Here is a 1,153,433-nt window from a genome sequence, read left to right as displayed (position 1 = left end):
TGTATCAAACTTCCTTTGCATTAGTGCCAGAGGCACCTTATGATGTTATACTGGGGAAAGATTGGAAAGGGTTCCCTGTAGCATTAAAGGAAAAACAGTGTTTAGTTAACACAAGATCACAGGGACCCTCTAATCCTGAACCTGAAGGGGGGTTAGGCAGGATATTTCCCTTTACGGGAGAAGCCTTTCAGGAATATAAACAAAGGCAGGAGCGTAGGACCCGGGCCCAGAACAAGAGACAACAGCAAGGGAGAAGTAGAGCCATGAATCGGGCAGTTGAAACTAGAGAAGTCCCATGGCTCCCCAAGGAAGTTATGGATGCCTTCCCTACATTTCGGGAGGAGCAAAAGAGGTGAAATGGGCTGTTCAAACTCTAGAACAGGGGTGTCAAAGTCCCTCCTCGAGGGCCGGAATCCAGTCGGGTTTTCAGGATTTCCCCAATGAATATGCATTGAAAGCAGTGCATGCAAATAGATCTCATGCAGATTCATTGGGGAAATCCTGAAAACCCGAGTGGATTCTGGCCCTCGAGGACCGACTTTGACACCTGTGCTCTAGAACATTATCTACAGGATAGGGAGTTTACGCTGGTGACTGACCACGCAGCCCTGAAATGGTTAAATACCATGCAAAACAATAACGCTAGACTTACCCGATGGTATTTAGCCCTTCAGGTGTTCAAATTTAAGGTGGTGTATCGGCCAGGTAAACTTAACACCAATGTAGATATTCTGTCACGTATTCCTGAGAATATAGGGACTCCTCAGGGTACAAGTGAGGGTCATCCTTTAAGGGTGGGGGAATGTGACAAACCCAGCACCAGCACTAGTTCGGTCCCTAATAGGATCGGGTGCAGAAGAGCTGATCAGATTGATTCTGGCGCTCAACTTGTGGCTGACCTCCCTTGCCCTTATGATCAGAGCAGTAGTGATCTGGAGCAGAGGCAGGCAGACTGGCAACAGCAGCCTCCGGGCTTTAGGGCAGTTAGAGAAGCCACAAGGAATATAGCTGCATTAGATAAACCCAGGCAGAGAAAAGCTGCTTTAGAGCCAAAGCCCATCCCCCGCTACAGGCTGAAGGGGATTGGCTCTGAGCTGTTTAAAAGCAGGCTGAGACAAGCAGCAGGGAGAGGAGGAGGAGCGAGTAACCAGGGTGAGTCACTCTCACAGCCCAAGGCAGGTGAGGAGCTGTGGAGCAGAGCAGGAGAGACAACCGTGCCAGATTGGCCCATGCAGGATTTGGAAGAAATCCTCCCCACTTCAAACTTCCAGATTCCAGATGGTGTGGAAAGCATGGAGGTACAAGTAGCTGGCCCTATGCTAGAGAGCCAGACAGAATGTATGGACACTGAATGAAGGGAGTGAGTAACTGGGAAAAATTTGTGGGTTTTTTTCCCTTTTGCCTATGTTTTTCCTGCTGTGCAAACCAAGCCTGAAGAATGTGTTATATGTTTGGGCTTTATGAGTATTTTTGAGTTTAAGAATAATACTTACATGAATCCTAAACTATTGGATTGGTTTAGAGTCCAGTTTGGGAACAAGAAGCTCAAGATAGAACCTTTAAGTTGGTGTTTTGAACTTTGGAAAATCCTGCCGTGGCTCCCGTTCCGGAGGAGCTAATTAGTTTATCTCTCTCAGCTGTGTGTTTTGCCTGCACGAGGGAGCTGAGGGAAAAGCTGAACTGTTGCAAGAGTGTGCTGTAGCTATATTGCCTAAAGAGTTTGATTTAATTTGGATTTACAGCAAAGGTTTATTTCAAACTTTATTTGGCTGCTGAAATCTGCTGTTACATGCCTTTGATATTAATGCTGAGAGAAAGTTTGAATTATGAGTGAGCACCAGTGTAAAGCAATCCTGAGTCAGAGCACATGATTCCAGGAATAACCAACTACAGGAGTTTGCTGTTTTGTGATATCTTTATTTTACAATTGACTTTATTTTTGAATGAAATGCAAAAGTGATTTTTGTTTTATGCTGCATCTTTTTGACCTCTGGGTCAGAATAAACATCTTATTCTTTCTTAAAGAACTTGGTTTGGACTGGTGATATTTTGAAGCCCTTTGCTTGCCTTGTCTCTCCCAAGCCTGGGCAGTTGCCTAGTGCTACCTTGAAAAGTCCTGAAGGTACCCCTGGTTAGAGGGGACACGCCAGAATCCTTGTGTTTGTCACACGACAGCCCGCCGCTGCAGAGGGTTTGTGACAATATACAGTGGCTTACCAAGGAGGGGACGGTCTGCCCTGGGTTCATGATGCTCGGGGGATAGGGGTGCTGGAGCAGTTGTGGGTCTGTGGTCCACTTGTGTATGGTCATTAGCTCCACTGGCCCCCTCTAACATCAAGTTCATGTTCCAGGGCAGAGGTCTGGCAGAGCCGATGTCTGAGCACAGGGGGGATGCTCTGGCCAGAGTATGGGGTACTCCACCCCTATGTTCACCACTGAGCATATGCATGCTACAGTTCCCTTCTTGTAAAGCCATTTGTTTAAAAAAAATATATTGAAACAATCATTTTCCTACTAGATTCTTCCAATTTGGAATACTCATGTGCTTCCCGTCTCTTGTTTTGTTATGTTTTAAGACTTTTTTTATTTCAAAAATCCATGGATGACATTTAGCTTTGATCTGTTTAAAATTTATTTTGTATTGTTTTCTTTGAGATATATCTTGTCTGGTTATATTGACCTCTCACTCTGCCTCTGAGGATTGTCAGCAGCTTAAATTAATTGAACTTGTAGTCTATAATATTACCAGATTGAACTTTGTACTCCTTAAGTAAACTTCTTTAATACAAACTTAAAACAAAGAAATAAACTCACAGTTCTGTTGATCTCAAGGAATTTCTTCTTCTACAGAATTATTGTTTATTGTTTATTGTTTAATTAGTTTCTTGATTAAACGCTTTATCGATTCTGCAAAGCGTTGTACAAAACACTAGATAAAATAACATTGCAACAAACAGAATTACCATTAAAACAAACTTTTAAAAAAATGAAAATACAAAACTGTTAGACGAACTACAACACGTACTAGGTTAGATAAGGACGCACTAACAAAAGATACATGAAGGAAAGAGGGAGGAAATACAATAATTATAGTAAATGAGAGAGACATTAAGGGAAAGAACAAAAAGGGCAGGACTTAATGGAGAAAAAAGAAGGAAAGAAAAGAGAAAAGAAAAGAAGAAGAGAAAAAAAATAAATAAATTAAGAAATAACAACTTCAATTAAAAGCATCTTTAAAAAGGAAACATTTTAAGCTACTTTTAAACGTTTTTAAATTATTTTCTGTTTTTAGATAAAGCGGAAGAGCATTCCAAATCGTAGGAGCAGTTACAGAGAAGATAGAGGTTCGGCGTGTACCAATTATTTTTAAGGAGGGGATATTTAAATTGGATTGGGTTATGGATCTTAAAGATCTTGGTGGATCATAGGGAATCAATATTCGATCAATAAAAGCTGGGGAATTAGTCTGCATAGTTTTAAATGTCTACACTCTACTAGAATATTCTATGGTTAGGGAAAGCCAGGAGTTTATATCACATACTCTTTGTTAGGGTTACCATATGGCTCCAGAAAAAGGAGGACTGATTTGTCCTCCTTACTTCCGTTGCTTTCAATAGAAGTAAATCCCGGATGTCTCAATCTGTACTCCTTTTTCTGGAGCCATATGGTAACCCTACTCTTTGTGAGGTGGTAATTCTGTGCTCTAACTTAGTCAATTAAGCTGTATTTAGACTAGCAGATTCAAAGGTGTAAACCAAACAGGGAACACTGCTTTCCTACGGCAATGTACAGCTATAAAATGGAGTCTGCCCTGCACACATAAGAGAATAAGGCAGGAGAAGAGGGCTCCAGCCCACTGAGAGCTTGAGTTTTAAAGAAATGAACTATGTTTACTTAGTTCCATACAAGCTCCCATGAATGTGGGGGTAGAACACTGGTTATGTAAACCACTTTGGGACCTCTTTTTTAGGAAAAAAGTGGCAGAGAACAGAATAGAATAGGTTTCATTTGGTTCAGTTTAGTTTGAGAATATGCTAAACTGCTTTCATAATGGCTATATAACAAAGCAGTTTATGTGCATAAATAGCTTTTTAAAAAACTGTCCAGACTATAAGAGCAGAGTGCCCACAATTATTTACTACTTCCATGTGTAAATGAACAGAATACCATCTATTTTGTGGGTAAGTGTACACAAATGGAATTGCCCCCTATATACTGATATAAGTATGCACATACCTCCCTCCCCCCCCCCCAGTATTTAGTGCTATTAAAACAGTCAGGAATGGTTTCTGGTCATTTGAATAGCATTTAGCTGGCTAACCGCGAATATTCAGTGGTTATCTCTGCTGCGTATTCACGGTTAGCGATTAGCTGCTAACTGACTATGCTGCATGATTTAGCTGGCTAATCTTGAATATTCAGTGCTGGCCAGCTAAATTTAGTGGGCAAATTGGATTGCATAGTGTGACTGGGCAAGACCTGGACTGGAGTAGCCTGAGCCCTGACCTGGGTCATTCAAGCCTCAGCCGAGCGGTTGAATGATGGACCTCTGGTCTGAACCAGCAGAGGCAATGCTTATGTTCTTATGATATCAGGGTTCAAGAAGGGATTAGATAATTTCCTGAAGGAAAAAGGGATAGAAGGGTATAGATAGAAGAATACTATACAGGTCCTGGACCTGATGGGCCGCCGCATGAGCGGACTGCTGGGCATGATGGACCTCTGGTCTGACCCAGCAGAGGCAATGCTTATGTGCTTATGTTCTTATGTTCTTAATGAGGCATGGAGGGGTATCTGCATCAAAATAAAAGGTCCAGTACAGGTATTTAGTGTGAATTTTATGATGACTTTATTTTCTGGTCTTTTATTGTAGTGCAATTCAAAAACAAACAAGACAAAAACTCTCATTGGTGGGCTAAACAGCCTGTTAGCCCACCATGCTTTATTCACTAATAAAGTTCAAGAAACACAAAAATAAACTTCAATTTCAAGTCCTGGAACCTGCAACCTGCTTGCACTACTTGGACAGGTTCCCCACAGTTCTCCTGGGATTATGTAAATTCAGGAAAAAACAGTGATTCTTAACTCTTCTGTTATTCTTAATTACATCAGAAGCAGTAATTCTTAGTTTTGTGCTTTCCCCAAAGTCTACTCTGTAATCATAAGAACATAAGAAGTTGCCTCCGGTGAGGCAGACCAGAGGTCCATCTCGCCCAGCGGTCTGCTCCCGTGGTGGCCCATCAGGCCCATTGCCTGAGCAATGGTCCCAGACTATCCCTATAACCTACCGCTACTCCTATCTGTACCCCTCAATTCCTTTATCCTCTAGGAACCTATCCAAACCTTCTTTGAAGCCTTGTAACGTGCTCCGGCCTATCACAGCCTCCGGAAGAGCGTTCCATGTATCCACTACCCTCTGGGTGAAAAAGAACTTTCTGGCATTTGTTCTAAACCTGTCCCCTTTTAATTTCTCCGAGTGCCCCCTTGTACTTGTGGTTCCCCATAATCTGAAAAATCTGTCCCTGTCTACCTTTTCTATATCCTTCAGGTTTCTATCATGCTCTCAAATAAGCATGACTCCTCAGGTTCCATTTCAACATCATTTGTAAGCATTTCTTCTGGCATTTCTGTATCAAATTCATTATTACCTTCAGAAGAATAATTAGAAGTTTCAGTCCTGAGGTTTACTCCTTGCTTTCTGTGGGGAATCCTGGCTGGCACATGTCTGCTTCTCTCCAAGGATTCATATATCCTGTAAGCTTGTGGCTCCCTCTGCCCCCTTTGGCCTAGAGAACACACTCTTTTCTCTAGCCTGGGCTGATTGCCCCTCAAAATATCTGTGGTTCTCTGGTACTTTGTTAACGAGCCTGAATAGGTTCCCTGCTCATTAACCCTGCCCCCAGCAGAGCTGATTGCAGAAGCTAATCCCTTTGTGGGTTTTTCTATCACCTGCCTGGTGCATGCTGGACCTTGTAGTTCTTTGCTTTTAGCATTCCCTGCATTAGAACTAGGCAAGTATAATCTGGCCCCTTTTAGGTTACCTTTCACTGGGGATAAATTCTGCAGGGCAGTTTCCCTAACCTGCCTGCTTCTAGGGGTAGGTTTAGGGATAGTTTTAGAGCACTGCAAGGTTTCTTCCAGCATGACAGCCAGCGCAAAATAATCGCTTAGCTGGTCAAGTTAAAGCTGGCCAAAAGAAACCCCAGATATTCAATATAGGTCGCTGGGAATGACCTCAAATAGAATATCCAAGCTGAGTGCCAGCATCGAGAGGACAGGCTTGAATAGAGCCTGTATGCGCAAAATTTAATACAAATTTAGTGGCAGTATTTCTGAGAGCTGAATTGGAGAAGGGTTAGCATTTACCTGTATTTGTCATAAAATGTATGTGAATGCATAAAATAAGCCAGGAGATCTGGGCAAGTCACTTAATCCCCTGATTGCCCTAGATACATTAGATAAATTGTGAGCCCATCAGGAGAGACATGGAAAAATGCTTGAATACCTGAATAAATTTATGTAAAACTGTTCTGAACTCCACTGGGAGAATGGTATAGAAAATTGAATAAATACATTTTTTGAGAATTAGGGTGGGTGTGGTTTTTCTGTACATTGTTTGCTTGAGGATTGTTTTGAATTGGGTGTTCTTGGTTATGACCAATTCTTAAATTGTGATCCACTTTAAACTGTCCAAAGGTTATATTGGACTATAAAAGAATCATTATGTTATGTTATATTACTGTATGTTATATGCTTCTTTGTGTCCTTTCTCCACCCTCTATTGAAAAGCTCGTCCAAGGTAGTTTCAAATGTCAGAACAGAAAACTGAGAAAGAGACTGAAAAGCCCCTGCAAAACACACTTTACAGCGTTTTATTTTCCATTTGATGGTGTACAGCTGTTGCAGGGTAAAGAAGGAACAGGACATGAGGCAAGGAGACCAGGGAGTGACGTCCAGCTAATTCGCACCAGAGGAGTGAATTTCAACCCTGAGAATACTTCCTGGAATGGAAAAAATCTTTAGAGCATTTTGTTGAAGCTGATTGATCTTTAGATTGTATATGGGACTGGCTCTGCAGCATGACTCTACTTCTGAGTTTCCCTGCACTTAGATGCAAAAGAGAATGTGAAGGACTATTGACCTGCTTTTACTGTGTAGCCAAGAATCTATTTCCAGTGATTAGTAGCAGTCAGAGGCTGATTAGAGAGAGTAACCACAGCTTTCCTTTGAAACTCTGGATATCACAGTCCTAAAAAGTACCCCACATAATGTTTTCTTCTGTCTAATGAATGTATTTATTCTGCAGCCTGAAAAAGTGCCTGCTGTGAAGTATTGCCATTTTTAGTAGGAAATGTGTTTCCAGAGGTTCTACAGATGCCTCACAGGTCTGACTTATAGTAATATAGTAACACAGTAAATGACAGCAGATAAAAGACCTGAACAGTCCATCCAGTCTGCCCATTAGGTAGTTATTCTCATTACAAACACATGATTAAATTAACTTGTCACTTCTTTGATATTTCTGGGCCATAGACTTAAAGTCCACCTGATAATTGTCCTAGATTCCAACTGCTGAAGTTGCCATCTAAGCTCACTCCAGACAGCCTATGCAACCATCCCGTTGCTTGCAGGATGTCTACTGTAAAGTCTGGCCAGTAATATTCTCATGTTCCAAGTTAGTGGAGTTCTCACTGATGTCCTCCCCAGCCCATCCAATACTGAATCAACATATTTGGGACACAAACCGTACAAGTCTGTCCAATACTGGCTTTAGCTCTTTAATTTATACCATTTGTTTTCTAATTAGAGATCCTCTGTGTTTATCCCATGTTTTTATGGTTAAGATGGGCTGAAGTGAGCTTTCATGGAAACTACAGTAGATGGAACCTAAGCACATTACTGGGCAGGGCTCTGGGTTTCTGGCCCAGAAATATCTAAGAAAAAGGACCATTTAAACTAAATCAATTTATGGAGCATGTATGGTTGGGCAGACTGGATGAACCACTCGGGTCTTTATCTGCCGTCATTTACTATGTTACTATGTTATGGTAATACTGGGTATGGATACGGAGCTCCAGAACACTAACATGTTAGGAAACACAGTATTGGATGATTTATCACCCACATATCTTGTAACCATATGTGCAACATTGTAGAGTGTAAACAGCAAACCAAAAATGTAACACAGGGATCCCCACAATAGAAGAAAATTAAATATTGCATTACATTACATTAGAGATTTCTATTCCGCCATTACCTTGCGGTTCAAGGTGGATTACAAAAGAGTTATAGAAGGAGGGTTACAAAGTAAGATCACAGGTCATTTCTTGTGAAGGTAAAGAGTACATCAGGTAGTATCAGTAAGTTAGGGAGAAGATGGGAAGAAGGAAGGTACTTGTGGTATTAAGCCTCTTTTAGGAAAATAAAGAATCAAAGGTCTAATGGCTACTAACACACAAAAAACAAATACAGTAAAAATATTAGAAATTTTTTACACAAAATATCTAATTTAAAAATCTTTAATAGAGCAATGATATAAAATATATAAATCAGTTATGCAAGTCACACTAAACTATCACCTTATCTACTGTTTAAAGCCTGGCATGGCAATGTTTTGGCATAACACCTGCATTAGGAGTATACATAAAGGGGCAAATTCTATAAAGGACGCCTAAAGTTAGGCATCCACAATGTAGACATCCAGCAGCTTAAGCGTCCGAATAGATTGAATAATAAGCACAATTAATGACTTTAACAAGCAATAATTAGAAGTTAGACATCCAAAGGCTGTGCGCATTAACAGAATAGGCATCTACAATTTCATAGATGCACATCAGAAAAAGCCATGCCTAACTGGATAGGCGTGGGCGTGGTTTTAATATGGACGTCCATTTACAAAATTGCATGGTGCTCAGTGTTCTTAGGCATTGTAAGAAATCTAAATTTTCACCTAAAATGTAGGCGTTGCTAAAAAAGGTCTACTTTTGGGTGTGCGTTGGGTGCGAGCTAGGCGTGAGTTAGGCATGCTGGAGGCATCACATATACCCCCTCTTCTATTAAACTGCACTAGCAGTTTGTAGCACAGAGAGCCATGCTGAATGGCCCGTGCTGCTCCCGATGCTCATAGGAACTCTATGAGCATTGGGAGCAGCGCGGGCCATTCAGTGCAGCTCACCGCGCTAAAAACTGCTAGCACAGTATAATAGAAGAGGGCCAGAGTGTATGGGTCTTTTGTTTTTTGGGGTAACGAGTACTCCTCTTTAATAATAATGGAAAAAGATGTTTAATAATGCATTACTCAATTATAGCACATAGAAAATATATTGCATACTAAACCTCATCCCCATAGTTTAAGAAAATAAGAAGAGAAACCCTACTCAAAGTGGCTGTGGCTCAGAGCAAGTGGACATGTTTGATGCATAATCTTGACATCATTGTGCCATCATCAATATACACCTAGATGGCAGATTGTCACAAAAAACAATAGGAATATGTGCTGGTGCACCTGCCCACCCTAAGGATTTGACCCTACTACCTTGGGAAGATAGAAGAAGTGCCTTTAACCACTTAGCCACATCAGCTCTGGTCCCTGGAAGTGACAGAGTGCAAATGTAAATGCCAAAGTCCTCTCTTATGAAGCCAAAAAGAGAATGTGAAAGTACCAGGAGGGTTTGTTGTAGATTTGAAACCTCCAAGGCTCTTTCTGAATATTTATGTTGTGGTTTGGGATGGCTTAAATATGTTGGGGTGATGTAGCATCAGGAGACTCACAGGGCAGAAAGCCAATGTGGCTTAATGGTTAAAGGCACTTTTTCCATCTTCCCAAGGTTATGAGTTCAAACCCCCAGGATGGTCAGGCACCCCAATACATACTCCTATTTTTTTTTTAGTGACAATCTGCCATCTAGGTGCATATTGATGATGTTACAATGATGTCAAGATTGTGCGTCAAACATGTCTACTTGCTCTGAGCCACAACCACTGTGTGTAGAGTTTCTCTTCTTATTTCTTAAACGTTGGGAATGAGGTTTAGTATGCAATATACAGTATATTTTTTCATGTGCTTTAATTGAGGAACACAGATGCCAAAAGGAAAGAAGAGGAGGCATTCAGGTCACAGATTGTGCTGGTGTGAGAGTTTTTTGGGAAAACAGCAGAGGAGCTAGTCAAATGTTGAAGGAACATGTGTGATATGTATCCTAGAAAAATGACTGATTGTGAATCAAGAGGATATAAGCTTGGCTTTTGAATTGACATGTGGCTTAATGCCTGAGGTTGGGGGTGGGGGGTGGGGGGGCAAATTCATCAGTTTGTACCTGAACAACTTTCTTCATAACCTTGCCTAAAAATGGTAACAGATATAGATAGGCCTGTATTTGAACAAATCTCAGGTGTCTGACTTACCTGCCTTCAAGGTGGGTTTCACAATTGCTACTTTGAGTAAATCTGGAAATACCCCTTCTCTTAATGACATATTCACTATTTCAATCAATGGTATTTTAGTAGATTTTACCACTCTTCTCATTATAGAACTAGAGCATGTATCAACCTCTGATTTGGTAGGCTTTAACCCTTTCACTACATTCACCACCTCCCTTGATGCTACTTCTCTAAAACAAGCAAAAATTTCAGTTGGTGTTGTAACTTTCTCACCATGAAACTCTTTTCTATGATCTAATTGGATACTCAAATGACAGAGCTTCTCCGCAAAAAATTGTGTGTATTCTTCCACATCTATAGACATTCTCTTTTCCCCTCCCTCTTATATCTCATAAATATTTAATTTTGGCTTCTGCTGTCACATTTTCTATCTGTTTGCCACCTTATGATAATCAGATATGATCACCTCCAAGTCTCACTTTTTCATACACAGAAGTATTTCACCTCTATACTGTATCACTCCCTCAGGTTTTTGAAAAACAAATGTATGATCTTGCATTTCTTAGCATTAAATCTCAGCTACCAACCTATGGGCCATTCTTTAAGCTTTACTAGATCTCTCTTCATGTTACTCACACCATCAAGGTTGTCTGCTTTACTAGATTTCGGTATCATCCACAAGAAACTTGTAATCTTACCAGACAGCAGTTCTGCAATATCACTTGCAAAAATGTTAAAAAGAACTGAACTAAGATCTGATCCTTGGAGCACACCATTGATAATGTCTTTTTTTTGCAGATTGAACTTCATTTGCCACTACCCTTTCTTGTCTTCCATTCAACCTATTTCTAACCAGGTCAGTTACTTCAGTGTCTATATTAAGGGCACTCAGTTTATTTATGTCGCCATGTGGACTAATGCCAAAATGTTTTCAATTCAATTTACTCATATGAATCAATTTTTGAATTTGATTTGATTCAGTTCTGAAAGGTTACTATGAAACTGAGTAAATTAGGTGTGCTATATTTACAGGAAGTCATGATCTGAATACTAGTTTAGCGCGGATCTGCTCAGTGCATAACTTTGAGTACTATTTACAAAATTCCTCCCAAAGTGGCAACCATCTAACTTGGAACAGGTAATCTTGATTTCTCCCCTATATAATGAACACACCCCTAAACACATTCCCCTCACCCCTGCAGATCTTCCCAACAAATAACATCCCCCTCCTTGGCCCCACTCCGATGAACATAGGCAAGAGCTACTGGAATGCCGAGAGTTATTTGAAAACCTTGCTATTCCCAGATCATTAAAAAAGACCCTCTTTATAGTTGCCATGTCCACCCTCCAGTCCATTGAACCTTTGTGTCCCAAATCAGGCAGAAGATATTTCTAATCCCTCCTGCCCTGCTGGCACTGCATTTTAAACTGGTGCCACTTTGACCTCCACGTCCACCAGTTTTTTTTCCAAAGGCACTATGTTTGGATAGAAAATACCATGCATGAAAGACAACTTTATAAATGCTTTCTACTTGCCAGAAAATGGGAAATATTTTACATGCACAGTAAATTGGCAACTGCAACAACTATGTTTACTTGAATATATATATATAAACATACAATTTCAACCTCAATTTCAGAACATTTTCAGGGGCTCAAAGGTAAATGTCATAGCAACCACTGTTTCCCCCCTGCCCAAGACTCACCTGTCAAGCCATACTGTGCAGTCAAACCTTGTTCTCTTCGCAGGTCCAACCAATAAACCACACACTGCCCAGCCACACCTACCTGTGCACCCATTGGATCATCAGTTCTCCACTCTTAGGGATGCTTTTTGCCATTCGCTGTTCTTCACCAGCAGTGAGCAGGGACTCCTATCCACTGCTCACATCAGTACCAAGCCTTCCCTCTGACACAACTTCCTGTTTGCGGGACAGGAATTTATATTAGAGAGAAAGTTCAGGGCCAGTGCAAGAAGTGAGTAGGAGTTGCTTCTTGCTGCTAGCAAAGAACAGAAGGATTTAAAAAGGTGCCAAATAGCCTCAATCTTTAAAAAAACGAACTGATTTGCCAAATATGAAATGGTGAATCAATTTCAGTTGTGAATCAGACAGCACTAATGCAGACCCTGTCGAAGACTTTGCTAAAAGACCACATCTGCTAAGTAGACCACATCTAGAACTCTCCTTTGATCCAAATGAATCTGAAAAATTAGTCTACATTGATATTTCTAGTTAGGTCTTTTGTGTCTTTTTATAAACAGTAATCATGGAGAAGCTTTTAATGTACTTTTTTTTTTTTTTAACTTTACTCAGAACAGTTCTGTGTAATTGGTCCATCAAAGCATGCATGCCATTGGGAAGATAAAAAATTTGATTTATAAAGCAATAGGGGGGAAAATATTATATTACAAACATGTATATATGTACAGCATAAATATTATATCTATGAGAACCATCATTGGCAAATTCACAGGGAACAAGAGATGAAAGATGAGATATTTGTGATGCATCAGTGGGGCTCTGAGTTTTCAGGTTGCATACAACACTAACTTAGCAGATTGCTTGGTCAGACAATATTATTGAAACTGCTGAAGGAATGCAGAGAATCAGAAAGAAATTATAACTCAATGAGACAGAACAGTTTAGTTTGTCTGAGAAAAGTCAGAGAGCTTGCAGTAACAAACTTTACATGCACACAGCATCTCCAAGCACTTTCAAATGACAGCACTAAAGAAGACAGGTGTTTTTAGAACTTGGGCCTCTGTACAAAGAACAGAATGAATGCTATTATGATATATTTTTTCCATGATATATAATTTACTAGAGGTACAGGAAGGAAGAGAGAATCTGTGGCATAATAAGAATCAGATATTCCAAATGTATGCTCTGTTTTGCTTATGGGTTTTCCCATGGGCACTAAGCAAAAAAAATGTTTGATAAGCCCCTAACTCCACGTTGGAAGAACTACATTTCCTTCTGTCTCCATGTACCTTGAGTATCCCCATTTAACATTTTGATCTTATGATATAATTATCATATGAAAAATCATGTTTTATCCCTAATGACAAGCCTTAGAACCTGTAGAGTTGGAATGCCTGAAAATGTTTAAGAAGTGCTGAAACTGGTTAGCTAAGTAGTGTGCAGGCTTCTAGTTATATATACAATAAAATTTTAATAATAAGGAAAAAATTCAAGAACATGCACAGCTGTTTCAGCAATATATGAAAATGGGCACTGTGCTCTTACAATTTCAGCATACTAAGGAAGCTATTTTAAATAGAGGCATTAACATGTGTAGATCACATATTTATGTAAATGGCGATTTTGGAAAGTTGGATGCAGAGATTTCATGGGAATTTCAATAATTGCACTCCGAGTCAATTTTTAACTCTTATAACTCAACACAACATTGTGTTGAGCTATAAGAATTAAAAATTGACTCGGAGTGCAATTATTGAAATTCTAATGTTGTATAGCCACGAGTATAAATAATAATTTAAAATTGACCATCTTTGGAAAGGAGATTTCATGAGAGGCATGTTGTTAGTATGGTTTGGGTGGACTGAACATGAGAATACAAGAATATACGAACAAATTGATTTTGCATCAGCTAAGTCCCATGCACAAATGTAGAGTCAAATGTTTGGTGTTGAAATCATTGCTAAGCATGATTCTATAATGGACCCACACCTTTATAGAATCACGCTTAGTCCCAATTTTTCTGGTGCTGATTTGTGTGCACTGAAGAGAAAGCTCAGAAATGCTTCAACGATGAGGGAAGCACAGCACAACGGAGAAGTCATGAGGATGAAATGTCAATAATTTAGCCAAAGGTGTAAAGTTCACTTTATTAGTGGTAGCACTGTGAAGACTCGAAGTTGTAACACTGAAAGTGTTTCGGCGACTATGCTTTGGACACCAACTTTTCCCTACTCGCTCCAAACGTTGACCTGCACTTAATGTGCTGAGAGTAGAGTCGGTGCAACGGATGGCCACCAGGATGGTCTCGGGGCTTAAGGATCTATCGTATGAGGAAAGGCTGAAAAATTTGCGGCTGTACTCACTCGAGGAACGTAGGGAGAGAGGAGACATGATCGAGACGTATAAGTATATTACCGGCCGTATCGAGGTGAAAGAAGAGATTCCCTATCTCAAAGGACCCTCAGCCACAAGAGGGCATCCGCTGAAACTCAGGGGCAGGAAATTTCATGGTGACACCAGGAAATATTTCTTCACCGAGAGAGTGGTTGATCCTTGGAACGAGCTCCCGGTGCAGGTGATCGAGGCAAACAGCGTGCAAGAATTTAAGAGCAAATGGGATGTCCATGTGGGATCCCTTAGAGGGTTAAGCCAAGGGAACTTGTCACCAGGAGTGGGATCCCTAGGATAGTAGACTTGGGGGTGGGTCAGTAGAGTGGGCAGACCTGATGGGCCATGGCCCTTAACTGCCGTCATCTTCTATGTTTCTATGTTTAATGCTCTATTCATGTGATAGAGAAATCAGCCTTTGAGACTCTTGATAAAGGCATAGTTGCCGAAACACAGTCAGTGTCGAATCTTCACAGTGCTACCACTAATATAGTGAACTTTACAACTGTGGCTGAATTATTGACATCTCAGTCTCATGACTTCCTTGTTGTGCTGATTTGTGTGCACCATTTATAGAATTCCCCCCTCAGACCACAAAACTGCAGGTTTTAGCAGTTATGCATGCAATGTTATTGGTAATTTAGGCTCTAACAACCAGTAATCATGGATGATTGAAGTTAATTGGTACTAATTTTTGTGTGTAACTGCACCTAATGGATATTCTATAAACTAAGGGATCAAAATCTGTAGTGTCTAACTGCAGTGAGGGCATGCACTTAGAAGGAGCATGGGTGGGTCAGGAGAGTGTCAAATATTTATACACTAAGGCCCTGATTCTGCAAAGCGCGTCTAAAGTTAGGCGCCATTTGGACGTCCAAGATAGGCGTCCTTTGTTGAATTGCGCTCATCACTATTTAGACGTCTACATTTTTAGGCATCCTTTAAAGAATTAGGTTTTAGGTGAGAGCTAGACGTCCAAACAATGTCCTTAATGTTATGATATTTTATTATTATGACGTTATTAGAATGGGAATTTTATGGTGTTTTTCATTATAATTATGATACTGAGAGTTAGATCTGTTTAATGCTTTTATTTATTTCTCTTCCATCAGAGAGAGTGACTGAGATTCAAACCAGCAACATTAGGGTAGAAGGCTGTAGGTTTAACTAGTGTGCTAGCAAGTTGCATAGCAATTGTAAAACAGGGCACATGGATGAAATGGATGCCCTAGGTCGCTCAGCATTATGTAAATAAATCAAAGGATGCCCATATTGAAACCACGCCCATTCCATGCCCACGCCTATTCCGTTAGATGCGAGTTTTCCCAATGGGCGTCCATGAAATTGTGGAGGCTCCTACAAAGTGACGTCCTCATCCTTTGGATGCCCATGTGCCAAGTATCGTTCATTATGACCCACTTAGTTTGGACACCTAAGTCCCGCTCAGCGTTAGACAGGGCTTAGGCACCCTTTAAGCGCCCTTTATAAAATCAGGGCCTAAACGTCTAGAATTATGTCAGTTATGTGCACAACTCTTAACATTTAGTTGCAGATATTTACGAGGTACACCAGTCATTAACATGGTGTAAGTGGCTGCACCTAGATATTGGTTTATAACTATGAACTTATGCTAACATTCTATGGCTCTGATGCTCAAAAGCTTGCCATGCAAGTAAGACTGGTTGTAGCCAGTCTTACTTGCAAGGCAGCTCAGCCTACAAAACTCAAAAGGATCCTTGGACAGTTTTACCAATCAGGGTAGCAGCCACCGAGAACCCTATGCAAATGCATTCCAAGGAGCTCATTAGTATTAAAATCAGCACCCCTTGTGATGCTCAGAAGGGAATGCCCACCTCTTACCAGGGAAAATTTTCCAGCAGATCTGGAGCTGCAGGTATTGCTTTTGTGCATCTATTATGTTAGTGTATGTCCCACGCCTATGATCAGAACACAGGTGAAGGACATAAACTTCACTTAGCATGCACAACTGTGTCCAAATCATTCAAAAACTTGCCTAGGATCAAACACACAACCTCAGGGTGCCAAGGCAACCTCTTTAATCACAAAGCCACTCCTCCACACTGTACAGGGGTGTACTCATGGAGTTCTAGTGAGCAGCAGCATAAAACTTTCCATGGTAGGTGAAGCCTCTTTTGCTACGGCAAGCTTGGAAGTCTTTTTTGCTTTGTTTGCTGCTGCTTACCAGAGCTCTGTGAGCACAGCTCTACACAGTGCAGAGGAGTGGCTCAGTGGTTAGATCTGCTGCCTCAGCACCCTGAGATTGTGGATTTGATCCTGGGCTAGTCACAAAATAAAAACCACTTCTGGGAGCTATACTTGGCCTGTGTGGGCCGGTTTCTTTGCAGGCACCAGGCACTGTTCCTTCCCCTTTTAATGGGCAACTCAGCACTAATAGTGTGCATTTAATTTGTATGCTATTTGTGCTGAGCTTAGCCAGGGAAAACAAAATTGTACCCAACCCAATATTTTTTTACCAGGTTGCTAGAGCTTTGTGCATTCTGCTCTATAACATCAATTATGTGCTTAATTGCTGATGGCAAATTTAGCTTATAGCATCATTTAAAATATCTTAGATGGAGTGGAATAGATAAACTTGAATCAATTATTTACTCTTAAAAAGTACAAAGACAAGGGGACATTCCATGAAGTTACATAGTAGAACATTTAAACAAAGAAGAGAAAATATTTATTCACCTAATTTATACTTGAGCTCTGGAACTCATTGCCAGAGGAAGTGGTAAAAGCAGTTAATGTAGTTGGGTTTAAAAAGGTTTGGCCAAATTACTGGAGGAAACGCCCATAAACTAGATAGATTTGGAAAATGCCACTGCTTATCCTTGGGATAAAGTAGCATGAAATCTTTCCACTTTCTGGGTCTCTGCTGAGTACTTATAACCTGGACTGTCCATCATTGGAAGCAGGATGGTGGGTTAGTTGGACACATGGTCTGATCCAGTAAAACAACTCTTATGTTTGAACTGTAGGTAACCTGTAGAGAATTGTCCCCCATATGTGCATTAAAATGCCAACTTCTCCACATTGCTTCTAACACTAGTCTGATGCCCCAAAGTAGATCTCTTTAATTTGTCTATTTGATGCTATTTTATATAGTTCTCCCAAATTAGTGTATAAGGGGAGGCCTTCATATTTTCTGTATCAGGTCGATAGCCACCTGGACAGTTCCCACCCACCAATTTTCATCTGGACAATTCCCATCTAGGTCAATTCCTACCTGAACGTTTTCCACAGACACCCCTCCCCAGATAGTTCCCCTCCCCAGGAACTGCTTTGGACATGTCCTGTACTATTCTGGGTATGACTTTGCTGTGTACAGCCCCCGAGTGTTAGAGTTAGGGGAAGACCCTGAGTATGTGCAGCCCCTGAGTGTTAATGTTGGGGGGAAACTCAGTCTCTGTGTGTTAGGGTTAGGGAGAGACCCCAAGTATGTGCTGCCTCTGAGTATTAGGGTTAAGTGAAGATCCTGAGTGTTAAGATAAGTTGTGTTTTTTTGTTTTTTTGTGGAATATGTGTCTTTTTATTATTGGAGGGGAATTGTCCATTATGAGTAGGGGGAATTGTCTGTTGGGAATTGACCTAGGTGGTAATTTTCCAGATGGGAATTGGTAGATTGGAACTGTCTGATAGAAATTGTCCGAGTGGTAACTGACCTTGAACTATATTTTCCTGGCATATTCTTATTTCTTGTGGCCTCCACAGTTCCTCCCCAAGATCCTACTCCATTTTTAGCATATAGTTATATTTTTTAAAATTCCATCCTTGCAAATAATATAAGAGAATTGAGGGTGTATAAATGGTGGGAATCAAAAGGGTTAATCGGATTTGGGCAAACAAAAATAGTAAGCAGGGTAGAATATGAATTTTTGCTATACGTCCCTACTATAATATTTATCCTATTCTCCATCTCTCCAAATCTCTTTGCACTTTTTGCAGCATTTCTCCATAATTCCACTCATAAAGATGACAGAACTCTCTACTTACCTGCCCGCCCTAGATATCTTATGGCCCCCATAGTCCATTTAAATAGAAATGCCTTTGCCAGGATTGTTTCCTCTATCTCTGTCAGAGTCACTGTTTTTTATCCATATGAAACTTGAAGCCCGGTACTCTTCTCACACTGAGACAGGCAATGTTAACTGAGGCCACGTGATATACAGTATAGTAATATATCACCTACAAACAAAACTGTTTTGCTGTGGAGCTCCCCCAGTGGCATACATGGACATCCTATTTTAATTCTATTTGTGCCCTTACTGGGATGGTGTTTTCATCTTTGGTCTTAGCAAATAGCATGTGCAATGAATCTTTTTGTTAATTTTCAACAGGCTCTGCATAAATTATAAAGTGCATACAGTGCTGTAAAAGTGCTCTATAGTGCTGTAAAGGAAAGGCACTTATCTTTGCGCCCAACGGCTGCCCAACCGTTTCACTTCTAGTTTCGTCAAGGGCTATGCCTCCTTAGTTACAAGCACCAACATTATATCAGCTTGTTTGGATTTACATCAGCCATGTTAAATGAAAGAACTCGTCAGCATTTTAGTCATGCTTATAAAAATATCAGCATGCACAAGAAGTATCAGGTTGACATCAGTTGGGGTGCACAAGGGGTTGGGCAGAGATAGTGTTGGGCAGCCGTTGGGCGCAAAGATAATTTATGCAGAGCCTGTTGAAATTTAACAAAAAGATTTATTGCACATGCTATTTGCTAAGACCAATGATGAAAACACCACCCCAGTAAGGGCACAGATAGAATTAAAAGTAGTGCCTTGGGTGTTTGAGGTCTAGCAAGAAATCCACTTGTAGATTTGTCCTCACTATCTGGTTTTTATATCAATTGGACATTTCATTAAGTTTCCTTATTTAGTTGATTTATACATGTACATCCCCCATATCTTCAAATCCTCTCTGCCAGACAATGTGAACAGGAAAGAGAATGGGCAACCCTCAGTTAATGCAGAAGGAATTAGAATAACCTTCATTTACTTTAACCATTGCCCTGGGGCCTTCATATAATTTCTCTACCAACGGTATAGAAATTCCTTCACAACTCTGCTTGATGTAGGACCCCCAGCAAAAACTCCCAATTTACTTGATCAAGCATTTTTTTCTGTATCTGCTACTAGGAGTATCACTTTATCCCCACTTTGTTCAGCAGCCCACATCATTTGCAGAATTCTTTTTATATTTTCTTCTACTTGGAGTCCTAAGGCAAACTGCCTGATCTATTGATACCTGTATCAATCTGTTAGCTAATATTTTGGCCAATATTTAAAAATCTAAACTGAGAAGAAACCCACACACAGCTAGATCCTTCCCTGACTTTGAAAGTTCCATAGTATCGGCTTCCATTATGGAGGGAAGCAGAAATTCCCCCTGCAAGAGCCCATTACCCTATCCTAAGGCTCCTTTTACGAAGATGCGCTAGTGTTTTTAGCGCACGCAGCAGATTAGCACGCCCTAGCCGAAAAACTACCGCCTGCTCAAGAGGAGGCGGTAGCGGCTAGCATGCACAGCATTTTAGCACGCGCTATTCTTCGCGTTAAGGCCCTAACGCGCCTTCATAAAAGGAGCCCATAAAAGCAACAACCCTCCTTCTCTCCACTGTGGTTTTTTTTTTTTTTTAAATAGAATACAGCTGTGAATCCATCAAATCCCAGCCTTTGTCGGATTTTAGGTCTTTCATTGCCAATGACAATTTGCAGTTTATTAAATGCTATTAATTTTGCATTCTGAATTGTTCACGTAGGTATGCCAACTTACACTAGCCATACATATATAGGCACATCAAACTTTCAAAGCACCAGTGAGTCTTTATGTCAGTTTCTGTAATGGCTTAGGTGCACCTAAATGTCATTTATAAAATTGCCAATAAACATTTCCCATAATGGTTCTTATATTGAGACGCCAAATTATAGAATTGCCCCCTGCTATGCAACTAATCAGGGCAAGGCTACTCCTCTATGAACATACAGTAGAGTGAGTAGGACTCCTGTGGGAAATTAAAGATTTTCTCCCTTCTGATCAGCATCTTTTAGGTATATATTTGTCCTTAACTGGAAATCTGGGCCTGAATTTATCCATGGATCTGTGTCAGCATTTTGCATGCAGAAGGTTATATTGTTCAAGGTGGCCTGTTTAAGTAGAACAAGCAATGAAGGAAATTATTTAAGCTTTTATTTAGGTTAAAATGTCTTCTGGATGGAAAACCAGTTCGATTCAAGATGGCCGCATGCTGAGTTGGCTGAGTTACACACCTGTGAAAACTGCCTCAAAAATCAGTGTTCCACTATTCTAAGTATCTAATTTTCTGCGCTGCCAAAGAAAATAGGACGAAGTGCTGCTGGAGCTTCACGTTTCTCCGGGATGACTTCTCTCAGCAACATTGAGGAGCTAATGAGGAGGATGCAGGGCATGCCATTGCCGTCGGTGATTTCCCTCTCTCTCCTTTCTCTCCCCCAACTACTACAGCTCTCCCTCTGGATTCGTGGTTTCCCTACTCGCGAATTCGATTATTCACAATATTTTTCTTCTTTTTTCTTTTTCTTTTTGCAGGCTGCACGAACTTCCCCAGACCTTACCTAGTGGTCTAGCAGCAACGCGGGGCAGGATCAATCGTCCTACACTCCTGCCCCGTGCAGCGGCTGTCATCAAGATGGCTGAATTGAATTCCTGTTGTAGTCTTGAGACTACAACGGGAACTCACAACAGCCATTTTGAAGATGGCTTTGCATGGGGAAGGAACATAGGAAGATCGCTTCTGCCCCGCATCACCGCTAGACCACCAGGTAAGGTCCGGGGACGCAGGAGGGAGGCGGGGGTGGGTCAGAGCCAGCCCAAAAACTTATTTGTGATTTTCCCCTATTCGCGGGCTGGCTCTGAGAGGGAGGGCTGTACTACTATTTATTATTTTTATAACACTACCAGATGAATGCAGCACTGTACATTAAACACACAAGAGATGGTCTCTGCTCGAAAGAGCTTACAATCTAATTATATGAAAGACACACTGGACAAAAATGGTAAATCAATATATTCAGGTAGGGAACTACAAGGAGAGAAGAGGTAGAGGGGGTAGGGGGCTACAGAGGGAATGATGAACAAATATGGTGCTTTACAAATTGGTAGGGTTAAGACAAACACAGTTTAGTAAAAGTGGGCCTTCAGCCTGGACTTGAATACCAGCAGAGATGGAGCCTGTCATTCCAAGTAAAGTAGGTTGTTCCAGGCATATGGCTCAGCAAGGCAGAAGGGATGGGGTCAGGAGTTGGCAATAGAGGAGAAGAGTACAGACAAGAGAGACTTACCCAACAGAGTTCCCGGGGTGGAGTATAGGGATAAGAGAGGAGAGAGATTGAGGAGCCGCAGAGTGTATACACTTATAAGTCAGTAAAAGGAGTTTGAACTGTATGCAGAAGCGACAGGGAACCAATAAAGTAGCTTGAGGACGGGGGTAAGATGAGTATAAAGACCTTGGCAGAAAACAAGGGGTGCAGCAGAATTCTGAACAGATTGAAGGAGAGAGAGGGCTTTGTGAAGACCCGTGAGAAGCATGTTGCAGTAATCTAGGCAAGAGGTGACAAGAGTGTGGATGAAGGTCTTGGAGGCATGTTCATAAAGGAAGTTCCTGATTTTAGCAATGTTGTATAAAAAGAAGCAGCAAGTTTTGATGGTTTGTTGGATATGTAAAGACAAGGAGAGAGATGAGTCAAAAATGACCCCAAGGTTGTGAGCTCATGAGACAGGGAGGATGAAAGTGTTATCTACTGAAATAGAGAACGGAGGAAGGGGAGAGACAGGTTTAGGAGGAAAAATGATTTCAGTCTTGGTCATATAATTTTAGATGGCAGCAAGACATCCAGGTAGCAATTTCAGAAAGGCAGAATGAGACTCGGGTCTGGATTCCTGTAGAAATTTTGGGTGTAGAGAGGTAGATTTGTGAGTCATCAACATAGAGATGGAACATGAAGCCTTGGGAGGAGATTAGAGTGCCAAGGGAGGAAGTGTAGATGGAGACAAGAAGAGGTCTCTGGACTGAGCCCTGAAGTATGCTGACCAATAGCAGATTACCAGCAGAGGAGGATCCTCTAGAGCATACGCTAAAGGTGCAACAGGAAAGACAGGAAGAGAACCATGCCGTCCAAGTGAGGACAGCATATCAATGAGTAGGCAGTGATCTATAGGGTCAAACAACGCAGATAGATCAAAGAGGATGAGTTCGGTGTAAAGGCCTTTGAATTTTACCAGGAGCAGGTCATTGGAGACTTTAGGAGGAACGATTTCCATAGAATGGAGAGGGTGAAAGCCCCCAACCCCACCCCCACGAGAACCTCCGGTCTCCTTCCCCAAGCTCAGGGCTGCATCTGGAAGGCCTCTGCACATGTGCGGATGTCGATGTGATGATGTCATGCTCATGCGTATATGTATATGATGTCATCGCTTTGATGTCTGCACATGCACAGCAGGCTTCCAGACATGGCCTTGACCATGGGAACTTCCAAAACCCAGATAAACTGGAAATTCCTTCAGGCACCCAGATACTCCTCTGAAAAGAGGACATGTCCAGGTTTTCCTAGACATCTGGTAACCCTAAGCAAGGATTCAGGTTGGCCCTGAAGGGCTTACCTGGATGACTAGGGAAGTGGGAAACCTTTTAGGGGGGGACAGTTTGTTGGGTGGGAGGGTATTCAACTGCCCTCCTGAAATTAGCCATGAAATTGGCCAGGTACTGAATATTGAGAGCTAATTCAGTCAGAGATGGTAAGCATTTTAAAAACACTGTTGCCAGCTGAATATCAGGGGGATTGTGTTTTGTTTTTTGTGGTATTTCAATGCTGCAGGTTGCTGGCTTGCATTGCAAAGGACTAATACTGCCTGTGAGCTACCTTGAAAACAGAGTTAATCCATTGGCCCAGGAGCATCGGGCCACAAAGTTGCAGCCCAATGCTTCTGGGCCATCATTTAAAAGGGCCAGCACTTTAAAAATTTGTAGTTTCTCATGCACCTTTCTGAACAAAAAGTCCATGTTGTGGCATCCTGCAATCAAGCTCTCCAATAGTGAACCCCAACCAGGGAACCCCCCTCCTCCCAGCATATGCCCTCTGACCTGGAAGCTTTATGGAGTAGTTTTAGCAGGGGAGCATGTTGGTACAGATATGGAAGTTGCAGGAAAAGGATAGTTTTGAGATGGTGTGAGTAGTTTTGGAGGGTTTGAGGAGAAGAGAATGGGGAAAGGCAGTTTGAACAAAGGAATTCCCTAACTGCTGTGTTTTACTGTATGTAAGTTTTTATGCTACAGAAGGCTGAAATTGCTTCTACCATAGAAAAGCACTAGGCCATTTAGGGGGAGATTTATATCTCTGGAATCCTCAGACTCAACATTTCTTTCATTGATTTTTTTCCACATACCTGATTTCATCCCCAAAGTTAACCATTTGGATGATCACTTCTGACATTAAAAGATAACCATATCATATCTATTTTCCCTCCTTTTGGTGCTTTTGAGTCTTCCTCTGCTTTCACACTTGTAGCAGTTACTTTTATAACTAGGCAATTGTAAAGCTATCAATAAACAGCTGTTTTATGCCTATTTTATAAAGGTAGATATTATCAACATTCAAAAATATAAATATGTAGGTGAGAGATAAATTCTGTCATCAAAAACACCTACTCAAAGCACAAGGATATCAATTTCAAACATGACATTCTTTAAAAGAAGAGAAATAGGATCTTCATAATAGAAGTTTATGTGCCCCTTATTAATAGAAATTATCAATAAGGATTACCATCTATATATATAATCACCAGATCCACATCTCAAAAGAATTTCAGACCAAAAAATCAAATTTATTTGAGCAATCCAAGCAAAAATAAACAAAGAATCTGTCTTAAAGATGAGCAGCAAACTGTACCAATATGATCACGTTTCGAATGCAGGCTCTTCTTCAGGGAGCGCAATAGCTATAAAAGAAAAAAAAAAAAGTACATAATTACTCCCAAAAGCAGAAGAATATATTACAAGGGGGTGCTGAAAAGTTCTCAGCCCAGCCAAGAAGAGAATGACATGGATATGGTTCAATCAATGATCTGAAATAATGTCAAAACATAGAATTTCATTTCTACAAATGAGCACTTAACAAAATAAGATAGCACTCTTATCAGCTACAGTGGCAAAATGAGGCTCAGAATTTAAGAAGTTGGTTGGTTGGGCTGAGAACTTTTCAGCACTCCCTCATATAATCTATTTACTTCACTTCTTTTAAAGCATGAGATATGTTTGAAACTGATATACTTGTGGTTTGAGTAGGTGTTTTTGATAGTAGCACTTCATAATGGCAACACTCATAGGCTCCTAAAATTATTTCCAGCAGTGAAACTACAGGCATGTATTCTATACATGTACTGTATGTGGGGGTTTTTTTTTGTTTTGTTTTTTTTAAAGCATTCATTCTGTCACACTGAAGCTGCTAGAAAGGTACATAGGGCTATGTTAGAATTCCACTGGCCAAGTTGTAACTTCCAACTCACACACAAGAGGACTAAAACAAAGTTAATCCTTGCTAGTTGTACTGCTCTCAGAAACCTGTGCCGTCCTCACATAACATTCACAGGTAAAAGGTATCTTTCATTGAGACAGTATTTTATGTGTAAACACCACAATGCGAGCTCATATAAAGTGCTGAGTGCAATAAATAAGTGACTTTAAAACAAATATCAAAAAAACTTTTTGCACTTATCTTATGAAGAGCTGGCTTGTAGTTCAGTTCTCAGTTATTCATAACATGGCTAAACTGAATAACTGAGAACTGAACTACAAGCCAGCTCTTCATAAGATAAGTGCAAAAAGTTTTTTTGATATTTGTTTTAAAGTCACTTATTTATTGCACTCAGCACTTTATATGAGCTCACATTGTGGTGTTTACACATAAAATACTGTCTCAATGAAAGATACCTTTTACCTGTGAATATGGTCCTGAACGTTATGTGAGGACGGCACAGGTTTCTGAGAGCAGTACAACTAGCAAGGATTAACTTTGTTTTAGTCCTCTTGTGTGTGAGTTGGATTTGTTTTCATATGAGGACGTTTTTGCCTAATACAGAGTTTCAAGTTGTAACTTCCCCAGCCTCCTACAGTAAAATGATCAGAAGAGACCTCACACAGTGTACCTGAGTGGAAATCCATCTCAATAAGTCACACCAGGATTTTGGGTTCCTTCTGACAGGTTCCGGTAATGCTCATTGTGAGCCAACATTGAGAAATCAGTCTATATCCTTCTAGAACCAGGGTTTCTTAATCAAATCAGTCTCACTAGGTTTCTTTTTCTATCCCAAATTCTTATAGTATTTTTCCTGAAATTTTAACTCAGAGGGGAAACTTTATTCACAGATTTGGTATATGCAAATTAGGCAACAGCCCCCACATTTGCAAAATTATCCCCCTCCTTTACTAATGCATAGTGTGGGTTTTAGCGCCGGCAGTGGTGGTAACTGCTCCGACGCTCACAGGAATTCTATGAGCATCCCTTTCCAGTTCCTCAAAATAAGTTATATGGCAACCCCTGTCATTATAAAGAGAAGTTTTTGATACATATATTTATATATGCCTGTCACCCTGTGCAATTTTATAATGGCCATTTCACCTATGGTTTATATGTAGAAATTGCTTAAATATGTCTTTCCAAATCAAGCACATTCACTGCGTCTTGGAATTTCTGTTGTTCTCTCTGTTGTATTTTATATTTTTCTTTGCTTCACATCCTATTAGTCTCTGAAACATATCTTCCTTTCCCTAGTTTGGCTCTTCTACTACCACACTGCCCCTTTCACCCTCTCTTACACATAAAATTTGATAGTCTCTATTCCTCCCATTTTTGCCGTCACACTTTTTGCCACCATTACTCGAACTATTACTCACATCATTACCCTCTCACTTGCCCGCTGTTTGTATTATCGTCTCTCAGAGGACAAGCTCAGTCTCTGTATTTCATGCTGTAGATTTACAGTCAGCTTCTACTTTTTCATTCTCCAAACCTTCATACAATTAAATAAAGGCTCCTTCTACAAAACTGCGGTAGTGATTCCCAGTATGGCTTATGTGATGAAACCCGTAGGAATTGAATGGGCTTTGTCACATTTGCCGCAGGGAATCGCTACTGCCCTAAATTTGCTGCATTCTCTTAAAATCCAGGATTAAGTAATTGCCTGATGCTTTATTCAAGAACACCATATCTTTTTCATGCTGGTAATTTGATAGCCTTTTCCATTGTCATGTCACAAATAATCATACAAAATACTACTCAGTCGACCATAAACTGATACTTATGAAACTTTGCCCCCAGAGGTGCGGACTGTTGATATTTACAGCCTACCCAGATTGCAACCCCAAAAGTGCAATTTGCAACCCCATTTGGGGGCCACAGTTCATAGACTGACAAATTATGTTATAAAATGACATAGAATAAGAAAAGCTTCCCAAGCTAGGGACCTGAGCAGATCTAATTAAGGAATGATTCATTTGGATTTGATTACTTCACTTATGCATCTGTAAGATATTCATATTTTTCTTTGTAGACTTAGGGCTCCTTTTACAAAGATGCACTAGCGTTTTTAGCGCACGCACTGGATTAGCGCGCTAGCCGAAAAACTACCGCCTGCTCAAGAGGAGGCGGTAGCGGCTAGCGTGTGCGGCATTTTAGCACGCGCTATTCCATGCGTTAAGGCCCTAACGCACCTTTATAAAAGGAGCCCTTAATTGCATTATTTTTTCTGCTTTTCTGTACAAGTTACTTCATAGTTAGATTGTAAGCTCTTCCAAGCAGGGACTGTCTATTTAATGACAAAATGTACAGTATTATGTGTATACTCTTCAGCGCTAGGAAGTGTTGAATAGTAGTAGTAGTGTTAAACAGTAAATTCAATAAATAAAAACTTTTGAAAAAAGAAAAAAAAGCATACAGTGCAGTTCTTTGAGTGTGGAAATTTGCACTGCTGCTGCCTGCACTGTACTTGGTTTGTGGTGACGTCTGAATTAAAGAGCTAAAAAAAAAAAAAAATGCAACTGTTGAATTATCATAGACACACTTGTTTTCAGGCAGCTAGCTTTCTTTTGCCAGTAACTAATGCCACACCCACAAAAGCCCACCCACCCCAGTCAGCTGCAGGACAAGTTTCATTCACATCCATACCCCCTATTTCAAATCAGGTATAGCACAGGCAACAGCAGAGCTACCTTCCCCTCACACAGCCCCTCCTTTTCCCTTATGTCAGACTGTGCACAGAAGGGAAAATGTACCTTGGAATCCCCTCGTCTAGCAGCTCAAACAGGATATTGCCCTATTAATGACAACAAAAGGAATCTCTACTGTTTTCAGACCAATGGAGCTTCACTGCATTCCACTACAATTCATTACAACCAGCCGACCACTGTGTAGCAGAAAGAGCAAACCCGTTTGTGTTACTCAGAATGTTTACGTTTTAGTTTGTCTACCTTTGCTTTGCTTGAAATAGTTTAATCTGAAAGCAGCTTGTGTGCTCATATGTTCAGGTCAATAGGGTCCCACCACCATTCTAAACATTTAAAATGCCAAGACACTGACCATGTTAGGTGACTTTCTAGTGTTACTGCAGTGTCCTTTTTAAGGTCTCTGGAAACAGGGATTACAGTTATCAACTAAAGTAATGACAACTAGAAACTCTATTGATTTTTCACATTTTTTCATTTATAGCCATGGGTGAATGCAGGATTGCTAGTAATACAAATTTCCTTTTGCATTGCCTCACACAACCAACTGTCAAAGGACAAGAATAAAAAGATTTATGTGAGTAGGGCTCACAAGTATGTATTAAAATTGTTTTCTTCCTGCTTTCTGTTTTGATAGGTCTTTTGGCCTTTTAAGAGACTGGACTTAGCATGCGATGCAGGAAAAGCACAGGGACATCTTTGGCATAATAGAAAGGCATAGATGCAGTCGTTTTAATAGTAGTCTTAGGACAAAAGCTTACTATTTTTAAGATTGTGCAAGGAGACTTGGATCCTGAAACTCACAGTGAAAATCACTGAAGACTCATTTTGAAGGTCTAAGGGACCTTATGAGGGTGTGAAGGGTACTGTCTCACTAATACTGCAATTATTTCACTGTATAGCAGGGGATGCTAGCTTACAGAGTTAAACAGTAAGTCACCTTAGGGGAGGTGGGGTGAAACTCAGGCAAGGAGGAATTCATATGCCCTACAGTGGAATCAGAGAGAGGACCCAGAGAAAGCAACCTCCTCGAGAGAGTTTCCAAGAGGATAGTGCTCCAGCAGGATAAACCTTTCCTAGCTGTGGGCTGGGGAAACGCCATGGCAAGGAGTAGAGTTGTGAGGAAGCCTGTCAAAGTGAGACAGTGGCTATCTGCTTGGCTAAGGTAAACCAACCTTTTGTGCTGAATAAACTACTACAGCCAGTGTTTGGAGAATATATTGAACTTGTTAAACCAGATAATAATTAAAGACATAGGTTGTTAGATTAGATTAATATTCTGAGCTGAGATTATTCTTCAATCCCTGAAATAACAAGTCTCAGGTCTGTGAACCCATAAATAGTTGTTTTGTACCTTTCAAGTGTGTCTGTGTGCATAGGCTTAAAATCTGCTTTGTATCTTACAGACCTATTTACTAAGCATTTTTTCCTTACACATGTAGATAGTAGTTTTATAAGGAGATTGTCTAGGTTAAGCAAGTTATAGATACCTAGTTTATGTTGGTTTTATAAAGAGACATAGGGGTTCTTTTATTAATTTGCGGTAAGCACTAATATGTGTTTACTACAGCTTAATATGTCTTACCATGGGGCAAACTCAGATGTTCTACGGCAATTTTAACATCAGGATTGCTTCCCATACCCTAAAATGTAGATTTTTATTTTTTAATGCTGTGAGGGGTTAGGGTGGCAAAGAGTATGTATGTTCTACGCTAATCGGTTAGTGTATCTACATTACTGTGCCTAATCGATTAGCATGTGAGTAGCACATGAATCCTTACCTTCTACAAAATAGGTGGTTGTAAGGGCTCACACACTAATGGCCAAGTGCTATTAGGAAAATTAGCATGTAGCCATTAATTCAAAAAATAAAAAAGAGGCCATTTTACGCATGCAGTAAAAATGGCCTTATACTGAATAAGTAATGGTTACAGCAGTCCTTTGTACTGTTATGCTATCACTCGTGTTCTCCACAAACAGTACTTCATAACATATTCATTTATAATTTTTACTTATTCATTGGTCTTCAGAAGTGCCAGTATTAGCCAATTGGTTTGAGTGGCCAAAAACTATGTGGCACTAGCCTCCTCATCAGACCGTTATGTTTTATATAAAATGCTTTAGTGCAGGGGTGTCAAAGTCCCTCCTCGAGGGCCGGAATCCAGTCGGGTTTTCTGGATTTCCCCAATGAATATGCATTGAAAGCAGTGCATGCAAATAGATCTCATGCAGATTCATTGGGGAAATCCTGAAAACCCGACTGGAGTCTGGCCCTCGAGGACCGACTTTGACACCTGTGCTTTAGTGCTTTAGTACATTAGTGCTTCTATACTTCAGTGCTTGAGTAAATAAATAATCTTTCAACTTATCTTTTTTTCTGCATTTTCTGAGTTTTCCCTTTGTCAATAGTTATCGGGAAGGGACCTGTCATTCCGACATGTTTCACCTGAAGGCTGTATCAAGAAAAAGTCCCTCCTTCTGCTTTAGCTCCACACTATCCCAATCATTGGAAATTTTGTGACAAAGGTCACTGAAGAGCATTGAAGTATAGAAGCACTAAAGCATTTTATATAAAACATAACGGTCTGATGAGGAGGCTAGTGCCACATAGTTTTTGGCCACTCAAACCAATTGGCTAATACTAGCACTTCTGAAGACCAATGAATAAGTAAAAATTATAAATGAATATGTTATGAAGTACTGTTTGTGGAGAACACGAGTAAAAATGGCCTTAGCACGACAGTAATGACCCACACGTTAAGTTTCCAAGTTTATCCAAGTTTATTAGGTATTTTTGATTTATCGCCAATTCAAAATTCAAGGCACTTGTTAAGGCCAATTTTTACTGCAGTTTGGTAAAAGGGTCCCTTAAGGTTCTATTAGTTGTTATAAAATACTAAGGTTCAGCAGCAGAACATTGAATCTACATTGCAGGTGTGGGAGTTTAAGTCTGCTTTTGAGCAAAGGTAAAGGTCTGCACCTAGATTGTTCAAGTACATGTGTAGGTTAATGTATGTTATAATCTATGGCCCTGATTCTATGAAACGTGCCTACAGTTAGGCGCTTAGATCAGTGTACCTAGCCAATTAAGTGCCTAACTTAATTTTTTAATTGGTTCAATCAGCGCTGTTAATTGAACATGCCATTAAAAACAATTTTAAACCAATTAAAAAATAATAATTTTCTGGTAGACATCTAACTTGGTATATGCCTGTCTACACCAAGGCACCTACCCAGAAAGTAGACGTGGTTAGGGACAGATTTGTTTCCATCCCCGCAGGAACTCAATTTCCCCATCCTGTCCCCATGAGTTTTGTTACTGTCCCTGTCCTTGTCCCTTTTTTGTAAGCTCTGCCTTAACCACACAAGCCTCGAACACATGATTTTAAAGTGTTTGAGGCTTGTGCAGATGAGGACAGAGCTTGCAGGAACGGGATAGGGACAGGAAAATAACTCTCTAGAACGGGATGGAAAAATGAGTTCCCATGGGGACGGGGAAAAATTTGTCCCCATGTCATTTTCTATTATAGACATCTATCTGTGCCTAACTTGGTTTAGGCACTGCTAGGTGAGATTCTACAAACGGTGCCTAACTTTGAATGACATGCGGTAGGTGCCATTTTCCTAGGTGCCTACCAAGTTAGGCGCCATTTATAGAATCAGGCCCTATTGCAAACTCTGCCTATGCTTCTCCCAAACTCCACCCCTGTGTACACACCTACCCACAAGCACACATCATCTCATTATGTGTATCGTACTTTTCTGCTGGATAAAATTTTATAAGACCAGTTAGGCATGAATGTGGTCACATATGCATGTCTGATTTGGGGGGGTGGGGTTGGGGAGAGTGGGGTGCTGGGCGGGGTTTTTGGGGGGGTATGGGGGGTTGGGATACTATGTAACCTGAGAGGACATCAGAGTCCAGTCCTCTTGGGGGTAGGGAGCTCTGTTTTCTATATTTGAAATGTTTTTGCCCTGCTGTTTCTTTGTGATCTGGTTGTTGCTTAATAAAAACAGATTTCACATAAAAATGATTTGAGAAAATTACACCCAAAATGGGAGAGAACCTTTACTAAACAATATTCAAAGCCACTTATGTAATTAGCGTAGGGTGCTAACCACATAATTTGTTTTGTTTGAATTTGCCAACTTGGACAATGTATTGGTTTTGTCTGTGTAAGTCATAATAGTGGCTAAAAGTTATGGAGTTCATATTCAATCAGTATCGGTCAGGTTTTTTCTAAATTTTGACAGCTAAATTAGATCTAGATATTCAGTGCTGGGTACTATCAGGGCACCGGTGCTGAATATTTGGACTTTTAGTGGGGCCCAAAAGCTATCCAGGTATGGTGGATATTCAGTGTTGTACCTTCATAGCTAATCGAGCAGATAGACTATTTAAATAGTAGTCCTAACTTGCCTGGTTAGCTATGCAGGCATCACCATTGAAGATCACCAGGGCAGTACCTGCATAGCTTAAAGGTCAACTTAACTCTACCCCAAAACCACCATGGCACAAATCAGCCAATGCCATAATAGTCAGTGTGGATAATCAGTGCCACAGACTGCTCAGCATAATTGAACCAAGCATTAACCGATCGAGAAGCGTCCATGTCCCATGTGTGGTAGAACAGTGTTTCTCAACCTTTTCAAGCCAATTACCCCCTAAGCTTACCAACCAAGTACCCCTGGCCAAACTCCACCCCATCCCTGCCCAAATTCCGCCCCAGACCCGCCCCAACTCTGCCCCTGACTCCACCCCCATAATAATAATACTAATTGTAATGCGATTTCTTCCATCTATTTTTCATATACACACAATATAATCTTATTAATACATAATGGTAACCACAAAATTTTAAAAAAAAACCAAAGCACACTGTATGCAGAGAAAATGTTAATCATCATTTATATTCAGGGGGTTTTCAAAGATGTCAAGGCAGATGACTAAAATATGTAATGTCACCTCAATAACAACTATAGAAAAATAGACAAATATAGTGCAAAATATAGACAGCAGATATAAATTCTCAAAACTGACACATTTTGATCACTAAATTGAAAATAAAATCATTTTTCCTACCTTTGTTGGCTGGTGACTTCATGAGTTTCTGGTCACACTTCCTTCTGATTGTGCATCCAATATTTCTTTCTTTCGCAATCCAGCCCCTTCCCTTGGGACCAGGTCTCTCTCTCTCTTTTCCCTCTGCTTACACCCTCCACAGATCCAGTGTCAGTTCCCCTTTGTACCTACCACCATCTTTGTTCCAGGTCTCCCTCTCTCTCCCTCCTCTGTTATGATCGTACATCTCTCTGTTCTTCCTCAGGGTCTCTCCCCCTCTGTCTGCACCTCCCATAGTCCAGCATCTGCCTCTGGTCCAGGCCTTTCTCTCTGTCTTTCTTCTGCTTACAACCCCCCCCCCCCCCCGGGTCTTTCTTTGCCTCTCTCTCTCCTTCCTTCCTCCCTCCCTCCTTCCTAAGTCCCCCTCACTGCCTTCCAGCCTTTGCCCCACCCCCTCCCCTGAAGCCTGGCCTACCTGCTGCCAATTCTTCCTCCCCTGGTCCACCACCGCCCACTGATGCAGCAAATCCAGGATGGGAAGGGCCAGATGCGTGCAGCGATTGCATGCCGCCGGCCCACAAGCCTTCCCCCGACGTCAATTCTGATGTCGGAAAGAAGGTCCGGGTCAGCCAAGCAGCAATTGGCTGGCCCATACCTTCTCTCTGATGCCAGAGGTTCAATGGGGGCAGGAGACAATAAGCCTCTGGCTCTTGTCCCTCCCCAACCTCCAAGAAAGCACAATGATGCCAGGAACGAGGCCAACCCTCCTCCTCCCCAGATAGGGGGCAGGCTGTCAGCTTTTTAGTCAGTCTGGGCTCAGATAGAAACAGACTATTGGGTCCTAGAAGTTGTTTCAGAAGGTTACATAATCGAGTTTTGTGCCTCCCTACCAGACTACTTTGTAGAATCTCTGGCAGATGGACAGAGAGAGCCCTCAGAATCCAGGCAATGGTACAAAGGCTACTAGATCTTCATGCTACAGAGCTGGTATTGGCCCACAAGAGGTATTTGCGGTTTCATGTGCTGGAGCAGCATTTCTAGTTTGCAGCACTCCCCTTTGGCCTTCCAACAACACCTCACACTTTTACCAAGGTGCTGGTGCTGTTAGCAACACACCTCTGCAAGGCAGGGATCCAGGGACATCCATATTTGGATGATTGGTTAGTCAGAGCCCTGTCCAAGGAAGGAAGGAAAACTGGCACTTTTGAGAGTGGTCCAACTCATCCAGAACTTGGGACAGATTGTCAACTTCAAGAGCCAGCTAGAGTTGACCCAGCACCTGGAGTACCTGGGAATTTTGTTTGACATGGTCTTGGGTCAGGTCTTTCTTCCAGAGTCATGCTGACTGAAGTTCCAGAAGCATATTTCAGACCTACTACAAAATCCATCTCCCATGGGGTCGATGGTGGCAGCCATAGAGGTGGTCCCTTGGGCAAGAACCACATGACTCTCTTCTCTCTCAATAGTCTTCTCAGACAGGCTCGCTTCAGCAACTGCTTCCCTGATTATCAGAAGTGAAAAGCAGTCCTTGGTGGCGGCTGCAGCTGACTGCCCTTTCAAAGGCATGCCTCCCTGAATTTTCATAAGGGAGATTCTAACAACTGATTCCAGCATTTACAGAGGGAGGGGTCATTGCAACAGATATCCAGTTCAGGGTCATTGGGCACTGGCTCAGCAAAAGTGATTCATAAATCGACTAGAATTTGACTAGCGCTGCAGGCACTGGAGAAGTCTCTGGAAGGCAAGGCAGTCAGAGTCTTCTCAATGCGACAGCGGTGGCCTATGTCAACAGGCAATGAGGCACCAGAAGTGCCCCATTATGCCTAGAAGCTCAACTCCTCTTTTGGTGGGCAGAAGCACATTTGCAGCAAACGTAACGGGAATGGAAAATGTGCAGACCAACTTTCTCAGTCGACAGACTCTCGACTCAAGGGAATTATCCTCCTACCTCCATAGTTCAATTGTTCACCTCCGTAGTTCAGCAGTGGGGACATTCACAGATGGATATGATGAGCTGAGTGGTAAACACAAAGGTAGATTGTTTTTACAGATGAAGATATGAACCTGGAAGTGCAGGGTTGGACGCTTTAGTGCAACCATGGCCGGAGAAAGGGCTCATGCTAGGTCGAATCCTTCACAGGATTGTGATTCATCTGAGATTTGTAGTCCTAGTTGAACTTGATTGGCCCCACAGACCATGGTAAGCAGACCTAGTTCGCCTCCAGAAGGAAGAAGGCCTCAGACTTCTGGTTCAGGTGGATCTTCTCACTCAGGGACCAGTCCCTATCAACAATTCAGAATACTTTGGGCTTATGGCATGGCTCTTGAGTGGGTGGCCCTAATGAGCAAGGGTTACTCAGACATAGTTATCTATACTCTGCTTAGAGCTAAGAAGCAACCTATACCAAAGCCTGGAAGTGCTTTCAGCTCTGGTATGCTTTGGATGATGTAGAACCCTTATGAGCTCTGATTTTGGTAGTCCTAAACCAGGGATGGGCAATGAGGGCCGCAATCCAGTTGGATTTTCAGGATTTCCCCAATGAATATGCATGAAATCTATTTGCATGACTGCCTCCCATTGTATGCAAATGGATCTCATGCATATTCATTGGGGAAACCCTAAAAACCCAATTGGATTGCAGCCCTCGTTGCCTACCCCTGTCCTAGACTTTTTGCAAGAGGGACTTCAGAAAGGTCTATCAGTCAGATCGCTAAAAGTGCAGATAGCAGGCCTTTCCTGTTTCCAAGCTTGGGTGGGGTGGAAAAGAGGCTCTCTGGCCTCTTACCCAAATGTTACCTGGTTCATTAAAGGGGCTGTTTGGTTGTGCCTTCCGGTACGTCTACTACTATTACTATTGATAATTATTTCTATAGTGCTACCAGATGTACGCAGTGTTGTCACAAAGAAGACAGTTCCTGCTCAAAAGAGCTTACAATCTATACAAACAAGACAGACAAACAGGATGTCATGGACGTAGTTAGGGGAACAGTTAATCTGCTGGCTAGGTTGGTAGGCAGTGGGGAGTAGGGTTATGGATTGAAGGCTATATCAAAAAAGGTGGGTTTTCAGTCTGCTATTAATCAAGGTAAGGAAAGGGGCTTGGCGGACAAACTCAGTTATTTATTCCAGGCTAGATGAAAGGAGCGAAGTCTGGAATTGGCAATGGAGGAGAGTCTCCCTTTCCCTTCCTGGAATCTTAGCACCATATTACAAGGTCTCAGTGGAGCTCCTTATGAGCCCTTATGGAAGGCTTCCCTTCTGAATCTTACAGTCAAGATAATGTTTCTGGTGGCGATTACATCAGCGAGACAAGTTTCTGAGTTATAAGCTCTGTCCAGCAGGGAACCATTCCTTAAGATTACAGAAGCAGGGCTCTCCATATGCATGGTCCCGTCCTTCTTACTAAAAGTAGTCTCAACCTTCCACATCAAGTAGGAAATCTGTTTGCCCACTTTTTACCCTATGGGGTCTGATAAAGCGTTGCATTTGCTTAATGTCAAGTGAGTGCTTCTCTGGTATCTCAAAGTTATCAATGAGTTTTGCACATCGGATCACTTTTATGCTCTGACCAGTCATGCTAAGAAAGGGAGACCAGCCTCTAAAACCTCGATTTCCAGATGGATTAAAATGGCTATTTCTTCCACGTATGTGGGTTGTGGTAAGCAGCCACTGATCTCATTGAAAGCGCACTTCATTGGAGGAATTGCTACCTCATGGGCAGTTTCGCCTGAGGAAATCAGTAGAATAGCTACTTGGTCTACCCTTCATACCTTTACCAGGTTCTATAGGGTAGACATAGCAGCCAGGAAAGATGCCACTTTTGGGTCCTCCATTGTGAAGGCAGGCTCAACAGACCCGCCATAGTCTCTGGGGACCAGGACCACTAGACACATTTCACTAGAAACAAAGATTAGGTTCTTACCTCAATCTTCTTTCTTGTAGATGTATCTAGTGGTCCTGAAGCCCGCTCTTGTGAAAGTGGACTTTGCCTGCCTTAAAATAGAAACATAGAAACATAGAAATAGACGACAGATAAGGGCCACGGCCCATCTAGTCTGCCCACCCTAATGTCCCTCCCCTACCTTTGCCCTGTGAATAGATCCCATGTGCCGATCCCATTTGGCCTTAAAATCAGGCACGCTGCTGGCCTCAATCACCTGTAGTGGAAGACTATTCCAGCGATCAACCACTCTTTCAGTGAAAAATAATTTCCTGGTGTCACCTCGTAGTTTCCCGCCCCTGAATTTCCACGGATGCCCTCTTGTTGTTGTGGGACCCTTGAAAAAGAAGATATCTTCCTCCGCCTCGATGTGGCCCGTAAGATACTTGAACGTCTCGATCATGTCTCCCCTCTCTCTGCGCTCCTCGAGCGAGTATAGCTGTAATTTGTCAAGCCGTTTTTCGTATGGTAGATCCTTGAGTCCCGAGACCATCCGGGTGGCCATTCTCTGCACCGACTCCAGTCTCAGCACATCCTTGCGATAATGCGGCCTCCAGAATTGCACACAGTATTTCAGGTGGGGCCTCACCATGGATCTATACAATGGCATAATGACTTCCGCCTTACGACTGACGAAACCCCTTCATATGCAGCCCATGATTTGTCTCACCTTGGACGAAGCCTGCTCCATTTGATTGGCAGACTTCATGTCCTCACTGACGATTACCCCCAAGTCTCGTTCTGCTACCATTTTTGCTAGGATCTCGCCATTAAGAGTATAAGACTTGCATGGATTTTGGCTGCCCAGGTGCATAATTTTGCATTTTTTGGCATTGAAATTGAGTTGCCATGTCCTAGACCATCGCTCCAGTAGGAGTAGGTCATGCATCATGTTGTCGGGCATTGAATCTTCGTCTGTTGTGCATTTGCCCACTACATTACTTAGTTTGGCGTCATCGACGAATAATGTTATTTTACCTCGAAGCCCTTCTGCCAAGTCTCTTATAAATATGTTGAATAGGATTGGGCCCAAGACTGAGCCCTGTGGTACTCCACTAATCACCTCCGTCATTTCGGAGGGGGTGCCGTTCACCACCACCCTTTGGAGCCTACCTCCAAGCCAGTTCCCAACCCATTGCGTCAACGTGTCACCTAATCCTATAGAACTCATTTTGCTCAGCAACCTGCGGTGTGGTACGCTATCGAATGCTTTGCTAAAGCCCAGATACACGATGTCCAGGGACTCCCCAATATCCAGCTTCCCCGTCACCCAGTCAAAGAAGCTGATCAGGTTGGATTGGCATGATCTCCCCTTAGTAAATCCATATTGTCGGGGATCCCATAGATTCTTCTCATCCAGGATCTTATCCAATTGGTGTTTGATTAGAGTTTCCATTAGTTTGCTCACTATCGATGTTAGACTCACTGGTCTGTAGTTTGCTGTCTCCATCTTTGAGTCTGAATTTGAAGAATTCTCTGTCTCTCAGATGAACTGAGAGGATAAAAAAAAAAAAAGGGAAAACGCTCAAGAACATAAAGTCTGGTTTGTCTCTGCTTGATACAGGATATTCAAGTAGCTACAAGCTTTATGTAAGATTAATTCTGGTTGCACACGATTTTGTATCTGGTTTGAGCAGTTACTTGAATGTTATAATGTTAACAGAACAGAACAGAATTGTAGTATCTGGGATTTTCCCCTCCTTTCAGTTATGTCTTTCATTGCTTTTGTACAAACTGAGGGGGCAGGAGCAGCTCCCTGGGAAGGAGGCGGAGTTCAAAAGATGATTGACAGCATTCTGCAAGCAACTTGCAGGTTCAGATGCATAACCCTAGCATTCAGGACCACTAGCCACATCTACAAGAAAGAAGATTATTGAGGTATCAACCTAATTTTTCTTTTCAAAAGAGAAAAAGTCTTAAAAGCAGCACAGAGAAGCAGATGAACATTTTCCTCATCAAAATGTCTAAGCTGTGATTTTCAAAACTCAGAAATGGGACGTTTTACTCTGCATTTAATCTAAATTGCAAGGGGGAAAGTTGGAGGACTTGGAGGAGCTTTATATCTGGATGTTTTTCTGCGATAATAGAACTGACTAAAAGGTCAAGAGCAGAAAAAAAGTACGTATTTATCTAGATATGTTTCAGTCATGACTAAGAAAAAGTTGCCCAAACTGATTAGCTAACCACTGGAGAGATGAAGGCATGACCCCCCCATTTTTTATCCCCCAGTGGTCATTGACTCCCTCTCACCTCCAAAAAATGTGACAGTGACAGTAGATACCTGATTCTATGACAGCTGCAGAAATCAAGGTCATTCCTAAGAAAGCAACAGGCAAGTGGGTGGAGTAACCTAGTGGTCAGTGCAATGGACAATGAACAAAGAACTAATTCCTGTTCATATTTACTGTATATGTGACCTGCAAGTCTGAGGGCTATTCTAGTGGTACACTTTTTGGTATAGTAGGTTTTCTCTGTTCTTGAAGGGCTAACTATACAATATGAAGGGGTTTAGTTGAGATTTGTACCTGGGTCTCTTTATGTGAAGAATAGAGATTGATGACAGTAAGGTGCTAGTCACCGATGGATTTTATTGTTTGGTATTTTGTTTTGTATTTTATATGTAACTTTATTTTTTTGTATGTACGCTTGTAACCCGCCCTGGATAAAGGCGGGATATAAATAAATAAACCAAAACCACAACCAAACCATTGCAACTAACTACTAGGCTGCCCCTCTGCACTGCTGGGATGTGTGTGTGGCCAGTTCATTAGGAATGCTGCCAGAGTCCTCTTTATGGCTTTTTTTTTTCTACGTTTTTCCCTAGGACATTTTTAGGCTCAACATGTCCAGCTCAAAGCCGTAATCGAATTAGAAATGTAGATATTTTTCTGGTTCGATTATGGCTGTGTGCTATACCTTGGTTAGAGATATTTTCAGTAAAACGTCTCAATTCGGATTTGGACATCATATCAAAAATGCCCCTCTATATGTGTTTTAACTGGGGTGGGAATAGGAGGCAGCCATAGGAGGGGGTTAAAGTTATACGGATAGTAGTAATATTCACTTACCATTCAACTTTGGCTGCAGAGCTAGCAGATACAAATATGGCTCAAAATATGCTTAAATTATGTGCACATTTTTACGCATTCTCCAGACTATTGAACATGTACCTCTTGGTAAATAAGAGCTCAAGAAAACCTAATTCAGGAGTAGCCCTCCTGAATGTGTGAATTGTTTTCACTTAAGTCGAGTATCCAATCAGAAACAGTTCCATTAGACTCTAAGGAGCTGATTTTAAATTGTTAATTCCAAAGACCTCTATTCTCTTGATAGTAAATGTGATTTTAGGCTTTAACACTCAAGTAATTGTTCACAGGTGGCTAATGATGACAAATTATGCAGTTACAGGTGTGATGAGCATTTGAATGTTATCCATATCAGTGGTGACCAAATTGTTCGGTGTTTCTTTAGCTAGATACTTATATAAAGGTATAAAGATGAGATATAAAGGTGAGAGTACCCCTAATGTGTTGAGAAATAAAACCTTCAATTTGGTAAAGTAGCAGCCTAAGGAATTCAGCAGTAAGGAGTGTTGCCTAAATCCTCAGTGCTTCCATTTTAGCTGCTAGCATTCCACAAGTAGAACATATATTCAAATTGTTATATCTCTGGATCTATTGCATCAATTTGGGGTTCCTTATATGAAGGTGCGTTAGGGCTTTAACACGCGGAATAGCGTGCGCTAAATTGCCATGTACACTAGCCGCTACCGCCTCCTTTTAAGCAGGCGGTAGATTTTCAGCTAGTGCGCGCTAAAACTGGTAGCGCACCTTCGTAAAAGGAGCCCTTGGTTTAAGCTTTGCAAATAAGAAGAGGCAGACATGCTGTCTCCAGGAATGGAAAAAACAACAACTAAAAAACAACTAATTTATGTACTTACAACTAGAGGACTGACTATAATTCACTATGAACCAACAAAACAAAACACGCCAAAATGTATTTTGTCATATCTTCCACAGAACTTGGCTGATTCTTATGAACTTTCGTGCGTCGTGTCCTGAATGAAGTCGATCAACCACCCCCTTCTCCCCCCTTTCTTTTGTCTCAATCTCTTTATGTTTACTTTTCTGAATTTATTGGAGTTCTACCTTGTCCCTCTTCTGTATCTGTGAGTCCCTCTTTGTCCATGTCACATGCTTTATATGTTTTTTTTAAATGATGATTGTTATGTTCCCTTTTTTGTACATCACCTAGAAACCATGATAGGTGATTAATCAAAAATTTTAATAAACTTGAAACTTTGGCCCTCTTTTACTAAGGTGCGCTAACCGATTAGCGCATGCTAAACGCTAACACGTGCATGTTAGTCTATGGATGCCTTAGCGTTTAGCGCGTGCTAATTCGATTAGCGCATGCATATCAGTTAGCGCACCTTAATAAAAGAGGGGGGTTAAACTTGATGTAAAATGTAAATATTTCCCACCACACCACAACACTACCTTGTGAAAATGAATTGTGAACTGAATAAAAACACATCAAAAAGTTTTATGGTGTATCTTGCAGAAAAATGCAAAGCCAAAAAGTAATGCTTCAATTAAGCAGATGTTTGAAGTATGCTCCCTTTGCATGAAGGCACACCCTCAGCAATGGCTGCCACTGATCTGTAAACTTATCAATATGACGCTCTGCTTCAGCTCAGCCCAAACAGAGATGAGGCACGTTTAAGGTCTTCAACATCAGATATCGCTGTCTGGTAGATGTGTTTCTGTATCAGCCCCCAGATTCGATAGTCAATTTGGTTTAAGTCTGGTAAATTTGCAGGCCAGACGTCTGGATCAATGAAGTCTGAGGTCTCTCAATGTAGCAGTTTTACGGTGTCCTTTTGCCAAATGTGCTGGGGCTTTGTCCTGTTGGAAGATAAAGTAGTCTCCTGACATGCAACGGATCACTGGTAACAGCTTCTGCATCAAGAGGATGTCCCGGTAGTATGCACCATTGATCTTAAACCCAGGATCAATGAAAAACAGATCTGTGAATCTGAGTTTTGAGAGTGCAACTGAGACCATAACTGACTGGTTGAAGATCGGGCACATCTGTAGTAGGCATTTGGCATTAACCTCACACCCTAGTGTTGTTGAAGGCACATACAGGCGATCAATCAGTGTGTTAATCAGTGGAGCTACTATAAATCATTTTTCATCTAGAAACCAGTTGACGCTGACGCTGTGCACTGGGTACTTGGTCAAAAGCTGCTAAATGATAATTTGATAATTTTGTCTTTGTTGTATAAAATTAACTCTTGGGTATAATACTTTTTAAGACAAGTTAATTTCAGATTGTCATGAATTATCCTAACCACAGTTGTCTGTTTTATTCTTGCTTCTCTTGCTATTTGGTGAGTTGTTCAGTATATTTACAGCGTGTCTTCCTGACTCAGTACAAGATCAAATATAAAGTCAATGTTCTCTTGTGTGTAAATAGAGCATGGTTGTTCGCTGCCTGGCTTACGATCCACAGTGCCCGTTGCTTGGATCTTGCATAGCAGCACACATCAAGGCCATTTTTGTTCCAACCCTTCTGTGGGAACTCTTTCAGCAATCGTTGACTGCTGTAACCTTTTAGTAGTGCCAAGTTCTTTAACAGAATACGGTCTTCTGCAGTGAAAACCAATTTGATACAGAGACTGTTTACAAACTATTTTCCGTTTCTCTGCGAATCCAATAGTGACATTTCATTTTCACAAGTGTTGTGGTGCAGTGGGAAAAATTTACAGCACTTTGCATCAACTTCATTCAGGACATGACACACTAAATTTCATAAGAATTCTGTTGAAGATACACTAAAAAACAAAAACTTGTGGAGAATTGATGTCCAAGATGAAGGCTTTATTGGAATAAATAAATAATCTACATGAAAAAGTCTAGGGCCTGAACCACTGGAAACATGTGGACCCAACACGGTTTATGTTTTGACACTGTGGTCTTCCTCAGGGGTCCCTATAGGTCCTATAAGCTGGTTTGTGGATTAAGTATAAATGAAAGCTCCTGCGCTGGTGAATTGCCAGTTTATAAGACCTATAGGGACCCCTGAGGAAGACCATAGTGTCAAAACACAGACCGTGTTGGATCCACATGTTTCCAGTGGTTCAGGCCCTAGACTTTTTCATGTGGATTATGTATTTATTCTAATAAAGCCTTCATCTTGGACATCAATTCTCCACAAGTTTTTGCTTTTTGGTTGCACTCTTTTTGTGGAGGGATTGGAGTCAACTTTCTTGTTGTATGTTTTTTAGGTTCACAATGTACAGTATATATGCTGATGGTTAGTTGTTTTTACACATGCTGTTCAGTGTTTTATTCGCATGTTCCACATGTGGAACGTTGGCATCTATAACTACATTTTTCTCTTTATACAGAAAAATATAGTATAATTGTTAGTTGTCTATGATGTCTGTTAGATGTTACTTTGGAGGAAGCTGTTGCCTTGGTTACTGAAAATGAAGATCTTGAAGAAGAACCTGAAATAGTTATTTTACCAGTTGATGATACTTTGGAAGCATATGATATGGAGAACTACAAATTTCTTTGATAAGTGACAGTAGAATAGCACAACTTTGGCAGCTTTTCCATCTTCTAGATTCAAATTGTCGGCTAAATGGAAAAATGTTTTCAATTCACGAAAGCACTTTCTGGACATTAATTGTGGCACAATGTTATTAGATAACGTTTACAGATTCTCCTTTTCAAGAGGTAGTCAACAATTTAAGTTATCTCTTCCTTCCAAGAAAAAGATTAAAGGAGTCAAGATTTTTTAGTCAATCTCTGATTTTTAAGTTCTCTCAACTTTGGAATGATCTTCCATTTCTTATACGGAGTTCTGGCTCATTTCAATTTTTTCGTAAATCTTTACAAACCACTTTATTTGCTAAACACTTTGAAAATTAATCTTCCAAAATTTAGCCTTATTCTTTATGGTTTTTATTTGTTAAGTTAACTATTGTAAACCGAGTCGAGCTTTCTTGGAATGATGTCTCGGTATATAAAGCCAAGCCTTAGATTAGATAAAATCTTCAGTTGAACCAGGAAGTGATGTCAGAGGGAGAGCTGAGGCCGGCAGGAGCAGCAAGACATAGGGACATCTGAGGGGCAGCCTCTTAATTTAGTGGCCACACAAACACCCGAGCAGAGCAGTGAGGCAGTCTAGGGGGCACTGCAGTGGACCACATTAAAGGTACCAGGTACATATCACTTCATAATCCACTTTTATTGTATGGTGAGCCCTCCGGGGATAGTAAAAGTGCTGTACACCACTATTTAGACCTGCAGGTATCACTTATATGTAGTTCAGTAGATATTTTTTGTTTTTAAGGGTGCTTGCATTTTTTCACCAGAAGTGTAACAGAGTGGGATTTCAGCCTGAATCTAACTTTCTACAGTTTACTGCAAAACCCTCTAGGTTACTCCAGGGACCTATGAGGGGCATTTGGCACCCAGGCCATTCAGGGCATTAGGCCCCTCCCAGTGCATCCCAGGATACATTGGGAAGAGGAAGGCCTGCTGGCAGGAGGGAATGGGTATCCCTCTTGCCGGTCTTCCAGTAAAGGTATGAGGGTGTTGGGGAGGTTATTTAGGCAGAAGGGAGTGGGCATCCCTCCTGCTGATTTCAAGTGTGTGTGTGGGGGGGATGTTGCTGAGGGGTTGTATTCAGGCAGGAGAGTGTGGGCATCTCTCCTGCTGATTTCGGTGTGGGAAGGTGTCGGGGATGTCTTCAGGCAGTAGGGAGTGGGCATCCCTCCTGCCGATTGGTGTGTGGAGTCTTCTGCTCACCGCAGGTGGCAAGCTGATCATGGCAGGGGAATTTCCCCCGATTAGCTGAGCCAGCAAGACTCCCCGAAGCTGCGGTTTTGTGGAGTCCAGCTCAGCTGATCGGGAGAAATTCCCCTGCCGCAATCAGCTGATGGAAAGCTGCGGTCTAATTTCAGAATCCCCCGGCAATCAAGCATGATTCTCTAACTGGCATTGTTGTGTGATTGACATGTGATGGGTGGCTACTTTTAAGGCAGCTGCCTACATGGGCACCGGTTAGAGAATCCGTGGATTAGTTGTTCTTGAAACAGTCTAGTCAAAAATGTTCTTTTTTTTTTTACCCTGGATGTTTATACAATGTTCCATTATCACAGAAAAACATCAAGATCATAAAGCATCCTAGTCCCATTCAAAACACATATTGTGCAGAGAAAAACTTCTTAAAAATCTGTTTTGAAAATAACAATTTGCACATTTTTGCAAAAAAAAAAATCATCTCTCTGCCGCTTTGTGCCATTTTGGGATGTTTTTCTCCTTTGAAAATGAGCCCTTCAATGATTTAAATATATTTACTATAAAGCAGGGGTTGATGAAACAATACCTCAGAGCTATAAATAAAGCCCAGAAAGCAAATATGTACAGGAAAGAATGTTGTAGAATAGGAGGCTACTACACTTCTCCCTCGTTATTCGCGGGGGATAGGGGCAGAGCCGGACCGCGAATGGCGAAAAACCGTGAATATCCGGCTCTGACCCACGCCCGCCTCCCTTCCGCCTTCCCCTGGCATCCTGGCCTTACCTGGTGGTCTAGCTGGTTTTTGGGGCAGGAGCGATGTTCCTACGCTCCTGCCCCTTGCAGATAGCCATTAAGAAATGGCTGTGGGGAGTTCCCGTAGTCTCTCGAGAGACTACGGGAACTCCCCACAGCCATTTCCTAATGGCTATCTGCACGGGGCAGGAGCGTAGGAAGATCGCTCCTGCCCCGAAAACCAACTAGACCACTAGGTAAGGCTGGGATGCCGGGGGGAAGACAAAAATATGGGTTTTTTTCCCTCCTCCCCCCTCATAAAAAAATTGCGATTATGTGAAATTGCGAGTAGCTAAACCGCGAATGGGGAGGGGGAAGTGTATATAAAACTCCAGAGGATGTAGACTCAGGAGCAACATTAGAAAATATTTCTTCACAGAAAGTGTGGCGAATGTATAGGGTTATCAGATGTCCAGGAAAACCTGGACTTGTCCTCTTTTCAGAGGACTGTCTGGGTGCTGGAAGCACTTTCCAAAACCTGACAGTTTGTCCAAGTTTTAGAAAGCTCTGACCTCCGGCCTAGTCTGGAAGGACTCTTTGCATGCGCAGATGAGGCCACATGCCCTCCAGAAACAGCCCCATTCCCTACTGTGCCCCATGCCTCCTACCCAAATGCAAAATATAAATATAGGCAGTCCCCGGGTTATGAATGAGTTACGTTTTTAAAACTGTTCTTAAGTCAGATTTGTATGTAACTCAGAACTTGTAGATTTTAAGATTCTTGCTGCCTACCTCTGATTCCAGATGACAAAAGGGCCAACTGTCCCTACCAGTGTTCCATCTAAGGTACAGCAAGCACAACCACACACTGTTCTTAATGTGGGCATGCATCATTCCTGAATCTGCTACAGCAGAGGTGTAGGAGTCTATGTAGGGTTACCAGACATCTGGATTTCCCCAGACATCTCCTTTTGAGGACATGTCCGGGTTTTGAAAAGCCTCCCTCATAATCAGCGTCGGGCAGGAATGCAGTGGGATGATGTCATGCGCACACACGTGCGTGTGACATCATTGTGTCGCATACGCGCATGCCCTTCTGCCCGACCAGAGCAAGCAGCAGGGGGCAGGGCTGGGACGGGATTGGGGGGGCAGGACTGGGGCATGATGGGGCAGGGATGGGTGGAACTGGGCGGACCTGGGGGCAGGTCTAAGGGGTCCAGATTTTCCAAGCCACTGGAAATTTTGCTCAGTGAAATCAAATGAAGCCGCAACCACGTTCTTAAGTACGAGTCACACTTAAGTCAGGCAGCTGTAACTCAGGGACTGCCTGTACCTAAGTTGGAGGGTTTCCCAAAGCCCTGCCAGCTGAAAATCATTTCTTCCAGTCCGGCAACCAGAACTCTGGTGGCAGCTCAGAGACACTGTCACTAACTGCAGACCTTGGAGATTTCTGGCTGCCAGACCAGAGGAGGTGGTCATTACCTGCCAGACATTTGGGATCTCCACCATCCAGAGCAAGGGAGGTGGCTAAATTTTGGTGGACCTGGGCCTTGTGAGTTCAGTACAGAAAGAAGTGCATATCTGTTTTTATTTCTCCAGTATTGTAATACTTGTTGAGTTTAATTTATTGGGGTTCCCAGTTCAATTTCTATTTGTGGCCTCTTGTTCTGTATTTGGTAAAGGTTGGTCTGTGTTTTGTGTGTGAAGAAGACATTTAAAGTTGTTTTATGTATAGTAGTAATGGGAGGTAGGGATATCAGGGGTAGGGTACAGAGAGGAGGGAGGCTCAGGAGTCCCCTCCTTAATTTCTGCCCTGGGCCCCAGAATGTCTAAAACCGGCTCTGCTGGTAACCCTGTGAATGCCTTAGGTAAACAAAACCATTAATAGAATTCAAGAAATTATGAAATTAGCACAAAGGATCTGAAGTGGTGAAGAAATGAAGAGAAAGCCAAGCTTATATGGCATATTATACTAGGAATAAAACAGGGCAGATTAAATGGAACTAATGATCTGGGCCTACCATCAATCCTGTGCTCTATGTACCAAATGTTAAAATTAGCACAAATTTTCTAAATTTTTCCACTAAACTGCAAAACATGTGGAGGAACATCTGAAAATCAATGTGCAAATCGTTTAGAACTCGGTTCACCCAAATTCATAATTCATCAAACACATCCAGCAGAAAGATATTTGAGATTGTGACAAATGAAAATGATCATTTGTTAAATTAAAAAAACAAACAAACCCAGCTCAATGACCCTTTAAATATCTTGGCAAAAGCAAATTGAACCTCTACATGTGGATTTTAGGCCAGCTCCCTTTCAGTGTCACAGAACATACTATCATCTTCATTACAATAAACAACAGTCTTTCTACAATATATGCAGGCATTTTCCTGGCATCACCAATGTCTATAATTTAGCAGCTGATACACACTGAGCATGATTGTGCTCTGATTTCAGCTCAAACTAAGAGCAAGAAAGTAAACACCTCATTTAAATATGCTCAAAAGCACTTACGTGGGAAAATTTCAAATAAATGAATGTTGAACCCTTAATCTTCTCGAGCAACCAACTATTTCATGTTTTTTGTGTTTCTCTGTAGATGTTTTGCAACACCAGATCTGTTCAGTAATTAAAGGAGGTTTGCTCTTCCCTTGACTATTAAGGAGCTGATTCACTATGGCAGAGGCTGATGCAGAAAGGCATAGTAGAGCCAGTTGATAGTGCTGACAAGAAAGATGACATTTTCTAATAAGCCACAGATTACAGCCGCATTATTATCACAACAGTAATTTGTATGCTTATTGCTTATAGCATGGCATCGTGGGGGGGGGGGGGGGAGCGGAGGGCGGGGATTACACCTTAATTTGATAGTAGAACCAGCACTATCAACTCTACTGTGTCTTTCTGCATCAGCCTCTGAGTGCCATAGTGAATCAACTTAGTGATTGGCTCAAGCACTGACAGGAAAGGTAACATTTACAACATAAATTGGGGGTCATCTACACTGGCCTTCTTTCCATGTCTAGACAAACCGACTCCCAACTTAAAAGTTAAAATGAATCCCCTGGGGTATTCACGACCTGACCTCGACCCCCAACTATAAAAATAAACCTTACCCTGGTGGTCTAGTAAAGTTCTCCCCACCTTCCCCATCCATCCCCCTAACCTCGACTATAAAAAAAAGAAACATAAAAACATACACTTTCCCTGATGTCTAAAACACCCCAACCTTTACCCAGCCACCACTTCCCCCAGTTCATACCTTAAAGGAGACAGAAGCAATGCCCACCCACTCTTGTCTCCAGTGCTGCCATATAGCAGTACCCAGCCCTGTGCAGTGCATCCTGGGCAAAGTCAGTCTATCATATAAGGGAATTTATCTATTGTGTGGTAGATTGGCAGAGACTACCAAATAAGGAAAAAAAATCCATGATATGGCAGACTAACCCTATCTGGTGCATTTGATTTTTCAAGATGGTGGTATCAGAGGCAAGAGAGAGTGGGCATTGTACCTGCTTCATTTGAGGTATGAATGGGGAAGATTGGGGAGCACAACACTAGGGAAAGGGTTTGTTTTTTTTCTCAGGGATGAGTGAGTGAGGGATTGGGGGGGAGGGTACATTAGACACCAGAGAAAGCTTTTTTTTAATAGTTGGGGTCAGGTAAAGAGAGGGAGAGGGAAGGGTTAGGAGGTATTTTAGACCTAGGAATTCTTTTTAAATCAGGGATCAGTTTGTCCAGATATATTCTAGAGCAGTGATTCCCAACCCTGTCCTGGAGGACTATCAGGCCAGGTGGGTTTTCAGGATAGCCCTAATGAATATGTATGAAAGAGATCTGCATATAATGCAGGTGCCAGGCATGCAAATCTGCTCCATGCATATTCATTAGAGCTATTCTGAAAACCCGACTGGCCTAGTGGTCCTCCAGGACAGGATTGGGAACCACTGTTCTAGAGGAAAGAAGGGACAGGGGAGATATGATTAAGACATTTAAACACTTGAAAGCTATTAATATAGAACCAAATATTTTCCAGAGAAGGGAAAATAATAAAACTAGAGGGCAAAAATTGAGGTAGTGGGGTGGTAGACATAGGAGCAATGGTAGGAAATTATTTTTCATGGAAAGAGTGGTTGATGCCTGGAATGCTATCCAAAGAGAGGAAAATAATGATGGAATTCAGAAAAGTGTTGGGTGAACACAGAGGATCTACAGTATAATTAGAAAATGAATGATATATATTGATGATCTAAGGTTGGTACTAGGCAGACTTGCACAGTCTGTATCTCGTATGTGGCATAGAAACATGAAGGCAGATAAGGTCAAATGGCCCATCCAGTCAGATTGATTATTGCAATATTGCATTACTCGTATTACAAGAAAAAAGATCCAGAAAATTCAGATCATTCAGAATGCAGCAGCAAAATTGTTATTGGGGGGAAGCTTTAGTGATCATGCTAGCCCCCTACTGGTAAAGCTTCATTGGCTACCAGTGAGAGCGAGAATTCATTTTAAGTTATTAATGTTTGTCTTTAAAATTGTTTATGGCCAGAATCCTGATTATTGACATGGAATGATTTCTTCTTACTTGGCTCCTAGAGAGCTAAGGTCTGCATGGGAAATTAGATTGGCCATCCTTTCAGGAACCATATGTCATTAAAAAAAAACATTTCCAGTCGCCAGTCATTAATGGCACAGGACCCAATTTCTGGAAAAAGTTACCTAGAGAGATCAGGAATATTAAGCGTTGTCTGATTCTTTATATTTAACTAATAAATAGATTTTATCTCTATGTAACTGAAGAAATGGTTATTATCATTTTTGTGTAGAGTGAATTATTGTCACAGATCATTTTAGTGTAATCCACCTTGAACCAGTCTTGGTTAAAGTGGAATAGAAATGTTCTGACTAGATTAGATTAACTTAAAGTTGGAGGCAGTTCCAAGGAAGTGCTCATTTCAGTTTGCAGGGGGATACAGAAAACTTAGCTCCATCCTTCTCAAATAGTAAACTTGTACTTGTATAAAAATATTTTATGGACATTTCCTCTGTAAACTTGTCAGACCTCCTTCTTAAAAATAGATCTGCTAGATATCTTGACCTTAACCCTTAGCAAGATATTCCGTGGCTTGATTGTTCATTGACTGAAAACATGCTTACTCCAATTTGTGTTACTACTATTTATCACTTATATAGTGCTGAAAGGCGTACACAGCACTGTACATTTTGACATTTAGTAGACGATCCCTGCTCAGAAGAGCTTACAATCTAACATGGACAGACAGACATCACATAGGGTTGGGGATGCAGAACTCAAGGTGAGAGGAGTTAGGAGTTGAAAGCATTCTCGAAAAGGTGGGCTTTTAACTGGGCCTTGAACACTGCCAGAGACGAAGCTCGCCATAGGGATTTGGGCAGCTTGTTCCAAGCATATGGTACAGCAAGGTAGAAGGGACAGAGTCTGGAGATTGCAGAGAAAAAGAAGGGCACAGATTGGAGGGATTTTCCGGCTGAGCAAAGTTTGTGAGGAGTGGTGGGAACATAGGGAGAGATTAGTAGAGATAGTAAGGGGAAGCTGAGTGAGTGCATTTGTAGGTCAGTAAGAGGAGTTTGAATTGTATTTGGAAATGGATGGGAAGTCAATGAAGTGACTTTAGGAGAGGGGTAACATGAGTATAGCAGCTCTCACGGAATATGAGTCGTGTAGCCGAATTCTGGGTGGATTGGGGGGAAGCGAGATAGCTAAGAAGAAGGCCTGAGTAGCGAGTTACAGTAGTCTAAGGTAATGAGGGCGTGGATAAGGGTTTTGGTAGTATGCTCAGAAAGGGTCGGATTTTGCTAATATTATAGAGGAAGAAGCGGAAGGTTTTAGCGATATGTTGTATCTGGGCGGTGAAGGAGAGAGAGGGGTCAAAGATGACCCCAAGGTTATGAGCACACAAAACAGGAAGGATGAGAGTGTAGTCCACAGAAACAGAGAACGAATGAAGCAGGGAGGTGGGTATAGGCAAGAAGATGAGCAACTCTGTTTAAGCCATATTCAGTTTTAGATGGTGGTGAGACATCCAGGCGGCAATGTGTTAAGTATGCTTCCTGTTATTTACTCCTTCACTTTGTGAAACTAGGGTTACCAGATGTCTGGGAAAACCTGGACATGTCCTCCTTTTAGAGGACTGTCTGGGTGCCTGGACGGACTTTCCAAAACCCGGTAGTTTGTCCAGGTTTTGGAAAGCCCTGACCTCCCAGCCGCATCTGGATGACCTCTTAGCATGCACGCATGACGTCACATGCATCCGTGCATGCTCGAAGACCCCCCCAGATGTGGCCCGGATGTCGGAAAACAAAGACAAGGGGATGGGGCTAGAGGCGGAACAGGGCAGGGTTGGAGGTAGAATGGGGCATGGCTGGGGCAGAACGGGATGGGGGCCATGTGTCCAGGTTTCTTCAGACAAAAATTTGGTAACCCTTAGTTTCAACTGTTCTTTTTTTAATCTATTGCACCCCTCTCAGGATTATATAAACCTCTCTCATATGCCATCTCTTCTCTAGGCTGAAGATTCCTAACCTCTTTGGCTTTTCATTATAGGGGAACCATACTATTATTTGAATATTTTTACTGTTGTAATTGTCTGTTGCATATATTCAACTTGAATACCACATTGTGTGAATTTTTTTTTTTTCAAAATGAGCTGAAAGATAAATATAGTTCAGGACCATGGTTATTTTTTCCAAGCTGCCCCCCCCCCCCAAAAAAAAAATGTGGTAGTAAAAATAATTGGACCTTAACTCACTGGCAGCTCAGTGGGCCTGATACTCCATTCTACGGCATTTATGTGGAGTTAAAAAGTTAAAATCCTCACTTTTACAACCTCCCCTTTAGCACTGGAACACTGAGGGGAGGGAAAGGGAGGGGAAGGTTGGTCTGATCTCTACCCCCGGCATCTTGACTCATCCCAAGGAGTCCAGGGACAATGGAGGCAGCAGTAATCCTCACTCAGTCCATCTTCACAGGCTGTCAGCTTCAAAACGGCACCTGCTGACCCTAAGTAGTAATCTTGTCGTATTAAAATCCAAATATAATATATCAAGCAGCTCACTTTTGCCCACATGCTTATTTACACCATCAAAGATTTCAAATAGATTAGGGAAGCGCAGCCTCCCTTTTCTAAATTCCTGATGCTTTGTTCTCATTAAAATATGTTTATCTCTGTGACCAGTTCTTAACAATAGCTTCTACCATTTTACCTGGCATGGATTTTTGGGCTTTCTGGTTACTCAGGGAAATTCTTTGAAAAATGGTCTTTGCAAACCATTTGCTATCATTGAATATCGTATACACTTCCTTTTCCATTGACGGCATGTGTAATTGAACAAAAGTAGGTGCAGTGGTTTCTTTAGATTTTACGTCAAAGAGCAGCTACTTCAATCTGCTACTTGGTTTGAGTACCAATTACATTCAGCTCTTGATTGTGTGCACTCTCCTCCGATTAAATCAGCATAATCAGATATGGATTTATGTTCGACATTATGCGTTACATGCTTTGAGACAGATAAAAGTCTGGTGCAGCTTGAGAAATGACCTTGTATAGATATCTTGCAGTGAAACTGTCACTTGAAAAAAAATGTCATTTCTGTAGTAGGCCCCAAAACAGTTGTGGAAAAGAAATCTACTTTTATAAAGTATCTTTTTAATAGACAGTATATTAACATGCTTTGCAAGTCAGAATATATTTCACCATTCTTTAGAGAGTGCTGAAGTTTCAGGAAAATCATACATCAAAAGATTAACTTATCTTTTCTGCTAAGGTCATCTTTTGCACATTCTGTGCCGACGTCAAGAAGGGAGTAAATTTATAATGGACTTTTCACACATAAAGGCCTTTTTACACACATAACAGGAGGCTTTGTAAAATTGCCACAGGGGTTTTATGCATAAAGGTTCACACAGTGACAAGAAGACACATATTTTTAGGTAACCCACATATGGGCAGAGCCACGATTTATTTGCGGTATTTATAAAATATGAACGTATACAAGCGCTTTGGATGTGAACATCTATGCTTGTTCCCCAACAGGTGTAAATGTCCATGGCATTGATCTATCTGAGATTTCTGCCGCTACTAAGTAGTAGATTTAATTAGGACCTGAGAAAATATTTCTTTATACAACATATAATTAAACTGTGGAATTCATTGCCAGAGAATGTGGTGAAATCAGTTAGCTTAGCAGGGTTTAAAAAAGATTTGGATAATTTTCTAAAAGGGAAGTCCATAGGCCATTATTGAGATGGCTTGGGGAAAATCCACTGCTTATTCCTAGATTAAGCAGAATAAAATCTGTTTTACTACTTGGGATTTAGCTAGGTACTTGAGACCTGGGTTGGCCACTGTTGAAAACAGGATGTTGGGCTTGATAGACCTTCAGCATGTCGCAGTATGACAATTCTTATGTTCATAACAAGTGCCTACTTGGCCTTCAAACATAGATGACCTATTATAAAATTATCCTCCACATATAATACGTTAGTCTAATAAAAAATAAGACCTCATTTTTTTTCTTTGTTAACCTTTTTTTCCAATAAAGCATGAAACGCACAAGCCTCAAACACTTGTAATTGTAAAGTGTTCGAGGCTTGTGCAGATGAGGACAGAGCTTGCAGGAATGGGACAGGGACAGAGATCATGGGGGACGGTGTGGGGTTAGAGAGATCCCGTGAGGAAAAGGAACAATCTGTCACCTTGTCATTCTCTAATTTCCCAACTGGGGGACATAAAGCAGAAGGAAATGAATAGAACTGCATAAGGCCACACCGCGCAAAGATTAAAATTTGAAACATGGTCTCCAGGTATCAGAGTGCTGTGTTCTAATCTATTGTCTGCATTTTCTGATATAATGCACCGCGTTACTTCTTAAGCTCCTATAACAGGTCAAAGATGCAGTCTACTGGGAAGGACTGAGATGTTGCCTGGAAAAGAGAAACTAATGGGTTTTTTTTTTTTGTCTTTGTGTTTTCAAGGAAATGATTAGTATTGAGCTGCGGTGCACAGGAATAGTGCTTCTAAGGCATTTATCATAAAAGGACAGCAACACTGGAAGCTTATTACAAGGAATGAGATCGTGGGCAAGATAGAGACTAACTGTGTGTATAGAAACCACATACAGTTAACTTTTATAATCCTGCAATTGTTGCCCAGTATAGACTACAGTATGATTAGAAAGAATGGGATATCAAAACAGTGAGAGGCCATGCTCCAAGAAAAAAAATAAGCTTAATTTTACTCTTTAACTACCTACTTATATGCAGTAGTTAGCAAACTCTGTCACACGTGGCTGACGATATACTGCTACTACTATTTATTATTTCTATAGTGCTACAAGATGCATGCAGCGCTGCACATTAAACATGCAAGAGACGGGGGCCGGCTCAAAAGAGCTTACGATCTAATTATGATAGACACACATGACACAGGGTAGATCAATATATGCTGTTCATGAAGATATAGCAATTAAGTCTTAAAGGTTTGTTTATTGGTATTGTGGCTGCCTGTTGGTTAAGAAGGTGAATGTGATAATCCTGTCTGCTCTAGAGGGGGAGTTCAGCTAAGTGTGTTTCCTAGATAATCTGCCCCACCCACCTGGGCCAATCAGAGCCTTAGGCCCCACCCAGTACATCCCAGAATGCTCCGGGAAGAGGAATGCCCACCATTATAAAGAGATGAGTCTGCTGGTGGGAAGGAGTGGGCATCCCTCCTGCCGGATTGTCATTGAAGGTTTGGGGTTATATGGTGGGTGTTGGGGTGTTGGGGTGTCTTGGATTCAGGGGGTGTCACAGTGGGGTGGTAGAGGTTCGGGGATGCCACAGTTTGGGGTGGGGTGTCGGGGTTTGATGGTGCCCGGCGGCAGGAGGGACTGGGCATCCCTCCTTCCGATTTTTGTACCAAAGGTACAAGGGTGTGTGTGGGGATGTCAGGAATGTGTGGGAATGTTGGGGGAGGAGGGGTGTACTGTGGGAGCTCTCTGTGGAGGGGATTGGGGGATCAGTGCCTTTGAGGGAGGGAGGGAGGGAGAGAGGAATCTTCCTGCCAGATCAGTTGATCCTAGCAGGGGGAATCCCCATGAGCTGAGCTGGCAGGAATCCCCAAAACAGACTTAGCTGATGGGGATTCCCAGGCTGTGATCAGCTGATGGCAAGCTGTTCTGACAGGGTAGGACAATTGGATACCACATCTGAACGGCTTGCTTTAGTGTGTTTTTCATGTGGACGTCTTTATATTTGGGAATGTCAAAAAAAGAGAAACATACTAAGAGTTAAAACATCCAGAAAGTTTATTAAAAAAAAAAAAAAAGTTAGACGTGTGGCGGTTTTGAGAATGGATATTTTTACTACTGAATTTCTGTACTTCTTTCTCAAAACATCTAAACTCTGACTTATATGTCCTATCAAAAATGCCCCTCTTACCCCCTCTTTTACTAAGGTGCGCTAACCAATTAGCGCACGCTAAATGCTAACGCGCCCATAGACTAACATGCACGCGTTAGTGGTTAGCACGCTCTAATCGGTTAGCGCACCTTAGTAAAAGAGGGCCTTAGTGTTTCCTACATGTATTTTTCCTGTGCGCTAAGGCCATTTCTACTGCAGCAGTAAAACAGCCAATTTTCTGAATTAATGGCCACATGCTAATGTTGCCATTAGAACACAGTTATAAAAAATATTACTGTGGGAACACTTACTGACACCTGTTTTAGAAGTGATAAGGACTTGTATAGTAATTCTGTGCTAATCAGTTAATGTGAGCATAATCTAACTGATTAGTACAGGAATACTCACTCTCTGCCCCTGACATGCCCCCTTCAACTAAGTTTGTGGTTCTTAGGTGCCATTGACTCGTATTCGAGTGCTAGCGATTTGATGATATCATCAAGTTGTCGTGGCAGAATATAGAAGTAGCTTGCCAGACCTTTCTTCTGCACACTATAAATTCGATGTTCTTGCATCAAATGCGATCCTCTGCCCCCACATCATTAGTCTGATATCTCCACTGAAACCTGTCTGCCTTAGGAGGCCCTGCTGGTCGTGAAAGCATAGCTTTCAGCTTCTCAGATACATGCAAGGCCAGAGATAAGACAAGCCCATGTGCCATGACTAAGTTCACTGAAGCTTAATAAAAGGACCCATGATTTCCTTAATATGTTTGGGACCCTGTCTAGAGTGTTGGATCCTAGCTGTCTTTTGGTTTACTTCCTGGTCTACCAGGCAGCTTCCATTTGAGTCCAGGGCTTCTAGTTAGTTGGTAGTTTGCACACCAGTGGAGAAGAAACGTTCAGGTCTTTGCCTTGCACCAAGCTCCCATTATTGGACAAAAAATATTTAAAATATTATTAGGGCCTTTCAAAGTATGTATTAACATTGCAGGTCAAGGAAGAGCCTTACCAAGATGCCATCCCTGAAGGACTTTGGCAGAATGCCATTGTGCCATTTTCCTAAATCAATGGTGAAAAGGAAATCTAAGACCTGGGTTTATCCCACTGAACCCGGGTCGGCTCTTCAACTACTTGGCCCAATGGATGCGTTCATCAAGCATGGTCCTGGGGTGAAACCAGATGAGAAGTCCTCGAATGGAAGAAAGAGTGAGATGGAGTACTCTCAAGATTCCCTTGAGGCAGTCAGCCTCTCTCTGGAGGAGCAGAATTCACCACGCCCCCCAACTTTCGTCGGAGAAGAGCAAAGCAGCAATGCTGGAGGGTAGCGAGGAGAGTGAAGACTTCGCAGTGCAGAGAGTTTCCACCGCCTCAGCATTGTTTTTACCAACAACCGATGACTTGGTTTTGACCAGTGACTTACAGGAATCTGCCACAGTGATGTTGCCTACAGGTACTGTGATTAAAGAAATTGAAACTGCCTTTTCTATTTCTCCTTTGAAGAAACCCCCAGTAGTTGATTTGGATTCAATATGGGAAGCAATTTCTATGTTACAGTCTTCCCTTGGGACTTCAATTCAAAAACTAGCAGTACAAACTTCTGGATTGTCATTGGAAACTTCTAAATTACAACAGAAATTGGGGAAATTAGAAGCTAAAGTCCTGGACCAACATAAAAAAAATAGAAATTATAGGAGCACAAAATCAGCTCCTAATGAGAGAAAATGGTTATATTAATAATAAGTTGGAGATATTGGAGAATGCAACACGGAGACAGAACCTCAGATTAATTAATTTTCCAAAATTGCCTACAGCTTCTGCTTTTGACTTGTTCAAGAGATATCTTTCTGAGGTTTTAAAGGTGCCTGAATCCTCATATCCTCCTATTTCGAAGATTTATTATCTTCCTTTGGGAAAGAAATAATTGAGTGAGGATCAATTTGGTCCAGGAACTGATGCTTTAAATTTAACAGAAATCTTGTAAAAATCTGAGCTTGAACCAGTTCTAACAGCTACTTTGTTTATTCAGTTGGCGTTAGACTCTGATAGAGAATGGTTATTAAAGATGTTCCTTAAAGTTAAAGATAAATTGTTTATGATCCATAGAATTAGAATGCATTCTGATGTGTCTAGAACAACACAATTGTTGAAATTTCTCTCTATATGGCTGTTTTTGTACTTTATTGCATTTTGTACTGCCACCTCAAGTCTTAAAACTGGGTGCATCTTTTGGTTTAAGATTTCCCTGTAAGTGCTTGGTTAACCTTTTTTTTTCTTTTTTACTTTAGTTTTTAATGTCAACAAAAAGTGCAATACAATTTATATGCAAATAATAATAATCAACCAAGCACTTATAATCAATCAGTATCTATACAAAAGATAAAAATTCCCTTCCCCATCCATCATTACTATCAGGAATAATACCAAAACAAAAGATATACCCCCTCCCCCTCCCACCCCCCATGGATGTGTGGGTGAAAAACAACAGAAAATAAAGATAAAGATAAAGGACAACTTTAGCAAATCTACAAAAGATGTTAACTTTCAAGGAGATAGACATATTTTGGGGGGAATCCTCACAGCTATCCAGATTTATTGCAAGTAAAGGGCAGATTTCAACTAGCACACCTGTTAATATCCAAGAATGAAGCTCAAAATAGATAAATCAGGTTAACCGTCAGGACTCCTCTCTTTCTTCTTAATTTATTAATTTAAATTGATAATTTTGTATATTTTAGGTTTTCCTTCCCCTTTAATAGAGGACTACTTTACGGTGTAGGCAAAACAAAAGATGTCTTTTTAATTTTAATTTGAAAATTTCCTTTAAATGTTTATGTTGCCTATACTGTTTATTTCTGTAGGTGATGTATTTTTGGATCATGCTAACTTGAAAAGTTAATAAAGATAAAATTATTTTTAAAAACAACAACATTGCAGGTCAAGTTCTCCCTGAAGGTAGGGACCTCATTTTGACAAACAGATTCCAAATACGTGATTTTCCTGCTGAAAAACGTGATATTCTGCCGGCTCGAAAAAATAGATATTTGAAACATGCAAGGAAGCTAGCTTATGTGCTTCATTATTGTTCCCATTTTGCTTCCAATCTAGTCCCTACAACTCATTCACCCACTTTGATATGCATAAGAACATAAGAATTGCCGCTGCTGGGTCAGGCCGGTGGTCCATCTTGCCCAGCAGTCCGCTCACGTGGCGGCCCTCTGGTCAAAGACCAGTGCCCTAACTGAGACTAGCCCTACCTGCATACATTCTGGTTCAGCAGGAACTTGTCTAACTTTGTCTTGAATCCCTGGAGGGTGTTTTCCCCTATGCCAGACTCTGGAAGAGCGTTCCAGTTTTCTACCACTCTCTGGGTGAAGAAGAACTTCCTTACGTTTATACGGAATGTATCCCCTTTCAACTTTAGAGAGTGCCCTCTCGTTCTCCCTACCTTGGAGAGGGTGAACAACCTGTCCTTATCTACTAAGTCTATTCCCTTCAGTACCTTGAATGTTTCGATCATGTCCCCTCTCAATCTCCTCTGTTCGAGGGAGAAGAGGCCCAGTTTCTCTAATCTTTCGCTGTACGGCAGCTCCTCCAACCCCTTAGCCTAAAACATCCATACCTGGGACTCTCTGCAGTAAACACTACTGCGGGCTTACCACAGCTGAAAAGGGTTTAGCGAGGGATGTGCTGTGGTACTTTAGCAATCTGAGGGTGTAAACCACCCACTAAAAAATAAATCTTATTTTACCCACAGAGAGGGCGAGCCTGGGATGGAGAGTGGGCATTTCGGAACTAATCAGTGCAGCTACACAGCCACAATCTGCTTAGCGCAGTATTAACACATGAACCCTTACTGACTACAAAATAGTCTCCTCTACTCACAACCTCGGAGTCGTCTTCGATTCTGACCTCTCATTTTCTACGCACTTCCAACAAACTGCTAAGGCCTGTCGCTTCTATCTTTGCAATGTCACCAAAATTTGCCCCTTCCTCTCTGAGCACACTACCCAGACCCTTGTACACACTCTTGTAACCTCATGCTTAGATTACTGCAATCTACTTCTAACTAGTCTCCTGCAGAGCCGCCCCTCTCCCCCTGAAATTTATGCAAAACCGCTGCACGACTCATCTTCTGCCAACCTCGCTATATTCATGTCATCCCTCTCCTTAAATCACTTCACTGGTTGTCTCTCTGCCTCTGCATATAGTTCAAGCTCCTATTGCTGACCTACAAGTGTGTTCATTCTGCTGCCCCTCAATCTCTCGCCTCTCTTCTCTCTCCTTATACACCTCCCGGAGAACTCCGTTCCTCAGATAAGCTGATCTTAGCTGCCCCCTTCTCCTCCACTTTCAATTCCAAACTTCATTTCTTTCATCTAGCTGCCCCCTATGCCTGGAATAAATTACCCGAGTTTGTCTGCCAAGCCCCTTCTCTTGTTTAAAAACAGACTGAAAACCTACCTTTTTGATATAGCCTTCAATCCATAACCCTACTCCCCACTGCCCACCAGCCCAGCCAGCAGATTAACTGTACCCCTTAACTGTATCCATGACATTCTGTTTGTCTGTCTTGTCTGTTTAGATTGTAAGCTCTTTCGAGCAGGGACTGTTTTCTTTGTCACTCTGTACAATGTTGTGTACTTCTAATAGCGCCATAGAAATAATTAATAGTAGTAGTAGAAGTAGTAGTAGTAAGGGTTCACATGTTAATTTTTAATAATAACTGCACAATGTTTAGAAAATTGACTGTTTCCTGGCTGCTGTAGAAATGGCCTTAGTGCATGGGAAAGACCCATGTAAGGCACAGTAAGGAAATTTTTACTATAGCTTTGTACACCTGTTTAGGTCAAGCTTAACTTCATTATTTAAGGGGAGAGTTTGGGGCAGTGGTTAAAGCTACAGTCTCAGCACCTTGAGGTTCTGGGTAGAGAATGACACAGTGGCTGTTACCCGTGGGTAGCCATGGGTAGCTGCGAGTAACCCGCCAAAATGGTAGGGGGGGGGAAGTACTCACTACGGGTTCGGTGAATGGCCTTGTCCCGCAGTTAAGAGAGGGAACGTGCGCAGTCACTGATTGCGTGTGCCCCCCCTCCTTCCTACCTACTCAAATATATCTATCTCCCTCCCTCCCCCTTACCTTCGCAGCGCGTTTTAAGTTTGAGTAACTTGATGAAAGCTGCCGGAGCCTATGTGCAATTGCATGCATTATGACAGGAATCTAGCTAGCCCTACTAGAAACAAGGAGAAAGTCCCTGTAAGCCTCATTAAAAATCCTGTTACCAGGTATAGGAAACATCCTGAACAGTGTAAATATCCTGTGCACAACTTTAGGAAGGAGACCGTCTCTTTAAGAGTGTCCAGAGTTCAGGCTGATATTGAAAAGGCAGGCCCCTTTAAGAGTTTGTCTAACCCTGCTAGGAGGGGGCATGGCTTGTTGCCAAGGCTCCCATTTACTGAGCTTGCCTCGTCAGATAGATAGAGAGACAGCTGGGACAAGGAGCTGAACAGAAGCTGGGAAGGAAGCCAATCCTTCCAGCTGAACCATGGCCAGCACAAGGAAGTTTCCCTGAGGACTGGGAGATGGAAGAACTGGAAGCCAGCCAGTCCAAACCAGTCGCAGAAGCCCAGCCTGTGAACTATGACATGGAGTACCAGGAGGACTGTGTTTTGCCTAACTGGGAAGAACATTCAATGGACTGTGAGTAGGCTGTTAAGCCAAGCAGTTTTTCTTTTCCCTCACGGGAGTTTTGAGTTTGTATCTTATTTTTTTTAGAGCAGTTTGTGCACTGCTCTGACTTGTGCTTGGGGGTTGAAGAAGGAAAACTTGAACCTGTCTATTGGGAGGGCGGCAACACCTGTGGTGTACCTGCTTATCTCCTTCCAGCCTGTTGGGGACTCGGCTCTACCCAACAGGGCCACAGCCAGAGCCAGAGAGAGCATTTTCAGAGAACAAGTGTTTGGTGCATGTTCTGTTTTGTTAGGCCCTGAGTAAGGTCAGAAGGAAAAGTTAAGAACTTTTTTGTTGAAGGACTGGACTGACTCTGAAAGCACGGCTTGTGCTAAAGTGAGACCTATTTGCTTCCTATGAGGAATGAATTGAATTTATGGAAGCCTGTCCTTTTTGATCGTGCCATTTCCGAAATTGTGTTTGGAGTTTTGTTTTCCATTAAAGTGTTTTGTTTTGATCAACCAAGAAATCTCAGTGTACAATTCTTGGGAGGCACTGAGAGCTGTGTTCCACCACCTTTATTTAAACTTTGGGACTGGGATTCAGTGAAGCAACTAGGCCTAGTCAGGATCCTGTCTCACAAAGTTGTGGCAGTGGTGGGATTGTGCTGCCTTCTAGTGGACACAGAATTTTTTATTTTTTTTTGTTCCCTGTTATTTTTTTTTTTGGACCTGGTAAAACCATTTCTTTTTGCTTTTGTTCCTGCTGCAAATGTGTGTTCAGTGATCCGGCTGGAGGATTACAACGTGGGAGTGAGAGCTGTGGAGTGTGCGTGGGAGCGTGGCCAAGTGGCATGGAGGACGCAGCATGAGCCAGCAAGAGTTCCGGTTCCGGAGGAGCCAGAGACAGCAGTACTGTGGTTGGGGATGCCCTAAGATCCCAAAGGCCCAGACTCTTCAGTCCCTAAGGTAAGAGATACCTGGAAGGGGGCTGAAGAGGATACTTGGAGTAAGGGGGTCTCCTAGCTAAACGGGGAAAAAGTCTTTGCCTTGAGGAGCCGCACTTGGTGTGCTTTTCTTGTTTGCTTTGTGTTCCAGGATGGACGCCAAGCAGTTGGCCGCTGTGATGGACGCCGGAAGACAACAGCTGACGGAGGACCTGCGTGCAGTGATCCGTTCCAATCAGGAGATATGGAGAGCCAGCCAGGTTACAGTGCAACACCGCCACAAGGAACTGGTTAAAGTGGTTTCCGTGCAACTAAGGACTGCTGGTTTTGGACCTACAGGCTTACAAGCACCCATTGGGGCAAATATACCAGGGACAAGCATCCAGAATCTGGTAGGACCTAATCCTCTACAATTTTTGACTCTTTGTAAGATGGGTCTGCAGGATGCGGCAGATGACTTCCACAACACCTTTGAGCATGTGGCTACTGCTGCAGGGTGGCCGGAGAGTCAGTGGGCCGTAAGATTGGCACCCTGTCTGGCGGGGAAAGCTCTGTCAGCATACTATACTCTAAGCCCAGATCATGTCACTGACTATGCCCGAGTTAAGACCCACATATTAGAAACTTTAGGTCTCACTAAAGAATATTACCGCCAACAATTTTGGGGTTCTCATATGCTAGAAGGGGAACGCCCCAAGGCATTACTGCAGCACCTGCAAAGCATGGCGGAACGGTGGTTGCAGTCCTATCTAACTGACCCAAGGGCATTGTTCACTGAGATCCTTAAAGAACAGTTTATAGATGCGTTGCCCGAAAATGTTCAAGGGTGGGTCAAGAAGCAGGGAGGAAGAGATCTTACCCAAGTGGTGGAAGTAACGGAGAATTTCATGGATGCCACTGCACCATACCCTGGGGTAAGGGGGGGGGGTACTAGAACCCCAAGTAAAACAATTTGGATAGTGATATCAGACGAGTAGCAGCTCCCAGTATATCGCACAGGACTTCCCCTATTAAGCGAGGAGGGTCTAGGAGAGAGGTGATATGCTATAAATGTGGGAAAACTGGTCATAGGCAAAAGGATTGTAGGCTGATTAGAGAGTAAGTTCTAGTAGGTGTCAGTGAAGCACAAAGTTCTTCTTACAAACACCTTGTCCAAGTGGAGGGCCAAATGGTGGAAGCCTTACTGGACACTGGGGCTAACCAGTCCATGGTGGCTAGGTCTTGGTGGCGGGAGGCCATGAGGGGACTGGCAGAACCCCCAGAGGTAGGACAGGTGGGGATTAAATGTGTTCATGGAGCCACGGTGCATTATCCCCTAAGGGAGGTTAGGGTGAACTACCAGGGACATCTTCATAGGTTGAAGATAGTGGTGGTTCCCCAAGCCCCATACCCCGTGATTTTGGGGAAGGATTGGGGGGACTAGAATCCATGTTATCTCATAAAGAGGGGCTCGTTTCGACACGGGCTCAAACGCGTCAAGCCGAAGAAAGGAGAGATACCTCCCCAGGGGAAGAAACTCCTCCTTTTCCTTTCCAGAAGGAGATTTTTTGGTAAGAGTACTCGTATCCAACCCAGGAGACCCCGGGTGGGTAGGAAACAATTGAAGCGCCAGCGGGGCCGAGGGTTGCAGGAGGCCCAGCAGGCTGGCTGTATGCCATAGTTGCCTGCAGATATTTTAGAGAACTTTCCTACCTTTAGGGAAGAACAACGATGCGACCCTTCCCTAAGGGATAGCTGGCAATGAATGAGCCAGGGTTCAGAGAAAGGGATGAGGTGGGTGGAGAAAAGGGGATTGCTTTATAGGGAAGCTCAGAAGGAGGGTGAGGTTGATATATTGGAGCAACAGGTGGTGCCGAAGGGGTTCCGTAATACGGTCCTCTAGATTGCTCATGATCACCCCATGTCCAGTCATAAAGCCCAAGAGGCCACGCGTATTCCAGTTGCTCGCCGGTTTTACTGGCCCAGGATCGGGCCGGATGTGGCAGCTTTCTGTGCTTCCTGTCCGTTGTGCCAAAAGCTGACACATCATGGCCCGAGCAAGGCTCCCTTAATACCCATCCCTGCTGTACAGTCTCCTTTGAGTAAGGTGGGAATGGATATTGTTGGGCCCCTGGAGAGTACGCCCAGAGGGTATCAGTATATTCTGGTAATAGTTAACTTTGGGACCAGGCAGAGGAGGAGGAAGATTTTGGACTACAACTGGAGGACTTCATGCAGAAGGTAGAGTTGGGGGTCAACCCGAATCTGACCCGGAGCCAATTTCAAAGTGTTGAATGATTGTTAGCAGAATTTCAGGATGTGCTATCTCCTATTCCGGGACACACCACGCTGGTTACCCATGACATCCAGACTGTGCCAGGAAAGGTGGTAAGGGTACGGCCGTATAGGATTTCGGAAGACCAAAAGAAGTTAGTACAGGAGCTGGTAGAAGAGATGCTATGCCTGGGGGTGATCGAAGAGTCTTGCAGTCCATGGAGCAGCCCGATTGTGATTGTCCCGAAAGCGGATGGGACCCCACGATTTTGCATAGACTTTCGTAAATTGAATGAGGTGTCAGCCTTTGATGCCTTCCCCATGCCGCGGGTGGATGACTTATTGGACAAACTTGGAACAGCCCAATACCTGTCCACTTTGGATCTTACAAAGGGATATTGGCAAATTCCCCTGACCCGGGAAGCTCGACCTAAGACAGCCTTCTAGACACCACAAGGCCTATACCAATTCAGGCGCATGCCCTTTGGCCTTCACGGGGTGGCTTCTTATTGTCAATGGGCAATGAATAAGGTTCTACACGGCCAACAGGCGCATGCAGCGGCCTACATGGATGATGTCATTTTCTCCAATTCCTGGGAAGAACATATGAGGCACTTACGGGAAGTCTTGGAAGCACTACAGAGGGCAGGCTTCATGGTGAATCTGAAGAAATGGTTAGGTTATGCGGTGGGGAATAACCAGGTACGCCCTCTAGTGGACAAAGTACAATGCATACGAGACTTTCCTATCCCCAAATCCAAAATGGCAGCTAAGGAGGTTCCTAGGTCTTGTAGGGTACTATCGGCGCTTTATCCCTAATTTTGCTGCTAGAGCCACCCCCTTGACCAACATGCTGCGTAAAAACCACCCTGATAGGTTACAATGGGACCCAGAAGGGAGGGGAGGCCTGAAAAACCTCAAAGATAATTTGTGTCAGGAACCTGTTCTGGCGGGTATTGACTTTCAGAAGTTGTTTGTGCTGCAGACAGATGCTTCAGGGTCAGGTTTAGGAGCCATACTTTCTCAAGAAAGAGGGGGCATTGAACATCCAGTGCTATACCTTAGCAGGAAATTACATGTTAATGAACATAACTATGCCACTGTTGAATGACAATGCTTGGCAGTGAAGTAGGCGGTGACCAGCCTGAACCATTATCTCAGTGGACGGGCTTTTACCTTGGTCACAGACCATGCAGCCCCACGGTGGTTAGATTCTATGAGAAATAACAACACGAGACTTACCCATTGGTATCTAGCTCTTCAGAGATATAAATTCCAGGTGATCCATAGGCCAGTAAGCTTCATACAAATGTCGATGCCCTGTCGCGCCTGTCAGAATTGTCTTCAAACAAGTCATTTCGTACCCGGGGTAAGATTTTGAGGGTGGGGGAATGTGACAGGAATCTGGCTAGCCCTATTAGAAACAAGGAGAAAGTCCCTGTAAGCCTCATTAAAAATCCTGTTACCAGGTATAGGAAACATCCTGAGCAGTGTAAAAATCCTGTACAAAACTTTAGGAAGGAGCCCGTCTCTTTAAGAGTGTCCAGAGCTCAGGCTGATATTGAGAAGGCAGGGCCCTTTAAGAGTTTGTCTAACCCTGCTAGGAGGGGGTGTGGCTTGTTGCCAAGGCTCCCATTTACTGAGCTTTCCTCGTCAGATAGAGAGAGAGACAGCTGGGACAAGGAGCTGAACAGAAGCTGGGAAGGAAGCCAGTCCTTCCAGCTGAACCATGGCCAGCACAAGGAAGTTTCCCTGAGGATTGGGAGATGGAGGAACTGCAAGCCAGCCTGTCTAAACCAGTGGCAGAACCCCAGCCTGTGGACTATGACATGGAGTACCAGGAGGACTGTGTTTTCCTAACTGGGAAGAACATTCAATGGCCTGTGAGTAGGCTGTTAAGCCAAGCAGTTTTTCTTTTCCCTCACGGGAGTTTTGAGTTTGTATCTTATTTTTTTTTAGAGCAGTTTGTGCACTGCTCTGACTTGTGCTTGGGGGTTGAAGAAGGAAAACTTGAACCTGTCTATTGGGAGGGCGGCAACACCTGTGGTGTACGGGCTTATCTCCTCCCAGCCTGTTGGGGACTCGGCTCTACCCAACAGGGCCACAGCCAGAGCCAGAGAGAGCGTTTTCAGAGAACAAGTGTTTGGTGCATGTTCTGTTTTGTTAGGCCCTGAGTAAGGCCAGAAGGAAAAGTTAAGCACTTTTTTGTTGAAGGACTGGACTGACTCTGAAAGCACGGCTTGTGCTAAAGTGAGACCTATTTGCTTCCTATGAGGAATGAATTGAATTCATGGAAGCCTGTCCTTTTTGATCGTGCCATTTCTGAAAATGTGTTTGGAGTTTTGTTTTCCATTAAAGTATTTTGTTTTGATCAACCAGGAAATCTCAGTGTGCAATTCTTGGGAGGCACTGAGTGCTGTGTTCCACCACCTTTATTTAAACTTTGGGACTGGGATTCAGCGAAGCAACTAGGCCTAGCCAGGATCCTGTCCCAGAGCATCTGTGGGCAGAAGCTTCTCCTCTCTAGTTCAGCAGCAGAACTTTGATTTATTAGGAAGGAATAAGCTAAATATTGCAGTACTGAGGCTTGTATGGATGCTGATGAGATAGTAGTCATGGGGCGAGGTAGGGACAGTGGTTGCTGAGACGGGGCGGGGACGAGACAGGGACAGTGGTCGTGGGGACGGGGTGGTGATGGGGACAAATTTTTTTCCCGGTGTCATTCTCTAATTCTGAATTCAAACCCACACTGCTCCTTGTGACCCTGGGCAAGTCACTTAATCCCCCCATTGCCCCAGGTACATTAGATAGATTGTGAGCCCACTGGAACAGACAGGGAAAAATGCTTGAGTACCTGAATAAATTCATGTAAACCTTTCTGAGCTCCCTTGGGAGAACACTATGGAAAATTGAAAAATTAAATTATTTTATATAGGAAAAATGTTATTTCTTTTTCTATTATTTCCATGAAAAACCATAGGACTTCCTCTAGGCCATTCTCTTTCATTTTACTATATCAAATTCTAGTGGAACAGAATCAGAATAGAGTTAGGACAAAGGATAAAGCCCAATTTGAGAGTCATTTATTTATTTAGGTGTCTTTTTAATAAGGTACGCTAACCGATTTAGCACGCGCTAAATGCTGAGAAGCCCTTAGGATATAATGGATGCCTTAGCATTTAGCACATGCTAATCTTTAGTGCACGCTAAATCGGTTAGCGCACCTTAATAAAAGGACCCCTTAATTAGTTTTATTGCCCGTCATCCCCAGGAGCCCAGAACATGTTACAAGATAACGTACACACATGCTTCAGAGAACTTAAGACAAGTATCAGAACTCATATGCTATCTAATAGATGCTAAAAAAACCTCCCAAACCCCAAGACTAGAAAATGGTTAGGGGAAAGAGACAAAGGCCAACTAAAACTTGGCAAAATAATGATAACCAAAGTTCATAAATATTAATGAAAGCAGGAGAGCCCTCAGTCACACAGCCACCGCTGGAAAATCCAGTGTGTAGCTGTCGCGGGGTTACACTCAGAAGAGTGTTAACTGCGGAACATCCCTGGGCTCTCTCCGCGTGAGAAGTGATTAACTAATGCAACAAAAAAGTGCAATGCGTGTGAAAAATAATAAAAAACACACACCTTCTGAAAGTTAAGTTGAAATTTGTCTCTATCCCCCAAACATGGGGCCAAAAGGAAAGAGAGAGTGTCCAAATCACACCAAGCAAAACACAAACTGGAAGAACTTAGCTTCTCCGTGTGTGAGCAGTCCGCAAAAGATGACTTCATCCTACGGGACTCCGTTTCGGGGGTGCACACCCCCTTCTTCAGGAACTTGACTGCGCTGGGTCTCTCAATTTGTACCGACACAGCTTGAAAATGGCCAAGCTGTGTCGGTACAAATTGAGAGACCCAGCGCAGTCAAGTTCCTGAAGAAGGGGGTGTGCACCCCCGAAACGGAGTCCCGTAGGACGAAGTCATCTTTTGCGGACTGCTCACACACGGAGAAGCTAAGTTCTTCCAGTTTGTGTTTTGCTTGGTGTGATTTGGACACTCTCTCTTTCCTTTTGGCCCCATGTTTGGAGGATAGAGACAAATTTCAACTTAACTTTCAGAAGGTGTGTGTTTTTTATTATTTTTCACACGCATTGCACTTTTTTGTTGCATTAGTTAATCACTTCTCACGCGGAGAGAGCCCAGGGATGTTCCGCAGTTAACACTCTTCTGGGTGTAACCCCGCGACAGCTACACACTGGATTTTCCAGCGGTGGCTGTGTGACTGAGGGCTCTCCTGCTTTCATTAATATTTATGAACTTTGGTTATCATTATTTTGCCAAGTTTTAGTTGGCCTTTGTCTCTTTCCCCTAACCATTTTCTAGTCTTGGGGTTTGGGAGGTTTTTTTCTATTTTGTGATTTTTCAACCTCCATTACTGTAGGGTTCATTTTTTGTTCTTTGTTATCTAATAGATGCTGGCACTGTCATCTTGAAGCTGGGACATTAGATCATTTTTTATTCTACTGTCCATTAATACTTGCTTTTTGGAAATCAATATAGGGTCAAATAAATAATTTGTTAGATAATCCGGTGGCATTATCCTATGACACCATATTGTTTGGCATGTCAATGAGGGCTAAAAGCCAAATATCCTCTAATAACAATAAGCTTCTACTCATTATGAAAGGGGCTGCCATACAACAGATGACGAATAATTGGAAAAATTGTGATAGGCTGAATTATAGCTTTTGGTGGAACTCTTTGTGTCACATATTCAAAATGGAAAGGATAATTGCTATGCAGCAGGGAAATTTTAAAAAAATTTCAGGTTATTTGGGAGCCATTAACAAGATACTGTAAAGATTGAAATTACTGCATAGAATAAATATTAATTTTTTTCCCTTTTGTTCATACATGTCCAGGGTGGGGTGGGGGTAGGTGGGAATATTTTATGATTTCTTTTGCTTATGAACAACTGTTGGGTATAAGGGAGGGGGTATATTTGATGCGAGTTAGAATTTGATGATATGTTAAGTGATGTTAAAGTATAAATGATTGTATTATATGTTACACTTATTGTGAGCTTTAAAAATGAGTAAATATTAATAAAAAAAAAGAACTCATATGCTTTAGAGAGACTACTTAAGCTACTGTACTGTATAGTAGGATCTAATTAACGCAACACACTTAAACCCTTGCCTTTGAAAAGCAGCACTGACCCTCCCTATACAATTTTCATTATTTTTTTGTGTGTGGCATTTCCTCTATTAAAGCTGGCAACAAAAACATTATCAAAATCTTGCAGAATATTTGCAAAATTAAAATGTGAACCTTTCACATATCCTTAATTAACAAGCAAAATGAACTCCAGAACATCTCACTCTCGTTCTTCCTGTCATCGTCCAAAGAGATGATATTTGACATGGTCTGAAACCACATCACCTTAGCTGCATGAAAGCAGGATTAAGCCTGGCTAGTTCTTTGATTGGAGTCTGTCGATGTGGCAGGAAATGGTCCTGGAGGCTCAATAGGGCATTGTTCTCAGTGATTCTGCACTGAACCCAAAGCCCCTGCCAGTTGTTAGAAGCCATTACTCTGCTGAAGGTTCTGTGTTTGGAATGATTTGTGAAACCAATGTTCTTTCTATTTTATAGACAGTACTCGTAAAGACCAGTTGGCATGTTTCCAAGAAGCAGGGATGTTAATCCTGGTGTCATGGCTAAATTGTAGCACAGGTTGTACAGGACAACCTGCCAAAATTCCCCTTTGGAATAACAAAACAGCTTAAACTTAGAAAATCGCTTTTCTTATTAAAAAAAATAAAAAAAGGAATACTGCTTTTGGCTAAGTGTGCAATATGAATGCAGAATTAAGGATTGTAATGGTATAGCCATTATAATACCAGTAATGGCATACATTCTGCTGGATTCTGCTGTATAGATTGCCCAAAGTTGGGTATGCACAAACTAACACGTGCTAATTGGCAGTCAGTAGCAGGGCCGTAGAATTTATGTGCAAGTGAGGCAGGGGCTCCAAACTTGAGTCCCATCCATTGCTTTCAGTGGGCAGGATAGGAGCTCAAGGGGGCATACTGCACAGGGCGCATTTCTGGCTTGGGACAGTCCTGGTTAGTACCGTGTTTCCCTGAAAATAAGTGTTTTATATTAATTTTGGGTCCAAAAAATACATTAGGGTTTATTTTGGAGGAATGTCTTTTTTTTTTTTTCATGTACAACAATCATCTCTCCCTTCCACTCCTCCATCCCAATTCTTCCTCTTCCTTTCTCCCCCTCCCCCATGTGCAGCATCTTTTCCATCCTCCCTCCCATCTCCCTGTGCAACAGAAACCCACCCACCCTCCCACCGTGAAACTGACATACCTCCACTCCGAGGCCTCCAAAAACAGCAGTGGCGGCAACACTCTGAACGGGCTGCTTTGAGGCCTTCCCCGCCATGGCCTTCCCTCTTCTGCATCACTTCGGGGGTTGATCTTAACGAGGGCTTATTTTTGGGATAGGACTTATTTTCAGGGAAACAGGGTATGTTTTATGTTTTATTAAAACTTGTTATACCGCTTGAGCATACGACAGGTCTAAGCGGTTTACAATACAAATTAGATATAAAAAGAACTCCAGCAATAACAGGAAAGACCTCAAAGAACACAAATAAAAGTGACATCACATTTGTCTTGAAAAAGACACCATCTACCCTAAAAAACCCAAACCTAAATCTAATCTTAAATCATATCTGAATGTCCTCTAACCACCACAATCCCTGGAGTCATACTGCAGAGTCAAACTCTCTCAATAACCCCCTCTTTTATAAAGGTGCATTAGCTGTTTTTGTGCACGCTAAACGTAATGCATGCTAACGCATCCATAGGATATAATGGATGCGTTAGCATTTAGCGTGCGCTAAAACGGCTAGCGCACCTTAGTAAAAGGATCTGTAAATATGAGTAATTTCTGATAAGGATATATCATTCCCTAACACCTCACAAAAATAGAAAGTTTTTAGCCTTGATTTAAATGCCTGTATGGTTACTTCTAATCTAATATGCTGTGGTAGATGGTTCCATAATTGGGGACCCTTGAAATAAAAGGCTTTGTTTCTTGTTGATTCCCACTTGGCTCTATTGGCCGAGGGGAGAACCAACCTATTATCCTGCATTGATGTTAATGTTCTCATTGGTGTATAAGGGATTACTAGAGAATGTAAATATTCAGGTCGATGATGGTAAAAAACTGATGGACCTAAATCAAAGTTTTAAATTGTATCCTATAACAAATAGGCAACCAATGATATTTCAAACACAAAGGAGTAACTCTATCAAATTTCATTATGAAGCCCAATAATTTAATTGTGGTATTTTGAATTGTTTGTAATCTCAAATAAAAAATATTACAATAATCTAACTTGGAAATTAGTAATGCATGAATAAGAGTATGCAAATTTTGCTCCTGAAATAATCCTCTAATAGATCATAACTTTCTCATAGTATGAAAACATGATTTAACTAAACTAGAGACTCGACATTCAAAACTTAGTTGGTAGTCAATAATGACTCCCAAATATTTAAAGGCTGATACAAGTGGGATACTCTGTCCCAAGTAGTTACATATGGATCTGCCCTATGGCCTTATCTGATAACCTACGTGCCTAATTTATCTCATTTGTCACTCCAAAGGGGGTTTGGCCAGGAGAGGGGCATGGGAGAGTTAGGGGCATTTACCAGGAAATAGGTACATAGGACAGAGTTGGTAATAGAGTTGCACGGGGCCAGAAATCCCACCCATCCCCGCCCGTCTCAGCAAGGGTCCTACGTCCCCACCCGTCCCCATAAAAAGCAGTAATTACTTCTGACAGGATCATCAATTTCACAGTTTCTTTTGTGTTTGCGCTGCTGTTTTCCTTGTGGAATCTCTTTGGTGGAACTCTTTCTTTGTTTTCTGTTCAGGTAATTAACTTATAAACCCCCTCTTTTACTAAGGTTGACGTGTCCATTATATTATATGGATGAACCCTGCTTCCAAAGCCTTCGATCCCCGTGGGAGTCCCGTTGGCTAGAGGGGGGTCCCCGTGGGAGTCCTGTGGGCCAGAGGAGGGGGTCCCCATAGGAGTCCCTTGGGTTAGGGGATTCCCACGATCCCCGTTCCCGTGCAGACCTCTAGTTGGTAAATATCAAATCTCCAAAACTATATAGCAACTTTTCTGCTGGAGAGGAAAGAGAGCCTGAGTTCTACACTACTTAAAGTGGAGAAAAAGACCTCAGAAACAAACAGGAGCATCACAAAACAGCACACAATAGTATAATAGCAAGCTCATTGTCATCATCGGTCAAATAAACTCCACATCGGGCCAGACAATCTTCATCACCAGCAGGAAAACACCACTCAACACTTTTTTTGTTCCATCGGAAAAATATGGAATGAAACAAGTTGAAAATCACTGGATTAACCCCCTTTTGTACTAAGGTGCGCTAACCAGTTAGCACGTGCTAAATGCTAACGTGTCCATAGACTAACATGCACGCGTTAGCGTTTAGCACGCACTAATCGGTTAGCGCACCTTAGTAAAAGAGGGCCTAAGTGTATAGCCCTCGAGGGAGATTGCCCCAACTTTGTTGTTTGGGCTGAGAACTTTTCAGCGGCCTCCTCCTGCTCTGTATTCTCTTTAAGGCAGGGGGTGTCAAAGTCCCTCCTCGAGGGCCGCAATCCAGTCGTTTTTTCAGGATTTCCCCAATGAATATGCATGAGATCTATTTGCACGCACTGCTTTCATTGTATGCGAATAGATCTCGTGCATATTCATTGGCGGAAATCCTGAAAACCCGACTGGATTGCGGCCCTCAAGGAGGGACTTTGACACCCCTGCTTTAAGGCTTCCCAAACCTAGAGCAGCCAATCCCACCCCAGTGCACATATGATGGTTCTCTTGGAAGAGTGCACCCTTAGCACACGAAAAGCCAAAAAAAATGTTCAGTTTCATTTGACAACATGAAAGGACATGGGAAATTCCCATATCGTTTCAAACAAGTACACATCTATTTTATAGTGCTTAGCTACAGATCCTAAAATGTGATCTTCAATTTGTTTCTTTTCTCTTGAATTCATCTTACAGAATGTTAAATACAGTTAAGGGGACTATAAGAACTTGTTTAATTTAAGATTAAGCAAAGCTCAGAGGTATAATCAGGTTTACCACAGTATTTAATTATCCCTAATTAAAGGCATCATACAAACTGCAAGATTTTCAAAGCCTGCTCCTCTGTTACTTTGTAAATGAATTAAGTGATTAATTGGCCCAGGATAATTATGATGAAAAAACATCAAACCTGTAGAAAAGTGAAGCCTCTTTTGACTACCTCCATTTCTACAATTTATTTTTCAAGGGACTGCTTCTATTGTTCTCTCCAGCTCCTTTCTTCTGAAGGTATGAGAAATGCTTCAGAATGCTAATAATATTCGGAAAATGTTCCTGCTCTCTGGTGATTTTTAAAGATTTATGGGCTGCACTTATATTTGAATGATGACAGTGTCCCGGCCATTCTGAACATATTTGTTGCTTCTAGTCATTGTAATTCTGAGTCTAGAATACTCTAAGATTTGGAGAAAAATTTTGCATATCTGACATCCAGATTCATACTGACCTGCCCTGCAGTCTGCACTGAGTCAGACCAGATAGGAAAGGGAACGGGACTTTTATACTGCCTTTTTGTAGTTTGACATTCACACTCAAGTACTTTAAGCATTTACCCTGTCTGTCCCAGCGGGCTCACAATCTATCTGGGGCAGTGGAGGATTAAGTGACTTGCCCAGGGTCACAGGGAGCAGCACGGGGTTTTAACCCACAATCTCAGACTGTAGCTCTAACCTAGGGTTACCAGACGTCCAAACCTGGACATGTCCTCTTTTTTAGAGGACATGTCTGGGCATCTGGATGGCTTTTCAAAACCTGGCACTTTGAGTTTTGAAAAGCTTCCACATTGGGACTGCATCGGAGGGTACCTGTGCGTGCATGGATGCAACGTGGTGACATCATATGCGATTGTGTTGCATCCATGCAGGTGCCCTCCTGATGCGGTCCCGAGGACGAGGACAGGCTGAGGGGGAGGGGCTGGGGGCAGAACGTGGCAGTGCTGAGTGGAACTGGGAAGGCCGGAGGCTGAGCTATGGGTCCGGATTTTATGAGAGTAAAATCTAGTAACCCTACTGTAACCTCTAGGTCACCCTTTCTTCCAGGCTCCTCAGCAATGGTTTAGATACAATCTGTAAATTACTAACCAATAAGAACATAAGAATAACCTTACTGGGTCAGACCAATGGTCCATCAAGCCCAGTAGCCTGTTCTCACGTTGGCCAATCCAGGCCACTAGTACCTGGCCAAAATCCAAAGAGTATCAGCATTCCATGCTACCGATCCAGGGCAAACAGAGACTTCCCCCATGTCTTTCTCAATAGACTATGGACTTTTCCTCCAGGAAATTGTTCAAACCTTTCTTAAAACCAACTACGCTATCTGCTCTTACCACATCCTCTGGCAATGCGTTTCAAAGCTAACTATTTCCCTGTAACTTCATCGAGTGTCCCCCTATGTAGGCTTATATCCTCATGGAAGGAAAAGAATAGAAAGAAAGTATTCCTCTTATTGGACACAATTGGCCATATTTGCTCTTATTTACCTGAATTAGGCCGTGTCCTGCAGAACAGTAAATCTATTCAAAATAGAAGATTTAAGGAGGTGAAAAGATGGGCAGGTCAGAGGCAGGACAGGGGGTGGTGTTAGAGAGGAGCCAGGGGTCATGTGAGTGCTGGTGATATTCAGTGCTGACACACGCATAGCTAAGCAACCTAATTTAGGACAGCTGAAATGCTGTCCTAAATATGGCTGATAAACTATGCAGGTACTAGCACCACATAATATTTTTTTAAATTGAGTCTTGGAACCCTTTCCCACCTTTCTGATAAAGCCCCTTCCCTCCCAGTCTGAGGGCATCAAGCAGTCCTCCCCCTCTCCTCTGGAATGCCCCCCAATCCCACAGCCATCTAGTAGGCTCCCCAGGCCTATCTGTATCCCAGCAGTCATCGTTGAGGGCAGGAGTGTGGCCCCCTCACTCCTACCCCTTGAAGTGCCCTTTCAAAATGGTTGCTGTGAAGTACCATGAGCTGTTACGAGAAGTCATGACAGCAATTTTGGAAGGGCATTGCAAGGAGCAGAACTGAAGGGGCTGTGCTTCTGTCCCCAGTGACCACTGCTGGACTACTAGGGATATAAGTAGATCGGGGAGGGGGGGTTGGTAAACTGTCGGACATGACCCAGCACTGAATATTTGATGCTAATTTAACCAGAGGCAGTAAACATTTAAAATAAATGCAGAGTGTTACCATATGTTACATATGGTACATATGTTCAGCTTCTTAAAGACTACGCTAATGAAATATCTATCATATAATAACCTTATCTATCAAAAATATCCAACTTTTGGTGTTTCTGGCTTTGGTTTTGTTGTTCTGCATCTCTCTCTCTCTCTCTCTCTTTCTCATCTGTTCCTTTTGTTTTACTCTGGTTTCTTTATTTTTCTGTTTCAGTTCTGTCTCTTTTTTCTTTGTCTCTTTCCTTCATCAGTGGACATTGGAATATTTTTCCTTCTCTACGTATGTTTCTACCACTTTCTCTTGATAATGTCTCCTTTTCTTTGGCTCTGTATCAGTAGCATGGAATGTTGCTACTATTTGGGTTTTTGCCAGGTACTAGTGACCTGGATTGGACACCATGAGAATGGGCTGACTCAGTATGGTTATTCTTATGTCCCATTCCTCCTCTCCCTTCCACTTCTCATCCTCTTCCTCCAACAGTTTATTTCTCTATTCCTTCTTTACACTCTCTCCCCAAATGAATATTTCTCTCTTTCCCCATTGGCCCTTTCTCCCAAAATTTCTACCTCTCTCTCCTTTCTCCTCCCCTTTCCAGTCCAGAATCTCCACCATTCTGTCCTTGCTACCACTGCTCTACACCTCCACCTCTCTCTCCTCTCTTCCCTTCTAGTTTAGCATCTACCCCTCTCTCTACCCTCTTCCCCATTTTTGTCTAGCATCTGTCCTGTATCTCCCTTTGCCCTTCAAGTGCAGCATATCCACCGCTTTCTCCTTCCTATTCTCCTTTCTGGCCCAATAATCTCCCCCTCCCACTTGCTTTTCTGGAGCAGAGTCTCCACCTCTCTTCATCCTCTTCACCCTTCTGGTTCAGCATCTCCATCTCTTTCTTCTTCCTCTTTTCCCTTCCAGTCCAGCATCTTCACATATCTCTCTTGCCTCCTTCTCATTTTGGTCCAACATCTCCACCTCTCTTCTTTCTTTTCTTCTCCAGTCCAGCATCTTTATCTTTTTTTTTTTCTTCTTTTCTTGCCCTTCTAGCCCAACATCTCTACATCTCATTCCTCTTTCCTTGTCCTTTTAATCCAACACCTCCATCTCTATCTCATTTCTCCTCAATCTTCTGGTCTCAGCAATTCCACTTCTCTATTCACCTCCCTCCAACTAGTCCAGTATCTCCAACTCTCTTTCATACTGACCACTGAACAGCATCTCTACCTCTCTCCTCTCTCTTTCTAGTTCAGCATTTAAACCTTTCCATCATTGCCCTTCTGGTCCAGCATTTGTAACTCTTTCTTCTCTCATCCTCTTTTCTAGTCTAGCATCTCTCTCTCTCTCCCCCCCCCCCCTTCCAGTACAGTAACTCTACCTCTCTCTCTTCTCCAACTCTTCTCTGAGTTCAGCATCTTTACCTCTATCTCTTCGTCCTCTTCTAGTCTCCTTTCCCCTTCTTCCTACTCCCGCCCTCCCCACACACACACACACACACACACACACACACCAGGGTTTACTCATATCTCTACCCTCAAATCTTATTTTGTGCTATGCTTCACTATTAGCATTAAACAAACAAACAAAAAAAAACCAACAAAAACCTGTCACATGGCAGAGCCTCTACTCAAGAGTACTGCAAGTCTCAATCAGGTTCTACCTCCATGCCATCAGTGGTACCCAGCCAAGACTTGTAACATGGATTTCTCCAAGTGTTGTTTTTCTGCTAGATGTTGGCCCTTCTGCAAAGTACAGAAGAGGGTTGGGGCTTCTGCAGAGTTCAGAAGAGGGTTGGGGGTGGGGATGGGGGAGGCACAATAGACCATGGAGGGTGGCAAGATAGAGAAATTGTGTATTACATAGGGTAAGAAAAGGCCCTCTGTGTTGCTACATTTCTGGGGGCAGTTAGCACCTCAATCCTCATTACTGGAATTGGGGATAGGAGGTTACAATAGAGGAGGGAGTCAAGGGTGGTCTGAAATTGGGGGGCAATCACCCCAAATTGTGGATATCTGGTAACCTTAGAAACAAAAAAGACAAGAAGCAGGTTGGGAAGGCCTCTACCCACAGTTCATTATATATCTTACGGGCTGTTTCATCTGCTTCTATTTTAGAAACAGAAAAGCCCCCCCAAAAAGCATATAGATATTTCAGTAACCATTTTCTTCATAATCTTTATGCATATTTTTCTCTGGCTTCCTGGGCCTTTCTTTTGGTGCTGGTTCTATTTCCATTGCTCCTATATCTTTCTCAGGCTACCTGAATGGGTAAACAGGAAGGCCCACAGGAAGTCCTAAACCCCTCTTACCTGGCTGCATCAAGTATTGCTTTTGAGCCAATGAGAACTTAACAACCATACCCTCCCCCTGGGTTGCCGTAGAAATTGCTGAGTCATTGTGTCATTCTCATTGGTGGAGGAACTGCACTCCCTTCAGCGATTGTTTCTTACTTCCTATGTCAACTTCTAATGAACTCCTGTTTATAGGGACTTGTTCCCAATTCCTTTTCCCTTGAGTCATAGGAATCCCTGTTCTCCATGATGAGCTCTTCCTATTTACCTGGTACCTGATAGTGGTTGTTGCTGTGTGGTATGAATTCATGTGCTTGTCACAGTATGTAAAGGGGTACATTATAGGCAGCAGAGGAGATGGAATTGAGCCCTTGAGCTGAAGTATCCAGGCCCCTTGGCATTCCACTCTCTTCCTCTCCTTCACCACACTTCACCATTGTTAATGAGAGGAGACAGTAGTTTGGAAGCAATTTTTCAACCCTCCATATGTGCGTCTTGTAAGGCTACACCTCTCACATAGTCCTTGGTATGGCACTGGACCTACTCTACCTCCTGTACCAGTAGACTATCTTGTTGAAAGTTTAAAAAATGACACTGAATAGCAGCCTAATACCCCTATATCCACATATTTATTAACACTAAAAAAAAAACAACAACAAACAGATAGGTGAAGCAATGGGGTACATTGAAATACCTGACATTCAGATGCCAGACAGAAGTTTTTCTTATAGGAAATGCATGATTCTAAAATTGGCATAATCATAGTTTCTGCTTTAATTGTAATCACTACAAAGTATAGTTTAAAATACGATGCACAGCTGTAGTCGGCAAACAAACTGGAGATTTTATGCTGCTTTGATTTCCTGCCAAAGCAGTGAAATCCATGGCTGGATTAAAAATGCCAATGTTTTGTTTTCATTTTGTGTACCAGTTTTTTTAAGACATGCTAAGTAATTAAAATAGCATATAAAAGGTAGGATTGGCAGCTGTATGTAAAATGTTGCAAGGTAGAGTTTCTACCATTTTCTTAATGGAACTTTATATAATAATTCCAAGTGATGCTATGATTCATTCAAGCAGTGTTTTAAGAGTCTCATCTCTTCTTTCTTTAATGAGGTGCCAGATCCACCATAAAACTACAGTGAGTCAGCATATTCAGTACAATGAGTCAGCACTTCATGTTCTTTGGACAAAAAGAGAGGCCATGAAGAATTTGTAAAGCATAGTATATCCAGCACTAATACCCAGTAAGCTAATTAAAATTGTGAAATAGTTTTTATGTATTTGCGCATGTATTCACATTGCCATATGGGGCCCGCAGCAATGTTAACATTCATACAAACAGTATGAGTTAACGCACTTGGTTGCATGAACGTTAGTAATAATAAAGAGAGATGGATACCAAATATTAGACCTCCTTCAACCCCCCTAATGCAAGATATAGATTTTGCAGACCAAAGTGGATAAAAGTGATCAAGTTTGAAGAGAAATATGAATTTAAATATTTCTGTCACCTAATGCAGCAAAAACAAAGGGCTTCTTTTACAAAGGTGTGCTAGGGCTTTAAAGCGTGGAATAGCGCGTGCTGAATTGCCGCGCACACTAGACCTTAATGCCAGCATTGAGCTAGCATTAGTTCTAGAAGCGTAGCGTGGATTTAGCACACGCTAAGATCCTGCATGCACTAAAAACGCTAACACACCTTAGTAAAAGGAGCCCAAAGTGGCTTATTCAGCGGTTGATGCAGAAAGCTGCGCTTAAGGCCACTAAGCACATATCTTTGAATGTGAACTAACCATAAAAATTTGCCACCTAGATGCAGTAATCAATAAACATTCAAAGTACAGTAAAGTTATAAAGCATTTGCTGTAATCCAATGCTTTATAACAATGGCACAATGGCAGTAATCCATAGCTTTTAACTAAAATGTCCCCTTGCCTGTCAGTGTATGAATGGTGATTGGCTTACGTACTGATAGGAAGAGAAACATTTTTAAAATCTGCAGATGCATAAGAGATCACCTCCATACCCTCTCAAAAAATTCCCCAGTCCTCTACCACCCCGAAGTTAACCCCTCCATTCATCTGATCTCCCCAACCCCTCATGATGACCTATAATCCTGTAACCACCTCGAGGCCCCAAATCAAGTGAACTCTACCATTCTTGATTCTCCTAAAATACAGCTGTAGTGCCTTGGCACCCTCAACCCTCCTGAGTCCCCCCTCCCCAGACCTTCCAGACCCCATGGTGTACCTTGAAGAAGCGGCAGAAGTGATGCCCACTCATTTCTGCTTCCACATTGCAGTCTTCAACCTGCATGGTGTATCCTGGAATATACTGCATGGTCAGTCTACCAATAAGTAGAAAATTAAGAGGTGTGTTCCAGGATGCACTATGTGGGGCCAAGTACTGCCAGTTGTGAAGATGGCACCACAGAGGCAGGAGCAAGTGGGTATCGCACGCCTGCTTTTTCTTCAATGTACACTGGGGGAGGGAGGTCAGGGGACCAGGGGTTCGCCAGATACTAGGTCTGTTTTCATTTTTGAGGGGTGTCAGCAGGGAATAAGGTCAGTGGTGATCGGATGCAGGATCAGGAGGTAATCTCTGGGTGCAGGTGGCAGCCTGGAGGCCCAGGTAGATATCAACACCACTCTGATTCACAAAATGCAACTCATCCAAAACACCGCTGTCAGACTAATCTTCAATCTGAGAAAATATGACTCGATTACAGCCTTCATCCGGCAACTGCACTGACTACCCATCCCGTCACGAATAACCTTCAGAACTTCATGCATCATTCACCGTATACTTTACGGAAACTTTGCAGCTCTTCTCATCCAGCTCTTTTCCAAGGCATGGTCTACTTCCCGCAGAACCCTCAACAGAATACTTCTAAATCTCCCTTCCACAAAAAATCTGCAATACAAACATGTTTTCCACTCCATGCTCACCTTTTTAGGCGTAAAAACTTGGAATGACCTTACTGAAATGACCAGGATGGAACCTAACCACACCAAATTCTGGAAGAAACTGAAAACTCATCTATTTGACACCTAATCACTTGTATCCTCTTCTCCTCCTGTATCTTCCTGCCCTCCATTGTCCTCCCTACCCTCTTCTAACCCCTTCCTCTGTAATGTCGCCAAGAGCTTGCATAGGTATGTGCGACGCACAAATAGAATAAATAAATATTAACTTTTCTGCTCTTATACAACCGCCACAGAAAGGTGAGGTAACCCTTTTACACCTCCTGGCATTTGGATTAGATTAGATTCTTGATACACCATCTTTCTGTGGTATGACCAAAACAGGTTACATATTACATATAGCTATTGTACTTTCTCTGTCCCTGGTGGGATAATAGAGGGTTTAATTGACTTGCCCAGTGTTACAAAAAGCTCAAGTTGAAAGAGCACTGCACTAACCAGTAGGCTACTCCTCCACCTCAATCCTTCAGGCTCCCATGTTATGGTTGCCTTAAAGTCTTATGAAGCAGTTCTCTGCATTTAGGCAGAATAGCTAATAGCCTTGTTGCCATTTATTTGAATGCGTTGTGCACTAATGTCTACTGTGCAAAATTAACTTTCTGCATCTTGCGCCCAGTAATATACGCAGTGGCATAGCAAGGGGAGGGATCTGCCCCGGGCGCCGTAGTGTTCAAGTTTCAAGTTTAATGGTTCTTTTGATTAATCGCTTAATCATAATTCAAAGCGATGTACAATTTAAAATACATTGAGTGGGAAACAATACAATACAAACTTTAAATAATGACATAATATTAAAAATGGTTCAACATAAAATACAATTCGAACTTTAAATAATAACATAATATTAAAAATGTTCAGGGCAATGGCACCCCTCCTTCTTCCCACATCCCTTTCCCACTCCTTCCCCTGCCGCACCCCTTCCCTTCCCCCAAACCTTTTTAACTTCATTGTGATTAGCCACCAACATGCTGCCTGCATTGGCTTTGGCGCTCTCTCTGACGTCACTTCTGGCACCCGTGCCTAGGAAGTGATGTCAGAGAGAGTGCTGAAGCAGATGCAGGCAGCAAGTTGGTGGCTGCTCGTGCCAAAGTTGAAAAGGTGCAGGTAATAGGCGTGCAGGTGCGACAAGGGGGTGGGGGTGGAGAAGAGAGCGAGGAGGGGCACCGCTCACCCTCGCTACATCACTGAATATACGCGTAGATCTCTTAGTAGCCATGTGCTTCTGCCTGAGGTAGCTAACTGCAACCCCTCAGGGTTTTTTTTCTGCTGTTCTAAGCATATCCCTCCCAAGAAAATGGTTGCTAGTAAAGAACAAATAACGCACTATGGCCCTCTTTTACTAAGGTGCGCTAAGCGTTTTAGCGCGTGTTTAGTATGCGCTAAATTAATGCGTGTGCTAACTGCTAACGTGTCCATAGGCTAACATGCACGCTAATGTTTATCACACGCTAAAAAGCATAGTGTACCTTAGTAAAAGAGGGGGTATGATTTGATTCTAGCAGAACTAAAATGAGATTGTGAGGACTGATCACATACTGAAGTAGTCTGGGACTGGTTTTCCTGAGTGTTGAACTAAGTTTTCTCCTTAATAAAATGCTGAATTATGTTTAATTGCAGACCTGACTTATCTCATGTTCTAGGCTGCTTACACTGGGTGGTGTAGCTTGGGCGTTTTAGCCTCTTATGGTTATCTCAGCATACACAATGTTGTATTCCGCCCTCCTGGATATATAACAGAAAGACTGCAGGGCTTAGATAAGTGACCTGCTAGTGACCTGCTAATGTGAGCTTAGGACCAAAGTAACACGTGAGAAGTTTTTTCAAGCATTCAGTTGTATAGCCAGAAAAATGTATAAATATCATTGTAACTTTCTGGTTTCGGGACTTCTGAAGCTGCCAGCTTGGGGGCTCAGGAGTCCGCATATGCTGAATAAAACATCTGTGCTTTCTTCAAGTCTCTAAGTTTTGTGGCTGACCAAAGTGACCTTTCAATACAATCTCACCCACTTCATAAATCCAAGATCAGTGGCTGCAAAAATATTGCATTATTTGCAAGCTTTACAAATTCTGACAACAGTGGAAGTTAAAACTTGGCTGCCCAAAAAGCAGTTACAATTTTGATTCAGAAATCAGCCGAGATACATTTTCTAACACAGGGCTCATATTTCAAGTTGGTGGCAAACAATCGCTGCTTTTTAATATTTACACCTCTGTGGATGATTCCCCTGAATGCTTCCATGAAAGTTCTACTAAGCTGATTAGGCAAGAAGGCAAATAAAATGTTAGGAATTATTAGGAAAGGAATGGAAAACAAACATGAGAATATTATAATGCCTTTGTATTACTCCATGGTGCGATCACACCTCAAATACTGTGTTCAGCTCTGGTCACTGCATCTCAAAAAAGATATTGTGGAATTAGAAAAGGTATAGAAAAGGGAGACAAAAAGGATAAAGGGGATGGGACAATTTCCCTATGAGGAAAGGCTAAAGTGGCTTCGACTCTTCAACTTGGAGAAGGGATAGTTCAGGGGAGATATGACAGAGGCCTGTAAAGTACTGAGTGGAGTGGAATGGTTAGATGTGAATTGCTTGTTTACTCATTCCATAAGTACTAGGACTAGGGGCCATGCAATGAAATTACTAAGTAGGAGATTTAAATCAAACCAGAGAAAATATTTCTTCACTTAATTTAAGCAGTCTATACATTTAAAAATAAATAATTAAACTCTGGAATTCTTTGCCAGAAAATGTGGCAAAAGTAGTTAGCTTAGTAGGGTTTAAAAAAGATTTGGATAATTTCCTATACAGACAAGTCTATAAGCTATTAAAATGGATTTGGGGAAATCCACTGCTTATTTCTAGAATAAGCAACATAAAAACTGTTTTACTCTTTGGGATCTTGACAGGTACTTGTGACATGAATTGACCATTGTTGAAAACAGGATGCTGGGTTTGATGGACCTTTTATCTGTCCCAGTATGGCAACTCTTATGTTCTTATGAGCAATATGCAGATTATAATAAGAGGGAACTTTAACCAGCCATTAGATGGTCTCTTGAATAAATAGTTCAACTGCAGTGAAGTCCAGATTAAGCAGTTACAAAGGTAGTAGAAAAGGAATGTGAAGGAATGTGGAATCATTGATGTATGGAGGGTTCTTCACACTACTGGGAAAGAGTCCACTTTTAATTCACATGCCCACCAAACATACTCATATTTTTAATGCTAAAATCCTTAATTCCATTTGTAGTAGAGCAAAAATTGTACCAATTTCTATTTCAGACCATGCAGCCATATTCAGCCTAATTCTACGTGCTAAATTTACTTGCACAATTTAATTGAATAATGATCCAATTAGCACCAATAATTGGAATATTAACAACTATTGGATCTAATTGGAATTAATCAAAATTTATGTGCATATTTTTAGGCATGGGATCTGTGTATAAATTTTATGCATGGTTTGAAAAAGGGGGCGTGGCCATGGGAGGGTCATGGACGAATCAGAGGTGTTCCTGCAATGTACATGCCTAATTTAGGCATGAGAATTTATACCATGTTTTAGTTGATGTAAATAGCCATGCCTAAAGTTAAGAGCAATTCCTAGTACCAAGTTCTATAAACAGCACCTATCTGTGAGTACTGTTTATAGAATATCGCTGAGTGCTGTTTTTATTTTAATATGTTTAATTATTTTTCAAAAAATAATACATCAGATGCATACGTTAGATACAATAGTACATATAATAGATACATACTATATTACATCATTGTAAAGAAAACAACATTACAAAGGAAACAACCTAACACAAATTAAGCATAAATAAAATAAAATACACAAAAGCTGGAAATTTCCATTTCAGAGAAAAAAGGAATTAAGCGAGATTACCAATTAAGGGCTCCTTTTATTAAGGTGCGCTAGCGTATTTAGCGCACGCAGGAAATTACCACATGCTACACCGCGCACTACATGGCTAGAACTAATGCGAGCTCAATGCTGGCATTAAGGTCTAGTGTGCTATTCCGCGCATTAAAGCCCTAACGCAGCTTAGTAAAAGGAGCCCCAAGTTTCTACAAAAATCATCTAGTGGGCCCATTTCTTAGTGAAACCAGCAATATTGTTTTGTTTGAAAGCTATTATTTCTTCATATTTTCTTTTTTTTAATTCTTTATTGATTTTCTAAACTTTAAAAGTGCAATACACAAACCCTGCTTTTTAAAAAATTCATCCAAAAACCTTAAACCACTTCACCTACCTCCAGCTAAGTTCACCTACCTCCAGAAAATTCACCTACCTCGACTGAACTCATCTACCACCAGACAATCCTCCCCCAAGTATCACACCTAATCACCCTTCATATAAACAGACCATAAAAAGATTGTAATCTTGCCTACTCTAACTGTGTTCCATTTGCTAATATCACACTGCTAGGCACTGTCAGTTTTCTATCCAACCCATAAGATCCCCAAGAAAAAAAAAAAAAAAAAAAAAATTTGTATCCTCACTGGAAAATGTCCAGTAAAATCCTCTGTAATGTGATCATCTCTGGAAATGTCCAGTCAAATCTTTTGTAATCCGCCTTGAACTGCAAGGTATAGGCGGAATAGAAATCCGTAATGTAATGTAATGTAATGTAACATTCAACTTACAAATATGCATAACCAACCTATTTCTTCATATTTTCTAATTATGCACAAGTGATTCCACCATTTGTGAAAATTAATTATACCCCCTCTTCTACGAAACTACGATAGCAGTTTTTAGCATGGTGAGCCGCTCTGAATGGCCCACCCATGAGCGTCAGGAGCAGCGTGGGCCATTCAGCATGGCTCTCTGCACTAGAAACTGCTAGCACAGTTTAATAGAAAAGGGGGTTAGAGTTATCTTTCTAATTACAGGCAATGTGATGGATAGCCAGAGCAATCATAGTGTCAAAATATTTTGATGAACTTTGATGGGATCGAGATATCTGGGTTTGAGGAGCATATTATAATGGATTTATAAGAGATAGGTAAATTGTTATCTAATTGAATGATAGAAAGTATTCTAGAACAGTGGTTCCCAACCCTGTCCTGGAGGACCACCAGACCAGTCGGGTTTTGGAGATAGCCCTAATGAATATGCATGGAGCAGATTTGCCTGCCTGTCACTTCCATTATATGCAAATTTCTCATGCATATTCATTAGGGCTATCCCAAAAACCCAACTGGCCTGATGGTCCTCCAGGACAGGGTTGTGAACCACTCTTCTAGACCATATACTTGACCAGAATAAATGTACATTAGGACATTTATAAAGAAGATGTATAAGAGTGCCAGGCTACATATGGCAAGACCAGCACATCCCTGAAGAGACTGACCCTCCTCTTTTACAAAGGTGCGCTAAGCTTTTTAGTGCGTGCTAAACGCTAATGTGTGCATGTTATGGACACGTTAGCGGTTAGCACACGTGTTGATTTAGCGTGCGCTAAATCCATGCTAAAATGCTTAGCGCGCCTTTGTAAAAGAGGCCTTGAAAGTTTAAACTTGGCAATTTTATTAGGGGTCTAATAGGCCCTATGCAGAATAAAAAAATGTAGATTGACAAATTGAAGCTGACATGGTGGGTCGAGCTGATAAAGACCAGAAGGGGTTCCAGTTTTTTTTTGTGTTGAATGTTTAGGCACCACTTATAGAATCTAGTCCTTTATTTCAGTGGTTCCCAACCCTGTTCTGGAGGACCGCCAGCCAGTCAGGTTTTCGGGATAGCCCTTATGAATATACATGAGAGAGATTTGCATATAATGGAGATGACAGACGTGCAAATCTGTCCCATGCATATTCATTAGGGCTATCCTGAAAATCTGACTGGCTGGTGGTCCTCCAGGACAGGGTTGGGAACCACTGCTTTATTTTACAAGATTTTAATATCCCAGAAATAGCACCTGTAAGGAGATTTAATAGTGATTTTATGGAAGACAAAACATTATGGGTTGTTTTTTTTTTAAACAGCTTTTATAAGAGATTCGCTCACGGTGGTATACAGCAAGTATAGCTTGATATAAAACTTACAATTTTGGCTAACAGCATTGCAATAGTAAAATGACCAAATGCAAATAGAATCCTAATAATAGGAATAACATGATGCGTTGTCAGAAACATAGACACTAAAGCAGCAAAGTTGAACAATCTTATAACAGAAATATAATAAATGTCAGCGGGGAACAAATAATATATATCATAGCAAGCAGCATGGAGGAACATTCATTTAACACAGATGCGATACTTATAATGTCAGCACAGTACAAATGAAACCCCTTAATAAGCAACTTATTAGAAATTCAAATAGCAAAGAAATGATAAACATCCATCAGCACTATACAAATGGCATACCTTAACAGACTCAAAGAACATTCAGATTATACAGATAGAATTGTCATAATGTCAGCACGAATCAATGAAACATCTTAATCGGAAGCAGAGAATCAAGTGCAGTTGAGACATACAAATAGAACAATGGGTAGAACAAAGTTGTGAGGGTACAGTGATGGATAGCTAAACTGAGAACAAATTAAGGGTTCCTTTTACTAAGGTGCGCTAGCATTTTCAGCGCATGCAGGAAATTACCACACGCTACACCGCATGCTACGCATCTAGAACTAACGCCAGCTCAATGCGGTCTAGCGCGCGTGGCAGTGTAGTGCGCGCTTTTCCGCGTGTTAAAGCCCTAACGTGGCTTAGTAAAAAGAGCCCTAAATGTACTATCAAATAGGGTATGTGGGTTTGGTTTTAGCTACAAGGTGTGTGGCTTGCAACTCCAGATGCTGAATGCATAGTGCATTGTATGCTAATAGATCGAAAGCATAGTCATTGAGGAAATCCTGAAAACCCAAATGGATTGTGGCCCTCGAGGAGGGACTTTGACACCCCCTGCTTTAATACATAGTGAGTCAGAGCTGCCCAATTCCGGTCCTCGAGATCTACTGGCAGGCCAGGTTTTCAGGATATCCACAAAGAACATGCATGAGAGAGATTTGCATCCCAAGAAGGCAGTGCAGGCAAATCTCTGTCATGCGTATTCATTGTGGATATCCTGAAAACCTGGCCTGCAAGTAGATCTCAAGGACCGGAATTGGGCGGCCCTTCCCTATGAATTAAAGCAGGGGGTGTCAAAGTCCCTCCTCGAGGGCCACAATCCATTTGGGTTTTCAGGATTTCCTCAATGACTATGCTTTCGATCTATTAGCATACAATGAAAGCAGTGCATGCAAATAGATCTCATGCATAGTCATTGGGGAAATCATGAAAACCCGACAGGATTGCGGCCCTCGCGGAGGGACTTTGACACCCCTGTATTAAAGGCTAGGGAGAAGAGCTAGACCAGACATGGGCAACTGCGGTCCTCGAGGGCCGGAATCCAGTTGGGTTTTCAGGATTTCCACAATGAATATGCATAAACAAAATACCCAAATAAGAGCTATATTTTATATTTCTTCTTATGCTTATAAGTAATTCATCATTTATTATAATAATATAGCACCATCAAAACCTTTAAAGCATATTATAACATTATTTCATACTAAACATACACACAATTGTTTTCCAAAACAGTGAAGCCCTCCCAATCTATCTGAAATAGAAAAAGTTAAAATTCATCCCTTCAATAAAACACTGTATTCAGTGATTAATCTTCTTATCTGTAACAGTTCTCAACTATTTATCTTCTACACGCCATTTTTTACTGGATTTGCCTCCACTTTCATTCAGTCAAACTTGATCTTTGAAAACATTTTAGCTCGACACAGTTCTGTGTTTCACCCTAAGACATCATCAGGAGCTTAAGACTGACTCCACTTCATCACAGTTTCTGACATTTCATCATATATTGTTTGCTGACCTCAAGCAGGACTGAGAACTCCAAATCAGGATCTTACTCCAGCACAAACGCTGGAGAAATTCAACTGCATGAGATCTATTTGCATGCACTGCTTTCAATGCATATTCATTGGGGAAATCCTGAAAACCCAATTGGATTCCGGCCCTCAAGGACCGGAGTTGCCCAAGTCTGAGATAGACTTTCAACTGCTTCCAGAAGTAAAGGTAGCCCCTCTAGAAGTGAGTTCCATTCTACGCCTGAGAAAGTTCACCTGATGGATATCACATTGTATAATTTCTTTTGATGAGGATACATGTGAAGGGATGTTTTCGATATGACATTTAACTCTGAGTTTATATGTTTTGCGGAACCCATGTTCACATCTATCTTGGGGTTTTGGGTTGTTTTTTATTTTTTTTTCCAAAAATGGCCATTATTCAGATGTGTGTCTATCTTTTTGATCAAAATAACACATTCACTAGGATATTGCAGTAAGGATAGTGTACAGTATATCTAACACAGCAAGAGCAAGGACAAACCCTTTACGGGAGGAAAAGCCTCAGACAAGGGCCCTCCCACCGCCACACATGTGACTTAAGGTGTTCAGGCAGGGAACCTCATAGGCATAAAAAAACCTCCCGTGGGCATCAAAAGCTCTTTGTAGTGTAGTGCATATAAACATGATCAATGGTTTGAATAGAATAAACTCAAACTTATCTTAAAAGCTCGATCGGAACACCAACAGTGGCCAGCGTTTCACCTAAAGCTGCCTCAGGGTGTAACCAATCCGAGAATTTTACTTTTGTTAAACAGCAAAGATCTGAAGGGTAGTGCAGTATACAAATGTTATGTTATGTTATGAGGGAAGAGAACACGAAAGACTCTGGCTGCAGCTGCTTTGAGAGATGAGACTACAGAGAACCTGCTCCCATAAAAGCCAGAAAGGCTCTAGAGCAGGGGTGTCCAACATTTTGGCTTCCCTGGGCCTCATTGGCCGAAGAAAATGTTTCTGGGGCCGCACAAATGCGCAAACGCTTTAGCAAGACAGAGGAGGGAGTCGGCAAGACAGTAAACACCCGAGGGCAGCAGAGGAAAACACTGCATCGCCCTCGACCGGGGCAGCACAAAATCCTTCATGGGGCCGCATGCAGCCCTCGGGCCACAGGTTGGACACCCCTGCTCTAGAGGTTAGTAACAAATCAGAACCAAAGAAGAAGAAAAAGAAACATCACATGGAAGAAGAGGTGGATGAAGAGGATGCAGTAGTAGAGGTTACAGAAATGAAGAAGCAGGTAAAGAAAACAAAGCATCAGGTGGAGGAGGAAGTGGCTGATGAAAAGTTGACAAGTGTGGAGCAACAGAAGTGGTTTCACCCAAAACAGTGTCCTGAAAGATACACCACAGCATAAGAAAAAGAAGGGAAAAAATTAAACAGAAAGATAGGGTTGATTCAGTGCCTAAAGTGGTGGTGTGCTGTTGAAAAGAACTACTTCTTGCTTGTCTGGTAAATAGAATTTGAACTTTGCAAATACTGTGACACCAGTATCTATTCCCATCAGCTTCCCAATGATATTGTGGTTCACAGTGTTGAAGACTGTTGAGGAATCCAGCAACATTAGAACAGAGAATTCCCTGTTTTGTTTCTGTGAAGATTGTCAAGCGGGGTTACAAAAACTGTTTCTGAACACAAATATTCTCCAATAGATTTGCTTCTCTGCAATGCCGTGATGGTTGCTTTTAGTGGCATGGATAATAACAGTATCAAATGCCAGTGATTATGTATAATTCCCGCAATAGTTGAAGATAGTCTAGAGCAAGGTAGGAGTCACATTAAAAGATAGGTGGTATATAAATTGTAACCCGCTTAGTATATAAGCGGGATAGAAATTTTTAAAATAAACCTTCCTGCTCATTCTGGGCATATTGTACTAATAAGTCCCATTGAGCAAACTGTGCCCTCAAAGGAGCTGTTTTTATCACTTTTATAGAATATTCACATTACTGTAAATTGTTTTTGAAGTTTGTGTCTGCACTTTGAAATCTATAAATGAGGAAAAATGTGGTACAGTTTTAAAAATTGACTAATGGGTAATCCTTTTTTTAATTTGCATGGGTGTAAATTGGACTTGCAGCTTTTAGATACAGTATGTAGATAAGCAGCATAAAATCTTTTATTACTTGGGATCTAGCTAGGTACTTGGGACCTGGGTTGGCCACTGTTGCAAACAGGATACTGGGCTTGATGGACATAGTAACATAACATAGTAGATGATGGCAGATAAAGACCCGAATGGTCTATCCAGTCTGCTCAACCTGATTCATTTTAAATGTTTTTTATTTTTTCTTCTTAGCTATTGCTGGGCAAGAATCCAAAGTTCTACCCGTTACTGTGCTTGGGTTCCTACTGCCGAAATCGCCATTAAAACTTACTCCAGCCCATCTACACCCTCCCAGCCATTGAAGCCCTCCCTAGCCCATCCTCCACCAAATGGCCATATACAGACACAGACCATGCAAGTCTGCCCAGTACTGACCTTAGTTCAATTTTTAATATTATTTTCTGATTCTAGATCCTCTGTGTTCATCCCACGCTTCTTTGAACTCAGTCACAGTTTTACTCTCCACCACCTCTCTCGGGAGCGCATTCCAGGCATCCACCACTCTCTCCGTAGAATTTCCTAACATTGCCTTTGAATCTACCACCCCTCAACCTCAAATTATGTCCTCTGGTTTTACCATTTTCCTTTCTCTGGAAAAGATTATGTTCAACGTTAATACCCTTCAAGTATTTGAACGTCTGAATCATATCTCCCGTCTCTCTTTTCCTCTAGGGCAGGGGTAGGGAACTCTGGTCCTCGAGAGCCGTATGCCAGACGGGTTTTCAGGATTTCCCCAATGAATATGCATGAGATCTATTTGCATGCACTGCTTTCAATGCATATTCATTGGGGAAATCCTGAAAACCCGACTGGAATACGACTCTCGAGGACCAGAGTTCCCTACCCCTGCTCTAGGGTATACATATTCAGGGCTTCCAGTCTCTCCTCATACGTCTTCTGGCGCAAGCCTCCTATCATTTTTGTCGCCCTCCTCTGGACCGCTTCAAGCCTTCTTACATCCTTCGCCAGATACGGTCTCCAAAACTGAACACAATACTCCAAGTGGGGCCTTACCAATGACCTGTACAGGGGCATCAACACTTTCTTCCTTCTACTGGCTACGCCTCTCTTTATACAGCCCAGCATCCTTCTGACAGCAGCCACTGCCTTGTCACACTGTTTTTTCACCTATACATCTACGGACACTATCACCCCAAGGTCCCTCTCCCCGTCTGTGCATATCAGCTTCTCACCTCCCAGCATATACGGTTCCTTCCGATTATTAATCCCCAAATGCATTACTCTGCATTTCTTTGCATTGAATTTTAGTTGCCAGGTATTAGACCATTCCTCTAACTTTTGCAGATCCTTTTTCATATTTTCCACTCCCTCTTTGGTGTCTACTCTGTTACAAATCTTGGTATCATCTGCAAAAAGACACACTTTTCCTTCTAACCCTTCAGCAATGTCACTCACAAACATATTGAACAGGATTGGCCCCAGCACTGAACCCTGAGGGACTCCAGTACTCACCTTTCCTTCCTCCAAGCAACTTCCATTAACAACCACCCTCTGGCGTCTGCCGACAGCCAGTTTCTAACCCAGTTCACCACTTTGGGTCCTAACTTCAGCCCTTCAAGTTTGTTCAACAGCCTCATATGAGGAACTGTATCAAAGACTTTGCTGAAATCTAAGTAAATTACATCTAGCATATGTCCTCGATCCAGCTCTCTGGTCACCCAATCAAAAAATTCAATCAGGTTCGTTTGGCACGATTTACCTTTTGTAAAGCCATGTTGCCTCGGATCCTGTAACCCATTAGATTCAAGGAAGTACACTATCCTTTCTTTCAGCAACACTTTCATTATTTTTCCAACAACTGAAGTGAGGCTCACTGGCCTGAAGTTTCCTGCTTCATCCCTGTGACCACTTTTATGAATAGGGACCACATCCGCTCTCCTCCAATCCCCAGGAATCACTCCCATCTCCAGAGATTTGTTGAACTAGTCTTTAATAGGACTCGCCAGAACCTTTCTGAGCTCCCTTAGTATCCTGGATGGATCCCGTCTGGTCCCATCACTTTGTCCACTTTCAGTTTTTCAAGTTGCTCATAAACACTCTCCTCCATGAACGACGCAAAATCTACTCCATTTTCTCGTGTAACCTTTGGTCGGTTCCAGTATAACAATTCTTATGTTCGTATATATGATTTTAAAAACTGTGGCATATGGAGTGGAAGTGGTCTGGGCTGGCCTATAATATCTGATGTAGATTCCCTATCTTACAAGGAAAATCTATGTCAAAGACAAAAAAATCTAGACAGTATGGGAGATCTAAGATGGTGGACAATCCCTTTGGGGGAGCCTTAAACAACTTGGGCCAATCAGAGCCTTAGGCCCCTCCCTGGTGCATCCCAGGATGCACTAGGGAGGGGAAGGCCCACCATTTTGAAAAGGCGGGCCTGCTATCAGTGATGCGAGGAAAGAGAGTTGGCTGACTTCCAATTGGAAAGAATGAGTTTAAGTGCTATGGAGAGAAGAGCATCTAGAAGTTTAACATGATTTTCACATAGAACTACTCCTGGAACGTAAGATTTAAGAAAGATGTAATGCTGAATATCAAATATTTTTGATATAATCTCCCAAACATCTTTCCAAAATTGTAATACATACGTACATTCGTATAGCATATAAATCAGGGAGCCAACAGTTTGTCCACAATTCCAACAATTGTTGGAAGAGAGGAGGCCTGCCAATAAGAGTTTGTGGGGGTCCACAGGGCTTTGTGATAAAGGAAAAACATGGATTGAGACATGTTGGCAGAAGCCAATAGTCTTGCAGTTTTTTCCAAAATAAAGACCAATCTTGTTTCCCTAAAGAGAAATCACAATCTTTTCCCCAGATATGTTGCATGCAAATGGAAATTGTACTTCTATACTGTATTGATATCTTTACTGCTGTACTGTTAAGCTCATTGATATTCTGTTACTGTTCTCTTTTATTGTGTACTTAATTGAAAACTTAATAAAATTTCATGGAAAAAAAAGAAAAGGCGGGCCTACTGGCCGGAGGGAGTAGGCATCCCTCTGGCCAGCCAAGGTAAGGAGGAGGGAGTGGGGGATCATCAGGGGCACAGAAGGGTGTTGTGGGGGTTACGTAGTGATGGGAAGAAGTGGGCATCTTTCCCACCACTGGTCATGGGAAGCATTGATTGATGACAGGAGGGAGTGGGCATCTCTCCTGCTGCCAGAGGGGGGTGTCAGGAGGAGGGAGTTGCTTGGCGGCAGGAAGGAGTGGTTATCTCTCCTGTTTCCATGGGTGTGTCAGGAGGCATTGCTTGGCGGGGGAGGGAATGGGTATCTCTCCCACCACTGGTCATGGGAAGCGTTGATTGATGGCAGGAGGGAGTGGGTATCTCTCCTGCTGCCAGAGAGGGTGTCAGGATGAGGGAGTTGCTTGGCGGCAGGAAGGAGTGGGTATCTTTCCTGTTTCCAGGTGTGTGTCAGGAGGCGTTGCTTGGCAGCGGGAGAGAATGGGCATCTCTCCCACTGGGGGGGGGGAAGGGTAAGCAGTTTTGTGTGATTGTGCGACACGGCAGGAGAGAGTGGGCATCTCTCCTGCTGATCTTTAATTTGTTTTTGTTTTATTTTAATTTGTGTGGGAGGTGGGGTCTGAGCTGACAAACCTTACTTTTTTGTTAGTGCCTGAGCCAGTCAGTGTTCAGGCACTGGTATGAAAGTAAGGCAATGACAGCTCAGACCTGTTGGCAAATTTTGGCCACAAATGTGGCACCACAAAGTTAGAGAATCACTCGGTGATTATAGAGAATTGATTTAATATTAATGACCTTGTTGTATTACTTTTGCATGGCAGTATCAGAGACTCTGAAATGACCTCTGAAAAGACCTCGGTAAGCCGTTTTGCTAATCCGCCGCTAAAATACATGCACGCTACACTGGCTGGAACTGGTTTAGTGAGCATGTTAAAGACAGATTTTATGTTCAAAATATTTTTATTGATTTCATAATTATAAAATAGAAAATATACAACAAAGGCTTCCTGCCCCCTAGTCTATTAGCATTGGAGGCAACCTCAGATTTAGGGCCCCATTTACAAAGCCACGATAGTGATTCTCATGCAGCAAATGTGATAAAGCCCATTCATTTCCCATGGGCTGCGAAACATTTGCCGCGCAGGGACTCTCCCGCAGCTCTGTAAAAGGGGCCCTAGTTATAGGGAATATTACTGAGGGCTCCTTTTACTAAGCTGCGTTAGGGCTTTAACGTGTGGAATAGCACACGCTACATTGCTGCGCACGTTAGACCTTAATGCCTGCATTGAGCTGGCATTAGTTCTAGCCACCTAGCGCGTGGTAACTTCCTGTGTACGCTAAAAACGCTAGCGCACCTTAGTAAAAGGAGCCCTGAGTTGCTTGAAAGATCAAAATCTAAAATGGTTGTAGTTGCAACACTTTTGGATTCTTTTGCTTCTGAAAAAATCTTTAAAATGGGCACAAGTTGTTTTATAATTTGCAAGTTTAAATTTTTCCAGATGTGTCTTGTGACACCGTAAGTAGAAAGAATTTCTTCTTTTTTGTACTAGAGTCACTCAGTTGGGTGGTCAATTCTTAAGTTTCCTTGAAAATGTGTGATAAAATAGAATTCTTTGAAATATATATTTTTGTTCCTTTTCAGCTGTCAGCATTTCAGCCATATGAGTAAAAGCTTGTCAGATGGGGTCTGTAATGGCATCCATTAATGTTTAAATGAGAATTCTCATTAACTTATACTGTAGCTGAAGGTTAGAATTTCAGCTGTTTGGGATTCTACTTAATTTTTTTTTTTTTTATACTCCTTGTGATCTCTCCATAATTGAGGACTGAATAATGGCTCTGTTATTTTTTCCTTTGAGGTTCTATATGCGTAATTGCTTGACTGAATTTCCATTTATGCAGTTTTGCTTGGTTTGTGATTATAAATTGCATAAATATAGTTGTTGGTTTTTTTTTAAAGAAGAAAACATTTAAATATCACCATTTACCCTGTGGCATGCATAAGTGCCTGCTGGAAAGGGGACAGTTGTAACGGTCAAAGTCAGCCCCTCCTTCACCCCCACCCCAGCATATAGAAATGCCTACTCTACCCCATCCCCAAATCCATACCCAAACCCAATATTAAACTCCCTAACCACTGGGCCTTCCATTAGACATAACACCCCACCCAGTGACAAGCTCTACATCCAACTTGTTTGTTTTAGAAGCTGAAGTTCAGCAGGGTCAGTAGCTGTGGAAAGGATGCATCATTAACTTCAAGACATAAAAAACACCACAGAAAGAACGCTGAAGCCTGACATACTCTAGAGCTGAATAAACAGCTAAACATGAAAAGGAATATTCCGGAAGAACTAAAACAGCCCACAGATCACTCTGCAGCAAACTGCAGTAATTAAATTTACCTAAGTCACTAATGGCAATCATGAAAATCAAATACAGATATGTATGTGTGTGTGAGAATGTATATATACATATATAAATATATACATGATACACAAATACTATTGTAAAAAAAATTACAGTGCATGCTTATTTATTTAGATTCAAGCATAAACCCGAATATACACAGACTTTCTTGAAAATACAATAAAGGAGAAATGCATGAGTGAGCGACTGCAGCATGTCTTCAGCTCCCGGCAGCATGAGCAGATTGTTACTGATATTAGTAATTACTGGACATGGACATAATTAGTGATATTAATCAGGATGCAGCAAGCTTGAAGGACACTCGCACCTGAAATGAGCTTGGAAAGGTTGTGCCGAACCTCAAACCATGCGAGCTCTAATTTATATTTGACTGGTTGCAGCCCGCATTGTGCATTCAGGCAAGACAATACGTGACCAAGCTGTATTGTAAGCAGGAATGATAGTAGTGTGAGCTCATCGATAATCAAATGGGATGCAGTCAGCTTTTAGCATGCCCTAAAAATGGGCCAGCTGTCATACTTTAAAAGATCAATCAGACAGTATTTTAAAGAAACAGTGTTTCTCACTTGCTGCCAGAAAATACATTTACAATGAGTAGGAGGATGGGCGCTAATTTATTGAAATAAACTGACCCAGTAAAATGCAAAAACAAACCTTTAAAAATGTGTAATTTTTATAGAGATTTAAGCAATAACAAGAAAAAAAACCCCACCCTTTGATATAGGGAACGTGAAGAAAAGCAGAAAAAAAGCCATTATCAAGAAAGTATAGCTTGCCATATAACCCATTAGCACAAAAAACACAGGAGAAGCCACTTTCCCACGATAAAAGCATAAACAAGAAGTAGTGAAGGTGACCAATAGTGCTGAATACTTTAATCCATCAATTAAAAGAATTGATATGTACATGTTTCCACCCTAAGGCTTGCATCAGCAATGGTCTCTGTTATTAGGGGAACTAAGAGACTCAGGGATTCTGAGGCTCCTAAACAGTGCTGTAGGTGATTTGATGATCCTGGTTAAATGTGTGATGGTCACCAGGAGATTTGTTGTTGTAAGGAGTCTATAATTCCTTCTTCAGCCTCTGATACTGTTCCAGGAATCTCCTTCTCTGCAGGGCAGACTTCAGATTTTGACCTAGGTTCCTTCCCCTGGAACTCCCACAGGAAGACTCCTAACCCATGCCCACCATAAAGGAGAGATCTAGCACACAAATAACATAGCAATATAGTAAATGACGGCAGATAAAGACCCAAATGGTCCATCCAGCCTGCCCAATCATACATGCTCCATAAATTAATCATTTAGGGCTCCTTTTACTAAGCTGCGCTAGCGTTTTTAGCGCACGCTAAGGATTAGCGTGCGCTAACTCTGTGCTATACAAAAATACTAACGCCAGCTCTATGGAGCCGTTAGCATGTAGCGCGTGCGCTAAAACCGCTAGCACAGCTAGTAAAAGGAGTCCTTAATTTAAACCAGGGGTGTCCAACCTTTTGGCTTTCCTGGGCCACATTGGCCAAAAAAAATGTTTCTGGGGCCGCACAAACGCTGCAGCAAGACAGAGGATGGAGCCGACAAGACGGTAAACACCCATGGGCAGCAGAGGAAAACACTGCATCGCCCTCGACCGGGGCTGCACAAAATACTTCACGGGGCCGCAGGTTGGACACCCCTGATTTAAACGGTCCTTTCTCTTAGGTATTTCTGGGCCAGAAGCCCAGAGCCCTGCCCAGTAGTGTGCTTAGGTTCTCTCTACTGGAGTCTCCATCTAAGCTCACTCCATCTTAACCATCGAAGCCCTCCCCAGCCCATCCTCAACTGAATGTCCATATACGGGACAAAGACCTTGCAAGTCTGCCCAGTACTGCCCTTAGTTCCTTCAGTGTATACCCATTGTTTTCTGATTCGAGATCCTTTGTGCTCATCCCACGCTTGTTTGAACTCTGTCACCATTTTCTTCTCTACCACCTCCCTCGGGAGTGCATTCCACGCATCAACCACCCTCTCCCTAAAGAAGAATTTCCTAACATTACTCTGGAATCTACCACCCCTCAACTTCAAATTATGCCCTCTGGTTTTTACCATTTTCCTTTCTCTGGAATAGATTGTCAAAAGTAACAATGTTAAGATAAACAAAAAAGGCAGGCAAAACATTTACTGAAATTATGCAACAGGATAGAAAATGAATTAAATACATAAATAAGTAACTATGGGCTCCTTTTACGAAGGCACGTTAGGGCTTTAACGTGTGGAATATCATGCGCGCTAGCCGTTACCACCTCCTCTTGAGCAGGTGGTAGTTTTGCAGCTTTCGCGCGCTAATCCGGTGCGTGCGCTAAAAGCGCTAGAGCAACCTTCGTAAAAGGAGCCCTATATCTCCTGTGTCAGTCCTAACTATCCATTAAGTAAAGATAGTACTAGCTCTAAAGTATTTAAGTGCTGGACAAATTTCCAATCTTTCATGCGAATGTTTATACTTAGATTTCTTAACTTTTTTATAAAACACTCCATAGAATGCCGTCGGGGACAAAATGCTCCCAACTGCTTAGGTCTTCATCGATCAGTTTTTAAAATATATATATTTATCATTTCTTATTCTTTCTTATCATTGTTTCTTTTCACTGTCCCTGTCTACCTTATCTATGCCTTTCAAGATCCTGAAAGGCATAGATAAGGTAGACAGGGACAGATTCTTCAGACTGTGAGGAACAAGTACAAGGGGGCACTCGGAGAAACTGAGAGGGGACAGGTTTAGAACCAATGCCAGGAAGTTCTTCTTCACCCAGAGAGTGGTGGACACATGGAACACACTCCTGGAGGTTGTGATAGGGCAGAAGACACTACAGGGATTCAAAGAAGGTTTGGATAAATTCCTGAAGGATAAGGGGATTGAGGGGTACGGACAGAAGTAGTGATAGGTTATAGGATGAGGCAGGGACCACTTGACAGGTCATGGACCTGATGGGCTGCCGCGGGTGCAGTCTGCTGGGCGCGATGAACCTCTGGTCTGACCCAGTGGAGGCAACTTCTTATGTTCTTATACACCCCTTATCTTGTGCGTATTACTCAGTGCATTGATAAATCTTCAGTTTACCACCTCTTCCGACATGCATGTTTCACAGGAAACTTTCTTCAGGGTCGAGGGATCTATAACTGCACGAGATACTTCTTTCACGCAAACATTCCGAGTCCAACATTCCAAATACAATCACAATGTAATTTAACAGCTATAATCGTATTGCAAATGCTTACCATCTGAGGGAGCATTAAACTGCCGTATATCATGGCCGCAGTTTGTGTTTCCTGCATTTTTAAACTCAGCTGATTTGGCACTACGTATTGATGTACCAGCGTCAAAACTTCAGCAGATAGAACACACTATGTCATATATATCCATCTCAGCCCCACATAAGGAATCCCCCTCATGGCGGCTAAACAACGCCTTACTGCTAGACGAGGAAATTATTGAAAAAATCAATTCTTTCACTGCGGAGTTTTTTGAAAATAATTCTAAAGATCCTGAAATTTGCCCTTCCATTGTCTGGGAAGCATACAAAGTAACCCTTAGAGGCGAATTGATTAAAATTGCCTCTTGGAAAAAGAAACAGTCCATGAGAAAGGAAAAAGATTTAGAAAACTCCATCAAAACCTTAGAATTACAACATATGTCTAATCACATACATGACCCAAATACTTTCCAACGTATTCAAAATCTTAAATATGAATATAATACTTTAGTTTCATATATAGCTAGGCGTGATATTTTTATCTCTAACTCTGGTCATTACATGGGAGATAATATAATGGGTCATCCTTTGGCCAGATACCTTAAAAATAAATCTAAAAGACTACATATAACGGCTATTCAGAATCCATCAGGTCAATTAGTCAAAACCAGATCTCTAATTTCATCTCAATTTGAAAAATTCTATACTTCTTTATACCAATCTGTATTACTATTTAAAAAGGCTTCACTTAAGACCTTCAGTCACTTTCCGCACTGGACAGAATGCCAGGAAATCAAAATAGTATACAAATTAAATTTTATTACATATATACAATATTTCTAGCCATAATCATTGATTAAGTACAGAGTTTGAATCAATACATTACCGGTTATTGCATCACTCCGATGGGGGGGACCACAATCAGGAGGCTTATTCAATATATCATCACACAGCTCGTCAGCAATGGAAAAGAAATGTCCCTGCTTACCTTTCTTGGCAAGCACTTTTTATATTGTACTTTTTCCCTACCCCCTTTAGCCAGATTGGAGGTACAAACGCGTGCTTATCTCATGTTGAGAATGTAATCTCCAATCAGTATGTCTTGAAAACATCTGGCTTAGCTCGTGGGGTAGCTCGTGGGTTGTATACCCAGCCCCTCTTTATGGATTGGATACTTTTTCCCCTACCCCCTTTGTACAAACGCGTGCTTATCTCATGTGGTGAGAGTGTGTTTCTGTTAAGCACCTATCATCAGGTGCTGAAAACTCCTGGCTCTGCTCGTGTGCTTACAGTGACAATAGGCAGTTTATCAGTAGGTGCTGAAAAATTTCTGGCCTGGCTGTGACAGCTTTCATGGATCCTAGGCAGTGTCATTCAATATTAATAATTCTTTCATAACATCCGTTTCACACTCGTATCACATTCGGTCCTTATTGAGTGATACTGCCATAGGATACCATCGTGGGCCGTGTTGATTTACAGCATAGTCCATAAACCACGTAACAATTCCACAAGGACAAAACAAGTACTACTATGGTTAGAATAAGTAAAGGGTGAATTAGCCAATTCAAAGTGGTAGTAGCTGATGGTGCATAGCCCAGAAACACATCCCACCAGTGATGCGAAGTTGCATCCGCAATTGTGGATCCAATATGAATAATTTGATCTGCTACAATGGTAGTACTAATCTGGTGCTCTAATATACTTTTGTTCAAATTCCTTATGGACTGATTTATCCTACGGGATCCTTGTATTATTGCCTTTAACTTTTCCAACTTCAAATCCCAATTTGGAACGGAAAAATTGTTTTCCCAGAGTACATTTGTTTTAAGTCCTAAATCAGGAGTTAAAACATAAGTTTGATTCTGCCAAAGAAGTGTTGACATATTGTGTAAGCATCCTACAAACGGTACTATCATTTTTGGTATTATTGGCTCATTAGTCACCACACATATTACACGTGGTGCTATTTCAATCATATATTGATAAGTTACCGGTAATATGGTCCATTCACACACATTTACAGTATTTTGTAATAAACATGGTTCATATACTATTGATTGTAATTTGCAAATACGCCCTTGCAATGTGGAGTCACAAAATGTTAAATCATGAGTTTGATTATTCATATCAATCATTTGTCCGTTGAATTTAGGTGCCCAGAAAAATTGTTTCTGAGGTTCCCCTAGTATGAGGGGTAACACTACATATTTACACATAATAATTTTTTTTGTAACATTATACATTTTAAACATTCCTATGCAGTGAGTATCATTACATTGTACTTCTGGTGCTTGAAATTGTATCCAAAAGGTTTTTGGTATAGTTTTATTAAACACGGTCCTCCATATCTGCTCATTTCCAGTCATTAATTTAGATTGAAAAATTCCTTTTTGTTGTTGTTGCTGCATGGTTTGTAACGTACATAGAGTCCAATTAATTATGTTGGAAACCTTCTGATCAATTATATATTCAATATCTGCTGTGGCATTTGCTAGGTTAAGTAATTGATTATCAATCCCTGTTTGTAATAATGCAGATTGCCATATGGTAGGCATCCATTTTGCAGCTATAGTCAAAGCATCATTAATATTACTTCCCGCCTTATGTAATCTATTGGCCAATGTTTCAATATCAAATGTGTTTAAAGTACCTGTGATGGTACCATATCCCCCCATTAATGTATCATACCATGCTCTCCTTCCTCGGTATGAACACTGAGAAGAGGGAGGAAATGATATTTCAAACATCACATTAATTTTTTGTGCGTGTAGACCTACCATTTCACATGTGGATGGTAATCTCTTTATTTGTCCCGGATCTATCTTGGCCGTATCATTTTTTATGAATACCACAAATTCTACCCACATTGATCGGTTATAAATTTCTGTGGCATTAGTACATACTACATAAGACCTATTCACAGTAATATTCATTTGGGTTCCAATATATGTAGTACAATTGTTTGTAACAAAATACCTCTGAGTCGAACTGTTCCATGTCATAAATTCTTCTGTTTGACAACACATGACTAGCACTTCTGCAGTTATATTCAAGGTAGTGTTTAGTCTCTCATATAATACGTATTGGGCGATTGGTCTAGTGTGTTCATTGCTTTTAATTTCTGTAATCCATGTATGGTCTTTTATTGTCACATTTGCAATGATACATCTGGAGTTAGCGCTGCAAGTGAAGTTATCTTGCTTCCGATCCATTGAAGAATGCTTCCATCTCCATGACGTAACGACCCCTTCTTTAATTGTAATACGTCGCCCGGGGGCAGCGCCTCTTACCCCATACCATATTCCAAGGATTCCAAGGCACACGCATATCTGCAAGTTTTAAAAAACATTATTACTCTCTCAAATAACATTTCTCCTGAGGGACATATTCCCATTTTTTTTTTTTTCCACTCCCGGTTTCATTACAAGGAGAGCCTTATCTTTCCCGATTGCAATCACCTCCGCTGGTTCCGGAGGTCCTTTAGGATTGCTAATCCAGATTTTGGCTCCTACGTTTACGGTATTTGTAGCTCCAAACCCCCCTTCCCCTCTTACAGTCAACTGAGAAGGAGGGGTTATTTCCCTAATCGGCACAATATAGATTGGTATCAATAATAATTGAGCTACTCGTTCCCCTTTCGCAATAATTACATCATTTTCTCCTAAATTTATCAATATGACTTTAACCTCCCCTTGATAATCAGCATCAATTACTCCCCCTAAAGTGATAATTCCTCTTATAGCAAAACTGGAACGGGTAGCTAATTGCCCATAATGCCCTGTGGGAATTTTTACTCCTACTCCGGTAGGAATAACTTTTACCGATTGGGGATTTATAACCAATGTATCCATGCTGTACATATCTAATCCCGCAGCCAATGGCGTGGCCCGGTAAGGAATATTGGCTTCAGGGTATATTTTCCAATATTCCATGGCAGCTATGGACAGTTTCCCAATCGTCAGATTGGGAGTTAACATTCTCATTAACGGGGTAGTTGATTCCGTTAAAGGCCGATTATTTAATTTTTGTAATGCTGTAGATACATTATCCCTCCACTGCCCATATTTGCCATCTGTAGTTAGTTTTTTAAGGGCCTCCTTCAAAAGTCCATTCATTCGTTCAATTAATCCCGCTGCCTGGGGATAATAGGGCATGTGATATACCCATTCAATATTATTTTCCTTAGCATATTCTTTTATCTGCCCTCCCGTAAAATGTGACCCATTATCAGTTTGTATTTGTAAGGGCATACCATAATACTGAATAATCATGTCTAAAGTCCTTAGAGTGCTCCATTGTGATGCAGAGGCACAAGGGAATGCTAGTAATAATCCTGAGTATGTATCTACAGCAGTACACATATATTTACATTTACGACTTTCAGGTAATGGTCCTATGAAACCCATTTGCCAAATTTGGGCTGGCAAATCGCCCCGTGCCCCATTACCTTATGTGGTACTTCCCGTTCTTGATATGTTGACACACCGGACATTTTCCGATCACATGTTAGATCACATCTATTGTCAAAGGAATCCCTCGTTCCTGAGCCCACCTGTAAGTAGCTTTTTCTCCAAGATGTCCACTTTTCTGATGTGCCCAAATGGCTGTACCTTCCAACCATTCTTCCACCTTAGGAATTTCATTAGTAGTTGTTACAGAAATGGTAGCTGCAGCATCTGCTTGGGAATTAAACAATCATTCCATTGAATCAACAGGCATATGTGCATCTACATGAAATATTGACACTATTGTCTCCTGTACAATTTTTTCTATGTCTTGCCACAATTCTTTATTCCACAGTTCCTTACCATGAATTAACCAATTATGGGACTTCCACCCCATTAACCATGTAGCAAGTCCATTAGCGACCGACCAGGAGTCAGTAAAAAGATATTCTACTCCCCATTTCACTGGGAATTCATGAGCATATACTGGCTTTATGATTTCCAGCTCTTCGTTAGGAATATTAGCTATTTTTTCGTGCAAAGTAGCTACCCCATGCTCACCTATTTTAGCTCTTTGAGAAATGTACCATTTCCATTTAATAATACTTTGTTCCTGAGCATATCCTACTATATTTGACTTGGGATCAGACATTACCCATTGCATAATTGGAATTTGTGGCCGCAATAGTAATCTGTTCGGTCTCAGCCAACGCCCAATAACATGCTAAAAATTGTTTTTTTTTTTTTTTTGAAGGGAATATATACATGTAATTCCACTTCCCCCTCTCTCATGGGCCACAAATCTACAGTGGTCTGTATGGCTTGTTTAGTATTTTCAAAAGCAACCTGCTGTTCTTCTTCCCACATAAACTCATATTTTTTACTAGTTACCTTGTATATTCTTTGGAGTGGGAAAATCTAATATTTTTCGTTTTACTTTCTCTGTGATTTCCCTAATATCCTCTATTCCACTGAATTCCTAAAAATTTTACCGACGTTGCCGGTCCTTGTATTTTTGTTGGATTTATTTCCCATCCCTTCTTTTTCATATGGTCAATTAATAAATCTAACTGCCCTTGCACCTCTTCCTTCGTTGTTCCCTGTATCAATATGTCGTCAACATAATGAGAAGTTTGTATAGAGGTGAATTTCTGAAATTTATCTAAATGTTCCGCTACTATTTGAGGACAAATGGTAGGACTATGTAACCATCTCTGTGGTAACCTAGTAAAAGTAGATTGGGCACGTTCAAACAAACCTGAAACCTACTTACAGGAATATACATTAACATTTTATAACATTTCCAATATTCTTTTATCGTTCTTAAAAACTTATTTCGGACTGCTGAAAAGTCCGCGGCCAGCTTTCAGACTGTGACTAGTCAGCCTGCTTGTTACTACAACCAAAGGCACATCCTTCCTTAACACGTCTCACAAAGCTTTCTTCCACATTCTTGTACGGTTCGTTCTACAGACTATCTCCCTGCTTTTAACCATCTCTTAAAGAAACAAGGAAAAGAAAAAAATTCAGGCTACATCAGACAAATAGCTTCTAAATTACCTCCATTGTTCTTAACAGCATAGATCTACCCTACAGAAACTCTTTCAAACTTAAATAAACTTTCTTTGTTTCCTGAACAGCAAAACAACTTTCAATTAACTTCAAGTAGCTTATATCGGCTAATCGGAACTCCAAATAGCATAAGGCTTGGTAAAGTTTTATCCATAAACCCTTTGGTTCCTTGCTTACATTATTAATTTCATTACAAATTGTTAATATTTAAGCATATTTTAAATATCGATCCCTGTTTTTGCAACATTCGTAGAATTGCAGACAGACCCCATGCTGTCTCTTTCCCCCTCCCCTCTGCCTAGTATTCACGTGTTAGCATTGAAGGAGGAAAAAGGTGGGGGTGAAAATCCCTCCCTTTGCAGTTTACTCTTTCAAACAAAGGAACTTTCACGTGTTAGCATTGAAGGAGGAAAAAGGTGGGGGTGAAAATCCCTCCCTTTGCAGTTTACTCTTTCAAACAAAGGAACTTTCACGTGTTAGCATTGAAGGAGGAAAAAGGTGGGGGTGAAAATCCCTCCCTTTGCAGTTTACTCTTTCAAACAAAGGAACTTTTACTCCAACATCCTATTTACTCGACCGCGCCTTTTCCGTGCCTTTTCTTATATTTTATGGCAGCAATATGAACTGCAGATTCCTCAGCTATCTTTTGATAGTGATCTAACTTATCTCTTCAAAGTTTACCACTACATTCCAGCATAAGACAACGCCTCTCTATTTCCACCTGCGCCCGTTCTGCTTTAATTTGTTCCTGAACTGCTGTTTGCATAACCGAATGTGCACTATTCGGTATGCAGAAGTTAATACCCGGCTCCTTTGAGCCAAAGCAACGACATCACCCGATTTATCGGGGCATTTTTTTTTTCTAAACGACATCACCCGATTTATCGGGGCATTTTTCTAAACTTGTACAAGATCAATTGGTTCTGCACTTCCCAGAACCTTTTCCCATGACTCTGCTAATCCATGATTATTGGCTAGTTCTTGTGCTATTAAATTATACGGTGCCTCGGTCCAGCCGGGCACCTCTGTAGGTTCTTTTGAGGATTTCTCTCTCTTCCTGAACATTCCTGTATCACAAGAGCGCTCAGGTTTTCTTTAGAGAAATCCTGCCGACTACGCCAATTAATGTATTACTATTTAAAAAGGCTTCACTTAAGACCTTCAGTCACTTTCCGCACTGGACAGAATGCCAGGAAATCAAAATAGTATACAAATTAAATTTTATTACATATATACAATATTTCTAGCCATAATCATTGATTAAGTACAGAGTTTGAATCAATACATTACCGGTTATTGCATCACTCCGATGGGGGGGACCACAATCAGGAGGCTTATTCAATATATCATCACACAGCTCGTCAGCAATGGAAAAGAAATGTCCCTGCTTACCTTTCTTGGCAAGCACTTTTTATATTGTACTTTTTCCCTACCCCCTTTAGCCAGATTGGAGGTACAAACGCGTGCTTATCTCATGTTGAGAATGTAATCTCCAATCAGTATGTCTTGAAAACATCTGGCTTAGCTCGTGGGGTAGCTCGTGGGTTGTATACCCAGCCCCTCTTTATGGATTGGATACTTTTTCCCCTACCCCCTTTGTACAAACGCGTGCTTATCTCATGTGGTGAGAGTGTGTTTCTGTTAAGCACCTATCATCAGGTGCTGAAAACTCCTGGCTCTGCTCGTGTGCTTACAGTGACAATAGGCAGTTTATCAGTAGGTGCTGAAAAATTTCTGGCCTGGCTGTGACAGCTTTCATGGATCCTAGGCAGTGTCATTCAATATTAATAATTCTTTCATAACATCCGTTTCACACTCGTATCACATAATCTGAATCTACCACTCCTGAAGCAGATATAGACTCATTTCTTACCTCCTTAACTCATCCGACCATTCCAGAATCTGTTAAATTGGAACTTGATTCTCCAATAACTATATTAGAAATTGAAACTGCCATATCTTCCTTACCTGCTGGGAAAGCCCCTGGCCCAGACGGCTTCACGAACGAATTCTTTAAGCAATTTCGCACCCTACTAGCTCCTCATCTCCTTAAATATTATGACTTCCTCCACTCCACTCCAGACAAGCAATTCAATTTCACTGAGGCCACCATTGTAGTAATCCCTAAACCTGACAGAGATGACACTTTAGTTAAAAACTTTCGCCCCATCTCTCTCCTCAATTTAGACTACAAGATAATGGCAAAATTACTTGCATTAAGACTTACCAAAATAATCCCACTGCTTATACATAAAGATCAAACAGGGTTCATTAAACAAAGATATATAGGAGACAACCTGCGCCTATTTCACTATATTAACGCTCATGCTAAAACAATGTCAGACCCTGTAATAGGCCTAGCTATTGATGCTGAAAAAGCCTTTGACCGAGTGGAGTGGCCTTTCCTTTTCCGTGTCCTGAAGTGGTATAATTTTGGCCCATTTTTTACAAACTGGATAAAAACGCTATATCATCAACCCACAGCTCGTATTAGGATTAACAACTCTTTATCCAATAAATTTCCCCTCCATAGAGGTACTCGACAAGGCTGTCCTCTCTCACCATTGCTATTTAATTTAGTGTTAGAGCCACTCCTTTCAGCTATACGACAAAGTCCCTCAATTAAAGGTATTCCCTCCTCTGATCGAGATTTCAAATTAGCAGCTTATGCTGATGATGTTTTACTTTTTCTGAGAGACCCTTTACTCTCCCTTCCCAATCTTATTCATATTATCACTCAATACTCCCTCCTTTCCGGATACTCTGTTAATTGGGAGAAATCAGAGATCTTCCCTCTAAATGATAATATACTTCCATCAGATTTGGCTCATTTTCCTTTCTCATGGTCACATGAAGCTGTGAAATACTTGGGGATTTTAATACATAAAGATTCGGTTCATGCTCAAGATCTTAATATATCTAAAGTCAAAAATCTAGTTCTAAACACTACATCTCGATGGACTCCACTCTTTCTATCCTGGTGGGGTAGAATTGCATCCATCAAAATGACTCTGGCCCCTCAAATTAATTATATCCTTTCTATGCTCCCTCTGTTATGCCGGAAATCATTATTTCATTGGCTAAATATGAAAATATCTGAATTCATTTGGAACAAGAAAAAACCTCGAATTGCTCTCGCCAAACTGAAAGCCTCTAAGATCAAAGGTGGTCTCAACTTTCCTGATTTCTATCACTATTATATTGCTTCATTAGCCAAATATGGAGCTTACTGGCTCACTAACTCCTCCACTCAAAATCTTCCCACTCAAGATCTTCCTGCCTGGTTTGAAATGGAATGTTTTTTATGTACGCCTTTACACATCTCATGCTTACTAACGGTGTCAATACCAAGGCACTTAAAGAGATACTCTTTATTGGGTGCAACGCAGCATGCTCTTTATCTTATAGATACATTGACTGAAATCTCAGTTAAGGTTAGTCCACTCATGTCCCTTTGGAACAATCCCAAAATTCAAAATCACGACAAATCTCTATCATGGAAAAGGTGGCAGCGGGCAGGTATATGGTTTGTCCATCAATTGTCTACCCTCAACTCGTTAATTCCATTCGATATACTGTGCTCTACATACTCGCTGCCTCCTTCTACTTATTCACAATGGCGTTCTCTCACTGGAGTGTTGCCGTCTTTACATATACGATTTGACTATATGACTTCCAAAAATACTATTTACAACTGGTCTTCTCTGTCTCTATTAAAAGGCAAGGCGATATCATCCTTCTACAATATTTTAAGAGATCACTCCTTCACTTTTTCACCTCACTCTATGAAGCACTGGGACGCTATACTTACCACTCCGCTTTCTGACATTGATTGGGAGCTTTTCTGGTCATCAACAAATCGCCCGCTTTTATCTTCTAGAGTATCACAATCAATGTACTTCCTTATGTGGCAGGCAATATGGACCCCACTTCGCATGTGGAAAGCTAACTTAAAGCAAGACTCTGTTTGCTGGAACTGTTTGAAAGAGGAAGGAACTCTTGATCATATGTTATTTCATTGTACTCTAGTCCGCTCTTTTTGGACCTACGTCTGGAACACCATACAATCTATTACTAACTGCTCAGAAGAAATCTCTATAGACATTGTAATCCTTCGCTCTCAACACCCATGTTTCACACAATCAAATTGTCCACCTAAACTCATTGATACCATGTTGGTGACTGCCCTCATGCACATTCTAAAAAATTGGAAATCACCCTCGCTATTAGATTATACCTTTTGGTGGAACTCTCTGAGTATGTATCATAGATTTGAATCCTACGCATATGAGAAGAGAGTTACATTCCGAACCTGCATGAACTTGAAATACAACAAATCTCCATGGTCATTCTTAGATTCCTATGTACGCTCATCTTCTTAGACACTCCTGTTATCCTTTTCTTCTCCTCTCTTCTCTCTTTCATTTTTCTTTCCTTTTTCTTTACTGCTCTCTCTCATCTTTATCTTATATATCCCTTACATACATTTTTAATAATTGGAGCCTTTGCTCCTATACAGTTAAACATAGATTTATATATTTTATATACAGAAAGCTTTATTTTGTTTCTATGTACTTTAAATGATTCTTATGTACTTTAAATGATTCTTGTATCCTTTAAAATACTTAATAAAAATTATTGAACTTGAGAACACACTATGTCACTCAAATCTTTTAGAAAAGAAGAATAAATAGCAGTTTATAGGATTGACAACCACTCAATTTCTTCATTCAGCCCTCCCGGTGTCAAAGAGTTTAGCTTAAATATCCATCTTTGTTCTTTTATCACTAAGACTTTTGGTATATTACCTCCCTCCCACCCTACTGTCACAGAATCCATAATTCTCCATCTGATATCGGACCATTTATGCCCCATTAACTGCCAATGTTTCACCAATGGAGCTATATCCCGTTCAGTGCGCACTCGTGATTTATGCTCATTTAATCGGATATTGATGGATCAGATTGTGCGTTCAAACATATATTTTGTTACAAGGGCACTGTATCAAATACACCACATATGTGGATGCATTCCTATGCATAATAGATAGTATCTGTATCCGGATGTTTCCAACTATTACCAATCATAGCAAACTCGCACCATTGACATTTCCACAGCTTCCTCTGTTTTTAGATCTGGGCAATTGTATATTGTTCTTCACCATTTCCCCAATATTCCTGGTGCACTTGAATGAAAAAAAATGGTTTCTCAGGAAATTCCGCATGAGCCAAACGGGCCATATGCCAGTGGTTCAGAATCAGTTGTTTGATTCTACATGAGAGAGGGGTATATTTTTGAACAAAAATCATACCAAGTGTGGCTTACTCTTCATAATAATTGAGAAGTAATTCCTGTTGAGCATATTTAGAACGTAAATATGCCTAATGTACAATGTTTTTAGGATAATCCCGCTGGTAGAATCTATCTTTCATTATTTTAGACTGTTGGCGAAATTCCTCAAAGGAGGAGCAGATGCATCTCAAACGACAGAATTGACTGATGGGAAGACTTTTTTGTAATCAATAGAGGTGAAAGCTGTGAAACCTCAACAGATTGTTTCTATCAGTGTTCTTCCGATGTAAAGTTGTGATAAATTCATTCCCATCTTTCTGTATACAGATATCCAAAAAAGGAGTTTTCATAGTGTTTTTAGTTGCAGAAAATTTGATGTTACAACCAAGCCGTTCAACTATACAATAAATTCATCTAACTCTTATTCAGTGGATGGCCTTATAAAAAATGTCATCCAAGAATCTTTTCCAGATAACAATATTTTTATATTAAACCGATCCATAAATACATTTCTCTTCTAAATCCACCACATGCAAAGTGGCAATAGATGGCGCTATACAAGCTTCCATTGCTATCCCGTGAATTTGCTGAATAAACTCATCATTAAACCAAAAATAACTACGTGTTAATACCAACTCAGCCAATTTCATCAAAAATCCTGATGGTATTCTTGGATGGATAATCTGTCGAGTAAATATTTCTTCAAGTAGCTTCAATGCCTTGTGAGCTGAAATCATGGTATACAGCAAAACTGCATCCAATGTAACCAAAATCCATCCATCACATACATCAGTTATTGTAGACAATAATTTAATTTAATTTAATTCTTATATACCGCTAATAACCGTGAGGTTTCTAAGCGGTTTACAAAAATGAATGCATTAAAAGATACAATAAATAAAAATAAATAAGATAGGTACTTGGAAATTCCCTAACTGTCCCAAAGGCTCACAATCTAACTAAAGTACCTGAAGAGACAATTTATGAAAAATAAAGATAAAATATAAAGACAGAGATAGAGATAGAAATGAATATTCCACCAAGTAATGAATAAATAAATTTAAAGATAGAATTAAAAATAAATAAGTAAAATAAATAAAAAAATAGAGATAAAAAATAAGTATCAAGAGAAATAAAAAATATATATTTAAAGTGTTCTCCCTTGCTGGATCGGGGGAGGCGTGTAACTGTGATCAGGTGCCCTGCTGGAGAGGGGCTCCCAATACTGCTGCTGACCTCGGTGAGCCATTAGCACCGCTTCTTTCAAAGTGTTCTCCCCTGCTGGATATAACATATATGCCGTGTCTTTTATATAAGAGCGTATCTTTGTTGCTTCCTCCCTCCAAAAAATGTCCAAAAACTTTGATAGTGGTCCTAAAATGGAATTTTTCATGGAAACAATTGGACATCCGGGGGGAGGGGGGATTGTAAATTTTTATGAATTTTGGGCAAAAAATAGATCTTTGGAGTACTGGATGGGTTTCCTTCAAATATTCATATTCCCTTTGTGTAATTATATTTCTCGTATATGTTTTTTTTAATCAAACTTTTCAAACCACCCTCATAAGTTCTGTTGCTTTGTATTTTAGTAGTTTGTTCATGCTGTAACTCCCTCTTTTACTAAGGTGCGCTAACCGATTAGCACGTGCTAATTGAATTAGCGCACGCTAAATGCTAATGCATCCATAGACTAACATGCACGTGTTAGCGTTTAGCGTACGCTAATTTGATTAGCCTTAGTAAAAGAGGGCCTAAGACCTCCTTTTATGAAACTGCAATAGAAGTTTCTAGCTCAGGGAGCCATGCTGCTCCCAATGCTCATTGAGTTCCTATGAGCATCGGGAGCAGCGCCGGCCATTCAGCGCAGCTCCCCAAGCTAGAAAGTGCTACAGCAGTTTCGTAAAAGAGGAGGTAAGTGTTTGTGAGTTCTGTACAGAAACAGTTTATTAAGTATGCTGTCATGATATTTAAGGAAAACAAATCTCCCTAGCCCCAAGAAGGAAAAACTGTGTTCAGGGGAAGAGACTGCCCGCACAAACGATTGGAGTAAAAGAATTACTCACTTGAGATAATCCTGAATAACTAAAGAATAATTTATAAAGAGAGCCCTCAGTCGCACAACCAACCTCCGTCCTCCGGAGGAAACGGCTGCCACTGGTTTGCACCTAGAAGGTGTCAACTGTGAAACATCCTAGGGCTCTCTGTGAATTTAGTGCTAAATAACTCAAAAGTGCTATAGTGCAAACAAATCAAAACGTGCACTGCAAGCAGTCTCTTCCCCTGAACCAGGGGGGCAAAAGAACCAAGTGTCCAAATTCAATCTATTGAAGCCAAAAGAAGATACTTAGCTTCTCTGGTAAGCAATCAGTAAGTCACCAACCGTCCAACGGGACTCCGTTTCGGGGGAGCACTCCCCCTTCTTCAGGAACGACTGACGCTGTGCAAGAGCCTAGAAATCAAAAGGCAAGAGCAGATTGGCAATAGTAGAAAATGGCGCCATTTTCTACTATTGCCAATCTGCTCTTGCCTTTTGATTTCTAGGCTCTTGCACAGCGTCAGTCGTTCCTGAAGAAGGGGGAGTGCTCCCCCGAAACGGAGGACGGAGGTTGGTTGTACGACTGAGGGCTCTCTTTATAAATTATTCTTTAGTTATTCAGGATTATCTCAAGTGAGTAATTCTTTTACTCCAATCGTTTGTGCAGGCAGTCTCTTCCCCTGAACACAGTTTTTCCTTCTTGGGGCTAGGGAGATTTGTTTTCCTATAGTTTTGTCAGCTCCCTATTTTTTCGGGTTGTTTTTGATTCAGTCATGATATTTAAAACATTTACAGTATGTGCTTACTGTGTAAGTAAATGTTAGTGCCTAGCTTATAGAATTTTCTCTTACATGGCCAGAATTATTTGTCCAGAAAAAGCAAGCGAGTTGCAGTAGGCTAAGAGTGGGAAAAAAAACCCAAAACCCTTATGTCTAGGAGGTTTGGGGTTGCATGTTATATACAAAAGACTAGGTAAATATAAAATCCTTTTTAAGCCCTCTTTTTGTAAGCCGCAGTAGAGGTTTCTACCATGGCCAGGGCTCTAAATGTTCTGACGCTGCTCTGATGCTCATAGGAATTCTGTGAGCATTGGAGCAACGTCGGAGCATTTAATGTAATGTAATGTAATTTATTTCTTATATACCGCTACATCCGTTAGGTTCTAAGCGGTTTACAGAAAATATACATTAAGATTAGAAATAAGAAAGGTACTTGAAAAATTCCCTTACTGTCCCGAAGGCTCACAATCTAGCGCTCGGGACTGTGGTAGAAACATCTACTGCGGCTTAGTAAAAGGGGGATTAGTGTCCTATTTATATTTATGGACTCTTCTCCCTCATGAGAGTAGGGAAAGTGTAGGATTTGCACTGGCATTTTTAAAGAATTGATTTTAGTGAAGTAACAATGTACAGGTTGATATTCAAAGAGATTTAACAAGCCAGAAATGGCTCCTGGCTGGTTAAATCACTTGTTCGGGGCTGCCCACTAGTTTTCATTGGCACTTAACTGGATACTATCACTGAAAATAACCGGTTAGCACCAAACTGAAAACTTGCTATTTTGGGGGTGTTCTGGGGACAGAGTCAGCATTTGGTCAGTTAAGTGCTAATATTCAGCAGTTAACTGGCAATGGTAACTGCATAAACAGGACTGTGTAAAAGTCAATCCTATGTTTATGCAGTTCCCCATTACTGGTTAAGTACTGAATATCACACTTAACAACTATGCAGTACGAGGGTCCACTGAAAAGTTCTCAGCCCAACCAAGAAGAGAATGATGTGGAGCCACGAAACTGACAAGTTATTCCACGCTTTTCTTGACACTTTTCGATTCAATGATATGAAAAGAAACAAAAAGTGTCAAGAAAAGTGTGGAATACCTTGTAAGTTTCATCATTCTGTTCTTAGTTGGGCTGAGAACTTTTCAGCGGTCCCTCGTATTGTGATGTCATAATGCCTCATTCCATCAATTCCTAAGAGCTAACCTCATTGGAGATGTCACAATGCCATGGTTTCCCTATACTTGTGCCCATTTACTAGATGTATTTGCCTCATTGAAACGAAAAGTGTCAAGAAAAGTTTGGAAAACCTTGTAAGTTTCATGGCTCCACATCATTCTCTTCTTGGTTGGGCTGAGAACTTTTCAGCAATCCCTTGTAGCTGGCTTCACAAACCCAGAAATTCAACGCCGGTACCTGGATAGGGCCCGGCATTAAATTTTGGGGTTTAACATCGGTGGCAATCAGTAAAATGCTGATTGCTTCCAGCTGAATAACAGGCTCATAATATAAAATTAAGTAACTATGTAGGCATATTCATATTATATTTTTTATGTTACTTTTAGTGATGGATATAGTATTCTTTATTGAACTGATATTATATTATGTATTTAATATATTTACATAATGTGGTAAAGGATAAAGAGTCATGGACTTGATATATCGCCTTTCTGTGGATACAATCACAGCATTTTACATATACTATACTCGTATGCAAGTACTTTTTTCTGTCCCTAATGGGCTCACAATATAAATTCTGTACCTGGGGCAATAGAGGGTTACGTTACCTAGGTCGCAAGGAGCTGTAGTAGGAATTGAACTGATATTATGCATTTAGGGCCTGATTCTATAAACGGCAATGAAATCGGTAGATGCCTAGGAAAACGGCACCTACCGCATGTCATTTAAAGTTAGGTTTAACTTACAAAAAAAAGATTGCTTATGTAAAACAGTAGTAAAAGTTGTATCAGAATCTTATTATAGACAAAATTCATTTATTTCAAATTTATAAGGGCTTCAGAGGTGACACTCATTGGACCATGCCGGTTAGAGTGACTGTACAGTGGTTGTAAAAGCAAGAAATTTCTTGTTCATACTTTAGCATTTCAAACAGCTTCCCACGATAAAGAATTTTGATCGTTACTACTTACAGCTTGTTCCTATAAACTCTTTAGAACTCAGTTGAAAACCTATCTTTTCTCAAAATACTTGGTCAAATAACTTTTCCTGTTCTTCATGATACTGTTTATAATCTTTTGTAAACTGCGTTGAACTTATGGCTATGCGGTTAAGAAGCACGATGCTATGTTGTTTCCACCATGTCTCTATTTAGATTCAAAGTTAGGTGCTATTTATAGAATCACATCTGGCAGTGGCCACCACGTTTTTGCTGCCTAACTTGAGTTAGGCACCGGTAGGCAGCAAAAATGTGGTGGGGCATAATCGAAAGAAACGTCTAAGTCCGTTTTCGTTCAAGTCGCAAGTTGTCCAAAGTAAAAAATAGCCTAGGACACATTTTTGAAAAATACGTCCAAATTTTTTTTAGTTTCGAAAATCGTCTAAACATACGTCCTGCTCATCTGATTGTCCAAGCTGCTAAATCGTCCATCTTTATACCACATTTTCGTCTAATTTTTCATCCAAGTCAAAAATGCCTAGAACAAGCCCTGTTGGACGTGGGAGGGGTATGCAAAGTGATGGACTGAACACCCAGACATGGCACCTAAATAGTAGGATACCTTACAGGGCATTCCTGTGAACTTCACAAAAAGGGTGCCATGTCTTCATCTCACTACAGCTCCCTTATAGGTCATGGTGAGCCCCCCAAACCACCTCCAAAATCCCCTAGACCCACTTATCTACCATCCCGATAGCCCTTATGGCTGCAGAAGCCACTTATATGCCAGTAAAAAAGGGTTTTGGGGGTGTATAGGACAGTACACATGTTTCACTATCAATGCAGTGATTACAGGGGCTTATGGGCATGGGTCCCTAACCCACCTCCAAGATGGCTTAAAATGCCTCTGTGCAGCACGACTAGGCTTTCCTAGACCGGGCCTGGTGATAATGTTCTGGAGGCACAATTTTCAAGGTGTGAATACAATTTTTATTGGGTTTGGGGGTGGAGTCGGTGATCACTGGGGTGTGTGGGGGTCTGTATTATGTGTTTGCTGTGCTTATCTGGTGTCTTTAGGTGGGTTTTTATGACTTAGACCATGTTTTAAATGGTCTAAGTCACAACGTCCAAATTCCGTCGAACCTGTGTTGTATAACTTTCGGTTATACATGCAGTACAACTAAGTCTAAGCTGGCCCATGTGCCACCCAACTCCCACCCTCGACACTCCTCCTGAAACGCCCCATTTAGCTATGGTCATTCAGCGGCACTATGAAGGCCTAGGTCGTTTAGAAATACGTCTAAAACCCATTTTTATTATCGGCACTTGAACGTATTTTGACAATGTTCGTCCAAGTGCCGACAGGCCGATTTTTGGACATTTTTCTCTTGATTATGAGCCGTTTAGACACTACTATATTTGCCCAGGGTTTTCTTGGCCTGGAATACCAACACCTAACTCAATCCATGCCCAAACTCCGCCCCTAACCATGCCTACTCTTTGGGTAAGCACCTCTAGGTGGCTCAATGTAGATGCCTACAATGCGTTTACCTAGTTAAGAACCTACCAGAAAAGTATTTTTAATTGAATTTTAATGGCACTTTAAATTATCAGAACCATTTTTAAAAAACATTAATGTTGCTTATTGCTATTATCCATTGGCAGCTGCTAATGCGCAACCTTTATCTGTGCTTTGTTTTAATTGTGTTTATTATTTTATTTTTTCCTGATGTATTATGTAACTGTTATTGTATAGGACGATTGTTGGTTCCTAAGTATAATGTAATCTGTTATGATTTGATTGTATCTAATATATTATATAATAAAAAAATTATTGAACTTAAAAAAAAACCCAAATCCATTAAGATAGGCGCCATTTATAGAATCAGGGCCTTTGTGTATATTTTATGTTTTTCACCATTTATTGTAGCACTGGGTTACCAGTAGAATTATATGACTCCCAAAGGCAAAATTGCATTCTGAAACGTTACATGTACAAATAGCTTTCCTAAAGTTAGCCAGATAGGTTATCTGTTTAATTTTAAACAGGTGTATTCAGTGAATGCTATTAACCAGTTAAGTTACAGTTACCTGACTGTCTTATCCACTTAACTTTACCCAATTATTCTGCTACTAAATATCGACCTCAAAATATGAAGCATGTGCAATTAGTGCTGAAAAATATTATAGTACGTTATTAAGGATACAATAGCTGGCCATTCTTTTATGCACCTTTGCATTAGAGAGAATTGTTCTACATTCAGGACCAACACTGGGAATAGATGTTAATATTCTGCTGAACATGAACTGACTGTTAAGGAGAAAAGGACAAACCTTTCTACACGAATAGTAAATGAACTGATGCGCTTTTTGGTTTGCTACCCCAGTTTTTAAATACTTGTATAGTTCTCCTAATTCAAGATATACATTCTGTTTACAGCGATTCATTTGATTTTAATTAGCGTATGCCCCCACTTTTCATGTGGTCCAATGAATATTTTTCTAGTATAAAATGATTTCCTGCCATACTGTGTTGCAATGAACTAAAATTAAAAATTCACAGCATTTGTACAAGGACATAAGGGCCCCTTTTATAAAGCCGTGGAAGCAATTCTCTTGTGGCAAATGCACAGAAGCCCATTCCTACGTGCTTTGGTGCATTTGCTGCTGGAGAATCACTACCGTGGCTTTGTACAAGGAGCTCTAAAAGCAGAATTTATTTATTAAAAAAAAAGATAGCTTCCCCATGTAATAACATATTACATTACATTAGTTACTTTTATTCCACCCAAGGAGCCTGGCCAAGGAGCTCTAAAAGCAGAATTTATTTTATTTTTTTTTTTTTAAATGATAGCCTGCCCTATGCAATGTATTGGGGACAGGAGCTTCAGTGTAATAACTTATTGCATTACATTATTGATTTTTATTCTGTCTTAACCTTGCAATTCTAGACAAGGTCTTTATTTCCCTTCGGAGGGTTTTGTAATCAGGCGTTGTTATCGGTATGTGGGCAAGATGGTGGGCTGCCTGAGTTGCTAGTAGTCTTGTCATACATCTTCTTACGTTGTGTGCCTTTTGATTGGGGGTTGAGTAAATGGAGTCTGAGTCCTCCTTGACCTGGTTGAGTTGTTCCTGATAAGGCGATCGTTCAGGTAGGTAGGGGTAGCGCCCTTCAGGGCTTTGAATAGTAGACAGTAGTATTTGAATAATAATTGTGCTTGCATTGGAAGCTAGTGTGTGTTTAGGTATGCTGTAGTGATGTGATCATATTTGCAACACATTTCGAACAACACAGAATTCACCAAGTCATGAAAAACATTTCGAACAACACAGAATTCACCAAGTCATGAAAAACATGTTCAGTTTAATGCCCCAAGGGTGGGATCCTCTTCAATAATTTTCCCTCAATGGATCAACTTGGAAAGATCCCCTCCCCAGATCCCAAACAAAATGGCTGCCTGTGACTTATATTTGAAGTTCAAAACAAGACTTTAACATTTCCAATAAACTTGAGCAGACTTTACTTTTCTCTCCAGCTCCCTTATTAGGGAGGGCTTTCAGCCTATGTCCATACCTTCAGAGCTGGGCAAATCAGAATATACTATTTCCATATCATAAGTAATGTCATTATCCGCCATTTCACTATCTTGCACAAACCCAGAATCAACCTTATCATTAGCATATGTTTCAAGCTGGTTTGAGGACTAGCTCCTACATACCTGCTATCTCACTTCATTCTATACAGCCCTACGAGACAAACCAGAAACAGCAACCTATTTGCATACCCAAGCATTACCGGCTGCAAATACAAAACCTTCCTGGATAGAACTTTTATGTACCAAGCAAACAAACAACAACACTGGTTAGACAGCTACATAAATGGAGCAAGACTGACATATAATGCCTTTAGAAAAGCCATAAAAACTGCCTTATTCAACAGAATTATCACCTAAAAAAGTATCTACACCTAACACTACATATGTCCATAAGTCTGAAATGTCTAACATTATATTTTGCTGCCTTTTTAAGATTCTGTTTGCTATATTTCACTGCCTTTTGTAAGATTCTATATGCTTTTTGTAAGTTTCTACATACTGTATTCCGGACTTCAACATATTGTAACTCGCTGACTGTCCAGCTCTCTTCAGTGTGAACCGCCTAGAAGTCTCACGACTATGGCGGTATAGAAGAATAAAGTTATTATTATTATTATTATTAGCCTCTTTCTCAGAGCCCTCTGCCCGAGTTTGTTGTCATGAGGTGGACTGTTGCTTTCTGGTTCTATGTGGCTGTAGTCTGCTTCTTTCTTTTTGCTGTGTGGCTCTAGCTTGCTGGATTTGGAGCAGGTGTGCACTCTGAGGCTGGCCCTGGAACTGTCCCTGTGTGAAAGCTAAAGCCTTTTCTTTCATTGCAGGGAGCTGATTAGTCCTCCCTGCAGGTGTGTTAGGGTAGCCTGCCCTCAGAGAACTTCTCACCTGGCCTAAACCAGTTTGAGCCTGTTTGGGTGTGGTCAGTATTCCATTCCTGCTCTTTCCTGTCTCTGGCCCTATGGCTGCTGGGAGATGTAGTCTTTCTGTCTGTTTTCCTACAACTGGCTTAGATAAAGCTAAACCAGATCTTTAGGAGGTTTCATTGCTGGAAGGCTTGGCCTGTAAGTATTCCTAGGGGCTGCTTTGGGACTCTCCTTAGCAGGCTTAAGAATACTTTCAAGAGTTTTAACCTCATTTCCTTCTCCAGCAAGGCTTCCTCGCTAGGAACAAGGTCCGCCCTGTGACAATGTCTACAGTATATAGGTGTTGTACTACATGCAAGTTGTGACTTCTTGGGATTTTGGTTTATTTTATGTTTATCATTTTTGGTCTGCTATTATGGATTTGGCATTCGTGCTCTGTGTGTGTCTGAGGCATTCTGCTAGCATGATTTTTCTATGCACCATTTTATAGTAATTTGGCTTGTTCAATTGTCTCGATAGTGGAGGGGATATTTGTTAGGGAAAGGGGAAGGGAGACAGGAATTTTGTTGATCCTTGTTCTGTATTTCTGATTTATAAAATGACAGTTGAAGAGAATATTGTTTTTTTTATACTTTAATAAAATGATTTCAATATAAAATCAATTATTTGAGGTTGTGCCGATGGGATCAGACACAGTTTGTGGGGACGTGGCAGAGTTCACGAGGATAGGGTGGGGATGGGGACTTGTCCTCATGTCATTCTCTAGGTGTCACTTTCACTAATATTAATATCTGAAATATATTACATTTTGTAATCATCAAAGAACTTGATATCAAAATATATTCTAAAAGTAAAACATATCCTGAAAAAAGGGTTAATCAAATTATCTGTGAAATAAGAAATTTAAGCATTATAATATTTGCAAGACATACAATTTAAGTCAGAGTTGCTCACCAATCCACCCATATATTGAGGCTTCAATCTTAAATGTTAGTTTCCAGAAAGTCTTTTTTCTGTTGTCTGCATGTCTGTCCTGATTAGACTGTAAGTTTCACAGACACTGTCTATATTATGTCTCTGTACGGCACTGCACACACCTTGAGGCACTACTTAAAAGTTTAATAATGAAAGCCATGTCATTGTATTTTATTTTTCAAACATTGATTGTTTTTATAGCATTTTCTCAATGTGTGTGTGGCAGCAGTGACATATTATGAACCAGTCTCCAAGTTAGGGATCTAACACATCAAATGCAGCTGTCTCACTATGCCAGTGGGTGATTTTCTGCAGGGATTCAGCAAACAATTTCCTGATAACACAATGCAGTCAGCAGTGATTCACATGCCAGACTGCTGACAAGAGATTATGACCGAATCTATTGAATTCTAGAAACTCAGTGTTCAGAAACCATCAAAAAGAGAATTGGCTTAACATAAAATAGCATTTGCACCTTGTGATTGATCCCCTTGGCTTTATCACTGATAAATAAAGATGGCAGTGATGGTAAGGTTATCAGAAGTCCAGGAAAACCTGGACATGTACTCTTTTTATAGTACTGTCCAAATTCCTGGAGAGATTTCCAGAACCTGGCAGTTTGTACGGGTTTTGGAAGTCCCAGAGCTTAGAGCCACATCTGGAGGCTCTATGTGCATGCATGCATGTCAATGTGATATGAGAGGCCCTCCAGACCATGGAGAAGAAGACAGGAAGTTCAGCTGGAGGTGGGGCTAGGGGCAGAATGGGACAGAGCTAGAAGCAGATCAGGGTGGGGCTAGGGGCAGAATAGGGTGGGGCCAGGTATCCTCTTTTTATAAAGATTTAATCTGGCAACCCTAGGTGATGGGATGTGCAACATACCATGATAGAAGAAGATGCATGAGAAGAATGGGTGAGAATTCATACCATAAAAACAAATCACTTTTTTTTTTTTAGAGCTTTTATTCGTAGTGTAAAATTATTCTGGTCTATGACATTCCTAGGGCCCTGGATAGAAATTTTTCCTTCTTCATTTTGTCTTTTTAATACATATCGCTGAGAGAATCTGTAAGTGAAATAGAAGTAAGAGCTCTGTGAGAATAATTTTAAAAGGAGACATCTAGTTTAAGAAAGCAAGTAGGCCCATGCTTAGGTCGTATTTTATAAAAACGCACAGATGCCTGCATGTCTTTATAAATTTACTAGTATTTAAGCCCGTTACATTAACGGGTGCTAGAATATATGTCTGTCTGTCTTTCTTTATTTCTGTCTCTCTTCCTCCCGCTGTCTTTCTTTCTGTCTGTCTCTCTCCCTGGCCCCCTTTGTCTGTCTGTCTTTCTGTGTCTCTCCCTGCCCCTGTGTCTTTCTTCTTTTCTTTCTGTCTCCCTCCCTCCTGCTGTCTGTCTTTCTTTCTATCTGTCTTTCTCCCTGCCTCCTATGCAGCAGCATTTCTCTCCCCCTCCATTTCTCTGTGCAGCATTTCCCCCACCCCACTGCCCTGTGTAGCAGCAGCATTTCGATCCCCCCACACTTCCCTGTGCAGCAGCTGCAGCAGCAGCTATCCCTCCCCCTCCATTTTTCTGTGCAGCAGCAACAGCATTTCCCTCCCCCCACTTCCCTGTACAGCAGCTGCTGCAGCATTCCCTCCCCCACCCCACTTCCCTGTGTAGCAGCAACAGCATTTCCCCCCCCCCCCACACTTCCCTGTACAGCAGCCGCAGCATCATTCCCTCCCCTTCCATTTCCCTCCACCCACACCACTTCCCTGTGCAGCAGCAGCGTTTTCCCCTACCCCCCCCTTTCCCTTCCTGAGGTCTGGCCGGCTCCCTTAGTCATCAGAGACACGGCAGAGCAAATCAGGGCAGTAGAAGGCCCCGAAGCAGCGTGTATAGAGTGCTGCGTACGCTGCTGGAGTCGGCAGGTTTGGAGTCAGTAGGTTTGTCGGGACCACGGGAGGGGGTGGGGCGGCAACGGACTAAGTGAGCCGGTCAGACGGCGGGAAGGGATGGGAGGGTCAGACCACGATGGGAGGATCAACAGGAGATCGGGTGCGTCGAGGAGGGATGCGACGCTTTCGGAACGGCTCCCTTAGTTGTTTTGCGAAGTTTATTTTATAGTTCAAAGTCATCGTCGCGGCTCCTCTCTCAATCCCCACCTGCATCGGAAGCCTTCTCCAACGCAGGTGCGGCTCGAGAGAGGAGCTGCTGCAGCGGCTTTGAACTTAAAAATAAACTTTGTCCGTCAAATGTAAGGCATCCGGAGCCGGCAAGCCCACACATTACCTTGGGGTCTTAGAGAGAGAGATCCGTTGTAAGCACCCATGCGCACTCCTGCCGACCACAGACCTACAGATCAGGGATCAGGGAACACGGCGGTAAGAGAGCGCATGCGCGCTTAGCATTTTGTTATTATAGATAATGTGTAAGTAGCAGAAATCATGCCTATAATGCAGGTATGGACATTAGCACCAGTGTCTAGGTTACTTAAGTATACATGTAAATAAATTAACCTAATACTTGAAGGTTCTTAAAAAGTTTCCACACTTTAAAATTTTCACTGGAAATGGTTGGGGTAGGAGAAGTGGTAAGAAGGCATGTCGTAGAAAGTCATGTGACTAGTCAGTTAGGCAAGCTAGCTCACCTTGCAGGTGGTGGGAGAGCTGTTACGCTGTGGTGAAGATGGTTGCTAAACTTACAATGAACTGTCGTACATTTTTTTGTAACAAGCTTGTCCTATTGAACTTGATAATAAAGACTTGTATCGTTTATGAGTAAGCCTCAGCCCCACCACTCCACCGCTGTGCTATCTTATAACTGTGGGAAGAATTACGTGGCACTTCATCATTGGCTGCCCATTTACATTCTATTCTTCAACAATAAATTACTAATATTTTGTCTGTTTTTTAATTTCTTTCTTTATATAAAAAGGTGATTTGTGTACTTAGCTTTATATCAGCCAACGCCTGGGAGTCTGACCCGACATGACATGTTTCACACCGACTAGTGCTGTATCAAGGGTCTCCCAAGGTCGCAAATGTCATCCGACTCTAGTTTGTACATGTTTCGCACCGACTAGTGCTGTATTAAGGGTCTCCCGAGGTCGCGAATGTCATCCGACTCTAGTTTGTACATGTTTCGCACCGACTAGTGCTGTATTAAGGGTCTCCCGAGGTCGCGACCTCGGAAGACCCTTGATACAGCACTAGTCGGTGCAAAACATGTCATGTCGGGTCAGACTCCCAGGCGTTGGCTGATATAAAGCTAAGTACACAAATCACCTTTTTATATAAAGAAAGAAATTAAAAAACAGACAAAATATTAGTAATTTATTGTTGAAGAATAGAACGTAAATGGGCAGCCAATGATGAAGTGCCACGTAATTCTTCCCGCAGTTATAAGATAACACAGCGGTGGAGTGGTGGGGCTGAGGCTTACTCATAAACGATACAAGTCTTTATTATCCAGTTCAATAAGACAAGTTTGTTACATGAATGTTAGGACTGGAAATAGATAGATATTAAATAGACTGCCATAGAATTCGGAGGGAGTACATTTTTTTGTAGGCAAGTGTACTGGGAGCAGAAATTCATTGCCGCATGTGTATTCAATATGGGGACAAAGTTCTCTCTCATAGAGTTGCCTATGAGTGGATAGAAATGTTTGAAAATGGCCATATGAATGTTACTGATGCTGAGCACTCTGGATGTCCATTGACAGACACTACCACACAGAAAGTACTTCCTCTGAGCTTAAACAATGTCACTCAACTATTTTGGCTCTTAGTGAGTTAGTAAAGATAGCTAATTTTCAAAGGAAGTGGTGGGCTAAAAATCCATCTAACCACTCTGTCACTAAATTTATAGTGGAGAAGCAGTGTTAGACGAAGCAAGGTGGCAACTTAAAACTCCATGTGGTGAAGATATTCAGCCACAGTAAAGAGAGTTTTTATCTTTCTAGTTTAGATCTGCTGAAAATCAGCTGCAGATGCATACTTTCACTGCCACTGGAACATAGGAAATGACATGACATGACATGAAAAAATCCGGGCTGCCCTTCCTGAGAGAAAATTGCTATGTAAGATTTCACATTAGTGAAGCTCCAATTTAGGTATCTAACTTTAGACTTCTTTTATAGAACTTAATTGTTTAACAAGTCTAATTGGCATCTGTGATTGCCAATTAAAACCTATTAATTGATGCTAATTGGCATTAATTAGAAGTTGCATGCATAACTTGGTAGGCACATTTTATAAAGTGGTGTGTGTCACTTTCAGTGCGCAACTCTGAAAAGGGGGAGTAACCAGGGAAGGAGCATGGACAGACTGTGGATAAAATTTATGCACACTGTTATATAGAATAAGACCAATCTGCACACAACTTAGGCGTAGGTATTTAGGCCTGGTTTTCCTTGGCCTAAATCAGGGGTAGATAATTCCAGTCCTTGAGAGCCGGAGCCAGGTCAGGTTTTCAGGATTTCCACAATAAATATGCATGAGATAGATTTGCATCTCAAGGAAGCAGTGCATGCAGATCCATCTCATACATATTCATTGTGGAGATCCTGAAAACCTGACCTGGCTCCAGCTCTCGAGGACCGGAATTGCCTACCCCTGGCCTAAATGAATGCACCTAAAAAATTATGCGATTCTGTAAGGTGCATGTACCTTTTATAGAATGGCACTAAGCACCATTCCAGTTGGCACTGAATTTCTGTATGCTATAAATAGAATCAGGCCCAATATGTCTAAATCTCAAGGGGGGGTGTTGGGGGCATGTTTTGAGTGGGAGTAAGGCGGGCTTATGATTTGGACATTTTTCTGCAAAAATGGAGCTTGTAAAATGTCTAGGGCCTAAAATAGGATATTTTAGGCTAGAACTATTTTAGTAATGACCAAGTGCCAAAAAGGAGACCCTCCCTTAATCCCCCACTGGTCATTGATCGCCCTCCCACCCCCTAAGAAATGAACATTAACAGTATATACTCTATGACAGATATAGATATGTTGTGTATTCCTCTTAGAGCAGCAAGCAGGTCCCTGGAGTGCCTTGGTCTGTGCAGTGGACTATAGAGAAGGTGATCCAAACACATATCCCACTCTAATTAGTACACTTGTGGTAGAAGGTATGAGTGCCTCAAAACCCACAAAATACCTACTGAACCCACATATAGGTTTAACGCTTTTGAAATGTCAGGTATGCTGCGCTGAATGACTTTGGTGTAAGAGAAAACTTCACAGAATCTCCAATCTGTATAAAGCAACAATGATTTTATGTAGCTGAACGTAGGGCCGCCAAAAGGGCTTACTTTTTAAAATGGATTCAAGATGCTTCCATTTCAAATAAAACTTTGTTCTCAGTCTTTTTAGCACTAACAAGATCCCAGTCCCCTGAACTGACTCAGCCAATGCCGTCTGCATATTCACTGGCTCAAGTTTTTGTGAGTAAAGTCTTTTTCCTACAGTCTTCCTTCCCAATGGTGACACAAGCAACTCAGCTAGACCCTTTTCAAACCCATTTTCTCGCAATGGTCATCATTTAATCGCCCCTCGATTGACACAATCAAGAAAATTATTGCTGGAATACATGTTAACACTTGTTGTTTAGATCTTATACCTTCCTCCTGGCTTACATTTCCCTCCCTTGAGCTGCCTCGGGTGGCTCATCAAGTAATTTTCAAATGTTTATTGGAAAGTTGCCTGCCAGACTTACTTAAGACTGCAGAAGTCAGACCCATTATAAAGAACCCAGGTTTAGATCCACTTGACCTAATAAGTTATCATCCTATCTCAAACTTACCATCCATAGCTAAGCTGACCGAGAACACAGTATTTTCTCAACTACAGTTGCACATAGAGCCAACAGTAACCAAAAAGATAAATGCTTTTGTGGTTCAAAAATAACCATTTTGACACTGGATTTTTGGATGTCATTTCGAAAATGCCACTCTAATCTTTTTAAGCCCATTTATTTCCTTCCTTAAAAAATTGTAGCCTCTCTTCTTACTTGGTGACACTTATAATAATCACCAGGGTCCACTATAAATGCGCCTGTTTAACTTTCAAAATCCTATATGGTATCCTCCCTCCCTTTATCCCTCTTTCTTGGAATTCCTCAAACCCTAATACCACCAGATCCTCCCACAAATTAAAACTATCCTTCCCCTCGCTAAAAGGCAGTTCCCACACAGGAAAGCTAGGGACCTCCCTCCACTTCAAAATCACTGAGCTCTGGAACAACCTTACCTCCCCTCTTTGGAACTTGAGCTCTCTTCAAGTTTTCCGCAAACATCTGAAAACCTGGCTTTTCTCAAAAAATGTAAGTCTCCCTCCAACTTAGGAATCAAGGAAACTCTTATATCTTGGCATCCCAAGTCCTCTAAATTTTCTTCACACTTCTACCTCTAAACCTCTGTTGTAGTTCCTTCCTATTTCTCCTACTGTAAACTGTGTCGAGCTCTACGAACGTGGAGATGATGCGGTATACAAACCTAAGGATTAGATTAGATTAGATATGTATAGATTTGCAAAATGGACTGACTGGGGGCTGGGTGGAGGGCAAGATTGCGGCAGTGTGGGAGCCATGCTGTGTCCAATTGTTAAAATTGTTTTCAGTTTTCCCAGTCCTCCATGAGGAACTGTAAGCCCCGGATTTATAATTACCCTGTGGCACAGGTCCTTTAGCATCATAGACTCTTGTGTCATTTGATGACAGGAGCTTATGGTTGGGTTTCTCCTTTACTAGTACCAGCAAGACAAAGAGAGTTATTTGCCTAGTAGGAGAGCAAAATGCTGCTGAGCGCAGAAACATGTTCACCACCTACATACATCAAAAGATTGACTGAGGAGTGAGCCGCAGAGTTGAAGCCAGAGATTGGCATGGTAGGTGCAGCAGTAGCAGGGGTCAACTCAGTTACTGTCATGGAAGGTGGAGAGACAGGTCATCTATGTAGAGTGCCAGGGAACAAGGTACAGGGATGAAAGTGACTGCTGACCTGGAGGTACAGATATGTCTGGAGATGTATTAGTGATTGCTAATTCTGTTTTTGTAGTGTGTGTTCAAAAACTTTATTGGTATATACAATATCAAAATACAAAAAGAAGAAAAACAGGAACAAAAACAGCATCAACCATAGGAATATACAAATAATCAGTGTCTGAGCAATGAGAAGGAAATCCTGACATTAATGATGTATAAAGGACAAGGCAATAAGACAGTGTATAGCAGAGAGAGGCATGAAATCAATCAATGGCAGCAGAAGTAAGCATAAAAGACATCAAATGAAATATGCTAATTCTAATTTTTTCCAGATACTGGGGGTAAGCAATTGCTAGGCTGGAGTTCTCTTTCACTGTAGAATTAAAATCTGTTTCTACTCAGTTCAAGAGGTGGTGGAAGTTATTCAGCATGTAGTCTTTTGCAAAAACTTTGTTGAAAATGAGGCCTGTTTGATCAAGGATAATACTGACTTAGGGCTAGATTCACTAAGCCCACCGATCGTGTTCTGATCAGTTTGCGACCACTTTGCAACCCCGACCCAATTCACTAACCTTCCTCCAATCCGGTCCGCACCCGATCCGATCCGCGCATGCAAATGAGGGAAAATGACATGCAAAAGTAGGAAGGCAGCGATTCACTAAACATAATCAGGAACACCGACTGGGCCGGCTGATCAAAAAAGAAGTGACAGCTGAGGACAAGTCGCTCATGTCTCTGCCTCTCTGCTGCCCTGCCTGCCTCTCTGGACTGACAGCACACATATTACACCCACCCACCCTCCATACCAGAAAAGCGGTAGAAAAAATATATTTATAGATAACAAAATGAAATACTGATCCTGATGAGTGCATACATAGGGGGAACTGGGCAATAGGTGCTCCGAAATAGAAGCAAATGAGAAGCGGCGGTGGGAGTTAATCCCGCCGTTCAGTAAATGAAGAAATGCAAATCTACCTTTACATATGCATCAGTATTAAAAAGCAGAGCCACCCTACCTGCCTCTCTGCTACCCTGCGAGCCTGTGTTTTTAACCCGTGGGTTAAAAGCGTGCTGCACTACCGCATTGTCTGAAGTTTGGTCTTGAAAGCGGACTTCATCAAAAGTGTCCCGTTGTCCAGTAGGCAAGCGTTCTGAAACTGGAGAGTGCTGGATCTAGTGAGTGCTGGAGATCTGCAGGAGAATGGATTATGGGACCCAAGTCCTGGATGATTCTTGACCTGCCTAGTTCTAAGAGTTGTAAATCATAAGATGAGAGAAGCAAATACTTGGATCATTGACAACAGCACTGAAGGAGAAGAGGGTGAAAGGGGAATAAAAAAACTGGAGACTAAGGACTATTACATGTGAGTGTGTATAAAGAGGAGTCTGGGCTGCTAAAAGTCCTAATCTAATCTAATCTTCTATTTCTGCATCGCTCATACCTAGGCAGGCTCAAAGCGACTTATAGAGAGGACCGAGGGGCGAGAAGGGTGGGAAGAGAGGAGGGAGAAGAGAAGAAGGTGCGTAGGAGGGATAGGGGAAGGGAGAGGGGATGGAGGGGGAAGGAGAAGATACAGGAGATTAAGTGTTGAATAGATGAGTTTTCAGTTTCTTCCAGAATATGGTGTGATTAGGTTCTGTTCTGGTTGTTTCTGTAAGGTCATTCCAAGTTTTTATTCCTAGAAAGGTAAGCATGGAGTGGAAAACACATTTGTATTGAAGATTTTTTGTGGATGGGAGATTTAGAAGTATCCTGTTGAGGGTTCTGTGGGAAGTAGACCATGCCATGGAGAAGACCGGATGAGAGGAGCTGCAGAGTATCCGTAAAGTATACGGTGAATGATGCATGATGTTTTTAAGCTTATTTGTGATGGGATGGGTAGCCAGTGCAGTTAGCTGATGAAGGCTGTGATCGAGCCATATTTTCTCAGGCTGAAGATTAGTCATACAGCGGTGTCTTGGATGAGTTGCATTTTGTGGATTAGAGCGGTGTTGATTCCCATGTAGATGGAGTTGCAGTAGTCCAGTTGTGGTAGTATCATCACTTGTACAATGAAGGCGAAGTGTTGTTGGTGAAAGTATGGTCTGATTAACCTTAGTTGTCTCATGGTGTAGAGGGATTTCTTTCCTAGACTGGAGATTTGTGGTTCCATGGTATGTGTGGAGTCCAGTATGCAACCTAGGATTTTGGAGGATTCTTCTACAGGGAGGGTACAACACCAATCCTTCAGTAAATGAATATAAGGGATTTATGAGAGTAGAGAGAAGACTTTAAATACTTTGAGCATTTTGATACCTTTTGTAGCTCTCTTACTTTGTATTTATGGACTCATCATTCTCATATCCTTGTTACTGTATACATTTTGGCACTTGGGAAGGTTCTAATAAATTGAAGTTTTATTTATCTTCTATATAAACTTCCCTCTTTCATTTTCTCAAAGTGGCATTTGAGTGCGAGCCAGAGGATTTGTTTTAAATATATAACCAGCCATCAGTGGACTCTTATTCTAGTCTCTCTGCTTGGAGAAAGGATTTGAAAGAGTCTTGTACATTTTTTGCTACTGCTCCAACCTTCCTGATAAGTCTGCTACGTGGAAATACTGATCCCTCCATATGAAAGTTGCAAAATTGTCCTTCTACATGTAAGGGCCAGCATTTATATGTGGAAAATGCCAAGCTGGTGCTATTCTTTCCATGTGTAAATTTTTAAATGACTGCTTTTTCAGCATGTGCATTCCTGGACATCTTTATATGTATTTTACATAAGGTTCCATGATCAGCAAAGTCTTTTGTAAAATACATGGTTAATAGAGCATGTCTCAACTGAAGTCTCTACAGCCTATCTAAAATAAAGTTCTACATTTAGGAGCTCAGCTTTTTCTGAATATCAGGCCCATGGCCTTCTGAGGACTAGGAAACAGGATGAAGGGAGTGAAAAATGGGACTAAGCAAGATTTTAGTTTTAATATTTCTTTATTTATAAGTTTCTTTATTTACAAGTTGCTAACTCCCAAATTCTGTAAATAATACCATAAGTTGTGCATGTAAATTGGTACCCACAGCAGATTTGCACACACATTTTAGGGCTAGATTCACTAAGCAAACTGATTGTGTACCGATCGGTTTGCGACCCTTTTACAACCCCGACCCTTCTGGCCGCAGTCGATCCAATCCACGTATGCAAATGAGGGAAATGGCATGCAAATCTAGCAAGGCAGCGATTCACGCACATTTTTCAGGCACATCGACTGGGCTGGCCGATCTGAAACCAAGCGACTGGTGAGGACCAGTCGCTCAATCCTTTCCTGCTCTATCCCACGCTGAAATACCAGCCCTGCAGCCCAGAAAAACTCTGCCTGCCTCGTGTTTTTAAGCAGCAATCCTGCTTCTCTGTGGGGAAAAGTGCCGCCCTGATTCTCCTTCTCTCTGCCGCCCTTCCCCGCAGTGCAGCCCCGCTATAAAACCACAGGCTCGCACTGCGGGGAAGGGCAGCAGAGAGCAAGAGAGTTGGGGCAGGTTTCCTGTTCAGTTCCATAGTCTGGCAGTTCCCCCCCCTCTGCTTCTAGGCTGCTGCATGTACCAATTGGCTCTCCCCACGGCTCGCAGCCCAGCACCCCTGGATCTTCGGGAGTTCAGCTGGCTAATTTTCTTTTTTTTTGCCCTGCCTGCTCTTCCTTCCTGCAGTTGTGACACGGAGTCATGGAGATGGAAGATTGCTGGCTGCTCTCCCTGCTCAGCTGCCTGTTTAAAAAAGGAAAAAAAACTCCACTCTGCCGGGCCCGGAGGTCTAGCGCATGTGCAGACCGTCTACAGATGATCTGCACATGCACTGGGATCGCTGTAGAGCAGGGGTATCCAACCTGTGGCCCAAGGGCCACATGCGGCCCTGTGAAGTATTTTGTGCGGCCCCGGTCAAGGGAGATGCACTGTTTTCCTCTGCTGCCCCCGGGTGTTTACCTTCTTGCCGGTTCCCTCCTCTGTCTTGCTGCAGCGTTTGCATGTTTGTGCGGCCCCAGAAACATTCTTTTCGGCAATGCGGCCCAGAGAAGCCAAAAGGTTGGACACCCCTGCTGTAGAGCGATCAGGGAAGGCAGATGGGGGCGTTCCTCCGATCGCCCTCATCTGCATATTCTACTTTGAAGAATTCATTGGGCCTGATCAGACAGGTTCGTGAATCTAGCCCTTAATTCTTTAACAAGACAGATTGGTGCTGATAATTAATAAGTAGCGCCTCATAATTGACACTAATTGGCACTGATTAAAAGTTACACGCACAACTTGGTTGGTGCATTCTATAAAGTGGTGCACGTCAGTACTAGTGCATGAATCTGAAAAGGGAGCATAGGTGGGTCATGGGCGTTCCTAAAAGTTAAGTGCACTGATGTAGAATACGCTCAGTCCACACACAACTTAGGTGCATGTGGCTTTCCTTAGCCTAAATGGATGAGCCTAAATGTTAGTGACGCGTATGACCTCTAAGTACCATTCTAGTTGGTGTTGATTTTTTTGACACTATATATAGAATCAGGCCCTAATTTTATAGACCACTTTTACCATTAAGCTATGAGACAAGTTAGCCTCCTATAGTTACTGATACTGTATATTTTTATTTCATTTTTAAAGTTAGAATCGTAATTCAATTTATGAAATGAAAGGTGACTTTATTAGTTTTTCCATACAGTACAAAGTGTGCAATTCATATACAATATTCTTGATACATGAACTGTACACAGTGTTGACTAACCATGTAAAAATCAAACCAAACCAAAACCCCTTCAAAAGCACATTTTTAATTCTTACCGCTGAATTGGGAACACTCCATATTCTTCTCTGCAGTACTCCATTTCAACAACTTTGTTTAGATAAACCTTGAGAGGATACCATATATGTTGTTTAGCTAAACTGTTCCCAGTTTTTTCTGCTGCTTCCATCTCATATCTTTGATATTGTAAAATTGAATTCACCCACCCCACCCCGGCCCCCTCAGCGATACCGGAAATTCAATGCCTGTGCCATATCCAGCACCCAGAATTAAATTTCTGGTCTATTTTTGGCCAACCAAAACATAGCTGGCTAGGCCAATATTCAGCGGCTTGCAACTACGTCTTAACAGCCAAAGATATACGAGTATCACCCTTTTAGACAGCTCTATCTGGATGGCAAACCTAGCTAGCAAGCTGCTGTCAAAAAATAACAAACACTTATTCACGGTGTCAGGTCAAAACCGTGGAAGACAAAGGCGCGCGCCGACAACTGAGTGCAGTGCGGAGGTGCGTGCCGAAGAAAATAACTGGTTTTAGGGTCTCCGACAGAGGGGTATGGGGGGGAACCCCCCCACTTTATTTTATACAGATCGCGCCGCGTTGTGGGGGGCTTGGGGGGTTGTAACCCCCCACATTTTACTGAAAACTTCACTTTCTCCCTAAAAACAGAGAAAAAGTTAAGTTTACAGTATAATGAGGGGGGTTACAACCCCCCAAACAACCCACAACGCCGCCGCAATCTGTATTAAGTAAAGTTGGGGGGCTCCCCAACAAAACCCCCTTTCGGAGCCCCTAAAAACTGTCATTTTCTTCGGCGCGCGCCTCTGTCTTGCGCTCAGTTGTCGGCGCACCTTTGTCTTCCGCGGTTTTGTCTATGAACCCTTATTCACTAAGGCCAGGATTCTGTAACTGCTGCTGCTGTTGACAGCCACCTTAAAAGCAGCCGCCGATCGCGTGTCAATCACGTGACAGTGACAGAGACAGAATTGCGCCTCCAGCAAAGGTAGGTGCAGGAAATGTAGGCCAGGGTTTTCCTGGCTTACATTTTTGGCGCCTACCTATGAAGTGAATCGCGCTTCCATAGGTGCTTTATGCCACATAACGCCACTTCCGGCATTAGCTACACCCATAGTGGCATTAGGTGGCCTAAAGCACCTATGGAGATGCAATTCCAGCGCCTTGAAACACGGTTAAAAACATTGTTTCAATGGTATTTTTTTACTGAGTTTGGGTACCTACTGGCACCTAAAATGTGGCGCTGTTTAGAGAATCCGGGCCTAACAGCACAAGGAAATATCTATCAGACTTTAACACAAATAATGCTTGTAAATAAGTACAGTACAGAAAATCTTTGGAAGCTAGCTATTGTTTGATGGTACATTTAGAATAAGTATATTATGGGGGAGGGGGGAGGGGGGATTGACAGGCTGCTAATAATGGTAAACTATTGTGTTTGAGAATTTTATTGTGACCATGTTTGACTATTCAGAGATTTTTATGACATGGATATTGTTTACTAAACCAATCATAAACACCACTTCCAGACAGGATGCATCCAATATATATCTAAATATAAATATTCATTCAGGAAAAGGCCTCAGAATAGGAGCATACATACAGTCCTATCACAGACTGAGACTTCAATGTAGCAGCTCCTTCCTCCAATCATTGGCCAAAAAACCTGAAAAACTCTTTAATTCACTTAAATTATTTTTAAATCAATATATATACTTTTTTAAAAATATTTTCAAACTTATGGATACACCTCTCTGATGGTTTGGGAGAGAATATTTGACAACTAGAGCTCAGGTACTTATCTCAGTGTTGTCATTGCTGGTTCACATATAACTTGTTCACTGCCAATATGTTGCCGACGTGGCCAACGTTTCGTGGACATAACATTCGGTCCACTGCTTCAGGGCCAGAGGCAGAAACATTAAGGCATCTAAAATATAATTCAAATCATACCATAAGAGTATTATCATTCATACTTTTCTTCTAATCAAAGGTATTCTAACTTACTTCTCAGTTAATCGTTGTCAAAGGCTCACAAACAGAGGAAATATGGCACCGGCAGTACTCTTTATACTTGTGCCTCAGCGTGCTGACTAGGCAACGTACCGGGACGTTCTGACATCATCAGACCCGACATTAACCCTTAACGGGGAAAATTAAGACCCAAAGGAAAAATTTTCTCTTAATATTTTAATAAAGGTTAAATTAGTAAAAATGTTGCCATTCAAGATTTTTGTTCAAACCGCCAGGTTCAAGGGATCCCAGACGGTTGATCCATCGCTGTTCGTGCTGGGCCAAGTATCGTTTAAAATCACCTCCACGTTTATTCTGACGAACAACTTCAATGATGATAGCTTTAAGGGAGAAAAAATCATGATCTTTTTCTATGCAATGTTTAGCCAATGGGGCCCCCATTATTTTATTTTTAATGTTACTTTTATGTTCCGTTAGTCGAGTGGTAAATTTTCTTGAGGTTTGTCCTACATATAATAACCTACATGGACATTGCAGAATATATACAATTCCTTGAGATTTACAGTCAGAGGAATGTTGTAGAGAATACTTCTTATTGTCCTTAGGGTTACAGAAAGAGTCAGATACGAACATTATTTTACACATCTGACAAGATCCGCATCTAGAATGGCCAGAATATGTCACTACAGCATCCATATCATAAACAGGGAGCGTGGAGGGACACAAAATTTCCCTGAGATTACGATTCCTTCTGTAAGCTATCCTCAAATGGAAATCCTGAAACACCCCAGCAATCTTTACAATTTCCCAGTGTTTCCTTAGGGACCTAACAGTTTTATGACAATCCCCTGAGTATGTAAGAACACAGGTCATGATCTGATTGTCTTCATTCTGTGTTTTCTCATTTCTAGGGGTTAACAGAGACTCCCTATGATTATAGTATGCCCTTTTATAGGCTGCTGACACTACTTTCAATGGATAACCTCGTTGAAGAAATTTTTCTTTTAAGGCAGTCGCCTGTTTTTTAAATTCAATCGTGGAGGAACATATTCTCCTTATTCTCAGAAATTGAGAATAGGGTAAACTTTTCTTAAGAGTAAATGGGTGAGCACTTGAAAAGAGAAGGGAGGAGTTACAATCAGTGGGTTTAAAATAAACTTGCGTTGTAAATTTTCCATCTCTAATACTTATTTGAACATCGAGAAAAGATATCAACCTATCATTATATGTATATGTAAACTTAACTTTTGGATGGCAGGTGTTAATATATGACAAAAATTGAAGCAGTTCATTTTCTCCTCCATTCCAGATTAGAAAGATGTCATCAATGTATCTAACCCACATTTTAATCCTGTTAAAATGTTCAGAGGGATATATCCAGTCTCTTTCAAATTTGTCCATAAAAAGATTGGCCACTGAGGGGGCCATAGTAATCCCCATGGCAACACCTGATTTCTGTTGAAAAAGAGTGTCTTCAAACATAAAGAAACTATCATACAGAACTATTTTAGCTAGTTCCACTATAAATTCCGTGGGCACTTTAGGGTTCTTTCTTTTCTTCAAAGTATTGCTGATGATGTCAAGTGCCTCATCCTGGGGAATGATAGTATAAAGGGAACATACATCAATTGTAACCAGTAGAGAATGGGAATCAGGAAATATACCATCAAGTTTTCTAAGAAATTCTGTGGTGTCTTGGATATATGCCATAGTTTGTTTCACATAATTTTGAAGAAACTTGAAGTAACATTAAAAATAAAATAATGGGGCCCCATTGGCTAAACATTGCATAGAAAAAGATCATGATTTTTTCTCCCTTAAAGCTATCATCATTGAAGTTGTTCGTCAGAATAAACGTGGGGGTGATTTTAAATGATACTTGGCCCAGCACGAACAGCGATGGATCAACCGTCTGGGATCCCTTGAACCTGGCGGTTTGAACAAAAATCTTGAATGGCAACATTTTTACTAATTTAACCTTTATTAAAATATTAAGAGAAAATTTTTCCTTCGGGTCTTAATTTTCCCCGTTAAGGGTTAATGTCGGGTCTGATGATGTCAGAACGTCCCGGTAGGTTGCCTAGTCAGCACGCTGAGGCACAAGTATAAAGAGTACTGCCGGTACCATATTTCCTCTGTTTGTGAGCCTTTGACAACGATTAACTGAGAAGTAAGTTAGAATACCTTTGATTAGAAGAAAAGTATGAATGATAATACTCTTATGGTATGATTTGAATTATATTTTAGATGCCTTAATGTTTCTGCCTCTGGCCCTGAAGCAGTGGACCGAATGTTATGTCCACGAAACGTTGGCCACGTCGGCAACATATTGGCAGTGAACAAGTTATATGTGAACCAGCAATGACAACACTGAGATAAGTACCTGAGCTCTAGTTGTCAAATATTCTCTCCCAAACCATCAGAGAGGTGTATCCATAAGTTTGAAAATATTTTAAAAAAAGTATATATATTGATTTAAAAATAATTTAAGTGAATTAAAGAGTTTTTCAGGTTTTTTGGCCAATGATTGGAGGAAGGAGCTGCTACATTGAAGTCTCAGTCTGTGATAGGACTGTATGTATGCTCCTATTCTGAGGCCTTTTCCTGAATGAATATTTATATTTAGATATATATTGGATACATCCTGTCTGGAAGTGGTGTTTATGATTGGTTTAGTATAGTGTGTTTTTGAACCACTTCGGGTAATTATAATTTTGGATGGATATTGTTTAACCAGGGCTCTTATATGAAAGACACAAGAGGGTGCTGAAAAGTTCACCGCCCAACCAAAAACAGAATGACATATTGAAATGGTGACAAATTTGTTTTTCGCCCTTTGAGCCATTGAGCTAACATAAGTGGTTATGCCTAAAGTTTGACATGTAAAGACGTAAACTAGTGTTCTATAATGGCAATTGCGTACACAATTGACAATATCGAATTTGTATTTAGTGTGTTTTATCCTGACACCTAACTTTAGATGACCATTTGAGAATTACCCCTGTGTAAGTTTTATAAAATCTGCATTCAAATAGCTCTGCCACTGCTCCACCCAAGTTCCACCCCTGGAAATGCTTACATACGGTGCACACAGATGTATGCACTGTCTTGTCACTTATATGAAGGTATACTAGAGAATGACATGGGGACAAAGTTTGTCCCCATCTCTGCAAGCTCTGTCCCCCTTCCTGCAGGCTCCAACTCCATCCCCACTCCATTCCCGCGAGTTCTATCCCCAGACTGTCCCCGTGGACTCTGTCTTCATTTGCAAAAGTCTGCGCATGTTGAAAAAAGTTAGATCACTATTCTATCAGGAACATTTCTCATTGTTGGTGCAGTCCACTGTGCTTTGTATTTCTGGGTATCTGGGTATCAAGCAAGGCAATTTGCAACGTCTTCAGTTGTTGCAAAACACGACGGCAAAACTTATTTTCGGGAAACGAACGTTTGATCATGTCTCTCCTTTGCTTATTTTGTACCTGGGGCAATGAAGGATTAAATGACTTGCCCAGGGTCACAAGGAACAGCCTTGGAATTTGATCTACCACTAGGCCTCATCTCCAAATATCCCAAAGGCCTTTGCTGCTACTCAGAATAGGCCCAGTCAAATAAACAAAAAGGAGCAAGAACCTCTCTAAAACATCGAGAGGAGAGTTGTAGCAATGATTGGGCGGTGAGGTGGTAATGTTGGGATTCGTCCCTGTTATCACCTCCATTTCTCTGAGCTCCAAAACTCTATGAACAAGTTATATGGTTACAAGTATCTATTCATATACTATTGAGTGATTACTCAGAATAGGCCAGCACATTGTAATGTAATGCTGATATACATGTGCTAACTTTCCATGTTATCACTCCTTCATATTTTGTACCTTGTTACTAGCCTTAGTTGGCTTTATCTATTCTAACACATTTTCTATGCATGTTTTGATGCTGTTTCTCCATTTTATTTTATAGAATTGGCTGCATAAGTGTTTGAAAACATACCTAAATGAGAAAGTCTTATGAATGAAATATAGGAAAACGTTTGTGGCTTCTTTAAAGTAAATGACTTTCACATCATCTCAAATATGCTCTCTCTCTGTTTCATCTGGCCAGATGTTAATATCAGAGGGACCTTGCATGTTTGAACAGGAATAGCAAGCCTCATGCATATTTTAATAAAATAAATAATGCATCCTAGTGAAAAGATGCTGATATAAAATCCTTCATTATATGGTCATTATTGGCCTTTTTACCTCTATAAGGGCTCCCCTGCAGCTGCTTTACAAAGTCAAAGTAATGAATAAATTATTCTTCCAAATATCCTTGATAGCTGTGCATCATGGCTTCTTTTCTGGCCTCTAAAAATGGGCGAATTCAAGTACGGTAAGACTAAAAGTCCTTAAGGAAACAAAAGCACTCAGGTTAGGTGTGCCATTTGGAAAGGCCACAGGTTAACAGGAGGATAGAGGTTTGGGCAACAACTCTACTGGTAGTGTTTGACTGAATTTGTGGTTAGAAACTGAGAGGTGGGGTTCTACTTTTGGGCATAATATTGGATCTTACATTCTTAGTAGAGAGTTACATGGGCACAGGATTGTCAGGAATCCCCTCCAGGTCTGTGGGGTCCCACTGGGATGAAAGTAGTTCCTCTGGGGCTCCCAGGGGACTGTACCTTTAAAGATCCCATAGCTGCACTTTTTCTCTTCAACAGACTGCTGGCAGCAGTTCTCACATGCTGCCGGTGGCTTACCCAGAAGCCTTTCCTCGTACGCGTTTGTGTTTTGCATCAGAAGGAAATCTTTTAGATCAGCTGCTCACAGCTTGTTGAAGAGAGAAACCTTTAAGTAAAAACAAATGCTGCATGGGTGGGCAGGCTGGCAGACAGGTGTGGGAGTGAGGGGAGAGGAGACCTGTTGAAACATAGGAGGGTAGGAAGGGAGGGAAAGAGAGATGCTGCTGGTGGAGGAGAAGGAGGAGGAGAGAGAAAGAGAGAGGAAGAATGATTATACATGGGTGTGTGGAGTGGGAAGGAAAGAGTTGTTTGTTGTTAGGTGCCATTGACTCGTGTTTGAGTCCTAGCAACTTGATAATGAAATCAAGTTTTCATGGCAGAATACAGAAGTAGATTGCCGGGCCTTTCTTCTGTGCAGTATAAATTCAATGTTGTTGCCATTATCACACCAAACTCGATCCTCTGCCTCCAACACTGCCCATCTGCTGCTGCCCAGATGGGTGGTACATCATTAGTCTGACATCTCTGCTGAAATCTATCCACCATGGGAGGTCCTGCTGGTAGTGCCATAGTTGACATAGCTTTCAACTTCTAAGATGCTCGCAGGTCCCAGTGGCGCGACAAGCCCATGTATCATGACTGGAAAGAGATATGTTTATTAAAATATTTGATATCCCGCAAATGCAAAAGATCAAAATGACTTACAATATACTATAAAATCAAAGTGCAGTAAGGAACACGATTATACAAAGGACAGAACTCATAACATTCACTCAGGCACTCATAATTAGTTAACTTGGGAGAAGGGAGAACCAACCTGTGAGAATCTAAGGGGTACATGAGGAAGTGTGACTCAGGATAGGTAAATGGGGTGCCTAAATGTAGAGCCTTAAAAGCCAGACACAGAATTTTAAACCGATCTCTATATTGTGTGAGTAGCCAATGTAGACTTATTACTGGTCAAAGGATTTTGCCTTGCATAACATCCTAGCTGCAGAATTTTTCAGAGTTTGTAAACAACAGATTAAAGAAGCATTGATACCACAGTAAACTGAATTACAGTTGTCTAATCTAAAAATTACAAATGCATGAAGGGGTTATGAATGGCAGCGGAATCAAGCATAGTTAGTAGAGCATATTCTTCTTTATTACCTGGGAAACCTGTGCCCCAGATGATAATACTGAATCAAACAATACCCCAGATATAAAAAAGAATTTGACTGGGGTCAAATCAGTGCCGAAAAATTTAATTTGAATTGTAGGGATAGAATGTAAACCAGTAATTCAACATGTAGCTGTTTTTGAGGGATTATGGACAAATCCCCAGGATATTAACCATACTTCAAGTAATCAACACCCAGGATTGAACAGGTCCGAAACTGAAAAAATCAGATGAAGGCTTTAATAGACGAAGGCTTTAATATTGCAGTTCTGGATTAAAGTTGCTAATGGGCTGAGAAAGATATTAAATAAAAGGAGAGCCCCGAGGCCCCCCCTCTAAACTAAACAAATTGATAAGGAAGTAGATGAAGGTGAAAGTGAAACTTGAAATGTTCCGATAGTCGAAAAAGAAGTAAATCATGGAAGTGCTAAACCTGAAATACCAATAGACTGTGAAAGAAGTAAACTGTGATCTACTAAGTTGAAAGCAGCAGAGAGGTCAAGTGAAATCAAAAGTTCTATATTACCAGCATCTAAGAAGGAGTGAAGTAGAGAATAACACGGGGACAAATTTGACCCTGTCCCCGCAGGAATTCACCTTTCTTGTAAGCTCTGCCTTAACTGCACAAGCCTCAAACACGTATGATTTTAAAGTGTTTGAGGCTTGTGCAGATGAGGATGGAGCTTGCAGGGATGGGGCAGGGACAGGAAAAGAACGTCTTGAAAACACGGTTGTTCTCTTTAACTTTCTTATAATATTAGATAATGTGTGTGTGTGTGTGGGGGGGGTTCTTTTTACAAGTGGATCTGTGCCTATTTTTTGTATGGTTGTTATTGTAAAGCTTGATTGTAAGCTATTCAGAAAATTTAATGTAAACCGCTCTTAAACTTGTTGTAACGGGCAGTATATAAAGTTAATATATCAAATCAAATCCAGATAAATCCCCTCTTTTACTAAGGTACGGTAGGTGTTTTAGCGCATGCTAAAAATTAGTGCGCGTTCAATGTTAAGACGCACTAAGGTGTGCAAACACTTCCACTATATCCTATGGGCACGTTAGCACGCCTTAACATTTAGCGTGCGCTAAAATGGCTACCGCACCTTAGTAAAAGGATCTGAAAGTTAGGACGGCAAAATGGTTGACCTATTTTTATCAATATCTGGGTACCAATCTGAATATTGCCAGTACCCAGCTAAGTACTGGGGGCCACTTTATACACAGATATTCAGAACCATTATTAAAGTATAGCCAGTATAAAAAAAAACTATGATGACTGGTGTTTAAAAATGACATGTTGTTCCTGTTGTTTCTTCTAGTATGGTCTCAACAAAGGCCAACTTTAGATCAAGAAGATCCTTACTTAATAATATCAGGGATAAAAACTACAGGTCTCAAGTGCCCACGGTCAGTTACCAGAACTAATTTTAGTTAATTGGCCATTCGTGTGGGCTATCATTGATCTGAGTCTTGCCCTTCTATTTATACATTTTTCACATTTATTTTGTTACTATTTAAACAACTTTTTTTATTGCTATTGTTCTTTATATTCAATGGTACTATATGGTACTTAGCTCGGGTGTTGTATGTTGCCCAGCTTACTCTGCTGTTAACGCTTCCGCTTTTAATGCTGATAAGCGACAGAAGATCTCCGTTTCGCTCTCATATAGTACTGAGAGCTTCTTCAGGACTGAGCGTTGCATTGTAAAAGTTATTTATTTGGTGCAACCACAATTGTTTCTCAGCATGCTGACACACACTTATGGCGATATGGAGAAATACTGCAGAGACTTGATGGATTTTTTTAAATCTGTGTATTAACCGTGAAGTAATTTACAGCTATCGCTAAGTGAGGAAGTCAGTGTTTTACTCCCTGCTCTATGTAATTCCTACAAAAAAGTATTTTTAAACATTCAGGGCCTGATTCTATATAGGGTGCCTAACAAATTGATGCTGAATAGAATGGCACTAAGCGCGATTCTACAAGGTATACATACCTTTTTTAAATCATGCTTAGCACCAGTGCATCGTGTAACTTTTAGTCACATCCATTTAGGCCAGCTAAAACCAGTCCTAAATGCCTGCACCTAAGTTGTGCGTGGATTGGGTGTGTTCTATAACCATGCACATAACTTTCAGGAATGCCTATGATCCCATCCGAGCCCCCTTTTCAGTTTCTCATACTGCATCTGGCACATATTTTTTTTTTTAGAATCATGTTGAGTTATGTACGTATCTGTTAATGCCAATTAGCATCAATTACGAAGTGAAATTTGGCAATTAGCGCCAATGCAGACCAATTAATCAATTAAGTTGTACGTGCACATCAGCTACGCACATCAATGTGTGCACACAACCTTAGGTGCCATATATAGAATCATACAGGGGATATATTCAGCCCAGGGCAGTAAGTAGCTTGCAAGCTGTTTCCAGCCGAAAGCTGACCTAACCCTCTGTGTTCTAGCCTGGGCATGCATGGCTCCCAGCACTGAATATCGGGGTATATCCATTGACCCAAAAGTTAAGCGGGCACTAGCCAATGTTCAGACCCAGTTAAAACTTGATGCATAAAGTTAGGATATTATGGATGTATAGGGCCATGAGAGCAAAAGTAAAAATTGCTGCTGTATGGATGATCATTGCTGGCCCAAGAAGGTGAAGAGAATTAGAGAAGGGATTTGGATTTAGCTCGCACCTTTTTCAGCAGTAGCTCAAGGAAAGTTGCAGTTATGTACAGGAATAACAGGAATAACATTGAAAGGTTGAATTTTGAAAATGAATTTCATTCTCTTTTTCAGTCTCTTATTTTAATCTCTTATTTTCTTCATTTTGTTGTAAAATATTCTTAGCAGTTTCAGTATTTGATTCTCTTTCACTTTGTTAACTTTTTCTTTCTTCTGTCCTCTTCCTCTATTGCTTTCCTTCTTTTCCTCGCCCACAGTCTCCCACCCCTCATCTTTTATCTGTGTCTCTTTCAGTGGGTTCAAGGAGCCTATGTAGAGTTAATGCCTGAGTCTTTCTAGAGAGATTTCCAAGTGGTTCAGAAAGGAGAGTGTCTATGTTAAGGAAGCTCTTTTAAACTGGAAAAACTATGATTGTTTAAATTTTTCATTCTGGTGGGCAAGTCTTTGCTCTAGTTATAGATTTGAAAGAATAAATGCTGAGAATTTGGGGCAAGGTAATATATCTAAATTGATATGGGGGCCCATTGGCATCATATGTTACCTCATTATAATTGATTGTTGATTGTATGTCAGGTTTTTTTTTTTGTTTACTTTGGTATATATCCAGGGTAGGGTGGGAGGGGGTTATTTATGTTATAAATTGATTTTTGAATATTCACACTTGGGATGGGTGGGAAGATATCAATATTCAGAATAGGGTAAGGTTTTTATGGTAATATATGTTTTTGTGTTTTATTGAATGATTATTGGATGGGTGGGGAAAAATGGTTGATTAGGAATATGTGAAAAATTGAATGCGCTTTTATTGCATCATTATACGGTGCATTTGTTGTATTGCACTGTTGAAGTTTTGAAAATTAATAAAGAATTTTAAAAAAAGGAAACTCTTTTAATAGGTCCATGGAGGTTCCAAGAGGTACTGGAGTGACTCGAGGAGTATGAAGAGAGAGAAGGAGATTTCATTTGTTCCTGGAGATCATTCTGTCTCAACATCCTGAAACTGAGCAAATCTATGTCATATACTGTATATTCATTGTGGGTATTCTGAACACCTGACCAAATGCGGATACGTCTTGACGACTGGGTTGAGAACCCCTGCTTTACCCTCACCGTGCTCCGTGGATCCTTTTAAAAAGAGATATCCAAGGGTTACATTATTTTTTCACATGACTTATAATCATAGACTTTGCTTCAAATTCCCATAACAAATTAGCTCTAAACTTGGCAGATAGCAATCAAGAAAATGAGGGAGGGGGGACATTGTTGAACAATTTCTGCTTTCATGCAAAGATCTCACTTTGCCTTGCAGGATTGATTAGTATCTACACAATTTATCAAGCCTAACCCCCTCTTTTACTAAGGTGCGCTAACCAATTAGACTAGCATGCATGCGTTAGCATTTAGCGCACGCTAATCGGTTAGCACACCTTAGTAATGTCATATGTTTGATATATACAATATAAAGAAAGATACTTTAAGTCCCAGTCTCTTGATGGTCTACAAATTCCTAATCTCTTATTTTCTTCATTTTGTTGTAAAATATTCTTTTTTTTTTTTAATCTTTATTGATTTTTAAACTTCGAAGTGCAATACAATTAGTTAATCATGAACATTGTATGAAATGCACTATTAACTATACAATTAATACATTAAGTAGACATTTTCACCCAGTCTCGACGTAATTATTAATACAGTAATACCAATGATGCGATTACAATATTGTGATTAAATTATTAAACTCCTCAAAGTACATTTCCCACCCTCCCTGGATGTGTAAGGATATCTCATATAAAAGAAAAAAGAAAGAAACTTGACTCATTGCACTGCAGCAAGAGTAGCCAATGGACTCCATATATCATTAAAGGACTTACTATTTCCCAAGCGTTCCGCCATCATTCTTTCATATTTACACGCAGTACGTACATTTACCCACCAAAAAGTGTAGTTGATTCTGTCATGGTTATTCAGATTAAGTTGAACACCTATCCCTGTTAAGATCAGGAAAAGGCGACTTTTATACCTATCTAAAGTAGGTTTCACATGAAGTATCGTACCACCAATTATCGCCTCATAGGACAGCGGAATAGATGAATCAAGAATGAAATTTATTTGTCCTCAAATTGACTTCCAAAAACCAAGTATCAGTGGACAGAAGTAGAACAGATGATCCAAAGTCCCTATATTAAAATGACAATGCCAAATGTTGTAAAATATTCTTAGCAGTTTCAGTATAATGTGATGGTTCTTGACTAGTAAACTATAATTTCAAATCATTATAAATCTTGTGACATGGATATCTCTCTTATATATACTGAGATTGTCATTATGAATCATAGCATAGATCTTTGTTCAATTTGGGATCCTTTTTACTAAGCTGCAGTAAGCCCTAGAACGTGCTTATAGCACCTTAAAAAAGATACCGTGGGTGGCACTCAGGCATCCTGCAGTAAATTCCAGGTTAGCATGTGTACACCATGCTGTAAAAATTATTTCTATTTTCACTGTGGAGGAGGCTTATCTCAAAAAAGATATAGTGGCGCTAGAAAAGGTTCAAAGAAGAGTGACCAAGATGGTAAAGGGGATGGAACTCCTCTCGTATGAGGAAAGACCAAAACAATTAGGGCTCTTCAGCTTGGAAAAGAGACAGCTGAGGGGAGATATGATTGAAGTCTACAAAATCCTGAGTGGAGTAGAATGGGTACAACTGGATCAATTTTTCACTCCGTCAACAATTACAAAGACTAGGGGACATTTGATGAAATTATAAGGAAATACTTTTAAAACCAATAGGAGAAAATTTTTTTCACTCAGAGAATAGTTAAGCTCTGGAACGCATTGCCAGAGGATGTGGTAAGAGCGGATAGTGTAGCTGGTTTTAAGAAAGGTTTGGACAAGTTCCTGGAGGAAAAGTCCATAGTCTGTTATTGAGAAAGACATGGGGGAAGCCACTGCTTGCCCTGTATCGGTAGCATGGAATATTGCTACTCCTTGGGTTTTGGCCAGGTACTAGTGACCTGGATTGGCCACTGTGAGAACAGGCTACTGGGCTTGATGGACCACTGGGCTGACCCAGTAAAGCTATTCTTATGTTTTTGTCTGGAGGGGGAGGGGGGTGTTTGATGCACAGGAATGGTGCTTTTTCTGTGTCCTGTATATTGCAAAGACAGTGCAGAATGGGCTGGAGTGTGTTTGTATAGGAACTCCAGTAACTGGGAAGTAGGCCATTGCAGAGCAGATGTTTTACGGTCTGAGCCTTGAAAATGGCAAAGATGAATTAGGAGCAAATATAGGTATTTTATACCATATTCATCTGATATAAGTGCACTGGTATAGGGGAACTAAGCAAGTAAAATGTTGTCATAATACTACTGGATTGTTGGTTCAATAATGATCTGAGAACGAATGTGACTGTAGGGCAGACTTGAGGGTCCATGCAGGCTTTTATCTGCCATCATTCTCTATGTTACTATGAGTGGGCTACTCCGCAGTAATAAGTTACTGCAGCTACATTGTCATGCACTGATTAGTGTGTGATTAGCATGTAAGCTTTTACCACTTACAAAATAGGTGGTGGTAAGGGTTCATGCACTTTTTTAAAGGCTATGCGCTAATGCAAATATTACTTAATCGCCAGGCAAATCACTCCATTAACAAACAAAATAAGCTAGGCACCACATTAATGCTTAAAGCGAAAGAAAAAGCCTCAGAACACTGGAGAGGTGAATCCACATTTTGCCATCCATACATCACATGCACAAAACAATATTCAAAAGAAATCTAATCATGTGAAAAAAATGAAAAAAGGAACTTACGTTCTCTTGTTGATTATTGTCTCTACTGTTGGGTTCAACTGAGCTCCATTTTGGAATGGAGACTTCTTTTCATCAGGAACCCAAAACATCACGGGAGCATGACTTCTGAGCTTAGCCTTGCAACATAGCTAACAGTCAGTTTGGTCTACACCAGGGGTGTCCAACCTTTTGGCTTCCCTGGGCCGCATTGGCCGAAAAAAATGTTTCTGGGGCTGCACAAACGCTGCAGCAAGACAGAGGAGGGAGCCGGCAAGATGGTAAACACCCGTGGGCAGCAGAGGAAAACACTGCATCGCCCTCGGCCGGGGCTACACAAAATACTTTACAGGGCTGCAGGTTGGACACCCCTGGTCTACACTGTGAAGTTATCATTGGTGGAATATATATATTTTTTGAGTGGAACTACATATTACGTGATTTGGATGGAGTTATAGACGCTTGATTTTGGCATTTCACAATGAGAAACTCATTGATGTATCAATGACTGCTAAACCCTTTTGGGAGGTTCATGGTAAAGAACCTTGCTTTGGAATGATTCCTAGGCTTGGTCTTTGGTAATTGTGGGTTTCCATTTAATTTATAAGAAATTTATATTAATGCACTGGATGATCTAGTGTCCTGCTTTATTTTTTTTTTCATACAAAGGATTTTTTTTTATATCTATTGTTGTTCCTTCAGATTTGTGTTGGGTTATTGCTAGTGCAAATATTGGAGGCCATTTTGATAAACTCCCCTTTACAAAACCGTGCAAGAGGTTTTTAGTGCCAGCTGGCACGCTGAATGCTCTGTGCTACTCCGATGGTCATAGAGTTCCTATGGAGCAGTGCACAGGAGCAGTGCAGAGCAGTGCAGTGCAGGAGCAGTGCAGAGCATTCAGCATGCCAGCCAGCGCTAAAAACCTCTTGTGCAGTTTTGTAAAACGATGGCATCCTTTTACTAAGGTGCATTAGTGCATCTTAGCGTGCGTGGTAAATGCTAACGCATCCATTATATCCTATGGACGCGTTAGCACGCACTAAGACGCACTAGCGTGCCTTAGTAAAAGAACCTCTGTGTGTGTGGGGTGGGGGGGGGGGAATCAGGGAGCTTGCAGTTCCACAAGTCCATATGAACATATGTACCTCCCCGGTTTTATGCCAACTTTGGCCCCTATCCTTTTTGGCTGCTGAGGAGATGGCAATTTTCAGTTTAGGGAAATTTAGCCAGGTAGCTGATTATTTTTTTGTTTTGTTTTTCTGTATCACTTTATTCAAGATCCATCACTTATTCATATTTCCAGCTATGCACATTATTAGATTTGAATACAAAATGTAACTTATACAGATAAAAGCAAATCTCTGTTAGGATTGTATTGAATTATACAAGGAGTGGGATATGTGGTGTATCATGTTTCGGGTAGCTGTCATTTGTAAACTGCCTTCTTTCCCCCCTCATTCTGCAATTGTAGCGATTAAATGGAAGTGCTAATATTATAGAATGCTAGCACTTAGTAGATGAATGCAAAATTCATATGTGTATGTGCTTTGTGTGCCTTAAGCTCTATTCTACAAAATTTAGCATGCATCGCGCATAGCACATGTAGAGGGGGGGCCATATATTGTAGCGTCTTGGCGGGCTGGAACTCTCAGAACAAACAAAAGCAATTCACAGAATCAGCAATGTCTTTTATTCAAACAAAATTAGAAGGGTTAAAGCTCAGTTTGCTTATATAGTCAGATGATTCTGGTTTCACTTGCTCAGAACTCAGTCACCACATCTGGGCTCAGTTTTATTCTATTTTATTTCTGAAGTCTACTTGGCCTGTGGCCGTACGTCAGGTTAGACCCTTGAGTCCATCCCTTTTTAAAAACACACAAGAAAAAACCCACAAATTTCTTCAGGACAGGCTTGCACACAGCCCTTAGTCACAAAACAAACAATTCAGCTCAGCATAAGCCAAAAAGAATATCTTCAGGGCAAGCTTTCACTCACCCCTAAATCCACTGGCAAACTCAAACAATTCGGTGCATTCAAAACAAAATCTTTGGGGTAGTCCGTAACTTCTCCTAATCCACAGGCTATTTATAAAGCAAACAAACGGTTCTCTCTATGGGTCTCTGCTTTTCCCTTCAATCAGAGATCTTTCAGTCTCAGGTATTCCTTTGCTCCAGTAACAAAGCTGTCTATTTCAATAAAGCACTCAGTTCAAAACATCCAAACATTTTTTTTTTTTTTTAATTAGGCTCTTCTCGCCCCAGGCAGAGCAGTTAGTCTCTTGCTTGCCTGACGTACAAGGCTATAACATTCTGTCTTGGAAGAGTCCTTAGGTCCCCCGTCCACCCTTGAAGAATCCGCTAAAATAAAACCCTTACCGCACATGCGTAGTTCAAACTTCGTGATCCCTGCATCCCTGATCCATAGCTCCGTGGCAGACATGCACAGTAGAGGTTTGTGATGTGTACGGCAGTGGAGCCTGTGGCGGTTTGCGGTACGTGCGGTGGTTCCTGAGAAAAGATGGAAAAAGGGCAGGACATTGATAGTGAGAGCAACAGTGGTGATGATGTGAAGAAGCAGAAATTCGAGTCAGCAAGGAAACCAAATCAGAAGGAAAACAAAGCCCTTGCTGAGGGGGGAAAAGATCAAAAGCAGACCTCCAAAGGTGGATAAAGCAAGGAAAGAAAAAAAGAAAGTCATCTGTAGAAGAGAAGCTGCAGAAACTCCATAGTGAGATCAAGTTTGCACTGAAGGTCAATAACCCTATTAGTCGCAACAAAGCCAACAAGGATGTGATGGAGAAGGCTGCTGAGGTTTACTCACGCTTGAAGTCCCGTGGGCTGGGACCAAAGATGGGGCCACTTCAGAAAACAAACAAAAACAGCATGACTGAGAAGGACAAAGCTGAGAAGAACGATGAGAAGCTGACAGGAGAGGAAGCTGAGAATGAGACAGAGAGATGTTTGTACCCCAGTGAATGGCGAATCTGCAACCCAGCAGAATGAGAGTGGTGAAGACAAGGACCAGGTAGAAGACCACAGTTTGGGTAGTGTAAATCGAGAGGTGCCGACTGAATATACACAGAATGACACACAAATTGATGCTGAGATAGAAAAGTCAGGCAGTGACAGAGAGAGAGACAGAAAGAAAGAAAGACAGACAAAGCAGCCAAGGAGAGAGAGAAAGAAAGAAAGCCAGACAGACAGACAGTGGCCAAGGATAGAGACAGAAAGAAAGACAAACAGAAAGCGGCCAAGGAGAGAGAGAAAGAAAGACAGACATACAGTGGCTAAGGAGAGAGAGAGACAGAAAGAAAGAAAAACAGACAGACAGACACATCTATTCTAGCACCCGTTAATGTAACTGGTTTAAAAACTAGTCCTGTAATAAAAGCTTATAGCACCATTACAGGGGTCTCCTTCCTAAACCTAAGGTCCAGATAAAGCTGCTACTACAACTTGCTCTTAATTTTATTTCTAATTTATTTCCATACCTTCAGGATAGTTGGAGGGGACTTCAATCAGTTCTTCTTCAGGCTCTGTGCTCACCGAATCTATAGCCTTCTCTTCCCATTTAATCTCTGTGTTTTCTTTTGAGCCCATTTCCTCGTGATCATCCAGTCTCTCAGGTGTTTCTGGTTCCTTGTAAAAACTTGGGAACTGAATTATGAGTACTGGGAGCAAAGGAGCCAGGAACCACTGCCTAGTCTACGTTTCTGTATTGTGTCCAGATGAAAAACCCATAGAGGCCATTTCCTGTAATTAGGGAAAGTACATAGGGTTGTTCCCTGTGAAGATGGGGGAGGGGATATCAGCTCCTGTCTCTGTGCACAGTCCTTCTTTTTCCCCTCCTGTTCAATCTTGGTGAACATTTTTTCCTTTCCTTTTCACAATATGTTGGTAGTGCATTGGTGAAATGTGGGCACAGCCCACATTTATGCATGTAACATAAAATACTAAAAGTTACATGCTAAAATGCAACATATAGGCACATACATTTACCCATTCCATAAACCAGGCATATGATGGTAAATGATGGTGCATAAATCCCAACACACTCTATTCTATAATGACATCTGTGCACCCAGATTTCTATATAGAATAGCCCTTAGTGCCCTGCATTGCATGGGTGTTTTGACACCTATCTTTTTGGTGCACTATACTGAATTGCCTCCTTTGAGGAGAATTGTATTATAGGCTGTTTAGGTTAGGAGACCAAATAGGTGCCTATTGTAAGCCTGTTTCGTAAAGACATGGAGGGCCGTAATCGAAAGAAATGGACATAGGGCGCTAGTCGCCCAAAGTCAGCCGCCGCAAAAGGTCCATTCTTGAAAAGTATGTCCAAAACATTTTTTTTCAAAAATTTGCTCTGTATATCCAGGCGTTTGATTGTCCAGACCAGTGGTTCCTAACCCTGTCCTGGAGGACCACCAGGCCAATCGGGTTTTCAGGACAGCCCTAATGAATATGCATGGAGCAGATTTGCATGCCTGTCACATCCATTATATGCAAAACTCTCTCATGCATATTCATTAGGGCTAGCCTGCATACCACATTCTCAACCAAATATTCATCCAAGTCTGAAACCTCCAGAACAAGACTTTATGGACGTGGGAGGGGCCAGCAAAGTGAGGACTGGCCACCCAGACACGGTAAGAGAGCAGTGAGGCACCTTTCAGCGCACTGCTGTGAAACTTCACAAAAAGGGTGCCACATAAACATCTCACCAGAACTCTCTTATGGGTCATGGCGAGCCCCCCAAAACCCACTATACCCGCCTTTTGTGCACTTTTACCTGTTTTTAGATCACCTAAGACACAACGTATAAGTTCCGTCTAAGCAGTCTCGTCAAACTTTTGATTGTCCCTGCATTCCGACTAACTAAGGTGCGCTATGCATTTTACCATGCGTTTAGTGCACGCTAAATATTAGCGCACCCTAACTGCTAACGTGTCCATAGACTAACATGCACACGTTAGCATTTAGAACACGCTAAAAATCATAGCACACCCTAGTAAAAGGAGCTCTAAGTCTAGGTTGGCCCATATTCTGCCCTAAGCACTCCTCAAAAATGTCCCTTTCTGCTCCTAAATAGTCTCTGGATAAGTCTAAAAACCCATTTTGATCGGCACTTGGATGACCTGTCTTTTTGATCGTCCAAGTGCCAATTTGGGTAGATTTTTAGGCGTATTTCTGTTTCGATTATGAGCCCCATAGTGACAAAGTTGAAAGGAGAGATTCATAGATTTTGAGTTTATTAAAATTTACTATCCCGATTAATCAGTGAGACCTAGATAGCTTACAATTTTAAGATGGGGGGGGGGGGGGGCGGGGAATTTGTGAAAAATTAGACGGCTTGACAGTGAAAGTTTTTTTGGGGGGAGGGGTTGAACTACAAAAATTGACAGTAAAGTGGGTAGGGTAATCACACAAGGGGAGCCATCAAACCTTCCAGTATGCTTCAGAACCTGAGATGGAGTCGAGAGTTAAGTTGGCGTGCATCTTTAAAAAGAGTGCTTTTAGATCAGATTTGAATTTCTCCAGCAACTATTGGTATTGTAAAGATATGAGGAATGAATTCCAGAGCACGGAGCTGTGAACATAAAAGATGGCTTGGCATATGTGTTTGTGTACAGTCTATAGGTTGGAATTTTGAATTGATTTTTGACTGCAGTTCTAAGATTTAAGAGCTTGCTCAGTACTAAACATTGGGTCTTAAGGCCAAAACTGTTCATACTACTCCCCTGGCAAGTATTCACAAGAAATAAGCCCAATGGAGTCCCAGTAGAATCAAATCATTTATATATTTATCCCTAAACTCACCCCCTCACCTGAAAAAATACTTACTACTAAAAAAAAAAATAAAAAATTCAAATAGGAGGCTCATGCCCTGTTTCAATTGGGCAACTCTTTATTTAGGAATCCCAGTCATATTAATGTGAAAGTTGGACGATCTACTGATGAAATGGTCATGCATTTTCAGGGCTGAATTAAATCAAAAATGTACCGTATTTGCCGGCGTATAAGACGACTTTTTAGTACCTTAAAATCCTCCCCAAAGTCGGGGGTCGTCTTATACGCCGGGTACAGTTTACATGCCCTTACTTGCGGGGCTGGATGTACTCAGTCGCGCGGCTCTTCTTCTCCCTACCTTCTCTGCTTGCAGCACAGAGCCGAACGGAAGTCTTCCCGACGTCAGCGCTGATGTCGGAGGGGAGGGAGGGCTTAAACAAAGCTTAAACAAAGCCCTCCCTCCCTCCGACATCAGCGCTGACGTCGGGAAGACTTCCGTTCGGCTCTGTGCTGCAGGCATGGCAGGTAAGGAGAAGGAGAATAGCCTCGCGGTACCAAGAGAGAGGGGCGGCCGCCCCGCCCCGGTTGCAGCACAGCCGGCCAGGTCCCCTTACTTTTGTGGCACTTCCCCGACCGACCGATAACAGCCCGGGTCCGACAATCCTCCCTGCCCTGTAGCCGCGAATCTAAATTACCTTCTTACAGCAGCTGTAAGAAGGTAATTTAGATTCGCGGTTAAGGGCAGGGAAGTTTGTCAGACCCGGGCTGTTGTCGGTCGGTCGGGGAAGTGCCACAAAAGTAAGGGGACCTGGCTGGCTGTGCTGCACCCGGGGCGGTAGAGAAGGAGGGGGGGGAGAAGGACGCTGAAATGCCATGGTGAAGACAGGAGGGGGGGGGGGAAGGACTCTGAAAGCACATGGGGGAATACAAAGGGGTGGAGAAGGAAGAAGGGGTCGTCTTATACGGCGAGTATAACACAAAACTCTATTTTTTAACTAAAAGTTGGGGGGTCGTCTTATACGCCCAGTCGTCCTATACGCCGGCAAATACGGTATGTCCTTTCTTATAATAGTCACATGGAAGTGGATGTTTTAGGTGATAGTGATTTTCAAAAGCATGTTCCTGTAGACCAATTTTGGGAAATTGTCATTTATTTATTCTTGGATGATCTGCTTAGTTTGGACCACAGGTTTAGCAAGGGAATTTGTTATTTGAACCCCTGCCCAGCAGCTTTATTTAAGCATTTCTCTAATGAAGGTGCCATTTGGCTCCTTCTTTTTATAAATTTGGCTCTGTCGAAAGGCATTTTTCCAAGTTCATCAAGACTGATTATTTTTACTCCGTTGATAAAGGATATAACGATAGATGCCCATTTGTGTTCTGATTATAAAGCTTGTTCTGTGTATTTCTTTTCTTGTTCAAATTTTGGCGGCGATGGCAGCTTTTCAAGTTCAAAACTTCTTAGGGTAGTTTAATACTTTCAGTCCATGACAGTCAGGCTTTAGGAGTGATCTTAGCATGGAAACTTGCTTATGGGCTACGTTTTAAAACTCAGATCAGTTCTGGATAGAGAACTGTGCTGACTATGCAGCTGCATCTGAACTCCATTTTTTACCTAGCAGACCTAGCATGATATTTTGTTAAATAATCTAGATTTGATTGGTATTTTGGGTTTTCTTTGGTATTGGTCTTTCTTTCTTTCTTTTTTTTTTTTAAATATAAGATCGTATTATGTGGTCAAAAATGGGAAGTATTCAAAAATCTGGCACCCAGGCTGCAGTATGTTCCCTGTTGTTCCCTATCCTGTTTAACATTTATTTGAGTTCTATGGGCAAAATAAGTTGAACTATTGATCTTTCTTGCTATATTTACACTGATGGCAATCAGATTGTTTTCCTTTCTTAACTACTTTATAAGATACTTATAGCTTAATTGTCTGTTTATCTAAAGTATCTAATTGGATAGCCATCAACTTAAACTGAATTTTAATAAAACCTTGATTTTATGACTAAGCGTTTCAATCTGATTCCAGAAAAGAGTGCTAATTCCACCCCTACCCCACCCCCCTTTTTTAATAAAGCTGCTCTAGAGGTTTTTAGCATGGGTCGGTGAGGTAAGTGCCCTGATGCTCATTGGAATTCTATGAGCGTTAGAGCATTTGCCATGCCGGCTCACATTAAAAACCTCTAGCGCAGCTTGATTAAAGGGGCCCTTCGTTGATAATTTTACAAATAATTTTATAAACTTCTATGCAGATTCTTGGCTCCTCTTTGTCTTTTGACAGCCATATGCAGATAGATAGTTGTGCTGTTTGCAAACTATGCATACTTTGACAAATTCAAGCGTATATTTCACTGCACAGTTCTCAGAAACTGACTCACTCCTTTTTTGTACTGCAAGCGGATTATTGTACTATTTTATTTATTTGGTTTTATATCCCGTCCTCCCAGGAGAGCTCAGAACGGTTTTATATTCAGTTCTCCCAAACAAAGCTTTAGTGCAGCTTCAGTTGCTTCAAAATTTAGTTGCTAAGATTGTTTTAGGCAAACATATATAAGAACAAAAGAATTGCCACACTGGATCAGCCCAAGGGACCATCTAGCCCAGTATATTTTTTCCAGCAATGACCAATCCAAGCATAAGTATCTGACAGAGTCCAAAAAGTAGGAGGATTCCATGCTACCTAATCTCAGGAATAAACAGTGGCTTCCCCCACTGTTTATCCCTGAGATTTGGTAGCATGGTCTACCTTAATAATGGTTTGCAGACTTTGTCCAACCCTTTTTTAAACCATCTGCATTAACTGCTCAAGCAATGAGTGTATTACTATTTAAAAGGGGTTTTCAAAAAAAAAAAAAACCCTTCAGTCACTTTTCCTCACTGAGAAGAATATCAGGAGTTCGAAATAGTATACAAATTAAGTTTTATTACATAAATATAGTATTTCTAGCCATAATCATTGATTAAGTACAGAGTTTGAATCAATACATTACCGGTTATTGCATCATCACTCTGTCGGGGGACCACGAACAAGAGGCTTAATCAATATGTCATCACACAGCTCGTCAGAGTTCCAGAACTATTCTTTGAGGCCCAAATTCTGTAACTGGCACCGTGGTCGATGGCCGTCTTAAAAGTGGCAGCCGATTACATGTCAACCATGCAATGGCACTGGGTACAGAACTGCATCTCCAGCAAAGGTTGGCACCAGAAATGTAGGCCAGGGTTTTTCTGACCAACATTTCCGGTGCCTACCTATGATGTGAATCATGTCTATGGAGGTGCTTTAGGATGCCTAATGCCACGTCCAGCATTAGCCATGCCCACAGTGGCGTTCGGCGGCCTAAAGCGCTTCCATAGGCATGATTCCGACACCAAGTTTTTAGACACTGGTATATGCCTTAAAACTCAGGGCCTGTTTTACATAGCCGCGCTAGCCTCAGCAGCGCGGTAACGGCCCCGAAGCCCACAGAGATTTAAAGGGATTTGGGGCCACATGGCAGCCCTAGCACGGCTGTGTAAAGCAGGCCCTCAATTAAAAATGCCAGAGTTGGAGCCTACCGGCTCCTAAAAAATTGGCACCGATTCGAGAATCCAGGCCTGAGTGAAAATACATTTTCTCTTATTTGTTTTAAATGTGATACTATAGTACTTATTATCAAAGCATACGGACATCTCAAAATACCCAAATAGACATCCATGTGATTGAGATGTCCAAATCCCCATTTTGTAAAGGTAGAAAAAAAGAGGTTTGACACTGCAGATAGCAAGGGGCGAAATTTGAACCTGGGTTCTTCTGTTTAAAGCCCACTACACTAATTACTAGGTTGCCCTGCAGAACTGTCTGTTTGACCATTCTAAAAATGCTGCTAGATAGGTATCCTTGCCCCTGCTTTTTGAAGTTCATATGTTAGATGTTCCAGTTTGTAAAATGACTCCTCGTGCTGGATATCTCCAGCACATGGCTGCCCATCTCATTTACTTTCAAACAAAAAATCTTGACATATTTTATGTTGGAAAATCCCTGTGAGACAGATGTCCATTTTGGACATTATGACCTGATGTCCCTATTCTCATTTGTACATCTCCTTGCAAAAAGCCCTTCCCCACATAACTTCATGGAGTGTCCTCTAGTCTTTCTATAAAAGAATAAACAATCGATTCACATATACCCGTTCCATTCCATTCAGTATTTTGTTGACATTTATCAACCCCCCTCTCCCCTCCCCCCTCCTCAGCGGTCTCTTCTTTAAGCTGTAGAGCCCTAACCTCAAAAGCTTTTCCTCATACATATGAGACTTATTTCATCCCCTTAATCATTTTGGTTGCTCTTTCTTATACCTTTTCTAATTCCATTACATCTTTTTAGAATATGGTGACCAGAATTGTACATAATATTCAAGTGAGTTGATTAAATTTGCAGATGACACTAAATTGTACAAAGTTGTTAAAACGCATGCATACCTTAGGAAATTGAAAGACTAGGCATCCAAGTGGTAGATGAAATTTAATATGGACAAATGCAAAGTGCTGCACATTGAGAAGAAAACCCCAAATCAGTTATCGGATGCTAGGGTCTGCCTTGGGGGGTTAGCATTTTAGCATTCAAGAAAAGGATCTGGGTGTTATTGTAGACACTAGACTGAAATCTTCTGTCCAGTGTGTGGCTGCGGCAAAAACAAACAAACAAGAAGCTAGGAATTATTAGGAAAGAGATGGTAAATAAGACCAAAATTTTTATAATGCCTATGTATCGCTGCATGGTGCGACCTCACCTGGAATATTATGTTCACTTCTGGTCACCGATACCAGCAGCAGGACACCAGCAGCGGGGCTCCAGAGCACAGATCCTCCCCTCCCCCGAGCCTGCAGAGGAGAAAATCTTAAAAAGGGGAACCGCTGAGGCCACACTGATACCAGCGGCAGGACACCAGCAGCGGGGCTCCAGAGCACAGATCCTCCCCTCTCCCGAGCCTGCAGAGGAGAAAATCTTAAAAAGGGGAACCGCTGAGGCCACACCGATACCAGCGGCAGGACACCAGCAGCGGGGCTCCAGAGCACAGATCCTCCCCTCTCCCGAGCCTGCAGAGGAGAAAGTCTTAAAAAGGGGAACCGCTGAGGCCACACCGATACCAGCGGCAGGACACCAGCAGCGGGGCTCCAGAGCACAGGTCCTCCCCTCCCCCGAGCCTGCAGAGGAGAAAGTCTTAAAAAGGGGAACCGCTGAGGCCACACCGATACCAGCGACAGAACACCAGCAGCGGGGCTCCAGAGCACAGATTCTCCCCTCCCCCGAGCCTGCAGAGGAGAAAGTCTTAAAAAGGGGAACCGCTGAGGCCACACCGATACCAGTGGCAGGACACCAGTAGCGGGGCTCCAGAGCACAGATCTTCCCCTCCCCCGAGCCTGCAGAGGAGATCATTTAAAAAGGAATCCACCATCTCCCCTAAATTACCGACTGTTCAAACAGATAAGTAATAAGTATATTTACTTGTTATAACTCTGTATATATAATTTTACTCAAAAAAAATCTAAAAACCTAAATACCCAAAAAGTTAAAAATAAATAAATAAATAAAAATAAAAAGTCTGTTGAATCTAAAAGTTTAAAGCTATTGTTAGTTGAGTTTACAAGTTAGACTAAAGCTATTAGATGATACATCTGTTGAATCTGAAACTCAATGCTAATACTAGTGCCGTTAGTTGATAAACTAGTTGAATTTTAAAGTTTAATTCCAATATTAGTCAAACTGTTTAATGTTAATAATAGTTGAATGTAAAAATCTGACTATTGCAAACTATTAACATTTGTTGAATGTAAAGGTTTACTACTAAGGTCAGCTGAACACAAATTCTGAATATTACGTACTATTACCATAAGACACAGCCCCTCCCCCCCCCCGAGCCAGCAGGGGATCCTGCTTAAAAGACTGCAGCTCCGACCAAAATAAGAGCACAGCGGAATCCCAACCAATAAGAACTCCAAGGCACTACCTTGCACACCAACCAACCCCTATAGCTCTAGCACTCCCCCCCATATACAATCAAAAATGACACCCAGCACAACAAAACTCCTGCTCGCCATCCTACTACTCTTCCCGCTCCTAACAAAATGGAGCACATCTGGATACCACATCTCCAATTCTGACAGAGTCCAACAGACACATCCAACCTTCAAGAAAACCCCATCCACCCAGAAATCTGATAGACTATTCAATGATCACCTACAAAAGCATCCCCCCCAGTTGGGGGAAAAAAGCCATCTCCCAAGCCAAAAACAACAACCCATAACACCCATCCACAACCAAGAAGCCTCCTCCAACCAAAATGCACCCACATTCCCAATACAACTTACACATCAATAGCCTGTGCATATATGAACATAAGATCGATAAACCAAAAGACAGACCTCATTAAGGACTGGAAAATCAAAGAACATCTAGGCTACCTATTCCTAGCTGAAACCTGGTTAACATCTGACTCAGACCCTTGCATAACAGAATTCTGCCCTAAGGGATACAAAGTAGAGAAAAAAAGCGAGGGGGAGGATTGGCAATTCTAGCCAAAAACAATCTCAACATAAAAGTCCTAGACAAACACACGACACCCGATCTAGATCTACTAGCCTGCCAACTATCTGGCGATACGCTCAAAGACACCATAACCTGTATTCTCTGCTATATAGCACCAGGAAAATGGAGCACTACAAAACACACGCTTGAAGACTTCATCTTCCAGAATTCACTAACATCAACTTACAACCTACTACTAGGAGATATTAATCTCCACCTCGATGACCATACCTCCAATCAAACAGAAAGCCTACTCGCCTACCTCAAAAGGCTATCCTACCAAATACTCAACCCCCAACCCACTCACAAAAAAGGCCATCAACTAGATATTGCTGCATTCATGACCCAACAACCTCAAACACCAGAAATCCACATCTCAAATGGATCCTGGATCCCCTCCCTCTGGTCAGATCATTATAAATACACCTTCAACATCAACTGGGCTCAATGCAATTATAAACACAAACCCCACAAATCCCCCATCAAAACCCGTCCAAAAATCGAACCAACCACTTTCTGGGACAAAGCAGATCCCGCAATCGACTCCATAGACCCAAAAGAATTCATACTACAATGGCAAACATTAAGAGAAACAATCCTAAATGAGCTAGCTCCAATAAAATCAAAACAAAATCTGCAGACAATCAGACAAATGGTTCGACGCTGAACTGCTCCAACTCAAAAGGCACTGCAGACAAATGGAAAGAAACTGATAAAAAAAGAACCAAGAACAATCCAAAATAGCATGGAGAAGTCTAATCAAACAATACAAGACCAAACTCAAAGAAAAAAGAAAAGATTACTACTCCAAGCTGGTAGGCATGGAGTCCATAGACTCAAAAAAACTTTTCAATCTAGTAAAAAACCTCACCAACACCAAACCTTACCTAGCAGCACAAGGAAATCACCCTCCAACAGCCACTCAACTCGCAGACCACTTCAAAAACAAGATTACACCAATCAGGACTATCTTCAATAACACACACACCCTCCTCGACAAGATAACAACAAATCACCCAATAGGAGAAGCCATTGCTGCAGACAGGACCTGGACCGAATTCCCTGGGGTAAACTGGACAGACATGAATCGACTCTACAAAAAATACAGTTATGCCTCATGCGACCTGAACTATTGTCTCGCGTATCTAATAACCAATGCCACCCCAAATTTAGGGCCAGCCTCATGCAATGGATCCAAATTACACTCACTGAAGGTCAATTCCCGCAGCACCTAGGAGAAATCATAATCACTCCAATTGTGAAGGACCACAAAGGCCTTATAGATAACCCCGCTAACTATAGACCCATCACCTCAATACCAATATATGTCAAACTTATAGAAGGACTAGTTCCACAATTCCTCACAAATTATCTGGAAGACCACAATCTTCTCCACCCCTCTCAATCGGGATTCAGATCCAACCACAGCACGGAGACTTTACTAGTAACCCTACTAGACACAGCCCGACAGCACCTCAGCAAAGGCAGAAGGATGCTGATAATTCAACTCGATCTATCTGCAGCATTTGATCTGGTCGACCACACCATCCTACTACAAACACTAGAAGCCATAGGGATCTCAGGCAGGGTATACAATTGGTTTGAAGGATTCCTTAAATACAGATCTTATAGAGTAAAGTCAAACAATCTTAAATCAGAACCATGGTCCAACCCCTGTGGAGTTCCTCAAGGATCACCACTCTCACCTACTCTCTTCAACCTCTTCTTATCCTCCCTTGGGTCTACCCTAGACAATCTGAATGTAATTTCATTCAGCTATGCTGACGACATCACCATACTCCTACCCTTTGATGCTCCTGACCCAACTTCTACAGAAAAATTGGAAAAAACCCTTCAAGCAGTGGAAAAACGGATGGCAGATCACAAATTGAAGCTGAACACTGACAAAACAAAATTTCTACTGCTTGAAAAGGATAAGAATCCCTCCATCACAGAACTAGAAATAAACGCATCCAAATACCCTATACAACCTACCCTAAAACTCCTAGGAGTAACAATAGACAGATGTTGCACAATGCAGGCCCAAATCAATAAGACCACCCAGAAAGCATTTCTAACCATGCGCAATTTAAGAAAAATCAGAAAATTCTTCGACAAAGAGCAATATAGGCTAGTAGTCCAATCCCTAGTACTAGGTATATTGGACTACTGCAACATACGCTATCTGCCTTGCCCTACAACAATGATAAAACAACTACAGACAATCCAAAACACTGCACTCAGATTAATCTACTCACTGAGAAAATTTGACCATGTCACCGCGGCCTACCTGGACTCACACTGGTTGCCAATGAAAACACGAATTCAATTCAAACTATACTGTCTATTATTCAAAGCAATAAATGGCACAGCCCCCAATTACCTAAACAACCGCCTGTACCAAAACGCCACCACTAGGCAAAGAAGAACTAAGACCCCTTTTACCTACCCCCCACTCAAAGGCACCCAGCGCAAGAAGATATTTGACAGTCTGCTGGCGACGCATGCAGCGAAACTGGACCACACTATCTCCAACCTGCTGATAACAATAAACGACTACAAATATTTTCGCAAAGAAATCAAAACCTATTCAAAAAATTTATACAGATGGCTTAACCCCAACCGGACCCCCCTCAACGCAACTCCCCCCTCCTCACCCCCTCACCAGTTCCCTTCTCTTTAGCCTCAAGCATGTCAACTGCTTCCCTAACGGTATATATACTGGATCTGCACTATTTCCTATTTGTATAGCATCTTGTAGTTCTTGAAATATACAGCTCCATTATTCTTGTAACTTCTCCTGGAAATGACCAGAATTCTCTCTGTAATTATCCTGGAAATGTCCAGTTGTCTCTTTTGTAATCCACCCAGAGCTGCAAGGTTGAGGCGGAATAGAAATCAGTAATGTAATGTAATGTAATGTAATGTCTCCTTATCTCAAGAAAGATATAGCGGCTCTAGAAAAAGTTCAAAGAAGAGTGACCAAGATAAAAAAGGGGATGGAGCTCCTCTCGTATGAGGAAAGACTAAAAAGGTTAGGGCTCTTCAGTTTGGAAAAGAGACAGCTGAGGGGAGATATGATTGACGTTACAAAATCCTGAGTGGAGTAGAATGGGTAAAAGTGGATCAATTTTTCACTCCACCAAAAATTACAAAGACTAGGGGACACTCAAAGTTACAGGGAAATACTTTTAAAACCAATAGGAGGAAATATTTTCTCACTCTGAGAATAGTTAAGCTCTGGAACGCATTGCCAGAGGTTGTGGTAAGAGTGGACAGCATAGCTAGTTTTAAGAAGGGTTTGGACAATTTCCTGGAGGAAAAGTCCATATTCTGTTATTGAGAAAGACATGGGGGAAGCCACTGCTTGCCCTGTATCGGTAGCATGGAATGTTGCTATTCTTTGGGTTTTGGCAAGGTACTAGTGACCTGGATTGGCCATTAGAGAACAGGCTACTGGACAACGAACCATTGGTCTGACCCAGAAAGGCTATATTAAACTGTAAGCCATTCTGAGCTCACTGGGGAGAACCTGATGAAAATAAATTAAATAAATATTATTACATTTAATGTTATTAACTACTGGTATAACCCAAACAGAAATTCAAAATGATTTTCAACAATAAAACTTTTTATTAGTAGGAAATTACAAAACATAAAAAAATAATTAAATTAGAAATTATCCCTATACTGTATTCATATATTATAAATTATCCTTGAGTCAAATACTTTTGAAAAAGAAAGGTTTTACGAACCTTCCAGAATGTAATATAAGAAGAAATACATCTTAATTGGTTAGGAATTTTGTTCTACAATCATGCTGCAAGATATGGAAATGTAGCTGAAGGCACTGCTTTATATTTTATCCCTTTAGGGCTTGAGAACATCAATTTCAAATAATTACCCACCATTCATTCTTTCTTAAGATGTGGCACATTAATCAAATTATTCATATATTCAGGGGTTTCTCCCTGAATGATTAAAAAAAAAACAACCCATGGTACACAACTTAAAATCCCTCTGGCTTCCACAGATAGCCAGTGTAATTTTACATAAAGGTGTCTCTCTCATATACTTTGACATTGAAAAGATTAATCAGGCAACAACATTTTGAAAAGTCTGTAATTGCTTTCTTATGCCCTCAGTGTAACATACGAGGGGGTGCTGAAAATTTCTCACCCCAACTAAGAAGAGAATGATCTGAAACAATGTCAAAACACAGAATTTTGTTTCTGCAAATTGGTACTTCACAAAATAAGATAACACTATTTTCAGCTAAAGTGGCAAAATAATACTCTGAATTTAGGATGCTGGTTGGTTGGGCTGAGAACTTTTCAGCACCCCCTCGTACATATTTTGTGTTGTAATAATCTGTGATAATATAACAGACACCACTAACAATTTAAAAAGATTTAGCCGAGGGAGATCTTGCCTCACCAATTTGCTTGACTTCTTTGAAGGTGTGAACAAACATCCAGATAAAAGGTGAGTGGGTTGATGTATGTCTATAGATTTTCAGAAAGCTTTTGAGAAAGTGTCTCAGGAGAGGCTCCTGAAAAAATTAAAGAGCAATGGGATAGGTGGCAAAGTTCTGTTGTAGATTAGAAATTGGTTATTGGTTAGAAAACAGAGGGTAGGGTTAAATGGTAATTTTTTTCAGTGGAGGAGTGTAAACAAGTGAGCTCCGCAGGGATCTGTACTTGGACCAGTGCTATTTTACTTATTTATAAATGATTTAGAAATTGGAACGAAGAGTGAGGTGATTCAATTTGCAGATCACACTAAACTGTTCAAAGTTATTAAAACTAATTTAGATTGTGAAAAATTGCAGGCAGACCTTAGGAAATTGAAAGACTGTGAGAGAAGAATCACCGGAGCTAACCCTAAGGCACAGGGTGTCGCAGAGACCTCGTGCAGCGCAATAGAAACCCTGTGCCAAGTACCCAGCAAGTCCCTATACCCTCCACAGAACCTAGGTTTAAACCAGAAACATTGCAATACAGAAAACTACAACTCCCAGAATTCCTTAGGTTTATTCCTCTCCCTTTAAGAGGCAGTATTTAGAACCCATGGTAAAAGATGGATGGTTCCTTTCTGATTCTGCCTGAATTAGCAGAGGGGGTAATGCCCTTTATCTCTGACAGCTTGCCAAGTAGAGAGGGGAATCCAGAGAAAGGGAGAAGTAGGAAGGAAGCAGCAGGGAGTCCTGGAAGGCTCTCCCACACCAGCTGGCTGATTGAGGAAATGGAAGACATCAGCCCAGTGCCCAGAGTGTCCTGCAGAGAAAACCTGCCCAGATGCCATCATGCAGTGGGAAAGTAACTCACCCTTAGACCTAGAGGGGGAGGATGACCTGGAGCTATAGCCACAGCACAGAAGTTTCCTACTTTAAAAATATTACAGTTTGTTTTGTGAGTGTGAGTGTGCTGTGCTAGCACCTGAGAACAGGAATAAAAGAAAGCCTGTTTTGCCTTTTTGTTTTGTTTGTATTTTTGCTTGGGATTGAGTGGCCCAGAGAAGTGGCTAAAAACCAGGAACTGGACTTTAAAACTAAAATGCCTGTAAGGCTGGAGCTCAGGTGGGTTCTATGGAAAAGTTTGTTTGAGGTTTTTTTTTCTCTGTGGGCAAAACTGCTTATTTCAGGACTGTTCTGGAAAAGACTAAAGTATTGAAGAATGGCAGAGTGGGAATAAATTAATCTATTTTGTTTCTGTTTTATTTTTGCTCTCCTGGAGAGTAGTGCAAACCAGTAAGCCCAGGGTGGGGCTGCTGCTGTGGAACTGTGAGAAGAAAAAAACAAACAAACCACAGATTGGTTTTTTTTCTTTATTTTGGAGAAAATATTGTAATGCTGCCAGAGCATGAAAAATGTGTTCTAATCTGAACTGTTGAGAACTTTACTGCACAAGAGTTATTTTTGTGAATTACTGGATATTTGGCCATCTGACATGAACTGAGTTTAATGAAAGCACCTGAATTAAAATGAGAAGTGTTTTTTTGAAAACTTTGTGTGGTGAACTTTATTTTTGCACACAGCTAAGAGAACAGAACCAGAGCACACCAATGGGCTTGGGAGCCACTGGTAGGTTACAGGTCACAAACATCTATTCCTTGTGGCAGGGGCCCCGGGCAGATCACTCCGGCTTAGCCCAAGAGTCACTGCCACAAAGGTTAAAGGAAATGTCCTGAAAAATAGGCCAAGCACAAAATGGATTCTGTAGGCCTGCTTTCTAACTCATAATAGCTTTCAGCATCTGAAAAACAGCTACTGGGGAAATTTCCATGACCACAAAAATTGACTGAAGCAGGTCAACATGATCTGCCATAAAAAGATATTCACAGGACGGTGGCTAAGAATAACTCATATGTGCTGAACACCTAATATAATCAAACTAATGATAGCAGCAAACACCCAAGATGCAGAAGGAGGGGGGACCACTGAAAGGGGTGTGGTGCATGTCCAGGGGGTTTAGAGGTCATCACTAAGGACAACTTGTCAGAGGAGATAAGGAAGTTGTTTTTCAGACAACACCCAAGCTTGTAATGACCTAATGTAACCTGTATAACACTCAATCACTGATTTTGAACATGTAATAACCAATCAGAATGCTAATGTAACCTCCAATCAAAATATCAGAATGATAATGCAGAATAAGGGATAAAATGGACCAGAACTTCCCAGACTACTAGTCTCTGGACATTTCCTCCACTTGGCACAATTGCTGTATAATCATTTTTCTGATGCCAATCATGTAAGCTGACTTGATTTATTACTTCTAAATATATATATTTTTGATGCAGCAAATGTGTTCTCGTTGGTGTGATCATTTCAAAACAGTGAAAGGCTAGCAGCCCCTTTCAACTGGGCGTCCAAATGGCAAATAAAATTTAATGTGGACAAATCACAGTTTTTGGATGCTAGGATCCACCTTGGGGGGTTAGTGCCCAAGAAAAGGATCTGGGTATCATTGTAGACAATACAATGAAACTTTCCGCCCAATGTGTGATGGCAGTGGCCAAAAATGCAAACAAGATTATTAAAAAGGGATGTTAACAAGACTAAAAATGGTGCAACCTCACCTGGAGTATTGTGTTCAATTCTGGTCTTCTTATCTCAAGAAAGATATGGCAGGAAAATCTATTGGTTTCTTTACCCATAGGGTAGAGAATTCTCTGAATTTAAGGATTTCTCCCTGTAAAGCTGGGTTATATGTTCTCTTAATCTTCCGCAGCTGACTTCATGATTATTGCACTTTTCCAGGTCTTGCTGCTTCTGAATAGATAGAACCTGGGTAGGTAGACATTTGTACCTTCCCAGCTTCTATCTACCCAAGCACAGCGAGATACAGAAAACTGCAGCAATTATGATGCCAGCCACGGAAGCCTAAGAGAACATTAGTACCACTTTAGTCAGCACCACTGAACATCCATGTATGTTGAAATGTCATATCAGATGTTTCAGGTTATATACTTGCTTTTTGCATGGCCCACCTTAATTTAGACAAGGTTGACATAACCATTAGACAGGCTAGCTGGATACCTGGTGCAGCAGCTTCTCTATTACAGCAACAAGCAGCTGCAATCCAAGCAAAGCAATAAGTCCTGATTGTCTAGGTATGTGTTTTTTCAGAATTGTTCCATTTAAGTTGAATTGTTGAATTACTGACGAGGGGCCTGAAAGGTATGGGAGAAGGGAGTGGCAAAGTTTGTCTAGGGTGAATAATCTGACGCCAACTCTGAATTTAGATGTTTAGTAGCTGAATGTTTCCACTTAGATGTACAAATTATACCATAAGTGGTGTTGGACAGTTCATTTTGTTGGACAATGATTCATATGTTCAAAAGTATCCTTTGAGCCCCTGGGAAGTTGGCAGCCTGCACCACCACTGACTTCATAAATGCTGTTGAATATTAGCCTCACAATGTTTTGCTTGCCTAAAATAGTTGCAGAATCAAGAGCACACGTAATAAGATGAAACAGATTTCATAGTCCAACTTAAATGGACTTGTGCCATTTTTTAATGCACACTGAATGGAATTAACCTGTGCTATCAAGATCTTGAATGGGATTAACATTATCAGCTAGTCTACTCTGAGACACATCATGAGTTGTTGTTTTTTTAATCAAAAATAACCCTTTCATTTTGGTTAATTGAAGAGTACTGTTATAAATCTTACATACTTAAACAGCAGAAGAATTCTCCAGAGCTTTCACTCGAAACTTTGTGTGGGAGTGAAGCAATATTGAATTCTCAACTAAAATGATTAAGGGCAGTGACAGAGAAAACAATTTTCTTTCAGTTTTGGACACTTTAACCTCAAGAGTAAGGATTATAATATAAATGAAAAAGTGTTTCAAACTTAGATGGAAAATTGAAAGCAGATTATAATGGTTCCCTGTGTGAGCATTTGGAAGTTTGGTCAATTTCTTATTCTCTGAGTACTCTACTTTCAAATATTTTAATCCATTAATGAGTGAGCATACTTTTTCTGGAGAGTTAGGGATAACATGGCACAATGCGGATGATATTGTGATGCCACTGATATTTTTAAGCCTATGATATTGATGAAAATATGACTGCAGTAAAGCTGAAGAACTTTTAAGTGAGGTTGGGACAAACTTTCAATGATATACAATTCTTCCTTTTGAAGTCTGAAGTTATGCACCTAGGGATCAATCCAAGAAAGGTTGCCTAAAGTTAGGTGCCTAAGTTTCGTGTGCTAAGGGCACATTCTATAATGACAATCTCAGAATTGCCATTATAGAACACTAGCATAAATTGGTAAGAACATAAGAAACGCCTTCACCGGATCAGACCGAGGTCCATCTAGTCCGGCGATCCGCACATGCGGCGGCCCATTTAGGTACTCCTTTATGGAGACCCGGATTTACCGTATCCCTCAATATGATATGCAAGAAGGTATGCATCCAACTTGCGCTTGAATCCCAGTACAGTAGTCTCCTCCACAACCTCCTCCGGGAGTGCATTCCAAGCATCCACCACGCGCTGTGTGAAAGAAAACTTCCTGACATTTGTCCTGAACCTGCTGCCACTCAGTAACCACATATGCCCCGCCCGATTTTCAGCAGTACTTAGCCAGATGGAAATGACCGGAAATTACTGGTGACTGGCTATGTCAGACAACATAGCTGGTCACTGCCAATATTCAGCAACTCACCGGCTAGGTCTATTAGCTAGATAGTCCCACCTAAAAAGTAGGTCTGTCTTTGGCCATAGGCCTTGTCTGGCCAGCTGAAGCAACTGTGATAAGCACTAGGGAGCCTTTGAGTCTATAGAGCAAATTCTATAAGAAACGCCCAAAAGTTAGGTGCCGACTTAGGCACTGTTCAGCGCGATTCAAGTAAAATTGGGTGCTGTTTAATGAATCACGCTGAGCGGCACCTATTTTGGAGGCGCCCAATAAATAGGCCAGCTCTAGGCACAACTAAAAGTTAGGCGCCTATCTGAGTAGCGATTCTGCAACCTGGCGCCTAACTCGTAGCCACGCCCACACCTAACGTGCATAGCGCCTATTTTTTTGAAGGCCGCCTAAATTTTTAGAGGTGCCTTATTGCAGGATTGCTCTCTTTCTTGGTAGGCGCCTAGGTTTCAATTATTGCTGATTAAAAAGCTTGATTGAGCTTGTTAATCAATTTAGATAGGCGCCTATCTAGTTGGGCGTCACTGAAATAGGAGCCTAACATTATGTGCCAGTTACAGAATTTGGGCCTATGTGCTCACAAAGATCCTAATGTTCCTGCCCTCCCCTGATGCATAAGAAATGAATAAAAGGCATTGATGTTTAAACACAGCAGTCAACTTAATAGCATATAAGACTTTCAGATGGCTATTTCAATATCAATTCAATAGAAATAGGAACTTCTTCCTTATTCCAATTTAGCAATCTGTTACTGTCACTTATTATTATTATTAGACCCTCAGCGTCACCACTCAGAACTCAAACATATCACCGTTCTGAGCTTTACGTGACCAATCCTCACTGGGTCCAAGTTTTACTTATTTTTACTTTTTCAAGAGTTTATATATTCAAATACTTATATCTTTCTCAAGTTTTATATATTCAAATACTTATTCATTTTAGTTAGCTTATTTTACTTAGCTTTAATGTAGTTGTCTCTGGTAGAGATATTTTTAGATGAAGCAGGGTGACATAGCCGACATGTTTCGCGGGAAACCGCTTTATCAAGGCTCCACCCCTAAAAGAGATTAAAAAAAGGGTGATAATATGACTCCTGTAGAAAAACTGGGTTATCTAAACAACGTGAACATATCAAATTAGCTTAGAATAACCTTCTCTCATACCTTTTAGCACTATCGACTTCCTCAACTGCTTTAAAGAGGAGCCGACAGCGTTCTCCCTTTTTAATAGAGCAAGCCGGTGTTGAAGCCACGCCCACCAAATGACGCGCGAGCATGACGACAGCCACCAGCTGTTTACAGTACAACAAACTTTATTTAGAGTCTTTTTAGGATCCCTCTCGCTTGTGCAGAACCTAGATCAAGGAAGCCCATTCCAACTCGAGATTTAACCCATATGGGATAACAGTATTCAATGTATAAATCCAACGTTGCTCCTTATAGTTCAAGCATTCCTCTGTTTTTATATTTATTTTTAAAAAGCAGTTGAGGAAGTCGATAGTGCTAAAAGGTATGAGAGAAGGTTATTCTAAGCTAATTTGATATGTTCACGTTGTTTAGATAACCCAGTTTTTCTACAGGAGTCATATTATCACCCTTTTTTTAATCTCTTTTAGGGGTGGAGCCTTGATAAAGCGGTTTCCCGCGAAACATGTCGGCTATGTCACCCTGCTTCATCTAAAAATATCTCTACCAGAGACAACTACATTAAAGCTAAGTAAAATAAGCTAACTAAAATGAATAAGTATTTGAATATATAAAACTTGAGAAAGATATAAGTATTTGAATATATAAACTCTTGAAAAAGTAAAAATAAGTAAAACTTGGACCCAGTGAGGATTGGTCACGTAAAGCTCAGAACGGTGATATGTTTGAGTTCTGAGTGGTGACGCTGAGGGTCTAATAATAATAATAAGTGACAGTAACAGATTGCTAAATTGGAATAAGGAAGAAGTTCCTATTTCTATTAAACACAGCAGTCAGCATTTTTTTGTTTTGAACTTCAATTATTGCATTTAAAGAATTCCCCCCCCCCCCCCTTATTATATTCAGCAATACTTAGCCAGTCAGGAGTGGCGCCTGGCCAGCTAAATGTCACATGGCTGCTATCCACTGATATTCAGCAGGAGCTAGCTGAATATCCACTTTGCTGGAATGTGACATAGCCAGTCACTGCCAATATTTATCGGTTGGCTGACTAAGGCGTTGAGCCTGCTAGACCCAGTGGCGAAGGGGTTGGATTGCCCATGGCACCATCTTGGTGGGGGCACCGGCACCTCTCCGCGTTGTAGCATGGCCGGCCCTCAAGGCTTGCGGTAACCGGCCCACGCTTAAAATATTCTCCCCAGCGTGCTTCCCCATGAGGGAGGAAGTCCCTGTTGTGTATAAACTTATCCCATGTGAATAAAACAGAATGGCCGCACACAGGTAAGCTATGAAATAAAGAAATTAAATTTATTGTTCAACTGAACAGGTCCAAGCAAAAATGCATCAAAAGAAAATGTACTCAAAAGGTCTTGGTCATAATCATGAAAATAAAATATATTGTAATTACCAGCCTGGTCTGGATAACTTTCCCAAAGTTCTTTCATCAATGTCCCAGGTATCACAGAGTCTCCGGCAGTCCTTGACTCTCTCAAAGTCTTACTTGCAAATTGACAAACAAGCTATGTCACACTGCAATGTGCAGCGATGCCCTTTCAAAAGCAGTGGCAGAAAGCTGGTGGATTTGCCAAATCGGCTCCTTGTTACCAAGAGCAAAATAACCCGCAAACTATTCACTAAGGTGTTGGGCAAATCCTGCCCCAGCTTTCAGGATATTCACTCCTTATGGAAAACAATTGCTGAAGTTTTAACACAACAGCCATCTTGGCAAAAAGAGAAAAAAAAAAACTTCTCATCAAAGTAAAACCCTTTGCTAGCATACATCCCTTTAGCTAGCTTGCTCAAGGAAAATACTTTTTGTACAGCAGAAATGGAAACATTCAAAAAAATATAAACTCAGAAAACAACTCAAACTAATTAATATCCATTTCTTCAATCAATCCGGTAAAGCACTGCAATCCATTGCTTCATAATCTGGGTTTACCAGGGTTGTTCCTTCTGGTTCAGAGTCCAGCATTTCAATGTCCTTTGGCTCTGGGGGACTTGGAGGCTCCTTCCACCTGAGAGCTTCTCCTCTGTCTCCTTTCCTCCTGGTCAGCCAGCTCTCCAAATGCTGCAAAGCTGCTGTACCAGGCCCAGCCCTACTCAGGGGCTGAACTTCCTTCAGCTGAGGCTGCCTTCTACCTTGTTTAGCCAGCCTCTTACAAAATGGAGGATTTAAAGGGGCTCTGCCAGTTTTCACCAGGCTGTGTTCTGCAGCAGGTCTGAACACAGCCTGTGCTTCCTGGTCTTGTTCCTGCCTATCAGGGACACAGTGATTAGCCCGGACTAGTTTCAGGGGATGTTTTTTATGACTCTTCCCTGGCACAAGGCCGGCATTGGGCTCGGGTTTGTGACAGCGTCCGCCCACCCCAATCCACACTCATGCCCTCACTCCACCTCCCTTTAAATCTTTACCAGTGCAGGAAACGTCTATGGTCTGCTGCTCGCACCGGCCTGCCTCCCCTTTGAAATCACTTCCAGGTTGCGGGGCCAAGAAGTGACATCAGAGGGAAAGCCAGAACCAGCATGAGCAGTAGGCCGGAGAAGCTGCACTCACTGGGGATGATTTAAAGAGGTATGAGGGGCAGGGAAGGTGCAAATGTGGCATGGGGGAAGGAGTAGAAGGGCATGAAAGGAGCGGAGGTACCACTGTCCTGGGCATATCCTACCCTCGCTACAACACTAGCTAGACCCACCTAAAAAGCAGGTTTTTCTTTGGCTGCCTATGGTGGCAAACATTGGCCCAGATATTCAATGCTGGTGGCTGGATACAGTACCGACATTGACCCCCTCTTTTACAAAGGTACGCTATGCTCTTTAGCGCGTGGTAAATATTAGCATGCGCTAATCACATGCTAAACGCTAATTCGTGCATGTTATCTTATGGACGCATTAGCGGTTAGCGCATGCATTTATTTAGTACATGTTAAACACGTGCTAAAATGCTTAGCACACCTTTGTAAAAGAGGGCCTGAATATCTAGGATTGCCGTGGACCAAGGGAGCACCATTCTCTGGATTGCAAACAGTGCTGAATATTGAGATAGTGAACTAAATCTTGTCACTCTATCTAGACAATGCTAGGACACTTTTGCAGTCCTAGTTACTTGGATAATGGGCTATTGTCACTCTTGAGATATCTTGACGCTTCGCTCATGCACTACCCCAGCAATATTCAAATGTTAAATCATTCCAGACCACTTTGGTACTATGGCATTATCCATGTAATGCTGCTGAAAATCCATGGATAGCACCAGCTAGCACACATATTTAGATAATTGTAGGCATATCTCCTACCCTACCTCCCCTCATTCTATAACAGGTCATGTAAGTTAGAGCAGTGTTCTTCAACCTTTTTATACCTATGGACCAGCGGAAATAAAATAATTATTTCATGGACCGGCAAACTACTAAGACTGAAATTTTTTTTAAAAACTATCGCCGCCCCATCCCCGTGAGCTCGGTCCCACAAACCATCTGATCCCATCCACACAAGCCTCAAATAGTTATGATTTTATATTGAACATATTTTATTAAAGTATAAAAAGAAACAATATTCTATACAATTGTCATTTTATAAATACAAATAATACAGGGCAAAGATCAACAAAACCCCTGTCTCCTCTCCCCTTCACATATATCCCCTCTACTATCAAGAAAACTGAATAAGCCAAATTATTACAGAATGCTACACAAATGTCATGTAACAGAATACCACAGTCTCACATGACAGGAATGGTGTTAGGGGAGTGGAATTAGGGCAACTGCCCCCTGGTCAGAGAGAGCCCTAAGCCAGCTGGAAGCTAAAGAAGCACTGCCTGGGCTTTGCGCTCCCCAGTTATGTCTAGCAAGATACATATTTCAAATCTGATATATTTGAATCACAAGATAGAAATAAAATTATTTTTTTCTACGTTTTGTCGTCTCTGGTTTCTGCTTTCATTGCCTTTTCACTCTCTTCCATCCAGCGTCTGCCCTAAGAACATAAGAATTGCCACTGCTGGGTCAGACCAGTGGTCCATCATGCCTAGCAGTCTGCTCACGCATGGCCCTCTGCTCTAAGACCAGCACCCTAACTGAGACTAGCCCTACCAGCGCACGTTCTTGTTCAGTAGGAACTTGTATAACTTTGTCTTGAATCCTTGGAGGGTGTTTTCCCCTATAACAGCCTCTGGAAGAGCGTTCCATCTTTCTACCACTCTCTGGGTGAAGAAGAACTTCCTTACGTTTGTACGGAATCTATCCCCTTTCAACTTTAGAGAGTGCCCTCTCGTTCTCCCTATCTTGGAGAGGGTGAATAGTGTCTTTCTCTACTAAGTCTATTCCCTTCAGTATCTTGAATGTTTCGATCATGTCCCCTCTTAATCTCCTCTGTTCGAGGGAGAAGAGGCCCAGTTTCTCTAATCTTTCGCTGTACTGCAGCTCCTCCAACCCCTTAACCATCTTAGTCGCTCTTCTCTGGACCCTTTCGAGTAGTACCGTGGCCTTCTTCATGAACGGTGACCAGTGCTGGACATAGTACTCCAGGTGAGGGCATACCATGGCCCGGTACAGCGGCATGATAACCTTCTCTGTCTCTTCAGTCCAGCATCTGCCCCTTCCATTCACTGTCTGTCTTTTCCTGCCATCTCTCCTCCTGCCCCCCCCCCTCCTCAATTTGGTCTGGCATCCATCATCTTCCTTCTGTTCCCCTCATGGTCTGGCATCTCTGTCCTTCCCCCCCCCCTGTGGTTTTTAGCATCTCTCTCTTCTCATTTCCTCCACTCAGATCTGATATCGTTCTCTGCTCTCTCTTCCCTTTTCTTCTCTGGTCTTCCTTCTCTATTTTCTGCCTCCATCTAAATTAAATTCTTTCTTACTATTTAGTCCTGTTTCCCTCTTTTCACTGTGTCTACCCACAACTTGTCACCCCTTTCCCTCACCCCTCCATTATCTTACTATTTTCTTCCCCATTTATTTATCTCCTCCTTCCATCCAGTATGTGTTCTTTCCCCACTTCCATTCAGCATCTGCTCTCCCCTCTCAACTGACATCCATCTGCCTTCTGCGCTCTCTCCCTTCTTCTCACTTCCATCATCTGTCCCCTTCTCTCTCTCATCTCCTCCATTCCATCATCTGCCCCTTCTCTGTCTCCCCCCCAACTTCCATCATCTGCCCCCCTTCCCCCCACCTTTGCGGGTCACTTTCTTTTCTCTGAGGGTGGCTCATGTCAGAGGGGAAGCTTTGGCCGAGCAGAACCACTTGCAAGGAACAGTGGAACTTATTTGATGTCGATGCTGGGGCCCGTTGCCGTTTGAAGAAAAAAAAAAAGGTGGAAAAAAGGGACCTGCAAAGATGAGAGGAAGGGAAACCTCCAGGACAGCTGCTCTTTGCCCTCCTTCAGCGGCCCAAGAGTTTTTAGGCTTCGATGATGCGATGTGGGCCGGCCTAGCAAAGGCCCCGAGGCTGCCTTATGAAACTGCGCTAAACTACTGCTTAGGGGCAGCTCTGTGCCGAAGTTAAAAGCACACAGAGCTGCCGCTGCTGGTCTGGAGGTGCGGAGACAAGGCAGGAAGCATACGCGGCAGGAGTCCTGGCGAAGGCAGGAGTTCCGGCACAGTGACGGCAACAGGAAATTGCAAGTCAGCTGACACTGGCACCTTTCGTTGCGGTGGGGACCCAAATCCTTCGCGGACCAGCAAGATTTTTTTGCAGACTGGCGGTTGAAGAACTGTGAGTTAGAGAATGCTTCCACACATAACTGTGCAAAAGTGCTAGGCATGCACTCAGCAGTATTCTGCAACTATAACCTTAGCATGTAAATGCAAGGAGGAGGAAGGAGGGGGTGTGGGAGGGAGGAGGGCAAGGAGGGGGAGGAGCATAGACGTGACTTCTCCTTCATGAGGGATTTAAGCTGAAAGTAGCTTGTACATGGAACTACTCTGTATGCCTGGGTAACATTTTCTGTATGCACAGAGACAGCAGTTGTAATCTGAGCAGCAGCTTTGGTGATACGATGTTTCTCGGCCATATTGTGGTGCAGAAGAACTTAAACCTGGAAGAAAAAAAAAAAAAGAAAGGGCAGAAAAATCCTACCAAAGTAATGCCCTTACTGTTCCCAGACAGTAATGCCCTTACTGTAATGCCCAGACAGTAGTTCACAGGTTGCTATAAGTAAAGAAATGAGCTAGGGGTGGGCCTGCTGATCGGGGTGCCCACAGTTTTTTGGCTTGCAAGCTACTTTTAAAATGACCAAGTCAAAATGATCTACCAACAATAAAATTATAAAAAACACAAAGCACACTGGAAGCAGAGAAAATGTTAATTATCATTTGTATTCGTGGGTTTTTTCAGAGGTCAAGGCAGATGACTTTAAAATATGCAATGTCACCTCAGTAACAACTATACAAAAATAGACAAATATACTCCCTCCCTTTTTACTAAACCGCGATAGCGGTTTTTAGCACAGTGAGCTGCGCTAAATGCCCCTCGCAGCTCCCGACGCTCATAGGCTCCCTGCGCTAAAATCCACTATAATGGTTTAATAAAGGAGGCCATAGTGAAAAATATAGACAGCAGATATAAATTCTCAAATGGACACATTTTGATCACTAAATTGAAAATAAAATCATTTCTCCTACCTTTTTGTCTGGTGATTTCATGAGTCTCTGGTTGCACTTTCTTCTTCTGTAATGCCAATATTTCTTTCTTTCTGCCTTTCTTTCTCTCTCCCCCTGCCTGCCCCCCTTTCTTTCTGCCTTTCTCTCTCTCCCTGCCACCTCTTTCTTTCTCTTTCCCCCTGCACCCTCTTTCTTTCTGCCTTTCTTTCTCGCTCCACCTGCCTGTCTTTCTTTCTCTCTCCCCCTGCCCCCCCAAGCCATCGTGCCAATTTCTCCACTTCCCCAATTCTTTCCCTATCCCCCCAACCACAAAGCCGATTTCTCCCTGCTGCTTCCCCGAGCCAGGCCTGGTGCGTACAAGCGCCGGGCCCACAAGACATCACCTCCAACGTCAATTAGCTGGCCCAGAACTTCCTCTCCGACGTCAGAATTGACGTCGGAGGTTAGGTCTTGTGAGTCCGGCGCTTGTACACGCCAGGCCTGGCTCGGGGAAGCAGCAGGAAGAAAATGATTGCAAAGGCAACGCGATCAACTTGCGTTGCCTTTGCGATCTACTGGTCTATCGCGATCGACCATTTGGGCACCCCTGCTCTATAAACTGTCTCTTAGAATCAGGCTTACTGAGGGTTAGGCATTCCTCCCCTCAAGGGTCACTTGTGGAGTCTGATCTCTTAAGAAAGTCCTCAGAGCTCAGACTCGCACTTAAAACACACCTAACTTACAGAATACTGTAAGTTACACATTTAAGTGCCTCATTTGGGCATGCACATTTACCTAACTATAGGTACATTAATGTCAAATTATGCTAGTATTCTGTAATGGAAATTACAGTCCTTGTAAATTGACGCTTACGTAATAGTGCCAAGTTATTGAATTGCCCCCATAAGTATGTCTGCAAATGCCATCCCCTCCCTATCCCTAGAAATGTTTCCACTCCATCTGAGTAAATTTATATAAGAGTTGCCATACTGGGACAGACTGAAGGTCCATCAATCCCAGTATCTTGTTTCCAACTGTGGCCAACTCAGGTCACAATTACCTGACAAGATCCCAAAAATGTAAAATAGATTTTAAGCCACTGATCCTAAAAATAAGCAGTAGATTTTTCCAAGCCCATCTTAATAGCTTATGAACTTTTAGGAAATTATCCAAGATTTTTTTAAACCTTGCTAAGCTAACTGCTTTCACCACATTCTCTGGTAACAAATTCCAGAGTTTAATTTACACCCATATAAGCTGTATAAGCAGTTTGCCATAGATCAGGTGGGAAGCTTTATAAAATGCTGTGTCTATAGGTAAAGCACTATATTACCCAAAGAAATGCTTTTACAAATTACCCTCCAGATGTCTAACATCCATGCAGCCTTTTTTTTAACTCTTTATTAATTTTTCATTCAAAAACAAACATTAAAATATACATTTACATATAATTAATTTCAAAATTGCATTTACATCCGTCATAGAAATACTTCAAACACTTTTCCCCCTCCCTCCCACCCCAATAAAGAACAAAACCCAAATGCATTATTTCAGACATATAGTGAAAATCATATTGAACTTATTGATCAATGAAAACATCAAAATATAATATCCATCCACCCACCCACCCACTCTCACTGGATGTGTAAATCAAATAAGAAATCAGGAGAATAAACCAGCTAATCATCATTAACAAAATTTGTCAATGGACTCCATGTTAATTTAAATAACTTATTATTACAAAACATTTCAGAATTCATTTTCTCATATTTGTAGCATAAACATAAAGAGTCCCACCAAAAGGAGAAATAAAGTCGATCCCAATTTTTCCAGTTTTTAGTAACCATTTGCATGGCTATCCCAGTCATGATGGAAAATAATCTACTTTTATACTTGTCTAAAGGAGGTTTAGGTGACAACAATGCACTACAAATAACTAGCCTTTTTGAAAATGTAACCCTATAAGCCATTGACAGAGAAGCAAAGATTTTTGGTCCAAGGCATGGAGCCAGATGTGCTATGGGTTTTCTCCAGTTTTATGTCTGTGGGGAAAAATACTTTGTACATCTGCTCTTTGTATACTAAAACTATAAATACCCAAGTGTGTTCATTTAATTAGATTGCTGGAATTGCTGAACATTTAATGCAGTCTTCCATATCTGACAGGTGTTGCATGAGGCAGCGTTTGTGGTACAAGAGAGCATTATCACTCACAAATATAGGCAAGAAGGCTGTGAGATGAATTAAGTAAGCAGAACAGTTATGCTCAGAAGTGGAATAATTTGTTCTCACAAACAGTTTTAGATTCAAATTAAAAAAAGGTATCCACAAATATGAAATTTGCAGATGCTTGATATAAATTAAATCAGGGATGCTACCAATTATGCAAGCATCAAAATATCAGCTTGTTTGTTTCTTGGCTCTTTGCTGACTTTCCCTGATTTTACTCATATGTTTATTTTCCCCTGAAAAGATTTTTCTTTTATTTTTATATGTTTTGAAATCTAAATGTGGATATAGGAAAGGAGAGATGCCTAGTCTCTCCTGTCAACACCGCTCTACAACCCCCCCCCCCCCCCAAAGTTCGCTGGCTGAAGTTATGCCCAGTCCCTTCTGCCGAGCACCCCCCCACCCCCAAAGGTAGCCCACCCGGAACCCCCAAGCCCAAACCCACTGGATCCCCCCAAGCCCACCTGGACCCCCTCTATCTTAAATAAAGACATATTTTCAGCCTCTTAAGTTGGTATTCATATAAAGAAAAGTAGGTGCCTGCAGATGCTTATGCCTATGAGAGTATTTCTATATGGGGATTCCTAAATTTAGACCTAAGGAAAGCATCTATTTGAATCTTGCCCACTTTTCTTTACAGAATACTAGTATATTTATTTATTTGTTTTAAAAATTTCTATACCGTTTAGACCTAAATGGTTTACATATCTTTACATACTTAATTCAATAAAACAGATAAGATCAAACAAACATGAACAAAGAGCTGTTGCAAATGCTTGCACCTAAATTACAATAGACTGCATGTACATTATAAAATTTTATAATCTATATGCATAATTATGTACTCACCCAAACTTCATGGGTGAAGCAAAAACAAAGTTCAAACTTACACACATAACTTACTATAACTTATGTGAGTATCTGTAGCACATAAGACCATAAGCAATCACCATGGATGCTTAAACAGACCGAAGGTATATCAAACCCACTATTCTTTTCCCAGAAATGTCCAATCCAGGTCACAAATACCCGGTAAGATCCCAAATGAGTAAAAAAGATTATTTGCTGATTATTTTGGGAATAAGCAATGGATTTTCCCAAGTCCATCTCAATAATGGTTTATGGACTTTTCTTTTAGGAATTTGTTAAAATCTTTTTAAACCCTTCTATGCTAACTGCTTTTACCACATCGCCAAGTAATAAATTCCAGAGTTTAGTTACAAGCTGAAAGAACAAATATTTTTTTCCAATATGTTTTAGCACTTAGGTGCTAATGCACAAACTCTGACCCTGATTCTAAAAAAGATGCCTACCGATAGGCACCTAAATCAAGGTGCCTATCGAACTAAGCGCCTACCTTAATTTTTTTAAATTGCCTTCATCAGCACTGTTAATTGAAAGTGCCATAAAAAAAAACAATAAAAGAATCAATTAGCCATTAGATGCCTACCACCTCATGATAGACGTCTACACCGAGGCACCTACCAGTTCCTACATGGAAAGAAGACATGGTTAGGAGCATTGTTTTGACATTAGTTGAGTTAGGCACTATAATATTAGGCCAAGAAAACCCTGGATTAATATACCAGTACCTAACATTATGATGCCTACCAATGCCTGTTGATTTAGGCGTGATTCTACAAATGATGCCTAACTTTGATTGGCACATGGCAGATGCCATTTTGCTATGCATCTACTGAGTTAAGCGCCATTTATAGAATCTGGTCCGCTGTGAGTGGCTTAAGTGCTTGTACCAATGTGCCTACGTGTGTTTATACTCAATTGCACTAGTATTTGATAAAGAAATGTAGGTGCTGACTTTCCTTATATCTTTCCTTATATCCCCATCATGCACCCTGTTATAGAACTGCCCTTCATACGGCTCAAATTTGAGCATTTAAAACGTGTTTAATTTGTAGCTAGATAGATGGGGTGATATTCAGCCTTTATAGAGGCTCTCTCTTTAAAGTATTTTGAACAACACAGTCAGAATGACTATCCTGGTGTCAGGCAACCATTGAAAGTTATCCAGGTACTAATAATATTTAGCACCAGTACCTAGATACTATGAGGGGCATAATCAATTGAAAATATCCAAAAACCTGCCTAAGTCAGCACTTGGATGTCCTAATAGCAGGGATGTTCAAATGCCGATAATCAAAATAAACTTTCAGGAGGTCCAGCAGCACTTCTAAGCTGCTGTGCGTCCAGAGCTCAAAGGGGCATGTTGGGAGGTGTGTTATGGGCGGGAATCGGACAGGCTTCCACCTGGATGTCCTGAAGTAATAATCAAAGCTTTTCCAGGAAATCCTAGGCAGAACTTATCCACTGAGACTTAGACCAAAGTAAAACAGGTCTAAGTGCCCCAAAGGTGACCAAACTGACAAGATGACCACTTGAGGGTTTAAGTCATGACACCATGCCCCCCTTATTCTCCCAGTGGTCATGACCCCCTCCCACCACCTAGAAATGGTGGGGGAAAAAACAGTACAATGAGGGCTTGCCATCAGCTGATCGGGGCAGAGAAATACCAATCAGCTGATCCGGTTTCAGGGATTCCTGCCAGCTCAGCTGATGGAGATTCCCCCTGCCAGCATCAGCTGAGCCGTGTAGCCCTACACCTCTCCCCCTGATATCTCCCAACATCCCCAGACCCTCCCCGACATCCCCCATATCCACATCTTGGGATGCAGTGGGAGGGGCCTAAGGCTCAAAATGGTGATGCATCTGGAGGGGGAAGGCCCGTCATTCGCAGCACGCTGCCCTGTAGGCTGAAGGGAGTGGCCTTCCTTCCTGCTGATCTGTCATCAGCAGATACCGGGAAGGGGGATTTGGGGATGCTGGAGGGGTCCAACAATGTTGTGGGATATGGGGGGGATGTTGTGGAGTCCAGCAATGTCAGGGGGATGTTGGGGAATGTCAGGGGAAGGGGGATCCATGGCTCAGGTGATCCTGGCAGGGGGAATCCCCATCAGCTGAGCCAGTACGAATCCCCAAAACTGGCTCATCTAATGGGGATTCATCTGCCGCCATCAGACAAGGTAGTTGGGTACTCTACAAAACTTGCTTTTGTGTGTTTTTCATGTGGACGTTTTTATATTTGAAAATGGCCAAAAAGATAGACGTCCTAAGGACCAAAAAAACTTATACATAGGTCATTTTCAAAAATAAAAGATAGATGTCTGGCAATTTTGAAAATGGACATTTTTTCTGCTGGATTTGTGGACGTCTTACCCAAAATGTCCAACCTCAAACTTAGAAGTCCTATCAAAAATGCCCCTCTATCTCCACACCTGCTCCCCCCCGATCACTATTATTTTAAATGTTATGGCAGCCGCGGCACTGTATCCATCGGAGGAGACTTCTAACCTCAGCCTGCCCCCGAACTCTTCCTGCAACAGCAACTTCCTATTCCCGCCTAGGCGGGCGGTGGCTGCAGGAACAGTTCTGGGACAAGCCGAGGTTAGAAGTCTCCTCCGATGGATACAGCGCCCCGGCTGCCATAACATTTAAAATAATAGCGATCGGGTGGGAGCAGGTGTGGAGAACACCGGAGCTACAGGGCCGGTGTTAGAGGCAGTGAGAACAGCTGGCTGTGCACTCCCCCCAAGGCATGCACCCGGGGAAGACCGCCCCCCCCCTCCCCTTGGTATGCTACTGGGGGGAACACTGTGAATTGTTTCTTTAGAGAATTTGACTGCAGTATAGTGAAAGAGGGCATTAAATATTAAAAGCTCATATGTTTCCATCCAGCTAGTGACTCTAACGTTCACTAATATTACGGTATATGGATTTAGTTATAGTTCAGTGGTCTCAAATTCAGGGCCACATTTTGGATTTGTAGGTGCTTGGAGGGCCTCAGAAAAAATAGTTAATGTCTTATTAAAGAAATGACAATTTTGCATGAGGTAAAACTCTTTATAGTTTATAAATCTTTCCTTTTGGCTAAGTCTTAATAATAATATTGTAATGTATAGATAAAGAGACATATGATCAAGAAACTGTTTTATTTTACTTTTGTGATTATGATAAACATACTGAGGGCCTCAAAATAGTACCCCCGGGCTGCGAGTTTGAGACCACTGTTATAGTTATATTATTCCCTTATTTTTGGTTCTGTTAACCTCTGTACAGTATATTGACCCTATATATTTTCTCATTGGAACTGGTCCGTATACCTTTGTATGTTGTAAAAACTTTAATAAAGATTATTGAACTTAAAAAATATATATCCTGATTTTTGTAATGGGTGAGCAGGGTGAAGAGTGGTATATGGCACATGTTCTCCATCACAAAACTTCGAACTCATAGGAGAAAACTGGTGCCATTTTTGGAATCAGCAGGTCAAATATACCCAGAAACAGGTCTAACATTTGAGGCACCAAAGTGACTGCTGGCGAGTGTTATTGCTTGCTCTGCCTCCCAGGTGACAAGACTCAGGGTGTCGAAGCGGAAAAGGAGCAGGCTGATGCTAGGTGCCTTCTATGCTGCACCGACAAAGAGACGTGACTAAGGAGTTCCCTTGGGTACTCCATAATGTGAACTGAGGGTAGCCTGAGGACGAAGAGTGTTCGACTGTCTGAATACTCTTACCGTGAATAAGGTTGTTTTTTTTTGGGGGGGGGGGGTTAAATTCTATATGGTCGAATAGGGGTGTTTTGTTTTTTAAAAAAATTTATATGGTCAGGTTTCCCATTCAAGAAGTGACTGGCCATGACAGATAGTGTCTCACGATATACATCTGGATAAATTCTAATTTTACTATTATTCTTATGGTCCATGAAGTGCATTTTAAAGAGCCAATCCCTGTCTAAGTCCAAAGCTAATTGCACAATCAATATGGAAAGTATCACCGCATCTTTTCCTGATTTCTCTTGGAAATTAGTTAACCTCAAATTGTCCACTGGAAATACTGAAGAGTGTTTTTCCATAACCTCCTGTCCTTTCTTTTTTCCTTTGTGACCAAATATTAATGTAGTACATTAAGGGCTCTTTTTACTAAGGTGCGCTAGCGTTTTTAGTGCACGCATCAGATTAGTGTGCGCTAACCCCACGCTACGTGGCTAGAACTAAGGCCAGCACAATGCTGGCGTTAGCATCTAGCGCGCGGCATTGTAGCGCACGCTATTCCACGTGTTAATGCCCTAACGCAGCTTAGTAAAAGGAGCCCTAAATTGCATAACAATACTTTTTAATATATTTTGCCTACTGTTACACCAAAGTTCTACTCCTCTTTTGTGCACAAAAGCTCTTCACCCCCTAAACTGTACCGTTCCCTTGGGTTTTTGCAGCCCAAAAGCATGACCTTGTGTAATTGTATTTGCATTCTGTGGAGGCATTCTAAGGAGAATTGGGATAAGGCAGATAATGCACATACTTTTGGAAAGCTAAAAGTATGTAATGAAAGCCTGGCTTGGACCTTTTTTCATGGAAAGAGAGGTCACACAAATAATAATAATAATAATTTATTTTTATACTAGTCGTTAAGCCCGTTACATTAACAGGTGCTAGAATTTATGTCTGTCTGTATTTTTCTTTCTGTCTCTTTCCTGCCTCCATTTCCCTGTGTAGTGCTGTCTCTGCTTTCTTCCTCAGTCTGCACTCTCAAGCTGTAACATTACTGCTTAGCTTTTTCTCCCTGCAAGCATCTCTGCTCTCTTTCTCATCCCCAGTCTCTTTGCTATTTTTCTCTTCTTGCAGGGGTCTCTGCTCTCCTTTCTCTATATGTTCCTGATTCCTGCAAACTTCTGTTTTCTCTGTATGCTCTTGATCCTGTGTTTCCCTATAGGTGTCTCTTCCTTTTTTTTTTTATTCATTCTTCGCGTATGGTTGATTTATTAAAAGTTTTTATATTTTTCCTATTTGTTGCATGCCTGTCTCCTTGGCCGCTGTATGTTTCTCTTTTTTTGCTTTCTGTGTTTGTTTGTGTTTTTTTTGCTGATTGTCTACTTGGTCGCTGTCAGTCTGTCTGTCTCATTGGCTGCTGTATGTCTGTATGTCTTTTTTGCAGTCTAACTCCTTGGCCACTGTGTCTGTATGTCTTTTTTTCCTGAATTTATCTTTGGGCATTGTATTTTTTATTTTTTTCTGTTTGTCTCCTTGGCTGTTTGTATTTTTTTTTTTTTTTTTTTTGCTGTCTCCTTGCCCACTGTCTCTCTGTCTGTCTACTTGGACGCTCTATGTAAGTATGTCTGTATTTTTTTTTGTTGTTGTCTGTCTCCTTGGCTGCTGTATGTCTGTTTGTCATTTTTTTTCCTGTGTCTCTCTCTCTCCTTGTCCTCTGTGTTTTGTTATTTTTTCAATCTGTATCTTTAGCCCCCTGTCCTTCTGTGAGTATCTGTGTGTCTCTCTCTCCTTGTCCTCTGTGTTTTGTTATTTTTTCAATCTGTCTCTTTAGCCCCCTGTCCTTCTGTGACTGTCTGTGTGTCTCTCTCTCCTTGTCCACTGTTGTTTGTTTTTTTCAATCTCTCTTTAGCTCCTGATCCCCTCTCACTGACCCTTGCGACTGCATGTTATTCCGGCTGGGTTTCCATGGCAACCCTGCTCGCGGGTCTGTGAGTGTAGGGCCGTTTTGTTATTTCTTCGTGGGAAGCTGTCTGGGTCTGGTGGCGCCGTGTAGGGCGGAAGCGGGGAGGTGGGGCCTCAGCACCGGCCGGGCGTCTCGCACCGCCGGCCCCCAGGAGCCCGAGGCCGGCGGCGGGGAAGGCAGGGACATGCCTGGCATGCCATGGTGCAGGAGGAACAGAGATCGGCGGCTGGCTGCGGTCCGGCTTGTGGAGGCGATTGGCTGGTGACGTATAAGCGCGCATGCGCACTCCTTCTGCCACAGACCTACAGCGCACGGAACACACAAATAGGAGTGCGCATGTGCGGCTAGCTTTTTATTAAATAGGATACCGCCAGACCAGGAATGGTTCTAGGCGGTTCACAACAAGTAAAAATGGAACATGCGGCGAAAAATACAATTCAAAAATGAAAATACATCTGGTAGTAAAACCAAAAGCATAAAATTTTTAAGACAGAGAATGCATTAGGATACAAATTTATCGAATAATTGTGTCTTCAATGATTTTCTAAAATAGAAATAGGAAGACGCTCCTAGCATAATTTTTCCAAACCAAACATTCAATTTAGCAGCCTGAAAAGAGAGGGTTCTCTCAAGATACCTCTTATAGCGACATAGGGCTCCTTTTACAAAGGTGCGCTAGTGTTTTTAGCGCACGCACCGGATTAGCGCATGCTAGCTGAAAAACTACCGCCTGCTCAACAGGAGGCAGTAGTGGCTAGCACGTGCAGCATTTTAGTGCATGCCATTCTGCGTGTTAAGGCCCTAATACGCATTTGTAAAAGGAGCCCATTGTTTAACAGAAGGGTATGTGAACAAATGAACTCTACGTGTAAACTTATTTGAATGATTCAAAGAAAATTTGAATGATTCAAAGAAAATTGGGAAACAAGGTAGCCTGGTGACATGCCAAAGATTTATTTATAACAAATATAAGCAAATTTAAACGAAACTCTGGCCTCAGTCGGCAACCAGTGTAGTTTCTGATAATATGGGGTAATATGCTCCCATTTTTTCAGACCAAAAATCAGTCGAACTGCAGTGTTTTGAATCTCTCTCAATTTTTTAAAACAGTGGATGCAGATTTGTGTATGTATTTTTTATGAATTAAGACAAAGGGAAGGTACCCACACAGCCATAGTAGCCACAAGAGGAAGATAGGAAAATGGTATTTATTAATTGGGGAACCTGATAGCAATACTACTACTATTAGTTATTTGTAAAGTACTACTAGACATATGCAGCACTGTACATCAAAACATAAAAGAGACAGTCCTTGCACAAAATCGCTTACAATCTAGTCAAGACAGACAAACTGGACAAGAAGGTGCATCAATACACAGTACCCATGTTTCAGCTAAATGCTTGCCTCCGGGGTCAAAAAGAATACATACATAAATACTGTATAAATGGGTAGGAAGTGCTCCAGTCCCTCCTTGCCCCAACGGAATCGCTGGCGAGAGAACTGCCTACTGACATCCAGGCCCAGCTCCCTCCCCATTAAAGGACCTGCAGCCAAGATCGGAGCTGCATTTTGTTCCCAGCTTCAAGTTCCGGCAGGGTAAGGAGGAAGTGCTCCAGTCCCTCCTTGCCCCACATGAATCACTGCTGAGGACACGCCCCTGAGAGACCCACCTACCAATATCCGGGCCCAGCTCCCTCCACATTAAAGGACCCACAGCCCAGATCGGAGCTGCCATTTGCTCATAAGAACATAAGAAATGCCTTCACCAAATCAGACCTTAGGTCCTTCTAGTCCGGCGACCCACACACACGGAGGCCAAGCCAGGTGCTCTCTGATGAAGACCCTGTTTTACCTGTATCCCTCAACGTGATTTGCAAGAAGGTGTGCATCCAACTTGCCCTTGAATCCCAGAATGGTGGTTTTCGTCACAACCTCCTCCAGGAGAGCATTCCAAGCGTCCACCACTCGTTGTATGAAACAGAACCTCCTGACATTTGTCCTGGGCCTGTTGCCCCTCAATTTCAGTCCATGACCTAGCTCCTAGCTCCAAGTTCCGGCAAGAAAAGGAGGAAGTGCTCCAGTCCCTCCTTGTCCCATTTTTGAAGTCTTTATATTTACTTTTCTTAATATTATATGAGAGCCCCCGATGTTCTAGCTACACCAATGCAGACTAGATGGGCTATATGTCTTCATTTTTCTCTGTTTCTATAAACAATTTTAGGACTAGCTTGGAGCAAAGATCAAAGTACAAGAAGTCAGTACTCAGACCAGGTGGTGAGTATCTTTTCCCAAATGGTTACATCAACCATTTTCTTTGTTTGCATTATGTAGGCCTGGCTTGGACCTTTTTTCTGTAATTTTTCTGTTGTCTGTTTGTTTTTCTTACTTCTGGTTCCATGTGACAGTAGAAGGGGGAAGGGGAAAGGAAATGAGACTTGTATACTGCCTTTTTGTGGTTACACATTCAAAGCATTTTAATTATATACAAGTACTTATTTTGTACATGGGGCAATGGAGGATTAAATTATTTGCCCAGGGTCACAAGAAGCAATGCTGGTATTCAATCTCATGACTTCAGGGACACCTAGCTTAGCCTCCGCGTGTGCGGGTCGCCGGACTAGATGGACCTAAGGTCTGATTCGGTGAAGGCATTTCTTATGTTCTTATGTTCAGGGTGCTGAGGTATCAGCTCTACCACTTGGCCATTGAACAAGAGAGGCTAAACCCTTCCAGGAAACAAAAAATGTCCAGAAATGCATTAGAGGAAGAAAAGCAAATACAACAATGTACAGCAATAAATAACATCAAACCAGAGAATAAATAATAAAAGTAGAATAAATCCAAACGTGTTCAATAATGAGCAGCCTCAAAAAGGGTACCAGTAGCACACACAGACAAGTTTAGGTTTTCTCAGCTCTGTCTTCGAGGCACACCTAGCCAGTCAGCTTTTCAGAATACCCACAATGAATATACGATATATGAGACATATGCTTAAAATGGAGTTAGTGGTGACCTCATGGTACTACCACTTGAGGTTAGCCGTTCGTGTATGGAAGGCTGACCTCACAGTAATACCACAAGGCTACTGCTAGAGTCATGGCCACTATATTAAAACAGCAGCTACTAAGGGCAGGAGCAAGTGAGGTTCACTTTTGCTCTGAAGACCCACTTGACCACCAGGGACCTAAAGGTAGGGGGGGCAGCTTACACATGGGGGTGTCAGAATCAGGAAAGTAGAATTTGTTATGCTGTCAGGGTCTCAGGGGAGTTGGAATCAGGAGGAAATTAGTATTGATGGCAGGGTTTGATCTGATCATTTTTTTTGGGGGGGGGGGAGCTCAGAAGGAAAATGAATATTTATGTGAGAAACAGAATAGCTATGTGTGTGCTAGTCAGTATTTGGTAACTGTACAGTGCTGCGTATACCTTTCAGTATGATAGAAATGATAAATAGTAGTAGTATCTGCCAAAGTTATAACTGCTTTTTATGTGGTAAAGACTATCACATTTTCCAATCCCCTTCATTCCCTATTGTGTTTTTCCTTTTATGTTAATTTCAACAGATAAAGAGATTGTAACTTTTCCCCCCTTTCCTACGTATTCATATTTGTCTCTATCCCTATTGTTTAAAAGTCAATTGTTTGTTTTATGATTAATTTGTATAATATATATGTGAGACCACCACCTGGTGGTTTTTAACTTGTACATCGCTTAGAAATATTGTATAAGCGATTCATCAAATACTAATAAACTTGAAACTTGAAACTTGTCCTCTTTGGTTGCTTAGCTATAAGGGTGCTGGCATAGAATTTTGCTGGCACCTGCATAGCTCTCAGCTCTTCCTGGACTCCACCTCCACTAATATTGAACAGTCGGAGTGATTTCACCAAGCAGGAGCTTCTCCTGTCTAGCTCAATTGTTCTGAATATTGTCTCCTATATATATGTAAAAGAGCCACCTGCTTAAATTTCTTAGCGCTGGCTAAATGCAGATATTCTGTGGCACTTCTCTGGGCAGTTCTACTGAACATTTGCACCAAGCAGCCATTTTGGAGTTGGGCTACATGGGGTCATTACAGGGCGGAATCGGTGAAGAACCAGGAGATACACAAGTGTTGGCAATATTTGATACACTGCCTTTCCTAATAATATAACAATGTGGATTACAATACTACAGATAAGAGAAGTGGAAAAGAATGCCAACTCTTAAAACCTAATATGGGAGTAGGGCAATAGCATATATCATTTTAGAAAGATAAGGGCATCTAAATAAGTATACATTCATACATCAATGAGAATCTATTTTATGGTAATTGTTAGACCTCAAGTCTTTTGCCAAACTCTTCCACAAATAGATAAGTCTTTAGGGCATTTTTAAATTTAGAAAAAAAAAAATAATAATAAGTTTTCAAGGAGAAGATGATAGTGCATTCCACAGAAGAGGGACAGTACAATAGAAGGCAAATGCTTTGTTGAGTCAAGTCTAGCCTGGTGAACTGATGAGATCTATAAATGATGGTCTGAAAGTGAGCGCAATAATCACAGTGGAATGTAGGGAACAGTCACTGGGGCAGTGCCAGTATTCTAAACATTTATAAAGAGGGGCATGGGAGAGATATATTGTTAATATTTTAGTCCTCTGATGTGGCAGCAGGCAAAGATTAGATTAGTTTTACTGCTAACTCCACAAGGTTGACATCAATTTGACATTTCAAATGCCCTGTAGTGAGGATGGCATTAATTTTAATAATCTATTAGATAACCTTTCAACTTTTATGTTGGAACAAGTCCAAATGCACCATCTTTTTATGCAGTTGCTCATTGCTAAATGCATTTGTTTTAATTCCGCTTATAGGTTATTTTTCCTATTTGATTATATCTATTGTCTTCCTTTCATCCTCTGCTGTTTTTCTGGGCCAGACGATAGCAGTCACATTTTTCAGTACTGGATAAGTGCATATGTTGTTTATGGGGGTTTTTCTAGTCCACAGATACCATCCAGTTCTGTATTGAGAGCCAAGGTGAATGAATCACAGCCTCGGTATGACCAGCTTCTCTCACATCTCCATGTTTATGTCACTGTTCATGACCTTTTACCATCAAACAACTTAGTGGTGTTAGGTATTTTTATTTTATTGGCAAGCAGAAGCATTAATATATTGTGCTGCTAATCTAAACTCTTACTCTTATTGGCTGTCAAAACTGTAACATTACTGTGGCAAAACCTGGGATTTGCTATGTAAAAATCATGGTCATTGACCTTAATGCATTTGCCCAGCAGGTGATAGTGAAAGGAATATTACTGAACATTTACTTCAAATTTCAAAGGTTTTCTGCAGCTTAGTAGAAAAAAAAAAAAAAAAAGTCACAGAGTCAATTACCAAATCCTCTAATTATGTTCAGAAATTGTAACCCTTAAAAGAGTCTATTAAGTAACACTAAATTGCACTGGAACAATGTGATATGCCCTTGAATACCAAATGGATCCATTTGAGGTCAGCACTATTATCTTGATGTTCAAATGAATTTATAATGGCATAACACATCAAAAAAGTGTCTCCATCCCAAGTATATGCTGCTCTTATTCAGCACAGAAGTTCTTGCAGCGAGGCGCTTTTTAACAAAAGTGCTTCCAGACTGCGGCTCGAGTGGCACTTGCAGTAAATTCTTTCCTTTCCCATTCAGCTTGATTACTTTTTAAACGTACGTGCTAGGGTTCTCAGCGCAGAGAGAAAAAGCAAGGAGAAAAAGCGAAGGTGATTTAGGCACTCTTAAGTTCCTGATTCTTGAAAGAAAGTGCATCCATGAGCAAGAGTGAAAATGCCACATGCTACTTATATCTTTTTTGTACTGTGTCTATTTTGTTATGCACTACAAAGTTCTTTCTCTATGTTTCTTCACTTCTGGGTAGAGATGTACACGGTGACAGAATTTGTCCCTGTCCCCATGGATAGCTGCGGGAAACCATCCCATGTCATTCTTTAGTGTTTATCTCAATCTCAGTCTTTCTATACTAGTATTTTTCAATGCAAGGCATGAGGGTCATTTGCTGTGCCCATTCATACTCTGATTCTTCCCGCTCTCCTTAAAAGCGATGGTGACAAATTCTGTCACCATGTCATTCTCTACTTCTGTGAGTGCTAAGTAGGTCTTGTCATCAAGACTATCACCTACCTGGCTGCTCTTGGGTTTCCATAAGACAAAAATAATAATAAAGAAAAAAAATGAGGGAACTTGCATTATACAGAAAACATTCTCTATATGATAGCTTTAAAAGGGACACATTTTCAGTAAGGTATCTGACAGCAAAGTGAAATGCATACTGGTAAGCCTGAAGAGAAGCAGAAAATTTTGAAACATAAAGTACCATACAATCAGTCAGGCTATTCCTAATGAACCCACATGAGATACATTTGCATCTGTAGAAGCAGAGTGAATCTATCCCATGCATATTCACTGCATGTTAAAAGATGTTAACGTCCAGGTGGCAAGGCAAGCCATGAAGTGGATGAACCGCCAATCATACTATAAAGATAAGTAAATTGAGTGTGTGTATAAATATAAATATATATATATATATATATATATATATATATATATATATATACTAGTCTTTAAGCCTGTTACATTAACAGGTGCTAGAATAGATATGTCTGTCTGTCTTTCTTTCTTTGGTCTCTGTCGGTCTGTCTTTCTTTCTTTCTGTGTCTCTCCTTGGCTGCTGTCTGTGTGTCTGTCTGTCTTTCTGTCTCTTTCGTTGGCCACTGTCTGTCGATCTTTCTGTCTCTCTCTCCTTGGCTGCTGTCTGTGTGTCTTTCTGTCTCTGTCTCTCGTTGGCTGCTGTTTATCTGTCTTTCTGTCTCTCTCTTTCTCTCTCCTTGGCCGCTGTCGGTGTGTCTGTCTGATTTTCTGTCTCTTTCTCTCTCTCTCGTTGGCCGCTGTCTGTGTGTCTTTCTGTCTCTGTTTTTCTTTGGCCACTGTCTGTTGGTCTTTCTGTTTCTCTCTTTCTCCTTGGCCGCTGTTTGTGTGTCTTTCTGTCTCTGTCTCTCTCTCGTTGGCCGCTGTCTGTGTGTCTTTCTGTCTCTGTTTTTCTTTGGCCGCTGTCTGTCTTTCTTTCTCTCTCGCTCTCTCTCTCTCCTTGGCTGTTGTCTATGTGTCTTTCTATCTCTGTTTCTCTCTCTCATTGGCCACTGTCTGTCGGTCTTTCTGTTTCTCTCTTTCTCCTTGGCCGCTGTTTGTGTGTCTTTCTGTCTCTGTCTCTCTCTCGTTGGCCGCTGTCTGTCTGCCTTTCTGTCTCTTTCTCTCTCTCTGTCCTTGGCCACTGTCTGTATGTCTTTCTGTCTCTGTCTTTGTCTCTTGTTGGCCGCTGTCTGTCTTTCTGTCTGTCTCTCTCTCCTTGGCCTCTGTCTGTGTGTCTTTCTGTCTCTCTCTCTCTCTCTCGTTGGCCGCTGTTTGTCTGTCTTTCTGTCTCTTTCTCTCTCTCTGTCCTTGGCCGCTGTCTGTGTGTCTGTCTCTTTCCCTCCCTCCCGTTCCCCGCCTGCACCCCGCTCACCTTCCTTTGGCTGCCTCCCACCCCACCTCCCTCTCTGTGGCAATTCATAGGTAAGGGGTGTTGGTTCGCTGCCGGGCGGCAAAAAGCGTGGCTCCTGAGAGCTGCATCGGTGCTCTGACCCAGAGGGGCAGTGGAGGCAGAGAAGAAGGCCGTGCGACCAGAGAGCAGCAGTGATTGTGGCCTTTCTTCCCCTAGCTCGATAGCTCAGTCGCTGCTGCCACCTTCTTCTCTCCCCGATGTCAGCTCCGAACGTACGCATGCGCTCCGAACGTCCTCATGCACGTGTCCCAAACGTCCACACGCACGTGCCACACTCTAACATTCTGCCGGCCATGGAGTTACGGATCATGGAACACGCAGGTAGGAGTACACATGCGCGGTTAGGGTTTTATTATTAGTGATATTAGTGGTTTTTCTCTCTCTGACGCTACAAAAGTGTAGTGACTGTTCTAAACGAGCAAAGTTTTGCAATACGAGTACATACAGTATACACGCGTCACATCATCACAACTGAGCTGATAGTTCTCTCTCTGACACTGCAGGAGTGGAGTGACTATTCTAAATGAGCGAGGTCTTGCAATATAAGTACGTATAGTATTTTGTATTAAAGTTTTGGGGTTGTGGAACGAATCGTCTGAGTTTCCATTATTTCCTATGGGAAAATTTGCTTTGATATACAAGTGCTTTGGATTACAAGCATACTTCTGGAACGAATTATGCTCATAAACCAAGATTTTACTCTCTCTATATATAAGAGATAGTGATAAAAAGATTGTCAAAGTGTGAACGTGTAAAGCCAACATGGATTTAGTCAATGGAAATCTCGCCTCACCAATCTACTACATTTCTATGACAGGGTGAATGAACATGTGGATAAAGATAAACTGGTTGATATTGTGTATTTGAATTTTCAAAAGGCATTTGACAAAATACCTCATGAAAGACGTCTGAGGAAATTAGAAAATCATGGGATAGCAGGTAATGTCCTATTATGGATTAGGAACTGGTTGAAAGACAAAAAACAGAGAGTAGATTAAATGGTCAGTATCTGAAAGGTGAAAGGTAAATAGTAGAGTTCCCCAGGGGTCTATGCTGGGATCGCTGCTTTTTAACATATTTATCAATGATCTAGAGATGGGAATAATTAATGAGATAACTAAATTTGCTGATGACACAAAGGTGTTCAAAGTTGTTAAATTGCAAGAGGATTGTGAAAAATTGCAAGAGGACCTTGTGAGACTGGAGACTGGGCATCAAAATGGCCGATGACATTTAATGTGAACAAGTGCAAAGTGATGCATTTGGGAAAGAGGAAGCCGAACTATAGCTACATGATGCAGGGTTCCCAGTTAAGAATCGCTGCCCAGGAAAAGGATCTAGGTGTCATTGTTGAGGATAAGTTGAAACCCTCAGCTCAATATGCGGCGGCGGCTAAGGAAGCAAATAGAATGTTAGGAATTATCAGCAAAGGAATGGAAAACAAAGATGAAAATGCTATAATGCCCTTATGTTGCTCTATAGTACGGCTGCAACTTGAATACTGTGTGCAGTTCTGGTCACCATATCTAAAAAAAGATATAGCGGAATTAGAAAAGGTACAGAGAAGGACCTGAAAGGTACCGAGAAGGGTGATGAAAATGATCATATTTCAAGTTTATTAAAAATTTGATTAATCGCCTATCAAGATATCTAAGCGATGCACAATAAATCAGGGGGGGAACATGTAATTAAAAAAGACAAAAAGTAACTTTCAAAAAGATGACAGGCATACTAAGGACAAGAGGGAAGAGGGAAGAATTACAATAAATAAAGGAAAGAGGACTTATAAGGACAAAAGGAGGGGAACGTTGTTAGAGGTGGATAGAACTCGAGGGGATCTTGGGCTGCAAGAGCGGCTGTTTACCATTACAATTCAAAGGCATTTTTGAATAGAAAACTTATTTTTTAAATTTATGCTTTTCAAAACATTTACAAGAATCCACTTGTTACAGCAAATCAGAGCATTAATATAAACAAAATCCAAAGAAAAACTTGTACATTTATACAAAAGGAAACAAATTTATAAAGAAATAAGAACCCCTTTATCATTTACACATATCTTTTTAAACTAGTCCATAGACCATCAATTACACCCCTTGAGAAACAAGTGAATTAATGAGACAAGGAGATCTCTGTTTTAACAAGGTATATAATATTGTGGAAAAGGCTTTACGTGTTTCCGGCCCAAAATTTTCCTTACAGCCCTTACCCTTTAATTAAAATTTTTTGTGGCCAAAAAGTGTCGAAACTGTTCTAGTGCAAAAAACACATACTTGATCTCAGCATATCTGAGGAGACATTTACAGGGGCAACTTAATACTGTTTCCCCGAAAATAAGACACTGTCTTATATTAATCTGGGGCCCAAAAAAGGCACTAGGTCTTATTTTCGGGATAGGTCTTATTTTTTATCATGTACTGTACAATGATCATCTCTCCCTTCCTCTCCTCCACCCCAATTCTTCCTATTTCCTTTCTCTCCCCCACATGTGCAGCATCTTTTCTCCCCTCTCACCCATCCCCTTGTGCAGCAGAACCCTTGAAGCTTTTATCCCTCCCTTCCTCCCATCCCCCCATGCAGCATCTTTCTATCCCTCCAATCCCTCCGCCCCTCCACTGCCACAGCTACAGCTATGCACCCCTCCCCCCACCAAAGTCTTATACAGGGACATCAATACCTCCTTTTTCCTACTAGCCATATTTCTCCCTATGCAACCTAGCATCTTTCTAGCTATCGCCATCACCTTTTCAACCTATTTGGCCACCTTAACATCATCACATACAATCACACCCAAGTCCCACTCTTCTATCATGCACATAAGCTCTTCACTCACTAATCTGTACCGTTCCCTCGGGTTTTTGCAGCCCAAATGCATGAGCTTGCATTTCTTAGCATTAAATTTTAGCTGCCAAATTTCAGACCATTCTTCAAGCTTCACCAGGTCTTTCTTCATGTAATGCACACCATCCAGCATGTCTACCCTATTGCAGATTTTCATATCATCCACAAAGAGGCAAATCTTACCCAACAACCCTTCAGCAATATCGTTTATAAAAATGTTAAAAAGAACAGGCCCAAGAACAGAACCTTGAGGCACACCACTGATAACATCCCTTTCCTCAGAGCGATCTCCATTAATCACCACCCTGTGTTGCCTTCCACTCAACCAGTTCTTGACCCAGCCCGTCACTTTGGGACCCATCCCAAGGGCACTCAGTTTATTTATTAGACATCTGTGTGGAAAATCTTTCAAAGGCTTTGCTAAAATCTAAATAGCGCACATCCTCTATCCAATTCTTTGGTCACCCAGTCAAAGAAATTGATCAGATTTGTCTGACAAGACTTACCTCTAACGAATCCATGTTGCTTCCAGTCCTGTAATCCATAGGATTCCAGAAACTTGGCCATTCTCTGTTTTAAAAGTGTTTCCATTAATTTGCTTACCACAGAAGTCAGACTTCCCGGTCTGTAATTCCCTATTTCTTCCTTACTTCCACTCTTGTGGAGAGGGACCACATTCACCCTTCGCCAGTCCTCCAGTACCACTCCTGACTCTAGAGACTCGTTGAAAAGGTCAGTCAGCGGAGCTATCAGTCAGCGGAGCTACCAGAACTTCCCTAAGTTCCTTCAGCACCCTCGGATGTACACCCTCTGGTCCCATTGCTTTGTCTACCTTTATTTTAGCTAGCTCTTCATGAACACAACCCTCTGAAAATCGATCAGGGTCTATTACTCCCCCATCCCTATTCACATTTGTCTTCTGCGGTCCCACTCCCAGCGCTTCAGCCGTGAACACAGAACAGAAATATCTGTTAAGCAATTCGGCCTTTTCTTTATCAACTTCTACATATTCCTCCCCTTCACCTTTGAGTCTCACAATGCCACTTTTGCACTTCTTCCTATCACTAATATATCTAAAAAATGTCTTGTCTCCCTGTTTTACCGTGTCAGCTATTTTTTCTTCCATTTGCATGTTTGCTTTCCTGACTACAAGACCAGCCACTCTTAAGTTTTCCAGATATTTTTGCCTGTCTTCCTCTTTCTGAAATCTTTTGTAGTTTATGAAAGCTAACCTCTTATTCCTTACCTTCTCAGCTACTACTTTTGAGAACCAAAGTGGCCTTCTTTTCCTCTTACTTTTTCTTGCCTCACAAAAAGGTTTGTCGCCCTTACAATCGCTCCTTTCAGTTTTGCTCATCGCATTTCCACTCCTTCCAGACGTTCCCATCCAGACAATAATTCTTTGACGTAAACCCCCATCCGAACAAAGTTAGTTTTTTTTAAAGTATAGAACCTTTGCTTTTGAATGAGCCCTCTCTATACCCATCTTAATATTAAACTGTACCAGACAGTGATCACTGGATGCCAGATGATCACCCACTGTAACATCAGAAACACTTTCCCCGTTTGTAAGCACTAAGTCCAGTATGACCTCCAACCCATGTGGGTTCCATTACCAACTGCTGGAACAATTCTCCCTGTATAGAATCCAGAATCTCCCTACTTCTAAGAACATAAGAACTGCCGCTGCTTGGTCAGACCAGTGGTCCATCTTGCCCAGCAGTCCGCTCATGCAGCGGCCCTCTAGTCAAAGACCAGCGCCCTAACTGAGACTAGCCCTACCTGAGTATGTTCCGGTTCAGCAGGAACTTGTCTAACTTTGTCTTGAATCCCTGGAAGGTGTTTTCCCCTATGACAGACTCCAGAAGAGCATTCCAGTTTTCTACCACTCTCTGGGTGAAGAAGAACTTCCTTACGTTTATACGGAATGTATCCCCTTTCAACTTTAGAGAGTGCCCTCTCGTTCTCCCTACCTTAGAGAAGGTGAACAACCTGTCCTTATCTACTAAGTCTATTCCCTTCAGTACCTTGAATGTTTTGATCATGTCCCCTCTCAATTTCCTCTGTTCAAGGGTGAAAAGGCCCAGTTTCTGCAATAGGGATACCCTAATCAACATCCTGCATGTTAAAATCACCTATTAGCAAGACTTCCCCTTTTTTAGTTATATTCTGAATGTCTACTATTAAATCTCTATCTACTTCTTCCATCTGTGAAGGAGGCCTGTATATCACACCAATGTAAATACATTCACCATTCCCTCTTTCCAAATTGATCCACAGTGCCTCTTCCTTGCCCTGCAGATCCTGCAATTGTGTGGCTTTACTATGTTCTTTAACATATAACGCTACTCCTCCTCCTTTTCTTCCTACCCTGTCTTTCCTGAACAGATTATAGCCCGGTATAACTACATCCCAGTCATGGTTCTCTGTGATCCATGTCTCTGTGAGCGCCACTATATCCAATTTCTCTTCATTTAAGTTGCATACCCAAATTTACACGCACAACTCAGAGCACCATATATAGAATTCGGGGAATATAATATTTCTACTCAAAGCAAAGCATAAATGATTCACACACAATTAATAATGATAATATAAACAATAATATTCTGAATAATAAATAAGAGAGCATAAAAGGGGTAACCTGCTCAGGGTGGAAGGTGAAACCCTAACAACAAAGGGGGAGGTACCCTGCACTGTACGTCAGGTACAGTCCTAGCCACCTTTCTGGGCAGAGTGGATACACAATGCCAGCCTTTATCTGCATTCATTTACTATGTCACTATGTAAATGCATCATTCAGCCAGATAAGTCATGAATTACAGCTCATGTACTGTAAACGTAACATGCCTTGCATTAATGTATTTATATTAATATAACCATTAACACAAAAGCGTACTAAGGTCTAATTAAGTTGTTGCTTTAAAATAAAGTGTTAATATTCAATTTTAATGCATACAGTAGCAGTGCTTTTAATGTGCAATTCACTAAAGACTTTATACCCTCTAATAAATCATGCATTAGGTTTGCTGATAATACACACATGATAATGATTTGTTACGGCATGTGTTTGATGCACTTTGATAAACGGGCCTCCTATACTATAAGACCTTTGAAGCAGGGATACGTTAACCTTATTTATCAGTGAGTATTGTACTGAATCAGCATAAGACAAATAACCAGTACAATAATAATATTAATTGGAGCTAAGTGGTGGATAAGTGGGCAATGTTTGCTAGATAAAAATAAGCAACAATGAACAAATCCTTTAAATCTCTTTTAGGCAAATAGGATGATGTGTATACTACACAAGTTAATGGATTGCAGTGAGAAGCTTTGGCAATATAGGTTCCTTTTACTTGGTTGGGGGTTATCTATGTATTGGATCTTCGCATCACTTGATTGTGGCCTGCCTATGGGGGTTCTATTTATTATTTATTTTGCTATACTTAATATGCCGCAAAGGGTCCAGAGGTAGTGACCATGCGGTTAACAACCACTATTAAAATGGCATATAAAAAGAAAGAGAAAAGAAAAGTAAAAATATATAGTTAACTACAAATGAGAAGGCCCCACGGTCATAGAGAAAAGGTGACGTGAAGAGGGTTGTGAAGAGGGTTCATTCCTGAAGTAAGGTGGGAACGTGTTCCATTGTTTGGGGCCAAGATAACTGAAGGTCATTTCAGGGAAGATATTGAGATGAAGGGGAGGGTTAGAAGATTATTATTGGAGTGAAGAGAGTGAGAGCGAGCATAGAGGATAAGCAGGTTGTTTATGTAAGTGTAGGAGTAATACAATGGTTGCATATAACCTCTTATGATAGCACTCTGGAATTATCTTTATTTGAAGCACACCTTCTGTAGCAATCTGAATCCTTGTTTCTCTGCATATGTACTGAAGAACCATACAAATATGTAACTATATAAGAATAATAACAGGGTTATTTACCTAACTACTTACGAGAATGAAACTATTTACAAGAATGACAAATGAAATGGGAAAATATTCAAGAATAAAGGTTTTAGATAATGAAGGTCATATTAATCAGCAATGGTTCAGAGTAAACACATTCCCCTAGGCCCATACGGGAAAGGGATTGGGACTTGTATACTGCCTTTTTTGTAGTTATACAGCCATAGTCAAAGCGGTTTACATACAGCTACTTTAAGCATTTTCCCTCTCTGTCCCGGTGGGCTCACAATCTATCTAATGTACCTAGGGCAGTGGAGGATTATGTGACTTGCCCAGGGTCACAAGTAGCAGCATGGGGTTTGAACCCACAATATCAGGGGGCTGGGGCTGGGAAACCCGACAGAGCCTAGAGCTTACATGGTTTTTCTACGCATCAAAAAGGTCTTCCCCTCATTGTATTGGTCTCATTGTAAAAGCTGTTTATATGGTGTTATGAGGGCGCCACCTGCTGGATGTCGATTATACCCTTGAAGTAGGCTTTCTAGCCGAAACATGGACTGTGTCGGGTGTATGACATGCAGTGAATACATCTCAGAGACTATTATTTTAATAAAGGTTTATTTGTTTGACATATCTTTGGTTGATGTGTACAGTTCCAGCCCCACTCATACAATCTCCACTGTTTCCCCATGGGTTTATTTTCCATGCGCTCTAACCACTGCACCACACTCTCCTTTGGACCACCTGCTTATTACCAATAGCACTATAGAGCTTGTGTTTATACAACCTGACCATGCAGTGAATCTCTTCTCCCACTGGATGAAAATACAGCTTAGGAGATGGTCAAGCTGGTAGGGAAATGTCTCTCCCCGGAGAGATGAGATGAGCAGAACAGTTCAGGTTAATCACCTGAATAAGAGATTTTTTTAAATGATATTATTTGCTCTCTCTTGTCTCTCCCAAACTCTTTCCATCTCTTTGCCCTGTCTTGTGGTGTGTCACTTTACAATTTCGTGAAGACATTATGTTTTCTTAAAATCAATCTTCTTTATTGAATTCTAACTGTCCCTATGTCAATTTGCAACCTGCCCCCATAGCTCCTTGACATGATCTCTCAATGCCAGCTGGCAAAAGGGTCCATTTCTTAAACGTTCATGTATGTACTTTATACTTACACTGTATTATTCTGAGTTATAAACACTGCATTCCCCCTTTACTTGTAGGCTTCTTTTCCTTCATGCCATCACATCTCACATTTTCAAGATTTTCTCAAAGTGAAGGCAACATAGCCACTGTTATTGCCATGTTTGTGTATCTGTCATGATTTACAGTCAGAGTGATTGGGCAGCAGAAACAGCAGGGACAGGCAGGAACAATAGAAGAAACAGCACTTGAATTCAAGGGTGGTTAGGGTCTCAGGGTATGAACAATTTGGTGCATAAGCAACTGTGAGTCAAGAGTAATATGTTGCTAGTATGCTGCTTATTGTATCGCTGCATCTTCCTTCCCTCTCTCCCTCCCTCCCTCTTTCCCTCCTCTGTCCCTTACTCCCCCCCCCCCCCCCCCCTCATCACCAATATACTCAGGGGAACTGGCAGGGGAGGAAGTGTTTCCCTTCAGATTTGTGCTCTGCAACCATCATGGACTTTCCAGTTTGTTCTTTCTATCTGCTTTCCTACTTTCTTATTCCATTTTTATTGCATTTTCATATGTCTTTCCTTTTTATTCTTCCATTCCTTTTCCTTCACCACACTTCCCCTTTTTGATGGATGGATGTATATATAGGCAGGGTCGACATAGAGCATGGCGGGGGGGGGGGGCTCATGGGGGGGGCTCAAACTTATACATATATCTTATCGAATACTGTAATTTATGTAGGTGCCAACATTTACATCAGTTGTATGGCCAATGTAAATGCTCATATGTGATCCTAAAGAAAAGTAAACACCTATTTTCATCTTCTAGGCATTTATATAGGTACATTATTATAGAATTGCCCTCCATGAGGGGAGTATATGGATCCAAAGACCAGTTAACTAAATAAAATAGAATTCTCAGTACTGCATGGTAAGTCTGTTTAGATTGTAAGCTCTTTCAAGCAGGGACTGTTTTCTTACTCTGTGACTCTATACAGAACTGCTTAGTAGGAGCAATATATGTGGGGGCAGGGACCGAGCTCATGATGACAGGGCGGGGACATAGAAACATAGAAACATAGAAACATAGAAAGATGACGGCAGAAAAGGGCCATAGCCCATCAAGTCTGCCCACTCTATTGACCCACCCCATTAAGTCTGAATGCTAATGACCTGGTTCCTTAACTCGACCCTCGTAGGGATCCCACGTGGATGTCCCATTTATTCTTAAAGTCGAGCACGCTGGTGGCCTTGATCACCTGCACCGGAAGTCTGTTCCAGTGATCTACCACCCTTTCTGTGAAGAAATACTTCCTGGTGTCGCCACTAAATTTCCCTCCTCTGAGTTTGAGCGGGTGCCCCCTTGTGACCGAGGGTCCTTTGGGAAAGAATATATCGTTTTCCACCTCGACACGACCCGTGACGTACTTAAATGTCTCAATCATGTCACCCCTTTCCCTGCGCTCCTCTAGGGTATAGAGCTGCAGTTTGCCCAGTCTTTCTTCGTATGAGAGACCCTTGAGTCCGGAGACCATTCTAGTGGCCATACGCTGGACCGACTCGGCTCGAAGCACATCTTTACGGTAATGCGGCCTCCAGAATTGCACACAGTATTCCAGATGAGGTCTCACCAATGATCTGTAAAGTGGCATGATGACTTCAGGTTTGCGGCTGACGAAGCTTCTCTTGATACATCCCATCATTTGCCTTGCCTTGGATGAGGCCTTCTCTACTTGTTTGGCAGCCTTCATGTCTGCACTGATGATAACTCCCAAGTCCCGTTCTTCTGAAGTCCTAGCTAGTGCTTCTCCATTCAAGGTGTATGTTCTGCATGGATTTCTACTGCCAAGATGCATGACCTTACACTTCTTAGCGTTGAAACCCAGCTGCCATGTCGAGGACCAGATTTCTAACGTGATCAGATCTTGCGTCATACTATCCACGAGATTGCTTTCACTTACTATATTACACAGTTTGGCATCATCGGCGAACAGTGCTACTTTACCCTGAAGCCCCCGGGTCAAGTCCCCTATGAATATGTTGAAAAGGGATGGTCCCAGGACTGAGCCCTGCGGCACTCCACTAGTCACCTCCGATGTCTCAGAGAGGGTGCCGTTGACCACCACCCTCTGAAGTCTTCCACTCAGCCAATCACTGACCCATGCAGTTAGTTTCTCACCCAAACCCATTGATTTCATCTTGTTTAGTAGTCTACGGTGTGGGACACTGTCGAAAGCTTTACTGAAATCCAAGTACACTATGTCCAGAGACTCTCCCAAGTCTAGCTTTCCTGTCACCCAATCGAAGAAGCTTATAAGATTGGATTGGCATGACCTGCCTCTGGTGAATCCATGTTGACAGGGATCCCTTAGATTCCCTTCGTCCATTATCGTGTCTAATTTACCTTTAAGTAGAGTTTCCATGAGTTTGCACACTATTGATGTGAGACTCACCGGTCTGTAATTCGTAGCCTCTGCTCTGCAACCCTTTTTGTGCAGAGGAACGACGTTAGCTGTTTTCCAGTCCAGGGGGACTCTCCCCGTACTTAGGGAGAGATTGAAGAGCATGGCTAACGGTTCCGCCAGAACATCGCACAGCTCTCTGAGCACTCTTGGGTGTAAATTGTCCGGTCCCATGGCTTTGTTCACCTTGAGTCTTGAAAGTTCTCTGTAAACATCAGCTGGTGTGAACTCAAAATTCAGAAATGGGTCTTCCTTGCTTTCCTTTGCTTCCAGCCGTGGCCCGTGCCCTGGCGCCTCGCAGGTAAAGACTGAACAGAAGTAATCGTTCAGTAGTTTGGCTTTTTCAGAATCTGTTTCCACATAATTCCCGTCTGGCGTTCTAAGGCATACTATCCCGTCTGCATTCTTTTTCCTGTCGCTAATGTACCTGAAGAAGGATTTGTCCCCTTTTTTAATGTTCTTCGCTAGAGTTTCTTCCATTCGAAGTTTGGCCTCCCTGACTGCTGTTTTGACCGCTGCAGACTTTGTCCTGTATTCAATGTTTGCTTCTTTTTCCCCGGTGCGTTTGTACAAGAGAAACGCTCTTTTCTTATCCTTGACGAGGTACGAGACCTCATCAGTGAACCATTGGGGTTTCTTTTTTCTTTGTTGTTTAGTTACTGATTTTATGTAGCGGATAGTTGCCTCATGAAGGGTCGATTTCAAGGTTGACCACATAACCTCTACATTCTCCGTTACTTCTTGAACCTGAAGCGTCTGATGGACGAAGTCTCCCATGCGTGTGAAGTCAGTGCCCCGGAAATTGAGTACCCTTGTTTTTGTTTGTGATCTAGGGAAGCCTTTCCTAAGGTTGAACCATACCATGTTATGGTCACTGGTGGCTAGCGGTTCTCCCACCGAGATTTCTGAGACGCTTTCCCCGTTCGTAAGTACCAGGTCCAGGATGGCCTGGGACCTAGTGGGCTCTAATACCAATTGTTTGAGTCGTACTCCCTTCATGGACGTTAATATCCTCCTGCTATCATAAGTAGTCGCTGAGAGTGTGTTCCAATCTACATCAGGCATGTTAAAGTCTCCCAACAGAACAACGTCTCCCCGTAAGGTGATATTCTCAATGTCTTCAATTAATTCAATGTCCTTGTGCTCCGATTGTCTTGGAGGTCTGTACACGACACCCAGATACAGGCATTTTTCTCCGCCTCTGGCCAGGTTTACCCAGATGGATTCCCCAGTATACTTGATATCTGTGATTCTGGTTGTCTTGATGTTTTCTTTGATATAAAGTGCTACCCCTCCTCCTAACTTACCCTCTCTGTCTTGGCGAAGCAGGTTGTATCCTGGTATAGTTATATCCCACCCATGAGAGTCTGTGAACCATGTTTCTGAAATTGCTACTACGTCTAGGTCTGCATTAACTATTTCTGTTTCCAGTTCTAGAAATTTATTCCCTAGGCTGTGTGCGTTAACATACATAGCTCTCCACTCTTTTTGTTTACTAAGCTCATGCAGAGAACCACCCATTTGAGTTAAAGTGTCTCCTAGCAATTCTTTTGCAGTAAGGGTACTTACCTTAGACTTAGAAGCGGAGTTTTGGTTCACCACATCAGGATTGTTACTTACTGCTCTGGTGTAAAAGTGGGTACCCACCCCCGACTTACCTAGTTTAAAGCCTTTCGAAGTAGGTGGGCTAGTCGGTGTCCGAAGACGTTCTTACCTCTGTTGGTCAAGTGGAGTCCGTCTGGTCCCTGTAGTCCCTGTAGTGTCTCTCCGTGATTCAGGAATCCGAAGTTCATCTCCCGGCACCATCGTTGTAGCCACTCATTCGTCTTCACGATACGTTCGTCCCTGTCCCTTCCTCTGCCCCTAACAGGAAGAATTGAAGAGAATACTACCTGTGCTCCTGTCTGCTTCAGCCTCTTTCCCAGAGCTCCGAAATCTCTGGCTATGTCCTCCAGGGTGTTCTTGGCAGTGTCATTCGTTCCGACGTGGATGAGCAGCATGGGGAAGTAGTCCTGGGGCTTGAGAAGTCTATCAAGACAGGTGGTCACATCTCGTATTCTGGCTCCAGGAAGACAGCAGACTTCCCTCGACTGCATATCTGGTCTGCATATTGGTCCCTCGGTGCCCCTCAACATGGAGTCCCCAATGGCTATGACTCTACGCTTCTTTTGGGTGTGTCGATCCATTGTCCCCGGAGAAGGAGCTATGTGTTGATCCTGGTCTTGCTCCACGTCGGTAGTCTCCTCCTGCAAGACCTGGAATCTGTTCTTCAGGTTCAGATGTGGAGTCGATGTGAAGCTGTCCTGGTGACAGAGCTCACAGTGACGGGACAGGAATGAGCTCATGGGGCGGAGACAGACAATTTTTTTCCCGTGTAGTTCTCTAATTCACATTTAATATTACAAGAACGAGAGGGCATTCGGAAAAGTTAAGAGGGGATAGATTCAGAACCAATGCTAGGAAGTTCTTCTTTACCCAGAGGGTGGTGAACACCTAGAATGCACTTCTAGAGGGTGTAATAGGACAGAGTACGGTATTGGGGTTCAAGAAGGGATTAGACAATTTCCTGAAGGAAAAGGGGATAGAAAGGTATAGATCAGGGGTGTCCAACCTGCGACCCAAGGGCCGCATGCGGCCCCGTGAAGTATTTTGTGTGGCCCCGGTCGAGGGCTATGCAGTGTTTTCCTCTGCTGCCCCTGGGTGTTTACCGTCTTGCCGGCTCCTTCCTCTGTCTTGCTGCAGCGTTCGTGCGGCCCCAGAAAATTTTTTTTTCGGCCAATGCTGCCCAGGGAAGCCAAAAGGTTGGACACCCCTGGTATAGATAGAGGATTACTATACAGGTCCTGGACCTGATGGGCCGCCACGTGAGCGGACTGCTGGGCATGATGGACCTCTGATCTGACCCAGCAGAGGCACTGCTTATGTTCTTATGTTAAGTCATTATTAGGAAGGACTTGGGAAAATCTACTGTTTATTTCTAGGATAAGCAGCATAAAATATGCTTTACTCTTTTGGAATCTTCCCAAGTACTTATGATCTGGTTTGACCACTGTTGGAAACTGGATGCTAGACTTGATGAAACTTTAGTCTTTTCCAGTATGGCAATGTTTATGTTATTAGGTTCATATAACTGTGTGAAAGCTCTCAATAGTATTCAATATTCCTGGATAACAAAGTGCCTTGAAATATTACATTACATTACATTACTTTAGTGATTTCTATTCCGCCGTTACCTTGCGGTTCAAGGTGGATTACAAAAAGGATCTATCTGGCCATTTCCAGAGGAATTATAGAATAGTTAGGGAGTAGTCAACTTGGTTAATAGAGATGAGGTGGTTCTTGTGGCGTTAGGTTGTTTTAGAGAGTGGGGAGGTGTTAGGTTGGTTTCGATTGTTGGGTATCAGGGATTTTTTTAATAGTACGGTTTTTATTTCTTTTCTAAATGTCAGTGGTCGTTATCAGCAAAGTAGAGAGTTGGCGGTCTAATCTCGCTGCTTGTGTGGCCAGGAAGCCATTATACCGTTTTTTCCGTTAGACTTCTCTGATTGGGGGGTATGTGAATGTAGCGTGGGTTCTCCTTTGTCTGGTTGAGGTGTTTCGGATTAGACGGTTGTTTAGGTATATTGGCCTGTTTCTGTTCATGGTTTTAAATAGAAGACAGTAGAACTTGAATTGTATTCTTGCTTGAATTGGTAGCCAGTGTGAGTGGAGGTACGCCTCGGTGATATGGTCATGTTTTCTCAGAGAGTAGATGAGTCTCAGGGCTGTGTTCTAGATTGTTTGCAGTTGTTTAATCATGGTCACGAGGCAGGGTAGATAGAGAATGTTACAATAGTCTAGTAGACCTAGCATTAGGGCTTGAACTAGAATCCGGAATTGAGTTTTGTCAAAGAATTTTCATACTTGTCTTAGGTTTCTCATGATTGCAAAGGATTTCTGTATTATTTTGTTGATTTGTGGTTGCATGGTACAGCACCTGTCGATCGTCACTCCCAGTAGTTTTAGAGTGGTTTGTATGGGGAATGTGGTTGAGTTGATTACTAGGTTTGTAATGGATGGTGTCCTATCATTTTCTAGGAGAATAAATTTTGTTTTTTCTGAGTTTAGTTTCAGTTTGTGGTCTTTCATCCAAGATGTTATTGTTTCTAATGTTTTATGCATAGTGTCTGTCATGGAGGGTTTTAGTTGATCAAAAGGGAGAAGAATGGTGATGTCATATGCGTAGCTGTAGGAGATTATGTTTGATTTATCTAGACAGGTGCCGAGGGACGCGATGTAGAGGTTGAAGAGTGTGGGGGATAAAGGGGATCCCTGAGGTACACCACAGGGGTTGGACCAGGGTTCTGACTTTTCGTTGCTTGATTTTACTCTGTAGGATCTGGTCTTTAAGAATCCTTGGAACCATGTGTGCACTTTATCTGTGATACCAATTGCATCCAGAATTTATAGAAGAATGTTATGATCAACCAGATCAAACGCCGTGGATAGATCTAGTTGTATGAGGAATATTTTTTTCTCTGTGCTGAGATGTTGTCTAGCTGTTTCCAGGAGGGATCCTAATAGTGTTTCAGAGCTATAATTGGTTCTGAAGCCAGATTGTGTATGGTGGAGTATGTTGTGGTCTTCTAGATAGTCAGTGAGGAATTTGGCTACTAGGCCTTCCATTATTTTGACGTAAAGTGGTATTGATGCTATGGGTCTGTAGTTGGAAAGTTGATCCGTTACTCCTTTAGGGTCTTTTAGGACAGGGGTGACAATGATTTCGCTGAGGTCTTGTGGGAAAAGGCCGTCTGTGAGCAGTGTTTGCATCCATTGTAGGAGGAGAGAGCGGAATTTGATACTGGTGTTTTTTAGTAGATATGGAGGGCAATGGTTTAGGTCACAGGCTGCATGACTGTATTTTTTGTAGAGTTTGTTGAAGTCTGACCATTGTATAGTGGGGAAGAGGGACCAGGGTATATCTGCTGTTGTAGATTCTTTGTCTGAGGGGATTATAGTGATGTCATCTAGGAGAGTTGGGTTTCCAGCGAGGTTGGTCCTGGCATTTGTGATTTTGTTTTTGAAGTGTTCTGCTATATCTAAAATAACCCTTGACTGACCAAGCACAGCAAGTTTGCCATGGAAATAAGGAAGCTACACTTCATCTGAAGTGTGAAGATGAGCAGTTTATGATTCCTAACTTTCAGTGTGGACTATTTCAGGGAGACTCCCTTTCATCACTCTTGTTTTGTGTGTTACTTAATCCATTAAAGGCTCCTTTTACTAAGGTGCGCTAGCGTTTTTAGCGCATGCATGAAATTACCATGTGCTAAACTGCATGGTACGCTTCTAGAATAATGCCAGTTCAATGCTGGCATTAAGGTCTAGCACACGCGGAAATTTAGCACGCACTATTCTGCGCATTAAGGGCCCTAACACACATTAGTAAAAGGAGCCCTAAGGTACTCTTATTAGGTCCTTGAGTTACAGATTGGTGGGGGGAGTTATGAAGGTGTAAGTATTTTTTATTTAGTTTTTCTTTATATATTTTGTACTTTGTTATTGTAATTTAAATCACATTGGATCCTAAAGTAGGATAAAGTGGTAAATAAGCACTATATTGGTACTTTGAATTACCACAAGAGTCACCAACCTGAGGTATCTCAGTACCATAGGTTGCTGACTACCATGGTAAATGACTAGCACTCCTTGCTTTATTCTTGCAGCTCAGGAACATTGGGCCTCAAAGCTCTTAAACTCAGCCTCTGTGAGCACTCCCAATCCTCAACCTGCCCCTCAATAATAGATAACACTACCATGCAAAATCCAAATCCTCAATCGTCTCCCAAGCCCTCGCACCACAGAAGACCCCCAAACCTCCAATGACACCTGACCCCTCAAAGCAAGCGTACACCCCTGGATCCTCACCAAGTTCCCCAATTATCAATCCCCTCCTTGAGCACCCCACCCTCGAAAAGAATCTCTGACTTTTTGGGCCTACCTAACAGGTCTCTGGTGGTCTAGTGGTTTCCCAGGCAGGAGTGAATCCAAGTTGCTCTTGCTGGAACCTTCATGCAATATGTTGCCCCTAATGATAGTCTCTCATATTGAACAAAGATGCCAGCAAAGGCAGGAGTGATTGTGGATTGCTCTTGCCCATGAAACCAAGAGACCAACAGGGACCTGTTTAGATAGGCCCAAGGGGTCCAGGATGGTTTCTTATGGAGAGTGGAAGGAGTTGATAATCTGGGGGAGTTCAAGTAATGATCAAAGGGTTGGGTCTTGTGCGTGATGGTTAAGGTAAGATTGGAGGTTTGGGATTTTATATAGGGTCTTGCTTGAGGGGGAGGGGAGTTCAAATGAGTATTGTGGGTTTGGGTGTTATCAGAGGGATTGAAGTGCTCACTGGGGTGGGGGTATTTCAGAGCTCCAACTGGCAATTTAATCTTTGTCTCAGGAATATGAGGCCAAGGCTCTGAGGCCTGATACTGCCAAGTGGTAAAATAACCCCAGCTTTTAGTTATGCACTCTGCAAGCCATAGTATAGCATTTACATAGTAATAAGCTGCTTTATATTCATTTGCATATTTTGCACCTCGTTACTATTTACTCCACATAATTAATGCAAGACTTCCTGCCTTAGTGCTCTTTAAATCATATTAAGGTGCAAATAATGTGGGTTGTTGCCCGAATATACTTCAATATCTCCCCCACCCCACCCTAGTCTTTATCCTAAAGATGGCAGCAATCCAGAGGTAATATTGCACTGTAGATGGCCTAAAGCTCTTTAGTTCAAATAGTCACAAATTAGCAGAACACTTTGGTATTGTGAAAAGCTTTTGGCCTAGATAAGTGTGCTAAAGCAACGTTCCCTAGAGAAAAACTGAAAACATCACTCTGACTGATGACTGTAACGTAAAGGAACTTATAGAAGAAGGTGTTTATAAATATCTAGAAGTAAATAAAGGAGCCATTATCCAGTACAAATCACTGAGAAAATATCATCAAAGATATTACAGGAAATTTAAAACAATATTGAAAAGTACATTAATATCACAGAATAAGATACAAGTCATTATTAGCTGGAAATTCCCATAGACTCTCAGCTTTCGAATTGTAGACCGGCCTCTTAAAAATATTGAAAAATTGAATGTGCAAACAAGAAAACTCCTTCATACCTTTATAAGAATCACTATAATACAGTGGTTCCCAAACCTGTCCTGGGGGACCCCCAGCCAGTCAAGTTTTTAAGATATCCCTAATGAATATGCATGAGAGAGATTTGCATACCTGTCACTTCCATTATATGCAAATCTTTCTCATGCATATTCATTAGGGAAAACCTGACTGGCTGGGGGTCCCCCAGGACAGGTTTGGGAACCACTGCTATAATATGTCAAAGCTGCACATTATTCAACAGGTATTAAAAATAGGTCTCAAAAATAGATTATACTGTATCTATTGTGATGAGAACCTCCCTTGGAAGGACACAAGTGATAGGACAGAAAAAAAAGATATCCCTCTAAAGCAGGGGTGTCAAAGTAGGTCCTCTAGGGTCCAGTCGGGTTTTCAGGATTTCCCCAATGAATATGCATGAGATCTATTTGCATGCACTGCTTTCATTGTATGCTAATAGATCTCATGCATATTCATTGGAGATATCCTGAAAACCCAATTGGATTGCGGCCCTCGAGGACCAACTTTGACACCTATGCTCTAAAGAATAAGCAGAGGACATCATCATTTAACAGCTCTTAATCTACAGAGGTCTTTATTTTATCTCCCTTTTAAACTCAAGGTGGACCACAAACCAAACTTTGTATTAGAAAGTCGGTGGGAGAGTATTATTTGTTAGTAGTCTGGAGCATCTAGTATCTCTGTTCTTTCCATGGACGGACAAAAAGAGGTACATTTAGAGAACTCCATATTCATAAGCAAAAGCTTTGCATGGCTTACTCCAAACTCAGTCACCTTCACAGTCCTTATTTCTTTCAGTTACTGCTGGCAGACCCTTCCATTGTAGTTCACAAGAAACTCTCAGTTCAGTTCTCTGATAGTCTCCTCTCTGTGCTATTAAATCAAACAGTTCTTAACTGTATAAAAAGGGCACATTGGTTGCAGCCCAGCGTGCAACAGCCCTACCCCTAGGATAGTAAAAAACAAAACAAAACCCCCCACTTCAGGCTAGAACTAATATTCTCTACCCCATTGCTGGATTACACTGCAGGAAGACATTAAAAAATTGGAAATCTGAGTGTCCAAATAGCAGCTGAAATTTAATGTGGACAAATGCAAAGTGATGCACATTGGGAAGAATAATCCATATCATAGTTACCGAATGCTAGGATCCACATTGGGGGTCAGTGATCAAGAAAAAGATCTGGGACAATATACTGAAACCTTCCGCCCAATGTGCGACAGTGACCAAAAAAACAAATAAGATGCTAGGAATTATAGAAAAGGGATGGTAAGACTAAGAATATTATAATACCTCTGTATCGCTTAATGGTGCAATATCACCTTGAGTATTGCATTCAATTCTGGTCTCCATATCTCAAAAAAGATATAGCAACACTAGAAAAGGGTCAAAGAAGAGTGATCAATATGATAAAGGGGATGGAACTCCTCTCATATGAGGAAAGACTAAAGAGGATGCGGCTCTTCAACTTGGAAAAGAGACGCTTTAGAGTAGATATGATTGAAGTCTACAATAGGGTTTCTCAATCTGCGATACGCATACCCTAGGGGGTACATGGACTGCCTGGTGGGGGTACATGGATTGCCCTCCTGCCCTCCACCGCTGTTCACAGCCTCCCCTAGCTGCATTTAATTACCCCAGCCCGCTGCTGCCGCAACTCCAAAAGGGCCAGGTGTGTGCAGCGATTGCACGCCACCGGCCCATAAGCCTTCCCCCCCCCCCCCAACATCAATTCTGACATCAGAGAGAAGGTCCAGGCCAGCCAAGCAGTGATTGACTGGCCCAGACCTTCTCTCTGATGTCAGAATTGACATCGGGGGGGAACACTTATCGGCCTGTGGCGTGCAATCGCTGCATGCGCCTGGCCCTTTTAGAGTTCCAGCAGCAGTGGGGGGTAATTAAATGCAGTGGGTGGGCGGTGAATGGCGGGCAGTGAGTGGCAGGCGGTGAGCAGCGGTGGCAGGCAGGGGAGGAGAAATCAGCGGCGGGTCAACTGGGGGGCAGGTAGGCAGACAGGCTTCGGCACGGCTTCTGGGGAGGGAGGGAGGGAGGGAGGAAGGAAGGGGACACTAACTTGGAACATAGATAGAAAGGAAGGAGGGGGGAAGGGAGCACTAACTTGGGATATAGGAAGGAGGGAGGGAATAGAAAGGGACAATTGTTGGGCCTGGGTGAAGAAAGAAATAAATATTGGATGCACAGCCAGAAGGAAGTGCAACCAGAGACTCATGAAATCACCAGACAACAAGGTAGGAAAAATGATTTTATTTTCAATTTAGTGATCAAAATGTGCCATTTTTGAGAATTTATTTCTGCTGTCTATATTTTGCACTATATTTGTCTATTTTTCTATAGTTGTTAACTAAGGTGATATTAAATATTTTAAAGTCATCTGCCTTGACATCGTTGAAAAACTCCAAAATATAAATGATAATTAACATTTTCTCTGCATAGTTTTCTCTGCGTACAGTGTGCTTTATATTTTTTTTTTAATTTTGTGGTTACCATTGTGTGTATATGAAAAATGGATGGAAGAAATAACATTACAATTAGTATTATTATTATGGGGGTGGAGTCAGGGGTGGAGATTGGGCGGGTCTTGGGTGGATTTTAGCCAGGGGTACTCGGTTGGTATTTGTTAGGCTTAGAGGGTAGTTGGCTTGAAAAGGTTGAGAAACACTGGTTAACAAAATCCTGAGTGGTGTAGAACTGGTACAACTGAATCTATTTTTTGCTGCATCAAGATTTACAAAGACTAGGGGACACTTGATGAAGTTATGGAGTAATACTTTTAAAACCAATAGGAGGAAATATTTTTTCACTCAGAGAATAGTTAAGCTCTGGAATGCAATGCCAGAGGATGTGATGAGAACAGTTAACGTAGCTGGTTTTAAAAAAGGTTTGGACAATTTCCTTGAGGAAAAGTCCATAGTCTGCTGTTGAGACAGACAGGGGGAAGCCACTGGATCGGTGGCATGGAATGCTGCTACTACAGTATCTGGGTTTTTGCTAGGTTTTTATGACTTGGATTGGCCTCCGTAAAGACGGGATACTGGGCTGGAATGACCATTGGTCTGACCCAGTAAGGCTATGCTTATGTTCTTAGAAAAACCTACATACACCTATTTGTACTTTTATAGGACATAGTCTATACTCATAATCAGTTCCTCATAATTTTAGTCTATCTAGCAACCTCCCTTTTAGAGCTTGAATGGAATTTGAGGCTGTCTAGGTCTATAGCTCCTGCTTCTCAGTCCCATCAGCAAGTTCCAACCCATCTGGTTTCAGTGGGAAGGATTCCCACTTCCCTCTTTTTCAACTGTCCTCAGGAAGGAAGTCAAAGGGGCTTTTAGGAAACATAGGCTCCTCCCCTTCTTTGGTTCTGTGTGGTATATTGTTCAATCTTGGAGTGAAATAATGAAACCTGTTTCCTAAAGTTTCTTAATCCTGCTGTTGTGCTCCCCTCCTCCATCTCTTAAAGGGCAAGACTCCTTTCCTGACTGAACACCTCCTTTTCCCTTGGGTTCAGTGGATATTCTCCCTGCTATCCTCAGATATCTTTTCCCTACTCTCCCTTCCACCACCAAAGTCTATAACATTTACTTTTGGGTAAAGATGAAACACTGCTTGCAATTGGGGGGGGGGGGGGGGGGTTGGGTTGGGGGAATTGTTTAATCTTGCTTCTTATAAGGCTTCTTGAGCTGTTTTTATGAACTGCTCTCATGCCCATGAACCATATTATCATCCTACGTAGCTACTATTGGCCTTCAGGCCTATTTAACAGCTTCAACAGATCCAAATATGCAAAAATTATTGAAAAATGAAAGTAAGCTTCCATAATCCATCTCTATCATTAAATGCCCAAACATTCCACTGAGTAGGAAGAATGAGTAAGAATCCAACAGTACAAACGGGGAAGGAAACAGCTGAATTTGTGAAGCAAGAAAAAAAAAACCTCTTTAAAGAATTGGATCAGGAATTAGACATAGAAAAACAAGTACCAAATGCACAAAAAAGTGAGAAATACAAAGTGTTTCTCTAGGAACCACATATCAATCAAACCCAGGTACATGAATGGTTTCGGGGAGGTGAATTGAAACCGAAAGGTGAGAGATTGATTGCAGCCCAGGACAATGCATTATGGATGAACTGGTTCAACGTGAGAATATTAAAACTGGGAAAACTGACATATGTAGATTCTTTAAGAAAGAACTAGAAATGGTTACAAATGAGGGGTGCTGAAAAGTTCTCAGCCCAACCAAGAAAGGAATGACGTGGAGCCATGAAACTTATAAGTTATTCCACATATTCACCCCTAAGTTCAACACACTTAGCACATCATGTCTGAAGTTTCTATAACCCTTTCAAAAAATACTTTGATGTTTGGTCACTGAAATACTGCTCTGCTGCCTCAATCATCTCTGAATCACTCGAAAATTGTCACCCTTTCAAACTGTTTTCAAAGTTTAGAAACAGAAAACAGTCAAATGGAACAAGATCTGGTGAGTAAGCTGGATGGTCTATGCACTGAAACCCCAACTGCATCAGAACATGCATCGTTTTGCCAGCCTTGTGAACAGATGCATTGTCTTGCAAAAAGAACTCCTTTCCACAACTTCCCACTCCTTTTTATGTTACTGCCTCCTTTAATCAGCAAAGGAAATTACAGTAGTATACTGCATTAACTGTTTGCCCCCCTTGGAAGATAGTCATTACAACATCTTTCTGTTCCCAAAACACTGGCCATGATCTTTCCTGCTGACTTTTGGGTCTTGAATTTCTTTGGCCTTGGAGAAAAAGCAACAAACAAAAAACAAAAGGAATTGACCCCGAAATATCCACAAAGAAGAAAATCCAGAGAAAACCAAAAAAACTCTGTGGAGTGACGATGTTCCTAAATGGACTTTATTTGAAAGTGTCAAAGTTCCAAAGGTTTTGCAGCATTTTCAGTGAGCTTGTGCCAACCTTTTGGAACAACTAGTTATTGTTGATGAAGCATGGTTATACCACTACTAGTGTTTAAGCCCGTTAGATTAACGGGTGCTAGATGTCTCCTGCTTTTGAACTTGGGCAGGGGCAGAGGCAGAGCCGGGGCGGGAGGAAGTGACGGTGGGAGAGCAATTTCAAAGCCTCAGCAGCGGCGGCTCCTTGACCAATCCGCGCTTACAACGTCCCCACACTTGCGGTCTGGCTGGCTCCTCCACCAAAGCCCTTCGCAGCGGCAGCCCCTCCCGCATCCGTCCCCACGTCCCAAGCCTCTCCGAAGACCGGCTCCCACGAAAATGGTACCCCTCTGTCCAAAGCCGTGGCAGCAGCCTCCCTCAAGACACATTTCAAATCTGACATATTGTAATCACAAAACAGAAAATAAAATTATTTTTCTTACCTTTTGTTGTCTGGTCATTATTCATATCATGTAGGGGTCCCAGGCTATGGTTGGCTTTTGATAACTCGCTTGCCAGGGCCCCTTCTTTCTTCTTCCCTCCCTCCATCCCGGCAGCTGAAGACAGGCACCTCCCCCCAGTGGTCTGAGACAGGAGGGAGCAGTTAGGAGAGGGTCTGAGGGCAAAGAGGGGCTCAACAGCGCACAACTACCTTTCCTTCCCTCCCTCCATCAAGTGCAGTGCAGCTCCACCAATGTTAAAAGGAGCCGCGTCGAAATCGGAGGCCTGCCACTGCCGTAGCACATTCCCCTCTGCCTTGGTCCCGCTCCTTCTCTGACATATGGGACCGCGGCAAAGGGAACGTGTTACAGTGGCGGCAGGGCTCCAATTTCAAAGCAGCTCCTTTTAACATAGGCGGAGTTGAACTGAAGGGAAGGAACGGTGGGGCCGGGTGAGGAAGGCCGCCTGCTAGGTAGGGGGACAACAATGGCGCTTATGCTCAAGCCCCAGCCGCAGCTCCTCTCTCGATCCTGGTGCGGTTCGAGAGAGGAGTCGTGGCGGCGGCTTGAACATAAGCGCGATTGTTGTCCCCCTACCTAGCCGCGAGGCTGCGGCGGGGTTTCCATGGCAACCCGATCGCGGATCTCAGTGTAGGGCCGGGTCTGGCGGCGCCGTGTAGGGCGGAGGCGGGACCTCAGCACTGCACCGCCGGGCGGCTCACGCCGCCGGCCCCCAGGAGCTCGAGGCCGATTGCGGACATGCCTGGCGTGGCATAGTGCAGGAGGAGTGATCGGTGGCGCGAGGTAGAGAGCAGGTGATGACAGTGATTGGTGGCGCAAGGTGGAGAGTAGGTGATGACGTGAAACGTGCGCATGCGCACTAAAAAAAACGGGACAGCTCAGGGAACACGTTTTTTTTTGTGCGCATGCGCGGCCTAGCATTTTATTATATTAGATGATTCTGAGAAAAATCAATACTCCATGCAATGGCACCAATCAGGTTCTCCAAGGCCAAAGAAAACAAAAAAACTCTGTGGAGTGACGATGTTCCTAAATGGACTTTATTTGAAAGTGTCAAAGTTCCAAAGGTACACTGAAATCATCCACATAAAATAATTCCATCCACATAAAAATAAATCATCTACATAAGAGCCTTAAAGGACCTAGTCTGCTAGGGATACAGGACCCAACACGGTCCACGTTTCGACAAAAAGTCTTCTTCAGGGGTCCCTGGGGGTCCTATAAAGGTGAGTACGTGGGAAACAATTGTGTGGTGAGCAGGAAGTGACACACTTTTTGTCGAAACGCGGACTGTGTTGGGTCCTGTATCCCTAGCGGACTAGGTCTTTAAGGCTCTTATGTGGATGATTTATTTTTATGTGAATGGAATTATTTTATGTGGATGATTTCAGTGTACCTTTGGAACTTTCACACTTTCAAATAAAGTCCATTTAGGAACTTCGTCACTCCACAGTTTTTTTGGTTTTCTTTGGCCTTGGAGAACCTGATTGGTGCCATTGCATGGAGTATTGATTTTTCTCAGGATCATAGTGGTATAACCATGCTTCATCAACAATAACTAGTTGTTCCAAAAGGTTGGCACAAGCTCACTGAAAATGCTGCAAAATCAACTTAGAAGTTTCTCATCAGCATTCAAACATTTGGACACCCACTTGGCTGACAACTTCTGCATACCCATCTGTACATGGATTATACACCCCCGACACATTCCCTGGATATCTGTAGTGTCTCAGCAATCATTTTAGCCGATATTCACCAATCTTCCAAAATCAGGTCAAAGACAAGGTCAAAAATTTCAGGAGTTGACATCATTTGAAGCCTCCCAGACCTTGCTGCACTTCGGTCTTGAAATCTCCACACTGAAAGTTTGCACACCACTTCTTCACTGTGGAGTATGATGGGCATTTGTCACTCGATGCATGCATCATAAATTCATGGATTTCCTTTGGAGTTTTCTTCTGCAGGAATAGGAACTTAATAACAGTTCAGAGTTCCACACTTGAAAATTCTACACTTTTCATTGACCTGGTTCAATCAATGATCTGAAACAACGTCAAAACATAGCATTACGATTCTACAAATTGGCACTTTGGAAAATAAAATAACACTCTTTTCAGCTAAAGTGACAAAATAATGTTCAGAATTTAGGAAATTGGTTGGGCTGAGAACTTTTCAGCACCCCCCAGGATCTGATATCTGGCTGCTAAGTTCTGATGAAAGATTTGTATACTGAAAAGCATAATAAGGCAGCAAGTCTGATTCAATGGAAACTTTGTAACTATTAGAGCATTGCTGTACCAGAAAACCATTTGGATTACAACCCTAAGAGAATTATGCAAAATGAAAAGGCTATGACAACCTGGGACATTTCCATTCCAAACTATAAAAAGCTTGATTAAAAAAAAAGTTGTGGTAAAGGAGAAAATACAGTATGAGAATATAATTGCTAAGTAATTATTCTGTGCACCAGGTGGAGAAAGAGAACCTCTACAAATACCAAACAATGAACCAAAGAAAGATACAAAAATATTTCACATTATATTGGGTGCCACCAGTTTGATTAAAAGGAATTTTCAAGCCCACCCTTGGTAGGTTGCCTGTATATGTTACAACTTACGAACTCCAGAAGGAAGCTCTCTTTGGCATGATGTAATTACTATGACAGGTGCTGGCAGTATATTTGAGAGACTGAGATCATTCTTGATCTACCTTGGCTTAGGAGTAAGGCTCATTACTCTTATGGTATGTGTAAAATGAACTCATTTTGAGACACTGTCCTGAAAGGAAACCACACAGGGTAAAGAATTTGACAGAGCACAGAGCATGGCCAAACTGAATTGAGAACTTAAATAAGTCTAAGGTTTTTTTTCTCTCTCACACACACACACGTACACTTACACAAGCGCACACACACCCCAATTCTGATGTAACTCAAACATGTAAATTTTGGGTGTGCCCATTCTAACTTATGCTTGGGTGCCCAGATGCTGGTACAGATTGTGTGCTACCCATGCGCCCACTTACAGAATTTCCACTTAAATGTATTTAAGTTCCCGCTATGTCACTGGGAAGCTTTCATTTCAGTTAACAGTACTGATCCCTAATCCTGCCTTTCTTCCATATATCATCATCTGGAATTGCATTCAACAAACAGGAGAAGCAGAAATAATACCCCAAAATGCCTACGGTTGGACAAAATTAATGTAATTTCAGAAAAGTCAGCCAAGTAGCAAGTCACCAGCCCATTCCCCCTGCCCATCCCCTAACTTTGATTTGAATCCCTAAATTACAATTTAATTCACATTTGATGTATAATATCAACTATGTGTGGGTAAGGTGAAAATGAAAGTAAACAGCTGGGCCAAATTGGTGTCGTCCTTTTCCAGGTACAAGAAAAATGTGATGCCCATCTGGCTTTGGAAGCTGCTTGTTTTTACTGTTACCTAAAAAGAACTTAAGCGACACATTACATGTGGGGAATGTAGTCAGTGCATTTTCTATAATGATTCCCATTTATTTACACTTAAATAGCTACCTGTACACAAGTGAAAGGAGCCACAGGCAGCAGTTTCACACAAAAGAGAAAGCAATATGTTATCTTGTGCAATTTAAATGTTCTCTTTATAGAAATCTGTTGCATTATGATATGTATTTTTTCATGGCCAGTTCTATATATTTTTACAAGATACATACCAAATGCAGAAGCAATAAAATGCATAGGTAAATGGGAATCCAACTCTAAAGTGTGTGGATCATTCTTTTTTTTTTTTGTAATCATTATTATTAGAAAGGGTACAACCAGGTAACAGGAATAACAAAAATACCAAAAGCGCAAATACAAAGAAGCAGTATATACACAAGAAAATACACTCTCTAATACCGTGTTTCCCCGAAAATAAGGGCTCCTTTTATCAAGCCGCGCTAGCGGGGTTAACACGCGTGACTTTTTATCACGCGCTAACCCCCGCGCTGGCCTAAAAACTACCACCTGGCTCAAGAGGAGGTGGTAGCGGCTAGCACGGCCAGCACTTTAACGCGCGTTATTATGTGCATTAAACCACTAGCGCGGCTTGATAAAAGGAGTCCTAAGACAATGTCTTATATTAATTTTGAGTCCAAAAAACGAATTAGGGCTTATTTTTGGGGGGATGCCTTATTTTTTTCATATACAACAATCATCTCTCCCTTCTTCTCCTCCACCCCAATTTTTCCTCTTTCCTTTACCCCCCCCCCCCCCCATGTGCAGCATCTTTCCTCCCCTCTCACCCATTCCCTTGTGTACCATCTTTCTATCCCGCTCTACCATCCCTCTTTGCAGCAAAACCCCACCGACCCTTCCACCATGAGACTGATATACCGTACCTCTGAGGCCTCCTAAAACGGCAGGGGTGGAGGTTGCTGAAACAACAAGTGATTTTTTCAGCAAATCAGGCAGCACTAGTGCCAGGTAGATCTTCACTAGGGCTTATTTTTGAGGTAGGGTTATATTAGGAGCATCTTTAAAAATTATGCTAGGGCTTATTTTTGGGATAAGGCTTATTTTGGGGGGAAACAGGGTAGCTATAAGGAGCCCTACACATGCCCCCAGCCTTGAATCCCCAATTAATTTGCCGGCCTCTATGCTCCCTCCTCTGTGATAAACCTAACAAACACAATCACCCCAAAACCACACCTCACAAGAACAGTGAGTTCAAATCCCATGCTCAATAATCTTCTTAATCTGTATTCTCCACACAGGTCTCTTCGTACCGCTTCACAAAATCTCCTTGTCATTCCATCACTGAGACATATAAACACTATCGCATCTTAGTTACCGCCCCTTCTCTATGGAATTCCACTCCGGGTTATTTAAGAGACAAATCAACCTTAAATCATTTCAAGGCAAAATTAAAAACTTTCTTATTTAATGGCGCATATGGAACTTAACTGTCCTTTTTAGGACAACAGGAAGATGTCTTTTTCCCCGGCAATTTGTTTTTTTTCCCTTTCTTGTTCTTTACTTTCAATGTTTGTAGTTCTTTCCCTTATTCCATTTGTTTTTGTACGTCATGCCATATATTAATCTCCTGAGTTATCTGTATTTGTTATTTTGAAGTATTTTATATTGTACACTGCCTTCAATTTTGATTAGGCAGTTTATCAAATTTTAAATAAAACTTGGAAACTTGTTCCTTGTGCCCCTAGGCAAGTCACTTAATCCCCCATTACCCTAGGTACATTAGGTAGAATGTGAGCCTACTGGGACAGAGAGGGGAAAAAATGCTTGAGCACCTGAATGTAAACCATTTAGAGGGGCAAAATCAAAAGAAACGTCTAAGTCCATTTTGGGCCTAAGTCGTAAGTCGCCCAAAGTCGGACACAGGAAAAGGTCCATTTTCGAAAAATACATCCAACATATTTTTTGAAAATGGTCTAACTGTACATCCTGCCATCTGATTGTCCAGACCACTAAGTCATCCATCTCTATACCCCATTTTCACCCAAAAATTCATCCAGGTCACAAATGTCTAGAAAAAGACCTTTTGGGCACAGGAGATGCCAGAAAAGTGATGGACTGGACACCCAGACATGGCAGCAGAGTAGTGGGGTATCTTACAGGGCACTGCTGTGAACTTCACAAAAAGGGTGCCACATAAACATCTCACTACAGTTCCCTTATAGGTCATGGTAAGCCCCCCAAAACACCCCCAGAACCTACTAGACCCACCCATCTACCACCCCAATAGCCCTTATGGCTGCAGAAGCCACACAAAAGGGTTTGGGAGGTGCACATTTTTCACCATGAATGCAGTGATTAGAGTGGCTTATGGGCCTGGCTCTTCCTCTCCATGGTTCACTAACCCACCCCCAAGACCACTTAAGCCACCTCTGTGCAGCTCTACTAGGCTTTCCTATGCCAGGCTGCCAGGTGCTGATGTTCTGGAGGAAGATATGTAAAGTTGTTATTATGATTTTTATAGGGGTGAGAAGGGGGGTCAGTGATCACTGGGGCAGTGTGTGGGGGTCTGTACTTTGTGTCTGCAGTGCTTATCTGGTCACTTTGGATACTTTCTGCGGATTTAGACCTGGTTTTAGATGGCCTAAGTCACAATATCCAAGTCATCTAGTCAGTGTTGTAAAACTTTCGGTCACACATGCAATACGACTAAGTCTAGGACGGCTCACGGCCCACCCAAATCCTGCCCTCGACACTCGTCCTGAAACACCCCTTTTAGCTCTGGTCATTCAGCAGCACTGTGAAGGCCTAAGTCTTTTTTAAATACGTCTAAAACCCGGTTCGATAATCGGCACTTGGTCGACTTGTGTTATCGATCGTCCAAGTGCCAGTTTAGGCCAGTTTTTAGACGTATTTCTGTTTTCGATTATGAGCCCCTTAGGCTATAAGTGGTATATAAATACATGAAATAAAATACAAATAAATAAATAAACCCCACTCTAATCAGTTATCCTATGGCAATGCCTCACATGCTAACTGTTTAGCGCTGTCATGCCCTCTCTCTGCTCCCAGGAAATAAAAAATTTTTTTTAGCGCACAGTGTGCATGCACAAATTGCCAAATATACCTCCAGGTGCCTCATTGCATCCTGTGGTAACCCTTTCTAAGCTGTGGTAAATATGCATTAGTTCTTACCACAGCTTAGTAAATGGATTCATAGGGCTCTGGCTAGCTAACTTTCTCTTCTGGGTCTGTGGAGTTGCTGCTCTAGCATATCAAGCAAGCACAGAAGCCCATGGAATATCATGGGAAAAAGCTTTTGATCTTTAAAGACACGTCTGCAAATGATAGGACCTGCTAGAAGAGGACTCACTCTGTTTCAGTAAAAGAAAAGAAGAATGAAATTTGCTATGCTGTTTCTTGCCAGAGCTCTTCATGAGAGAAAGAAAGAAAGCAGGTTGTTTGAATGCCATGCTGCAATCAAGTCTTTTGTGGGGAGCGTGCGAAATGAATAAAAACCAGGAAAAAAAGGCAGTAGCTATTTGTGGTGAAAAGGGAAAATGCTTAAACTGTGAATACAATGCTGTAGAAGCCAAAAGTTAAATAAAGCAGTTCAGAGAGTGCTATGTAGGACAGTGACGTTACATTCAAAAGATATGTGTTTGGAGAAGGAATTGTGAGATTTTTAAAATCAGCTTTTCACATTCAAATAAAAGCACATAATATACTTGAACATAGAATCTAAAGCAAAAAAGAAAATATCCCCCCTCTTTTTACTAAACCGTGATAGCAGTTATTTATTTATTTATTTTTATTTATTTATTTATCATATTTTCCACAAACATACCAAGTATCCACTTGTACAGAAAGATGGAGTTATTTAAAGAACACAAACAAAACACAAAATTTTGTTTAGTTTAACCACAATCAAAAATAAAAATATAACTTAACTCCAGCTCAAGTCCACAAATCATAGATCCAAGAAGTAAAAACAGCGAGCATTAAACGTGAATCATTAGAATATAAAGAAAGGAAAACAGGAAATACAATCAGCTGAAAAGTATCCAACTTAAATAAATGAGTACTCATGATGTCCCTGCATTCAGACTTGCAGCCGACAAAAAGGTTGTCAGTTGAGTAGGGTCAAAGAAAACATATTTTTGCTTTTGATATAGTATCACACATTTGCATGGGTGTCGAAAGAAGCTCTAGAGCAATAACACCTGGCTTTAAAATCAAAAATTCACGACGTCGCTTTTGGGTATCTCGTGCCAGGTCAGGAAACATTTGTATTTTGTGACCCAATAATTCTTTTAATTTATTTTTAAAGTAAAGTCTTAATAACCATTGTTTATCTGGTGCCAGGGCAACTGTAAGGAGTAAAGTTGCTGGTGTCGCCATTTCCCTGTCTGACTGATCCAAGATTGTCGAAATATCTAATGACTTTTGGTCCTTTGGTAATTCCTGTGATTTTGAATGTTGTCCTTCTTCCCTTCGTATAGGTAAATAGTAGACCTGGGTAAATGGCGGCAGCAGTTCCTCTGAAATTCCCAATATTTCTACCATATATCGTTTCAACATATCTCGCGGAGATATTGTAGCCACTCTGGGAAAATTGATTAGTCTGAGATTATTATTGCGAGAAATATTATCCAATGCTTCCAATTTCCTTCTCAAATTTATATTGTCTTTCATCAATATTTCTGTAAGCTGTTTGGTGACTGTATTTGAGTTTTTTAGTTCTTGCATATCAGTCTGTAAGCTTGTAATGTGTACTTCATGGGTATTTAATTTTTGTTCGACTTGGCATAATTGAGGCTTAATAGATTTAGCCAGATCTGCCACTAGATCCCAAATTGCTTCTAGTGTTATTTCTTGGGGCTTATCTATAGTGGTATATTTTTCAGGCACAATTTTACTCAATTCAACTGACCTCTCCTCTTGTAGGTGTCCTTCCTGCATGCTGTAATCCCTCTTGTTGGCAACAACCTCAGGCACCTTAGGGCTCTCCAAACAGGAGTCGTGCTCCAACTCCAAACTCCCCTCTCTGATATCCAAATCCTCACAGGAGGGGAGCTCACCGCCTTCCAATAGCTCCTCTTCCCGTGGGGAGCTGGCAGTCTGAGGTAGAGGGGGAGGTGCTCTGGCAACGGGGCTAAGGGAGATCTCAAGTCCCGGCGAGACCACCTGCAGCTCGCCACCAGGTGCCTCCATCAGGTGTACCGACGCCGCCACGGATACTGCCTGCATCCGGTGGAGTTCATCGATGCTGCCGACTCTGACAGGGTCGGAGCGCTGCGAGGCTGCAGCGGCGCTTCGGACAATTCTTTTTGGCATACTGGCAGAAAGAAAAGTTCGTCGAGGAAACAGGTAACTCCCATACTCTCCCGAAAATCTGAGCCAGGACGCTCAGCTAACCGTCCCTGTGGCCATCTTGGATCGGAACAGTTATTAACGCAGGGAGCCATGCTGAATGCTCTGTTCAGAGATTGCTTTTTTAAGATTGAAGTCTATAACTTTTTTTAGGTTCACAATTTTGAAAACAGTTTACAAGGATAGTAGTACAGTGGTACCTTGGATTACGAGCATAATCCGTTCCAGGAGCATGCTCGTAATCCAAAATGCTCGTTTATCAAAGCGAGTTCCCCCATAGGAAATAGAAACTCACTTTGATACGTTCCCCCCCCCCCCCCCCCGAGGCCAGCAGCGCTGCTCCCCCTCTGCGCGAACCGGCCCCCCCGCCCGAACAACTTAAACTTACACCCCCCCCCCCAGTCTTTCACCAGCACGCAGGCACAGATCGTGCCAGTGCCTAGAAGATCTTCCGGCTTCTGCCTGCATTGAAGCCTCTCCTGTTCACTGTTTTCCTCTTCAAAAGTGAACATAACATATGACAGAACATAACATGAGACAGCTTTGACATGCTAGTAGCCCTCAATAAGGCTAGTCAACATATTTTAGCATATAGCTACACCAAAGAAAAATGGTTCAGTAGTCAAGATAGAATAATGATCATCAATATTACAAATGTAGTGTACAGTACTCTGTTACAAGAGACCAGATTTTATCAAATGATCCAATATGATCATGTTTCTCCGCATAGGTGCGTTCATACTTGGCAATCATACATATAGTATTCCACCATGAAATGTAGGAAAGATTGTGACTATTTTTCCAATTTACTGAAATGGTTTTAAGTGTAATGAGTAGTAAACATCAAAGAAGCTTACCAGCCTCAGTACTGAGCTTTGATGATAGACCAAATTGACCAAAAAGTATTATGGCTAGGGATATGTCTTCATCAATGTCCACTATAGATTTAATTGTAACCCATACTTTCATCCAGTAATCCTTAATCAGTGGACGATGAAATATTATGTGGTCAAGCAATTTGCAGGACCAACAGCGATTTGATTCAGTTTTGGGTAATTTAGCTAATTTGTAAGGAGTCCAGAAAGCCCTATTCATCAAAAAATAGGCTGATTGGGAGATTGATGCTGAATGCAAAGAATGTGTTATTTCATGCCATATTTTCCCCCAGTCATCTATATCAATATTTTTTCCAGTACCTCTGATCCATATGTCTTTCAGAGCATTAGAACCAACAAATTTCACTTGAATAGTGTGTTTATACCAAGCAGCGGCCCTACCTTTTCTTTTTAATTTGACCTGACCATTCAGTACAACAATGGTAGGACTATTTGACTTTTAAGGATGGGACATCAATAAGGGTCTTAATGGAATGGCGCAACCGAAGCCAGTTGTAGTGTTGCATTACAGGTCAGCTGTAAAGCTCATGAAGTCATTGAAACAGTATCCATTCATTATTTGTGTATAGTTGATTTAGTGACCATATACCTGATTACTTTCACATGGGCCAATTTACTTGTTTCTCTTGTATGAGAATCTTTGGATTGTTCCACAAGCAAGTTTGTAAAGTGTCACTCCATTTAACTTCTGATAATCTATCAATCTATCTAAGTGCCAATTTGGTTCCCTCTCCTTGGAGGCAATAGAGTCACTTGTAAAGGCAGCAGAGCAAAGCTCTATATCACCCATAGTGGATTTCTCAAACAGTAGCCAGGAAGGCGAAGCCAAATCCAATTGATAAGATATCCATAATGATCCATGGCATACTATAAATGAAGTGTGGTAGTCTTAAAAGCTAGGGAAACGAACCCCTCCAACTAGTATCTCGCCTTTCAACTTATCCAAACTTATGCGTGAAAAGAATGCCTGAAAATATATAGGTATCATACTCATCTGGTAGCAAATTACAGGTGCAATCATCATTTTAATAGTTTGAGCTCTCCCCCACCAAGGGTTCAATCGCTCACACATTTCCTTGGCCTTTATCAATAAAGTTCTTTCATTTACCAGTAAAGTGTCTTCCAAATTTCTTTGAAAAAATATTCCTAAATACTTTATTCCATCTTCTTTCCAAAGGAAGGGGAATGGATCTAGTGATCCCTTTACACAATGGACATTAAGTAGAAGAACCTCAGATTTGCTCCAGTTGATTTTATACCCAGAAAATTTTCCAAAATCTTCAGTCAGCTGGAGCAAAGATGGAATAGTTTGTTCAGGATCAGTTAAATGCAATAAAATATCATCCGCATATGCCGAGATTTTATACATTGACCTGCATATGCAATGCCTTACATCTCCTTTGCCTGTTGAATTGCCAATAATAAAGGTTCTAATACTATATCAAAAAGCAAGGGAGATAAGGGATATCCTTGCCGAACACCCCTTTTTAAAGCAATCGTTCCAAAATTATATTATTAATATAAAGCCTGGCCGATGGAGAACTATAAAGAGCTTGAATCATCTGAATAAATCCAAACCCTATCCCAAACCATTCCATTGCTTGATACATGAAAGGAAAAACAAGAAAAAAAACACTGTGGAGACGACGAACCCTAGGTAAGCGTGCACTTTTCTTCAGCTATTGATATTTTTTCAATTGCGCAGAGTTTTCTTCTTGGACCAGTAAGTATCATACTTTTTTAAGGTTTCTGGCTTTGAGGACCTAACAGCTGTTACCATGCACTTTGCACTCTAAGTACTGCTTGTGGATACCGTTTTAGCCCTGTGACATATTTCTTTATTGTATTACCGCTATGAGTCCATTTACCACAGGATACTAACTCCCTTACAAGTTGTTTCAATCAATTTTATGGCTGAACTTCTATTATGTTTTTAGATGGAGCGGTTTTATTCTTCTTTTTATTTCTTTTTTCATTATATTCACTATATCATATGCCACTCTCACATTATTTTATGCAAGTTCACATTTTTAGAATGCGGTACTCACAGTTATGATTCGGTCACTTTGAGACACTCTTCCACATTTGCACATTCATACTTATTTTATAGCTCATTTGCTACTTCTTAAAAAAATCCCACATTTTTGGCACCAGTCATTTTTGTTTCGTTAAACCACATTCCACAGTACGCTTCATTGCAAATAAACCACCATTAGGACACACTCCATTAATCATTTTATTATCCATAGGACCCCTGAGGAAGACAGGGTCGTCAAAACACGGACCTTGTTGGGCCCTTAGTCCTAAGAGACATCAATGCTGCCTGGAGCTCAGATAAAGATATAGGTCCATCAAAAGACTTCTTGATCTGGAATCATAGGTCCAAGAATAGACTGTAAAAAATTTTCTCCCTTATTTACATTACCAAAATCTAGATCTGATGAATACAATTTTTTTATAATATGAAAGAAATTGGGACAAAACATCAGGTTGATTCATATAAACATTGCCCCTATTATCTTTGATCGCCATAATCTTTTCCCTTCGTTTTTTAGCTTTAAGATAATTTGCTAACACTCTCCCTGCCTTGTTTGAGTTTCCATAATACACTGCTTGCTGAAGAAATAGATCTTTGCTAGCTAATTGACCACAAATAACATTATATTTATACTTAGCTGATGCTAGATCATTCAGAGTTATTTGATTCCATTGAGAAACAAAATTTCTTTCAAGAGCAGAAATCTCCTTTTCCAATTTAGAAGACTCAAGCCATAATAATTTCCGCATATGAGAAGAATAAACTATGATCTATCCCCTCAAAGTCACTTTAAAAGCATCCCAAATAATCTCTAAAGGAATCTGATCTGCAGAATTACATTGAAAAAATTCAGAAATTTTTATTTGCATATCCTCAATGAAACTTAAGTCAGCAAGCAGTGAATTATTAAATCTCCAAACAGGAGGATGAGAATGTTCCTTAGTGAATAGATAACTAATCCAAATTCCTGCATGATCTGTAATAATAATAGGACCAATGTTAGCCTCCACAACCTGCTGAATTATATGATTCGATATTAAAAAATAGTCTATTCTTGAAAAAGATTGATGCACTTGAGAACAGAATGTATACTCACGTGCACTAGAATTAATAATAATAACTTTATTCTTGTATACCGCATTACCATGGAAGTTCTATGCGGTTAACAGATGAAGAGACTGTACATTTACAGCGAAGTTACATTTTCAGCGATGCTACATTTACAGTGAAGTTATTTTTACAGCAAAGTTACATTTGCAGTGAAGTTACATTTGCTGTAAGTTACATACAGCGGTGTTGCATACAGCAGTGTTACATACGGCGGTGATACATACAGTGGTGTTCGATATGGCAGAGCAGAGGCATTTAGTATGAGGAGTAACGAAGACGGGATAATTAGTTGGATTGAGTGATCCATTTTGTTAAGCCATTTAGTGGTTAACAAGATTGGAGGAGTCGAAGAGTCTGGAGGTATGTCGAGGTCAGAGGAGGAGGCAAGGAAGAGGGGGGGAGAAGTTAGAGGAATTTGTCAAAAAGGTAGGTTTTGATTGACTTCCTGAACATTTGATAAGGGGGGGAATTGGAAATGAGGGCTGTAAGGCATCTGTTCTATTTGCCCGCTTGGAATGCTAGGGATCTGTCGAGGAATTTCTTGTAGAGGCAGCCCTTCAGGGAAAGAAAGGAAAACAGGTAAGTGTTTCGTGTACGAGAGGGGCCTGCAATTTCAAGGTGCTCAGATAGGTAGATTGGTGAAGAGGCTGCTAAGGTTTTGAAGCAGAGGCAGGCGGATTTAAAGATGATCCTTGCCTCCACCGGCGGCCAATGGAGTTTAGTGTAATACGGGCTTACATGGTCATATTTTTTGAGGTTGAAGATGAGGCGGACGACAGCATTTTGAACTATTCTTAAACGTTTGATGGTGTTTTTTTAGGATCCCAGGTATATGATGTTACAATAGTCCAGTATGCTTAAGATTAGTGATTGGACCAGAAGACGAAAGGAGAGGTGGTCGAAGTGGCGTTTAATGGTGCGAAATTTCCAGAGGGAGCAGAAGCATTTTTTGACCTGGGCACTGGTATGATCTTCGAAGGTCAAGCATCTGTCTAGGAGGACTCCAAAAATTTTTATGGTGGGGTTGATTGGGTAGTCTAGGCCGTTCAATTTCAGGGAAGTGTTTGTTAATTTATGGGTGGGACTTGCCAGGAAGATTTTGGGTTTTTCGGTGTTCAATTTTAATTTGAATTGTGAGATCCATTGTTCTAATTTGGTGAGGACAGAAGAGGTGAGTTATTCCGTCTGTTGTGTGAATGAAGTTAAGGGAATGATAATGGTGATGTCATCTGCATATATGAATGATTTAAGGTTTAGGTCGGCTAGTGTCCGTGCCAGTGAGGCCAAGTAAATATTGAAAAGGGAGGTGGATAGGGGGAACCTTGTGGGACTCCACAGGGATTGTGCAAGTGATGGGAGAAGGTTCCGTTGATGTGGACCTCCGAATATCCTTTAAATCACAAGTATTCATTAAGTGATCCACACCCATAGATTTCATATTTCTACTTGGTTCTTTATCAATATATGGATCCACTACAGCATTGAAGTCCCCAGCTACAATTAAATTAGATAAATTATTAGTAAGAATAATTTGTTGCAATTTCTTAAATAATTCAAACTGATTGGAATTTGGTACATAAAGATTAAAAAGTGTCACGTGATCATCTCCTGAAGTCATGGTGACATAAAGCCATCTGCCCGTTGGATCTACATGAAAATTATCAAAGGAAGCTGTTACCTTTTTGTTAACCAATATGACCACACCAGCCTTCTTTCCTTCAGCTGGAGCAAAAAAAAGAATGTTTAATCCAACCCCATTTTAACTTGGCTGATTCTACCACAGATAAATGCATTTCTTATTAAAAAAAAAATAAATATCAGCCTGTTGTTTCTTCGAGAAGGTAAGTATCTTTTTCCTCTTTATAGGGTGGTTAATACCATTGATGTTTAATGAAAAAAAATTTAAAGCCATTTTAAATCAATTGAAGAAGCTGAAAATAAACTAATCTAACCCAAATAGCACCTACCAAATTAAAAAAAATTCTCCCATACACATCCAAGACCCCAACTCTTCCATTATCCCAAACCCGCCCCTACCCATCCCTATATAGCAATACATGGCTTACTGGGCTGCACACAGAAAAAAGTGCAATCTATCAACCCCCCCTAGTAAAAGAAAACTCCCCCCCATTACATAGATGACTAGTATTAAATACGTATTCCTTAATTACGTAAGAAAGGAATAGATTTCAACATATAACATATATCATACAACCTCACATACTCATAATACATTCAACAAGACACCAAAATATCAGGCCCAAAAACACACAACTATCATATACTCTTACATCCACAAATAAGCAATTAGATAATATTAGATGACTATTTAATGCTGACATTTAGAATTTAGCTAAAGACATCTAAATGCCAGAGTATCTATAAAGTACCAACATACCTACACATAACATATGATGCCCATTCATCCAACATACTAAAATATAACCAAAACAATAGGCATTGAATTTGCAGAAAAATTAGAATATGCCCAACACATTTATAACCCTCATAAGAAGTCACTTCCAGAATGGAACCCCATATCTATAAAATAAAAAGAGGAGGTGCATGAATTTGACCGGTGTATAAGTAGTACAGTTATAAGCAGCCAGCATGCTGCATACTGGAGAAGTTTATATATGTGTGTGTGAGCGCACAAGTTTCTCTCTTATGCCAGTGTACATCCAAGACTCAGGGGAGAAAAAGAACTGTCAGAGGAAACTGAGCATTGCACACAACAATATACCAAGTCTGAGGCTTATTTTTCCTGCCACGATGGATTCCTTTAGTGAGGGATTGTTGGCAGAGGGCTTTTCAGCATTTCTGCTAATAAACCAGACTCTCCAGCGCTGCTAGCCCAAAGTGTGGTTACTGCATAAGTTGGAGCTGATGGACTATTTCTGTGAGACTAAAGAAAAGACTGCCAGTCTTCATACTGCTTGAATGTTCTCTTCCTTTAGCAAGTCCAAGTTTAGTAGCTGAGGAAGCAGGAGATTGAAGGAGGAGAATGGACTGTATAAAGGACAGTCATATGATAGAATCTTGTTGTAAGGCTGCACACACTCAATCTTCACCCGGTCCAAATTCAGAATTCTATCAGACTCAGAATTTTCAGCAGCATTCCATACTCCTTAACTGACAACTGTTACAAAAACCATTGCCTCAAAGACATCTATAGTACAATTAAAAAAACATAAACATAAACCAGTCTCAAATCACATCTCCTTTACCCAGCATTTCATTTAAACTCATATTTCAAGTGTCATAGAAAAAAGTTAGTCACAGCAATGGGAGCATTAACTCATCTCAGATTGTTGCTGCTGGGTTATGAATGCCTGAAGTGTGTCTGGAGATTCATAATGTGTGGTTTTATTATTGAAAGTGACCCAAATCACTGCCATATATAATAGCCCATATCATGCCCCGATTCATTGGAGCTGAGGGCAGAGCAAAAGAAATTGCTTCCTCAGAGAAGAAGTCTGCTTAGCAAAATCCAAAAGTAAGTGAATTTTTGAATCTTGCCATTTTAAATGTTTAATCTGCTTAGCAGCTGATAAAATCTCAAAAGCTTGATTAAAATGAAGAAGCTTGAAGATTAGTGGTCTAGGACTCTTTTGACTGTTAGAGGCCCAAGATGGCATACGGTGAGCACGCTCTATTTCCAATGGGAAATTAAACTTTAAAGAGAGCAGCTGAGGCAAAAACTCCTCCAAAAATCCCATTGGATTCGAGCCTTCCACACCTTCTGGTAAACCCAGAAGGTAAATATTATTCCTCCTGCTCTTCAAGCTCTTTAGACAAACATATTATAACTTTGTGATCTGCCTGACATTGGATCAGAGTATCTTCCACAGCTAACATGTGCTGCTCTAACCTCTCTGTTCTTGCATTTGAAATTGTAAGTTGTTGAGAAAGATTCAAAACTTCAGATTGAACTGTAGAAAGCTTATCTGTGTTGTCTTGAATTAACAACTTAATCGTCTGAAGCTCTGCTATCAACTGTTCTAGGATTTCCGTTGGATCGTTTGGTAAAGGCACTTTTGAGGGAGTGGGTGGGTCTGGATTAGGCCATTTTGCCCCTCCTGCAGCAGTAAAAGCAGTTTCAAGCCTGATAGATGTCATTTTTAGATCTTAGATAAAAGATTTTGATGATTTTAAGAGGAAAATTATTGTACATAACAGTCTAAAAGTGCAGGGAGGAGGAGAGCCAGAGATCACATGTCTGCTCTGCTATGCATCCAGCCCATGCCCCCCTGCTCTTTCTAAACACTGCCCTTATCACAGGTTTCCGTAGCACACATGCTTTTACTAAATCGCAAAAATGTGTTTTGCAGATGATACAAAGTTATTCCTAGTGAGGATGCAGAAGGATTGCGAAGACCTGCAATGTGGCATAAACATGCTCATGAAATGGGCGACGACATGGCAAATGAGGTTTAACGTGGATAAGTGTAAGGTGATGCATGTCAGTAAGAAAAATCGAATACACGAATGAATACAGGATGTCCGGTGCAGTACTTGGAGAGACCTCCTAGGAAAGAGACTTAGGAGTACTGGTTGACATGTCAATGAAGCCATCTGCACAATGCATGGCAGCGGTGAAAAGGGCGAACAGAATGCTAGGAATGATAAAGAAGGGGAATCACAAAAAGCTTGGAGAAGGTTATCATGCCGCTGTACCAGGCCATGGTTCGCCTGGAATACTGCATCCAGCACTGGTCACCGTACATGAAGAAGGACACGGTACTACTCTAGAGGGTTCAGAGGAGAGTGACTAAAATGGTTAAGGGACTGGAGGAGCTGCCATACAGTGAGAGATTAGAGAAACTGGGCCTCCTCTCCCTTGAAAAGAGGAGACTGAGAGGGTATATAATCAAAACATTCAAGATAATGAAGGAAATAGACTTAGTAGATAAAGGCAAGTTATTCACCCTCTCCAAGGTAGAGAGAACGAGAGAGCACTCTCTAAAGTTAAAAGGGGATAGATTCTGTACAAACGTAAGGAAGTTCTTCTTCACCCAGAGAATGGTAGAAAACTGGAACGCTCTTCTGGAGGCTGTTATAGGGGAAAACACCATCCAGAGATTCAAGACAAAGTTAGACAAATTCCTGCTGAACCAGAACGTAGGCAGGTAAAGCTAGACTCAGGGCACTGGTGAACGGACTGCTAGGCATGATGGACCACTGGTCTGACCTAGCAGCAGCAATTCTTATGTTCTTATGTTTGTGTATGGGGAGGTGTCAGGCAGTGAGAGGAAAACTGCACTATATATAAAATTATCAAACGAGTATGTGCTATATTATTCTATTTGGCTGTCTCCACACACATACACATACACACACACAAAATGCAAAATATCTGAACAGGGAGGTTTTAGAAAGGGGAAAAGAGGAATGTTGCACCCCCCCCCCCCCTTGAAAAAGCTGATTGATGCTACTGATGTACTGGGAACTTTACATGGATTTACAATATTTTACAAAGAGAAGCTTCCAGGTATTTCTGTTTTGAAATTTAGCATAGAGTATGCATGCTGTAAGCACCCAAATATTTTTACTATCCAGTCTTGGCACTATCGGAGCTCAAACATTTAGGAAGGACTAATTCAGTGGTTTACACCAGATATGTTCATTTGTGCCAGAGAATAGTGGAGTCGGGCCAGAACTACCCAGAACTACTGGAGCTTTTTCATCCAGCTGTCAGGAGGGCTATTGCTGGCTTTCATCTTCAGCCAGAGCTATGTGAGACCACCATAGTTTTGCTAGACCTACCACCCTCATTCTGCTCCTAGTGTATATAAGGTGGCAGCAGCAGGTAAGACGGGCGACTCATTATCTGCAAGAGGGGATACAGACAGGATTGATGTGTGAAGGGGGGTTGATGTGGCTAAGCAAGATGGGGAGGTGATAGAGAATTAGATTGTACTTATATTACCATAGGAGGTCCAATGTGCTTGTTTGCCTAGGACCCTCGTGAGGTTAATTCTGCCCTGGAGAAGAGACACAGAAGGATATAACAGAGACATTCAAATAACTGAAAGGTGTAAATAATGCACAAGACCTTTTCAGCAGAAAAAAATTTCTAGAACAATAGGCCAACATATCAGTCTCTAAGATGATGAGGACAGATTTATGTGTAACCTTGGAAAGTATTTCTTGCCTTCCAGGGAAAACAGAAACAGTAACACCGTTCAATAAAGCTTGGGATAAATGTTGAGAATCTTGTGGAAAAAAAGAGAAGGGAGTGCCTGAGAACTAGGGTCTATGGCATACACCAGAAAATGGAATGAGCAGACAAGACAGAGCTTATAGTCCTTATCTACTATTATATTCTGTTTCTTTGTTTCTGTAGTTGTATAATCTTTCTGGTTGCTGCTATAGAAATCTTTGCAAGCAAGCACAGCATTGCATCAATGACCTGTCTCTGCAATTCTGCTCTTTGATACAGTTTATCTGAGCATTTAAACTACCTCAAATATTTACAGTATCCTTACTAGTGATTTGCTACTAAACATGCCAGGGAAAGTGAACACAAAGAATACAGAAAATTGCAGTGACAATAGCGTTATTAAATAATCACACAAAGAAAGACTAGGTCAAAACACCCTACGCAAAGCAAAGCAAAAAAAAAAAAAAAAAAGGAACCAAGTGGGACAGTACATATCAACCTTATGGGGCAACAAATTTTATTAATATGATCTCAAATGAAATACACAATATCAACACATAAATAAAGAGTCCTTTTTGGTGACCCAAAGAACATATATATCAACCTATAAATATACAGTCCTTTGTCTGGATGATCTGACACAGTCTGTGTTTCGGCCTCTAATCGGAGTCTGCCTCAGGGGCATAGAGGTGGATCCCAGTGGTGTACCTAGGGTATGTGACACCCGGGGCTAATCATTTTTTAACTCCCCACCCCCACCCCACTTTGTACTTAAAAAACCAGTTAATCCAGTTAGCACTTCTTAATACCCCCCCACCCCACTTACTACTTAAAAAAAAAACAAAAAAAAAAACAGTTAGTCCAGGCCCAGCATGTTCTCACTGTTCTCTCCTGGCTGGTCCGATATTGCCTTTAACTTCCGTCAAGATGAAAAATCTGCTGGCCTGGGCAGTGATTCAGTGACGTTGCCCGTGGTTCCTCTTCCTGCTTTCCATCTGCCGCAGTCCACCCAGGCGGAAACAGGAAGTTGCATCATTGAGAAAGACCAGGCAGACACAGAAAGCAGAAAAGGGATCCACTGGCAATGCTGCTGAGTCACTGCCGAGGCAGGTGGTTTTTTTCAGCTTGATGGAAGGTAAAGGTGACATCGGACTGGCCAGGAGAGAACAGTGAGAACATGCTGGGCCAAGGGAACCACCCAGAGCCTTGGGAAGGGGAAGTTCCCAGACCATGACTCCAAGGCCGGGAACATCCCCCTCATGCTTGCACTAGGGGCAGTTTGCCCCCCTCCCCCTGATATGCCACAAGATGGCGCTGTAGTATACAAAACAAGAACTCTAAAAAGGATGTGCTTGCAGCTGTACAAAATAAAAACATGAACTACACTGTACTGCTTGATGTGTACTGTCCCACTCCCCACTTGCTTCCTTTTTTGTGTTATTAAATCATGCCAGAGACTGAGTTCTTGAAGCATGATAATTTCACTCTTCTGGAAATAAGGTGCCTGCTTTGTCTTGTACATCACCAAACCCCAGATGGTCGGCTTATCCATTGGTATCCTAACACCTGCTGTGCCTTATTGCTTGCTCAGTTAATCTTTTTCTCAGCATAGCAAGCTTGATTCTGTGTTGTTGTTTTTTTGTATATTTCAGGTCCAAACTGCTTTGCAGGCACTACCATCATTCCAGCTGGCATCGAGGTGAAAGTAGATGAATGTAACATCTGCCACTGCCACAACGGAGACTGGTGGAAGCCCGCACAATGCTCCAAACGGGAATGCCAAGGCAAGCAGGCTTTGTAGTGCAGCATCCCGGGCCAGAAGAAGCGTGTCTGAAAAGAATCACGTACAAAGGCTTCTTCTGTAATGCACACATTTTAAACTCCTGCAACAGGAGTCACCAGCAAACCTATCAGGTTGAACATTACAAAAAAAGGAAAATTTTACAAATGGAGAATCTGCTCTCTTTCTCAGACCATACAAAAAGGACATTCTATATACTTAGGCACTCGCAGTATAACATACCCATAGACCTAATCTGCTTTTGTAAGTATTAATGCTTGACTATGGAAAAACCCTGAAAGAGAATATTGCTGCACAAGTTCCTTCACTGGTGATGTCCCTAATCTGCCAATGAAACTCTCACCTGTTTCACTATTATGTGCAACACATTTTTTTTATATTATTGTTGTGACTATTTAGCAGAAACACATTACTGCACATTTTTTCAGCAACATACAGTGAATTCCTCATTAAAATCTCAATTACAATGCTTATTGTAATCCAAGATCGAACCATTAGTGAATTGGATAGTTTCATTCCTCTGTGTGAGATGCACTCAGATACGTAGATCAGACCCATCTACATACTCAGAAAGAACCCCCCCTCCCCCGAGAAAATGGAAAATTCATATGTTTTCAGCACTTAAAAGCCAAAAAAGGTAATATTTAATTGCCTAATCTTTTCATCTGATTTAGAGCAAAGTATTGTGTCTTCCATGTTAGTTCACTTGAATCTATAGACGCAGGGCAGGGGTCAACTAACAAATTATAAGCAGAACTCCAGTTTGTAGACATAAATGAAATAAAATTGTGGAACAGGGAGGGGGGTGCCGGCAAGTCAGGGGAGGAACAACAAGAGAAGAGGAGCTGTATTAGTTTTCTCTGTTCTGCTGCAGGATCGTCTCCTTCCCTTTACCTGGGAGGGAAGGGTCTGGAGTGAAGCATCACTTTTGCCCTACAGCCTGCAAAGAATTGCTAGAATTGCATTCCAGGCTGTTCCCCCAGAAGTTAAGCCCCGACGGTAAGTGATACCTTTGTATTGGGCTGTCAGTATATCTGCGACTAACTTCTGATAGCTAGTCAGATCCGTCAGTTATACTCGCATCAATAGTGACTGCCATTGGCTAATTTAGACCTGCATATTCAGTGCTGAGCCATGCCTGGCATTGAGTATCCCGGTCAGTGACAGTACCTGGAAGGTTTGCAAATACAGCTAATATTCAGTGCTGCACCCACACAGCTAACTGAGCAAAGACAGAAGTGCTGTTTAAGTGGCATTGAATATTTCTAGTGCCCCCATAACTTCTGTCTCTGCCCAGACTCTGCCCCCAGACTATACTGGCGCTGCCCAGACTGTGTCTTGGTAGTCAGAGGAATATTGAGCAGCATTGCTCAGTTAAATGACGCTGAACTACTCAGAGCAATTTAACCAGGAGTCTTTTCTGCCTGACTAAATTGTTCTGAATATTGGGCCTACTGGATTAAAATCTTACAATATCAGGTGGGCTGTAGGTTGTCTGCATATTAGGGTGGTCCAAAAATATAGTTGCCCATGCCAAATCTGTAAATCTCTTTATATATAAAATGACCACACAGTATAATACATGCTTAATAGTTAACGCTCAGACCCACAACTATATTCCTAAGATAAGTAGTTTTTGTTCCTAGTTCAGGAGCTGTGGATGCAGTTAAGATCTAATGTTATATGTAATGGTGGGAGAGACTGGGAACAAGCAATGATGGTCTCTTTACACAGCTTCTCCGTGATATTTCACTGGGATATAGTTGTGGGGCTGAGCGTTCACTATTAAGCATGTATTATACTGTGTGATCATTTTATATATAAAGAGATTTACAGATTTGGCATGGGTGACTAATTAAAGCAGTGTTATTATTATCACCCTTTTTGTGATTATAATTCCCTCTCATAATAAGCCAAAAATATAGTTAACACATTTTGTTTGTCCACAAGGCTAATTTCATCCCTTTATATAAAAATGAAAAACACACAAAATTTTACGTAAATAAAGTTTAGGGGTTGCCTCACTTCGCTGTTTGTTTAAAACTGCCACTCAGCTTAACAGTACATTGTAATTCATGTGCCCTCGACAAATAATCAACAGTCTGTGACATAAGAGCTGCCTTTGATGCAGAAGGATCTTCTGTCAGTGGCTGGCCACTAGCCGAAGAACAAATTGCTCCTGTTCTTCATCTTTTATCAAAGTATTGTATTTTTTCCAATGAGGCTTATCCCTTGTTCTGCTGCATCATTAAGAACAGTTCGCTTGGAGGCCCAATTCCAAAGTTCCTTGAAAACGGGACCATCAGTCCACTCTGTGGGATGTTTCTTCAGGAAAAGTTTTGCTTTTGTTGATTCTCCTTCAAATCAAGAGATCCAAAAAATGACAGTGTTTTCTGTGTTACAAGACTTTCAAAGGTCACTGGTTCTGTTTCATCTGTACACATGAGATGTCGTAGAATGTCCGGCAATGGTGGACGCTGTAAGTTTTGCACCATTCATAGCTTTGTTTCTGGTGTGATTCCATCATCGAAAAAGGCAAGTGCTGCTAGGTGCTCAGACAGAAACCACAGATGTCTAGAAATGGCTGTGAGCACCGTGCTTGCAATAGTTTTATTCATGTAGTTTCTTCAATTTCCTAATGCAAGAGTCTATGTGTTATGTCAATATCCTGGCTCAATCCCATACCGCCGTCGCTGACTCACATGCCAATTTATAGCTTTCCGGTAAAGGTTTTCCTTTATCATATTGATGAAAATTGACCAGATGAAGAATATTCAGTCCACGTGGTAGTCTAGCAGTCGAGAGCTGACAGACTGCGATCTACACCTGAAAACTGGCTCTTTGGGAAATCAAACTAGACAACACCATACAAACAGTGCATGTTGGGGTGACCTCTAAATATTGTCTAATTAAGCTGAAATTTGACACATGAGCAAGACATACCAAATGGACAAAAATAAGCCTTGTGGAGACAAGATTTGGCAAAATTCATTTTTTTGCATACTACCGTGGACCAAAGGGAGACATTGACAGTAGAACTCTGGTATATGTTTGACAATGAATAATAAAGCCAATGACCTTACTGGGCATAATTTTATCACTGGACACCTTTGTGAGAAGTTCAGAAAGGCACCTAAGTAAAACCTAGTTTATAAAGGCAACATTTGGGCCTACATGCCTTTATAAAATAGGCTCCCAGCCCCAGCCCCGAAGAAGATGTGAATCTGAGCTTCTACTTGCAAGTACCTATGTAATTTTATAAACTATACATATACGTAGGGTCTCTGCTTCCACTCTGCCCAACCTACACCCCCAGGAACACATGCACATAGATTAAGAGTAGGAACACACTTTCCATGCTCATACTTTTTGTGCATATATGCAGTCATACAATTTTATTAAAGCTCTTTGCTGTGTGTAAAACAAGCTCTACAAGTTGAAAGGAATTTATAAAAATCCTCCATTAGATCCTTTTGCATTTGTCTCTGATTTTTTTTTTTTAGTTTCAAATGTTTTGGATTCTTCTATAGTTCCAACATTCCCTTTAAGTATCCTGAGTGAAGGTCATTAAGGCAATGAGAGTCTTTTGAGAGAAGTGTTCAGCAATTGAGCTGTCACTCTATTCTTCTCTGTAATGTGTTATTTTATTTCTGTGAAGATTTATTCTTGTCTTTAATTTTTGGCTTCTTTTCCCTCTGTATCGTTCTGCTGAACATTTATTTGTTTCTGCAGTGTATCATGCATACTAAATTCAAGGGATGCATGGATACGAACCCTTTACATTGGACATCACTCCCATATGGATGGTTGTAGGATCCTGTGTTATATGTTGGCATAACTTGAATCATAGCATCTTGCATGATTGTGTACCATTTTCTGCCCTTTGGGTTCTATTTGAAACATATTCCTTATTTGCTTGTGGTTTCCAAAAGATTTGAACTGGGTAAGCAGGAAATACTTCTATCAGTATTCCGTCCACCAGTAGCAATGGTTGTAGCTCTGGGTTGTATTTTGCTAACAGTCATATCTCTTCCATGGTTCTCCTTTTCTTTTATGTCCTAGGTTTCCCCTAGTTTTTCAGTGAGGTTCCAAATATGTTGGAGATAGATTTGCAGTGACAGTTCTTTTGTTTGAACAATTAAGTTAGAACATTGAGGTGTTTATCCCTGCTCTTTGGGTCATGCAGAGAAGGGAAACTACAGCTGTGAAAGTAGCTGTGGCTCTCAGTTACTTTTCTGCTTACAGATGTTCATAAGTGTCCATTGTTGAGAGTGTAGTGCCTATAAATCTATGTCCATAGAACAACCTCTTTTGTCTGATTGGGGATGGATTGGTAAGGTTCTCTTCTCATCATGAAAGGCTAGGGAGGCTGGGGCTTCTCAGTTCAAAGAACAGACAATTGAGGGAAGATGCGAGTATGACAGAGGTCGATAAAAGCTGGAGTGAAGCAGATAAATGCAAATTGTTTACTTTTTCTAAAAGTACCAAGATTTGGGCACACATATGAAATTACTAGGTAATATATTTAAAACAAATCAGAGAAAATATTTTTTCACTCAATATATGTAAAGCTGTGAAACATATTGCCAGAGAGTATGGTAAAAACAGGTAGCTTATCTGAGTTTTTAAAAAGTTTTCCTAGAAGGAAAGCCCATAAACCATTATTTGGGGAAAGCCACCTCTTATCCCTGCTATTCTGGGAGATTCTATCAGGTGCTTCTGTACTGTATTAGGCACTGTTGGACCCCAATATAGCAGTTCTTATGTTCTAATGTTCTTCAACTGCATACCATATCAAAGATATTATCAATGTACTGGCAATATCTAAAAAGGTATGTTGTGATATCACTGTTCCCTCTAAGCCAGGGGTGTCAAAGTCCCTCCTCGAGGGCCGCAATCCAGTCAGGTTTTCAGGATTTCCCCAATGAATATGCATGAGATCTATTTGCATGCACTGCTTTCATTGTATGCTAATAGATCTCTTGCATATTTATTGGGGAAATCCTGAAAACCCGACTGGATTACAGCCCTCGAGGAGGGACTTTGACATCCCTGCTCTAAGCTGTGCAGAAGTTCTCCAACTACAGTGGTGCCTCACACAACAAACTTAATTGGTTCCAGGAGCAAGTTTGTTATGCGAAAAGTTCGTTATGTGAAACGTGTTTTCCCATAATAATACATGTAAAAAAAAATAATTCGTTCTGTAGCATAAAATATGCTGTCATTTTTCCCCATTTCCCTGTGCAGCAGCATAAGGGGTTAGGGAGTTTCTCAGGCTGGCAAACTGTCTTCTCCTCTCCCTCTCTAATGCTCCTCCTATGCTTTCCTTTTCTGTTCTCTTCCTCCTTCACCATCCCCTCCTCTTTGTCCAATCTCTCTCTCTCTGCTTCTCTCCTCCTCTCTGATTTTCTTCTTCTACCTTGCCTCTCCTCCACCCTCTGATGCTCGTCTCTCCTGATTCCCCCCTCTGGTGCTGGCCGACTCGTGGCTGGCACCCATTGGCTGCTGCGCGCGAGACCTGCCAGCGGCCGGATGCAATGGGAAGCAGTCATCTGTTGGAGGCTGTAGTCGGGAGTCAGCGCCGTTAAAGCTGGTGGTTCTGCTTAGAAAGAACCACGCGCCTGTTTAAAACTGTCACGCCGCTGGAGCCGGGAGGTGACAGAGAGCAACCGTTGCCAATCCAGCGCGTCTCTCCCCGTCTCCTCCCTGTGCGCGCATGCTCGCTCTCAGGCCTCCCCTCCCCACCCCACCATCCTAACTCATACCTGAGGCCGTCCACCACCAACACCACTTCCGCAGCTCGCTCGCGCTTCGATACCCCGTCCCCTCTGACGCGGCCGCCTCGCTGGAAACAGGAAGTGTTTGGGGGGGAGGGCTAGATGCTGGATAATCAGGGGAAACAAGTGAGAGAGGGCAGTTAAGCGCAGTGCCTGCGCGGAAGGATGCAGCTCGGGCGACTTCGTTGTGTGAAACGAAGTCCGTTGTACGAATCAAGACAAGAAGTTCGTTGTGCGCAGCGTTCGCTGTGCGAGGCGTTCATTAGGCGAGGCACCACTGTATATTGCTGGCAGTGGAGGCTGGTGCTTCCATACTGTGTTTTCAATCACTAGGAACAGGAAGGTTCCCTAGAGCAGTGGTCCCCAACCCTGTTCTGGAGGACCACCAGCCAGTCGGGATTTTGGGATAGCCCTAATGAATATGCATGAGAGAAAGATGCATATAGTGGAGGTGACAGGCATGCAAATCTTCCCCATGCATATTAGGGCTATCCTAAAAACCTGAGTGGTTGGTGGTCCTCCAGGACAGGGTTGGGGACCACTGCCCTAGAGATCTGCAGATCTTGTGTGTCCGTCATTACTGAAAATATGATAATGAAACAGCACCCCTTAGTGGCAGGACTATAGGTAGAGGACTCCCACTCAGCTTAGAGGGAACGGTGTGTGGCATCCCCATTCAGCTGTTACAGTCTATAGGGACTACCCAAGCCTACCTGACCCTGTACTGCTGTTTCCTCACTAACCTAAAGAAGCCATGATTGCTCTCAAAAAGAAGTCCCAAAAGTATTGAATTAGTCCAATAAAAAGGATTCAGCTACAGCTTGTGTGTTGACCCTATTTGTACATACAGTATTTGATTTAGAAAATTATTGATAAATTGGTTGAGGGTAATACTCTCTATTTAAGAGTGGTTTCATTTGCTGTTTACATCCAGGGTCAGCTGAATTAATAGGCAAGACTAGGTGATCACCTAGTCTAGAGGCTTTGAGGACAGCACAGAGCACCTGCTGTCATAGCAAAACAATATCACGATAGCCACACAGACTTAAAGAACCATCAGAACAGTTTTACAGGATTGTTGTTGAATGATCATGACTGTTGCATTTAATTATCAAGTTCTTTATGGAGAAGTGTCAGGCTAGGAACCTAAAAGTTAGTTGAAGAGGAGATATAAGACTGAAGGTTCATCAAGAGTATCCTATATCCTTACACCAGCCCTGTTCACAGCAATTGCGGCATAGGGTTACCAGATGACTCCAGAAAAAAAGAGGACACATTTAGACATCCGGGTTTTACTTTCTGTGAAACCAATGGAAGTAAACCCCAGATACCTCAATTTGTATTCCTTACTTCCATTGCTTTTTCTGGAGCCACATGGAAACCCTAATTCTGCTTTCTCAAGCTAGAAATGACCACAGAATAATTTTGAACTGGGATATATTAATAGACAGCACAGCTCTGCTTTGATATCTCTTCCAAAGAGCTTGAAATGCACTGATCCATGTACAAAGATAAGAAAATCTTCTCAGTCCCTAAGTAGAATTTCTTCCCATGGAAACAATTCCTGTTACAAGTAGATCTGTGCCCATTCCTAAGGTGTCCCTATTAAAAACAAATCTCTGCATTTGACTAGGCAAGAGAAAAGTGTTAATATTTTTCTGGGAAAGTTGCCATGTCAATTTCAAGGATAAAGAAGCCAAAATATTACTTTTAAATTGCATATGTACTGATCTGAAGCAATTGTTATACTGTAACAATTTGCATTTTCTAACACTTTCTATCCAAGCAGCATCCTAATGCATTTTAAGTGACAGTCTTTCAGAAGCTTACATGCAATCACCTCGTGGGTAAAAGATAACACACTGCATAGAAGGTAGGATGTGCACAGAAAATATTTGTTATAGATTTATTTTCTCGTCATTTTTCACTTCCCTCCCCCTTATTTTTCAGACATGTTTTTTGTTTTACACATTAATTTTAATTTTTTAAAAAAGTTTCATTTTTTTAAAAAATAATTTTTATTAATATACATTATAACTTTCTACCATCAAGGCATGTTATTTTGCTACTCCCTCATATTGTTTTACCACGTGTCTCATTATCCCCCTCCTTTACAAAGCCTTGCTAGCGTTTTTAGCGCTGACCACCGTGGTAACAACTCAGACGCTCATAGGAATTCTCTGAGCATTGGAGCTGTTACTGCAGTGGCCGGTGCTAAAAACGCTAGCATGGATTTATAAAGGAGGGGGTTTATGCATTGAGATCTTTATAATAATAACTGGGGTTAATTGTAAAATAACAGTTGCATACATTGATAACTATGCCCCTTAATGGGCTCTAATTAATAGGTCAGTGTGTGCTAAATTGATGTGGAATGGCACTTTAGAAAGGACGTCCAACTTAACAAGGGGCCACTGAAAAGTTCTCAGCCCAACCAAGAAGAGAATGAGGTGGAGCCGTGAAACTTACGAGTTATTCCACACTTTTCTTGACACTTTTCATTTCATTTCAATGAAACAAAAAGTGTCAAGAAAAGTGTGGAATAACTCGTAAGTTTCACGGCTCCACCTCACTCTCTTCTTGGTTGGGCTGAGAATTTTCAGCGGCCCCTCGCAGTATGTCGCTGGTGGTGCCAGTATTTAGGTTTGCCAAAGTAAAGCCTGTTCTAAAATTCATGAGAAATGGATGTCCATGTGCTAGTTATATACACCGTGAACACTCATTTCACAAACTGAAACATCCAGATTATGAACAGGGCGAGACAAGAGGCATGAATGTCACTGTGGCAATGAAAGAATATCCATGTTGCAAAAATAACCAAACACTGACACCCAATCTTTAAATATAATAGGTGAGGATAATCACACAATTTGTACTTATCAATACTTAATCCTAAAATGGACTTCACTGGCTAAACTTAAGTAATACAAGAAACCATGAGGGGTTTAGATCACCAATGTCTTTGTAAGTCCAAAATATATAAATTCATCAATTTTCATAGTTTCCGTGCTTTACTCTTATTTCTCTTTGAGATCTGAAGTAATCAGATGGTAATGAATAATGAGAAATGAATGAAAGTTATGATACTAAGCATGGAAACTATGAAAATTGATGAATTTATATATTTTAGACTTATGAAGAAATTGGCTATCTAAACCCCTCATGTTTTCTTTTGGGTTGTTTTTTTTTTTTAGTACCTGAGGTAAGTCACTGAAGTCTGTTATAGGATTAAGTATTGATATCTAATGAGGAATTTTGAATAGTATTGCATGTTACAAAAAAGCCACAAAGATGTCTCTGCAGAATGGAGGCATATCTTAGAGCAGTGAACTGAAAAGCAGGAGACCCTGGTTCAAGTCCCACTTTGGTTCTTTGTGATTTTTACACTACTTCAATAACCTTTAGTCTTGCAGGTTTCTTATACCACCTGAAAGCCTGAAGACTATTGAAAGGGTGTACATTAAAACACCATAGGTATTTTTCTGTCCCAGGAAGGCTCACAATTAAAAAAAAAAATCAAATCAAATCACAGAGAGCTGAAGTGAGATTTGAATTAGGGCCCCTGGTTCTCAGCTTCCTATTCCAATCATTAGGCTACCTCTCCTCACCACATGAAAGTCTTTTAAGCAGCACATTTTTTTAAATAAATTAGTCCAAAGAATACCCATGGTCCCTGAAACTGTCGCAGAACCCAGTGTCGCTTGCCAGTTTCACATTTGTAAGAATGAGGAGAACACAAGCTACTGTGGATTACGGAACTGACTTGCCTTAATCCCTCCAGTGAAGAGCACCCTTCTGTAGCCTGGGTGTACCGAGAATCAGGTCTAAACAGCAACATCCATTTTTTTGAACCTAGACATCTCTTTCCCTTCTGAAATCAGAGTTGGATATTCATATTTTGGCACTTTCCGAGTCACTCCCTAAGCATGCTCCGATCACACTCTCAACATGAGCAGACATGTTCCTCGGGGAGGGGCTTGGGCAGATTTACGAGTCTGTAGATACTTTATACCAGGGGTGTCCAACCTGCGGTCCGAGGGCCGCATGCGGCCCAGTGAAGTATTTTGTGTGGCCCCGGTCGAGGGCGATACAGTGTTTTCCTCTGCTGCCCCCAGGTGTTTACCGTCTTGCCAGCTCCCTCCTCTGTCTTGCTGAAGCATTTGCGCATTTGTGCAGCCCCAGAAACATTTTTTTCTGCCAAGGGAAGCCAAAAGGTTGGACACCCCTGCTTTATACAATACGCACCAGTATACTGTTGCATATCTAAGAGCAGGTGTCACTTTGACCCCCCCCCCCCCCCCCCCCACACACACACACCCGATACATGGGAGTTGGGAAGGCACAGAGTGGGGATGTTAACCTTTTATTTCAGCTGCAGTGGTGAATGGTCAGTGAGAAAGGGTTCTGGGTCACCTGGCAGGAAATCATCACTATTTCCTGCCAAAACTTACTGTAATGGCAGATATGCATATAAGTTCTCTTTGATAAAATATGCATTACGTATGCACATCTGTATCGACCACACAAATTAGACAGCTTGCTATAAAAATTACCTTCCACTTGTGTAACCTCCAAACCAGAGGTACAATTAAATAATATAAAGCCCTATATGTCATTGTTCCAAAGAGGACAAGGGTAACAGGAAAGGTGTAGAAAAGGGTGTGGAAGAGACAAGCTAAAATATCCAGTTTTATACAAACTAGCACTGGCTTTTACGAAATCGCGGTAGAGGTTTCTTTTTTTTATATATATATAAATCTTTATTCATTTTAAAGCAAAAAATAAGTGCAATATATTATACAGTCATTTTATACTTTAACATCACTTAAATTTAATCAAAATTTTATTCTATGACAAATACATAGCACACACCCCTACATACCCAACAATTTGCACTCCAATTAAAAATATATCTTCCAACCTACCCACCCTGGACGTGTATTATCAAAAGGTAAAATCAACAATCACTCCTTACAGAACTTACAGTACATGCTCCGATGCTCATAGAATTCTTATGAACGTCAGAGTATTTACCTCACTTGCCCACGGTAGAAACCTCTACCGCGGCTTTGTTAAAGGAGCCCTAAATAACATTGTCATTATTAACTGCCAGAATGTTTCTTTCTATTGCATTGCTGAGCTAAGCGGAGCACAGAACTGAAGAAAGAAAATTTTCAGCCAGCCAGTTAATTTAAGTAAATCATTGTCTAGCAATGTATATTTCTTTGAATTTTGCCAAAAGATATGTTTCATACCATAGGATTGTAACTGAATTAACAAGTATTTTAGGGATCATTTTACTAATTTGCACTATGAAATGGGCTTAGCATGCCTATACATGGGTCCGTCCTGCTTGCTAAGCCCATTTCTTGTGTGGCTATCATAAAGGGCATTTTTAAATTTGTTTCCTTAATGGCCATACACACTAGCTGGCCTATCCAGAACAGTTCATTCAAACAAACTTTTTTCCTTTTTAAAGCACATACTCTGGCTCTAGTTGAAGCCCTGTTGGGTAGTGCCAAATTCCCCAACAGGCTGGGAGGAGATAGGCCCGTACAGCACTGGTGTTGTCATCCTCCCAAAAGACAGGCACAGGTTTTATTCCTCACCCCCAAAGCACAGAGCAGGGGTAGGCAATTCCAGTCCTCGAGAGCCGGAGTCAGGTCAGGTTTTCAGGATATCCATAATAAATATGCATGACATAGATTTGCATCTCAAGGAGGCAGTGCATGCACATCCATCTCATACATATTCATTGTGGATATCCTGAAAACCTAACTAGCTCCGGCTCTCGAGGACCGGAATTGCCTACCCCTGGGATAAGCCATAAGTTATCTATCTATTTAAATACTTTAAGCACTTTAAAAGAATATTTGAAAAAGTTTAAAAAGTTTAAAAGTTTCCAGTTAGCAACATATGAGCTGATGAGGAAGCCCAGTGACAAAAACTCCATAGAACTAGTTCTTTGGAGGGTCGCTTCTGATGGCTCTGGTGTTGAGTGTGTCACGCTGAAAAATGACTGTTTATGAGAAGAGGAGAAAGGAATGCTATTATCCCCTATGCCAGCACTTATACAATTGATGCTTTGAGTCTGTATTCTTGGGGGGGGGCATACACTAATGTTAGCATTAGCATGTGGTCATTTTTTTTTGTTTTTTTTAATTAATACAGAGGCACTTACTTCTAAAGTTAGGGGTCTGGACTGGTGTGCCTAGCCAATCCGGGTGCCTAATTTAATTATTTAATAGGCTTAATTAGCACCGATAAGCAATCAGCACCCCATAATTGGCTTCAATTAAAATGAACTGGGTGATAGACACATAGTCCAAGGCACCAACCAGAAAGTAGGTATGATTAGGGAAGGATCTTGTGCATGTTTTGCATGTAGGCACCTAAAGTGGACTTAGGTGTCAGTATTTCGGCCAAGAAATTCCTGGTACATATTGGGTATACCTAAGATTCAGGCGCCTACCAGCGCCTAAGTCCACTTTAGGCACCACTAGGCATGAGTTTATGTACGGCACCTAAATCACGGTCAGAAATAATTCCCATGGCACCCAAAGCATTAGGACTAATGGAACAGTAAATGACTGAATTCAGAAAAAACTAGGTTTTTTGTGGCCTCTCCACGCCCATATGATACTGACACACCTTTTATATTAAACAATCACAGTTGCCCTGTTCAAACAACTATAAAGATCCTGGGTATAATATTCGATCAGGGTTTAACTATGAAGACTCAGCTGGATCCCCTGGTAAGAAAAAAAAAATTTTCACCCTTTGACATATGATGTAGAATCATTTAGAATTTTGGTGCAGTCTCTTGTGCTTAGTCAGCTCGATTACTGCAATATTGTTCATCTGGGAATTTCCCAAAGAAATATGCAGCGACTGTGGATGGTCCAGAATGTGGCTGTTAGATCAGTTTTTGGACTGAAGAAGCATGATCATATCACGTCATTTTACCGGAAATTACACTGGTTGCCAGTGGAGGCGTGTGTAAAGTTTAAATATGATTGTTTTTGTTTCAAAGTTCTGTTTGGACTTTCTCCCAAATACCTGATTGACTTCTTAATTTTGTAACTAAGAAACCGGAGAAATTCCCACCTGAACTTTGTCTTCCCGCATGTTAAAGATTGCAAATTTAAAAAACATCATCGTTATCTTTTCTCATATGAGGCACCATTATGGGGCAAGGATTAGGAAAATCTAATCATGTCTTCGAGTTCTTATGTGAAATTTAGAAGAAATTTAAAGACATACTTATTTCTTAAATATTTGGGTAATTAATTTCCATGTTTATAGACATTATATTTTAGTAATCTATTCTGTGAGTCTTTAACTTATGTAATTTTCAATTTATTCAATTGTATACACTGTTGTAAACTTTTGTTAACTGCATAGAACTTCACGGTCCTGCGATATATAAGTTGATTGTTATGTTTTGCCTATAATTTAGATGCCAATTATACTGTAAAATCGAGCCCTTACAAGGCGGTGCTGAAAAGTTCTCAGCCCAACCAAGACAAGAATGACCTGGATATGGTTCAATGCATGATCAGAAACAATGTCAAAAGCATGGAATTTTGTTTCTGCAAATTAACACTTAACGAAATAAGCTAACACTTTTTTCAGCTACAGTGGCAAAATAACGCACAAAATTTCGGAAGTAGGTTGGTTGGACTGCGAATTTTCAGCACCCCCTTGTAATGGCTCTAATTTGTATACATGCATCCACACCTATTCTCTGTCCCTGACATGCTCCCGCCCAAAAATAAAAGATGACCACATTACATAAGAACATAACATACGCAGGTAAGGCTAGACTCAAATAGGGCACTGGTCTTTGACCTAAGGATTGCCGCGTGAGCGGACCTCTGGGCACGATGGACCACCGGTCTGACCCAGCAGCGGCAATTCTTAAGAATAGCCTTACTGGGTCAGACCAATGGTCCATCAAGCCCAGTATCCCGTTCTCATGGTGGCCAATCCAGGTCACTAATACCTGGCCAAAACCCAAGGAGTAGCAACATTCAGGTATACAAATATGGCAAAACTCACATAGAGGCCTTCAGAGCATCTAACATTAGGCCATTTTTCCTGTGGTAGGCATACGTTATATCTAACCCCTTAGTGACCGCAGACTGAGATATGCTATAAATCTGACATTTCCTCATGCATTATGGACTGGACCATTTGTACAACTGAAGTAACGAGTTATGAAATGTGATATACGGATTGATTCATTTAGAATTTACAGGGTATCACACAGGGAGCCTCTTTTATAATTGATGTTTAGGATACAGCTGGAAGCAAGGTGTTGTAGTTTCATGAAGGCTGTTAGGACTGTGTTTTTCCTATTTATGTTCTTCCTATCTAGGTTTCCAGTTCAATCAGGACTGTTGCCAGATTAAACAGCAGCCCTTGTACCTTGCATAGCCACGCTGGACCGTACTGCCACTGGGCCTAGGAATCCCTGTTCTCTGTTCACCATTCCTGTACAACTTCTTCATGCCCAGCTGCTCCTTTTGCCATGATGCCATTGCTCAATTCAGCTATTTGCACTGCATGATGTTCTGTAGCTACCAAATGCCACATGACCCACATAGCCACTATCGGGGAAATTCTATAAAAGGCACTAATAGATAGGTGTCAACTATGAACCTAACTTAATTAGCATATTGGTTTCAATGATGAATTTTAATAAACTCATAACTGAAAAAAATAAAAATTAATTAAGTGATAGGAGCCTATTTTATGGTGCTTAATGGCGCCTAACTCCAAAGTAGGCGTGCTTATGGGCGTAGAAGAACTTAGGTGCAATTAGGCATGATTCTCTAAATAATGTACACTTTTAAAACCCTGGCCTACATTGTAGGCACCTAATAGTTAGTCATGATTCTGTAACGGGCACCTAAGTGTGATTGGCATGAAATAGGTGCCTAAAGTTAGACATCCAATTACATAACCTGTCCCTATATAAACTGCACAGGTAGTAGGAGAGGAGAGGTGCCAGTGGTAGAGCCGGGTCAAACTTCTCTACCAGCACATCTCAGGATAGTGCCCATGGAAGTTGCCCAGCTTATTTATTCTATGTGATGGCCCTGATGCAATGGCGTAGTTAAGGGGGTGGAGGCGGACCGCCCCAGGTGCCATCTTGGTGGGAGCGCTGGCATCTTTCTGCCCCCCATGACATGCTCATGCCCTTCCTTCCCCACCCCCATACCTCTTTAAAGTCTTCAACATGAGCAACTACTTTAACCTGCTGCTCACACCAACCTGGCTCCCTCTGAAATCACTTCCATGTTGCGGGGACAGGAAGTGACATCAGAGGGAAAGCCAACTCCAGCACAAGCAGCAGGCTGGAGGAGCTGCTCATGCTGGCGAAGATTTAAAGAGGTATGGAGTGGGAAGGGAGGGTGTGAGTGGGGCGTGGGGGGGGCAGAAGGAGTGGGGTGGCAGAGAGGAGGGCACAGGGGGCATCACCACTCTGGGTGCCTCCCACCCTCGCTATGTCACTGCCCTGATGTCTTCATTCACAATCACCTGGAATCTCCCCCCATATTTTAATGCCTCCCTCTCCCTGAAAAATGGAAACTTACCCCCTCTTTAACAAAGGTGCGCTAAGCTTTTCAGCGCACGTTAAATATTAGCGCATGCTAAACATTAATGCATGCATGTTATCCTGTGGACATGTTAGTGGTTATCACATGCACTGATGTAGCACGTGCTAAATCCACGCTAAAACGCTTAGCGCGCCTTTGTAAAAGACCCTAGCTTTAGACTCAAACCCAATGAAATAAAAAAACCTACAAAATGTATTTATTCACAGCTAATAATAATAAATATAATTCCATGTAAGTATATAATAACAATATACTATACAAAAAATGAGCATGAAAGGAAAGAATTACAGAGCAAGTCATGAGGATATTTTTCTACAAATCATTTAGATTTGCTTGCTTGTAACTATTATGGTTTGGATGTCATTCATATTATGGATCTATCAGCAGTTATTTTCTTTACAGATCACCAAGAACACAACTTCATGGTATTCTTCAAAGAATAAAGCTTATTTATATGAATATGCTGTTGATATAAGAACCTATAGATAGGAATATTTCTTATCATAAATCTTCTTTAGAAGCAACAAGCAAGCAGGGGTTTGTATGCAATGATTTCATATTGTATCTCTCACTTCCACAATGTAAAGGACTTTTGCAACTAATATGAATGTAATTTTCATTTTCACTTTTTCAAATTTTTGTGTTTTGTTGTTTTATAATTTTTTTACTGCTTTTGATTGGTAAAATATGATTTTGAACTGGAGTACAGGACATTTTATTTTAAATTTAGGGGGCAGGTATTAATGTGTGTTAACAGAATAATGTATAATTTTTGTCTCATAGCATATGTTAAACTGGCAAAATCTTACATTATTTTACCCTAATGAATATAAGTGTAAGTCATCATGAAATGCAAAATAATGAGATGCAAAATATGCAAATGCATGCAAAGCACCTCATTGTTATATAAATCAAATATTATAGCTTGCATTAAACTCTGCAAACCTAGAATTATTTTTCCTGCCCAGAAGCATGGGGCTGCTAATGCACAGCCTGGTGTTCCTAAGAAGATTTTCTTAAAGGGGCTGGAGCTTTATAAATAGCAGCAACCCTTCCCCCCAATCAAAGACATCACCCAGATCAAACTCCCTAACCTCCTCTGCAAGTGCTTTTCTAAACCCTAGTCCAAGGCCCTATACCTCCAAATGTCCCCTCCAACCTATCTGAAACAATTTCTGTGGAATGGGGTAAGAGTAATCAGGATTCACAATGGCAGCTGCAACTCTTAGTGATAGTTAAGCTGCCTTATATGGCAGCTTAACCCCTATCAGGAGTACCGCATACAATTGCCCCTACCCTATTCTATTAAACCATCAGGAATTGTTTCAGACCTTTGGGGGTTTTCAGTTTATAATGGGGGTCAGTTTGGGGACAGAGGTCTTTACTTTGGGGGACAGGGAGGTGGAGCCATACATTAGCTACCCAATGTTTCCAGGGAGCAGAATAATGCCACATGCAAGACTGCATTATTCGCTTACTGCATGAGTCAATAAATGTACTGAGTTATTGCAAATTAGTGATTCCCAAGGTAAATTATGCTGCAGTATAATGCCAAACTTTACTGCAGCTTAGCAACTCCCTTCCCCCTTAATATTTATTCAATTATTACCAAATTATATCCAACTCACATCATTCAAAAGGAGAAAGGAAAAACAGCTATATATCCAATCCATACTAGTAAGAGGAAATATACCAAAGGACCCTTTTTATGCATTTGCATTATTGTATATAGCCTTGCTTTTGTTTAATGTCCATCTAGCTGTGCAATCTGCAGTATTAGCAGTGGCCATTTTTAGGCTTGTGCTGGCATTGCAGCTGAAAACATGATTCCCAGTTTTTCTCTGGATTCATTTTTTATTTAATAGATCTACCTAGCTTGAAAATGTGATTGATGTAGGCTTAATGGTTCAAAAGTTAATGAACGTGCAATGTGAAAATAGAATAAAATGTCAGAAATTCAAAATAGTGGGGAAAACTAAAAATGAAAGTAAACAATATCTATAGTATAAAATAATCAGTATCTAATTTTGTTTGGTCTTGCTAATTTATTTGGGTCTTGCACCTTTCATTTTTGTAGGCGATATACTATTTTTAATTTTTTATAAATATGCTCTATTTTCTATATAATTATGATATTAGCTGAAATGTAATCATTTTTGTAGTTTCTTTTTAACTACTAAGTACTTACCTTACCCCTTTTACAAAGCCAGTTAGCAACTGTTCCAAAGCCCATAGGGATTTAAAGAGTTTCAGGTCATTTGCTGAGTGGTTTTGTAAAAGAGGGAGTTAGATTTGCTTCCTTGTACTTATTATGGTTTTAAATGCTATTTATATATTTGCTACTAAACAATATTTTCCCATGTTTACATTTATGTGCTCATTTAAACTTTTTGATGTGGAGGGGCTGGGGGGGGGTCTCTTGGTGGATCTGGAGGGTGTGCTGAGCTAAATTGACAGATAAATCACCTGGACTGGATGGTATCATCACTGTTCCCAATTTTGTTTAATTTGTTTCTGAGTTCTTTAGAATCACTTGGAAGATAATGAGTTTTATTGCTCATATGCAGAAGATATTTTCATATTGGTACCTGTAACAAAGGATATGATCAGTCCAAGATATCAGGATGTATATAAAAATTGAAACAATGGGCCTTAACATTTAAGTTAAAGTTAAATGCATCCAAAATGAAGATTTTATGGTTTCCAATCATTTGGAATATATACCTAATGTACCTTTTAATCAGAAAGATGATCTAAAGGTAGAATGACCTTTGTCGGTCTGTCCAAGTTAGATTGTAAGCTCTTCTTAGCAGAGACCATCTATTAAATATCAAAATGTACAGCACTGAATATGCCTTTCAGAGCTATATAAGTGATAAATAGCAGTAGTTTAATGTATTACATACATGTGTAAAGCCCAGTTTTAGAACATCAGTATTTAACACATGTAAATCTGTAGTATGTATAGATTACAAGGGGGTCATTGTTTGGATGAGTCTTGGGCAGAACCAAAATCTACATAAGTATTCCCCATTTCAGAAACAGAAAGCACATGTTTCACAATATTTCAAAGTCAGAATGTACAATTGTTCTTTTGCATGTGGTAGTTATGAAAAAGTGTTTGATTCAGAAAGCCTTTTACAGGAGGGATTAAGCGAGGTATCTTTTTTAATTTTTCCATTGTTTATTTCCCAAATGAAGAATGGATAGTGATTTTGAGCTCTGTATTTAATTAGCAGAATTCTTGTACACAAAAATTAACAACATTCACACACATAGGTTTTTAAAATGGCTACCATACACATGTACTTAGACATTAGGTTGCTGAGTTTCCTTTGTTTTTTTCCCATGTTTACACTTGTAAAATGGATACTAGTATGGTACACACCATCACATACACTTGAACTTATGCATTTATTTTAAGAGAAGGCTCTATGTCGGCAGATCCCAGTCTAGATGTCACAATTCAGGTTTCTACATTCTACAACGGGCCTTCATGTGTTTTTTTTACTCAAAAAATAAGATTAGTGGCCAGTCTTCACTCACACTTATCTACTCCTTCAACAAATCTTACGCTTTGCAAATTACATTTTAACATATAGCTTGTGTAACAATATGCCCATTTCTCATAAGGGTGCACCAGTCATTATGCAATCTGGAAGTCAGAGTTATGGAACTGCACTTCAGTATTACTGTTTACATCAATATCATTTTACAGGCATAATGAATGACAAGAAAATATTCAGCTGAGAGGCTCTCTCATTCTGTTTCTCCCTCCTACCTCCTTCTTTTACAGGATTCTGAATCTATTGCTGCTAGTAGCTGCAGTTGAAAAGAAATTGAACCATTGTACTGTGTGCAGTTGGAAAACTTTATCGTGTGACCTAAGATTTTAAAGTATGGAAAGCCTATCGATGGCAATACTATAATGAGCTATTTAGCTTTAGGCAGGAAGGTACAGAAATGGCAGTATTCTAATAATTTAGACGACCACCTAGCAGAAAAGTATGCTAAGTGGTAGTCTATAAGATGGCACATGCTTTTCCTGTGGGCATTTGTATGAGTAAAGTACACAGGTACACACAGAGTGGAGGAGTGACCTAATGGTTAGAGCAGCTGCCCCGAGGTTATGAGTTCAATTCCCACTTCAGCTCCTTGTGACTCTGTCTACCTGTGTAAAATATGCAAACCACTTTGATTGTAACCACACATATAAAGCTGCACTGTATATCAAGTCCTACTATATCCCTTTTACCTTTACATAATTCTATCAGGTGCACATGTGGATGCTAACATTTGGGGACAGACATTTACACCAGCTATAGGGCATTGTAACATACATGCAATTTTTGGCCATTTGCCCTAGTATTCTATAAAGAATGTAATCCTAATTGTAGAATAGGCTTAAAATAGGCACTATAGCCAGCACATATATGGGGAAATTCTATTTGGGGCACCAAACAATAGGCACCACTCCTGCGACAAATCTTTGGCATGGAAAAGCTAATGGATGCAAGGCAGATCCATGCAAAAACGCACATACGTGCCCAGTGTTTCTGAGTGAAACTGCAAAGAGGGTACAACAAATGGGAGGGGCATGGGTGGTTCAGGGGTGTTCCCTTAAAATGTGCACTGGAATTTACACCTAGATTCAGTTGGTATAACTCATCGCGCCCAAAGCTGAGCACAGATTCTGGTACTATGAGCTATATAGAAATTTTAAAAATAAATAAATAAATATTCTATATAGAGCACCCATCCCAGAATGCATCTAATAAAATATTATTCAGCACTGATTTTTGCACCAAATTTTGAGTGCCATTTACCGAATCCAGTCTTTAGTGGACACTCTGTTGTAGAAGTTCCCATATAATCTAGATTTTACCCGTTCTCATAAGTTTGTCAGCACTGTGCAAAGGAGTGAGTTCACAGAACTGCTCGCAAATACTTGGGGACATAATTCCAACTGGACAGATGAATACATTTTTAGTTGACCAAAATATCTGTTCTGAAAAGGCCTATTTGATTGCTATAACAATGTAGAAAGGATTCCCAGGTATGGCACAACAATGGCAACTATGGCCACCAAACAGAGACTGTTGCTGCGGTAACGGGACCAACTAAACTGGTAGGAAATATAGAACAGGGGACAAATCCCTAGATATTTGCAAATGATGCTTCGCAGTGCTGGATCTCGTTCTAAATAAGATGGAAGCCCAAAAGAGAAAGTGGAAAATAGCTCGCCCTCCTCCCTTACATCCTATCTCTCCAAAACGCAGGTAGAGCAAAATAAATGACATAATGAGAGCTGAAATACATAACCAACTGACCTTTTCCATGAGAAAAACAGCCAGGCTTGATTTATTCGTTGGCCCAAACACAACAGTCTTGTATATATTTCTGGATCAGCACAAATGCATTCCCCTCTTATTTGCTCTGAAGTTGCCTATTGCCTGATTCCAAATTACCTAAAAATGAGAAATAAATTGCAAAGCTACAGGCAAGTTAAGGAAAACGTACAGGGCTGACGAGCTATAAAACCCCCATCTGTCATTAGATGTATGCCATAATTTTCTGAGAATTAGAAGACATTGAAATAATTACCAGTATATGCTCAGACCATGCCCCCTTGCCATAAGCAATGCTGCTTCTAAGGAGTGGGCTGGTGTGTGCAATTTTTTTTTGTCTGTGAGCAAGTTTTAAATCCAGTAATTTTTTGATCCCAGTGTTAACAATGCATTTCTGTATATAACACAAAAAAAAATCACACATAAGGTGATTGATTTAGTTTAGTTTAATTAATTTTTATAGTTTAATTTTATTTGAAAGTCAGGTCGGTCAGTCCTTTTCCTAACATTTTTGTCATCGGAATGGGACAATGAAACAGCCATGATGAATTGTCCAATTACGGGGATGCTGGGCTTCATGGTACCTGCAGAGGGCAGCCAACACAGCAGCTCCAGTAGCTGCTTATCTTCCCAGGGCCTGGACTGGAAGGACAAGATACAGCAACTCCGGTGGCAGAGGGTAGGCATGGCAACACAGCAGCTCTGAAAGCTGGTTCTCTCCCCCAGAAGTGCCAGAATGTGAACAGGGAGGAGAGGAGGAGGGTATAATTTTGGGGATGGGGGTTGGGAAGCATTATCTCCCAAATGAAATCATAGGGGATAGGGGTGGGGCATTGCCCCAAATGCTGAAATTGGATGATTCATCATACTGAAATGGCTGCAATGAACTAGCAATGAAGAAATGGCCACAATGAATCATCCTAGATGGGAGAGGGGAGATATGATAGAGATGTTTAAATACCTATGTGGTGTAAATGCGCATGAGTCGAGTCTCTTGTGTTTGAAAGGAAGATCTGGATTGAGAGGGCATAGGATGAAGTTGTGATAGGCGCAGGAGTAATCTAAGGAAATACTTTTTTACAGAAAGGGTGGTAAATGCGTGGAACAGTCAACTGGTAGAGGTGGTATAGACAGAGACTGTATCTGAATTCAAGAAAGCTTGGGATAGGCATGTGAGGTCTCTTAGAGAGAGGAAGAGATAAGGGTTACAGCGGATGGGCAGACTGGATGGGCCATTTGGCCTTTATCTGCCATCATGTTTCTTTGTTAGACCCTTTGTGAGCAACCATATAACAACTATGTAAAATGTATGAGTGATTGCTCACACGCTCCACTTGTCTTAGAAGGAACATAGGCCATAAGGATGTACTACAGTTTTTGATGTCCATACAATCAGGATTTGGATGTCCATACAATATGACCATCTAAATGCCGGTTTTCAGATGTCTAAATCAAGAACAGAATGTCAAAAATAGCCACCATTGAGTAGGGCTCATAAGTGAATCCAATATTTTATTATATCTGCCTAGAACATCCAGAAAAATTCTCAATTGAAAACCAGTAGAAAAGGTCCTGTTTTTTGTGGGGGGTTTTGTTGTTGTTGTTTTTACCAAAGTACAATCTGAGAACAGTTTGCTTCTCCAACTCTGTTTGCTTAATGTTGGGCCACTGTTCTCTACTCTGACAGGTAGCCCTTTCCACAATCAGGACTACTTCCACTAACAGAGCCCCAAGAATCCCCCTTTTTCAGTCCAGTAAGACAGGAGGAGAAGGGTAGAAGTCTGTCTTAATTTGTACTACCAGCTTGCCATCTTGTCTCTCTGTGATTCAGACAAAATTCTCAAGACAATTAACAGGTTGAGTCAATGTCTCTATTGATGCATCATAACAGCCTTGATGAATCCTAGGAAAACAGTTCTGTAATTTGTACTATATTCTTGAGAGAAATCGTGTGGCAGCCGTGCTAGCCCACTCTTAAAGATAATATGTAGAAATAAAACGAAAAGTATCCAAGTGATACCTTTTTTATTGGACTAACTAGAGCAGTGTTCTTCAACCACCGGTCCATGGACCAGTGCCGGTCCACAGAAATTTCCTGCCGGTCCACAGGGCCAGCATGTGCAACAGTGTTCTTCAACCGCCGGTCCACGGTGCGATCGATATGGCGTTATCTTCGAGCCAGCTCCCTCTTCCTAACTGATTCAGTGCACAAAGCCATGGGCAGTGGCTTCTATGGGTATCCTGCACCTGAACCGGAAGCCTTCTCTCTGCCATTGCAATGTCGGAGGGAAGGCTTCCAGATGAGGCAAGGGACATGCAAGGTGCAATTAGTACTATTATGGGGGCGGGTTCTGGGGTGGACATTGGGTAGAGATGAGAGGGTCTGGCCCACGACTTAGCCCAGTATTCTTCAACCGCCGGTCCACAGACCGATGCCGGTCCACAGAATAATTTTTTTATTTCTGCCGGTACATAGGTGTAAAAAGGTTGAAAAACACTGAACTAGAGCATGGTTAGATTAGCTTTTGAAGGTAATCCTTCTTCAGATCAGAGATAAGCAAATAAAAACAGCTATCAGTATATACGAGTAAAACATCAAAGTATTCAAATGACAGTCTTACAGGAAGAGCTAGGGTAGAGGAGGGTGGGAGACATAGAGATAAGGGAAGGTGATATGAAGGTGTCAGATCAGTAAAAAATATGTTTTGTAATGCAAGAAAAAGCCAATGTCTTTGTTAAATCCTATCTAGTAGGTTTCAAAATGTTTTATCATTTTGATCTCAAAGGTCTTGCATTCCTGGATTGTCTTAAAATGTCCTTTTAATACTCTCTGTATAACTGGATAAGACTTCTCAGTATACAAATAAGCAAAATATATGTCTGGCTTATAAAGTAGGTAAAGTGTTCACATACACTCAGAAATGTGAAATTTGACCAAAAGCGTTAGCTCCTATAGCCAAACCCATCGCCCAATCACTGTGTATGACTTATTTTGAAAAGAACTTGAAAAAAAACATACTGTTCAAATGCTCAACTAATTTACAATGGCAAAAGAGAGAAAAAAGTTCCCACTTAGCTTTCAACTGTGTCAGCAGGTCCCGACATGGACCATGTTTCGAAATTCTTTCTCAAGGGACCCAGAAGGTGATGTAAACTGCTCAAAATGCCAAGGAAATAAGAGTAGTGTGATATGGGCAAAACACCTTGAAATTTGTGAATCTAATATAATAAAAGCCTGAGCCGCGCATGCGCACTCCCATCGCGTGTTCCGTTTTCCATGTGGTGTAGGGCACCACAGATAGGAGTGCGCATGCACGCGAAACACTCTCTCCCCCCCCCCCCCCCCCTGAGGTGGATGTCGGCCACGGCGGCTGTTGGCGGCCCGAGGTGGATGTCAGCCGCGGCGGCTGTCGGCGGTTGCAGGCCGCGATGGCTGCTGACCGCGGCAGCTGTCAGTGGCTGCAGGCCGCCGCGGCCAAGCATGGACGGCATTTCAAAATAGGGTATAGAGTGGAAGAGGGCACACTGACTACCTGAGGGTAAGAAAGGGTAGATGCTGAATGGGGGGATGGAAAAGGAGATGCTGGCTTCCATGGGGGGATGGGAGAAAGGGGAGATGCTAGCTACCTTCTAGCACCCGTTAATGTAATGGGCTAAACAACTAGTTAAAGTATAAAATATCACTCACGTGTAATTGCACAACAACCATTAGTAAAGAGAAAATCTATAAAGCAACTCTTCAAAAAGCAACACAGGAAAAAGTTGGAAAGGGTACTTGCCATATATATAACGTTGAAAGCTAAGTGGGAACTTTTTTCTCTCTTTTCCATTGTAAATTAGTTGAGCATTTGAACAGCACGTTCTTTTTCAAGTTCTTTTTCAAAATAAGTCATACACAGTGATGGGGCGGTGGGTTTGGCTATAGGAGCTAACACTGAGTGTATGTGAATACTTTATCTACTTTATAAGCCAGACATACATTTTGCTTATTTGTATACTGAGAAGTCTTTATACAGCATTACTTTTGACTTCTTTGTCCTTTAAGCAACGATAACACACACCCTCTACTATATTCAGTGTGTCTTTTAATACTCTCACCATAAAATCATTGATGCAGTGTTCTGGTTTACTTAAATGCTGTCCCACAGAGGTGATACCCTGATTGGCACTGCACTTTTTTATATGATATTGTATCAGTGACACTTCTTTAAATTTTTAGAAACACATTGCTTACATACTAAGGAGTGTTTTTAAATTATCTAAACTGTCATTTGTGCCCTTTCTTGATGGCAGGCTCATTAGGCAAGTCTTATTGATGGTACAATTGGACTACTGCAACTCATTATATATTGGTCTTCCTAAGTTCCAGCAAGGACATTTTAGGATATCTCCAATGCAGCAAAACTCTGCAGCAAGAGTTATCCTGTCATCATATCTCAGGGATAGGGTAAATTAGTATGTATCCACCCAGGTTCTGCAATCTCCCCATGAAGCACTTATGCAATAAACTTCTCATTCAGAAATTAGCACATGAAGATTAGGAAGTGGGTTATCACATAGATGGGTCATATTTCTTCCATGCTTCTCCCAGAAAGCTGTGCCTGGAATTGAAGTATCTGTAAAGTAGATGCCAGCTGAAAGACTGAAGCTCCTTTTTCACTGAGAGCTGTTGCAACATAAAGATAAATGAATGCTATTCTTATATTTGTGCTAGATTTTCAGCTATCTATTCAGTTTTGAACAGTAGAAGAGTTATGGATTTCAAACATGACTTTTATGACTACTGTTTTCCTCATATTTTATGCTTAGTTTTGTTCTGTAGATTTCTTTGTTTTACTGTATATTTATTTGTTGTGCTGTATTATATATATTTATTGTATTTTATGTTTTATATATTATAATATAACAAAAAAAGCACAAAGGGTCTCGATGAACAGGGACTTGTTTTTATTGACCCAATATAAGCTGTGTTTCGACCTACAACACTTGCATCAGGGTCAACCAATGAGCAAAATATGATTACCAGCATAGGACTAAGAGATTGCTCTCTGTGCTCGGGCTTTAGGACTGGTTCTGATCCTCAAAGTTTAGTAATTATATTTTGTTAATTGTCCGACCCCTGATACAGGCATTGTATGTCGAAACACGGATCGTGTTGGGTCAATAAAGACACGCCCCTGTTCATCGAGGCCCTTTGCGCTTTTTTTGCTGTATTGTGTTTGGTGTGCTCAGTCCATCTCTGTGCTGGTTATATATTATAATGCCGCAATGAGCTACACTGGAACTGTAGTTGATAAGAAATAAATTAAACTAAATATTTAAATTGCAACAGAAATTTGGCCTTTTGAGCTATGATTACACAGCATGTATGGGCCAAGATGCAAAAAGCCAAAACCATCATTTGAATCTCAGATAATGAACCAACAGCCTAGGGTGAACAGCTCATTTTCTTTCTTCTTCCTACATTCCCACTGGACCGAGGAGAGTGGGTGAATTGAAGGGGCCACCTGTGAGGGTGGCCTTGAGGAGATGCTTTGGAGGGAGTGCCTTGTTTCTGGTGGAGTGGATTTGATGGAGAGTGTTTGCGAAATGATGACTTGACTAAAGGATCTGCCCAAGGGCAAAAAAATGGTCAAATCCATTCAATCCTACGGTTAGTTTATATTGTACTAAACCACCCCATTGGCTTCAGTTAACTACATCTCTAGAGGTGGCAGTAAATTTACCCAAGAAAGGTACCTTTCCTCTTTGGTAAATGCCAGAGTAATAGCTAATGAGTTCATATTTGGCACTGAGGCCCACTAAAATTAATGTATCAGTGTTACTTTTAGTACTGCCTTGTGAATGAGTTCACTTTTAAAGCCTAGCAATGCTTTTAGTATACACTTAAAATATCACAGCTTAGTATAGGAGCCCTTTAGAGTTCTGATACTGAGACCATTTAAGTGTGATTCCCGCAATTCTGTCTTACTCTATAACATGTGATTTTCCAGCTTGCATCACCATCAATAGTCACCATATCATGGCCTACTTACAATGTATACAGGACTTACTGCTCTGCTTTAAACTTCTGGTCACATATTCAGCTATTGTCTTATATGTCCCTTTATAATATAATTTTATAAACAGTTTTGAAAGATTTAACATTCTAGCAAGTTTTGTAGTGATGTACAGATGGGTTTGAAAAGTCATGATGGTGTATCATGGTCCCCAAGTTTCAAGTTTCAAGTTTATTCCAGTTTTTGATTAAACGCTTGTTCAAAATGCAAAGCGATTTACAAAATACAAAAAAATAACATATAAACAAATAAATATTTGACAAACTGAACATACTTGGCCATGATAACAAATCTGCTAGTGATTAGACAAGTAAAACGTACGTGACCAATAACAAGAACATACTGGGTAGGTGGAACTGTAAAGCCACTAGAAACAAATAGGGAGGGGGGAGAAATACAATCATTATGGAAAGAAAAGAAAACAAATAAGGTAAATGCAAAAGGGAGATGGGAAGAAAAGAATGAGAAACAAAAAGAAGTAAATTATGGACATTTTCCCTGGAGGTGAATGTAGCCATTCAACATTATTAAGAATCATGTGGTCAGCTAAAGGCATCTTTAAAAAGAAATCACTTTAGGCTGCTTTTAAATTTTTGTAAGTTTTTTTCGATTCTTAAATATAAAGGAAGAGAATTCCAAGTCATAGGAGCGGTCAGAGAAAAATTTAAGGTACGGCGTGAACCAATTGTTTTTAAAGATGGAACATTAAGAGAATACTGAAAAATAGATCTTAGAGCTCTGGGGGGGGGGGGGGGGTCGTATGGGATCAAGAGTCTGTCTATAAATTTTCTTTTTTTTTTTTATTTCCATCTTGGAGCATGATCCCATAGCAATGTCCTTCATTCAGCCTCCTTGAGAGCTGGGTTTACGAACTTGTTAAATTTGTAATGCATAGTTGTATGAAACTACACCATTTCAACACACAATACCTAATGTCAGAGGCCTCTGTGCTTGTGGTGTCTATTGAAGATAAATTTCAGTTCATTTCACTTTTAATGAGAATGTTCTGTTAAAATTTCTGTGATTTTTACCGAAAAGCTGGCTTTCATTTTATACAAAAAAAGTACCATACTTTTATGCTGACAAACTATTCCTGTTTGTTGATAGTTCTCAATGTTTTTTTAACCATTATTGATCAATGTTTTTTCCTGTCATGAAATGCCAGAGTCAGCTGATGAGTGTCCAATTCTTAAAGTCTCAACAAAAAGTGTGCCTGAAAACTAATGAGCCCCCCCACCACCACACACACACTATACTGTAAAAATGATGTACATTATGGGATTTGTGCGCAACACTATTTAATGTGCCAAAAATATATTATAAAAAAATTATTTTGTTAAATATAAAGTGTGTTAACCAGCAAGTCGTGTCTGTGGTTTATTTTGATTTTCCCAGTTTCTCTCTCTAAGGACAACACATTGAGGGGACAATTCTATACCTTGACACCTCAGTGTAGGCGACCCAATGCCATGTGCTTATAACAGCAATTAGGGTAGATGCATCAATTTTTCCTGTTTTCCAGCAAAATTAGCATCCTAAGTGGTCCTTTTACAAAGCTGTGGCAAAAGTTTGCCTTAGTGTGCCCTTACATGGGTTGTTCTGTCATGCTATTTTTACTGCAGCCCAAAAAAAATAGCCAATTTTTCATTTTCCAAATGAATGGCTATATGCTAATGTGAAATCCCTTACCCCTGCCTCCCCCCTTTAAAAAAATGCAGAAGAGGTCTTTAGCGCCGGCTGGCATGCTGAATGCTCTGCACTGCTCCGACGCTCATAGGAACTCTTTGTAAAACGGGGGAGGAGGGTGTTAGTGAGGGTGAAGTATTTTGTGTTTGGCAAAGACTCCTGATGGAGAATGAATGTCGCAGCCCTTGATAAAGGTGGAGGCGAAACATGGCTGCTGTTCGGCTTTTTAGTGAATGTAAGATAAAGAATACAGCTGAACTTTTCTTTTTTTCCAACCATTATGGTTGTAAGTTGGGAATGATATGGAATTGTGTCTATGAAAACTGTGCTTAAAGACTGCGCTAGGGCTCTGGGGTTGGGCGAGAGGTCTTTATTGGGAGGAACCTGTCTAGTTAGGAGGGTCTTGGTCATTAGAGGGGTTATACTCTCTCTAATTTTTAGGCTTTTCTAGTAAGATTATACAGTTTATTCCTCTATAACTTTTATGTGCTAATGATGCCATTAGGGCACGGCCAGTACCAAAAATTGTGCATCCTTACTGCCACTTATTTTGTAGGCAGTAGGCAGTGGCGTAGCAAGGGCGAGAGGTGCTCGGGGTGTTGGCACCTCTCCCCCACCCTCTTCTTCGCCCCCCACCTCCACACGCTCCTTCCCCACCTCCTCCTACTGCGCATATGCCGCTTCCCTTTCCCCGTACCTATGTAATGTTCCGGGCGTGAGCAGCAACCCCCCCCCCCCCCAAGCTGCTGTCACGCCAGCATCGGCTCGCCGTCTGACGTCACTTCCTAGGCATAGGACTAGGAAGTGACATCAGAGGAAGAGCCGACAATGGCGTGACAGCAGCTTGGGGGGGATGCTGCTCGTGCCAGGAATGTTACAGAGGTATGGGAGAAGGGAAGCGGCACAGCTGTGGGGGGTAGGGACGGAGCAGGGGGGAAGAGAGGAGGAAGGGTACCTGCACCCTCACCAACACAGCACCCAGGGTGGACTGCCCCCCTGCCCCCTCCTTACGATGCCACTGGTAGTAGGGGCTCACGTGTTAATCCTACTCTAATCAGCGTGCAGCACTAACTGATTAGCACAAAAACATCCATTCTTCACTCCTAGACACTCCCCTCGCAGAAATATTTAACAACTTTTGTAGCATGTGGTTCGTATGGGCACATTTGGAACTTATCGTGGGACATCTTCATCGTGTCCCATGGTGAGCCTTTATAAGCTGTGGAAGCATGTGATCGCGTTTACTGCGGCTTAGAAAATTTTCTGTTGAAAATGCGCCTAAATTTGGGAACTTATGCTCCTCAATATGACTCTTCAGTAGTGACATAGTAAGGATGGGGAACAAGGGGTGCCGGCAACCCTCCTCTTCCTCCCCTCCACAAACGCGCCTCCCTTCCCCCACAAATCTAGATAAATAAACAGCAGAGCAATGGCGTAGCGAGGGTGAGAGGCGCCCGGGGTGGTGGCGTCCCTCCTCAACCCTTGTCTCTGCCTCCCGCTCCTTCTATGCACCCTCTTGCTGCACGTGCCCCCCCTTCCCTTCTCTTCCCATGTACCTCTAGTTGAAGAAGTTGTTCGCGATGGTCAACAACATGCTTTTCGTGACCCCGTCAGCTCTCCTGTTGATGTCACTTCCAGGTGCCGCGCATAGGAAGTGACATCAGAAGGAGAGCTGACGGGGTTGCAAGGAGCACGTTGTTGACCGCCGCGAGCAATAACTTCAACTAGAGGTACACGGGAAGAGAAGGGAAAGGGGGAGGGCATGCGCAGCAGGAGGGTGCGGGGAAGGAGCAGGGGGAAGAAACATGGGTCGAGGAAGGGCGCCACCACCCCGGGCACCCCTCGCTATGCCATTGCTCTGCTGTTTATTTATCTCGATTTGGGAACCAAATTTGGGTGCCTAATTCTAAAAATCAGTTCTAAGCTTCTTACATTTTCCCCCATCATTTTCCCTCCCTGGTGCCAACTCACCTGTTAGGCTTCTAACCACCCCTTTTATCAAGCTGTGCGAGAGGTTTGTAGTGCGGGCCAGTGAGGGAAGTGCTCTGATGTTCGTAGGAATTCTATGAGCATTGGAATATTTACCGGTCTGGCCTGCACTAAAAACCTCTAGTGCTGCTTGATAAAAGTTGGCCGAAATGTAGGCGTTCAGTGAAATAGTAACATAGTAAATGATGGCAGATAAAGACTTGAATGGTCCATCCATTTTGCCCATTAATATACCCATTAAAATGACATGATTAAATTAACTTGTCTCTTCTCTGGTATTGTCCTAGCTTCCAAAAGCTGAAGTTACCGTCCAAGCTCACTCCAACCTATCCAACCATCCTGTTTGCAGGATATCTACCATAAAGTCTGGCCAGTAACAACCTCATGTTCCAACTTGGTGGAGTTCCCATTGATGCCCTCCCCTGCCCATCCTACAGCAAATTTATTCATTTAAAATTATTTGTAATCCGCCTATCTACAAATCTAGGCGAGGAACAATACAAACATACAAAATCAGCAAAATGACAAACAATAAAATACAATAATAGGAAAAACACAACAAAAATGCAGTACAAACATGATAAAAAATACCTAAGCGTCTATACACAATCACAAAATATATAATCAAAAAGACAGTTCAGTGCACATAAGGGATACAGACCATGCAAGTCTGTCCAGTACCGGCCTTAGCTCTTTAAATTACATCTTCTCCTTGTTTTTCTTCTGTGAATACCAAACAGAAGTATTTGTTTAGCATGTTTGCTTTGTCCTAATCACTCTCCACATAGTGGTTCATACCTTCTTTCAGTCTCATAATTCCATTTTTCATCTTTCTCCTTTCACTAATATACCTGAAAAAATGTTTGTCTCCATTTTTTATATTTATAGCCATTTGCTCTTCCACGTGCGCTTTTTCCAGACGTATCTCTCTCTTGACTTCTTTCAGTTTCATCCAATATTCCTTTCTGTATGCCTCTTTTTGAGTTTTTTTAATATTTCACGAATGCCAATTCTTTTGCCTTTATTTTTTTCTGCCACTAGTTTGGAGAACCATATCGGTTTCCTTTTGCTCTTATTTTTATTTATTTTCTTCACATAAAGGTCAATAGCCCTTTCATTGCACCTTTCAACCTGGACCACTGTTTTTCCACTTCTCTCATGTTTTTCCATCCAATCAGTACTTTCTTCAGGTACTCTCTCAAGCTAATAAAGTCTGCACGTTTGAAATGGAAATAAGGTGATCCTGTTTATTGGACTAATTTGAATGCAATGTTTTTACTAATTCAGAGACCATAACTTCTTTCCTCAGATCAGGACAAGGATACAGTAACAGCAGTATAGTTTACTGACCTGAAGAAAGAGGTTTTAACCTCTGAAAACTAATTGAGAAATATGTATTAGTCCAATAAAAAGACAGGTGCTAAATTTTCTTCCCGCCATGCCCCATGCCTCCTACCCAAATGTAAAATATAAATTGGTGGGCTTCCCAAAGCCCTGCCAGTTGAAGATCTCTTCCTCTAGGAAGGGGAGATTTGTTCAGAGATGTTTAGAGGCTGCATAGAAGAAAAACTGTACACCAGCACTGGTATGGTAATCTTTGTTGTTTGTTTTGAATTTTAAAATAAAAGAAATAAAGTGGAAATGAAGTAAATAAGAAAATGGGTAAATAAATGGAGGTGGGGCATGGTAGGGAGGGGCAGGGTAGGGGTGGGTGGAGCAGGGGGGGACAGTGGCCTTTTGTGCCTAGGGGCCCAGCATCTGCCCTTCATTTACCTCATAACGAAGGTACTCACAACAAAGATACTGCATTACATGCAGCGCCTGACAGTGCAAGAGCATCTGTGTTATCAGGAACTTCATGTAACGCAGTACCAGCAACTTGAACCCCCCCCCCCCTGCTGCAGCAGCACAGCTAGCCAATACACTCCCCCAAAGGTTATGGCTTCTGTTAAAATTCAGCAGCAGCCATTTTGAACTTGGAGCCAGGCTGGGCAGGAGCGGAAGGGGAATACTCCAGCCCGGCTCATTAACTCATTTTGGATGGCGCTTGGGTAAATTCTAGAGGTCTGGGGGGCTCTGGGGTTCGGGATGAGGTCTTTACTGGGAGGAACCTGCCTAGGTGGGAGGGTCTTGGTCTTTAGAGGGGTTCGGATAGGGGGAACCTTGATGGGGGGGGGATCAGATGTGCAGATTGAATGGAGGGGTTGCAGAAAGGAGGCACAACCTAACACAGTTGTGCTACTAGACTGCTGATAACGATGCTCCACCTACCACCTCCTCTTTTGATGGTTTTATTTGCAGCAACTCTATTAACAGTCATGATAACTAGCGCACAGTCATGACCTATGTGCTAGCTGTCACTGACACTCCTCCTCTGACTATGCGCTGCTCATATAGGTGATAAGCAGCTAGAGCAGGGATTTTTAAAGTGCTGGATGTTTTAACACACATTGAACATCAGCACAAATGCACATTAATGCTTAATACATTTTAACATTTGCACTGTTGAACGCTGCTTAGTAAATAAACATGCCCAATTATTAGCAATAAATTCCTGATTTATATAGTAGCTGACAGACTTCTCAACACTGATTTTACATTATTTTTTATTAAAGTAAATTTTGTGAACATGAAAAACAACGGATTATTAAGGCTACAGGAAATTAAAGTCATTCATGAATCCAAAAAGCAAGCATAACCTTGGCAGTAAGCGTGAGATTTAATTTATTCATCTAATTTAAGTTATTAATTTATATAACAACCTTTCAAGATACAGTACTTCTGCTCTAGAATATAAACAGCAAATGACATAATCAAAATATTTGAAACCAATAATAAATACATAGGGACCAATTTTCAAAAGCACATTTTCATATAGCAGGAGCCGTTAGATCAGTGGTTCCCAGCCTTGTTCTGGAAGACCATCAGCTAGTCATGCATGTATCTGTTACAAACAAGTCTGGGGCCTAGCACCTTCCTACCTACAAACACACTTCACTCTGCACAACCCCACACGTACAACCAGAAACAAAAACATCTTTGCATACTCAAAGATCACAGGCTGCAAATACAAATCCTTCCTAGACAGAATCTTTACGTTCCAAGCAAACAGACAGGAATCCTGGCTGGGAAACCACATAAACAATGCCAGACAGACCTACAACACATTCCGAAAATCAATTAAAACCGCTCTGTTTGACAAATTCCTTGCCTAATCAGACGACTTCTCTCAGATATTCTTTCCCCTTATTACCCCAATGTATTATGTAACTTCTTTCTCTCATGTATTCCTTCCCTATGCTTCCCTAATTATTATGCATTGTGTAATTCGCTGATTGTCCATACTTCTTTCTATGTGAACCGCCTAGAAGTCAGATTAACTATGGAGGTATAGAAAAATAAAGTTATTATTATTATTATGTTTTCAGGGTAGCCCTAATGAATATGCAGGGCGCAGATCATTTTGACAGCTTTAGTGACGATCGCATTTGCTGACCCGATGCACCAAAAAGCTCACTGTGTGGTTTTCCCCTTGAACGCCCATTTTTTGATCCAGCCATGCAAATTAGCTAAACATGCAAACTAGCCAAACGATTGATGCACTAACATCGTTTGGCTATGCACAAAAAAAAGCAAGGGTTTTAACGATCCCAAAAAACTGACAGGTCTGCCTGGTTTTTATTTTTTCATTTTTTAAAAAATGGCATGTATTACATACACAAAATATCTATCCAATAAAAAAATGAAAAAAGCCCCCTGATGACCCCTGATGAACACAGCATCGGGAATCCCCTTTTCCCCCCATGCTAGCAAAAATCAGCAGAAGGAATACCCATTCCCTCCTGCCATACTGACCACTTCCCCTGCGGCAGCAAAATGGCAAGCAGTATGCCCACTTCTGTGCTAGGTGCTCCCCAAAACATCTCCTCCCCACCCCCCTTCCCCTACCAAAACAGGCAGGAGGAATGCCCACTCCCTCCTGCCATTGGAAGTATCCCAACCTCCCAACCCCCCATACGTTTCAAGGAAGTTGAGAGCAGGAGGGATGCTCAGTCATTCCTCCTCTGAGGCCTGCCTGCCCAAAATGGTGGGCCTTCCTCTCCCCGGTGTACCATGTGATGCATGGGGAGGGGCCTAAGGCCCTGATTGGCTCAGACACCAATAAGAGCCTTAGACTCCTCCCTCTTGCATCCCGGGATACAGAGAGAGGAGTCTAAGGCCCTGATTAGCTCAGATGCCTAAGGGCCCTCCCAAGAGGCCCTCCCAAGATTGGCGTCTGAGTCAATCAGGGTCTTAGGCCCCTCCATATGCATCTCATGATGCACCGGGGAGGGGAAAGCCCATCATTTTGGACAGGCAGGCCTTGGAGGAGGAGTGACTGAGCATCCCTCTGGCTCTCAACTTCCTTAAAGGTACGGCGTGAGGTTTAGGTGGTAGGAGGGAGTGGGCATCCCTCCTGCCTTTTTTGTTGTGGAAGGGGGAGGGTAGGGGATTTGGGATGTATCCCTGTAGCAGGGGTGGGCCTTTGGGGAGGGGTTAGCATGGCAGGAGGAAGTGGGCATCCCTCCTGCCATTTTTTGCTAGCGCTGGGAGGGGAATTCACGGTGCCACGTTCATCGGGGGTTGTCAGGCAGGGCCATCATCAGTGGGGGAGGGGGTGTCTTTTTTTTAATGGGGCAGCTGTTGTGCGTGTGTAACATGCACAGCATCTGTGCCCATTAAAATAAAAATGAACAAAAAAAGATTTCCTGCTCCAAAGAGCTGAGTGGCAGGAGGCTGCTTTTGGGTCTTCCCCTGCCTTTCAGCTGTTCAGACTTCCTCTGTCGGCTCTGCGCATTTGTGAGAGTCACTCTCACACTGATCAATCAGATGGGAGAGAAGGGGATTATGATGAACCTCCTCGTGAATCTTTGCATGCAAACTTTTTAGTGCATCAATAGCTCTTTTTAAATCATTCAAAAATCGGATCGGAGCAGACCCACAACGGTCTTACTGATCCTCTTTAGTGCATCTAGCCCAGAGTTGGGAACCACTGCACTAGAATTCCCTCTCTGTCTGTGACCTTCTGTAGCATTATGGTATGGAAGATTTGTCACATTGGTTCTGAGTAGCTTATGTGCAAGGTTTTCTGTTAGCTCACAAAATATTTAGCAGTGGAGGAATTTTGTGTTGCTGTTACTGAGTGGCCAGAATGTGAATTTTTTTTTTTTTTTTTTTTTGTGAGCTGTAAGTGGAACTACTCTTTTTTTTTTTGCTCTGTATCAACATCAGAATAAGTTTAAAAATGTATTGCTACTGAGAATAAGGTTAAATTTCTCTGCCATTCAACAACATTTGGAAAACCTTTGTGTAGCAAATCATCCCCAGATTTCTTCATGGCTTAATTTGTGCCAGAATGAGGTAGAACTGCATTCTGGAACTTCTTTCATGGAGGATATTACGTCATTTTTTTGCCATCAGTGTTCTCTCCCACAGGCTAACTTTCCTATGGACTAGGTTGCACCCTTCTTGTCCCCTTCTCAGCCATAGATAGTCATCTCCCCCGTCTCTCAATACCCTTTACCTCTCCCCATGTACCTTTAACACTTTTATGTAGTTGAAGAAGTCATCTGCAGTGCACAGCGATTCATATACACTACTCATTGCTGATCTCGGAGTCTTCTCTCTGTCATTCTTCCTGTTTCAATATGAGGGATTCTGAAAAGTTCTCAGCCCAGCCAACAAAGTTGTTGCAGTCTCCATCGAGGGCTATACACTTAGTTCAGCCATTTTCCACTTTCTTCATTCTGTTGGAAAAATACGGCATCAAAAAGCAGGCTCTAGGTTCAGCAAAATGTATGAATCATTGTTCACTGCTCTCGATCTCTACAACAAGAGCCAAATTTTAAAGGTTCACAGAATGTGGGTGGGGTGTATTGAAAGACAGGGGGAGATGCCAATTGCTGGCTGGGAGGCGACAGGAGGGAACGATGCAGGACCATGGAGAGGGGGATGGAGGAGTGTGAGAAACCACAGCTCTAGTTTCCTAAGAAATCCATTTTCTCCTGCTCCATGATCCAGAGCATGGAACTCCTTACTTATAAATCATCCGCATACACATAAAAAAGGCAGCTCCACTTTAATCCACAGCTAAACACATGCCATAAAAGAAGCATAATAAAGGAGCTTCTTTGTGCACTTCTTCGCATGAACTTTGTTCAGATATGGTAAGGATTTCTGGTTATAGTATGACTTTTGAATGATGGTGATATGTTCAGTTCCTATTGTATTAGATATGGCCTTATTTCTGCTAGAGGCAAGCGGCATTTTTCATCATGTTGTTTAGTACCTGTTGAAGTTAGTAAAGTGTTGCCTTCTGGCTTTGTTTCATATGAGTTATTAATTTGATTAATGCTTAATCAATCAGGAACAAAACCTCTGTTGTCTTCAATTTATTACGCAAGAAGAGATCACATATATTGTGTATTACAGGACTGTGGTTATTAGAAACTGATGCTCTGATATTAATCAATTATGTCACTATAAAATGGGAAGATGATAATCTTGTAATTTATTGCAGTGTATTTAACTTTCTGACTTGTAAATGCTAGGGAAACAATGAGGACCTTAATAAGATTTTGGTTTTGGAGTTTTTTTTGTTAGATTTTTAACTTTATTTTTATTAAATATTTATTTTACAAATTCTTCAATTGATTAATTTATGTTGCTTTTATTGTCCTCCTCAGCTGTTAACTGCTTACTTATCTTCATTAATTGAAATGCTTGTTTCTGATCAAGTAAACGTATTAGCTCCAATAATTTTAGGCAATTTTAATTTTTGTAATGTATCTCTTCTACCTGTAAAAGCTTGCTTCAGTTAATGACCTCCCTGAGCAATTTCCAACTGATAACTGAGCCAACACATGTGGGTGATCGATCCCTCCATTTTATTATTATTATTATTTTTTTTTTTTAAATTAAAGAACTGATCAGTTGGATGGTTCCTCCTCATGTATGTGATCCACTACCTTGTAATGCCCATTATTTAATTTTCCTTTCCTTTAAAACCCTGACCCTAACCTCTGTAGAGCTACTCAACTGAAATGGAAGGCCTTTTGGGCCTATAAGCCACATTTGGTTACTCTGAGAGGGTCTTTTTAACTCCACCTTCCTTGCAGATACATAGTTACATTTGAGTATAAATCTTATATTTTCCATTACTGGATTGTTTTTAGATGCCATATGTACCTACTACGAACCTATTACAGCAGTATTGATTAAAAAGAAAGCATCCCCGATTCTTAAATTAAACAGAGGAACTAGACAGGATGTCCACTTTCCCCCTAAGGAGTTTGCAAAGAAATGAAATCATGCCTGAGGCCAGAACCCTGTGTATGCCACTCCTGGCTGTTTGTCTCCCTCCTCCCTCCCACGTGATGAAACTTCCTGTTTCAGGGAGGGAGATCAGCAGAGCTGGAAGTGCACAATTTCATTTCTTTGCAACCTCCAGAGTCAGGGAGACTGCACAGGGAAGGGAAGGACACCCTTCTTATTTGTTCTTCACACCACAGACTCAGGCAGGCAGCAGACCGACAGCGATATCAGTGAGAGGGAGGTGAGTGGAGAAGAGGCAGAAAAGGGGTGATTATGGGGTTAGGGATGAAAGAGAACTATTGGTGGGGAAGGGAGAGAGACAGGGGGTTATGGACCTCAAGGATTTTAACTTGGCTACTATACCCCATATGATTATGATTATTAAGAGCTTCAATACCGCTACTAACATGCACAAAATTACACAGACCAAGCTTATACAGACATCTTAAATTACAAATGAATATTTACAACTTAGGGAGCCATAATTTAATAGATCCTCACAATACAAATCTCCCTAAAACCAGCATTAAACAATACATCTTTCATTGAAAAGCTTCTAAAAATAGTGTAGTTTTAAGTATTTTTTTTAAACTTCTGAATATCAGATAGCAGTCCTGTTAATTTGTTCCACAGCATTACTCCCATGATGGAAATAGCAGAAGTTCTTGTGTTCTCATTGTGCATTTTTGAGAAGTCTGTCAGAGCCAATCGTATCACACCTTCAGATTGCAAAGTTCTGAGTGGTCGGTAGATTGCCATAGTTTGAGATAGATGCCAAGGAATCCCATAGTAAATGACTTTGAACACCAGAGTTAGGGTTTTGAAACTGATATGTAATCGCACAGGTAACCAGTGCAATTTCTTCAATCAAAGTGTTATATGGTCAAATTTTCTAACCCCACAATTAACCTTGCAGCCGCATTTTGGATCATTTGTAGAGCTCTGCACTGTATTGTTGGAACCCCTAAATAAAGGGCAGTCTAGAGATGAAAGAAAAGATAGAGGAACTTTTGTTGCTAGCTAATCCTAAAAGAGCTCAGATTTTTATGGGGTGCTGTAAAGTTCTCAGCCCAACCAAGAAGAGAATGACATGGATATGGTTCAATCAATGATCTGAAACAATATCAAAACATAGAATTTCATTTCTGCAAATTGTCACTTAACAAAATAAGATAACACTCTTTTCAGCTACAGTGGCAAAATAATGCTCAGGATTTAATAAGTTGGATGGCTGGGCTGAGAATTTTTCAGCGCCCCTTCATTCTATGGGGCTCATTTTCAAAACAGAAAAACATCCAAAAATTGGCATAAAATGGCAGATGGACATTTTTTTTTGCCAAAACATCCAAATCTCTATTTTCGAACCCAATTTTTAGATGGTTTTCTATGCTGTGTGTATGCAGTGTGTCTAAATTGCAAGGGGGCATGTTGTAGGCATGTTTTGGCCAGGAATAGGACAAGCTTATGATTTGAACGTTTTCTACAGTAATTGAACATTGTAGAAAACATCCAGGGCAAAAATTGGGCATTTGAGGCTAGACCTGTTTCAATAACCAATGAGTTCCAAAAAGATTCCTAAACTGATCCGATGACCACTGGAGGGATTATGCATGACTTCCCCTTACTCACCCAGTGGTTACTGACCCCCCCTCCCACCCCCCAAAGATGTGAAAGAAACAGTACATAGCAGACAGTATGACAGCTTCAGATGTAACGGCCAGTCCTCTTAGATCAGCAAGCAGGTCCCCGGAGTAACCAAGTGGTCAATGCAGTGGACTATAGAGAATAAGACCCAGGCCCATATCTCATTCTAATTAGTATACTTGTGGTTGAACATGTAAGTCCTCCAAACCTCACCCAAAACCTACTCTACATACATATAGATTTCACCTAGAAACAGAAATATAACAGCAGATAAAGACCAAATGGCCCATCTGCAGCATCCATTATCTCCTCCTCACCCTAAGAGATCCCATGTGTCTATCCCATACTTTCTTGAATTCAGTCACTGTCTTTGTCTTCACCACTTCTATCAGGAGACTGTTCCATGCATCTACCACCCTTTCTGAAAAAAAAAGTATTTCCTTAGATTACTTCTGAGCCTATTACCTCTTAGTATCATCCTATGCCTGCTCATTATGGAGTTTCCCTTTAACTGAAAGAGACTCACCTCATGCATATTTATGCCTGCAGGCATAATGGCTGTTGCTGTGGTGTACAGCTGGGTACAGTAGGTTTTGGATGGCTCACCATACAATGTAAGGAAATTATGGTGAGATGTGTACCTGAGACCTTATATGTGAAGGTCACTGCAGTGCTCCCTAGGGTGCTCCATTTTTCTGGTTAAAAAATGATCATGTTCACTACAGGATCTTTGGATGTTTTCCACAAAACATCCGAACTCAGATTTAGACATCATATTGAAAATGTCCCTCTACACCATTTTTATTAGAATACATGAGTGAAACAAACTAAAGAATATTAGATTATTGGGGGACAAGTCCAAATGAACTGAAAACAAATCAAAATTTTTGCTTTGTGTGCATATCCAATGGACAAGTATTTACAACTGAGACCATCACCTGTTTTTTATGTGGCACACTAAACAACTTCCCATAGTAATTAGGTTTTTTTCTTTCAATCAATAGCTGAAAGATTATAAATCTTTGCCGGGTCAGATTTTCAGCCACCACAGATAGCTTTTTCTTTAAACACCAACTGTGTTGGCTACATATTGAGCAATGAATCCAGATTGCAGCTGGCCCTGAATATCCATGCTGTGGGGACAGTGCCAATGCTATCTGGATAGCAACGATATTAACAAGAGGGTGCTGAAAGTTCTCAGCCCAACCATGAAGGGAATGACATGGAGCCATGAAACTTACAAGTTATTCCACATATTCACCCCTAAGTTCAAACACTTGGCACATCGTGTCTGAAGTTTCTTTAACCCTTCCTAAAAAATAATCTGATGTCTAGTCACTGAAATACTGCTCCACTGCCTCAATCACCTCCATATCACTCGAACATTGTCACCATTTCAAATGCTTTTTCAGGTTTGGAAACAGAAGATAGTCAGATGGAACAAGATCTGGTAAGTAGGGTGAATGGTCTATGCACTGAAACCCCAACTGTGTCAAAACATCCATGCAGCACTGTACATTAAACATACAAGAGGCAGTCCCTGCTCAATAGAAATTAAACCTGGATAAGGGCATCTGCTAAACTGTAGCCATGTTGAGTTTTTACATATGAAAAGGGTTACTATAGGGCTTCAGAAAAAGGATGCTTTCGATGGAGTAAAACTTGGATGTCTCAATCTGTCCACCTTTTTCTGGAGCCCTATGGTAACCCTACATGTGAACCACATCAGCAATAAAGTCCTTTTAGCAATATTGGTGCTTCCATTTTCTTCATTGTTCCTTTTTGACTCCTGACTTTGACCTCATTGGGTGGGACCAGCCTCTTGTGTTCTCCATGTTAATTCCCTAAACCATCCAGTCTCCCCATCACTGTTATGTAAGAGTAGTGAGATAAAAGTTTTTGTGCTGTTTGTATTTTAAAACTTCTAAGTAATAAACTATGTTAATCTCTAAAAGGTGAAAGATTGGTAAGTATGCAAGCACCTGTGTACCTCCTTAACTTTAGCTAGTTTTCAGAGACACAAGAAGAGCAATTCTATAAAGAGGTGCCTAGATTCAGGAACTAGGGAAACATAAATTAGAAGCCTGGTCTATAAAGAAAGGTAGGTGCCTACATTCCTTTATAGAATCCTAGCAAAACAGGCTAAATGCTTGCATATATTCTAGTCATGAGCTCTTACACCATCCATGAAGCTGGTGTAAATGTTTTCACCTAGACCAGGGGTGTCAAAGTCCCTCCCTGAGGGCTGCATTCCAGTCGGGTTTTTAGGATTTCCCCATTGAATATGCATGAGATCTATTTGCATGCACTGCTTTCATGGTATGCTAATAGATCTCATGCATATTAATTGGGGAATTCCTGAAAACCCGACTGGATTGCGGCCCTCAGGGAGGGACTTTGACACCCCTGACCTAGACTGTGAAAAAGACATTGGTAGATTATAGTATTCTAAAATTTATGTGCCTGCGCTCCAAACATTCTTGTGGAGCAAAGGGAGGGCCATCTTAGTTTTTAAATACAAAAAATAATTTACCAGTGTATGTGTTCACCTGTGTGCATGAATGGCTTGAATATCAGCATTTATGGGTGTCCCTGCAATTTAAATCTAAACTGCTCTTTATAGAATTGCCCCTATGTGGGAAATGAGGAAGAGAGGTGACCCTTGGGGGAATGAGTGATAGATTTGCCAGAAATTTAAAAAAATTCTATTTCTGCATTGTATTTCAATGCATTGCCTATCCAGTGACAGCAACTCCACTGTACCATTTCCACAAATAAAATATGCAGAAGCTTTGCATAGGGTTTTAACAGTTTCTGGTACAGAATTCCACCAGGAGTAAATAAGATAACCCCAGTAAACTATGGAAAACATAAAGATTTTTTTTTTTTAGTCTATCTGGTAATTTTCTGCATGCCAGTTTTTCTGTATGGGTTACATTCCAGTGAGATGAGTGTGCCTTTAAAGTGCATATTTCCAAGAGCATTCCCTATACACTCCATCTTTCCTCTCACTTCCCTTCCCCTCTGAAATTAATCACAGCACCGGGTCAGCCAGCCCCATTAACGGCACTTCTCATTTAGACCTCTGGGAGATGCAGTTGCAGATTCAATTTAATTTGTTGACCCATAATCGAAAGCAATTAATAGAATCTCTTTAATCTTGTTGAAAGGTTTGTCTTGGGCTTCTCAGAGCTGCCAGGTTATAAGTCCTCTCTGCTGTGGTTTCAAAGCGCAACACCTTGTTTAGCTCTCCTGAGTTCTTGAGGTTTTCAACATTTACCTCTTTCTAAAGGCTGCCATCTAAAGAGCAATTTCCAGCAACAGCATGTGTTCAGTCAACCTTCAAAATAGATCTATATTCTTCTTACTCTCCTACCGTCTTCTTTCAGTAAGTCGTGGATCTTAGGGCATTATCCAATAACACCCTAGACGTATGACAAGAAAAATTAGCTTTTATAGTGGGGGGCCACAGGAACATTATGGAGGAAAATTGCCCCAGGTACAACAACATCCCATATGACTTTTTAAACCTAAGACATATGAGAATTCATTTTAAAAGGCTTCATGTGTAAATAGTTGTGTCTAAATATATGGGTGTGCTGTTTGTTTAAGTTTTCATTTGCAATGGCACTATTTTCATGTGTGTTAGCCATGGGATGCACAAATTTGAAGGAGAGCAACAGCAGCAGACCACCCGATACACACAAAGCAATGGTAGAAGTGGATGCTTCAATGCATAATAAAAACAATGACCCCCCATTTCACCCCATATGGCTGTGTCAGGAAGTAGAGAATGACACAGGCAAAGAATTTGTCCCCGTCCCGCAGTTAACCACGGCAAACCATCCCTGTGTCATTCTTTAAGGAGCTCGGGAAGAATCAGAGTATGAATGGGCACAGCCACTGACCCTCAAGCCTTCCATTAAAGAAAGCTGGTGTAGAAGGACTGAGGTTGAGATAGACACTAAAGAATGACAGTCTCTGGTATCGAGAGCAGATATTGTTATGTCATAATGCCTCATTCCACCAATGCCTAAGAGCCAGCCTCATCAGTGATGTCACAATGGGTTCATTATCCTATACTTGGCTCACATAAGAATCAGAGTATGAATGGGCAACGCCACTGTCCCTCAAGCCTTGCATTGAAGAATGCTGGTGTAGAAGGACTGAGGTCGAGATAGACACTAAAGAATTACACAGGATGGTTTCCTGTTGTTATCTGTGGGGACAGGGACAAATTCTGACCCCGTGTCATTCTCTACTCAGGGGCAGTTAGAGGGGAAAGGAACAAAGCACGCTTCCCTCTAGCAAAATATGAAAAGGCAAATAGCCTGCAGTCATACACTAGGATTTGCCAAAGGAACAGCATGTAGTTGGATTAATGTTATTTACCCATGTATGTGCTCACATATGTTCTTAAATGACTAAAATACTGGCATTTATCTGAGTATGAGATGCCACTTAACTTGGGTAGATCCTTAAAGAATTGTCTCCATTTTAAGTCATTTACATATGTATTTTGAGAGATTGGCTCATAAAGGACCATTTCCAGCTGCTCACTAGTTTGTAAAGTGAATGCCAGTACTTGATGGCACATAATTTACAGGGGGGCATTCATATGGCTGGAGTTTTGGCAGAAGATGAGCAAGGCATAAATTTACACACATACATTATAAAATATTATAATGCAGTGTTTCTCAAGTTGGTCTTGGAGTACCCCCATGCCAGGCAGGTTTTCGGGATATCCACAATGAATATGCATGAAAGATTTGCATACAATGGAAGCAGTGCGCATGACATCAGTGCGTCGAGTCTGCGCATGGCGCGGATGCTGGATAGGGGCGGGGCTGGAGGCGGGACAGAGGCAGAACTAGGCAGTCCTGGGGGCGTGGCCATGGGTCTGGATTTTCCCGAAGGAAAATATGGTAACCCTAGCCAGAAAGGAATAATCAACAGATATAAGCAAGGGGAAGACAGAAACACCACTTGTTGTACCACTGATTCTCTGTCCCATCAGCTGCTGCTATAACATTTGCCTTTTCAGAAATGCAAAGTGAATGATATGAACTGGGCTTTGACATTGTAGAAATGCTCATTTCACAGCACTGTCAGAACAAAAAATCCTTCTGAGGAACACTGAAAATCCTGAACAGATTTGAAGTTCTTCTCAACAAAAACAAAGTGGTTGTGAAAAAAACACTCCCCTCTAAGTAGTTTTAAATCTTACATCAATAAATATTTAAATTATTTTTATATTTTTGAAACAGGAGGTCCTCAGTGTAATTGCATAGTCAGGTAAGCGCAGTAGCGTTCAATACTGAACTCTTGCACAGGCTGTATAGCCTATTGCAACACACCATCCTTGGACCCTCCCTTGTGGTGAAAACAAATTGTGCAAAAAGTGCAAGTGTCCATATAAATACCTATGGTTAAGAATAAAAACGGTCATGTAAATTTCATAACCGCAAAATATTTTTTTGTGTGCATCAGCAGTTTAAGAATAAATTTAAAATGCTTATCTTTGCTGGCCCATCAGGGCTTAAACTGCTGGATTTTACCAGCATTTGGTCTTTTTATTTCACAGTACCACACATTTTAACATCAAAATAGGAAATATAATCTAGGGGTCCTTTTACTAAGCTGTGCGCTTACTGCAAGTTAATAAGGCAATATTGCAAGATGTAGTCGGGCATCCCACAATAGTTTTGGGGTCAGTGTACACTTCTCATGAGCTCACAAATAAATTTTTATGGAATCATGGACTCTATGCTAAAAAGACATTTAAAACATAAATAGATTTTATTTTTTTTAGCACAGGGGCATTCCTGGGGATGGAGAGTAGGCATGTCCTGTGTTATTTGGACAATACTCGGACTGGAAGAGCATCACCAGTGGGGTGCCACAGGGCTCAGTGCTTGGACCCGTGCTCTTCAACATCTTTATAAACGATCTGGACATAGGTACGACAAGTGAGGTGATTAAAGTTGCGGACGATACGAAGTTATTCAGAGTAGTGAACATGTAGGAGAATTACGAAGATCCGCAACGTGACATAATCAGGCTCGAGAAATGGGCATCGACATGGCAGATAAGATTCAACGTGGATAAATGTAAAGTGATGCATGTTGGTAACAAAAATGTCATGCACGAATACAGGATGTCCGGGGCAGTACTTGGAGAGACCTCCCAGGAAAGAGACTTGGGAGTTCTAATTGACAAGTCAATGAAGCCGTCTGCGCAATGTGCGGCCTTGGCGAAAAGGGCGAACAGAATGCTAGGAATGATAAAGAAGGGGATCACGAACAGATCGGAAAAGGTTATCATGCCGCTGTACTGAGCCATGGTGCGCCCTCACCTGGAGTACTGCATCCAGCAGTGGTCGCCGTACATGAAGAAGGACACGGTACTACTCGAAAGGGTCCAGAGAAGAGCGACTAAAATGGTTAAAGGGCTGGAGGAGTTGCCGTACAGTGAGAGATTGGAGAAACTGGGTCTCTTCTCCCTTGAACAGAGGAGATTGAGAGGGGTCATGATCGAAACATTCAAGGTACTGAAGGGAATAGACTTAGTAGATAAGGACAGGTTGTTCACCCTCTCCAAGGTAGAGAGAACGAGAGGGCACTATCTAAAGTTAAAAGGGGATAGATTCCGTACAAACGTAAGGAAGTTCTTCTTCACCCAGAGAGTGGTAGAAAACTGGAATGCTCTTCTGGAGGCTGTTATAGGGGAAAACACCCTCCAGGGATTCAAGACGAAGTTAGACAAGTTCCTGCAGAACTGGAACGTACACAGGTAGGGCCAGTCTCAGTTAGGATGCTGGTCTTTGACCAGAGGGCCGCCGCGTGAGCGTACTGCTGGGTACGATGGAGCACTGGTCTGACCCAGCAGTGGTAATTCTTATGTTCTTATGTTAGCGTGTAGGTATTGGTGTGCATTGACCGATTATTGCAGGATTAGCACAGGAGCCCTTACTGCCTACAAAATGTGGCCCATGTGCTAATTTTGAAATTAACAGTGGTCAAAAATCGATTATTGCAATGTCCTACTCAAGGAAATAGCCCAAAATGAAATTAGACGTTTACAGATTATTCAAAATGCTTCAATTAAACTTATAATGAAAGCTAAGAAATTTGATCACGTCACTCCCCTTCTTAAGAAAGCGCACTGGCTCCCAGTTACGCATCGTATACAGTATAAATTAAGTCTGCTTACCTTCAAATCTCTGTTATATAAAACTCCGGCTTTCATTTACAAATCATTGATTCCCTATACCCCAACCAGATCACTGAGGTCTAATGATCAACATTTATTAGTTATTCCCTCACTTAAAATTATTAATACACGGCGGCACTTTATTTTTTCTGTTACAGCTCCTCAAACATGGAACTCCCTCCCCATTTACTTTAGAGAAGAAAACAATTTAGATAAATTTAAGAGCAAACTAAAAAGCTTTCTTTTCAAGGATGCTTTTGATACTTAAAAAGCTTGACTAGGAGTTTCATTTCATTTCCATAACCTCTTTAAGGTTCATTGTTTATCCCCTCCCTATTGTTTTTACCATAATTGTCTTCTTTTCTATCAGCAATTTGTATTTCTCTACCTATCTTTTCCTCTCATTTTTATATGTTTGTAATGTTAGTCTTTAACATGTTACATATGTTTCGTTTTTGTTGTTTTGTTGTCCCCTTAATTTTATGTAATTTTAATGATATAGTCATCGCTTAGAAATTTGAATAAGTGAATAATCAAATATACAATACACTTGAAACTTGAAAAGATAAATTGTGGCCATTTTAGAACCGCACTAAAAAATGGCCTCAGCACATACGAAACTCATATGCTAAAAATAGCGCAGGACACTTTTTAGCATGGCTTTGTAAAGCACCCCCTAGTTTATACTGTATTAGAAAGAACTGCCTTCTGGGTCTGAAGGATTGCTTGACTGTCAGAAATATACCAGAGAGGGGAGAAGAGAGGGGTGTGGCTGTTACGCCTTGCCAAGGGAAGTATTGCTTGGGAATGTTTAAAAAAACATTTTAAAACTCTCCAGATTCCGAAATACTAAATAAAGCCCTACAAGATAGACCAGGATTTTCAAAGACCTGCGTTAAAAACCAACGTTCTGCTAACTCAGCTGTTTTGATACCGAATCTAAAAACCCGAGACATTCTTTAAAAATTGCACATGCAAATAAGATCAGCAGACAACAGTGAAGATTTCCTACATTTGCATGTGCCCATCGCTGATGAGCACATGCACAGAAAAACGCAGTTAAAAAACAACAACCATACTCTCGTCCTGCACTATTGGACGAATGGAAGGGAGAGGAGGGGAGAAGTAACGTTGACTTATTTCAATCGTGCATAAAACATGCCTTTCCCAAAAACTACTATAATTCGGGTAAATCTTATAATTTGTTTTTAATGTAAAATTTAATCAAGACCCACAGCCAGAAACATACAAGACAAGGGTATCATACACACGCTCAAGAAGAAACGGCTTTTAACAAGCTCACATGAAACATGCCAGTCTCTCCCACAAACTCAAAAGAAGGGTGATTTTACTACTCTCCACTTATAAATATATATACACATTTTTTTTTTTCATTAGCCATAGTCAAAACGCAAGTGCTGGCACTGTAACGGCACCCCCGGACCTGTCACTGCTTTTTGTCGCCAAAAGCCGACACCACTCTTCAAAAATGCCTTGGCGATTTTTCAAGAATCCACCAGAGGGCTCATTTCAATGTTAAAGAGCATATTTGCATGCCGTTGTCGGAGACTGCTAGAAACCTCGTTAAAGACAGAGATAATCCGTTTTGATAATCCACCGCTACAATGCGTGCAGGCTAAACCACCAGAAAACAGTTTTGCGACCACATTAAAGTTTTGAGAATCTTGCCCTAAGGGCCCTATATACAAAGCCACGGTAGCAATGCTACTGCGATAAATGCACCAAAGCCCATTCAATTCCTATTATGCCGAGTTGGATTCCTCCTCTTATTTTATCAGACCTTTATAGCTAATAGATATGGTTACTAATTATCTGGGGTATCTTCAATATTTCAGAATGACCATTATGAAATAATGAAAATAATTCATTCTCTGTGACTTCCTGTAAAAGATCACAGCATTATAAAAGCATACCAGTATTCATTTGACATAACATAACATATATCATTAAATATATACCGCAAAAGCCTTTCAGTTCTAGGCAGTTACAAAAAATGGATATAACAAAGAAGAAATGTGTTAACATTAAAAATTAATTGAACCATTTGTGTATGTGTTGCTAAGGCACATAAAATTTCAATAGCTGTCCCAGATTGGGATCTTAATCTAAGCTAAGGTGTCTATGAAGTAAATGGTTTGAAGAAAACCAATATTAAGAGCATAATTTAAATAAAAAAAGAAGCAGAAAGAAAGCAAAATGTAAAGAAAATAAAATGAAGTCTTTGAGATCATCTCATCAGCAGGAGGGGCCTGAGGAAAGAAGGCAGACCACAGAAGATCCATGGAAACTTTTTTATCTCCCCTCCTCCCTCTTCAAAGTGTACACAAGATGTTTCCTAGCTGATTAAGGGCATTTAGCTCTCAGGCAAGTGGATCACAGAGCATCTAAGACATGCTAATACTCTCAAAGTACATCCACCATGTGGTGATTTACTGCTTGATTAATACTCTAGAATGGTTTGCAGGGCACGATCGGACAGTAAGTGCTCTGTACATCAATATTTATTGTTATTACTTAATTTACAAAAACTGTGGAACAAAACTCCCAAGAAAATAAGCATGAAATGAACTGCTGCTTTTATTCCCCTAGAAAATTGATGTAAATTTAAGGAGTGCATAACCCCCATTAAAGAGAGTACAGGATCCCACGCCATAATAACCTCATAAGAAAGAGAAAGAGCCTCAGAAAACAATTGAATAAAAAGCTCGGTGGAATACAAGTCTGTGATGGATCCATTAAAAGCCACTTCAATTACTTCAAGATATCTCTCCTGTTTGCAAAGAATTGCCACATTGGTTTCTTTGACTAACTCTGCTGAATCCTATAAAGTTAAATAGAATAAAGAACATCTTATGTTTCCACAGTTGGGTACTATAGGTTCATCAAAGTTATCCTTGTAATTTTAATATACAGCAATTTTCTTTTCTGTTTGGCGGCGGTTTCCTTATATTTAATAGACTGTACTCCCAAGTAAAATTGGGCATAATTCCTAATTTTTTTTTCTTGATATCCCAGGATAGCCCAGCAGTTATTGACCCTGAATGAAAATGAGCTATTAATAAACAATATAAGAATATTCATACTGGGACTGACCAATGGTCCATCTAACCCAGTATCCTGTTTCCACAGTGGCCAATCGAGGTCACAAGTGCCTGGCAAAAACTCTAACAATAAGACAATTATGGTATAGAAAACAAAAAACAGGGTAGAAAGAGTTATATGCAAACAATTTTCAAAACTAATAACTTACATATACCACATTCTTCAAAAAAAAATTTAAAGTAGAAATCCTCAAAAATAAATGCATAAAGCAATATACAAATACAAAAACATGAGGGAGAGAACCTTCAGACTTGTACTTTCTTATAAGATCATAGGACCTCCTAAAACACGTGGCTATTTAAGTGCCTTGTCCATCGATCGAAGCCTTTAATCATTTGGTTCTCATCCTTCCAAATGCTAATACCCACAAACTATATGCTGTTTAAATCACTTCACCAAATATGTTTAATATAATCAAAAAAGGGGTGAAGCAAAATCAATAATGGGGTGGCTGAGGGAAATGATATGAATGAGATTGTGGTGATGAGTATGTGATAATGTGGTTGTGTGATGTGATAATTTTGGGGTTGTGGTAGTAGCGTTGGATTGGTGAGTTTGGGAGAGGTATGCGTTTGATTATTCAGGTTTTGAATGTAGTAGGAATTTGGAAAATATAATTATAAGAACATAAGAATAGTTTTACTGGGTCAGACCAATGGTCCATCAAGCCCAGTAGCCCATTTTCACGGTGGCCAATCCAGGTCACTAGTACCTGGCCAAAACCCCCATGTCTTTATCAATAACGGACTATGGATTTTTCCTCCAGGAACTTGTCTAAACCTTTCTTAAAACCAGCTACGCTATCTGTTCTTACCACAACCTCTAGCAATGCATTCAACAGCTTAACTATTCTCTGAGTGAAAAAATATTTCCTCCTATTGGTTTTAAAAGTATTTCCCTGTAACTTCATCGAGTGTCCCCTAGTCTTTGTAATTTTTGACGGAGTGAAAAAGCGATCCACTTGTACCCGTTCTACTCCACTCAGGATTTTGTAGACTTCAATCATATCTCCCCTCAGCCGTCTCTTTTCCAAGCTGAAGAGCCCTAACCATTTTAGTCTTTCCTCATATGAGAGGCATTCCTTCCCCTTTATCATCTTGGTCACTCTTATTTGAACCTTTTCTAGTGCCACTATATCTTTCTTGAGATAAGGAGATCAGAATTAAATGCAATACTTCAGATGAGGTTGCACCATGGAGCGATACAGGGGCATTATAACATTCTTAGGGCTCATTTTACTAGGCTGCGCTAGCGGTTTTAGCGCATGCGTAGCGCACACTGCATTGTCACACACTCTAGATGCTATCACCAGCATTGAGCTGGCGTTAGTTCTTGGCGCATAGTACGGGGTTAGCGTGCGCGGCAATGCAGCGCTTGCTGAAAACACTAGCGCATCTTAGTAAAAGGAGCCCTTAGTCTTATTAACCATCCCTTTCTTAATAAATCCTATTTGCTTTCTTGGCCGCTGCCTCACATTGGGTGGAAGGTTTCATCGTATTGTCTACAATGATACCCAGATCCTTTTCTTGGGCGCTAATCCCCAAGGTGGACCCTACATCCGGTAACTGTGATTTAAGATATTCTTCACAATGTGCATCACTTTGCATTTGTCCACATTAAATTTCATCTGCCATTTGGACGCCCAGTCTTCCAATTTATGTGTCGGTTGTATCTGATATAATGTTAAGAGGAGGTTTTTAATATAAGGAGGGAGAAGTTTTCGATATCATTCACGTGAAATATTCGGTAGTCAGTTTGTGTAAAATTGATGTGGAGTTGCATTCCTTTTGAGTGTGACTTGATGCCGGTATGTGAATATGTGTGCTGCAATTGTTGAGTTGTTTTAGGCTGGACAGCATAGTAATATGTTATTTATAGTTAACATAATTTGAGTGGAGATATTTTAGACATTAAAATATAGAATAACAGATAAAAAGAGGGTTGGAGTTTTTAATGACGTCAATAGGAGGCATCAGGAAGTTAGTTTATATAGAGCAAATGTAAAGCTACATTCTTTTTTAGAACAGTTGGATGCCGGTACTTGAATATAAATGTAAATGTGGTTGATTTTGGTGTGTGGTTTTTTTGCTCGATTTTATACATCTGAATGGATTGTAAGAACTGTTATATATATTGTTTATGTTTTTAGCTCTGTGTGGTAGATAAATCCCCTGAGGCAGGTCTGGTAACCAAAATGCCAACTGGACTAATTGGAGTTTGGCCTTTTGGCGTCGGGAGTGAGAAGTTTCTTCAGGGCTGGAGTCCTTGTCAACAAACTAAGTGATTTTGCCTCACACCTTTTTTTTAATTATATTAAACATATTTTGTGAAGTGATTTAAACAGCACGTAGTTTGTAGGTATTAGCATTTGGAAGGAAGAGAACCAAATGATTAAAGGCTTGGATCAGTGGACAAGGCACTGAAATAGCATTGTACTATAGGAGGCCCTATGATCCTATAAGAAAGTACAAGTCTGATGATTCTCTCCTTGTTTTTGTATTTGTATATTGCTTTATGCATTTATTTTTTAGGATGTCTGCTGTAAAATATTTTTGAAGAATGTTGTATATATAAGTTATTATTATTTTGAAAATTGTTTGCATATAATTTTGCTACCCTGGTTTTTGTTTTCTATACCATTAATGTCTTTCAGTTATTGAATTTTGGGTAGTAATTATTGCTGATTATACTTCCTACTTTTTTTAAAAAAAAACTCTAAATAACAGTAGGAAAATTCCATGCTACCAATCTAAGGACAAGCAGTGGCTTCCCCTATGTCTGTCACAATAGCAGATTATGGACTCTTCCAGGAAAGTGTTCAAACCTTTTCTAAAACCAACTACTGTACATTAACCGCACATACTGGCAACACGTTCCAGAGCTGAACTGTTCTCTGAGTGAAAAAATGTCCTTCTATAGATTTTAAAAGTATTTCCCTGTAACTTCATTGAGTGTCCCTTAGAGCTCCTTTTACTAAGCTGCGGTAGCGTTTTTAGCGCGTGCTGCACATTAGCACGCGCTAACCCCCGTGCTACGCGGAGAAACTAACGCCAGCTCAATGGAGGTGTTAGCGTCTAGCGCGTGCTAAAACCGCTATGTTTACGTTTTGTTTATGTTTTATTAACATGTGATATACCGCTTAAGCATATTACAAATCTAAGTGGTATACAATAAAATACAGGTACTTAGAACTTCCCTACCTTAGAACTTCCCTAACTTAGAACTTCCCTACCTGTCCCGAAGGCTCACAATCTAGCTAAAGTTCCTGATTAAACAGCTTAGTAAAAGGAGCCCTTTTATCAAGGCGCGCTACGGGGGCTAGCGTGTCGGACATTTCATCACGTGCTAACCCCTGCGGCAAGCCTAAAAACTAATGCCTCGTCAATGGAGGCATTAGCGACTAGCGCGGCAGGCAGTTGAACACGCGGTATTCCGTGCGTTAACCGCCTACCGCACCTTGATAAAAGGAGCCCTTAGTCTTTGTAATTTTTGATGGAGTAAATAATCGATCCACTTGTACCTGTTCTACACCACTCAGGATTTTGTAGACTTCAATCATTTCTCCTCTCAGCTGTCTCTTTTCCAAGCTGAAGAGCCCTAGCCTTTTTAGCCTTTCCTCATATGAGAAAGATGCCATAACCTTTATCATCTTGGTTGCTCTTCTTTAAACCTTTTCTTTTTATTAAATTAGAATTTTTATATTTATAATCATTGTAAACCAAAACAAAATCTCCATAGATTGAGAGTAGAAAAATAACTTCAGAAAAGAATTGTTAAGTAAATCTAATTCAGACTCTCTATATAATAGGAGAATTAAGAAACAGAGGAAATTGGGAGGAGAGTGCAGGCAATCACATTTAAAATAACTTAAGGCAATCACAAGAAAAGAACCTCAGTTGGTCTTATCTAACTAAGAAAACCTGTATATAAATACCAATTACTTAGTATAATCACCAATGTTTATCATTCTTTCTTCTCCCCAGAAGATGCGATTTAGCTGATTTCTGGGTTTGAATTAAACTTTCAAAATATTTAGGGTCTTGAAATCTATATGCCTTTTCTTGAAACTTCACCAAACATTGTCTGAGGAATCTCAAGTAAAAGGTCATACCCAGGGATAAAGTCCTAGGTCTCAATTTATGAAACTGTACGGATCACCTGAGTTCTCCAAGAGAGATCAGGAAAAACAGGGGAACTATGAAAGAGAGCCAGCCTTTTCCTAAAAAAAAAATAATGAAAACTTTATGTCTTATCTTCACAACATGATAATGTAACCATGAAGGTACCCCTTAATGTAGTCTATATAACATAGTAGTCTTTATAGCATAGTAGGTTATATAACATAGTAGTTAGATCCATCTCTAGTCAGGGCAGGATTAATTCTTTGAGGGCCCCTAGTCACACAAGTACATTGGTCCCGCTGCCCCAGCCCCATTTGTTGACCTGTTTTCTTATTTACTTCTTTAGTCCAATTTGTATTTCTTTTATTTTAAAATTCAAAACAAACAACAAAGATTACCATACCAGTGCACATTTTTAATTCTATGCAAGCCCCAAACATCTCTGAACAAATCCCCCCTTCCTTCCCTTTCCACCTACTTGCCCAGGACTTTAACTTTAACTCTGAACCCTTTCTAAATCAACAAGCCAAGCGGTCCACCAAAGAATCCAATGTGGAACAAAAGAAGATCAGCAGACAATAAGGAGATTCAAATCAGGTTTATTCAAGGTGCTGACAGCCAGAAGGAAAACAACGAAGGTGACTGAATGGTGTTCAATCTCATTTATTGGAAAGAAAAACTCGATACGATCGTGTTTCGGCCCTCACGGGCCTGCCTTAGGAGTCTGTACTTATGTCAAGGTGGTATTAGTGAAAACGTACAGTCTTCAAGACTTATTTCTGTATTATGTTATATGTATGCCAAAAAATTAAAGAAAGAACGACATCAAGGGTAGTCCTTCTAACGCTGACAGTTGCTCCCAGGAACTATGCCTGATACATTTCGCCAAACAAGGCTGCTCAATGCTAACAGAAAACCATGTCTTTATTAGAACAGCACGGAGAGTGTGGTGGTCTGATCTAAATGGGGGCTTACCTTGAAACAGCTTATAGCGAAACATGAATTCACGTCGGAGTCTCTCCTTGCTGCTAATTAAGATAAGTGCTTACAGGCATAATACTAATCTTTATAAAATGCATGATTAAGTTTGACCGATGAGGAGGCTCGCTACAGAATACTCAAATTGTACATGAAATAGATAATTCGAGTGTAGCCCTGAGGTCAATTGAAGAATAGAAGACTATGAGAAATCTTCAAGATGAGAATGAATGATGAATGATGAAGTTATTTATTGAAGCATGTTAGAAATTGAAAAAAATTGAAAAAAACCCCTGAATACTACAGTTCTGATTTTTACTTTAAGAGTGTTACGTTTTTGGAGATCTTTCATATACACAGAACACAGAACCACCCTCATCCAGTATGGAATAAGTAATCACAAACCAATCCCCCCCCTTTTTTTTTTTTTAATAAAAGCACGGAAGAAATTTTTAGCACTGGTTGGCGGGTTGAGTGTTCTGCACTGCTCTGACGCTCAAAGGAATTCTATGACCGTTGGAGTAGAGCATTCAGCATGCTGGCCGGTGCTACAAACCGACCCCCCTTGCTACACCAGTGGCCACATAGACATCCCAATAGAGTAGTGGGGCACCTTAGTGGGCCCTCCTGTGAACTTCACATAAAAGGTGCCAGAACTACATCTTACTATAACCCCTTATAATGTATGGTGAGCCCTCCAAAACTCCCCCAAAACCTACTATATCCACCTGTCTACCTCCCCAATAGCCCTTATGGTTTCAGGTGGAACCTATATTGCAATATTGTAGGATTTTGATGGGGTTTGGTGGGCTCACACTTTCCACCATAAATAGAGTGGCTTACAGGCCTAGGTCCTCCTTTCTATGGATCAGTAGCCCACCCACCAGTCTTTTTAAGACACTTGTGTGATGCTCTACTATGATTTCCCATACTAGGTGCTGCTGCTCTAGAGACAGGTATGTACTGTTTCATTCAGAGTTGGGGGGGAGGTGAGAGGGGGTCAGTTCGATCTTTGAGATAGCAGTAGAACCAGTCACGAGCAGAAAGATGTGCATGCTGCAGCCAGCACCTAATAGCACAGCCGGCGCAAAAGGTGAGAAACATAGGCTACAGAAACTGAGAAGTCCAGACAATAAAACTGGAAAGAAATTTACTTTTCGTTTAGCAATTTCACTACTTCAGTTTCAGAGATCTGACTCTGCATTTTTTTTTAACTATATTTTTATTAATTTTTTCTTTTACTGCTACTATTACCACTATTTATCACTTCTAGTGCTGAAACAAAGTTACTTTTGGGAGTAATATTCAGTCATGGTGGTGGTTAGCATTTGTTCTCCTCTCCCCCCTACAAAATAACTATCCTCCTCTCCTTTCTTGGCCTCCAGCCACCAGCATCAGTAACAGCTGCTTATCACAGCCCCCGCATGAATTTCTAGTCACTGCATCTGCCCCCTAACATCTACACAAATTGTGGACATAGGGGCAGGAGTTTGCTCCTTTGCTTGAGAAACATTCATCAAAATGGCTGCCGTGCAGACATCGATGAAAGCTGATGACTAACACAGCAGTAGAAGTGAAGGCACCGGCTGGTAAGGGTAAACCAGTGAAGCAGGCTTTTGGCCCCTTTGGCTTCAGTGCCCGGAGCCAGTACCTGACTGACATGCCAATTACCCCTTAAGCCGGCTCTAGCCTCTAGTTATACATGTCTATGCTTTTAAAATGACCTTCTTAATCACTCTTTGTAAACTATATATACGCAAAATACAGTAGTGACATACATCAGAGCAGCTATAGAGCATGCATAGATTTTTATAACCACTCATGCTAGAGTATGTTTCCTGCAATAGTCTGATGAATTCAGGCACTCAGTTTCACCCTTTTGGGATAATGAGTGTTCTTCCAACATTGTCATTGACTTATTTAACAGATCATCTGCAAGGAGTCATTTTCCAAAGAGAAGACAGATATATAAAGACGGAAAGGAACCATTCCACAGTATAAAACAGTAAAAACAAAATGAAAAATAATAATAAGAAGAAAGCCCAAAGGAACAATAGAACCTTTTTGTTGTTGTTGTTTGTGTCACCTGTCTATGCAGACAAATAAGTGTAATGTTATAAAAGAGATTATCGAATAACTTTCGCCCTAGCAGATAACTCTTTGCTGTACATGCCAAAACACTCGTTTTTCAGTCCATTAAGTTCAATGTAATGCATATAGAGCAGGGGTGCCCAAAAAGTCAATTGCAATCGACCGGTAGATCGCGAAGGTAGCACGAGTCGATTGCATTGCCTTCGCGTTCTACTTGCTTCCCGACTCAGAAGCACCGAGCCGAACAATTTTCCCCACCCGACGTCAATTCTGACATCGGAGAGGAAGTTCCGGGCCAGCCAATCGCTGCCTGGTTGGCCCGGAACTTCCTCTCCGACGTCATAAATGACATCGGGGAGAGGAAACCTGGTTGGCCCGATGTTTTTGTGTGGGGAAGAAGGGAGAGCTTGGGGTGGCGGTGGTTTGGAGGCCTGTTCCCCGATGGTGGCGGTGGTTTGGAGGCCTGTTCTCTGATGGCGGTGGCAGTGGCTTGGGAACAGGCAGGGAGACAGAAAGAAGGGGGAACAGGGGGACAGAAAGAAAGAACAGAAAAAGAAAGAAAGAAAGGGGGGACAGGAAGACAGAAAGAAAGGGGGCATGGAGAGAGAAAGACAGACAGAAAGAAAGAGGGGCAGGGAGACAGAAAGAAAGAAAGGGTAGAGGGCAGGGAGAAAGGAAGAAAAAGTTGTCTGAGGGCATGAGGTCTGGAAGCATACAGCAGGCTAAAAGAAGGGAAGAAATATTGGATACACAGTCAGAAGAATAAAGTGCAACCAGAGACTCATGAAATCACCAGACAACAAAGGTAGGAAAAATGATTTTATTTTCAATTTAGTGATCAAAATGTGTCTGTTTTGAGAATTTATATCTGCTGTCTATATTTTGCACTCTGGCCCCCTTTTACTAAATCGCAATAACGGTTTTAAGTGCAGGGAGCCTATGAGCATTGAGAGCAGCGCAAGGCATTCAGCACAGCTCCCTGTGCTAAAAACCGCTATCCGGTTTAGTAAAAAGGGAGGGGGTATATTTGTCTATTTTTGTATGGTTGTTTCTGAGGTGACATTGCATAAAGTCATCTGCCTTGACCTATTTAAAAACCTGCAGAATATAAATGATAATTAACATTTTCTCTGCGTATAGTGTGCTTTGTGTTTTTAAAATTTTATTGTTGGTAGATCATTTTGACTTGGTCATTTTAAAAGTAGCTCGTAAGCCCATAAAGTGTGTGCACCCCTGATATAGAGAATCCAGAAATCAATTGGATTGTGAAGGCTTCATTTTTAATTTTGCTCAGACGAAAAATTCTCTGCCCTGCCTTGAGAGTTCTAGCACTTACTGCTCAGAAAACATCAGTCCCACAGGAAGCATGAGTGCAAGGTTAAAGCACTCCTAAGTAGACATCTGCACTCAAAGAACCAGTTTTCCATTTAGTTGCATGTCTTCTGGCATTTTATTGGCATGAGTTGAATCTCAGATTTAAAGGGATGCACTGGGACCAATTTCAAGAACAGAAGTATAACTCTGAGCTTTAGATTTTCCCACTAACTTTTACAGGAATCAAGGTTACTCACTATTCAATAGATAAAGATGTCAGTTAATTGCATACCTCAGTAAATAGAAGGAAAGATTGATTTTTTTCCTCAATCTCTCTCTCTTCCTGTACAATCAGTAAAATGTTCTAGTTCTGGTAATGATGAGCTGTCTTTGCAAAGGCAATGTACTTATCCACTGTATCGTAACTTGCTAACAACTCTGCTGATCTGTTTATTAAAAAGAGTAGCATTTTCACTGGCAAACATGTATTATTTGAAAAAGCAGTGGCTTGCAAAAAGAATTATTTTGTACGTGCATAGTCCAGCGATAAAAATAATGATTCATTATGTGCGAACATAATTGGGTTTTAAATAGAATCATTTAGTCAAATAGGTTGATCTGCTTATGAAATAAACATAGCATTTCTAGAGAACAGGAAACATGCAAAGAGCTATTTCTCTCCCATACTTGATGGCTGTCAAAGCTGGATGACAGCTTTCAAAACAGCTAGAGAGAGAAAAATGTTTTTGTCACAGTATTATTAGAACTAGTCACACTCTATTAGAACTAGTCAGTGGAAACTCATGCCAGAAGTTATACACTTCCTGATTTATTTATTTTTTTTAAATCTTCATTCAGGGTCAATTTTGTGTAATATTTCTTACTTATCATTCCTCATTTAAAAAAACTTCTAAAAACTTATCTTTTTAACGACGCTTTTAATCTTTCCTCTTTCGACCCATAATCAGTTGCTTTAGGTCCAGAAAATTTTTTACCCTTCCTTTCGTTTTTCCCCTTTTTGTTTTTTCCCCTTAACAAAGAATTGTAACTTTTCCCTCCTACCCGCCTGACTCATGTCTGTTTTAGATTCGTAAGTCTGAATTTACTTTGTTAGTCTCCGCATCACTGTTTTTTGAAGTTGTACATCGCTTAGCAAACTGAATAAGCGATTCATCATGTTTGAGAGATGGGGCCAGACCCCTGATGAAGGCTTCAGCAGTTTAGTCAGTCTAGTTTCAGTATGCCTGTGCACAGTGTGTGGGAAAGCAGCCATTCACATTAGACATTCTGTGGCAAAGTGGTGCATTACAAAGAATGTAAGCTTGCCGGAACAGATAGGGAAAAATGCTTGAGTACCTGAATGTAAACCAATTAGAGTATAAATGGTATATAAATTCTAAAATAAATAAATACGGCACTGCTATTGCTGTCAATCAAACAATGGCACCAATAGGCCAAGTAGGCACGTGCCTAGGGCCCGAAATGGTCAGGGGGGCCCGGTGAAGGAGGGCATCAACATTGTTTTTTCCAAACGGCGATGGGCCCCTCCAGCATCGATCGGCAATGCGGGCCCCACCCCGATCGGCAACGCGCCCCCCCCCTCCATCGACGGAAAGTAAGACAAGCAAGCAACGCGGGTAAGAAAGGCAACGGGAACTGTAATTATGCAAGCGGTGCTGCTTGCCCAAAGCTGCCCTCTGACGCAGCTTCCTGTTTCCGCCTGGGCGCATGGTGGAGTGGGACGGGGCAGGGGGCCCAGTGAACTTGTGTGCCTAAGGGCCCTCGATGAATTAATCCTGCCCTGAATGGCACTTTATATAGAATTGTGCCTCTGGGCAAGATAGGTGCCAGAAATGTAGGCCAGGGTTTTCTGGGCCTACATTTCCAGCGCTTATCTATGCCATGAATCGCACCTATATAGGCGCTTTCTGGCGCATACTGCCACTTCCGGTGTTAGTCACGCCCATAGTGGTTTTAGGTGCCAGAAAGCACCTATGTAGGCACGATTCTTGCGCCTTTTATTTAGGCACCGATAGACTCTTGAACAGCAGGGTTTCTTGCCATTTCTAATGGCATTTGTCAATTAGACACTTAAGTTTTGGCGCCAGTTATAGAACCTCCAACCCCTCCATTTCCCAGGTACATTAGATAGATTATGAGCCCACCGGGACAGACAGGGAAAAATGCTTGAGTACCTGAATAAATTCATGTAAACCGTTCTGAGTTCCCTGGGGAAAACGGTATAGAAAATTGAACAAATAAATTAAAAAAACATCTAATTGTCTAGCAATCTGATGCAAGAAGAGAGTTGGTTTCACAGCTTAGCCAGAAACTGGGAATAGGCTCATTTATGAGCACACTCAAAGTATTTACACAGAGGGGGAAATAGAAATGTTAGTTACTTTATCTGATAATACCACAATTATTAACAAGATTGTTAAACCAACAGTTTACAATAAAAAGGGTTAAAAATTATAAAATCAATAAGAACAAACGGGATAGATCAACCATGACAAAACAAACACAATTTGGCTATAAAGGAAAGGAAAGATTTACAATATATTATGGGGAAGAACAAAAAGGAAGACAACCAAAGGTAAAAGGGAATAGAAAAACCGTATTAGCAAGAAAGAATTTTAAGAAATTATAAAAGGAGTAGTGTCAAATGCCATTTTAAAGTAATGAAACTTTAATTGAGACTTAGAATTTTTCAACGATTTTTCAGTGCTAAGATAGTGGAAGGGAATGCCACAGAATAGGGACCATTACTGAAAGTGAATGCAAGGACTGCTTTGGATGATATACAGGTAACTTCTGCAGCATATAATTTGGAACTATATCATGAAAGAATTTAAAATAACACTAAAACCTTAAAAATACATCTTTTTTTTTTAAACCAAAAGCCAATGAACATCAAACAGAGGAGAAGAAATATGGTCAAAAGGACCTAGATTTGTCAAGAGTTTCAGTGCAACATTTTGCACCCTCTGCAAATAAAGCAAATCGTTTTCTCTGGTATCCCAACAAAGTTTTGCTTCATTTTATTGTTATCCCAACTAACAAGCCATTACAATAATCCATACCTGACAATACAAAAGCATACAGCAATTGAGCAAAATCAGTTTCAGAGAAATACATCCAAAGTTTTTGCAGTTGATGTAGGTAGTAAAAAGAAGTAGACACCAATCATATTATGTGATTAAAGTAAAACTAGCATCTAATACAATACATATTGGTCTTTGGGTACCATAGTTGTTGTTTCCTGCCTGAGGGATGGCCAAGCAGATTGACAAGTGTTTCTATGTACCCATAATAATTCTGTTTTAGAAGAATTTAATTGCATTTTCTTGAAAATCATCCAATCTTTAATTTCTGTTAGACACAACCTCAATTTTTCCAATTATATGTCCTGATTGAAACTTAATGGGACATACAGCTGAATATCATCCGCAGATGAATGAATGTGAACTCCATACTTCAAAGCAACCTTAATAACTAGTCTAATATATCGACAAAAACATAATGGTGGTGACAATGCTCCTTGAGGAACTCCATATTTCAATGTTTTAGGCTTTGACCTTATGGAATTCATTAAAACACTTTGCTGTTTCTGATCTAAAAAAGAATTAAACCACACCAATGCAGTATCACTACTCTCGATCCCAGCCAATCTAGATAACAGAATGTTATGATCTAGAGCAGAAGTTCCCAAGGGGCGCTGAGAATAAGATGGTGGGGGGGGGGGCATTTTGTGTCCAAGTCATATTGAGGGGACGTTGAGGATCAGCCGTCGCCCCCTTGAGCAATTGGCGAATCCAATGGCCACTGATGGAAGCACTGCCCCAAAGCTTCTCCTCTGACACAAGCCACCCAGGCGGAAACAGGAAGTGCATCAGAAGAGAAGCTTTAGGGCAGTCGCGCGGGACTTGGTGAGAACGTTGCCACGTATGGACACCTCAGAAAGAGAAAACTATGAAGAGCGCTCACGAAAGTGAGGGGAAGGGAAGAAGGTGGCCCAATGAGAGGAAGAGGTTGAGTGGCATTGAAGGGAAGTGGAGGGCGAGGGAGGAAGTGTAACAGAAGCTGAAGGGAAGTGAGGAGGGGAGAGGAGAGAGAGGGAAGCAGACGCTGAAGGGAAGTATATACAATATAGTTTACCCAAGGGGGGCGCTATCAAATCATTCGTTGAAAATTGGGCTCTGATTCAAAAAAGGTTGGGAACCTATGATCTAGAGCAAGGGTGCCCACACTTTTTGGGCTTGCGAGCTACTTTTAAAATGACCAAGTCAAAATGATCTACCAACAATAAAATTAAAAAAAAACACAACGCACACTGTACGCATAGAAAATGTTAATTATCATTCCTATTCCAGGGTTTTTCAAAGAGGTCAAAGCAGATGACTCTATGCACTATCACCTCAGTAACAACCATACAAAAATAGACAAATATACCCCCCTCCCTTTTTATTAAACCACAATAGAAGTTTTTAGAGCGCAGGGAGCTGCGCTGAATGCCCAGCGCTGCTCTCGACACTCATAGGCTCCCTGCGCTAAAAAAACTCTATTGCTGTTTAGTAAAAGGGGACCTTAGTGTAAAATATAGAAAGCAGATATAAATTCAGACACATTTTGATCACTAAATTTAAAATAAAATCATTTTTCCTACCTTGTCTGGTGATTTCATGAGTCTCTGGTTGCACTTTCTTCTTCTGACTGTGCATCCAATCTTTCTTCCCTTCTTTTAGCCTTTATGCTTCCTCTCCTCCAGACCTCGTTCCCTCCCCCAACTTTTCCTTCCTCTGTCCCTGCCCTTTCTTTCTCTCTGCCTCCCTTTCTTTTTTTTTCTGTTTCTCTTCTTTCCTTCTGTCTCCCTGCCTGCCCTTTTTCTTTCTTTCTCCCTGCCCTCCCCCAAGCCACTGCCATCGGGGACTGAAGGGACACGTATCATGAACCTTGATAATTTTCCTTAGGCATTTGTTGTTTAAAGTTGTAAGAAAACCAGGCCCTGTTTGTCTTTCCTTCTTTGACATGTATGTTTAAACAGAGATGTTGTGAAGTGAATTCAATTGTTTTGTTAAGCCGTATTTACAGACAGATTTAGATTAGGGGCTCTGCTGGTTAAGGCTTTTTCTGACCCTCTGTGGACTTCAATCTCCAGATAGAAAAAATGCTGATGTGTTTAAAGTTTCATGTGACCTGTGTCCATATATGGTTTGTGTTTACGTCACATGCTGACAAACCTGATTCATATAAAAGATGTGAAACTCATAATAAAATTTGGACATATTTTGGAAGATGATTTCTGGTCTTTAAGATGTGTCCCCAGGTACCTGACTTCCAAATGACAGAGACAGAGAAAGTATGGGGCAGGAATTGGGACCAAATCCTTTTCAGTTGGGGGCACGTCCGCGATGGGCAGATGATATCACCAATATTTTGTGGGTATTTCTGAATTTTTTAATACTCACTAGGTAGTGGTGACCTGTACCCACCCTTTATTTTAAGTTCAAGCTTTGGGTTCTATTATGGAGTTTTTTTGGGAAAAATATCGGGGTACTTTCGGTAAGCGCCCCTCGTGAATATAAGCAGCTGCCATTCTTTCGGGAAGAATGAAATTATTTATAGAACCCCCCTGCCCACTCTGTCATTTGTAAGGTTAAAACTTTTATAGAGTATAAGATTTTATTGTCTCTTATTACTGTACCTCGCTTATAAGGTAAGATAAGCGAATATTTTTGCATTGTTATATTGGTTTTGTAATGAGTCATAAAGGCACTTAGGATACTCCTAGACAAATGAGACTTATACGGCTGTGTGTATGTATGACATTTTTCCTTCAGCTCACATTAACAATATTTAATACTGAGGTAGGACGTGCTGTTATGTGGAATGAAGTGAAAGCGCTGTTTGAATCAGTCTAAGATCTTTCCTTCGCAGCTTGTATACAAGCAGCTTTCATTATCAGGGTCTGTGCATGAATGTTTTTGTCCCTTCCCCCAGTCTTCTCTATTTGGGCTTCCACTGACCCCCTATAGTGCTTCTTTGAAGTTACTCATTCTTGGTTTTATCAAGCAGTAAGGTGAGATTCCACTGCTTGTCTCTTGACTTTTCTCGGCATTATCAAAACCACCATCTCTTCTTATAATACGCCCATCGCTCTTGTTGTCAAAGCTGATGGCATTCCCCGTTTCGTCCTAGATTTTAGGGCTGTTAGTGTTTTGTTAATTCTCATTGCACTTATGTTTCTTCCACCATTCCACCGGCAGCCAATGATTTTTTTTTCTGTCATTGTCCTAAAGAATGTTTTATTTTAGTCCCTGTTGGTGAGGCTTTTCAGCTCTTTTTTTGCCTTCACCTTTAAGCAACAGTATACCTAGTGTGGAATGTCCTTCGGGCTATTCTACAAGTCATGCACTTCCCCTCATGGTCCTATTCTCATTTTGTACAACTTTTTGTGTTCCATAATTCAGGAGACCTGTCAGGCTGATAGTTTGCACCTTTTATAATGGTTGTCTGTGTGTGGTCACAAGGTGTCATGAAATAAACTGCACTGGTGTACATCTGAAGTGAAATACCTGGGTTTTGTCCTGTCTCATGGTCAGAGGAAAATCTGCACTTTCTGCATTGCTGCTGTTCTGGGTCTGCCCCGCCCAGCTACCAAGAAAGACATGCTTACTTTTCTTGCTATGATTGGTCACTGCCGCCAATGGATCTCTGCTTGTTCCTTCTATGACCAGATTTTGAGACAGACCCTGGTTTCTGAAATGACTGCTCTTATCAGATGGACTTATGAAATGTTGGACATTTAAGATGTACTTTGGTTTCTAGCTCAAGTTTGGGTTTTCCTGCTTATGCCCACATGTTTTATCTCTTTGTTTGGGACTATTGTAACACCATGAAGGGAGAACATGGCGGTAAGTTACGCTCTGTTGCCTTTTTTTTTTTTATAGTCACTCCTGTTCAAGTTCCCTGGCTGCTTGTGCTATGGTGGTAGAGATGGTTACTTCTTTGACCCTTGGTCACCTCATTACCCTTCACACTCTTCACGATGTTCAAGCCCTTCTTTTAAATGGGCTTTTGGGTCTCACGGGTGAACAGGATTCTCTTCCTCTCTTTTTTCACAGCTTCCTCTGAATTTGATGCCTGGCGTTTGGCAGGTGCCCAAAGCCGCCCTTTTGGATGACTTTGGTGCAAAGAGGGGAAACCCTGGATACCAGCTGCTAGCTCCTCCTTATTCATTGCCCAATATCATGGTATTGGTTATCGTAGTGCTCGCTCGACATTTTAACTTCTTGCTAGTGATATTTTCATTCTTGACCTTTTGCTCCTCGATACAGATATATATAGCTCAATAATTACAGCTGGCATGGTTGTGAATTGAAAATAAATTGGAAAATACAATTCCTTTCTATTGTTTTAGCTGAAATTAGGATGTTGCTAATTTAAAATGTTTTTTCCGGATTTATACATAGCCATCCCAGATCAGTTTTGGCACAGATATTTCTAATGTTTTCCACGGGTCCTCTTTATCACTGCAGAGATGGAGACGCTCCAAAGAGACATTAGCTTTATGCCTTTTTTCAAATATGAGATGGTTATGATATACATTATTTGTAGTTTTGGATTTTTTTTATATCAATGTGTTTATTTGCAGAGTTAAATTCAGCCCTGCACACTTGACAGATGGAGTAATAGCTCCACACTTAAAACTTTATGTTTTGTCTGTGTCATGTCTACTTGTTTTAGTTTAGTGGGTACCCCAGGATACATAATATTGGCCATTTCTAGAGCTCTTTTTCCACTTCTTACTAGCCTAACTGCGCGATGTTCTTTTACTTTTAGCTTTTATATTCTGAATATAGTTTAGTTAAGGGTTATATGTGTAAGAAAAAGTTTTACTTTATACAGCGTTTATTTCGTGGTGTTCCCTACATATGATCCATTCAATATACATTTCTGAATACATTCAGTACATCAGTATGGTCTCTCTGAGGTGCATAATAGTTATATGCAGCACGCAAAAACATATCTTTTTGGCTTGTTCAATTAAGAACCTTAAGTAACTGAGTATTGTCTCTCTTTTGCCATAGCTATGCTAAGTAAATGAATTGGTATTGTTACATGTTGCCATATTCAGTACAGGCAACATGGTTTCTCTTGTTTTCTATCTCTTATTTGGATCACATTGGAGTACAGCTGCTGAATGATATTTGGAATGCTTTCCAAGCATCTCTTTTCAAGTATCTCTTTCTGTATGCACAGACATATGGCTGCTCTCCCTTTGAGATTCTCACGGGATGACCTTTCCCCGCCCCATGGGTAGATTTTCCCTTGATACAGGAGGAATACGTCCAAAAGCTAATTGAAATATTAGGGCTTGTTCAAAGAAACGTGTCTTGCACTTCTCCTTTCTCTCCACAGATTCCTACCCATTTTTTCCAGCCTGGTGATTATCCAGCAGCTTTCCAAGGATCGGAAGCAGACGGATTTCCCCTTTGGCCTTCCCACTACTGTGATCGCTGTGACCAGGCCCGCTGCACTCACTGCGGAGTTTCCTGTTTGGATCCACGCAAGTCGCTTGAAGAGGGTTAACCTAAAACCCCAGAAGCAAGTCTTCCCTGCGCAGATTTCACCTCCTTCAGTGGAACAACATGATGATCTCATTGCAGCATTCTACCAACTTTATCATTCTCTTACTGGCAACGCTGCTGCTAGTTTTTCTCCCTGTATGGATCATTTCTAACTGGGTCTACAGGGATGATGTGTTCTGGGTCCACGACACTTTCTGCCCATACCCATCTGTAAATGACACTCCTGCTGTAAACAGCACCCCCGACACCTCTTTGCGAACACGACGTCAAGCTGGACTACTCCCTTGCAAAGGCTGTCCTTCAATTGGAATCCAGAAAAGACCGATAGTATGCTACCCTTTGGTATAATTCCAGCAGTGTGCAAGTTGCCACCTTCTCCTTTGACATTGTGGACTGTTCATCAATTGATATCCCAAGGCTGTGCCATTGGTCCTCAGAAATTCCTAAAACTAAGGACATATATATATATATGTTACTGACTCACGTTGGGGGATAAGTGTGCATTCTGGGGAGCGGTAGGGTGGAATATTGATACTGACTGGGTTTATAAACTAGAAAATACTCTGAAAAACAGTGGACCAAAATGGTAAATCACTGCTTACTTGTATGACCCTTCATAAGGTTGGACACTGTTATAGGAAAAGTGTTCCTGCACAAATTATTAAGCTTTCTCTTACTATTGACAACCCTAGACCTACTGATGAAGGTATGTACATTATGGACATGTGGTTTAAGGGTGGGTCTAGCTATCCGATCAATCAGTTTTCTTACGGGATCTATCTACCTCCACTCATCTTCTCCCGCCATTTTGTGGGGGCCCCAAAAAATACTAACCCACTGGCCTCTACATTCAATAAACTTACTGACATGATGGCTATTGCCAATCCCACTTTTGAAGATATTGTGGCTGTTGAGGTAGGGTTTTCAGAACGTAACCTTTGGTTAGAATGGATGAAATTCACTGCTGATCAACATAATAAGAGTAATTGTTACATATGTGCTCAAGCTAGACCCCATCTAGGAACCGTACCTCTGGACCTCCCTCCTGGTATCCAACCATGCTTTTTTGGGTTATTTACCAATATCTCCTCTAATTTTACCTATCCTCTTTGTGCACTGCAGTGTTCTAAATACCCTTTGTTGCCAGGACAGCAAAAGCTTGATATTGCCGTTACCATCTATAAGGGCAATTACACATGTCATGTTTCTAATCTGACACAGGGTAGTTTTGTAGGTAATTTACCCCCAGGTTATTGTTCTGTCTTGGCTCATAGGTATGCCCTATTGTTGCTGCATCAGATTTGATATTTACTGGCTTTATGGAGACTTTTGGCTCCCTGTTAAGCTACCCAGCCAGTGGATAGGCCAGTGCACTTTAGTTAAGGTTACTATGCTTCTGCATATTCTTTCTGAAAGGCATCCTTCCTATTCACATGGTTTTTCCTTTTATTTGTCTTGATATAAATCTGACCACATGTATACATAGATGCTATAGGGGTCCCAAGAGGGGTCCCAGATGAATTTAAGGCCCGAGCTCAGGTTAAGGCTGGGTTTGAATTCCTTATTCCCTTTATTACTATTAATAAGAATGTTGATCGGATTAGTTAAAATTATTATAATCAGCAACGCTTTGTGAACTATTCTAGGGACGCCTTGCAAGGTATTACTGATCAATTAGGCTCCACTTCTCAGATGGTTCTCAAAATCATATGGCCCTAGATATGATTCTAGCTGAGAATTCTGTTAAATTCTCCTCAGTATTTTATGCTGTTGTACTTTTCTTTTTGACAATATAGGTCTTCCTATGGACATTCAGAAATTAGCAGACCTCTTTGCTGAGCTCAAATGTAACTCTGATTTATCTAATTCTTAGGATCAGCACTTTAGTTGAATGCAGGGTTGGGTAAAAGACCTTTTTATTGTTATAATCTCTTATTATTTGCACTCTTGTCTTGACTGCTCATGTACTGTGTTATTCGTATTACAGCTCCTAAAAAAACCCTCCTTGAGAGACATATCTAGAGTATCACTCCCTTCCAGCTCATGCTGTGTATTTATGACGTCATTTTCATGACGTAAGAGGGGATTGAAGGGACACGTATCATGAACCTTGATAATTTTCCTTAGGCATTTGTTGTTTAAAGTTGTAAGAAAACCAGGCCCTGTTTGTCTTTCCTTCTTTGACATGTATGTTTAAACAGAGATGTTGTGAAGTGAATTCAATTGTTTTGTTAAACCGTATTTACAGACAGATTTAGATTAGGGGCTCTGCTGGTTAAGGCTTTTTCTGACCCTCTGTGGACTTCAATCTCCAGATAGAAAAAATGCTGATGTGTTTAAAGTTTCATGTGACCTGTGTCCATATATGGTTTGTGTTTACGTCACATGCTGACAAACCTGATTCATATAAAAGATGTGAAACTCATAATAAAATTTGGACATATTTTGGAAGATGATTTCTGGTCTTTAAGATGTGTCCCCAGGTACCTGACTTCCAAATGACAGAGACAGAGAAAGTATGGGGCAGGAATTGGGACCAAATCCTTTTCAGGGACCAGGACCCAAACCGCACTAATAACAGGCCCGAAAGCCGACGCCACCCCAAGCTCTCCCTGCTTCGGCCGACCAGCATTCCTCTCCCCGAAGTCAATTCTGCCGTCGGGGAGAGGACGGCTGATTGGCCCAAGATCGCGATCGACCTATTGGGGGAAGTGCTGTCGGGTCCTGCCTTCGCGGAAACAGAAAGTAGGCAGGACCCGGCAGCAAGAAGAGCAAATGCTTCACTAACCTGTCTCCCGCCTTAGCCCATAGCGAACGCTTGCTTCTGGGCTCTCAACATGTGCGTGCCGGCTTCCCTTTTCTCCCCCCCATGACATAACTTCCGGTTTCGGAGGGAAGAGAAAGGAAGCAGGCACGCACACGTTAGAGCCACGGAGCATAAGTTCGCTATGGGCTGAAATCTCCAAGCCGGTTTTTTTTTAATGTTCAGCAGGCCCTAGAGAGAACACTGGAGAGGAAGGCTGATCGGCCCGGTAGATCAGGATGGCAACGCTAGTCTATCACGGAGCCCGGGATGGGCTCCGCGATCGACTCGCGTTGCCTTCCTGAGCTACTGGTCGATCGCGATCGACGTGTTGGGCACCCCTGATCTAGAGTGTCAAAAGCAGCACTCAGATCTAACAGCACAAGTAATACATCACCCCTTTTATCCATTTCCAACAATCATCAATTATATCTAGCAAAACTGTTTTGGTGCTATGAAATCTCTTAAATCCTGACTAGTAAACAGACAATAAATTTGGTCTGTCTACAAATTCAAGTAGTTGGTTTAAAACTACTTTTTCAAGGATGAGAATCACTGGTCTAGAAGACATTGTAGATAGTGGGGGCACATCCAAGAAGTGCTGTATGTTAGAGCAGTGAACCTTACTGCTGCACACAGTCTTTTTTACTTTATTGCTAAAAAGGAGTTTCTACTACATAGAATGTTTGCTAGCTTTGTAGAAATATGCTATTCATGGAGGCCTGATTCATGCAGCCACCTCAGCACCCTAATTCTCTACGAGGGGGGTGCTGAAAAGTTCTCAGCTAAACCAAGAAGAGAATAAATTGGGTATGTTCAATCAATGTCCTGGAACAATGTCAAAACAACAGAAATATCAACTGATTCTACAGAACACGAAGGAGAAACTAAAATCAAAGATAGAACTGTTCTCGATGTAAAAAAAAAAGTGCTAATGTTAATTGAAAGCAATGCAGTCAAAGAAAAGTCAATACATGCAACACACAGCAAAAAATTGCAGTGCGGACCCGACACGGTCCATATTTCCGTTGTAATCACTTTCCTCTGGTGTCCAATTATTGAAAACCACAAAATTTGATCATGTTATGAAGCATCCAAAAGTGTGTGTGCAGGACAGCCAATGTTCTCAAGCCACTGGCACACACCCCTCCAACCCTCCTGCCTCAGGCATTTGGATGATGCAAATGATGGCGGCTCAAGGATATTGACTGTCCTGCACTCACACTTTTGGACACGGACCATGTCAGGTTTGCACACATGTCAGGTTTGCATGCATTGACTTTTCTTTGACTGCATTGCTTTCAATTTCTGAAACAATGTCAAACCCTAGAATTTCATTTCTGCAAATTGGCACTTAAGATAACACTATTTTCAGCTAAAGTGACAAAATAACACTCAGAATTTAAGAAGTTCGTTGGTTGGCCTAAGAACTTTTCAGCACCTCCTTGTATATGGTGCTCAAAATTACACACACAAATATGGGCACACACCCAGTTTGCATGTGCCAATAATTGTGCCAATAATTGTGCCAATAATTGTGTGCTAATATTCAATTATCAATGCTAATTGGCATTAATTTAAATTTACATGAACATCTTTAGATGCTGGGATTCACACATAAATTTTACACATGGGTGCAGCCATGGGAGTGGCATTCCTGAAATTTGTACACAGATCTGTACATTTAGGCATGAAAATTTACACCAGATTTTAGTTGGTGTAAATCCTCATGCCCAAAATTGGGCGAGGATCCCAGCATCAAATGCTAGTCTATAAATAAGCCTCCGTGCTTCCAATTACTTCATCTTGAGAGAGGGATATGTAATCTGTTAGACCGTGGATTCTATAAATAAGAACATAAGAATAGCCTTACTGGGTCAGACCAATGGTCTATCCAGCCCAGTATCCCATCTTCGCAGAGGCCAATCCAAGTCACAAGTACCTGGCAAAAACCCAAATAGTAGCAGCATTCCATGCTACTATCCCATGTCTGTCTCAACAGCAGGCCATGGACTTTTCCTCCAGGAATTTGTGCTATTTATAGAATAATGCTTAGTGCTCATTTTTATTAGCACCAATTTTTTTGAACCATATACAGAAATAAGTCCCAGATGTCTAGCAGTAATAGCAGGAGCTGAGATTCTGAAGACATATCAAACAAGTCATATGCTGAGCATATAAGATGAGTTCCACATTCATTTGAAAGAGTGCAAAACATTGACTTTCCAGATGATTTAAAGGAACAAGTATACTCATAGACTGATAGCAGGGTTTCAAGTAGCCAGATAATTTGTCTCTAATGGCTTAAAAATCAATAGCACCACTTTAAATGTAATTCTTCAGGTACCAGAGAGTCAATGTAGCTCTCTATGTACTAGAGAAATATAGTCTCATGAACCTCCAGGCAACAGCAGAAGTGATCTGAAATACTTGTATCAAGGAGTTAGGAAAGCCCAAATATACTAAACTACAGTATTAAGTCTTATGGCTAACATATATCTTAAAAATTTAGAAATGGCTTGTCTTTGTACCAACTTTATTTTACGGATAATTTTGCATCCAGCAATCCCTCTAAATCCTTCACTTCCTGAGAAAGTGACAAGGCAATCTATCCCCTTATCCAGGACATCAAGGACTGGTAAATAACTGACCTGAAGCACCTCTGTTTTCTTGCCACTCAGTGATAGTGTTATTGAGTAGCGAATTCCCTACTACCTGAGGGCATTCAGATAGTATGTGCATTGCTTTGGTTCAAATGGATCTCAGTGGGAGAAAAAGATGGACCTCTTCAGCTTGTGCTCAAACTACAGTGTTTATATGTCCATGACACCTTACTACAGTTATATGGTCTGGTTAAAGAGCAAGTTGAGAAATGAAATTAGGTTATGTCTAAAATAGTGAACCAAATTCCCCAAGAAAACAAGGGGCTCTTTTACTAATGCTTAATGCGTGCTAACAGAATTAGCATATGCTAAATACTAAGAAGCCCATAGGTATATAATGGGCTTCTCAGCAATTAGCACATGCTAATTCCGCTAGCACACACTAAGCTTTAGTAAAAGGCCCACAAGAGAATTCTTGAGTTATTGAGTCCCATGTTGGTAAAAGATGATTTGAAACCCTCAAAATGCCAAAATTAAAAATTAGAAAGATCAAGGAACAAACTCAGACATTTAAGGGATAAAGAAACTTTAAAAAACTAAGCTTGGAATCTATAATAAAAAGACTGGATCAAGTCAGAAATAAACCACATGAGCTTTTTCAGACTATCAATCTTCAAAATTAATCCTGTAAACATCAATTGATTTAAGGAACTTCTATTAGTAATCATCCAGTACCTCTGCTGCAAATAAATGTGTAGACCATGCTAAAAAGAAGGTCTGAAATCCTAGAAAAATCACTAGGTAACCTTCTGTTGGCTCTTGATCAAAAATTAGATGTAAAATAGACCATAGAAAAGCTCTTTCGTCATTATCATTTGGAGAGGGAATTAATAAAGCTGACACATTAGATTTAGATGGGGCAACTACTTGTTCTCTGTTTTATTTCTAGACCCAGAATAAATTATTGCAAAGGATAAACCTAGTTTTTGCCATTAAATCCATGCAATGGTAATTAAAGAGGCAACAGAGATCTTTTAACTCCTCTGCGTTCAATTAATAAAAGTATCATTCATGTAAAATTAAAATAAACTATTTTTGCCCTATTTTAGAGAACTGGACATTAAATTCCAACACACTAAGGGGGGGATTCTGTATAGGTCACCCAAAGATAAGTGTTGTGATGATCTGCGCTAAGCACCAATTCTATAAAGGCCATTCAGAATGGAACAGCTATTATAGAATATTTATTTATGGTATCTGATATGTCTCCTCTTGAAAAACATCCAACAAAATGGTTCACAGTTACAGGTCCAGCACGATAAAAATTCAACCTACTCAAAATAAAATAATTAATAACTACATAATAGGGAATATTAGCTTAGCATGCACTTTGGCCCAGATTCTATAAATGGCACCTGAAGTTAGATGCCTAGATCAGCATACCTAGCCGATATAGGCACCTAACTTAATGTTTTTTTTTTTAAATCAGCACTTTTAATGATCAATAATGAGCTCATAAGTGGAAAAAATTAAAATTGGGTGGTAGGCACCTAACGTTAGGTGCCTACCAAAAACGTGCATTGTTAGAAATCATTGTGGACAGATCTTGGGCGTGTTTTGCATTTAGATACCAGTAATGGACTTAGGTGCTAGTATTTAGGCCAAGAAAACCCTGGCATAAATAGGTGTTGCCTAAGTCCAATTTAGGCACTGCTAGGCATAATTCTATGAGGGATGTTCAATAATTTATCTATTTGAATATTAAAGAAAGTAGCAAGCATGTTGAAACAAGTCTGTGCATGTTGTGACATTTCTCAAGGTTACCCATGCACAATTGCAACTCAGTGTGGGTCTAACATTCCAAGAGACAGGATGTCAGGAGAGTCCTTGTGCAAATCAATTAAGAAACTGCTAGATTTGGAGCACCATTCAATGATAAAATTTCTCATAAAGAAGGGAAAAAGCCAAAGGAGATCCATGAATGTATGACTGCAGTTTATGGTGAGTCTACCCCATCATCCTACGAAGTAAAATTTTGGAACAAACAGTTTAAGTGGGGTAGAGAGTCCATTTAAGATGACCCTCACATTGGACGGCCTGTGGAAGCAACTTCCATAGAAATGTGCAAGAAAATCAAGGATTTAATTTTGTCAGACAGATGAATTAAGGTTTTCCGAAGAGCTGAAGAAATGGGCATCTCAGTAGGTACAGTTTGTAAAATAATTCATGAAAAGTTGGGCAGGTTAGTGCAAGATGGGTTCCAAGAATACCGATGCCATGTCAGAAGACCATGAGGCTCCAGTGCTGTCAGGAGAACTTGGAGATGCTCCATGAAGTCCAAGTGAATTTATTTCATCATTTGGTGACTTGGGACTATCACAGAGATCCTGAGACCAAAATGGAGTCAATGCAGTAGTAGCACAAGTCATCCTCTACCCCCAAAAAAGTTTGGGACAGAAAAACCTGCATGCAAAGTCATGGCAACTGTCTTCTGGAATCATGAAGGACTTTTGCTTCTGGAGTTCATGTCACACAAACAGCCATAACCGGGGAGAGTTTTCCAACACAATGATCATTTTGCGGGAGTCAAAGAGAAAAGATAAGGAACATTCACAGCAGGCTTGCAGCATCTTCACGACAATGTGCCAGTACACATGTCATGACAATCATATGCTGCCATCTGAAAATCAGGGTTTCAGCAGCTGAGTCATCCACCCTACAGTCTTGACCTGGCTCCCTCGGATTATTGCCTGTTCTGAGTTTTGAATAAATCTCTCCATGGACAGCAGTTTTCAAGTGATGAAGACATCAAGGAAATTGTGACATACTGGTTTGAAAGTCAGACAGAAGAATTATTTTCAAAGGGGTTAAAGTCATTGCAGAAAAAGTGGATGAAATGTATGGAGCTATCAGGGGACTAGATAGAAAAATAAAACAAAATTTTTTTGAAAACTCTTTTCTTTCCTACTGAGGTAGATACATTATTGAACGCCCCTCATATACATGACACCTAACTGAAGAATGACAAGCGATATGTGCCACATTCCTTGGCACCCATCTTTTAGGCATCACTTGCTCAATTTGGGGTATGAGCATTTATGTTTGCCAAAGCACTACTGTAGATGTTTGCACCCAACTAATGGCAGTGAGGTATAGAAATATAGATATTCTATAACACCACACCTAAATTCAGGGAATGCCCCTGACCTACCCATACACTGTACAAGGTACCTTCTATGACCATGCCCCCTTTGTAATGTAGTTGTAGTGAAAATTAGGCACACATTATATATTAGGGTGTAAGGTAGATCCATGTGTAACTCCTAATGACTGACAATTAAGTGAACATAAGAATTATGTCATAAAACTGTTATTCTACCAAGCAGCTCACTTAAGCCGGGAACTACTTCCTTCCATAGGATCATAAGAACATAAGAAGCGTCATCTCCGGTCAGACCTTCGGTCCATCAAGTCTGGCGATCCGTACATGCAGAGGCCCTGCCAGGTGTACACCTGGCATAATTTTTAGTCACCCATATCCTTCTATGCCTCTTGGAAGATGATGTGCATCTAGTTTGCTTTTGAATCCTTGGATGGTTGATTCCACAATAAACTCCTCTGGGAGAGCATTCCAGGTGTCAACCACTCTCTGCGTGAAGAACTTCCTGATATTTGTCCTGAACTTGTCCCCCCTTAGCTTCATGCAGTGTCCTCTTGTCCGTGCTCTATTATGTCGATTCCTTTCAGTATTTTGAAGGTCTCGATCATATCCCCTCGCAGTCCCCTTTTCTCAAGGGAGAACAATCCCAGTCTCTTAAGATGATCCTCGTATTCCAGTTTCTCCATCCCTTTTACTAGTTTCGTTGCTTGTGACATAATCAAGCTCGAGGAATGGGCATCGACATGGCAGATGAGGTTCAACGTGGATAAGTGTAAAGTGATGCATGTTGGTAACAAAAATCTCATGCACGAATACAGGATGTCCGGGGCGTACCTCCAGGAAAGGGACTTGGGAGTTCTGATCAACAAGTCAATGAAGCCATCCACACAATGTGCGGTGGCAGCAAAAAGGGCAAACAGAATGCTAGGAATGATAAAGAAGGGGATTACGAACAGATCAGAGAAGGTTATCATGCCGCTGTACAGGGCCATGGTACGCCCTCACCTGGAGTCCAGCACTGGTCTCTGTACATGAAGAAGGACACGGTATTAGTCAAAAGGGTCCAGAGAAGAACAACTAAGATGGTTAAGGGGCTGGAGGAGCTGCCATACAGCAAAAGATTAGAGAAACTGGGGCTCTTCTCTCTCAAACAGAGGAAATTGAGAGGGGACATGATCGAAACATTCAAGGTACTGAAGGGGATAGCCTTAGTAGATAAGGACAGGTTGTTCACCCTCTCCAAGGTAGGGAGAACAAGGCACTCTCTAAAGTTGAAAAGGAATAGATTCTGTACAAACGTAAGGAAGTTCTTCTTCACCCAGAGCTGCAACACTCTTCCAGAGGCTGTTATAGGGGAAAACACCCTCCAAGGATTCAAGACAAAGTTAGACAAGTTTCTGCTGAACAGGAACGTGCGCTGGTGGGGCTAGTCTCACTTAGGGTACTGGTCTTGGACCAGAGGGCCGCCACGTGAGTGGATTGCTGAGCATGATGGACCACTGGTCTGACTCAGCAGTGGCAATTCTTATGTTCTTATGTTCTCTGCACCCTCTCCAGCAGTTTTATATCCTTCTTTAGGTTGGGAGACCAATGTTGGACACAGTATTCCAAGTGGGGTCTGACCATTGCTCTATAAAGCAGCACTATGACCCTCTCCGACTTACTCGTGATTACGTTCTTTATCATGCCCAACATTCTATTTGCTTTCTTTGCCGCCGCCGCACATTGTACTGACGGTTTCAGGGTCCTATCTATCAGTACACCCAGGTCCTTTTCTTGTTCACTCTTACCCAGAGTTGCACCTGACATTCTATACTCGTGTTCCTTATTCTTACTGCCTAAATGCATTACTTTGAATTTCTCCACATTAAACTTCATCTGCCATTTCTCCACCCATTTCTCTAATCGACACAAGTCGCTCTGGAGTTCCTCGCTATCCTTTTGTGATCTGATTGCCCGGCATAGCTTTGTGTCATCTGCAAACTTGATGATCTCACTAGATGTTCCTTCTTCTAGGTCATTGATATATTTGTAGTTTCCTGAGAAGTTTTTCATGTGGAACTTTGTCGAAAGCTTTCTGAAAGTCTAAGTATATTATGTCCACCGGTTCTCCACTATCAATTTGTTTGTTCACAGTCTCAAAAAATTGAAGTAAATTTGTTAAACATCGTACATTTTGACAAAGCTTAAAAACCTACCTGTTCAATAAGTTTCTAGCAGAGCATTAAAACCTGAGCTTTCTCCATGTGTCCTGCATACCTAATCCTCAGACACCTGTAAATGCTCTATGCTCAGACTCATCTAGTACTCACTATGTCCCGCTCCTTGTATTTGGGTATCTCTATCTATAACTATAACTATAACTTAGGCTGTTTGCCTATGTGGATCTTCATATCAGTTACCATGAATGTAAATTTTGCAGATCTTTTCCTGCTTTTAGGCTATTTGTACTAGTATTTACACTGAGTATGTACATTCTCTAGAAGTGGTGTACCAAGGAGGGGGGTTCCGCCCCAAGTGCAGACCATAATGTGGTACTCCCAGGGTCAGCATCAGTGTCATGGTCCAGGAACTTCCCCTTCTGGCAGTGGCAGCCTCAGCCTTTACAACTCACTGGTCTGCCGGTGTCAGGCCTTCCTTTCTACCAGGTCCTACCTCCACGGAAGCAGGAAGTAAGCAGAACACGACAGAGGAGCAAGTTGTGAAAGCTGCTGACAATAACAGAAAGAGAGGTGCCCATCGAGGGAGGGGGGTAGAGAACTGCTGCATCATGCACCCGATTGGAGGGAGGGGTAAGGAAAAAAGCCATTCAATTGGGTAGAAGGGAGATATGAGGATAGAGTGATGCCGACCATGGGGAAGGGAAGGAGGGAAAAGAAAGAGAGGAAATACCATAGCATAAAGCATGGCAGGGGAGGGAGAGATGGAAGGGAGAGAGAGGAGATGCTACGGCATAGGGGGAGGGGAGGGAAGGAGACAGATTCCAGACCATTAGGATTGGAGGGAGGGAGTGAAAGGAAGGAGAGGAGATGCCAGAGCATGGAGGGAGAGGGAAAGGTGGAAGAAAAAGAAAGGAGAGAGATCCCCGGGCATGAGGGGAAGGGAATGAAATGCCAGACCATAGGGCGAGTTGGGTTGGGAAGGAAGGAAGGAAGGAAGGAAAGGAGGAGAGATGCCAGAGCATGGGGAAGGGAGTGGAGACAGAAAGAAAAATTGGAAGGGACAGAGAAAGAGGGCAGACATTGGATGGAATGGAGAGTGAAGAGAAGATGAAGAAAGCAGAAACCAGAGATGACGAAAGGTAGAAAAAAATATTTTTTTGTTGTTTCTTTAGAATACAGTAGTATTGTAGCTGTATTGATGACCTTATTTCCATTTTCTATTTAAAAATGTTTATTTTCTTATTGGACCAATTTTAATACGTTTTTTACTAACTTTTGGAGACCAAAATCCCTTTCTTCATGGAAGAGGGATAGCAAGGGTGGAGATGGGGGTGGGAGGTTACTAAAAATATTTTTTAATATGGGGTTGTTAAAAAATGATTGGCCCCGGATATCACATACCCTATATACGCCACTGGTCTCTAGTTAATTTTTATTAAGTGCATCAAATTCCACAGTGTATCGCAGTATACAAATACTGTAAAATTTTATGATATATTATGTTAATAAAGAATAGCCATACTGGGTCAGACCCAATGGTTTATCTAGTCCAGTATTCTGTTTCTACAGTAGCCAATCCAGGTTACAAGTACCTTACAGAAACCCAAATAGTAGCAACATTCCTTGTTACTGATCCCAGGGCAAGCAGTGGCTTCTTCCATGTCTGTCTCAATAGCAGACTATGGAGTTTTCCTCAAGGAACTTGTTCAAACCTTTTTTAAACCCAGCTATGCTAACCGCTGTGACCACATCCTCTGGCAATGAGTTCCAGAGCTTAACTATGCTTTGAGTGAATAAATATTTTCACCTATTTGTTTTAAAAGTATTTCAATGTAATTTCATTGAGTGTCCCCGGTCCTTTTTTTTTAAAGAGGAAAAAATCAATTCACTTTTACCCATTCTACATCATTCAGGATTTTGTAGATCTCAATCAAATCCCCTTTCAGCCATCTCTTTTCTAAGCTGAACAACCCTAAACTCTTTAGCCTTTCCTGATATGAGAGTAGTTACATCTCCTTTATAATTTTAGTTGCTCTTCTTTGAACCTTTTTTAAATTCCACTATATATATTTTTTGAGATACGGAAACCAGAACTGAATGCAATATTCAATGTGAGGTCACACCATGGAACGATACAGAGGCATTATGATGTTCTTGGTCTTATTTACCAATTCTTTCCTAATAATTCGTAGTATCTTGTTTGCTTTTTTTGACCACTGCTGCACAGTGGGCAGATTTTAGTGACACCCAGATCTTTTTCTTGGGCCCTAGCTTCTGGTAACTATGATTTATATTATTCTTCCCAAGTGCATCACTTTACATTTGTCCACTTTAATGTTCATCTGCCATTTGGATGCCCAGTTTTCCAAGTTCCTAAGGTCTTCCTGCAATTTTTCACAGCCTATGTGTTTTTGACAGCTTTGGATAGTTTTGAGTTATCTGCAAATTTAATTACTCCATTTGTCATTCCAATGTCCAGATCATTTATAAATATGTTAACTAGTACAGCACCTTGTGACACTCTACTCTTTACCCTCCCCATTGAGAAAAACAACTATTTAACTCTACCTTCTGTTTTCTGTCCAATGACCAATTCCTAATCCACAAAAGAAAATTTCCTCCTTTCCCATGACTTTTAAATGTTATCTCGAGTCTCTCAAAAGGAACTTTGTCAAAGGTTTTCTGAACATCTAGATATACTACATTAGCTGGCTCACCTTTATCCATAATTTGGAAAAAGACTGACAGTAAAAAACAGACTGAAACCAATTTGCTTTGAAAAATATAATGTTCAGACATAACATTCTTTATAATTTTAGAGGACTGAAATGTGCCAGCTTGAGTAAAATATGTCTAGCGGTGGAAGGAGAGTGTGTTACTGAATATTTGAATATTTCCTTTGATACAATAGAAACATAGAAACAGAAACATGATGGCAGATAAAGGCCAAATGTCCCATCTAGTCTGCCCATCCACAGTAACCATTATCTCTTACTCTCTCCGAGAGATCCCACTTGCCTATCCCAGGCCCTCTTGAATTCAGACATAGTCTCTCTCTCCACCACCTTTTCTGGGAGACTGTTCCAAGCATCTACCACCCTTTCTGTAAAAAAGTATTTCCTCAGATTACTCTGGAGCCTATCACTTCTTAACTTCATCCTATGCCTTTTCATTGCAGTTTCCTTTCAAATGAAAGAGACTCGACTCATGCACATTTATATTACATAGGTATTTAAACGTCTCTCAAATAATAGCTCCTCCGTTGGTGGAGCTGTAACTCTGAACACCGTTGAAAAGATGAGAAGTCTGCATGATACCGGCGGAGTTGGCTAAGCAACAGCAAGTGTTCTGGTGTCAGAACTAAGTTATATCCTTTTGTTTTTCTACCATTCATCTGTTTTTGCCTTTAGAAAAATGGGCTTTTTTGAAAATTTAATTAAAAGTTAAAAATTAAAAAATATTTACTAATTATACTATTTTTACTATGCACAGAGTAGTGGGTTTTGTATTTCTCTAGATCCCTAAATTCCTTTTCGTGTGAGATTTTTGCCAATGACAAAAACAATGCTAGCTTAAAAATCATCAATGATTGCTACGTGATAAAGTATTTCTTGAGGCTTTTTCTCCACCTTTTTGGATTGAATGGAGGATCTAAGAAATTGAGTCCACTGCTGGTGAGTAAAATTTTTATATCTATTTATTTAAACGTCTCTATCATATACAGAGGCATCAATACCTCCTTTTTCCTACTGGCCATACCTCTCTCTATGCAACCTAGCATCATTCTAGCTTTCGCTGTCACCTTTTCAACCTGTTTGGCCACCTTAAGATCATTACATGTAATCACACTCAAGTCCCATTCTTCCATCGTGCACATAAGTTCTTCACCCCTAAACTGTTTCCTTGGGTTTTTGCACCCCAAATGCATGACCTTGAACTTCTTAGCATTAAATTTTAGCTGCCAAATTTCAGACCATTCTTCATACCATCTGGCGTGTCTACAGTACAATGAGTTATGAGGTCATAGTACCATTTTTGAAAGAATATGGAGTCTGTGCAAGTTGTGGATTGAGATTCTATCTATACAGAATTCAGACTTCACTCCCACATGGTTGATGTGTTGAATGATTTCATTTTATTTGTGTCAAATATATATACTGCCTACTACTATACTCCTAAAGAGGTAACAATAATTACATGACATAAATGATCACATAAACCTACAAAATATACCTCTCTTTAGGTCAATATGACCTAAGATTCTATATGATGCTATCAGTTATCATGGTAATTTTACTAGGTGACAAACTACCAGATTGGGGGAGGGGGAAGGGTTCTTTATTCATAGAAGTTCCTGATGGACTATATGTAGAAATGCTACTTTGACATACAACCCCAGGATTTAGCTTGCCCCCTGTTTCTGCCCCAAATATTTCTATCGAGATGCTACTATTCAGGTGCTATATATTGCTAAGTTATTTATTTATTTAAAAAATTTCTAACCCACCTAGACCTAAGTGGCTTACAAAAATACAAATATAATCAACATTTTCAATCAGGATCCTAACTCAATCAGGAGAATGCCTCCATATACAAAGTTGTTTTCAGTAGTTTCTTAAATTTTTGAATATCAGAGAGCAACCTCAGCTGTCCTGTCCATAATAACTGATATCATTGATAAGAATATAAGAATAGCCTTACTGGGTCAGACCAATGGTCCATCAAGCCCACTAGCCCATTCTCACGGTGGCCAATGAAGGTCACTAGTACCTGGCCAAAACTGAAAGAGTAGCAATATTCTATGCTACCAATCCAGGGCAAGCAGAGGCTTCCCCCATGTCTTAATAACAGACTATGAACTTTTCCTCCAGAAATTTGTCCAAACCTTTCTTATAACCAGCTATGCTATCCACTTTTACCACAACCTCTGGCAACGTGTTCCAGAGCTTAACTGTTCTGAGTGAAAAAATATTTCCTTCTATTGGTTTAAAAAATATTTCCCTGTAACTTCATCGAGTGTCCCCCATGTCTTTGTAATTTTTGATGGAGTGAAAAACCAGTCCACTTGTACCTGTTCTACTCCACTCAGGATTTTGTAGACTTCAATCATATCTCCCCTCAGCTGTCTCTTTTCCAAGCTGAAGAGCCCTAACCTTTTTAGTCTTTCCTCATACGAGAGGAGTTCCATCCCCTTTATCATCTTGGTCACTGTTCTTTGAACCTTTTCTAGTGGCGCTATGTCTTTGTTGAGATAAGAATACCAATTGAATGCAATATTCCAGGTGAGGTCATACCATGGAGCGATACAGAGGCATTATAATATCGTTAGTCTTGTTAACCATCCCTTTTTTTAGTAATTCCTTTTATTGCATATGTGGATTATATTGATGTGATACATTCTACTGACTGAATAAAATCCTGCATCATGGACATTATTTCTGCAGTTCTCCTTTGCTGTTTTTGGTTGCAACCTTTTTCCTGTGGAATTGTTGGGTTCTCTTTTGGTATATCAGCCATTTTCTTTGCCATTTCTAAATGTTGAAATGTAGATCATTTCATAATGTTCTAATGTTGGTATGCTTTAGCAAACTATTAATAGAATTTTCCCAAACCATCCAACATGACAAAAAAAGCAATGGTTAAATCTAGGGGTCGTTTTATTAAGGTGCGCTAACCAATTTACTGCGTGCTAAAGATTAGCGCACGCTAAATGGTAAGGCTCCCTTAGAATGTAACGCCTTAATAAAAAGAACCTCTAGATATCCACGCAATAGAATAAGGATCACATTAATTGTTCTGGAAGTTGTGAGAATTAGTCTTGATTAGTTATTGGAATATAGTTTAATCATATTCCACATGAATCCACAGTGTAACACCTACTGAATTTCTTTACAGTACACAATGTTCTCATTGATTTGCCATATGTATTAATTAGAATAAATTTGCATTCATAGATGCCACACTACATAGAATAAACAAGTTATAGGAGATGGTGCCAAATATTATTCTTGGACTATTTACCATAAGACAAAATACATTTTGGGCAAGAAATTTAACTCTGTGGCCTCCTTTTACAAAGGTGCGCTAGCTATAGCATGCGCTACCCGAAAAACTACCGCCTGTTCAAGAGGAGGCGGTAGCGGCTAGCGTGGAGGGCATTTTAGTGCGTGCTAAGCATGCACTAAAACCGCTAGCGTGCCTTTGTAAAAGGACCCCTATGTTTATCATCTTTATGTATAGATAAAGGTAAGCTTTCTGTTATAATTATTATCTTGAAGAACCCTCAGGAGTTAATCACAATATCAGAATTTGAGTATGTAACAATAAAGATGCCAATTAAAAAATTAAATTCATGAGAATTAAAAAAAAATAATAATAATTAACCATGACAACATCATTGTAGCTCAGTGACAATTAATGGGCACTGTCATGTAAAAGACCTTGGTGCAGATCTCAGAGCCAGCTTCTGCTTCCTGGGCTGGCCAGGGCTAAGGATGCTATAGAGGAAGTATTCATAGGTTTTAGAGAGTGAGAATCCCGGATACATAACAGTCTGGTTACTGTACTGGTGCTTTGGAGAAAAGACGGGAGAGGGGAGATATGATAGAGAGGTTTAAATACCTACGTAATATAAATGTGCATGAGTCGCGTCTCTTTCATTTGAAAGGAAACTCTGCAATGAGAGGGCATAGGATGAAGTTAAGAGGTGATAGGCTCCGGAGTAATCTAAGGAAATACTTTTTTACAGAAAGAGTGGTAGATGCTTGGCACAGTCTCCTGGAAGAAGTGGTGGAGACAAAGACTGTGTCTGAACTCAAGAGGGCCTGGGATAGGCACGTGGGATCTCTCGGAGATAGAAAGAGATAATGGTTACTGCTGATGGGCAGACTAGATGGGCCATTTGGCCTTTATATGACATCATGTTTCTATGTTTCTATGGTTCAAGAGGGAACTACAGTTAAAGGCCCTGAATGAGGATTATTACACCAATAACTGGAATTTCCATGCAGTATTATAGAATTAGGTAGATCCACAGTCCACACCTAATTTAGACATGAGGATTTACACCAGGTCCATTACTTGGTGGATTCATCTGATGTGACTAAAATCAGTACAAGCCACACACTACTGAATAATAATCAAGTAAAAGCAAACTGATACAAAATCTTCTTATGAATATTATTTGTGACACCTGTAAAATAAAAAGAAATAACGGATAATTACTGTATACCTACTTTTGTCCTACCCTGCGTTAGTCAAGATTTTTGCACATATTTTATAGTCTACATATATAGCGAAATAAATCTATAATTTTGTATATAATTGGGGGTCTTTATATGATTTAGAAATAACTGTTATAATAGCATCATTAAAGGTGTTGTTATAGTTATCAGTATTTTCTAGAAAAGAAACAAGGGATTGTAAATGCAGTATATAGTCTGATTTAAATATTTTATAAAATTCTTTGAGTGCAACAGTGTGGTGGCCATGTTAGTTCACTCTTCAAGATAATATGTAGAAACTAGTGTTTAAGCCCGTTAGATTAACGGGTGCTAGATGACCGCTTCTCCTGCTTTTGAACCTGGGCATGGGCAGAGGCAGAGCCGGGGTGGGAGGGAGTGACGGTGGGAGAGCAATTTCAAAGCCTCGGCAGCGGCGGCTCCTTGACCAATCCGTGCTTACAACGGCCCCACACTCGCGGTCTGGCTGGCTCCCCCACCAAAGCCCTTTTGCAGCGGCAGCCCCTCCCGCATCCGTCCCCACGTCCCAAGCCTCTCCAAAGGCCGGCTCCCACGAAAATGGTACCCCTCTGTCCAAAGCCGCAGCGGCAGCCACCCTCAAGACACATTTCAAATCTGACATATTGTAATCACAAAACAGAAAATAACAGGCTATGGTTGGCTTTTGATAACTCGCTTGCCAGGGCCCCTTCTTTCTTCTTCCCTCCCTCCATCCCTGCAGCTGAAGACAGGCACCTCCCCCCAGTGGTCTGAGACAGGAGGGAGCAGTTAGGAGAGGGTCTGAGGGCAAAGAGGGGCTCAACAGCGCACCACCACCTTTCCTTCCCTCCCTCCATCAGGTGCAGTGCAGGTTCACCAATGTTAAAAAGAGCCACGTCGAAATCGGAGCCCTGCCACTGCCGTAGCACTTTCCCCTCTTCCTTGGTCCCGCCCCTTCTCTGACATATGGGACCGCAGCAGAGGGAACGTGTTACGGTGGCGGCAGGACTCCAATTTCAAAGCAGCTCCTTTTAACATAGGCGGAGCTGAACTGTACCTGATGGAGGAAGGGAAGGAACGGTGGGGCAAATTTCGGCAATGGCAGGAATTGTTTGGCGGGCCAAGCACCATGAAACTTTGTTTCTTTAGGCTCGCGACTAGGTAGGGGGACAACAATGGCGCTTATGCTCAAGCCCCCACCGCAGCTCCTCTCTCGATCCTGGTGCGGTTCGAGAGAGGAGTCGTGGCGGCGGCTTGAGCATAAGCGTGATTGTTGTCCCCCTACCTAGCCGCAAGGCTGCGGCGGCCTTCCTCACCCAGCTCTTATGGCTGGCGGCCGGCGAACCCTAATGCTGACATTGAATCCAAGTAAACAACCAGGGCTGCCTAAAGAAACATGGTAATCATATTCTGTCCTGAAAGCCTCCGCCGCAGCTCCTCTCTCGATCCTGCTGCAGTTCAAGAGAGGAGCCGTGGCGGCAGCTAGAGCATAGTGCACAGTGAGAGCCAGGGGCGTGCATGCGCACTCGTGTTTCCGCGACGGATCAGGGAACACGACTTTTGAGTGCGCATGCGCGGCCTAGCATTTTATTATATTAGATAACACAAAAACAAAGAAAAAATAATACCATTTTATTGGACTAACTTACACCCCCCCTCCCCTTTTATAAAACTGTAGTGTGACTTTTAGTGCCAGCCATGGCGGTAACAGCGCTGGAGCTGTTACCACTGTGGCTGGCGCTAAAAAACACGTTACAGTTTTATAAAAGGGGGGTTATTGTAGTTTATCATTAGCTTCAAAAGCTAATCTTAAACTACATTAACCCCCCCCCCCCACACACACACACACTTTTACAAAACCGAATTAGGATTTTTTAAAATCACCGGTCTTGGTGGTATTAGCTCTGATGCTCATAGGAATTCTATGAGGGTCAGAGCTAATACCGCTGCACCTGGTGATAAAAAAAAGTCTAATACAGCTTCATAAAAGGGGGGGAGGGGAAAGTTAGTCCAATAAAAAAACATTAATTTTTCCATTATGTTTTTGTTTTATTTCTACACTAGTGTTTAAGCCCGTTAGATTAACGGGTGCTAGATGTCTCCTGCTTTTGAACCTGGGCAGGGGCAGAGGCAGAGCCGGGGCGGGAGGGAGTGATGGTGGGAGAGCAATTTCAAAGCTTCAGCAGCGGCGGCTCCTTGACCAATCCGCGCTTACAACGTCCCCACACTTGTGGTCTGGCTGGCTCCCCCACCAAAGCCCTTCGCAGCGGCAGCCCCTCCCACATCCGTCCCCGTGTCCCAAGCCTCTCCGAAGGCCGGCTCCCACAAAAATGGTACCCCTCTGTCCAAAGTCGCGGCGGAAACCTCCCTCAAGACACATTTCAAATCTGACATATTGTAATCACAAAACAGAAAATAAAATTATTTTTCTTACCTTTTGTTGTCTGGTCATTATTCATATCATGTAGGGGTCCCAGGCTATGGTTGGCTTTTGATAACTCGCTTGCCAGGGCCCCTTCTTTCTTCTTCCCTCCCTCCATCCCTGCAGCTGAAGACAGGCACCTCCCCCCAGTGGTCTGAGACAGGAGGGAGCAGTTAGGAGAGGGTCTGAGGGCAAAGAGGGGCTCAACAGCACACAACCACCTTTCCTTCCCTCCCTCCATCAGGTGCTCCAGTGGTCTGAGACAGGAGGGAGCAGTTAGGAAAGGGTCTAAGGCTAAAGAGGGGGCTCAACAGCGCCCAACCACCTTTCCTTCCCTCCCTCCATCAGGTGCAGTGAATCCACCAATGTTAAAAGGAGCCGCATCGAAATCGGAGGCCTGCCACTGCTGTAGCACGTTCCCCTCTGCCTTGGTCCCGCCCCTTCTCTGACATATGGGACCGCGGCAGAGGGAATGTGTTACAGTGGCGGCAGGGCTCCAATTTCAAAGCAGCTCCTTTTAACATAGGCGGAGGTGAACTGTACCTGATGGAGAAAGGGAAGGAACGGTGGGCCAAATTTTGGCAACGGCAGGAATTGTTTTGCGGGCCAAGCACCGTGAAACTTTGTTTCTTTAGGCAGCCCCAGTTGTTTACTTGGATTCAATGTGAGCCGGGTGTGGAAGGCCGCCGCAGCCTCGCGGCTAGGTAGGGGGACAACAATGGCGCTTATGCTCAAGCCCCCGCCGCAGCTCCTCTCTCGATCCTGGTGCGGTTCGAGAGGGGAGTCGTGGTGGTGGCTTGAACATAAGCGCGATTGTTGTCCCCCTACCTAGCTGCGAGGCTGCGGCGGGGTTTCCATGGCAACCCGATCGCGGATCTCAGTGTAGGGCCGGGTCTGGCGGCGCCGTGTAGTGCGGAAGCGGGAGGCGGGACCTCAGCACATCGCCGCCAGCCCCCAGGAGCTCGAGGCCGGCTGCGGACATGCCTGGCGTGGCATGGTGCAGGAGGAACAGTGATCGGTGGAGAGCAGGTGATGACAGTGATAGGTGGCGCGAGGTGGAGAGTAGGTGATGACGTAAAACGTGCGCATGCGCACTCGTGTTTTCGCGACGGATCAGGGAACACGTTTTTTTTAGTGCGCATGCGCGGCCTAGCATTTTATTATATTAGATAGATAGATAGATTCTTCTAGTCTAAGTTTCTGTGTTTCTATAGCCGTTTAATGTTGGCTATAGATGGCACATGATTTAATGGCCTTTGCTCTAGCCCAGATGGCTGCTGACTGTCCCAATTGGATGGTTCTACCTGATTTAGAACTTTTATCAGTTTTGGCATTTGAAGCTGCCAGAGTATTGGGATTCATTATCCTTTGCTGGTTCTATGTTTTGCTTAGCTTGCGCGAGATCTATGGCCTTCTTTCTTTCTTGGCCAAACTATCTAGATACATTACATTAAAATACATTTCTAGACCACAGTACTTTCCAGATCGATGTGGTTTACATCATCAAGAGACTGTACATCACAGTGAAATACAAGAGAAATATCATCTTCCTTAGGTACTGAAAATACTCTTCAGATTTCTGTTGGTATTTTTTATAAGCAGCTTGTAACTGTTTGGTTTCGCCTTCCTTGGAAGCCTCAAATATTTCTTATTCTACTTTAATCCACAGCCTGTTTAAGAAAAGTAGGTTCATAATTTTCCTAGGCCATCTGTTAAATTTTGGGTTCTGGGCTTGTTAAAGTCTCTGTCCCTGCCAGGAGCAGTTCGTCATACTTGAGTTTATAAAATCCAATAGTTTCTGCCTTTGTGTACTGATAAACTTTTTTTTTCCTCTTGTTGCAGCTCATGGGTTGCTCCTGGCTTTGTGCCAAGAATAGCTATTTTGTTTGATGGGGGTTGGGTAAGGGGTGCCCACAATCTCTAAACATAGCCTTCGCCTTATTAATTACACTGGTCAACTAGCATTTTGCTACTGGTGTTCTGTCATCTGTACTTTAACAGGGGCCACATGCTGACTCTAAATCTGAAAACAGTTTTCGTCTATTACATCCTGCTTTTAAGTTGTGCATCAGTTTATATTTATATCATTTTTGTCATAACGCTACAATGAAGCGTCGGTATTTTACTGTTTCTGTAACACAATATTGCATTTTAGGACAGCTCATCGATCACATATACCAGTAATTTGAAAGTTTATGCTAAAAAGTGATTGCGCTGCTTTTTCTACCTGTGAATTTTTATATTTTGTTTGTTTTTATCTAAAATATTATAATTATTATGTACAGACGAGGTTGTGTTAACCATCATGATCATTTCTGTTATGTCTGCGGACAATTTCCTGCACAAGATGAGTGAAAGAATCTGTCCAGCAGACTTCAAAGTGCATACAAGCATTATTTTGGCTGTAAAGTTGGCGACCAAGATAAAGCATGGGCACCTCATGTCTGCTGCATTGTCTGCTATTCCGGATTAACACAGTGGCTGCATGGAAAACGGAAGATGCCTTTCGCTGTACTAATGGTGTGGTGTGAACCAACAAATCATCACTCAGACTGTTATTTTTGTATGACATAAATTGCTGGATTCACAATGAAAAATAAATCATAAATCAAAAATTGTGTATCCATGACTGCCCTTCAGCAATTAAACCCGTTCCTCATGACTCAGAGAATCCAGTTCCAATTCCTCCTTCCACATCTGCAGCACAATGTGCCAAAAGTTCAGATGAAGAATGTGCCTCTGCTGCTGTCGGGGAGTTGTATGAACCTGAAATGGATGAAAAACAACTCTCACCTGCTAACTCTAAGAAGATCTTAATGATTGACTTCTTCCCATCCAATTTTGATGATGCCAGCGATGAGCATGTGGAAAGATTTCATCAAGATATCAAGGTGATGGAAAGCAAATATCAGAGAAAGTTCAATCACAATATGATGGGAGACTATTGTTGGTTCTTGCAAAGAGAGACAAATGTACAGTACAAGCGTAAAAGCAAGTGTCTCCAACATTTCTGAACATGCTGACATCACTTTTTGTGAGTTAAGAGAGGTGTAAATATATGCTATATCCTTATTGTCTTCGTGTTTGTTTTCAGAGTAAACTCCTTAACACAAGTTTGGTGGGACACAGTTCATACTCGCAATATTGTGCCAATATGGCAAACTCTCTAAAAAAATCAGTAACATGCATTACAGAAACCTGACATGCTAGCTGAATTTCAATTACAGATATAAAATCAGTGTCTCTAAATTAAATAAGAACATTTCTTAAGTTCTCAGTAGCAAAGAAAAATTTTTGGGTTGTTGACCAGTGCTATTTATGCAGCTTTGGGCTGTTAAGCTTGTGTGAGGGACAAACTTCTAACTTGTAGAACTGAATACAAAACTTCACAGTCTTAAAAGTCCAGACTCAAACACCTTGAGCAATGGCTCAAAGAAATGCATTTCTAATATGAATTTCATTTGGCTATAAATGGTCAGATCAATTCATAATCTTCCTTGAAATATTACTTATTCTGATTTCTGGCTTGATCAGAGCTGAAGCTGTTCTCAGTTAATTACATATGCGGTGGCAAGAGTAATTGGAAGTATTCCTCGTAAGGAACATATAACTCCTTTGTTGGCCAAGTTACATTGGCTTCCAGTTTCTTGGAGAATTCAGTTCAAGATCCTGGTGTTAAGACCATACAGCGGGGCCCCAAAGTCCCTCCTTGAGGGCCGAATCCAGTCGAGTTTTCAGGATTTCCCCAATGAATATGCATGAGATCTATTTGCATGCACTGCTTTCAATGCATATTCATTGGGGAAATCCTGAAAATCCGACTGGATTCGGCCCTCAAGGAGGGACTTTGGGGACCCCTGCCATACAGCATGTATTGCTGAAAGCAATCGCTAACTCAGTAGTACCATATATGCCCACCACTACACTATGGTCTGAGTCACAGCATTTGTTGGAAGTCCCTTTGTTGTGGTCTATTGTTAAATCCTCAATTCACGCTAGGGTCTTTAGTGTAGTAGGTCCACATATGTGGAATGTACTACCTGATATTAGTCAGACTTCAGTGTTTCTATTTTTTCATAAGTCTTTGAAGGCTTATGTTTTTTCAGGAAGCTTTTGGAAATATATGAAGGGGGAGATTGTGGTTTATGTATTTAAAATTGTAGTTTTGTTTTGGATTTTTTTCCCTCTTTTACTAAGGTGTGCTAACCGATTAGCGCACGTTAATCGAATTAGTGTGCGCTAAACACTAACACGTCCATAGACTAACATATACGTGTTAGCATTTAATGTGCTAAATCGATTAGCAAACGCTAATCGGTTAGCACACCTTAGTAAAAGAGGACCATAGTCTTATTTTAATGATTGTGCTTTGTTTGGAGAATAAAGTTATTTTATGTTGTCTATTAATTCATTTGTGTGTATATTGTAACCCGCATTGATTTTTGTGATATGCGGGATATAAATATTTTAAATAAAAATAAATACATAAATATGTATTAGACTCACAGACACATTCTAATTTTCCAAACAGATCTGCAGTACTTTGAACTTGGGCACCTCTGCTATTCACACATGTGATTCTTTAAGAATGTCCACTGTAGTCTTCATAAATCTTATTGCATACCTGCAGTATCCAAAAATCTATTATGCTAGCCACACATTAAAGCTGTATTTTCTTTCCAACAAAAAATATATATTCTAGCTGGAATCTGCATGCATTAACTGAAGCGTATAGAATCCAAATCTTTGGATTTTACTGACCAGAATAAAATCTTTTCACTATTATGACTCTCCCTCAGGATATCATTATCTAAACCCTTTCTGCACTGAAGTCTCAGAGCATTATCAGATGGACTCTCAATTTTTTAAGCAAATCTTTACTACGAACTTAAAACAAAAGACAATAAACTCATAGTTTATTGCTTGCACAGAACCGTAGCTCTTGCCAAGGTCCACCCTCAACCAGTGCTGAAACGTAACATAGAGATCTAGTTACTGTTCAGAGAGAGAAAAAGAGCAGTAGAGAATAACACAGAGGCTACCAGATCAGTGCTAGAGTATCAGCAATCACTAGAAAGCATCCCACAATGCACAGGGGGAGCTGAAGGACTCAAAAAGACACAGTTGCAGTAACCTGCTACAGACAGTGCATATATGTTAAAGGCAATATTAAACACACACTTCATTCAACATAAACAACCTGTTCCCATGAATTTGGGGACAGAACATGCAGCCAGTTATACAGTGCTCTCAATCTCACTGTAGAAAGTCAAGTCTGTACCTTTAACTCTTTCTTAAAACCCACAAATTCTAATCTGTGCCCTTATCTTCAATTGCCAACTCTAGACTCCATCCCTTCTGCCTTGCTGAGCCGTATGCTTGGAAGAAGCTGCCAGAACCCCTACGGCAGGCTCCGCCTCTGATCCAATTAAAAGCCCACCTCTTTGAGAGTGCTTTCGACTCCTAACTCCTCTCACCTTGGGCTCTGCATCCCCCAACCCTATACGTCATGTCTGTCTGTCTAAGTTAGATTGTAAGCTCTTCCGAGAAGGGACCATCTATAAATGTCACAATGTACAGTGCTGTGTACGCCTTTCAGTGCTATGTAAAAGTGATTGCTAATAGTAATAGTAATAGTAGTTGCCTAGGATTATTAAGACATAAGACTTATTCTGAAAGGAAATAGAAGTACATGGAAAATAAAGTACAATTCTTATCATCAGGGCCTGTACTCGAGGGCTCAGAGCCCAAAACTCTTGGCAATGCCTCTAGACTGTATGCATTTTCTTGTTGTGAACCGCTTCGAACTTCTGGTATAGCGGTATATAAGAAATAAATTATTATTATTACTATTATTAGGTATTCCTTTGAAGGAGTCTGGGACTGGTTTTCCTAAGTGTTGAACTAAGTTTTCTCTTTAATAAAATGCTGAATTATGTTTAGCTGCAGACCTAACTTATCTCATGTTCTAGCCTGCCTGCACTGGGTGTTTTAGCTTGGGCATTCAAGCTTCTTATGGCTATCTCAGCATACGATATTGTATTCCGCCCTCCTGGACATGTAATAGAAAGACTGCAGGGCTTAGATAAATGACCTGCTAGTGTGAGCTTAGGACCAATGATTGCTAAGAAAAGTAACACGTGAAAAGTTTTTTCTAGAATTCAGTTGTATAGGCAGAAGAATGTATAAATATCTCTGAAACTTCCTGGTTTCGGGACTTCTGAAGCCAGTTTGGGGCTCAGGGGTCCGCATATGCCGAATAAACATCTGTGCTTTCTTCAAGTCTCTAAGTTTTGTGGCTGCCCAAAGTGACCTTTCACCTTGATAAATCAGGAAAAATCTTAAACCCACCCCCCACCCTTTTACAAAGCTGGCAACAACACTGAAATGCATTAATTCTCAATGGACTTTTGTGCGATTACCTTGGGCTGCCAAGGTAATCAGCTTGGAACCAGGAACTCTTGATCCATATAATGAAAATATAATTTTAGGATAGTATCCCTGTCTGGCTTTAAAGCAAACGTCACTATAAGTGTAGTCCTTTGAGTTACAAGGTCTAATGAGGATGATTCTAAAAAATCCATCATATTTACTTCTTGGAGATCAGTTCCATCTTTATTTCCTAGATTTGCTTATTACCTACCAGGCTACCTTTTTGATTGGTCATCCTGGTCAGGTCTTGCCTTACCTGGGCTGGGCAGAGCAGGAGTATAACTGCACTATGGGCTCCTTTTACGAAGGCACGTTAGGGCCTTAATGTGCGGAACAGCGCACGCTATATTACCACACGCGCTAGTCACTACCACCTCTTTTTGAGCAGGCGGTAGACTTTTGGCTAGCGCGCGCTAATCCGGTGCGTGTGTTAAAACCACTAGCGCACCTTCGTAAAAGGAGCCCTATGCTTTGGTAATTTTTTATTATTATTATTTAAGAGGGGAGCTTCTTTTCTTGCTTTCCTTTTCTTTGGCTTTTTACTCTCTGTGCACTGAGGAGATACAGCTGAGAGTCTCTGTAGGCCAGATCCTTCGTTGACCCCTCTCCATGCATGATAGGTTACAGACTGCCATGAATCCCGCTCATTTGTAACCAGAAGATGTGTGAGCTGATTATTCTGCTGGTATCGTATTACAGGTATCTATCGTATCCTATTTCCTGGGTAAATGTGTGCGTTTGTAGTCTATGCACATTTGTCATCTGAAAATACAAAAGAGCTCACAAGGTATAATCTAGATCAGTGTTCTTCAACCTTTTTACACCTATGGACCGATGGAAATAAAATAATTATTTCGTGGACCGGCAAACTAATAAGATTGAAATTTTTAAAAACCCCATTGCCACCCTGTCCCCGCGAGCTCGGTCCCGTTAACCATCTGATCCCATCCGCACAAACCTCAAATAGTTATGATTTTATATTGAACATATTTTATTAAAGTATAAAGAGAAACAATATTCTGTACAATTGTCATTTTATAAATATAAATAATACAGGGCAAAGATCAACAAAACCCCCGTCTCCCCTCCCCTTCACATATATCCCCTCTACTATCAAGAAAACTGAATAAGCCAAATTATTACAAAATGCTACACAAATATCATGCTAACAGAATACCATAGTCACACATGGCAGGAATGGTGTTAAGGGGAGTGCAACTAGGGCAACTGCCTCCTGGTCAGAGAGAGCCCTAAGGTAGCTGGAAGCTAAAGACGCACTGCCTGGGCTTTGCACTCCCCAGTTATGTCTAACATCAGCTCTAGCAGGATACATATTTTAAATCTGATATATTCTAATCACAAGATAGAAATAAAATTATTTTTTTCTACCTTTTGTCGTCTCTGGTTTCTGCTTTCATTGTCTTTTCACTCTCTTCCATCCAACGTCTGCCCTCTGTCTCTTCAATCCAGCATCTGCCTCTTCCATCCACTGTCTGCCCTCTACCCCTCCCCCTCCCATATGGTATCTGCGTTCTTTCTATGCCCCTCTCTCCTACACCAGATCTAGCATCTTTGTCCCTCTTTCCTTATTTTTCATCTGACCCCCCTTCCCAGCATCAATCTCTCTCTACCTTGTCATTCCTCTGTCTCTCCCCCTTTCACTCATCTGATCTCTCCATTCCATCCTGACTCCTTCCTCTCCTCTAATCTCCCTGTTTCCTTCCAATGTTCCTCCTCCCCTGTCCAGCAGTACCTTCTCCCTTTCTTCATCCCCTTATCCAACAGTAACTCTCTTCCCTTTCCCTTCTCCCCTGCCAGCAGTAGCCCCTTCCCCTCCCTTGTCCAGGAGCACCCCTACTCCCTTCCCTCCTTCCCTCTCCAGTAAATGTTTCCTCTTTGTAGGCTAGCGGCAGCTCTGTGTGCTTTTAACTTCGGCACACAGCTGCCCCTAGGCAGTATTTTAGCGCGGTTTCATGAGGCAGCCTCGGGGCCTTTGGTAGGCCGGCCCGTTTCAATGATGCAATGTGGGCCGGCCTACCAAAGGCCCCGAGGCTGCTTCATGAAACCGCGCTAAAATACTGCCTAGGAGCAGCTGTGTGCCAAAGTTAAAAGCACACAGACCTGCCGCTGCTTTTCTGGGGGTGCGGAGACATACGCGGCAGGAGTCGGTGGTGGCAGGCATAGCGACAGCAACAGGAAGTTGCACGTCAGCTGACGCCAGCACCTTTTGCTGCGGCGGGGTCTGAATCCTTCATGGACCGGCAAGATTTTTTTGTGGACCGGCAGTTGAAGAACTGTGATCTAGATTACCGATATACAGTATAAACATGTTTGTGCTGACATATACACATTTATGTTGTGGGTTTCCCAACATTGTCACAGAGTTCGATTTCCCTTGTCAATTTGGCATTGGATTTTTTTTTGGGGGGGGGCAAAGACTGCTGTGGGATCAAAGGGGCAACCTTCCCTAATCGTTATAGTGGACTGCTGCTCAACTTCAACTGTTTGTGGTTTAAAAAAGAAGCAGATCAGTTAGAAGAATCTTTTAAACTGATATTTATTATGGAACTATGCTTAAAATCAAAATGGACTTTTTTCGCCTACTCCAGGGGCTGCATCAGGGGCTATAAGAACTGTTAACAGATACTGTATATAAAAAACATGGTTAATGTAAAATCATAAGAGCTCGAAAGATACAAACCATTAATTGCATAAATGAATATATTACAAAAACCCAAACAGTTAAGAGCACCAACAGTCAAATATAAAACATAGGGAGTATGTAGTGCAGTGGTTAGAGCTATAGCTTTAGTACCCTGAGGTTGTGGGTTCAAATCCCACACTGTTCCTTGTGACCCTGGGCAAGTCACTTAATCCCCATTGCCCCAGGTACATTAGATAGCGTGGGAGCCTGCCAGGACCAGTTAGGGAAAAATGCTTGAGTACATGAATAATTTGTAATCCACAAAGGATATGTGGAATATAAATTATTTTTTTTTTAAATAGGGACAGCAATATTAAAAAAGAAATATCAATAAAAGGAGGTAGAATAATCAATACATACCTGATTGGAGTATGAATATGAGCTAAGTGATAGATTTTATAAAATAAATAATACTTTAGAAATGGCAGTAATAGCCTTGCTAATAAAAACAGGCAGTCCCCAAGTTACAGACACCCAACTTAAGTACGACTCGTACTTAAGGACACAGTCGCAGCTTCATTTGATGTCACTGAGGAGTATTTCCAGTGGCATAGACTCCTACATTTCTCCTGCAACAGATTCAGGAACAATGCATGGCCACAACACCCTCTTCTATTAAACTGCGCTAGCAGTTTCTAGCGCGGGGAGCCGCGCTGAATGGACCACGCTACTCCCGACGCTCATAGGAACTCTATGAGCGTCGGGAGCAGCGAAGGCCATTCAGTGCGGCTCCCCGCGCTAGAAACTGCTAGCTCAGTTTAATAGAAGAGGCCCCATGAACAGTGTGTAGTTGTGCATGCTGTACCTTAGAGGGAACACTGGTAGGGGCAGTTGGCCCTTTTGTCAGCTGGAACTGGGGTTAAGCAGCAAGAATCTTAAAATCTACAAGTTCTGAGTTACATACTAATCTGACATAAGAATACCTTAAAAAACGTAACTTGTTCTTAACCTGGGACTTCCTGTAGTGTATTCACTATGAAACAGCAACACTAGATAAAAAGAAGTGATGTATTCACCTGCCCTGTTGTTTTTTATGCAACTGTTTTCCAATCCTATATCCTTGGTAGTAGCTGTAACTACCAATATTGATCTCTTAGGTATAGGGATTTGGACTTGTATACCACCTTTTTGTAGTTTACAACGACACTCAAAGTGGTTTACAAATAGGTACTTCAAGCATTTTCCCTATCTGTCCCAGTGAGCTCACAATTTATCTAATGTACCTGGGACAATGAAGAATTAAGTGATATGGCCAACGTCACAAAGAGCATCATGGGGTTTGAACCGACAACCTCAGGGTGCTGAGGCTGTAGCTCTAACCACTATACACACTATCACTTTCAAAAAGGTATGCTGAATGCAGTGAGAAAAACTCCACAAGAGCCCAAAACGTATTCAGGGAAAGGAAAGTATGAGTTAATTGAAATGTGAGAAGGAGGAAAACGCCTCAGAAAATGCAGCGCAAGCCAGCCACACCAGCGGCTTAAGGCCTGCCTGGACAAAACCTCATGGGCATTAAAAAAACCTCCTTTTCAACACATTAAAAATGACTCTGTGCAATGCAGTGAAAAAAAAGATAAAAGTTCCAGATAATAGTAAAAAAAACTACTTATCTCAAATTGAAGGATTGGCACACCAGCCACACTCTGCTTCTAGGCCATACATGCTTAGTCCTCTGCTGAAATGAGGAGGAATAAACATCTATCAACTTGCCATACCCATGCACACAAAAGCATGGCCAGATCATGCCCCCTTGACGTTACATCACTTGGGTTTGATGCATGCATATCCTGGTTTTGTAAAACAGCACCTAAACTTAGGCATTGAAAGGCGCACTGCTGGTGCCTAAGTAATTGAAAAATGCCATTAAAAAATAGCAAGGTTTAAGTGCCTACCGATGCCTAAATAAAAGGTACCGGAATAGTGACTAGGTAGTCGCTTTAGGCCGTGGAATGCCAAAGTAAGCTTGGCCAATGTCGGAAGTGACATTAGGCAGGCTAAAGTGGATACCTAGTCGTGATGATACCAAGATAGGCAGTTGAAATGTAGGCCTAGAAACCCCTGGCCTACATTTCAACTGCCTATCTATGCCACAGTTGCCATAAGCCGATCGTGGCAGGGGAATTTATCCACGATTAGCTGAGCTAGCAGGAGTCCATGAAGCCATGGCTTTGAGGAGTCCTGCTTGCTCAGATGACCAGAGAAAGGGGGGGGGGGGGGGGGAAATTCCCTGCCATGATCAGCTAAGCCCTCTGAGGTGACAGAGGCCCACCCCTCTTGCCTGACACCCCCCCACACTCCTCTCCCCAAATCAGTAGGAGAGATGCCCACTCCCTCTTGCCTCAGAACACCCCTCGAACACCCCACCCTGACATCCCTGACACCCTACCCTGACATCCCCAAACCCCCTGATACCCCAGCCCAACACCTCCAAACCCACAACACTCCACCGAGACACCCTGAACCCCATACCTTAAATGAAAATCTGGCAGGAGGAATGCCCACTCCCTCCTGCTGGCAAGCCTGCCTCTTCAAAATGGTGGGCCTTCCCCTTCCCGGTGCATCCTGGGATGTCGGGGAGGGGTGTCAGAGAGTTTGGAGAGTGTCCGGGTGAAATGTCAGGGGTTTTGGGGTGGAATGTTGGGAGCTGTGGCTTCGGGGAGTCCTACTGGCTCAGCTGATCAGGGATAAATTCCCCTGCTGTGATCAGCTTATAGCAGCTGTAAACTGGCTTTTGGATCCCACAGCATAGATAGGCAGCTGAAATGTAGGCCCAGGTTTTCCGGGTCTACATTTCAGCTGCCTATCTTAGCTGTTAAGGTGCGATTCTGTAACCGGTGTTGTCACATGATTGACACGCAATCAGCAGCCGCTTTGAAGATGGCCACCAACATGCGCTCCAGTTACAGAATCTGGGGGCTAGGGTTTTGCATCAAATGTGAATAGGACTTGTAAAATGAGAGCCTTAACATAAGCTTATCTTTTTATGCTTTGTGTTAATTTTTTAAAATATTTTTTGATTAAAAAAAAATATATTTTTTTTTGGAGTGCCCAGGCAGATTTAGTAGGACATCAGGCTGCCCAGTGGTATAAATTAATTTCTAAATTTTTGAATAAAAAGCCAAAAAATAGTCATAGAGACATTTGGAGCATCGAGATAAAACAGTATATTTCTGTATCTTGTTGGCCACGAATTTGGTCTTGGAGGTTGAAGTGTACAAGGTCAGCATCTATGAGACAAACTTGGTGATTTTTATTGCATAGGATTTTTTTAGACCTCAGTTCGTTTACAAAAGTTAGATAATTCCAGGTCTAATAGATGTTGGCATTATGATATAGGGACTTTGGATCATCTGTTATATTATTGTCCTTTGATACTTAATTTCTGGAAATCAATTTGGAGACAAATTAATCTTATTCCTGATTCAGCAATTCCCCTAACATATGAAGCCATAATCTGTGGTACACTTTTACATGTTAAGCCTTCTTTGGATAAATATAAAAGTCAACTTTTTATGATAATGAAGGGAATAGCTATCCAGTTGATTACACATAATTGGAAGAGGTATGACAGACTAAATTACACGTTTTGATGGACAAATGTTTGTACCATGTATAAATATGAAAAAATGAATGCAGAGTGTTTGGGGTTTAGCAGTACATTTAATAGAATGTGGAGTCCATTGACTATATTTGTTACATCATAATAATTGCAATGTATTTATTTATTTTTTAGGTTGGTAGAATTCCTTACACATCCAGGGGGGGGGGGGGGGGGAGGGAAATATATTTTGTTTATTAAAATACTTAATTATAATATTATAATTACATAATTTGTCTTATTGTAGTAATTTGGTAAGGGGGGAGAAAATGATTGTTCTAAGTATAAATTGTATGTTTAATAATGCGTTTTATGAAATATTTATGTTCAGATATTTGTATTTCACTGTCAAAGTTTAAAAATCAATAAAGATTTATAAAAAAAATATGTATATATATTTTTTTATTATTTTAAATAATTACATTACATTACAGATTTCTATTCCGCCATTACCTTGCGGTTCAAGGCGGATTACAAAAGAGTTATAGAAGGTGAGTTACAAAAGAAGAACACTGGTCATTTCTAGTGAAGGTAAAGAGTAGATCAGGTAGTATCAGTGAGTCAGGAAGAAGGTGGGAAGAGGAAGATATTCGTGGTGTTAAGACTTTTTTCTGAATGAATTTTAGATTTTATGAACCTCTATTATTTGGTTAATTATGTAATATATAAAATACATTTGAAACTTTGAATATGTATATTACCAGGAAATCTTTCTTTAAACTAGATTTGAAGCATTTCCAAAACATACAACCAATGAGAAAAAGAATTATTTTAATCAGACCTATTTTCTCACTAACTGGAATAGGAAGTATATTCCATCCCTGCAAAGTATGTTTTACGTTAACAATATGAGGCACAATATTGCTTTTATAGAGTAGTGCAGTGACCACAATGAGATTTAATTTCCAAGTATTTAGAAGAATCTATCACCCACTGCAGTGGAAAAGACCTTCCCAATTGTCCTTGACTGCAGGCTTATTCAAATTCCAATGCAGTCCTGTAAGATTCAACTAAGTGAATTCCTCCATTAGGCAGGACAGTAAAGTCCTTGAGTCCACAGTATGAACTAAAATGTGAATCTGCAAAGACTGCTATTGTAAATATCTGGTCCAGTTACATAAGTAAGATTCAAAGTAGAAAAGTTAACATCGGCCCTGCCAACCGCGAGACTGAAATACCTTGTAACAAACGGCAACACGGGCAGCAATCTAGGCAGGCTACTTCACTTCTCCCGCCCAGGCGTTCCTTGGCCGCATCATTTATGATGTCATCAGCAACGCAGCATATGGAACGCCTCGGCAAGAGAAGGCAGCATGCCTGTCTAGATTTCTGCCAACATTGCCATTTGTTAAAAGGTATTTCAATCTTGCTGTTGGTGGGGGAGAGATGGAAGGGTCAGCAGGGGGGTTGCAGGATGGGAGGGGCAGGGGAAGCGCTGCTGTGGCTTATATTAAGACCTACCCCGAAAATCATGCTAGGGCTTATTTTTGGGATAGGTCTAATTTGGGGGGAAACAAGGTAGGTGGGTTGCTCTCTTTCTTAAAACGGGACATTTTGGCATCCCGAAACTGTGCTTGGGAACAACGGGACAGGCTACCTAAAAACAGGATGGTCCCGTTCAAAACAGAACGTATGGTCATGTTAGTTATACACAAAATAGCTAATAGAGGAACAATAATACTACTTCAAATACCTTTTAACCTTGAGTGGTGCTCAGAATCCAAGATGGAATGAAAAAACTCGATGTGGGGACAAACCCCTAAAGAGCTTCTTACAGAATCTATCATTGCACCATTATAAAGTAAAAGGTGATTCAAAGTGCTTATCAACGATATTCATAACTGTCATTAGTCCATATAGTGAAAAATATTGTCCAACTTCTAAATGGTTTCAAAATTGTGAATTCAAAAAAGACTTAGCTTGAAAGTTCAAACAGCGTTAGTCCAGCTAGGTTCTGATGCGTTTCGCCGCCCTGGCTTCCTCAGAGAACCCGCTAAGCTGCTAAAGAACTCCAATTCAATACGTGTCCTAAACAAACAAAAGAACATGATGCATATGTTTGTAATGGTAAGGATTACATTTAAACTGTCTAATAGAACACAAAACTCTCGACACTAGCGGCGGGGTACCTGATCCGAAGAAATGAGTTTTCTATTTCCTATGACGTAAGCGCTCAGCTGAGCACCCGGTATTTATGTAAAGGAAGAAATGTCAATCACCTAATGGAGAAACGCCCACCACTCCACTTCTTTGTTTAACCCAGTAGGAGTCACAGTCTGCCAGTGGAATATCCATCTCTGTTCGTGTTTCCACAACCAGGCTTGGACGTTGCCTCCTCTGTTTAAATGGGCCACTTCTAGAACAACGAACTGTAAATCCTGTAACTGGTGGGGAATGGCATGCCAGTGTTGAACTAGAGGGGCACCCGTATCCCCCCTTCTAATTTTGCTCAAATGCTCGATGACACATGTCTTGATACTTCTAGTGGTGTGTCCAATATAAAACAATTTACATGGGCACATAATCATGTAAACGACCCCCTGAGTGTCGCAATCAGTATGATGTTGTAAGGTGTACGTTTTCAGTAAACTTGGATGTTGGATACTAGTAGTTTCAAAAGCATGAGCACAGATGGTGCAATGTCCACATTTGAAATGACCTTTAGATAGCGTCGTAATACAAGCTGGCATGCTGACAAAGTGAGAGGGGGACATGCGGTCCCGTATATTTCTGCCTCTAGAATATGCAGAAAGAGGAGGTTGTGCAAGACTTTGGTGCACCTGAAGAATGTGCCAATGTGTGTTGATGATCTTCTTGATGTCAAATGCTTTATATGAGTAGGGAAGCGTGCATACCATCTGGGCGTCAGATTGATCAGGGGTGTGCTGCAGCAAATAACAACGATGTGCATATAAGGCCCGTTTGTAGGCCTTTTTAATGATGCCATGAGGGTACCCACGTTCCTTGAATCGCTGCCACATGTCACCAGAACGGATTTTATATTCTTCTTTATTGCTGCACAAACGCCTGAGTCTCAAAAATTGACCCACAGGTAAGTTATCCCTCAGGTGGCGGGGATGATAACTGTCATAATGAAGTAAGTTGTTCCTGTCAGTCTGCTTCCGATATATAGAAGTTTCAAAAACACCCTGATTCAAGGAGATATGAATATCCAAAAAAGCAATTTGAGTGTCAGAGATGGATGAAGTGAATTGTAAGTGCGGGTTGCATGTGTTAAGCCACTGTAAAAACTGGTGAAAGGCTTCTAAGGTGTTGGTCCATATCAAGAAAACATCATCTATGTAACGTTTCCACACATAGATCTCAGAGACATATGTAGACGTGTAAATGTATGTTTCTTCGAAATCAGATACATAGACGCATGCTAAAGACATGGTGGCCCCCATCGCAGTACCCTGAATTTGCAAAAAGAATTCTGTGTCAAACATAAAATAATTTTGCTGCAACGCTATGCTAGCGATGGCTACTAAAAAATCCACTCTGGCTGTAGATAACTGAAGTGTACCTAGATGTTTTCGTACTACCTCAATTGCACAGGACTGAGGAATGTTAGTATATAAAGCCTGGATATCAAGAGTGACCAATAGAGCCCCCTGAGGAATAGAGTGGGGCTCTTGGAGCCAGGCAAGCATAGACGTGGTGTCCTTTATGTATGACTTCGCTGAGGACACAAGAGGTTTGAGATAAAAATCAACAAAGTCAGACAAAGGCTCTAACACAGAACCGATCCCTGTTAGTTATACTCCATATTGACAATCAACATCTTGGACCCCTGAGGAAAAAGAGTTATTCGAAACACAGACCATGTCGAGTCCCGGTTTTTAATCAAGGTAAACCATTCTTTGGAAAACAACCTTTTTTAAAAAAAATTTCAATAAAGTTCCTGAATCCCATACATCATCTCTGCAATCCTTTTTCTTGTTTTCATTGGAGTGGATATCCCACATATGTTATAGCAGACCCAATATTTTTCTTACAGTTCTCTAGTGCTGCACAGAAACTGGTGGTTTACTTATTTTTTTTGTTGTTGTTAACCCCCTTTTACAAAACTGTGATATCAGTTTTTAGTGCAGGCTGGTGCCCTTAATGCTCTGCACTGCTCCTGACGCTCATAGAGTTCCTATGAGCATCGGGAGCAGTGCAGAGCATTCAGCTTGCCAGCCTGTGCTACAAAAATGCTATTGTAGTTTCATAAATGGGGGGGGGTATATTATTACTTGCCAGAAGTATAAGCCCTCAAGGTAAAGTACAGCAAAAACAAACAATGCCCCCCCAAAAAAAAAAATTAAATTAATATTATAAAAATGAAGACAATAAATAAAAAAAGATATAAGCAAAGATCAAAATCATATTCATGAAAAAGCCTGAAAACCCCCCAAATGCCTTGACTTACTTTCTAAAAGTCAGGCACTCCTTATAATGTTGAATTTCCAACAGGAGAGAATACACACAGACAGGAAACCAAACATCAGAAAGCATTTCCTAATGCATTAAAGTCTCACTGATTTAGAAAGAGCCACATGCAACCAAGTTTACTTGGAGGAAAGTAAAAAGAAAGAAAGCTTATGCCAGGTCAAACAACCCTGCAAATAACCTTCATTAATTCTACATAATGACTTCAAGACAAAAGATCCCGAATTTCAAATGAAATTCAATGAGGTACAAATAGAAAGAAGACAAAAGTGAAGAAATCCTGTTTGTTATGTACACATACCTACAGCTACAACTCACATTGCCACATTTTGAACAAGATGCAAGCATTTAAAATGTTTTTCAAGGATGCCATGCAATATTTGTAATGGTGGCCTGACTTCTGTTAATTAAATTGCTTGAGTGCAGGAAAGGCCTAAGTTGGTTTAGTAGCCATTGATATACAAAACCACAAACATGCAGAGCAGGCAAATCTAGGCATCTAAGAAGTCTTTCAATTACAAATCATAGTTCAAAGGAGAAGAAAAAAAGGACCTCCAAAGAAAAAGAAAATTACTAGGGACAGATCCCGCATCAAAAGACCCAGGCTTTGTGAGCTTCAAAATCTTTGCCTTAATGAAGTTGTTGGGCATTTGTCAAAGCAACATCATTTGGATTCAGGGAACAAAACAAGAGGAAGGGAAATGGATAAATAGATGAATCTGGTTTTGTAAAATGCCAGGCTAAATTGTTTAAAATATAGGTGTTGGCAGTAATGTGTTTTGATATATATATTTATTCGCCTGCTTATTGTATACCTTCTTCAATCATATCATACAGTAAGTAGTACTTAGCTGAATAGCTCTGGTTAGTTGACAGTCCCTGTTTCCTCATACAGGATGTCAAGCACATTATTCTCTTAACAGCCCTAATGAATAGAGACTTCAGAGAAATTGGTTCTTGCCTTCTGTTCACATACAGAGTAACAAACAGCAATCAAGCTTTATTAACCTTCTACTATCTGAGGTGGTAACTGAGCTACTGTTTCTTTTTCAGCAAAAAGGTCTCTAGCTTGAATGTGACTAATTTGTGACAAAAAGCTTTCATAAGCTACAGATTGAGGTCCAGAAAAGAACAGGGCACAACACAGACTTTGGGCATTTTGTTTCATAACTGGTAGATCAGGAGTAGGGAACTCCGGTCCTCAAGAGCCGTATTCCAGTCGGGTTTTCAGGATTTCCCCAATGAATATGCATTGAAAGCAGTGCATGAGAATAGATCTCATGCATATTCATTGAGGAAATCCTGAAAACCCGACTGGAATACGGCTCTCAAGGACCGGAGTTCCCTACCCCTGTAGATGTTTCTACCTGGTATACACGAGGGATCTTCAAAATGTTTCTGCACTTTTATTTTTTTAAACACAATTTTTAAATATCTCAAAAGCAAATTACATCACTACCTACAAGGTGAGCAGGCTTGTCTGACTGACTAGTCACATCAGCTCATATATAACTTCCACAAGTGATAGAGCCTCATTAATCCCAACCTAGCATTAATGACGTTTTAATGAATTTTTTCTTTTTACTTATTTCATCTAATGTACTTTATGTATGTATATAAAGCCAACTTAGCTTTTATATAAATGATTTCTGTCCCCTTAGCCGACGCGTTTCGCTATCACTTCATCAGGACGAGGAAATCTTGATTCATAATGTTTGCATGCTTCAACAAAGTCTCTGGCAGCTTAAAACGTCATAAATGCTAGGTTGGGATTAATAAGGATCTTACCACCATGAGTTATGCTACTCGGGTGGCTGTTTGAAAATCCCTGGATACCTAAGCATTGACGTATGGATAGTTAAGCTCACTATAACACTGGTTCTTTATCACTTGTGGAAGTTATATATGAGCTGATTTGGTGAACTGATAAAGAGGAAAGAAGTTTGGAAAATGACTAGTCACATGACATTCTACTATAACTCTCTTACTACCTCTCTTGCCCCAACCATTTTCCACAAAAATAATGTGTGGAAGCTTTTTGAAGAACCCTCATGTACGAGTATGCAGAATTTCAAATGAGAAAAAAAGAAAATGTGAGATAATTATTTCTTTCTATATCTTCAATAACAGCATTTCCCAAAATATAACTGGAAATGGGGGCTATTTTAGAATACCTGTTCACAGTTCATTGCCAGTGTGATAGCTTCAGATGTTATAGTCAATCCTAGTAGAACAGCAAGAAGGTTTCTGGAGTAGCCTGGTGAGCAGTGCAGTGACCTATAGAGATGGGGATCTAGGCCCAGATCCTACTCTAATACTCTTATGGTGGCATAGGCAGCAGAACGATTTTTTGTTTTGGGGGAGACCACAAGCTCCGCCCCAGACCCTGCCCAAGCTCTGCCCCAGAACCCGCTCCCATAATAGTACTAATTGTAATACCATTTTTTCCATTCATTTTTCATATATACACACAATATAATCTTATTAACAATACATAAGGGTTAACCACAAAATTAAACTACGCAAAGCACACTGTGTTTCTCAACATTCATTTCTACCAGAACACCTGGCCTTGGTCACACATGCAGAACAGAGATAACCCCTATGCAAATACAGGACCACAAACTAAAGTACTAATATATACAAACAAAACCTAAGATGCAAGACTGCATGGAGTACAACCCCCAGATAAATAGAAACAAATGCATTTCTTCCTGAATAGTGCAAACTATAGATAGGAGATGTAATTTCTCAAAACTGACACAATTCAATCACTAAATTAAAAATAAAATCATTTCCCCTACCTTTATTGCCTGGTGATTTTGGTTTTCAAACCATCTTTCCCAGTCTCTGGCTGCATTTCCTGCTGTCTGTGTTCTTAACTGTGTATCAAGGGCCACCTTATCCATTTGCTGTTTTTCTCTCCTTCACTTTCTGCCATATATCCATCTTTAGCATTAACTTTTAACATTCAACTTTCTTCCATTTTTCTGCTTTCTTCTCAAAATCTACTTTTCCATGCCTTCCCTTCCCATCTATCCATGTGTACCATCTCCTCTCTCTTTCTTCTCCTCTATTCCCATCTATCCATAAGGAACATTTCTTCTTATCGCTTCCCTGTCACAACCATTGCTGTGCACCATCTCCTCCCTCTGTCTCCCCTATCCCTCCATCCCTATGCACCATCTCATCTCTCTCCCATGGTCAGACATCTCTGTCTTCCCCCTTCAGATGGCCTGGAATCTCTTTTCTCTTCCATGGTCTGGCATCTCTCTCTCCTTCCCTCCCTCTTTCCAAAATTTAACATCTCTCTCCTCTCCTTTCTGTGGTCTGGCATCTCTCTCTCCCCTCCTTCCCTTCCATTCTGTGGTATGGCATCTCTCTCTCTCCCTCTCCTTCCTATTCCAGTGGTCTGACATCTCTCCCTTCTTTGGGTCATCTCTCCTCCCTCCCAGTGTAACATTTCTCCAACCCTCCTCTCCACCACTATCATTGACCAACAATTCTTCCTCTTTCTTCCTTTCCACATATAAATCATCTCTCTTTCCCTCTCACGCTCTTGCCTTTGTCCTTCCCAACCCTCTCCCAGTACGTGCAGTATCTGTCTTTCCCAAACCCCTGCACCTAGCTCTCCCTACCAGGCTCTGCACTAGAGAGTTGTGCGGGAACAGAAATCCTGCCCATCTCCACCCGTCCCCACCAGTATCCTGCCCATCCCCGCCCGTCCCCGCAAGAATCCCCTCCAACCCCGCCCATCCCCATAAGGAATTCCCTTCGGCCCAATCCGACCCCGCCTGTCCCCCCCTAAAAAGCAGCAATTACTTCTGATAGTTTTAAAAGTCTTAGTTTATTTAAACCAACAATAAAATACAATATAAACAAATAACAGTGAATAGAAATAAGAGATGCATACATCACCGGAAAGAATTAGAATAGACATTAGGTCATGTGACTGTAGGGTCGACCATTTCTTGTTAAGAGTTAGATTTTTTTGGCAATATAAAGCTCATATCTGTAGAGCAAACAAATCTGGTTCCACCATCTGGCATATGTAACTTGTGAGAGGTCCCCTCAAGATCCACAAATGGTTTTTAATGCAGCAATGAGTTAAGAATCAAACAATACAGCATCAAAATCATTTAAAGCAGACTTGAGAGAGGCACTTTTCAGGACAATAGTTGCATAAGAAAAATGTGCCAAAACTGAACTGGAAACCCCAAAACAAACTCAGCAAGTACTTCATTTTGTACTAAACACAATTGGAGGACATGAGGGGGGCTAGGCCTCCCACTTTGAGCTTAGTCCCCCTCAAAATGAGCATCTCCTTTGCTGTAGCTGGTGGAACATTTTGTTCTTCCATCATCTTAATCCCAGTTTCTGTTTTTGTCTATCTTCTACTAATTCTCTTTCCAGGCCTCGGGAACCCCGGTTCCACCTCCACAGGAGTCCCGGGAGCCTGGGGGGATCCCTGCAGGAGTCCCATAGACCTGGGGGGATCTCTGCAGGATTACCGCAATCCCCATTCCTGTGCAGACCTCTACTCTGCACCCAGCCCCCTTCCCTCCCTCCCTCCCTCCCCCTGTCAGATACTGCACCTAGCCCCCTTCCTTGCCTGCCCCTCTCCTGTCAGACTCTGCACACAGCCCTCCGTCAGACTCTGCTCCCTCCCTCCTCCCCCAACTCTGCACCCAGCCCCTTTCCCTCGCTTGCTCTGCACTCTGCCCCATCCTCCTACCTCCTCTGGCCTGGTGGTCCATAGGTGCAGCGGGCAGGAGTGAGCTTTCCGGCTCATGTCCCACTGCTAACCCAGCTGGTTTGGCTGTTTTCTTCTGCCGCTGAGTGGCAATGAGTGGGAGCACGTTTTGAAGCTCTTGCTCGGTGCTCAGCCTATTTTGACTGGCTCTCATGAATTCTGCCTGCTGCATCTTTGGAACACTAGGGATGATGAAAGTGGCAATTTTTGTGAGGGCCATGGCCCCTGTGGTCCCCCACCCCCCGTTCCGATGCCTATTTATGGTGGGTTATGTGAGCCTTCCATGGCCCACCCAAATTCCATTGTACCTACATATAGGTGACACCTTCAGGCATAAGGGCTATTGGTGTGGTAGGTTTTGAGTTGGTATCTATATACCGTATTTGCCGGCGTATAAGACGACTTTTCAGTACCTTAAAATCCTCCCCAAAGTCGGGGGTCGTCTTATACGCCGGGTACTGTTTACATTCCCTTACTTTACATGCCCTAACATCTCCTTCCTTACCTCCTGTCTGACTTCTCTGGCTTCTAATACTGTTAAAGGAAACCTTAATAACTAAAGGTTTAAGCACTGTTACTAGCGATCCAAGCTGGTCTGACATAAACGATGCTAATTCCCCAAATAATGGAAATCATTATTCACCTATAAATATTAGCAAACAGGAGGATCTGGAGCCAGAATCACGTTCTATACGATACGCCCCTGGGTTGGCTCTGCTTACAAAACCCAACTGGTGTGGGAGGGGTACAATTTGCTGCTTCTTCAGACCAGAGCCCGGGGGCCCCGCCTTCTGCACTTTTCCCCCGCCCACCAGCCCGCCTCACCTTTTGCCTCCGCCTACCACGCAGCGGGCCGTCAAAGCGCAACCAATGAGAGGAGACTTAGCTCGCTCGCCCACCAGTGAGCCCAAGCGATGGATTGAAGTCGTGTTGCCGGCCGGGTTAAGCTCGCCCTGGGGTTCGGAGAGCGAGGCGTGCTACGGGGGAGGGGAGCCGGTTCCGGGATGTGGTGGTTAGACGGAGCACTGTTCCGGCTCGTCCGGTGAGTAGTGGGTCCGCCGGCGGGCTTTATCCTTTCTGCTCCGCTTCCTAACTGTGGGGGGTCTGGTGATAATAAGGTCTTTTCTTAGCCAGTTTATTTAAAAAGATAAATAAACCAGGTTTTGCTAAAGGAATGCATGCACATGTCGGGTCTGTGCAGCTCTGGGGGGAGGGGGTAAGTAAACATTTGAATTAAAATTGTTGAAATAAATTCTGATGTTCTTTTAAGTTTTATTTGTTGTGCAGAAGGTGTGCGGAAGAAGGGGTAGTCTTATACGGCGAGTATATAACAAACTCTATATTTTAACTGTAAAAGTTGGGGGGTCGTCTTATACGCCCAGTCGTCTTATACGCCGGCAAATACGGTATATAAAATCGGAGGTATGTGTGTATGTATTTGTGTGTGTATGTGCCGCGATCACGCAAAAACGGCTTGACCGATTTGAACGAAACTTGGTATGCAGATCCCTCACTACCTGGGGTGATATGTTCTGGGGGTCTCGCGGCCCACCTGCACACGTGGGCGGAGCTACATATAGAAAATCAGATTTCACCCATTCAAGTCAATGGAAAAAATGTAAAAAGCTGTGGGATCGATTTGAACGAAACTTGGTATGCAGATCCCTCACTACCTGGGGTGATATGTTCTGGGGGTCTCGCGGCCCACCTGCACACATGGGCGGAGCTACAAACAGAAAATCAGATTTCACCCATTCAAGTCAATGGAAAAAATGTAAAAAGCTGTGGGACCGATTTGAACGAAACTTGGTATGCAGATCCCTCACTACCTGGGGTGATATGTTCTGGGGGTCTCGCGGCCCACCTGCACACGTGGGCGGAGATACAAACAGAAAATCAGATTTCACCCATTCAAGTCAATGGAAAAGCTGTGGGACCGATTTGAACGAAACTTGATCCCTCACTACCTGGGGTGATATGTTCTGGGGGTCTCGCGGCCCACCTGCATACGTGGCCGGAGTTACAAACAGAAAATCATATTTCACCCATTCATGTCAATGGAAAAAATGTAAAAAGCTGTGGGATCTCCAGTTATTTTACTTAGCAACCTTGACCCACCAAAACTTTGCAATGGCACAAGGCTTTGTGTAAAGAAGTTACTGTCCAATGTAATTGAAGCGACTATCTTAACCGGAAAGGGACAAGGTGAAACCGTATTTATCCCGCGGATACCACTTATTCCAACAGATCTTCCTTTTCAGTTTAAGAGATTGCAAATTCCAGTGAGACTTGCATTCTCTATCACAATCAACAAATCATAAGGACAGACTATTACATACTGTGGAGTGGATTTAAGATCCCCCTGTTTTTCCCATGGACAACTCTATGTTGCTTGCTCAAGGGTGGGTTCACCCAAGAATGTATATGTTCTTGCTCCTGGAGGTGAAACTAAAAATGTTGTTTATAATCAAGTTTTGTGTTAGTTGTATTGTATTCATTTTGTCAAATATTTCACATTATAATTTGAATATTGTACTTTTTATAAAGCTGTAAAAAAATAATTTCATTCTCCACTATAAAGTATCTTTATTTGAATCCATTTACAGTGTTATTGCTATAATTAAATACCCGTGCAACGCCGGGGCATCAGCTAGTACACTATAAGGGGGTTATGGTGAAATGTGTACCTGTCAAAACAAAGCAAAAGAACAATCCAACAAGTCTGCAGTGAAAAATCAAGTATTAAATTCTCTCAAGTTCAGTTATTTGTTCAGGACAAGATATTTTCGTGTCCATGGTATAAACATATTGAACACATTTGACTGAAATAGGTACTTGACTTGTAAAGTTTGTTATCATTGACAGATCCATGAATTCTGCTTTGTATCATAAAATTCTAGCTGAAGTGAAATGAAATGAAACATGCAGCAACAAAAAGACTCAAACATTCAAGAACATCTACTACAGAATAGCTGAAGAAGATGAGATTGTTATGGCTAAGTCAAGGTCTCAAACTCGAATCATACAAAGAATGCTGGTATCTATCCAGCCTTCACACATTGGGACCTGGTATAAAATTACCTTTGAAATGTTTAATTAAAGTTATTTCTACTCAGGAAAGAGCTATTGGTTCGGAATGAAAGGTATACATACTTTTTCACAGAAGGATAATTATTGTTGAATCTTTTTGTTGAATAAATAATCAAAATATATCCTTTTTGTCTAAGTTATGTATTGTTCAGAATACAGCAGTTAGACTAATTTTTAATTTGAACATGTATCCCCAAGGCTTTTAATAGAGGGTAGGGTCTTATTTAAGCTTGGGTATTGCATAGTTTATTACCAACATAGTTGATGAATCATTTTTTTAATTTACTTCTCGAGGACATTCCTTGCATAATTTATCTTTATTTTTAGATTTCCTGCAGTTAAAGGATGTACTCAAACAAGATTTATAAATCGACAATTATCTTATCAAGCTGTACATTGGGGCCCTAAGTTTGGACCATTGGTTAGAATGTCTGACTTTATGCATTTTAGAAAACATTTAAAACTTATCTATTTTCTACATATGTGTAGATTATTGAATGTTATTGAAAATGTTATTTAAATGTAATTCACTGATAATGTTCAGTTCTATTTTTGTGTACACCGCATTGAACCACAAGGTATTTGCGATTATAGTAATACATTTATGTTATTTATTCAGTGGAGCTCTCTTTTCATATCAGGGGGTCTAATAAAAATCCTTATACAATGCAGACCATTATTGGGAGTTTGTGGATTTTTTTTTTCCTTTTACAAAGCCACGCTAGCGGTTTTAGCGCACACTATAGTGCACGCTATCTGGAAATCTACCGCCTGCTCAAAAGGAGGCAGTAGCGGCTAGCATGTGCATCAATTTAGCGCATGCTATTCTGCGCATTAAGGCCCTATCGCGGCTTTGTAAAAGAAGCCCATAGTTAACTCAAATGTAGCCACTTACCACATATCTATAATTAGCCCGAGATATTTAATACCAGTGCATTGTATATCCAGGATTAATTCTGCCTAAAGCAATCAGTGTTTAATCCTTTAATTGGCAGATGGTGAAATGGCTGTTTTATGTAACTTCATGATGAACGAGAGCAACAGTGGCAAGTAATAGGCATTTGGAGATGCAGATCTCCCATAAGATTGATAGAAGACACATCTTGCTTCTGAGCAACAATGCCAAATAAAGGGTTAAACAAATGCTCCCCGCTACAGACTGAATATTGACTGGATAGTCTTCGCCAGCACCATATGCCTAGAACAGGCTGCCTGAATCAATATGTCATGCTCCATCCTTGGCAGTATTCAAATCCAAGCTAAAGGCCCACTTTTTTTGAAACTGTTTTCAAATCTTAACTCCCACTCACTGCTGTCAGATACCTAAACCCACTGTATCATTTCCTCTACCATAATCTCACCAACCCTGAGATGTCCTGACTGTCTAATTAGATTATTAGCTCTTCTGAGCAGGGACTGTCTATGTTAAACGTACAGCACTGCGTATGCCTTTTAGCGCTATAGAAATGATAAATAGTAGTAGTAAGGTTAAAAAGATGGCAAGGTTTTACTAAGCTGTTATTCTAAATAACAGAATTAAACGTGTGCCAAGATTTAGGCAGAATCTTATGTATATTGGAATTACGATCCAGAAGCATATCCAAAGGAAGATTGAAATCTCCTTCAATTATAATTCTTTCCCTGGCACATTGCACAATAGTATCAAAGAAAGAACTGAAAAATTGGGAAGCATAGGATACAGGGACACCCACTAAGTTAAATTTGAAAAATAACACAGTGGCCATTCATTCCATTGTTGATGGAGCACCACCACAGAAACCAAATGTTTATGAACTAGAATGGCCATCTCTCTCATTTTTCTAACAGCAGCAGAATAACCAAACTCCTTATAAGCAGTGGCGTACCAAGGGGGGGGGCGGGAGGGGCGGTCCGCCCCGGGTGCCAGCCCTGAAGGGGTGCTCCCGGCCTTGCCGTTCAGTCCCCCCACGCCCCCGAAGGACCGCTCGCCCCACTGACCTTCCTGCACCACCTGTGAAGCAGCAAGCAGCAGGATCGCGAGGTCAGCTATCCCTGAGCTGCTTGGGCGCTGCTTCCTGCGCCGCGGTCCCGCCCCTCCTCTGACATCAGAGGAGGGGCGGGAACGCGGCGCAGGAAGCAGTGCCTAAGCAGCGCAGGGATAGCTGACGTCGCGATCCTGCTGCGGCTGCTTCATAGGTGGTGCAGGAAGGTCAGTGGGGCGAGCGGTCCTTCGGGGGTGGTGGGGACTGAACGGCAAGGCCGGGAGCATAGGTAGTGCTGCTTCATAGGTGGTGCGGGGAGGCCAGGGGGGCAAGCGGTCCTTCAGGGTGGGGCGGGTGGGCAGGCAGGCAGGCATTCAAGGGGGAGGGGGGTGACAGGCAGGCAGGCCTTCAAGGGGGGGGGACAGGCCTTCGGGGGGGTGTGCAGACCTTCAAGGGGGAGGGACAGGCCTTCAAGGGGGGGGCAGGCAGACCTTCAAGGGGGGACAGGTCTACAAGGGGGTGGGCAGACCTACAAGGGGGTGGGACAGGCCTTCAGGGGGGGTGCAGGCCTTCAGGGGGGGGTGCAGGACTTCAAGGGGGGGTGCAGGCCTTCAAGGGGGGGACAGGCCTTCAAGGGGGGGACAGGCAGGCAGGACTACAAGGGGGTGGGACAGGCCTACAAGGGGGTGGGACAGGCCTTCAAGGGGGGGACAGGCCTTCAGGGGGGTGCAGGCCTTTGGTGGGGGGGGTGCAGACCTTCAAGGGGGGGGGACAGCCTTCAAGGGGGGGACAGGCAGGCAGGTCTTCAAGGTGGGGGGACAGGCCTACAAGGGGGAGGGACAGGCCTTCAAGGGGGGGACAGGCCTACAAGGGGGTGGGACAGGCCTTCAAGGGGGGTGCAGGCCTTCAAGGGGGGACAGGCAGACCTTTAAGGGGCGACAGGCCTTTGGGGGGGACCCTGGTTTAGAAGTACACGGAGGGAAGGGGGTGTTCAAAGAGACGTGCATATGCCAAACTTTGGGGGGGGGATGAAGAAATAATGGGTCTGAAAATAGAGGAGAGGGAGAGAAATGATGGACCATGAGATTTAGGGAGGGAAGGAACTGAAAGGGAGAGAAATTGGACACAAGGGATGGTGTAGAGGAGGGATAGAGATACTGGATAGGAGGGTAATTGGGAAAAGAAAGGAAGAGATGGTGGACTCTGGGGTGGTGGGGAAGGAGGGAGAGATGCCGGATGAAAGGGTAGTTAAGAAAAGGTGGATCTGTGGAGGGAGATGAAAAAAAGGAAAGATACCAGACTTCCTGGGGAGGGAAGGGAAATGGAAAGGGAGGACAGAGTTGGCAGATGGATGGTTAGCACGCAGAAAGAAGAAAGAAGGAGACCCTGGCAAGCAAGTTATCAGAAGAAAACCAGAGCCTTGGACCAACAAGATTTGAAATATAACCAGACAACAAAAGGTAGAAAAATTAATTTTATTTTCTGTTTTGTGATTATAATATGTCAGATTTGAAATGTGTATCCTGACAGAGCTGGTGTTGGACTGCAAACGTGAGCTAGGATTTAACAGAGAGAGGAAAAGTCCTTTTTGTTTCTTTATTTTATTTACACCACAGCGCCAGTGTGGTTAGGAGAAGCCAGAGGGGGTGAAAAAGCTATAAAACCCACCAGGAGTTTTGAAAAAAATCACCCAACTGGGCAGGAAAATCGAATTGAAAAACCAATTCAATAGGCTGAATCGAATCAAAATTTTTTTTCCTGAATCTGGCAGCATTAGTTTGCGCTACTGTCTTAGACTTTAGGACCTGGGATTGGGGAGAGATGGCATCCTCAGTACTTTATAATGCAAGTGAAACGAGGATTTGGTCAGACTTTTGAAGGGTCTGCAGAAAAAAAAAATATTGTATAGGCCGGAGACATGAAACAGCAGGAAATGGGAACTTTTCTTCCTTCTATTTTTATGAATGGAAAGGCTGAGGATGTCAGAGAGTTCAGTTAAAATATGTGCTTTATAAGAAAATATAATAATGTGTTTTATAAAGTTTATAGCATAGCTGGCCTACCCAGTGAGGTGTTTCTAGTGGTGGTGGTGGCAGCGTGTCAATGTGTTGAGAGGAAGAGGTGGTCTGGGAAATTCTGCTGAGCAAACTCTGGGCCCATTTCCACCCCCCAGTTAGTCCACTCCACTCAATTGGTTCACACACTGAGTGGGTCTTTGGGTGTTGTGTTGGGATCTCTTCCAGTGGTTTATCAGTATCTCCTTCTGGTCCAAGGAAGGAAACTTTGTTATCCTTAGCATTGACCTACAGAATATGTTTGTAACAGCGCTGCTTGTGTGGCATTAGGCTATGTAGTGATCGAAAGAAAAAAACAGACTTTTGCACATTTTTGCACTATATGGTGGGTGTATGAGGAGATTCACATTTCCTGCACAGCTAAGTCCATGTGAAGTTACCTTGTGCTGTATTTGACATCTAGCAAGGTCTCTGTTTGAAAGGAAAGATCTAAACTTAAAAATGAAGTGGCCAGAAGTTATGGTAAAAGCAGATAGTGTAGCTGGTTTTAAGAAAGATTTGGACAAATTCCTGGAGGAAAAGTCCATAATCTGTTATTAAGACATGGGGGAAGTGTCTGCTTGCCCTGGATCGGTAGCATGGAATGTTGCTACTCTTTGGGTTTTGACCAGGTATTAGTATCCTGGATTGGCTACCATGAGAATGGGCTACTGGGCATGATGGACCATTGGTTTGACCCAGTTAGGCTATTCTTATGTTATGTTCTCATCTGTAGGGGTCTTTGTTTTCACTTCTTATTTTAATGTATTTTTTTTCTGGGAACTTATCAGTGTTTTTTATAATGGGAACAAAAATGGAAGAGAATTAATGTGTGTGGGATGAGGGGGTAACTAATTTCTTCAGCTAAATAATTCAATCCACTTCAAACAGACATAGGAGAACTTGTGCACCATTCACACACCCCCCAACCAAAAACGTCAAAAGAAAAAAACTGTTCGACAACCTCCTAGCCATTCGAGCTGCAACACTCGACCCCCAACCCTACAACCAATTGACATCGACCACACACTGCAAAACCTTCAAAAAGAAATAAAAACCTTTCTATTCAAAAAACACATAAAACCGAACTAACACAATCAGAACTGTCCCAAGCATCACCTGCAACTACTCCATATGTACTTCTGATGTCATGAGAATTCAGACATAATTTATGTTATGTTATGTTTGGAATATAAGAAAATTTTCACTGCCTGTTTCTATTCTGACCATTTATTCCATTTCATGGTCATTACAAAAAATATTTTTTTATATGGGGGGGTGTCAAAAAATGATGGGCCCCGGGTGCCACATACCCTAGGTACGCCACTGCTTATAAGATTTATCAAACAAAGAATATTTCTAGTTTAAATAGGTCTCCTGCAAAACAACATTATATCAGGTCTATAATTACCCCAAGGTCCTATGTTGGGCAGCAGCGACACAGTGGAGCAGCTCACTGTGCGGGAGAAGGCAATGGCAAACCACTCCTGCACTCTGCCGTGAAACATCACAGGGTGGATTCCTCACTGTGCATGTTGCCATGAGTCGGTGGCCAACTCGGTGGCATAATCCATCCATCCATTCCATCATTACCCCAAAAAAGGGAAAACACCCTCCAGGGATTCAAAACAAGGTTGGACAAGTTCCTGCTGGTTTCGGTTAGGGCACTGATCTTTGACCTGGGGGCCGCCACGTGAGCAGACTGCTGGGCGCAATGGCCCACTGGTCTGATCAAGCAGCAGCAATTCTTAAGTTCTTAAGACTATTAACATTGAGAGAAATAAAAGATAAATAATATTCTATTGCAGTACTATAGAAATAATATTCCATTGCAGTACTAGTATCAATATAAGGAGACCAAAAATAGCTAGAATAAAGAAAAAAAAAATCCAAAACAGTAAGATCCAAATGTGTTCATCCAATCCAATTCATAACATGAGCTCCACTTTAAATAAATCAAGAATATGTCAAACAAAAATATATTCACATCCACACATCCCAACAAACATGCTGTAAACTGGTAGCCTTTCGATAGTGAAGCACATATCTGTGGACTAAAGAGTCAAAGAAAGAAGACCATTTCAGGAAGAATGGCCAGGAAATTAAAATCAAAATCATGATAAATTCAGCTGAGTCTGCAAAGAGTGCTGAAATAATGATTATCTTGAGCACGATGTAACTACAAATCTGTTGATTAAAGATGTTTCACAAGCTAAATATCATTTCTTTAAGTAACCAGCTAGTTAAATAATGCCAGCACAACATCTTCCAAATATTAATTAGAAGTAATTGCTGAAAAACACCAGTAACAAATTTACAGAGTTCAAGTAACTGGCAAAGGATCTGTGATAGCCATGACCTCTCACCAGTCATCTCTGGAACCTCAAAACTGCGAGTCTTATGAAGGGTCACAGGCATCTGGGCCAAGTAAAACAAGCTGAAAGGAACCCTCACTTTTTTTATAAAATTGCGGAGAGCTAGCAGTTGATTTCTACATGCTATCTTATGCAAATCTGGCAAAATAAACAATGGGCAATTCTGATAGTGAAGGGGAGCTTTCTGTCTCACCACTTGCAACATCTGATAGGCTTGTTGGTATTGGAGGATCTGGAGAACAATGGGCCTCAAATGGCTGCTCAAAAGACTCAAAAATTGAGGGAGAAATTTCTGAATATAGCCAACAGGGTCTGTACCTCTCCCTTGGGGATGTTCAAGAAATAGACATTTTGCTGACAAGTGATTGATAAGGTACTCCATACTCCTTTCCAGTGCTTTGGTTCTCTTACCCCCTCTTCTACGAAACTGCACTAGTAGTTTCTAGCGCGGGGAGCCGCGCTGAATGGCCTGCGCTGCTCCCGATGCTCAAAGGAACTCTATAATCGTTGGGAGCTGCATGGGCCATCCTGCGTGACTCCCTGCAGTTTCGTAGAAGAGGAGGTTAGTATATTCTCAGAGCTCCAAGATGGCGCCAGAATTTGCTGTGATGTGATAGAAACTAGTGTGGAGCAAGCTGGTCTTTTTGTGGTATTTCCTCCCTCACTTCTTTAAGCAATGTATTTGTGGTTTTCATTAAGTAAGTCAACTGCAGTAACTCTTCCTCTTTGCTATCATGGGCTTTGTCAGAGAAGGGAGATCTGATTTCAGTCTTTTTAAAGTCTGAGTTGTTGTCTGGACACCAGCCATCTTATTTCATGAATGCAGGAAATTATACTTTTCAGCTAATTCTCTCCTGAGTTCTCTCTCTAGTCTCAGAGGTGGCTCTCTAGCCCTTCCCCCTTCTCACTACCTTGGTTCTTACTTGGATTGGCCTCCTTCATTGCAGTCTAAGGCTTTGTTAGTCTCCAATCTCATCACAATGAATTCTCTCCAGATTCTCTGTCTCACAGTCGTGATATTGCTCTCTTTGCAGAATTGTTTCCCGAGGACTTCATCTTCTCTTAGGGTGCCCAGTTCTACTAGTGAAGACAGTGGAGCTCTTTCTTGTATTTATCAATTTTAAGAATATAAGAATAGCCTTACTGGGTCAGACCAATGGTCCTTCAAGCTCAGTAGTTCGTTCTCATGATGGCCAATCCAGGTCACTAATACCTGGCCAAAACCCAAGGAGTAGCAATATTCCATGCTACCGATCCAGGGCAAGCAGTGGCCTCCCCCATGTATTTCTCAATAACAGACTATGGACTTTTCCTCCAGGAAATTGTCCAAACCTTTCTTAAAACCAGCTACACTATCCGCTCTTACAACCTCTGGCAATGCGTTCCAGAGTTTAACTATTCTCTGAGTGAAAAAAAAATTTCCTCCTATTGGTTTTAAAAGTATTTCCTTGTACTGTAACTTCGAGTGTCTCCTAGTCTTTGTAATTTTTGATGGAGTGGAAAAATGATCCACTTGTACCCATTCTACTCCACTCAGAATTTTGTAGAATTCAATCATATCTCCCCTCAACTGTCCCTTTTCCAAGCTGAAGAGCCTTATACCATTTTAGTCTTTTCTCATACGAGAGGAGTTCCATCCCCTTTATCATTTTGGTCGCTCTTCTTTCAACATTTTCTAGCGTCACTATATCTTTCTTGAGATAAGATCAGAATTGAACACAATACTCCAGATGAGGTCGCACCATGGAGCGATACAGGGGCATTATAACATTTTTACTCTTGTTAACCATCCCTTTTTTAATAATTCCTAGCATCCTGTTTACTTTTTAGGCACATTGGGTGGAAGGTTTCATCGTATTGTCTACAATGACACCCAGATCCTTTTCATGGGTGCTAACCACCAAAGTGGACCCTAGTATCCGATAACTGTGATTCGGGTTATTCTTCCCAATGTGCATCACTTTGCCACATTAAATTTCATCTGCCATGTGGACACCTAGTCTTCTAATTTCGTAAGGTCTGCCTGCAAGTTTTCACAATGCGTATGCATTTTAACAACTTTGAACAGTTTAGTTGTCTCTTCTCAATCAGCACATCCACTTTGAGGCCTAATGCTCCTCAATTTACTGTCCCAGTATCCTCCTAGGTGATGCTGCTCTGCTATCTTCGTCATCTGTTTCTTCTCTCAGCCAACCTAGAAGACTTCAGTCTTTTTGCATCTACCCTCTGCTCAGAGTTCCTTACTTTAGCATCTAACTTTGGTTTCTCTCAGTTATCACATTCCCTAAACATTTTCATAGCCACACCTTGGATTTGGTCTTGTGCCCAGAACATTCACTTTTATTCCTTATCTAGAACATACCATTACTTGAGATCACTTTCTTCTTACATTGTATCTTCCCTAAGACTCCACCTCAGGCAACTTCTTGCTCATCTTGACTTTAATATTGTTAACGATCATTGAGCTATCCCCTCACCCAGCAGATTGTCATTTGCACCATATTTATGGATCATCTAGCTATGTTACTCTATTCTTCCCTTATATTCTGGACAGTTTGCTTCAAAGCAAGTGGCTCACTCTAGTTCTTCCAGACATGCTCCTTAGTTTCACGCAGGTGTATATCTTCCTACAACAATTCATTGCCATCAAGAAGCAGATTACCAGTACATGAGTCATATTAGACTCTCAGTTTAATTTTAATGCACACATTTATAGACTTGTTCAGGGATGTGGAGGATTAGCCTAATGGTTAGCAACTGTGATTCTAGGTAACTGGATTCATATCCCTCTGCAGCTCCTTGGGACCTTGGACAACTCACAGGCAAGTCATTCAACCCTCCATTGCCCCAGGTACAAAAACTTACATCGTGAGCACACTCGGGACAAAGAAAGTACCTGCATATAATGTGTACAGGGGCCACTGAAAAGTTCTCAGCCCAACCAAGAAGAGAATGTTGTGGAGCCATGAACCTTACAAATTATTCCACACTTTTTGTTTCATTTCATATCATTGCAGGTATGTTAGATTAGTTGATGCATCCAGAAATATTCTCCTTCTTTATAAAGCCGCAATAGCATTTTTAATGCTGGCTGCCACAGTAACAGCTCCGATGCTCATTGAATTTCTATGAGGTCCGAGCTGTTACCGCCACGGCCAGCGCTAAAAATGCTAGCACAGTTTTGTAAAGGAGGCGGTTAATAATTGAGAATAGAGACCATCTCTGCCTCTTATATTCTCTGAATATCTTTTCTATGTAATTTCAAAATAAGTTTCTGAGTGTTTGAAAACAGCATGAATAGTGGCCAAATATTCTTTCGAATTGAAACAGGTATTTGGGATAGTCAGCTTTTCTTTGTTTCTGGAGGCCAAAATCCCCAGGGATGAATTGAGTCTAATATGTTTAAATTATACCAAACTGGAATAAGACTCTGCTACACTTTTCTATTTTAGAATATTGCTTATCAAAGCATTATTCAACTTTAAAATTCAATCTTTGGTTTATAATTACAACAAAGCCTTTTAATGGCAGGACTATTAATCAGCCATATAAGAATGAGGAGGGCAAGTGCTGTTGCTGAACCCTCTTGGGTCTTTCTCTGTTTGATAATAACTGTATATCTGTTTGATTTTTGTGTGGTTTTTTTTTTTTTAAATTAGCATGTGCATTAATGACAGTTTCTCCAAACAGTGTTCTGTGTCTATGAAAAAAAAAAAATTTACACATTTCAGAATTGAATTTGGGAACATTTGCTAGTTCCTGCAACTTTCACACAGTCCAAGATAATGAGTGTGTCAGCTATTTGACCGATACGTTTTGCTGCTGTTCTGTGACATATGCCGATAAGTTTTTCATTAGTAACAAATTTGCTTATTTTCTAATAAAACTTTTTTTTATTATTAGTTATACATAAAGATAAAGCAGGGAATAGAGCAGCACTTCTTTTCTGTTCATCTAGGAGGAGGCTGGATGGGAGCCGAAGATCAGCTTGATTTATTAGAACAGAATCACATCAGTGGGTGCATAAAAACCAGAATGTCAGATATTTGATCAGCTCACAAGCAAGCCTCCTTTTCCCCCTTTCATTTAAAATGATTTTGAATGATGGCTTCAAATGCATATTTTCTCACAAAAATGTTTGAGTAATTGTATAGTAATGATGACTAAATGTATTTAGACCATTTCTCATAAACTCATCACGATTCTCAGAGGGTTAAGAAATCCCTTTAGTTCATTTGAATGTATTCAATGAACCCAATCGTCATAGGATCAAAAGTTTATGTATTTTTATATGTTGATTTTTTATATATATTGGAATCTGAGGATCGGGGTGAGTTTATGACAAATGGTCATTAATGAAAAATAATAGACTGATGTTATACTCATTGTAATCTTAGTTGAAATCCAGTCTAAGAATAGCCTTCAATATTGATATTGATTAAATGTATTTAGAGGCATCAAAGCTAAAAAAAAAAGTGTTTTCTAAAGTCACAAAATGGAAACATCTGGTGTTTCAATATTAAACCAGTACTTCAGTTATTTTTTTTCATGATGAAACAAATTTCATGAGCTTCCTTTGTTGTATAGCAATAACACAATTGGTCTACAGTACTTTTAGCTACTCCAAAAATAGAACACATTTAGCTTTATGTCTTGTACCAATATCTTGAATATATATATACAATGCTCCCCAGCAAATTCACAGTCGGTGGTTCGCGGTCCCGGTCATTCGAGGTATTTTCCGACCGTGAATGATCAGGCAGGAGAGGGCAGCTGGAGCACCAGCGAGTTAAGGAAATCACTCACTGTATGCTCTAACCGCCTCTTCCTGTACTAAAGTCGAGCCTTACCAATCAGGAGCTGCGTGTCATTCTTCACATTGCTGGATTTCTTAAACAGAGCGTTGTTTATGCTTTCTGGGTACAGGTTTACAGACAGCTCTCTGATTGGGCATAATTTCAATCTCTTTATCCTCCATGGCATCCTGACAGGGTTCATACTCAGAAGGGGCTCTCAGGATAGGCTTTTGGTGTGCTTTTCTAACCCCAGCACTGATATTCTTTTGGTTCTTAAAAAGGACCAAAGCAGGCACAGAGCCTGGTTGGTCACAGTGTGCTTCCAATGCATTTTTGCAGCTTATAGAATACTATAAGTTATGGGTGTTGCATGACTTAATTAGGTGCACCAATGCAGGTTTACACGCTCACATTACTCCTCTCCTCAAGTCACTTCACTGGCTCCTCATCTACTTCCGAATAGTTCAAACCGATCTCCCCCCTATGCTCCCTCCTGTGAGCTTCATTCATCAGTACCCTTCTCCTCCACTGCCAACTCAGACTCTGTCCTTTCTTTCTTGCCACGCTGTATGACTAGAACAAGCTTCCAGAGTCAATGTCACGCCCCATATCTATGTATTCAAATCCAAGCTAAAAGTCCACTTTTTTTTAAGCTGCTTTCAACTCTTAACTCCCAATCACTGTCATATACCTGTACCCACTGTATTATTCCTTCTGCCAGAAACTCTCCAACTTGAAATGTCCTGTTTATCCAAATTAGATTGTAAGCTCTTTTGAGCAGGGACTGCCTATTAAATGTTAAATGTACAATACTGTGTATGCTTTTCAGCACTGCAGAAATTATAAATAGTAGTAATAGTATTCTGTAATGAAATTGGGGTGTGCAGATACAGTAATAAAATAGATGTTTCCAGTGCTGCATTGAGGCATTTAATTGGCAGTACCCTGTTATATAGAATTACCCCCATAGGATTTACATGGCTACTGCATCTCTTAGCCAACAACTATGTGTCCTCCAGGATTACACTGAAGAAGTGAATGATCCCCAACCTATATAATCAGTTCCATACATGGCTGTAGACAAATATGGCCTAGCAACAGGTAGTAATGTATTTTAGCTTGGATGATTTTATTGTGGTAATTTTTCTGTACCAAAAATAGAAGTTCGATTGAAAGCTAACTGGTAGCCCAGGTACAGCTTTCGTCTGACTTTTCATGGTGTGGACAATTGTTTTGGTTAAGATATATCTACCTGGTATTGCTAATAAATGTAGGCTCAGTGGGACAGGATTTAAAGATGAAGCTAATTTTATCCTCAAAATAATTAGTCAGATTGGTGACCAAGAGTGGTGAGGGGGCTGAGGTAAGTGGTCAAAAGGTATATTGGATAAGCTAGAAACTATGATATATAGTTTTTAAACTGACTTTATAATTTTTTATTTTATTTACATATATTCCAGCTGCAAGCCTGAAAGCTATTAAAACTATAAATTCAGGCACAGTAGGTTTTGGGGTTTTTTATGTCTCTGAAGGGCTCAAAACCTGAGTTTCTATACGAGGTAATGGAGGGTTAAGAACATAAGCAGTGCCTCTGCTGGGTCAGACCAGGGGTCCATCCTGCCCAGCAGTCCACTCACACAGCGGCCCATCAGGTCCAGGACCTGTATAGTGATCTCTATTTATACCCTTCTATCCCTTTTTTCTTCAGGAATTCATCCAATCCCTTCTTGAACCGATACCGTACCCTGTCCTATCACACCCTCTGGAAGCGCTTCCAGCCATCCACCACCCTTTGGGTGAAGAACTTCCTAGCACTGGTTCTAAATCTGTCCCCTTAAGCGACTTGTCCAAGATCACAAGAAGCTCCAGAAGGATTTGAATGAGGCTCTCCTGTTTTTCAGTCACCTTTTGAAACCAATTACAAATCTATTTCACACATACTCATTATAGACATTCTGAAAATCAGACTGGTTTGGCGTGCTTGGAAGACTGAGTTGAGAATCACTGGTCCAGTGTGGCAGCTGAGATTTCATGCAAACAAGCAAAAAGGCATGCATTTGGACTACAAAACCCTCATTTGGAATCTGTGTGCAATTGCGGAGACGGCATCATGAAAAAGACTATAAACTGGATGGAATTGGTCCAGAGAGTGACTATTAAAATGGCAACAGTCTTCATCATAAAGCATTTGGAGACAAGGACAGCTTCTGAATTCAAGAAAGCATGTGACATGCACAGAGAATCCCCGAGGAAAAGAAAGAGACTATAAAACTAAGCAGTTGGTGTACATGGGCAGACTGGATAAAACAGAAAATAATGGCTCATGATTTTTGTCTACCAGTATTTCCCCTGTTTCTGTCCACAGCTTCTTCCTTCTTTCCATCTCTTCTCCTTGCAGGCTTATCCTTCTTTTCCAGTCCTAAAGCCCCATGACTTCAACCCCCTTCTGTGTGTACCTCTTTATGTTATCACCTCCTCTGGCCCATTGTTGTCTTTCCTCAACTGATCTAACCTACTATTTATTATTTCTATAGTGCTACTAGGCTACTTTCTTCTTACTAAGCCATGGTCTCAGCTCTTTTCTGTGCTCATCGCTTTCTCTGCTGTCCATACCATTTTATACTCACCCAATTTTCCACAAGATCCCTGCTTGTCCTTGTCACCCTGCACATGTTGATTGTAGAGAATGACACGGGGACAAATGCTTCCCTGCCCGCGCGGGAACTCATTTTCCTATCCCGTCAAGTTCTTTTCCTGTCCCTGCCAGCTCTGTCCCCATCTGCACAAGCCTCAAACACTTTAAAATCATAAGTGTTCGAGGCTTGTGCTGTTAAGACAGAGCTTACAGGAGAGGGACAGTGACAAAACTCACGGGGACAGGACAGGGAAATTGAGGTCCTGTGAGGACGAGGACAAATGTCATTCTCTAGTCTATTGGCTTTGCTAGAGATCTTTTAACTTGAGGGAAAAAGGGAAGCATACTTGTGTTGACTAATCTGATCATGAACCTATTCATGTCTTTATAGTATATTCCCTAGGTGGTTAGCCACTAATAAAAGATGATAGTTTAATAATTTGCTTTATTGAGATAAACGAATAGCTTTACTGGATCAGACAAATGGTCCATCTAGCCCAGTAGCCCAACCTCACAGTGGCCAATCCAGGTCACACTAGTACCGGGCAAAACCCTCAAAAGTAACAACATTCCATGCTAGCGATCCAGGGCAAGGAGATACCTTGCTTGACCTGTTAAATCAGAATTGTTTTGTGATCATGTGATTACTGTCTTATTCATGATTAAGCTATCTGTTTTATTTGTGACATATTTAAAGTAATATTTCAAGTGAAATGTATTCCTTCTACAACTGTAAGAAAAAGTGTTGGCACCGCCAAAAGTTATCACATCAAACTAGTGAAGTTTAAGGGCAATTATAAAGTTACAGAGGATTCATGGTTGCATGATAAATTAATAATCCTCAGGGGTTCATAGAATGCTTTACTTATTGAAGATACAAAAAAAATCTCATTAAACAAAATAACTAGATGTACTATGAAAAGGGTAATAAGGCAGATAATTTGCAAGCATTCGTGCTTAGACAAAAAAAAATGAACAAACTTTAATTCCATGTATTAATAACAGGGGTGAGCATGCTGTCTCTCTGGATATCTCAACCACATTCACTTCATAATGGAGACTGTTTATTTCAGAATCTGCATACTATCAAGACAAAATAGTAACGTTTTGACAATTATAGATCATTTCACATTTTCTTAAGAAGCATGGACTAAACCTGATTACGCATTAATGCATGTTATTAGAAACTAGGGCCCGTTGCATAAATGGCCAAGGGAGGTGCATGGATAGGTCAGGGGCTTTCCCAAAATTTGCTCATAATGGATGTTCGCCCAAATTGGACATCAGGAATTACACCTGGTTTCAGCAAGCCTAAATCCTGATACTCAAATTGGCACCAAACGATATTCCATAATGGGCAACTTTAGTGGTTAGTGTGTGCTAACGCGCTTAGGGCCAGACTCTATAAATGGCACCGTCATTTGCCTAAAAAAAACTGCTGCTGATTACGTGTCAACCACACAACAGCACCATTTATTGAATCACGGTTTCGTAAAAGGAGGCACCGGAAATGTAGGTTGGGTTTTAAAGGTCTACACTTCTGGCACCTACCTTTCATTTGAATCATGGCTACAGAGGTGCTTTACAATGCCACTTTCAGCATTCGCCATTCCTATAGTGGCATTAAGCATTGTAGAGCGCCTCTGTAGCCATGATGAAGGTAATTACACAAAAATATCCAAAAGGTGAATTTTTGTCACCAAAAAAGATTTACTGTATAGTATTATCACACCTATGACAAAATTTTGAAAAACACTGTGCTGTCATGTGCTACTGGCCAATCCAAATATTTATCAAAACGAGCCTCAGAACAACAGGCGGGATAACTTAGTCCATGCCAGACAGTCAAGCCAACTGGCTAGAGTCCAATAATCACAGGCTCCTCTTGTGTCCGGGTACAATTGTAGCAAAAAAAAACTTCAGTTGGCTTGATTGTCTGGCATGGACTAAGTTATCCCACCTGTTATTCTGAGGCTCGTTTTGATAAATATTTGGATTGGCCAGTAGCACATGACAGCACAATGTTTTTCAAAATGTTGTCATAGGTATGATAATGCCATGATGAAGGTGCCATTTTTCTAGGCACTTACATTTTTAAAAAATGATTTTAATCATGTTTAAGTGGCTTTTTCCACATAGGTGCCCTACCAACACCTAACCTACTAGTGCCCTTTGTTGAATCCCCCCCATAATATAAACCATGTGGAAAATCTAATAACAAAATCATATACCAATAAATATAACAAACTGGCCTATATCAAAATAATTTTAAAAAATAAAACACAGTAAATGTGTTTCATACTCCAAAAAAATAAGTGGTCGATGTTCAAAGTAAATTAAATGGCCAGGAGGCTAACCACTTTTTAGTGTGGCTGAATATCCACAGTTAGCACCCAAGTCAAAACCAGGGTCAGTCAGTATTTATGCAATTAAGTGCAGATATTCATTAAGTAGGGTGGAATTCAACAAGAGGTGCTAACCAATTTAGCGTATGCTAAGATGCCCATCTTTTGAGTGCCCATTATAAAATAGCATTGATTGCCCATTATTTCAGCTCTGATGTTTGAGTGCCATCTACTGAATCTAGCCCTATGTGTGTTAATGTCATTAGTACATGTTAAAAACTCTAGCTCTAAAGCAGAATGATAATGTACACAAGAAATAAGATGTAAAACAATATAAAATTAGGGATCTCAAAGTCCCTCCTTGAGGGCTGCAATCCAGTCGGGTTTTCAGGATTTCCCCAATGAATATGCATTGAAAGCAGTGCATGCACATAGATCTCATGCATATTCATTGGGGAAATCCTGAAAACCCAACTGGATTTGATAGGGTGTTGAGTTTGTCCTATATATAGTTCCTGGCAAGAACAAAATATGCCATAGCATGTATTAATACTTCTAGTGAATCCTCCAAAGATTTTATAACTATCCTAGTGATGGATAAAAATGTGACCACTTGTGCTTCTATACTTTCGGTCTCTTTTTTGCATCTTCCAACAGGAGATACAAGACCCGTGACAGAGTCTGCAATACCAATCAAGCACAAAAACTGCAAAGTCAAGAAGAACTGGTAGTCCAGGGGTGTCCAATGTCGGTCCTCGAGGGCCGCAGTCCAGTCGGATTTTCAGGATTTCCTCAATGAATATACATGAGGTCTATTTGCATGCACTGCTTTCATTGTATGCTAATAGATCTCATACATATTCATTGGGGAAATCCTGAAAACCCGACTGGATTGCGGCCCTCGAGGACCGACATTGGACACCCCTGTGGTAGTCACTGCATTTAACCTTTCATCTCGAGCTTTATCAACAGAATTGCTTTTTCAATTAGGATTATTCTTTGTACCAATATCTCCTTATGATTAATATGATACATGTGTATATCTACATAAGTTTTTCAGAATATTAAAGTTGAAATTAAATTTTGGTTTGGAAGAATCTCAGTCTCAGGGTGCTGCTAGTGATGAGTCTAAATCAGTGGTTCCCAAACCTGTCCTGGGGGACCCCCAGCCAGTCAGGTTGTCAAGATATCCCTAATGAATATGCATGAGAGAGATTTGCATATAATGAAAGTGACAGGTATGCAAATCTCTCTCATGCATTAGGGATATCTTGAAAACCTGACTGGCTGGGGATCCCCCAGGACAGGTTTGGGAACCACTGGTCTAAATCATTTTTGGAAATTCACCACATTCCATCCTATTGGATACTCCCCCAGCCCAATGGATAATATGATCGCTGCTTTTGAAAAATTAGTTACTAAGGATTTACAACAACTTGAACAACAGAAAGTAATATATCATAGAAATTTGTTTAAGTTTCAAAAGCAAGCTTTGAGATCTTTGATGACAGAAGATTCAATTGTCACCAGAGCAGATAAGGGGGAGGGTATGTTATTAGATAGTAATGCATATCAAAATGAAGGCTATCAACAGCTACAGAATGAGAATGTGTATCTAGCAATGCATGCTGGGCATTTATATAGCAAATTTCCTGGTATTCCAATTATTTATTTTCTTCCCAAGATTCACAAATCATGCATTAACCCTCCTGGGTGTCCTATAGTCTCATGCTGTAATTCTTTATTTGAACCTCTATCTCAATATACTGTAGATATGATTTTTTTTGCTACCTTTAGTTTATACTATCATTTTATATGTGCATGATTCCATGAACCTTATTCAGAAATTAACAACTGTAGAGATTCCATATGAAATACAAGATAGAATATTATTGGTGACACTGGATATTACATTTCTTTACACCAGTATACCTCAGGCTGAAGCCATAGATTTGGTTGAAAAATCTTTTCTTATGTCTACAATGATTGGCAATAAATTGGAACTACTGTTAGTTATGGCCCATTTTGATATTGAAAAAAATTATTTTGTCTTTGAAGATAAATATTTCAAGCAAATAAAGTATAGCATGTCTTTATATGTCTGATTTTGAAGATCAATTTATATATATACTTCTGTCTCTTTTTCCAATATATTTATGTGAAAACGTTTTATAGATGATATATTTTTTATATGGAAGGGCACACATGACTATCAGAATTTATTCAATAACCTAGTGGCTAAGCATTTGATGTTATAGAAACAATTCAGCTATTATAAATTTTTTAGCTATCAGTATTATGTATGCCCAGGGGAAGTTTGAGACTACTATTTTTAGGAACGCAACGGACAGGAACACACTTTTACATTATCATAGCTATCATCCTAAGCAATTGAGAGAAAGCATTCTGGTTGGGCAAATGTTTAGGTTAAAGCATTTATGTTCCTCCAAGCAAGAATTTAAAATTCAAGCTGCTAACATGAAAAATATATACTGTACCTGCTGTCCTCAGAGAACACCTGTTACAGGTGAGTAACTTTGCTTTTTCCAAAGACACATAGATATATATTTTCACTTATGGGACTTTCAAGCTGCCAGGATCATACCTCCAGGCAAAAGGCTAAAGTTAAACCCAGATGGAGGGAAAGTTGGCATTTAGGAAGAGAAAACATTTTGCTGTAGTGCATGCCCAAATTGAATAACATACTAGCCTTATTGCATCAGCCCAATGGTCCATCTAGCCCAGTTCCCATCTTCATGGAGGCCAATCCCAATCCAAGTCATAAATACCTGGCAAAAACCCAAATAGTAGCAGCAGTCCATGCCACTGATCCAGGGTAAGCAGTGGCTTCTCCCATGTCTGTCTCAACAGCAGACTATGGACTTTTCCTCTAGGAACTTGTCCAAACCTTTTTTGAAACCAGCTACATTAACCACTCTTACCACATCCTCTGGCAACGCATTCAGCGCTGAAGTGAGCACAGAAGAGCAGTGTCAGATGCTGGTGAATTTGACTATGAAGAGGGGGTGCTTGATACCGAAAAGCACTGCAGAATAGAGTGGAGTTTAAACGCCACGGTGCCGGAGTTTTGAAATTGGCATAGGAGATATTTCATGCAGCCACAGGCCTGTGTTTCCATGAGACAGATGTATCTTTGGCTATGCTTTTCCTAAATTTAATGTCATAAATAAGCCAGGCCCTTAACGTTTCCCCCAATGAAAAATATAAGACTCCTTTCAATATTAAACAAATAGCCTAAAGTATCCTTATCTCCCCGACTCTCCCCAGGGCTCCCAAAGGGCCTTATATGCCCCTTAGGGCACGCTTCTTTGGCCATGCCCTATGGCTGCATGCCACAAGAGCGTTGGTGTTTGCAGCAAGATGGTATAGACCCCAAATGATGTCACAGGGGGGCCTCCAGAGTGTCTGCCCAATTCGCAGCACTAGCCACTGAAAAATGCTAATAAAGAGCTGGAGGCAGGTAGAAATCAGGAATACAAATCTCTTTCTGTCACCAGATGCCACAAGTTAGCACTCCCTCCATCCTTAGCCACAAGAGCATTGGCGTTTTCAGCAAGATGGTTAGGACCCCAAATGAAGTCACGGGGGCCTCCAGCATGCCTGCCCAATTCACGGCACTGGTAACTGAAAAATGCCACAAGTTAGCATTCCTAAATATCTGATCAAATATGGGCTCATCACGGGTTCTCTTTCCACAACATTCATGAAAATGTGGAATGCCAATATCCAATTGTAAAATGACTTAAATATCTTTGGCTTTCTCTTTATCAAATGGATTTAACCATCTATTTTTGTCAGCCCCCATTTCTTCCTCTTACTCTCTCAGGAGTAAAGAAAATACATCAATAAATTACTTTTCTGTATCTTTTCTTTCGTACTCCTCTTGAGAGTAAAGTGACTCCACATAGGATGTCATAATTCGGGTCATCAGTTGTTTCCTTCAGGTTCAGCATGGGAGTGGTTACTCTACCCTGCTGTATGGCTGGCATTAGTAATTCCAATTCTATAGCTGAATCTGCATAGTCCTGCACATTGCCACCTGCAACACCAGCTGAGGGTGGGGCCACCAAGCTGCTGCTCTGTTCAAAATTCTGCAATGCGTTTCTAATCATCATTGTCCACAATTGTAGTTCCCAACCTGTTCACATTAGGGAACTTACTCTGTGCAGGATTTACCCTTTTATCCGGTGCCTCACTTGCGACAAGCAGTGATAACAGTAGTAAGCTTTGCTTGTTGTGTTGAAACAATTACCCACCTCAATGTTAAACCTCGACCTTGCCAAAAGTATTGAAACATGAATTCATGTTGGGAGAGGTGTGACTGAAGGAAGATGATAACTTCTCCGAGATAGGCATTAGCTCCATAGTTCTTGATTGGTTCTCCAAATTCTTGCGCTCCCGCTCTTACATGGTTAACATGAGCGGCACCTCATCCTCCCCCTGGACCCCGACTTGTGGTGTCCCACAAGGCTCACCCCTCTCCCCAATCCTCTTTAACATTTACATGTCCTCCCTGAAACTACTCCAACTATCTCCCCTTGAAACTCTTTACACTTACGCTGATGACATCCTCGTCCTCCTTGAGACCGACTCGAACCTCACTAACCTCTCCACGAACATATCCTCATGCATAAAGAACCTCCAATCCTGGGCATTCACAATGCATATGAAACTAAACGAGTCCAAAACAAAACTCCTTTGGCTCGGCCCAAAATTAGACCATCTACCTTCCTCCATCCCATTGTCCTCCGGCCCCCCATTACAGCTCGAGTTCTCAAGCAAAGTTCTGGGTGTCACCTTAGACTCTTCTCTATCCTTCAACGAACATCTCCAATCCCTGGTGAAGAAATGCTTCTTCAGCCTTCACATGCTAAGGAAAGTCAGACCCTATTTTCACCAAAAACACTTCGCAGTCCTAGTACAATCCATCATCCTCTCCAGATTGGATTATTGCAATTCTATCTACCTCAGCCTAACCAAGAAAAGCCTCCACAGACTTCAGCGGATTCAGAACGCCGCAGCTAAGCTTGTTTTCGCGAAAAGCAAATTTGATCACGTCTCACCACTCCTGTCTAAGCTCCATTGGCTCCCAGTAATCCCCAGGATCCACTTCAAATGTGCGTGTCTGGCCTACAAGATCCTACATGGCATCCTTCCTGCCGTTATCCCTCTATCCTGGAACTCCCCAACCCCTACTTCCTCCAGATCCTCCCAAATTTTTAAACTATCCTTCCCTTCCATAAAAAGTATTTCCCATGCAGGCAAACTTGGGTCATCCCTCCCCTTTAGAATCACTGAGATCTGGAATAACCTCACCTCCCCACTCCGAACCTCAAGCTCCCTCCAACTCTTCCGCAAACACCTAAAAACCTGGCTATTCTCAAAACTTCCCCCCTCTTAGGCCTCTCACCTTCCCCCTTTACACCTAACTCTTTAATCTCTCCACTGTAGTTCCTCTCTCATCCTTCTTCCTGTAAACCGTGCCGAGCTCCGCATTCGTGGAGATGGTGCGGTATATAAACCCAAGGTTTAGTTTAGTTTATGATCTCAGATTAGTCTTTTTAATTAACTGTACATTTGCAGAAATGAATTGAGACTATTGAAAATGAAATTTATGAGAACAGAGAAAATTATTGAATAATAAGATTTTTTAAAAATCTTTATTCATTTTTAAACCTTCAACAAGTAATTTAAATATACATTCATATATACTTTAATAACATTTATTAATCATACATATATTGTATCATAATAAAATTTAATACAAGAAATGTACGTATACCAATAAGGTCACGTTGGCATCAATGAAGAGCTGAGCTGAGATCTAATGATTTGGTTCTAACAGCAATCTGATTATCCTGTAAACTGCAATGAAATGTTGTTTTGAATTTTGATGAGAGATATTATTGTTAAGTGGATTGATATTAAATTGAGCTTAGTTTATTATAACAATAAATTGAAGGTATTCAACTAGCACAAGGCCAGCTATCTCGTGTATTTTCAACCAGGAAATACATGCAAGACAATGTTCCCTTTAAGCTGTGCAGTTTGCTTCACATCCCAGCACACCAGTTGCCAATTGCTGCACAGCTTGAGCCTCCCCGTCCCTTAAGAATCCCGTCGACTGTCCCTGTCACGATAGCCGCTGCTAAGCCCAGGTTAAAAAAAAACCAACCCACAACCCCAAAACCCACACGCTGCCAGAGCCAACTTTCTTCCTGTCTTCCTCTCCTCCTCCCTCACCCCCTGTGGCTTGATGCCCCTTGATTTGCCTTAAGCCAGGCCTATGCGGTATTTTTACTGTAATAAGTTAAGGTTAACCATGTCCTCCCTCCATAGCTTACCATTAAGCTAATCTTCGGCCCTGCGGCAGCCCTGCTGAAAAGCTGGCTGTGGCCTGCACTGGGCCTTTCCCTCAGAAAGGGGCATGCTGGGTTAGGGAGAAAGGTCCGGTGCAGGATGCAGGCAGCGTTTCAGCAGGGTTGTTGATGGCTGCAGGGCCGGACTGGCTTAATGCTAAGGCGCAGGGGGAGAGCATGGTTAACTTTAATTTATTAAAGCAAAAATACTGCAGTGCAAAGGTTTCCTTGTTGACATTCAATTGTGTTTTTCTATCCAAGCCCATAAAAGCAAATTGCACCTTCCCATACAAAGGGTTACATAAAGCTCCAGTAGACATTGTCCTGATGTGTTACTCCCTTCTGAATCCTATGTAATGCTTATTTTTCAGTTGGACTTTATCTGTATATACCTGTTCCCCATATCTGGATATATTTTGTTCCCCACCGCAGAGATCACAGCCAATTAGATTACATGAAGACTATTTTTCCTTTGGTTGAGGTGGTGGGGAAAAGCAGAGTAACCTAATGGTTAGAGTAGCAGGCTTGGAACTAGGAAGGCCAAATCCATGGTAGCTCCTTAGGCCTTGAGCAAGCCATCTGGGGGGAAACTCTGTTAAGTGGAACCTGGAGGTAGGTGCCACTTACATGAATCAAAGGTCTCATTAAATTGGACCTGGGCTAGGGACAGAGAACTGGATCTAGGGCTGGGGAATAGAGGGAGAACTGGATCTGGAGCCAGGGGCTAGAAGAAGGAGAATTGAACCTGCGGCCAGGGGGAGAGAATCTTTCACAAGTCATCTCACCTGTACTAGTTGATGTTGGACTGCATTCAGCTGCTGGGTTTATATCTCTTTTTGTTATAGCTTGAACCTGTATCATTTTTTCCAATAAATTTGGACATGTCAGGGTTTATTTGGCAGGAATATTACATTTTTACCACATGGACCAGGTTAAATATCTAAACTAAAATCAAAGTGCTTGGCTGTGCTCTCATCTAGACATCTAGTCTATTTGGGGACATTTCATGCAGCCACAGGTCTGTGTTTCTATGAGATAGATGTACCTTTGGCCATGCTTTGTCTACATTTTATGTCATAATTAAGCCAGGCCCATCCCCTGTAGCGTCTGTGTGCTTTCATTATAGTGTCTAAATATCTGATCAAATACAGAATCGTGTCTGTCCTAATAGGCAGACGTCTAACCACACCAATTCTCTAACTGGTGTCCGTATTACAGGCACCATTTAGAGAATTGCCTTGCTGCTGAGTTGATCATGGCAAGGGAATCTCCTTGCCGTGATCAGCTGAGTGGCAGTGGCAAACCCCACCCCAAGTTGGCCGGCAAGAAGGATGCCCACTCCCTCCCTTGCCACCCCCGAATTCCCCCACACTGTCCGCGGCAGGAGGAATGCCCACTCCCTCCTGCCTTAGACAAAAAACTAACCCACTAATAAGGAAAAAGCTATATACGCTACTGAAATTCCTCCTATAACCAACAAGTATATTGGGAGAGCACAACTTAATTAAAGATGATTCAAATATTGTGATGGGTCCTCAGTTGACACAACTCAAGATCAGGATAAACCTGTAATTTTGAACTGAAGAAAGTATAACCCAGCAGGGTTACTCAACAGTGTAACATCCCTGGACCCATGGTGATTGTGCAAATAAACTGTGCAAAACAATACAAAATTTAATTTAATATCAATTGTAATCTCTCTTATATACTATGTACAATAAAATTGCTACAATGAAGTTCAACTTTCAAAAAATTATATATGTCCTCCTTCAATGGCTGAAAAAGCATATAATGAATCAAGCTTTTGAAAGCAAAATGGAGAAAAAATGTACTTATCTCCCAATAGTCACTAATGGTCCATTGTTCTAGCTGGTATAATGTCCATACTGATGATGTTTGAAGCTCTATGGGGCTCCGTTTCAGAAGATTCCACCTCCTTCGTCTGGAGCTAAAGCATAGACCTCATAAAATCAGAGAACTGTGTTGAAGCTAGTTGAATCTCAAGGAAAATGGCGCTGCAGTGTGGGAGCGCCCAAACAGTCCGCAGTAGATCAAGAGCGAGCGGCATGACGTCAAAGTTAATGATGTCTAGCCCCGCCCACTTAAAGCAAAAGCAGGAGGTATCTGGTAACGAAAAAAGAAAGAAAAATCAGTGAAAAATTGATGAACCTCTTTTTTTTTTTTAAAAAAGGGTTTTTTTTAGATGACAGACTGCCACTCTATAGTATCATTAAGCCCTAATGGCATGACCGATCATAATTGAAAAATCCAGAACTGTTCTCGTGAAGCCAAGTGTTGTAATCTATTTCCTCTAAAATCTGCTGGAATTTGTTCAATGATCAACCATTTAAGATCCATAAAGACATGTGAAAACTCTTGGCAATGTTGATCCATGGGTGTAGTGAGAGACCCCGTGTATATGCGGCTCTTGTGTTCTATCAAACGAGTCCGAATCAGATGCATCGTGCGTTCCACATACACCAAATCACACAGGCACACTATCACCTATTCTACCCAACTCAATCTACAGTTGGTAATGGATCGCAAAGTTTTTTGGGTGTTAGGATTGCTCCAACAAAATCCCTCAATATCACGCCCACTATGATAACCAATATATCCGCTGTTTGTCACTTGAGTAGAAAAAGTACAGCGATGCATGGAAGGTCTTGAAATATATAAGTCAATTTCATCACATGCCAGTGTTTTCTGATGCTGTTTTCTATTAGAGGTCACAACACACTGTCCTTTCTTGCTTTGTGTCACTGGTGGTGGGTTGCAGTAAAAGGTCTCGATTAGCATATAGGGCTCACAAATAGGCTCTCTGTAATACCAAATGGGAATAGCCCCATTGAATGTACCTATCATACAATATCTGAGCTTGAGTCTTGAAATCTTGATTAGTAGTACACAGCCTTCTGATCCTCAGGATTATTTTAGATGCGTGGGGTGGCAACTGTTGTACTGCAGGTAATTATTGGTGTCAACTGCCTTCCTATATACTGTAGTGACCGCCGTGGCATTGTCCGACAGCAATCTGACTGACTTGCCTGACAAGAAGGAGTGGAAGGCTAACAGACGGACGGCTCTGTTCTCCAACACACTGATCGACCAGGACGCTTCCTCTGTGGACCAGGTGCCCTGAGCTGAGTGACCTAGACACTAAGCTCCCCAACCGAGGAGACTGACATCTATGAGAAGCACCGTCCACTGTGGTTGATCCAGACTCGTCCCCTGAACAAGATGAAAGGTCTGGAGCCACCAACAAGCCTCGCAGAGGAACAGGGAGAACCAAACTGTGCCTCTGAGGCGACCACCTCCGGAGCAGAGCAAATTAAAGAGGATGCCTGTGGGCTCACGCCCATATCACTAAGTCTAGGGAAGCTGCCATCGACCCCAAGAGTTGGAGGAAATCCTGTGCCCGAGGACACCATAAGGAGGCGAAACTAAGATTGCAATTCACTTACCTGGGCCTCTGAAAGGAAGACCTTCCCCAAGGAGCTGTCGAACAGAACCCCAAGGTACTCCAGACACTGAGATGGGACCAACTGATTCTGGGAAAGTTGACCACCCAGCCCAGCAACTGGAGAATCTCCACTACCCGAGCCGTAACCCAGGTACTCTCCTGCAACGACTACGCCTGAATCAACCAGTTGTACAAGTAGGGATGCACCAGAATGCCTTCTGACCGCAAGGCTGCCGCGATGACCACCATAACCATAGTGAATGTCCAGGGAGCCGTGGCCAGACCAAAGGGAAGCGCACAGAACAGATATTGCTGAAACAAGATTGTAGAGCGAAGGAAACGCTGATGGGAGGCCCGAATGGGAATTTGCAGGTAGGCCTCCGTCAGAGAAGTCAGAACTCGCTGAACCGCCAGAATGACAGACCGCAGTGTTTCCATGCAAAAAGAGGGAATTCTGAGAGCCCCATTGACCCTTTTTAAATCTAGGATGGGACCCTCCTTCTTGGGCACCACAAAGTAAATGGAGTACCTGCCGGTGTCGCACTCCTGAGGGAACACTGGAACAACTGCTTTGAGATCTAACAAGCGCTGAAGGGTCTGGCAAAAGGCCAGCTTCTTCCATGCCGCTTAAAACGGAGAGGCTAGATATGATTGGGCAGAGAGCGGGCAAACTCCAGAGCATAATTGTCCCACACCACCTCCAGGACCCACTGATCGGACGGGGTGTCGGCCCACTTGGGAAAAAAAGGTTGCGCAGCCGGGCACCCACCAGAACCAAAGGGGGCACTGGCAACGAGTCATTGTGCAGGAAGGGTAGCAAGGGAACCGGAGGGATTTCCAGCCCCCTGACGGGCCCCCCCGAAAGGACTGCATATGCTAATATAACAGACCCCAGGAAAATCCGGAAGCCTGGAAAGTAGCAGCCCCACACTCAGGCCATACTAGTGGAATTCCCACAGACGCCCGTGGGCAGTGCCACCCCAAGATGCCGGGTTGGCACGCTCCTCAGGCAGACGGGGTACCTTAGAGTCCTTCAGAGTTTGAACCAACTTATCTAAGTCCTCTCCAAACAAAAAAGATTCCCAAAAGGGAAATATGGTAAGCTGAGTATTAGACGTGGCATCTGCTGACCTAGTGCAAAGCCACAAGGTACGTCGCACGGCCACTCCAAAAGCCAGAGATGTAGCCGACGTCCGCACCAAGTCATAGAGAGCATCTGAGAGGAATGAGGCAGCCATCTCAATCTTTGCCACCTCCTGATCCACCAAGGACCAGTCATCAGACTCATGATCCGGGACACGTTCAGCCCACCAAAACACGGCACAAGCCACCAGCCCCCACAAATAGCTGCCTGGACCCCCAAGGCAGAGACATCAAAATTTTGCTTAAGAATGGTCTCCAGCTTACGCTCCTCAAGTCCTGTGAGGCAGAACTACCATCAACAGGCATGGTATGCCGCTTAAAAATTGCTGAGACCACAGCATCCATCACTGGTGACTTTAAAGTAGCCCTATCCCCCTCCGGGATGGGATATTAAAGAGCCATGGTGCGCGCTAACCGAAACTGTGCCTCTGGCGTATTCCACTGTGCCAGTGCAATATCCAGAAAATCCTGATACAGAGGAAAAGAGCAGAAAACCGTATGGATTCCCCTTAGAAGAGGGTCCCCCACACGCCGTCTCCGGTTGCGCTTCCTCAAAACGCAGCACCGAGGAGACTTTCTTAAACAGGTCTGGGAGCTCATCCCTCTGAAAAAGGCGCAGCACAGACGCCTCATTGCCAGAAGGCAGGAAACCAAACGCCCTGCCGCCAGCGGCCATCCCCTCGGGAGGATCCTGGAATTCCTAAAAAAGGGTCCAGGTTCTCAGCCAGGCCAACACGCTCCTCTGACCACCAATCCGCAACCCAAGGCACCCACGGGTGCTAGAATGAGGGAGGAGGAAGAGGGGACGCCAAAGGAGAAGAGGGAGCCAAACCACAGGGGGTGAGGATAGAAACCCCCCCCCACGGCTCAATTGCTCCTTACGTGACCTAGGTAGAAGAAAAGTGCCGGTTAGTACAAAAATACAGTAAAGTTAAAGGGAAGCAACCCTTAAGACCGACACTATCTCATGATTTTTTTTTTTTGCAGAACAGACTCCACAGGCTCTCAAAGCAATATGCCATGCTTGATTTAGGGGGGTAAGGCTTACTGCTGAGGCTCCTCTAAAAAAATGTGAGGAGGTGGAGGAAATGGAAGGAGGGACCCCGCTCGAGACCTGCCGGGTTTGACACCCCCCGAGGTCGGACGGATCCCCAAACAGGGCACACCCAAGCTCAATCCAGCCAAAAAAAGGGACTAGAAACCCCTAAACAAATTCCAACAGCCCTACAAGGGAGATGGGTACAGCTCAGTCAACACTTGCTGGAGACTGAAAGAAGACTGATAGGAATAGGGGAAGGTATATTTTATGTACTATTCCACAGTTTTGTTTTCATTCCCCACCTGCTGGTCATGATTGGGATATATACCCACTCATAAAGATTAACCTCTACCGGTCTGGAGAGTGCTAAAGAATTTGGATAATGGTTCTAGAACCGTTCCTTGAAGGGACACAATGGGTCTATCCGGAGGTGGCACAGTGCCTTTATGAATCTTGGGCACTATGTAAAAAAATCGGCGTCCGTGGAAAGGGGATCTTAAGAAATTTACATTTAGCCTTTGTTATTGCACCAGGGAGGGTCTTTAGACACTTGGGCCAACCGAAGTCTTAGGCCTCCTTCCAAGTGCATCCTGGTATGCACTGGTCGTGGCCTAAGACTACGATTGGCCAGATCCCTAAGGCCACTCCCATTGGGCATCTCTCCTGCCTGGAATTGTTTTGGGGTTTGCGGCAGCCAGCTTGCGGTGGGATTTCCTGCTGTGGCTGCTCAACTGATTGTAGCAGAAAGATTTCCTTGCCGTGTTTGGTTTAGCGGCCGTATCTATTTGAAATCTAGGCCAGCATTTCAATGGCCTACATTTCAGGCACCTAGGGAGATGCCTAGGGCCACTTAAGCTTGACTAAGGTCACTTCCGACCAAAACCATGCCAACACCCAGCCTTGGGCGAGCTTAAGCATCCCTAGGCGCCTCCCTGCACCCATGACAGCTGCCTACAGTGTAGGTGGCCTGCCTCGGGTTATATTTTTAATTAAGAAAACATGCGTCCTGATTGGCTGGTTAGACAGCGGTAGGACATCTACTGCCACCTACAGCTGAGATGTCATTTTAGATTTTGGCCCATAATGTGTATAGCACTGTGTTTGCTGCTAAAAAGTGGTGTAACCAGTTATTAAGTTTAATGAGGCAGTAACTTGTTCATGGGGGTGATAAAAGTGGTTGGATAATTTTGCTCCTTAAAGAAATGTATTATGAGCCAGATTCTACAAAAGCTGCTGAAAGTTAGGTGGTGGTAGCCACCCTATCACCACCTAACTTAATTGGTTTATTTGGCACCATAATTGGTCACACCATTTAAACCCTCATTAGAAAAATAGCCTCTAGCTTTGCAGCCCTGGTGGCTAGTGGCACATAGTGATGCCGAAGCCTGGAAGTGGTTGAGGTTAGAAGTGACACCGGACTTCAGTGGGCCTAGTGAGGCTAAAAATCTTTTTCACTTCTGTTAGCCTTGGAATTGTCCGATGGCCAAGCAGGGCTTCTCTTAGTATGTAAGATAAGAAGGCTCCAGCATGGACCAGCGGTAGTAAGTGCCTGGCAACCTTATCTCTAGGACGATTTATGATGACATTGGACATTGGACAAATAAACATAGAAACAGAGTATGACGGCAGAAAAGGGCTGTCAGCCCAACACGTCTGCCCACTTAAAAGAACCCTCCCCTTAAAAGAGCACTCCCTCTAAGCAAATCCCCTGAGTGAACCCACATGTTTATCCCATCATTTCTTGAAGTCGGGCATGTTGCTGGCCTGAACTACCTGACGTACCGCAAGACACTTTGGTATGTGTCCAGCAAAGACTGCCTGGCAACAAGAACACTATTGGTTAAAAATATTTTTGGTGGAAAGAAGATAAGAACAAAGGATTTGGGCATACTCAGGACTGTTGGTCACGAGGAGTGGAAAAGGTGCAGGAGAGAAGATTGACGTTGGTGTGAAGAGACTAAGACAGCCGGAATATGAGTCTATGTGAGGTTCTTCTGCATACCCAGGCTGCCCTGAATAGGTTACCAGGATCAGTCCCCTCATATCTCCCTTCACTAGAGAAAGACCTAATCTGAGATTGGACCCTGTCAGAGAGTGACTGCACCTCTAGTCATTAAAGGACTGACAGCTGTATGTGAGCTGCCATGTATCCTGCCGGGATCTGCTGTATTCAGTCTGAGAACCCCCAACGGAGGCCTTCTCCCTGCCAGCAGGAGGAAGCATATGTGGTGAAAGCCTCTACTTATAAATGGTGAGCCTGCCTATCCTATAGTGCTGGGTCAGACGGATTCACAGCCATTCTTCTGTGCTTTGGAGTTCACGTGACTTAGTGCGTAGTTCAGTGGTTAATTACTAGCTGTGTTCTTTGCTTTTAGTAACCTAGTTTCTTTGAATAATTGATCACAGTATTAATAATTTGTGTATATTTTTCAGTGTTATTATGTTCATTTATGAATATTTATTTATGCATGAAGGTAACTAAGCTGTGCCTTCCCTGTATCTGGGCAAGTTTGTTTTCTGTTGGGATAACCACATAAGAAAGACAATTGTTTTCAGGACAGTGTGGTCATTGCCTATAAGCGAACAGTAAAGCAAAAAGTTGTTCTCTAGTATTTACCATTTGTTGCCGTGCACCCCTAGACACCCGAGTGTTTTATTGTAATTAATTATTATATAGCACTGACGCACCCACTCTTACACTATGTGCCACTGACCATGATTAAGGAAGGACCCTTCATATCCAGAAATGCAGGCCTGGAAAACCCTAGCCTACATTTCCAGTGCCTAGGGTCTTTGGGAGCCATAATTCTGGAAGCAGCAGGCACTGCTTATAGAATCAGGACCTAATAACTGGGTGCTAATTAGCACTAATCGGTATCAATTTGAAATAGGGTGCATATTTTGCTACACAGTGTGGCTCCAAATCCTAAACCACGCAACACAAAGGCCTTAGGAGGTTCATGAGTAGGTTGTAGGCATTCCTAAAATTTGTGCGCAGTGTTATAGAATACTGAGATGTGCACCCAAATTGGGCACCAGGAATTACACAGTTTCAGCAGGTATAAGTCTTGATGCCAAAAAATGGCACTCAACACTATTCTATAATGGGTTCTCATCTTTGAGTTTGTAGAGATCTGGAATGAACTTCTTGACTCCATTAGGCTTTTAGGCCAGCTGCAATTATTTTGTAAATTCCTGAAAACTTTGTTGTTCTCGCAATTTTTAAATGGTTTAACTACAGCCTCAACGAAATGATAATATTATAGTTATTTTTCTTATGCTTTTCTTATGTTCTTTAGTTTTTAATTAGTTCTTCCTTCTCCTATGTTTTCTGCTATGTACTCTAATCTTAATTATATGTGAACCACGTCGAGCTCCACTGGGAGATGACCCGGTATATAAACCAAAGATTAGATGAGATTATAGAATAGCATCTGAGCACTAGTTAATCTAGTCTTTAATGTGCAATAAGAAAAAAAATAAAAACATTAGGACTTCTGGAATCTAGGATTAAACATTGGATATTCACCGATACTATTTCACTAACAACATATCTATAAAATTCCACTATCTTTGATTCACAGGTGAAATAGAATCAAAGTTATTATATACAGATGCACTTGACTTACAATTATTCAGAAGTGGCAGAAATACAGCTTTTTTTTCCATGATACCAAACCATCCATGTTTTGTTTTTCAGGATTTTTTTTTCCATTAAATAATTTAATTTTGCTTCTTCACATATGCTTTTTATTCTGTGTAGTAATTAAGAAAATATTCCATAAGGTGGTGCCTAGTTTTAGGCATTAACAATAGACATACATGTCAGTAATTTTAGTTATCTATGTAAAATGGCACTCACTTGTATAAATGACCTCTTGATCAGCATAAAAGTTTATGTATTTGCTCACATGGTGCATACTTGCTAACCTATATGCATAGGCATCAATACCAACCTTACACCAGGTTTTACAAAGCCGTGGTAGAGATTTTTACCTTGGACCTGAGAGATAAATGTTCCTACACTCATAGAATTCTTATGAGCACTGGAGCATTTACCTTGCCGGCCTGTGGTAGAAACTTCTACCATGGCTTTGTAAAAGGAGCCCTTAAAAATAGGCACATTTTGGGTCAATTCTGCTAGTACTTTATAAAGAAAATAGCCACTTCCAGGCACATTGAGTAGGCATCCTGTTATTAATTATCCTCTACTTGACTATACAAGTTCAACAACATACGAGAGTTGCAGGCTCAGACAATGATCACTTCATGATTAAAGTAGTTGGAGCCCAGCATAGACATCTTGACATGTGTGAGAGACATTAAATAATACTTAAACTGCCTAGGTAAAATTCTTGGATAGCATGTTTCGTCTCAAGATACAAATCTCATCTGGTATTGCTCAAATTTAAAGACTTATCTTTTTCTAAAGACTGAAAAATCAAGTTTCATTTGAATATTATAATAAGAAGAAATTGTTAAAATCATTAAGCACATCTTAACACAGAACAGATTGGCATATTTGGGGAGATTTTGCAGTAGTATTTGGTACCCACCTGATGACACAAGAAAGAAAGTTGTAAGACATGAAGAATACTTCATTCTTTAGGGTAAAAATGCAAACTAAAATGACATTCACATCTTTTTCTTTGTAATCATATATTTCAAATTATTGCTTCTTGGCAGCTAAAAGTAGAAATATTGCACCGACTGTCAAGTCCAGACTGTAAGAATGCAAACAAACCGACATCCACTGTAGGTTCCTATAAGCCAGGGGTAGGGAACTCCGGTCCTAGAAAGCCGTATTCCAGTCGGGTTTTCAGGATATCCGCAATGAATATGCATGAGATCTATTTGTATGTACTGCATATTCATTGGGGAAATCCTGAAAATCCGACTGGAATACGGCTCTCGAGGAACGGAGTTCCCTACCCCTGCTATAAGCCATCATAGCATCTTGATAATGATGAATTGATGTTTATTCCTCGACAGGCAGCAGCTGAAAAGAGGTAATACTGTTTATAAGCCAGCTGGTGGGGGCAACCCAAACTTTTCCCTGACGAATCCGGTCTGGATGGTATTTTGAAGTCTTTTCATAGATAATGTACTGTGTGCAGAAGCTTTGGTCAGACCCAGGCTTTGCATGGTATGCCACCGTGTTGATAGTTTGTGTTACGTCACTGTCTGGCTTTGGCTGTCTGATAAGGATTTGCCCTCCTGCTGCTTTCGCCAATTCTGCCAGGTCATCCTTTTTGTGGTTTACAAAATTTCCCATGAAGTAAAAGTAGCAGCCATCAAGCAACCTTGGCAGCTATTAAAGAAACAAAACATACTAAAATTTGTCTCAGATCAGAAATAGCAGTAAGTGCTGAAAATTACAGTTCAGTTTCTCTTTCAAAATGTTGAACAGATACATGAAATGGAGATTCTAGAGAATACCTATAACAGCATCAATGAAGAAACTCAAGGGATCTTCCAGGAAGTGCTTCTCACTTTACTGGTTGATGGAATAGTAATCAATAAGATTCTGATCATGTACAGCACTCAGTCTTATAGAAACACTAACACTAGGATGGACACTTTATGAAACTGTGGCACAAAGCTTGATTTTAATTATTAAAGAACTATTGAAATTATAGCTCTGTACTGTATACGCCTTAGTTTTCTAACGTGCAAAAACAAACACGTGTTTACTCATTCATTTTATAACAGGTCACCTAAACAAAATCACCTTCTGTGTACTTAAATTTATAGAATACTGCCATCCATGTGGGAAAGTGTACACTTATTACTCCTAGCAGAATTCTGCACTAGAGAATGACACGGGGACAAATTTTTCCCCATCCCTGCAGGAACTCAATTTCCCCATCCCGTCCCCGCAAGATTTGTCGCTGTCCCTGCTCCATTCCTGTAAGCTCAGCCTTAATCACACAAGCCTCAAACACTTATGATTTTAAAGTGGTTGAGGCTTGTGCAGATGAGGATGGAGTTTACAGGAATGGGACAGGGACAGGAATGAACTCGCAGGGATGGGAAAATGAGTTCCCGTGGGGACGGGGAAAAATTTGCTCCCCATGTCATTTTCTATTCTGCACAAAGAATTTGAAAATTATGCACACATGCACTAGGGCATGACGCTCTGTCCAGTGAAAAAGAAGACTGGCATACTGAGCCAGAGGAGTACTCTTGGTTCCTTCCTGATGAGTGCCAAAAGCTACTGTTGTCGTACTATTGGAGAAGACCCAAATCTCTTGGTTCACCAGTGTTTCCTGTAATCTGGACAGAGCTAATTGAATGGCTCTAAGCCACACATGGGCAAACTACAGCCTGCGGGCCATATCCAGCCTGTTTAGGGTTTTAATCTGTCCTGCCAACCATCCGAACCCTGCTGACCGCGAGCCCTACATACCTCCCGCCAGAGCAGCGTCAAACTGGCAGCACTCTAAACAAGCTGCTTCGCGGCCTTCTCTCGTCAGGGAATTCCCTCTGCTGCATCACTGATGTCATCAGTAACACTACTACTATTATTTCTATAGTGCTACCAGGCGCACGCAGCGCTGTACACAACACAGAGAAGGCCCCGATGAGAGAAGACAGTGAAGCAGCCTGTTTAGAGTGCTGCCAGCCCGACGTTGCTCTGGAGGGAGGTATGTAGGACTCGCGGTCGGAGGGGTTCGGATGGGAGGGAAGGATGGAGGGTCAGTGGGAGCTCGGCTGTGAGGCGGGTGCGGGTGCTCAAGGATTCTGCTGCACAAGGGATGGGAGGGAGGGCGGGAAGGATGGAAGTTGGGCAAGGGTTCTGCTGCTTAGGGGGATGGGAGGGATAGAAAGATGCTCTTGGTACAGCCCTGCTGTCAAATTTAAGAACCCATTGTGGCCCACGAGTCCAAAAGTTTGCCCACCTCTGCTTTAAGCCCTCACCAGTTGAGTGACCAGTGTCGCTGAGATGGTGTCCCAACACCCCTGAACAGGATAACAATAAAAATGAGCTCCCCAGTCCTGAAGGCTGGCATCTTGTCATCACCATGATCTAGGAAGTAAAGCATAGTGGAATGCCCCAGCGGAGCGATTGCGGGAGAAGCCATCAGGCCATGCTTGCTCGGCTTCCAGAGGCCAAGGTAGATAGGTCTGCAAGGCATTCCTATGCAGAACCCGGGGCGGGAGAAAAGCATGTTGTAGAGCACGCATGCGCTCCCTCGCCCAAGGAATCAACATCCAACGTGGCAACCATTGAGCCCAGAACCTGAAGATAATCCCATGCTGAAGGAGCCAACCACTCAGAAGGGAAGAAAGTTGAGCACAGTTTCTGCCAGCGAGCCACTGGCAGATAGACGAGACCCGCTGCCGGGTCGAAAGGAACTCCCAGGTATCCAAGCAAGTGCTTGGGCATCAGATGTTGCATTTATGTCTTTTTTTTTTTCATGTTTTGAAACTGACAATCCAACCCAGGTCTTCCAGCACCTGGAGCACCGGCTCCAACGTGCCACATCCTTAGGCCAACAAGGAAGCTGATCAGCCAGCCCTCTAAATAAGGGTGCACCTGGAGACCCATCTGCTGCAGGTAAACCGCCACCACCTACCATCACCTGAGTGAAGGTCTGGGGCACTGAAGCCAGTCCAAAGGGCAGGGCCAAGAACTGATAATGCCGTTCCAACCTGAACCTGCAAAACTTACAAGTGAATTAGAAAACAGGGGATGTGCAAGCACATCTTTGTAAAATCCAGAGAGGCAAGAAACTGTCCTAGAAGTACTGCTGCAATGACTGAATGCATGGTCTCCATTCATAATCGTGGAATCTTGAGAGCTGCAGTTCTGTGCTGAAGATCCAGAAGAGACCTCCATTCGTCAGGGCCTTTATTTGACACGAGAAAGTATATGGAGTATCTGCCTAAGCCTCAGAGATTGGGTGATACTGTGTCCATAGTTTGAAATTCCAGCAAGCGCTGAACGGTGGTTGGAATCTTGAACACTTTGTCCGGGCGATTTGAGCAGAGCCCATTAACCAATCTGTCAGATCGAGCAAATTCCAGTCTGCAATCTGAACAAATAAACTCCCAAACCCATTGGTTGGGCGTAATGTCCATCCAGACAGCCAGAAATGTTTTGGGATAGTCCCCAATCTGCAGCGGGGCATCCGCTGACCTGGCGCCTCTGCATCAGGAGGCACAGCACAGAAGTCAGGAGGCTAGGAACGTCTGTATCCATTATACCAACATAGGTAGCCCTCAGATAACACCTACAATGTGTCACTTGCACACGTCTGGAAGCGCCAAACAATCACAGCTCCTGAAAAGGCAGCCCAGCTAAAGGAGACTTGAAAGTGGAAACAGCAGCCTCACAATCTAACTGTGGTACCTGAGGCAATGGAGGGATTAAACGACTTGCAGACTGGGATTAAACTCATAACCTCAGGGTGCTGAGGTAGCAGCCCTAACCACTAGGCCACTCACTCCCACAGTAACCTTTTGAGACTGACATGAATTTGGTTTATATTAGAGTCAACTTTTTCCCCTTTTTTGGGGGGGGAGGGGGGAGGTTACTTAGTTTATATTTGGATAGGTTTATATTCAAGTATATACAGTAATTGTACTTTCTGAGTAAAATACAAAGATAAGAAATATTTGGCTCAAAAGAAATAAAAATCTGCCTCAATATATATCTACCAGTTGTTCATGGTTGAGCCTCCCTCTTTGTGGACCATCATGTATTTCATATCCCTCCTCTTGTTCTCGATCTTTAGTTGCCAAACATGTTTTCACCCCTGGGAAAAAAAACAGAGGAAGTGGTTTACGCACATACATACACTAAGAAGGAAAACTGTTCAAAAACTGTTATATGGGTTTATGCCATGGCCAGTATGCATGATGCTGTCTGAGTCAAACTATAAGAGCCACTGCTTGCAAGATAGGTCAGATGGTTTGAAAACAGGGTCCTTACTAGAGTTTAAAAGATGAGGAGCAGCAAGCTGCTCTCGCCACTTGCCCCAGAACAACCTGTCAGTGGTGGCATGATTGAGAAACTTAATTTCTTCTGGTAAGACAGTTAGGCTCGGATCCTATCGCTGATGATTTAACAGATACAGCTAGAATTCTGAAGTGTGAGAGAAAGGTACTAGCAAGGGATTCCTTGTTCTTTAACAGAAGCATTTGATGCACTCAAATGAAGGAATGCATGTCAGCTGATGCATTTATATATTTATTCAATTTTCTATACCGTTCTCCCAGGACAGCTCAGAACTGTTTACATGAGTTTATTCAGGTACTCAAGCATTTTCCCTGTCTGTCCCAGGGGAATCACAATCTATCTAATGTACCTGTGGCAGTGGGGGGATTAAGTGACTTGCCCAGGGTCACAAGGAGCAGCATGGGTTTGAACCCACAACCCCAGGGTGCTGAGGCTGTCGCTTTAACCACTGGAGCACCAGTTAGCTGAATCTAATCGGCAGCTGCCAATTCAGTACTCTGAGCCATAAGTCTGTAAGACTAGAGTGATTTGTGAACATATTAGTTGCAGGCAGGATCTTGGTGTGGGTGGTAATTGCAGTTGCTGAGGCCCTCCTGGCTGGGTTGCTCATGTGTAATCCCTTCCTTCCTTACAGAAATGCACACAAATATCTGAAACAATTCATAGCTGGTATGGGACAGTTGAGTATCTGCTAAAATGAAGAAAAAACTCTACTGGAATATCCCACCTACTGGCATTCAGACTTAGAAAAAGGTAAACTTGGGCTTCAGTAGGTTATATCATCTTTCTATTTAACTTTTTTAGGTCAATAGTCTGCCTTTTTAGTAAAGTCAGTTTAGATAATAGTGTAGACTTCAGAAGCTCTCATATGATTTTTTTTTTTTTTTTGTTTGAAGTATTTTTTATTAAACAGAAAATAGGATGAACATACACAGCAAGCCAACATGGCTCCCATAGTTGATGGATATGCAAAGGCAGAGAAAGAAAGATACAAAAAAACAACATAGAGATCCAATACAGGGGTTGAGGACAAATCCCCCAAAGAAAACCGTTCCCCATGACCAATCCCTATCCATCAACCAGCAAACGAAAGGCAACATTCAGGTAGAAAATATCCCCCAGTTCATCATTTTCCACAATTTTTTGTAAACAGAAAGAGAGACCCAACACAAAAACGCACCAGAACACACTCGAACACCAATCTACAGGCACACCCACACATACACACACACACTCACATACCCACACACAACCCCCCATCCCCCCGCCCTACCCAGGTGATTGGAAAGAGAAAGAAAGAGAATGAAAAGGAAAATAGGAGAAAGAAAGGGAAAAAAGGCAAAAGCCATCACACTGAAGGAGCCCCCTCTAATGCTGCCTGCCAAAGAGAACGATACAGCCGCTGGGAAGTTGTCATCCCCCCTCCCTACACCCCGGAGTTCCCAACGGGCCACCTCCACAAGAGACCTATGCCAACCCAGCACATCAGGTGTACCCTCATCCATCCATTGTCGGAACACCCCCCCTCTTAGCCACCAACAGCGCAGTATAAAGAAAGCGCCAGTGTTCTGTCCCCAGGCCCTGGTCATGCACCGCTCCCTCGCATCCCAAGACAAGGAGCAAATAGGACCACTGAATGGGCTGCCCCACTATCCCAGCCAGGAAATCCAACACCCCATTCCAGTAAGTATGCAGCTGGGGACATTCCAGTAGCATGTGCAAAAGGGTCCCCCGTAGTCGCTTACATTTAACACACAAGTCAGAAACCCATAAGCCCGCCCTGGCTCCCCGTGTCCTAGTGAAATATGTACGATGTAGTAACTTAAACTGTGTTTCCTGCAACTGGGCAGTCCTGACCCCCTCGCAACATCCGCAAAACAAACCTTCAAAAGGTCAACACTAACGGGCTCACCCAACTCCATCGTCCTTCGAGAGGCCAATGGAATAAGCAAAGAGTCTCCCCGTTCCTCCCGGGCCATCCCATACCAAAGAGACAGGGAGTTTAGAGGTGCAGGTATGGACAAAAAAAGATGGTCCACCTTCAAGAAACTAGATCCGGAGGGGTTCCGCCGTCGATAATCTTCAAAGTAGTGTCGCAGCTGTAGATACGCATAAAAGGGCATGGCAGGCAAAGACCAGGTGCGACGAAGTTCGTCATGCGAAGGAAATTGCAATACAGCCGGAGGGCAAACATGTCCTAGACAAAGCCCAGAGCCAAAGCAGACTGTCACCCCTCTGGCCCCTCCCACTCCCGGGGGGAATTCAGGATTACCGCGAATAAATTGGAAAGCCCAATTGCCCTGCCCTCGCCCAATGGTCCTCCTCCACCAAAGCAGTGCCCGTCGCAAGGGATCCAGCCAGACCAAATTACCGCCCACCTGAGGTCGTCGCCACCGAGGGAGAGACAGGCACGCCAAGGCACTGTACAGAACTACCCAGGAGTCAAAGAGGCCCTCCGGGGCAAACCGAACCGTACAAGTAAAAAGCTCATGGACCCAGCGCAGGAGAGCAGCCATGTTATACAAACGAAGATCAGGCAACGCCAGGCCCCCCCGGTCCCGGCTCTGAGTGAGCTTCCGAAGGCATATGCGGGCCCGACGGCGATGCCATATGAAGGAGCCAATAAAAGATTGAAAAGTCTGGATCTCCCTACCCCATATCCAGAGTGGTATCATTTGTAAAGGATAGAGAAGTTTCGGCAACAAGACCATCTTAACTAAAGCAACCCTACCCAGGAGAGACAGGGGGAGGTCCCCCCAACGGAGACACAGATCACGAAGATGGGCAAGCTTAAGCACAATATTACGTCTGTATACAGTAGCCCAGTCTGCACTGAGGAAAATCCCCAGATATTTAAGTTCTCCCGTAGCCCAGCGAAAAGGAAACGTGGACAGTGAACGCGAGGCACAAGGAGAGGAAACTGGCAGGGCCTCAGACTTGCCAAAATTAATACAGAGACCCGAAAAGGACCCAAACCGGGCAATAAGACTAGTAAGAAGTGGGATAGAAGTTCGGCCCTTACCGACGAAGAGGAGCATGTCATCTGCAAAGAGTGTGATCTTACAATCTTCCCGCCCCACACGGATACCCACAATATCCGGGTCAGTTCGGATCTTAGATGCCAGGGGTTCAAGCGAGAGAATAAACAGCAAGGGCGACAGTGGGCAACCCTGCCTGGTGCCCCTCCGCAGGGGAAAAGAGGCCACGTGGCGTTTATTGACGAGAAGTTGGGCGGTCGGAGCGGTATAGAGACGAACAATCCAGTCATGAAACGGACCATTAATACCAAACCGCTGTAGGATCCAGAAAAGATAAGGCCACAGAACCTTATTGAAAGCCTTCTCGGCATCCAAACTGGCCAATAAATCATCCCCTGCCCGTCCCCGACCCTCACGGAGTGCCACCAGTGCTTTAAGAATGTTTGCAGAAGAAAAGCGCCCCGGAACGAACCCAACTTGATTAGGTTGGACAAGAAAGGGGATCACCCGAGCCAAGCGGCCTGCTAAGATGGCAGTAAGGATCTTCATATCCTGGTTAAGCAGAAAGATTGGTCGATAAGACCCCACCAACTCAGGATCCTTTCCCGGTTTAGGGAGTATGACTACATGGGCATGAGTCTGTTCAGGAAGAAACCGATCAGCGGCCTGGACATCTGCATACATAGCACTCAGAGCTGGTCCAATATGGGGTTTCAAAATTTTGTAAAATTCCGGCCCCATACCGTCAGGCCCCGCAGCCTTAGCAGGCTTCAACTTGCCAATAGCAACGTGAATCTCAGAGCACGTAATGGGGCCATTGAGTAAGTCCCGTTGAGCGTCGGTAAGGTGTGGAAGGGCTAAATCCTGAAAAAACAAATCCCGCGACGCTTCATCACACTGTCCCGCGCTGTATAGATCGCTATAAAAACGCACAAACTGCTCCTGAATGGCATCATCAGCCGTGTGCCTCACCGCGGGGCCCTCCCGGATACTGGATATACACGTAGCTCTCCTGACAGGTCTAACAAGGTTGGCCAAGAGTTTCCCCGCACGGTTGCCCCATTTATACAGTTTATACTTGTAAACATCGATATGAGTCAGCGCTCGGGCAGTGAGAAAAGCATCGATATGCTTACGCAAACCAAGGTACGACTGACGGGCCTCGTCGGAGCGATGCTGTAAGTGGTAAGCCCTACTTTCCCTCAGTTGTTTCACAAGCGATGTAAGTTCAGCATCCCGCTTTTTACGCTGACGGATAGTGTAGGCAATAATGCAACCCCTAAGGTATGCCTTGGCGGCCTCCCAAAACACAGTGTCAGAGACATCACTTCCCTCATTAGCTTGTTTATAGTTAGTCCATTCCTCAATAAGGTAAGTGTGGAATGCATAGTCCAAATATAGAGTGGGGTTGAGTCTCCAGACACGGTCAGGGGAGGGGCCTCCCCACCTAAGAGTCAACTGAACTGCCGCATGGTCACTAAAGGGGACATCCAAGATGTGGGTACGCACCACCCTCCCAATAGACCGAGAAGGGAGTAAAATGTAGTCCAAGCGTGAATGACTGTGATGCACCCCCGAGAAAAATGTAAAATCAGCCTCTCCAGGGTGATACACACGCCACACATCCTGGAGATCCAACTCCCCCATCAAGAAATTCACCCCCAAGCGTTCATTGTCTCTACGCACTGCCCGAGGTGGTTTACAATCAATGGAGGGGTCACTGGTAATGTTGAAGTCCCCACTAATAATAAGTTCGTAGGCAGGAAGTGCTGTAAAGTGAGCCAGGACACCCGAAAAGAAAGCATGCGAATAGACATTGGGGGCATATAAATTACAGAGCACTACAGGTTTGTCAGACAAGGTCCCAGCCCAGATGACAAAACGGCCCTGAGGGTCCTGAATAACCGTGTGCGTTACCACGGTGAGCCCTTTATGAATGAGAATAGCAACACCCCGTTGTTTAGAAGAGAAGGAGGAGGAGACAACCTCACCCACCCAATCTCTCGACAGCTTACGGTGTTCAGCAGCCGTAAGGTGTGTCTCCTGCAAGAAAGCCACCGAAGCTCGCTCCTTCTGTAAAAAGGAGAGCAATTTCGTTCTTTTCACCGGGGAGTTAATACCCGCTACATTCAGTGTGATGCATGTGAAGTCAGCCGTAGCCATGAGAAAAACTAATAGCCAAGGCACACAAGTGGTCAAGCATAGTATAGTCCTCGAAGGCCTCCCAGCCTGACCCTCCAGGATGAGCATAAAAGATCCAATCACCCAGCCATCCAACACCCCCCCACAGACAGCCACCCCCACCTCATACCGACTCCACAGGCACACAAGCAGACAGCAGAAAAACACAACACACACACCCCCCAAACTCCCCAATCCGCACCCCCATATGCACTCCAAAACCAGAGCAAAACTGCAGAAGGAGCCCCGGAGCAGATCCCCCACAAATCCCCAGCAACACCCACCCAGTCACCCACCAAATCCCACCCCAACTCCCCCATCCCAGACAGAATAAAAATTATGAGGAAAGAGCTCACGTCCAACCCCCACAATCCAGTCAATAAATCAAACAGCAAAATGTCCAAAACCAGTAAAACAGTACACAGGTCAGCAATTCACAATAAAGGGCAATAACAAGAGAGAAAGAAAGAAAGAAAAAAAACAGAACAAAAACGGGACCCAGTCGCCCATTGTAAAGTCTAGGCACCGCACTAGTCCCACGCCACAAAAGGTGCAACATCAGGCACAGTGTCCAGATCCAGACCCCCGCATGGAACACCGTCCAGAACTCAGGGTCGTGGCCACAAGAACCAGAAAGTAGAGGCCAAGGGGGTACCCCACCACATTAATCAGCAGCGGGCAGCAAAGTAGGCCTCCCCCCAGGACAAGGCAAAACAGAGAGGGCAGCCAATGAACCACGACTGCTCCGCCAACCTAGCCAGCACCCGGCTGCTCCCCTAGAAGGTCAAGGAGCCAGGGGAGGCAGGCTCTGTAGGTAGGCTTTAAGGTCCTCCACAGATTCACAGATCTTCGGGCCTCCTGCACCCACAATGCGAACCCTCGCCGGAAACTGGACGATGAAACTCAGCCCTCGGTTCCGAAGCTCGGCGCAATAGGGGCCTAGGGCACGTCGCCGGGCAGCAACTTCTGCAGAGTAGTCATGGAAAAGTAGCAACCTGTTCCCCATATAATCCAGCGCTCATTTTTTTCGATACAGGGACATCAGCTGGGCTTTATTCGCATAGTTAAGGTACCGAGCAATGACAGGTCTCGGTCGGTCGGCACCCTCCTGCCGCACTCCCAAACGGTGGACCCGTTCCACAGCCATTTTTGGGCCCTCAGGAGGGAGACCCAGGGCTTCAGGGAGCCAGCGTTCCACAAGTCACCAAAGCTCCTCATCCTTAACAGATTCCGGGAGTCCCACTAGACGCACATTATTACGGCGACCCCGGTTCTCCTGGTCTTCAAGCCTGGCATGGAAAGTGGCACAACGTGTCTCCAGCGCGCGAACCTGCGCCTCCATGCTGCACGCGCGATCCTCATGGTCCGCAATGCGAGACTCCGCCGTGTGCAGCCGTTGTTCATGGCGCTCCATGCGGTCTCTGATGTCCTCCACGGTGGCCTGCAGCTTAGATAGACGATCGTCGATCACCGTTGAAATGGTCCACGTCATTTCTTTCACAGCGGCTTCCTGCAGGACCACCGTCGGGGAAGGGGGAGGCTCGGACGCCATCTTGCCGGTACAGGAGGGCTTAGGTGTCTTGGCCTGGCGCACCGCTTTTATAGGCATAACTCGAGCCCAAGCCCACCGACAGGAACCGGAGTCACCCCCAAGATGCCGCGAAGAAAGCTCTGCACGCCGATACCGGCCACGAGCGCGGCAGTGAGAAAAGAAAAGAAAAAAAAACAAAAATAGGCGGGTGAGGGTCGGAGCTCGAGCACACGGTCACCGCTCAGCACAGCGTCATCACGTGACCCCTCTCATATGATTTTATATAAAAAGTATTTTAATCTAGGACAGATGTAGACAATTCCAATCCTCGAGAGCAGGAGCCAGGTCAGGTTTTCAGGATATCCACAATAAATATGCATGAGATAGATTTGCATCTCAAGGAGGCAGTGCATGCAAAGTCCCCAGGTAAGTAAATCATTAAATACCTTTATACAAATAAGAGCAAGGGGCAATGACTGGAAAGCAGTATATATTAATGCTCAAAGTATGGGAAACAAAGTTCTTGATCTAGTGGCTGTTATGGAAGAGGCTGAGTTGGATGTACTGGTGTGGTGATCATGGAGACATGGTTCACATGGGGAGAGGTATGGCCAGTAGGAAAAAGGAGGTATTGATGCCCCTGTATAAGACTTTGGTGAGACCTCATTTAGAATATTGTGTACAATTCTGGAGGCCGCACCTTCAAAAAGATATAAAAAGGAAGGAGTCAGTTCAGAGGAAGGCTACTAAAATGATGTGTGGTCTTCATCATAAGGCGTATGGGGAACAGACTTAAATATCTCAATCTGTATACTTTGGAGGAAAGGCGGGAGAGGCGAGATATGATAGACATGTTTAAATACATACGTGGTATAAATGCGCATGAGTTGAGTCTCTTCCATTTGAAAGGAAGCTCTGGAATGAGAGGGCATAGGATGAAGTTAAGAGGTGATAGGCTCTGGAGTAATCTAAGGAAATACTTTTTTACAGAAAGGGTGGTAGATGCATGGAATAGTCTCCCAGAAGAGGTGGTGGAGGCAGGAGACTGTGTCTGAATTAAAGAAAACCTGGGATAGGCACGTGGGATTTCTTAGAGAGAGGAAAAGATCATGGTTACTGCAGATGGGCAGACTGGATGGGCAATTTGGCTTTTAACTGCCATCATGTTTCTATGTTACAAACTTTACCTCTTTCCCTAAAACAATAAAGAAAGAATATTAATGAATAGAGGATTTTAAGGGATTGAATACATCTGTGTTAAGAAAGAGGAGTCAAAATAAAGTGAGTAGCAGATTATATTCCTGTGGTTCTGAGGACTAAATATTGATTCTAAATAAACCCTCAACTGATTTTTTAAGTCTACTAAAGGAATTATAGAAAAGAAAACTAATTTGGCACATGCCATAAAAAGATCATATTTCAAAATATTTTAATGACATTCTTCACCAATAGATAAGAAAAAAAAAAGAACACCATGCAAACACTGAAATAAAGATACAAGGCCCAGAATTCCAAATGAAACAGAATTATGAAAACTGTTCCATCTCTGAAGATGCTAAAAGAAGCATATCTGACCATGCAGAATCTTAAGAATTGAACATAACAATTGCCATACTGGGTCAGATCAAAAGTCTATCAAACCCAGTATCCTGTTTCCAACAGTGGCCAACCCAGGTCCCATGAACTTAGCTAGATCCCAAGTAGTAAAACAGATTATATGCTGCTTATCCTAGGAATCAGCAGTGGATTTCCTCAAGCCATCTCAATAATGGCCCATGGACTTATCTTTTAAGAAATTATCCAAGCCTTTTTAAAACCCCACTAAGTTAACTGGTTTCCCCACATTCTCCAGCAACAAATTCCAGAGTTTAATCACACATTGTGTGAAGAAATATATTCTCCTGTTTGTTTTAAATCTACTACTTAGTGGCTTCATCGCATAACCCTTAGTCCTAGTATTTTTGGAAAGCGTGAGCAAGCGATTCATATCTACCCTTTCCACTTCACTCAGTATTTTATAGACCTCCATCATATCACTCCTGAGCTGTCTCTTCTCCAAGCTGGAGAGTCCTAGCCGCTTTAGCCTTTCATTCTAGGGAAGGTGTCCCAAACCTTTTATAATTTCTGTCGCCCTTCTCGGTACCTTTTCTAATTCCGCTATATCTTTTTTGAGATATGACAACCAGAACTACACACAGTATTCAAGTTGCAGTCATACCATAGAGCGATATAAGGGGCATTATAACTTTTTCATCTTTGTTTTCCATTCCTTTCTTGATAATTCCTAACATTCTATTTGCTTTCTTAGCCAACACTGCACATTGAGATGAGGGTTTCAACATATCCTTAACAATGACATCTAGATCCTTTGCCTGGGCAGTGACTTCTAACATAGAACCCAGCATCAAATAGCTATAGTTTGAGTTCCTCTTTCCCACATGCCTCACTTAGTATTTGCTCATATTAAACATCATCTGCCATTTTGACGCCCAGTCTTCCAGTTTAACAAGGTCCTCTTGCAATTTTTCACAATCCTCTTACGATTTAACAACTTTGAGTTAATAAACAGTATGACAAAGGACTACTAGTCTTTCCTGGCTATAGTTTTTGCTTGACGTTCTCACTTACTTATTGAACTCTCTATTTTGAACAAAAATACTATTACTATTACTAATTTTCCTAAATACTAATTTTCCATGTTTATGTGTAACATGCAGTTATAATAGAACAGGTAGACACTATTTTTAGTGTTTTACTTTTAGCAGGTCATGGCTAATGATGGCCTTTATTTTATTTATTTTTTGGCGTAGGAGCTTTCTCCTGCTCCTTTGAGTTTACAGTTCAATCAGAAAGTAGACTCTGTTGGAAAATAGTGTTAGCAGCATTCATTCATAACCACACAATGAATTCTATCCATTCCATATTCCTTCTCAACCCACTTAGCTAAACGATTGCACTGATAGTCCTTGGCTGGAAGCTATGCACCAGGGTCTCAAACTCTGCAAATATGAATTTCTCATCTATCAAGTGCCAGTGAATGAGATTCCCTCCCTGCTCCAAGGGCTGTGAATGCTGCCTCCATGCTATTACCAGCTGATGCGGGGAATGAAATATTTGACCAGAGAATCTAACTAGGAATATCTCCTTTGCCTAGCATAGACATGGGGTCAGCCCACAAATTTATTTTAATATGAGGTTTCAGGTTTTTTTTTAATTACTAAACGATGAAAACAATGAAAGCAAGACAAATGACAGCCTTTCCAACAGATAAATGTTCTACCAGCAGGAGTCCAATTATTTGTTATAACAATCTTTAGCTTGTAATGACTAGGAAGACGACTAATAATAAAGATTGGTGAGAACAGATGGAGTGGAGTTGTTAATTATAGTCACTTAGCTGTATCAGACCCCATGAGATCTTACTACCATTTTCCACTAGAGATGAAAAACAGTCACTTTAAAAAAAAGGATGGCACATAGAAAGCTGAGGCTATTAACAACCAGGGATAAACCAATCTGCATTGTAATAACAGATTTTAAAAAGTACATCTTGACAAATATTCATCAAGTGGTTTATGGTGCAGTGCCCTGGTATCTGACTCAGATTCTGAAGAAATATTTGCCAAATCGATCCTTGTGATCAGTCAGCAATGCGATTATCCATTTACTCCTGGTGGAATTCTGTGCAAAAATTTTGAAAATTCTCCGCACAGTATTTCAAAATTCAGCAAAATGTATTTGTAGTGTTTTACATAGAATTCTTCTATCCTGAGGCCTGAAATTCCTTCCTGCTTTTTCCTCAGGTTCCAGCCTCTTCAGTTCCCTCTCTCAATCTAACTGGAGTTCTGTCTCCCACTAAATTCCACCCCTCTCTCACTTGCACCCTGAGTCCCCTCCTTGGCCTTTTGAGTTTTTACAGGTACTTGTGACATGGACTGGCCTCCGTGAAGATGGGATACTCGACTAGATGGACCATTGGTCTGATCCAGTAAGGCTATTCTTATAATCTAGCATCTCTCTCTCCATTCACTCTCCACTGGCTAAGAATCTCTTCCTCCATTCCCATCCCCTTTCTGATCTTGATCATACTCTTTTCTTCTCTCTACCATCCCCCCACCCCCCACTTGTGGGTAAAACATCCATGTGCCCTTCACCCCTTCCACCAACTCTCTGCATTGCACCCTGAATCGCTTCCCTACTCCTAATGGTCTAGCATCTCTCTCTCCCTCTCTCTATAGTCAAGCATCTCTTCCTTCTCCCCTCCCCCTCTTTCTGGCTTAGGTTTCCTTCTCACCCACTTTCCCCTCTACCTATAGGTCCAACATCCATTCCCTTCCCCTCTCCAAACATGCAGGAGGGCAGTGGACTAGTTATTTTGGATTACTGCTTACTTATAAACAGGGTCTCTCTTTACACAGCAAGGGAATGCAACTTCATTAAATGGTGATGACCTATGGATTAGAGAATGATGCGGGAAAAAAATTTGTCCCCGTCCCCCACCAACCATCTGATCCCACCCGCACAAGCCTCAAATAGTTATGATTTTATATTGAACTTATTTTATTTAAGTATAAAAAAGAATATTCTGTACAATTGTCATTTTATAAATCATATGTTACATATAATACAAAACAAGGATCAACAAAACCCTCCCTCTTACAAATATCCCTTCCACTATCGAGAAAACTGAACAAGCCATATTAATACAGAATGCTACATAGAAAAATCATTCTAACAAAATACCACAATCACACATAGCAGGAATAGTGTTAGGATAATGCAACTAGGGCAAATGCCCCCTGGAAGCTGAAGAAGGTATAGTCTGTTAGTGGGCTTTGGGGTCCCCAGCTATATCTAATACTAGCTCTAGCAGGATACACATTTAAAATCTGATATATTCTAATCACAAAATAGAAAATATTTTTTTTTCAACATTTTGTTGTCTGGTCATTTTATTTTTCAAATCATGTTGATCTCAGGTTCTGGTTTCTGTTTCCTTCTTTCTTTGATTAACATGCTCACCAGGGTCTCCTGCCATTTGACATTTCATCTTTCTCCAAGCTCACTATTCATCTTCCATCTCTGTGTATGTATTTTTCCCCATGTTCAATATATCCCTTTTCTGTGTCTCCTATTCTTCCCTTTCTAGTATTTCCCGTGTCCATCATAATCATCATTGTATGTCTCTGTCCTCTTGTGTCCAGCATCACTCCTCTGTATCCCTATGCCCCCCTTAAGTCTAACATCTCCCTTATTTATTTAATTTTCTATACCGTTCTCCCAGGGGAGATCAGAACGGTTTACATGAATTAATTCAGGTACTCAAGCATTTTTCCCTATCTGTCCTGGCAGCTCACACTCTCTAATGTACCTGGGGCAAGGGGGGGATTAAGCAACTTGCCCAGGGTCACAAAGAGTGGGTTTGAACCCACAACCTCAGGGTACTGAGGCTGTAGCTTTAACCACTGCGCCACTCTCCCTTCTGCGTTCTTATTCTCCCTCATGTCTAGCCATCATCCCTCTGTGTCCATTTACCATCCCCATGCAGTGTTCCCCTATGTGTCCCTGTCCTTATGCTCTCATCCATGCCCACCATCGCCCCCCTTTTTTTGTAAATCTCCTTGTGTCCAGCTTCTCCCTTCTCTTACACCAATATGTCTTTTATTCTCCTTCCTCCCTCCCTTTGCTGTGTTCAGTATTTCACTTCTTTCATCACCTTGGTTCAACATCTTCTCTTTCCCTCCCCTTTTCTCTCCTCCCTGCAGGTTCAACATATCTCTCACTTTCCTCCAGTTCCAGTCACCCCCCAACTTGGGTCCAGCACCTCTTTCCTCCAGCTCCCTCCCAACATGGGTCTAGCAGCCTATAGGTCTAGCCCATCTGTCTCTTCCAGCCCCACTCCCACCCACATATGGTCCAGCACCTCTTTTCATTCCTTCTAGCTCCATCCCCCATCCCCTCAGCCCCCCAAACCAGGTCCAGCTCCCATCTGCCTTCCACTCAGCTCCTAGACCAGGTCTAGCTCCAGCCCCTATCTGCCTGCCACTCAGCCACTAGAACCGATCCAGATTCGGCCCCTATCCCCCTTCTACTCAGCCTCTTCCAGACCAGGTCTAGCCCCAGCCCTCATCGACCTTCCACTCAGCCCCCAGACTAGTCCATAGCAGCCAAATCCCCACCCCCCAAGTCCTTCAGCCCCCCCCAAACAGCATAATCCCCATCCAGCAGCCCCCCACCAGCAGTTGAATCATCCTCTGTGAAACCAGCAGCCCCCCCCCCCACGTGAGCCAGCATGTAAACTATCCTCCTTAATTCCGCTCTTGGCCTGTGCCTATTTTACCTTTAGCCTCAGCCACCATGAAGAACAATCTTCAAAGGCCTGCACTGAAGTTTTCTCTCTGGCGAGTCCCTTGTTGATGTAACTTCCGTTTTTTTGTTAGCACTTTTTGCACGGCGCATACCGCTGTCCACTTCACTGGAGAGACACACTGTGGAATTACTGCATTATCGCTGCTCTACTTGTACAGTTATTTGTGATGACAGGAGATTGCCATCTGATGGATATTGGATATACCCCTGGGGCAGGCTTCTAAGCTGAAACACAGACCGTGTCGGGTCTATGACACATAATGTATATATGACAAAGACTTTTATTGTTATTTTAATAAATATTGTCCTGTTTTACTTATCCCTGGTTGATATGTACATTTCCTAACTCCACTTGATTGTCTTTCCGTGGGGTCTCACCTCCTTGCTGTTCTGTATTTTCCATTGAAACATGGTATGCTGAAATCGCATTACATGAGCATTTTTAAGATCTTAGAAATGTAGAGGTGCGTTAGTACCTGTGGAATGGGGCATATGAAGAGTTTATAATGCTGCACTCCTGTGTACAAATATAGTTCATTTGTGTTTAAAAGATTTTCTGGCAGAAGGTGTTCTTGAAATGCTTCCTGGGGAAAGGATAAGGTCTGTATTTTCCTCTCAACATCTAAGTTGTGGGGGCCAAGCGCTGTCCCTGTTGTTTTACTAGCAACATAGATGAACAGCTTTCACAGGGCAGTTCACCAAAGGCTAGGGAGAGAAGATGAGGATGACAAATCTAGCTCAGCTAGCATGGAGCTACAAAAGTATGGTCAGAGCTTTGTCCTGATATATTTTCTGTAGAACTTCAGCATCAGACTACAATTGATTTTGGCAAATCCAGTGTTTAGATCCAAAAGTAAAACAATGGCTACCTCTCCATTGTCTCGTAGCTGAATCTTGCTAAGCAGAGCGTCAAGGAGATTTTGGTACTGTGACTTACCTGAAAACCTGATGGCTTTGGATGAGGTAGAAGAATTTTATTTAAAAAAAACAAAACAATTTGATAATGATCAAGATCAGTTTCTCCAAGATCTTTGAAATAAATGGTAAATTTGAAACATGTCAAAAATGAATATATGAAAGATTTATTGTTAGTTTCTTAATAAGGAAATGCACAATCTACTTTCAGCAACTAGAGAAAACTGCCAGATGTGCGACTGGTTTCTCATCAGAGCAAATATAACAGGTGCAACCTCAGCATCTAATTCCTAATAAATGAGGCTCAATGAAGACAGGCATTTACAAAACCTGCAGTAAGAAAATTCAAAGCAAAGTTTATGCCATTTCTTCTTTGCTTGCAGGGCCTGCTTCTTTAAGAACCATATAGCCTAGTGAAACCAAGGGTAATTGTGTCTATAGAATGTACAGTATACACGAATACATAACACTATTTTTATTCCACAAAACCTTCCTGTTCTATGCGGATAACAAAATAAGAAAAACTGCACAAACACAGTGAGCTATAAAATCGTAAACATATCAACCAGCCATCATTACTTCCCAAGAAATTTTTGAAACAAATAAGTCTTCAGTAACTTTCTAAAATGAAAATACAAAACAGAAATAAGTATTAATGGGCGAAACTCAGATTCCCAGCTAGCAGCCTGATAAGAAAGTAATCACCCATGATGTGTCTTGTAAACATAGCCTTTGGGCAAGAGAAATGTAAAAACGAACAAATTACGCTGTGAAAGTATAGCAGTTAAAAAAAAAAAATCCATTTGAAAATTCGGTAGCGAACCATACAACACTTTGCAGCAAAAATAACCAAATTAAAAAATAATCTGTACTGTCACCGGGAGCCAGTGCAATTCACGAAACTAAGGCTTTACATGTTCAATTTTACCCAAATTAAAAATTAGGGCCTTAAAAGTGGCCGCCGATCGTGTCTCAATCATGGAACAGCACCGGATACAAAATTGCACCTCCGGCAAAGGAGGCGCTGGAAATGTAGGCCTATATTTCCGGTGCCTACCTATGATGTGAATAGCACCTCTGTAGGCGCTTTAGGCTGCCTAATGTCATTGCAATGGCGTTAGGCAGCCTAAAGCGCCTATGGAGGCGCGATTCCAGTGCCTGACTCAGCAGAGGCACTGCTTATGTTCTTAACTCAGTTAAAAACAGCATTTCAATGACTTTTTTTTCTACTAAGTCTGGACGCCTACTGGCGCTTGAAAAAACGGTGCCATTTAGAAAATCTAAGCCTAAGTGAACCGTTGTGTTCTGAATCAAAGTGAGTCTTTTAAAATGCTTCTCACAACCCGCTAGACAGACTATGTTACAACAGTCAAGTGCAGACATTACTAAAGACTGCACCAAAAGTTGAAAAGCTGATCTTTCAAAACAAATCTGAATAGAACATAAGTTCCATAGAGTATAAAAGCATTTACAAACCACAGTGTTACTTGATTTTACATTGTTAGATTTCGATCTAAAAATACAGTGGTACCTTGGATTACGAGCATAATCCGTTCCAGGAGCATGCTAGTAATCCAAAATGCTCTTTTATCAAAGCGAGTTTCCCCATAGGAAATAATGGAAACTCGCTTTGATGCGTTCCCCCCCCTCCCCCGAAAACCGGCATTGCTGCCCTCGAAGGCCCCCCCCCCCTGTGATCAGGCACCCCCCTCCTGCGATCCGGCACCCCCTGCCTCGAACCGGCACTCCCCCGCCACGATCCGCTCCCCCCCCCCCGCCACGATCCGACATCCCCCCGACACAATTGGGCACCCCCCCGCCGCTTCTTACCCTCATCTGGGCACTCTTGAAAATCGGCTTCCTCCTCTGCTGGGCCTTGAGCATCTAAGCATGCTCAAGGCCTGCGAGTTCATCTGGCATCTCCCCCTCCCCCTCCATGGTCTGATATCTCCTTTCCTTCCCTCCCTCCCATGAACTTGGCTTCTTCTCTTGTTCCTCTCCTCTCCCTTCTCCTTCCTTCCCTCTCTTTCCCCAATTGGGTGCAGCAGCAACAGAAGCAGCATTTCCCCCCCCCACCCCACTTTCCTGTACAGCAGCAGCATTCCCTCCCCCTCCATTTCCCTGTGCAGCAGCATTTCCCTCCCCCCACCCCACTTTCCTGTGCAGCAGCATCACCATTTCCCCCCAATCCTCTCTTCCCTTCACACGGTCTGGCACAGAAAAATAAAAAAAACAACAACCAACAACCGTCAAGGGAGTTAAAAAAAAAAATACCCCATACCTTTTAAAATCTCTCCTGTCCCCGCTAGACAGCTCTCATACTCAGATTAGCTCTTTTCCGGCGGCCATAGCGGACTGAGCGCCTGGCCATCATGAAGTTCAGTCCATTTGTTACCTCTGACCGCAGCAAGAACCGTAAAAGGCACTTCAATGCTCCATCTCATGTTCGTAGGAAGATTATGTCCTCCCCTTTATCTAAGGAGTTAAGACAGAAATACAATGTCCGCTCTATGCCCATTCGAAAGGATGATGAAGTCCAGGTCGTTCGAGGACATTATAAAGGTCAGCAGATCGGCAAAGTAGTCCAAGTATACAGAAAAAAGTATGTCATCTACATTGAACGTGTACAGCGTGAGAAAGCCAATGGTACCACAGTCCATGTTGGTATTCACCCCAGTAAGCTGGTGATCACCAGTTTAAAACTGGACAAGGATCGTAAGATCCTAGAACGCAAAGCCAAATCTCGCCAAGTTGGCAAGGAGAAGGGCAAATATAAGGAGGAAAGCATTGAAAAGATCCGCGCCTGTTGTGACATCAGAGAGGCTTCCGATGCAGGAGTGGATAGCGCGAGGAGCCGCCAACCCACGACTTTGAACAGAACGAGCCGGCCAGAAACGCTGCTGCTCCAAAAGGAAGAGAATAATCGCGTCCAGACCGTGGGCCGCAAATAAAACTTGGGGAGCCACATGCGGCCCTCGGGCCGCGTGTTTGAGACTGCTGTTCTATAGTATATACTGTACCATTCAAATGGAGACAGTCTTGGATAAGATTAGATGCAGATGAAAAGAAAAATTTAGTTTTTTGAAAGCTCAATTTTAACTTAAAAGATAGCATCCAGTTCTCGATTGTCAATTATCATTGAAGCAATCTGACTGATATTGTTTGATGGTACTGAATCCAATGACAAGATAACGGTAGTGTCATCTGCATATCATTGAAAGCAAATCTAAGTACCTAAGGTATACACCTGAGTTTCCAGAAATAAATTTGGAAAATCAATCAGAAAATTGCTATTTACATGCTAAAGCCTCAAAAATCAACCTGGTGTAACCAAAGAGAGGTCTGAACAAAACTGTCAATAATATGTATCAGAGCATAACTAACAGTAAAGGGAGTTAAAAACCGGTCATACCTTGAAAATGGAATAGTTCTAATTTATCTTCTATAGTATTGGAGTCAATGCTAGAACTTCATCTAAAATATGACTAACCTTATGAGTAGGAGCGTACATGTTGTGAAAATACAGTCACAATGACAAATGACAAGAATTTGCAAGTGAGTATTTGAGTATCAATAAATATTGGTGGCCAGAGAGACCTCCACAATAAGAAAACACAGGTCCCCCATTAGAACTGGAGTAAAAGTATAAGGGGGGAGGGGTGGAAGAATTGATAGAAGGAGAGATAAAGTAGAAGAAATGCACAGATAGGTAGTTGTCCTTCCAGAAGAATAAATAATACTTTTGGGTTGGGGGGAGCAAGTGTATTAGTGAAAACAACAGTAGATCAACTTGTAATCAACTTATTTTCACAATAATATGAACAATTTGGGAAACAATACTGGCATGGATACACGGTATCATTCTCTTTTAAATTATCCTCAGTTAAAAGCACCATCAACTGAACTCCTGAATCAGGCCATTTATCAAATGACACTTTCTGCATGAATAAGTGTTTAAGAGGCCAAACCTTAAATTGGAACATGCACTAGATATAGCAAGTGGTGGTACATGAGTGTCTCAAATTGTTGGACAATGACTATTAGCAGCATTACTCACATGAGAAGACCAGCAACATCCCCAAACAGCAAAGATGGCTGAGGGCAACAATTCCAGAACCATAATGAGAACCATTATAACAGTGGCAAAAGATCAGAATACAAATATTTTTAAATAAATACATTTTGAGACTGTTAAAATGACTATGAACAGTCAATGTAGAGCAGGGGTGTCAAAGTTCCTCCTCGAGGGCCGCAATCCAGTCAGGTTTTCAGGATTTCCCCAATGAATATGCATGAGATCTATTTGCATGCACTGCTTTCATTGTATGCTAATAGATCTCATGCATATTCCTTGGGGAAATCCTGAAAACCTGACTGGATTGTGGCCCTCGAGGAGGGACTTTGACACCCCTGATGTAGAGGAATCAGAATGCAAAAATCTGTATTTTATTGTAAACATTTTTTATTATTAGAATATAGTCTTTCAAGAAATGGATACACTATCTGGCTAAAAAGAGAGAAGATGTACGATCCAGTACTTACAATTAAATTTTAGAATCCAACAGCCAGTAAGAATGCCCAACATGCATTTCATGGTATTAAGAACGGGTTCATCTGAAACAATGAGGTGAGTCACTGGTATAAACGGTCAAAGAAAAGAAGAAATATTATTAAAATACAGAACGGAAAAGTCTTGGGAAAAATAAAAATCATTATCACATTTAAACTACTTTATATTCACAATTAACTGCTTTGTCTCAATATGTTCTCTAGTTCTAACCTGCTGCCTCACCTGAGGCCTTACACATCACATCTTCATGATAAAAATTTACTTTTGGTTTCACAAGATTTATACTTAATGCTCATTCAATGAATAATTTCTTAAGTCTTGATTATCTGATACAAGCAGATTGACCCGTTGGCGAATAAGTAAAAAGTTAAGATAAATATGTAAAACTGCAGCCCCTTAATCAATGCATAAGCAAAGGCAGAGAGTTCCTGATTTTCAAAAATTGTTTATTAACGCTATAGCCCATTCTATGGCATGATTGGAGTGCTAAAACATAATTAATGTACATGAGCTTGTTCTAAAAAAGATTTTTAATAGAAAAACTACTGTACTGTACAATAAAACCAACACTATAAACTACAGTCATAAAGCACTGTACACTTCTTCCTTCGTATTTGTGGTTAGAGCAACTGCTGTTTTTAGCATGCTGGCTCCTCCCCCCAAAATTACAACATCCATGAGTACAATAGCACAATACAAAGAAAATCGCTGCTCCCAGCGTTCACACAGAAAATCGCTGCTCCCAACTTTCACAGAGAAAATCGCTATTCCCAGTGTTGCACACTGATTCGGAGTGTCATGGCTGCCTGGCACGTAAACAAGGAGTGGGATAAGTTGCATTAACTGTAGCGGTGAAAGAAAAGGAGAGTGCAAGAGGGAGATTCCGGCGCTCAACATGCATCACCAGAGGGTAACTTTGCAGGGAGTGATAGCTTGGGCTGCTCCAGGTTAGGCGCTAACCGGGAGCACTGAGGCTGAGATTCAAAAGTTTATGTTCTTCTCTCACCCGGTGACCAGTGATACTGTACAGAGAAAATAACTGCACTTTCTTCTCAGGAATAGGTCAGGCTATTTGCGGTTTTATTGTATTCTCTAGGTATTTTTTTTTTTACAGAAAACCGCAAATAACTTATGAGAAAGTTATTCGCAGATCTGTTCAGCCCCAATCACTGCGAATACGGAGGGGGAAGTGTACTATATAGCAGCAATGCAACTAAATTGCAAGTAAACAAATTTAAAGAGTGTTTTGTAAAATTTTGCAACTAATGTTTGTTTTTCCAGTTTACTTCTCTTCCTTGCTGCAAGGTCACACCAGCGTCTCAATAACACTCAGTAGAAGTCACTTTCTTTTGTTGTTCCACATATGCCAATGCAACCTCAATTGTCTCGACGGCCTTCACTATGACCAACTTTTAACAATTTTATCTACTGTATGTTCAGCCTCACTCAAGGTGTCTTCATCGGCACCATCTCCATTCCCATTCACCATAGCAATTACCGTACATCATTGTCAGTTAGTTCTTATTTGCTTGCATCCATTCTTGTATGCCATCTTCACAAAGCATACTCACAGCCTGGTATTTCCTGCTCTGTGTTCCTTGTTACATACTTGCTCATTTTCATTCTCAGAAATTAAGCTTTTTCCATGATTTTGCTAGGGTTGGTGGTTCAATTTTGTCCCATGACTGAGCAATCCAGTAGATAACATCTTTTGATGTTCACTTTATTTAAAACATAATTCTTTTCCCTTCATGCATTGCACAAAGTGTTGTAAGAATCTTCCAGTGGTCTTTTCTAAGGTTTCCAGAACACCCTGGTCCATTGCTGACATTATGCAGCAATACTGGAAAGCAGAAAAAGCACTCTAATGTCAACACTTATTTATTTATTTATTCAATTTTCTATACCGTTTTCCCAGGAGAGCTCAGAACGGTTTACATAAGTTTATTCAGGTAATCAAGTATTTTTCCCTGTCTGTACCGGTGGGCTCACAATCTATCTAATGTACCTGTGGCAATGGGGGGGATTAAGTGAATTGCCCAGGGTCACAAGGAGCAGCATGGGTTTGAACCCACAACCTCAGGGTGCTGAGGCTGTAGCTTTAACCACTGCACCACACTCTCAGTTTGTCTTCACTAGGATGAGATGATGCATTATGCAAGAAAAGGACTGCTTTCCTAGGCAGGTTTATTATTTTAAGATGTTTTCTAATGATGGGACAAAATCCTTGAAAAAGAGAGTTATGGAAAATGTTCTTGTCTGTCTAGGCATTCCTTTGGCTCCTACACGACAAAGGAAGTGCAGCAGGAGCCATGTTTTTAAAGGCCCTAGGATTTAATTTTGACTTTCCAATGAAAGTCAATGGTATGAGTAATTTATGCTTACCAGTTGCAGTGCTACAGACTAGAATAGTCACTCTTTCCTTAATCTGTTTATAACCTGGTACCAAGGCTTCGAGCCATGATGCAAGAGTTCTTGAAGGCAACATTTAAAATTTAATCCGGTTGTTGTATGTCTTGTCATTTGATATACCTTCTTTTTTTTTTTTTCTTTTTTCAAAATCTTTATTCATTTTAACATATACATCAAGTGAACATTAAAATATGAACACAACATATTACATTATCACTTGATAATTCCATAACAATATACAGTGGTACCTCGGTTTACGAGAGCACCGGTTTGCGAGTGTTTTGCAAGACGAGCAAAACATTCACAAAATCAGCGCCCCGGAAACCGAGCGTGCTTCGATTAGCGAGCGCCCCCCCTGCGAACCGTCACCCTCCCCCCTGCGATCCCCATCTCATATCTATACATGAATAATATAATCCCTATGTATATTAATCAATTCAAATTACAGGCCTATTTCTTTAATAAATGTAGATGGTAAATTATTAGCTAAAATTTTAGCTTTAAGATTGGCTAAAGCTCTTCCGCATATAATAGGTATGCATCAAACTGGATTTGTTGCTCAAAGACACTCTTCCAATAATACTAGATTGGCATTTCAGATGTATTATTTAACAAAACAAATTAATGATCCGGCTTTTTCAGTATCAGCTTTTGATCGTGTAGAGTGGAAATTCATATATACCTTCTTTTTTTAATAAATTACAATTTGAATCTGAAAAATTCCTCAGAATCCGCTTACAGCTTTTCCCCCAACCAATGTAGAGCTGCCTTATGTCTTTTCGTCCAATGATCAAGCCACTCAAAACTAGCAGTGAAATCAGGGTCAACTTGATTGAATTCTTTTTGAAAAATTAGGGCTTTCTCTTGCAATATAGGCCCTAATATAGGTATGCTCTCATCTCTCTGCTGTGTGAAACATGGGAATAAGGCCTGCTCAGCTTTTCATAGGCACATTTTTTCATAGCTTTTCTAGCGTTCAATGAAGAAGTAAAAGGCACCATTTCTCCAGCTCACTGAGTTGTCTTTTCCAGTCAATAATTCTCTCTCTACTCCTCATTCTGTTGCAATTTTTTTGGATGGAGTCACCCTTGTTAATTCTTTTTAAAGGATTGAGTTTCTGTTCTATACACAAAACAACTTTCTTCCCCTTTTGACTGGCCATTTCTGAAGTGATCTTCTACAGACTTGAAGGGAAAGAAAAAAAATACTGCTGTAGGGCTGTAGTGTATTATTGCTGTAGTGTATTACTGCTGTAGTGTATTACTTATTAAAAATGATGCAGAAATGTTGCAGAAAGAGTAAAACTCACTGTGCTCTAGAATCTCACCAGTACAAGCAGGGTTCAGATCACAATGGTGCTGTTTTGCAGTAAAAGAAGGGACCCAGGTCTGAAACAAATTGTCTCTAAAATTGAAAGGGAATAGATCCCGTACAAACGTAAGGCAGTTCTTCTTCACCCAGAGAGTGGTAGAAAACTGGAATGCTCTTCCGGAGTCTGTCATAGGGGAAAACACCCTCCAGGGATTCAAGACAAAGTTAGACAAGTTCATAATGAACAAGGACGTACTCTGGTAGGACTAGTCTCAGTTAGGGTGCTGGTCTTTGACCAGAGGGCCGCCGCGTGAGCAGACTGCTGGGCATAATGGACCACTGGTCTGACCCAGCAGCGGCAATTCTTATGTTTTTATGTCTCATGTGTGAATTGTCCCTCTGTGTTATGTCAGAAAATGGAAAGAGAAGTCGTGTGATTTTTAATGGCAACGCAATGACATCACTGTATGAGGGGGGTCTGTTGGATGGTCAGATTAGTGAAGGACCGATAATCAAGACTGTGCTATATAATATAGAAGGTGTTGACCCATATTCACAAAATAAAAGTCCATACACAAATTTTTCAGGGCCAAGTACCTGAATAAAATGACTAAAATGGAAATAAAAATACAATTACAATGGAGCCAAACAAATGCTTAAAATAATTATAGTGAAACAGAAAGGTCCTGTGCCTGATACTAAGATGTAACTTCTGCAAAATAAACCACAGGTACTTCTTCTCTACTCATTCCTCTATTCTCTTCTCTCTCTACTCTTCAGCTAGCTGCGTGTCAGGCACAACCCATTCACACCATGGGACATAGGAGCAAGAAAGGAGTAATGGAGGCTGCAGGAACCCAGCTGTGCTATCCAGTTTACTGCACTGAGTGTCATATGTATGACTACCTCCCCTCCGGGAGGCAGGCGTACATATGCTGTCGATGCCAGGAACTGGATAGCTTGAAGAAGGAGGTCGGGAGACTACAGGTTAGAGTCCAGGAGCTGGAGGGACTTTGCACCATAGAGGAGCAGTGCTGGGCAACTGAAGACACAACCAGAGAGAGCCACATCACGGAACAAGTTAGAGAGCTCGAGAAATTCATCGAGGAGGCCTGCAGGATGGTGGAGGCACAGGACCACCAGCACACCAGGAGAGAACCAACAGTTGTACGACAGAATCCACCAGACGCCATGGGAGTAGGACCTTGCGGAGGATCTGGACAGGCAGATGGGGTGGAGACCCAACAGAGCCCGGCGGAAGGACCAGCGGACTGCACCACTGACACAGACCTGAGACCAGAGAGACAGCTGAGGAAGGGGAGATCTGCTATCGTAGTGGGAGACTCAATCCTGAGAGAAGTGGACAGTCACATAGCCAGTAGGAGAGAGGACCGACTAGTGACATGTCTCCCGGGGGCAAGAATGAAGGACGTCATCGATAGAATTGAGAGGATCCTGGAGGGAGCCGAGACGGAGGAGACAGCAGTAGTAGTCCACATTGGAACCAACGACGTCAGCAGGAGGAACTACAACAGGACTACACTAACTGACCAGTTCAGGATCCTGGGGAGGAAACTGAAACTGAGGACAAGGAAGATAGCCTTCTCGGAGATCCTGCCAGTATCGAGAGCGGACGCAAGGAGGCAGAGCGAACTACAAGCAATAAAAGGTTGGCTGAGGAGATGGTGCGAAGAGGAGGGTTTCCACTTTGTTCGGAACTGGACAACTTTCTTGGGGAAGAACAAGCTCTACAGGAGAGACGGACTGCACCTGAGCACGGTTGGGATGAGGATGCTGGCACGCAACGTCCAGAACGTCATAGACTTGGCTTTAAACTGAGGACAAGGGGAAATCCGATAATCGATCTGACCTCGACACATCGGACAAAAGTATCAAATAAGGATACTGAGCAAAGACTTTGTAAAAGAGGGATCGGGACTGAGTGGGAACTTTTGGAAAAAGGACCTAAGGACGCAATGCAGGGGCCCAGGGCACAAATGAAACTGGCAAGCAGGATTAACAGAGAACAGCAGGAGTCAGAAGGGCAACCAAAAATGGGGGAACAGGCTGAGGATAAAACAGACACACCGCAGGAACAGGATGACCAAGACGAGGCTCGGGGACTAACAACCCATGAGGGGGGTCACCAGGAGCGCCAAACCACGAGAAAAATCAGCAGGGAAGGCAAAAAACCGGGACTTACATTGCCTGTACACTAATGCTAGGAGCCTAAGGGCCAAAATGGGAGAGTTGGAAGTCATAGCCAGCAAGAAGGACCTAGACATAACTGGAGTCACAGAAACGTGGTGGACTAACGACAATAAATGGGATGTGGCCATACCAGGGTACAAACTCTACAGGAGGGACAGGACACACAAAAAGGGTGGAGGAATAGCGCTATATATTAAAGACTCCATACCCTCAACCAGGATGGAAACAACAGTAAGAGCGGATGGCTTGGAATCACTATGGGTTAAGCTACCGGGAGGAACTGGAGCAGACATAAAATTGGGACTGTACTATCGCCCACCCAGACAATCGGAAGAAATCGACCAGGACCTGGAGGCTGAACTGAGGCAGGTATGCAACAGCGGAAGTGTGGTGGTGATGGGGGACTTCAACTACCCTGGGATAGACTGGAGTATCGGGCGCTCAAACTGCACGAGGGAGGCCAAATTCCTGGAGGCCACGAGGGACTGTTTCATGGAACAGCTGGTCACGGAACCAACACGGGGAGATGTCACGCTTGATCTAATCTTCAACGGACTAGGGGGAACCCGCAAAAGAGGTGGCGGTACTAGCCCCACTAGGAAACAGTGATCACAACACGATCCAGTGCAGTCTAGAAATTGGATCATCAAAGGTGAAAAGAACCACTACGACAGCACTCAACTTCAAAAAAGGGAATTACGATGCCATGAGGAAAATGGTGGGAAAGAAACTCAACGGCAACGCAAGAAAGATGGAGTCTGTAGAAAAAGCCTGGACCCTACTCAAGGGCACAGAACCTGTGCATCCCCAAGTTCAGGAAAGGGTGCAAAAAAAACAAAACAGAGCAAAAAACCCAGTGTGGATAACAAAGGCATGATAAAGGCGATAAGTGACAAGAAAGCATCGTTCAAAAAATGGAAAAAGGACCAAACAAAGGACAACCATAAGGAGCACAAAGAACACCAGTTGGAATGTCACCGAGTGGTAAGGAAAGCAAAAAGAGAATATGAAGAGAGACTGGCGGGGGAGGCAACAAACTTCAAATCATTCTTCAGGTACGTTAAGGGGAAGCAACCAGCAAGGGAGGAAGTGGGACCCTTGGATGATGGAGAAAGAAAGGGAGTAGTAAAAGAGGAAAAAGAGATAGCTGACAGGTTAAATGAGTTCTTCACATCAGTCTTCACGAGGGAGGACACAACCAACATTCCGGAACCCGAAGGAATCGTAAATGGAGATCAGGATGATAAACTGGTCCAACTAGAAGTGAGCCAAGTGGATGTCCTCAGGCAGATAGACAGGCTAAAGAGTGACAAATCGCCGGGTCCGGACGGCATTCACCCTAGGGTACTCAAGGAACTAAGGAACGAAATAGCAGAGCCATTTCGACAAATATGCAACCTATCCTTAAAAACTGGAGAGGTTCCGGAGGACTGGAAAATAGCAAATGTCACGCCCATCTTCAAGAAGGGTTCAAGGGGTGACCCAGGAAACTACAGGCCGGTGAGCTTGACCTCGGTCCCGGGAAAGATGATGGAAGCGCTGATTAAGGACAGCATCTGTGAGCATATCGAAAACAATGGACTACTAAAGTCGAGTCAGCATGGCTTCTGCAAGGGAAGGTCATGCCTCACAAACTTATTGTACTTCTTTGAGGAGGTAAACAGCCAGGTGGATAAAGGGGAATCCATAAACATCATTTACCTTGACTTTCAAAAAGCCTTCGACAAGGTACCACAAGAAAGACTGCTTAAGAAGCTATGGAAACATGGGGTGCAAGGGGAGGTCCACCGATGGATCAAAAACTGGCTGGCAGACAGGAAACAGAGGGTTGGAGTAAAGGCCCATTACTCAGACTGGCAATGGGTCACGAGCGGAGTTCCGCAGGGGTCGGTGCTGGGACAGACAGGAAACAGAGGGTTGGAGTAAAGGCCCATTACTCAGACTGGCAATGGGTCACGAGCGGAGTTCCGCAGGGGTCGGTGCTGGGACCGCTCCTGTTCAATATATTTATCAACGACCTGGAGGCGGGAACAAAATGTGAGGTCATTAAATTTGCAGATGACACCAAACTATACAGCAGGGTTAAAACCACGGAAGACTGCGAAGATCTCCAAAAGGATCTGATGACAATGGAAGAGTGAGCCAAGAAGTGGCAAATGAGCTTCAACATAGGGAAATGCAAGGTCATGCATGTAGGGAAAAAGAACCCGATGTTCACTTACAAAATGGGGGGATCACCGCTAGGGGTAAGCGATTGGCTCCTTTCTAACAAACTTTCACTCAATGCTGACAAATCTTGCGGTCTTCTTCTCCCCATTAAAAAATCTGAAACAATACCTGGTACAATTTACATTAAATCCACACCTTTACGTATGGAAACTAAAATAAAACTATTAGGCGTCTTTTTAGATAGAGAACTAACTTTTCACGATCACATCAGTTCTGTTGTACAAACTTGTTTCTTCAAATTACGTATTATTCGTTCCCTCAGATCTCTTTTAACTAACGACTCGATTAACATACTAATTCATTCTCTAATCATCTCACACTTAGACTATAGTAATTCTCTTCTCAATGGACTCCCCCAAAAAGAACTACGACGGCTGCAACTTGTTCAAAATACCGCTATTAAACTCATTTACAATGTCGGCAAGTTCGAACATGTTACTCCTCTTTTCAAAGAGGCTCATTGGCTCCCCATCTCTCATCGGATATGTTATAAAATTATACTACTTACATTCAAAATTAAACATTCACGCCTACCTCTATTTCTTGATAAACTTTTAATCCCCCAAAGTTCTCCTCGTTCATTAAGATCATCTGATCAAAAACTCCTTTTCATTCCCTCTCTAAAAGAATCCTTTTACACTAGGAATACTAACTTCGCCATAACTGCACCCACATTATGGAACTCTCTCCCCCAATTTCTTAGGGACGAAACTCAATTACCAAAATTTAAGATTAATCTTAAAACTTATCTATTTAAAGATGCCTACGCCAATTCTTAATCTTTTTCTTGTCCATTCGTTGATTTCTTTTTCAACTTAATTATCATTCTCAAAGCATATCACTCACACCAGGCACCACCGCCCCCCATGTTATATCCCTTCCCTCTATCTCATTTCTCCTACAACTATGTAACTTTTTCCTAACCCTCCCACTTACCCTCACTGTCTTGTCTGTCTATACGTATTATTTGTTTCTATTTTTCTCACTACTCTCTTTAAACACAATTAAATATATCTTGCTTTCCTTTTTACATATTATTGTTAACCGGTCAGATATTTGTTTTTATGATCGGGGTATAAAAAACCAATAAACTTGAAACTTGAAACTTAAACTTGAAAGAGACCTGGGGGTAATGGTAGACACAACATTGAAGGCGTCGGCGCAGTGCGCCACAGCCTCAAGGAAAGCCAACAAAATGTTGGGTATCATTAAGACGGGTATCACAACCAGGACGAAGGAAGTCATCCTGCCACTGTATCGTGCGATGGTGCGCCCGCATCTGGAGTACTGTGTCCAGTACTGGTCGCCGTACCTCAAGAAAGACATGGCAGTACTTGAGGGAGTACAGAGAAGAGCAACTAAGCTAATAAAGGGTATGGAAGACCTGCCATATACTGACAGATTGAAAAAGCTGGGGCTGTTCTCCCTGGAGAAGCGAAGACTTAGAGGAGACATGATAGAAACCTTCAAGATCCTGAAGGGCATAGAAAAAGTAGACGGGGACAGATTTTTCAAATTATGGGGAACCACAAGTGCAAGGGGTCACTCGGAGAAATTGAAAGGGGACAGGTTTAGAACAAACGCTAGGAAGTTCTTCTTCACCCAGAGGGTGGTGGATACATGGAACGCGCTTCCAGAGGCTGTGATAGGCAGGAGCACGTTACAGGGCTTCAAAGAAGGTTTGGATAGGTTCCTAGAGGACAAAGGGATTGAAGGGTACAGATAGGAGTAGAGGTAGGTTATAGGGATAGGAGCAAGAGGTAAATAGGGACCACTGCTCAGGCAATGGGCCTGATGGGCCACCGTGGGAGCGGACCGCTGGGCAGGATGGACCTCTGGTCTGTCTCAGCGGAGGCAACTTCTTATGTTCTTATATTTTTATGTAATACAGTTGAGCAACAGAAAACTGATGCTTGGGCAGAATAAAAACATTTTAGGTGAAAACCTCATAGAAATATTACTAAATCTCTCCAAAAGTCAGTCTAACAGTCAACATTTCGAAACAAACAAAACTGATCTGCTTTTGACAGACAAATTTGCCTGTTTTTTTTTTTTTCTTTTTTCTTAAGGCAATGGCTCCTCTGTAAGCGCTAAACCAGGCATGTCAAGTAAATTTCATTTATGGTGTTCAGTTACTGAAGATTATGAAAATGAACAGAGAAAATAAAATCAAGTCTATTTATCAACTGTGGCAGGAAGAAAACAAAAGTGCATGCTACGTCAACCCAATATTGCATTACAAAGTAAGCTTTGTTTTCAAATGAGAAAGTCTAAAAAAAAAACCAAAAACTGTTCCACTTGTTAACTATTACATCTTATTTATAGTGTTTATTTACTATAGATAGATAAAAAGACAGAGGGGGAGCATAAGGAAATATTAGGTACTTAACTTATTAATCCTCTTTCTAGTAAATAGGCACATCATTCTGGCCACGAGATCCTGTGTAGAGAGCCTTTTTACATTTTTCTCCTCCACTTCCCATCCCTCTGGGCTGTCCTATATAACTCAGTTCGTATCAAAGCAAACGGTCTGCCCTAGAGGAGTAAACATAACAGGGAAGGGTACAGGATTCTCCCCAAGAAACAAATCTGTTCTGCTATTATAACTTTTAACATGAAATAATCATGAAACATCTAAACATTTAACCCTATAACATGGTGGAATGAACAGGCCGCCTACCTGAGCGAAACCTGTACTAACAGACTTGGAGTTCTGAAAGATACTCCATGGTCTCTTCACAGTAGTACTGGTTAGAGAATGACATGGTGGCGGGTACCCGCGGCTAGCCGCGTTTAGCCGCGGGTAACCCGCCAAAACAGGGAATGAAAAATAACAGTCGCAGCGGGGACGGGAAAGGCCATTCACCGCCCATGGAGCGGTGAATGGTCTTGTCTCCGCAGTGAGGCATTAAAGATCGCGCGGTCCCCGCAGCCACCGCCCGCCCGTAGCGTTTAGCAAGCTCCCTCCCTCCACCTCACCTTAAATTCTGAGTTTGCGGGCTTCCTTTTTCCTGAACCGCACGCGTTCAAAAAGCTGTGCATGCGCGGCTGCGCGAGTCCATCAAGCTTCTCTTCTGACGCAACCGGAAACAGGAAGTTGCAGGAGAGGAGAAGCTTGATGGACTCGCGCAGCCGCGCGTGAGCGTCTTTTTAAACACGTGCGACTCAGGGAAAAAGGAAGCCGGCAAACTCAGAATGTAAGGTGAGTTGGAGGGAGGGAGCTGGCTAAACGCTGCGATCGGGTAGGTGGGGGCTGCTAGACTCTGCGATCGCGTTTGTTCCCGGCTCATACTAGGAAGGAGGGAGTGAAAGGAAAAAAAAATTCTGGGCCAAGGGAATGAAGAGGGAAAGAAAGAAACCCACAGCAGGAAAGAAAGGGGAAGACAGGCAGGTGAGCCAGATGCTGGAAGCAGGGGGGGGAGAAAGAAGGAAAGAAGCTAGATGGGGTTGAAAAGAAGACACGCTGGTATGGAAGAGGAAGGTAGGGGAAATCTGGACAGAGGAAGGTAACAGAAAGAGGGGAAATTATGTGCATGGGGCATAGGGACAGAGACATAAAGGGGACATGCCATGGGGATGGTATATGGACACGGGGGGGGGCAATGGCAGATACATAGGAGAGATATTAGAAATGGGGAAAATAGGAACAAGGAAGCGAGATGGTTTGTGGGAATGGGACAGGGACAGAGCTCGCAGGCTCCAGCGGCTTGCACAAATTACATTGTAACATGCCACGAAAATAAGAGAGAGGGAGGTAGATAGATAGGCCACGCAAGAGGAGCTGAAGGGTGGTAGGAAGGAACAGATGGTAAAGGAGGGAGGGAAGGGTGGTGGTAGAAAGGAATAGAACAGACATTGAAAGAGGGTAGAGAGGAACAGACTCTGAAGGGAAATGTGGAAGACAGAGTGGGAAGAAGACAGATGCCAGACTATGGGGGAGCAGAGGGAAAAAGATGGGTGCTAGACCAATTGGGGGAGGGTGAAAGGACGGCACAGTAACAGCAAATGGAAGACGCAGAGAGAAGACACACAGTGGATGGAAGGAATTGAATGAGAAGATGTGGAAAGCAGAAACCAGACAACAAAGGTTGAAAAAAAAATTCTATTTATTTATTTATTTTTTGCTTTAGGATAAAGTAGTATTTTAGTTGTGTTGATAAAAATTTATAAACAAAGCCCTGCCAGCTGAACATCTCTTTATCTAGTTCAGCAGCAGGAACTTTGATTTATAAGAAAGGAATAAGCTAAATATTACAGTACTAAGGCTTATATGGATGCTGCGGGGACGGTGACGGGGCGGTGAATGGGATGGCAGTGGCGGTGATGGGGGCGGTGAAGGGAATGGCGGTGATGGGGCGGTGCAGAGGATGGTGGGCTGGGGACAGGGCGGTGACGGGGACAGATTTTTTCCCCGTGTCATTCTCTAGTAGTGGTTCCCTCCATTCTTGACTGTACTGGACAGAGGAAAGAAACAGCTTTCCGCTAAAACGGACATGTCTGAGACTGAAAGCAGGTGACAGGGCGAACTTCCAGAATGATGTGACTATTTACTAAAAAGATTATCAAGGTAAGTACCTAATCTTTCCTTCTAGTGCAATAGGCAGCTGGAACACTTGGGATATATCAAAGCAGTCCCCTAGGATCTTGGGTGGGACAGATGAGCTTGCTAAAAGCATAGAAGATCCAAACGTGGTATCCAATTTGGCCACTACATCTACAAATTTCTTCAGGGGAAACTACTCTGGACTCCGCTCAGGAGGAAGATATGCTCCTAGTGGAATGGGCCTTTATGGCTACTGGCAATTGCTTTCCACTGTCAATATAAGTTGGAGAAAAGGCCATATGAATCCATCTAGAAATGGTTGCTTTTGAAGCTGGTATTCACTAGCACAAAGAGATGATCTGGCAGACAAAACTCATTCGTCACTTACAGATAGCAAAGCAACAATCTGTGAACATCCAGCAATTTCAGAGCTTTGTCACTTTCTTGGACCCCGAGGGCGTGAAGGCTGGCAACCATACTTCCTGGTTGATGTGGAAACTGAAGACTACTTTCGGCAATATAGAAGGGGCTGTTCTCAGTGAAACTGTCTCCAAAATCCTGAGAAAAGGTTCTCTGCAGGATGAAACCTGTAGTTCAAACACCCGACGTGCTGATGTGACCGCCACTAAAAAACATTATTTTGACTGCTTATCCATTAATGATGACTTCTCCAAAAGCTCATATGGAGGCCTAGTGAGAGCCCGCAGAATGAGATTAAGATTCCACATTGGAAAAGGTTCATGTACTGGAGGAGGCAGACAATGTTCCCTTCAAACATCTGGACACATCTGGGTGAGAGAATAATGTCCTTTTTTTAGATTTGGATTTGAAGAACGAGAGATCTGTCTGTATTGAGGGAGCCAACCACTAGTCCTTTCTCAAGCCCTTCTTGAAGGAAAGCTAGAGCCAGCAACACTGGTGCTGCGACTGAGTATTCACTCTTCTGGGCACACCAGCTCTGGAAGCGCGTCCAGGCCTTTGTATTGGTGGCCAAGGTTGACTGCTTCTTGGAATTTAGGGGAGAGAATAGCTTTTGCGCACTAAGGCGGTGCACTCACGAGCCATGCCATTAAGACCAATTGGGCCCTGTACAAATAACTATGGATGGCAAGGCAGACCGAGACCCTGGTCCCTCTTTAGACAGACCAGATCTGCATGTCACAGATACCTCGGCCAGTCCGGTGTGAAGAGAAATTACCAGTCCTAGATGTGACATTATTCTTCGTAGGATGCTGACCATCAAGACCATGGTGGGAACACATACAGAAGCCCTTTCTGTGGCCACGGCTGCACCAGGGTGTCAAGACTGGCGTTTCCTGGCTTGTATCTTCGACTGAAAAAAAATCAGCCATTTTCTTGTTGGTTGCCGACGCCGTGAGGTCAAATGTTGGGTGCTCCCGACTTGCAATGCTGTCAAACACTTCCTAAGACAGAGCCCAATCTCTGGGATCGAGGATCTGCTGGCTGAGAAAATCTGCTTGCACATTATCTACTCCCACTACGTGTGCCACCGAGAGGGCAAGCGGGGGGTGGGGGTGGGGGAGGAGAGGGGGGTGGAGACCACCCACTGGAACAGCATTTGGGCCTCCATCTGTAGCGGGGCACTCTAGGTGCCTCCCTGGTGATTCATATAAGCTACTGCGGTTGCATTATCTGAGAAAACGCTAACCACTTTGTCCTGCAGCAAACCTTCTGAGCTCCCACAGCACCAGGTGGATGGCTCTCAGCTCCAACCGGTTGATCAGTCATTTTCTCTGGGCAGGAGACCAGCGTCCATGCACTAGATGACCCTTGCCAGTTTCCAGGACTCCAGCAAGGAAGAGCAGCAGCCTAGCTCGAGGAAGGAGAAAGAGGAAGCAGTCCATCTTGTTCCTCCTTCTCCCATCTGATCATCACTGTGCTGCCGCTGAAGCTCCACCTACCCACAGCAGAGGCTCCTCTTTAGTCCTTGTAAAAGGGGCAGCGTCCAGGTGGGCCTCTCCCACTGGCAGACCCTGCCAAAGGGCCCTTTATTCGGACCAGGAGGAGACACTACCCATCTGACCCAGGTCACTGTGACTCCAAGCACAAGTGATTTACTCATCGCCCCACAGCTCTGCCAGCCCTGCCAAGTGAGTTCCAGACACCGCACCCCTCACCAGCACAAGCATTACCCGACCAGGCTCTACTGACAGACCTCCCACACTCATCACCCTGAACCCCGTCTGTCTTCCGAAGACTAGGAGAAAGGGCACAACTCCTCCACCCAATAAAGTTCTCCCCTTAAACAAGACCCGCAAGAGCTGTCCCTTCTCCTACCTGGAATCCTAATATGCAGGCCCCAAAGGCCCTTCCTCTGTTTAAGGGAACATAGAGCTCACTATTTTCTCCTACCCAGTGTTCTACCAGGCACCCAGTTCCCTGCCTCAGAGGGCAGCCCTCTCTAGAATCTCCCTCCCCTGCCTCCAAGGTCATTACTCCCTCCAGAGTCCTCCAATCCACCTCCAACAGAACCCCAGTTCCGGTTAACAGACAAGTAGCTCACAATGTGCCTTGCAAGCCCAATATCGTTAATTCCAGTGATCACTGGCCAAGAGAGATATGGTGATCTAAGAGCACTCCACATATGAAAAACCTTCACCAGGCGCTAACATCTTACCCTGTCCCACACCATTATGAAAATACCCCAGAAACTATGCTATCTGCTGGCCTGGATCCATGACAGGTCAGTAAACAACAAAATTCCTCACATTCTGGACCTCGTGTCTAACAACAACTATGATATACTCCTCATCACTGAAACCTAGCTGTCTGATAATGATGGTGTACTACTGGGACAACTCTGCCTCAATGGCTACCAAGCCTTTACATCATCACATATAGACAAAAAGGGAGGAGGAGTTGCTGCCATCTTAAAAGCGAAGCAAAATCCTCGATTCATAAGCTAATCCACCTTTGAAGGCCTGAAATGCTTGACTTTCACCATCAGCCAAAATGAGAACAGCGTCTTTGTCCTCAACTACAGAGCCCCTCACTCCCCACTGAGAACCCTGGAAAACATTCTAGCCTTCATAAGGAAACTGATCATCTCCTACCAGCACATAAGGATAATAAGAGACTTCAACTTTCCTGACTTTCTAAACCTAACTGGTCAGTCACTGGACTTCGTCAACACCCTGTTTGACCTTGGCATCACCCGAACAGTCAATCTGTCCACTCACTACTCTGGTAACACCCTAGATCTCATCTTCGTGATGAACAGCCCGCCCGCTGATGACCACCAAGATAAAACAACCACACCAGTGCCTTGGTCCGACCACCATCTCATCACCCTAGCCCTGAAGAAAGACATTTTCTGCTCAGTCACCACCTTCAAGCTTACCCTAGACCCTTCCACTCTGAATCTCACTGCCTTCGAAGCAGAACTACTCAGTCTCACTGAACAGCTGGAGAAGGCCCCAGCAACCCTTATCAACCCTGACAGACACCTGACAATCCAGAGTCCGCGGACTCTACGAAAGCCTATCATCAACAAAGTGACACAGATCACATCTTAGCACCTTCTCATCCCCTGTGGTTCAATCAAGAATACTGAAGAGAAACACTCACAAAGCTGAAAGAATCTGGTGCAAGACAAAACTACCTTCAGACAAAGAGACCTGGAAAGTATGGTCAGACACCTACAAGCAAGCAGTGTCAGGAGCTAAAGAAAAATACTACTCCCAACTCATCATGAAATTCCCCAACCAATCCAGAGGCATCTTCTCTAACTTTTTTTCAACAGTCAGTTACCCCAAATCTTACCTAGAGACCACTTAAACTTTGGAATTTATTGGAGCTCCCGACACTGCTTGTTTGTAGGCGTCTGACCGTACATGCTTTCCTCCCTCCGCAGAGGCACCCCACAATACTTCAGCTCTATCAGGAAGTCTCTTCTTGTCGCCACTTGATGGCACATCGCATGTTATGATGACTCGGTCACATGGTCTCTACAGTATATGTGGTCCCAATTGTCTGTCTTCACCTCAGGCATCGTCAGTGGGCATTATCCTTCCAGTGGTCTCAAGCAGCTGATCTTCTGTCCCAGTGCTTGTCAGTAACACCGCAACTCAAAGACTCACTTCTGTGGTGGATGTCTCCAGCCAATCTCTACAGTCTCCTGTTTTAAATACCACCTCATTGAAAGATTTTGACAACAGATGCTTCCATGTTAGGATGGGGAGCTCACTTAGATGGTCTCCACACCTAGGGCTCCTGGAGTTCTGCAGAGATATGTCTTTACATCAATCTACTGGAATTACGAGCATTTTGCAATGCCCTATTCATATTCCAGGATCGTTTCCTCAATCAAGTAGTACTAGTTCGAATAGAAAATCAAGTAGCCATGTATGAGACAAGCAGGGTGAAACAGGATCCCACAGCTTCTGCCAAGAGGCCATCCAAATCTGGTCCTAGGCTATTGCTCCCAACATTTTCCTGAAAGTCTACCAAGCAGGAAAACAGAATTGGCCCACAAATTGAGCAGAATTATACATCACAATTGGTCTCTCAGCACGTTCATCAGGTAGACCTATTTGGCTCCCCCCTACAATCACAAGCTCCCTCTTTTTTGCTCCAGGCTCCACACTTCCAATTGCCTGGAAACGGATGCTTTTCTGCTCAACTGGCAAGGCAGGTTTCTCTATGCATTTTCTCTAATCCCGCTAATCAGGAAAACACTGCTCAAGCTTAAGTCAGGAATCAGCCACCCTGATCCTCAAAGCACCTCGGTGGCCAAGTCAACCTTGGCTCTCTCTCCTCCTACAAATGAGCATACAGGAACCAATCACTCTGCAAATCTTTCCAACACTGCTAATATAGAATGAGGGCTCTCTACTGCATCACAATCTACGTTCTTTAGCTTTCATAGCATGATATCTTTCTGCCTGCAGCAGTGTCAGCTATTATTGAAGCATCTAGGAAGCTTTCCACATGGCGCTGTTACCACTTAAAGTGGACTCACTTCTCATTGTGGTGTAATAGCAAATATCTGGATCCAGTGACCTGTCCTATTCCATCCATACTGAATTATCTCCTACACCTCTCTAATTCTGGACTAAAAATAATTCAGTGAGAGCTCATCTCCATGCTATAAGTGTTATTCACACACCACTGAACAAGTAGCCCTTAGCAGTAGAGAATGACACAATGACAGAATTTGTCACCTTGGGAAACCATCCCATATCATTCTTAGGAGAGAGGGAAGAATCAGAGTATGAATGGGCACAGCCACTGACCCTCAAACCTTGCACTGAAGAATGCTGGTGTAGAAGGTTTGAAGCCGAGAGAGACTAAAGAATGACACAGGATGGTTTCCTGTGGTTATCTGCAGGAACAGGGACAAATTCTGTCACTGTGTCATTCTCTAGCAGTGCATTGTGTGATTTCTAATTCATGAGGGGCCTTTACAATACCAAGACACCTCTAAAACCTCCTCCAGTGGCTTGGGACTTTAATGTAGTACTTTCCACACTCACAAAGCTTCCATTTGAATCATTGTCCACTTCATCTCTCAAGCACCTCACTTGGAAAGTGTCTTCTTCACTGCTCTCACATAGGTATGCCAAGTCAGTGAACTTCAGGAACTAGTAGCAGATCCACCTTATACATTTTTCCTGACAAGGTGGTCCTTCAAACTCATCTGAAATTCGTCCAAAAGGTCATTTCAGAGTTTCATCTCAACCAGCCCATCAATTTTCTGTTATTTTTTCCAGAGCTGCATGCTCAGCCTAGTGAGGAAGCATTTCATAAGAACATAAGAATAGCCTTACTTGGTCAGACCAATGGTCCATCAAGCCCAGTAGCCCGTTCTCACGGTGGCCAATCCAGGTCACTAGTATCTGGCCAAAACCTAAGCAGTAGCAATATTCCATGCTACCAATCCAGGGCAAGCAGTGACTTCACAATAACATACTATGAACTTTTCCTCCAGGAACTTGTCCAAACCTTTCTTAAAACTAGCTATGCTATCTGCTCTTACCACAACCTCTGGCAATGCATTCCAGAGCTTAACTATTCTCTGAATGAAAAAAAAATTTCCTCCTATTGGTTTTAAAAGTATTTCCCTATAACTTCATCGAGTGTCCCCTAGTCTTTGTAATTTTTGACAGAGTAAAAAATCGATCCACTTGTACCCATTCTACTCCACTCAGGATTTTGTAGACTTCAATCATATCTCCTTTCAGCTGTCTCTTTTCCAAGCTAAAGAGCCCTAACCATTTTAATATTTCCTCATAAGAGGAGTTCCATCCCCTTTATGTTTTTGGTTGCGCTTCTTTGAACATTTTCTAGCGCCACTATATCTTTCTTAGATAAGGAGACCAGAATGTAATGTAATGCAAACATACTCTAGCTTTTTACTTGGATAGGAGCAAACCTCACAGAACTTCTACTCAGCTGTTCCTGTCATTTGACCCAAACAAGATGGAAGCTCCTGTAACCAAGAGAACTATTCTCCATATGGATTGCCGACTACCTCGTTATGCAATGCTCAGACTGGTCTGATGCTAGAGGGTTATGTAACCTCACTTAAGGTGTGAGCAATGGCGACTTCAGTAGCCTATCTTCTACTCCTATTGAGGACCTCTGTTAAGCAGCCACCAAGTCCCTCACTTCATACATTCATGACCCACTACTGTTTGGAAAACCTTACCAGACAGGATAGTTAGTTTGGCTACAAAGTTTTCCATAATTTAATCTCCGATTACAAGCCAATTTCCCTCCAACCCTATTTGTTAGATGGAAAGTTCTCACATGTGAGAATATGCTGACTGCTTGTGCTGGGATAAAGCACAGTTACTTACTTGCAACATGTGTTATCCAAGGGCTGCAGGCAGATATTCTCACAGCATGCCCACTTCTCTTTCTTGACTTTCTTAACTTTGTTACTGAACTGATGGTCCCACGAGCTGGCAATGGGCAGGAAGGCACCCTTGCATGCGAGGTAAGGACAATCTTTTAATTTCTTAAAGTAGCAGTTAACTTTAGATGGTCCATGCTGGGTTCTGTAGATGACATTACCAACATGTGAAAATATCTGCCTGTTGTCTTTGGATAACAGCTATTATAGGTAACTGTGCTTTTTCTTCCATTTGCTTCTTTGCTTTCCTTACTACTCAACCAACCTCTCTTAATTTTTCCAGATATTTTTGTCTGTCTAACCCTTTCTGCAATCTTTTGTAGTTTATAAAAGCTAACCACTTTTTCCTTACCTTTTCAGCTACTACTTTTGAGAACCAAAGCAGCCTTCTTTTCCTCTTACTTTTACTTACTTTCCTTACAAAATGGTTTGTTGCCCATACAATAGCTCCTTTCAGTTTTGCCCACTGCTTTCCTACTTCCAGATGTTCCCATCCAGACAATTCCTTGATGTAATCCCTCATCCGAACAAAGTTAGTTGTTTTGTTTTTTTAAGTTTAGAACTTTTACTCTACACCTGTCTTCATATTAAACCACACCATCACCATAAATCACTGGATGCCAGATGGTCACCTACTATAACATCACTGGCCTTATCTACAAAATTGAATAACTGAGAACAGACAATTATCACTGGTACTGTATATCCAGGTGTAAAGCAACAGCCAATACTTATCCAGTTATCCAGACCGGTACCTGGATGACTACTTGGATTATCTTAGGATAGCCATTTTCTATACTAATTTTACCTGGATAGTTACACATTAGCAAATGGAATATCATCACTAACTGGGGACTCCCAGCCCCACATGAGCTCTGTCTTTAGACTACCAAGATACTATGCAGATAGCACTGGGGAAATTTGTGGTATTTAAAAACTTACAATTTTCAGTTTACCTTACAGTTGATCATATCTTCAAAGTTGAAGCAAAACTGTTTACTTACCTGAGTTGTTAAACTCAGTACATAGTCCAGCCTTCAAAACTACTGCAAGCTTGCTCAGATTTCTATGTTGATCTGAAGTGAGGCCACTCCCCATTAATACAACAGGACCTTCCCTACGGACACCAGCATTTATCTGGTGCATGTGAAGACAAGAGAAATACATATTAACATGTAAAACATCCTTATTTTCAGGAAACAAATTTTACTTAGAACAATATTTTAAAAAATCTGTTTAAATCTACTGATCCAAAGAAGTAGTCAATATTGTAGATTCTAGAGCAGGAGTGTCCAACCTCGGTCCTTAAGGGCCACAATCCAGTCAAATTTTTGGGATTTCCCCAATGAATATGCACAAGATCTATTTGCATGCACTGCCTCTAATATATGCAAATAGACCACATACATATTCAAGTGAAAACGGGTCCTGGCAAAGGCCGAAGTAGGACACCTCTGCTCTAGAGCAGTGTATCACAAACTATGAAGTGTGCCGCGAAACACCGGTGAGGAGAATAGGCGCCTGAGCAAGCTGACTACCTACAGGACGTGGCTCTTATGGTACGTCGTGTAGGCAGGCAGCTGGCGCCAGTACCTCTCCTCCTCGCACTCCAACCGCGCCCCGAGTTTAGTGTGCTGCAGTTTCAAAATGTTTGCGACACACTGATGAAAGATCATGGTTTGGAATAATACTAAGTTAGCCCAATAAAAAGTATCAACTACTCATTTCAACCAGGTTAATGCGTATTAGATCCACGCTTGCTATTTCAATACTTTTTGGATATTCAGTGTTACTATCCAAAAAGCTAGTAGTGCTAAAAAATATGTACAAATAGTCACAGTATTACACTGCTTGGCTATATACATAGGGCTGGTTAGGACAGAAAAAAAAGGTTGCTCTAACTTAAAACCACTTTATAAGGATAGCAGCTAAATATCATTGGTTATTCCTAGAGTTAAGCAGAAAATACCCTAATTTTGCCCTGGTACTGTTAAGATAAAATTCTTACAGCATTATTCTTACACTATTTCTATAGATGAAAAATGACAAATGGGGGGGGCGGGGGGCGTATATACACTGAGCAGCAACCAATCAACTTATCAGCCCCTCTTAATATCGAGTTGTATGCATTTAGGTGAGCTAGTATGAAATCCACAACACTTTGGTTTTAAAACTTACAATATAAGATGAATGAACTACAGTGTGTCCTTCATTCTTCAATGAAGGTGGCTGCTGCAATAGTGACGTCATCTCTTCATTTTCTGCATAGTCTATAGGCCGTAGACCGAATATATTACTGGTAAAACAAGCACAGATGGGGATTTAAGTAAATAAAATATGTGACTTGATTTTTAACAAGACCCATTAGCTAAGAAAGTCTCTTCCTCCCCAACGTTAATATGTAGTTTTGACTAACACCACGTATACACAATCCGGAGCATGAGAATCCCAGGTAAGACAGATGGACTAAAAACCACAAGCTGCTGCATTTTGAATTAAAAATAAACACAGCCTTTAGCACAACAGCAAAGAGTTATAATAACTTTCCTAGGCACTGAAAATGCTTTGTACTTTACCAAGAATAGTTGTCGAAGTCTAACTTTAGAACTTTCATATCTACATTTTTTCATATGATGAAACAGAAATTTTTGAAGCTGTTTGGAGCTCAGTACTAGCTGCCTGGGAAAAACTGGTGGAATAATAAAGAGAAGGGATGAGTGAGTATGAGAGAGAGTGTGTGTAATTAGAGCATGTTGTAGGCTAGAAGGCAGAGGAAAGGTAGGGGTGCTGCAAGTCCACACTGGGGTTTTTATAGGAGATCCTGTATTAGAAATAGTTTATCATTAGCCTGCTGTCACCTATTGAATATTCACCAGGCAATATTAGCCCCACTCCCCACCCCAGGCTATTTGTCAGGCCCTCGATCTGGTTATGTCTCTCACCTTCCCATCCTAACACAAGCAGATTTCTTCTCTTTTCTCTTAAGCTCTGGCTTCAAATATTAGCATCTGATTCTGCAGTTTACCCAAATGGGAATGAATATCTATAACAAATCCTCTATGCTCACAGTTTCCAAGTGACTGGAATTCTTTATGTGTTGTAATATTGCTGGAGTAGGTTAGCATAAATCCTTTTGTTGCCTTCCCAGATGAAGGGCTCCATTTTTTGGACTCGGGATGTTATTTTGTCCTTTATCTAGTATTCATGGTCCTCATTCCAATATTTTAATTTTCACCCCCACCCCCTCCACACCAATATTTCCTATAGAGGTTTGTTGGTCCCTGGAACAGCTATTTTATTTTTTTCTACTATCATGTGACTCTTCAGCAAGTTTGAACTATATAGTTCCCTTATTCTTTCTCTGCTCTTTCAGATTTGTTGATAAAAGTTTGGGAAGCATACAATTCAAACTTACAGAAAGCTATGAATTTAGTGCTAGTAAGTCTAGGGATAGGGTGGAGGAAAGAATGTGTATGGGGGAAGAATTGGTGTCAAACTTAGGGTCACTGGGGGGGGTCACTTCTAGCCCCTCCCCCAAGACCTAAAATGTATATTTATCTTACTATTTTTTCAGTAGTAGCTCAGGTAGCGTTCTAGACAAATATTTGTGGGGGCAAGTCAAAGCAACATTTCCGCTTGCTCAGTACATCATATACTCTTCCCCAATCCCTTTTTTAATTAGCAATAAAAGATGCCATGAACTTTTACACATTAAAAGCCCTCCCCCTCCAGCTATATTCAGCTACCAGTTAAAACAGGGGTGCCCAAATGGTCGATCACGATTGACCAGTAGATCGCAAAGGCAACGTGAGTTGATCGCATTGCCTTTGCGATCTTGTTCTTCCTACCTCCCCGAGCCAGGCCAGGTGCGCACAAGCACTGGACCCACAAGCCTTCACCTCCGACGTCAATTCTGATGTTGGAGAGGAAGTTCTGAGCTAGCCAATCGCTGCCTGGCTGGCCTGGAACTTCCTCTCCTACGTCAGAATTGACATCAGAGGTGAAGGTTTGTGAGTCCGGCACTTATATGCGCAAGGCCTGGCTCGGGGGAAGCAGGGAGAAATCGGCGTGCTGGCTTTGGGGGAGAGGCAGGGAGAGAGAACAGGGAAGTGGAGAATTTGGCACAATGGCTTGGGGGAGGCAGGGGGAGAGAGAAAAAAAAAAGACAGGCAGCTAGAGAGAAAGAATGACAGAAAAAGAGAGGGGCAGAGGGAGAGATAAAGAAAGACAGAAAGAAAGAAATATTGGATTTACAGTCTGAAGAAGGAAGTGCAACCAGAGACTCATGAAATCAGCAGACAAAAGGTAGGAAAAATGATTTTATTTTCAATTTAGTGATCAAAATGTGTCCGTTTTGAGAATTTATATCTGCTGCCTATATTTTGCACTATGGCCCTCTTTTACTAAACCGCAGTGATTTTTAGCACAGGGAGCCTATGAGTGGTTTAGTAAAAGGGGAGGGGATATATTTGTCTATTTTTGTAATGTTGTTACTGAGGTGAAATTGCATATTTTAAAGTCAGCTGCCTTGACCTCTGAAAAAAAAAACCCAAAAAACCCAAATACAAATGATAATTAACATTTTCTCTGCGTACAATGTGCTTTGTATTTTTTTAAATTTTATTGTTGGTCGATCATTTTGACTTGGTCATTTTAAAAGTAGTTCGCAAGCCAAAAAAGCGTGGGCATATCTGAGTTAAAACCACAATTATGATTGATAGCATCACTCAATAAATTGCGTGATGTGAAGTCTGAACTCTCTACCAGACTGGATATAATCTCAACATAAACCCTGCACATCTCCAGTTCTTTATCACAAACTTCATGTTCCCCAATAACGGAGTATCTCATTTTCAGCCCATTTCCATGCTCTCTTTCTTCTCTAAGATTCTCAAAAAAACTGGTTCTCTCCCAATTAGACAATTTCCCCGAATATACCAACATCTCTCATCTGTATTAATCATAGTTCCATTGTTTTCATAGCACTGAGACCCTTCTCCTGGCTCTCAATAGCTCTATTCATTATTCTCTTGATCTATACTATTCTGTTATTGTTGCTTCTTTAGATCTTTCCTTGACTTTCGATCTATTTGATCATTCTTGTCTCTCTTGCTTTAGCTCTTTAGCTCTATGGTACTGTCCTCTCCTGATTTACTGACTTCCTTTCTGGTCATATTTTCCAACTTTTTCAGTCCCTATCTTCAAGTTAATAATCCTCTGGTATTCCTCAAGGTTCTACTTGTTCCCTTTCCATGTTCAATTTATTCCGCTCCCCTTTGCTTACCCTTATTCAAAAAGCTAGGAATTATTAGGAAAGGAATGGAAAACAAAAGATGAAAATGTTATAATGCCCTTGTATCGCTCTACGGTATGGCCACACCTCAAATACTGTATACAGTTCTGGTGACCATATCTCAAAAAAGATATAATGGAATTAGAAAAGGGACAGACAAGGGTGACAAAAATGATAAAAGAGATGGGACGACTTCCCTATGAGGATAGGCTAAAGCAGCTAGGGTTCTCCAGCTTGGAGAAGAGACAGCTCAGGGGTGATATGATAGAGGTCTATAAAATAATGAGTGGAGTAGAAAGGGTAAATGTGAATCACTTGTGCAATCTTTCCAAAAATACTAGGACTAGGGGACATGCGATGAAGCTACTAAGTAGATTTAAAACAAACTGGAGAAAATATTTCTTCACATGTGTAATTTTTTTCTTTGTGACTCTGTACAGCGCTGTGTACGTCTGGTAGCGCTATAGAAACAATAATTGGTAGTAGTAATTAAACTCTGGAATTCATTGTCAGAGAATCTGGTGAAATCAGTTAGCTTAGTGGGGTTTAAAAAAGGTTTGGATAATTTACTAAAAGCGAAGTCCATAGGCTATTATTGAGATGACTTGGGGATAATCCACTGCTTATTCCTAGGATAAGGAGCATAAAATCTGTTTTACTACTTGGGATCTGGCTAGGTACTTGGGACCTGGGTTGGCCACTGTTAGAAACAGGATACTGGGGCTTGATGGACCTTCGGTCTGTCCCAGTAAGGCAATTCTTAAGTTCACATCCTTGTATGTGCATTCCAAGTGTTTCAACAACCTGAGAGCTCTGCTGTCCTGCAATGTGGAGCACTATAAGCTCCCTTCTAGTTTGAAGAACAGTCAAAGAGGGGAGAGGAGCTTGCTGCTGATCCAGACTTAAGGTGATGTTAAAAGTCTCCCACAGCCAACTTCTGTCAGCTTAGCAGGAAGGAGCAGCGTCTGATGAGAAGGCTTCAGGAATAGAAACTTGCCTAAAAGGGGATGCCATTCCAGACTTGGAGGAAAAGTCTTGAATTTTCCCTTTATGCTTTCCCCTTATGCTCTCCCATGGCTCACATCAGTCTGTGGCCAGTAGTAAATGCAGATAAGACTCCCTCATTCTGTTGTATGTTTCAAGGAACAATTTGCTTTCAAAGCTTATATTAATAGTCAAAATATTCTTTATATACTGTTTTAAAATATAAATTAGCAAATTTGTCACAGTTCATGCAACGAAGTCACAACTGCACAGCAGTGATTAGGTGTGCTCATTCATCTTCTGTGTGCTCAGACAAAGTGAAGTTGAAGTGCTTTCCTCATTATGAAACATGATTAAAAACCAATGGTCAGTCATTTTGCTGATGAGAGATGGTTTTTAGAAATGAAATTAGGTAATAGTTATATGTGGGTGGGGAGGGAAAGGGTCCCAAACAGCACCATGAAAAAGGCTTCTCAAAAACAGGTGTGCAACTGAACTACTTATTAGATCCAAGTACTACATAAATGGTGCCAAATGCACACAACTAAGTTAAAGGAGCTAAAAAACTGCAGAAAAGACAGTTTTGCTCATTGCCAATGCTACAAGAACCTTCTCAATTTTATCTGCCTGTGGGCATGCAAGGCTTGTTAATTTATATATTATTTGATTTAGCAAACATTCATTGGCCTAGCATTCATGATTGGCTCTTGTTAAAGTGCTTTAATTAATTTCACACCTTTACTGATTTCCAGTTCTCTAGTATAACTAATGAGGTTGAAGCTGGCACAATAAAAATGTTTCAGATTACAAAATAATTGGCTAAATCTTAGCACAGCATCATGGGAGTTTCAGTCTATTAAATGGCATGCTGTTCCTGATAAAGCATGCAACATGAGGGCTAGCATTCAGTTTTTCCTTACATCGTAAACATATTTAAATAGACTTGAATCAGAAATTTTAGATTTGAAACATAAGGCTTCTATAATAACTACTCTTCTCTTAAATATATCTAAAGGAATACAGTATATTTTAAGAGACACTCAATTCAATTTAGAATAATCCACTAGTGATCTTTATTCTTTAGTCCTGCTTATCACACACCATTACAATTCAAATTATTATTTTTAGCAGCCAAATATTGTTTTGAAAATAATCTATTTTTAAACTTCTCAGCAGGTGTGATGGTAGTGTCTGTTCCAATTGATGCTATTGGTTCTGTTTCAGGCCTGGGTGATAGTGAAAAGATGAGAAAGTTGGGGGAACGCAAAGGAAGAAACTGTGAGAGCTAAAGAGGAGAAGAGAGGAGAGTGAGGGTGAAAGGCTTGAGGAAGCTCAAGAAGTATGCAGCTCTCTGAAGTCGATGTGAGGGACTGCACTTGCTAGGGAAAATATATACTCAAAACATCTATTCAAGAACCTTCTTCCTGATCCACAAAAAGAGATGGAGAGTGAGGATTATTGAGGGCCAGGGGGTAGAGGAGAGAAACATTTCATTTCCTGGAGAATTTTTGAACTGTATTTTATTTCTAGATGGTTTTCCTAGTTCTACTACAATACAGGAGTAAAGATGACCAATGATGTAGGAGTGCTTTATTCTTTAATGATGAGATTCTTTATTTATCAATAACAAGTCACGATATGAATGTGTTTTGGCCCTATGACCTGCATCAGGAGTCTCTACTTCTGTATACCATCTAATTCAGGAGCACTAAACTTGGACTGGCTTGTCTTTTTTTTTTTTTTTTGGTTCGATACCATTGCCTATGCGCTATGTGTTAAAGAGGGAACCGAATCAAACAAAAACATTCTGCATGACACAGATATGTTAAAAAACAACATCACAAAAACAGTGCAATTAATCATAGAAATAATTCCAAAACTGTACTTTGTACAATATACAGCTTTGACTAGCAACCCCTGAAGAAGCTGTTGTGAAACAGGATACTCCTGTTGGGACTACGGAGGTTCATGGACTTTTAACTAAAGTGGACATTGCTCCCATTTGAAAGCGCTGAGAATTGCTGCAAAACATTGGGTCGTCAGACTTCAGCTAAGTGACATTTTTTGGCTATGTGTGGTCTAAATTGTTTATGTGCAAAACCCTTTTGAGAATTTATGAATTAGTTAATTTTTGTTTTGGAATTATTTCCGATTGCACTCTTTTTGTGATGTTTTTGAATTTTGAACAAATTCATTTTTTGTAAAGGGGTTTTGACTTTTTCTTCATGCAGATTCCAGCTGACCATGGAAAGAATGAAGTCCCTTTTTTGCTGCATGATTGAATTAGTCCATTGATTGCAGGCTTTATTGTGCTCTACTTATCTATTGTTGGAAGGAAATATACATTTACTAGTCTTTAAGCCCGTTACATTAACGGGTGCTAGAATATGTCTGTCTTTTTTTTTTTTTCTTTCTGTCTCTCTCCTCCTCTATTTCCCTGTGTAGCGCTGTCTCTGCTTTCTTCCTCACTTTGCACTCTCCAGCTGTAACATTACTGCCTCGCTTTTTCTCCTGCAAGCATGCCTGCTCTCTTTCTCATCCCCAGTCTCTTTGCTCTTTTTCTCTTCTTGAAGGGATCTCTGCTCTACTTTCTCTATGTGTTCCTTATTCATGAAAACCTCTTTGCTGTATTTTTTTCTCTGTATGCTCCTGATCTTGTGTTTCCCTGTAGGTATTTATTCCTATTTTTTTTCCTTCTTCAGTCTCAGCTCTTCTTTCTCTGAACATTTCTTACCTCAATCTCTCCAATTTTCTTTCCTTCTTCAGTCTCAGCTCTTCTTTATCTAAACATTTCCTACCTCAGTCTCTCCAATTTTCTTTCCTTCTTCAGTCTCAGCTCTTCTTTATCTGAACATTTCCTTCCTCAGTCTGTCCAATTGCAGCTCTCTTGCCCTCTAAGCCCCTGCTGTGCATGTCTTCTCTCCTGCTCCCCTTTCCCGACAAACCTGCGACTCCAGCAGCGTGTGCAGCACTCTACACACGCTGCTTTGGGGCCTTCTACTGCCCTGATTTACTCTGGCACGTCCCTGATGACATCATCAGAGACGTGGCAGAGCAAATCAGGGCAGTAGAAGGCCCTGAAGCAGCGTGTGTAGAGTGCTGCACACACTGCTTGAATCGGCGTTTGGAGTCGGGACCGCGAAGAAATTAGCGGCTGGAGTCTTTTTTCGGCGCTTCCCTTCCCGCCCCTTGAGGTGTCGCCGCGGCTCCTCTCGATCCCCGCCAGCGTCGGAAGCCTTCTCCGACGCTGGTGTGGCTCGTGAGAGGAGCCGACAGGAGAGCAGGATTGGACATCCTGCTCTCTTGTCGGCTCCTCTCACGAGCCGCACCAGCCTGGGGTCCAGTCCTTCCGGCGAGTGTAGGTAGGTGCTGGGGATTCGCGCATGCACACTCCTGCAGCCACAGACCTACTGATCATGGAAGCACGCCGAAAGGAGTGCGCATGCGCGGCTAGCGTTTTATTATATAGGATAGGTTATGCATATTTAGTGGAGTGTTTTTTATGACTGGATAAGTGAAGTGAACTTATTGGCTTTCAGTCTTTACTGTTGTGTTAAGTTCCATGAGGCTTATGTGAAGTCTTTTTCTCCACTATTTATGCTTGTATATGTTTCTTCCTGAATAGAAGAGGATATAGCGGTGGAGTTTATATTGATATTATCTATCCTGTCTGGTGAAGAATATAATTTCAACTACCCCAACATTGACTGGATAAATGTTGCATCAGGTAGTGCTATGGAGGTAAAATTCCTAGATGTCATAAAAGACATCTTCCTTTACATCCTGCTACACCAGTCCAAACAAATGGGACATATTCAAGGTGAGACTATGACCAGGCAATAATACAAATTGTCTTTGGAAGGCAACATCAATATTACCCTAAGTATCCCCATTATGACGCTCAATTATGGGGGTTATGATGCCTAAGAAGGTATACTGTCCTAAATTCATACACTACTGCCCAAGGGAGAAGCATGAGGCTTCTGAGCCAATCAGGGCCTTAGGCCCTTCCCCAGTGCATCACATGATACACATGAGGCCCAGTGGCATAGCAGGCTGGGCGGAACAGGAGGTGTTTGCGGTTCCTTCCGCTACCAACACCAAAGGTGTGGACACAGGGGAGGGGACATTGCGGTGGCAGGAGGAAGTGGGCATCACTCCTGCCATTTCGGCGTGAGGGGGGTGTTCAGCGTGGTGGGCACCACCGCCGATGGGGGGAGGGAGAGCATCAGTGGGCATCCCTCCTGCCATTTGTGGGTCGCTGCATGCTGGGGGGTGGGGGTTCTTTTTTTTAATGGGGCGGATATTTTGCATGGGGTTTTACAAATTTGAATGGCCGGATTGGAAAATGGGCTATCAAGGGGAAAAATACTCAGTGGGCCATTTTGTGAATTGGGTTGGTTAGCAGCAATTGTCGCTAAACCTGTGAAAACAGGTTTAGTGACAATCGCTGACTTTAGTGAATCTGAGCCTAAGGCAAAGAAATCAGTCTTGGATACAAGGAGCCTTATGGGAAAAGATTCTAAATAGAAAGAACTGTGGGCTGAGAAACCAGCACCTAGAAAGGAGGAAGAGAAGGCTGCAAGCAAGGGGTGATCCCACCGAAATCAATGATATCCAGTTGTAAGCACCATATGAGAATTGAATGGAGTAAAGCTCTTACAAAGGAATTCAGAAATGTCTCAGAAAACTGCTACTGCTACATCTCTCCCCCAAACTACTCTGTGAGACCAAGTAAAAGGCTAATCATAAGTATTAACAGATTTCAAATCTGAATCTAAGACCCAGAATGCACAGAATTAACTGCCACTGAGTTAGAGGCCTTGCCCGTGCCATAAGTCCAAAGGACTCAAGTCCCCTAAGGGTATCGGACCTCATATAAATTGGGACTGGAAGAGAGTAGAAGAGCAGTTGGGAGACAGAAAATGCTACAATATAATTATTTTAATCACAATTAATGCATTAATCACAAAGTTAACTATGTTTAACCTGCAGTCCTACTTCAAAGGTGTTAATATACAAACAGATATTTTTCAGAGATGGAGAAATTGTAGACCTAGAGGACATGAATTGAAGTTGCAGAGAGATAGGTTGAGCAATAGGAAATACTTATTCAGAGAGGTTGGTACATGTCTGGAATGCCCTCCCAGTAGATGTGGTGGGGACAAAAACAGTGACCCAATTTAAAAAAAACTTGGCATAGAGGAACCCTATATAGAATAAACATGGAATCAAAGGAAAAATAAATAACCTTCATGATTTAAACAGGGCACAAAAGAGTGTAAGATGCATGGAACAGCAGGTGCAATTTTGGCTGCCTTGCTAGATAGACTGGATGGACCACATAGGTTTTCACTTACCATCTTTTACCACGTTACTATGATACATTTCTACTTTGTACTAAAGACAGCTTAGTGCCAGAAGTCTTCTAGGTTTTCCTAAGCACAGCTACACTAATATGAGAGCATCTTACTCTAACATCTGAAGGCAATAAAAAGAACCTCCAAAAGTGTAAGCCCCAAATACAGGACTTTTCCACATGGACCCTATCTCACTCCCTAGATTGCTATGCCTGATCCATTTCTCAGCATACCCTAAGCCACCCCTCAACATGCCTGTTTGCAGCACCTGCTAACTAGGCCACCCCCAAAGAACCATAACTTCAGCAGCTGTCAGCTAAGGCTCTCTTCTCAAGGAGCCAGCTCTGAGTTCCCCTGCACCAGCCCAGAAAACTGCAGAAATTCTGAGGCTTATGCAGAGCTGATTTGCAGCAAGCACTGATGTCAGTGGGCCTGAATGTATCAGGTGCTGATCACTTTTGCTCAGTCAACCTTCCCCATGGTGTGCTACATGGGAACCACACAGCTGGTAGCCAAATGGCTACCGATTCATCCATTAGTAGGACAGCACCAAACAGTCTCGCAGATCCAGAGAACAGGAGGGATCTCTCAAAGAGAGAAAGAGATAATGGTTACTGTGGATGGGCAGACTAGATGGGTCATTTGGCCTTTATCTGCCATCATGTTTCTATGTTTCTTATAATTCCTGATGGCTTCTACTTACCACCACCCTCCAGAGGCCATTTGGAGCTTCCTGCTCAGTTACTATGACCCCCTCAGGATTGGAACCCACAGGCTGAAGCCCTGGAATGAAGATTCTCCTGACTCCTTTTATTCCCTTAATAGAAGAGTAAGGGGTACCCTTTCCCGGTGACACAGACCCTCTGCAACCCCTGCCAGCCAGCCATATAGAATGAGAGCCTGTAGGATGAGGCTTGAGGCTCTAGATTGCTTGGAACTTCCAGGCTACACCAGGGAAGGGTCTGTGGACTGATCCCTGGCAGCAAACACTGGCTATCAAACATTTATAATTTGGAAGATATAGAAAACATACTGAATCCAAAAGCATCGCCATTATTTTTCAATTTGACTGAAAGCAAGACTTGATTACAAAATGGTCACTCATCTGGTACAAATTTTCTGTAGACCACTGTTAAGGACAAACTAGCAATTTTTTAAGAATCTTGTTTGATGACCCTTCCATCAATACCCCAGTGAAAAATATATAAAAAAATTGTCACATTCCATCTATCCTAAGCTTCAGCTGTGATTTAGTTAAGGAGATATCCTATGCTTAGCCATTACTATTCTACAAGCCACACAAAGTTCTACCAAACTAAATATACAGAATGATCAAATAAAATGGAAAATGAAGGAAAGCCTCTCATGAGCAGCTGGACAGCTTTTATCTGGGCATAATCATAAAGTCAAATGTTGAAATACTTGCATCCTCAGTGGTACCATATACAGTGGTGCCTCGCATAACGGACGCCTCGCACAGCGAACGCTGCGCACAACGAACTTTATGTCTTGATCCATACAACGAACTTCGTTTCACACAACGAAGTCGCCCGAGCTGCATCCTTCCGCGCAGGCACTGCGCTTAACTGCCCTCTCTCCGCCTGGTTCCCTCTTGCCCCCCCCCGACTCCCCGACACGATCGGGGCAAAAAGGAGCCCAAGCCCTCTTGCCCCGCCGATTCCCCAACTCCCCACACAATATCGGGCCAGGAGGGAGCCCAAGTCCTCCTGGCCACGGCGACCCCCTAACCCCACCCTGCACTACATTACGGGCAGGAGGGATCCCAGGCCCTCCTGCCCTCGACGCAAACCCCCCCTCCCCCCAACGACCGCCCCCCCCCAAGAACCTCCGACCGCCCCCCCAGCCGACCCGCGACCCCCCTGGCTGACCCCCACGACACCCCCAACCCCCTTCCCCGTACCTTTCTGTAGTTGGCCGGACAGACGGGAGCCAAACCCGCCTGTCCGGCAGGCAGCCAACGACGGAATGAGGCCGGATTGGCCCATCCGTCCCAAAGCTCCGCCTACTGGTGGGGCCTAAGGCGCCTGGGCCAATCAGAATAGGCCCGGGAGCCTTAGGTCCCTCCTGGGGGCGGGGCCTGAGGCACATGGGCCCAACCCGACCATGTGCCTCAGGCCCTGCCCCCAGGAGGGACCTAAGGCTCCCGGGCCTATTCTGATTGGCCCAGGCGCCTTAGGCCCCACCAGTAGGCGGAGCTTTGGGACGGATGGGCCAATCCGGCCTCATTCCGTCGATGGCTGCCTGCCGGACAGGCGGGTTTGGCTCCCGTCTGTCCGGCCAACTACAGAAAGGTACGGGGAAGGGGGTTGGGGGTGTCGTGGGGGTCGGCCAGGGGGGTCGCGGGTCGGCTGGGGGGGCGGTCGGAGGTTCTTGGGGGGGGGCGGTCGTTGGGGGGAGGGGGGGTTTGCGTCGAGGGCAGGAGGGCCTGGGATCCCTCCTGCCCGTAATGTAGTGCAGGGTGGGGTTAGGGGGTCGCCGTGGCCAGGAGGACTTGGGCTCCCTCCTGGCCCGATATTGTCGGGGAGTTGGGGAATCGGCGGGGCAAGAGGGCTTGGGCTCCCTTTTGCCCCGATCGTGTCGGGGAGTCGGGGGGGCAAGAGGGCTTGAGCTCCCTCTTGCCCCGATCGTGTCGGGGAGTCGGGGGGGGCAAGAGGGCTTGAGCTCCCTCTTGCCCCGATCGTGTCGGGGAGTCGGGGGGGGGGGCAAGAGGGCTTGAGCTCCCTCTTGCCCCGATCGTGTCGGGGAGTCGGGGGGGGGCAAGAGGGCTTGAGCTCCCTCTTGCCCCGATCGTGTCGGGGAGTCGGGGGGGCAAGAGGGCTTGAGCTCCCTCTTGCCCCGATCGTGTCGGGGGTGCCAGGGACCACACGGAGTCACCCACCGTACCACCCGATTCGGGTAAGCGCAGGTATCGGTGGGTGGCTTATTTGCGGGGGGGGGTGCCTTATTTTACATTTTTTTCTAAAAAGGGGGGGCTGTCTTATTTGATGGCCCTGCCTTATCATCGGGGAAACACGGTAGAAAAAAAAAAAAATGAACAGTTAAGTCCCAGTTTTTGCCGCTGAGACTCTGCCCTCTCACTGTAAAATTAGACTCTACTTAGTCTGTCTTTAAATTTAAAAAATGTGTGTTGTTTTAAAAAACAATTATGTTTTTAGATGTATCTAAATAAAAATAATAACCAAAAATTTATCTTTTTTTATGTCATCTTAGCATATTTTATGCTACAGAACGAATTATTTTTTTTAACATGTATTGTTATGGGAAAACGCGTTTCACACAACGAACGTTTCACATAACAAACTTGCTCCTGGAACGGATTAAGTTCGTTGTGTGAGGCACCACTGTACAAAGGTATCTGCTACTTTAAACTTATGCACCAGTTTGTCTTTTGAAACTTGAATTCAAATATATGTCACTGAAGATGACTATTTTATGTTTACTATGAAATGAAGCACACTTTTACTAATACCAGATCTGCTGTGTATGACAAGCTGGCAACAAACTATATTGAGTAGAAGCTTTCATGAACAACTGTGAAATTGCAAGAGTGAAGATCTAATTTGTCACGTTGCTTGCCTTGCTGTGAAGCAGGAATGGACCCAGGAATTAAAGAGACCAAATAAATGGAAAAAAAAAAGCTATAAAATATAAATCAGTTTTATGCAGCAGATTAATTTAAAATTTTTTAAACCAGACCAGCAAGACAATTAATAGGTCCAGTGGTCTAAATAATTTTCTATTTGCAGTTTGGTATCTTTCCTAGTCAGGGGTAACTTTGTGAATATAAGGAAAGCAAAATTTGCTTACCTATAACTGGTGTTCTCCATCGACAGCAGGATTAACAGTCCCATATGTAGATGTCATCATCATACAAATACCATATATTGATATTTTCAGCTCATTTCCATTGGCTACAATAGTGTAAAGACTATGCATGTGTAAAATAAGCACTTTGCCAAAGAGCCCTCAGCAAAGCTCCTTAAGTCTATGACAAAGTTAATAGCATACAGAGGAAAAATGCAATTAACCCATATGGAGAGGTGGGAGGTGATGTGGGACTTCCAATTCCATCTACAGAGAACACCAGTTAAAGGTAAGCAGCTTTGCTTTCAACATGGGATAAGCAGGATAAATAATGTCACATGTGGAGAATCCCGATATAAGATTTGTTTTGAAGTTTCCTTTCATTCTGCTCCAAAAGATAACCCACCATTTGGGCAACTGAAGTTAAATACCAACATTTTAAATAAATTTCTGAAAACTGTCTGTCCAAAACCACTATTGATTAGATCATTGATACATTGCCTTTTTGTAGTACAAAGAAAGTGGTTTAAATATTACACAACAGTAAATAGAAACATAGAAAGTGACGGCAGAAAAGGGCCAAGGCCCATCAAGTCTGCCCACTCTATTGACCCACCCCCCTAGCTACCCTTTGAGAGATCACACTCTGATGACCAATCCCCTCTGATGACCCATCCCCTCTTAGGGATCCGACATGAACATCCCATCTGTTCTTAAAATCTGGCACGCTGCTGGCCTCGATCACCTGTACTGAAAGCTCATTCCAATTGTCAACCACTCTTTCAGTGAAGAAGTATTTCCTGGTGTCGCCATGAAACTTACCACCCTTTATTTTCAGCGGGTGCCCCCTTGTGGCCGAGGGTCCTCTAAGAAAGAAAATATTATCTTCTACCTCGATATGACCAGTGATATACTTAAACGTCTCAATCATGTCTCCCCTCGCTTTACGTTCTTCAAGAGACAGCAGAAAAAAGACTTGCCTTACTGGGACAGACCCTCATGGTGAGGTTTCAGGTTTATTTAAAAATTTGATATACCGCCTTATCAAATTTCAAAGCGGTTTTACATAATATAAAAACAAAGTATAAAAAGAGCGTACGTTAAAAACAAATTACAAATAATGCTACAAACAATCTAACGCACTGACAAACATTGACTTACCGATATAGGATGGAAAAGGGCAGAAATACAATTTGTAAAAAGAGAAAGCGGGGGAGAAGGACCAGAACAAAAAGAAGGGGAACAATAAAATAAATAGTCTAGTATTTTGTAAAATAGGCTAAAATGATTAAAAAATAGCATGGAACAGGTTTCCATTACTGTCCTTAGAAGGACTATTATACACCGAAAGCATCTTTAAAAAGAAAGGCCTTCAAGTTACTTTTAAATTTATCAATGGATGTAATTTCTCTTATATAATTTGGTACTGAATTCCAGATAGTAGGGGCCATAACAGAAAAAAATGCTAGTACGCATAGTGTTAATGTATCTTAAAGAGGGGATGGATAGCAAGTTTTGATTAGATGAGAATAATGTACGATGGGGGGTATGGGAGATAAGTAGCCTGTTAATAAAATCAGGTTGGCCAAAAGTTATGGTCTTGTATGTCAGTAACATTATTTTATAGGAAATTCGATGATCTATAGGCAGCCAGTCAGTACCTTGCCTACCACACTGCAGACCCAAGTCACCCATGTTCAAGCACCAGTTGTGAAGTCACATAGGCAGCCAAACATGATGGCAATGATACTTGGAGTCTTGGTTATAAATCATGTATTATTGATAGTATTCAACTTAGTAGTCAATATGCCTTCGCCTTCCCCTCCCCCACTAAGCTGCACAGCACCCCGCTCGCAGTTTATGACAATAAAATGATCTAACACGGTGGAGTTGTCGAAGCTTCACCTGTCTCTTGCCATTTGTGGGACACAGACCATAGAAGTCTGTCAGGTATTGGCCTCAGTTGCCCCATGCTTAATTTGGCTAATCTTCTTTCAGACTCTTTTCAGGGGACAGACCATAGAAGTTTTATGAGAACTCTCTTTCCTTTAGGTTTCAAGTTTATTTCAGTTTGATATACCATAGTGTAAAAATGCATTTTTAAAAAAGTTAAAATTTAAGAAAGAACGGAAATCTATATTAAGATCGGATAGATAAGACGTAGAAGTTCAATTGTACAATTCTACGTTGTGTCCCCAGACAATCTCCACAAGACTTGAAGGCAGCTGAATCTATTCAAAAGCATCCTGGAAAAGAAAAGCTTTTGAGCCTAGTCACAGAATTTTCTATACGGAGGTGGGAGGAGAGAACATTCCAAAGGGAAGGGTCAACTACATTGAAAATACAGTTTCATGCAAAATCATAACAAAAATGAATAATAGTAACTGATGATGCTGGGAGAAGCACAGGGTATCAATAGGTGAATAAAGTTATTAAGAAGTGTGAAGGATATAGTGGGTATTGTGTTGGGGGATACTGTCTTTCTTTGGTTACACTCAAAGCAGTTTACATATTATACACAAGTACTTATTTTGTACCTGGGGAAACAGATGGTTAAGTGACTTGCCCAGAGTCACAAGGAACTGCAGTGGGAATTAAACTCAGTTTTCCAGGTTCTCAGATGCCATACTAACCTTTAGGCTATTCCTAAACTTCCATATTGTGGATCTTATAAATCAGAAAAAGAATTTTGTGTTGACTCAAAATCTAGGTTGTGTCCTATCTCGACAAGTCAGCCTCTAGTAAATATTGTGACCAAAAGAGGTCTTAGGTATGTTTTTATTTAGTTATCTGAGCATCTAATTAATGCCTTTTCCAAGGCAATTTAAAGCCAGATGAATGAGGTATTTTTCTTCTCTCTAGTGGGCTCACAATCTAAGTTTGAACCTGAGGCAATGGAGGATTGAGTGTGATTTCAACTGGGCTCTCAATTTACCATCTGCTAGAGGTAGAGGAAAATACTGGAAATTTCCCTGAGCACCAGCAGGTTATACTGGTGAGTTCACTGGAGAAAGACCAGTTTTTCTCTACCTCCATCTGCTGGTAGGAAGGAAAATACCTACTTGTTCAGAACGGTGCAGCCGATGAGAAAGAACAGAATTCTGCTTGCAGGATTAACATCAGTGACAAATATTTTACTGGTGTCTGGTCCTAACCACACAAAAAAAAATCCTTTAAAAGCCTCACTTTACCAGTGTCACCTGGTCAATTCAGCTCAACTTTTCCGTATGGGAGCAGTTATGTTTAGGGTTACCAGATATTTGGATTTCCCCGGATAAGTCCTCCTTTTGAGGACATGTCTGGGGGTCTGGACGGCTTTTCAAAACCCGGCACTTTGGGCTCCTTTTACTAAGCTGCAGTAGCGTTTTTAGCGTACGCTGCAGATTAGCACCCACTAACCCCCGCGCCACGCGGAAAAACTAACGCCAGCTCAATGGAGGCGTTAGCGTCTAGTGCGCGCTAAAACCGCTACCGCAGCGTAGTAAAAGGAGCCCCCCTTTGTCTGGGTTTTGAAAAGCCTCCTCAAATCTCTTTGAGAAGGAAGTCTGCGCAAATGCGCAACATCATCATATGGCCTGGGGGCAGGGGTCTGGATTTTCCAATTGGAAAAACTGGCAACCCCTAGTTATGCTCATTCATGAGCAGAGGCCTTTGCAGTTAAGACAGAATCATTCATGGATGCATTGAGAGGCTAGCAGTGGAGTTATTTATAGCTCAAGGTTGAGGCATGCAGAGTAAAGAGGGGGGAGGGGGGCAGAGGGAGAACAAACACAAAGGGGGGAGAATATTGGACCTTTGCTTTACAGCTCAGTTCAGGGACTTTGCCCTAAGGAAAAATAACAAAACAATCTAGTCAACCCTGCAACTTATTGTACGTTTTTCAAAATGTTTGTTCAGTATTACGGGGCAACCTCAGAGCAAATTTACAATGCTACTGAAAAACCGCAATTTCTGGTACTGTTTGCCCTGACTGGTTGCTGATGCAGGGTTAAGCTTAACAAGGGAAAGCGATTGGGACCTTTATACCTTTTTTGTAGTTTTACAACCACATTCAAAGTGGTTTACATACAGGTACTTCAAGCATTTTCCCTATCTGTCCTAGTGGACTCACAATCTATCTAATGTACCCGAGGCAGTGGAGGACTAAGTGACTTTTCCAGGGTCACAAGGAGAAGCACAGGGTTTGAACCCACATCCTCAGTGTGCTGAAGCTGAAGCTCTAACCACTACACCAAACTCTCCTCTGCCCCAACATGTTTACAGGTGCATATGCAGCAAGCACACCAATGAGTCAGGCAATTAGTGATGGGAAAATTCATTTGTCCAAGAGCATTCAATGGTATCATTCATTTACCTACTGAATATAAGGCATAATTCAATGCACAGATAAACAAGGAAATATTTTTGTACTGCTTTCATCAGGTCTTAGTACCTACAATGAAGCTCATCTGAAGAAGCCCAGAAAGCTGAAAAACACAAAAGTTATTTTGACTTTTGATTTTAGATAACTGTAGAGCTTACCCACCAGAATCAGAATTAGTATCTGAAAATGTTTTTATCATCTCCCTTCCTACAAATGCAACTTCACTCATATAGCCAATGGATCATGAGATTACTGAAAACATGAAATCAATCTGCAGAAGGGATTTATGAGGAATTTACTTAACTATAAAGGCACTCTTCAAGAATTTCAGTCACAGCACACTATTAAGGTTGCAATTTTCAGTGAAGGCTTGGAGAAAATTGTGAACACCAGAGATTTTTTGCACATGAGTGGACACCTAATGGTAAAGTAGCAGTGTGAGAAGTGAAGAAAAGACAGAATTTAAGTCCTGCTGATGCTCCAGATGTCCTTGGGCAAGTCACACCACTTTTCATTGCCTCAGGTGCAAACTTATGGCGTGGAAGAGTAACCTAACAATTAGCGCAGAAGCCTGAAGTCACTTAACCCTCCACTGCTCCATGTACAAAATAAGTGCCCGTATATAAGACATAAACTGCTTTATTTGTAACCACAGAAAGGCAGGTACGCGTCGACTTACGACCCATTCAAGTTACCACTGTTTGATTTTATGACGCATTTACTACAGTTTCCCCCGCCAGCTGTTAGCGGCCCCAGCACTACCAAGTCTCGCTACGCAGCAGTAATAATATAACGAGGAGGCGCCACAACGAATGTTCACCACAAAGGGATTGTGCTGTGCTTGACTTAGAAAGTAAGAAAATGTTGATAAAATATTACTTTAAGATGATTACAATATCATTACCCAGTCTAATACAGTATTCTTACCTTAGTCTAACATAGGCCGACTTACGTCCCGATCAACTTATGACCTGTCAGTCGGAACCAATTACAGTCGTAAGTCGACGAGTACCTATATATCAAGTCCCATCCCCTTCCTTTCTACTTAGATCATAAGCCCTCTGAAGACAGGAAATTGCCTAACATACCTGAATATAACTGAACCTTGAAGAAATGGCATGAACTATAGCTAAAGACACCAAGGTTAAAGGTTTTAATGTGCATTTAATGGGTTTCCAAACAGATCAAATCTTGGACTAAAGTATATTTCTTCTATGACGAGGCACACTTCTGGTAGGGATGTAGACAAAGTCTAGGTATATAATCTCATCTGGCGCTCTTACTCACTTCCCTCATCTGGTGATTTCTAAGATAATTTAAGAGCAATAAAATATAAACTGGGAAAAGAGTCACAAGGCTATCTGTGAAGACTGCATATAGAAACAATTAGAAAAGGCCAAACTCAAGTCACAGACCAAGATTTCAGGTGAATCAAAACCCACAAATTAACCTGCTTTTCAAAATCAAATGTATGGAAATATTTTATGAATTTCCATTGTGGATGCCTTGAGAACAAGACTTGTAGCTCCTGAAAACTATAATTTTTTTTTTTTTTTTTAAATCTAGATACAATATCAGAGTACAGTAGAATGCTAATGTCAAACATTTTAAGCTAGTTTAAACTCCCTTTATTGACTTACCAATCCCGTGTGCGCATTTGATTCACCAGAAATTATACACAGGACTAAATAAAAAAAAAATAATATTACTATTTTAATATATAATGTAATGTGCTCAGTTCCCATTCAACACCTCCATAATGAACCACAGGACACACAGGAACCATCACAGCAACATCATTGTTCCCTTATAGCCACCACCTTTAATAATTAAAAGGAAACTTCTGTCATTTTATAATCAGCATTCCAGCACCAGTGGGTCAAAAGTGCTCTCCAGTGAAATAAACTAAAATACATCAATACCGACTATAAACAACTTCTTTGCACTCTGCTACTCAGGCTGAGGGCTCCTTTTACGAAGCCGTGTTAGCGGTTTAATGCGCGTAATAGCGCGCGCTAATTTGCCGGCCGCGCTAGCCCCTTCCGCCTCCTCTTGAGCAGGCGGTAGTTTTTCGGCTAGCGCGGGGGTTAGCGCGCGCTAAAAAGTTGCGTGCGATAAAGCCGCTAACGCGGCTTCGTAAAAGGAGCCCCGAGTTTTGCCGACCCTTCTTTGGGAAGAGTGGCTTTACTATTAGTTACGCATGATGTAATCATTCTTTTCAATTAACAATATAACTTCTGCATTTAGTTCTGCAAACCTCAGTGCAATAAACAATTAGTAGCTGCCCCACCCTCCTGGAACTAATTGCTTATTGCACTGAGGTTTACAGAACTAAATGCAGAAGTTATATTGTTAATTGAAAAGAATGATTACATCATGCGTAACTAATAGTAAAGCCACTCTTCCCAAAGAAGGGTCGGCAAAACTCAGCCTTGAGTATAAGAGTGCAAAGAAGCTGTTTATAGTAGTTATTTATGTATTTTAGTTTATTTCACTAGAAAGTACATTTGAATTGCATGGAACACTGGAGCCACTGATGCTGGAATGCCCATAAAATATCTTTCATTTTATGGTTTTCTTTAATTTTTATGGGTAATTTCATTATTGAAGGTGGTGGCAATAAGGGAACGATGATGATACTATGATGGCTCCCGTGTGTCCTGCGGTTCATTATACAGGTGTTGAATGGGCAATGAGCATATCATATCATATATAAAAATAGTAATAATATTTTTTATTTTATTTTGTTCTGTGTACAATATTTCAAGATCAACTAAAAACAAATTAAATCAGGTGATACAATATTAATTCAAACTAACTGATCACCTTGACGTTTTTTAACTGAATATAACTCCTTGAATAAATGTGTGTGTATGTGAAAAGCTCAGACCCAACAATCAACCTCTAGTGATCAACACGGAGCAGGTTGTTAATGAGGGCGTCAGGTCAAAAGCGTGCCGGGACAAAGGCGTGAGCAGACAATTGAGCGCAGCGTGGAGGCGCGCGCCGAAGAAAATTACTGTTTTAAGGGCTCCGACGGGGGGGCGTGGGGGGGGAACCCCCCCCCACTTTACTTAATACAGATTGCGCTGCGTTGTGTGGGGTTGTAACCCCCCAAATTTTACTGAAAACTTCACTTTTTCCCTGTTTTTAGGGAAAAATTTAAGTTTACAGTAAAATGTGGGGGGTTACAACCCCCCAAACCCCCCACAACGCCGGCACGATTTGTATTATGTAAACTGGGGGTGCTCCCCAACAAAAACCCCCGTTGGAGCCCCTAAAAACAGTAATTTTCTTCGGCGCGCGCCTTTGTCTTCCACGTTGTTGTCTATGAACCGTTAATGAGGGAGGAGTCGAGGGAAATATGAGATAGCGTTAAAAATTTGGTCACACTGTTACAGGACCGGAGCAGTTGTGGGACGGGTCACAGCTCTGCCACCGTTTAAGATAAGTACGGGCTGATAATTCAGTGTTTAAGATCTATTTCTGTATGCGGTGGTATGAGATGGTGATCAGCTGTGATGGTCTCATTAACAACCTGCTCCGTGTTGATCACTAGAGGTTGATTGTTGGGTCTGAGCTTTTCATATACACACATATTTATTCAAGAAGTTATATTCAGTTAAAAAACGTCAAGATGGTCAGTTAGTTTGAATCTACATGTTAAGATGACATGGTAGATGTAGATGTGCCCATTTAATATGTTGCGTATTTCCTAAATCATCTTAGACTATTACGTTTGGAAAATAAAGTCAATGTAAACACTTTGGGTGAATCTCTTCATGAAAAGGCAGTTAATAAATTCCAATAGCTAGTTAGTTAAGCCTCACGGTATACTTACATAGCATCCTGTGAGGCTCCATGGCTCAGCAGCAGTTTAACAATTTTTACATGCCCATTCTTCACAGCATCGTGAAGTGGAGTCTCGTTCTGGTAACCAGCAGTGTTTACCAATGCCATGTGCTGCAGCAGCAGTTTCACTATCTTTTCATGCCCAAGATTGCAGGCCTCATGCTAGGTGGGGTAAGGAAAGCAAAGTTGCTTATTTGCGGTAAGTGTTCACTATTACTTATTGAGGTTATTTGACCATACTTGCCACAAGAGAGAACAGATGATTTCAGAAAGGGTAAAACTCATGTACAAAGATTAGGTTCTCACCTTGGTAATCTTCTTTCTTGTAGATGTGTCTAGTGGCCCTGAAACAATAGGGTTTTGTATTTCAGCTCGCAAGTTGGTTGCAGAAAACTGTCAAATCATGTTTTCAACTCCACCTCCTTCCCAGAGATCTTCTCCTGACTCCCCCCCCTCACAGTTCGTACAAAGCAATCAAGTAGCACTGTAATAAAAGTCATAACTGGAAGGAAGGAATCAAGGAAATCCCCGATACTACAATTCTTCTCTGCTCTGTAACAAACACAGTGATCAACATCCAAACTTGTACAACCAGCACTAACCATATATAGAGGTCATAGCTGAACCGCCAGAATGACAGATCTCAGGGTCTCCATGTGAAAAGATGGAACTCGCAGAGCCCTGTTGACCGCCTTCAGATCCAAAATAGGCCGAAAGTCCCCTCTTTCTTGAGCACCACGAAGTAAATCAAATACCGGACAATGTCACACTCCTGCGGTGGCACCAGCACTACCGCTTTGAGATCTAGCAATCTTGAAGCATCTATCAAAAGGCCCACTTCATCCATGTCGCCCAACAAGGAGAAGCAGTGATCTGGCAAGGAACGGGAAAACTCCAGAGCATAACTGTCCCGAATCACCTCCAGGACCCACAGATCAGTTGTGATCACGGCCCACCAGAACTAAGGGAGGTGCCAGCAATGAGTCATTGGGTGGGATGTACACAGTCTTCAGGAAGACAGGGCACCTTAGACAGGGCACGTTAAGGTCTGAACCAAATTGTCCAAATCCTTGATCACATTTAAATAGTATGGAAATCACTTGCACTGGATGGCCTCTCCTGTTTAGGCAGCACCTTTTGAGAGCTAGGCCATAATCCAGAAATGATCCAGGTCCTCTAGCACTTTAGGATCCACACAGTAGGCACTGCCAGATGGAGCCAGCATCACTACTGAGCTGCAAGTTCCTACAGGAGCCACATTTGCATTACATCGTGGTGTAAAGCTGGTCAAAAATTACACCTGCCATTCTTACTCGTTCGATCACCTGTCACTGACTCAACCCAAGAACGGTTCTGCATCTTCTCCCATTGGAGAGCTAAACTTTATTCTCACAAAAGATGAAAGAATGAAGGCCCAGATTCACCACCATAAATTGTATGCTGCTCGACTGAGAGGCTATCCTGTATTACACAGAAACATAACGACAGATAAAGGTCAAATGGCCCATCTAATCTGCCCATCCACAGCATCCACTATCCCCCTCTTCTCCCCAAGAGATCTCATGTATCTGTCCTATGCTTTCTTGAATTCCTTTCATTTTCTGTTTTGTATAATTTTAAATGTAAACCGCTTTTGATCTACTAGATAGTAAAGGCAGTATATAAAATTCAATAAAACAAACATAGGCACTGTACAATGGGTCCTGAAGTGGGGGCAATCCCACCCCCTCCTTCCCTCCTCTGGGAAGGTCCCCATGGAACCTGTCCAAGCTAGTCTCTGCCAGCTTTGGCCCATGAACTAAAGCTCAAGGCAGGAAGGAAGAAAACCTTCTGGCTCTGCTGTGGTAAAGACCCGAACCTAAGCAGCAACTAAACTCTGGTGCTCAAGAGCAGGGACTGCAGGTCATAAGTCTGTAGCCTGGGAAGCCCAGCCTATCCTGACTGATCTTATTACACCAGCCCAATCTGTATCGTCTGCTGGAGGTAGAGAAATACTGAGTTACGAGTCTATACCAGCCCTTATACCAGTGATATCACTGGAACAATTTCGCCTCCATCTGCTGGTAGGGGGGGATACAACCTGTTGATATGGAATGATCTAACTAAATGGAAAGGAAGGAAATATTTTTCACAAAGAGTGATACATGGAAAATTCTATTAAAAGAGACAGTGGCAGTAAAATAGTATTGAAATCTCAACAAGCATGGCACAAGTTCAGAAATCCTTACTAAATGAAAAGCCAAGAGAGAACCAGAGATCAAATGCAGTCTACTATATTGCAACAGATGTGAGATGACATGATGGACAATTATGATAAAACTATAAAGCACTGAGTAGTGCCCGCATCGGGTTCCGTCAAGATGTAAGGATACCCACTGTCCTGCTTATCTTTGGAGAAAGGGAAAATTCATAGAAGTTCCTTTTCAAAATTTTGTCAGCAAACCCACTGCAGTTGTAAAATATATGGATATTTTATACCTGCATGGAAATGATTGCAAGACGTGTATTGAAAAGTATATACTGAGATTTAAAAACTCAGCCTATGTGCTTGTTCTCTCATGTCTAACCTAACCCCAAATATACTATTTACCTCAACAGAGGAGACTTATGGGACCATATTTTTATAGGATAAAACTAAGTTAGCCCACTAAATAACTGATTATTGCCAACATTTGATTTAATGCTTACCAGTGGTGTCCATCCAGCATGGTCTTTAACATTGGGGTCTGAACCACTGAGAAGGAGTTGTTCCACAATTGGTAGATCACCCTACATGAAAAAAATACCCAGTAGTTCAGAAAAAAAGAAAGTCAAGTAAGCCAGGAAATTATATAATGAAAGAAAAAAATGTATTTTTTAAATATCTGATATCTTCAAAGCTCAAACATTTAAGAAGTACACAGCTGTTTAGATCTCAGGTCTCATGAAAGCAGTGGAAAACTCTAGAACATGAACTGAAGCTAGAAGACAATAGTTGGGCTTCAGAATTGACCAAGTATATTAACTGCATACATCAGAGGCACCAAACCATTGTCTATATTAGGCCTTGACAAATCACTATATAACATTATATTTTTTGTTCCTGGATAAGAATTGTTCTCTCTTAATTGCCTATGCCACAAAAGTATACAAAATGGATATCATTCCCCTCAAACTTTGCTTTTGTGACCAGGTATTTGATATTCTGAAATGCACCTTTTTGCAGAAAATTCCAGATTGAGTCCAAGCTGAGTAAACTTAAGGGCCCTTTTGATGTCTAGGCTTAAGCAGTGGAACTTGTAGGATGAAAGTGTGTGTAAGTCACTGATCAGAGGAAGCCAAAGCTTTTTCCACCATCTTCACTCATCAAGATGGGTTCTGCTTCTTCCACAATGTGACCAGTTTGTTTGAAGCAACTGGAATCGTCTATAACTCAAAAGTGTGGTATCTCTCTATTAACAGCTCATCCAGGAGCATCAAAGCTGTGCAGGAACAAGTATCCATCTCTCCTACTGGCTCACTCAGTGTACCTCAAAGAGGATTAGAACACCATCAAGACCTTACTAGGCGCCTTGAAGTATGATGGTTATGCCTGGGAGGTCATCGGAGACTTAAAAATGGTGGTGTTCCTAATGGATCTCCAAGGCAGTTTTACCAAGTTTCCCTTTCTATCTCTGCCTTTGGGACAGAAGAGACACAAAGGCGCACCAGACCAAGTTTTCTGTGGGGAGAAACAACATCAAATGGGAACCGCTGGTAGACCCCCGGAAGGTGCCGATGCCACCACTGCAAATCAAACTGGGTCTAATGAAATAATTTGTCAGAGCTTTAGATAAGAAGTCAGCAGCTTTCAAATACCTTCAAGACATCTTCCCTAATCTGTCCAAGGCAAAGCTGGTGTCTTCATCCAACCACAGATAAAGAAGATCCTGGAGTGCAAATAGAATGTTAGGAATTATCAGGAAAGGAATGGAAAACAAAGATGAAAATGTTATAATGCCCTTGTATTGCTCTATAGTACGGCCACAACTTAAATACTGCATGCAGTTCTGGTCGCCTTATTTCAAAAAAGATATAGCGGAATTAGAAAAAGTACAGAGAACAGCGACAAAAATGATAAAAGGTTTGGGATGCCTTCCCTATGAGGAAAGGCTTAAGCGGCTAGGGCTCTTCAGCTTGGAGAAGAGACAGTTCAGGGGTGATACAATAGAGGTCTGTAGGTCGCTGCCGGCTAGATGGAGTGAATGTATGCTCACCATCTGTCATCCATTTTTCCCACTCGATCCTCACAAGGTACTTAAATGCATGATTAACAGCAATATCAAGTGGCTACAGTTTACATGTAAGTCCATCAGGTATTACAGCCATGTGACCACCAACCTGGTTCACTGCCTTCTGAACACTATCCATCAAGGAGCAGAGTCGAAAATTAGCAAGGATTTCTTCTTGTTAAAAAATCCAGTTCCAGGCCGCATTCTGTAGCATTTGTCTACCCATTCCATCATAACGTCTTCATTCATGCAGCCCTTCTTGTTCACTGAGATCTCGATATCCTTGGGTAGTTATTTTTGTGGCATTGTTTCCCTCTTAAAAATCATGAATGGCTTCAGCTTTTTGCCACTTGCCGTGCAAGCTAGAACCGTAAAACTTGTCCGCTTATGACCTGTGGTAGCTACTGATATGGTCTTTTTACCAATTTTATCGACAGTACATGTTGACGGAATGTCCATCTACATTGGGACCTTGTCCATGCTGATGATGTCATCCGGTGTTAGTTTCAGTGTCTCAATTTCCTTGCCGACAAACTCTCTAAAACTATCAAGTTTCTTCTGGCAGTCTCTGTCCCACAGTACTTCTAGCTCGGATAGATAGACCAATTATGACCCCCCCCCCCCTTTGAAGTCATCAATTGTCATTTCAGTCGCACCTCCTCATGCCTTCATTTTGATTGCTATTGTTGAAAACTATCCGATTGCTCTTACGCTGCACGAGAATCCATTCTTTAAGTCGTTTCTCCAAGTTTGGCCATTTTGCTTCCCTTGTTGCCTACGTGGTGGAAGTACATGCAAAGCTTCTTCATCTTTTCACCAATTTCCCACTTGTTTCTCATCTACTTCAAAATGGTGTCTAGCTGCACAACTGCTGTTTTCTTTTGCTAAAACAACCTGGAACTTAAATTCTGCAGCATAGGACTTGCGTTGCAGCATGATATTGTTAAGTGCAAAATATTATCAATTTAATTGTTCACGCTCAACTATAATGTAAATTTAGAGTTGCAAAGGCCTACAGAGGTGTGCCAAATTACTTCAGTAACGCCGCAGGGTGGCTTATCATTGGGGAAATATGGTAATCACAAAATCTAAAAAAAAAACAACTATTCACTTCTAAATCTTCTGTGGTCATCTTTGCATAAACTCAATATAAATACGTTAGTTGTGATTCATATGTTGCTTTTTATGATTTCATAAGAATGAAAAGATGAAAAATTAGTGTTTTTATATTTTAAAAAGGTAAATTGCAGAATTTGACTATCTTGGTCACAAAAGCAATGTTTTATGGAAACAACAGATATTTTCTCAACTTTTTTTAGACATGAGCAATTACGAAATAACACTTACTTCCCATGAACAGAAATTGTGTTACATAAATCTAGGAGCCAGCCCCAAAACTTCAGAGCCAGTGTTGCAAACATTTTTCACTTCTCCTTCCACACACCTCCCAAACATTTTTCACTTCTCCTTCCACACACCTCCAACACTGACCCTCATTTATATGAAAATTTCTTGCAAATTCCTGACATGTTTGTGATATTAAGGACACAAACTGAGCAGTCTTTTCCACAATAGCAGACATTTTTCCACAAAAGCAAACAATTGCTATTGTAAACCGTTATGACATTTTGATAACTTGAAATATATCTAGATATTAAAACCAATCCAATTTTTTAGACCTGGACAAGGATCTCAAGTTAATTGCATAGCACATTGATATTCATTAAGTCAGTGTCTTGTAAAGTTTTTTTTAGCTCTGGCACACTAAACGGAGCAAATGTTTTTTGTGGCACATTATAATTGAAATTATACCTCTGTAATGTACATCGGCACGAGCATCTTCCACCTGCTGCTCGCACCACCCTTGGCTCCCTTCTGATATCATATCCTGTCCCGTGACAGGAAGAAATGTCAGAAGGGAGCCAAGGCTGGCACTAGTAGCAGGTGGAAGATGTTGCTCACACTGGTGAACATTTACATAGGTATGCCAGAGGGCGGAGAGGCACCAGCATTGGCAGTGACAAACTCTTGTGTACACAATGTACACATCATCTATTCTAGTGTAATAGTTATTTTATGAATTATTTCTTATGAAGGGAATTTTAAAAATCTGGAATCTCTCTAGACAAATCACTGTGCTACAGCACACAGTTTGCAAGACACTGCATTAAGTGTTGTTAAGTAATGTTTTTCATTACGCTAAATTTGCTTAATCCTATGCAATGAGCATTTCTAATATTTTAACTGCAATGTAAACCAGAGAATTGTGTTCTCATTTCTGATCATAACCTCTTTAGAGGGAGCAATCTGTTTTAGCTTGGACTATAATGATGAATTCCACAGGTCCACGGCGTCAGTAACTTTTCAAAATCATACAATTTTGATAGTCAAAATTTCTGGTCATTTCCAATGTGGTAGCTTCCTGTCTGCAATATCAAACTAAGGATTAACATTTTTGTCCACCCTCACAGGAGAAACACTTTTCTAACTGCAAAACAGATGGGGTTGTATGCCCTTGTGGGTTATTATATATTGGAAAAATGGAGATCACGAGCAGCTCAGATATGTGGTTGAGATGTTCTGGGGGCCCCCCTACGTTCATACTTTATTTCTGGTTTACAATTGCTGATCTGGCTTTGTAGAACATGCGCAGAACTTCTGCTTAGTGCATGGAAAAGTTTGTTAAGAAGTCCAGAGACAGAATGTTTATGTTTATTAAGTGCTTGATATATTGCTGTTTCTGTGCAACAAGTCATAGCGGTTAATACAACAAAGAATATTAACATAGTAAATGATGGCAGATAAAGGCCTGAATGGTCCATCCAGTCTGCCCATTGGTTATATCCATTAAAAATTAATGATTAAATTAAATTGTCTCTTTGATAATTCTGGAAAATAGGCTGTAAAAGTCCACCTGATATTGTTCCAAATGCTGAAGTTGCCATCCAAGCTCTCGCCAGCCTATCCAACCATCCTTGTTTGCAGGATATCTACCATAAGTCTGGCCAGTAACATCCTCATGTTCCAAGTTAGTGGAGTTCCCACTGATGCCCTCCCCAACCCATTCTACACCAAATCACCACATATGGGACACAGACCGTGCAAGTCTGTCCAGTACCGGCCTTAGTTCTTTAATTTACATCCTTTGCTTTTTAATTAGAGATCCTTTATGTTTTTCCTACGCTTTTTTTTAATTCCATCACCGTTTTCCTCTCCACCACTTCCTTCCGGAGGGCATTCCAGGCATCTACCATCCTCTCCATGAAAAAAAATTTCCTAACATTGCTCCTGAGACTTCCTTCCTGCAACCTCAATTTAAGCTCTCTAGTTTTATCATTTTCTCTTCTCTGGAAAAGATTTGGTTCTACATTAATACCTTTAGCTCTAAATTAAGCCCTCAAGAGATGCTGCTGCTGCCAGGCCCCTCTCTCCCCTCTCCCCTGTTAAAACTCTCTTACCACTTCCCCCCTCACTGAGAGCCCCCTATAGCTGCTGCCTGGACCCCTGCCCTCCCACCAAGAGCCACCATTGCTGCTGCCAGGCCCACTCTCCTACCCTCAGAGCTGCTGCCAGGCCCATGCTAATTTTATTTCAATTCTTTTATATTTAAATCATCTGATCAATTGTGCAATTACAAATTTTAATTGCGATTAATCATGGGATTAAAATTTTAACCGTGATTAATGATGTTCAGTTCAAATTCTTGGTTTTTTTTTTTGAATGCTTTGCATGTTTAAGATCACTCCATAGATTTTTTTTGGGACCATCATAAGTATAAAAGACAGCTGAAATCCTTTATAACTTCCTTGAGCCAGTTTTATAACTTTTTCATAAGAATGCAACCATCGTCTCGCCATAACCAAACCAATATATTAGTACTTCACTTTTCAGTAGCTTCTCAATAACTTATAACTCCAAAGTTCATTTGAAACAATCAAAGCTATTTAGAACATTTTTCCACTTTTCTCTTCAATCAATATCTATTCTGTTCCCCCATTTCTTTATAAAATCTTATTTGCTTAGTTCACCTGACATGATTTGTTTCAAATTCTCTATGTCATGGATGGAATGAACTGCTCCAACTCACATTCAATAAAGTCTTGGCTCTTCCTACATAAAACAAATATGGTGGCCTCATTTTATTGCACTTTGGAGTTTTAAGTTACACTGAGACATTACTGAATACTGAAGCACTGAAATATTGGTTTGGTTAAGTCATAAACTGATGCTCAAGGATGTCATAAATGATTTCTTGTATACCTTTTTTGAAATATATATAAAAAATAATCTTTAAAAGTCCAGGTTGGTCAGGGCGTGAGACTAGACTGAATTATCAACTAGTTATTCTGACCTCCCCCCACTTTTTTCGGTTATTTTTACAAAAGTATTTTATAGGATTGGAATATTTGTACACTTATAGAATTGTCTTCATCTGACTAACCGAAGGCCTAATAAGTTAATAAAATTTTTGAGACTTAACTACCTTAATGAAAAGTTTCAAATTTTATATTTATTAAGTTTTTATATACCACCTATCAAGGTTATCTAAGTGGTTTTACAATCAGGTACTCAAGTATTTTCCCTTTCTGTCCTGGTGGGCTCACAATCTATCTAATTTAACTGGGGCTATGGAGGACTGAGTGACTTGCCCAGGGTTACAAGGAGCAGTGCGGGGCCCAAACCCACAACCCCAGGGCGTCAAGGCCGCAGCTGCAACCACCGCACCACACTTTTGCACCTACCATTATTTTCAATCTGTTAAAAATCAGCAAATAAACAGTAATTATATTTTAAAATTTACAGAATTACAGTGTTCTCCCCAGCGCTTTTCAGCTGGGCGCTCCGCCCAGCAAATTTAGATTACCGCCCGGCTGTCATCTGCCGAATCCTGCTGCCACCACTGCTTAACGCGCAGCCTGAAGAGCCGCCGAAAGACTCCCGCCGGACTTTAAAATAAACAAAACCCAGCAAGCGACTCGAACCCGGCTTCCCTCCGAAACCGGAAGTTACATCGGGGGGGGGGGGGGGGTAGAGAAGAGAAGCCGGCACGGACCATTAGAGCACCGGAGCATGTGGGAGATAGGCCCGCCACGGAGGGAAGCTTACTTGCTCTTGCTTACTTCAGGTCTTTCTCGCTTCCGGGTCCTGCCTACTTTCTGTTTCCGCGAAGGCAGGACCCGGCAACGAGGAAGACCCGAAGTAAGCAAGAGCAGCAAGTTGTAAGCTTCCCTCTGTCGCTAACCTTTGAGAGATAGGTCAGCGACGAAGGGAAACTTGCAACTTGCCTTTGTCTGTAGCGAATCTGCCGGGTGTGTGAGACGGGGGGGGGGGGTTGAATGGGAGCAGAAATGCTGCTGTACCCAATTAGAGGGGGAGGGGGGAAGAGAAATGCTGGTGCTTCTGCTGTACCCAATTGTGGGGGGGGGGGGTTAAGAGAAATGCTGATGATGCTGCTGCTGTACCCAATAGGGGGAGGGGGAAGAGTCATGCTGCTGCACACAATTAGGGGGGAGGGTGAAGAGAAATGCTGCTTCTGCTGTACCAAATTGGGGGGAGGAAAGAGAAATGCTGATGATACTGCTGTACCTAATGGGGGGAGGGGAAGAGAAATGCTGCTGCACCCAATTGGGGAGAGAGAGGGAAGGAGGGAGAAGGAAGATCAGGAAAAGGAGGAAAGAGATGCAAAGACCATGGGAGGGAGGGAAAGGAGATACCATACCATGGAATGGAAGAGAGAGATGTCAGGGCATATGGGGGAGGGGAAGCAGGGCCGGATTAAAGGATAGGCCCAGTAGGCACAGGCCTAGGGCCTGAAATGGCCAGGAGGGTCCCGCCAGTGCTGTGCTTTGGGGCCTCACCCTTGCTGGATTCACTGGCAGCAGCAGCCTCATCATCATCCCGGGCACCCCCCCCAACCCGATCTGACCCTCCTATCTCTCCCTCCTTCCCTCATCAGAGGGAATCATGGCAGGAGAAAGCCCTGAAGCAGCCTGCTTAGAGTAGAGCAGTGCTGTTTAGAGTCTCGTGATGGGAGGGAGCAAGAGATAGGAAGGTCATGGGGGGGAGAGTAGCAGTCTGCCCCGGGTACTCGGCCTGGCATCATGAACTTCTTCGGCTAGCAACAGCATTTACAATTCACTGCTGTTGCCAGCTTCAGGCCTTCCTCTCTGCCGGGTCCTGCCTACTTCTGTTTCTATGAAGGCAGGACCCGACAGAGAAGAAGGCCCGAAGCTGGCAACAGCAGCGAATTGTGAATGCTGCTGCCTGAAGAAGTTCATGACGCCAGGCCTTGGGTGACAGAAGGAGGAAAGGGAGCAGAGGGGGAGAGACTTGCTGCACCCAACTGGAGAGAGAAAGAAGATGAGGGAGGGAATGAAACGAGATGCCAGGGATTGGAGGGAAGGAGGAAAGTATGCCAAACCAAGGGAAAAGGAAGAAGAAGATGTCAGAGTATGGAGGGAGAGGAAGAGATGGAAGAAAAGGAAAGAAGTGAGATGCCAGAGAATCAGGGAAGGGAAGATACCAGACTGTGGGGTGCGAAGGAAAGAAAGGAGAAGAGAGAGTTCCCAGAGCATAGGGGACGGGGTGTTGACAGAGAGAGAAAAATGAAGAGGTGGCAGAGCTAAAATCAATCATGTACAAAGGAGAAGAGAAGGGGCACAGGATAGACAGTTTATTGAAGGAGCATAAAAAGAGGGAAGATGCCATATGGAACGGGGAGAGGGCGGACAGTGGATGGAAGGGGCTGATGCTGCATGGAAGACAGAGCGGACAGATGCTGGCTAGAAAGAAGAGTGAAGACAAGATGATTAAAGCAGAAACGACAAAAGGTAGAAAAAAAATTTTTGTTGCTTTACGTAGAATCAAGTAGTATTGTATCTATTGATTAAAGTTTATAAATAGGAAATGGAAATAAGGCAGTTTTTTGGGGACTAAACCCCTTTCCTCAGGTCAGGACAGGATACCATACTATAACAGCAGGGGTGCCCAAATGGTCGAGCGCGATCGACCAGTAGATCACAAAGGTAATGTGAGTCGATCGCGTTGCCTTGGCAATCTTTTTCTTCTTGCCTCCCTGAGCCAGGCCAGGCGTGTACAAGCGCCGGACTCATAAGACTTCACCTCTGAAGTCAATTCTGACATCAGAGAGGAAGTTCTGGGCCAGCCAATCGCTGCCTGGCTCCTCCTCTACGACGTAAGAATTGACATCAGAGGTGAAGTCTTGTGAGTCCAGCGCTTGTACATTCCTGGTCTGGCTCGTGGAAGCAGGGAGAAATTGGCATGGTGGCTTAGGGGGTAGGGAAAGAATCGGGGAAATGGAGAAATTGGCGCGATGGCTTGGGGGGGGGCAGGGGGTGAGAGAAAGAAAGAGAGACAGAAAGAAAAGGGGAGGGGCAGAAAGAAAAAAATATTGGATTTATAGTCAGAAGAAGGAAGTGCAAACAGAGACTCATGAAATCACCAGACAAAAAGGTAGGAAAAATGATTTTATTTTCAGTTTAGTGATCAAAATATGTCTGTTTTAAGAATTTATATCTGCTGTCTATATTTTGCACTATGGCCCCCTTTTACTAAACCGCAATAGCGGTTTTTAGCGCAGGGAGCCTATGAGCATCGAGAGCAGCGCAGGGCATTCAGTGCATCTCCCTGCTCTAAAAACCAGTATTACAATTTAGTAAAAAGGGAGGGGGTATATTTGTCTATTTTTGTATAGTTGTTCCTGAGGTGACATTGCATAGAATCATCTGCCTTGACCTCTTTGAAAACCCGCGGAATATAAATGATAATTAACATTTTCTCTGCGTACAGTGTGCTTTGTGGTTTTTTTTTAATGTTATTGTTGGTAGATCATTTTGACTTGATCATTTTTAAAGTAGCTCGCAAGCCCAAAAAGTGTGGGCACCCCTGCTGTACAGTCATTTCTTGTATGACTGGATGAGCTATATTTATCTTTTTTTTTAGTTGTTTAAATTCATGCAGAAATAAATGGCTAGATTGAACCTAATGACTTCATTAATGCCTTTCCCTTTTTTAGACCTCTATACCATTTGAAAGAGGGCAAATACTTCTTAAATTTAGTAAAAATATTCTGGCACAAGTGTCAAACCTTAAAAAAGGAAGTCATATTGAGCATTGGAAAATAATAATAATAATTAACTAATAAAAATAGTATACATTTAGGGCTCCTTTTACTAAGTTCCGATAGTGGTTTTAGTGTGCGCTTAGCGCGCGGAGGAATTGCCATGCGCGCTAGATGCTAACGCCAGCATTGAGTTGGCACTAGTTTTCCCACGTAGCGCAGGGGTTTGCGCGTGCTAAAAATGCTAGCGCACCTTAGTAAAAGAGGGGGTTAATTTTCCACAACACCAAATTTCCCCATCCCGCCCCACCCGGCTACTTTTTCATGCCACCCGGCTGGAAAAAATTTCTGGGGAGAACACTGGAATTATATTATATTAACTTTGTATCATGCAGAGATAGTGTCAGCTTCTATTCCCTTTGGTGAAACACAGTTTGATCAGGGATGTCTAGCCATATACACAGAACTGTACATCCCTATTCCATATGCAAACTTCTTCCTACTGAAATATACAGTACTTTACATTAGTTACTCCTGGGTCATAGAAAAAATTAAAATATCATAAACCATCCTACCTTTATAGATGCAACATGCAACAGTGTTTCTCCTTTGTGGTTTCTCTTGTTTGAATGTCTGCTTGGGGATACCTGCATGCCTAAAGGGCTCCAATGCCCAACCTTTATTCCATCAGGAATATTAGGTAGCGAAGTGCTAGAAGACTTGGTAATAGTAGGACTGTCCATTGTTTTAACAGCCTTTATAGTATTTCTTTTGGGAAAAGGAGAAATGACTGGACCCGAAGATACTGATGACAAACTCTGTGTTATGGTTTCAGGCTCAGTGCTTTCAGATTTTTTTTCTTCATGAACACAAACGTGGCCACTGGCATTTAGCTTACCTCTTTTTTGGCGTTTAGAGACGGGGAAAGTAGCACTGAGACAGCGTAACTGCTGCCTTTTACATTTCACAGGAGTAATGCTTATTTCTGAGCCCAGTGGTTTCTCTGAAACAAAACTGTTATTACCAAATGTTTCCATAGCATATGTTGGTTCACTGTTTTGCAAAGTTTTGGTTCCTAAGGTCAAGTGGCATTGATTTTCATTCTGAATCAAGCTGGATTCAAAATCAGGCCCAGTATCTAACACTGTCTTCCCAATGCTATTTAATTCTGGGCTGCAGAGGACCAAAGACTGACTGCAAAATGAAACCACTTTTTCAACATGGGGCTCTTTTAGATGTTCTTCTTTGATCTGCACATTTCTTTCACTGTCCTGTTTTTGCTCTTCCTTCCCAAAACCCCATTCCAGGTTAATGTCTTCTAGGTTCTTCTTGTTCACTTTTTTGCATCTTGATTTCTTTACCTTCTTTGGTGGCTGATCACATGGTGGAGAAGGCAAGAAATCATACATATTAAATGATGCTTGAACTGATGTTCCATCAATGACCACTGGCTTCTGCTGCTGCTTTTGCTCTTTATCCAGAATGTATCGGACTCTCTTACTGCGAGGACTGAACCACATCTTTATCTGCTTCTTCTTGATTTCTGCTTCCTTAACAGGATTGTCTTTCAGGCATAGATTTTTTGCAAAATCAGTTCTTTCTGCATGAGTAGAAAAAGACAAAGTACATTATTAGATATATACCCAATAGTCCAATAGTATCCACAATCTGGTCTCCAACACCCCCGTATCCGCAATCTGGCCTCCAACACCCCCCCCCAAAAAAAAAAAAAAAGAAAGAAAAATGTAACTACTACTTCTAGATAGCTAGAAAGATCATTGAAGGAAGACATCATGTTTGGGAAGATCGAAGGAACTGGGTGAAGCAGGTGACTTGCAACCAGATGGCTGGACACATTGAAAACAACCATGGGGATGATGCTGGAGGATCTCTCCGGACTAGCATAAAACCGATTTTATTTTAAATCTGTAATTCATCAAGTTGTTAGGACTCGAACGCAAGTCAATAGCACCTAATAGCTATTTCTTTAAAAACTACCACTACAAAAGATCAAATAAACAGCTTCTAAAACTAAAAAATGTTCTCATACAGAAAATGATATAAGAAAGGGGAGGGTGGGGGTGGGGGGAGACACCTATGCAGTCTTGAAGGCACTGGTGAATCTTTCAATACTTCTCAAATTTGTCTAACAAAAAGTATCAAATATACAATTTATTTTGCACCAGAACCAATATTATTATTAAGAGTGCTGTCATGTTTCCTCGAAAATAAGACCTAAATAAGCCCTAGCATGATTTTTAAAGATGCTCCTAATATAAGCCCTACCTAAGACTGACCCCTGAGACTAGTGCTACCTGATTTGCCAATCATCTCTCCCTTCCTCTCTTCCATCCTAATTCTTCCTATTTCCTTTTTCTCCCCCCACCCCAACCCCGGTACACCTTAATTTAAAAAAATAGAAACATACAGACCTCAACAAATTTGAGTGAATCTAGTAACCAACAGAAGTCTCTTGTTTCTTCTCCACCATACCACCAAGATTGTCCCCAGTGTAGTTTAAGTAGTGGTGAAGGGTGTGGGGGTGGGAGGTGGGCATAGGGGAAATTACTACCAAGATTAGCAGCAGCTTTAGAAACTGATGTACCAGGTAGGGCTTTTTGTATTTGATTTGATTCGGCCATGAATTTATTATTCGTATTTATAATGATTTAAATTTGAATACGAATAATCTGGGGCTCTATTGTTGTAAATCCTACTGAAATTAACACTTGGATCTCTGATTTCATGTTGCTTCTGTTATTATTTGCTATGTTAAATTCACTGACCATTATTCATATTTGATATCTATATTTGGCTGAATATTTTTCATTATTCACATTTGTCCAAATAGTAAAATATGCTATCAGGTGCAGCTCTAGTACTAAGCTCTTTTCCCATTCTAAGTCTATAACAAGAGAAAGTTTAGTAGAACAGTCTCCTAAGTTACCACTGCACATCACTGGATGCCAGCAGTTTCCCTTCCTGAAGCATGGTGTCAGCTGTATTATATACCGTATTTCCCTGCATATAGGCCACCCCTCTGCATAGGTCGCATCCATGTATAGGCCGCAGAAAAGGATGGCCTATGTTTAAAAACCGGAAGATAAGCCGTCCCACGGAATTAGCTGCGGCTTCTTTTCCGATACCTTCCCTGCCTTTTAAAATCTTCCCCCTACCCCCGGTACCTTTTTTGGAGCCCCCTGGACGGTGAATCTCCAGCGATACAGTGCAGTCGCAATCTCTTCGGCATCCGACCTGCCCCCACACTGCCCGCTGAATGGCTGACGTCAGCCACTCAGTCAAGCGGATGCCAAAGAGATTGTGGCTGCCCTGCACCACTGGAGATTCGCCATCCGCAGTCCAGGGGAGCTCCAAAAAAGGTACCGGGGTGGGAGGGATAATTTACAATCGCTGCATAGGCCGCCCCATATAACTAGGCCGTGCCCCATAAACGGGTTTGTAAAACCCATGTAAAGGCTGCGGCCTTTATATGGGGAAATACGGTAACCTTCTTGATACTTAAAGCAAAGTAGTAATTGCATCTTTGTTTCATATATCACCATGGCCTGGGTCCTTACCAGTCTATATTCTCACATCCCCCAAGCTTCACCCAGTCTCTCTCTCGTATACCATCCTCCAGCCATCACCTAACCTTTCTCTTTCTAATAACAACCCAAACCCTCCAAAGCTACCAGTCTCTCTTTTTTCTTTCATAATCTCTTACCAAACCTCCATCCAGTTTCTCTCAGCATAGAAGCCAACTTTCAAAATGTTTGGGGGTGCTAAACCCAATGGAAAGTATCTCTTCCTGAACACAGTCAAGAGTTTGGTCAAAATTGGAGGTGCTTTAGCATCCACAAAGCTGACTCCTATGTCTCTCAGCCCCCACCCCCAGACTTCACCTAGTCTCTTTCTCTTTCATACAAATACCTCCCCCCCCCCAAGCCTTCACCTAGTTTTCTCTCTCTCATATCTCCCCTCAGCCTTCACCCAGTGTCGCATATATCCCACCACCCAACCTTCACCCAGTCTCTTTCATATACCCCCTCAGCCTTTACCCAGCATAAAATCCAAGATGCCAGGGTACAATTTCTAGAAACAATGGCAACCTGATTCCCAGGATTTGTTGAGACCTGGCTTACAGTAATTTATCATTTATTTCGTTTGGGACAACATTTCCTCATCAATATTGGTATGTCTAAATATATGCTTATATTTTTTATTAATGTTGTATCTCGCTTAGTAAAACTAAATAAGTGATTCATCAAACTAAAATAAAACTTGAAACTTGATTTAGGCCCCACAAAAATTGAGATAGGTCTAGGGTGGTAGGTGCCATTATGAGGCATTTCAGCAGATGTCTCTTAAATTTGTGGAACAGTTCCTAAATTTAAAATAAATTGTCAGAGCCTGGATTAAACACAAGAGCTTCAACTTGAACCATCATCTACTACAGTGCAGACATGATCTGAGGGGCTTTATGTTGTCATATCTCTTTCCATAGAAGAAATGGTGCAACTTTATTTTTAAGCAAATGCAAACAGTTAAGTATGAAATAAATAATGGAAGGATTGCAATAAAGCCAATGGAAAAGTAATGCCTTATCTGATCTTTCCATTAGATCAAACAGATCAATCCACAACTTGCGGGTTAAGCCTCCCACTAGCAGATGAAGATAAAATGAACTAACTTTGAGCTCAGTCATATAAAACGGTGCGCAGCTGCTCCAATTTACTATTTTTATAATAAAGTACTGAACATATAGTGCAGAATAACTTCTTCCTCTATGAAAAGTCTTGAGAAATAACAGAGAAACAAATTTTTCATAAACTGGAAACAGAAGAACTGGAAATATGACCCTACATAGAGAAGTCTCGATGAAGAGCTATAACAATTTTGTTTGAACAGAAAGAGGGTGGGTCTCTGGATTGATCTGTTGGGACTAAAGGAAAGAAAATGATCAGATCAGACATAATTTTTCCTTTCTTAGCATCCCTCAGATCAGTCTAGATGTGACAAAGATATTCAACTCTGAAATGCTTCTGGATCCAGTGGGAATTTCCAGCAAAAAGAAAAGAGATGCTGTACTAAAAGATGACAGATGGACACAACACCAGACCCTGCAAAGTTAAGACCTCAGTCATAACTTTATTAATGTTGTATCTCGCTTAGTAAAACTAAATAAGCGATTCATCAAACTAAAATAAAACTTGAAACTTGATTTAGGCCCCACAAAAATTGAGATAGGCCTAGGGTGGTAGGGTGCAATTATGAGGCATTTCAGCAGATGTCTCTTAAATCTGTGGAACAGTTCCTAAATCTACTATAATAAAACGCTAAACGCGCATGCGCACTCTTACCTGCGTATTCCCTGATCTGTATGTCAGTGGCAGGTAAGAGTACGCATGTGCGCTTAGGGTTCTATTCTAGGAAATACGACCGTCGGCAGGTAACACGCTGCGACTCCCCCTCCCTCCCCCCGGCGCTGACCCTACCCGGCACACCCGAAACCCCCGTTGACCCTCCCAGCCGAACCTCCCACCGCGAGACAAACACAAACCTCCCGGCTCCAGCAGCTTGCGAGGCACAGTAAACATGCTGCTTTTCCTCCTAGTGCTCTGATTTCCTCTGCCGTGTCCCTGATGACATCATCAGAGACACAGCAGAGGAAATTAGGGCAGTAGAAGGCTGCTGGAGCTGGGAGGTTTGTCGGCCGTCTAGCGGTGGGAGGGTCGGATGGGAGGGTCAGTGGGGTCGGCTGCATGGCTGCGGTAGTGGCGGGGGGCGGGGGTAAATGGAAACAAGTTAAGACCTCCTTCTGTACCTTCCCTCAAACTAAAGAGCCAATATGTGGCTCTGGGAGTGGAAGATGTCAAAAAAGCCCAAGAACAGGATACAAAGCACAAAAATGTCAAAGTTGCTGAACTAATAATCACTAGGAAGCGAAGGGTTGTGATAGTGATTTCTGTCTGAGAGATACAGAGGCACCCATCTGTCAACCAGACATGCTGTTAGCTTGGAGTCAAGATTTGAGACATTACAGAAAGCTTGTCTAGACATTTCAAGATTACTGATAATTATGCTACATTGCTCACCTATGTTGACACAAATGATACTGGAATACTGCTAGTCATTCCAAAGAACATATCAAAAATGACTTCATGGCTCTGGTAGAGAGACTGAAGCAGAGAAATGTGCAGATGGTGTTCTCAAAGATCCTTCCTGTCGAGGGAAAAGGCCAAATCAGAGATGATTGCTTCTTGAAGTATAAAAGCATGGTTGCATCGATAGTCTCATGAAAATCGTTTTAGCTTCCTATACCACAGGATGGTTTTTTTTTATGAGCTATTGAGCACAGATAATGTCTATCTATCAAAGAGGAGATGCAGTGACTTCTACTGCAGACCAGATACACCAATGAAGAACTTTAAACTAAATTCACCGGGGAAAGGTGAACAAAGTCTCTAGGTACCTAAAATTAATCGGGCAAGCAAAACACTACATACCTTTACAGAAATAGATTTTTTTAAAAAGCAATATCTGGAGAGCTTTCTATTTATTTACATAACTTTGTTGTTAGGTGCCATCGACTTGTGTTTGAGTCCTAGTGACTTGATGAATTACAAATCTAACAAGAAATTGGCTTTGTGCTAGTCTGATAAGATCCTCTAACTTCACCCCATGGTTGTTTTCAACATGTCCAGCCGTTTGATTGCTTAAGAACTTAATATAACTTAAGAACATAAAAGTTGCCATATTGGTACAAACCAAAAGGTCCATCCAGCCCAGTGTCTTGTTTCTAACAGTGGCTAACTCACATCCTAAATACCAGGCAAGATCCCAAAGTGTAAAAGATTTTATGCCGCTTATCCAGGAATAAGCAGTACATTTCTCTAAGTCAATCTAAATAATAGCTTATACACTTTTCTTTTATGAAGTCCCCAAAACTTTTTTAAACACTGCTGATCTGCTTTCACTACATTTTCTGGCAACAAATTCCAGAGTTTAAGCATACTAAGTGCTTGCTTAAAATCTAGTACTTAGTAACTTTATTGCATGTCACCGAGATCTAGTATTTTTGGAAAAGAGTAAACAATTCGCATCCACCCCTTCCCCTCCACTCAGTATGTTATAGACCTCTATCATCTCTCTCCTAAGCTTGCTCTTCTCCAGGCTGAAGAGCCCTAGCCACTTTAGTCTTTCCTTATCGTAGCACCAATTTGTGTCGTCCTTCTCTCTACCTTGGTCTAATTCCACTATGGGGCTCATTTTCAAAGTACTTACTGTAGACTTACAAAGTTATATAGTAACCTATGGAATTTTGTAAGTCTAAGTGCTTTGAAAATACATCTCTATTATCTTTAAGATGCGGGGACCAGAATTATATACAGTATTTTAGATGCAGCATAACCATAGAGCGATACAAGGGCATTGTAACGTTGTCATCTTTGTTTTCCATTCCTTTTCTGATAATTCCTCACATAGGATTACGGTGAAACTCATTTGCACAACATCGATTGCCGTTTTCAAAATGGACAATTTAGTTGCACCACAACAACCCACAGGATTTTAATGGCAGTTTTAGAGCATCCAGCCCACAGAGAGAAAAAATAGTTTTTATTGTAAACTAAACTAAACCTTAAGTTTGTATACCGCATCATCTCCATAAAGATAGAGCTTGGCACGATACACAGGTAATTCAATAAATGAGGGAAGGACATAATAAGAAATTCGAGGTTAGAAGAGGATAGCTAGCTTTACATTTTATATAGAGAGCTTTACGTTTTGGAGAAAAGCCAGGTTTTCAAATGCTATCAGAATAATTGGAATGAGCCTAGGTTCCGCAGCGGGGCAGGGAAGTTATTCCAAAGCTCAGTGAATTTGAAGAAAAGGGATTTCCCTAATTTACCTGCATGCATGACGCCTTTTAATGAGGGGAAAGATAGTTTGAGTATGTGGGCGGATCTGATCGTGTCGGGTCTCGAAGAATTCCAGGATAGTGGGATTAGGGGACAAAGAATGCCATGTAGGATCTTGAAAATTAGGCAGGTACATTTAAAGTGAATCCTAGAAATCACCGGAAGCCAGTGAAGTTTTGACAGAAGCAGGGAAACATGATCGAATTTGCCCTTTGCGAAGATCAACCTAGCCGCAGTGTTCTGGATCCACTTAAGTCTTTGAAGATTTTACGTGTTAGGAAATTGTGCGTTGACAATTGATTCACACTTCTAACCCATGCTTATTTACATTAGCCCCAATTGAAAACAGGTGAACAGCATGGATATGTTTGAGAATGCCACATACAAGCTGTATCATGAAGTGGTCTTGTTTGGGTTATTTGGGGACGATTCAGCTGCACAAATTGTTTTATTGATTTTTACATTGCACTTTGCTTTGAGTTTCATTTTTTTTGAAAGGTGGAGCATCAAATGAAAAATGTTTATCTTCCAAACCTTCACATGCTCATGGGATCACCTATGTTTAATGCAGTTATAAGTATCTGGGCTATATAAAAGCTACAAATACTTTAGATGAATTTGAAGGTGTCAATTTTCAGTCAGACCTTTTTACTTAAGTACCTACACTATATCTGAAGAAATCTATGAGATTGTCTAAAGCAATAGAAATTGATATAGTCTATTTACCACCTCACCCAACTTGTGGATCCAAGTGGTTTACAAAATTTACAAAAACAAAGAAGAGGAACTACAATATTTTGATAGGACAAGAATAGCATTCAAGAAAAGCATGCAAAGCCATCTGAGCTGACTGATAAGAGGGAGAGAATTCCAGAAGTGAGGAGCAGCAATGTAAAAGGCAGAATGCCTGGTGGACAAGCTGGGTAAGTTTTGGACCTGGGAGAACTAAGCAATAGTCATTAATTGAGCAGACAGGCTGAAGAGTGAGGAATGGTAAGAATAGCTAAATACGGTGGCAGAACCAACCTGAGAACTTTGAAAGTAAGGGTAAACAATTTTAAAAATTATTCACTGTTCTATGGGGAGTCAGAGGTATTTTTGGAGTGAAGGTGAAACACGATTGAATCTTTGTGCATGGCATAGAAGCCGAATGACAGTATTCTGAAGAGACTGAAGGCGCCAGTATCAATTTCATAAATGAGAAAAAGATGCTTAATTTATGTTACAATCCTTGCACAGCACGCCTAATTCTGCAGGATTCATTTGTACACAAAAACATACTTTAAAGTATTCTAAGTGGCAATTCAATTAAGCTTCCTTCAAAGAAAATTGCAGGGGAATGAGATTCAAAGCAACAAAATTGTTTTCACTAAAGTAACAGTATTTACAATATAATTTAAAGGAAATCAAAAGAATTGAGTTTTATAAGTGGTTTAAAAACTATCTTTATACTGAAAAGTTGCTTTGAAAACAAAATACTAAAGATTTTCCATGTGTATGCATTTATAACTTCAGGATCTCATATGCTCAATTTTGTATTTATAGCCTAACCTCCGCTACCAGGTACCTCTTCTCCAACACAGCCACAGGGAACAATTCCTTTTATTTGCCAGTTCTGGCACTGCCAGATGACATCAGCAGGGCCACAATGGGCTTTTGCTGAGAAAACTATGCTTGTATAATATTGTGGCCCTGCAGATGTCATCTAGAAGTGCCAGAACCAGTCAATAAAAGGAACTGCACTCTACAGCATATGACTGTAGACGCATGCCACTCCAGAGCACAAAAGTACAAGGGCTGCAGAGTTTTGTAGAAGATATTATATTATTCACCTGGTACTTTTCTGTTATTCTTCTTGTGAATGGGGAAACATAAAATTATTTCATATTTATATACCACTTATAGTGGTTTACATTCAGGTACTCAGGCATTTGGCCCTATCTGTCCTGGGGGGCTCACACTCTATCTAATGTACCTGGGGCAATGGGGGATTAAGTGACTTGCCCAGCATCACAAGGAGCAGCATGGGATTTGAACCAACCTCAGGGTGCTGAAGCTGTAGCTCTAACCACTGCACCACACACTCCTCTTTTCACACTCTAACTAGAACAAAGGACAAATATGTTATAGTTATCCAAGGCTTGGAGCAGGACTTTCAGCTGAAACAGGAGCACCTACTAGCTCCTCCCACAGAACTGCTCCTCATCCACCTATGGCTTCTCCGAATAGACCAAAGATTATCTGGAGATCCAATTGTCCCTGAGATGAGTGCCACTACTGGTAATATTCCTAGCCCTCCTGATGCTTCCTGAGTTTTGATTCCCATAGTTCCGGGGTAGGAAATTCCAGTCCTCAAGAGCCACAGGCAGGTCAGATTTTCCGGAAATCCACAATAAATATGCATGAGATAGATTTTCATCTCAAGGAGGCAGTGCATGCAAATCCATCTCGTACATATTCATTGTGGATATCCTGAAAACCTGACCTGCTTAAGGCTCTCGAGACCGGAATTGCCTACCCCTGCCATAGCTGTTTCTTTTCCAGTTTTAGATACTGTCATGGTAAGGAAAATGCCAATACAGTATATTTTTGACAGACGTCTAGAAAATAGTGTCTAATATAGAGATGGTAATTAAGAGTTCATCAGGTGTACATCTTTTCCCAAGGCTTTGTAGTGAAATTTGGTAATACAAAGAGAGGTCTACCCTATTAGTATCATTTCTAAAAGAACAAAGTTTTAAGAATCAAGAACTTAAGTTTAAAAAATGTATTAGTGGGCAAAAAAAAAAAAAAAATCCAGATGCTTCTTTTTATTTCTGATTTCCATGAAATGTATTATTCATTAGCAAGGAAATCAGGTTGTTGTCATAGATCCTGTTCAGCTTGACAAGTTCTTACAAGATAAGGTATCATGATTCTGTACTCTCTTTCCTTTTTAGGAAACAACACACATTGGAAACAAGATCTCTAAGGCTTCACATCATTTCCTCAAATAGCAAAAAAGGAGGTGGATTCCCTACATGGAAAATTGTCACAGTAAAACAAAAAGTAAGGAAGGTCCAAAGTCAAGCAATATTCAAATAGAATCCTAGCAGTAAAATATCTGATTTATTGATGTGTGCAAAAAGGAAACTGAAGTTAAACACAAGGTAGACAACATAGAACTGTTCCAGGAGTAATATCTGGTTGCTATTTTGTAATCAAATCTTTGCTGCCTCTATCTTTCAAAAGATCACATAGTGAATGTTTTGCACCAAACTGAAAAACAGCTATTTTGAGGGTGCTCTGGGGAGGATTCATACTAACATAGTAAATGACGGCAGATAAAGACCTGAACGGTCCATCCAGTTATACTCATTAAAAAAATACATGATTAGAGATGCCCACCCCAGCCCATCCTAACCAAATCACCATATATGGAACAGAGAGACCGGCCTTAGTTCTTTAATTTACATCTTTCATTTTCTAATTATAGATCCTCTATTTTTATCCCACGGTTTTTTGAATTCCATCACTGTTTTCCTCTCCACCACTTCCCTCAGGAGGGCATTCTAGGCATCTACCACCCTCTCCCTGAAGAATTTCTTAACATTGCTCCTAAGTCTTATTCCCTGTAACCTCAAATTATGCCGTCTAGTTTTACCATTTTGCTTTTCTGGAAAAGATTTGATTCTATATTAATGTCTTAAGTATTTAAACGTCTGGATACATATTTAGGTCTTCCAGTCTCTTCTCATACTTCTTTTGGTTCAAACCTCTTACCATTTTCATCGCCTTCCTCTGGACAGCTTCAAGTCTTTTTATATCCTTGACCAAATACAGCCTCCAAAACTGACAACAATACTCCAAGTGCGGCCTCACCAATGACCTATACAGGGGCAGTCCTGATGTAAGAGGGGAGGGACTGAAAACATTATGTAAAGAGACTTCATACAAGCTGTCTGGCAACCACAGATGCATAACTTACTTGTCCAGGAATAGAGTGGGATTGTACAAGAAACTCACATCATGTACTTATGTTATGGACTTTTGGGGAATGTTTTTGGCCAATGACTGTAATTCTCCATTTCTAAAGGCCTTGTGCCCTTATTGTCAGGGTTCTTGCAGTAATAAATTTTGCTGCACAATACCATATCCAATTTATTTCTGTGATATCGGCAGTCTTTCCTTCTTACTGACCCCAGCATATGTAATCTGGAGATCAACCAATTGATCTGGCTACCGATTCAGCATCTCTTTGCTGATATTCTTAAGGCTGTTCTGCTACCTTCTTTTCTGGTACTCTTTGGCTGCTGAGGTCTTTCTCTTCTTACACTCCTGGCCAGACCTCCTTTCCTATTTCTTTTTCTGCTTCATCTGTTTTAAGATGCAACTATTCAAGTTCTTTTCTTTGATCTGTCCAATTAGAGATTTTAAACGTTAATCAGTTGCCTTTTACTGCTTCTTTTAATATCTTTGCTTTTGCTTCTATTTTTAGTGTATTCTTTGAATACAGTATATCCTTTACATTCACATAAAAGTGGTAAACACATTATCACTTTTGTTACGGGTGGGTAGCAGCTTGTGGATAGGATGGAGCTATTTATGGGGAGAGGGCGTAGGTTTTGAATATAGAACAGTTTGCAAGATGGCACTCTAACGTTTTCATAAATTTCTGTGGATTATCTTCTGCTGCCTTGGGTCCATGAGCTGGATCAGCCTATTCCTGAACTAGTGATTTACCACCTCAGGTGTCTGAATGTCATTACAATTATGTTTAGCTCCAGCAAGTAAACTAATGGTGGGCAACTGTTTTTGTCCAGGGACATGTACAGCCAATACATATTTTTATTTTGCTCTCCTACCGCACTTGGTATAAATTTTATGCAATAAGACCACCATTTGCAGATACCCAGCAAAACTTGGGAGAGATAAGCTTATCTCCCCCCTCTGAAATAAGCAGCAGTTCACCTCTGCAGGCATCTTTGCTTCTATTATACAGTAAGAGAATGTTTTTGACTCCTATATTGCATGTGTTTAAATGTATTATATAAAACGTGCTGCTTTCCTGGCACTATTTGTAGTGGTAATTGAAATGCTCCAATCTCCAGGAAAACTCTCTCTTGTTCTGGCACACTTCACATGTATATTTGCAGCTGACAGATGGAGTTATTTATGTAAACCCCACACCACAGATGAATAAATATTAGTCACTGTCAAAAAGTAACATAGTTCTTTACCCTAGTCACCCTGATATAGGAAGTGAGAGGGACTGCCAGTGCTTTCTCTTTTGTATGGTTAATAGTATTTAGTCCACACTCACCAGCTGTTTTCTAATGCACTGCCATATGAGCAATGCCTACTCTATCTAATCCCACTCACCTTGAGCTGCTATTGAAAAGTTAAATCCAAGATGATAATTTCAAAAGGGGTTGAGAAATGCTTATGCATCCATCCATTCATCTGTCTATGAGATGGACCCCCTCCTCCCACCATTCTTGCTGTGAAAAATTTACACTTACCCCATTATAGAGAAACAGCTTTTAGAAAGGATACCCAACTCAGTAAATCAACATATGGCCATCCATTCCTAAAGGATCTGCCGACACACAGCCTGCTGTAAAGTAATAAGAAGTGGATGAACAAGGCTGGCTATGACCAGCATGATCTTTAAGTGTTCAGACTGTCAACAAGGCAAATCAAGGGACATGGACATCATTGTGGCAGCATAGGAACATCCATGTTATGAAATGGCCACATATTAGTGCAGTGGTTAGAACAGCCAGCTGAGATCCAGGGCAGATAACCAGAGGACTCTGGTTCAAATCCCACTGTATCATTCTATATATTTCTCAGCTCTTTTTTATTTTAAAATCATGAGTTCTTTATTTGTAGACAAGGCCTTATTGCCTTATTAAAGGTCAAGAGGGTGACAGGCTTAAAAGGAAGGAAGGAGTGGCATAGTGGTTAGAGCTACAGCCTCAGCACCCTGAGGTTGTAGGTTCAAATCCCATGCTGCTCCCTGTGACCCTGGGTAAGTACTTGTGATCATGCTGTTCCTTGTAACCCTAGGTAAGTCCAGGTACATTAGATTGTGAGCCCACAAAGACAAATAGGGAAAATGCTTGAGTATCTGATTGCAAACCGATTACTGTGTTTCCCCCAAAATAAGACACTGTCATATTAATTTTGGGCCCAAAAAAGGCACTAGGTCTTATTTTCTGGGATATCTTATTTTTATCATGTGCAATGATCATCTCTCAATTCCTCTCCTCCACCCCAATTCTTCCTATTTCCTTTCTCTCCCCCACATGTGCATCATCCCTCCTCTCTCACCCATTCCCTTGTACAGTATCTTTCTAACCCTCCCTCCCATCTCTTGTGCAGCAGAAGCCTTGCAGTTTCTATTCCTCCCTCCCATCCCTTGCAGCTTCTATCCCTCCCTCCCATCCCTTGTGCAGCAGAACCCTTGCAGCTTCTATCCCTCCCTCCTAACTCTTGTGCAGCAGAACCATTGCAGCTTCTAAACCTTCCTTCCTCCCTCACATCCCCCAGTGTAGCATCTTTCTATCCCCCCCCCCCATCCTGGCTGACCCATCTTTCCCTCCCAACCGAACTGTGAGACTGAAATAAATACCTTATAACAAACCGGCAGCATTGGCCTTCTATCTTCCGGGCGTTCCTCTGCCTCGTTGCTGATGATGTCATCAGCAACACGGCAGAGAAACGCTCGGCCGACAGAAAGCTGCGATGCAGCCTGTCTAGATTGCTGCTGACGCTGACGGTTTGTTATAAGAACATAAGCAGTGCCTCTGCTGGGTCATGCCCAGCAGTCCACTCATGCGGCAGCCCATCAGGACCTGTATAGTAATCCTCTATCTATCCCCTTTTCCATCAGGAAATTGTCTAATCCCTTCTTGAACCCCAATACAGTATTCTGTCCTATCACACCCTCCGGAAGCACAATCCAGGTGTCCACCACCCTCTGAACTTCCTAGCACTAGTTCTGAATCTGTCCCCTCTTAACTTTTCCGAATGCCCTCTCATTCTTGTAGTTTTTGAAAATTTGAAGAATCTGTCCCTCTCCACTTTCTCTATGCCCTTCATGATCTTGTAAGTTTCTATCATGTCCCCTCTAAGTCTCCTCTTTTCCAGGGAAAAGAGCCCCAGTTTCTCTAATCTTTCAGCATATGAAAGGTTTTCCATACCTTTTATCAATCGTGTCGCTCTTTTCTGGACCCTCTCGAGTATCGCCATATCCTTCTTAAGGTACGGTGACCAATATTGGGTGCAGTACTCCAGATGTGGGCGCACCATCGCCCGATACAACGGCAGGATAACTTCTTTCGTTCTGGCTGTAATACCTTTCTTGATAATACCTAGCATTCTATTCGCTTTCTTAGAGGCCACTGCGCCGACGGCTTCATTGTCTTGTCCACTGGTTCGGATGGGAGGGAGAGATGGGTCGGGGGGGAAGCGCTGCTGCTGGCAACTAGGGCTTATTTTCGGGGGTAGGGCTTATATTGAAACCTACCCCGAAAATCATTCTAGGGCTAATTTTCGGGTAAGGTCTTATTTTCGGGGAAACACGGTATATAACTTTAGGCAGTACAAAAATATCTTAAATAAAATTTGAAAAAAGACTAAATATGAGCAGAAGCAGTTTTATTAAGCCCCTCGTATTGAAAAGCCCCATAATGCGCTATCTTCAGAGGGAAAAGCATGAGACAAGCTGTTTAAAGTAGCAGATGTGAAAATAACAATACTGGGAAAGAAGAGGAATAGAATAAGAAAGGGGTATGGGAAAAAAAAAAATGTTTTGCCTAGTTCATTTCAAAAGTGTCTCAATGTCCAGACCACTGAGCTTATAAGTCACTCTCTCTACCTTAAAGCATAATCTCAGAAAAGTGGGTTCTATAAATTTAAAGGTCTAACATCGCTTCACTGTCAGACAACCACAACAAAGAATATATAAGAGAGTAAGGAAACCCTTAAATCAGCATATTTATGGTTAAATATTGACTTTAAGGTATATTTTCTAAAAGCTGTTCAAGGAATCTGTAATGAAATCTATGTATTACCTTTCTTTCATCTGCACTCACATTGTCAAGGTAATGGCTTTTAACAAATGCTGCTGACAAGTCCTGAAGATGTGCTGAGTGAGGATCTGCTAAGGGGAAGCAAATCTCCATTGAAATCTCTTACCTGCTAGCATTCAAACTTGGGAAAAGGTAAAACTTGGGCTTCAGTAGGTCATTTCATTGTCCTTCTCTTTTAATTTTTTACTTCAGTACACTGCTTTTACAGCAAAGTCAGTTTAGGCACTAGTGTAGCCTTTAGAATCTTGTTAGGGTTTTTATATAAAAAGTGTTTTAGTCCTTACTTTGATAATATCTTTTCCAGTAGATAGGAGAATCATTCTAGACAAGAATGTCATGCAGCACAAATCTGGCATGAATCCACATTAAAACATCCTGAGGAGTCCATCTGGAGCAATTTTGAGGTGTTTTGCAGTAAAAAGAGGCTTTTAAAATCAAATCTAAAAATCCAAGATGGCTGCCATGGCAGCGTTTTAGTGCCAAACAAAATGGCCTAAGTGTGCTAAATAAAAGCACAGAAAATTATACAAAGGGGTTTTGGAGGTGGGGGACCCAAACACTAGCCCAAAAAAACCTCTAAAACTTCAATTTGTAGACCACCCCAATGTCTTCCATAGGCTACAATAGCCTGTACTTACTATTATGCTGGTGCTGTGCCTGCCTCAGCTCAAAATGCAGAGGGTCAATGGAGAGGAAAGCAGCCTCAGACAAGCATGATATTCTACTCCAAATGCTTAGTTTTGGGGGGCTTCCAGTCAGCCCCTGAATGAGCCCAAGACCCCAGACACTCACAGTTCCTCACACGTCTTCAAGGGATGGGGGAGAGATACAGCCAGCACACACTAAAGCCCTTAGGACAGTGGTCTCAAACTCGCGGCCCACCAGGTAGTATTTTGAGGCCCTCGGTATGTTTATCATAATCACAAAAGTAAAATAAAAAGTTTCTTGATCATGTGTCTCTTTAGCTATAAATTACAATATTATTATTAAGACTTAGCCAAAAGGAAAGATTTATAAACTATAAAGAATTTTACCTCATGCAAAATTGTAATTTCTTTAATAAGACATTAACTATTTTTTCTGAGGCCCTCCAAGTAACTACAAATCCAAAATGTGGCCCTGCAAAGGGTCTGAGTTTGAGACCACTGCCTTAGGACTAATACGAGGCCACACAGCCTGTGCTCAAACTCCAGTAAAAACCAGGAGTGAGCCATTCTCCCAGTAGAACAGTACCCAAGCCATCAAAGTGTTAGGGCATGTAGGCCAGGCAGGTTCCCTGTAAAAGGGTTGTCCTCCCAACTACAGACTTCTGACCAAAGAGTCTGTCTTCTCCCAGGCAGAGCTGCCTCACTCAAACTGGCAACCTCTGGAGCACCACCAGCCTCAGTTCAGATGACCTCAGTTCAGAAGACCTGAAAATAAAAAATCTAAATCAGAGCAGATCAGAAAGACACCTTCCAACTCGCTTATAGAAGGAAAAATTGAAAGAGCTAGGGCACAGCCCAGAGATGCAGGAGGCATAGCTAAGAAAAATAAATAAATAAATAATAAAAAAAGGGTAGATGATGGCTTCTATAAACTTGTGAATAAAGGAAAATAACCCACTGGTTCAAGACACATACAGTATGCCTTTTGCACTAGAATTGTTTATTAATATATAGCAGAAGCTCAGCGAGACACTGCATAAGAGTCTGTGTGAATCTGGCAGTAAGATAATGGTTTTATATGAACATAAGATTTGCCGCTGCTGGGTCAGACCAGTGGTCCATCCTGCCCAGGAGTCCGCTCACGCGGCGGCCCTTAGGTCAAAGACCAGTGCCCTAACTGAGTCTAGCCTTACTTGCCTACATTCTGGTTCAGCAGGAACTTGTCTAACTTTGTCTTGAATCCCTGGAGGGTGTTTTCCCCTATAACAGCCTCCGGAAGAGCGTTCCAGATTTCTACCACTGTCTGGGTGAAGAAGAACTTCCTTACGTTTGTACGGAATCTATCCCCTTTCAAATTTAGAGAGTACCCTCTCGTTCTCTCTACCTTGGAAAGGGTGAACAACCTGTCTTTATCTACTAAGTCTATTCCCTTCATTATCTTGAACGTTTCAAACATGTCCCCTCTCAGTCTCCTCTTTTCAAGGGAGAAGAGGCCAAGTTTCTCTAATCTCTCACTGTACAGCAATTCCTCCAGCCCCTTAACCATTTTAGTCATTCTTCTCTGGACCCTTTTGAGTAGTATTATGTCCTTCATGTACGGCGGCCAGTGTTGGACATAACATTAGAGATTGTGAGGGTCTATCACTTATAAAATCTGATGTTCTGTTTTATAGTTAAGAAAATACAGGCAGTCCCTGGGTTAAGAACGTCCAACTAACATCGAATTGGTACTTACAAACTGGGGTCCTGCTTCTCCCCCTTCCTGTCCTAACATAACCCGCTTCCTCCCTTCTATGTCCCAACGCACCCCTCGCCAGCCTTCCCTCCCTCTGTACTGTGTCCCAAATTTGTGCATTCCTCCCGCGGGCATTTACCTCGTCTGGCCGGCTCCATCCTCCCAGCCGCACTTCTCTTCATAAAGCCGCAAACAGTGGCTCCTGCCTGCTGATGACCCGGAAGCCTTCCCTCTGGTCTGACCCAGTAAGGCTATTATTATGTTTCTGGGTCAGCTGCTGGCCGTGTGTAGGAACCGCAGTCACAGATTTGTGAATAGAAGTGCATCTGGGAGGAAGGAGCCGATTAGAATAGCAGAATAGGGATGGGGGCAGGCAGGGGTAGCAGTCTGCCCCGGGTGCAGAAAGCATTGTGAATTTCTTTGGCAGTGGCAGCGTTCACAATTCACTACTCTGCTTGATCCTGTCAGGAGAAAAGGGAGGGCAGGGGAGAGGGAGAAAAATGCCACACCGGATTTGGGAGAGAAAGAGAGGGAGGGATAATAAAGACCAGGGATGGGAGAGGAGTGGAAAGGAAAGGAAAGAGATGCCAGACCAGGGGGAAGGAAGGAAGGAAAGATGAGATACCAGACCAGGGGGAGGGGGAGATGCCAGACCAGGGGGAAGGGAAGGAGACAGAGATGCTAAACTAGGGGGAAGGAGGGAGAGAGGGAAAGGTAGGCAAGAAAATGCCAGATCACGGAGGAGGGATAAATAGAAGGGAAGGAAAGGAGATAGATGCCAGGGTATGAGGGGATGGAAAGGAAGGTAAACATAAAAGGTATTAATGATTTAGACATTCAAATACTTAAAAGGTATTAACGTAGAACAAAATCTTCTTCAGAGAAAGGAAAATGGTAAAACCAAAGGACATAATTTGAGGTTAAAGGGTGGTAGACTCAAGAGCAATGTAAGGAAATTCTTCTTTACGGAGAGGGTGGTGGATGCCTGGAATGTGCTCCCGAAGGAGGTGGTGGAGAGGAAAACAGTGACGGAGTTCAAAAAAAGTCTGGGATGAACACAGAGGATCTAGAATTGTCATCTTAAAGTAGGGGCACTGGATCATTTGTTGTTTTATTGTCCTTCGATACTCAATTTTTGGAAATCGAAATGGGGACAAATTAATATGATACTGGAAACATTGATTCCATTGTCCTATGATGTGGTCATATGTGGGACATTGCTGAAAGTTAAAAATCCATTAGACAGGTATAAAAGCAGACTTCTTATAATTATGACAGGGATTGCCATGCAAATGATCACCAGGAATTGGAAAAACTGGGACAGGCTAAACTTTTCCTTTTGGTGGGAAACTTTGTGTCAATGTTACAGATATGAAAAAATGAATACGGAAATATTGGGACATAATAAAATATTTAAAGCAACATGGGGTCCATTAATGGAATTTGTTAAATCTGATTAATTGTATAAGCCTTCAGTTCCTACTTGATTTTCACACACATCCAGGGAGGGTGGGAAATATATTTAATGTACTTTAATATACTTTCTAGGATTTTCTGGGTACCTGTAACCTAAACTGACCACCATCTGAAACAGGATGCTAGGTTTGAAAACTTTGGTCTGACAACATGTCTAATCTTATACAGTGGTACCTTGGATTACGAGCATAATCCGTTCCAGGAGCATGCTCGTAATCCAAAATGTTCGTTTATCAAAGCGAGTTTCCCCATAGAAAATAATGGAAACTCCGCCCGAACAACTTAAACTTACCCCCCCCCCCCCCACCCGTCTAGCACCGGCACTGGCACGCAGGCACAAATCGTGTGCCTAAAAGATCTTCCGGCTTCCGCCTGCCTGCCTTGAGCATGCATCTGCGCATGCTCAAGGACTTCTAATTCTCCCTCTCGCCGAGAATTAGAAGTCCTTGAGCATGCGCAGATGCATGCTCAAGGCAGGCAGGCAGAAGCCGGAAGATCTTCTAGGCACACGATCTGTGCCTGCGTGCCGGTGCTAGACGGAGGGGGGGGAGGGTGCCGGTTGGAGCGAGGGTGCCTTTGCCAGTGGGGGGGAGGGAGCGATGCCGGTTATCGGGAGGGGGTGCTCGCAAATCAAGTCAACACTCGGTTTGCGAGTCAAAAGTTTGCTGAGTGTTTTGCTCGTCTTGCAAAACACTCGCAAACCAAGGTTTGACTGTATTCAAATCCACTGAGACTCCTTTTGACCTTGGCAGTCATTTACTGTGGCCTTCCACTGCCTCAGGTATGAACTTAGGCTGTGAGTCCTCTAGGGACAGGGATTTAAATGTATCTAAAGGCATGACTAACTCCAAAAACAGCATCCTTAAAGGTAATCTTAAAATATAAATACATTTAAAAAAAAATAATCAGAATGGTACAGCCAGTTGCTTTCATTCCATTGTTAATAAGGAACTAGTTATAGATTTTTGTCCAATTTTGACTGGATGGCTGGCATTTTATTTGGTGAATAAATGACCCTGAAAGCATTGGGTTTTTCCTAGTTAATTAATTTCTTCATCTTATTCTTAATATTTATACAGGTAGCTTCAATTGTAGACTGCACAAAAATATGTAGAATCAGGCTCACATTCATAAAACGTATTCTATTCATTTCAAATAAAAGCAGGTTTCCTAATGACATTGAAAAACCCTTGACAGCAACAGCTCAGATTTAAAGATTCGGAATACAAATCATACCTTCTCGCTCTCTCTCTCTCCCACTTTCAAATCACAAGATCTACAGAGGCTCATAGCTAAGTAGCTTTTTTACTAGCTTCTTTCTTACTGTAAAGTAATATCAAGCTAAAGAAAAAAATGCAATTGGAAAATATAGTTTTAGCTATCATTAATCCGCATCAAAGGAATATAATGCTGCATATTGTGTGCTTTTCAAATTAGTCTCTATTATGCGTTCCACAACAGAAGTTGAAAAATCTCTTTGACAAACTAGTCCCTTATTAAAAATCAAAGGAAAGTGCTTTAGTACCATCTGTGCAACATTAGTGCCTTCACTGAAGAATGATTATTTTCCACATTAAAAAGTATTCAGCTCAGGCAGAGGAAAGAGGCAGCTATTCAAAACACTCATTGGCAGCTATTATACCAAAAAAAAAAAAAGTCATAACACACATGCAAAAACTATGCATACATTTAAGATTACGTTTAATATATTTCCACCCCATAACACAAATTATTGATCTCTTTCTATTCCCTTCTCTACATATTAGAGACACAATATGATGACCACTACATAAAATGCTAACAATCTGACCACTATGTGTACCAAAACTTTTATTACAGGACATGGTTATGGAATAATCTACAGAAAAATCAGTAACGAGGGACAGTATTTGTATTGCAAACTGTATGTATCTGCATGCCAAAAAATTTCAAGGATGACATCTATCTCTTACAATGTTAATCATTCAGTGCACTGGAGGAAAAGTCAGGGAACCACCACTGGCTCCCAGATGCATAGTGGAGAATATTTTTAAAAATCTATATTCAAAATGTCTTTCAATCAAATTCCTATTTCAAGTATATTCATTTGAATTAAAGTTCTAGAAATGGTATGGTTTAAAGCAGGGGTGCCCAAATGGTCGATCGCGATCGACCAGTAGATCGCAAAGGCAACGCGAGTCGATCACGTTGCCTTTGTGATCTTTTTCTCCCTGCTGCTTCCCCAAGCCAGGCCTGGCGTATACAAGCGCTGGACTTACAAAACTTCACCTCCGACATCAATTCTGATGTCGGAGAGGAAGTTCTGGGCCTGTCAATCGCTTCCTGGCTGGCCTGGAACTTCCTCCCCGACATTAGAATTGACGTCGGAAGTGAAGTCGTGTGGGCCCGGTGCTTGTACGCACCAGGCCTGGCTCAGGGAAGCTGCAGGGAGAAATTGCGTTGGTAGCTTGGGGGTAGGGAAAGAATCGGGGAAGTGGAGAAATCGGCACGATGGCTTGGGGGCAGGGGGAGAGAGAAAGAAAGGCAGAAATAAAGAAGGGGGCCAGGGGTAGAGAGAAAGAAAGGCAGAAAGAAAGAAATATTGGCTTTACAGAAGAAGGAAGTGCAACCAGAAACTCATGAAATCACCAGACATAAAGGTAGGAAAATTGATTTTTTTCAATTTAGTGATCAAAATGTGTCCATTTTGAGAATTTATATCTGCTGTCTATATTTTGCACTATGGCCTTTTACTAAACCGCATTAGCGCTTTTTAGCGCAAGGAGCCTATAAGCATCGAAAACAGTGTAAGGCATTCAGCGCAGCTTCCTGTGCTAAAAACGGCTATCGCGGTTTAGTAAAAGGGGAGGGGGTATATTTGTCTATTTTTGTATAGTTGTTCCTGAGGTGACATAGCATATTTTAAAGTCATCTGCCTTGACCTCTGATAAAACCCTCGAACACAAATGATAATTAACATTTTCTCTGTGTACAGTGTGCTTTGTGTTTTTTAAAATTTTATTGTTGGTAGATCATTTTGACAAAAAAGTGTGGGTACCCCTGATTTAAAGAGTTACACAGAGTGACTTGAGCAACCACAGGCTGGGTACCAAATAAAGTAGAATCTGTTAATGATAATGGTAATAGCTACATATAGTATTAAACTGAATTTTGCAGTGAATTTTTTGTTTTCTTAATGAACAGAGTTTAACTCCGGTCCTTAAGGGCCGGGATCCAGTCGGGTTTTCAGGATTTCCCCCAATATGAATGAGATCTATTTGCATGCGCTGCTTTCAATGCATATTCCTGAAAACCCAATGGATTCTGGCCCTCGAGGACCGGAGTTGCCCACCCCTGGTCTAACCTCTCACAGGCAAATCTTTTTAGGCTTGCCTTCAGTTGCAGATAACTGCATTTAATCTCAAGTATATAATTACTTTAATTACGGTGGGTAATTAGTAAGAGCTTGTGGAATCTTTGACAATGGGATGTAAAATACTGGCAATAAGAGTAATTGATAGTAATATCTTTCAAAATTAGCTGTCAAAATGCTTCAGCAGATTTTTCTCAGGGCTAGATGCACTAATAGGATCGGTAAGACAGTTTGGTTCTGCACCAATCCAATTTTTTGGCCGATTCAGAAAGCGCTATTGATGCACTAAAAGGTTTGCATGCAAATTATTCATGCAGGTGTTCCTTGTAATCCCCAAATCTGCTGTCCAACTGACTGCAGTGAGAGCGACTCTCACACATGCACAGAGCGGGCAGGGGAAGCCCAAACAGCTAAGAGACAGGGGAAGCCCTGAAAGCAGGTTCCTGCCACTCAGCCATTCAGGCAGGAAACCTTTTTTTCCTCTTTATTTTTCTAATGGGTGCAGATGCTGTGAGTGTGTAACATGCACAATATCTGCTCCATTAAAAAAAAAGAGAAAAAAAAAGTCCCCCCCACCCCACTGCTGATGGCCCTCCCTCCCCAATGAATGCAGCACCGGGAATATCCCCTCACCCCCAGTGAAAACAGCAGGAGGAATGCCCACTTCCTCCTGCCATGCCAAACCCCCTCGCCAATAAAAGAAAATTGGCAGGAGGAATGCCCACTTCCTACTGCCACTGAAGACTCACTCCCGTGCCATGCACCCTCCCATGCCACCCCAAACATCCCCTACCCTTCCCCTCATAAAAAAGTCAGAAGAGATGCCCACTCCTTCCTGCCACCAGAGGTCCCCTGCACCGGGGCCTTAGGCGTCTGAGTCAATCAGAGCTTTAGGCCCCTCCTCATGCATCACATGATGCATCGGGGAGGAAAAGGCCCACCATTTTAGAGTGTTGACCCTACGAGCAAGATGGACTGATCTTCTGTCCTGCTCCAACACTTCTAAGAAGGTACGGGGGGTGGCAAGAGGGAGTGGGTATCCCTCCTGCCTTTTTTTCAGGTGGAGGGAGGGGGAGAGAGCATTGGCACATGGGTGGGCCTTTGGTGGCAGGAAGGAGTGGGCATCCCTCCTGCCGTTTTTCACTAGGGTGAGGAGGGGTGTCTTCCCAGTGCCATATTCATTGGTTTGCCGGGGAAGGCCATCATCGGCGGTGGTGGGGGGACTTTTTCTTTTTTTTTCCTAATGGAGCAGACATTGTGCATGTATAACTAGTGTGACCATATGGCTCCAGAAAAAAGGGGACGGATTGAGACATCCGGGTTTTACTTCCATTGAAAGCAATGGAAGTAAGGAGAACAGATTGAGACATCTTGGTTGCTTTCAATGGAAGTAAAACCCGGATGTCTCAATCCGTCCCCTTTTTTCTGGAGCCATATGGTCACACTATGTATAACCAGTCGCATTTTTGGATCGCTAAAAGTGATCACTAAGTGCATCGGGAAGCCATAGGGATGGGGTGGGGCGGGGCTATAGGCGTCCAAGTCAATTAGGCCTTAGGCACCTCCCACCTGTCTGTTTAAAAGCCCGGCATTTAAACAGACAGGCCCAAAGTAGGAGCCTGAAAGCAGGCTTCCAGTTTTCAACATTTAAAAAAGGTTCAGGGTTGGGGGGGCATCCAGTGGCAGGAGGGAGTGGGCATCCCTCCTACCATTTTGGCAGGGTTCAGGGGGGCAGTGGCTCCAGGGGGGCCTGGCGCAGAGATGCTGTGCATGGCAGGAGGGATTGGGCATCCTTCCTACCATTTCTTTGGGTCTGGAGTGGAATGGTGGCTGTGAAGGGGGGTATTCTTTTTTTTAAATGGGACAGATTGTGCATGTGTAATACACACACACACACATCTGTGCTCTAACAGCTGTGATAGGAAGCTGATTCCCCTGTCACTGCTGTCAAGGCTCTGCGCATGTGTCAATCGCTCACTGAGTGACTGATCAATTGCGTTTGATGGAAATGATTTGCTTCTCTGTGCAAATCATTTGCATGCAAATTTGATAGCACATTGATCGCTGCTGGAGAATAGGCCAAAATGATTATTCCTTATCATTCTTCTCGCTCCCTTCGTTCTATATCTCAAGATCTATTATCAGTCCCTTCTTTAAAAATAGTAGGCACAAGAAGAAACAAAATGTTCTCCGTTTTAGCACCTCAAACTTGGAATTCCTTGCCCCTCTACATAAGAAAAGAAAAAGACCTTAATTCCTTTAAAAAATCTTTGAAAACTTTTTTATTTAAAGACGCTTTTACTATTTAATAATTTAAAATTCTGTTTAAAAATTTTTTGTTTTTCAAGCTCAAATTTTTAATTCTCTAAATTTATTTTTGCCCCTTCCCTATGTGTTTACCTTTACTGTTTCTTCCATCTTAGATCGAGAATATTGTAACTGTTCCCTTTTTTCCCTAATGTACCTAGTTAGTGATGTAACCCCTTAAGTTCTAACATTGTATGTCATAAATTTTTGCCTTTCAAAAATTTGTTAAGAAGTTTTGTTTTTAATACTGTTTGTTATCATAAATGATATTTTAAATTGTACATCGCTTAGAAAGTGTTATAGGCGATTCATCAAATAAAATTGAACTTGAACTTGAAAAAAATTGAACTTGCCAGAAAATCGGTATCGAGTCAGTATCTTTAGGGCATCTAGCCCTAAGAGTCAAAACAATGGTGCTAACTTTTTTTGAAATCAGAGGGATTATTCATTATGAATTTGTACCAATTGGACAAAGAGTTAACCAAGTTTACTATTTGGAAGTGCTGAAAAGGCTGCGTGAAAAAAAGTTAAGACAAAAACAACCTGAACTTTTTGCCAACAATTCATGGCTCTTGCATCACGACAATGCACCAGCTCACACGGCACTGTCTATGAGGGAGTTTTTAGCGAGTAAACAAATAGCTGTATTGAAACACCCTCCCTACTCACCTATCTGGCCCCCAGTGACTTTTTTCTTTATACGAAGATAAAGGAAATATTGAAAGGAAGACATTTTGATGACATTCAGGACATCAAGTGTAATATGACGACAGCTCTAACGGCCATGCCATAAAGAGCTCCACAATTGCTTTGAAGGGTAGACTAAGCGCTAACGTTGGTGCATAGCTTCTCAAGGGGAATACTTCAAAGGTGACTCTAGTGATATTCAGCAATGAGATATATAGCATTTTGTCAGACCTCGTATGTACCAAAAAGGTTAACAGCAGCTTGCAAAATAAATCCCTCTCGTTTTTATCTTGTTTCTAAAGCCCTTAAGAGCTCAATTAAACATCCTGCCTAACAAAGCACATCTCTTCTTTTCCAGAAGCTGCCAAATTTTCATGCAGCAAGAAATTCTCTACAATGGAAGTACTCCATGGCCTACCTGTGATGCTTTTGCTCTTTTCAAGCAGGTTCTGTAGCTTGCTACAAAGCTGAATCATATTGTCCAGTTGTTTATTAATCTGTACATCTTTAACCCAAGCAGGTGTGTGACACACTGGACATTCGCTGCCAATATTTCTGCCCACACATGTTCTGGAAAAATAAAAATTTACAACTGTTTGAAATGACAAACTCACATTTTACCCATATAAAAACACTAAATTTCACAGAAGAAAGCTAATATAAATTGATCCACTAAAATAGACAAATGTGAATGTTTGCTATTTTTTCTGAATCTCATATTTCAAAGTTCAAAGTCCTACAACCAAATATCTCTGTGATGTTTTAGATGTTGAACTGTGTATGAAGGCAAATGTTATTTTACACATAATATTGAGACTGGGATTCAAACATCCACTCCGGACATACCAAATTCTGGTGGTAATTTACAAAAATTTCTGCCAAAAGCAGTCTTGTGTAAAATACAGTAGGACTCTCGGTTAACCGGAACTCAAGCAACCAGAACTCTCAAGCAACCAGCAAAAACAAAACAAAAACAAAGAAATACTGTAATACTTTAAATAAAAATAAAATCAATTTCTGGCAGAAATTTAATTGTAAACTTGGCACACCACAACTGAGTACGCCTACGCTTTATCTACCACATGTCCGATAGTTTGGGTGGAATAGTTTATGATATCGCATAGTATACTCTCGAGCAACCAGAAACTACATTTATCCGGCATCTATCAATCCCCATGGGTGTTGGTTAACAGTCTACTGTACTTACAAGAACGTGCATATTTCCCGGCACACAAAAGGAGCAGCCACTTTAATGTGGAAAAAAATAAGTAGCACATACCCAGCAGTTTCCATATAAGTATCCAAACTACTACATGGAATCAACTGTTTTACAATTTCCTTGTGTAAGCGACACTGCTTCCACATGTAGGTATCCAATTGTACTAGGTAGCTAATGAAGTAGTGAGGTTATGATAATTGCTTTTCTTCATTTTAGAGGTGCAAATAAACAACAGGAAATTAAGAACATAACATTTTGCTTGTATACCGCAGGACCGTGAAGCTCTATACAGTTTACAAAAGAAAAGGATATGATAATTGAATAGGATAGCTTAGTTTCCTTTACACTTGGTAAACAAGATATGTTTTCAAATGCTTCCTGAAATCTCAAGTAAAGCCCCAGCCAAAACAAGCCCTTTTTAAAATTCTACAAGTGGCTTTGATCTGCTGTAAAACCAGACAGGGAAATTTTTCTCCTTCTATGTGTACCATATTTCCCCGCATATAGGCCGCCCCAGTGTATAGGCCGCAAAAAATGCCTATACATGTTTTAAAACTGGTAGATAAGCCACCTCATTGTATTAGCCGTGGCTTATCTACCAGTAACTGGGGCAGTCTAAAACTGGGACAGCCTAAAAATCATCCCCCCCCCCCCTTACCTCCCTCGCTGGAATTGCTGCTCTTCAAATCGCGGCGGTGCAGGGCAGGAGAGATCTTTTCAATCTCCAGTCCCGCTTCCGTGGTGCCTTTGCCATCAGTTCTCACGGGACTCGCAAATCTTGCGAGAACTGACGGCAAAGGCATGCAGGAAGCAGCGCGGGGACGGGCTGGAGATTGAAAATATCTCTCCTGTCCTGCACCGCTGCAATTTGAGGAGCAGCAAGTCCAGCGAGGGAGGTAAGGGGGGGAATGATTTTTAAACATTGTATTGGCTGCCCCAGCTTTCAAAACCCCTATATAGGCCACAGGTATTCCCTTTCTAAAATGAAGAAAGCACAAGTAGATTTCATCCTACATAATGAGGTGTAGCATTCTCAAATCATTACTTGCACCTGTATTCAATTTATATTCTAGGATGCAGATCTCAGAAGTGGGACCTCTACAAAGGCAACAGCTCCTCCTTCTTCTTCAACTGTGAGTGTGTCCAGGGAGGCCAATGATCTGGCTCCAAGTCTTCCTCAGCGTTGAAGCTTAGTATTATGACAACTTTGTTTGAGAGAAGACTAGTATTTGGAGGGCCCTGGGGATCCCATTTAAACTCTGGGACAATATCTTTGGCTGAAGTTGTTAGATCCATACCAAAATGGAGAGTTCCTTGTCAAGGAGATTGGATTGACAGTTTGTTTGTTTTTGCAACAGGCCCAAAATAAGGGGCATGAAGAAAAAGCACAGTTATTTACCGTAACAGGTGTTATCCAGGGACAGCAGGCAGATATTCTTGACTGATGGGTGACGGCACCGACGGAGCCCCGGTACGGACAATTTTAGAGTGATTGCACTCTAAGAACTTGGAAAGTTCTGGTAGTGCCGCACCGCACACGCGTGATTTGCCTTCCCGCCCGACAGAGGCGCGCGGTCCCCAGTTATGATAAGCCAGCTAAGAAGCCAACCCGGGGAGGTGGGAGGGACGCAAGAATATCTGCCTGCTGTCCCTGGATAACACCTGTTACGGTAAGTAACTGTGCTTTATCCCAGGACAAGCAGGCAGCATATTCTTGACTGATGGGTGACCTCCAAGCTAACAAAAAGAGGGATGGAGGGAAGGTTGGCCATTAGGAAAACAAATTTTGCAAAACAGATTGGCTGAAGTGTCCATCCCGTCTGGAGAATGCATCCAGACAATAATGAGATGTAAAAGTATGAACTGAGGACCAAGTAGCAGCCTTGCAGATTTCCTCAATAGGAGTGGAACGGAGGAAAGCTACAGATGCTGCCATTGCTCGGACTCTATGGGCTGTGACAGAACCTTCCAGTGTCAGTCCGGTCTGAGCATAACAGAATGAAATGCACGCTGCCAGCCAACTAGACAACGTACGTTTAGAAACAGGACGTCCCAATTTTATTCAGATCAAAGGACAGAAAGAGTTGGGGAACTGATCTGTGGGGTTTCGTACGCTCTAGATAGTAAGCTAGAGCCCTCTTATAATCCAAAGTATGTAGAGCCTGTTCCCCAGAATGAGAATGAGGTTTCGGAAAGAAGACAGGCAGAACAATGGATTGGTTGAGATGGAATTCAGAGACAACCTTAGGGAGAAACTTTGGATGTGTACGCAGAACCACCTTGTCATGATGAAAAACCGTAAAAGGTGGATCTGCAACTAGTGCATGTAGCTCACTGACCCTCCTGGCAGAGGTAAGAGCAATAAGGAAAAGAACCTTCCAAGTGAGAAACTTGAAAGGAGTGGTAGCCAAAGGTTCAAATGGAGGCTTCATTAAGGCGGAAAGAACCACATTGAGATCCCAGACAACAGGAGGGGCTTTAAGAGGTGGTTTCACATTGAAAAGACCCCGCATGAACCTGGACACCAGGGGATGAGCTGAGAGAAGTTTTCCATGGACCGGCTCATGAAAAGCAGCAATGGCACTGAGGTGGACTCTGATGGAAGTAGACTTAAGGCCAGAGTCAGACAAAGAAAGTAGATAATCCAACAAAGTCTCCACAGCAAGGGAAGTGGGATCATGTTGATGAAGAAGACACCAGGAAGAAAATCGTGTCCACTTCTGATGGTAACATTGCAGAGTGGCTGGTTTCCTGGAAGCATCTAGAATGGAACGAACAGGCTGAGACAAAAGAGTATCATGAGAGGTCAGCCCGAGAGATACCAAGCTGTCAGGTGCAGAGACTGGAGGTTGGGATGTAGAAAGGTCTGCTGATGCTGTGTAAGCAGAGAAGGAGTGTGGCGCAGTGGTTGGATCTACAGCTTCAGCACCCTGGGGTTGTGGGTTCAAACCCCGCGCTGCTCCTTGTGACCCTGGGCAAGTCACTTAATCCTCCATACCCCAGGTACGTTAGATAGATTGTGAGCCCACCGGGACAGAGAGGGAAAATGCTTGAGTACCTGATTGTAAAAAACCGCTTAGATAACCTTGATAGGCGGTATATAAAATCCTAATAAACTTGAAACTTGAAACTTGAAGGAAACAGTGGAAGAAGAAAAGGTTCCCTGGAACTGAGTTGAAATAGAAGGGAGAACCAATGTTGCCTGGGCCACCTCGGAGCAATCAGAATCATGGTGGCTCGTTCCCTCTTGAGCTTGAACAAGGTTCTTAACATGAGAGGCAGAGGAGGGAAAGCATACAGGAACAGATTGGACCAGTCGAGGAGAAACGCATCCGCTGCCAGACGGTGAGGAGAGTAGAGTCTGGAGCAGAATAGGGGCAGCTGGTGATTGTGAGGAGCTGCAAAGAGGTCTATCTGAGGAGTGCCCCATTGAGCGAAGATGGATTGTAGAGTGAAAGGATCGATTGTCCACTCGTGAGGCTGGAGAATTCTGCTGAGCTTGTCCGCTAAGGAATTCTTTTCTCCCTGAATGTAAATAGCTTTCAGGAATAGATGGTGATTTATGGCCCAAGTCCAGATCTTCTGGGCTTCCTGACACAAGAGGCGCGAGCCCGTTCCACCCTGCTTGTTGATGTAGTACATCGCAACTTGATTGTCTGTGCACAGCAGGAGAACTTGAGGAAAGAGAAGATGTTGGAAGGCTTTGAGGGCATAAAACATTGCTCTGAGTTCCAGGAAATTGATGTGATGCTTCTTTTCCTGGACTGTCCAAAGGCCTTGAGTTCGGAACTCGTTCAAATGAGCTCCCCAGGCATAAGGGGAGGCATCGGTGGTGATGACTAGTTGATTAGGAGGCAGATGGAACAGAAGACCTCTGGATAGATTTGAGGATACCAACCACCATTGTAGAGACTGACGAAGAGATGATGTCACAGATATGTGTCGTGAGCAAGGATCCGTCGCTTGGGACCACTGAGTAGCAAGGGTCCATTGAGGAGTGCGCAGGTGAAGACGTGCGAGGGGTGTGACATGGACTGTGGATGCCATGTGACCCAAGAGTATCATCATTTGCTTGGCAGAAATGGAACGTTGTGGAAGCACCTGCTGACATAGAGACTGAAGAGTCTGAAGACGGTTGGATGGCAGGAATGCTCTCATGAGGAGTGTGTCCAGTATCGCTCCAATGAATTGAAGTCTCTGAGTGGGGATGAGATGAGACTTGGGTAGATTGATCTCGAACCCCAGTATTTGCAGAAAAAGGATGGTTTGGTTGGTGGCCAGGAGTACTGCTTGAGCGGAAGTGGCCTTGATTAACCAGTCGTCCAGGTAAGGAAATACCTGAAGGTGGTGAGAGCGAAGAAATGCAGCCACCACAATGAGACATTTGGTGAACACCCTTGGAGAAGAAGCAAGACCGAAGGGCAGCACCTTGTATTGGTAATGACAATGATTGATCATGAAGCGGAGATACCGTCTGGAGGTTATATTGATCGGTATGTGAGTGTATGCCTCTTTGAGATCGAGGGAGCACAGCCAGTCGTCTTGATTGAGAAGAGGATAAAGAATGGCTAGAGAAAGCATCTTGAATTTTTCCTTTACCAAACATTTGTTGAGCTCGCGAAGATCCAGGATTGGTCTGAGATCTCCCGTTTTTTTGGGGACTAGAAAATAACGGGAGTAGAATCCCTGCCCCTGTTGATCTAGAGGAACTTCCTCTATAGCGTTCAGAAGGAGGAGGGATTGAACTTCTTGAATAAGGAGGGCAGATTGAGTACTGTTCAAAGCAGACTCTTTTGGCAGGTTTTGGGGTGGAAGAGTCTGAAAGTTGAGAGAGTAGCCGTGGCGGATGATGTTGAGGACCCATTGGTCCAAAGTAATAACTTCCCACTGGCTGAGGAACAGAGAAAGACGACCTGTTGCGGCAGGAGAGCAGATATGGGAGTACTGGTTATACTTTGGAGAATTAAGTCAAAAGGGCTGTGTCTTCTGCTGTGGAGGTGGCTTTTCAAGTTTTAATAATAATAAGTTTTAATAAAATTTTGATTAATCGCCTTATCTGGATTCAAAGCGATGTACATCATGATAAAATTACATTATTAAAATTATTACTACAATAGATAAAACAAACTCAACTTTAGACAGATGCAACGAACTGGAAACATTAGGAATTAAGGGGAGAATTTACATTGTATTAAAAGTCTGGAGAGACATATAGGGAATGGACATGAGGAAGGGTAAGATGATTGAAAAAAGAGAAAAAAAATGATTTCTGATTTTTTTTTTTTTTTTTTTAAATTAATTTATAAATGCATCATTGAAAAGAAAAGTTTTCAATTTACTTTTGAATTTTTCTATATTAGTTTCTTCTCTTAGATAAATAGGGAAGGAATTCCAATTTTGGGGGGCAGTAACGGAGAACATAAACTGGCGGCGCGTATTTATTATTTTTAAAGATGGGATAGATAATAAATGTTGTTCTGCAGATCTTAAAGTTCTGTTGGTAGTGTAAGGTATTAATAATTTGTGAATGAAAGCTGGTGTTTTAAAGAAAAGGGATTTGAAAGTAAGCAGACCAAGTTTGTATATTATTCTATGGGCAACTGGTAGCCAATGAGCTTCTTTAAGAAGGGGCGTTACATGGTCGAATTTTTTAGCTTTACAAATAAGTTTTATGGATGTGTTTTGTATCATTTGTAATCGTTTAATTTCTTTTTGTGCTGTTCCTATCAGCAACGCATTACAATAGTCTATTTTTGAAATGACAAGAGAATGAATAAGAATGTTAAGAGATTTAATACTAAGAAATTGTGACACAGAACGTATTTGGCGGAGCCTGAAAAATGAAGACTTGATTACACTACTTATGTGTTCATGATAAGTAAGTTTTTGATCAAATATAACGCCTAGTATTTTTATGTTGTAGACCTCTTGTAATGGTTGGCCCTTAATGGAAATTGGGAACTTTAGATTAAAGTTCTCCTTTAAAGGGAAGAGTAATACGTTGGATTTCTTAATATTTAATGCAAGTCTATTTTCATTTAACCAGTTATGAATTTTCTCTAATTTAATATTAATTGATGCTGAATCGGATGGATTATTAGTATCTATGGGATGTAAGAGTTGAATGTCATCGGCATATGCAAATACATTGAAGCCTATGGATTGGCATAAGGTCAGCAAAGGAGAAAGAAATATATTAAACAGAAGTGGAGACAATATAGAGCCTTGAGGGACACCGTAAGCTGTATTAAAAGTATCAGAGGTTGTATTATTAAAGGAAACAGAAGAGGAACGATTAGAAAAGTAGGATTGAAACCAAGATAGGACTTGGTCTGTTATACCAATTGATTGAAGTCTGTTTAATAGTAAATTGTGATCGATTGTGTCGAAGGCTGCCGAAAGATCTAATGAGATTAGGAGAACTGATTGGTGGTGATCTAAGTAATAATGGATAGTGGTAGTCATACCAATTAACGAGTGTTCTGTGGAGTGATGTTGCCTAAAACCTGTTTGGTTGGGGTGGAGAATGTTAGTTTTTTCAATGAAATCTGAAATCTGATTGAACACGACTTTCTCAGGTTGCTGCTGTTGTTGTTGTCTGGGAGGCTGATGTTGCTGTTGCCGTTGACGCCTGGGTTGCTGAGAAGCTGCTGGTAATGGGCGAGCTGTGAAGCGGCGTTGATAGGCCGATTGCTGCCTGAAAGGTCTTGTTGGAGGAGGCTTTTTTCTATTTTTAAGCAGGGTATCCCAGCGTGTCTCATGGGCAGAGAGCTTTTGAGTGGTCGAGTCCATGGATTCCCCAAAAAGCTCATCCCCTAGGCACGGGGCATTGGCTAACCGATCTTGATGGTTAACATCAAGTTCGGATACCCGAAGCCAGGCCAGGCGACGCATTGCCACAGACATTGCTGTCGTTCTGGAGGTAAGTTCGAAGGTGTCGTAAATGGACCTAACCATGAACTTACGAAGTTGAAACAGAGACGACAAGCAATGGTGAAAAGATTGTTGTTTACGTTGAGGAAGGTACTTCTCAAAGGAAGCCATGGTGGTAAGGAGATGTTTAAGATAGAAAGAAAAATGAAAAGCATAATTACCAGCTCTGTTAGCCAACATTGCATTTTGGTAGAGCCTCTTACCAAATTTGTCCATGGCTTTACCCTCTCTGCCAGGAGGTACAGAAGCATATACACTAGCTCCTGAGGATTTTTTAAGGGTAGATTCCACAAGTAGAGACTCGTGTGGAAGCTGAGGCTTGTCGAATCCAGGAATGGGAATTACTTTGTATAAAGAATCTAATTTACGTGGCGCACCTGGGATTGTTAAAGGAGTCTCTAGATTCTTGTAGAAAGTCTCCCTCAAGATGTCGTGAAGAGGGAGCTTCAAAAATTCCTTTGGGGGTTGGTCAAAGTCAAGGGCATCTAAAAAGGCTTTAGACTTTTTGGACTCAGCCTCCAAAGGAATAGACAGAGAGTCACACATGTCTTTCAAAAAAGACGAGAAAGATGTAGTGTCATGCCTAGAGGATGGGTCAGGTACAGCAGAATCATCCTCATCTGAGGAACATTCACCTTCAGAGAGAAAGGGTTCCTCTGAATCTCCCCACAGATCAGGATCCCTAACATGGGAAGTACGGTCCCGAGACTCTGGGGTAGATGGTTCCAAGTGTCGGGTTTTGCGTACCGATTTACCCGACCTCATCGATATGGAACCAGGAGATGTAATCTGTGGTACCGGTGCCGAAGTCTGTACCGACTGATGTTGAGCTCTCGGCTCCGGTGCGAGGACTGGCATCGATACCGATGAGGTCGAGTGAAGCGGTACCGAAACAGTGGATGCCGACAGCACAGGCTGTTCCACTATCGGTACCGGCGGCTCAGTGCGGACCGGCACCGGAAGGTTCGATGCCAAGATAGCTGGAAGGAGATGTTTGTAATTGCTCCTTGAGCTGCACTTGGAGGATGGCCGCAATGCGATCATCCAGGGGATGGCACCGTACCGCCTTTTTCTTTTTGCGGTACCTGCGGTGCCGCTCGATGTCCCGGAGATGAGGAGCCCGATGTCGAGGGACTCACCTCAATAGGGGCGGAGCGCTTCCGCTGGCGCCTCACAGTCGGCAGGATTGGGCTCGCTGCACTCGAGACCGGAGGACGCTCTAGCGGGGAAGGCTTCTTAGCCGGCTTACCTGAGTGCTGGGACGCCGGTGCGGTGTCGCGCGGTGTCGAAGAGGAAGGTGCCGACTGAGCAGGTGCCGAAGCCGGTGTCGATGGAACGGGGTCGGACATCTCGGCACCGAACAGTAATCGCTGTTGTATCTGGCGATTTTTTAGGGTACGTTTTTTTAAGGTAGCACAGCGGGTGCAGGTGGAAGCCTGATGCTCAGGACCCAAACACTGTAGGCACCAGTTGTGTGGGTCCGTGAGAGATATAGGCCTAGCACACCGCTGGCACTTTTTAAACCCTGGCTGAGGGGGCATGAAAGTAAAAACGGCTTCAGCCAAATCGAAGGCCGAGGCCTCGATGGTGGCAGAAGGCTCCGCCGGGGAAAAACTAAAAATGAATCAAAAGAAAAAAGGCAATAGAGCCAAAAAGGTTTACGCGAGCGGGAAGGCAAGTAGAAAAAATTTTCAACAACCGTTGAAAAACGCGTCTTCTTAGCTCCGCGGAAACTAGAAAACTGGGGACCGCGCGCCTCTGTCGGGCGGGAAGGCACTCGCGCGTGCGCGGTGCGGCCTACCAGAACTTTCCAAGTTCTTAGAGTGCAATCACTCTAAAATTGTCCGTACCGGGGCTCCGTCGGTGCCATCACCCATCAGTCAAGAATATGCTGCCTGCTTGTCCTGGGATAAACTAGGATACCATATAGAGAACATTAAGTTGAGGAACTAAGGGCTTGTAATACTATCCTTATTAAGAAAAAAGATATAGAGAGTACCGTATTTTCACTCATATACCCCGCACCCGTGTAAAACGCACACACGGGTATAGCGCGCGGGAAACTGTAATGTATGTAAGGAAATTTTTATATACCGCGCATACCCGTATACCATGCATGCCGCCCCGACTCTCCCGTCGCTGCCGACTCTCCTTTCGCCCGCCCCGACTCTCCTCTGGCCAGCCCAACTCTCCTTTAGCCCACCCCGACTCTCCTCTGGCCGCCCCTTGACTCTCATTTCGCCCACCCCGACTCTCCTCTCCCCCTTGAAGTCCTGTCCCCACCCTGAAAGCCTGATGCCCCCCCCCCGCAGGACCGCTCGCACCCCCACCCCGAAGGACCGCTCGCGCTCGCACACGCACCCGCACCCCCACCCCAAAGGACCGCTCGCACCCCCACAGCCTCCCCACCCCACCCCCATCATGTAGAAGCTGCCTACCATCGTCCTGCTGCTTCCTCTGCCGGTGGTCCTGCCCCTTCTCTTAGCCCTGCGTCTACGCTGCTTCCTCTTCCGGCGGTCCCGCCCTTTCTCTGACGTGCGAGCGGTCCTTCAGGGTGGGGGTGCGGGTGCGAGCGGTCCTACGGGGTGAATCGGACGTCGGGGGGGGAACTATGTAAAAAAAAAAGGTGATAACGCGCTCACGCGTATAACGAGCAAGGTTATGCAAGGTTTGTAAAAATCGTGTATAACGCGCACGTTATATGCGTGAAAATGCGGTATTAATGGATACCTGGAAAACATTAAGATGTGTGGAGAAATTAACTCCTGAGTCTATTGGAAAGTCTACTCATCAATCTATTTGGGTAAACTCCAAGATACAAATAGGCGGTTTTAAGATTGTCTGGAAAGATTGGATTAAAGCAGGTATAAGATCCTTAAATGAAGTTATTCAAAATGGTAAACTGCTTGATTTTTCACAATTGCAACATAAATATGGTCTAAATAAAAAACAAAGTTATAAATGGTTGCAGTTGAAGCAGGCTATTCAGGTAGGGTTCCCTGAATGGAAATCTTTACATGATCATTATAGCTTAAAATTCCTATGTTTTCAGGCAGATTTTCTGGGACACCAGGCCGCCAAGTGGTATAAAATTTTATCTAATTATTTGAATAAAAAACCTAAAAATGGATTAAGGGATATTTGGAGCATTGAGATTAAGCATCAGATTAATGCATCTCAATGGCCACGTATTTGGTCTTGGAGAATTAAAGGTACGATGTCGGCATCTATTAGACAAACATGGTTCTTTTTGTTGCATAGAGCATTCTGGACCACTACTAGATTACAACAATTAGATTAATAGGTGCTGGCATTGTAAAATTGAAGTTGGAACTCTGGATCATCTTTTATTTTATTGTCCATATATTCAGGCATTTTGGTTATTAATATGGGATCAAGTTAACCTCTTTATGGAAAATCATGTGATATTGTCATATGATACAGTTTTTTTGGACTGTGTATGAGAAATAAAAGCCAAATATCTGTAGTAAATAATAAGCTTTTGATGATCCTTACAGGAGTAGGGATACAACAAATAACATTGAATTGGAAAAATTTGTTCTAGACTAAATTACAGCTTCTGGTGGAACTCAGTGTGTCATCTGTACAAAATGGAACGTTTACTTGCAATACAAAATGGTCATTTTAATAGATTTAAAGATGTGTGGAGGCCAATAATAAATTATCATAATGATTAATGTTAATTTATTATTCTTTTTCCTTATATGATAATTGAAAGAATAGTAACATAGTAACATAGTAGATGACGGCAGATAAAGACCCGAATGGTCCATCCAGTCTGCCCAATCTGTTTCAATTTAAATTTTTTAATTTTTTCTTCTTAGCTATTTCTGGGCAAGAATCCAAAGCTTTACCCGGTGCTGTGCTTGGGTTCCAACTGCCGAAATCTCTGTTAAGACTTACTCCAGCCCATCTACACTCTCCCAGCCATTGAAGCCCTCCCCTGCCCATCCTCCACCAAATGGCCATACACAGACACAGACCGTGCAATTCTGCCCAGTAACTGGCCTAGTTCAATATTTAATATTATTTTCTGATTCTAAATCTTCTGTGTTCATCCCACGCTTCTTTGAACTCAGTCACAGTTTTACTCTCCACCACCTCTCTCGGGAGCGCATTCCAGGCATCCACTACCCTCTCCGTAAAGTAGAATTTCCTAACATTGCCCCTGAATCTACCATCCCTCAACCTCAAATTATGTCCTCTGGTTTTACCATTTTCCTTTCTCTGGAAAAGATTTTGTTCTACGTTAATACCCTTCAAGTATTTGAACGTCTGAATCATATCTCCCCTGTCTCTCCTTTCCTCTAGGGTATACATATTCAGGGCTTCCAGTCTCTCCTCATACGTCTTCTGGCGCAAGCCTCCTATCATTTTCGTCGCCCTCCTCTGGACCGCCTCAAGTCTTCTTACGTCTTTCGCCAGATAGGTCTCCAAAACTGAACACAATACTCCAAGTGGGGCCTCACCAATGATCTTTACAGGGGCATCAACATCTTCTTCCTTCTACTGACTATGCCTCTCTTTATACAGCCGAGCATCCTTCTGGCAGCAGCCACTGCCTTGTCACACTTTAGATCTTCGGACACTATAACCCCAAGGTCCCTCTCCCCGTCCGTGCATATCAGCTTCTCTCCTCCCAGCATATACGGTTCCTTCCTATTATTAATCCCCAAATGCATTACTCTGCATTTCTTTGCATTGAATTTTAGTTGCCAGGCATTAGACCATTCCTCTAACTTTTGCAGATCCTTTTTCATATTTTCCACTCCCTCTTCGGTGTCTACCCTGTTACAAATCTTGGTATCATCTGCAAAAAGGCACACTTTTCCTTCTAACCCTTCAGCAATGTCACTCACAAACATATTGAACAGGATTGGCCCCAGCACTGAACCCTGAGGGACTCCACTAGTCACCTTTCCTTCCTTCGAGCGAAAGGTGACTAGTGGAATGGGGAATGGGGGGGATGGGTGGGTTATGATAATTTAATATTTATGTGCATAATTTAATTGATTAATATACATAGGAATTATATTATTCATGTATAGTTATGAGATGGGGGTGGAATATAAATCTTTTAGTTATATATTGTTATGGAATTATCAAGTGATAATGTAATATGTTGTGTTCATATTTTAATGTACACTTGATGTATATGTTAAAATGAATAAATATTTGAAAAAAAAAGAAAAAAGATATACTTCATTTTAAAATTAAAGTCATAAAAAAAGCTGGGTGGCTGGTGAGCGTGAAAATCGCCTGATGCGAACGCAGCGGACCTCACGTGTCACACAGATAGGATTTTAGAAAATGCTAGGGTTGAGCCAGCTGTCTAGGTACATGTAGGTGCCAGCGACATAGGAAAATGTGGGAGGATCTGAAAGCCGAATTTAGGCTCTCAGGTTGAAAGCTGAAATTCAGATCTTTCAAGTTAGAATTTTCAGAAATGCTTCTTGTTCCACATGCAGGACCCAAAAGGCAGACAGCGCTCTGAAATCTCAAAGCATGGTTGAGATGAAAGTGCAGGGATGACGGATTCAGATTTGTTATGAACTGGCAATGTTCTGGAAAAGAGGGAGCCAATTTTGCAAATTAATACAACCTCTGGCACTAACTTCATGTGCAAAGTTTGGAAAGTAACGTTAGTTTGCCTCCCTTTTATGAGCAAAGTAGAAAAAAAAAAGTTATAAAAGAAATTTAGGGAAAAATTCTTTAAACAGCGTCCCGATTGTAGGCAGCAGTAGGCATCCTTCTACTGTCTTAACCAGCCGACGCGGGTGCAGGGAGACATATCAGGACACTTAAGCTTGACCAAGGCTGCATGTGGTTTCACCCGGAAGTGGCCTTTGGCGAGCTTAAGCGGCCCTAGGCATTTCCCTAGGGCCACGATAGACACCCGAAATGTAGGTCAGCAAAAATGCTGGCCTGCATGTCAAATAGATATGCCACTGAGCTGATCGTGGCAAAGAAATCTCCCTGCCTTGATCAAATGAGCGGCCGCCGATCCTCGAAACCTTTCAAGAAACATCCAGGCAGAAAGGATGCACACTCCCTCCTGCCCCCAACACTTCAGGAAGCAGCTGGGCAGGGGAGATGCCCAAGCCCTACTGCTGCCACACACCCGGAACCCCCAATACCCCGTGAACAAGAATCCCTGCTAACACCCCACCCTCCCAACTCCCCTGAACCTTGTATTTGAAAGTCCAGGCAGAGAATGCACCAGGGAGGGGCATTTGATTGGCTCAGAAGCCTAAGGCCCCTCCCATAGGCGGCTGCTGAGACCAGCATCCTAAACAGAATCTGCCCCTATATGCCTACTTTGACTTATTGCTCCTGACTTGTATTTCATGTCATAACTGTACCAGCAGTCATAACAAATGACATGCACATAGGATTTGCATTAAGAGGCTTTGCAGCCAATTGGATGCAAAGATATAATTACACAAAGAAATTATATTAGTGCTTTATACAAATTTTAGCCACCCCCTTCTATCCGTGTCGGTCCAACCTCTTCCTCTCCTGGTCTTGCAGACACATCCATTTTTGTTACAGGGGGCTGCTGTCCCTGGCATCAATTCTCAACCGCTACTTGCAGCCCCTCTCTGTGCTTTCCTTTTGCCACGGTTATCCAGGCGAAACAGGAAGTTGCATCATTGGGAACTGACTGTGACAGAAAAAAAACACAGAAAGGGGCCACATGCGGCAGTTGAGAATTGCTGCCAAGGCTGGCAGTCCCCTGCAATAAAAATGGATGTGTCTGCAAGACTAAAAGTGAGGATGATGTCGGACTGGCACGGATAGAAAGGGAAGGAAATGCCAGGTCAGGAAGCCCCCTGGACTAGCTTCTTAAGTAGAATGGGGGAGGCTGGCGTGGGAGAAAGGGAAAGGGGAAGAACTTATGGCGCCAGAAACAGAAGGGAGAGAGGGGGAGGGTGCAGAGCATGAACAGAAGGGGAGGAGGGGAGGGGAGAAAAAGATATCATAGACTGCGAGGAGAGAGATAGTGGACCACAGGAAGGGGGTAAGGGAAGAAGGTAAGAGAGATATGCCAAACTACGGGAAGAAGAGAGCGATACCAAATCAGGGGAAAGGGGATGGAAGGAGAGAGATGTCAGACCACAAGAAGGGAGAGGGAAGGAGAGAAAGATATCAGAAAAGATGATTAAAAAATAAAAAAAATAAAATCACCAGACAACAAAGGTAGGAAAATGATTTTAATTTTCAATTCAGTGATTGAAATATGTTAGTTTTGAAAATTTACATCTGCTATCTATTTTTGCACTGTTCAGGGAGAAATTCATTTGTTTCTATTTCTCTGGTGGTTGTACTGCATGTGCTAGATGTGGAGTATTTAGATTTAGATTTTAGCAAGCCTTTGACAATGTTCCACACAGACGTCTAATAAATAAACTGAGTTCCCTCGGGATGGGCACCAAAGTGACAGACTGAGTTAGGAACTGGTTGAGTGGAAGAAGACAGAGGGTAGTGGTCAATGGAGATTGCTCTGAGGAACATGAGAACATAAGAAGAGCATACTGGGTCAGACCAATAGTCCATCTAACCCAGAATCTTTCTACTAAGACTAAGTATCTTAATAAAACATTTGGCCCACGACTTAGCCTGTGTTTTAGATTTCAGCCCCCTATGTGATTGAGTTTGACACCTCTGGCTTATTCAGTTACTTACCTACAGAAGACGTGATCACATCCTCCCAAGCACACGGGCTCCTTCAAGATACAAACACTATTAATAAAAAAGAAAGGCAGTTATATGATATTTATCAATGCATTTTATTCTATTTTTGTCAGGTTTCATGTTAGTCTATAGCAGTGATCTCAAACTCAAACCCTTTATAGGGCCACATTTTGGATTTGTCGGTACTTGGAGGGCCTCAGAAAAAATAGTTAATGTCTTATTACAGAAACTAGTGTTTAAGCCCGTTACATTAACGTGTGCTAGAATATATGCCTGTCTGTCTTTATTTATGTCTCTCTCCCTGCTCCTGTCTCTTTCTTCCTTTCTTTCTGTCTCTCTCCCTCCTGCTATTTTTCTCTCTCTCTCCCTGGCACCCTTTGTCTGTCTGTCTGTCTCTCTGGAACCCTGTCTGTCTTTATTTCTGTCTGTCTCTCTCCCTGGCCTCCTTTGTCTGTATTTCTTTCTGTCTCTCCTCCCCCCCACCACTTTCCTTTGCAGAAGCAGCAGCGGTATTTCCCTTCCCCTCCAGGTCCCTGTGAAGCAATTCCCTTCTCTTACCGTGAACTGTCCTGCTCCGTTCGGCCCCTCCCTTCTCTTAATGCGATCTGGCCTGCTCCATTCGGCCCCTCCCTCTTCCCTTCCCGCAGGCTGGCCTGCTGCGGCCGAAGGTTTTTGTTTCAAGTTTTAAAAGTGCCGGCGGCGGCTCTTCTCACGCTGCTGATCCTCCTGTAAAGAGCAGTCTGCGATGGTGGCCGGCTTTAGCGAACCTCGCAGGCCGCTCTCCAGCCTTGGTAGCACGTTCCCTCTGACGCACGGGATCATGTCAGAGGGAACGTGCTACCGAGTTGGAGAGCGGCCTGCGAGGTTCGCTAAAGCCGGCCACCATCGCAGGCTGCTCTTTACAGGAGGATCAGCAGCAGCGGCGGCAGCGGCGAGTGAGGGCCAAGGTGTGTTCCCTGCCGAGGACGCGGGCAGGGAGAGAGCTTGCCTGGCTTCCAGGGTGTGTGAGGGCGGGAGGAGGGGAGTGGCCAGAATGTTTCCTGCCGCTGGGTTGGCTGCCACGGATCACACAACACAGCGGCAGGCAACACGAAATCCTAAGTGCGCATGTGCGCTTAGGGTTTTATTATATAGGATGACAATTTCGCATGAGGTAAAACTCTTTACAGTTTATAAATCTTTCCTTTTGGCTAAGTCTTAATAATAATATTGTAATTTATAGCTAAAGAAACATATGATCAAGAAACTTTTATTCTACTTTTATGATTATGATAAACATACTGAGGCCTCAAAATAGTACCTGGCGGGCCACATGTGGTCCTCAGGCCGCAAGTTTGAGACCACTGGTCTATAGGCTCTGGATTTGTTTTTTTTCTAGATTTCTTACAATGTGATTACATAACCTGCATCTGATTTTAATTACTCTCTTATAAATTTGACTTATCTGTTAGTGACTTTGTGAAGACTATAGTCATAACATATATTTTATCAAACAGGATAAACAAAATAATGACTGGTAAAACTCTGAAAAGGTTAAGGAATAATAAATTCAGTAGAAGCAAAAAAAAAAAAAAAAAAAGCACTACTGGATTTGTTGGCATGCCCACCCATTTCATTAAAATGTATAAATCATCTTATTCCAAGGCAGGATACATATAAAAAACATACATAGAGCGGCATAATAAATAAAAAAAAGGCTAAGGGCCTGTTTTACGAAGCCGCGCTAGCAGCTGCGCTGCGGTAACGACCCCGAAGCCCATAGAGATTTAAAGGACTTCGGGGCTATTGCTGCGTGGCTTTGTAAAATAGGGGGTAAGTCTATTTTGGGCCTAAAACAGTAGTCGTCCAAAGTCAGCAGCGTCCAAACTCCATTCTCAAAAAATACTTGCAAAAATTTTTTTTTGAGAATCATCTACTTCTACGTCTAGCCGTTTGATTGTCCAGACCGCTAAGTCATCTATCTTTATACCCATTCTCGTCCAAAGCCCAAAATGCATTAAAAAACACCTTTAGGGCATGGGAGGGGTCAGAAAAGTGATGGACTGACCACCCAGGCATAGCAACAGAGTAGTGAGGCACCTTACAGGGCACTGCTGTGAACTTCACAAAAAGGATGCCACATAAACATCTCACAACTCCCTTGCAGGTCATGGTGAGATCCCCCAAAACTACTATACCCACCTGTCTACCATCCCGATAACCCTTATGGCTGCAGGTACCATCTATACAGCGGTAAGTAGGGGTTATTTTTTTTTTTTGGGGGGGGGGGTTGGTGGGCTCATATTTTCCATCATGAATGCAGTGGTTAGAGTGGCTTATGGGCCTGGTTCCTCCTCTCTATGGTTCACTAGCCCACCTCCCAGACTAGTTAAGCCACCTCTGTGCAGCTCTACTAGGCTTTCCTATGCCAGGTGCTGATATTCTGGAGACAGGTATGTAGTTTTTTATTCCAAATTTTATGGCAGTGGGAGGAGGAGGGTCAGTGATTACTGGGAGAGTGTGTGGGGGGGTCTGTACTTTGTCCCTGTAATTCTCCTCTGGTCACTTTTAATACTTTCTGGGCACTTAGACCAGTTTTTAGTTCGCCTAATAGACCTGTGCACTTAGACCTGATTTTAGATCGCCCTAATACAGAATGACACGGGGACCGTTTATCGCGGTAAACCGCAGGTCACCGCAGTAAATCCGCAGGAATGGAGACATTTACAACTGGTTTACCGCAGGAATGGGGACAAGACCTTTTACCGCCCCGTGGGAGTGGTGAAATCATACTCATGTGGTAAAAAACATTGTGCCTGTGTCAAACTCGGCATCTTCTCCCCAGTTCCCCTTGCGCCTATTTTACCTTCAGGAGCTAGCCATGCCACGATGAAGACAGAAGAAACCTAAAACCAAAGCCTGAGACCAATGTGATTTGAAGAATAAAATTACCAGACAACAAAAAGAAAAAAAAAAAAATTATTTTATATTTTGTGATTAGAATATTTCAGATCTGAAATATGTATCCTGCTAGAGCTGGTATTAGACATAACTGGGGACCGCAAAGTCCAGGCTGTGCTTCTTTAGCTTCCAGCTGGCTTAGGGCTCTCTCTCTGACTAGGGGGCAGTTGCCCTAGTTTTACTCCCCTAACATTATTCTTGCCATGTGTGATTAAAGTATTCTGTTAGCTTGATTTTTCTATGGAGCATTCTGTAGTAATTTGGTTTGTTCAGTTTTCACAATAGTGAAGGGGATATTTGTGAAAGGGAGGGGAGATGGGTTTTGTTGAACCTTACTCTGTTTTATTTGGGTTTATAAAATGACAATTGTCAGAGGAGAAGCTTCCGCCCACACACATGCGACTGCAGGGCGGCACAGGCAGGCAAACCATACTGGTGGCCATCCGTTGAACCGACTCGACTCTTAGCACATCTTTATGGCATTGTGGCCTCCAGAATTGCACACAGTATTCCAGATGAGGTCTAACCATGGTTCTGTACAATCGCATTATGACTTCAGGCTTCCGGCTGACGAAACTTTATGCCTCTTTTTCACTTTTCAGCTGCCTATCAAATTGTGTGACTGTGCAATTCTGCGTAACTTCTGCGCAATCACACAGAATTCCTCCAAAAGTAATAATACTACAAAACATGTATACAGTATACATCAGTATTAGAAGAGTTCAGATCTCAATGGCCCATCAATGTCAGTCCTATACAAACAGATGTTGCTTTAAGAGACACGTAGAACTGAGCCAAGCTCTTTCGTCGGTGTAACCTTACATGTAATGTATTCCATGCAGTTGGGCCAGCTACCAAATAACTTCTTTTACAAGTGTATTCAAGGCAAGCATCTCATCTCTTAATTCACATATAGAGTTGTCACATATAGAGTTGTCATCCAACAGTTTTAAGGTTCTAAAACCTCATATTTCATATGTGAATTATGATTATGTTATTTATCACTGGACATTCTGCATTCATTTTTTTTAGGCTTGATGAGAACTTTTGAAGTTGTACAAAACATTGGCATTTAATTCTTAATCAGGTCATTTAGGCCCAGATGCACTAAAACCTGCAATAAACCTGGTTTTACAGCTTTAGCAACGTTCACATTTGCCAACCCGATGCAGAAAACGGCTCAAGACCTGGTTTTCTGCATGACTTCAGAAATAAGCCCCTTCCCCTCCCCCCCCCGGTCGATGACGGCTCTCCTCATGAACCGGCACCACAAACCGCCCTCCCTCCCCCCTATGCCAGTGAAAATGACAGGAGGAATGCTCACTTCCTCCTGCCATGCTGATCCCCGCTTCCCCCAAAAGAAAATTGGCAGGAGGGATGCCCACTCCCTCCTGCCATGCCAACCACCCTCCCCCCACAGCAGCGAAGTGGCAGGAAGGATGCCCACTCCCAGAATAAAGTGGGATTGTACAAGAATAGGAGTTATTTACCGCCTTTTTGAAGGAATTCACTGAAGGCAACGTATAGCAAGAATTTTTTTTGCTGTACAGGCAGTCCCTGGTTTAAGAACACCTAATAAAGGTCAGACTCAAACTTACGAACAGGGTCCTGCTTCTCCCTTCCGTATCCCACCTGTTGGTCCATGGAAGTTTTCCATATTTGCTGCCTGGCGTCTGATCTCAAGCTTTCCCACTTACTGCCTATAAAGTCACGTCAGAAGAGGCAGGATGGGCTAGAAGGAAAGTTCCAGACCAGGCTGAAGGCAGCAAATGTGCAATACTGCTGCTGTTGCCGCAAAGTAGCAGGTGGCAATTTTTAAAGTAAAATGGAAAAGAGGGTGGGGGGGAATGATGAAGCTGAATTGAGGGAAAGATGATGGATTGCACCCAAGGGGTTGGGCGTGGAAGAGCAGAAGACATGGAAAGATACAGATGCTGCAGTGTGATTAATTTTCAAAAATGCAATTAATTTTTTTTTAATTTGATTAATTTTTAGTCCTAATTCATTTAAAAGTGTGCAGTCAGGTTTCTGCATGAGTTAACGCACATACTGAAACCCTTTCTGCATCACCATCCTTCTGTAAAACAGCATTAAATCCACAGTAACCATGTGGGAAAATTTCTGCATCAGCCTCTTAGATTTGAACTTATATCCCCAAAACAGGATGGAATTTATTGCTCCCAATTCTAACCATTGAAGTCAGTATAGGTATCGAAGTTTTTATAACTGTGTAACTTGGCAACTGTCTTAAATTAAATCTGAACTCATAGGCAGTTTTTCAACAGTTTATCAGGCCATAATAATGAATTGATGTGATTAGGGGCTTTTACCATTTCATATTTCCTCCCCCAACCCCTATACCAACTTATTATTTTCCTTTATGTTAACCCAGTGCCTAATTTTGACATTTTTCTGTAGTCATGGTATGTTAAACACTTACCATGATTACAGAAAAATGTCAAAATTAGGCACTGGATTAAATGCAACTATTTGTGCTATCTTTCCAAAAACATTGGTTACCGATGGAGGCAAGCGTTTTGTTTAAATTTTCCTGTGTCTGTTTTAAATCAGTATTTGGTATGGCTCCTGAGTACCTGCTCTCTCATTTTTTTCTACATGCAACATTTTAACAGGCCTACATGCAGAATCCATGTTTGCTTACCCAACAGTAAATGCTTATTGCTTTAAAAGATTTCTGGATAGAACTTTTGCATTTCAGGCAGGCAAATTGAATGACTGGTTGGGTAATATTATTATGTGTGTGTCATCTTATTTTACTTTTAGAAAATTAGTAAAAATACAGTTATTTGATCAATTTGTAACCTGATTCACTGTTTTTAATCTTTTATCTTGTATGATTGTATCTTTTTCTGATGATTTGTATCGTATTTTTTTCATAGATTGTCCAGTACTTCTCATTGCAAACCACCTTGAACTATTATGGCTTTGGCGGTATAAAAGAATAGATAATAATTATTATTATTATTATTAACAACTAGAAAATGGTTTCCAGAAATCCCTGATTTTCAGGGATTGTCTCAGATTTCAAACTCCTGGCTGTGATTCCTCCTTGTTTGGCAACATCTGTCCCCAATTTTAGTAATGGGGCCAGAGGTACCATAGTGCCTCTTCCCAAATGATTCATTTCCCTCCCCTGGTATCAGCTTCTCTCATTAAACCTCTCTTTACATTCCTGGCGCCTTTCCTCTGATGTCAGTATTAGAAAATACAGTGCTGCAATATGAAAGCTCTCCCCAATCACAGTGTGCATTTCTACCAGGTCCCGCCCCCATGCCAACAGGAAGTATATGTAACAGGGGGCAGGACCCAACAGTGTGGTTGAGGAGTACAACACTACACTTTCAAATGCTGACACTGGAGGGAAGATGATGTTTGGTGGGCCTTGGTGAGGGATTAAGAGGAATTAGAGATAATTAGATGCAGGATCAGAAGAAGAAAAGCAGCTTCTAGACTGAGTCTAGAGGTGGGAATAGTGGACTGGAAGGGCAGAAGACAATACTGTATAGCTATCTAATATCATTCCCTATACTCCTCCCCGGAAGCTCCATTCATCGCTAAGTCTCTTATCTGTACCCTTCTCCTTTACTGCCAACTCCAGACTACATTCCTTCTCTCTTCTGCACCATATGCCATAAACAGACTACAGTATGTGAAGCTCCGTCCCTGGCAGCATTCAAAAGGCAAAAAGCCCTCCTTTTTGAGGTTGCTTTTAACACTTAACCCCCACTCGATTGTTAAGCACTCACGCCTGAGAAATTCCATGACCCCCTACTTGTCCTGTTTGATTAGATTGTAAACTCTACTGAGCAGGGATTGGCACTTGTATGTTTAATGTACAGTGCATACACCTTGCAGTGATATAGAAATAATTAGCACCAGTAGTAGTTGTTAGGTGCCATTGACTCATGCTCCAGTCCTCACGACTTGAATTGTGGATTAGTAATAATAGCATAGGCGAAGATAAGTAGAAGGGGGAAAAAGCTGGAACTGACAGAACTTAATGGCCAAGAGAGATGGGAAGGGAGTAAAACATGGACCTCACGGATCTAAAACCTCACGTCCTTAAAAATCTTCCATCATTTATTCAAGTTTATTAGGATTTTATATACCGCCTATCAAGGTTATCTAAGCGGTTTTTTTACAATCAGGTACTCAAGCATTTTCCCTCTCTGTCCCGGTGGGCTCACAATCTATCTAACGTATCTAACGTATTTATTGGCAGGTTCGCCTTTTAGCTTATTCCACCGCTTTCCCCACACGCTCAGCTCTGGCCCCCCAGCTCTGCTTTCCCTAATGGCTAAGGAGGGAGGAGGTGCACCATGGCTTTTGCTAATTAGCTTGATCGTCCCTTCCTCCAGACTTCTCCCTCTGCGCCGATTCTGAGAGCCCCCGCGATATGACACTGGATGGCAAATAGCTGGGGGGGGGGTTTTGGGGGGCAGGGGGTGTTAATTGTCTGCAAAGGTCTTAAGTGCATCTGACCTCGCAGACCTCAGGGATCTGAACTGCACATCCTTAAAAATCTGAGGTCTGTGCCACTTTTAGTCTCAGCATAGGTTATGGCTCTGACAGACCTCTATGACACTTTAGCGCTGACAGATCCTAATGCTTTTCCCTCCCTATGCTGAGACTAAAAGTGCCATAGACCTCAGCATAGGGAGGGAAAAGCCTTAGGATCCATCAGAGCTAAATAGTCATAGAGCAGTGTTTTTCAACCGCTGTTCCGCGGCACACTAGATGTTGCCTGGTGTGCCGTACGGTGCAGACACTGATTAGGCCTCAGGCCGGGTCCCGCACGCGCTCCCATGAGACTCCCCCGGTCCCCGCTGCTGTTCAGTTTCGATCTTCTGCTCTGACGCAACCGGAAACAGGAAGTTGCAGCAGAGCAGAAGATTGAACACTGAGCAGCCGCACGTGCGCGGCTCTTTGGGAAAGCGTGCATGTCGCCGAAAAACAAAACCTACAAACTAAGGTGAGGCGAAGGGAGAGAGCTGGCTAAACAGTAGGATCGATTGGGCAGGCGAGTGGTGGCTGCGGAGACCGTGCGATCGCTCGTGTTCCCGGCTCAAATTGGAAGGAGGGAGTGAAAGGGAAAAGGATTCTGGGCCAAGGGGATGAAGACGGAAAGAAAAACCCACAGCAGGAAAGAAAGGGAAGGGCAGGCAGGTGAGCCAGATGCTAGAAGGAGGGGGGGGGGAAGAAAGAGGGAAAAAAGCTAGATGGGGTTGAAAAGAAGAGACACACTGGTATGGAAGAGGAAGATAGGGGAAATCTGGACACAGGAAGGTAACAGAAAGAGGCGAAATTATGTGCATGGGGCATAGGGACAGAGACATAAAGGGGACATGCCATGGGGATGGTATATGGACACAGGGGGGGGGCAATGACAGATACATAGGGGAGATATTAGAAATTGAGAAAATAGGAGCACAGAAGCGAGATGGTTTGTGGGGATGGGACAGGGACCGAGCTCGCAGGCTCCAGTGGCTTGCACAAATTACATTGTAACGTGCCATGAAAATAAGAGGGAGGAAGATAGATAGATAAGCCACGTGAGAGGAGCTGAAGGGTAGTAGAAAGGAACAGATGGTAAAGGAGGGAGGGAAGGGTGGTGGTGGAAAGGAATAGGACAGACATTGAAGGAGGGTGGAGAGGAACAGACCCCGAAGGGAAATGTGGAAGACAGAGTGGGAAGAAGACAGATGCCAGACTATGGGGGAGCGGAGGGAAGAAGATGGGTGCTAGACCAATTGGGGGGGGGGGTGAAGGGAGAGGCACAGTAACAGCAAATGGAAGACGTAGAGAGAAGACACACAGTGGATGGAAGGAATTGAATGAGAAGATGTGGAAAGCAGAAACCAGACAACAAAGGTAGAAAAAAAAATTATATTTATTTATTTATTTTTTGCTTTAGGATAAAATAGTATATTAGTTGTGTTGATAAAAATTTATAAACAAAGCCCTGCCAGCTGAACATCTCTTTCTCTAGTTCAGCAGCAGGAACTTTGATTTATAAGAAAGGAATAAGCTAAATATTACAGTACTAAGGCTTATATGGATGCAGCGGGGACGGTGACGGGGCGGTGAATGGGATGGCAGTGGCGGTGACGGGGCGGTGAAAGGGATGGCGGTGACGGGGCGGTGAAGGGAACGGCTGTTGACGAAGAGCTACGTGTGTGTCTTTCTTCGATTCCAGCCAGAATATCAGCTTTGTGTTCAGCCAAACAGGCCCAGGTTTCGCACTGAATAAAGTATTTTATAATTTTTCACTATTCTGTTTACTTAATATTTCATAATAAAGTAATTATAAAATACTTTCTTTGTGTTTATTTGATTCCTATTCAAGAGAATTACTTTATATATAGTCAATATAGGCACAGAGTTAAATTTTTTAACATTTTCTAATGGTGGTGTGCCTCGTGATTTTTTTCATGAAAAAGTGTGCCTTTGCCCAAAAAAGGTTGAAAAACACTGTCATAGAGGACTGTCAGAGCCAAAACCTATGCTGAGACTAAAAGTGGCACAGACCTCATTTTTTTAAGAATGTGCGGTTTTAGATCCGCGTTTTACCCCTTCCCAAGAGAGATAAAGATTACTATTTTTAATGATAGAAAATTGCAATGGAAAAGCCCAGCTCTCTAACCCACCCATCTGACTCCACCCAGGCTCCCCGACTTTCAAAACAAATCTAGTAGGTTTATAGCAGAATGCGATGTGAGAAAATAAATCAAGGAAGCTTTCAAAACCTTTTCTGAAAACAGATTGCTACATGCTCTCATTAGCTCACAGCCACAAAGGTAGTTTTTTTCCGTTTAGAATGGATTATGGAAAGACACTTCCTTTCTGTTTCGGAACACATTCTGCTACGGTTTTTGGCCCAAGTAAAGATCTTAAGGGAAGCCCGATTCTCTTTACTTCCAGGGCCTGGTATCATCAGTTGGGGGGGGGGGTGGGGGGGGTTGAGCCCTAATGAATCGCTGCCGATAACAGAGCCTATGCCTGCTCAGTGGAAGATCAGCAGAAAGCAACGCATTTTACCAGAGGGAACAGCTTAGCCGCTTCACTAGCTGCTCCAAAGCGACCCTAGTGTTACGCCATTTCCAACCAAGCTGTTGATCCATGCTCCACCCGATCACTTTTTCCGTGACTACCGCTCCTCCTTCTCCAGGCCGGTTCCCCGATCGGGCTTTCAGCGCGCCGGAAGTGGCCATCACCCCCAATTCACGGCGGGAACGGGTCACGCGGAAAAAGGAGCAGCAGGGGGCGCGAACACTGGATGTTTCCCTGCCACTTCCGTGCTTTTCGGGCCCAAGCTTCTACGGACTCTTTGAAAAATGGCGCCAAAGCGGAAAGGGGGCGGAGAAAGTGAAGTTCAGCTGTTTTAGCGAAAGTGGCTATTTTCCCGCGAAAATGAGAAAAATCGATAGACCACCGGAGTTGCCCTTCACGGTGTTGGCTGATGCTTCTAAGCATAAACCAATATTGTTTTATGATGATTTTGTGATGCTTAGGGAAAAGAGAGAACAGTAGTACTGAAAAGTCAGTACAGTATATGGAACTGCGACGGCTTTTTTTAATAACAATGTTTCGAAAATACTTCGGGGTTTAAATATTAATATATTCCTTCTGCTTTATGGGATCTGGGTAAAACTTGGATCCCGTGGATTTGAGGCGCAAGGCCTTAAGAAATCTCACAGTTACTGTTTGGGTACGTGAGCCCTCGCGCCGACGTAGACTCTTCTCTAGGGTTGCCCAGAAAAAATTCTAACGTTGGAAAACCTGTGTGAATTGAAGTTTTTCCCATGAATTTAATTGTGCTTGATCAGAAAATAATTTTTAAAAATGTTTTAAAGCCCATCCTGGTAGTGGAGTAGTTTGAAGGGTAGAAGGCGTCTGGGCACTCCCTCACTCCTCAACCCTCCCAATGCCATACTCACACCTTCTGTCCATACCTAACCTGACCATTTATTTTTTTCATCAAAACGAGACATCTATTAATATTCAGTCCCGCCTCAATCCCACCCTAGCCCTGCCCCCCAATTATTCCATTCATTTTTCATGTACACACAATATCTTATTTCATAATGGTAACCATAAAATAAATTAAAAAAAACCCCACAAAGCACGCTATATGCAGAGAAAATGTTAATTATTTATATTGGGGTTTTCAAAGATGTCACTTCAGTAACTATAGAAAAATAGACAAATATAGTGCAAAATATAGAGAGCAGATATAAATTCTCAAAACTGACACATTTTGATCACTAAATTGAAAATAAAATCATTTTTCCTACCTTTGCTGTCTGGTGATTTCATGAGTCTCTGGTTGCGTTTCCTTCTGCCTGTGCATCCTTTCTTTCATTTCTTTCTTTCTGCACTCAGGCCCAACAATTGTCCCTTTCTATTCCCTCCCTCCTTCCTTTCTATGTGCTTAGTGTTCCCAGCGCCGCCTTCCTATGTCCTTAGTGCCTCCAGATCCAGTGTCAGTTCTCCTTTGTTCCAGGTCTCCCTCTCTCTCCCTCCTGTGTTATGATCTTGCCTCTATCTGCTCTTCCTCAGTGTCTCTCCCCCTCTGTCTGCACCTCCCATAGTCTGCCTCCTGTCTTTCCCCTTTGGTCTAGGCCTTTATCTCTCTAGTCTTCTACTTACATACCCCTCCCTTCTCTGCCTCTTTCTCTCCTTCCTATGTCCCCCTCACTGCCTTCTAGCCTGTGTCCCACCCCCTCCCCCAAAGCCAGCCTGCCTGCCTGCCTGCCTACCTCCCCCAAAGCCAGCCTGCCTGCCTCCCCCAAAGCCAGTCTGCCTCCCTCCCTACTGCGCCCGATTCCACCACCCCGATCTGCTGCCACTGCTTGCCGTCCAGAATTCTTCTTCCCGATGTCAATTCTAATGTGGGATAGGAAGTTCCGGGCCAGCCAATCACTTCCTGGCTGGCCCGGAACTTCCTCTCTGACGTCAGAATTGACGTCGGGAAGAAGTATTTTGGACGGCAAGTAGCGGACCAGGTGGGGGTGGTTTGAATCAGCGCTGGAGAGAGGCTAGGAAACAGCAGCGGCAGTGGACCGAGGGGGGGTTGAATCGGGCGCGGCAGGGAGGGGAAGCATTCGCCTGTTCTGTTGTCCCCGAGCACAGCTGTGGGACGCTGTCCCTGAAAACGGGACATTTTGGCATCCCGAAGCTGTGTGTAGAGACAATGGGACAGGGAATCGAAAAACGGGACGTATGGTCACCTTACCATACCTCTTTAAATCTTTGCCAGTGCGAGCAGCTTCTCCAGCCTGCTGCTCCACTGTCATTGGCTTTCCCTCTGGCATCACTTCCTATTCCTGAGACCCGGAAGTGATTATAGAGGGGAACCAGGCCCCAGGCCAGTGCGAGCAGCAGACCGAAGAAGTTGCTTGCACTGGTGAAGATTTAAAGAGGTACAGGGGGAGGGAAGGGAGGGCATGGCATGGCAGATGGTCTGCCCCATCCCCCACCCTTACTACACCACTATATCCTCAAAGCTTTTGCTGTTATTTTTGCTTAAGGGAGCAAATTTTGTGGTATTATAGCTATAACTCTTATGTTTTCGCATGCAGCACTGAAACATTGATAAAAATATTTTATGCAAAAAATCTAGTAGTATTTTATTAAATTAACTTTCAATATCTGCACTTTTATTGTGGAAAATAGCAGAAATTTAACATACTTCGCTAATAAAGCTAAATACATACACTTTGCTGTAGTCATCTTCCAATGGCATTCCAAACACTCAAGTATTCAATGTCCTCGAATCCTAACATCACCAGAGCCACCCAACAATTCAAACTAGCCTTCCCCCTCATTAAAAGGCATATCCTATCCTGGAAAACTAGGGTCATCCCTCTCCTTCAGAATCACTGAGCTCTGGAACAACCTTTCTACTCCACTTCGGAATCTGGGCACCCTCCAACTTTTCCGAAAACATCTGAAAACCTGGCTATTCTCAAAAATGTAATATGTCCTCCTCTTTGCTATACTAAGTCCCTCTAAACTTTCTCTTTACTGTCCTGTTACCCTCATTGGAGTTCCTTCTCTACACCTTTTCCTGTAAACCGTGCCGAGATCTACGATTATGGAGATGATGCGGTATACAAACTTAAGGTTTATTTTAGTTAGTTTAGTCTTCTTGAGATAGGCAGGGCTGCGATGCTTTTCAACTCCTTGCGACAAGGCCTTACTCTGAACTGGGTCTGTGGTGATGCCAGTGGTAAAATCAGTTATCAGTTTAACACTTCGCTCGGCTGTGTGGTCAACCACATTCACTGTGTGGATAACCCTACTCCTTTCTCATTCTGAATGGGGTCCCGCCCCCACACCAAAAGAAGGAAGCGACATAGGGAGAGATTGATCTACAACGCCTAGTTCCCGATGTTCTTCATTGCAGTCCTCAAACAGTTTTCAAATCCTCTAAATGCATTCATTTGAATCTTGCCAACTTGATATACAACTTGCAAACAATTTCTTAAGCTTCTACCCAGGTGTCTCACTTATGGAATTTGCTACTGTTGACAATCCCAAAATAAAGTGAGTTTTTAAAATATGTCCTTGAAGTGTTGTAGAATCAATATTAGTATTAATTTTTAATGTTTAATATCCTGTCTGAACAAGCAGGTCAAGATGGTTTGTAAAATTAGTAGTATGTATAAGATTGAAATCTTTGATGGCCCTCAGAGCCTTCTTGTATTCACACTGTGACCTTTTACATGAAAAAAGTTGGAGACCACTGGGCTACACACTGCAATTGGAATGAACTCCAAATTGCTCATCAAGGACATCAAAATTAAGCTTTCAGCATCAGTAATTGCTTTCAATGGAACTCTCTTGTACAAGCGAAGGAGGTCAAATCCATTCTGCCAGAGGAAAAGGGGAAGAGATTTTATTCCAAGTACTTCCTGGTTCCAAAAAAACAAGGGAATATTATCCCATTCTAAACCTCAGGACCTGAACAAATATTTGGCAAAAGTTCAGAATGGTTTCTCTGAGCACCCTACTTCCCATGATTTAGCATCAAGATTGGTTATGATCTCTGGACTTAAACTACACATATATCCACATACAGATACATCTAGCTACAGACTATATCTGAGATTTTGAGTGGAGAAACTCTTCTACCAGTTACCGCATACCAGCATTTGGCCACAAGTCAGTTCCCAGGGTGTTTACAAAATGCCTATCCATAGTCGCAGTGTTGCAACACAGAGTGGGCGTGCATGTTTCCTTACCTGGACAATTGACTGGTCAAGAGCATATTAAAGGAAGGAACACAAGAATCAATGTGCAGAAAGATTTGGGTACTAGAACTATTAAAGTTCATGGTCAATTACCAAAAGCCCCACCTCATCCCATCCCAACAGTTGGAATTTATAGGAACCCTGCTCAACACAATTCAGGCCAAAGGTTTCCTTCTGACCCAATGAATAGATGGGCTTCACACCAAGGTTTAGTTGACTGCTCAGGAGAAGATGCATCAAATCAATTTTCTAGAGCTAAGAACTACTAAGAATGCTCTAAAGCAGGGGTGTCAAAGTCCCTCCTCGAGGGCCGCAGTCCAGTTGGGTTTTCAGGATTTCCCCAATGAATGAGATCTATTAGCATACAATGAAAGCAGTGCATGCAAATAGATGTCATGCGTATTCATTAGGGAAATCCTGAAAATCCAACTGGATTGTGGCCCTCGAGGAGGGGCTTTGACACCCCTGCTCTAAAGGCTTTCAAAGATCAGCAAATTATCCTAATAGAGACAGACAATCAAGAGGCACTGTATTATGTCAACAAACTGTCAGAAAGAGGTCAGAATGTGGTGATGGGTCATTTCCCTGGGGATAGTTCTCAGAGCTATTTATCTGGTATAGAGGAACTACTATGTGGAAGACAGGCTGAGCCAGGTCATGTAGCCACACTCATGGTCTCTGAACATGGGTGTTACCCAGAAGATCTTCCAAGAGTGGGGTACTTCCTCAGTAGATCTCTTCATCACTCATTTCAGCACAAGGATCAATACTGGGATCCTACTGGGATCTTTCTCTTCATTGGGGGAAGGACCTTCTATATGCTTGTAGCAAAACCTCTCCTGAAATGCAAGCAGAACTGGGGAGCCATAAAGGTCATCATGCAGTACTGGCTGGGATAGATGCAATTCCCTTTTCTTTTGGAATTAGTTCCAAAGAGCCATGAAGACTGGAGAGCTTTCTGAACCTCATAGAAGGTTATCCTCTTAGATTCTGACCTCCAGGGTCTAGCCCTCACAGCTTAGATGTTGTAAAGTTAGAGAGAGACTCTTTTCAATGTAAGTAAAACCCATATGTCCCAATCCATCCACTTTTTTTCTGTAGCCATATGGTAACACTATGAAGAAACAGTACCACTAACTCAAGAATAAAAGTACAGCAGACCCTCAATATTCGCGAGAGTTAGGTGCAGAGCTGGCCCGCGAATAGTGAAAAATCACAAATAAGTTTTTGAGCCGGCTCTGACCCACCCCTGCCGCCCTCTTATGTCCCTGACCTTACCTGGTGGTCTAGCGGTGATGAGGGGCAGGAACGATCTTATTACGCTCCTGCCCCATGCAGAGCTATCATCAAAATGGCTGCCATGAGTTTCCTATCCACCTCCTTGTGCAGTTCTGTCCACACTAGTGCTGCCCAATTCACCGATTCACTTCAGTGAATTGATTCAAATGGATTAGTTTTCCCCACAAATTGGACTCACTGATTCAGTGACCAACCCTCCACCCGGTGAGGCCTGACATACCTCCAGGGCCTCCTAAAGGTGCAGCAGCAGTGATGACTGGCAGACAGAGGCAGTGCTCTCAACAGGCTAGTCATGGCTGGCCTGCCAGGTCCTCAGTGACATGGCAGAGGGAAGGCCCCAGCGGGGCATGCCACAAGTAGCCTGCTCAGAGCTCTGCATCTGCCCGCCAGTCATCGCTGCTGCTGCTGCTCCTTTAGGAGGCCCTGGAGGTATGTCAGGCCTCACCAGGTGGAGGGTTGGTCACTGAATCGGTGAGTCCGATTTGTGGGGAAAACTAATCGATTTGAATCAATTCACTGAAGTGAATTGGTGAATTCGGCAGCACTAATGTGGACACAGCTGCACATGGAGGTGGATAGGAAATACCTGGTGTAGGAAAGTGCCTGTGCTCTACAGCTGAATCAACAGATTTATTTGTGCAGCCATCTGACATGGCGCAACCCTACAGGACCTAGCAAATACAGCACTGCAGCCAACAATCATCTCAAAGCAATTTGGGCTGGAGGTGGTTTATCAGAGGGATGGGGAGATTACAGCAGCAGATTGAATGTTAAACACTGGTGCGTCATGGCACTTTTCCCAGAAACCTTAACACTAGAGAATTTAAATTTAAATAAACATAATCTAACATAAATGAAATAATATGTGCTCAGTGATGTGAACATTCAAAAATGCCACTGGAAGGCTATAAGATATTCAACTCCTTACATCATTGCACAAGCCCTCCCTGCCCCCATTGTAAATGTACTCATAACACCTAAAATCATAACTGAAAATGTGATAAATAATGTTACTTAGCTCAATGGATCTTTGTAGATTCTTATAAATTGCAAGCAAGGGGGATATTGGTCCATAAAGTGCAAAGGCATCCTTAACCAGCTGGCATCAAAACTGTTTGACCAAATCCCCAGAATCCTCAATAAGGTGCATAAAAAATGTAATCCAAAATCCAAAAACCCAAAAAACCACATGTCACTCAAAATCCTTCATCCACATAGTCCTGTAGGTAGATTTATGGATAACTAATCAGTTACATAAACAAGTTACGTGCCTGTCTTAGTCAGATGCTAGGGAAAAACATAATACCTCATCCAGGTTCAGCAAGCTTTGCCTACTTACATGACACAGAGACCCAGGCTATATGAAGTACTTTTATTATAGAAATATAAAAATATAAATCACAAGCCAGCTATAAATAATAACTAATTATTGTTCACAAAATATCCAAATACATATATGAAACTCAGTACATAATTATCAAACAACATTTGCTAGATAAATGAGCAAATACTAATTCTTACACACTAAATAATTCCTTATAATAATAATTCCTGATTAGCAGCAACTAAAAATATAGCTTATCACCCCGAGTAACTTTACATCTCCTTATCCTATACAACAATGGAATACTTTTATCTAGCCCCAGCTGATAAAATAGATAATTTCCTTATCTCACCATCCGATTAGGACTTAGCACAGAATCCGGGGGAAGGAATTCGCGTTCTACTCAGCACGGAAGATATGAATTCTCTTGGTACAGGAATAAGAGTCCGTCAGCCACTGGAACAGCTGTAAATTAGGTTGGCAGCAAAGGTTTCCATTATGTGATGGAATCCAGATCTGGATAAAAGTCCGGTTTCTCTCTCTCAGGCAGAGAGTCACAAGAGGTAACTTTTCAGGTCTTAATTATTATAGAACAGGGGTGCCCACACATTTTGGGCTTGCGAGCTACTTTTAAAATGACCAAGTCAAAATGATCTACCAACAATAAAATTTAAAAAAAACACAACACACACTGTACGCATAGAAAATGTTAATTATCATTCCTATTCCAGGGTTTTTCAAAGAGGTCAAAGCAGATGACTCTATGCACTATCACCTCAGTAACAACCATACAAAAATAGACAAATATACCCCCCTCCCTTTTTACTAAACCACGATAGCAGTTTTTAGAGCGCAGGGAGCTGCGCTGAATGCCCAGCGCTGCTCTCGACGCTCATAGGCTCCCTGCGCTAAAAAAACTCTATTGCGGTTTAGTAAAAGGGGACCTTAGTGTAAAATATAGACAGCAGATATAAATTGAGACACATTTCGATCACTAAATTTAAAATAAAATCATTTTTCCTACCTTGTCTGGTGATTTCATGAGTCTCTGGTTGCACTTTCTTCTTCTGACTGTGCATCCAGTCTTTCTTCCCTTCTTTCAGCCTGTATGCTTCCTCTCCTCCACACCTCATTCCCTCCCCCAACTTTTCCTTCCTCTCTCCCTGCCCTTTCTTTCTCTCTGCCTCCCTTTCCTTTTTTTCTGTTTCTCTTCTTTCCTTTGTCTCCCTGCCTGCCCTTTTTCTTTCTTTCTTTCTCCCTGCCCTCCCCCAAGACACTGCCACTGCCATCGGGGACCCAAACTGCCATCGGGTACCAGGACCCAAACCGCCACCAATAACAGGCCCGAAAGCCGATGCCAATAACATGCCCAAAAGCCGACGCCGCCCCAACCTCTCCCTGCTTCGGCCGACCAGCATCGCGAGGAACTGTTGGGGGAAATGCTGCCGGGTCCTGCCTTCGCGGAAACAGAAAGTAGGCAGGACCCGGCAGCAAGAAGAGGAAATGCTTCACTAACATGTCTCCCGCCTTAGCCCGTAGCGAACGCTTGCTTCAGGGCTCTCAACATGTGCGTGCAGGCTTCCCTTCTCCCCCTCCCCCCCCGGACATAACTTCCGGTTTCGGAGGGAAGAGAAGAGAAGCCTGCACGCACACGTTAGAGCCCGGAGCATAAGTTCGCTAGGGGCTGAAATCTCCAAGCCGGTTTTTTTGGGTTTTTTTGTTTTATGTTCAGCAGCGGCAGATGACAGCTGGGCGGACCGCCCAGCTAAAAGGCCCTAGGGAGAACACTGGAGAGGAAGGCTGATCGGCCCGTAGATCAGGACGGCAACACGAGTGCGATCGACTCGAGTTGCCTTCCTGAGCTACTGGTCGATCGCGATCGACGCGTTGGGCATCCCTGTTATAGAAGATGTGCAGAGAAACCTATGATAAGATGCAAGCTTCCTTACATCCTAACATAGACTAATCAATTAATTAGACACCTTCTACTTCGTTCTCAACAGATGACCTCTCAGGACCAATCCAGAAACAGAACTTAGATGAATAGCCTTTCTGTATAGAGTTTCACATAGGCTGTGTAACAGGCGCCTTCAGAGAGATAAGAACAGCACAGGAGCAATGCCTCCCCCAAGATTCACACAGGCTGAGCATGTAGGCATAGCTGGATGTCCTTGACTAGAATACAGTTCTGGTACATACCCAGAATGCATCAGGCATAAACAGCAAAGATATTTTCTTCTTTCTCTTCTTGCATAGTTCAGGTTGGAAAGATTTCTTGCAGACAATGGTTCAGGCTGTATGACGTCAGAGAGGCCTAACCTTCAGGTGTGAATAAGGAAATACCCCTACAATCCACATGTTGGCCATAAATCCTCACTCTGCTTCCTCGACATAGATTGTGTTTCAAAAGGCTCTTTTTCAAGAGGAAGAAAAGATGGCTGCGCCAACTAGATTAACAAGTGGGTCACCTCTAGGGACCACATTAGCCCTTCTCCAGACCCTGGGACCATTCCTGACTCTAAAGAAGCATTGAAAAGGTGAGACATCAGAGCAGACAGGACTTCCCTAAGTTCCTTCAGCATACTTGGATGTATCCCAGCCAGCCCCATCACTCTTTCTGCCTTTAGTTTAGCTAGGTGCTGACTGGTAATCCAGTCTTCTGAAAATTGCTACCATTCTTCCATTCCTATTTGTATTTGACTTCTGCGGTTCTACGTCCAGCCCTTCATTTGTGAACTAATATCTGTGAAGCAATTCCACTTTATCCTTATCAACTTCTACTTATTTTTTCCCTTAATCCTTGAGCCTCTCAATGCCACTTTTGCATTTCCTACTATCACTAAGGGGTCCTTTTATTAAGGTATGCGAACCGAATTAGCACGCGCTAAATGCTAAGACGCCCATAGAATATAATGGATGCCTTAACATTTAGCACACACTAAATCCGTTAGCGCACCTTAATAAAAGGGCCCCTAAATATCTAAAAAAATGTGTTGTCCCATGATTATACTATATTGGCTATTTTTTGTTCTATTTGCATCTTTCCTTACTACTTTACCAGCTTCTCTTAACTGTTCCAGAAATTGTTGCCATCTTCCGGTTTCTGCAATCTTTTGTAGTTTATGAAGGCTAATATGCTCTTCCTTACCTTTTCAGCTACTACTTTTGAGAATCAAGGTGACCTTTTTCCTCTCACTTTTATTTACGTTTCTAACAAAAAAAAAAAAAGATTTTATTGCTTTTAAAATAATTCATTTCAGTATTGCACATTGCTTTTCTATTTTCTCCAGCTGTTTCCATCCAGCTAACAACTCCCTGAGGCACTTCCACATCTTTGCAGTTAGGTTTTTTTTTTTTTAAAGTCTAGAATCTTCAGGCCTAATATTCAGCCCACAACGATCAGCAGTTCTTAAACTACTGGCAGCCATAGGCTGAGGTTGTGATCCAGCACTGAATACCTGAGTAAGTGCGGTCAATATTTACACTGATGCCTAGATAGCTCAGCCTTTCTGCACTTAAGTGGTTAACAGATCAAATATGGCTCTTCCCAAACTCTGCCCCAAATCTTCCCAACATTAACTAAACAGTGTCATGGTGGTCATGGACAATAATTAGCAGCAATACCCTTTAAGTGCTGCTGTATTTTCACAGATGGCTACTTCATCAAAGTTTAACCAGACAGGAGTCTCTTCTGTCCTTTTAAATCCTTTTGAATATCAGGCCCTTCCCTTTTAAATAGACCTTCTCCATCTGTAGCTTAATATTGAACCATACCATCTGATGATCGTTGACTCCCAATAATATCAGAAATACTCTTCCCATTCTTAAGTAGTAGGTCCAGTATGGCCCGATCTCACATGTGGTCCATTACCAATTGCTGGAACAGTTTTTAATGTAGAGAATCCAGGATCTCTTCTAGACTGCCTTACAATAGGAATGTCCCAATCAAATTACTTATTACTAGTACATCCCTTTTCATAGCCATATAGTAAATGTCTTTAAATATCTTTCTAGGAAAAAAGTCTGTAAATCATACCAATGTAAACAGATTTTCCAATTTTGTCTTTCCAGAGTAACCTACAGTGCCTCAGGGCATAGCCACAGATTGACCTAGATGGGCCTGGCCTGCCCCAAACATTTTGGACTCAGGCCTATCCACCCAGCAGCCACAGGCTGTCCTTGCCAAATTCCCCCTCCCCCCACAGACCATGCAGCCTCTCTCTTCCTCTTCAGGCCACCGACAGTGGGTCCTACATGCTGCCAGCAACTGACCCGGAAGTCTTCCCTCTGACATGTTTGTGTCAGAGGGAAGGCTTCCAGGTTAGTTACCGGCAGCATATAGAACCCATTGTCGGTGGCCTGAAGAGGAACAGAGAGGCTGCATGGGGTGGGGGGGGGGAGGAGAGAGGGAACAAGAGAAGCTGCACAGGCTGGGGGGTGACAAGGGAAAGAAAGAGGCTGAACTGGTTGGGAGGTGGCAAAGGAAGGAAAGAGAGGCTGCACAGGCAGGTGAGTTTGGTAAGGGAGGAAAAAAAGAGGCTGAATAGGTTGGGGGTGGGAAGGGGGAGAAAGAGAGACCCGCCCAAAATTGGCTGTCTGGCTACATCACTGTAGTGCATCTTCCTTACTCTCTAAGTCCTGCAATTGTGTCACTTTTGCACTATCTTTAATATATAATACCACTCCTGCTCCCTTTCTTCGTACCCTCTCCTTCCTGGCATGTCTGTCTTGCCATTTACACATCTAGGTTCTGAAATACCAACATATGTTTACCAGTAGGTGCCAGCATTTATGTTTATTTTGCCATGTTGCACCCACAGTTGTAAAATGGCTGTTCTCACTACATATAGCTGGCACATACAGTACACAATGGCGTATTAAAGGGGGCGGGGGGTGGACCACCCAAGGCACCGTCTCGCTGGGGGCGCTGGCACCTCTGTGCCCCCCCACCACCAATGCCATGCTCACGCCCTCCCTTCCCCACCCCTATACCTCTTTAAAATCTTCGCCAGCGTAAGCAACTACTTTAGGCTATTGCTCGCATTGGCCTTGCTCTCTCTGAAATCACTTCCGTGTTGCTGGGCCAGGAAGAGACATCAGAGGGAATGTCAATGTCAGCATTAGTAGCATGCAGGAGAAACAGCTCGCACTGGCGAAGATTTAAAGAGGTACAGGTGGGAAGGGAGGGCGTGAGGGTAGTGTGGGGGCATGGAAGAAGCGTGGTGGAGAGGAGGGCGCGGGGGGGTTGGTGTGGAAGGAAAGAGGGTGGAGAGGAGGGTATAGCCCCAGGTGCCTCCTCACTACTCTACTGACAGTACACCTGCATTCTTTTATATGTTTTAGAAAAAGCTCTAAGTTGTCAGATCCTTTTCTAAAATACTACCAGATCAGCTTATTTGTGTGAACCTTTTTTTTTTTTTATCATTCTGAAATCAGTAGAGAATATAGCACTCCTTTATGATTGAAATACAGGATGATGGTCTTTTAATGAGTGTCTGACTTATAATGTAAAGTCTGTTATTTTTATGTATGAATTAACTGTTACCTGCTTAGTTGATAAGCGGGATAGAAATTTTTAAAATTGAATAAATAATTAAATTTGAAACATCCCAACCTGAATGTCTCAATTCCATTTTCTGTGTTCTATTTAAAATCTGCCATTATATGTGTTTTAAGTTTTGCCACTGGCAATACCTAACAAACCCTTATGGTAAAGATTTAACCATTTTACCTGCTCCTTTACTAACGCGTAACACGGGTTTTAGCGCCGGCAGCGGCGGTAACTGCTCCAACGCTCGTAGGAATTCTATGAGTGTCAGAGCAGTTACCGCCACTGCTGGCGCTAAAACCCGCGCTATGCGTTAGTGAAGGAGGGGGTTAGTGACAAAAATGGCTTACCAGTGACAATGGGCTTTGGAAGCCACGTTGTGCTGGAATTTTAAAGTGCACATTGGAGTTCTGAAGCAAGAACACAGAAGTAATGTCATCAAATGAGTCACTGTGGAAACAACCTGGATAGCAGTTTGGAGAAGAGCTGGTGGAGAATAGCTCTGTTTAACTGTCTCTACAAATAGATTTTTAAAAACGTATTTGAGAAGGCAGATGAGTGAGAAAGAAAATATTTTCTTGAGTGGATGTTAGAGGTGAATTTTGAAATTTTCTGTGAGATTAAGAGATTGCTTATAAGAAAGCTGAAACTGCTGGTGATATGATGAAGATGTCTGAGAGGGATCTCTATAACTAAATGAGTGTGGAAATTTACTGTATTTGTAGGCTGAGGGCTCCTTTTACTAAAGTGCACTAGTGTTTTTAGCGCACGCACGAAATTACCGCACAGTACGCTTCTAGAATAACGCCAGCTCATTGCTGGTGTTAAGGTCTAGTTAGTAAAAGGAGCCCAGTGAGTTATTGTGATTTACATTGAACGCTGCATGCTGTGTAGAGTTCTTTAAAGGGATAAAGTAATAACACTGAAGCTGGCTGAGCAAGTATAAGCTCCAAAGTAGTTCTGGTTGTCAGAATTGTTAAGGCTGTGCTGGTGAGATGACTGCACTGACAGGAATAAACCCATGCTCTTCTTTAACTTAGGGAAAAGTTTAAATGCTTAGGTGAACTGTGGACAGGGAACTTAATTAAAATTTAATTTCACTTATCAAGACCATAACAGTTCCTTCAGAAAATTCCCAGACCTTATCTAAAAGAATAAGGAGTGAGGGTTTTTTCTTTATTTGATTATTACAGTTAGGGTAATAGAAGAGTTCATGGTTGGAGATGAGCACAAGTGCTCAACATAGGAATAGCCATAGTGGGTCAAATCAATGGTCCATTTAGCCCAGTATCCTGTTTTCACAATGGCCAATCCAGGTCATAGAAACCCAAATAATAGCAATATTCCATGCTACTGGTCCCAAGGCAAGCTGTGATCTCCCCATGTCTGTCTCAATAGCAGACTATGAACTTTTCCAAACCTTTTTTAAACCCTGCTACACTAACCATTGTTACCATATCCTCCAGCAACATGTTCCAGAGTTTAATTATTCTTTGAATAAAAACATATTTCCTCCTATTTGTTTTAAAGGTATTTCCATTGAGTGTCCCCTAGTCTTTGTAATTTTTGAAAGAGTAAAAGATCAATTTACTTTTACCCGTTCTACACTACTCAGGATTTGTAGATTTCAATCATATCTCTTCTCAGTTGTCTCTTTTCCATGCTGAAGAGCCCTAACATCTTTAATCTTTTCTCAAATGAGAGGAGTTCCATCCCTTGTATCATTTTGGTTGCTCTTCTTTGAACCCTATATTTTTCTTTTGGATATGGTAACCAGAATTTAATGCAATACTCAAGGTAAGGTCACACCATGAAGCGATACAGAGATATAATAACGTTTTTATTTACCATCCCTTTCTTAATAATTCCTAGCACCTTTTTGGGCGACCACCACACATTGGACAGAAGGTTTCAGCATATTATCTATGATGACACCTACATCTTTTTCTTGGGTGCTGACCCCTAAGGTGAACCCGAGCATCTGGTAACTGTGATTTGGATTACCTCATCTTCACTGCTCAGATAAGTGGTTTATTTATTATTGAATGCATGTAATGATCAATGCCTGATACTTCTAGCAGACTGTTGTAAGACATTTAAACATATTTTTGAAACACATGTAAAGAAGTATAGTATATTCAATGACACCTTTAATAGGATTTCAAAGAAGGGTGTTTTTTTTTTGCCAGTGATGGATGGTTCGGAGAGGCACTAATATAAGTTTAGCCTACTCCATTGGTACATGGAATCTCTCTGCACCATCTGAGGCTTTTTTCCTTCCTAAGTAATAGATGAATGCTATGCTACTGGAGTGTTTTCCATTAATCTAATAAGGTTAGCCCAATGAGGATGCCATGGAGACTGTGAGTTGATATATGGCCTGATGAATGGGAGAAGAAGGCATCAGGTGGTCACCATCTTTGAGTGCAAATTTTATAAGAGGTGCCTATAATTTCCTAATCTTTTAAAAGTTGGTGATTTTAACACTCATGTCTTCTGGGATTTGTATACATAGTAACATACATAGTAACATAGTAGATGACGGCAGATAAAGACCCGAATGGTCCATCCAGTCTGCCCAACCTGATTCAATTTAAATTTTTTAACTTTTTCTTCTTAGCTATTTCTGGGCAAGAATCCAAAGCTCCACCCGGTACCTACTTTTTGTAGTTATACAACCACACTCAAATCGGTTTACATACAGAGGCTTCAAGCATTTTTTCCTTATGACCTTTTTTATTTTATTTTCAGAAAGGCTTTAATCTCTCCAGCTTAAAAATGTTTCTTTTTCGTTTGTTTGTAGAAATCGGTGATTAACTCTGGATAAGGAATAGAAGCAGCACAGTTTCTTTTAATGAGCCTTAATGATCATATAGCCCCTCCCCCCTTTTACAAAACCATAGAGTGGTTTTTAGCATCGGTTGCAGCGGTAACAGCTTTGAAGTTCAGATGAGCGTCGGAGCTGTTACCGCCATGGCCGGCACTAAAAACCATGCTACGATTTTGTAAAAGGGGGGATAGTTTTTATATATTTTTTTTAATGATAATTTTTGTTTGTATGTATGCTAGACTCAAATGAATGTTTCTGTCCTTTCTAATTGTAGCATGATTGTTTTTGTAAGCCGCTTTGACCGTATAGATTCAGCGGGATAACAAATAAATTATTAACATAAACAAAAACATTATAGGCCCTTTTTAAAAGTCAAATCATGCTCTGATTTGGATAGAGGTAGAAATGTGGGGAGGCGATAAAAAATGAAACATTGGAAGTTTTCTTTACCTTTACACTCGTAGTCTAACATTCCACATATCGCAAAAATGGAGATCATTCAAAGTACATAACCAGACCCATGAGAGTGACACAGTTTTATACTGGGAAACTAATAAAGTAGTTTTTAAGGGTGATATTACCGCATACTCCAGCCATAAAAAGAAGTCTAGAGTTGAACAGCAGATCAGGTGGGACAGGCAACCATTCTGTTCAGTAGGCTGCTTCCCATATAAACTGCAATTGATAGCAACACAGTCAGCCTTAAATTAATTTTATAAATCAGCGCTCCCTAAAATCAGTGATGTGTTATCAGTTTCAACTTTTATAGATATGTGAATAAGAATAGGAGAATGCTAAGTTGGTTAGGAGTTGGGGGGGGGCCCATAGGGTGTTTATGATAAAGGATAAGGTTAATGTGATATACAATATGCAGATTTGATCTTCCTTATTTAACTTCAAGTAATCTGCTCATGCTATCTGGGTGAGAATAGGGTTACATATAGGGCTCCTTTTACTAAGCTGGTGTTAGTTCTTGGCGCGTATCACGGGGTTAGCGCACCTTAGTAAAAGGAGCCCATAATGTTTTGATACAGTGGATTGTGATGTTTTTTTGGATTGTGAGCAGAGTTGTACTTTATATTAATGTGATAGTGATGATTCCCTTGGAATAAAATAAAGTTAAGAAAGAAAAGGTTCCTGGGATTTTGTTGCCCCCCTCCAGCTTTTTGTACCCTGGACAACTTCCTGTTTTGCCTAATGGAAAGACGGGCCTGGATCTGGAAGATTGATCTGCAGACTGCTTGTTATGGGCAAGCTACTTCATTCGATCTGCAAAGCTGGAAATTGTTGTCATGTTGTGAAAGATTGCTTGCAGTGATACGAATAAATGGTTCTTTGTGCCATGAAACAATATCTCACTAGCTCTACTGCATCATCAAATTTACTGGCAGTACCCTGGGGCACAGCACAAACTTTACCAAAATTGAAGCTCAGAATTCATTGAGAAGTAACATAAAAGAGAAAAAAAATCAGAATAGTAAAAAGTTAAAGTCCATTTTAGAAGCTACTTAAATATGAAACAGAAAGGAAAAGAAATGGGGTTTCTCAGCAGAATTTAAAGACAGATTATCAGAGTTCCTATACTATCTCAACCTCGACCTCGCTTTTGTATAATGTCTGCATTGTGAATGTCCTGATGTGACCCGTTCTGAGCTTCGGGGAGGACGGGCTAGAAATCGAAATAAATAAATAATAAAATCTCTTCTATTGCATTTGTGAAGTTCAGGTGTTCATTGATAACTTTAGTGGTTATTGTTTTGTTGCAATAATGTTTCAGAGGTCATCCAGTTTGACTGCTTATTACTAGCTAGTTTCAAGAAAGTAGCTTTGCAAAAGCATCTCTCTCTCTCTCTCTCATCCCATCTCACATCCTTTTGTACAGTGTAATTACTGAAGCACATAAAGTGGTTATTGCAAGAATTTATCACTTTCAGGTACAGTGGAAATACTCCCAGCCAAGTAAAAGTGGCAATATCAAGAGCAATTTATAACAGGCTCACTGACATTTTATGTCTAGAAGTTCCACCAGCAAATAAGCATCTTAACATAAATCTCACAGAAATGTGATTAAAGAGAGTGCATTTATTTTTTGAAGCAACTTTGAGATAAAAGAATGTTTAGATGCAAACTAGATAAATATGGTGACAAAAATACAGGGAAACAGCCGTGAGTAAAATTTACAAACATCTTGCTTCAGATTTCTATTTTTCTCAACCATCTGCTTGAATGTACATAAGACTCATTTGGCAAGTCAACACATATCAACTTTTGTTTCCTTGTGGATATTAAAATTTAGTTTAAATCAGCTGTATCGGCTCTCATACAGCCATTTGCGTTTCTGCCAAGTTTTTAGAGACTTTAAAGCTGAATATGTACTTCTAGAAGACTCCATGCTGTTACTTAATTAGGAGAGAGAAGATTTAAAAAAAAAAAAAAAAAAAATCTCATAGTACCCACTGTATTTGAACTTTGATCACAGTAGAGTTACCTATTAGTATTTGCACACCACATTATAATAGTTTTTTAATGTGCCTTTTCAGAAAAGCATTATGATCAAAATGAAGCTTTCATCTACTGGCTTCCAAAATCCTATTATAATGAAGCAATATTTCATAATAAAATGAGAGCTTCTGTGCTAATTAATGACCAGACAGAGAGCTCAATGTTTCTTGGTAACAAAAGAAAATGCCTATTCCATGAGAAAATAGTACGTTTGTTGTTGTTTTTTTTAATGCCTCGGTGGCTTGTTACACGCTTCATTGACGGTTCATAGTTGTTGTTTTCTGGATAGTTTGAGATTGTTAATACAGTCAGTAAGCAGATATCAAATATTTTGTGGATTTTTCTGTTTTGTTTTTTAAGCACTCTAACATAACATCTGGTGAACAGGTATAGAGATTTAGAGATTTTGTGCCCCCTGCATGCAGTTGACTGAAACTTGCATATTTGACTGAAGACTGATGGCAAGCAAGAGAAAATATATTAATATAATGCAAGGGTGCCAAAGCTAATTTTCCAAATATAATATGATGTAACTGTCACTAGTGCATTTTTAACATTGAATAAGTATTACTGTTCCCTCCATACACATTTCCTTATATTTGGTCTTCTGCTTTTAAACACTGCAGTAGCGACAATATTTCCGAGTAGTTCACAGTATGGTGTGCTGCCCATTGACTTAAAAATGCTTTCTAAACATTTTATAATGTTTGACAGGAGCCTTCAATATTATAATTGTGCTGAGCAGGTTATCAGCAGCTATTCAGCAGCAATTTGCCAGATAGTATCAGCTCCGACTGCCCCTGCACAATCCAGACAATGCAGGGATGGTCCTGAGGCAGAGTTGGGGTGGAGTTGGAAGATAAAAAGCGAACTAGTAATATTCAATACTGGGGCCTGCATACCTAATCTGGCAGATAAGACCACATAGAATGCAGTTCTCTCTTTGCTCACTTAGCTGTATGGATACCACACTGACCTGCACCCACATACCTAACTTCTGGCTCCACTGATGACCTGTATATTCAGTTCCAATGCCTGGATATGGCCCAGTATTAATTATTAGGTCTAATTTAGCTGGCAGCTGAAAGTTGACCAAAAATATATATTTTTGGCTCAATAGTGCTCAAGACATAGAAAAAATTATGAGATATCAGCACACATATCCACAAGCCTAACTGGGCAAAGACAGGACTGTTTTTTATATACAATACGACTGCTGCCTGGGTATTTTCTGACTCCACCCTGACTCCCTCCTCCAGATTCCTCTAGCACAGCCCAGACTGTACTGGGGCAATCAGAGCCATTTATGTGCTGCTGAATATAGGCAAACGGCCCGCTCAGCATGACTTAAGCCTCTCCTGCCCAATTAAACATTGCTGAATAGCTGTTTTTTTAATAGCACAGGCCTGTCTCTCCTACATCCAGGTAAATCTTATATAGATATTTCTACTCATTCCTTAAATCTGGAGTTTCCTTTCTGAGCATTTTGCCAAGACCCACCCTCTCATCACTTCATGCCCAGATTACCGCAACATGCTTCTTCATGGTTCTCCCGCTAACCCAGGGGTAGGGAACTCCGGTCCTCGAGAGCCGTATTCCAGTCAGGTTTTCAGGATTTCCCCAATGAATGTGCATTGAAAGCAGTGCATGCAAAGAGATATCATGCATATTCATTGGGGAAATCCTGAAAACCCGACTGGAATACAGCTCTTGAGGACCGGAGTTCCCTACCCCTGTGCTAACCTATCTCTTCCCCATTCAATCAGTTCAGAATTCTGCTGCCCGCATCACATTCTGCCAGTGTCGTTATGCTCATGTTACCCTTCTCCTCAAGTTGCTTCATTGGCTTCCTGTCTGGTTCTGTATACAATTCAAACTCCTTACTGTCCTATGAGTGTACTCGCTCTGCAGCTCCTCAATATTTCTCCCTACACCCCACCCCGGGAACCCTGTTCTTTGGGTAAGTCTCTCTTGTCTGAAACCTTCTCCTGTACTGTCAACTTCCAACTCTGCCCCTGCACAGTATCTCTGGCACCTGTATACCAACCATACACCAGGCTCCCTCTCTGGCAGTATTGAAATCCAGGCTCAAAGCCCACTTTTTCTAACCTGCGTGTAGGTCCTAACCCTTCCAACTTGTAATGCACTATATATGTTTTTCATTCCCTCATAGCCCCCTACCCTTTCTACCTCTTTATCCCTTTATATTTCCTTTCATGACCAGTATATATTGATTCACCCTTTGTCTTGTGTTTCTGTCATAATTAGATTGTAAGCTCTTTTGAGTAGGAACCGTCTCTTAAGTGTTTAATGTACAGCACTGCATGCATCTGGTAGCACTATAGAAATAATAATAAGTAGTAGTACTCATGCCCCAGAGGGTATCACATTAGCCAATTTTTTCACTGCTTCCCTTCTTCTAGTAAGTTTTTACCACCAGATGGCATTGATATGTCATCCTGGTTTTCCTCTCCTTGTTTTTCTGTTCTCCTTAATCTGGCTAATTTAATATTTAATATTGTAAATTATTGTATTTTATCCTTCATGTTCCTGCTCATCTCATTTGTATATTTGTTTGTGCTTCCCTATTTTTTATTTGAACTTTGTAACCACTATAATTTGAATTTAAATATGCAGCATATCAAATAAAATTGAACTGTAAACCTCGACATGTACTTATAAGCACTAACAAGACACCTGGGGAGAGAGGGGGGGGGGAAATATTCAGCCTGCAGCGGGCATCGGGTTTTAAAATAATGACCACTATGGTTAAATTACCATATGTACTCGAATATAAACTGGGATTTGGGGGCCAAAAAATTGGCCCAATGGGGGTCCAGGTTTTTATTTGAGCCAATATACCCCCTTCCAAAATTATTGCAGGCCACCGCTAACCCTGCTGCCCTCCCTGTCCTAGCTTCATATCTCTACTGCCGATTTTCGGTGGAGGTGCAGCGGCCAGGAGCAAACTTTCCAAGTTCCTGCCCCGCTGTTAACTGGCTGCCGTGAGTGTCTTCGGCTGCTGAGAAGCAGTGCTATGAAAGATTCAAGAGGCCACATTTAGGGGCTTGCCGCCGGTTTGTGGTTCTTCTACCTTGAAAAAAGTTTTGAGCACTTGCAATTGTTGCGAAAGGAGTTGAGAAAAGTCAGAGTGGGAACCCTTGTTTTGTTAGGCTTGGTACATTCATCTATGCCATTAACTTTTAACATTCAATTTTCTTCCATTTCTTTCAGTTTTCTGTTTCCTTCTCAATCTGTCTAGTTTTCCATGTCTTCCCCTCTCTTCCCCATCCACGGGCACCATCTCCTCTCTCTCCCTTCCCCTTTCCTTTCCATCTTTTTTCCATACAGGCCTGGCATCTTCTTCACCTTTCCCTCCCCCCATTTTCCCCTGTTGGGATCCGGTACTTTTTTTAAGAACATAAGAAAGGCCTTACAGGGTCAGACCAATGGTCCATCAAGCCCAGTAACCCATTCACATGATGGCCAATCCAGGTCACTAGTACCAGGCCAAATATCAAGGAGTAGCAATAGTCCATGCTACCGATCCAGGGCAAGCAGTGGCTTCCCCCAGGTCTTTCTCAATAACAGACTATGGACTTTTCCTCCAGGAAAGTGTCCAAATCTTTCTTAAAAGCAGCTACACTATCCGCTCATACCAGAACCTCCGGCAATGCGTTCCAGAGCTTAACTATTCTCTGAGTGAAAAAAAAATGTCCTCCTATTGGTTTTAAAAATACTGTACTGTATTTCCCTGTAACTTCATCGCGTCCTAGTCTTTGTAATTTTGACGGAGTGAAAAATCGATCCACTTGTATCCGTTCTACTCCACTCAGGATTTTGTAGACTTCAATCATATCTCCCCCTCAGCTGTCTCTTTTCCAAGCTGAAGAGCCCTAACCAATTTAGTCTTTCCTCATACAAGAGGAGTTCCATCCCCTTTATCATCTTGGTTGTTCTACTTTTAACATTTTCTAGCGCCACTATATATTTTTTGAGATAAGGAGACCAGAATTGAACACAATACTCCAGATGAGGTCACACCAAGAAGCGATACAGGGGCATTATAACATTCTTAGTCTTGTTAACCATCCCTTTTAAAATAATTCCTAGCATCCTGTTTGCCTTCCTGGCCGCCGCTGCACATTAGGCTGAAGGCTTCAGTGTATTTTTTATACTGACCCACAAGTTGGTTCCTGGATGGATCTGGATTATTCTTCCCAATCTGGATGGGTCTGGATTATTCTTCCCAATGTGCATCACTTTGCATTTGTCCACATTAAATTTCATCTGCCACTTGGATGCCCAGTCTTCCAAGTTCCTAAAGTCTGAATGCAATTTTTCCACAATCCGCATGCATTTTAACAACTTTGAACAGTTTAGTGTCATCTGCAAATTTAATCATGTCACTCATCATTCCAATTTCTAGATCATTTATAATAAATTAAATAGCACTGGTCCTAGTACAGATCCCTGCGGCATTCCACTGTTTACTCTCCTCCATTGAAAAAAATAATTATTTAACCCTACCCTCTGTTTTCTATCCGATAACCAATTCCTTATTCACAACTGAACTTTGCCACTTATTCCATGACTGATTTTCTCAGGATCCTCTCATGAGGAACTTTATCAAAAGCTTTCTGAAAATCTAGATACATTATAATCAACCAGATCACCTTTATCTACATGTTTATTCACACCTTCAAAGAAGTCAAGCATATTGGTGTGGCAAGATCTCCTTCGGCTGAACCCATGCTGACTCCTTCTCATTAAATCATGTTTGTCTACGTGTTCCACAATTTTATTTTTTATAATTGTTTCCACCATTTTGCCCGGCCCAGCCTGTTATTTCCCGGATCTCCCTTGGAGCTCTTTTTAAAAATCGGTGTAACATTGGCCACTCTCCAATCTTCAGGTACTGCAGACGATTTTAGCGACAGGTTACAGATCACTAATCCTGAGCTCTTTGGGCCATGGGCAGCATGAATGAAGTAAACTTGCTGCCTTTTGCAGCCTTGGAAGCTTTTACTCTGTCCCCACTGTAGAAAGCTGTAACAGAGGGAAATCCTCTAGGGCCACTGAAGGCAGCATGTTTACTTCATTCCTGCTACCCACATCCCAAAGAGAGCAGGACTGCAGTGCTGGGGGAAAAAGTGCTAAATCCCAAGGGGGGTGGAGGGGGCCAGGGATGGCACTCTGCACAGACTTTGCTGACCCCCACTGGCTTGTGGGCCTGGCAGTGAAGACCACTGCTTTAGACAGTTTACCATCTCACATTCAGTTCAGCAATCCTCAGCTTTTGGTCAATTAACCAGCTCTCACCATATTCAAGGAATATAAGTGGCTTACCTCAGCCAGACACATGCTCTCTTCTTTCCCAGGGCTCTGATTCAACCCACTGCTAGGGAAGTCTCTCTCCTGGAAGACTCTCCCTCGGGATCTCCCTGAAACTACTCCAGTCTTGGGCAGAAATACTTCTCCCTGCCTGAGTCCTGCCCCTCTGACTCAGCAAGGTTGAATTAGTTTCCTCAAGGTGGCTGACTCTTAACGCTAGTGCCTTCTGCTGTCCAACAAAATAATAGCCACATTAGTGAGGGAAAAACCCCTTAATCCCTTACATACTCATACCCTTCCCCTCACCTGCTCCTACCAGGGGAATCTGCCCAAAGGGTCAACGGTACATTTCTTTTTAAACGTTAGCACCAACAGGCTGGTTCCATCCCAGTTAAGATGGAGTCCATCCTTTTGGAATATGCGCTCTCTTTCCCAGAATGTTGACCAGTTCCTAACAAACCTAAATCCCTCATCCCTGCACCATCATTTCAGCCACACACTGAGACTTTGGAGCTCTGCCTGCCTCTTGGGTCCTGAATGTGGAACAGGAAGCATTTCTGAAAATGCTACCCTGGAGGATCTGGGTTTCAGCTTTCTATCTAAGAGCCTAAATTTGGCTTCTAGAACCTCCCTACTACATTTTCCTAAGTCATTGGTACCTATATGTACCATGGCAGCCGGCAGAAGAGATTGGGTGATCATTTGAGCGGGGTCGCGGCGGATGCCGGGCAGGAGACATTGGGTATCTTTCCTGCCACAATTGTTACAGGGGTGGGGGGATGGGTTGCCTGGCTGCTGAGCTGATCACGGCAGCCATGATCAGCTCAGCAGCCCGATCTGGAACTTATACCTGTTTTGATTTTGTCTAAGTCAAAACGTATAAGTTCCATACAGGCAACCTCATCAAACTTTAGATTATGGCTGCCGGACAACTAAGTCTAGGTCGGCCCACATCCTGCTCACCTCCCGCCATACCCACTCCTCTAAAAATGCCCCTTTTCACTCTGGGCGCATAGAGGCAGTGAAAAGACCTAAGCTGTTTTTAGATACATCTAAAACCCTGTTTGATTCGGTACTTTTTCATCATTCAAGTTCTGATTTAGGCGGGTTTTCAGACATATTTCCATTTTGATTATGTACTTAGCTCTTGATCTTAAATTTCAATTAAGATTTTCTTGTTCTTGGGTGCTGATCCCTAAGGTGGACCCTAGTATCTGGTAACTATGATTTGGATTATTCTTCCCAATATCTGTCTCTGAAATAAACATTTAAAAAGAATTGTTACTTTATTTATAAATCGATTAAAAACATAAATTATCACATTACTAATTAATCCTAGCTCCAATAAAGGGAAGGAGAAAAGACTCACCATGCATGTTTATTTCAGAGACTTCATTACCCACAGTTTGAGGTGGTATAGCAGTTACCGCTCTGACACTGTATTGAGCAATGCGATGATTGGGTGCTGAGGCGGTTACATCCGCCTTCATGTCTTTGAGCATTAGTTTCAATAGCAGTTGAAGGATATTTGTTTTTAGTTCATTGTAAAGGAATACAGAGTGACTACTTTATAATATTTGCCATATTTACTTTGAGTCACTCAACATTTGCTTTGACGCCATTGTTTCTAGTGCTCATTTCTTGGTATCCTGTTTGACACCTCTTGCAGAATTGCATCTTATATATGCAATGCTGCTGAAAAGCTGCCTAACCTTCATATGTACTTCATGAAAATTAGAGGAGATCACTAGATGTCCTGTTTGAAAATTGACCCAATAGTATTCTAGGGAGCCATGTTATCTATAAAGATTGTGGCTGAACAGTTGTACATGGTTCTGTATATGCATGCCATCCTTCAAAGGGTATAAGACTTTTTATCTAGTTTGCACAGCTGGAGTTGACAGCCATTCTGTCTGAAGTAGATCAATGTAGAATTCACCTTGTCTGTTCAGAATGGGATGTCTTTGATACCTCAAGTATAATTTCAGCATAAAGCTTGTATGGCTATAGGGATCTGTGTTAAGGGAAGTTGGCAAATGTACCTTTCCCTGGGAGATACTTTTTGGTGACAAGGTTAAAGAAATTCTAAATATCATTAAGGATCATTAACATCTATCTGCCCTAATACCAAAGTCTACACTATTCTCTAAACATATTAGCACAATCCTGTATAGCCCAGTATAGGAAATGTTTCTACTATTGAAATATAACTTTCAATCTTTCTCCAGGCACCTATACCAGGCCCAATGTCAATTATATGCTAGGCCTCATCAAAGAGAGAATGCATTACCTTCATAAAGGCATTTAATAAATCACAGTAAATAATAAATCTGTGATTTTCATCCAGTTATCTTCTCATTTCCTCAAAGACAGGAGGATTATATCCTATTTTGATTCTCAGAGGCCTCAACCTCTTTGTAAAGAGACATTCAGAATAAACACTTTTTCTTTCATCCTCTTCTATTTGATTTCTATATACCAATCTGTCCTAAATGCAGGAAGTTTTCTTCCCTTCATTCTACAAACCAGCCATTAGCAATACATGGTACTGTACTTCCCTATGCCTCCTTTTGGCCCCCAGGGTTTTAACCAAATGTCTAGTATCTTGTTTTTCCATACTTTAACAACTGGTTGTTGACAGCTTCTTCATTAGATCTAGCTATCTCCCTCAGGAATATAACAAGTTTTCTCTTTCACATCTTCAGTTTTCTCATCAACTCTAAAAACTAGCCTTTCGGGAAGAATATCTCATTCATAGAAATTCTAGATATGGATCAAGTGAAAGCTTTCCTTCCTCAGTACAGAATGCACAAGCTAATGCATTGTCTATAAGAGTTAACATAAGAACATAAGAGTTGCCTCCGCCGGATAAGACCAGAGGTCCATCGCGCCCAGCAGCCCATCAGGTTAATATTTTCTGTGAGTCACAGCCAAAACCCGCATGAAGATATTGGGCTGAAGGGTACATCATGTCTTTTAGTCACCTAAATTAGGATCTCAAACTGATGAAATTTCTGTACTCAATCTCTATCTATAAGAATGTGGCGATCAGTTTAGAAGCATCTACACATGGAAATAGCAGCATTTACATATGTAGATTATATGCACATATTAATGGCTATTTTAGAAAGCTGCAATTTACATGGGCAGATGCCCTGGGAGGTAGAGATTTCAAGGGTATGAGTTTTGGGCCTGACTTGAGTGGGTTAAAAAATTACACAAGTAGCTTCCATTTTCCCATGTTGGCTTTTGCACTTGTTCTGATGTATGCACAAATATTTTCAGGCAGTCAGTCAAAAGCCCAGATCTGAATTCAACAGAAAATCTGTGTCCAGAACAGCACAAGCAGTACGCTCCTTAGTGTTGATCTTTGCAGGCTTTTCTTCATTTCCTGTTCAACAGAGGTGGGTCTGTGAAGAAAGGTGTCATTGAGCATGCTGATTTTGTTGTTCTGTGCAAGACTGGCAGTGCATGCTGTCAGTGGGTGGGAAGGAGCAAATTGAGTTGGAAAACTTGGAATGCAGTTTTGCAACATTTTGTTGTAAGTGCCTAGAGATGAATGCAGGCACCACTGCTTCTCAGGTATAGCTACTTAAATCCCAATGTTGGTGCGGTTCAAGACAGGTTTGGAAAGGATGTTATTGTGAAAGAGAAATTGATAAGGGAGGGATAGATGGGAGAGGTGGACAATAAAGGGATGACAGAAGAAGGGAGGTGAGAAAGGGAGGAGGGAAAGGGGAGGAGAAAGATAATGGATGGAGAGGACATGAATGCAAAATAAGGGAGCAGTAGAGAAGGAGAACTGAGAAAAGGAGTAGTAAAAGATAAAGATGAGGGAGAAATAGAAGAACAAGGAAGGAAGATGTATGAGTGAGGGGGAGGGGCAGTGTGTGAACTAGATGGGAGCAAGCTATATGTGTGAAGAAATTGGGAAGTAACGTGAGAGAGGGAGGGGAGGGAAGTGTGAGGTACATATCACAGAGGATAATTTGAAACAAAAGTAAAAAATAAAAAGACAAAAAAATTGAATGAGATTTGCAAGAGAAGAAAGGAGCAGTAAGAAAGAAACATCTTAAAACAACAATCTTAGATAACAGAATGGAGAGGCCAGAGGAAGGATGACATTTGAGGGGAAATCAAAGATGAGACTTAAGATCTGTCTCCCAAATTCTATATATGGCGCCTAAAAATCAGCACTGACTAGTGCAACGCTAAGCGTGATTCTATAAAAGTTAGACGTACTGTAAAGAATCATGTTTTGCTGCGTAAGCAGTGTTAGGCATTTCCTAACTTTTAGGCACCCACTATTTATGCCAGGGTTTTCTTGACCTAAATACATGCTTATGTTGTGTGCACACCTAAATCAAAAATAGGTGCCAGCCTGAAAACATGCCCACAATCTACCTCTAACCATTCCCACATTTAGGTAGGTGCTTTGGACTAGGCACCTACCAATTGTCTAATAGCGGGAAAATCAAACTCTACAGGGACTCTAATTGCCAGCTCTGCTCAGAGTGGCAAACTGTGTTCTAGCATGCGAGCTTGCTCTGCCTTGCTGCTGGGTGACATAAGCGCTGGGTTCTTTAAAACCCCAGCGGCTATTGGCGCATAGCCATTGGTTGCGCTATCTAAGGCGCATGTCACGCACTTTTGTATAGCGACAGGGTGAAGCGCATGAAGAGGGATAAGTATACTTTTAGATGATGGAAAATTCTTAATAGACGTAATGGTCTTTTACAGAGCTTTGATGGCTTTTATAAATATGATCACTTAAAATCTTCTAAACAAAACTCTTTTTTCTAAATTTAACTTAAATTTCTGTAAAGAAATTGGTGAATGTGAAAAGCTCAGACCCTACAACCCAACTCTAGTGAATAAACACGGAGCTAGTTGTTAAAGAGACCATCACAACTGATCACTGTCTCATTCCACCGCAAACAGAGATCTCATTCAAATTCTGAGCAAACAGTAAGTACTTATCTGTAGCGATGGAGTTGCTGGGAACGTCTCACAACTGCTCCGGTCTGACAATCAGAAAAGAATAAAATTTGCTGCTGTCTCAAAACTTCCCTCGACCCCCCCCAACTCGAGTTTCACGAATTGGAGCTTCATCAGGAGGGGACACTGTGTGTTCTGTTGAGGTATGCTGCTTCGAGTCCTGCTTCGAGTGGAGAGAGCCACTGAACCAACCTAAGCTGGAGAGGAAACAGGGTATTGAAGGAAGACCAGTTCCTAGGACTGGAAGCAGCATACCCCAAGACCAATCAAGTCAAAATTTTTTTAGATGAATGGAAAAATTTTAGTGTTCAGATTTTAGATATGATGGCTCCTTTAAAAACAAAGAGAGTAAGAACTTCAAATGTCTGGTATGATACTGATTTACTAGCATTTAAAAGGGAACTGCAAAAAATGGAAAAAATATGGCTGAAATCGGGAAAAAATGAGGATAAGGTAAACTGGAGACTCAAGCTTAAAGAATACAAAAACTGACATCAGCCAATCACTCCTGTGTTGCGCTGCTCTGCTACCAAAGCCAGCCATCCAGCAGGAGAGCGCGCTGGACCACCGCAACTTTTTAAAAGGTATCGGGGGGGGGGGGGGGAGGTGTATTCACTCCATAAGACGCACCCACTTTTCCACCCCCTTTTTATGAAGCGAAAAATACGGTATGTTTATTTTTTTTTTTTAATGTATCCTAAAATAAGTACACATCTTGAATATATTCAAAATTATACATATCTGACCAAAAAACATTCCAAATGATAGTGGCCTTTTGGATTTCATATTAATCATCTCTGAGGTCTTCTGGAATGATGGAGCACATAAAATGGAACACCTTTTAGTCACAGTTCTTCAATCCCTGAGTTATTTCTGATCAGCTCTCAAATTAATAATACTCTTACAGTTAGGGGATGATTGCCAGACCTCCGGGGGAGGGAAGGGAAACGGAATGGGAGGACAAACATAGAAGATGGATGGTTAGCATGGAGAAAGAAGAAAGAAGGAGACCCTGGCAAGCAAGCTATCAGAAGACAACCAGAGTCTGGGACCAACAAGATTTGAATAATGACCAGACAAAATAAGGTAGAAAAAATAATTTTATTTTCTGTTTTGTGATTACAATGTGTCAGATTTGAAACATGTATCCTGTAAGAGCTGGTGTTAGACTGCAAACGTGAGCTAGGATTTAACAGAGAGAGGAAAAGTCTTTTTTGTTTGTTTATTTTGTTTACACCACAGCGCCAGTGTGGTTAGGAGAAGGCAAAGGGGGTGAAGAGGCTATAAAAGGGGTGAAGAGGCTATAAAATAAACCCACCAGGATGTTTGAAAAAAAAAACACCCACTTGTGCAGGAAAATCAAATCGAATCGAAAAATCGATTCAATAGGCTGAATCAAATCGAAATTTTTTTCCTGAATTGGGCAGCACTAATGGACACAAGCTAAGAAGAGTTGTGAGTTTTTGTTTTTGATTCTTACCTTTTAGCAGGAAGTTTTTGGCTCTATTTTATTTTTATATCCTGGTTTGTTTGACCTACCAAAGCAGGACTCTGAAGAGTCAAATGTATGTACTGTGTGTACTGTGAAAAAGGACTGAAGCCTTGAACTCATCTGCATTTCAAAGTATGTGTACTCTGCTAAGCCCAGCATTTTCAGCTCAGTTGGAGGCTTCTCAGCCAGTGATAAGCAAATGCAGGCTGAACTAGGAAAGGTGTTGTAATGGCATGTGGATTCCGTTTGAATGTGCTTTCACCCATGATGCTACCACCCTCCACACATCCATGCGGCAGGAGGGATGCCCACTCCCTCCTGTCGCTGGCTCTGTTGATCCTCCAATACTCCCTGACACCCCCGAACACTCCTATACCTTTAGGAGATAGCCGGTTTGAGGGATTCCCACTCTCTCCTGCTGGCAGATCTGCCTTTTCCAAAATAGTGGGCCTTCCCCTTCCCGATGTATTCTGGGTTGCATCAGGGAGGGGCCTATGGACCTGATTGCTCCAGATACCTAGGCCCCCTCCCATGGGTATGGCCTTTTGTAGCTGGACCAATTGAAATCTTAGGCCACTCCCAGGGCATCCCAGGATGCACAGGGTAGGAGGTCTAAGGCCCTGATTGACTCAGGTGCCTAAGGTTCTTCCTATGGGAGGCTGCCAGCTCAGCTGATTGCGGCAGGGGTATTCCTCCCCCCCCCCCCGATCAGCTGATCCAGCAGGACTCCCCAAAGCCATGGCTTTGGGGAGTCCTGCTGGCTCAACTGATTGGGGATTCCCTTGCCGTGATCAGCTGATGGTAAGGGATCCCTCGGCAAATATAGACGGCTGAGCTGTTTATCTTTGCAATCAGGCAGGTGCAATTCTCTGGTGATTTCATAAATTAAAAGTATGTAAAAATAGATTTAAATTGCACCTCATCTCCTAACCATCTGAAGGAATTTCTAGATGTTAAGCAGATCATTAAGGATTAAAGATCATGGGATAATAATAGTAATGGGCGCTAGATACATTATGCCTTTCTTCTTTGCTTTATTCCTTTAATTTCTCTCTAATTTTAGTTTTGGTCATCCCCTGTTTATTGTGGTCTAAGAAGGGGTTTATCAGTATGATTTTTGTTGTAAAAGTATTATTGTGTTAAAAATTTTTCTTCCCTGTATTCAATGTAACAAGAACTAATTCTTGTAAAATAAGATTGTATAATTATATAAATAAAAAATGACAAAAAAAAATAAATTGCACCTCATTTTGAAATTCTGCTATAGCATACTAGAAACATGTAAACAGACACAAAATGAAATTGTAAAGCAGAACATTCCACAGTGCTTAGGTCATTAACATATTCATTATTAGTGTGGCAGGTAATCAATATATTGAAACTGATCATTTGCTTTAGCATTCATTGTCACATTTAATGCCAGTTATATCTAATGCTGAGAATGATCTGTATTTTCAGCACCAAAAGGGCTGACATATTCTAAATTATAGAAAATAAACAATAAATACAGTACTGTATATAAAATCCAATTATATATACAGAACTCAAGACACGATGATGGAAAAGCAAATACATTCCATTACAAGGCAACTTCTTATCCATTTTTCAGTTCAATTGATGTATTTACTTTAAAACAGTTTGTTAATAAGACTTCAAGTATAAGAACTCTTTAGGTACGGACAATTTCATTAGTATCTGGGCTCCTGGAAGTAGCATTGCCAAGGTCGGTTGAAGGGAAATCTTCTTGACCTGATTGGGACTGGGCAAAGTTAATGAAAACCTGAAGTGACAAAAGAGAAGCACAGAATGATTAAGAACAAGTGATTAAAATAAGATTTCAGGACAGAATAGTGTGATTGTCATATTAGTCCACTTTAAAATCAGATTTCAGTAAACTCATTAAAGCTTCAGTTCATATTGAAAATACCTATCAAAAACCCAGTGAATTGGCACTCCCAAATTAATGATGCTTTATAAATATGCTCTGAGATCATTGCCATTTAGGAACAGCACATTGGTGGAGTATGGGATCACTCCTGCTCTATTTTGACCAACAGATACAAGTGGAGAATCAGGAGGTAGGTAGTTTATACGTTTTGATGGCATAGATTTTTGGAGGGGAGGAGTGGTGTTCTAGGGTTGGGGCTGGCTGCTTTGTGTTGGAAACTAAGGAGTCAATGGCTGATTAGCACACATTATTGTGCACTGAATGCTCTAAAATGTTTTCCGCACAGACCACATTTAAGAACATAAGGATAGCCTTACTGGGTCAGACCAATGGTCCCTCAAGCCCAGTAGCCCATTCTCACGGTAGCCAATCCAGGTCACTAGTACCTGGCCAAAACCCAAGGTGTAGCACTATTCCATGCTACCAATACAGGGCAAGCAGTGGCTTCCCCCATGTCTTCCTCACGCAGTCATGTGATGAGAACCTCCCTAGGGAATCCTCAGGGGGGGGTAGGCAACAACCTCCACATATTTGAGCAGTTAGCTAAGCTCTTTCTAGAGAAGTCTTTACTTTCCACCTTTTACAATCAGGGTAGACTCAAACCAAACTTTCCATTAGCAACTTCAAAAGACATTAAAAACAAGAAAGTCACTGGGAAAGCATTACTTGCTAGTAGTATGGAATTCTAGTATCACTCTGCATTTCTTGGACAGACAAAAAGGTAAATTTAAACTCAACTCAAGCAGAGAATGACACGAGAATAGAATTTGTCCCCATGGATAACCGCAGGAAACCATCCAGTGTCATTCTTTATTGTCTATCTCAACCTCATTCCTTCTTCACCGGCATTCTTCAATGCAAGGCCCATTCATACTCTGATTCTTCCCTCCCTCCTTAAAGAATGACATGGAGATGGTTTCTCGTGGTTATTTTATTTATTTATTTATTTTTAGTATTTATATACCACTTAAGTGGTTTATATTCAGGTACTCAAGCATATTTTCCCCATCTGTCCCGGTGGGCTCACACTCTACCTAATGTACCTGGGGCAATAGGGGATTAAGGGACTTGCCCAGAGTCACAAGGAGCAGCATGGGATTTGAACCCACAACCTCAGGTTGCTGAGGCTGTAGCTGTAACCACTGCACCACACCCGTGGGGATGGGGACAAATTCTGACCTTGTGTCATTATCAGGACTCCAGTATCTTCTGCAATTTAGTAGCCACATGCACATGCGCAGCTTATTCCAAACACAGTCATCTTCATTTTTCCTATTTCTTTCAGTTATTATATTACATTAGTGATTTCTTTTCCGCCGTCACCTTAAGGTTCAAGGTGGATTACACAAGAATTGTTATGATGCTACGAAATACATTTGGTGGATTACATGAGAATTGTCATGATAATAGTAAATGCCTAATGAGTGGTTTGAATATTTTTTGATTTGCTATGTAGGTGGAGGGGCATAATCAAAAAAAAGGTCTAAGTCCCTTTTTGGCTTAAGGCCTTAAACGTTGAAAGTAGAAGCAGGGAAAATGCCCATTATCAAAAAAACGTCCAAAAGGAGGTTTTTAAAAAAAATAATGGCCTGCCTCTACGTTCGGCTGTTTAAACGAAGGAGGAACCAGTCCTTCGCCTAAAAGCTGGATTCTGTAACCAGTGTCTGTCAAAAACACCGGTTCCAGAATCCACCCCCCCTCCCCCGACTTCGGGGCAAGAGGGAGCCCAAGCCCTCTTGCCCCGCGATCCCCAACCCCCACCAACATCGGGGCAAGAGGGAGCCCAAGCCCTCTTGCCCCGCAGCACCCTGACCTTTCCCGACTCGATGGGGCAAGAGGGAGCCCAAACCCTCTTGCCCCATGATCCCCAATCCCACCCACGACATCGGGGCAAGAAGGAGCCCAAGCCCTCCTGCCCCGCGATCCCCAAACCCCCCCCGGGCCGAATCCATTGGGGCCAGGAGGGAGCCCAAGCCATCCTGGCCCGACAATCTCCCCCCCCTCCACCCCCACCACACGATCCGGCCAGGAGGGAACCCAAGCCCTCCTGGCCCGACAATCTCCCCCCCCTCCACCCCCACCACACGATCCGGCCAGGAGGGAGCCCAAGCCCTCCTGGCCCGTGACCCCCTCTAAACCCCCCCCCACACTAAAATACGGGCAGGAGGGATCCCAGGCCCTCCTGCCCTTTACACAACCCCCCAATGACTGCCTCCCGAACCCCCGACTGGCCCCCCGCCTACCCGTGACTCTCCCTGCCGACCCCATGACCCCCCACCCCCACCCCCCCTTTCCTGTACCTCAAAAAATGTTGGCCGGAGGGATGGGTGTCAACCCGCCCATCCAGCAGGCCAGCCAGTGCAGAAATGGGGCCAGATTGGCCCAGGCGACTCAAACCCCGGCCACAGGTAGGGCCTGAGGTGCCTGGGCCAACCAGAATAGGCCCAGGAGCCTTAGGCTCCTCCTGTGGGTGGGGCCTTAAGCACATGGGCTGGGGTTGGATCATGGTTCTGATTTTTCTTTGCTTTAACTCTGTATGTTCTGGATTGTAGAAGTCTTTGAACCATGATAGTACCTTGCCTGAGATTCTTATAGAGTCTAGTGTTTGTAGAAGGATGTTGATAGGTCTAGTTGTATGATCATCATTTTCTTTTCTGTACTGAGGTGTTGTCTAGCAGTGTCCATGAGTGTTCCTAGTAGGGTTTCCGTGCTGTAGTTGAATCTGAAACCAGACTGTGTGGGGTGGAGTAAGTTGTTGTTTTTTAGGTATAAGGTTAGGGTTTTAGCTACAAGGCCTTACATAAACTTGACGTAAAGTGGGATTTAGTTGGAAGGTTGGTCCGTTTTTCCTTTGGGGTCTTTTAGGATCCGAGTTATGATGATTTTGCTGAGGTCTTGTGGAAAAAGGCCATCTGTGAGTAAAGTTTGAATCCATTGTAGGAGTAGGGTGTGGAATAGTGTACTGGAGGTTTTCAGTAGGTATGGGAGGCAATAGTTAAAGTCATAGGCTGCGTGGCTGTATTTATTATACAGCTTGTTGAAGTCTGACCATTGTATAGGTGGGAAGTGAGACCAGGTTCTGTCAGCTGTGACTGCTTCTTTTTCTGTGTGTGTGTGGGGGGGTGTTGATATCTCTTCTAAGTACGTAGGTGTTCCATTGAGCATGGCTCCGATAGTTGCGATCTTGTTTTTGAAGAATGTGGCTAAGAGGGTGGCTGGGGGGGGGAGTTGTTATTTATCAGATAGGGTGTGGTGTCTGAGTTCTTTTAGTATTTGGAACAGCTTTTTTGTGTCTTGGGATCCTTCTCCTATTTGCTTAGTTGTAGTATGTCTTTATTTTTTCTTTCAGTTTTTGTTTGTATTTTTGGTTCAGTGTTCTCCAAGCTTCTTTAGTGGATTCTTGACTACTTTTTCTCCACTTTCTTTCTAGTTGTCTGTATTGCCTTTTGAGTAGGAATAGTTTGTTGTCGAACCATTTGTCTGATTTTCTATGGATTCTGGTTTTGGGTTGTTCTGGGGCTAGTTCATCCAGGGTTGTTGACTGGCAAATTCTTCTATTGTAGTATGCACATATAGTAATTATCGGTTCAGTTTTCAGGAAGTCTCCCCTCAGAGCCATTAAATCAAATAGTCTTTCAGTGTATAAAAAGAACTGGCTGGCATCCTGGATGTAGCTCAGCCTTTAACAGCTCCATCCCTGTGATAGTATAAAAAAACAACCCTAAAACACGAAAAGTAGCATTACTATCCTCCACCCCATGGCTATATCACAATGGGGAAAAAAAAGAATACATTCACCTGGTTTTAATTCTCATTAGCAGTTTCTCATAAATCCAGTCCACCAGATTACTCCCTCTTTAGCACTGGAATGGAATCTGAGGCTTTACAGGTCAATAGCTCCTATTTCTCAGTCTCTTGACAGCAGCATCCAAGACAGCTGGCTTCAATAGGGAGGGCTCTACCCACCTTCCTCCTCTCTCAGCTATCCCCAAGAATGAAACATAGGCTCTCCCTGCTTTTGGCTTTGATGGGTCTACTGTCAATCCCAGGGTGTAGTAAGGAAAACTGCTTCCTACTCTTTCTGGTATACTCCCATCCCCCAGCTCTTAAAGGACCAGGCTCCTTTAAGTTTCCTGAACTCTTCCTTGAGTTCAATGAAGATTTTCTCTCCTGTCCTCAGATGCCTTTTCTTAATCTCTCCTTCCCCTCCAAAGCCTACAAGATTTGCTTTCGAATAGGGAAGAAACCCTGCTTGCAATTTGGAGTTGAGGGCTTTTTCTAGTTCTGAAAATCTTCTTAAAGGGCTGTTCTCCTATCTGGCCCATAAACCGTGTTTAAAGTGGGAAACTTGCCAATAAGTCTGGGGCAGCATTAGAGGGGTTGGATGATAGAAGAGGTATCTAGCAGCACCCCTTCTCTCTCCATCTAAATCACTCTGCCCTAGATGGCTTTCCCTCCTCCAAAAAGTATTTATCTCTAACTCCCAAAACATAAAAAAAGACCTGGTGGCTCCTGCCCCCACCCCCTCCCACAAGTATCAAACTAGCTTGGTGGTCTAACAGGACACCCTCTAGCCAGACCTGGCTGGGCCAAGTCCTGTTCGCACTGTCTGGTGATCCCAGATGCTCACCAAGTCACAAAATACCTCTGGTGGCTTAGCAGAGGCATGCCCTCATAGCCCTGTACCTCTTGTATGTGTGAATCAGGGTCAATGTTCATTTGCTCCTGCTTCTCTGGGCTGCCATCTTGAAAATGGCAGCACCCCACCTAGAACAGTACATTTTGGGATGCCCTGGATGGAGCCTAACTGCTGTTTCTTGTGACTATGCTTTTTGGAAACCTGCAATTCAGTTGCAGCATACCACATTTTGCTAGGCTGGTATTTATATGACTAGGAAAGCTTAAAAAGGTAAAGACTGCATCCAAGCTAACTCCCTGGTCATCTTTCCCCCAGACTTACTATATATACTCGAATATAAACCAAGATTTGGGACCAAAAACCCCCCCAAATGGGAGTCTTGGTTTATATTTGGGTTAGTGCACACTTGCCCTCCTCCTGGAGCTGTTGCAGGCCTCCCCTGGGCCTGCCGGGACAGAAGGGATTCCTCCTGGCATATAATCATGATTGTCAGTGTCAATGATATCACCCATCAGTGTGATTGGTGATTATACAGTTACAGTTATTTTATTTGATATATCACCAATATTAACAAAAAAAAGTCAAATCAAAGCGGTTAAAAATAGATATATAATAGTTATCTTGTCTTTAGAGAACAAGTACTACAGGTAAACAAATTAGTTTAATTTGTCTAGGGTGTGGCCACTCTACATAAAACAGTTTATTCTTTGATATGAAAATTAACACCACAATATACAGTATATATATTTTTTCAGACAAGGTTTCTATTTTTCTGCATATCTAATTCTTGTTGAATATGATGAAAACTTTTATTGCTTCTTTGAGTTCTACAGTATTGCATGATGTATTGTGATGCATATCAAGATTTATTAATACAAGTCCCTATTCCATGTGTGTAACCCTAGAAAGTAAGATTTGACAGATGTTGCTTACCTCATCAAGAGTGGTTTGACTCACTGAAAAGTGTCTGATATTCAAATCCGATTTGTTGGTTTCTAACAAATCAAATATATTTGCTACTCCACCTGCAGAGATCGGTATATGATATTCCAGCATGCAGAAATGTTGGTCCTGTACAAGAAAAAGTGATGTTAGTTGTCTAATCTAAAGCAATAGTACTCTAATAAAAATAATTTTGTATATGTAACCTGTCTAATTAAGGACCCCTTTTATAAAGCCGTGGTAGCGATTCTCCCGCATCAAAGGCACTGAAGCCCATTCTTAACTGTACCCCTCTCCTCCACTGCCAATTCCAGACTTTGTTCCTTTCATCTACATGTCCCCTTTGCCTGGAAATAAACTACCTGAGTTTGTCCGCCATGCCCCTTCCCTTACCTTAGAAACATAAACACATGATGGCAGATAAAGGCCAAATGGCCCATCTAGTCTGCCCATCTGCAATACCCATTAGTCTTTCTCTTTCCAAGAGATCCCACATGCCTATCCCGGGCCCTTTTGGATTCAGCCAGTCTCTGTCTCCACAACATCTTCTGGGAGACTGTTCCATTCATCTACCACCCTTTCTGTAAAAAAAAGTATTTCCTTAGATTACTCCAGAGCTTATCACCTCTTAACTTCATCCTATGCCCTCTCATCGCAGAGTTTCCTTTCAAATGAAAGAGACTCGACTCATGTGCATTTACATTACGTAGGTATTTAAACATCTCTTATCATATCTCCCATCTTCCGCCTGTCCTCCAAAGTATACAGATTGAGATCTTTAAGTCTGTCACCATATGCCTTATGAAGAACACATACCATTTTAATAGCCTTCCTCTGGACCAACTCCATCCTTTTTATATCTTTTTGAAGGTACGGCCTCCAGAATTGTAAATGAAATCTCACCATAGTCTTATACAGGGGCATCAATACCTCTTTTTTCCTACTGGCCATACCTCTCCCTATGCAATCTTGTTTAAAAGCAGACTGAAAACCCACCTTTTTGATATAGTCTTCAGTCTAATACCCTAATCCCCACTGCCCACCAACCTAGGCAGTAGATTAATCATTCCCCTTAACTGTATCCATGGCATCCTGTTTGTCTGTCTTGTTGGTTTAGATCAATGTCTCTCAAACTATGTACCATGGCACAGTGGTGTGCCCTGAAAAGATTCCAGAATTTTACTTTATTTTAAAAATTCCCTTCATAAGTATATACATGAATATATGACATGTACATCACATAACACAAGAGTCTCTCAATATTATGTGCGTAAAGATACAACTGTCCAGACAAGCATCATGAAAACTAACAGCAAGTATTTTTATTTTTTATGCAGTAGTTATCCTAACTTGAGCAACAAAGCAATCAAAGCTTCGTTACTGTTTAGATCAGGGGTGTCCAACTTGCGGCCCCGTGAAGTATTTTGTGCGGCCTTGGTCGAGGGCGATGCAGTGTTTTCCTCTGCTGCCCCTGGGTGTTTACTGTCTTGCCGGCTCCCTCCTCTGTCTTGCTGCAGCGTTTGCAAGTTTGTGCGGCCTCCAGAAACATTTTTTTCGGCCAATGTAGCCAGGGAAGCCAAAAGGTTGGACACCCCTGGTTTAGATATTCTTATCTTTGTGAACTTGGATTTTCGACTCTGACAGAAATTAAATTTTTTTAAAAAGGAGAGAACTGCAGATGGTGAATGCGTGCTTGTCAACTATCGAGCCACAATTTGAGTTAATTTGCACTCAAAAACAAGCATATCTATTGCATTGATTAGCAATTCTATCTACTTTAGTTTCACTTTTCTTACAGCTTAAAGAATTTTAAATAAATAATTCTAAACTAAACTAAAACTTAGCTTTGTATACCGGGTCTTCAGCCAGAAAGGAGCTCGACTCGGTTAACAGTAACTAAAAAAATACTGAGAAAAATAACAATCAGAAAATATTAATATGACTGGTTTTTGAAGTGTTTGGCAAATAAAATAGTTTTTTAGATTTACGAAAAAGTTGAAAAGGACCAGTACTCCTTAAAATAAGAGGAAGTGAGTTCCATAGTTGAGAAAATTTGAAAACCAAGGATTGACTGAAATTCTTGACTCCTTTGATTCCTTTCACTGAAGGAAGGGAAAGTTTGAATTGTTGGGTGCCTCTTGCATAATATGCCACAAAAAACATTTACTATATTTAGTCTGCCGGGACTAAAAAAGTTTAAGAGACACTGGTTTAGTTTGTAAGCTCCTTTGAACAGGGACTGTCTTCTTTGTGATTCTGTACAGCACTGCGTACATCTGGTAGCGCTATAGAAATAATTAATAGTAGTAGTAGTAGAATGGGAGAATATGTAGCTTTACTGAAACAGACCCAGGGCTCATTTTACAAAGGTGCACTAGCGTTTTTAGTGCACGCACCAGATTAGTGCGTGCTATAGTGCGTGCTACCCGAAAAACTATAGACTGCTCAAGAGGAAGCAGTATCGGCTAGCACGCATGGCATTTTAGTATACACTATTCCGCACGTTAAGGCCCTAACGCACCTTTGTAAAAGGAGCCTCCAGTATTTCATAACAAAACTAGATTTATTAAAAGGCATTACCACATGTTAATATGCATTAAGATCAGAGTTCTGACAATATATTACTGGTAATATATTACTTTTACAAAAATACATTATTTTTCACAGGAACCTACCTAGACTACTAACTGTATCATATTCTTGTTTCCTAATGAAAGTAGTGAATGTTTTGTATTACTTTTGAAAACAACTTACTCAACGGTGGTTACTCGTATATTACTACTGAAATGTTGCCAGTAGTAATATATTACTGCTACTATTACTTTTATTACCCTTTCCTTCACTTTATTTCCTTTCATAATTAGCATTCTTTCCTCTCAAATTTAGAATAATTGTCTATTGTTCACTGCTTTATTAACTCTTCAGGACAGACTATATTAAATTATAATAAACAATAAACCATCATGAGCTGCGACTTCAGTAATATATTACTTGCACAACTCTGATTAAGATGTGTTATTTTAGCACAGGTCCCGTTTTATGTAATGTGACCTTTACTAATAAAACACATTAATGTCATTAGTGTATGGTTTTGTATTTGGGCTAGATATACCAAAGTATGCTATCATTGCCATTCATTTTATCTGTATCAATAAGATGAAAGATTAATTCAAACACATCAATATTTGAATTTGTGAGCTTTGGTTTATGTACAAGCAAAGAAACGTAATAACATTCGCCTACTTCAGGCAACAAATAAATCCTTTCTACCTATTCTTCCCAAATTTTATAACCATAGATCACCACTATTCAGGTTTTAAAGTCACTTTTAAGGAGAAAATAGAACAGGAAGCTGAAATGTTCATGCACAGAAGTGAATCTGATTATATGTCATAAGTAGATGCGAGTTGTCATGGCACAATTTAGTGTAACTTGACAAATCTATGGAATCTGACACTGACTTCCTCTGTAGAGGCAGATCTTTTAGCATAAATGGCATTTTTAATTGGAATATTTCTAAAGCACATTCCTCCAATGCCAAAGCTTTCAGAAGCAGAAATTGAAGCATTTGGCAGAGTATGCAAACAATATGAGATCTGGAGACCTCTTGAGTGAATGTGGCATTTATGTTTGAGAAAGGATACAGGAAATAAAACAGAGCAATATATCATCTTCCCTTCCACTAGTCTCAATATGTTTGGAATAACATGTAAGTTAATCAGTATGCTCAGGTTCAGCAATCACAGGAACAGAAATTTCATCTGCAGATTGTAGATTAAGAATATACGAGAGTGAATCAAAAATTAAAGGCAATTTTGTTAAATTGCACAATTAACGGGAACAGAGCTAGCACAACGCAAAATATGTACTTGTACATTGCCTGTTGGATAGTTTATACACACACAGTGCAGCATTCGGCCTTTAGTCGTATGGCAACCACGAGGTCAGAAACATGGACGCTCCATTGCAAGACTGTGCCATCAAAGAACAACGTTTAGTAGTACACTTTCTTTGGGCAGAGGGAGTAAAACCAGTGGAAATTCACCATCTGATATTGACTCAGTATGGACATAACACCATGAATCAACTAAAGGTTTATGAGTGGTGTGACAGGGAAGCTCCTGTCACAGTGAAAACTACTACTAAAACTCCCCAACATGCAGCACAGGGTCCTGTAAATCCCGGCATGGAGCCAGGACAGCTGGCTCAGCCAAGAGAATGCAAGAAAAGGCAGGTCCCAGCACAGCTCAAGAGCCAGATGGGGAGGGCTCTGAAAACCACTAATTTCCCCTATCACTCCTTTCCCCAAGTCAGAGAGAAACCTGACACCAATTTGCAAAGGGGTGGAGTCAGACCCCGGAGTTTGCAAGCACAGAAGCCTCAAAGGCAAAGTCAGTTAGAGTGGAAAGGGGAGGACACAGCTGGCTCTGATTACGGAAGCCAAACCACTCACAGAGATTCCAGCTTTCATATGTTGCCTAAGCCCCAGCAGGGACGTTTTGCAGGAAGCCAGTCCCCAAGGAGAGGCAGTACAACACCCGGGAGGTACAGTGACCTGCAGATTAAACCCCAGAGGGAAGGGCTGGAAGTTTACCCCCATGGAAATGCTGCAGGAGATTTGGCAGACCTGCAGGGAGGGGGATGGGATATAAAGCCTGGAATGAAGGTGGAAATGGAAAGCCAGGGTTCCCAAGAGTGTGAGTGGGAAATGTACAGTGACCCTGGGGGTAGTGTGTTTGGTGAGGACATGGATCTGGAAGAGTATAGTGTGTGAGGGTCCAGTATTATCCCTGTGGGAAAAGTTTCTGCTCCGTTTAAACCTGAACTGAAGCAGGACTGGGGCAGCCCTGCCTAATTGAGTGAAATTACTACAGTAAATAGCACAGTGTTCAGACTCCCCAGGAGCAGGAGATAAAGCAGATAAGGGTCACATCGGGTGGGCCTGGAGACCTCAAACTAAATGGGAGGCGTGGCCCGCACAGCCTGACAGGCAAGGCTGTGAAGGTTCCTTGGGGAGCAGGGTGGGTTAGAGCAAGAAACCAAGTTCACCTTGTTTGAATGTGGGACTATGAAAAGAGCTGATATGTGAAAATGCTGGTATGAGCCGTGCTCAGCTATAAAACAATAAGTTGCTATAGTCTTGAGAGACTGATAAATCCCAGAGGGGATACGAGGCCGTGAGGGCACTGGACTAATGCAAAGTTTTGAATTTGAATTATATTCCTTTTGATTAAGATGGGCTATCCAGTTCTTCAGTTAAAGCCCATATGACTCACCTGGACTGAGCTATAACAGAGTCTAAGAAACCCATGGTGAATATTTTTTCTTCCTATTTTTATTTGGGACACTAATAAACTTGATACTGGTTCCTAAGAAATCCGGTATCCAGGTTTTCCTTCCTACAACCATATAAAAGGCGTTTCAAAATTCTTGCTTGTGGTCCGAGCCAGGTTTTCCCACCTACTCGGGGACGGGCCCGGCCACAGTGGGTAAAAAGGTTTAAAGTAAGGTTTATGAGTGGGTAAAAAGGTTTAAACTAGGAAGAACAGATATAACCGACGAAGGTCGTTCAGGTCACCCTTCAGCATCATGCACACAAGAGCACATTGACAGGGCGGATGCCTTGATATAAGAAGACCGATTGAAATGTCCAGCCATCTTCAATTGTAATCCGCTTATAACTGCAAGGTACAGGCGGAATAGAAGTCTCTAATGTAATGTAATGTAATAATGTTGCCTCAATTGGCTGCAAATTTGGATATCAGCTATGGATCTGCATCTGCCATAATGCATGATGACATGGGATACAGTAAAGTCTGCACACGGTGGATTCCCAAACAGCTTACTAATCTGCACAAGCAACAGCATGTGGAGGTTGTGATCCAATTTCTGAGGTGGTATGAAGAAGATCCAAGTGTTCTTGTCACCAGCGAAAAGACATGGGCGCATCACTATGACCCGGAGAGCAAAAGACAAAGCATGATGAAGTAAAGGAAGCGATGCTCACCTGGCTTTGGGAGCAGCCAAAAATTTCTTCTCTGCAGGAATGCAGAAGCTTATTGAATGATACAACAAATGTGTTGTCTTGCATGAGAACTATGTGGAAAAGTGATATGTTCAATTGCTCACAGTTACTTCTATTAACTTCTATTAATGTATTTTGCTTTTACTTTTTATTTACCCTCGTACATTTATAAATCCCCCTTTTCTAATATAGTTGAAAATGTTAACACATCAAAATTTAGAAAATTTTTCTTGCTGTATTTCATAGAGAACATAGAATGCATAGGATTGCTAACAGGATGTTTTATAAAACTGTGATTTGCATATGTGGCTATGAGCCAGGTACACGGACAACTTTAGTTCCAAACTGAGGGTGACAATCAACTAATAAAGCCGTATAATTATTACATGGCCTAAATTAAAATACGAGTCCTATGTTTCATTGGTGGTCATGGTATCTGTAACAATCCTGCTGATATCATCTGTCATGTGGCCAAAAAGCACAACAGTTCTGAAGCAACACTTTGAACTGGTTTTTCCATTTATATCACATCTCAGAAGAAAAAAAAAATTGAAAGAGTGAATAATAGAGACACAAACAATTATATTGTTTTAAAATGCACTTTTCCGTGTCATCAGGGAAAGATGTACATCTTAAATAAAATAATAGAATTTTTAGGGGGCAATTTTCAAATTGTAATTTTTATCTTTGCTCTTTGTACCAAGTTTGGAACATAAATGCATACAACAGGCTATACTAGGTCAGACCAAGTTCCATTGAGCCCAGCATACTGTCTCTAACCTCTTCTTAATAAAACCCCAGCGTTTATTTACAAATTATTGATACCATATTCTCCAATCAGAACCCTCAGATCTAATGAACAGAATTTATTAACTATTCCATCCCTTAAGGTCATCAATACAAGATGACAATTTATTTTTTCTGATACGGCACCTCAGTTATGGAACGCCCTTCCAATTTATTTAAGGGAAGAGAAGAATCTTGAGAAATTCAAAAGTAACTTAAAAACATTTCTTTTTAAAGACGCTTTTGATAATTGATGAAACTTACTGCAGCTCAGAATATTTTATTGTACTATATTACACTGTTTTTTTGTTATTCATTTTGTATTTTCCCTTTTTTGTTCTACTTTCCTATAAAGCACAGTTACTTACCGTAACAGTTGTTATCCAGGGACAGCAGGCAGATATTCCCACATATGGGTGACGTCACCGACGGAGCCCCGCAGCGGACAGCCTCGAAAGCAAACTTGCTTGAAGATCTCGAACTTTCGAGTGCTGCACCGCGCCTGCGCGCGTGCCTTCCCGCCCGAACTAGGGGGTGCATCTCCTGAGAGGATCCTCAGTTCAGATACCTAGCCAAGAAGCCAACCAGGGGAGGTGGGAGGGTTGTGGGAATATCTGCCTGCTGTCCCTGGATAACAACTGTTACGGTAAGTAACTGTGCTTTATCCCAGGACAAGCAGGCAGCATATTCCCACATATGGGTGACCTCCAAGCTAAGTAAAAAGGGATGGAGGGAAGTTGGCAATTTACGAAAAAAGATTATGCAAAACAGATTGGCCAAAATGGCCATCCCTCCTGGATAAAGTATCCAGACAATAATGAGAGGTGAAAGTATGAACCGAGGACCAAGTGGCAGCCTTGCAGATTTCCTCAATAGGAGTTGATCGGAGGAAAGCTACAGATGCCGCCATAGCTCTAACTTTATGGCCCGTCACTCGACCTTGCAGAGGAAGACCAGCCTGAGCATAACAAAAAGAAATGCAAGCAGCCATCCAGTTGGAGATGGTACGCTTCGATATAGGACGACCCAACCTGTTTGGATCAAAGGATATGAAAAGTTGAGGAGACGTTCTGTGAATCTGAGTGCGTTGCAGGTAGAAAGCCAAAGCACGTTTACAGTCCAAGGTATGAAGAGCCGCCTCTCCTGGGTGAGAGTGAGGCTTTGGAAAAAATACAGGTAGAACAATAGACTGATTGATGTGAAATTCTGAAACGACTTTAGGCAAGAATTTAGGATGAGTACGGAGAACAACCTTGTCATGGTGAAAAACTGTGAAAGGTGGATCAGCCACTAGCGCTTGTAACTCACTGACACGACGAGCAGAAGTGAGAGCAATCAGGAACACAGCTTTCCAAGTGAGATACTTGAGATGAGCTTTGTCAAGTGGTTCAAAAGGAGATTTCATAAGTTGAGCTAAAACAACATTGAGATCCCAAACCACAGGAGGTGGTTTAAGAGGAGGATGTAGATTGAGAAGTCCTTTCATAAAACGAGAAATCATAGGATGTGCAGAAAGGGATTTGCCCTCCAAAGGCTGATGAAAAGCAGCTATAGCACTAAGATGGACTCGGATAGATGTAGTCTGAAGTCCAGATTGTGACAAATGAAGTAAATAGTCCAGAACTGATGTCAATGAAGCAGATCTGGGTGGTAAATTATGTGTAGAACACCAAGCAGAAAATCTTGTCCACTTTTGACCATAACATTGCCTAGTGGATGGTTTTCTGGAAGCAAGTAAAATATCTTGTACAGACGGAGAGAATTGAGAAAAGTCTGTTACAGAGAAAGGTACCAAGCTGTCAAATGTAGAGACTGTAGATTGGGATGAAGCAAAGATCCTTGATTCTGCGTGAGTAGAGAAGGAAATATTGGTAGAAGTAGGGGCTCCCTGGTGCTGAGTTGAAGTAGAAGGGAGAACCAAGGTTGCCTGGGCCACCGAGGAGCTATCAGAATCATGGTGGCCCGGTCTGATTTCAACTTGACTAGAGTCTTGAGAATCAGAGGAAACGGAGGAAAAGCATAAAGGAACTGATTCCTCCAGTCCAGTAGAAATGCATCCGCTTCGAGACGTTGAGGAGTATAGATGCGGGAGCAAAATTGAGGCAGTTTGAAGTTGAGAGGTGACGCAAACAGATCTATCTGCGGAGTCCCCCAACGAGCAAAAATTTGGCGAAGAGTAGGAGAATTGAGTGTCCATTCGTGAGGTTGTAGAAGACGACTCAATTTGTCCGCCAAATAGTTGTGTTGACCCTGAATGTAAACTGCTCTGAGGAAGATGTTGTGGAGAATCGCCCACTGCCACAATTTCAGAGCCTCTTGACAGAGGGAGTGAGATCCCGTCCCTCCCTGTTTGTTTACATAATACATGGCTACTTGGTTGTCGGTACGTACTAGAATCACCATGTCGTGAAGAAGATGCTGAAAAGCTTTGAGAGCATAGAATATCGCTCTGAGTTCCAACAGATTTATAGGACACCTCCGGTCTGCTTGGGTCCAGAGCCCTTGAGTGCAAAGACCGTCCACATGGGCTCCCCAGGCATACATTGACGAGTCGGTTGTGAGGACCTTCTGATGAGGAAGAGGGTAAAACATTAAACCTCTTGAAAGATTCAAAGAGAGCATCCACCAACGGAGAGACTTCTTTAATGAAGGAGTGATGGAAATTAGTCGAGTTGGTGGATCCACTGATTGTTGCCATTGAGATGCCAGTGTCCATTGAGGAATGCGAAGATGAAGCCTGGCAAAAGGAACCACATGAACTGTAGAGGCCATGTGACCGAGCAGAACCATCATTTTCCTTGCTGGAACAGTGGAAAGTTGGAAGAATTGTTGAGAAATTTGAAGGAGTGCATCCTGACGTGGTTGTGGAAGGTATGCTCTCAGTTTGATAGTGTCCAGAGTTGCTCCTATGAACTGGAGAGACTGAGAAGGAATCAGTTGAGATTTGGGAAAATTGATGTGAAATCCCAGACTTTGAAGAAAGAGAATAGTCTGTTGGGTCGCTACAATAACCCCTGAAAGAGAGGGAGCCTTGATGAGCCAGTCGTCTAGGTATGGAAATACTTGGAGACCCTGGTTGCGAAGAGCTGCAGCTACAACCACAAGGCATTTTGTGAAAACTCTGGGGGAAGAAGCCAGTCCGAAGGGGAGAACTTTGTACTGAAGATGAAGATTTCCTACTTGGAATCTGAGGTACTTGCGAAAAGCTGGATGAATGGGGATATGAGTATAGGCCTCTTTGAGATCGAGGGAGCACATCCAATCCCCTTGATCCATCAAAGAATATAGAGTTGGCAGAGTGAGCATTCAAAATTTCTCTTTGACTAGAAATTTGTTGAGAGCTCTGAGATCCAAAATCGGTCGCAAATCCCCCGTCTTTTTGGGAACTAGAAAATAACGGGAGTAGAATCCCGAGTTCCTTTGGGAGAGAGGAACTTCCTCCACAGCTCGCAGGAGAAGAAGAGCCTGAGCTTCTTGAAGAAGAAGAGGAAGATGCGACTGATTTGAAAGAGACTCTCTTGGATGGCGATCTGGAGGCACCTGAAGGAGTCGAAGAGAGTATCCCTCTCTGATAATGGTAAGTACCCAGAGATCTGATGTTATGAGCTCCCATTGATGATAAAAATTGGACAGGCGACCCCCTATGGGGAGGGGAGAATTTGGAAACAGAGAAATTGGAATGCTCAAGTGGAGATTGTCAAAAAGACTGAGCAGGCTTAGTGTTAGCAGGGGTCTGTGACTTTTGTTGTCGTTGTTGTGGAGGAGGCCGACGAGCAGGAGGTCTAGAAAAAGCAGAAGTTGTTTTCTGTGGATAGCGACGTGGAGTTTGTTTGAAACCTCTAGTTGGTGCAGGTTTAGGTTTTGGACGGATGAGGGAAGCAAAAGAGCGCTCATGTTCTGAAAGACGCTTTGTAGCTGCCTCAATAGAGTCATCGAATAATTCATTTCCTTGACAAGGAAGATTAGCCAATCTATCCTGAAGGTTTGGATCCATGTCCACTATCCGTAACCATGCTAATCTACGCATGGCTACTGCAAAAGCCGAGACTCTAGACGAGAGTTCAAAGGCATCATAGGAAGCTTGTAGCATGAATAGTCTCAATTGAGAAAGAGTCTTAAGGATATTTTTAAATTCCGATAGACGATTGGTGGAGACATCCGGGTAAAAGGAAGACAAAATCTTTAAAAAATGATTGAAATAGGACGTAAAAATGTAATTATAATTTAGAACTCTATTTGCCATCATAGAATTCTGGTATAAACGTCGACCAAATTTATCCATGGTACGGCCTTCCCTACCAGGAGGAACTGAAGCATAAATTTTGGAGGGATGTGCTTTCTTCAATGAAGACTCTACCACTAGAGATTGATGAGAAAGTTGAGACTTTTCATATCCTTTAGATGGAACCGTTCTGTAACGAGATTCCAATTTAGATGGGATGGCAGTGATAGAATAAGGAGTCTCCATGTTGCGAGTGAAGGTCTGCTGTAGAACAGGAGTCATAGGCAATCTGAGTGACTCTTTAGGAGGATGGGGAAGCTCCATATCCGCCAAGTACTCAGGAGTATATTTAGAGTCTGAATGAAGGTCTAGCTTGAGAGCTTGGCCCATGTCAAAAATAAATTTGGCAAAAGAAACTGATTTTGGGTCAGATGATTCTTCAGGAGAGCCACTGCGAGATTTATGTTGTACTGAGTAGGATGGAGAATTTTCTCTAGAGTATGTGGAAATGTCTGATTCCATACGCACAGTAGGAGAAGAAGTTGTACTGTGAAGTGGAGTAAGAGAATGTTTCCTCTTTAGACTCCTGGATGGAGAAGTACCTGGTGTACGTGGTAGAGAATGAGTCGAGGCGTGTGGAGAACTGTCTCGACGGACTGGCTTCGATGGGGTTCTGGATCGAGAAGGGCTCCGAGTGGAGGCTCGATGTCGAGAACCCTGCTTCGCCTTCGAAGAACGAGACAAAGAAGCCTCGGTATCCATCGTCGAAGACTCTCTCCGAAGCTTGGAGGCTACATGTCTGGAATGCTTCGACCGATGCTTCGGAGGAGGTGAGCCCGGAGACGACTCCGATGAAGAAATGTTTTTCGGTGTCCGGGATCGGCTTCGAGAGACTGGAAGCTCCGGCTGAGTAACAGGCTGGTCAGCCCGAGGCAAGGTCGAGGACGGGACCAGTTGAGCTACCAAAGAAGTAATTTGAGTAGTGAGGATAGATTTTAACATGTCCTCCAGCATCGGCACCGAGACAGAAGGTTCTGACCTCGTAGGTGCAGCAGTACGCTCCGAAGAGGGCGACCTCGAAGGTGAGTATTCCCTTATCTTGGAGGTACGCTTTGAAAGTGGTCGCGCCGAGGACTCTGGTGGCTTCTTGGATACGGCACCTGAAAGGGAACTCGGAGACTTACCCCCCGTAGAAGGCTTCGTGGAAGACGTCGTCTTCGAGGCAACCGAAGTAGAAGAGGTCGAGGCCTTCGAGACCGAAACTCCAGCCGGAGTCTGGGTCGAGGCCTTCGAGACCACAGGTGTCGAGTTCGTCGGAGTCGAGGCCTTCGAGACCGGTGCAGCCGCCACGGTCGAGGCCGGCTCCGAAGATTGCTCCATACCGAAAAGTTGAAAAAATTGAGCACAACGCCGCCGAAAAGCTCGTGGAGTAAGAGTAAAGCAGCGATGACAATCTTCTGGGGAATGAGAGGAACCCAGGCACTGTAAACAACGGCAGTGGGGATCGGTGACCGAAATCACCCGATTACACTGTCGGCAACGTTTAAACCCGGTAAGAGGCCGGGACATGGAAAAATAAAGTCCGTGTCGAACGAAGGAGCCTAGGCCTAGGCCCAAAGCTCGACGGCCGAACTGAAAGGAAAAAAAAAAAAAAAGAAGAAACTTTTTTTTTTTTTTTTACACTAAAAAGAAAAGATAAAATTAAAATGAACACAGCGACCGACTTTAAATGAAAAGAAACAGCCGCGGTGATGAGAAGGCAATGCTGCAGAGAAAGAAAACGTGTCTTCTTGTCTCCGCGGAAATAAACGAACTGAGGATCCTCTCAGGAGATGCGCCCCCTAGTTCGGGCGGGAAGGCACGCGCGCAGGCGCGGTGCAGCACTCGAAAGTTCGAGATCTTCAAGCAAGTTTGCTTTCGAGGCTGTCCGCTGCGGGGCTCCGTCGGTGACGTCACCCATATGTGGGAATATGCTGCCTGCTTGTCCTGGGATAATGATTTGTATTTCATTTCCCTCCTTTCCTTGTGTTTTTAAGTTTGTAATCGTAATTTTTTTTTTTTAATATTGTAAGTTAATATGTATTGTTTTGTTTTGTATTATTTCCCAGAAATTGTAATTTTAATTTGTTCATCGCTTTGAAATACGATTAAGCGATTAATCAAAACAACTATTAAACTTGAAACTTGAGGCCAAAACTAGTCATAAAAACCCAGGAAATCCAAAAAGTAGATGTCTCTTATAGCTGTTTTCTAGGAAGAAGCAATAGCTTTCCCGTATCTACCGGATTAATACCCCCCCAATATTCAGCCAGTAGTGGGCAGCGCAATTAATCAGAGGGGAAAATTCTATAAAAGATGCCCTACTGACACCTAAGTTAATTAAGAATCACCATTTAAAATGGTGAAAACTGTTAAAAGCACTTACTGATGCCTAAAAAAATCGGTGCCAGAATTGCGCCTCCATAAGTGCTTTAGGCCATTTAATGCCATTGTGGGTATGGCTAACACCAGAAGTGGCATTAAGTGGCCTAAAGTGCCTACATAGACGAGATTCACAACAAAGATAGGCACCAGAAATGTAAGCCTGGAAAAACCTGCAGGCTTTGAGTCTTTCCTTTGATGCAGCTTCCTGTTTCTGCATAGGCAGGATCAGGTCAAAGGGACGATTTAGAGCAGGGATCCCTCCTTGAGGACCGCAATCCAGTTGGGTTTTCAGGATTTCCCCAATGAATATGCATTGAAAACAGTGCATGCACATAGATCTTATGCATATTCATTGCGGAAATCCTGAAAACCCGACTGGATTGTGGCCCTTAAGGAGGGACTTTGAGACCCCTGATTTAGAGCCAGTGCCAGCAATGAGTTGCTTCTTGCTGCCAGTAGTGAAGAACTGAAAGATTTAAAAGGTAGAGAGGTGTTGGAGTGGAATCCAGAGACGTTGGAATGCTTGCGAGAAAGGGGAGGGAGAGATGCCAAGAGTCTTCAGCTGGCAGTTTGGAGAGCCCTGCCAGCCACCTCAGAGATAGAGATACACCATTGTTCAGTGGGCCTGTGCCCACCCAGGTCCAATGTTACACCATTTGTTTACTCTTCTTTTGAATCCTGCTATGTTAATTATCTTGACCTCATCTTTTGTCAAAATTCCACAATTTAAATGTGTGCTTTGTAAAACTGCTTTCTATGATTTATAATCACGGGTTCTAAATTCACTCACTAGATGTCACTTTTGAGTGACGATGACAAATCCTGACCCACCAGATCCTATGAAACTGTACCAAATTACTAGCCCCAGTTGATAGATGAAATGTAAGACTACATCAACCTTTTTTTTGTACCAGTCCTTTCATATTTGTGTGCACAGTCATATGAAAAAATTAGGATACCCCATGAAATATTCAGTTCTTTCTTAAGAATGTTCACATATCAATGTTAAATCTTTTTTTATTTATCTCTGGAAAAGAAAATTATCTAATTGCAGGTAAACAACAAAAGATTTCCTTGATTTACTCATGAAACAAAAGATATCCACAAAAATGTGTATTCTAACTGAGGAATAAATTAGGACACCCTACACCCCTTTGGCTGAAATAACTGCAGTGAAACACTTCTTGTAGCCATCTACCAGTCTCTGACATCGGTCTGAGGAAAGTTTGGCCCACTTCTCAATGCAGAATTCTTTCAGCTGTGAGATGTTTGAAGGGTTTCTTGCATGTACAGTCTGTTTCAAATCACCCCACAGCATTTCAATGGGATTAAGATCAGGGCTTTGACTCAGCCACTCCAAGACTCTCCATTTCTTATTTTTCAGCCATTCCATGGTAGATTTACTGGTATGTTTTGGGTCATTATCATGTTGCAGGGTACAGTTTCGCTTCAGCTTTAATTATCATACAGATGGTCTCACATGTTCCTCAAGCATCCTCTGATACATGGTAGAATTCATGGTGGATTCTATGATGGTGAACTGGCCAGGTCCTGCTGTAGCAAAGCATCCCCAAACCATGACACTTCCACCTCCATGCTTCACAATTAGTATGAGGTTCTTTTCCTGAAATGCTGTACGCTAAACATGTCCTCTTTTCTGGTGTCCAAATAATTCAATTTTAGATTCATCTGGCCATAGAACACTATTCCAGAAGTCCTGGTGATTGTCTATGTTCTCTCTGGCAAGCTTCAGTCTGACTTTGATGTTTCTCTTAGAGAGCAAAGGTTTCCTCCTTGCACACCTCCCATGTAAGTTAAATTTGTGCAGTCTCTTTCTGATTGTAGAGGCATGAACTTTCACATCAACAGTAGCAAGAGCCTGCTATAGGTCCCGTGATGACAGTTCAGGGTTTTTGGAGACTTCTTTTAGCATCTTGCGGTCTGCTTTGGGGATCAACTTGGTTGGATGGCCAAACCTGGGCATATAGGCAGTTGTTTGGAAAGTCCTTCACTTATTTATTTATTTAAAAATTTATATACCGCATAAAAACTATGCGGTTTACAAGATTACATGCATACATATTAAAAATACTAAACATATTTCGACAAGACAAATACAATAAAACATTAACTAACAATATCAATATTAAAACCTTCTTTTAAGTTCATCCTACAAGATGGAAAGACAAAATCCCATAAACACATTTACAGGACAGGAAAGCATTAACAGAAAATAGCATTAGCACATGAAGGCATTGACAAATAGTTGCGTTTTCAACATTTCTTAAAGTTCAGTCTCCCATCACAAAATCGCAGAATATCAGGCAGCGCATTCCAGAACTTGGCGCCAGCTACAGACAGCATTGTTGCCCCAATCTTAACATGAGAGACTAACATCTTACCCTCCAAACTCAACTTTATAGTATTTTCAGATCTCAAACATTTTCTGGGTTGACAGATTTCAAAAAACTCCTTTAGTGCCATTAGGGAAATGTGATATAAGATTTGCTGTATGATTGAAAGAATCTTAAATTCTACTCTCTGCTGCATAGGTAACCAATGCAATTGTTTCAATACTGGGGTTATACGAGTCATTTTTGAATCCCCAGTAATCAGTCTTGCAGCAGAGTTAATTAACATCTTCAGTGCTCTCATCTTCACTTTAGTAACACTTGTACACTATTTTCCGGACCGTGGAATGGCTAATGTCAAATTCTTTCAAGATTTTTAAAAATCCTTTACCAGACTTATAAGCTCCACTCCTCCACTCTCCACTCCTGTCCAAGCTTCACTGGCTTCCAGTACACTCCAGAGTCCTCTTTAAATGTGCCTTCAAGATTCTACACGGCATCCTTCTTCCCGTTATTCCACTCCTTTGGAACTCCTCTAACCCTAACTCCACCAGATCTTCCCCAAAACTGAAACTATCATTCCCTTCTACAAACGGTATATCCCGCGCAGGAAAACTAGGAGCATCTCTCCCCTTTAGAACCACAGAACTCTGGAACAGCCTCACATCCCCGCTCAGAAATTCAAACTCCCTCCAATTCTTCCGCAAACACCTGAAAACTTGGCTCTTTTCAAAAATCTAACACCTCCCGCTCTCTGGGATCCTTATCCCTCTCTTTCTTCTTGTTCCTTTCCTATAACCCTTCATTGGAGTTCCCTTCTATCTTAACTTTGTAAACCGTGCCGAGCTCTACGCTTGCGGAGATGGCGCGGTATACAAATCTAAGGTTTAGTTTAGTTTAGTAAGCTACTACAATCTTCTTTCTGAAGGCATCAGACAGCTCTTTTGATCTCATCATGGTGTTCACTCTCACCGCAGCAGTCATGAGCACACCAAACTAAATGTCTGAGGTTTAAGTAGGGCAAGCCTCCTTCAAAATGCTGAGTAATGATGTTCTAACCACCTGTGTGTAATCTGAACTACTTTAAGTGGGAGGATATGTAGGGGTGTCCTAATTTATTCCTCAGTTAGAATACACATTTTTGTGGATATCTTTTGTTTAATGAGTAAATCAAGGAAATCTTTTGTTGTTTACCTGCAATTAGATCATTTTCTTTTCCAGAGATAAATTAAAATAAAAGAAAGAACTGAATATTTCATGGGGTGTCCTAATTTTTCACATGTCTCTCTCTCTCTCTCACTAGGTCTAACAATTCAGTTTGCAAACTTGCCTCCGTGTGCTTATGTTGGCAGCACTGTACAAGCAATTCGGTAAGTTTCAGAACCTTAGTGAATCACTGGACCACTGGTCTGATCCAGCAGCGGCAATACTTATGCTGCATTCATGTCGATGTGTGGTGGTGTGTGGTAGTGTTCATTATTGTTATTGCATGTTTTTGTATGCCATCACGAGAATGTCAGAGCTGGAATTAGAGCAACAAAGAAACATTAAATTTCTTGTTAAACTTGGCAAGAGTGGAAGTGAAATCAGAGACATATTAGTCCAAGTTTATGGGGATAATACCATGAAGAAGATGGCAGAGTACACATGGATTAAACGCTTTTCTGAGGGGAGAGAAAGCGTCGCTGATGAAGAAAGGTCAGGGCAGCCAGTATTGAACAGAACTGAAGAAAACATTGCAAATATTTGTCAAAATTATGTGTCAAATTATGTGTCAAAATTGTCAGCTGACTATGTGAAGCATAGAAAAACAGTAAAATCTTAACTGAAAATTTTGCCATGAGAAAGGTATGTGCAAAAATAGACCCAAAGGAGCTCACAAATGGACAAAAGCAAAGGAAAGTCAAAGTTTATCAAAACCTTTTGGAGAGGCAAGATGATGTTTTGGGCCATGCTATCACTGGTAATGAAACATGGGTGTACCAATATGATTCTGAAACAAAGCATCAAAGTGAACATTGGAAATCAGCTAATTCTCCATGACCGAAAAAGTTTTGCCACTCCAAATCAAGAATCAAAACGATGTTGCTAATCTTTTTTGATATCAGAGGGCTTGTTCATTATGAATTTGTACCAACTGGACAAATAGTTAACTAAGTTTATTATTTGGAAGTGCTGAAAAGGCTGCATGAAAAAGTTAGACATAAACGACCTGAACTTTTCGCCAACTCATTGCTCTTGCATCAAGACAATGCACCAGCTCACACGGCACTGTCTGTGAGGGAGTTTGTAGCTAGAAAACAAATAATTGTGTTGGAACACCCTCCCTACTCACGTGATCTGGCCCCTAATGACTTTTTTCTTTACCCAAAGATAAAGGAAATATTGAAAGGAAGACATTTTGATGATATTCAGGACATCAAGAGTAATAAGATGACATCTCTGATGGGCATTCCAGAAAAAGAGTTCCAAAATTGCTTTGAAGGGTAGATTAGGTGCTGATGTACTCCAAGGGGAGTACTTTGAAGGTGACTATAGTGATATTCAGCAATGAGGTATATAGCAGTTTTTCTAGGTTGAGTTCACATATTTAAATGTGAGACCTTGTGTGTGTGTGTATGTATATGTATATGTGTGTGTGTATATATATATACATACATACATACACACACACACACACAAGTGTTTAAGCCCGTTACATTAACGGGTGCTAGAGTAGATGTCTGTCTTTCTTTCTTTCTCTCTCTTTTTCCGCTGTCTGTCTTTATTTCTGTCTCTCTTTCTCCTTAGCCGCTTTCTATACTCAGGCCCAACAATTGTCCCTTTTTATTCCCTCCCTCCTTCCTTCCTATGTCCTTAGTGCCCCCAGTGCCTCCTTCCCATGCCCTTAGAGCCCCCAGTGCCTCCTTCCCATGTTCTTAGTGCATTCAGTGCTCCTTCCTTTGTCCCCCCTCACTGACTTCCAGCTTTTGTCCCACCCCCTCCCCCGAAGCTAGCCAGCCTATCTCCCTCCCTATCTGCCATGCTAAAGCCAGCCAGCCTGCCTACCTCCAGTGCCGAAGCCGAAGCCTGTCCCCTCCCCCTCGATACTGGCCCCTGCTGCTGTTACCTACCGTCTGTCCTACCGGCGATTCAAACACCCTCCCCCCCGGTCCGCCGCCGCTGCCGCACGTAGAAACTAAATCAAAAGGAAAAGGGTCCGCTGCACACAAACCGCTGAACACATCTAACACTGCCACGGAGCTACGGATCATGGAGGCAGAAGTGCGCATGTGCGCTTAGGGTTTTATTATTATTGATATATATACTTTGTAAATATGTGTACATTTTATATATATGCTTATGTCTATGTGTGTAAAGATAGAGATATAGATATATATAAAATAAACAAAACAAAGATTTTTATTTCAGTCAATATATAAAATCTGAAGTGCTTCATTATTCCTAATTATTGTATGAGCCAACTTCAGGGACAATAAATGGATAACTGATCTACCCTTAAATTTCCATAGGCATGTAGACAACCTAAAAGAAGCACACAACAAGAATATGAAGAATAAATAGGCTACTAAATTTGCTTTATGCAGTATTTAAGCACAAACAAGACAATTTGAACTTTTAAAAGAAGGCAAGTATTTTAAAATCAATGTGTTTCATGGCAGGCATTCCCATTGTGATTTACAGTCATAGTTAAGTTCTATAATGCGTATGACTCAAGAATTACACATTTTATGGAGACACCAATGATCAAAAGGCTGCTATTAACTTGGTATTGTGGATTCTTAAAGTGGTGAATGTATTTCTTAAACTAAAAGTATGGGTGAAAAATGCAGAAGAAACACAGTTGTACTAAAATAAAAACATATGGAGACAAGGTGCTTCAAGTTAGTGCACACTGACTCCTAATACTAAAAAAAAAAAGTGCTAAAAATTGCATGGACAATTTTGATTGTATACTAAAATTGTGCACACAATTTAACTGAATAACAAGTTAATTAGTGCTGATAATTGACATTTTAACAGGCTACTTATAATCAAGTACAAGTTACACATGTAAATTTAGGAGTGCGATCTGCACCTTTATTTTGTGCACAAGTAGGCAGCTAGGCTTCAATGCTAAGAAATGTAAGGTCATGCACTTCGGAAGCGGAAATCCATGCAGGACGTACTTCTTGAACGGAGAAACTTTAACTAGGACTTCAGCAGAATGAGATTTAGGAGTAATCATCAGTGCAGACATGAAAACTGCCAATCAAGTGGAGAAGGCTTCATCTAAGGCAAGGCAGATATTGGGTTGTATCAGTAGAAGTTTCGTCAGCCAAAATTCTGAAGTCATAATGCCGTTGTACAGGGCCATGGTGAGACCTCATCTGGAGTATTGTGTGCAATTCTGGAAGCCACATTACAGTAAAGATGTGCGCAGAATTGAATCGGTTCAGCGGAAGGCCACCAGGATGATCTCGGGGCTCAAGGGTCTCTCGTACGAAGAGAGACTGAACAAATTGCAGCTCTCTTTCTCCTTTACACTCTCGAGGAACGTAGGGAGAGGGGAGACATGATCGAAACATTTAAATACCTCACGGGACATGTCGAAGTGGAAGATGATATTTTCTTTCTCAAGGGACCCTCGGCCACAAGAGGGTACCCGCTCAAACTCAGGGGCGGAAAATTTCATGGCGATACCAGAAAGTATTTCTTCACAGAGAGAGTGGTTGATCATTGGAACAAGCTTCCAGTGCAGGTGATCGAGGCAGACAGCGTGCCAGACTTTAAGAATAAATGGGATACCCATGTGGGATCTCTACGAGGGTCAAGATAAGGAAATTGGGTCATTAGGGCATAGACAGGGGGTGGGTAAGCAGAGTGGGCAGACTTGATGGGCTATAGCCCTTTTCTGCCATCATCTTCTATGGTTCTATGTTTCTAAGTAAAACAGGGGATGAGGAAATGGATGTGTCATGGGCAGATTGGGGGCATTATTTTAAGTAATGCACAATTATAGAATAAGAGCATCTGCGCCTAAATATAAATGCAGACATTTGCATTTCGTTTTCATTCAAGTCTAACTTTAAGTGTGGTTTATAGAATAGGGCTTTTTTTAGTGCCAACCTTTTAGACGCAATACGAGGGGCCACTGGAAAGTTCTCAGTCCAACCAACAAATTTGAGGCACTCTCCTTTGAGGGCGATACACATAGTCCAGGTATGCAGTGAGATCTGCAGTTTGTCTTTGTAAATAGTGGGTCCAATGACCTAATTGGGAACAGGGCAAACCGTTGGTCACCAATTTGAATTTTGGTGGGAAAATCAGTTGGTCTCTTCTTTTTTTTCATAGAATGGAAATATCTCAGAGTTTATTCACCCTGTGAAGATGGGTTATATGTTCTCTCAGGGTTTCCATAGCTGGAATCGTGCTTGTTGCAGATTTCCGGGTCTTGCTGCGTCTTATAGGGTAGAAACTGATGTTTCAGCCATCATGCTGTGGCTTTCTTCAGGGTATGCTGTGAGGCTGCAGTTTGTCTTTGTAAATAGTGAGTCCACCGACCTGATTGGGAATAGGGCAGTCCGTTGATCACCAATTTGAATTTTGGTGAAAAAGTCAGTTAGTCAGAAATTTGAATTTTGGTGAAAAAATTAGTTGCTCTCTTTTTTTTTTACCCAGAAACCTGCAACAAGCACAATGCCAGCTGCGGAAACCCTGAGAGAACATATAACCCAGCTTCATGGGGAGAACATCTTTAAACTCACTAGAGATAGAAATATGATTGCAAATAAAGACCAGATGGCCCATAAAGTCTGCCCATCCACAATAACCATTATCTCTTCCTAAGAGATCCCACTTGCCTATCACATGCTTTCTTGAATTCAGACACAGTCTCTATCTCTACCACCTCTTCCGGTAGACTGTTCCACACATCTACTACCTTTTCTGTAAAAAAGTATTTCCTTAGATTACTCCTAAGCCTATCACCTCTTAACTTCATCCTATGCCTTCTCATTCCAGAGCTTCTTTTCAAATGAAAGAGACTCGACTCATGCGCATTTAAATGTCTATCATATCTCCTCTCTCCCGCCTTTCCTCCAAAGTATACAGATTGATATCTTTAAGTTTGTCCCTATATGCCTTATGACGAAGGCCACACACCATTTTAGTAGCCTTCCTCTGGACTGACTCCATCCTTTTTATATCTTTTTGAAGGTGCGGTCTCTAGAATTGTATACAATATTCTAAATGAGGTCTCACCAGAGTCTTATACAGGGGCACCAATACCTCCTTTTTTCCTACTGGCCATACTCTCCCTATGCACCCTAGCATCCTTCTAGCTTTTGCCATCACCTTTTCAACCTGTTTGACCACCGTAAGATCATCACATACAATCACACCCAAGTCTTGCTCTTCTCTCATGCACATAAGCTCTTCACCCCTAAACTGTACCGTTCCCTCAGGTTTTTGCAGCCCAAATGCATGACCTAGCATTTCTTAGCATTAAATTTTAGCTGCCAAATTTCAGACCATTCTTCAAGCTTCGTTAGGTCTTTCTTCATGTTATTTACACCATCCTGGGTGTCTACTCTATTGCAAATTTTGGTATCATCCGCAAAGTGGCAGATCTTATCAAACAGCCCTTCAGCAATATCGCTTATAAAAATATTAAAAAGAACAGGCCCAAGAATAAAACCTTGAGGCACACCACTGATAACATCCCTTTTCTCAGAGTGATCTCCATTGATTACTACCGTCTTTCCCCTTCTACTCAACTAGTTATTGACCCAGTCCATCACTTTAGGACCCATCCCGAGGGCACTCAGTTTATTTATTAGACGTCTGTGTGGAACCCTGTCAAAGGTTTTGCTATAGTCTCAATACACCACATCTAGCGCAATCCCTCTATCCAGTTTTCTGGTCTCCCAGGTAAAAAATTGATCAGATTTGTTTGACAAGACCTACCTCTAGTGAATCCATGTTGCCTCCAGCTCTGTAATCCACAGGATTCCAGAAACTTCACCATTCTCTGTTTTAAAAGTGTTTCAATGAAGTTGCTTACCACAGAAGATAGACTTACCAACCTGTAATTCCCTACTTCTTCCTTACTTCCACTTTTGTGTAGAGGGACTACATCTGCCCTTCTCCAGTCCTCCGGTACTACTCCCGACTCTAGAGAAGTATTGAAAAGGTCAGTCACCAGAGCTACCAGAACTTCCTTAAGTTCCTTCAACACCCTCGGATGTACACCATCCTGCCCCATTGCTTTGTCTATCTTTAATTTAGCTAGCTCCTCACGAACACAACCCTCTGAAAATCGATCTTGGTCTGCCACTGCTCCATCCCTATTCACGTCAGCCTTGAACACAGAACATAAATATCTGTTAAGCAATTCAGCCTTTTCTTTATAACTTCTACATATTTCTCCCCTTCACTTTTGAATCTCACAATGCTACTTTTGCACTTCTTCCTATTACTGATATATCTAAAAAATGTCTTGTCTCCCCGTTTTACCATGTCACCTATTTTTTTTTCATTTGTATCTTTGCTTTCCTGACTACTCGACCAGCCTCTCTTAACTTTTCCAGATATTTTTGCCTGTCTTCCTCTTTCTGCAATCTTTTGTAGTTTATGAAAGATAACCTCTTATTTCTTACCTTCTCAGCTACTACTTTTAAGAACCAAAGTGGCCTTCTTTTCTTCTTACTTTTACTTACTTGACTCACGAAAAGGTTTATTGCTCTTACAATTACTCCTTTCAGTTTTGCCCACTATATTTCCACTCCTTCCAGACATTCCCATCCAGACAACAATTCCTTGATGTAATCCCTCATCTGAACAAAGTTAGCTTTTTTTAAAGTCTAGAACCTTTGCTTTTGAATGAGCCCTCTCTATACCCATCTTAATATTAAAGCGTACCATGCAATGATCACTGGATGCCAGACGATCACCCACTGTAACATCAGAAACACTTTCCCCATTTGTAAGCACTAAGTCCAGTATGACCCCATCCCGTGTGGGTTCCATTACCAACTGCTGGAACAGTTCTTCTAGGATCTCCCTACTTCTAGAAAATCCAACAATAGGGATACCACAATCAATATCCAGCATGTTAATATCACCTATTAGTTACACTTTCACCTTTTTAGATATATTCCGAATGTCTACGATTAAATCTCTGTCCATTTCTTCCTTCTGTGAAGGAGGTCTGTATATCACACCATTCCCTCTTTCCAAATTGATCCACAGTGCCTCTTCCTTGCTCTGCAGATCCTGCAATTGTGTGGCTTTAATATGTTCTTTAACATATAATGCTACTCCCCCTCCTTTTCTTCCTACCCTGTCTTTTCTGAACATATTATAGCCCAGTATAACTATATCCCAGTCATGTTTCTCCATGAACCACATCTCCGTAATCACCACTATATCCATTTTATGCAAAAAAAGAAGGGACCAACTGATTTTTCCACTTGGAAATCTGTAACAAGCACGATGCCAACTGCAAAAACCCTCAGAGAACATATAACTCAGTTTCACGAGGAGAACATCTTTAAACTCACCAGAGACATTTCTATTCTATGGACATTAAAGAAGAGACCAACTTATTTTCCCACCAAATTTTAAATTGGTAATCAACGGTTTGCACTGTTCCCAATCAGGTCAGTGGGCCCATTAATTAAAATGATAAACCGCAGACCTCACAGCATACCTTGAAGAAAACCACAGCATGATGGTTAAAACATCGGTTTCTACCTGACAAGATGCGAGACCCAGAAACCTGCAACAAGCATGCCAGCTGCGGAAACCCTGATAGAACAAGAAGGGTGTTTTTTTTTCTTCTGTACCCTTTCTGATATAATGATTGTGCATGTTTTAAGCTGTTTTTCAAGGAAGGTAGTCAATCATTTAGGAAAAGGAAATCAAAGCACTTGTGAAATTCAGATTTCTAATGGAACTTTTCATTAGGTCAGAGATGATTTGATTTTAAAGAGAACAAATTATTGCCTTCTAGTCACACAGAGGTAATTGCTTTTATGTTTTCCTCAGAGTAGATTCATAATTCAGTTATGGTACCAGAACATTTGCTTGATAATGTGAAAAGCACTGTTTCTGACTTACTGAAACAGCAACTATCAAAGGCAATTATTCTATTAATTTTTGGCAAAGTTTGGTGGTTGCCATACTTGAACACAAAGAAATAAGGATTGACCAACAGGCTATACAGTAGCCTGGTTCCAATGGTTCCAATCTATCAGTCTTTTTTTCTCAATTTAATGCATTAAGAGGAAGTGTTTTCCCTATACTATCCTTTTTTTGTTGTTTTACTTCCCTCCTTTCAAGGTGCCTTGGAGACTCCTATCAAGATAAATAAAATAATTAATGTTTGTTTTCGCCCTGAAAAGTTGATTTTAATTTGGTTAAAAGATATGAGCAGCACTTTCATTATAGATGCAAATACCACTTTCTGCAGATTCCGATGATGTCTCCAATTGTCCCCACCATGCCTGATACTTCATATATATAAGATGGGAGCCTTTATTCATTTTTCTCAGACAACCTTTGGAGCAGAGACTTTTTGCATTCTTCTATATTTTATAAATGCCACTTCTTTGACCTTTATTCCCTCAGACACTTGTTTGGTGAAACTATTAGTTTCTTTTTCTTCCATAAAGATCTGTTGCCTTTTCTATAGATCCTTTTAACTTGGTAGGTGGCACTTAAAAAAAAATCAACACTGACTGCAATAGGCTGAATAGCAATCTGCTAGTTTTCTCTTAAAACCTTCCATCCTGCCAGCATTTTAGTCAGGTACTTTCTCATTTTAGTAAAGTCAACATGTTTGAAATCCAGGACTTTGCATTTTGTATGTCTACGAGTACTCCACTTTAGCTTCTGTACTGAATCATTACATGTAAATGATCACAACTGCCCACCAGTGCACCCACCCAGGTATTAGATACAGTTTCTCCATTTGTGAGCATGAGATCCTGCATCACCCCTTCTCTTGCGAGTTCCATCACCATTTGTCTGAACCATCTGCGATCTCTCTACTTCTTTCTGATTCTGCAGTTAGAACATTCCAATCCGTATCTGGCAAGTTGAAATCTCCCAGCAAGAGCACCCCTGTCCACCAATTTTCATTCCTAGCTTTTGGATATCTACAAGCAGATCAATGTCCAGATTCTTTGTTTGTGTCAGAGGTCTTTAGATGACAGCCAAGTGAACTAGTTCCATCTTCTTTCTCCAAGAAAATCCATACTGCTTCCTCTTTTCCACAGCTGCCGTGAATTAAAGCTGCTTTATATTATTTTTCACATTCAGTATTACTTGCACACCTTTTGGGTCATCTTTGTCTTTCCTAAAAAGATTTTAGCCCGACATAGTTATGGCCCATTTATGGAAGGCATTGAACCATGTGTCTGTGATAGCAACAAAATCTAAATCTGCCTCTAATACCAAGGCTTGAAAATCCTACAGTTTGTTGCTTAGACCGCAAGCATTCATGCTCATTGCTTTCAGCTATATTTTATTGATTCTTTAACCTTTTTTCATAGCTTTTTGCCTAGTCTCCACTTCTACATTGTTGCTGATAAATGATTTGCAAAGATGGTTTATGTTAGGGTTACCATTTTTCAGGCCGCAAAAATCCAGACATTAGCTCCGCCCCATTTCACCCAGCTCCACCCGGTTCTACCTTTGGCTCTGCCCTAGCCCCTCCCAGTTCAGCCTCTAACCCCGCCCCTCTAAAACTCCTCTCTTCTTCCCTGACAAGCTCCAGTCACGTCAAGAGGGCCTGAAACATGTGCGGATGTGTGTGACATCACCCGCACATGCTCAAATGTCCTTCAGATGCGTCTGGAGCTCATCGTGGCTTTCCAAAACCCGGACAAACTGCTGAGAAAGTCCATCCAGGACACTCCTCTTAAAAGAGGACATGTCCGGGTTTTCCTGGACATCTGGTAACCCTAGTTTGTTATTATTTCTTTCACTGTTGTCCAACTTTTGCTTTTGCAGGGGTGACTTCTTGAACTCACCTGCTTCTGTTTGTCACCCATACCCTCTAGTTTAAATACTTGTAATATATTGTCTGAATTCTCCACCAATTGCTCAGGTGCAAAATACTGTAAATTGGTGGTTTCTGTGAAATTTGCCCTTCTACCATCTGCAAGTTATGATGGGCCTAATAGTCCATTCAGCTATATCAATTAATCAGAGACTCTTGATACCTTTTAATGTGGCTGCTGCCAGAAGCCCACAGTTTGCATTGATTTTGCAAAAAAAAGGATATCTGGGGTTTGCTCAAGGAGTATTTGCTCTAGGAATTTGCTCCAGTATATAATATAGTATACCTATGAATTTTGTAGAATATAAAACAAAATAAATATCCTTTCTGCAAATGTCTTACATCACCTCGTAAATAAACTGAATTGAGATTGGCTAAAATAAGACATATGAATGATTCAAGTTAAACTCAAACAGGCATATTATGGCCTGGTTTCAAGTTTGATTGAGTTTCGAGATTTTCTCGAAAAGTTTGGTCAAAGCATTTTCCCAGTAAATCTAGAAAGAGTTCAAACTCTTTTGGGAGGACAGAAAAGACAAACAAATCAATAAATATAAATTTTTTAAAAAAAATTGGGTGTGTGTTTGATAGTTTGTGAAATCCGTGCGAGGTCCGTAAAATAACTGACTGTAAAATAACAAAGATTGGAAAACTAACATGAAATTGGATACAGATTTGAAATTTATGAAAATTCTTATTGGAATTTTGAAAGACTGTTTGACAAACTAAGGACTAGATTTACTAAAGTATGGTACCATATGGTACTAAAGTATGCTGAAGTGCATTATTTACCACAGATCTCATTTTATACAATGGAATCTATTTACCAATAAGATGCATTGGCATATACTAATGTGGTAACACCCCATGGGGGGAATTGAACACATTCTTTTTTTAAATTTATATACCACTTATATCCTAAGTGGTTTTACATTCAGGTACTTTATCATATTTCCCCATCTGTCCCAGCGGGCTCAAACTCTATCTAGTGTACCTGGGGCAATGGGGAGATTAAGTGACTTGCCCAGGGTCACAAGGAGCAGCTTGGGATTTGAACCCACAACCTCAGGGTGCTGAGGCTGTAGCTCTAACCACTGCATCATAATCCGTACCCTTTACAGAATACTAGCTTAGCATGTATGTCATACATAACTTTTAGATGCAAGCACGTATGCCTTCCAAAGGCTGGTGCAAATGCTGTGCCCAATTAATGGCAGTTAGGCATGTAAATGCAGGTATTATATAACACTGCCTACATTCTGAGAATGCTCCAACCCTCCTATTCCCCTCCTGTAGCCAAACCTCCTTTGGAGCGTAGGGGAGATAAGAACCTAAGAATAGCCATACTGGGTCAGACCAAAGGTCCATCAAGCCCACTAGCCCATTCTCATGGTGGCCAATCCAGGTCACTAGTACCTGGCCAAAACCCAAAGAGTAGCAACATTCTATGCTACCGATCTAGGGCAAGAAGTGGCTTTCCCCCATGTCTTTCTCAATAATAGACTATGGACTTTTCCCTTCTTAAAACCAGCTATATTATCCGTTCTTACCACAACCGCTGGCAACACGTTCCAGAGCTTAACTATTCTCTGAAAAAATATTTCCTCCTATTGGTTTAAAAAATATTTCCTGTAACTTCATCGAGTATACTCTATTCTTTGTAATTTTTCGCAGCATGAAAAATCGATCCACTTGTACCCGTTCTACTCCACTCAGGATTTTGTAGACTTCAATCATATCTCGCCTCAGCTGTCTCTTTTCCAAGGTGAAGAGCCCTAACCTTTGTAGTCTTTCCTTATACGAGAGGAGTTCCATCCCCTGCACATAACTCCCATTTACTGTCAATTAAGTGCTTGTGATCACCAATTATTGATTCTTAGTGCTTAATAAACTAGTTTATGTGCCAGTTTGCAATTGGTGCCTAAATTTACAAACCCAACTTTGGGTGACTTATTCAGAATCCAAGGGCATGGCCCTAATTTTGTAAATTTGCAAACATTTTTGCATATTCATCAAATTAGCTTGCAAACCTTAGGGCTTCTTTTACTAAGGTGCGCTAGCGTTTTTAGCGCACGCACAAGATTAGTGCGCTCTATAGCGCAAGCTAGTTGAAAAATTACCGCCTGCTTAAAAGGAGGTGGTAGCGGCTAGCATGCACTAAAACTGCTAGCATGCCTTTGTAAAAGGAGCCCTTAGTTTTTAATTTAGTAAATCATTAACTTTTTTTTTTTTTGAGAAACCAGGACAAATAGTTTAGATTTATTTCTAATGATGTTAAGAGAGGTTTGGATATGACTCTGATAGAATCAGAACTGATTTGCCGTATGGATGTCTACCATTATAGCTTTTAAGTGCTACCTCACAGTGAATCTTCTCTTAATTATCAACCCTCTTATCTCTTACCCACCTTTAAATATGTGTTTGGGAAATGCATGCACATGAACTGAGTAATTGTATCAGCGTGGCCTTCTCCATCTTTCATGTGCATCGTCACAGTAAATCCACTTCCAAACCTACAGTAACAATATACGGTAATAAGGAAAAAAAAATCAGTATGAAACACAGTGAAAGATCTTGATAAATGATTTTACGAGTATATACATGTCATTTGCTATGTTACTATATTATGTTATATCACAGAAGAAATGCCATTAGCTAAGAATACAATTATGTGTGGAGCATAAAAAGGTCAAAGGATTTGGATTTATCCAGACATATCTAAGATTACTCAAGATCATAGAAAGGAATTTTTGTCTAATCGTATCTGAGAAGTAAAGGGATATCCATGTAAATGTTTGTTCAGATATTTTGGGGATAAAGTACACCTTTTTTGTGCCAAAGCAATTATGAACCTTTCTTGACCTTAAAAAGATTTCTAGTGATTTACATTCTTAATTGGATAAGGATTTTGTGGGTTTGTTAACTGTAATCTGTTTTCTTCTTAAATATTTTTTAAATATCTTCTCCATAGGATTTTGGTCACCTCCCCCTAGTGGTGATCTAAGAAAGAAAGATGTTATTAATATTTCTATTAATATTTTCCTTATGTATTTAATTAATTTCTGTTTTTCTGTTACAAGTGTTTACTTGTGATTTATTACAAACTTAATAAAAATAAAAATTAACTAAGCAGGAAAAATAAACATTTTAGCCTAATTAACCCCCTCCTTTACTAATGCATAGTGTGGGTTTTAGCGCCGGCAGAGGCAGTAAATTCCTATGAGCATCGTAGCAGTTACCGCCACTGCCGGCGTTAAAACTTGCACTACATGTTAGTAAAGGATGGGGTAAGTATAAACTATTAGCTTCAGACTTATAATTTATAATTAAGAAAATAATCTTATGGCATAGGAATTCTTATATATATATTTTTTAAAGGGTTTCTTCAGAAATCATTGCATGGCTAGAAATTTCCATCCAATACATGCAGAGAAATCATTAACAAAGAGTAATATCCATAGACATTTTTCATTTCATGGATTGCCAATATACTGGTGTGTTAAATTTAAATTATCATGTTTGATTTTAAAAAATATTCTCCAGGGAAGCACCCTCTTATATGACTACAACTATGAAGCCCTATTTGCCTCAATGACCTGTATGTTTTGAAAGTGTTAGGCTTCTGCAATTACCAGTGCTAGTTAACATTGATTGACAGAGACATGTAAAACTGTTTTACTCTAGCTGGGCCTTTTGAATGGATAAAAATTGCCAGATGAAATCAGAATGTTAGAAGACTGCGATACCTTTAGAAAATAGTCCAAGAGACTGGTTTTTTTTCATCAGGCATTCGGTGATTGAGAACTGAGCCTTGATGAAAAATAATTTGATTACTACTACTACTACTACCACCGTATTTTTCACTCCAAAAGATGCGCTTTTTTTCCACCCAAAAATGGGTCGAAATATTGGTGTGTCTTATGTAGAGAAGATACAAAATTTGTACACACCCCTGTAGTGTTGTAAACCCCCCCCGCCCTTTTTAAAACATACACCCGCGCCGCCGCTCCTTTTTAAAACAAACACCGCCACCGCAGGTTCCTTTTTTAAACAGCCTGGTGGTCCAGCGTGTATCCCTCCCTCGCTAGATGGCTCTCGTACTCAGCGGCGCACAGGTCAGGAGTGTGGAGGTCAGAAGCGAGCTTTATGCGATCCCGCTTGGGCCCGCTGCCGCTTTCTGAAAGGCTGGCATCAGTTCTCATGGGACTCATGAGAATTGACGCCAGAAAACAGCGCAGGGCCAGGCGGGTGCACGGAAAGCTCGCACCTGACCTCTGTGCTGCTGACCTATTTGCCGTTGAGTATGAGAGCCATCTTGCAAGGGAGGCAGGGATTTAAAAAGATATAGGATTGGGGTTTTGCTTTGGCTAAGTCTTGGAATTTGTTGGGTACCTTTATCTGCTTTTTGGTTTAGCCTAAGGGAGTCAGTATTTTTGACTGTTGAGGGGGGTATCCTTTGATCTCCAGGAGTCCTAAGAATACTGGCCCCTGGAATGTTGTGTTCTACCTTTTGCTGTTTCACAGGATGGATGGTGAGGGGAGGAGAATTAGGGTATTTTTCTTTATATAAGAAAGGAAAAATTTGATGATTTCATCTCTGTGATACCTTCTTTGAATTGTTCTATTGATGTTTGTTGTATGGTTTTGGAAAGGTGGTATGATGTCTACTACTGCTGTTGGATTGTTTGTTCATCAATAAAAATTGTTTTAAAATAAAAGGTATGGAGGTATGATTTAGATCTTACAATCTAAATTGACAAGACAGACAAAAAGGATGTCATGGATATAGTTAAGAGGAACAGTTAATCTGCTGGCTGGGTTGGTGGGCAGTGGAGAGTAGGGTTATGGATTTAAGTCTATACTATACTGCTACAATGTTATGTGATACTATTTTAAGGAGTCCTTTTACAAGGATGCAGGAAAAAAGTGACTTTAGCATGCTCTTATACAGGTGTTTCCCACGTGATAGGGTCATTTCTTCCCTTAGCTGGAAAATGGCTGATTTCTAATTTCTGGCATTAGTGGCCATGTGCCATTAGTGTATGACCATTAAAAAAGATTAAAACGTGAGTCCTTAACTCTACCTATTTTGAAGATGATAAGGGTTCACTTGCTAATCAGTTAGCTTGTCAGCATTGCTGATATACTGATTAGTGTAGAAATGCCCACTTTCCACCTCCCAGACATGCCCCCTCTGCAAAAAAAAAAAAAAAATTATATATATATATATATATATATATATATGTATATGTGTGTGTATATTAGCATGTGCTGTGCTACACCGAGTGCAAAATTTCTATAGGATACTTCATCGAGTCCTGTGATAAGGTCTTTCAAGTTGTGGTAAGTATGCACTAGTGCTTACCCCAGCTTAGAAGGGAGCATGTGGCGCAGTGGTCAAAGCTACAGCCTCAGCACCCTGAGGTTGTGGGTTCAAACCTACACTGCTCCTTGTGACCCTTGGAAAGTCATTTAGTCTCCCCATTGCCCCAGGTAGATTGTGAGCCTACCAGGACAGACAGGGAAAAATGCTTCAATACCTGAATAAATTCATGTAAACCATACTGAGCTCCCTGGGAGAACAGTATAAAGTATCTTATTGTGTTGATTTTATTATGTATATTTTCACTGTACACTATTTAGAAGTGTGGGTAGTTGTAGTCTGTAGATATTTTAAATAAATAAATAAATAAAGTCAGGAGGTGATATGGTAATATTTAGTTCTGGCATCTTTTGTGAATTTCTGCTAGCCTCCTATGTAAACAAAGGCATTATAAATGCCAAAAAACCTGGCCACTCTATCAGCCTACAGGTTAACCATTAACCTGAAATGTGTTTGTTTCTGACCTGTGTTTTATATGTTGCAGTGTACCGATACACTGGAACTTGCCATTCACCATAATAGCTAGCCTGGTACAAAGAGCTTCACATTCTTCCATGCTGTTAAAAAATGAGAGTGAATGAAGATGTGAGAGCAGAAATACAAAGTAAACAGTTAGCAAATGACTCAATGTGTAGCGCATTATTTTGATATATGGTTTTTATTTTGCATATATAATCAGAGATAGAGGCTGGACAGCCATGTGATAAATCTGAGGTGACCAAAAAAAAAGCTCCACCAGTTACACTGTGTATAACTGCTTATAACATCTGCTTTGAACGTTAAAGGTTTCAAAATTTCCAGAATGCATGATCTAATCATGGGTGAACCAATTAGGATCAATTCAAATCCAATCTAAAATTGCCTGATTCCCCATCCACAACTGATTTCCATATTTACCTTGACTTGGTGGAGTATATGGATTTAAATTTTCTGGCTAATTTCTGTTAAATGCTTATAAGAACATAAGAATTGCCGCTGCGGGTCAGACCAGTGGTCCATCCTGCCCAGCAGTCTGCTCACGCGGCAGCCCTTAGGTCAAAGACCAGTGCCCTAACTGATATTAGCCTTACCTGCATACATTCTGATTCAGCAGGAACTTGTCTAACTTTGTCTTGAATCCCTGGAGGGTGTTTTCCCCTATAACAGCCTCCGGAAGAGCATTCCAGTTTTCTACCACTCTCTGGGTGAAGAACTTCCTTACCTTTGTACGTAATCTATCCCCTTTTAACTTTAGAGAGTGCCCTCTCATTCTCTCTACCTTGGAGAGGGTGAACAACCTGTCCTCCCAAGAGCAATCTCTCTACTGTCTCCTTCCCCACTCAAATTAGGCTGGAGATCACCCTATCTTCTGTTATCTAGAGCACAGTTCTTCAACCACCGGTCCGCGGACTGGTGCCGGTCCACAGAAAATTCCTGCCGGTCCGCGCAGGACCGGCGAGATCAACATCTTCAATTTCCTGCCGGTCCGCGCAGGACCAGCAAGATCAAGGAGCTGTCCTTCGCGCAGGACTGGAGAGTTAATAGGGAGCCTCACACTGTGCTTTCTCCCCTCCCAGCGGCTCTCCTTACAAACGCAGCGATTGAAGAAGGAAGCCTTGGAGCTTTTGCTGAGTCGGGCCACCTCTGATGATGCAACTTCCACTTTCCTCAGAGGCGGTGCGACCCAACAAAGGACCCGAGGTTGCCTTACTGAATCGCAGCGCTGGCAAGTAAGGAGAGCTGCTGGGAGGGGAGAAAGCTGCTGGGCATGGTGAAAAAAAAAAGGGACAGCTGTTACTGGACCCGGAGAGGGAGAAGAGATGCTGCTGGGAGGGGAGGAGGGAAAGGAGTCTGGGATGCTGCTGGGCATGGTGAAAAAAAAAGGGACAGCTGTTACTGGACCTGGAGAGGGAGGAGAGATGCTGCTGGGAGGGGAGGAGGGAAAGGAGTCTGGGAAGATGCTGGGCATGGTGAAAAAAAAGGGACAGCTGTTACTGGACCTGGACAGGGAGGAGAGGAGGGAAAGGAGTCTGGGAAGCTGCTGGGCATGGTGAAAAAAAAAGGGACAGCTGCTACTGGACCTGGAGAGGGAGAAGGAGAGATGCTGCTGGGAGGGGAGGAGGGAAAGGAGTCTGGGAAGCTGCTGGGCAAGGGGGAAAAATGGACAGCTGCTACTGGACTTGGAGGGAGGGAGAAGGAGAGATGCTGCTGGGAGGGGAGGAGGGAAAGGAAAGGGAAGAGAGTTACTGCTGGACAGGGGGAGGAGGGAAGGGAGAAAAAAAAGGAAGGAAACAGCTTACAGGGAGATTAGAGGAGGGGAAGGGGAGAGACAGGAATGAGATGGGAGGGGGGTCAGCAGAGAAATTGAGAGGGACAAAGATGCTAGATCTGGTGTAGGAGAGATAAAAATGAAGAGAGCAGTGAAGCTGGAGTGAATCATGTAAAAAGGAGAGAGGGGCATAGGCTGGATGGAAAAGGGAGAGGGGCATAGAAAGAAGACAAATACCATATTGAAGGGGGAGAGGTCAGACAGTAGATGGAAGGGGCAGATGCTGGATTGAAGAGACAGAGAGGGCAGACGCTGGAAGGAAGAGAGTGAAAAGAAGATGAAAGCAGAAACCAGAGACAACAAAAGGTAGAAACAAATAATTTTATTTCTATTTTGTGATTAGATTATATCAGATTTGAAATATATATCCTGCTAGAGCTGGTGTTAGACATAACTGGGAACTGCAAAGTCCAGGCAGTGGCTTAGGGCTCTCTCTGACCAGAGGGGCAGTTGCCCTAGTTGCACTCCCCTCACCCTATTCCTGCTATGTGTGACTGAGGTATTCTGTTAGCATGATATTTCTGTGTAGCATTATGTAATTATTTGGCTTATTCAGTTTTCTTGATAGTAGAGGGGATATATATGAAGGGGAGGGGAGACAGGGGTTTTGTTGATCCTTGCTCTGTATTATTTGTATTTATAAAATGACACTTGTACAGAATATTGTTTCTTTTTATACTTTAATAAAATACATTCAGTATAAAATCATAACTGAGGCTTGGGCGGATGGGATCAGATGGTTTGCGAGGACCGAGCTCGCGGAAACGGGGTTTTTAAATTTCAGTCCTAGTAGTTTGCCGGTCCATAAAATAATTTTTTTTTTCCCGCTGGTCCATAGGTGTAAAAAGGTTGAAGAACAGTGATCTAGAGTCTTCATTATAGAACACTCTGGCCCAGATTCTCAAAACTTTAATGTGGTTGCTAAACTGGTTTCTGACAGTTTAGCCTGCACACATTTTAGCGGCAGATTGTCAAAATGGGTTATCTCTGTGTATTTAGTGAGCTTTCTAGAAGTCTCTGACACAGCCATGCAAATGGGCTCGTCAACATTAAAATGAGCACTCCAGTGGATTCTTTAAAATTGCCAAGCCATTTTCTAAGAGCGGCGTTGGCTTTTGGCGACAAAAATCAGCGACTTGTCCAGGAGTGCTGATACAGTGACAGCACTGTTTAAAACCTCAGCAGCGGGAAAGATGCCCATTCTCTCCCGCCACAAACACCCCCCCCCTGCAATGGGAGAGATGCCCACTGTCTCCCACCGCTAAGCGAACCCCACCAGAAGCAGGAGAGATGCTCATTCTCTCCGCCGCAAACAAACCCCCCAGCAGTGGGAGACATGCCATTCTCTCTCTGCCACATAACACCCCCATCCCATTCCTCTGACTCCTCTCCTCTTTACCTTGAATTAGTTGGCTGACCAGAGGGATACCTACTGCCTACGGCCAGCTGGCCCGCCTCTTCAAAATGGGCCTTCCGCTCCCCGGTGCATCTTGGGGAGTTGTTTAAGGCCCTTAGATTACTCCTGAGCCTGTCACCTCTTAACCTCATCCTATGCCCTCTCATTCAGGAGCTTCCTTTCAAATGAAAGAGACTCGACTCATACATATTTATGCCACATATGATAAAGATTTTAAATACCTATCTTCCCTCTCCCACCATTCTTTCAAAGTATACAATTGAGATCTTTGTCTCTCCCCATGCACCTTATGATGAAGACCATCGACTATTTTAGTAGCGTTCCTCTGGACCTTTTTGAAGGTGCAGTCTCCAGAATTGTATACAATATTCTAAATGGGGGTCTCACCAGAGTCTTACACAGGGGCATCAATACCTCCTTTATCCTACTGGCCATAACTCTCCCTAAGCACCTTTACATCCTTCTAGCTCTCGCTGTCACCTTTTCAACATGTTTGGTCACCTTAAGATCATCACATACTATCACACCCAAACCTAAGTCCATAAGAACATATGAACATAAGAAGTGCCGCTGCTGGGTCAGACCAGTGGTCCATCATGCCCAGCAGTCCGCTCACGCAGCGGCCCTATTGGTTAAAGATCAGTGCCCTAACTGACACTAGCCCTACCAGCATACATCCTTGTTCAGTAGGAACTTGTCTAACTTTGTCTTGAATCCCTGGAGGGTGTTTTCCCCTATGACAGCCTCGGGGAGACCGTTCCAGTTTTCCACCACTCTCTGGGTGAAGAAGAACTTCCTTACGTTTGTACGGAATCTATCCCCTTCCAACTTTAAAGAGTGCCCTCTCGTTCTCCCTACCTTGGAGAGGTGAGCAACCTGTCCTTATCTACTAAGTCTATCCCCTTCAGTATCTTGAATGTTTCGATCATGTCCCCTCTCAATCTCCTCTGTTCGAGGGAGAAGAGGCCCAGTTTCTCTAATCTGTCACTTTACGGCAGCTCCTCGAACCCCTTAACCATCTTAGTCGCTCTTCTCTGGACCCTTTCGAGTAGTACCGTGTCCTTCTTCATGTACAGCAACCAGTGCTGGACGCAGTACTCCAGGTGAGAGCACACCATGGCCTGGTACAGTGGCATGATAACCTTTTCTGATCTGTTTGTTATCCCCTTCTTTATCATTCCTAGCATTCTGTTCGCCCTTTTCGCCGACACCGCACATTGCGTAGACGGCTTCATCGACTTGTCGATCAGAACTCCCAAGTCCCTTTCTTGGGAGGTCTCTCCAAGTACCGCCCCGGACATCTTGTACTCTTGCCTGAGATTTTTGTTACCAACATGCATCACTTTACATTTATCCATGTTGAATCTCATCTGCCATGTCGATGCCCATTCCTCGAGCCTGGTTATGTCACGTTGTAGATCTTCGCAATCCCCCTGCGTCTTCACTACTCTGAATAACTTTGTGTTGTCCGCAAATTTAATCACCTTGCTCATCGTACCTATGTTCAGATCGTTTATAAAGCACCGAGCCCTGCGGCACCCCACTGGTGACACTCTTCCAGTCTGAGTATTGCCCATTTACCCCTACTCTCTGTTTCCTATGCTCCAGCCAGTTTTTAATCCATGTGAGTATTTCTCCCTCGAATCCATGGGTCGCAATTTTACGAAGTAGTCATTTATGCGGAACCTTGTCGAACGCCTTGTGAAAGTCCAGATATACAATGTCGACCGGGTCGCCCTTATCTATCTGCCTGTCCAGTTCCTCTTTCATGCAAAAAAATTCTTCACCCCCTAAATTTTATCATTCCCTCAAGTTTTTGCAGCCCAAATGTATTACCTTATATTTCTTAGAATTAAATCTAAAGAGTTTAGATTTATCCCCCCTCTTTTTACAAAACTACACTGCTCCCGACGCTCATAGGAACTCTTTGAGTGTGAGGAGCAGCGCAGAGCATTCAGTATGCTGGCCTGCGCTAAAAACCGCTTCCACGGTTTTGAAAAAAGGGGTGTTAATTCTAAGGTACAGCAATCTCACTTTAACTTAGGTGAAATTGCTCCAGAGCAGTGATTCTTAACCTTTTTTAAGTCATGGACCCCTTTAAGAATCTGATGAAAGCTATGGCCCCCTTTCATCAGAAATATTCACATAAACACAACTTTGCATGCAATGAATATAATGTAGTTTATTAATCGAAATTTGATTGTCTAATACATATATGACATGCACAAAGTATTATTAAACTTTAAAGTAAACAATCTAAAAATACACACCTTTTTTATGCAAAAAGTAATGGCCACTCATCCTCTTGTGCAAATTAAAACAGATCTACTACTACTACATTTTCTACTACCATTACTACTACTACTACTACTACTACATCTACTCTCTCGTTATCTGTGAGAAAAATCAACAGTACTGGGCTGTATAGTGAATATAAATGTTAATTTTTAACTGATCCTCAAGGACCCCCTGAAACCCATCCATGGACCCCCCAGGTTAAGAAACCCTACTCTAGAGGCAGAGGATATTACATTACCACCAGATCAAGACTACATTTTCTTCTGACTTAACACTGCATGCATTCATTCTTATTCTTGACTCCTGAGGTACAACCGGTAAAGTTCTGCATATTATATCCTTCATGCACTCTTGAGTTCTATTATACTTTCTTTGTATTTTGCTGTTGGGCTTTTCATTCCCTCCTAGTTGTATCATCTCAAATCTGTATCTGGTTTCCCCCTGTTTTTAATGTGTTACAGATATTCTCTGGCTATTGTAAACCACTCATGTCTAATTTTATGGAGGGTGGTTCATCAAATACTATAACAATCAATCAATCCATCCTTTGGAGCAACATCTACTAAATGGCTGTAATATGTTGTACTTCTACTTATGCAGACCTATGGACAAGGAATAGAAATTGATTTATAGGAAAAGAAAAAGGTTAGAAAAATATCTTTTCCCAGGAGATATAGGATATAGACAGCTCCCCAGGTGTATCTCATTCTACTCTACCTGCTTACTAGTATTCTATTGTGTTTCTGTTTGTGCCTTACAGACCTGGGGCTCCTTTTAGCGCATGCACCGGATTAGCACGTGCTATAGCGCGTGCTACCTGAAAAACTACCGCCTGCTTAAGAGGAGGCCGTAGCGGCTAGCGCGCGCTAAAACCGCTAGCGCGTCATTGTAAAAGGAGCCCCTGGTGTTACATTTCTGGCTTCCCTCTCATGCTACTGTGAATGTGGTGAACCTGGATCCACCTACTCACTCCTGAAAGTGACATCATAGCCAGCCTTCCATTAATCTAACTAACACCTAAGGAGTTCACACAATTTGCAGGACGCACTCTTTTCTGCACGCATGAATATGCCCAAAGTTCTGTTCTTCTTTTCTTTCCTACAATGACTACAGTCCAAATTTTTCACGTTGTTCTCACGCTTGCATTAGTACTCTGGGTGACACTAGCCTGCCAGGTCACACATCATAGCAGTACCTCAGATAAGACATCTTTCTTACATTGCACCTCCTACTCCTTCCAATCAACAATCCTCTGAATTAATTATCTCATTACAATTTGCCCTCTTAAATGTACATTCCATTAAATACAAACAATATCTAATTAAGGATTTGATAACAGATCACTAGACCTACTATTTCTTACAGAGACACGGCTTTTTGCCAAGGAAATTTCATACTTAAAGAAGCATCCTCCCTTGGCATCTTTCAAATTTATCTTACTCTCCCTATTTTCTTCCAATAAGAACATAAGAATTGCCATCTCCGGATCAGACCCTGGGTCCATCAAGTTCGGTGATCCGCACACGCGGAGACCCTGCCAGGTATACCCTGGCATAGTTTTAGTCCCCATATCACTGTATGCTTCTCAAGGGAGATGTGCATCTAATTTATCCTTACCCGTATCACTCTATGCCACTCTTAAGGAGATGTGCATCTAGTTTACCCTTAAATCCTAGAACGGTGGATTCTGCAATTACTTCCTCTTGGAGAGCATTCCAGGTGTCCACTACTCACTGCATGAAACAGAACTTCCTGATATTCGTCCTGGACCTGTCCCCCCTCAGCTTCAGTCTATGTCCTCTTGTCCGTGTCACACTGGACATTGTAAATAACTGCTTTCCCTGCTCCATTTTGTCGAATCCTTTCAGTATTTTGAAAGTCTCGATCAGATCCCCTCGCAGTCTCATCTTCTCAAGGGAGAACAACCCCAGTCTCCTAAGTAGTTCCTCATAGTCCAGGTTCTCCATACCTTTCACTAGCTTCGTTGCTTGTCTCTGCGCCCTCTCTAGCAGTTTTATATCCTTCTTTAGGTATAGAGACCAATGCTGGACGCAGTATTCCAGGTGCGGTCTTACCATGGCTCTGTAGAGCGGTATTATACCTTTCTCTGATCTACTCGTAATTCCCTTCTTTATCATGCCTAGCATTCTATTTACTTTCTTCACTGCTGCCGCACATTGTGCTGACGGTTTCAGGGTCCTATCTATCGGTACACCCATAGAAACATAGAAAGATGACGGCAGAAAAGGACTATAGCCCATCAAGTCTGCCCATTCTACTGACCCACCCCATTAAGTCTGAGTACTAATGACCTAGTTCCTTAACTCGACCCTCGTAAGGATCCCACTAGGGCATCCCATTTATTCTTAAAATCAAGCACGCTGGTGGCCTTGATCACCTGCTCTGGAAGCTTGTTCCAGTGATCTACAACCCTTTCTGTGAAGTAATACTTCCTTACGTCAAATTCTTATGCGCAAAATCTCTCAATATTCTAATACATTCTTTAGTCATTTCCAAACTTGATTACTGCAATGCCTTATTCAAAGGCTTGTCACAAAAAGAAATCTGACGTCTTCAAATAATTCAGAACGCCGCTATTAAAATTATTCACAAAGCAAAAAAATTTGACCATGTCACACCTTTACTTAATGAATATAAAATTTGCTTACTAACTTTTAAAACTCTAATATTTCAAACTCCCGCTTTTATTTTTAGAGTTTTAATTCCATACACTACTTCAAGAACACTGAGATCTCAGGACCAACATTTATTGGCCATTCCCTCATTAAGAGTCATCAATACGAGACGCCTCACTATTTTCTCAGTGACTGCTCCCCAGTCTTGGAATGATCTCCCACTTTACTTAAGAGAAGAAAAGAACCTAGACAAATTCAAGACTCAACTTAAAAGTTTCCTTTTTATCGATGCTTTTAGCGAATAAATGATCCCTTTTTACTTTTTATTGCCTTATTTTTAAGTTCCTTTTCCCACCTAATGTTTTTACCTTTGTATTTTGAATTTGATATAGATTGTACCCTTTAAAGAACTCTCCTATTGTTCCCATATCGTACTTAGAAATTAATATTTTATTTTGGTTGTGGTTTGTTTTCGAAATATTGTTTGTATATGTAATTTTCTATGTTTTTAAACATTTGTACTATTTTGTACATCGCCTAGAATGTAGATTAGACGTTTAATCAAACTATTTAATAAACTTGGATAAACTTGGATCGAATTTCCCTCCTCTGAGTTTGAGCGGATGCCCCCTTGTGACCATGGCTTGAGAAAGAAGATATCTTCTTCCACCTCGACACGTCCCGTGATGCATTTAAATGTCTCAATCATGTCCCCCCTCTCCCTGCGTTCCTCTAGAGTGTAGAGCTGCAATTTGTTTAGTCTTTCTTCGTATGAGAGACCCTTGAGCCCCGAGATCATCCTAGTGGCCATCCGCTGAACTGACTCAACTCTAAGCACGTCTTTACGGTAATGTGGCCTCCAGAATTGCACACAGTACTCCAGATGAGATCTCACCATGGTTCTGTACAGTGGCATTATGACTTCAGATTTGCGGCTAACGAAGCTTCTATTGATACATCCCATAAGTTGCCTTGCTTTGGATGAGGCCTTCTCTACTTGTTTGGCGGCCTTCATGTCTGCACTGATGATTACTCCCAAGTCTCTTTCTTCTGAAGTCCTAGCTAGTGTTTCTCCATTTAAGGTGTAAGGTTTGCATGGATTTCTGCTACCGAGATGCATAACCTTACATTTCTTAGCGTTGAAGCCCAGCTGCCATGTCGAGGACCAGTTTTCCAACGTAAGCAGATCCTGCGTCATACTATCCTGCAGATTGCTTTCACTTACTATATTACATAGTTTGGCGTCATCAGCGAATAGAGTTACTTTACCCTGCAGCCCTCGGGTCAAGTCTCTTATGAATATGTTAAAAAGGAGTGGACCCAGGACCGAGCCCTGTGGCACTCCGCTGGTCACCTCCGATGTCTCAGAGAGGGTGCCGTTGACCACCACCCTCTGACGTCTTCCACTCAGCCAATCATTGACCCATGCAATTAGTGTCTCACCTAACCCCATCGATTTCATCTTGTTTAATAGTCTGCGGTGTGGGACGCTGTCGAAAGCCTTACTGAAATCCAAGTACACTATGTCCAGAGACTCTCCCGAGTCTAGCTTTCCTGTTACCCAATCAAAGAAGCTGATAAGATTGGATTGGCATGACCTACCCCTAGTGAATCCATGTTGACTAGGATCCCTTAGATTCCCCTCATCCAAAATCGTGTCTAATTTACATTTAAGTAGTGTTTCCATGAGTTTACACACTATTGATGTGAGACTCACTGGTCTGTAATTCGCAGCCTCCGCTCTGCAGCCCTTTTTGTGCAGAGGAACGACGTTAGCTGTTTTCCAGTCCAGGGAGACTCTCCCCGTACTTAGGGAGAGATTGAAGAGCATGGCTAACGGTTCCGCGAGGACATCGCACAGCTCTCTGAGAACTCTTGGGTGCAATTTGTCTGGTCCCATGGCTTTGCTCACCTTGAGTCTTGACAGTTCACTGTAAACATCAGCTGGTGAGAACCCAAAATTCTGAAATGGGTCTTCCTTGCTTGGCTTTGCTTCCAGCTGTGGCCCGTGTCCAGGTGCCTCGCAGGTAAAGATTGAGCAGAAGTAATCGTTCAGTAGTTTGGCTTTTTCGGAATCTGTTTCCACATAATTCCCGTCTGCTGTTCTAAGGTGTACTATCCCGTTTGTGTTCGTCTGCCTGTCACTAATATACCTGAAGAAGGATTTGTCCCCTTTCTTAATGTTCTTTGCTAGAGTTTCTTCCACTCGAAGTTTGGCCTCCCTGACTGCTGTTTTGACCGCTGCAGACCTTGTCTTGTATTCAATGTTAGCTTCTTTCTCCCCGGTGCGTTTGTATGAAAGAAATGCTCTTTTCTTGTCTTTGACTAGGTGTGAGACCTCATCAGTGAACCAAAGGGGTTTCTTCTTTCGTTGTTGTTTATTTACCGATTTTATGTGCGGATAGTTGCTTCGTGTAGTGTCCTTTTCAGTGTTGACCACATAGCTTCCATATCATCCGTTGTTTCTTGAGCCTGTAGCGTCTGATGGCGTCTAAATTAGGTGCCTAACTTAGGTGCCTAATTGGCAAAATCCCCTTAATAGCTTTAATAATTGAAAAAAAAAAAATGAATTGGGTGCTAGGTGCCTACCAGGTCCTTTTCCTATTCAGTCTTTCCCAGAGGTACACCTGACATACTATACTTGTGATCTTTATTTTTTCTGCCTAAATGCATCACTTTGCATTTTTCCACATTAAAATTCATCTGCCATTTATCTGCCCACTTCTCCAATTGATTCAAGTCGCTCTGGAGTTCCTCGCTGTCCTTCTGCGATCTGATTGCCCGGCATAGCTTTGTGTCGTCTGCAAACTTGATGATTTCACTGGATGTTCCTTCTTCCAGGTCATTTATGAAAATAATAAATAAGATGGGTCCAAGTACTGAGCCCTGGGGTACACCGCTAGTCACTTTTTCCCATTCTGAGAACTTCCCATTTATGCCCACTCTCTGTTTTCTGTTCACTAGCCATTTGCCTATCCATCTTAGTATATCTCCCTCTATTCCATGGCCTTGTAATTTCCTGAGAAGTCTTACATGTGGAACCTTGTCGAACGCTTTCTGAAAGTCCAAGTATACAATATCCACCGGTTCTCCCCTATCAATTTGTCTGTTCACTGTCTCAAAAAATTAAAGTAGGTTCGTCAAACATGATTTCCCTTTCCTGAAGCCATGTTGACTGGCTCTCATCAGGTCGTGTGTGTCTAAGTGCCGGACTATGCTATCTTTGATCAGCGCCTCAACCATCTTTCCAGGGACAAACGTGAGACTTACAGGTCTGTAGTTGCCTGGCACTCCTCTCGATCCTTTTTTAAATATCGGTGTGATGTTCTCTATCTTCCAGTCGTCCGGTATCTGTCCTGTTTTGATTGACAGGTTGGCAAGTTTTTGCAATAGTTCTCTGATTTCAAATTTCAGTTCTTTTAGGACTCTCGGATGAATTCCGTTCGGTCCAGGAGATTTATCACTTTTAAGTTTGTCGATCTGGTGGTAATCTTCTACTGCATGCTCTTACCATTACTCCCTTTTCTCCTCTAGAACTTCTGTTACTTTGTCTTAACTTGACTACCCCAATACATTTTCTTCTTATTTATCACCCTTGTCCACCTATGGCTGTATCTTACAATCCACTCCAATCAGTCATCAGTCACATCACTTCAATTTAATCAGTGATATTTGCATCCTTTATACTGTGCTGACTTATGCCATCTTCTCAGAGATCTGGACCTAGCCCAACATATTACATCTACTCATACGATGGGTCATATCCTTGATGCAGTAATTAACTCCTTTTCTCAGACCCTTTAATTGCATTTTCTCCAATCCTCCCCACTTGCTTGGACTGATACTTAGGGTCAGATTCTCGAAAGGGCGTCTAAATTAGGTGCCTAATTGGCAAAATCCCCTTAATAGCTTTAATAATTGAAAAAAAAAAATGAATTGGGTGCTAGGTGCCTACCATATGTCACTTAGCAGTGACTAATTCCTATGTGGGCATTTTTATGGCTTGAGTGTGACTTAGGCACCACTAAGCACGATTTTCCAAAAACTTAGGCACGTGAAATGTAGGCCTTTAAAACCCTGGCCTACATTTCTAGCACCTAAGTTTTTACATAGGCGCTGCTAGATGCGATTCTGTAAATGGTGCCCAAGCGTTATTGACATGTAGCTAGCGCCATTTTTCTAGGCGCTAGCTAATTTAGGTGCCGTTTACAGAATCTGGGCCATATTTTCTATGGCTATGTTTGCGCATTCCTATCTTACCAGCTAAACATGTTCCTGAAATTAGACCCAGACACGACCTTTGTAAATTTACTACTGATTCTGTCTCTGCCTATTACTCACTTACTACAGCACTTTTCTGTGAGTTGTCTCTTACACCGCACAATATTTTCTGGTATAGCATAACATAAAAGCCTTCTTCTATACCGCATAACAGTAAAGATCCATGCAGTTCACAAAAGTAAGTTGACATTTAAGATGGTTAAGATCAGTTACCTAAGAATTTAGTGAATAAATAGGTTTTTAAGTTTTTCCTGAAATGTTGATACGACCCAGCATTAGAGATCAAGGAGTTTACATCTTTATCCCAAGAGGCTGCCTGAAACGCTAAAAGACGTTGATGGTACTTCTTATATTTACATCCTTTGACAGAAGGGAATGAGAAGAGTGTAACTGATCATCTTGGATGCTTTATATTAACAAAAGTAAAAGAATCTACCAAATAGCCATGGAGGAGTGTGTGGTGCAGTGGTTAGAGCTACAGCCTCAGCACTCTGGGGTTGTGGGTTCAAACCCCACGCTGCTCCTTGTGACCATGAGCAAGTCACTCAGTCCTCCATAGCCCCAGGTACATTAGATAGATTGTAAGCCCTCCGGGACAGATAGGGAAAATGCTTGAATACCTGATTGTAAAACTGCTTAGATAACCTTGATATGCGGTATATAAAAACCTAATAAATTTGAAATAAGACCGAATAGTAATTTGTAGCACATGCAACCAAACTTAAACATCACTCGAGCCTCCACCACAAGCCAAAGCAGTTTGCGAACAAATGGAGTAACGTGATTATACTTCTTTAGTCCAAAGATCAAGAGCACAGCTGCATTCTGAATTATACATCTCATTAGCTATCTATTCTTTACAATACCTTGGCTCCTCCATTTCCCCCAAATGATTCTCTTGTGAGATCTAAGGACCCGTCGTTTACTCTCAATCTCCTTATACTTAAAGACAATTACATCAATAAGTTCATTTCTGGATAAACAAAACACACTCCCTCTAATCTTAGGAGGTATAAGGAGACAGCGCGCTCCTATAAAATTGCCAGATTGAATCAGCCAATCGCTTTGTTAAAATACATCATGTCCTATATTTCTTAACTTCAGTTACTAAAGCACCATCCCCTTCTAACCCTCTTGCTACAGCAAATGATCTAGCCTCTCACTTTGAAAACAAAATTTCTACAATTATCTTTATCTATTTTTAATGTTACTCCAAATTCATCATCCTCATTTCGACCTCCATCTATGTCCACTCTATGTAGCACTCTCTCATCCTTTAATCTCCAGGAACAGTCACTCAAGCCTTGAAAGCTCTGAGAACTATTACATCACCAGCTAATGCTCTTCCTTCATTTTATGTTATGAAATTCAGTTCTTTCCTCATTCCTTTTCTACATGCCTTGGTCACTCTGACCTTAGAGACAGGCGTTGTCCCCTCTCCCTAGAAATCTGCTTCCATCTCTCTAGACTGAAGGATACTAATACTAGTCACTTTGATGTCTCTATCACTCTATTGTTCATTTACCATTTGTATGAATGCTCACAGAATTTTTTTAAAAAATTCTTTATTCATTTTTATAACATACATCAAGTGTAATACAAAGTAGCATCACTTTAACTTAAAAACATCACTTGAAATTCTATAATTATTCATAATCAATATAATTTATCCCATTCCCTCCCTACCCTTCAATATATCATAATATATAAAACATATAATAAAGATTATCCTTTCCTTTCTTAACAAACAATGAAACTTCAAAAATTACCCCTCCCCCATTACTTCATTTATACAAATCAGGGAAATAATTGCAATAATTTGTTAATGACCCCCACACATCCTGAAAGTTATTCTCACTGAATTTTTTGAACTTGAACATCTTTCAGAATTTATCAAAAAATCAGATGCCTTTCATCAACATCGGACTGGCTTTAGGAAACATCTTAACACAGAAACATCATTGTGGGCTTCACCACTACTATCCTACAATTCAAGATTTATTAGTTACTCTGCTTTCTTTTGACCTCTCAGCTGCTTTTGACTTAATGAAGCATAATTTTCTTCTAACATGACTGAAGGCAATTGGTATCACAGGCACAGCTCTAGCTTGATTTAATTCTTATCTCACAAATTGATCTAATATAATACACTGATGCAATGACACTTCACCTTCCTTTTAATTTACCTGTAGTGTACCATAAGCTTCTCTGCTCCCTCCAACTTGTTTTTAATATCTCTATGGCTCTTCTCCTGATATTGTTTCAGTCTCTTGGTTTTAACACTTATATGTATGCAGATGATATTCAGATTATAGCGATTCTACACTTAATATAAAACCAACCGAGGTTACAGATTGGTTCCAATTATACAAACTAAAGTTAAATCCAGAAAAATCTAAAAGCCTACTAATTTTTTCATCCAATACAATACAATTAAGATACCTTCTCTCCTTCTAGGTATTTCAGTATCCTTCCAACCAACGGTAAAGATCTTAAGCATTTAGGCTTGAGCGCTCACACCACCTAAGGTGAATTCTCGCTCCTAATTATAGGTGCATATCTAAGCTGTTATGCTAATATTATATAAAGGAATATAGGTGGCTACTTTCCTTTGAAGAATAGGTACCACAAAGGTGCTCTCTGGATGCCAAAATTCAGGTGTACTGTAATAGAACTGCCCTATTAGTATTAACAAAAGCATTTTAGTCTTTGCTACTGGAAAATATTAACATGCAAAGCAAAATGAAAACAAGCATGAAAAACATTCAGAGGCATAGCTTCAGACATGCTTTTCAACACAGATTTCTAGAAAGGGTAGTATGGATATGGAGCATGAGTGTGTGGAAGACTATGACTGAGAAATATGAAGGGAGTGTAGGCAGGAGTTCCCTGGCATGGACTGGGCAGGGGTCAATACATTCCTCCCCTTCTCCCCCCATGCATGCGCTAAATGTATCTTGGCTGGTGGGGATGCTAAAGCCCTGCCAGCCAGTTCCCGAACCTCTCACCTCCTCTTGGCACTTATTTATTGAATGTTGATATCGGATAGGAATGGGGTGGACATATTGGCCCCAGTGTAGGGGATGTGGGAGGAAGGGAAGAGAGAGAGGAGGAACAGGGACACAGAGAAGAGATGTTGGGCATAGAAGGAACACAGGAACACAAAAGAGCAGTGCTGGACAGAGAAGGAATAATAATAATAATAATAACTTTATTCTTATATACCGCCAACAATCTTGCGACTTCTAGGCGGTTTACAATAAAGAGAAGTGGTTTACAATAGAGAGAAACTGTAAATACAATAAAGAGAAACTGTACATACAGCGAATTAACGGGTATAGCATTGTACATCTGGTAATTCCAACATTAATAATATTAACAACAGTTTGTGTGCTGCAAGACCAGGAAGTGCCATGCTGCTAACACAAAATTTAGAAATATTCCATGAATTGAATGGTGTGTTCATGGTTAGTGATTAGAGTTGGGGTTTATACTTTACAGGGTCGGGTATGTGGTGGTATTATGAGGGGGGCTGATGTTCTGGTTCGCTACCTAGGTATTTCAAGAACAGGTAGGTTTTTAGGTGTTTCCTGAATTCGCCATAGTTTTTTGTTTGTGCAATTAGTTTTTCTAAGTCTTTGCCCCATGTGGCTGCCTGGTACGATAGCAGTTGTTGATGGTATCTCTTATATTTACACCCTCTAGCTGGAGGGGAGACAAATTTCAGGTGTGTTTTTCTTTTATGTCTGTTGGTTGGGAATGAGAAGAGGTCTGTAATATATTTAGGGGCTAGACCGTTTAATACCTTGAAGCAGAGACATCCTAGCTTGAACTTCGTGCGTGCCTTCATCGGCAGCCAGTGTAGGAGTCTGTAGGAAGGGGTTATATGGTCGGACTTCTTCAACCCGAGAATCATCCTGACTGCTGCGTTTTGTATCAGTTGTAGTCTTTGCATTTGCTTCTGGGGGATTGTCAGATGGGTGATGTTGCAATAATCTAGGTGGCTTAGTATTAGGGATTGTACTAGGATTCTGAAGGCTGAAGTGTGGAAGTACACCTTAATGGACCTAAGTTTCCAGAGAGTGAAAAACCCTCTTTTGATTAGGGAGTCTATATGGTCTTTCATGGTTAGTTCTTGGTCTAGTGTTACTCCTAGAATCTTCATCGTTGGTTGAATAGGGTAGTTAAGATTGTTAATGTGTAGTGATTTTGTCGTGTTATGTACGTGTGGCGAGGCTATAAAGAATTTAGTTTTCTCTGCATTGAGCTTTAGTTTGAAATCTGTGGTCCATTGTTCCATCATGTTTAGCGCTTCAGTTGCTGTGGGGGTGACTTCGGAGGGCGAGGTAGTAAACGGGATAATGATTGTGAAGTCGTCAGCATAACTAAATAGGGGCACAAAAGGACAATGTTGAACACGGGTAGGGGGATGCTGATCAAAGGGGAAAGGATATGAACTCAGGGTGGAAATGCAGGACAGGTCAACAAAGGGACATAGAACAGAAATGCTGAATACAGGGGAGGATAAGATCACTGAGAGGGCAGATACAGAATGTGGAGGGAGGTAGAGATAGGTGTGACAAGGACTGAGACATAGAGGGGAAATACTTGACAGAACAGATAGGAACACAGAGGGAAGATGGATGGTGGACAGGGGGAGAGAAGAAATGTCAAATGGGTAGGAGAAGCCCCAAGGCAGCAACTGTAGTGGATGAAGTGTTGCTAAGCGTGGCTGAAAAAAAGGTTAGATGGACCACGAGAAGGGAGAGAGAACTGGGAGGGACGGTGGAACCAGGAAGGAGGCGAAAATAAAAGGACCGGATTCGGGGACAGATTTGGACACCTGGAACAAGTGGGTGAGAGTCAGGGATTGTGGCTAGGGAGGCTTAGCTAGGGGGATGGAGAATATGATTAATATGTTAAAATTATTAGCACACATTGATATTTTAGCACGTTAATTGTATTAAAAATGTCCTAAATGGGCAGCCCTAGTTTTAATTCCCCCAGTTCAATTTTTGTCTTCATATTTCTATTTCTAATTTGTGACCCCTTGTTCTTTATTTCGTGAGAGTTATTTTTAAAAATTATTTCAGATTTAGCTTTTTGTATGTGACGTCATTTAAAGTTGTTTTATATGTAGTAATAATGGTGAGTAGGGAAATTGGAAGGGACTGTAGTGAAGAAAGAGGATTGGAGGCACCCCTGCCCCAGCATGTCTAACACCAGCCCTGGAAGAGTGGAGAAGATGTCTGTGTGTTTGAGTGGATGGAATGTATGTGGTGGATGTGTGGGTTTTGGAGAGCGTGGATTATGGGTTTCTGTGGTGAACATGTAGGGATCCGTAGAATGTGTGAGTGTGTGGAAGAAATAAGTGTACAGATGACAGAAAGTGTCGAAAAAAGTGCGTGTTTGAGCTGTGCATTTGATGTGTTTTAGGTACATGGGGATATATGGAGAGATAGTGCCATCTATTTTATAGGGATTTCATTTAGTTTTGGACGTGCTCTGTGCCAAAGTGCTGCAAACTTGTGGGAGTTAGGGAACTTTTGGAATGGAGCGATGGTCAACAAGTCAGCAATTCTAGCAGTTGACAGTTGCCCATGGAAAGGTTAATATTCAGCCTCCATAGTCGGTGTTTTTTAAGTTGCTGGCTGGGGCACTCAGAAAATATTGAATATTCAGTCCCACTATCCAGATGGTAACTGATACTAAATATCCAGATAAGGTGATTCTGCTAACAAGATAACTTAGCCAGATAATATGGTCCTATCTGTCCTAAGTTATCTACATAACTTATCTGAATTGTATTACTATCCGGATAATTTTTGAGATCATCTTAGCTATGGGATGGAGAGGCAGTCTGTAAGAATATTCAGAGGCAGTATGTGGATAATGCCTCTGAATATCCCTGCCAGCAGCACTTGTCTGGCAGGAGATGCTTTTAGGCAGATAATTGTGCTTTTGGAACCCCACAGATTTTTGGGAGACTCTATTCTTTGAAAATGTATTTATTTATTTATTTTAAAAACGTATATACCGCTTTAAACCAAAGCAGTGTGCAATCGACATACAAAATATAAAACATACATCAAGCAATCAACTCTTCCAGAACCTAATGCATTGAATATCCCAACTTCACATAAAAGCTGACACATACAAATGTGTCTTCAAACTTAAAAAAAATCAAGCATCCCTGGGCTTACGCAAGCACATTTGCCCTCCCAAACCGTTCAACAGTTTGACACCCATGATGGAGAACATTAACAACTTTATACGCACAAGTGTTTATTCTGACAGTGGTCAGTCTCATTGCATTTTCTGACCTTAACTCTCCAGTTGAATAGTACTGTTTCAACATGTCCTGAAACCACTCTGGGGCCCTATGATATAGAGTCTGATGCACAATAGACAGAATCTTAAATTGCATCCTTTGCTGCACTGGAAGCCAATGCAGCTGCTTCAAAATTGGTGTAATGTGGGCCCTCCGAGACACCTACACTTACTGTCAATTTTTTTTAACTCATTCATGCTATTTACATTTAATCTTGTGGGCCAAATATGAATTTGTGCTCTTTTTTTGAGAGATATTGGCTATTATTTTAGAAACAAATCCATATGGAAATATCATTTACATCAGTGGTCTCAAACTCGCGGCCCGCCAGGTATTATTTTGAGGCCCTCAGTATGTTTATCATAATCACAAGTAAAATAAAACAGTTTCTTGATCATATGTCTCTTTAGCTAAAAATTACAATATTATTATTAAGACTTAGCCAAAAGGAAAGATTTATAAATTATAAAGAGTTTTACCTCATGCAGAATTGTCATTTCTTTAATAAGACATTAACTATTTTTTTCTGAGGCCCTCCAAGTACCTACAAATCCAAAATGTGGCCCTGCAAAGGGTTTGAGTTTGAGACCACTGATTTTCATGAATACATACAGATTTCATAAAGCCACTATACATAGATATCCACATCATGTGGAAATTTCAAGAATTTGTAGTTTGATCTTAGTTTGGGTGCGAATAAAATCTACACTTGTGTGACCCCTCTGGAAAACGCCTGACATTGAGTAGCAGTGGGGTAGGATTTTTCAGGGCGTCACTGAGATTTCAGACTGTAGCTAGCACAGTCTGAAGAAGAGAAGCAGGAGGTCCTTTCCTCCATGGAGTGAGGGAGAAGTATAAAAGAGTGCAGTAAGCAGCTTCTAGCTCCTAGATGTTCATTGCCCCACCAGAGCCTGGTGAACGAGGGGACTCCTAAGGTACTTGGGAGGGAATAGAGAGAAAAAGAAGGAAAGGCTTGTGGTTATCCTTACCTCCTGCACAACTTTAGTCACCAAAGGAGGCTCTCTGTGATACCCAGAGAGTGGACAGAGGACAAGATACAGCTGTTTAGAATTTTGGGGATAAATAAATGACTCTGAAGTGTAAACTGAATTTGTCTATGAAGATCCTAAACCAGATGTAAATAGTTCTAATCCCTGTAATCAAGCTAAATAAACTGTTCATTCATTCCAGTTACTGCTTGGTCACTGCCTTCTCCCTGCTATGTAGGTGGAGGGGAGAGCTGAGTGAATGGCTGGAGCCTGGGAATAGCAGTCCTCCGGCCTACTGGAGTTATCCGGCCCCAGCCTATGCCCAAGCTCGAGTGTGAACTGAGTAACTGTGACAATAGAAATCTTCATTTTTGTGGACCCAGGCCTGGAGCAGGAGAACCCCCAACCTGAAGAGCTGGCCAGAGAGTCCCGCGCCATGTGGCAAGGACCAAGCTAGGGTTACACTTGTTTTTCCCGTAGTACAAAAGAAATACATGTATTGGAGAAAAACTCCACCTTCGGGAATTATACCTCCTCAAAAAGAAGTATAGGTTTTAGATAAGTGATTGTTTTGCAAAGGGCTTTACATGAAGTATTAAGACAGTGGCAAGCCCAGGAATTGACAGTGTGAGCCCAGGAATTGACTGGGTGGGCACATGCATTCCCTCTCCCCACTGTCCACTTCCCACTTCCCCTCACATGTTAAAAGTTCATACCTTGGCTGATGGAAATTAGGTTAGGCCATGAGGCCATGGCTAGAAGTGGCTTATAAGCTGCCTAATACTGCAGGCTGAATATTACCCTCTTCATGTTTATTTAGTCTTCTGAAAACCATAACAGACCAGGCAATCTCAATTTTCACACTAGATAGGAATTTTATTTTTCACATTCAACATCATGATCTGGTGTTATTTTTTTGATGGAAGCACATTACTTCCTAATCTCAAAAGGTATTAAAACAAACCTCTTGGTTTATGCTGAGCTCTTCAGAAAGCATCTGAACTATTGACATACTATGAACACAGAACACACATACCTATCTGGTAAAATTGAAATGTATATATCTTGAATTCTTCTCCAAATGCTATCTGTTTCTATGTTCCAGAGAAAGCAACATGCCTTAAACTACAGTACAACCACATTTCTCCAGGGAATAATTTACACAGCTTCCTCTCTAATATATTTCCTTCACAATGGTTAATAATTACAAGAACAACAGGAACAAATAGCCTTGATTTCACATTGTGCTGTAAATATTATATTTCTATACATCAAACTTTAAGATCATGGTTCATAGTCTGATAGAAGAGCAGTTTCCTGCCCTTAAACAGCTGACACCCTCACAAAAAGTCTTAACAAAATATTTAGACAAAATTAGCTCTATATTGTTTGATGTGCTCTGTTTTTCCTATTTGGTTCAAACAGTTTGGCTGTTGGTTTCCAGAGCAACATTCATTTAGCTCCCTTGAAGTTAATGGAGCCACAATGGGTTGCTGGCAATATGACCACAAGCCACTGGCACTGTATTCTCAATCTTTTTATTGCTTACATAGCCAAGAATATTTGTAAGACAGCTTTTGACTTTTGCTTTTTTGAATTATTCCTCTGTTCCTGCTCTCTTTAATTATATCCATCTGTTTTTCATGCCATTGTTGCTACAAATGTGATAGCATCTAATACACAAGAGCTACAAATAGCGACAAAGCTTTGAAGTGAAAATTAAAAACTTTTTAATCAGAAGAGTCTGTGACAGTCAGTGGTATAGTAAGAGGGGAGGCGAGGGGGCGGTCCGCCCCAGGCGCCATCTTCCTCGGGGCGCCGGCACCCCTCCTCTTCTCTTCCCCCTTCCCACTCCTTCCCCTGCTGCGCATGCACCTCTTCCCTTCCCCGTACCTTTTTAACTTCAGCGCTATCTCCGACGCCATTTCTGGGACTCGCGCCTCAGAAGTGATGTCACAGAGAGCACTGAAGCCAATGCGGGCAGTAAGTTGATGACTGATGCCACCAAAGTGGGCATGGTTAGGGGAGGATCATAGGTGTGTTTTTGATTTAGGCGCCTCTTTGCGAATCAGGTGCCATTATGCTCTGATATCGGTGCATAACTTTAGGCATAGAAAACCCTGGCATAAATTGGGGACACCTAAATATTAGGATGTTGAGTGCTGCCTAAGCATGCTTAGATGATGCTAAGCATGATTCTATAATGGCTGCCTAAGTTTTATAGAATCAGTGCCTACATCACTTTACTTTAGGCTGACTTTATAGAATCAAGGCCTTAGCAAGCTGCCTTTTGGTGCCTAACTTTTGGCAACATTTATAAAATTAATCCCACAATATTCCTTACTCTCTTTAGTTGAACACTGTATAGCGCTTATAAATAGAGCTTAAAGGCACAAGTTTTTCAATTCACTTGCAGATAAGCAAAAAAAAAAAAAAATTATAAACATAGAAACAGAGTATGACGGCAGAAAAGGGCCGGTGGCCCAACAAGTCTGCCCACTCAAGATCCCTCCCTCCTTTGAGAATCCATATTTTAAGTATATCTCTATAGCAACCCCGCCTGTTTGTCCCATCGCCTCTTAAAGTCGAGCAAGTTACTGACCTCGACTACCTGGCTTGGAAGACCATTCCATCGATCAATCACCCTTTCGGTGAAGAAGTATTTCCTGGTGTCACCATGAAATCTTCTTCCCTTAAGTTTTAGCGGATGCCCATAAATCAGTATAGCTTACTTATACAGATAAAGTAACAATTTTCATCAGATATCTAATATTTTTTGAGTATCTTGGAACTTCAGAGGTGACACTCATAGGACCAAAAGGGTTTTGAGTGATCTTCCACCGTGTCTCTTCATTAGTTCCGGTTTTGGGGTTTTTTTTTTGTAATTTTAAAGTGCTTTCAAAAATGTTACAAATTTACACAAAAAAAACGGAACTAATGAAGAGACACAGTGGAAGATCACTCAAAACCCTTTTGGTCCTATGAGTGTCACCTCTGAAGTTCCAAGATATTCAAAAAATATTAAGTATCTGATGAAAATTATAACTTTATCTGTTTAAGCAAGATTTACTGATTAGCGCTTTTAATAGACATCATTCCTGCCAAAGCCCTTAGAAACAAAAAAGAGTTACAAGCCTGATTCACTAACTTTTTTCCCCAAAATACAGGAGAAAGAAACGAGTAAATCAGACAGACCTATGTTCAAAAAGTGAGACCATCATCTTCATAGCAGAGCCCTCACCTGTGAGAAGTTAGCACTACTGCACATTGATCTCGCAGTTCTTCCGAGATAACTTTCCAAAGGTGTCGTTTGGTTTTAGGGTCCATTCCAGAGCTTGGCTCATCCTTCCAAAATAAACAGTTTGTTGTTCAGCTGAAATTGCTACTAATTCAGAGGGCTATAGTTGTTAGGAGTACATCGTGAGTACAGTTAAGTGAGTAAACATAGCATTCACCATAATGTTGAAGTCACTTTGGAAGCGTAAACTTGGGAGATATATATATGATTGAGATGCAATAAAAATAGGGGAGTTACTGATTTTACAGGATAAACATTGTGGATTAGTAGTATTCAACAACTGACTGCAGTTAACACTGGGGAAATTTACTCACTCACACTGACTGAGGTCAAAAATCTCAAGAGCTAGTTTTTATGTCAAGTTGGCAAAGAAAGCCCACATCAGAGAGGTGATCCAGAAGACATTCTATAATGGAGGGTGGTGTGCTACTTGACACATCTTTTGCAGACTGCTGATGCAAGCTTTGGTCCTTTCGAGAAAACGATAGCAACCTGATGGTTTTAGGCTTTCTGAGCTCGCTAATAGAGAATGACACAGGACAAATTTGTTCCCATCCCCTTGGGTTTTATCTCCATCTCCATGAGTTCTGTCCTTGTCCCTGCTCCCTCCCTGCAAGCTATGTCCTCATTTGCACAAGCCTCGAACACTTCTGATTTTAAAGTGTTCAAGGCTTGTCCCCGTGTCATATTCTCTACTCGCTAGTACAGGCATTGGAACTGAAACCGAATGTACAACATGTATAATGTCATTGATTCCTCTTATACTATAGGATAACACCAGTTCATAAAGGCCTCTTTTGGCTTTCTATAGCATGTGGAATATAGTTCAAAACTCTTACACTTGGATTTAAACCCAGAATAGGAACTAAACCTAATTAGTTCCAGTCTGCAGTAGTCAAATATGAAAGCAACTAACCCAGCAGATCATCAGGACCCATAATAGGTCTTTCTCAACTGTGTTTCTTGTCTTTTGGAGCTTATTTTCTGGTAAGAATTCATCAGAGTCGAGTTATGACCTTTTTCCAAAGCGTTCAATAACTATTTTTTTTTTTTTAAATCAAGGCACAGACGTTTGATATGCTGAAATGTACTGAGGTTCCCATGGTTCTGGATTTGTTCTGTATTACTTGTTTTATAGAACTACCATGCTGTTCTATTAATCTTGCTTTGTTAACTAACTAGGTATGTGTGCATATTATTTGTTTTTGGTATAAATCTGATGTATATTTTAATTATTTTGTAAACTACCAAAAACGAAAGTTAGAATGGGTGGATTATAAAATCAATACATAAATAGGCATATATACTATATATACATCTATATCTATCTATCTATCTAGCTATATATTTACCAGCAGGAGAATGGATGGTCTCCCAACAAGTGCAAGAGCTGTTGACAACTTCCTCCTTGTGCCACAACTATAGCTGGAAGTTAATATGTCTTTGTATGGAATCAATTGCAATTTATGGAGAAGTTGTGTTACCACCTGTAGGGAGAAACAAGGTTAGGTTCATATTTATAATGAAGACATCCATTTAGCTTCTGCTTAAGTTTTCTTTTATTTCTGCTTGATACCAGATGTTACTGCTAAACTGGAAGACTGGTGCTAGTTTGTATTTATTTATTTAAAAATGTGTTATCTCGCACATCCAACAATTTTGCGCGGGTAACAACAAGGACAGATTGTATTGTTTATGACTGTTTTTGTAACACCGCTTCTGTTTCTTGTTGTGATTTTGGCTGCTATATCAGTAAAACGTATTTAAATAAAAAAACACCAAAAAACAATAAATTAACAAACAGAAAATTACTAGTACTATTTATGTATAACAACACAATTCAATGCAAGTCACAACAGTGCAAAAAAAAAGTGTAGGAGCCACTTTTGTATTCAAAAAGAAGGAAAGAGAGGCATCTGTCAGGCCTCAGGAATTATTGGGTCAATTGTTAAACACTGCTATTGCTGATTTATTTTTTTTAAACCTGACTGCACTGTTTGAATAAATGATGCCCGAAGCTATAATATATGAGAATCATAGTAGAGCTGAACCACACTGACTAAACCATGAAGTTTGATATTGAGTACTTGGGTCTTAGGATGGAGGGAAGTGATTGCAAGGGGGTGGGGGGCTGTAAATTGTGAGTGTGCTGATAGAAATGCTGATTGGTGGGAGTAGGAGGGGGAATGCAGAGTGGAGTGCAGAGAGGAGCATGGTGATTTTAGTGGGCTAGGCATTTAGAACATATGAAAAGCCTTACTGGGTCAGATCAATGGTCCATCTAGCCCTGTATCCCATCTTTGCGAAGACCAATCCAAGCCAAGTATCTGGCAAAAACCTAAATCATAGCAGCATTCTATGCTACCATCCCATGCCTGTCTCAACAGCAGACGAAGGATTTTTCCTCCAGGAATTTGTCCAAACCTATAAGAACACAATAATAACATAAGAACATCTGAGTGGGGCTTGAGAGACATGTAGAAGGTTGGGAGGTGTAAAATTTTTGAGTTGCGAGGATGGTTTTGTTGATGGTCTTAAATATATCTATTTATCTATATCTATATCTGATTTGGTGTCATGCTGCCATTCTTTTGGCAGCCCTGAGTGTGAGTGGCGCAATTCAGGGGTTCCCAGTATGCTATTGGGTTAGAGCAGGGGTGGGCAACCTCAGTCCTCGAGGGCTGCAACCTGGTGCATTCCGACAGATCACATGCATATTCATTGGGGAAATCTTGAAAACCTGACTGAATTGCGACCCTCGAGGTTGCCCACCCCTGGGTTACAGGAATCATGTTGCAGGGGAGGCTGAATGGACATTTGCATGTGGTGAGTTCAGTTTTATTTATCGCTCCCAAAAATGGTAAGGACTTGAGTAAAAGGAGAGGGGGTTGTTTGGGCATGGAAGATGGGGGTAAAGTTAGAATGGTAGGAGAAAAGCCAGGCTTTCACCTACTTCATGAAGTAGAGGTAATCCCCTTCATGAGTAAGTTCCAGGGTGTGGAGGGGCTACTTCTGAGGAGGTTTGCTGTTGGGTATCACATTGTGAAATTTCTTTTGATGAGGGCACAGACAAATTATTAGAGTTAACAGGCACTTAATTCGCAGTAATTAGGAGTTGAGTGCAGAGCTGCTCTATGCACCATTCTATAGCATGAATGCCTAGATTTCATAGTGTGCAATTCTAACCTTATATGGATAGACAGGAAAGGGGGAATTCTATCTATAGAGCGAAAAGATCAGCGTTGAGCCCATATTCCATTAAGGGTGCCCAATCTTTATAGAATACAGGCATAGAACACATATCATGCCTAACTTAGAGTGCTGGATGTATGCCTGATAGGAATTGGTGTAATTCTGGCACCCAAAGTTAATTATGATTTAGCATTATTTTGTAACTTGGTGCCTAACTTTAGGGAATGCCCATGACCTGCAAATGCCTCTTCCATGGCCAACATCCCTTTTTGGGTTGTTGACAGAATATAGCACACAGGCAAGACCCCTGTGTAACTTCAATCAGTTGGTACCCATTAGCTCATTAGGTTGTGTGTGGATCTCAGATTCTCGCTCAAATTCCAGTGCCTGACTTTAGGCGATCTTCATAAGATCAGGGTGGTGAAAGAGTGTGGCGGGTCATTTTTATAAAGTTGCACTAGTTAATGTGTGTTCTCATGTGCTTATTTTATAAAGTCAAGTATGCACTTACTTGATTTAATGAACTACTTGCATTGCTGAGAAAGAAATAGTTTTGTGAGGTTCTTTCCTCTCACTCACCATCTTACCAGTCTCTCTCTGAGAAACTCCCCAACCCCTGTATGTCCTGTTTTAACTGTATAAATTAGATTATAAGCTCATCTGAGCAGGGACCATTTATTTACATGTTAAATGTACATGTACAGCTCTGTGTACACCTTACAGTGCTTTAGAAATAATAAATAATAGTAGTAATAGTGAATGTAGGTGCTAGCAGGTTCTTTATACATGTTTGCCCATACATTAAGTAATGTTGGCGCCCTTATACTAAGCTACGCTAGCAAATGGGCTCAATGAACCCTAATGTGAGGCTTTCCCATGTGCTAAGCCCATTTCTAACATGTTCATAAAAAAGTTGGCTGGTTTCAGACTATTTAGAAGTACCATATTAAGAGGAATAGTCAGTGGCATAGTAAGGGGGAAGGGGCGTCTGCCCCAGGCACTGTCTTAGTGGTGGCGCCGGCACCTGTCGTCTGCTCCACCCCTCCATCACGACCTCCCTCCTGCTACGTGTGTGCACCCCTTCCCTTCCCTCGTACCTGTTTAATTTTCCCGGCGCAAGCAGTGTCATTGAACTTGCTGCCTGCATCGGTATCAGCTCTCTCTGACATCATGTCCAGGTCCCGCACCTAGGAGGCGACGTCGGAGGGAGAGACGATACGATGCGGGCAGCAAGTTCGTGATGCTACTCACGCCGGGAAAATGAAAGAGGTATGGGGGAAAGGAAGGAGGACTGCGTGTGGCAGGGGGGGAGCGGGAAGGAGCAGGGAGGGCGGAGAAAAGGGAGGGGGAGGAGCAACACCACCCCAGGCGCCACTCACCCTCACTACGCCACTGGGAGTAGCCTAGTGGTTAGACCACTGGGCTTGAAATCCAGAAGAGCCTGGTTCAAATTTCACTGCTGCTCCTTGTCCTCTTGAGCCAGACCCACAACTCTCCATTGCCCCAGGTACAAAATTAGATTGTAAGCTCTTCAGGGACAGAGAAATGCCCGAGTGTAATTCATATTGAGCTACTGCTGGAAAATTGTGAGTTAAATCCCCAAGTGAGGACATTGGAGGAGTGTGTGGCACAGTGGTTGGATCTACAGCCTCTGCACCTTGGGGTTGTGGGTTCAAACCCCGCGCTGCTCCTTGTGACCCTGGGCAAGTCACTCAGTCCTCCATAGCCCCAGGTACGTTAGATAGATTGTGAGCCCACCGGGACAGATAGGGAAAATGCTTGAGTACCTGATTGTAAAAAACGCTTAGATAACCTTGATAGGCGGTATATAAAATCCTAATAAACTTGAAACATTGAACGGTTCATTTTATGGCATTACTCACTTTTTTAATCTGTGCCTCTGGAATGCCATGCACCCTAGCATAGTAATATAGGTGCTCTTTCCCTGTCAGCAGTTTATCCAAAGCATCTTCCTGGGGGCAGTAGCCAAAGGCTGACAAATCTGTGTCACAATCAAGAACATCTAGTACATTTCTGAAATAATAAAGAACAGCCCAAACCCCCAGAGAATATTATTAATTAATTTGTACACCACAATAGATTAATACAACACCGTATATTGTACCTCAACATTTCCAAAAGAGGGAAGCAGAGACATTTATTATACTAAATGCAGCAATATTCAACTGATGGGCCGCAGAATCTACAGGGATCCTATAGGGATAGGCATTGCTATACCCCAGATTCCCTCAGCAGCCCAGCATCACCTCTCTGTCTCTTGTTCCCACCTTCAGTCTGGCATTGCCTCCTATCTCTCATTGTTCTCCTCCCCACGGACCTCCATACTTGCAGCATTATCTGGCACCATTGACAGTGATTACACAGGCTCTTTCTCTGGCCAGCACCGTGGCTCTTCCCTCTGTTGCAACTTTCTGTTGCCATGTAGGAAAGACTCAGCAGAGGGCAAGCTTCAGGCCTGCTGGAGGGAGCTAGATGTAACTGCTGCCAGCACTGCTGGCCAATGCTGCAGTGCCGACAATGTAGGTCCATGGGGTGGTGGACAGTGGAAGGTAGGAAGGCATACCAGACCCATAGAAGAGAATGGGGGAGGGCAAGAAGCTGCACATGAATAGAAGAGAGGGGGGCATGCACATGAAAGGGAAGAGAAGTGGAGGATCCACATGGATGGAAGAGAAAGGAGAGGAAAAATTCTGCTCATGGATAGAAGGGAAGTGTATGAGTGAGTGTGTATGTATGTGGGGAATGAACTTGTGTAGAAGGGAAAGCAGAAGGGGACATGTACATGGATGGGAGAGAGAAAATGCTGCCCATGGATAGAAGGGAAGTGAGGGGGTAATGCACATGTATAGAAGGAAGGGGAGAGGAGAAAATGCTGTGATTGGAAAGTAGGACAGTGTATAGGGGGTGAAATGCACAATGCACATGTATAAAAGTGACAGAGGAGAGAGAGAAATGCACGTGGATGGAAGAGGAGAGAGGAAAATGTTGCCCATGGTTAGAAGGGAAAAGAGTTACCATACTGAGACAGACCAAAGATTCATCAAGCCCAGAATCCTGTTTCCAACAGTTGTCAACCCAGGTCATAAGCACATGACAAGATTTGAAAGAGTAAAACAAATTTTATGCTGCTTATCCTAGGGAAGTAAGTGGGGGAATAAACATACAGTACATAGAAGGGAATGAAAGAAATGCACATGGATGAAAGAGAAAGGAAGAAATGGAAAATTTAATTTGAGAAGGAGGTAGAAATTGGAAGAAAGCTGAATGTGATCAATGTAGGGAAGAAAGGAAGAGCAAATGGGCAAGGGGTCCTAAAAACAGAGCTAAGCTCACAGGCACAGGAAGCAGAACCAGAGACGGGGAACAAAATGATAAGAAAAAAAAACATCAAAGGTTTGAAAAATGATTTTATTTTGTTTAGTGATTATGTCAATTTTGAGAAATTGCATCTGCCAGTGTTATTTTGCACTGTGCAGGAGGACAAGCATTTCTTTCTATTTCTCTGGTGTTGCATGACATGCAGAGTCTGGTTTAGTCTATTTCCGGTTTTATCAGCATGTTTTTCTTTTTTTACAGTTCTCTATTTTGTATCAGGTGAGAGTCATGTTCTGCATCTGCAGCTAAGGTGAAGGATTCTGCTGGCAACGTGGTGTCTTGTGCAAGAATCTGAAACAGTTTATTTTGTTCCAGTTTCCCAGTAACAGGTATACAGTGTTCCCCCGGTCATTCGCAGTCGGCGGTTCACGGTCCCAGTCATTCACAGTATTTTCCGACTGCGACCATCGACCAGAAGAGAGCAGCTAGAGCACCGGCGAGTGAAAGAAATCACTCGCTGTATGCTCCGACCTCCTCTTCCTGCACTAAAGTCGGGCCTTACTAATCAGGAGCTGCATGTCAAAGCAGCTCCTGATTGGTAAGGCCCGACTTTAGTGCAGGAAGAGGTGGTCGGAGCATACAGCGAGTGATTTCCTTCACTCGCCGGTGCTCCGGCTGCTCTCTCCTGCCTCTCCTGCTGCCCTCTCCAGTCTCCCCCACAAAAAACCATATTCACAGTTTTTCAAGATTCGCAGGGGTTCCTGGAACAGAACCCCCACAAATTTTGGGGGAGTACTGTATTGGTGCCCTAATGTACTGTTTTTCAGTATCATAATTAAATGAAATACCTACTTCTGAAGGTTACAGATATGGGTGGGGATGGAGAAGACTACTTTCAGAGATTGGGGATGGAATGGATCTTAGTGGGGATGGGCAGGTATGGATTAGATTCCAGTAGTGTGCCTTTACAATTTTTTGCGCCTTGTAAGTATGCCACGAGATGAAAAAAGTTGAAAATCACTGTATTAATGGAATAAAAATCCACAAAAGAAGGTCACACATGCACTTAGATCTCAATTTTTCTTGCACCTGAATTGCAGAGTGCTTCATGACCCATTCAGAAGGCAGGATAATAAAGTGACTAGATAAAGACAATTCTAGAACTCAATTATACTGAATGTCTGAAATCTGAATTATTATTTTTTTTAACTTTTTGGTCCAGATGTTTTCTCTTGTTCCTTTAGTCTTTCAACCTAATCAGAATGGGCCTGATTCTATAAACGGTGCTGTTTTTAGAATCAGGTCCAATGTGCCTCTAGTGCTCTATGGTACCACAGACTTTCATTTGTAATGAACCAAAGCCTATTCCAGGGCTACAGATCCTTACATAGCCTGGGATGCATGCACCCTAAGTAAAGTCAACTGGTGAGTGATGGCTGACCCCCCTTCCCCCCTTAAAAAATGTGAAGGCTGCCTCTGAATCATCCCAAAGTTCTGCTGACCTAGGGAATATAAGGCTTGATCTGGAATAGAATCCAGATTCTTCACCTGATTCACTGGACCAGTCCAAAAAATTGTATTATAAAATTAGCAGGAGCTTTGCTTTTATTTTCAATAAATGAATTTTGCATGCTCCTTGCTGCCTTTTGTTGTATCGGGCAGGCTGTCTATGCCTAAATTCAGGCCCATCTGTATTTTCTACTTGGGTGATTTCCCTTTAAAAAATTAGCTACAAGACAACATGAGTTCAAATTGCAAAGTACACTTGCAAGACAGTGGGAAATTCAAAATTGCCCCATACTGTATACACAGCCAATTAGCACTATACAGCAGAACCTCAATATTTGCGGGGGTTAGGGGCAGAGCCGGCCTGGGAATACTAAAAAATCATGGATAATTTTTAGGGCCGACTGACCTACTCCCTCCTCCTTCCTGTGTCCCGGACCTTCCCCAGACCTTACCTGGTGGTCTAGTGGCGACGCAGGGCAGGATCGATCGTCCTACGCTCCTGCCTTGTACAAAGCCGTCATCAAAATGGATGAAACGGGAACTCATGGCAGCCATTTTCATGATGGCTCTGTATGGGGCAGGAGCGGAGGATGATTGATCCTGCCCTGCATCGCTGCTAGACCACCAGGTAAAATCTGGGGAAGGTCCGATGCAGAGTTTTGTTTTGTTTTTAAATCATGAATAACTGAATCCAGGGGTACTGAAACCGTGGATTTGGAGGGAGAACTGTAAATAGGAAAAAAAAAGGAGAAAAGATATTTGTGTACCTAGTTTGGTCCCTAATTCGTATGCTTCCACTTGAAGGTGCAATGGCTCCAGTGAGCATCTTAAATGTGGTTGTCTTTCCAGCTCCATTCACACCCAGCAGACCAAAGCACTGTTTTAAAAAGAAAATAAGAGATGACCTTTATTTTATTGATGTTATGAAATTCAATTGAATGTAATGGTTTATTGGAAACAGAATGCCTTTCCATTATGAGGCAAAACACATTCTAAAAACCTATCTAAACAAACTATGATTACATTGCAAACAAGTGACCAATTGTGAAACTGGAGATCCAGGTTTGAAGCTTATTTATACTCAATGTATAATCTTGAGAAAGCTGCTTAATATTTTAGTTCTCCAATTAAGGGACCCTTTTACTAAGCTCTATTAGGCACTAAAATGCACCTAAGGTAGCTAAAAATAAAGTACCATGATGTGATCAGGTGTCCTGCGATGTTTCTGAAATGTACATTTGCTAACTGCATGCTAAAAAATATTTCAAATTTTTTGGAGGGTCCATGTCATAGGTCATAGAATGGCTATTCCTGTTTCAGTAGCATAGTAAGGGGGTGGGGGGGACTAGGCACCATGTTGATGGGGGTACTAGCACCCCGCCTCCTCTCCGCCCCCTCCGCCTCTTCCCACTCTTACTCTCGCTATGTGTGCGCCCCCTTCCAGTCCCCGTATCTCTAGTTGTTCACTGCTGTGAGCAACAACTTCAACGTGCTCCTCGCAACCCTGGCATTCTCTCCCGCTGATGTTACTTCCTCTGAAGTCACTTCCAGGTTCCACGCATAGGAAGTGATGTCAGAGGAAGTGATGTCAGCGGAGGAGCTGCCAGAGTCACGAGGAGCACGTTGAAGTTGTTACTCGTGGTGGTGAACAATTAGAGGTATGGGGGAAGGGAATTGGGGTACGCAGGTGGCAGGGTGGCGTGGGGGAGCAGAGACGAGGGTGAAGGAGGGGTGCCTCCACCTCGGGCACTTCTAACCCTTGTTATGCCACTATCCTGTGTTAACCAGTTAGCACACCTACATTACCATGCGCTTATTCATTTGTGCAGGGATACCACACTAACAAAATGGGTGGTGATAAGCGCTCAGGTAGTCATTTTTAAAAAATATGGCTGTTAATACAAAAAAATAAAAATCAGTCATTTTACAGCTGAGCTAGAGCCACTTTTTTCTGTAGCTTAGTGAAAGCATTTCTAAAATTGCAAAATTCATTACAGCAAGACTGTAATTTATTTTGTATAGTGTTATGTCCATTGAGGGGGAATTCATCAATGCGTGCTACTGTTAAGACAGATTATGTTACCACAAGTTGTACTATTTTAGCACAGGGTCCCATTTTACACAATGAGACCGATCTAGGTGCCTAATGGCAGGCACATTTTATAGAATCAGGGCCTTTATGCCCCAGTTATGCACACGTATATTTACAAAACCACATGTGTGTGTACATGTCAAAAATTCACCTAAGGAAAAGAAAGTGAACAAGTGGGAATTGGGATAGAACACATCAACGACTTGTTCCCTTTTTGTTGGATTTTATGTGGGGTTTCTGTTCCTTTTACACTTTTCCCTCCATATTCACTGTGATAGGGGATTAACACAACCGCAAATACAGAAAAAAATGCAAATAACTTTTTCATATGTTATTCACTGTTTTCTATTAAAAACTAGAGAATGACACAGTGACAAAATTCATCACCGTTCCTGTCCCTGTGGATAACCGCGGGAAATAATCTCATATCATTTTCTAGTGTCTATTTCAACCTCAGTCCTTCTACACCAGCATTCTTCAAAGCAAAGCTTGCGGGTCAGTGGTTGTGGCCATTCATACTCTGATTCTTCCCTCTCTCCTTAAAGAATGACATGAAGATGGTTCCCGTGGTTATCCGCGGGGACGGGAACAGTGATGAATTTTGTCACCGTGTCATTCTCTATTAAAAACCATTGTGAATATGGTGAAACCACGAATAACATGGTGGGAGACTTGGCCTATTCCTGAAGGAGAGGCAAAACATGATTAAGAAAGTGCGAGGAATCAGCGATTTTCTCTGTAATTGCTTGGAATCAGCGATTTCTTTATGAAAGCTGACATAATTTGGGGGAAGAGCCAGCAAGCTTTAAAATCGTGAATTGAAACCGCGATTGCTGAAACCACGAATACGGAGGGAGACGTGTACTCTGCTCTGTAAAAATTCACCTAAGTGCATATCTTACATGGCACATAATTTACAGGCAGAGTGCAGGTGAGACTCACACTTCTTTGATTTCAGTAGTTTTTATTATTCTAAAATCAGCAAATACAAATAAATGATGCTAGCAAACAATAACAGAAACATAATAGTAATGAGAATAGCCAAAGGACTCACATGTCTACACATGGAGGTGGATTTTAGAAAGGGCATGCAAATCAGAATTGAGATGTCTAGGTTGAGATGAGTCACGTTACACTAGTATTTCAGAACAGGATCTACTGATATAGATAGAGCTTGACTGAATAATGTTCAAAAATGGATGCTTATGTGCTGGCTACATGTGATGGCAGCATCCATTTAAGAATAACCCCCGGATTCTATATATAGTGCTAAGATTTGTGTGTCTAAATTTTCACGTGCTCCTGAAATGGGTGTGCGAGCTTAGAACTACCATGTTTCTCTGAAAATAAGACAGTGTCATATATTCATTTTGGGCCCAAAAAAGGCACTAGGTCTTATTTTCAGGTAGGGCTTATTTTTTTTCCTGTACATGATCATCTCTTCCTTCCTCTCCTTTAACCCAATTCTTCCTTTTTGCTTTCCCCCACATGTGTAACATCTTTCCTCCCCTCTCAACCATCTCCTTGTGCCTTTCCTCTGCAGCATCTTTTTATCCCTCCATCCCTCCCATTCCCTGTATAGTATAACCCTTGCCCAGCTTCCATCCTTCCCTCCCTCCCATCCCCCTATGCAGTAGAACCCTTTGCCCAGCTTCCATCCTTCCCTCCCTCCAATCACCCTGTGCAGCAGAACCCTTGCCCAGCTTTCATCCTTCCTTCCCTCCCATCCCTCATGCAGAACCCTTTGTCCAGCTTCCATCCTCCCCTCCCTCCCATCCTCCTGTGCAGAACCCTTTGACCAGCTTCCATTCTTCCTTCCCTCCCATCCCCCTGTGCAACAGAATCCTTGCCCAGCTTCCTTCCTTCCCTCCCTCCCTCCCATCCCTCGTGCAGCAGAACCATTGAGCACCCGCCACCGCCCCCTCCGCAGCGCAGCCGAACCACCGATGACCCTCCATTCTTCCCTCCCAACCGTTCCCTGCCATAAATACCTCGCTGAAGAGGAACGTCGAGCCAGCAGCACTCAAAGGCTGATTCACGGCCTTCTCACTGAGGGCCGTCTGTGTACTGATGACATTATCAGTACACAGAAGGCCCCAGTGAGAAGGCCGCAAAGCAGCCTGTGAGTGCTGCTGGCTTATCTGCAGCAAGGTATTTATGGTTGTGGTCGGTGGGGATCGGTTGGGAGAGAAGGATGGAGGGTCAGCGGGGGTTCGGCTGTGCAGCAGAGGTGGGGGAAGCATGGCTGCCAACAACTAGGGCTTATTTTCGGAGGTAGGGCTTATTTTTGGGAAAACACGGTATCAATAATTGGGTGCTATCAATTGATTATTGAAGTTAACTGTCACCCATCAGAATGTGCATGCACATCTAGCCTAACTTCCATAGTGTGGCCATGAGAGGGGCATGGGCATGTCAGGGGTTTTTCAAAAATTTGCATGAGTACAGTGTTTCCCCGAAAATAAGACCTACCCTGAAAATAAGCCCCTAGCATTTTCAGAGTAGGTCTTGATATAAGCCCTACTCCAAAAATAAGCCCTAGTTGAAAGCACTGGATTCATCAGTAGCAGCGCTTCCCCCAGCCCCGCACACACCCACTTACGCCGACCCTTCCATCTCTCCTTCCCATCTGAATCACGCCGACTGCAAGACCGAAATACCTTGGTCCAAATGGCAGCATTGCAAGCAATCTAAACAGGCTGCTTCGCAACCTTCTCCCGCTGGGGCGTTCCATGTGTCGCATTGCTGATGACATAATTGTATATTATTATTATATGCTATATTTCAGACTCCTGAGGCAGGCCCTTGTGGGCCGAAACATGATCGTTGCAAGTCCATCACAATAAAAGAAACTGATCACCTTTGTTGTTTTTTTGTTTGTTGATCATCAGTGATGAGTAGTGCTGCCTGATTTCCGATTCGAATTGATTTACCGATTCACTTCAGGTGAATAGATTTGAATCGATTTGTTGTTGTTGTTTTTTTTAAATCGGCCTTGCCGATTCGGTGACTGACTTTCCCCCTCACCCCCTAAAGCAGGAGCGGCAGCACTGCCTCTTGCTGGCCGGCCACTGCCGCTCCTGCTTTAGGGGGAGAGGGTGGAGGGTCAGTCAGGAAGTGCTGCAGCAGCATCCTCCGGCTTCTCCCCTGGCCCCCCCTTTACTTAATTAAAGCAGCCAAGTGAGCAGGCGCACTTAAGAGTTCCAGAAAGAAGAGTTCCCTGGCCACGAGCCTCCCCTTCCTATGCGTGCTAGTGACAGCACAGAACTGGCTTCTTCCTACTTTCACCGTGCCCACAACGAGCCCGAGCCTGTACCTGTCAGAGGCGCTAGCATTTTTTGGCTTAGAGAGGGGGGTTGTGGGATGGGAGCGCAGCCCCGACCAGCCACCGGCGTGCGTTTAAGTATATACGCTGCCTTCTTCCCTCATCTATCTTCAGCTTCGCGGATATCTTCGACTTTTCGGAGTCCCTGTATTGAAGAGGAGCAGTTAGCCCTACCTCCCTTCTCCCTTCAACCATTGGCCATGCTGCAGGGATGATCCACTGCTGTTAGTCTGCCCCAATTAGCGTTTAGCAGAAAGCCCAGGTGCAGACGCACGAATCATGCTCCATTTTTGTTCCATATTTGAATCATAATTGGAGCGAAAAGAGAACCTGTGGTGTAGTGAGATATTCCTGTATATGGGCGATCAATCTTGGTGAGTCTTCAGATCTGGAGGAATATACTCGTCTGGTCTCCTTTTATGTCTTGATACAAGAAGTGGTATATCTAGGGTATGTGACAACCCCCCCCCCCCCCCCATATGTAATTAAGTAAAGGGAGGCCAGGGGGGAACATGCAGGCCTTCGGAAGGGGAGGGGGAAGATTACACGGAGGGAGGGCGGGTTCAAAGAGATGTGCATATGCCAGAATGGAGAGGGGGGGGAAGAAATAATGGGTCTAAAAACAGAGGAGAGGGAGAGAGCCCGATGAGGAAAACTAGAAGCTTATACTTATTTGCTTATTCAAAAAATTAATAGTTGAAGATACAAGACTTTTTGGGATAAGACCCTTGCATTCAAGCAGGTAAACAGCAGTCTTGGTTGGGCAAATGTATCTGTCAAGCCATATTATCCTACTGTACTTTTTGGAAAGTAATTAAGACAACGTTGTTTGATAGATTCATTTCCTTGACTGCCGGACTGGAAGAGGTGGTCTTCAGTTAGCAAGACTTGGGGATCCTTGCCAGCTTAAGTATTTAAACAGTATTTTGCATTCGGGTGGGGAGAAAATTTAGTGGTCATCTATTTTGGTCTTAAGCCCTCTTTCCCCCCAAAAAAAAAAAAAAAAATCATACATCTGGCTACACCACTAAATACAATACAAAAATCATCTGTGATTCCATATTCCAAACCTAAAATATTTTAGTTAATAAATTCAAAATATATAAAACACCTTTTTCTACCTTTGTGTTCTGGACATTTGGCTTTTCCATCATCTTGATTCCAGTTTCTCTTTTCTGTTTTCTTGTCTATCTTCTGCTAATTCTCTTTCCAGCATCTGCTGTCCATTTTTCTTTTCTCCTCTATCTTGTACCACAATCTCCGCGGTCAGAGGGACAACTCGGGAGGCCTATGGCAACCTGCAAGGATCGCTGAAGTACCTGCGATCCTTTCTGCAGGTTGCTTTGAAGAGGAATCGGGTAAAGAGAGGCCAGAGGGGAACACACAGGCCTTCCCAGGGGGAGGGGGGACAGTCCTTCGGGTGTAGGGGGGAGGTACAGGCCTTCAGGGGGGACAGGCCTTCGGGGGGACAAGCATACAGGTGGAGGTGCAGGCCTTCAGAGGTTCAAGGGGGGGACAGGCCTTCGGGAGGGGGGTTTGCAGGCCTTCAGGGGTTCAGGGGTGGACAGGCCTTCAGGGGGGACCAGACCTTCGGGGGGAAGATGCAGTCCTTTTGGGGGGTGCAGGCCCTTCAGGGGTGGGGTGTAGGCCTTCAGGGTGGGTGCAGGCCTTCAGGGGGGACAGACCTTTGGGGGGGAGGTGCAGTCCTTTGGGGGGGTCAGGCCTTCAGGGGGCGACAGGCCTTCGGGGGGGGGACAGACCTCCAGGGGAGGGGGTCCTGGTGTAGAAGTACATGGAGGGAGGGAGGGAGGGAAGGGGGTTCAAATATACGTGCATATGCTGGACTTTGGGGGAAGAAATAATGGGTCTAAAAACAGAGGAGTAGGTAATGGGATTTAGGGAGGGAAGGAACAGAAAGGGAGAGAAGTTGGACACAAGGGATGGTGTGGAGGGGGAATAGAGATACTGGATTAGGAGGATAGTTGGGAAGAGAAAGGGAGAGATAGTGGACCCTGGGATGGTGGGAAAGGAGGGAGAGATCGTGGATGAAAGGGTAGTTGAGAAAAGTTGAATCTGTGGATGGAGATGAAAAAAAAGGAAAGATGCCAGACCTCCGGGGGAGGAAAGGTAAACAGAAGTGGAGGTCAGAGAAGGCAGATTGATGGTTAGCACAGAGAAAGAAGAAAGAAGGAGACCATGGCAAGCAAGACAACCAAAGCCTGGGACCAACAAGATTTGAATATTGACCAGACAACAAAAGGTAGAAAAAATAATTTTATTTTCTGTTTTGTGATTACAATATGTCAGATTTGAAAAGTGTATCCTGCTAGAGCTGGTGTAAGACCGCAAACGTGAGCTAGGATTTAACAGAGAGAGGAAAAGTCCTTTTTGTTTCTTTATTTTGTTTACACCACAGCACCAGTGTGGTTAGGAAAAGCCAAAGGGGGTGAAAAAGCTATAAAATAAACCCACCAGGATGTTTGAAAAAAGCACCCAATTAGGCAGGAAAATCGAATCTAAAAACCAATTCAATAGGCTGAATTGAATCGAATCAAAATTTATTTTCCTGAATCGGGCAGCACTAGTTTGCGCTACTGTCTTAGACTTTAGGATCTGGGAATGGGGAGAGATGGCATCCTCAGTACTTTATAATGCATGTGAAACGAGGATTTGGTCAGACTTTTGAAGGGTCTGCAGAAGAAAAATATTGTATAGGCCGGGGACATGAGACAGCAGGAAATGGGAACTTTCTTCCTTCTGTTTTTGTGAATGGCAAGGCTGAGGATGTCAGAAAGTTCAGTTAAAATATGTGCTTTATAAGAAAATATAATAATGTGTTTTATAAAGTTTGTAAGCATTGCTGGCCTACTTGGTGAGGTGTTCCTAGTGGTGGTGGCAGCGTGTCAATGTGTTGAGAGGAAGAGATGGTCTGGGAAATTCTGCTGAGCAAACTCCGGGCCCATTTCCACCCCCAAGTTAGTCCACTCCACTCAACTGGTTCACACATTGAGTGGGTCTTTGGGTGTTGTGCCTGGGTAGTTGTTTTGGGATCTCTTCCGGTGGTTTGTTAGTATCTCCTTGTGGTTGAAGGAAGGAAACTTTGTTAACCTTAGCATTGACCTTCAGAATATGTTTGTAACAGCGCTGCTTGTGTGGCATTAGGCTATGTAGTGATCGAAAGAAAAAAACAGACCTTTGCACATTTTTGCACTATATGGTGGGTATATGAGGAGATTCACATTTCCTGCACAGCTAAGTCCGTGTGAAGTTACCTTGTGCTGTATTTGACAACTAGCAAGGTCTCTGTTTGGAAGGAAAGATCTCAGCTTAAAAATGAAGTGGCCAGAAGTTATGGTAAAAGCAGATGGCGTAGCTGGTTTTAAGAAAGGTTTGGACAAATTCCTGGAGAAAAAGTCCATAGTCTGTTATTAAGACATGGGGGAAGCATCTGCTTGCCATGGATCGGTAGCATGGAATGTTGCTACTCTTTGGGTTTTGACCAGGTACTAGTGACCTGGATTGGCTACCATGAGAATGGGTTACTGGGCATGATGGACCATTGGTCTGACCCAGTTAGGCTATTCTTATGTTATGTTCTCATCTGTAGGGGCCTTTGTTTTCACTTCTTATTTTAATGTTTTTTTTTCTGGGAACTTATAAGTGTTTTTTTATAATGGGAACAAAAATGGAACAGAATTAATGTGTGTGGAATGGGGGGGGGGAGTAACTAATTTCTTCAGGTAAATAATTCAATCCATCTCAACCAGACATAGGAGAACTCACGCACCATTCACACACCCTCCAACCAAAAACGTCAAAAGAAACAGTTTGACAACCTCCTAGCCATTCGAGCTGCAACACTCGACCCCCAACTCTACAACCTATTGACCTCGACCACAGACTACAAAACCTTCAAAAAAGAAATAAAAACCCTTCTATTCAAAAAACACATAAAACCGAACTAACACAATCAGAACTGTCTCAAGCATCACCTGCAACTACTCTATATGTACTTCTGATGTCTGATGTCAATTCAGACATAATTTATGTTATGTTATGGTATGTTTGGAATAATGGTTACATATGAGGTTCAATACAAGAAAATTTTCACTGCCTGTTTCTATTATGACCATTTATTCTATTTCATGGTTATTACAAAAAATATTTTTTTACATGGAGGGGGGAGGGTGTCAAAAAATGATGGGCTCCGGGTGCCACATACCCTAGGTACGCCACTGCTGAGCAGAACAATCCCAGACCATGCCTCCTTGCCATAGGCATATTTTAGACTTGTATATTCTGGCTTTGTAAAAATTAAGATTTAGCTGCCCAATATTCAGCTGGCAGTGGGCAGCTTTGACTGCCTGCTACCGGCATTCAAACCGGACAGTTAATGCTAGCCAGTTTCAGGCAACCAGCAATGCATATCCTGGTTTTTTTTATGCCAGCTAGTGCATGGCTGATTAAAGTGATATTCAGACTTAACCGACCATGACTTAGCGGGCAAAGATAGGCCTGCTTCTATATAGCCTTATTTGCCTGCTATGCCTGGACACTGAAATTCTGAATATCGGGACTTAAGTGGTCACGCCTCCCAGAACTCCCCCCAACATCGCTAGCTTTTTGGGGGGATGATAGCCACTTAAACAACACAGAACATGACTGGTTGGCAGCTGGACCTGTCTGGTTAGCTTGCTGGTTTATGGACATTTAAAACATGACTAGTGCTTCTAAAATAAGCAATATAACTTACAGGATACTATAATATAATTACAGTGGTACCTCGGTTTACGAGTGCACTGTTTTGCGAGTGTTTTGCAAGACAAGCAAAACATTCACAAAATCGGCGCCTCGGAAACCGAGCATGGCTCGATTTACGAGCGCCCCCCCCCCCCCCGCGATCCGGCACCCTCCCCCCACGATCCGGCACCCCCCCTGCCGTGACCTGAAGTCCCCCAGACCCACCCGAATCCGCTTCTTACTTTCAGCTCGGCCTCCACACTGGCACCGGCATGTCCTGTGTGTTGGTGCCGGTGCCCGAAGATCGGAGAGAACGTGAACTCGCAGGCCTTGAGCATGCGCAGATGTTCAAGGCCCAGCACAGAAGAGGAGGCCGATCTTCGGGCACCGGCACCAACGCACAGGACATGCTGGTGCCGGTGCCAGTGCCGAGCTGAAAGTAAGAAGCGGGTTCGGTTGGGTCTGGGGGACTTCAGGTCACGGCGGGGGGGTGCCTGATTGCGGGGGGGGGGGTGGAGGGTGCCGGATCGTGGGGGGGGCTTTAGGGGGGAGCAATGCCGGTTCTCGTGGGGGGGGAGGATAGAGCAGCGCCGCTGGCCTCAGGGGGTGGGAACGTATCAAAGTGAGTTTCCATTATTTCCTATGGGGAAACTTGCTTTGATATACGAGTATTTTGGTTTACGAGCATGCTTCTGGAACGAATTATGCTCGTAAATCAAGGTACCACTGTATATGTATATCTCTAGCAGTTAAGCATAAGCATTTTCACCAGCTTTATGGCTGGCTTAAAGTGCACACACCTACATTATAGGCATGTATGTTACATTAGTATGCTATAAAGAAAAGCATTTGCCAGCTTTCCTTTATAGAATAGGCATCACATAGGTGCTGTCTATATACAGGCATGCTCTTATAAATTGTGCAGGCTGGTATGTTTTAATATTTCAATTTAAACTAGCTTACATTCACTGGTTGGATAATCTTACTTGTTTTGATAAATATCTTATTTTGGAAGGGTCAGTTCATTCAAGTTTGCTAGTTCCAAGCTCCATAGTACCCTTACCTCACCAGCTGGGACTCCTAGACTCATATTGTTGACTGCGACAATCTTTTTGTGAACCTGATGGTAGATCTTAGAGAGCCCACAAAGCTGTAGCTGGTCCGTTTCTGCCCTACCAGACTCAACTCGTATCCTCTCTGCTTGGACATCCTCATCCTCATCAACTGTCTTCACCACATGGTGAGACTGTCTTTGGCATTTTGTTTTTACAAAGTGCCTGAGGAACAAAGAAAAACAGATGAAAGATATATTCAAAATTTTTTTAGTCAGTTGGAAACCTGAAAGTGGATAACAATCATTTAATTAAAGTCACATTAGAAGCTCTTTGGGATTTGGTAGTTAATTTGGGGAACACTTTAAATCCTCAAATAAAAAACCTGGATACAGAAATAAAAGTTCAGAAAGAAGAAATTAACTCTTTAAAACAAGATGTATCTTTATTAAAGCAGGAAACCAATAAAGAATTAATAACTGTCAAACAAAATCAAGATCAACTGGTTAAAGATAATACAATTATGAGGAGGAAATTGGAAGCTTTGGAGAACAATACTCGGGCTAATAACCTGCGGATGGTAAATTTTCCTAAGATTTTATCAGTTTCCCCTCGAGATATGATAAAACGATATTTTATGGAGATTCTTAAGATACCTGAAAATTCTCTACCTCCCCTTACAAGGGCTTATTACCTTCCTGTTAAAGCTCAAACTCTTCAAAAAGAAAAAGTCGAAGAACCTCAGGAACATCCATTGGATATTTCCGCTATATTAGAACAATCGGACAGAGAAGTGGCTACGCCAGCCACTTTCCTGTTGACTGTGGCTTTGGCTCCAGACAAGGACTGGATCCTAAATCTTTACTTCAAGAATAGATCCAAGGGTTTCCACATTCAAATTTTTCCAGATGTCTCAAGAGAGACTCAAAAAAGAAGAGAATTCCTGAATTTGAAGCCTGGAGTGACCCAAATTGGGGGTTTTTCTTTTTAAGATACCCATGTAAATGTGTCGTTAGATATGGTTCATTGAAATATGTATTTGTAGATCCATCTCATTTATTAAGATTTATCTCAATGAAACGCCTTGAGAATGAAGTAACAACAGCTCCTATTGGAAATTAGTTCTCTGTTTTAGTAGTAGTTAAAGTGCTTCTTTATATTTGTTTGCATTTAATTAAGATACTCTTTAAATCTTGGATCTAATTTAATTTAGAGGACTTGTGTGTGATCAAGGGAAGCTGAATTTTTTTTTTTTCTTTTCCTATTATAATTTGAGTGAATTACTTTTCAGAATTGAAAATTAATTTAAACAGAGGTGTCTTGATCGTACTTTTCTGTACAAGATGGTTATGCTTGAAAATTTTTTTATAAAGTTGTATAAATAAATAAATAAATAAAAACAATCATTTAATTAATATCCTAAAGTGCTGGAAAAAAAACAACCCATGCGTTTTCTACTTTGAAAATTTACTACTATCTGGATACCTCAGTTGGAATACCAAAGAAATAGCACATTTAGGGGTCCTTTTACTAAGGCATGCTAAACGATTTAGCTTGCGCTAAATGCTAAGGTATCCATAGAATATAATAGGCTCCTTAGCATTTACCTCACCTTTGTAAAAGGACCCCTAAGTGATGTCTAGCTTTATTAAAGCTATTCTGCTATTGGTTGCTGCCTCATAATATATCTAAGGTGTGCCAAAGGATTTTGATATATGGGTATTTTATATTCCCTAAGAAGTCACAACAGGGTTCTTTTATTAAGCTGTGGTAAAAAGTGGCCTTAGTTCACACTTATGCAAGTTTTTCCTGCTTGCTAAGGATATTTTTACTGCAGCCGTAAAATAGCCAATTTTCCACTTTTTGCATTAATGACCATGTACTAATGTTGCCATTAAAAAAATTACCATGTTAGTACATACCAACTCCTATTTTGTAAGTGGTAAGGGCTCACGCATTAACCCTACACTAATTGGATAGTGCTCAGTAATGTAGCTATGCTAACCAATTAACACAGAAACACCCACCCCCTCTGGGCAAAAATAAAAAATATATTTTAGCGCGCAAGCATGTGCTGATTTGATATTTACCACAGGATGCCTGAGGGCATCCTGCGGTATGCTATTTTAAGTTATGGTAAGCATACGCTATTGCTTACCATAGCTTAGTAAAAGGACTTAAATGTTTGATTTTTCACTACCATTTTCTAAATCTATATGATACTTACCTAATGACTTGAAATAGGGTTTCATTGATAAGCAAACGTAGTGCAAAAAAGACGGTTCCTTGAATAGCCATAGCAACAAGCAGCCAACCCACGATGTCCATGTTTAAAGTCACGATTTTGTAGTCTATTCCATATAACGTATAGAGATCCCCTATCCCCTGTTGCTGGGAGAGCTCGATCAAACCATATCCAAAGCAAAACTGGGGGAAAATCCTGAAAACATTCTTCATAATTCTGATGAGAATTTCCAAGTTCTGTTCAGAGGAAATATTGAAGAATATAGCACTTCTTTTAAACATCACTATTTATTTATTTCTAGCCTGAACTTTTCATAGTTCAAGGAGGGATACAATATACATGCAAAACATTTTAGACAATACCAACATACAGTATAACACAATACAAAATAATATAACAGTTCCCTGATCAAAGACACACCATAAGCTCAATTATCATAACTATTTTCTTCATCATAATTGATTTTTCAGTCACAATATAAGCAATCATGCAATAAAAAGCCTGGGAAAATAAAACGTTTCCTAAAAACATTAAGCATTACAATTCTCAGCTAGCTTTAGATCAACGGATAAATTACTTTTTGCATCTCAGTCAAATGATATTCTTGAGGAAAAGTAATCACAGTTTCCTTGGATTATTACATCTCAGGGATTTCCTTGGATTATTAGATCTTAGAGACACTGATGACAAAAAATATGATGGTGCATCTCTTAAATGAATCTTATTCAAGCATAATATCTTATTTCTTATTCTTCAGAATACTGGAAGCTAATGCAAAGAACAAACTACTGGAATAATACTCTCAAAATGTGATGTCCTGGTCAATAATCTAACAGCAGAGTTCTGAATTTCCCAACAGGTCTTAATCATAGTTTAAAAAACATCCCAAAAGTAAGTAATTACGATAGTCTAGCCTAACTACCCCCTCCCACCTTTTACTAAGGTGCAGTAGAGGCTTCTACTGCAGCCCAGAGCACTATGGGGGAAATTCTATAACCAGCGCCTAAATTTAGGCATTGGTAGGCGCCCTGCCAATGGTCAGAAATGGCAGGGTTGAAGCACCTACCGGACGCCTAAATAAAAGGCGGCTTAAATGGTCACTGGAATTATGGCTAGGAAGTTTGGAATTGTGGCTAGGCCAAATAACACCAAAGTAGGCATGGCCAACCCCCAAAGTGGTGTTAGGCATTCTAAAGCAACTACCTAGCAGCGAATCATGCCAAGATAGGCAGCTGAAATGTAGGCCTGGGAAACCCTGGCTTACATTTCAGCTGTCTGTCTTTGCCTAGACTGCAGCAGCCGATTGTGGGAGGGAAATTCCCCCCTCTCCCAACAAATGAGCATCAGGGATTCCCCAAAGCCGCAATTCTGTAACCGGCACCCAAGTTCTGGGTGCCGGTTACAGAATCACAGCTTTGGGATGAACCTGCTGCTCAGCTGATGGAGTAGGGGGAAATTCCCCTGCCACAATTGTCTGACAGCAGCCACAATAGGAAACCCCCAAACCCCAACACAAATCTGCTGACAGGAGAGATGCCCACTCCCTCCTGCTGGCACACCCCTCCCCGCTAACATCCCCGGCAGGAGGGATGCCTACTCTCTCCTGCCACCACACCCACAACACATCCGGCAGGAGGGATGCCCCAGTACCTTACCTGAGCATCCTGGGATGCACCAGGCAGGGGCCTAAGGCCTTGATTGTCTCAGGCGCCTATGGCACCTCCCATAAGAGGGGCTTTAGGCCATTGTATTCTGGGGTACAATGGGAGTGGCCTAAAACGCCAATTGGTCAGATTCCTAAGGCCCCTCCCACTGTATGCTGTGTCAGGGTAAAGAACCCCTCTGTTCTAAAGAAGGAAAAGAATGTAAAAATTATTAAAAATCTCCCTCAAGACCTTACACACAAGCGTTCCCTTCATCTCACTAAAGGTAGTGGCCACGGCTTAAGGCACCCAGAAGTGCGCAGATGTCGCCGTGATGACATCATGCATATGTGTGACATCATCACATTGACCGCCGCGCATGTGCAGAAGCCCTCCAGATGGGCGCCAATAGGGGGTGCCAGCAGTGAAGAGGGCCCGAGAGAAGGAGAGGCACTGGCACCAGCTGATTGTCTATAGCAGTATTTCTCAACTACTTTAAGCTAAGTACCCCCCAAGTCTAATAAATATCAACTAAGTACCTCAACCACAGACCTCCCTAGGCCCACCCAAGCTCTGCCCCAGATCCCATCCCTTTACTAATTGTAATGTAATTTTTTCCATTTATTTTTCATATACACAAAATTTACACAGCAGATATAAATTCTCAAAACTGACACATTTCAATCACTATATAGAAAATAAAATTATTTTACCTACCGGCGATCCTCTGCAGGCTGCTGTAATTAGCTTTAAAGGTAAGACTGGGAGGCCAGTGGGAAAGCTGGAGGAAGGGGGAAACATGCAGGTCTTCGGCAAATCAGGCAGCACTGGTGCTGGTGCGTAGGGAAGTCAGCTGGTAAGCACCTCGCATCCTCCTCAGAGTGCCGCGGCACACTTGGACTCTCAGGAGGAACACAGTTTGAGATACACTGGTTTACTCTTTGAGGCTGATAGCGCTATTTAGCCATCTGGGAATGGCTCCTGGCTGTCTAAATAGCACATAGCTAGCTATCCCACAATATTCAACAGGAGATAGATGGCTATCTCCCGCTGAATATCTGGGCTAGCAGATTGACCAGTGACTGGCTATGTCATGTGACATAGCCTTTCACCGCCAATATTGTTGTTTATTGAAAACTTCAATTCTGCTACTAATGACAAATGATCTTCCATTGTAACCACCATTTATAATTCTTTTGTAATCCGCCTTGAACCGCAAGGTAATGGCGGAACAGAAATCTCTAATGTAATGTAATGTAATGACTGGGTAGTCAACTCAGGGCAGTTTCCATGAGCTTCTGTAATGGTGTTACAACACAGAGTCAGGGTGTTTCTGTGATGGGTTTCCTTACAAGAGCTTCTATAATGGTGTCACAATACAGGACTAGACTGTTTCCATGGTGGTTTGCTACACAGCCTCAGGTGTTCACTAATGGTTTAATATACAGTGTATATACACTATCTTTCCTTATATATACACTAAGGAATACTATATTCACCCTATATATATATACATTCATCTTACTTATTTATATCATATATTCAACCTAAGTATGTATACACATAATACTAGTATTGTGTACTATGCTCATTTTAAAGCCTACTTAGTTACTCACATAGTGCCCGTATTGTGTACTATATTCAGAGGCTTGCTGGCTAAGTTCACAGACCAGAAAGAACCGCCTAAATGGGCGGTCTGTCTTTGAATGTTGAGACTTAGCTGGCTAGACACTGAATATTGGCTTAGCCAATTATGTCTTGACTGTCCAAAAATCCCTGGAAATTCAGTGCTACGGCACCAGCATTGAATTTCCAGGTTTGCAGACCATGGGAGATTGCCGGTGATCTGAATTTTTTTTTTCTTTGGGGGGTTATGTCTATTCTATAATTGTGAATCATGATTTCCATGCACATAGATTTGACACTTGTCATATTGCTTCTTAAAAATGCACACTGGCGCCCAGTTAATTACCAGATCAAGTTTAAAAATTTCACTTTGGCCAATAGAGCTTTTTATAGGGGTTATTCATGGTTTTTTTATGGTGTTCTGATCTCAACTTTCCTTTTTCTTTCTCCAATTCTTTGGATTGCACTTCCATTATTTCTCCATCACGAAACTAACTTTAGCAAGTAGAAAAAGACCTTAAAGACATATTCCTAAAGACATATTCCTAAAACTTCTGGGAATAATGTTAGACAAGGGCTACACCATGCAACTTCAAATCAGCAAAACGGTCTAGAAGACATTCACAACCATGTACAACCTAAGATAAAATCTGAAAATACTTCAGCAATGAACAATTCAGACTCATGGTCCAAGCGCTAATCCTGGGATTCCTGGACTACTGTAACATCCTATTCCTCGCTTACACTTTAAAACAGTTACAATCAGTGTAAAACACAACTCTCAGACTAATATACTTGCTGAAAAAATACGATCACATCACCACTGTTTTCCAAGACTCACACTGGCTCCCAATACAAGCACGCATACAATACAAATTCTACCGCACCCTCTTCAGAACCCTAAATGGAACTTATCCTAGCTACCTAAACAACCACCTAATCAGAAATAACACATCAAGAACAAGGAGAATACACGCCATCTTCCCTATCCCCCAGTTAAAAGGCATACAAAGCCAAAAACTATATGAACTACTAGCCACCAGAGCAGCAAAAATAGACCGCCACCTCTCCAAGCTACTGACCAAAATGACCAACTACAAGACATTCAAGAAAGAACTGAAAACTATGCTTTTCAAAAAATTTGTCAAATGATCTAACTGAAAACCTTATAAACCCTTCCCCAGATCCCATCGCTCATGCTATCTATTAATGCTTGTAAGCTCATTCTATCAGCTTTGTAAGCTCCCTTGGAATGCCACCTAGAACTGAAAGGTATTGTTGGGATAGAAAACAATAATGTAATGTAATATTTCCTAACCTTCCAGGAGGACTGGTGCTGGTTGGGACAAGTCTCAGCTAGTAACATAGTAAATGAAAGCAGATAAAGACCTGAATGGTCCATCCTGTCTGCCCAATAGGTACATGCATTGCAAATCCATGGTTTAGGTCAATTGACTTTGTTCATTGATATTTCTGGGTTATAGACCGTAGAAGTCTGCCCATTAGTATGCTTAGGTTCCAAATACTGGAGTTGCCATTGAAGCTCACTCCAGCCTATCTAGACCATCCCAAATTACTGGAGTTCCCAGCAAAGCCCTCCCCAGCCCATCCTAAGCCAAATGGCCATATACAGGACACAAACCGTTCAAGTCTGCCCAGTACTAGCCTTGGTTCTTGTCAGGAGCTGTTTGCTACTGAGATCTCTTACTTTCAAGTCTGCTCTCTGCCTCGTATGCATAAAATATTATTCATTTTTTATACAGACTAATTCCATATTTCAAGGTCTGCCAAAACTTTGCCTAGTTCAGAATTAAAAATATTAAATAAATATATGACTATCCTTGCCATTTGAACATGATTAATAAGAGCCTTCAGACTTACAGTATTTCATTTTTATTATTCTATCAACTGCAATTTATTTATATAGCAAATTTTGACCTATTACTCTTTTGGGATCCTGCCAGATACCTGTGATCTTGATTTTACCCTGTTGGAAACAGGATATTGGGCTGGACAGACCTTCAGCCTGGCCCAGTATGGTAATGCTTACGTACCTAGCATTTTAATTGTCATTATAGATTTGTAGGATTTTGTGTACAAGCAGTAATTTCATAAAGCAGAACATTAGTGTTATGTTATCTTGATCTTAAAAGTTGTTTCTAAATGAAATATTGATCCTAGTTTATGGTGGCAGTAGTCCAGATGTGTGTAAGTCTGCCCAAAGCTGATTCAAAGAAACAGTGTTATTTATGGAATCTTAGTTTCCACTGCTGATAGTCACATTACAAAAATTTGGTCCTTAGGCTGCTTTCCAAAATCTGCCACCCATTTTACAGAGTTCATCAACACAGAACACAAAATATTGCTTGCTGACCTGAAAAATGAATTATAGTTTATTATAGTAACAAGTCCCATTCCCTTCCGTCCTTCCCTTCCTAACATTGAAAAAAATAGGAACTTCAGAGATCAATCCAAGCCCCTCATTATTATTCCAACAAATGTTCCTTGAAGACATTCACAATACTAAAATATAGAGATACACTATACACATATCTAATGGAAAGACCTACCGTATTTTTCGCTCCATAATATGCACCTGACTATAAGACACACCCTAGATTTAGAGGAGGAAAACAAGAATAAAACATTCTGAACCAAATTCTCCCTGCCAGGCTCTGCACTCAACCCCACACTCCTTGCCAGGCTCTGCACCCTGGTGGTCTAATAGTGGGCAGGGACAGGGCATAGGGCAGGCAGGGACAGGGCTCAGATGTCAAGGCAGATGACTTTAAAAAATACGCAATGTCACCTCAGTAACAACTATAGAAAAATAGACAAATTTAGTGCAAAATATAGACAGCAGATATAAATTCTCAAAACTCACACATTTTGATCACTAAATTGAAAATAAAATAATTTTTCCTACCTTTATTGTCTGGTTCTTTCTTTCTTTCCTTCCTCAGGCCCAACAATTGTCCCTTCCTCCCTCCCTCCTATGTTCCCCTCACTGTCTTCCAGCCTTTGTCCTCTTCCCCTTTCCCCTCAACTCAGGCCCAACAATTGTCCCTTCCTCCTGTTGCCCTCACTGCCTTCCAGCCTCTGTCCTCTTCTGCCGCCCCCCCAAGCATGCCTACCCGCTGGATTTAATTACCTCCAGCTGCTGCTGCTGTGAGGAAACGTTGACAAAGCAGCAGCAGCAGCAGGGGGGGGATGACTCCTGGTACCCGGAACAGAAGGAGTTGCTAGGAAGGGCTTGGTGGGTGCAGCAATTGCACGCCGTAGCCCAAAAGCCTTACTTCTGACGTCAGAATTGACGTCGGGGGTAAGGTTTCTGGGCCGACGGCATGTAATCACTGCGCCTGCCTGACCTTTCCCTTCCTCTACTTTCGGCTGCAGTGAGCAACCAGCGGTGAGGGGTGAGCAGTAGCGGTGGTCTAAATAAGGTAACGGGAAAAAGTGTGTCTTATGGAGCGAAAAATACAGCATTTCACCAAGAAGAAAAAGGGAACAGTAAGCTAAAAAGTAGAAGAAAAAAAGCTGACCAGGTAACAATTTCATCAAATTATAGAACAAAACAAGAATGTATGCAGAACACTTATGAAACTCTTTCTGACCCCACTGCATATATGTATCTTGTGTGTGTAACTGTTGTCTCCATGTGTGCCTTTGAATTCAAAGAAATGGAGGGAGCAGTTTGAATGTAGTGAGACAGAATAATAAATTGAAACCAAGTGTGATATATCAAACCACTGGATGCCACTTTCAGCAAATTAAAGGAAAATGGATTTTTCAGTTAAACACAGATTTCTACTGCCCCATGACAACAGGTATTAATTGGCAGCACTCATCGCAACCATCAAGAAAACTGTATGGTGCAGTTAGGTTTCACAGTAAAATTTACAACAAAGAAAATGAAATACATATCTGGGTAAGAGCTAGTCCACCAGGGATAGGAGTGTGAAAGCAATGGAGGATTGAGTGGTTGGAAAATCATGTAGAGGTTCCTCATGGAATTATTTCTAAGCCCTCTGGGGCTCATAATCAAAAAAGAAAGATGTCCAAAAATCAGCCTGTCAGCACTTGGACGATCTAAAAGACAAGTCGTCCAAGTGCTGATAATCGAAACAGGTTTTAGATGTACCTAAAAACAACTTAGACCTTTTCAGTGCTCCTGTATGACCAGAGCTAAAAGAGGCATTTTAGGAGGAGTGGTGAGGGTGGGATTTGGGCGGTAACAAAAATCTCATGCAAGAATACAGGATGGCCGGGGCAGTACTTGGAGAGACCTCCCAGGAAAGAGACATGGGAGTTTTGATCAAGTCAATGAAGCCATTTGCTCAATGTGCGGTGGCGGCAAAAAGGGAGAATAGAATGCTAGGAATGATTAAAAAGGAGATCATGAACAGATCGGAGAAGGTTATCATGCCGCTGTACCAGACCATGGTGCGCCATCACATGGAGTACTGCGTCCAGCACTGGTCGCCATACATGACGAAGGACACGATACTACTCGAAAGGGTACATAGAAGAGCAACTATAATGGTTAAGGGGCTGGAGGAGTTGCTTTACAGTGAGAGATTGGAGAAACTGGGCCTCTTCTCCCTTGAAAGAGGAGACTGAGAGGGGACATGATCGAAACATTCAAGATAATGAAGGGAATAGACTTAGTAGATAAAGACAGGTTCTTCACCCTCTCTAAGGTAGAGAGAACGAGAGGGCACTCTCTAAAGTTAAAAGGGGATAGATTCTGTACAAATGTAAGGAAGTTCTTCTTTACCCAGTGAGTTATAGAAAACTGGAACGCTCTTCCGGAGTCTGTTATAGGGGAAAACACTCTCCAGGGGTTCAAGACAAAGTTGGACAAGTTCCTGCTAAACTGGAACGTACGCAGGTGAGGCTGGACTCATTTAGAGCACTGGTCTTTGACCTGGGGGCCGCCGCGTGAGCGGCCGGCTGGGCACGATGGACCACTGGGCTGATCCAGCAGCAGCAATTCTTATGTTAGTATAACCGAAAGTTTAACGAGGCCAGCTGGACAGAAGTTGAACGTTGTGACTTAGGCCATGTAAAACCAGATCTAAGTGGCAAAAAGGTATCCAAAGTGACCAGATAAGCACTGCAGACACAAAGTACAGACTCCCACACACTGCCCCAGTGATCACTGAGGCCCCACAATACCATAAAAATCGGAATAAAACATACACACCTGCCTCCAGAACATGAGCACCTGGCATAGCAAAGCCTAGTAAAGCAGCACAAAGATGGTTTAAGTAGTGTGTGGGGTGGGCTAGTGAAACATAGAGAGGAGGACCCAGGCCCATAAGCCACTCTAACCACTGCATTTATGGTGAAACATGTGCGCCCCCCAAAACCTCCCCTAACCCTATTGTACTGCCATACAGGTGCCACCTGCAGCCATGAGGACTATTGGGATTGTAGACAGGTGGGTCTAGTAGGTTTTGGGGGCGTTTTGGGGGGATAACCATGACCTATGATGGGGTTGTGGTGAGATGTGTATATGGCACCCTTTTTGTGAAATTCGCAGCAGTACCCTGTAAGGTGCCCACTACTGTGTTGCCATGTCTGGTTGTCCAGTCCATCACTTTGCTGGCCCCTCCCACATCCCAAAAGTCTTGTTCTAGCCATTTCTGACTTGGACAAATTTTGGGTTGAGAATGGGCGATTAAAAGGCTGGATGTACAGTTACACGATTTTCGAAAAAAAAATATTTTGGACATATTTTTCGAGAATGAACTTTAGGCACTGCCGACTTTGGGCGACTAGCGACTTAGGCCCAAAATGAACTTAGATGTTTCTTTCGATTATGCTCATCCACATGTGTATGTCTGTGTAACAGCATGATATTAAAGGTAAAACAAAAACACTTTATTAATATTCAAAAGAAAGTTAAAGCCTGTTCATTTCACAGGTGTGAGGAACTGAGAACAAAAAAGTCTCTTGGATTCAAATACAGTAAAACCTTGGTTTGCAAGTAACTTGGTTTGCAAGCGTTTTGCAAAACAAGCAAAACATTTTATTAAATGTCAACTTGATATACAAGCAATGTCTTGCAATATGAGTACATACAGTATACAAGCGTCACATCATCACAAATGAGCCAATGGTTCTTCTCTCTCTGACGCTGCAGGAGTGTAGTGACTGTTCTAAATAAGGGAGGTCTTGCAATACAAGTACATATAGTATTTTGTATTAAAGTTTTGGGGTTGTGGAATGAATCATCTTAGTTTCAATTATTTCTTATGGGGAAATTCGCTTTGATATACAAGTGCTTTGGATTACAAGCATGCTTCTGGAACGAATTGTGCTCGCAAACCAAGGTTTTACTGTACAATCTTCTCATCCATGGCTTATCCCTGACAAAGTCTCAGTGTGCACTAGTCTTTGTTTTCAAAGTTATTCAAAACCAGGCCTGGATTTGGCTTGCTCGCCAGGATTACAGTTTTCACAAGGTTCCAAAACATACACATTCTATCTCATTGGCCCTTCAAACTGTTGATAGAGCATTTGGTTCTCTTAGTGATTTGAGCTGGATTGTTACTCCTCCCCCTATTCCTAGGTCAGTGAGGGACAGCTTTTAGGTAATCACATACCACTGACACACTGTACAATAAATCTCTTCTCCCCAGAATCTGGGGAACAGCTGCAAATGATGTGACCCACAGGATACCAGTCCCTCCATGCTGAATCCAAGAATCTGATATCCTAACATTGCAAAAAAGTGCCCATTCCTCCAAGTGGAGGCCTTGGATCCTCTTTCTAATGAAAATTTCTGATGTTTTCATCAGATCCTTAGAAACTCAGTAGCAGCAGTAGTGGCTAAAGCTGCATGTTGGAAGCATGTGTAAGCGCTGTATATCTTACAGCTCCTGTGTTATGGTTATATAAGTTAGAACTGTTAATATATTTTCCTATGCAGATGTGTGGTCGTTCAATCTCAAATGTCATTTAGGGTATTTTTGGTTTTCTTTTTAGTGTACTCTCACAATTCTACCAAATTATCCAGTTCCTGGAGAGAGATTTAAGTCTTAGATTTCTATCAAACCTATCTAATGCTTTATGGGACTTGCTGCACTGATTTCAATGGACAGAATCTGTGACTGTCAATACGAATCTGCTTTAGGACGTAAGTTCAAAAGCAGGATTGGCCCAAAATACCCCCTCTTAGAAATAGGAAATTTGGCTGCGCTGCTTTCAGGGATATATAATTTTGGAATGGTTTCTTTGCAAGCACACACCAGTGCACTTCTGTGGGCCCAAAGCAGTCTGCTGTCTACTACCATAGAAACACGTGGCAACAGTTGGCCATGAACTGCGTTTCTTACTGCCTGCACTCATTTTGTTTTCCTTGCTGTATAGCTATTTTCTTAAAAACAATTTTAGCTCATGCCTTTCCAGTGGTAGATCTTACAAGCAGTGGCATACACAGGTTTGATCATTTTTAACATATCTCCCACCTCAAAAAATAAATAAATAAATAAATAAAATTTTTTAGTAATTGTGTTTATTTATGCATTTATTTTTATAGCCTATCCTCCCCAGAGAGCTCAGAATGGATTAGTTTAACATTCACAATATTCACGGGTTACATTATAACTTTACATAGGGTTATAACCTTTCCAACCCCCATGCCGGTGCTGTGGTGTAAATAAAATAAACAAAAAAGACTTCCTCTCTCTGTTAGGCCCTAGTTCATGCTTGCTGTCTAACACCAGCTCTGGCAGGATATACATTTTAAATCTAACATATTGTCAGTGGCGTATCAAGGGGAGGGCGGGGGGGGGGGGGCGGTCTGCCCCGGGTGCAGCCTTAGGGGGGGTGCACAGTCGGCCAGGTCCAGAAAATTCCTGGGCTGCAACAGCGACGGCACTCAGTGGCATCGGCACACTTCCCCCCGGCGACGGCACTCAGTGGCATCAGCACCCTCCCCTCCGCGACGGCACTCAGCGGCATCTGCGCCCCCCCTCCGCGACAGCACTCAAGTTCGGCCTCCTTCTCCCGGCACCAACAGAACTTTAGATCGACAACAGGTGCTCAGTCAAAGCTTCCCCTGACTCAGCTTCCTGTTTCTACCCAGGCAGTTCAGTCAGAGGGAAGCTTTTGACTGAGTACCTGTTGCCAATCTGAAGTTCTGTTAATGCCTGGAGAAGGAGAGCGAACTTGAGTGCTGTCACAGGGGGGGGGGGGCACCGATGCTGCTGTGTGCCGTCGCGGGGGGGGGGGGGGCCTTGCCGATCTTGTTACCAAAATCGGAAAGGTGAGGAAGGGAGAAAGATGGACCTGTGGTGGATGGAGAGATTGAGATGGAAGTGGGGAGAGAGAAGAGGGCAGATGATGGAAGTGGGGGGAAAGAGAGAGAAGGGGCAGATGATGGAAGTGGAGAGAAGGGGAGAGAGAAGAGGGCAGATGATGGAAGTGGGGGAAAGAGAGAGAAGGGGCAGATGATGGAAGTGGGGAGAGAGAAGAGGGCAGATGATGGAAGTGGAGAGAAGGGAGAGCAAATGCTGATTGGAAGTGGAGAAAGAGAACACATACTGGATGGAAGGAGGGATAAAGAAAAAGGACATGCTGGATGGGGGAAGAAGATAGAGTTAGTGAGATAGTGGAGGGTGAAGGAAAGGGGTGGCATGCTGTGGGTAGACATAGTGAAAAGAGGGAATTTGAGGACTGCATAGTAACAACAAATTTAATTTAGACAGACGCAGAAAAAAAAAGGAAGACCAGAGAAGGAAAGGGAAGAGAGAGATGCCAGAGAACGGGGAAGGAGACAGAGATATCAGATCTGAGCGGAGGAAATAAGAAGAGAGAGATGCTAAAAACCACAGGGGGGAGGGAAAGAGAGATGAAAGGAGAAAGATGCCAGACCATGAGGGAACAGAGGGAAGATGATAGATGCCAGACCAAAAAGGGGGGGGGTCTAGAAGAGAGATGGCAGGGGGAGACAGACAGTTTCTGGAAGGGGCTGACAGTGGATGGAAGGGGCAGATGCTGGATTGAAGAGACAGGGCAGACGCTGGAAGGAAAAGAGTGAAAATAAAATAAAAGTAGAAACCAGAGACAACAAAAGGTAGAAAAAAATCATTTTATTTCTATTTTGTCATTAGAATATATAAGATTTGAAATATGTATCTTGCTAGAGACATAACTGGGGACTGCAAAGTCCAGGCAGTGCTTCTTTAGCTTCCAGCTGGCTTAGGGCTCTTTCGGACCAGGGGGCATTCCCCTAATACTATTCCTGTCATGTGTGACTGCAGTATTCTGTTAGCATGATATTTCTGTGTAGCATTCTATAATACTTTGACTTGTTCAGTTTTCTTGATAGTAGAGGTGATATATGTGAAGAGGAGGGGAGACAGGGGTTTGTTGGTTCTTGCTTTGTATATTTATATTTATATAATGACAATTGTACAGAATATTGTTTCTTTTTATACTTTAATAAAATATGTTCAATGTAAAATCATAACTGAGACTTATGCGGATGGGATCAGATCATTTGCGGGGACTGAGCTTGCAGAAATGGGGCAGAAATGTGTTTTTTAAATTTCAGTCTTAGTAGTTTGCCGGTCCACAAAATAATTCTTTTATTTCTGCCGGTCCATGGGTGTAAAAAGGTTGAAAAACACTGCTCTAGAGCGGAGTCGGCAGCTGCGCTGAGGTGCAGGAAGGTCCCCCGATGACTCGTCTGCCGGCTTTGCTCCAGAAGAAGTAAGTTATGTTGGAGGAGGTGGACCCGGCAGACGCAGTCATCACGGGTCCTTGCCGCAACTCCCTGCATCTGCCGGGTCAACCCCCTCCGACGTAACTTACTTCTTCTGGAGCAAAGCCTGGAGTCATCGCGGGACCTTCAAGCACGCGGCTGCCGACTCTGCTCCAGAGCTAGTACGTCAGAGTGAGGTGGACCGGCAGCTACAGTCATCGCGAGAAAGGAGCAGGACTGCTGGAATGAAAGAGTGGGGCAGGGAGAGAAAGGGGCAGGGTGGAATGGAAGGGTGGTGCTGATGGAACTGATGTAAAGGGAAAGGAGAGACATAAGGGGGAAGGATACTGGATGGAATTGGATTGGAGGGAAAGAAAGGGGGCAGATGCTGATTGAAGAAGGGTGGATGGAGAAAGAAAGGGCAGACATTGGATGGTAATGTGGCGGGTAGAGGGGGAGCCTATGCTGGATGGAAGTGCAGATGGGAGAGATAAGGGAGCAAATGCAGGAAGGAAATGGGAGGAGAGAAAGAGGGGAGCAGACGATGGAGGTGGACAGAGAGAGGAGAAGGTACTAGAAGGAAGGGGTAGAGAAAGAGGGCACATGATGGAAGGAGGGGATTAATAAAGGAGGGCACATGATGGGGGAAAAGGATTGAGTTAGGGAAATACTGGAGGGGGTGAGGGAAAGAGGTGGCGAGCTGTAGGTAGACAGTAAAAAAGGAAATTGTTGAGAGGGTAGTAAGAACGTAATCTAGATGGATGCAGAAAATAAATTGAAAAGGAAAATGAGGGAAGAAAGGGATTGCAGAATAGAGGTGTGGGAGAGAGAAGGAGAGGAGAGAAATGCCAGACCAATGGGAGTGAAAGGAGAGATGGAAGGGGAAGGCATACAGTTTCTGGAAGGGGCATAGAAGGAGAGAAGATGCCATATATAGGGGCAAAGAGATGGCAGACAGTGGATGGAAGGAAGAGAGTAACAAGAAGATGAGGAAAGCAGAAACCAGAGAAGACAAAGGTAGAAAAAAATTTTCTATTTATTTATTGCTTTAGGAGACATGTGTCACTGTTTCTTTGGTGTTGCATTGTATGCAGAGTCCAGCTTCTTGCTGGTTCAATTTAACCTTTGTCTATACATTTCTATTTTATCCCCCCTTTTACAAAGCTGTGGAGCGTTTTTTAGTGCCAGCCGTGGTGGTATCAGCTCTGATGCTCAGAATTCTATGAGCGTCAGAGCTGTTACCACCATGGCTAAAATCCACACTACAGTTTTGTAAAAGGGGGAGGGGTTAGTTTAACATGACACATTCCATACTAGGCGAAGGTGTTTTCTGTGTTCTGTGTGTTCGAAAGACATGGTTTTCTGTTAGGATTGACGGTGTAAGATTAATCTGTACTAGTCTGGCTTGTTTAGTTTTACAATGGGTGTATTGATGTTGTACTGCTCACAGCATATGTAAGATGCTGCCTTTTCCTAGGTACTCATGTGTGACATGTGGCTTGTTACTAAAAATCATGTTTTTCGTACAGATTGGTGGGGTGGGGCAAAAAATGATGGGCCCCGGGTGTCACATGTGCTAGGTACGCCACTGCATATTGTAATCATATTGTAAACATATTGTAAAAAATAAAATTATTTTTCTACCTTTTGTTGTCTGATTACTTTATTATTCAAATCATGTTGGTTCCAGGCTCTGGTTTCTGTTTGTCTTATGTTAACTCACTTGCCAGGGTCTCCTACCCATCTGATGTTTTCTTCTTTCTCCATGCTCACCATTCATCTTCCATCATTGTAGCTTCCCTTCCATTGCCAAATCCAACATTTCTTTTTCTTTTCTACTGTCTACCATCTCTCACGCTCTCTTTTTTCCTGCCTTGTGCCCTGGGTCAAACCTCTCTATTCCCCTCCATGCAGCATCTGTCCCTTCCTCCCCTCCATTATCATATGCAACATTTCTTTCATCCCATGCACCATCTCTCCCTACCCTCCACTCTATAAAGGATTTCTCTCTCTCACCCATTTTTACTTCTCTTTTGCATCTCCCTCTTCTCTAGCCCATGTCCAACAATTCTTCCTCTCCCCCATGTGCAGCAGCTATCCATCCCTACCTCCGATCCCCCTGTGTAGCAGTTTTCCCTCCCTCCCATCCATCTGTGCAGCACCTCTGGATCTGACCAACATCCCCAATGTGAAATATGACATTCCTTCGGGCCTCCAATGGTGGCAGCAGCAGCGGTGACAGTGGACAACCGCTAGAAGCAGTGTCAAATGGGCTGTTTGTGACATGCTCCGCTAGGCTTCTGTCTGCTGTGTTATCAGTGGGAAGGTCCCAGTGACCAGGCCACAAGAAGCCTGTTCAGAGTTCTGGCTCCAATGGCAAGCCACCACCACCATTGCTGCTGCTTTAGAAGGCAGGCCCAGATGTATGTGAATTCTCTCTTTACCAGCAGCCTTAACTTGCTGCTCTGCCGGTGTCAGGGCTACCTCTCTGCCAGTCCCGCCTACTTCCTGCTTTTGCAAAGGCAGGACCTGGCAGAGAGGATAGCTGACATTAGCAGAGCAGCGAAGTTGCCAGATCATGATGCCAACTCCGGGAGCACCCCTTCATGGTCTGCTTCTGGAGCAGATCGCCCCTCCCTTGGAATGCCACTGCTCACCAGAACCCCATTACAGTCCTCTCCTGGTTCCATAAAGATGGTGAACTTTCTGATAGTTGGTACCCTCCCAGCAGGTCCCCCAAGGATCCCCACTATCGCTATTAGTGTTCGACCTCCTAATGTAATCCTTAGGATCCACCCTAGATCACACACAATAAAAACATTTCATGTATGCGGATGACAAAACGATCATGCTACCTGTAAAACTACACCCTCACCACTGTCAAAAAATGTTTCTGCATCATAGAAAACTGAGCCTCAACCCACCACCTCAAACTAAATAAGAAGAAAGCCAAATTCCTTTGGCCAGGACCCTCAACTAATCCATGCTACATTACAAGGATCACAGTAGATGACTTCCCATTAGAGCTACAATCCCAAATCTTATGAGTAGAAATTGACAACTGCCTATCCGTGAAAAACCATCACAATCTTTCCTTGTGATGAAAAAACTAAGTTCCATCATAAAATACTTCGAAACGGAGGCTTTCCAAAAATTTTAGTGCAATCCCTAGTTCTTTTTTGACTAGACTACTGAACATAACTCTAGTTCTTTGCTCTAAATTGTTACTAGCATGTCTAAAACTAGTTCAAAATGCAGCTATAAGACTCATATATGGACTATAGAAATTGGAACACCTACAGCCCTGCACTCTAGCTATGCTAAGGAAGTTCAGAAGTTTGACTTTGTGACTCTTAAGACAGGCAAATTTATATAGCATTGTTCAGAACTTCATATACATCCAAGGGATTTAAAGATAAGGTTCTAAGAGGAGCAAGAAAGTTGGGTTTTTACAGAGAGAATCTGTTCTTTATAGATAGAACATACAATGCTAATTGGAAGGTCATACAGAAGTTAGGATGTGTCTGCAGGATGCAGACCTTTTACTGACATGATTGATTTCTGAAAAGGTCAAAAGTGATTTAGAAAGAAAAAGTGAACACTGCCACCTGCTGGGTTTAAAACCTTAACATTAGAATGGACTTAACATTAAAATTAAAGATTTAAATGTAACATTGATGTAAAGCATTCTTGGAAAGGAAGTCATGTGATCGACTATGCCATTGTATTCTAAAACATGATAATTATTACAAATGATGTCACATAAGGTATAAATCTGTTTGTCCTTGCTTTCTCCCTTTGGAGAACACTGAAATTTTGATGGCATGGTATCGGCTCTCCCTAGGCATGTGAAGCATTAACAAACTTATTTGATTATTACATGTCTTTTTCTCATGTATATTATTTGAATTCACAGAACGGAGTCTCTAGTCCAGCTATGTTGGGAGAGAGATTCCATTCTGGCAATTCTTTTGGCCTCGCTGTTCAAGTCTTCCAGCCTGGCTTGAACAGTACTAATAAGTACAATTTTCCCTAAATGCAAGGGTGCGTAAGCATAGGCAGAATACATGTATTGCATGCCACACTTGGGTGCACTCATTTACACTGTTCATAAATGGGCATGCCAATGTGGGTCTATGCTCATATTCTATATTGATATTCGAGTGCCCACAGGCCACTATAGAATAGGTGTTCCATGCACAGCATTGAGGTGCCCAGTTATATAACTAATTAGATTGTAAGCCCTCTGAGGACACAAAAATACTTATAGTATCTGAATGTAACTCATATTGAGTTACTACTGCAAAAGGTGTGAGCTAAATCCTTCCTTTCAGCTGGAGCACTTATCCTGGTCTCTCCTCTCTTCATGCTGGGGAAACCACCCCACCAGCAGGTGGATGTCTTCCTCACTGATTGCAGGCTTTGAAAGCCTTCATATCAATGTCCCTGAACTTGCAACATCAGCACATATTGCATTTGTATACTTTTCACCAATAGATGTGTGCTTCTGGAGGATTGAAAGGATACATTTTATAAAACGTATAACCCTTTCCACACGCTTTATCAAATTTACTCCCCTTTTACAAAGCCACGCTGGTGACTATCACTTGGCAAAAGCCCCAAAGCCCTTTAAATCCCTATGGGCTTCGGGGTAGTTACCACAGTGGCCCGCTGCATCAGGCTTTGTATAAGTGGGGATTAGGTACACACATCTACCTTCTAATCTACAGGTATATAAAATTACCTCCTTTGTGTCTATAGGAAAAATGCTTCATATATCTGCTCCTATATCTAAGAATTTTATTTAATTTTTCACATTTCTATATTGCTGTTCTCCAGAAAAGAGCTCAGAGTGGTTTCCAGAGTAAACGATATAATACAACCAGAATATAAAATATAATCAAATACAATAGGATATAGGTTTCACTAAGTAGTTCACTATTCAGATCCCACCATGTCCTGTTTTCTGACCCTCCCCACAAAATACTGTTTGTGGGAACAGATTTTTATAGACATTACCTCACTGTTTCTTTGCCTGTAAAGTATATAAAGCACAACTGTGGGAATTATAGTAATAATGCCTATGAACAGGTTGATGGAGACATAGACTATGAAGGCCCTTCCTGAGTTCTTGAATGTTCCTGCTAGCAAATACATCCATGCAAAGGTTGAAAACCTATAAAACAAAAGAAACAAATAAAGGAAACTCATTTAATATAAAATATACTGTTAAGCCTTTCTTGGGCACTATGAAGTATATGGAGTATCTGCTCAAGCCTGATTCTTTGGGTGGCACTGGCTCTATGGCCTGAATTTCTACAAGTCTCTGTACTATGATACTTTGTGTGTCTAAGTGCTTTAAAAATGAGCCTTTTGGTGTTCTAGATACCCAAAATAAACATGCTTGAGATAAATTTGGATACACTACCTCCATTGTATGTGAACCTCTCTCATGCATATTTATTGTTGAAATCCTGAGAACCTGCTTGGCTAGGTGTGTTCTGAGGACTGAACTGAGAACAATTACTTCAAAGGAAGGCTTACCAAATATTGGTTGGCCACTGTCACCGCTGCTGCTGCCACCATTGGAGGCCCGAAAGAATGTCATATTTCACAGTGGGGATGTTGGTCAGATCCAGAGGTGCTGCACAGGTGGATGGGAGCAGTATCTTTCCCTCTTGTACCCTTCCCCTTGGGGTCTTGCATTTCTCTCTCCCTCTCTCCATTAGTCCAGCACCTCTCCTCTGTTTTCCTCCCCCTCTTTTTGGTTTGGTCTCTCTCTTCACTTCACCCCAGGTCTGGCATCTCCCTTTCCCTCTCTTACTCCTTCATCCTTCTCCCTCTGCACAAGCCTGCCTCCTGCCATGAAGGCACTCTTCCTCCTCCTCCCCGCTGCAAAGGCCTGCTCCCCCCGCGAAGGTCTGCTCCCCCGCGAAGGCCTGCATGTTCCCCCAGCTTCCCCGCACTTACTTTAAGCAGCCTGCAGGAATGCTGGTGCTATACAAATCCCAGAAGCTGCCCGTCATCCTCAGTGGCATGTTCTTTCTGCCGAAATCCTGCCCCTGATGTCAGATTTTTTTGATTCGATTCGATTTTGCTGCCTAATTGGGTGTTTTTTTTAAAACATCCTTGTGGGTTTATTTTATAGCCTCTTCACCCCCTTTGCTTTCTCCTAACCACACTGGCGCCATGGTATAAACAAACAAAAAAGACGTTTCCTCTCTCTGTTAAATCTTAGCTCACATTTGCGGTCTAACACCAGCTCTGGCAGTATACACATTTCAAATCTGACATATTGTAATCACAAAACAGAAAATAAAATTATTTTTTCTACCTTTTGTTGTCTGGTCATTATTCAAATCTTGTTGGTCCCAGGCTCTGGTTGTCTTCTGATAACTTGCTTGCCAGGGTCTCCTTTTTTCTTCTTTCTCCATGCTAACCATCCATCTTCCATCTCTGTCCTCCTCTTCCGTTTCCCTTCCCTCTCCCAGAGGTCTGGCATCTTTCCTTGTTTTTGTCTCCATCCAAAGATCTACCTTTTCTCAACTACCCTTTCATCAAGCATCTTTCCCTCCTTCCCCACCACCCCAGGTCCACCATCTCTCCCTTTCTGTTCCTTTCATCCCTAAATCCCATTGTCCACCATCTCTCTCTCTCTCCTCTGTTTTTAGACCCATTATTTCTTACCCCCCAAAGTCTGGCATATGCACGTCTCTTTGAACCTCCTTCCCTCCCTCTGTGTACTTCTACACCAGGGCCCCTCCCCTGAACGTCTGCACCCCCCTGAAGGCCTACACCCCACCCCTGAAGGTCTGCATGTCCCCCCTGAAAGCCTACACCCCACCCCTGAAGGCCAGCCTGTCTCCCCTGAAGGCCTACACCCCACCCCTAAAGGCCAGCCTGTCCCCCCCCTGAAGGCCTACACCCCACCCCTGAAGGCCTGCATGTTCCCCCTGAAGACCTACACCCCACCCCTGAAAGCCAACCTGTCCCCCCTGAATGCCTACACCCCACCCCTGAAGGGCTGCATGTTCCCCCCTGAAGGTCTGTACCCCCCCCGAAGGCATGTACCCCCCTCCCCGGAAGGCCTGCACCCCTCCACGAAGGACTACACCCCCCTCCCCCCGGAAGGCATTCCCCCCATCAATTTACCTAAATTCAGCAGCGTGCATAAGATCGCTGGCTCTAACGATCTTTGCAAGCTGCCGTACGTCGTCCAAGTTGTCTTCTCTCTGCCGCGGTCCCACCCCTTCTCTGACGTCAGAGCACTAGTAGGCAGTGAGGATCCCACCAGAGCAGGGGTAGGCAATTCCAGTCCTCAAGAGCCACAGGCAAGTCAGGTTTTCAGAATATGAGATGGATTTGCATGCACTGCCTCCCTGAGATACAAATCTATCTCGTGTATATTTATTGTGGATATCCTGAAAACCTGACCTGTCACTGGCTCTCGAGAACCGGAAATGCCTCCCCCTGCGCCAGAGCAAAAGGTGGCCAGGTCTTCACAATGATGTTCAGCACTTAACTTTCTATAGGACATTACATAAAGATAAGACTGCCCTTTATGTGGTCCTATTTATGAAGCGACTTTGTCTCCAGAATGCCTCCAAAATACCTTCATGACTAGCTGCGAATATTCAGCTTAGCTGGTTAAGTTGTAGCCGGCCCAAAAAATCCCTGGATATTAAATGTCGGTTGCCGGAAATAGCCCAGCATTGAATATCTAGGTTAAGCGCCAGTGTCAGGTGGATAACATACTGCCCAGCACCCGCTGAAAATCGCCTGATCGAACATATTCAGCAACACTCACAATTGAGTGCCACCGAAAATGTCCAGTTAACCCTGGACAAATAAGTTAACCAGCCAGGAGAACAGAGATACACATCCATAATGTCATCTTAATTATGCTTTAACTAGAACAGGGGTTCTAAAACCAGTCCTTGGGTCACATCCTGCAAGTCAGGTTTTCAGGATGCCCACAATGAATATGCATGCTTACAATAGAGGCTGTACGTGCAAATATATCTCATGCATATTGATGTGGATATCTTGAAAACCAGACTGGCTTGATGTGTCCTGAGGACTGGGTTATGAACACCTTAACTAGAATGATTTTCTAGGTTGGGATTCTTTACATTTAAAGGATTACAAAGCCAGGGCCATGATTACTAAATATTAGCATGTGCTAACATGCATTAGTTAATACGAGGTACTGCCATTGAGCCTATAAGAATGACAGGTGTGGCATCAGACAACACACGCTAATATTTTGTAAACATGTTGCACAGGGCTGTGGTTCTCAAATCGATCCCAGTCAGTCGGGTTTTCAGGAGATCCTTAATGTCATGAGAGAAATATGCATGTATTGGAGGCAGGGCATGCAGATCTCTGTAAGGAATATTCATTGTGGATATCTTGAAAACCTGGCTGGCTGGGGCCCCCCATGACAGGTTTGAGAACAACTGGCGCAAGGTATTTTTTTTCAACAATATTCTTAAAGGACAATCAAAATACTCATAATGACCTAGCAATTATGCTGCAGAATTCCTCTTAGTTGCTAAGCAAAACTACATACAGTGGAACCTTGGTTTACGAGCATAATTCGTTCCAGAAGCATGCTCGTAAACCAATTTACTCGTATATTAAAGTGAGTTTCCCCATAGGATGTAATTGAAACTCGCTTGATTCGTACCACCTCCTCCCCCTTCCCGTGGCCACCGGCGCTGTCCCCCCCATTCTGTGCGATCTGGCATACCCCCGCAATCCGGCATTCCCCCCCCGCTCGTGTCGCCCCCCCCATCATGATCTGGCATCCCCCACTCACCCACCCACCCAAACACATTCGCAGAGAGTGAGGACTATATGGCCTTGAACATGCGCAGATGCTCAAGGCCCAGCACAAGGAAGAGGGAAGATCTTTGGGCACCAGCATGTCCTGTGCGTTGGTGCTGGTGCCGGTGCCAGATGGGGGTAAGTGAATGTGTTTGGGTGGGTGAGTGGGGGATGCCAGATCGCAGCGGGGAGGGGGGCGACGCGAGCAGGGGGGGATGCCAGATTACGGGAGGGGGAGGGGGCGCTCATAAATCGAGTCAAGCTCGGTTTCCGAGCTGCCGATTTTGCAAATGTTTTGATCGTCTTGCAAAATACTCGCAAACCGGTGCACTTGTAAACCGAGGTTTGACTGTAATTCTATAGGCAATTTTGACTAGTCTTGGTTTCCATATAACTCCATATTAAACACATGAAGACATGTCATGCCTATTGGAAAACAGCACTACAGTACAATATAGTGCTCAGAGAGGAGTTAAACAACTAGAGAAAAACATCAAAGTATAATACAGAGTACACCATTCTCAAGACATTCAGGACGCAAGCTGACCAGAAGTACTAGCAAATATTTCAGACTGTTGCTGTGGATGGTTCACATATAGGAACTACTTACCCAAACAAGACAAGGAGAAGAAATACAGCTACTAAGTTCTGATGATCAAAGAAAGAAGGCATACGGAAAATTGCAATTATTCCTATTGAAAGTGCCACTGGTATCAAGTATAAGATCTATAAAACAGAGAAAAATAAAGGCAGATAAAGACCACATGACCTATCTACGCTATGTTTCCATGCCAAACAGTTTATAAAGTGAAATATTAGTAAGTTATCTTTGCCAATATCATCATATATCATAAAGATTTTTTTTGTTCAAATTACTTGGTTTAAGAAAGGGTAGATTATTTAAATAAACTTGATTGAGTTGTATTAATGAAGTAAAAAATAGTGGATCAGAGAAGTGTCAGAAATGTTGGCTATCTGGAATTCATTAAAACTTTTGACAGTTACACATAAAAGACTGGTACATAGTTTGGACTGTAGGAGAATGGATCATAAAGTTATAAATTATGTGAGGAACTGATTGGGCAGCAAGAACAATGGCAAATTAAGTCTGTATCCAGAGGTGTTAAAATGTGATATTTTTGGTTGTAATAATTGTTGCTATCTAATAGTATCTGTAAGCCACCTTGATTGAATTCAGAAGAGTACCGTAAAAATCCTATTAAATGCATATCCTTTGGATGGACGCTATAAATTGTGCAGGCGTTGTGAAATTATTTTATGAAATAGCCTCAAAATAGGTACCTTCTTGGCAGTGGCGTAGTAAGGAGGATGCGAGGGGTGCGGACTGCCCCAGGCACCGAGTCGGAGGGGGCGCTGGCTCCTCTCCGCCGTGCCTTGCCATGCTCGTGCCATCCCTCCCCCCCACTCCATATTATCTTCACTAGCGTGAGTAACTTCTGCCTGTTGCTCATGCCAGCCTGGTACCCCTCTGAATCAATTCCGGATCACAGGGCCAGGAAGTGATGTCAGAGGGAAATCCAATGCTGGTGCGAGAATCATGCTGCAGAAGCCACTCACGCTGCTGAAGATTTGGTGTTTTGGGGTATACCTGTGTCAGCATTATGCACCCTGCAGGTTGCACAAAATTCGATTGTACGGGCCTTATTCAGATTGGGAAAGTGTGAACATGTGACAGAATGCTATATAACATTGTACTGGTTGAGATTGGAATATCAGATCTGTTATAAATTGCTGTTGATGGTGGACCGGTGAGTCTGACCTCGGTACCGGGAAAGATGGTAGAGTCAATGATAAAGGACAGCATCATTGATCACCTTGATGGACACGGGCTGATGAGGACCAGTCAGCACGGTTTTAGCAAAGGCAGATCGTGTTTGACTAACTTGCTGCACTTCTTTGAGGGAGTAAACAGACAGATAGACAAGGGCGATCCGGTCGACATTATATATCTGGATTTTCAGAAGGTGTTCGACAAGGTTCCGCATGAACGACTACTTTGGAAAATTGCAAGCCATGGAATTGAGGGTGAAATACTCACGTGGATTAAAAACTGGCTGGAGCCTAGGAAACAGAGAGTGGGGGGTAAATGGACAATACTCGGACTGGAAGAGCGTCACCAGTGGGGCGTCGCAGGGCTCGGTGCTTGGACCCGTGCTCTTTAACATCTTTATAAATGATCTGGACATAAGTACGACGAGCGAGGTGATTAAATTTGCAGATGATACGAAGTTATTCAGAGTAGTAAAGATGCAGGAGGATTGCGAAGATCTGCAACGTGACATAATCAAGCTCGAGGAATGGGCATCGACATGGCAGATGAGGTTCAAAGTGGATAAGTGTAAGTGATGCATGTCGGAACACAAAAATCTCATGTACGAATACAGGATGTCCGGGGCAGTACTTGGAGAGACCTCCCAGGAAAAGGACAAGTCGATGAAGCCGTCCACACAATGTGCGGCGGCAGCAAAAAGGGCAAACAGAATGCTAGGAATGATAAAGAAGGGGATCACGAACAGATCAGAGAAGGTTATCATGCCACTGTACAGGGCCATGGTATGCCCTCACCTGGAGTACTGCGTCCAGCACTGGTCGCTGTACATGAAGAAGGACACAGTACTACTCGAAAGGGTCCAGAGAAGAGCGACTAAGATAGTTAAGGGGCTAGAGGAGCTGCCATACAGCAAAAGATTAGAAAAACTAGGCCTCTTCTCCCTCGAACAGAGGAGATTGAGAGGGGACATGATCGAAACATTCAATGTACTGAAGGGGATAGACTTAGTAGATAAGGACAGGTTATTCACCCTCTCCAAGGTAGGGAGAACAAGAGGGCACTCTCTAAAGTTGAAAGGAGATAGATTCCATACAAACGTAAGGAAGTTCTTCTTCACCCAGAGAATGGTAGAAAGCTGGAACGCTCTTCCAGAGGCTGTTATAGGGGAAAACACCCTCCAAGGATTCAAGACAAAGTTAGACAAGTTTCTGCTGAACAAGAACATGCGCTGGTAGGGCTAGTCTCAGTTAGGGTGCTGGTCTTAGACCAGAGTGCCGCCGCGTGAGTGGACTGCTGGGCATGATGGACCACTGGTCTGACTCAGCAGTGGCAATTCTTATGTTCTTATGACCTTTGTATACACAATCAGGCTCCAAAGTATTTAGTTAATAATATTCTGCCATACGTTCCGCAGTGTGAATTGCGTTCAGTAGTTTGGGCTGATCTTTTCATCCCTACAGTGAAGCAGCTGAGATTGAAAGTGTCTAGAGTCAGAATGTTTTCTTGTGTAGGTCCCCAAGCATGGAATAATCTTCCTCTCTATATATGTCAGCAGACAAATTTATGCAGTTTTAAAAAAATTGTTAAAAAGACATCTTTCCTGTAGGAATTGAGTATATATAATGCTATTTTTTTGGGTACTAATTGCTACATGATATTTTTATATTGTTTGAAAATATTGCTTTGTACGTAATTCTGTTTGTGTATGTATATTGATTGTTGTGACCCGCTTTGGGTAAGGCGAAAATCAAATAAATAAAACCATAAACTATTTAGAGGTACGTGGAGGTAGGGAGGGAGAACACTAGTGTGGAATGGGGGATGAGAAAGAGTAGGGGATGTAGAAGGAGTGGGGAGTGCAGGGGGGCACCACCGCCCAGGGCATTTCCTACCCTTACTACACCACTGCTCCTTGGATTTCCAACCTGCTCTAAAATGATCTTCTAAATCAGGGGTCTCCAAAGTCCCTCCTCGAGGGCTGAATCCAGCAAGGTGTTTGGGATTTCCCCAATGAATATGCATGAGATCTATGTGCATGTACTGCTTTCAATGCATATTCATTGGGGAAATCCCGAAAATCTGACTGGATTCAGTCTTCGAGGAGGGACTTTGGAGACTCCTGTTCTAATTGGTCAGTTGCTACAAATGAGGCATTCTTTGTGTAGGTCACTAGTGAGACCAAACATTTCACTGTGCTCAATCCCAGAAGCTGTATCTTCATAAGAACAGCCTTACTGGGTCAGACCAATGGTCCATCTAGCCCAATTTAGGCCAATCCAGATCACAAGTATCTGGCAAAAACCCAGTGGCTTCCCCTATGCTATAAGACCTACAGGATCTGAATGTTTGACTTGAGCTCCCAAGGAAAAGTCAAGAGTTAGATCAAACCATTTTATAGTAGAATGGGGGTGGGAGGGTATTGGAGAGTTATATGGAAAATTAATATCAGGGTGGAAGGGAAGGGGGAGGAGGGATTATTATTTTATGTAAAGACATTACTGATAAGATTTTCAAGTGATTTGTTAATTGTTGCTATAATTATTGTACACTTGTTGAAAGATGAAAAAATGAATAAAGAATTAAAAAAAAAAAAAAAAGAGTTAAATCAAACAAAAATAAATGAGAAGATAGAAGTGGTTGAGAAAAGGTCTAGTAGAATGCTCCGAGACCTGCAATATAAGGATTAGAAAGAGAAGCTTAGGACACTGAAAATTTATGTTGGAAGAAGGAAGAGTTGGGGGGGATATAACAAAAGCATTTATTTTAGTATAGGAAAGCAAACTTTTCCACTAAAAAAGAAGTTCAAGGGTAAAGGGCGTATAAAATATAATTGCAATGAGAAGACTCAGCAGATAAAACCAGAAATTTACAGAACAGGGCTTTCCAAACCTGTCTGAGGGTCCTCCACAGCCTGTCAGGTTTTCAGGATATCCACAAAAAATATGCATGAGACCCATTTGCATGTATTACTTATGCTATAAGCACATGGGTCTCGTGCATATTCTTGAAAACCTGGGCTCTGGAGTCCAGTTATGGGAAGTTTTGCATTGAATCTGGTCAGCCAAAAGACATTGTCATTCATGTTCTCACTGAGGTGGGTTCAGGCTGTTTACCATATCGTAGACGAAGTTTGTTATCCAGTAGCAGGTTGTGCTAACACCTGAGATGTGCTGCAGTCGTTTTGCTCCGGTGTGATGTTCCTTTATCACATAAATTACAAAACTGGCAGTCATAATGGAATAGCCAACAAGGATAGACAAGGCCACTACCAAATTCACCAGGACATTGATCCTAGGAAAAGGAAAGAGACAGGTAAGAAATAAGAGCAGATGTACATGAAAATAATTCTCAGCACCTTTGTGACCAGCTATTAGTCAAAACTAAAATTCCACAAAGCGTGTGATACACTCAGTTAGAAGATAAATAAGACTGGCTGAAAATGTAGACAAGTAAATACATCTAGAGTATTTCTGAGCACAGCCGTTGAATTGCCTCAGAGACCACAATATCTAAATATATATGAAAGATTGTTTAGTAAAAAATAGGTGTCAGAGAAATATCATTGCCTTCTGAAACATGGTCGATGTGATCACTCTACGCTGTTTTTTGTGTAAGCAGAAATAAAAGTTCCAAAAAGGATAAGCAATATTCAATTGCTTTTTATTTTCTTTCCTTGTTTTGTTATTTGATTTCTAGTAACTATTTTTGGAATTGCTATTGGTGCAGCATGTGGTGATTGTGGGGGTTATGTCCTGACATACTCATCATGGGCCCTCATTTTGCATAAGTATAAATATTTGCATTTCGGATTTACCGTACTTGTTCGTTGCCTTCACTAGATTAATGATAGGGGAGGAAGACAAAGTGACCCCCCACACACACCCATCCTGGAAGCTGTGAATTCAAAATCATGGCCCCTAGGCTAGATTAGACCATGCAGCAGCTGACCAAGCCCAGACATCAGCAACAGTGACACTATCAAATCACAAAAGAAAATCCAACATGATTAAACTGAGATGTGTCCTTGAAAAGTAAGATGTCCTTGGATCTGAACAATCTTTTATATTTCAAGCTGGCAATGTCAAAAACACAAAACTGCAACCCTCAAAGACAATCCATAGTCTATAACCCACCCCAAACCCCAGTACTCCACCAACCCAGAGTCCAAACAAACACAAGATCCAGAAAGCTAACCTTTCATGTGCTTGATTCCATCTACTATAATAAAACCCTAAGCGTGCATGCACACTCTTACCTGCATGTTCCGTGATCCCTGATCTGTAGGTCCGTGGCCGGCAAGATTGCGCATGTGTGCAAGAAGACACCAGGACTCCTCCTCCCGAGCCCCAGCCGCGCTGACCGGCTTCGGCCACGTGAGCCTCTCATGGAGGCCACCTTCCCGCCCAGCATAGATTGCGGCGGTGGCAGCAATGTCGGGAGCAAGCCAGTACCAGGGCGATTTGAGGCAGCTGTCGGATTGAGGCGCGAGCGGTGGCTGTCGGCATGTGCAGACTGCAGCGGCTTGAGGCAGCTGCACGTGCAAAGCATGGATGGCAGCGGTGGCAGCGATGCCAGGACCGGGCCAGTACCAGAGCAACTTGAGGCGGCTGTCGGATTGAGGCACGCGTGGCGGCTATCGGCACGTGCAAGCTGTGGCAGCTTGAGGTGGCTGTCGGTGCATGCAAGCATGGATGGCGGCGGTGGCAGCGATGCCGGGAGCAAGCAAGTACCAGGATGACTTGAGGCAGCTGTTGGATTGAAGCGCGCGTGGCGGCTGTCAACACGTGCAGGCCACGGCAGCTTGAGGCGGCTGTCGGCGCGTGCAGGCAGTTGAACTGTGGTGAAAGGCGTCATGCGGGTGCTGACAGGACAGGAGGACAGACGCAAACGGAACGGAAGTCGGATGCTGGACAGGGAGAGCAAGCAAGGGGTGCTGCTGGACAGGGAGAGCAAGAAAAAAGGTACTGCTGGACAGGGGGGGAGGAAAGAGATGCTGCTGGACGGGGAGGGGGGGATGTAACAGGAAGGGAGGCCTACTGCTAGACAGTACTGATTGTCCATCATGAATGATGGCTCCCAGCAGAGAAGCCAAAGGCCCCAGCACACATGCACGTACGTTCAGATGACATCACTCTTTCCTCCTTACTCCTAGGCCAGTTTCCATCATGTACTCTTCGCGCATGTCTTCCTATATTGGACATCCCTAAGGGCCTGTTATACTAAGCCGCGCTGGTGGCTGCTGCACGGCAACAGCCCCGAAGCCCTTTAAAACTCTATGGGCTTCAGGGCCATTACTGTGCGGCTTTGTAAAACAAGCCCTAAATGGGTTAGCAAAACTGTGGTAAAATATAACATTTTACTGCAGCTTAAATTATCACTGGAATCATTAATCTGTGGTAACTTAGTACTGGTACAAGTTTCTTTAGCAAAAATCCTTGGGACCAGGCATATTTCGGATTTTGGAATTTTTAGGATTCTGGAATTGTAATCTTAAGTCAGAAAAAAAACAGATCATAAGACATAAAATCGCCACCCATAAAATGTATTTATTTATTTGATTTTTCTTGCCCATTCAGCCTGAGTGGAATCTGTTGCCATTTTTCCAGCCCTCTGAATTGAATAGCACAGAGAACAGGAGATACACATACACCTGTGTTGGTTTCAGCGTGTGTCACATCAGGGAAATTGACTACTTCTGGTTTATGCCAAATTTTGATTGTCAGAGCTTTTGGGGTTTCAGAATTTTGATTAAAGAATTTTTTACTGTAACTCCTACAGTAAATGAATATTGCAACTTGCGATTAACTGCATAAACTGCATTATTTTTCCTATTGGCAACAGGGCCAGTGGTAGAAGTGTTGAACACACTCTCCTCCTTCCTGAATTGATCTCCCAGTCCCCTCCCCATCCTTCCCCAAAACATCCCTACCTCCCAGAATCCAGATTGATCTCATATTTGATTTCAACTGTAATGAAACCTTCCAGGTCATGATTTAATTTTGAATGCAGATAAATCATTGGCTATGTGACTATCAGATAAACGTAGATCTCTTATTGGCAAGCCAACTCTATGGCGTAAATTGCTTCCACTGGTTGATGACATCATTACTCTGGGGTTTCGCTTATAAAGCTGTATCAGGGAATCGGGACATGCTGCACTCAAATATATGGCCCCAGAATTTGTGCCCCTACCCAAAGCTGACCCAGGCATTCTCTCTCTCTCTCTTTCCTTCCTCCTTTCAAGGATCTCTCTCCCTCTATTCTCTCCACCCAAGGCAGTTTCTCCCTCCCATTCTTTCTATGCAAGGCACTCTCATTTTCCTCCTCAGAAACATCACGGCAGATAAAGGCCAAATGGCCCATCTAGTCTGCCCTTCTTCATTGACGCTTCATCCCTCCTCTCTGCCTTCCCCATAGTTCACCTGCTCTATGTGGACCAGCAGCCCCTGTAACTCTCCTGTTGCCACAGACCAAGTGGCTTCAGTGGTGTAGTAAGGGGGGGGAGGTCCACCTCGGGTGCCATCTTGGTGAGGGCGCAGGCACCCGTCCTCCTCTCCACCCACCCTACCCCGCTCCTCCCCACCCCCCTACTGCTGTGCGTGCATACTGCTTTCCTTCCTCCGTACCTCTGTATCATTCCTGGTACAAGCAGCAACCCCCAACCTGCTGTTGTGCTAGCTTTGGCTCTTCCTCTGATGTCACTTCCTGGACCTGCGCCTAGGAAGTGACATCAGAGAAAGAGCCAACACTGGCACGACAGCAACTTGAGGGTTGCTGCTTGCGCCAGGAACATTACAGAGGTACGAAGGGAAGTGGCATGCGTGTGGCAGAAGGGGGGGTTGAGGACCCGGGCACTGTTCCCTCTAAGCTGAGCAGGAGTCCTCCACCCACAGTCTCACCAATAGAGGGTGCTGTTTTACTGTCACATTTTTCAATTGTGAGGGACAGGCAAGTTCTGCAGGACTCCAGGGAACATACCTGTCCTTAGCGACTGAAAATATTCCACCCCCTAGTGGTAGCAATGCAGCTGGAGGACACCTGCTCAGCTTAGAGGGAACGGGGCCGTGTGAAGGTGGGGGGGGGGGGTAAGGAGAAGAGGGCGGGGGAGGAGTGCCACTGCCCCAGGCACCTCTCACCCTCGCTAAGCCACTGAGTGGCTCACCTGCTCTTGCAGCTCTCCTGTGCTTATGGCAGTATTCTTGGTCTCTACTACTACCATACATTTGCCACTCCTCAGAGGGGTGCACACAAAGAGCTGAATTAACATAAGCTTGAAATTAGTGAGCAGTAACACAAGCCATCAAGGTTTAGGCCATACTACTTATTCACACATCTGTTAAAATTTTGAATGGTTAAAAAAGTACAAATGGAAAGAGTCCCAGATTGAAATATTGATGTTTGATGTTTTGAGGGGCCGCTGAAAAGTTCTCTACACAACCAACAAAGCTGGGGCAGTCTCCATTGAGGGCTATACACTTAGTCCAGTGATTTTCCACGTTTCATTCTATCGGAAAAATATGGAATGAAAAAAAGTGGAAAATAGGCCTTGATGGAGACTGCCCCAACTTTGTTGGTTGGGCTTTGAACTTTTCAGCGGCCCCTCGTACTTAGAGTTAAGTTTAAACCCCTCTTTGTATATGTTATCATGTGTTCGTTCTATGCACATATACCTTTTCCTGTTTTTCATTAAGTTTATAGTTTGTATGTCCATGTATATTCGGTAGAGTATACCAATAATTAAACATAACAAAACAATGTTTCAAGTCTCATAAAGATCAGTGAAATGCCAAGAAGGAAAATTCTGATAAATATGCCCAGAGCTCAAGATTTGATTTATTCTACAGGAACTTATGAAGAAACATTGAACTCATGTCCTACTACTCTCCTCAGAATAAAGCAACTTCTTTCTGCTATTTTCCCCTCTGATAACTTGTATACTGCCATCCTATTACAGTATGTTTCTTTTGCTAAAACAAATGTCCTCAATCCTTAACATTGTATAACACTGGACTGGCAAGTGCAGATTGGATGTAATGCAAATTCTTACATGGTTTGTTCCCTTTTCATCGATCCTGGGTAAGGATGACTCCATGTAGATATGCCTATAAATAACAACAAGAAAAAAAGAGAGAGCCAGTTTAAAAACTGTCTTTTGTTAATGTGAAATGTTTACTGCTACCAAATAAAAGCATTTGGCAATACTGCAGATGCTAGTTGGAAGATTTATTCCCTGCTGCCCACTTCCAGAAGTAAAAGATAGGAATCCCCACCAGTGGAGTAATGAGGTTGGGAGTCGCCCAAGGAAGTGGCGGCTCCAGCCCTCTTTTCCACCCCTCCCCCCTTGCCACATGCACACCCCTTCCCTTTCCCCATGACTCTAACTTCCCTGGCGTGAGCAACATCTCCAACTTGCAGCCCGTACTGGCCTCAGCTCTCCCTCTGATGTCACTTCCTGATCCCAAGACCAGGAAGTGACATCAGAGGGAGTGCTGAAGCCGGTGTGAGCATCAGGTTGGAGCTGCTGCTGTATTTTTAATTAATATAATGATGAATATTTAAAGGAAGCACATACCATATTGAGATGATTTATTTTGGGGTAGGTTAGCTCTCAGGATGAAGTTGTTCAGACTGTTGAGAAAGGCCGGAAGGCTATGATATCCTTCAGGATTATACCACACCTGGGATAGATGATGATAAATTTTTTAAAGACTAGAAAAATAAAAGTGTTAATCTAGAAAACTGGATTTATAGAGGGTAATTCTCTACAGGATGCTTAAAGTTAGGCACCTAAAGTGTGTGTGGTAAGTATGAATTAAGATTGACCTGGGTTGGCCACTGTCGGAAACAAGATACTGGGCTTGATGGACCTTTCAGTCTGTCCCAGTATGGCAACTCATATATAATAGCAATTAAATGTGTAACTGCCGTTATAGAATACTTCCACATTTGTGTGCGTAACTTTAAGCTTTATAGCAGATGTAAAGGCATAGATGCTGGATTAGTTTAAAAGAGAAGTTTTATTTTTTTATTATATTGTTGTTATTGATTCATGGTTAGGTTTCTTGGAATCCATTTAGAATGGTAAATAGTGCGGAATAGAAAAATTTAAATAAATGTCTACATGCAGCAGTTACAAGCTTAAAAGCTTAGCATGTAAGTGGTTGCCATACTCCCAAATCCACGTCCCTCTTGCAGTTACACTCTAAATAATTTTTAGGGGCTAACATTTTAGAATAGTGCCTAAATGCAGCTATGTACATAATTGCAATGAGTGCCAATTAGCACCAATTAACTCTAATTAATACTGAGCAATGGTTGTTAGTTCCAATCTGCATCTAATTAAGCAACTAACTTGTGCACATAATCGCTACAACTTTATAACATATGCATACAAATGTGCGCCCAAGTGGTCAGAGTCTGTATATTGTGACAGGGAAGCTCATGTCACAGGTAAAAAGACTGCTTGTCCAGTCAGAAATACAGCCCTTAAGGCTGTAGGCTCTAAAATAAAGCCTACAGCCAAACGGTAGGGTAGTACAGCCAAATAGCATAGAGGAAAAGCAGAGGTGGAACCAGCCCGGAATTCAGGAAGGGAGGGCACAGAAATCACAATCCAGTCCCTATTACTCCTTTCCCAAGAGTAGGGAGAAACAGGAGATCAGTACAGAAGGGGTGGAGTTGGTCACCGAGCCCGGCAGCCATGCAAACCTCAAATAGGCAGAAGGCAGAGTAATCAGGGAGGAGGAGGAGGCTCAGCTGTTCCTGATTGTAGGAGCCCAGCACCACACCAAGATAGCAGCTATCTCCCTTCTCCCACGAGCCAGCCAAGAAAGTTTGCAGGACGCCAGCCCACTCGGGGAGAGAGATTAACTCCAGGGAAATACAATAACTTTCCTATACATTTTGGGGTGAGGGGCTGGAGGTTGTTCCTGAAGGGGAAAATGATTTGAGAAGGCTGGGAGGCATTCAGAGAGGGGATGTGAGGAACAGACAGAAGTGGAGGACTTCGTGGAGAGCCCTAGTTCCCTGGAGCCAGCATGGGAAATGCTCAGTGAGGGAGACACTGAAGAATGGATGTGGGGAGAAGACATGGACATTGAGACCTGAGCAGGAGGAAAGCTCCCTGCAAAAGGCATGGCAGCAGTACCCAATTAAGGAAGGAAAAAGTATTTCCTAGAACCTCATTTCTCCCAGTAGCCCTTTGAAATAAAGTTCAGGATGTTAAGGGAATAATCGGGTGGGGCTGAAGACCTTAGCAAAAGGGAGGCTTGCCCCGCACAGCCTGTGTCCAGGTTGTGAACATCCTTCAAAGGGGAGGGACAGAGTGAGAGAGAGGAAAAATAATAAAAGTCAAAAACGTGTTTTTTTTTTCTGAAAGTATAGTGGAAAGCTTGCTGACACCTGTTGTGTTCAGCTGTGAAGTAACAAGCCAACTCTGGCTAGGAGAAGCCCTTAGTCCTGAAAGGGGACAATACAGAGGCAGTGAAGAAACTGCAGAAACATTTTTGTTTTTTTGTTTTTTTTATGATTCCAATGTGTTGACAAAGCTTATCAGGTCCTAAGCGGAGGCACATCAAGCGTGCCCTGGACTTGTGTAAAATGTACTGCACAATTAATGACTATGTCTAGTGTTCAGTTCGGGGAAGTTTTTTTTTGCACTTTAATAAACCCGGTGAAGTTTTGTGAAAAGTCCAGGGTCCGGGTTTTCCTTTGACCAACCATACAAAAAGTGTTCCTAAAATCTTATCTATGGTCCGAGCCGGAGTTTTCCCACCTACTCGGGATCTGGCCCGGCCACAATATAGTGCCGGAAAAATTGGCACAGGAAAAAAAAAGGGCTTAGCACTATTCTATAAACTGTGCCTAAAGTTAGCTGTGGTTTATAGAAATACATATACATAGCAGCTGGCCCCATGACTAAAATTTAGGCGTGGCCATTTATGCCAACTAAAACTTGGTGTAACATAGAAACATAGAAAGATGACGGCAGATAAAGGCCAAATGGCCCATCTAGTCTGCCCATCCGCAGTAACCATTATCTCTTTCCCTCTCTGAGAGATCCTACGTGCCTATCCCAGGCCCTCTTGAATTCAGACACAGTCTCTGTTTCCACCACCTCTTCCGGGAGACTGTTCCACGCATCTGCCATCCTTTCCATTAAAAAAGTATTTCCTCAGATTACTCCAGAGCATATCACCATTTAACTTAATTCTGTGCTTTCTCATTGCAGAGTTTCCTTTCAAACGAAAGAGACTCATAAGAACATAAGAACATAAGAATTGCCTCTGCCGGGTCAGACCATGGGTCTATCATGCCCAGCAGTCCGCTCCCATGGCAGCCCCCCCAGGTCCATGACCTGTAAGTGATCTTTTACTTAAAACATTTTATTCCCTTACCGTTAAATATCCTGTATAGTAACCCTCTAACTATACCCTTCAATCCCCTTTTCCTTCAGGAAATCATCTAATCCCATTTTGAAACCCATCGTACCCTGCCCTACCATCTCCTCTGGAAGCGCATTCCAGGTGTCCACCACCCTCTGAGTGAAGAAGAGCTTCCTAACATTTGTTCTGAATCTGTCTCCTTTCAATTTTTCTGAATGCCCTACTAAACTCTGCGTGGACCCAGGTGTATTGGAACATTCATGGCCCACCCACGCCCCTTTTCAGATCCGTGCATTAGAATACACTTAGGAAACTATGCGCATAAATTCTAATTAATGCCAATGAGTGCTGATAATTGCTTGTAAGTGGCCAATTATCAGCATCAATTGGCTCATTAAACAATTTAAGTTGCACATGCAATTTGATCATGCAGACAAATTTATGCATACGAGTTTAGTTGCCATATTTAGAATCCATAGGACGTGTATACTTGCATGCAAGATTGAGTGCTGCTCCTTGGACAAGTCGCCCAATCCTTCATTGCCCCGGGTACAAAATAAGTACTTGTATGTATGTATACTGCTTTGAATGTGTAACCACAAAAAGGCAGTATACAAGTCCCGTTCCCTTTCCCTAAAAGGAAATTCTGTAACTGGGCCCCTGCATTAAAGGATGTACATGAGGGCAGAGAGGAGAAGAGGTGCTGGTACCGATGCCACCTCTCCCCACAAAAACGGTGCCCATGGCAATAACCCCCCCCCCCTTTACTACGCCGCTGGCTCTCACATGGCATTGGGATACTTAAATGGAGGCGCCCATTTATAGAACTGTCTCCAAAGGGAACACACATCATTCTGTCTGCACAAGGCAAAGTCCAGAGTATTATTTACCTGTGGACTTTGCACCAATTTTCAGGCTCTAATCTTATGTATGTCTGCATAATACAAGCTATGTAAGATAATGGATATGCATATTTATAGAATAACAGATATTTATTTATTAGGTATTTATATTCCACCTATCAAGGTTATCTAAGCGGTTTTACAATCAGGTACTCAAGCATTTTCCCTATCTGCCCCGGTAGGCTCACAATCTATCTAATGTACCGGGGGCTATTGAGGACTGAGTGACTTGCCCAGGATCACAAGGAGCAGTGTGGGGTTTGAACCCACAACCCCAGGGTGCTGAGGCTGTAGCTCTAACCACCGCGCCACATGCTCCTCCACATTTCCACATCTATATGCAGACATACATGCATATATACCAGTATTATAATAATCTGCCCCAATAGTGTCGGGGAGTTCGGGGGTGCCGCGGGGCAGGAGGGCTTGGGCTCCCTTCTGCCCTGATCGTGTTGGAGGTTCGGGGGTACCATGGGGCAGGAGGGCTTGGGCTTCCTCCTGCCCTGATAGTGTCGGGGGGTTCAGGGGTGCAGCGGTGCAGGAGGGTTTGGGCTCCCTCCTGCCTGGATCGTTGTCGGCGGGGGGGGAGGGGTAATTCATCACAGCAGGAGAGATTGGCCATCTCCCCTGCCGCGATGCGATCACTCCTCTACCCGAACTGCCATAACCCATGGCAGGAGAGATTGGGCATCTCTCCTGCCGTGATGGTTGCGGTGGGGGGGGAGGTAGTAGGTTGCTGGGCTGCTGAGCTGATCGCACCAGCCGCCATCAGCTTAGCTGCCCCTTTTTCGGCACTTATACCTGTTTGACTTGGTCTAAGTCAAAACGTATAAGTGCCGACTAGTCAACATATCAAATGTTTTGGTTATACCTGCTATACGCCTAAGTGTAGGTCGGCCCACCTCCCGCCCACCGCCCGCCCTTTCCTCTCCTCTAAAAATGCCTCTTTTCACTCTATGCTTTTAGAGGCAGGGGAAAGGCCTAAGCTGGTTTTAGATACGTCTAAAACCAGCTTTGATTATGGGTACTTGGACAATCAGGCTTTTTGATTGTCCAGGTACTCATTTAGGCCACTTTTTAGACGTGGGTTTTTTTTAAATTATGAATCCCTAGCTTATAGAATGCTACAATATAAGTTATGCACATATCTCCCATAACTAAGCATGTGCATTTATACCAGTTGTGTAGATGGCGTAAGTATTTATGCCTAAGCACATAAGTGCATATATACTGTATCAATTACCGTATTTTCACGCATATAACGCACATACGTATATAATAACATACGCATATAGCGCGCGGGTCCAAACCATTTGTGTAAAAAAATTTTTTATATAGCACGCACACGCATATACCGCGCATGCTGCTATAACCTCCTCCCGCCACTCCCGCTTACTCCCTCTTCTGGCCTGCGAACCGGCATCCTCCCTCCCCCCGCTCACGTAACCCCCCCTCCCCCACGATCCTACATCCCCCCCAGCACCGCAAAGACATTGGTTGCTTACCCGATTGGGCACCGGCACCAGCACCAATGCACAGGACGTGCCAGTGCCAGTGCTCGAAGATCCTCCCTCGTTGGGCTGGGCTGGGCTGGGCTAGGCTGGGCGGTGCGAGGGAGATCCTCCCTCTTCCTTTTGCCGGGCTGGACTGGGCTTTGAGCATTTGCGCATGCTCAAAGCCTTCTGGTCTCGTTCTCTCCGAGATTCTCAGATTCAGAATCTCGGAGAGAGCGAGATCAGAAGGCTTTGAGCAGGTGTCCACCGGGTGCTTAATTATATGTACAGAGTTATAGAATTATCTTCATTTTGTCCAATGACGAATATCTTAAAAAGCTGAGTTGAACCTAGGTCAGGCAATTTCTGAGAAGAGTAACTTTACTGAATTCAGGGGACTCAAGGCTGATTGGCATAGAACAGGGGTGTCAAAGTCCCTACCTGAGGGCCGCAATCCAGTCGGTTTTTCAGGATTTCCCCAATGAACATACATGAGATCTATTAGCATACAATGAAAGCAGTGCATGCAATTAGATATCATGAATATTCATTGGGGAAATCCTGAAAACCCGACTGGATTGCGGCCCTCGAGGAGGGACTTTGACACCTCTATCATAGAAGCAGTTTTCCAGTTTTAGGTACAGTAGGAAAATCAGGATATATGTTCTTAATTACCTTATTAAGTGTTCTGTTGTCAGGCACTGGCTTTATATCCAACTTCAGATGGCTAGGTAAAGGCAATCCAAAGCTCCATCCTCCATATCTACATTAAAACAGTGTTTAGTAGAACATTTGTTGCCTTTCTCATTTGAATGTATCCTTGCTTGACTGCCAAATACTTTAATCCATTATAGAAGGTGCCTAGCGCTGATCTTGTGGCATCAGCTTCCTCCATTTTTGTACCATGAACCACCTTTTAAAAAGTTTAAATCGTTATCGAAATCCTGCATTTTCTTCAGAATTTTTTGCCCTTAGCTGGACCTTCTTTGCCTCTCTTCTCATATTTCAGCTCTCTTTCCTCTTGTGTAGGGTTACAAGATTTCCTTTTTAAAAAAAAAGAGGACATGTGGCCTCACCCCATTCCACCCCAGCCCAGCCCCATTCCATACCAGGCCCGCCCTATACCCCCAGGCCCGCCCCCACATGAACTTCATGTCTCCTTCCCGAGCTCTGGCCCGCATCTAAAGAGCCTCTGTGCATGCGTGGACATCAACGTGATGACTCATGTGCACATGCGTGTGATATCATCACGTTGACATCCGCACATGTATAGAGGCTCTTCAGACGTGGCCCGAGCTTGGAGTCTTCCTAAGCCCAGACAAATTGCCAATAAATATGTTCCTACTTGGGGCCATGATACCAATAACACTTCATGACATTTATTCCTACCAAAATACCTGGCCTTGGTCACATGTACGTAACACAGATAAACCCTATGCAAATACAGGACCACAACCCAAGTTCTAATATAGACAAACAAAACCCTAAGATGCCAGACTCTGCATGCAATACAACAACAGAGAAACAGAAATACATTTCTTCTTGAACAGTGCAAAATATAGACAGTAGATGTAAATTCTGAAAACTAACACATTTCAATCACTAAATTGAAAATACTACTACTACTTATCACTTATATAGCGCTGAAAGGCATACGCAGCGCGGTACATTTTGACATTTATAGATGGTCCCTGCTCGAAAGAGTTTACAATCTAACTTGGACAGACAGACATGGCATATAGGGTTTTGAATGCAGAACCTAAGGTGAGAGGAGTTAGGAGTCAAAAGCACTCTCGAATAGGTGGGCTTTTAAATAGGCCTTGAATGAGACGGAGCCCGCCATAGGGATTCAGGCAGCATGTTCCAATCATATGGTGCAGCATGGTAGAAGGGATGGGTTTGACAGTTGAAGAGAAGGGCACAGATAGGAGAGACTTACCAGGGGAGTTAAGCGAAGAGAGATAAATATGCTAGAAAGCATCCAAAAAAACTGGTTGTGCAGTGAAAACTTTGTTTTCGTATGTGTATATTTCTGTTCCAGGCTTTCGATACAGGCAGTCCCTGACTTACAGACACCCGACTTAAGTACAACTCGTACTTAAGAATGCGGTTGCGGCTTCATTTGATTTCACTGAGGAGTATTTCCAGTGGCATAGACTCCTACACTTCTCCTACAGCAGATTCAGGAATGATGCATGCCACATTAAGAACAGTGTGTGGTTGCGCATGCTGTACCTTAGAGGGAACACTGGTTGGACAGTTGGCCCTTTTGTCAGCTGGGAGCAGAGGTAAGCAGCAAGGAACTTAAAATCTACAAGTTCTGAGTTACATACAGATCTGACTTAAGAACAGCTTTAAAAATGTAACTCGTTCTTAACCTGGGGACTGCCTGTAGTTATTGCCCTTGTAGCCAACAACATGACCATGCTATTGTATCTGGGCTGTTAAATGAAAGTACTTCTTGTATACTTTCCCAACTGATTGCTAACTTTCCTAAAAATTTCAGTTCTGTACTGGAACACTGCAGTAAGGTATTCATGGAGGCAATGAGGAAGAATTTGGTTTTGATTGTCTCCTGGTGTAGAGGAAAGGCTGTGCAATGGATAGTAGGGAAAACAACTGCAATGCAAAACAGCTCCAAAAGGGGCTCACCTACTTTATTCATAAATCAATGACACGTCCTTCAAATATTAATTAATAATAGCTATTCATTTAGAGCAAAACCAGAGGGTAGGAAAATGTTTCTCAGTTCTATGGAAACTCCAAACCATTAAGAAATACTTTGATGCAGCATCGTTTCGCTTGCAAGTCCAGTCATATATACTAAGAGCTCCTTTCACAAAGGTGCGCTAGCGTTTTTAGCGCACGCACCGGATTAGCGCGCGCTACCTGAAAAGCTGCCGCCTGCTCAAGAGGAGGCGGTAGCGGCTAGCGCGCGTGGCATTTTAGCGCACGCTATTCCGCGCGTTATGGCCCTAACACAACTTTGTAAAAGGAGCCTTAAGTATCCTTGATTATTGTAGCACTAGTCTTTAAGCCCGTTACATTAACGGGTGCTAGAATAGATTGTCTGTCTGTGTTTCTTTATCTCTCTCTCCTTGGCCGCTGTCTGTATCCTTCTGTCTCCCCCCCCTCACCTTGAGCCAAGCTGTCTGCCCCAGCACACACCTCCCCCCCCAAGCAGCCCCCTTTCCCTCTCCCTAACTGTCTCTCCATGGCCCTCTTGTCTTCCCCCCAGAGCAAAGCTGTCTGATCCCAACACACCTCCCCCCAAAGCAGCCCCCTTTTCCTCTCCCTATCTCTCCATGGCCCCTTCTGTCTCCCCCCAGCACACCCCTCCCCCCAAAGCAGCCCCCTTTTCCTCTCCCTGTCTCTCCATGGCCCCTTCTGTCTTCCCCCCCAGAGCAAAGCTGTTTGCCCCAAGAACACCTCTCCCTCCAAAACAGCCCCCTTTCCCTTTCCCTATCTCTCCATGGCCCCTTCTATCTCCTCCCAGAACAAAGCTGTCTGTCCCAAGCACACCTCCCCCCAAAGCAGCCCCTTTTCCCTCTCCCTATCTCTCCATGGCCTCTTCTGTCTCCTCCTAGAGCAAAGCTGTCTGTCCCCAGCACACCTCCCCTCTAAAGCAGCCCCCTTTCCCTTTCCCTGTCTCTCCATGGCCCCTTCTGTCTTCCCCCCAGAGCAAAGTTGTCTGTCCCCAGCACACCTCCCCCCCAAAGCAGCCCCCTTTCCCTGTCCCTATCCATGACCCCTTCTGTCTCCCCCCAGCACACACCTCCCCCCAAAGCAGCCCCCTTTCCCTTTCCCTCTCCCCCTGGCTCCCGGTATTGATCCCCTTCTTACCCTGCCTCCATCCCGGCGTCTTCTGGCCTGCTCCTCTTCAAAGCAGCCTGCGATCGTGGTGGCCAGCTTTAGCGAACCTAGCAGGCCGCTCTCCAACTTGGTAGCATGTTCCCTCTGACGCGATCCCGTGCGTCAGAGGGAGCGTGCTACTGAGGTTGGAGAGCGGCCTGCGAGGTTCTTTAAAGCCGGCCACGATCGCAGGCTGCTCTGAAGAGAAGGATCAGCGGTGGCAGTGGCAGCGGCAGCGGCGAGTGAGGGCGGGAGGTGTGTTCTCCGCCGAGGACGCGGGCAGGGAGAGAGCACAGTCGCGCGCCTTCAGCCACCGCACATGCCTCCAGCCCCTGAAAGCGCCGTGAGGTGTCAAATAGAATACTGCCACAGAAGCACACCTCACGGTGCCAGGAATCACGAATTTTCAAGAGCGCATGTGCACTCTAGGGTTTTATTATTATAGATAATTTACTTGGGAACCTATAAGAAAAGTTTTTAAAGATTATGGGCTCCTTTTACAAAAGGTGCATTAGGGCCTTAATGTGCAGAATAGCGCACGCTAAATTGCTGCGTGCGCTAGCTGCTACTGCCTCCTCTTGAGCTAGCGCACCTTTGTAAAAGGAGCTCTATGAGTGATATAAAATTCAGCAGTAAGGTTGATTTTTGGTTTGAAAAAATGGGCACATTCCCTATTACCATAAATTACACTGGTTGCCGATGGAGGCAAGAGTCCTGTTCAAATTTGCCTGTATTTGTTTTAAATCAATATTTGGTATGTCTCCAGTCTACCTGGTTTCCCATTTTCTCCGGGATTGTTCCAACAAGTCCAAACGTAGAGTTCATTTATTTGCATATCCAACAGTAAAAGCCTGTCGATTTAAGAGATTTCTTGACAGAACTCTTGCTTTTCAGGCAGGCAAAATGAACGATTGGCTTGGTAAAATTATTCCATGTGTTTCATCTTACCACTCCTTCAGAAAATTAGTACAGACACGGTTATTTGATAGATTTGTAACCTATGTATTTTACTATTCTAGCGTATTTGCTTTGCTTATTATGTATTTCTTATGATTTGTACATGTTGCTGACTGTTCAGTTTCTCTTGCTGTAAACCGCCTCGAACTATTGTGGTCTGGCGGTATATAAGAATAAAGTTATTATTATTATTATATGGAAGTCATATAAAGAAATTCTCCACACTCAGAGAAATTCTCCAAGTTCTGAGAACGAGAGTTTGGAGGATTTCTAAATATAACTCTCATATAAAATCTGAGGCTTTTCCTGCCCTCTGGTTTTGCTCTAAATGAATGGCTATTATTAATTAATTAATCTTTGAAGGAAGTGTCATTGGCTTTTATAGCACAGCCATTGGTTCATGACAACATAAGAACATAAGAATTGCCGCTGCTGGGTCAGACCAGTGGTCCGCTCCCCTGGTGGCCCTTAGGGCAAAGACCAGTGCCCTAAATGAGTCTAGCCTTACCTGTGTACGTTCTGGTTCAGCAGGAACTTGTCTAACTTTGTCTTGAATCCCTAGAGGGTGTTTTCCCCTATAACAGCCTCCGGAAGAGCCAGTAAGTCAGTAAGTTTGATATGAGTGAACACACCATACTCTATTCCCATGCAGACCTATTTCTGCTCCTCAATAAGTGCAGTCCTCTCCCTTACTCCCTCACTTTCTTCAATTATTTCTATAGCATTCTTTCTGTCCTCCCAGCTCAACTGGGGGCCAGACCTCAATGTGGCCTTTTCTACCATGCTCTAATTAACTCTGGCTCGTCCTGTCTCTCAGGCTCTTTTTTTTTTTTTTGGGGGGGGGGAGCTGGAGTGGGGAGAGATTGGGACTTGTATACCGCCTTTTTATAGTTTTACAAACACACTCGAAGCGGTTTGCGTGCAGGTACTTCAAGAATTTTCCCTGTTACAATCTATCTAATATACCTGGGGCAGTGGAAGATTAAGTGACTTGCCCAGGGTCACAAGGAGCAGTGCACGGTTTGAATCCACAACCTCAGGGTGCTGAGCCTGTTGCTCTAACCATTACGTCACACTCTCCTATCCACATGCAATCCGAGTTATTCACGTCCTGCTTTGACTAATTTTTCCTTATGCGAGTTACCCTTATTTCTATCTAACTCCTGCAACTCTGTCTAATCTTTCTACATATTCTACCTCCATTTATAACCTATACCTGTGGTCTCAAACTCGCGGCCCGGGGGCCACATGCGGCCCGCCAGGTACTATTTTGAGGCCCTCGGTATGTTTATCATAATCACAAAAGTAAAATAAAACAATTTATTGATCATATGTCTCTAACTATAAATTACAATATTATTATCAAGACTTAGCTAAAAGGAAAGATTTCTAAACTATAAACTATAAAGAGTTTTACCTCATGCAAAATCAGTTAGCTTGCACTAAATCAGTTAGCGCGCCTTAGTAAAAGAACCCCTAAATAAAGAACCTGTGTAAATTAACCAATATCATGAGAAAATTAAAGATAAAGGATCTTCAGCTAAAAGATTCAGGTTTCTAATGTAACCTGGTTACTACAGGATATATGAACACATATATGGATCAATTAGAGAATTCACTCTTCATAATTTGGTGGTAATTCAGGTGAACATGATTAACTTGTTGACATGGAATTACATATTAGAGAGTTAACAGGGAGGCAAAAGGGAACATAGTTCTTACCTCTGTTGCACAAATTCTCTGCTGGTTGCCAGGAAGTAGTTCTCCATGTTTTGACCAGAGATATCATACAGTGTTTGGAAGGAGAAAATTTCTGTATGGGACGGTACAGAATTCGGCTCTTTACATATCTAAAAACAGTAATGGAAAACGTGATTGGTTTAATTAGATGTTCACTTATTCACTTTTGTAATATGAATAATATAAATATTTACTCTCTCTTTTACAAAGCCTTGCTAGCAGCTGCTGTGTGGCAACAGCCTCGAAGCCCTTTAAATCCCTATGGGCTTCGGGGCGGTTACCACAGTGGTCCGTGCTAAATGGCTTTGTAAAAGGAGCTCCTAGTCATTAATAATATTTCTGCTATAAGAACATAAGAATTGTCATACTTGGACAGACCGAAGGTCTATCAAGCCCAGTATCCTATTTACAACAGTGGTCAACCCAGGTCTCAAGTACCTAGCAAGATCCAAAGTAGTAAAACAGATTGTCCAGGACAACACAGAGGACACTGCACATAGTTTGTAAAGGCAGCGTTATTCTTTGAAACCAGAGTAACCTTGTTTGACTAACAAGATAAGTTTTTGCTGCCTTTATTGTCTATTTCATCATAAGCTTTGATTGAAAAGTTCATGTTTGGAACTGTATTGAGCTGTGTCTGAAATCCAGTCTGAGAACTCTATCCTTATTAAAATTCCTAAGCATTTCTAAGATTGATTACTAGTTTTCCCCGTTGAATATACACATCCAGAAATGGGTGGGTGTGGGGGGGAGGGGGGAATATGTACTTAATTTATTTTTCAATTGTAATTTGCTTATCTTGGTCATTTTTATTACTCTTGATTGTCTTTATACTGTATGAAAGGGTGTGGGGGGATGGGATATGTACTTATTATATCAATTGATAGAATTAACTGCTGCTTTATTTTGTAAATTGTTTGATAATATGTTGCACTTGATGTTGGTTTTTAAAATGAATAAAGAATTGGAAAAAAAAAAGATTCCTAAGCATTTCTAAATGATTATATGCTGAGCAAGAAGGTTTTTTGTTTTTAAAGCCAGTGAGGTTCTTACCCTTTCTAGTCCTTCAGCAAGATTTGTTCTGGCTGAGGATGGGGATCTGAGGCTTTTTTCATAAGAACATAAGAATAGCTTTACTGGGTCAGACCAATGGTCCATCAAGCCCAGTAGTCCATTTTCACGGTGGCCAATTCAGGTCACTAGTACCTGGCCAAAACCCAAGGTGTAGCAATATTCCATGCTACCAATACAGGGCAAGCAGTAGCTTCCCCCATGTCTTTCTCAATAACAGACTATGGACTTTTTCTCCAGGAACTTGTCCAAATTTTTCTTATAACTAGCTATGCTATCCACTCCTTGTTGAAATGCATACATGGTATAAGAACAATAATTTACATTTAATGTGATCAAAAGAAGTGAGTAGGTATATATTATTATTTTGATCTTAAAGAGCCCACTCCACATGCATTATTATGATAGAACCCCACTATTTACTCTTCTCCATTGAGAATATTGACCATTTAGATCAACTGCTTATGCTTACTGAAATTCATGGGGAATTTAGAAAATATTTAAAAACACATCTGTTTTGAGGTTCCGAGGAGAACAACTAAGATGGCGACAGAGCAGGATGCGCGTTTGTGAGCTCCTGTTTGGCGAATGTTAAAATTCTTACCGGCAGTATTGGTGCTAATTTTTTTTGATGCCAGAAAGAAGGGGAAGGCAGAGGATCACTCCTCTACCTCTGTCTAGTACATCTACACCGCATCAGACTGTAATGACTTGGTTTACAGTCCCCTCGGCGACGGGCTTCTCTGCTGCAGAGCCACAGGAAAGGCTTAGCCTAGACAGCAAATTTTCACTGAGCCCTGCTGGACCTGACCCTCCCTCCCTGCCTAGAAATGCAGCTGCGACGAATCTCCGTTTAGAGGGATCCCTGCGAGTGTTAGGGAGGGAGAACCCGTTGCAGCTAGTAGCTTCAGAGGTGGAGGCTTCAGCGCCTTCAATCTTGAAGCCGATTGAGGGAGGAGCACCGAACGAGAACGGTGGTGAGTCGGGAGGAGACATGAGCTGTGAAGGAGTTCAGCGGCCGGAATAAGATCAGTCTCATTTGACCCAACTCAAGCCGCTTCTCAAGCCATAGGTGGTAACCCTGGACTCTCTTTGGTCAGCAATAGAAAATCTGCATTTGGTATGTACCAACGTTATATCACTAACACTTGGCCTTCCAATAAAATTATGAATCAAATTGAAACTCAGATACAACAGCAAAATCAGAAAATTGGGGAGATTGAACAAACTATACTAGAGGTCAAAACTTTTAACAAACAACAGGTTTCAGATAAAACTTTCTATTTATGGAAAATTGAAAATCTTGAAAATCCATTCAGAGTGGGTTCCCTGAATGGAAACGTTTTAAAACATATTTTAGCCTGCAAATCCTTTGCTACCAAACTGATTTAGTAGGTCATCAGGCTGCTCAGTGGTTCATTTTTCTTCAAGATAAGGACATGATTTTGAAGCTATACTTTAACTTAAAACAGATTTTCTATTTGGGTGAAAACATTTATATTTTTCCTGATGTTTCAAGATGGACTCAAAGTCGAAGGAAAGAATTTTTGCAATATAGGTCTAAAGTTATTTTTTGGGAGCCTCCTTCCAGTTGAGGTTTCCCTGTAAATGTTTAATTAATTATCATGGAAATAAGTATATTTTCTTTGACCCAGAACAGCTGTGTTTTTTCTTAGAAGGAAAAGGGATTTCTGATGCTACCTAGGAAAGTACAGGATAACTCATGTCTGTTAATACTTAGCCGAGGTTAACTGCTCTATTCTTTATAACCATACTAGAATTACCCTTTTTCCTGGAAGGGATGTTTATCTTCTTATTTGTTCTCCCAGTTGTGGACTATACAATAACTTGAACTTTATTTGTTCTAATTTAGTGGAATTGACTGATTGTAATTTTTCTAATTTTCTTTTCAAAGTTAATTCTTTGTTTGTAACTAATTGATAATAAAATTTTTAAAAAAAACATTTAGGTAGTTAATTTGTAAAATTTTTATTATGCAATAATCAGATTTTTTAGGGCTTTTTATTCATTGGTTTTAACTTTCTAATTCTCTTCAATTCTATGGTATTTTAAACGATGTATTTGTAAATGATTTAAACTGCATAGAACTTCACGGCTTTGCGGTATATAAATAAATTGTTATTATTATTACCCTGTCTTTTGTCTTTCAACCTGTTCTTCAGTCCATAATAGGACATTACCTCCTATCCCATGACATACTATAGTTATGGATTGTTGAAAAATCAAACAATTTGGTGAACTGCAGCAAAAAATCAGTGGTGATGAAAAATCAGTGGTTTATATGAAATGAATTACTGACTATAGGTCCCAGGTATACAAATATTTAAATCCATTATCATAACTGGCATCTTAAGTAACAAATTAGCAGATATGCGAAGGACTTCAGCACTTAGACTTGATTATCTCTTCTCACCAAAATGGTTCCATTACCATCAAATACAACAAAAAAGCACTATTTATTATTTTTGAGTTTGATAAAGCTTACAATTGCTTCCCTGAACACTATGGGACTCATAATTGAAAGAGAAAAATGTCCAAAAACCGGCCTAAGTCGGCACTTGGACAAGCATTGTCAAAATACGTCCAAGTGCCGATAATAAAAACGGGTTTTGGATGTATTTCTAAACGACCTAGGCCTTCATAGTGCCGCTGAACGACCATCGCTAAATGGGGCATTTAAGGAGGAGTGTCGAGGGCAGGAGTTGGGCAGGAAATGGGCCGGCTTAGACTTAGTCGTACTGCACAGGATCGACAGAACTTGGACGTTGTGATTTAGACCATTTAAAACATGGTCTAAGTCACAAAAACCCACCTAAAGTGACCATATAAGCACTGCAAACACATAATATAGACCCCCACACACTACCCCAGTGATCACTGACCCCCCCAACACCATAAAAATCATAATCACACCTTTAAAATTCAGCCTCCAGACCATCATCACCTGGCAGCCTGGCATAGGAAAGCCTAGTCGTCCAGCACAGAGGCAGCTTAAGCCGTCTTAGGGGTGGGTTAGAGACCTATGGAGAGGAGGCCCCATTCCCATAAGCCACTATAATCACTGCATTGATACTGAAACATGTGCACTCCCCTATACAACCCCATAACCCTTTTGTACTGGCATATAAGTGGCTCCTGCAGCCATAAGGGCTATTAGGGTGGTAGATAAGTGGGTCTAGGGGATTCTGGAGGTGGTTTGGGGGGCTCACCGTGACCTATAAGGGAGCTGTAGTGAGATGATGACATGACACCCTTTTTGTGAAGTTCACAGCAGTGCCCTATAAGATACCCCACTATTTAGGCGCCATGTCTGGGTTTCAGTCCATCATTTTGCAGACCCCTCCCACATCCAACAGGGCTTATTCTAGGTGTTTTTGACTTGGACGAAAAGTTGGCCGAAAATGCGGTATAAAGATGGACGATTTAGTGACTTGGACGATCAGATCGGCAGGACATATACTTAGACGATTTTCGAAACAAAAAAAGATTTGGATGTATTTTTTGAAAATGTGTCCTAGGCTGTTTTTTACTTTGGACGACTTGCGACTTAGATGAAAACGGACTTAGATGTTCCTTTCGATTATGCCTCTCCACCTGCCTGAACCAATACACAATATCAAAATTAAAGCACAAAGAAAACAACAAATGCTTAAACAGAAATGACCTTATTGGTCTTGCTCCCCTCTACAATTACAGATATGCCTGTTATATTCTGCTAATTCTTTTCAATGGCTCTATGCAGATTACAAACAAGAAGACTAAATTGTATATCTAGGAACTTACAGATTAATACAAGGTAACACATACTAATAGAAAACCTAATGCTGTCATAGTAGAAGATATTTTTGATCAGGCTAGTTTTGATAACTTTTTTAAAAAATACGTAGCATAGCTAAAAAAACTAATCTTGTTTCATAAAGTAAAGTAGACCAAACACTAGCAGCTTGATATGAAAATAAAGAGAAAAACACTTTTACTTCTAGATCTTGGAAAGGATAAATCCATAGAATTGCATTTTAAGTGATATTGGTTAACTGCTGGCCTACAGGTAAGTTGAAGCATATCATCTGACACTGTGCCACACACACACACTTTATGAAGCCACATTAGGATTTTGTATTGCCTGCTGTGGTGGTAAAAGCTCCGATGCTCATAGGGAGTGTGTGGCACAGTGGTTAGAGCTACAGCCTCAGCACCCTGAGGTTGTGGGTTCAAATCCCATGCTGCTCCTTGTGATCCTGGGCAAGTCACTGAATCTCCCATTGCCCCAGGTACATTAGATAGAATATGAACTCAGTGGGACAGATAGGGAAAAATGCTTGAGTACCTGAATGAAAACCACTTAGGTTATAAGTGGTATATAAATACTAAAATGAATAAATATAAATATGAGCGTTAGAGCTAATACCATCACATCTAGCAACAAAAAAGCCTAATGGAGCTTCATAAAAGGAGGCCTATATTTGATATTATCCTCATTAATAAAAATTTGGTCTTATCCTTATTTAGTTTTAGGTGGTTAGCACATATCCATTCACCAATCAGAGAGATACAAACTGATATCTCATGTTGCATCTCACTTATTTTGGATACTATCGGTACTAAAATGGTAACATCATCTGTGTAGACAAAAAATCTGGTAGCCTACCCTTTTTAGTTTTATTTCCAGGAAAGACATCAATAGGTTGAATACAATTGGCAATAGATGGGAACCTCACATTTTGCAGGCCAATTCCCAGAAAAATTCCCATTCATTTTAACTCTACATGACCTGGTTGTGAGGAGTCCTCTAAACCAATTTAACATATTCCCTGTTATCCCAATATGCAATAACAAACCAATTGGCCAGGTCGAATACACTTGATAAATTGAATTGCATAATAACAGCTTGTTTCCCTTTACTTAGCAAATGTCTGATCTGTGTCACCAAGGTTCCTAACATTGTCTCCATGCTGTAATCAGCATAGAAACTAGATTGAGAGGTATAGGGAATATTCTTGTTAGGTGCCATCAGCTCATGTTTGAGTCCTAGTGACTTGATGAATTGAAGATCTAAAAAGAAATTGGTTTTGTGCTAGTCTGGAAAGATCCTCCATTGTCATCCCCATGGTTGTTTTCAGCATGTCCAGCCATCTGATTGCAGGTCGCCCTCTTCGCCTGGTTCCTTTGATCTTCCCAAACATGATGTCTTTCTCCAGTGATCTCTGTCTTCTGATAGTGTGATCAGAATAAGACAATTGTAACTTCATCATTTGGGCTTCGAGTGACATAGTCGGTTTTATCTCTTCCTGAATTGATTTGTCAGTTCTTCTGGCAGTCCACAACACACCTAAAATCCTTCTAAATAATCTTCCAATTGTTTTGTAATCAGACCTTCCATGGTTTTAATGAAATAAGAGATAGTTGGTAGAATCCTTTGAAGGAGTTTTTACATTTTTCAGTATAGGGGTAAGGATTATTTTGCTCCAATTTTGGGAAAATTCCTTTAATAAGGAGGCTCTTAGCCAGCTCAACAGTGCAGCTCTAAAGTTCATTGATGCTTTCGTCAGTAAATAAGTAGGATAATTATCCAGCATATAATGGGACCCAGCATTTTTAAATTTTTTTTTTTTGCTAATTTATCTAATTCCGCTAAAGACACAAACTGAAAGATATCCTACCATCATCTGAAACTGAACATGATCAAGACTGAACTTCTAATTTTTCCCTATAAAACACCTCTCATCTTCTTCTATTCTCTGTTTCTGTAGATACCAGTTTCATCCGTCTTGTCTCGTCTGCTCACAGTCTTGAGGTCATCAACTCCTCTCTTTCTCTGAACATATCCAACTGATTGCTAAAAGTATATAACATCACCAAAATTCACCCCTCCTTTCAGAACACATTACCAAAACCCTAATCTATATTCTTATCACCTCCCACTTTGATTACTTTAATTTGATATTCACAGATCTCCTACTAAACCATCTCTCTCCCCTTCAATTTGCTCAAAATGGAGTGGCAAAAACAAGAAAAAAAATCATTTCTAAATTAAAATGTTCTGAAATTGAAATTAATCATGTTTTTCTGTGATTCAGTACAGGCAAATGCTATGAAAAACTTTGTGCTCTTGCTCTATGGTATTTGAATGGAGTGGAGACCTTTTTAAATTGATCTTATTGAAACTTTCTCTAATGGTAGAATAAGCCCTCAATAATTACAGTTTTCAAGCATACAGAATAAAAGGGGGGGGGGCAGCTTTACAATACCATGCTTAGAGTCTTTTTTTCTGAGCTCAGTGACTTGACATTTCTACTATAACTGGCATTTAGGGTTTTTTTTCTGATATATACAATGACAAAATTACAGTTCTACAAATGGTATAGTTCTGGTGCTATATATTAATATTTGATTAATGATACCGTACTTGCAACAAAAAAAACCCAAGAATATAAAAGTTTGAAGACAACATTCATACTGACAGCTATAATTTTTACCTGAGTAATGGCTTACTAATAGCTAGTTATCTGCACTAAATGTACATTAGAAATGGGATAAAGGCTTAATCTCTCTGAATACTGCTAAGTGCTTTATCTAAGCTATGAAAACAAGATAAAGGCTGGAGAGGGCAAGGGCCAAATTCAGATATCTTAATTAGATGTAGCTTTGGCAAAATGTTACGGTTAAAAAGATGGGATTCTATAAAATGTATTTTTTTAGAAAAGTCTCAAACGCTTCTTATCTTTATTAAAATTTGATCTACCACAGAACAGCCAAAGTGACATCACAGTGGTTTACATCAAAATTAAAAATTCTTCCCAACTACTTGAAACCTCCAAATTAAAATCTATCATAAGCAGTAGCACACATCAAAACAGACATCAATTCACTAAGTAGTAGCACACATCAAAACAAGCAACAAAAATAGGAATAAGCAATGATGTTCCAAAATAGACCAATGGTTTTCAAATGGAATTGTTTGCTTGTGGTAAGAGCAGTTAATGTAGCTGGTTTTTTAAAAAAGGTTTGGACAAGTTCTTGGAACAAAAGTCCATAGTCTGCTGTTGAGACAGACATAGGGGAAGCCATTTCTTGCCATGGATCGGTGGCTTGGAATGCTGTTACTATCTGGGTTTTTGCTAGGTATTTGTGACTTGGATTGGCCTCCGTGAAGATGGGATACTGGGCTAGATGAACCATTGGTTTGACCCAGTAACGCTATTCTTATGTTCTTATGTCATAAAAAGGAACTGTAAAGGTGCAGCCCTCAGGGAACGTGTCAGATGCAAGGCTATATGCCAGGACTAATTGTAGTGCCTCATTGGTATAAGTCAGTAGGTGCTGAAAAGCAGAGCAGGAAAGTGTTACCATGAGTGAAAAACAGTCGCATGCGAAAATGGAGTCATCTGTTCATTCACAGAACAGGTGCAGTTCAACATTTTCTATGCTTCCTTCCTGTTACCTATGTGCCTCAATCCTGCAGGTCATATTACAGAGCAAACATTTTTGGTTCATTTGGACTTTCCCTGATTTTCAGACTTTTTTCAATTCACTTCATACATTTTATTTTAATGGCAATTTTAAAAATGTGCTTTAGGACTTATTAGCATGTGCTAACTGCTCTAACATGTATTAATTCATAAGTTAATGTGCGTTATATTGATTTAGGGAGTCTTTTACTAAAGCAAGTTAAGTTTTTGCACTTAAAGTGCCCCAAGAGCAAAAATCGGTTTCTGTCAGATGCAAGGGCTGCATAAAAATTGCTGGGGGTATGCCTAGCATGTTCTCTGAAATTAACGCATGGATGTGCATTAGTGCACAAAGAATCTAGTCACAATTAGCACACCTGCACTTAGGGCCAGATTCTGTAAATAGCGCCATTATTGGCGGCTGCCTAAAAAAAAGGGCTGCCAATCACGTGTCAATCATGCAATACTGCCGTTTACAGAATCATGGCTTTCGTCAAAGCTAGGTGATGGAAATGTAGGCCAGGGTTTTAAAAGGTCTACATTTCCGGCACCTACCTCTGACGAGAATCACATCTATGGAAGCGCCTTAGAATGTCTAAGGTCATTCCCGGCATTAACCACGCCTACTTTGACCTTAGGGAGTCTAAGGCGCCTCCATAGACATGATGAAGGCACCATTTTTATAAGCACCAGTAGGTACCTACATTTTTAAAAATTATTTTTAAATGACTTTTATCAATTAAGTTAGTCACTGGTAGGACACCATTTATAGAATATGGCCCAGATTCTCTAACCAGTGCCGATTTTTTTTAGGCGCCAATAGGTGCCCAAACTCAGTTAAAAACACCATTCAAATGATGTTTTAAACTCAGTTTAAAAGTAACTACTGATGCCTAAAAATCAGCGCTGGAATCACGCCTACATAGGCATTTTAGGTCACCTAATACCACTATGGGCATGGCTAACACCAGAAGTGGTATTAGGCGGCCTAAATCACCTACATACACATGATTCACTGCACAGATAGATACCGGAAATGTAGGCCTGGAAAACCCTGGCCTACATTTCTGGTGCTTATCTTTCACTAAGGTGCGATTCTCTTTATGGTGCTGTCACATGTGGTCAGCAGCCGCTATGTAGGTGGCCACCAATATTGGCACCCTATAGAGAATCCGGGTTTATGGGCCTTAGTGCAAACTGTACAAATGGAATTTAGGATACAATAGAGTGGGATAAGGACTTGTGACATGGATTGCCCACTGTTGGAAACAGGATACTGGGCTGGATTGGTCCGACCCAGTATGACTATTCTTATGTTCTTCCCTTGAGACATACTATACCATGTCTTTTCAAACCCAGTCCCTCAACAGATAAGCAAGAGTTTGCAATTAGAAGGGGGAATGCTCCATTTTATCATAATAGAAGTGTGTCCCTGTCAATTTGTTTCTAGAAATGTGAACACTTATACATTAGAAATTATTAAACAGATCACTGACTTCACCAAAAAGCAGCTGATAGTAATAGTAATGTAGGATCATTTTTTCATCTGAATTCTTAGGGCCAAATTCTCCAAACAGCGTCCTGAAGTTAAGCGGTGATATGCGTCCTACCATCATCTAATGAACCAATCGGGACGCACATTTTCATTTTTAAATACAGGTGCCGTTCTTAGGCATGTGCCTCGCACCTACAGAGGCATATAGATTCTCCTACGGGTGCCTAAGGTCAGCATGGATGTAATTTGTGCCGGAAGAAGCCTATGCATCCCTATGTGCCTCCACAAGTATGAGACCGGCGCCTTATATATAGGCCTTTAAAATGCTGGCCTACATTTAAGGCGCTTATCTATAAAAAAAAAAAAAAGAGAGAGTTGTGGTTCTCGATGCAGCCTTTGCTGGTGATTGGCACGCGGCATGCGCCCAATTTGCAGGCACCTGCTGCTGCAGGCACCACTTCAAGAATCAGGCCCTTAGTTCCTCCCCTGCCAAACTGCTCAAAAACTACCCAACATATTCTTCTTCTCAGGTTTCTTTTTTTAAAAAAGTTATCCAAGTTATCCAAGTTTATTATATAATTTGATTAATCGCCTATTCCAAGTTCTAGGCGATGTACATTTGCTAAAATAGCCAAATATGGGTAGCAAATCACACAGACATTAATCAAAACAAATTAAAATGACAAATACAAACATTCCTATACAAAGTTTCAATCAATTAAATTAAGTGACTGATACATACAATATCAAAATAAGTGGGAAAATAATTAAGGGATTACAATCAGTGTTTAATTCAATATATTTAGGGTAAAAACATTAGCAGGGGAAACAAATATAGTTTGTAATAAAATATTAGATAAAAAGAAACAAAAGCATTATGTTTATTCACTAAAAGAATCATTAAAAAAAATCTCCAATCACACTTTATGAAAATATTTCACATTTCTATTTTATTAAGCTTTTATCTACTGCTCAGTGTCTACTGGAAGAAACAGCTGAGGGCTTTATCCTCATTCTAATGTTCTTGTCATCACTGTTTAGTATCATATTCTGCAGTTCCATAAATATTGAAAAGTATTTGAATAAAGGTTTAGTAAATATAAAAATCAGAGGGAGTGATATTAAGCCAGTGGCAGTCAGCATTTTTTTTTTTAAATGGTGGCCGCTGCTGGAATCTATCCGAGTACCAACACTGAATATTCAGGCAGTATTCAATGGTTGTACTCAGAAAGCTACTCAGTTAACATAAGGCAGCCTTTAATTGGATAGTTGCCTGGGTACTGCTGCTGAGTATCTGTGATACTCAGAATCCCAGCTCTGCCATGACTCTGCCCCGAGACCCCCCTCGGCACTAACAGCAGTCTCCCAGATTTTGAGTGGTATTATTCAATTATGTGCCACTAAAAATCCAGGGATAACCCATTTAGCAGTAAACAATCAGGTTGGAGCATTTCTTACCTGCTTATTTCCTGTTGAATATTGGTCATAGAGAAAACAGATATCCTAGAGCAGGGGTAGCCAATTCCGGTCCTCGAGAGCTGGAGACAGGTCAGGTTTTCAGGATAGCCACAATAAATATGCATGAGATAGATTTGCATCTCAGGGAGGAAGTGCATGCAAATCCATCTCATACATATTCATTGTGGATATCCTGAAAACCTGACTTGGCTCTGGCGCTCAAGGACTGGAATTGCCTACCCCTGTCCTAGAGAATGCTGAGGGGCATGACATATTCTTAACTCTGAAAAGTCAGTTGCAGTTAGGGTGGAAATGACATTAAGACACCAGTATACAAGGTAAAGCTCTCTGCTATTGCTGTTTCCTGCTGTCTTATAATTAAACTGGATACGCTTTCTTCATCCAATATTATAACTATACAAATAGCATTCTGCTTCAAATGCAATGTTTTTGTGAAGTTTACTAAACATTTAGGAATAGGTATCACTTATTAGAATTTTATTTACTTTACCTGAAATCCAGTTGAACAGTTGCAGGTATCATAATTAGCTGTCTGGTTTCCATCAAATTTCCATTTGTCAAGATTTTTATAACATGATCTGGGTCTTAGAAAAAGATATAAACATATATGAATATGTTTAAATCAGTATAACCTACTGAATAATTAATAGAAAATACCTCTGGGGAGCTAATCACAAACCCAAGACAGCATTTAAAATCCTAAGTGCAAGCCTATAAACAAGGGGTAGTTACTAATGTAGCAGGAAGAAAAAACAAAATAAATTTAAAGCACTTATAGAGGAGAGGCAAGAGTGGGTTGCTGGGAACTGCTCAGAACCTGGGAGATGCAGGGTGATCAAAAAGACAAAGAAGCAAAAAGCATGGTGGGAAGCTGCACTTACGGTAATAGAAGCTATCTCATTAAGAGTCCCAGGACAATTACTGTGAGCTACAGGAAAGCAGAGAGTTTAAAGCAACACAAAAAACTAGTGAGGAAATGGTGTGTGCCTGCTGAGTGAAAATTTCTCTGTCAGCTCTGGTTTGTGTGTATGTGTAAGAAGTGAATATTTTTAAAATAATATTTCCTATAAATGTTTGATTTCATGAGAAATGCTGCAAATTAAACCTGTTTATGGGCTCTTGAGCAGAGGTGTGTAATGAGAAGGCTGTGAAAGAGGATATTTGTGTGCAGAGGCCTCTAGAAGAAGATTAAATGTCACATTAAGTAGGAGGAGTGCAGAGGATGTTAATGGAATACTGTATCTATTATCATTCCGCAGTTCTGTTATATTGAGTTCATCTTCTTCCTTCTATCTTTTCCTACCTTTCCTCTTCCTTAGTTTGTTTTAACTTTATATTGTCTTTCTTGATTTTATTATGTAAATCACTCTGAAGGCTCTGCTTGAGGGCAGTATATCAAATTTTTAATAAACATGTGATATCTATTATGACTTTGCTTTCTTCATGATCTGAGTATATAGTTTTACCCAACAAATAACTATTTGTTTGCCTTGAATAGACCTGAAATATCTTCTTCTACTACAGTTGACAGTCAGTAACCTTCAATATTTGAAAACAGCCACACAGACTGGAGGTAAGCTGCACTTCAAATATTTGTCAATGGTTCTGTTTTATTTAGTACATTTGCATGCTGGAATTTAGAAAAAAATACATTCATGCAAATGAGCAACCCAACCACATAAGCACTGTTTATAACACAAACTGCTTGTGTGATTCATTTTTTTAATTTAATTTTAGATTATAAAAATAAAATTACTTACAAACTGTTGTCCATGCACATGGTCTCTATTCCAGGAAAGGAAAGCATGGCAGAGACTAAATTGTTTGTGCTATTACTTTCGTTCCTGAAGTTTAATGTGAAAGAGAAAACAATGTGGAATGATTATTCATGCTTCAATAATTGTCTATAAAAATATATGTAGTATGTGCAATAGTAGAAAAACAGCAAGTTTGTACTAATGACACCATCAATAGCCTTCAGGTTTCTTGAGGCTTATATGTTTATGTTATAGGCAGCAGAACACTTTTTTGTTTTGGGGGGACCCGCAAGCTCCACCCCAGACTCCACCTAATCTCTGCCCCAGAACCTGCCCCCATAATAGTACTAATTATAATACAATTTTTTCCTTTCATTTTTCATATATACACAATATAATCTTATTAACAATACATAAGGGTTAACCACAAAATTAAACTACACAAAGCACAATGTATGTTTCTCAACATTCATTCCTACCAGAACACCTGGCCTTGGTCACACATGCAGAACACAGATAACCTCTACACAAATACAGGACCACAAACTAAAAGTACTAATATATATAAATAAAATCCTAACATGCAAGACTCTGCATACAGTACAACCCCCAGAAAAATAGAAACAAATGCATTTCTTCCTGAATAGTGCTAAATATAGACAGCAGATGTAATTTCTCAAATCTTACACAATTCAATCACTAAAATGAAAATAAATTCATTTTCCCTACCTTTGTTGCTAGAATTCGTGGGAGCCAGTTAAGAAGCCACTCAGCACCGAGCAGGCGCACCAAAGCACGCACCTGCTCGTTGCAGCTTAGCGGCAGAAGAAACGCTTTTCTGTGAGTAAAGACAGAGCCTGACGGGTTGGGAGATAAGGGGGCTGGGGCAGTGCACGTTGCCACTTTGCAGCAGAAAAAAAAACCAATTCCGCGAGCCAGACAGAGGTTGGGAGGGAAGGGGACTGGGGCAGTGCCAATTTTTGGGAAGGCCATGGCCCCTGTGTCCTCCCATGTTCCTATGCCTATGATTTATGTACAGTATACTACATTAGGCAATTCCTCAGACTTGCTTTTTGCTTTGCTAAGATAGCCCTTAATACCTAAAGCTGTGTTAGAGCCAGGTATCCCCTTTAAGTTTCACTTTCAGAGAACATAAGAATAGCCTTACTGAGTCAGACCAAAGGTCCAAACACAGTAGCCCATTCTCACGATGGCCAATCCAGGTCACTAGTACCTGACCAAAACCCAAAGAGTGGCAACATTCCATGCTACCAATCCAGGGCAAGCAGTGGCTTCCCTCATGTCTTTCTCAATTACAGACTATGAACTTTTCCTTCAAGAAATTGTCCAGACCCTTCTTAAAACTAGCTACGCTAACCACTCTTACCAGAACCTCTGGCAAATGCGTTCCAGACATTAACTATTCTCTGAGTGAAAAAATATTTCCTCCTATTGATTTTAAAAGTATTTCCCTGTAACTTCATCGAGTGTCCCCTAGTCTTTGTAATTTTTGATGGAGTGAAAAATCGATCCACTTGTACCCATTCTACTCCACTCAGGATTTTGTAGACTTCAATCATATCTCCCCTCAGCTGCCTCTTTTCCAAGCTGAACAGCCTTAACCTTTGTAGTCTTTCCTCCTACAAGAGGAGTTCCATCCCCTTTATCATCTTGGTTGCTATTCTTTAAACCTTTTCTAGTGCCGCTATATCTTTCTTGAGATAAGGAGACTAGAATTGAACACAATACTTCAGGTGAGGTTGCACCATGGAGCGATACAGAAGCATTATAACATTCTTGGTCTTGTTATCCATCCCTTTTTTAAATAATTCCTGGCAACTTGTTTGCTTTTTTAGTCACCACTGCACATTGGGTGGAAGATTTCATTGTATTGTCTACAATGACACCCAGAAGAAGAAGGGGGATAGCAACAAATGTATGTGACTGTAACCAGGTGTAACTGAGGATGTACTACATTTTAAACCTGGATGTTTCTTCCCATTTGGTAATCGCTGCTGGATGTCCTGATTTTAGGCCCTTCCTAGTGATGCCCAAAACATGCCTACAACATGCCCCCTTATTATTTAGATGTACTGTAGTGTTGCATGTCCCTTTTCTGTCTTTATAAAATCGGGATTTGGACATTTCAAGCCAATGGATGTGGATTTGGACATTTTTAGATGCCCTTATGCTTTGAAAATAAACTCCATAGAAGTCCATCTTCTAGGTAACAAAGTAATAACACTACCCCCCCACCCCCTTTTACAAAGCCGCATTATACTTTTATATTTTCAGCTGCGGTAGAGAATGACACGGTGACAAAATTCATCACCGTTCCCGTCCCTGTGGATAACCGCGGTAAATAATCCCATGTCATTTTCCAGTGTCTATTTCAATCTCGGTCCTTCTACACCAGCATTCTTCAAAGCAAAGCTTGTGGGTCAGTGGTTGTGCCCAATTATACTCTGATTCTTCCCTCTCTCCTTAAAGAATGACATGAAGATGGTTTCCCGCGGTGACGGGAACGGTGATGAATTTTGTCACCGTGTCATTCTCTAAGCTGCGGCGGTATTAGCTCTGACGCTCATAGGAATTCCCCAAACCAACTATACCCAACTACTGTATATACCACTCCAATAGCCCTTATGCGGCAGGTATCGCCTATATGTAGATACAGTAGGTTTTGGGTATGTTTTGGAAGGCCTTTTCCTGTTGAAATTGGAAATTAAAACTAAAAAGTGAGTGCACTTCTCTGAATAAGTGATAGTGGAATTTTTTCTGGTATATTATTGGACTATATACTCCACTAGGGTAGGTTTATTTAGGTTATGCTTTGGAAGGCTCATACTTTCCACCACAAGGATATAGGCCTCAGTCCCCTTCTCTGTAGTCCACTGGACCATCCACTAGGCTACTCCAGAGACTTACTTGCTGCTCTAATAGAACCGGCCATAACATCTGAAGCTGTCAAACAGGCCGGTATATACTGTTTCATTCATATCTTTGGGGAGTTGGAGGGGGTTAGTGACTACTAGGGGAGCCAGACAGGCCATGCCTTCATGCTTCTAGCAGTCATTTGCTGAATATCTGTTGCAGATCTGCTCAGTGCTTTTTAAATAGTAAAAAAAAAAAAAAAAAGCTGTAGGTGATATTATTTCATTGAATGAAATCAACTCATTATTCTGTTTATAGTATGAAGCTCCTGAATTTCCAGAATGCTCATAAGAAGACCTTTGTCCAAGAGCTTCACTCTCATGCATTTTACTTCTCAGTTCATATTACTTACTCAAAGACAACTGCTTGGCCTGAAGTTCCATAAATAGAGGGAGAAAGTCTGAGTGCTGGATAATTTGTAGACCCAATACTAATGGACCCAACTCCCATAGATGCTAGTACAAAGAGTACTGGCATAAGGATCTGACCAATCAAGCCCTTCCAGTTCCGGCGAGAATTGTGAAATCTCTTAATAAATATAGCTATGATTTTCTTCAGTGTCAATGTCAATCCAGTCACTTTTTTTAGTTTAGTGAGTTCAAGATCTGTTCAAAAAATAAAATAAAATATTGAAATATATTGATAATAAAAGTAACGACATGTGCTTTTGTATCATTTCCCACTTTCTAATTTTCCCATTTCCTTTCATGCCTCTAACAGCCCAGAACAGAAAGTCGGGATATGGGATGCTTTAAAAAAATTGTAGTTCTCCCCTTTTTCTCCTGGTGTCTTTTATAAGTCAGTATTAACATTAGTATTGTTTATATTTCTTCTTTGTAAATATCATTTTTAATGTAAATCACTTAGAAATTATATAAGCATTTTATCAATTTTTTAATAAAACTTGGAAACTCAAAGATACTGTATATGAAAATATATTAAAAAGTGGCCATACAGAGGGTTAAAAGATTTCCATAACTAAAAATAATAAAGTAACAATCAAAACCATTTCCATTTGCTTTTTCTTTCTAAGCCTTTATTTGATATTTTAACAAAATTGCTATTCTGAGTTTCTATTTTATTGACACACATTCAAATAGACTAGAGGCTCCTTTTACGAAGGTGTGCTAGCGGTTTTAGCACACGCACCTGATTAGCGCGTGCTATAGTGCGCGCTAGCCGAAAAACTACCGCCTGCTCAAGAGGAGGCGGCAGCAGCTAGTGCGCACTATTCTGCGCGTTAAGGCCCTAACGCGCCTTCATAAAAGGAGCCCTGAATGCAACTCTACACTATTTTTTTATGATAGTTATTTATCAGTGTTTTGCTTGTTTTATTCTAGTATTTGATAACTCATAAAAGGTTAAATTAGTCCTTACTTGCTAATTTTCTTTCCAAGAGTCCCTCCAAACCAGTCCAGATGCTTGGGTTATGCTCTCCTGCCAGCAGATGGAGACTGAGAAATGTGATGTCACAGCATAAGAACCCTATGCAGCCCCCTGAGAGTATGTTTTCTAACAGAACAGGAAGACAACTTTTTTCTCCCCAAGAAATACAGTAAACTATTCAAATAAAACAATGAACAATCAAGAAATTGTTTTATTTTTTTTCTCTCTTTTATTTTAAATGTGAATCAGATAACCAATCATTAAATAACCACATGGGTGGGCCTTGAACTGATTTGGAGGGATTCAAGGAAAGAAAATTAGCAGGTAAGAACTTATTTAACCTTTCTTATCATACCACCAACCAGTACAAATACTTGGAACATTCTCAGCGGTGGGACATTTGCTTTCAGAGCCCAGTAGAGGAGAGGCAGCGTGGGAGCCCTGCTCCGCCCCTCTCCCCGACCAGCGAGGGACCCGATTTCACTCCCTGCAGCGCGGACTTTTGTTTTCAGAGCCCAGCAGAGGAGAGGCAGCGTGGGAGCCCTGCTCCGCCCCTCTCCCTGACCAGCAAGGGACCCGATTTCACTCCCTGCAGCGCGGACTTTCGTTTCAGAGCCCAGCAGAGGAGAGGCAGCGTGGGAGCCCTGCTCTGCCCCTCTCCCCGACCAGCGAGGGACCCGATTTCACTCCCTGCAGCGCGGACATTTGTTTTCAGAGCCCAGCAGAGGAGAGGCAGCGTGGGAGCCCTGCTCCGCCCCTCTCCCCGACCAGCGAGGGACCCGATTTCACTCCCTGCAGCGCGGACATTTGTTTTCAGAGCCCAGCAGAGGAGAGGCAGCGTGGGAGCCCGCGCCGCCCCTCTCCCCAACCTGCGAGGGACCAGACTCCTCATACGCCACCACAAGCCAGAGTCTAAACACATAGGCGATTACCTCCACCAGAGAGGAGAGCAATCAGAAACTCTCTCCATCTTCTTCCGTGTCTGATTACTATTTAATAAAAAAAAAAATACTCTCGAAAACACCAACACCATTGCCACAACTCTAACCAAAGAGATACTAGATCTAAAGAATCTTCCACCCCACAATCAAAATGGAAAATCACGCATACAAAATCATACTTGCCCTCCTAATACTATCACTACTCATTTCAAACTGGCAAACCACAGGGTATCATCTATCACCCATCCCAATTCTGACATCAACCTTCAGACAACCACATCCACCCAGAAAAATCCACACCACCAGAACCCTAACATCCTGCCCACTGACCAGCCAAGACCACATTCCCACCGTCTGGGGAAAACGACCTCCACCAAAGCACAAGACCACCACGCAAAAACAACAAACACCAGCAAATAATATCCTCTACCTCAATTGCAACCTTAACTCCAACACAAAACACACCTCGCTAGCCTGTGCCTACATGAATATAAGATCAATAAGCCCAAAAGCAAATCTAATCAAAGACTGGATAATCAAAGAACAACTAAACTGTCTCTTCCTAACTGAAACCTGGCTAACATCCAACTCGGACCCATGCATAACCAAATTCTGCCCCAAAGGTTACAAATTAGAAATGGTATGTCGAGAAAACAAACGAGGGGGAGGACTAGCGATCCTAGTAAAAAATAATCTCAACCTAAAAGTGCTACACAAACAATCAACCCCTCACTTAGACCTTCTTGCTTGCCAACTCTCCGACGACACACTCACAGGCACCTTGAACTGTCTACTATGCTACATCACTCCAGGAAAATGGAACACCTCAAAACATGACCTCAAAGAATTCTTATTCCAGAACTCTCTAACCTCCACATACAACTTGCTCCTAGGAGACATCAATCTCTACCTCGAAGACCACACATCCAAACAAGCAAACGAAATACTCTCATACCTCGACGCCCTATCCTTCCAGATCCTCAATCCGGAACCCACGCACGAAAAAGGCCACCAACTTGATATAGCAGCATTCACGCCTCATAACCTTCACTCCCCAAACATTCACATCACCAATGGTACTTGGCATCCCTCTCTTTGGTCAGACCACCACAAATACACCTTCACAATCAACTGGCCTCAAAATAACATAAAATCTATGCCCCAAAAAACAACCTTCAAATCTAGACAGAAAATTGAACCAGCCACATTCTGGGACAAAGTGGACCCTGCAATCGATCCCACTGACCCTACAGACTTCGTAAACCACTGGCGCACCCTAAGTGAAACAACCTTGAATGAGCTAGCCCCAGAAAAAACCAAACACAGAACCTGTAGACCCTCAGACAAGTGGTTCGACTCAGAACTCCACCTACTAAAAAGGCATTGCAGACAACTTGAAAGATCTTGGAGAAAAAAGAGAAATGACCAAACCAAATCCGCTTGGAAAACCCAAATCAAACTATATAACAACAAACTTAAGGAAAAGCGCAAAACATACTACACTAAACTAATTGGCACAAACAACCCCGACACAAAAACACTCTTTAACTTAGTAAAAAAACTTACAGACACAAACCCATTCCTTGCCACCCAAGCCAACAAAACACCAACAGCTTCCCAACTAGCTGACCATTTCAAACTCAAGATCATCAAAATCAGAACTACCTTCAACAACTCAACTACCATACTCGACGAGTTAATAACTACCCCCACAACAGAAGAAGCCATAACAGCAGACAGAACATGGGTCACCTTCCCAACTCTACAATGGCCTGATTTGAACCGACTATATAAAAAATACAGCCACACCTCATGCGACTTGAACTACTGCCCATCGTATCTACTCACAAATGCCTCCCCTAAATTCAAAACCAGCCTCATGCAGTGGATACAAAGCACTCTCATAGAAGGCCAATTCCCACAAGATCTTGGAGAGATCATAATCACACCCATACTGAAAGACCAAAAAGTTCCTGTAGACACACCTACCAACTATAGACCTATCGCGTCGATCCCATTATATGTCAAGCTGATTGAAGGACTTGTGGCTCAATACCTCACCAACTACCTAGCTGACCACAATATACTTCACTCATCTCAATCAGGATTTAGATCTTACCACAGCACGGAAACTCTACTAGCAACACTACTGGACATAGCCCGACAACACCTCAGTAAAGGACACAGGATCCTAATTATCCAACTAGATCTCTCCGCAGCCTTTGATCTAGTTGATCATACCATACTACTCCAGATACTTGATGCAATAGGGATCTCAGGGGTGGTTTACAACTGGTTCCAAGGATACCTTAAAACAAGAATGTACAGAGTTAAGATAAACGATATGAAATCTAACACATGGTCAAATCCATGCGGAGTCCCGCAGGGATCTCCACTTTCACCCATTCTATTCAATCTCTACATCTCCTCCCTTGGTACCACTCTAGACAACCTAAATGTAACATCCTTCAGCTACACAGACGACATAACTATTCTCCTCCCCTTCGAAACCCAAGACCACACCTCAACAGGACACCTGGAAACAATACTGGACGAAGTAGAAAAATGGATGACAAACCACAAATTAAAACTAAACTCGGACAAAACCAAATTCTTAATGCTTGAAACGGACAAAAACCCATCCATAACAGACCTGGAAATTAAAGCAATCAAACACCCAATCCAAACCTCCCTCAAAATTCTGGGAGTGCTGATAGATAGATGCTGCACAATGCAGGCTCAAATCAACAAAACTACCCAAAAAGCATTCTTCACAATGCGCAACTTAAGAAAAATAAGGAAATTCTTCGACAAACAACACTACAGGATCATTGTCCAATCCCTGGTACTAGGACTTGTAGACTACTGCAACATCCTATATCTACCATGTCCTACAAACATGATCAAAAAACTACAGACCATTCAGAACACTGCTCTCAGACTAATCTACTCCCTCAGATAATATGACCACATCACCAACGCCTACCTAGACTCACATTGGCTACCAATTAGAGCCAGAATTCAATTCAAACTATACTGTCTAATCTTCAAAGTATTCAACGGTACTGCACCTGCCTATCTAAACGATCGCCTAAACCGTAACCTTCCATCCAGAATAAGAAGAACACTGACACCATTCTCATACCCACCACTCAATGGCACTCATCGTAAAAAGCTTTATGATAACCTCATAGCAACGCATGCAGCAAAACTCGAACCCTCCATCACCAGATTGTTAACCTCAACATCTGACTTCAAAGCTTTCCATAAAGAAATCAAAATGCTGCTATTCAAAAAGTATATACAATCTACCTAATCTCCCTCTCCTCTTCCACTTACACCGACCAGGTTTTGCTCACTCCCTGGCACCTTACCCTCAATCGAACAAAAAAACAAAAAAAACAAAACATGGAACCTAATTCATCCTACCGAAACCGATTACCTACCAACGCATGGAAACAGACTATTGATATGTAATGAAATGTAACTTGATCTATCTTCCAATATTACTAAGTCTACACTCATTCTGTTATTAAGTCTTACCCTCAATCTGTTTTCTCCAATGTCATGTACCCTCCTGGAAATGTCCAGCTTTCTTCTTATGTAATCCACTTTGAACCGCAAGGTACAAGCGGAATAAAAATCACTAATGTAATGTAATGTAATGAAGCGAGGAAGCAAGGCACACGAGGCGGTGGCACCTGGTATCACCACACCACGCACCCCTTGCATATCTCTTCAAATCTTTTCTGGCAATGAGCAGCATCTCCTACCTGCTGCCTGTGCTGGCCTCATCTCTTGCTCTGAGATCACTTCCTGGTCTCGCCATCAGGAAGTGACATCAGAAAGAGAGCTGAGGCTGGCATGAGCAGCAGGTAGGAGATGCTGTTTGCTGCTGGTGAAGATTTGAAGAGGTAAGTGGGCAAAGAGGAGAAGGCCCCCACCAAGATAGTACCTGGGGAGGTCCCCCCCTCCCTCTTGCTATGACACTAGACGTACTAAAGTAGTTATCAGTCACTGTAGGACCATAACAGCCCTGCTGCAGAATAAGAGTATGCTCTGTCCAAGAGTCTTCCTGCTCTTAGGTTGAATTGGCTGACAAAATCTCCAGAAGAGGATGCCCCTGGAGAATGTATGCAGATGCAATGGCTTCTCCATCTAGCCTACTTTGCTGCTTCATCTTTCCATGAACAGCCTATCAGATTTTCTGAAGGCTTTGGTTCTCTGGAGATAAACCCACAAACTAGACCCAGGTGCCATAAGATTGCAGTTAGAAGCAGTTGCTCCTATCTCCTGGAACACTGGCAAGGAAATAGGTTGGTTGAGATGAGAAAGTGAAGGAACTAATATAAGCACTCTTTTTTTCTAGAAAACAAAACAGGAAAGGCTTCCAATAAGAAAGTGCTTGTAACTCAGAATCTTCTCAGCTGAACAACCACCAAAAACACAACTTTGAGGATAAGATCCTTCAAGAAAGCTGTTCTTAATGGCTCAAAGGGTGGCAGAAAAAGAGATGAAAGTACTAAATTCAAATCCCAAGGAGGCACTATATGTTGACAAAGAGGATGTTTTAGCTTATCACCACTGTCACCTCTAAGCAGTGTGGGAGTCCTCCACCTACAGTTTTGCAGTGAGAACTGCTGTTTCACCATCTCATTTTCAATGGTGAAAGACAGGAAAGCTCTGCAGGACTCTGGGGACCTGTCTAATCCTAGTGATTGAAAACATAATATTGAGCACCACCCCCCACTGGCATCAATGAAATTATAGGACTCCAGTTTAGATAAAACAGTGTTTAACACCCTTCAAAAATCACCTGATGGGTATCCAAGGACTTTCTCCTGACCATTCTGCAGAAACAACTAAAGGCCACAAAACCTGATCCCTCAGGGAAGCTAAAGCTAAATCTTTATTTTCTAGAATTTCAGGAATCAAAGCATGAAATGAGAAAATTTATTTTTTCTTGACACCATACTTCAAAACTTCTTCAAATGCTCACATGTATTAACAAAGTAGAGAATTTTTGAGAGTATAACAAAGTATTTATGGCCCAAGGAGAGTATCTCCTCTTTTGCAACTTAGCTCTCTCAATAGCCATGCCATAAGATAAAACCATGATAAATCTGACATGCAGATCAGCCCCTGAACCAGAGGTCTGTTGGAAAATTAGAATACTAGAGGATACTTCACTTTTATGGCCTTGTTAGACAATCCAGAGCTACCAAAATCACTCTTTGATGTTGCTTGACCCGTTGAATGGTCCTGCCTATCAGTGGCTATGAAAGAAACATACCAAAGACTTCTAGATGGCCAGGGTTGTATCAGTGCATCTAATTTTCTTGGTGCCCTTTTGTCAATTAAAGAAGCCTAGGCCTTGGGAGCTCAGACCTGAAACCATTAGACCAGTGACTAGGAAACACCAGAGCTTCATTATCAACTGGAATGTTATCTAATCTGGGCTCCATTTCCCCAGATCTATGATGATTCTACTGAGGAAATCTGCATGAACTTTTCCTAAATGAATGGCTGATGGGTCTTTCAAGTTTGCTTCCACCCAACTGTTCAGCATCTAAACTTTCTCTGTTGTTTGAAGAATCCTTGTTTCCCCTGTTTCTTCATATAGGCTACTGTCATCACGTTGTTGGAAAGAACGTCTAGTGTCATAGCAAGAGGGAGGGGGGGACCTCCCCAGGTACTATCTTGGTGGGGGCCTTCTCCTCTTTGCCCACTTACCTCTTCAAATCTTCACCAGCAGCAAACACCACTTTGTAATGAAACAATGGCGGAACTTCTATGAGCACTAGATGTACTATATGTTTCCAGATGGTTGATTGATTACTGAGCATATTTGATGACCAACAGCTCTGAATCCATTTGTCCAGGCAGCAGGATCCCCAAATGGAAAAACCAGCATCTGTCATTAGCGATGTCCAATCTATAGCATATAGACTTTTGCCTTTTGTTAAGTTAGCAGATCAGAGTCACCACTTCATACAACTGAATGCCCCAAGAAAATGGCACCATCATAGTAACATAGTAGATGACGGCAGATAAATCTGCAATTGCTGGACCTGGGGGATTAATATGAGAAACAGCATCCTCTGCAAGGGCTGCTCACTGTGTGTTCTCCCTACGTGACCTTGTTAAAGGGAACAGCACTGGGTCTCATCTAAATCCACATGTACCTCAACTGCACTTGGTATGGCATTCACACTGAAACTATCTTTGAAGACAGCACCTCGCTCTCCAGCTCAGGCCAGCCTGAGGTTTCTGTGCACTGCTCTGCCAGCTGAGTGTCGGCTGAAATTAGATTATCGTGTGGATCATTTTTTATTCATTAAGTCACAATGCCCAAGACGTAATTGTAATTTGTTTGCTTTTCCATCGACAAAGGGTAATTTATACAAGCACTATTTTCAACGACTCCGATTTTTCCAGGCAGCTTCTTGTGATAAAGAGCTTGTAAATCTTAGTTACAGTAGATCTGTCTCTTGCCAGAAGTTCAGGAAATTATTGAAAACCTACTGATGTAAGAATTTTTTCTAATTTCCAGGTCATTTGTTTTATTGGCACCGTTTCAATTTTCTGTTGTAAATTGCATAGAACTCCTACAGGTAATTGAGGCCAGCAGCGTGCCTGATTATAAGACAAAATGGGATCGTCACGTGGGATCTCTTCACAGAGAAAGGTAGGGGAGGGTTATTGGGGTAGGCAGACTTGATAGGCCGTGGCCCTTATCTGCCATCTGTTTCTATGTATATAAATAAATTTTTATTTGATGTTATGTTATGTCTTTTCCTCCTCAGCTGCCTTACAGGCTTGGAACCACCCCTCCAATGATAAGACCACCCAAAACATACCACCCACTAAACAGCATTTTCTGCATTTAGGCTGAGCCACCATTGTGACTGGACACAGTTAGGCTCTTAGGTACCTGGCTTTATAGCGGTGTGGCAACAATGAAATTCTCCCAATGATTATCAGCCTTCTCCACGCCAGGCAACATGGAGCAAGACTAGAGCATCACAGTTTTCTGTTGTGGAAAGTTTAATTCTGAGCACTCTAGGCTCCCTGCTAAGGCAAGACAAGCCAAGGCACCTAAACCAGCCCCTGCAACTAAATTAATCTTGTTCCACTTTGCTCAGAGAACAAATGTGGGTCAGTAAGAGAGGGAAGGAAAGGGACTTGGGATAATTTTTTCAAGGCCAGAGTCGGTTCAAAATTGTAGTTAGAATGTCTCCTTTTTTTCTAAAATAAAAATTGTCCTTCAAGACCTTCTGGGCTGCAGAGGAATCAGACCTACCACCTGCTGGAGACTGAAAAATACTGAAGAGTCAGTGGGCTTAGTTCTCAGTTTTCACCTGCTGACTGAAGAGCATAACGAAGGCATCTGCACTTGTTTGTGTGATGATAAGAAAAATACTACTTGCTAATAAATACCATCTCTGTCAGGAAAGCTGTAGCTGCTCCTAGAAGTCTCATCGATGACTGTAGAGTCAGTGTCATTGGGTACAGGAATCACTGTCTTTGTTGTGGGCCATTTTGTACCATATTCACTATCTAAGCCTTCAGTCAGTTTAAGAAACACCTTCAAAATGAAATAAAATAATTTAAAAGGGTTAGTTTCAGTCACCGAAAGACACAACAATCTCCTGCAATGTATATCAGGGGTTTAATTCTAAGTTGCACTCAACGTTTAACATGGCAATGTGTGTATCTGCACTAATTCTGATATTAAGCTGCTTGCATGGAAAATTACATTTTGTAGTGGGGAATGGGTAGGGACTACATCTTACAATTAAATTTCCATTTCAGGAGGAAATTTTTAGACTGTCCACTTTGGAATGAAGTTTGCAGGGTACAAACTTTGTACGAGAGATCTTCAAAAAGTTTCCACTTATTTTTTTTAACATTATTTATTAAATATCTCAAAAGCAAATTACACCACTTTTCCACATGATCACCCTGCTTTAACTGACTGATTCTACGACACACCCTCTTACCATATCTCCCGCCCCAAACATTGCCTGCAAAAATATGAAAGTGTGGAAACATTTTGAAGAACCCTTGTACTAATTTGCAAGGAGAATGTATAACTTGTCCTTTCCTTTGAATCTTGCCATAGACGTGGAGGGGCCTAAGGCCTTAAACGTTGAAAGTAGAAGCAGGGTAAATGTCCATTATCAAAAAAAACATCCAAAAGGAGGTTTTTTAAATAATGACCTGCCTCTATGTTTAGCTGTTTAAACGCCCAGACCACCACTATGTCTACACTAACAACATATAATCAACCAAAAACAGCCTAAGACCCAAACGCCCAACACTAGAGCTTTTAGGCAAAGGAGGAGCCAGTCCTTCACTTAAACACTGGATTCTGCCAAAAACAACACCGGTTACAGAATCCACCCCCCACAACATCAGGCCAGGAGAGAGCCCAAGCCCTCCTGGCCCTGCCAAACAGCGAACCCCCCCTCCCCTCCTCACTGATTATGATCGGGCCAGGAGGGAGCCCAAGCCCTCCTGGCCACGAGACCACCCTATCCCCCACTCCCACTAAGATCCAGGCAGGAGGGATCCCAGGCCTCCTGCCCCAATGCAAACCCCCCCCACGACTGCCCCCCCGAGCCCCCGATCGGCCCGCCAAAAACCTCCCCTCACTCGCCGACCCGTGACACCCCCAAGCTGACCCTGCAACCCCACCCTGACACCCCTCCACACCTGAAAAACGTTGGCCGGATGGACAGGTCCCAAGCCCATCCGTCTGGCAGGCCAGCCATCCCTCAAAGGGCTGGCTTTAGGGCCTGATTGGTCCAGGCGGCTCAAACCCCGCCCACAGGTGGGGTCTGAGGCGCCTGGGCCAATCGGAATTGGCCTAGTAGCCTTAGGCCCCTCCTGTGGCTGGGACCCATCTATCCGGCCAACGTTTTTCGGCGGGGGGGGGTCTCGCGGGTCGGCAGGTAGAGGAAGTTTTCGGCAGGAGAATCGGGGGTTCGGTGGGGCGGTCATGGGGGGTTTGCATTGGGGCATGAGGGCCTGTGCTCCCTCCTTCCCGATCTTGTAGGGGGGGTCGTGTGGCCAGTAAGGCTTGGGCTCCCTCCTGGCCTGATTGTAATTGGCAGGGGGGTTCGTGTATCGCTGGGGCAAGAGGGCTTGGTCTCCCTCTTGCCCCGATTGTAATCGGTGGTGAGGGGGGGGTTGCAGATCGGCAGGACCAGGAGGGCTTGGGCTCTCTCCTGGCCTGATGTTGTGGGGGGTGGATTCTGTAACCGGTGTTGTTTCTGACAGACACCGGTTACAGAATCCAGCTTTTAAGCGAAAGACTGGCTCCTCCTTTGCCTAAAAGCTCTAGTGTTGGGCGTTTGGGACTTAGGATGTTTTTGGTTGATTATATGTTGTTAGTGTAGATGCAGTGGTGGTCTGGGCATTTAAACAGCTGAATGCAGAGGCAGGTCATTATAAAAAAAAACTCCTTTTCACTATATGCGTTTAGAGGCAGGATAAAGGCCTAAGCTGCTTTTAGATCTGTCTAAAACCAGCTTTGATTATGGGTACTTGGACGATCAGGCTTTTTGATCGTCCAAGTACCCATTTAGGCCACTTTTTAGACGTTTGGGGTTTTTTTTCTGATTATGAGCCCCATAATGTATTATCAAGACGTTAAGAATAAATATAGACTTAAGGTTTTTCGGCCAATGACTGGAGCATGGAGCAGTAAAAACTACGCTGATCTTTCAGTCTATGTTAAGACTGTGCATAGGCTCCAATTCTGAGGCCTTTTACTGAATAGAGAATAGTTAGTATATGGAATATATCACTGCAGATGCACCTCCTGAATTGAATTGAGTGGAGTATTGTACATTGTGTTATATTGATTATTTATGCCACTCAGGGTGATAATACTTTAAGTTGTGCCCCATAATGTATTGTCAGACTTTGGCATCTTTTTATATTGTGGATAGATTTTCTACAGACAATTATGTGTGGGTTTGGCAATAAAATGTGATTGATATTTAGCCCATGGCAGTCAATGTATCTTAAAACAAAGATGAAAATGTTATAATGCCCTTGTATTGCTCTATGGTATGGCCGCACTTGTATGTAGTTGTTGCCTCTGTATCTCAAAAAAGATATAGTGGAATTTAAAAAGGTACAGAGTAGGGCGATGAAAATGATGAAAGGTTTGTGGTGACTTCCCTATGAGGAGAGGCTAAAGCTTGAAGAAGAGATTGCTCAGAGGTGATATGATAAAAGTCTATAGAATGGAGTGGAGTGGAGTGGAAAGGGTAGATGTGAATTGCTTGTTTACTCTTTCCTAAAATACTAGGACTAGGGGTTATGCGATGAAGCTACTAAGTAGTAGATTTAAAACAAACCAGAGAAAATATTTCTTCACACAATGTGTAATTAAACTCTGGAATTCGTTGCCAGAGAATGTTGTGAAGGCTTGAATAATTTCCTAAAAGAGAAGTCCATAGGCCATTATTGAGATGGCTTGGGGAAATCCACTGCTTATTCATAAGATAAGCAGCATAAAATCTGTTTTACTACTTGGGATCTAGCTAGGTACTTGAAACCTGTGGTGGTCACTGTTGGAAATAGGATACTGGGCTTGATGGACCTTTGGTCTGTCCCAGTATGGCAATTCTTATGTTCTTAATGCTGGCCAACGCTGGAAGGATTTGCTCTAGATATTCAGTACCAAGGCCATTTTGTAGAGACAGCCACTAGGGGCATAAGTGAGTGAGGTTCACACCTGCCCCAATATCCTGCTAGGCCATAAAGGATTTTAGGTCTGGCCTGATTGGGATGTTGGGAGAGGGTCTGGACTTGTAGAGGAGACTGGGAGGAAAGTCTTGCCTTGTCAATAGGGATGAAAGGGCGATCTAACCAAATAACCAAATCCACGGATACTGAAACTGCGGATTCGGAGGGCTCACTGTGTTGAGATGATATTTGAATGCTAACTTTTGCTGCCGCTGTTGTTTCAAAATCAACAGCATTCTGCTAATCAGTCCTTAACAGAGGCGCACATTTGAAAGTTTATTTATCGGTGTTTAAATTACAAAAAAATATAAATTAAATAGTAATATTAATGAAAGTTTGAAATAATTAAAATATAAAGAGATTGGCTAAAATTATAGTCACAGTTAATGTAATAAGTGAAGGTTTTTTTGATCTATGAAAGATACCTACTACTACCTAACAACTACAGGAGAACAATATACGTTCCTGGTGTGGCGCTGAGATCTTTTTCCTTCACGAAGCTCTTTAATATAGACTGTCAACCTATTGAGGTGCCGGTAAATTAGGCTATATAAAACCTGGCACTTACCTCTAGAAGGCCTAGTGATGCCTAAGTGTGATTCTATACATGGCGTCTAGAGGTTGATCAACAACTGCATGGAGAAGTGCTTATAATGTAGGCATGCTTAGGCGCCTATATTCAGTGGCACTAACTACCCAGATAAGTGGTACTGAATATTTATAGTTAGCCTCACCTACCCATTTAAATTGCTTTGAAGATTGACTGGTATTTATGTTTGTTGCTGTTGTCTGGGTCTCGCCACATCTGGGTAAGTAGAAACAATGTTTCAGCCGTCATGCTGTGGTTTTCTTCATGGTATGCTGAAACGTCGGTTCTACCTACCCAGATGAAGTGAGATCCGGACAACAGCAACAATCACGACACCAGCTGCAGAAGCTTAAGAGAACAGGTATTTATGTTATTTTCTGATCCCACTTCGAACAAACCCCTGGACGAACATCTTGACGAAACATGCATGTTTTCAGCCCACACTGATGGTAGGCAATCTTCAAGCACTCATTTCTATGAGAGGAAATTGCTATTTAACCACATAAATGGCTTTGAAACTTTTTCCCTAGCATATGCATGAACAGGTTCCAGAATTCAACGGAATACATTAAACTGCTGATGTGAAACCAAGAACTGAAATCAAGCAAATAACCTGGAATACTATCAGAAATGAATCACTAAAGCACTTTTTCATTTTCTGTTTCTCTGTCTAAGGGATCACCAATAATACAACAATGGCTTTATACCTCTTCTATAGTAGTATCTGAAATTCCATAGCACCCAATATGGATATCATTCATGCTAGTGTCAAGGGCCCTGAGTAGAGACAGGTAGGATCCAGACACTTCAGCACTGAAGGGGGGAAGCAAATAGATTAGCTCTCCTCCAATATCCTCCTTGAGGCGAGCTTCAGGAATGTGAGACTGGATCAGAGATGTCACTGCTTCAGTGTCACAGTGTTCAGTTGACTCTAGGTTTGGGTACTATAAAGAGAGAAAACGAGAGTCATTCCACAATAGTGTTTAAATAAGAAACCCTGAAACTCTCAGGGCATCACTGCTCTCAAAAGCTGCAAAAATTGTTCATTCTTTTTTTTTTGTATATTGTGGCTTCTCAATATTAGTGCTTTTTTATGTACAAATCATCCTTATTGAAGTTTTTTTAACAGGATCACAATAAAAGAAAAATAAGAAAACGGAATATAAAACCATTAATGTGGTTAAAATTGATTACATACTTTGATTAAATACAGACTAGATCCCAAATCTTATTAAGTTTAGTAACAGAATTTGTTTTTTCAGCAATTTTAACCTCATATTTAAACAAAAAATAAAAGATACCTTGGTATTATCCTTCCAGTCAATCCTCCCCCCCCCCCATTTTACAAAATTATAGCACGGTTTTTAGCGCCGGCCGTGATGGTAACAGTTGCGATGGCGTCAGAGCTGGCATGGCTGGTGCTAAAACCCTGCTATGGTTTAGTAAAGCAGGGATTAATATAGATTTAATCACAGTTATCAGAACATCAAACAATTTACACTGACCAGGAAATAAGTATTGAGATATACATATATGACCAGTTTTTATAATCGGTACCTAGTAGCTAGGTGCTGATAGACGTGGTTGTCAATCAACTGTTAGGCGCTGTTTGTAGAATTGTACCTTCTGGCACCTAAGTTGACTTCGGCACCAGTAGGCATCATAAAGTTAGGCACTGGTATATTAGGCCAAGCTTTTCTTGGCCTAATTTAATGGCACTTAACATCAATGCCTTCTGGTGCCTATGGCAATCCATGCCCAAATTCTGCCCCTAGCTATGACTACTTTTCAGATAGGTTTGGATACGTGCCAGTAGGTGTCTCAGTGTAGACACCTATATGGTATCTACTGATTTAGGTGCCTGAAAATTAATTTTTTAAAATTGTTTTTTAATGGCACTGTTCATTTAATAGTATTGATTGAACCAAGTAAAAAAATAATTCAGGTCCCTAGATTGGCTAGGCATGCCGATCTAGGCACCTAGGTCCATATTCTATAAACGGCGCTTTTAACGTAGGCACCAGTAGACATCCTACTGGTGCTTAGGTTAAGAAGAAAATGCTATTTAAAAGTGCTTTACAAAACATTTCAAGGCGCCTAAAAAACATTGCCGGAATTGCGGCTACTGAGGTGCTTCATGATGCCTAATGCCACTGTAATTTCGGAAATGGTGTTAGGCACCATCAAGTACCTTGATAGGCATGATTCAAATCAAAGGTAGGTGCTGGCCTGCATTTCCGGTGCCTACCTTTCCTGAAGGCGTGATTATCTAAACGGCGCCTCATGAACAGCCGTTTAGAGAAGCCAGGTCCTAGTATTAGGTACTTTTTATAGAATCAGGGCCATAAAGCAGAAGATATTTAACTTAAATGAAATGGAAATATTCAAATGAAAGAGAGGTAATTCTAGAGCAATGTTTCTCAACATGGGGTACGTGAGCTGCTTGTTGGGGGTACATGGCACTGTCTGCCACCTCTGCCGAGGATATTGCCTGCCTGCCCTCTGCCCTCCGCAGAAGCCACTGCTGGGGATCCCTCCTTTCTGCCTGCCCCCCTCCACTGAAGCCGACCCAGAAGGCTTCCCTTCTATGTCAGAGTTGACATTGGAGGAAAGCCTTCAGCAGCACTTGTTGGAAGGTCGCATCAGCAGCTCTTTCACACTGCACGTAGCTGACCCGGAAACCTCTCTGACGTCAGCTGATGTCAGAGGCAAGGCATGTGGGTCAGCCATGTGCAGCATGTGAACAACTACCTGTGTGTCACTGCAACTAGTGCCACTGAAAGCAGAAGGAGCAGCCCAGCTGGACGGCCCTGAAGGGAGTGTGACTTGAGCAAGTAAGGGAGAGAGGGGACATGATCTGGGACAAAGGTAGAAAGGAGGGGGAGGGGAAGGAGTGGGTTGGGACATGGGAGGGGCATGAACTCGGGGCACAGAAGGAAGGGAGGAGGCATGAACATGGGACACAGAAGGGAGGGAGGAAGGGAACACTAACGTGGGATATAGGAGGGATGGAATAGAAAGGGAGAATTGTTGGCATGAGTGTGTGAGTGAGAAAGAAAGAGATGGTGCACATGGGGAAGAAAGATGAAAATTGGGCAGAGAATCAGATATAGCCCTGTGTTGTTTCACTGAGCTCCAGAGAGATCTATGCATTAAAATACAGCATTTATTGTAAAATGGATGAAACATCTGTATCACATCTCCTGTGTCCTTTATTTCCTCTAGGTTATACATATTCAGGACTTTCAATCTCCCATGTCTTTTGGTGCAAGCCCCATATCATTTTTGTCACCTTCCTATGGACCACTTTTTACAGCTTCTAAAATTGAACATAATACTCCAGGTGGGGCTTCATCAACTTTTTGTACAGAGGCATAAACACCTCCTTTCTTCTGCTGTTTATGCCTCTCTCTACAGGAAATTACAGTACGGGGAATTACAGTAATCTAGTTTCGAGATTATGAGAGAGTGAATTGGGATATTTAGAGCCGCTGGATCTAGGACCTCTCTCTCCTTCCTTCCCCCTTCTTGTAGTCCAGCATCTTTCTCCTTCCCTTCCCCTTCTTCCTGAAGTCTGGCATCTCTCTCCTCTCCTTCCTCCAGTCTGGCATCCCTCTCCTCTCCTTCATGTAGTCTGGTATATCTCTCTCCCTTCCTTTCCTTCCATTCTCTGACCTGGCATCTCTCTCACCTTCCCCTTCCAGTAGTCTGACATCTTTCTCTCCCTCCTTCCATCATCCTTCTCTGGAATCTGACATCTCTGCCCTCCTTAAATCATCTCTCCTCCCTCCCAGTATAATATTTCTCCCTTCCTTCCTCCTTTCTGCCTGCTGCAGTCTAACATCTTCCCTCCCTCCTGTATTCTGGCCTCCCTCCCAATCTAACATTCTCCCTCCTTTCCCTCCATAAGTCCAACATTTCTTTCTCTCTGCATTCTAAATTCTTCCTCCCTCCAGTCTTCATTCCCTCCCCAACCCTCTCCCTCCATGAGTCTAACTTTTCACTCTCTGCCCTCTCCATCTTCTCCTGAGTGTGACTTTTCTTTTTCCCTCCTTTCCACACTCCCCATCCAACATCTATCCCTCTCTCTCCATTAGTCCAACGCTTTCTACCTCCTGCCCCTTCCCTCAAGTGTAATATTTATCCCTCATTCTCACCTCGCCTCCAATCCATCTCTCCCTTTCTGTCTCCTTGCATGCTCTGTTTTTTTCTTTTTGTGTTTATTCTGTGCATGTGCCCATCATTATCACCAGCGATGGACACATGCAAATTTAGCGAGTCTTCGCTACTCTCCGCCAACCTCATTTACGTTAGCTTTTTTTTTAGAATGACTCACTTTTTTAAAATCGCTACCAGAACAGCTGCAATAGCAGCCCGTCATTTTTTTACGTGCTTTTTTGAGAATCTAGGCCACAATCCCTTCTCAGTAGAGCTTACAATCTAATCAAGCAGACAAACAGGACAAGTAGGGGGTTAGGGAGTTTCTTAGAGAGGGTATAATAAAACAGGCATGGGTGCTTTACAAGCGAGTGGGAGTTAGGAGTTAAAAGCAACCTCAAAATGTTGTAACTTAGATTTGAATACTACCAGAGACAAAGCTTGATGTACAGACTCAGACAGTCTGTTCCAGGCTGATCACCTTCCCACTATTCAAATAAAAGAATCAGGCCCCATTGAGCTACTCATTTTCTGCTTCTCCTTGAGCCCCTTCCTTTGGCAGAAGCTGATTCTCCTGGGATGTTCATCTTTTACACCTTAAAAGAAACAGTTCTCCTCAGTTGCTAGTCTCTCCAACCCAATGGAAGTAGGTCTCTCTGGCATGCTTTTCTTTCCCTCTCTATTAGTTTTCTTGGATTTCATACACTCCTCCTCCCAGGCCATTCATCCTTCATGCTAGCAGAGGCAGATCCCAAGGTCAGCCAGTTCTCCCTTACCCTCCTTGCACTTTAGAACTCTCCAGTTCACACAATCATTCACCGTACAGTTTAAAGGAGGCTCTTGAGAAAATACTTCTGTTCAGTCTTCACCCGTGAAGCGCCGGGAGCTGGTCCACAGCTACAGACGGGAGATAACCAGAAAGACCCGTTTCAAGATTTTGAATTTACGCCCAGTAGCGTCTACAACGAACTATCAAGACTCAAAGTAAACAAAGCCATGGGTCCGGACAACCTACACCCCAGGGTGCTCAGGGAGTTAAATGAAGTCCTGGAAGAACCATTATCTGTTCTTTTCAATCTTTCCCTACGCACAGGAAGGGTCCCCTTGGACTGGAAAACCGCTGACGTAATCCCACTCCACAAAAAGGGCTGCAAGACAGAAACAGCAAACTACAGACCAGTGAGTCTCACGTCTATAGTGTGTAAACTCATGGAAACACTGATCAAACGGAATCTTGACACAATCCTAGATGAAGAAAACATACGTGAGCCACACCAACACGGGTTCACCCAGGGTAGATCCTGCCAATCTAATCTGATTAGCTTTTTTGACTGGGTTACTAGACAACTGGATGCCGGAGTGTCACTGGACGTGGTATATTTGGACTTCAGTAAAGCATTCGATAGCGTCCCTCACCGAAGGTTATTGAACAAGCTGAAATCGATAGGATTAGGAGACACTCTAACTACATGGGTTGGGGATTGGCTGAGCGGAAGACTTCAGAGGCTGGTGGTGAACGGTACCCCATTCGAAGCATCGGACGTGATCAGTGGAGTGCCGCAAGGCTCAGTCCTGGGCCCGATTCTATTTAACTTATTCATAAGAGATATGACGCAAGGACTTAAAGGAAGGGTATCACTGTTCGCCGACGACGCCAAACTTTGCAACATAGTAGGCAAAAGCTTATTACCTGATAATATGACACACGACCTACTGCTGCTGGAACGATGGTCAATTACTTGGCAGCTAGGCTTCAATGCTAAAAAATGCAAGATAATGCACCTGGGTAAGAGAAACCCGCGTAGAACTTATGTACTAAATGGTGAGACCTTGGTTAGGACCACGGCGGAATGCGATCTAGGGGTGATCATTAATGAGGACATGAAGGCTGCCAATCAAGTGGAGAAGGCTTCCTCCAGGGCAAGACAAATGATGGGATGTATCCACAGAGGTTTCGTCAGCAGGAGACCTGAAGTCATGATGCCGTTATACAGATCCATGGTGAGGCCTCACTTGGAGTACTGTGTTCAGTTTTGGAGACCACACTACCGAAAGGATGTGCTGAGGATCAAGTCGGTTCAGCGAACGGCCACCAGGATGGTCTTGGGGCTCATGGATCTCACATATGAAGAAAGACTAAAAAAATTGCGGCTGTACTCACTTGAGGAAAGAAGAGAACGGGGAGACATGGTTGAAACGTATAAGTACATCACGGGACGTATCGAGTCGGAAGATGATATCTTCTGGCTCCTGGGACCCTCGACCACCAGAGGGCATCCGCTGAAAATCAGGGGAGGGAAGTTTCATGGCGACTCCAGGAAGTACTTCTTCACCGAAAGAGTGGTGGATCATTGGAAGAGACTCCCACTGCAGGTGATTGAGGCCAGCAGCGTGACGGATTTTAAGAGAAAATGGGATACTCACGTGGGATCTTTAAGGGAGTGAATTCAGGGGGGGGGGGATACTTGGAATGGGCAGACTTTTCTGCTGCTTTTTTCTATGTTTCTATGTTGAACACCTTGGGGGGGGAAGGGAAGGGGAGACATGCTGAATACCACACAGGAAATCAGAGATAGAGAAAGAGGCAGGTGCTGGACACCATGGGGGACAGGGGAGTGGTGAGATAGGAAAGACAGAAATCCTGGACACCACAAGGGGGAGAGGGAGAGATATTCTGGATATTAGGGGAAGGTAAAGTAGAAAGCATCGCTACTAGATTATGGAAGAGTAGGAAACAGAAAGGAAGGGACATGAAAGAAAGGGGAGATGGTTGGAGGGGAGGGCCAAGAGCTGCTTTATGATGGGGAGAGCATATACAGCTGAAGGTTCACCTAGGGTATCAAATGCCCTTAGACTAGTGCTATATAACAAACTGGCTCACTTGGACTACAGCTGTAATTTAATGATGTCCTTTAATAGAATTAGGTAGCAATAGTGTAGAATACAAGTCATCCATGATTATGGCCTAGAATAGATAGTGGGATGTTACCATACTCAAAAGAAGCTTAAAATCTGTGGGAAACATTCTTGTTAGGCTATTCCTAGTATCTCATTTGGGATTCCAATACTGTAGAGGTCAATATTCAGCTCAACAGAAAATTATACAGATAATTTATCCAAATAATTTTATTCAGATTCTCGAGTAGGCAATGCTTTAACTATGAGCACTAAAAATGCCAGCACAGCTTATCCATATAAAGTTATTCCTATCATTTTAGAGTTTGCAGATGAATGCATAATTTATATGCTTTGTGGCTGAATGGCAACACTCTGTAACTTTTAGCACTATACATGTTCCCCTTCCTTGAGTTTGGCTGTATTGCAACAGCTATGACCAACATTAATCAAATAAGTGCCAGAAATTTTTTTAAACAAAGCACTTAAGGGGTTCCATCCTCTACCGTCTGCATATACTTTTAAATATTGCTTCCCTAGATAGTAAAAATGACATAACCTCTGGATTTTCTCTCTTTCTTTTTTGCTTGTCCAAGGGCAATATCTTCTGCTGTACAGATGCAACAGAATATAAATTTATTCCATCTGTAGCAGGAATTTATTATCAAATTATAAATAATTATAGTGAAATGTGTACATAAGAACATAAAAATAGCCTTACTGGATCAGACCAATGGTCCAATTAGCCCAGTATCCCGTTTTAACAGAGGCCAATCCAAGGCAAAAACACAAATATAAGCATTCCATACCACTGATCAGAGCAAGCAGTGGCTTCTCCCATGTGTTTCAACAGCAGTTTATGGACTTTTCCTCCCGGAACTTGTCCAAACCTTTTTTTAAAACCAGCTACATTAACTGCTTGTACCACATCAAGCAAATTAGGGATATTTTTACCTCTGGAAATACTACTGAAATTATCCTATATTCAATCAAAATTCAAAAGTTAGTTTGCCCTAATAGAAGGAGCATTACTTTTGGTTTATTTTTCATGACATCCAATGAATATCATACCACAGCTACTTGGGTACCTGGGCAAAGGTTCATAGACATAATCGCGGAAGACAAAGGCGTGCGCCGACAACTGAGCGCAAGATGGATGCGCGCACCAAAGAAAATTACTGTTTTTAGGGGCTCCAATGGGGGGTTTTGTTGGGGAGCCCCCCCCCACTTTACTTAATACAGATCGCGGCAGCATTGTGGGGGGCTTGGGGGTTGTAAACCCCCACATTTTACTGGAAACTTAACTTTTTCCCTAAAAACAGGGAAAATGTGAAGTTTTCAGTAAAATGTGGGGGGTTACAACCCCCCAAACCCCCTACAACGCCCCCACAACACAGCGCGATCTGTATTAAGTAAAGTGGGGGGGTTCCCCCCCACACACACCCCCGTCGGAGCCCCTAAAAACAGTAATTTTCTTCAGCGCGCGCCTCTGCACTGCGCTCAATTGCCTGGGCGCGCCTTTGTCCCGGCGCGCTTTTGACCTGACACCCTGAGCAAAAGAAGATGTGGTTAATTATGTGTCTGTGTCAGATGCAGCTAGAATTTTTTTGGTCATAATGTAACCTAAACCAAGCATCAATTCATAATCAATACCGTTTATTTGTTTCTCACAATACATACTTCACTATCCAGCATCGATATCAGCAGAACTTATAACTTTTTAACTCATATCTGGAGATCTTCTGTGGTGAACTATGAGTGCCTCCCAATGATCCACTCATAGCCATCAATATCTTCAGCGGTCCCCAGTTTCTAAATATATTTTTTTCATACTCTTGCTGACTTATAAAATCAATCATATACAGGTATGTGGAATTTGTCAAACAACACTTAGCTTTTTTTAATATTTATTTATTTATTAAATTTTCATATTATCATCAAGCATATCATTTTGTACAGAAAGTGTAATCAAGAAAACATAATATTTAAATTTACTTTCAATACTGAAAATAAATCAAACTATAAAAGGAAAAAAAAATCTTAACTTAATCACACACTAGTCCTCAATTTTAGGATCCAAGATTAACAAAAAGAGTAATTTAGTTTAAAGGATATCTTTACAAAGAAAATCACTTAATCTGCTGCTGAAAGAGCTAATTATCACATGGATGCAGGTGGTTCTTCACATTCAAGACGCTTCAGAGAAAGGAAAGCATTCAAATGAGCTGGTTCTACAAACACATATTTTAAGGAACGGTATCTAATGACACATTTACAAGGATATCTAAGGAAGAAAAGAGCTCTTAGCTGAGTCACGCCTGGTTTCAACATTAGAAATTCCCTTCTTCTCTTCTGAGTCTCTCTCGAGACATCAGGAAATATCTGAATGTGGAAGTCCTTAGATCTATTTTTAAAGAAAAGTTTAAGGATCCAGTCAAACAACACTAGCTTTATCAAGTTCTCCACTAGATCCACTGCCAGTATTTGAATATGCATGAGATCTATGTGCATGCACTGTTTTCAATGCATATTCGTTGGTGAAATCCTGAAAACCCAAATGGATTGTGGCCCTCAAGGAGGGACTTTGAGATCCCTGTTATACATGCTCCCTTGAACCTCTCACATAGTTTGAAAAATGTTTTTATGTGGCTGTGTATTCCTATTGTTTCTGCCATTTCTGCTACTCCTTATTCAAGATATTGACTCTGAGTCCTTGTGTTGGAATCAGAGTGGTCCCCCCAATGGGGTTTTTTTTCTTCTTCTTTTCTTTAATTATGAACCTCAACAACTGCTTCTTTGGGCTCCTACAAGCCTCTAGCCAAAAATCTACATTACATAACAGCTTGTTCTGTAATGACCACTGACTCCTCCACCTATGATCCAGCTGACTTTTTATAAGATGCAAATTGTCATGGAAATAAGAGACATGCTTCAATGCTTTGATAGTTATAATTTCTCCTAGGATATAGCACTGAATTAAATATGAAAAAGTATTTGTGACAAACAAATCATGCATGTTAAGTAAAAAACAAAACAAAAAACCAGCAACCACGTTCAGTTTGTAAATACTGACTTTTTTGGTGAGAGTGAGGTGGTATCCATCTCCAAATGTTTCTTTGAGGAAGAGAGGCGATCCACAGCACTTGAGTCCTCCGTGTTCCAAAAACGCAATTCTATCACTCAAAACTTCTGCTTCATCCAGGTGATGAGTTGACAGAATAATAGTTTTGCCTGCAAAATGTATGTCAATGTGGCATGTTCAAAGTGCATACATAAATAACAATGCTGAAAGTTTTTTATTTAGTTACATGTCATTATTCAAATGCACTTATCCAGATAGCAGCACTTTAGTGTTATTGACCAGGATATTCAATGACCCTATCCTGATATTGGCTCTAAATGTGCTTGCAGACTTCCTTGGCAGTATCCAGACAGTGCCAGAGTAGAATCAGGGCAGTCCTGAAACGTACCTGGATAGAGGGGATATTCCATCCATTATCTGGATAACTTATCTGTCTAACTTAGGAAAGTATGATGAGCCTCCCAAGAGAGTGTGGCATAGTGGTTAGAGCTACAGCCTAAGCACGCTTGTGGTTGTAGGTAGAGAATGACATGGGGACAAATTTTTCCTTGTCCCCACAGGAACTCAATTTCCCTGCCCTGTCCCCACAGGTTTTGTCGCTTTCCTTGGCCCCATTCCTGTAAGATCAGCCTTAAACGCACAAACCTCGAACACTTATGATTTTAAAGTGTTTGAGGTTTGTGCAGATGAGGACAGAGCATGCAGGAACGGGGCAGGAACAGGAAAAGAACTCATCGGGATAGGATGGGTTCCCGCGGGGACGGGGAAAAATTTGTTGCCATTGTCATTCTCTAGTTGTGGGTTCAAGCTCCACACTGTTACTTGCCACTTAGGGCTCCTTTTCCAAAGGCGCGCTAGCGGTTTTAGCGCACGCTTACCGCGTGCTAAAATGCCGCACACACTAGCTGCTACCGCCTCCTTTTAAGCAAGTGGTAATTTTTTGGCTAGCATGCACTAATCTTGTGCGTGCGCTAAAAACGCTAGTGCACCTTAGTAAAAGGAGCCCTTAATCTTCCACTGCCCTAAGTATATTGGATAGATTGTGAGCCCACCAGGACAGATAGGTAAAATGCCTGAAGTACCTGTATGCAAACAGCTTTTAATGTGGTTGTAGAACTACAAAAAGGCAGTATACAAGTCCCAATCCCTATCCCCTATCTTTTTTTAAGGGACCCAACATTTTTGTATTTTTGAATGATTGCTTCATTTAGGGCATGAAGACTCTAATTCAAGACATATAACTTGCTATATCCATTCTAACTTTAATATCTCCTGTATGAAAAAACAAGAAACGTCTCCCACTATCACACTTAGGCCTTCTTTTACTGAGCTGCATTAGATGTTTCTACCACAGACCAGGGTATTAAAAGCTCCAACGCTGCTGCGATGCTTATAGAATTCCGAGTGTCAGAGCATTTAGCGCTCCGGGCCATGGTAGAAACATCTACCGCAGTTTAGTAAAAGGGGGAGAGGGTTAATAAATTATATTTTTGGATGATTTTTTTTTTATATCTAAACCACAGAAAGAGAAAAACCTTAATGAATCAGTCCCAAATATTGCTTTGGATACATTTATCATGAACTTTTTAAAGTGAAAAAAAAAAATTCCAGCCAGTCAATATTCAGTTGGCAGTGTAAAAGCCAAGTTAGACTCAAATATTCAATGTCAGGCCATGTGTGGGCACTAACATTGAATATCCAGACCTAACTGAATAGGAATCAATTGCCAGTGCTTGGTCTTGGTCAATATCTAGCTAGTGTCTGCTGTAAGGGGTAGATGTAAATATTGATGGTTGGCACCTCTGAATACTCCCAAAAGTTCTGCCTCTACCCCCAGAATTTGAACTTCCTCTCATCCCCTTCCCCCCCCCCCCCCCAAGACATTCATTCCTCCCAATGCTTCAAAATCCTGATGCATAAACCTACCCATAAGGTAACAATTCCCCCCCCCCCCCCCGCCCTTCCCCCCCACACACATATACTGATCTTCTTAGTGGTCTTATCAGGAGTCCATGGTTTCTAGTGGAGCACAAGCAATGCCTACTCACTCATTTCCACATATGTAAACCTGCAAGGGTTGGTGAGATCAGATGCCTACAAGGGCTACAGTATACCTGAACCAGGGCCCTCTACTGCAGGGCAGCAATTTTAGAAAGCTGGTCTCACATAGATGTGAGGGGATTTCTATGTTTGTTGTCCCCATGTGCAGTTTTCTAAAATTGTTGCTCCTTCTGTACTTGGAGAGATTTACACTTGCAGTCCCCAAACCATTTTACAAGAGGCTCTAGATATGGCAATTCTCATATCTTGACCTGGATATGTGAATTCTCCTTTCCATATACAGCACCGTGCACTCACCTCCGAGTAATACATTGTTCCGTCTTTCTTGCTGGATCACAGCAATATTTCTGACGCCTACTGCTGCATATTATATACTGACGTGTTCAGAATTTTATGCTCTATCACCCTGCACATTTTAAATTGATTTAGGACTTCAGATTTAAGACTTGTAACGCATAAACTGCGGAATGTCGAAAATGTTGATATTTCATAAATGGATTACATTAGCTATTTTAATACGTACTAAGTTTATTTGTATTTTAACTGTTACCCTCTTCAAGAGGAGGTAGCCCTGAAAAAAGATGGTTGTTTTCTGCTATTCTAATAACGTATGGGCCAGCCCTTGCTCTTGATAACAAGCTAGTAACAACAAAGAGGCACAACCAGTCACAACAGGGTTTGGATGGGGGACGCCCAGAATAAGCTACAGTCCTGACCTGAAACAACTCCACTTGAGAAGTAAAGGGCGCTCTCAGTGTGAACCATCAGCAATGGGAGCAGAGGCTCCGATACTTCACTTCTGGGTTGAGGCAAGAAGCCTCCACCACCACACCATCATTGAGCCCCCTATGTGTGTATAATAAGAAACACCTGCAATAAAGCCCTGAATAAATAATACAATCTAAGCAACCCCGTGAGCAAATCAAAAACTCGAACGGTGGAATTACAAACTGAGCGACCCCCACGCAAACCCTGCCAGCCGAAACCCGCCACGCTAGATATAAAGCAATATCAAAAAATACTCAAATTTAATCAAAATGATACTTATCTGAACAAAACTACCACAATTGAAAACGCCAGGAGCCAAAGTTCAACCACGCTGGTTTCGGGGAGGAGCCCTTCTTCAGGAACCTAGCCCCCGACCACAAACCAAAAAGAAAAGAAAAAATGCCAAAATGCGGAGCCGTCCCGCTCCGCATTTTGGCATTTTTTCTTTTCTTTTTGGTTTGTGGTCGGGGGCTAGGTTCCTGAAGAAGGGCTCCTCCCCGAAACCAGCGTGGTTGAACTTTGGCTCCTGGCGTTTTCAATTGTGGTAGTTTTGTTCAGATAAGTATCATTTTGATTAAATTTGAGTATTTTTTGATATTGCTTTATATCTAGCGTGGCGGGTTTCGGCTGGCAGGGTTTGTGTGGGGGTCGCTCAGTTTGTAATTCCACCGTTCGAGTTTTTGATTTGCTCACGGGGTTGCTTAGATTGTATTATTTATTCAGGGCTTTATTGCAGGTGTTTCTTATTATACACACATAGGGGGTTCAATGATGGTGTGGTGGTGGAGGCTTCTTGCCTCAACCCAGAAGTGAAGTATCGGAGCCTCTGCTCCCATTGCTGATGGTTCACACTGAGAGCGCCCTTTACTTCTCAAGTGGAGTTGTTTCAGGTCAGGACTGTAGCTTATTCTGGGCGTCCCCCATCCAAACCCTGTTGTGACTGGTTGTGCCTCTTTGTTGTTACTATTTTAGGATTTTTGGCATATATATTGAGTGTAGTGTTGTGCGTGCTTGATAACAAGCTTGCAGCGTTAAGGCATGGAGTGAACCAATTTTCGAAGTTCATCTGGCTGTACAACATGGTGCCAAGCATTAATCAACTCAACCTTTGTTTTGGGGTGTTTTGTGAACACCTTGACAGTAAAATTATTTCACAAATTCTCAATTGGATTAAGATCTGGTGACTACCCTGGCCATTCCAGTCACTGAATATGGCTTGGTGTCATCCACTTTGTCACCATTTTTGCCCGATGACAGGGTGCATTATCATCCTGGAAGTGGAAGTCACACTGGAAGAGACTCCTTGCAGACGGAACCATTACGTTTTGCAAAGTGGAGAGATACTTTGCACCGTTCATCATGCCATCAATCACCTGAAAGCGTCCAATGCCATTGGCTTACATACAGCCCCAGACCATGATTTTGTCAGATGCTATACAGTCAAATCCAGGCACTGTGGTTTGAAAGCCTCATTAACATGTTGCACTGGCCTCCTAACACACAGAAAGTACTCTCATCACTGAAGAGAACGTTTTCCCACACCTCTGGAGTCCACATGCTGTACTTTTTGGCCCTCTCAACCCGTCACTTTCTTTGCATCGTCATTACCAACAGCTTCTTTCTTGCTCTACAGCCACGTAGGCCAAACTCCAGGCACCGCCGACATACTGTTGAGGCATATACGTTCCCTGAACACATTTCCTGCCACTTGGCTGACAATTCTGGTGTTGTGAGTTTGCAGTTTGTCACTGAGATCTGGTGAACAACCCTGTCCTCTCGCACAGTGGATTTGCTTGGTTTTCCACTTCGAGCACTGTCAGTCACATTTCCTGTCTCTTTTTTCTTACTGATCAAGCATATGACTGTACTTTGATTGCGCTTCACCCTGGCTGCAATTTGCCGGCTTGAATAGCCTTCTTCATTAAGTGCAACCACCGTCATATGTTCTTCTTTTGAAAGATTTCTAACTTTCCCATGTTGTGATTATGCTGTCACTGGAGTAGCAGACAGTTATGAAAACTGATTTTTACCATATATGCGTGTGAATGCTGCACTGTGATTGGTTCCTCAAAACAAAGGCCATTGGTTGAAAACGGAGTGATCTGATTGGACTGTTTTGATCCGGTTTTGATGGGAAATAACAATTTCAACATTCCACAGTTTATGCATTACAAGTCTTAAATCTGAAGGCCTAAATCAATTTAAAATGTGCAGGGTAATATAGCATAAAATTCTGAACACATCAGTATATAATATGCAGCAGTAGGCATCAGAAATATTGCTGTGATCCAGCAAGAAAGATGGAACAATGTATTACTCGGAGGTGATGCAAAACTTTTGCACGGCTCTGTATCATCAAAATTCTAAAATTTGACTTGGTTCATACCAGTTTTGTGTTTGCATATGATATCCCATATACTTCGTCGAGAGCAAGGGTCCACTCCTGTAGTTGGTTCATCCAAGATAACGACTTTTGATCCACCAATGAGAGCAATGCATATTGATAGTTTCCTTCTCATTCCACCTGATAAACTACCGACTGGCTTATTACGATGTCTGTATAGTCCGATGTCCTTCAAAGCCCTTAAAAGGAGCATTATGTATCATATCAAGTTACATGCAATATAATAGCCATATATCGTTACTCATGATTTTGATGTGCATTTTATGCACTATACTTGAGACATACATGCAAACCACCTCAAAAGTAAATGACCCTTTTTATCGAGGTTCATACTTATCACCAGACATTGGCTGAATATAGATATAGGACCAAATTCTGTAATTGGTGCCTAAAAAAAGATATGCACCTAATGACAGGTGCCTATATCATGCCAATTACACATAGGCATCCATTACAGAATCATGCTTAGTGGCACCTAAAACTTTGGTGCCTGTAATATAGGCAAGGATTTTAAAGGCCTACATTATAGGCACCTAAGTCCTTTCTCCACCCCTATGCACACCTACTTTGGTGTTAGATGCTGACAATCACCATGTGATAGACACCTATCTTTTGTAGAATCGCACCTAAGAGGATAGGCACCTATCTCCCAATAAATATTTTTTCTCAATTATAAGCTTGATAAAGCTCATAATTGAAGCCAATTTACTAATTAAGTTTTGTGCCTAACTTTAGGTACCAATTTATTTAGGCACCTCTTATAGAATGTCCCTCATAGAACCTTATGTATTAAATTTTGTGTCTATGGGAAAATACATCTCAAATTATTCTTATATGTAATAGCGCTATGCATATACAGGGAAATTTTATAAACAGTACCTAAGGTTAGGTGCAAATTAAACATCAAGGCTGTAGCACATGAATGGGACTTAATGGATTTAATTAAGCAGCAAAACATGGCTGACAGAGCCAGTGGTATAGTAAAGTGGGCCGGGGAGGGGAGGGTCGGCTACACACGTGTTCTCCCCCCCTCTCCCCCGCCTCACCTTACTATGTGGTGGGGGAAAGGGGTGGTGGAGGGGCACTACCACCCAGGGCACTGCTCACCCTTACTACGTCACTGGAAACAGCAGTTAGTTACGTAATATCGTGCGTTAAACCACCTGCTGCACTAGCTGCTAACTCCTGCATTGAGCAGGCATTAGTTTTTTAGCTGGCCATGGGGGTTAGCGCGTGATGAAATGTCCAATGCGCTAACCCCGCTAGTGCGGCTTGATAAAAGGACCCCCTAGTCTCAACATTTTGATCCACTCTCTCGTTATTTCTAAAATTGATTATTGTAATTTGCTATACAAAGGGTTAAGTCAAAAGGATATTAGAGTCTCCAATTGATCCAGAATACAGCTGTTAAAATTATCATGAATTCAAAAAAATACAATCACGTCTCTCCCTTACTTAAGAAGATGCACTGGCTTCCCATTGCTTATCGAATTACGTACAAAATTGCTCTTCTTACTTTCAAATCTTTAAAGTCCAATGAGCCGGCATTTATTAATAGACTGCTGATTCCATATGACCCTTCTAGAACTCTAAGATCTGCTTCACAACATACTCTTTATGTCCCCGCACTTCCATTTTTTCAGTTACAGCTCCTACTATTTGGAATTCCCTTCCATTACACATTAGAGCAGAAAAAAACCTAGATAAATTTAAGGGCAATTTAAAATGTTTTTTTTCTTTAAAGATGATTATGAGTGAGTCACCATTTGGATATTTTATGACTTATTAACTTACAAACCTCCCCTCTTTGATGTTATTTCCTTCTTTGTTCTCTTTTCTTTAATTAATGGAGTTATCCCCCCTTTCCTCAGGTTTTATATCCCATCCCAGTATGTAAATGGTTTTAGACTAAGTCATGTTTGTTTTAATATTAATTCCTCCATTTATTTTAATGTACAATGCTTTGAATTCTATGTTTAGCATTCAATCAAATTGTAATAAACTATGAACTATGAACGGCACTAAAGCCTCCTTTTATGAAGCTATATTAGGCTTTTTTATCCCTGGCCGCAGCAGTATTAGCTCCAATGTTCATAGGAATTCTATGAACACTGGAGCTTTTACCGCCATGGCTGGTGATAAAAAAGCCTAATACAGCTTCAAAAAAGGGGTGAGTGAGGATGTAAAACAGGCAAAATAACACAATACTTTGTTTTGTTATTATCTGTTTTCACCTGCTAACTGCACGTTTTTATTTAATGTAATTTAACTTTAGCATTTATAATCCACTTTACCATCAAGTTCAAAGCAGAGAACAATCATTCCAAAAAAAAGAGTATAAAAGCAAATACAAAAATCTTAGGAGTTCTACATTCCTTGACCCATCTTCCCTAAATGTTTTCATACACTCGTTGGTCATATCCAAACTAGACTATTGTAATTCTCTGTACAAAGGAATAACCCTGAAACAACTTTGACGCCTACACATAATACAAAATACCACTATCAAATTATTACTAACAGCAAAAAATTTGATCATGTTACCCCACTCCTCAAGAAAGCACACTGGTTGCCCATTGTTCACAGGATTTTATAAAATAGCTTTACTAACTTCAAAATAGTTAAAGCTCCAGCATTCTTGAAAAGACACCTTACTCCGTACATACCAACTAGAACCCTAAGATCGGAAGAAAGAAACTTGCTCGTGGTCCCTGTCCCTAAGAATTTTAACTACTAGATGAGACAGTATCTTTTCTGTTAAAACTCCAAAAATATAGAACGCATTGCCAGCCTATATCAAAAAGGAAAAACCACTCATCAAGTTCAAAGGAATGCTAAAATGCTGACCATACAAGGATGCTTTCGAGAGCTGACACACGTGAGACAATTTGTTTTGTTTTTTAAAGGAAACAACTAAACTTTTTATCCTTCTAATGTTCAGACTTATACGAGTCAACCTCTTGCACCTCTCTAAAACATAGATTCTCTTACCTCCCTTATGTTTTGACCTTTTTTTGTTCTTTTTTCCTGTATTTATTGTAGTTTCTTCCACTCTCCTCATGTGTAAGTTTGTAATGTCGTGTCTTCAATGTATTTTAAACAGTATGGACTCCTACTTTTATTTGTAAATCACTTAGAAATTACAATAATGCGATTGAATCAAAATTTTAGTAAAACTTGAAACTTGTTCACGGATGAAAATCCTGGAGAAGGACTGAGATTGTCTGGTAAAGTTACACAGGAAAATGGAGTAGATTCTGTGCCGTTCACAGAGGAAAGTGTTTATGAACAACTTGAAAAACTGAAGGTGGACAAAGCACTGGGACTGGGCGGGATCCATCCCAAGATACTGAGGGAGCTGAGAGAGATTCTTGAGGGACCTATTAAAGACTTATTCAACAAATCTCTAGAGACAGGAGTGGTTCCTGGGGATTGGAGAAGAGCGGATGTGGTCCCTATTCACAAAAGTGGTCACAGGGATGAAGTGGGAAACTACAGGCCGGTAAGCCTCACTTCAGTTGTTGGAAAAATAATGGAAGTGTTCCTTAAAGAAAAGATAGTGAACTTCCTAAAATCTAATAGGTTACAGGAGCCGAGGCAACATGGCTTTACTAAAGGTAAATCTTGTCAAACAAACCTGATTGAATTTTTTTATTGGGTGACCAGAGAGCTGAATCAAGGACATATGCTAGATGCAGGGCCGGATTTTCCTATAGGCTAACTAGGCTTCAGCCTAGGGCCTCAAGATCCGTGTCACATCTTTTATAAAGGTTAGTACCAATAACAACATGTTTCATTTAACATATTGATATATATCACAGTAATGATGTATTTTATTATCTCTCATGTAATTTACAAACTTAAAAATGGGAGGTGAAAGGGCCTCATAAGTGGAATAGCCTAGGGCCTCTTTTCATCTAAATCCGGCCCTGGCTAGATGTAATTTACTTAGATTTCAGCAAAGCCTTTGACACGGTTCCTCATAGGAGGCTCTTGAACAAACTTGAAGGGCTGAAGTTAGGACCTAAAGTGGAGAACTGGATTAGAAACTGGTTGATGGACAGACGCCAGAGGGTGGTGGTTAATGGAAGTCGCTCGGAGGAAGGAAAGGTGAGTAGTGGAGTCCCTCAGTGTTTGGTGCTGGGGCTGATCCTGTTCAATATGTTTGTGAGTGACATTGCTGAAGGGTTAGAAGGAAAGGTTTGCCCTTTTGCTAATACCAAGATTTGTGACAGAGTAGACACCGAGGAGGGAGTGGAAAACATGAAAAAGGATCTACAAAAGTTAGAGGAATGGTCTAATATCTTGCAATTAAAATTAAATGAAAAGAAATGCAGAGTAATGCATTTGGGGGTTAATAATTGGAAGGAACCGTATATGCTGGGAGGTGAGAGGCTGATATGCATGGATGGGGAGAGGGACCTTGGGAGTGATAGTGTCTAAAGATCTAAAGGCGAGAAAACAGTACAAGGCGGTGGCTCCTGCCAGAAGGATGCTGGGCTGTATATAGAGAGGCGTAACCAGTAGAATAATGAAGATGTTGATGCCCCTGTACAGGTCGTTGGTGAGGCTCCAGTTGGAGTATTGTATTCAATTTTGGAGACTGTATCTGGCGAAGGACACAAAAAGGTTTGAAGTGGTCCAGGGGAGGGCAACAAAAATGAAGGAGGTTTGCGCCAAGACGAATGAGGAAAGACTGGAAGCCCTGAATATGTATACCTTAGATGACAGGAGGGACAGGGAAGATATGATTCAGACGTTCAAATACTTGAAAGGTATTCCAGAGAAAGGAAAATGGTAAAACCAGAGGACATAATTTGAGGTTGAGGGGTGGTAGACTCAAGAGCAATGTAAGGAAATTCTTCTTTACGGAGATGATGGTGGATGCCTGGAATGCGCTCCCAAGAGAGGTGGTAGAGATGAAAACAATGACAGAGTTAAAAAAAGTGTGGGATGAACACAGAGGATCTAGAATCAAAAAATAATAGTAAATATTGAAGAACTAAGGCCAGTACTGGGCAGACTTGCATGGTCTGTGTCTGTATATGGCCGTTTGGTGGAAGATGGGCTGGGGAGGGCTTTAATGGCTGGGAGGGTGTAGATGGACTGGAGTGAAACTTGACAGAGACTTCAGTAGTTGGAACCTATGAACAGTACCGGGCAGAGCTTTGGATTATTGCCCAGAAATAGCTAAAAGGAAGAAGAAGAAGAAAAAAAAACAACAAATTTTTAGATTGAATCAGGTTGGGCAGACTAGATGGACCATTAGTGTCTTTATTTGCCATCATCTACTATGTTACTATGACTCCAAACACAATCAATATAATTTATAACAGTATAATAAACAAAAATTCAGTTCCCGAGAGCTTAGCCTTTAGTAAAAGGGTTCCTTCAGCAATTAACAAGCAGTAAGTGAAAAATACTACTGCATTTTAATAAATAGGGCCCTTGGTGTATGTAATTTTCATTCCTTTTTCTATAGGAGATATGCATCAGCTGAGCAACACTAATTAACTGAAAAGGAATATCAACTCATAAGCAGGAAAATGAAGCAGCTAATGTATTTCACAGTTTAGAGCAGTACAGGTCCCATAAGATCCTATTTGATCTCTATTTTCCAATTTTGAATTCCAACACAGTTTATTTGTCAGACTGCCCAAATAACTATTTATCCCAGTCTCCTTTCTGGCATCAAAATGGGTGAATCAACAGCTAAATGCCTAATAGCATTAAATTATTCAGCTAGCATTATGCATAATGCATGGGAATTTTATTAATTATTTTGTAGTCATTTCTATTGATGCAAGACCACAAAGCTTACACTTCACAATCAACTTGATTATAGACACCTGTGGAAAGTAATGAGCCATCAATTTCTTGTTTATTTTTGATTCCTACATAATACCAGATGTGAGGGAAAGGGCAATGTTTAAAGCACTACCAGTAAGACATTTTTAGCTCATTTTCAAAGTTCCATGGTTTAAAATGGCATAGAAACATTATGGCAGATAAAGGCCAAATGGCCCATCCAGTCTGCCCATACATAGTAACCATTATCTCTTCCTCTAAGAAATTCCACATGCCTATCCCAGGCTTTCTTGAATTCTGACACAGTCTCTGTCTCCCCCACATCTTAGGGGAGACTGGTCCACACATCATAGAAACACAGAAACATGATAGTCATATATTGGTTTGAACATTTTCTTTTCATTAAACACCCATATGCCCAAAGCCTTTTTCCCATTCAGGGGTATAAATTGTGACTTTGCAATTCTGCCCATGCTCTGCTCAAACTACACACTCTTAAGCAAGCTGGCATGCCTGCTACAGAAATGCATGCCAGCTTGCAATGCACATGCTTTTAGGCATAACCTAATTATATAAAAGCCCATTTATGTATGTTGTTACCAAATAGTTTTTAGCCCTTGATTGGATCTCCTTTCCAGATGATCTTGCAAATACTTGGCTTGATCTTTTTTCTAGAAATTACCTCTGGAATTGCAACCTTCATCAACACAGTCCAGAGATGGGTTTACTGGAGGTTAGGCATAATGTCAACATTCATCCCCCTGAGGGATATCCATCTCAATCCTCACTGAAACAAGAGGGGGGGGGGTCATAGTTTCCTCATACTATGTCCATTAGGATGAGAAAAAAAAAATCAAATTGAAGACATCCAGTTTTTCATCTACTCATTCAGTAGATCATGGACCAAACGTGGAAATGATCTCACAGATTCCAAACTTCCTATTAAGATTCCAATACCAGACATACTTGACTGATAAATAAGCAAATCAGTCCCCATGCAAATTTAGTCTAGTGTATAACTCACCCTGAATCATACAAGTGTTTAATAAGTCACCTCTATGGCTGCCGCCATCAACCCCCAGGACCTGTACATAATGTCATGCCATTGGAGTTGGCCTCTGTAGCAGATCCAAAATCTGCTTCTGGAGCTTCAGTCTGTGTGGCTATGGAAGAAAGACCTGGAACAAGGCCATGTTGAACAAAGATTTCAAGGTCATACTCAAGGTTGCCAGAATTTACCTTTTTACCTGGGTACAGAGTGTAGTTTCCTGGAATGCCTATACCTTAAGGGAGGTATCTGGGATGAGAGCTCAGAGACTCGCATGGTCTCTGAAAGGTCTTTAGTCAAGAGACTGGACTTGATTCTGCTCCTTCTAATTAGGCCCCTAACCCCTTTATCATAGCATGATTCAGCAAATCTGGTTTTTAGTTCTTAAACTCTTATGGCAAGAATGCTGCAGTAATATAACACCACATTGCATAGCAAAAGTGTGCTGTATACTAATGGGCTGGAATACCATTTTTTCTTACTAGAGCAAGAGTTCTAGATCAGAGGCTGTCAACCCAGTTCTCAGGACACACCTAACCAGTCGGGTTTTCAGGATACCCACATTAAATATGCATGATATTGTTTTACATACAATAGAGATAGTGAATGCAAATCTATCTCATGCAAGTACTATGTTAACAACTTCTGGTCTAGAGGAAAAAGAAAGATTAGGTTCTTACCTCAATAATCTTCTTTCTTGTAAATGTGTGTAGTAGTCCTGAATGCTAGCGTTTTGCATCTGAACCTGCAAGTTGCTTGCAGAATGCTGTCAATCATCTTTTGAATTCTGTTTCCCTCCCAGGGAGTTGCTCCTGCCCCCTCAGTTTGTACAAAAGCAATCAAGTAGCACTGAAATGACAGACATAACCCAAAGTAGTGAAACAGGGCACTTCTGGTACCTCCTTGCCAGTTGACATAGGCCATCACTGTTGCATTGTCTAAGAAGACTCTGACTGCCTTGCCTTCCAGAGACTGAAGAGCTAGTTGAATGGCTCTGAGTTCTAGTTGATTTATGTACAACTTTTGCTGAGTCAGTGACAATGAGGCTGTTATAGGGGAAAGCACCCTCCATGGATTCAAGAAAAGGTTAGATAAGTTCCTGCTGAACCAGAATGTATGCAGGTAAGGCTAGACTCAAATAGGGCACTGGTCATTGACCTAAGGGCCGCCGCACGAGCGGAGTACAGGGCATGATGGATCACTGGTCTGACTCAGCAGCGGCAATTCTTATGTTCTTATAATAATAATAATAATAACAGCTTATATACCGCAGGACCGTGAAGTTCTATGCGGTTTACAAAGATTAAAAGATGGTACAAAGATTAAAAGATGGTACAGGTTGAATGAACTTAACAGAGGAGAGAGATCGAGTTAACGGTTCAAGGTAACCGATATTGAAGAGAAAGAATTGTACGGGTCAGTTGTTTAGATACGTTAGGAACAGATGTCCTAAATTCCCCATAAGTGGAAGGCGTGAGCAATTGATCTAGATCTTTGCCCCATAGTGCTGCTTGGTTGGAGAGAAGGTATTGGTGGTGTCTTTTGAGCTTACATCCTCTGACTGGGGGGGAAACAAAGATCAGGTGTGTGCTTCTATTGTGTCTGTTGGCTGAGAAGGAAAAAAGGTCAGTCATATAATTGGGGGCTAGGCCATATAGTGCTTTAAAGCAGAAACAGGCGAACTTAAACTTTACGCGTGCCTCGATCAGTAGCCAATGTAATTGTCGGTAGTAAGGTGTCACGTGGTCGAACTTCCTCAGTCTGAAAATCAGTTTGACTGCTGCATTCTGTATTAGTTGTAATCATCGCATATTCTTTTGGGAGATTGCTAAATAGGCAATGTTACAGTAATCAAGTTGACTCAGTACAAGGGATTGTACCAGGATTCTGAATGCTGACATGTCAAAATATGCTCTAATGGATCGAAGTTTCCATAAGATGAAGAAACCCTTACTGATCAAGGAGTCCACTTGGTTTTTCATGGTTAGGCACTGGTCTAGTGTTACACCCAATATCTTCATAGTTGTTTGAATAGGATAACTAATTTTGTTGATGCATAGTGGTGTTTTGTTGTCAAACGGGTGTGGCGAGGCTACAAAAAATTTTGTTTTTTCTGAATTAAGTTTCAGTTTGAATTCAGACATCCATTGTTCCATCAAGTTTAGTGCTTCTGATGCTTTGGGAGTAACTTCTGAGAGAGAGTTAGCAAATGAGGTGTCTGTTGCAATTAACCCCCCCACCACCATAAAGGCTGGCATCGATCGTCAGAATCTCCCAGGAGGAAATTCATAGAGGTATGCCCCTTAAGAGGGCAGCCAGCTGCAGTTACCACTACAGACTGCTCGTCAATTCTGGTAACCAAGGAAGCAGTTGCTGAAGCAAGTCCATCTGAGGAGACCATAGAGAGAGAAAAGAGTCTTGGAAAGGCCTCATATGCACTCTTGCCCAAGGGATCACTTCTATAGCTTCCGCCATCAATCCCAGGTCATGTACATAAAGCCATGCCTTTGGAGTTGGCCTCTGTAGCATGTCCAAAATCTGCTTCTGGAGCTTCAGTCTGTGTGGCTATGGAAGAAAGACCTGAAACAAGGCCATGTTGAACAAAGCTTCCAGGTATTCCAGGCACTAGGTCAGCTCCAGTTGACTCTTCTTGAAGTTGAAGATCCCAACCCAAGTCCTGGAAGAGTTGGATCACTCTCAAAACTGCCAGTTCACCTTCCTTCTGGGATAGAGTTCTGATTAGCCAATCATCCAAATATGGGTGCACTTAGATTCTTACTTTGCAGAGGTATCCTGCCACCACCACCACCACCACCTTGGTAAAAGTGTGAGGTGCCATTGCAAGGCCGAAGGGGAGCACCTAGAACTGGAAATGCTGTACCAGCACATGTAAAATGGAGGCAATAAACTCCCCTGGCATTACTGAGCCTTTCTTTGGCACAATAAAGTATATGAAGTATCTGCCTGAGCCCAATTCTATGTCAGGTACCAGCTCTATGGCATGAAGATCCAGTAGCCCTTGTACCATTGTCCAGACTCTAATGGCTTTCACTGGCCATCTGGAGAATCTACAAAGAGATCTGGAAGAATGGCACAAAACTCGATTTTGTAACCTTCTCGAACAACTTCTAGGACCCAACGGTTTGTGCGTATCTGAGCCCAGACTGACTGAAAAGCCAATAGCCTACTTCAATTCGACCTTTCTGCAGCTTTCGACATTGTCCATCATGACATACTAATCCTCCAACTTTCTGAAATTGGCATAAACTCCACAGTCTTAGATTGGTTCTCAAAATTCTTACGTTCCCGCTCCTACTTCATTAACATGAATGGCACCTCATCCTCCCCTTGGAAACCGATTTGCGGAGTTCCTCAGGGTTCACCTCTATCCCTGATTCTTTTCAATGTTTATATGTCCTCCCTGAAACTCCTCCAACTATCCCCCTTGGAGACACTTTACACCTACGCCGACAACATCCTTGTCCTCCTCGAGACCGACTCTAACCTCACCAACCTCTCTGATAACATCTCTTCTTGTATAATGAATCTCCAATCCTGGGCTCACACCGTTCAAATGAAACTAAAAGAGACCAAAACAAAACTACTTTGGCTCGGCCCAAAATTAGATCAGCTACCCACCCTCATCCCACTATCTTCTGGCACCAAACTGCAGCTTGAGCACTCAAGCAAAGTTCTGGGAATCATCATTGACTCTACACTGTCTTTCAACGATCACCTCAACTCCTTGGTAAAAAAATGCTTTTTCAATCTTCACATGTTAAGGAAAGTAAGATCCTGCTTCCACCAACAACACTTCGCTGTCCTCGTTCAATCCATTATTCTATCCAGACTGGATTACTGCAACTCCATCTACTTAAGCCTAACAAAGAAAAGTCTTCTCAGACTTCAGCAGATTCAGAACACCGCGGCTAAACTAATCTTCGCAAAAAACAAATTCGACCGCGTCTCCCCGCTTCTGTCTAAGCTTCACTGGCTCCCAGTTATCCTCAGGGTTCACTACAAATGCTCCTGTCTAGCCTTCAAATCTCTACACGGCATCCTTCCTCCCCTTTTTCCACTATCTTGGCTCTCCCCAAATCCTAACTCCACCAGATCCACTCAAAAATTCAAACTATCCTTCCCCTCTTTAAAAGGCATATCCCATACAGGAAAACTTGGGACATCTCTCCTCTTCAGGATCACCGAGCTGTGAAACAGCTTTACTGCCCCTCTTCGGAGTTCGACCTCCCTCCAACGCTTCCGAAAACATTTGAAAACTTGGCTTTTCTCTACAATGTAACTACTCCCTCCCTCTCCATTATACTAAGTCCCCTCTTTCTTTCTTTTTTTACTAAGCCCTTCTTCTTTCCATTGGAGTTCCTTTCTATATTAATTCCTGTAAACCGTGTCGAGCTCCACTTCTGTGGAGATGATGCGGTATACAAACTTAAGGTTTAGTTTAGTTTAGTTTAGCCTTCCCCCTATCTGGGGGAGGTGCGTGGAGCTTGGCCCATGTCCTGGCATCATTATGCTTTCTTGGAGGTTGGGGAGGCTTGCTGTGTTCTACCCCTGCTGAACCTCTGCCGTGAAAGTACCTCTGCATCGCTTGGCTTCCTGCATAAGGATGGAATCTTTGAAAGCTTCAAATTCTCACATCTCAAACCCCAAGTTGTCTGGGATCTATTGTTCAGCAAAACCTTAGGGCGACAATCCATAACGCTGGCCATCAGGTCCTGTAGGTCATGCAGACACTTGCCAAATAGACTCTGCCCTTGAAAGGGAAGCCTGCTCAGAATAGCTTTAGAGGCTGAATCTCCTGCCCACTGTCTGATCTAGAGCATCCACTGAGCAGATAGCATAGGCTGACACTTTGCTCATAACACTGATGATATCATACAGAGCGTCTGCTATATAATCCACACCAGATAGAAGCATTTGGAGATCTTCATTGTCCTTCAAGTCTGGAACTCGAGACAGACATGTGGCAAGCATGTGCCACAAAAAAAGCCACACCTGCTGCCTTAATCCCTAGTGCCAAAGCTTTAAATTGCCGTTTGAGGACCACGTCTACTTTCCACTCCTGAGTATCCTTTAACATCACACCTCCTTCACTAGGCAAGGAGGTTCATTTGGTGACCTGCGCCACCAGAAAATCCACCTTTGGTTGAATAAACAGATGCTGGAAATTCGGAGCCATCAGATAAAGCTTGGCCATATAGTTTTAGCCACTCACAGGGTCACTTCTGGTGACTCCCAGTGGTCTATAACCAATTTTATAATGTCCGGATAAAAGGGAAAGAATGTGGTCGGAGCAACTGAGTGCATAATTGAGCACTATGACGAGGTGGCTTTTAACAGCTTACACACCATGGGGTCTTCCCCCAGGTCCAGGGCCACTACTGCTTCTTGATCGCTGCTCTCACCAGACTCTGCCAGAGAAACTGCATCCTGGGACAATAGTGGCATGGAATCGGACTTTCCATTCTCCCAATCTATGTCAGACTGAACCTCCTGGTCCAGCTCTGTGTCCTTGTCTGGTTGGGGCACATGTTAAGTGGAGGCTTTAGAAAAGAATATTGTTTAAAATCCAAGATGGCCACTGCCAGAAAATTGTGCCAAAAATGGCCCATGGGGACTTCCCTGAAGTATAAAAATTGTAGAAAAAGGGGTTTTAGAGGTGGGAGACCTTGGCTCTAGCTGCAGAAACATTTAAATTTCAGTTTGGAGACTCCCCTCCAATTTTTCCCATAGGCGATAATAGCCTTACTCAGTGTGCCATGTACCTGTATGTTTCAATCCAGGATTGCAGCTGGGATAAATGGATAAGAACTCTGCCTCATAGGTTCACCAGATGAACTTGTCTTCGGATTGCTAGTCAGACTGAGGTCAGACTGAGCCTCAAAACCTGGAAACCCTCGCACCATGAAGGGGGAGAGGACCATGTAGCCAGCCCACTATTAATCCCAGTCAAGCCAGGAAGGAGCCAAACAGCTTGCACTCAAGCTCCTGATAAATCAGGGATGCGAGCAACTATGCAGGGGATGGCCTCTGAGCTATAAAAATACAAAAGCAGGCTGGCAGCTAAGTGTCCCTGAGCATCAGACTTCCACAGTGCAAGTCTTCATCTTTTCCCAGGCAGAAGTCCCAATAAATAGGAATCTCTAGGCACTGAGCCTCTGATCGAACACTTAGAAAAGTACCTGCAAATAATAAAACCACAGAGCAGAGCAGAAATACTTCTGAGCAACTTGCCTGCAGGAAAAAAACCTGAGGGGTGCAGGAGCAGCTTCCTGGGAAGGAGGTGAAGTTCAAAAGGCAGAGTACGGTACAGGGATTCAAACAGGGATTGGACGGATTCCTGAGGGATAAAGGGATCGTGGGATACTGAGGGAGGAGCTGGGATGTAACACAAGTATAGAAAGCTAACCAGGTAATAAGTATAGAAACCCAACCAGGTCGTGCATGTGCAGGACCGGAGGGTTAGGACTTCGATGGGAAGATAGGACTTCAATGAGAAACCAAGGTGGCAAGGGAGCCCCTTCTGGTGATTCAGACAGGTCGTGACCTGTTTGGGCCGCCGCGGGAGCGGACTGCCGGGCAAGATGGACCTATGGTCTGACCCGGCGGAGGCACTGCTTATGTGCTTATGTGCTTAAAAGATGATCAATAGCATTCTGCAAGCAACTTGAGGGTTCAGATGCAAAACCCTAGCATTTATGATCACTAGACATATTGCACTAGCAACAAATAATTGGACCCCTGGACTATAGGAAAAATGTGGTAAGAAAACCCCACAATCCTAATTGGCATTAAGGACTAGCCACAGTGCTACAGGGCAAGTAATTTTAACAGTAATTCTAAGAAAACAACTCTCTTTTCACAGTTAAGAAATTGTTTCAGTGGCTGCTGATCTGTAATCCTCTTTCCATTACGGTCCTACAAAGTGCAATACCTCAGTACTTCATCATGCAACTCCTGCTTGGTCCACTGTGGTGCCTTTATAAAGGCATACATCAATAGATGTTCTTTAGTGGTGAGGTAGTCAAACAACACATCATACTGCATGCAGATACCCATACTCTTTCTGATTTGGTTCAAATGTGTCCTTATGTCCTTTCCATAGACGAGGATGGTGCCTGAAGAGGCACTGAACAGTCCAGTTAGCAAAGATCTATAGGAAGAAAGAGAAAATAATTTACTTTGATTCATGGTTTATGTTATGGACAAAATAAATTGCCATAATTAATTAGCTAATAATCTCTTCCCCACCTTTATTACAGAAGATAAATATTATATAGCAATTTTTACTCTTGTAGAGAACTTCTTATGGAAAATTAGTACTATTATACAATCTTTTAAAGAGGGTTCAAATGTATAAAGGGGTCTAAGGAAGTAAGGCCCCAATTCTACATATAACCAGTGTCTAAAAATTAGGCACTGAGGAACGCAATGCATAGCAGTTGTCAATCTTCAGTTAGGCACTGTTTAAAGAATCACTCTTAGCGGCGCCTAAAATGTCTACTACTGCTACCACTTATCATATCTATAGCACTGATAGATAATAATAATAATTTTATTTCTTATATACCGCCAAAGCCATGGTAGTTCGAGGCGGTTTACAGGAAGAGGAGCTGGACAGTCAGCGATATAATTACAATATAGAAACAATGAATACAAGTACACTGAATGCAAGTACAAATAAGAAGAGCTGGACAGTCAGCGACGTAGTTACAATGTAGAAGCAATGGATTCCGTATACAGAATATGAGAGATAATGAACAACAAATTTTTAGGTGACAAATCGGTTGAACAGTTTTGTTTTTACTAATTTTCTAAAACTGATATAGGATGAGGAGAGTATGATAATGGTACCCAGCCAGTTGTTCAGTTTACTTACCTGGAAGGCTAGAGTTCTGTCCAGGAATCTTTTGTAACGGCAGGCCTTTATTGTTGGGTGTGTAAATATGTGGATTTTACGTGTGGGCCTAATAGTGCAACCCAAATTGAAGTGGGAGACCAGGTACATAGGGGCCAAACCAAAGATTGATTTGAAACAGAGACAAGAAAATTTAAATAAAACTCTAGCCTCGAGGGGCAGCCAGTGAAGTTTTTGATAATAGGGACTTGTGTTCCCATTTTTTTAAACCGAAAATCAGACGTACTGCCAAATTTTTTGAAGGGTTCTCTTGAAGGATCCCAAGTAAATAATGTTGCAATAGTCCAGCATGCTTAGAAGAGAAGATTGTACTAGTAGACAGAATGATGCTGCTTCAAAGTATTTTTTGATGGTTCTTAGCTTCCATAATGTTGAGAAGCATTTTCTGGTTAGTAGATCCGTGTGAGCGTCTAAAGTAAGGTATCAGTCGAAAGTCACTCCCAGAATTTGTATGCAATAGACGATAGGGAAGTCCTGACTGTTCAAGGAAATTTTTGAGTCTTTGATTTTATCGTTTGGGCTCGCCAGAAAAAATTTGGTTTTATCTGAGTTAAGAACATAAGAAGTGCCATCTCCGGAACAGACGCTAGGTCCATCAAGTCCGGTGATCCGCTCACGCGGAGGCCCCACCAGGTGTGCCCTGGCATAGTTTTAATCCCCATATCACTCTAAGCTTCTCATAAGGAGATGTGAATCTAGCTTACCCTTACCTATGTCACCTTATGCCACTCATAAGGAGATGTACATCTAACTTACCCTTAAATCCTAGAATGGTGGATTCCGCAATTACCTCTTCTGGGAGAGCATTCCAGGTGTCCACACTCGTTGCATGAAGCAGAACTTCCTGATATTTGTCCTGAACTTGTCCCCCCTTAGCTTCAGTCCATGTCCTCTTATCCATGTCACATTGGACATTGTAAATAATTTTTTTCCTGCTCTATTTTGTCGATTCCTTTCAGTATTTTGAAAGTCTCAATCATATCCCCTCGCAGTCTCCTCTTCTCAAGGGAGAACAATCCCAGTCTCTTAAGTCGTTCCTCATATTCCAAGTTCTCCATGCCCTTTATTAGCTTCATTGCTCATCTCTGCACCCTCTCAAGCATTTTTATATCCTTCTTTAGGTATGGAGACCAATGTTGGACGCAGTATTCCAAGTGTGGTCTGACCATCGCTCTATAAAGCGGCATTATTACTTTCTCCGATCTATTTGTGATTCCCTTCTTTATTATGCCTAGCATTTTATTTGTGTTCTTCGCTGCCACCGTGCATTGCACCGACGGCTTCAGGATCCTATCGATTAATACGCCCAGGTCCCTTTCCTGTTTGTTTTTTCCCAGAGTTGCACCTGACATACTATACTTATTTTTTCTGCCTAAGTGCATCACTTTGCATTTTTCCACATTAAACTTCATCTGCCATTTATCTGCCCAATTCTCCAATCGGCTCAAGTCGCTCTGGAGTTCCTCACTGTCCTTCTGCGATTTGATTGCCCGGCATAGCTTTGTATCATCTGCAAACTTGATGATCTCACTGGATGTTCCATCCTCCAGGTCATTGATGAAGATATTAAATAAGATGGACACAAGCACTGAGCCCTGGGGCACACTACTAGTCACATTCTCCCAGTCTGAGAATTTCCCATTTATGCCAACTCTCTGCCTTCTGTTCTCCAGCCATTTGCCTATCCATCTTAATATATCTCCTTCTATTCCATGTCCTTGCAGTTTCCTGAGGAGTCTTACATGTGGAACTTTGTCGAACGCTTTCTGAAAATCCAAGTATATAATATCCACCGGTTCCCAATTATCAATTTGTCTGTTCACTGTCTCAAAAAATTGAAATAGGTTCGTCAAACATGACTTCCCTTTCCTGAATCCATGTTGGCTGGCTCTCATCAGGTCATGTGTGTCTAAGTGCCGGGTTATGCTATCCTTGATCAGCGCCTCAACCATCTTCCCAGGGACCGACGTGGACTCACAGGTCTATAGTTGCCCGGTACTCCTCTTGATCCTTTTTTAAATATCGGCGTGACGTTCGCTATCTTCCAGTCGTCTGGTATCTGTCCTGTTTTGATTGACAGGTTGGCAAGTTTTTGCAATAGTTCTCTAATTTCCACTTTTAGCTCTTTCAAGACTCTCGGATGAATTCCGTCTGGTCCAGGAGATTTGTCACTTTTGAGTTTGTCGATCTGGTGGTAAATCTGGTCCAAGTCCACTTCTACTGTGGTAAGGCTGTCCTCTGCTACTCCTTTGAATACTATCACTGTTTCTGGAATTGTTGCAGTGTCTTCCTTTGTAAAGACAGACGCAAAGAAGGAATTCAGTCTGTCTGCGATTTGTTTATCTTCCTTGATGTACCCTTTCCTTCCCTGGTCGTCCAGCGGTCCCACTGCCTCTTTTGCGGGTTTTCTCCCTTTCACGTACCTGAAGAAGGACTTGAAGTTTTTGGCCTCCTGCGCTATTTTCTCCTTATAGTCCTTTTTGGCATCCCTCACCACCCTGTGACACTTCTTCTGATCATTCTTGTGTTTGTTCCAAGTTTCGGCTGTTTTCGTGCATTTCCATGCTTTAAAGGAGTCCTTCTTTTCTTTTATGGCTTCCTTAACCTCTTTAGTAAGCCACGCCGGCTCTCTTTTGCCTTTGGTTTTCTTTGCTTTGGACATCCGTGGAATGTAGAGGCTTTGTGCTTCTGTGATAGTATTTTTCAGAAGGGACCATGCCTGTTCTACCATTTTGACTTTGCCCATTTTTTTCTTGATCCATTGTTTCACCATGGTTCTCATGCTATCATATCTTCCCCTTTTAAAGTTTAAAGTCGTGGTTGAGATTTTAGTACCTTTCGCCTTCCCGACATCGAGTTTGAAGTTGATCCTGTTGTGATCGCTCGTCCCCAGCGGGACCGTGACTTCTACTTCCTTAGCTGGCCCCGTAATGCTGTTTAGGACCAAGTCCAAGGTGACGTTTTCTCTTGTCGGCTCTCCCACCAATTGTTTCAGGAAGCAGTCCACTAGCACTTCCAGGAACATTGCCTCCTTGCCACAATTTGATGTTCCCAGGTCCCAGTCTATCCCCGGAAAATCGAAATCCCCTAAGATTACAACATTACCTGTCTTACATTCGTGTTTAATTTCCTCTATCATTTCCGAGTCTATTTCCTCCCCCTGTCCTGGCGGTCGGTAGTAAAGGCCAATCTTTGTATCAGCACCGTTGTGTCTGGGAATCTTTATCCAGAGGGATTCCAGTTTCTCTTTCTCTTCCATCATAGTCACTCTCACAGATTCTATTTCTTCATGAACATATAAGGCAATACCTCCACCTTTCTGCCCCACTCTATCTCAACTTAGAAAAAACCAAATTCTTCCTAGCTAGCCCGAATGACAATCTCAAAGACTCTTCAATTTCCCTGAATGGACAAGTCTATCCTATTGTCCACTCCATAAAAATTCTGGGAGTCACCCTGGACCGTCACCTTACTCTTGAGGCGCACACCGAGCTATTGATTAAAAAAGGCTTCTCGACACTATTGAAACTAAGAACTAAGAAAGTACTTCGATGCAACCTCATTCCGTCTATTGGTACAAGCCTCCATACTAAACTTACTCGACTACTGCAACATCACTTATCTGGGATCTTTCAAGAAAACTACTCAAAGACTCCGAATCATCCAAAACTCAGCCATCCGACTGATTTTTGGCATAAAAAAATGGGACCACATAACCCCCAATTACCAAAAACTTCACTGATTGCCCCTGGAGGCAAGAGTCTTGTTCAAATTTGCCTGTCTTTCTTTTAAATCTATACTTGGCTCGGCACCCACATACCTGGTTGCACATTTCAACTTGGACTGCCCCAGCAGATCTACACGCAGAGTACACATGTTCACCCATCCATCAATAAAGGCCTGCCGATACAAAAGATACCTAAACAGAACACTTGCTTTCCAAGCAGGCCAAATGAGCAACTGGCTGAGTTCCTTTATAACGCACTCTTCCTCCTATCTAAGTTTTAGAAAACTAGTAAAAAAAACTTGTTCAACCGATTTGTATCCTAATTGCTCCCTTTGTCCTATCACTTTACTCACTCTGATTTTTACCACGATATCTCATTCCCGCTCTTCTCTCGGCTACTTGTATTGATGTCTGTCCAGTGCCCTTCTCCCGCTGATTGTTTGCAGCAGGTTCCTGCTCTCTTATTCCTGTATCCGCTTCATGTACTTTAAACCTTCTTTGTACCTTCTTCGCTGATTGTCCAGCTCTTCTTATTGTAAACTGCCTCAAACTACTATGGCTTTGGCGGAATAAAATTATTATTATTATTCTGTACAGTTTTTATCCCTGTAGTACTGTATCCCATTTGTTTTCGTCATTCCACCAGGTTTCTGTTATGCCACTGATTTCCAGTTCGTTGTTTTTTGCTATTGCTTCTAATTCTCCCATTTTGTTTCTCAAACTTCTAGCATTCGTATACATACATTTGAATTCCTTCTTGGACTCTTTAAGCTTAGCAGTCTTCCTTGGTTCTTTCACGGTATCCTTTTCTGCTCCTGTGTTGTCTCTCTTATATGCTTTGTGGTCGTCGCCTCCTGTGTCTGAGTAGTTGTCCATAGTTCCTTCTTTGGGACATCCTGTCGACTGGTGGTCGACTGTCTGCTTTCCCCTGTCCTTTAGTTTAAAGCCTTCTCGAGGGCCTTCTTCATGTTGCCTGCCAATACTCTTGCTCCTTCCTCATTGAGGTGCAGTCTATCCTTCCTGTAGTACTTGCTTCTTCCCCAGAACGTTGTCCAGTTGCGCACGAAGTCAAAGCCTTCCTCTTTGCACCATCGTCTCATCCAGGCGTTGATCGCTTGCAGTTCCCCTTGTCTCCTTCCATCCGCTCTTGGTACCGGGAGGATCTCGGAGAAGGCCACCTTCACCTCCCTGATCTTCAGTATTCTTCCGAGTGAGCGGAGCTGGCCCTTCATTTCTTCCCTGTCATACTTCCGTCCACTCACATCGTTGGTTCCCACGTGGATAAGCACAGCAGTGTGCTCTTCCCCTGCGCTGTCTATGATCCTGGAGATCCTGTTGGCCACATCCTTCACTCTTGCTCCTGGCAGGCAGGTTATGATTCTATCCTCTCTCCCTCCTGCGGTGGGGGTGGGCGGAGCTAACTCTCACCACTGTCCTGAGCTTCCTTCCCTCTCTGCCTCCTGGTGATCTCTTTTTCTCCTCCTCTTAACCTGCCCTTAGACTCCTTCTCTCTCCCCTACTCTTTGCTGCTCCTCCGCTCTCACTTTCCAAGCTCGAGCCGTATGTGCTTCCTTAGCTCCTCCCCCTTTTAAGGGGGAGTTCGGCGCTGCCTTGCCGACGTGGTGGGGGTAGGCGGAGCTAACTCTTGCCGCTGCCCTGAGCTTCCTTCCCTCTCTGCCTCCTGGTGATCTCTTTTTCTCCTCCTCTTAGCCTGCCCTTAGACTCCTTCTCTATCCCCTACTCTTCGCTGCTCCTCCGCTCTCACTTTCCAAGCTTGAGCCATTTGAATTTTGTCGTCCATAATTCAATTTGTTTTAGGACGAAAGCCAGGTGATTCTTTGTCTCGGAGGTTAGGTTTGTGAGGGGAAGAACTATGGTGATGTATGCAGTGCTGTACATTAAACATGTATGAGACAATCCCCGCTCAATAGAGTTTACAGTCTTATTAAAACAGACAGACAGAACAAAAAGGGTTAGGGGGATTTCTCACAGAGGGAATGATAAAATAGACATGAGTACTTTATAGGTAAGTGGGAGTTAGGAATTAAAAGCAGCCTCAAAAAACAGCCAGAGACAGAGCTTGACATACTGATTCAGACAGTCTGTTCCAGGCTAGCAGCAAGACAGAAGGGATGGAGTCTAGAGTTGGCAGTAGAGGAGATGGGTACAGATAAGAGAGACTTACCCAATGAGCAGAGTACCTGGGGAGGAGTATAAGAAGACATAAGAGAGGAGAGATACTGAGGAACTGCAGAGTGAATGCACTTGTAGGTCAATGGATAGGGAACCAATAAAGTGACTTGAGGAGAGAGGTAATGTGAGCTTAGTTACACTGGCAGAATATAAATCATACAGCAGAATTTTGAACGGAGTGAAGGGGAGAGAGATGGCTTAGTGGAAGACCTGTGAGAAACAAGTTGCAGTAATCTAGGCAAGAGGTGATTAAGAGTGTGAATAAGGGTTTTGGTAGTATGCTCAGAAAGGAAAAGTTGGATTTTGGTGATATTATAAAGAAACAATGGGCTTTAGCTATCTATTGGATTTGTGCCAGGAGTAGCTCAAGGTAATCTGTTGCCTGAGGTGAATGATGAAAGGGTGCCTCCCTCCCCCCAGTATCCCTTTATTCGCTGAAGAAAGTAAAAACCATATCCTCTGGATCTCCTTACTGGATAATTCCATGTCAACAGGTTCAATTTCAAGGAAGGTCCCCACTCATCATCTTTCATAGATACAAAAAAGTAACCCAAATACAAGGGCCCCTAACTCTGGACCTAGTTGAGACCATGCCCCAAAATCCGCTAGTTGCTCTTGTTAGGCTACTGCAAGCCCTCTCTCCAATATGCTCTCCAATTTTCAGTCGGGACTCGGACCATTTATGTACCTTTAACCGGTCACCAGAGGTAGTGGCATTTCACATAAATGACCCTGTCACCAGCCTCAGAGTTTTCTCTGTACTGTGACTGGCCGCCTCTGACATAATTTCCGGTTTCTTCAGGGGTGGATTGAAGTACATAGAGGACTCCGAGGCTGACAGTAGGGTGGCCTAGATGTTGCTACCACTGGAGACCTTTAAAAGTTAAATGAGGGTAACTGGGGTGGGGAGGAGCACGATAGAAGGTGAAATACCATATTAGAGATAGGCAGGAAGATGGAAAGAGAGGCAGCAACCATGAGGGGAGGGAGGAAGAGCAGGGCATACTCTGATGCAGCCACAATGAGCACTGAGAGTCAAGCTGGTTGGCTGGGGGCAAGGAAAGAGCAGAGAGCAACAAAGTGCTGCCTATACATCACATGTTGACTTTAGCTTCTTTCTGTTCACCACTCATTTAGGGCTGTTCTTTTGCCACGATGCCGCTTCCTAAGGTCTCCACTTCAGTTGACCTACTTATAGTCCGCCCCTGATTAGAATGTTTCCCTTCAGAATTCAAAACAACTCCAAAAGAGGAAGATTAACCCCCCCCACACACACACACACAGACACAGTGGAAAACACTCAAAATATAATGGAATCTAGAGTTGCCAGAACTTAGTAAAATGAACACAAAAATGGAATGAAGGATAAAGACCTCAAAAGTCTGATAATGTGCAGGTTTTACTTTTCAAAAAACAGCTGTCACTCACATGGACTGATTATCGTTCATAGGTCTAAAACAAATCACAACCAATATTATCAAGTGAAAAACTAAATAATTTTGCTGAATTCAAGCTTGCATGTATCTCAAATGATCTTAACGGGGACCCATTTCACATGTTGCTTCATCGCTACTTTAGAATTCAACATATGAACTCACGTGTCAAATCAATGATAGCCTGGAAATGATTTATTGTACACTCGTACACATTAAAACCATAAAAATGCAAAGACAATATCCAACCAGACCCTACATGTTCCGAGTTTTGACGAACACACCTTCCTCAGGGGTCCAATGGTTTTGAAACGCACAAATAAAGAATTGGACTGAAAACAGTCTATTGTCTTTAAACATGTGGTCAAAGAACACCGCAGAGAAGCAAAAGTAGCATGAAAAATCATGATGGCTTCCAGGTCAGCCACATGCAGTGTGTAAGACCCACTGCTCACTGTCCCGGCAAACAAGTGCCGCTGGCGCTGAAGACAAGAAGGAGCAGCTAAGCTGGAAGGAGGACAGTTGAGGTAACTGGGATCCCCGGCTGACCAGAAAGGCTTCCCTCCAACGCCAGCTCTGAAATCAGAGGGAAGCCCTCGTGTTGGCTTTGGCAGAAGGGGACCTGTTTATAAATGGAATCCCCGATGGTGAACACATTGGGTGCGAGGGTAGGGGACTATTCCACCAGCGTTAGGAAGGGAGGGTGGCTACTGGGCTCATGAGGGGTAGGGCTGCTACTGCACTCACGATTGCGAAAGGGGCTGCTGGATGCACAATTGTGAAGGAAGCTGCTGATCCAGAGAGGAAGGAAGGGAGGCAACTTGGCAGATCCTTTACTGTGGGGACAAGGTCATTCACCACTCCACGGGGCAGTGAATGGCCTTGTCTCTTTACCCGCGGCAACCAGTTAATTGTTTCCTCTAGCTGCGGGTAACAATCACCGTGTCATTCTTTAGTTTGGACAGTAAAGGTGTTGGCTAAGTTAAGCCAATTACTATTTGGTTGAGGCTGTGTGCTAAAGAGCCTTACATTGCTGAGAAAGGCACAGACAATGTCTGGTGTGGCTGAGGTAAGCCATGCAGGTTTTGAAATTGCTGAACACTGAAGATTGCTGAATTAAATGGGAAATGATACTACCTATAGAACAAACGGTTACATTGGACTAAGAGACTGAACTTAAAGTACAGCGTTTTGGTTTCCCTGAGCTTGCGAGGGAACAAGCTCAACTTATGTGAAAGAATAAAAGTTCTGTTGCACCTTTTTGTGTTGGCGTAGGTGCTAGTCATGTGACAGGAGATGACCGCTTGGCCTGTTCACATCAGCCCAAAACACACCTCTAACATGCTCCCTTAAGTTTTGGACGCACTGAAGACAACATGATCAGAAAGACTTCAAGAAAGTCTGATTTGAGAATGCCCATTTGGACATTTTGACTAGTAAGACATCCAGGAGCTGGTTTATACTGTCTTTTGGACATCTATCTTTTTTGAAAATGAGCCCCATAACCTATATATTAATTGAAGGAAAGCACAGGTCATCACTTAGCAAAATTAAATGAGATTACAAACTAAAAATATAATGTAGATTTTAAAAATGAAAACAAAAGAAATCATACTTTAAGAAGTTAAATCCCAAAGAAACAGAGATGCATTTCCATCAATACAGAACAAAATACAAGACATGCACAATTTCAAAGCTGACATCATCTTTCTCCAAATATCCTTGCTTTCTGACCATTTTATTTTTCCAGTTGGGTTGGTTCTGGTCTCTTAACTACTTACTTTTTAAGCTTTTCTTCAAATCCTTTTCAAGGATCTCATTTCCATTTTCTATTTCTTCACTGTCCTGTCTTCTTCCTAATGCCTGACTGGCATTAATCTTACTGTTTCATTGTTGTTTCCATTTCTCTCATCTGCCTTTTTATGAACCTGTAACTAGAATCCATACTTCCTTCTCCCCACAATTCTCAGTCTCTTCTTTCACCTACTTACTGGTACATCTTTCCACTTCTTCCACTTTTTTCCCTTCTTCTTCCATCCCTACTCTTCTCTCATTCCTTCTCCAGCCTTCTATCCCTTCTATCACTCATATCTAGTCTCCCATTTCCAGCTTCTTTATTCATCAGTTATCAGGCCTCATCAATCTCAGCATTTCATCTCCTCCCTGTTATTTCCTTGCCACATCCAGTCTCTCATATCTTATCCCCTTATACCTCCTCTAGTTTCACCCTCTCTCATCTATGTTAGCTTCTTTTATTCCTCCAACACTCTTTGTTGACTTTTTCCCCCTTTTCCAAGCAACCACTGTTCCTACCTCTTTTCTTAGTTTCTTCTCTGCTTCCCTTGCATCCACTACTCTTTCTTCCATCTTAACCCCAGCATCCATCTGTGTGCCCTCTCCATCTTCCCCTTCTGCTCCATATGCACATATTTATTTTCCCAACATATGTCCTTTTTCTTCCTTCTCCTACCACCAATAACCTTCTCCCATCCCAGGTTCATCACCAAGCTCTAGTTCCTATCTCATAGAAACATGATGGCAGATAAGGCCAAATGACCCATCCAGTCTGCCCATCCACAGCATCCACTATCTCCTCCTCTCCCTAAGAGATCCCATGTGCCTGTCCCATGCTTTCTTGAATTCAGACACAGTCTTTGTCTTCACCACCTCTTCCAGGAAACTATTCCACACATCTACCACCCTTTCTGTAAAAAAGTATGAGTTATTTCTTTAAATTACTCCTAAGCCTATCACCTCTTCATCTTATGCCCTCTCATTCCAGAGCTTCCATTCAAATGAAAGAGACTCGCCTCATAGGTATTTAAATGTCTCTATCATATCTCCCCTCTCCTGCCTTTCCTACAAAGTACACATATTGAGATCTTTAAGTCTGTCCTTATATGCCTTATGACAAAGACCACTGAGCATTTTAGTAGCCTTCCACTGGACCTTCTTCATCCTTTTATACCTTTTTGAAGGTGCGGTCTCTAGAGTTGTATACAAAATTTTAAATGAAGTCTCACCAGAGTCTTATACAGAGGCATCAATACTTCCTTTTTCCAACTGGCCATACATTTCCCTATGCACCCTAGCATTCTTCTAGCTTTCACCATTGCCTTTTTAACCTGTTTGGCCACCTTAAGATCATCACATACTAACACATGCAAGTCCCACTCCTCTTTTGTGCACAAAAGTTCTTCATCCCCTAAACTGTACTGCTCCTTCAGATTTTTGCTCCATCCCCTTATACCCATTCCCAGCAGCAGACTGGTTTCATCAGCCCCCTTCTCCTATTTTCCCAGCATCACTAAATTTGCTATAGAGAAGGAAGCTCCTTTCTTCGCTCAATCCTTTTGAGCCGCCAGCACCGTATAGGCGTTAAAAGTAGAAAATGTACAAGTCCTGTATCACACATGAAACAGGAAGTAGAAGTTCTCTGATTTTAGCAGCTGTGTAATGTTGGCAGTCAGAGCAACTGAAGTGAAGGAGAAACTCCCATTCTACAGCTGATTTAGTGATAAAGACCTGGAAGGTAGTAGAAAGAAGCAGCTGGCACAGGTTTTAGTGGAACCAAGAGGCAGGTGTACCACAACAATAAGAAAAAGGGTAGCCTATCCCAAACATTACCATTCACCATGAGAAATTTTCTAGCAGTTCATCCAAGATATAAATTTGGAAATATATGCATGCTATACTTTCAAAATACTGCAGAGTCTCTATGACGATTCTCAACCTTTTTTTCAGTTAGGACACATCAGAGAGGCGATATGTGACACACTGCATATACAACCCTCAGGGATCTTTGGTCTAATACAGGGGTAGGCAATTCCGGTCCTTGAGAGCCAGAGCCAGGTCAGATTTTCAGGATATCCACAATAAATATGCATGAGATAGATTTGCATCTCAAGGAGGCAGTGCATGTAAATCCATCTCATACATATTCATTGTAGATATCCTGAAAACCTGACTTGGCTCTGGCTCTCGAGGACCGGAATTGCCTACCTCTGGTCTAACATAATATAACATTTCTTTTGAGTTAAAGGTAAATATGCTCTGCATTCACAAAAGTCCAACTTTCCCCCAAGTGCAGATCATAATTAGGACATTTTTCCAAAGAAATCACAATACAATTATTCTGATTCTTATGTTATCAGAGCAATAGCAACATAAATCTCTCTACAGTGTGTCTACCAGGCACATTATGAAATGCAAAGCCTAAAGAAAAATTCACTCAACATACCTTTAGCAAACATATTGTATAACAGTTACACTAATGCTATGGTCAAATAGCAAGAACCTTACCTACTGTATTACTCCTAGGGAAATTTGGACGCAAAATGAAAAATTTTGCACAAAAAAATGCTGGAAATCTTGAGCACAATATTTTAAAATTCTGCATCTTTATTTGTAATTTCTCCAATCATAAGCCCTAAACCACTCCTCCGACTTCTTTCTTCACCAGTAATATTGCTGTCCAGGTTCCACCCTGTCCAATTCTCTCTCACTCCAACTTAGCTTCAGGTTCTACCCTCCCCCACACACTAATTTAATTTGTTTGTGAATCGCTGCCACCACCCCCAACCTTTGCAACAATTAAAGGTAGATACAAGAGGGAGGTTTAGGAAGGAAAGAGGAGATGCCAGCCGGGGAGGGGGGGGATAAGGTGGGAGAGAGTGAATGGGGGAGGGGGGGTTGGAATGCTGCAGAGAGAAGTGATGAGCAGGTACGCTGATCGATGGCAAGATGCCACTCCAGAAAAGTGCCACCTCAGGCCTCCACGTTAGTTGGTCTCATTATAGGGGTGCCCCTGATTTGTGCAGAGAAAGAGAGACAGGAGTTAAAGGTGACTTGGAGGTTGCAAGCTGACAAGACAGGGAGGATAAGAGTGTTATCCACAGAAAAAGAGAATGGGGGAAGAGAAGAAGTGGGTGTAGGTGGAAAAATAAGAAGCTCAGTCTTGGCCATGTTCAGCTTTAAATGGCACCTAGACAGTATCAGACAGGCAGGCTGAAACTTGGGCCTGGATTCCTGTAGTTTTTCGTGTAGGTGCCTAAAATGGTAGGCACCTAAATGTTAGACACCCCCTATTATTACTGGGTTTTCCTGGCCTAAATACTGGCACCTAAGTCCATTTTAGGTGCCTAAATGGAAAACACACCCAAGATCCACCTGCATTCTGACCTTAATCTCACCCATGTCCTGGTAGGCACCTCGGGCTGGGCGTCTACCGATTTAGGTGCCTAGCTAGCAGTTAATTTTAATTTAAGCCAATAACTGAGCCAATTAAGCTTGTTATCAGTGCCAATTAAGATTATTACAAAAATTCAATTGGGTGCCTCAATTGGCTAGGTGCGCCAATTAGGCACCTAACTTTAGATGTCTTTTATAGAATCTGGACCTAAGTGCTTAGGCACAACAAACATGATCAGAAACCCAGAGCTGATTCATAAGTCAGGGAACTATTTTTTTTTTCTCTCAAATGCGCCAACATTGGAAATCTATATATATGTTTGAAAATGTATGACATGTACTTCTTAATGTTACCACCAGATGAGAGATGAGCGGTCTCTGGTAGAGGAGAAGCAAAACAACATGACATTCGAAATCCTTGTTTTATTAACAAACAAGTAATAAATGTTAGCTGTGTGCCTCCTGAGAATTCAGGTGTGCTGTGACATACTGGTGAGGAGGGGAGTCGTCCATGCCGGCTGATTGCTTACAGGACGTGCCTTATGTGGCGAGAGGCATGTTCCTGTCGGAAGTCAGTTGGCGCAGATGACTCTCTTCCTTGCCGGCGTCTCGCCTCCTCTCCCTGCACCTCCCAGATCCCTCCACCAAAGCAGGTCATGGCCAGATGGGTCTCCGTGCCTGCGCAGACATCGACACACGCGCGTGATGTCATCATGCTGACGACCGTGCACTACCAGGTGCCTTCTGGCCAGGGCACTGGATTTAGTGTGCCGCCAGCTGGAAAGTTTGTGAGACACTGCACTAAACCAAGCACACAATCAGCTTGAGAGTACGTTTAACTGTTAACATCTTTCCAAAGTAGTTTCCCATCCCCCAACGCTGTAAACCAGTGTTTCTCAACTCAGTCCTGGAGTACCCCCTTGCCAGTCAGGTTTTCAGGATATCCACATGAAAGAAATTAGCATATAATGGAGACAGTGTATGCAAATCAAGTTTATGCATATTCACTGTAGATATCCTTACAACTTGACTGGCAAGGGGGTACTCCAGGACTGAGTTGAGAAACACTGCTGTAAACAACTGTCTGTTGTGTGAGCTGCAGCATTGTCATGATGCAGGTGGTACTGTAGAAATGACTTGTAATGCTGTGCATTCACAGTGTGTCCCTCATGAACTGGATGACACACAAGACAACCTAGACTTTGAAGACTACATTGAAGGATGTTAACAGTTAAACAGGTTGTACTTGTACATTGTTGTTCATGTTGTACATTGTATGCCACAATAAAATGATTTCAAATATATATATATATGTATATATATATATATATATTTATTTATTTATTTTTGCTTCTCTCCTGCCAGAGGCTGCTGCACTAATCTCTCATCGTGTGGTAATATTAAAAAGTCACACATGTTCAAATGTATATATTAGATTTCTAGTGTGGGCTCATTTTTGAGAGAGAAAAAAATTGTTGCCTTGACTTAAGAATCAACTCTCATATACTGTATATGTGAAGGGCAGTTCTGTAACTGGACATCCACAAGTACACACTTCTTTGTGCATGTAAATGTACAGAATACTAGCACTTGTGCACCTATGTTCACACTTAGCCCATGAAAATGCCAGCAGGGTGTGCCTAAGCACTGTTCTGCGATTGCATGTGTAACTTGCATAGCATGTATATGCAAGGGTGTGTACACATGAGCGGACTATGGGTGGGGCATAGGCTTCTCTCTCTCTCACTTACAGAATACTGTAAATTGCTATGTCCTTGCTACACTTATATGAGCACTAATACTCAAGGCCAGTGTAACTGTGTACTGATATTAGGTATCCCTATTATACTGTAACAGACTCTAATGTGTATGTGTGGGAGGGGGGATTGGGACTTGTATACTGCCTTTTTCTAGTTTTACAACCACACTCAAAGCAGTTTGCATACAGATACTTCAAGCATTTTCCCTATCTGTCCTGGTGGACTCACAACCTATCTAATGTACCTGGGGCAGTGGAGGATTAAGTGAAACCCAGGGTCACAGAGAGCATCATGGGATTTGAATCCACAACTTCAGGGTGCTGAGGCTCTAGTTCTAACCACTATTCCACACTCTCCTCCTTTTGATGCCTAGATGCCATTATACTATAGGATTTCAACCCTGTAGCTTTGAGGCACCTAAATGGAGGAACCCACTTACAGAACTGTCTCCTTAACAAGCTTGTACTATGCAGTACATACATTGTAGTTGTTTTTCCAGCACCATTATGCCCCAGAAGTGCTGTTATCTGTCCTTCATAGAAGTTCAGGTTCAGATTCTGAACTGCTGCTTTGGATAGAAACTTCTTGGTCAGTTGACACAGAGAAACTCCAGCAATGAGTGCACTGGGTTCCGGTTCAAGGTTAGAAGAGTGGACATCTTTAGAATCTGAAAAGAATTATGTACGGAAAATTATTCAGAGTCACCAGCATACCATACTATATTTTAATCAAATTTATATCCTTTCATTTGCAAAGGATTTTCAGGCTTACATGAATCAGTGTTTCCTGCTGACACATGCAAACTAGGGAACAGACATCCTTTGTGATAAATTGGTATACTGTAATAATTCCAAGGAGAGTCAAAAATATATTTTATGGACTGAGCCCTCAAACCTGGACAAATGAACCACTTTGAAACCTAATGGATCAAATTTTGGCAGCTGTGGTGATCAGGATTTTTTAAACACTGAAAACAACTTTTAAAAATATTCGATCTATCTATCTATCTAAAATGAAGCCTCACATGTTTAAGTCCTTTGGTAATTGACCCATAAATGTTTTTGTCACTTAAAGGGTATATATCTTGCTATTGTTGTGTGCATTGCATGTACATCTACGTGTGCCTCTGTATTTATCTGGGCATTTCTACGGTACCCTTTACTAGATGCTACCCATGTATTCAACAGATGACAAAATTATTGCCAATTACTGTCAGGTGGGATGGCGTGACTCTATGAGTGATATGAACTACTACTACTTATTTCTATAATGCTGAAAGGAGTTCTCAGCACTGTATATTTTAACATTCGGTAGACGGTCCCTCTCAGAAGAGCTTACAATCTAATTTGGACAGACAGACAGGGCATCTCGGGGTTGGGGAGTTTCTGGCAGAAGGAATGATACCATGGGTATAGGTATTTGACAGTGAATTAAGAGTTGAAAGCAGCTTCAAAAAAGTGGACATGGCCTACTAGAAACTGAAAACGCTAGCTGATTTCAGATAGGCCATCAAAGAGTTTTGATAATGACATAAAACTACTTCCAACCCAACTAAAGAGGAAAAATTCCTTGTGCAAGGCATGGAAATTATCTAGTCATGAGGCCATCTTTCTGTGACATCAGGCGTGTTTTTCCACGATATTCCGAACTCAACTGAGCTATTAGTTTTAGTCTATGCTTACTGGGCTTGAATTTGAGACTTAGAAAGCCTTCAAGCACAAATATAATGCTAAATGAATACAAATATGGAAGCCCTATTTTTTTTTTTTAATTACATTACAGATTTCTATTCCGCCATTACCTTTCGGTTCAAAGCGGATTACAAAAAGAGTTATGGAAGGAGGGTTACAAAGTTCCGGTATAAATCGGAAGCATTTAATAAACAACCTGCTTGTAATGCCGATGTGAAATCCTGAAGGAATGTAATCTGCACGGAGCAGGGGTGTGTGGCTCTGGCTGCCTTGTTTGGCAGACCTGATGGACTGTGTGAGCAGGTCTTCTATGTCATTGTTTATTATGTTACTGTGGAGAGAAGTTTTGGAGTCTAAGTAATGAGGGAACGTACTGGTCCATAACTGAAGGTGCAGCCACTTCTCCCTATCCTCACGCTCAAAGGATAACACCCTCCTACTCCTCATCTTCCATTTCCATATGTTTAGTAGGTATCTAGTTATGGTCCATGGTAAAATTGGCAACTCCAGTCCTGTCTGTTGTTCACAGCACCACTTCTGCTATATCCTTATTCAGTAAGCCATGTCTAGACCCACGGCATTTGAAGGGGCATTTTCTTCTCCCCCTCCCCCCTACCATGATGCCCCCAAATCCACATTTATCTCATGTATATTCATTGTAGATATTCCGAAAACCCAACTGGCTTATAATATGTGAGGACTGTAGTTGCCTACTCCAGCTCTAACAAGTTTAGATTATATCTGACAAACACAAAGCATATTTATGAACAGATAAATGAATAGTAAAACATACTCTACCCTTTTTATGAAAGGATGCATATTCCTTTCCAGCCCTGATAAAGGTGAACAATGGACCACTTTCTATTTGTGAACTTGAAGTTACACAACCACAGTACTCTGCCCAGAAGGATGGAAGGACTGGGAAGTACCACTGGACACCTATGCCATATTTTCCTTGCAAAATAATAGACATATAGATAAATAAATAAATACATTTTAAAAAAGCAAGCAATCATTGCTTCATTTACGATTTCAACAGCAAGTCTTCACCAAATCTCAACATACTTATACTCGAATATAAACCAATCTGATTATAAACCAAGGTAACCTTTTTCCTTCCAAAATGAGGGGAAAAGGTTCACTCGAATATAAATCATGTGTGTGTGTGGGGGGGGGGGAGGGTATATTCAATTTCCCTGCCTTCCCTCCCTCCTTCCCCTGCCCAGCTCTGTATCCAGCCTCCAATGGCCACTTAGGCCTCTCTTATGCTCTGGTAGTCCAGTGGTGAGTCGGACAGGCCTGTATCCTGTCCTGACCAACTGTTAACAACTCTGCCTCCTGTACCCGTTGCAGGACTCCCGCGGGTGTGCCTTAAGCCCTGGTGGTCCAGCGGTGAGCCGGAACAGAAGCAATCCTTCTCACATCCTGTCCCAGCCAGCTGTTAACCCAACCGCCTCCCTCCCACCTTCCAGACCCATTGCGAGTACATACCCTATGTTTAAACCAGTAATCTTAAACAACTGATTGGACAAATGCAATAGAAAGGGAAGTTGGAGAACAGAGTTTTAGACCTCTAGACATCTCCTTTCTCACTTTCACTGTGTACTGACTGATCTTTTTGGTATGCATCAATTTTTGGATACTTGCTAGTTTTGCCATTGAATTTAATGCTGCATTTCGCATTACATATCTGCATTGAAGAGGCAGATTCCCAGCTGATTTACAAGGCTGGCAATGTAACTTTGTTTTTGGAAATAAAAGAAATAATTTCTGCTGTAAAGCAGTTATGGGGATCCAGCCCCTTTTCCTACCTCCACCTAATGCTTTGCATTAAATTAGCTGTACCATAATGTCAACTACATAACACTTCTTTGCTCCGGTTAATCATCACTATTGCTGGGAGTCAGGGAAAGAACTGAAAACAAGATTATCATGTCTATTTTCTTTATTTATTTCCTCAGTTTAACTTATTTCTTTTAAGTAGAAAGATTTGATATATCAAAACCTTTTTATGTGCACCATATGGTCTACAGATCAGTCACTTCTGTGGGTCATTTCTATATGGAAATTCAGCATGTGCTGGTCTTCTTACCTGGAAACACCATACTGATGTACCAGCCAATAATGAAATAAATGAACGAATCAATCACAAGAAGCCAGCAGAACCACCCAAATGAGGTTTCATCTTGAATAACAGGTGATAGATACATATTATGCCATTGAATTCCTGCAGGAAGATGACAATGTTAGGCTGCCTCTTATTATTAATAGAAACAAAACCTAGGGCTGAAAGATCTAAGTAATAGCTAAGCAACAAATCTCACCCATCTACCAGCAGTATAAAAAGTATGCTTAGGGATAAATAGGAAGAACTTTATCAACAAAACTGTTTATGGGTTAAGCGATCCTTGAATATGCCTGTGAATATGGAAAAGCTAATATTATAAAAATAAAACAATTACCACAATAATAGTCAAACAGCTGTGTTCCCTGTGAGGGGCAGAAGCTCTTTAAAGGCAATTTACAAAGCTCACAAAATCAGATCACCAAATGCCTTGTACAGAGCAGTAGATGATTAAAAACTGGTTATGTTCTTCTCTCTTGTCTTGCAATTTTTTTTTGTAAATAGACCCATCCACATAGAAGGTATAGAGAAGTGCTGATAAAGCTGATAAAATTATCCATTGTTTCCGTGCATGAGAGAAAAGTATTTGATTAAGTATCCCCTGATACCTCCTGACTTAGTGCACCTGCTCGAGCCTGTGTGATGCTGTCATCCAATTGCTCTGAGCAAACTGGATATTTTGAATGATAGCATAGTTCTGGAAAACTACTTCACGTAAAGCAGATACCAGCACATCTTCCATAAAACACAGACTTTTTTACAAGTGGGTTAGGCAAAGTGATTTATTTTATTGATGACAAGAGTCTTAAATGTGACTCATACCATACATATTTGTTTAGCCCCACAATGATAACATTAACCAATATTTCAATTCAATATTGCTTTCTTCAGGGGTACTTCAGAAAACACTGCTGAAATGTTGATTAATTCTGTCATCACTGCAGCATTTGCTAAGTTTGATCGGCATTTCAGTTATTTTGTTTTCACTTGCTAATTCAATCCTTATTGGGGTTTTTTGTGTTGTATGTGTGTGATTTTATTTCCTATTTACATAGAGTGCCAATTGCTACATGTTTGGATGAAACATTATGTCCTGAATCCTTTTTAGACTGTAATAAATATGAGTATAAGTATAATCTAAAGATTTTGTAGGCTGTGAGCTTTGGTGACCGTAGATGCCCCTTCTTAGATCGCAATTAAGAGTCCAGTTCACAAGCGCCTGATAATCAGTGGGAATTATGTGGGTAGGAGCTGCTCCTACCTGGATAAATCTCACTCACAGGGGCCATATTCAGATTTTCAATGGCATTATTTGGATAATGTCACTGAAAATGTGGACTGACCACTTTGGCACCATCACAGTGGTGCTGCAGAGATCTGTAGGAATTTTCAGTGACATTATCCTGGGCAGAGCCAAATTTTATCTAGGTAAGAGTGAAATTCAGCGCTGGAAAACTATTTGGTAGCTTAGAACAGCAAAAAGGCAAAGAAGTGACTGCAGGATTGGATAGCAGAAATCTTCAAGACCTAAAATATAGTTTGGTTATATTTGCAAAAAGGCTTTCCTAAGTTCTGCCCCGCAATGGCAAAAGGAAGCAAGAGGGAAATTCTGTAAATGGCATCTAGATAGGTATCTAGATCTTGACAATCACACTTAGGTGCCTATTACAGAATTGTGCCTAACTTAAAACTTAGTCTTCTGTAATGTAGGCCAGGGTTTTAAAGATTTACATTATAGGCGCTAAGTCCTTTAGAGAATTGGGCCTAGCAGCACCTAAGTCTTTCTCCACCCCTAAACACACCTACTTTGGAGATAGGCGCCTATCTCCTGTAGACGCACACCTATGCAAATAGGTGCCTATTACCGATTAATTTTTAGTTTTTTCAATTATGAGCATGTTAAATCTCATAATTGAAGTCAATTTACTAATTAACCCCCCTCCTTTTATGAAGCCACAGTGCTTCTGTGGTTTAAGAGATTTCTCTGCTCTCAGACTTATCAAGTCTGTTTTGAAGATGCTCTTTCAGAAGCTTGGACTAACTCTTGCGAAGTTCCCCAGGGCTCTCTATCTCCTTCACTCTTTAATCCTGCAGTGTCTCAACCTCTGTGGCACGTGCTGTGGAAGTATCCTCCAGGTCAGACACCCGTTGCTCTAATGCTGTGGTACGAGTCGCGGCCGCAGCCAGGAGAGTTTCGATGTTAGAAATCTGAGCAGTCAAGGTGTCCATTTGGTGTCCCAGGACCTGTGCCAACGCCGTTTTGATGTCGCTGAGTGCAGTCTCTGTTAGATGGGAGACCGCCGCCGCGGGGCTCGTCGCCATGATGGATTCGGTCGGCCGCACTCGTTCGCGCTCCTTCCTAGCTGTTTTCGCCTGCATGGAGTCTCGTGCTCTCGTGAGGTATCTGTCCATGTAATAGGGGTCTTCCGAAAGTGCTGCGATCGCGGCGGCCGGCAGGATTAGGCTCGTTCTGATCGGGTTTATTTCAGGGCAGCCCCGGAGCAAACGAGGAGACGTCCTCACTCGTGCATGATACCACGTGACCCCCTCCTTCACTCTTTAATATCAATTTAGCATCACTGGGGAAAAGACTAAGTAATCAAGGAATAAAATTATTTAGCTATGCAGATGATATATATATCGTAATTCCTTTCAATTTTCAGATTTAAAATGTTTTATATCAAATATCATTTATAATTGCTATGGTTGAGGAGTGGATGGATGATGGATTTCAAACTAAAACTAAGGGCTCTTTTTACTAAGGTGCGCTAGCGTTTTTAGCGCGCACTAAAGATTAGCGCACGCTAACCACGCGCTAAATGAAAAATACTAAAAAAAGCTCTATGGAAGTGTTAGCATTTAGCGCATGCGGTATTGTAGCGCACGCTAAGCGCGCGCTAAAACCGCTAGCGCACCTTAGTAAAAGGAGCCCTAAATTCTGACAAGACCAAATTATTTTTGGCAACCCCATAAAAATGCAACAAGGACAAATTGATTTTAAATGGAATTACCTTCCCTATTGTATATTAGGCGACCAATTGAATAGAAACTTATCCATTATCTCTAATGTTGCTGTTCAGGTTCAGAAATGTTATTTTACACTTTGGAAGCTTCATACAATCAAACACATTATTTTACGATCAAACAATTTTTTTTTTATTGATGCAAAAAACAAATATAATCACCAATGGCAAATTTAGGAATATAGCTAATGCAAAGAACATTTAAAGTCCTGCATCAATTTCAAATTGTAACATCAGAAGACAGAATAATACAGATATATTGACACTGCAAGAATGAAAATACAATAGTGAAAAGTATATAATATAACAACATTCCTCCCCCTGCCCCCCAACCTCAAGAGATATGAACAATAAAGAAATTAGGCCATGACTTTACAAAAAGAATATATAACTCTTTGACAAGCCCAACAGAGGAATAACCCAACGGAGGAAAATCACCAGGAGCACAGGAAATGCCAAAAGGAATGCCACTGAGAGATTAGAAAAGCAAAAGGGAAATACGAGGAGGGGCTGGCCAGGGAGGCGAAAAACTTCAAGGCATTCTTCAGTTACGTAAAGGGGAAGCAACCAGTGAGAGAGGAGGTGGGGCCATTGGACGATGGGGATAGGAAGGGAGTGATTAAGGAGAATAAAGAGGTAGCTGAGAGGTTGAACACGTTCTTCTCGTCGGTCTTCACGAGTGAGGACACGTCCAATATACCGGACTCAGAGGAGCTCATGAGTGGGGAGCAGGCCAAAAGATTGGGGCATATAGAGGTAAGTCGGGAGGATGTCCTCAAGCAGATTGACAGACTGAAAAGAGGCAAATCACCGGGACCGGACGGGATCCACCCAAGGGTTCTAAAGGAACTAAGTCAGGAAATAGCGGGCGCAATCCAGCATGTTTGCAACCTATCCTTGAAAACTGGAGAGGTACCAGAGGACTGGAAACTGGCGAATGTCACACCAATCTTTAAGAAGGGATCGAGAGGTGACCCCGGGAACTACAGGCCGGTGAGCCTGACTTCAGTTATAGGGAAGATGGTGGAAGCAATGATCAAGGACAGCATTTGCGAGCACATCGAGAAAAATGGCCTACTGCGGACAAGCCAGCACGGATTCTGTAAGGGAAGGTCGTGCCTGACAAACCTTCTGTACTTCTTTGAGGGAATAAGCAGTCAGGTGGACAAAGGGGAACCCATAGACATCATTTACCTCGATTTTCAAAAGGCCTTTGACAAGGTGCCACATGAAAGGCTGCTTAGGAAGCTGTGGAACCACGGGGTGGGCGGGGATGTACACAGATGGATCAAGCACTGGCTGTCAGGTAGACTACAGAGGGTCGGAGTAAAGGGCCAATATTCTGACTGGCGGGGAGTCACGAGCGGTGTGCCGCAGGGATCGGTGCTGGGGCCGCTACTCTTCAACATATTTATCAATGACCTGGAAACGGAGGCAAAGTGTGAGGTTATAAAATTTGCAGACGATACCAAGCTCTGCGCCAGAGTTAGGACCAGGGAGGAGTGTGAGGAACTGCAAAGGGACCTCGATAAGCTGGAGGACTGGGCAAACAAATGGCAAATGCGCTTTAACGTAGATAAATGCAAGGTCATGCACATAGGGAAAAAGAACCCGTTGTTCGAGTATAAAATGGGGGGGAGATTGCTGGAAGACACCGGACTTGAGAGAGACTTGGGTATGCTAGTGGATCCATCCATGAAACCATCCGCACAGTGTGCAGCAGCCTCGAAGAAAGCCAACAGGATGCTGGGCATCATCAAGAGGGGCATATCAACCAGGACGCGGGAAGTCATCATGCCGCTGTATCGAGCGATGGTGCGCCCACATCTGGAATACTGCGTTCAATATTGGTCGCCGCACCTCAAGAAGGACATGGCAGTTCTTGAGAGAGTCCAAAGGAGGGCAACGAAACTGGTAAGAGGGCTGGAAAACTGCCCATATGCTGAGAGGCTGGATAAACTGGGGCTCTTCTCTCTGGAAAAGAGGAGGCTCAGGGGGGATATGGTAGAGACCTTCAAAATACTTAGGGGCATAGAGAGGGTGGATAGGGACAGGTTCTTCAGACTAAAAGGGACGACAGGTACGAGGGGGCACTCAGAGAAACTGAAGGGAGATAGGTTCAAATCAAATGCAAGGAAGTTTTTCTTCACCCAAAGGGTCGTGGACAAATGGAATGCGCTCCCGGAGGAAGTGATCCGGCAGAGTACAGTACAGGGATTCAAACAGGGATTGGACAGATTCCTGAGGGAAAAGGGGATCGTGGGGTACTGAGGGAGGTGCTGGGGTGTTGCATAAGTATAGACAGCTCACCAGGTCGTGCAGGTGCAAGGCCGGAGGGTTAGGACATTGATGGGAAGATAGGACTTCGATGAGAAACCTAGGGGGCAAGGGGGCCCGTTCTGATGATTAAGGCAGGTCATGACCTGTTGGGCCGCCGCGGGGGCGGACTGCTGGGCGGGATGGACCTCTGGTCTGACCCGGCAGAGACACTGCTTATGTTCTTATGTTATGTTCTTAACCCAAAGGAACATTATAACACACCAGGACCCTGGATTATTATGAACCCCAGTGAAACCCCTTCTTAGGCCATTAATTCCTGGCCCTCCCAAATCTTCGTCTATGGGCTCTCAAATCTTGTATTATAGGGAAAAAGTGCATCTTACAACATTGGATGCAGGGGACATCATGTTACACCGCTGCTTCAAAACGCTCACTGGCTACCAATTTCATATAGAATTACTTATAAAATAGCACTATTAGTCTTTAAGACATTAAGAAATAATACTCCAGCATTTATAGATAGGCTTCTGATTCCTTACAGCCCGTCAAGAGTTCTCAGATCATCCTCACAAGCGTCCCTATATGTTCCCTCTTTAAAAATCATCGGTACTCGCCGTGACCTGATTTTTTCGGTTACAGCCCCTACTATTTGGAACTCACTCCCTCTTCATTTAAGACTTGAACAAGATTTGAATAAATTCAAAAATAGTTTAAAGTGTTTTCTTTTTAAAGAAGCCTTTAACTAATAGTTTATTTTTCGGTTGATTCCTAATCTTATCGTTTTGTATTAAACTCTGATTATATATCCCCTTTTTTTTTAGATTTTCAAGTTTGCAAATTCTTTTCTCACATCATCCTTATGTTCTAACCCAATCTGATTAACTCATTTTTTTTTTTTTTTTATTGTATTTTTTCTTATCCCTCCTTTCCTACTGTTCCATGTGTTTGTTACCCCAGTTCGTTTTTTAATTTTTAAGTAATTATTTTTATTTACGATGTATTTGTGATTTAAGAAATCCAATTTTATTTCTTTGTAAAACGCTTTGTATTCTGAAAAGCGTTTAATCAAATAATTTAATAAACTTGAAACTTGACATCTCCTTCTTTCTGGCATTGGCGCAATCGTCTTCATGAGTTATTGTTATGGGAATTCCGGGATCTTCGTTTGACTTTTAGGAAATCAGACCTTATTTTAACGATAATGCATTTCGATTATTAGTTCAGTCACTCATACTAGGAATACTGGACTACTGCTATATTGTATATTTGGGAGGCTTCCAAAAGAATTTTTATCGACTTAGACTGATGCAAAACACCACAGTTCATCTACGGTAATTTTTAGACTATGAAAGGCAGATCATATAACCCTCTATTATAGAGAGTTACATTGGTTACCTTTTGAGGTGAGGGTGCTGTTTAAATTTGGATGTCTATGTTATAAGGCAGTATATGGCATGGCTCCAGGGTATTTGGTTGAGCATTTTAATTTCTCTAATTCTCAACGTTCTTTACGAATATCAACAATATTTGATTTTCCATCGGCTAGGAGATGCCATTACAAAAGATTGCTTTCATATCAGGCAGCTATATGGGATTCTGTTTTTTGCCGAGTATTTTCCACTTCCACTTCTTATGTGAATTTTAGAAAACTGCTCAAGGCTTATCTATATGATAAATTTTTATAATTGGTCATTTTTGAGCTATTTAATTATAACTTGCTATTTGATGTCCAGTTTCTCTTGCTTATTGTAAACCACAAGGATCCACATGGTTTCCCTCCCTATCATTTTTCCCTTATTCGTCTTCCTTTACTGTCATATATTGTATTTCTTCCCCCATTTTCCTTTAGCGTCTGTTTTTGTCCATTGTTCGGTATATGTTAATGAGGTTGTGTCCCCCCCCCCCGTATTAAGAAATGTATTACATGTTTTTAGACTTGTACATCGCTTTGTATTAAGATTAAGCAATTCATCAAATTTTAATAAAACTTGAAACTTCTATCGCCGGCCGCAGCAGTATTAGCTCCGACGCTCATAGGAATTCTATGAGCATCAGAGCTAATAACATCATAGCTGACAATAAAAAAGCCTAACGCAGGGGGGAGGTAGGGTATGTTAGGCTCCTATCTTTAGGCGCCTTTTATACAATTTCCCCCCTAGTGCAGGTTAAATCCATTAGCACATCTTAGAAAAAGGAGCCCTGTGTCTGTAGTTTTACCTGCATAAACGGTGGACAAATTTTAGATAATTTATGATGGTAAATGCTTTTTTATGTACAACAAATCAAATTAGGAATTGTGCTCTCAATTACATTAAGCAGAAAACTTACCAACATCTTGTGATTCATAGCGAGAAATGTACTGACTGGCATAACTGAATGATGTGGGAGCAAACAAGCCCTGTGAAAAGCAAATAAAAGGGGCTTTGAAACATAAATAGTGTGAAAAAATGGTTTGCATATTTTTTTGTTAAAATTTTTTCAGCTAATTGATTAAAAATATGCTCGGTGTTAAAAATAGTTTCAGACTTATCTATGGACATATCCAAATGGCTTTACTAGGAAAACATTTCATAACAACACTGAACAACACAACAGATGGAGTCTTGAGGAATAGATGTCGATAATTCAGCCACGAGTGTAAAGTTCAAAGTTCGCTTTATTGGTAGTAGCACTGTGAAGACTCGAGGACTTGACACTGACATTGTTTTGACATCTGCATCTTTGTCAAGAGTTTCAGAGGCTGATTTCTCTATCACACGACTAGAGCATTAAATGCAGGTCAATCATTAAGAGTGAGCAGAAAGTAACTGGTGTCCAAAGCACAGCTAATGGTCATGAGTAACAACAATGAAGACATTTGGGGCTCCTTTTACAAAGGTGAGCTAGCGTTTTTAATGCATGCTACCGCCTGCTCTAGAGGAGGCAGTAGCGGCTAGCGTGTGCTAAAACCACTAGCGCGTCTTTGTAAAAGGATCCCTTGGTCTTGGGCAACATTAGGGTTCTGTATGGTGATCAATACTAAGGTAAAGATGACCAAGGTGATCAAGCTAGTAGATAAACTTTAATCAAAGTCTAATACATATATCTGATTGGAAAGGGAACCCGACATGGGCCAAGTTTTGGCCAGCTGCCTGTATCAGGGGTTCAACAAAATCTAAATATAGATATGCTTCTTGGGGCTGATGTATTAAATGCTGCAACAATAATCAATCAAATCTATCCGTCAGCACAGGAAAAAAATATGAAACCAAATTGCTGCTATGACATGTAAATAATGCTGCCAGCTTGATCACTTTGGTCAGCTCTGCTTTTTTTGGTTTTACTGATATTTGGTACAGAGTTTTTTTTTGTGTGTGTGCATGTTTTGATCAAGGCTAAGGCCTCATGTACTAAACCGCCAAATTACTCTGCAAAAGCGTGCTATCTGGAAAAATTCTACAAAGGGCAATTATGTGGTCTCTCCACATAATTGCAAAGAAAAAAAGTATGAATTTAAATCTGCCATCAAAATATTAGGCATTCATTTGAACAGGAATTTAGCTATTATTAATCAAGTTGATGCATTGGTAAAAAAAAGTTTTTTCATGCTTTGGAAACGCAGAGTGATTAGATCATACTTAGATTATAAGTCCTTTTATGCTTAACTTATAAGTATGAGAAAATGAATGCTGACTTGCTGGGGCATAATAAGATATTCAAATTGGTTTTGGGGTCCATTGACGTCTTTTGTAGATTTGTTATAGTTGCCCTTTATCTTTATTTTCCATTGTATTGTACCCACACATCCTGGGGAGGTGGGAGCAGGAGGGAGGGGTGGAGGGGGGGGTTATATCTTTTGTTTTGGTATTATTCCTGATGGTAATGATGGATGGGAGAGGGAATTTTTATCTTTGGTATAGATTCTGATTGTTTATAAGTGCTTATTTGATTATTATTATTTGTATGTAAATTGTATTGCACTTTTTGTTGGCATTAAAAACTACATAAAGTTAAAAAAAATAAAATGATAAGTCCTTTAGATCAGTGATTCCCAACCCTGTCCTGGAGGAACACCAGGCCAATCGGGTTTTCAGGCTAGCCCTAATGAATATGCATGAGAGAGATTTGCATATGGTGGAAGTGATAGGCATGCAAATTTGCTTCATGCATATTCATTAGGGCTAGCCTGAAAACCCAATTGGCCTGGTGTTCCTCCAGGACAGGGTTGGGAACCACTGCTTTAGATTATTAGTTCAAGCCTTTGTTTTAAGTACTCTGGGTATTGCAATATTGTTCATCTAGCTTGTAACCCAAAACATTTCGCTTAACTTTGACTAATATAGAACATAGCAATCTGTCTGGTTTTCAAATTGATAAAATTGGACCATATAACGCCATACTATCGGGAGCTCCACTGGCTCCCTATGGAAACAAGAGTGCAGTTTAAGTTTGGTTGTCTATGCTATAAAGTGATATTTGGTATGGCTCTAGCCTATTTAGTAGATCAATTCATTTTCTCTCATCACAGACGTTCCACTTGAATAGCGACACTTTTTGATTTTCAATCGCCCAAAGGCTGCTGCTGTAAAAGATATCACAACCGATTACTGTCATTTCAAGCAGCTATTTGGGATGCAGACTTTTGACAGTTATTTTTTACATCTACCTCATATCAAAACTTTAGGAAATTGTTAAAGACTTTTTTATTTAGGAAATTTTTGAAAGACTGAATTTGTACTTCATTCTGTGTTTGTAGCAGTTTTCCATGTTGTTAAACCACATAGATCTGAAGGGTAATGCCGTATACAAATGTTATGTACTAAGTACCAATTCTGTAACAGCAATTGCATGCAAAATTGCCTTTATAGAATAGGGCATGTCAGCATGAGCGCACCTAACTTTAGGCATGAGCATGTACACCTTCAATTCTTCAATTCTTCCTGTTAGGGGCAGAGGAAGGGACAGAGACGAACGTATCCTGAAGACGAATGAGTGGCTACAACGATGGTGCCGGGAGATGAACTTCGGATTCCTGAATCACGGAGAGACACTACAGGGACTACAGGGACCAGACGGACTCCACTTGACCAACAGAGGTAAGAACGTCTTCGGACACCGACTAGCCCACCTATTTCGATGGGCTTTAAACTAGGTAAGTCGGGGGTGGGTACCCACTTTTACACCAGAGCAGTAAGTAACAATCCTGATGTGGCGAACCAAAACTCCGCTTCTAAGTCTAAGGTAAGTACCCTTACTGCAAAAGAATTGCTAGGAGACACTTTAACTCAAATGAGTGGCTCTCTGCATGAGCTTAGTAAACAAAAAGAGTGGAGAGCTATGTATGTTAACGCACACAGCCTAGGGAATAAATTTCTAGAACTGGAAACAGAAATAGTTAATGCAGACCTAGACGTAGTAGCAATTTCAGAAACATGGTTCACAGACTCTCATGGGTGGGATATAACTATACCAGGATACAACCTGCTTCGCCAAGACAGAGAGGGTAAGTTAGGAGGAGGGGTAGCACTTTACATCAAAGAAAACATCAAAACAACCAGAATCACGGATATCAAGTATACTGGGGAATCCATCTGAGTAAACCTGGCCAGAGGCGGAGAAAAATGCCTGTATCTTGGTGTGGTGTACAGACCTCCAAGACAATCGGAGCACAAGGACATTGAATTAATTGAAGACATTGAGAATATCACCTTACGGGGAGACGTTGTTCTGTTGGGAGACTTTAACATGCCTGATGTAAATTGGAACACACTCTCAGCGACTACTTATGATAGCAGGAGGATATTAACGTCCATGAAGGGAGTACGGCTCAAACAATTGGTATTAGAGCCCACTAGGTCCCAGGCCATCCTGGACCTGGTACTTACGAATGGGGAAAGTGTCTCAGAGATCTCGGTGGGAGAACCGCTAGCCACCAGTGACCATAACATGGTATGGTTCAACCTTAGGAAAGGCTTCCCTAGATCACAAACAAAAACAAGGGTACTCAATTTCCGGGGCACTGACTTCACACGCATGGGAGACTTCGTCCATCAGACGCTTCAGGTTCAAGAAATGACGGATAATGTGGAGGCTATGTGGTCAACCTTGAAATCAACCCTTCATGAGGCAACTATCCGCTACATAAAATCAGTAACTAAACAACAAAGAAAAAAGAAACCCCAATGGTTCACTGATGAGGTCTCGTACCTCGTCAAGGATAAGAAAAGAGCGTTTCTCTTGTACAAACGCACGGGGGAAAAAGAAGCAAATATTGAATACAGGACAAAGTCTGCAGCGGTCAAAACAGCAGTCAGGGAGGCCAAACTTCGAATGGAAGAAACACTAGCGAAGAACATTAAAAAAGGGGACAAATCCTTCTTCAGGTACATTAGCGACAGGAAAAAGAACGCAGACGGGATAGTACGCCTTAGAACACCAGACGGGAATTATGTGGAAACAGATTCTGAAAAAGCCAAACTACTGAACGATTACTTCTGTTCAGTCTTTACCTGCGAGGCGCCAGGGCAAGGGCCACGGCTGGAAGCAAAGGAAAGCAAGGAAGACCCATTTCTGAATTTTGAGTTCACACCAGCTGATGTTTACAGAGAACTTTCAAGACTCAAGGTGAACAAAGCCATGGGACCGGACAATTTGCACCCAAGAGTGCTCAGAGAGCTGTGCGATGTTCTGGCGGAACCGTTAGCCATGCTCTTCAATCTCTCCCTAAGTACGGGGAGAGTCCCCCTGGACTGGAAAACAGCTAATGTCGTTCCTCTGCACAAAAAGGGTTGCAGAGCAGAGGCTGCGAATTACAGACCAGTGAGTCTCACATCAATAGTGTGTAAACTCATGGAAACTCTACTTAAAGGTAAATTAGACACGATAATGGATGAAGGGAATCTAAGGGATCCCTGTCAACATGGATTCACCAGAGGCAGGTCATGCCAATCCAATCTTATAAGCTTCTTCGATTGGGTGACAGGAAAGCTAGACCTGGGAGAGTCTCTGGACATAGTGTACTTGGATTTCAGTAAAGCTTTCGACAGTGTCCCACACCGTAGACTATTAAACAAGATGAAATCGATGGGTTTGGGTGAGAAACTAACTGCATGGGTCAGGGATTGGCTGAGTGGAAGACTTCAGAGGGTGGTGGTCAACGGCACCCTCTCTGAGACATCGGAGGTGACTAGTGGAGTGCCGCAGGGCTCAGTCCTGGGACCATCCCTTTTCAACATATTCATAGGGGACCTGACCCGGGGGCTTCAGGGTAAAGTAGCACTGTTCGCTGACGATGCCAAACTGTGTAACATAGTAAGTGAAAGTAACCTCCAGGATAGTATGACACAAGATCTGATCACGTTAGAAAACTGGTCCTCGACATGGCAGCTAGGCTTCAACGCTAAAAAATGTAAGGTCATGCATCTCGGCAGAGGAAATCCATGCAGAACATACTCCTTGAATGGAGAAATGCTAGCTAGGACTTCAGAGGAACGGGACTTGGGGGTAATCATCAGTGCAGACATGAAGGCTGCCAAACAAGTAGAGAAGGCCTCATCAAAGGCAAGGCAAATGATGGGATGTATCAACAGAAGCTTCGTCAGCCGTAAACCTGAAGTCATTATGCCACTCTATAGAACCATGGTGAGACCCCATCTGGAATACTGTGTGCAATTCTGGAGGCCACATTACCGGAAAGATGTGCTTCGAGCTGAGTCGGTCCAGAGGATGGCCACTAGGATGGTCTCGGGGCTCAAGGGTCTCTCATACGAAGAAAGACTGGGCAAACTGCAGCTCTATACCCTAGAGGAGCGCAGGGAAAGGGGTGACATGATTGAGACATTTAAGTACGTCACGGGTCGTGTCGAGGTGGAAAACGATATATTCTTTCCCAAGGGACCCTCGGTCACAAGGGGGCACCCGCTCAAACTCAGAGGAGGAAAATTTAGTGGTGACACCAGGAAGTATTTCTTCACAGAAAGGGTGGTAGATCACTGGAACAGACTTCCGGTGCAGGTGATCAAGGCCACCAGCGTGCTCGACTTCAAGAATAAATGGGATATCCACGTGGGATCCCTACGAGGGTCGAGTTAAGGAACTAGGTCATTAGCATTCAGACTTAATGGGGTGGGTCAATAGAGTGGGCAGACTTGATGGGCTGTGGCCCTTTTCTGCCGTCATCTTTCTATGTTTCTATGTTTCATGTCAAAGGCTACTGTAAACACTGGCATTTAAATTTGGCAGTTGCACGCATAAATGACAGTGTTCTACAACTTAAGTACGCAACTGCAAGAACCACTTCTTACTGCCTATGGGCACGCTGCCTTTGTAGTCACATGCACTAGAATTTAGGTGCTTTATGGTTGATATTCAAAACAATTTAAACAGCTAGAAGAAGCTTCTAAAGCCTGCTCAAAATGCCTGTGGCCACCTATGCCCCCAATATTTAGTAGCAATAAACTGGACAGTGCCACTGAAGTTCAACTGACCACTCATTAAAAAAATGGGCAGGTCAGAAGTGGTACGGGGTGGTGTTTGGGAAAGAACTAGTAGTTATGCAGGTGCTGGCAATATTCAATGCTGGCATCCGCATAGCTAAGCAGGCAAATTTAGGACAGCTCTGAAGCTGTCCTAATTCTGCCCACTTAGCTATGTGGATGCCAATACTGAATATTGGCTGACACCAAAATAACTATATTTTACTTTTACCGAAGCCCCAAATCTCCTCCTAGCCTCCAAAGACCCCCCCCCTTCCTATATCCTCCCTCTAGCCAGTGAAAATAAAGTCCTCCTTTTCTGGAACTATCCCACCCACCCCCAATCCATCTCAAGGTCTAGATAGCCCCCCACACACACACACCTAGGCCTACCTGTATCCCTGGTGATCCTAGTAGGTGAAGTTAACATGAGCTGCCACAAGAAGTTACGTTAGCCATTTTCAGAAGCCAGTCACAAAGGGTAGGAATGAAGGGGCTTCAATTCTGGCCCCAAAACTCCCACTAGGACCACCAGAATCTTAGCCCAGGGGGTTAGGGGTAGAGGGACTTGTTCTGAGGGGAGAGCTTGATCCTCGTAGGCTGTGGGTAGGGGGTAAGAAGGAAGAGGCTGGGAGGGGGGTTCAGTTATGTGTAATATTCAGCACTTAACTGCCTAAACAAAACCAGACAAAGATAGGACTGAGTTTTATGTGGTCCAATATACACTATTTGGTTATTTGTTTCTTTAGTAGTCTATCTTCTGGCAAGTTGGCCTTTGTATTTTGCTTTCACGCTATGGTTGACATCAATAAAAACATTTCAAACAACTTACACAGTTAAATGCTGAATATTGACAACCAACTGACTCCACCCACAAAAGAGCCAGTGTAGTTTTTAGTAGCTAGTGCCAGTGCTACTGCTAGTGCTAGTGCCCTACACAAGCGATTTAACTGGCCAGGAGTACTTCCTGCCTGGTTAAATCACATTGAATATCAACCCCTTAGTTTTACCTGTTTTTATGTTTTATTAAATTTGATATACTGCTCCAGCTTTCAATAGGTCTAAGTGGTTAACAAAATTATAAACAATTAAAACAAGAAAAGAACTCCATAAAATGAAAGGAAAGACCTAAGAACATAAGCAATGCCTCTGCTAGGTCAGACCTGAGGTCCATCTTGCCCAGCAGTCCGCTCACGAGGCGGCCCAACAGGTCCAGGACCTGTGCAGTAATCCTCTATCTATATCCCTCTATTCCCTTTTCCAACAGGAAATTGTTCAATCCTTTCTTGAATCCCAGTACCGTACTTTGCCCTATTACGCCCTCTGGAAGTGCATTCCAGGTGTCCACCACACATTGGGTAAAGAAAAACTTCCTAGCATTCGTTTTGAATCTGTCCCCTTTCAACTTTTCTGAATGCCCTCTTGTTCTTTTATTTTTTGAAAGTTTGAAGAATCTGTCCCTCTCCACTCTCTCTATGCCCTTCATGATCTTGTAAGTCTCTATCATATGCCCTCTAAGTCTCCTCTTCTCCAGGGAAAAGAGTCCCAGTTTCTCCAATCTCTCAGCGTATGAAAGGTTTTCCATACCTTTTATCAGACACGTCGCTCTCCTCTGAACCCTAATCCACTTATATATAGACCTAATCCACTTATATATAGTACCTATTTTTTTAAAAAAATAACTTGCCATTGTTTCTGGTGAAACTCGCTGTCTGTCAAGATATCACAAATTAAAAAATATGATAATTGATGGGTATCTCTTTGACAAAAGCTTGTGAAAAAAGGTAACCTTTAAGTAATCTTTTGAATGTCAAGAAATTAGATTCCAATCGCAAATAATTTGGTAATTGATTCCATACACTAGGACTTAAACAAAAAAAATGCTTTAGATCTAGTATTTTCCCACTTTACCTATTTTGCCGTTGGCATCACTAACCTGTTATCTTGTAATGGTCTACACACGTTTGAGAAGGAATATACAGTATAATCAATGAATTCAAGTAGGTTGTTTTTTGATGATATAATACTTTGTGCCTAAGTGTAAGTAATTTGTATTTTATCCTATATACAATAGAAAGCTAATGATATTGTAAAAATAATGGTGTAATATGATCACATTTTTGTTTATGACCTAACAATTTTAAAGCTGTGTTTTGCAATGTTTGAAGACATCTTAAATTAAAACCTGAGATTCCTGAACAAACTACATTACAGTAGTCAATTTTTGATACAAAGAAAGCATGAATTCAAGTATGTAAATCGACATTTGTAAAATAATGTCGTATTGATCTTAGGGATCTCAGTATACAAAAACCTTTCTTCACAAAGTCTGAAATTTGATCTTTAAACATAAGTCCTGAATCTATAATGATCCCCAAATGCTTAAATTTCTTTACAAATGGTATTTGTTTACCTAAAAATGAAAGCTGCAATTTAGGCGCTGTAATCCAACAGGAGAAAATTTCTCAACACTTAGAACTATTGTTATCTAACCAAGGACCTCCTTTACAAAGCCATGCTAGCGTTTTTAGCGCTAGCTGCGGTGGTAAGACCTCCGACGTTCAAAGGAATTCTATGAGTGTCGGAGTTATTACCGCTGCGGCCGGCACTAAAAAATGTTAGTACGGCTTTGTAAAGAAAGGGGCAAGTGTAGACTGATCTAAGACAGTTATACACATTGTCAAGCTGTAGCTTGACAGGATCAGTTTTCGCACGTAAAAGAATATCATTCGCATAACAATACATCTTGATTCCAAATTCTTGTATTATTGTTAAAAGTGGAGCTATAAAAATATTGAACAAAGTTGGGGATAATGCTGATCCCTGAACAAAGTTGTGCATTCCAATGGATGGAATTAGGGCCAGGACTCAACAAAGGACATATTTCTAAAAGTACATATGTTTGTTTCAGTTGAAATAAAAAGAATACATATGAATAGATGATGCCATTTTACATGGGTAAACTTTTCTTAAGCAATTGTCAATGTAAAAGTATGCAAGCATCAGATATACAACTGAGGTTATTACAGTGATTAAAGGGTCCAAAAGAGATGTCAAAAAATATGCAGCAAGATAGAACATGAAATGAAGACTGAATCCCAGGTGCAATAAAAATAATTCTTTATTTCAAATAATCTTAAAAGTACCCAACGTGGGCCACGTTGTGCCTAAAAGAGGGCTGCATCAGGGGCAAAATTGTAAAACACATATATCATAACATAATGGGGTCCTTTCACTAAGGCGCGCTAGCCATTTTAGCGCATCTAAACGCTAACGCATCCATTATAGTTTAGCGCGCGCTAAAATAATAATAATTTAATAATAATTTATTTTTTTTGTATACCGCCATACCCAGGGAGTTCTAGGCGGTTCACAACAAATAGATGGCTAACGCACCTTAGTAAAATGACCCCACTATGAATAAGATTTTAAAAAACATTAAAATAGCATGTAATAAATCTTATATACCAGTTTGCAGAATGTCTCAATCACACACTCTGACAAAGCACGCCAATGCTCATTTGTGCAATTATTCTTGATATTTTGGTATTGTGATATTTATGTTTTCTTTTCGGTGAAATGTAACCCACATTGGGTACTTTTAAGATTGTTTGAAATAAAGAATTACTTTATTTCAAACTACACCTGGGATCCACTCTTCATTCCGTACAGCAATTATACATGAATGGCTGGAGCATGGATTAGTGAACCGGAGGGGTGTGGGTGTGATCCTTTAGATTTTGAATTTTCCATTAAATCTCAGCCAATAAAATCTGTCTAGCTAAAAATTATATTCTTCATAAAGAAACTGAAGAGATGACACTTCCGAGGAAACAATAGAGCCTTTAATATCTGTAGGTGATTTCAGACATCTTTATTATTAACTGTGAATTTCTTTTCTACGCTCCAAGAGCCTTGCCAAATGAAAAGGAAGACATGAGCATCATTAACAACACAAGACTCACCAGCAACGTCTTTGCAGCAAAGCTCAAATGATTCTCATTGGCGATCAGCACAATGTAAGGAAAAAAGGAGATGATGTATATAAGGCTGCCACTCAAAGCTGCAATATTTGTATTACTGAAGAAGGAGCTGATGAGGTAACTCATGGCTAAAATAGAGAGACTGTAATCCAGTAAGAAAAGGAATAGGATGAAGCCATTGCTATGTGGAAGAACTTTCCCTGCTTTCAGTGTGATAATAAGAATGATGATGGTAATTAAGAGAAAGAGGATGCTCTCTATGAACCAGGCGAAGAAATGGCTACAGGAATTGACACCCATAATCTTCATGTACTGTGGAAGAATGAACAAGGAATGAGAAGCTTTAGATGACTTGCATATGATTCAAGCAAGGGAAAACAACAAATAGAAAGTAAAACAGTCACATCAATATCTCCATAAGGTATAAGTTATTTGTGCTGGCAAACTTTCATTTATGCACAAATCAAATACACCATGGGCAATATATATTCCTTTATCTACTTAATAGCTAGGCGTGATTTGGCATTACATGGGGTGATTCCAATTTCCTTTCAAACCAGAGAGGCTGGCTAAATTTCCAATAGAACTTCAAGACAAGTGTGTCAATGGGGAATGTTCAGGTAGAAGCAAAATAATCACAGACCTAGTTTGGGGAGTGGAGGAAGGGAGAAGCAGTGCTCCTTCAAATGCTGGAGACCAGCTCTTGAAAGATGATGGCCATACAATGGCATAGTAAGGGGGGGAGGGGATGGATCTATATTTTACCCCCCCCTCCTATCTGCCCTCTCCCCCCCCTACACCCCCACACACTCATCTCCTTGCCAAGGGGGCTCAGAAGACATTCAAAATGGGATTTGCATAAGTTCTAACAGGCACTGTGGTAAATTTAACCTTTGGATCCTCAGTGCCAGTGCCTACACATCTCCAGCACTGAATATCTGGGGTTAAATTAGCCGGTGATGATCAGCGTTTAAAAACCCACTGACTACTGCCAGCTGAATATCAGCCTGTTTAGTTCTGAGCAAAGCATCCAGTTCGAATTTCCCCATTAGGATATTACAAATGCAGCACATACAATATTTATGATATTATTCTGCAAACTAAGGCCCTCTTTTACAAAGCCATTGGGAATGAATGGGCTTCGGTGCTGTTGCCGCATGGCAGACACTAGCGCAGCTTTGTAAAAGAGGGTGTAAGGAGTTGGTAAATCCAAGAGATGGGGAGAAATACATTTTGAGAAATTTTACCAACTGCAAGACAGAATACATCGTATGCACTGGTCCAAAACTGTATGTGGGCCTAACTTCAAGATGGCTGAACATAAATTAAATTTGAAAAGATGCAGAATTAATGAACATTAGTTGCATGTTCAAGAGTTGCTCTCACAAACTTGAAAGTCTTAAGATACTTCGCCATTGATGTTGAACTGTACACAAGAGAGGTGGGAGCCATTTGAGAAGATTGCAACAGTGGGAGTTACGCTGCATCCACAAATTAAATTATTTAGAATCTCATGAATATAATAGTTTTGTAGACTGGATTTTTAAAAAAATCAGTTTCTTGTATATTTAATATTTGTTGGGATATAAGAGCAATTACTTTGTATTTTTTGGACTTATATAAGCATTCAGCATTAGTAACAGGAAGTCACTGATAGTGCTTGTGAGCATGTGCTGCATTTTCTAGAAGTATGAGTGCCGTTTATCAGGCAACACATTTAAGACTAACCTCCCCCTTTTACAAAACAATAGTGCGGTTTTTAGCATGGCCCCGGCACTATCAGCTCCGACACTCATAAGAATTCTATGAGCATTGGAGTTGTTACCACCAGGGCCAGCACTAAAAAAAACAGTGCTACTGTTTTATAAAAGGGGAATTGGAATGGGGGGCGGGAAATGAAGCTCTGTGATAGTCATTAGCACTTTGAATATGAATGTATGTATTATCCCCCAGATTCTACATATGGTGCCCAAAATTCTGTACCCTAATTTGGGGATGCTCCCAAGTTGCACACACCTCTTAATTGAATAACGAGCTGTTAACTAGCAATAATTAGGTGCTAATAACCATTTATTTCAGTTACTTGGCTAACTAGGATTTGCATGCACTTCTTGCTAGGTGCTTACGGGCTGCTATAATTAAAGTAACTGATTAGATTTCTCAGCTTCCTTTATATCATATTTATAGATATGGCAAATATTATTCCACCAAAAATTAATGATATTAATCTTTTACCAATTCATTTGTCATTTTAGGGAAATTAGGAAGTCAAATGGCCTCCTGTAGCTTTGGATAAGGTGTTCTCAAACCTCAGGGATCTAAACGCTAATGATAACAATCGATCTACGTCATATACAATTTTTTGAACACATCTCTATTTCATATCAAAATACGACATATGGTGATCATAAATCTTATGCATCAGTGTTTCATTGATGTTTTCACAATGCTATTAACATTTTATAAGTTTGTATCCCCTAATTTCCATGGGGTCCAAAAGTTACAGTGAGCCAATGTGCACAATGATTGAGTAACACTGACAGATAAGGAAAGACAATTTAATGTCAGACGAGAGGAAATTCCATTGGATAGGTCTTTTTTCACAATGGTATCTTTCCCCACAATCTTCTCCAAGGCAGCAATAGGCTTAATTTGTTTGTCGCTCAGCTTTTTACAAAACAGTGAAGAAATATGACCTGCAGAAATAGCTCGCACAACAAGATCCCTCATTCACGGGGCAAAATTTGTACTTATAGTTTAAACAATCTAAATAAAAATTAGCATACATATCTATAGTGACAGTCCCAGATTAGAGAGGACATTCACCCTGGGAACAAATAGAAAATGATGGAAAGGCGGAGCAGAGAATGAATTGTTAGGAATGACTGGATAATGACTGAAGGATTACTATATTCTACCCCTTGCTTGGGAGCAGTTTTAGAAAGAATAAACATTTGATTTATTTCAACTGGTTTGCAAAAAAATAATTTTATTAATGCATATAATGTTGGATTCTCCTCCACCAACAAACCTCATGGAGCTTTAAGTCTTTTTCATACACAAGTTTTCTCACAAACACAGCGATAAACAGGACCCAGGCGATCATCAACATCATGGGGAAGGTGAGACTCACAGCATACAGAAACCTGCAAAAAATATATTGAATAGAGATAAATCTCAAAAAAAGTATTTAAAAGAACCTGTACTCAAGAGAGACCTCAGATTCTGCAAAGGTATGTAAAGGTGTTCAAATCAGTAACAACTAGCATTAGAGCCCTGAAAAAGTAATTACATGAAACTTTATTATTACTGCTAAACACATTACTACTACTACTACTATTTATTATTTCTATAGCGCTGAAAAGGCGTACACAGCGCTGTACATTTTCAAATACAATAGACAGTCCCTGCTCAGAAGAGCTTACAATCAAATTTAACATAGAAACGTAGAAAGTGACGGCAGATAAGGGCCATGGCCCATCCAGTCTGCCCACACCAATGACTCTCCCTTACCTCTCTCTGTGAAGAGATCCCACGTGTTGATCCCATTTAGTCTTAAAATTAGGCACGCTGCTGGCCTCAATTACCTGTAGTGGAAGACTATTCCATCGATCTACCATCCTCTCAGTGAAGAAGTATTTCCTGGTGTCGCTATGCAATTTCCCGCCCCTGATTTTCCACAGATGCCCTCTTGTTGTCGTGGGACCTTTGAAAAAGAAGATATCCTCCTCCACCTCGATACGGCGCGTGAGATATTTGAACCTCTCGATCATGTCTCCCCTCTCCCTGCGTTCCTCTAGTGTGTAGAGCTGCAATTTATCCAGCCGTTCCTCATACAGGAGATCCCTGAGTCCTGAGACCATCCGGGTGGCCATTCGCTGGACCGACTCAAGTCTCAGCACATCTTTGCGGTAATGTGGCCTCCAGAATTGTACACAGTATTCCAGATGGGGTCTCATCAAGGACCTATATAATGGCATTATGACTTCGGGCTTACGGCTGACGAAACTCCTGCTTATACAACCTATGATTTGTCTGGCCTTTGATGAAGCTTTCTCCACTTGATTAGCAGTCTTCATGTCCTCACTGATGATCACCCCTAAGTCTTGTTCTGCTACAGTCCTCGCTAGGATCTCACCATTAAGGGTATAAGTCTTGCATGGATTTTTGCTGCCAAGGTGCATGATCTTGCATTTTTTGGCATTGAAACTTAGTTGCCAGATCCTGGACCAATGCTCCAGTAGGAGAAGGTCGTGCGTCATACTGTCGGGCATTGAGTTTTTGTCAGGTCCTGTTGTGCTCTTGCCTACTATATTGCATAGTTTGGCGTCATCGGCGAATAATGTTAATTTACCTTGAAGCCCCTCAGCCAAGTCCCTTATGAAGATGTTGAATAGGATCGGGCCTAAGACCAAGCCCTGCGGCACTCCACTGATCACCTCTGTTGTTTCAGAGGGAGTGCCATTCACTACCACCCTATGAAGTCTACCTCCAAGCCAGTCCCCAACCCATATAGTCAATGTGTCACCCAATCCTATAGAGCTCATCTTGCTCAACAACCTGCGGTGTGGTACGCTATCAAATGCTTTGCTGAAATCCAAGTACACGATGTCCAGGGACTCACCAATATCCAGCTTCCCCGTTACCCAGTCAAAGAAGCTGATCAGGTTGGATTGGCAGGATCTCCCCTTTGTAAACCCATGTTGACGGGGATCTCGTAGATTCTCCTTGTTCAGGATCGTATCCAATTGGCGTTTGATTAGAGTTTCCATTAGTTTGCTCACTATTGATGTGAGACTCACTGGTCCGTAGTTCGCAGCCTCCGTCCTGCATCCTTTTTTGTGGAGTGGAATGACATTAGCCGTTTTCCAGTCTAGCGGGACTCTTCCTGTACTAAGGGAGAGATTGAAGAGTGTAGATAATGGTTCCGCTAAGGTGTCACTTAACTCCCTGAGTATCCTGGGATGTAGGTTGTCTGGCCCAATCGCTTTGTCAACCTTGAGTTTGGATAGCTCACTGTAGACACTGCTGGGCGTAAACTCGAAATTACTAAACGGGTCTACCGAGCTATCCCCTGTCGGTAGCTGAGAGCTGGATTCTGGTGCCTCATGGGTGAAGACTGAGCAGAAGTATTCATTTAAAAGTTTAGCTTTTTCGGAGCACGATTCTGCATAGTTCCCGTCTGGTTTCCTAAGGCGTACTATCTCTGTTTCTGTCACTAATATACCTAAAGAATGATTTATCTCCCTTCTTGATGTTCTTCGCTAAATTCTCCTCCATCCGGAATTTGGCCTCTCTACTGCTGTTTTGATGGCTCTTGATTTGGCCAGATAGTCTTCCCTGGAGTCCTGCTTCCCTCAATGTTTCTAGACAGGACATTAAGGGTTGGGGAGATTATGGTAGAGGAAATTATACAGGGGGTATAGGTATCTGACAGCAGTGCACTGAGCACTAATTCTATAACCGCATCTTGGCACCAAAATTCCATTATAGAATGCTAGTATAAGTTGGCATCTATACACCTACATTTAGGCATGGCCGTTTATGCCATGTCAATAAGGTCCATGCATAACTTGTGTCAGGTGCCATTGACTTGGGTTCGAATCCTAGCAACTTGATGAGTTTAAGATCCAAAAATAGGTCGGTCAACTGTTAGTCCAATGAGTTCCTCCAGCGTCATCCCCACAGTAGTTGTCAATGTATCCAGACACCTAGTAGTAGGTCACCCTCTTTGTCTAGTCCCTTTGATCTTCCCAAACATGATGTCCTTCGGTGATCTCTCTCTTCTAACAGTGTGACCAAAATAAGATAGTTGTAACTTCGTCATGTGGACTTTGAGTAACATATCTGGTCTGATCTCTTCCAAAATCAATTTGTTAGTTCTCTTGATGGTCTACAACAGGGGTCTCAAAGTCCCTCCTTGAGGGCCGCAATCCAATCAGGTTTTCAGGATTTCCCCAATGAATATGCATGAGATCTATGTGCAAGCACTGCTTTCGATGCATATTCATTGGGGAATCCTGAAAACCCAACTGGATTGCGGCCCTCGAGGAGGGACTTTGAGATCCCTGGTCTACAACATGCGTTGAATCCTTCTCCTGCACCAGAGTTCAACTGAGTCAATCCTCTTTCTGTCTTGTTTCCGTAATGTTCAACTTTTGCATCTGTAATTGACCACTGATAAAATGAGTGCATGGTCCAGTCTGATCTTTGTTTTAAGTTATTTCCTTGCCTTTAAATACATTATCAAGAGCCTTCATTATAGAGCGACTAATTGCAATTCTGTGAAGTATTTTTTCACTGGTAGTTGTTTCCTTGTTTACCAAAGAGCCCAAAAGATTAAAACTTGTTACAACTTATATTCTATCGTCTTCAAGCTCAAAATCTTCATTTTCCATATTCATAATCTTTGTTTTGTTTATATCCAGTTCTAATAACCAGTGGCGTACCAAGGGGGGGAGGGGGGGCGGTCCTCCCCGGGTGCCAAGCCCTGAGGGGGTGCTCCTGGTCCGGTCCGGTTCCCCCCCTGTGCCGGGTGTCGTGTCTGGAAACAGCCTGCAGCAAGATCGCGATGCCAGCGATCTTTGCCTGCTTCGGCTGTTTCCTCCGCCACGGTCCCGCCCCTCCTCTGACATCAGAGGAGGTGCGGGACCGCGGCGGAGGAAACAGCCGAAGCAGGCAAAGATCGCTGGCATCGCGCGATCTTGCTGCAGGCTGTTTCCCCAGGGAAATGAAGCGGGGAGGCCGGGGGAATAAGCAGTGCTTCGTGGTGGTGGTTGGGCCGAGCGGTCCTTCGAGGTAGTGGGGGGGGGGCAGCAGGCCTTCAGGATGGGGCGGGAAGGCAGACCTTGTGGAGGGGGGGAGACAGGCCTTCAGGGGGACAGGCCTTCATGGAGAACAGGCAGGCAAGCCTTCAAAGGGGGGGGACAAGCCTTCGGGGGAGGGGGACAGGCCTTCAAGGGGGACAGGCAGGCCTTCGGGGGGCTGACAGGCCGTCGGAGGGGGGTGCAAGCCTTAGGAGGGGGACAGGCCTTCCAGGGAGGGCACAGGCCTTCAAGGGGGGACAGGCCTTCAAGGGGGGGGACACAGGCAGGCCTTCAAGGGGGGGACAGGCCTTCGGGGGGTTCAGGCCTTCGGGGGGGGCAAGCCTTCAAGGGGGACAGGCAGGCCTTCGGGGGGGAGTGACAGGCCTTCGGGGAGGAGTAGGCCTTCGGGGGGGGTGCAGGCCTTCAAGGGGGGGATAGGCCTTCTGGGGGGGGCAGGCCTTCAAGGGGAACAGGCAGGCAGGCCTTCAAGGGGGGTCAGGCCTTTGAGGGGGTGTAGGCCTTCGGGGGGTGCAGGCCTTCGGTGGGGGTGCAGGCCTTCAAGGGGGGGACAGGCCTTCAGGGGGGCAGGCCTTCAAGGGGAACAGGCAGGCAGGCCTTCAAGGGAGGGGACAGGCCTTCAGGGGGGTGCAGGCCTTCAGGGGGGTGCAGGCCTTCAAGGGGGGGCAGGCCTTCAAGGGGAGCAGGCAGGCAGGCCTTCAAGGGGGGACAGGCCTTCAGGGGAGGGGGGGCCCTGGTGTAGAAATACACAGAGGGAAGGGGGAGGGGTTCAAAGAGACGTGCATATGCCGGACTTTGGGTGGGAAGAAATAATGGGTCTGAAAATAGAGGAGAGAGAGAGAGATGATGGACATGGGTTTTAGGGAGGAAAGGAACAGAAAGGGAGAGAAGTTGGACACAAGGGAAGGTGTGGAGGGGGGATAGAGATACTGGTTAGGAGGGTAGTTGAGAAAAGAAAGGGAGAGATGGTGGACCCTGGGGTGGTGTGGAAGGAGGGAGAGCTGCTGGATGAAAGGGTAGTTAAGAAAAGGTGGATCTGTGGAGGGAGACAAAAAAAGGAAAGATGCCAGACATCTGGGGGAGAGAAGGGAAACGGAAGGGGAGGACAGAGATGGCAGATGGATGGTTAGCACGGAGAAAGAAGAAAGAAGGAGACCCTGGCAAGCAAGTTATCAGAAGACAACCAGAGCCTTGGACCAACAAGATTTGAAAAATAACCAGACAACAAAAAGGTAGAAAAACTAATTTTATTTTCTGTTTTGTGATTACAATATGTCAGATTTGAAATGTGTATCCTGCCAGAGCTGGTGTTAGACCGCAAACGTGAGCTAGGATTTAACAGAGAGCGGAAAAGTCCTTTTGTTTCTTTATTTTATTTACACCACAGCGCCAGTGTGGTTAGGAGAAGCCTAAGGGGGGTGAAAAAGCTATAAAATAAACCCACCAGGATGTTTTTAAAAAACACCCAATTGGGCAGGAAAATCGAATCGATAAACCAATTCAATAGGCTGAATCGAATCGAAATTTTTTTTCCTGAATCTGGCAGCACTAGTTTGCGCTACTGTCTTAGACTTTAGGACCTGGGATTGGGGAGAGATGGCATCCTCAGTACTTTATAATGCAAGTGAAATGAGGATTTGGTCAGATTTTTGAAGGGTCTGCACTTTGCAGAAGAAAAATATTGTATAGGCCGAGGACATGAGACAGCAGGAAATGGGAACTTTTCTTCCTTCTATTTTTGTGAATGGAAAGGCTGAGGATGTCAGAGAGTTCAGTTAAAATATGTGCTTTATAAGAAAATATAATAATGTGTTTTATAAAGTTTATAGTATTGCTGGCCTACCCGGTGAGGTGTTCCTAGTGGTGGTGGCAGCAGCGTGTCAATGTGTTGAGAGGAAGAGGTGATCTGGGAAATTCTGCTGAGCAAACTCCGGGCCCATTTCCACCCCCCAGTTAGTCCACTCCACTCAACTGGTTCACACACTGAGTGGATCTTTGGGTGTTGTTCCTGGGTAGTTGTTTTGGGATCTCTTCCAGTGGTTTGTCAGTATCTCCTTCTGGTCCAAGGAAGGAAACTTTGTTAACCTTATCACTGACCTACAGAATATGTTTGTAACAGCGCTGCTTGTGTGGCATTAGACTATGTAGTGATCGAAAGAAAAAAACAGATCTTTGCACATTTTTGTACTATATGGTGGGTGTATGAGGAGATTCACATTTCCTGCATAGATAAGTCCGTGTGATCGAAAGAAAAAACTAGATCTTTGCACATTTTTGCACTATATGATGGGTATATGAGGAGATTCACATTTCCTGCACAGCTAAGTCCGTGTGAAGTTACCTTGTGCTGTATTTGACATCTAGCAAAGTCTCTGTTTGGAAGGAAAGATCTCAGCTTAAAAATGAAGTGGCCAGAAGTTAAGAAAGTTTTAAGAAAGTTTTAAGAAAGGTTTGGACAAATTCCAGGAGAAAAAGTCCATAGTCTGTTATTAAGACATGGGGGAAACATCTGCTTGCCCTGGATCGGTACCATGGAATGTTGCTATTCTTTGGGTTTTGACCAGGTACTAGTGACCTGGATTGGCTTCCATGAGAATAGGTTACTGGGCATGATGAACCATTGGTCTGACCCAGTTAGGCTATTCTTATGTTATGTTCTCATCTGTAGGGGCCTTTGTTTTCACTTCTTATTTTAATGTATTTTTTTTCTGAGAACTTATCAGTGTTTTTTAGAATGGGAACAAAAATGGAAGAGAATTAATGTGTGTGGAATGGGGGGGCTAACTAATTTCTTCAGCTAAATAATTCAATCCACCTCAACCAGACAAAGGAGAACTCACGCACCATTCACACACCCTCCAACCAAAAATGTAAAAAGAAAAAAACAGTTCGACAACCTCCTAGCCATTCGAGCTGCAACACTCGACCCCCAACTCTACAACCTATTGACCTCGACCACAAACTACAAAACCTTCAAAAAAGAAATAAAAACCCTTCTATTCCAAAAACACATAAAACCGAACTAACACAATCAGAACTGTCCCAAGCATCACCTGCAACTACTCCTTATGTACTTCTGATGTCATGACAATTCAGACATAATTTATGTTATGTTATGGTATGTTTGGAATAATGGTTACATATATGAAGTTCAATAAAAGAAAATTTTCACTGCCTGTTTCTATTATGACCATTTATTCAGTTTCATGGTTATTACAAAAAATATTTTTTTACATGGGGGGGAGTGTCAAAAAATTATGGGCCCCGGGTGCTACATACCCTAGGTACGCCACTGCTAATACCATGTTATGACTTTCAGCTTTAACTTTTCTCAGCAGATACATGTCTTCTTTTTTTATTGGCAATGAGCGTTGTGTTATCACGATAAACTATGGAGAGCACTAGTGCAAATCGGAACACCTAAACATATAATTCAATTGGTAAAGAGACTATGAAAATCAAGAATATGCAGTGATAACTGAATATGGCAACACTGGTTTCCAATAAAACATGGTGTTAAGGCAAGGACGCATCTTGTCGCCCTATTTGTTGAATCTTTATGGCAAAGCTATTTTCAGAAAAGTAAATTTGGAAGAAGAGAGAACCTGAAGTTGTAGCTGCAGCTGTTTCTCCTCGAGCCTGCTTTCTTGAAGACATATTTAGTTCAATTCAGGATAAATTCCCTATTTTTCCCACCTGAATAAAACTTGATGAAATCAGTTTTGAGCTAGACAGGAATTATATAAGAAGCTGGGAGAGGGAGAGCAACTGAATCACACGTCCATTCTCTAGCGAGCCAAGCTCCATCCCCTGCTCATGTATAACTTACAACATTCTAAAAGTGGCACTCAAAAATTAGCACTGAAAAAAATGATGCTCATTGAAATTCTATAATGGGCACTAAATGATGAGCATCCATTATAGAATAGCACTGTGTGCCGATTTCAATGCCCAGATTTGGCTGCCAGGACTTATACCTGCTGAAACCAAGTATAATTCCTCATACCCAGTTTGGGTGCATATCCCTGGTATTCTATAACACTGATCACCAATTTTAGGAATATCCCTGATCTGCCCATGTACCTCCCATGACCATGCCCTTTTTGGAGGTTGTGCATACATTGAAAGATGTGCACACAAATTCAACATGGTGCCAATTAGCACCAATTAACATCCAATTATTAGCACTAATTAGCTCATTAGCCAATTTAGTTGGATATATATACCGGATGGGCACCAAACTTGGGCACCATATATAGAATCCATGGGTTTGTGCATAAATGTTTGACCCATGGCTTGCCTATGCACCTCCCATGTAAATGCCTGTTGCATTTACAGAACCCCCAACAATTTCCAAATAACACAAAAACATTATGCCTGAAATTTGAGACATTTCTGAGTACTGTACTTTATTTTTCAACGGGATGGAACTCCAGCACATCAAGCTCACAAAATAATTGAGCTTTTAATGAAACCCCAGAATTCAGTGAGCCAACAGTTCAATGGCATCGAAGACTTTGTGAGTATATAAAAATTGAAGGCAGACACCGTGAACCCAAATTATGAATTAGCTAAGAAAAAAAGCCATTATATTAATGTATTTTCCAAGATCATACTAACAGCCCCTTTTACTAAACCATGTTAGCGGTTTTTAGCGCCGGGAGCAGTGCTGAATGCTGCGCAATGCTCCCGACGCTCATAGAATTCCTATGAACGTCGGGAGACGCGCGGCTCTCGGTGCCAAAAACCGCTAGCGCGGTTTAGTAAAAGGGAGCCTAAATGTTTAAACAATTGTAATGTATGTACAGTGGTACCTTGGTTTACGAGCATAATTTGCTCCAGAAGCATGCTTGTAATCCAAAGCACTCGTATATCAAAGCAAATTTCCCCATAGAAAATAATGGAAACCCAGATGATTTGTTCCACAACCCATAAACTAATGTATAAAATAAAAAGGAGAAAGATGCCAAGCCGAACTTCCAGGAGGAAGAGGAGAAGAGCTGCAGCCTGGGTGGCACCTCGGTGATGCTGCTGCTCCTATCTCAGCAGCCGCCATTGCTTCCGGGGCTGGGCTCGATACTGCCGGCATGGCATTGCTACATGGAACAGAAGTGGCAAACCTGCAGGTAGTGTTCACCCTGCTTTCCCAGGCCGCAGCGCCTCAGTGCCCAGCGTTGAGCACGTCGCCAAGATCGTGGGGCGGCAGGGTTGGGAAAGTCAAAGCACACATGTTGTGCGTGGTCGAATTGCATGATGTGCTCAGCAGTACGACATGCATATATTGTGTGTTTTTGACTTCTCATTTTGCGAGTCAACACTCGTTTTGCAAGTTAAAATTTGCTGGAGTGTTATGCTCGTCTTGCAAAACACTCACAAACCGTGTTACTCGCAAACCGAGGTTTGACTGTATTTTGAAACTATGTAAGGGGGGTCCTGTTCTTTTTCCAGGCACCATGGGAATTGGTGTGTAAATTTGGTCACTATATTATAGAATGAGGGAGACAGTTCCAGGAAGGTTTATATGAATTTGTGAAATACCGGTATATGACTTTTTTTTAAGTCTATAACTCACATATCATTAATATAGCAGGGATAAGGCATGGGTTGAAACTGGACTGCTATATTTTGTAAATTCTTCTGGGTCTGCATTTCAATGATTGCTCTGTCAATATTTTCTTGCAAGAAGACAAATAATATGCCATAACTCTGATACTCAATAGCTGAGTTGTGAGGACCCGGAACCCAGTAAACATCACGGAGTCTATCTGATGGCTCAGAAAACTCATTCTTCATCCTGATGGTGTACTTGACATGCGAAGGTAATATGGGTTTGTCAGAACTTGCTCTTCTGCGTCTTCTGCTAGTGGAGGGAATTTGGAAAATGACACCTAATCCAAACAGAAATAAAAAAAGTTTAAGAATTGTTTTGCCCATATTAAGCCTTAGTAAAGAGAATATTTACCTTTAAAAAATAGAATCACAGCTGTCTTAAGTTTTTCATTTTCACATATGGAAGTGGCTTTCTCTGAGAAGAAGCAGAATAAGTCCTCACAGATAGGTGACTTCATCTGAACGAACCTATGCTGGAAAGAGGTCTCGCCAGTTTAGGAAATTTCTGGAAGTCTTTGTGAGGCTGATCCTACATGCATGCCTGTTCCTGCCTCCTGCTATTCCACAGAATCTAGTTGGTCTTTCTGTAGAGCTCTCTGAAAGTGCCATTATGTTATTTTTTGGTAACAAAAAATTGAATTGATATCTTTTTGTTGTTTTCTCATGCATAGACTTCCCCTGCCTGTCACTTTAGCTTCTAGAGCTAGGTTTTACAGTTATTTTATGCTTTCCTACTTTTTTTATGCACTCACCCTCTATCTCCCTCTACTGGAAGCTGGGACATCCAGGCAGAGCTTAGAATAAAATGTAAATAGTTTTTATCCCAGGACAAGTAGGCAGCCTATTCTCACATATGGGTGAAGTCATCGACGGAGCCCGGATGCAGACGCCTCACAAGCAGACTTGCTTGAAGAAACCAGAAGTTTCGAGTCGACCGCACCGCGCATGCGTGAGTGCCTTCCCGCCCAGCGTAGGGCACGTCTCCTCAGTTCTCAGTTTTCCACGGAGCCGAGAAGTCTGTCTTTGACTCTCTGCGTTTAACTTCGTTACTTTGTGCCTTCTCTGAACCGCAGTTTGTATTTTTTTCTTCACGAATCGCTGTTCTTACTTTATTTCTATTATTTCTAGTTTAAAAAAAAAAAATTTTCATTCTTCCGTCCGTCTGCCAGGGCAGGCTGCTTGGCCGCAGCCCAAGGACTTCAATCTTGCGGTGGCTATTTTTCTTCCTATGTCCCGGCCTGCCACGGGCTTCAAGAAGTGTAGCCAGTGCCAGCGTGCGATTTACCCTTACAGACCAACACTGTCGGTGCCTCAGGTGCCTTGGGCCGAAACATCAGCCGAAGTCATGCGAGCGCTGTGCTACTCTTCAACCTCGAGCCATTGAACATCATCATCTTTTGGTGGAGAAGCTGTTCAGCATGGATTCTTCCTCAATGTCGAAGGCGCCCTTGGCCTCACCTTCGACTGAGACTCCTCGTGCTTCTACTGCTTCCACCTCGAGCCTCATCAGACCTTCGTCGTTTGCAGCGGCTCTTTCTTCGACGACACCTGCTGTATCTTCCCCTGTTTCCTCAGGTCAGATAGCTCAGCAGAAAGTTCCAGCAGTAGTGTTTAAAGTGCCTAAGACTTCTAAGTCGAAGCACATTTACACTGCCTCGGTGGAACCTCCAGCCAAAGCAGGTGGTCCGGTTTCAGACGCGGATCCATCCTTGCCGGCTTCCTTCCAGACCATGTTGGAGAAGCAATTCATTCAGTTCCTTACTAATATGGGACCGAAGCTGCTTCCTCTCATCCAGCCTGGGCATTCAGCAGACTCTCGCGAGGTCGAGCCGCATCTTTTGCCTAAGTCTGAGCTTACACACTCTTTGCAGGGAGCAGAGTCTCTGCGAGTGTCTGGTCTGGCATCCAAGCACGTGAAGCAAGGAGCAGAATCTTTGCAAGTGTCTCAGCAGGAATCCTCACACTCTATACAAGGAGCAGAGTCTTTGGGAGTGCATCGAGGTTCCTCCACCAAGCCTCTGGAGCTTCGATCTACAGCCTCCAGTCCTATCCATTCTTTGGTAGCATCGGCTGCTTCTGTCTCCGAGGCAAAGTCTCCTCGATCTTTGAGATCTGCTTCCAGGCACAGTTCTCACCGACGATCGAAGCCTTCATCGAGGCATACTTCCAGGCATAGTTCTTCTTCTAAAGAATGACCCTCTTCAACTAAGCCTCGCTCTACCCTATTTCGACTAGACCGCCAACTCCTCGTTCGAGGTCTCCACTTCCAAACCTCGAGGATGCAGCGGTTTCGATTGCCTCGTCCAAATCTCCATATTTTTTTGATGCCTTTTTTCCTGCCGAAGCTTCATCTTCGACCCAGGCTACCTCGACGTCCTCGAGTCCTTCTCGAGGCAAAGCATGTGGATCAGCTATCTTTCTCATCTTTTCTTCTTCAGATGGCTGTGGACTTGGATCTTCAATTAGATGCTGGTTCCAAATACTCTAAGGAGTACCTCGAAGTCATGCATCTTCCTCAACCTCCGGCAGAGTCACTTAAGTTTCCTCTTCACAAGCTTTTGTCTCAGACTTTTGGTCAATGCCTGGAGACACCTTATACCATACCGGCTGTTCCAGGAAAATTGGACTCTAGGTATAAAACTGTACATCGCAAAGGGTTTGACAACTCACAGTTATCTCATCAGTCCTTGCTAGTCGAGTCCTCCTTGAAGAGGTCCCATCCTTCCAAGGTTTATGCCACCGTTCCTCCTGGAAGAGAAGGGAAAGCTTTGGACAAATTCGGACGTCGCATCTATCAAAATGCCATGATGTCCTCTAAAGTCCTCAATTATAATTTTCATTTTATTACTTATTTTGAGTTCCTCATTTCTCTATTACCAAAATTCTTGACCTATTTGGATACTCAAAAGCACTTTTAATTTCAAAAAGTTCTTGCTTCTTTATCTCAACTCCAATTACATCTCCTCCAGTCATCTTCTGATGCCTTTGAGTTATCTGCCCGGGTAGCTGCTTGCTCTGTAGCTATGTGTTGCCTTGCCTGGCTTCGTACCAATGACTTGGACCCTAATCTTCAGGATTGCTTAGCTAATATTCCTTGTGAGGGCAATGACCTCTTTGATGAATCTATCGAGGCAGCTACCAAGAAATTGTCTGAACATGAAAAATCCTTTGCTTCTATTGTCAGACCTAAGCCTAAGCCAGCTCCTGCCAAACCTACACGCCCTGCTCCTATCTATCAACGGCGTTTTGCTCCGAGGACGGCTCCTTATACTCGCCCTCCTCTTAAAAAACAGCAGCCTCAGAAGCAACAAAAACCTCAACCTTCTGCTACACCTCAGCCTTTTTGACTGTTTAAAACAGAGCATAACCTCCACCGTTCTGACTCTGTCTTCTTTTCCCCCTATAGGAGGTCGTCTCCATCATTTTTATCACCGATGGATGACTATTACATCCGACCTCTGGGTGCTCACCATCATCAGGGAAGGATACTCTTCATTTCACTCAGGTTTCACCAGAGCTTCCTCCAAGAGAATATCTTTCCAATCCTTCCCAGACCGCCCTTCTTCTTCAGGAAGCTCAAGCTCTGCTTCGTCTCCATGCCATCGAACCAGTTCCTTTGGAACAGCAGAATAGGGGGTTTTACTCCCGCTACTTCCTTGTTCTGAAGAAGACAGGCGATCTGCGGCCCATTCTGGATCTCAGGGCTCTCAATAAATTTCTGTTCAAAGAAAAGTTTCTAATGTTGTCCCTGGCATCCCTTTATCCCCTTCTCGAGCAGAACGATTGGTTATGCTCTCTGGATCTCAAGGAGGCCTACACTCATATCCCCATTCATCCGGCCTCCTGTCAATATCTCAGATTTCGGGTGGGGAATCTGCATTATCAATACAGAGTACTACCCTTCGGCCTGGCCTCATCTCCCAGAGTGTTCACCAAGTGCTTGGTAGTGGTAGCAGCAGCTCTCAGGAACCATGGTCTTCAGGTATTTCCCTACCTCGACGACTGGCTCATCAAAGATTCAACATCTCAAGGGGTTATTGTAGAGACCCAACAGACTACCTGGTTCCTACAAAGTTTGGGATTCAAAATCAACTTTCCCAAATCCCAACTTCAGCCCTCACAGACTCTACAATTCATTGAAGCGGTTCTGGACACTGTCCAACTCAGAGCATTCCTCCCACAACAACATCTAGAAGCTCTTCTTCAACTCTGTCATACAGTGTCTTCCCGCTCTTCCATCTCAGCGAGACACAAGATGGTACTCCTAGGTCACATGGCCTCCACAGTACACGTGACTCCTTTTGCCAGACTTCACCTCAGAATTCCTCAGTGGACCCTGGCATCTCAATGGACGAAGGTTTGCGATCCACTTTCTCAATACATAACAGTCACTCCTTCATTGAAGCAGTCTCTCCGTTGGTGGATGCTCTCTTCCAATCTGTCCAGAGGCTTGCTTTTTCAAACGCCCCCCCCATGAGAAGGTCCTCATGACAGATTCTTTGACCTACGCATGGGGCACTCATCTCGATGGTCTCCGTACTCAAGACCTCTGGACCAGTACAGATCGTCAGTGTCATATCAATCTGTTGGAACTCAGAGCGATCCTCAAAGTTCTCAATGCTTTTCAACATCTTCTTCACGACCAAGTAGTCCTCATTCGGATGGACAATCAAGTCGCCATGTATTATGTCAACAAACAGGGAGGGACGGGATCTGCCTCCCTTTGTCAAGAATCTCTGAAGCAATCCGCCACAACACCTTCCTCAAAGCTTTCTACATTCAAGGGGCAAAGAATTGCTTGGCGGACAACTTGAGTCGTCTTCTACAACCTCACGAATGGACACTCCATTCCTCGCCTCTTCACATTTTTTCACAGTGGGGAACGCATCAGATAGACCTCTTTGCAGCTCCCCACAACTACAAACTGCCTCAGTTCTGCTCCAGGATATACTCTCCTCTTCGCCTCGAGGCAGATGCTTTTCTTCTGGAATGGACGAATCTTTTCCTATATGCATTCCCTCCATTTCCTCTCATTCTCAAGACTCTGATCAAGTTGAAGAACGATCATGCCACCATGATTCTAATTGCTCCTTGGTGGTCGAGACAACCTTGATATTCCCTTCTATAACTCAGCAGCAGGGAGCCATACCTTCTGCCAGTTTTTCCTTCTCTGCTTACACAGAGTCAAGGATCTCTGCTTCATCCCAACCTGCAGTCTCTACACCTGACAGCTTGGTACCTCTCAACATAACCCCTCTTCAGTTTTCTCAATCTGTAAGAGACGTTTTAGAAGCTTCTAGGAAGCCTACCATTAGACAATGCTATCACCAAAAATGGACTAGATTTTCTACATGGTGTTTTTCTCATCATAAGGAGCCTCAGCATTCCTCCTTATCTTCTGTTTTGGATTACCTTTTGCACTTATCCAATTCTGGCCTCAAGTCTACATCGATCCGAGTCCATCTCAGTGCAATTGCGACTTTCCATCAGCCTATTGAAGGGAAACCCCTCTCTGCTCATCTAGTGGTTTCCAGATTCAAGAAAGGACTTTTCAATGTCAAACCTCCTCTCAAACCGCCTCCTGTGGTTTGGGACTTCAATGTTATCCTTGCTCAATTGATGAAGCCTCCATTTGAACCAATTGATAAGGCTCATCTGAAGTATCTCACTTGGAAAGTGGTGTTTCTCATAGCCCTCACTGCTGCTTGATGGGTCAGTGAGCTACAAGCTTTAGTTGCTGATCCACTTTTCACAGTGTTCCATCATGACAAAGTGGTTCTTCGTACTCATCCTAAATTCCTCCCTAAAGTGGTATCGGAATTTCATCTCAACCAATCCATTGTTCTTCAAGTGTTCTTTCCAAAGCCTCATTCTCATCCTGGAGAAGTTGCTCTTCATACTCTGGACTGTAAGCGTGCTTTGGCCTTCTATTTGGAATGCACCAAACCACACAGAACTGCTCCTCAACTTTTTGTCTCCTTCGATCCAAATAAGTTGGGACATCCTATTTCTAAGCGTACCATCTCCAACTGGATGGCTGCTTGTATCTCATTCTGCTATGCCCAGGCTGGACCCCTACACAGTAGAGTCACAGCCCATAAAGTTAGAGCAATGGCAGCTTCAGTAGCTTTCCTCAGATCTACTCCTATTGAGGAAATTTGAAAGGCTGCTACTTGGTCCTTGGTTCATACCTTTACTTCTCACTATTGTCTGGATACTTTCTCCAGACAGGATAGACAGTTTGGCCAAACAGTATTACAAAATTTATTCTCCTAAATTGCCAACACTCCCACCATCCCATTCTGGTTAGCTTGGAGGTCACCCATATGTGAGAATAGGTTACCTGCTTGTCCTGGGATAAAGCACAGTTACTTACCGTAACAGGTGTTATCCAGGGACAGCAGGCAGCTATTCTCACAACCCACCCACCTCCCCTGGTTGGCTTCTTTGCTAGCTATCTGAACTGAGGAGACGCGCCCTACGCTGGGTGGGAAGGCACTCGCGCATGCGCGGTGCGGTCGACTCAAAACTTCTGGTTTCTTCAAGCAAGTCTGCTTGTGAAGCGTCCACATCCGTGCTCCGTCGATGACATCACCCATATGTGAGAATAGCTGCTGTCCCTGGATAACACCTGTTACGGTAAGTAACTGTGCTTTCAGTGGCGTGCAGTCAGGGTCTTCAGGGGATTCGGCCCACTCCCTAAAGGCCCTGAGAGCGGTGCTCTGAATTTTATTGGTCGAGCAGGCAACAGGCAGATGCTGCTCAGCCGATCAAATTCAGATTAGTACTATCAGAGCCTTCATGGGAGTATCCCCAGCCCTTTTGGTTTACTTTTTGTTTGATGCAGTTTGATTGGTTGAGTAGGCTGCCTATTCAACAAATCTAACTGCATCAAGCAAAAAGTAAACAAAAAAAAAATTAAAAGCAAGGCTGTAGAGCTGGGGATTCATTGAATCCCTTGAAAGCTCTCATTGCATACCACTGGTAGTTTTAAATGCTCCAACATTTAGGCACAATGTCTTACACCATGTAAAAGACAGGCATGAAAATACCTCCCCTCCCCCCACCATCACCACCACAGCAGTTTCCCTCTTCAGGTTCCACCTTCTTCATTTCTCTCTTAGCTTGTATCCCTTCCCCTGCTAAGTTCAGCTTCCAGCTTTCTCTGCCCCTTCTCCAGAATAAGCACTCCCATTTTTTCTCTCCTTCCTCCTCTTTGTTTCCATTTACCTGTTCTCTGATCTCTATCAGCTCTCTGCCTTCTAGAGTTCTTGCCCCCCCCTTCCCCAAGCCTTCATTGCCTTCATTTTGTTCTCTCCCTAATTCCAAGCAAGATCCCTGTTCTGTTTACCTACAAGGAATCTTTCCCCTCATCCAGGCAAATCCTTACCTTAATTTTCTTTGCCCCAATCCCCATGGAACCAGTGGCAAAGCCACAGTCAGGCCTGGCCCACCCAGTATGGTTTCAAGCCAGGCCATCCAGTAGCTACAGGTTGCCAACAGCGGTTTGTACATGCTGCTGGTAGCTGACCCAGAAGCCATCCCTCTGATACGTTCGTGTTTTATCAGAGGGAAGGCTTCTGGTTCAGCCACTGACAATGTGCACGAACTGCTGCCAGTAACTTGTAGAAATGGTACACAGGCAAGGGGGGGGGGGGGGAGGAAGAGAAAGAAAGAAAGAATCTGATGCCTAGGCTGGGGAGTGGGAAGGGAGAAAGAGAGTTTATTTATTAATTTAAAAACTTATACCCTGCTTAAACCTAAGCGGTTCACAAGGTATATACCGTTTTTAAAAACAATACAACAATTATTTTAAAAATCTCTCCAAAAGTATTATTAAAGTGAGCAGCTTTCAAGAAATCTCTGAAGGCTAGATATTTTAAAAAAACGCCTAAAAACCCAACGGACTGCTGTCACAGCCTTTATAGTAGTGATTTTTAAAAAGCGCATCATTATCCAAAAAATGCTCATGCAAATGAGGTTGGCGGAGAGCAGCGAAGACTTGCTAAATTTACATGTGCCTATCGCTGGTTATAGTGATGGGCACATCAGCAGAATAAATGAAAAAACAAACACCGCAACAACAGCGGCAGAAATGCCTTTTAACCGACACACACCTCCAGCAGTACACAACGACACATACCCCCTCCCTCAGCAGCAGGAGAGTTGCCAATGCTTTCCTGCCGCCAACCAACATCCCCTCCCAACACCCCCTTTAAAGTGGGAGAGTTGCCCAAACTCTTCCGCCGCCACACAACTCACCCCCTACTATGCCGCTGACTACACCCACCCTCTCCCCCTTAGCTTATTTTCACATGACTGACCGAAGGGATGCTTTCTCCTTCCAGCCAGCAGGCCCCCCTCTACAAAATGGCGGGCCTTCCCCTCTTCGGTGCATCTGGGGAGGGGCCTGAGGCTCTCATTGGCCCAGGTTTGTTTAAGGCCCCTTCTATGGGTGTGTCGGTGGGCTGCGGGAGACACTGGGCATCTCTCCCACTGCCAAAGGGGGCTATAATATAGACACTCAAAAAGTGTGCTTTTACTACTCCAACCAAAAATAAAATAGGAGACAATTTATGATCTTTCATGTAATTTTTTTTTTAATTTCATCAGTCAAAACACACGCCACAAGATGCACTTTTAACAGTGCTGTCACTGTACTGGCACCCCCAGACTAGTCACTGATTTTTATCTCCATAAGCCACTTTTGGAGAATGGCTCAGCGATTATTAAGAATCCACAGGAGTGCTCATTTCAATATTGAAAAGTCCATTTGCATGGCAATGTTGGAGACTGCTAGAATGCTCGCTAAAGACTGAAATAAGACGTTTTGATAATACGCCATTAAAATGTATGTAGGCTTAACCGTCTGGAAACCATTTTAATGAGCACATTAAAGTTTTGAGAATCGGCCTGAATGTCAGAGATTATCCTAAGTGAAGCCTCTCAGATTATTCCATAGTAGCACCTCTGCCACTGAGATTACTAAAGCCCTCATTTTTGTGTAATGTATGCTGCGTGGGCTGGAGGGTGGGAAGGAATGAGAGAGAATCTGCTGCTCAGGCTGAGGGGGGAAGGGAGGGAAAGAGAGAGACTGCGGCACAGGCTGGGGGTGAGGGTGGAAAGGGCTGAAACAGAGAGAGAGATGTCTGCCCATTATGTGATCAGGCCCAGCCAAACTTGGCTGTCTAACTATCCCACTGCATGGCACATAAACTCCATCCACATTTCACCAGCCCTCCCACCTATTACCCCCTATCTTCCTTTCTTCAACTCCTCCATAGAATTCTCCAGCTCCCCCCACCCACTTTTATTTAGCCCTCTACCTACTACACATCACCCCATCTACCTTGTTTCAGCCCTCCCCGCAATAGCATACATAACCCCATCCACTTTTCTGCAGTTCTCTATGCCCCTCCCACACACATTGCTGATACAACATTCTCCAGCCCCCTCCCCAAGGCACACCCCATCCTGTTCACCTTTTTCCAGTCACCTCCATCAGCACACACCATTCCATCCATTTTTATCTGGTGACTGTCCCCAGCACATACACACTCATACCTCATTCACCTTGCTCCAGCTGCCTCACATAGCATACACCACTCTTCTGTATTTCTTAAACCATTGTGCTCCTCCCTGGTGGAGCATCTAGTGAAGGAATTGTATAACCATACATTAGGCTGCTTCCTCCTCTGCCACCCTGGGTAAGACTGTTCCTTTCAGACAAGTGGGCCTTCATACAGCTTCACAACTTTAAGCAACAGCTAAGGCCAAAGTAGCAAAGAAGAAGGCAGTATCTCAATGTTCAATTGAGTACCTCCTCCACCAGTTCAGCAGAGAAGGAGGCAGCAAGAGAAGGTGAGCTGACTAGTGCTGCGCTACACTGCACCACATCAGTAAACTGCAACTGCAACGAATTCTACACAGTCTAAGAAATTTAGGAATTCTGTACCAATTCTGCATCACATCTGCAGAATCCCCCCCAGGAGTAACTGATGCTTTCCTCTGGTCTAGAACAGAAGATGATTGTGGAAACTCCTGAGAGAGAGCTGATGGCTCTCTGAAGTTTCTCCTTCTCCTCATCCTGGAAATCTACATTTTGGTGCTGTTTAAGGTTACCATATGGCTCCAGAAAAAGGAGGACGGATTGAGACATCTGGATTTTACTTCCATTGAAAGAAATGGAAGTAAAACATGGATGTCTCAATCCGTTCTCCTTTTTCTGGAGCCATTTGGTAACCCTATATAGAGAGAATGTTAAAAGTGTGAGATAAGATGGAAAACAATATTTTAAGTGTATCTTGAAGTGTGTAATTGTCCTTAAATCTGATTGTGAAGACCCCCAAACAAGGCTGAGTTTTGGGATTATAAAAATACGTAAATTAGCCTTGCCTTTAGACCAGGAGTTCTCAAAACTGTCCTTAGGACATACTAAGCCAGTCTGGTTTTCAAGATATTCATAATGGCCCTGTTTCTATAAAGTCTGCCTAAAGTTAGGCATGATATCGGCACCTATCTCAATTGATCAATAGGTTTAATTAGTACCAATATTAGCTCACAATCAGCTTTAATTGGACAATTGAAAGTTAGGTGCCTAACTCAAAAACTTGATTCCTACATAAGAACATAAGAAGTGCCTCTGCTGGGTCAGACCAGCGGTCCATCCTGCCCAGCAGAATTGCTTTTTCGATTCAACTTTCCTGCCCAATTGGTTGTTTGTTTGTTTTTTTTTAAACATCCTGGTGGGTTTATTTTATAGCTTTTTCACCCCCCTTTGGCTTCTCCTAACCACACTGGCGCCGTGGTGTAAATAAAATAAAGAAACAAAAAGGACTTTTCCTCTCTGTTAAATCCTAGCTCACGTTTGCGGTCTAACACCAGCTCTGGCAGGATACACATTTCAAATCTGACATATTGTAATACAAAACAGAAAATAAAATTAGTTTTTCTATCTTTTGTAGTCTGGTTATTTTTCAAATCTTGTTGGTCCAAGGCTCTGGTTGTCTTCTGATAACTTGCTTGCCAGGATCTCCTTCTTCCTTCTTTCTGCATGCTAACCATCCATCTGCCATCTCTGTCCTCCCCGTTCCCCTTCCCTCCCCAGGAGGTCTGGCATCTATCCTTTTTTCGTCTTCCTCCACAGATCTATCTTTTCTTAACTACCCTTTCATCCAGCATCTCTCCCTCCTTCCCCACCACCCCAGAGTCCACCATCTCTCCCTTTCTTTTTCCAACTACCCTCATATCCAGTATCTCTATCCCCCCCTGAGATGTGTTCATCATAACAGGTGTGAGGCTCTGTTGCCATGCAAAAAGAGTCAAGTATTGCTGTTTTGTTTCCTCTTCATAAGTTTCGCCTAGGCCAGTAGGTTATTTCCCAATCAGTACGTGACAGCTGGCAAGTGGAGTCAGAAATGTCTTTTTAGTTTATTAATATATTTTGAGTTGTCAGAGCAGGAGAGGAGAAAGGGGATTTTTTCCTCATTTGAGATCTGGTTTCTTCACCTTTAGTGTTATCCAAAGGACTTACTGTTCACCTGTATCATACCAGGACTTTGTGAATGTATTTTCCCTTATTCCAGAGCTTACCGTATTTTCCCTCTTCCTCTCAGTTCTCATCTTCAACTTCCTTCCCAGAATCTTGAACTGTTCTATCAGTTCACTTCTTCTGTAGTCCTTCCTGCTGACATTATTTGTCCCGATGTGGATCATTACTGTAGTGTCTTCCGTCTCTGCTCCATCTAGGATCTATCCGATTTTGTCAACGATGTCCTTTGTTCTCGCTCCTGGGAGGCAGGTCACCAGTCAATCCTCTCTCCCACCTGCTATGTGACTGTCTACTTACCTTAGGATTGAGTCTCCCACTAGGATCGCAGACTTTCCCTTCTTCAGTTTTCACTCCGGTCGCAGGTCTGTGTCCTCGGAGTGCTTTGCTGCTTCTTCTTCTATGTCCTTGGTGTGCTCCGCTGCTTCTTATTCTGGGTATCGACTAGACCTTTCCTCTCCTTCCTGTGGGATTCCTCTGTGGGTTTCTTCCTTGGAGTCATCTTCCCCTTGTTCTCCATTCCATGTTGGTGTGTCTTCATCTTTCCTCTGATGTTCTTGCTCTTCCACCCTCCTCCTGTAGGACTCCTCAATGAATTCCTCGAGTTCTCTGATTTCTTCCTCAATGTGTCTCCCTCTCGTGAAGTCCTCCGCTGTCCTGAAAGGGTCTTCTGTGATGTAAAGTCCTTCCAATTCTTGTATCCTGTCCTTCAGTTGCCTGACTTCCCTCTTCAAGCTTTTCAGCTCCTGACACCGACCGTAAACATATGACTGCCTCCCCGAGGAGAGGTAGTCATACATGTGACAGACTGTGCAGAACACTGGAAGCTCATCTTCTGGAATCCTTCTGCTTCCATTGCTGTCTTTTTTGGAGTACTCTCTTTAATTTCACTGGTTCCTTTTTGCTTTTTTGGAGTACACCCTTTTATTTCACTGATTCCTTTTTGCTTGTGTGAGTGTGTGTTCTCTTCTGTGCCTGTTTCTTGCTACTTCCCTATTCCTTGGTTATATAATTTTCCCTGTATCCACTTCTAATGTGTCGCATTTGTCTAGTGTTGTGGTGTTCTGTGTTGGTTGGATTTCCTAACTTTAAGATAGCAGTTTGCGTGTGTCCTGCTGTTGTTACGTATGTATGTGCCCTCTGTGTCTGCTTTGTTTTTGCTTTTATGTGCTTATTTGGGTATTTTAGCTGTTATTTGTTGGCTTCCTTACCTTGTTGCCCTTTTTTGGTGTCCTTGGGTGTAGTGATTCTGCCCTTCTTGAGGCCCTTCACAAAGGCGCTCTCGCTAAGGCGAGCGTCTTTGCCGCTCGACTTCGCCGCGCACCAAATGGCTGCGCGCCGTTGGCTCTTCACCTTTTATGGAGGAGTTCGGCTCCAGCATGCTGCTGACGTTGGAGGGGTAGGCGGAGCTATCTCTTGCCTCTGCCCCTCACTGTGTTCTGCCTGCCTCTCTCTCCTCTCTCCCACGTGCTAAAAGTAGGTGTGGTTAATGGGCGGATCATGGGTGTGTTTTCGAGTTAGGCACCTCTTTGTGGATTAGGTATGGTTGGGCGTTGATTCAGTGTCTATCTTTAAGAACATATGAACATAAGAATTGCTGCTGCTGGTTCAGACCAGTGGTCCATCGTGCCCAGCAGTTTGCTCCCACGGCGGCCCTTAGGTCAAAGACCAGTGCACTAACTGAGTCTAGCCTTACCTGCGTACCTTCTGGTTTAGCAGGCGAAGAAAATCCTGACATAGCTATGGTGCACCTAAATGTTAGGATGCTGAGTACTACCTAAGAACACAAGCAATTCTACTCATGATTCTACAATGAGTGCCTAAGTTTTATAGAATTGGTGCTGACATTGGCACCTAACTTTAGGCGGACTTTATAGAATCAGGGCCAATGAGTATGCATGAGCTAAATTGGCTTGCACTGCTTCCATTATATACTAATTTATCTCATGCATATTCATTATGGGTACCCTGAATATCTGACCGAACTAGTGTGTTCCAAGGACAGGGTTGCAAACCACAGCTCTACACTGAATTGCATACCACTTTGTGAAAGAAACATTTACATTGGCTGCCTGTGGCATTTTGAGTGCAATATAAGATCTTGATGATTTGTCATCAATTCTTGTATGATACCATTCCAGAGTATTTCAAGGAAAGGATGACTGTTTACCACCCTAAAAGACCCTTGCGTTCTGAAAATTCAGCCATGCTGAGGGGCAATGTTAATCCAAAATATGTAGAAACTTGTGTAATAATAATAATAATTTTATTTTTTATATACCACTAAAGCCATGATAGTTTGAGGTGGTTTGCAACAAGAGATGCTGGACAATCAGTGAAGTGGTTACAATACAAAGTCATCAAATATAAGGTACAGGTTGGGAGTACACATCTCCCTTGTTTTTCGCGGGGGATAGGGGCAGAACCGGTCTGTGAATACCGTGAATATCCGGCTCTGACCCATCCCCGTTTCCGTCCTGCCTTCCCCTGGCATCCCAGCCTTACCTGGTGGTCTAGCGGGCTTTCGGGGCAGGAGCGATCTTCCTACGCTCCTGCCTCATGCAGATTGCCAATAGGAAATGACTGCCGTGAGTTCCCGTAGTCTCTCGAGACTACAGCGAGAGCTCATGGCAGCCATTTCCTATTGGCGATCTACACGTGGCAACAGCGTAGGAAGATCGCTCCTGCCCCAAAAGCCCGCTAGACCACTAGGTAAGGCCAGGATGCCAGGGGGAAGGCAAAAATATGGGGGGGGGGTTTCCCCCTCCCCAAAAACAAATCGCGATTATGTGAAATCGCGAGTGCGGAAACCGCGAATGGGGAGGGGGGAAGTGTAGTGATACACTATAAGATTCTTAGGTTACAATCGATTACACAGATTCATTTTTATTGATTTTCTAAAATTGAAGTAGGATGAGGAATGCATGATAATGTTACCCAGCCAGTCGTTCCATTTACCTGCCTGGAATGCAAGAGTTCTGTCCAGGAATCTTTTGTAGCGGCAGTCCTTTAAAGATGGATAGCTGAACATATGAATTCTGCGTGTGGGCCTAATAGAACTGTCCAGATTAAATTGAGAAACCAGGTACATAGGGGCTGGGGTTAAGTTATGGAATTTGCTGGTAGGACAGTTAAGGAAATGTGTTGACAGAGGAATTTTTAGAGAATTCTTAAAAACACAACTGTTTGTCACTGCTTTATTTATAGGGCTCGACTCACTTTGATCAAAGATTTATTTAAATCTTGATGTCGGATTGTCCTTTTGTATTGTTTTAAGTACTATGTATGTTTGATCTTATGTAAACCACCTAGGGCTAGACGGTATAGAAATTTTATAAATAAATTTGACACCACTTACTTGCTAAAAGATCATTAGTCCTGAGTAGGTTCATAGCATTATTTTGCAGTTTTTTGGTGCTGTTAAATGGCAAAAGTCGGTCATATGAAATGCAGTTTAACATTTTGCTTAATGTACTGAACAACGGGATCAGTCCATTGGATTTGTTTTCATAGCTCTCTATCTGTGAAATTAAATTTTCTGTGGAAATGAGAAAAATAATAACTACAATCAGGCTGCAGGAATAAAATAATAGACCTTAGGATCTTCAAGGGGGTTAGACAGATTATTCTGTATTATACTATTTTATTCATTTAAATCTCAATTTCTCTGTCTGTCTATCTATCTATCTATCGCTTCACAGGTTTAATACTGCACCAATGAAATCTCTTTCCAAATAATCAAGGACCCAACACAATATACAATTCCAAATCACTCACATACAAACCCAGGTCTGTTCTAAACTAAACTAAACTAAACCTTAAGTTTGTATACCGCAACATCTCCATAAAGATAGAGCTCGGCACAGTTTACAGGTAATTCAATAAATGAGGGAAGGACATATTAAGAAATTAGAGGTTATGAAGAGGATAGCTAGCTTTACATTTTAAATAGATAGCTGTACGTTTTGGAGAAAAGCCAGGTTTTCAGATGCTTTCGGAATAATTGGAATGAGCCTAGGTTCCGCAGCAGGGTAGGGGGATTATTCCAAAGTTCAGTGAATTTGAAGAAAATGGATTTCCCTAATTTACCTGCATACATGACACCTTTTAACGAGGGGAAAGATAGTTTGAATATGTGGGTGGATTTGGTAGTGTCAGGTCTCAAAGAATTCCAGGATAGTGGGATTAGGGGAGGAAGAATGCCATGTGGACACCCAGGACCAGGGTCTTCATAAACAAATTAAGGAATTCCCTATCTTAGCAGTCTTTTACTGTGGAGAGATAAGCTTGAGGCTGTTCCCCTGTTCCCAATACTCCCCTTCTTGGTACTGCAACCAACTTGAAGGATTCTTTCCATGGGGTCTCCCTCTTCTCTTCTCATTCACTCTGGGGTTTTAACTGCCTCCCTACCTGAACTCTACCCTTCTGGCTAGACAGGCTAAAAATGTGGACTGATGAAGGAGTATGCTTAAGGGAAACTAAGGTTTGCCTAGGTACTTCCTCACATTTTGGTATGAGTACTGAGTTATGTGCATTTTGTTTAAAGTATTCTAACCACATGTTGATGGTTTAGTTGGCACTGTTCCATCCCCTTCCTCCAAATACACTTAATACTATGATAAATTTATTTAGAAAAAAAATATAAAGGGATGTGTTAATCAATGTTTACAAAATAGCCTGCCAAGGACTAAAGAAGAAATTTGTGCAGAACCTTAAGATTCCTTAATCAGTCAATATTTGTTCTGGAAAGGTTTTATGAGCAACAATTTTAATTTAAGCAACTCGTGAGATAAAAAAAAATTAGAGTCACCCAATGTTCTGGCATTAATTCAGGGCAATCCACTTAAAGATAATTGGTTGTTTCTACCCTTTATGCCTCTTTTTACCCATTAACTCTGCTAGACAACTAGGGATCTAAGGTAGGCTCAAGGGGGCTTATTGTGATTGAGGGGGTAATGGAAGGAGGGCTGTTGGGGTATGAAGGGAGGGGGTCTTGATGTTGCAGGTTGAAAGGAAAGGGGATTGGAAGAAGGGGGTGGGATCGGAGGGGCTAAAGCAACATACTGAGGGTTATGTAAATGCTGGCTGATATTCATAGTTAACTGGCTAAATTTAGGACAGCTTTTGAGTTGTCTTAAATTTGTCCAGTTAGCGACAGGTATGCAGATGCTGGCACTATTACTGGCACTTGCCTAACTGCTGGCTCCTCCCCCAACTCTACCTCCATTACGCCCCTGATTTCCCTACTTTGGACATGTCTAGTGAGAGCTGAAATTCAATATCACTAGACAAGTGCTTAGTGGTTTGGCAGTCTCAAGTGATTTAATTGGGCAAGAGCCTGCCTGCTTAAATTGCTTTACATATTGGGCAGATTGTGTTTTTCTTATTTAGTTTTTACTTTTCTCTCATACGAATATAAGAATAGCCATATTGGGTCAGACCAATGGTCCATCTAGCCCAGTATCTCGGTGATTCTCAAACCTGTCCTGGGGGACCACCAGCCAGCTGGGTTTTCAGGATATCCCTAATGAACATGCATGAGAGAAATTTGCATATACTGGAGAGACAGGCATGGAAATCTGATTCATGCATATTCATTAAGGATATTCTGAAAACCCTTCTGGCTGGTGGTCCATCAAGACAGGTTTGAAAACCACTGTGATATGGTGTTTACACAGTGCCAATCCATGCTGCTCCCAGTGACCCTGGGCAAGTCACTTAATCCTCCACTGCCCCAGGAACACCCATGCTCTGGGGCTTTAACTCTATGCTTGCCAGCTTCCCGACTCTTCTCTGAAACCGGAAGTTACATCATGAGCAGGGAGGAAAGAGAAGCGAAGCTGGCAAGCATAGAGTTAGAGCCCTGGAGCATGGGTGAAGTTGCTTGCAGCTACAGCGGAAGATATGGCAGCAAGGGAGGGAAGCTTACAATTCGCTGCTCCTGCTTGCTTCGGGCCTTCCTTGCTGCCAGGGCCTGCCTTCGCGGAAACAGAAAGTAGGTTGGACCCTGCAGCAAGGAAGGCCCGAAGCAAGCAGAAGCAGCGAGTTGTGAATGCTGCACTGCCAACAGATGTGTGAGACAGGGAGGGAATGGGGGGGGGGAAGAAATGCTGCTGCACCCAATTGTGGAGAAAGAGGGAGAAGGAAGACCGAGTGGGGGGGATGGTGGTAGAGAAATGCTACTGCTGCTGCACCCAATTGTGGAGAAAGAGGGAGAAAGAAGACCAGGGGGGAGGGGGAAGAGAAATAATGCTGCTGCACCCAATTGGGGAGAAGGAGAAGGAAGACCAGGGAAGGGAGAGGAGAGGAATGAGAGATGCAAAGTTCATGGGAGGGAGGGAAAGGAAAAAAGGAGAGGAGATACCAGACCATGGAGGGGGGGGGGAGGATGAGAAAGATGCCAGACCAGGGGAAAGAAAGAAGGGAGGGAGAAAAAGGAAGGAAGGAGAGGAGACGCTAGATAATGGAGGGAGAGATGGAAGGAGAGAAGAGAGATGCCAGGGTATGAGGGAAGGAAGGGAAACTGCCAGATCAGAGGGAAAAGAAGGAGAGGAGGTGCCAGAGCATGGAGGGAGAGGAAGAGGGATAGATAGGAGAGGAGAGGAGAGAGATGCCAGGACATGGGGGGAGGGAAAGGAAGAGATAGAGATGCCAGACCATAGGATAGAGTGGGAAAGAAGGAAAGGAAAAGAGAGAGATGTCACAGCATAGGGGAGGGGTGGAGATAGAAAAATGGAGAGGGGGTGAAGCTGAAATGAATCATGTACAAAGGAGAGACAGGGCACAGGATATACAGTTTATTGAAGAGACATAGGAAGATGGAAGATGCCATATGGAAGAGAGAGAGGGTGGACAGTGGATGGAAGGGGCAGAGAGAGGGTGGACAGTAGATGGAAGGGGTAGAGAGAGAGGGCAGACTGGGTGGAAGGAGCAAAGAGAGAGGGCAGATGTTGCATGAAAGAGAGGACAAACGCTGTATAGAAAGAAGAGTAAAGAGAATATGATTAAAGCAGAAATGGCATAAGGTAGAAATAATTTTTTTTGTTGCTTTATATAGAATCAAGTAGTATTGTAACTGTATTGATAAAAGTTTATAAACAGGAAATGGAAATAAGGCAATTACCGGTATTTTGGGACTAAACCCTTTTCCTCAGGTCAGGATAGGATACCATAACAGCAGTATACTGTACTGTCCTGAAGAAAGATTTGGCCTTTGAAAGCTAATTGAAAAATGGATTAGTCCAATAAAATGGTATTTTCTTATTTCTCATATTTGTTTTATTTATATTTTTAATTTGTAAAGTGGTGATTGTTACGCATCAGTTTTTTCAAATTTACATTTATTGTCTTCCTATTTTGCACAGTATTAGGGGACATGTGTCACCGTTTCTGTGGTGTTGCATTGTATGCAGAGTCTTGCATCTTAGGGTTTCATTTTTATATATTAGTACTTTTAATTTGTGGTCCTGTGTTTGCATAAGGGTTATTATTTGTGTTCTGCATGTTGTAGGAATGAATGTTGAGAAGCATACAGTGTGCTTTGTGTAGTTTGATTTTGTGGTTAACCATTATGATGTTAATAAGATTATATTATATGTATATATGAAAAATGAATGGGAAAAATTGTATTACAATTAGTACTATTATGGGGGCAGGGTCTGGGGCGGAACTTTCAGCCTCCCCCCCAAACAAAAAAGCATTCCGCTGCCTATGTGATAAGCAGTATAGTAGCAAAACAAAAGAAAAGCAAAGCCGATCTCATAATACAACACAAGGGATTTTATTGAAAGTTCCTATGGGAAATCCCAACTAAGATTCTGGTTTCAGCAGAACACTGCCTTCCTCAGGGGACATAACAAACTGATAACAGGATATTACAGTGGTATCTCTATTTCAGGTAGTCTTGAGAAAGATCTTTAGGATCGTACTGAAAAAAGTACTGGCAGCCAAACTTCTAAAGAAACTTGTCAAGGAACGCACAGTGAGAACCGAAAGTATGTAGTAAAAAAAGCCCGCATATGTGCATTAGGTACATGTATATAAGGAAGTAAAGGACGTGATGAAGATGAACCTCTCAGAGCAGAGTAAGGGAGCGTCACAAAGTTTTGAAACATTCAGCCTGCCAGCCGGTGCTAAAAACCTCTTCCATGCTTTTGTAAAAATGGGGGGGGGGGGGGGTTAGTTTGTGATTACTTATTCCATACTGGGAGAGGGTGGTTCTGTGTCCTGTGTGTATGAAAGACATGGTTTTCTGTTAGTATTGAACAGCCTTGTTTGGCAAAATGCATCAGGCATGGTTCCTGGGAGCACCTTGAATAAACCCAGCCTACCTAAACAACCGCCTAATCCAAACTACCTCAACCAGACATAGGAGAACCCACAAACCGTTCACGCATCCCCCAATCAGAGACGTCAAATGAAAAAAAACTGTATGATGGTCTTCTAGCCACACAAGCAGCAAAACTAGACTACCAACTCTCCAATTTACTGATAATGACCTCAGACTATAAATCTTTCAGAAAAGAAATAAAAACCATGCTATTCAAAACATTTTTGAAAACAAACTAACACTGCAAGACTCATTCCAATTCTCTGAAGCATCTCGCTCTTTTCTTTAATTCCTCTGGAAATGGCCAGATAACTTCTTTTGTAATCCGCCTTGGACCGCAAGGTATTGGCAGAATAGAAATCACTAATGTAATGTAAACCTAATTTGAATCTCCTTATTGTCTGCCGATCTTCTTTTGTTCTACGTTGGATTCTTTGGTGGACCACTTGCCTTGTTGTTTTGTTACAAATTAGCATACATGGAGTGGAACGTACCAGAGGAGTTACAGATTTGGTTGTTTATACATACATATGGGTTAAAGTTGGATGACAGAGTGAGGCAGTTGAAAGGAGTTGCAAACTTGGTTATTAATATAGACTTATATTTTGGATAGTATTACTGCTTTACAATCCATTTGAACACTTTTATATACGTATGGAAAGGATTCAGAGTTAAAGTCCTGGGCAAGAAGGTGGGAAGGAAGGTGGGATTTGCTCAGAGATGTTTGGGGATTGAACTAAAACTGTACACTGGCACTGGTATGGTAATCTTTGTTGTTTGTTTTGAATTTTATGATAAAAGAAAAAAAGAAATACAAGTGGAAGTAAAGTAAATGAAACAGGTAAATAAATGGGGGCGGAGCAGGGCTAGTGTACTTGTGTGCCTAGGGGCCCTCGAAGAATTAATCCTGCCCTGGGGACTTCCCATAGGAACTTGTTTCAATAAAATCCCTTGTGTTGTATTGCGACATTGGCTTTGCCTTTCTTTTGTTTTGCTTTTCGCTGTGCTGGGCAAAGGAAGACTCATCTTTTTCTGTCAAGCAGTATAGTAGAAACGTATTAACATCATATCTATGTTACTTGAATGTTCTGATGTGTGCTTATGTATTTCATAAGTTTTTATGGTTATTAGGTGTTTCGTAAGTAGTGCACTAACATTGTATTATATCTTTCTTATTTGAATTTCAGTGCTGTTAATAAGCTTATGAGGGGCCAGTGAAAAGTTCTCAGCCCAACCAAGAGGAAAAAGATGTGGAGCCATGAATCTTACAAGTTATTCCACAGTGTGCAGCGGCCTCTAAGAAGGCGAATAGAATGCTAGGTATTATCAAGAAAGGTATTACAACCAGAACAAAAGAAGTTATCCTGTCGTATCGGGCGATGGTGCGCCTGCATCTGGAGTACTGCGTCCAATATTGGTCTCCGTACCTTAGGAAGGATATGGAGATACTCAAGAGGGTTCAGAGGAGAGCGATGCGACTGATAAAAGGTATGGAAAAACTTTCATATGCTGAAAGATTAGAGAAACTGGGGCTCTTTTCCCTGGAAAAGCGGAGATTTAGAGGGGACATGATAAAGACCTATAAGATCATGAAGGGCATAGAGAACATGTAGAGGGACAGATTCTTCACACTTTTGAAAACTACAAGAAGGAGAGGGCATTCGGAAAAATTAAAAGGGGACAGATTCAGAACCAATGCTAGGAAGTTCTTTTTCACCCAAAGGGTGGTAGACACCTGGAGTGCACTTCCAGAGGGTGTGATAGGACAGAGTACAGTATTGGGTTCAAGAAAGGATTAGATAATTTCCTGAAGGAAAAGGGGATAGAAGGATTACTATACAGGTCCTGGACCTGATGGGCTGCTGCGTGAGCAGCAGGGCAGGATCAATTCGTTGAGGGCCCCTAGGCACACAAGTCCACTGGGCCCCCTGCCACACCACGCCCCCATTTATTTACCCATTTTCTTATTTACTTCTTTATTTCCACTTTATTTCTTTTATTTTAAAATTCAAAACAAACAACAAAGATGACCATACCAGTGCCAGTGTACAGTTTTTCTTCTATGCAACCTCCAAACATCTCTGACCAAATCCACCTTCCTTCCTAGAGGAAGAGATCTTCAGCTAGCAGGGCTTTGGGAAGCCCACCAATTTATATTATGCATTTGGGTAGGTGGCATATGGCATGGCAGAAAGAAAATTCAGTGCCCGCCATTTTATTGGACTAATGCATTTCTCAATTAGCTTTCTGAGATTAAAACCTCTTTCTTCAGGTCAGTAAACTATACTGCTGTTACAGTATCTCTGTCCTGACCTGAGGAAAGGAGTTATGGTCTCTGAATTAGAAAAAAAAATGTATTAAAATTAGTCCAATAAACAGGTTCACCCTATTTCCATTTTCTATTTATTTATTTATTAAAAATATATATACCGCATACAACTATGCGGTTTCCATATCACATGCATAAAATATTGTTTCCTTACGATTATCACATATAACAGACATGTCTAAACAACATCATTAATCGTCCCTGTTATAAACAGGGATAGAGCACAAATTCAATCAATTCAGAAATACAATCAAACTTTAAATCATACATTGGTGTAAAAAAAAAAATTTCTAAAAGGCAATTATCAACTGAAATATACCTTAGCATAAGAAGGCATTGGCAAATAATTGAGTTTTCAGCATTTTCTTAAAATTCATCCTCCCCACACAAAACCGCAGGATACCAGGCAAGGCATTCCATAATTGTACGCCAGCCACAGATATCATTGATGCTCCGATCCTAGCATGTATAGTCAACATTCTATCCTCCAAACTCAATTTCATCCCATTTATATCTCTAAGCTCTCTATTAATAAATGATTATTAACACAGCTACAATGATACTTTATCCTAAAGCAAAAATAAATAAATAAAACATATAGAAATTTTTTCTACCTTTCTTGTCTGGTTTCTGCTTTCCTCATCATCTCATCATTCTCTTCCTTCCATCCATTGTCAGCCCTCTCCATCCAGTGTCCGTCCTCTCCTTCTTCCATATGGCATCTTCCCTCTTTCTATTTCCCTTTAATAAACTGTCTATCCTGTGCCCTTTCTCTCCTTTGTACATGATTCATCTCAGCTTCACCCCTCAGCTTCACCCCTCCATTTTTCTGGTCTGGCATCTCTATCTCCTTTCCTTCCCTCCCTCCATGCCCTAGCAGCTCTCTCCTCTCCTTCTCTTCTATCTCTGCCAGTCCCTCCATAGTCTGGTATCTCCTTTTCTTCATGTGCAATACATCTCCCCTCTTACTTGCTCCCTCTCTTTCCTCACCCTCTATATGCAGACTTTCTCCCTTCCATCCATGTGCATTTCCCCTCTCCCTGTCCTCCTATCCATATGCAGAATTTTCCCCTTCTATCCATTTCTCTCTCTTTTTTTTTACCCCACCTAGCATCTTCCCCATCTCTCTTACACCCTCTCCCCGACACCCAATTTTGGGTAGCCAGAACTCCAAGTGGGTGGGCATAAGAACCCCACTGGCAATCTAGTCTCTTCCTCTCCCACTTAGGTGATCTGGTCTCTCAATTCCTCTGTTGCCACGACAACCCTACTGGTGGTGCCATTAGTTTAAGGGCTATCCAAGATGGAAGAGGCTAAGTGTAAAACAAGCGAGATGACCGGGCGCTGCACCCGTGTTACTGCTAAGTCAGGGGGCAGCAGCAGCCACAGCTGCTACTGCCACGCGCGCACTGCCTCCAGCTGGATGGTCTGAACCGGCGATCTGTGCGCGTGCAGCCGGGAGAGTGCGAGGCAGCATTTCTGGGATTGCTGAACCGGCGGCAACCGTTCTGTTCTAAGTAGAGCTGCTCCTCAGCCAAAGCTGCCCTCTGACGCGCACCGCCCAGACGGAAACAGGAAGCTGCATCAGAGAGGAAGCGATTGGCTGAACACCGCTTGCAGGAATGGTTGTTGGAACTTGCCGCCGCTGCCAGGGGGGCGCTGCCAATTTTTTCCCAGGAGGGGGGCCCAGCGCTGCAGTTCTTTCCTGGGGGGCCAGCACTGCAGATCTTTCCGGGGGGGGGGCTTTCCGGGGGGAGGCCGGCACTGCAGATCTTTCCGGGGAGGCCCAGCACTGCCGAAAGGAAAAAAAAAAAAAAAAATCGAGTCTTGTTTAGTTCTTCATTGGGCCCCCTGGCAACTTCGGGCCCTAGGCACGTGCCTCTTGGGCCTATTCATTAATCCGGCCCTGGTGAGCAGACTGTTGGGCATGATGGACCTCTGGTCTGACCCAGCAGAGGTACTGCTTATGTTCTTTTCTTGACACTTTTTATTTCATTTCCTATCACTGAAACCAAAAGTGTTAAGAAAAGTGTGAAATAACTTGTAAGTTTTATGGCTCCACATAATTCTCTTCTTGGTTAGACTGAGAACTTTTCATTAGCCCCTCGTATTTAAAACTGTTTCATGGTAGTCCTATTATTAAATTTCAATTTGCTGATTTTCAATTTACCTCATTCATTGTATTTATGTTTATATATGGTCTTTTTACTACTGTTATGTTATTAACAAAACTGTAAGCTTTATGTTGTGTAATATTTGCCCTCTATCTCTCATTCTCAGTCCTAGCTCTATTTCTCCTACTGTAGCTTTCTTCCTCTCTTACATTTTTCCTCTTTTTTTCTGCTTTCCTCTACCCAAACTATCACAAATCTTCTAAATTAAGGGCCTTTCCCATGGTCCTTATCACCCTTGCCCCCCTTTCACGATGCTTTTCTTCACCTCCTTTTCCCATCTCTTTAACCTTAGGTGTTAGTGTTATCAGTGCTCAGCACTGGCCCCTACAGGTGATACAGACTACTACGGGAATGGGGATGACGGGAATCCTGTGGGACCCGCGGGGATCCCGTGGGGTTGCCCCCCCCTTGGGTCACAGGGATTCCGTGGTGTCACCCCCTCAGGTTGTGGGGATCCCACGGGGTTGGAGGGTGCTTGGTTGATACACACCTTTAACTGCCCTCCATGTTGTAGTCTTCTTTGTAGTGTGCAGTGCTCTCAGCATGCCTCCAGTAGCTGACCCGGAAGTCTTCCACGACGTCAAAGCTGACGTCGGAAGGAAGTCTTCGCCTCAGCTACGTGTAGGGTGCAGGGCCTGCTGCCCTGCAAAGAACTGCGGCTGGAAATAGTGATGCCCTTCAATTATGTTAATTAGAGCAGCCTGCAAAAAGATCGCTGGTGCAAAGAGAGCATTTGGGTCGGACAAGCTGAATATGGTGCTGAAAGAGGCACTACAGAAAAGAGAGGGCAGAGAAGAAGTTCCCTTCAGAGAAGATACCGTCCAGGAAAAGGATTTAGGCTGCCCTAATTAGCTGAAGGTGAGGCCGGGAGGCCAGGGGGGAAACCAGAGGACACTGCAAAGAGGAGGGGGGGGAGGATGCTATAAAGATGGGAAGGGAGGGAGTCTACGTGCATATGCTTGGGGAGGGGAAGAAATAATGGTTCTGAAAACAGGAGAGGGAGAGAGATGGTGGACAATGGGATTTAGGGAGGGAAGGAACAGAAAGGTGGAGAAGTTGGACACAAGGGATGGGGGGGATAGAGACACTGGATAGGAGGGTAGTTAGGAAGAGAAAGGAAGAGCTGGTGGACCCTGGGGTGGGGGGAAGAAAAAGAGGGAGGGAGCGAGAGCATGCATGCGTTACAACAAAGAGGAAGCACTTTGGGACATGGGAGGTGCTTTACACAGGAATGGAAGAAAGAAGAGAATTTTTGTCATAGGGAGGGAGTGAGGTACAGATGATAGGGAAGAGAAAGATAAGAGGGAGAAATGTGGTGGAAAGGGAACAATGGGACAGATTGAAAGGGATGCAGGAGGGAGAAATGTTGGACATAGTGGTGAAGGGAATGGAGGGAAGGATGTGGCATGGTGCTGGAGAGGGATGATAGAAGGAGAAATGTTGGGCATGGGGCTGGTGGGCAGAGTGAAAGATGCTGCACATGGTTCGGGGGGATGAGAGGGATAAATGCTGGACCATGGTAGGAGGAATCAATGGACAGCAACAGAAGAATTTGCAGAAGACGGAAAAGCGGAAAAATAAAACTGGGATGAACTTGATGGGAAAATAAGTCTCCAGACAACAAAGGTAAAAAACGGAATTTGTTCACTAAAATATGTTAGCTTTGGGAAATGTATATAGCAGATGCTTTTGTATTGTGTTCAAAAGAAAAGGAAAAGCATTTCTGGTTTTATTTCTACAGTGTTGAAGTACGTGCTGACCCTTGCTGTGACTGGTGGGGATCTCCAAGCACCACCAGCAGAAGACCTCCTCTAGAGATTGCCAGAACTCCCCTCCACTAAGCACAGTAGTCACTGGCAACATCCATGAGCCACTGAGGTACCAGCATCTGTGACTCAGGGACGCTACTGCTGCCTGCCAAGCTTGGCAAAAGGGACCCCCGGCCAACTGCAAAGGAAGTCCTCAGCTGACAGCTTGGGGGTTCTCATCAGCTGAGTATTTATATTTTATATTTACATTAGAGGTTCTGATAGAAACCATTTACAAAGTATGTATTCTAAATCAATATTTCCAAATTAATTAAAGTGTCTTTGCTTATTTGTAAATGGGTCTGTACCAGAGCCTTTAATTCAGTTGCATAATTAAATGAAATAACTACTTCTGAAGTTAATAGGGACGGGCAGGGACAGATTTGATTCCAGCGGGGACGAGCAGGGACAGGGTTGACTCCTAGTGGGGACGGACAGGGACTTGTTTGATTCTACCAGGGACGGGTTAGATTTTTGTCCCCGTGCAACTCTCTAATTTGAATCGAGTTCTTCAAGTTACATTTTTAAGTCAAATCTTGTGGTTGTTAAAGGGAAGAGGTGAAATATAGGAGGTTGGCTATATATAGAGAAGAGGTATGTCTTTAGTTTCTTCCTGAAGTCAAGATAAGTGGTGGATTGTCTTAGGTATGTTGACAGTTTATTCCAGATAAGGGGTCCTTGGTATTCAAAGGTAGTCTCAAACATCTTCTGCCATGTTACTATAAGATATTCAACATTCCTTCAAAGGTGGGCATGAGTCCTATCATTAGGAGAGGTGAAACAATATTGTGGTTTATATTGCCAGGAGCAGGTAAATTCTGCTGTACTCACATTGAACATAACAATAGCCATACTGGATCAGACTGATGGTCCATATGGCCCAGTAACCTGCTTCCAACAGTGGCCAATACAAGTCACAAGTACCTGGCAGTAGGGGTGATGGCAATAATAGTATTAAGCAGGATATAAGGAGGGCCTATAACCTAATATGTGTGAGACACCCCTTGCCAGGGAAACCTGAAGAAAGACACCAGTATATATAGATGAAGTTGAATGATATAGAAAAAAGCTTCCATTTCAGTATTTCTGGTAGGGTGATTGCTTAAAGGATTTGACCAAGCTGCATCCTGTTCCATTAACAGAATAGAAGTGCCTAAGTCCTAGAACAGGGAACAGATCAGTGTACCCTAAATGAACACATTGTTACAAGATGTTCAATGCACTGAAAACAGCCACAAAGAAAGGAATCCAACAAGTCTGCAGTGAATGTCGAACAACAAAATCCAAAGAAGAAACTGTAGAACTGGTATACTTGATGCAGGAACTTTTAGTCAATAAATGTTATTTTAAAAAAAAATTGGTCTACCTTTGTAACATCTTCCTCAGGGGTCCAAATTGTTCTTTTTGTGATAAAGCATGTGGAGCACAAACGGTTCAAAATCCGAAACTTGGTGAAAAGCAATAGAAACCTTGAAAAGGTTCATCTCAATGTGAAGCTGATGACCACCTTTTCAAGTTCCTGAATCAAGTACATCAGTTCTGCAGTTTCTTCTTTGGATTTTGATGCACTGTAATAGAACACCCCCTCTATTGTTGACAGGAGCAAAACTAATAGCATGTGATAACTAAGTCATTATATTGTTGCTAGGGAAAATTACTAATGAAAATAAGATTGACAAGAAATCATGTGATCAAACTAACCAAAAGAACATTGCTGGAGTATGCAATTTATCATTGGATCTTAATGAAGTAATTGTGTTTTAATTGGAAGATGTATGTTTAATAATGAATTAAGTGATGTCATAAACCTAATAAAATGGCCAGTCACTTGTAATTCTGGGAGATTCTTGGTTGCTATTCTACCAGTTAGTAGAACGCCAAGAGCTCATAAGGCCTTGACGTTTAAACTTCACATTATATAAGGTAGTTTTTTTCCTTGGTCTCCTTCAGAGATGGAAGAAAGAGCTGATGGGTATGAAACCTGTTCATGTAATTATTCAGAGCAAACAGGGGTGCCAAAATTTTAAAATGATTGGGGGATGTTAGACATAATAGAAATGACCCCCATCTTGGACACAATAAAGCAGCTTGCTCAATATAGGCAGACTGGATGGACCTTTTGGCCTTTATCTGCCATCATATTTCTGTTTCTACATTATGGGTGCTCTGCATACACTCTCACCCATAGAGCTGGCTCCTTCAAGGGGCCACTGAAAAGTTCTTAGCCCAGCCAACAAAGTTGGGGGAAGTCTCCATCAAGGGCTACTGTGTATACTTAGTCCAGTGATTTTCTACTTTTTTTGTTCTGAAAAAAAATCACTGGATTAAATATATAGCCCTTGATGGAGACTGCCCCAACTTTGTTGGTTGGGCTGAGAATTTCTCAACGGCCCCATTTATCCCTAGCAGAATCTCAAATAGCAGCAAGATTCCATGCTACTAATCCCCAGTGATACCTTAATAGCAGATTATGAACTTTTCTTGTAGGAACTTGTCCAGATCTGCTTTAAACCTAGATATGCTAACTATATTTGCTTTGCAATTTAAAAATGTATTCATACATAAGTAAAATGAATAACAGGAAGACATAAAAATGTACTATATAAAATAACTTACCAAATTTATCTAAATCATTTTCCAACTCAGTAATGTTATTTTCCTTAAGCAGCATAATAATATGTTGTTTTAAGGGATCCCTTAAAATAACCTGGAAAAATAAAACCCGGTAAATTGACAGAAAAATGCCATGCTTTATTATACTTTCTACTTTTTTTCTGTCTGCTGTTACTCAGTCTTTGTTTTATGTGGCTCATCAGGCCCTCTAGATGCCATATAAAGGGTCTAGATTATCGAGAGGAGGATCTTGGGCATGCTGGTCTTGTCAGTTGGAGGTGGGAACTCTACATTTGTTATATACTTTCTAAAATGTGAGACAGTTTCGATATTCTATATGGGGTGGGACTGAAAGTAGGGAAAGTATGATGTCAGTGGTTAAAGCTACAGGTTTAGCACCCTGAGGTTATGGGTTCAAGCCCATGCTGCTCCTTTTAACCCTGGGCAAGTCACTTAATCCCCCTTTGCCCCAGGTACATTAGACAGATTGCAAGCTTGCTAGGATAGACAGTGAAAAATGCTTGAGTACCTGAATAAATTCATGTAAACTGTTCTGAGCTCCCTTGGGAGAACAGTATAGAAAATTGAATAAGTATATTTTACAGTCTGTAGCTTTGCCTCATATTTTGCAAAAATACAAAAACAAAATTGTTTGATATATTAATGGCTGTAGCGACATAGAAAATCTTTACGAACTGGAAGAACAGTTCAATTTTGTCTGACTGTGCCTGGTGAAATGCTATCTGCTTAGTACAGAAGTATGAGAAGGTCGCTGCTATTAAAAAGGTTTGGGAGCCTCTACGGCAGGGCTGCCCAAGTCCGGTCCTCGAGATCTACTGGCAGGCCAGGTTTTCAGGATATCCACAATGAATATGCAGGAGAGAGATTTGCATATCAAGAAGGCAGTGCAGGCAAATCTCTCTCCTGCATCTTCATTGTGGATATCCTGAAAACCTGGCCTACTAGTAGATCTCGAGGACCAGACTTGGGCAGCCCTGCTGTATGTTATGTTTATTGTCAGACTTCGGTACCTTTGCCATTGTGGGGAATGTTATATCTGTTCAAACGTGCTTTTTCAATTATTCAGTTGTTCCAGAATTCTTTTTCAGAAGGTTTTCGTCTGGAGAGGGGAGTTAGACAAGGGCGCCCATTATCTCCTTTGCTTTTTGACATTGTACTGGAACCCTTACTATTGGCTATTCAACAGGCAAAGGAGATACAGGGTATTCCTTGTGCAGGTCAGGAATATAAAATCCTGAAACTTCCATCACACATTTACTGGATTTGATTGACCGATTTGGCAAATTTTCTGGCTATAAAATAAATTGGAGTAAATCGGAGGTTCTTCCACTAAATGTACATTGTCCAAAAGGATTATTTAATACATTCTCTTTTCTTTGGAAAGAAGAGGGTATAAAATATTTAGGTATTTGGATACAGAAAACATTGGAAGAGACGATGAAAGTAAATGAAAAATCTTTATTGCTGAAGGTTACAGAAATGTGTGAGCATTGGAACCCTTTACATCTGTCTTGGTGGAGGAGAGTTCAAACAGTTAAGATGATGATTTTGCCTGTGGTTTGCTACCAAATGGGCATTTTGCCAGTGTTTTTCAGGGGTCCTTTTACAAGAAATTAAATAGTATTCTTACTAAATTTATTTGGCTGGGTAAAACTGCAAGAATTGCTTTAGCATCGTTACAAAAACCAATTGCGGCGGGGATGGGAGGAGCTGTGAATTTTCCCAATTGTTATAGGTACCATCACGCCTATATAATGTGTCAGGGTAAGGATCCTCCCCGAGCTCATGGAAAATCTTCCAGACTGGTTATGGTTGGAATGGCAACTCCTGTCTTCATTGAAATTATGTCAGATTTTAAGTATCAAGTTACCTAGAATTTATAAGGACAATAGAATGTTATTAGATTCTTGGCAGACATTAAAATTTATAAATAATTTAACACCTTTTTCCGATTCATAAATCCACCTGTCAGTCCCTTTGGCTGAACTCCAAGATACAAATTGGCGGGTTTAAGGTCCTCTGGAAGCATTGGATGCAGGCGGGCATATGTACTCTGGATGATGTAGTATCAGAGGGAAAACTGCTTGACTTTTCACGACTGCAACAAATATTTGGTATTGCTAAGTCTCAAAATTATAAGTGGTTGCAGTTGAAGCAAGCTATTCAGAAGAGGTTCCCTGATTGGCGAAATCTTAAAAATCAGTATAGTTTCCCGGTTCTATGCTTCCAGACAGATTTCCTAGGGCATCAGGCCGCCCAGTAGTACAAATTAATATCTGAATTTTTGAATAAGAAACCAAAGATTGGTCTTTGTGACATTTGGAGCATTGAGATAAAGCATCAGATTTCTGCGTCTCAATGGCCACGAATTTGGACTTGGAGGATGAGATGTACGGCATCTGCATCTATGAGACAAACATGGTTTTTCTTGTTACATAGATCTTTTTGGACCCCTGTTAGTTTACAGAAATTGGATAGTTCTAAGTCTAATAGATACTGGCACTGTCATCTCGATGTAGGGACATTGAATCATCTACTGTACTATTGTCCCTCGATACTTAAGTTTTGGAGACCCTGTGAAAGCCTGGCAGCAGCACTAGAGAAAGAGAAATCCTGTTTAAAAGGGAATCATTTTGGGGGGTTTTCCCCCTCCTGAAAGAAGCAGGGACTTGCTATAAAAGAGAACTTTTGTTTATGATAAATCTTTTCCAAGCCTCATCAGCCAGTGTGGCTGCCTTAGAACCAGTGTTTTTGAACTGGGGAATAAAACCTGGAACTGGCAATTCTTTGTAGAGTTTTTCTTTTCTACTGTGATTTCCCAGCGTGGCCCTCCAGGGAGCACTCAGACTTGTGCCTGGGGCAAGAGCCGGGTTGCCAGCGCTAGGCTTACCCCTGGCCCCGTCACAATGGCAAAATGAAATATTTTGTAGTTGACCATCATTTGCTAGCAAATACTTTCAGACCTCTGGTAGAAAGAACCTCACTGAACTTTGATTTTATATGAAAGCAAAAACAATTCTCAAAAAATAGAATCATGCTTTGAAATGAATTCTCAGATTTATTCTGGTTGAATTTTCCTTGTAAATGTGCTATTACGAGGGGGGTGCTGTAAAGTTCTCAGCCAACCAAGAAGAGAATGATGTCGATATGGTTCAATCAATTATCTGAAACAATGTCAAAACATAGAATATTGTTTCTGAAAATTGACACTTAACAAAATAAGGTAACACTCTTTTCAGCTACAGTGGCAAAATAATGCTCAGAATTTAGGAAGTTGGTTGATTGGGCTGAGAATTTTTCAGCATCCCCTTGTAAGCTCATCTGCATGTTTTTGAATTCTAGATTTAGTGAGCCATTATCTCCCTCTACTTTTCCTTCTGTAATGTTTACTTCCTGATTAAGAATTATGTTCCACTACCACAACCGCTTTTGTCTTTTTCCTCTGTATTTGTAATTTCTTGGATTTTTATCTTCAGGTCTGCTAGTATTGTGGACTGGAAATAGGTGGGTAAATCTTAATGCTGTCTAAATAAATTATGGGGTCCTTTTACTAAGGCGCGCTAGTGCACGCTAAAAATTAACGTGCCCTAAATGCTAACGTATGCTAACGCATCCATTATATCTTATGAATGCGTTAACATGCATTAGCATTTAGCACATGCTAATTTTTAGCATGCGCTAAGATGCACTAGGGCGCCTTAGTAAAATGACCCCTATATGTATATACAGTATATTTTTTTATGTTTAAAATGGGCATTTGTCTTGTTTCTGTTACAAGATTTTTCTTGGATCATGTAATTTTGAAAACAACAACAAAGAAAAAAAAATGGTACACTGGGTAAATATTAGTGCACTGACGGAGATATCAGTACATCCAGACCAACAGTGCAAATATTTATTTGCTTTCTTTTGAACTGTGGTCCAATTATTTCTATAGGTATTAACAAACAGTTATGCTTTTCAGGCTGTCTTTTGAGTCAGGTCACTTGGAATTCTCTCCCATGCTTAGTTTCTAAGTCAGCACTGAAAGCTGAAAAATAATAGATGTCATGAGGGGAATCTCCTAGCAACCGCAGATGTATTAGTATTCAGACTGTTTTGGATTAGATTATATTCTGTGGAGATCATATAAAACACATACATTTAGGAAAATCTGCAGCTTAGCAGAACAGTTTGGTTTCTATAACCATAGATAAGAATATACTGTATGAAGGGCTGCTGAAAAATTCTCAGCCCAAGCAAGAAGAGAATGATGTGGAGCCATGAAACTTACAAGTTATTCCACACTTTTCTTGATGCTTTTCATTTCATATCATTGAAACAAAAAGTGTCAAGAAAAGTGTGGAAAACTTGTAAGTTTCATGGTTTCCACATCATTCTCTTCTTGCTTGGGCTGAGAACTTTTCAGCAGCCCCCCCCCTAATATTACAGTAGGGAAATCTTGCTACCATAGTTTAAGGAAAATTGAAGCATGTTGAAAAAAGTCCCATTCTATTGTATACTTGTACTATTACTTCTGTATACATATCTGCTCATTGTGTTATGCCTGTTTCTCTTGTTGACTGGTATTTAAAAAAAAACTAAACTTAAACTTAAGTTTATAGACCGGGTCATCATCAAGAGTATGGAGCTTGAGTTGGTTAACAGTCATATGTTTGATAATAATGATTGATTTAAAAAATGATAAAAAATAATTGATAAAAGAATAATGATGATTGATTAAAACTAATAATGATTGATTTAAAAAAAAAAAAGAAAGAAAAGGAATATACATCATAAAGGTGACATTAAAAAAGATTAAGAGGAGTGGTTCATTAAATATTTAGAAAATTATGTTTTCAGGGTTCTATGAAATAGTTGCAAAGAATTTAAATCTCTTATCGTAAGTGGAATTGCATTCCAAATCTCTGGAAGTTTAAACATATAGGTATTCACCAATTTTCCTGCAGATCTAATTCCCTTAAAAGAAGGAAACAAAAGCTTTAATCTTTGTGTACTCCTCGCCAAGCCAGATCTTAGGGCATTCCAGTTTAATGGAACCAAAGGTTTAAGAATACCGAATAAGATTTTAAAGACAATGCATGCACATTTAAATTGAATCTTAAAGTAATAAGGGAGCCAGTGAAGTTTTTTTCAGCAGAGGAGATATATGATCGAACTTCCTTTTCCTGAAGATCAATTTGGCTGTAATATTTTGTATCAATTGCAGTCTTTGCAACTGTCCTTTGGTTAATCCCAAATAGGTTGGATTACAATAGTCCAACCAAGCAAGTATGACAGATTGAACCAAAACTGAGAAATGTTGTTGATGAAAGAGATACCTTCTATAATCACAGCTCAACTTACAATAATATTGCATTTAATTAAATATTGTGAAAATCTCAGATCCAAAACCCGTGACTGGTGATAACACCAAACTGGGGTTCATTGGGGGACCATCATTGTTTTTCACTGTCCCCCTGACCATCCAACTAGATATTGCATAAAAATCCAGATTGAAAAGACTTATCTGTGGATAGGATGGTATGATCCCAATAATGATCCTCAGCGGTGAATAAATTATCTCGTGCTTATAGTGTGCTAAAAACAACCACTGTTACTCCTCCATAATATGTCCTTGTCCCCCCGACTCGAGTTTCGAGGACTGTCTTATTCAGGGAAGGACTCTGTTACTGGCTCCACAATTCGGCTTGGGGCCGAGAGCTGGGCTGTTACCGGCTCCACAATTCGGCTTGGGGCCGAGAGCTGGGTTGATGAAAGAGAGCCTTAACCCTCCTTAACATGTGAAGGCTACAAAAACACTTCTTAACCAAATAATTTATTTGATCTTTGGACGTAAGAGAAGAATCTATAAGGATACCTAAGATTTTAGAAGAGAATTCAATCTGTAAAGTGATTCATGAAGCCAATGTTATAGTAGGGGGGAAGGTAATCCAGATTTGGACCTATCCACAAAAGTTTGGTTTTAGCTTCATTTAATTTGAACAGATAACGCCCAAGTTTGAAGCTTAGAAATACAATGGTTTACGTTTTGTGCAAAGTTGGAGAGATTCAAATCCACGTCAAGTAAAATGAATATATTGTCAAGTGTATATGTAAATAAGGACTCCAAAACTGATAGATTAAAATTTTTCAAAGTACTCATATAGATATTAAAGAGTATAGGAGACAATGGAGATCCTCGTGGGACCCCACTAACTTAGAGAATTTGATTTATACTTTATGCTTCTTGTGACAGGAGGCTTTCTGAGCCAGAGAATTGTTCTATATGAGTAATATAAACTAATATCTAAATCTTATTGCTGTTTTAGAATTAAACACATCTTGAATATATTAATGAAACTCAAATATAAATTTATTGAACTATAACTACATGATTTTAAAGAAAAGTCTGTTTTAAGCTATCACTTATAACGAGCTCTATAGAAGGACATCTGGGTGATTTTGCCAGTTCTATAGCTCTCAGACATACCTATATTTATTGGTTCACAACCATTTTTGCAACATTTTGACTTGAAAAAATTCCACATTGGCATGCAGCATTTTTGGGGTATGTCGACTAAAGTGCTAAGCTCATTTCTAGCACCCCTAAGAAACAAGGCAATCTCCATTATTTTCCTTTCAGGTCATGCGCTAATGTTCACATTTGTGTGTGTAACCTGAAAATATTGACAAGGGAGCACTTATCATTTCCTATTTAGGAGGCACCATGAACTCCCATGTTATGGATGTGCTAACCAGTTTAGCATATGGCAACTAGAACAAGCTAGCTGGATAACGTGTGTCCATGTCCATCTTCTACCCCTGAGACACTCCTCCCCCCCCCCCCCCCAGAAAACACAAAAAAATAAATATTGTGCGTTTAGTGCATGCAAGCAATTTACTTACTGCTTTAACATTTTTTATGGTAAGAATTTTCATGCATGCCAAATACATAGTAGGCATAATATCCTTTAGTAAACATACCCCTTTGACTTTTCAGACCATGAATTTTGAGAAAAAGAATAAAACAAGAAAATCTGAAAATTTAGCCATACCTCAGTCCATATCTTACTGGAGCTAAGGGGAACTTTGGAGGACTAGAAGCTAGGCCTATGCCATGGGAGCAAGGAAAGCTACTGATAGAAAAGTTCAGAAAAATAGCAGGATGTATCTGCCAAAGTAGGGGGGTGGACATGAATTGCATGAGAAGTGGGAGGCAGCAGCTGTGCACTAGTTCATTAGCATGTTGGTATCAAGTAGAATTATGTCTTTCTGATGCTGGATAGGTTAGAGGAACAACGAGCAGCCCTCCATCAGATGCCATTGAATATCAAGATGAAAACTGAAAGATCCTGGAGCATAAGGATTTAGACCAATATGACTCAGATCATAGAAGTCAGGGATGTTACAGAGGAACTGAGTTCAAGAGGAACTACCCTGTGTGCTGTCATCCTGATAATTGAAGCCTTGAAGGCAAAGTTAGAGGGTTTTTGGCAGCAAGACAGACTCATCAGAGATGGGGTGCTGGTGGACTCCTTGCAATTGGAAATTCAAAGAAGGTTGAAACCCCTCGCCAAGAAGGATGCTTACATGTTAATCACTCTGTACAATGCCTGTTCAAAAGAAGTATCACTGTGCAGTGGAACACATTGATTTACTGAAGGATTAAACTGATGATTAAGGTGGAGTAAAAGGTGGGCATGTTAAGATGGCACCATGAAAGAATGTTATTGCTGATGCTACCTAATAAAGCTGATCTTTACATTTCTACTAAGATGGTTAAGAAGAACGCTAAATTCAAGTCTTACTCTACGATGATCTCTGCAAGGGAACATCATGTAGTTTCATTAGGGATCAAGGTGCATAACTGTAATCTGAGTATATTAAACTTTTCCTAGAATACACATCTTTTACCTTAGGAATTGTAGAAAATGTATCCAAGGTATGTTTTAAAGATTCTATCTGGAGAGAATATAGGGATCTCTAAAATGTTTTATATCATGAAAGGAAGGTGAAGTGAACATGAAGGGGAAAGAGGAAAGAACACTTTGGTGTTTGCAGACAATTTGGTCATCTCATGTTTCCTAGAATTATCTAGTGAATCTAGAGCTATCTTACTTGTCTTACTGTGCTCCAAGATGGACAAGAGCTTCATCCTTAAGGGGGAAATTCTATAACCAGTGACAGGTGATCGGCAGCTGCTTTTAAGGTGGCCGTCTACTTGGGTGCCGGTTACAGAATCTGGTCCTAAGTGCATCTTCAGAAATATGGAGGTTTCTTTTAATGAGTAGAAGGTGATTTTCTTTCCAGACATGACCAGCGTAATACAATTTAAGAGGAAATATTTCCTCTCATTTAAATAGCATGTGTTGGAAATAGGGGCAGCTCAAATAGTAGAACCCTTCGGACACTGTTGCTGCCAATAATGTCCGAGCTATAATCCAAATGAGAATTGGCTAACACTCTTGTTCTCCTGGGGGGAATGTTTGGTGTAAAAAACTTTTAAACAAGAGTGTTGGCCAATTCTCATTTGGAAATAGGGAAACATTTTTCTCTCAAGTTTCATTGCAAGGAAGTAATTATATAAGGAGCTACCTAAAGTTAGGTGGTAAGTACCTGCTAAATTCTGATAATCTAATCATTTATAAGTGTATGTACACACAAATATGCATAAATGCTGATACCCTTGTCATTTACACATGTATGTGAACACATATGCCTGTAAATGGCAATAATCTAGCTAGGCACTATTCTGCATGTATGCACATATCTGAGTCAGAATTAACTCTTTGGTAAGCTCTAGGTCATGGTGGCAACCATGTTCCTCAAGGGCCACAACCCAGTCAGGTATCCAAGACTTACACAATGAATATGGATGAGATGGATTTGTATGTACTCCCTCCAATGCATGCAAATAGATCATTTGCATATTTATGGTGGAAATCTTGAAAACCTGACTGAGTTGTGGCCCTCGAGGGCTGTGAAGGCCCACTCCTGCCCTAGGCAAACAAGTACATTGGGCCCCTATCATTATAATATAAATGCATTTCAAAATTCCCCAAAATGAGACCCCTTTGGATCTCACTTTAGAAGAAACCCAGCAGAAACACTGCTCAGTGACTCTTCCTGCTGCCTGAAGAACAATGTAAGGGGAAGGGAAGAATATACTGATCTCCATGGGCAGGGCAGGATTAATTTGTCGAGGGCTCCTAGGCACACAAGTGCACTGGGCCCCCTGCCCCGCCCCATCATGCACCCAGGCGGAAACAGGAAGCTGTGTCAGAGAGAAGCTTAGAGAGAAGCTTTGGGCAAGCAGCACCGCTTGCAAAATTCCCGTTGCCTTTCTTACCCACATTGCTTGCTTGTCTTACTTTCCGTCGATGGGGGTGGGGCCGCTTTGCAGATCGGGGACGGGGTCCGCATTGCCAATGGGGGGAAGCCCGTGTTGCCGATCGATGCTGGAGGGGCCCATCGCCGTTTGGAAAAAAACAATGATGCCCTCCTTCATCGTGCCCCCCTGACCATTTCGGGCCCTAGGCACGTGCCTACTGGGCCTATTGGTTAATCCTGCCCTGTCCAAGGGAAGCAGTGGCTCTGGTCTGATCTCACCTAACCATTCTTTCTACCATCAGCTTTCTTACCAAGGCAAAAATCCACCTTGGGAAAAACTGAGAGCGACCCTCCTAAACATGTGGGCCTAAATCACATACCTAGTTTACCTATACATAAACTCTGTCCTATCATAGAATGCTAACGCCAGTATACATTTAAATACCTAACTTTAGGCGTGAGCATTTACACCAACTCAATGGTGTATTCTAGAACCTATGTGCAAAACTGCCTGAAACACTGCTGACATGCCATAATCCTCCCAGTCCACACCCCTTTGAAACTACACGCTTATGAATTTGCAACTTATAGGGCACTCACTAAGGGCAGGTGCACATATAACTGCTGATTGGTACCAATTAGCACAAATTAATGCAAATTACAGCCCATTATTACTTATTAACACCAATTATTGGCTTCTTATTAAATGAAGTTATAACTTGCATGCAAATTTGCATGCTTGTTGCAAATTTGGAAGTGCAAGCTTTTACAATTGGGGGTAAATTAGGGTTTTAGAACTAGGGTTCCCCGATGTTGGCATTTAATTTGAAAGAGCGACTGCTGGCTGAAGTCAGGCCTCACAATGTTTAACTACAGAGGCATATCAACAAAATATTTGTACAGTTATGACCTAGAAATACAAAGAAAGATAGAATGCATTTGTATGCAATAGAGAAAATGAACAAATTATAAGGTGAACATTAACAACCTGTATATCTTTCAGGATGGGAACAAGTTTGTTAAACAGAAGAAAATTATCCTGAAGTATATTCAGCTTTCTCTTCACATCTTCATTCACTTTGTTTATCTCGGCCAACATTGAAACAGACTAAATGGGAAAAAAGTTTAGTTATTACCCATCTATATTTTTACATTTCAGTACTAAATTAAATCATGTCTATGCACAAGGTAAAATAACATTTTATTTTCTAACATTTAGAAACCATATTCCCAATTTTATTAACTGACCAAAGCAGCAAACATCTAGGCATGTAAGGGATAATTTCATGAGGAAAAAAAGCAGTAGGCAACCAATAAAGGAGATGATACAGACGTTCATGTCAAATTAATTTTATAGTCAACTCAATAAGAGGCAAATTATATAAGAGGTGCCAAAAGTTAGAAACCTAAATAAATAGGCATCTAATGTTAGGTGTCTAACTCAATTAGTAAATAGGCTTCAATTATGAGCTTTAACAAGCTCATAATTGAAAATAATAGTGTATAATTTTTATTGGTTTTATAAAAACAGCATATAAAAAGTGTAACACATTAACAGGTCAAACAATCAGCAAACAGCACTTACATACTTGCTTAAATCATGAATCAGTTACCCAACCCTCCCACCCACCTGGATGTGTATGAAAATTAATTTGGTGATAGGTGCAGAGGAGCAGAGAAGGTGGTGCTAGCAGGGGAAGAGGGGAGAGCTAACTCCGCCCACCCCTGACATCACCAGCCAAACTCCCCCCATAAAAGGGGACGAGCCAATGGCGCGCAGCCGTTTGGCGCGCGGCGAAGGCGAGCGCAAGAGAACGCCTTTGCGAAGAGCCTTAAGAAGAGCCAAACTACATAAGACAACTATACCTTAGGGCACAGGTGTCAAAGTCCCTCCTCGAGGGCCGGAATCCAGTCGGGTTTTCAGGATTTCCCAAATGAATATGCATTGAAAGCAGTGCATGTGCATAGATCTCATGCATATTCATTGGGGAAATCTTGAAAACCTGACTGGATTGCGGCCCTCGAGGACCGACTTCGACACCCCTGCCTTAGGGCAACAAGCGGACCTCTCAAACACACTATCCCTTCACCCTAATCGTACAGGCTCTCATACTAACTCACAGACAGCAACCCTCTCAGACATCTCAAACTCTCAGTCTCTCAGACACCCCTATTTTTCAAGCACTAGATACCCCAATCTTCCAACTCTCAGACACCCTAACTTTCAAAATCTCACACCTGCTCACAGACAGATTTTTCTAATTTTCCTAATTCTCTTCTTTACTGACAGGCAGACCTCAATTACAACTCAGCAATGGCAGGGAGGACAAGAAGCGTGAAGTCTACAATCAAGACCAGTATTCCAGTCGCTATGGGGATCCAGGAAGCGACCACGGACTGCGTGCAGAAGGAGGAGGACCCAGGACGGTGGACAGAGGTCTCTGTGCAGACCGAGACCATCCCCCAGCGCTACACTACAGTCTCTACACAGACAGAGGAGGCTGCGCAGCTGGATGGAGATCTCATACAGGAACTAAGGAGCCTCAGGGAGGAAGTGATACGCCTGAGAAGCATCCGAGAGGACAAGGCCTACATCGATGGAGTCGTCCAGGAGCTGTCCCAAATCACCGAGCAGGCCCACGACAAGTCCATCATCGAGACGCCCAAATCATCAGCTTTGAAACCAACAATTGGGATACAGGAAATGGCTAGCGGCACTGACTCCTGGCAGCTGGTGACCTCCTCCACGGGCAAACATAGGAGACCCCCCCCCCACACACCTTTTTCAAGCTCTTCATCTTCTCCTTCTTCTTACACACAGGGCAGCTATACATCAACCCCTCAACTCACCCTGCGGAACAGATTCCAGATTCTTCAGGAAGGAACTGCCGATGAGGAACAGGAGCAGGAACAGGAGCAGGCCCAACACACAGCTCCATCTCCAGGGACAACTGACCGGCTCCCCCCAAAGAAGCGCAGAGTAATAGTCATCGGGGATTCCATGCTGAGGGGCACCGAGGGACCAATTTGCAGACCGGATATGCAATCTAGGGAGGTCTGCTGTCTGCCTGGAGCCAGGATACGAGATGTCACCTCCAGTCTGGATAGACTACTCACGCCCCGAGACCACTTTCCTATGCTTCTTGTCCACATAGGAACCAACGACACTGCCAGGAACACACCGGAGACCATCACCAGAGACTTTGGAGCACTGGGTGAGAGGCTGAAGCAGACAGGAGCGCAGGTGGTTTTATCATCGATCCTCCCAGTTAGAGGCAAGGGAAGAGCCAGATATGAACGTATCCAGAGGACGAACGAGTGGCTACAGGGATGGTGCCGGGATATGAACTTCGGATTCCTAAACCATGGGGAAGCGCTACAAGGACTTCAGGGACCAGACGGACTCCATCTGACCAATAGGGGTAAGAACGTCTTCGGACACCGACTAGCCCACCTGCTTCACAGGGCTTTAAACTAGGTAAGTTGGGGGAGGGTACCCATTCACATATTAGTGCAGAAAGGAATTATCCTGATGAGGTGAGTCGAAACTCCGCTTCCATGTCCAAGGTAAGTACCCACATTGCAAACAGTTCTTTAGGAGTCACACCGATTCGGGTAGGATACGCCTCACAGGGACTTAGCAAACACAAGATATGGAGGGCCATGTATGTCAATGCACACAGTTTAGGTAACAAAATTCTAGAATTGGAGGCTGAAATAAGGAATGCCGACCTAGATGTGGTGGCAATATCTGAAATTTGGTTCACGGACTCACATGGGTGGGATATGGCTATACCGGGCTACAATCTACTTCATCAGGACAGAGAGGGCAGGTTAGGAGGGGGGTAGCTCTATACATTAAAGAGGACATCAAAACCACCAGGATCACAGATGTTAAGTACACCGGGGAGTCCCTCTGGGTAAACCTGGCAAGAGGCAGAGAAAAATGCCTCTATCTAGGTGTGGTATACAGACCCCCAAGACAACTGGAAGACATGGACGCAGAATTAATTGAAGACATAGAGAATATCACTCTACGAGGAGAAGCTGTCCTGCTAGGTGACTTCAATATGCCTGATGCAGACTGGAACTCATTTTCAGCGACAACCAGCGGTAGCAGGAGGCTCTTAACCTCCATAAAGGGAGCACATCTCAAACAAATGGTAACAGAGCCCACTAGAGCCCAGGCGATCCTCGACCTGGTACTCACCAACGGGGAAAGCGTCTCAGAGGTCTCAGTAGGAGATACGCTAGCCTCCAGCGACAACAACATAGTATGGTTCATCCTAGATCAAACACAAAAACAAAGGTACTCAATTTCCGGGGCACAGACTTCACACGTATGGGAGATTTCATCTATCGGACGCTGCAGGACCAAGCGGAGACCGATGATGTAGAAGCTAAGTGGTTAACACTGAAATCAACCATACATGAAGCAACTAGCGGCTTCATAAAATCAGTAAATAAACGACAAAGAAACAATAAACCCCAATGGTTCACCGCGGAGATCTCGCACCTCATTAAGGAGAAGAAAAAAACGTTTCTCTCCTACAAGCGCACGGAGAAAAGAGAGGCAAAAGTAGAATATAGGACCAGGTCTACAGTGGTCAAAATGGCAGTTACGGAGGCAAAACTTCGAGTGGAAGAAATTCTGGCAAAAAACATTAAAAAGGGGGACAAATCCTTCTTCAGGTATATTAGTGACAGAAAAAGGAACACAGGCGGGATAGTACACCTTAGAAGACCGGACGGAAGTTACGTGGAAGTAGATTCCAATAAAGCCGAACTACTGAATGAATACTTCTGCTCAGTCTTCACCTGTGAGGCACCGGGACACGGTCCGCAGTTGAAGGCAACACAAAGCACAGAAGACCCGTTTCAGAATTTTGAGTTCACACCAGGTGAAGTTTACAGTGAACTGGCAAGACTCAAGGTGAACAAAGCCATGGGACCAGACAATTTGCACCCAAGAGTGCTCAGAGAATTGAGCGATGTCCTGGCAAAATCGTTGGCTGAGCTATTCAATCTCTCTCTAAGTAAGGGGAAAGTTCCCCTGGACTGGAAATTAGCTAATGTCGTTCCTCTGCATAAAAAGGGTTGCAGGGCAGAGGCTGTGAATTATAGACCGGTGAGTCTCACATCAATAGTGTGCAAACTCATGGAAACACTAATTAAAAGCAAATTGGACACGATCTTGAATGAAGGGAATCTTCGGGATCCCAGTCAGCATGGATTCACCAAGGGTAGATCCTGCCAATCCAATCTCATCAGCTTCTTTGACTGGGTAACAAGAAAGTTGGACTTGGGAGAGTCTTTGGACGTCGTGTACTTGGACTTCAGTAAAGCTTTTGACAGTGTCCCACACCGCAGGCTGCTAAGCAAGATAGAATCGATGGGGTTAGGAGAGACACTAACTGCATGGGTCAATGATTGGCTGAGTGGCAGACTTCAGAGGGTGGTGGTTAATGGTACCCTCTCTAAAACATCGGAGGTGACCAGTGGAGTGCCGCAGGGCTCGGTCCTGGGTCCACTCCTTTTCAACATATTCATAGGGGATCTGACTCAAGGGCTTCAAGGTAAAATAACACTATTCGCCGATGACGCCAAACTATGTAATATAGTAAGTGAATGCAGTTTACAGAATTATATGGCGCAGGACCTGCTTACATTGGAAAGTTGGTCCTCAACCTGGCAGCTAGGCTTCAATGCTAAGAAATGTAAGGTCATGCACCTCGGAAGCGGAAATCCATGCAGGACGTACTTCTTGAACGGAGAAACTTTAACTAGGACTTCAGCAGAACGAGATTTAGGAGTAATCATCAGTGCAGACATGAAAACTGCCAATCAAGTGGAGAAGGCTTCATCTAAGGCAAGGCAGATTTTGGGTTGTATCAATAGAAGTTTCGTCAGCCGAAAGCCTGAAGTCATAATGCCGTTGTACAGGGCCATGGTGAGACCTCATCTGGAGTACTGTGTGCAATTCTGGAGGCCACATTACAGTAAAGATGTGCGCAGAATTGAATCGGTTCAGCGGACGGCCACCAGGATGATCTCGGGGCTCAAGGGTCTCTCGTACGAAGAGAGACTGAACAAATTGCAGCTCTACACTCTCGAGGAACGTAGGGAGAGGGGAGACATGATCGAAACATTTAAGTACCTCACGGGACGTGTCGAAGTGGAAGATGATATTTTCTTTCTCAAGGGACCTTCGGCCACAAGAGGGCACCCGCTCAAACTCAGGAGCGGAAAATTTCATGGCGACACCAGAAAGTATTTCTTCACAGAGAGAGTGGTTGATCATTGGAACAAGCTTCCAGTGCAGGTGATCGAGGCAGACAGCGTTCCAGACTTTAAGAATAAATGGGATACCCATGTGGGATCCCTACGAGGGTCAAGATAAGGAAATTGGGTCATTAGGGCATAGACAGGGGGTGGGTAAGCAGAGTGGGCAGACTTGATGGGCTGTAGCCCTTTTCTGCCGTCATCTTCTATGTTTCTATGTTTCTATATCTTCTTAGCTGCGATTCTACAAAAGGTCCCATGGTGCCTTGCTGCAAAACCATGCAAGAGTTTTCAGTGCCAGCTGGCGCACTGAATGCTCTGCGCTGTTCCAACGCTCGTAGGAACTCTATGACCGTCAGAGCAGCACAGAGAGGATTCGGCTCACTGACCGGCGCTAAAAATCTCTTGTGCGGTTTTGCAAAAGGGAGGGCAAAGTAGATATGTTTAGGGGTAAAGGACTTATGTGCTGCTAGGCGTGATTCTCTAAAGGACTTACCCCCTCTTTTACAAAGCCACGTGACAATGGCCCCAAAGTCCATTAAATCCCTATGGGCTTTGGGGCAGTTACCGTGGCAGCCCATGCTAAAGGGCTTCAAAAACGAGACCCTTAGTTGCCTATAATGTAGGCCTTTAAAACCCTGGTCTGTGTTACAGGTGCCCAAGTTTTAAGTTAGGTGCCTAAGTGTGATTTATATGCAATGGGCACCTACATTATAGGTGCCTATCTTTTTAGATGCCATTTACAAAATTTCCCCTTTAAATGTCCAGAATTTCTTCTTTTTTGCACATTACAACAGTATCCATGATATCCTGTTTGTCTGTTTAGATTGTAAGCTCTTTCGAGCTGGGACTGTCTTCTTTGTGACGCTGTACAGTGCTGCGTATGTCTGGTAGGGCTAAATAAATAATTAATAGTAGCAGTAGTAGTAGCAGTAGTAGATGCTAGGATAACACCTAAGTGCTATTCTTTTTTATCATTATTAAAAACAGGTTACAAACATATGCAATCATTGTACCAATGAAATGTTATATACTGTGAATAATTGCAAGGTGATGTACACAGGGACAGAGCATGAGTGAGACAGAGGTAGGACTTTTCCAAACAATACACGATCCTCACTAGACAGCAGGAGCCCTGGAAGTAAGAGGAAGCTGTAAATAAGTGCTCCCTGCTGGAACCCTTGAAAAAGCCAGCGTTGGCGAAACGGGTCCCGTCGGGCATTATAGCATTGGAGCAAGAATACTCGAATAAAGAAATGTGAAGAATAACACAAGTTGGTTTGTCATCTTTGTTCAACAATTATCATTGATTTAATTGGATGTTCAATCCTGTCTAGTGAGGATCGTGTATTGTTTGGAGTTGTTCTATTTACCTCACTACCTATCTTCAAGAACTTTTTGTTTTACAGAGGTAGGACTTTTCTGTAGAATTCTTGAAATTTTGTGTGTTCCTGTGGCGCTTAGGGACTTTCACTTAAATCAGCTCTGGCTGGCCCATGTGATTGTGCCTAAACTGTAGGCACATTGGGCTGGATTCTGTAACCGGTGCCTAAGTCTGCGGCTGACAATCGCCTGTCAATCATTTCAGGGCGCCGGTTAAAGACTCGCACGTTTTCAGCCAAGATAAATGGCCTACATTTCAGCCACTTATCTTTGCCCCTAGACCACAGTTGATCACGGAAGGGGAATTCTGCCCCCTCCCCATATCAGCTGAGCAGCAGGGACTCCCCAAAGCCACGATTCTGTAACTGGCGCCCAAGTCGGATTGTTTGTCAATTATTTGAGGGTGCCGGCTACAGAATCGCGGCTTTGAGGAGTCCCCTACCGCTCAGCTGATGAGGAGGGGGGAATTCCCTTGCTGCAATCTGACTGCATTTTTCAATTACTTAGGCATCGGCAGGGCACCTATCGATGCCTAAATTTAGGCGCTGGTTATAGAATTTCCCCCATAGGGCCTGATTCTAAAAATGGCATCCCGATTATAGGCGGTGGTAGGTGTCGTACCACTGTCTAATGGACCAAACGGGATGCAGGGTTTTTTGGGATTTTTTGGCGCACATACAGAGATATCTAGGCACGCCTAATTCCAGCAAAGGCATAGTTTACACTGGAAGTGGCCTTAGACATGCCTAGGCACTTCTCATAGTTGCAAGAAAGACACCTTAAATGTAGGCTTGTAAAATGCTGGCCTACATTTAACACATCTGTAGAAGAAAATAGACGTGATTCTGGATGTGGCGCCTACCGGTGATTGGCACGTGTAAGGCACCCATTTTGCAAGCATCTACCACATCAAGCTCTATTTCCAGAATCAGGCCCATAATACTAAGTTACTCTAGTATTCTATAAAGTATAGGCCTCCTTTTATAGATTTACCCTTAAATTAACCAAGTAGTTGTACATGGTAAAGAGCCAATATAAATGTCTGCACATAAATTTTCTGGGATAACTCTCAAAGCAGAAATATGTATATGCTTCTGGTTTGAAAATTCACCAAAGCCTGTCTCTAGAAATGCTTCTGCCTCAGCCTGGGTAAAGTTAGGAATGTACAAGTGTACATGTGAAAGTTTATCCCTATTTCAGATGGCCATTTTATAAAAGTCTTCATCCATGGATAAAGCACTACTATATCTGTATAACTGCTTTGGAAAATAACGCTCATTTCCTTTGTAAAAACAAGGAACAACATGATTGAAGCTTGTGAGAATAATGAGCATAATACATTTCGTTTGTAATCGTTAGCAGTACAGGGAATAATTACTCAGATGAGTGTTTCCCAGCCATCCACTGGAGGTTACACCAAACCAGTCTGGATTTTAGGATATCTATAATGCATATTTTTGAAATAGATTTGAATGCAGTGGATCATCAATGTATGCAAATTTATCTCATACATTTTCACTGTGGCAGTCTTGAAGACCCAAAAGGATATATGTCCCTCTTGGAGAAGGATGGGAAAAATGGACATTTGGATTAGAGAATGACACGGTGACGGTTTACCCGCGGCCACCGCATTTAAGCCGCGGGTCACCGCCGAAAACGGGGAAGAAAAATAGCAGTCGCTGCGGTGACGGGGACAAGGCCATTCACCGACCGCGGAAACGGTGAACAGGTTTGTCCCCGCGGGCCAATGTACCCCCTTCTAGGAACCGCTATTTCACCGTGCTCCTCATTTGTCATTTCAACCCTTCCTGCCAATCGCAGCAGAAGGGTACCCAACCCCTCCTGCCGGTCCTCCCAATGGCCTCCCCTAAGATCGCCGGCAGGAGGGTACCCAACCCCTCCTGCTGGACCCCCCCCCAACGAACCCTCCCACCCCGGAACCCCCTTAGTCTTACTTTTCAAGTTGGACCGGACAGCTCCTCGCTCGTCTGGCCAGCAGGCCTGCCTCCGTCCAAATGAGGCGGGCCCGCCCCTCCCCTCCCCTCCCCTGCCTCCCAATGGCCTCCCCTAAGATCGCCGGCAGGAGGGTACCCAACCCCTCCTGCTGGACCCCCCCCCCAACGAACCCTCCCACCCCGGAACCCCCTTAGTCTTACTTTTCAAGTTGGACCGGACAGCTCCTCGCTCGTCTGGCCAGCAGGCCTGCCTCCGTCCAAATGAGGCGGGCCCGCCCCTCCCCTCCCCTGCCTAACCCACAGGATCCTAGGGCCTGATTGGCCCAAGCACCTAAGGCCCCTCCTATAGCGGGAGTGGCTTTAGGTGCCTAGACCAATCAGGCCCTAGGATCCTGTGGGTTGGGCAGGGTAGGGGCGGGCCCGCCTCATTTGGACGGAGGCAGGCCTGCTGGCCAGACGAGCGAGGAGCTGTCCGGTCCAACTTGAAAAGTAAGACTAAGGGGGTTCCGGGGTGGGAGGGTTCGTTGGGGGGGGGGTCCAGCAGGAGGGGTTGGGTACCCTCCTGCCGGCGATCTTAGGGGAGGCCATTGGGAGGCAGGGGAGGGGAGGGGAGGGGCGGGCCCGCCTCATTTGGACGGAGGCAGGCCTGCTGGCCAGACGAGCGAGGAGCTGTCCGGTCCAACTTGAAAAGTAAGACTAAGGGGGTTCCGGGGTGGGAGGGTTCGTTGGGGGGGGGGTCCAGCAGGAGGGGTTGGGTACCCTCCTGCCGGCGATCTAAGGGGAGGCCATTGGGAGGACCGGCAGGAGGGGTTGGGTACCCTTCTGCTGCGATTGTCGGGAGGGCCGTTGGGGGGGTCTACAGGAGGGGTTGGGTGCCCTCCTGCCGTGATCGCTGGGGGGAGGGGAGACTTGCAGCCGTAGCCGCGGTCACTATGCTAATCACGGCAGCATTTAAAGTACATGTCGTGTTTGTTTTTGCATTGCTAGCCCCAGGGGTGGTGGAAGATTAGTGATTGAAAAACTGTATGAAAAATAACTATTTTAAATTTAGTGATCAAAATGTGTCAGTTTTGAGAATTTTTATTAATTAATTTTTTCTCTGCGTGTTTTGTTTTTGTATAGTTATTAACTAATATTTAACTAAGTTTTAAAGTTTTAAAGAATGTTTCCTTTATACGTAAATAAAGAAAAGTGAATGGGATTGCAGTGGCGGTGACGGGGCGGTGAATGGGGTGGCAGTGGCGGTGACGGGGCGGTGAAGAGGATGGTGAGACGGGGACGGGGCGGTGACGGGGTTGGTGAGACGGGGACGGGGCGGTGACGGGGATGGTGAGACGGGGACGGGGCGGTGACGGGGACCAATTTTTTCACCGTGTCATTCTCTAATTTGGATCATAGGTGGCATCTTCACATCATATTGTGGCTTACATACTTTCTTGGCAGCTCATTGAAATCAAAAGTTACTTTGGCATTTATAGCTCACATTGGCATTATCTAGATTAGCATGTATAGTCCAGGAATGTTCAATTGGTTTATTAACATTGTTGAAAGATTGAACGCATGCAATATTTACCATGTGTACCTAAGAATTAGCACAAGCAAGATTGATTAAGGCACTACATAAATACTAAGTATTATTAGCTCTTTAATACACCATGGTTTTTATATGGAATTTAGGCCCCCTTTTACTAAGCTGCAATAGAGGCTTCGACCGTGGCCCAAAGTGCTATATGCTCCAATTCTCCTAAGAATTATATGAGCATCAGGAGAGCGTAGGAGCATTTGGCGCTCTGGACCGCAGTAATATCTACCGTGGCTTACTAAAAGGAAGGGGGAGGTTAATTTCCTTTCAGGAGAAGGGCATTTACATGAGAGTGTTGCTGGGTGAAGACGCAATACCATTATTATTTGGATTTACACATTCAAACAGTATACCAGCTGGTTCTACCATTCATTTATAACATATCAAGATGATGGGCATTGCCATTTTTTTTTTTTAACTTCACCTTGTTCATGATTTTTTCAGTCTCGGGAGTATGTGGTGTATAAAGAATCTTTCCAAGTAGCATTGGCTTCAAACTATTCCATGCAATAGCTCCACTGGGTGTGCTAACCAGACTCCAGATAAGTTTTTGGCACTGAGATGCTATAAAAAAAAATGGAAGACATGATCATTTAGCAAGCATTCTGGAAGCAATATATAGCTGATGGCAGTCAGCATTTTTTTACATGCTAGCTGCAGCCAGTTGAATTAGATCTGCATATTCAATGCTGGCCCCTATCAGGATCTTGACACTCTAGGTCTGGAACAGAGCAGGGAATTACCTGGATACTGCTGATATTCAGCAGTGGTACTTGGATAACTACTCGATTAGGACATCCTTTATGCTGCCTTAAGTTAGCCAGGTAGCTATGGTGCCTGGGAGAGTGCCTCAGAGGTAAGAACAGATATTGAGCAACACTAAGGAGCAAATTCTATAAACGGTTCAACTGTAGGTGGTGATAGACATCTTACCGCTAACCAGTCAATTAGGACACATGCTTAAAAAAAACAAAAAACCCCGAGGCAGGTGCCTACACTGTAGCCAACTGTCGTGGTTAAGGGAGACGTATTGGGACACCTAAGTTCACTTAAGGCTGGATGTGGGCATGGATTTGCCCAGAAGTGACCTAGGGTGAGCTTAAGCAGAACTAGGTGTCTCCCTAGGGCCATGATAGACATCTGAAATAGACACAGCCGCTGAGCTGATCAAGGCAAGGGACTCTCCCTGCCGCGATCAGCTGAGTGTCTGTGGCAGGGAAACAACCCCCCCACTGCAAAGTCCCCCAGCAGGAGGGATGCCCACTCCCTCCTTCCTCTGAACCCCGTCCACCCCATTGAAGTCCGGCAGAAGAGATGCCCACTCCCTCCTGCCACCCCCCAAACCCCCAATACCCCGTGAAGTTGAACCCCCCTCTAAGGCTGCAGGTCCCTTACTCTGCACCCCTAACTCTATCCCCACTTCCACAAACCTCTGTACCTTTTAGTTGAAAGTCCAGCTGGAGGGATGCTCGCACCCTCCAGCTGGCAGGTCCACCACTCCCCTTCCTGGTGCATTCTTGGAGGCACCAGGGAGGGGCCTAATTGGCTTAGAAGCCTAAGGCCCCTCCCATGTCTTAGGCCACTCACACTGCATTCCAGGATGCACTGGGAATGAGGCCTAAGACTCCGGTTGGCCCAGGTGCCTAAGGCCTTTCCTATGGGAGGAGCCAAATGGAGTCTTAGGCCCCTCCCCAGTGCTCTTCAGAATGCATTGGGAAGGGGAGGCCTGCTATTTTGGAGTGGTGGGCCTGCCAACCGGAGGGTGTGCACATCCCTCCAGCTGGACTTTCAATTAAAATGTATGGGAGGTTGTAGAGTTAGGGGTATAGGGTGGGGGGCCTTCAGCCTAGGGGGTTGATGGGGGTTCAGCTTTGCATGGTATTGGTGTTTCGGGGGTGGCAGGAGGGAGTAGGCATCTCTCCTGCCAGTCTTCAAAAGGGGGGATCAGGGGCAGGAGGGAGTGGGCATCCCTCCTGCCTAGCATACTGCGGGAGGGGGGGGAGTTGGGGGTAGGAAGATAAGGGCTAAAACTCCCATCTTTTGGGATGCATTTGCCTCATTGAAATGAAAGGTGTCAAGAAAAGTGTGGAATAACTTGTAAGTTTCATGGTTTCACACCATTCCCTGAGAACTTTTCAGCAGCCCCTCGTAACCATTAGGCTACTCCTTCACAAGGAGGGATGTGTGGCTATTTTATAATATGGGTGTTCCTATGCTGCCACAAAGATGTCTACACCCTTTGTTTTGTCTAGTTCATTGTTTAGCCTAGGCGTTCCCAAACTTGTCTTGAAGAAACCCAACCAGTCAGGTTTTCAGAATATCTACAATGAATATACATGATATATTTGCATACCAATGAGACAGTCTAAGCAAATTAATCTTGTGAATATTTATTATGGATATTCTGACTGGCTGCGGTTAAGAACATAACAGCATAAGATTTGCCGCTGCTGGGTCAGATCAGTGGTCCATCGTGCCCAGCAGTCCACTCATATGGCGGCACTTAAGTCAAAGACTAGTATCCACTAGTGCATATGTTCTGTTCCAATAGGAACTTATCTAACCTTTTCTTGAATCCCTGAATCCCTCAGGATTGGTTTGGAAATCACAGATTTGGACATTTCAGTAGTGCTAGAAATATTAAGCATTTGGATGCACATTTCTCAATTATTTTAAGAAATGTCATCAGATTCTATTCTAAAACACATGAGAAATGGATGCCCACTCCCTCCTGCCCCTGAACCCCTGCCCCCCCCCCCCGAACGCCGGGCAAGAGGGATGCCCACTCCCTCCTGCCCCTGAACCCCCATTTGAAGGCTGGTAGGAGAGATGCCTACTCCCTCTTGACACCCTCCCCCTGAACCCTCAATACTATGCAAAGCTGAACCCCCAACAACCCCCAAGGCTAAAACTCCACTCTTAGAAACAAAACAACAACAAAAAAATGCTAAGCACTATTCTATAAACAGTGCTTAGAGTTGGCACTTAGACCCAGATTCTACAACCAGCATTGGTATCAGCTGGTGCCTACAAACCGGTGCTGGACATATGTCAATCATGTACCAGTGCTAGTTGTAGAATCAGGGTTTCACTGGCCTACATTTCCTGCACCTACTTTACATGAGAATCGCTTCCACAGGACCTTCCTATGGTCACTTTCGGTACAAGCCATGCCCTCTTTGACTGTAGGCACCGGTAGGCCTGTTCTATAGGTGACTGTACGCACCGATATATTTTTAAAATTAGTTCTAAACGATGCAGTCAATTACCACATCATTTATCGCCAATTAAACCAATTAAGTTAGACTATAGTACGGTGCCTAATGCTGCCTAACTTTCAGTTTCCCTATGAGAATCGGGGCCTTAAGTGCCAGGATTTGCGCCTAACTTTTAGGCGTGCATATGTAAACCAAACGAATCCTGAAGTAACTTAGGCATGGATCAGACGTATTCTGTAATAGTCCACGCAAATTCTTGAAATACCCATGACCTGCCCATGCCCCTCCCATAGCTAAGCCCATTTTTTTAGAGCCACAAATAACTTAAGAAGCATCATTTTTATAGAACAATGCTGAGAAAACTATGTGCCTAAATTCTAATTATTGCCAATTAGCATTAATCATTGATTATTAGCATCCAATTATTGCCACTAATTGGTTTGCTACTAAATTAAATTGTGCACGCACAATTTTGTGTGCCACATATAGAATTCAGGGGTTGATGTTCAATAATGCTTGCAAGAGCACTAATAAAGTTTGATGCTATCATTAAAAATAACAGTAGCACATTTTTTATTGTTCTAAACTCAACTTTTAAATCAGAAGCTCATTTAAATACTTACATATATTTAGGGGAATACCATAATTAGTCATTCCCTCTTCTGTCATATTGGAATGACCTGAATCTTGAGAAGAATTAGATAGATGGACAATGCTGATCAATGGAAGCAGTAGATTATTTGTGCATGAAGACTTTAGTATGCTTTGCAGTGATGTTGGTTCTATATTAGTCAATCTCGAATTCACCGCCGTCTAAAATAGCAGAAATATTTTAAAGGAGCCTTTGTTTTGGAAGGAACTGGATATTTAAGCAGATCAAGATAGAGACAGAACCTTTTGCTTCTTGGTTGCAGTTCCCAATCTAGCTTTGCTTAGTAATGAGCAAAAATTTAGAAGGGTGTTCAGTAAGATCCATAAATTAATTCAATGGTACGAGGGGCTGCTGAAAAGTTCTCAGCCCAGCCACAAAGTTGGGGCAGTCTCCATCGAGGGCTATACACTTTTGTCCAGTGATTTTCTACTTTTTTCATTCCGTATCTTTCTGGCGGAAGGAAAAAAGTGGAAATCACTGGACTAAGTGTTTAGCCCTCGACGGAGAGTGCCCCAACTTGGCTGGGCTGAGAACTTTTCAGCAGTGCCTTGTATGCATAACAGGAAGTGGTGGTAAAACAGCACATAGCAATCACGATTTCAGAGAGGTAAATTACTAGTTCAGGTGCACATGGCTTATCTCCCACTTCTGCGTACAATTTCTTTATTGTCAAACCTGTGATATTCCTGGCCACAACAGCATATGGTATTACTGCAGGATAATACTTAACTGTGGTATCAGGCACTGCAGATTAGTAAGATACTATATATGCTAAACATGCAGTCTTATACTCCCTTTTAGACAGTAACTAGACTTGCTTGTGTCCTTCTCTTTCTTGACAGCATATTTCACATTTCTGCAACTTTCCCCACACAATGCTCACAGCTCTGTGTTTCATCTGTTTACAATACACTTAGATTAGAATAAAAGAGCCATATGGTCAGTTTTCAGTGCAAGGCCAGCTTAAAACTTTAAACAGATAAGGCAGCCATTTAAAGCTATGCATAGTCTCAGTAAGTGCCACCACTGAGAATTTGTATAATTTTAAACACATTTCTTATCCATTAAAAGTCATACCTGCTATTTACCTTTTACTACATGAACATATAAGGAGTCCTTTTTGTAAGTCACACTAAAAAGGGGCCACTGCTGTTTTCAGCACTTGGGTTTCCCACAGGCTGAGGCCTCTTTTTAGCATGGCTCTAAGATGGCTAACAGCACCGTTTTCTTATTAATGGCCCTGCGCAAATTGCAAAATGTGCACATAATCATAGCCCTCAATGGCATCTACAGTATTTAGTAGAAGTTAAGGGCTCCTACGCTAATGCCCACGCACTAATTGATTAGCGTGGGACATGCCTACACTCTGCCCCATACATGCCCCTCCCACGACAAAAAGTACAATATATTCTTTAACAAGTGGACAGTGGCATAGCAAGTGTGAGAGGTACCTGGAGCGGTGGCATCCCACCACTGCCCTCTTCTCTGCCCCCCTCCCTCGCTGCGCACATGCACCGCTTCCCTACCCTGAATCTCTTTTAACTTCCCTGGTATGAGAGCATTACCAACTCGCTGCCCGTGTCAGCTCTCCCTCTGACGCAAAACAAAAGAAAAATCCAACACAATCTGCAGTCAAGTAAAAGCAACACAAGGAAAAACAAAGAAGAACTGTAGACAAACGTACAAGATGCAGGCTATGTTTACATCAATTAATGATTGCGGTTAATGTTATCACCTTTACACAACCTAGGGACCCTTGTGTAGCTCTCCCTCTGACATCACTTCTGCTCATGCCAGCAAAGAAATAGAGGTACTGCTGGGGGGGGGGGGGCGGTAAATAGATGAAAGCGCGCAGGTCAATCGCACAAGGATAAAGGAGCTCAGCTAAATGTGTGCAGGATATCAGCGCGCTGGATTAAAAGTTTAATTTAAAATGCATTGAGGGGCTGTGTGAAGGGGGTGGGAGTGGGAACTTCCCCACTTTACTTAAAAGTGTTGGCACTGCCTTTGGGGGATTCGGGGGGAACCCCCCCATTATACCCACTCCCCCTTGGAGCGCTTTAAACTTAACTTTTAATCTGGCGTGCAGACGTCCTACGCACATTTGGCTGAGCTCCTTTGTCCACGCACGATTGTCTGGCGTGCTTTAGTTCCATTACCATGGGGAGATGTGAAGGTGCATGCACGGTGGGAGGGTTAGAGTGGGAAGAAGCGGGGGGGGGGGGGAGCAGAGAGGAGAAGGGGTGCTGGTGCCCTCACCAAGACGGGGCTAGGGCAGCCCGTCCCCCTCCTTATTACGCCACTGTATATGGAAAGCATGCACCAAGCCTGCTCTTAGCATGTGGCTCCTGAGCATGTGTGATTAGCACTGTTTTTAGTGCTTACCGCTGTTTAGTAAAAGGGTCCCATAATATGATCAGAAGCTGATTTTTGTTGCCAAGACCTTTTTTCTTTTTTTTAATGTATAACTTTTGGCCTTTTTTCAAACAACCCTGCTCCCTTTTACAAAACCGCACAAGAGGTTTTTAGTGCCGGCTGGCGCACTGAATGCTTGCTGGTGTGATGCTCAAAGGAACTCTATGATTGTCTGAGCAGCGCAGAGCATTCAGGAAAGAGACTTGGGAGTACTTGTAGAGAAGTCAATGAAGCCGTCTGTGCAATGTGCGGCGGCGGCAAGAAGGGCAAACAGAATGCTAGGAATGATTAAGAAGGGGATCACAAACAGATCTGAAAAGGTTATCATGCCGCTGTACCGGGCGCCCCCACCTGAAATACTGCGTCCAACACATAGTACTACTCGAAAGGGTCCAGAGACGAGCGACAAAAATGGTTAAGGGACTGGAGGAGTTGCAGTACAATGAGAGGCTAGAGAAACTGGGACTCTTCTCCCTTGAAAAGAGGAGACTGAGGGACATGATCAAAACATTCAAGATATTGAAGGGAATTGTCTTAGCAGAGAAAGCACAGTTACTTACCGTAACAAGTGTTATCCAGGGACAGCAGGCAGATATTCTTAACGCATGGGTGACGTCACCGACGGAGCCCCGGTACGGACACTTTTAACTAGAAAGTTCTAGTTGGCCGCACCGTGCATTTGCGAGTGCCTTTCCGCCCGACGGAGGAGTGCATGGTCCCCAGTTAAGATAAGCCAGCTAAGAAGCCAACCCGGGGAGGTGGGTGGGACGTAAGAATATCTGCCTGCTGTCCCTGGATAACACCTGTTATGGTAAGTAACTGTGCTTTATCCCAGGACAAGCAGGCAGCATATTCTTAACACATGGGTGACCTCTAAGCGAACAGAGAGGGAAGGAGGGATGGTTGGCCATTAGGAAAATAAATTATGTAACACAGATTGGCCGAAGTGTCCATCCTGACTGGAGAAGGTATCCAGACAGTAGTGAGTAGTGAACGTGTGAATTGAGGACCAAGTGGCAGCCTTGCAGATTTCCTCGATGGGCGTGGAACGGAGGAAAGCCACAGAAGCAGCCATAGCTCTGACCCTGTGGGCCGTGACAGCACCTTCCAGTGAGAGACCGGCCCGAGCATAACAGAACGCAATGCAGGCAGCAAGCCAGTTGGAAAGCGTCCGTTTAGAGACAGGATGACCTAGACGGTTAGGGTCGAAGGTCAGAAAGAGCTGAGGGGACGAGCGGTGAGCCCTGGTACGGTCAAGGTAGTATGCAAGGGCACGCTTACAGTCCAGCGTGTGCAACGCCTGTTCCCCAGGATGAGAATGGGGCTTAGGGAAAAAGACAGGCAACACAATGGACTGGTTGAGGTGGAAGTCAGAGACCACCTTGGGAAGGAATTTAGGATGGGTACGCAGAACCACCTTGTCATGGTGAAAAACAGTGAAAGGTGGGTTGGCAACCAGTGCATGCAGCTCACTAACCCTTCTGGCAGAGGTGATGGCAATGAGGAAAAGCACCTTCCACGTAAGAAATTTGAGCGAATTTGTGGCAAGAGGCTCAAAAGGAGGTTTCATGAGGGCGGATAAAACCACATTCAGGTCCCAGACGACTGGAGGAGGCTTCAGAGGTGGTTTGACATTGAAGAGGCCTCTCATGAACCGGGAAACCAGGGGATGAGCCGTGAGAGGTTTTCCGAGGATAGGCTCATGAAACGCAGTGATGGCACTGAGGTGGACTCTGATTGAGGTAGACTTGAGGCCAGCGTCGGACAGAGAGAGCAAATAGTCTAGTACAGTTTCCACCGCCAATGAGGTGAGATCGTGGTGATGTAGTAGACACCAAGAGGAGAACCGGGTCCACTTCTGATGGTAACATTGGAGGGTGGCCGGTTTCCTGGAGGCATTCAAAATACGACGGACAGGCTGAGACAGATTGTCTGGAGAGGTCAGCCCGAGAGAAACCAAGCTGTCAGGTGGAGCGAGGACAGATTGGGATGCAGTATAGACTGATGCTGCTGTGTAAGTAGAGTAGGAAACACAGGGAGAGGAATGGGCTCTCTGGAGCTGAGCTGGAGCAGGAGGGAGAACCAGTGTTGGCGACGCCACCGAGGGGCGATGAGAATCATGGTGGCTCTGTCCCTGCGGAGTTTGAATAACATCCGCAACATCAGAGGCAGTGGAGGAAAGGCATAGAGGAACCGATCCGTCCAGTTGAGCAGGAATGCATCCGGGGCCAGACGATGAGGAGAGAAGAGTCTGGAACAGAAATGGGGCAGCTGATGGTTGTGAGGAGCTGCAAAGAGGTCCACCTGAGGAGTGCCCCACCGAGCAAAGATGGAGCGGAGTGTGGGAGGATCCAGAGTCCACTCGTGAGGTTGAAGGATGTGGCTGAGATTGTCGGCCAGGGAGTTCTGTTCGCCCTGGATATAGACAGCCTTGAGGAAGAGACCAGGTCCAGATGCGGCTGGCCTCCTGAGAGAGGAGGGGAGATCCGGTGCCACCTGCTTGTTTATGTAGTACATGGCGACTTGGTTGTCTGTGCACAGGAGAAGAACCTGAGGGTAGAGAAGGTGCTGGAAGGCCTTGAGAGCATAGAACATGGCCCTGAGTTCCAGGAAATTGATGTGATGTTGACGCTCCTGATGGGTCCAGAGTCCCTGGGTGCGAAGATCTCCCAGGTGAGCTCCCCATGCATAGGGGGAGGCATCTGTGGTTATGATCATGGAGTGAGGGGGTAGATGAAAGAGTAGACCCCTGGAAAGATTGGAGGAGTTCAACCACCATTGAAGAGATTGCTGAAGAGACGATGTCACAGAGATGGGATGAGAAAGAGGATCCGTGGTCTGTGACCATTGGTTGGCTAGAGTCCACTGAGGTGTCCTGAGGTGGAGTCGTGCCAGAGGAAGCACATGGACCGTCGAGGCCATGTGGCCCAGGAGGACCATCATCTGCCGAGCTGGAATGGAGTGATGAAGGAGCACCTGACAGCAGAGGTGGAGCAGGGTCCGTTGGCGGTCGGAGGGGAGAAACGCCCTCATCAGAGTGGTGTCGAGAACGGCTCCAATGAACTGAAGTCGCTGTGTGGGAAGCAGATGCGACTTGGGGTAGTTGATCTCGAACCCCAGGAGATGGAGGAAGGAGATGGTGTGCTGAGTGGCTTGTAGCACAAGTGGAGACGTAGGTGCTTTCACCAACCAATCATCCAAGTAGGGGAACACCTGGAGGTTGTGAGACCTGAGAAAGGCCGCCACCACAATAAGGCACTTGGTGAACACCCTGGGCGATGATGCGAGGCCAAAGGGTAGCACTTTGTACTAATAGTGGCGGTGCTGTATCTGAAATCGGAGGTAGCGACGTGAAGTCAGATGGATTGGAATGTGAGTGTAGGCCTCTTTGAGGTCTAGGGAACATAGCCAGTCGTGTTGAGAGAGAAGAGGGTAAAGCGTGGCAAGGGAGAGCATTCTGAACTTTTCCTTGACCAGACACTTGTTGAGGTCCCGGAGATTGAGGATGGGATGGAGGTCTCCTGTGTTCTTGGGAACCAGGAAGTAGCGGGAGTAGAATCCCTGACCCCTTTGGTCTGAGGGTACTTCTTCGATGGCATTGAGAAGAAGGAGGGAGTGGACCTCCCTCAGGAGGAGGGAGGATTGGGAGGAGTGGAAAGCAGACTCTTTGGGAGGACTGTCTGGTGGAAGAGTCTGAAAGTTGAGAGAGTAGCCGTGGCGAATGATGTTGAGGACCCACTGGTCTGATGTGATGACCTCCCAACGGCTGAGGAAAAGTTGGAGGCGTCCTCCGATAGGCTGAGGAAGAGGCAATGATGGTGGGAGACTGGCCATGCCCTGGAGAAAAGAGTCAAAAGGGTTGAGATGGTTTTGACGGAGGGAGAGGCTTGGCAGGTTGGTGAGACTGGGAGCGAGCCTGAGTTTGATGCTGATGACGAGGTCGGCGAGGTTGCTGTGGTGGCGGGTTGAGAGGTCTGGCCGAGAACCTGCGCTGGTAGGAAGACTGCTGTCTGTAGGGGCGAGCAGGCGGAGTCTTCTTTTTAGGTTTTACCAGAGTATCCCACCTGGTCTCGTGTGCCGAGAGTTTCTGGGTTGTTGAGTCCAGGGACTCCCCGAAGAGTTCATCACCAAGACAAGGTGCGTTAGCCAGGCGGTCTTGATGGTTGATGTCGAGGTCAGAAACCCTCAGCCAGGCCAGACGCCACATGGCAACAGCCATGGCAGATGCTCGAGAGGTCAGCTCAAACGAGTCATAAATGGAGCGTACCATGAATTTCCGGAGTTGGAGCAGACTGGAAATTTGCTGTTGGAAGAGGGGGACCTTATGTTCAGGGATGTATTTTTGTAAGGAGGAGAGTTGTTGCACCAGATGCTTCATGTAGAAGGAGAAGTGAAAGGTGTAATTATTTGCCCTGTTGGCCAGCATCGCATTCTGGAAAAGGCGCTTGCCAAACTTATCCATAGTTTTCCCCTGGAGCCCTGAGTTTTCTTTAAGGTGGACTCCACCAGGAGAGATTCATGGGGCAATTGAGGCTTGTCAAATCCTGGGATCGGAATGACCCGGTACAAGCTATCCAGTTTGCGAGGGGCCCCGGGGACAGTGAGGGGGTTCTCCCAGTTTTTGTAAAAAGTTTCCCGTAGGATGTCGTGGACGGGTAACTTAAGGAATTCCTTGGGAGGTTGCTCAAAGTCTAGGGCAGTGATGGCTAACCTTTTTGAGCCCGAGTGCCCAAACTGCCGCACAAAACCAAAGAATTTCCTCAAAGTGCCAACACGTCAATTAAACCTTAATAACAAGATTTTAGTATCTAAAAACTCTTTATAAAGTTGCCTGAACTATGTAACATCATTTTTAAAGGTTGGAATCTTTGTATTGTCAGAGAATCAATTTGATTCACAATCCTTTGGTTTTCATTTCAATTTATTGGCAATTTATAATGTTTTAATGATTTCATTCAATTTAATGAATTTAGGAAGAATTTGATTCAGTTACACAATATATTTTAAATGTATTATTCACATAATATGTCAAATGTATCCTGAGTAAAAAAAAAAAAGATAAACTTCTTAAAACTGTTAACTGTGTCAAGACTCGGTGTGTATTCCCAAAGAGTCTATACATGTTTTTTGTAAAATTTACAATCAAATTAGAAAATAGTTAAATCATTACATTTCTAATAATATGATGTAAAGAAAACAAAAGAGCTTTCAATTAAACCAACCGTTTTTATTGGAAATTCCAGATTGGAATACAACAGGGCCATGTAAAGTCCCTTTTTTAAATAACATCTTTAAATAATATTTAAATAACTTAGAAAGTGTCTTAACTGCAAACTGAAAACACTGCTTCATGTAAACATATGCATTGGGCATGCTCTGAAAAAAATTAATGTGATTTTTGTTGTTGCATGCATGCTGATAACTTGTCAATCCTTGGCTCATAATGCGTTAATTTCAGAGCAACACATGCAGCACTCATGTCATCCGTTAATCTGTTTCTAGCATCAGATTTTATATGATTCAAAGCTGAAAACAGCTGCTCACAAGCATAGGATGACCCAAACAAAGTAAGAAGAGCAATCCCAAGTGCTTTCATGGACTTAAAATTGTCTGGCAGAGAATTCCACGCTTTTAGGATTTCATTTTCAGAACTGCTAGCAGTGATTTCATTTGTCACCCTTTCACACTCAATACGTTCAAGAGCCGCACGCAGGTCATTGAATTTACTTTTCCAGATAGAGCTTTCTTGAAATTCCAGTAGCTCCATTTCCAAATTTTGAATATCCGACCACTGTAAGCAGGAAAGATCAAGATCTTCAAATGTGGACTTTTCTGGGGAAGTTATAAATGAAAGGGTTATCTCCATCTTACGGAACTGAGAAAATCTTTTACTAAAATTCTCCTTTGCTTCGGCTACAATGGTGGAATATGCTTTGTGGATTTCCTGGTGTTTTTTATGACTGTCCACAAATGTTGTAGAATTATCCAAATGTATTTTTAGGTTGGGAAAATATTTTAGCTGTCCACTCTCAAGGTCTTTTTCAAAAACATGCAATTTTCTCTCAAAAGCTTTGATGTCACTAAACATGCTTTCTGCTGTTTTTCCCATGCCTTGTAATTTTTTGTTTAGTACATTAAAGTGGTTAGTAAAATCTGTAAAGAACATGAGGTTGGTAAGCCAGGCCATGTTGGTGAGTTGAGGATAGTCTTCCCCCTTTTCGTTCATAAATAGCCTAACTTCTTCCAAGCAGGCCACAAATCTCTCTAACACTCGTCCTCTGCTCAGCCACCGGACATTATTGTACATCAGTAAAGTGTTATATTGTGCCTGAACCTCATCAAGAAGGGCTTGAAATTGTCGAAAATTAAGAGCACGCACCATGATGAAGTTCACCATTTTTGTTACATCTTTGAGGACATCGTCAAGTTTTTTGCTGCTTTCTTTGGCGCAGAGAGCCTCTTGATGTATTATGCAGTGAAATTGAATCAGTGGATGTTTTGCTTCCTTAGCAAAGAAATGAATGAATCCTGATGTTGTCCCCACCATGCTAGGTGCTCCATCGCTAGTAACTGAAACCACTTTTTCTGGACTTATGTCTAGTGATGAAAAAGCCTCCATCATAGCATTGTGGATATCTATCCCTTGTGTTCTTCCAGGCAAAGACAGCAGTTTTACCAGCTCTTCTCTCATGATGTCACCAGTAGCATAATGCAAAATGAGCGCTAGTCTTGCATGGTTAGTAATATCTGTACTTTCATCCAAGCACATGGAGTAGAAGGGTGCTTTTTGTAAGTCGCAAGTAAGCTGTTGACTAACATCAGCAGCCATTCGCAGAACCCTATCTTTTGCAGTATTTCTGCTTAGCGGCATCTCAGAGATGCGCTGCACAATTTTATCCTTGTTTTGGAAATCATGGAAGAGTGAATTACTCCCAGCCAAAATTGCCTTTTTGATAAAATCTCCATCAGAGAGGGGCTTACCATGTTTTGCCATGCACAGTGAAATTTGAAAGCTGGCAACTATAAGATGATTAGTTTTTGAAAGTTAGTTGCTAAAACTAAGAGACTGGGAGTGATATTTCTTTAATTTTCCTACAAGGAACTCTTTTCTTTGAGCTAAACCAAGTTCAGCAACACTGTTATGGTTGGTCTCAAAGTGACGTTTGACACTTGATGTGCGAGACACAACACTTTCATTACACATAATACACAATGCTTTCCCACTGCGTTCAATCACTCCATATGTCTCTGTCCAGGCCTCTTGGAATGGTCTTCCACTATCTGTTTTTGCTTTTTTTGCTGTACTCATTTTCTTTGTTCAAGAATTCAAGTCTACAAAAAGATAAAATTTGTATAATAAAAAAAATCTAATGAAGTGCTGCATACAAATCTGTCCCCATAAAAAAATATGTGATTGGGGAATTTTACTAATTGTAGACATCCGTTTTGGTCAAAAAATATACTGTCCGGGTGAAAACCGGACTTGTGCAACCTAAGTGTATGGGAAAAGGACTTTTATTTTTCATTATTGGAGCCTTTGTTATTTTATTATGATGTTTACAAAAGCACTGTGAAGGGCCACATATACACTTTACTGTTTTTTGCTATATTGAGTTTTCCATAAGGTACAGCGCAGAGGATTAGTGTGTTGGTTGTTCACAGAGAGCCCAGCCCTCCTCTCAGCTTACTGAACTTCTCTATGCAATCATCATAAGCAGCTTTTTTATTTCCTCGAATTTAGCATGTCCCCCATGGAAGATACAGACGTTTTTACAGAGGAGCACATTATTAGACACATTAACATCCCCCCATATCCTCACCTCTCTAGCATGGGAGCACTAGGAACTGTTCCTGATTACAGATGTCACATGTGGAGTCACACTACAGCCTCACTGAGTTTCTGTGACAGACTCAGTGTGAAGCTTCTCTTCCTTCCCCCTCACACACTGCCTGGCTCATAGGATACTAAGGGGAAGACAGGCAGGCTAAACATCCACTCACAGGACTGCAGCCAGCACAGGAGGATGGGCCGCGGCCCACCGGGACAATGCCCGGTCCTTCCAATGGCCAGTCCGGCCCTGTTGCCAGGTGAGCTGCAAAGCAGACACTGGCACACTCGCCTCCCGCCGCGCCGCATATCTTAATTGCGGACTAGAGAGTTGCGCGGGGACAGAAATCCCACCCATCCCCACCCGTCCCCGCCAAAGTCTCACCCGTCCCCACCCGTCCCCGTGAGGAATCCCACCCGTCCCCGTGAGGAATCCCTCCGTCCCCACCCGTCCCCGCGAGGAATGTCCTCCGTCCCCGCCCGTCCCCGTGAGGAATCCCCTCCGTCCCCGCCCGTCCCTATAAACTTCAGAAATAGTTATTTCATTTAATTATGCTACTGAATTAAAGGCTCTGGTAGAAACCCGTTTACAAAGTGTGTATTCTTCCCAATTAATATTTCCAAATTAATAAAGTCTTTTTGCTTATTTGTAAATGGGTTTCTACCAGAGCCTCTTTTGTTTATAAATTTTTATCAACACAACTAATATACTACTTTATCCTGAAGCAAAAAAAAAGAAATAAAGAAATAGAATTATTTTCCTACCTTTGTTGCCTGGTTTCTGCTTTCCTCATGTTCTCATTCAGTTCCTTCCATCCACTGTCTCCCTTCCTTCTGCGTCTTCCATTTGCTCTGTTACTGTGCCTCTCCCTTTCTCCCCCCTTCCAAATTGGTCTGGCACCCATCTTCTTCCCTCCGCTCCCCCCATAGTCTGGCATCTCTGTCTTCTTCCCTGCCAGCGTCTTCTCCCCACTCTCTCTTCCCCATTTCCTTTCAGCGTCCTTCTCCCCCCCATCTTCCCCATGTCCTGTCAGCGTCCTTCTCCCCCCTCTGTCTTCCCCATGGCCTTTCAGCGTCCTTCTCCACCCCCCCTCGTCTTCCCCATGGCCTTTCAGAATCCTTCTCCACCCCCCCCCATCTTCCCCATGTCCTTTCAGCGTCCTTCTCCACCCCTTTGTCTTCCCCAGTGCTTTCAGCGTCCTTCTCCCCCCTCCTTCTCTCCCGCCCCAGGTGCAGCACAGCCAGCCAGGTCCCCTTACTTTTGTGGCACTTCCCCGACCGACAGACCAACAACAGCCCTGGTCTGACAAACCTCCCTGCCCTTAACCGCGAATCTAAATTTCCTTCTTACAGCTGCTGTAAGAAGGTAATTTAGATTCGCGGTTAAGGGCAGGGAGGTTTGCCGGACCAGGGCTGTTGTCGGTCGGTCGGGTTAGCGCCACAAAAGTAAGGGGACCTGGCCGGCTGTGCTGCACACGGGGCGGGGCGGGGCAGACCGCCTCCCTCCCTTGGTAGCCACTCGAGCCGCGAGGCTACTCCTCCTTACCTACCCTGCCTGCAGTACAGAGCCGAACGGAAGTCTTCCTGACGTCAGCCCTCCCTCCCTCCGACGTCAGCGCTGATGTTGGGAAGACTTCCATTCGGCTCTGTGCTGCAAGCAGAGCAGGTAGAGAGAAAAGCCGCGCGACTTAGTACATCCAGCCCCGCAGGAACCCCGCGACCCTCGGAGGCATCCCCATGGGATTCCCGCGACCCTAGGGGGCGTCCCGTGCAGCTCTCTATTGCGGACCTTTCCGCGTGCCAGCTGCAAGGCCTTCGCGTGCCACAGCTGGCACGCGTGCCATAGGTTCGCCATCGCTGGTCTAGGGCATCAAGAAAAGCCTGGGACTTTTTAGAGTCGGACTCTAAGGGAATGGAAAGAGCCGTCGACATCTCCCTGAGGAATTTGATGTAAGAGGACTGTTCGGGTTTTGAACCGGTATCAGCCACCGAGGGTTCCTCGTCTGTCGACGAAGCGTCTTCCTCGGTACCGGGCGGGGATTCTTCCCATAAGTCCGGGTCCCTGATGTCAGGGTGCGCACGGCGGGACGTCGGTGTGGAGGGCTCGGCATGGCGGGTCTTGGAGAGAGACTTGCCGGAGCGTACCGGGGCGGTACCGGGAGAGGAAGACCGGTGCCGTTCCGGGTACCGGGAAGGGTCGGTATCAGAGCGGGCCTGCAAGGTAGGTTGGGAACGGTGTGGTTCAGCCGAGAGCACTGGCATGGAAGTGTTAAGCGGTACCGAGGGGGTCGACACCGATGGGATCGGGCGAGGCTTGGACCGGTCCGGTACCGGAAGGTGTGGGGCCAACATCGCCAGCAACAGGTGCTGGAGTTGCTGCTGCAGCTGCTCTTGCAATTGGGCTTGGAGTATGGCCGTGATGCGGTCGTCCAGGGGAGGCACCGGTACCGCTTTTTTCTTCTTCGGTACCATAGGTGCCACTCCACGCTCCGGCGATGAGGAGGCCGATGACAAGGCACTCACCGATATCCGAGCGGAGCGTTTGCGGGGTCGGCGCGGTGCCGGGGGGACCGGAGTCGCAGCCGTGGCAGGAGGGCGCTCAAGGGAAGTGGAAGGCTTCTTAGCCGGCTTACCTGGGGCCAGCGACCCTGAAGAAGGATCCGGTGGCGTCGAAGTAGTCGGTGCCGACTTTTGAGGTGCCGTCGACGTCGCAGCAGGTTCCATGGCAGATCCGGTACCGAAAAGAATATTTTGCTGGATCTGCCTATTTTTCAATGTGCGCTTTTTAAGAGTAGCACAGCGGGTGCAGGTGTCAGCCCGATGATACGGACCCAAGCACTGCAGGCACCAATTGTGCGGGTCGGTGAGAGAGATCGGGCGTGCACACCGCTGGCACTTCTTAAAGCCCGGCTGAGGGGGCATGAAGGGAAACACGGCCTCCGCAAAATCGAAGACGGAGGCCTGTATGGTGGCAACAGGCCCCGCCGGGGCCGGCCTGAAAAAATAAAGAAAACTCGACGAGTTGGTTTTTTTTTTTGAAAATAAAAAGAGAAGTAACCCGAAGGGAAAATAGAGAAAAAAATGAAAAATTACGCGAGCGGGAAGGCAGAAACTGATTTTTCAACGGCCGTTGAAAACACATGCGTCTTCTTCGCTCCGCGGAAACGAAGAAACTGGGGATCACGCACTCCTCCGTCGGGCGGGAAGGCACTCGCGCATGTGCGGTGCGGCCAACTAGAACTTTCTAGTTAAAAGTATCCGTACCGGGGCTCCGTCGGTGACGTCACCCATGCGTTAAGAATATGCTGCCTGCTTGTCCTGGGATAAAGAGAGATTGTTCACCCTCTCCAAGGTGAACGGAACGAGAGGGCACTCTCTAAAGTTAAAAGGGAATAGATTCCATACAAACGTAAGGAAGTTCTTCTTCACCCAGAGAGTGGTAGAAATCTGGAACGCTCTTCCAGCGGTTGTTATAGGGGAAAGCACCCTCCAGGGATTCAAGAAAGGGTTAGATAAGTTCCTGCTGAACCTGAATATACGCAGGTAAGGCTATACTCAAATAGGACACTGGTCTTTGACCTAAGAGCTGCCGCGTGAGCGGATTGCTGGGCACGATGGACCACTGGTCTGACCCAGCAGCGGCATTTCTTTTGTTCTTATGTTTGCCCATTTTCCTTGATTTATGAGCTTTTATTGCTCCATTTTACACATTTATTTTCATTAAAAAATTTTAAAGCACATTAGAACTTTCTAAGGCATGTTGATCTGTATGTTGACTTTTGTTAAATCAATTTTGCATGCAGCTAAACTTTTTAAAGGTGCATTAACAAACTGAGGGGCCCTTTTGCCAAACAGCAGAAAAAGTGACCTTAGTGCCATTTTTACCAGAGAGGTTACATGACCACATTTCCTTTTTTTTTTTTTTTTTTTTTATTAATGGCCACATGCTAATTTTACTGTAAGGGCTCATGTGATATGCAAGTTGTGACATTTCCGCTCCCCGAGACGGTCATGTCCGAGTGAAACCCCAGCCTAAATCCTGTGCCCGAGACCAGGGAGTGATTGAGAATGATCAGGCAGGAGATCCTGAGAGCAGTGCTGCCTATCCTGAGCCATCTTTACCTGATCAGGAGCCAGAATACAAGTTAGCTGCACGGCCCAGTAAAAACCCCAGCTACACTAAGAGGTTTAATCAGGCTCCCAGTGGTATTCTGCCCAATAACCTGGGGGGGAGCCCAAGAGCACGAAATCCAGGCACACACACACCTAGTACCGGGTGTGGCCCAAAGACTCTTAAGCAGCTCTCCAAGGCAGTAAGAGAGGCTGCACACGAGGACCTGGCAGAGAAGGTTCTCCGGGCCAGGCAAAGGCCAGATCTCGCTCAGGAACCCATGGAGTGTGAGGATTCCATTCCTCAGGAGCCAGCAGAGCAGCTGGGTATGCCAGAAAACATGGACACGGCTGAATGGTCCATGCCTGAAGCTGACAACGAGGAAGCCATGGATGTGAGCTGGGCAGCCTCTCACTAAGTACAAGAGGTACGGGGGTGTGTAAGAATATAGTTGTGAAAATTGATAAAAACTATTCTTGTTTGGTGTGCAAAGCCAAGCTCAGAGCAGTGCTGCACCAGCACTGATTACGTTGGTGCACTCCAGCTGTGCCAAAAGCCCAGAGAAACTGAAGGAAGTTTGCTGGCTTGTGAAGCAGTTTCCCAGTTACCTATTTAAGTTCAAAGGACTTACAGAATTGGGGTTGGAGCCCCGAAGACCTAAGGGTGGGATTCAGAGGGAGCTTGTTAAAGCTATGTAATAAAAAGGGGAACCAGCAATTCTGTTGCCCAACAGTGGGAAAGACTGGAAACGGATTGTTGCTAGAATGACTAGAGCCTGCAGTAATGTTTTATTTTTTCTTTTCATGATTGAAGTTTGTTTTACAATGTGAAATTTAAGTGCCTGGTGAAGAAACCAGATTATATGATTAAAAGTCCAGGACTCAAGAGTATTCTTAAGGACTTTTACTTTTTGGGACTAATTTTGTGTTCTCTTGCTGAGACTGTGGTTCAGTGCGGGGTGGAGCCCCTAGAACCTGGACTGTGAACTTACCTAACTGAAGAACTGCTGTTCTTTCATTGAACTGTTTGAAAGATAGAAATCTGTTTTTTGTGTGTTTCTTTTTGGAACCAAAGGAAGCTTATGCGCTAGTGCATCCTTATATGATTTTTGGTTTTCTAATCATTGGGGTTTTGAAAACAAATTAAACTTTGAACATTGTTTTTGATTTGACTTGGCTCGCTGTGCTTTATTTTAGCGAAGCCCAAAGTATCGGGACACCAGTGAGGTCTTCCACTTTGGGAGCCACGCCAGGGTCTTGCTGCCGCCTGTCGGTGGTCTTCGCAAGCTTCTAGAGACCCCGGCAGGTGACAAAGTACTAATCATTTAATATATGGCAATGCAGCTACACTAACGATTAGGATAGAACAGGCCCATTCTCCACCCTTAGACATGTCCCCACTGCAAAAAAATTAAATTTATCTTTGTCATGCATGGGTAGCGCGCAAACATTCTGATATTATACAGTAGAAGGACACCTCAGCATGCCCTGCGGTATGCTATTTTTTGCTATGGTAAGCACGCATTGGTGCTTACCACAGCTTTGTAAAAAATAAAAGCCCCTGAATGCGGGCTAATGAATGCACATCCCTATATAATAATAAAGGTGAGCAAATTGCAACATTACAAGAAAGACATGTAAAGTGCTAACACTGAAAACAACAGTTGTTTCTATCATGCAAATATTGGAAGTAAAATTGCCCTTGGTATTTTTGACAATGATTTCTATGGAGACCTTTTACTGTTGGAACCCAAGCACAGTACCGGGAAAAGCTTTGGATTCTCGCCCAGAAATAGCTAAGAAGAAAAAAAAAAAAAAAAAAATTTAAATTGAATCAGGTTGGGCAGACTGGATGGACCATTCGGGTCTTTATCTGCCGTCATCTACTATGTTACTATGTTACTATGTTTACTATGAAGTGGGTTGAGCAGTTAACATGTGAATTTGTATGCACTATTACTGCACAAGTGCTGTAACTCTTACCATGGTGGCATAAAGGTGTACACTTAATACTGCATTAACTGTATATTATGGTAGAAGCGGAGCACTGCCCCTTCTGACAACATGCCCCTGTTCTGGGGCAGAGCCTGCAGCTACGAGTATGCAGGGTCGGCCCTAAAATGGTCTTGATTTGTTTTGCAGTTGCTGCTGCTGATCTGGAGCTGCAGCAGCAGAGTTGGGTGGGGACAGACACTGGATGAAGGGTCAATCAGAGGGGGTACAGGCTGGATGGAAGAGTATGAGAAAAGGGGAAGTCACTGGATGGTAGGGGAGAGGGGGTGGATGCTGGATGAAAGCATCAAAGAGAAGTGGTTCAGGCTGGCTGAAATGCATAGAGAGCACAGATACTGGATGGTAGGGGGAATAAGAACAGACACTAAATGGAAGATGGGAGAAAGTGGGCATACACTGGATAGAAATGTCAGTGAAAATGGTAGAGGTTGAATGGAAGGGGAAGAGAGAAGGGAAAGATACTGGATGGAAGTGGTGAGAAAAGACAGATGCTGGATAGAAGGAATAGAGGAAAGATACTAGATGGAAGGGGGAGATAGAAAGGGGAACACACTGGATGGAAGTGTCAGGTGCTGGATTGAAGAGTCAGAGAGACAGGGCATACTCTGGATGTAAGCTGGGAAGAAGAATAGGCAAACACTGGATAGAAAAGAGCAGAAAAAAAAGGGAAACACTGGATGAAGGGGGAGAGAGAAGACAGATGCTGGATGGGAGGTGTAGGAGAGAGAACAGATACTGGATTGAAGGGGTAGGGAGAAGGGCTCGACATGATGGAAGAAGGGGGAGAGGGCAGATGCAGGATGGAAGTGAGGGAAGAGGGAGGGAAGATGCTGGATGGAGGGATGAAAGAAAGCACACATTGAGTGGAAGAGGAGATAGAGGGCAGATATTGAATAAGGAGATGAAAAATGGCACACACTGGATGAAAGGGAGAGAGAGAAATAGAGAACTCGCTTGAAGTGTCAGGTCAAAAGCGCGCCGGGACAAAGGCGCGCCCAGACAATTGAGCGCAGCGCATGCCGTCACGCCGCTCTAATTACTGTTTTTAGCGCTCCGATGGGGGGCATGGGGGGGAACACCCCCACTTTACTTAATAGACATCGCGCCGCGTTGTGGGGGCATTGTGAGGGGTTCTAATCCCCCACATTTTACTGAAAACTTCACTTTTTCCCTGTTTTTAGGGAAAAAGTTCAGTTTACAGTAAAATGTGGAGGGTTACAACCCCCCATAACGCCGGCGTGATGTCTATTAAGTAAACTGGGGGGATTCCCCAACAAAAACCCCCGTCGGAGCCCCTAAAAACTGTAATTGAGAGTGGCGCGCGCTGCGCTCAATTGTCGGCGCGCGCTTTTGTCTTTCGCGCCGTTGTCTATGAACCCTCGCTTGATAGAAAGGGGCAGAAAGAAGACAGATGCTGGATAGAAGGGGAGAGACAAGGGCAGATGGGTAGAAGAAAGAAACAAGAGGGAAGATGCTGGAGGGGGTGAGGATAGAGTTAGTGAGAGACTAGGGAAAAAGAGAAAGTGTGAGGAAGGGTGAGGAAAAGAGGTGGTATGCTGTATTTAGAGTAAAAGGAGGGAAATTGAGGACTGGATAGTAAGCCACCATTAAATCTGGACAGAGGCAGAAAATAAACTAAGAAAAAAGCCAACAGGAAATGGCGGAGAAAAAAATGACAAATGGACAGGAAATCCTGGCAAGAGAGTTAAGAGATGAAGAAAACAGAAACCAGAGACTAGGATCATCACAATTGGCCAGACAACAAAGGTAGAAAAAATAATTTTATTTTTTTTTCCATGAAAGTTTATTAAGATTTTATTTTTTACTTTAAGTTAAAGTAGTGTGGTAGCTGTGTGGATAAATGCTAATAAATATAAAATCCCCACTGGCACTTAAACAGTCAATTGGATTAGGAGAGATTCAGGGAGAGGGGAGGGACTAAAGCAATCCCTGAATGGCGGAGATAAAGAGGCATTATAATATTCTTGGTCTTATTTACCACCCCTTCCCTAATAATTCCTAGCATCCTGTTTTCTTTTTTTAGCTGCTGATACACACTGAGCAGAAGATTTCAGTGTACGTATTGTCTACAATAACACCTAGATCTTTTTCTTGGGTGCTGACTTCTAAGGTGGATCCTAATATCTGGTAACTATGATTTCGATTATTCTTCCCAATGTGCATCACTTTCCACATTAAATTTCATCTGTCATTTGGATGTCCAGTCTTACAATTTTCTACAGTCTTCCTGCAATTTTTCAAAGTCCACATGTATTTTAACTTTGAATAGTTTTGTGTCATCTGCAAATTAAATCACCTCACTTTGTCATTCCAATGTCCAGATCATTTATATGTACAGTATATTAAATAACACCTATCGCAGTATAGATCCTTGCGGCACTCCAATATTTACCCTCCTCTATTGAGAAAAATGCCTATTTAACCATATTCTCAGTTTTCAGTCCAGTAGTCAATTCCTAATCCACAACAGAACACTGCGTCCTATCCCATGACTTTTTAATTTTCTCAGGCATCTCTCCTGAAGAACTATGTCAAAAGCTTTCTGAAAATCTAGACACCCTACATCAACCAGCTCACTTTTATCCACATGTTAGTCACACCTTCAAAGAAATGGAGCAACTTGGTGGGGAAAGAGTTCCCTTGGCTGAACCTATGTTGACTATGTCCCATTAAACCATATTTGTCTAAGTGTTCTGCAGTTTTATTCTTTATAATAGTTTCTACTCACCCGGCACTGAAGTTAGGCTTACCAATCTGTAATTTCCCGGATCACCTCAGAACCTTTTTTAAAAATTGGTGTTTTATTAGCCACCCTCCAATCTTCAGGTACTAAGGACAATTTTAACAACAGTTTACAGATCTTTAAGTATTCTGGGGCACATACCATCTGGTCCAGGTGATTTATCGCTCTTTTAGCTTGTTGATTAGACTCAGTACATCTTCCAAGTTCACTGAGATTTCTTTCAGTTTCTCCACAAGTGATGTGGATTATAGAATGACACGGGGACAAATTTTTCCCCGTCCCCACGGGAACTCATTTTCCCGTCCTGTCCCCGTGAGTTCTTTTCCTGTCCCTGCCCAATTCATACAAGCTCCGTCCTCATTTACACAAGCCTCAAACACTTTAAAATCATAAGTGTTCGAGGTTTGTGTGGTTAATGCAGAGCTTACAGGAATGGGGCAGGGACAGGGACAGTGACAAAACTTGCCGGTATTGGATGGGGAAATTGAGTTCCTGCGGGGACGGGGACAAATTTGTCCCCATGTCATTCTCTAATGTGGATAATGCAGCATTTTTGACAAGCTGAACAAGTTTGGGTAGTAAAATAGGTGTTAGGTAGGAATCTGTGAGGAGATTTCCCACCCTGCCCCTCCCTCTGTTTGTTTGTAGAAGAGGAGAAGAGAAAGGTAATTAAGAGGTGCAGTGGGCAGGATAAAAATTAACCTTGATTCCTAGATGTGGCCTAAGGCAGGCAGGGAAAGAAGTTATTAAAGGTAAATGGGGGGGGGGGGATCCTGAAACTGGCAGGCATCACCATAGTGAGTGAAAGATGGGGTCTTGTGCCTTAAGGAATATACAAGTAATAGAGATGGCTAAACAGAGAGTTATTATGGAACCACATTTTAATTAGTCACTTACTGAATGGTTGAGTGCAGCAATGGATGATTACTGTTGAGGGCTGAATTATCCTTGGGGGTGGAGAATGTGAAGGATAAGAGTTGGAAAGGTCAAACTGGGATTGGGGCTTGAGAATTAGTTTATGGTTGATGCTTGCAAATTGTTCTGTGATGTTAATAAAGCCATGGCCAATATTTTGTTCTAAATCTACTGTGCATTTAGGCCCAAATTCTGTAACCGGCACCTAATGTTAGGCACCTATTTTGGAGGCGCCCAACTAGATAAGCGCCTATCAAAATTGAATAACAAGCTCAATCAAGTTTTTTAATCAACAATAATTGAAACTTAGACGCCTATCAAGAAAGAGAGTGATTCTGTAACAAGGCGCTTCTAAATATTTAGGTGGCCTTCAAAAAAATAGGCGCTATGCATGTTAGGCTTGGGTGTGGCTTCATGTTAGGCGCCTTGTTACAGAATCGCTGCTCTTAAGCATGCTTAAGCACTCGCTTGGCCGCCTAACTTTTAGTTATAACTAGAGCTGGTCTATTTATTGGGCGCCTCCAAAATAGGTGCCACTCAGTGTGATTCACTAAACAGCAGCCAATTTTACTTGAATCGTGCTGAACAGTGCCTATTTCGGTGCCTAACTTTTGGACGCTTCTTATAGGATTTGCCCCTTAATGATCATCGCTAAACCAGTTCTAACTATTCAAAGGAACACTCCAGACAACATCTCAGTACAGGCAAGAAAATCCTGATCATACAACTAGACCTTTCCGCAGCCTTCGACCTGGTAGACCATGACATCCTTCTACAAACACTAGACTCCATAGGAATCTCAGGCAAGGTACTCTCATGGTTTAAAGGCTTCCTACAATCCAGAACCTACAGGGTTAAAATAAAGAAAGATAAATCAGAAACATGGTCCAACCCCTGTGGAGTTCCCCAGAGATCACCTCTGTCTCCCACACTATTCAACCTATACATAGCTTCCCTTAGCTCCTGCCTAGACAAACACGACATAACCTCATACAGCTATGCAGATGACATCACCATTCTCCTCCCCTTCCACCATCCAGAGCCCACCATGATAGGCACAATACACAGAACACTCGAAACAGTATCAACATGGATGACAGAACACAAACTAAAACTTAACTCTGAAAAAACAAACTTCATCCTCTTAGAAAACAGCAAAACTCCTACCTTAACAAACCTAGTAATAAACTCATATCCCATTCAACCCACGCTAAAACTTCTTGGAGTACTGATTGACAGAGGGTGTACCATGCAACCACAAATCAATAAAATATTATAAGCATAATTCGTAACTATGAAAATTATTCGGCAGGAAACAATTCCAACTTTTGGTACAATCTCTTATCCTTGGACTAATAGACTACTGCAACATATTATACCTCCCCTGCCCAGCGGCCATGATAAAGCAACTACAAACAATACAAAATACAGCCCTAAGACTCATCTACTCATTGAAAAAAATATGACCACATCACAAAGGCATACAACGATTCACACTGGCTTCCAATACAAGCAAGAGTACACTTCAAATTCTATTGCCTATTATACAAAGCTATTAACAGAGACAGCCCAGCCTACTGGAACAACCGACTAATTCAAGCCACCTCAACCAGACACAGAAGAACCCACTCACTAGTCACACAATCGCCAACCAAAAATGTCAAACAAAGAAAACTATATGACAACTTAATGGCCACCAGAGCAGCAAAACTAGACAGACAAATCACCAATCTGCTGTCTTCGACCACAGGCTACAAAACCTTCAAAACAGAAACAAAAACTCTACACTTCAAAAAATACATAAAACCTATCTAACACGACCAGTTCCTTCCCAAGCTCCACCTACCACACTGTCTACTCCTACAACATGGTATGGCTCAACCTCAGGAAAGGCTTCTCTAAATCAAACACAGCGACGAGGGTCCTCAACTTTAGGGACGCAGACTTCGACCACATGAGAGACTTTGTCCATCAAGAGCTGCAAAACCATGCAGAAACTGACAATCCGGAAACTATGTGGTCAAATCTGAAATCCATCCTGAACGAAGCAACTAACCGCTACATTAATACAGTAAGCAAACGCCGGAGAAACAAAAGACCACAATGGTTCAGCAAGGAAATTTCGGACCTCATTAAAAAGAAAAAAGAAGCATTTATCACCTACAAACATCTTGGGAAGAGGGAGGCAAAGGAAGACTATCTGGTCAGATCGAAAGCTGTCAAAAAGGCAGTCAGGGAGGCCAAACTACGAACAGAAGAAGATCTAGCACGGAACATTAAAAAAGGGGATAAATCCTTCTTCAGGTACATTAGCGACAGGAAGAGAAACAAGGATGGGATAGAGCGCCTTAGGCAGTCAGATGGAAACTACGCGGAATCTGATTCTACCAAGGCAGAACTACTAAATGAATACTTCTGCTCAGTATTCACCTGTGAAGCACCGGGAGCTGGTCCGCAACTACAGACAAGAGACAGCCAAAAAGACCTGTTTCAAGATTTCGAGTTTACACCCAGTAGCGTCTACTACGAACTTTCAAGACTCAAAGTAGACAAAGCCATGGGACCAGACAATCTATACCCCAGGGTGCTCAGAGAGCTGTGTGAAGTTCTAGCTGAACCACTATCCGTGCTCTTCAATCTTTCCATGCGCACGGGAAGAGTACCCCTGGACTGGAAAACAGCTAACATAATTCCACTTCACAAAAAGGGCTGCAGAACAGAAACAGAAAATTACAGACCGGTGAGTCTCACATCCATAGTGTGCAAACTCATGGAAACACTGATCAAACAGAAACTCGACCAAATACTAGACGAAGAAAATCTACGTGATCCACACCAACACGGATTTACCAGGGGAAGGTCCTGCCAATCAAATCTGATTGACTTCTTTGACTGGGTGACTAGTCATCTGGATGCCGGGGAGTCCCTGGACATGATTTATTTGGACTTCAGCAAAGCTTTTGATAGCGTCCCACACCGCAGGCTGTTGAACAAACTAAAATCTATGGGATTAGGGGATTCACTCACTACATGGGTTAGGGATTGGCTAAGCGGTAGGCTTCAAAGGGTGATGGTAAACGGTACCCCCTCCAAAACGTCAGCAGTGACGAGTGGAGTACTACAGGGCTCCGTCTTAGGGCCGATTCTATTCAATTTATTCATAGGAGATATGACCCAAGGGCTTAGAGGAAAAGTATCACTGTTTGCCGACGATGCCAAACTATGCAACATAGTAGGTAAAAGCAGTGTGCCTGACATGATGCAGGACCTACGGCAGCTGGAACAGTGGTCGTCAACTTGGCAGCTAAGCTTCAATGCTAAAAAATGTAAAGTGATGCACCTAGGTAAAAAAAATCCACACAGAACTTACACACTAAATGGTGAAACCTTGTCCAGGACCACGGCAGAACGTGATTTAAGAGTGATTATTAGTGATGATATGAAGGCTGCCAATCAGGTGGAGAAGGCTTCGTCCAAGGCAAGACAAATGATGGGCTGCATCCGTAGGGGTTTTGTCAGCAGAAAACCTGAAGTCATAATGCCGCTGTACAGATCCATGGTGAAACCTCATCTGGAGTATTGTGTTCAATTCTGGAGACCGCACTACCGGAAAGATGTGTTGAGAATTGAGTCGGTTCAGCGAATGGCTACCAGGATGGTCTTGGGCTCAGGGAACTCACGTACGAAGAAAGGTTAAAAAAACTGCAGATGTACTCGCTGGAAGAACGAAGAGAGAGGGGAGACATGATTGAGACCTTTAAGTACATTATGGGACGTATAGAGGTCAAAGATGATATCTTCTGTCTTACAGGGCCCTCGGTTACAAGAGGAGGGGGAGGGAAAGTCAGGGGAGGGAAATTTCATGGTGATACCAGGAAGTACTTCTTCACCGAAAGGGTAATCGATCATTGGAACGAGCTACCTCAGCAGGTGATTGAGGCCAACAACGTGTCAGATTTTAAGAGAAAATGGGATATTCACGTGGGATCTCTAGGGCAGTGTTTTTCAACCTTTTTTGGGCAAAGGCACACTTGTTTCATGAAAAAAATCACGAGGCACACCACCATTAGAAAATGTTAAAAAATTTAACTCTCTGCCTATATTGACTATATATAAAGTAATTCTCTTGAATAGGAATCAAATAAACACATAGAAAGTATTTTATAATTACTTTATTACAAAATAAAAATTATAAAAATTATAAAATACTTTATTCAGTGTGAAACCTGGGCCTGTTTGGCTGAACACAAAGCTGATATTCTGGCTGGAATCGAAGAAAGACACACACGTAGCTCTTCGTCAACAGCTCTCAGTCTCTCTCTGTATTTGGTTTTTATAGCATACAAAAATAGACAAATATACCCTCCATCCTTTTTATTAAACCACAATAGCAGTTTTTAGCGCAGGGAGCTGCGCTGAATGCCCAGCGCTGCTCTAGACGCTCATAGGCTCCCTGCGCTAAAAACCACTATTGCGGTTTAGTAAAAGGTGACCATATTGTAAAATATAGACAGCAGATATAAATTCAGAACTGTGCATAGTAAGTGAAGGGAAGTTTTCATCTCTGGGAATTTACCCAGTTAACTATTAAGTTATTTGGGCAAATTCCTTTGAAAACTGTGGTAATACTGCCTCCACTTTGCTAAATTTAAAATAAAATCATTTTTCCTACCTTGTCTGGTGATTTCTGGTTGCACTTTCTTCTTCTGACTGTGCATCCAATCTTTCTTCCCTTCTATCAGCCTGTATGCTTTCTCTCCTCCACACCTCATTCCCTCCCCCAACTTTTTCTTCCTCTCTCCCTGACCTTTCTTTCTTTTTTTCTGTTTCTCTTCTTTCCTTCTGTTTCCCTGCCTGCCCCCTTTCTTTCTTTCTCCCTGCCGTTCCCCAAGCCACTGCCACTGCCGCTGCCATCGGGGAACAGGATCCACCAATGGATAACAGGCCTCAAAGCCGACGCCGACGCATGCTCTCCCTGACGTCAATTCTGCAATCGGAGAGGAAGTTCCGCCCAGCCAGGCAGCGATTGGCTGGCCCGAACTTCCTCTCCGACTGCAGAATTGACGTCGGGGAGAAGAAGACTTATCGGCTCGATAGATTAGATCGCCAAGACAAAGTGAGTCCTGGGTGATCGACTCACTTTGCCTTGGCGAGCTACTGGCGCCCCTGCCTCGGGCCCCCTGTCAGCTCCGGGCCCGGCGGCCCTGCGGCACACCAGGCAACATCTCGCGGCACACTAGTGTGCCGCGGAACAGCAGTTGAAAAACACTGCTCTAGGGGAATAAAAGTCAGGGAGTAGGTCATTGGTGTGGGCAGACTTGATGGGCTAAGGCCCTTTTCTGCCGTCAATTTCTATGTTTCTATGTTTCTATCAAATCTAAAATGTTCTAATTACCCAACACGTATTACCTTAATTTCTCAACAATTCTTATGTATATCTTTTAACTTCATGACAATTCTTATGTAATCCGTCTTGAACCACAATTTAATGGCGGAATAGAAATCACTAATGTAATGTAATGTAATGTAAAGTTGTTAAAATATATCTGGACTTTGAAAAATTGCAGTTCTAACTAATTTAGAGTCAAAGCATTTTACCTACCAATGCACATAACTCGCCATGGTCTTTTCTGTGCTTCGTAGTAGCCTCCAACTCTGCTATGTAAATGTAGTACAATGAAGTGATGTTCTAACATCACCTGGTGATGCACAAACTGAAGCACCGACTATTAATGCCCCAAAATTACTGACAGATCCGGGGGTGCCAGTACTGTTAAAAGTGCATCTCAGGTGTGTATGTCTGGGGTGAGGCTGATGATGCATTACATGGAAATTTTTTTAAAAAACACTCCCAAACTTGGCAGATATCACCGTCATATTTCTCAGAATATTTATCCTATATTTTTCAGATACAACTTGTATTTCTAATGAAAAAAAATCTCAAAATAGCAAATGAAACAGCATGCGTGTGTTAAAACTGCATCTAGAGTGCACGCTCATTGAAAGCTACCGATTGCATAGTTTGCTGGTAGTTCTACAAGCCCCTCCCCTCCCTTCTTCTCCATCCAATAGCATCGGCACGCCTATGATTGACACATGTGTGGCTACGACATAGCATTTCCTGGTGCATATGCACATTTATACCTCTTTCGATGGACTATTCTGCGCATGTGCTAAGTCAGTCTCTTTCTCCAAAAACTGATTGGATGGGATTTCCATGGACCTACGCAAACTTCATTTGCCCGTGAGGTTCTTTGGACATCGCTTGTCATTTTGAAATCATTAAATTTACCGGCGCTAGTGATTCAAGAAATTTTAATGGCGATTTTAGAGCATCAGGACCTAATATTTTAAGAACATAAGAATTGCCATACTGGGACAGACTGATAGTTCATCAAGCCCAGTATTTTAGTTAAAGTATCTCTATGTTCATTGCATATTCAAATCAGTTTTACTGATGTCGTCATGAATGAAAAGACTATCCAGGTTGGTTATTCTAGCATATTAGGGTTCTTCCATTTGAAAGAATATGAAATACTTACCTTTGAATAATCTAAATGCTCAATATCATTCATCATATTAATCAAGTTAACTATAGATTCATCATGAAGCAGTTCACTTTTTCTTCGGTTCACTTCTTGATCCAATAGCTTGAAGTAGACAGGAATCTTATCAAGTGTTTGCTGCCATTTTGTGGGCAAAAACATCTAAGAGGGAGAATAAAACAATTATTTTAAAATATGTGGTCATGCAAAGGCAATTTTATTCTTTTTCAGTTTTATTTACAAAATAAATGCCAATCTAATATAATAAAACGCTAGGCCGTGCATGCGCAGTTCCTAAGTGTGCGCCGCTTTTCTGTGAGCTGTAGCGACAGGTAGGAGTGCGCATGCGCGGCTTAGGGTTCTGTTTTTCGCTCTGCCATGCTCTCTGCTGCTCCTTGCTGTTTTTCAGTCTGGCCTGCTCCCTGCCATATTGTATTTTTTCGTTGAAAGACGCGGCGGTGACTCCTCTCACGGGATCATGAGAGGAGCCACCGCCGCGTCTTTCAACTAAAAAAATACAATATGGCAAGACGAGCAGGGAGCAGGCCAGACCAAAGCTCCAACTTTAACTGCCAGTCTGGCCTGCTCCCTGTTGAAAGATGCAGCGGTGGCTGCTCCATTATTGCCGTCGCCGCGATGTACGGACCCGCAGGTAGGAGCCGCATGCCCCTACAGTACTCTCTCCCTTCGCTGTTCGTTCTTTCAAAGATGCAGCGGTGGCTACTCTCACGATCCCCGCCTGCGTCGGACTTCCGACGCAGGTGGGGATCATGAGAGGAGCCAACGCTGCATCTTTCAACTTAAAAAAAAAAAAAATCGCTTTAAAAAAATCTTCAGGCGCCAGTGACGGCTTGCCGCACGCGCCCCAACTTCCCAACGCCAAGTGCCCTTTTAAAATCTTCAGGCGCGAGCAGCGGCTTGCCGCACACGCCCTGACCTCCAAACCCCCCTGCCAGCATCTATTTTTCCTCCTCCTCCCTCTCGCATGCTCACAGCATTTAAATGAAAAGCGCTGCGCTGTGCTGCCACTGGCCTCACCATCTCCTCTCCACTGCGGCCCGCCCTCTCACAACTTCCTGTTTCTGCTAGGGTTGCCGTACTGTAGAGAAGACACTGAGGCCAGCAACAGCGCGGTGCAGCGCTTTTCTGTGAGGCAAGTAAATTTCTGTGGGGCATATGCACAGGGGGAGCAGAAAATGAATGTTGCTGGATGGGGGAGGGAAAAGGAAGGGGTGGGTGCACAGTGAAGAGGGGGAATGCTGCTGCTACACAGGGAAAGGGGGAATGCTGCTGCACAGGGAAGGAGGGAATGCTGCTGCTGTACAGGGAAGTGTGGGTGAATGCTGCTGTACAGGGAAGGGGGGAATGCTGTTGCTGCTACACAGAAGGGGGAATGCTGCTGTTTCTGCACAGGGAAGTGGGGGAGGGGGAGAAAGGGAAAGGGGGCCAGGGAACAATCTTGGTTTGCTTTGGGGGGAAACAAAAGGGGGCCATGGAGCGAGACAGAAAGATAGGCAGGCAGCGCACGAGAATGAAAAACAGACACACAGAAAGACAGCAGGCAGGGAGAGAAACAGAAATAAAGAAACACAGACAGGAAAAGGGGGCCAGGAAGAGAAACAGACAGAAATAAAGACAGACAGTGGGAGGGAGAGACACAGAAAGAAAGAAAGACAGATAGACATATTCTAGCATCCGTTAATGTAACGGGCTTAATGACTAGTTTAAGTATATAATAGAAGTGCAAAAACTATTTTCTTAATGAATAGTAATCGTCTACAGTATATTTATATTTATACAAAGCAATTCTACAACTGAGCGCCTCTATTTAGACATCCCAAAGGTGGGTGGTAGTAGTCTATTTTATAAAGGAACTTAGGAAAACTTAAATCATAGCTTTCCATCCTAATCCTTTTTGATTATGGAATTTTGGTATTTGCTTTTTTTCTGTTGTTCTGCTTTCTTCTCTTGGGAACAGCACACTTCATCCATGGCCTTCATAACATTCCCTATTCCTGTCTTTTATGGTCATCCTCCTCCTTCAAAATGGCAACACTCAGATCCTAATCAGATAAAACATCTCTTCTCCTCTCTACAGCAGTTTTCCTTTTGCCTCTTCTACTCTGTGTATATAGATGATTAACCATCACTCATTAGATAAGAGCCAACTTTTCAAAATAATCAGGGTGCTCAACTCGGCACAAATTATGCCAAGTGTTTATGTAATGTAATGTAATGTAATTTATTTCTTATATACCGCTACATCCGTTAGGTTCTAAGCGGTTTACAGAAAATATACATTAAGATTAGAAATAAGAAAGGTACTTGAAAAATTCCCTTACTGTCCCGAAGGCTCACAATCTAACTAAAGTACCTGGAGGGTAATAGAGAAGTGAAAAGTAGAGTTAGAGGAAAAATAAAAATAAAATAAACATTTTAACAAGACAGCATTGATCTAAATACTTTGGAAGGTAGAAGAGAGGAGAGAAAGGAATAGAAGCAGAAGGGGGAGCCGTTGAACAGTAGAATTCTGGAGAAATTTAAATGATAGAAATAGAACAAAACAAAGACAAAAGGCAAAACAATAGATAAGATTAAAGATAAATCATAAGCTGGAAAGAAAAATAAAATAAAACTTTGTCTTCAATCCACGGTTTATGTAATGTAATGTAATTTTATTTCTTATATACCGCTAATCCGTTAGGTTCGAAGCGGTTTACAGAAAATATACATTAGATATAGATAAGATAGGATAGATATAGATATAGATATAAGATATAGATATAAGATAAGATAGGTACTTTGAAATTCCCTTACTGTCCCGAAGGCTCACAATCTAACTAAAGTACCTGAGAACAAACAAATTAGTAAATAATAGAGAGGTAAATAAAGATAGAGGAAAAAAATATACATTGAACTCTCAATACCATACTTTTAAAGAAAAATGTACAATCCATAATAATAATGTAATGGAAAAAAAAAACAACTAAATTAGATAAAAATATAATTTTAAGAATTAAATAAAATATAGAAATGTAAAAAGAAAAATAAACATTAGAAGTGAGGAAAAAAAGGTAAAGGAAGGAATATGAATAGAATGGAATGAGAAACCGTTAAACAATAGAATTCTGAGGAAATTTAAATGAAAACTAAACAAATAGATAAAAAAGAAAAAGATATAATATGCACAATGGAATAAAAGTTAGGAAGGACTTAATTTCATTTTCATCGATCATCAATGTCATCATCCCTAGTTTATAAGGGAAGAACACAAGAATTGCCATACAGGGACAGACTGAAGGACCATGAAGCCTAGTATCATGTTTCCAACAGTGGCCAACCTAGGTCCCAAGACCTTGGCTAGATCCCAAGTAATAAAAGACATTTTATGCTGCTTATCCTAGGAATAAGCAGTGGATTTCCCCAAGCCATCAGCATAATGGTCTATGTACTTCTGTTTTAGGAAATTATCCAAACCTTTTTAAAATCCTGATAAGCTAATTGATTTCACCACATTCTCCGACAATGAATTCCAGAGTTTAATTACATATTGTGTGAAGAAATAATTTCTCTGGTTTGTTTTAAATCTATTACTTAGTAGTTTCATCGCATGCCCCTTAGTCCTAGTATTTTTGGAAAGAGTAAACAAGCAAGTCACATCTATCCTTTCCACTCCACTTAGTATTTTATGGACAACTATCATATCACCCCTGAGTCATCTCTTCTCCAAGCTGAAGAGCCCTATCCACTTTAGCCTTTCCTCATAGAGAAGTAAAGGGAATAGACTTAGTAAATAAAGACAGGTTGTTCACCCTCTCCAAGGTAGGGAGAACGAGAGGGCACTCTCTAAAGTTACAAGGGGATAGATTCTTACAAACGTAAGGAAGTTCTTCTTCACCCAGAGATTATGGAAAACTGAAATGCTCTTCCGGAGACTGTTATAGCGGGAAACACCCTCCAGGGATTCAAGACAAAGTTAGACAAGTTCCTGCTGAACCAGAACATAGACAGGTAGGACTGGTCACAGTTAGGGCACTGGTCTTTGGCCTAGGGGGCCACCACGGGAGCAGACTGCTGGGCACAATGGACCACTGGTCTGACCCAGCAGCGGCAATTCTTATGTTCTTATGTCCCATTCCTTTTATAATTTTTGTTGCCCTTCTCTGTACCTATTCTAATTCTACTATATCTTTTTTGAGATACAGTGACCAGAACTGCACACAGTATTTGAGGTGTGGAATTATAATATTTTCATCTTTGTTTTCCATTCCTTTCCTGATAATTTCTAACATTCTATTTGCTTTCTTAGATGCTGCAGCTCATTGAGCTGAGAGTTTGTGAACACAACTGTTACACACACAGGTTTTTTAGGCGGTATATTAAATACAATGAATTTGAAACTTGGAGGATATGTGGGTAAAAGAAATGCCAAGGGAAGCACTGCAAGTCCCATCAGTCTCTCTTCCTCTTCAAGCCTAAGTTATCACCTCAGTGTACCACCCTACTCCTAGCCCATCTACACCACACTCATGCTATGTCTTCCAGTCCACCCTATACAACCTACATTCTTCCCTTCCCTGCCAGTCCTCAACACTATACATTTTCTTTTCTCTAAGTTCATCCCCATTTCTTTCTTAGTCCCTCATCACCTAATGTCTTCTTCCTTCTCTCATTCTGTTTTCTCTCACTTATTTTGCCCAATACAGTTTTGACTTCTGTTTTGGGGTAGAGTTCTTAATATCTCCCATGCCTACTCCATTCTTTTGATCTCTGTCCTCATATTCTCTCTTTTAAGCATTCTCTTCCAGTCTTCCTCCCATGTCATCATAATGTCTCTTTCCTCTATGTATATTTATCTGTCCATGAGTTCTCTCATCTCATTTTCTTCTATTCTTACTTCCTCCTTCACTTCTTCCTCTTTTCTCACCTTCATTTCTGTTCTCTACACTAAAATCCCCTTTAATCTCTGCTTCTCTTTTCCCAAATATTCTCATATCTTCTGTACTGGGAATTGTGTGGCATCTACACCACTACCACAGATACCCCTTCCAATGCTCTGAATTATAGAGAAGGCTATATAAGTTTATTTGAGTGGGTGATTGAATTTAGAAGTTTGCATATTGTAGAGGTTGGTGTAGGTGAACAAGTTATAGAGGACAACCTGGCCATTTACACCATAAATGTACTTACCTTTCGTAATGATTTCCTGATACACATGTTCACTAAACTTGAAAGACATAGTAATAACAAATACAATACAAGATAAATGAATGTCCACATCTTCCACAGTATAAGAGCTATGATAAATGCCACTTTAGAGTAATGGGAGCTCAGAATATCATGCAAGGTTTCACTGCCCATGATGATAGTATCTCATTCTCTTGGGTTGGGTACTATATTCTTGACTGTATTGCACTCATATGGAAATGACTCCTCTAACTGGTTAGGATGGTGGGGCAGTTCTCCTTTGAGATGAAGACATTTTCATCTTGTGCCTCTTTTGTAGCTGAGATTTCCTAGTGTAGGCAACAAACAGTGAAAACTATTATGATTCATTGTCTGATATGGGAGATAAACTTGAACCACACAGTGCATTTGACTCTTTTGCAATAGTAATTAACTAACACACTCTAGCTTTTGAAATGGACTACTACCGAGTTTTTGTATTATGCTTCAACTAGATCCATCGCAAGAATGATATCCATGGATAGGACCAATTTGAATCCCATCCTGAAGCAGACACAAATGGAAGTAATTTTAAGACTCGTTTTAGGGGACTTATGCTACATAATGCAAATTAGGGGAATAAGTTTGACAAAAGTAGTGCTTTTGGTGCATTGCAGTTGTCTCCAGATATGAGGGAACCTAGGAAACTGTTTGATGTCTAAGGGGCTTTCCTGACCAGTTGAATGAGAGAATATAATTATCAATAGGGCATGTGGGCAGATCATCCAGCCTGAGCTGCAGTTCTTATTCCCTTCAATCAATTTTGTGTGAAATATTTTCATACTGAAAAAAATTAAAAAGTCACAGATCATAGGGCGTGTTCCTCTCTGTTTTGTATGGAGCATTTTATGCCTATCAAGGCTGAGTAAGGGACCACCTACAGCTTTCGTGTAATCACTCTTTGCTGAGAAATACTGTAAGTCTCTATTCAATACATAGGACACATACCTGATAAATAAACTTCAAAAGATCTATATGTTGTAAAAAAATGACAGCCATCTGGTACCGTTGCATGGCTGTTGTATTACAGAATTCCTGAAATTCCTCAGGAACTTTTTTATGATTATTATGACATTCAAGTAGTTCATTGAACCATAAAATATTCTATAAAAGAGAGAATAATGTAAGAGTTAATAATGAGTTCAATTTCATGAAGCATGGATTCATTTCAAGCAATGGACTCAGGGAGATTGGGATTTACTATACAATCAATTGCTGTGAATTTAATCGATGGAGTCTACACACCAAACTGAAAAAAAACCCAATTCAGTAACACATAGAACAAAGCACAGAGGCTGACAATGGAAGGCCATTTTTGATAGGATGTCTAAGTCTGACTTTGGACATTTCCCACAAAATGTCCAAAGTCAGAGGCATAGAAATGTCCATTTTCAAATGGGACATCCAAGTAATTTTTTAACAAAAATCGCATACTTGGGTGTTTTGGCAGCCAGAACGTCTAGAATGCCAGGACGTCCAACTTTATTCAACATTTTCAACCAAAAAAGGCCAAGTTAGAAATGTCTAAATCAGCACCATTTAGACGTGAGAGAACCCACCATTGTAATGACTGGCCACAAAGACATGACAACAAAGCAGTGGGGCACCTTAGAGGGCACTGTTGTGAACTTTACATAAAGGGTGCCAGATATATGTCTCACTATATACCCCTTATAATTTATACTGAGCCCCCCCAGAACGACTATATGCACCTGTCTATCACCGTAATAGCCCTTATGGCTACAGGTGGCACCCATATGGCAGGATAGTGGGTTTTGGTGGGTTTATACTTTCCACCATAAATGTTGTGGTTAGAGTGGCTTATGGCTCTGACTCCTCCTCTCTATGGTTCATTAGCCCACCCACCTGGCTACTTAAGACACCTATGTGGAGTTCTTCTAGGCTTTCCAATACCGAGTACTGCTGTTCTAGACACAGGTATATACAGTTTCACTTAGATATTTTCAGTTGGTAGGGGACCGGTGACCACTGGGGGAGTGGGAAGGGTCATACCTTCATGTACCAAGTGGTCTTATGGTCAGTTTGGCTACCTTTTTGGCACTTAGACACTTCTAAAACAGGTCTAGGTCAGAACATCTAAGTTCTATCCAGGATGTTTTGCGAAAGGTTTGATTATTGCCGCATGACATCCAAGTTTATGCCAGCTCAAAGCCCACCCAAACACACCTCTTACAAGCCCCTTTATGAGATAGACATTTTGGAGGGTGAACGCCCTGCATGAGGTCTAAAATATTTGCTTTTAAAATTAACACTTGGATGTTTTTCTGAGAAAAACATCCAAGTACTGATTTAGATGGTTTTTGACATGTTTATGTTTTAAAAATGCCCCTAAAAGTTTCTTAAAACTATCTCTAAAACATTAATTTCTGATCCTTGTGAACACTCTTCCCTCTAAGCCAGTGGTCTCAAACTAGTGGCTCAGGGGCCATATGTGGCCCGCCAGGTACTATTTTGAGGCCCTTGGTATGTTTATCACAATCACACTATTTTGAGGCCCTTGGTATGTTTATCACAATCACAAAGTAAAATAAAAGTTTCTTGATCATGTCTCTTTAGCTATAAATTATAATATTATTATTAAGACTTAGCCAAAAGGAAAGATTTATAAACTATAAAGAGTTTTACCTCATGCAAAATTGTCATTTCTTTAATAAGACATTAACTATTTTTTCTGAGGCCCTCCAAGTACCTACAAATCTAAAATGTGGCCCTGCAAAGGGTTTGAGTTTGAGACCACTGCTCTAAGCTGTGTGGGAGTTCTCCATCTACAGCCTTGCCAGTGAGGGGTGCTGTTTCACTATCACATTTTCAATAGTGAGGGACAGGGCAAGTTCTGCAGGACTCCAGGGAACCTGCCTAACCCTAGAGATTGCAAACACAATATTGAAGCCCCACATTCTACTGGCAGAAATGCATTTGGGAACACCTGCTCAGTTTAGAGGGAACAGTGCAAGTTATGGATCATCTGATTATAAAGCTTTGAGAATCATAATATTCATTCTAAACTTTCCCTCTAATTCTATAAACTTATGCATCCATCTATATGCTTAGTGCACAAATTTGTGCAAGCAATTTATAAAACAAGGTCAGTTGTGTGCATAACTCAGTTAATTGGCTGTTAATTAGAGCTAGCCAATTATTGGCTTAAATTGATATTAACTGACTCTAACTGGCATCAATTAGCAGTTGTGTCTCCCTTAGTTGCTATTCTATTACACCCAACTTCTAGTTGCTAAGGTAGGGGTGGATATGGGAGGGTCAGGGGAGAGCCTAGTTGTTGAACACACAGGTTATACAATACTAGGAAGTTACATGCTTAAATGCCAACAGTTAGGTACTAGCACTTATAAAAGATTTTGACATAGCATAAGTACTTGGTTTAAAGTTAGGCACAAAACTGAACTTACACTAGTATTTAATAATGGCAGCTCTGCATAGAACGTCCGGTATAGAATTCATGCTTAGCTCCCCCATCATCCTGGTGCCTATATTTTGGTGCTTTTCCCCTTAATCTACCTCTTTATATGTAAAAAACCCAACAATTTTGGTATTACTCAGTAAAATTGGAATCATATCGTGTGACAGTCTCAATAAAATGGCATTGAACCCCAATATTTCTCCAATTTTTAAAATTAATTACTGCAGTACATATTTTGAAACCCACCAGTTAGGACTTAACAAAGACATTGGCTTTCTCACATTACAAAACATAATTTTTACTGCTCTGACACCACCCTTCCTTATCTCCCTGTCTCTTCCCCCCCCCCTTCCTGTATTGTAGAATGTCATTTAAATGCTTTGATGTTTTATTCTTATATACTGATAGCTGTCTTCATTTGCTTATCTCTGATTTGAAGAAGTAGGATTACCTTCTAGTTAGTCCAGTAAAAAAAAGTTATCACTTGGATTCTTTTTGTTTTATTTCTTTTTATTTCTACGTATTATCTTTACGATTGGACTAGCACAGCTGCCACACCATTTTTCTGCTTCAACTAAATAACTGTTTCTTGATCTCTTTTCAGGTCACAAGTGTCCAACTTAAGCAAGAAATTATGGTTGTACTCCTACCTGGAATTTATCATTTGGGATGCTCATATTCATCATGGCCTGAATACTTGTATTAGACATTCCTAAGTTAAAGAGTTTCATTTCAACTTGTTTGGACTTTCCAAAAAGCTGTCCAACTCTAGCTATAGTAAATTAAAAAAAAAAAAAGGAAGAAAGAAATTCAATGCAGTTATTTTTGTTCTACTGATCACTTTTAAGCAAGCTAACTCTATGGACAACATTTTTTGCAGAATGTCCTAGAAGCAACTTGACATACCTAACCTAGAAATTACAAATAATGTCTATACGTACATATTTAGGTTGGTAAGTGAGGGGGAAGGGGTAAAACATGGACTTCACGGATCTAACACCGCACGTCCTTAAAAATCTGAGATCCGTGCCACTTGTAGTTTCTGGCTCTGACAGACCTCGATGACAATTTAGCTCTGACGGATCCGTCTCAGCATAGGGAGGGAAAAGTATTAGAATCCGTCAGTGCTAAAATGTCATCGAGGTCTGTCCTAGCCAGAGACTAAAAGTGGCACGGACCTCAGATTTTTTAAATTTACTGAAAACAAACAATGTAGTTTGCAGACCTTGACAAAAATATTGACCATAATGGGATTTGTTTTAGAACCGCTCCAGCACTAGTCTCTGGCTCCGACAGATCTCGATGACATTTTAGCGCTGACGGATCCCAATACTTTTCCCTCCCTATGCTGAGACGGATCCGTCAGAGCTAAATTGTCATTGAGGCAGAAACTACAAGTGGCACGGACCTCAGATTTTTAAGGACGTGCAGTTTTAGATCCGCGAGGTCAGTCAGGTCCATGTTTACCCCTTCCCATAAGTGAGCACTAGCAAATGTTTATGGGGTTCTTTAACTAAGATGTGCTAGCCATTTTAGTGTGCGCTAAATATTAGCATGCACTAAATGCTAACACATCTATAGACTATAATGGACACGTTAGCGTTTAGTGCGCACTATATAGCACGCTCAAACCAGTCCCGGAGCATAAATGTGGCACAGAGGTTAGAGCTATAGCCTCAGCACCCTATGGTTGTGGGTTCAAACCCTGCACTGCTCCTTGTGGGCAAGTCACTTAATTCTCCACTGCCCCAGGTACAGAGAAGGAAAATGCTTGAAGTACCTGTATGTAAACTGCTTCGAGTGTGGTTGTCCAACTACAAAAAGGCGGTATACAAGCCCCAAAATTCAATACATTTTAAATGTTCATCATCCAAGAGCCTACCAACCCTCACACTTTGGGCCAGATTCACCAACATGCCTGATCGGGCCATATCCGGGCAGGTCCGACGAATTCAGAAAAGAAAAATATGCAGATGGGGGCAATTGGAGGAACGCCCCCATCTGCCGGCACAGATCGCTTTTCTGTGATCCCCACACATGTGCAGACCATCTGTAGATGCCCGTCGGATCCGCAATCTTTTTATTTTTTTTTTTACTTTTACCTTTTTTTTTTTTTAGTTTTAGCCCTGCAAGCCCGTGGTTTTAACCCACTTTAAATCCGCAAGTTAAAACCATGGGCTCGCAGTACGGGGAAGGGCAGGAGCAGGCAGGAGCGATGGGGAAGAGCAGGGCGGCAATCGAGGCAGAGCAGGACAGCAGGTAGGAGACAGATCGGGGCAGAGCTAGGCGGTGATCAAGGCAGAGCAGGGCAGCAGGCAGGAGACAGATTGGAGCAGAGCAGGGTGACATTTGGGGAGATCAGGCAGGAGACAGATCAGGGCACAGCAGGGCTTCTATGGAGCTGGAGAGTCGGAAAGACGTTTTTGACTGGTCTCCAGCAGTCGCTTCTTGGGTTAATCGGCCAGCCCAGTTGGTTTTAAAATTTTGGTTGGTGAATCGTGTCCCTGTCTACTTTGCATGCGTTTCTCCTCATTTGCATGCACGGATTCAAAGCGGATTGCAGGAGAAGTAAGTGAATCAGGCCGGAGGGAAATTTGCTCATTAAGGGGTCTCAAACCAATCGGTACATGATCGGTTTGCTTTGTGAATCTAGCCCTTTGAAATGGCCTTACGATGCTCTGTCCTTCCTCTCACATGTGTGAGACGAAGGGGCAGAGTATCATATGGTCAATCTAGAGTGTAAGGGTTTGCTGGACTTACGCTGAACCTTTGAAATTTATTTTCTGCTGCTTCTGCTACAGCCACTCCTCTGGTACCAGGCTGGATTGAGACATGGCAGCATTGGCAACACTCTGGCACTTATCAGAGTTGGTGCCATAAGCAGATGCCTACAATGCTTGTAACTAAATATGGGCATGCAAATAACTATTGCATATTGGCTGTCATATATTATAGCGGTAATACTCAGCCCACAGCAGTAAATTATACACTGCTTCCATGCATAAGCTGGGGCATGTGTGGCTCCTGGCACTCAGTGCTGGGGCATGTGTGGCTCCTGGCACTAAATATTTGGGTATGTCCACTGACCTGGTATTTACCTGGGCACTGGATGACATTCAGACTGGTGCCCAGTTCCTTCAGTGCATAACTTTATGCACTCACTTAGCTAGTTAGCAGACTGAATATCGTCACTAACAGGCTAAGTTGCTGCTCCCCCTAACTCTGCCCTTGGCCCATCCCTAACCTAGCTGGTTAGGGGATATCCAGCTAATGGTGATATTCAGTGGCACTACCTAGTTAAGAGCCGCTGTGTATCGGTGACTAGCCAGCTTAGCAAGGCTTAACTGGGCAAAAGTCTCTCCTGCCCAATTAATCCCTTTTTGAGTATCGACTGCTGCCCAAAGACATGCTTCAAAATCTTTCAGCAAAAGTACAAGTAAATGAGAAAAGAAGAAAATAAAACCTTGATAATCCAGAGTTGATATGTTTTGGAAGGTAGGCAGGGAAGAGAGATAATTAATGACATTCTGAATAGATTCAAATGGAAATATGTCTTGAAAAAACCTGAAATACATATGAAACAAGAAAAATAAATTAAATTGCAGATTTCCCTCTTTACTTTAATGTCAGATTTGATTGTCTGCTTAAAATAATAATCCTGAAACAAATTACAACATAAACATAATACTTTAACCACAAAAATATAAAACAAGCATAGAGGATTTCAATATCCTTGAGAAATGTTTCCAGTCAATTTACTTAGGGCCTCTTCTATCAAACTGCACTAGCAGTTTTTAGCACAGAGAGCCGTGCTGAATGGCCTGTGCTGCTTCCACTGTTCATAGGAACTCTATGAGCGTCGGGAGCAGCGCGGGCCATTCAACGCGACTCACTGTGCTACAAACTGCTAGCACAGTTTGATAGAAGAAGACCCTTAGGCCCTCTTTTACTAAGCCACCGGAGCGCTAAATGCTCTGACGCTGCTTTGATGCTCATAGAAATTCTATGAGCATTAGAATATTTAGCGTTCCAGGCTGTGGTAAAAACCTCTACCACAGCTTAGTAAAAGGGGGGGAGGGAGGGTTAAGTGTAACTTATAGCAGATTTGAACTAGTTATGAATTTATCTGGCCAGATACACTATAAGCAGTGGTTGTATACATTTTCTCTATGCCATTCTGCCATAGGGTTAAATTTACTAAAAAGTGCTACAGTCTTCAAAAGGCTTTAACAAGGCAGGAGAGGCCTAGTTAAACTCTGTTGAGATGGCCATCTGCCAATATTCAGCAGCAGTTAAGTGGGTGGTGCCACTGAATGTTGCCAGTAAGCACTGCAGTGGCACTGTCCGATTAGTGCCAGTTTGGAGGCAATACTGGAACTTAACCAGCTTACCTGCAATATTCAGTCCTCAAACTAGTTAAGTAAGCAGTTAGGACAACACAAGGCTAACATTATCCAATCAATTAACCAGCCATAGGTCTGGATATCAGCCGGTACCCAATTAACTTCTGGGTAATCACACTATCCTGAACCTAGGTAGACCTTGCATTGAATGTGTGAGCTTAATTCAGCCCACAGTTGTCAGTAACTTAAAATCTGTTAACTACATATCATTTACCACATTTTCTTTCTTTTTAATAGAGTGGTACCTATATACTAATAAAGTGCATTAACTGCATTTGGGGTTTAGTAGTAAATTTAATAGAGTATGGAGCCCATTGACTGTATTTGTTACATCGTAATAATTGTCATGTATTTATTTATTTTTGTGTTGTTGGTTTTCCTTATACATCCAGGGGAGGGTGGGGGGAGAGAAATGTATTTTGATTATTAAAATTACTTAATTATAATTTTATAAACACATAATTGTCTTCTTATATTAATAATTGGGAGGAGGGGGAGAAAATGATTGTTTTATGTATAAATTGTGTATTTAATAATGCGTTTTATGAAATATTTATGTTCAAGTAATTGTATTGCACTGTCAAAGTTTAAAAATCAATAAAGATTTATAAAAAAAAAAAAAAAGAATGCACCAACAAATTAATGCATTTTAATAAATTTAGTCCATCGTGCCTTTTCCTTCCAACAGTAGGATCCTCACTTGTCAGATGACCGTGGGCTTTATTCACTTGGAAAACCTCGTGAAAATGTCACAAGCATTTTGTTTGGTAAGGATGCATGCTGGATTAAAACCACTGAAATATGGATCTTGTCTAGTTGTAGTCTCAAATCATGGATAAAGCAATATTGTTAATCACGTCAATTAAGAAATGTGGTCTCTTAAAAAAGTGTCAAGTTTTAATCTAAATGGTATAGTTCTTTTATCCTTCTTTTTGCTGGTATAAGTGAAACACATCCGGGGGGAGGCATATAACTTTAGTGTGATTCCTTGATGTAATTGTGGGGTGGGGGAAGGTTTATATTGCAATGCTATTGATCAAATTTAAGTGCTTAATTGTTATTGTTACCAATATGAATATTGTGTTGCACTTTTTGTTAGTAATGGAAAATCAATAAAGACATTTAAAAAAAAATGTTTTGGTTTTTTTTTTTTTTTGCACAAATTAGCATCAGCTGGAGGTATTTTCCACCAATCACAGAACTAGCAATGGGACAACCATTGGGAGATGGCAATTTATAGTCATTAATAAATATCCAATAAAGTGGAGTATATGTAACTTATAGTCAGTGTTCCCTCTAAGCTGCGCTGGCGTGCGCTGGCGCACAAAATATTACATCCAGCGCACAAGTTTCACGTCACAGCGCACGGCGGGCAGGGCGGCGAGAGGAGAATCGGGCGAGTTGGCTCATAACTTGCTGGCGCCCGATATTTGTAGCGCACAGCGAAAAAAATTTTGCTCACAACACCCGCCCGCTTAGAGGGAGCACTGCTTATAGTCACTGCCATCTTGTACTAAATGGAAATACTGTACAGTAGATAATCGCTGTGTCTTTTAATAATTCACCCCCCTCCCTTTACAAAACCATAGCACGGTTTTTAATGCCGGCCGTAGTGGTAAGAGCTCTGACGCTCATAGGAATTCTATGAACCGTTGGAGCTGTTATCGCCACAGCTGGCACTAAAAACCACACTATGGTTATGTTAAAAGGGGGGAGGAGGGGGGTCATTAAATTATGCGAGCCTCTATTCTATATTTTATGCCTATATTGTTTAGAAATGCAAGTAACCTGTTATACAAAGCAACAAAACAAGACACAAAAAAGCATTACCAGTTTGTATTTAGGCCATCTGTAGCTAGGTCTCCCAAGTTGTCATTACTGGGTTTTGTGCGTCTAGAAGATGCTTCCCCAGTGTGACTAACTGTAACATTTCCTGCTGCTGCATTACTGGCTTTGGTTGTATTAATGGTAAATTCAGCCACATCAAGGACTAACAGAAGGTACTGACAGGTGAGTTGGCAGATTTGATGGGATGATCCAAGGCATAAGTGGTTTGTTAGGTTTCGTAATTCCAATGTCTAAAAACAAGGACACATAAAACAGGAATAATATTTATTAAATGAAATTAAAAATCTGGGTACAGTAATTTGAATGGTTACTAGAAATATCAAGGACATACCATTAATGTTCATAAAGGGGATAATTATAAAAAGTCATGTATAATTATAAGTGCTTTTATACACATATATAAGTGCTTTTATAAAATTGCACAACTGCATGTGCACGGAAACGCTTATGCAATCTCCTCTGGATTCTATTTATGGTACCCAGATTTGAGTACCCAAATTTAGGCGTGCTCCCAAAATGGATGGACAAATTAACTGAATTAGAAATTCTTAACCCATCACTAATTGGATGCTAACAGTTATTGATGTTAATTGGCACCCATTGAATTTCTGTGCACATCTGGCTCCTTCCAAGTTGTTCATGCAACTTTTAATTAGTGCCAATTAGCATCAATTATAAGGTATTAATTGCCAATTATCAAAACTGATAAGTTTCAAGTTTATTAAAAATTTGATATATCACTTATCAAATATATAAGGGGCCAATTAACCAAGTAAGTTGTTTGCCCAAATTAGCTGTGCACATTGATTTGCATGTACAACTTAAGGCATCATTGGGGAATGTGTGGTGCAGTGGCTAGAGCTACAGCCTCAGCACCCTGAGGTTGTGGGTTCGAATCCCATTGCTTCTCCTTGTGACCCTAGGCAAGTCACTTAGTCCCCTGTTGCCACAGTTAAACTCTGCCCCAGGTACATTAGGTAGAGTGTGATACCACTAGGACAGATAGGGAAAAATGCTTAAGTACCTGAATGTAAACCACTTAGGCTATAAGTGGTACATAAATAAATATACAGAATTTAGGGATAATGCATAACTCAAAAGGGGATGTGGCCATGAGTGGGGCATGGGCATGTCAGGGGTGTTCAAGAAAGTTACACACATTGTTCCAAAATACTGCCTCAGTGCACCCAATTCAAGTGCCAGAATTTACATCAGGTTTCAGCAGGTCTAAGAATGTGGCTTAAAGTATAGATGTGGGAATCAGCATGTGCCTTTATAGAATAACACTTAGTGCCTGTCTTTTCTGGCACCCACTTTTGAGCATGATTTTTATTCAGCCCTCTTTGTGTAGTTCAGTGCTTATCAATCCTTTTGTGGCCATGACCCCATGATCGGGGCCAAATAAAATTGTTGACTCCCCCTGGAGGTGCAAAATAATGATGCACTTATGGAGCGCCCAGCCAGGTTGCCACCACAATGTGGGTTCTGCCCCCACATTGTGCCCCCAGGCCCGCCCCCACAAACCTCCACTCTTCTTCCCCGACAAGCTCTGACCATGTCTGGAGGGCCTGGAGCATGCACAGATGAGTGTGATGTCATCCACGCATGCTCAGAGGCCCTCCAGATGCAGCCAGAGCTTGTTGGGGCTTTCCAAAATCTGGCCAAACTTCCAGGATTTGGAAAGTCTGTCCGGGCACCTGGACAGTTCTCTAAAAAGAGGACATTTCCAGGTGTTCTCCTGGACATCTGGTAGCCCTACCAGGGAGGATTCTAAGAAGTTAGACAAATCCAGTGTCTGGTGGTCATCACTTCTCTTTATCTTGTCAGATCTCACTGACCCTAACAATTGGTGGCATAGTCTGATCAGACAGTCCCAAATTTTCCTTAAGATATTTCTTTAGCATATCCATAGATGCTAACAATGGCAATTTAGGAAAGTTCAGGAACCTTAAATTATTATGTCTCTGTTGATTTTCAAAATACTCCATCTTACATTGAAACCCAGTGGCGTAGCGAGGGTGAGAGGTGCTCAGCGTGGTGAGCCCTTCCCCACCCTCATTTCCACCCCACACTCCTGCCTGCCACGTGCCTCCCGCTCTTTCCCTAACCCGCCTGCCACATGCGCCCCCCCTTCCCTTCCCCTCCCCCATACCTCTAATTGAAATTGTTGCTCACGGCAGTTAACAATGTGCTCCTCTCAACCCCTGTTGGCTCTTCCTCTGATGTCACTTTCTAAGCGTGGCACCCGGAAGTGACATCAGCAGGAGAGTCGACAGGGTCGCAAAGACATTTTGACCGCTACGAACAACAACTTCAATTAGAGGTATGGGGGAAGGGAAGAGGCGTGCTTGTGGTGGGGTGGAATGGGAAGAGGTGAAGGACCGTCCACCTCTGTCGCCTCCCCTTACTGCGCCACTGGTTGAACCACAAGCTTTTTCTTTATCATCACTGAATTTGTCTCTTCTAATGATTTAATATGTATTTCTAATGCATTAACCTCCCTCCTTTTCCTAAGCTATGGTAGAGGTTTCTACTGTGGCCCAGAACACTAAATGCTCTGACGCTCATAGAATGCCTATGAGCATCGGAATAGCATCAGAGGATTTAGCATTCTGGGCAGTAGTAGAAATCTTTATCACAGCTTAGTAAAAGAGGGTCTAAACTTAGTAGAAAGCTGATCTTATTGTAGAGCATGGGGAGTAATATTATGAGAATAATCATTGACTTTATCTATCAGTCAGTTTGGTTACCAACATTAAAGAAGAGTTACCGACCTGGATTGCATCCCACAGTGACTCAAGGGTCACAACAGCTGGTTTTGAATGATCTCCAAAACCTTGGAAAGAGCTTTTCCCAATGTCCTTCTCTATCCAAACCCAAAACAGCACCAGTAGATGTTTCAGCTGCACTGTTAGAAGATTTTGCCACTGGAGATCCCTCTAACATAGCAATTCACCCTGTCTGGGAACTGAGTTCTGCACTTCTCTTCTGTGGGTTCCACTTCCAGGTTGAGGGGGCTTATTCTGAACTTGGGGCTAAACAAAATCCTATCCATGGTGTGCTCTGATGAACTTCCAAGTGCAGGAGTATCTTCAGAAGCTGCAGGAGGAGTAAGGAAGACTTCTAGTATTGTTTGCTGCAGGACTGGGGAATGTACGGTCTCTGAGGGAAAAGATCTAATCTTTTGCCTTCTCTTCCCCATTATGATGGGGAAGGATAATGCATGTTTATGTTTATTTTAAAATTTGCTGAATCACCATTATGATGAGGTAAGAGCGTGCACATTCAGTGAAAACCCAAAGAGGCCTGCCAAGCCACATCATGCACTGTCTCTATATATTGCCATCTTGGCCACATCATTTACTCAAAACAGTAACTGAATTTTATGTTTTATTTTAGCTTGGGTTTCAGTTGCTTACCTTCAGATAGAGGAATTCTGCCGCCAAAGAGCTATTGCTGAATGCACTTTTTTGTGCAAAAGCAGACTGAATCAGCTGTCCCATTTCCTGCAAATATTCTACAAAAGAAAAATTTGAAGAAAAAAAAATCTGATCTTTGTAAATCTATGTACTTTATATTTAATCATGTAAGGCTCAATGGGACTTAAAAGTATTGGTTTTTGCTTACTAACAAGAATATGTGGGAGGAAAGGACAAGTTGTTTAGTGGCAGGATAGCTTGGTTATACTTCAATTAGTGACAATAAAGGATAAAGAGCAATCTTCTGCAGGTAGATAAGCTTCTAGGGCTGATTGCTGGAGCACCTCCTAGTGTACAGGAGTACTAAGGGCAAATAAGGGTAATTTCTAGAGACAGATGGGCAGATGTAGCTGGCCAGAATGCACAGACTAATAGTCTTTATCTGTCTAGTAACATCCATTAAATTACTATGCTGCTGTGTATCTTATGTTACATAAATGTGAGTCAGCATTCTTGCATACCTGAGAAAACTTGCTTAAAGCCTGATACATTAAAAAAAAAATGTGATTAAGAATTTCTAAATAATTCACATATAATAAATTTAACAAAATAGAAAGAAATAAACCAAAGATATCAAGGAAACCAAAACTGACCTTGACAGAATTTTAGACTCTGGCCTGGGTTATACCTTATTTATCCAGAGAGGCAATACAAGAATTATAGCAATATGTGCTTTGGCAATCTATTCCTTGGGGAATATAGGTAAAACTGTGATACTAAAGTCCTAATAGGCCATGAGAAACTTGTGCTACCAATTAACGACACCATCTAAGCACTGATAAGCAATAACTTTGCTATTTTACATCTCTAATAGATAATAAGGGTTGAATTCCATTGTTTCTGCTACACATTATACTAAATCGGCTAACCCAAGTGGTGAATATGATCATATACTATACTAGAAAAAATATATTACTCCCACTTATCTAGAGAAGTGCATTCACTTTATGACTTCTTGTTCTACGGGAAAAGGCCTCAGATATGGAGCCTACGCACAATCATAGACTGAATAAATCGGCATAGTTGTCTTGCTCCTTGCTCCAGTCATCAGACATAAAACCCCGTTAACTTAAATTCAAATTCAATTATTGAAGCTCAACTTTCTATAACTTCTTAAAAAATATGTTTTTATGTATTTTTTTACCTTTTATATTACCAACTTTCTATGTTTACTACTTCATTTATATAGCTTCAGAATTTCATTTATACTAAACTAAACTAAACTAAACCTTAGGTTTATATACCGCACCATCTCCATGGTTGTGGAGCTCGGCACGGTTTACAGGAGTTGTAATGAGAAAGGAACTACAAGGTAAGGGCTAGATGAGGATCAGAGGAAAGAAGGAAGTTAGAGGGCTAGGATGTCAAATGAGGAGGGAAGAGTTAGATTTTTGAGAATAACCAGGTTTTCAGATGTTTACGGAAGGGTTGGAGAGCACTCAGGTTCCGAAGGGGGGAGGTAAGGTTGTTCCAGAGCTCGGTGAGTCTGAAGTGGAGGGAAGTTCCCAGTATTCCTGGGAGGGAAATGCCTTTTAGTGAGGGGAAGGATAGCTTCAATTTTTGGGTGGGTCTGGTGGTATTAGGATTTGAGGAGTTCCAAGAAAGCGGAATTAATGGAGGAAGGATGCCGTGGACGATCTTGAAAGTTAGGCAGATGCATTTGAAATGGACTCTGGGAATTATCGGAAGTCAGTGAAGCTTGAGAAGGAGCGGTGAGACATGATCGAATTTACTTTTTGCAAAGATAAGCTTGGCTGCGGCATTTTGAATCCGTTGGAGTCTGTGAAGGTTTTTCTTTGTTAGGCTTATGAAGATAGAATTGCAATAGTCCAGTCTGGAGAGTATGATGGATTGGACAAGAACGGCAAAATGATTTTGGTGGAAACAAGATCTTACTTTCCTCAGCATGTGAAGGCTGAAATAACATTATAACTTCATAGTTTCTTAATTGCTTCATGCACAACTTTGTCAGTATAGAGGCGTTCTTGAGACCAAACACTGTGCTAAAGCTAAGTAATAAATTAGTCACTCTTTTCAGTAAAAACAGAGTTGTGCATGAAGCAAGTAAGAAACTATGAAGTTATATAAATGAAATTATGAAGCTATATATAAATGAAGTAGTAAACATAGAAAGTTGGTAATATAAAAGGTAAAAATATACATAAAAACATATTTTTTAAGAAGTTATAGAAAGTTGAGCTTCAATAATTGAATATGAATTTAAGTTAACGGGTTTTTATGGCCGATGACTGGAGCAAGAACACATTATACTAGGCATCAAAATGGCAGATGACATTTAATGTGAGCAAGTGCAAAGTGATGCATGTGGGAAAGAGAAACCCAAATTATAGCTACATGATGCTGGGTTCTATGTTAGAAGCCACTACCCAGCAATAGGATCTAGGTGTCATTGATGGGGATACGTTGAAACCCTCAGTTCAATGTGCGGTGGCAGCTAAAAAAAGCAAACTGAATGTTAGGAATTATCAGGATAGGAATAGAAAATAAAGATGAAAATGTTATAATGCCCTTGAATCGCTCTATGGTACGGCCACACCTCGAATACTGTGTGCAGTTCTGGTCGCCGTATCTCAAAAAAGATATAGCAGAATTAGAAGAGATACAAGAAGGGAGACGAAAATGATAAAAGCGATGAGATGACTTCCCTATGAGGAAAGGCTAAAGCGGCTAGGGCTCTTCAACTTGGAGAAGAGGCAGCTCAGGGGGGATATGATAGATGTCTATAAAATACTGAGTGGAGTGGAAAGAATAGATTTGAATCACTTGTTTGCTCTTTCTAAAAATGCTAGGACTAGGTGAGCATGTGATGAAGCTACTAGAGAAAATATTTCTTCACATAATGTGTAATTAATTTCTGGAATTTGTTGCCAGAGAATGTGTTGAAGGCTTGGATAATTTCCTAAAAGAGAAGTCCATAAACCATTATTGAGATGGCTTAGGGAAAATCTACTGCTTATTCTTTAAATAAGCAGCATAGTAACATAGTAGATGACAGCCGATAAAGACCCAAATGGTCCATCCAGTCTGCCCAACCTGATTCAATTTAAATTTTTAAATTTTTTTCTTAGCTATTTCTGGGCAAGAATCCAAAGCTCTACCCAGTACTGTGCTTGGGTTCCTACTGCCGAAATCTCCGTTAAAACCTATTCCAGCCCATCTACAAGTTCAAGTTCAAGTTTATTTGTTCTTAATGAATCGCCTATTTTAAATTACTAGGCGATGTACAATGCCACAAAAAATACTAATAAAACATTGGTGTCAATATATAAACTAACTTTTGTTATGCGATAAAAATTATCATACAAAAATACATACATATAAAAAAAATATTAGTTATGGGTGAAAACATACAAGAGTAGTGAGGACAAATAGGGGGGAAATTACAATGTTTAGACAGGAAAGAGAGAGAAACATAAAAGGTTAGAACACATAGGAGGGAATTCTGAGTTTATCAGTTGAAAAAACTGTTGTTAAAATAATTAAGAATCGTAAGCATCTTTAAAGAAAAATGTTTTTAGTGTTTTTTTAAATACAGCTAAATCTTTTAATTCTCTAATATATTGAGGTATGAGATTCCATGACTGAGGGGCCATAATTGAACACATGTCGTGTCGTCTGATACCTATTACTTTCAACGAGGGAACCGAAAGAAGGTTAGAAGAGGTTGAGCGGAGAGATCGTGTAGTATTGTAGGGAATTAGCCACCTATTGATAAATAGTGGCTCATTAAAATTTATGGCTTTAAAAACTAAAAGTAGTAATTTAAAAGTAATGCGGTGGCTTACCGGGAGCCAGTGAGATTTGATTAACAGGGGAGTGACGTGATCATATTTTTTTGCATTGTAAATTAATTTCACAGCAGTATTCTGTATTAATTGCAGTCTTCTTTTTTCTTTTTGTGTGATATTAATAAGGAGAGAGTTACAATAGTCTATTTTGGAGATTATTAACGAATGGATTAGAATATTAATAGATTCGTGTTGTAGGAACTTGGAAAGTGAACGAATTAAACATAATTTATAAAAGCACGTTTTAACAGTGTTACTGATATGGTCATACTTTCAGCCAACCTCATGGAATGCACAAATTAAGCATACAACAAAATAGCATATAGTTGTCAGAATGGCTTGAGAACCAAGTATGGCATACAGTTCCAATTCCCTGGGTTTTCTCTGCTTTAAATAAAGTCCTCTTCACCAAGGTTCACATAAACAGAAATGCCATGAAAATAAATTTCTAAACTTTAGAAATAAAGTTCCAAGCTTCCCAGCTAATCTTTCTGGGTAGCATGCCTAGTTTTCAGAGCAGACTCCTAGGCTCATTAGCATCAGCTGAGCTTCCCAGCCCACTGAGCACAGCAGGGTATCAGATAAGCTGTGAGTTTTACTGAGGCTTTATCACAGAGGCTTCACACTATCAACAATACAGTTCTTTAAGCAAACACTGACCTCCAATCCTAAAGTGAAATGGAGGGGTTTTCCTTCTCTCCCTAATCAAGGCCAGCTGGGCTCAGGTTACAGAGAGCCAGCACAGCTTTGCTTCACTTCCCCTTATGGACTAACCTCCATTCCCTCTGGGACGGCAGAAAAGGGCCAAGGCCCATCAAGTCTGCTCACTCTATTGACCCTCCCTCCTAGCTACCCTTTGAGATATCGTGCTCTGATGACCCATCCCCTTAACTCTACCCTCCTAGAGATCCGACCTGGGCATCCCATCTGCTGGCCTCGATCACCTGCACTGGAAGCTCATTCCAATTGTCAACCACTCTTTCGGTGAAGAAATACTTCCTGGTGTCGCCATGAAACTTCCTGTCCCTGATTTTTAGCGGATGCTCTCTTGTGGTCGAGGGTCCCCAAAGAGAGAACATATCATCTTCCACCTTGATACGACCAGTGATATACTTAAATGTCTCAATCATGTCTCCCCCTCTCCCTACGTTCTTCAAGAGAGTATAGTCGCAATTTGTTCAGCCTTTCTCCGTACGGGAGATCCTTGAGCCCGGAGACCATCCTGGTGGCCATTCGCTGAACCGACTCAACTCTTAGTACATCTTTACGGTAATGTGGTCTCCAGTCAACTTCCAGAGGCAGCTCTGTGGTGTCCATTGCCTCAGCTTTCTTAACAGCAGCTGGGGTCAGGCTAGGGAAGTCCTCTGCCATCTCTATGTCTTCGCTACTGTGCAGTTAAATAGAGAGACTGCTCTCCCCATCTGCTTGTTTGCTATGCTGCTGGTCGTGCCTTTGCCTTGGTTCCTCAGCTTCACCTCCGTCCCTGCTCCCCTCTCTGTGATTCAGGGCTCTGCTTTTACGTGTGTCATAGCCCCACCCCTCTCTCCTAGGAGCAGGGGGGTTGGGCAGGAAATACCTAGGGAAATAACTCTGGTTTCTCCTAGGCTGATAAAGTGCATAACTTGCAGGACTAGGACTCCACTTCTCAGTAAAAGTCCTATCAGGCTTTCTGATGAACTTATTCTGATATGGCACTCTCTGCTGGATATTCTTAGGCTCATACCTTTCCTGCTCTATCTCACTGTCTGAGGGGTAGTCAGCCAATTCCCTATCCTTACTTTTAACCTGGTCAGCTCTCCTGACCAGGGACCGTGCTCTGCTTGTATCCATTACAGGGACAAAGCTGGCTACTGGTTTGTCACAGCGCAAAGTTCTTCTGTGTTACTTGGAGGTCACCAACAAGTTTCGTCTCTTTGATCATTTGTTTGTTCTGACTCATTCCATTCAGTGGGGTACTCCCGCTTCCAAGGCCATGATTTCCAGATGGCTCCACGGGGCCTTTTCGTCAGCTCACATTCTTGCGGGAGCACAGTCTCCTGTTTCCGTCAATGCACATTCTGTCAGAGGTGTGGCCAATGGGCTGCAGCTAGAGCTGTCTTCCTTGTAGAGATTTGCAGGCCAGCAATGTGGTCGTCTCTTCTCATGTTTGCCAAGTTCTATAAAGAGGCGGCAAGACAGGACTCCGTCTATGGGTCCTCGGTCCTCTGTCTATGGGTCCTCGGTGCAGCAAGCACACCCTAGTTTTTTGCTTTTATATGTCCCTACTGTCTAGTTCACGGGTAGGGAACTCCGGTCCTCGAGAGCCGTATTCCAGTCGGGTTTTCAGAATTTCCCCAATGAATATGCATTGAAAGCAGATCTCGTGCATATTCATTGGGGAAATCCTGATAACCCAACTGGAATACGGCTCTCGAGGACCGGAGTTCCCTACCCCTGGTCTAGTATGTCTCACCTATTGCACTGGAAAAAGAGATTATGCACTTACCCTGGTAAGCTCTTTTCCAGTACATAGGTGAGACATTCTAGACTCCTGCCCAATATTTACTGCATCTGCTTACAGTTTTCAGTCTGTTTATGCTTCTCCAAGCTGTTTCTTGGACGCCTGTCAACCCTTGAAGACTGGAAAGAATTTGTATATATATTTCAATTTATTGGGGAGTGGTTTCTCAGCTCCTTTGAAGCCTGTGTTGGCATTTAACTTTAATGTTGGTTGAATTCTTGAGCAGAACAGTTGGTTTGAGCCTGTTGCTACAGGTGCCTCTACTTCACATGTATTTGGGGGGGGGGCTCTCCATGCTTGGGTGCTAAATATAGAGGGCGCTAAATAGCCCAGTGATGTACTATAGAGGCAGAGTGAAAAATCAGAAATTCGTTCCTTCTGCAACCATGTGGCTAAAGGGAAATAACCCTACTGTCTAGAATGTCTCACCTATTGCAATGGAATATCAGATATAAGATAATGCTATCTCTTCAAGCACTAATATGTAATTTCAGTTTACATGAAAATGTGTTCAAAATAAAACTCTTGTATCAGTAATTCATTCATTTTTCCAAAAGAAGACTACCTTACACTTCTTGAGGCTATCAGAACCTGAAAATACCATGTTTCAGTTTCCTGTAACAATATTCCTTTCTGAATGCTGACATTTATTGCCACGTATCGACTTGTATTTGATAAAGAACTTCAGCACTGCTGCAGGGCCATTAATGCATTAATTACATTAGCTTCCAATTACATTCCTTAACCATCAAACATTATATCTCAAGTAATGGCATAATTTACCACAGTAAATATAGCCAATTGCAACTCATTTGGGGGAAAAAAAACCTATTATAACTTTCAGTTAATTGAAACTTCCACAGTTTGAAGATTGCTGATAGATCCTAGAAATCCATAAGACATTCCATTCCAGTTAACTGCATCAAGGCAAAAGATGTGGTACCCTGCATGGAGTGTAAGAAAATTGTGATGTGAACGAGAAATGCCTTGCTCTCTCTCTCTCTCCCAAAAAAAAAATGATACAGCATATGTGAGGTAAAAAAGAAAAGCACAATTTAAAATGGCATGACAATTCATTAGGGGGCCCTTTTATTAAAATGCTCTAAGCAGTGCGGTTAAAGTCAATGACCAACAAGCAGTAGAAAGATGCTTCGGCTAAATCTCCATTAAACTAATTATATGCATCTTTATGTCATGGCTGTTGTGGTAAAAAAATAAAAGGAATTGACCCCGAAATATCCACAAAGAAGAAAATCCAGAGAAAACCAAAAAAACTCTGTGGAGTGACGATGTTCCTAAATGGACTTTATTTGAAAGTGTCATAGTTCCAAAGGTACACTGAAATCATCCACATAAAATAATTCCATCCACATAAAAATAAATCATCCACATAAGTCTTAAAGGACCTAGTCCGCTAGGGATACAGGACCCAACACGGTCCACATTTTGACAAAAAGTCTTCTTCAGGGGTCCCTGGGGGTCCTATAAAGGTAAATACGTGGGAAACAATTGTGTGGTGAGCCGGAAGTGTTGGGTCCTGTATCCCTAGTGGACTAGGTCCTTTAAGGCTCTTATGTGGATGATTTATTTTTATGTGGATGGAATTATTTTATTTGGATGATTTCAGTGTACCTTTGGAACTTTGACACTTTCAAATAAAATCCATTTAGGAACATCGTCACTCCACATGGCTGTTGTGGTGCAATTTGAAGAATTTTTCTGAAATAAATGGCAAGGCCCCTGATGAAACTGAATGGTGAAACAGTTGGGTAACCGTCGGGCTTAAGTTAAGTGTGTCTTCCTATTTACATCATGCACACAACTGTTTATAATACAGCCTACGATGTATAAAACAACTTAAAGATATTTTTCACATCAGACCAATGATGAATGCACCGCCCCAGTAAGGGCACAAAAATATTTTGAGTAATGCCCCGGGTGTATGAGATCAGAAAAATAAGATTATATTGCATTTGTTTGCTCTCTTGTGTCTTACATTTCCATTGCATTTTGAGTGAATAGAAGATTTTCATCTTAGATTGTTGGATAACATCATTAAACCATAATGCATACCACGTGATTGATTCCACAGGCTTTCATTTAAATTTCTTAAGCAACTTCTAAAAGATTTATAAGGGCTGTCTGTTGACTGATTGAAGAAAGCTTTTTGAAATTCTTCTTCTAGTTTCAAAAGTCTGTGGAAAAAAAAAAAGGTCAGACAGGTATGTCTGTCCATCTTCAAGTGTTATACAACTTATTCAGTGCATTTCCAAAACATTAGGTCACTGAAGTCCAACAGTTTCTGCCTCCTGCATTATTTTTCACTCTCCTTGCCTCTTCCCTGGAGTGACATCCCTCCTTCCCTCCCCCAACCCAGTCTCACCTTCAAAGCTAATTACAGCAGCCTGCAGAGGATCACTGGTGCTGTAGTGATCCTAGCAGGCTGTCGTCAGCCTGCACAGCACATTCCCTCTGCTGCGGTCCCACCCCTGAATCAGCGATGCGGACAGCGCTGGCGTCATACCAGGTAGGCAAGTCAGTTGGCAGGTGCCTCTCTTCCTCCTCAGTGTGCCAGTGGCACACTTGGAATCTCAGGAGCTGGGCAGGATTAATTATTCGAGGGCCCCTAGGCACACAAGTACACTGGGCCCCCTAGCTGCGCCCCACCCATGCCCCACCCCATTTATTTACTTGTTTTCTTATTTACTTCTTTATTTCCACTTGTATTTCTTTTTTTCTTTTATTATAAAATTCAAAACAAACAACAAAGATTAACATCTCTGAACAAATCCCCCCTTTTTTCCCTTCCCACCTACTTGCCCAGGACTTTAACTCAGAACCCTTTCCTAATGTATAAAAAAGGTATCATGACCAGAACGAAGGAAGTTATCCTGCCATTGTATCGGGTGATGGTGCGCCCGCAACTGGAGTACTGCGTTCAAAACTGGTCGTCGTATCTTAAAAAAGATATGGCGATACTCGAGAGGGTCCAGAGAAGAGCAACAAGGATGATAAAGGGTATGGAAAACCTTCCATATGCGGAAAGGCTAGAGAAGCTAGGGTTCTTTTCCCTGGAAAAGCAGAGACTTAGAGGGGACATGATAGAAACTTATAAGATCTTGAAGGGGATAGAGAAGGTGGAGATTGTGACAAACCCAGGTCCGTTTCGGGTTTTGGCCAAAACAAACCCGAATCCGTACCGGGTTTTGCCCCAGTGATCAGGAGTATTCACAGTGCACCTAGATGCAGGAGGGCTGATCAGGTGACCTGCCAATTGATTGATGAAGCTGACTTCTGCTCTGATTATGACATGGAAGTAGAAGAGACAGGGCAGGATAAGATTAAGAGAAAAAGCTACAATCCATGCAGACCTGCCACTGTCAGAAAGCTTATTCAGTTTGAACAGCCTGTTAAAATCAGGACTAGGGAAAAACCTGCCTGTAATAGCAGGAAGCAAGCCGGTGTGTGGAAAACCCCTCCCCCACCTTCTCAGAGGGGGAGTGGTTATCCATAGGATATAACGAAGCTTCTGAGAACAGGAGTGAGGCACACGGGGCACACAGGAGAGACTGGAGAATGGGAAGCTGAAAAGAGGCAGTCTCTCTCAGACTGTCCTATGCTTGAGGCAGGCGAGTTTCCTCTTGTCGGGGATACTGGAGTACAACCAGAAGGAGAAGCCATGGAGGTGCAGGAAAGCTATGTAGGAGCTGACACTCTGCCAACACCCATGGAGACACAGTAAGCCTGAGATTAGGATTTAAGTTCTTTATGCTGCCAGGTTGTCTCTTACCTGTGAAGCCAGTGCAGAAGCTCTCCTGGAAAGCCACATTTTGAAGCTTTCTGTAAAGCAGGAATGTATGTGTTTTTGACAAACCATTTTGAATGTATTTCCTGTATAGTGATTCAGCTAGGAAATCTCGTTGGTCCTGCACAGCTGTGCGTGATTGCTACAGCAACGTTTAGAGGGAAACGTTTGCCTGATTTTGGACTCTGAATAATGCTGTGATTTTTATGTGTTCTAGACTGTTTGATAAAAGCATTACTTACCTGAATATTGCTGCTCTGGTGAAGAGGACTGCACTTCTTGACTGATTAAAGTCCAGAAGCAGGGGACTGTACACAAGGCAGTGCTGACCAAGATTCAACTGCCTGATTATATTATTTTGAACCTTTTGGATTTCATGCAATATCAGTTCATCTTGAACTACAAGGCTGTTGCCTGTATTTTGATTTATTCAACCAGTGGTTGAAATAAAGTTTATTTTTGCTTCAGGCAAATGCGGATATTCGGGGATTGGTCTTGGGAGATTCCCATTTCAAACTGGCGGCGTTTGCGGATGATCTCTTGGTCTTTTTAACGGACCCGCAGCGATCCTTGCCCGTATTGTTGGAAAGTCTTCGGGAATATGGAGATTTCTCTGGCTTCGCCTTGAATTTAGCGAAATCTGAGGCGCTGGCTTCCTCGGTTCATCTTCAGCGGTTTTGGGGGAATGGTTTCCCATTGCGCTGGGCTGACTCTTCTTTTAGTTTATTTTTGCTTTGCCATTTCTGACTAAGATTCCTTTATACCTTGCATGCTTACAAGTTTTAGAATGTGCCTATTTTAAAGACCTGAAGGATCCCTTAGTGGAAAGGGACACGCCGGGTTTCAGCCTTGGTCACATTCCCAGTGCTCGCTTCGCCTTACAGGAGCCTGGGTTGTGACAAGAGACACATTCTTCAGACTAGCGGGGGCAACAAAAACAAGAGGGCATTCAAAAAAACTGAAAGATGACAGTTTCAGAACAAACGCTAGGAAGTTCTTCTTCACTCAAAGGGTGGTGGATGCCTGGAATTCGCTTCCAGAGGAGGTGGTAGGACAGAGTACGATTTTGGGTTTCAAAAAGGGATTGGATGATTTCCTGAAGGAAAAGGGGATTGAAGGGTATAGTTAGATGGTTTCTATACAGGATATTAAGTAATTAGGGAATAAAATGTTTTAGGTAAAAGATCACATACAGGTCATGGACCTGGGAGGCCGCCACGGGTGCGGACTGCTGGGCGAGATGGACCCATGGTCTGACTCATCAGAGGCGACGATTATGTTCTTATGTTCAAATGCATTGTACAGCAGTACAAGTCTATATTAATAACAAAGTTTGCAACTCCTCTCAACTGCCTCACTCTATGTCGTCCAACTTTAACCCATATGTATAAACAACCAAATCTGTAAAGTACAGATTTGGTTGTTTATACATATGGGTTAAAGTTGGACGACATAGAGTGAGGCAGTTGAGAGGAGTTGCAAACTTTGTTATTAATATAGACTTGTACTGCTGTACGTTCCACTCCATGCATGTTAATTTGTAACAAAACAGCAAGGCAATTGATCCACCAAAGAATCCAATGTAGAACAAAAGGAGATCGGCAGACAATAAGGAGATTCAAATCAGGTTTATTTTTCAAGGTGCTCCCAGAAACCATGCCTGTTGCATTTCGCCAAGCAAGGCTGATCAACGCTATCAGAAAACCATGGGCTCCTTGTATCAAGGTGCGCTACGGGGGTTAGCGCGTCGGACATTTCATCATGCCCTAACCCCTGCGGCAAGCCAAAATACTAACGCCTTGTCAATGGAGGCGTTAGCGACTAGCGCGGCAGGTGGTTTAACACGCGGTATTCCGCGTGTTAAACCTCTACCGCGCCTTGATAAAAAGACCCCCATGTCTTTTATACACACAGGACACAGAACCACTCTCACCTAGTATGAAATAAGTAATCACAAACTAAACCCCCGCCTTTTTTTTTTTTTTTTTTTTACAAAAGCACAGAAGAGGTTTTTAGCGCTGGCTGGCGGGCTGAATTTTCTGTGCTGTTCTGGCGATCATAAGAAATCTATGACCATCAGAGCAGTGCAGAGCATTCAGCATGCTGGCTTGTGCTACAAACCGAAGGAACGGTACAGTTTAGGGAGTGAAGAAACAATGGTGTATATAATCCAATATTGAACAAAATATAAATATAGCAGATGTAAATTTGAAAAAAGAGAAATAACAAATCTAATCTAATCTAATCTAAACCTTAAGTTTATATACCGCATCATCTCCATGAGAATGGAGCTCGACACGGTTTACAAGAACTTAAAATAGTGGGTAGAGAAAAAGAAAAAGGATTACATGAACTTATGTGTAGAAGGGGGGAGAGAAAGGGGGGAAGGATAGAGCTACAATTTGCTGAAAAGCCAGGTTTTCAGTTGTTTGCGGAATAACTGAAGGGAGCTCAGGTTCCGCAGCGGGGTGGTGAGGTCGTTCCAAAGACCTGTGATTTTGAAGAGAAGGGATTTTCCCAGTTTGCCTGAATAGTGGATGCCGCGTGGAGAGGGAAAGGCTAGTTTAAGCCTTTGGGCACTTTACAAATTAACAAATAAAAATAAAACAAAAAATGGAAAATAAGATAATACCATTTTATTGGACTAATACATTTTTTAAATTAGCTTTCAGAGGTCAAACCCTCTTTCCTTAGGTCAGTAAAGCATACTGCTGTTACAGTATACTGTCCTGGCCTGAGGAAGAATTTGGCCTCTGAAAGTTAATCAAACATGTATAAAAATTAGTCCAATAAAAGGATCACTATTTCTAATTTTAAACATTTATCAACACAGCTACAATACTACTTTATCCTAAAGCAAAAAAATAAAATATTGAATTTTTTTCTACCTTTGTCATGTGGTTTCTGCTTTTCTCATCTTCTTGTCATTCTCTTCCTTCCATCCACTGTCTGCCCCTTCCAGAAAATGTGTGCCTCTATCTGCCATCTCTCCTCCTGCCCCCTCCCCCCCTTGGTCTGGCATCCATCATCTTCCCTCTGTTCCCCTCATGGTCTGGCATCATTCTCCTTCCATCTCTCCTTCCCTCCCCCCTGTTGTTTTTAGCATCTTTCTCTTCTCATTTCCTCCACTCAGATCTGATATCTCTGTCTCCTTCCCCGTTCTTTGGCATCTCTCTCTTCCTTTTTCTTCTCTGGTCTTCTTTCTTTTTCACTAACTATCTTCTTCCCCCCATCCAGCATGTGGGAAAGCAGCAGCAGCAGTGGTGAGGAGGTGAGGGCTGGGCACAAGTTCTCCCCACTTCCATCATCTGTCATGCCCTACTCCCTTCTGTCTCCCTTCTCCCCACTTCCATCACCTGCCCTGCCTTGCCCTTTTCTTCCCACATCCATCATCTGCCCTGCTCTGCCCCATTCTCTCTCTTCCTCCACCCTAGGCCCATCTCATCACTCACCTTTCACACCGATATTTTTTTTTTCAAAACGGCGATGCCCCCCCCAGCATCGATCAACAATGCAGCCCCCCCCCATTGACGGACCGATCAGCAATGGACCCCTCCTCCCCCATCAACCAAAAGTAAGATGAGCAAGGAATGCGAGTATGAAAGGCAACAGCAACTGTAATTTTTCAAGCGGTGCTGCTTGCCCAAAGCTTCCTTCTGATGCGCCCTCGTGGAAACAGGAAGCTTTGGGCAAGCAGCACCGCTTGGAAAATTACAGTTGCTGTTGCCTTTCTTACCCATGTTCCTTGCTTATCTTACTTTCCATCGATGGGGGGGTCCATTGCCAATTGGTCCGTCGATGGGGAATCTACATTGCCGATCGATGCTGGGGGGCCCATCGCCGTTTGAAAAAAAAAAAAAATACCCTCCTTCATCAGGCCCCCCTGACCATTTCAGGCCCTAGGTATGTGCCTACTGGGCCTATTCATTAATCCAGCTCTGCTCAGGAGGCACACAGTTTGCAATACACTGCTATACAGACTTGGGTGGGAGAAAGCCATTTGCAAGGTTTGCACTTCCCATTCAGACTGCTGTTTCATTAAGGCTGATGACCAACTGTAGCCCAGCCACAGCCTGAAGGTGTGAAGCAGAGCAGAGTGAAAGCATTTTGCTGGGGGAGGGGGGGTGTCTGCCTTTATTTTTGTCTCTTCTTGAGAGTAGTGTATGCCCAAGGCTGGAGTCTTTGAATTGTGTTAGTAATTGAGAAGACAGATTTGAATTTTGTTTTTGTGGCAAGGACAGTATTTTGCCAAAGCCTGAAAAGTGTGTTCTAACCAGAGCTGTTTGAAATCTGAATTCAAAGGAGTTTATTTTGATTATTGGGTATTTTGGCCATCTGACATAAACCATGTTTAATCCAAGGAACTGAATTAAACTAAAAAGTGTTGTGTTTTGTTTTGTTTTTTTACCAACATGTGTGTGGTGAACTTTATTTAAACACAACTGAATGGAACAGTGGCAGTGGGCCACTGGCAGTTTGCAGGGCGTGGGAGCCACTGGCAGTTTGCAGGTCACAAACTTTTACTCCTTGTGGCAGGGGCTCTGGGTGGGTCACTCTGATCCAGTTCAAAGCGTCACTGCCACACTGTGCAGCTGATGTAACTCTTTATGTGTTTGTGTGATTAGTATGTTACAGTAGACACTTCGTCCATTAAAGGCCTAGGTGAAGAGCCAAGCTTTCATCTGCTTCCTGCGTGAAGCATTTCAGGGAGTGCATTCCAGAGTGTGGGAACTACTCCACAGATGGCTTGTTGGTGAGTTTCACATTGTATGAATGTCTTTTAGAGAGGCTGTGGTTAGGGAAACTCCTTGCGAGGACCTCAGTGACCTTGGAAGTTCGAAGAGTAAGATTCTTGTGTAGCAAGAAATGCTGTTTTTTCAAGTCATTTGTTTCATTTCCTTTAAGGACCTTGATATCAGTTTCTTTTAAATTTAGCTCTGTATTATAATGATAGCCAGTGAAATTTTTGCAAAAAAGGTATGATGTGGTTACATCACTTAAAACCTATTAGTCTTGCTGCAGCATTCTGGTCAAAGTTAAGACTTTATTTTTGTGCAGGCAAACATGCCCAATTAGCTGTGTGGGCAATGGGCATGAATTGACCTTAAAATGATTAATTGTACTAGAAAAGAAAATATTTTACTGTTATATTGTCCAATACATAAGACCTTTATTAACAGGAAATTTTGCAATGCCGAGTTTAAATGTATGGAAGAGGTCATTTGCAAAAGAGATCAATATAGAAGGCTTGTGGGGCACTTCACTTGCACATGTAAATAGTAGTTTTACATATGTAAATGGCCTAACACGTCTTATCAGCTCTTTTGGAACTTCTCTCCTTAACTGGCTCTCCTTTAGACAGCTGGTTTTGTAAATACTGCACTTACATGCTTAGGTTGCATATTGATTGATTGATTGATTGATTGATTGATTGATTTACAATTATTTATAACCCGCCTATCCACAAATCTAAGCGGGGAACAATAATCACATACAAAATCACACAAAAAATACAAACAAATACATCACAAAAGGAAAGACACAGCGTAAAAAAAGAGCTTCACATCCTCAAACTGTCACATGGCTTGCACAAAAGAAGCGTTCAAACACCCTTTTTACCCCCTTTCTGAAATGCCTAAGCATATTCGATTGACACAACGACAGAGGTAAAGCATTCCACAATGCCGGGCCTTGCACAGAAAGCATGGATTTGCGGTTCCCCATAAGCCTCACAGCTGCCAATGGCGGAATTTCTAATCTCAAATTATCTGAAGACCGTAGATCATGTGAAGTACAATGCCACTGAAAAAGAGCGGACACTTGACGAACAATTATGCTGAAACACCTTAAACATAACACAAAGAACCTTAAAGTTGACTCGTATACCAACAGGAGGCCAATTAAGCTCTCAAAGTATCGGTATAATGTGATCGAATTTCGAGGCATAAACAATAATTAAATCAACATTTATATCTTTAAATACCAGCATTTATACAAGTGTATCTCAAGACCAGGCTTCATGTGTTTTCTAATCACTTGCAACGAGTCATACAAATATTTCTTAAGAAATGTTATTGTTTACTGTTTGCTGTCTCTAGTTCTGGGAAAATTGTTAAAACACAAATGAGGAATTTTTTATAATTGATTTTATTCAGAGAACATCAAAACTCATTTGTTTTGTCTTTAAAGGGGATATGAATCATGCAATTCTTATTTGTCAAAGACTTTAATTTGTCAACATTCTTTAGCCATTTAAATTGCTGAATATTTGGATAAATTGAACCTGCAGAATTGTATTAAAAAGATGCATAGCCCTGTACTAGGGACATTTGATACAATTTTGCAGAGACTGGTTCAGGTGCACTATTTTTTAGTATTTTTGAATACATAACACTGGTCAACATAAAAAAAGTTTTTCTTTGCTACTGAGAACTTAAGAAGTATTCTTAGTTAATTTAATGACGCTGATTTCAGATCTGTAATTGAAATTCAGCTAGCATGTCAGGTTTCTAATGTTACTGATTTGTTACTGATGTTACTGAGGTTTCTGATGTTTCTGATGTTACTGATGTTACGCTTGTACTGTACATTTGTCTCTCTTTGCAAGAACCAACAATAGTCTCCCATCATACTGGGATTGAACTTTCCCTGACATCTGCTTTCCATCACCTTGATATCTTGATGAAATCTTTCTGCATTCTCATCATTGACATCACCAAGATTGAGTGGGAGGAAGTCAAGGTGAGAATATAAGAAGTGCATTTTAGGTTCAAACAATTTTTATTGATGCAAACACAGCAAATACAACACCAGCGCACCCCAAAGGTGCACAGTACAAATAATAATGCATCATATACAATAATAGAAAAAGCATATACATTAAAAGAGTAACATCAACCAAACTCCCTCCTCTTCCTTCTCTATTTAGGGCAAGTGAGATTAATGAGAGTAGAAAGGTACTCCAAAGCCCTGTACTCTTATGAACCCCAAAAATGTCACCCCCACCCCACATTCTGGCACCCATTAGCTGATATACTGTCAGCATCTTCTCCACAAGCTCAGCATAATTCTCTGATCTGTGATTACCAAGAAAATTTTGAACAACCAGCACGAATGCTTCCCATGCTGCTGATTCAGCTGGGTTCAGCTTTTGTTTGAACGTATCATCAAGGATCAATTCACGGATTTCAGGTCCAACAAAAACACCTTGTTTGATTTTGGCGTCAACTTTTCTCAAAACCAAACATACTTCTTAGGAGCTGAAACGCAGGAAATGCCAAAAGGAATGCCACCGAGAGGTTAGAAAAGCAAAAGGGAAATACGAAGAGGGGCTGGCCAGGGAGGCAAAAAAGTTCAAAGCATTCTTCAGTTACGTAAAGGGGAAGCGACCAGCGAGAGAGGAGGTGGGGCCGTTGGACGATGGGGATAGGAAGGGAGTGATAAAGGAGGATAAAGAGGTAGCTGAGAAGTTGAACACGTTCTTCTCGTCGGTCTTCACGAGAGAAGACACATCTAATATACCGGACTCAGAGGAGCTCATGAGTGGGGAACAGGCAGAAAAATTGGAGCACGTAGAGGTAAGTAAGGAGGATGTCCTCAAACAGATAGACAGGTTAAAATGCGGCAAATCACCGGACCCGGACGGGATCCACCCAAGGGTTCTGAAGGAACTAAGACAAGAAATAGCGGGCACAATCCAGCATGTTTGCAACCTATCCTTGAAAACTGGAGAGGTACCAGAGGACTGGAAATTGGCGAATGTCACACCTATCTTCAAGAAGGGATCGAGGGGTGACCCCGGGAACTACAGGCCGGTGAGCCTGACTTCAATTATAGGGAAGATGGTGGAAGCTATGATCAAGGACGGCATTTGCGAGCACATTGAGAGAAATGGCCTACTGAGAACAAGCCAGCACGGATTCTGCAAGGGAAGGTCGTGCTTAACGAACCTTCTGTACTTCTTTGAGGGAATAAGCAGTCGGGTGGACAATGGGAAACCCATAGACATCATTTACCTCGATTTTCAAAAGGCTTCCAACAAGGTGCCACATGAAAGGCTGCTTAGGAAGCTGTGGAACCACGGGGTGGGAGGGGATGTGCACAGATGGATCAAGCACTGGTTGTCGGGTAGACTGCAGAGGGTCGGAGTAAAGGGCCAATATTCTGACTGGCGGGGAGTCACGAGCGGTGTGCCACAGGGATCGGTGCTGGGGCCATTACTCTTCAACATATTTATCAATGACCTGGAAAAGGAGGCAAAGTGCGAGGTTATAAAATTTGCAGACGATACCAAACTGTGCGGCAGAGTTAGGTCCAGGGAGGAGTGTGAGGACCTGCAAAGGGACCTGGACAAGCTGGAAGACTGGGCATACAAATGGCAAATGCGCTTTAACGTGGAAAAATGCAAGGTCATGCATATAGGGAAAAAGAACCCGTTGTTCAACTACAAATTGGGGGGGGGGCATTGTTGGGAGACAGCAGACTTGAGAGAGACTTGGGTGTACTGGTGGATGCATCACTGAAGCCATCTGCACAGTGCGCAGCAGCCTCGAAAAAAGCCAACAGGATGCTGGGCATAATAAAGAGGGGCATAACAACCAGGACGCGGGAAGTCATCATGCCATTGTATCGAGCGATGGTGCGTCCACATCTGGAATACTGCGTTCAGTATTGGTCGCCGTACCTCAAGAAGGACATGGCGGTACTTGAGAAGGTCCAAAGGAGAGCAACGAAACTGGTAAGAGGGCTGGAACACTGCCCATACGCCGAGAGGTTGGATAGGCTGGGGCTCTTCTCTCTGGAAAAAAGGAGGCTCAGGGGAGATATGATAGAGACTTTCAAGATCATGAGGGGCATAGAGGGGGTGGATAGAGACAGATTCTTCAGACTGAAGGGGAAAACAGGTACGAGGGGGCATTCAGAGAAACTGAAGGGAGATAGGTTCAAAACAAATATAAGGAAGTTTTTTTTCACCCAAAGGGTCGTGGACACTTGGAATGCGCTACCGGAGGAAGTGATCAGGCAGAGTACGGTACAGGGATTCAAACAGGGATTGGACGGATTCCTGAGGGATAAAGGGATCGTGGGATACTGAGAGAGGTATCCAGTTAAAAAAGTATAGAAACCCAACCAGGTCGTGCATGTGCAAGACCGGAGGGTTAGGGCCACCGCGGGAGCGGACTGCTGGGCAGGATGGACCTATGGTCTGACCCGGCGGAGGCACTGCTTATGTTCTTATGTTCTTATTTCTGTCCATCGCCTTGACAAAATTTTTCAGCAGACCCAGTTTTATGTGAAATGCTGGAAGATAGATCTTCTCACGATGTACTAACGGCAGCTGCTTCACATTGTTTCTGCCAAAATAATGCTTGTATGCACTTTGAAGTCTGCTGGACAGATTCTTTTGCTGATCTTGTGCAGTAAATTGTCCGTAGACATAACAGAAATTATCAGGATGGTTAACACAACCTCATCTGTTCATAATAATTATAATATCTTAGGGCTCCTTTTATCAAGGTGCGCTAAGGGGGTTAGCGCGTCGGACATTTCATCACACGCTAACCCCCGCGGCACACCAAAAAACTAATGCCTCGTCAATGGAGGCGTTAGCGACTAGCATGGCAGGCGGTTGAACGCGCGGTATTCCGCGCGTTCACTGCCTACCGCAGCTTGATAAAAGGAGCCCTTAATCAAAAACAAACAAAATATAAAAATTCACAGGTAGAAAAAGTAGCACAATCACTTTTTAGTATAAACTTTCAAATTATTGGTATGTGGGGTAGGGGTGGGGGTGGGGGATGGAATGTTAGGAAGTTCAAATTAGTGAAGCTAGAGTAGTGTAAAGGGATTGGTTGTTGGGGTACTAAGGAAAAAGGATTGGTATTAACAAAGGGGAAGATTTAATTGGTAAGGAGGTTGTTGGAATTTGGGTTGAAGGGAGATTTTCGTGAGTATGGCGCAGTGGTTGGATCTACAGCCTCAGCACATTTGTGAGTTCAAATCCCGCACTGCTCCTTGTGACCCTGAGCAAGTCACTCAGTCCTCCATAGCCCCAGGACAGATAGGGAAAATGCTTGAGTACCTGATTGTAAAAACCGCTTAGATAACCTTGATAGGCTGTATATAAAAATCCTAATAATAATAATGGGATAATTCATTTTTGGGAAGGGTGGGAGTGTGGGAAGAGGTGGTTAGGTAGGGTTCAATTTGTTCTCTTCCTGCCCTCCCAGTTTGGGTAGGCTGGTTTTTTGGCAGGTTGGGAGGAGGGTTTAGTCCCAGCTTTTGAGGGAATGTGTATATGAAGGTGAATTTGTGGACAGTGTGGCTTATGAAGTTATGCATTATATGTGCTTATTCTGCTCATGTACGGAACCTGGCATGACTCTGCAACACCGCGAGTCCTGCTGGGGGAAGTGGGGTTTGGTGGAATGTAATGAATTTGGTGAGCTGGGCTAATTCGACACCGATTAGCACCAAGGGGTTTGAGTTTTGTGAGTTGAGCTAGTTCGACATCGAATAGCTCAAAGGTTTATGGTTGTTAAGCTACACTGAATTATTTATGTAAGAAAACTGTTATATATATATATATATATATATATATATATAATAATAATAAAACGCTACGCGCGCATGCGCACTCGTGCCACATGTTCCCTGATCCCTGATCTGTCGGGATGTGGCAGCACGAGTGCGCATGCGCTAGATGGCGCTGTGTGAGGGACCAGAACTTAGGGGAAGAAGAGCAGGCCCGGGATTCGGCCAGCCCCGGCCAGGCAAGACCCTCCTTCCCCGCCGCACATAGGCCCTGGCGGTCCCCGCTGGCAGAGACGGAAAGACAGCGGTCGCTAGCTGTGCGGACGTGTTTCCTTAAAACACGATCACGCAGCTCCAACACAGACAAACAGGCGGCAATGCAGTCCTTCGGAAGAGTCTTCGCTAGCCAGCGCTTTCAAAATAAGAGTCCCCCTCCTGGAACATAACAGAGTGCGCTCGGGAGTGTTCCGGAGCGAAAAGTGATGCCACATTAGATCTGTTTTCCTTCCACGGCCATTCTCTTCCAGGCGATCTCTGGTGATGTTTTAGTCTTTCTTCTCATCTCCACCACTGGAGGTTGGGTCCGGTAAATCATTTTGCCAGAGTCTCACAAAAACTACTGTGCAGACTGCGGAAAGAAATCCTTAATTGGGGCATAAAGTGCATATGGGAGGAAGGGATGCCATTTGGCACATAAATGGATGTGTTTCCGAAACTGCAGCATTAGGGGTATTGGGGGGTGGGGGGGGGGTTTCAGTGGAAGGGGGATGGGAGGCAGGCAGGCTGGCATTGGAGGGGGGTGGGGGAGGTTCAATGGAAGGCAGGCAGGCAGGATGGCATCGGGGGGGGGGGGTTTCCATGGAAACATGCTGCTCAGGGGGATGGGAGGCAGGCAGGCTGGCATCGGAAGGAAGGTGGGGGGTTCAATGGAAGGCAGGCAGGCAGGATAGCATGAGGTGTGGTTTCCATGGAAACATGCTGCTCAAGGGGATGGGAGGCAGGCAGGCTGGCATGGGGGGTTTCAATGGAAGGGGAATGGGAGGCAGGCTGGCATCAGAGGGGGTGAGGGGAGGAAGGAGGCACTGGGGCACTAAGGCACTGGGGGCACTACAGACATAAGGGGCACTAAGGACATAGGAAGGAGGCACTGAGGACACAGGGAGATTCACAGACAGAAAAAATGACAGACAGGAAAAATGACAGACAGGCAGTGTGCAAGGAGAGAGACACAAAGAAAAAAAATAACCAGACAGACAGACATCTACTCTAGCACCTGGTAGGAGTGCGCATGTGCGAGAGTCTTGCCATACAAAGAAAATCGCACAGCCCTCTCTCCCTTCCTTCCTGTAAGTTTGCCGTCGCCGCGGAAAAGAAATGGCTGACAGTGAAGAGGGATGGCATAGGCTAGCGCTGTTTAGTGCTTGCAATTGGGACGGCGAGGACATCAACAAGCATGGTTTTTTTTACATTCAAAGGCAGTGTGTACTGAATTGGCACCGCCGCGGTAGAACATCCCGAGGTTAGGTCGGATGATAATCTCTTCAAGTGCCAGGGTTAGCGAGGAGATAGATCGATTTAAATTTTTAAGATCTGTGGGTCTATGTAGAAAGCTCTATGCTAAAGCTCATGATTCCTTAACACTCATAAAACAATTTTGTGTCTGGTGAAAAAAGTACATACAAAAATATGCCTTAAGATGGAAGAGCATTGCAAAACTATCATCGGTTCTACTGCACAAGGGGGATGGGAGGGAGGGAAATAAAAACGTCAGGTTCTACTGTACAGGGGGAATGAGCAGAAATTTGAAGATGCTGCTCATTGGGTCTACTACACAGGGGGATGGGAGGGAAGCAGGGGGTCGGGTTGGGTCAAAGTCTGGAAGGCAGTGAGGGGGACATAGGAAGGGGCACTGATGGCACTAAGGGCACAGGACGGATGCACTGGGGCCACTAAGAACATGGGAAAGAGGCACTGGGGGTACTATGGACACAGGACAGAGGCACTGGGGGCACTTAGGACATGGGAAGGAGGCACTGGGGGCACTAAGGATGTAGGAAGGGGTACTAAGGACATGGGAAGGAAGCACTGGGGTACTAAGGACATAGGAAAGGGCACTAAGGACATAGGAAGGAAGCACTGAGGGCACTAAGGACATAGGAACGCAGCACTGGGGGCACTAAGGACATAGGAAGGAGTTACTGAGGGCACTAAGGACATAGGATGGGACAATATGGACATAGGAAGGGGGCCACTGAGAGACAGGCATAGCGCAACAGAGAAATACAGGGGGGACAGAGACAGAAAGAAAGACAGACAGGGGGCCAGGGAGAGACACAGATAGAAAGAATGACAGACAGACAGCATCCAAGGAGAAAGAGACAAAGAAACCCCCCCCCCCAAAAAAAAATAAAAAAATAGACATCTACTCTAGCACCCGTTAATGTAACGGGCTAAAACACTAGTATATATATAATATGGATGCATTGATGGATAAGTTTAATAAAGCTGCAGCCCATGCTTTGCCGTTGCTGATTTGTTATATCTTTCTTTCGTTATTGAATGTATGGAGGAGTGGTGCAAATGCCAGTGTTATGTAAAATATATATTTAACATTGTTTCAGATCATTGATTAAACCATATCCATGTCATTCCCTTCTTGGTTGGACTGAGAACTTTTCAGCACCCCTCGTATTATAATACAGATAGGAGACAGATTTGCATATAATGGAGTCTCCAGCAGATTTCTGCATATTCCTTGTGTTAATTCTCAAAACCCGATTGGCGCTGGGGTTTTTTATTTCCGACCGCTGTGGTTAAAAACTCCGATGCTCATAAGAATTCTATGAGCATCTGAGCTTTTATTCTAGCAGCCAGCAATAAAAAAAACCCTAACGCGGCTTGATAAAAGGAGACCTTAGATTCTCTTGCTAAACATTACTATTTAAATTGATTGTATATTGTGTCACTGTAGTATGTGACAGGGGTAAGTCTAAGCCGGTTACTTTAGTTAAGGCAGGGGTGTCCAATGTCGGTCCTCGAGGGCCGCAATCCAGTTGGGTTTTCAGGATTTCCCTAATGAATATGCATTGAAAGCAGTGCATGCACATAGATCTCATGCATATTCATTGGGGAAATCCCGAAAACCCGACTGGATTGCGGCCCTCGAGGACCGACATTGGACACCCCTGAGTTAAGGTCTCCGACTTCTCTCTTCCCTGACATGTTTTTTTTGTATTAAAACATGTAAATTACGGTATGAAGTCATATAGGGCAATATTATAACAGACTGCCTATGTCTGAAGGCCATGAAAGTCTCTATTTCAAGTCTGTTTTATAAAGACATACAGGTATAAATAAGTGTTCTACATGTAAAATACACCTGTATTTTATTAACAATCTGAATAAATTATGATTCTGTCTGTGCTCTGCCAAAACTCCTGAACACGCTCACACGTAGTTACATAAAAGCACATACCCTCTTGTTACCATGCATACTTTTTACATGCCTAACCCCTGGGGGAATTTTATAGAATTACTTTTTAATACAATTTCAGTGCTACATAAAAAATTTCATTAGTTTCATAAGGAAATAGGAATCCTGAAGAAGCAATATATTAAATGCTATTTTAGAAATGTCATACTCTCAAAGCCATGCGCTTTAATGAAAGTTTCATTCCATTTACAATTGCATCATAATTTTGAAATAATGTTTCTTGAACTGTGCTCTTCCACCCTATTTTGCTAAAAAGAGATAAGGGTGAGTTTTTGTCAACTTAAAAATAGCAACATTTTTTTTTAGTTTTATGTTTTCATGTAAGTTGGTTTGTATTACTCAAGAAATAGACTGTGGTTTAAAGTCACTATAGAGGTAATATCATGAAAGCCTTTTGGTGGATAAAGGCCTTCCGTTCGTTTTGAATATTCATAAGGCCTTTTTAAAATTATGACATGCTACCATCATTCCTCAGAACATAAATAATTTGTATTCAAAGCCTCATAAACCCATCTATCTAGAAATACATGGTTCAGTATTAGTTTTAGCAAATTTTGTTTAATTTTATCAATTTTGATATGTTTAATTTTGCTATACTTAATATAGCTTTTGATCAATCAGCCAGTCAGTATTCATGTCTAGTGTTAAACCCCACCCACTTCCTATCTTTTCAGCCAATCAGCATTTACTTCCTGGGTCACGTCCTGCCATAGCCATGCGCTTCTTGCCTAGGGTTACCAGATTTCCTCTTAAAAAAGGACTCATGGCCCTGCCCCATTCCATCCCCAGCCCCACCCTATTCTTCCCCTGGCCCCACATGAGTCTCTTGTTTCCTTTCCCGAGTTCTGGGCTGCATCTAGAGGAGTATTCTTCAACCTTTTGACACCTATGGACCGGTAGTTGAAGAACACTGAGCTAAATCGTGGGCCAGCCCCCACCCATCTCCACCCAATCTCCACCCCAGACCCCACCGTCATAATAGTACTAATTGCAACACCATTTTTTCCATATATATATATATACACACACACACATATAGATAGATAGATAGATAGATACAGTGGTACCTTGGATTACGAGCATAATCCGTTCCAGGAGCATGGTCGTAATCCAAAATGCTCGTTTATCAAAGCGAGTTTCCCCATAGGAAATAATGGAATCTCGCTTTGATACAATCCCCCCCCCCACCCCCACCCCCCCTGAGGCCAGGGCGCTGCTCCCCCCCGGCTCGCAAAGTACCCCCCCTCCGCGTGATCCGGCACCCCCCGTGAGAACAGGCACCCCCCGTCTGGCACCGGCACGAGAACCGCTCCCCCCCGCTCGCAAAGGCCCCCCACGCTCGAATCGTCACCCCCCGCGAGAACAGGAACCCCCTGCCCGACCAACTTTAACTCACCCCCCTTTGGCACCGGCACGCAGCCCACAAGTGCCAGTGCCGGTGCCGCTTGAAGATCTTCTTCTTCCCAGTCTCTGCCGGCTTTGAGCATGCATCTGCGCATGCTCAAAGCCGGTAGAGACTGGGAAGAAGATCTTCAAGTGGCACCGGCACTTGTGGGCTGCGTGCCGGTGCCAAAAGGGGGGTGAGTTAAAGTTGGTCGGGCGGGGGGTTCCTGTTCTCGCGGGGGGGGGGGGGGTGTGCCGATTCGAGCGGGAGGGGGCCCTTTGCGAGTGGGGGGAGCGATGCTGGTTATCTGGGGGTGCTCGCAAATCGAGTCAACACTCGGTTTGCGAGACACGTTTTGCGAGAATGTTTTGCTCTTCTTGCAAAACACTCGCAAACCAGGTTACTCGCAAACCCAGGTTTGACTGTATATATATGTGTTGTAATTACGATTATATTGTGTGTGTGTGTATATATATGTGTTGTAATTACGATTATATTGTGTGTGTGTGTGTGTGTATGTGTATATATATATATATATATATATATATATATATATATATACACACACACACAATATAATCGTAATTACAACACATAATGGTTAACCACAAAATTAAACTACACAAAGCATACTGTATGCTTCTCAATATTCATTCCTACCAGAACACAAGGTGGAAGACGCTGCATGCAGTACACCAGAGGAAAAGAAACAAATGCATTTCTTCCTGAACAGACAGCAGATGAGGGCGCACCATGGCCTGGTACAGCGGCATGATAACCTTTTCCGACTTGAAGCACATTCATGCTGAGGACTTTCTATGTATTTCCCCAGCTATTATCTCAGATACTGTAATTACAGGGGATATCAGGTTGGAAGTTGCCCCTTTACAGAGACCTAAGGTCTTTAATATGGAATCCATCTAGGATCCATCTGCAGTTAATGTTGGGTAATCAAATTCAACAACTTTCTACTCATTGCACAAGGGTGCTTTCAGAAAATTGGGAGATAAAGAGCAAGGTTTCTACTTTGGACACTAAATCGGCTGACTGTGATACCAGATTAAAAACTATGGAAGCACAAGCTCTAACTTAGGTTAGAGATAGTGAAAATCTTCACTTTAAATATGAAATGCTGGAAAATTTAATTAGGAAGTGTAACCTTAGGGTGATAAAACTTCCCAAAAGTTTTTCCAATAACAGCCTTTGACATGTTTAAAAATAGCTAAAAGAGATTTTGAAGGTATCAAAAGCCTCATATCCGCCTCTCTCAAAGATTTATTACCTGCCTAGGAGGATAAAATCTCAAAGTTCTAACCAGCAGAATTTATCTGCTGATAGTTTGGACTTAACTAAATTCCTAGAGAGATTGGATACTGAGGCTCAAGTTTCTGCAACATTACTTGTACAGTTCGCGATAGATTCCGATAGGGATTGGATGTTAAAATTGTTCTTTAAATATGAATGTACCCTGATGTATCCTGACCTACTCAGAAGAGGAGAAAACAGTTTATTTTGTTAAGACCACAGGTATTGCAATTGGGGGCAACTTTTGTCCTGCGCTACCCTTGTAAGTGTGTTATGGTATATAAGGATAATAGATATGTTTTCTACGAACTGCAGGAGCTTTCTAGTTCCTCTTCTAAGAGAAGTGCGATCAAGTAATACCATTTTGAGAAGTTTGTTTTGGGACTGTCAAGCTACGTCTTTATGTTCCCCTTTTTTATTTTGAATTGATGATTTCAGCCTAATATATATCAGCTCCATCTCCAGTTATTGAGAACTAAAATATACTTAGGATTGGACATTATTTTCCTTTTATTAATGAGAAGCAAGGATAATTAATCCTTACTAAATAGAATTTTTCTGTTACCTTTGTATTATTTGCTTTTTTACTGTTTTATTGTCAAATGTTTGAAAATGTATAAATAAAGAATTTTTTTTTTAAAGTACAATAACAAGGATATGAAAACAATGAGATGTACACTAAAAAAGTTTAATGTCTGGTATCGCCTGGTGTTGCTAGGAAGGAGGGGTTACTTTGGAAGTAACAAAGATTACACAGAGATGCCAAGTCTCATTCATTAGGAGTATGTTACACTCCTTTTAAAGCTTTCTTACTCTTACACTCATTGAGCCCTATTTCTCACTCATCAGGTACCAGTGCACTGATCTTGATCACTGCTTTCATGGGAGGAGGCCTTAGAAAAATATACCAAGTGGTCCAACCAGAAGGAAGAAATCTGAGCACACCTTCCAGAGTATTACATCCCCTTGCCCCGTCCCTTTTCCCTTCACTGCAAGTGCATGTGTTCTGAAACCGAAATCATACATACTTTTAACTCAGTGTTCCTGTGGTAAGCCCTTTTAAGCTGCCATAAGCACATGTTAGTGCTTACCGCAATTTAGTAAAAGGAGCCTTTAGGAATTTAAATTACCAAATACTATTCATATACAGATACATTTTTGATAAGACGTCTAAGTCCAACTTTGGACGTTTCCCCACAAAATGTCCATAACTGGACTTCCAGAAGGGTCCATGTTTGAAAATGCTGAACATCCAATTTTTTTTTTTTTATTGGCTAGTTGGATGTCTTGGCCACCAGGACTTCCAACTAGATGTCCAACATCATGACATCTAACTTTATTCCCCCTTTTCAGCCACAATACTGTCCAAGTTGAAAACATCCAAATGAAGCCCATTTGGACATGGGAGGGGCCAGATTTCTAAAGGCCTGGCCAAACAGACATGCCAACAGAACATTGGAGCACATTAGAAGGCCAGAAGTACATCTCAATATAACCCCCTTATAATGTATGGTGAGCCATAAGAACATAAGAACATAAGAAGTTGCCTCCACTGGGTCAGACCAGAGGTCCATCCCGCCCAGCGGTCCGCTCCCGCGGCGGCCCATCAGGTCTGTGACCTGTGAAGTGGCTCCTAACCACTTCTATAACCTACTTCAAGTTCTATCTATACCCCTCTATCCCCTTACCCTCCAAAACTTCCCCAAAACCCCAAATTGCCTTATGAGTGCAGGTGGCACCTATATGGCAGTATAGTAGGATTTTGGTAGGTTTAGGTGGGCTCACACTTTCCACCATAAATGTACTGGTTAGAGTGGCTTATGGGCCTAACTCCTCCTCTCTATGGTTCACTAGCCCACCCATCTAACCAGGTATGTACTGTTTCATTCAAATTTTTGAGGTGTGTGAGCCGGGAGGGGGTCAGTGACCACTTGGAGAGTGTGTGAGGCTCATTACTTAATCCCTCCAGTGGTCATCTGGTCAGTTAGATGCTTCTCAAACAGGTCTAGTTGAAAACGTCTAAGTTCTGTCTAGGAGGTCCTGGGAAAGGTTCAATTATAGCTGCAGGATGTCCAAGTCTAAGCCCACCCAAACCCGCCCAGACCCTGCCCATGGCTTGCCTACCAATACGCCCATTTCTACTGGATGCACAGCGGGTAAGAAGTCCCGCTGGACGTCCAGAAAGTCAGTTATGAAAATGCCCACTTGGATGTTTTGACTAGTAAGCTGTCCAAGTGCCAGTTTGTGCTATCTTTTGGATGACCATCCTTTTTGAAAATGAACCCCATAAATTATAAAAACACCAGATAGCCCGATAATGTGTTTGCCAGCTGCTGCTGAATGCAGAATTGTTTCTGATCAATCCATTTCTGTCTAGGAACAGAGTATTGATGTCTAAAGTCACCAACCTAGAAATTGCTCGGATTACCTGAGATGGAAGTCTCTGTTCTAGAGAATTCCCCATCAGATCTGAAGAACAGCTAGATAGGCGAACATATATTTCTCAGAGCTGCATACCATCAAAATATGTGTGTCGAAAAGCTGATATATTTTTCAAATGGCACACATAATTACAGACACGTGATGGTATGTTATTAATAGTGTAACAGGACTGTGCTACTGTAATGTTCACTGTAATTACTACACACCATCAATGATGTGTGGTTTAATTACAAGTCATTTGCAGTTTTTATACAGAGTTTCTTTCTGGAAGATCACGTGTATCTGGAATAATAATCCCAACGGGCATACTTACCCCCTCTTTTACTAAGCTGCGGTAGCGTTTTTAGCGTGCGCAGAATATTAGCGCGTGCAAACCCCCGCGCTACATGGGTAAACTAACGCCAGCTCAATGCTGGCGTTAGCGTCTAGTGCACGCGCTAAAACCGATATCACAACTTAGTAAAAGGAGCCCTTAATTTCTATGATAATATTTATTAAATAATTTAATTGCAAGATACAAGCAACAGAAATAGTGCCAAAAATGTATGCAAAGTAGGTAGATGATATGTGCTATTTATGAAATGTTTAAGGATATCAGAAATGGAAAAAAACCCTTTTGTATCCAAGGTAGTATTCGCAGATTTCAAAAGCTCCTGTACTACATTCATTATCTCAGGTTATGATCTAGAATTATGGCCATCATTGAATGCTATCAGATTTTTAACTCTATTCAGCAGACAGGATAAAAATGATAAAGAAAAGGCTTCACAATCAACCTGTTTACTGTCTCCTTTTCATCAAACAGCTAAAGCAAGGATGGTAACAGTTCAAAACCACCTTCAGTTTGCCTGGCCAGCTGTGAAATCAGTGCCATTCACAAAAAAATATCTTTCAAATACTTTGAAAATCTTTCCTGTTGTATTGTGGTGTTCAGAAATGCCAGGGACTTTATGTGGACTAGAAGCATTTCCGTCATTTTGCAACCCAAGATAAATGGGAATCATTCAGATATACAAAAACCATATATCAAGGTGAAAACAGGGAGCAATCCATCATTGGCCCAGAGTTGTGCTGCATGGAAAGAGTTCCAAATGGTTCATAAAATGTGTATCGTTTGTGACAGAAGCAGAATCCAGGTTCATATTTCAGAGTTTCATTAAATGTATACAATCAGAAGAATTTGTATTTTGGAGAGGTTTAGAAAGGGCTTATATCAGTTCCAGCCCAAGGTCACTGTTGGCCAGTGTTCAAGAATGATTTATGCTTTTCAAAAGCTTTATAAAAATATTTAAATTTTCTACATTTCACTTCAAATTTAAAATGATCTCTCTAATTTGGCAAAATACTTGTAGACTGATTACAGGGGGATGTATTTGAGGCATAGATATCTCTGCCAGGTTATTTTTTTTAAAATGTTACCATTCCAGTGGTGATGACTCTGAACCAAATTTTAAAATGTTTAGAATGTTATATGTTTCCTCTGTATAAGCTCCATAGAATGTAGAGAGCAGAATTGAGACATGTTCATTTCCAGGAAAGGCTCTGCTGATGTAGAGCCTTTTGTAAAATAGCTGTGGGAGTACATGTGCATTTGTTGGCATGTGCAACAGCACCAAACATTTTACAAATATACACATGGAAGAAATGAGTGGCACAAACCTGGCAGCTTCCACGTGGAGGTATTGACACCTACTTGTGGAAGTGGCATCTCATCCACGTGCAGCTGACCCATTTTACAAACCTAGAAGTACAAGGGGCTGCTGAAAAGTTCTCAGCCCAACCAAGAAAAGAATAATGTGGAGCCACATTTTTCTTGACACTTTTCATTGGGCTGAGAACTTTTCAGCGGCCCTTCGAATGTGCCACCAAATAAGTACAGAGAAGGGTGCAAAAAAGATGTGACGACTTCTCTAGGAGGAAAGGCTAAAGCAGCTAGAGCTCTTCAGCTTGAAGAAGAGACAGCTCATGGGTGATATGATAGAGGTCTATAAAATAATGAGTGGAGTGGAAAGGGTAGCTGTGAATCGCTTGTTCACTCTTTCTAAAAATACTACGGCTAGCGGCCATGCGATGAAGCTACTAAGTAGTAGTATATTTAAAACAAACCAGAGAAAATATTTCTTCACACAGTGTGTAATTAAACTCTGGAATTCATTGCCAGAAAATGTGGTGAAATCAGTTAGCTGCACTTCTTCGAGGGGGTAAATAGGCAGATAAACAAGGGTGACCCGGTCAACATTGTATATCTGGATTTTCAGAAGGCGTTCGACAAGGTTCCATATGAACAACTACTCCGAAAAATTGAGAGTCATGGAATAGAGGGTGAAATACTCACATGGATTAAAAACTGGCTAAAGAATAGGAAATAGAGAGTGGAGGTAAATGGACAATACTCGGACTAGAAGAACATCACCAGTGGGGTGCCGCAGGGCTCGGTACTTGGACCCGTGCTCTTCAACATATTCATAAATGATTTGGAAATGGGTACGACGAGCGAGATGATTAAATTTGCAGGCGATATGAAGTTATTCAGAGTAGTGAAGATGCAGGGGGATTGTGAAGATCTGCAACGCGACATAACCACGCTCGAGAAATGGGCAGTGACATGGCAAATGAGGTTCAATGTGGATAAGTGTAAGGTAATGCATGTCATAGAAACATAGAAATAGACGGCAGATAAGGGCCACGGCCCATCTAGTCTGCCCACCCTAATGACCCTCCCCTACCTTTGCCTAGTGAATAGAGCCCACGTGTCGATCCCATTTGGCCTTAAAATCAGGCACGCTGCTGGCCTCAATCACCTGCAGTGGAAGACTATTCCAGCGATCAACCACCCTTTCAGTGAAAAAGAATTTCCTGGTGTCACCTCGTAGTTTCCCGCCTCTGATTTTCCACGGATGCCCTCTTGTTGCCGTGGGTCTCTTGAAAAAGAAGATATCTTCTTCCGCTTCGATGCGGCCCGTGAGATACTTGAACGTCTCGATCATGTCCCCCCTCACTCTGCGCTCCTCAAGCGAGTATAGCTGCAGTTTGTCTAACCTTTCTTCGTACGGGAGATCTTTGAGTCCCGAGACCATCCGGGTGGCCATTCTCTGAACCGACTCCAATCTCAGCACATCTTTGCGATAATGTGGTCTCCAGAATTGCACTCAGTATTCCAGGTGGGGCCTCACCATGGATCTATACAATGGCATAATGACTTCCGGCTTACGGCTGACGAAACCCCTGCGTATACAACCTAGGATCTGTCTTGCCTTGGATGAGGCCTGCTCTACCTGACTGGCAGCCTTCATGTCCTCACTGACGATCACCCCCAAGTCCCATTCTGCTACCGTTCTTGTTAGGATCTCACCATTAAGAGTATAAGTCTTGTATGGATTATGGTTGCCTAGGTGCATGACTGCATTTTTTGGCATTGAAGCTGAGTTGCCAGGTCCTAGACCAGCGCTCCAGTAGGAGTAGGTCGTGCATCATGTTGTCGGGCATTGAATCTTCGTCCGTTGTGCATTTTCCCACTACATTACTTAGTTTGGCGTCATTGGCGAATAATGCTATTTTACCTCGAAGCCCTTCTGCCAAGTCTCTTATAAAGATGTTGAATAGGGTCGGTCCCAAGACCGAACCCTGTGGCACTCCACTGATCACCTCCGTCATTTCTGAGGGGGTGCCGTTCACCACTACCCTTTGAAGCCTACCACCAAGCCAGTTCCTAACCCATTTCGTCAATGTGTCACCTAATCCTATAGAACTCATCTTGTTCAGCAACCTGCAGTGTGGTACGCTATCGAATGCTTTGCTAAAGTCCAGGTACACGATGTCCAGGGACTCCCCAACATCCAGCTTCCCCGTCACCCAGTCAAAGAAGCTGATCAGGTTGGATTGACATGATCTCCCCTTAGTAAATCCATGTTGACGGGGGTCCCGTAGATTTTCCTCATCCAGGATCTTATCCAATTGTCGTTTGATCAGAGTTTCCATAAGTTTGCTCACTATAGATGTTAGACTCACTGGTCTGTAGTTTGCTGTCTCCATCTTTGAACCTTTCTTGTGGAGTGGAATGACGTTAGCCGTCCTCCAGTCCAACGGGACGCTTCCTGTACTAAGGGAGAGGTTGAAGAGTGCCGACAGTGGCTCTGCCAAGACATCACTCAACTCCCTAAGCACCCTGGGGTGTAGGTTGTCAGGCCCCATTGCCTTGTTAATCTTGAGTTTTGACAGCTCATCGTAGACACTGCTGGGTGTGAATTCAAAGTTACTAAACGGGTCAACAGAGTCAGCCCTTGTCTGTAGTTGAGGGCCAAGCCCCGGCGCTTCACGGGTGAAGACTGAGCTGAAGTATTCATTTAATAGCTGGGCTTTTTCGGAATCCTTTTCCACATAGTCTCCGTTTGGTTTCCTAAGACGTACAATCCCGCCAGAGTTTTTACTTCTATCACTGATATACCTGAAGAAGGATTTATCTCTCTTCTGGATGTTCTTTGCCAGAGACTCCTCCATGTGGAATTTAGCCTCCCTGACTGCTGTTTTGACTGCTTTTGACTTGGTCAGGTAGTCTGCTCTAGAGTCCTGTTTCCCCGATTGTTTGTAAGAGATGAATGCTTTTTTCTTTTCCTTGATGAGGTCCGAGATCTCCGCAGTGAACCATTGCGGCTTGTTGTTTCTTCGCCGCTTACTTACTAATTTAACATAGCGGTTTGTCGCTTCTTGTATGGTGGCTTTCAAAGTCGACCACATTTCTTGCACGCTATCGGTTTTTGCTTGGCTTTGTAGCGCCTGGTGAACAAAGGAACCCATGTCTTGGAAGTTTGTGTCCTTGAATTTGAGGACCTTGGTCAGCGTGTTAGATTTAGTGAAACCTTTCCTAAGATTGAACCATACCATGTTGTGGTCACTGGAGGCCAATGTGTCGCCCACCGAGACCTCTGTGACACTTTCTCCGTTGGTAAGTAATAGGTCCAGTATTGCCTGATCCCTTGTTGGGTCCAACACCAGTTGCTTCAGACCAGCTCCCTTCATAGAGTTTAATAGCCTCCTGTTGCTGCCAGAATCGGAGGTTAGTGTATCCCAATCCACATCAGGCATGTTGAAGTCACCTAACAATACTGTGTCCCCACGCAAGGTGATATTTTCTATATCCCCGATTATTTCCATATCCAGGTCAACCTGTTGTCTTGGGGGTCTGTAAATTACGCCAAGATACAAGCATTTGTCCTTCCCTCTGGCCAAATTAACCTAAAGGGATTCCCCAGTGTATTGGACATCTGAGATTCTTGTGACCTTAATGTCATCTTTAGTATATAATGCTACACCTCCTCCCAATCTGCCTTCTCTGTCCCGGCGAAGCAAGTTGTAACCCGGTATGACCATGTCCCACCCATGGGAGTCTGTGAGCCAGGTCTCAGATATCGCCACCACATCCAGGTCGGCATTCCTTATTTCTGTTTCCAACTCCAGGATCTTGTTTCCCAAACTGTGTGCGTTGACGTACATAGCCCTCCATGTTGTATTTTTGTTACATATCAGTGGGGATATACCTGCTTGAGCTACTTGAACACCTACAGCATAATTTGCGTTATATATGTTCCCCCCAGACCCAGCAATATTTGCGTTGTATATGTTCCCCCTGGACCCAGAACTACAATGTGTATTCCCCACAGACCCAGATCTACAATGTGTATTCCCTAAAGACTCAGAATTACAATGTGTACTCCCCCTAGACCTGGAATTACAATGTGGCCCATACTTATGATGTGAACCTACCCCCGACTCGAAGGTGTGTGTACTCGCCCCTGACCCAGACTTTCGGTGACTACTTACCACATCCTCAAAACAGTATTTGCAGTTTAGTTCGTCAGGTATGTTGTTTGTGTCTGTACCCTCCCCCGACTTACCTAGTTTAAAGCCCTGTGAAGTAGGCGGGCTAGACGGTGTCCTAGGACATTCTTCCCTCTTCTGGTCAGGTGTAGGCCGTCGTGTCCATGTAGTCCGTGCAAAGCTTCCCCATGGTGCAGGAACCCGAAGTTCATCTCCTTGCACCATCCTCGCAGCCAGTTGTTTGCCCTCTGTATTCGATCATCTCATGTCGGTATCAAAAATCCCATACACGAATACAAGATGTCCAGGGTGGTACTTGGAGAGAACCCCCCAGGGAAGAGACCTGAGAGTACTGGTCGACAAGTCAATGAAGTCTTCTAAGCAATGCGCAGCGACGGCGAAAAGGGCGAACAGAATGCTAGGAATGATTAAGAAGGGGATCATGAACAGATCGGAGAAGGTTATCATGCCGCTGTACCGGGCTATGGTACACTCTCACCTGGAATACTGCATCCAGCACTGGTTGCCAAACATGAAGAAGGACACGGTATTACTTGAAAGGGTCCAGTGAGAGATTAGGGAAGCTGGGCCTGTTCTCCCTTGAAAAGAGGAGACTGAGAGGAGACATATCGAAACATTCAAGATAATGAAGGGAATAGACTTAGTAGATAAAGACAGGATGTTCACCCTCTCCAAGGTAGAGAGAACGAGAGGGCACTCTCTGAAGTTAAAAGGGGATAGATTCCGTACGAACATAAGGAAGTTCATCTTCACGCAGAGAGTGGTGGAGAACTGGAATGCTCTTCCATAGTCTGTTATAAGGGAAAACAAGCTCCAGGGATTCAAGACAAGGTTGGATAAGTTCCTGCTGAACCGAAACGAACGCAGGTTGGGCTGGTCTTGGTTAGGGCACAGGTCTTTGACCTGGGGGCTGCCGTGTGAGTGGACTGCTGGGCACGATGGACCACTGGTCTGACCCAGCAACGGCAATTCTTATGTTCTTATGGATAATTTCCTAAAAGAGAAGTCCATAGACCATTATTGAGGTGGCTTATTCCTTGGATAAGCAGCATAGAATCTGTTTTGCTACTTGGGATCTAGCTAGGTGCTTGGGACCTGGGTTGGCCTTTGGAATCAGGATACTGGGCTTGATGGATCTTTGGTCTGGCCCAGTATGGCAATTCATATGTTCTTGAGTAGTAAGGACACTATTTTAATGTTATTTCATTTTGGAGGTAGAAATAAACTACAAGGGATTAAAGAGAATGACTCCCCTAATCTTTCTTGTAAAGCCATGACTAAAGTGAGCCTTTTTTTAAAAAGAAAAACTAAACCTGGTGAGGAAATTTTTCTGCACATACATGCATTCTCAGTTTAAAATGTGTAATGTAATCTGTGGATGATATTCATATAAATAACTACCTCTAGAAGACTTTTGGTTATGTGATGCAAAGAAAAAGGCCATTGTAGGGCAAGGTCCTGTGGTATGACATTACCTCTAGTTAAGGAATCAGATCTCATATAAAACTTTTAAAAAGACTGAAAAAATCCCTTCTGATTTATTAGAAATGTAAATAAGGAGCATAGTTAACAATGTGGGCTACCATGAAGTGTTATTTTACCACCAATTTGTTGGGGGGGTTTTCCCACAGGTCCCATTTTATGCAATAAAACCTACCATAGTTAGTGACAACTGAGATTAACAGTAAAATAAAATATCTTAATGATAATTACCGGTATATCATATAATGCTATAAGTAGATTTGAATAGAGGGGATTTGAGAAGAGGGTTATGGATGATGATTTTATTGTTTTGTCATTCGTGTTGCTTTAAATTACTGTACTACCTCGTATTAATAATTTGTACTGTACTACCTTGTATTAATAATTTGTAGTCCACAGATCTTTGCATTTTTAATGGAAAATGTTTTTTGTGCAGGGAGCGTAGTGGATACAAGGAGTGGGCTTCCGATGGAGGTGGTGGCGATGGGGACTGTTGTCTGGGTTTGGAAAGCATGGGTTTGGATAATTTCCTAAACAAGAAGTCCAAAGGCCACTATTGAGATGGCTTGGGGAAATCCACTGCTTATTCCTAGGATAAGTAGCATAAAATCTGTTTTACTACTTGTGATCTAGCTAGGTATTTGGGACCTGGGTTGGCCACTGTTGGAAACCAGATGCTGGGCTCGATGGACCTTTGGTCTGTCTCAGTATGGAAATTCTTATTTTCCTATGTGGGCTGAGTATAGGAAAACCAAGCCATTGTGACATCACTGATGAGGCTGGCTCTCAAGCATTGGTGGAAGGAGGCATTATGATATCACAATATCAGCTTTAAAATGTTGCTACTCTTTGGGATCTTGCCAGGTACTTGGGACCTGGGTTGGCCACTGTTGGAAACAGGATACTGTTTTTGATGGGCCTTCGGTCTGTCCCAGTATGGCAATTCTTATGGTCTTATGCATCTTCAGTGAATGCCCCTGACCTGCCCATCCCTCTCCCATAGCCATGTCCCCTTTTCAGTTCTATAAGGGAGAAATTTTTGAAGGGCGCCCTAACACCGCCTAACCAACCAAGTTCTTTAAAGAAAATTAAAGGTGCAAATGGCACCTTCATTTATGACACCAATGTCTCACTTACAGAAGCATTTAGGGGTGCGTAAGGACACCTAAGGCTGGCATGAGCTTGGCTTGTGCTGGTAGTGGCCTTAGGCATCCATAGGTGCTCCTAGGTGCTTCTGTAAGTGCGACACCGGTGCCTTAAATGTAAACTTCTGAAATGCTGGCCTACATTTAAAGCGCAGGTGTGAAAACAAAAAAGCAAAATTCTATAATTAGTACCAGTTTGTGATTCACACGCTATTGGCGGCCACCGATACCGGTGCCGATTATAGAATCCCCCTTAAAAGATTTACACATGCCTCTTTATAGGATAGCACTTAGCAAGACGTGCGCATAATGCCCAAATGGATGTAAGATTTTGCATTTAACAAGAACAAAAAATAAAGGCAGCGGTATTGTGGTTATCTATAAATTATTTTTTAATATTAAATTATTTTCTGAATATTTTCCCTCACATTTGGAATTCCTCACATTAATAGAGAGCAATGAGCAATTAACAGGCAATAAACCAAATACTAACATCATTTATTTTTATTTTATTTCTTCCATTTGTGCGTCACACATACCTATACAAGTTCTAGGCGACATTACAGAGGAAGGGGTTAGAAGAGGGTAGGGAGGACTATGGAGGGCAGGAAGGAGTGGAGAGGAGAGAAGCATGTAGAATATTTCATAGAAATTCCTAACTTTACAGATAGAAGCACCATCTATGAAAATGATATCTAAATGAATTAAAGTAATATGTAAAAAGGAATAGAAGGGAGGATCTGTTAAACAATAGAATCCGGTTAATAAAATTCAAACAATAGGGGTAAAAACAATTCATTTACATGTATTGGTCCATAGTTTAGACCCAATTTCCACCAAGTTCTTTTTCCATTTCTTGTTCTTTATCCATAAGAAATGTTTCTAACTGAGGAGGATCATAAAAAACATATTTCTGTTCTTAACATTAGCATTCACACTCTATCACCTGCCACTAACAGCATGACTCACCCACAACTAAATAATCACAAAAATAATCGCACAACTCATATTAGTGGAAGAACCATTTGACTGCAGCTTTATTAACTATCTTATCAGCTCAAAATCACAATCCAATCCATATCAAACAACAACAAACCCCCCATGGGGTTTTTTACACCCCCAGGGAGCTATTTGATGATGAAACTAGCTCTCTTTAAATTCTTAAACTGTGTAAAATCATCCAAACATGACCCACGGTAATGCTAAGCCATGCCTCCCCTAGCAGTGGTATCGCCTGCGAGAGTTACATTTAATTATTTATTAACTGCGGATGCCCCAACTGCAACAGAGTCCAATACTACATTTTCTGCCCTTTAGTCAGCTGCGACCTCTTCCCACTCATGCACTCATTATGTACAATCTTCCCCCATACCTAGAAATCCTATAATAACAAAAACACAACCCCATGGGAGGGAGGGTGGAACAATTTTTACATAGCCCTACTTATCCTTCCTGGTTTCCTCACACTATCCCTCCAATCCACCAAAACGTCTGACCAATTACAAAACCATTCCTCCCCCAATCTCCCCATTTCCTTCAACCAATCATCCATTTAAACAAGGTGGATTATAACCATGCATAATTAAAACAATTAGAATCAAAAGCCAAGACTCGCGGCGTGCAGGACCAGCTAGAGGATCGGCGAGGGAGAGGAGAGGGCTGGTAAAAGCAGCAGGAGGCAAAGCGAGGCGCTAGAAGCGCCAGGAAACTAGTGGGGCTTGCGGGGTCGCGGCGAGAGGAAGCTCCGCCCACCCCACCGCGTCAGCAGTCAGCGTCCGGGCTCCTCCATTAAAGGAGGCGAGCCAACGGGTGCTGCTCTACTCGCGGCGTGCAGGACCAGCTAGAGGATCGGCGAGGGAGAGGAGAGGGCTGGTAAAAGCAGCAGGAGGCAAAGCGAGGCGCTAGAAGCGCCAGGAAACTAGTGGGGCTTGCGGGGTCGCGGCGAGAGGAAGCTCCGCCCACCCCACCGCGTCAGCAGTCAGCGTCCGGGCTCCTCCATTAAAGGAGGCGAGCCAACGGGTGCTGCTCTACTCGCGGCGTGCAGGACCAGCTAGAGGATCGGCGAGGGAGAGGAGAGGGCTGGTAAAAGCAGCAGGAGGCAAAGCGAGGCGCTAGAAGCGCCAGGAAACTAGTGGGGCTTGCGGGGTCGCGGCGAGAGGAAGCTCCGCCCACCCCACCGCGTCAGCAGTCAGCGTCCGGGCTCCTCCATTAAAGGAGGCGAGCCAACGGGTGCTGCTCTACTCGCGGCGTGCAGGACCAGCTAGAGGATCGGCGAGGGAGAGGAGAGGGCTGGTAAAAGCAGCAGGAGGCAAAGCGAGGCGCTAGAAGCGCCAGGAAACTAGTGGGGCTTGCGGGGTCGCGGCGAGAGGAAGCTCCGCCCACCCCACCGCGTCAGCAGTCAGCGTCCGGGCTCCTCCATTAAAGGAGGCGAGCCAACGGCGCGCAGCCGTTCGGCGCGCGGCGAAGGCGAGCGGCAAAGGCGCTCGCCTTAGCGAGAGCGCCTTTGCGAAGAGCCTTAAGGAGAGCCTTAAAGGAAAACCAATAGGACACTAGAGGTCCTCCAGGCACCCTAACCCCAATCTTACATCTTACAAGCACCATAATCTTACACCACACATCTTTTACCCTCTAATCGTTCTTCCAAATCATTCACCCTAAGCACCCTACTGCTTAGATCTCTCTGACATCCTAAAAACCAACTCTATCCATCAGAATCCCTACCCTAGCATACTATCTCTCTTTCACTTACTCTCTCTCACCTACTATCTTTCACTTGTTCTCTTTCATTTACTCATTGACATTAATCTCTCTCATTTATTTACCTATTTGTAGGCAGATCACATACATTACCTAAATATGGCAGGACGCACAAGAAGTGTGAAGACTACAAGCAAAGTTGGCATTCCCTACACGGAGGTGATCCGAGAGGTGACCTCAGCCTACACACAGACGGAGGAGAACATACCGGGGAAGGAGGTCTCCGTGCAGACCGAGGCCATCCCGCAGCAGTACAATACGGCCTCTACACAAACAGAGGAGATCGTTCAACAGGACGACGTCATCATGCAGGAACTACAGAGCCTGAGGGAGGAGGTGAAACGTCTGAGAGGCATTAGAGAGGACGAGGCCTACATCGATGGACTAGTGCAGGAGCTGTCCCAAATCACCGAACAGACCCGTGACAGGTCCCTCACTGAGACACCAGGGCCGTCGACGCCGAGTCCAACTGTAGGAATCCAGGAGATGGCTGGAGACACTGACTCCTGGCAGTTAGTGACCTCCTCCACAGGTAAACGTAGGAGAACCCCCCCCATATCTACAATTTCTTCACCTCCTTATTCTTTCTCTTACCAGGGTAGCTCCACATCGACTCCACAACTCAACCTGAGAAACAGATTCCAGGTCTTGCAAGAAGGGACTATCGACGTGAAGCAGGAAGAGACTACCGACGTTCAACAAACAACTCCATCTCCGGTCACAACAGATCGACCCCCCAGAGGAAGCGCAGAGTAATAGTCATCGGGGATTCCATGCTGAGAGGCACCGAGGGACCAATATGCAGACCGGATATACAGTCGAGGGAGGTCTGCTGCCTGCCAGGAGCCAGAATACGGGACGTGACCGCCAGACTTGATAGACTTCTCAGCCCCCGGGACCACTTTCCCATGCTGCTCATCCACGTCGGAACAAATGACACTGCCAGGAACGTGCCAGAGGACATAGCTAGAGACTTCGGAGCTCTAGGAGAAAAGCTGAAACAGACAGGAGCACAGGTAGTATTCTCTTCTATTCTTCCTGTTAGGGGCAAGGGAAGGGATAGAGATGAACGCATCCTGAAGACAAACGAATGGCTACAACGATGGTGCCGAGAATTGAACTTCGGATTCCTAAATCATGGAGAGGCACTACAGGGACTCCAGGGACCAGACGGACTTCACCTGACCAGCAGAGGTAAGAACGTCTTCGGACACCGTTTAGCCCGCCTACTTCAGAGGGCTTTAAACTAGGTAAGTCGGGGGAGGGTACCCACTTATATACCAGTGCAGTAAGAAACAATCCTGATGTGGTGATCCAAAACTGCGCTTCTAAGTCCGAGGTAAGTACCCTCACTGCTAAAGGTTCACTAGGAGACACTTTGAGTCAGACAAGAATCTCTCTACAGGGATTTAACAAATGCACAGAGTGGAGAGCTATGTATGTTAACGCACATAGTTTAGGGAATAAAATTTTAGAACTGGAAACAGTAATTGTGAATGCCGATTTAGACGTGGTGGCTATATCAGAAACATGGTTCACGGACTCCCATGGGTGGGATACAACTATACCAGGATACAACCTGATTCGACAAGACAGGGAGGGTAAGCTAGGAGGAGGGGTAGCACTTTACATCAAAGAGAACATCAAGACAACCAGGATCACAGATGTTAAGTACACCGGGGAATCCATCTGGGTTAACCTGGCCAGAGGTGGAGAAAAGTGCCTGTACCTTGGTGTGGTATACAGACCTCCAAGACAAACAGAAGACAAGGATAACGAATTGATTGAAGACATTGAAAATATTACTCTACGGGGGGACACTGTTCTGCTAGGGGACTTCAACATGCCCGATGTAGACTGGAACACACTCTCAGCAACAACTTGTGGTAGCAGGAGGATTTTGACATCCATGATGGGAGTACAGCTCAAACAAATGGTACTAGAGCCCACTAGGGCCGAGGCCATCCTAGACCTTGTACTTACAAACGGCGAGAGTGTCTCGGAGGTCTCAGTGGGAGAAAAGCTAGCTACCAGTGACCATAACATGGTATGGTTCAACCTCAGGAAAGGTTTCCCTAAATCACAAACTAAAACGAGGGTACTCAATTTCCGGGGCGCTGATTTCGCACGTATGGGAAATTTCGTCCAGCAGACGCTGCAGGATCAAGAAGCAACTGATAATGTGGAATCCATGTGGTCAAACCTGAAATCGACCCTACACGAGGCAACTATCCGCTACATAAAATTGGTACATAAACAACAAAGACACAAAAAACCCCAATGGTTCACTGAAGAGGTCTCGTACCTCGTCAGGGAGAAAAAAAGAGCATTTCTTTCATACAAACGCACGGGAAGAGATGAAGCTAACATTGAATATAGGGCCAGGTCTGCAGCAGTCAAAACAGCAGTCAGGGAGGCCAAGCTCGCAGTGGAAGAAACTCTAGCAAAGAACATTAAGAAAGGGGACAAATCCTTCTTCAGGTACATTAGTGACAGGAAAAAAAACACAAACGGGATAGTACGCATCAAAACTCTGGATGGGAATTACGCGGAAACAGATCCTGATAAAGCCAAACTACTGAATGAATACTTCTGTTCGGTTTTTACCTGCGAGGCTCCAGGGAATGGGCCACATCTGGAAGCAACGCCAAGCGTGGAAGTCCCATTTCAGAATTTTGAGTTCACACCAGCTGATGTCTACAGCGAATTGTCAAGACTCCAGGTGAGCAAAGCCATGGGTCCAGACGAATTGCACCCAAGAGTGCTCAGAGAGCTGTGCGAGGTCCTGGCGGAACCATTAGCCATGCTCTTCAATCTCTCCCTAGAGAAGGGGAGAGTCCCCCTGGATTGGAAAACAGCGAACGTTGTTCCTCTGCATAAAAAGGGATGTAGGGCAGAGGCAGCAAATTACCGACCAGTGAGTCTCACATCGATCGTATGTAAACTCATGGAAACACTGATTAAACGTAAGTTGGACACTATCTTGGATGAGGGGAATCTTAGGGATCCTAGTCAACATGGATTCACTAAGGGTAGGTCGTGTCAATCCAACCTCATCAGCTTCTTTGATTGGGTAACAGGAAAGTTGGACTTAGGAGAGTCTCTGGACATAGTATATTTGGATTTCAGCAAAGCTTTTGACAGCGTCCCACACCGCAGGTTACTAAACAAGATGAAATCAATGGGGTTGGGTGAGACGATAACTGCATGGGTCAATGATTGGCTAAGTGGTAGACTTCAGAGGGTGATGGTCAACGGTACCCTCTCTGAAACATCAGAGGTGACCAGCGGAGTGCCACAGGGCTCGGTCCTGGGTCCTCTCCTTTTTAATATATTCATAAGGGACTTGACACGAGGGCTACAGGGTAAAGTGACATTATTCGCCGACGACGCAAAACTGTGCAACATAGTAAGTGATAGCGTTTTACATGATAGTATGACACAGGACCTTCGTACGTTGGAAAACTGGTCCTCGACATGGCAGCTAGGCTTCAATGCTACGAAGTGTAAGGTCATGCACCTCGGTAGCAGAAATCCGTGCAGAACTTACACCTTAAATGGAGTAACATTAGCTAGAACCTCAGTAGAAAGAGATTTGGGAGTAGTCATCTGTGCAGACATGAAGGCTGCCAAGCAGGTAGAGAAGGCCACATCCAAGGCAAGGCAAATGATGGGATGTATCAATAGAAGTTTCGTCAGTCGGAAACCAGGAGTCATAATGCCGCTGTACAAGACCATGGTGAGACCTCATCTGGAATACTGTGTGCAATTCTGGAGGCCACATTACCGTAAGGACGTGCTTAGAGTCGAGTCGGTTCAGCGGATGGCCACTAGGACGATCTTGGGATTCAAGGGTCTCTCTTACGAAGAGAGACTGAGCAGACTGCGGCTCTACACTCTTGAGGAGCGCAGGGAGAGGGGGGACATGATTGAGACATTTAAATACATCACAGGACGTGTCGAGGTGGAAGATGACATCCTCTTCCCCAGGGGACCCTCGACCACAAGAGGGCATCCGCTTAAACTCAAAGGGGGGAAATTTAGGAGTGACACCAGGAAGTATTTTTTCACGGAAAGGGTGGTAGATCACTGGAATAAGCTTCCGGTGCAGGTAGTCAAGGCCACAGGCGTGCTTGACTTTAAGAGCAAATGGGACATGTACGTGGGATCCCTACGTAAGACGATTCACTAGCATCTAGACTTGGGGTGGGTCAGTAGTGTGGGCAGACTTGATGGGCTATGGCCCTTTTCTGCCGTCATCTTTCTATGTTTCTATGTTTCTAAGACAAAATAGACATGTCAAAAATCATCAAAAGTACCAGTTCATATAGAAAGCATCAACCATCATACGTCATTATACAAAATAGAAGACACTTTAATAGTTGTTGGGTTTTTTTTTAACTACACAGATATTTTTGTTGTCTGATGTATACTGATGTATACTGGAAACTTATTCCACTCTGCAGGTCCCAGGCATGAAAAAGTACTAGTTCTCATAGTTTCTAAATGTAATTTCTTATGAATAGGAATAACCAAATACAGTAATAATAATATTCTAGAAATTTAGATATGTAAATGGTGCTTAAATTTAAGCACTGTTATACAATCAGGAGATTTATACTGATATATACACATACAAATATATTTATAAAGTACCCTTTTGAAGTATAAATTCTACAAGTACAACTCTATTTAAAAAACCCAAGGGACTGATGTACCGGTATTATTACCATGACAAAACTGGAGCATTGCTTGGATGTTGTATATAATTAGCTGGATCTCTTGAGTATGATTTTTAAATATACATTTGAATACACTAAGGGCTCCTATTACTAAGGTGCACTAGCGTTTTTAGCGTGCGTTACATTGCCACGCACACTAACCCAGCTCACAGTTAGCGTCTAGCGTGCGCGGCATTGCAATGTGCGCTAAGCGCGCATTAAAATCACAAGCGCAGCTTAGTAAAAGGAGCCCTAAGGAGACTTGAGGACTGATTAGAAGAATATATGAATTTCAAAAGTGACACTACTCATAAATCCATTTTCTCTGTTAACAGATCCCTCCTTATGGAATGCTATGCCTTTCCATCTTTCCATCTCTATAGCCAAGTTTAAATCAAACCTTAAATCTTTCTTGTTTAAAGATGCATACAATGTATGAGAAAACCAGATCAAGAATGGATTAATATAAATATTTCCCTCCTCGATCTCTACTTTCTTCTTTTTTAAAAAAAATATTGTATTTCTTTCCCCTCATTCCCTCTTTTTCATGTTGGTTGGTTGATTATTCCGTTCCCTGTAATTGTCTTTTTAATTATTTGATTTTACTGTAAACCGCTTAGACTTCTTGATGAGTGGTATATCAAGAATTAACTAAACTTGAAACATGACAGATGAGATATTTTAAAATGTTGGATATAACACTGCTTACAATAAACTGTGTAACTATGTATGTAAGTTGGGCAGCTGGAATATGAGGATTAAAAAAAAAAAAAAAAAAATCAAGATTTATTGGATTAAAAAATTTTTTTTTTTCCAAATTTGTTTGATGAGCCAGTTAAATTGGTTTTGATTTCTTACAGAGCACCTACAGTATAATTTAAAGAAATAGAAGTACTTATGAAAGATGATACAGATTTGTTTTCACATATAATTTTTCTGAGCTCATAGAAATGGATTATTCACATATTATTCTAATATAATTCATATGATCCATCCAGTATTTTCTTATTGAAGTGATTATGAGAATCCTGTCTTGCAGTCTTTGTAGAACCCACAAGAGATGATGATTTAATTTCAATGTGCACAATAAAAATGTATTTTCTGGTTAGATGGTATATTCTGCTATCTTAATAATTTTCTGAATTTGATAAAGCAGTACCTTGATGTCAGATGATTCAAACACCTGAACAATTTTACTCAGGTCACAAGAGTTAGGTTTATTGATTCTGACAATGGCTCAGTTAGACCATTTCCAACTGCTACTTTACAGAAATGACTTATCATAAGCCCGTGCTTTATTTTCAGAATTTGTTTAAATGTACATTTCATGGTTTTTATGACATTTTAATCTAGGCACAGAACATCCCACCAATGCAGCAATAGCCAAACACATTCCACCATCATCAGGGCCGCATTTAGATGAAAAGAGGCCCTAGGCTATTCCACTTATGAGGCCCTTTCACCTCCCATTGAACCCCTCCACCTCCCTCCGATGCCAGCCTGCCTGCCTCCCATCCCCCTTCCACTGAAACCCCCCACCCCCGATGCCAGTCTGGGCCGCCCTGTCCTGACGGATCCACGTTTTGCCTCTCTCCCCGCGGGGCTGGGCTTTGCCCAGTTGTTTCCGGACTGACATCTTTCCCTCCCCGATCCTCCTCCCAGGGTGAGAAAAAGAAAGGGAGAAGCCGAGTTGGCGCCCCGTTGCAGCCGGAGCCGGTTCCGATCCCGAAGCGGATTATATTATTTATGATATAATCATGAAAATATAAAATAAAGCACGTAATATACATTTTAAAATATGCAAATTAAAACATATGTTAAGAACTTACTTAGAATTCCGCGAAATGAAGATATTGTCACAAAAAAATTTTTCAATAGTCTATAAACACTTCACTAAAGTATTGAACCTACTGAACTCAAAAGGCGAGAATCAAATAATCGTGTACGCAATCCTTTTCCCTTTCACTCCCTCCTTCCAGTTTGAGCCGGGAACACGGGCGATCGCACGGTCCCCGCAGCCCCCACCCTAGTGTTTAGCCAGCTCTCTCTCTTCTCCTCACCTTAGTTTGCAGGCTTTCTTTTTCAGCAACCTGCACGCTTTCCCAAAGAGCCGCGCATGCGCGGCTGCTCAGTGTTCAATCTTCTGCTCTGCTGCAACTTCCTGTTTCCGGTTGCATCAGAGCAGAAGATCGAAACTGAGCAGCCATGGGTGCGCGGCTCTTTGATAGCGTGCGGGTTGCCGAAAAAGAAAACCTACAAACTAAGGTGAGGAGAATGGAGCGAGCTGGCTAATCACTAGGATCGATTGGGCAGGCGGGTGTGGGCTGCGGGGACCGCGCGATCCTTCATGCCTCACTGCGGGGACAAGACTATTCACCGCTCCACGGGGCGGTGAAGGCCTTGTCCCCGTCCCCGCAGCGACTGCTAGTTTTCGTTCCCCATTTCGGCGGGTTACCCGCGGCTAAACGCGGTGGCCGCGGGTAAACCGCCACCGTGTCATTCTCTAGCTTTTAACTCTTTTTCCAGGGCCTTATCCATTCACTGTTTTTCTCTCCTTCACTTTCTGCCCTATATCCACCTTTGACATTAACTTTTAGCATTCAACTTTCTTCCATTTTTTTTCCTTTGATATCAAATCTACTTTTCCATGTCTTCCCTTCCCATCTAACCATGTGCACCCTCCCTCTGTCCTTCCCTTCCATTCCTCCATCCATGTGTACATCTCATTATCCATAAACAGCATTTCTTCCATTTTTCTTCCCTCCCCCCATCCCTGTGTAGCAACTCCTCCCACTTTCTCAAGTGGCCCACAGTATGCACTGAAGCGTTCCACAGTAAATGCCAAATTTACATGTGCTAATGTCAATGAAACATTTTTATTTGTTTTTATGAAGGGTGAAGTGTGAGCTTCCTGTGGTAAAGCGTACGCCCACACTAGCATGCTAATGGGTTAACACAGGATTACTGCATGAGCTTTTACCGCCTACAAAATGGTTGGTAGTAAGTGCTCACACAGTAGTTTTGTTAATGGTTGTATGCTAATGACAACATTAGTGTATGAGCATTAATACAAAACAAAAAAAATATAGAAAATAGCCATTTTATGGCTGTTGTAAAACTGGACTTAGCACATAGAAAAGATTCACACAAGGATGTGTTAAGGCCACTTTTTGCCACAGCTTAAATTCTGCACTCGAATGTGATCTCTATTGAGATTTTGCAAAAAAAAAAAAAATAATAATAATAATCCCCCCATTTACAAAACCGTAGCACAGTTTTTAGTGCCGACCACAGCAGTAACAGTTTTGATGCTCATAGAATTCCATTGCGCATCGGAGCTATTACCACTGCAGCCAGTGCTAAAAACTGTGCTATGGTTGTGTACAGGGCCGCCATCAGGGCAGTACTACCAGTCCTGCATTCAGGGGCCCGGAGCTGACAGGGGGCCCGGGCTCCCCCAGGGTTCTAGGCAGTGTTCTAAGGCAGGGGCGCAAGTAGCTCGCCAAGGCAAAGTGAGTCGATCACCCAGGACTCACTTTGTCTTGGCGATCTAATCTGTCGGGCCGATCAGTCTTCCTCTCCCCGACGTCAATTCTGCAGTCGGAGAGGAAGTTCGGGCCAGCCAATCGCTGCCTGGCTGGGCGGAACTTCCTCTCCGACGGCAGAATTGACGTCGGGGAGAGGAAGACTGATCGGCCCGAAGCAGGGAGAGCATGCGTCGGCGTTGGCGTGCTTTGGGGCCTGTTATCCATTGGTGGGTCCTGTTCCCCGATGGCAGCGGCAGTGGCAGTGGCTTGGGGAACGGCAGAGAGAAAGAAAGAAAGGGGGCAGGCAGGGAAACAGAAGGAAAGAAGAGAAACAGAAAAAAAGAAAGAAAGGTCAGGGAGAGAGGAAGAAAAAGTTGGGGGAGGGAATGAGGTGCGGAGGAGAGAAAGCATACAGGCTGATAGAAGGGAAGAAAGATTGGATGCACAGTCAGAAGAAAAAAGTGCAACCAGAGACTCATGAAATCACCAGACAAGGTAGGAAAAATGATTTTATTTTAAATTTAGCAAAGTGGAGGCAGTATTACCACAGTTTTCAAAGGAATTTGCCCAAATAACTTAATAGTTAACTGGGTAAATTCCCAGAGATGAAAACTTCCCTTCACTTACTATGCACAGTTCTGAATTTATATCTGCTGTCTATATTTTACAATATGGTCCCCTTTTACTAAACCGCAATAGTGTTTTTTAGCGCAGGGAGCCTATGAGCGTCAAGAGCAGCGCTGGGCATTCAGCACAGCTCCCTGCACTAAAAACTGCTATTGTGGTTTAATAAAAAGGATGGAGGGTATATTTGTCTATTTTTGTAACGTTGTTACTGAGGTGACAATGCATAGAGTCATCTGCCTTGACCTCTTTGAAAAAAACCCAGAATAGGAATGATAATTAACATTTTCTCAGCGTATAGTGTGCTTTGTGTTTTTTAATTTTATTGTTGGTAGATCATTTTGACTTGTTCATTTTAAAGTAGCTCACAAGCTCAAAAAGTTTGGGCACCTCTGAGCTAGAGCGTTGAAACTGTGTATTTCTATTTTATCCCCCCTTTTACAAAACTGTGGAACGTTTTTTAGCGCCAACCGTGGTGGTAGCAGCTCTGATGCTCAGAATTCTATGAGCGTCAGGGCTGTTACCACTGTGGCTAAAATCCACACTACAGTTTTGTAAAAGAGTGAGGGGTTAGTTTGTGATGACATATTCCATACTAGGCGAAGGTGTTTTCTGTGTTCTGTGTGTTCGAAAGACATGGTTTTCTGTTAGGATTGACGGTGTAGGATTGATCTGTGCTGGTCTGGCTTGTTTAGTTTTACAATGGGTTTATTGATGTACTGCTCACTGCAATATGTAAGATGCTGCCTTTTCCTAGGTACTCATGTGTGACGTGTGGTTTGTTACTAAAAATCATGTTTTTCTTACAGATGGGGGGGGGGGCAAAAAAATGATGGGCCCCAGGTGTTACATATGCTAGGTACGCCACTGTATGTAAAGATACCAGAAAGCTGGCATAGCAAAAACTTTAAGTAAATTGTTATTCTTCTAGGTTTTGAGTATTTAACCCTCCCACAATCTCATGGGCACTCGTTTCAAGTTTCAAGTTTATTGAGATTTTGATTTAAACACAATATCAAATATTTTCAATGCGTATAACAAAAATAAATTTGGGGAAATAAATAAAACCATTTGAACAATAAACATACAAACATATCCATAGATGATTAAAATTACATAAGGAATACAAGGATAAACTACATTTGTTTAAAAATGCGTTCTCCGCACCTGCTCATAAATTTGTTGACTGGAAGGATCCAGCAATGTGGCCAGATGCCATTCAGGACAAAGACAGAGAAAGAATTGTGCAATTTGGACTAATGATGGAAGATGATTTAAAGCAAATGGCACAGTCTATGAGTAAAGATCTTGACGGACGTTCTTTTTATGAATATCTCCTCTATGCCAAATCACCCAATGGACGTGAGAAGATTTTACGGGACTGGCTTAGGTGGAGCATTAGCAGAAAAGTATGTGTGTATTCGACCCATGGAAGAAGGGGGGGGCGTCGGGGGGGGGGGAAGGGGTGCGTTGGGGGCCCAATAGGATTGCTCAGTAAGGGGCCCAGAAATTTCTGATGGCGGCCCTGGTTGTGTATAAAGGGGGAGGGGGTAAGTATCTCTCAATAAAGGCATATTTCATGATTTTGTCAAATTCTTAGGGAAGAGGCATGTTATTTTGCTGCCCCGTTTGCATAAGAGCTACGATAGAAAAATAGTGTGCAATCAAATAGATATAGCACATACAATTCTGTACTCTAGTCTAGTACACAGTCTTCTATGTTAGAGAAAGGTGATTTTTTTTTTCCATTACTACAAGCAACAAGCTATTTCTATTTTAAGATCAGGAGCTAATTGTGTTTGGCATCTAGTTAAGGAAACATGATAAATTAAGGGAAACAGACCTTTCCACTTCTTCAGTGAAGCTTCTTTTCCTGAAATTTTCTGTTTTTTGACACAGTATTTCCTTTCAAGCCTAAGGCACATACCGTGCCGACAATAAGCAAATTGCATCTTATTGGCATTGTGTAATCAGAGTTTTAGTTGAGATAACATCATAAACTATACAAAAGATCTTGAAGAAATAATTACCTTGATTATGTCTTTTTTGCACCGTACATGCATTAAGGGAAAATGTTCACAGATTTAGGGTCTCTTTTACTAAGCTGTATTATCTCTATCTTTATTGAAAGCTTCTATACTGCTACTAATGACTGGGGAGTCAATTTAGAGTGGTTTTCAAAGACATCTATAATGGATTTTAAATAAAGATTCAGATGGATTCCACTGTGATTGTTGTAGGCCTCCTAGCTGCTAGGGTATAATGTTTGCATTTGCATTATTACATTATTATATAAGTATACATATTGACATAAGATGACAGTTAACCATTCAAAGTATGCTATATTTGCACCCATAGGTGCTGGAAATGGGGGGGGGGATGCACAGGGGCCGTGGCCTCCTCACAAATTGGCAGTGACTCTGCTCCCCTACCTACCCCCTCTTTTAGCCGTTCTAATTTTACATTATTGGCATGTGGCAAGTTAGTCTTTCCTTCCTTCCTTCCCCCCCCCTTCTCCAGTGGGCCCCTGCGGCGCAACATCTCTCTTCGCCTTCCAACTCCCCCACACCTCCTTCCTGGTCTCTGTTATTTTAAATCTTCAGGCAGCTGTAGCATCAACGAGTTCAGCCTTCTGCCTTTTGTCTGCCCCAGAACCTTTCATTCCCTAAGCGGGAAAAGGAAGTCGCTGCTGAATGAAGAGTTCCGGGGCAGTCTGACGGTAGAAGACTGATCTCGTTGACACTGCAGCTGCCCGAAGATTTCCACACCTCCTCCCCGGTCACTTTTATTTTAAATCTTCGGGCAGCCGCACCACAGTGTCAATGAGTTCAGCCTTCTGCCTGCTCCGGAAATCTCAATTCAGCAGCAACTTCCTGTTCCCGCCTAGGCGGGCTGCTGCTGAAGAAGTGTTCTGGGGCAGGCCAAAGGCTGAACTTGTTGACGCTGCAGCTGCCCGAAGATTTAAAATAAAAGTGACCGGGGAGGAGGTGTGGAAATCTTCAGGCATCTGCAGTGTCAACGAGATCAGTCTTCTGCCATCGGACTGCCTCGGAAGTCTTCATTCAGCAGCGACTTCCTGTTCCTGCCCAGGGAATGAAAGGTTTCGGGGCAGACCAAAGGCAGAAGGTTTAACTCATTGACGCTACAGCTTCCTGAAGATTTAAAATAACAGAGACCAGGGAGGAGGTGTGGGGGAGTTGGGAGGTGAAGAGAGATGTCGTGCCGCAGGATCCCACTGGGGGGGGGGGGGGGGAGAAGAAGAACATACGCTTCCCACCATGGGCTGGGGTAGGGGGCTGGGAAGACAGGGAGGACAGATGCTGCACGGACTGGGGGAGGAGGCAAGGAAGGACAGATGTTGTATGGGTTGGGAGGGGGTTTGGAAGGACAGATGCTACATAGACGGGAGGGGTTTGGGAATTACAGATGCTGCATGGGCTGGGCGGTTGGAAAAGACACATGCTGCATGGATGGGGTGCTGAGAAGGGAGGAAAAGAGAGATGCTGCCAGTGGGGGGAAGGAAGAGAAAAAGAGAATTGTTGGACATAGGTGCTTGGAGTGGGAGGGAAAGAGATGGTATACATGGGGAAAGGAAGAATAAGGGAGAATTGTTGAAAAAAGACGTCAAGTGTGTAGACCAAAGGACTCAGGCACTGCACACTGCAAATAAAATCAATATAAAAAGCTTATCCTTCCGGTTTCCTGATGTAGCATAGCGAAACACAGACTGTGTTGGAGCCATGAACTGACCTTTTCAGATAAATGGTTTAAAGTTAAACAACTTTTGTAGAGCCATAACATTTGCCACTCCAGTAGAAGTAAGTATCCTTGCTCCATGCAATGTGTTATGATTAAAATTCAAGCACCTTTGCAGCGACATTGTACTGCTGCTGTGGCGCCTTGCTGAAGAGCTTATGTGCACATTTAAATATTTAAAAGCCTTTAAATGTTATATAAAGATATTATATGAGAAACTTGCCCAGTATTGATGAGAGGGTTTTTTTTGTGTGTTTTGTTCTAAACATGGATGTAGGGCAGAAAGTGAAGGAGGAGAGAAAAACAGCAGATGGATAAGAAGGCCCTGGAAACACAGAGCACAGACAGAAGAAGTGCAACCAGAAACTGGGAAAAGATAATAGAAAAATAAAATCACCAGACAACAAAGGTAGGGAATATGATTTTATTTTCAATTTAGTGATTGAAATGTGTTAGTTTTAAGAATTTATATCTGCTGTCTACATCTTGCACTATTCAGGAAAAATTAATTGGTTTCTATTTCTCTGGGGTTATAATGCATGTAGAGTCTGGCATCTTAGGGTTTTATTTGTGTATATTACCGTAGTTCTTTTACCTCCCCTTTTACAAAACTGTAGTGCGGTTTCTAGCACCGGCTGTGGCAGTAACAGCTCCCACTCTCATAGAATTTCTATGAGCGTCGGAGCTGTTACCGCCATGGCCGACACTAAAAACACACTACTGTTTTGTTAAGGGGGGGAGGGGTTAGTCTGTGGTCCTGTGTTTGCAAAGCAGTTATCTGTGTTCTGCATGTGTGACCAAGGCCAGGTGTTCTGGTAGGAATGAATGTTGAGAAGCATACAGTGTAGTTTAATTTTGTCCTCAAGTTTCAGGTTTAATAAAAATTTGATAAAATTACATTATCCAAACTTCTAAGCAATGTACAAGTTTAAAAAAGGGAACCACAAACAACATTTTTAATGACTAAAGACTTAGAGCTCCTTTTACAAAGGTGCGCTAGGGCCTTAGCGCATGGAATACCGCACACTAAAATGCCACGCATGCTAGCTGCTACTGCCTCCTTTTAAGCAGGCAGTAGTTTTCAGCTAGTGTGCGCTAATTTTTTGCATGCGCTAAAAAAACACTAGCACACCTTTATAAAAGGAGCCCTTAGATGAAGGCATACCCTAACACAAGGGAAGGGGGGAGAATTACAATGAATTATAGAAGAAAAGAACATAAAAGGGAATGACATAAGGTTGGGGCATTTTTATTTTTTTAAGAGAAGCCTCGTATGAAGTTTTAGCCATTATGTATTGGCTGTGGCTCTGTCAGCTCACAGTTTCAGTTGAAGTGGTCTGAGAAAAAGATAGGCTTTATCTCTTTCTTGAATTTTCCGGTGTCCTTTTCTAGATTTAATTCCTTTAATAGGACATTCCACCATGTTGGAACCATTTTAGAGAACATTCTTGTCCTTGTGCTTTTATATTTGATGTCTTTGAAGGAGGGTGTTTGTAGTAGAGGCCCCTGGCTCGAGCATAGGGCACTTGATGGCATATGGTTATGTAGTCTGGCCGCAAGATATTGCAATTCTGAGAGATGAACAATTTTTTGTGTCAGCAGTAAGATCTTGAATTTCACCCTGCTTTCAATCGGGAGCCAGTGTAGTTCTTTCAGTATTCAGATGGCACTCGTCTGTCTTGATTTTCCTAGTACTGTTTGGATCTGTCTGTTCATATATTTTGGTAAACCCAGAAAGGTTGCACTGCAGTGTTTGAAGATTGTGAGTACCAAGGATATTACTACATTGGACATTGCTTGGTTGGCGAGGTAGGGTTTAGTTCTCTAACCAAGTAAAGTTTGCCATACGCATTTTTGATGATGCATTGGATCTGTGTTGTCATGTCTAGCCTTGGGTCCAACCAGATGTTTCTTACCCATTCTTGGCTTTTCTATGGTATTGGAGTTTAGTGTTAGTTGGAAATTGGGCCTGTTTCCTCCCCATTTATTTATGAGAAGTAGTTCTGTCTTGTCTTTGTTAACTACTAGTGTAACCAGGGGTTAAAATTAATTCTTACCTCCTTTGGGGGGAGGGGCTTCTGGGCTCCTGTGAAAGTGCTGCCTGTCATGGGGTTCTTTGGGCTCCTGGGAAGCTGTGAGCATGTGCAAGAGTTCGCATATGCTCAGTACGTGAACTGACCTCCAGTAGGCCACAAATGAAGCGTGGGTCTTGATTTTTGTGGTATATGGTCCAGACTTCCAGAGAAATCGTGTTTTTGTTATTTAAAGTTTTTGGGTTGTAGCAGGTCGATTTAAACAATTCCAACAGTTGGGGTCACCTGAAAAGCCTTATTGGACTTAGTTGGACTACATTTAGAAGCATAGAAACATGATGGCAGATAAAGGCCAAATGGCCCATCTAGCCTACCCATCTGCAGTAACCATTATCTCTTTCTCTCTCTCTCTTTCTCTCTCCCAGGCCCTTTTAAATTCAGACACAGTCTATGTCTCCACCACCTCTTCCGGCAGACTGTTCCATGCATCTACCACCCTTTCTATAAAAAAGTATTTCCTTAGATTACTCCGGAGCCTATCACCTCTTAACTTTATCCTATGCCCTCTTTTCCTTTCAAGTTAAAGAGACTCGACTCATGCGCATTTACATTACGTAGTTACAGTGGCGTACCTAGGGTATGTGGCACCCGGGGCCCATCATTTTTTGACACCCCCCCCCCCCCATGGAAAAATTTTTTTTTTTTTTTTTTTTGCAATAACCATGAAATGGAATAAATGGTCAGAATAGAAACAGGCAGTGAAAATTTTCTTTTATTGAACCTCATTTATGTAACCATTATTCCAAACATAACATAACATAAATTATGTCGGAATTGTCATGACATCAGAAGTACATATGGAGTAGTTGCAGGTGATGCTTGGGACAGTTCTGATTATGTTAGTTTGGTTTTATGTGTTTTTTGAATAGAAGGGTTTTTATTTCTTTTTTAAGGTTTTGTAGTTTGTGGTCGAGGTCAATAGGTTGTAGAGTTGGGGGTCAAGTGTTGCAGCTCGAATGGCTAGGAGGTTGTCGAACAGTTTTTTTCTTTTGACGTTTTTGGTTGGAGGGTGTGTGAATGGTGCGTGAGTTCTCCTATGTCTGTTTGAAGTGGATTGAATTATTTAGCTGAAGAAATTAGTTACCCCCCCATTCCACACACATTAATTCTCTTCCATTTTTGTTCCCATTATAAAAAAACACTGATAAGTTCCCAGGAAAAAAATACATTAAAATAAGAAGTGAAAACAAAGGCCCCTACAGATGAGAACATAACATAAGAATAGCCTAACTGGGTCACACCAATGGTCCATCATGCCCAGTAGCCCATTCTCATGGTAGCCAATAGTGCTGCCCAATTCAGAGAAAAATATTTCATTCGATTCGATTCACCCTGTTGAATCGATTTTTCGATTAGATTCACTGTTAATGACACCGCTTTTTAAGTTTAAACAAAGTATAACAATAAATTTCACAACAACAATAAATTTCACAAAGTACTTAAAAAAAAAAAATCACATTTTTCCATTAAAGCAGTTCTGGAGACATTTGCTTGAACAGTCTTTTTTCCCAGTCCATAAGCAAGCAATATGAAAAAGATTTCCTTAATTATCTACTCAAACATTTTTGCTATTTACTTTCATTGTACCTAGACTATTATTCAGTAGAAAAAATTTAGTTTGTTCAATCAAGCAGAACATTCACTCATAGAAGTCCAATGTCCACACAGGATTTGATTGAACAAACCATATTTTTTCTACTGAATAATAGTTTAGGTATACTGAATAGCAAAAATGTTAAAGCCACACAGAAAAGCAGTAAAAGTCAATAGGTTCTCCAAGTGGGAACAACCTGATGTCTCAGCACTTGAGGAAAAGACCACGTAATAATGTTTATAAGATAAATCATATAAATGATTATACTGAAGCAGGGTGTCCTCAGCGTGAGAGGTAAGCGAGAGGAGAGAATTCTCCAGTGCTTTACACAATAAGGCTCCTCTGCCTGCAGTGCACACCATCATAGGACACCTCAGGTGTGCTCAAATTAATCAATGTGATAAATTAAACAGTGATAAACAATTGGTCAATCACAAGAGTGCAAGATCAAACAGGTTGTTCCCACTCAGAGAACCTATTGACTTTACTGCTTTTCTGTGTGAGTAGATAATTAAGCAAATTTCTGATAGCCTACAGAACTGATTCTCACCTTCCATCCCCAGCCCCCAAGACTTACCAGACCCCCCCTGCCGATGCATTTACTTACTGCCTGAACTGGATATTAAATCGTGGGGAAGAGAGGAGAAATGCGGGGAAAGAGCCAGCCAAAACTAGTATTTGTTGCTGCTGAGTGCACCAATCCAGGGCAAGCAGACGCTTCCCCCATGTCTTAATAACAGACAATGGACTTTTCCTCCAGGAATTTGTCCAAACCTTTCTTAAAACCAGCTACGCTATCTACTTTTAACATAACTTCTGGCCACTTCATTTTTAAGCTTAGATCTTTCCTTCCAAACAGAGACCTTGCTAGATGTCAAATACAGCACAAGGTAACTTCACATGGACTTAACTGTGCAGGAAATTAATCTCCTCATACACCCACCATATAGTGCAAAAATGTGCAAAGGTCTGTTTTTTTCTTTCGATCACTACATAGCCTAATGCCACACAAGCAGCGCTGTTACAAACATATTCTGAAGGTCAATGCTAAGGTTGACAAAGTTTCCTTCCTTGGACCAGAAGGAGATACTGACAAACCACTGGAAGAGATTCTAAAACAACTACCCAGAAATAACACCCAAAGACCCACTCAGTGTGTGAACCAGTTGAGTGGAGTGGACTAACTGGGGGTGGAAATGGGCCCAGAGTTTGCTCAGCAGAATTTCCCAGACTACCTCTTCCTCTCAACACACTGACATGCTACCACCACCACCAACACTAGGAACACCTCACCGAGTATGCCAGCAATGCTTATAAACTTTATAAAACACATTATTATATTTTCTTATAAAGCATATATTTTAACTGAACTCAGCCTTGCCATTCACAAAAATAGAAAAGTTCCCATTTCAAGCTGTCTCATGTACACTTTTCAAATCTGTGTAGAACAATTTCAATTCAATGTACGTTGTAAATAGTTAAAGCAGGGGTTCATTCACTCAAAACATCACAAAAACAGGACAGTTGACAAAATCATAAATAAACGGAGAAAAATAAACCTCAATTGTGGGTCGCCAGGACTACACAAGTACCAAAGCTCACCACCTCATCACGGGTTTATGAAAAAAACTCCGTACAGTTATAGATTACTTTCACACTTCAGCATCAGAAGAATGTTTATCAAAAGATTCTCAAAGGATTTGGAATCAAACGTCCTGTAATTTTCTATAAATCAGAGAGACAGCCCCAAACTAACTAATGTGTGGCAATCAGCTACAGCTGTAGATAAATTCTAAGCAACGTTTAGAAGCGTGGCTAAACAATTATGTATCTTAGCATGTATAAGAGAGTCAAACACTCATCTGAAGAAACATCTTCGTCCCTGATAGATAAGATCTTCTATTTCGCCTGCGAACAGGCTACTTCAGGGGAATATTTAACACTGTAGTCTCCACGCTGTCAGCTGTATAACGGGCGGCCAGGCACTCTCAAAATGGCCCTCAGACCGAGATACGCGCCCGACTCGTTTAAAAACTGAATCGAGTCGGGCGTCATGACGTCAACGCAAAAACGCGAAGGGTCATAGGTCAGTCCTCACTGCTCCACATATACTCTACAATCCAGACCGAACAAACGAACCTTGCATTCATAAAAAAGGCTGCCACTCATATTCAGAATTTAAACCTAATGGTTCTATAGTATGGAGGCGATTTATCCATTGTTGTTCTTTTTGCCATAAAAGGTTTCTTATATCACCTCGTCTCATTGAAGGGATCACTTTCTCCACCACCCAACATCTAAGGTTTTCAAACTTGTGTTTAAAATTAATACAGTGAGTCACTATTGGAGCTGTCATTTTACATGTGTTTAAGCAACTTTTATGTTCAGTTATTCTTATAGTTAAATTACGTGATGTCTGGCCCACATAGAATAATTCGCATGGGCATTGTATTATGTAGATCACGTTAGCTGTTTGACAGGTGGAGGTATGCTTAAGAATGTAATTTTTCCCATCAATAGGATTTATAAAATTCGAGAGCGGGGTCATGATTTTACAATTAATGCAATGTCCACATGGGCTGTGTCCAAGAGTAGATTCTGAATTCTCTTCTATAAATTTTTCTTTAGATGTATGACACAGCCAATCACTTAAATTTCTATTTCTGGATTGAGGAAAAATGAATCTTTTATTCGCAAAACATGGAAGTGTTTTCAGCAGTGGGAGATGTTTTTTATATTTCTTAATCATCTGTGGAGATGCACATGTCTGTTTGATAATACAGGGAATTATTTCAGATTGTTCATTGTTCTCAGAAGATTTGTTGTAATCCAGTAATGTTTCTCTGGGATTGTATAACGCTCTTTTCTTTGCTTTCTTAATTATAGATCTTGGATAATTTCTAGATTTTAATCTTTGTTCCAGTACCTTTGCTTCTTGGAGAAAATTTTCTTTACTATTGCAAATTCTCCTATATCTTAAAAACTGAGCAAAGGGAATACTGGTTTTCAGGTGTACTGGATGCATACTGTCAAATCTTAACAGTGTATTTCTGTCCGTTGGTTTTCGAAATACTGATGTTGTTAAACGGATCCCGTCCAATTGTATACAGACATCCAAAAAGCTTATTTTGTTTTTACTAGATGACATAGTAAATTTGATGGATTCATGGCACTGATTTAGCTCTGAAGCGAATTCTTGAAGTTGGACTTCGGTTCCTAGCCAAATTACAAACACGTCATCTATAAAACGCCACCATTTAAACGCCCATTGAAATCCTATCAGTTTATAGATGAAAGTCTCCTCAAACCACGCCATGTATAAATTGGCTATGGTTGGGGCAAACGATGCGCCCATAGCTATGCCAGAAAGTTGTTTAAAGAGTTCTCCATTAAAAATGAAGTAATTATTTTTCAAAGCTATGGCACTTAGTTCTTTCAAAAATAGTACAAACCCACTCTCAGGGTTATATTGCCTAATCCATAAGTTGACCAAAACTTGAAGGGCTTCATCCTGGGGTATGCTCGTATATAACGAGCAGACGTCAAAAGTAACTAAAGTACAATTTTGTAAGATATCAGGTTCGATGTCATTTAGCATTTTAAGAAACTGTGTGGTGTCCTGAATGTATGACTTAATATCCTTCAAGTGATCCTTTAGCTTTATGTCAATGTATTTACTTGTCTTCTCCAACAGGGAATCTCGAGCCGAGACTATAGGACGTCCAGGGGGATGTTGAGTATCTTTGTGGATTTTGGGAAGGAGATAGAATATGGGAATTTTGAAATGTTGAGGTGTCAAAAACATATATTCTTTTTTTGTTATAAAGCCTTGTTTTAAGGCTTCAGAACTCTTTTGAGCAATTTTTTCAAATATTTCTAATGAAGGATCACTAGTCATTTTCATATATGTATCTGTTTTAGAGAGCTGATTATTAGCTTCTGCTAAATATAGTTCCAAACCCCATATTACAATCGCACCCCCTTTATCAGCACGTCTAATTATTATTGTGGGATCTTTTTGTAGAGATTGTAGTGCTGCCCATTCTGCAGCGGTCAAATTATTATAATACTTTCGTCGTTTAACATCTTCATCCATTCGTTGTAAATCTTGAATCATTAGATTCTTGAAAGCTAGTATAATAGGATTCGGAGGCCCCGGAGGGTTCCATTTGGATTTTGGGCGTACACAGGATTTTTCAGGTTCTGTACTCGGATGTTCGTGAAAGAAAGAACATAAATTTAATCTTCGTAGAAATTTCTCTAAATCTATCCGAGCTTGAAAAGAGTTGTGGGGAACTGTTGGAACAAAGGTTAAACCTTTTGACAAAATATTTATTTCATCAGATGTTAAATTACGGTTTGATATATTAATCACTATTGATTCCTTTTCCTCTGGGGTCGAGTTCGTGTTCGGCCTCGATGTGTTCCTCTGCTTCGGACCCCTCTGCCTCCTTGAATTGAACCTGCCCCCTGCCTGTGTCGACCCAAATCCCCATCCGGGTCTTCGGATGTAGAAGTACCTTCATTACTCAGATTTTCAGAAGAATCTCCAGATGTAGTAAATCTCACATTTTTCATTTTGTAATTCGTATTCATCCATCTATAGACATATCCAGTTTGATAGTCTTTTTCGTCTCTTTGATATTTTTTCAACTTATTAGTTCTAATTTCCCTTCGTAATTTGTCCATTTTATTATTTGAATCCGTTAATTTGTTGTCAAAGTCAGTGTTTTTACGTGCTTCTTCCAGTAATCCTTCATACACTATTTTATTCTCATTAATCTTATATTGTAAAGTCTTAATCAGTAACAGCATTAGGTCTAAAGAGCAACGATTCAAAATCTGATTCCAAGTTGTAATAAAGTCATTATTATCCGTAAACATTTGTGGGGCTGTTCTCATTCTAAGACCCCTTGGGATGATTTCATGTTTACAATATTCAACCAAACTTGCACTTTGCATCTCCATTTGAATAATTTGCTTCATAGTTTTATCAATATCTAGCCAAGCTAGATCTGTACCATGTGTTTCTACATTTGTAGATAAAGCTGGTGCTTGTAAAATCTCGGTCCTTTGACCATCTGAGAACCCAAAGCCACTATCCCATAGCTGTGCCATCATGAATTCCTATGAAGCCAGTTAATGAATTAACTAATATAATAAAGGTACAATCGTATTCTGTGTAGAACAATTTCAATTCAATGTACGTTGTAAATAGTTAAAGCAGGGGTTCATTCACTCAAAACATCACAAAAACAGGACAGTTGACAAAATCATAAATAAACGGAGAAAAATAAACCTCAATTGTGGGTCGCCAGGACTACACAAGTACCAAAGCTCACCACCTCATCACGGGTTTATGAAAAAAACTCCGTACAGTTATAGATTACTTTCACACTTCAGCATCAGAAGAATGTTTATCAAAAGATTCTCAAAGGATTTGGAATCAAACGTCCTGTAATTTTCTATAAATCAGAGAGACAGCCCCAAACTAACTAATGTGTGGCAATCAGCTACAGCTGTAGATAAATTCTAAGCAACGTTTAGAAGCGTGGCTAAACAATTATGTATCTTAGCATGTATAAGAGAGTCAAACACTCATCTGAAGAAACGAAGGGACGAAGATGTTTCTTCAGATGAGTGTTTGACTCTCTTATACATGCTAAGATACATAATTGTTTAGCCACGCTTCTAAACGTTGCTTAGAATTTATCTACAGCTGTAGCTGATTGCCACACATTAGTTAGTTTGGGGCTGTCTCTCTGATTTATAGAAAATTACAGGACGTTTGATTCCAAATCCTTTGAGAATCTTTTGATAAACATTCTTCTGATGCTGAAGTGTGAAAGTAATCTATAACTGTACGGAGTTTTTTTCATAAACCCGTGATGAGGTGGTGAGCTTTGGTACTTGTGTAGTCCTGGCGACCCACAATTGAGGTTTATTTTTCTCCGTTTATTTATGATTTTGTCAACTGTCCTGTTTTTGTGATGTTTTGAGTGAATGAACCCCTGCTTTAACTATTTACAACGTACATTGAATTGAAATTGTTCTACACAGAATACGATTGTACCTTTATTATATTAGTTAATTCATTAACTCACTTTTCAAATCTAACATATTGTAATCACAAAACAGAAAATAAAATTATTTTTTCTACCTTTTGTTCTCTGATCAATATTCAAATCTTGTTGGTCCCAGGCTCTTGTTGTCTTGCTTGCCAGGGTCTCCTTTCTCCGTGCTAACCATCCGTCTGCCATCTCTGTTCTCCCCTTCCGTTTCCCTTCCCTCTCCCGGAGATCTGGCATCTTTCCTTTTTTTTGTCTCCATCCACAGATTCACCTTTTCTCAACTCCCCACCACCCCAGGATCCACCATCTCTCCCTTTCTGTTCCCAACTATCCTCCTATCCAGTATCTCTATCCCCCCTCCACACCATCCCCTGTTTCCAAGTTCTCTCCCTTTCTGTTCCTTCCCTCCCTAAATCCCATTATGCACCATCTCTCTCCCACTCCTCTGTTTTTAGACCCATTATTTCTAACCCCCAAAGTCTGGCATATGCACGTATCTTTGAACCCCCCCTTCCCTCTCTCCCTCTGTGTACTTTTACACCAGGACCCCCCTCCCCCGAAGGTCTGTCCCCCCTCAGAAGGGCTACACCCCACCCCTGAAGACCTGCACCCCCCCGAAGGACTTTACCTCCCACCCGAAGGTCTGTCCCCCTCTGAACGCCTAAACCCCACCCCTGAAGGCCTGCACCCTCCCCGAAGGATTGTACCCCCCACCCGAAGGTCTGTCCCCCCCTGAAGGCATGCACCCCCCCTGAAGGCCTGTCCCCCCTTGAAGGCCTGTCCCCCCCCCTTGTAGGCCTGCACCCCCTTGTAGGCCTGTCCCCCCCCCCTTGTAGGCCTGTCCCCCCCTTGAAGGCCTGCCTGCCTGTCCCCCCCTTGAAGGCCTGCACCCCCTTGAAGGTCTGCACCCCCCCCGAAGACCTGCACCCCCCCTTGAAGGCCTGCCTGCCTGTCACCCCCCTCCCCCTTGAAAGTCTGCCTGCCCGCCCGCCCGCCCCACCCTGAAGGCCTGATGCCCCGACCCACCCCGAAGGACCATTCGCCCCCCTGGCCTCCCTGCACTACCTATGAAGCAGCCGCAGCAGGATCGCGACGTCAGCTATCTTTGCGCTGCTTAGGAGCTGCTTCCTGCGCCGGGCTACCTTAAGCTACTGCCCCCCCCACGCCCGAAGGACCGCTCGCCCCACTGACCTTCCAGCACACCTATGAAGCAGCCCGCAGCAGGATCGCGACGTCAGCAATCCCTCAGCTGCTTGGGCGCTGCTTCCTGCGCCGCGGTCCCGAGGAGGGACGGGACCGCGGCGCAGGAAGCAGCGCCCAAGCAGCTGAGGGATTGCTGACGTCGCGATCCTGCTGCGGGCTGCTTCATAGGTGTGCTGGAAGGTCAGTGGGGCGAGCGGTCCTTCGGGCGTGGGGGGGGACTGAGCGGCAAGGCCGGGAACACCCCCTCAGGGCTGGTACCCGGGGCGGCCCGCCCCCCCGCCCCCCCCTAGGTACGCCACTGCGTAGTTATTTAAACATCTCTATCATATCTCCCCTCTCCTGCCTTTCCTCCAAAGTATACAGATTGAGATCTTTAAGTCTGTACCCATACACCTTATGATGAAGACCACATACCATTTAGCTAATTGGATCATTTTAAAAGTGTACTTTGAGAAAATTGCCCAGCACCCATGTGCATGTATCACTTTAAATTTTAAAAGCACAGGAGTATAGGAAAAGATGTTCACGCAGAATAAATTTATTTAATTACCCTTCTCTAACATCATGTCACTATAAGAAGTTGTTTGATAGAATGTTACCATTTCAGGCCGCTAAATTGAATACATGACTGGGAAAACCTATACTAGAGGCTACTTCTTATTCTGACTTTAGAAAATCGCTAAAGACACGCCTGTTTAACATGTTTACATCTTAGTTGTGGCACTGTTTACTTCTCTTGCTTTTCAACTTTTAATTGATGCATTTTTTTTTACTGTTTTAATGTACTTTATATATTGATTGTATGTATTTTTTACTCTGTTGTGAACCGCTTTGAACTTTTGGTACAGTGGTATACAAAAAATAAATTATTATTATTATTATTATTAATTATCTTATCAACTGGGAATTGTTTTCTTTAAAATTTGACCAAATTATCCTTAAAATGTTTCCCTCCATTATAGTCAATGGGGCAAAATGGAGCCTAGAACTTTGCAAATAGAGATTCCATCAACTGCAACTTTTGTATCACTCATGCTGATTGGTTACTATGTGGCAAGCCAAGATGCTATTACTGTATATGGATAAAGAAAATTCCAAATCAGTTGAGGAGTTAGATCAGTGGTTCCCAAACCTGTCCTGAGGGACCCCCAGCCAGTCAGGTTTTCAAGATATCCCTAATGAATATGCAAGAGAGAGATATGCATATAATGGAAGTGACAGGTATGCAAATCTCTCTCATGCATATTCAATAGGGATATCTTGAAAACCTGACTGACTGGGGGTCCCCCAGGACAGGTATGGGAACCACTGAGTTAGATGAAAGACAGATAGGAGGTGTTGTGAGAGCTGGTATTGTAAGATATTTCCTTATGATAGAGAAAAAAAAAGGGTATTTATAACAGAATTTAGGTAAATAATAAGTACAGGCTGAATTAATATATATCAACAAATCCTCAAAAAATATAAAGTCCTAAGAATAAAAACCTACTAGTAAGATGAGAGTAAGAGGAAATTATTTTTAGATAAAGCCAAAGGAACCTCAAGTGTTCACATCCAACTGACAATGGAATGCATCCCAACAGATGGACTTAATGTGAACTATCACTGGTCTCAAATGTCGTTTTTTCTTCTGCCTCTCTAATAGTTTTTTAATTAACTATTTTTCAATTAAATGGCTAATTTTAGTATGCCAAGAAATATAGCCACATATCAAATATTGCACCTGGGAAAATATCCCTGGAGTTGTGTGCTTCCCACCATTGTGTCATGGCAGAATTTATGGACCAATGTTGGCTTGATGAGCACAAGCAACTATCATTAATATTTCATCATCTCCCGTGGAAGCTCATATTAGAGCGAAACAGAGATGCTCAGTTGAGCGAAGCAAAGCTGAGCGTTTATTGAATAAATTACTCTATACAGCTATGAGTTGCCCTGGTTCCTGAATAAAAGCTAAATATTCTAGGCTTTATAAGGTTTTGAGCTTGCTTATCCAGGGATATTTTCCCAGGTGCAATATTTGATATGTTGCTATGTTTCTTGGCACACTAAAATTAGCCATATAATTGCAAAATAGTTGATTTTAAAACTGTTTGAGAGGCAAAAGAAAAAGACACTTGAGACCAGTTTACATTAAGTCCATCTGTTGGGATGCATTCCATCGTCGGTTGGATGTGAACACTTGAGCTTTATCTGAGCTTTGGCTTTATCTGAAAAGAATTTCCTCTTACTCTCATCTTACTAGTAGGTTTTTTGAATTAATATATAGCCTGAGTGGATTAAAAACACTGACAGAGATCTGAGCAAGTAAGTAGATTACTGTGTAAGGTATAGTACAGCTAAACAACAATCTGAGAAGTAAGATAGTTTAAACATGGACAAGGACGAAAGGGCTGAGCCTGAGAGTTGTAGCTTATTTAAAGGTTAGCCTGAAAGTTGATGATTCTTGGTTAGCAGGCTGAGCGTGGTTGAAGCCTGAGTTGATTTAGGTCTGTAAGTTTCCTTTATGCAGCTGAAACGCAAGGCTAAGACAGACAAAATTCCTGAGAGCCTGAACAAGTAGGAAAAAGCAACCGGCCAACGCAAAGAAAAGAAACTTGAAGATAAGTTTTAATTTTTGGCCACATATATATGGAACATTCAATTCAGTTCAATTTAATTTTTTTTTTAATTTATCCATTTTTTTAAAAACTGTATCTATCCTAGATTTGTGAGTTGGATCCAGTTAGAGCTTCTTTTTTTTTTTTAGATAAAAATATAATTATAAAACCAAACTAATTGTACTGTTATTTATTATATATTAAAGTAAGATTTCATCATCTAACTTATTCTAACTAACGCATTGTTTAAAAACTTACTGAGTTCCCCATTCCCCTTCCCTATTTAATTGTGCCCACGCTCCTCAGAGTGAAGTACTGCCTGAGGTATCGGCCTTTTTAGTGAGTACAATAATTGAAGGTAAATTAAGGCAGGGCTTCCGCTCTGAGGGGTGTGGTTACAATAGTCTGTTTGCTTGAAAACATCCAAAGATTTTCTGTAGACCTATCTTGATTATCGGTTTAGTCTTTGCATCCTGTCTCTTCAGTGGGATGATCAGTTGGACGTCATCTGTGTAGATAAAGCATTCCCACCCATTTCCTGATGAACTTTCCCAGTGGTTGGAAGAAGATGTTGAACAACATGGGTGACATGGCGGATCCCTGTGATACCCCTATGTCTGGTTTCTTTTCAGTTGCTGGTATCCCCCTGTCATTCTACTCTCGTTAGTCTTTTAGATAGAAATGATTCTATCCATGCCTTGGATTTCCTTTTAGACCTATTTTTCTGCATTTTAGTAGTATGTGTTGGACTAGTTTGAAGGATGCTGAGAATTCTAGGAACCCCAGCAGCATATCTTCTCCATTAACCTGGTGTTTAAGGATGGAGTCCTGCACTGCTACTAGAATGGTCTCTGTGCTCAGGTGTCTTCTGAATCCTGAGCTTGGTCCAGCATTGATGAGTTTTCCAGGAAATCTAATATTTATTGGCATTCTAATTTGTCTACTACTTTGAGTATCCACAAATGGTTAGCTACTGGTCTGTAGTTAAGAAAGGTTTTCTGGGTCTTTTTCTTTATTCTTTAGAATGGGTTTGATGACTGAGAGTTTCCATTTAAGTGGAACTTGTCCAGACTGTAATGAGTTGTTGATGAGGTCTGTAAGGTAGGAGAGTCCTAGACCTTTGAGCTCTCTCATCGGTTGAATTGGGCAGGTGTCTAGGGTTGGTGGGCCCGGTTTCACTCTTCTTAGTAGATTCTTCACTTGGATTTCTATAGTTTCCCCCTTGTTTTTATCTATAGATATATTGTCATTTAATTCATTGTCTTTCTGTAGATTTCTTATTTTCTCAGTGAAAAAGTTGCTGAATTCTTTACTGGTTAGAGAGCATTTGGTGGTGGTCTCTCTCTGTTTTTTCCATAACAATCCATATACTACCTGGTATAGGGTTTTTGTGGAGTTTCTGGCTTCAATTATCTTTTTAAAAAGGTATTCCTCCTTTTCCTTTCTTATCTTCTTAATGTAGGTTCTGTTTATTTTGAGTCAGGCCTTTCTAATCTCCTCATCTTTGTCTGATTTCCTCCATTTTCTTTCAAGGTTTTTTGTTGGGGGTTTTTTGCTCTCTTTTTAGTTTCATGAGAGGGTGAATCCATCTTTTCTTTTGTTAGGTTTTCCTAATTTTAATGAAGCTACTTCCTCTAGACTGAAGTCCAGTGCTTCATCCCAGAATATTACCTGTTCTGTGAGGCCTGCGTTTTTGGTGTCTCCAATTTCTGAATTTGGCACTTTCTATGAAACTTCTTAACATAAGAACATAAGAATTGCCACTGCTGGATCAGACCAGTAGTCCACCGTGCCCAGCAGTCCGCTACCGCGGCGCCCCTTATGTCACAGACCAGTGCCCTAACTGAGTTTAGCCTTATCTGTGTACGTTCTGGTTCAGCAGGAACTTGTCTAACTTTGTCTTGAATCCCTGGAGGGTGTTTTCCCCTATAACAGCCTCCGGAAGATCGTTCCAGTTTTCCACCACTCTCTGGGTGAAGAAGAACTTTCTTACATTTGTACGGAATCGATCCCCTTTTAATTTTAGTGAGTGTCCTCTCATTCTCTCTACCTTGGATAGGGTGAACAACCTGTTTTTATCTACCAAGTCTATTCCTTTCATTATCTTGAACGTTTCAATCATGTCCCCTCTCAGTCTCCTCTTTTCAAGGGAGAAGAGGCCCAGTTTCTCTAATCTCTCACTGTATTCCAACTCCTCCAGCCCCTTAACCATTTTTGGTCTCGTTTCAGAGGATTCTGCTTGTTTCTTACTTTTTGGTTATCTTATGCTGAAACATACTAAGCAGTGGTCTATCCATAGCAATTTCACTGTGGAGAGGTTGCAGTCACCTATATCCTCCTCTCTGCCGAACAGTACATGTAAGGTATGTCCTTTTGAGTGTGTGTGTGGGGGGTCCATGCAGTTAGTTAAGGTCTGCCTTCATTAAATCAACAGCACAATAACAAAATTCACACTAGCAGCCTAACATGGGTAGGCGAGGGAGCAGGAGATGATATGGGTTGGTTGCAGGAGTGGACAGTTAGTGTACAGACACCTGCTGTCACAACTACCAATATTTATTTATTAGGATTCATTAACTATCTTTTCAATGATGAGATTCACCCAAAGTAGTTTACAATACATTGAATAGTAATCAGATACTTTAAAAATATTTTTCCTATCTGTCCCGATAGGATCACAATCTTACTGTGGAACCTGGGGCAATGGAGAGTTAGGTGATTTGCTCAGGGTCACAAGGATCAAACTCACACCACCTCAGGTTGCTGAGGCAGCAGTCTAACCACTAGGCTACTCCTCTAGTAGTGCACTTACTGCCACCTCAAGACTAGGTGGTAGTGCAGCAGTGCTCTCTCCCTGACACTTCATCCTCCAAACATATACTCCCAATCTATGATCCTCCCTACACCCTCTAATCTCATCTTCCATCCCTATGATACTTCCATCATCTGACCATTTGTGCTCAAACCCTGTACCCTGCGACTCCAAACCCTACCTCTCAGTCAGACTCAACCCTTGTTATCCCTCTCTCCGGAGATACTCAGGAGTCTTCACTGGTAGATCATCAGATGAAAACAGTACTCCTCTGCACCTGCCTGGAGTTTGAGTTGAGAGTATCAGATGGGGAATGATGTGGAGGGGGGAGGGGAGATCAGATCAGGGGTGTGTTGGGAGGATCAGAGATTGAGGAACCAGATTTGTGATGGGTATGTCAGGGGTGGAGCAGTGTTGTGGTTGTTTATTTTATTTTTGATAGGTCTTGTCACTGCAACTAATGCTATGCCATGAAATGTCTGCCCTGTATTATAAGTGCAGGGTAGATGCTATCTATGTCTCTTGTGTTTACCGCACAGGCTTTGCACTTACTGTGCATCACTTTTGCAATTACACACAGTAAGGGGGGAATTCATCAATGTGTGCTACTTTTAAGATGGGTTATTTTACTACAAGTTGTGCTATTTTAGTACAGAGTCCCATTTTATCCAATGAGACATTACCTAACCAATACTGCATGACTTTTATACTCTTGTTTTCATCCATTTGATTTGATACGGCTTGTATGACTGAAAATCTTTGTGCTTCCTCTGGGGTGATAGTGCAGAACCTTTACAGGAAAATTCACATGCATGGAGGGTAGTTTTATATCAGACTGTCTAGGTTATTAGGATACCAAAGCACCTACTGTACAGTATACCAGCAATTTGCATATTACCTACTGCTTGTTGGAAACCTCTGCACCAGAGCATACACTAAAAGCCCCAGGTACATTAGTTAGATTGTGAGCCCACTGGGACAGACAGGGGAAAATGCTTAAGTACCTGAATAAATTCATGTAAACCGTTCTGAGTTCCCCTTGGAGAATTGTATAGAAAGTTGAATGAATGTTTAGTCTGTTGTAAAGACTCATAAGTGCATATGTGTTATTATACAATGTCCTAGCACAAATCCTTCAAAAATAGCACCTAGATTGTAGGCGCTGACATTTGTGCTTGCTTAAATTGCATGCTTGCATATGTATTTTAGAAAATGCATTTATAAAGTGTGACTGCAGCTATGTTCTATCCAAGCTCCTTCTCAAGTATGTTCTATGGTACTGGTCTGTACTTTCTTGCACCATGCCCAGGCATTTGGTGGGTATATATGCACAGTATTACTTTGTCAGGGTTCTTGCTACAGGAAAGGAGACAACCATGACAGCACAACCCTTCTTGTAAGAACAGGCTCAGGCCCTCCCTACCCCCACCAACACTGACAAGGCTAGAAAGACTTAACTGCGTCTTGTATGCTGGAGTGTAGTCACAAGTTCAGATAACTATTAGCATGAGAATTGTGTGTGTTTCCCTAAAGTAACATTACAACAGATGGTCAAGGTTTCTGTGCAGCTGCGGGAAAAGAATCAGCATTTGAAAAGAAAACATTTTCAGAAACATTATATGGAAACACCCTTACCTGCCTCCTAGGCATGACCTAATTTTTTGAGTTCTGTACTCTCAAAAAAGGTTTTTGAAATTACCTCCATGGAGGGTGATTTTATAATAGGTTACCTATGTGTTAAGAAGGACAAGTAAACCCTGATTCAAGGCTAGTTTATAAAGTGTTTATGTATCTTTATAAAATGGTAGGGGTAATACTACAGAAATCATGACTAAAATAAAGCAAACTAAAATAATTCACACAACAGACATAAGAATCAATATCCACAAGGATCATGATGGAAAAATTAAAATAACTGTCTGAAACAGGGTAATCTGGTACTCTAAAACATGTCCATTATTAAAATGAACACACTTAGAGGGGCATAATCGAAAAATATGTCTAATTCCGTTTTGGGCCTAAGTCACTAGTCGCCCAAAGTCAGACATGTCCAAAGTCCATTCTTGAAAAATTTGTCCAAAATATTTATTTATTTATTTATTTATTTATTTATTTAGATTTATATCCCGTTCTCCCAGTAGCTCAGAACGGTCTACAAGTAAACATACACAGTAGAAGTAATTAGGCAAATAAGATGTACAATAGGTTTAGGTGCTTGGACATACAAAATTGTGCAGTATTTATCAGGGTACAAACAATTTTTCAGAGTACAGACAATTTATCAGAGTACAGACTAAGAGAGGACTATACTGAAATTTAGGAGAAGTTAGATAGGGGAGAGAAGAGTGAGGTGGGGTTTAAGGGGGGGTGTAGACTGAGGGAGATCTTTAGTTTTTTCGAGAATCGTCTACTTGTACATTCAGCCGTTTGATCGTCCAGACCGCTAAGTCATCTATCTTTATACCCCATTCTCATCCAAAAATTTGTCTGTCCAAAATGCCTAGAACAAGACCTTTTGAACATGGGCAGGGTCAGCAAAGTAATGGACTAGACACCCAGACATGGCATCAGAGTAGTGAGGCACCTTACAGGGCACTGCTGTGAACTTCACACAAAAAGTGCCACTTAAGCATCTCATCACAACTCCCTTATAGGTCATGGTGAGCCCCCAGAACACCCCCATGTTTATTAAAAAAACTTTATATACCACTTAAACTACAAACTAAGATCAAAGCAGTTCGTAAAATAATCCAACGTCATGAAAAGAACTCCATTAAAAATAGGAAAGAAAAAAAGAGAAAAGGTCAACATTCACAAATCTATAATAAAACAACTTAATTTACACGCATTATACAACGTACACACACCTTGCAATGCAGATTGTAACAGTGGATTTCAGTCATATCAATATGAAAAAAGCTAATTGAAAGTAGATAGCCTTTAAATATATTTTAAAATTTATTAAAGATTCCTCTTTTCTCAACTCCCATGGTAGACTCTTCAGGTGTCCCATGGTAAATGGGCACTTTTGCATGCAGAGAGTGGTTGTTAGTGTTAATTAGTAGGGCTTTGCCGCATGCAAATTGATTAGCATGGGTTTAGTGCAGGGACCCTTAGGCACAGCTTCTATTAATGGTGCCATGATTGGCAGAAACCCACAAAAGTGATGCTGATCATGTCAGTCACATGATGGTAGAACTGCGGCCATGTCACAGATAGGTGCTGGAAATTTAGGCCAGGATTTTCAAGGCCTACATTTCCAGTGCCTATCTATGATAAGAATCATGACTACGGAGGTGCCTACCAATGCCAAAGGGTACTTCCAGCATTAACCATGCCTATTTTACTCTTAGGCACCAGTAGGAACCTCCTTAGCCATGGTTCCAGTGCCATTTGTAGAGGCACTGCCTTTTTTTCTTAATGACAGTTTAATTGCTTTAAAACCATATGAACAATTATCACAAGAACATAGAATATAAGAATTACCATATTGTGACAGAACGAAGGTCCATCAAGCCCAACATCCTGTTTCCAAATATGGTCAACCCAAGTCCCCTGTACCTAGCTAGATCCCAAGTAGTAAAACAGATTTTATACTGCTTATCCTAGCAATTAGTAGTAGATTTCCACAAGCCATCTCAATAATGGCCTTTGGACTTCTCTTTTAGGAAATTATCCAAAACTTTTTTAAACCTTGCTAAGCTAACTGATTTCACCACATTCTCATGCAACAAATTCCAGAGTTTAATTACATGTTGTGTGAAGAAATATTTTCTCCGGTTTGTTTTAAATCTACTACTTAGCTTCATCGCATGTCCCCGAGTCCTAGTATTTTTGGAAAAAGTGAACAAGTGATTCACATCTACCCTTTTCACTCCACTCAGTATTTTATAGACCTCTATCATATCACCCCTGAGCAGTCTCTTCTCCAAGCTGAAGAGCCCTAGTCACTTTAGCCTTTCCTCATAGGGAAGTCATCCCACCCCTTTTTTCATTTTTGTCGCCCTTCTTTCTATCAAGTCAATTACAGGCAATTAAACCAATTAACTTATGTGGAAGTAGGGTGGCTACCACCGCCTATCCTTTGGCAGCTGTTGTAAAATCCAGCCCTACTACCTGCATAAATAGGAGGTGGTATATATATCACGCTCTAATTTTTTAATGGCTACACATTAATGGTGAAATTAGCACATGGCCATTAATCTGGAAAATGGGGAAATTAACCATTTTCCAGTTTCAGAAGACGTATACTTAGGGCCTGGAAGAGACTCACGTAAGGGGCACACTAAAGCTCCTTTTTGCTGCAGTTTAGTAAAGGACCTTTAAGAACCTACGTGTGTTTATTTTAATAAAGAACAATATTTTAGAAGACTGGGTTACCTTGTTTCCTTCAGTTATTTGGTCATCTCCATTCTTTTTATAATTCAAGCACATAAATTTTAAGGGTGTGCAACCAGAAAATGTTTTTTGTGTCATTTTCCATGTTATTTCTCGGAATGTTGTGAGTTTTAGGGGGGTTCTTCATTCTGTAGCAATGTCATTTTCCCCCTCTTCTACGAAACTGCGATAGCAGTTTTTAGCTCGGTGAGTCACGCTGAATGGCCCACACTGCTCCTGATTCTTATAAAGTTCCTATGAGCGTCAGAAGCAGCGCGGGCCATTAAGCGCGGCTCTCTATACTACAAACCGCTAGCGCAATTTAACAAAAGAGGGTGTTTGAGTGTGAACTCTTCGTGAATACTGCACCTTCAAGTTTATTAAAATTTTAATAAACCGCAAATCAAGTTTTCTAAGTGTTTTACAATTTGTATATAACAAAAGGGGAAAACAATCTATATATATATAAAATCGGAGGTATGTATGTGTGTATGTGCCGCGATCACGCAAAAACGGCTTGACCGATTTGAACGAAACTTGGTATGCAGATCCCTCACTACCTGGGATGATATGTTCTGGGGGTCGCGGCCCACCTGCACATGTGGGCGGAGCTACAAACATAAAATCAGATTTCACCCATTCATGTCAATGGAAAAAATGTAAAAAGCTGCCATTCTCACAGTAATTCAAAAATGGCTTGACCGGTTTGAACAAAACTTGGTATGCAGGTCCCTCACTACCTGGGATGATATGTTCTGGGGGTCTCGCGGCCCACCTGCACACGTGAGCAGAGCTACAAACATAAAATCAGATTTCACCCATTCATGTCAATGGAAAAAATGTAAAAAGCTGCCATTCTCACAGTAAATCCAAAACGGCTTGACCGATTTGAACGAAACTTGGTATGCAGATCCCTCACTACCTGGGGTGATATGTTCTGGGGGTCTCACGGCCCACCTGCACATGTGGGCGGAGCTACAAACATTAAATCAGATTTCACCCATTCATGTCAATGGAAAAAATGTAAAAAGCTGCCATTCTCACAGTAATTCCAACTACCTGGGGTGATAAGTTCTGGGGGTCTCGCGGCCCACCTGTACACGTGGGCGGAGCTACAAACAGAACATCAGATTTCACCCATTCATGTCAATGGAAAAAATGTACAACGCTGCCATTCTCACAGTAATTCAAAAATGGCTTGACCGATTTGAACGAAACTTGGTATGCAGATCCCTCACTACCTGGGGTGATATGTTCTGTGGGTCTCGCGGCCCACCTGTACATGTGGGCGGAGCTACAAACAGAAAATCTTATTTTATCCATTCATGTCAATGGAAAGGATGTAAAAAGCTGCCATTCACACAGTAATTCCAACTATAAAATACTTTATATGACACTATAACCACTAGGGACATCTTTTCTATTCTACCATGAACACCATACATATAGAGTTTGTATGTTCTAACTGTGTTTGTAACTGTTTCCTTCATGCACCCCATTTCATAATGTTATTACATTACATGAGTACTCACATATGCTGAACTAGGAACACAGGTTCCATTCTGAACCTGAAACAAACTGCATGGAGTTTCTTTTCAACCTGAGTTTCCACATATTGAGTTGTTTACATCAATACTGAAACTTTTGGATGCCACTTATTCCAACAGATCTTCCTTTTCAGTTTAAGAGATTGCTAATTCCAGTGAGACTTGCATTCATTCACCACTATAAAGTATCTTTATTTGAATCCATTTACAGTGTTATTGCTATAATTAAATACCCGTGCAACGCCGGGGCATCAGCTAGTGAACAAATAAGTACCAACTAACAGTGGCATACCTAGGGTATGTGGCACCCGGGGCCCATCATTTTTTGCCCCCTCCCCCCATGTAAAAAAATATTTTTTGTAATAACCATGAAAAATAAATGGTCATAATAGAAACAGGCACTGAAAATTTTCTTTTATTGAACCTCATATATGTAACCATTAATCTAAACATAACATAAATTATGTCTGAATTGTCATGACATCAGAAGTGCATATGGAGTAGTTGCAGGTGATGCTTGGGACAGTTCTGATTGTGTTAGTTCGGTTTTATGTGTTTTTTGAATAGAAAGGTTTTTATTTCTTTTTTGAAGGTTTTGTAGTTTGTGGTCGAAGTCAATAGGTTGTAGAGTTGGGGGGTCGAGTGTTAGGAGGTTGTTGAACAGTTTTTTTTTCTTTTGACGATTTTGGTTGGAGCGTGTGTGAATGGTGCGTGAGTTCTCCTATGTCTGGTTGAAGTGGATTTAATTATTTAGCTGAAGAAATTAGTAACCCCCCCCATTCCACACACATTAATTCTCTTCCATTTTTGTTCCCATTATAAAAAAACACTGATAAGTTCCCAGAAAAAATACATTAAAATAAGAAGTGAAAACAAAGGCCCCTACAGATGAGAACATAACATAAGAATAGCCTAACTGGGTCAGACCAATGGTCCATCATGCCCAGTGGCCCATTCTCATGGTAACCAATCCAGGTCACTAGTACCTGGTCAAAACCCAAAGAGTAGCAACATTCCATGCCACCAATCCAGGGCAAGCAGATACTTCCCCCATGTCTTAATAACAGACTATGGACTTTTCCTCCATGAATTTGTCCAAACCTTTCTTAAAATCAGCAATGCTATCTGCTTTTACCATAATTTCTGGCCACTTCATTTTTAAGCTGAGATCTTTCCTTCCAAACAGAGACTTTGCTAGATGTCAAATACAGCACAAGGTAACTTCACACGGACTTATCTGTGCAGGAAATGTGAATCTCAAGTTTCAAGTTTCAAGTTTATTGGTTTTTTATACCCCGATCATAAAACAAATATCTGACCGGTTAACAATAAAATTTAAATAGGAAAGAAAGATATATTTAATTGTGTTTAGAGAGAGTAGTGAGAAAAATAGAAACATATAAAACGTATAGACAAACCTGACAGTGAGGGTAAGTGGGAAGGTTAGGAAAAAGTTACATAATCTTAGGAGAAATGAGATAGAGGGAAGGGATATAACACAGGGGGCAGGGGTGCCTGGTATGAATGATATGCTCTGAGGATGATAATTAGATTGAAAAAGAAATCAACAAGTGGACGAGGAAAAGATTAAGATTTAGCATAGGCATCTTTAAATAGATAAGTTTTAAGAATAGTCTTAAATTTTGGTAATTGATTTTCATCCCGAAGAAATTGGGGGAGAGAGTTCCATAATGTGGGTGCAGTTATGGCGAAGTTAGTATTCCTGGTGTAAAAGGATTCTTTTAGAGAAGGAATGAAAAGGAGTTTTTGATCAGATGATCTTAAGGAACGAGGAGAACTTTGGGGGATTAAAAGTTTATCAAGAAATAGGGGTAGGTGTGAGTGTTTGATTTTGAAAGTAAGTAATATGATTTTATAAAGTATCCGATGAGAGACGGGGAGCCAATGAGCCTCTTTGAAAAGAGGAGTGACATGTTCGAACTTGCCGACGTTGTAAATGAGTTTAATAGCAGTATTTTGAACAAGTTGCAGCCGTCGTAGTTCTTTTTGGGGGAGTCCATTGAGAAGAGAATTACTATAGTCTAAGTGTGAGATGACTAGGGAATGAATTAGTATGTTAATCGAGTCGGTAGTTAAAATAGATCTGAGGGAGCGAATGATACACCCACCATATAGTGCAAAAATGTGCAAAGATCTGTTTTTTTCTTTCAATCACCACATAGTCTAATCACACACAAGCAGCGCTGTTACAAACATATTCTGAAGGTCAATGCTAAGGTTAACAAAGTTTCCTTCCTTGGACCACAAGGAGATACTGACAAACCACTGGAAGAGATCCCAAAACAACTACCCAGGCACAACACCCAAAGACCCACTCAGTGTGTGAACCAGTTGAATGGAGTGGACTAACTGGGGGGGTGGAAATGGGCCTGGAGGTTGCTCAGCAGAATTTCCCAGACCACCTCTTCCTCTCAACACATTGACACACTGCCGCCACCACCACCACCATTAGGAACACCTCACCGGGTAGGCCAGCAATGCTTATAAACTTTATAAAACACATTATTATATTTTCTTATAAAGCACATATTTTAACTGAACTCTGTGACATCCTCAGCCTTGCCATTCACAAAAATAGAAGGAAGAAAAGTTCCCATTTCCTGCTGTCTCATGTCCCCGGCCTATACAATATTTTTCTTCTGCAGACCCTTCAAAAGTCTGACCAAATCCTCGTTTAACTTGCATTATAAAGTACTGAGGATGCCATCTCTCTCCAATCCCAGGTCCTAAAGTCTAAGACAGTAGCGCAAACTAGTGCTGCCCGATTCAAGAAAAAAAAAAAAAATTTTCGATTCGATTCAGCCTATTGAATTGGTTTTTCGATTCAACTTTCCTGCCTAATTGGGTGTTTGTTTTTTTCAAACATCCTGGTGGGTTTATTTTATAGCTTTTTCACCCCCCTTTGGCTTCTCCTAACCACACTGGCGCTGTGGTGTAAATAAAATAAAGAAACAAAAAGGACTTTTCCTCTCTCTGTTAAATCCTAGCTCACGTTTGCGGTCTAACACCAGCTCTGGCAGGATACACATTTCAAATCTGACATATTGTAATCACAAAACAGAAAATAAAATTAGTTTTTCTACCTTTTGTTGTCTGGTTATTTTTCAAATCTTGTTGGTCCAAGGCTCTGGTTGTCTTCTGATAACTTGGCTTGCCAGGTTCTCCTTCTTCCTTCATGCTAACCATCCAGCTGCCATCTCTGTCCTCCCAGTTTCCCTTCTCTCCCCAGGAGGTCTGGCATCTATCCTTTTTTCGTCTCCCTCCACAGATCCATCTTTTCTTAACTACCCTTTCATCCAGCATCTCTCCCTCCTTCCCCACCACCCCAGAGTCCTCCATCTCTCTCTTTCTTTTCCCAACTACTCTCCTATCCAGTATCTGTATCCCCCCCTCCACACCATCCCTTGTGTCCAACTTCTCTCCCTTTCTGTTTCTTCCCTCTCTAAAAACCATGGTCCATCATCTCTCTCCCTCTTCTCTATTTTCAGATCCATTATTTCTTCCCACCCAAAGTCCAGTATCTGCGCGTCTCTTTGAACCCCCCATTCCCTCCGTGTATTTCTACACCAGGGCCCCCCTCCCTGAAGGCCTGTCCCCCCTTAAAGGTCTGCACTCCCCCCCGAAGGCCTGCACTCCTCCCTGAAGGCCTGCACCCCCCCCCGAAGGCCTGCACCCCCCTTTGAAAGCCTGCATCCCCCCTTGAAGGCCTGCCTGCCTGCCTGTCCCCCCCTTGAAGGCCTGCACCCCCCAAAGGCCTGTCACCCCCCTTGAAGGCCTGCCTGTCCCCCCCTTGAAGGCTTGCATCTCTGTCCCCCCCCCCCTTGAAGGCCTGCCTGCCTGATCCCCTTGAAGGCCTATCCCCCCTTGAAGGCCTGTCCCCCCCCTTGAAGGCCTGCACCCCCAAAGGCCTGTCCCCCCCTTGAAGGCCTGTCCCCCCTTGAAGGCCTGCCTGTCCCCCCCCCCTTTGAAGGCCTGTCCCTCCCTTGAAAGCCTGCCTGCCTGTCCCCCCCCCCCCTTGAAGGCCTGTCCCTCCCTTGAAAGCCTGCCTGCCCTGTCCCCCCCCCTTGAAGGCCTGTCCCCCCTTTGAAGGCCTGCCTGCCTGTCTCCCCTTTGAAGGCCTGCCTGTCCCCCCCTTGAAGGTCTGCCTGCCTGTCTGTCACCACCCCTCCCCCTCGAAGGCCTGCTTGCCTGCCTGCCCTAACCCGAAGGACCGCTCGCCCCCCTGGCCTCCCTGCACCACCTATAAAGCAGCCCGCAGCGGGATCACGATGTCAGCGATCCCTGCGCTGCTTCGGAGCTGCTTCCTCCGCCGCGGTCCCGCCCCTCCTCTGACGTCAATAGGAGGCATCGATAGGGTAGATAATCTGGATGTCATCCGCATAAGCGTGAGTGGTAAGACCAATAGATTGACAGAGTGTCAGCAGAGGTGCCAAATAGATATTAAAGAGTAAAGGGGAAAGTATGGATCCTTGAGGGATCCCAAAATTATTTTGGATAACTGATGATGAAGAGTTATTGAACGAAACAACAGAAGTGCGATTTGTAAAATAGGAAGTAAACCAATCTAGGACCTGTTCAGAAATTCTTGTAGCAGCTAGCCTTTGAAGTAGGAGTTGGTGATCTACTGTATCAAATGCTGCTGAAAGATCTAGTGAAATGAGAATAACTGAAAAAACCAACAACATTTCTTATTTCTGCTTGTTTTCTTTTGTTAATGACCTGAAATGTTATTGGACATGTTGTTGAAATTTATTGTCATTTCAAACTAATGAACATCCCTCTAAAATTGCAACTTCAACTGTACCCATTCAGATTCTGCCCCTAAACTTGTCTTTATTCGAGTCACGCAAAAGTGTAAGCCTTTTTTTTTTTTTTTAAACAAAGGATTGAAGATCAGCTCCCTGCAGTTAGCTTGTGTTTGAAGATCTGATTAGGCAACTTATTGAAATTTTACTCCTTCATTTTCAGACACAGGAATATTACCACAATGCTTGCATATATTGTTTTGTATTCTAATGCACTTTGATTCCCTCCCTGTTTCATAAAACATCCAATCCATAATGTTTCCAAGAGTGGGGCACTTTTGCTCTCTATTCATGAAATGATTATTCATATTTCCTAGTAAAAATATATATTATTAATGCAGACATCCTCACCTCTCCTTTGCCACGGGATCATGAGTAATATCCTTCATCAACACCATTGCACTTTGGTAAAATTGAATCCAATTTATGGAGGAATTGCAGACTACATTTGGACCTGAAATGTTGAACTGACCTGTAGTAAGATAAATATTATTAATAAAATTAGCCCGAATCACATCATTAATTCAAAAAATCTGGTTCCTTTACTCAAAAGAAAAACAGGACCAGGAGAAAGTAGATGGAAATCTGACAAATCACAAAGGACATATCAGAACATGGTTTTGATATGTCAATAATATTCCACTGCTGAAATTTTCCTCCAGTTATTCCTACATTATAGTGGTTTCCCTTCCTGAGGAATTATTACATTTCCTGGTGAAAAGAAAGTTCTAGGGCGGACAGACAAGCCTACTTTGGTGTTCTGCCAAGGGACAGTAGTGGAGAAAGTTTGGAGGAAAATTAGTTCAAAGTTATCTCCTGGTGGAGAAGGAGTTGTACTTGTAGATGCTAGCTCGCGAGTTCCCCCACTGAAAAGTAATAGCGTCTCAATTATTCTTTCTTCAACTGATGAGAAAAAAGTAGAAGCAAATAGAAAAGTGTTGATCCTGGGACTACTCTGAAGAGAGCTGATCTTAAAGCTAAAATCACCCCAGCCCTAAGTAGGAGATTGAAAAGAGGCTTAAGGGATAGACTATGGATTCTCAACCCAGTCCTTGAGACACATTCATCCAGTCAGGTTTTCAGGATACCCATAATGAATAGGAAGCAGTAGGAGGCAGGGATCTAAAAAGCTATGAGTGACGCATACACAGAGTAGATCACCCAATAGAAGACATAGAGTAGGGCAGGAAATTTCAAAACTTTAATGCACAAACATAACCACAGCCTTACGTGGCCATGTTTCGCCCATACAGCTACATCAAGAGCAGCTATAAAACAAAAGATAAATATCACTAAACACATGAGGGCCCTTTTACTAAGCTGCGCTATTATTAGTGCATGGGTTTCTCATGCACTGAGGCCACTTTTACCATGCCTGTAAAATGGCAGCATTTCCTATTTTTCCTATTAATAGCCATGTACTAATTTCCCAATTAGTGCGTGGCCATTATCGTAATCCCTTACGCCACCTATTTACTAGGTGGTACTAGCTCATGTGCTAATCATACGCTAATCTGTTAGCATGCAGGGATATATCTTTGCTAACCAAGTCACGCAGGGCATGCCTACTCTCTGCCTCCAAACACAGCCCCTGCACTAAAAAAAAATAAAACCTGTTTTTTTAGCGTGTGGGTAGTGCACATTGATTCCAAAACTACCGTGGAACCCCTGAATATGGCTCGCAGTAGTGCCTTTTTAACCTGCAGTACGCATATGTTAGAGCTTACCGAAACTTAGGGCTCCTTTTATTAATTGTGCTAGCAATTTTAGCACACACTATAATACCACATGCGCTAGACGCTAATTAGAGCTGGTGTTAATTTTTCCACGTAGCGCGAGGGTTAGCACACGCTAATCTTCAGCGTGCGTTAAAAACGCTACTGCAGCTTTGTAAAAGGAGCCCCTAGTCTTAAAAAAAAAACATGATAAATGACATAAAAGCAAGACATAAGTAAAAAATAATAAATCATACGAAACACTTTTAAAAATCAGTAACCTGTAAAATATTTGCTTGCTTATGTAGTGACACTTCCATAGTCGACACTTGACTCAACTGTACATGCACATTTTTCATACAATATACATTAACAAAAAGAATGATGAAACAACTGTTTAAAAATAATTTGAAACATATGAGGGCTGTTCAAAAAGTATCAGACCTTAATTTTTTCTTACATAAATAAATAAAACTAGGGAGGCGTGATTTGGCCCAAGTATGTAGGCAACCCTAATGCGCATGCTTGAATTTTTCCCGCCTACAGAAGCTGTCAGTCGCCGGCAGACCGTCGATGAGTGAGGAAGTGTAAGTGAGCACCGTCCAATTTTCATTTTTGACAAAATGACAGAAAAAGTTGAACGCTACTGTATTAAATTTTGTGTAAAATTTGGCGATTCTCAAGTGGAAACGATCCGCAAGATAAAGGATGGCCGCACAAATACTAGTACATCATCCATAGTATAGACCATTTCTGAGATGAAAATATCATGGTTGCCTATAAGAAGCATAAGAATTTGAAAGACCTTTTGACTAAAGAATGACACGGGGACCATTTACCACAGTAAATCCGCAGGAATGGAGATATTTGCAACTGGTTTACCGCAGGAATGGGGATAAGACCTTTCACCGCCCCGCGGGAACGGGGACAAGACCTTTTACTGCCCCATCAGAATGGTGAAAAGTCTTGCTCTTGTGGTAAAAAAAAAAAAATTGCGTGCATATCAGACTCGACATCTTCTCCCCAGCTCCTCTTGCGCCTATTTTACCTTCAGGAGCCAGCCATGCCACAATGAAGACAGAAGGAACCCAAAACCAAAGCCTGAGACCAATGTGATTTGAAACATAAAATTACCAGAAAACAAAAGGTAGAAAAAATTTTGTGATTATAATATTTCAGATTTGAAATATGTATCCTGCTAGAGCTGGTATTAGACATAACTGGGGACCGCAAAGCCCAGGCTGTGCTTTTTTAGCTTACAGCTGGCTTAGGGCTCTCTCTCTGACTAGGAGGCAGTTGCCCTAGTTGCTCTCCCCTAACACTATTCCTACTATGTGTGACTGAAGTATTCTGTTAGCTTGATTTTTCTATGTAGCATTCTGTAGTAATTTGGTTTGTTCAGTTTTCACAATAGTTGAGGGGATATTTGTGAAAGGGAAGGGGAGACAGGGGTTTTGTTGATCCTTGCTCTGTAGTATTTGTGTTTATAAAATGACAATTGTACAGAATAGTCTCTTTTTATATTTTACTAAAATAAGTTCAGTATACAATCATAACTATTCGAGGCTTGTGTAGAGGGGATCTGACAGTTTGCAGGGCGAGGACGGGGACTGAGCTCGCGGGGATGGGACAGGGATGGGGACTAAGCTTGCAGGGACAGGAACCAAGCTCACGGGGACGGGGCAGGGATAGGGACGAGCACATGGGGATGGAGCGGGAATGGTGATAAATTTTTTCCTCGTGTCATTCTCTACTTTTGACTCCTTCAGCATTATCAGAAACTAGGGGGGTAGAAGGAATCCCACAATACGACAACATGCATTCGGGCACTGCTTGACATGTCAGGTTAATGTCAAAACAAAAGTTTTTGTGCAGCCTAAAACAGGAATGTAATATGAGCTAAGTCATTTTTCAATTGAAGATCTGAAGGAGTTACCTACATAGTTATTTGTCTGTCAGCTTCTGTATGTATAAAACTCTGTCCAAAATATCAATGGGGACTCAAGGCTCAGTACTCCAAAATGAGTGATTGAATATGTCAAATGTAATACAAAATCACTCTGGCTTTAAATCTAAATCATTTGTTTGGAATTATATCAACTTATATTGAAACATATGCTCAGAGACATGAAGGCAAAGAACAAGGGGCGAACCCCAAACTATCGCCTCACCACCCAATTAATGCATGTTCAAAATAATTTTGTTGATATCAAAAGCATTCCTTGTACTATGTACCCACAGTTACCACGTTCTTATAAGGTTTGAAAATGCAAAATAACAAACTTATCTTAGGATTTAGGTATGTAGGTTCCGACGTGACACGTTTTGATACTGCGTCAGGGAACCAAAAGGAGATTGAAAAAGTTGTAACTGTGGCGGTGTAGTCTCTGAAACATAAAGGATTAAAAATTTAATTTTTATTCAACAACATTTAAAAATTGCTTGCTCTTATAAATCTCAAAACAAAAACAAAAATCATGGCTGTACAGAAGGGACTCACCAAAAACGATTGCAAAGCATTCCAAAATGTAACCCACCGGTTTACTTCAAACACTTGCTTTAACGGCTGAATGAACGTCAAGGATTTATTTCAAAAACAGCTTATGGCCCGATGTACCCACGTAAAAATGTCAAACTGTGTCCAGTCAGTATAGAGTACGTCATACTGCTTGAAAAAGGCTGACCAGAGCACATTTCCTTATTCAAAATTCAAAGTACACTAAAAACAGAAAAAATAAGAGAAAAAGGAAAAGAAGAAAAATTTGCTGCTGCATAAGCTGTATAGAAAGACCACACATAAAATTACTAATTCACAGGAAGACACGCCATTCGATCTCATTGTTCAAGCCTTTCAGTTGCAATGTGTCCAGCTTGTATATCCAGCTCTTGTTCTTTTATATACAAATGTTCATTCAGATTGCCCCCTCGAAGGAGGACGGGTGCTTCCAAGATGGAATATTGTAATGCTGAAAGAGGGTGTGGCTTATCACGCCAATGTTGTAGAAGGGATGCTTCCAACACTGCTCACATGTTTCCCAATGCGGACCTGTATGCTTCTTGTAGTATGTCCAATATACAGTAGCTTGCAGGGGCACTGGATCACATACACTACACCACTTGTGTTGCAATCCGTAAAGGCTATCAGTTTTTGTTTCCATACCCATTCAGAAACATTCATCTCTCTCAAAGACACACTAAACTAGCACACTTTGCAGTTTGTACAAGGTACATGCCCTGCAGAAGAATACCTAGACTGCACACTTCTTTAACAAAATTGGGCTCTCATCAAGTGTTGTTTCAAATTACGTCCCCGAGAATATGCATAATGGGGAGGATCTTCAAACACTGAATAGTATTGCAAGATGCCCCAATGAGAATTTTATAATCTGCTTGATCTTAAATGCATGATGTGAATATGGGATAACACATACCATAGGTGTCTCGCTGGTTTTAACTGCTGGAATTAATAGAGCATCCCGCTGGGTGTATAGTGCTCTTTTATATGACTTCTTGATCACTGAGTTGGGGTATCCCATCTCTTTGAAACGATCTTTCATCTCTTCAGCCCTATCAGTAAAATCTTTGCGAGTAGTATACAGACGCCGTAACCTAAGAAATTGTAGGTATGTTATTACGGAGATGTCAAGGATGGTAATTTTCAGATCTTAAAAGGTTGTTGCAATCTGTAGATTTCCTAAAAATTGTAGTACTAAACTCCCCATTACTTACTGAGATATTAATGTCTAAAAAAGACAATTGTTGAGGGTGAAAATTTGCTGAAAATTTCAGATTAGGGTCCCCCTGATTCAGCCATGTCAAGAATTCTGAGAATTCTGATTCTGTCCCAAGCCAGACTGCAAAAACATTGTTGATGGAGACAGAAAGGGAGTGGTAAAAGAGGAAAAGGAGATAGCTGACAGGCTAAATGAGTTCTTCACTTCAGTTTTCACGAGGGAGGACACAACCAACATTCCGGAACCTGAGGAGATCGTAAAAGGCGATCAGGATGAAAATCTGGTCCAAATAGAGGTTAGCAAAGGGGATGTCCTCAGGCAGATAGACAGGCTAAAGAGCGACAAATCGCCTGGTCCGGACGGCATTCACCCAAGAGTACTCAAGGAACTAAGGAACGAAATAGCTGAGCCACTTAGACAAATATGCAACCTATCCTTAAAAACTGGAGAGATTCCGGAAGACTGGAAAATAGCAAATGTAACGCCCATCTTCAAGAAAGGCTCAAGGGGAGACCCAGGAAATTACAGGCCGGTGAGCTTGAGCTCGGTCCCGGGAAAGATGATGGAAGCCCTGATTAAAGACTGCATCTGGGAAAACACTGGGCAGCTAAAGCCGAGCCAGCATGGCTTCTGCAAGGGCAGGTCATGCCTCACTAACTTATTATATTTCTTTGAGGGGGTAAACAGCCAGGTGGATAAAGGGGAATCTATAGACATCATTTACCTTGACTTCCAAAAAGCCTTCGACAAGGTACCACATGAAAGACTGCTAAGGAAGCTATGGAACCACGGGGTGCAAGGGGAGGTCCACCGATGGATCAAAAACTGGCTGGCAGACAGGAAACAGAGGGTTGGAATAAAGGGCCATTACTCAGACTGGCAATGGGTCACGAACAGAGTTCCGCAAGGGTCGGTGCTGGGACCGCTCCTGTTCAATATATTTATTAACGACCTGGAGGCAGGAACAAAATGTGAGGTTATTAAATTTGCGGATGACACCAAATTATACAGCAGGGTTGAAAGCAAGGAGGACTGCAAAAATCTCCAAAAGGATCTGACAGCGCTGGAAGAGTGGGCCAAAAAGCTTCAACATAGGGCAAATGAGCTTCAACATAGGGAAATGCAAGGTCATGCATGTAGGGAAAAAGAACCCGATATTCATTTACAAAATGGGGGGATCACCGCTAGGGGTGAGTAACCTTGAAAGAGACCTGGGAGTGATGGTAGACACATCATTGAAGGTGTCGGCGCAGTGCGCCACAGCCTCAAGGAAGGCAAACAGAATGTTGGGCATCATTAAGAAGGGTATCACGACCAGGACGAAGGAAGTCATCCTGCCACTGTATCGTGCAATGGTACGCCCGCACCTGGAGTACTGTGTCCAGTATTGGTCGCCGTACCTCAAGAAGGACATGGCGGTACTTGAGAGAGTCCAGAGAAGAGCAACTAAGCTAATAAAGGGTATGGAAGACCTCTCATATACTGACAGACTGAAGAAGCTGGGGCTTTTCTCCCTGGAAAAGCGGAGACTTAGAAGAGACATGATAGAAACCTTCAAGATCATGAAGGGCATAGAAAGAGTAGACAGGGACAGATTTTTCAAAGTATGGGGAACCACAAGTACAAGGGGGCACTCAGAGAAATTGAAAGGGGAAAGGTTTAGAACAAACGCCAGGAAGTTCTTTTTCACTCAGAGGGTAGTGGATACATGGAACGTGCTACCGGAGGATGTGATAAGCAGAAGCACGCTACAGAGCTTCAAACAGGGTCTGGACAGGTACCTGGAGGACAAAGGGATTGAGGGGTACAGATAGGAGTAGAGGTAGGTAATAGTTAGAGGATTAGAGGCAGTTACAAAATTAGTCAGGGATACTGTTCAGGCAATAAGGCCTGATGGGCTGCCGCAGGAGCGGACCGCTGGGCAGGATGGACCTCTGGTCTGCCTCAGCGGAGGCAACTTCTTATGTTCTTAACAGCTTGGTAAAGTGCACTGAGGGATATAAGAACTTCTCTTCAAAAGCTGTCACATACAAACATGCTACCGTGGGGGCTATTTTTACCCCCATGGCAGTGCCCTTTATCTGCCAAAAAAAGATTCATCAAATTGGAAATAATTTTTATTAAGGGCTATTTGAGCTATTTTAACCAGAAATTCTATCAGCCTAGGGGATAGCTCCATTTGTTGAAGATGCTGGCTAATGATGTTTACCGCCGCCTCCTGTGGAATGTTTGTGTACAAGGAAATTATGTCTAAAAACACTAAAACAGGGGTGTCCAACCTGCAGCCCCGTGAAGTATTTATGCGGCCCCGGTTGAGGGCGCTGCAGTGTTTTCCTCTGCTGCCCCCGGGTGTTTACCATCTTGCCGGTTCCCTCCTCTGTCTTGCTGCAGCGTTTGCATGGCCCCAGAAAATTTTTTTTCGGCCAATGCGGCCCAGGGAAGCCAAAAGGTTGGACACCCCTGCACTAAAATGACTTGAGAAGGTACATCATGAAATGTATTCAAAAAATTGATCATACTTGCTGTATCTTTAACATATAAAAGAATCTTAGGCACTTTCTCCTTTAGCTGCAAATCTAGAAACTCTGATAATGGTTCCAAAATTGATCCAATCCCTGCCACTATAGGGCGGCCTGGAGGGTTCTCTAATGATTTGTGTATTTTGGGTACAAAATATGACCCGGGTCACTGGACAGGGGCTCCGCAAAAATTTATGTTCACCTTCTGTTATGACCCCCTCTTCCAAAGCTTGTAATCAGATATGTGCAATTCTCTCAGCCAGTTCATTAGTGGGATCATGATCAATTTTTTTATAGTAAGTATCATTGGATAGTTGACGCTCTTCTTCCTGAACAGTTCTCAACCCAACCAACAAATTTGGGGCAGTCTCCATCAAGGGCTGTGCACTTAGTCCATTTTTTTTGTTCCGTATTTTTCCGATGGAACAAAAAAAAAAAAAGGACAATCACTGAACATCCTATACAGAAATCGGGCCTATCCCCACCCAAAATAAACCCGATTTTTGTTTTGAGATTTATAAGAGCAAGCAATTTTTAAATGTTGATGAATAAAAATTAAATTTTTAATCCTTTATGTTTTAGAGATTACACCGCCACAGATACAACTTTTTCAATCTCCTTTCGGTTCCCTGACGCAGTATTGAAACGTGCCACGTCGGAACCTACAAACCTACAACCTAAGATAAGTTTATTTTGCATTTTCAATCCTTGTAAGAATGTGGTAACTGTGGGTACACAGTACAAGGAATGCTTTTGATATCAACAAAATTATTTTGAACATGCGATGATTGGGTGGCGAGGCGATAAGTCTTGGTGTTCGCCCCTTGTTCTTTGCCTTCATGTCTCTGAGCATAAGTTTCAATATACGTTGATATAATTTCAGACAAATGATTTAGATTTAAAGCCAAAGCTTCTGTATGTAGGCATAACCAAGAGTGATGTTCTATAATTCTTGTTCTAAGTTCTAAGTGCAATCAATCACAAGACAATTGAAAAACTTTTAGTAGAACACTTCATGACTCATGGATTTATGTTTGAGCAGTTTAGATTTCTGGTAATAAGCAAACCAAATCTTTCGTAGAGAGGAGAAAATTTAAATAAACTTTTTTGCTGCAAGAACAGAAATTCATTTTTAAATTTAACACTATTTCACCTAATGGACTGAAATCAGAATTCGACTTGACAGTATTTCTGTGATACTTGTATCAATATGGTGATGATGGCAAAATGAGGGGCTGCTGAAAAGTTCTCAGCCCATCCAACAAAGTTGGGGCAGTCTCCATCAAGGGTTGTGCACTTAGTCCAGCGATTTTCCACTTTTTTTGTTCCATATTTTTCCGATGGAACAAAAAAAAAAAAAAGGAAAATCACTGGATGTCCTATACAGAAATTGGGCATATCCCCACCCAAAATAAACCTGATTTTGTAACCGCTGTCTATGTTACAGACACCGGTTACAAAACTGGGTTACTGTAGACATGGCTGCTATACTTATCGCGGCAAGGGATCTCCCTGCTGCGATAAGTATAGCAGCCGTGACTGCGGCCGCCAGTTTCCCCCCCGAACAATCGCAACAATCCTTCCTGAAGACCCAAGTCCCCCACCCACCCACCCCCACGAAGATCGAAGCAGAAGGGAGCCCCAACCCCTCCTTCCCGAAGATCCCTCCCACAAAGATCAAGGCAGGAGGGATCCCAACCCCTCCTGCCTGAAGACCCAAGACCTCCCCACCCACTCCGATGAAGATCGAGGCAGGAGGGTTGGGCTTCCTCCTGCCTCAGTCTTCCTTGGGGAGTGGGGGGGGTCTTCAGTCTACGGGTAGGAGCGGTTGGGCTACCTCCTGCCTCAATCTTTGTCGGGGGTGGGGGGGTCTTGGATCTTCGGGCAGGAGGGATTGGGATACCTCCTGCCTCAATCTTCATCAGGAGGAGGGGGGTCTTCGGGCAGGAGGGGATTGGGCTCCCTCCTGCCACTATCTGTGTCGGGGGGGGGGGGGGGGTCTGACAGCCGCAGTTGCAATACTTATCGTGGTAGGGAGATCCCTTGCTGTGATAAGTATAGTGGCTGTGTCTACTTACAATGTAGGCCAGCAGGTTTGTGGATGTCTTACACAAAACGTCCGATCTCAGACTTAGGCACACTATCGATTATGCTTCTCCACGTGTTTAGTGATGTTAGTTTTTATGATTAACAGCTACCCCTGACATAGCTGTATAAGCAAAACATGGCTCCATTTACATTTGTGTACTAAAGCTTTGAAATTTCCTCCACTACGTCTATGTCTCCTATTTGGTGATCCACTCTATATATGCATTACCTACAATAAATATGCATGTGATAGATTTGCCTGTAATGGAGATAGTACATGCACATTTATCTCACTCATATTCATTGTAGATATCTTGAAAACCAGTCTGGCTTGTTGTGCCCCAAGGACTGGGTTGAGAACCCCTGGGTTAGACCAAAGGACTGAGAGGTAAGGATATCAGGCTTCAAATGCACTTCCTCTACTGACAGCCTTTTCAGCTGTCCTAACGTTATCTACATACTTAGTCATTTCGTTGACTATTGGTAAGCTGTGACACTGTCCAGACTTTGCCCCTGGAGCACCCCTAACATAGCTGGTTAGAGAATGAACATAACATAAGAACATAAGAACTGCCATCTCCGGATCAGACCCATGGTCCATCGAGTCCGGCGATCCGCACACGCGGAGGCCCAGTCAGGTATACACCTGATGTAGTTTTACCACCCATATCCCTCTATGCCTCTCATAAGGAGATGTGCATCTAATTTGCCTTTGAATCCTAGCACAGTGGATTCCTTAATAACCTCCTGTGGAAGAGCATTCCAGGCGTTCACCACTCGCTGCGTAAAGCAGAACCTCCTGACATTTGTCCTGGACTTGTCCCCCCTTAGCTTTAAACCATGTCCTCTTGTCCGTGTCACGTTGGACAGTGTAAATAATTTGTTTTTCTGCTCTATTTTATCGATGTCTTTCAGTATTTTGAACGTCTCTATCATGTCCCCTCGCAGCCTCCTCTTCTCAAGGGAGAACAGTCCTAGTTTCTTGAGTCGTTCCTCATATTCCAAGTTCTCCATACCTCTTATTAGCTTCGTTGCTCGTCTCTGCACCCTCTCCAGCAGTTTTATATCCCTCTTTAGTTTGGGAGACCAATGTTGGACACAGTATTCCAAGTGTGGTCTGACCATTGCTCTATAAAGCGGCATTATGACTTTCTCCGATCTGCTCATGATTCCTTTCTTTATCATTCCTAACATTCTGTTCGCTTTCTTTGCCGCTGCCGCGCATTGTGCCGACGGCTTCAGGGTCCTATCTATCAGTACACCCAGGTCCCTTTCTTGTTCGCTCTTACCAAGAGTTGCTCCTGACATTCTATACTCGTGTTCCTTATTCTTACTGCCTAAATGCATTACTTTGCATTTCTCCACGTTGAACTTCATCTGCCATTGCTCTGCCCATTTCTCTAACTGATACAAGTCGCTCTGGAGTTCTTCGCTATCTTTCTGCGTTCTGATTGTCCGGCATAGCTTTGTGTCGTCTGCAAACTTAATGATCTCACTGGATATTCCGTCTTCAAGGTCATTGATATAAATGTTAAATAGGATCGGCCCAAGTACCGAGCCCTGGGGCACACCACTAGTCACTTTCTCCCAGTCTGAGAACTTCCCATTTATGCCCACTCTCTGCTTCCTGTTTTCCAGTCACAGTCCAGAGGACGGCTAGACCAGCCCATAGTGAAGCCCACAGACCTGCAGGCACAAGAATAAAGCAGGAATTCCCTGCTGACAGCCTTAAGCCAGCACAGGGAGAAAGAAAGGAAAAAAGGCAGCTTATGTCCCAGTCCCGAATTCAGGCAGGGAGGGCACTGAAAACAGATAATATCCCCTATCACTCCATTCCCCGAGGCAGGGAGAAACCTGAGACCAATTTGGAGAGGGGTGGAGTCAGACTCCGTAGTTTGCAGGCTGGGAAGCCTCAAATAGGAAACAAGTAGAGGCAGCAGGGGGAAGCTCAGGTGGCTCTGATTGGGGGAGTCAAACATTCCACGGAGAGCTTTGCTCCAACACTTTGCCTAATCCCCAGCAAGGACGAGTTTCAAGAAGCCAGCCCACAAGGAAAGGCAGTGTAATTCCTGGGAAGTACAGTGATTTGGCTATCCTACCTCAGAGGGAAAGGAGGGGAGTTTACCCTAATGGAAATGCTGCAGGGGAGCTGGCAGGCATGCAAACAGGGGGATGGGAGGTAAAGCCTGGAATGAATGTGGAAATGGAAAACCCAGGTTACCTAGAGTCTGAGTGGGAAATGTGTAGTGACCCCGGGAAAGTGTGGGTAACGAGGACATGGACCTAGGAGAGTACAGTGTATGAGGATTGTGTCCTATCCTTTGAAGAAAGCCAGCCGTTTGTTTAAACCTGAGCTAGAGATTGGCTGGGAGCCGTGCTAAGGCAGCTCTGCCGAATTAAGGGAAATGCTTATGTAAATAACATATTGGTAAGACTCCCTGGGAGCAGATCAGGAAGATAAAGGGGCATAATTGGGAGGGTTTGAAGACCTTAAACTAAGGGAGGCTTTCCCCACACAGCCTGTCAGGCAGGGCTGTGTATGTTCTCCAAGGAGGACAGCATGATAAAGGGGGAAAAAAAAACAAAGTTAATTTTGATTCTGCTCTGGCTGAGAGGAGGTGTAACCAGGAGAGAGCTGCCACTAGCCGTGCTCAGCTGTGATTCCAGGAGCTGAGGCTCAGAGAAGCCAACAAGCCCCAACAGGGGGATATGGGACAGTAAAGTCACTGAGTTACTGTGTGAAAGTATTTTGGGATTTTTGTTTTTGTAAATAAAGAATAGTCCCATTCCAAAGTTAAAGCCCATGGGACTCTGGAAATGGCATGAACAGGATACGAGAGCCATAGGCACTAAGTGAGAATGTTTTCTTTTGGACACTAATAAACCTGGTACAGTTTCCCAGAAATCCAGTATCCGGGTTTTCCTTCGTCTGACCACATAAAAGGCGCAACAAAATTCTTACTTGTGGTCCGAGCCAGGCTTTCCCACATACTCAGAGACTGGCCCGGCCACAGTGTATACAGTATGAACTCATATTGCAAGACCTCACTCATTTAGAAACGTCACTACACTCCTGCAGTGTCAGAGAGTGAAGCTCAATTGTGGTGATGTGATGTGTATATATTATGGTGGCCAGTCAAATGAGCGCAAAACAATCACGCACATGACAATTGCATGCACTGTCAAATGTGTGCAAGACAATCATATGCAGACAATCGCATGCAAGACAACCGCACGCAGGTCAATTGAGCACAAGACTATCGCGCATGTATGCACATACCTCGCTGTTATGCGTGAATGCTGAGCATGATGTTCTCGCGAGGCAAATGTGTATGCTCATGCGCATTTCATGCGGTTATATACAAACGCTGTATCATATATTATATTTACTTGTATTGCAAGACCTTGCTTGTATATTAAGTTAAAATTTAATAAAATGTTTTGCTTGTCTTGCAAACCACTTGCATATCAAATTACTTGCAATCCAAGGTTTTACTGTATTTCATTTGCCCTTAGTCATATCTTTAAAGAAAGCTGCATTTGGAAATTGGGTCCAAACTGACTTACAGTTGCTTGTGGCAATTTTATCGCGGCTCAGAGAAGTAATAAGCCAGTAAGCCATTCCAACATATGGCTTCATTTTATGCCAGTAGTGACTTTCTTCAGATGCATAATCAAATTTCTGTGAAACAAAATATAGTCTATAAATATAAGGTGATCAGACCATGCAATATATAGTACATCAATGCTACAGTTGAGTGTGTTTCTTAGTTTTCTGTTGTCATCTAACATGGAAAAATATCTTGCTTATTCTGAACAAAACTTTATTTTTGTTCTGATTTGATTTTTTTACTCCCTCTCATATGTACTTCATGGATTCTTCTTCCTTATTCAATGTAATTAACTATGGAGCTATGGAGGATATGTTGGATATATGCTGTCTAGGAGATTAGGAATGTAGAATGATTTGGATTTCCAGAAGGCGTTCGACAAGGTTCCACACGCTAGGCTTCTGAGGAAACTACAAAGCCATGAGATTGAAGGGGATATACTACGATGGATAGCAAATTGGCTGGAGAACAGATTGCAGAGGGTAGGCATAAATGGGAAGTTCTCGGACTGGGAAAATGTGACAAGTGGTGTGCCCCAAGGTTCAGTTCTTGGACCCATATTATTCAATATATTCATAAATGACCTGGAAGAGGAAACCACGAGTAATATAATCAAGTTCGCAGATGACACGAAACTATGTTGACCAGTTGGATCACATAAGGACATTGAAGAACTCCAGAGAGATCTGAACCAGCTAGAAAAATGGGCAGAAAAGTGGCAGATGAAGTTTAATGTAGACAAATGCAAAGTGATGCATCTGGGTATGAAAAACAAGGAACATGATTATATAATGTTAGGTGTGACATTGGGCAAAAGCGAACAAGAAAAGGACCTGGGGGTACTGATAGACGGGACCCTGAAGCCATCGGCACAATGCGCAGCGGTAGCAAAGAAAGCAAACAGGATGTTGGGCATGATAAAGAAGGGTATTACAAGTAGATCGGCGGAAGTCATCATGTCTCTTTACAGAGCAATGGTCAGACCACACCTGGAGTACTGTGTCTAACACTGGTCTCCTTACCTAAAGAAGGATATAACTCTGCTGGAGAGGGTGCAGAGGCGAGCCACGAAGCTAGTAAAAGGTATTGAGAATTTGAGCTACAAAGAACGCCTCGTAAAACTAGGATTGTTCACCCTCGAGAAGGGAAGGCTGCGAGGGGATATGATAGAGACTTTCAAAATACTAAAAGGTTTTGACATAATAGAACAAGAAGCATCATTATTGACATTGTCAAATGTGACTCGGACAAGAGGCCATAGACTAAAATTGAGGGGCGACAAGCCCAGGACTAATGTCAGAAAGTTCTGTTTTACACAGTGAGTGGTGGACGCTTGGAATGCTCTCTCGGAGGAGGTGGTGACGGAAATCTCCATTATGGGATTCAAGTGCAAGTTGGACGCACACCTGCATGCAAATCACATTTAGGGATACGGGTAAACAGGGTCTTCATCAGGGAACACCTAGGACGTAAACATGGAACACCTGGATTGGCCTCCGCGTGTGCGGGTCACCGAACTAGATGGACCAATGGTCTGATTCGGTGGAGGCATTTCTTATGTTCTTATGTTCTTATTTATGTTGAGTAATAAAAAGATTTCAGGGGATTTTATTGTGCAGGTGTTTCTCAAATCAGTACCTAAAACCAATATGTAGTACTTTATGGCTAGCAGAGCAGAATATGGAGAATTACATGTCCTTCGTTTAGAAGGTTATTTTGCAGAATAAAGCATTCTAAGCTGTTAACGTGCATTCGTATGCCAGTTCTCAGTTGGGTTGGGTGCACCCTTTTGCTTTCTTGAGGCTACTAAAAATATGGCACTCCATTCTATCAGAGGTAACAGATTTCATTCCTTTTACCAATAACTGTCAAAAGGTCAAAATGACTGGGCTCAGCTCTAAGAGGCTGGAAGGACATTCCAGAGAGTTGGTGCAACAAAGACGATAGCACTAGAACGGGTACTAGCATATCTTAGCTAAAACCACCATCAGTAGCTAGTTTATATTCAAACAAAGAACATTGTAATCGTTATCGGTTAATGGTGCGTGATCTTCATCATAAGGTGTATGGGACAGATTTAAAGATCTCAACATGTATACTTTGGAGGAAAGGCGGGAGAGGGGGAGATATGATAGAGACGCATGAGTTGAGATTCTTTCATTTGAAAGGAAGCTCTGGAATGAAAGGGCTTAGGATGAAGTTAAACTAAAACTAAAACTAAACTAAACCTTAGGTTTGTATACCGCGCTATCTCCACAAGCGTAGAGCTCGGCATGGTTTACAGGGTTAGGTTGAAAAGGAGCTACAATGAAGGGTTATAGGAAAGGAGCTAGGAAGATAAAGAGGGACAGGGTACCAAAGAGCAGGAGGTGTTAAATTTTTGAAAAGAGCCAAGTTTTCAGGTGTTTGCGGAAGGATTGGAGGGAGCTTGAAATTCTGAGCGGGGATGTGAGGTTGTTCCAGAGTTCTGTGGCTCTAAAGGGGAGGTTTTCCTACGCGGGATATACCTTTTGCAGAGGGGAATGATAGTTTCAGTTTTTGGGAGGATCTAGTGGAATTAGGGTTAGAGGAGTTCCAGAAGAGTGGGATAACGGGAGGAAGGATGCCATGTAGGATCTTGAAAGCTAAACAGGCACATTTAAAGAGGACTCTGGAGTGAACTGGGAGCCAGTGAAGTTTGGACAAGAGTGGGGAGACGTGGTTGAACTTGCCTTTAGCGAAAATAAGCTTGGCCGCGGCGTTCTGGATTAGCTGAAGTCTATGGAGTTTTTTTTTTTAGTTAGGCTTAAATAGATGGAGTTGCAATAATCCAGTCTAGAGAGGATGGTGGATTGAACAAGGACGACGAAGTGAGAATGATGAAAGTACGATCTCACTTTCCTCAACATATGAAGACTAAAGAAGCATTTTTTACCAAGAAGTTGAGGTGGTCATTGAAGGAGAGAGAGGAGTCTATGATGATGCCAAGGACTTTGCTTGAAAACTCAAGCTGAAGAGTGGAAACAGAAGATAATGGGATGGAGGTGGGTAAATGACCTAATATTGGGCCGAGCCAAAGTAGTTTTGTTTTGGACTCGTTCAATTTCATTTGTACAGAATGTGCCCAGGATTGAAGGTTCATTATACATGCGGATATGTTCTCAGCGAGGTTAGTGAGGTTCGAGTCGGTCTCAAGGAGGATGAGGATATCGTCAGCATAGGTGTAGAGAGTCTCCAGGAGGGATAGATGAAGAAGTTTCAAAGAGGACATGTAAATATTGAAAAGGATAGGAAAGAGGGGTGAGCCTTGCGGGACTCCACATATCGGCTTCCAGGGAGGGGATGAGGTACCGTTTATGTTAACGGTGTAGGAGCGTAAGCGTAGGAATTTCGAGAACCAGTCTAGGACTGTGGAACTTATGCCTATTTCAGAGAGTTGGAAGATTAGGATATCATGATGGATGACGTCGAAAGCTGCGGAGAGGTCAAATTGTAGAAGTACAGCGAATTTGTTGCGAGAATGAAGTTGTTGTACCTTAGAGATTAGTGAGGCTAATAGGGATTCGGTGCTGAAGTTGGGTCTGAAGCCAAATTGGTGGGGTAGGAGAATAGAGAAACTTTCTAGGTAGAATGAGAGTTGAGTGGATATGATGGATTCTAACATCTTGGTTAGGAGAGGGATATTTGCTATTCGACAGTAATTGGAGGGAATAGAGGGGTCAAGGTCGGTCTTTTTCAGAAGAGGGGTTAGTGCAATATGTCCCATTTTGGAGGAGAAAAGGCCCGATGTTAGAGCAGCGTTTATAAGTTTGGTGAGGGAAGCGATGGCTTGTGTAGAGATATTCTTGAATAGGTAGGAGGGGAAAGGATCCAAAGTACATTTGCAAGTTTTTAGTTTGAGGCAGAGTTTGGAGACTTGCAATTCGGAAACAAGCTCAAAAACGGTCCAGGATCTGTCGGCTGGAATGGGATTGGAGACAGGTAGGGAAGGGTTGAGGTCAGTAGAGATTAGGGAGTTGTAGGAGACTGTAGGCGGGAAGGAGCATCTTAGGGTGGTAACCTTTTCATTGAAGAATTTTGCAAGGGCATCTGCTGATAGAGATGAGGGGAGCAAGGATGGGTCCTTTTTTGTAGTTAAGGAGCACCAAATGTTAAACAACGCACTGATCTGGTTGTTGGATCTGGAGATTTTATCTCTGAAGAAATTCTTCCTGGCTGTTTTTAGTAATGAATTGTAAAGTTTAATATTGACCCTCCAGGTCTGTCTATCTGAGGGGGATTTAGATTTTTTTCCATTTGCGCTCCAAAGTGTGACATTTCTGTTTCAGCTCTCTATGGAGTGGTAGATACCAAGGGGCCTTTCAGGGGTAGGAGATGGTTTTTGTGGATATTGGAGCGAGGGACTGATAGATGGATTCGGAGAGGGAGATCCTATTGCACCAGCAGGATTCAGAGTCTGTAGGCTTAGGATTGGAGGAGAGTTGGTTGAGAAATTTGGACCAGAAAAGATTACTCGAAATTTTCTTGCGGAAGGTTATTGAATGGGAGGAATGGGATGGGGGTTCAAGGTGTGACATGAAAATGGGGAGGCAAGTAGCCCCTAAGAAGTGGTCAGACCAAGGGACTTGTTCCCAACGGGTGTCATCGGTTGAAGTTTTGAAGGCATTAAGGTCGAGGAAAGTGGTGAAGTCTAGTGTATGTCCTTTTTCGTGGGTTGGAGAAGAGGTAGGTGAGGGGAAACCTAGAGAGGTAAGGAAGTTGTTAAATTCGATCGTGTCCTTGCTGTTGGTGTCATCAAGGTAGAGATTAATATCACCAACAATCAGTAGTCTTTGAAATTTAAGAAAGGCGTTTGTTATAGCCTCAAAGACGAGATTGGAGGAGTTATTCCAAGGGGTGGGTGGGCGGTATAGTAATAAGATGCCCAATGGGTGAGTGCGGAGTTCATCATTGACAGAGACAAGCATATATTCTAGAGAGGCGTGAGTGCCCTTCTCGAGGAGCTGGACGTCAAAGAAAGATTTGTAGAGCAGTGCCAGTCTGCCTCCTTTTCGGTTGGATCTGGGGGAGAAGAGCCTTGATAACCATGAGGGAGGAGTTCGTTTTGTGTAAAAAGATCATCTTTGGCGATCCATGATTCCGTGATGCACAAGAATCCAGGGTCGAACTCATCTAGAAGTCCTTCAAGATTTGGGTCTTATTGCATGCTGATCTGACATTGCAATAAAGAGTCGGGACTGGGGTGAGAGAGTCAAAGACAGCATTGGGAAGATTGGCTGGGGTCAGGGGCTTTAGTGAGTTTAGGTTGACTTTTCAGAGATTTTTCTTGAAAGGGGGAATTCTGGTGCGTATCAGCGTGGGGATACTGAGGCCAGGGCAAATATTATTGGTGTTTGGTGGGTCGAGTAGGTTGGGGGAGGGGGGTATCAGACAGAGGGAAGAATAGAGAGGTGAGCAGAATTGGAGGAGAAGGAACCAGAAGAAAGGATTCATGGCGGGATAGGGCCGGATGATTGGTGTGTGAAAGTCTGCAGCAGGGGGGGATTAGTGTTAGCTAAGGAAGGGGCAGGGGACTTAATTAGGCTGGATGAGTGCATAGTCAAGAGTAGGGAAGAAAGGCGAAACCTTTGGCAGTAATACAGTTTGGCACTGAACAAAAGTTAAGAGATGATAGGCTCAGGAGTAATCTAAGGAAATATGTTTTTACGGAAAGGGTGGTAGATGCGTAGAACAATCTCCAAGAGGTAGTGGAGAGAGAGACTGTGTCTGAATTCAAGAAGGCGTGGGCACATGAATATTAACCCCCCCAACCTTTTTTTACTCCTTTTGTGAGGGAAAAGTGGTACCTCCACTTATATTCATTGTCTTATATTTGAGTATATACAGTAAGTCCCATTACTAACTGCAGAACCCAGGAGCTCGCTACTTCTAGATTTAATTTCATTTTTAAAAACTTCTACCCCAACTAAAAAAGTGGCTTATATAAAGAACGTATACAAAATCAATTTACACAAAATATACAAAACACAATATCACATTATCATAACAGACTATAAACAAATTTAAAATTAATCAAGCAATACTTTATACAAAATAAAATAAATTTCCATAAATTTAACTAAACTTATCATCATATTATCACAACACACTGTAAATTTAAAACAATTTTTTAAAAAATGGTTAAGTAACACTTTATATACTTAGGGCTTCTTTTACGAAGCCGTGTTAGGAGTTTTAGCGCACACAGCTTTTTAGCGCACGCTAAACCTGCGCTACGTGGCTAGAACTAATGCCAGCTCAATGCTGGCGTTAGCATCTAGCGAGGCCGGCAGTTTAGCGCACGTTAAACCACTAATGCAGCTTCGTAAAAGGAGCCCTTAGGCTCCCTTTTATGAAGCCGCATTATGCTTTTTTATTGCTGGCTAGAGCGGTATTAACTCCTACGCTCATAGGAATTCTGAGCATCAGAGCTTTACTGCCATGGCTGGCGATAAAAAAGCCTAATGCAGCTTCATAAAGGGAGGGAGAGGGGGTTAGGGTCAGATACTGAAAAAAAAAAAAGGCAGTGACAGACACCTAGATTACTCCTACCAGCGCCTAGTTTGTGTTATAAGTGATGCAATAATTGGTTGCACCATTAAAAATCTATTAAAATCTCACTGAAAAACAAGGTGCTGCTAGGCGATCTCTGGGACCAGCACCTGGGTCCATGATGCCTAGCGGCAAATAGTGACGCCGAAGCCTGGAAAGACTAGAGAGGTAAGGGCTCTTCAGCTTGGAAAAGAGATGGCTGAGGGGAGATATGATTGAAGTCTACAAAATCCTGAGTGGAGTAGAGCAGGTACAAGTGGATCAATTTTTTACAAGTTTATTATTTTTAATATACCGACCATAAACAGGTATCTAGCTGGTTTACAATGCTAAAAAATAATAATACTTAAAAAGGGGCGAAGAGTGAACATTAAAGACGTTTTACAAAGACAAACATGAGAATGGGGTTAAAAAGAAAAAAAAAGGGGGGGTAAAGTTACATTGTTTTAATTAAGGGGGGGGGAAACGAAAAAAAAGGTGAGAAGAAAAGATTAACAAAAACTAAAGTAGAGTTGTGCGGGGACAAAAATCCCGTCCCCACCAGTATCCCGCCCATCCCCACCCATCCCTGCCAGAATCTCCTCCATCCCCACCCGTTCCTGCCAAAATTCCCTCTGTCCCTGCCCATCCCCGTGAGGAATCCCATCTGTCCCCGCCCATCCCCATGAAGAATCCCCTCCGTCCCCGCCTGAAACTGCAAGGAATCTCCTTTGACCCTGCCCATCCCCCCATAAATGTTATCTATCCCCATAAAACGCAGCAATTACTTCTGACAGTTTTTATATATTTTTTTAAGTCTTAGTTTATTTAAACCAACAATTAAATATAATATAAACAAATAACAGTGAACAAAAATAAGAGATGCATACATCATTAGAAAGAATTATTATAGACATTAGGTCATGTGACTGTAGGGTTGACCATTTCTTGTTAAAAGAAATAAGAGTTGGATTTTTTGGCAATATAAAGCTCTGTAGAGCAAACAAATCTAGTTCCACCTTCTGGCATAGGTAACCTGTGAAAGGTCCTTCCAAGATCCACAAATGGTTTTTAGTGCAGCAATGAGTAAAGAATCAAACAATGCAACATCAAAATAATTTAAAGCAGAATTGAGAGAAGCACTTTCAGGACAATGGTTGCATAAGAAAAATGTGCCAAAACTGAATTGGAAACTCCAAAACAAACTCAGCAAGTACTTCATTTTGTACAAAACACAATTGGTGGCATAACCATGAGAGGGGGCTGGACCTCCAACTTTGAGCTAAGCTCCCCTCAACTTTGAGCTTAGCTCCCCTCTGTTGCTGTAGCTGGTGGGACATTTTGTTTTTCCATCATCTTGGTCCCAGCTTCTGCTTTTGTCTGTCTTCTACTAATTCTCTTTCCAGGCCTCAGGAACCTGGTTCTATCCCCGTGGGAGTCCCATAGACCTGGGGGATCCCCACAGGAGTCCCATAGACCTGGGGGGGATCCCCAAGGGAGTCCCATAGACCTGGGGGGATCCCCACGGGAGTCCGGTAGACCTGGGGGTATCCCCACAGGAGTCCCGTGGACCTGGGGGGATCCCCACGGGAGTCCCACGGGACCTGCGGGATTCCCGTAATCCCCGTTCCCATTCAAACCTCTAAACTAGAGGACACTCGAAGTTAGAGTAATACTTTTAAAACCAATAGGCGGAAATATTTTTTCACTCAGAGAATAGTTAAGCTCTGGAATGCTTTGCCAGAGAATGTGGTAAGAGCAGTTAATGTAGCTGGTTTTAAAAAAGGTTTGGACTAGTTCTTGGAGGAAAAGTCCCTAGTCTGCTGCGAGACAGACATGGAATGGTAGCATGGAATGGTAGCACGGAATGCTGCTACTATTTGGGGTTTTGCCAGGTACTTGTGATTTGGATTGGCCTCCACGAAGGCGGGATACTGGGCTGGATGGACCATTGGTTTGACCCAGTAAGGCTATTCTTATGTTCTTAAGTTAATCAACATCTGACATATTGAAATCACCTACTAGCAGCATTTTCCCTTTCTTAGCGATATTGTAAATGTCTTCTATTAAATCTCGGTTCACTTCCTCTGCCTCTAAAGGAGGTTTCAAGTTTATTAGGTTTTTATATACAGCCTATCAAGGTTATCTAAGCGGTTTTACAATCAGGTACTCAAGCATTTTCCCTATCTGTCCCGGTGGGCTCACAATCTATCTAACGTACCTGGGGCTATGGAGGATTAAGTGACTTGCCCAAGATCACAAGGAGTAGCGCTGGATTTGAACCCACAACCCCAGGGTGCTGAGGCTGTAGCTCCAACCACTGCGCCACACACTCCTATATCACCCTTTTGTAATGGCTCCCATCACTGTTCATTAGCAGTTACCATTCATGTGCCGCTTAGCACACGTTAGTAAAAAGGGGCCTTAAGATATATTAAGGAATAAGTTTTATTTTGTATTCAGATAGTGAAAAATGTGTGTGAAGATCACAGCCAGCAAAATGAGCTCTGATGTGTAACTGTTTAACAAGTTTAAATCTTCCTAGTTTAAAATAATTTGGGTTCTGAAATAAGCACTCTCAGATTTCTTTACTTTTGATCATATCAGTAAAATCCAATTAAAAAAGAAATATTACATATGCTATGATTACATTTAAGTGCTGACATACTGCATGCTTCAAATATCTCCCCAATGAAGTGTTTCTCAGGTTTGGCACATGTATCAAATTAATTTTCCAGCGGCAAATAATTAATGCTTTAGCTGAAGATCCCTGGCCTTTGAATATATTAGCAAACTCCACAAGGCATGGGGAGTGCGTGCATAACATGCTAACACATGCCATTACCTAGTAAAGTTAATAACAGGTCCAATTAAGAGCTACGTTGGATAAATGGATTCACTGATTTATAGTAATTTAAGCTCTTTGATGATATTTTATATGCCTTTGCTCAAAACACCATTGCCAAACGTGTTTTATTTGCAGTTAAATAGGTCTAAATGCTAACAGATATGCATTGGTGCTCACATTTAGAGATCAATCTATTAAAGTCTGTTAAAGTTTGCACATACCATATTTTTCGCTCCATAAGACACACCTGACCATAAGATGCACCCAAGAATTAGAGGAGGAAAATAAGAAAAAAAAACCATTCTGAAACAAATTCTCCCTGCCAGACTCTGCACCCTATCCCCCTTCCTGCCAGGCTCTGTACCCTGTCCCCCCTCTGGTGGGCTACTGCTAGGCCGGGACAAGGCAGGCCGGGACAGAGCAGGCAGGCCTAGTGGCAGTCAGGCTGGCCTAGTGACAGACAGGGAGGCAGTGCCCCCACTCCCCAACAGGGCCCCCCAACCTGAGGCAAGTAGGCAGGCAGACAGGATCCCCCCTTACCTTAACTCCTCCTCTTCCAGCTTTCAGCCTCCTGCCTTTCCATCCGGCTTTTTCCCCAGATAGCGGCAGAGTCCGAGCGGCAAGAAGGCAGGCGCAAGTTTTTTGCTTTCTGCCTTGCCGCTATAGGGCAGGAACTTTCAGCCTCCTGCCCTTCTCTCCTGCTTTCTCTCCCTAAGCGGCAGCAGCAGAGCGGCAAGCAGACAGGTGCGAGTTTCTCACTTCCTGCCTTGTCTCGCACCATTCTGTGAATGGCTGCCCCAGTTCTCGCATACGTCTACCAGCGCTATAGAAATAAGTTGTAGTAGCAGTCTATCTTTTTTTTTTTCTGCAACCATTCCGCGTGCATTGCTTTTATTTTAAGAGCAAAGCTTTCTGCATTTCCAGAAAAATAAAACCACCTGGAAAATCCCTAATCGTCGCCTGCCATAAAAATGGCCACAGCATTTCCTCCTTTTAACTTGCAAGCAATACAGTATTGACTTTTCACAAACGGTACAAAGTTAAACTATAGGAATGCGACCAGGGAAACGAGGGGTTTGCTGACATTAATCGGGCTTAAAGCAGCGTTACAACTACAAAATTTAATTTGGGAAATTCTAGCTCCACCCTTACCATCGGATTCACCAACACTGCACCGAGGAAGGCAGCGCTGACCTTGCAGAGAAATTCATCGTTTCGGAGAAAGCTCTTCCGTGTTAAATCCGAACATGCACCGTTAAAGAACAAAGCGAAATCCCCCACTACGCAGGTCAGCAGAGAAGAGACAGCTAGAAGGCTCACCTCTATATTGTCTGATTGCAAGGTGCAGCGGTAAGACTGGGGAAGGTGCTTTCTCTCCCTGAGCAGCAGCAGCAGAGCGGCAAGCAGGCAGGTGCAAACTTCTCACTTCCTGCCTTGTCCTGCGCCACTCTATGAATGGATGCCCCAGTTCTCACGAGAACTGGGAGAGCCATTCACAGAGTGGCGCAGGACAAGGCAGGAAGCGAGAAACTCGCACCTGCCTGCTTGCAGCTCTGCCGCTGCCGCTCGGGGAGAGAAAGCAGGAGAGAATGGCAGGAGGCTGAAAGCTCCTGCCCTACAGCGCTGGACTGCCATTCACGGAGCGGCAAGGCAAAACTCACGCCTGCCTTCTTGCCGCTCCGACTCTGCCGCTGCCTGGAGAGAAAGTTGGATGGAAGGGCAGGAGGCTGAAAGCTCCTGCCCTACAGCGCTGGACCGCCCGTACAACCTGAGAAATGAAGGTGGTGGGGGGGGTAGTTAGTATTCGCTCCATAAGATGCACCCTTATTTCCACCCACTTTTTTGGGGAAAAAAAGTGAGTCTTATAGAGAGAAAAATACGGTATGTAAACAAATGCAAAAAATGCTGATAGCACATGTGATCTACCGGTAATTTCTGTGCATTAATAGCAATTTGAATATTATCAATTAGCTTGCAAGAATTTTAACTATGTCAATAAGGTAATGAGATGAAAAGCAGTCTGGGGTAGATATTGAAAGGGGGTTAAACAGGCAGGAGCGGTTCCTGCCTGCTTATTGGTAAACCCCACTCAGTGGACCATCCCCAGAAATTCAGCAGCATTAACTGCTTGCTTCTGAATATATTAGCATAGGGTCGGCTTCACTAAGCAAACCGATCGGTTTGCTACTCCTTTGCGACCAGATTTCCCTCTGGCCCGATTCAATAACCTCTCCTGCAATCTGCTTCCAATCTGTGCATACAAATGAGGGGAAACACATGCAAAGTAGACAGGGACGTGATTCACCAAACAAATTTTTGAAACCGACTGGGCTGGCCGATCAACCCAAGAAGCGACTGCTGGGGACCAGTAGAAAACAACTTTCCGACTCTCCAGCTCCATTGAAGCCCTGCTCTCTGCTGCCCTGAATCACTCCTGCCTGCTGCCCCGATGCTCTTCTCCGGTTCTCTCCTGCCTGCTCTGCCCTGAATTGCCAATCTGCTCTTCCCTGGTTTTCTCCTGCCTGCTGCCCTAAATCTCTCCTGCCCTTCCCCGCACTGCGAGCCCTTAGTTTTAACCCAAGGGTTTAAAATGGGTTAAGACCACGGGCTCGCTGGTCTACAAAAAAGTTTAAAAGTTAAAATAATTTTTTAAAAAGTCATGAGGGGTATTAGATGTATGTGCAGACCATCTACAGACGGTCTGCGTATGCACGGGATTGCACACTAATGATCCGTGTCGGCAGAGGAGGGCATTCCTATGATCACCCTCATTTGAATGTTTTCCTGTTGTGAATTCATCGGGCTGGCTGGGATCGGCCACGCATCGTCCAGGAAAAACGGGTTAGTGAATCTAGCCCATAGTAACATAGGAGCTAATATTTTCTAGGGTACTGCAGGCTTAAACTAAACTGAGTGGGCCAACTTCTAGTATTTAGCAGTACTTAACAGGGCAATGCCACTGAATATCAGCTCTGATAATTTAATCCAAATGCAGTCTGGAGGCAGAGTCAGGGAGGAGCCAGGAATTATACAGTTACCTTTAATATTCAGTGACAGTGCCCAAACAGCTATGTATACAGACAGATCTGCTCAAAAGGTTTTCAATTTTGGAGACCTTATCTGGCAAAGGACATAAGAAGACTTGAAGCGACAAAAATGATAGTAAGTTTGCGTCAGAAGACGTATGAGGAGAGACTGGAAGCCCTGAATATGTATACACTACAAGAAAGGAGGGACAGGGGAGATATGATTCAGACAATCAAATACTTGAAAGGTATTAATGTAGAACAAAATATTTTCCAGAGAAAGGAAAATGGTAAAATCAGAGGACATAATTTGAGGTTGAGGGGTGGTAGATTCAAGAGTAATGCAAGGAAATTCTACTTTATGGAGAGGGTGGTGGATGCCTGTAATGCGCTCCTGAGAGAGGTGGTGGAGAGGAAAACGGTGATGGAGTTCAAAGAAGCGTAGGATGAACATAGAGGATCTAGAATCGGAACATAATAGTAAATATTGAAGAACTAAGGCTAGTACTGGGTAGACTTGCACGGTATATGTCTGTATATGGCCTTGGGCTGGGGATGATGGGCTGGGGAGGGCTTCAATGGCTGGGAGGGTGCAGATGGGCTGGAGTGAGTTTTGATGGAGACTTCAGCAGTTGGAGCCCAAACACAGTACTGGGTAGAGCTTTGGATTCTTGCCCAGAAATAGCTAAGAAGAAAAAAAAAAAATATATCAAATTTAAATTGAATCAGGTTGGGTAGACTGGATGGACCATTCGGGTCTTTATCTGCCATCATCTACTATATTACTAGGTTACTGATATTTGTTCATTTGGCTATGCAGGTGCACTGGATATCAGCCTACACCCAAATAATTTCCAGGTAGCAACCCATTTCCTGTGCTCTTCCCTCTCTGTCAAACAAGAACTGATCCCTTCTCCTATATACCCCCAAGAATTTTGTTCCCCCCATAGCAGGCCCAATCCTGAAGCCCCTAAGAGCATCAGTCTTTCTTCCCATAGCAGTCCCTCAGGTCCCCCTAAGAGCATCAGTCCCCCTCAACAGAAGCCTCCTCTCATACCCTCCGAAAAGCTGTCTCCCATATGGACCACTCCTGATGGTTCTCCCCTTCTCCTGAAGCACTCACCCTCCTGAAGCACTGCCTGTTGATTCAGGAGGTATAGTTTGGATGGGAGAAATCCCCAATCACAGTCCATGTTGGCTCAAACCTTAAAACGTTTGCTGTGGCCTCTAGCAAGACTACTGCTAGAGGTTACAGCAGCCATTTTGAGACCAAAGCATGAAGGAACATGACTGAAAGGCATATATATTTTTTTTTTTCAAAAGACAATGCTCTCTGGATATGTTGGATATTCAAAACCAACTACCATAGTACCACTTCAGCCCCAGATATTGTTTTGACTGCCATGACAGGGTTTACAAAAACCCTGACCTTTGTAGTTGAATACTGACCTGATCAAAATTAGAGCATTAGGCTTTAGCATCCATATTGCTAATATAATGCACTCAAATTAAAGAGATCATTGCCTTTTGAACATATATACTGCCTTTCAGTCATGTTCATTTGTGCTAAATTACCAAAAATTAAAGGGTTAGAGCACATGCTCAATCCTCACAATAAAACCCCAGAGCCTTAGGCTTGTGGGAAGACTCCTCTAGATCCTCAAAGATTCTCAACCCTATGATAAGATCCTCCAGACACTCGCTCTTCCTGTGGTGAAATGGTGGCATTGAATATTATTCCACACTTTGACTATACATGAAATGTGCCATGGAAGGGTTGGGGAAGGACATTGCCCCTCAGTCCCTTGACCCTTAGGTCATGCTACAATAAATTTAATTTGCAATGCCATACTGTTACTAGCTGGGAAATAGCAAAACCAACAGGCTAGAGATTTTGTTAGATAGTGGTAAAAATGAGTATTTTGTTTTGTTTTTAATTTGAGAAATGCATTATCAGGTCAATTGAGATTTTCCAAATATAGATCACCTGCACTTTTACCAATATCTGACCACTTTGAAAGTGTTATTCAAACATGTCACCTGAGGTACTGAAATACTTACATTTGCGGCCACAATCTCAAACCAGGCTTTCAAAGACTGCCAGGATGAAGTATCACTAGTATGTGTGTCACCTGCAGAGTAAAAGAAATATTAGACAAACTGTATAACTAGTTTTCACCTGAAAAATGTTTTAATAAAATATCCACAACAAGCAAAGATATGGGAAACCCACAAAAAGCCAACAAGGAGTCCAAACGTGGGAAACAAAACAATTGTCGCAATGGAGAGTGACGAAGTAATCAATTCTTTCAAAGCTCTTTATTAATATAATTCATATATAGGGCTTCTATATATGAATTATATATATATATATATCGAAATGACAGTGGCAGCATCTATTTGACTTAGAACTATCTAATTTCTGCAAACAAACAGGGGTCCAAAAACTTCTATGCAACAAAAAAAAATCTAGGTTTGTCTCATAGATGCTGACACTGTACACCTCATCCTCCAAGACAAAACCCTTGGCCATTGAGTAGCAGAAATCTGTTGCTTAATCTCAATGCTCCAAATATCTCTCAAACTTGTTTTTGGTTTCTTATTCATATAGCCAGATATTAATTTATACCACGTGGCTGCCTGATGCCCCAGCAAATCTGTCTGGAAGCATAGGCCCGGCAAGCTATACTGGTTTTTTAGATTTTGCCAATCAGGGAACCCCTTCTGAATGGCTTGCAATCACATATATATTTGAGATTTTGAAATACCAGATGATTATTGCAGTCATGAAAAATCAAGCATTTTCCTATTAGATATCATATCATCTAGCGTACATATACCTGCCTGCAACTAATGCTTCCAGAGGATCTTAGACTCACCAATTTGAATCTTGGAGTTCAACCATAGGACTGACACATGGATTTTTTCTACTGGAATCTCTTTTAAGTTGTTAATAAATTTTAAGTTGCTCCATGTGGCTAATAAGATACTATTGTCCTTATAAATTCTGGGCAATTTGATACTCGCTGTATGATATAATCTTAATGGAGACATAAGTTGCCATTCTAAGTAAAGTCAATCAGGGAGATGTTCCATGAGCTCAGGAAGGATCCAATACATACCCTGACGCAGTGTATAGACCTGATGGTACCTATAAAAATTTGGGAAATTTACCCCACCCGCCACAATTGGTTTTTGTAAAGATATTAAAGCTATTCTGCCAAATAAATTGAGTAAGAATACTATTTAATTTCTTATAAAAGGACCCTTGAAAATAAACTGGCAACATACTCATTTGGTAGCAAATTACAGGCAAAATAATCATCTTGACAGTTTGGACTCTTCCACACCAAGAAAGATGTAATGGGTTCCATTGCTCACACAATTCTGTGACCTTCAGCAATAAACGTTTTTCATTTACTCTCATTGTATCTTCCAGCGTTTTTTGAATACAAATACCTAAATATTTTATACCCTCTTCCTTCCAAAGGAAAGAGAATTAATCAAATAATCCTTTTACATAATGTACATTTAGCGGAAGAACCTCCGATTTACTCCAATTTATTTTATATCCAGAAAATTTTCCAAATCAGTCAATCAAATCTAGTAAATGCGGAATGGTATAGTCAGGATTCTTCAAATGAAACAAAATATCATCTGCATAAGCAGAGATCTTATATTCCCGACCTGCATAAGGAATACCTTGTATCTCCTTTGCCTGTTGAATAGCCAATAACAAGGGTTCCAGAACAATGTCAAAAAGCAAAGGGGATAGTGGACACCCTTGTCTAGCTCCCCTCTCCAAACGAAAACGCTCTGAACATAAGAATTACCGCTGCTGGGTCAGACCAGTGGTCCATCGTGCCCAGCAGTCCGCTCACGTGGCGGTCCCCAGGTCAAAGACCAGTGCTCTAAATGAGTCCAGCCTCACCTGCGTACGTTCCAGTTTAGCAGGAACTTGTCCAACTTTGTCTTGAATCCCTGGAAGGTGTTTTCCCCTATATCAGACTCCGGAAGAGCGTTCCAGTTTTCTACCACTCTCTGGGTGAAGAAGAACTTCCTTATGTTTGTACGAAATCTATAATATTAATATATAATCTGGCAGAAGGGGAACTATACAAGGTTTGAATCATTTCAATAAATCCGGATTCTACACCAAACCAATCCATTGCTTGATACATGAAGGTCCACTCTACACGATCAAAGGCCTTCTCTGCATCCAAGGACATGGAGAAGGCCGGATCTTCCATGGCTTTCGTTAAGTTTAACATGTGAACAGTCAGTCTGGTGTTATTTGAAGAATGTCTTTGAGCAACGAAACCCGTTTGGTGCATACCGATAATATAAGGGAGAGCCTTGGCTAAGCGTAAAGCCAAAAACTTAGCTAGAAGTTTTCCATCTACATTAATCAGAGAAATAGGCCTGTAATTTGAAACCAACATGGGATCTTTATTTGGCTTCGGCAAAACAATAGTTAAAGATTCTGCCATAGTACCTGAAATATAACCTTTATTTAGTTGTGCCTGATATAAATTTAAAAGATGTGGTAATAATGTAATTTGGAATGATTTATAAAACTCCATAGTGAATCCATCACCACCTAGAGCGGATCCAACTCTAAGGGACTTCAATGCTGTCTGAAGTTCTTTAAGTGATATAGGCCCCTCAAGATTTCCTTTTATATGCTCGGGAATTTTTGGCTCCTTGATTAACTTTAAAAACTCTAATCCCTCAGTTTCTTTATTTGAATAAAGCTCAGAAGAATAGAAAGCTTTGTAATAGTTCAGAAATTGATTTAAAATATGTCCAATTTGAGAATGAGTTTCACCCTTCTCATCTTTAATGGCCACAATCAATCTTTACTTTACTATTTTGGCCTTAAGATAATTAGCCAATAATCTTCCCGCTTTATTCGAGTTTCCATATAGAGCCTGTTGAGAAAACAAATTTTTCCTAGCCAATTGTGAGGAAATCTCATTGTATTTATATTTAGCTTTCAAGAGGGCCTGTAAAGTAATTTGTTCCCATTTCAAGGCCAATTGTGACTCTAAATTCTTAATATTTTGTTTCACATTAGTAAATTCCTTTTTTAACAATCTCCTAATATATGCCGAATATGAAATGATTTGCCCTCTCATAGTAGCTTTGAAAGCATCCCACAATGTTTCTAAAGAGATTTCCTCTGAGGTATTGAGTTGAAAATATTAATTCATTTTTATTTGAAACTCCTCAAGAAAGTTTGAATCTGCAAGCAATTTATTATTGAATCTCCAAACAGGTCTACTACAATCTTTTTCAGCAAGTTTAAATTCAAACACCAGCATGATCCGACAAAATAATCAGGTCTATGTTGGCCTTTGTAACCTGCTGCATACAAAAATATAATTTATTCATGAAAATGATTTATGCACATGAGAACATAAAGAAAACCCAACCATGTGCCTCAGGCCGCGCCTCCAGGTGGGACCTAAGGCTCCAGGGCCTATTCTGATTGGCCCACGCGCCTTAGGCCCCACCAGTAGGCGGAGCTTTGGGACGGATGGGCCAATCCGGCCTCATTCCGTCGTTGGCTGCCTGCCGGACAGGCGGGTTTGGCTCCCGTCTGTCCGGCCAACTACCAAAGGTACGGGGAAGGGGGGTGGGGGTGTCGTGGGGGTCGGCCAGGGGGGTCGCGGGTCGGCTGGGGGGGCGGTCGGAGGTTCTTGGGGGGGGCGGTCGTTGGAGGGAGGGGGGTTTGCGTCGAGGGCAGGAGGGCCTGGGATCCCTCCTGCCCGTAATGTAGTGCGGGGTGGGGTAGGGGGTCGCCGTGGCCAGGAGGGTTTGGGCTCCCTCCTGGCCCGATATTGTCGGGGAGTCGGCCGGGCAAGAGGGCTTGGGCTCCCTCTTGCTCCGATCGCGGGTGCGGGTGGGAGCGCTTGCGAGCGGTCGTTCGGGGTGGGGGTGCGAGCGGTCCTGCTGGGGGGGGTGAAAGGGGCGTCGGGCGGGGTGGGAACTATGTAGAAAAACTTTTGTATACCGCGCTCACGCGTATAACGCGCGAGGGGTATGCGCGGTAGGTAAAAACGCGTATAACGCGTGCGTTATATGCGTGAAAATACGGTAAATTATCTAAAGCCAATGATTTTAGAATCTTACTGGGTTGTTTATCCAACAATGGATCCATAACAGCATTAAAGTCTTCTGCTACTTTTAAATTAGAAGCTGCCAGTGGCATATCAACTGCTGGAGATTTTTGAAAAATTCAACCTGATTTAAATTAAGAACATAAATATTAAGAAGCATCAGGTTATCTTTTCCTGAGTTCATGTCCACTTGAAGCCATCTTCCCTTAGGATCTGCTGTAATTGCACCAAATGCAGCTGAGCATTTTCTATGTACTAGGATAGCCACCCCTGCCTTTTTCCCCACAGCAAGAGTGAAAAAACTATGCTTAACCCATCCCCCTTCCAACTTGACCACTTCAATAGCAGATAAGTGAATTTCCTGAATAAAATATATGTCCGCCTCCTGCTGTTTTAAAAAGTTGTGTTTTTTTCTCTTAATAGGATGGTTAAGTCCATTGACATTCAACGAGAATATTTTTAAAGCCATTTTAATTGATTGTACCATTCAACCAAATATTTTCTTGATTTCTCTTTAAACACATAAGTAGATATAATTCCCCCCAACATCAAGGACCCAATCCCCAACATCCTTCCACCCCCACCCCCAACCCATCCCAACTTATAACACGACAGCTTGTAAGCACACCTCTAGGTCAGGAGACCACCCACCTCTTCTCAAAATTAATACTCTAAATATCAATTAATAATCATGCAATTTGCATATTAATGTTTAAGATATCAACATACATAGGTCATTTTCAAAAATAAAAGATAGGCGTCTGGCTGATTTGAAAATGGACATTTTCTATACTGGATATTTTTTTTCAAAAATGTCCAAATTTGACTTAGATGTCCTATCAAAAATGTCCCTCCATGGGACACTCAAATTACAGATTAATACTGTTAAACCAATAGGAGGAAACTATTTTTTTTTTTTTTTTGCCCAGAGAATTGTTAAGCTCTGGAATGCATTGCCAGAGGTTGTGGTACGAGTGGATACCGTAGCTGGTTTTAAGAAAGGTTTGGACAATTTCCTGGTGGAAAAGTCCATAGTCTGTTATTGAGATAGACATGGAGGAAGTCATTGCTTGCCTTAGATTGGTAGCATGGAATGTTGCTACTCTTTGGGTTTTTTGCCAGGTACTAGTAACCTGGATTGGACACTGTGAAGACAGGCTACTGGGCTAGATGGACCATTGGTCTGACCCAGTAAGGCTATTCTTATGTTATTATGTTCATAAGGGTAAAGGGATTCGATATATTGCCTTCCTGTAGTACATATAGACCAGCTTGAAAGCTGGTGTAACTCTGCATGGCTAATGAGCGGGTATTAATACATATTTTGTAACCTACATGCCTACTTTGTAAATCCTCTCAAGTTCTGCAAAAACATAAGCCTCTTAACATGCTTACACCCAGGCTGCATAAAAGTATGGACTTTTTTATACTGCACATACTTACACATGAGTTAATTTTAAAAGAGGCTTTTCACATGTACAACAGGGTTTACATGTAAAATATCCCTTATAAATTTACCGCAATAAGTGCAGAGTTTTGATATCCTGTCTTTCACAATCCAAATTCACTCATCTCACAACTGAAATACAATATAGATTGCATTTAGCTTTCTTCACAAATGGGGTTCAAAACATTTTAACAAGAAATTTTAAAACACGGCAACAACCTGACATTTTTTAAAAGAGATATGAACCCATTCCAAATTTATTTGGAGAAAGCCACATGCAGTCTGCACAGATCCCAAGCAATATACGGTACTCAACAGTTAAATATTGCATGAAAATGATTAGTACAGACAAAATTCACTTTTCTCTAACATAGCAACAATAAAACAAATGTAATCCAGAGTAGTAATATTCTGGGAGGAACCAAGGCAACCTCAGACATTTTTAAATTTATTCCACTCCGGAAAAGGAAAATATCAAACATCTTCCTGAAATCTCTGGCGCCAATTCTGAGTTCAAGACGGTCAGTGGTTCAAAGGCTTTGATAGCCAGGGGCAAAAAATTCCCCATTTGTTCAATGCCATGCCTAACATAGTCATGGACATTTAATATCAGGAGGCCAATAGAGGTTATCCAGGTGCCAAATGACATTCAGACTAATGCCCAGATAATTGCCCAGACAATGTTATGACAGCATTTTTGCTCCCAGTACTTCTCAGACTCCACCCTTGGACCATCCGGCACTAACCTGGTTATCCCTTTTTGAATATGGCCTTTCTACACTAGAGTCTGTATAAACTGCCCAAAGTTGGGCAAAGATTGCAGACCTGCACATTAACTAATTGCCTAATTAAGTGAAAATAAATTATTGGCTTTAACAAGCACTAATTGGCAGTCAGTAGTACTTATGGCCTAAATTCTCGATATGGTGCTGGAATCGGCCGGTGCCTGAATAAATTGCACCGGCCACATGTCATTCAAACTATGGCACCATTTTGGAGAATTGAGGTCTGTGTCGAAGATAGGCATCGGAAATGTAGGCCAAGGTTTCACAGATCTACATTTACGGCACCTATCTTCAACGTAGAATCATGCTTAGTGGTGCTGAAAGTCAATCCAGCCCATAACTATGTCTCTTGAAATTCAGCAACAGTAAGCATCTGCATAGACGTGATTCAGGGGCCTTTTTTGTAGGCGCCTCATGAGGCCGACTTTTTTTTTTCTTAATTAGTTTTTAAATTGTTTTTTAACGGTGCGGTCAACTGCACTGTCCATAGCCAATTAAAACACTTAATTTAGGTGCTGTTCTGGCGCCTACCGACAGCTTCCAAACAGTGCCATTTTGAAAACCCCCAGGCCTATGTGCATTTTTGTCCTATACTTCTATTCTATAACCTGTGCACCTAACCTCTCACATGCAATTCTAAAGCAGGCAATTCTCTATATTAAGGAATCACAGAAAAAGAAATCAGGAGACTATCTTTCAAGCCAAAAAATTTGAACAAATTACTCCACTTTTGAAAAAGGTACAATGGCTACCTATAGCCCACCGAATTATGTTTAACATACTTTTTCTAACCTTTATTTAAGGTCCTTTCTTTCCATTTGCCTGCTTTCATTGATAAACTCCTAATTCCGGATGCTACATCCAGACCTCTTCGATCGACCCAACAATCCCTTCTTGCAGTCCCCTCCATTCAGCAATTATTTTACGATACCACTCGAAAAACAACCCAACTCGAAAAGCCCCAACATTGTGGAAGGCACTGCTACTTACTCTTAGGCGAGAATCCAATTTTTCCAAATTCAAATCAACGTTCAAACTTTTCTCTTTAAGGAAGCATATGAGACTTAGACCTTGAGCCTGACAAACTTTGCAGCATGCCCTTTTGTTCTTTCCTTCCCCACCACCTCTGTATTTCATAGCAATATAACCTTACCCTCTTCACTTTTGTATCTTGTGGAGCTGTTTTTGAGATTTGACTATTGTCACAAGCCCAGCACTACAGCTAGCCTTGTTCCAGGTAAAAAGCCTAGAAACATAGCTCTGAAGCTGAGGAGAGCAGCTCTACAAATAACATGGACCAGGACTTAGATTCTGAAGTGGTTTCCCAAGAGCAGGAGCCCTGGGAGAATTTAGGACACTATGGGCTAGATTCACAAAGCAAACCGATCGTGTACCGATCGGTTTGCGATCAGATTTCCCTCGGGCCCCATTCACTAACTTCTCCTGCGATCCATGCATGCAAATGAGGAGAAACATATGCAAAGTAGGCAGGGACGTGATTCACAACACACATTTCACGATCCGACTGGGCTGGACGATCAACTCCAGAAGTGACTGCTGGGGACTAGTCGCAGACTTTCTTTTCCCACTCTCCAGCTCTGCCCTGCTCTATGCTGCCCCAATCTCACTGTTTCTGGGGCTGCAGAAGCCCTGGGGATGGGACCACAACTTTAAAATTTCTCTTGCTACCCAGACTGATCTCTGCTGCCTTCCCTACAGTGCAGCCCCGCTTTAAACCCACGGGTTCGCACTGCAGGAAAGATGGCAGAGAGCAGGAGAGTCTGGGCAGCAAGATTGGCTGGAAGGAGAGAGCCAGCCCGCACGAAGGAAAAGTTAAATAAAAAAGTCATGGCTGGACGGGTCTAGACACATGCATAGACCATCTACAGATGGTCTGCGCATGCGTCGGGATCGCAGACCTGCAATCCGTGCTGGCAGATGGGGGCGTTCCTCCGATCGCCCCCCCCCCATCTGCATACTGAGGGTTGGAGAATTCATCGGACCTGCACGGATTGGGCCCAGATCAGGCAGGTTCGTGAATCTAGGCCTATGAGGGTAAAAACACCTTTAAACTTAAGCCAGTCACTATTAGGACACAGTTTAGGAAACAGGCACTGTCTCCTTTAGGCACACACCTGCTTAGGTTAATTGCAGAGCAGGAAAAAGCCCAGGGAGAGCTGAAGCCTGTCCATCCCCCACTTAGGCTTGGGCGTGGCACTCACAAACTAAGGCAGCTTGAGCAGTGCAAGCCAGAGAGAGACAGAGCTGAGCCAGCAGAGAAATCAGAGCCATGGTTAGGTGCTCCAGAGGTTAGGCCAGGAAATGAAATAGAAATGTTGGATTTGGAGGAATCCTTACCTGCAAGTCAGATGCCATGCCTAGAACCACAGGAAACAATGGAGATTGTTCTACCACCAGTTGGTGAACAAATGGATCCGAATTGAAGCTTGCTTTTTGACTACTTCTTGGATAGAGTAAAGAAGCTGATACTGTTTTGGTGTTTGATAAAAGGACTGTGTTTTGTTGGCTGGTTTTGTTCCCAGCAGCCTGAAGCTGTTTTGGAAGTTTACAAGGGCAATTAACAGGGAAAGCTGTCCTACCTGAAAAGGACTTTTGTGTTGCTATGTTTGATGAAGAAGACAGTATAAAAGCTGTTACTACTGCTGCTTTAGAACATTGCTAAACTCTGAGAGCACTATCCGTGCTGTCTGCAGGACTTTGTATTTTTTTTTTGAGGGGGGTGAGGGGGGTTCTTCTGCTTTTGACGTTACAAGCCAGTCATTGCTGCAGTGGAGATTGTGGGGCAGAATCCACATGAGATCCAAAGGGTTGGGATTGTGGGGCCTAAAAGGCTATTTTTATTTAAAGTGGATTCAGCAATTCCCCACTCTTCCAACTTACTAGAGTTGGTAGGGGAAGCCTGACTATATTTAGGCAGGCACAGTGAGTTTCGTAGGGAAATGTTTTGTGATGCAATGAACTGTGAAATACATACCTGTTTTGTATTTTTGATTTTGTTTATCACTGGCAAAATGTCAGCTATGTGAATTCTTGGACTTACACTGAAGTAAGGGCATTGCCAGCCCTGTGCTCACCTGGCAGCCCAAGAGGCTGCAGTGCAAACTGCATTAACAGGTGCACTGTTTGGGGGGGGGTTGTTGTTACATGTTTTGAACATTGGCTGAGTACAAAAATAAAGGTTACTTTATTTGAACAATGGCTGGATTGTGGCCTTATTGTATTTTGGGAGTTTTTTGCCATTCTTACTATTATTGTCCGAGAATATTATTTTCCTAGAAGGGTTTTTACCTTTTGAAGGCACGCCAAGATCATAAATTGCGCTCAGCGAGGGTACCCGCCTTAGGACCCAGCACCCACTGCGCAACACTATATATTTGTGTTTCTAACTCCCTCAATTTTATTGTTTTTAATTTTTAATCGCTTTGGAAATGAAAAGCGGTATATCAAGTCATAGTACACTTGAAACTAGAAGGTCAAGAGCATTCATAAGATATAGGCACAGAGTTATAAAATACTTGTCATTTACATGTTTAACTGCCCTTAACTGAGCATGGGAATTTACAACAGCTTTGGCCAAACTTAGACACAAAAATGCATGCTAAGCTAGTATTCTATATTGGCCATTTTGTGCAAAACAACCTTTATAAAATACTAGCTTAGCGCACATCATCCCTGTGCCTAACTTTGGTCAACCTATTCAGAATTCCCCCCGCTCTGTGTCCTGGCCACCTAAATAGTGGTTTCCTTCAAAATTGATCTCCTATGTTTGATCAAACAAAAAAAGGGAGATTGGACAATGGACCACCAATGAAGAGCCAAAAGAGTAGATAAGTCCACAAAAGTTCAAACCCACAAGTTCAGACCTGACACAGCACCATGTTTTGGCATCACACATGCCTGCCTCAGGGGTTGCACACACTCTGGGTAAGAGCTCATGCATAAAACAAACATCAATATAAGCAGGAAATCAATCGTAGACTTAGTCGTACTGCATGTATAACTGAAAGTTATACAGCCCAGGATCGATGGAACTTGGACATTATGACTTAGACCATTTAAAACATGGTCCAATTCACAAAAAACCACCTAAAGTCACTAGATAAGCACTGAAAACACATAATACAGACCCCCACACACTACCCCAATGATCACTGACCACCCCCCCCCCATTAAAATATTAATCACAACTTGAAAATTCAGCCTCCAGACCATCATCACCTGGCAGCCTGGCATAGGAAAGCCTAGTCATCCAGCACAGAGGCGGCTTAAGCCATCTTGGGGGTGGGTTAGGGACTCATGGAGAGAAGGCCCCATGCCCATAAGCCCCTGTAATCACTGTATTGATACTTAAACATGTGAACTCCCCTATACACCCCCAAAACCCTTTTGTACTGGCATTAAGTGGCTACTGGCATAAGGGCTATTAGGGTGGTAGATAAGAGGGTCTAGGGGATTCTGGAGGTGGTTTGGGGGGCTCACCATGACCTATAAAGGAGCTGTAATGAGGAGAAGACATGACACCCTTTTTGTGAAGTTCGTAACAGTGCCCTGTAAGGTACCCCACTATTTAAGTGCCATGTCTGGGTGTTCAGTCCATCACTTTGCAGACCCCTCCCACGTCTAACAGGGCTTGCTTTAGGCGTTTTTGACTTGGATGAAAAGTTAGATGAAAATGTGGTATCAAGATGGATGATTTAGTGACTTGGACGATCAGATCGGCAGGACATATAGTTAGACGATTTTTGAAACAAAAAAATTTTGGACGTATTTTTCAAAAATGTAACCTAGGCTGTTTTTTACTTTGGACGACTTGCAACTTAGACGAAAATGGACTTAGACGTTCCTTTTGATTATGCCCCTCCACGGCTATAAAAATCCACAGCAGTGCAAATATAGAAACATATAGCAGATCCCATGTGATGACATATGAGATCTGCTTTTTTGTTTCTACGTACGCTAATGTTGCCATTAGCATGCAGCCATTTACCATATGAGGACTTACTGCCACTCATTTTTTAGGCAATAAGGGATAATGCAGTATCCCTTCAATAACCACTTAGGGCCAGATTCTATAAATGGCACCTAGCAGCACTTTTATTGAATCACACTTAGCAACGTCTAGGCGTGCTTCGACATCACTAGGCATCCTGGAGGTAGATGCTGGTACATTAGACCTGGTTTTACCAGGCCTAATATACTGGCACCTAACTCAGATGCCTAGCAATGCCTAAATCAACCATGCCTATTCTCTGCCCCTAACCATGCCTATTTTCTGGTTAGGCATCAGAAAGTGCCTCGATTTAGGCGTCATAAGTTGCCACACAGAATTCTGCACCTAATTTTAATTTTTCTAAATTAATTATGCAATTACAGGAACATAATCAAAAGAAATGTCTAAGTCCAATTTGGACATAGGGCACTAGTCGCCCAAAGTCGGCAGCAGCAAAATGTCCATTCTCAAAAAGTACGTCCAAAATATATATTTTTTGAAAATAGTCTCTCGGTACGTCCAGGCTTTTGATTATCCAGACCGCCAGTCTATCTTTATACCATATTTTCGACCAAAAATTTGTCCAAGTCCCAAACGCCCAGAACAAGGCCTTTTGAACATGGGAGGGCCAGCATCGTGATGGACTGGCCACCCAGACATGGCAACAGAGCAGTGGGGCACCTTACAGGGCACTGCTGTGAACTTCACAAAAAAGGTGCCACAAACATCTCACCAGAACTCCCATATAGGTTATGATGAGCTCCCTCAAAACCAACTTTACCACTCCAATAGCCCTTATGGCTGCCGGTGGCATCTATATGGCAGTACATAAGGGTTTGGGGGTTTTTGGTGGCCTCAGATTTTCCACCATTAATGTAGTGGTTAGAGTGGCTTATGGGCCAGGGTCCTCCTCTCTATGGTTTGCTAACCCCCCCTCCCCCCCCCCCCCCGACTACTTAAGCCACCTCTGTGTAGCTCTACTACACTTTCCAATGCCAGGTGCTGATATTCCAGAGGCAGGTATGTATGTTTTTATTCTGATTTTTGTGGCGGTGTGATGGGGTCAGTGAACATGGGGAGGAGGGGGGGAGTGTATGGGGGTCTTTATTTTGTCCCTGCAGTAATTATCTGGTCACTTTGGATATCTTTTGGGCACTTATACCTGTCTTTACATCATCTAACTTACAACGTATAAGTTCTGCCTAGCAAGTCTCATCAAATCTTTGATTATCCCTACAGGACAACTAATTCTAGATTGGCCCACATCCCGTCCTAACCACTCCTTCAGAAATGCCCCTTTCAGCTCTGGGCGGTGGGGTGCACAGCGGGATTCAGAGGCCTAAAAAGTCCTTGGATACGTCCAAAAAGCTTCAGCACTTGGACAACCTGTCTTTTAGGATGACCAAGTGCCGACTTGGGCAGGTTTTTAGACATGTTTAAGTTTCGATTATGAGCCCTTTAACTTCAATGGTGCACTCAGTTACCACAAATATCAAAAAGCCTAAGAATATATGTATTTGAGGAGGGGTCAGTCTCAAGTACAAATCAATCCCAAAGACCTGCTCCTAGTCCTTTGTATTCTATCTTTGCACATGCACACCTACCATTCAAAAGGAAGAAATTGTATTAAGTTAGATTGCTATTATTTGATTCTAAACTTGCACATGGCACTTTATTATTATTTTTTCATATATAAAAAAGGCACTTTTGCACTTAAAAGGTTCACAGGGTGACAGAAGGTGATGTTTGTGGGTAAAACCTTGTAGGGCACTTTCTGCGCTCATGCGCTGAGGATATACCCAGGTGAACTCATTATATAAAAAAAAAAATTTAGGAAGCTCCCTTGAACTGATTACCAGTCACCCTGTGTAAGCCATATCAACGTTTGCAGTTGATCCAAAATACAGCCATTAAGATAATCTCGGGCGCAAAGAAATTTGACCACGTTACCCCGCTGCTTCAAAAAGCCCACTGGTTGCCTGTCCTATACAGGATAACTTATAAAATTGCCCTCTTGACATTTAAAACTTTACAGACCAAAACACCAGCATTTATAGACAGACTTTTGATCCCATATGACCCTCCGAGAGCTTTAAGATCTATTTCTCAATATAATCTTAACATTCCATCTTTAAAAATAATTGGTACACGTCGTACCTCAATCTTTTCTGTGACAGCCCCTATGATTTGGAATACTCTTCCTTTACACTTAAAAATGGAAAAAAACTTACAAAAATTTAAAAGCAATTTAAAGTGCTTTCTTTTTAAAGATGCTTTTAACTGATCAACTGTGTTTTAGTAATTAATTTAATCTTGTTTCTTACATTTATTTTCCCAATTCCCTTTTGTATTTACCTTAAATGTTTTTCACATTTTCTATACCAATTGTATTTCTCCCCCTCTTCCTATTCATGTCCAGGGGCTTTTCGGTTCTTTTTACCCAGTACGCATTTGTTGTCAGTCATGTAGTTTTTATTATAATTCAATTAATAATAGATGTGTCATTACAGTAATGTAAGTTTTATTTGTTAAATTTTTGTCTAAATGTTAATTTAAAATTTTGTACAACGCTTTGTAGTTTCGAAAAAGCGTTCAATCAAAAACCTGAATAAACATAAACATATTAAATCTAACTTAATCAAATTTCTTCCTTTTGAATGGTAGGCGTGCATGGGCAAAGATAGAATACAAAGGACTAAGAGCACTCAATTACCACACCATTAAAGTTAATTGAAGTAATTTAGGTTAGGCAAGGATTTTAGTTAGGCATCATTAGGCAGCTTCAATTAGAATGCCGTTTATAGAATTACCGTTAGTGTGTGGTTAGGACAGAAATGCCCTTGACACGCCCCCTCAAAAAGATATTTTTTAGTGTGTGGTTAGCACATACACATTTCAAAGTTACCACATGATGCCTGAGAGCATCCCATGGTACTCCATTTGTAGCTGCGTTAAGTGCCCTAACACAGCTTAATAATTGGGCCCTATATGTTTTTTATAATCTATTCATGTAATGTAATGAGTATTCCAGTATAATGGATTGATATTTTGAGGTTTGGATTCTTTCTGTTTAATATATTTTGTGATTTTTTATATTATTCATTCCCCGCCCCCTTTTACAAAAGTGCGGAAGAAGATTTTAGCACCAGTCGGCACGCTGAATGTTACATACTGCTCATACGGTCATAGAGTTTCTATGAGCGTTGGAGCAGCGCAGTGCATTCACTACACTGGCTAGCACTAAAAATCTCTTCTGCGCTTTTGTAACTGTAATATAGGCTGTTCAAAACTGCCCCTAAAGTATCCAATGTTTTATAACAAAGTGAATAAAGCACATATTCCCATGAAAGTTTACTCATAAAAGACATCTGCTGCGGAAGCATTGCTAACAGGAGGATGGAATCATTTTACAGTCCCTCTAGTGCAGTGGTTCCCAACCCTGTCCTGGAGGAACACCAGGCCAATCGGGTTTTCAGGCTAGCCCTAATGAATATGCATGAAGCAAATTTGCATGCCTATCACTTCCATCATATGCAAATCTCTCTCATGCATATTCATTAGGGCTAGCCTGAAAACCCGATTGGCCTGGTGTTCCTCCAGGACAGGGTTGGGAATCACTGCTCTAGTGTATTTACAAGAAAGGTTAGCTTTGTTCCATTCTGCTTTGAAGGAAACATTTTATGAGTCTTTTTGAAATATTTTATTCCATGTATCGTTAGGCAAACCAGTTTAGACTAGTTCATGCCGGCACCGTTATGAATATGCCAGTCACCCAGACCTAATGGATGTAAATTAAAAGTTCCCTCACTGTTTGTTAGCATTTTACTTATAGGGGGGGCCTTATTTTTAAAGACGTTTGCTCTTGGAGAATTGTTTGACATAAAAGGTTTCAACAGGTGTATATTAGATGTGTGGAGCACCATTTTACACAAAGGCCCAAATTCGGCAAACAGCGTCCTGATTGTAGGCAGCTGTAGGCGTCCTACAGCTGTCTAACCAGCCAATCGGGACACATATTTTCTTTAAAAATGCTTCCCAGGGAAGCTGCCTACATTAGAGGCACCTCTGGGAGCCCAGGGAGGCCTGCATAGCCACCTAGGTTCGCCCAAGGCTAGCCGTGGGCATACATTGCCCCGGAAGTTGCCTTAGGTGAACCTAGGCAGCCGTACATGTCTCCCTAGTAGAGCAGGAGACGCTTACAATGTAGGCCAGCAAAACAGAAATTCTTTGGGTTCCTAACACTCTTTACAACTACAGTGGTAAAAATAACGCCAGATTTAGGAAGTTGGTTGGGCTGAGAACTTTTCAGCACCCCTTACCTACATCACCACAGCAGAGGAGCTTTCTAAGGGTTACTATTAAGACACACCACATTAAAAGTCCCAGTTAGATGCCCTCCAAAACCTACTGTACCTACATACGTATATTCCTTCGCAAACGCTTAGATCATTACAAGATAAAAGGTTAGTGATACCAACGGCAAAAAAAAGTAAAGTGGGAAAATACTAGATATAAAGAATTTGGGGGTTTAGGTCCTAGTTTATGAAATCAATTACCAAATTATTTGCGATTAACTTCATGGCATTCAAAAGATTACTTAAAAGTTACCATTCTTCTCAAGCTTTTGGCAAAGAGATACCTGCCAATAATCATATTTATTAATTTGTGATATCTTGACTGACAGTGAGTTTCACCAGAAATAATGGTGAGTTACTGGGTTTTTTAAAATAGGTATTCTGTATGAGTGGATTAGGTCTTTCCTTTTATTTTATGGAGTGCTTTGCTTGTTTTAATTGTTCATAACTTTGTTAACCGCTTAGAACTATTGAAAGCTGGAGCGATATCAGTGGTGTATCAAGGGTGAGTGGTACTTGGGGCAATGGCACCCCTCTCCCGCTCTCTTCTCTGCCCCAACTCCTTCCCGACCCCCCCCCTGCCACCCACACGCCCCCTTCCCTTCCCCTATACCTCTTTAATTTTCCCAGCATGAGCAGCAGGTCGAACTTACTGCCCAGGTCGTGTCGGCTCTCTCTCTGATGTCATTTCCTAAGCACGGGACCCGGAAGTGATGTCAGAGAGAGCCGACATCGATGCTGGCAGCAAGTTTGTGAAAGTAACCACAACAAGGCAGTATACAAGTCCCATTCCCTTCCCTTTATTAAAAAGTAGGGGGTGAGGTATGGAAACAACGTCTTCATGATTCTAAAGCAAGTTTCAAGACGCATACCAATGCACAAAATAAAATCCTTCTCCAACTCCAGCATTCTTTTCATGAGAACCGCTTCTATGAAGCGATACCCCATTCCCAGTTGTCTCTTCCCCTCCCCTCGTACCACCCCTTTACTTTTATTTTTATGATGTAATAATTTATCTTCCCCTCCCTAAACTCCTTTCTTATCCATGTGTGTTAATGTCTTCATCACAATTTTGCTATTACCCCACCTCTCTTATAATTTTTAAATTTTTATATATTTAGTATTGCAAACTGACCAGATATGTTGATGATCGGTATAACAAATTATGAATAAACTTGGAATAGGTCCATGGGGTAGAGGAGATTGGCATCACACTTTTAGAAAGATACTAGCACTCTTGTATCTTATTTGGACTGTGACCAGCAGTACTGGTTTTATCCACAGCAGCAACTCCTGTGCTGAAAAAATTGCACTGGTTACCCATTCAACAAAGAGTGCAGTTTAAGATTCTTGCGATTATCCATTAGACATTGTACCAAGAAGATATCTTAGATCTGAAAATGGGATGAAATTAGTTTGGAGGGTAGGATGTTTATTACGCAGGTCAGGATTGGCACATCAATGATGTCTGTGGCCAGTGTAAAACTCTGGAATGCCCTGCCTGATATCTTATGATTCTGTACTGGGAAGATTAACTTTAATAAAATGTTAAAAACACAATTATTTGTTAATGCTTTCCTATGCTAATGCTTCTTCCATTTGAAAATATCATTCTCTGAATATTCTGATAGGAATGTATGATTTAATATCTCTTTGCATTCTTAACTTGTTTATCATTAAGCTGATTTTGCCTGTAAATGATGATTTGGTATTTAGTCATCTCAAGAAAACAAAAAGAAGACCCAATGTTCCACAGTAAAAACAATCCAATGATAAAACCAAAAGACTGTGGATGTTCTGAAAGATGATTATTCGCTCTTCACAATAAAAATACAAATAAAAGTCTGAATTTGAAATACACATTCTGCTGGACCCTACACAGTCTGTGTTTCGGCAAAACCACCTTCCTCGGGGGGTCCAGATGATGTAAGGTACACAGATAAAAGAATGAACTAAAAACAATGTATGTGTCTTTGAGCAGAAAAACAAAAATGGCTTGAAACGCGCCACTCTGTGTGTTTCAAGCCATTTTCGTTTTCTCCAAGACACGTACATTTTTTAATTCATACTTTTATCTGTGTACCCTACATCATCTGGACCCCCGAGGAAGGTGGTTTCACCAAAACACAGACCATGTAGGGTCCGGCAGGACAATCACACGTGTATTACAAATTCAGTCTTTTATTTGTATTTTTATTGTGAAGAGTGAATAATAAATCATCATTCAGAACATCCACATCCACAGTCTTTTGTTTTTATCGTTGTATTTAGTCATCTACCATGAAATGGATCATTTGATCTCATGCCTTTCTGCTTTTTTTAACTGTTGAAATTTGATCCGATATGCCTATATATGCTGATTTGGTGTATTGATATCTATCGGGGGGGGGGGGGGGATGTTAATGTAATTGTTCAGTTATGTCTATGTTACATGTATGGAGATCATAGGGAGCACAAAATATTATGTATGTAATATGTAAACCGCATAGTTGAATGCGGTATATAAATTTTTTAAATAAATAAAATAAATAAACTTGTGTGATAGGGAATGGAGCTGTAAGTAGAGGGGAGAAGGGGTTCTCTGAACATCTTTGAGTGACGAAAACCCATCCAAACTACAGTAGCCAGGGAGCACTTTGGATAGCAGCAACGCTCCATCTAAGCCACAGACATCCACTTGAAGAAATCACACTGGCTGCACAGCCCAATAAAACGGGTCTGGCAAGCAGGATCTCTGCAATCTTGACTAGCAAAATGATTCAACCTGAGTTGTTTGCACAGAACCCATTGCATTTGCCAACACAATATCATCAGCTTACGCCACATGCTACCATAATAAAAAAATGATTAGAAAGTTAAAAAATTATGATGGAAAATAAAAAACCCAATTATGAATTATGTTTGCAATTTAAAACTATGATTAATTCAAAATAGCGGAGAGTTTTTATAGCTGTATTGGCTCTGGAGAAAACTGGATTATTTATAGGTTATGGATTATTTATAGGTTATGGTGATTCTTATTAATCTAAATTATCAAATGCTATTATTCCATTTGAGCATACAAGAAAACAGATGTCCTTCTTCTGGTTGAAAAACAGAAAACAGAGAGTAGGTTTAAATGGTCAATATTCTCAATGGAGAAGTTGCCGAGGGGTCTGTACTGGGACTGCTGCTTTTAACACATTTATCAATAACTAGTGAGAATTTGCTGATAACAAAGTTGTTCAAAGTAGTTAAATCGCTTGAGGATTGTGAAAAATTGCAAGAGGACCTTGGGAGACTGGGTATCAAAATGGCAGATGATGTTTTATGTGAGCAAGTGCAAAGTGATCAGCATGTGGGAAAGAGAAACCCAAACTATAGCTACACAATGCCCAGAAAAAGGATCTAGGTGTCATTGTATTAGATACATTGATACCCTCAACTCTATGTGTGGCAGCAGCTAAGAAAGCAAATAGAATGTTAGCTATTATCAGGAAAGGAATGGAAAACTTAAGATGAAAATGTTGTAATGCCCTTGTATCGCTTTATGGTATGGCCGCACTGTGTGCAGTTCTGGTCGCCAAATCTCCAAAAAGATATAGCGGAATTAGAAAAGGTAGAGAAAAGGGTGACAAAAAATGATAAAAGGGGTGGGTTGACTTCCCCATGAGGAAAGGCTAAAGAGGCTAAGACTAAAGCGGCTCAGGGGTGATGTGATAGAGGTCTATAAAATACTGAGTGGAAAGGGTAGATGTGAATCGCTTGTTCACTCTTTCCAAAAATACTAGGACCAGTGGGCATGCAATAAAGCTACTAAGTAGTAGATTTAAAACAAACCGGGAGAAAATATTTCTTCACACAAGTGTAATTAAGTTCTGGAATTCATTGCCAGAGAATGTGGTGAAATCAGTTGGCTTAGCGGGGTTTAAAAAAGGTTTGGATAATTTCCTAAAAGAGAAGTCCATTGGTCATTATTGAAATGGCTTGGGGAAATCCACTGCTTGTTCCTAGGAAAAGCAGCATGGAATCTGTTTTAGTACTTGGGATCTGGGTTGGCCACTATTGGAAACATGATACTGTTCTTGATGAACCTTCGGTTTGTCCCAGTATGGCAATTCTTATGTTTTTATGTGGTTCCCATCTCCTTGATCTTACTCTAATTAATGTCTTTTTACAGTATGTCAGGTGCATGTTAGGCTGTTTTCTAACCAGATGGTTTTCAACCCTAAAAAATGTCAAGCTGTGTGCAGAGCTGATGTTAGTCATGTTGGATCCCTCTCCTCCTTGTCCCCTCCCCCCCTCATCCCGATCTCCACACCTGCTATTACTACAACACATAAAACAACCTTAAACAATTTTTTTCATAAGCAAAACAAGTACAGAACAAAAGATCGCAAATTAGAAATTGAATTAAGAAAACAAATTTAATTGGGAACCATAAGAAGTTAAACTTGGCATGTAAAACAACACTAGAAAAATAAAAACAGAAATGCATTTTCTTTTCTACTGACACTATACAAAGACATCTGTAAGGCAAATTTCCCAAGGTTAACATATTCCAGTTAATAAATTCAAATAAAACACTTTCTTTCTACCTTTGTTGTGTGGACATTTTATTTTTTCATCATGTTGGTCTCAGTTTCTCTTTTCTGCTTTCCCTATTGTCTTCTGCTAATTCTCTTTCTAGTACTTACTGTGCATTTGCCTTTTCTCCTCTCTCCTGTCTCATCCCGATTTGTTCCATTCCATTCCCTCACTACTTCTTTTTCTAACATATTGAGTTACCTTTTAGTTTTTTCCTCCCTTTTTTCTTTTCTGCCTCTGCCCACTCAGATTTTACCTTTTTCTCGCCCTAGTTTTCACCTATCAACTTTCCATCTCCTTTTCCCATCCCCCTAGCTTTTCCATTTCCCATCTCTCTCTTTTTCCAGCCTTTTCTTTCATTCTATCTTTCATTTACTCTCCATTACCATATTTCTACCTTCTGTACCAACTATTTATTCTCTGCTCACTCCTCTCCTTGCCACCCGCTTGGCTTCTCTCACATTGTTCAACCATTTCCAGCATCTCTCCATTCCCAGCACCATTCCCCTCCCTCTCCCTTCCTCTACCCTTATAGCCCAACATCTCTTCCCAATCTCTCTCCCACCCCCACTATCCTCATAGTCTGACATCTCTGTCTGTTCCCCTCCATCCCTCAGCATCTTTTTGACCCCCACCCCCAAGCATGGTCTAACAAGTCTCCTCTCTCCTCTCTCATGGTCCAGAATATTTGCCTTTTTTTTTTTTTTTTTTTTGCAGTCCTTCTTTTCCCCTCTCCCATGACCAGCATTTCTCCATTTCTCTTTCCTCCCTCTCTGCTCCTGAAGTCCATTGTCTCTTCCTCTCTTTCTTCCTTTCCTCCCATTGTCCAGCATCTCTCTCTCTCCCTCCCATCTATTCATGATCCAACATCTCTCCCTCTTTCTTACCTCCCATCACCCCTCCTATCCAGTCTCTCCCTCTTCTCTGCCCTTCTAGATCTAGCATCGCTTTACCTCCATTGATTCCTCCATCCTGTTGTCAAGTATATCTCCCTCCAATCCCCATCCTTGAACCCACAGTCTGATATCTTCCCCCCTCTCTGAAACTCCTACATGTCTTATTATAGAGGAGACAGGTAGTGGCAGCAATTCAAATTTGCTGTCTGGGGCTGCCTTTAGAGCAGTGGACTCAAACTCATGGCCCACCAAGTGCTATTTTGAGGCCCTTGGTATGTTTATCATAATCACAAAAATAAAATAAAACAGTTTCTTGATCATATGTCTCTTTAGCTATAAATTACAATATTATTATTAAGACCTAGCCAAAAGGAAAGATTTATAAACTATAAAGAGTTTTACCTCATGTAAAATTGCCATTTCTTTATTAAGACATTAATGATTTTTTTCTGAGGCCCTCAAGTACCTACAGATCCAAAATGTGGCCCTGCAAAGGGTTTGAGTTTGAGACCACTGCTCTAGAGCCTTCTTTCTGCTCATCTTTGTAAAAGCCTGCCTTATTGCATAAATACAAAGGGGCATTTGCAGAGGGTGAAGCTGTGGTTGTGTCTCCCACTTACAGGTGTAACTTAGCAGAATAATATAAGTTGTATGCACCTAAATGCAGCACTTAAGTGCATACAAGGGAATGCTGAAAAGTTTTCAGCCCAACCAAGAAGAGAATAACGTGGATATGGTTCAATCAATGATCTGAACCAATGTCAAAACATAGAATTTCATTTCTGAAAATTGGCATGGAACAAAATAAGAGAGCACTCTCTCTTCAGCTACAGTGACAAAATAACATTCAGAATTTAGGTAATTGGTTGGTTGGGCTGAGAACTTAAAAGCACTCCCTCATATTTATTTCTGCTGTTGACATGGAATACTATAAGTGAGTGTACCTAAATATATGCATCTAACTGTCAACTTACTATAGAATTCTGTAACAGAAATTACGAGCATAATTGCCATTATAGAATAGACTTACAGCCTGCATATAGTAGACATCTAAACTGTGGCACCCAGTTATAGAATTGCCAAGTTCTAGTTTAGGTCATTTGATACCTGTTTTATTCTAACATTTTAATTTCAATATAATTTCATTTCACTGTATGTCTTTTGTCCTATTTTCCTCTGTTGTCTTGTTATATAGCTGCACGCTGTTTTTCTCATACCACTTTTACATATATTCTCTTCTTATTTTTCAATTCAATTGTTTGAATAGTTCAAAAATGTAAAGGTATTACCTTGTTTTACCCGCTGAAAACAGTTTAGGAAGCATGGAATCTTTTTTAGAATATTCTTGAAGAGGCTATTATTACTTGTGACCGTTGGGTTACCCATCTGCTTCTCTGTTGAGCAATTACTGTTGAACGAAAAAAAAAAGCAGATTGAGTTTCAAGATCAACAGATGCAAACTACTGCTACTACTGCTACTACTATCACTACTACTATTTATCATTTCTATAGCACTGAAAGGTGTACGCAGCGCTGTACATTTAACATTCAACAGATGGTCCCTGCTCAGAAGAGCTTACATTCTAATTTGGGCAGGCAGACATTACATCTCGGGGTTGGGGAGATTCTGATAGAACGAATGATACAATGGGTATAGGTATCCAACAGTGAATGGGAGTTAAGAGTTGAAAGCAGCTTCAAAAAAGTGGGCTTTTAGCTTGGATTTAAATAATGCTAGAGACAGAGCATGACATGTTGACTCTGGTAGCCTGTTCCAGGCACATGACATGGCAAGAAAGAAGGGACAGAGTCTGGAGTTGGCATTGGAGGAGAAGGGTACAGATGAGAAGAACCTACCCAATGAACTAAGTTTGCAGGGGGAGCATAGGAAGAGATAAGTGAGGAGAGATATTGAGGGGTTACAGAGTGAATGTACTTGTAAGTTGGTAAGAGGAGTTTGAACTGTATTCAGAAATGGATGGGATGCCAATGAAGTAACTTGAGGAGAGGGGTAATGTGAGCATGGCGGCTCTCATGGAATGAGTCATACAGCAGCATTTTGAATGGAATGAAGGGGTGAGAGGCGGATGTGCGGGAGACCTGAGAGATGTACAATGCAGTAGTCTAAGCATGAGATGACGAGAGCATGGATAAAGGTTTTGGTAGTGTGCTCGGAGAGGAGAGATCAAATTTTGGTAATATTATAGAGGAGTAACAGGTTTTAGTGGTTTGTTGGATCTGAGCGGAGAAGGAGAGAGAGAAAACAAAGATCAACCCGAGGTTACGAGCTAATGAGACAGGGAGGATGATAGCATTATCCACAGAAATAGAGAACGGAGGAAAAACATAAGAACATAAGAAGTTGCCTCCGCTGGGTCAGACCAGAGGTCCATCGCGCCCACCAGTCGGCTCCCGCGGCGGCCCATCAGGTCCATGACCTGTAAGGTGATCCTTGTCTAAATCATTTAATCCCCCCTTGTCCTTCTATCTATACCCTATCATAACCTATCTCTACCTCTATCTATATCCCTCAATCCCCGTATCCTTTAGGAATTTATCCAATCCTTCTTTGAAACCCGGTAGTGTACTCTGTCCTATCACAACCTCCGGAAGCGCATACCAGGTGTCCACCACCCTCTGAGTGAAAAAGAATTTCCTAGCATTGATTCTAAACTAGAGAAAGACATGGGGAAAAATTATGTCCCCGTCACCGCCCCGTCCCCGGACCACCATCCTCTGCACCGCCCCATCCCCGATGTCCCTTTCACCGCCCCGTCCCCGTCTCTGCTGTCCCCTTCACCGCCTCGTCACCACCCCGTTGTCTCTTTTACCGCCCCAGCCCCATCCCCGTCTTCAGTGTCTTCTCCTCTCCACCCCCCACCCCCAGCACCTTTCACGCGGTCCAGCAGCTCCCTCCCACCGGCCAGCCGTGCATTTCCCTCCCTCCCTTCTTTTCCCTTAACTTTTCTTGTTAAAACGCGCGTTTTCTATAAGGCTAGGAGCTGTATTACAGCCGGAGCCTTGAAGTCGCCTCAGGTTGCCGGCTAGAAAAGTTTCCTCCGATGCAACCTGTGACCAGCCAGACCTTTCCCCAGTTCAGATTCCAGTTAAGTCAGAAAAGAAGAGAGTAATAAAGAAAACCCGGGGAGGAATTGGAAAAGGACAGGCTGGGTTTGAGCTGAATAATTCCAGTAACCACCAGGGGAGCCCAAGAGGTCCTTGGATCTCAGCCAGATCTGAGCAAGCAGGGCGTTGCCCTTGGGAATATAAGCCTGGCCCAGTCAGTAAGAAAAGAGGCCAGCTAGGGAGGAAGTTTGGGTCTTTCCTCCCTAAAAACCCTGGGGAACCAGACAGGGACAACAAACCCCAACCGATGGAGCTAGATAATTGTGCACAGCCTGAAGAGGTGACTTCCTTACAGGAACCTATGGATTTTCAGGAGGCTTGTGCTAGTGTGAATGACTATCAGCCTGAACCAATGCAAGTGAATTGGAATGTAAGCCACAAGCAGTGAGTGTTTTGTTTTTCTTTACTGTTTGTAGGCTGAGAAGCTGGCTTTTGAATATTGTTTTGGGGTGAAAGCTGGGAGAGAATGAGGGAGAGGTTTTTGCTGATATCTGGGTGGGAATTTGAAGCCTGAAGGAAGGCCCAAACTTGTGCAGAACCTGATATTCTCTCTCCTGTTTCCTGGCAGCCATATTAGGTGATTGCCAGAGGCTTTCCTATTTTTGTTTTGTGATTTGAATGAAAGACTACTATTTTTGTGGACTAAACCAAGTTATTGTTATAAAGCAGACCCATAAGCTCTCTGGAGAGCTGAGGCCTCATTATTGGAAGAGGCTGAAGAACAGTAAAGAAAAGAAAGGTTAATGCTAGTTTGATTAACTGCATCTGCTGTCTGTTTTGCCTTTTTTTTTGGACTTTGAGAAGTTGCTGTTTGCTTTGCTGGTGGTTAATTGAATGCTACCCAGAGTTCTGACTGAAGTTCATAAAGTATTGAAAGCATTCAGCCACATGTTAATGAACTGAGTAAACTGAACTATTTGTATGAACTTATTGAGTGCTGTGACTTTATTTTGGGTTTTGTTTTTTTATATATTACAAAGACCCAGTCCTGCAGGGTGACTCCAGTCCGGGTCACACGCAAGGGTGTTATTTGGTGTAGTCATCAGGACTTCAGTGAAACCCATCTCTGGGTTCACACTGGTGGCCACATTAATTGGTATCAGGAGTGGGATTATTGCACCTCCTGCAGGACACTGTTAAGCACTGCATTTGAAGAAAAAAAAAAAAAAAAAAAAAAAAAAAAAACGTTTTTCTTTTGGCTTTTTCAATTTTGGACTTGGGGCTAGAGAAGGCATATTTAGCTCCCTGTTTAATTTTGTTTTTTGAACTATGGACTAATTTGTCTGGATTAAAGTATTTGAGCCCCAGAAATCCTAATCATCCACTTGGAGGAGGAGTCCTGAACCGGAAGTGTGGAGGAAGTGCCAAGTACCTCTTGAGAAGACCTGTATGGGGATTCAGTTCAACGGTGGAGGCGGAGAGCACCAGATCGTGGTTCCAGTGCGGCATACGGAGGGTTTCAAAGAAGCCGGACCAGGGTTCCAGCTTCGGATCCAGAAGAACCGGGTTCCAGTAGGACAAGCCGTGCGGAGAGCGACTGGGGGCCAAGGAGGCCCAAGACCCAAAGGCGCAGACTCTCCAGTACTATCGGTAAGAGTACCTAGGCTGGGGGAGCCTGCTAAGGGGAGGAACAAGGGTACCAAGAAGCCACACTTGGGTTCCTTTTCTTTTTGTTTGCCTTTCAGGTCCCGATTATGGAGCAAGCCCAGATACTGGCAGCATTGGCTGGGGAGCGGCAGAGACAAGCTGAAGAACTAAAAGGCCTATTAAGATCAAGTGAGGAGCGGTGGCAAGCCAGCCAGGACACTATGTTACGGCAACACGGCGAGTTAATGGTGACCATGCAGGAGCAGGCCAAGATATTCGCCCAGATCCTACAGCAGACCACTACTCAGCCAATGAGGCCGGAAACTCCAAGTATAGTATCACCCACAATGGTGGGCGCAAATCAATTGACAAACCTTAATTTGTGCAAAATTGGTCCCGGAGATGCCCCGGATGATTTTTTGGCCTCATTTGAGCGGATAGCGGTGGCGGCAGGATGGCCTAGGGAGCAATGGGTGGTGAGGCTGTTACCCTGTTTAGCTGGTGAGTCCCTAGCCGCATTCCAAACCCTGGGCCCTGAACATGCGGACAGCTACCTCACGGTGAAAGCCCATATTTTGGACTATCTGGGGTATACCAACGAGCACTACCGTCAGAGATTTAGGGCCACACAGATGTTACCTTCAGAAAGGCCCAAAGCCCTCCTTCAGCGAATCACTAAGCTAGCGGAGAAGTGGCTATTGCCTTGCTTGAACGATGCAAGGGCCCTTTTTGCTGAGGTATTAAAGGAACAGCTGTTGGAGGCTGTTCCTAAGAATCTAAAATTATGGGTGAAAAGACAGAATTGCAAAACACTGGGGCAGGTCTTAGAGGTTGCCGAGGCCTACATAGACTCCCAGGAACCCGTAGGGGAAGGCTCAGGGGGCATACCGGGGTATTCTCTTAGACAGAGTCCTGGGGATCAAAATAAAAAAAACCCGTTAAAGGATCCTGCTCTGCCCGCACCTAGGCCTATCACACAGGGAAATCAAAGAAAGTGTTATCGGTGCGGGAAGATAGGACATACTCAACGGATGTGTAGAGAGAGAAGGGATTTTGTGATTAAGCGAGTCACTGATAGGGCAGATACGTCGAAGAGCCAGGTCCCGGTATGGGTAGCGGGAAAAAAAATAATGGCCTTACTGGATACAGGGGCGGAACAATCCGTGATTTCACGCCAAATGTGGAAACAAATTGAGTGCCCTCCCTTTAGAAAAGAGGGGTTAAATGAAGTGGCCGTCCGATGTGTGCATGGGGATGCTAGACGATATCCTCTTACTAACATATCGTTAGAACACAATAGGGAGAAATATAAACTTCCAGTGGCGGTTGTGCAGTCATGCCCTTTCCCCGTGATTCTAGGCAGAGATTGGCCCGGATGGGAGAAGAAGGGAAGGCTAGCTAGACCGTGGGGGAATAACTCTCTAACCAAATCTCAATATTCTGCTAAATGTGTGTTAGGAACTCAGGTTAAGGGTGGATGCTATTCCAATAGGGAAGGTTGGAAAAGGAGACAGTCTTCTTTTACATCCGGTAGACCCGGGTGGCGGCCTACACTTAGGTGGGTACCCCTGTCAGAGAAGGCTAAGGTCCCCACACAAGCATACTCAAAAGCAGCAGGCTTTGACATTTATGCGGCCTATGAGCAGATAGTGCCAGCTAAAGGCAGAGCGACATTGAAAACGGATATTCAGGTGGCCCCTCCCCCGGGCTCCTATATAAGAATAGGTCCGCGGTCAGGCCTGGCAGCGGAACACTCTCTTGACGTAGCTGCGGGAATAATTGACCCTGATTATAGGGGAAATGTCGGGGTTTTATTAGTAAACCACGGGAATTCGGATTACCAGGTTCATCCTGGAGAAAAAATTGCCCAGTTGATATGTGAGCGGATCTGGTTTCCTAAGTTGGAACGCTGGGAACACCTAAAAGATACCAGTAGAGGGGAAAAGGGATTTGGATCTTCTGACAGGAGGGTCACGAACAATCCGCAAACATTTGTTCGTGATTCCGCAGGGGAAAACTTACAGGAAGAGTTGCAAGCTATTACCTTAGAACATGACACTAGGAAGCAAGTTACAGAAGAAATGGGGAATTTACGGCAGGAAATAGCTGCTCTGAAAAATGAAGTACAAGTGAGGACTAAGACTCAGGAGGCTCGTTGGAAAGAGGAGTTGGCCACTGTACACGCACAATGGGTAGATGAGGGCATTAAAAGTAATACGAAACGAAGTCAGGATAATAGTGAACTTTTGTCCAAACTAGGTGAGACCCTAAAACAAGAAATATCTGCACAAACACAGCGTCATTCTCACTCAATTGAGGAATCTCTAGATCAGGTAAAATCCCAGTTGAGGGAATTAGAATCTAAGACATCTAATAGTCAAGCTCAGCAACAAGAGTTGCAGTCCCAATTTAAGAAGATTCAAACCTCACATGAACTTTGGGCTACTGAAGGGATGGAACCTGATAGCTTAGCCAAGCAGGGTCGGAATAATAAGAGCCAGTTAGAACAGCAAGCTATCCAGCTAGGCACAGTGGCTGACTCAGTGAAACGTGTGGGTGGTAGTGTGAATAATTTGCAAGAACAAATACAAGAACGAGTGGAGGAAATAGCCCAGGTCCTTACGGCCATCACAGTAAGGGTGGAAGGATTAGAAGGGTCTGAAGCGTGCCAACCACAAGTGGTCAAAAATCCTGAGCCTGCTGTGCTTCACTGGCCAGAGGATTTTGAGAATCTGTGTGCAGATCCCCGACCAGAGGAGAAAAGATTTCGAAATAGGAGACACAAATAAGGCTGACCTATGGAGTTTTTTTTTTGCCCCTTTCTCCACTTACGGGTGCTTATAGGGATAAGCACCATTTAACGGTGGGGGTATGTGACCAGCCAGACCTTTCCCCAGTTCAGATTCCAGTTAAGTCAGAAAAGAAGAGAGTAATAAAGAAAACCCGGGGAGGAATTGGAAAAGGACAGGCTGGGTTTGAGCTGAATAATTCCAGTAACCACCAGGGGAGCCCAAGAGGTCCTTGGATCTCAGCCAGATCTGAGCAAGCAGGGCGTTGCCCTTGGGAATATAAGCCTGGCCCAGTCAGTAAGAAAAGAGGCCAGCTAGGGAGGAAGTTTGGGTCTTTCCTCCCTAAAAACCCTGGGGAACCAGACAGGGACAACAAACCCCAACCGATGGAGCTAGATAATTGTGCACAGCCTGAAGAGGTGACTTCCTTACAGGAACCTATGGATTTTCAGGAGGCTTGTGCTAGTGTGAATGACTATCAGCCTGAACCAATGCAAGTGAATTGGAATGTAAGCCACAAGCAGTGAGTGTTTTGTTTTTCTTTACTGTTTGTAGGCTGAGAAGCTGGCTTTTGAATATTGTTTTGGGGTGAAAGCTGGGAGAGAATGAGGGAGAGGTTTTTGCTGATATCTGGGTGGGAATTTGAAGCCTGAAGGAAGGCCCAAACTTGTGCAGAACCTGATATTCTCTCTCCTGTTTCCTGGCAGCCATATTAGGTGATTGCCAGAGGCTTTCCTATTTTTGTTTTGTGATTTGAATGAAAGACTACTATTTTTGTGGACTAAACCAAGTTATTGTTATAAAGCAGACCCATAAGCTCTCTGGAGAGCTGAGGCCTCATTATTGGAAGAGGCTGAAGAACAGTAAAGAAAAGAAAGGTTAATGCTAGTTTGATTAACTGCATCTGCTGTCTGTTTTGCCTTTTTTTTTTGGACTTTGAGAAGTTGCTGTTTGCTTTGCTGGTGGTTAATTGAATGCTACCCAGAGTTCTGACTGAAGTTCATAAAGTATTGAAAGCATTCAGCCACATGTTAATGAACTGAGTAAACTGAACTATTTGTATGAACTTATTGAGTGCTGTGACTTTATTTTGGGTTTTGTTTTTTTATATATTACAAAGACCCAGTCCTGCAGGGTGACTCCAGTCCGGGTCACACGCAAGGGTGTTATTTGGTGTAGTCATCAGGACTTCAGTGAAACCCATCTCTGGGTTCACACTGGTGGCCACAAACCGGAAACAGGAAGTTGCGTCAGAGGAGACTTTTTCCAGTGTGCAACGCGACTTGACTTCAAGGCTCCGGCTGTAATTCAGCTCCTAGCCTTATAGAAAACGCGTGTTTTAACAAGAAAAGGTAAGGGAAAAGAAGGGAGGGAGAGAGATGCATGGTCGGCCGGCCGGCAGGAGAGAGTGGGCTGCCGCTCATTCACCGCGCATTCCAGATGGTTCACCGCCCCATGCTACCATTCACCGCCCCATGGGGCGGTGAATTGCCTTGTCCCCGAACTTGCAGTGACCATTTTTTTTGGTCACCGTTTTGGCGGGTTACCCGCGGCTAGCCACAGGTAACCGCCACCGTGTCATTCTCTATTCTAAACCTGTCCCCTTTCAATTTCTCTGAGTGCCCCCTTGTTCTAGTGGTTCACAATAGGCTAAAGAATCTGTCCCTTTCTACCTTCTCTATGCCCTTCATGATCTTGAAGGTCTCTATCATGCCTCCTCTGAGTCTCCGCTTTTCCAAGGAAAAGAGCCCCAGCCTTACTAACCTGTCTGTGTATGAAAGGTTTTCCATACCTTTTATAATTTTCGTCGCTCTTCTCTGAACCCTCTCAAGTATCGCCATGTCCTTCTTGAGGTACGGTGACCAATATTGGACACAGTACTCCAGATGCGGGCGCACCATTGCGCGATACAGCGGCATGATGACTTCCTTCGTCCTTGTTGTAATACCCTTCTTAATAATACCCAACATTCGGTTTGCTTTCTTTGAGGCTGCTGCACATTGTGCCATTGATTTCATTGTTGTGTCCACCAGCACACCCAAGAGAGGTGGGATTAGGTGGAAAGATATGGAGCTGAGTATTGGCCAAGTTTAATTTTAAATGATGGTTAACCATCCAAGTAGCAATGTCAGACAGGCAGGCTGAGACTCGGCTGGATTCCTGTGGAAATCAGCTTGAAATTACTACTGAAAAAATGAGCCAAATCAAAAAATGACAGCAGATAAAGACCATATTGTCTATCCAGTCTGCCTTTCTATACCAGTTACTAAGCTCTACAATCCCTTCCTGTCTCTCATAGATTCACTTTGGTTGTCCCAAGTTTGGGTGGCCATTCCATGTGTCCACTACTCTTTCCTTAAAGAAATATTTTCTTAGACTACTCTTGAGTCTATCCAAATGCTTTGTTAATGAATAAAGACAATAATTCATTTTATACCCGATTACTTTAAGACTTGGATTTCTGCACAGATCTGGAGCCGCAACCTGCTACTTAGACTACATGGTATCACTGAGAACCTTTAGGTCCAAAAATGGGGAAAAGAAGAGATAATAGAGGTCCAAGTAGAGGTGGCATTGGAAGACTGGAAATGGAAGCACTGAAAATGAGAGGAACAGCATCAAAAGTACCCTGGAGTTGCACCTGGCGACTTCTCATCATTTTGTGTCCACCATCTCAATAGGAAGGCCTGATAAACATTTATACTACCCTATATATAATGCATATACACATACATTTATTGATAAAGTGAGAATTAGACAAGCTATTCCTGGTTCTCTTCTGATAGCTATTGATACTCAAAGTTTTAGGTCAAACATAGAACCAGGAGAGGAATGAGTCACTCACTAGTGACACACCTATATTTACAGGAAACACCTTTGTAACTAAAAGTCACATACTTTCTACTAGGTCACAGTATGCAAGAAGTACTCTTGTGCAACTTCATACACTATTTTCACTTGATTGTGTTGAAATGCTGCTTTAACCAAGTTCCTTCCCCAGGCAAAATCATCTCTTCAACTATCCACCTCGATTTATAAGAACATACCAAAAAACTAGCCATACCGGGGCAGATTGATGGTCCATCTAGCACAGTATCTCGCAAACTTTGTCAAGCCGCAGCACACTAAATATAGTGGCCCCGGTTCAAGGCATCCGAAAGTGCGCAGACGTCAGTGCAATGATGTCATGCACACACATGATGTCATCGTGTCGATGCCCATGCATGTGTGAAGGCCCTCCAGACAGGCCCTGAGCCAGCAGTAGGGGAGAGAGGGGGTGCTGGAAGGGAAGATGTGCTGAGGGAAGAATAAGCGCTGGCGCCAGCACCCTTCCTCCTCCCCAGCATCTCACAGCACACCTGAAATCTAGTGTGCCATGGCACACAGTTTGCAAATAGACTGATCTAGCATATGCCCTGCTTCCAAAAGTGGCCAATCCAGGTCACAAGTACCTAGCAAAATAGTGGCTTTCTCCATGTCTATCTTAATAGTAAATTATGGACTTTCCCTCCAGGAACTTGTCCAAACCTTTTTTAAACTCAGATTCGAGTTTGTTAACTGCTGGTACCACATCCTCTCACAACAAGTTCCAGAGCTTAACTATTCACTGAGTGAAACAATATTTTCTTTTATTCCAGTTTAAAAGTATTACCATGTAACTTCATAGATTGTACCCTAGCCTTTGTACTTTTTGAAAGAGCAAACAGTCAATTTGCATTAACCCCTTCAACTCCACTTTGTAACAAGCATTATATCCTATCAATTATCTGTCATACCTGATTGCGTCATCAAAGCAGTTGGGAAGCATTACAAGAAAATCCAGTAGGGCTGTGTTATCATTCCACTGTTGTCGTATGAAAATTATGGTATTCACTATATCCGTGAGAAGTAGAATCTGATTTTCAGGTTCACTAAGTATCTAAAAAATAAAAAAAAGTTGTATTTGAACAATCCATTGGTCAATTAAATCAGTTTTTGTTGTTACCCCAAATTTTGCTTATCCTAAGATATGTTTGATTTTCAACCAACATGCTATACTGTGAATCACCATAAATGGTGTAAATCCAGAATAAAGGTCAGTCAAGCTGAAAACATGATGAAGAATGCTTACTATTAAAACCAAGCTATGGAAAGCGAAGGACTCCAGGACAAGAAAATAAAGGCATGATGATTTTGCAGTTTCAGAAGAATTTTAATTCTAACAAGCAAAGATTTGTTCATAGAAAAACTGCAGAGCTAAGAACCTATGTAGCGAGCCCAAGAAGGTGCACATGTTTCCAGATGTGATAAAAAAAAAAACAGGGAGCATGATTCAGGAAAAAAAAAAACACCCTTTTGGGGGGGAGGGGATAAATGACTCCTTCAGAAACCATGTAATTACAGCCGTACACTCTGGGGTTGATATTCAAAATGATTTAAAAAGCCAGAAACAGTTCCTGGCTGTTTAAGGCCCCCTTTTAACAAGCCACATTAGGGTTTTTATCGCAACTTGAGAAAAGGAGGCCTAGATTGTTTGTCTGGGGTTAAGCAAGTGCAGGACTAGCCTGATGGTTAGTGCAGCAGACTGTGCTCCTAGGGAACTGGGTTTAAGTCCCACTGTAGCTTCTTGTGACTCTGGGCAAGCCACTTAACCCTCCATTGCCCCAGGTACAAAAATTTAGATTGTGAACCCATAGGGACAGAAAAAGTACATGCATATAATGTGTACGGCACTACATACCTATATATTAACACTATAGAAATGATTAGTAGTAGTATGTTCAGCAGCACTTAACTGCATATTTCTGCTGAAAATGCTTGGTTAACACCTAAGTTATAAAAGGGCTGGATCCTATAAATGGCACCTAAATCGTCAGGTGCCTAGAAAAATGGCAATGACAGTGTATCAATAAGTTTAAGTTTATTCAAGTTTTTGATTAAACGCTTATCCAAAATTTAAAAATAACAAGGAGACAAACCTTTAGACCAATTAGACATACATGACTGATAATAGGACATTCTTGGTACCATTTATAGTTTCACACCTAATGGCACCTATCAAAAATTTAGGCGCCGATAATGTAGACCATAAGTTCATTAGAGAATCATGCCTAGTGGCACCTATGTATGTCTCCAACCACAAACAAACCCACTTAGGCATTAGGCACCACCAGGCACCATGTGATAAGCACCTTCATGTTATAGAACTGGGTAGGTACCTATTGGCCAATTAAATTTTTTTTTCCCCCAATTATGAGCTTGTTAGACATTCATCTTTTTATTTTTCTCAAAAATCACCTATTTAAATTTATTTATTTAGCCCGTCCTCCCAAAGGAGCCCAGAATAGGTTACAGGAGTACATTCATAGTATGGGTAGGACAAACATTTGTGAGAAATACAGACTTTACAGCATTTACAGTATAGACAAGGGGGTTTAGGTTACAGCATTTACAGTAAAGACATAACATACAGACTTAAAATACAGACTTAGTAGGCATAGGGTGGATTAAATTGCAAGGTTTACAGTGTAGGTATAACATGGAAGTAGCATAGCTTTCCTAATGATGGGTGTATCTTTTTTGTCGGAGAATGTGGTGGTAATTCAAAGCGTCCAAATCCATATCATTTGGAGATGGGAGAGGCCAGCATTGTAATGGACTGGCCACACAGATATGCCAACAGAGCAGTAGGGTACCTTATAGCTGCAGGTGACACATATATGGCAGTATAGTAGGGTTTTTGTGGCCTCACACTTCCTACTATAAATGTAGTGGTTAGAGTGGCTTATGGGCCTGGGTCTTCCTCTCTATGGTTCACTAGCCTAGCCACCAATCCAATCCAATCTTTAGGTTTTTATACTGGGTCATCCCTAAGAAAAGGGCTCAACTCAGTTTACAAAAACCGAGTCATCACATAAAGATAGATCATTACAATTAAAGTATATAAAATGGAAAGCATCATTATTTATAATCTTCTAATTCAGGGGTGTCAAAGTCCCTCCTCGAGGGCCGCAATCCAGTTGGGTTTTCAGGATTTCCCCAATGAATATGCACGAGATCTATTAGCATACAATGAAAGAAGTGCATGCAAATAGATCTCATGTATATTCATTGGGGAAATCCTGAAAACCCGACTGGATTGGGGTCCTCGAGGAGGGACTTTGACACCCCTGTTCTAATGTAAATTAGGAGAATCTATTTAATGATTTCTGGAACAGTAGCGTTTTTAAAGATTTGCGAAAACTTTGAAGTGAAGAATGGATTCTGATTTCAGAAGGAAGATCATTCCAAATTTTTGCAAAGATAAATACAAAAGAACAAACTATGTAACTTAATGTTTTAATCCCTTTGAAAGAGGGGAAAGCAAGTTTATATCTTTGAGAATGTCTTTTTTTTTTTTTTTTAATTCTTTATTCATTTTTATAACTTACATCAAGTGCATCAAAAGGTACCAACCATTTTAACTTAAATATATCACTTCAAATTCTACAATTCTTCATATTAAATAAAATTATCCCTTTCCCTCCCATCCTTTCAACATCTCATAACGTTTATACCATATAATAAAATCCCCCTCCCCCCACCCCATTCTTACATTTTGAGAATTTCTTGACGCCTGTGTACTGCTCTATTAGACTGTCTCATACCAGGTGATACTGTTCTAGAAAGGTATGTACCATTTCATTTAGTTTTGGTTCCTTTTTGGCATTTAGACGCTTTTAAAACAGGTCTAGCTCCAGATGTCTAAGTTCAATCCTGGACATCTCGGGAAATATTTGATTATTACCACAAGACGTCCAGATGCTAAGTCCGCCCAAAGCACCCATAACATGCCTCCAATACCCATAACAGCCATAACATGCCTCCAATATGCCCCCTCGAGCTTTGGATGCACAACGGCTAAGAAGACTAGCAAGATGTCCAGAAAATCAGTTTTGAAAATCAGCAGTTAGACATTTTGCTGATAAAACTTCCAAGTGCCAATTTATGCCTTTTTTTGGACAACTTAGTGTTGTGAAAATGAGCGCCTTAGTCGTCAGAATTAAATTATATTTAATAGTAATACATAAGTATCTTAAGCTATGTTGATGTTACTGCCATTTTAGTATTACTACTTGGTGGTTTTTCCATGTTAAAAATGTTCAAGCTAAAACACAGTAAAATGATGTTATTCAAATGATACAATTAATAATGTGTCCGAATTTTGCAGTCACACCCCAAGCTAAAAGGCCTTCAGTCACTTTGGGAAGTTAATAACAGTTTTGTCAATCAGTCCTTGTGGCAGGCTGTCCCAGATCATCTGCAGCGCTTCCTTAATTTCGGCAATTGTTTAAGGCTTTGAGTGGAGCTTGTGATAGGCCTCCCCACAAAAACAAGTCTACATCACTATGACATCATTAACAGAAAGCTGATATCCCTTTAAAAAAAAAAATAATAATAATAGTTTTACAATGCAATTAATACCAGGTTATGCTAGTATTCTAGAACCGTGTTCTTCAACCTTTTGACATCTATAGAGCAGCGGAAATAAAATAATTCTTTTGTTGACCGGCACCGGTCTGCGGACCGGCAGTTGAAGAACACTGGGCTAAGTCGTGCCCATCTCCTCCCAAACTCGCCTCCAGACCCCGCCCTCATAATAGTACTAATTGTAACACCATTTTTTCCATTCATATTTTGCCGCACGCACTAGACCTTAACACCAGCATTGAGCTGGCATTAGTTCTAGAAGCGTAGCGTGGGTTTAGCACGCGCTATAATCCTGCATGCGCTAATAACAATAGTGCACCTTAGTAAAAGGAGCCCTTAATGGTTAACCACAAAATTAAAATACACAAAGCACACTGTATGCTTTTCAACATTCATTCCTACCAGAAAACAGATAACCCCATGCAAATGCAGGACCAAAAACTAAAAGTACTAATATTTACAAACAAACCCTAAGATGCAAGACTCTGCAAGCCGTACAACCCCAGAGGAAAAGAAACAAATGCATTTCTTCTTGAACAGACAACAGATGTAAATCAATCACTAAATAAAAAAAATTAAAGTATTCCCCCTACCGCTGTTGTCTCCCTCCATGCTGTGCCTTGCCTTCTGGCTTGCCCACCAGTGTTATCTTCGGGCCGATCCACAGTGCGATCAACACTGTGACCAACAAGGTATGTTCCCTGCCTTGGTTCCACTTAAACCAACCAGAAAAGTAAGGAAAAATCCAGGAAAGAAAGTTTCAGGATTTCTCAGGATCATAGTTTGGAAAATAATGACACCGACCACCGGGGGAGCCCAAGAGGCCCTTGGAACACTGCCAGGGCTGACAAAGCAGGGTGTCGCCCTAAGGTATTTAAACCTGTTGCAGAGAACAGGCAAGGAAGCCAGCTAGGGAGGAGTTTTAAGCCTTTTCTCCCTAGGGAGTCCCCTCAGCCAAGCAGGAGCAGCAAACCCGTTCCGATGGAGGTGTTGGAGGCTGGTCAGGCTGACGAGCCAATTTTTCCAGGAGAACAGCCCATGGAATATGAAGAAGGTTTGGCAGAGTTTGTTCCTGAGATTGCTGAAGCTATGCAGGTGGACTTGGCTTCCACCTTCAAACAGTGAGTGGAGTTTGTTGGTGCTGGACTGTGTGGGGAACATTTTGTTTGCAAGCTAGGGAGTGATAATGGGGTGAGGTTTTGCTTATATCTTGGGAGGGAATTTTGAAAGTCAAGTTAAGGACTTTATTGTGCAAAACCTGTCACTCCCCTTTCCCTGGCAGTGAGTGAAACTGGCCAGAGGCTTGAAGGAACTTTGGAACACTAGTGCTGTTAAATAAGTGCCTTGAACTGTTTTGTTTTTTTGTATTTTTGAAAACTGCCTGCTTGGGAAGCAGCCAGCGTTTGTGCTGAAGAAGCTGAACTCTCTGACACAATTGAGAGTAAAGACTTTGCTGAGGCAATGCCACGGGGCTTTATTATAAACTGTTATTGGTTTGGGGTATTTCTCTACTGTTGATGTTGCTACCAGTTGGAACATTCTGACAAGTTTAACAACTATTTTGAAGAACTATCTCACCTTTTTTCTAGAAGGAAATAAATGATATTGTTTTTCCATTGAGAAATAATTGTGGTTTTTCCCTTTTGGTTGTTTGCTTTTCTTTTCCTTTTTGATTCCTGTTTGGGAATCCGGTCCTACAGGGTGACTCCGTTTCGGGTCACACGTCAATGTGCTATTTTGGGGTTAACACTGGAAGAGCTATTGATCCTTGACTTGAGCTACAGTGGGCCACAACACGGTGTCTTCGGGCCAGCTCCCTGAGTGCTGCATTGCACAAAGCTGTGGGCAGCGACTCCTCGTGCCTCATCTGGAAGCCTTCCCTCTGATTTTGCGACATCAGAGAGAAGGCTTCCAGTTCAGGCGCAGAACGCGCGTAGCCTTTTTCCATGACTTTGTGCACTGCAGCACTCAGGGAGCCGGCCTGAAGACGCCGCATTGATCGCACTGTGGACCGGTGGCTGAAGAACACTGTCTTCTGCTCGATGGACATGCCGGCCCTGTGGACTGGCAGAAAATTTCTGCAGACCGGCACCAGTCCACGGACCGGTGGTTGAAGAACACTGTTCTAGAACACAATCTGGATGCCTAGATGTTATGAGGGCACCAAAATGGGGCATCTAGTTACCAATATGGAACTGAACCCTTAAAGTAATGAGATGTAAAGTAGGAACAATGGAAGAGGTTTTCTATTAAAATTACCACTTATAACAAGGGAAAGAATCTTAACTAACTCAAAAATGTCTTTCAGAGTCTGTTATTATTCAATTAGCTGGTAAAGTACAAAACCTATTAACTATATACTCACCATCAATACAATGTTACCAATTTCCTGAAGGCCAAATTCTAACTGATTGCCGAGACAATATTGGTTGAGAGTTTCATGGTTTGTCTTCAGATATTTAGATACTACGTTGCACACAACACTTTTGATGTCTCCTGTTGTCAAGTTATCATTTAACATCTAAAATAAAAGTAATCAAAAGGCAGCATGTGTTGAAGAATCCAGGAAGGAAAAATAAACGCTGCCTGAGAGGGTGATTGTAAGCAGTGTTATTCTTGTAGAACGGGAGTGACTAACCTGCATAACTGTGATACCACGTTAGTCACTCCGGTGGGAAATTAAGCACAGTAAAAGTCACTTAAACAAATAGGAAGGTTCCTACCCAATTAATTTACTCTGACTAGCTTCCCACATGATATTCAGCAGAAGTTAATTGGATAGTGCCATTGAATATAATGTACTGTACGACTGCCACTGCATTATTCGGTTATTGTCGGGGCACTCTGAGGGTAGAGCAGAGATTGAGCAATTTTTGAAAAGGATTAGGATAGGAGATAATATTGGGGGCATACTTTTTTTTTTTGAATGGATTGGGAATGGCACTGCCAGCCCTGCTCAAATCATTTCTGGAAGCACTGGCTTGCATGTTAGTAGACCAGTTTTCTCAGAAGAAAATTTACACCTCTTCAGGTAATTGCTAGCTTTCAATGAGCAACCAAATTTGCAAAGTGTAATGCAAGCTGTATAATTCATTTTGCATAATAATGAATTACGAAGCATGCCTTGTAGCTCATTATTTAATGTATGTTGTGCTAGAAATTCTTGCTTTAAGCTCTGTTATGGGAAAATAATCCACATTCCTGCCAATTAACTTGCATTTTTGTCATAACACAGAATTTAGAACATCGCAAGTCATAAGCAGCAACTAAAATGTCTCAGTGTAATTGAGTGAAACGCAAAAAGTGCAAAGAAGGGTGCTACATTGGTGAAACAGACCAGATGCTATAGACTAGGATCAATTTACACAGATATCAAATTAAAAATTACTATGCCAACCAGGATGTCACCTTTGTGAAACATCTCCAAAGTGCATAGCAAAAATTGTGCTCAAACTTACTAATCTAATACCACGGGATCTTCAGAATGCCAGCATGGTCGCAAGACTCTCGCTGGCTGGACTCCTCATTAGTCCCATAGATATTTTTCTAATAAAGACTAATTTTATATTGTGTCTTCTTCTTACTTTAATACTTTTTGTTACTTTAAATCTTTTTATACTTTTTGTTATCTTTTATTCAACTACTAAATACATTCCGAATTGTGAAACATGTACCGTACTTAGCTTGCTTTGCAGCTACACCTCTCCTGCAAAGCAAGCTAAGTACATGATTGTGGATATATTGGCGATAGTACAGTGTACCTTTGTCAAACAGCACTTTCGAAAAACTGACCACTGCCCCAATGATTTTATGGTGAGAATACTAAAAGAAACAAAAACAAAAAACTGTAGATACAGATGTTCTGGAGATAATTAATTATACGCTGACATATAAAAACATGAAAATTCAATTTAAAAAGTACAATGATAAAAAATACTGTGATAAAAATCCAACCGGACCCTACACAGCCCGTGTTTCAGCGAACACGCCTTCCTCGGGTGTCCAATTGTTTGCAAACTCACATATAAAGAATTGGACTGAAAACAGTCTATTGTCTTAAAACATGTGAGCAAAGAACATCAGCTTGTCTGCGGTGTTCTTTGCTCACATGTTTAAAGACAATAGACTGTTTTCAGTCCAATTCTTTATATGTGAGTTTGCAAACAATTGGACACCCGAGGAAGACGTGTTCGCTGAAACACGGACCGTGTAGGGTCCGGTTGGATTTTTATCACTGTATTTTTTATCACTGTACTTTTTAAATTGAATTTTCATGTTTTATATGTCAGCGTATAATAAATTATCTCCAGAACATCTGTATCTACAGTTTTTTGTTTTTGTTTTCATCCGTGGATCATTGGGTCTCCCCATTTTTCTTTGTTGTGGAGAATACTAAAAGAAAATTTTAAGACAATCCAAGAACGTAAGACTTTTGAAATCAAAATGATAAAATCTTTTGATACCCACTGGACATGACTCAACAAGACAAAGGGGGAATTCTGCATGACTGTGCAATTTTGCCTTGCACAGTCATGCAGAATTCTGCCAGAACTAACCGATGCTGCTCTTTGCTACTTTCCAGAAACTATACAGAAACCTGTTTTGACACCTCTCTGTCTCCTGCTTAACAAAGACCTTGGTTTTCTTTCACACTACAAAAGATTTTAAACTCCTTTTTCACCTCTTTTCCACCACTGAAATGTTTTCATGTTTCCCTTATATATATATTGATTTTGTCAACATTTGCTTATTAGTGCGGGTTTTAGTGCCAGCAGTGGCGGTAACTGCTCCGACGCTCATAGGAATTTTATGAGTGTTGGAGCAGTTACCGCCGCTGCTGGCGCTAAAACCCACGCTATGGGTTAGTAAAAGAGGAGGTAAGTTCATCCAATAAAAAAGGTATTGTTTTTTTTTCCTTTATGTTTTTATTTTATTCCTACATATCACCATCAGTGTATTTGGTAATTCTTCAACAGCAAGAACAGAAAGTTTGGATCTAATCATTAACATTTAGGTATGAATGTTGGCCAACTTTGTCTTGTGGAAATACAAAGTTAACAGCACAATTCATGACAAACCAACTGTAGAAAAGCATATTCACCACCGTGCAGTACACATTCACATTACCTGTTCGATGCTAATTCTTCGATTGTGTACTGGGATTGCACGGGTCCAGTTCAATGAAGAGTTCTGAGAATCTAATTATTGAGAAAAAATATTGAGCACAGGTTTCATTGGATAGTTCACTACATAGTAACATAGTAAATGATGGCAGATAAAGACCCAAGTGGTCCATCCAGTCTGCCCAACCATACATGCTCCATAAATTAATTTAGTTTAAATGGTCCTTTTTCTTAGATATTTCTGGGCCAGAAACCCAGAGTCCTGCCCAGTAGTGTGCTTAGGTTCCATCAAAGCTCACTCCAGCCCATTGTAACCATCCCAGCCATTGAAGCCCTCCCCAGCCCATCCTCAACTGAATGTTCATATACGGGACATAGGCCGTGCAAGCCTGTCCAGTACTGGCTTTAGTTCCTTCAATGTATACCCATTATTTTCTGATTAGAAATCCTCTGTTCATCCCACGCTAGTTTAAACGGTGACAGAATTCAATTCTCCACCATCTCCCTCGGGAGCGCATTCCACGCATCAACCACCCTCTCCGTAAAGAAGAATTTCCTAACATTACTCTTGATTCTTACCACCCCTCAACCTCAGATTATGCCCTCTGGTTTTACCATTTCTCTGGAATAGATTTTGTTCTACATTAATGCCTTTCAAGTATTTCAACATCTGAATCATATCTCTCCTTTCCTAGCTACATACAGAAATGACACCTGAAAATTGTTTCCCTATACCATGCAAAGTCCTTCATGTATAAAGGTGTTATTTTTCCATATTTTAAACAATATCTTCAGAATAGCAAAGATAATGATATTTCAGCAGTTTCATTGGCCATAAATATAACTTGCTTGCTATCTTTTCATCTGACTCTTAAATAACCATGCTGGAGCCATGCAAAAATCCGACATGAAATAGTGTTTTTTAATCATATGATGTAGCAGCAGGTAGACAGAAGTTAATATGCAACATCACAGCCCAGATTCCATCCAGCACTCCAAGAGGACTCGGTGCAAGGTAGCAGCTATTGAGCACTGGTCTTTGACCTGGGGGCCGTGGCGGCAATTCTTATGTTCTTTACTCTTAACTCATCTGTGATACAATAAACCCCTGATTGTTTCATAAAGTACTCTACGTTGTTCTAACTAAAAGAATTCTGAGAGTCACATGCATAGCAAACTAGGAACCTGAAACCAGGGTGGCTTAACCATTATGCAAACAAGGTGTTTGTGAAGGGCTGTAGATTCTGGAAAGTAATGACTGTTAAATGCAGAATTTGCACAGAATTGCAGAGTCATGCAGAATTCCCCCTTTGCCTTGCAGAATCTTAGATGGTGTCAGCTATTGGGTCACAGTATTGGCAGTGATTCCCACACAATACATGCTGCTAACCAGAAGTCTCTTCACAGCAGAGGTGTGGCTACCAGTTAGCAGCAGGCAGTGTGTGTGTGTGTGTGTATGAATATCTGTCAATTCCACGACCTGATGAAGCAAGCCTTACTAGGGAGAGCACGGGGGAGGAGAGGAAGAAAAATTGTTGGCACGGGGAAGGGGGGTGAGAAGAAGGAAAGTTGCTGGCATAGGGGAAGGAGAGGGGCGAGAGAAAGGAAAGATGCTGGCACAGGGGGAGGGGAGGGAGGGAGAGGAAGAAAGATGCTGGCACAGGGGAGAAGGGAGGGAGACATGCATGGTGAGGGGAGAGGGTGAAATGTTGCACGTGATAATGGAGGGGAGGAAGGAATAGATGGTGCAGGGAGATAGAGAGGATTGACCCAGGGCACAAGGCAAGGGGATCATGAGATGGTAGACAGTGGGAAAGAAACAGAAATGCTGGATATGGCATTGGGAGGAAGGGAGAGAATGCTGCATAGTGGTAGGGATGCAAAGGAGGGAAAGAGAGAAATGTTGGACATGGGGGGTAGATGGGAGGGATGGAGAGATACACAGGAGGTGGAGGAGGAGAAGGAGGGAGAGGTTGGATCCAGGAGCAGAATGGAGTGATGGAGAGATGCCTGGAAATAGGAGTAAGGGAAGAGTGGGAGAAATGCTGGACCATGAGAGAGAGTACAGGAGGGATGAGATAGGGAGATGTCGGGTTACAAGGGTGGGAAGGGAAGGAAGTGGGAGCAGATGCTGGGATATAAGGGTGGAGGAAGGAAGATGGCGAGAATGGTAGAACCCTGAGGGGGAGGAGAGGATGGCAAGGAAATAGATGAGAGGGTATGTTGAAGATGAAAAGGAAAGGAAGGCTGAGGAAGAAATGAGACAGGGAATGGGAGAAAAAAATGGAAATTTGATAGATAGCTGAAAAGTGAAAAAGAGGCTGAAATAAAAAAAGGAATGATCAATATGTCAGAGGCTGATGTAATAAGGGAATAGACAGGAGAGGAGAAAGACAAATGGATAGCAGCTGCTTGAAGAAGAATTAGCAGACGACAGAAAAGTAGAAAAGAGAAGGTGGAACCAACAACGTAAAAGAATAACATTTTATTTTAAATGTTTTAAATGGAATATGGATAGTAATTAACAAAAATATTGTTTAAATTTTGACAAATAAACTTGCAGAATTTGCTAATTTTGTATGCAGAATTTTGAATTTTTTTTGTGCAGAATTCCACCAGAAGTAATCGGTCAAGGTAAAACAATTGGTCTCGACAGCCACAAAAACAAAGGACTCCTTTTACGAAGATGTGTTAGGCTTTTATATCACTGGCCATGGAGGTATTAGCTCTGATGCTCATAAAAATTCTATGAGCGTCGGAGCTAATACCACTGCAGCCAGCGATAAAAAAGCTTAACGCAGCTTTGTAAAAAGGGGGGGGGGATAGTGATTACCACAGTTTAGTAAAAGGACCCTAAGAAATGTTTACAGCAGCTTAAAATGCCTTACCATGGGGTGCTAAGGCCATTTTTATTGCAAGGGTAAAATGGATGCTTATTCTATTTTTTTAAATTATTGACCATTATTGCTAGTCTTCCCATTCTCATATATGGATGACATCATTCATGGAGCCTGGAGCAAAAATGCTTTAAAAGCTCGAGGCCAGTGCTCCTAGAGCGCATATGCCTTCCCACCCAACTTGCGAGTGCAAGACCAGCAGTACAGTATCAAAGCTAAAACCCAATACAACTCCAAGGGGAGGTGGGAGGGTATGCGAGAATAATTGGCTTGCTGTTCTCAGATAACACTTACTTCAGGTAAGTACCTTCGCTTTCTCCAAGAACAAGCAGGCCATATCATTCTTATATGTGGGAATCCCTAGCTACCAAGCTCACAAAAACCCAGAAAGTTAAAACAAAAGGAACTCGCAATGGCAAGTCCAAATGTTCAATCAACTGTGCTGGAGGTGGAGCCTGGAACAAAATAAAATGAGCACAGGGAGATGGAGTTGTATTCTAGACTCAAACAAATTCTGCAAGACGACCAAACTGATTGTCACGTTGTGTGTCTTGCTCCAGGCAATAGTGGGATATGAATGTGTGAACTGCAGCCCATGTTGTAGCTTTGCATATCTCCTCTATTGAAGATGATCTCAAGTTGACTACCGATGTCGCCATAGCTCTGACATATCTTCTAGAGTCAGCCCATCCTGAGCATGTGAAAGAAATGCAAACTGAAAGCTGGTTGGAAATTGTGCATTTACCAATGGCGAACTCCATCCTGTTGTGGTAAAAGAAAGAAAAAGTTGCATAGACTATCTATAGGACTTACTCCTCTCAATGTAAAAGGCCAATGCTTGCTTACAGTCTAAGGTATGCAATGTGCTTTTACTAGGATGGACATGAGGTTTGGGAAAAGATTTTGCAAGGACAATTTACTGATTCAGATGGACCTCTTGACATTAAATTAGGAAAGAACTTTAGAGTTCATGTGGAGACTACTCTGTTGTGATTAAATTTAGTGTAAGGTGGATCCACTTCTAGGGCCTGAAGCTCACTGACTCTGAAAGCTAAAGCAACTGCCACCAAAAACACGACCTTTCAGGTCAAGTACTTCAGTAAACAGGAATCCAATGACTTAAAAGGAGCTTTCATCTGCTGGATGAGAATGACATTGAGGTCCCATGACCCAATAGGAGGTTTGAGGAGGGCCTTTGTCAAAAGCAAACCTCTCATGAAGCGAACAGCTAGAAGCTATCCAGAGCTGGGCTTACCCTCTAGTCCAGTGGTCCCCAACCCTGACTTGGAGGACCACCAGCCAGTTGGGTTTTCCTGATAGCCCTAATAAGAACATAAGAATAGCCTTACTAGGTCAGACCAATGGTCCATCAAGCCCAGTAGCCTGTTCTCATGGTGGCCAATCCAGGTCATCCAAGGTGTAGCAATATTCCATGCTACCAATACAGGGCAAGCAGTGGCTTTCCCCTTGTCTTTCTCAATAACAGATTATGGACTTTTCCTCCAGGAACTTGTCCAAACATTTCTTAAAACCAGCTATGCTATCCGAAATTACGACATCCTCTGGCAATGCGTTCCAGAGCTTAACTATTCTCCGAGTGAAAAAAAAATTTCCTCCTATTGGTTTTAAAAGTATTTCCATGTAACTTCATCGAGTGTCCCCTAGTCTTTATAATTTTTGACTGAGCGAAAATTCGATCTGAATGTGCATGAGAGAGATTTACATATAATGGAGGTGACAGGCATGCAAATCTGCCCTATATATGCATTAGGGCTACCCTGAAAACCAGACTGTCTGGTGGTCCTCCAGGACAGGGTTGGGGACCACTGCTCTAGTCTATATGATAACAATAAGCACTAATTGCACTGAGTGGAATCCTTACAGAGTTGGTTTTGAGACCAAACTCAGAAAGATGTAGAAGGAATTTAATCAAGTTCAAGCCCCTGGGACCACCCAGGGGGTCTGCAGTGTTATTTCAACAGTCATTGGCAGTAGTGATGCTCCTTCACTGACATCCAGGTTGGCAACTGCATTCAACATGGCACCTTCGCCCCCTTGCCATAGTCTTGCAGTACTACCACCTAAGATCATCCTTCTATATAAGAAGGGATTACCCCTAGCAGCAGTATACTGCCAAACATGTGGTAAGAACGGTTAATTTAGCTGGTTAAAAAAAAAAAGGTTTGAACAAGTTCTTAAGAGGAAAAGTGCACAGTCTGCTAATGAGAGAGACATAAGGGAAGCCATTGCTTGCCCTGGATTGGTATTCATCAATGATATTTCAACAATTCCAACAATTGTCAAATGCTATAACTGATAGAACTCTGCTCAGAGACATGAAGGCACTATATTCCGCCTCACCACCCAATCATTGCAGTGTTCACAGTGAATTTACTCCAGATAAAAAATTTTTCTTAACTGTTGTGTTGCTAGCTACTACAGCTATGCTTTGCTGTTAATGCACAACTGAAATGTAGAAACAGATTTGCTCAAACTTAACTTTGAAAGAGTAGCTGGTTCCGACGTGCCACGTTTCGTTTCTGCATCAGGGAACCAACACACAAACACAGTTAAACTGGAGGTGAAAGCTCATGAAGCATAAGATACGTTTAGCTTGTACCGTCCGAACGTGATTTCTTCTTAAGGTTTGAACCTTAAGAAGAAATCACGTTCGGACGGTACAAGCTAAACTATCTTATGCTACATGAGCATGTGCCTCCAGTTTAACTGTGTGGGTCGGCTCCCTGACGCAGAAACGAAACGTGGCACGTCGGAACCAGCTACTCTTTCAAAGTTAAGTTTGAGCAAATCTGTTTCTACATTTCAGTTTTGCATTAACAGCAAAGCATAGCTGTAGTAGCTAGCAACACAACAGTTAAGAAAAAATTTTTATCTGGAGTAAATTCACTGTGAACACTGCAATGATTGGGTGGTGAGGCGGAATATATTGCCTTCATGTCTCTGAGCAGAGTTCTATCAGTTATAGCATTTGACAATTGTTGGAATTGTTGAAATATCATTGATGAATATTTTTTCATGTAATGACTTTCTTTGAATTCAAGTAACTCTCTTTAGTCACTCAATAGTAACATCACTGTGGTTGAGTTTGTTACCCCTTCTATAGATTTTTTGCCCTGGATTGGTGGCATGGAATGCTGCTACTATTTGGGGTTTTCCAGGTACTTGTGACTTGGATTATCCTTCATGAAGATGAGATACTTGGCTAGATGGACAATTGGTCTGACTCGGTAAGGATATTCTTATGTTCTTAAGGGAGTGGGCATGCCATTTTGAATGCAGCTGTTGACCAGGTAAGTCCTACACAGGGGGCTCAGGGCAAGGGTTGGGTGTGGTAGTTGGATAGGATTTGGGGGGGAATGGGGGTTTAGGGTTTTACTTTTAGAGTGACGTATTACTGTCAGTGGTAGGATTGCACTGTTAGGGTGTATTTGACTATGGTGAATTAGAAAGGGTTCCAACCTGAACAGGGTGGAACACACCACTGAGACATGTTAACTGTTGGCAGCTATATTGACTGCTAATAGCACAGCTGCACTTAAGACCTCTTCTTGAGGTGACACAAGGTGCGGGTATGCTATCAGCAGTTGTGACACCTAGCTCATGGTACAGATCTGGGCTTTTCAGTTTGAAAAAGAGACAGCTGAGGGGAGATATGACTGAAGTCTACAAAATCCTGAGTGGTGTACAAGTGGATCAATGTTTTACTGCATCAAGATATACAAAGACTAAGGGACACTCAAGGAAGTTACAGAGTAATACTTTTAAAAACAATAGGAGGAAATATTTTTTCATTAGAGAATAGCTAAGCTCTGGAATGCGTTGCCAGAGGATGTAGTGAGCGGTTAATGTAGCTGGTTTTAAAAAAAGATTTAGACAAGTTCCTGGAGGAAAAGTCCATAGTCTGCTGTTGAGACAGATATGGGGGAAACCACTGCTTGCCCTAGATCAGTGGCATGGAATGCTACTACTATTTGGGGGTTTGCCAGGTACTTGTGACTTGGATTGGCCTCCATGAAGACGGGATACTGGGCTAGATGAACTATTGGTCTGACTCAGCAAAGCTATTCTTATGTTCTTATCTGCGCACTAGTGTCACAACCAACATACCTCTGACCCATCCAAGTCATGCCCAGTTCTTGTCCCGACCTACACTGAGCAGCTGTGCATTTTGCATTACTGATTTTAACGCACAGTAGATGATAGTGTGGGTTTGCCCTAAAGCGTAACACATAGCAAAACACATAGCAAAACATAGCAAAACATAGCTGCTTATTGTCGCTTACTAAAAGACCCTCAAAGTTAAGCATGATATTTAATTATGCAGTTTTGCAGGGTTGTTCTGGGTAGGTAGCATTGAGCTGATCATAATTGTTTAATTTAATTACACTGGACAACAAAGTTTTTGCTTCTTCAATACTTTCAGGTATATCTTACAGATTTTTAGCTGCTGATCATGAAAATCACATTTAATGTTAAGTACATTTTTACAATTTCTTGTTATACTTTTAGGCTAATACAACTCATTCTTAGCCTAATTCTTAATACAGGCCTATTGCTTACGTTATACCTTGCTGGATATAGTGTGGGCATGTCCAGGCATACATTCAAGGCAGGTTGCATAACATCCATAGAAATGATGCAATCTGGGCATGCCTGGATATGCTTGTAGATGGGCTTGATAGATGCTGCCTGAAAAGGCTATATAAAATCATTTCACATGCAAGGATAATCTTCATTATGTGTCTGTCAGTTTGGGTCTATTTTGATGCTTCAAGGCATAGCAGTGTCTATGTAAGTAGCTTAATTAGTAAGCCAGTTAATTATTAATTGCTTTAGGATGATTTGTGACAGCAGAAATGACTCACCAATGTGATACTGTATATTCTGTTACATTTGTGGTGAGTACACGCTTAAGCCTCAAAGACACACCATGAATCAACTTCTTAAGAAAACATATGAGCTGTACTTCGGTTACAAGATTGGTGATCAAGACAAGCCATGAGCTCCTCCCATTTGTTGTGCAAGATGAGCTGTCAATCTTAGAGCTTGGCTCCGAGGTACTCAGAAGTCAGTGCCATTTGCTATCCCAATGATATGGCGAGAACAGAAGGTTCACTTGATAGACTGTTACTTCTGTCTGACAAATGTATCTGGTTTCTCTGGTAAAAATAAGAAATCAATTGAATACCCCAATCTTCCTTCAGCCATGAGACCAGTGCCTCATGATGACAGTCTTCCAGTACCAAAGCCACCAGAAAAATGGAGCTTAAACGAAATTGACGAAGAATCTGTAATGCTCCAGCCAAGCAGTGACAGTAACATTAATCCTGATTTTGAACCATGTATGTCTGGTGAGCTTCATTTTATAAACACAGTCAGAATTAAATAACCTGGTCAGGAACTTAAGTTTGTCAAAAGCAAAAGTAGAATTATTGGGTTCAAGACTGCAGGAATGGTGTTTGCTCTCGCCAGGTATGAAAATTTCTGTCTTTCTTTGCACTGGTTAAAAATCTCTGTATCTGCACTGAAGGGTTGTTCACAGTTTTGGGTTGTACGCATGACCCACAGGAGTGGCGTCTTTTTATTGATTCATCAGTGTTAAGCCTCAAGGCTGTTTTGTTATACAATGACAATGTCTACTCGTCGATACCTATTGGCTATGCTGCACACATGAAAGAAACGTATGAAAACATGGAACTGCTGTTAAAGCATATCCAGTACAGAAAGTACAACTGGAACATCTGCGGGGATATTAAAGTAGGTCTGCTACTTGGAATGCAGCTTGGATATAGCAAGTACTGTCGTTTTATTTGTGAATGGGACAGCTGTGCTAAGGAGTTGCATTACATTCAAAAGAACAAGCAACTCCATAAGAATTTGGTTCCAGGACAGAAAACTTGGGACTGATGAAAAATTTTGCAAAAGCAATGAACAAGGAAGGCAACAGTTTTCTTTATCTAAGACAGATATTTCAAAGAATAACTAATGCCAAGATTAAGGAAGCTATTTTTGTCAGTCCACAGATCAGACACATCATCAATGACGAGAGATTTAAAGATCTGTTAAGTCAGGCCAGAGAAAATCACATGGAAAGCATTCAAAGATGTCATTGAGAATTTTCTTGGCAGTTATAGAGCACCAAACTATATTCAACTGGATGACAAACTTCTTAGATCAAACAAAACCATGAAGTGCAACATGTCACTGAAGATGCACTTTCTACATTCGCACTTGGACTTCTTCCCCGCAAATCATGGTGCAGTCAGCAATGAACATGGTGAAAGGTTTCACCAGGACATTGCCACTTTGGAAAAAAAGATATTAGGGCAACTGGAATCCATCAAAGCAGGCTGACTATTGTTGGGCACTGCAACGAGATGCACCGGACACCGAGTACAAATGAAAATCAGCAGGAAAATACTTTTAGCCAGGGCAAACTATCACAGCGTATCAGAAACTTTGTGCATTAAAACATGTTATAGTCAATTAAAGATACCATCGTGTTTCTCAAAATTCCTACATGATATAGTCAGTAGGAAATTATATCTTGTGTTTATTTTGAAGGGGTCTATCATAATCACCAGTTTGTTTTAAGGAAGCAAAACTTTTGGAAAAATGTGTTGTCCGGTGTTACCAAAATCTCAAACAGTCCAACGAGCCTAAAGGTTAACTAAAGGGAAAGTAGGAAGAAGGTTGCAGGTTTGAATATTGCAACTAATATTCTTCTACCAGCCCTGCCTGAAAAGTGTTCCAATAATTCTATTTTAAAAAGTTAGCTTAGGGGGTGGAGCCTGAAAGGCACGATGAACAGACGCATGGGATAATTACTCCTCCACACTGACCTCTATTTACAGAATATTGCGGCTTTTTCAGGTGATTATTTTATCCCCCGATAACTTCATCTGCTTCATATCATTAAGCTTCATGACTCCTCCAAAAACTAACAAAGGGGACCGGACTTTGCCTGCCCCTTTAGGTGGAAAAAGGCCTAAAACTGATCCGGACTCACCGGACAAAATGGCGTCAAAGCATGAAGACACACAACTAGACATCCTGATCAGGGAAATGCGCTCCGTCAAGCATATTATGCAGGAACAAGTAGAGGAAACAAAGCTTTTGAGGGTGGAGATTGAATCGCTAAATGCTCAGTTTGTTGATGCTAGACACCGCATCGATGCGCTTGAAGAGCAGACCGCATCATTTCAATCGAAAATTTCCATGATAGACAAGCAAGATAAGCTAATCTCCTCTCTTCAACGCAACTTGGAAGATCTATCAAATCGCAGTAGGAGGAGTAACATTAGGATCATCGGCTTACCTGAGAACGTCGGAAGGGTCTGACACGGCAGCTTTCTTGTCAGATTTTTTGCCCAAAGCCTTGGGCCTTACTTTCTCAGTCCCACTTGAAATAGAGCGGGCGCATCGTGTGCCCTCTAAGCCAGTTCCTCGCTTAACTACAGCACAGCCCATTGTGGCAAAACTTCTCCGTTTCCAGCATGCGCTTCAAATCATCACAGCTGCAAAATCACATCCCCAACCACTACATCAGGGCAAAAATTTTTCATTGTTCCAGATTTGGCCAAATCCACTGCGCTCAAACGGAAAGCATTTCTTTTCCACCGCCAAGAGTTAAAGGATATTGGTGCAAAATACAGCCTCATGTACCTGGCCAGGAAAAAGGTGACATATAACAAATCACACCACCTCGTATTCAGACCCTGAGGAACTCTGCACCTTCCTTGAATCTCTGAGAATGCATTAACTGTTTTCATGTATTGTGCTCTAACTTTTTCTATTACAGGGCTCGTTTATCTACCCACCTGAAGATCCATCTTTATCATATGTTATTTGAAGGTGTGGAGATTTCTGGTTGCTCTTTGTGCCTCTCACTTGTCACTGCAGGTACACCCACAAACTGTTAGGTTCTATGCACAATAGCATGGTTCTTTCATTAACCATGCCTTGTGTTCTGATGCTTGGCTTTTCTGTCTTTCTTTTATACTTCTTCTTATCTTTTCTACTTTACAGGAGTGATCTCTTTTCTAAAGATACTTGCATTATTTCTACGATGTTATATTTTATTGATTGTGCTTTTGACAATGGCTGATTTACATGTCTTTTTCCACAATGTTAAAGGGCTAAATCACCCCATCAAATGGAAGAAGATATTGCATTTTATTACCGGTAAGCACCCAGATGTAGTTTTTCTTCAGGAAACACATCTTCCCTCTGCTGCTGCGTCCAGACTGGGCATAAAAGGTTATTCATCACATTTTTTTTCACCAGTACACTGTAAGATGAATGGCGTCTCCATTCTTTTTAGTGATAAATTACCTATTTCAATTCTATCTCATAGAACAGATGCAGAGGGAAGATGGTGTTTAGTTCATGTTGAGTTGCACTCAGTTGAATTTGTTTTTCTAAACATATATGCTTCCGTCCTGGACCATCCTGAATTTTTCAGAGAACTTAAAACTATTTTGATGGAGTTTGGATCTTGCTTATTGATAATAGGGAAGAGACTTCAATCAAACCCAAGATCTCTTCCTTGATAGATCATCCTCATGCAAACCGTCTAAATCTAAATCACTACTGGAAATACACAATCTCAAAACTAATTTTTCCCTTGTTGATCCTTGGCAAATATTAAACCTGAAGGGCAGGGAGTATTCTTACTTCTCGTCACCCCACAATACATACTCCAGAATTGACTTTTTCCTTATTTCTCCCTCTTTAACCCAAAAACTAACTAATGCTATCATTCACCTGATTACTCTTACTGATCATGCGGCATTATCTCTCCACTTAGTTATCTCACCTGTGTCTTCCTATATCCCTTCGTGGAGACTCAACAATCATCTCCTTTTGGATGAAGAGATTTCTGAAAAAAATCAAACTTTTTGCAATGGAATTCTTCGTTTTGAATTCTACTGATCCCAAAATTTGCCCCTCTATCATATGGGAAGCATATAAAGCTTCTCTTAGAGGAAAACTGATCAAATTCTCATCTTGGAAAAAGAAACTCCAGCTCCAAAAACAGAAAGATTTCGAACACTCCATTAAACAGCTGGAGCTCAATCACATGTCTGCTCATACAAATAACTCATCCCTTTATCAATAGATCCTAAGACTTAAATATGAATATAACTCCATTCTTTCTTATAAAACTCGACAAGACTTATTCATTCATTCCTCTGGTCACTACATAGGTGATAATATTATGGGTAAACCTCTAGCTCGGTATCTGAAGACGAAATCAAAGAAACTTCATGTATCGTCCATTCAAAACTCCTCTGGTCAAACCGTTACTACTAAAGATTTGATTTCTTCATAATTCAAACATTTTTATACTACTTTATATCAGTCTGAACTCTCCTCGCCGGATTCAGCAATTGATTCATTTCTAAATACCATTGATCATCCTCAATTGACCGATTCCTCCAGGGAGGAATTGGACACCCCTATTTCCTCTTCAGAAATTGCAATGGCAATTTCCTCCTTGGCTACTAACAAAGCACCCAGATATGATGGATTCACTAACAAATTCTTAAAAAAAATTTCATGATTTCTGGCCCCTCATCTGCTTAACTACTACAACTTTTTACATCACACTCCTGAAAAACAATTTAAATTTCGCTGAAGCCACCATAATAGTTTTTCCTAAACCGGATAGGGATTCCACTCTTGTTAAAAACTTTAGACCTATATCTCTTTTGAATTCAGATTATAAGATTTGGGCCAAAATTCTCTCCTTGAGACTTAAAGTAATTTCCTCTCTTATACATAAAGATCAACTTGGCTTTATCAAAAATCGCTACATCGGTGATAATTTAAGACTCTTCCACCATATTAATGTACATGTTAAATCTATTCGGGATCCTGTTGTAGGTTTGGCCATTGATGCCGAAAAAGTCTTTAATCGAATTGAATGGCCATTCCTGCAACGGGTTCTTCACTGGTATAACTTCGGATCAAAACAATATACTGGCAACCTTCTTCCCGTATTCTGATCAATAACTCCCTCTCTAATAAATTTTCCCTACATAGAGGCACAAGTCAAGGCTGTCCTCTTTCGCCTTATTATTTAATCTTGCCCTCGAGCCTCTTCTAGCTGCAATCCGTCAATGCTCCACTGTCAAAGGTATTACTACCACTTTCAGACAAATCAAACTCACTGCTTACGCCGACGACGTACTCCTTTTTATTCGAGACCCTCTGAACTTTCTTCCTGCTATTATTAACATAGCTAATGAATACTCCCTGCTCTCGGGCTACTTAGTCAATTGGGAAAAATCTGAAATCTTTCCATTAAATGATTACATCACTTTTTCAGAATTGTCTCGCTTTCCATTTAAATGGAAGCCATCAAATACTTTGGTATCTTAATTCATAAAGACCTTTCTTTTGTCATGGTTCTTAATGTGTCTAAGATAAAGAGTTTGATAACACAGACAACTTCTAAAATGGTCTCCCCTCTTCCTATCGTGGTGGGGAAGAATCGCATCCATCAAAATGTCCTTGGCCCCTCAATTTACATATATTCTATCTATGCTTCCATCACAATGTAACAAATCATTATTTCAATGGATTAATAACAAACTTTCAGGATTTATTTGGAACAACAAAAGACCTCGCATAGCTCTCACAAAACTAACTGCTTCTAAAGCCCGCAGGGGTATGAACCTCCCTGATTTTAACTTATATCAAATTGCCTCTTTGGCTAAATATGGTGCTCATTGGTTCAAGAAGAAACTTTCATGTGATTCTCTCTCGTGGCTTGAGATGGAACATTTTATCTGTTCTCCATATCCTATATATGTTTTGAATATGCTAAATATTCCTATACAATTGAGGGAATACACATTACTGAGTGCAACTCAACATGCTATATGACGTCTGGATGCTGCGGCTGATATTTCTATATATAATAAATCTGATAAGTCATTATGGAATAACCCAAAGTTTAAATACAATGGTAAAGTTTTCTCATGGAAAAAGTGGCAAAAGGCCGGAATTTGGACAGTGGATCAGTTGATAACATCGGACTCGATCATCCCCTTCTCCTCATTATGTACTCTTTATCTACTACCTGGGCATTGCCATCTTCAATGGCTTCTTCTGATTTCCGCACTATCTGGAATTTCATTACACTTTGATGACAAAGCCTCAGTAAACACTGCCCAACGTTGGCGATATCTACCTTTTATCATATTCTGCGAGATCACCATTACACTTTCAGCTCTCAGTCCATGAAACATTGGGAATATATGCTTACTATACCTGTTCAAGGTATCGACTGGGAATTACTATGGACAGCGACGAATAGACCTTTGATGTCTTCCAGAGTTTCACAATCCATGTATTATGTTATGTGGCATGCTGTCTGAACTCCGTTTCGTATGTGGAAGGCCAAACTCAAATCAGATCCTAAATGTTGGCATTGTCTTAAAATGGATGGTACATTAGACCATATGCTATTTCATTGTAAAGATATTCATCATTCTGATCTCGCATCTGGTCCACCATTCAAAATATCACATCTTGCACCTGCGACTTAACTTTTGATGTGCTTATTATCTGTTCTCAACACCCTTGTTTTGCTTATTCAGATTGCTCTTCCAAACTGATTGATGCTATGATTGTAACAGCTATTATGCATATTCTTAAGAATTGGAAATCAGCCACTCTATTGGACTATACCTTCTGGTGGAACTCATTGTGCCTTTATAATAAGTACAAATCTTATGCTTATGAATAACACTGTATTTTCAGATTGTCTCTTCGACCCTCTTATCCACCTTCACCATGGAAATTCTTGGATCGTTTTATGCATTCTAAGTAATTGATCACTCCTGATGCCTCTCTTTCCCCTTCTCCAACTATCCTTTTTCTTTCGTTTATTTTCCTTTCCTCCTTCTTCTCTCATATTCTATTTTAGCCTCCTCTCTATAACTTCGCTTGAGATTGTTTGATTGTTACGGGCTAATTGTACAGTGAAATGAGTATTGGTTTTATCATCCACTTTTTTTACTGACTGTACTTTCCCAGATATTTCTGGTTATGTTTGTATTATCCCCAACTCTACAATAAAAATTTTGAACTAAAAAAAAAGTTAGCTTAATGTAAACATTTTGATGATTTACTATTTAAGCATACATAGGGTACCTGGTAATGCACTTTTGTTTTTTGAAACCTCACCTTCTAGGTATAATAAAGTATGTTCTTCCACCAAAGTTGTTAATGTAGTTTTTGTTGCATTGCTGAAATCTGTATGTGGAGATTCTTCCATGCTTGAAGAGGAAACACAAAATATGATATTAGCAGATGAGAAAGTATATCCTTGTACTACTAAAAGGGAAAGTTATCAACATGAGCTAGTGTTGGGTTATTTTGCCCTTGCATAAAAAGGGTCCCTGTGCAAAACTTTAAGCGTGTAAGTATTTGTTAACAACTTTTATGTGTTTGTTAAAACAGCATTTACTACATTGCTGCTACTACTACTACTACTATTTATAAAGCGCTACCAGATACATGCAGCGCTGGACAGCAAACATGCAAGAGACGGTCCCTGCTCGAAGAGCTTACAATTTAATTAAGACAGACATAGGACAAAGGTGACTTATGCATGTTACTTATGTGGGATATATATATATATATATATATATATATATATATATATATAATATAACATAAGATAATACGAAGGGGCACTGAAAAATTCTCAGTCCAACCAACCAACTTCCTAAATTCTAAGCGTTATTTTGCCACTATAACTGAAAAGAGTGTGGAACCATGTGGAAATCTTTCTCTTGGATATTGGATGTCCCAACTTGTTAGGATCAAAGGAGACGAAAAGTTGAGGAGATGTTCTATGAGACTGAGTTCTCTGTAAATAGTAGGCCAATGCTCTTTTGCAGTCTAGAGTGTGAAGAGCCGTTTCACCAAGATGAGAATGAGGCTTTGGAAAGAATAGTGGAAGTACAATAGATTGATTAAGGTGGAATTAGGGATGACCTTTGCAAGAAACTTGGGATGGGTGCGAAGCACCACTTTGTCATGGTGGAACTAAAACACGTATGAAATATGAGTATAAAGAATACTCATAAAATATACGCATGAGTGGGAAGGCAAAGGCAAAAAAATGAACAAAATTTTTTTTAAAAAACTTGTTAGCTTCGTGGAAAACTGAGAACTGAGAAGCCACGCGCCTATATCGGGCAGGAAGGCACTAACCCCTTTTTTAAACACTGCTCTGTTGGCATGTCTGTGTGGTCAGTCCATTATAATGCTGTCCCTTCCCATGTCTAAATAATGTCCACTTGAACCTTTTTGTAGTCAAAAATGGTAAATAAATTTTGATATCCTGGCAGTCTAGACATTTTGGCAGCTAAAATGTCCAAGTAGGTGATTTAAAAAAATAAATAAATAAATAAATTTTAGACATCCTATTCAAATTTGGACATTTTGCAGGAAACATTCAAATTTGGACACAGGCATCTTATCCAAAATGGCCCTCTATGTCAAAAATGCATACATAATGAGAAACAGAGTGAGACTTCTTTACCTGTTGCCAGATGATTTCCTATAAATCCTTGAACTAGCTTTTTTTACATAGGATTTGGTCTTACACCTGGCATAATCATCACAGTAAAAAGTTTGAAGAAATGGAAATAGACCTGTACTCTGGAGGTTTCGAGGTGCAAGATAACCTATAAAACATGAAATAAATATATAGTAATGAATTTTGTATCATAACAGAGACCAATATCAGCGACAAGTAAGTTTTGATGAAGCAATCTAGAAATAAACTCAATTATTAAAAAAAACTCATGCAGTTAAAAGCAAATGTCTTACTCGTTCTCAGTGAAAAAATACATTCTACAAACTGTTTGGTAACTGCTATCTCATTTGAGTGTTCTGTTATCACCACTGAGCACTGCTGTTTTGTGTAATCTACATCAATCAGGGTCATACATTTGGTCTATAAAAGCCCAAAGGAGCAGTACAGCTTGAAAGAGGAGCAGACCTTGGGTGATTGTATGTGATGATCTTAAGGTGGCCCAACAGATTTTAAAAAGTGATGACAAAAGCCAGAAGAAGCATGACAAAAGCCAGAAGAAGCAGGAAAAAGTCTATAAAAGTCTCTGGCGAGACCTCATTTAGAGTACTATGTAAGAGACTGCACTGCATCTTCAAAAAGATATAAAAAGAATGGAGTTGGTTCAGAGGGTATCTACTAATATGTTCAGTGGTCTTCATTATAAGGCGAATGGGGAGAGACTCAATATGTATACTTTGGAAGAAAGGTGGCAGAGAGAAGATATGATAGAGACTTTTAAATTCCACAAAGGCATAAATGCACAAAAGGTGAGACTCAACTGAAAGGAAACTCTGGAATGAGGAAACAGGTGGACGAGGACAAACTCAGGAGCAACCTAAGGAAAAGGTGGTAGATGCATGAAATGGTCTCCTAGTGGAGGTTGTGTAGATGAAGGTTATTACCTGAACTCAAGTAAGCTTGGGACAAGTACATAAGATCTCAAAGGGAGAGGAAGGGCTAGAAGATGGCATGAAGGGCTGGTTTGATAGACCACATGGTCTTTATCTGCTTTCATTTTTCTATGCATCTCTGTTTCTAAGCTTTATTTTTGATGAATTTGAAATGCATATAATAAAGTTTGTGAGACATATGAATAACCAGAATCTGCAGATGCTCAGACAAATGGTTTGACAACGAACTACTACAACTCAAACGACAACGCAGACGTCTTGAAAGAGAATGGAGAAAAGACAACCAAGAACACACAAAAACAACTTGGAGAATACTGAACAAACGATAATAACAAAAGCTAAAAGAAAAAAATAAAATCATACTACACCAGTCAAATAGGCACAGAAATCCAAGACACCAAAACAATTTTCAAACTATTAAAGGAACTCACAGACACCAAACCCTACCTAGCCACCAATACGGCCCTATCCCCACAGCAAACAAACTGGTCAAAAACAAAATCTAAGCCAGAAACACTTTCACCGGGACCCCAAGCCATCTCAATGAAATCTCACCACCACCCATAGAAAAAGAGCCCTATGCAGCAGACAGAAACTGGTTAGAATTCCCAAACTTACAATGGCTCGACCTAGAAAGACTCTACAACAAATACAATCATGCAGTCTGCGACCTCAACCACTGCCCCCCCTCCCCCCACCATATCTGTTAAAAGCAGCCAGCACTAAATTCTGCACCCACCTCATGCGGTGGATTAGTTACATGTTAACAGAGGGCCAATTTCCACAAGAGCTCTCCAAAATCATCATAACCCCTATTCTGAAAGGCCCAAAGAGAGCTACAGATCAGCCATCCAATTATAGACCTATAGCCTCCATACCGCTTTACATCAAGCTAATGGAAGGTCTTGTAGCAAAACTTCTCACCTAATACTTAGAAAACCACAACATACTCCACCCCTCACAATCAGGCTTCAGAGGCAACTACAGCACAGAAAACACTACTAGTCTCCCTCTTAGACACAGCCAAACAACCTAAGTAAATGCATAAAAATGCTACTCATACAACTCGATCTCACAGCGGCATTTGACCTAGTAGATTACAACATCCTACTACAATCACTGGAAATATCTTACTATGAACACTGGAGGCAATAGGAATCACAGGCAGAGTCTACAATTGATTTGAAGGATTCCTCCGCTCAAGAAAATACAGAGTTAAAGCAAACAAGGAACAGTCAGAATCCTGGAACAACCCTTGTGGAGTCTCCCAAGGCTCCCCACTATCTCCAACACTCTTCAACCTTTACATAACCACACTTGGCACACACTTAGATGAAATAGGCATAACTTCATACAGCTATGCAGATGACATCACCATCCTCCTGCCTTTCGACCAAACCAACCCCAAAACAACAAATAAACTATACATTGCACTAGAAACAGTGTCAAAATGGATGAGACCACAAATTAAAGCTGAATCAAGACAAAACCAATTTCTTACTTCTACAAAAAAACAAAACCCCAAGCATAGCAAACCTAAAAATAGACTCCATCACATACCCCATGCAATCCAACCTGCTGGGAATAAAGATAGACAAAGGCTGCATTATGCAACTTCAAATCAGTAAAATGATCCAGAAGGCATTCACAACCATGCGCAACCTAAGGCAAATGCAAAAATACTTCAACAATGAACAATTCAAACTCTTGGTACTTGTGCTAATCCTATGACTCCTGGACTACTGTAACATCCTATATCTGTCATGTCCAACCAATATGCTAAAACAATTACAAACAGTCCAAAATACAGCTCTCAGACTGATTTACTCGCTGAAAAAAATGACCACATTACCGCCGCCTTCCGAGATTCACACTGGCTCCCAGTACAAGCACGCATACAATACAAATTCTACAGCACCCTATTCAAAGCCCTATATGGAAACGGACCAAGCTATCTGAGCAACCGCAACACCCTATTCAAAGCCCTAAATGGAAACGGACCAAGCTATCTGAGCAACCGCCTAAACAGGAAAAACACATCCAGACCAAGGAGAACTCATGCACACTTTACCCACCCCTCAATCAAACGTATACAAAGCAAAAAAAATATATATATACGACGGACTATTAGCCACCAGAGCAGCGAAACTAGATCGCCACCTCTCCAATCTGCCGACTATAACACCCAACTACAAAACATTCAGGAAAGAATTTAACTTTTCTATTCAAGAAATTTGTCAAATGATCTAACTAAACCTGATCGACCCTCCACAGATCCTGATGCATACTACATTTATTAACCATGTATTCTCCCTGGAAATGCCCAGGCCAACTCTTCTTGTAAACCACCTAGAACCGAAAGGTATTGGCGGGATAGAAGACACTAATGTAATGTAATGTAATGTAATATTATCATGAGACCAACACTTGACCATCTGTTTTTCTAATTTAGAAGGCAATTTTCAAAATCTATTTTTATGAGTAAAGCAATGCTTTAACTATGGAAATGGTCTTTCCAAAATTGCCTGTAGTATGAAAACATATGTGCTATATGAGGGTAGAGTTGAGGTGTGGGGTGGGGAGGCCTGAGCCTTGGGGGCTGTCGAGGGGGGGAGGTAGGGCATCTCTCCTGTCTGGCTTACTTCGGGGAGGGGGGAGTTCTGGCAGGAGGAAGAGGGCTTCCCTCCTACCGGCCAACTTCGAAGGGGAGGGGGGTTTCTGCCGCGGCTGCTCAGTTGATCACAGCAGGATATTTCCTTGCCATTATCAGCTCAGAGGCCACATCTATTTGAAATGTAGACCAGCGTTTTAAATGACCTACATTTCAGATATATGTCGCAGTTCTAAGGAGATGCCTAGGGCTGCTTAAACTCACCCAAGGTTACTTCTGGGCAAAACCACACCCATGCCCAGCCTTGGGCGAGCTTAGGTGTTCCTATGTGTCTCCCTAAACTCATGAAAATGCCCACAGTGTAGGCCGCCTGCCTCAGGTAGGTTTTTTCTAAAACATGCGTCCCGATTGGCTGGTTAGACAGTGATAAGATGCCTACTGCTGCCTAAAATCGGGATGCCATTTATAAAATTTGACCCTTTATGTTTAAAAATGTATGTCAATATATTAACCACAAAAAAAATATCCTATCTAGTTAAAAGGTATACTGTAACTTCCTAATTCTATAAACTTGCACATACAAGCACTACTCCCATGTTGAATTTTTGTGGTGATACAAGTCACCAAAGCAGGGCAGACATGGCAGATCTCTATGAAAACACACTTAAGACATCCATTTATAGAATAACACTTAAGTATTTCCACATGGATCTGCAAAGACAGCATGACCATAGGAGGGGGGTGGGCAGGTCAGAGGCATGCCTTCAAAATACACACAAAGTTATAGAATAATGCGGATCTGCACCCAGAATTTATACCTGCTTTCAGTTGGTGTAACTCCTCATGCCCAGGAGTTCAGCATGGATCTTGGCACTACACGTTATTCTATAGAGGGTGTCAATCCAGGAGCACCTGTTATAGAATACTGTTAGCGCCAATATTTTTCATCACCGAATTCTGAGCACCATTTAAAGAATCTACCCCTTAACCCTAAATTCTATATATGGTGCTGATAAGCAATTAACACCTAATTGATGCTAATTGGGACTCATTAGAAGTTACAGGCCTTTTACAGAATTGTGCAAAGCACCATTCTAGCTGGCACTGACTTTTGGGCCTAAAAGCCAAAAAAAAGTGATTCTAAAAAAGGTACTCACACCCAGTAGCGTACCTAGGGTATGTGGCACCCGGGGCCCATCATTTTTTGACACCCCCCCCCATGTAAAAAAATATTTTTTGTAATAACCATGAAAAATAAATGGTCATAATAGAAACGTGCATTGAAAATTTTCTTTTATTGAACCTCATATATGTAACCATTATTCCAAACATAACATAAATTATGTCTGAATTATCATGACATCAGAAGTACATATGGAATAGTTGCAGGTGATGCTTAGGACAGTTCTGATTGTGTTAGTTCGGTTTTATGTTTTTTTTTTTAATAGAAGGGTTTTTATTTCTTTTTTGAAGGTTTTGTAGTTTGTGGTCGAGGTCAATAGTTTGTAGAGTTGGGGGTCAAGTGTTAGGAGGTTGTCGAACAGTTTTTTTTCTTTTGACGATTTTGGTCGGAGGGTGTATGAATGGTGTGTGAGCTCTCCTATGTCTGGTTGAGGTGGATTTAATTATTTAGTTGAAGAAATTAGTAAATCCCCCCCCATTCCACACACATTAATTCTCTACCATTTTTGTTCCCATTCTAAAAAACACTGATAAGTTCCCAGAAAAAAAATACATTAAAATAAGAAGTGAAAACAAAGGCCCCTAAAGATGAGAACATAACATAAGAATAGCCTAACTGGGTCAGACCAATGGTCCATCATGCCCAGTAGCCCATTCTCATGGTAACCAATCCAGGTCACTAGTACTTGGCCAAAACCCAAAGAGTAGTAACATTCCATGCTACCGATCCAGGGCAAGCAGACACTTCCCCCATGTCTTAATAACAGACTATGGACTTTTCCTCCAGGAATTTGTCCAAACCTTTCTTAAAATCAGCAACGCTATCTGCTTTTACCATAATTTCTGGCCACTTCATTTTTAAGCTTAGATCTTTCCTTCCAAACAGAGACCTTGCTAGATGTCAAATACAGAAAGAACAAGGTAACTTCACAAGGACTTAGCTGTGCAGGAAATGTGAATCTCCTCATACACCCACCATATAGTGCAAAAATGTGCAAAGGTCTGTTTTTTCTTTCGATCACTACATAGCCTAATGCCACGCAAGCAGCGCTGTTACAAACATATTCTGAAGGTCAATGCTAAGGTTAACAAAGTTTCCTTCCTTGGACCACAAGGAGATACTGACAAACCACTGGAAGAGATCCCAAAACAACTACCCAGGCACAACACCCAAAGACCCACTCAGTGTGTGAACCAGTTGAATGGAGTGGACTAACTGGGGGGTGGAAATGGGCCCAGAGTTTGCTCAGCAGAATTTCTCACACCATCTCTTCCTCTCAACACACTAACACGCTGCCACCACCATCACCACCACCATTAGGAACACCTCACCGGGTAGGCCAGCAATGCTTATAAACTTTATAAAACACATTATTATATTTTCTTATAAAGCACATATTTTAACTGAACTCTCTGACATCCTCAGCCTTGCCATTCACAAAAACAGAAGGAAGAAAAGTTCCCGTTTCCTGCTGTCTCATGTCCCCGGCCTATACAATATTTTTCTTCTGCAGACCCTTCAAAAGTCTGACCAAATCCTCGTTTCACTTGCATTATAAAGTACTGAGGATGCCATCTCTCCCCAATCCCATGTCCTAAAGTCTAAGACAGTAGCTCAAACTAGAGCTGCTCGATTCAAGAAAAAAAAATAAATTTTGATTCGATTCAGCCTATTGAATTTCTGGTTTTTCGATTCAACTTTCCTGCCCAATTGGGTGTTTTTTGGGTTTTTTTCAAACATCCTGGTGGGTTTATTTTATAGCTTTTTCACCCCCCCTCCCCCCTTTGGCTTCTCCTAACCACACTGGCGCTGTGGTGTAAGTAAAATAAAGAAACAAAAGGACTTTTCCTCTCTTTGTTAAATCCTAGCTCACGTTTGCGGTCTAACACCAGCTCTGGCAGGATACACATTTCAAATCTGACATATTGTAATCACAAAACAGAAAATAAAATTAGTTTTTCGACCTTTTGTTGTCTGGTTATTTTTCAAATCTTGTTGGTCCAAGGCTCTGGTTGTCTTCTGATAATTTGCTTGCCAGGGTCTCCTTCTTCCTTCTTTCTGCATGCTAGCCATCCATCTGCCATCTCTGTCTTCCCCGTTTCCCTTCCCTCCCCAGGTCTGGCATCTTTCCTTTTTTCGTCTCCCTCCACAGATCCATCTTTTCTAAACTACCCTTTCATCCAGCATCTCTCCCTCCTTCCCCACCACCCCAGGGTCCATCATCTCTCCCTTTCTTTTCCCAACTACCCTCCTATCCAGTATTTCTATTCCCCCCTCCATACCATCCCTTGTGTCCAACTTCTCTCCCTTTCTGTTCCTTCCCTCTCTAAAAACCATGGTCCATCATCTCTCTCCCTCTTCTCTATTTTCAGACCCATTATTTCTTCCCACCCAAAGTCCGGCATATGCGCGTCTCTTTGAACCCCCCCCATTCCCTCCATGTATTTCTACACCAGGGCCCCCCTCCCTGAAGGCCTGTCCCCCCCTTAAAGATCTGCATCCCACCCCTGAAGGCCTGCACCCCCCGAATGCCTGTACCCCCCCGAAGGCCTGTCCCCCCCTTGAAGGCCTGCCTGTCCCCCCCTTGAAGGCCTGTCCCTCCCTTGAAAGCCTGCCTGCCTGTCCCCCCCCCTTGAAAGCCCATCCCTCCCTTGAAAGCCTGCCTGCCTGTCCCCCCCCTTGAAGGCCTGTTCCCCCTTTGAAGGCCTGCCTGTCTGTCTCCTCAGACGTCAGAGGAGGGACGGGACCGCGGCAGAGGTGGGGCGGGGAGGCCAGGGGGGGCTAGCGGTCCTTCGGGGTGGGGATTGAACACCAAGGCCGGGAGGACCCCCTTATGGCTTGCACCCGGGGCGGACCTCCCCCCCCCCCCCGCCACCCCGCCACCCCCCTTGGTGCGCTACTGCTCACACCTTATGGAATCACACTAAGCGGGGATGAGCATGGGTGGATCATGGACATTCCTAACATTTATGCACACAGTTTTTGAATACATCAAATCTACACACAACTTTACAACGGGCATGGATGTTATTCAAAAATACCATCCTGGAAGCCCAGACCAGATATAATGTATTCCATGTATTGAAAAAGGAGGAAAGAAGACTAAATGGTAGCTATTAGAGCTAAAAGAAAATCCTTCAGAAAGTGGAAGAATGATCCATTTGTAATAGATGGGATTGATTTTTCTCTGGTGTTGCATTTATGAATTTTAGGGATAAAAATAGATATAAACGTGTCCATGTGTTATCATGTATAAATTGTGGTTAAACAATGTTTTTGATCATGAGAAAATTGAGATCTATAAGAAAATATAGATTGAATCTTTTAGGATCTTGGTGTAGTTCTTGATTTTGTCCAGAATAGATTATTGCAACTTGGTATTGGTTATTTGTTCTAAATCTCTTATCAATTGCAATTGGTTCAAATTCAGCTGTAAGATTAATATTTGGTTTAGGGAAATTTGAGCATTCACAACCATATTATAGTAAACTCTATTGGTTAACTTTGGAAGTTAGATTCAAATTTAAGTTAGGAGTTACAGCTTTTAAAATTCTGGCAGGTAATTCCCCTATGTGACCTTATTGCAGAGTCCTGTTTCTATATCAAACAAAATAGGAAATAGGACTTAATAACCTAATCGTAAGAGAATGCTCCTAAGCTCTCAGATGCCTGCACTGATTATTCAAGGTTTTTAAATCAGCTATTGCAGGAACATGGTATCTTCCATCGAGCTGCGAGCTATGCTTGTAGACTTTTTTTTAAGTGCTGTTGCTGTGCCAAACGATAAAGAGCTGTATAACGTGCAACTTATTAAAATAACGACAAACTAGGAGCTTAATAAATCGGCACTTATCTTTTGTTTCTGTTCTTATGTCGCTTTTTCAAGGTTTCATGTGGGAGCTCATTTTCAGCATCCTTGTTCTTTGGGGCTAGAGCTAAGAATAAGGATGCTGAAAATGAGCTCCCACATGAACCCTTGAAATAGCCCTCTCGGGCAAAACGGGTCCCGTCGGGGCACACTAGAACACTGTAATAAAAGGATAAGTAAAAAAAATGAATTCTTACTGTTGTATAGTCTTTATTTATTTTTCATATAAAGAATTACAGAAAGTCAAACAACAGTAATTAAATACACTATATAACAACAGGAGGCTGTGAAGAGACCCAAATTGGTTTAACACATATTTTGATGTGAATGACATTGAAGGCTTTCGCAATCCTGTGATTGAACCCAAAACAGTGAGGTGTCCTTTCACTGTGGTTGTTTCCAATTTACCTCACTCTTCATCTTCAACATCCTTTTAGTATTTACTAGGGTATGTTGAATCCCACCAGCCAAATTTCTATAGTGCCGATGCTCCCCCTTCTTCCTTTCTGCTCCAAGCATGTCAAGGCTTCTCACACATGCTCAGAGCAGGAAGAAAACAGTGGTGAGCAGAGGCACTGTAGTTATTTGGCTGGCGGGGCATGGCATCACCACCAATATGAGGGGGTGCTGAAAAGTTCTCAGCCCAACCACACAACTTCCTAATTTCTAAGCATTATTTTGCCACTGTAGCTGAAAAGTGTGCTCTCTTATTTTGTTAAATGCCAAATTGCAGAAAGTTTCAAGTTTTATTTGGACTTTGATAAATTGCTTATTTGGTTTTACTAAGCGAGATACAAATTTTTTTTTTTTTTACATGGTTTCTGATTATTGATTGAACCATAACCATGTCATTCTCTTCTTGGTTGGTCTGAGAACTTTTCAGCACACTTTCAAAAAAGTAAAAGGGGGGATATGGAGTTCTAGAGAGGGCCCATGGAAAGTAGGGCTTCGATTGCCTCTTTACACACAGAAACATACGTGTTGTTCAACGGCACACATTTTTCTATCCATAAACTGAAGAGGTAGCACTGGGAGCTCAGTGAGGACAAAGATCATCAATAAGCACTTAGTTCTGAAATATCCAAAACTACGTATGTATTTTCCAATGGAATATAGAGAGAGAGGTACAATCTCAGTGAGTCAATCGACATATCCAAAGCCTGAAGGAACTTTTTACTTTCATTATAGTGCAAATTCCACAGCGTGCAGAAAGTTTGCACCAATGTTGTAATTATTACATCCTCTCCATTTTCATAAAATCATTTAATAAGAGGTCCTTGAAAGCTCCCTCTAGTACATGATAGTGAATTTACAATTTCACTATATTCCCACGCATCCATTGTTACCATCATCACTGTTCCCTCTAAGCTGAATGGGAATTCTCCAATTGCATTGCTGCCAGTTGGGGGGGAGAGAAGGGCAGTGGAACAGTGAGGGTAGGAAGCGCCAGGTTGGTGGTGCCCCCCTGCACCCTTCTCTCCTCCCCCTCCTCCTTCCACATGCACTCCTCCTTCCCCACCCACCCTTGTACCCTACCCCATCTTCGACAGTGCAAGCAGCTTCTCTGGCCTGCTGCTCATGCCAGCATTGGATTTCCCGCTGTTGTCATTTCTTGGCCCCACGATCAGGAAGTGATTTCAGAGGGAAGTCAGGCCAGCGTAGGATTACCAGACATCTGGATTTCCTCGGACATGTACTCCACTATGTCTGGGTTTTGAAAAGCCTCCTCTCAATCGTGTCAGGCAGTAGGCAGCGTGGGGGGGGGGAGGGGAATGGGGGATCTGGGGCGGAGATGAGCGGGTCTAGGATGTCGGGACTTTACAATCATAAAATCTAGCAACCCTAGGCCGGCACAAGCAGCAAGCCGGAGAAGTTGCTCGCACTGGCGAAGACATAAAGCAGTACAGGAGGAAGGGAGGGCACAAGCATGGCATAGGGGGCAAAGAGATTTCAGCACTAAGATGGTGCTTGGGGTGGTCTGTCCCCCTGCCCCCCAACTTATTACACCACTGGGGGAGGGGTTCAATTTTGTGTTTTCAACTAGGGATAAGCAGGTTCTCTGGAATCCTGCAGAGCTTGCTTGTCTTTCACTATTGAAAATGTGAAAGTGAAACACCACTCCTCTGACAACTATATACACTTCTCTCTCCGTATTCGCAGTGATAGGGGATTAACAGAACCGCTTTAATATGTTATTTGCTGTTTTCTATTAAAAACCATGGTGAATATGGTGAAACTGCAAATAACATGGTGGGAGACCTGGCCTGTTCCTGAAGGAGAGACAAAAAACACGGTGAAGAAAGTGCTGGGAATTGGCAATTTTCTCTGTAAATGCTTGGAATCAGCGATTTCTCTATGCAAGTTGATGTAATTGGGGGGGGGAGGAGCCATCAAGCTAAAAAAATCGTGAATAATCGAAACCGTGAATGCTGAAACCGCGAATACGGAGGGAGAAGTATAGTTGAAAGACTCCCACTCAGCTTAGTGGGAACCAGTAACCATCACTATACATACAAAAATAAGTTTACAGGTCTAGAGAGTACTACTCCGTGTCTATTGTGCGTTTCTACAAGAATTTATTTGCTGATGCAATAAGACATTTGTTGGCTAAAAGGGATTGGCATTAAGGAAAATTGTTTAAATCTCTTGAATTTATAAAGATAATTTGCCTCTCATGACAAAACATGAGATCACACAATGCAGACGCCTTCTGAACAGAAAGAACTATGTTCTTGTCCTGAAAAGACTTGGAGGATAATGATAGTCTCCTATATAGTAAAATTTATTACTTTCAGACAGGAACATGATGCATATTTACAATTGTGATTTAATTCTCTGTTTCCATAGAGAGTTTGGCCTTAAAGAGGTTCTGAGTATTTATAAAATATTAGCCTGCAAGAGTGAATCAGAGTTGAATATGCATTTTCTTCCAGTATGTTTGACTGAAATGTTGGCCTGGGAAAGGAAATTCAGGGAGCCCTTCTCCTTTCTCAGAATTAAAAGAACACAAATAATACCTTGAACAGCTTTTTAGGAAGGACACACAAGCCTGCCTAGAGATGTCCAAGTCAGGACATCTATACTACTCATACAAATCTCTAACACTGGATGATGTAATGGGTCAATTTGACAAATTGAACAGTAACCAATTGCCTGGATCAGATAATATACATCACAGAGTGCTGATAGAATTGAAAAATGAACTTCCAGGGCTATTGTTAGTAATTTCTAATTTTTCTTTAAAAACTAGCATAGAACCAGAAGACTGGAGGGTGGCCAATGTGACGCCGATTTTTTAAAAAAAGAGTTCCAGAGGTGATCCAGGAAATTATAGACTGGTGAGTCTGATGATGGTACCAGTCAAAATGGTAAGGACCATTATAAATAACAAATAATAGAACATATACGTAAGCATGGATTTAATGAGAGAAAGTCAAAATGGTTTTATTCAAGGGAAATTTTGCCTCACCAATCTACTGTATTTCTTTGAAGAGTTAGAAACATGATGGCAGAAAAAGGCCAAATGGCCCATCCGCAGCAACCATTATCTCTTCTGCTCTCTAAGAGATCCCACGTGCCTATCCCATGCCTTCTTGAATTCAGACACCATCTCTGTCTCCACTACTTCCTCCGGGAGACTGTTCCACACATCTACCACCCTTTCTGTATATTTCCTTAGATTACTCCTGAGCCTATCACCTCTTAACTTCATCCTATGCCCTCTCATTCCAGACCTTCCTTTCAAATGAAAGAGACTTGACTCATGCGCATTTACACCATGTAGGTATTTAAATGTCTTAATCATATCTCCCCTCTCCCGCCTTTCCTCTAAAGTATACATATTAATATCTTTAAGTCTATCCCCATACACCTTATGATGAAGAACATGCACCATTTTAGCAGCCTTCCTCTGGACTGATTCCATCCTTTTAAAAAAAAAAAATCTTTTTAAAGATGTGGTCTCCAGAATTGTACACAATATTCTAAATGAAGTCTCACCAGAGTACAGATGCATCAATACCTCCTTTTTCCTATTGGTCATACCTTTTCTTATGAACCCTAGCATCCTTCTAGCTTTTGCCATCACCTTGTCAACCCGTTTGGCCACCTTAAGATCATCACATACAATCACACCCAAGTCCCGCTTTTCTCTATTGCACATAAGTTCTTCACCCCCTAAACTGTACCGTTCCTTCGGGCTTTTGCTGCCCAAATGCATAACCTTGCATTTCTTAGTATTAATTTTCAGCTGCCATATTTCAGACCATTCTTGAAGCTTCACTAGGTCTTTCTTCATGCTATTAACCCCATCCAGGGTATCTATTGCAGATTTTGGCATCATCTGCAAAAGAGGCAAATATTACCTGAGAGCCCTTTAGCAATATCACTTATAAAAATGTTAACAAGAACAGGCCCAAGAACAGAATCTTGAGGCACACCACTGGTAACATCCCTTTCCTCAGAGTGATCTCCATTAGCCATTACTCTCTGTCGTCTTCCACTCAACCAGCTCTTGACCCAGCCAGACACTTTGGAGCCCATCCCAAAGGTACTCAGTTTTTTATTAGACGTCTTTGTGGAGCACTGTCAAAGGCTTTGCTAAAATCTAGCTCACTCCCCCTATCCAATTCTCTGGTCGCCCAGTGAATGAATAAGTGAATAAAGGTGAACCGGTTGATATTTTATATTTGGATTTTCAAAAGCCAGAACTCTGTACAGGGGTTCAAGGAAGGTTTGGATAGGTTCCTGGAGGATAAGGGGATAGAGGGGTACAGATAGAACTTGAGGTAGGTTATAGAAGTGGTCAGAAACCACTTCACAGGTCACGGACTTGATGGGCCACCGCGGGAGCGGACCGCTGGGCGGGATGGACCTCTGGTCTGACCCAGTGGAGGCAACTTCTTATGTTCTTATGACAAAGTACCTCATGAAAGACTTCTGAGGAAATTAGAAAGTCATGGGATAGGAGGTAATATCATTTTATGGATTGAGAGCTAGTTGAAAGACAGAAAACAGAGAGTGGGTTTAAATGGTCAATATTCTCAATAGAGAAGGTTAAATAGTGGGGTTCCCCAAGGATCTGTACTGGGACCGCTGCTTTTTAACATAATTGTTCAAAGTTGTTCAAAGTTGTTAAATCACAAGAGGGGGATTGTGAAAAATTGCAAGAGGACCTTGTGAGACTGGAAGACTGGGCATCAAAATGGCAGATGACGTTTAATGTGAGCAAGTGCAAAGTGATGCACATGGGAAAGAAGAACCCAAATTATTGCTATGTGATGCTGAGTTCTGTGTTAGGAGTCACTGCCCAGGAAAAGGATCTAGGTGACATTGTAGAGCAGGGGTACCCACACTTTTTGGGCTTATAAGCTACTTTTAAAATGATCAAGTCAAAATGATCTACCAATAATAAAATTTTTAAAAAAACCACAAAGCATACTGAAAGGCAGAGAAAATGTTAATTATCATTCATATTCTGGGGTTTTTTCAAAGAGGTCAACTCAGTAACAACCATACAAAAATAGACAAATATACCCCCTCCCTTTTTACTAAACTGCGATAGCAATTTTTAGCGCAGGGAGCTGAGCTGAATGCCCTGCACTGCTCTCGATACTCATAGGCTCCCTGCGCTAAAAACCGCTATTGCAGTTAAGTAAAAGGGGGCCATAGTGCAAAATATAGACAGCAGATATAAATTCTCAAAACAGACACATTTTGATTACTAAATTGCCATACTCATTTCTTATTCTCTTTGAAAATGACCAGATATCTTTTTGGTAAGATCTTTTTGTAATACATCCTTGATAATTCTTTTGTAATCCGCCTTGAACCACAAAGTACTTGCAGAATAGAAATCCCTAATGTAATGTAAATTGAAAATAAAATCATTTTCCTACCTTTGTTGTCTGGTGATTTCATGAGTCTCTGGTTGCACTTTCTTCTTCTAACTGTGCATCCAATATTTCTTCCCTTCTTTCAGCCTCCTGTATGTTTCCTCTCCTCCAGACCTCATTACCTCCCCCAACTTTTTCTTTCTCCATGCCCCCTTCTTTCTTTCTTTGTCTATGCCCCCTTTTTCTGTTTCCCTTCTTGTCTCCCTGCCTGCTCCCTTTCTTTCTTTCTCCCTGCCCTCCCCCAAGCCACTAGGTGTGCCACCATGGCCATCAGGGAACAGGCCCCCAAGCCACCGCCCCCCAAGCTCTCCCTGCAGAAGCATCACGCTGACCAGCATTCCGCTCACCGATGTCAATTCTGACATCGGAGAGAAAGTTCCAGGCCAGCCAGGCAGCGATTGGCTGGCCCAGAACTTCCTCTCCCTGACATCGGAATTAACGTTGGGGAGAGGAATGCTGGTCAGTCCAATGCTTCTGCAGGGAGAGCTTGGGGCGGAGGTGGGGGACGTCGGGAAGAGGAAGGCTGATCGGCCCAGTAGATCGGGAAGGCAACACAAGTCTGTCACGGAGCCCGGGATGGGCTCCACGATCAACTCGCGTTGCCTTCCCGATCTACCGGTCGATCGCGATCGATGTATTGGGCACCCCTGTTGTAGAGGATACGTTGAAGTCAGTGTAGCTCAAGCAACAAAAGAGTGGTCCTATAGTTGGAGTGCTCACAGACAGAAATGGAGAATTTTTTGTTATCACTAGGCCGACTCCAAAAGGGTGGGTGGTGCCTGACACCAGGATTACTCATGATAAAAACATCATGAGTATTATATTTTAGGATAGGGCTGTCCTGGTGATCATGTATTCAGTTGGGTTTTCAAGGCATCTACAAGGAATATGATTGAAATAAATTTATATAAAGTAGGTCTCTAATGTTTGCAAATTTACCTTAGATATATTAATTGTGCTTATCCTGAAATCCCAAGTAGCTATGGTATCTCCAGCATAGAGAAATTCTAAAACTCTCAGTGAATTTAATCAAAATGGAAAAATCTGTCTCTGCTTTCTGGTGGTTTAAAGTTTGGTTTATATAATCCATTAGAAAAATGATTGAGTTACCCAAGTACTAAATAATTGAACATGGAAAAGAAAAACTGGAAGGAAAAAAAAAAAAAAAAAGAGAAGAGACATCCCAATTACTTACAATTATGCATGGGTTCTGGGAGGAATCTAGTTCTTGTAATAGCCAATATTGAAAAAATAGATACAGGCCAGAGAATCAGGATAAATGATAATACCTGTAAAATAAATCCAAAGTAATAATTTATTACTCAAATTGGCAATACAATATACAAGGGTCATTTCATAAATAATGCACTTTTTTTTTAATTTACATGTTTGTTTGTTTTTCAAGTATTTCTTTACAATCCTTTAATATAGGGCTCCTTTTACTAAGCTGTGCTAGCAGTTTTAGCACGCACTACATTGCCACGCACGCTACACGCTAACGCCTCCATAGAGCTGGCGTTAGTATTTTCTGCATAGCGCGGAGGTTAGTGCGCGCTAATCTCCCTATAGTCTCTCTGCTTTACAATGACCGATTCCCAACATTCGGGGAAGCTTCATTATTCCATCCAAGACACCGTTTTTGTTCAGTTGCCAAATGGCTCGGGTAACGTCGGAAAAAAGCTCTTCCAGAGATGTAAAATGATGTCCAAGCATAGGTTGTTTCAACTTTGGAAAAAGGTCGAAGTCTGGTGGACTTATGGCTAGACTGTAGGGAGCATGAGGTAATACCTCCCAGCTGGAGCTGAAATCACAGTTCAACGAGTTGAGAGCTCCATCTTACCCACGACCAAAAAAATTTGACGAGCTCAATCAAAAAGTCAAACAAATGATGATTTTTGCTTATGATCATGAAGGCATCATCATCACAGACAAAGTTCCATGTGGAAGAAGTGTCACAGCAGTATATTATCGTGATTTTTTTGCAAAAAAAACGTGCAGAAAAATGTACAAAACCCAACCTCAGTTGCTCTTGGCTGGGCCACTCATTCTTCATGACAATACTCGCCCACACATAGGGAATATCGTCATTGAAAAAGTACGCAAATATAGCTGGGAGATGTTACCTCATGCTCCCTACAGTCCAGACAACCTATGCGTGGACATCGTTCTGCATCTATGGAGGATCTTTCTTCTACCATTACCTGAGCTATTCAGCAACTGAACAAAAACGGTGTCTTGGATGGAATAATGAAGCTTCCCCAGATCTCCCATAAGAGCTTTGAAACACAGGTTGCTTCTAAGCAACAATGCCAAATAACTCTTCCCCCCCCCCCCTTTTACAAAAGTGTAGTGCATTTTATAGTGTCTGCTGCAGCAGTAACAGCTCAGATACTCACAGGAATTCTATGAGTGTCGGAGCTGTGATCGGCGCTAAAGACCGCACTACACGCTAAACAGAGGGGAAAGGGCTAAGTATTTAACAGAAAACATGATTCATCTGAGAGACCGATAAGCTCCTAGGATAGCTTCTTTAGGATTGTAATCTCTATTTGTTAAAACTATATTAATCAGTATATTGCAAATTGAATTTCCCCCCTTATGCCAATTATGCTTTCATGGTATAAATTCACATCATTGTTTTCCTCAATGACATGAAAAGCTGTGTGTATGTTTTACGAATCCACACAGTTTTTATTGGAAACAAATAAAATTAATCTTTCTTTTTTTATGCCCGGCTGTTTTCAGTAGTAATATGTGATAGTGGCCAAGGTAATAAGAAACTACCATTGGAACAATGCTCAGCAGGGCTATATAATATCACAGTCAAGAGTTTCTATGTCTACTGTATTCAACTTTCTCCACCCTTCTGATAAGTGAATTTAAAAGAAAAGATACTTTGGGGATCTTAGTGTCTAATTTTATAAATGGTGCTTAAATCAGTAGGCATCTAGGGAAATGACGCCAACCACATGTCATTCAAAGTTGGCACTGTTTATTGAATCATACCTAATGGCACCTAAGTCAAGTTAGGTGCCAGTAGGCATCAAAAACGTAGGTATCGATATATTAGGCCAGGATTTTCTTGGCCTAAAATACCAGTGCCTACCTCAATCCTCTCCCAAACTCTGCCCCTAACCATGCCTACTTCTTGGATAAGTGTCAGTAAGCACCTTGGTGTAGATGCCTACATCACACCTACCGGCAAATTAAATATTTTAAAATTGTATTTTAATGGCATTTGCAATTATCAGTGCCAATTAAGTAATTTAAAAAATTTAAACTCCCCCACCCCTCTTTTACAAAACTGCGCAAGAGGTTTTTAGGGCCTGCCGGCACACTGTATGCTCTGTGCTGATCCGACACTCATAGGAACTCTATGAGCATTGGAGCAGCGCATACAATGCTCTGGCTGGCACTAAAAACCTGGTAGATGCCTTGATTTAGGTGCTTACTGGTAGACACCATTTATAGAATTAGGGCCTTAGTGCCTTTTGGTTTTTCACTGCCTAGAAACCTCCACTTATAAATAAGGGGCCGATGAAAGGTTCTCAGCCCAACAAGGTTGAGGCGATCTCCATCAAGGGCTATGTACTTAGTCCGACAATTTTCTACTTTGTTTGTTCCATATTTTTCCAATTGAATGAAAAAAGTGGAAAAATCACTAGACTAAGCGCATAGCCTTCAATGCAGACTGCCCCAACTTTATTGGTTGGGTTGAGAACTTTTCAGTGGCACCTTGTACAATACCATATAAAACAGGAAGGGAACCAAGTGTATTACTTCAATTGATGAGTCATAGAAAAGTGGTTTGTCACAATTGATGAGTCATAGAAAAGTGGTTTGTCACATTTAGTTCTGTTTTAGCTCATTTTGTTCATATCTATCTTCTAAACCCTGTGTACCAAAACAGCATGTGAATTTGCACGTTGGAACTGTTAGCACATGGCTAACCATTAACATGCTAGCATGACAGTTAATGCATGCTAATTCATGAGCTAACCATACATGTTTGGGGGCAGGCAGAGGCAGGAAGTATATTTGTGCTGTTAATACACTCACTGCACAGTAAGGGGGGAATTCTATAAGTCAGAGTTGTCTAATGTCGGTCCTCGAGAGCCGCAATCCAGTCCGGTTTTCAGGATTTCGCCAATAAATTTACATGAAATCTATTTGCATGCACTGCTTCCATTGTGTGCAAATAGATCTCTTGCATATTCCTTTGGGAAATCCTAAAAACCCGACCTGGTGAGGGCCGAGGTTGGATGCCCCTGCTATAAATGGTGCTAAATGTTTAGAGTCAAAAAATCTGAATGCTAAGCTAGCATTCCCTATCAGCAGAGGTCCAAATTAATTACAGAATACTGTTTATTTATTTGGTTTTATATCCTGTCCTCCCAGGAGAGCTCAGAATGGGTTACAAGTTTACCTACATATTAAAGTGTATTTATACAAGGTGATAGCAAAAATGGCATGGCAGGACATTGTCTGACAGAGATAGCAAAACACAGTTAACAAAGGATGGTAAAACATAACAAGACAAACACAGTACCGTATTTTCGCGGATATAACGCGCGCGTTATACGTGATTTTACGTACCGCGCATACCCCTCGCGCGTTATATGCCTGAGCGCGGTATACAAAAGTTTTTAAACATAGTTCCCACCCCGCCCGACGCCCGATTCACCCCCCCAGCAGGACCGCTCGCACCCCCACCCCGAACGACCGCTCGCACGCGCTCCCACCCGCACCCGCATCCACGATCGGAGCAAGAGGGAGCCCAAGCCCTCTTGCCCGGCCGACTCCCCGACGTCCGATACATCCCCCCCCGGCAGGACCACTCGCACCCTCACCCCGAAGGACCGCCGACTCCCCAACAATATCGGGCCAGGAGGGAGCCCAAACCCTCCTGGCCACGGCGACCCCCTAACCCCACCCCGCACTACATTACGGGCAGGAGGGATCCCAGGCCCTCCTGCCCTCGACGCAAACCCCCCTCCCTCCAACGACCGCCCCCCCCCCAAGAACCTCCGCCCGTCCCCCAGCCGACCCGCGACCCCCCTGGCCGACCCCCACGACACCCCCACCCGCCTTCCCCGTACCTTTGTGTAGTTGGGCCAGAAGGGAGCCCAAACCCTCCTGGCCACGGCGACCCCCTAACCCCACCCCGCACTACATTACGGGCAGGAGGGATCCCAGGCCCTCCTGCCCTCGACGCAAACCCCCCTCCCCCCCAGCCGACCCGCGACCCCCCTGGCCGACCCCCACGACCCCCCCACCCCCCTTCCCCGTACCTTTGGAAGTTGGCCGGACAGACGGGAGCCAAACCCGCCTGTCCGGCAGGCAGCCAACGAAGGAATGAGGCCGGATTGGCCCATCCGTCCTAAAGCTCCGCCTACTGGTGGGGCCTAAGGCGCGTGGGCCAATCAGAATAGGCCCTGGAGCCTTAGGTCCCACCTGGGGGCGCGGCCTGAGGCACATGGGCCAAACCCGACCATGTGTCTCAGGCCGCGCCCCCAGGTGGGACCTAAGGCTCCAGGGCCTATTCTGATTGGCCCACGCGCCTTAGGCCCCACCAGTAGGCGGAGCTTTAGGACGGATGGGCCAATCCGGCCTCATTCCTTCGTTGGCTGCCTGCCGGACAGGCGGGTTTGGCTCCCGTCTGTCCGGCCAACTTCCAAAGGTACGGGGAAGGGGGGTGGGGGGGTCGTGGGGGTCGGCCAGGGGGGTCGCGGGTCGGCTGGGGGGGAGGGGGGTTTGCGTCGAGGGCAGGAGGGCCTGGGATCCCTCCTGCCCGTAATGTAGTGCGGGGTGGGGTTAGGGGGTCGCCGTGGCCAGGAGGGTTTGGGCTCCCTTCTGGCCCAACTACACAAAGGTACGGGGAAGGCGGGTGGGGGTGTCGTGGGGGTCGGCCAGGGGGGTCGCGGGTCGGCTGGGGGACGGGCGGAGGTTCTTGGGGGGGGGCGGTCGTTGGGGGGAGGGGGTTTGCGTCGAGGGCAGGAGGGCCTGGGATCCCTCCTGCCCGTAATGTAGTGCGGGGTGGGGTTAGGGGGTCGCCGTGGCCAGGAGGGTTTGGGCTCCCTCCTGGCCCGATATTGTTGGGGAGTCGGCGGTCCTTCGGGGTGAGGGTGCGAGTGGTCCTGCCGGGGGGGGGGATGTATCGGACGTCGGGGGGGGCATCAGGCTTTCAGGATGGGGACAGACCTTCAAGGGGGGACAGGACTTCAAGGGAGGACAGTGCACGGAAGTCAGGGGGGGTGAACGGAGAGTCGGGACAGCGCACGGAAAGTCAGGGCGGGCGAAAGGAGAGTCGGGCAGCATGCGCGTTATATGCCTGAGCGCGGTATAGAAAAGTTTTTGTACATATCATCGTGATTTCTGCGCGCTATACCCCTGTGCGCGTTTTACAATGGTGCGCGTTATATCCGCGAAAATACGGTATTACAAATGTGGCAAACATAGCATGGTAAGCATAGTATTATATATACACAAGCATATCATGGCATACACGGCATGGCAAACAGTGTTATATATTGTGGCTACTGCCAGTGTGTTCTCAAACTCTCACTAGCAGGCCACAGTATTTTCTACAAACTTGAGTAGAGACAGGTCAGAGTTCAGCAAACTTTTATTGTTGTTATTATTATTATTGTCAGAATGCACCGTTAGTCCATTAACATTACACACCAGGATTTCTCTCACTTTTACCTTAGATGTTTCAGTTCCAAACAAAACATGCTTCATTTAAATTCAAAAAGGAAAAACACTCCAGCAATTAGTCCAAACCACCATTCCCACAATGCCCTTCATTCACTTTACTGGGTTTAGGCACTTGTGCAATTTCAGTGATTAGCTCAGACTACAATTCCCACAATGCCCTTCATTCACCTCTCTGGTTTAGACAGCTGTGCAGTTCATTAGCAAATTCAATAATTCATTCTGTTATGCACACTTTTCTCAATAGCATACATCACAGTTCAAAATGAAAACTTTTCTCCAGAGTGAGGCTTTCCGTAGCCTAACAATCTCTGCGGTCCAGCCAGCATGGCTGATAAGAAAAAAAAAACCCCCACCAGAACACATGATTTTAAAGTGTTTGAGGCTTGTGCAGATGAAGACAGAGCTTGCAGGAATGGGGCAGGGGCAGGGGCAGTAAATGAATTCTCTGGGATGGGACGGGAAAATGAGTTCCCACAGGGATGTGGAAAATTTTATCCCCATGTCATTCACTACTCTAGAGCTTTGGCTCAGCATAGCTTCTCTCTTTTCTAGCCCTTCCCCCAACCTTGTTCCTTTTGGGGCTTAGGTTACTAGCAGACTTCTTAAACCAAGGAATATAAGCTGGTTTATATCCTAACACAGGAGCTGGTTTGAGCACTGGTAATGTTTTATCAACTTGAGCAGTGTGTCTGCCACAATTTATATTCAACTAGCTGATGCCCCGGCATTGCACGGGTATTTAATTATAGCAATAACACAGTAAATGGATTGAAATAAAGATACTTTATAGTGGTGAATGAAATTATTTTTTTACAGCTTTATAAAAAGTACAATATTCAAATTATAATGTGAAATATTTGACAAAATGAATACAATACAACTAACACAAAACTTAATTATAAACAACATTTTTAGTTTCACCTCCAGGAGCAAGAACATATAAATTCTTGGGTGAACCCACCCTTGATCAAGCAACATAGAGTTGTCCATGGGAAAAACAGGGGGATCTTAAATCCACTCCACAGTATGTAATAGTCTGTCCCTGTGATTTGTTGATTGTGATAGAGAATGCAAGTCTCACTGGAATTTGCAATCTCTTAAACTGAAAAGGAAGATCTGTTGGAATAAGTGGCATCCAAAAGTTTCAGTATTGATTTAAACAACTCAATATGTGGAAACTCAGGTTGAAAAGAAACTCCATGCAGTTTGTTCCCGGTTCAGAATGGAACCTGTGTTCCTAGTTCAGCATATGTGAGTACTCATGTACATTATGAACTGGGGTGCATGAAGGAAAGAGTTACAAACACAGTTAGAACATACAAACTCTATATGTATGGTGTCCGTGGTAGAATAGAAACGATGTCCCTAGTGGTTATAGTGTCATAGAAAGTGTTTTATAGTTGGAATTACTGTGAGAATGGCAGCTTTTTACATTTTTTCCATTGACATGAATGGGTGAAATCTGATTTTCTGTTTGTAGCTCCGCCCACGTGTGCAGGTGGGCCGCGAGACCCCCAGAACATATCACCCCAGGTAATGAGGGATCTGCATACCAAGTTTCGTTCAAATCGGTCAAGCCGTTTTTTAATTACTGTGAGAATGGCAGCTTTTTACATTTTTTCCATTGACATGAATGGGTGAAATCTGATTTTCTGTTTGTAGCTCCACCCACGTGTGCAGGTGGGCCGCGAGACCCCCAGAACATATCATCCCAGGTAGTGAAGGATCTGCATACCAAGTTTCGTTCAAATCGGTCAAGCCGTTTTTGCGTGATCGCGGCACATACACACACACATACATACACACATTCATACCTCCGATTTTATATATATAGATACACAAAGGAGATGGTATACTGTTAACCAACACCAGTCAATCCACTCAAATAAATTAGTCTTCAGACCCTCAGAAATGCCACCATCCACTCCATTTAGTTTCAAAGTGGTTGGATTTACACATTATATCCTCACCGGGTCACTTATAATCTATTGTGAAGATAGAACTTTGCTCTGACTATTTTGCCAATAATAATAATTAATAATCTATATATATATATAAAATCGGAGGTATGTATGTGTGTATGTATGTGTGTGTATGTGCCGCGATCACGCAAAAACGGCTTGACCGATTTGAACGAAACTTGGTATGCAGATCCCTCACTACCTGGGGTGATATGTTCTGGGGGTCTCGCGGCCCACCTGCACACGTGGGCGGAGCTACAAACAGAACATCAGATTTCACCCATTCATGTCAATGGAAAAAATGTAAAAAGCTGCCATTCCCACAGTAATTCAAAAACGGCTTGACCGATTTGAACGAACCTTGGTATGCAGATCCCTCACTACCTGGGGTGATATGTTCTGGGGGTCTCTCGGCCCATCTGCACACGTGGGCGGAGCTACAAACAGAACATCAGATTTCACCCATTCATGTCAATGGAAAAAAAGTAAAAAGCTGCCATTATCACAGTACTTCAAAAACGGCTTGACCGATTTGAACGAAACTTGGTATGCAGATCCCTCACTACCTGGGGTGATATGTTCTGGGGGTCTCGTGGCCCACCTGCACACGTGGGCGGAGCTACAAACAGAAAATCTGATTTCACCCATTCATGTCAATGGAAAAAATATAAAAAGCTGCCATTCTCACAGTAATTCCAACTACCTGGGGTGATATGTTCTGGGGGTCTCTCGGCCCACCTGCACACGTGGGCGGAGCTACAAACAGAACAGCAGATTTCACCCATTCATGTCAATGGAAAAAAAGTAAAAAGCTGCCATTATCACAGTACTTCAAAAACGGCTTGACCGATTTCAACGAAACTTGGTATGCAGATCCCTCACTACCTGGGGTGATATGTTCTGGGGGTCTCGCGGCCCACCTGCACACGTGGGCGGAGCTACAAACAGAAAATCATATTTCACCCATTCATGTCAATGGAAAAAATGTACACAGCTGCCATTCTCACAGTAAATAAAAAACGGCTTGACCGATTTGAACGAAACTTGGTATGCAGATCCCAAGGTGATATGTTCTGGGGGTCTCTTCACCCAAGAATTTATATGTTCTTGCTCCTGGAGGTGAAACTAAAAATGTTGTTTATAATCAAGTTTTGTGTTTGTTGTATTGTATTAATTTTGTCAAATATTTCACATTATAATTTGAATATTGTACTTTTTATAAAGCTGTAAAAATATAATTTCATTCACCACTATAAAGTATCTTTATTTGAATCCATTTACTGTGTTATTGCTATAATTAAATACCCGTGCAACGCCGGGGCATCAGCTAGTCTTCTTATAAAGCTAATACTTAGCTGAGGTGGTGCATTCCAAGGGATCTATCACCAACATGTTTCACCCTATACTGGGTTTCATCAGGCTCCGATCCCTATTAATAACGATAAATAATATAAATAACTACGGTTGCTATTAAAACCTTTACCAAACACCAAAACCGTTCATTAGAAATAGAGTGCTTACCTTTATAGGGCAAATATTAGAGAGACATGAACCCTCTATTGAGAAATCAGGTACTCATACTCAATGTTCTCGATACCAATGGTCAGAATACCATCGTAGAAGCTAGTTGGCAGGACCCCCACACGGGCTGGAAAATCCAAGCCAGGGAGAATACCAACTGCAGATCAGATTGGGTTGTCTATATAATAATTTGTCCATGCCCCCTTGTTTATGTCGGTCGCACTAAACGCCCGGTATACTTGCGTTTGAATGAACATAAGTCCCGCATTAATAGCCAATCGTTGCAAGCCCCTCTGGTCCATCATTGGATTTCTAAAAAACATGGAGTGGATCATCTCAAATGGAGGGTGATTGATCGTTTGACAGTACAGGGGGTGGAGGAGGACCTAGAGGCCAAACTAAATTTTCTGGAATAGAGGTGGATATATAGACTGAATACGGTTACCCCTAAGGGGTTGAACCTTGAACTAGAATGGTCATCTCTCCTATGAGTTCCCGCTGGGGGTTTGAAATCTTTATAATCTCTCAATCTTTCATCTTTAAGAAGGGAGTGTTTGATAATACACTTTTAAATAGTTAGTTTAACAGCTATCCCACCGTGTGATGTGTTTGGTCTGTCCCTGGGAGGTTGCTTCGCATTGGCCCAGAGACAGCCGGCACACCCACACGGGGAGATACTTAAATCAAGCTTTAGCACACCGCGGCCATTTTAAAATTCATGAATAGTCGCGTTGCGGGAAACCAACTCAAACTTAGAGGTAAGCACTCTATTTCTAATGAACGGTTTTGGTGTTTGGTAAAGGTTTTAATAGCAACAATAGTTATTTATATTATTTATCGTTATTTATAGGGATCGGAGCCCTGATGAAACCCAGTATAGGGTGAAACATGTTGTTGATAGATCCCTTTGAATGCATCACCTCAGCTAAGTATTAGCTTTATAAGAAGATTATTGGCAAAATAGTCAGAGCAAAGTTCTATCTTCACAATAGATTTTAAGTGACCCGGTGAGGATATAATGTGTAAATCCAACCACTTTGAAACTACAATGGAGTGGATGGTGGCATTTCTGAGGGTCTGAAGACTAATTTATTTGAGTGGATTGACTGGTGTTGGTTAACAGTATACCATCTCCTTTGTGTATTGAACTGATATTATCCTCTCAAAAACATTTATTTATTATCCTTGCCACAATATATAAGCATAGCATGCCAAACAGTGTTTTATATATGTATGTAGGCAAACATAGCATGGCAAACATAGTATTATATATACAAACATAGCATGATAGACATAGTATACAATTGTGGCTAGCCTAGTATGACATGACAGCATGATATGTAACATGGTCAGACCTAGATATGGAGATACGCCCAAGAGACATCTGCGACAAAAACAGCAGAGCAAACACAGGAATAGAGAATGACACGGTAGCTGTTACCTGCGGCTAGCCGCGGCTAGCCACAGGTAACCTGCCAAAACGTTGGGGGGGAGAAGTGCTCACTGCAGGCATGGGGACAAGACCATCCACTTCCCCATGGAGCGGTGAATGGCCTTGACCCCGCAGTTAAGGGAGGCAATGTGCGCAGTCACCGATCGCGCATGGCCCCCTCCTTTCTACCTACCAGCTGAATCTATCTCTCTCCCTCCCCCTTACCTTTGCGGCGCATTAGTTTCCCAAAGTAACTTGCTCAAGCCAGCCGAGCCTGCCTAGAGTCGCGTGTGTCTGTGGGCAGCTTTTCCTTTGACGCAACTTCCAGTTGCGTCAGAGAAGCTCCCGCAGCTTGACCAAGTTACTGTGGAAAGTAACTTAAAACGCGCCGCGAAGGTAAGAGGGAGGGAGGGAGGGAGATTCTCGGGCCGCGCAAGGAAGGTCGTTGAGGTGGCGAGAGGAAAGGGTGATGGTGGAAAAGAAAAGCACAAATGTGGAAGGGAGGTGGATAAGAATAGACACTGAAAGGAAATGGAGAATAGAGAGTGGGGAGAAGACGCTGAAGGGAAATGGGAAAGACAGAGTGGGCAGAAGACACTAAAGGGAAATGGGGAAGACAGAGTGAGGAGAAGACGCTGAAGGGAAATGGAGAAGACAGAGAGTGGGGAGAAGATGCTGAAGAGAAATGGGGAACAGAGAGTAGGGAGAAGGCACTAGAAGGGAAGAAGACAGAGATGCCAGACTATGGTGGGAGCGGAGGGAAGAAAATGAGTGCCAGACCAATTGGGGGAGGGGTGAAGGGAGAGGCACAGTAACACAGCAAATGGAAGATGCAGAGAGAAGACAGACAGTGGATCGAAGGAATTGAATGAGAAGATGAGGAAAGAAGAAACCAGACAACAAAGGTAGAAAAAAAATTTTTATTTATTTATTTATTTATTTTTACTTTTGGATAAAGTAGTATATTAGTTGTGTTGATAAAAATTTATAAACAAAGCCCTGCCAGGTGAACATCTCTTTCTCTAGTTCAGCAGCTGGAACTTTGATTTATAAGGAAGGAATAAGCTAAATATTGCAGTACTGAGGCATGTATGGATGCTGAGGGGATAGTGGTCGTGGGGACGGGGCGGGGACAGTGGTCGCGGGGATAGAAACATAGAAAATGACGGCAGAAAAGGGCCACGGCCCATCTAGTCTGCCCACACTAATAGCCCACCCCCTAACTACCTCCATGAAGAGATCCCACATGCCAATTCCATCTTTTCTTAAAATCTGGCACGCTACTGGCCTCAATACCTGTTGTGGAAGATTATTCCAGCGGTCAACCACCCTTTCGGTGAAGAAATATTTTTTGGTGTCGCCATGAAATTTCCCACCCCTGATTTTCAACAGATGCCCTCTTGTTGCCGTGGGTCCTTTAAGGAAAAAGAGATCCTCTTCCACCTCGATACGGCCCGTGACATATTTGAACATCTCAATCATGTCTCCTCTCTCTCTGCGTTCCTCGAGTGAGTACAGCTGCAACTTACCCAGTTGTTCCTCATATGGGAGATCCTTGAGTCCTGAGACTATCCTGGCGGCCATTCGCTGAACCGACTCAAATCTCCGCACATCTTTTTGATAATGCAGCCTCCAGAATTGTACACAGTATTCCAGATGGGGTCTCACCATGGATCTGTACAACAGCATTATGACCTCGGGCTTACGGCTGACGAAACTTCTACGGATACAGCCCATGATTTGTCTAGCTCTGGATGAAGCTTTCTCCACTTGATTGGCAGTCTTCATGTCTTCGCTAATAATCACCCCCAAATCACGTTCTGCTACAGTACTTGCTAGGATCTCACCATTTAGGGTGTAAGTCCTGCATGGATTTTTGCTGCCAAGGTGCATGACCTTGAATTTTTTGGCATTGAAACTTAGTTGCCAAGTCTTTGACCAATGCTCCAGCAGGAGTAGGTCCTGCATCATACTGTTGGGCATTGGGCTTTTGTCGGGCACTGTGCTTTCGTCTGTTGTGCGGTTGCCTACTATGTTGCATAGTTTGGCGTCATCGGCGAATAATGTAATTTTACCTCGAAGCCCCTCAGCCAAGTCTCTTATGAAGATGTTAAATAGGATCGGGCCCAAGACCAAGCCCTGCGGCACTCCGTTGATCACCTCCGTCGTATCGGAGAGGGTACCGTTTATCACTACCCTATGAAGTCTACCTCTAAGCCAGTCCCTAACCAATGCGGTAAATGTTTCACCCAGTCCCATCGAACCCATCTTGCTCAATAATCTGTGGTGTGGGCGCTATCAAATGCTTTGCTGAAGTCCAAGTACACGACGTCCAGGGACTCCCCTATATCCAGCTTTCTTGTTACCTAGTCAAAGAAGCTGATCAGATTTGATTGGCAGGACCTTCCCTTCGTAAAACCATGTTGATGGGGATCTCGTATATTCTCCTCGTTCAGGATCGTATCCAATTGGCGTTTGATTAGTGTTTCCATAAGTTTACTCACTATCGATGTGAGACTCACCAGTCTATAATTCTCAGCCTCTGTCTTGCATCCTGTTTTGTGGAGTGGAATGACGTTAGCCATTTTCCAATCCAACAGGACTCTTCCTGTACTTAGGGAAAGATTGAAGAGCGCGGTTAACGGTTCCGCCAGGACATCACTCAACTCCCTGAGCACCCTGGGGTGTAGTTTGACCGCTCCCATAGCTTTGTTCACCTTGAGTCTTGATAGCTCCTCATAGACACTGCTGGGTGTAAACTTGAAATTTCGAAACGGGTCTTCTGAGTTTTCCTTTGTCGGCAGCTGAGGGCCGGATCCTGGCGCCTCATAAGTGAAGACCGAGCAGAAGTATTCATTTAAAAGTTTGGCTTTGTCGGAGTCCGATTCTACATAGTTCCCATCGGGTTTCCTAAGGCGTACTATCCCATCTGTGTTTCTTTTTCTGTCACTAATATACTGGAAGAAGGACTTATTGCCCTTCTTGATGTTCTTCGCAAGGTTCTCCTCCATTCGGAGTTTGGCCTCCCTGACTGCCGTTTTGACCGCTTTTGACTTTGCCAGATAGTCTTCCTTGAATTCTCACTTCCCTGATAGTTTGTAGAGGATGAACGCTCTTTTCTTCTTTTTTATGAGGTCTGAGATCTCCTCAGAGAACCACTGCGGTCTATTGTTTCTACGCCGTTTACTTACTGATTTGACGTAGCGGTTGGTTGCTTCATGTAAGCTTGATTTCAGAGTTGACCACATTACCTCTACATTATCTGTTTTGGCATGGTTTTGCAGTGCCCGATGGACGAAATCTCCCATGCTTTCGAAGTTTGTGCCCTTAAAGTTGAGGACCTTGGTTGATGTGCTTGACTTAGTGAAACCTTTCCTGAGGTTGAACCATATCATGTTGTGGTCACTGGAGGCCAACGTATCGCCTACCGAGACCTCTGTGACACTTTCTCCATTGGTGAGTATTAGGTCTAGTATCGCCCGATCCCTAGTGGGCTCTAATACCATTTGTCTGAGTCTCGCTCCCTTTATAGAGGTTAATAGCTTCCTGCTGCCGCTCAACGCAGCGGAAAGTTTGTTCCAATCTACATCAGGCATATTGAAGTCCCTTAACAATACTGTGTCTCCATGCAAAGTGATATTCTCAATGTCTTCAACTAATTCTATATCCATGTCCTCCTGTTGTCTTGGAGGTCTGTATACTACACCAAGATATAGGCATTTGTCCTTCCCCCTAGCCAAATTCACCCAGAGGGATTCCCCGGTGTACTTGACATCTGCGATTTTGTTAACTTTGATGTCCTCTTTATTGTATAGTGCTACCCCTCCTCCCATTTTGCCCTCTCTGTCCCGCCGAAGTAAGTTGTATCCCAGTATAGCCATATCCCACCCATGGGAGTCCGTGAACCAAGTCTCGAATATCGCCACCACATCTAGGTCGACGTTCCTCATTTCCGTCTCTAATTCCAGAATCTTATTGCCCAAACTGTGGGCATTAACGTACATAGCCCTCCATACCTTATGTTTGCTATGTCTCTGTGTAGATATTCCTGTTTGAGCTAGTTGGACTCCTATAATGCTGTTTGCAATGTGTGTACTTACCTCTGACAGGATGAGGCGGTGACAGGGACGGTGGTCATGGGGATGGAGACAAATTTTTTTCCCCATGTCATTCTCTACACAGGAGTCGAGAGGGAGAGATGTCACCAGTTCAAGCATGGGACAAACAGGACAACTCACGACTCCTGTGTTTGCTCTTCTGCTTTCGTTGCAGAGGTCTCTAGGGCATATCTCCAATTCTTACAGAGTGCCAGCAATCCTTTCCTCCACTGAGTGGAAGTGTGCCTTCAGAATCCCTTTAGGTGTGTAGTTGTATGGCATGATTCATATTCGGTTTTATAACCGAGACACTGAACAGTCACTTTATGAGGCACTAAAAAGTTACTTTATGAGGCACTAAAAAGTTACTTTTAGTTAAAGATTTGCATGTTGATGAGTTTGATATTTTATTATATATTTTGTGTAGAAACAAGAACATAAGAATAGCCTTACTGGGTCAGACCTACGGTCCATTTAGCCCAGTATCCTGTCTTCAAGGTGAACAATCCAGGTCACAAGTACCTGACAAAAACCCAAATAGTAGCAATATTCCACTATTTATTACATTATGATCATTTATTATTTGTTTTTAGTATGTTATATTATTTTCTAGAATAATTTGGATGTTCCTATATTTTCATCTTGCTTTATATAGTATGCATGTTCTTATGATTTGATTTATATCTGCTTAACAGTCGCTGCCCCTGAAGCAGCTGCCATAGGTCCCATAGTGGCCACAATGGACTATTTTAATAAAAATTCACTCTTCATCTTGACTGCTCCATGGTCTTCTGCTACTATGGTCTGTGGATCACAGTTACCTCTTTTTTTGTTGATATTGTCTAGAACAGGGGTGCCTACACTTTTTGGGCTTGCGAGCTACTTTTAAAATGACCAAGTCAAAATGATCTACCAACAATAAAATTTTTAAAAAACACAACACACACTGTATGCATAGAAAATGTTAATTATCATTCCTATTCCAGGGTTTTTCAAAGAGGTCAAAGCAGATGACTCTATGCACTATCACCTCAGTAACAACCATACAAAAATAGACAAATATACCCCCCCCCTCCCTTTTTACTAAACCACGATAGCAGTTTTTAGAGCGCAGGGAGCTGCGCTGATTGCCCAGCCCTGCTCTCGACGCTCATAGGCTCCCTGCGCTAAAAAACTCTATTGCGGTTTAGTAAAAGGGGACCTTAGTGTAAAATATAGACAGCAGATATAAATTCAGACACATTTTGATCACTAAATTTAAAATAAAATCATTTTTCCTACCTTGTCTGGTGATTTCATGAGTCTCTGGTTGCACTTCTTCTGACTGTGCATCCAATCTTTCTTCCCTTTTAGCCTGTATGCTTCCTCTCCTCCACACCTCATTCCCTCCCCAACTTTTCCTTCCTCTCTCCCTGCCCTTTCTTTCTCTCTGCCTCCCTTTCCTTTTTTTCTGTTTCTCTTCTTTCCTTCTGTCTCCCTGCCTGCCCTTTTTCTTTCTTTCTCCCTGCCCTCCTCCAAGACACTGCCATTGCGATCGGGGATCAGGACCCAAACTGCCATCGGGGACCAGGACCCAAACCTCCACCAATAACAGGCCCGAAAGCCGACGCCAATAACACACCCAAAAGCCGACACCGCCCCAACCTCTCCCTGCTTCGGCCGACCAGCATCGCGAGGAGCTGTTGGGGGAAATGCTGCCGGGTCCTGCCTTCGCAGAAACAGAAAGTAGGCAGGACCCGGCAGCAAGAAGAGGAAATGCTTCACTAACCATGTCTCCCGCCTTAGCCCGTAGCGAACGCTTGCTTCAGGGCTCTCAACATGTGCGTGCCGGCTTACCTTCTCCACCCCCTCCCCCGGACATAACTTCCGGTTTCGGAGGGAAGAGAAGGGAAGCCGGCATGCACACGTTAGAGCCCCGGAGCATAAGTTCGCTACGGGCTGAAATCTCCAAGCCGGTTTTTTTTGTGGTTTTTTAATGTTCAGCAGCGGCGGCAGCAGCAGATGACAGCTGGGCGGACCAGACCGCCCAGCTAAAAGGCCCTAGAGAGAACACTGGAGAGGAAGGCTGATCGGCCCGGTAGATCAGGACGGCAACACGAGTCTATCACGGAGCCCGGGTTGGGCTCCGCGATCGACTCGCGTTGCCTTCCTGAGCTACTGGTCGATCGCGATCGACGTGTTGGGCACCCCTGGTCTAGAATATAGTTATAACTAACAGAGCATAAGAACATAGCAATAGACACAGTTCCCACAGTGGCCAATCCAGAAACCCAAATTGTAGCAGTATTCCATGCTACTAATCCCAGGGCAAGCAGTGGCTTCCCCCATGTTTGTCTTAAGAGCAGACTATGAACTTTTCCTCCAAGAACTTGTCCAAACCTTTTTTAAGCCCATCTATGTTAACCACTCTTACCATATCCTCTGGCTATGTGTTCCAGAGCTTAGTTATTCTCTGAGTGAAAAAATATTTCCTCCTATTGGTTTTAAAAGTATTTCCTTGTAACTTCATTGAGTGCCCCCTAGTCTTGTAATTTATGAAGGAGTAAAAAATTAATGCACTTGTACCCATTCAGCAGCATTCAGGATTTTGTAGACTTCAATCATATCTCCCTTCAAACTGAAGAGCCCTAACTTCTGTAGTCTTTCCTCATATAAGAGGATTTCCATCCCTTTTATCATCTTGGTCTTCTTTGGACCTTTTCTAATTCTTCTATATCTTTTCAGAGATACGATGAGCAGAATTGAATGCAATACAGATGGTGAGGTTGCACCATGGAGTGAACCAGAGGCATTATAATAATTTTAGTCTTATTTACCATCTCTTTTCTAGGTGGAAAGAGGAATGACATTATGGCTACAATTCTAAAACTGAATACCTCCATTTAGGCACCTCAATGATGCGGAGTGGGAGCCTATTCTACAGAATAATTTATTTATTTATTCATTATTTTTTAAAATGTATATACCACCTGTTATCAAACGGTTTCCAATTATACATACATATCATTATGACAAATATCATTACGAAGATAAGAATATCTTACTGTACATCTTCATTACTAACTGCTAAGATATATTACATAAATGAATTAACAAATAACTGTGTTTTCAGCAACTTCTTGAATTTACATAATCGGCACAGAGTCACAAGTTCCCAGTTAATGCATCTGGTCACTCGTATTCTATTATAGAATACTAGTCTTTAAGCCCGTTACATTAATGGGTGCTAGAATAGATGTGTGTCTTTCTTTATGTCTCTCTCTCTCCTTGGCCGCTGTCTGTCTGTCTTTCTTTCTGTCTCTCTCTTCCTCAGCTGTCTATCACCACCCCTTCCCTTCTCCCTTTGTTTTATCTCCCCCCTGTCCAGCAGCCACTCTTCCCTGCTCCCTAATACCTGCTCCCAAACCAACGTTCTTACCCTCCCTCTATCCTGGCTTCCTGGTCTCTTCTGGCTCACCGGCACGAACTGCTGCCCCCGCTGCTGCTCTTCATTCGCCTCTTCAAAGCAACCTGCTGAGGATCGCCGGCCGGCTGTAGCAAACCTCGCAGGCCGCTCTCCACCTCGGTAGCACATTCCCTCTGATGCAATCCCGTCCCTCCTTTGATGTACGGGATCGCATCAGAGGGAATGTGCTCCCGAGGTGGAGAGCGACCTGCGAGGTTCGCTACAGCCGGCCAGCAATCCTCAGCAGGCTGCTTTGAAGGGGCAAATGAAGAGCAGCAGCTGTGGCAGCGGTTTGTTGTCTAGCGGGCCAATTTTGAACACCCTGCGGACCTTAGAGTGAGTGAGGGCAGGAGGGGCATCGCCGACGTGTTCTCCGCCTTCTTGCGTCCGTGGTCACCATTTAAAATTCCGCATGTGAAGTAGGATTGCCACGAAGCTACGGATCACAGACGCAGAGAACACGAAGTTTGAAGGGCGCATGCGCGCTTAGGGTTTTATTATAGTAGACTAGTGTAACCCTGTTTTGGCACAGCTTACATTTATGCGCCTGTAGGTACACCAGCCATAGATCTGTTGTAACCATTGTGATGGAAATGTGACAAGGATGCATGTAACCTATGCATTCTTTAAGTTACATATGTAAGTGGAAGTCCCACCCAAGTTATATAGAAACATAGAAACATGACGGCAGATAAAGGCTTCCGGAAGACTGGTCCAGGCATCTATCACCTGGTCCATGCATCTACCACCCAATGCATCTACCACCCGGAAGACTGGTCCATGCATCTACCACCCTTTACTTTTTCCTAAGTTTGAATGCCAGCAGGTAAGATATTCCAGTGGAATTTTTCTTCCACTTAGCACATCCTCACTCAGCACCTCTTCAGGACAAAGAGCAGATGAGGTCTCCTGGATGAGTCACCCTGCACCGATCCTGACCTTTTGACTTTTCCCTTTAATCAGGCACTATTATTTAACTGTAAGCCAACTAAACAAAAGAGCAGTTTCTAACTGCCTAACTGAAAAGACATTTGCAAAAAAATATGGTCTGTAAGGCTACTTTTCTTTAGCTGTATTTTAAACTAATGTACGGTATTGGGGTTCAAGAAGGGATTAGATAACTTCCTGAAGGAAAAGGGGATAGAGGGGTATAGATAGAAGATCACTATACAGGTCCTGGACCTGATGGACCGCAGCATGAGCGGACTGCTGGGCACAATGGACCTATGGTCTGATCCAGCAGAGGCACTGCTTATGTTCTTATAGAAACATGACGGCAGATAAAGGCTTCCGGAAGACTGGTCCATGCATCTACCACCCTTTCTGTAAAAAAGTATTTCCTCAGATTACTCCAGAGCCTATCACCACTTAACTTCATCCTATGCCCTCTCATTGCAGAGTTTCCTTTCAAATGAAAGAGACTCGACTCATGCGCATTTAAATTACGTAGGTATTTAAACGTCTCTATCATATCTCCCCTCTCCCGCCTTTCCTCCAAAGTGTACAGATTGAGATCTTTAAGTCTGTCCCCATATGCCTTATCACAAAGACCACACACCATTTTAGTATTCTTCCTCTGGACCGACTCCATCCTTTTTATATCTTTTTTTAGTTCAACAATTTTATTGATTTTTATATGTATAAAGAAAACATTACAAATGTTGTCAATTCTTCAAAAAGTGAAGCATAAACAAAGAAAAAACGAACACATGGCAAGTATATTAAAGTGCAGTAGGATGGATGCATGACAATAATACATCAAGGGCAAGGGATAATACCATTACTGCAATACATCATATGCACTTGTAATCAGTATAATAGTGTTATGAGAAATAAGAGATATGCCAGGTATATGAGATAGCTAGTGAAATAAGAAAAAGGAAGAGGATGAGATATTTTAAGACAAAGCCTCAAAGGTCAGCATTACAATGTTCCAGAATTAAGGCCCAGGTTTTAGTGTAATTATCGAATTATGTCTTTCAGCTATGTCTTTCAAATTTAACATGTAGGCAAACATCTTTTTATATGTTTTTTGAATGTGCAACCTCCAGACCTTTGCACTTATACACTCTGTAAGCTGAAGGAAAGTGAAATTATAGGCCAGTTCTTACTCAGGAACATCCCAGAGACAAGTAGAAACAAGCAAGGTAGATCATTAGGAGCTAAACCATGCTGTCTTCAAATAACTACCATACTATTCTATTCATATTGTATAATCTCTTGAATTGCACATCATCTTGAACCTATTTAGGCATAGAGTGAATCATAAATCTTAGATTAGATTAGATGTAAACAAAGACACAACTAGCAGGGAAGAAATACTCCACAGAATAGTACTTGGTCGCTCTTCCATGAAGGCTCTCGACAAAGTATTCAAAGGCAAGGAAATAAAACTCCAAATGAAGATCAGACTTCACGCACTCATTTTCTCAGTTGTCAATTAGGGATGTGAAAGCTGGACACTACGGAAACAAGGCAGAAAGAAGATTGACTCATTTGAGCTTTGGTGCTGGAGAAGGATTTTATGTAGGCTGTAGACCGTCAGAAGAACTAACAAATCGATTCTGAAAGAGATCAGACCATCTAAGTCACTCAAAGCCCAAATAATGAAGTTATAACTGGAATACTGTGTGCAATTTTGGAGGCCACATTACCGTAAAGATGTGCTCAGAATTGAGTCGGTTCAGCGGATGGCCACCAGGATGGTCTCGGGGCTAAAGGGTCTCTCGTACGAAGAGAGACTGAACAAATTGCAGCTCTATACTCTCGAGGAGCGTAGGGAGAGGGGAGACATGATTGAGACATTTAAGTACATCACGGGACGGGTCGAGGTGGAAGATGATATCTTTCTTCTCAAAGGACCCTCGAACACACGAGGACATCCGCTCAAACTCAGGGGAGGGAAGTTTCGTGGAGACGTCAGGAAGTACTTCTTCATGGAACGAGTGATAGAGCATTGGAACAAGCTTCCAGTACAGGTGATCGAGGCCCGCAGTATCCCAGACTTCAAGAACAAATGGGATACTTATGTGGGATCACTGCGGGAGTCATACCAATAAATAGGGTCGCTAGGATATAGACTTAATAGAGCAGGTCAGTAGAGTTAAGGGGGCCAGTAGACTTAAAAGGGGGGTCAATGGTATGGGCAGACTTGATGGGCTATAGCCCTTATCTGCCGTCATCTTTCTATGTTTCTATTTTGGTCATACTGTCAGAAGAGAAAGATCATTGGAGAAGGACATCATGTTTGGAAAGATCAAAGAAAGCAGGCGAAAAGGGCGACCTGCAATCAGATGGCTGGACATGTTGAAAACAACCATGGGGATGACTCTGGAGAACCTTACTGGACTAGCACAAAACCAATTTCTTTTTAGATCTGTAATTCATCAAGTTGCTAGGACTCGAGTGTCAGTCTAGCATTGCCTAGCATTGCTAGCAATCAGCATTTTGGTTGCCCTAACCAATGTCAACAAAGGCCTATGGGACATTATATCAATCTGACTCTGGAATGTTGATGCAGATAGACCAGGGATCTCAAAGTCCCTCCTCAAGGGCCGCAATCCAGTCGGGTTACCAGGATTTCCCCAATGACTATGTATTGAAAGCAGTGCATGCAAATAGATCTCATGCATATTCATTGGGGAAATCCTGAAAATCCAACTGGATTGCGGCCCTCGAGGAGGGACTTTGAGACCCCTGAGTGCTCATGCAAAGAATTCACATACATAAGCATTCAGCCAGACTGGATTGTTTATCAAGAAGATAGGCTGCTTGAATGGGACAAAGAAGCCAGAGACTAATCCCATCTACCATGCCTGCAAGTATCACATCTTCCTTATCAATTAGACTAACCATTGTTTCAAACAGTTTACAAATTATAAACAGAAAGATACTGAGAAATACAATAGTTTCTATATTTAGAATAAGATTCCAAGCTATAAAAGCCTCCTCTCTGCAACACTCTATCCCTTCTCTCTATCTCTGGAACCCGAAGCTTAGACCATCACCCCCATCCCCCTTTCTCTCTCTCTCTGCCTCTCCCTGGAACTTCACGCTTCTCTCTGGACTCTGCAAGGCAGGGAAACTGCTTTGCGCTCTCCTTAATTGTAATGCTTAATTGTAATGCTTATGAATATTGCTTTTCTATAAGCCTATTTCTATAAGCCTATTTTTATAATGTATTCTTTATGCCATCACTTCTGGCTGTGCTTGTTATTTAATCCCACTCCTGGTGAATCTTCTGTGAAGGTACTGAACTCGGGACCTGGCATTTGTAAGGGCGCCTCATATAACCCCACCAACCTTGCATTGGGGGACCGCTACCCTCCTTACATTGAGCATGAGTCGATGGCACCTAAGAAGAAGTAGATGTAATATCCTAAGTACAAAATTTGGTGCCTTTCTATTGCGCTGTCACATAATCTGGCACTCTTAAACATGATTTTGCATGTGTTTATTGTTCCCCGCTTAGATTTGTGGATAGGTAGGTTATAAATAATTTTAAATAAAATTATAAACCAGTTTCACTAACTAGATTCCACATATTAATAGGAAATGCAGTCAAATAAGTTTAGCATTTGTATGAAGCCAGGTTGCCATCTCTTGCACTGATGTCCTTCGTCTTTATTGGAGTCTCTTACATTAAATAGAGAATCCATTTTAAATAATGTTCTAGTATAGTCTACTGTAAGATAGATCGTAATATATAAATAATTATAAGGTAGGGAGTCCCCAACAAGGAGGTAAATTTAATTATATAGTAATTGTGAGGCAGGAAGGTCTCCACCCAGGAGTAAATATATAGTTAATTAGTTACAGGTGACAGGGGTAAACAAATTGGAGACAAACTTGTATTAACTGTGAATATTGAAGGGAGGATCTCCAACCAGGAATCATAGGAGGAAAAAGGTATGTTAAATGTATACGTGCTGCTATTATTTTTATGCTCTATTATTAAGTAAGCTCCAAGAAGCTTACTTAATAGGTGTTTATATCTTGAAAGTTATGGAATAGGTGTTTATATCTTGAAAGTTATGATTGTTATATATACAGCATCTATAAGGGAAATCTCTGTAGAAAGGTATGGTAACATGAACGAGTGCAGGCCCTGGAGCCAGGATAAGTCAGATTAAGGTGAACAGAATAATATTTATTTTAAGTTATTAGGTAGGGGTCCTGTTCAATTCACAGATTGGGGGAGGGGAGGGGAGGGAAGAAAAGTAAACACAAAACCTAGTCCTTATATGTAAGAGTGTCCATTTATAGCCTTCTCCTTCAGGGCAAGGGCGTGTACTACTGTCTCTCATCAAAGCAGCATACACTGTTGGGCTGTGGTCTGGCTTCCCAGTGTTACCAATACAATAAAACCTTGGATTGCAAGTAACTTGGTTTGCAAGTGTTTTGCAAGACAAGCAAAACATTTTATTAAATTTTAGCTTGATATACAAGCGATGTCTTTCAATACAAGTACATACAGCATACACACATCACAACATCAGAACTGAGCAGATGGTTCTTCTCTCTCTGACGCTGCAGGAGTCTACAGACTGTTCTAAATGAGCGAGGTCTTGCAATACGAGTACATGTGGAGGGGCATAATAAAAAAAAGTGACTAGTGGCGTACCCCAGGGCTCGGTTCTTGGGCCTATCTTGTTCAATATTTTTATAAACGACCTAGAAGAGGAAACAACATGCAATATAATAAAGTTTGCAGATGACACAAAACTATGTCGGGCGGTTGGCTCTCAAAGGGACTGCGAGGACCTCCAGAAAGATTTGAACCAGCTGGGAACGTGGGCGACAAAGTGGCAGATGAACTTTAACATAAACAAATGCAAGGTGATGCATCTAGGAAGGAAAAACAAAGAACACGAGTATAAGATGTTTAGGGTGACATTAGCAAAATGCGAACAAGAAAAGGATTTGGGGGTACTGATTGACAGTACCCTAAAGCCATCGGTACAATGTGCGGCGTCAGCGAAGAAGGCAAACAGGATGTTAGGCATAATTAGGAAGGGGATCACGAGTAGATCGGAAGATGTCATAATGCCACTTTATAGAACAATGGTCAGACCGCACTTAGAATATTGTGTCCAACACTGGTCTCCATACCTCAAGAGGGATATAACTTTTGGAGAAAGTGTAGAGGCGAGCCACGAAACTTGTCAAAGGAATGGAGCATTTGAGCTACAAAGAACGACTCAGGAAACTGGGATTGTTTACCCTCGAAAAGAGAAGACTGAGAGGGGATTTGATAGAGACTTTTAAAATATTAAAAGGATTTGATATAATAGACCAAGAAGCAGCATTGCTAACATTTTCTGATGTAACATAGTAACATAGTAGATGACGGCAGATAAAGACCCGAATGGTCCATCCAGTCTGCCCAACCTGATTCAATTTAAATTTTTTCTTTTTTTCTTCTTAGCTATTTCTGGGCGAGAATCCAAAGCTTTACCTGGTACTGTGCTTGGGTTCCAACTGCCGAAATCTCTGTTAAGACTTACTCCAGCCCATCTACACCCTCCCAGCCATTGAAGCCCTCCCCTGCCCATCCTCCTCCAAACGGCCATGCACAGACACAGACCGTACAAGTCTGCCCAGTAACTGGCCTAGTTCAATCTTTAATATTATTTTCTGATTCTAAATCTTCTGTGTTCATCCCACACTTCTTTGAACTCAGTCACAGTTTTACTCTCCACCACCTCTCTCGGGAGCGCATTCCAGGCATCCACCACCCTCTCCGTAAAGTAGAATTTCCTAACATTGCCCCTGAATCTACCACCCCTCAACCTCAAATTATGTCCTCTGGTTTTACCATTTTCCTTTCTCTGGAAAAGATTTTGTTCTACGTTAATACCCTTTAAGTATTTGAACGTCTGAATCATATCTCCCCTGTCTCTCCTTTCCTCTAGGGTATACATATTCAGGGCTTCCAGTCTCTCCTCATACGTCTTCTGGCGCAAGCCTCCTATCATTTTCGTCGCCCTCCTCTGGACCGCCTCAAGTCTTCTTACGTCTTTCGCCAGATACGGTCTCCAAAACTGAACACAATACTCCAAGTGGGGCCTCACCAATGACCTGTACAGGGGCATCAACACCTTCTTCCTTCTACTGACTACGCCTCTCTTTATACAGCCCAGAATCCTTCTGGCAGCAGCCACTGCCTTGTCACACTGTTTTTTTCGCCTTTAGATCTTCGGACACTATCACCCCAAGGTCCCTCTCCCCGTCCGTGCATATCAGCTTCTCTCCTCCCAGCATATACGGTTCCTTCCTATTATTAATCCCCAAATGCATTACTCTGCATTTCTTTGCATTGAATTTTAGTTGCCAGGCATTAGACCATTCCTCTAACTTTTGCAGATCCTTTTTCATATTTTCCACTCCCTCTTCGGTGTCTACTCTGTTACAAATCTTGGTATCATCTGCAAAAAGGCACACTTTTCCTTCTAACCCTTCAGCAATGTCACTTACATACATATTGAACAGGATTGGCCCCAGCACCGAACCCTGAGGGACTCCACTAGTCACCTTTCCTTCCTTCGAGCGACTTCCATTAACCATGGACACGGACACGAGGTCATAGCCTGAAACTGAGCGGCAGCAGGTTCAGGACAAATGTCAGGAAGTTCTGTTTCACACAGCGGGTGGTGGGTGCTTGGAATGCACTCCCGGAGGAGGTCGTGGCGGAGACTACTGTACTGGGATTCAAGTGCAGGTTGGATGCACACCTTCTTGCATATCATATTGAAGGATACGGTAAAGTCGGGTCTCCAGAAAGAAATACCTAAATGGGCCGCCGCGTGTGCGGAGCACCGGACTAGATGGACCTCGGTCTGATCCGGTGAAGGCATTTCTTATGTTCTTAAGTCCCCTTTTGGCCTAAGTCCTTAAACGTTCAATGCAGAAGCAGGGAAAGTGTCCATAACCAAACCAAACGTCCTTGTTTTGATTATGGCCTTCCTCTGCCTAAACGTCCAATCACCACTATGTCTAAAAGTACACCCACACCACGTCTACACTTTTCAGCCGTAATGAAACAAAAAACCGCCTAAGCCACAAACGTCCAACAGAAGGGCTTTTAGGTGAAGGAGGAGCCAGTCCTTCGCCTAAAAGCTGGATTCTGTAACTGGTGTCTGTCAAAAACAACACCGGTTATAGAACACCCCCCCCCCCCCACACACACACACACAGCGATCCAGGCAGGAGGGTGCCCAAGCCCTCCTGCCATGTCAAACCGCGACCCCCCCCCGACAACATCGGGGCAAGCGGGAGCTCAATCCCTCTTGCCCCGGCCAACCGCGGCACCCCTGACATATCGGGGCAAGAGGGAGCCCAAGCCCTCTTGCCCCGCCGATTAACATCGGGCCAGGAAAGAGCCCAAGCTCTCCTGGCCCCGGCGACCCCCCCAGTCGCTACTTGAATGGGCAAGGAGGGAGCCCAAACCCTCTTGGCCCCAGTGACCCCCCTACCCCCACCCCCCACTACAATACGGGCAGGAGGGATCCCAGGCCTTCCTGTCCTCGACGGAACCCCCCTTCCCCCAATGATCGCCCCCCCAGAAACCCCGATCGCACCCCTTAGGCCCAACCCAGCCCATGTGCCTCAGGCCCCAACCCCAGGAGGGGCCTAAGGCTCCTGGGCCTATTCTGATTGGCCCAGGCACCTTAGGCCCCACCTGTGGGCAGGGCTTTGAGACGGCTGGGCCAATCCAGCCCCATTCTGCTGTTGGCTGCCTGCCGGACAGGCGGGTTTGGCTCCCATCTGTCCGGCCAACTTGGGCTCTCTCATGGCCTGAATGAGTAGCGGCGAGGAGGGGGGGTCGCTAGGGCCAGGAGGGCTTGGCCTCCTTCCTGGCCCGAACAAGTCACGGGGTGGGGGAGGGGTCACCGGGGCCAGGAGAGCTTGGGCTGTCGCCTGGCCCGATGTTAATCGCGATGGGGGGGTGATGGATCGCAGCAGGAGAGATGCCTTATCTCCCCTACCACGATGCCATCACTCTTCTACCAGAACTGCCGCGACCCGCGGCAGGAGAGATAGAGCATCTCTCCTGCCGCGGGTCACAGCAGTTCAGGTAGAGGAGTGATGGCATCACGGTAGGGGAGATAAGGCATCTCTCCTGCCGCGATGCTTGCGGTGGGTGGGTGATGGCGCCAGTGGCCATCAGCTCAGCGGCCCCTTTTTCGGCACGTAGACCTGGTTTGACTACGTCTGTCAAAAAGGTCTAAGTGCCGACTAGGCAACCTGTAAATGTTTTTGTTATACCTGTTGTACGCCTAGGTGTAGGTCGGCCCACCTCCCGCCCTTTCCCCTCCTCTAAACACACCTCTTTTCTCTCTGTGCATCTAGAGGCAGGGGAAAGGCCTAAGCTGTTTTTAGATACGTCTAAAAACCAGCTTTGGTTATGGATACTTGGACGATCAGGCTTTTTGATCGTCCAAGTAGCCATTTAGGACACTTTTTAGATGTTTGTTTGTTTTTTTTTTATTATTACCCCCATAGTATTTTGTATTAAAGTTTTTGAGTTGTGGAACAAATTGTCTAAGTTCCCATTATTTCCTATGGGGAAATTCGCTTTAATATATGAGTGCTTTGGATTACAAGCATGCTTCTGGAACGAATTATGCTTGCACACCAAGGTTTTACTGTAAATTCATAGCAGAAGGACTTTTGCTGTCAACACCAAGCAGGATTTCATACAAGTCTTTGGAACATCTAAGAGAGATTTGTTTGGCTGGTGCTAGAGATTTGTTTGACTGGTGCTTTCAAGTCTACCACATGCAGCCTGTTGAAAAATGATAATAGTACTGATAATCACCTTGTATGTGTATTGTTAACTGCACTGAACAGATAAAGCATAAAAAAGACCGAAGAAATAAAATGCAAGACCAAAAGGAAAAACTGTTTATATCAGTGTCTCTCAAACCTTTTTAGCTCTGGCATACTAAAGGGAGCAAATGTTTTTCGCGGCACATTATAATTGAAATGATAAAAAATGAAAAACCAATAAAAAAATTAAGGGGTCCTTTTATTAAGGTGCTCTAACCGATTTAGCGTGCGCTAAAGATTAGCGCATGCTAAATGCTAAGGTGCCCATAGAATATAATGGATGCCTTAGCACGCTAATCTTTATGTTGCATCTCATGTTGCTGTGAACTTCAAAAGAGTTTCTTGCAACAAATAGGAAGGGGAGTAGGGATCTGCTGCTTAATCAAGTGACAGTTCATCACTGAATCAGATAAACTATACACTTATGTGCATACTTTGCCTGTGTATATTTACACCTGTTACCAAGCAGCAGTAAATGTGGAAGCATTTTAACTGTGGCTCTGCAGGTTTTCTGAAGTTGTTTTATAAAGACACATAAGTGCCTAAGGTGCTTATTATGGAAACATCATTCACATGTTGCAAGAAGAAAAAACAAGTCCACATCAGTGAGGAAAGTGAAGAAAGTCAATAACAATGAAACAAGGCACTAAGACAATATGCATCAAAACAAGACCACTATATCTTTCTTGAGATAAGGAGACCAGAACTGAACACAATACTCCAGATGAGGTCGCGATACAGAGGCATTATGATATTCTTAGTCTTGTTAACCATCCCTTTTTTAATAATTCCTAGCATCCTATTTGCTTTTTTTGGCCGCCACCGCACATTGGGCAGAAGGTCAACAAGCACTTTGCTACTGGAGTTATCTCACCTGTACCTTAACAAGAGCCATATGCTGACTTTAAATCTGAAAACAGTTTGATCTATCACATCCTGTTTTTAAGTTATGTTTCAGTTTATGTTTATATCATTTTCATCATAATGCTACCATGAAGCGTCGGTATTTTACTGTTTCTGTAACACAATATTGCATTTTAGGACAGCTCATCGATTACATATAGCAGCAATTTGAAAGTTTATACTAAAAAGTGATTGTGCTGCTTTTTTTCTACCTGTGAATTTTTATATTTTGTTTGTTTTTTTCTAAGATATTATAATTATTATGATCAGACAAGGTTGCGTTAATCATCCTGATAATTTCTGTTATGTCTTCAGACAATTTACTGCACAAGATCAACTAAAGAATCTGTCCAGCAGACTTCAAAGTTCATACAAGCATTATTTTGGCTGTAAAGTTGGTGACCAAGATAAAGCATGGGCACCTCATGTGTGCTGCACTGTCTGCTATTCCAGATTAACGCAGTGGCTGAATGGGAAACGGAAGAAGATGAAGATGCCTTTCACTGCACCCATGGTGTGGCATGAATGAACAAATCATCCCTTAGTTTGTTATTTTTGCATGACAAAAATTGCTGGATTCACAAAGAGGAATAAATTTAAAAAACTGTGTATCCTGATTGCCCATCAGCAATTAAACCCGTTCATCATGACTGGGAGAATTCTGTTCCAATTCCTCCTTCCACATTTGCAGCACAATGTGCCGAAAGTTCAGATGAAGAATGTACCTCTGCTGCTGTGGACGAGTTATATGAACCTGCTAACTCAAGAAGATCTTAATGATCTGGTTAGAGATTTCTCACTGTCAAAGGAGAAAGCAGAATTGTTGGGTTCAAGGCTGAAGCAATGGAGTCTTTTTAAGGCAGGAAACCAAAATATCTTTTTTCCGTGATTGTCACACTATCCTGGCTTCCTTTTACCAAATGGAAGGAAACATAAGAACATAAGAAATGCCTTCGCTGGGTCAGACCTGAGGTCCATCGTGCCCAACAGTCCGCTCACGCGGCGGCCCAACAGGTTCAGGACCTGTGCAGTAATCCTCTATCTATACCCCTCTATCCCCTTTTCCAGCAGGAAATTGTCCAATCCTTTCTTGAACCCCAGTACCGTACTCTGCCCTTTTACGCCCTCTGGAAGCGCATTCCAGGTGTCCACCACACGTTGGGTAAAGAAGAACTCCCTAGTATTTGTTTTGAATCTGTCCACTTTCAACTTTTCCGAATGCCCTCTTGTTCTTTTATTTTTTGAAAGTTTGAAAAATCTGTCCCTCTCTACTCTCTCTATGCCCTTCATGATCTTGTAAGTCTCTATCATAACCCCTCTAAGTCTCCTCTTCTCCAGGGAAAAGAGTCCCAGTTTCTCCAATCTCTCAGCATATGAAAGGTTTTCCATCCCTTTTATTAGATGTGTTACTCTCCTCTGAACCTTCTCAAGTAACCCCATATCCTTCTTAAGGTACGGCGACCAATATTAGACGAGGTACTCCAGATGCGGACGCACCATCGCCCGATACAACAGCAGGATAACTTCTTTCGTTCTGGTAGTAATACCCTTCTTGATTATACCTAGCATTCTATTCACTCTCTTAGCGGCCGCTGCGCACTGTGCCGTCAGCTTCATTGTCATCTCCACCATTACCCCCAAGTCCCTTTCTTGGGTACTCTCATTTAATAACATCCCTCCCATCGTGTAGTTGTACCTTGGTTTCTGCTTCCCACATGTAATACTTTACATTTCTCAACATTGAACTTCATCTGCCATCTCGTCGCCCATTCCCCTAGTTTGTTCAAGTCCCTTTGCAATTCTTCGCAGTCCTCTTTAGTCCAAGCTCCACTAAATAGTTTGGTGTTGTCCGCAAATTTTATTATCTCACACTTCGTCCCTGTTTCTAGATCATTTATGAATATATTAAATAGCAGCGGCATGAGCACCGAGCCCTGCAGGACACCACTCGTGACCCTCCTCCAGTCCGAGTAGTGGTCCTTTACTCCTCCCCTCTGTTTCCTTCCCTTCAACCAGTTTCTGATCCATCTATGTATGTCTCCTTCCATCCCATGGTTCTTCAGTTTCTGGAGTAGACGTTCATGAGGCACCTTGTCAAAGGCTTTTTGGAAATCTAGATATATGATGTCTATGGGGTCTCCTTTGTCCATCCGTTTGTTAATTCCTTCGAAGAAGTGCAATAAGTTTGTTAGGCACGATCTCCTCTTGCAGAAACCATGTTGGCTGGTTATCAGAAGTTCGTTTCTTTCAAAATGTTCATCGATGTTTCCTTTTATCAATGCTTCCACCATTTTCCCCGGAACCGGGGTCAGACTCAGCGGTCTGTAGTTTCCCAGGTCACCTCTTGATCCCTTTTTTTTTTTTATTTTTTTTTTTTTATGTTTAAATCTGTTTTATTGAATTTTCAAAATATACCAGTGTACAGAACAAAAGCTAAACAATAAACAATGCACACACTTCCCCCCCAGAACCCACCCCCCTCCTCCCCCCCTCCCCCCTCCCCTCCCATAGAAGAACAGTCACAGCAATAAACCACCAGTCAATGTCAGTATCAGTCCAGGAAACGCGTCCGCACTGAGGGTGACATAGTAGAACAAAAAGGCCTCCAACATTGAAGAAATAAGACACCCCGCTTAGAGTGAAGATCAGAAATTGCCTGACGCTCATAGCCCGCCATGTACATCATCTGTGTCCGCCAGTGAGAAACTGTCGGTGTTTGCGGGGACAACCAACATTGCAATATAGTTTTTATACCAATAAAGATGGCTCGGCGTACAAAGGCAGACATACCCGGTCGAACCGGTACTAGAGAGAACTTTAAGGTAAAAAGAAAAGTAACTGTGGGAGTCCATGAGCAGTTCCAAAGAGACCGGGTCAACATACCAATGCGCCTCCAGTAGGCCCTTATGCCAGGGCATATCCAGAACATGTGTCCAAGAGTAGCCCTAGGAGCATGGCACTTGGGACAGCTCGCAGAGGAACTAAGACGTGCTCTATGGGCGCGCACAGGAGCAAAGTAGGCTCGCACCAAAAATTTGTAATATCGTTCTCTCTCCGCCGCAGCAACCGAAACAGTGGATCCCAACTGAAAACTCCGCTTTAACATAGGTGCGGTCACTGAAACTTGCAGATCTAGAGTCCACAATCGTGCTAAGGCAGCATAGTCCAGCTCCCCGGCCAGTTTTTGAAGAAAACGATGATGTGATCGAAGCGAGATGGGCTCCTGAGTAGTTAAGCCAAAAGATTCAGATAGCTTGTCCTGCACATCTTCAGTTAACGCTTGTTTAGGAAGAGACTGTACATAATGTAAAAGTTGACCATAACATAACCAATCTTTGTTAGTTACTAGGTGGGAGTCCATCAGCCACTGGAAATGTTGTAATGTACCATCTGGTTTCAAAATTTGAGACAGATAAAACACCCCGTTCCGCCTCCACGAGGAGGAGGCGCCCCAACTTAAGCCTGGAGAGAAATCCCCATTACCCATAACGGGCAGACACGGCGATACATCAAACCGAATATGCAATTGGGTACATATTTGTTTCCAGATTCTGCGCACTGGAAATAAAAGGAAATCCCCATAACGTTGGGTACGTACAGGCAAACAGGGAGTATGTATAAGATAACTAAAGTGAAATGGGGCATATGCAAGGCATTCGACCTCGGCCGCTGAAAAATGGGAAGTCCCACAAAACCAGTCATTCAGATGACGGAGTTGACAAGCAACATTCATTCGTCCTAAATGTAATAACCCCAGACCCCCTTGAGCTAAGGGCAAAGAGAGAGTTGTAAGTGAAATCCTGGAACGTGTACCACCCCATAAGTAGTTTGAAAGTGTTTTATGTAACACCCGAAGGTGTCGACGCTGCAATAGTAAAGGTAAAGTCTGTAAGAGGTATAGCCACTGGGGAATAATCATCATATTATATAGGGCTATTTTACCCATCAGGGATAGAGGATATGACCGCCAGGCTCGAAGCCTCTGTCCCGTACGCGTTAGTAATGGTGTAACGTTAAGCGCATATAACTGAGATAAGTCTTGTGGGATCAGCACCCCAAGGTAGCGTAAAGGTGCAGAAGCCCATTCTAATGGGAAGGGCCCAATCCAAGAGGTACGGACCCGCCCCTGCAGAGGGAGAACTAAGGATTTTTGTCTGTTTAAAGTGAGACCAGAAAAAATGTGAAATTCGTCCAAGATCTCAAGTGCCCGAGGTATTGATTGTTGAGGCTGAGCCAATGTCAACAAGAGATCGTCGGCAAAGGCCAAGACCCGAAGTTGGTGGGAGCCCTCAGGGAGTCCCACCAAAACATCGTCTCTTTGAAATGTTCGTATCAGAGGTTCTAGGTATAACAGAAATAATAAAGGAGATAATGGGCATCCCTGTCGGGTTCCTCTACCTACCGGAAAGGGCTGCGTAAAGATCCCATTAACTAATATGGACGCCTTAGGGGAAGCGTACAAGGCCTGCAATGCGGATAAAAACCATCCTCCAATGCCCACATGTTCCAAGACCCTAAAAAGATAAGGCCAAAGAACCTGGTCAAAGGCCTTGGCCGCATCGAGACTGACCAGAACACCCATGGTATCTGCCGCTTGCGCCCTTGACATTGCCAACAAGGCCCGACGGACGTTAAGGACCGAATGACGACCCTGAACAAATCCCACCTGTGCTGGAGAAATAATATGAGGTAGGAGGGGTGTCAATCGATTAGCCAGTAAACGTGACATAATTTTTATATCTACATTAATTAGAGAAATCGGTCTATATGACTCGACCTCATCTTTAGGTTTATTTGGTTTAGGGAGAAGAGTAATAGTGGCCGTGTTGGCATAAACCGGGAATGTACCTGTTTGCATGGCCTCTTCATAATATCTCATCAATGGGTCACATAACTGGGGTGACAGTTGCTTGTAAAATTCGGTTGAAAATCCGTCCGGGCCCGGGGCAGTATACGCACGCAAGTTCTTGATCGCTTTTTGAATTTCTATGGCCTGTATGGGTCTATTTAAAGCATCTCGTTGCCGATCAGTAAAGCGAGGTAGACCCGCATCTTCCAGATAGTCTGAAACTTCTGGACCACGATAGGGGCCCGGCTCCGAATAAAAAGTGGAGAAATGCCGGTAAAACGCTTCGGCTATATCTATTGGTTTAGTGGAATGACCAGCCGGACCCCATCGGATCTTTGAAATATATCTAGACTCCTGCCAATTTTTAGTTAAGGATGCCAACATCCGACCTGGCTTATTCCCATAACGGTAAAATTTGTATTTACGATAAATAAGGGAACGTTTATAGCGATCATGAAGTAACTCATTTAAAGAGATCTGTGCCAAGTGGAGTTCTTCCCGCAACACTGCTGTAGGAGCACTAAGATAGGCCGCCTTCAGAGAGGAGCACTGATGCTCTAACCTAATAATGTCGGCCGATATGCGTTTGTTCCTTGCCGCCACATAAGCAATGATTGCACCTCTAAGAACCGCCTTAGCGGCCTCCCAAAATATACCAGGGTTTAAGCGATGTTGGGCATTAGTGAGCAAGTAGTCCTCCCAGCTATTTCGTAAATATTCCCAAAAAGCCGGGTCATCTTGAAGATAGGCTGGGAAGCGCCACCTGCGTGTACCTAAAGGAGATAGTGACCAAGCCATATCAACCCATATAGGGCAATGGTCAGAAATCTCGAGCGGTCCGATAACTGCCTCTGAAATTTGTGGAAACACGGATTCAGGAACCAAAATATAATCTAACCGGGAGAAGGACCCATGGGCACGAGATTGATGTGTATAATCCCGCTCCATTGGGTGTAAAAGGCGCCAGGGGTCTATCAAACCCAAAGATTTACAAAGAAATGGGATGCCCTTGGTCAGTGTGGAGGAAGAAGACACCTCGGACGTAGAACGGTCAAGTGTCACGTTCATCACCTGATTAAAATCTCCCGCTACTACCACAGGTATCGATGAGTCTTGAAGCCCCAGAGATATCAGTGAGTCAAAAAATTCTTGGGAGTAGGTATTGGGCCCATATACATTCAGCAGCCGGAAGTCCGTGCCCTGCAATGAGATATGTACAAGCTGATATCTGCCCGAGGGGTCTACTGAAATTGGTGTAATAGAGCATTGTAAGCCTTTGCGTACTAATAAACAAACTCCCGCCCGTTTTCCAGAGGAGGACGCAGAATATACAGAACCCACCCAACCCCTCCTCAATTTCTGATGTTCTTCCTGAGATAATTTGGTTTCTTGTAGGCAGGCCAGGTCCGCCCGATGGTGTTTTATCTGTCTCAAAAGTTTAGATCGTTTCACCGGAGAAGTGATGCCAGACACATTCCAGGAAAGAATACGGAGGGAATGATCACCCAGGTTCAAAGCACAGGCCGTTAGAGACAAAATAGAGCATGTGTAGAACACCTGGGTGCCCAGCCCCACCCAAGTGTCTTGAAGCATCCTGGACATAGAAAATAACAAGCATAATTCTTAAATAGAATATCAAACAACTAACATTCAAAAGCCATGACCTTTGTGTAGCAATCTGTTCCCCACCCAACAACCCTCCCTCTCCCCAACCCCATTTACACCCAAAAACATAGCCCCCTAGGAGCATGCTAGAGGTCCATGATGACACCCTACAGGACCCCACCCCTCCAATTAACAATAAACATTTTCAAATTCAAGCTTTGTAAACAAACTGTGAGGAATCCACGGAACGGTCAGTCTTTCAAATTTCTATAATAAAGCCTGCCTGCATCGTGTACAAGGTCTGCAGTTTTTGCTTTATTTGTTTCAAACTTCTATCTCCATATCTCCATATTGCTCAAATAGGTATCACGGAGGCTCTGATGAAGAGTGCAGATTTTTATTAATATAGTCCGCTGCTTCAGCAGCCACCGTGAACAAATGCCATGATCCCTCATGCTGAATCTTCAGAATCGCAGGATATATGAATTGGAAACGTTGTTTAGCTTCCACCAATTTAGTGCTTGATCCCTTTTTAAAGATGGGCGTAACGTTGGCAATCTTCCATTCCTCCGGGATCATGCCTGTTTTCAGGGATAGATTGTAAATTTGCTGTAGTAGTTCCACTATTTCCTCCTTTAGTTCCTTCAGAACCCTTGGATGGATTCCATCCAGACCCGGGGATTTGTCAGTTTTTAATTTTTCTATCTGCCTGCGTACGTCTTCAAGGCTCACTTCCATGGAAGTTAATTTTTCTGCTTGATCTCCCTTGAAGATTTGCTCAGGTTCCGGTATGTTGGTTGTGTCTTCATTTGTAAATACAGATGAAAAGAGCACGTTAAGTCTTTCTGCCATTTGTTTATGTACTGATATTAATGGTCTCATGCGTGAACTAGGATATGAACATGTTTCTGATGAATGGAGACTATTCATTGATTCAAGCAAAGCAAGCCTTAAAGCTGTACTTTATACACAATGGAAACCAGAAGCCATCTGTTCCTGTTGCTCATGCAGTTGTGTTGAAAGAAACATACGAGTCGATGGGGACACTTTTAAAACTCACATGCTATGCAGATCACCAGTGGAAGATCTCAAAGTTGTGTCATTCCTTCTGAGTCTGCAACTGGGGTACACCAAATACATAATAATAATAGCTTTATTTATAACTCGTCATACATGTGCTTCTTGTGTCTTTGGAACAGTTGTGATGATGTCAACCACTACAGGCAGAAACAATAACCAAACCAAGATGAATCCGTACCTGGCAGATATAATGGAAGCACCTGCCATTAGTACATCATGTGAAAATCTATCTTCCAGCACTTCACATAAAACTGGGTCTGCTAAAAAATTTTGTCAAGGCGATGGACAGAAATGATGATGCATTTCAGCACCTAAGAAATACGTTTGGTTTCGAGAAAAGTGAAGCCAAAATCAAAGAAGGTGTTTCTGTTGGACCCGAAATCCGTGAACTGATCCTTGATAATACGTTCAAACAGAAGCTGAACCCAGCTGAATTAGCAGCATGGGAAGTATTTGTGCTGGTTGTTCAGAATTTTCTTGATAACCACAGATCAGAGAATTATGCTGAGCTTGTGGAGAACATGCTGACAGCATATTAGCTAATGGGTGCCAGAATGTCACTTAAATGCACTTCTTACATTCTCACCTCAACGTCTTCCCACCCAATCTCGGTGATGTCAGCGATGAGCATGGGGAAAGATTCCATCAAGATATCAAGGTGATGGAAAGCAGGTATCAGGGAAAGTTCAATCCCAGTATGATGGGAAACTATTGTTGATTCTTGCAAAAAGAGACAAATATGCAGTACAAGCGTAAAAGCAAGTGTCTCAAACATTTCTGAATGTGGCGGAGGTCAGTGTGTTGGGTGGTTATAGTCCAGGACAAACTACGGCCACCTCTGACATTGCGGGCCGGATTAAAAAACTAAATGGGCCGGATATGGCCAGCGGGCCTTAGTTTGCCCATGTCTGCTCTAAGCGCTGCTATAAATCTGCAGAGCAGCAAAGCGAGAAAGGAGTTCAGTTTTCTGCAGCCCCACAGTGCAGCAAACCCAGCTTGATCCGCTTCTGTACATACACCTCCCTTTTGGCATATGGTGATACGAGATTTGTGTTTGTTTTTGTAGTACGAAATCCACCCTCCCCTCTCCCTCGAGTGTAAAATCTTATCAAAACTCGTACATATTATGAACATATCACATCCAGCTCGCATGCAAATGGAAGTTTGGTTGCAAAAGTTATTTGAGGTTTTTCCATATTTGTGGGTAAGTTCAGCCCCAATCACTGAAAATACAGAGGGAGAAGTGTACAAACTTTTCTTTTTCCTTTTTGTTATTTGACTGCATTTCTTTGGTAAAATAAACTGTTTGAATTCATGAATAGTAACAAGGTGTTGTGTGATAACTTGTGAGGAGCTTACAGCAGCCGGCTCTTCACTTCAAAGGAGTGTGCCCCTTTAATCATGAACCTTTGGGCCAGGCCTCTGTGGCTGCAGCTTATCTTCCTCAATCAGCCCCTGATGGATGATGACACTGGGGTTGACCAGACACCTCACAGTAGTGCTGAAACCTTCTGGGGTAGTACTTTGAATAGCAGATGCTGCTCACTCTCCATCCTCCCCACTCTCTCTCTTCATAAGAGTTTCAATAACAGTTCTGGTACAATAAAGATACTGGAGTCGAGTGAGCTAGTTGAATAACATAGTAACATAGTAAATGACAGCAAATAAAGACCTAAATGGACCATCCAGTCTGCCCATTAGTAATACTCATTAAAAATACATGATTAAATTAATGTCTCTTCTTTGATATTTCTGGGTCCTAGACTGCAAAATCTACCTGGTAGTGTCCTAGGTTCAAAATGCTAAAGATGTAGTCCAAGCTCACTCCAGCCTATCCAACCATCATGTTCCAAATTAGTGGAGTTCCCATTAATGCCCTCCCCAGCCCATCCTACACCAAATCATCACATATGGGACACTGACCATGCAAGTCTGTCCAGTACTAGCTTTGATTCTTTAATTTACATCCTTCATTTTCTAATTAGAGATCCTCTGTGTTTATCCCATGCTTTCTTGAATTCCATCACCATTTTCCTTTCCACCACTTTTCTTGGGAGGGCATTCCAGGCATCTAGCACCCTCTCCGTGAAAAATAATTTCCTAAAATTGCTCCTGAGTCTTCCTCCCTGTAACCTCAAATTATACCCTCTAGTTTTGCCATTTTCTCTTCTCTGGAAAAGATTTGGTTCTATATTAATGCCTTTCAAGTATTTAAACGTCTGTATCATATCTCCCCTGTCTCTCCTCTCCTCCATAGTATACATGTTTAGGTCTTCCAGTCTCTTCTTATACTTCTTTTTGTTCAAACCTCTTACCATTTTTGTCGCCTTCTTCTGGAAAACTTCAAGTCTTTTTATATCCTTCATCAGATGCGGCCTCTAAAACTGAAAACAATACTCCAAGTGCGGCCTCACCAATTACTTAAGTACATAAGTACATAAGTAGTCGCCTCCGCCGGGGCAGACCAGAGGTCCATCCAGCCCAGCGGTCCGCTCACGCGGCGGCCCATCAGGCATATTGCCTGATCAGCGGTCCCTGACTATTTTTATGCCTACCTCTACACTTATCTCTAAACCTTCCACTGCTCTTATCTGTACCCCTCAATCCCTTTGTCTTCCAGGAACCTATCCAGGTCATTCTTGAAACCCTGTACTGTGCTATTTCTTATCACGGCCTCCGGAAGGGTGTTCCATGTGTCCACCACCCTCTGTGTGAAAAAGAACTTCCTTGCGTTTGTTTTAAACCTGTCCCCCTTCAATTTCATCGAGTGACCCCTTGTTCTTGTGGTTTCTTTCAAATTGAAAAATCTGTCTTTGTCAACCTTTTCGATGCCCCTCAGGATCTTGAAGGTCTCTATCATATCTCCTCTGAGTCTCCGCTTTTCCAGGGAGAACAGCCCCAGCTTCTTCAGTCTGTCAGTGTATGTAAGGTTTTCCATACCCTTAATCAGTTTAGTTGCTCTTCTCTGGACTCCCTCAAGCATTGCCATGTCCTTTTTGAGGTACGGTGACCAGTACTGTACACAGTATTCCAGATGCGGGCGCACCATAGCCCGGTACAGTGGCAGGATGACTTCCTTCGTTCTGGTCGAGATACCTTTCTTAATGATACCTAACATTTGGTTTGCTTTCCTCGAGGCTGTGGCGCATTGTGCCGACGCCTTCAATGTCGTGTCTACCATCACTCCCAAGTCTCTTTCCAGATTACTGACCCCTAGCATTGATCCCCCCATTTTGTAAGTGAACATCGGGTTACTTCTCCCTATATGCATGACCTTGCATTTCCCTACATTGAAGCTCATTTGCCACTTTTTCGCCCATTCTTCCAATGTCGTAAGATCCCTTTGGAGATTCTCGCAGTCAACCGTGGGCAACAACACCTCCCTTCTTCTGCTGGTTATTCCTCTTTCTATACAGAGAATACTAAAACTTCTGGTCTGCTTATTCAGCCTCCTGGTGTAAGCCAGTCCTGGCTCTGTCCCTTGACCAAGAAATGTGATTGTGTCTCTGGTCCCTGGGCTTACCTTGGGCAACTGCCTAACTACATACACTAATCAGGGATCACGCAAAAGATGACACCACAGTGGTGGTGGTTCTTCCATCTCAGTTCTCACATGAGGAAAGGTTAAAACAGCTAGAGCCCTTCAGCTTGGAAAGAGACAGCTCAAGGGTGATATGATAGAGGTCTATAAAATACTGAGTGGAGTGGAAAGGATATATGTGAATTGTATGTTTACTCTTTCCAAAAATACTAGGACTAGGGGTATGTGATGAAGCTACTAAGTAGTAGATTTAAAACAAACTGGAGAAAATGTTTCTTCACACAACATGTAGTTAAATTCTGGAATTCATTGCTGAAGAATGTGGTGAGATCTGTTAGCTTAGCAGGGTTTAAAAAAGGTTTGGATACTTTCCTAAAAGAGAAGTACATAGGCCATTATTGAGATGACGTGGGGAAATCCACTGCTTATTCCTAGGATAAGCAGTATAGAATCTGTTTTACTACTTGGGATCTAGCTAGGTGCTTGGGATCTGCCACTTTTGGAAGCAGGATACTGGGCTTGATGGACCTTTGGTCTGTCCCAATATAGCAATTCTTATGTCTTATCACATCCTGGCCCCCTCAGATCCTACTGGCATATCACAACCCTCAAACCAATCTACTCCAGCACATGTGACACTGATCCCCTCAGTGCCACAATTATTTCCTTACTATCAGTCCCCTCAATAGACTTCAGCACCCCAGTAAAGCAAAACTACCTTTCAGCAGGAACAAACCTTCCCCCATCACCTTCAAGAGTTACTTGAGAGTTACCTGATAGTGTAGTGGAATGGAACAGGAACAGCCCCCTCAGCTCTCATCTCATCTGGTTGCAGGTTTCAAAATGATGACAATGACCCCCTAGTGGTACTCTTGTAGTATTGCTACTAAGAAGCATCCTTCCATTGCAATTGATCCGTTTATGGAAGGCTGCCCCCTAGTGGTAGTACTATGAGACTACCACTAGGGAGATCATTGCTGCCATTTTGAATTCCAAAAGCCAGATAGGGTGGGAACAGAGGGGGACTGAGTCCCAGAAGAGGTGGAAGGCATGTCTGGACCTGCTTATGTGGATTTGTTCTGATTTCTATGGCCCACAGCAAAAGCTCTCCCCCTCAGAAGGCCCCCCTGCCCCTCCAACAGTCCAGTTAGCCATCCCCCAGGTCTGTCTGTATCCCTGTTAGTCTAATTGAGTTGTTGGGGGCAGAAGCACAGCCCCCTCCTTCTTGCCTCTTGCGGGTGCCTCTCTAAAATGTTGCTGTACTACATGAAGTTCTGCAAGCTTTTGTGAGAGGTCATGGCAGTCATTTTAGAGAGGTGCCCACAAGGGATAGGAGTCAGGGGGCTGCACTCCTGCCCCCAGTAACTCTACTGGACCACCTGGGATACAATTAGACCCAGGAGTGAAAGCCTACCTGGATGGCTGAAAGGGTAAGGGGCTTTCTGGGGAGGGGGGTGAGTTTGCTGCAGGCTGATGGGAGAGGGAGGAGGGATGGAAAACAGGGGACTTAGGAGCTCGTTCTTTCTTTTTTTAAGATTATGCGGGTCTGGCTCAGTGTTTAGCTGGGGCTGCAAAACTCTTATGCAGACCCCAGCTGAATAACAATTGGACCCACACAAACTCCAGTACTCAGCCCACCTGAAATAGCCCCCGATATTCAGAGGGGGGCTAGACTCAATTAGGGCACTGGTTTTTGACCTAAGGGCTGCCACGGGAGCGGACTGCTGGGCACGATAGACCACTGGTCTGACCCAGTAGCGGCAATTCTTTTTTTTTATTGAGTATTTTTAGAAAATACAGGAAGCAGTTCAAATACATGAAGTCAAAATAAAGCTTTCTGTATAAAGAGCATATAAATCTATATTTAACTATAGAGGAACATAACAGTGAAAAAGGTTCCTACTATTAGAACTGCATGTGAAGAGAATATAAGAAAAAAGTGAGGGAGAACAACAGAAAAAAGGGAGAAAGATGAAAGAAAAATAAAGAAAAGGAAATTAAAGAAAAGGAAGACAGGAGTGTCTACGAAGCAGAACGTACATAGGTATCTAGGAATGACCAAGGTGATTTGTTAAACTTCAAGTTCGTGAGGGTTCTGGATGTAATTTTTTTCTCATATGCATATGATTCAAATCTATGGTACATACACAGAGAGTTCCACCAAAAAGTATAGTCTAATAATGAAGATGATTTCCAGTTTTTCAGAATGTGCATGAGAGCAGTCACAAACATGGTATCAATGAGTTTAGGAGGACAATTTGATTGTGCAAAGCAGGGATGTTGAGAGCGAAGGATTACAATGTCCATAGAGATCTCTTCCGAGCAGTTAGTAATAGATTGTTTGGTGCTCCAAATGCGAATCCAAAAGGATCGGACCTGTGTACAGTGAAAAAGCATGTGGTCGAGAGTTCCTACATCTTTAAACAGTTCCAGCAAACAGAGTCTTGTTTTAAATTGGCTTTCCACATGCGAAATGGAGTCCATACTGCATGCCACATAATAAAGAACATTGATTGTGAGACTCTAGAAGATAAAAATGGGCGATTTGTTGAAGACCAGAAAAGTTCCCAATCAATGTCAGAAAGCGGAATAGTGAGTATAGTTTCCCAGTGTTTCATAGATTGGGGTGTAAAAGTGAAGGAATGATCTCTTAAAATACTGTAGAAAAGAGATATCGCCTTGCCTTTAAGTAGAGACAGTATAGACCAATGACGAATAGTATGAGTAGAAGTCATGAAGTCAAAACGTATATGCATAGAAGACAGTGTTTCAGTGAGTGAGAGCTATTGTGAATAAACAGAAGGAGGCAGCGAATATGTAGAGCAAATAATATCAAAAGGAACAGACAGATTTGGAGTAGACAATTGATGGGCAAACCATAGACCCGCCTGCTGCCATTTTTTCCATGAAAGGGATTTGCCATGGTTTTGAATTTTAAAGTTATTCCAAAGGGACATGAGTGGACTATCATAAACTGAGATCTCAGCCAATTTATCTAGAAGATGAAGAGCATGTTGTGTTGAACTCAGCAAAGAGTACCTTCTCAAGTGTCTGGGTATTGACACTGTTAGTAGGCAGGAGGTGTGTAAAGGCATGCATAAAAAGCTCTCCATTTCAAACCAGGCAGGAGGATCTTGGAATAGGGAGTCAGTGAGCCAGTAAGCACCATATTTAGCTAGTGAAGCAATATAATAATGATAAAAATCCGGAAAATTAAGACCACCATTAATCTTAGAGGCTTTCAGCTTGGCGAGAGCAATTCGAGGTTTTTTCTTGTTCCAAATGAATTCAGATAGCTTCCTATTTAGCCATTGAAAAAATGACTTCCGGCATAGAAGAGGAAGCATAGAGAGAATGTAATTGATTTGAGGGGCCAAAGTCATTTTGACGGCTGTTATTCTACCCCACCAGGATAGAAAAAGTGGAGACCATCGAGATGTAGTATTTAGTAGTATTTTTGACTTTGGATATATTAAGATCTTGAGCATATACCGGATCTTTATGTATTAAGATCCCCAAGTATTTCACAGCTTCATGCGACCATGAGAAGGAAAAGTGAGCTAGATCTGAGGGAAGAATATTATCGTTCAGAGGGAAGATCTCTGATTTCTCCCAATTAACAGAATAACCAGAGAGGAGAGAATATTGAGTGACAATTTGAATAAGGTGAGGAAGAGAGACTAGAGGGTTCCTAAGAAAGAGTAAAACATCATCAGCATAAGCTGCTAATTTGAAGTCTCTATTAGAGGAGGGAATGCCTTTGATTAAGGGGCATTGTCGGATAGCTGAAAGGAAGGGCTCCAACACTAAATTAAATAACAATGGTGAGAGAGGGCAGCCTTGTCGTGTACCTCTGTGAAGGGAAAATTTATTGGAAAGAGAGTTATTAATTAGAATACGAGCTGTGGGTTGGCGATATAGCGTTTCTATCCAATCCGTGAAAAATGAGCCAAAGTTATACCACTTCAGGACACGAAGCGGCAATTCTTATGTTCTTAAGTGCCATTGAAAACCTGGGTATGACCTAGTCAATGGGACTTATCAAGATAGAAGGCATTCCTACCCAGATATGTCACTGAATAATTGACCGCTCTGTTTCTATGTTTAGTAAAAGGGTCATATAATGTAATTAAGATCTAAAAGCAGATGACTTTTTCAATCACATTTTTACCATCGCTTAGCTATAAATAAAGAGAATTGTAATAAAAAAAATTCGATATTTTGTATATTTAGTAGAGAGGTTAAGTAGGAGAGGTTGAGGAGTTCAATGAGGTTTGGTGTTCAAATACAATTCTTTTTTTTCTGAATTTTAATGGCTGTTGGATTAAGACCTGGCTAATTTGTATCATATTAATAAATGAACTTTTAAAAATGATTTTACATGGGACACCAGGGAATTGTTTAAAATTTGGCCAAATATAGGGTTACCAGATTCCCTCTTTAAAAAAAGAGGATGCATGGCCCTGCCCCATTCCATCTCCAGCCCCGCCCTAATCTGCTCCCAGTGAACCTTGTGTCCTCTTCCCCACGCTTAAAGCCACATCTGGAGGGCCTCTGAACATGCGTGGATGACATCACGCACATACACACATGCATGTGATGTCATCGTGTTAACAGGCGCCCTTGTGCAGATGCCCTCCAGAGGCGGCCCCCAAGCTTGGGGCCTTCCAAAACCAAGTTTAGGAAATCCCTTCAGGCAACCCTTCGGGCACCCGATCAGTCCTCTAAAAAGAGGGCATGTCTGAGTTTTCCCAGACATCTGGTAACCCTAGCCAAATACTGAATATTTGCATTGGTTTCTTAATTGCTTGTATTTATTTAGAACTCTTTGGGGCCCTTTTACTAAGTTGTAGTAAGCAGTAATCCATGCTTACTGCAAATTAAAAAGCACTACCGCAGGGCACACACAGGCATCCCATGGTAGTTTTTGCATATGCACAGGGAGCAAGTCTGGGGGCAGAGAGTAGGCATGTTCTGTGCTAATTGGTTAGTGCAGCTGCACTGCCAATCACTAACCAATTAGCACAGGATTACCACATGAGCCTTTACCACCTAGAAAATAGATGTGGGCAAATGCTCACACACTAATGGGGAAATTAGCATGTGGTGGCCATTATTTGCAAAACTGAAAAATCAGCCATTTCCCAACAGCGCTAAATGTGGCCTTTGCGTGTGGTAAAGGACCCCTTTGTGTCATGTGTCAGGGCTTGTATTTTACTTTTGCTATGTAGAATAATGTTGCCTATAATCCACTTGAGGGCTTAGAACAAAATAAAAGCAGAAGCCCAAAGCCCAAAGTAAAATAATGCAAGCACCAGGCAGTACAATGCAATCCCTCCATCCTCTATTTCATCCTTCTTTCCAAGTTTACATCTCTACAGCATGCTAATAAAAATTAACTCATGTCCATTGTCATCTATGTGCGATATAGGATATGTGCATGAATCAGAGATAGGCAGATGATTCTAGACTCCAAGTGCATCATCTTCGTTCTGTTCTGGTCCAGCACTTCAGCAAATACACCACAACTCAGAACAACACACATACTAACCCCCTCTTCTACGAACACGCGCTAGCGTTTTTTTAGCGCAGAGAGCCACGCTGAACAGCCCACACTGCTCCTGACACTCATAGGAACTCATTGATCGTTGGGAGCAGTGCAGGCCATTCAGTGCGGCTCTCTGCGCTAAAAACCGCAAGCGCGGTTTCGTAGAAGAGGGGGTAAATTTATGCATATTTGTACTTGTTTTTATTCCTCAACATCTTTTCCAATATTAGCTCATGGTGGAATGCAGCAATATGTAAATATAATTTTTAAATTGCAGTATGAAAATAAACTATACACATCTGAAGCAATGGGCACAACTCAATAAACTAGCATGCAATGTCTGCAACCTGTTTGTATAATCCTTCTGTATAAACCTTGTAGTATATTGTCATGTAAACAGAAAAACATCACACCTGCATCACACCTACATGTATACAAAAAAAGGGGACAACTGAAAAGTCAAATCCATTCCAAAATGATCTTTAGCCTTTTGAGTCCCGATAAGGATCCAAGTTTTTATAGATATGTTTTATATGATTTCCTATCTTTTTTTATACTAAAGTTTTATATGTAACTAGCTGATCACCCAGCATTGCCTGGATATTTATTTATCCCAATCTTCTGATATCGATAGACTTGTATTCAGTCATTACTCCTGGTAAAACGGGAAGTATTTGATTTCTTATTTTGTGGACATCTTCGTTTTTAGCAGCAAGAATGGCCCTCTGTATGGGGCTGAACATGGACTTAAATGGCATCGGGAGTGTCAGTATTCATCTCAGCGAGCCTGAAAACTATGGGTTAGACACTAATATCTGTTGTTTTCGATAATTTCACATGTCAACCCCCCCCTTCCCACCCTCACAGTATTTTTCCCCAGATAATAAGTCATATGTATACCGAGTTTGGTTGAAATTTGTCCATGTGTTTCAGGGTTATGCTGGAAAATGCATACATACACACACACATACATCCGATTTTATAGAGATAGATTTGTATTTTTTGTAGTATTTTAAGTCTCCTAAGGAAGGCAATTTGTATATTGTTGAAACTTTTTGGGATTCACTAGAATAAAGATCATTTTGGACTGGATTTGACTTCTCAGCTGTCCCCCCTTTTTTCCCCCCCTGTTGTGGCTAGCGGAGTGAGCTTTCTCCTTTTTGGGGGGGTTCTAGTACTACATGCATAACAGTATTGTCATAGGTCTGATGGTTTTCTTTTTATGCTTAATATATTATCACAAAACACTATGGGCTCCTTTTACGAAGGTGCGCTAGCATTTTTAGCGTACGCACCGGATTAGTGCGCGCTAGCTGAAAAACTACCGCCTGCTCAAGAGGAGGCAGTAGCAGCTAGCGCAAGCAGCATTTTAGCGTGCACTATTCCGCATGTTAAGGCCCTAACATGCATTCGTAAAAGGAGCCCTATTATTTTTAGTATCGACAGCTTATGAGTTTATGTATTTTTATAAAGGGTCATTTGGAGTATAAATGGGAAATAGTATCCTATGACCTGTGTTCAAATTTGTTCCTGCTTCAGGATCCCAAGACCGTAATTAATGCTCAAAAATTCTTAGATTATATGAGCAATGGCCAGGCTGAGCAGAAACAATAGAAGAAATGCCACTCACTTCATATGTTCACAGGACTGCTCATGAATCCCATAGTCTAAATGGAAGGCTTGACACCAAAGCTAGGACATAAAATCACATGATCTATAGAGAGTGCGCCAAATACCAGCCCAGAATGACAGAACAGAAATTGAGGCTAAAAAGCAGATTCAGAAGCTAAAGCCTAATGAGAGAATATGAAATCTAGTTCAAAGAGATAGTAAATAAGAATGAGACTCAAGAGTTAGAAAAAGCTTGATGAAATATACAAAGGGCTGCTGAAAGGTTTTCAGCCCAACCAAGAAAAGAATGATGTGAAGCCATGAGACTTACGAGTTACCCCACACTTTACTTGACACTTTTCATATCATTGAAACAAAAAGTGTCAAAAAAAATGTGGAAAAACTCGCAAAGTTCATGGCTCTACATCATTCTGGTTGGGCTGAGAACTTTTCAGTGGCCCCTCGTAAAGGTTAACTAGAAAAAAATCAAAGATACTGTGACCTTATTTATTCTTTAAAGTATAGTCTTATTAGAGAGAGGTTTTGGGTGTCCTTTCTTGACACCACCTCCTGTTTCTGGTACCCACTAATGGCAGCCTTTAATTAACTTTTCTCCTCTGCTAAAACTATACCTTTTACTTACCGGTTGTCTCAGGACACTCAGCCAGTTTTTCCACAATAAAACTCGGAGCTGCCAGGTAAATGAAGACATGTCTCAAGCTTTCAAAAAATAACAATTACCCTAAAATAAGAAGACTCTTCCTTTTAGTTCTTCAGGAAACCCAAATGTCCTTTACAAATTCTTTTTCTGTGGATTCCACTAAAAAGGGTGGTTCAGTTATTTCCTTTGCATATTCTGTAGAAGTCTTGAGTTTCCAAATCCAGTTTTTGATATTAGCCTACAGAAAGGTAAAAAGCCACAGGGGTTTCCTTGGATCATCTGTGCATAGACAGAAATGGCCAGTTTCTAGAAACATATTGTACCTGCTAAAAGCAGTAAGGATGGCATTCTTTGAAAATGAATCTTACACAATGCAAAAGATTAAAAAATCATGCCTCTATCTCTTTCTTCTCTCTTGTAAAGTGCAGCTTGTATTGTTATTGGAACACGCCTTCTTAAAGCTTTACCTGATGAGTTTTAGTCTAAGAAAGGTTATTAGGTTGCCCTGCCCTTTCACTTCTCACACTCATAATGTCATGTGGCAATAAATGTGTAGTAAGTTACCACTGAGATGGGTTATCCTGTGCTGTGCTTCAGCTTTTAGTTATGTCTCATAAGGTTTATTGCTTGTTGTTAAGGAAAATGTACTTTCATTTCCATAAAAGAAAAATACTGAGTGCCACAGATACAAGGTAAGACTGTAGCCTCATTTGTACTGTTTAGCTGTCCAGATCCGTGGAGGGGTATTATTGATTAGACATCTAAGTCCGACTGACTTTGGACATTTTGAAGAAAAAAAAACATCCAAAAATCGGGTGGAGGAAATGTCCATTTTCAAACTTACAAGACATCTATCTTTTTTCTTTTTTTTTTAAATGGCCCTGCTACATTTCTTTTTTTTTTTTTTTTGCCGTTATCAAAAAAAAAAGTCCAAATTAAAAACAGCCAAAACAAACCATTTGCGTGTAGGAGGGGTCAGCATTTTTAATGGACACAGGGCAGTGGGGCACTCTAGTGGTCACTGCTGTGAACTTCATATTAATATTGCCAGGTACACTTCTCACCATAACCCACCATACATACCCCCATGCCTCCAAAATTCTTCCAAAACCTATTATACCCAATGATCTACCATTCCAATAGTCCATATGTCTGCAAGTGTCACCTATGGCAGTACGGTGGGTTTTGGTGGGCTCACACTTTCCGCCACAAGTCTACTAGTTAGAATGTCATATAGACCTGGGTCCCCTTCTCCACAGTCCACCAGGCTACTCCGGAGACCTGCTTGCAGCTCTACAAGCCTAAGAATGTTATCATGCCTCTGTATCGCTCCATGGTGCAACCTCACCTAGAGTATTGCATTCAGTTCTGGTCTCCTTAATCTCAAGAAAGATATAGCAGCACTAGAAAAGATTCAAAGAAGAGTGACCAAAATGATAAAGGAGATGGAACTCCTCTCATATGAGGAAAGACTAGAAAGATTAGGGCTCTTCAGCTTGAAAAAGGGACGGCTGAGGGGAGATATGATTGAAGTCTACAAAATCCTGAGTGGAGTAGAACAGGTAACATAAGAACATAAGGAGTGCCGCTGCTGGGTTAGACCAGTGGTCCATCATGCCTAGCAGTCCGCTCACGCGGCGGCCCTTTTGGTCAAAGACCAGTGCTCTAACTGAGACTAGCCCTATCAGCATACGTCCTTGTTCAGTAGGAACTTGTCTAACTTTGTCTTGAATCGCTGGAGGGTGTTTTCCCCTATGACAGCCTCTGGGAGAGCATTCCAGTTTTCCACCACTCTCTGGGTGAAGAAGAACTTCCTTACGTTTGTACGGAATATATCCTCTTTCAACTTTGAAGAGTGCCCTCTTGTTCTCCCTACCTTGGAGAGGGTGAACAACCTGTCTTTATCTACTAAGTCTATTCACTTCAGTACCTTGAATGTTTCGATCATGTCTCCTCTCAATCTCCTCTATTCGAGGGAGAAAAGGCACAGTTTCTCTAATCTTTCACTGTACGGCAGCTCCTCCAACCCTTTAACCATCTTAGTCTCTCTTTTCTGGACCCTTTTGAGTAGTACTGTGTCCTTCTTCATGTATGGCAACCAGTGTTGTACGCATTACTCCAGGTGAGGGCGCACCATGGCCCGGTATAGCGGCATGATAACCTTCTCCGATATGTTCATGATCCCCTTCTTTAGCATTCCTAACATTCTGTTCACCGTTTTCGCCGCCGCCACCGCACATTGCGTAGACGGCTTCATCGACTTGTCGATCAGAACTCCCAAGTCCCTTTCCTGGGAGGTCTCTCCAAGTACCGTCCCGGACATCCTGTACTCGTGCTTGAGATTTTTGTTACCGACATGCATCACTTTACACTTATCCACGTTGAACCTCATCTGCCATGTCGATGCACATTCCTCAGGTACAAGTGGATCGATTTTTCACTCCGTCAAAAATTACAATGACTAGGGAACACTCGATTAAGTTACAGAGAAATACTTTTAAAACCAATAGAAGGAAATATTTTTTCACTCGGAGAATAGTTAAGCTCAGGAACGCATTGCCAGAGGTTGCAGTAAGAGTGGATAGTGTAGCTGGTTTTAAGAAAGGTTTGGACAATTTCCTGGAGGAAAAGTTCATTGTCAGTTATTGAGAAAGACATAGAGGAAGCCACTGCTTGCCCTGGATTGGTAGCATGGAATGTTGCTACTCTTTTAGTTTTGGCCAGGTACAAGTGACCTGGATTGGCCACCGTGAGAATGGGCTACTGGGCTTGATGGACCCATAAGCAGCGGAATGTTTTATTGTATGTAGGGGCCCGCAAGCTCCGCCCCAGACCCCGCTCCATAATAGTACCAATTGTAATACCATTTTTTCCATTCATTTTTCATATATACACACAATATAATCTTATTAATAATACATAATGGTTAACCATAAAATTAAACTACGCAAAGCACTATGGCCTAGATTCACTAAGGACACGGATTGGATCCAATCCGTGTCTGGGGGGCTGATTCACGAATCCCCCTCATGAAAATTAAGGCGATCGGAATCACGCCCCCAACTGTCTGCCCGGATCGCTCTATAGCGATCCCAGCACATGCGCAGATCACCTGTAGATGGTCTGCACATACGCTTGACCTCCGGGCACGACAGATTTTTTTTTCTTTTTTTAACTTATTTTGGAGCCTGTGGTTTTAACCCACTTAAGCCCACAGGTTAAAACCACGGGTTTGTACTGCGAGGAAGGGTGGTAGAGTCGGGGCAGGCAGGCGATCGGGGCAGACAATCGTTCAGGGCAGCGGGAGAGTCGGGGCAGGGGGAGAGTCAGGGCTGCATGAGGCGTTCGGGCCAGGCAGATTAGGGCAGCGGAAGAGTCGGGGCCGCATGAGGCGTTCAGGCCAGGCAGATCAGGGCAGTGGAAGAGTCGGGGATGCAGGAGGCATTTGGGACAGGCAGGAGATCAGGGCAGCGGGAGAATCGGGGCTGCAGGAGACTTTTGGGGCAGGCAGGAGATCAGGGCAGCGGGAGAGTCGGGGCTACAGGAAGCATTCGGGGCAGCAGGCGATATGGGCTGACAGGGCAAAGAGCAGGGCGACAGAAGGCAGGGCAGTCATAAAGGGCTTGAGCGATTGGTCCTCAGCAGTCACTTGTTTGTGATCGGCCAGCCTAGTCGGTGTTGCAGGGTTTTGGTTAGTGAATTGCATCCCTGCCTATTTTGCATGCCGTTCCCCTCATTTGCATGCGCAGATCGGAGGATGGTTGGCAGAGAAATAAGTAAATCAGGCTGGAGGGAAATCAGGTTGCAAAGGGGTCGCAAATCGATCATTTTGCTTAGTGAATCTAGCCCATTGTATGTTTCTCAACATTCATTCCTACCAGTACGCCTGGCCTTGGTCACACATGCAGAACACAGATAACCCCTATGCAAATACAGGACCACAAACTAAAAGTACTAATATATATAAACCAAACTCTAAGATGCAAGACTGTGCATGCAGTACAACCCCCCAGAGAAATAGAAACAAATGCATTTCTTCCTGATCAGTGCAAAATATAGACAGCAGATGTCATTTCTAAAAACTGACACAATTCAATCACTAGATTGAAAATAAAATCATTTCCCCTACCTTTGTTGCCTGGTGATTTTGGTTTTCAAACCATCTTTTCCAGTCTCTGGCTGCACTTCCTTCTGTCTGTGCTCATAACTGTGTATCCAGGGCCACCTTATCCATGTGCTGTTTTTCTCTCTGTCACTTTCTGCCATACATCCGTCTTTATTGAAGTACACTCAGGGATATGGAGTAAATATACTCAAGGCCAGAAAGAGTTGTAATAATACCACGGAATTGGCCTACATTGGTGTCTAACCTATGAAGGGTGACCAAAATGATATCTTATAAAAATACTCAGAGATTTGAAACTCTGAAGGGAAGGCTGTGAAACCTCCCTTGGGACAAGAGTTTACCTTCCAGTCATTGTTGTTTTATAAAAAAGACTTTGGTCACAACCTGTCTGTGTAAAAAATGATTCCAAAATTTTTCAAAGTATGTCCAAACAATTTACTATGTTTAAAGTCTTGCTAATGTCACTGCACATTTAGCAGTTGTTATGAAAGTTCACTTAGCTTGTAAGCAGGATTGAGGGGGTCCCAACGTGGCCCCATTTCGATCCCTGCTTCAGGGGACCCGATTATTTGTACTTTAAACAGGTTCCTGGATGAAAGTCATGCTGGAAATGCTTGCTTTCGTGACATGCAGCCAATAGTTCTAATGCACACAAAATATACATGACTAGTGTGAGTAAACTACTGTGATATACCCACCCAGCCATGAAAAGCTAAACACTGTTTCCGGCATAATAAAGAACGGGATGCACTGCATACTGGAAAAAACTCAATTGAAATTTACATACAGCTAATGAAACGTCAGAAAGAGTGCCTTCTGAATCTTCAAACCGCCAGGCTAGAAGCGATTACCATGGCGTGTTATATGCACTGAACTGTAAACCACGTCATGACGTCAAGAACATGATGAAGTCATGACTATGGAGAACGTAACCACTAAATAAAAAATAATGTGATGTCACTCCGTTATACTACTTCTCAGAGATTAAGTGAGGATAGTGAAGCAAGAGAGAATGATGACAGATAGGTGAATGTAAGCCCTAAAGAAACGCCAACCATTCGATCTCATTATTGAGATCGTGGGGGTGCAAAGTGTTGAGATTGTAAATCCACTTTTGTTCTTTCCTCCACAAAATTTTGGCTACATCACCCCCTCTTGTAACTGTGACTACATCCAAAATAGAAAATTGTAAGTCTGACAATTCATGCTGTAAATCAGTCCAATGGGATACTAAAGGGGCTTCCTTAACCCCTGATCTCATTCTGCTAAGATGTTCTCCCATTCTAATTCTAATGCTCCGAGTCGTACAACCTATGTAGTGAAAGTGGCAGGGACACTGTATGATGTATACCACCTGTTCTGTGCTACAATTGGTGTCTGAACAATGAGATCTGAATTGAACCCTAAAAGTCATGTCTGTTAGCCTAACACTGTAATTGCACATCTTACAATGACCACAGGGACTATGAACACCAGGCACCTGTCTATGAGGTGAACTCAAAAATTGTGAATGTAACAGAACTTGTTTAAGATTCTGCAGTTTAGAAAAGGCAAATCTAGGGCCTCCATAAACTCAGTGTGATATCTCATAACATTCTAATGTTGTTTAATAATACGTTTAATCTGGAGTAAGAGAGAACACTTACCATAGATTGTGGGTCTTGGGACCTAGACGGGTTTAACAGCAGTGCCCTGTTGGCATAAAGGGCCCTTTTATAGGCTTTACGGATCACAGTGGAAGGATATCCCTTCTCTACAAAACGAGCTTGCATATGTACAGACAGAGACGGTCGACCAGCAACAGACTGACGGAGACATCATGCAAGAATTGATGAGCCTAAGGGAGGAGGTGAAGCGTCTCAGAAGCATCAGGGAAGATGAGGCATACATCGATGGCGTCATCCAGGAGATGTCCCAAGTCTCTGAGCATGCGCAAGAAAACATGACCACCTTTGAGACACCCAAACCGACAAGATTCGCAACGTTGGAAGTAACAGCTGGGGTACAAGAAGAGGTTGGAGACGTCAACTCCTGGCAACTGGTCACCTCTACAAGCAAATACAAAAGACCTACCCCTACTTCAAGCAATCAGAGAAGCCTCACATCAACCCCACAGATCACCCTAAAGAACAGGTTCCAGCTTCTACAGAAAGAACCAGCCACTGACTTTCAGGACGATTTTCAAGAGGATTTCCAGAAGATGACTCAGGCTCCAGTGGCAACGGACCAGCTCCCTCAGAAGAAGCGCAGAGTGGTAGTCATTGGGGACTCCATGCTGCGGGGCACAGAGGGACCAATATGCAGACCGGATCTACTATCAAGAGAGGTTTGTTGTCTGCCAGGAGCCAGAATCAGGGATGTAACCACAAGCCTAGGGAGACTAATCAAGCCTCAAGACTACTATCCTATGCTTCTCATCCACGTTGGGACGAACGACACCGCCAGGAACACCCCGGAAAAGATACCCGAAGACTTTAGAGCCCTGGATGAGAAGCTGAAGCAAATGGGAGCACAGGTGGTCTTCTCCTCCATACTTCCAGTGAGAGGTAAGGGAAGATCACATCCAGAAGACCAACGAATGGCTACATGGATGGTGCAGGGAGATGAACTTCGGCTTCCTGGACCACGGAGAGGCACTACAGGGATCGGATGGGCTCCACCTAACCAGAAGAGGGAAGAATGTCTTCGGTAGACGATTGGCTCACCTACTCCAAAGGGCTTTAAACTAGGTGAGTTGGGGGAGGGAACCCTTTCTCATCCTGGTAAGGTAAGTAACCATCCTGGTATGGTAAGTAAATACTCCATTACTGAGTCTGAGGTAAGTACTTACTCCGCAGTCACTACCGCAGGGGACACATCTACTCAGAAGGGACGAACTGACTCAAACAGGGAAATAAAGGGAATATTGAGTCAAGCGGGAAAGAGGGTAGCGGGAAAATCTTCACACAGACCGGGCATACACGAAGTATGGAAGGCTATGTACATCAATGCCCGCAGTTTAGGCAACAAAATATTGGAATTGGAGACGGAAATGAGGAGTGCTAACCTAGATGTGGTGGCAATATCTGAAACTTGGTTCACAGATTCCCATGGATGGGATATGGCTATACCAGGTTATAGCTTACTCCGCAGAGACTGAGAAGGTAAGAACGGAGGAGGAGTGGCACTATATATCAAGGAAGAAATCAAAGTTACCAGAATCACAAGTGTCAGGTATACAGGGGAGTCCCTCTGGGTGAACCTTGCCAGGGGAAGTGGCAAATGCCTATATCTGGGCATTGTATACAGGCCTCCTAGACAACAGGACGACATAGACAAAGAACTAATTGAAGACATTGAAACCTTCACTCTGCGAGGAGACACTGTACTGTTAGGAGATTTCAACATGCCAGATGTAAACTGGAACAAGGTTTCAGCCACAACCAGCAGCAGCAGAAAGCTGCTGACATCTATACGGGGGGCAAGACTCAAACAGATGGTTCTGGAGCCCACCAGGGATCAGGCGATTCTCGACCTGATACTCACCAATGGAGATAGCGTCACAGAGGTTTCGGTAGGCGAGGCGTTGGCCTCCAGCGACCACAAAATGGTGTGGTTTCACCTCAGGAAGGGATCCACGAGGTCGAACACGTCAACGAAGGTCCTTAACTTTAAGGGCACTGACTTCGAGAGCATGGGAAATTTTGTTTATGAGGCGCTGTAAACCCAAGACACAACAGATGATGTGGAGGTCATGTGGTCAGCTTTGAAATCTACCCTACAGAAAGCAACCAACCTTTTTATAAGGTCTGTGAGTAAACGGCGGAGAAATAACAAACCCCAATGGTTTTCTGCAGAGATTTCAGAACTCATAAAACAGAAGAAAAGAGCATTTGTATCCCACAAACTATCACATCGACCAGAAGATAAAGAAGCTTATCTAGAAAAATCTAGAACTGTCAAAACGGCAGTCAGATACGCCAAACTCAGGATGGAAGAAGATTTAGCTAGGAATATTAAAAAAGGGGATAAATCCTTCTTCAGGTATGTTAGTGATAGAAAGAGGAATACAGACGGGATAGTGCGCCTAAGGAAACCTGATGGCAACTTTGCAGAATCGGACCCCGATAAAGCCGACCTACTGAACAAATACTTCTGCTCAGTATTTACCTGTGAGGCACCAGGATCCGGCCCACAGCTGCAAACAAGAGAGAGCTCAGAAGACCCGTTCAGGAATTTTGAATTTTCCACCAGCAGCATCTACCAAGAATTGTCAAGGCTCAAAGTGTATAAAGCCATGGGACCAGATAATTTGCACCCCAGAGTGCTTAGAGAATTGAGAGATGTCCTGGCAGAACCATTAGCCGCGCTCTTCAATCTTTCCCTGGGCACGGGTAAAGTTCCACTAGACTGGAAAACAGCTAACGTCATTCCGCTCCACAAAAAGGGATGCAGGTTAGATACTGCAAATTACAGACCGGTAAGTCTCACGTCAATAGTGTGCAAGCTTATGGAAACATTGATTAAACACAAATTAGACACGGTTATGGATGACGAGAGACTGAGGGATCCACACCAGCATGGATTTACTAAGGGGAGATCTTGCCAATCCAACTTGATCAGCTTCTTCGACGGGGTAACAAAAGAACTGGATAAAAGAGAGTCCCTGGATGTGTTGTATCTGGACTTCAGCAAGGCTTTTGACAGCGTCCCACACTGTAGACTTTTGAACAAGATGAGTTCATTGGGGCTAGGAGGAATATTAACTGCATGGGTTAAAGACTGGCTCAGTGGTAGACATCAGAGGGTGGTGGTAAATGGTACCCTCTCTGAAAAGTCAGAAGTGCACAGTGGAGTACCGCAGGGCTCGGTCCTGGGCCCAATCCTATTTAATATCTTCATACAAGATCTGCCTCAGGGACTTCGGGGAAAAATTGCATTATTTGCCGATGATGCTAAATTGTGCAACATAGTGAGCGGAGATACCATGCCTGACGCTATGACACAGGACATACTTGTTCTGGAACACTGGTCTACTCTTTGGCAGCTGAATTTCAATGCCAAAAAGTGTAAGATAATGCACCTTGGTGGAAGAAACCCATGCAGAACCTACACTCTGAATGGTGAGACCTTGACCAGAACTGTGGCAGAACGAGACCTGGGAGTAATCATTAGTGATGATATGAAGGCAGCCAATCAGGTGGAGAAAGCCTCATCTAAAGCTAGACAAATGCTAGGTTGCATCCGGAGAAGCTTTGTCAGCCGAAGGCCCGAGGTGGTGATGCCGCTGTACAGGTCCATGGTGAGACCACATCTGGAGTACTGTGTACAGTTTTGGAGGCCACACTATCAGAAGGATGTGCTAAGAATGGAATCGGTTCAACGATTGGCCACCAAGATGGTCTCAGGGCTCAAGGATGTCCCTTATGAAGAACGACTAGGTAAGTTGCACCTTTACTCTCTCGAGGAACGCAGAGAGAGGGGTGACATGATAGAGACGTTCAAATACGTTACTGGCCGCATTGAGGTGGAAGAAGATATCTTCTTCCTTACAGGCCCTACAGCGACAAGGGGGCATCCGCTGAAAATCAGAGGCGGGAGATTCCATGGTGACACTAGGAAGTACTTCTTCACCGAAAGAGTGGTCGACCATTGGAATAATCTTCCACTTCAGGTAGTTGAGGCCAGTAACGTGACTGATTTTAAGATCAAATGGGATCAACACGTGGGCTCACTTCAAAGAGGAACTTAGAGGGGAGGGTTATTTGAGTGGGCAGACTTGTTGGGTCGTAGGCCCTTTTCTGCCGTCATATTCTATGTTTCTATGTGTGGCTTGTTGTACATATTTATGAGTGGTGGAATATAGCCTACGCAGGTGCAAAAACTGACCAGTGGGGATATTATTCCTAAGATGTTGAGGATGGAAACTGGTGTACTGTAAAAGATTATTCCTATCGGTTGGTTTCCAATAGATACTGGTAGTGAAATGCCCCTGATCAAGAGTGATATTGATGTCTAAAAAAGGAACATGGCTGGGGTCAGTGTGCATGGTAAATTGTAAATTAAAATCACAAGTATTCAGCCAAGCAAAAAACTCATCAAGTAGGGAAGAAGATCCGACCCACACTGCAAAGACATCATCTATATATCTTTTCCATATGCGCATATGTGTCCAATAACGTGAAGGGTATAGAAACTGTTGTTCAAGCCTAGAGACATATAGACATGCAATAGATGGGGCCATTTTAGCTCCCATAGCAGTCCCTTTGATTTGTTTATAAAACACTGTGTCAAATTGAAAGTAATTCATACTCAATACTATGCGGGCAATTTGAGTCAAAAAAGATATCCGGTGTTCTGACAACTCTAATGCACGCAGTTCGTCCGCTATAACTTGAACTGCAGCTTCCTGAGGCTCATTAGTGTATAACGCCGCTATGTCTAATGTGACTAATGAGGCATGAGGTGGTATATCATTCATGTCCGCCAATAGTTTAATCATGTGAGCTGAATCTGAGACATATGATGTAGCCAGAGAAACTCTGTCTTTAAACTTAGTAAATTGTTTGGACATACTTTGAAAAATTTTGGAATCATTTTTTACCCAGATCTTTGGAGGTTGTGACCAAAGTCTTTTTTATAAAACAATAATGACTGGAAGGTAAACTATTGTCCCAAGGGAGGTTTCACAGCCTTCCCTTCAGAGTTTCAAATCTCTGAGTATTTTTATAATATCATTTTGGTCACCCTTCATAGGTTAGACACCAATACATCTGTTTTTAGCAATAACTTTTAACATTCAACTTTCTTCCATTTTTCTGATTTCTTTTCAAAATCTACTTTTCCATGCCTTCCCTTCCTATCTATCCATGTGTTCCATCTCCTCCCTCTTTCTTCTCCCCTACTCAGTGGCGTACCTAGCATATGTGACACCTGGGGCCCATCATTTTTTGACACCCCCCATCTATATGAAAAATATGATTTTTAGTAACAATCGCACAAGAGTGTACCTAGGAAAAGGCAGCATCTTAAACACTGCAGTGAGCACTAGAACACCAACACATACATTGTAAAACTAAACAAACCAGATCCTGCACAGTCAATTGATCCTGTACAGTCGATGCTATCAGAAAGCCATGTCCCTTTCATACACACAGACAGATACACCTTCGCCCAATATGGAATAATCACAAACTAAAAATAGAAATATGTAGACAAAAGTTAAACTGAACTGCCAAGAAACCAGACTCTGCATACAATGCAACACCACAAAAACAGTAATACATGTCCTCTAACTGTGCAAAATATAGACAGTAAATGTAAATTTGAAAAAAATGATACATAGCAATCACCACTTTACAAATTAACAAATAAAAATAAAACAAATAATGAGAAATAAGAAAATACCATTTTATTGGACTAATCCCCGTAAGCTCGGTCCTCATCCCCACAAACCACCTGATTCCATCCACACGAGCCTTGAATTATTTTATATTGAACTGATTATATTAAAGTATAAAAAGAAACAATATTTTGTACAATTGTCAATTTATAAATCAGCATCTTCTCCCCACTCTCTCTTCCTCATTTCCCTTCAGCGTCCTCAGCTCACTCTCTCTCCACTTTCCTTCAGCGCATGCACATAAAAACAAGCAAGTAATTTTATATCATTTTCATTCTATTCATTCATAGAAATTAAGTATACATAATGCCAGTCACATAACAAAACATGATTTTACAAAAATAATTCCCTGCACAGTCAAGCCTGCAAGGATTACCAGATGTCTTTCAGCAGCTCCCCTCCCTCCCTCCCTCTTACCTTAAAAACACAAAGCACACTGAACGCAGAGAAAATGTTAATTATCATTTATATTCCGCGGGTCTTCAAAGAGGTCAAGGCAGATGACTTTATGCAATGTCACCTCAGTAACAACTATATAAAAATAGACAAATATACCCCCTCCCTTTTTACTAAACTGCGATAGCGTTTTTTTAGCGCAGGGAGCTGCGCTGAATGCCCCACGCTGCTCTCGATGCTCATAGGCTCCCCTGCGCTAAAAACTGCTATTGCGGTTTAGTAAAAGGGGCCCATAGTGCAAAATATAGACAGCATAAATAAATTCTCAAAACGGACACATTTTGATCACTAAATTGAAAATAAAATCATTTTTCCTACCTTTGGTAATTTCATCAGTCTCTGGTTGCACTTTATTCTTCTGACTGTGCATCCAATATTTCTTCCCTTCTTTCAGCCTCCTTTATGCTTCCTCTCCTCCAGACCTCATTCCCTCCCCCAACTTTTTCTGTTTCATCCTGTCCCCTTCTTTCTTTCTTTCTCTCTCCATGCCCCCTTTCTTTCTCTATGTCTGTCTTTCTCTCTCTCTCCGTGCCCCATTTCTTTCTTTCTTTCACCCTGCCCCCTTCTTTCTTTCTCCATGCCCCCTTTCTTTCTCTATGTCTGTCTTTCTCTCTCTCTCCCCATGCCCCATTTTTTTTCTTTCTTTCACCCTGCTCCATTTCTTTCTTTCTGGCTCCCTGTCTCCCGCCATTTCTTTCTTTCTCCCTCCCTGCCCTCCCCCATGCCACCGCCATTGGGAATCATACTGCTGCCACCACCGCCAGGGAAAGGCTGCCATTGTCGTCACCAGAAACAAGCCGGCGCCGAGTTCTCCCTCTCTGCTTCTTTTCCCGCGGGCTGACCAACTCTGGCTGCCCGACGTCAATTCTAACATTGGAGAGGACGTTCCGGGTCAGCCAGGCAGTGATTGGCTGGTCCAGAACGTCCTCTCCGACGTCAGAATTGACGTCGGACGGCTAGAGTTGGTCGGCCCGCGGGAAAAGAAGCAGGGAGGGAGAATCGGCGCCGGCTTGTTTCTGGTGACAGCAATGGCAGCCTATTTTCCAGTGAGTGGCCAGCTGTGCACCCCCTTGGGCCGTGCACCCGGGGCGGACCACCCCCCGCCCTCCCCTTGGTACGCTACTGCCCCTACTCCCACCTATCCATAAGAAGCATTTCTTCTTATTTCTTCCCTGTCGCACCCATTGCTATGCACCATATCCTCCCTCTGTCTCCCCTTTTCCTCCATCCCTATGCACCATCTCATCCCTCTCCCATACTCAGACATCTCTGTCTTCCCCCTTCCCCTTTATATGGTCTTCCATCTTTCTCCTCTCCTTCCCATAGCCTGGAATCTCTCTCCTCTTCCATGGTCTGGCATCTCTCTCTCCTTCCCTCCCTCTTTCCGAGGTCTAACATCTCTCTCCTCTCCTTTCTGCAGTCTGGCATCTTTCTCTCCCCTTCTTCCCTTCCATTCTGTGATCTGGCATCTCTCTCTCCTTCCCATTCCAGTGGTCTAACATCTCTCCCTTTGGGTCATCTCTCCTCCCTCTCAGTGTAACATTTTTCCCTCCCTCCTCTCCACCACTATCATATCCAACAAGTCTCCATCTTTCTTCCTTTCCCCATATACATCATCTCTTTTTCCCTCTCATGCCATGCACCTATGTCCAACAATTCTCCGTTCCTTTTCCCTCCCCCATGGCAGCATTTCTTTCTCCCCCTTCTTCACCTATGCCGCATCTCTCTTTTCCTCCTTTCCTACACCCCCCATGTATTTGTCCTTTCCAACCCTCTCCCTGTATGTGCAGTATCTGTCTTCCCAACCCCCTGAACATCTGTCCTTCCTACCTTCCAAACTCCCTACCCCCTGCACTCAGCTTCTCCCTTTTAGGCTCTGAACCATCCCCCTTCCCTCCCCCCTCTGTCAAGCACTGCACCTAGCCCCCCTCCCTCTGTCATGCGCTGCACCTAGTCCCCCTCCCTCCCCTATCAGGTGCTTCATCTAGCCCCCCTCCCTTTCCTGTCAGGCACTGCTGTGGTATTCAGCCTATGCCTGACAGGGCACTAGAAACAGCTAGAAATCTTAAACTGACCATTTTGAGGACTTTCCTTCTTTGTCCTCTAGAGGGAGCAGGAGAGAAGATTTGCCTATTCCACAGCACACCTACAGCTCTAGGTTGGTTCCCAGCAGTCACATGCAGGCTGAAACTAGAACCAACAGGAAAGCCTTTGCAGCTGGGGGTTTGGGACGTGGCTGCAGGCTTTTTACTTCAGAGAGCAGAACAGCTAGGGAGGCAGAGGGAAAAAAAGGAGCAGCAAGGAAGACAGGAATGCTCAGGGCTGAGAGTTCTGGATGGCAGAGAGCAGCCAGAATGTATGGAGCAGGTAGAGGCTGGATCAGAGCAACCAAATCCAGTGCCCCAGGATTTTCAAGCCATGGAGTTAGAGCCGTATCCTGAACTGCCTAATCGAGCCCTGCCAATGAAAGTCTGCTGCACTAAAGGCAAGTGAACTAAATTGCCAAACTTGAACTGGATATTTTTTTGGATAAGCTTGCTGTATGTTTTGCTAAGTAACCCTGAGAAAGGTGTGGTGCTTGGTGGCACCTGGTTGAACTTTGAAAGAACTGGGTTTTTAAAAATGTTTTTTTCTTTTTCTCTCTGGGTGGGGGAAGGGCAGTTAGTAGTCCCAGGAAGAAGGGACTGCTCTGTGTTTTTCTGTGGTGTGTTTTTGAGGGCATACATTTTGCATATTGTGACCACACAGAGCACACTCCCTGACCAGCGCGTCATATGCTGGGGCCTAGTGCCATAGTACTAGTGCAGGCTGAGTGAACTGATATCAGCCCAAGAAACTGTTTTGGATAAATTCAGAGTTGCTTTAGAGATAAGCTGTGGCGGCTTTGAGAAGCGAGAACTGTAAATTTTGAATTTATTTTTATTGAGAGACTCAGGATAAAAGAGTTTCAATGAACTTTATTGAACAGCAATAACACAAGGACTGAAAAAATATATATACTTTTCTCTTTTTTTTTGTGGGCACGGTGTGCACTAGTAAAAATACCATACTAACTTGAAGACTTTCTTATTTCGTGACGCTTTTGCCTGTGCTTAGAGCTACCTTCTTTTTCTTTCTTTCTTCTCCTAATTTTTTCCTCTCTATTTCCCTCTCTTTCTTTTTTCTCTCCTTCACTCTGCTGGTTCCAATTTATTTAACCAACCGCTTTAAAAAAGCGACCCCACCCAATATGTTTTTCCCCATTCCCACTTTCTCCCTTTCTTCTCCAAAACATGTAACTTTCCCCCTCCTTTCCCTCTTATCCTCACTTTCATGTCAGTCAAGTTATATTTTTGATGTTCACCCATCTTTTTATATTTATGACTCTTTTCTCTTTTTATAATTTTACTGTGAACTGGCCAGATACCTGTTGATGGTCGGTATATTAAAAGATAATAAACTTGAAACTTACTTTTATTTTGGAACATTCTGACAGTATTGATTTTTTTCTTCTTCCAATGTGGAACTGTTTAACTCTATGTAAACAGGCTGGCTTAAATGTTTTGTTTTGTTTTTTTTATGAATAAACTCAGACCTTGGCTTATGAGATACACCTACCTGGTGCTGTGGTGTTTCCTTTTGGCTGCCTATTTTTTCCTTTTGCAGCCCGAGGCAGCTCACAAGAGTTTTCTGTTGTCACTGGTGCCCTAGGACCTATTGCCCTGAGGTTGCTGGTGACACTGCACCCAGTCCCCTTCCCTCCTCCCCTGTAAGACACTGCATCCAACCCCTTTCCATCCCTCCCTCCCCCTCCTGTCAGACTCTGCACTCCGCCTCCCTCACTCTGTACCCTGCCCTTTCCTCCTCTGGCCTGAAGAGTGGAAAAAGGCAAAGTATAGTATCCAGAGAACAACGGTAACAATGCAAACAAGAGTTTCATGCACAGATTTCTGATACAGCCTAGCATTGTCACTCTGCTCCAACACAGACTCTTTCCCTCCTATACTTCGCCTCCTTTCCAGAAGAGATTTTCTCTGAGAACATAAGAAAAGCCGGCTAAGGTCTATTGAGCTCAGCCCTCTGGTTTCTTCTGCCGCTGAGCGGCAATGAGCGGGAGTGTGCTTTGGTGCTCCTGCTCGGCGCTCAGTGGCTTCTTTGACTGGCTTCTGCAAATTCTCACGAATCACGAGCAGGAGCCAGTCAAGCCACTGAGCATTGAGCAGGAGCACTAAAGTGCGCTCCCGTTTATTGCCATTCAGCAGCAGAAGAAACCAGCCGTGACCGACTGGGTTAGCAGCGGGCAGGGGCACGGAAAGCTCCCTCCTGCCCACTGCACCTCTGGATGACCAGGAATAAAAATATGTGGCAATTTGTGGGGGAGGCCACACACACCCCATTCTGGCATCTATGGATGGACTATTGGTCTGACCCAGTAAGGCTATTCTTATATTCCTATGGTCATAGCATCTGTAGCTGTCTTAGCGACAGACATGTACTACTGTATTCATGCAGATATTTGGGGGTTAGGAGTGGGTCAGTGACCACTGGGGGAATGTGTGGGGGCCATATTTTCATCACTCCAGTGGTCATCTCAGTTTGGATACCGTTTTGGCCCTTATTCATTTTAAAAACAGGTCTAGCCCAAAACTTCCAAATAGTGCCCTAAGTTTTTTTTATAAAATGTGGTTATCACTGTAAAACATCCAAGTGCTAATCCCACCCCAAACACACCTGTAACACGCCCCCTTAAGATTAAGATGTACTGAAGACAAAACCAGAAAGACATCTAAAAAGTCAGTTTCAAAAATGCCCACTTAGAGTTTTTGCTTAGTAAGTCATCCAAGTGCCATTTTATGCAGTCTTTTGGACATCTATCTTTTTTTCAAATGAGCCCTATAGTAACATTGACTTTGTTACCTTTTAATATTGCCTGGTATGTATTTTAATTGTTTTTATTGTGTATGATGGCTTTTGTAATCTGCTTTGGATAAAGGCGGACTAGAAATAAACTAAGCATAGTAAATGACGGCAGATAAAGACATGCATGGTTCTTTCAGTCTTCCCCCAAAACAAAAAGAAACTGCAGAGCGGAATATACAAGATATAGGAACTTTTATTAAAAGTCAATAAAGTGTTATTTTCTAAAGGATGGCTCTCATATACATGGAGATCGGACCCAACACAGTCCATGTTTCAGAGAAACACTCCTTCTTCAGGGGTCCACGTTGTTCTATGTATCACTAATAAAGAAACATGTAGAATACAATGATGTTGTATAAAATCCTTATAATTCGTGAATAAGAGGCATTGTAATGTAATTTATTTCTTATATACCGCTACATCCATTAGGTTCTAAGCGGTTTACAGAAAATATACATTAAGATTAGAAATAAGAAAGGTACTTGAAAAATTCCCTTACTGTCCCGAAGGCTCACAATCTAACTAAAGTACCTGGAGGGTAACAGAGAAGTGAAAAGTAGAGTTAGAGGAAAAATAAAAATAAAATAAACATTTTAACAAGACAGCATTGATCTAAATACTTTGGAAGGTAGAAGAGAGGAGAGAAAGGAATAGAAGCAGAAGGGGGAGCCGTTGAACAGTAGAATTCTGCGCTGGTGAAGCAATATAGCTCAGATTTTGTGCCACTTTGGTAGCTTTCATTTTGGTTTGTCAAGCTATTTATGTTACGCAACATTTGTTTAAGGTTGCATATCATTATCTCGGATCCCTGAGGAAGGCGTATTTTGCCGAAATACAGCCCGTGTTGGATCTTTCAGCGACAAATGTGGACATTGTATATTAAAGGATTTACTGAATAAAAGATGCGTCAAGAATATTGGATTTCCACAGTTTCGTTTGTTTGGGTTATCCTTTTGCTCCTGTGGAAATTTTGGGCCTTCCTTGTTTGTTGTGTATAAAATATGCATACTTGTTTCAAATATGTCTTACCATATACAGGATACAGACCATAGAAGTCTGCTCAGCACCAGCTTCACTTCTCCACTGCTGGGGCTGCATTTAAGCATCACTCCTACGTATCATAAATTAAATTATAGTTTATGGATCTGATGATGTTTTGAGTTTTGTGTCAGTACTATTCTCCTTCTATTTAGGGATCTCCTGTTTTTGCCTCTACCAACTCTGAAGGGAGGGCATTCCAGGCATCCACCACCCTCTCCGTGGAAAAGTATTTCTTGGCATTACTCCTAAGTCTACCACCACAAAACCCCATATTATGTCCTCTTGTTTTCCCGCTTCTCCATATCTGGAAAAGATTTGTTTGTAGATTAATACCATTCAAGTACAGTATTTATATATACTAAAATAAACCCCTTTCTCTGTGGTACATACAATCTAATCAACACAGATTAGAAAGAGGTTATAGGACACTTAACAGGTTGGAATCAGCAAGATTAACATAGAGTCAAAGTTAAAGATGGAAGAGCATCCTTTAAAAAGTGATATTTTAAGTTAGTTCTGAATAAGTGACTCAGGAAGTCCATTCCACGATTACAGAACATAAACAGAGAAATCATAGACAGCTGGTAACTGTATAAAGTGGAAATAATATCTTAAAAAGCAGAGAAAATGTAGCAAAAACTGAAATTGTGGAAAGTAATCAGGATAACACACTAACTAAAACTAGTTGTGAGGCTGACAATACTATCCTACCTTTTTAGATACATGAGCAGCCTTAAAAATTCTTGTTTCTAAGTGACTTGTTAGGTGACATGACAAATTACAGCCTGGGTGTCAACAAGCTGTCCTGTGCTGGGTGTTTCCAAAACTCAAGGACTCTTTAGGATGTCAAAAGCAAGCATGTTCAATCTTGCAAAACATGCAAAACAGAAGCAGTCACCTAAAAAAAAACCAACCATATAGCCAAGAAAATCAGTACTGCTCATGAGGCAAATGATCAGTTACAAGAAAGTGAAAGCCATGCTTTTGTACAAATTTTCTAGCCATTTTCATCTTTGACCCTATTTAAAGTGACCTACCCTTTTTAAACAAAGGTCATTTTCAATAGGGTAAGTTCCAGCACCACATGTACCTTCCCCCTGAGTTTGGACCAGATTGGTGAACTTCATGGAATGTGGTTTACAAAGAGAACTGAACTATTGCTCTTTCAGCCCTAGCTGAAAGAGCTAAAAATGAATTAGAGAAGGCCATTTAAAATATAATGCTGAAACAGCAAACCCTTATTGGAGCAATTCTGTAAGCTCAAGCTATGCACCACTTGTGCACTTCAAAGGCACCTTTAATTGGTATTTTGGTGCATAAGTATACTATTATGAAGAGAGTGTGGTTAGAGCTACAGCCTCAGCATCCTACTACTATTAGTATTTATCATTTCTATAGCGCTGGAACGCATATGCAACACTTTATAATTAATATTCAATAGATGGTTGAAGGGGCATATACTTTTTGTAAGTCTATTCCATTCCTGCTTGTGTAACATATATGAAGACTGCTGAAACAGTTTGCATTTGCCAAGAGGCCACAAGGTCCTTTCTCTTTGTGTTCTGAGCTCTGTGTCCTCATTCTATTCTGTAGCTGACTAGTTTTGCCAAGGTCATTCCTCCTCATGTACTGATCCCCACATCCTGTGCTTTAGAGAGATAAGAAACATTGCTAGACCTTAGACAAAAGACAGTATTATGGAAACTTCCCATTAACCCCCCCCCCTTATGTTTGCTACTTCTTTCTAGCTGCTTTTATGTATCCTTTTACCAAATATGGTCTTTCCTACAGTCATATGCTAAAAAAACTGACCCATATAAAATGCTATAAATATGTATGCAGCACTCATAATAAACAGACACCCTTTAGATATACAACTGAGAGCATGGGAATGTGTGTGGTTTCTTTCTAAGGGGTGTCTCCGGATGCATCCGTCCTAAGATGGCAGAGGTTGGGCAAGGCTATATTGGGACCAGAACCTTTTCAATGGTCCCTGCTCAGAAGAGCTTACAATCTAATTTGGACAGACAGGACATCTCAGGATTGGGAAATTTCTGGTAGAAGGAATTATACAATTGGTATAGTTATCTGACAGTGAGTGGGAATTAAAAGTTGAAAGCAGCTTCAAAAAAGTGGACTTATAGTTTGTATTTGAAGACTGCTAGAGACAAAGCATGACGTATTGACTCTTGCAACTTGTTCCAGGCATTTGGAGTGGCAAAAAAGAAGAGATGTAGTCTAGAGATGGCGGTGGAGGAGAAGGGTGCAGATAAGAGGGACAAGGAGAGATATTGAGGGGTTGCAGAATAAATGTACTTGTAAGTCAGTAACAGGAGTTTGAACTGTATTCGGAAATGGATGGGGAGCCAATGAAGTGACTTGAGGAGAGGGGTAATGTGAGTGTGATGGCTCTTACAGAATATGAGTCATGCAGCAGCATTTTGAACAGATTGAAGGAGTGAGAGATGGATGAGTGGGAGACCTAATCAAAGTACATTGCATATGTCTAAGCGTGAGGTGATGAAAGCATGGATAAGGGTTTTGATAATATACTCAGAGAGGAGAGATCAGATTTTGGTAATATTATAGAGGAGGAAGTGACAGGTTTTAGCATTTTGTTGGATCTAAGTGGAGAAAGAGAGAGAAGTCAAAGATCACCACAGGGTTGTGAGCTGATGAGATAGGGAGGAGGAGAGTGCTATCCACAGAAACAGAGAAAGACGGGAGGTGAGTTTAGTTGGAAAGATAAGGAGTTCGGTTTTAGCCATATTCAGTTTTAGATGATGTGAGACATCCAAGCAGCAAAGTCAGATAGGCAGGCTGAGATTCTGGCCTGAGTTCCTGTTGAGATATCTGATGTGGAGAGGTAGATCTGGAAGTCATCAGCATAGAGGTGATATTGAAAACCATGGGAGGAGATCAGTGTACCGAGAGAGCGGGTAAATATGGAGAAGAGGAGAGGGCCCAAGACAGAGCCTTGAGGTACACCAATAGACAGTGGGATGGCAGCAGAGGATCCACCATAACATATACTGGAAGTACGATGGGAGAGATAGGAAGAAAACCATGAGAGAACAGAACCCTGGCATCCCAGCGAGGACAGTGTGTTGAAGAATAGGTGGTCATCGACAGTATCAAAGGCAGCAGACAGATCGAGAAGGATGAGGATAGAGTAGAGGCCATTGGATTTGACAAAGAACAGGTTGTTAGAGACTTTAGGAAAGTCAGTTTCCATAGAATGGAGAGGGTGAAAGCCTGATTGAAGTGGGTCAAGAACATGAATATCATGAGAAGAAAGGACGTCCAGGCAATGTAGGGGTGATTCCTGCTTCACCTAATGGTAGGTCTCAGACTCATGTTAAGTCATGAACTATCTTTGCTGCCCTGAAGCATTCTGGATGTGTTTACAAGAATTGTGCAGTCAAGGACATGTGCCCATCCCAGCGTATCCATCTCCTATGTGAATATGGAGAGTTATGAACTATGCTTTATGCTGTTATCATCTGTGGCACCTACCAAGGCCTGTGCACAAGAAGAAGAATATTCATTCTTGCTGTCCTGCTTTGATTGGTCCAGGATGGTCATCTGACACGATCTAAGGATTGAGGTGCTTTCTCAGGGTTAGACAGTTTTGGGATTTGGGTGAATTCGGATCTAAACTTGTGTTTCTCCTACTTTGCACTGTTTTACAATAAGAACTGATAAAAGGTTCCCTCTTGTGACACGCTCTCAGAACTGTCTTTTGGACATCAAAAAGGAACTCTGGCAATATCTATTACAGTCACACCAGTGATAAATGACGTTCTCTGACCGGACGAAGATCTACAACCTGCTAGAAGTCTGAGAAAAAGAAATTCCATCCCCAGGATTCACTGAGGCTCTATCCAGTGGTGAGACCGAATTATCTTTTACAGTCGCTGGGTTAGATAGTATCTTGTTTTGTATGGACGGGAACATTAGGTCCCCTTTGGTGATAAGCTCTAATAAATTGCTGCTAATTTATCAGAAATCAGTATTGTAAGGAAGTATACTTTGTGTGTAAGAATTAGTCATATATTTACTAAATTAGTGATTACTGTGTACTAATTGTGTGCTGACATTTATATATATATGTATTCAGAGATATTATGAATAATTATTAGTTTGTTATTTACTGCTGGCTATATGTGAATATATTTTTTAATCTTTATAATAAAACTATTTCAGATATTTTGGGTCTCTGTTTTCTCGTATAAGGAGGCATAAGGCATAACCCTGCAGCAGTGGTGTGAACCTAGCCACAAGGTGTTTATGTAATAGATGTTTACCTGCACTAATTAGTATATCACACCATAAATCTGCCTACAGCAATGGTGGTGAACAGCACATTCGAGTAGCTTAGATAGGAAGGGGAGGAGGAAGATGAGGCGATAGTTGGAGGGAGATGTGGAATCTAGTGAGTTTTTTTAAGGAGAAGTGTAACTACGGCATGTTTAAAGACATCAGCAACTGTTGCAGTGGAGAGTGATAGGTTGAGGATGTAACAGATGGGAGGGATGACAGTGGGAGTGATAGCTCCGATTAGGTAGTTGGGAATCGGATCAGAGGACCAGGTGATGGTTTTGGAGGAGAAGAGAAGGTGAGCAGTTTCCTCTCCGTAACTTCAGAAAAGGAGGAAAATGTGGCAGGGGTTGTTGAAGGGAGGTTGGCAGAGTGGACAGCAAGAAGTGGGGGGAGGCATGAAGTAACTTGGTTGAGAATTCAAAGTGAATCTTGTCATAGAAGAACTCTGCTATCATCTGGGGGAAAGTAAGGGGGGGGGATAGGAGGTGGGGGTACATTGAGTAGAGAGTTGAGTGTGGCAAAGCGATGGTGAGGGTTGGCACTAAGAGAGTTAGTTTAATGGTTGTAGTATTCTTGCTTGGCAAGCGAGAGGGTAGATTGGAAAATTGTGGGTTCAAACACTGCCCTGCTCCTTAGAAACATAGAAATAGACAGCAGATAAGGGCCATGGCCCATCTAGTCTGCCCACCCCAATGACCCTCCCCTTCCTTTCTCTGTGAATAGATCCCACATGTAACGTCATCGTGGCTGATGGCAGCCTAGAGAGATAGCTCCGCGGACCCCCGTGCTGATTTTGGCTATCTTCGCGCGATTTCGCGTGCCTGCACTGCATATTAACTATAATTCGATTGTGTAGCTGCTTTGCTGTGTTTCGATGACGACGCGGAAAAAACAAACCGACATAAAAGCATTTTCTTCACCGATCCCGAATGGGCCTCCTAAGCCTAGCTCAAAAATGGCGCCCGATCCGACCGCAGCTGCGGAGGGCTCACATGTCGATGCAACGTTGCCAACTTTACAAATGGAGATGCGTGGCTGGTTTCAGGAATTAAAATCTGAAATCTCTGCAGTTCGAGCTGATATCCACGCTGTTGTTGCTGAGCTAAAACGTGAGGTGGGTGAAATCGGGAATCGAGTGGGAGAGACAGAGATTGCAGTGGAGGCACATGGCTCTGAATTAACACACTTGAGAGGCAGGATTGCAGCGCTAGAGGAAAAGGCTGATGCAAGCACCCTAAAGATGGAAGATCTGGAGAATCGCTCCAGACGGTGCAACCTTCGCTTTCGGGGTGTGCCTGACACTGTTTCTGACTCTCGCTGCATGGAGGTGATTGATCACATATGCATTCAGGCTCTGGAGTCCGCTGGTTTACCTGTGGAGGTGGGGAAACCATTGCTGGATAGGGCTCACCGCATCCCTGGCCCTCGTGATGTGAACCGTCCTCGTGATGTGGTGGCCTGTTTCCATCGCTATATGGATAAAGAACATGTGCTTAGGGCGGTGCGGCGCTCTGGGGGAACTGTTAAATGGGAAGAAGCGGACATTGATGTCTATCCTGATATAGCTCTGGCAACCCTGGCCCGCCGTCGCACATATAGAGACTGTACCCGTATACTGCAGGAACACAGTGTTCGATATAGATGGATTTATCCTATCGGATTGGCTTTTACACATGCAAGCAAGACTTACACTGCAATAACTGTGGCGGATGTTCAGGCTCGACTGGTGGAGGCAGGTTTGATGGCAGCTTCAGAAATGGCTCCACTTCCTCAGAGGTCACCTGTGCTCAAATCTGGAAGAGGGCTGGGATGGCAGAGAGTGGCTAGATCGGCTGCAGCTCGTCGCCCTTTGGAGGCGGCCACACCCTCACCCACTTGAACATTTGTATTTGTGCAATGTGCTTTAGAAATTTTGTGCTGTGTCTGTTTTTTCTTCTCTTTGCTGAGCGGCTTTTGTCGCGAAGATTGTTTATAGGGCTTGTTCTGGGGGTCCCTTTGTGAACTGTTTCTCTACACTTCCTGTACCGTGGTTACCAGGTGCTTTGGTGGCTGGACCATGAGGGGTATTGTTGGGGGGTTGGGGGGAGGGGGGGGTGTTGGTGCTGGGAAAAGTAGTGACCGAGTGCTTTCTTGTATGACTGTATGGAAGTGTGTTTGTATAATGTTTCTCTTAAGGTTACGATTGCAGGGGTTGGTTGATTTGGCTGCTTTGGAACTAATGGTTGATTTGGTAATGAAGTGCTTTTTCTTTTCTGGTACAAATGGATAAACTCACTTTGCTATCTTATAATGTACATGGTCTGAATTCTCCACAAAAACGACGCTTGTTATTTAAAGAAATGAGCCGCCTGAATAGTGCGGTTGGATTTATTCAGGAGACCCATTTTCAATCTCATTATGAGAAATTGCTTACACACCATAACTACCCACACGTTTTCCTTTCTTCTAATAAGGTCCGGAAAAAGACCCAGGGGGTGGGCATCTTAATTCATAAACGTGTCCAGGTGATATTGAGAGAGGTGGTGCGAGATGTTGAGGGCCGCTACATATTGGTCAAGGCTGAGCTGGATGGCACCTTGTATAGTTTGCTGAATGTCTATGCCCCAAACGCTGGTCAGGGGGCCTTCTTTACATTGCTAGAACGTGTGCTGTTGGATCATGTAGAAGGTACTCTCCTTGTGGGTGGAGATTTTAACCTCACTTGCTATCCTCAGGAGGATAATTCAAATTCTTCCATCCGCTACGCTAGAAGCGACAGAAGAGCTTTGCTGCGCTTCCTGCGTAGACATGATTTGATAGATGTGTGGCGTTATTTACATCCAGGCACGCGAGATTACACATTTTATTCATCGAAACATAATTCATATACTAGAATTGATATGTGGATGCTGCCTCGTATTGCTCTGCCTCGAGCCCTGGCCTCCAGTATTGAGCCCCGGGTGTGGTCAGATCATGCTCCTTTGACTCTGGAGTTACAGGTTGGGCAGGTTAGAGGCGGCCGTCGCATGTGGCGTATGAATGACTCTTTGTTGAAAGATCCCAATACCTTGACCCTTTTAGAGACTGATGTCAAGGAATTTTTTGTATTCAACGACATAGCTGGCATTAATGTTGCAATTCTTTGGGAAAGTTTTAAAGCTACCCTTCGGGGTTGTTGTATCTCGAGGGGGTCATACAGAAATCAATGTCGAGTGGCTCGCAGATTAGAACTAGTGTCCCGCCTTCGACGCCTAGAGAATGCTCACAAGAGAGCCCCGTCGGTGGCTGGGGGGGTAGCGCTGACGGAGTGCCGGAGAGATTTACAAGAACTTGATTTAGAGGGCATGGCTTGGGCCCTGCAGAGGCGGAAACAACGGTTTTTTGAATGGGGTGGTAGGGCAGGTCGCTTGTTAGCTGCACAGATCAAGCAAACTCAAGCACAACATTCCATAACTCGGATTCGTAATGACTCGGGTCAGCTTTGTGTAGATGATGGGGACATCCATCAGGCTTTTTTATCCTTCTATCAGACTCTGTACACTCCGGAAATTGAAACCACGGAGGGGGAGATAGATGCTTTTCTATCTAGCGTCACCTTGCCTTGTTTGGCGGAAGTTGATGCGGAGTGGCTCTCTTCCCCTATTCAACCCGCTGAGGTGGTAGCGGCTATACGCCATTTGGCTGCTTCCAAAGCACCGGGTGTTGATGGTTTTTCCCCCCTGTTTTATAAGAAAATGGAGGCCCATATAGTCAATCCTCTGACTAGATTGTTTAATTCTTTTTTGGAGGGGGATTGTCTGCCGTATTCGTTTCGTCAGGCAGCGGTCTCCCTTCTTCTCAAGCCTGGGAAAGATCCCCTCCTTTGTGGGTCTTACCGCCCTATCTCATTGTTAGGAGTTGATTATAAGCTGTTTACCCGTATTTTGGCAGTCCGGCTGCAACGTTTTCTTCCTTACCTAGTTCATGGAGATCAGTGTGGCTTTATTTCAGGGAGACAACCTGGTGATAATATCCGAAGAGTGTTAGATCTTATTGGAGTGGCCCATCAAGATTCGGTTCCGGCAGTCCTGTTATCAGTTGACGCTGAAAAAGCCTTTGATAGGGTTTATTGGCCGTTTATGTTAGCGGCCTTGAAGAAGATGGGCATTTCGGGCGCTTTTTTACACTGGGTGACTTTATTATATGCTGCTCCGGAGGCTTGTTTAAGAGTTAATGGAAGATATACTGCTAATTTTATGATTCGTAGAGGAACTAGGCAAGGGTGCCCTCTATCACCACTGATTTTTGCGCTAGTCATGGAACCTTTAGCAGCCTCTATACGTGCGAATGCTGACATTCAGGGAATTGTGGTGGGTGGTGAAGAGCATAAGATTTTATTGTATGCTGATGATATTTTGTTTACCTTGACCCACCCGCATCGTTCTTTGACGGAGGCGCTTCGTGTTTTGACTACGTTTGGTGTGGTGGCTGGCTTTAAAATTAACATCGAAAAATCTGAATTGCTTAACGTTTCCCTTCCGGACTTGTTGGTAACGGACTTACGTGCTAGGTTCTCGTTTCGATGGGCGGCTAAATCCATTAAATACCTTGGTGTGCGTATATCTCGAAGACTTACTGACCTTTTTGAATTGAATTACCCTCCGTTGCTAAGAACTGTATTTGCTGATCTGGATCGATGGGAGGGGTTAAGATTGTCTTGGATGGGTAGGATTAGTGCTTTGCGTATGAATGTGTTGCCTCGTTTTTTGTATCTGTTCTCCTGCCTACCTCTCTCAATTCCTAAACGGTTCTTGCTTAGGCTACAAAGGCAGGCCTTTGCCTATATCTGGACACGTAAACCCCCTAGGGTGCGGAGGGAACGTATGTACTGGGACAGGTTACATGGGGGAATGGGTGTCCCTGATTTTTCTACATATTACTATGCATCCCAACTGCAAGGACTGTTTCATTGGGCATATCCCTCCCAGCGCTGGGTCTCACTAGAACAGGCCTTACAACCTACTTACCCTTTGGCGGCAGTGCCCTGGCTGTCTTTTGATATCCTTCGGGATCTGCAGACTGGGACATCTTATGGGATGGAATGTACTTTGCATGCATGGAGCCGGGTTAGACGAGCTTGGTTCCCACGTCAGCGCTATTTTTATGCTACTCCCATTAGATTTGCCCCTGATTTTCTGCCTGCTAAAGATACTGGGATTTTTCGGCGTTGGGAAATGGAGGGTCTTAGGGTCCTAGGTCAACTGGTAGTGGGTGGACAACTGGTACCCTTTGCTGCCTTGCAATCTATATATGACCTCCCCTCGACTGATTTTTTCGCCTATGTCCAACTTCGAGATTTTATGGTAAAGAGGGTGATCCCGGAGTGGGAAGGGGCAGACTCTGCTTTTTTACAAGTTTTTAGGATGGGATCTGGGGTGGGCCTTATTTCACGTCTCTATAGGGCTCTTTTATACACTAGACCACAGGCCCACACATATGAACATCGTTGGGAACTCTTGCTGGGGAGGACCTTAGATTATCGACAATGGGACTGTCTTTATGGTACACTGCTGAGAGTCTCCTTGGCATCTCCCTTAGTGGAGCAGGGATATAAGATGCTATTTCAGTGGTACCTCACGCCAGAAAAGGTGCACCGTTTCTATCACTGTGGGAACGGGCACTGTTGGCGCAATTGTGGGTGTTTGGGCTCTTTTGGGCATGTGTGGTGGGACTGTATTAAGATTGTACCTTTTTGGAAGATGGTTCAACGACTGCTGATTGATGTGTTACGCTTACCCATCCTATTGCGTATGGAAACATTTTTACTTAACTATCCTTTGGGGAGTTTGGATGTGGATCAGAATCATTTTGTGGCCCTGGTTGCTACGGCAGCCAGACTTTTAGTGGCTACTTATTGGAAGCGTGACTCTTTGCCTTCTCGTACTGAACTGTTACATAAGATTGACCAAATTTATTTGATGTCCAAATTGACTGCTTTAAATAATGATTCCTGTGGAACGTTTCATCGACAGTGGTCTCGTTATAGCTCCTGGCGAGGTTTACTTTGAAACTTTTCTTACTTTTCTTTTTCATCTTCCTTTGTTTTAGGCTTATATTGTATCACTCGGTGGGGGGGGGTGGGGGGGTTCTGTTGTTTCATATGGGCGATGTACTTTTGCTGTTGGCATACTGCCTGTGTACTGTTTTCATTTTGTTTAATAAAATTTTAAACCTCAAAAAAAAAAAAAAAAAAAAAAAAAAAAATAGATCCCACATGTCTATCCCATTTGGCCTTAAAATCAGGCACGCTGCTGGCCTCAATAACCTGAAATGGAAGACTATTCCAGCGATCAACCACCCTTTCAGTGAAAAAGAATTTCCTGGTGTCCCCGTGCAGTTTCCCACCCCTGATTTTCCACGGATGCCCCCTTGTTGCCGCAGGACCCTTGAAAAAGAAGATATCTTCTTCCACCTCGATGCGGCCCGTGAGATACTTGAATGTCTCGATCGTGTCACCCCTCTCTCTGCGTTCCTCGAGTGAGTACAGCTGCAACTTAACCAGCCGTTCCTCGTACGGGAGATCCTTGAGTCCCAAGACCATCCGGGTGGCCATTCTCTGGACCGACTCCAGTCTCAGCACATCCTTACGGTAATGCGGCCTCCAGAATTGCACACAGTATTCCAGGTGGGGTCTCACCATGGATCTATACAATGGCATAATGACTTCAGGCTTACGGCTGACGAAACTCCTGCATATGCAACCTATGATTTGCCTTGCCTTGGATGAAGCTTGCTCCACTTGATTGGCAGTCTTCATGTTCTCACTGACGATTACCCCTAAGTCTCATTCTGCTTCAGTTCTTGTTAGGATCTCGCCATTAAGGGTGTAAGTCTTGCATGGATTTTGGCTGCCCAGGTGCATGACTAGGACCTAGACCAGCGCTCCAGTAGGAGTAGGTCGTGCATCATGTTGTCGGACATTGAATTTATGTCTGTTGTGCTTTTGCCCACTACATTGCTTAGTTTGGTGTCATCGGCGAATAATGTTATTTTACCTCGCAGCCCTTCTGCCAAATCTCTTATAAAGATGTTGAATAGGATCGGGCCCAGGACCGAGCCCTGCGGCACTCCACTGATTATCTCCGTCATTTCGGAGGGGGTGCCGTTCACCACTACCCTCTGAAGCCTACCTCCAAGCCAGTTCCCAACCCATTTCGTCAATGTGTCGCTCAATCCTATAGAACTCATCTTGCTCAGCAACCTGCGGTGTGGTACGCTATTGAATGCTTTACTGAAGTCCAGGTATACAATGTCCAGGGACTCCCCAACATCCAGCTTCCTCGTCACCCAGTCAAAGAAGCTGATCAGGTTGGATTGGCAGGATCTCCCCTTAGTAAATCCATGTTGACGGGGATCCCGTAGATTCTCCTCGTTCAGGATCGTATCCAATTGGCGTTTGATTAGAGTTTCCATTAGTTTGCACACTATTGATGTGAGACTCACCGTCTGTAGTTTGCTGTCTCCATCTTGGAGCCTTTCTTGTGTAGTGGAATGACGTTAGCCGTCTTCCAGTCCAACGGGACGTTACCCGTACTAAGGGAAAGATTGAAGAGCACAGATAGCAGTTCCGCCAAGACATCACACAACTCCCTGAGCACCCTGGGGTGTAGGTTGTCAGGCCCCATTGCCTTGTTAACCTTAAGCTTTGACAGCTCGCAGTAGACACCGCTGGGTGTAAACTCGAAATTACTAAACGGGTCATCTGCGTCAACCCTTGTCTGTAGCTGAGGGTTGAGTCCTGGCGCCTCGCGGATGAAGACTGAGCAGAAGTATTCATTTAACAGTTGGGCTTTTTCAAAGTCTGCTTCTACATAGTCTCCGTCTGGTTTCCTAAGACGTACTATCCCGCCTGAGTTCTTATTTCTGTCACTGATATACCTAAAGAAGGATTTATCTCCTTTCTGGATGTTCCTCGCTAGAGACTCCTCCATGCGGAATTTGGCCTCCCTAACTGCTGTTTTGACAGCTTTTGACTTGGCCAGATAGACTTCCCTAGAGTCCTGTTTCCCTGATTGTTTGTAAGAGATGAATGCTTTTTTCTTCTCCTTGATGAGGTCCGAAATCTCCGCAGAGAACCACTGTGGCTTACTGTTCCTTCGCCGTTTACTTACTGATTTAACATAGCGGTTTGTTGCTTCTTGTATGGTGGCTTTCAAAGTCAACCACATTTCTTCCACGTTATCGGTTTCTGCTTGGCTTTGTAGCGCCTGGTGAACAGAGTCTCCTATTTCTTTGAAGTTTGTGTCCTTGAATTTGAGGACCTTGGTCAGTGTGGTAGATTTAGTGAAACCTTTCCTGAGATTGAACCATACCATGTTGTGGTCACTGGAGGCCAATGTGTCGCCCACCGAGACTTCTGCGACACTTTCTCCATTGGTAAGTATCAGGTCCAGTATTGCCTGATCCCTTGTTGGTTCCAACACCAGTTGCCTGAGTCTTGCTCCCTTCAAAGAATTTAATAGCCTCCTGCTGCTGCCAGAAGCAGAGGAAAGCGTGTCCCAATCCACATCAGGCATGTTGAAGTCACCTAACAATACTGTGTCCCCACGCAAGGTGATATTTTCTATATCTCCGATTAATTCCATATCTAGGTCATCCTGTTGTCTTGGGGGTCTGTATATTACGCCAAGATACAGGCATTTGTCCTTCCCTCTGGCCAAATTTACCCAAAGGGATTCCCCAGTGTAGTGGACATCTGTGATTCTGGTAACCTTAATGTTATCTTTAGTATATAATGCTACACCTCCTCCCATTTTGCCCTCCCTGTCCCGGCGAAGCAAGTTGTAACCTGGTATGACCATGTCCCACCCGTGGGAGTCCGTGAGCCAGGTCTCAGATATCGCCACCACATCCAGGTCGGCATTCCTCATTTCTGTTTCTAATTCCAGGATCTTGTTTCCCAGACTGTGGGCGTTTACGTACATAGCCCTCCATGTTGTATGTTTGTTACATCTCAGTGGGGATGTTCCCGCTTGAGCTACTTGGGACACCTTTAGCATTATTCGCATGTTTTGTACTTTCCCTAGACCCAGAGTTACAATGTGCACCTATCCCGGACTCCCCAGACCCAGAACTACAGTGTGTTCCTATCCCAGACTCGGAATGTGTGTATCCTGTGGGGGTATTCCCGCTTGGGCTACTTGAACTCCTTTAGTACAATTTGCAATGTGTGTTCTCTCGCTAGACCCAGAATTACAATGTGCACTCCCTCTAGACCCAGAATTACAATGTGTACCCCTTAGACCCAGAATTACAATGTAACCCAGAATTATAATGTGAGCCAACCCCAGACTCGAAAGTGTGTATACTCTCCCCTGACCCAGATCGGTGTTTACTTATCTTAGTCTCAAAAAAGTATTGGCAGCTTAGCTCGCCAGGTAGGTTGTTTGTGCCCGTACCCTCCCCCAACTTACCTAGTTTAAAGCCCTGTGTAGTAGGCAGGCTAGACGGTGTCCAAGGATGTTCTTCCCTCTTCTGGTCAGGATTAACCCGTCTGGTCCCTGTAGTCCTTGCAATGCCCCTCCATGGTGCAAGAACCCAAAGTTCATCTCCTTGCACCATCCCTGCAGCCAGTCGTTTGCCCTCTGGATGTGATCCTCCCTGGCACTGCCCTTGCCCCTTACTGGGAGGATCGAAGAGAAGACCACCTGCACATCCATCCTCCTCAGCTTCTCACCCAGGGCTCTGAAGTCATAAGAACATAAGAAGTTGCCTCCGCTGAGGCAGACCAGAGGTCCATCTCGCCCAGCGGTCCGCTCCTGCGGCGGCCCATCAGGCCCATTGCCTGAGCAATGGTCCCAGACTATCCCTATAACCTACCGCTATTCTTATCTGTACCCTTCAATTCCTTTATCCTCTAGGAACCTATCCAAACCTTCTTTGAAGCCTTGTAACGTGCTCCGGCCTATCACAGCCTCCGGGAGCGCGTTCCATGTGTCCACCACCCTCTGGGTGAAAAAGAACTTTCTGGCATTTGTTTTAAACCTGTCTCCTTTTAATTTTTCCGAGTGCCCCCTTGTACTTGTGGTTCCCCGTAATCTGAAAAATCTGTCCCTGTCTACTTTTTCTATACCCTTCAGGATCTTGAAGGTTTCTATCATGTCTCCTCTAAGTCTCCGCTTTTCCAGGGAGAACAGCCCCAGCTTTTTCAGTCTGTCAGTATATGAGAGGTTTTCCATACCTCTTATCAGTTTAGTTGCTCTTCTCTGGACTCCCTCAAGTACCGCCATGTCTTTTTTGAGGTACGGCGACCAATATTGGACACAGTACTCCAGATGCGGTCGCACCATTGCACGATACAGTGGCAGGATGACCTCCTTTGTCCTGGTCGTGATACCCTTCTTAATGATACCCAACATTTTGTTTGCTTTTCTTGAGGCTGTGGCGCACTGTGCCGACGCCTTTAAAGACGTGTCCACCATCACTCCCAGGTCTCTTTCAAGGTTACTTACCCCTAGCAGTGATCCTCCCATTTTGTAGCTGTACATCGGGTTCTTTTTCCCTACATGCATGACCTTGCATTTCCCTACATTAAAGTTCATTTGCCATTTTTTGGCCCATTCTTCTAGCGTCGTTAGGTCCCTTTGCAGATCTTCGCAGTCTTCCATGGTTTCAACCCTGCGGTAGAGTTTGGTGTCATCCGCAAATTTAATAACTTCGCAATTTGTTCCCGCCTCCAGGTCATTAATAAATATATTGAACAGGAGCGGTCCCAGCACCGACCCCTGCGGAACTCCGCTCGTGACCCCATGCCAGTCTGAGTAATGGCCCTTCACTCCAACCCTCTGTTTCCTGTCTGCCAGCCAGTTTTTGATCCATCGGTGGACCTCCCCTTGCACCCCGTGTCTCCACAGTTTTTTAAGCAATCTTTCGTGCGGTACCTTGTCAAAGGCTTTTTGAAAGTCAAGGTAAATGATGTCAATGGATTCTCCTTTATCCACCTGTCTATTTACTCCCTCAAAGAAGTACAATAAGTTTGTGAGGCATGACCTACCCTTGCAGAAGCCGTGCTGGCTCGTCTTTAGCTGTCCATTGTTTTCTATGTGTTCACAGATACTGTCCTTAATCAGTGCTTCCATCATTTTTCCCGGGACCGAGGTCAAGCTCACCGGCCTGTAGTTCCCTGGGTCCCCCCTTGAACCCTTCTTGAAGATGGGCGTGACATTTGCAATTTTCCAATCCTCCGGGATCTCTCCAGTCTTTAAGGATAGGTTACATATTTGGCGAAGTGGCTCTGCTATTACGTTCCTTAGTTCCTTTAGTACCCTTGGGTGAATGCCGTCCGGACCTGGCGATTTGTCGCTCTTTAGTCTGTCTATCTGCCTGAGGACATCCTCTTGGCTTACCTCTAGTTGGACCAGCTTTTCATCCCGATCCCCATTTACGATGTCCTCCGGTTCCGGAATATTGGATGTATCCTCCCTCGTGAAGACTGACGTGAAGAACTTATTTAACCTGTCTGCTATCTCTTTTTCCTCTTTTACCACTCCTTTTTTGTCTCCATCATCCAATGGCCCCACTTCTTCCCTTGCCGGTTGCTTCCCCTTCACATATCTGAAGAACGATTTGAAGTTTGTTGCTTCCCCCGCCAGTCTCTCCTCATATTCCCTTTTAGCTTTTTTAACCACACGGTGACACTTCCTTTGGTGTTCTTTGTGTTCCATTTGGTTGTCTTCAGGTATGCTCTCCGGGGTGCTCCTGGTGGTGTCGTTGGTTCCGACGTGGATGAGAATCATGGGGAAGTGGTCATGGGGCTTGATGAGTCCATGTGTATTCTCAAAAGGCAGTTTTCATATTACTGGCATTGTCTATGGTGAACACATTGTCTTGATGATATGCCCTAAACTCATCCAGAATTGACTTTACTGTCCATTTTATATTTTCAGATGTATGATGCTCATCTAGTAATCAAGTAGCCAAGATACATGATTCAGTTAGCCAATTATTAACATACTGTACAGTCACAGTTATGTAGCTGTGGTTGCTTTGCTTGTGTGTCCAGAAATTAGTTGTCACCCTAAACTGCGGCACTGAGGCTAACTTATCAACGAATGTTATCTTCTGTTTCTCCAGAAAGCCATCAAGATGACGAGAGATAGTTGAACCACAGGGCAGGACTTGGTCCAGGTCAAAATTCCCATATTTTGCACCTATGGAGATGAGCTTCGTTGTCAAGTTCCTAAATCCTTCCCCTTTAACGAAAGAAAAAAGCCTGACATCTGTTGCACACATAGCGACCAAAAAGCACAGTTACTTACCGTAACAGGTGTTATCCAGGGACAGCAGGCATATATTCTCACATGTGGGTGACGTCATCTACGGAGCCCCAGCGTAGACAGCTTTTCAAGCAAACTTGATTGAAGTTTCAAGTTTGCTACACTGCACCACGCATGTGCATGCCTTCTTGCCCACTAGAGGGCGCATCCCCACCTCGTGGTCCTCAGTTCCATAACCAGCAAAGAAGCCAACCCCGGGGAGGAGGGCGGGTTGTGAGAATATATGCCTGCTGTCCCTGGATAACACTTGTTACGGTAAGTAACTGTGCTTTATCCCAGGACAAGCAGGCATGATATTCTCACATGTGGGTGACCTCCAAGCCAACCAAAAAGGGGCAGGTGGGAGGATGGCAATTTAGGAAAACAGGTTACGTAACACCGACTGGCCAAACCGGCCGTCGCTTCTGGACAAAGTGTCCAGACAGTAGTGGGAGGTGAACGTATGAACCGAAGACCAAGTGGCAGCTTTACATATGTCCTCCACAGGAGTAGACCGGAGGAAAGCAACAGAAGCTGCCATAGCCCGGACCTTATGCCCCGTGACTCGACCATGGAGCGTGAGACCAGCCTGAGCGTAGCAAAAAGAAATACAAGCGGCCAACCAGTTGGACAAGGTGCGCTTGGAAACAGGATGTCCCAACTGATTAGGATCAAAGGACAAAAACAATTGAGGAACCTTCCGATGAGACTTGGTACGTTGGAGATAAAAGGCCAACGCCCTCTTACAGTCAAGCGTGTGAAGCGCCGCCTCACCAGGATGAGAGTGGGGCTTCGGGAAGAACAATGGACTGATTGAGGTGGAAATCAGACACAACCTTAGGCAAAAATTTAGGATGGGTGCGAAGAACCACCTTGTCAAGATGAAACACAGTAAAAGGTGGATCCGCAACCAAAGCCTGCAGCTCACTGATCCGACGAGCGGACGTGAGCGCAAGCAAAAAGACCACCTTCCAAGTGAGAAACTTAAGGTGAGATTTGTCGATAGGCTCAAACGGAGGCCTCATCATTTGAGCTAAGACCACATTAAGATCCCAAACTACAGGAGGAGGTTTCAGAGGAGGATGAACATTCACAAGACCTCTCATGAAACGAGTTACCAGAGGATGAAGAGAAAGAGACCGACCCTCGAGATGCCGATGGAACACCGCAATGGCACTGAGATGCACCCGAATGGTAGTCGTCTTCAGCCCAGACTTAGACAGATGCAACAAATATTCCAGCACCGAAGACACTGGAACCGAACTCGGGTCTAGATGGTTCAAGGAGCACCAGGATGAAAATCTGGTCCACTTCTGGGAATAACAAAGCCTAGTCGAGACCTTGCGCGAGGCTTCCAAAATCTCCCTCACCGACTGAGAAACAGGAACCGAAGTCAAGGGGAAAGGAACCAAGCGGTCAGATGTAAAGACTGAAGATTGGGATGTAACAGCGAACCCCGACTCTGAGACAGCAGAGAGGGAAAAACAGGCAGAAGCAGAGGTTCCCTGACACTGAGCTGAAGGAGTAGGGAGAACCAGTGCTGTCTGGGCCAACGAGGCGCAATGAGAATCATAGTGGCTCTGGTCGATTTGAGATGTACCAACGTTCTCAAGATTAGAGGAAAAGGGGGGAACGCATAAAGGAACCTCCCCCCCCAGTCGAGAAGAAAGGCGTCGGCCTCGAGACGGTCTGGGGAGTACATCCAAGAACAATAGAGGGGCAGTTTGCGAGTCTCCGGGGAGGCAAACAGATCCACCTGAGGAGTCCCCCAGCGGTTGAAGACCTCGCGCAGAACTCGGGAGTTTAGCGACCACTCGTGCGGTTGGAGAAGACCACTGAGTTTGTCGGCCAGACAATTCTTCTCTCCCAGGAAGATGTTCTGGGAGACCGCCCATTCCCAAAGGCGCAGGGCTTCCCGGCACAGGGACCAAGAGCCCGTTCCCCCCTGCTTGTTCACATAATACATTGCCACCTGGTTGTCCGTCTGCACGAGGACTACCTGATCGTGTAGCAAGTGGCAGAACGCTCGAGCCGCCAGAAAAATGGCCCGAAGCTCCAACACATTGATGTGACAAAGACGGTCCTCTGCCGACCATAGACCCTGAGTCCGCAGACCATCGAGATGAGCCCCCACGCGTACTCCGAGGAGTCCGTGGTCAGGACCTTGCGATGAGGAGGAACGAGAAAGAGCAAACCCCTGGAAAGATTGGAAGAGTTGGTCCACCAACGGAGCGAGCGTCTCAAAGAGGGAGTCACCGTTAACGACAAGAGACTGGGTCGCGATCCTGACGCCACTGCGAGGCCAAGGTCCACTGAGGAAGCCTCAGATGCAAGCGGGCGAATGGAATAATGTGGACCGTCGATGCCATGTGGCCCAGAAGAACCATCATGTGCTGAGCCGATACTACGGCCCTCAGCGAAACCTGGCGACTCAATCGAAGTAGGGCCTCCAACCGAGGGGGGGGAGGAACGAACGAAGGCGAACCGTGTCCAGCACGGCTCCGATAAACTGAAGGGATTGAGTCGGGCACAATTGAGACTTGGGAAAGTTCACCTCGAACCCCAGACGTTGAAGGAAGATGATAGTCTGTTGGGTCGCTGAGATAACCCCCTCCCTGGTCGACGCCTTGATCAGCCAATCGTCCAGGTAGGGAAAGACCTGTAGCCCCCTAGATCTCAGGGCTGCAGCGATCACCACCATACACTTCGTGAAGACTCGAGGGGACGAAGCCAGTCCGAAGGGGAGGACCCGATATTGGAGGTGCAACTCCCCCACCTGAAACCGTAAGAATTTGCGGAAGGCGGGATGCACCGGAACATGAGTATATGCTTCCTTTAAGTCTAGGGAACACATCCAATCCCCTTCCTCCAAAAGAGGATACAACACCGGAAGCGACAACATACGGAACTTCTCCCGGACCAGGAACTTGTTGAGCTTCCGTAGGTCCAAAATGGGGCGTAAGTCCCCGGTCTTCTTTGGGACCAGAAAGTAACGGGAGCAAAACCCCCGCCCCCGTTGGTCGGGGGGTACAGGTTCCACCGCCCGAAGGCTCAACAAGGCCCTCGCTTCCGCGAGAAGAAGAGGAAGTTGGGCTTGATTGAAAGGGTAAGCCCCCGGCGGATGTTCCGGCGGCGTGGCTGAGAAATTGAGCGAGTAGCCCTCGGAGATAATCCGGAGCACCCAAGCATCTGATGTAATCCCGGTCCAGGCCGCATAAAAGGCTCGTAGTCGACCCCCGATAGGAAGGGGGTTCGGCGGGAGTGCGGAGGGGGCCCGCCCCCATCCGCACATCATGTCAAAAAGACGGCGTCGGCTTGGACGCCCCCTGCGCCTGAGGTTTTTGATGGCCTCCCCTACCTTGTTGCAGCGGGCGCCGGGGCGGAGGTCTAGAGAAGGCCGGCGTGGACTTCTGGGGGTATCGCCTCGGGGGAGGCCGGAATGGCTTCTGCGGCGAGGCCCGAGGTTTAGGACGGACCAAGGAGGCAAGGGAGCGCTCCTGTTCCGACAGACGTTTGGTCGCCGCCTCCAAGGACTCATCAAATAATTCAGAGCCAACACAGGGTAGATTGGCCAGACGTTCCTGCAAGTTCGGGTCCATGTCCAGGGTACGTAGCCATGCCAGCCGGCGCATTGCCACTGCAAAGGCGGATACCCTGGAGGCCAGTTCAAATGCGTCGTAGACAGCGTGAAACAGGTACAAACGCAGCTGAGATAAGTTTGACATGAACGTGGCAAAACCCTCCTTGTGGGAATCCGGCATGACCCTGTGATAACGAGGCAAGTCTTTGACCATGCTTCGAAGAAAAGAGGAAAATGTAAAGGCATAATTAAGGACCCTGGTAGCCATCAATGAATTGGAATAGAGGCGACGACCAAACTTGTCCAGGGTCCGTCCCTCGCATCCGGTCGGGACCGCCGCCGAGACCTTAGCGGGCTGCGATTTCTTCAGCGCCGACTCAACGAGCAAACACTGGTGAGACAGTTGTGCTTTCTTGAAGCCTTTACATGGTATGGTCCGGTACTTGGACTCCATCTTAGAAGGCACCGCTGTGACTGTAAGAGGGGAGTCCAAATTTCTCAGGAAGGTCTGGTGGAGGACCTTATTGAGAGGCAGACGAGGAGTTTCTCTCGGGGGAGTGGGCAAGTCTTGTTCCTCCAAAAACTCCTTCGTGTACTGGGACCCAGCAAGCAAGTCCAGGTCCAAAGCACGTGCCATATCCTGCACGAATTTGGAGAAGGAAGAGGGCCTGGTAGGCGGGGAAGGAGTTCGCGAAGTCCGAGCCGCCAAGAAAGAGGGGGAGGCCTCGCGGGAATACCGAGGCTCCCTACCAGACCCCGATCCCCAGGAGGCCGTACCGACCGACCTCGAAGGGGTCGGGGACCGCCTATGCCCCGAGGAGCCCTTGGGGGAAGTCCCCGGGGTATGAGGAACCGAGGCCCGTCCCCTCCGTCTCGGAGAGGAGTCTCTCGAACCCCTCCCCACGGGTGACCGGAAAAGCCTCGGATTGTCGAGGCGGAGCTCCGAGACACGCAAGGTCTCACCCCCGGTCGGCGAGGAGCGACCGCGTCTCGGAGGAGAAGCCCGAGAACGCTTGGGCTTCCTCGGACGACGCCTCGCCCGAGGCCAACCCGAGGGCGAGAAGCCCCTGGAGGACCTCGAGGAAGAGGACGTGGAAGAGATCCTCCTAACCCGACGCACCTTGTCCCAAGGCCTGACACTTCTCTCAGGCTGGTCAACCGAGGTCAAGGTCGAGGGCAAGGTCGGGGTCGAGGTCGGCAGGCCCCCGGGGGCCGAAGCCGAGGGCACCGAGACCGAGGCCGCCGACGCCGGGGCAGTCGAGGCCGGAGCAGTCGAGGCCGAAGCCTGCTGCAGGTGTGCGAGGGCCCCGGACAGCTCCGAGGCAATCAGCGCTCGGAGCAAGTCCTGGAAGGCCGGAACCCCCATCATGGCTGGCAGGTCCGGGGCCGAGGAGTGCTCCCTGGAGGGCGACCTCGGTCTCGAGTATTCCCTCTGGGCACTAGGCTTTGCTACTTGGGGCGGGGCCGAGGACGACCCACCCGCAGTCGAGGAGCCCAAGGATGGCTTCTTCGCCGACCCTGGAGTCGAGGATGGAAGGGAGGACTTACCCGAAGCAGGCTTGGTCGAGGCAGCAGGCTTGGAGGAAGTCGAGGGTCGCGGCAAGGTCGAGGGACCGGAGGCCGAGGTCGAGGCCGAGGCCGGGGCCGAAGCCGACGTCGAGGCCTTCCCCGCCGCGGGGTCCGCAGAGAAGAGCTCCGCCATCCGGGCACGGCGTCGGCGGAGGGCTCTAGTCTGAAAAGTTGAGCACCTATCACAGGACTCCGTAGGATGCTCAGGACCCAAACAAACCAAGCACCACCGGTGAGGATCGGTAATTGAAAGCAACCGATCGCACCGGGTGCACTTTTTAAAGCCCGTCAAGGGACGGGACATGGACACAAAAACCGGCCGGGAACGAACGAGGTCCCGCAGCCGCGGCTACCGGGAGCCCCCGGAGCCGAACAAAAATCTTTTTTTTTTTTTTTGACGAAAACTGAAACAAAAACAAAGAAAAAAGCAAAGTAAGCACAGCGACCGAGAAAGAAACACTCAGCCGTGGTGTCAGAAGGCTAAAATCGAAGAGCACAAATTTCACAGGGCTTCTGGCTCCGCGGAAAAAACTGAACTGAGGACCACGAGGTGGGGATGCGCCCTCTAGTGGGCAAGAAGGCATGCACATGCGTGGTGCAGTGTAGCAAACTTGAAACTTCAATCAAGTTTGCTTGAAAAGCTGTCCGCGCTGGGGCTCCGTAGATGACGCCACCCACATGTGAGAATATCATGCCTGCTTGTCCTGGGATAACATCAGCTACCTCAGATTTTATGTTCCCATGTTGGTATTACTTGAGAGAGAAAAACCTGGTAGTGCTGTAATCTTTGTTGCTGGCATCCGGTTTGCACAATAGTCCTTGTGAGCCCATAAGTCATTGGTTCCATCACGTGATCTCCAAGAGACAACTGCCTTGCACCTTGAGCAAAGTGCAGATGGCACTTCTTTGACATCAACCATTACCACTTTAAAACAAGTTCCATACTTCACTCTTGACCTTATTTGTTGTACATGAAATACGGTCGCTGTTTGAATCTACAAGCTTCTGAACTCCAGTTTTCTTCTCCATCACAACAAATAACAACAGAAATCAGTCTCTGTAACCAATAGAAAAGGAAAAATTAAAAATTAAAATGTATTTTCTACTGTACTGAGCAAAATAAGAATCCTATTCCCAACCCAATGTGGTCTGGATGGCATCTCCCTCCATTTCAAACAAAGCTAACTGTATAAATGATTTTGAATATTGACTCATATTACCTCAAAAATAATCATATTGATTGTACATACATTCTAATTGTAATGATATTTGGAAATTGCTTGTATATCTTTAAAAAAAGCCAATAAAACCTTTATGAAAGCTTTTAAATGATTTATCACTATGATTCACATAATAGTAACTTCCTGAGAACAAATGACACAATCTTAAGGATCACCTTTGAGAGAAATAATATCACCAAAAATAAGTTGCAGCCCATTGCAAAGTGCAAACTTAAACCAAGTGAAGACTTAAGTTGGGACTGGCTGGAAAGGAGGGAGGTAACACTAACTTGGGACACAGAAGGGAGGGAGGGAGGTGGCATGAACTTAGGAGTGGGACATAGGATAGAAGGATGGGGGAAGAGATGCTGAGATGGGGGAGGGAATATAAAGGAAGAACTGTTAAGCACGGGGTGAGTGAGAGGGAAAGAGATGGCGTTCAAGGGGAATGGAAGAAAGAGAATAATTATTGGAAACACAGAAACATGACGGCAAATAAGGGCCAAATGGCCCATCTAGTCTGCCCATCCGCAGTAACCATTATCTCTTTCTCTCTCTGAGAGATCCCACGTGCCTATCCCAGGCTCTCTTGAATTCAGACAGTCTCCGTTTCCACCACCTCTTCCGGGAGACTCACTGAACATGGTGATGGGAGAGGAGTGAGGTAGAGATAATAGGGAGAAATGTTGGATGTGGTGGTGAAGAGGAAACAGTGGGATAGACGGAAATGGATGCAGAGGGAGGAATGTTGAACATGGTGGTGGAGGGAATGGAGGAAGAGAATGTGGCATGGAGCTGGTTTGTATACAAGGGCATGGGGTAAATACAACAAGACTGGGAAAACAGTAAAATGAATTCTAATCTGTATGCAAAGTCCTGGCCACACCTCCAAACAAAGACCAGAAGCCTTAAAGGATAAAGCAGGCAAAAAGAGGAAGCCAGGAGGCTGGGCATTTCATGGTGACAGTGAGAAAAACACAGCCTAATCTGGCTCATGAAAAGTTCAGGCTGCGTTCAGGATGCATTCAGGAACACACACACACAAAACCTACCAATATTTTGCAAAAGGAATACAATAAAATCAAGGCAATAACTACATTCATTTTAACTGAGGGACAAGGGTAATACTCTTGAAACAGCAGGATCTCTTTGTTGCCTTTTTTATTTTAGGAATGACCAAGTCATAACCATGCCACCTGAGCAATATATCTAATCTAATCTTCCATTTGTGAGTTGCATATACCTATACAGGCTCAAGGCGACAAATCAAAGAGGAAGGGAAAAGTAGTGGGGGAAGGGGGCATGGAGAAGAAAGAGGAGGGACCTAGAAGTAGGGGGTGCTATATAGAACTGAAGACAGTTAATTGTCAAAGAGGTGAGTCTTCAGGTTTTTTCTGAAAGTAGTGTAGTTTGTTTCTTTTCTGATGATTTCTGGTAGGTCATTCCAGGTTTTTACACCCAGATAAGTTAGCATAGAGTGGAAAATTCATTTGTAGTGGAGGTATTTTGTGGATGGTAGGTTTAGTTGGATTCTGTTAAGGATTATTTTTGATGTCGACCAAGCAGTAGAGAATAATTGAATAAGAGGGGCTGCTGAGTTTCCATATAGAATCTGGTGTAGGATACATGATAATTTGAAAATTGGGAGCCAATGTAGTTGCCTGATGAAGATTGCGATTGAATCAAATTTCTTTAATTTGTAGATTAGTCTAATAGCTGTGTTCTGGATGAGTTGCAGTTTGCAGATGAAAGTAGTGTTGATGCCAAGGTAGACGGAGTGCCAATAGTCCAGTAGAGGTAGGACCATCATCTGAACGATCAGAGCAAAATGGTGTGGGTGGAAGTATGGTCTTGTGAGACGCAGTTGACGCATGGTGTAGATGGTCTTTTTCCGAAGGTTAGAAATTTGTGGTTCCATTGTGAGAGTATCGTCCAAGATGCATCCTAGTACCTTGGTGGATTTTTCCATGATGAGAGTGATGCCTGATGGTAGAGTGAGGTTAGAAATGATATTCTGTTGTGCGGTGTGGAAACCAATGGCTTTGGTCTTAGTAGTGTTCAGTTTCAGCTTGTTGTTCATTGCCCAGATTTGAATTTTATCTATATTGTTTGAGACTTTTTTGGCAATATTAGGATAGTTTTTGGTTATGGGGATGAGGAGGAGAATGTCATCAGCATAAGATAGTAAAGTTTCATCTTCAAGTTTGATGTGTCCCAGCGAGCTCATGAATAAATTGAATAGGATTGGGGATAATGGGGAGCCTTGTGGGACGCCACGGAATGCCTTCCAAGGGTTGGCGTATGATTCTTGCCTTTTGCCCAAGTATTCACGATTTTGTAGGAAATAAAGAAGGCAACCACCAAACTAGTTGAGTCAGGGCCTGTACTGTACAAAAAAGCTCAGATCCCATATGGCATATATATATGGTATTTTCCAAATTGCACCCCCACCCCCTTTTTAAACCCCTATCCATTCATTCACCCACACATATCCTCCAGGCATACAAACCAATATCATTTCATACACAGTGCACACCCATTCTTCTTCTGGATCCAGGTATTCTTCTATACCGCCATAGTCGTGAGACTTCTAGGCGGTTTACATTGAAGAGAGCTGGACAGTCAGCGAGTTACAATATGCAGAGATAAGAGAAATACAGCATGCAGAATAAATTTTTGTCTTATACGCAGGAGTGGTCATGTTTGAAATATTAGAAATTGATTTAGTGTTTTGTGTAGATACTTTTTAGGTGATATTTCTGTCAAATAAGGCAGTTTTTATGGCTTTTCTAAAGGCGTCATAGGTCAGTCTTGCTCCATTAATTTAGTTGTCTAACCAGTGTTGTTTGTTTGCTTGGTACATAAAAGTTCTATCCAGAAAGGTTTTGTATTTGCAGCCGGTAATGCTTGGGTATGCAAATAGATTGCTGTTTCTAGTTTGTCTTGTAGGGCTGTATAGTACTAAGTGAGGTAGCAGGTAGGTAGGAGCTAGTCCCCAAACAAGCTTGAAACATATGCAAGAGAACTTGAATATTATTCACGCCTCCATTGGCAGCCAGTGAAGCAGTTTGTAGTAGGGCCTAACATGGTCGCTTTTTTTCAATCCAAATATCAAACGGACCGCTGTGTTTTGAACAATTCTAAGTTTCCTCAATAGTCCAGTGTAGAAAGCACTAGCGATTGCACTAGTAGCATTTTAAAAGTATATCATACATAATGAGTATATTATACATACCTTTGTCCAAAATCAAACTAACCTGAAAGCTTTGGCTGCAATCTGGACACGGTCCTCAGGGCTCAAGTCCTCCTCAGTTCTTCCTGGGCACAGCAGTTCAGATCCTCCATGGCTCGGGTCCTCCTTGGCTCCTCCTCAGCTGCTCGGGACCTCCTGGGCACGGGGCTGAGTTCTCCTTGGCTCCTCCTGGGCACAGCAGCTCGAGAACTCCATGGCTCAGGTTCTATGCTCAGTCTGTAGCTCGGATGAATCAGGTCCTCCTTGGGTCCTCTCCAGCTCGGATCCTCTGCTTAAAAGGCTTCATGTCTTGTCGTCTCCTTCTCCTCCTCAGGTCCGGTCTCTCAATCGGGGCCTTTTAGGGGATCGGGCCGCTCACAAAATTTATACAGGCTGTCTTTCTGCTCCAGCCTCACATGTGACACCTTCTGACCAATCTACAACAAGGCTCTTGGCTGCAGATAGGTGCAGATGTGCAGCAACGTGTGTATACATGCTGAGCTCACTGCTCAGCATGGCCGTTCCCGCCACGGCGCTGGTCCATTAATTCAATTTCAAGTGGATCAATCATCGATGGAGGTTACAGAGCATAAGGTAGGCCTCGGGAAGCCAGGTTTCATCCCTGTGGGAGCCCCATGAACCTTGGGGGGATCCCCGGAGTCCTGTGGACCTTGGGGGGAACCCGTTGGACTCCAGTGTAGCCGCGATCCCTGTCCCCGTGCAGATCTCTACTACCTACCTCACCAAGGTGATGCTCTCCTTTTAGGAAATCTCCCTCCTGCAAGGCAGCACCAGGGCTGCCAGACTAGAAGTGGGACTTCTCTACAATGTCCCTGTAGGTGTCCTCTATGTATCTATCTGTCTTCCTCAACTCCTTCAAGACTGCTACTCTTGCCTCAAGAAAATGGACTAATTCCTAACGTGACCATTTATTTTTTTTTGCTCAAAATGGGATAGGTCCACCCCCCCACCCCTCCCCCAGATCCTGCAAATAGCTACAATGAGATATATTGGGGATATCTTTCCGAACTGGAGTATGAAACTAACCTGATAAAGATTAGGTGCAAGTTATTTTAAGCAACCACACGTATCAAGTTTCTCTCTACCTGCCCAAGCCCCCGCCGCCACTGCTGATTTCTCCAAGCCATCGCCGCAGCAACAGACCAGGTGCTTGCAACAACTGCACAAGCCTTCCCCCCGATGTTAATTCTGATTGTCTGGCCCGGAACTTCCTCTCCGATGTCAGAATATTGCTACTCCTTGGGTTTTGGCCAGGTATTAGTGACCTGGATTTGCCACCAAGAGAACGGGCTACTGGGCTTGATGGACCATTGGTCTGACCCAGTAAAGCTATTCTTATGTTCTTATAGTAGTCTAATATTCCTACTGTAGTACCTTAACAAGGTTTACTTAAACCTTAGGGCTCCTTTTACAAAGGTGCGCTAGCGTTTTTAGCACACGCACTGGATTAGCACGTGCTAACCGAAAAACTACCGCCTGCTCAAGAGGAGGCAGTAGCAGCTAGCGCGCACGGCATTTTAGCGCATGCTATCCGTGAGCTAAGGCCCTAATGCACCTTTGTAAAAGGAGCCCTTAGTGTTTGATTCTTACCAAATAATTTTTCTTTCAATTATGTACAAAATTTAATTTCTTGGTTTACAGCTTTGAAATTCCCAAATAAAAATGATAACAAACATTTTAAACAATTTGACAAAAAAATACTTGCTTCTTTCTACTTCTGTTATTAATCTTTACTTGATAGTCAATAAAAATAGCAAATCATTTTTTTCTCTACTTTATATCTTTCTCCGTCACACACAAACTATTTATGAACAAACAGGAAAAATGAAGACCTGGGAAATGAAAACCTGAACTGGAAAGATTGATTTAAATCATGATGAGCCTACCTGCATGCAGCTTGCAAATCATCCCTACTTATATTTCCTGCAATTCTTGATACTTTATGGAGGTTTGTAAAACAGGTTATGGTTTAAGAGCGATTGAAGAAAAGGTATATTACATTCAGCAGAGCTAGATTTTGCAGTTGATTTGATGACATCTGAAAATTTCTCAGCCCATGCAAAGCATATTGGAGTCTCCTAAACTTGACCTTACATCTGTGTTACACTTAATTACTTCTTTCAAGAAAGAACTGAAAAGCTGTCACAAGGATGTATCATGGAATAGATTACGTATGCAAACTGAAAGAAAAATATAAGAATCATGTTTCTATATTAGAAATAAATCAGTTTTCCAAGCATTAATAAAACACATTGACTAGCCCGACAGATTTTCGTACACTTATATTGTCTTGCTGTGGATATTATAATTTGTGAAATAGATAACCACATATCTAATTCAAATAGGGAGTTACCTGAAGCAATCAGGTCACTTAATCCAGCCAGCTCTGACTTATAGTTCCTAATTCCTTTGTCCCTGTAGCACAACTGTTTGCATTAATGTTGATTATATGGATGTAAAATTAAGGCAAGCAAGATGAC

General features: G+C 42.4%; 3 protein-coding genes across 8 annotated transcripts; 1 reads left to right on the top strand and 2 right to left on the bottom strand.

Moving 5' to 3' along the window:
- Nucleotides 1–380,899: 380,899 nt before the first annotated feature.
- BARD1 (BRCA1 associated RING domain 1) lies at nt 380,900–512,915 on the bottom strand. Of its 2 annotated transcripts, XM_033947000.1 has the most exons (11): nt 512,639–512,915; nt 502,631–502,687; nt 487,190–487,341; nt 461,146–462,170; nt 450,929–451,009; nt 448,230–448,402; nt 426,742–426,859; nt 425,568–425,700; nt 404,953–405,045; nt 386,136–386,233; nt 380,900–382,782 (listed from the first exon to the last, which is right to left on the bottom strand). In XM_033947000.1, exons 1-11 carry the CDS (start codon nt 512,809–512,811, stop codon nt 382,450–382,452), a joined length of 2,436 nt encoding a protein of 811 aa, XP_033802891.1. In that variant the 5' UTR covers nt 512,812–512,915; the 3' UTR covers nt 380,900–382,449. The 2 variants fall into 2 exon arrangements, with proteins under 2 accessions (XP_033802891.1, XP_033802892.1); XM_033947001.1 differs by lacking the exons at nt 502,631–502,687; nt 512,639–512,915 and adding an exon at nt 466,666–466,792 and having other exon boundaries at nt 487,190–487,315.
- LOC117360977 (60S ribosomal protein L26-like) lies at nt 402,747–403,899 on the top strand. Its single transcript, XM_033945689.1, has 2 exons — nt 402,747–403,218; nt 403,859–403,899. The coding sequence occupies exons 1-2, from the start codon at nt 402,783–402,785 to the stop codon at nt 403,897–403,899; spliced, it is 477 nt and encodes a 158-aa protein (XP_033801580.1). The 5' UTR covers nt 402,747–402,782.
- A 30,049-nt stretch (nt 512,916–542,964) lies between the features above and the next one.
- Nucleotides 542,965–1,147,538, bottom strand: ABCA12 (ATP binding cassette subfamily A member 12). Of its 5 annotated transcripts, none has more exons than XM_033946149.1 (56): nt 1,147,438–1,147,538; nt 1,059,227–1,059,320; nt 1,043,529–1,043,673; nt 1,042,163–1,042,254; nt 1,027,051–1,027,121; nt 1,024,289–1,024,444; nt 1,018,251–1,018,393; nt 1,008,262–1,008,380; nt 985,852–985,922; nt 971,324–971,438; nt 958,052–958,172; nt 885,842–885,963; nt 877,400–877,497; nt 873,963–874,210; nt 871,193–871,293; nt 868,380–868,501; nt 865,239–865,394; nt 859,062–859,226; nt 832,446–832,635; nt 829,029–829,168; nt 818,391–818,510; nt 808,073–808,163; nt 794,175–794,354; nt 779,231–779,546; nt 769,866–769,980; nt 766,817–767,146; nt 756,727–756,796; nt 749,063–749,197; nt 747,769–747,924; nt 745,760–745,946; nt 729,993–730,211; nt 716,167–716,363; nt 710,943–711,100; nt 701,524–701,760; nt 696,904–697,051; nt 687,489–687,741; nt 684,206–684,289; nt 682,936–683,029; nt 670,914–671,041; nt 665,058–665,145; nt 659,176–659,281; nt 658,651–658,705; nt 653,717–653,894; nt 649,422–649,537; nt 645,002–645,158; nt 626,981–627,234; nt 624,765–624,978; nt 614,312–614,421; nt 610,583–610,733; nt 606,860–606,994; nt 605,451–605,554; nt 582,414–582,506; nt 578,974–579,079; nt 549,703–549,840; nt 543,427–543,962; nt 542,965–543,100 (listed from the first exon to the last, which is right to left on the bottom strand). In XM_033946149.1, exons 1-55 carry the CDS (start codon nt 1,147,507–1,147,509, stop codon nt 543,852–543,854), a joined length of 7,875 nt encoding a protein of 2,624 aa, XP_033802040.1. In that variant the 5' UTR covers nt 1,147,510–1,147,538; the 3' UTR covers nt 542,965–543,100; nt 543,427–543,851. The 5 variants fall into 5 exon arrangements, with proteins under 5 accessions (XP_033802040.1, XP_033802042.1, XP_033802043.1 ...); XM_033946151.1 differs by lacking the exon at nt 1,147,438–1,147,538 and adding an exon at nt 1,106,816–1,107,075; XM_033946152.1 differs by lacking the exon at nt 747,769–747,924.
- Nucleotides 1,147,539–1,153,433: the final 5,895 nt, after the last annotated feature.

This window comes from Geotrypetes seraphini, chromosome 5 (assembly GCF_902459505.1).
Source record: "Geotrypetes seraphini chromosome 5, aGeoSer1.1, whole genome shotgun sequence".
In the NCBI taxonomy this organism is placed as follows: domain Eukaryota; kingdom Metazoa; phylum Chordata; class Amphibia; order Gymnophiona; family Dermophiidae; genus Geotrypetes; species Geotrypetes seraphini.
Note: the sequence above shows the minus strand (reverse complement) of the source record. Positions and strands in the feature narration are given on the sequence as shown.

Excerpts from the sequence above, each read along its gene's own strand:
- LOC117360977 (XM_033945689.1), top strand. The coding sequence starts at position 402,783 with ATGAAGTTCAGTCCATTTGTTACCTCTGACCGCAGCAAGAACCGTAAA. Across the intron at positions 403,219-403,858 it reads TGAAAAGATCCGCGCCTGTT|TATTGGAGTCAATGCTAGAA; the intron begins GTGACATCAGAG and ends TATCTTCTATAG.
- BARD1 (XM_033947000.1), bottom strand. The coding sequence starts at position 512,811 with ATGGCCACTTCCGGCGCGCTGAAAGCCCGATCGGGGAACCGGCCTGGA. Across the intron at positions 502,688-512,638 it reads CGGCTAAGCTGTTCCCTCTG|TGTTTGTATCTTGAAGGAGC; the intron begins GTAAAATGCGTT and ends TTTTATTAATAG. Across the intron at positions 448,403-450,928 it reads ATGCTGGATGGACACCACTG|CATGAGGCCTGCAATCTTGG; the intron begins GTAAGCATTAAA and ends TACCCCACCTAG.
- ABCA12 (XM_033946149.1), bottom strand. The coding sequence starts at position 1,147,509 with ATGGAGAAGAAAACTGGAGTTCAGAAGCTTGTAGATTCAAACAGCGAC. Across the intron at positions 769,981-779,230 it reads CCCTGCTATATTAATGATAT|GTTTCTGTATGCTGTGAGTC; the intron begins GTGAGTTATAGA and ends TATTTTTTGCAG. Across the intron at positions 624,979-626,980 it reads ACCCTATTTCAAGTCATTAG|GCACTTTGTAAAAACAAAAT; the intron begins GTAAGTATCATA and ends TTTGTTCCTCAG.